At 41.8% G+C, this 1153433-nt stretch overlaps 3 protein-coding genes and 1 pseudogene across 5 annotated transcripts in view; 3 read left to right on the top strand and 1 right to left on the bottom strand.

The window, feature by feature from the left end:
* Positions 1 to 48948, bottom strand: part of Opn4 (opsin 4) — a 57658-nt gene extending 8710 nt beyond the window's left edge. Inside the window, exons 1-3 of one of the 2 annotated variants that reach the window (XM_027389439.2) lie at positions 48743 to 48948; positions 2580 to 3004; positions 104 to 249 (exon numbers count right to left, since the gene is read on the bottom strand). In XM_027389439.2, the coding sequence (XP_027245240.1) occupies positions 104 to 249; positions 2580 to 2603 (170 nt within the window). In that variant the 5' untranslated portion in view covers positions 2604 to 3004; positions 48743 to 48948. Of the gene's footprint in view, positions 1 to 103; positions 250 to 969; positions 1333 to 2579; positions 3005 to 48742 lie in introns of those variants that run through there. The other variant, XM_035453210.1, reaches the window with a different exon arrangement.
* A 39047-nt stretch (positions 48949 to 87995) lies between these two features.
* Positions 87996 to 153343, top strand: Wapl (WAPL cohesin release factor). Of its 2 annotated transcripts, XM_027389437.2 has the most exons (19): positions 87996 to 88126; positions 90945 to 91465; positions 106926 to 107969; positions 111028 to 111146; positions 127859 to 127954; positions 130193 to 130345; positions 130616 to 130752; positions 131397 to 131508; positions 133823 to 134050; positions 137815 to 137926; positions 138552 to 138649; positions 140490 to 140566; positions 142978 to 143153; positions 143609 to 143724; positions 144523 to 144684; positions 145887 to 146094; positions 147590 to 147678; positions 150324 to 150419; positions 150999 to 153343. In XM_027389437.2, exons 2-19 carry the CDS (start codon positions 90967 to 90969, stop codon positions 151062 to 151064), a joined length of 3588 nt encoding a protein of 1195 aa, XP_027245238.1. In that variant the 5' UTR covers positions 87996 to 88126; positions 90945 to 90966; the 3' UTR covers positions 151065 to 153343. The 2 variants fall into 2 exon arrangements, with proteins under 2 accessions (XP_027245238.1, XP_027245239.1); XM_027389438.2 differs by lacking the exon at positions 130193 to 130345.
* A 5011-nt stretch (positions 153344 to 158354) lies between these two features.
* On the top strand, positions 158355 to 159459 carry LOC100760242 (annotated as a pseudogene).
* A 50625-nt stretch (positions 159460 to 210084) lies between these two features.
* Positions 210085 to 902128, top strand: Grid1 (glutamate ionotropic receptor delta type subunit 1). Its single transcript, XM_035452799.1, has 16 exons — positions 210085 to 210163; positions 212446 to 212601; positions 340757 to 341041; positions 411522 to 411727; positions 622278 to 622331; positions 670090 to 670260; positions 680779 to 680940; positions 682418 to 682537; positions 786493 to 786594; positions 788107 to 788304; positions 791594 to 791918; positions 793014 to 793152; positions 854546 to 854741; positions 885612 to 885778; positions 892475 to 892715; positions 901700 to 902128. Exons 1-16 carry the CDS (start codon positions 210085 to 210087, stop codon positions 902126 to 902128), a joined length of 3030 nt encoding a protein of 1009 aa, XP_035308690.1.
* The last annotated feature ends 251305 nt before the right edge of the window (positions 902129 to 1153433 follow it).

Raw genomic sequence — 1153433 nt, 5'->3', positions numbered from 1 at the left:
GGAACCCTGGATAGAACTGGGTGACACTTTGCCCTTGTATTCTACCCTGCCTGCATGGCTGGATATGCACAGTGACCTTGACACAACCCCACCAATCAGGCACCTGCAGAAGGTGTAGATGACTGTCAGATTGCCCAGCATCCCTGTGAGCCCCACCAGCAGGATCACCGTACCCAGGGTATAGTGAGCATGGTCTGGGACATCAACTGTGGGGAAGGGGACCCAGGCAGCAGCCTCAGGTCCAGATGCCTGTGGAGAGAGAAAAAGGAGGGCATCACCTACAGATGTCCCTGGAAAGGAAGAGTAAGTTCCCAATAAGGCAAGTGGGAAAACTGAGGCACAGGTGGAAAGCTATGGCCAAACCATAGAGAAAGTACAGGTCTTCCAAAATTTAACCCCAAGCCCATATATATGCAGGTGCTGGGCTCCTAAGAGGAAGGTGACAGGCTCAGATTGCCTGCTTAAGGCTGACAAGACAGATGTGTGCCTGCAGAACAGGGACACGGCTTGGATGACCATGAGTAGAGTCTGCACTCCCAAAATAAGGATACCCCATAGCAAGCCTCAAGAGAGAACTTGCCACCCCTGTAACATAACTGAGGACTGACACTGAAGCCTGACAAAAGAGGGAGAAAAACTTTCCATCAGGAAGAAAGCTTAGGTTTCTCAGGGTCATTGCAGAGAGGCCATTGCCCTGATGTGATGTTAGTATACAGGGAGTGAGGATAGTTCCTAGGGAAAGGGAATAGTCTGCTCTTTGTCCTGCCCAGCATTCCACTGTGGCCTATACAAATCCAGAAGCCTGGGCATGCCCTCTTCTCTATAATACTTCCACACGGTAACTAGCCAATGTCGGGAAAGAATAGACGTCACCAAGGGCAGGGCAATGCCTGCCTTTCTGGTCCGCCAATGATCTCTGCAGGGCTGGGGATGGGAGTCTCTATGCACACACATGCTCCCCAAACTTACCGTAGGGCTCATAGATAGAAGCTGGACTCTTGTGGAGACCTTCTGAGTGCTGTTCCAATGGCCCTGTAGGGCAGTGCTGGCCATAAAGCTTGGCCCCTGAGTTAAGCCTGGTGGGCCTGTGGGCCCTGAAGGAGAGTCCATGGTAAGGCAAGGTGGTACCTTCTCAGGCTCTCAGACAAGTTAAGAGCATGGAAAGCTCTGGAACTTGTCCCCAGACTTCCATCTCTACTCCATCCTTAACACTGCGACTTGGTCCACCTGCTGCCCGTTCTCATGCCCAGCATAGATCCAGCCTGGAGCTGCTCTTTGGCGGCTGACTGTTCAATGTCTGATGAAGCGCAAAGGAATGAGTGCCACACCAGCAGAATCCCTTTAAAGGAGCAGTACTGAGTAGGGAGGGGACCACACATGCTCAGTGGCTCTCTGCTTCTGGCTGTCTCAGAAGTGGGTCCCTGATGGGTTCCACAAGGGTTTAATGGTGGTGACATGAATATGTGTGTATATGTGCTTGTTAATGCTTAAGGGACACTGGCAGGCTCAGCTCCTGGACACTGGGCAGGAGGCTTTGTCCTTCGCATTCCCTTTCTTCCTAGAACTCATTAAGAATGGCCCTGTTGTTCTGGAAGTCATGTGGTCCCTGGAGAAGAAAACCTATGAGTCTATGGCATCTTCACACTTCCATGTGCGAAGGAAGATTCTCCAATGTCATCTGGTATTCAGGGACAAGAAGTGGTATTTGTGTAGGCAACTAGTTATTGACCTGTGGTCTCAGTGACATGAGAGACTGAGACAAAAGTATCACTTGAATTCAATAATTTGAGACCAACCTGAACAACATATTGATACCTTGTCTTTAAAAAAAGAAAAGTAGTTTCAGGGCTAGAGAGATGGCTCAGAAGTTAACAGCACATGTTAGTTCTTTAAGAGGACCAAGTTTGGAACCCAGCACTCATGCCTCTAACCCCAGCCTCTGACATGCTCTCCTGGCCTCCTGGAGTACCTGCATTCACATGCAGATACACACACTTACACATAATAAAAAATATCTTTTTTAAAAAATAGTTTTTTACTGGGGAAGCTAAAACACCAAGACTTATCGGGTCTGTCTCCTTCTCATGTCTGTGTGCACGGGCCAGGCTTCTGTAATACCATGGAGCCAAATACAGGGTTGGGGACCTACTCCTTCCTACTGTCCCTTTCTGATGATACTCCACAATATATAGTCTTATCTGGGAGCACTGAGCAGTCAAGCTCAGGTATGAGACAGTCAGATTGTGGCTGCCAGAGAAGTAGGGAAGTGTCTGAGAGCACCAGCTTCCGGTACCTTCCTGAATGTTAGCTTCAGGATCTGGCAAAGGTTCTGGAGACTTGACTGAATGAAAAGGTCACAGGCAGTGTCTTGTGATGGTGGGGAAAGCAGCTATTGAACCTGCCCTCTTGAGAACTGACAAAAGCATACAGTTCTGGTCACCACCCTCTGCTCACATGCAGCTTCCCAAATTTTGTCTGCCCCTGCTCTGGATTTCAGCTCAAACAAACCTTGTCAACATCATCAAGGAAGCCCCCCCCAACCGCCGCCCCCACCCCAGAGCCTGGGATGCTATAATCACCTGTGTATCCTCTTCAGCACTCATCAGTGATGCCACTGGATCAAGTCGCCTCTCTCCGGGGGCCACAGACAGGCCTGTTTTGTTTCCTTCTGTGATCCTCTGTATAGAGCAATACTCCACACACTGTACAAGGAAACTTGAAGCCCCCTTAGCCCTTGCTTTTCAAGTGTGGCCCGAAGGCCAGCCACTGAAGCCTGTGGGACTCAGGTGATAGTAGGATGCACTGCTTTGTCTGGAGCTGGGAGGACCACAGGAATGAAGGAATCTTGGTGCTGGGAGTGTTCAGCAGGGTGTCATAGAAGGAAGGTGTTCACAAGTGGGATGCAGCTGGAATGGTGCTGTGGAGTTGCAGAGATCTCACTGATGTCTTCTTTGACCTCTGTCTTCAGCAGGTGCTAACACCTCCCTGGAAGTCTGCTAAAGGGCTGGAAAGATGTGGTACCTTGTGACAATGAGCTGGGGCCCTGATGGTACAAACTGGCATCAGCTAGCCTCCAGTGTCAACTCCCACCCTTAACCGTCTGTAATTGTCATCAGTGGGGTCACTGGATTGAGTTCACTTGTAGCACTCTTGTTTTTTGATTCTCTCACTCCAGCTTAGGGGCTCCCTTTTGAGCCATGGGCGGGGCAGTGATGTCAAGGAGCCATGGGCAGGGCAGTGTTGTCAACCTTTGGCTTTGTCTAGATTCTGTGATTTCTCTGTTCAACCCAAGCTACCCTTCTGCTCATCCTGGTTCCTGCATCTACCAGTGAAGCCACTTGTCTCCCCATTCCCCAACCACTTTTGCTCTTCACACCTCCACAGAGTGCCTGGCTGGATGTGGGAAAAGCTTTTTAGGCCTTTCATCCCCAGAGGTGCAGCCAGGGGTATGGGAAGTGGGAAGCCTAGGAGAGCTGAGAGCAGGGTGAGAGGCTGCCACGGTGACAGGGAATGTGTTGCTCATTTAATGTTAGACCAGCAGGGGTCCCTGGGAAGGGGTGGAGACTGCACTCTAGGGGAACACAATCAATCTAGTAACACAGAGGCTGTATACATGACCCCATGCCATCTTTACTGAACGGTCTTCCAAGCCCCAGAATCTTATCGGAAAGCCCTGAAAGTCCTCATCAGAAAATCTGATAGTGAAGCCAGAAGGGTAGGAGGCTCCTGGCCCCGGCCCATCAACATTTATGGTCACAGCATCCACAGCATAAGACATCTCCAATCCATTCCAGGCAGTGGTATTGCAATTCCAGTTTCAAGTCTTCCAGGTCCCCTTGGGGGGGGGGGGATTGGCTTCCTCACCCGTGGGCTATATGGTTACCCAAAGGCTCTTGGGAAATTCCAAGGAGCTGTTTCCAGGGGAATATTAAGTGTCCTAACAGGCACCTGGCCAAAGGCTCACCTGGGGCTTCCTTTACCTTGAATCTAGCAAACCCTTTAAGAATGGAAGCCTCCTCCTCATGGCCCAGGGGAGGGGCTAGAAACAAAAACCTCTATGGCTTCCTTTTGCTGTGGTACCTGTGCATCTCTTCCTCCTTCCCTATCCTGGGCCTGTAGATGCTGTTCCCAGCCTGGTCTATACAAGGAGCCAGATGCATGACCCCGATTGCTAATGCCTCCAGACATCTGAAATCTCTTAGTTTCCTCTAGCTTTTTCCTCCTTTGGATGACTCCCCACACCCTCACATGACACTCTTCGGCACTCCCTCTGACTCCCAGGAGGCATGGAGAATGTGACAGAGTCTACATACCCTGTGAGACTGTTTCCTGTCCCCACAGAACACCCATAGCACTTCCTAATGGTACCCATATTCCTGGCCCAGGTTGCTGGCCTCGGTACTCAGCCCTGCCATCAATGATGGAAGTATTTAGTCTATCTGTGCTGTCCTAGTGAGTCTAGTCTGGGACACTCCAACATCATTCCAAGAGTGGCATTCATTCATTAAGCTATAGCCTGGGTTAACATCATTCATTCATTAAACTTCTATAGCCCGGGTTGCCATCAGACACAACAGCTGCCCAGGTGAGCTCAGTGTCTAATTTGGGAGGGGGTAATGAGTCATGTCCCAGAAAGTAGCCTTTTCTTCCCTCAGCCAAGCATTCTATAGAGAAACATGGGTAAGAGAAAATGAGACAAAGGAGTTAGAAAGCACAAAGTCATAGAAACACAAGTAAAGTCCCCGATTCAATTTTTAACTTGTAAATTGACCACACACCCAAGATGAACATGTGAATATAGAAAAATGTGCCATATGGGTAGGGTGGCCATGCATTTCACATCCCACCGCCCATTGGAAGTGACTGCATGTTACCAGATTTAAAAAATGAAACTCATTCCTGAGGGCGTCACCACTTCCTCGTTTGTGCACAAAGCGCCATGGCCTATGCAGAGGCTTATGTACACAGAGATTGACTGCTTTTGGTTCTGTACTGGAACAGAGGAAAAAATACTATGCTTTCTCAATGTACTTCTGCTGACCCAAGTCATTCCATACAGAGTAAGGCATTTATGTGAGGGAGAGAAAAGGAGGAAGTGCCCATTTTGATTTATGACAGTCTAGAGTAATTTCTGATGGCCGTCAGAGCAGAGGTATCAAAGACAAATGAAGTGGATGGAAATCTACAGGGAATCCCAGAGACATTCTCAGCCAGTATTCTGCCACAGAACTATATACCTGGGTCTGCTCTGGCTCCACGCCGTCAGCCCTAGCTTATCTCACATGGCCCTGGGACAGTGCTGCATGGAAGCTGAATTTATCATTTACTGTGTTTGTCCACATGCCAGTTTACAGCAAAATCTCAAAGATGAAAGCACTGAAGATTTTATTTTCCCATCAGGCCTGGCACTGTCCTTGAGGAATTAGGAAACAAAAGGTCAAGAACACATGTGAGTGAAGCATCTAAAACAAACTTTTACTTGAAAGTTGACCACACACATAAGACAGGCATGCGAACCGGGCGTTGGTGGCTCACGCCTTTAATCCCAGCACTCGGGAGGCAGAGGCAGGCGGATCTCTGTGAGTTCGAGGCCAGCCTGATCTCCAGAGCGAGTGCCAGGATAGGCTCCAAAGCTACACAGAGAAACTCTGTCTCAAAAAAACAAAACAAAACAAAACAAACAAACAAAAGACAGGCATGCAGGCATAAAAAACCCTACCATATGGATGGCCATGTGGGTGACCACGTATTTCACACACCTTGGGCCCATCGCTCTGCCCCTCATAAGCCATTGCTTGCCTGAAGACAGGCCTTAGGTAGCATTTTAGCTTTGCTGCTGTATGCCTCAAAGGTCTAGGTAGTGACACAGAACCACACACCTCTGAGCGCCTTGCCCCGAGGCAGCTGAACACAGTGCAGTTGATGTTCTGTGAATGTACCTTGCTGTGCTAGCAACACAGAAAATCACCTATCTACAGGTTTCTTGAAACTTATCCCTGTCAAAAAGCAAGGCAGAACCATACTGAGACCTGCCTCAGGGGCCTCCCACCTCTTTAAGAAATACATAGTTGTGCCAGACACTTGCCTTATCCAGAGTCCAAGTTCCACCTCTGCAAGGCTGTGAAAAGGGGGCAACATACTCCCGTTCCCCAGGACCACGTTGTCTGAATGGCACATTTTCCAGGTGGTTTCCTGGAGGTTTTCAAAATGTCTGCATCTGAGTCCATCATCAGAGACTCTGATTTAGTTGGCACTGGGAGCTTTTAAAATGCTGCTTGGTTGGGTAGTGGCACACACCTTCCAGCACTTGGGAGGCAAAGGCAGAGGCAGGTGGATCTCTGTGAGACTGAGACCAGCCTGGTCTACAAAGTGAGTTCCAGAACACCCAGGGCTACACAGAGAAACCCTGCTGCTTGTCATTTGCATCTCACCTTCTGCTCTAGGCTAGTTCTAGGCACCCAGCACCCACCACTTGTAAGAGATTCTTGCCACACACACTCTCTCTCATGCACTGCTAATGCCCGGGCTCCTAGCTTCTACTGTCTTGATGAAGCTGGGGCTGAGAGTAAACATCCATTTTCTTTGGTCTGCGGCTGCTCAGGGCCAAGGCCAGTTCTGTCTGAGCCCCTGACAATGGTTAGTGATGGAAGACCAGACACTTGGTACATCAAGAGCTGAAGGGAATAGGAGAGGAGTCTGGTGACTAGAGCTATGATAGGCACAAACTGTGTGACAGAGGAGCCAGACATTTAATTGGAGCTGGTTAACAGTTCACAGGTTTTGTCCATTATCCTCATGGTGGGAAGCAAGGCAACATGCAGACAGACACGGTGCTAGAGAAGGAGCTGAGAGTTTTTACGTCTTGACTCACAGGAAACAGGAAGTAGTCTGAGACACTAGGCAAGGCTTGAGACCTCAAAGCCCACCTCCACAGTGACATACTTCCTCCAACAAGGCCACACCTCCTAATAATGCCACTTCCTTTAGAAGCCATTTTTCTTTCTAACCTTTTATCTTTCTTTCCACTCCCTGGCCCCCAAAAGTTTGTAACAATATCATTGTATTTAAAGTCTCTTCAGAGATTCATGCAATCTCTTAACTGTAATCACCTGTAAAATCAAAATAAAAAAGCAGATCACATATTTACAACATATAATGGCACAGGATATACATTACCATTTCAAAACATAGGGAAGGGAGCATAGTGAGGAAATACTGGACCAAGATAAAAAACCAGGTGGGCAAACTCCAAACTTTGTATCTCCATATCTGATGTCAAAGCCCTCTTCAGGTCTCCAACTCCTTTCAGTTCTACTGACTATGACACTTATTTCTCTTGGGCTGATTAGCAGTTCTCCTCAGCAGGTATCCCACAGATCTGGCATCTCTAACATCTTGGAGTCCCCAAGGCAATCCAGCCTTCTCCTTCAAAACTTGACACAATTGCCTCTCTGGGCTTCCATTCAAGGGCACCCCTGACACATGCCTAGCCTCAGGGGCTTTCCTTAGTTACAGAGAAGATTCCGTAATGCCTTTCTTCTATCCTTGACTTGAAAGCCGGAACCAAGTAGCCAAAGCTACCAAATTCTGCTGCTTACTGGGATTGGAACATGGACCTCCCGCTCATCAGCTTGTGCCTTTCTGTTATATATTTTCATGAGAGTTAACACTAGTAGTGCCACACAGACACTATACTAGGCTGTTTTGAGATTAATCCAAAACTTTTTGGAATTAATCCAAAACTCTTCACTTTAGCCTCAGGCAGACTCTTCAGACAAGAGCAAAAAGCAGCCACATTCTTCACCAAAATATCACAAGACCAGTCTCTAGGCCACATATTAACATTGTTCTCCTCTGAAACCTCTTGATCCAGGCACACACAGTTCATAAAATCACACTCAGCATAACTGTCTTCCATGCTCCTACTGTTAGACCCCGAAAACTCAAGTATCCGGGGTCTCAGGCCAGGTTCGCGGTCACCCCAATCACCAGGCGGATTCGAGAGCTTGCTGCAAACTGCACGAGGCTTTATTGTAATTTAACGAGCTAACCCTATGTTAGCTCGGGTCTTTCACCCACCTGCCATGGCGGACGGCTAGAAAAGACGGCTCCTTGGGTCTCCCAAAAGATCTTATAGGGCAGCGTAAGGGGAGTGTCTAGGGGTACGCACAGGCTCACGATTGGTGTGCTTCCAGGCTTGGAGGGCTTGCCCTGTGTTGATTGGTCAACTGGTTGTTATGGCTCATAGGCCCTCCCAGGGTGGTTGCTATGCTCTCTATGTCATTGTCGTGCGCTTGTCCGTAAAGCACACCCAGGGTCGTAAAGCATAGCGCCACCAGCTAACTTCTGATTGGTTCCTTGTCACAAGACAGGCATCTGACCTCTAAGTGACTAAGGTTCCTTGTCACGAGACAGGCATCTGACCTCTACGTGACCAAGGCAGGTTTATGGCAAGCACGTGTTCGGCTGTTATGGCTGCCAAAAGGAAGCTGGTTCCTTCACTACTAGGATGGCCCATTAAGCAGCACTTAAAGCATTCAACTGCTTTTCTCATCCACAGTCCCAAGATCCATATCCTTCAAATAAAAGAATGACTAGGTGTATCACAGCAAGACCCCAGTTCCTGGTACCAACTTCTGTCTTAGTTAGGGTTTCTATTGCTGTAAAGAGACACCATGACTACAGCAACTCTTATAAGAAAAACATTTAATTGTGGTAACTTACTTACAGTTCAGAGGTTTAGTCCATTGTCATCATGGTGGGAATTAAGGCAACCTGCAGGCAGACATGGAGCTAGGGAAGGAGCTAGGACATCTTGACTCACAGGCAATAGGAAGTGGTCTGAGACACTAGGTAAGGATTGAGCATATATGAGATCTCAAAGCCCACCTCCACAGGGACACACTTCCTCCAACAAGGCCACACCTCCTAATAGTGCCACTGCCTTTGGGGGCCATTTTCTTTCAAACCACCACAGTAAGCATAAATTTGGATGAGAAAAAAAGAAATAAACTAACATCATTCTTCCCATTAACCTTTAGTTTAATGGAGATTTGGTTTTTCCTTCCATGGGAAAACCTCAGATTGTGATACTTACTGCCTGTGATTGTGATGACAAACCCCACACTGTGGTACTTACTGTTATTATTTTGTTTAATGTTATTCTTTTGTTTAAAAAGAAGAAAAGGGAAATGCTGAGACATGAGACATAAGACTATAAGTTTATTATAAGGCCCGGCAGAATGGGGAGACTAAGAAGAGGAACAGGGGTAAATGGCTGACCGCCATGGTCGGTCGCCATAGACAGACAGAGAGAGCCATAGGTGGGAGACAGAGTAGAGAGAAAGCAGAGACAAAGCAGAGTGGGGAAACAGAGAGAGGGAAACAGAGAGAGGGAACAGAGAACGGGAACAGAGCGGGGAACAGAGAGAGGGGACAGAGAGAGGGAACAGAGAGTGTAAATGTGCAGGGGGCCTATCTTTTAAAGGGGTCCTCTGCACCTGCGTGCAGACTTAGTTCCCATGGAACCTTGGGCTGACCAGGGTACTGCCTGTTCCACCAGGTAACAGGGGCAGGCCAGCATAATGCCTGAACCTTTCACTTACTGCCTGTGACTGTGCCATGGCTGGAAATCACAAGCAGGAGCAAGCTTCAGGTATCACTGCCTTCAATTATGCTTCTGCTCAGACATGAGGGCAGACCTTCTTGTTGAAGCATGTGGACCATCCAGGCACAAATCCACCATTTGACATTTTGGTAATAATATTTCAGTAGTTTTGTGTCCTTTGTAATGTTATGTATTTTATTTATGCATTAGACAACATTCCTGGGGCTAGGTAAGGAAGCTCAGTGGGTAAAAACACTTGCAGTACAAGTCTGATGACCAGAATTTGATCCCCAGAACTCAGATGGAAGGGAAGAATTGAGTCTTCAAAGTTGTCATCTGGCCTCTGTTGACTAAAGTTTCTGGTTCCTCAGCTGATTAGCCCCAAATAAGCACACAGAGACATATTAAACTTTTGGTCAATGACTCAGGCTTCTTACTGGATAGCTCTCTCTTAATTATCAACCCATTTTTATTCATCTAAGTATTTCCACGTGGTCTTATTTTACCGGAGAAGGCTCCAGCATGTTATTCCTTCAGTGACTACACGGCATTCCTCTGTGGCCTCTCTCTGCCTTCTCTCTCTCCCCACTTTTTCCTTCCTCTTTCCAGAATCTTCCTTCTCTGGTAGCCCCACCTATATTTCCAGCATGGCTACTGGCCAATCAGTGTTTTATTCATCAACCAATAAGAGAAACATATATACAGAAGAACATCCCCCACCAGGCCTCCAAAATGTGCATTATGGCACATGTGTACATGTACTTACACAGACACATCATACCTGAACAGGCCCCCACACACACACACAAATAATGAATGGAGTAAAATTAAAAATTATATAAAAACACTACTGGGAGTGGGGCATGGTGGAACATTGCTTGTGATTCCAGCACTAAGGAAGCCAAGGAAATAAGATTAGGAGTTAAGGGCAGCCTGGGCTTTGGTGAGTTTGTAGAATGGGCTACATGAAAACCTGTCTCTAAAAACAAAATCAAGCCAATGCCAACAATAACCACTCCTGGAGCTGTGTGTGGTGGTGTATACATAAAATCCCAACACTCAGGACATTGAAGCAGGAGGATCTGGAATATGAAGTTAGCTGGACTACATAGACAGAGCTGGTTTCTGAAAGGGAAAAAAAAGAACAATAAAATGAAAACAAAACAAAACATTCCTGAAAAAGGCCCCGAGAGCATCTCAGAACTTCAAGGCAGGCACAGACGAGGTTCAGAGCTGTGGTGCCAGAGACAAAGTAGAGGGTGTCAGAGCCGTGATTGCAGGGGTTGGAGGCAGCTTCCTCTGAGATCTCCACCCACTGCCTGGGGCTCCTCAGATCTGCTTTTCCTACTAGGGAGATGCCTGGACTTGTCTGGTCCTCAGAGGCTTTCCATCTGCACCCCTGGGCCCTGGCATCTGACTTGCTGCTGGTCTTCCCACAACCTGGCATCAACTCTAATCCCTTGAAGCTTGTAGCGCTGAACAGCGACCTGTGTGGGTGGGGAATCTTTGGAGGCTCTGGCCACCCTGAGACCAAGAAGGTGCTGGGTGTGACATCCCTGAAAGCAGAGGTTGATGGTGATCTGAACTTGGGGCAGTGCCTCACCTCGGAGACGGGAGTGACAGTAGAACATGGCATGGGATGACTGTTAAAGCACTGTGACTGCTAATGCTTGTTGCTGCTGTTCCCTATAGAGATAAAAGGAATGGAAGCCCAGGCCTGGGACCTGAAATCAGGCCTCAGGACACAACCCTCACAGCCTCTCACTTTGAAATTCTGTGGTCCCCACTAGGAACCTTTGCTTTTGTATGATCATTAGAAAAACTTCAAGAATCACAGTTCTGCTACCAAAGACTTCACAGTTTCTCCCCAAGGACCTGGGAGCCAATGTTTCACATCAGCTTAAAGAAAAGCTGACCCTGACCCAGGAGTACAGCAGAGGGCAGGGGTGAGTCACCTGGATGGGACTGAAGTCTGGGACAGGGGTGGGGAGTTGTGGTGAACTCCTGAGTTGATTTTGTAGTTCTTGTTTTCATGATCTAAGGGGTAAACACATCCTTTAAACATGAAATGTTTCTGTGAAAGCCTGTTCTCTGGCTCATCCCTCCAACCTTATGTAGCCCCACTTCCTGGAACAACTTACAACCCTTCAGTATCTCTTCTGCTAGTGATCGCCCTGTTTGTAGATAAAAGCTTATAATGCCAAATCTGGTTTGGAATTTGTGGAAAGGGACCTTTCCTGTTGTCAGCCAAACCCAAAAGCAGTAACTGAGAGGTTTAGAGGTACCAACATTCTGGAAGGAATGTCACTGAGCTGCTGCATAGCCTTCCAAAGCTTCAAAGGAGTTCGACTTGGCCTTGATCCAAAGCCATCATCCATTCAGCCATATCCAAGAGGCCTGCATGGGTGCTTCTTTTCCTATGGGGTCTGGCAGCAGACTGTTCCTCTGAAATAAAGCCAATTCCTTGTGACTGAGGATGTAGCTGATTGGTAGAGTGCATGCCTAACATGTTCAATGCCCTAGGTTCAATTGCCAGCACCATACACACCCACCACCACCACCGCCACCACCGTACCACCCACCCACACACACACACACCATACCACATACTCACAAAGGGTATAATGGCATATGCCTATAATCCCAGTACTCAGTAAGCACAGAAAACCCAAAAGATCAAGGTCACCCTTGTAGGGAGAAACCCTGATTACAGGTACCGCTGACTATACACACACTCGGCTCTCTTTCGACTGGCTGAGCTGACTAGGTATCATTTCTGGTCCATCCTATTCAGGTGCAAACCTGGTCACTGGCTCCCTTGTGTGAGTACTTTTTTAAAAATTTTATTTATTTATTATGTATACAACATTCTGCTTCCATGTATATCTGCACACCAGAAGAGGGCATCAGATCTCATAACGGATGGTTGTGAGCCACCATATGGTTGCTGGGAATTGAACTCAGGACCTCTAGAAACGCAGTCAGTGCTCTTAACCTCTGGGCCATCTCTCCAGCCCATGTGAGTACTTTTCCCCAATAAACTATTGTTTATCAACCTATCTCTGACTCCACTTTGTAAACATCTATACACCCTAGGCTCAGTATGGAGTTCAAGCTACCCTGAGATAATGGAGACCTGTCTTTAAAAATTTATAATTATTTGACATATAAACCCCTAACTTGGTCCACCAATCAGTCAGCCTTTCACCACTACAACGAGCCTGAGGAAGCTCATTTAAAAAGAAGAAGAAGAAGAGGAGGAGGAAGAGGAGGAGGAGGAGGAGGAGGAGGAGGGAGAAAGGAAGAAGGAAAGAGAAAGAAAGGAATGAAGAAAGAGAGAGAGAGAGAGAGAAAGAAAGAAAGAAAGAAAGAAAGAAAGAAAGAAAGAAGGAAGGAAGGAAGGAAAGAAAGAAGAAAACAGAAACAGGTTTGGGGGAAGATCAAGGCTCTGTATTAGTTTTATCCAAGGGTCTCTCACTGCGGTCTCGTCATGATGGAGGCTCATGTGTGTGGGAGTACTTACACCACCAAACAAAAAGTCAGAGACTGGGGTAGCACAATCCCATCTCCCCAGTGACCTAAGGGACTTTGTATCAGACCTGCCTCCTAAAGTCATTCCCAAGGGAGCCACCTTGAGGACCAAACCTTAAATTACAATGGATCCTTGAGCTGGGGGTAGTGGCGTATGCCTTTAATCCCAGCACTTGGGAGGCTGAGGCAGGTGGATCTCTGTGAGTTCCAGGACAGGCTTTAAAACCACACAGAGAAACTCTGTCTCAAAAACAAAAACAAAAACAAAAACAAAACATAACAACAACAACAACAATTCAACCAACTATCCAAACAAACAAAAACAATGGATCCTTGAAGAACACATGACTAAGTCAAATCCAAACCACAGCACAGCGTGGACAGCATCAAGTGATAGTCCATCAAGTGATAACCAAAGCTTTAAGCAAGGTTGACAAGAGGCCCACAGGCAGCGCTCAACCAGGCATTTCCCTAGTTTCTGAATGGATAGATGGGATCAATGGCCTCACAGTCATGGAGTGCTCCTTGACATAAAGAATAAGTCCATTAGCTGGGAGGTGGTGGCACACACCTTTAATGCCAGTACTTGAGAGACAGAGGCAGCTGGATCTCTTGAGTTCCAAGCCAGCCTGGTCTACAGAGCGAGTTCCAGAAAACCGGGGCTCCACAGAGAAACCCTGTCTTCAGGGACAAGCAAAATACAGAGGAACAGACCTCCTGACCAACACAAACAGAAAGTCAAGTCTTGGCTATTGAGGTTTGAGGTGATTGAAACTATATTTATCTGATTCTTCTACGTGAATGTCCAAGGTAGCAATTGTTCTCACATGGCATGAGGGTCATGGAGTCTTCTGTGGAATCATTCAATGAGTATTTTTAGACACACCACTTCTTGGGTCTGGGGGTGCCACTCAGAGAGAAAACTTGGCTTAGCACATGTGAGACTCTGGCATCCTAAGGTCCCTAAGATCTCAAACAAAAACAACCCCCAAACCAAACCACAAGACCCAATAGTCTTGAGAAGTCCATTTTCCCACTCAGTGTCCTGAAGCTCTTGAGGGAGTAAGTTGTCAGATGATGCAATTGTTGACGGTGTAAATGGGGACCCAGCTGGCCCCTGAGTGGAGGTGCAAGGTTGGTGTGGCACTGAGGGGTACCCAAAGCACTGCACATTAAAGGGTGGGAAAAACAAACAGTTCTGGCATTTACCACGTGGTCACAAAGGATTAGGTGACAAAGAATCTGAAAAGATTGTTAAAAAAAAATCAGGGCAATTCTAACAGATTCAAAGAAACTTAAAAGTTATGTAATAAAATATGTGACTCAAATAAGCTTCTTGGAGCAATCAAGGAAATATGATCTCTGCTTCAACAGTAGGTTTTTAAAGAAACCATTGCTTTCTTTAAAAATGAGATAATGGTATCATTGGTCGTTATGTCAAATGTTCTTCTCTGATTGACATATAATGTCTAAAGTTTTCTGTAGCATTTTAAAGAAATTTTACAGAAATACAGTACAAGAAATGCAGATGAGGCAGAGAGGAAATGTGTGGATGAGGGGGACTAGAGGACACAGTTGGCTGAAGTTGATAATCAGTGAGGCAGTATATGCTTGAGGATGTCTATTTTATGCTTTTGCTGCTGTTGTTTTTATTTTCTTCGGGGACAGGGTCTCACTATGTAGTCCAACTGTCCTGGATCTCACTGTATAGACTAGGGCTGGCCTTGAACTCACAGAGATCCACCTGTCTCTGCCTCCTGAGTTCTGAGATTAAGGTGTGTGCCAGCATGCCCAGCTATACATTCTTGCTAACCATTACATCCTCCATAAAAATAAAAGATTCAACATTTGTAGTTTAAGGTGGGATTTTTAAACTGGTTTAAATTGAGAGAACATTTAGACAGGCATTGTAAGGAGTTGGGTATGATTCCTCTGATAATTGATGACTCTGGATAGCAACACCGGTGTTAGTAATTTGGCTAATGTCACATGGCATCTGAACAGTGGAACTGGTATTTAGTCTTCAGCGATTCACTCCAGAGCTCTTGCCCTAAGGAGCCCAGGTATGTTATGCTGAGTCAGAGCCAATCCCTCCAGAACTGGAAACTGCTGTATCATATCACTATGGCCAGGTTTGGGCTTTAGTCATGGATCACTCATGGATAAGCATTATTGCCGTGTAGTGGCTGATTGGTTTCCAGTGTTTGGACATAGTGTGCTATAAGAAAGGAAAGAAGAGCATGTGTTAACCTGAGGGTCATTTAGATCAGCTTTGCTGTGGTAGCAAGCAGTGGCTTGTAACCATGTATATGTGTGGTGGTGTTCCCATGGCAGTGTAGTGGCTGCCTATCTCTGTCTCATTTCAGAACGAGCTAGGCCAGCAAGAGAGAGCGGAACTGCTTAGTACCTCTTGGTTTTTCTGCCGAGCTGTGGTCGAAAACACTCCTGTAGCATTCCACTGACCCGAGCAGGTCCTTCAGGAGGAAGCTTCAGATCACACAAATAACCCTCTTACGGGGCACAGAGCAGACGGTTGGCTCCAGTGATCCAATTACTTGCATGTTCCAAGATAGTAAGTATAGATGCAGTGGAGGATGGGGCTAGTGGTGTTGTTTATCCATTCATATATTTCTCATTTGTTCAATGTTTATTTTTATAACTCAACACCTATTCAGCTAGAGTAAATCCTAGTGGCTGGAGGAGCTTGCCTCCTCAACTACCTGGCCTGTAACATGTTGGCGAGCTCTCCTGATGGGAAATCCCACCATGCACCTTGAATCAGTTATCTGCCTCCCCAGTGCTGGGATTAAAGGTATGCACCACCAAGCCCGAATCACTTGACTTCAAAAAATTATTTTATTTTTATTTGTGTGTGTGTGTGTGAGAGAGAGAGAGAGAGAGAGAGAGAGAGAGAGAGAGAGAGAGAGAGAGAGGAGAGAGAGAGAGAGAGACGAGTTCAGGGTGCTTTTGTGGCTGGAGTTACAAGCAGTTGTGGACACACTGGTTATTAGTACTGGGAATCAAACATGATCTGCTGGAAGAGCAAGCACTCTTTGCTGAGTCACCTCTCCAATTGCCATTTAATTTCTTTTCAAACCAGTCCACATTGCTTTGTTTGCTCTTTCCACATTTCTGGCAGGTCAGTAAGCATGAATGAAAATACCTATAGAAAAGAGGCCAACGTGTTCTAGATACTCATAAAGACTTTTTCAATCCAAATGATGTGTTACTTGTATTGATAGCATTTCCAATGTAACAAGAACATTTGCTTTCATTTACAGTATTTTATTCTGTTATTCACCTTTTGTTACTGAACTAACAAAGACTTTAGAAAATTACAGAAATATAGGAAAGTATACATCAGTGAGTGAAGCCACCAGTTACATCATCATCCTGTGAAGTTAGTTCATATTTTTCCAGTTGAGCAGTACCATACTGCAATTGGCAAGCTTCATGTCTCAGTGTGGTGTGATTATTTCTATGTCTGTTCTCTTAGGTCTTACTCTTTATTGTTGATAGCTGTAAGATATCACACCCTATAAGAGCAGCATATTTTGTTTTACTAATCTTCTAGTATTTTTTAATTCCATTATAAGTTGGCTTACAAATTAATAATCTCAAACAACAATTACCTCGATAAAATACATATTAAATAAGGCATTGTACCTAACAACTGCAAATTTTATTTTATGTTTTTCAAGGGCATAAAGGACTTTGATAAACGTTAAGGTCTGTTAAATAGATCTTAACATACTGGAAAAGCATTGTCTCCTGATTAAAAAGTAATTAAATGCTCCATAACAAAATCATAAATAGAAGTCTATGTGTGTCTAGAATTCATTCAGGGGTGCTAGCAATTGAACCCAGGTGCACACACTAGGCTAGCACTTTACCACTAAGCTACCTTGGAGTCAAATGCATCAGTATTCTAAGGTCATATGTAGCAAGTTCAAGGCCAGCCTGGACTAAGTAAGACACTGTCTCAAAACCCACATATACCGAGAGGTGGTGGTGCAAGGCTTTAATCCCAGCACTTTGAAGGCAGAGGCAAGGGGGTCTCTGTGAGTTCAAAGCCAGTGTGGCCTACAGAGTGAGTTCCAGGACAGCCAGGGCTACACAGTGAGATCCTGTCTCATAAAACCATACACACACACACACACACACACACACACACACACCTGAAACAAACAAGCTGAAGGGAGAAATGTGCTTCTCTTGAGCTCACATAAACCAAGCCCTTGAGCAGAGCCCTGGTTGCATGAAGTTTACTTAGGGATAACACTAGGATGCAGAAGTGAGAGAGAGCAAAGAATGGACAGTGAAAGCAGGAAAACTAACAGAGAGACAATGGGTGGCTCCTGCTGTGGCTACTGGGGATTCTCTGAAGGACTTGCAGAATGGATGGGAAAGTTAGAGGCATATCCACAGGCATAAGCCTAAGATAGAAAAGCAGAGGCTTCTCTGCCTAAACTTGCATGGAACTGTCTAATACAGTGGTTATCAACCTTCCTAATGTTTTGACCCTTTAATACCATAAAATTGTTTTTGTTCCTACCTCTTAACTGCAATTTTGCTACTGTTATAAATTGTAAATATCTGAGTTTTCTGATGGTCTTATGTGGCGAAGATATACTATTTATGATTTAATAAAGATTGCTTGAAGGATCAGAATGCAAAGCCAGCCACACTAACTAGCTATAGAAGCTGAGTGGTGGTGGCACACACCTTTAATCCCAGGACTCAGGAGACAGAGGCAGATGGATCTCTGTGAGTTCAAGGCCACCCAGGGCTACATGAGAGTGAATTAATCTAAAAGAGAAACAGAGCTCACGCCTTTAATCCCAGCACTAGAAAGTATAGAAGGAGCTCAGTGCAGTTTCAGAGGTCAGTGTAGGATTCTGAAGCTTGGTGGAGATGCAATCTGAAGATGGTCCCTTTGGTCTGAGCATTGGTAGAGGCGAGAACTCTCAAGTGGCTGGCTGCTTTGCTTTTCTGATTTTCAGCTTGAACCCTAATATCTGCCTCTGGGTTTGTATTATTTGTACTGCAGCCTTAGATGACCCTGTGAAAGGGCCTTTTGACCCCCAGGGGGTCACGACCCACATGTTTAAAACCCCTGGTCTAAAGTATTGGATAACTTTTGTGGGTTGTATAGAAAGCACAATACAGCTTGATACAGTTCCTTAGCCACTGTGACCAAAGTCACTCTAGGGCCTGAAAGAGCAGGGGTCAGAGAAACCTGGGTATCACAACTCTAAAAAGAGGGCCTTCTTGAAGCTAAAGCAGCAACTGTGGTAACCTAGCAAGCAACTTCCCTTGCCCATACCACCTGGAAAGTGAATGAACCACAAGGCAGTTAAACAAAACAAGACAAGAACAAAGCTCCTCTCTCTCTCTCTCTCTCTCTCTCTCTCTCTCTCTCTCTCTCTCTGTGTGTGTGTGTGTGTGTGTGTGTGTGTGTGTGATGTATGATGTATGATTTATGTGCACTGCAGGTGCCTTTGGATGCCAGGAGAAAGTGTTGAATACCCCAGCTGGAGTTACGGTTAGTTGTGGTCGCTAAGAACCAAATACAGGACCACTGCAGGAACAATACATGCCCTTAACCACTGAGCCATCCAGTCTAGACCAAAGACCCCACTTTCACTGTTATTATTTCACTAATAAATATTTCAGGTTTTATGGGATAAAATATGCTCCTAGAGCCTAAAAGCAGCAACAGTTAACATAGCAGATATGGCTGCATTCTAATCAAACTCTTTATGGACTCTGCAATATATATTTCTCATACTTTTTATATGCTGCTGAGATATTAGCATTTAGATTAAATTGTTAGTGTTGTTTTATGCAGTGTCCCCTGTGTAGGCCAGACTGGCTTTGACCCCTGATCCCCTTTCCTTCCTTCCCTCTCTCCTTGCCAGGTTGCTAAGTTTGCTGCATTCTCTCCCATGGAGATGCTCACAATGATACTTTCAGTTTTCTCTGATTCTCTCTTTCAGGCCCAGGTGTGCTATCGGCTCCTGGGTACTGCACCTGCACCACCCTTACAGGTCTCTTTTCACCAACCCCCTACATCCGTGGTTCTCAACCCTTTCACAGGGTCGCATACATTAGGATTCATAACAGTGGCAAAATTACAGTTATGAAGTAGCAATAAAACTAATTTATGGCCAGGCAGTGGTGGCGGATACTCTTTAATCCCAGAGCTCAGGAGACAGAGGCAGGCGGATCTCTGTGAGTTCCAGGCTGGCCTGGTCTACAGAGTGAGTTCCAGGACAGCCAAGGCTACACAGAGAAACCCTGTCTCAAAAACAACAACAACAAAAATCATAATAATTTATGGTTGGGGGTCACCACAACATGAGGAACTGTATTAAAGGGTCACTGGTCACTGTATTAGGAAGGTTGAGAACCATTGCCAAACACCATCATGAATGGTCCCATTTGACAAGCATTTGTTGTTTTGGAGATAGGCTCTCATGAAGTCCAGACTGATCTTGGACTTGCTGTATAGTCAAGCTTGACTTTGAACTTCTGAATCTTCTGCTTCTACTTCCTTAGTGCTGGGGATCCAACCCAGGGCTTTGTATATGCTAGACAATCACTCTACCAGCTGAGCTATATCCCCACAGTCTCTAGTGAAGTAAACTCTCACCATCCCTCTTCAGGAGGGGTACAGACCTGCCTGTAATCCCAGCTGTAAGAATTCAGGCATCATGCTGGCCTGCCCCTGTCACCTGGCAGAATGCACTCAGGTCAGCCCAGGTGCAAAGGACCCCTTTAAAAGAAAGACCTCCACCCACTTCCGCTCCTTCTGCTCCCTTTTCTTTCCCACTCTCTTTCTCGATGTTCCCCTGGGACAGACAGGACTTTTCCTGCCTCCCTCTTCTCTTCTGCCTCCCCCACTAGTGTGTGTGTGTGTGTGTGTGTGTGTGTGTGTGTGTGTGTGTGTGTGTGTGTTTACCTCTCCCCCCCCCCTTCCTTTTCTAATAAAACTGCCTGGCATGTTTGTCCCTCCACCTCAGTCACCCTCGCTTGCTATGGAATCCGTTTGCCATGGAATCCCACCAAGGTCCCTCTCAAATTTTATCATAACACCAGCTCTTGAGAAGCAACCTCAGGGGGAATGTTCCAGACCAGTCTTGTAATCCAGGCAAACCTAGAGCCGCCCCTTGGTAATCTGGCAGTTTCCTATCCCCTGCTCATGGCGGGTATGTATCTGGCTCTTTAAGAGGAAAACCCACTCACTTCTGCTCTCTCCTGCTGTTCCTCTGAAGGGGCAAACAGTACTCCCCCCATATATATTATATATATATATATATATATATATATATATATATATATATAGAGAGAGAGAGAGAGAGAGAGAGAGAACTTTCCATTTAAGCTCTGTCTGCCTGGTTTATTTGTGCCTCACTCGTCATGGGACCCTCCTGGAACTCCCTCTGTAGACTCGGCCAGCCTTGAACTCGAAAAGATCCACCTGCCTCTGCCTCCCAAATGCTGGGATTAAAGGCCTGCACCACCACTGCCCAGCGAGTCTCTTGAACTTTTATGCTGTAGATTTTACTGTAGTCTGGGTTGTTTAATAGTCTTTGATTTTTGCAGCTCCGTTCCTTCCAAGATTGAGACACTTTTCTTTAGAGCTGATTATCCCTTTGTCTTGACATGCCAGCCACGCTGGTTTCAGTCTATCCTGACACATCAGGAGCTTTGGATGTCAGGGTAACCCACCCCACTCTTTCTCTCCTAGTCAGAGCTGCTCTTGTCACTTCTTTGTCGATCCATTACAGCAAGGTACAGATGCCTGTCTGACCAAACTCTGAGCTCTTTCTTGTGATGCAGGTGTGAGTTCATCCTCTTCCCTTGCTGACCCTCACTCTCTGCTCTGAGTCATAAGGAGCTGCAACCTAATTTAGTATGTGAACTAACTGAAAGTCTGATTTAGGAGTGTGATGGTCCCCCTTAGCTGTGGGAACTGTGTTTCAAGATGTTCCATGGATGTCTGAACTGTGAGGCCCAGAACAGCTTGACCACACTGCTGCCATGACAGGCTTGACAAAAAATAGCAAGAGAGTAGGCCTGAGTTTCAGTTCACTGGCAGAAAGCACTGGGCTCCAGGAAAAGCCATAAACTGACACCACCCAGGGATGGGTCTGCATCTAAGAGTAAGTTACCTGACATTCTAAACGTCCCAACCGTTATAGATATCCTCTTTCACTGAAACACCCCTAGACAAATGTCAGGGTCTTCAGCCCACACCTTACCCACACCTCTACTATGAAACAAACAAACAAAAAAACCTACCCTGCCTGAGCTCGGCACTCTCTGATCCCATACCGCTGCAAAAGGCACACAGAGGGTCCAAGCTTGAGCTTGAATAAGGCTCTTTGTTTTTGCATACAGATTCTGATTCCTTGGTAGTCTTTGGGAGACTCTGCGATCTGGGCATAACATGAACCCTCTGATTGCAATATATATGCTGTTTTTTCCTACACATACCCATGATAAAATTTACATTATGGACAGTGAGAGATTAGTAAAAGCCAATAATAAATTTGAAAAATTGTAACCCCACATAATAAAAGTATTTTAAAATGTATCATTTGGCTGGGTATTTAGCTCAGTGACAGAATGTACGCTTATCATGGGGGGGGGAGGCTATATGAATTTATACTACAACTACCAAACATTAAAAAATTAAAATACATACAAATTTTCTAATTTGAGGCATTTTTCACTTAGCATTTTGGGATTCCAGTCGGCAGTGAAACTTCAAATAGAGAGGAACCATTGTTATTTTTGTGATAAGCAGCTGACTGTCAGCCAATCACAACTCTGACCAATCACAGGCAGCCAACAAATGGGTCATATTTGAATAAAGCAGGTTCTGAGTTGTGGCCTGCACACCTTGCCTCACCCTGCTGTAAATCCTGGTCTCTGAGTCTATTCTGCTTCTGACAGTTGCCTGAGTCACCTGTTCTTGATATCTGAGAAATTTAATCTGTCCTAAATTTTCCTTTTCCCTCTCAAGGTCAATCACGCTCCCTCTTCTCAAATCTCAAGAGATTCTTCAGGAATCCCAGTCTCTCTGGTAGGAATGAGACATCAGATACTGTGTGTGTGTGTGGGGGGGGTTACTGAGTCTCCGCCCTTAAAGCTCCTGGTAGCAGACACACACATGGTGACTTAGAATAACTCTAGCTTCAGGTCAGTTACAAGAGTGGCTTACCTCATTGGGAAAGAAAGAGGCATAGGGGCTGAACCTTGAGTTACAATGAGTCCAAAGATCACTAAAAACAGTATGACCAGGGCTGTCCTGTTGTGTATGTACAACTGTTAAGTGGGCTCTTGGTGGGATACCTATCTATATACTCATTTCCAAGTTCAGTATTCTTGGTTTCTGACCTCAGGGACTCTGGGGCAAAAGAACTCATTCTGGGGAGAAGCCATAGATCCCACAGGTGTGACTATAATTCTTTAGGGGTAAAGAAATAATATATTAAATAACAGATAAGTAACCTCTTTATTTCAGACACTCATTTATGTAAATCACTTTCATTTGCCTCTGGGAACACTATAGATTGCATCAGTGGGCTCCTAATGGGTTTGGCCAGTGGGAAGGACCACAAGAAATGGGTGGGAGGGGGGAGCGAGGATGGGGAATCCTGCTCTCTATCTATCTATCTATCTATCTATCTATCTATCTATCTATCTATCTATCTCCCTTGCTGTGTTCTTTGATCAGTTGCCACTGCTTCTTTCTCCACATGACTAGCTGCTGTGCACTGCCAAGTTTCTCTCATACCTGCCCTGTCAGGAGGCTCTGCTGGCTGCCTTAACCCCAGTCCTTGCTTTGGCAAACAGTCTCTTTCTCAAAGTCTCTTCAAATTACACACATGAGCTCACCACCTTTCCCCTATCAAGAAACTGATACAGTGCCTAATATTTAACTCTGTGGATATTAAAGCGATTTCTTCCCAGCTCAAACATGACCATCAGCCATAAAAGCTTTGGCCTGGTAGTCATGGCAATGAAATAAACAGTGATATCTGGGTCTATGTCATTAACACACACCATCAGAAGGAGCTGGAGGAGGGTCGAAGGGCACACACTTCATATTCTAACCATTCCTGCCTCCCAGCTGTTCATGATCTTGGGAGGTGCCAGAATACACAGGAAGTAGAAAGTTAATTGAATTTAGGTGCCAAGATGCAGTTCCTATAAGGTCCCACCCAAGATGGGGTAGAATTTTTCAAATATACAGCTGTCTTTGGGTCACCCACACCCCTGTAAATACTGCCCTGCCCCCAATAAGTAACCTGTCAACATCACTGCTTTCACCTCAGAGGGAGTAAGAGTTTGTCCTGGAGCCCTAACTGAGTGGCAATGGCCCAGGGACACAGAGTTAGGTTACCCTAACTACTATGTTCGTGTGTGAAGAATGGGACACCATTTTCTACTAAGGGATGCTGAAGACTCAGAGCACTGAGGAAGAGAAGTGGTTTATTCGATGACCTTGCAGAGTCTGAAGCAATCTCAGATAAACCTTAGGTGTGCTGAGTGAGCACACAAAACCATTTTTACAACCCTGTGTGCAGGTCCCTTCCTCCTTTTCCACAAGAACCGAGCACTAACATGTCATCTGCCACTTATGGTTGTCTGTTTCTCAGCAAAGACTATGCATGGGTTTGTCTCTTCTATGCCCTGCTGATTTTTCAAGCTGTTCAGTGCATGTCAAGTCCTCAGGTCCTAAGGCAAGTGTGGCTGTTAACAGTTTTCTACTCTAACCTCCTAGCTTGGGTGGAGGCAGCTATACTAGCAGGCATAGCAGGGGTCCAGTGTTTTCCATTTGTATCTGGACCAAGTTAATTTAAAGCACTTTTATCTTGAAGATGAACCATTTTGTTTGTTTCTTACATAATATGAACTGCAAAAGCTAACCAACCAAATAAACAAATAAATAAGCCAATTAGTTCAATCCAGCCATTAACAAAGCTTTCAGAAGCATAAGAACTAAAAAAGGGGTAATTATTCTGGGCAGTGGTGGTGTGTGCCTTTAATCCCGGCACCTGGGAGGCAGAGGCAGAAGGGTCTCTGTAAATTTGAGACCAGTAAAAAAAAAAACGAAAAACAAAAACAAGCCACAAACAAACAAGCACAATATGTAACAATTTCATGAAATTTTTATGGTTATAGACCAAAGGAAATCATAAATCAAGGCACTGTATATATTTTGGTGAGAAAGCAGATAAGCAGGTACTAAGAGGGGAGATTTCAGCTATAGGTGCCAGGTGCTATCTGATGACACTGTTATCTTGGGATTGAGAGAAACTAGTGATCGATAAAGTTAATACTTTTTAAAAAGGCTTCATGTAGCCGGGCTTTGGTGGCACGTGCTTTTAATCCCAGCACTCGGGAGGCAGAGGCAGGCAGATCTCTGTGAGATTGAGGCCAGCCTGGTCTGCAGAGCAAGTTCCAGGACAGCCTCCAAAGTCACAGAGAAACCCTGTCTCGAAAAAACAAAAACAAAAACAAAACAAAACAAAACAAAAAAGGCTTCATGTGACAGTCTAAGATGCAAAGATGTTAGACAAAGTGAGTGATGAATGTCTACCAAGGGCACCAAAGTAGCCCAAGAAATGTGGCTCTGTGTCTGCAACATTCCAACTCTCCAAATCACCAAGTTCTAATCAGTTTTGCAAGTCTTTAACTTATATGTGACTTTTTTCCCCTCTAAAAATGTCAGTTCACAGACTGTAATTAACCTATTTGCTCAACAAGTTGGATTTGGGGACAATGTTCTTTGACTTGTCCTTGGTGACCTATCTGGGGTCAATTGACACATGTTCATATTTCCTTAGATGAGTCATACAAACCCGAATAGCTTTAAATATGTCTTTAATGTGCTGGTATTTCTAAATTTCTTGAGACAAGGTCTCTCTCTGTGTAGCACATGGCCTTAAGCCCCAGGAGTCCTGCCTTCGGCTCTTGAATGTAGGCATCCACCAGGGCTCCTGGTGCACTTCTGAACTGTGAGATAGCAACAATGAAGACAGATGCGGGCGGTGCTTCACCCTACATTCCAGAAAGGCCCTTGATTCCCTGGGGCATCTTTCTGGCCAAGTTGCAAAGTGCTCCGCTCCCACTCGCTCAGGTGCAGTGTCTAGGAATGCATGAAGCCAAGGAACAACACTCAGAAAGCAGTGTTCACTGTGCAACTTCCTAGTGGGTAGCAGCGTGTCCACTGGGAATAGACAAGGGATGCTCAGCCAGACCAAGTCTCCCTTCTACAGCCACACGCTGAGGAAGCCTGGGGAACACTGTCATTACCCAGCAGAAAAGAGAAGGGTTCCGGGCATTGGCAGGAGAGGTGACCAACTCTTTGGTGTGGCCTCCACTGGCACATTTCTGGGAAAGAGGTGGACTGTAGACAGTGATCCAAGACGGTGGGAACCTGAACGTCATGTTTGCTCCTGTCTCAGTGTGGACAGGCACCAGTTTAACCTCTGAGTGTACGCATGCTCACAGGTACTTCCCATATTGCCTGAGGACTGGGATTTTGCCGGGTGCACAGGCATGCGGAAGCATTAAGTTCCTATTCCAGTCCCACACGGACTAGTGGTTTGGTAGGGCAGCCAGCACCTTTACCTGCTGAGTCATCTCACCCGGCCCTCCTCCGGCGACCTTTGCTGTTAGCTCCGCCTTCTACACAATGCGAAGACTGAGTCTGGGATAAGGAGGGTGAGAAGCAATCTTCTGAGACTGATGGATGGAGCTAGGTGTCACAGGCTGGTCATCAATCAGGGACCAAAGAGGAGACAGACTCTGAGAAGACAGGAGCGGAGCAGAGACTTGTCCAGTGCCGCTCTGTGGGTGATTAATTGATTGAGACTACCTGGGAGGTCCCTTAACTTTTTTTTTTTAATGTGTATGAGGGTCTTGATAGATGAACGATGTGGGAGGGTTCAACCTATTGTCTTGGGTGATATAAGAAAGCAAGTTGAGCAGAGCAACAAAACACAAGCCAGTAAGCAGCATTTCTCTGTGACACCCTGCACTCCTCACTAAGTCAACATAGTCGTGCAGAAATCACGAATTCCTTTGAGGATTCGGAGCTCTGGGGATTGGCAGTATTGCAGTATCTACCTGGTGTACAAGAGGCTCCTTTCCCTGCCACACAGCTCCCAGCCTTGGTCACCCTTGGGGACATCATGTCTAAGCTCTACAAGCCAGGACCCATCTACTTTGTGGCCAAGTGGTGGATCCTGGAGAGTTTATCTCACATATGAGGGTCCTTAGTTCACCCAGTGAGGACTGCGCACAGTTTCGAAAAATGCAGCTTGAATAGGCTTGCTTTGGTGGGAAAGAGACCTGGAGTATCCCTTCCCACCTCCAAGGCTTCTCCAGGCAAGACACAAGCTCTTCTCTGGATGGGACCCACACAGTGGAGAGACTGACCCCCCAAAGTTGTACTATGACCTCCACACCATGACACATATGCACAACACACCCCCAAATGTAATACAGGGAGTAAATAAAAATAATGGAATCTGGGGGAGGTTCAAGTTACCAGTAAAACAGGACATACAACACAAAGGGAGGAGGCAGTCTATCGAAGGGACCGTTGTCCTGACGGCTGTGTCTCCTGCACACAAGCCCAGAGTCTTCAGAAGCAAACTGGCAGATCCAGGAGAGAGGGATATACCAGCTTCCAGTAAAAAGGCTTCAAGAAACTGGTTAACAGATAATAACTGTTTTCCTGCCCTGCTGGCTCCTGTTGGATTCTGTCTAGATGCTTTGAGCGTCCCTGCTGGAAGGCAGGTTCAGCTTCAAGTTTACCTCCGTATTCACTGGGATGGATTTGCCCCATTCTACCACAGGAGGACATCCTTCAAAAGAAGTTCCTAGGCCTCCTCTCTGGGGAAGTGGACCCAACATCTCAAATGTTTCATTTTTAGGAGACTTCTTTTCTCTGCTGTATTTACCCCAGAACTCGGGCTGAGATTCTAGGCATACTCCACCATGCCCAATTTTATGCAGTGCTGGGGATCAAACCTAGGCATTTGTGAATATTAGGCAAGCACTCTACTGCCTGAGTTACACCCTGAGCCCCAGAAGTTGATTTTGACAGACTACAACAGGGAAATGGAAGCCAGGGAGTCTTTCGTGGCAGCTCACTAGACCTTCAGACTGCCAAAGACACCAAGCCCATCTCTCTGCCACTTCATGGTCATGTTGGCCTTGGCTGAGGAGTGCGTGTGGGGTCTGTGTGCGGGCGTGTGTGGGTGTGTGTGTGTGTGGGGGGGGTGCCTCCAGGTGAACCCTGCTTTTAGTACAGATACTGCATAGGCTGCCTCACTACAACCAGCCTGCCACTTGGTGGCACTGCAGCACCTTGGGAAGGGGAACTCTAACCAGGGGCGCTGGGCAGAGGGCTTCCCTCCTCCCTTTGGCACTATACCAGCTGCTTCAGAGCCTAGAGTTACAGACAGGTACAAGAAACAGTAACTGTATGTAACAAATACAACAAAAGAAAAAAGAGGCTATCAGCTTGAGAGTGGGGGGGTCATGGGGAGGATTGGAGGGAGGGTAGCTGGGAGGGGCTAGGGGGAAGAAAGGAGGGGGACGTGATATAATTCTATTTCAATTAAAGCCATTTTAAAAGTAAAAAAAAATAAAATAAATACTTTGAAGCTAAAGTTTAAACACACACACACACACACACACACACACACACACACACACACACACACACACGTGAAATAGTTCCTGTTCTCCCTCGGGGAGCCCACAGTGGAACAAATGCTTAGATAACAAATTACTTGCTCCAATAATAGACATAATTACTTGCTTCATCAGAAGTACAAGGAGCGACAGGCTCCAACTGAAGGGCCCAGGGGAGGGGGCCAGCATCTGATTCGGCTGTAACCCATTCAAGGACAGCACGTCTCTGGTGGTGCCTTCCACTCGGAGCACTTTGAACAGGTGTCTTGAGAGTAGGGATCAGGAGTGAGCTCCAGGGAAGTTTCATAGAGTTCCTAGGAGGGGGAACTCTAGGTAGCTGAGGGCTATTGGCCTTTGTCAGCTTCCTGACACAGGTGGCCTAAGGTGAGCCACTATGTGTAGGAGCCTCATCACACCACCCTGGGGTGCTGTTTGTTCCCTTTACAGCACGTATCTAAGTTCCTGGTTTCTAGACCATTCTGAATAACATTAATTGTCCAATTAGCTCCCCTTATCCCTGGAAAGGGAATGCAAGTGGCCTCCTGTCCTTGCAGTGCCTTCCTGGAGCTGGACCTCGAGATCCAGGTTTCTAGCCTGCACTTGACCTTGACCTGGGAGCTCTCAGAACTCTGTGACTACATCTGTAGAAGGTGTCCTTCCTTGTGGGTTGTAGGAGGTGGGGATAGTGTAGGATGAAATTCTCCTCTGCTAACTTCAGCAAGGAAGGTACCATACGAGGCCAGCGTATATCTTTTCCTTGGAAGCCAGTCTTCAAAGTAGAGACAGTTTAATACCTAGTACATACATTTTCACTAAATACTTAAAGATAGGGATGCTAGGATTCAACCCTGTGTCAAATGGCTGAGGTGGCTATTTAATACATAAAGCAGACCTGTTTGCTAAGTTCACCTCCCACCCTCAGTTCCTCCCTGTTACAGAAACCTCCTGGCTAGCGTACCCTACTCCATATCCTGAACTCGCCAACCAAGGGGGCTGGGTGACTCTACCTTATATAATCCAGACATTTTAGTTACCTGCTCCTTTGTACATTTGGGCCTCCTGGCTGCTGAACCTGTTTCTATTCTTCCTTCCCCTCTCCCCAGCTTGGGGTCATGTACACTGGACTTTCCAAGATATTCCTGCCTCTGCCTATGCTCTCCCATATATCTACAATAAACTTTCTCCTCCACCACACCTAGGATCAGCCACGTTTCCTTTTCTTTTCCTCTTTCTTTCTTTCTTTCTTTCTTTCTTTCTTTCTTTCTTTCTTATTCAAGGACATATTTTCATCAGGGCACAGTGGCATGACCTTCTAACGATAACACCCTGGAAGCTGAGGAGGATTATTGCAAGTTTGAGGCCACCCTGGTCTACATAGCAGTACAATACTAGGATAGTCAGGCTGATATAACAAGATGCTGTCTCAGAAAAAAAAGTAAATGAATAAAAGTTTGTAAAGTCCATGTTTTTACATACTCTCTTTACAAGTTAGCTATCCTGGGATTGAAACTCATATTAAAAAAAAAAAAAAACTGGGGGGGGGGTTCGAGACAGGGTTTCTCTGTGGCTTTGGAGGCTGTCCTGGAACTAGCTCTTATAGACCAGGCTGGTCTCGAACTCAAGAGATCCACCTGCCTCTGACTCCTGAGTGTTGGGATTAAAGGCATGCACCACCACCGCCCAGCATATTCAAATGTTTTAACTAAAGTCATTTTGGAAAATCAAAACCCAAAAGGAGATGGACTGGCTAAGCTTTTGCATTTTGTTATTTTGCTGGAGACAGAGTTTCACTGTATTGTCCACACTGAACCTATGGCTGAGGTTTGAGACTGGGTTCTCCAATGGTGCTCAACATGGTTGTTAAGGACCAGACACAGACTCAGTCTCTCTCTCTCTCTCTCTCTCTCTCTCTCTCTCTCTCTCTCTCTCTCTCTCTCTCTCTCTCACACACACACATACACACACACACACACACACACACACCACACACACACACACACACACACAGGACTACAAGCTTCCATCACTAGAAGGGGATGCCTTGTCACCCCATGTCACCGTGTGGCATTTCAAGTAGACTCTCAGCCTTTCTTGCTGTCAAGTACCTGCGACTCTGGTGATTTCAGGCTGGGGACTTCCAGGCCTTGTGCTTCACAAGGAGAGGGTCTCCTAAGGTGTCCCTTTCCCAGTATCCAACCCCAGAATTAGCTTTGCTGACCCCTGCTCGGAGCCCAGGTCAATCTTTTCTTTTATTGAATCACACATCAATAAAATCTGGAGACACTTTTGTTTTTGTCTTTTTGTTTTTTTTTTTCATAGATGGTTTTATTTACTTATTTCACTGTGAAACAGCAGGAAACATAATGACAAGAGAAGGGAAGAAAAAATCAATTTAAGGAGACAAAGACTTTTACACTCCTGTCTATCTCTGTTTTTACTTCTGCCTGCTCCAAAACAATTAACTTTGAAAAATATATCTATTTAGGTGACACCTGTTTGGGAGGCGGAGGCAAGTGGACTTCCATGTGTCTGGTCTGCTTCATGAATTCCAGGGAAGCCAGGGCTACACAGGGAAAACCTGTTGTTGAAAATTGAGCTGGGCATTGGTGGTACACACCTTTAATCCCAGTGCTTGGGAGGCAGAGGCTGGCGGAGTTCCAGGCTAGCCAGGTCTACAGAGCAATTTTAAGGATAGCTAGCCAAGACTAACAGACAAAACCCTGTCTTGAAAAACTAAAGGAAAAAAAGAAAGAAAAGGAAGTAAAGAGGGATATAACAATCAAGGCATGTACTTGACTCAAGCTTTTATGTATAACCCTCTGCAGGCAGATTGTATATAATTAGCCTCCAGGGTAATAAGGAGCTATTGCCTCAAACCAGATGGTGTGCCTTAGTTTTATGCACCTGTACCTGAATGTATCATGGAGCAGAGACTGAGGGTTTCTGACTGTGCAGCCAAGTCAGGGAGCACTGCTCCTCCTGCTCTGTCTACAATGGAGAGGTTAATCCAAGTCTCAGTTTCCAAGCTTTCCGTTTACCTTTTATGGTAATAGGTTACTTCTTTCTCAGTGAGAACAGCACTGCTGTAAGAGTCCCCAGGAGGAAAAGCAATTGATAACTTTAATGACATAAAATGGTGAATTTAACCGATATTTTAAATAAGATGAGGAATACAAAACTTGATTATAAAACTGGTGAGATGGCTTCATGGGTAAAAGAACTTGCTATACAAGCTGAGGACCTGGATTTGAGTCTCAGAACTCACATTAATAATAATAATAATAATAATAATAATAATAATAATAATAACAACAACAAATAATGATGATGATGATGATGTCTTAGTTAAGCTTTTTTTTTTGCTGTGAAGAGGCACCATGACCACGACAACTCTTATAAAGAAAATATTTAATTGAGGTGGTTCACTTACAGTTTCAGAGGTTCAGACCATTATTATCATCATGACAGCATGCAGGCAGATGTGGTGCTGGAGGTGAGAGTGATACATCTTGTAGGCAACAGGAAGTCAACTGTCACACTGAGGGAAGCTTGAGCAAAAGAGACCTCAAAGCCCACCCTCACTGAGACACACTTCCTCCAACAAGGCCACACCTCCTAATAGTGCCACTGTCATTGGGGACCTTTTTCTTTCAAACCACCACAAACAATGATTAATAATAATAATAGTATTAATGTGTATCCCAGCACTCCAATAGACAGATGAAAGGTGGAAATGGGAAAATTGACCAATAGTTTCACATAGACAGTACAGCAGTTGAATAAGACTCTGCTTCAAAAACAAGGCAGGAGAGAACTGATTCCTAAAAAGTTGTCTGAATGCCACACATGGGGCACACACACACACACACACACACACACACACACACACACACACACACTGATTGCAAATAATTTGCTGAATATTAGGTGAAACTTTCTGCATCAAACTGAAACTATGATATTGATAGAAGATGGTGAGAAAAGCCTGTAGCTCGAATCTGTAATCCCATCACTTTAGAAGCTGGAGGAAGACTGAGTTTGAGGCTAACCTGGGCTACACCGCTAGACCCTTAAATAAACAAAGATCATGAGAAAGTCTTTCCTTATGGCACCAAAAGAAGGAACCGGTCCAAAGATGGGTGAAGACATCCAAAAGATGACCCTAGGTCTAAGCTAGAAAATGGTGTTCTGGTAATGTGCACAAAATACATAATAAATAAAATCTTTAAAAAATTTAAATTAATATATAGTTACATCATTTTCCCCTTTCCCTTTCTTCCTTTCAACCCTTCCCATGTATACATTCTTAAATACATAGATACAAACTGCCCAGTTCATATAATGTTACTATTGGTATTGGATAACCAATTGGGGTGCTCTTTCCTGGGAGATACTATTTCTCTTGCTGTCAGCATTCCAGAGTTGCCTGTAGTTCTTTATCTCAGGGAAGGGCCCCATTAGATTTCTTCCTTCCATGGCAGCATGACTATTGGTGTTGTCCTTGTTCCGGCAGTCATTTTATTGAGACTTCGTGAGTGTAGCCTCTCCTGCCATTTCTAGGAGACATAATCCCATAGCAGGCATTTTGTTTCTCTGACTCTTTCAATCCCCCCACCTTCCATGTGTTGCAGACAGATCAGTTGGAACTGGATACCACATGATCACTTTCTCTCCTCAATTTGATTGGTTTTGGTTTTCTGTAATGGTCCCCATCTGTTGCAAAAGAGAATTGTCTGCATTGATGGGTGAGAGTTAGACCTATATCTGAAGACTTGGAGTTTGTTGCCACAGATGAGATAGAACATTTGATCTTTGCCCTTCTGGGACTAGTGTAGTGGCATCTTGCCTTGCTAGTACACTTGTAGTGGTGGCCACATCCTTTGGGCATGGTTTCAGGTACAGATGTGACTCATCTTAAGGTAGACAAGGGCCTGGCTCAAGCTCTCTTGGGTTGCAGAGAGCATTGGAAGAGCAGAGACTACATCTTCTGGAGCAGAAAGATTGCAGCGGTTATTTACTCTTATCTGTTTAAGTGCTTCCCTAATAAATACCTATTTATCATTTATCTTGGGTGGACTCATTTAAATCTCGCCTTAAGACTAGGCTACCTCACTAAATAATCTTCTCTAATTTTATTCCATTTACCTGACAATTTCATGATTTCATTTTTTAACAGCTTAATAGTATTCTGTAGTATGTATTACCACATTTTCATTATCCATTCGTCAATTGAAGGACATTCAGGTTGTTTCCATTTCCTAGCTATCACGTATAGAGAAGCAATGAATATGGCTGAGCAAGTATGTACAGAGTATAGTGCTGAGTCCTTTGAGTATATGCCAAGGAATGGGATAGCTGGGCAATGTGGTAGGTTTTATTTTCAGCTTTTGAAGGTTGTCCACACTGGTTTCTAGGATGGCTAGACCAGTTAGTAATCCCACCAACAGTGACTGAGGGTTCTCTTTCTTCCATTCTGACTGGGCTAAGATGAAATCTCAAAGTTGCTTTGATTTGTATTTCCCTAATTACTAGGGGTGATGGACTTTTTTGAGATTTTTGTTAAAAACCCTTTTTATTTCTTCTTTTCAGAATGTTCTGTTCAGGTCCTAGGCCCATTTTTTTCAAAAGGGTCATTTTTGATTTTTTGACTCCTTGTGTTTTGAGTTCTTTATATATTTTGGATATTAATCCCTTGTCAGATGTATAGCTGGCAAAGATTCTCCCCCATCCTGTGGAATTCCTCTTCACCAAGTTGTTTCTTTAGTGGGCAGAAGGCTTTTAGTTTTATGAGGTCCTATATAGGCCTTTCTTGACCCACTTTGTTACTAGTTTAAAAGTGCCTAAACAAATTGCAGGGAATTTGCTCTTAAAAACAAAGATTTAAAAAATGTATATACTCAACAATTAAAAAGATGTCTAGCATTTACTCAATATTACTAGACATGGAAAGACACACACACACACACACACACACACACACACACACACACTATAATAATAAAAACAGACAATAGAAATTAGACAGATGAACAGACCCAACTTTTGCTCCAGTGCAGGGCAGGGCAAGAGCTGAACATTGTTAAAAGAGTCATTTTCTTAAATACCTATTAAGGGACTGACAAGATATCTCTCCAGGTGAAGGTGCTTGCTACCAAACCTGAGATGAAAGTTTGATTCCCTGGGACCCACATGGTAGAGTGAGAGAACTGACTACTACAAGTTCTCCTCTGATCTCTATGTGGACACCATAGTTCACACACCCCTCATCTACACAAAACAAATAAAAATGTAAACATCTATTAAAATTGGTATCGCTGCTAATAATAAGTTCTTATTCTGAGAACTTTTGTGTTTATTTTTTTTCTTTGTAAATAAGCAAAGATATAGGGGGTGGGACAGTCGTGGCCTCTCCCTTTCTATCCTGGATACTCTGAGTAAAAGGACTGTTAGTCAAACAGCCAGGTAGACCCCATTATACCAGCACCGGCTGTGTTGAACACTGGCAGACATCTTGGGTGTGCTGCATGATAACCACAGGTGAATGTTTCCACTCCCAAGGGTGCGGCCCCAGCCACAACTATTTTAAGCAGCTAATGACTATCTTTCCCTGTAACGATTCTTATCGTGATCCTTGAGACTGGTGCACAAGGGAAAAATGCCCTGATTGTTCTGAACACAACCAACCCTCCATCTGCATGAAAGGCCCCTGTAATTGGCACAAGCACATCTCTTCTGTCTACACAAGCAAGCTGTTCAGCTCCGTTTATTAGCTGGCCAGGAGACACTCTCCTACACTACAGCCTCTGGTGTTGCAACATTAAGCCCAGTAAGAGGCTTCTCTTGGGGGCTGGAGAGATGGCTCAACAGTTAAGAGCACTGAAAGCTCTTTCGGAGGACCCTGCTTCAATTCCCAGCACCCACATGGCAGTTCACAACTATCTATAGCTCCAGGTCCAGGGGACCTGACACCCATGCCAAATCACCAATGCACATAAAATAAAAATAAATTAATTAAAAAAGAGAAGCTTCTCTCAAGAGGTCTTTTCTTGCCTGCTTTTAGTAGAGTGAGCAGAGCTACTGACGAAGAAAAAGCAGCGACAGTGGAGTGGTGGCAGTGACAGCTGGCAGGCTGAGCCACATTAGCAGGGCTGGAAAATTACCATCAACCCTGACAGTGGCAGAAGCAGAGTCTCGAGTGAAGCATCACTGGGGAAGCAGTGGTGACAGCGGTGGCAGAGGTCACAACTGTAGTAGAAGCAGCAACCAGCAGACTCCCAGCTTCTAACACTGGCCACTTTCAAGGGCTGGAAAACACTGATGCCTGGCCTCTAAAGCTGTGATGCTTTCCCTACAACCTGCAACTATTTCCTTGTAGACCAGTGGTCCTCAACGTGTGGGCCTCGACCCCCACGGGGTCACATATCAAATATTTACATTAGGATTCATAACCGTAGCAAATTTACACTTATGCAGAAGCAACAGTGCCCCGTCCCGCGGGGCTCCGGTAATTCGTGAGTCCGAGGTGGATCACGCCTGCAAATAATGGGCGGGAAAGAAAGAGTGGGACCAAGCAGATTCCATTGTCAAGGCCCACTTTATTGATTATTACAAGGGGTTTTTATAGAGAAAGGAGGAAGCAGAGAAAAAGGAGGTGGGGGAGGGATGAATTAATTGCTATCAGGCAGGTTTCCGGAATCTCCTGTGTTAAGGAAGTGGGGGAAGGGATAGGTGTTAGTTGCTTCTCAGGCCAGGTATCTGGAATCTCCTATGTTTATCTCAAGCACTAACTAAGGAAATGGGGGAAGGTGTTAGTTGCTTCTCAGGCCAGGTCCCGGAACCTGAGGGGTGGGATGCTAGGCTACCTAGGCATGGGGGGGGGTCGCCAAGGCTGGCTTCTGACACAACAGAATAATTTTATGGTTGAGGTCACCACAGCATGAGGAACTGTATTAAAGGGTCACAGAGTTAGGGAGATTGAAAACCACTGATGAAGACAAAGGGGAAAACACTCTACCAAAGGCTGAGGAATCCAACAGTCTAGACCTACACAGGAGCCATAATACTTGTTAAAAGTAGGACTAAGGATTCCAGAAACACTAGAGGGCACTACCGACCACTGCTCCCAGCTGTCTGCTACCTCTAAAATCTGCCAAGGACCAGCGCTAAGAGCTTCTTGTCTTCACATGTTTTCTTTTCTTTGTTTCCTTCCTTTCTTTTCCTCTTTCTTTGTGGTTCTGAGGATCAAACTAAGGTCCCACACATATCAGGCAATCATTCTTATACCTAGCATATTCTGTGTTTTATTTAAGGACAAGGTCCTGCTAAGTCACCCAGGCTGGCCTTGCAACTCATTCTATAGCACAAACAGGCCTTGAACCCACAATCCTCTAACCTCAGCCTCCAAAGTAGTTAGGTTTATAGACCCCCTCCTGCAGGCCTGGTCTCCCTCACATGATTTCTCTCTGGGTAAAGCAACTGGAGCAGCCAGATGATGGGACGACAAATTCAACAGTATTAAAGGCAAGAATATTAAAGCAGTTTTATAGCTACACTCAAATGTTTTAAATGAAATACTAACAAAATAAATACAATTTTAAAAAGCTGAAAACAGTGAACAGTTTCCAGTGACCTCTGAGACACTATCCAATAATCTAGTCTGTTCATCATTGGAAATCCATGGGAAACATACAACATAAAAAAATAGTTGAAGAAATAACGGCCCAAAAAGTATTTCAAGGGGTTGGAGAGATGGCTTAGCAGTTAAGAGCACTAGTTGCTCTTCCAGAGGACCTGGGTTCAATTCCCAGCACCCATGTACCAACTCACAAACTGTCTATAACTCTAGGTTCAGGGGATCTGACACCTTCACAGACAGGCATATAGGCCAAACATGAATACACATGAAATAAAAACGAATTATTTTTTTAAAAAAGACTATCTTCAAGCCAAATGTGGAGGCCTTTGCCTATATAGATCCTAGCACTGGAAAAGGCAGGAAATCAAAATATGGAAATCAGACTTGGCTTCCATACTTACAAAAAGACCTTGTCCCAAGGAAAAGAAAATCCCTTAAGTAATGAAAACTACATGGCTATAAACCTAAGAACCTCCAGAAAGATGAAGCAGGTGATTTATGCACCACCATCACCAGCATGACATGTTAGTAACAAAATTACTGAAAGTCAACATGGGATTAAAAGAAATTATTAAAAATTACCTGGAAATAAGAAGAAGGAACAAGATTAAAAGAATCAAGAATTCTTCCTTTCAGAAACTATGCAAGACCACATCAGGGAGCTTGCTCCCCTCCCTCTGTCCCTTCTGTTTTATCTTTATTTTCTTGAGATGGGATCACATTCTATAGTCCTGGATGGCCTCAAACTCAAACTCATGACCCCCCTGCTTCAGCCTCCAAAGCTGTACGATTACAGATTACAGACATTCACCATCATTCTTTTGTTTGTTTTGTTTTGTTTTGTTTTGTTTTTTGAGACAGGGTTTCTCCATGTAGCCCTGGCTGTCCTGGAACTCACTCTGTAGGCCAGGCTGGCCTCGAACTCACTAAGCTCCTCCAAAGTGCTGGGATTAAAGGCCTGCACCACCACTGCCTGGCTCACCACCATTCTTGGCCATTTAAAAACATCTTTAAAGGACTAAAAATTTTGTCCACCTGGGATCTCATATCTCTAATATTATTTATAAATTAAAGTAAGAATAATTTTTCAGGCATATAGAGGACCACTGAATAAATTTTTCTTGAGTTGGCTGATACAGCAAGAAATAACGAAAGAAATGATTCAAACAAAAAAAAAATGAACGTAGATAGCAACTTTGATCTACATAATGAAAGAAAAGAATGGTACATAATTCTGGGCGGTGGTAGTCCATGCCTGTCATACCAGCACTCGGGAGACAGAGGCAGGTGGATCTCTGAGTTTGAGGCCAGTTCTGGTCTAGAGAGTAGTTCCAAGATAACCAAGGTTACACAGAAAAACCCTGACTTGAAAAACCACAAAAAACAAAACCCAGAAAACAAAACATAATTCAAACTCAGAAATTAAAAAATCAAAATGAAAGAACAGATGACAGAAACAGAAAACAAACATAAGTTAGTAGATTTAAATCCAATCATAGCAATTATTGCAATGAATGTAAATGATCTAAACCTTGCAATTGGAGGCAGAGAATATCAGATTGATTAGAAAAGCAATATCAAACAAACCTGGTACATGAGCTAGCTTGTTGGAGCCCACTCCCCATGGTGGGATGCCATGCTCAGACTTAATGCATGGGAAAGGGGCCTGACCCTGCCCCAACCTATTGTACCAGAGTATGTTGACTCTTCATGGAAGCCCTTACCCATGAGGAGGAGTAGACTGGGGGTGGACTAGGGGAAGGTTAGAGAGGGTGGGAGTGGGAGGAAGAACTGTTGTTGGAATGTAAAATGAAATAAAAAAATTAAAAAATGGGAAAAAAGAAAAGCAATATCAAGTCATGTGTTATATATAAGAAATACTAATTTATGGTTGTTGGGGTAAAACCAAGGTCTGGTACATGTTAGTCAACTTATCTACCACTCAAATCAGAAAATTCTATTTAAACATAAAAATATGGATGTGTTTCAAGAAAAAGAATGTAAAATATATACTATGCAAACAATCATTAGGAAGCTAGAACAGCTATAATAATATTATATTATATTAGTATTAGACAATCTAAAACAAGAAATACTGTAGAGCTAGATGAAGAATATTATATCATGATAAAGGTGTCAACCTGTCTAAAGAAACATGAAAATCCTAAACCTCCACATTCTAAAGAATAGAGCTCCAAAAACATCAAATTGAAAAAGCTAAGAAAAAATGACAAATCTCCATTATAGCTGGAAATAAACATGCTTTATTCAGTAATCAATACAAGCAGAAATAAAATTAGTAAGAACAGAGAAACCTTGAAAACATTGCCAGCTTAATTTAATTGAAATCCATAGGTCACTGCAAAATAGAGCTAATCATGTTAATTGAACATTAACCTCAGAACAAAATATAGTACATTGCCTCCCATTTGTGGCTTTCAGATTTTATATAGATACATAAAATCATGTATGTATACATATGACATGAAAGTAGAAACAAAACTAGCTAGGCCCTAGACTCTAGGGAAACCAGGGGACTAATGAATGGGGTAGGAGAAAAGAGTGAGTAAAGGATATAGGGAATATACTCTAAGCACATTATATATTTGAATGAAAATGGCCTCATGTAACCCAGTACCATATGAATGTAGACACTGTTGAAAAGAAAAAGGAAAAAAAAAAGATGAAGAATGTAAAAATAGAAATAAGGCTATAACTATAACTAATACCAAGGTCCTCCAATTTTAATACCTTTTTATTAATAAACATTATCATAATGATGTTCTTATAATTAAAAACTGTAACATTGAATTAGGAACATAAAAGTATACCGCCTTATACCATACACCATAAACAAATCTTCACAATATTAAAAGTACTACAGGGGGCCAGGCAGTGGTGGCACCTGCCTTCAATCCCAATATTCAGGAGGCAGAGGTAGGTGGATCTCTGTGAGTTCAAGGCCAGCCTGGTCTACAGAGCGAGTTCCAGGTCAGGCTCCAAAGCTACATAAAAGAAACCCTGTCTTGAAAAACAAAACAAAACAAAAAATTGAGCCAGGTGATGGTGACACACTCCTTTAATCCAGCACTAAGGAGGCAGACAGGTGGATCTCTAGTTCCTGGCCAATCTGGTCTACAGAGTGAATTCTAGGAGAGCTAGGACTCCACAGAGAAACCCTGTTTCTAAAAAACAAAACAACAACAAAAAAGTAGTGAGGCTGGAGAGACATTCAGAGATTAAGAGCACTTGCTGCTTTTGCAGAGGACCTGGGTTAAGTTCCAGTACCCACATGGTGGCGAATAACCCTCTGTAATTCTGTTCTAGAGCATCTGAAATCCTCTTCTTGACCTTCTCAAAAATTAGACATATGCTGGGTGTGGTGGTGGTGCACACCTTAATCCTGGCACTTGGGAGGCAGAAGCAGGCAGATCTCTGTAAGTTTGAGCTCAGCTTGGTCTATGGAGTAAGTTCTAGGGCAGGCTCCAAAGCTACAGAGAAACCCTGTCTTGAAACCACCACCACCACCACCACCACCACCACCCACCCCCCAAAAAAGAAAGAATTAGAAATACATTACATATGGTGCATACACTTGCGTGAAAGCGTAAGAAAAAAAAAAAAAAACCTAAGTAACAATAACAAACAAACAAAAACCACAAGTAAATTGTAGGATACTGTGAAGGCGAACTCCTGGAAGTAAACTGGGTCTGCAAAGATGGATAGACTGATTAGAACTGCAGTGATGTGGAGAAGGTTGGAATGCTGCAGGTCCAGAGGCTAGTTATTCTTTATCTTGGACTAGATTAACCTGCATTCCAGAGGCTAATTACACTTTATCTTGGACTAGATTAACCTGGGTTTCTTTACGTGAAGCCTAAACAATCCCAAATACAATGAATTTAATATTATTAAAATCTGAGAGTGAATTGCTAAATAATTTTTATCTAGCAGGTAGACATCTTTTAAGTTTATTACAAAAAAACAATGCTGGGGCTGGAGAGATGGCTCAAGGGTTAAGAATGCTCACTGAGCCTGGTGGTGGTAGCACATGACTTTAATCCTAGCACTAAGGAATTTCTATGAGTTCCAGGACAGCCAAGGCTACACAGAGAAACCCTGTTTCAAAAACAAAAACAAACAAAAAGAATGCTCACTGCTCTTGCAGAGGACTCCAGTTCCCAGCACTCACATGAACTAGCTCACAGTGACCTATATAACTTCAGAGGATCTGATGCCCTCTTTAGTCAGATCTCAGATACCTGCACTCATGTGCTCTCACACATAGACAAACATATACATAAACATTAAAAAAGAAGAAGAATTTTGAATAAGAGGCCCTAACAGTGTCAGGGACTCTAGACCATGGTGGCCACTGATACACTAATCTTAGAGAAGATATTGCTAGATGGAGAAAAGAAAAAAAGAACATTAGATGTATCTGTTTCTTCTACAGTCAAAAAACATCATTATCAAGATCAATATCAAGGTTGAAAGAAAGAAAACTCAGGGGCTGGAGATGAAGCAAAGCCAGTGCTGACCCAGAAAGAAAATACGTTGGAGACACTGCACACTCAGATAGTAAAATAAAAGCCAGCTTCATGATAAGCAACAGCTTCAAACAGGCAAGAACACGTGAGTCCAAAGATAAATCTCCCAAGAGTCACAGTCTGAGGAACACAATGAAAAGAACACTCTGATAAAGGGAGAGAACGAAAAAATTCTGAAAACCATTAGGACAGACCCAAGTGCTAAGTAAGTCATCAGGAGATAGAAGTGACTCAAGACCCGGATCTTATGAAAGTCCATTGCAGTAGAAAGCAGGAGCTGTGGCACTGTGGCAGCTCTGTGAGTTAAAGCATGTGGGGCGGACAGCAAGACCACAGACCCACACACAGAGAGGAATGGGTGTGGGGTTCATGTCTTCAATGCATGGAACAATTACAGGTTGAAAAATGTGACAGATTTATTTGATCTTGGGACTTTACATACTTGCTGTTCTGGTGTCATCTCCCTGTTCAACAAACAGCCACTTCCAGCTTGCATGGATATTGCTTTGACTTTAATTTTCCCATTAAACTTGACAGGACTATGCTAGGACAATAAGTAAATAAACAAATAAACAAATAATAGAAATAAAATATAGATGATCTCTTAAAACAAAAATGAAGAGCTAAATATTTGAAAAGAGAGTTAGAGAAAAAGAGCTGGATAGATGGCTCCATGATGGTTCCTTCCTTCAAGCCGTGTTGTCTGAGCTCCATCCCATGGATCCTTATGATGAGAGAAGACTGACTCTCACATGTTATCCTCTGACATATGTACAAACACGCATGTTTACAACATATAAATAAATGTATTTTCCAAAACAATTAATTTATTTTGGAAAAGAATATACATAGATCAAGAATGACTTGAGAGCCAAAGACTAAGCTCTCATATTTATGGTCAGTTGATAATGGCACTATGTCAAGATAGTGGCTAGAGAGATGGTTTAGCAGTTAAGAGTACTTAACTTGCTCTTTATGAAAGGAGGACCTGAGTTTCCATTCTCAGCACCCACATGGTAGCTCACAAGTATGAACACAAGGTGTGTTTGTAATGCACGTATATACATGCAGGCAAAACACTCATAATCATAAAATAAACCTTTTTTAAATGTTAGGATATTTCAATGGAATAGGATAGTCTTTTAAATAACAGGTACTGGGCATAATTGGACACCCACATACAGGAGAATGAGGTTGGATATTTATCTTATGCCCTACAGAAAAATGGGTTCCAACTGAATTATTTTTCTAAGCATAAGAGCTGGAAGTATGAAACTCCTAGAAGAAAACATGGAATGAAACCATCCTAACTTTGGGGTAGGCCAGGGTAACTTAATGACAACAAAAGAACAAGAAAAAAGAAGCAAATCAGAATAAATCAGACCTTGTCAATGTTCCCCAAAGGACTCAAAGGCAACATTAAGATGATGAAAAGACAGCCCACAGAATAGGAGAAGACAGTCACAACTCACATGTTAAACACTGTTAATTTCTAGAATTTGTGAAGCATTCTTACACTTTAACAATAAGAAGACAAAAAATTTTTAAAAAGGCAGAAGGCTTAAATAGACATTTCTCCAAAGCCAAATCATCAATAAGCAAATGACAAAATATGCAACATTATTAAAGAAATGAAAATCAGAACCATAAAGAGCTGGGAGAGGCAGCTCAGCCCTTGAGACACTAAGGTAGGAGGATGGGAGTTTAAGGCCAGCCTAGGCTACCGAGGAAGTCCCTGTCTCAAAAAGCTGGGAACAGCAAACAAACAAAAAATAAAAATAAACCAAAATAAACCACAGTGAGACATTCTTCACACTATTTAATGGCTGTAGGCTTTTGCTTTGTTGAGGGCTGTTTTGCTCTGTGACTTAGTCTGATCTGGAACTCAAGAGTCTCATGACCCAGTCTCTATTTCCTTAGAGTTGGGATTAGATGTGTGCACGACTTCACCCAGCTTTATGTAATTTTTTTAAAAGATTTTATTTATTTATTACGTATACAACATTCTGCTTCCATGTATATCTGCATACCAGAAGAGGGCACCAGGTCTCATAATGGATGGTTGTAAGCCACCATGTGATTGCTGGGAATTGAACTCAGGACCTATGGAAGAGCAGTCAGTGCTCTTAACCTCTGAGCCATCACTCCAGCCCCAGCTTTATGTAATTTTTAAAAAACGAAAAATAGCAAATGTTGACAGAAATAAGAAAAAAAAAGTTGGACTTTCATCTCTTCTTTTTGTTTTGCTTTTTGTTTTTTGAGACAGGGTTTCTTTGTATAGCATTGGATGTCCTGGAACTAGCTCTGTTGACCAGACTGTACTCAAACTCACTGAGATCTGCCTGTCTCTGCCTCCCAAGTGCTGGGATTAAAGGTGTGTGCCACCTTACCCATCCTACTGGCTGGAATATAAAATTGTATTAATTTCAGCCGGGCGGTGGTGGCACACACCTTTCGTCCCAGCACTCGGGAGGCAGAGGCAGGCGGATATCTGTGAGTTCGAGGCCAGCCTAGTCTACAAGAGCTAGTTCCAGGACAGCCTCCAAAGCCATAGAGAAACCTTGTCTCCAAAAACCAAAAAAAAAAAAAAAAAAAAAAAAAATGTATAACTTCTGTGTAAAATCAGTTCTGAAGTGTCTCAAAAAGTTAAATACCGTACTCATATGTATAATACATACTTATCTAAGTAAAAAGTATATATCACTTTACCCAGAAATTTCACTACTGACCCAAGAGTATTGAAGTTCATGTGCTAGGGATAGAAGTTAGTGCAGAGTGCTTGCTTAGCACATGTAAGGCTCTAGTTTCTGTACCCACTACCACAAAAAGAAAGAGAGAGAGAAAAAAAGAAAGTACATATTTGTACAAAAATGTACGCATGAATATCCATAGCATTATTCATAATAAACAAAGGGAAAGGATACCTTGAATGTGTATGGGTAAGCTTGATGAGGATACATCAAAGAATTATTCAATAATAAAAAAGAGATGAAATATTGATTGTGCTACACGATAGATAATACAAAGCATTTTACTGGGTGGTAATATAGCTTAAGAATACTTGCCCTAGTACTTGTAAGGTCCTGGGTTCCATCCCCAGTCATAGAAAAGCACAGTAGACTAAGTGAAAAAAATCAGCTACAAGTTATGATTCTATTCATAGGAATTATCTGGAATAGGCAAATCAATAGAGAGGAAAAGGAGATTAACTGCAAGAGCTTGAGGAGGGACTCTAGCTTGGAGCTCTCTGCATAGCCCAGGGTGGTCTCAAATTCACGATCTTCTTGCTTCAATTTCTTGAGTTATGAAATTACAGGAAATGTTACCTCCCTCCCTCCCTTCCTCTCTCTTTCCCTACCTCTGTTCTTTCTTCCTTCTTTAGGTGAGGTCTAACCTTGTAACCTAAATGGATTTTTTTTTCTTGGGGAGAAGGGTGGGATAAGGTCTCCTGTATCTAAGATTGTTCTGACACTCTTTGTAGTAGGATGACCTTGATCTTCTGAGGCTCTTGCTTCTATATCCACCTCCCCAGGGCTGGGATTACAGATGTGCCCCACCACACCCAGCTTATGAGGTGCTGGAGACTGAATCTAAGGCTTTGGATAAGCTTGGCAAACACCAGCTGAGCTACATCCTCAGCTCCCAGTTGTATACTTTTAAGAATAGTGTTTATGATCTTTAAATAGTTTTTAGTGATGATTTTTATTGCACTCATTAATTAATTCACTTACATATTGTGTGTGTGTGTGTGTGTGTGTGTGTGTGTGTGTGTGTGTGTGTGTGTGTGTGTGTATACCTTAGCATGCATGTGGAGGTAAGAGGATAATTTACAGAAGTTGACTCCAGGACATCTGGCTTAGTAATAAGTACTTTCACTCTGAGACATCTTGGCAGTCTTGACTTGTTGCTTTAAAATGGATTACAGTGACTGTGATAGAACAGGCTTGCAGTCCTATCGCTTGGGGTGCCAAAGTAGGGGGATTGTGCATTTGAGGCCAGGCTGGGGTACATAGTGAGATCTTGTATTAAAAACAAAACAAAGGGCTGGAGAGATGGCTCAGAGGTTAAGAGCACTGGCTGCTCTTCCAGAGGTCCTGAGTTCGATTCCCAGCAACCACATGGTGGCTCACAACCATGCGTTATGAGATCTGGTGCCCTCTTCTGGTGTGCAGATATACATGGAAGCAGAATGTTGTATACATAATAAATAAATAAAATATTAAAACAAAACAAAACAAAAACAACCAAACATAAATACTAGTAACTAAGCATAGAGACACATCCAAATTCTCCTGTATCTAAAATGCTCAAGCCAACTAGAAAACCATTTGACAGATTATATATATCATGCATGTTAAATTAAACATAATCATTATTTTTCATCATGGCAGGGAGCATAGCAACCTGTAGGCAGGCATGGCACTGGGGCAGTAGCTGAGAACTCACATCTTGAGACAACAACCATGAGGCAGAGAGAGTCAGAGAGAACTAACTGGGAATGGTATGGGCTTTTAACAAGCCTTCTTCAACAAGACCATACTTCCTAGTTTTTAAACAGTTCTATCAACTAGGATATATATATCATATATCATATATGATTATATATCATTCTATATATGAGCCCATGGGGGTCATTTCAGATCACCACAGTGACAAAATATTCTCCATTTTAAGGCTTCCACTAGTTACACTTATGTTTGTGTTTTTTTAAACCATAGGTTCTCAACCTTCCTAATGCTGCAACCCTTTAATACACTTTCTCATGTTGTGGTGAATCCCCAACCATATTTTTCTTCCTATTCATAACTGTAATTTGCTACTGTTATGAATCATGATGGAAATATCTAATATGCAGGATATCTGATATGTGATGTGACCCCAGTGTAAATGTCATTTGACCCCCCAAAGGGGTCAGGACCCACATGTTTAAACCATTCAAAGTTTATATGCATGAAATTGTACCCTAAATAAATATTTTTATTATACAAATCATATGTCAAGCAAGCTGAACTTTAAATATTTATTTATTTATTTATTGGTTTTTTTGAGACAGGGTTTCTCTGTGTAGCTTTGGAGCCTACCCTGGCACTCGATCTGCAAACCAGGCTGGTCTCGAACTCACAGAGATCCACCTGCCTCTGCCTCCGGAGTGCTAGGATTAAAGGCATGTGCCACCAATGCCTGGCTAACTTTAAGTATTTATAATGTAAGCCAGGTATAGTGGTGCACACCTTTAACCCCAGCACTTGGGAGGCAGAGGCATGTGGATCTCTGTGAGTTCAAGGCCAGTCTGGTCTGCAAAATGACTTCAAGGACAGACAGAACCACATAGTAAGACTCTGTCTGGAAAAACAAACAAACAAACCAAGCATTTGTAACTTATATCACATAGACCAACATCTCTAACAACAGAGAAGAATGTAGAAATCAGGAAGTCTGGACCAACAGGCACATAGTTCTCAGAAGCAGCAGCACACAAATTGCTCTTTTTAAAAAGATGATTTATTGCTGGGGTGGTGGTGCACACCTTTAATCCCAGCATTCGGGAGGTTGGTGCTGGCAGTTCTCTGTGAGTTCAAGGCCAACCTGGTTTTCAGAGCAAGTTCCAGAACAGCCAGGGCTACCCAGAGAAATCCTGTCTCAAAAAGATGATTTATTTTATTTCATCTTTTGGTTTTTCGAGACAGGGTTTCTCTGTGTAGAACTGTCCTGGAACTCACTCTGCAGACCAGGCTGGCCTCAAAATCACTGAAATCCACCTGCCTCTGCTTCCCAAGTGCTGCAATTAAAGGTGTTCAAAACCACCACCCAGCTAAGATTATTTATTTTTAATTTTATGTGTATGAGTGTTTGTCTGCAGGTATGTCTGGCACCACATGTGTGCCTGGTACTCACAGAGGCCAGAAGAAAGCACCAGATCTCCTGGAACTGGGATTACAGGTGGTTGTGAGCCACCTTGTGTGTGCTGGAAATTGAACCTGGGTCTTCTAGAAGAGCAGCCGGGACTCTTAACTGCTGAGCCATCTCTCCAGCTCCAAATTGCTCTTGAATTTAGGAAAATACTCAGTTTCACTCCTAATAGCAGAAATGCATATCTAAGCCACACTGGGATCACAGGCCTTACCTATCAGATTGGCAAAAATTCAAAAACACACCCTGAGAGCTATGGGAAAGCAGCATGCTCATAGTTTGTCCAGGTGCAAAACAGTCCTACCCCACAAAGAAGAATTTGGCAATATCCAACAAAATCACAAAGCACATACTTGGATCCAGCAATTCCACTACTAAGATAGTAGATATTATTTCATATGGGCAAAATGAAGTACTTTTCCTTTGAAATTAAATTTGAATCTTTTTACTCAATGTAAGATTATTTACTATATTACCATATTTACTACAGATTACTGAAGGGACCAGCTCCCGATTTTAACAGCCATGACAGTCTAACATGGGCTTGCCTGACCTTGCCTTGGTCACTAGGAGGTCAGATGCCTGCCTCGTGGCAAGGAACCAATCAGAAGTTAACTGGTGGTGATATGCTTTGCAGCTCTGGGTGTGCTTTACGGAAAAGTGCAAATGACGTGCAGAGCATAGCAACCACCCTGGGAGGGCCTATGGGCCATAACAACCAGTTGACCAATCAACATAGGGCAAGTCCTCCAAGCCTGGAGGCACACCAATCCTGAGCCTGTGTGTACCCCTAGACACTCCCCTTATGCTGTCCTATAAGATCTCTGTCCTGTGGTTTCTCCAAGTCTTCCCCCAGCCATCTGCCATGGTGGATGGATGAAAGGCCCGAGCTAATGGGGTTAGCTCATTAAACAACTGCAATAAAAGACTCATTGCTTTTGCATCGAAATGTGCCTCTTGGTGATTTAGGGGTTCAGAATTTGGGCACAACAATTACTAATTACAAGATAAAATTTATTTACTGTAAGATTTTCTTTTGTTTGTTTTTTTGTTTGTTTGTTTTGTTTTTTGAGATAGAGTTTCTCTGTGTAATAGCCCTGGCTGTCCTAGAATTCACTTTGTAGACCAAGCTGGCCTTGAATTCACAGAGATCCTCCTGCCTCTGCCTCCTGAGTGCTGGGATTAAGTGTGAGCTACTACTGCCAGGTATGTCTATCTATTGGTGATTGGTTAAATAAGCCATGATTCACCTATATGCTAGATGGAGGTACTTAAAAAATGGAAGGGCGGGGGCTGGAGAAATGACTTAGCAGTTAGTTACAGTGACTGCATTTGCAGAGGGAAACTCAATTCCCAGGATCCACATGTTGGCTCATAACCATCCTTAACTCCAGTTCCAGGGGATCTGACATCCTCCAAGAGCATCATGCAGGCAAATACTAATACATATAAAATAAAATATTTTTTATTTTAAAAAATGAGTAAGAAGTAGGGCCTGGCAGTACAAGCCCGTAATCCCAGCTACTTGGGAGACTAAGGCAGTTTGCAAGTTCAAGCATGGCCTGGACAAGCTAGTGACACAAAGACTCAGAAAGATCTACAAGGACTAGAGCTATAACTTCAGGTATTACCTAGCATGCACAAAGCCCCAATTTCAATCTCTAGTACTGAAGGAACAACAAAGGAAAAAGAGAAGGAAGCACTTTTACATATTGTATTAGTTACTTTTATATTGCTATGATAAAACACCATAACTAAGGCAAAGGGTTTATTCGGGCTTACGATTCCAGAGTGTTGACAGCCCATCACCACCAAGGCAGGGAGCATGGCAGCAGAGAGGCAGGCATGGCAATGGAGCAGCTACTGAGAGTTTACATCCCGATCCATGAACAGGAAGTAGAGAGCACACTGGGGATGCTGGGAAGTGTTTGAATCCTCAAAGTCCTTCCCGTGTGACACACTTCCTCCAAAGAGACCACACCTCCTAATTTTTCTCAAATAGTTTCACCAACTGGTGACCAAGTATTCCAGCATATGAACCTATGGAGGCCATTCTCATTCAAACCAAACCAACAACTCCATTCCTTAGCTGCCATAGGCTTGTGGCCATATCATAATTCCAAATACATTTAATTTGATATCAAAAGCCTGCATAGTCCAGGCAGTGGTGGCACATGTGTTTAATCCCAGCACGGGGGTGGGGGTGGGGGGGTGGGAGTGGAGTGGGGTGGGTCGGGGCCAGCCAGCCTGGTCTACAGAGTGAGTTCCAGGACTGTTTCACAAAGAAACCCTGTCTCAAAAAACAAACAAAACCTGCATAGCCTTTCACTAATAAGACTGTTTAAAAGTCTAAGTCTTTTCTGAGACTCAAGACAATCTCTTAATTGCAGCCTCTTGTAATATCAAAAATCAAGCTACATACTTCCTGTAAGGATTCAGGCATTGTGATGGCCTGTCCCCTGTCACCTGGCAGCATGCACTCAGGCAGTACCCTGGCTGGCCCAGGGTTCTATGGCTGCTAAGTCACTATGTAGTCTTCACACAGATGCAAAGGGCCCTTTAAGAGAAAAACTCCACCCACTTCCGCTTTCTTTCTACTGCTCCTCCGAAGGGCGGTCAGGGCTTTTCCTGCCTCCCTCTTCTTCTCTTTCTCCCTCTCTCTCTGTCTCCCTCTTTTTCTCATCTCTCCTCCTCTCCCTTCCCTTTCTCCATTCCCTTCCCTTTCTAATAAAACCTCTCACTTAAGTTCTGTCTGCCCGGCGAGTTTGTTTCTTGCTCGCCATGGGATCCGCCGAGGGATGCACGAAGGTTCCCTCATGCAGTATTGTAACACTTCCAACATACAATGGCACAGAATATGAATCACCACTCGAAAGGGAGTACAGTGAGTAGACCAAAGGAAGACTGAAACCCAACAGGGCAAAACCCAAATCCTGTAGCTCCATGCCTGAGGTCGAAGGGCCTTTCCCTTTGATAGCTCCTCCCTTCCAGCTTTGCTGCCTGAAAGGTACATCTTTCTTTCAGGATGTGTCCGTTTCCTGTACAGCCATGTTGTCAGATATCCCATGGCTCTGGCACCTCTAACGTCTTGGGCTGTCCGATACCATCTAGGCTTCACCTTCACAGCTTTCAAACTGTAGCCTCTTAGGGTCACCAAGCAATGAATCTCTTGCTACACTCCTGCCTCATTGGTTCTCTGTAACAGTGCAGAAAACTCCGCAACCCCTTTATTCTTGTATCCTTCATGACTCCAAAAACTATAGCCATGTGGATGACATCACCAAGTTCGGCTGCTTGCTTGGGTGGAGCCTGCCCCCCTTGAATCGCATTTGCCACATTTTCTCTTTTGTTTTTAGTAGCAGAAAATTCCTTAGGCCTTTTCCTTTCACAAGTTGAAAGCTTAGCTGGGTGGGGTCTTGCTCTAAGGGTCCCTCCCTTCATCCCATGAGGGACCAGGCCTCTCCTTACCCTCCTCATCGCTTTCAGAACAAGTGTTGACTCTAGCAACAATACTCCTTTTCCTTTCAAACTGTTGATTTTGTATTTCTTTTTTCCCCTGCGTGCTCTCTCGTACAGTAGACCTGCATAAGACTCATCACTAATCACCACCTGACCTGAGAGTCAGTATTAGGCTGTCCTGAAATCATCTCTATCAAAGAATTGGTCCATTATTTTGAAATTTAGCCTGAGACAAATTCTTAATACAAGGGCAAGGAGCCACAGTCTTTGCTCAAATATCACAAGAATGGTTTCTAGCCCAGTTGCTAACGCTGTTTCCCTCTGAAGCCTCCTGAGCTAGGCCACCATAGTCCCCATGGCTCTCAGCACGACTATCTTCCAAAGCAGCTACTGCGATGGCTCATTAAACCCTGCTTACAGAATTTAACTGCTTTTCTGGCCTAAGGTTCCAATTCTTCTACATTGCTCCAAGGAACATGTTTCCCAGCAATGGAGGAGATGGAGGTGGAAGTGGAGATGGTGGTGATCATAAGAGAGGAGGAAGTACTAGAGGCTGTAGTTTCAAAAAAAAAAAAAAGGTTTAAAAGATAAGAAAAATGGTTTCAAGTGTGGAAGTGTGAATCATAGCATTTTTTTTTTTTGTACATTGAGCACATTGGTTCATTCACTTAACACATAGTCATTGAACAGATAAAGGTGAGTTAAATATAAGCTGGGTGGTGGCACCCACCATTAATCCCAACACTTGGGAGGCAGAGAGAGGCGTTTCTCCAGGAGTTGGAGGCCAGCCTGGTCTACTGAGCAAGTTCCAGGACAGCCTCCAAAGATACAGAGAAACCCTGTGTCAAAACAACAACAAAAGAGAAGAAAAGAAAAAACCCACATATCTATAATTTCCCTCCCTAGAAACACCACTACAGCTACAATAATAGGGCTTAAAATTACTCTTTTAAGATTTGGATTTATATTTTTATTGTGTTGAAATACACATAGTGTGAATGTTATTCTTTTGATCTTTTTTCCCCAGAGTAAAAATCTGGCTATGTAGTCTAGTATGTCCTCAAACTCATGAGCCTGCTGCCTCTGCCTCCTTAATGCTGGCGTGACATATGTGTACCAGAGTGGATGGCTCAGACTCTCATTCATTTTTTAAGGCAGTATGCTATTACAGTAAGTGCACATGCTGTGTTTTGTTTACCCATTTATCCATCAATTGACTCGTACCTATCTCACTCTAAGCTTCCTATACCTTGCCCACCTACCCACCCCATTCCGAGCAGGTCCTAGCAAATTTGTTTTAACAAAGCAGAATTTTTCTCCAACACTGTAGAATGAGGTTTAGATAGGTGGTCTTTGATGTTGAGTGCCATGATTTTTTTTTCTGAGGATTGTCTGTGTTCTCTCCCTCCAGAAATACACATCTCTGAATCACCTCAACAACTGGAAAATAGGACCTCATGAAATTTAAAAGTTCCTGTGTAGTAAAGGCAGCAATCAACAGAGTGAAAAGATGGACTGTGGAATGGAAGAATATCTTTGCCAATTTTATATCTGATAGAGCATTAATACCTAGATTTTTTTTTTTTTTTTGGTTTTTCTAAACAGGATTTCTCTGTGACTTTGGAGGCTGTCCCAGAGCTAGCTCTTATAGACCAGGTTGGTCTGGAATTCACAGAGATCTGCCTGCCTCTGCCTCCCAAGTGCTGGGACTAAAGGTGTGCGCCACCACTGCCTGGCAATACCTATAATTTATAAAGAGCTAAAAATTTAAAATCCCAGACAGATAGGCAAATGAATATAACAAACATTCTCAAAAGACAAAATAGGAACCCAATAAATACATGAAAAAGTGTAAAAGTGTTCAACAGTCCTCACCATCAGGGAAACAAAAGAAAAAAAAGAAGAAATGGTGGAGGAGGAGAAGCTATAGCTGTTTAAGCCGGGCATTGTGGTGCATGCCTTTACTACCAACTCTTAGGGTGCAAAGGCAGGGAGATCTTTGTGAGCTCTAGCCTAACTTGTCTAGGCTAGGACTGTCAGGGTTACACAGAGAAACCCTGTCTCAAAAACCAAACACCCATCACCACCATCAACAAAAACAATTTCACCCTAGCTATGTAGCTATTAAAAAAATGATAACAAAGTAAGATGACGAACGCCTTTAATCCCAGCACTTGGTAGGCAGAGGCCCGCAGGTCTCTGTGAGTTTGAAGCCACATCAGGGTGAGTTCCAGGAGAGACTCCAAAGCCCTGTCTCAAAAAGAAAACCCAAAAAGATATGAATATTTAAAGAGAACTGTGTGGGGAGAGGAAGGGGGTATCAAGGTAGATGGGAGGGGTGAACAAGGAGAGATAAGGGGAGGGGGGAAATGAAGGCAAATACTGAATGCTCTCACAGGCAGAAGTTAGATTCCTGTGTACATGTTAGTAATACAACAAAACAAACAGAATAGAATAAATATCAAATGGTGACTTTCCTAATAAAAGATGGCTGTTCGTCAATGCATGTTAGGCAGTGAATAAAGACTGGTAATTCTGCAGTCTTTCTTGATCTGTTGTGGCTTAGGAAATGGTTCTCCAAAGTTGGGTCCTTGAGAGCACCCTAAGGAACAAAGTCTCTCTCTCTGACCTTCTGTTGTCCTCCTCTCTTTCATCCCTTATTCTCGCTTTCCCTGAGGCGAGCCACAGAAACTAAAATACCTTTTCCTCAAGGCAGGTCATAGAAATCAGAAGTCAAAGCCAACCATGAAACCTAAAAATATTATTTTAACTCCCCCCACCTGTCTGTATTAAACTTGTCATAAAGAAATTGTCTGACCTACTTTGTTTGATAGTAGATCATGAGACACACCTCCCCCTGTCCCCCCCACTCCATTCTAGAAAGGCTCTTGCCCCATATGCAGAAGAAAGAGCTGCACAAAAAGGCCAGAAGAATCTGAACAGACAGGCCTTGCTGGATTCCCACCCTTCCCCATAGTCTATTACAATGTGGGTATGTCGGGTTTTTTTGTTGTTGTTGTTGCTCAGTCATATTTCTACTCTGCTGTCCCTACACCATCAAACCTATGCATAAAAGTGGATAGTTCACCTTGGGTGTTTGCAGTGAGTGCATAGGTAGATATGTTTGTGTCTTTCCACAGTGTCAGAATTTACTTAATTCACAAGCCATGACTCTAAGTCAGCAAGTTCATTTGCTGGACATGGCCATTGGCAAGCACTATAATATATATATATATATATATATATATATATATATATATATATATCATTAGAAACAACCTTATTTTACATGTCAATCCCAGTTCCCTCTCCCTGCCATCCTCCTATGCTCCCCACTGACTCCCCATCCCATCTCCCACCCACTCCCTAGGGAGGGTGAGGTCATCCATGAGGGATCATCAAAATCTGTCAAGTCATTTGGGGCACAGCCTAGACCCTCCCCTCATGTATCTAGGCTAAGAGAGTATCCCTCCATGGGGAATGGGCTCCCAAAGCCCATTTATGCACTGGGGATATATCCTGGTTCCACTGCCAGAGGCCCCATAGACTCCCCAGGCCTCCTAGCTGACACCCATGTTCAGGGGGCCTGGCTTGGTTCTATATTGGTTCCCCAACTGTCAGACTGGGGTCCATGAGTTCCCACTTGCTCAGGTCAGCTGTTACTGTGGGTTTTCCTAGGATGGGTCTTGACAGCTTTGTTCATCACTACTCCTTCTCTATAACTGGGTTCCAGGAGTTCAGCTCAGTGCTCAACTGTGGATCTCTGCTTCTGCTTCCAGAGCTACTGGATGAAGGCTCTAGGATAGCATTTAAGGTAGCCATCAATCTCATTATAGGGGAAGGGCATTTAAGGTGGCCTCTCCACTATTGCTTAGATTCCTAGTTGGGGTCATCCTTGAAACACCGTTTCTTTTGTTCCATTTTTCATCACCAGCATTAACTCCAGTTTGCACATTACATGCCATATACAAATAGACACACATAACGGTGATGGACAGGTTAAAATGGCAACAAGGTTCAAAAATGCCTTATTGAGGGCAAGAGCAGAAATTGGAAATAGATGCAAAGAGAGTCACCACAGATAGATGAGGTGCTGGTGAACCTCCCTCAGAACTGCTTTGAGACATAGAACTGGTTTTAAGCCCTAAATAGGTAGAGAGATTCAAAATGGCTGGCCTGGGTCTGGACAAATGGCCAACCAGGAAGATCTTGCTGAACTGAACCCCACTGTGTGTGGGAGTAGGTACAGAGTCAGGAGTTCATCCCCTGTGGATCTCATGATGCATGCGTGAATGGTCTGATGATACACACTGGTGGGTGCTGCTGTGCCCCAGTGTGAAGTCTCTCTCTCTTCCTACAGTCCAGGTGAGAGGGCTGCATCATTAATTGGTCTGCGTTATTTGATAAGTCCATGGGACTGGTTTCTGATACAGTTTTGATACCACTATGTGTCCTTGTCTTCTCGAGTTAATTTGATAAGTTCATAGGTCAGAATATTTTATTTGTGTGGATAAATTACTTACCTGTCTGTGCCATGGTCAGTGCTGGACAGATGATGTCTGATCACTTGCATACGCAAGATATGAAGTCATTCTTCTGCCTTGTCATTTATGCTGAAAATGAGGCAAATTGCTCTTTTACAAAGTAAAGTCCCTCAGAGCAAGGCACAGCTACTGTTCTATACAATATGGAGGAACTAAGAGCAGATACAGCTTCAAATTCACAGTATTTGAGTCCTCAATCTGAAGGCTATCTTGTCACATAAAATCATAATCCATAAAACAAACAACAGATTGTTAACACATCTGTTGCTATAGGGGTCTAAACTGCCACCCTTTAAAATGACCAAACCAACTGGCCAGTGGTTGCATACACCTTTAATCCCAGCACTCTGGAGGCAGAGGCAGGTGGATCTCTGTGAGTTCAAAGCCAGCCTGGTCTACAAGAGCTAGCTCCAGGACAGCCTCCAAAGTCACAGAGAAACCAGGCCTTGAAACCTGTGAGGAGACACTGTAGCCCCACCTCCTAGTAGCCCAAACAGGTATGCCATAAGGGCGTGGTCAGGGGAGGTTGGGCACTTGTGGATGGCCCTTCTCTCTGGCCACGCTAGCTTGTGGCCTCTGGGCACGCTCTGGCTTGTGTTTGGTCTGGTGTTTATCTGAATAAAGAAATCTTAGCCTTACGGACTACGGATCATCTTTGAGCGCATGCAGCACTCAACAGAAACCTCCCCCCCAAAAAATATATTTTGTGTAGCTCAGTGTGGCCTTGAACTAACAGAGATCTGTCTACCTCTGCCTCCCAAGTGGTGAGATTAAAGGTGTGTACCACCACAGCTTGGCTCCTATAGTTAACTAGTGTGGCTGCTTTGCTATTTTTATCTCCAGTGGCTTTAATAAATTATAAACAATATATCGACCCTGATGAAATCTACTTGGGGGGAAAGGGCTTATTTTGGCTTACAGTTTGTTACACTTCATTAAGATGGGGAGGTCATAGTGGCAGGAGCTGGAGTTGGTGGCTGGTCACATCACAACCACAGACAGGAATCAGAGAGTGAGGACTGTTGGTGCTTAGCTAGTTTTCTTTTGTGTGCAGTCCAGGATTCAAGGCCATGGAATGGTTCCACCTATATTTACATTGGGTACTCCCACTATGATTAACCTATTCAAGATTTAGCAATTGGTAGATTGCTTAAAGCCCTGGGTTCAGTCCTCAGCTCTGGAAAAAAACCAAACCAAACCAAACCAAAAGTAAGACCGAAAAATCTAGGCAAGTGGTGGGGCACTCCTTTAATCCTAGCATTTTGGAGGCAGAGACAGGTGGATCTCTGTGAGTTTGAGGCCAGCCTGGTCTCCAGAGCGAGCGCTAGGATAGACTCCAAAGCTACACAGAGAAACCCTGTCTCGAAAAACAAAAACAAAAACAAACAAACAAACAAAAAAAGCAGGTGTCCTTAGGCAGGAGAGGAGGCTCAGTGGTTAAAAGCATGTACTGCTCATTCAGAGGACCCAAGTTCAATTCCCAGCACCCATGTTAGGTGACTCACAACCATCTGTAACTCCTGCTCCAGGGCTATCCATCTGCAGGTACCTGTACTTATGTGGACATAGTCTCATATAGATATGTACATAATTTAAAAAATAATAGAGCCAAATCTTTTTTTTTTTTTTTTCCAGACAGGGTTTCTCTGTGTAGCTTTGGAGCCTATTCTGGCACTCGCTCTGGAGACCAGGCTGGCCTCGAACTCACAGAGGTCCACCTGCCTCTGCCTCCCGAGTGCTGGGATTAAAGGCGTGCGCCACCAACTCCAGGCTAGAACCAAATCCTTAAAAAATAAATCCTTAAAAACAGGTGCCTCAGGACTGGGATATTGATTAGTGGTATAGCACCTACCTGCCTCATATGTGCAAGGCCCTGGGTTTGAACCCAGTAATGGAGAAGAAAATGTGCTGTCCAGGGCTGGAGTCTCTAGCACCATAAAGCCTGGTCTACCTACTGAATTTCAGTCCAGCCAGGCTACCCAGGAAGACTGTATCTCAAAGAAAACCAAACAGACAGAACCACACATGTGGGTATAGTTTTATCTTTATTTTTTCTCCTCTGCTAGAAATCGAACCCAAGTCTTTGTACCATGTTTGTTAAGTGCTCTGTTTTGGAAGCATTTCCCCCCGCTTCCCTTTGCATCACTGTCTCCAAGAAAATATTTGAACAGGGAGTTAGAACGAAGGTTTACTGAGTATTGTCTCTGGGCCAAGCAGTTTTTCTGAACCTTACACGGTGTGTGCACTTGTGAGTGTGTGTGGTATATAATCTGTTGAGAGTATCTTCTCTGCTCCTAGATGGATTGGCCTTCCTCCCCTGCCCTCCTAGAGGCTGAGCTATTGAAACAGCCTCAGAATGCTCCCTCTGTGACCTTCCCTGGAGCTTTGCCAATGAGGGAGCCTCAGAATGAGGTGACAGGTGGAAAACAGATCGAGCTCCTGAGCTCTTTCTGCAGATCTCCCTCACCCAACTGCTGTGAGCACCATCAGTATGTTCTGTTTCCACATGGTGGGTCCTCCCTCACACAGCCTCTCTGTCTCCAGGCTCTGAAAGCCACTCTTCCTTTTGGCGCCCATGGGCCCAGGAGAGTCCTTTTGTCCTTAGTTCTGAGTCCCACAGTCCTGTGTTCTCTCTGGTGGTTACTCTACACCTTCCCTTCACCTTTGTGAATAGTACCTTTATTACACATTACACTCTCCTCAAATTACCCAATCGAGTGTGTCATCTATTCTCTGCCAGGTCCCTGACAGATAGGATCCCTGAAGAGATAGGGAGTAACTCATCAAGCTTAAGTGTTGGTAGGTGGTATAACCAGGCCTGGAAACAGGTCTGTCCACATTTAATTCCCTCCCTGCATCTGTCAGGTCAGACAGCTCCTGAGAAGGAGTCTCCCAGGGCAGCCAGCGAGTTGAGCATTTGGGAGACATCCAACCCAGGGTTTACGAAATAAGCCTTTCTGTTTCAGGCCTTGGACCACACCATGCCCGGAGGCCATTCTCATGTCTGGCTCTACTGGAGTTGGTGTGTGTTCTCTGCATTATGCATACTTCAGCTATGTGGTGGGTTTGACCCCCACAGTACTGGATTAAAATGAATAAACCAAGTCACATGGCTTCTTTGCTTTCCTAATGCTCCTAAAAGTTTTGTTTACATTATACTACAGTGTATTACTTGTGGGGAAAAAAAATGCCTTAATCGTTTGACCTGTTGGGAAAATGGCATCATAGACTTGCTCAATACACAGCTGCCACAATCTCCAATTTGTAAATACCACATTATTTGCCAAGTGCAATAAAATGAAGTCTGCCCATTTACAGCTGCCATTGCATTTGCCCAGAAGATTTTACTTACACAGAACAATTAAATCAACATACTGTGACGGTAAAAAACAAAACAAAAACAAAAACAAAAAACAATGAAACATGCCCATATATTCTCAAAGATTCCACCCACAAAGAGTGACATCCAAGCCTGGTATGGTGATGCACATCTATAACTCTAGCCCTTGGGAGACTGAGACAGGAGGATTGCCTGTCCTAGACAAGATTAGATTGTATACTGAGAAACTGTCTCAGAGACAGAGAGATAGAGAGGGAGGAAAATTTAACTCCACCTTTCTTGCACACACCCTGTCCCTTATAATCTGTTCCTAGCCAAATGCAGAGGAGTGCTGCAGCAAGATTCCTGCTTCTGCCTGACTCTTCCCCTCCTGGGAAACTGATTCATGGAATTTAACTGTCATGTGGTGGCCACATGGGTTCAGCTGAATCTCTGGCTGTGGATCCAGCTACAGAGTGAGCCTTTAGGGGGTTTGACAGCTGCCTGGGAGATTCCAGCAAGAACTGTCAGCAGAGCTCAGTCATCTTCAGGAACAAAGAATAACATGGTTGCTACTCTCATAAGTCACCAAGCCTTGCAATGATGTTTGCACAGTATTAAAATAGACACGTTCTCAACTTTATAGGATTGGCAGAGCTAGCACTTCTATTTGGTGTGTCCAGTGCCCTCTAGGAAACTTTTCTTCTTTGATTCTCTTTTTAAAAAAAATTCATCTTTAAATCTTCAATCGATTAACAGTCCGGTTTATGTGTGAGCAGATGATAAGTAGACTGTGTGTATGCAGATGATAAGTGGGGTGTGTGCATGCATGCATGCACATGTTTGCATGAGTATGTGGAGGGCAACGGACAACTTCATGTGTTGTTCCCCAGGAGTTGCCTAGTTCTTGTTTGTTGAGACAAGGTCTCTCTGGCATAGAGCTTGTCAACTAGGCTCTCGGGCCAGCAGAACCCAAGTATCTGCCTGTCTCTCTCTCTCCCCAGCTTGGGATCAAAAGTATGCTAGTATGCCTGACTTTAAAAACAAACAAACAAACAGAAAACATGGATTTGGGGATCAAACTTGGGACCTCATGCTTACAAGGCAAGTACTTTATTGACTTTGCTGTCTCCCTACCCCTAATGTCCTATTTTTTTTTTAAGCCAAGACTTATTTTTTTTCAGATTTATTTTATTTGTTATGTATACAGTGTTCTGTCTGCATGTTTGCTTGTACACCAGAAGAGGGCTCCAGATCTCATTACAGATGGCTGTGAGCCACCATGTGGTTGCTGGGAATTGAACTCAGGACCTCTGGGAGAGCAGACATTGCTCTTAACCTCTGAGCCATCTGTCCAACCCCTAATGTCCTATTTTTAAAAAACAACTTCATATTAATGCGCTCCATGATTTAAAGGTTTCTAAAACTGAATATGCTTCCAGATAACATCGACTAGAGATCTAATTCACTAATTTATGCATTTATCCTCTGACTCATTCATTCAAAACATTCATATATATACACTTTATGGTTGTTTTGAGAAAGTCAAGAACTTTTAAAGAACTATTTAGAACTTTTAGGGTACTTGAGAAGTGGTTCAGTGGTTTAAAACATTTGCTGTCCCTTCAGAGGGTTTGGTTCCCAACACCCATGTCAAGCAGCTTACAGACTATGGTAACTTCAACTTCAGGAGATCTGACACTCTTTTCTGGCTTCCTACATACATGTGGTGTGCACTCGTGCACACACACACACACACACACACACACACACACACACACATACACACACACACACATGTACACAGGCACACACACAAATAAAAATAACAAAATTTTTTTTTGTTGTTTTTTCAGACAAGTTTTCTCCATATAGCCCTAGCTGTCCTAGAACTCACTCTGTAGACCAGGATGGTCTCGAACTCACATAGATCTGCCTGCCTCTGTTCCCTGAGTGCTGGGATTAAAGGCCTGTGCCATCATGACCCAGTTACAAAAACAAATCTTAAAAAAGAACTTTTAGAACTCTAAGCCTTATGTTATTGACCATTTTTGCTTGCATTAATTAGAACTGGTTTTAAATTTTGCAATCAAGAACTTTGAATATAACAGCAGTTTATATGAAGCACTGAGAAAGAAATCATCTTCTCCAGAGAGGGTGGAGAGCAGTGTGGTGGGTAGCTTTCATTGTGGCTCTTAAGCTCTCTGCCTCTCATGTTCTTCTGTAATGTAGACCTGGTGACTGGCTTCTAACACGCTATTGAATAGGACAGCAGTGACAAAGTATCACTTCCAGATTAGGTTACAAAATACTGTGGCTTTTTCTTCCTCTTCTGCTTTCTATGTTTGCATAGTCTTGTTCTTCTGCCACTCCCCCTTTTGAGATGGGGTCTCATATAGCTCAGACTGGCTATATTGAACTCCTGATTCTGCTGCCTCCACTTCCCAAGTGCTGGGATTACAAGCCTGAGCCATCACTCGTGGCTGTTTGCACACATTGATGAAACAAGGTGGCACACTGAAAAGTTTCAGATTTTAAGGAACTGAGAGTGATTATTGTTTTTATTAAAAATAGATTCTTTTCTTATACAATATATCCTGATTGTAGTTTTCCCTCCCTTCACTCCTCCCAGTTCCTTCCTACTTGAAAGGTTTAGGCATTATGCTGGCCTGCCCCTGTTACCTGGTGGAATCCACTCAGGCAATACCCTGGTCAGCCCAAGGTTCCATGGGAAAGAAGTCTGCACGCAGGTGCAGAGGACCCCTTTAAAAGATAGGCCCCTGCACCTTTCTCCCCCCCATCTCTCTCTCTCTCTGTGTGCTCCCCCGTCTCTCTGTTCCAGCGCTCTCTCTCTCTCTCTCTCTGTGCCCCTTTACGCTCGTGCTCTCTCTCTCTCTCCCCGTCTCTCTCTCTCTCTGTGTGCTCTCTCTCTCTATGGCGACCGGCCATGGCGGTCAGCCATTACCCTGTTCCTCTTCTTAGTCTCCCTATTCTACCGGGCCTTATAATAAACTTATAGTCAATATGTCTGTCTCAATATTTCTCTTTTCTTCTTTTTAAACAAAAGAATAACACTACTTCCTCTCCCCTCCGGATCCATTCCGTTTCTGCCTCTCATTAGAAAAGAAAAGGCTTCTAAGAGAGAATAGCCAAACATGACAAGATAAAGTATAAGACGAAGCAAAAACTTTCATTTTGAAATTGGACAGTGCAAATCAAGAGGAGGAAAAGAGTCCCAAGAGCAGGCACAAGAGTCAGAGATCCACTCATTCTCATAGCCAGGAGTCCCATAAAAATACTAAGATAATAGCTATAATATATACACAGAGGACTTCGTGTGGACCCATGCAGGCCCTGTGCTTGCCGCTTCAGTCTCTGTGAGTTCTTATACACTTTGCTTAGTTGATTCAGAGAGCCTTATTCTCCTGATGTCATCCATCCTCTCTGGCTCTTACAATCTTTCCGCCTCTTCATCCATGGGATTCCCTGAGCTTTGAGGGAAGGGATTTGATGGAGACCTCCAATTTAGACTCTTTGTCCCTATAATGTTGGGTTGTAGTCTCTGCATCTATTCCCATCTGCTGCTGGAGAAAGCCTCTCTGATGTTGACTGGATGAGGCACTGATCTATAAGTATAGCAGAATATCATTAGGAATCATCTCTTTGGTTTTTGTTGTTTTTCAAGACAGAGTTTCTCTGTGTAGCCCTGGCTGTCCTGGAATTCACTCTATAGATAAGATTGGTCTCAAACTCAAGAGATCTGCCTGTCTCTGCTTCCCATGTGCTGAAATTAAAGGAGAGTACTACCATAGACCAGCCCGCCCCCCCCCCAAATCCCTTGGTCTGTCTAGTCTCTGGTTCTTGGTTACCCAAGTAGTGTGAGGTATGGGTTCCTTCCGGTGGAGTGAGCCTTAAACCAAATCAGACATTGGTTGGCTACTCCCACAAGTTCTGTGCTACCATTGACCTAGCATATTTTGCAGGCAGGACAGATTGTAGGTCAAAGGTTTTGTGGCTGAGTTGTTGTCCACATTTCTCATTTGATAGTCTGTAGGGTACCTTACTGCACCAAAGAGACCACACGTAGGGGTGAAGGCTCCATGTGTGATGTAGGCAACAGCTCACCTTCTCCTTGTTCAATGAGTTGTGTGGGTGTTGTTCTTGGCAATGGGGCCCTGCTGTCAGTTTGCAGAGAGCAGCCCTTTGTTTTAGCATCAGTCTAGGTTGTTTGGGGGTTTTCATGGGACCCCCCCAAGGCCAACAAGTCAACTGAATGCAACCCAGACATGCTACTGGAAGCCTTTCCTGGCTACAAGAGGTAGCCATATCTTCTATTACTAGGAGTCCTCGTTATGATCACTTTCATAGATTCCAGAAAATTTCCACTGTACCAGGTTTCCACACAACTCTTCAAATGTCCCCCAATTCCTTGCACTCTCTCCCTCGATCCCTACCCTCCTAACCTGCTTCTGTCCCCACTTGTCCCAGTCCCCTGTAAAAATCTATTCTATTTCCCCTTCCCAGAGATATCCATGTATCCCCCCTAGACTCCTCCTTTTATCTAATCTGTTTGGGTCTACCAACTGTAACTAATGCCCACTTGTAAGTGAATAAATACATACCATGCTTGTCTTTCAGAATCTGAGTTACCTCACTCAGGATGATTTTTTTTCCTAGTTCCATCCATTTGCCTATGAATTTCATGTTGTCATTTTTTTTAACAGCTGAGTAATACTCCATTGTGTAAATGTACCACATTTTGTTTATCCATTCTTCTGTGGAGGGACATCTAGATTCTAGGTCGTCTGTAGTTTTGGGCTATTATGAATAAAGCTTCAATGAACATGGCTGAGCAAGTGTCCTTCTGGTAGGATGGAATGCCCATTGGGTATATGCCCAATAGTGGTATAACTGGGTCTTGAGGTAAATTGACTCCCAATTTTCTGACAGGTGGCCATATTGATTTATTTTCATAGTGATTGTACAAGTTTGCATTCCCACCATTAATGGAGGAGTGTTCCCCTTGCTCCACAGCTCTAGAGTGATTGTTGACCAATACTTCATAAGCAGGTGAATTTTGTCAAGAACCCTGCTTGAACATGGCTCCTTCCCCAGCCAGTGCTCAGATGAGATTACTGTCACAACTGATGCCCTGACTATCACCTTCTAAAAGACCCTGGCATGGATGACACAAACTGTTCTCACATCTGCAAACCACCCATACTGTGAGATAACAAGTATGTATTCCTTCAAGTCCCCAAGGGGTAGGAAATTTGCTATGCACCAATATATAACTAACTTGATAATTATTTTGGTATGGAAGCTTGCAAATTATAGCATGAGGCAATGAAATAAGCAACTTTACCATTGCTTGCAACTGCCTTTAAGGTACCTACTAAGGGAAAGTTCTGGGAGACTGGCTCCTCTTGGCCACCACTAAGTCTGAGTATGGGTGAAAGCCTGGAGATTTGGATGAACAACAAGACACCTGGTCCTTTTCTGAGAGAATGTCTCTCACCTTTATTGTGGAGCAGCCTTATATACAAACTTACAAAAACCCCAGGTCAAAGGGTTCACAACAGGATATTGATCTTAGTGAGGTGAGGTCAGGAAAACCGGAGGTACCTGTGGTTATGCTGTGGTTATGCTGGAAAACTGTAGGGTTTTTAGAGACCCCATGGGGGCTGGGTCACAACAGGAGACAAGGTGACTGTCACAAGAAAACAGCTTTTAGGAATGAGCAATTCAAGTACTGTGGATGATGACTTTGCTCTGAACTCTCCTGCATGGCTTAAGGATGGAGTTGAATAAACACGAGGTCATACATTCTTTTGCTTCTTCCATTTTCATTTCCTGCTGTCATTTGTTCCTCTTTCTCTTTTATCTCTTCCTTTTTCCATGCAAATCTTGAAGGTAGGTATAGGTGTTAACTAGAACAGAGAAAAGAAGGCATGTGTGACCAGAGGGAGGGAACAGTGAGGCACAGGGTGGAATACTGAAGATTGACTGGGCTAAAAGGGGCATTTAGGTTAGTAGGGCAGCCTGCCTGGGAGAGCTGAATGAGGAGGGCATCTACATAGACTGACCTAGCACAGGGTGAATAGAGCAGGGAAGGGCTAGATGGGTATTGTCCAAAGAAGTAGGCAAGTGAAGTCTGTTCTGCTGAGGCAGAGGTTAAGTATAGAAATTTGTTTGTCATGTTTCTGAATTCTGGAAAGGACAAGATGAAGCTGATAGCATCTGGAGGGCCCCCTTCCCGAACCCTCACATGGTGTGAAGATAAGAAACCCACCCCCTAAATGCTTTTGCTAAACTGCCCAATTCTCTCATGAGGAAGGAGATTCACAACCTAAACACTTCCCAGAGGCCTCCATTTTCCAACCCTGTGACACTGTGTTAAGCCTCAATATATCAATCTTTGGGAAACATTGAGAAAATAATAAATCAAGTGAAAGTATGTTCATTATTTCAGTTTTCGTAAGAAATTATCTGAAAACGTAACAGGTTCAAACAATAACATTTTAGTTATCTGTTTTGTTGTTGTTGTTTTGTTTGTTTTTTTTTTTTCAAAACAGTGTTTCTCTGTGTAACAGCTCTGGCTGTCCTGGAACTAGCTCTGGAGACCAGGTTAGCCTCAAACTTCACAGAGATCCTCCTGCCTCTGCCTCCTGAGTGCTGGAATTAAAGGCATGCACCACCACCGTACCACTTATAACAACATTTTAGTATCTCATATGTTTGTGAATGAAAATTCAGAAAAGGGGACTACAGGGATGGCTCATCAGGTGAGAGCATTCCTACATATAGACAGATACACGTACAAAATCAAAAATAAAATAAATCTTTAAAAAATATATATATTAAAAAAAAAAAGAAAACCGAGACAGGGCCTAGCATGAATGGCTTGTTCTGTTCTGCAATGCCTAGTCCTTGAGGACTGCAGTTAACTGAAGTAATGATGCAGATCAGCTTCCAAAGTGACTCTTTTTTTTGTTTGTTTTGTTTTTTTGTTTTGTTTTGTTTTTCGAGACAGGGTTTCTCTATGTAGCTTTGGAGCCTATCCTGGCACTCACTCTGGAGACTAGGCTGGCCTCAAACTCACAGAGATCTGTCTGCCTCTGCCTCCCAAGTGCTGGGATTAAAGGCGTGCGCCACCAACGCCCGGCCGTGCTCTTCACTTAAACAACAGATAAAGAAAGAACAAAGCCAGACATAGTAGTGTGAACCTGAAATCCCAACATGTAGAGACTGAGACAAGAAGGTTGTGAGTTCAAGGACAGCCTGCATTTCATAACAGAACCCCATCTCAGAGAAAGAAAGAGACAGAGAGGGAGGGAGGGGAGGAGGGAGAGAGAATAACTTCAGCGATTACTATTCTAGTATCCCATAAGTAGCATCATTATGCACAGAAGGAAGTTCTTTTTCATTACTATGAGTGTCTTGGGCTATTAGGGCTTAATTCTATCATGAAGCATAAGCTTGTTTGTATTTCCTATAAAGAATCAACCCACACCAGAGTCAGGAAATGAACATCAATGTCTAATCCTCAACACCATTCAACTTTTGGCAAATGTCCAATAAGTCCCTTATTGAAAGAGGATCCAGCTTAAAACAGCATATTGCATTTAGTTTTCAGAGTGTGGCTGTGTGTGTGTGCGCATATGCATGCATGCTCTCACATGTATGGAGATTAGAAGAAAACGTTAGGTGTCAGTTCTTACCTTTCACTTTGCTTGAGATGGGGCCTCCTCTGTCTCTGGATCTCTTGCTCTCTATTTACTTATTTTATGTGTGTGCATGAATGCCTTGTGTGAGTTTATGTACACCAAGTGTGTACAGGTTTCCCTCATGGAGGCAAGAAGGGGTATTGGGACCACTGGAACTAGAGTTTCACATAGTCCAGGCTAGCCTCAAACTAACTATTGAAGGGACCAGCTTCCCTTTTGGCAGCTATAACAGCCGAACACGTGCTTTCCATAAACCTGCCTTGGTCACTTAGAGGTCAGATGCCTGTCTCGTGACAAGGAACCAATTGGAAGTTAGCTGGTGGCGCTAGGCTTTACGACCCTGGGTGTGCTTTACGGACAAGCGCACAGCAATGACTCGCAGAGCATAGCAACCACCCTGGGAGGGCCTATGGGCCATAACAACCAGTTGACCAATCAACACAGGGCAAGCCCTCCAAGCCTGGAGGCACACCAATCGTGAGCCTGTGCATACCCCTAGACACTCCCCTTACGCTATCCTATAAGATCTCTTGGGAGACCCTAGGAGCCGTCTTTTCTAGCCATCCGCCATGGTGGATGAGTGAAAGACCCGAGCTAACATGGGGTTAGCTCGTTAAATTACAATAAAGCAGCAAGCTCTCGAATCTGCCTGGTGATTGGGGTGACCGAGAACGTGGCCTGGGACCCCGGATACTTGAGTTTTTCGGGGGTCTAACACTATGTAGTCGTGCATGCCCTTAAACCTAAGACATTCCTGTCTCTACTTCCCAAGTATTAGGATTGCAGGTGTGCACCACTATTCCTGGCTTATTTGGTGCTGGGGATCAAAGCTAGGACTTATGAATGCAATACAAGTTCTCTACCCACTGAGCCACATACCCAGCCAGCCCTTTACAATTTATTCTGACTGACACAAGTTGCCTCAGATTTAGCTGGCACATAGGTGTTTTTTTTTTTTTTTTCATTCCGCCTTTCTTTCCTTTCTTCCAGTGAGTAGACTCTCACCATGCTGACTCTAAGCACTCAAACTCGAGCAATACTCCAGCTTCAGTGTCCTAAGTAGCTGGGACTACAGACACACCTTTGTACCTGTCTCAAAAGTCCTTAGGATGCATCCTTCACATTCCTAGAGAAAGTACTTGCCTTTCTAATGCAAGAAGATATTTGGGGGCTCATATATATTCCCAGCTCCAACCCATGAACCCATCATTTCTATAAGTAGCATTTGTTCTTTGGGGAGAAATGTATTGGGGTAATATGTATACTCAAGCCACTATTCAAGCACTCATTGCTATTAGGATTTTTCTCTTCACAGGCCCTCTTAGTGAACTGCAATAGCAAATAGCTTACAACACCCAGAGTATACTAGAAAACAACACACACACACACACACACACACACACACACACACACATGCACACCTACCTGTATCTTTCTATTTCCATATCTTATAAATCATGAGTTTACATCTCTAACACAGGAATTGTTAATTTTCTCCTTTTGCATATTCACATCACTCTTCTGGTGAGATGGTTGGAAACATAGCTTCAGTTCTTCTTGTCATTTGTATATCTTTTTATATGTTCTGAAGATTGAACCCAGGCTCTTGATCATGCTAAGCATCCATTCTACCACTCAGCTAGATCTCCAGTTCCCAGTTATTCATTTGTTTGTTTTGATGTGTGTTTGTCCATTGTTGGGGTAGTGCTTGTGTGTGCCTGTGCCTGTGTCTGTGCATGTAGAAGACAGAGGACAGCCTTAGATGTCATCCCATAGGAGCCTACCATCTTTTTGAGACAGGGTCTGTTGTTGGCCTGAAGCTCATTTGCCAAGTAGACTAGGCTGGTTGGCAGCAAGCCCAAGACATTCCTATTCCTATTCTCTAGTGCTGGCATTACTAAACATGCCTGGCTTTTTCCCTCTTTAAGTATGGATTCTGGAGGTTGCATTCAAGTCCTCATTCTTTCAAGGCAAGCACGTTACTGATTAAGCTCTTACAAGCTACCCTACCCAAATTATTCTTAATATGTTTATGTTCAGTCCCCTGTATACAATCCATCATTCAGCACTGCTGTCACTCTGTTGACAGTTTAGATGTCCTCATCAAATACAGTTGAGATCCAGATCCCATGTCAGGCTGTCTGTCCCATATGGATGCCTTCCTCATTATCCTTGGGCTCCAAAAGCACATACCAGGCCACCTCTCCAGGTAATGCACTCTGCATTGGTCTTGAAATAGTCCACAAATTCAATGATAGTTCTCCCTTCAAAAGGTGCAATCTAATCCCACTCCCCCTATTCACCCTGGGTTGGATTTAGTGACTCATTTCCAATGAATAAAATATGATGGAAATGATGCTATCTGAACTTCTAGCTAGATTGCAAAGGAGATAACCTCTTCTTGGCTCACTCTCTGGGATCACTCACTTCAGGAGGCACCACTCACTGTGCCATGAGAACACTCAGCTATCTTTTGAAGAACATGGTGAAGAAGCCCATGTGAAAAGAAGCCAACTTGCTAGGCCAGATTCCCAGGTATGAGTGAAAAAGAAACAACAAAAAAGAGTCACCCTAGCCAGTCATTGGTGGCGCACGCCTTTAATCCCAGCACTGGGGAGGCAGAGGCAGGCGGATCTCTGTGAGTTCAAGGCCAGTCTGGTCTCCAAGAGCCAGTGCCAGGATAGGCTCCAAAGCTACACAGAGAAACCCTGTCTCAAAAAACAAAACAAAAATAAATAAATAAATAAATGAAGAGCACAAGTAATATCTAGGCACACAGGCCTTTCCCATATTAATGTGCACTGGAGGAAGAAGGTAATTTTAGTTGAGATTGTTGGATGCTAGCTGTAAGCAATAAATCTGTTCACTGGGGACCCAGAGAATTTCTTTGATCTATCATTAGGAAATGGGCATGGTACTCAGGCAATAAATGATAGTTTAGCTTGATTCTGACCCACTTTGTCATGCCTGCTTTCGTGACATTCATCCAGAATAGGCCAACCATGCTATACCGTGTTACCATCTCCCCTGTAAGAGATACTTATTTTGGCTAGTGCAATGTATGAGTGATCCATGTCAATTTGGGGCAGGAATTTTAAGAGCCAAGATACTTTGCCTTGCCTATTTTCCTAGAAGCATCTAGATGGATTTGCTTAGTCTACCTGGGTAATGTTGTCTACCCCCCATCCCCCCACCCAGTCCAAGTCACCAGAAGTCCTGGAATCACCTAGGAATGATATACAAGAGAAAGAAACTCTGACTGTTACCAGCCACTGAAATTTGGGGTCATTTGTATAGTTCTACCTAAACTGAGTGATACATTACCTAAATTTGTCCTGTAGTTATTCCCCCTGCTCTTGAAGAGCTATTTTCAGCCACTAGGCAAATTCTCACAATAGCTCCTTGATCCATGGAGTGCAGACATCCAGCTAGAGCTAATTCCCCACTCCAAAGTCCTAAACATAAATCAACTTTTCTGTTACACCACCGCTTTCCTCTGCTGCTCTTTAGCCATTAACCTTTAATATGTGTGTGTGTTCCTAATTCTATTGTCTTTTTCATTTAGTTGTATATATTTTTGAGTACCAATTATATGGCATATATAAACATGTATTATATAAAACAACATATAAAAATAAACCAAGTTTATCCTGACCTTGTGTAAGTCAGATTAGAATAACTCAGACTAGATATGGCCCAGATTTGTGTTTTACATAGTAAGCAGCATGTATAGTATTTTAGACAGACAGGTCAGCATTTCAAAGAATTAGTTGGCAGCACTTCAAAATCAGATGTCACATGAAAATCTAGATGAATTGTTTCTTTGAAATATGGGAAGGCATGGGAGTACTTTTCTCCCCATGGATCTTTTCTCCCCGTGGCTATAGTCAGCTGAGCAAGATCATCTGCTGTCTCCTTCAGTAGATCCCAAACTTTCCCAGTTCCCCACAGGCCCCTTCCACCCCCCCACCACTGAGGGATGAACCCAGCTTAGCTCATGGATGCAAACTATATGGGTGTGTTTGCTCTTCTATGGATGCCAGAAACAAAGCAATACTAACTGCTAGTCATTTAAAGAGATGCTGTGTGTCTCTTTCCCTAAGAACCTTTCTTGAACAGAAATATTAAATACAGCAACACAGATGGGTGATCGCTGAGGTTTCAGCCTGCCATGTCCTACTTAGCCCATCTCTTTCTTGCCATTTGCTAAAACATGTCATTTCAAAAGTACAACACTTATTTTAAAGAACATTTTTAGGTATACAGGAAAACTGACAAGGTAGCATAAGCAGGGCCAGTGAGATGACACAGTGGATAAAAGCTCTTGCTGCCAGGCCTGAGAACCTGAGTTCATTCCCCTTGACCTAAGGGGTAGAAGGAGTGACTCAGTTTGACTGTGACTTCCACACATGAACTGTGGCATGTGCTCTCCCCAACAAACAGATAAATAAGTAAACATATGTGTGTGTATTCTCTCTGTCTCTGTCTCTGTCTCTCTCACACATACAGAGACACACACATACACACATCTCAGTGGCTGCAAGAGTTCTCTTTGGGTTCTACTTCTTATGGTTCATATGCTTCTTCATAGTGTAGATACATGGGTCCTTTGGAGACATTTCATTCCCAAACTATAGCTTACAGTACATTTCTAAATAATTAATGAACCAATAATGACAGTGTCCATACCTAAAGTCCATATTTTATTCAAATTTCCTTAATTTTTACCTACTCTTTTTTCCTGTTGCAAGATCCCATCCAGAATATCATCTCTCTGCCCCCTTTTCTTTCTTTCTTTCTTTCTTTCTTTCTTTCTTTCTTTCTTTCTTCCTTTCTTTCTTTCTTTCTTCCTTCCTTCCTTCCTTCCTTCTTTCCTTCCTTTCTGTCTTTTTTATTGTTGTGCTTGGTTAGGTTTGAATTTTTCATTTCAGCCATGGCTTTACTACGTAACCAAGGCTGGCCTAAACTCACTATATGGCCCAGGTTGACCTTAAATTCAAACTTGGAATATCTCTGCCTCAAAGCCACTTATGGGCTGAGATTATAGGTGTGCCCCCCCCCATCTCCAGGATAGCATTTTACATTAATCACTACACCTCCTGTGATCATTAATCTTCATTGTCATATTGACTGGGTTAAATTACCTCTAAGACACACCTCTGGGTATTGTCTGTACAGGTGTTTCTTGAGGAATGTAACTGAGTTAGGAAGCCCCACTTTGAATGTGAGTGACACCATTTTGTGGACTGAGGATCTGGAGTCAATAGGAAGGAAAGGGGAAAAGTGAGCTGACTGCCAGCAGACAGCCTTCTTTGCTCTGTTACTGCAAACACAGTGGCACCAACTACCTGTGTCCCTGCCACCACGCTTTCTCTGCCACAGTGGGATGTACCCTCAAACGGTAACCTAAAATAAACAAATCCTTCCTTTCTCACATTATTTTTGTCAGATATCTGGCCATAGCAGTGAGAGAAGAACTCATGTACCTCTTTATGCTCCTCTTAGTTTCTCTGTCTTTCCTTGTTTTGATGACCACGGCAGTCTTAAATAAGACTTAAGTAATATTTAAGACTGCTGTGGTCATTAAAAAGAGTAAGTATTCTGTAGAATGCTCCTCCATTGAAATTCATTTTTTTTTTCATGGGTAAGCAGGGCCTGTGGATTCTTAGAAATAGGATCACTGAGATAAGCCCCTTTTCTCATCACATTCTATCAAAGGTATACAGCTCTCAGTGTGACTTTCATTCCCTCATCACCTGGCCCGAATGTGAGCACAGGGTTTCATTGCCGTGGTTCCTCCCTTCCTCCGTGTAGTATCAGAAGAATGTCACTAAGAACACCCTGTTGGGGGTGGGGGGAGCATTTTCTATGTCTATTATTTGGAATTCTTCTGCATGGGAAATTTGTCTTTAATTCCCCATTTATTTGTTCAGTCATTTCTTGACATCAGTATGCATCCGTGGGTGTTTACTTTTACTCAGTAGTGCTATATTGTGTTGCTCAGACCTAGCTTTGGTGCTTGGGAGATCTTTTACAGTGGACTTCTGTGTCTTTTTTGACGTCTCCATTGCTGTTGTTTCTTTTTTGTTTTGTCTAAACAATGTCTTGTTTTCTGGTACCTTAAGATGCTTCAGGTTTATTTTGTTTATTTCATATCAGTCCTGCCATCATTGTCCTTCTAGGGATGGTTTGCCCATTTTCTTCATACTGTGTTTTGAAACTGAAACATCCCCCAAAGACTCATGTTTTGTTTTGTTTGTTTGTGTTTTGCTTTTTATAGAGACAGGATTTCTCTGCATATCCCTGGCTGTCCTGGAACACTCTTTAGATCAGGCTGGCCTCCAACTCACAGACACCTACCTGCCTCTGTCTCCTGGGTGCTGGGGTTATAGGTGTGCACCACCCCCACCCCACCCATAGCTCCTGTATTTAACTGCTGGTTCCAGGTTGGTAGTGTTAGACACCCCCGGAAAACTCAGGCCTCCGGGGTCTCAGCCCAGGACTTTGGTAACCCCAATCACCAGGCGGATTCGAAAGCTTGCTGCAAACTGCATGAGGCTTTATTGTTGTTTAACGAGCTAACCCCATGTTAGCTCGGGTCTTTCACCCATCCACCATGGCAGATGGCTGGCAAAGACAGCTCGAAGCGGCTGCATAGAGATCTTGTAGGGCAGCGTAAGGGGAGTGTCTAGGGGTATGGACAGGCTCAGGATTGGTGTGCCTCCAGGCTTGGAGGGTTTGCCCTGCGTTGATTGGCCAATTGGTTATTATGGCCCATAGGCCCTCCCAGGGTGGTTGCTATGCTCTGCGAGTCATTGCTGTGCACTTGTCCGTAAAGCACACCCAGAGCTATAAAGCATAGCACCACCAGCTAACTTCTGATTGGTTCCTTGCCACGAGGCAGGCATCTGACCTCTTAGTGACCAAGGCAAGGTCATAGCGAGCACGTGTTACTGTCATGGCTGCCGAAATGGGCAGGCATCTGACCTGAGTGACTAAGACAAGGTCAGACAAATACGTGTTCAGCTGTTATGGCTGCCGAAATGGGGAGCTGGTCCCTTCAGTAGTAGTGTTTGGGTAGGCTGAGGTGGCACCTAGTTGGTGGTGGGGTGGTTTACTGGGGTAGATGGCAAAGAGTCATAATCCTCTGTTTCTGGTGTAGCTCTCTGCTTCCTGGTCCTGACAACTATTCCCACCCATGGAACTATTCTGCCTGAGTTTCCCTGCCAGCATGGGCTGTACCCTCTGAAACTTTGACTCAAAATAAATCCTTCCTCCTTCAAATGGCTTTTGTCAGGAGTTTTGTCACAGCCAGTAGAAGGGTAAGCAATACTCTTAGTATGAAAAACTAAGATCCCAGAGCTGTATAAAACACTTACACTTTGGTAAAATTAAAGGGGACTGGACATGTTGCTCAGTGGTGGAGTATTACCAGGCATGTATAAAGCCCTGAATTTGATTCCCAGCACCAGAAACAAACAATACAAACCCACAATCCAGCCATGGAGGCTAACACCTGTAATATCTGCATTTGGCTCAGGACGCTGAGCAGGAAGACTGCCGAGTTCAAGGCAAACCTGAGCTAAATAGCAAGACTCCATCACCAGAACATATGACAAACCCTCTCATCCTTTTCCTTCTGTTCTTTGGAGGTGGTCACATTGACCACTAGGCTGACTAGCAGGCTGGGTCAGGTAGGCACTGATGAAACAATATGTTAAATGCTCAAATACAAAAAGAAAGAAAGGAAAGAAGAAAGAAAGAAAAGAAAAGATACAGCTGCACAAAGAAAGGAGAAACTAAGACTGTGGAGGAGCTGAAAGAAACTCCAGACCTCTGGGCGTGGTGTTGCATGCCTCTAATCCCAGCACTTGGGAGGAAGAGGTAGGTGGATCTCTGTGAGTTCGAGGCCAGCCTGGTTTACAAAGCTACACAGAGAAATCCTGTCTCGAAAGCAACAACAAACCAAAAACAAACAAACAACAACAAAAAGACAAAGAAGGAAAGAAAAGAAAAGAAAAGAAAAGAAAGAAAAATTAGAAATGCCAGGCCCTGAGAATAGAGCAGCCCTAAGAAAGTACCCCTGAGCGGTGGACATGGCGGATGTTATCTTTGTTTTAGAAGCCAGGCTCTTTGGAGCCTCAACACCTCTCCCCACCCCTGTGCTGTGAAGCAGCTATGAACTGAAGGGCCTAGGAGGGAAAAAGCCATGCTTTTGTTAACAATACTTCAAGACTGATTGATTAGAACTTTCAAGATCACGGAGAGTTGGAATGTTGGAGATCTGGAACTAAGTTATCTTGGGCTTTCTTTGCCTACCCTGGTGCCTGACCAAACATCCCTGTGACTCTCAAGTGAAAACTTCGGGGGATGTACTAACAGACCATTAGCTTCCAATAACCCTCAAATTAAGAATATTATCAGATAGCATCTAAAACCTATACTAGAGATTTCCGAACTTTGTTGTTATCTGCCTACCTGATGTACCCACTGTTAGGATGAAGCTTGAGTGGTCCTTGCATGCAGGACCAAGCCGGATTTCATGGCAGGTGAGGGTAACCGAGGTGGAGGGACAAACACCAGGCAGACAGAGCTTAAGTGAGAAGTTTTATTAGAAAGGAGGGGACGGGGGAAGGAAAGAGAAAAGAGATAGAGACACAGAGACACAGAGAGAGGCTAGAAGAGAAGGAGACAGGAAAAATCCTGTCTGCTCCAGGGGAACAGCCGGAAAGAGAGCGTAAGTGGGTGGGGTCTGTCTTTTAAAGGGGTCCTTTGCACCTGCCTGCAGACTAGTACTCATGGAACCCTGGGCTGACCAGGGTACTGCCTGAGTGCATTCTGCCAGATGACAGAGCAGGCCAGAATAATGTCTGAATCCTTAAACCCATCAACATATTTGAAAAGTACCTCGGTTTATGATTTAAAAATTTTTAAATTTATTTATAGCAGAGGGTGCCTGCCAGGTAGTACTTTTGCGAGTTAATTCTTTCTTTCCATCATATGGGTCCTGTGGGATCAAACTCAGGACATCAGGCTTGGCAGCAAGTGCCTTTACCTGCTGAGCCTTCTTGCTAGCTCAGTTTATGACTTTCTTTTGTTCTGTAACTAAAAACGTCATGAAATTGTTAGAATATAGGAACATATTATTTGGAATAACCCGAATCTGTGGTGCTCGGTCATAGCTACTCATATTTGGCTCTAGAATAAAACACTTACTCCCATTGAGGTGAGAGTTATGTTTTTTCATCCATACAGCTCACCAGATAGTAGCTCACCACCTCAGTGTGGGCAGTCCAAAGATTCTCTAGCCCTGCTGTTTGTCCTGTGTGAAGTTTATGGTCCTGGAGGATTTGTTCTGAGTCCCTTCCAAGACCTAAAGATTTCTGAGCCATATTTGGTGACACTGTCGCTCAAGGGAATGTTTGGGCCAGGAATGGTGATACTGTTCCATAATTTCAGCACTCAGGAGGTAGAGGCAGGATGATCCCTGGGTTATTGGCCATAGTTTGTCTCAAAACAAAACAAAATGCCCACAGAAAGAAGGAAAGAGATGGGGTGGGGGTATGGTAAGTGAAAAGAAAGCAAACCACACATACACATACACACAGCACCCCCCCCCCCACGCACACACCTCTCCCCACACGCCTGCACCTCATCAGCTATGCAATGAAATCTATTCTGAGAATAGATTCATTACTTGAGCCTATGAAGTAGGGAAAGGGTCAGAAAATACCGTGTCAGCCATGGGCACTAAGACAAACCTGTGAGAAAACCAGACAGAAGGCTCAGGAGTTGCTGGAGAAGCTCTGGCTGCAAGAGGGAGAGACTGAAGGGGAAGAGGCTGGTAATGGGAAGATAGAGTGAAGGAGCACTCCCGTGCACTCCCCTAGGGAAAATGCATCCGGACAGCGTAGGTACTGCTTGCTCAAGGGATGGTGAAGTGGCCAACTTGACAGGAGCAAGGAGAATAATCCAGGAAGTTGGTTCGGTGAGCCAGCCCCTTTTAAGCTGGGCCTGGATAGAGTTCACGGTGGAGTCTAAAACTGGAAATTGGAAGGCTCTGAACATTTTTCTAGACACAGAGAGTTAATAGAGCCATGTATGTTTGCTGAAGGTTGGGATTGTCAGGAGAACCACTTTGGCTTCTGGCTGCCCCAGATAACACAAAGGTTGCCTGGGATCAGACCTTGTAGCTTATCAACTCTGCTGTAAGTTTCCAGACGCTTAACTCATTTCTGCCCCAAAAGCCCTTGTAGGGAGATCTCTTATAATTGTCCTTACCACCTAGCATGACGCCCCACTTTCTTTTTGTTTCTTTTTGCACAGTATCCAGGGATTTGTGGGAGAAACTAAATACAGTCAAATAGAAGGGTGCATAGCCTGAGTTCCGGTGGGGAAGGTCCTGAATGATAATGTTCATCTATTCAATTAAAATATCTTGGGCTGTGTAGTCAACCGGGAGCACTGGATACTGCCCCCAGGAAAAGCCAAACTCGGAGAAGCCCAGTGTTTTCCCGGATCTTAGAGAGGGAGGAGGTGGAGTAGAGGCCACTGGCTCAAGGGCGCGGGGCCAGCTGGGTGGGTCAGCTTCATTGGGAGAGCAGAGACCGCGCAGAGGCCACCACCTAACGCTCGCCGCGTGGCTGAGCAAACGCCCATTTCCTCCCAAGTGGAGCGATTCCTACCTCTGCTAAACGCTTCTCGACTCAAAGGCCTCAGATCAGGCGATCTGAGCCCAGGTGGGGCTGGAGGGCTAATCTTGCCACTGCTTGCTGGACCCTGGCGGATTTGGACCCTAGCTAGTTGGCAGAGCCGGCGTACTGAACCGACGCGCCTGCCTTTGCTGACTGCTCCACTTTCGCAGCTCTGGCCAAGGCCAGGACAGCCCAGAAAAGCAGCTAGCCTTCTGATCTGACCAGGAAGTGTCCTTGAGGTCATCGGCACTACAAAGAAGGCCCTAGTTGGCACATTTTTCTTGTAAATTCTAGGTCAGGCCCCTAGTGCAAAGCAGATCCCCCGGGGAGAAGCCACCAAGCACCCGGCTCCCACCCCGCCCGCTCCGGCATCCTGGTGTGCATTCACTTGAAATGTTAATATTTTTAATCATCTCTCTGCTCCCGGAACCGGTGCATCTTCTAGAAAGCAGGCTAAAGCCTCGATGAGATTAAAGAACACACCGCCTTTGGCTTGGGCAGGAAGCGGTAAACATTTGTTGACCAGGCAGGTGTTTGTAGACAAACCAGGGTAAATTATTGCAGAGCCCACAGCCTAGGCCACTCGCTTTAATGTCTCCTTTGTGCACTAATTTAAAAGTTGAAGTTTTCCGAGTCCACTGACCCTTATTTGCACCAGTCCCTGCCACCGCCCCGTCCGAGACAGGCGGCCATTTGGTCTCCCGCCTGTGCTCAGCAGGACAGAAAGCAGGTCGCCGATCGAGGGTGGATGGGGTGATCCAAATTCAAGTCCCGCCCAGGTAGCTGGTCTATTCTAGGTGCGGACCTCCCAGGGCCGAGTTGGGTGGAAGCCACAGCGCCTTGGAGAACAGAGAAGTGACACAGAGTCTCTCTGTCTCTCTCTCTCTCTCTCTCTCTCTCTCTCTCTCTCTCTCTCTCTCTCTGTCTCTCTCTCTCTCTCGATTTCTGTGTGTGTGTGTGTGTGTGGTGTGTGTGTGTGTGTGTGTGTGTGTGTGTGTGTGTGTGTGTGTGTGTCTCCTTCCTGGCCCCTCTCCCTCCTCTCCTTCCAGTTTTGGCATGTGTTTCTTTGTCCACATTCGATAGTTTGTCGAGTTATTGCCAAAAATTATCAAGTCGGATTCCTTGCCCAGCCCAGCTGCTAGCGATGGTAACAGTACCCGCAAACACCTTGGGGGCGCTGACACTCTGCCAGGTCCTGTTCCAACCCTTTCAAAGATTAACTCTGCAGGAGGAGACGAAAGCCGTGTCTGTTTCTTCCTAGAAGCGGTCTAACACTTGTTCCTCACTTGCCTGATGGGATGGGAGTAAATTGGGGCAGACTTCCTGGTTGGGTATGGGATGGGAATTTCGCAGATGAATCGCCGAGGGCCCCGAGTGTCTGGGTGCTGGAGAGGGCTGCACGGGACCAGGCTTCATCTTGGTTCTGGTACGTTTCCAGGTCCCCCACAGTTCCCCAACTTCTGTGTTCTCTAGTCCACTCAGTTCTCCAAGCAAAAGCTCTCCATGATCTTCCAAAAGTTTTTGCCTCAAGCTGGGAAAACCCAATAGAGGCATGATCATTTTTCACCTTGTGCAGCCAACCCCCATGCACGATGAAGTAAGTAACAGAAGGGGTGGAATTCTTTGCCACTCTCCCGGGAGAGGCGCTGAGGCCCAGGAACTTTACAGCGCAGCTTGGGCTGGGGGGTGAACACAGTGGAATGGGGACCTATAGAGGGTTTTTGTTTTGTTGTACTCAAAGGCTGGAGTTGCTCACTGGAAGAAACCCGAAACTGGGATATTCATAAGCCTGTGCGAACTGGCAAGGATGGGAAGCTGGTGGCACTAATTTGTCTGGGCGCTGTTGGGGGGACTCAATAAACCAGGTGGGGCCGCAGTATTCACTTTCGGCTAAGACAAACGACTGTGGCCTCAAACTCAAAAACCTGGCTTTGTAGAGCAGTGGTTCTCAACCTTCCTAATGTTGTGACCCTTTAATATAGTTCCTCATGCCGCGCTGACCCCCCAACCACACAGTTACTTTCATTGTTACTTCAGAACTGCAGCTTTTGCCACTGTTATAAATATAAATCGTGATGTAAATAACTGATATGCAGTATATCTGATATGTGATACATGTGAAAAGGTTGTTTGTTCACCAAAGGGTTGCGACCCACGAGTTGAGAAACATGCTGTGGACTGTTTCCCTATCCTTGTTAGAGATAAGCTGATCTCCAAGCCAGACTGAACGTGACCTCTTCAATCTTCAGTGTGTGTGTGGAGGTCAGAGGACAACCTGTGCCAGTTGGTTATCTCCTTCCACCACGTGGATCCAGGGATTGACCAGGCTCTGGCCTCTTCAAACCAGCAGGAAAAGTCTCAACCCTGATCCTTGTTTCTCTGTGCAAACTCAAGCCTGCAGCTTGGAAGGGCAACAGAAGGATGGGTTCCTTCTCCTGAGTTAAACTACAGAGCCTGGGACAACAGACTTCATGCTTCTGACCTCTGGAGACAGACAGATATGGTTTAAAACTGGCTGTATTGCCTAGTTGTTACCTTGCTGGGTGGCCTTGGGAAAATCAGTTACCCGGTACAGTGTTCTTTAGGTCTTCCCTTAGTGAAATGGTATGGTAATACACTAAGCCCTAAGAAGGTGATGAGATGCTGGTGACAGTGTCAGTGACAACGCAGGGGTTGAATTGTGATTGGTCAAGAGAACTCAACAAACAGGGGTCTTCTCTATTGTTGAGAACAATGCAAGCACAAGAGCCTTCTCACAGGCTCTCTGAAGTTCCACTGTGGCATGGGAAAAACTGTAATGTCTCTGCCACTGCCAAACTGCCCAGTCCTGGCCTCCTAGCTTAGGTGGGCAGCAGGCAGAGGGAGAGGCAGATCAGCTTCTGGAGCAGGTGGCACCCCAGAGGTCTTTATCTGGAGTTGGCAAATACATCCTCACTGCTGGGCTCTTGCCCCACGCAGGATCTCAGGTTGTTTCCAGCCTTGGGGAACCCAAGCTTGGAGGTCATTCAGGTGCCTTGAACTGCTTCCGATATTGCTACCACCTGAAGTTTATTAATCCCTTCTTCAACATTTCCAAGATTTATGTATATACATATATCTATCATATCCATTTTCCCAGACTTTTTCTAGAAAGAGCCACACGTGACTGTAATGCCATGTGCTTGGGTTTAAAATAGAGACCATATGGGAACAAGATTCCAGGATGATTGATTCCCAAAGAGTAGGCTGTGTGATCTAGGAAAAGGCATCGCCGTAAGTGCAGAGGGAGAATGATGTTCTAGGCAGGGAGGACTGTAGGAATCCAAGCATGAAATCTTGATACCTGAGTACTACTTACTGTCTGGAGGCTGGTGCAGGGAAATGAAGATGTTTATGATAACAAGCAACCATATGGAGTTCTTTCTGGGCACAGCCAAAAGTCATTAAAGTTTTGGAAGCAGAGGGAAGTGATTTATCAAATGTATGACTTTCAAGTATCATTCTGTGGGCTAAGGAAGGATGAATTCATTTTTTTTTTAACTAAGCTATTTTTAGTCTGGCTGGTGGCACACACCTGAAATCCTAGCACCTAGCAGGCAGAATCAGAAGGATTAGTGCAAATTTGAAGCCAGCCAGGGCTATATGGCAGGACCCTGTTGGGGCAAAAGAAAAAAAAGGCTTTTCTCAGAAGAGTTTAATTTGTTTCATTTTTTTTTTCTATTTACAATTTCTTCATTCTTTTCAGGTCAGTGATCATCAATCACATAAAAAGATAGGAAGGTTATATATTTATTCACAGATTTGTTTTATTTTTGACACACAATAATCTGACAGATTTATAGAGCACATTGTGATAATTTGATACATATATGAAATATGTAATGATCAAACCAAAGTAACATTTCCAACTCTCCTCAAATATTTAACATTTACCTGTGCTGGGAAATTTAAATCTTCTCTCTTCTAGTTCTTTCTATTTTTCCCAATGCATAAAATATCTTTTTGGTTTTGTTTTTCAAGATGGGGTTTCTCTGTATAACCGACTGTCCTGGAACTACTCTGTAGACCAGCCTGGCCTCCAACTCACAGAGATCTGCCTGTCTCTTCCTCTTGAGTGTTGGGATTAAAGGCATATACCACCACCACCTGGCTTAAAATATCATTTTAACATTTAATCAGGGAGCAAATTTAAACAATTATATATCAGTTTGAACCAAGCCCTTGAAATCCAACACACCTCAGGGCAGACTAGACTAGACACATGTCCCACACTCAGTAGACATAGTTTGTGGCTGTCATACTGGACACTCAGTAGATAGTTTGCATCTGCCACACTGGACAGTGGGGCTGCAGCTTTGCACTGGGTGCTGAGGGCATGGCAGAGATCAAAATGGACAGGAATCTCTGTTCATATAGTGACATTCTAGTGTGGGATATGGGGAAGAAGGAAGCAAGCAAATACTTTTGGAGAGCTTTATTAAGAAACAAATATGTCAAAAAAAAAAAAGAAAGAAAAAAGAAAAGAAAATGTCAGGCTAGAGAGAAGGCTCAGCAGTTAAGAGAACCGGCTGCTCTTCCAGAAGACCAGGGTTCAATTCCCAGCACCTGCATTGCAGTTCACACCTGTCTGTAACTAGTTTCAGGGCTTCTGACACCCTCACACAGGCACACAGGCAGACAAAACACCAACGAACATAAAAATACATTAAAAAGAAAAGAGTATGTGAATACTGCCACAGAGATCTGAAGGCTGCTTGAGACTGCTGAGTAATCCAGAAAGCCCTGTAGATGCAGATTCAAATTAAATATGGGGAAATCACTGCTGGATCACACTAATGCTAGGTAACAAGCCACTCCAAGATTCAGTTTAGCACAAATAGTCATTATTGTTCATGAGACTACAGGTCAGTGGGCCAACTCCTAGTCCCAGGTGGGCTCAAGCATGTACCAGGATAGCTGTAGGTCAGACCAGTGGCTCTGCAGGTCAGCTCTGGGGCCTGCTGTCTGTTTATTGGAAGAAGATGACTTCAGCTCTTTTCCGTGTGGCTTCTCACCATCTAAGAAGCAAGCCTGGACCTGTTCTCTGGGCAGAGGCAGCAGATCCACAATGTGAAAGTTTTAGGTTTGTTAAGCCTCCAATGTGAGATGTATCACTTCTGCCTCTTTCTTTTGACTAGGGGAACTTACAGGGCCCGCCTCAATTCTCAGAGGAACTGTAGAGTCACATTGCAAAAAGCGGGACTACAGAAATGGTCAGCAAATTCAGACAATATTTGTTATTAATCGTTCCAATTATATAAAAAGCTTTCAACTCTCCTAGCTGTGAAAATCCTAAACCAGGGCTGGGCATGTAGGCTCAGTGGTGGAGTGCTTGCCTGGCATACAGAAGGCTGGAGCTCTAGTACCACACACATAAGAAAATGCTAAACTTCTATGTGTCAAACAAGATAACCTCACAAAATAAAAGCAAAACTGGAACTAACAGGATGGTTTGAAAAAAGTTCTAAACCAAAGATTTTAACGTATCTTTTGCAATTATTGATTGACCAAACAGGCAAAAATAAAATTAGTCAAGCTGTAGAAGCTGAACAGAATTTAAAATAATTAAATGCTAGTGCTTGGCTATCAAATATTTACAGTCCATTTTCTCTGTGTGTGGCTCTGTGTCTGTGTGTCCCTTTCTTCATACAGTTTATGTTGTAGTGGGAGAAAACATACTAAGTTAATATGTAAGAAAGACACAATGACAACTATGGTGAAAAACAATAGGAAAGGAATTTCAGAATGTTGGGTGGAAGGTGAGGAAGGGTTAGTAGAATTGAAGGAGCGAGTCACATACATGTCTGGAAGAGTTGCAGAGGTTACAGCCAGCACAAAGGCCTGAAGCAAGAGCTGGTGTCACAGTACACTGAAGGTAGGCTTAGAAGGAAGTAGTCAGGGGCCCATCCTGAAGGACCTTTGGGCAGTGATAAGGATTTAGGAGGTTTTGTCTTAGTGAAGGGGAAACATCAAGACTTTTTGACAAGGTATCATGCAGCTTTAGTGGTGAGGACCCCAGGGAAAGACTGTTTCCAGAGACAAAAGCCCGAAATCAAGACCTTAGAGGGTGCCGGGTACCAACCCTTGTTAGACAACACAGTCCAGGCAATTCCCCTTGCTTTGTCTTCTAACTACCTAGAGGGGAGTTTACTCCCCAAGGGACATCACCATCTCCAGAGAACCTATTCCAATTATCTTGGAAAACAAGGTAATTGGAATTATGACAGTATTCATCTTCTTAGTTCTCACAGTGAAAAACACAAGGACAAAGGTAACTCCAGACAGCCCAGTCTCCCTTCCATGGGGGAGCCTTAACAATTTATGGAGCCACTAGGTTATCTGAAACTACTGTTAGTGTCTAGTCACTTTCCTTTCTAGGTATACACCTACATGAAGGAAGGAAACAAGGAGTAGCTTTAGTCAGCCACTATTTAATGAGTACCTACTATGTGTAGACACTCTTCTACAGGGATAGAGCAGAAAACAAGATTTGCTAAAATAAGAGCTAAAAACAAGGCCAGAAAACAAGAACTAAACCAAGATTTCCTGCCCTCTCTTCCTAGAGAGAGAAAAACATGCAAGATAAATATTTGAAAATAGGATATGTTAGATGGGGAGAGATACATCCTTGAAAAAAAAATAAAATGGGGCAGTGGATATTTGGGAGTAGAAGTAACAACAGTTTAAAATAGGCTAGTCAGGGTTGGGGATACAAGCACAAAGAAGGAGAACATGCCTAGCATTTGTTGGACCTTGAATCAATCCCAAGCAACTCCTCTCTCTCTCTCTCTCTCTCTCTCTCTCTCTCTCTCTCTCTCTCTCTCTCTCTCTCTTTCCCTCCCTCTGGGAGACAGTCATTGCACATCTATAGGAAATGGATGGAAACAGCCTGGCATCTGAGAGGAGCCACATAGAAGGGGCAGGAGAAGGTAGAACAGCAGAGATGGAAGGAGGCTGGAAAGAGGAGCTGTTTGGTCCACAGGTAAGGGCAGGGTCTAGCACACATCTTCTAGGACTTTGTAACCTAACCACTACAGTATGCAAGTGTACAACCTATAATTTTTCCCCACATCCTAGTACAAAGGAAAAAATGCTGCTCATGTGGTCACTTCTGGTTCCAAGGTACTATACTCTTTTGGTTGGTTTTTGTTTTTCAAGACAGAGTTTCTCTGTGTAACAGCTCTGGCTGTCCTCTCTGCCAGCTCAGGCTGGCCTCGAACTCACAGAGATCCACCTGCCTCTGCCTCCTGAATGCTTGAACTGGACTCTGTTATATTTTATGACACTTTTCCAGAAAAGAACTGAGGGTCTATTTTGCAAAGCTAGTTCTGCTACAGCCCATGCCTGAGCTAGAACAAGGGCACAGAAACAGCATAAGAAATGTGATCTGCCAGCTTTCTTTATAGAAGAGAATATAAGCCCACTCAGGTGACATTCCAGGTAGTGGGGTCTTGCCTTCTCTAGACAGCACACAGAAGGGTAGCCTGTAGCATCAAAGGGTACTGACTCTGCTCCGACCCAGGATTTCACTTTGTTACATAACTGTGACAGTGGTAGGAAACCGTTAGACACAAGAGGGGAGACAGAGCATTAGATGAAGGAAATGCTAGTTTTTTGGTCAGGTGAGTATCACATGGCATCAGGGGGGGTTGGAGAGTGAAAACAGCTGTTTCTGAGGCAAACATTAGGAGGGTATAGCAGCACACATCTGTAATTCCACAACTTGGGAGTGGAGGCAAAAGGTCCAAGAGTTCATCAAGAAATATGTCAGGACTCAAGCAAATTCAACAAAAAGCTTCTGGCCCATATGCCATACATTATCCCCTTCTGGTGTGGCACTCAGGACCATGGCAAGGTCCACAGAATTAAAGAGGTAAAGGGTTAAGGTTGTGGTGGTACAGTCTTCAGTCCAGAAGAGTCTCAACTCCCCTCAAGATATGCCCTGGAGATGGCACAATCTCTAACGGTCTTGAAGCAGGACCTAGGAAGGTAGAGAGCCCTAACACATTACACCTGGGTATTCATGTGTCTAACCTTCACAGATCCAGGCTCACTATTTCACTTCACAAATTGTGTACAACTGCTGGGCACACATCTTTAACCCCAGCACTCGGAGGCAGAGGTAGACAGATCTCTGAGTTTGAGGCCAGCCTGGTCTACAAAATGAGTTTCAGGACAGTTTTTCTACTCTTTTGTGCTGAGAATAGAACCCAGGGCTTTCATATGAAAGGCAAGTGCTCTATCACCAAGCTCTATGCCAAGCCTCATTTTCCCTTCAGTGTCTCAGTCCAGACTGGCCTGGCATGCTCAATGCTCCTGCCTGGGCCTCAGGATTGGAATTATAGGTGCACAGCCTGTTCATTACTTTCTTACCCAAACTCCTTGGATTATATTGTCAAATGCTGTGACTATATTATAAATCAGTGCTTGTCAAACTCTGATGTGTGAACCAATTGCCTGGGGAAATCCCTCTAACCGGCAGATTCTGATGTCTGGAATGGGGTAAGGACAAGAGTTATCCCTTCCCAACAAGGTCAAGGTTTTTTTTTTGTTTGTTTTTTTGTTTGTTTGTTTTGAGACAGGGTTTCTTTGTATTGCGTTGGAGGTTGTCCTGGATCTTGGATCTGTAGACCAGGCTGGCCTCAAACTCATAGAGGTCTGCCTGCCTCTGCCTCCTGAGTGCTGGGATTATAGGCATGGGCCACCAACACCTGGCCAAGGTCAAGGGTTATGCCTAGATACTCACTATGGGTCATTCTTTCAACAGCAGGAATTCACAACTAATTCCCATCATTCAATTCAAGGACACACAAAACCCCATGAAAGGGTGCCAAAGACTATTCCTTTAAATAACTAACCTTTCCACTTTAGCTTCAGTTAGCATCAAAGCCTGCCAAATGCCCAATACCATCAGGGCTAGGTCAGGATATTCCCTTGGTCTCGGAAACTCCTCCAGGAAGATCATGCAACTGCCTCTCCCTACCTCTTTTGGCTTTTTGATCTTACCTTTTGCCTCTGATGATAATTACCCTTTAATTAGCACCCACCACCAAGTCATCTAAATAATTAAAGTAAGTGCAGTCTGCACCACTGCCAGCCTTCTTCAAACAAAAATAAAACAAGATCCCAAGCTGCTGATTTAAAAAAAAAAAAAGACAAAATTGACCCAAATAGCATGCACGCACACACACACAGTACAAGATTCCTTAGCATAAGTGGCTTACTTTGAAATCAGTATGAGAAAATAAATACACAGTATCAGAGAAACTGCAAACGCAAGAATGTAAATTATGAGACTTGGCATCAAAAGGAAAACAATTCAAGTGTGTTTAAAATCCACCTTAAATTCCTACTGGAGAGGGGTTCACAGTTTGTTTTGTGCACCCCATCCCAGGGGTGGCAGAAGGAAGTGCCAGGAATCTAATCAAGGCCATGTTGGAGAAGCACTCTACCATTTATTTATCCTCCAAGCCTGAAGTTTTTATTTTTCCTCTTTAGAATTGTCCTTTCACTGAGTGAAGCCAAGGTGGGGTTGTCCAAGGGGGCTGGAGAGACGGCTCAATGGTTAAGAGCAATGACTGTTCTTCCAGAGGAACCAGGTTCAAAACCCAGCACTCATGGCAGTTTGGTTTCAGGGGATCTGACACCTTCACACCATTGCACTGGAAATGAAGTTAAATAAATTATTTTTAAAAAAGGATTTTCCTGACTATATTGGTGGGGGGCTTGAAACGTGAGGGTACTTTAAAGGTAAATCTGGAAGAAGAGCTGGTCTTCTTACTAAAAGCATTTAGTAGTTTTCTAATTTCTCAGGTGAGTCTCCATTAACTGACTATCAAACACGAACTCTGATGATTCATTCACACACCTCTCCTGACTGTGCTGGTCTTTAGAAACCTATTTTCCCACTGAAGGCTTAAAATAAAATAAACCTCTCCAAATTTCTCAATTAGGTAATACACTGACACGGAAAAGTCTGTGTAGAGAGGAAATTTTAAAATACTACTTCTGTCCATCCACTACCTTCCTGCCCCAACTGGTTAGTTAAAAACAACAAACAACCCCCCCCCAACCAAACAAACAAAAGAACAACTTTATTATGAACACTGGAGCTCCAACAACGAAGAACATCCTCAGTTTATTCCCCTTTTTTTCAGTTTTCACAGGTGCAATCTAAAGCAAAATAAACACATCGGATCATTTTACCTGTCAACACTTCAGAATGCCTTTTTATTTAAAGCCACATTACTGTAAGCACATTCAATAATGATGACGATAATTCCTTAGTAACATACAATACTCTGGGGGGGGGGTCACTACTAACAGGTGGGGGACAGGAGCCAGAACTCCGGAGTGGGGACTGACCGGGGCGGGCGGGGGTGGGGGTGGGTGAGGAGGGCGGGTAGGGGAAGGAGAAGGGGCTGGGCTGAATCTGATCGCGGCTGTGAGGCGACCGGCACCGGAGTCCTCCTGGTTTCGGTCCTCGTTACCTGCGTTGGCCCGCTCGCACCGTCAGACCGGGTCAAGGGCGGCCCCAAGCTCCCCGCCTTCAAGGTCCGGGCGGTGGCCCAGCAGGCTCGGCGCAGCTGCACAAGCCTCTGTCCCCAGACACCGGAGGGTCCCTGGAGGGGAAACCATTGACACAGCTGCCTGCACTGTGCCCCGTGCCTTCCCGCGCCGCACCTGCGTCTTGTCGCGTGGCCAGGAACTAGAACTTGCTCCCGAGACTGTGAAAGTCCAGCAGGCCCGCAGTCAGAACTCAGGCCGTTCATCCGCTCCGGAACCCGGCTTTAGACAACCGAACCTCGCAGAAGAGAACTACAACTCCCGTCGGGCTTCGCGGCCTGACCAATGGTGGTAGCCGGCGCGTGCGGGGCGCGGCGCCTGCGCGGCGGTTTGAGTAAGCGGCCGTACGATTGGCTGCGGGGTCGGGTGGCCGCGCGGGGCCTGTGGGAAGCGGAGTGACGGAGCGAGCGGCTGTTGGAGGAAGGAGGTGGGGGCCGGGAGCGCAAATGGCGTTGAGATGGTTCAGGGCCCTGTTCAAACTCCAGCGCTGACCATTCACCGGCGGAGGCGGCGGCGCAGAAGGCGGCGGCGGCCCAGTGGGGGCACGTAGCAGGCTCGGCACCGGCGGCGGCCGCCTGGGAGGCCTAGGTACTGCCCGGCCGGCGCGCCTGAGGTGGGGAGGGAAGTTGCGGAGCCGCCGCTCCTCCCCCCCCCCTCGACCGGGCTTCCTATTTACCGAAGCGGAGCGGCTGGCTGTGACGGCAGCAGAGCCCCTCGCCTCTCTCGGAGCACCGGTCGGCACTGTTCTCCCGCGCGGGGCTCCCGCGCCCGCCCGTGGGCCGTTGGGAGCGGGAGAGGCGGAGGCGGCCCGAGGCCAAAGCACCCGCCAGGCGCCGAGGGTAAGTGAGGTCTCGGGCGGCTGCCTAGGCCCGGAGCGAGCCGGGGTGGGTGGAGGAGGCAGGGGCGGTGCGAGTCTGGTTGCTCACCTGGCTTCTGAGGAAGTTGGGCACTGAAAGATCTGAAGAACTCCTTCCCTCCCCACCTCTTATTTTCCTTTTGAGTTCTTTTCCGGGCGGCTAGCTGATTGACTTCTCTCTTCCATACCCGGTCCGGTTGATTTCAGTCCTGAATTCTTTGCCCCGGAGTTTTCCTCCGCCTCTAGCCGTCACCGAGGCCCTGCTTCGGGGACTCGGTGGCAGAAGCTTCCGGGGCTTCCGAAGCGACATCCCTTTCCTGGGCGGTGGGGGTTGGGAGGAGAAAAGTTGCGTGAGCGTCCAGCCGGAGGGGGTGTCTCTGCTACAGCCTCCTGGCGCACTTGCAGCTCCAGGTGAGAATTTCTGCTTGCGTCTGTTTGCCCCTTCACGTTCCTCTCTTAATTGAAGCCCCTAATGTACCTTGGGGGCTTGGGAGAAGCTAGGTTTCTTTGCAGTTTAAGTGCGAGGACTTACCCCCCCTCCCCTTCCCTAATCTGAATCCCTGTGCACTTCCCTCAAAAGTCGGCTGGGCTTTGGGCTGAGCCAAAGGCCCAAAGATTGAAAACCACTTAGTTGTGAACCCTCCTTTCCCTTTTATTTCGGACTGTTGTTGAAGTTTGAAGCCTGAACTAGGTTGTGTCTGGAATGTATGTAAAATGTTATGCTAAATATATATTACTTTTGAATTTGTACATAGGCTGTGCTAAGATAAGGCCATTGCAGTAGTCTGTTGACTTTTTTTTTTTTTAAAATGGACGTTATGGAAAACAATAAAAACAGTCATACAATGAGCTCTCTTGTATTCATTTCTACTGGATTCAGTAGAAGATAACTCAACCATATTTGTCTCATGTACACATTTCCCATTGCTTAATATTTAAAAAGTCACTGATGTTATTTCATCAGTATTTAATGTTATTATTGAATACATCAGTGTTACTTGTGAGACACAATCACTTAAAAAAATAGAATTGTCTTTATCATGTAACTCAGTATCAAGTATTCATTTGCAGACCATGAACTTTCTACAGTGACGGCTTTGTGGTTTTGACTTTTTACGGAGAGTTTTTCAGATGTTGGCATAAAGGAGATTAAGTCTAGATTTTTGGTTTGGCCTTTAGTCAGCATTTTTAGATGATTGCCATGTATGTGTGTTCAAAATATTCCAGCTTTGTTGGAATATGTATAAATGTAGGTCTGTAGATCACAGCTTAAAGAAATGACTTTCTTTTCTTGTCTTTGGTAGCTGTTCAATTATTAGTCTTTGTTTTGTCTAATAGGCTATACTTAACAAGAAAGACAATAAAGCTTATTAGTGTTCAAAACTGCAAAATGGAAATTCTGAGGAAAGCTAAATTTTCTCTTAGCACAGATATGGATGATGACTAAATTATTATTTTGTCCAATCAGAATTGATTTTCTTTCAAACATTAGTGGGGGGGGTGAGTCCTCTACTGAATATTTGGGGAATTGGCAGTGATTCATTAAGTTGTAAGAACTTAATAAAAATATTAAATGTAGATTGAAAACATTTGAAAGCATAAGTTAAATATTTCCATTGTAAGTTTCAAAGTAATGAAGATTTTCCAAGCCCATAAGTGACTGCTTACCCCCTTCACTGATAAATTGATACTTAAACTGCAGAAGGTCAAAGTGTTAAGAAATGGATAATGATAGATGATGCTGTAAAAGTACTGTAACTTGTAGTTTTTAAATATTTGACCTTTGCCTTACTTCCCTTGGAAATATTTTTCCAGTATATTTTTAGGTAAATTAGGTAGATTGGTTTGTTTGTAAATTGAAGAGGAAAATAAAAGCTATGCATTTCTATTTTTATTCATTTCACTTGTTTATTTTGGTCTTTTGAGACTAGGTCCCTCTTTGTAGCCCTGACTAACCTGGAACTCATTTTGTAGATCAGGCTAGTCTCAAATTTAGAGATCTGCCTGCCTCCCAAGTACTGGGATTAAAAGGGTATGCCACCACCTGGCTTATTTCTATTTTTATAATAATAAATCATGTACCTTTGTAAAATGGAATTCTTCAACTTCAGAAAATTGTCACTCAACAAATGAGCATAGTACTATAGAGATAAGGAAGATTAGAAGAATGATTTCTTGAATTTAGGGAGATGACCACTGCAGGAATGTTTTTTAAAGTCAACTCAAATTACTTTAGTTCAAAAATCAGAATCTTTAAGGTTAAGTAGAAGCTACAAATTGTACTATATGGGAAAATAACAGTTTTTCTGACACTTTGTATAAAGAGCAGTAAAATTTCCCAAGAAGTAAATTTAGCTAACTGACATTATTTAGATCCTGGAAAACTTAATATATTGTGTTTAAAGATTTTGTATTTGGGTATTTACTCTATTTAGGCTTTTTTTTTTTTTTTTCCTGGTTAAATTGTGTATGAGAATAGTTCGTTTGGAACTGAGAAAGGTCTTAAGTTAGATTTGTAGGTACTGTATTATAAGTTGGTTATTAGTAAGCTTTTTTTACTTTGTAAGTTTCATATGAGTATGCAGTTATTGTAAAACAAACCAAAACACCACCAAACCTGATGGATGGAAGAAGTATAGGATGGAGAACAAGCCTCTTCAACTCATTTATTTAAACTAGTTTAAAAGTTTGTATGCTGAATGTTGAAAACTATATGAGAAGCCCTAGGATCTTATTTTTATAGAATGCCTAAAACTTGTTAGAAGATTGGTGATTATATTTTCTTAAATTTCTTTCCACAGGGAATATGAAACAGGTGTCAAAATGACATCCAGATTTGGAAAAACTTACAGTAGGAAAGGAGGAAATGGCAGTTCAAAATTTGATGAAGTTTTTTCCAACAAACGGACTACTCTTAGTACAAAATGGGGAGAGACCACGTTTATGGCTAAGTTAGGGCAGAAGAGGCCCAATTTCAAACCAGATATCCAAGAAATTCCGAAGAAACCTAAAGTAGAAGAAGAAGATACTGGAGATCCTTTTGGTTTTGATAGTGATGATGAGTCTTTACCTGTTTCTTCAAAAAATTTAGCCCAGGGTAAGGGTTCATCTTACCCAGAATCTAGTGAAGCTGCTCAGCTGGAAGAAGTCACTTCTGTACTTGAAGCTAATAGCAAATTTAGTCATGTGGTGGGTGAAGACAGTTTTGCTTCTGATAGATGCTTACTAACGGAGGATACTTTGATTGGAAAAGAAAAGAACACAAATAGAATCTTGGAAGACAATGCAAACAAAAGTAGTTGTGCAAAATTAATAACTTCAGGTAAGTTTTGATGTTTTTTATGATAAGCCACAAGAACTTTTTGTAAACCATTTATGTGATATGAAATTTTAATTTATTATTTGTGTGTGTATGCATGTGTTTGGAAATTAGAGGACAACTTTGTATAGTTGTTTCTTTCCGTGTTTACATGGGTTCCAGAGATCAGACTCAGGTTGCCAGGCTTGCATTCTGAGCACCCCTGCTGGGACATCTCACTGGCACCTTAAGAGGTGTATTTGTGTACATGTGAGTGTACACACTCATGTGTGACCTGTTTTTTTCTCCTCCTTCATTTATGATTAGTAGGTGGCTATTGATAAGGTTATTTTTTTAAATTTATTTACTTTTATATGTATGGCTGTTTTGCCAAATGTATGTATGTACTGTTCATGCCTGGTGCCCTCAGAGGCTAGAAGAGGAGCTACTGGAATGAGCTACTGTGTAGATGCTAGGAACTGAATCCAAGTCTTCTGGAAGAATCATCTCTCCAGCTCCCTTATAAAAATTTTAAAACTTTAAAGAACTCAATTTGGTTGAATTTTTAATTCGGACAACTTCTTAGAGACTTGTTACTTGGTATAGTTTGAGAACAGTATTTTATACTTTCTATTTGTTAGCTAGTATTTTATGTTACTGTAGATTGGTTGGCTACTGATAACTACAAGATGGTAATTTACTTTGAGAATTAGAGTTTTCTCTAAAAATAGTTCAGAAAATACTGGGTAGAGCATTGAGTATTACATAAACCTAGGTTAGCTTAAGGTATTTGGGCCAATGTTACATCAGTCTTATGAGAACTGTTAGACTCAATGATATAGATGGAGTTAACTAGAAGAATAAATATCTAAGATTTGGAGAAAGTTCAGATATAGTTGGAATTGTGCAGGCATCCTGTCAACAGTAGGTTAAGGATGGCTATTACAGTTAAAATTGTCTTCAGGTCTCTATTGTTTTGACAAATTTTAGTCATGGCCACATAGGTCTCATTTTGAAAGGAAATGAATAGAAATCCCAGTGCTGTGATCTACAAGGAATTTGTTGCAGATTTAGTGTAAGGCACATCAAGTAGTACAATGGAGCAGCTTACATAGTTATGCTTAGCATCTTTTCCACTTTTTCTCAACTTTGGTGAGCCACCTGTTGTTGTCATTCCCTTGATCTCTGGGTTAATACTCATGGCGGGGGTGGGGGGGTACTCTGTGTAGCTTTGGAGGTTGTCCTGGAACTCGGAGACCTGCCTGCCTCTTGACTCCCAAGTGCTGGGACTAAAGGCGTGCGCCACCAATGCCCTGTTAGCATTGTTCTTAAGCTTAGACTTTCATTAAAAAAATTACAAAAGCAGCCTAAAACTGTTTCCAGGTTAGCTAAAATTTTTCTAATATAAACTAGTAACAAAATTGGAATGGAATTTTTTTTTTAAATATTTTTTAAATTATTTATGTATTTATTATGTATACTGTCTGCATGTGTCCCTGCAGGCCAGAAGAGGGCACCAGATCTCCTTATGGATGGTTGTGAGCCACCATGTGGTTGCTGGGAATTGAACTCAGGACATCTGGAAGGGCAGCCAGTGCTGTTAACCTCTGAGCCAGCTCTCCAGCCCTAAAAAAGATTTTTTTAGATTTAGCATTTTATACAGTGTTGCCTGCATTTATGTATGCATACCACATGCATTTGTGGGGCCCACCAAGGTCAGAAGAGAGCATCTGATCCCTCCCTAGGACTGGAGTTCAGGCAGTTGGGAACCACCATGTGGGTGCTAGAAATTGAAGCCAGGTCTTCTTCAAGAGCAGCCAGTGCTCTTAACCACTAAATGAGATTTGATGATTGTCCAGATGTTGTTGAGCCTGTTATTTGTTAAGCTTTGGCCTGCCAGTACTGTTCACTTTGAATTGTAGTATTTTTACTGTCATTTCTTGGAGAGTTCTAGTAGTTGTTTTACATATGAGGCAGGTAGCCTGAAGAAGGAAGAGTAGAGGTAGTAAGTTGTTAAAGATGTCATGGAGGACCAAAGGTACTGTCTTGGCAGAAAGAGGCCTTGGTGGTAGAGGATTGGGAAAAAGATAAATGTTTAATAAGGGGGATAGGAACATTTATTTGTAGGAGGTAGTTAATTACTTATGTCCCTTTGATGATGTGTCTTCACATATGTCCAAATTGCTGTTGTAAAGCAGCTAGAAAATGAGAGTACAGTTGTTTTTTTTTTTTTTTTAGACAGGGATTCTTTGTAGCTTTGGAGGCTGCCCTGGAACTCACTCAGTTGACCAGGCTGGCTTCGAACGCACAGAGATCTGCCTCCCGAGTGCTGGGATTAAAGGTGTGCCCCATCAACTCCCGGCAGTGAATATAGCATTATGGATTTTTCTCTTTTTCATTGACTTTTTGAAGCTCAAACTCTGGCAGCTCCTGTTGGTAGGAAGCAAACTTTGAGGAAGTGTTTTTAATTTTTGTAGTAGTCTTAACCTATCCTACCTATGTAAATCAGTTATTTTTACAAACCACATAGAAGTCATATATTTATAAGTTGGTTCTGAGCTTTATAGATTTTCTTTTCATTGCCTTTGTCTAAACTTTTAGGATTTCCTGTTTTTTGCATCTACTTGTCATATTGTCAGTGCCTTTTCACTCACTAAACGTTTTGTCAATAACTTGTTCAAAGTACAAAGATTTAAGTTCCATAGTATCTTCCACTGAGGTAGCTGTTCACTCACACCAGTTTCTGCTGTGGAATTATTTCACACCAGTGAAAAAGCTTAACCATGCTTAGGGTTTTATTATTTTTTTCTAATAGTATATGCTAAGTGCATCTTTTTGTCTGTAGAAAACTATGTGATTAAGTTTTTGATGATATTTCTTCATCTTAAATACTTTTAATGAGTAGTACTTTTGAAAATTATCGTTAATTTGGAGAGGAAATTCAAGATGAAGTCATGATAAAACAGAATGGTTGGTCTAGTGAGATGGCCTAGTGGGTGAACCCTGAAAACTAGAGTTTGATCTCTGGGAACCACATAGTGGAAGGAGAAGAGAGAAACCAACTCCTGCAAGTTGTCTTCTGGCCTCTATACACTGATGCACACCATGGCTTATGTGCCCCCACACATATGCACATACTCATACACATAAATAAAAATGAGTAAATATATATATGTTGGTTGTTTTGTTTGTTTTTTTGAGACAGGATGTCTCTGTGGCTTTGGAGCCTGTCCTGGAACTCACTCTGTAGAACAGGCTGGCCTTAAAATCACAGAGATCTGCCTGCCTCTGCTTCCTTAGTGCCAGGATTAAAGGCGTGCACCAGCACCGCCTGGCTAATTAATAATTTTTTAAAAACCTAAATGGTTGCCATTTTGTAAACAGATGCCCAATAGATAAGGGAAAGAGCAGAAAGAATTACAGACTGTGCCTAAAAACTCAGTTACCCTAGCCTTTAATTGAAAAGAAGAAAAACAAGACACCACAACATTTCCAGTTATAGGCTAGTGAAAGAACCTTGGGTACTCAATAGTTGGTATATGGCAAGTCATCTTTTCTCCCCTGTGTACCTAGGGCTTTGTGTATGCCAGGCAGTCATCTACCACTGAATACACCTTACTTCAATGTATGGAAAATTGGGGGTCATTTTTTCCTATGTGTCTTTCCTTGTGTATTTATTTTCAAATAAAGTCAGTAGTTCTGTTTTCATTTGCAAATTCTTCTGTATCTTTAATTTATAAACAAAACATTCTGATTTTATTTGGCTTTTAAAACCAGTCAATTCTAAAGACAGGTGTGGCACTAAAATGACTTTGAGCAGGAGCTAGAGTTCATCTTTTTAAGATATCATTGGTAGTGTATTAATAATTATTTTACTTGACCTTTGACTCACTATGTAGCCTTGGCTGTCCTAGAACTCACTGTGTAGACCAAGGATGGACCCTGCTTTCTGGGTGTTGCGTCCATGTCCAGTTCAAGATTTATCTTTAAGCTGGGCAGTGGTGGTGCTTTCCTTTAATCTCCACCCTCAAGACACAGAGACAGGTGAATCTCAAGAGTTCTTGAGGCCTGCCTGGTCTATCTTCAGAGTGAGTTTCAGGACAGTCAGGGCTACACAATGAAACTTTGTCTCAAATACCCAAAAGAAGGAAAGGAAAGAAAAGAAAAGAAAATAAAAGGAAAGAAAGAAAGATAGATAGATTTCTCTTTAGTATGTGTGTATGTGTGTGTTGTTATGTGCACATGAGTGCAGGTGCTGGAGGCATTGGTTCCATTGGAGCTTGAGTCACAGGCAGTTATGAACTATCTGACATGGATACTGGGGATTGAACACAGGTCCTGTGGGGAAGTAGTATTTACTCTTAACCAATGAGCCACCTCTCCAGACCCCCCCCCCTTTTTAATTAAAGAAATTTAATTGTGTGTATTGTGTGCATTAGTATAGTTGAAATATGAAGAGCATCAGACAATATTTTGGAGTTGTTTTGTCTTAGCATGGGTTCCTGCAAATGAACTCATTGTTAGGCTTCCATAAGAAGCACTTTTACCAGCTAACCCATCTCACCCCACCCTGTGGAGCTTTTGTTGAGACTTCATCTTGTGTGTCCTAGACTGGTTTTGAGCTCACTATGTGGACAAAGATGACCTTGAACATGGGATCCTCCAGCCTCCATATCCTGAATGCAAGGATTCTAGGCATTTGACACCATACCTGGTTTACTTGGTGTTGGAGTTTGAACCCAGGGCCTTTTGCATGCCAGACAAGCTCTCTACCAATACCTATCTAGTATTATTTAAAGTTTGGAATCCAAGACTGCATTAAAAAGAGGTAGCTCACATCACATCTTTAGTCTCAGCACTCTGGAGGCAGAGTCAGGCAGATCTCTGTGAGTTTGAGGCCGGCCTGGTAAACAGAGTAGTCCCAGGACATCAATTGCTACACAAAGAAACCCTGTTTCGAAACAAACAAAAACAAAACATAAAACTCCAAAACAACAAAAAAAATTATTTTTGTATGTGGGTGTTTAACCTGTATGTGTAACCTTTGTACCATGTTTGTGCAGTGCCTGTAGAGGCCAGAATAGGGTGTTAGATCCCCTGGGACTGGAGTTAGTCAGTTGTGAGCCACCCAGGTGGAAGTTGGATCCTGTGGACCCCATCTCTATTCTCAGGACTAACCTCCCTCCCTCCCTCCCTCCCTCCCCCCCCTCGGCATGATGTGTGCATCACATGATATGGTGCACTTTTAGAAGGCAGAGGACAACTTTGTGAAGTGGTTCTCTTCTTCCACTTTTTTTTAATCTGCATGTATGTATGTGTGAGATGTTGGATCTCCTAGAACTGGAATTATAGACAGCTGTAAGCTGCCATGCGGGTCCTGGGGATTTACCTGGATCCTTTGAAAGAGAAGCTAGTGCTCTTAAACACTGAGCATCTCTCCAGTCTCCCTCCCTGCCCCCCAGGACTTTTTTTAAAATGGTTGCTTTTGCTTTTCATGTGGGGTTACTTCAATTTCCCCTCTTTGTTAGTCTGGACTCTTGGGGGAAAAAAGTATGCAGAGACTTAATTTCTGTTTGGCACATTTTCTGTGCCAGCCAGCTGGGGTAGTCTACATACTCTGCCAAATATTGAGATAACTATAGCATAAGCTCTTAATTTGCATGACTGGTTTCATAGCCAATAAATTTTTCCCATTTGCTTAAAGCTGTATTGAATGTGTGAGCTTGTTGAGGGGTGTTATTAAGACATTATGAGATTTGATTTTAGAACCAAAGGTGATTTTTCAGAAAGGGAAATGCTTAGTTCTACTTTTGATAGTTTAAAGTGGACTACAGATGGGATGGGGAACGTGAGGGGGGTGGAGAGATGGCTCATTGGTTAAGAATGCATATGGCTCTTGCAGAACACCTGAGTGGTTCCCAGCACCCACTAGTGACTACAGTTCTAGGGGGTCTAACAACTGGCCTCGAGAGCACTTGCTCTTGTGCATATATCTACACACACAGGCATCTACACACCTGAACATAATTTAAAAATAAAATATCTTTTAAAAAGTGGGCTAGAAACTTAACTGAATTGATATTGTTTATTTATTGGATAAAGAATTAATTGTGAGGATTGTTAGATAATCCTAACTTAATTAGTATTGGGAAGTTATTTGCCTTTAGATAGTGAATGTGGGGATTTTTTTTTTTTTTGTATAAAACATGGTATCTCAAGTTTCAAGAAAAGTAGGTAAGAAATTATTATTTTTTTCAGTTCCAGTTTTGAGCTAAGTCTTTATCAGCCATAACCTTGTAGAACTGACTTACTTCCCAATATATAAAGGATAAAACATCATTCAAAAGTTGGATAACAGTTGGGTGGTGGTACACAACATTAATCCCAGCACTCTGGAGGCAGAGGTAGGCATATCTGAGTTTGAGGCCAGCCTGGTCTACAGAACAAGTTCTTGGATAACTTGAATTAAGTGGAATAGCTGTTAAACATTCAAAATTTTCTTTTCGTATGATATTGTATTCTGGTAGGAATAAACTTAGTAAATAAATGATTAATACATGGCCTTATAATTAAAACAGCTGTCACAAGATTAGTTTTATTTTGATGTTGAAGCAAATTACAAATTCCCCTTTGTTTCTGTTTAATTTTCTTTTTGACAAAAATACAGCAAGAGTATTTAATACTATTGAATAAAGTAGACCTTATTTGTGCAGGTAGTAAATATCTTTCTATTTTTTTGTGTTGAGTACAAAAATTCAGCAATATGCAAATGTTCAGACAGATTTTTAAAAATTTTTATTTTATGCATATTGGTGTTTTACCATGGGTATCAGGTCCGATGGAGCTGGAATTACAGACAGTTGTGAGCTGCCATGTGGGTGCTGTGCATTGAACCTGGATCTTTCTTTTTTTTTTTTTTTTTCTTTTTTGGTTTTCCAAGACAGGGTTTCTCTGTGGCTTTGGAGGCTGTCCTGGAACTAGCTCTTGTAGACCAGGCTGGTCTTGAACTCACAGAGATCCGCCTGCCTCTGCCTCCCGAGTGCTGGGATTAAAGGCGTGCGCCACCAACGCCCGGCTTGAACCTGGATCTTATAGAAGAGCAGCCAGTGCTCTTAACCCCCGAGCTATCTCTTCAGCCCTAGACACAGATTGTTTTTTTAAGACACAGATTTTCAAGTGCTTTTTTGGTTAGTTCTTACAGTTGCCAGTGATTATACTCAAAGCCTTGTATATCCTACCACATCCCCAGCCTTCATTTATTAAGTAGAATTTTATCTGTCTCTGTCTATTTATATCTAGAGACTATAGCATAGGCTAGCCTCCCATTCAAAATATAGCTGAAAATGATCCTCTTGCCTCCACCTCACAAGTGCAAGGGTTTTAACAAGTGCCATCACTCCCCCCTCCCCCCTGAAAAATCAGTATTGTTCTCAAAGAGTTAACAAGAGTGCAGGAGGGCACTAACAAGTTTCTCCTCAGATCCAGGAGCATACCAGCTGTGCATAAATTAATGAAAACTGTAAACATGCTATCCTCTGGATACACTTCAGGAAGTGTGCCATTAACTTGTGCAGGTTATGATGAATTACTGCTTTCAATATATTGATATATATGCATACATATTTTACTTATTTAATGTGCACTGGTGTTTTGTCTGCAGGTATGTCCATGGGAAGGAGCCAGATCCCCTAGAAAAGTTGTGAACTGCCATGTGGGTGCTGGGAATTGAACTTGGGTCTCCTTGAAGAGCAATCGGTGCTTAATCTCTAAACCATCTCTCCAGCTCCATGATATATTTTTATAGTACTTCACAGAACATTTTCCCCCACATACGTTCTCTACCCTTAGAATTTAGAGTCATTTTAAAGGCATGAGTCACCATACCTGGTTATATTGGGTTTTGAGAGGTAGATACAGGATTGAGTTTAAATAAGTAACCTTTAGAGATAATAAATGTGATTAAGTATATAAATATTTGAAAATGCAGAATTACACAAAGCCATTAAGTTTTTGAAATGAACTGTGAAGAAATTCCTATACCTAAAGGGTAGAGAGAAAAAGGAAGAAACTAAAATAGAAAGAAGGCTAATATGAAACAGCTAGAGCTACTGAAGGAAATGTAGCAGGTAATGTGCTGCAGAAGGTTGCATGAAAGGCTCAACTGATTGAATTGGGTTTCTGATAAAAAAAAAAAAAGTTAACTAAATGAGGATTTCACAGAATGGTTGTAGTGGCCTGAGGATTGAGAAAATTCACATGTTTTAAAGAGAAGAACTAGGACAGCTGGAAATAGATGCCTTGCCCAAATTAGGTAATATGAGGAGGGGTTATTTACAAAGGTATAGGAGGGATGTAGGAAAATCACAGGGGTGGGCTCCCACCCAACCTTGGTTCTTTACAGTGAAGCTATTATCACCGTGACCCAAATGGATTAGGAGTTACCTGAGCCACATAGAAGAGGCCTACTTTAAGAAAAGTAGTATCCTTCTGTTGAGGGCATGAACACATGAAGCTCAGCTTTAACCTAATTCTGTTGTCATCCTGGGGGCTCATTAGGGGTAGAATCCTGTGTAAACCTAAGTATATGGGCTGTTTTGTTGATGGGAATGATAGACAGTTGATTTAATTTTGGCTGACTTGTGTAGTGGGCCTACTAAGTAGTAGTGGTGGTGCCAGTGCTACTGCTGTTTCTTCTGCTTCTCATTGTTACACAAGATCTTCCTGATCAGTCCAAGTGCTGGGATATTAGGTATGCCACAATGCTCTCTTGACAGTGAAAAGTTGCTTTTCTTCACTGAATCAGATTCCAGGAATATTTCTATTATGTTTTGGGTGCTAGAACCCAAGACTTTGAGTATGTGAACATGCATTTTATCATTGAGTGGTACCTCAACTTGCTTTTCCCCTAACCAGTTTATATACAGTATGTGACCCTAAAAACTCAAACACACTTGCTGAGTGTAATAGCATGATAGTAATCCCAGTATTTAGGACAGCAAGGCAGGGTAATCTCTAATTTGAAAGTAGTCCAGGTTACATAGTTCAAGGCCAGCCTTGGTTACACTGAGCTTTTGTTTCAAAACAGCACATACATAGAATGTGAGATATAAAATATTGGGGTATATGTGCATATACTGTGCTTTTAGTACACTTAAGTGATAACTTTAAAATCTATATTGATCTGTATATGTAGAATCGCCTTTTTTTTTTTTTTTTTTTTTTGGTTTTTCGAGACACGGTTTCTCTGTATAGCTTTGGAGCCTATCCTGGCACTTGCTCTGGAGACCAGGCTTTCCTCAAACTCAGAGATCTGCCTGCCTCTGCCTCCCGAGTGCTGGGATTAAAGGCGTGCACCACCAATGCCCTTGCTTTTTTTTTTAAGCAGCCTCACACTTCCCTATTGTGTGTGTGTACTTCAGCTGCCTTTTCTGCTTCTGGTCTTTTGTTGCAAGTAAATGTTAAGTTGAACATCTTCCCATTTAAGATTTTGAGCACCATGTTACCTGTTAGTATAGTGGTGGGAATTATTTTTAAAAGTGGTTTTGAAAGGGCACATACATTTTAAAGATTTATTTTTATTGTTTTAAATTATGTGTAGGTATGTGTGCCTGTATTTGGGTGTGTGCATGTGAGTGCAAGTGCTAGGAGGCAAAAAGCATCACTTAGAGCCAAAGTTACAGGTGCTTGTGAGCCACCTGAGCGCTTTTTTTTTTTATTTTTTTATTTTTTGGTTTTTCAAGACAGGGCTTCTCTGTGTGGCTTTGGAGACTATCCTGGCACTCGCTCTGGAGACCAGGCTGACCTCAAACTTACAGAAATCGCCTGTCTCTGCCTCCCGAGTGCTGGGATTAAAGGCGTGTGCCACCAACGCCCGGCCACCTGAGTGCTCTTAATACTGCGCCATTTCTCCAGCCGTGTGTGTGTGTGTGTGTGTGTGTGTGTGTGTGTGTGTGTGTGTGTGTGTGTGTGTGTGTGTATGTATGTATGTATGTATGTATGTATGTATATGTGTATATGTATATGTTTTAAATTGACAATTTTCTTCTAATAGTATGCACCCCCCTCTCCCAAACTGGTGTCATCCTCCTGCTGAGTCAAACTTTGTACCTTGGTGAAAGGTAGAAAAATAGTTGCTTATTTTTTATGTTGGGATTGGAATCTGTATTATCTTTTGTAAATTTTTAGTTGTACTTGGTTTATAATGGTATTGGTAGACTCTTCATGCTTAACCCCTTACTTGGCCAGCTACCACAGTTCTCCCTAGAATGACATTTATTGTTAATATTGTTAATTGTAGCTTTTTAGTTACATACAGTGCACTTACATTCTGAAATATGTCATTTTGTAATGAGCTCATGGTTGACATCTTTTCGGGAGCTTTAGGATGAATAGTGTTTGTTCACTAGGTAGATGAAATCAGAATTAGAGGGTTGAAACTTCAAGAGGTACCCCTACTTGCAACCTTTTAAGGAAGGGGAAGGAGTCAAAAGGTTAAGTTAATTACTTGTAGCAGAAGAGCCATCATGAAAATCATAAAGGACAGGTTTTGGAGAGCTTCCAGATAACTGATCACGAGGCTCCATTTATTTACTTATCTTATGGTTTAAGAGAAGGTCTCATGTAGCCCAGAATGCTCTGTAGTTCAATATATAGCCAAGTGTGCCACTGTGCCCAGCAGCTATTTTCTTCTGATGGATGTTTTGTTTAGAGATAGTCTCCTTAAATTCTATGTAGCTAATTTGAAGAAATTTTCTGCCTCCACCTTTCAAGTGCTAGGATTACATACAGGTGGGTATGTCCTTGCCAGATTTTTTTCCTTTGGTGTTTGGAGGTGCTGGAGTTTGAACCAAGGGTTTTGTGCATAATAGGCCAAGTTCTATTCTGAGCTGTGTCCCCAGCCCAAATAAAGTCTTGATAAATGTAAATTTTGTTTTTCTTATGGGTAGTGCTTTTTGTATTTTAAGAAATCTGTCTCAGGTGGGTAGAGTGGCATATGCCTGTAATTCCCAGTACTGGGGAAGCTGAGGTAAGAAGAGTAGAGTTGAAAACCATCCTGGAGTCCTTAATGAGCTCTAGGCCAGGTGTGGTTGTGAAAGCAAGATCTCATCTCAACAGCAACAACAAAAAGCAACAAAAATGAAATTCTTCTCTGTTTGAGGCATATAGATTGCTATATTTTAAAAGTTGTGCACTTTGCATCTTCATTTCCTTTAAATGTTCTTTTTTGCTTGCCTGTTTGGCTTCATTTTTTTTTTTTTTTTGAGATAGGTCTGATTTTGTTGCCCAGCTGGCCTCAGGATCCCAGTCCTCCTACCTTAGTCTTTAGAGAGCTGGACATGCCCCTCCATGCCCTACACAAGCTCTTTTCAAATACAGAAAATTGGCCTTCTTTTCTTCCTATATTTTATTATTCACCTTTTCACCTTTTATTAATTCTTTATATAATAACATTTTGTCATACTTAATCTCTATTTTATGTAGATGACTGTGGCTTGTGAATTTTAAATCTGAGCAAAGCTTGTCCATTCTGGAATGAAATGTTTTTAAAAATTCTACTTTACATTACATATCTCTTCTGTTTTCCATGTTTAGTTCCTTAAAAGAAAACCCACTTACTTATGTGTAACACATGTACCATAACAATTGTGTATAAAGTCAGAACAACTTGATGGGAGTTGATTTCCTTCTGCTGCCACATGGTTTCTGGGGACCAAACTCAGGTTGTCAGTCTTGGCGACAAGTGATTTTTACCTGCTGGGTCATCTTGCAGGCCTCATGTACAGAGTATGCTGTTTTTCTCCCCTCATGTTTTAGCATGCATCATGGGATTAATTACTTGAAAAAATCTGAAATCCCAGTTTGTATATACATTGATTTGTGTGTGTGTGATTTATTCCCTTATCTTTTTTCACCTTATTTGGGGGTGGTGAGTGGGATTTGAGACAAGGTTTCTCTCTGTATCCCTGACTGTCCTGGAACTCTTAGTATACCCTGCTGGCCTAAACTCAGCGATTCTCTTGTGTCTTTAGTTCTGGGATCAAAGGCGTGCACCATCACCACTGCTAATTTTTTTCTTTTTCCTTTAAGTGTTTGGCAACTTCCTATAATGACCCCCAACCCACTGTACATATTATAAATTAATTTTATAAAATTTACAGAACCATGAAACCCCTCCACTAATTTTTAAATTTTATTGAGGAATTTGACTTTACTCAAACATTAAATCACTTATTTTTACAATCCGTTCTTTTTGTTTGTTTGTTTGTTTGTTTGTTTGTTTGTTTTAAGACAGGGTTTCTCCGTATTGCTTTGGGAGCCTGGCCTGGAACTTGCTCTGTAAACCAGGCTGGCCCTGAACTCAGAGATCTGTCTGCCTCTACCTCCTGAGTGTTGGGATTAAAGGTGTGGGCTACTACTACCAGCTTCTTGTGTTCATTGTTAAGAGACTCATCTCCCCCTCCTCCCATAAGATTAAGAATCCTTCAAGAATAAGTGGTCATTTAATCTTTCTTAGAGGATGTGAGAGAGGATGTGAGTTGAGACAGTCTGTGTAACATGCTGGCTTTGAATTCACAATCCTGTGAATTAATAGGCTTGTGCCCTCACACTTGATATCATTTAACTGACCCTTTGAAAAGGCAGGATTTAAAAATTGTGTGTGTGCTTGCAAACGTGTGTATACTTATTCAAATATGGAGGTCAAAGGATAACTTGTGGGGAGTTCTCTAGGTCCAAAGGATCAAACTTAAGTCTTCAAGCTTGGCAGCAAGTTCTCCTAACCATAGAGCTACCTTGTTGGCCTATATCTTTTATTTAAGGCTGCTTGGTGGTTTTACTTGTGGGACAGGTCTGGGGATTGAACCCAGGTTCTTATGAATGCTAAGCATCATTTTACCATTGTAGAGGCAATCTAGAGATGCTGAAAAACTAAAAGACATTAAATATTTGATGTAGCTGATAGGGGCCTTTGTGGGTTTTTTGTTGTTGTCAGTGGTAGTGGTGGTATTTGTTTCTTTGGATTTGGTTTTGACTAATTTTACCATGCTAGGTTTTGGGAACTGATTTTAAATAATGTACCATAAATTAAAAAGGAGTTTATCATAAAGATAGAAACTGCTTGAAAAAAGATGTCAGAAATGGATTCTACACTAAATAACTGCCTCTAAAACTAATGACTTTAGCAAAAATTATCTCCGCTAAAAATCCTGCTTTCTTTACGTTTCTCTGTTTTACATAATTACAAAAGGGCACAAGCCCTAAAATGTTGATTATTTTATATTTTTACTAAATACTAATTTTCCTCTAAACTTGCTGGCCCGTGGAACTTTGTATGCAATATGATTGGTTAAATGAAAAACTTGGAGTTGAAAGAAAGTAAAAGATATCTGGACTGTGTGTGGGGGGGTGCTGTAATTTTCTTACTTTAGTGGTGGAGGCAAGAGGATCAGGCACTTAAGGCCAATCTGAGCTAAGCTACATGGAACCTTGTCTCAGAATATAAAATACAGGTATCTTAAAAGGTACAGAGAAGCTTGGAGCAAACAATGATGGGAAAATGGTTCCAGTCACTGGTTATACATTACTCCAGAGCTGCCATATACTGGAAGAATTCTACACACAGTATTCGTTCTTCAGCTTGTGTAAGAACAGCAGACCCTAGATTGTGGTTTTGGGTTCCTTGCATGCAACTCTGCTATATAGGATAGAGAGGGAATTGATGAACTTACAGGTTAAGATTCTGCTAAGAATTTTATTGAAAGGTAAGAAGAGGGGCACACTTCACTGGTAGAGCATCTATCTGCTCAGTATTCACAATACCCTGGGTTCAGTCTCTGGGAGCATACTTGTATATTAAAGGTAATTACCGAGGAGTCTTATACTGTGGCATAATTTTTAATAGCTATAGTAATTTGTGATCTATAAACTATCCTCAAGAATATTATCTTGGGGGCTGGAGAGATGGCTGAGAGGTTAAGAGCACTGGCTGTTCTTCCAGAGGTCCTGAGTTCAATTCCCAGCAACCACATGGAGGCTCACAACCGTCTATAGTGGGATCTGATGCCCTCTTCTGGCATAAAGGCATACATGCAGATAGAACACTCATACATATAAATGAATAAATAAATGTTTTGTTTTGTTTTGTTTTAAGAATATTATCTTGCATTGGAGACATGGCTCAGAGGTTAAGAGCACTGGATGCTCTTTCAGAGGTCCTCAGAACCACATGGTGGCTTACAACTATCTATAATGAGGTCTGATGCCCTCTTAGGTGTATATGCAAACAGAACACTATGTAATAAAAATAAAGAACATTATCCATATAAAGCATTCCTTTTGACTATTTTTGAAAGTGTGTTTATTAAGATTTGTAAATAAGCTGGTGTCCTGGTGCATGCCTTTAATCCTAGGACCTGTTTGGGAGACATTGGTAGGTGGGTCTCTGTGAGTTTGAGGACAGCCAGAGCCACATAGTGAGACCCTGTTGAAGCAAAGCAAAACACAAGAATTGTGAATAGTTCTTAAATGTAGACGTATTTTTCCTGAGGCAATTTTACTGTTTGGTATAGAGTAATATTTTCCAGTCTTTACTCATGAATAAGTGCAAAGGGAATCATGATAATTAGTTGGATCATATTGCCATCTTTTACTTGGAAGGTAAAAAAGTTTGCTTCTGATGATAAACATTTAAGACAACAAAAATTAATTCCCCACATATAAAGTAGTCATGTTAAGGGATAGAGAGATGGCTCAGCAGTTAAGAGCACTGGCTGCTCTTCCAGAGATCCTGAGTTCAATTCCCAGCCACCATATGGTGACTCAACCATCTGTAGTGGGATCTGATGCCCTCTTCTGGCATGTAGGCGGACATGCAGATAAAGCACTCATACTCATAAGTAAATCAATCTTTTAAAAAGTCATGTTAAACTTGCAATGCTGGTTGACATGCATAAATAGGTACCACATAGATACCAGAACCATTGTTAAAAATTACATGATGTCATGTGGCTTTTAGGATTAGAAGAAATATAGAAAGATCTAGAGAAGCTTCCTGCAAGCAGGTTTCTAGGCAAAGCTAATATGCCGTATATGCAGCCCTGTTCCAGGTAAGTACAAATGTCCCTGAAAGGCTTTCATTTATTGTTGCTGAGTTTTAGTTCTACTAAATACTTTCTAAGTTAAACATAGTTACTTGAAAACTTAAATGTTCACTTGGTTCAGTTTCTTAATGCCTAACTTCTTCTGAGTTCAGCATGACAGAGGCTTAGATGTTCAGGGACAGGTTACTAGAAGACATGCAGTTGTACATACTGACTAGGAGAGCAAATGTCAAATGTGTAAACTTTTTTTTTTTTTTTTTTTACAATTTGAAATTATTGCAGCTATTTCAGGATTATTCTGCATTACTATTCAGAAAGCCCTGCTATTTGTTAATTTGAATACTGATGACATTTCATGTTTTTAACCTGACATATTTTTTTTATAGATAAAGTGGAGAATTTTAGTGAAGAACATGAAAAAAATAGTCACCATTTTCATAAAAATGCTGAAGATAGTACTAAGAAACCCAACACAGAAACCACAGTAGCTTCTGAATATAAAGCTGATGAGATTAAGGAAACAAATGATACTTGGAACACCCAGTCTGGGAAAAGATCAGAGTCTCCATCTGAAAGTTGTCCAGTCAAAGGACCTGTAAGAACTGGTTTATATGAGTGGGATAATGATTTTGAAGATATCAGATCAGAAGACTGTATTCTGAGTTTGGATAATGATTCTCTTTTAGAGATGAAGGATGAAGATTTAAAAAACCGATTGGAAAATCTAAATGAAGCCATTGAAGAAGATATTATACAAAGTGTTCTTAGGCCAAGCAACTGTAGGACGTACTGTAGGGCCAATAAAGCAAAATCCTCACAGGGAGCATTAAATTTCGATAAGCTAATGGATGGCACCAGTCAGGCCTTAGCCAAAGCAAACAGTGACTCAAGTAAAGATGGCCTGAATCAGGCAAAGAAAGGTGGTGTAAGTTGTGGGACCAGTTTTAGAGGAACAGTTGGACGGACTAGAGATTACACTGTTTTACATCCATCCTGCTTGTCAGTTTGTAATGTTACCATCCAGGATACAATGGAACGGAGTATGGATGAGTTCACGGCGTCCACTCCTGCAGACTTAGGAGAGGCTGGCCGGCTCAGGAAAAAGGCAGATATTGCAACTTCCAAGACCACTACTAGATTTCGACCTAGTAATACTAAATCCAAAAAGGATGTTAAACTTGAATTTTTTGGTTTTGAAGATCATGATGAGACAGGAGGTGATGAAGGGGGTTCTGGAAGTTCTAATTACAAAATTAAATATTTTGGCTTTGACGATCTCAGTGAAAGTGAAGATGATGATGACGACGACTGTCAAGTGGAAAGAAAGACAAACAAAAAAAGAACTAAAACAGCTCCATCACCTTCCCTGCAGCCTCCCCCTGAAAGCAGCGACAATTCCCAGGATAGTCAGCCTAGTACTAATAATGCAGGTAAGAATTGTAAGAAATATATACATAACATAATAATATGTTTAACATATGATTTGTTTCTCAGGCTTTAATCAAAGGCTAGACTGTTTCGTAGATACTTAGTTTTAGTTTGTTTTATATATGTGAGATTTATTTTTAATATGTAGATGTGTGTGCCTGTATGTGGGTATGTGCATGTGAATACAAGTACCCTCTGAGGCCAGAGGCAGTAAGTCCCCTAGAGCTGGAATTAGAGTTGTAAGCTGTCTGACCTGGGTGCTGAAAACAACTCCGATCCTTTGGGAGAGCAGCAAATTCTCCCAACCACTGAGACATTTCTCTAGCCATAGTTTGCTATAATATTAGTAGAAGCATCTATTTAGAACCCATCTATTGCCTCAGAGGTATAAAACTTTCATGTAAATTTTTAGGTCTTAAATTATGAAAGACTGGGAGTCTCGAAGCTTTAAATCAGTGACTAGCCTTTAAGGTTTTTGGTTTCAGATTGGATTCCAAACCAGGGCCTCACACATAATAAGGTCTGCCACTGAAATATACAGCCTTAGGCCAGTGTAGGCATTTGGTCTTTGGACCTTTGGGTGTGGCTTCAGGCGAACCTAAGCAGAAAGAGAGGAGCCTGAGGTGTGGCTTTTCATTGCTTGCTCCTTCTGTTGGGTCAGTGGATCAGTAGGAAGAGCAGAGAAACGCTCTGGTGGTTCTTTGTATTTTTCTGTGTAATTGTCCCCAATAAACACCCATTTTTCATTTTTCTTGGGTCTAGTGATATAATTACATCCTTGCCTTCAGGCCAGCACCTGTGAATTTATATGAGAATTTTAAACTGTTGGGACAGAGATACCAAATATCTTGTTTTAGCTTTGAAAATCCAAATGCAATGGAGACATAAGGATTTTGGATAATTAGAACTGTACTGATAAGAGATGGTTTTATGAGGGAAATACTCAAATTAATTAAACCCTTTGTAAGTAGCACAAAACTAAAAAAGAAAAAAAATTTTTTTTTTTTTTTGAAACATTCTCAAACCCTCTTAAATTGTAGTCTCATAAGATCAAAAGGTATGCTGGGCAGGTGGATCTCTGAGTTTTAGGCCAGCCTGGTCTACAGAGTAAGTTTCAGGACAGCAGAGCTACACAGAAAAATCCTGTCTGGGAAAAACAAAAACAAAATAGATTGTAAAGTACTGGGTAAGAATTCTCTTTTAATAATGAAAATTTGTCTCTTAAGACTGTAGGCTCAATGATAAGATTCTCTTAGGAGTTGAATCTCTCTCTCTCTCTCTCTCTCTCTCTCTCTCTCTATATATATATATATATATATATATATATATATATATAGGTAGCTTTGCTATAATTAAAGCTTTACTTGAAAAGGGTGATGTGTAGAGGATTCACTTATGTGAGGAAGAATTTGTGAAATAAAAGGTCTTTTCAACCAAATACAGCTTTGCTATATTGGTTTAATTGTTTAAAAAATTTTTTGTCCTGCTAAAGTTGTAGACATTTGTAATTGTGGTGAATTAGAATTTCCATAGTATTTGTGAATTTAGATTCCCAAATAGAGTATATCATACTTGACACTACCTGCTACTTAGCATTTTTGGGTCTAAAAGTAGTTTGCATGGTTTTGGGGGTGATTTGTACAGGGGAAACATGCTCTATGACTGAGTTACACTCTCAGCCCAGATAAGATTCATCCTTGGTTTTAACTGGAATTAAAGCAGGAACTTCTAGAGCCTCTTCAGTTCCCTAAGAAAGTATAGTTAACATTTATCTAGTGTTATCATCAGCCTCTTCTGGAAGATTGCAGTTTGCAGCAGCCTCACTAGACACTTGAGATCTGGTCATAATGCTGTGCAGTACCTACACTCTTGTCCTGCTGCAGTTTATTTGACTTTTAGGCTCAATTTGTATAGTAAGTTATTCTTCTCATCTGCAATTTAAAATCTGTTACATGTTGTAATAATAGGACTTCAATTCTGAAATGTGAAAAATAGACTAACTTTGAGAAATGAAGTTTACATGAACATTTCTGCAAGTTCCCAGGCAGGTATGTGTAGGCATACATGTAGGCAAAACACTCATATACATAATATTCATCTAAAATTTTTTAAGAAATGATTATCTTTATAGAAGCCAGCAGCCTCTTACAGTTTGAACAGTGTCTTTGACTTTTGAGAGCCACACCAAATTACTTATCTTGCATCAAAGCATTCTATATCCCCACCCAGCACAAATGCATTCAGTGAGTACTGGAAGCATGCAGTGTTGACACCAGACCACCTGGGTTTGGAGTCTAGCTCTGCTACATCAGCTCTGCTTAGCTGGCTTCCAACAAGTATTCTTTTAAGTTAACATGATTTCATGAACTTAAAATCTAGAAATAGCCGGGCGTTGGTGGCGCACGCCTTTAATCCCAGTACTCGGGAGGCAGAGGCAGGCAGATCTCTGTGAGTTTGAGGCTAGCCTGGTCTCTAGAGCGAGTGCCAGGATAGGCTCCAAAGCTACACAGAGAAACCCTGTCTCGAAAAACAATAACAACAAAAAAAATCTAGAAATATGTGAAACTTAGGTATCATTTGATATTTATGAGTTTGATATAAATTATATATCTAGCACTCATATGTATCTGGTAGTTACATGATCTATGAAGTTCAAATTTTATTTTGGAAAAAATTTAAAGCCAGACATAGTGATGCATGACTGTAATTTCAGTATTTGGGCAGCTGAAGCAGAGGGATTGCCATGAGTTTGAGCCAATTAGGGATATTTAGTGAATTCCAGGCCACTATGGGCGCTAGCTACAAAGAGCCATTCTCAGTAAAAGAGAAAATATTTGTTTTTGTTTTGTTTTATGTTAACACAAAATAAAACTAGAACACATGTTTAACAGCCAGGTTTTGAAGTAGAAGGTGAGGATTAGAGTAGCTTTTCAGCTGTTGCTGCTTTTAATCTTTCATTCATTTCTCACCCTAACCCCAATATTATGTTTAAAAAATGGCCTTAAGTTTTCTGATAACTTGAAATACTGGAAAGCTAGCTAGTTTTGATTACCGTTTCAGAAAACTTGGATTTTACAGAGGACTTGCCTGGTGTGCCTGAGAGTGTGAAGAAGCCCATAAATAAACAAGGCGATAAATCCAAGGAAAATACCAGAAAGATTTTTAGTGGCCCCAAACGGGTAAGTAAAGCACTATTATTTATTTATCATTAGAGGACTCATGTCTTATTTAGGGTTTCTAATGCTGTGAAGAGACACATGACAACATTTAATTGGGGCTAGCTTGCAGTTCAGAGGTTCAGTTCATTATCATCATGGTGGGTCATGGCGGCGCACAGGCAGAAAATGGTGCTGGAAAGGAAGCTGAGAGTTCCACATCTTGCACAGGAAACAGGAAGTGATCTGAGACACTGCGTCGTTTGAACACGTATGAGACCTCAAAGCCCATCCCCACAGTGACAGATGAATGGACGAGCATGCGTGTGTGTGTGTGTGTGTGTGTATGAGAGAGAGAGAGAGAGAGAGAGAGAGAGAGAGAGAGAGAGAGAGAGAGAGAGAGAATACTATTAAGCTGTAAAGAAAAATTAATAAAAATTAGCAGGAAAATGGACTTAGATTAGAATATGTGATATTAGATGAGTCCATACAATCTCAAAAAAAGTGTTCTTACATTTGAAGTCTAGCCATTAAAAAATATATGTACACACATATATACATACATATGTATATAAATAAATGTACATGTGAGCACAGTATAACATGTAGGAAAGAGAACAAGTATTGCTAAATGTTAGGGAATGACGAAGGACTGAATTTCTAAGCTATTCTGTAAAGAAGAGAAGTTCAGTGAGTTAATCTTTGGGCCTATGTTAGGTGTTTGATTTTTTTTTTTTTAATTTGCAATGTTTTGTATAATAAAGTGGTAAAATTTAATTAAAAAGAAATTCCATATTAGATACATAGTTTGCAAGTATTTTCCCAGTTCTTCGTGTTGCCCCCCCTCCTTGCCAATTTTTGATTTTGTTTTTTGGTTTTTTCGAGACAGGGTTTCTCTGTGGCTTTTAGAGGCTGTCCTGGAACTAGCTCTTGTAGACCAGGCTGGACTCGAACTCACAGAGATCCACCTGCCTCTGCCTCCCGAGTGCTGGGACTAAAGGCGTGTGTTTAAAAAACGCCCTGTGCCGACTTTTTAAATTTTTGATGAAGCACAACTCTTTTCCTTTTGTTGTCTGTGGTTTTAATATCAAAGCTGAGGATTCATTGCCAAATTCGGTGTAGACTTTCAAAACTGTTTTTCGCTTATGGTTTGTAGTTTTATTTAGGTTTTTGATCTATTTTGAGTGAATTTTTGTGCATACTGTAAGGTCGTGATCGTGATCCACCTTCACTTTCAGGCATTGCAGCATGTAATTTAATATAACCTTGCACAGGTATTGAGAATATTTCTTACATTTAAAAAGCCTGCTGTGTGTTGTTCTTCTAAGTTGTAGTTAAAAGTTGTCAGCAACTTTTATTTTTTCCAGTTGAATTAATTTTTGTATCTATTCCTATTTTTTTCTTATTTTACTTTTGTAAAAGCCCACTGAGTATCTTCACAGTAGTTGTTGATGCACTTTAGTTCTTATGGATTTGTTTATGAAGTATGTTAGTTTTCAGAGCAATATTTACCAATAGGCAAGGGATGGCCCAATCACATAGACTTTTTTAAATAAATGTTTTTTTAAACATTTATTTCATTTATTTTGGGGAGAGGATTCCATATGTAAGTATTGTGTTTACATTATTTCTACCTCTCCCTTCCGTGTCCTCCTCCCTTATACCTCCTTCTTCAACATCATGACTTCTTTACCTACTATTGTTACACATGCACACACACACAACACTCTCTCTCTCTCTCTCTCTCTCTCTCTCTCTCTCTCTCTCTCTCTCTCATACAAACCCACATATCTTGCTGAGTCCCTTTAGTTTTGCTCATATGTATGTGTGTAGTTTCAGGCCAGCTTGAACCACATAGCAAGACCCTATCTCAAATAAAAATGGTTTAAAAAACAACCAGGGTGGGGAGTGGGGGGAACAAAAAAAACCAAAAAACCCCTATCAGATTAGAAATAAAGAAACAAATTCCAAATGTATTGTTTACAATTCTACTAAAATAATAAACCAATGACATAGCAACATAACTTATATGAAAAATTATTTAAAACCAAAAATATTGAAGGAAGAATACATTGTTTTATCTTTATTTTTGTAAATTTCTGCAAAGGCAAGCTTAAAAAGATTCTTGAAGACTTGGTATGGTGGCTCATGACTTTAATCCCAACACTGGGAAAATCTAACATAAACATGCTATATGATTGTATTTTAGATAACCTTTTCAAATGATATTTTAAAATATATTTGGTGTGCTACACCAGAAACTTAATTTGAGTTTCTTGATGATTATCCCATATTTGTAAGCTTTTCATACTGTTAAATTTGAACCTGTTGTTTCCCCTTAACATTTTGAACAGGTATTTTTAACCATGCATGCTTTATAACCTTATATGTGGGCCATTTGGAAAATACTAGTCACCCTGAGTTATGCACACATTTCATTATGCTCACTCAAAAATTCATGCTAATCTTGTCAAACCAAATTTTGTTGTTACTGGTCATGTTTAGTCCGTAATAGATCAAGTTCTCCAGAATTTTAGTTTTTTTTTCTCATTGGCATCAAAATGCCTTAGGGAAATTAGCTGACAGTGACAGCCTCCCTTTTTTCCTTTATGGAAATATTTTTGCCAGATACCCAACCATGTTTGTCAATCTTTGAAGTAAGTTTTTTTTTTTTTTTTTCCTGAAAAAAGTGGCTAGATCTACACAGCTCAAAAAGTTGATGTATACAGAAGTGTTTTATGCACACTTGTTTGGTATTTCACACAACACTGAGATTTAATAAAACTGGTATTTCTTCTTAAAGGCTTTATATGAACTGATGCTTATACTTTGTGGCAGTGATGAGAACAGGTGTAATTTGAAGATTTTATAAATTCTTGCCAAGATACTATCAAACAGTGGTTTCAGTACCATCCAAAGGGATTTAAATTTCAGTACACCGAGAAAGGCAAATACAATAGTTCTGAATTTGTAGTCATCTGAAAGAGTTGATATATCCCTACAGTGTTCATAGCTTATACTTTGAGACCTGATGATTGATAGTATTCTACTTTATTCTGTGTTCCAAACTTTTTATAGTGAAATACTTTATAAGTTAATTATAGCATAAGTTTTTTGTTTGTTTTCCCTTTTTTTGTTTTTCTCTTGAGATGGGGTTTCTCTGTAGATTTGGAGGCTATCTTGGCTCACTCTGTAGACTATGCTAGCCTCGAACTCAGAGATCTGTCTGCCTCTCCCTCCCAAGTGCTGGGACTAAAGGTGTGTGCCATCACCGCCTGGCATTGGCACATTGTTCTTGAGTATACCTTATTTAAATACATTCTTATTTAAAATTATCCCTTTCACTTATTTTTATTAAGAGGTTGTGATATTTGTCTTTAGGACTGGTCTACATTTTAGAAGATATCTATAATCTTGATATTTAACTTGCTTCACTATTGGTTTAGGAAGCTGTAAATTAATAAATCCACATCCTGGATTAGATTTAGGTTAAACTTTTTTTTTTTTCTTTTTGCAGAGCTTCATTGGTGATAATAGTGTATGCTTTACATTTGAAGCTCTCTATTTTCTGATTATTCCACTCTTAATATATTTTCATTTATGCCTCCATCTACTTTCTACAGTATGGAGGATTGAATTTAGGACTTGTATATGCATTCTTGACCTTTAATATTGGTTTGAAAAACTAACGAAGGTTGGGATCATGAACTTTGTTCAAAACAAAGGCACATTTTCCCTTTTATAATTTCATTAGGTCTATTCTGACACCATGTGAATATCTTATTCTGCATTATATCTTTTAACTTGTTTTTATCTAGTATTGAACCTTGTCTTAGTTACTATTTATTGCTGTGAAGAGACACCATGACCATGCTAACTTATAGAAAGAAGCATTGAATTGGGAGCTTGCTTACAGTTTCAAGGGTTAGTTCATTATCATTGTGGCAGGGAGGGAGGTAGCAGGTGGGCAAGAATGGTGCTGAGGAAGTAACTGAGATCTCATATCTGATCCACAAGTTGCAGGCTGAGACCTCTCCCCACCCCCACAACTAAGCCCATTCCCAGTCATATACCTTTCTATGGCCATACCTCCTAATTCTTCCTAAACTGTTCAATTCATGGTGACTCATGTATTCAAATACATGAAGTTGTGGACATGTTTTTACTCAAACCATCACAAATCCTATTGCCATTATTTGTTACACGAACAGTTGCAGACTACTGAAAATTTTCCAATTGTTTCTCCTACATTTAGTAAATGGAATAATAGTATAAGTAGTCTCTCCCATCATTGACATATTAAATAGTTATTACTTATTAGCATTGTTCATAGTAAAGTAAGCCATGCATGACATCACTAAAATCTAAAGAAGCGTAATGTCGAGAAATAGAATAATGGTACAGAGGCAAAGGAAATAGGGAGATATTGGTGTAAAAAGTACTGTGAAATAGAATTAGTAAATCCAGAGTCCAATAAATATAACAGAAGTACAGTTAATGTGTATTGATAGTTTGCTAAATTTATAATTTGCTGGATTTTAGGCTTTTAACACACTGCAAAAAAAAACAATTATGGAAGAGATAGATACAGGATACGTTAATTTGTTAACTTGTACTAATCATTTCACTGTTTTCATGTTTATCAAAACATTCTTTTTCTTAAACATATAAAACTCTTTAAAAAAACTTATTAAATGTAGTATTATAAGTTTTGACTTTTTTTTTTTTTTTTGTCTGTATGCCCTAGTTTAGATTTGGCTAGTGGGAGCCATTTCTAGCTTGCTTGTTTCTCTTTTATGTAAACCCAACATCTTTGAGTACTTTGCTTTCTGCATAGTAAAGTGATCAAGATTCATCATGTACTTTACTTTTCTCATTAAAGAATTCATTTTTCATGAATGAATGAGAAACGAATTCTCATTCTTTTTGTATGGCATAAATACTTAGAATACTCAAGTGCTAACTATATTCATTGCTGATAGGCCCTGTCATCAGACAGCTAGAAAAAATAAGCTATGTGACTGGAAGAGATGGGTCAGAGATTAAGAGCACTGGCTGCTCTTCCAGAGGTCCTGAGTTGAATTCCCAGCAACCACATGGTGACTTACAACCATGTATAATGAGATCTGGTGCCCTCTACTGGCAGTCAGGTGTACATTCAGACAGAATACTGTATATATAATAAACTTTTCTTTAAAAAAGAAACGTAAGCTATGAGTTCATATGAATAACTTTACTTTTAGTTTAGCATAGTAGAATTAAAAAATAAATTTATTACTGGTGGGTCTGGGAAGAGGCCATTCACATGCCATAGTATTTGTATGGAGGTCAGAGGACAAACCTCTGGAGTCAGTTCTTGTATTATGTGATCCAGTGATTGAACTCAGGATATCAGATGTGCATAGCAAGTGCTTTTACCTGCTGGGCTATTTGGTGAGCTCCGATGTGACAGAATTTTGTATTTGGCTTACTGTTGTGTCCTGTGCAGGAATAATAACCACATATAATGTTACTAATAGTAATTACTGAGAATAGTAAATAGCGATGTTTAAGCTTTGCAGTTCATTTTGTCCTTAGCATTTTACTGAGGGTGACTGGTCAGAAGCTGAGCATGGTGGCACACACCTAAATAACTAGTACTCGGGAGGCTGAGACAGGAAATTGTGAATTTGAAGTCAGACTGGGCTACATAGCAGAGACCCTGTATGAATTTTTTTTTTAAAGCCAGGCAAGGTGCTACAGGCCTTTAATCCCAATAGAGGCAGCGAGTGGATCTCTGTTAGCTTAAGGCCAGCTGGTCTGCAAAGAGTTCTAGGCCAGTCAGAGTCATAACTAAAACTCTTTCTCAGAAAAAAATAAAACAGTCCCTTGATAATCTTTTTTATTTTTGCTTATTTGTATTTAATATTTGGTAGTGTTTTGTTTTTGCAGTGTTAGTGGTCTAACCCAAGGCCTTATATATCCTACGCAAGCACTCTACCACTGAGCTATACTTGCAACCCTGTGTTTAGTTTTTAAATTTAGTTTTACACTTAATATTGAGAGATTTTGCTTTGCTATTCACACAGCTTAAAAAAGTTAATAGTGTACATGAACTTGACCTGATTTTGGAGTAATTTATTTGGCCTAAAGTAAATCAGGTCATGGAAAACAAATCGGCAGCAGACCTATTTGCTGATGTATAGATGGACATGATACTATAGTGTCTGGAAAATTAAGGAAATTACTGCTGGTTTTTTTTTTTTAAACTTAAAAAGCTATGGGATTGAACACACTTGAAAGATGTAATGTGAACCAGGCTGTGGTGGCACACATCTTTAATCCCAGCACTCAGGAGGCAGAAGCAGGTGAATCTCTGTAAGTTTGAGGCCAGCCTGGTCTACAAAGCGAGTTCCAGGGTAGCCAGGACTGTTGAAACCTATCTTGAAACCCCCCCCCCCAAAAAAAAAAGGTAATGTGGATAAAGCCTTGTAACATAATAGTTCTAGTATTTTATTTCCTGACGAGATTTAAGTAAATACTCCCTTTTGCATGATTCATAGAAACTAAATTTTAGGATTTATAGAAAACTAAATTTTCCAAGGAATTTCTTTTTAAAAAGATTTTATTTATTATGTATACAGCATTCTGCTTCCATGTATATCTGCACACCAGAAGAGGGCACCGGATCTCATAACGGATGGTTGTGAGCCACCATGTGGTTTCTGGGAATTGAACTCAGGACCTCTGGAAGAGCAGTCAGTGCTCTTAACCTCTGAACCATCTCTCCAGCCCCGGAATTTTTATGTGGATTATATATCAGATACCATAAGAGAGAATAGGGTGTGAGTGATGTAGGAAATGTTCTCAGCAGTTGTAGAATAGCCTCAACTTGTCTAGTGTTTCTTCTGATTCAGTTTAGTTGTCATGGTTTTGGTTGGAGCACTAGAGGAGATACTATGTTCTCATTGCTTCAAAACCCTGTCACAGAGATATGAATCATATAAAAATATACATACACCCTTTTTGTTTTTAAAGTCTATGGACTTAAACCCAATGCCTCATACTTAGGGCCTTGCACATGCCAGGCAATCCTCCACTTCTACCCCTTATGCTGTTTTTACATATGATTACATACCTAGTTTTGTAGAACCTAGAGTTCATGCCGATACTCTCACTTCTGGTTCAATACCAGGTTTATTTTGCCCTACATGCTTTTGTATTTTACTTTTTGTCTACAGTGAGAAATCTGGTTGTCATTGTCTTTAGTATGCTTAACCATTTATTTGGTCCTAATATTTGTCAACGGTTTCTTGATCATATAAGTCATCTTCTCACCTTAGTAATACAGACAGACATAGGCTAGCCAAGACTTTGCTTTTCTCTATCTTCTTTTATTAGAAACATTAACTTTCTTAAAAAATTTTTTTTAGATATTTATTTTATATTTAAATATGCCTGCATGTATATGTATGTGTACCCATGTGTGTGCCTGGTTGCCCAAGGTTAGAAGAGTTTGTTAGATTCCCTGGTATTGGAGTTACAAGTGACTGTCAACCACCGTGTGGTTGTTGGGAACCAAGCCCAGGTCCTCTGTAAGTGCTCTTAACTGCGAACTCATCTTCTCCAGTCCTGTGCTAACTTTGTCAAGTATGTCATTTGTACAGTTTTTGCCTTACCAGGAGTGTAGTAGGCAGGAGTTGTTATTAGAATTGAGGCTGGCAGGTTACATGCTACAGAAAAATGAGAAGGGGGAAGAAAACCAGTTTAAAAAACTGGTCGAAATAATGCCTTTAAAAAGTCATTTGCTGGGCTTGAGAATTGGCTTGGTGGTTAAGAGCACCCAGGTTTGATCCCCAGCACCCACATGGTAGTTTATAATATTAGTTCCAGTATCTGACATATTCTTCTGACCTCTGCAGGCTCCAGACATGCATGTGGCATATATACATACATCAATGCAAAACAATCATACACATGTTAAAAAAAAACAAAACAAACTAAGAAGAGTCTTTTGCTAGTTAGGAAAATAAAGGGTCTTTAGGAATTGGACTTGAACATAAACTGTATTTAAGTAGCCTTGGTTAGGTCTTAGTGGTTGATCATTTGGAAATTCTGGTACTTTTTGTTCATGAAATGTTAACCAGTTTCTGGTTTCTGGCTAGCATTTCCCTACCTCCCTTATTTGCAGCTGTCATACATGTGCTAATTTACAGAGGTCATTTTTTCCCTTGCTCTGCCCACTTTAAATTCAACTCCTACTTACTCCTGTCTGCTTCTAAGGCATTTTTATGATCAGCCAGAATCACCTTCAGTACTTGGAAGGTTACATTTTGCCTGAGAATGTTGGCCATTTCGTTTTACAATTAAGACTGCTTCTGGATCTTTGAAACCAGTGTAAGATCAGTGTGGTTTCAATTTTCAAATATTTCTACCACTACTTTTCAGTGTTTCTCTGTAGTTTAATACTGGGCCCATCTGGCCCTATTTTTGTCTGACTTTCTAAGGAACATTTTGGACTTAAATTTTTTTTCCTTCTGTCATTCAATATGACACTAGATAATAAGCTTCTGGGCAATTGGATTAAAGTTACTTCTCATTATAAATCATGATTAACATACATACTAATTTGTATTAGAAACTTGCAATTGTATGGGCCTGCTTTTTATTTTGTTAATTCTTTTTTGTTTCCTGAAATTAATTTATGTAAGTTCTCAATTTAAAAACAGAGTCTTGTAACTCAAGAGATTTTAAAGGACAAGTACTCCCACATCTCACCCAGAACAAATGTTCCTCCACACAGTGCTTGTTTTAGCAGTTAGAATTCACTTTCCCAAACAGCGTTTTTTTTTTGTCCAGTGTATTTCCTGAGTGTTGCTTTTGTCCTGTGTTTGAGGGTTTACTGGCCATTTTAGGATTTAGACATCTAGATGGTGATGATTTCTAAAAACTAGAAACTTGAGATGTTAATGCAAATGACGACTGAATAAAAGACATACTGAACTAGTATGAAGATTGGGAATGCTGGAGGAATATGAAATTAAAAGCCATCCAAGTGTGATGGTATATGCCTTTAATCCCAGCACTCAGTAGGCAGTTATAAGTTCGAGACCAGCCAGTCTACAGTGACTGGCTACAGGACAGCCAGAGCTACACAGAGAAACGCTGTCTCAGAAAACCAAAGTTAAGTCATGACTGTCTATTTGCAGTTAGTAGATTGACCGTGCAGAGTAGTTTAATAAGAGTTGTCAAGTGGGTTCTGGCTGACTGTGGGTATGGAAGAAAGTCAGTTCGATTGGCTTCCTTGTCTCTTTATTCAATGTATGATCTCAGTGCTGGCTGATTGGGGATTCCAAAGGAAGTAGAAAGAATGTCTTTTAACCCTTGCTGCTGGAATGTTTTTCCTAACTGGAATTTTAATTAGTTTTAGCATTCTCTTTCTTTTATGGAAATAGTATTTGAATACCAAAATAGGTATTCTCAGTTGTTGATCTATGTAAGTAATGAAGTAAAAATACAAATACTTAGGAAAGTTAAAATATTTTGTCTATATAGTCCCTTTTTTTTCTTTAATGTTTTATTTAAAATGCTACTAAAATAAAATTACTCCTAGTTTTCCTTTGTTGGGGTGCTTTTTTTTTTTTTTTTTTTTAAGTATGTCTGCATGTTTTGCCTGCATACATATAAAGGCATTTTGTGCATGCCTGGTACCAAGAGGCAATAGGGACTGTTAGATCCTCTGGAACTGGAATTACAAATGGCTGTGAGTTACCATGTGGGTACTGGGAAAGAAATACAAGTCCTTTGAAAGAGCAGCCATTGCTCTTAACTGCTGAGGCATCTCTCCATTCCTAGTTCAGGTGCTTTTAAAAGTAAAAATCAGGCCTCCCCAGAATGATGCTCAGAAATTAAGAGCACTGGCTGCTCTTTCAGAAGACATGGCTTTGTTTTGCAGCATCCACATGGAAGCTTACAACCACCTGTGACTCAAGTTCCATGGCCTTCTTACAGCCTCTAGGGTACCAGGTACTGGCTGTTTTGTCCCCATGACATATCTCTGTCATTCTGGAGAAATTCCTCACTTTCTGCATAACATAGGTTCATCATGTACTATCTGCTAAGGTCCGGTACTGGAAATTAGTTCAAGATGCCCCTAGAAACTTAAGTTTGGTGTACTAGGTATGCTCTCATTAACTTTGACCCCTTTAACAGAGATAGGAAACAGACACATACATATAGACATGAATGTAGATTCATACACATGTCTTGAATTCACACAGATATCTTCAGTATCAACCCATCCCCACAATCTTTTCATTCCTTTCGTTGTCAGTGAGCATTAGCATCTTATAAAAAGCAAAGCATCTAACATGAACAAAGTTGTAACAGTTCTAAAAATGTATTTGCTTATTTCACCAAATTAAAGCCATTAAGATATTCAAGATTTGGGGCTCAATGGGTAAGTACGTTCTGGGCAACTGTAAGGATCAGGCTTTGACCCATGTTAAAAAACAAAATCCCATGCATGGTAGTGCCTGTAACCCTAGCACTGTGGAGTTAGGAGTTGGGTGGATCTCAAGAAATCAATCCAGTCATAGTCAAGTTGGTGAGCTACAGGTTCAATGAAAGACTGTTCCAAAAAGTAACACGGAGCAGTTGAGGAGGACATTGATTTGTGGTCTCTACAGGCTTGCACACCTAGGCAATACACTGTACACAGATACAAGTTATTCAGAATTTGTTTACAGGCATACACTTGCCTTCCCCACTAAGAGCAAAGGTGTAAAGTCAAATGCTGTTTTCACATATTACTTGGGGTTAGTTCTGTCTGCCTACCCCTTGGTCAGTTGCTATATTCTTCCTCATTTATTTGAAATATGAGTAGGTTTCTTGGTTCTGGTTTGCTTTAAATTTTAGGTTTTCCACACTTTCCACTTTTAGCGAATGCTATGTACAACATTATCATGTTTCCAAAAGTAAAATCTATTTTTTAAAAAAAGTAAATTTAGTTAAAGGTCACTTCATTTGAGATCTGTTCTTCTATTTTTTACCACTTGAAGGGAACCTAGTTTATTTTCTGTTTTCCTTTTTTAAAAATAACCAGATGCTTTCTTGTTGACTTTCTTACTAAAAAGTAAAATTTGTCTGTTTATGTTTTTTTAAAGAAAGAGTTTTACTGTATCTGACTTGAAACTCCTCAATCTCAGTTTCCTGAGAGCTAACATTATAGACCTATACAACCACACCCTTATATGGGACTTTTTGTTGGTGGTGTTTTGTTTCTGAGACAACCAGGTAGGTTGTTTCTGAGTCTTACCAGGTAGCCTTGGTTACCCTGGAGCTTGCTATCTAGATCATACTGGTGTGAACTCATAGAGATCTGCTTATCTCTGCCCTGAGTGCGGGAATTAAAGGGTGAGTATCACCATGCCTGGCTTACAAGAGATTATTTTTTGTGCTTTGCTTATTTTGCTTAGTAATACCTCTTGGAAATCACTTAGTATTGGCTCCTATAATTCTTCAGAGTAGTAGTAATGTAACAACTTGACTTTAGATTGCCTTTTGCTTTAGTTGCATTCTTTCATATGCTGTGTTTATATTTAAATTACTTTAAAACCATTTTTTTTTTAAAGTTTACATTTTATGTGTATGGTGGTTTTGCTTGCATTTGTATCTGTGTACTGTGTGCATGCCTAGTTCCCATTGAGGCCATAAGAAGCATTGGATCTCTTGGAATTGGAGTTGCAGACTGCGGTGAGCTGCTATGTGGATGTTAGGAATCAAACCTGGGTCTTCAGGAAGAGCACCCAGTATGTTCTTTAACCCATCTCTTCAGCCCCCTCTTACTATTATGTTTATATAGTTTTTCTTTGACTCCCTAGTTTTTGTTTATCTAGACATCCCCAGCTGTGTTGGCCTTTTGTTTTTCTTCCTCTCTTCCCCTTTTCTTCTTTTCCTTGCTAGGAAGGCACTATACCCAGACAGACACAGTTATATATTGTGTCACTTTGAATATTCGTTTAGACAGACTTACGTTGAATTACTAGTGGGAATACAATGCTATGTTCATGTAATCTTTGTGGATAAGAGTGGGTGAAGTATAGCCAGCTTACTATTTTTGTCTTTAGTCGTGTTTTGTGTGTGTGTGTGTGTGTGTGTGTGTGTGTGTGTGTGTGTGTGTGTGTGTGTGTGTGTGTGTGTGTGTGTGTATTTGTGTTTTCAAGACAGGGTTTCCTCTGTATTGTTTTGGAGACTGTCCTGGAACTCACTTGGTAGACCAGGCTGGCTTCAAACTCACATCGACCCGCCTGCCTCTGCCTCCCGAGTGCTGGGATTAAAGGTGTGCTTGTCTTTAGTCTTTAAAATTCATGAATTTGGTCTTGTTAAAGTAAAAATCATGGTATAAAAAACAGTGACCCCTTCCACCCAACACACTTTTAGAAACTAACTCAATGGAAAATAGCAAAATACTCTTACTCTTTGCTCTTCGGGAAGGAACTCTACTTTCTTTTTCTTTTAAATGATTTATTTTTTTGTGCATTGGTGTTTTGCCTTCTTGTGTATCTTTATGTTGGATCCCCTGGAACTAAAATAACAGTTGTGAGCTGCTGTGGTGTGGGTGTTGGAAATTGAACCCAGCTCTTCTAGAAGAGCAGCCAGTTCTCTTAACTGCTGAGGCATCTCTCCAGCTCCTCAACTTTACTTTATTATTAATAATTGTAAGTCAGTGAAACTGCGTTAAATCACACGCTTGATGTTGTCATCATAAAAAATAGCTTTTGTTTCATTGAAACTATCACTCATGTATAAATAAGTAGGTTGGTTGTTGGCTTATTTTTTCTTTAACTGTAGTTAATTTCTGCATGCAAAATTCTTGTTTGTTACATATATTCCTGGATAACTAAATAAAAATGAACATAGGATGCTATGACTGTCTGGAACATGCCTACGTGGTTCCAAATCTTTAGAATGTTAGTGTATTAATGAGAGCTCTCCACTATTCTAACTATTCTCTAGATTGCAGCAAACAGAAGCTATAAACTGTCTAACAAAGAATAAAGCTAAGAAATCTGACTAATGTGCTATGTATCTGCTTTTAGAACTTAAAAAAATAAAGATTAAGGATAACCCTGGTGGTACAGATGTCTACATGATGTTCATAATTTTTATTTTTTATGAAAAGTTGATTTGCTCTATAGTTCTTTTCAAAACCCATCTTTAGTTATTCTGCGTGATCACTTTTACTATATAAAATTAGAGTGTGACATCAGATGCTATGGTGTTTGCATACGCAATTCACATTGGCTCAAGTAGAATTCTTGTGTCATTTTCAAATGCTGTTATGAACTCAGGGTCAATTTAGTGTTCTTTCCCTTTCTCCCTCCCTGTCTAATGCATGTATGTTATTTATTTAGGTAGATGTGTCTTTAGTAGCTCTCTTCCCTATAAGCCCTGTAACTGGTCAGAGAGGTAATGGCTGAGTAGTTTCATGGTGTCTCACAACCATCCATACTCCAGTTCCAGGGCATCTGATACCCTCTTCTGCCCTCCATGGGCACTAGGTACATTAATACTAATATACATCTAAATCTAAAAAAATTTAAAGCATATAACTGTAAGATTGGAAACAAAAGTCAAGGGAAAGTTTTGATCAAATCTGTTTTTCTTTACACTACTATATACTAACATTAAAATTATAGACTGGGCGTTGGTGGCACACCCAGCACCATGTTAACTTAAAAAGACCTAATATATATATACACACTTAGTGTATTGTGTTTCATTTCATTTTGACATACCTGGGCTTCCTTCATCCTCCCCCTGTCCCCTTCTCTCTTAATATTTCAAGACAGGGTTTCTCTGGTTAGCCCTGGCTGTCCTACAACTCACTCTGTATACCAGGCTGACCTCGAACTCAGAGAGCACCTGCCTCTGGTTCCCAAGTGCTGGGATTACAAGCGTGCACCACCACAGCCCAGTTCCTCCTCTTATTAGAGAATGTCTCAATGCCAGCTTTCCTTCTGTTGATCTGAGTCCCTGTATGGTAGCTACACCTTCCCTCCTTTTTCTCCCTCCCTCCCTCCATATTTATTGTGAAGGTGCTGGACAGGTAGTGTAGCCCAGCATTAAATAGCTATCAGAAATATTTAGTATTTAACATAGTAGTGTTTTTCCTGCTCTTACAGTATTTTAGTTAAGATTCTTGCATTGCCCCGTTTTGTGCTGTGGAGAATTAGCCTTTTTCTTACCCTTAAGATTATTACCTACAGTCAGTGCATTCTTAAAAGAAATAGAATGAGGGCCTGGAGAAATGGCTTAGTGGTTAAGAACACTGACTATTCCTCAGAGGACCTGGATTCAACTCCTAGCACCACATGGCAGCTCACAAACTAACTGCAACTCAAAATTGTGGTACCCAGATCTGTAAGCAGGCAAAACACCAATACTCATAAAATAAAAAGTTTACAAATAAAAATCATTAGAATGTTTGCATTTTGTGTAGTTACCCAGGTTTTGGAGGCTTCAGTTGGATCCAGCTGACTTGCCCAGTTTGTGCCCAAGAGGGGGAGTGTAGATTGAGAAAACAGCAGGTAGAAAAATTAAAGGTACTAAGGAAAAGACAAACAGAATAGAGTTGGGAGCCAATAAATACTGAATGCCTCAAGTTTATTCTTCAACATTCTAATGTGCCCAAATCAAAAAGGGGGGAAAGGCAAAAGATTTCTTTACAATGATACAAAGAACAAGCAAACATAATTACTTCCCAATACCCAGAAATATCAAGTAACCACACCCTAAACCAAGTATCCAGTTGTCAAGGCAAGATAGACAATAACTACATGTTAGGCTAAATATCCTGTTGTCAAAGTAAGACATCCATTAGTTAGTTCTTAGACCAAATATCCTGTTGTTTAACCTTGAGTGAGCAGTAGTGGGTTTGAACTCTCTTAACTTTAAGTCGAGATGAAGCGGAGCCATTGCTATGGGCCCTGGGAATTTTGAAACAGGTTTCTCTGACTCTTATTACAATGCTGGAGTTAGAACCCCGGGCCTTGTGCATGCTAGGCTAGGCAGTGCATTGCCAGCTACACTTTCAACCCAGGACAAAGATTTATACCAAAGCCTATAAAGCCTGGGTCTTGAGTGTACTTGAGGTACCAGAGGTTGTTCAAATCAAGGATTTAATAATTAACAGGCACCAGCCTGGTTTACAAGAACTAGTTTCAGAACAGCCTCCAAAGCCACAGAGAAACCCTGTCTCAAAAAACAAAAAACAAAACAAAACAAAAATAACAGGCACACAGCTTGTACAATGGTTGTTTAAGATGACCATGAACAGAGAGCTAGTTTTTAGAATTCATGGTAATTCCACTCTGCACATGTGATCCAGAAAAACCTGATCAAGTCAGGTTTATAACTTAGATATAATAATGAATCATTACTTAATGCAAATCAGGTTCATAAGAGTAATGGAAAAGGGAATATTTGGCTATTCTTGAAGTAGGTTTTGTACACACACTCTTTATTTTGTATGTGTTGCACTAAGGTAGATTGCAGCCATAAACAGAATCTCTAGTCAGATCAGAGATTGAGGTGTAAAACGACAAAATTCAATGTCAGGTCAGTTTCCTTTTGAAAATAAGTTTTATTCCTTTTGTGAAAATTTAATCTTAGGGTTTGAATTTGCAAGTTTCGTCATTCATGGTTCTGAAATTTAGAATGTTAAAACTGAGAGACTTCTCGTGGTTTTTGTTTGTTTTGTTTTGTTTTCTCTAGCTTTGGAGCCTATCCTGGCACTTGCTCTGGAGACCAGGCTGGCCTCGAACTCATAGAGATCTGCCTGCCCCTGCCTTCTGAGTGCTGGGATTAAAGGTGTGTGCCACCAACGCCCCGCTGACTTTTCTCGTTTTAAATAAATTGATTTAGCAGCACAATACCTGTATTCAAGACAGTTTATATCTTTATGAACATTCAATATGTTTATATCTTTTGCTACAGAATTCACAGTTGTTAGTACACTGAACAGACGTGTTTTGTGAGGTAATACACAGTTATAAAATTTGAGCAATTTTCATTGTTGTGGTATACATTTGGCTCCAGTGGTTTCACTTAAATATTTGGGTTATGGAACTTCTTTCTGTCTGTCTCAAACTGCTTGATTCCTATTGTTAGAAAATTATGAAGAATGACTAATGAAAAATAAAATTTTGCTAATGAGCATGTTGAATTAAATATATTAAATATTAGCCTTTAAAAACATTTACTTTAAAATATTTACCTATCTTTTCTGTGTGTGAATATGTGAGGATGCAGGCACATACATACAAAGGTATGTATGTGAAGGTCATGGACAACATTTAGGAAATAGGTTTGCATTAAGTGATGAGTAATTATATCTAAATAATTTATGAACTCGTGCAATGACTCCAGGTTTTCTGGGTCACAGGTGCACAGAGTAGATGAAACATAAACTAGCTCCCTGTTCTTTATGCTCCTCTTAGACAACCGCTATATAATCGGTGTGCTTGTTAGCAGTTTCAAATGCTTTCTTTTTCTGGTTGGTTGGCTGCACAGAAGAGCAATTGCCAATTCTGTGCTAAATACCAAAGTGATTATGTCTGACATAGACTGGCAAAAGCATCTTTTTGGTCTAAGGTATATGTTTATGCATTTCAGTTATTCTTTATAAATGACACCTTTTTTATAAGGGATATGAAGTGAGATGGAAGCAGTTGATCTTTTTCTCATTTCACTAGTCACCTACAAAAGCTGTATATAATGCCAGGCATTGGAACCATCCAGACTCAGAAGAACTGCCTGGACCACCAGTAGTAAAACCTCAGAATGTCACAGTAAGTATACCTTTTTAGTTTTTTCTCTTAAAATAATTTACAAGTTAATCTAGATAGGTAGTCACTGTCTTAAGTTTTGTTCTCTCAAGATTATAATTGAAAAGCCTTACAAATTAAAACTTTGTAGGAGTTCAAGGCCAACCTGGGCTTCATACTGAGACCCTATTTCAGAAACAAAACAATAAAAAACCAAACCAAAGCATTCAATAATGATTCACATTTCATAATGTTTAGGGTTTATAGTGTTTAGGGTTTAAGAAAAATTATTCCTTATATGAAGTATTAGTATTGATTTTTGTGTGTGTGCGTGTGTGGTATTATGTATGTATTTATGTAGGAGTGTGTACAGGTGTGTGTGTTAAAAGATGATACCTTAAAAAGTAATTTCTTTTTTTTCTATCATGTGGGTTCTGGGAGTCGAGCAGGTTGTCAGGCTTGCTTGGCAAGCACCCTTTCCTGCTAAACAATCTCACTGTCCCTCTCTGTCTTTTGTTTGTTTGTTTGTTTTTTTGAGTCAGGGTTTTTCTGTGTAGCCCTGGCTGTGCTGGAACAGTCTCTAGACCAGGCTGGTCTCCAACTCACAGAGATCCGCCTGCCTCTGGCTCCCAAGTGCTGGGATTAAAGGTGTACACTGCCACCACCTGACCTGATTTTTTGAGAAAGGGTCTCATTGAATTTGGCTAGTTCAGCCAGACTAGTGAGCTTCAAGGATCAATTGATCTTCACCCCAAACCATTATTTTGCTCCTGTGCCCAATTATTTATTTATTTTTAAATATATATCCGAGGATTCAAACTCAGGTCTTCATGCTTGCATGGCAGGCACCTTACCAGCTGAGCATTCTCTTCATCCTATTGATCCTCAGAACTTAAAATAAAGCTAGGCATGACAATCCATACCTGTGATCCCAGCACTTGGAAGGCTGAGGTAGAAGAATCACCACCAGCTTATTGCCAGTGATGGTTACATAGTAAGCCCCAGCCTCACTCCTTCCCCCAAAGCTATATTCTACAATAAGTGAATTCTTTTTAAGTTTGGTGACTCTGGGTTTTGTTTTTGTTTTTTTGTTTGTTTTTTGGTTTTGGTTTTGGTTTTGGTTTTGGTTTTTTGGTTTTTTGAGATAGGATTTCTCTGTGTAGCTTTGGAGCCTATCCTGGCACTTGCTCTGGAGACCAGGCTGGCCTCGAATTCAGAGATCCTCCTGCCTCTGCCTCCCAAGTGCTGGGGTTAAAGGCGTGCGCCACTACCACCAGCCTGTTTGTTTGTTTTGTTTTTTGTCTTTTTTAAAAAATAATTATTTTATGTGTAAGAGTGTTTTGTCTGAATATTTACCTTTGTATATCTTTATAAGTGACTTTTGTTCCTTAATTTGCTTTTCATAGAGATGAAATTACATTCCATTAATATTTTTGAAAACAAAATTTTGTAAAATATTCTTGTCGAGGTATGGTGACATACCCACAAGGCAACCAGGGGACTCATCTCAAATTGAAGGCCTACATGCTCATCTACATAGTGAGGATCCTAATACACCTTAAAAGATGTATTTTCAAGAAACGAATTCATAGTATACATTAAAATTCCTATCTTAATAGTGAAGCCTCAGTTATCTGGAGCTACCAAAGGAATGAGTTCTTATAACATTAACAAAAATTTGGGTGTAGAGTTTCAAGTCAGAGCCTCATGTATAGACATATATTCATCCTCAGTTCCAAGAGCAGAACAATTTCTAACACATGGTATAGGTATAGGGTTTTTTCCTTGTGCTGATTATGATGTCACCATCATATTTACTAGTGATTACTTGTGATGCTGAAACATGCTTTGTTCTTGTTACAACTTAGTACTTTTGTTCTATATTGCTTTTAGTTCCCTATGCTTTTATGATTCTTTTGCTGTAGTTTTTCTGAAACCCTGTCTAACTGCTTATCAATGCTACTTATGCATGCAATTGTGGTTCTTTATTCTCTTAACAGTCCTGGAAGCAAACAAATGATAAGAAAAAGCTAGAAGTATTTCTCAAGTGGTTCTTTTGTTGTGTAAAACATTTAAGCCTTAGTAGTGCATGGGATTTAAATTATCTCTTATCAACAGCCTCCCTCTTCTCCCTTAAAAAAACAAAACAAAACAAAACAAAAAACTTCATTTACTTTTTAAAAGCTAAATTTGTCACATAAACAAGATGTTACCTTTTAAAATATTTGCTTAGAACAACTAATTTAATACCTTTATTAATAGGTGAGGCTGTCTTCAAAGGAACCAAATCAAAAAGATGATGGAGTTTTTAAGGCTCCTGCACCACCACTCAAAGTGATAAAAACTGTGACAATACCTACTCAGCCCTACCAAGATATAGTTACTGCACTGAAATGCAGAAAAGAAGACAAAGAAGTAAGCGGCCATATACAGTTTTACTGCACGTGGATAGATTTCTATGTGTAACATTTAGCCTTTTGTCTTAAACAAATATCACTACACTGATAGCCACAGTTTTGAACCACAAACGTATCTTGTCCTATTAGTACTGATGATTTAAAAACATTTTTTATTTGCCATCTAATGAATGATTGTATAGGCTTTTTATTAAATACAGTAAACCTATAGATTTAGATATGCTAGTTCATAGTTACAAAAGAGGTGGGCTTATTTTTTTCTTGGCAGTTATATACTGTTGTTCAGCATGTGAAGCACTTCAATGATGTGGTGGAATTTGGTGAAAATCAAGAGTTCACTGATGACATTGAATACTTGTTAAGTGGCTTAAAGAGTACTCAGCCTCTAAACACACGTTGCCTTAGGTAAGATCTTAATTTTCTACATTTTATAATGTTGTGCATGCTAATTTTTTTCAACTAGACGCCTTTAAATTTGTTAGTAAAGCTAGACATTTAAAAATTATGTATTGATAATCAGTAATATGTTAAGTATTCCCTTTTTTATATAGTTGCTAAAAAATAAATAGTGTATTAAAGACTCTGAGGTTTTTTTTTTATCTCAATTTCAGTGTCAAATAATAGATTGATTTGAGCAGAGACATGGGTCATCTTTTACATATAGTAATAGATTGAATACCTTGACTTGGTTGTATTATGTATAGTCAGTTGGAGTATATTCAATCAAATAAAACTTCTAGTTTTCATAAATAGCAGCATTATGACAGATAATTAGAATTTTAATGATTTTAATGGTTGTAGTGATTTAATGGTTGTAGTGAGGAATACACTACAGACATGCTATTTAGTTTTATAAATGTAGTGTGCCCAGTCAGACTCTCAGCCTTGGTACATATTTTAAAATTTTGGTTTGTCCATCGTTTTTAGATTTTGTGTTGTCAGTACTTTAAGCCTTCTGCACCCTTCTCATTTGCTTGTTTGGAATTATGCAAACTGCAGCTAATGTCCTAGCAATTTTAACTGTTCTAACATAGTCTGTTTCCTTCTAGTGTTATTAGCTTGGCTACTAAATGTGCCATGCCCAGTTTTCGAATGCACCTGAGAGCACATGGGATGGTTGCAATGGTCTTTAAAACCTTGGATGATTCCCAGCACCATCAGGTATTTTAAGTTTCTGCGGTTGAGAAGTATTACTGAAAATTATAGTCTTTGACCATATCAGAAAATACCTTCATTGATAAGTAGAGGTGATAGCTATATGTCTTTGCTTCATAAATCATGTTTTCTGGAAACAAGAAAAGTTCTTGGTATACTTATAATATAAAAGTTTATATTATTAAAATCTTATTCATTTGTCAGTTAACATACTATATTGATACTTTATACTATAAAAATTATTTCCTCTATTAGAATAATCTTTTAATATTGTTTGATACTAATGACATAAAAGTTATGAAATGTGGCCATGATCTTAAAATATTTGGTTCCTTGTTGATCTGAAAAATAGTTTCATTGTGAAAAGGAATAAATAATAAATGTTATCTAACCAAAGTTAGCTCCAATGTTAGGAAAAAAGTCATTACCAAACTTAACAGTAATATGGAGGTGGCCTTGTATGAAAGGAAATTACTTTATAAATACAAATTGAGTGACACAAAATTACTACTGATTCTTCTAAAACCAAAAGTAATATAAAGTGTGTGAGCATTCCTCTGTACCCAGGTTGTACTAGACACAGAATAACAAGGACAGAAAGACAAGAAATGAATAGTTTGCTTCAGTGCCCGGTTAGGTATAGACAGACTTAAGACATTCTTTGCTTAGTGAGTCCCTCAGGTCTTCACTGTGGCATCTAATTTCCAAAAAATGTTTTGTAAACTGAAGAAATGGTCAGCACTAAAGGATCTGAGTTTGGTTTCCATCCGTTAATCTAAGACATACCACCTTGAGTATGGGAGGGTGCGTGGTTCGCTTGCACCTTGAGTATTTTAAGATCACATTTTGTTATTGCTTTATTAAAAAGTTACTAAGGGCTAGGAATGTAGCTCAGTTGCTAGTGTGCTTGATTAGCAAGCATGAGGCCCTGAGTCTGACCCCTAGCACTGCATAAACAAGGTATTATGCAGGCTTATAATCTTGGCATTTGGGGAAGGAGAGACTGGAGGACTAAAAGTTCAAGGTTATTCTCAACTCTATGAGTTCAGGGCCAGCCTGGATTATGAGAGATACTATCAAAAAATAAATCAACTGGTACACGCCTTTAATCCTAGCACTTGGGAGGCAGAATCAGGCTTAACCCTATGTGTTCAAGGCTACCCTGATCTACCTGGTCTACATACTGAGTTACATGGTGAGATCACATCTCAAAGAACAAAACCAAAACCCAACAAACTGACAAAGAATTGTCAGGCCCGGTGGCTCTTGCAATTGGCGCCTGCACTCAGGAAGCAAAGGCAAGTGGATCTCCAGGCTAGCTTGGTCTCCATCCATAGTGAGTTCCAGGCCCATTAGGACTACATAATAATAAGATCATGTCTTAAAAAAAAAAAAATGCTGGATGAAAACATTTTAAAAAGAAACTAATCCAGTTACATTTGTTTTCCTTTAAAAATATTAGTTTATGGATGTTTTGCTTGCTTGTATGTCTGTGCATCAGGTGTGTGCCTGATGCTTGCAGAGGCTAGAAGATGGCATTGGATCCCCTAGAACTAGAATTACAGATAGTAGCGAGCTACCATATGGGTTCTGAGAAAAGAGCTCCAGTATCCTGGGAGAGTAACTAGTGCTTGCTCTTAACTGCTGAATCATCTCTTCAGCCCCCTAGTTATTTCAGTCCCCTGTATGCTGATGTAAATTCAGTTGTCTGTATTCTATAGAGGGAAAAATGTGTTTTGATACAAATTATAACACATTTATGTTACTATTTTTGAGCCAAAAATTGCCATATCCTTATGTTGCAAAGAACATTAAAAGCATAGTGTAACATGCGATATTTATATACTGTATAATACATTTAGCAAAAGTGTCCAAAGAAATGGATAGTTGACTTTATAGTCTAGTTGAAAATTCATTAGAGAAGGAAGAATGGAGAGGAAAAAACAACTTTTTTTTTGGTCTTTCCAGACAAGTTTTCTCTGTGTAACAGTCCTAGCTGTCCTAGAACTTGATCTGTAGGCCAGGCTGGCCTTGACCTCACAGAGGTCCATTTGCCTCTGCCTTCCGCTTGCTGGGATTAAAGATGTGCACCACCAACGCCTGGCTGGAAAAAGTTTTTAATCAGGGGTTTATTTATCGAATAGATATATTTTCTTAGGATATTTTGGAATAACAGTGAATCAAGCATTTTTGGGGTCTCCAACAAAACCATCAGTAGACATTTTAGACATTTTAATTTATAAATGTCAGTAATGTCCTTGTTTTCTAAAGTTGTTAGTAATTGCTTTCATGAATGTTTCTCTTTTGGGATCTGTTGAAGAATCTGTCCCTCTGTACAGCTGCTCTCATGTACATATTGAGTAGAGATCGTTTGAACATGGATCTTGATAGGGCCAGCCTAGATCTCATGATTCGACTCTTGGAACTGGAACAAGATGCTTCTTCAGCTAAGCTACTGAATGAAAAAGACATGAACAAGATCAAAGAAAAAATCCGAAGACTCTGTGAAACTGTGCACAATAAGCATCTTGATCTAGAAAATATAACGGTGGGTTGTTTCCTTCTATGACAAATGAAGACTATGCTCAGAAACTAATTAGTCACGGTGGCTGTGTGGCTTTTGACAAATCATTTAATCATTATTAGCCTTGTTTACTGCCTTTGTTGACAAAGTTTTCTATTGAGGTTTAGCTCTGAACATCACTTCCTGCCTTACTTAGGGGTAACCTAAGATGCTGAGATGAAACATCATGACAAAGCAACTTGGGGAGGAAGGGGTTTTATTTCAGTTCACACTTCCAGATCATAGTCTAGCACTGAAGGAAGTCAGGGCAGGAACCTGGAAGTAGGAGCTGCTGCAGAGGCCATGGAGGGGTACTGCTTACTGGCTTACTCCTAATGGCTTCCTCAGCCTGCTTTCTTTCAGAACCAAGGACCACCACAATGTACTGGGCCTTCCCCCATCAGTCACTAATTAAGAAAATGCCCCACAGCCACATGTAATGGAGGCATTTTTTCAATTGAGGTTCCCTCTTTTCAGATAACTCTAACTTTTGTCAAGTTGACATAGCATTAGTCAGCATAGTTCTGAAATCACTAAACTAGCTCATCTCTCTGTATTTGAGCTTTTCTTGGTTTTGGTTTTGCTAGTAAATAGCTGGTTTCTCTTGTTAGATTTTCTTTAATCTTTCTCCTTCTTCTGCAGTTAAGCTGTTACTTAGCATAAAGCTTCTTTTTTCTATTGCCTGCTTAGCTGAGAGGACTGTAACATTTGCCACAAAAATTTATAGATTATTATTTTAATCACAGTAACTGGACTATCACTGTATTTAATTACACTAAACTTACGAAGGGATTCATGGACTCTGAAAAAGATAGCAAATGGGAGGAGAGCCAGTTTTAAATACATGTCAGGTTCAAAACTCAAATGTGGTCTGTACTTTGTAGAACTGGAAAACCACCAGTCTATGTATTACCTTTAGGTTGATTTAGAAGTGGAGCAGTATTATACTACATTTAAAATAATTTTCATTCACAGCATTTTTGCATCTAATTTTAAAAAATAATTATTAAATTTACATTCAAATTGCATTCAAGTATTTCATTATGGTATTTTCTTTCATCCTTTGTTGTTTCTGGGATATCTTTCTCAGTGTTCTCCCCGGTCCAGTAACTTAGTTAACACTCTCAACCAACCACAGAAATACTTGCATGTCTGTTTATTGCTGTACTGTTGATGATAGCTAAGAAATGAACCTAGCCTAGATCTCCAGGAAAGATGAACATACAAAGATGCAGTCTATTATAAATGAAAAATTAACTATTAATGCTATAAAAATTAAATTGAACCTATAATTTTTATTCACTGTATAATTGAGTAAATGTATCTTTCTTTACTCATATTCAGCATTTTTGCTTGAACTATTTGCTATTAAATAATTTTTTTGTACATGAATTTGACTTGTTTTGTTAAATTTGTTAGGATAAGTAAATGTCAACATGGAAAATGCTGACAGTATGTTAAATAATTTACTTACATAGTTGAAACCAGAGCACAGAACTATGTTAGGGTACCTTTTTTTTTTTTTTTTTTTTTTTAATTTTTCTCCTTTGACTCAATATCAGCTGTTCTTCAGTATGGCGGTTTTTAAGTTGTACAGTAGGCTTAAAAGTTGCTTTGTTTAAAGAATAGCTGTACACATTGGTTTTGTTTGTTATATTAATTGTTTGGGTCTGGTTTAATTTTGTTGTGTCATATTTTGTATATTTTAAAGTTGTTATGTTGTTGTGGTTTTGAGACAGGGTTTCTATGTGTAACTGCAGGCCTGGCTGTCCTGGAACTCCCTTTGTAGAACAGGCTGACCTCAAACTCACAGAGATTCACCTCTCTGCCTCCTAAGTGCTGGCATTAAAGACATGCACCACCACTGTCTGAGTATTTTAAAGTTTTTGATTTTGTTTTTTTGATAATAAAATTTATAGCCAGGTATGATGGTTCGAACTTTTAATCCCAGCACTCAGAAGGCAGAGGCAGGCAGATCTCTAAGTTCAAAGTCAGCCTGGTTTACAAAGCCGGTTCTAGGGTCAGCTAGGGCTACACAAAGAAACCCTGTCTCAAAAAAAGGGAAAAAAAATCATAAAAATTAAAAACTACTTTAACTTCTTTTAAATATATTTGTTCTGTTGATATGACATGAAGATAACAATAATAATAGTTTTAAACAGTGGATTGCTGAATGCTGACAGTTAACAGAATAGTCTTATTAGTGAGTTTGCTTTAGAGGATTATTTTAGTTTTCAAATAAAAATGTTTAAAATAATAGGCTATTTTTGAATGGTAGCTTATGATAAATATAGCCTAAAGTATAGAGTTTTTACTAATACACAGTTTTTATACTCTTCAAGATTGTAGCATTAGGCCTCAGCTTACTGTTAAGACTCATGAGCTGGTAAATTTTGTCATTAAATCACTCCTTGCAGGACCTAGAATGAGAAATGAACCCAGTTCAATTATTTTGTTGTATTGGGTTCTAATTCTGTATTTACCCTAGCAAAAATTTTTCTTTCCAAAGAACTTACTAAAATGTTTAGATCCTTCTAAATTGGTACTACTAAGATTCTCTCTGGTAATATACTGTAATTTGTAAGTAATGTATATTCAGTTTCAAATATAATACATGACAAGGTAAAAAGTTTTTCCCTTTTGTAAGTTCAGGTTGGGGTTGGGGGTCAGACAAAAGTCTTTCCAGTCTTTGCTAATTATTTCCCCCACTTTTTAAAAAAATGAGTCAATCATTGATACAGTTCAAGGGGTTAGCCTGAACAGTAACTATATCACTGCTTCCAGCCCGGCTGATTATTTCTTCTCATAGGCTAAACTTCCTTTATTAGACAAGAGCTAGATTAGATTACTTTGTTGGGAAGTTGACTTTAGGCTTTAAAAAAACAGATTCATAAAGAAAAATTCTAACCTAGTTGTAAATGTAGTTCTTATTTGTGCACCATTTAGTGGTGGTTCTGGATATATATTGTTATGACTATGAGGAATCTTCTAGCTGCTAAATAATCCTATAGTATAAAGTTTAAGCGATAGTATTAGAAGACAACTTTGTAGGAATATAATGAGCAGAGAACTTGAAGAAGAAAAATGTGGTTCACTAATACATTTGTGGAAAATGCTCATGTTTGTTGTATTCAGAAAAAAATTAAATCAAAACTATTGTTACCACTTTGTACCTTAAGGCTGTTTAAATTAATGCCATTGAATTTGAACACTTAGGGCCACTGACATTCCCATACTTGCCTCCTTGAAATGTATCTCATTACATTCTTTTTGGTAGGTTAATCCAGTATATTTGTTTATAGTAAAGAAAATATGATTTGATTCAATAATGCCACATCTGAGCCTCTGTACTGCTATTATATATTATTGAAATTAACATGAAATAGATTTACTTTTAATAAATGTTTTTCCATAAAAGCAAGCCATATAGTCGAGGCACAGTTTCTTCAGTATAGACTATTCTGATAAAAATTGGAAGTTGATTCATCTATGAAAGCATTTACTATTCTTTTTTTGACTTACTACATTTTAATAAAGAAAAGAAATTCCTAAAATTAATGCTTCAGAATTATTTTAGCCAGGCATTGATGGTACATGCCTTTAATCCCAGCACTTGGAGGGCAGAGACAGGCAAATATCTGAGGTCTGGGACAGCCTGGTTTATACAGACAAGAAACCCTGTTTTTTTAAAAAAAAAAGAAAAAAAATTCTACACCTCAGTATTCATTAATGGTATTTCTGATTTTTAGACTGGTCATTTAGCTATGGAGACATTGCTGTCCCTCACTTCCAAACGAGCAGGAGATTGGTTTAAAGAAGAGCTCCGGCTTTTGGGTGGTCTGGATCATATTGTAGATAAAGGTCTGTATACAGCGTGCGTGCACGCGTGCGCACACACACACACACACACACACACACACACACACGTTTAGTTCCAACACTTGGGAGGCAGAGGCAGGTGGGTTTCTGAGTTTAAGACTAGCGTGGTCTACAGAGTCAGTTCTAGGGCAGCTAGGGCTGTACAAGAGAAACCCAATCTTGTGAAACAACAAAACAGAGACACTGTGACCAAGGCAACTTACAGAAGAAGGAGTTTAGTGAGGGCTTACAGTTTCAGAGGGTGAATCCATGACCGTCATGGCAGGGAGCATAGTGGCAGGCAGACATGGTGTTGGAGCAGTAGCTAGAGTTCATATCTTGACAGGTAAGCACTGAATAGAGAACGGGAGGGAGAGTGGAACTAACTGGGAATGGCCTGTTCTGACAAGCCCAAACCTCCTAATCCTTCCTGAACAACTATTGAGCATCCAAATATTTGAGCGTATGGGAGTCATTCTCATTTAAACCAGTGCACTTAACATCAGGCATAAAATGATGTTCACATTCCAATATATTTGTAGCATGTATGTGGGTGACTTTTGATGTTAGCTAAGGAATAATTACTGAAGTTTTATATACTAACTTTTGTCTATTTCTTTTTGCCTAGTAAAAGAGTGTGTGGATCATTTAAGTAGAGATGAGGATGAAGAGAAACTAGTAGCCTCTTTATGGGGAGCAGAGAGATGTTTGCGAGTTTTGGAGAGTGTAAGTATGGAATTATTTCTAATTGTGGTTATATATACTTATAACCACCTGATGTTTTATATATCCTAGAGTTTTACCTTTGTTGCTCTGAATTAAAAGTTGTAAGGGTTCGTTTCACGACCAATTGTCATTAAGTGAGCATCTTAAAAATGCGTTGTGTGTGTCGGTTGTCGGTGCACATGCCTTTAATCCCAGCACTCGGGAGGCAGAGGCATGTGGGGCTGGAGAGATGGCTCAGCAATTAAGAGCACTGAAAGAATGTGTTGTTACTGGACGTGGTAATAGATGCTGTAATCCTAAAATTGGGAGACTAAGGAGGAAGGATTATGAATTAAAGGCCAGTATGAGCTACATGAATAAATCTGTCTCAAAACAAAAAGCCTCTATTTGTGTGTTATTGCTTCAAATGAAAGGTGCATACAGGTTTGTTTATACGTATCTGACTTTATATATTTCTTAATGCAAAATTCTGTTTCTGGTAAAATACTAACTTGTTTGTAGAAAACAGCACAAGCAGCCATGCTTTGGTTTTTGTTAAAAAAAAAAAAAACAACTTTTGTTTATATTGCTTTTGAGTCAGATAATAAGCACAGATAAAAGTATTTGACTTTTATTGGGCAAGAGTAAATATATTTTGTTCTTTGGTGGTTATGAATGACTTAACCTAGTTCAGTGTAGGCTACAATTTTACTGCTAGTCAATTTAGGATGTTTAATTGCTGAATAAGTGATTGGCTAAGTACTTTTAAAAACATGGAGGATCTTTTGGCATACATACAATTGAAATTGTTCTTCTAGGGTGCTGTAGTTTTTAGTTTGGATCTCACTATGTAACTTCAGCTGACCTGGATGGTTACTGTGTAGACAAGGATGGCCTTGGACTCATAGTTAAGCCTGTCTCTGCCTCCTGAGTGCTGAAATTAAAGATGTGTGCTACATTGTGGGTGGTAGTTCTCTTATTTTAAATGTTGTCCTTGCAGGTTGCACTTAGATGTTGTAGAGTTAGTTCCTTGCATCAGGGTTTCATAAACTGTGCCACTCAGCACCCATTTTTGCCTAGTAAATTTCAATGTGACTCTCAATATATTAGCAGTGTTAAATAGGCACATTGTACAAAAGGTTTTCAAATTAAAGCCAAGGCTGAATCTTAAACAGCATTTTGTTTTTGTTTTTTGAGACAGGGTCTCTGTATGTCCTGACTGCCCTAGAATTTGTGTTTTAGGCTGGCCTCAGACTCATAGAGATCCTCCTCCTGCTTCTGCCTCCTGATAATGCTAGGATTAAAGTTGTGTATCACCAAGCCCAGATATTAAACAGCAATGTTTAAAGTCAGTCATTGTAACAAATATATAGTCCAAAGGTATGCCAGTTTGATATACACCAATACACACTTTTAAACCATTAAAAGTTTTTTGTTATATTTAAGCAAATGACTCTGTATCAAACACCAGAAAATTTTGTGTATGTTGTTACTGTTATTTGTAGCATAAAACTTCTTAACTGTTTGAGAAACATTTGTTGGTGTAGGGCATGACAACAGGCATGATGCAAAATGCTTATGTTGCGTGTTAGAAATGAGCCATGGGTGAGCATTTCTAGAAACACTTTGGATTCATTCTACATTTGACTTTTATTTTTTTGGCTGTTGTTACATTGAGAAATTTTTTATGATGTCAATTTTGTATCCCACATTTAATTACAACTCTGTGGGTCACAATTTACGAAATTGTATCCTTAGATGGCAAGATCTATTTTATCTTTGTGTATTTAAGACATCAAGTAAAGCTTGTATTATTTATATAAATGAAATTGTCACAGTCATTTTATATCCTTTCCTTTAGGTAACAGTACATAATCCGGAGAATCAAAGCTACTTGATAGCCTATAAGGATTCACAACTCATCATTTCATCAGCTAAGTAAGTTTTTGTAAACTCTCTCATTATTTATTTAAAACAAATAAGGTTGTATTCTGTTCCTACTTAAAATGTGTTGTCTGTGTTGAGTTTTGTAGAGCAAAAGTTAGGAGTACAGATTCTTGAGCTTTAGTTATAATTGCAGCTCCTTCATGTTATCTATAACCCTGGACAAATAATTTTGTTGTTGCAAGTTCTTTATGGGGATGGCAAGAATTGTACCTAGGTGCTAGGGTAGGTTTCACAATTGGGTAAATTTATCTTGACATATATCATAGATACATTTTTACAATGTATATAATACGTGTGTAGATAACAGATGTTTGTTAACACATTTTAAAGTGTATGTACAATATATATTAATGAGTTGAGTTCTTCTATTTGTAAGGCCTAGTAGAACATTGCTTAGCATATAGTGAATGGTAAATACATTAGTTCCTTTGTTTGAAATGGATTCTGCCCATTACTTGTATCTCCTTTTCCCAGATCTTTTTGTATCTTCTCTCCGTGTCTAGCCTTCATCACAATTAGGCTAGTGCTGTCACCTCAGTGCTTTCTGTCTCTAGTCCTGGTTCTGTCTTATTACAGCAGCAGCTTCTTGGTATCACTGTCCTAGTTTTTGCTATCTCTGCCCTAGTTCTCTGACCTTTATCTTAGGTAGCATTATGCCACTGGGATTTAACTTTCTGGTTCTCTGCTTTGAAAAACTAATCTTAAACTGCAATTCTATATGACCCTTTATTGTCTTTGTAAATTTCCTTATGAAAGGAACAAATGTTTCAGTGTGAATGATCCAGTTTATCTCTGTTTTAACCTCATATTTGGAGAATTTCAAACTTAGAGAAATGTAGACAGAATGGTGTGATAAACTAATATTACTTAGTTTGAATACCATCTGGGCAAGTTTTTTTTCTGTCTATAACCTCATCCTTTTTTGTTAAATCCAAATGCTGTATCATCTCCATTTCCTGTTTTGTGTTGCTTTTGTGAATTTTATAGTGCATTGTTATCCTTATAATGCATGCAATCCTTCCTTACCAAGGAAGTTAAATGTTTCTGATTCCATTTCATTTGATGGGTTTGTTGTTGTTTTGTGATAGCAGTAGGATTGAACCTATGCCTTGCCATATACCAGCCAAGTACACTGTGATTTTGCCATGATCCCTGTATTGTTTTAAATTAACACGAAGTATATTATTTCTGATTTTAAAATTCCTTTTTTGTACTTAATCCCTGAGAATTGCCTTCATAAGGTAGTGTTTAATATGACAGATTCTATCTCTTGCATAGAATTTTCTGGTGAAATGTTTTTAGAAGTGATAAAAGAATGTTTGGGAAGCAGCCGGGCGTTGGTGGTGCATGCCTTTAATCCCAGTACTCGGGAGGCAGAGGCAGGCGGGTCTCTGTGAGTTCAAGACCAGCCTGGTCTACAAGAGCTAGTTCCAGGACAGCCTGCAAAACCACAGAGAAACCCTGTGTCAAAAAAACAAAAAATAAAAAACAAAAAAAAAAAAAATAAAGAACAACAAAAAAAGAATGTTTGGGAAATAGTACTCACTTGGAGCTTTTCAAGAAAAACATCAAAGATACTCAGTAATAATTAAGACAGTTTAGTTACTTGCTAATAACAACAGGGAAATTCTATCAACCACAGAATTGTAGAATATTAGGAATCTTATAGAATTTCTTCATTATTCATTCAAAAGCTAGGAATAGATTAAATATGCTACATTTTTCTTTAAGGGTTTTGTATGATATGCAGTTTATGAAAAATAAATTGACAAAGTCAGCTTGCATACTTGTGTCAGACTTGGGGAAAACCATCAAACCATTAGGATTTGATGGTTTTAAGATGCCTTGAGAGGCTGGAGCGATGACTCAGCAGGTAAAGGTATTTGAGAGCATAAATTTGACTTCTGTTCAATGCCCAGAACCCATGCAAAGATGGGTGGGGCTTCTTTGTGATATATTTTGTGTTTGAGATATGTATAAAATATGACAGCTCCTGCAAATAACAGGAGCTTGTTTTGTGAGATTTATTTGGTTGTTGTGGTAGTTTGATTTGAGATGGGATCTCACTCTTTTGTCCCAACGAGTAAACTCCTGGGCTAAAGGAATCCTTCTGCCTCAGCCTCCTATGTAGTGGGGAATATAGACTTGAACTACCTTGCTCAGCATGGAATGAACTTACACCTTCCTTTGAGAGAAAATTTAGTAATAATCATGTTTATCAAAATTTAACAACTAGTGAGATAATTACACATATGTGGTACATATTAGACATTAAACATTGTAACTTCCAAAATAGAAAAACAGCAAAACAAAAACCCTGACTGGTTTTAGGCCACGGTAAATAGAAACTTACTGAATAACTTTTATTATACATAATAGTATACATTTTCTTTTCTCTTAAGAGCATTACAGCATTGTGAAGAACTGATTCAACAGTACAACCGCGCTGAGAACAGCATATGCATAGCAGACAGTAAACCTCAGCCTTACCAGAATGTAACTAACCATGTGGGCAAAGCAGTGGAGGACTGCATGAGGGCTATCATTGGGGTATTGCTCAATTTAACTAATGATAATGGTAAGTAATGTTTTCTTATTGAAAAATATACACATGGAAATAAGCTATTTTGTTTTTGATACAATGATTTATAATATTTCATTACATAATTGACTTACTCCTATGGTCATAAGCTACTTATAGGAATTGATTCTTTTAGAACTGCCTAGCAAATAAGCCTTAAAATAGCAAAACCACATATTTTAGTAAAGGAATAGTTAGGCAATTTAAAATTAATACTTATCTTAGTAGCTGGGTATGGTAGGCATACCTATAATCCTAGCACTTTGGAGGCTGAGGCAAGAGGAGTGCCATGAGGTTGATACCAGCTTGTATTACATAGCAGGGACCAGGTCAAGCAGGATTACATAGTAAAAACAGTACTTGGGAAAAGAAAACAGAGCCAACAAAAGACAATAATTTTAAATGTGGTTATTAGTGTCATAAGGAAAATTTTTGTTCCATTCTTATTTTAGAGTGGGGCAGTACAAAGACAGGAGAACAAGATGGACTCATAGGCACAGCAATGAACTGTGTCCTTCAGGTTCCAAAGTACCTACCTCAGGAGCAGAGATTCGATATTCGAGTGCTGGTAAGTCAAAGTGGCCAATTGGTATTTTATCTTCTCTTTAGATGATGAAACTTCGTTTTAGTTTTAAGAGTCAGTTGTTTAATATATTCTGGGTTGAGCTGGATGGTTCAAAGGTTAAGAGCACTGGCTTCCATGGGTTGTGAGTTGAATTTCTAGCAACTACATGGTAGCTCACAACCATCTATGATGAGATATGGTGCCCTCTTCTACATAGTGTATACATAATAAGTAGATATCCTAGGTTGTTTTGATGGATTCTTTATGAACATATTTCTCCATATTTTTCTCTCTTACAAAACCTCCTTCATAAAAATAGAGGTATAAACTGATAATGGTGGTTAATAACTGAGGAGTTAAGTGTGTCTTATATCCATTACCCTAGCACTTTGGTTGATGGAGTAAGCAGATGGCCCTGAGTCAAGGCCAGCCTGGATTGTAGAAAGAAACAAAACAGTTTCTTTGCTGCCCACCTAAAAATCTTTCTTTGGAAAGAGCAGTATCTTGCTCTCTCTCTTTTTTTTAAACAGATTTACAGATGGAAAAAACATTTAACATTTTATTTGATAATAAAAGTTACTTATATTAATTTCTTGTTTATGGCCGGGTGGTGGTGGTGCATGCCTTTAATCCCAGCATTTGGGAAGCAGAGGCAGGCAGATCTCTTGAGTTCGAGGCCAGCCTGGTCTACAGAGTGAGTTCCAGGAAGGGTTCCAAAGCTACACATAGAAACCCTGTCTCAACCCCCCCACCAAAAAAAAGGTTCTTGTTTGTGATAATTGTATTTTTTAATGTTTATAGGGATTGGGTCTACTGATAAATCTAGTGGAATATAGTGCCCGGAATCGACACTGCCTTGTCAACATGGAAACATCTTGTTCTTTTGATTCCTCCTCTAGTGGAGAAGGAGATCAGAGTTTAAGGATGGCTGGACAAGTTCATGCTGTTCAGGCATTAGTACAGGTGAGAAGCAGTGACATAATTGCATATTATGTAAATCTGCAGGGTCCACTGTTCACTTAGAAAATGAAAAAAGTCAACTGACCTCTTCATTCTTAACCTTCCAGATTCTCTGGCATGGTCCCTAGGACTTCTGAGATTCTTGGACTGTTTTTGAGAACTGCTCTTTTGTTTTTTTTTTTTCAGGTTATTATCTTATACATACTTTCTTCAAAGTCTGTTTATTTAGCACATCTTTTAAGGTCTGCTTACTATTTGATATTTAGGTAATTCTCATTAGGAATTTGTTGCCTTTCTCAAATCCTGTGAATGAGTATATTGAGTGCTTTTTGTGTTGAATACAATAACAATCAAAGGAAAATAAAATAATTGAAGGCAAGGAATTTGGTGGGTTCTCTTGACTGTATGAATACATAATAAATAGGAAACTATATTAATAGTCTTCCTTGGGGCCTGGTGTTGGTGGTGCACGCCTTTAATCCCAGCACTCAGGAGGCAGAGGCAGGCAGATCTCTGTGAGTTCGAGGACAGCCTCTAAAACAATACAGAGAAACCCTGTATTGGGGGGAAAAAAGTCTTCCTTACGTACTTCCAATGATAAAAATGCAAATAGTGTTAGATCTAATTCTTCCTGGGACCTTTTATATTTATAAATTGTTTATATCTTTAATTTCTTTTAAAGAAGTCATGTTTCTTTACCTACTGTAGTTTGTCTATTGTCTTTTCTATTGGTTAATTTAGCCAATATGCATAGGTTTGTTGATGTTTGTTGTTTTTTAATTTTTAAAATGGTAGGTTTTTTTCCCCTTAATTTTGTTGGTTGTATTATCTGGATTAAGAACAATTATGGAGACTTTTATTAGTGAAAACAATACATAGACTGTTACTAGATTACTTAAATCTCAGTAGCATTTATACTTCAGTTTTGGCTTTTGATAAAATGTAGGACAAGCTTTTTAAAAAAATCCAATATTCTTGTTTAAAGCAAAATATTCATGTTGATACTTGATCAAATTTTTTTTTAAAGAATTTCCATCCCTCTCCTTCCTCTAGTGCCTTCTGTGTCCCTCCTAGTTCTTTAATTATAATTGGTGTGTGTGTGTGTGTGTATTTTTAGAATTACTCATATGTGTTTTATTGCTGACCTTAGGATTGACTAACCTGTTGATGTCTTTTTAATGATTTTCAAAAACAATTTTTATCAGCTATTTCTTGAACGAGAGCGAGCAGCCCAGTTGGCAGAAAGTAAAACAGATGAGTTAATCAAAGATGCTCCCACCACTCAGCATGATAAGAGTGGAGAGTGGCAAGAAACAAGTGGAGAAATACAATGGGTGTCAACTGAAAAGACTGATGGTACAGAGGAGAAACATAAAAAGGAGGAGGATGATGAAGAACTTGACCTCAATAAAGGCATGTTTATCTTGAGTAGTATTGCATTCACAATGAGAATATATTTTTCTTCAAAACGTTTTTATTCATGTATTGTTATAATTTAACCATATCTTTATAGTTTATCTAGTTAAGCTTTGTTACTATCAGTGAGCATGGTGTGTGTCATTGTGATGTCTCTTTTCTTTCTTGGTAATTCCCATTCTATACTCTGAGCCTCTTCTCTTTCTGCTAGGCTACTCATCACCTAAGTTATGAAACTTTAAGAAAATTTTGCTCTTAAGAAACTTAGCTACTAAGGTTTGTCAGTCTTTACTTTGAGGCCTGTGATTCAATCCAGAGAAGCTGTGATAGTTTGGTGCATATTATAATCATAGTCATGTTAAAAATAATTACTTTTTGATACATAATTCATACACTATACAATTACTCTTTTAAAGTGAGTAATGCAATAACTTAGTATATTCACAGAATTATATATTTCCATTATCTAATGTTGAACATGTTTTCTAAAGAAACTATATATCGACTGGGTGGTGGCGGCGCTTGCCTTTAATCCCAGTACTTGGGAGGCAGAGGCAGGTGAATCTCTGTGAGTTTGAGGCCATCCTGGTCTATAGAGCTAGTTGCAGTACAGTTAGGGCTATTACCCAGAGAAACCCTGCCATGGAAAAAAACAAGACAAAACAAAACAAAAAACTATATATCAGTTGGCAGTCAGCTTCTTCATTTCCTCCTCCCCCAACTACTGGCAACAGTCGATCTACTTAATCTCCAACTATTTACCTGTTTCAGGCATTTCATATAAAAAGAATCATACAACATATTTTTCTTTAAGGAACTTATTTCAATTAGATGCATTTTTAAAGCATTTGTTAGAACTGTATTCCTTACATAGATAATATTTCATTGCATGGTCTTACTACATTTTAACTGTTTGTTCATTGATGAGCATTTGGGCGCTTTTTACTTTCTAGTTAGTACAATGATGTTAATTGTTCTCCAGTGTAGTAGCACCAGCCATCAGCAGCATATGAGGGTTCTAAGTTCTTCATACCTTCAAGACTACCTTCAAGGTGTTTTTTTTTCCTTAGTCATTTTGGTTGATGGAAGTTTTTAGTTTGCATCTCATTATGTGGAACATCTTCACTTTTTATACTCTTTTTATTTATGTCTTTGAAGAAATAGTGTATTTCAGGTCTCTTGCCTATTTTTTAATCTGGTTATTCATCTTGTCATTAAATTCAAAGAATTCTTTATATATTCTGAATATCTTACCAGATAAATGACTGTGTACTTCCATTTTGTTAGTGTTGCCCTTTTAAAAACCAATCTTTATGGTACAGTTTCGTTCTTATATTTGCTCCTTACTCATTTTGAGTTAGCTTTTATTAATTTGGAAAACCAAGTTGTTCATGCATTCATTTAATACCTTTTAAGGTTATAACAGAACAATTGAAATTAAAGAGTTTGTATCAGTTGGTACACTATTAAAACTCTATTTAACTGTTCTCAGCCCTTCAACATGCTGGCAAACACATGGAGGATTGCATCGTGGCCTCCTACACAGCCCTGCTTCTTGGGTGTCTCTGCCAGGAAAGTCCTGTAAGTAAATACTTCAGAAATATTTTATGTATCTTTGAAAGATTGTTGTGCAACAGCTTCATGCCATTACCTGATGTATTTATTTACTTTAAAATTTTTCCCCATTTGTTTCCTGTGGGGAGAAATGTCAAGAATATGTCTAACTTTCTAGTGGTTTCCTTTAAAACTTTTTTTAAAAAATATAACAAGTATTGCGTGCTGTGTTCACTCAAAGATGATCCGTAGTCTGTAAGGCTAAGATTTCTTTATTCAGATAAATACCAGCCCAAACACAAGCCAGAGCATGCCCAGAAGCCGCAAGCTAGCATGGCCAGAGAGAAGGAAAATCCACGACTCCGTGGTCCCTGAAGAATTCTCTCAGTGTCATCTTCGACCTCCCCTGACCACGACCTCATGGGCATGGCCAGGCACACCTGTAGGCCTGTAGGCCTGTAGGGGCTACTAGGAGGCGGGGCTACAGTGTCTCCCTACAAAAGAGCATCTTTATTTCCTTTCCAATACAGGCTTTCCTAGTAAAATTTGATATGGGGTGAATTGTTGGTCTTTATCACTTTGTTTTAGAATTGATATACTTGTTAGAGTCAAACTGTTTAAGATGCCAAAAAGCAAGCTACTGGGCTCAGGATGTAGCTCAGTTACTAAAGTGCTTGCATAGTGTACATGAAGCCCTGGGTATAGGTCCCTCCTGCTACCTAAACTGTTCATGGCAATGTATGTCTGGAATCCCAGCACTTGGGAGATGAAGGGAAGGGAAGATCAAAAAGGTCAGGGTCACTGTGGCTAAATAGAGTTTGAGGCCAGCTTGGGCTTACTTGGAGACTCAGAGTAAACAAAAACCTAATGGGAATGCTTTTAATATCATATAAAAAAGCAAGGTTTACATACTAGAAGTTAAAATAGTGTGGGATGTTAAAAAGTTTTAAAATATTTATTGAGGCTGAGTGGTGGTGGTGCACACCTTTAATCCTTCTGGAGACAGAGACAGGTGGATATCTGAGTTCAAGGCCAGCCTGGTCTACAGAGCAAGTTCCAAGACAGCCTCCAGAGCTACAAAGAAACGCTGTCTTGAAAAAACAAAACAAACAAAAAGTTGAACTTTTCAAGATGCATTTTAAATTAAGAATGCATTAGGTAGGGGTAACAGAAAATTTTGTTCTTGGTACTTGGTCCCTGTTGGTACTTGTAGTTGAAGTAAAAGTACTAGTACAAAATCTGTGCTCAGTTGGCCAAGTCAAAATTACCCCATTTTAGTGACTCGGGAGGAGTAGCTTCTCCTGCACACGTTTTGTCCTTTTCCTTGATTAAAAGCATTCATCACGGGCTGGAGAGATGACTCAGCTGTTAAGATTTCAGAGGACTGGAAGTTCAGATCCTAACACCCATGTCAGGTGTCTCAATCATCTGTATGTTCACCTCCAAGATATCCAGTGCCTCTGGCCTCCTCAAGTACCTGCACTCTATGCTCAGACCCACATTCACACATACATACCTACACATAATTAAAAATGATCAAAATAAAATATTTTTAAGTGTATAAAAAGCACTTGGCATGGCTATAAGATGACCATGCCTAAGGTCTCTAGTCAAATAATGTCTAACAGGACTCTTCATTTTCTTTTTAAGCCAACATTCTTGGACTTCTTATCATCTGGCTGAGCATTAGGCCACATTCTTCCCTCTGAACCAATTTCAGGCTAGGAAAATGGGATTACTATTAGTGGATTAAATTCATCAGGAATCACCTATGAGAAATACAAGTGTCTATATAATTAGGCTGTCGAACAGAAGTGGAAGTTACAGTTATTGGACAGTCTATTGGCATTGGAAATATAAATATGAACAATAAAAGTACCATGTGAATGTGATCTGGAATCACTGTGAGTGTCCCCTTTGAAATATGTGGCAAATAAAGTGAAATCTCAGTAGCTACCTTAATTTCCTTTCCAATTGCCATGATGAAACATATTAGGACAGTATTGTACAACTGTATAGAATAATAGATCTTGAAGTTCTGTTAGTTTGATATGTGGCTGTCATTATGGGTGTCTGTAGCTTTCTTGTACCCAAGAAAAGAAGGTTCTGAATTGTGAACAATATTGTGGATTCTTAGAACCACAGATGTGATATATATGATGCCTTGGTGATCCTTATAATTAGAAAACTAGATACTGCCACAAATACAAAGTAAATTGGCTTTTTCCATTGTAGAAGTAGGAGAGATGAAGCAAGCATGTAGTCGTGTACCGTAAAAACTGTACATGTTTCTGTGACCCCCATGTTTAGGAAGCCCTATAAAGTCTGGTCTCATTTTCTGTTGCCCACTCTACCTGTTTGCACCTGGTACGTTGCCATGGTTAATTTCCACTGCTCTTGTAGGTTCTTGCCCCTCTCCATTCTTTGACTTTTTGCACAGTGCCACAAGATCTAGCTTTCTTCAGAGCTTTTGCTAATCATGTAACTTCTCTATTTTGGTTTGTCAACAGCAATGGAATGATGTGCCTGCACATAGTAAAGTCAGTGTGGAATGGGAATAACCCAGGAGTTCTGGGGTTCTTGCAGGTGTTTACCACAAGATATATAGCAGGCCAACAACATTGGGTGGATTATGGTATCCTTTTCTGATTGTTTTTAATCTCTTTCTTCAGATCAATGTAACTACAGTGAGGGAATACCTTCCAGAAGGAGATTTCTCCATAATGACAGAGATGCTTAAAAAATTCTTAAGCTTCATGAATCTTACCGTAAGTAACTTGCTTTGCATATTGCATTTTATATGGGTTTTTGATTATGTTCCAGACAAAATCTTAAGCTGCAGCCTGGTCCAGCAGTCTTCCTATTTCAGCCTTTCCAGTGCTGAAATTAATGGGTATATATATTGAGACCTGGCTGATGTATGTGTTGTTAAATTTAAATATAGTACACTGACATGAAACTAAAATGGCCACAGTGTTGGATTATTCCTCAATGTGACAAAATACTTAACATAAGCAGCTTATAGAAAGGTACGTTCTGGTTTATAGTTTCAGAATTTTTAATCCATTGTGGCAAGAATAGTGAGGTAGTGGAAGAACCCACCCTGTGGTAGCCAGAAAATAGAGAATGCCTTTGTATCTGCTGTCTCCTTTTATTTTAACTGAGCTTCTAACTTGTAAGATGGTATTGCCCAAAAACAGAAAAATTTTGTGGCATAATGCTGTATCATAATTTCAGTGTACTCTGTGGTCTTCCCTTTTTTAGATTTTTAGAAGGTAGGCTTTGATTTTAATATATTTCTTTAAACTTTTGATAAGTATTAACCATTTCCCTCCTTCCCCTTTCAGTGTGCTGTTGGAACAACAGGCCAGAAGTCTATCTCTAGAGTGATTGAATATTTGGAACATTGCTAGCTGCTTTACCTTTGCTTCAGGTGCTTGGTAATGCTGGAGCTATCCTTAGACAAAGAAAAGTCATGAAAGAAGTCCTTGAAGATATACCAAGAACATTCATCAATATCATTCGTGTTTGGATTTTTATGACCACCCGATTTCTTCATCATGCATTCTGCATTTGCTAAATGACAGTTACTACATCAATCTGCAGCTATCAAAAATGAGGGAAAAGGTTCAGGCTGTTAACAATCCCATGCAGTATTTAAATACACTTACTTGGCAAAGTCTATACCCTCCCTTTGTTTCCTTGCTTTATTTTAGGCAAGGTTTAAAGGGGGAAATTTGTGCTGCTGTTAGTGCAACTGCTGTGTATGTTGAGCCACTGTTGTCATGCCAGTCAGGTGCAAAGGCAGCTTAGCTACTGAGGTATTGAATGTTCTGAGGACATTCTAGACAACAGCTTAGTTCCTTTTTCAGGCTCATTTGCTTTTGCTTTTTGTTGAATGATTCCAATCGTAAATAAAGCTTTTAATAATTTTGTGAATTTTTTGGTTGTTGTTCCCTGAACTACTGTCTATATTTAAAATTAGATGGAATCCAAAGACACAAGGGATTAATAGTATATTTTTTTATTCTTGATTAGGTTTGGGTGTTGAACTATTTTTCACTTCTAAGACCATGACCATATTCAATATCATACCATAATGTGTCATAGCTATAGGCACAAGAAAACAAATAGCAGTTTGAGGGAATATTATATTATATAAGATAATGTGCCCTGTTAATGGATTAAGCAAAAATAGACAAACCCAGGGTAGTTTACACTTAATGCTAGAGAGGCTCTTGAAACATTGTTAAGTTTTGAGGAAGTTCTCTAGATATATTTTCTAATGTTCAGTACAGTAAATATAAGGAAGCTAAAACACCAATGTGGAATTCATTTTTCCAGATAGCGTGTATATTCTTCTATAGAGTGACAGGATCAATTGCATAAATGCAAAGCCTTAAAATTGCTGGTGTAGAGAAGACCCTTTTTTTATTCAGATTCTTTGTTCATAGAGCAGTTGTTTAGAAAACAGTTGTGGAACACACAAACCATGGTTTATAGCTTTCATTTCATAAGCTTTTGTTTTGTTTGTTTTGTTCAGACCACTGTTTTTTGGGTTTTTTTTTTTTTTCTTTCCTTTTTTTATTGATTGGCCTGAGGACAGGCTTTCCAGAGATGTTTCATTAATACTTTTAATTACCTTTCAGATAGTTACATCATGTTTCTTCATTGGATTTGTAAAACTTGAAGCCATAAAAATATTAGTTTGGTGTGTATTGGGGAAAATAGCTAAAAGTCTAATTTTGACTCATTTTAGACTTTGTTATTTCCTTGTATAAAGTAACAAACCGGGGCTCTTGTATCAGTGCCAGCTGTAATGTTTTTTAAATGCAGTGGCTGCCTTCTATTGTCTTCCTATTTTTGATAATGCAGATTGTTGGGAAATCTATAAGGAAGTAACTGACTCTAGGCAAATTGTTTTCTTCCTTCTACCCACCCAAATCCCTACTCATCACCTTTAAGAACACAGTATGCCAGTGTAATGTGGGAAATATTGAGATTGTATTTGTCCTGAGTACCAAACTTTTTACCCAACTTTTTTTTTTTTTAAAGCATACTGGTAAATGATGTCCACAAATTTACTTAGATATATTTTAATTATTTTAAAATACATTGATATTTAGTAATCATTGGATTTGGGGAACAGATTTTTGATTGTGGCAGATGGTAAGGAACAGTAAACAGTTGGATGAGATCAATCAGGGCGAACATTTTTTCTGTTACACTGGTAATTCATTTGATAATTGATTTACCTCAGTGTTTAACAGTTTTTTTGTTTTGTTTTAAAAATAATAACTAATTGTCAAGCACTGATAGACATGCAGGTTCTTGGTGGGGTGGGTTGTGAGGAGGATACCACCTGACCACCTGCAGTGCATTTGTGTGTCTTTAACCCTCCGAGAACTCGCATTTTAGGGTACTTGAGGCTGACTTGCAAATTAACTAAGTTTTAAAGTAACCTTTTTTCCATTGTAAATATTTCTGTAAATACTACCAGTTGGATATTAGAACAGTAGGATACTTTTCTGAATCCAATCCTATTTTTATTTTATACAGTATTTCTCAGCTGTGATCTTTGGAGCAAAAGCCAACGGCAGGAAAAAAAAATAGTTTGTACCAGTTTCATGAAGTATGTCTTTGGGTTTTTGTAAATAATTTTAACTCAAATAAAATTGCTACTTTAAATACACATGTTGTCTTTAACATAAGTCTATTAACCTGTTTTGGAGGAAGGAGTCGCAGAAACTTGGTAAGGCCAACACTGTTGCATAAGTGCTAAGTTTTTCTTATGTACTTCTAAGTGCTGGTCTGAAAGGATGTAAACACTTAGTACTTTGGGCTGGTTAGGGTGGGTGGTTTTTGGGAGTATAGGTAAATTCTTAGCATGCTCACTATATGTTGATTTAAATCTTTTGGCCTTTTGAACACGACTGCAAATTTCTTTGCTTTTGAGATTTTGTAACCATTCTTTAGCTTTTTAAATTTTCCTTGTCAGCTTAAGATTTGCACAAGTAGATTCTTCAACCTGTCCCTGATTTAGTCACAAAAGTAGATTTTAGGATTTACCCTGAATTTCCCATTTACTCTCCCCCATTTACACACACACACACACACACACACACCCATATATAACTGTGGTCTACGCAGGTTATGTACTTGGAAAGACCTAAATCATACACATGGAATAATTCCCAGCTCTGGTACTTGCTACTACCTTTGAGCAAATTCTTGAAACCATTTACTCAGTTTCCTTAATTGAAAACTGGGAGACAGTGCCTACCTCATGGTTGTGAAGATTGAATGTATATGAAACATTACTATAATGTTCCAAATGTAATACTTAGTAAGTGGCAATTTTTTTCTTTTACTATTTTCAGTGTCAGGAAGTAAAAATGTTCTGAAAATGAAATTGAGTGCCATGTCTGTTAAGGACACCTGCGATGCTGGTGCCTCACATCACTAGAGTAGGTGGTTTGGGCAGAGTAGGTGGTTTGGGCTTTTGACACCAGGTTCTCCAAATTACTATTTCTAATTTTTTGTTGTTACTGTCTTCTCAGTGACATAAAGCAGAGGGAAATTGAATACATTTTAGGGTTCCCTAACATGTTTGAGTTTTTTTTTTTTTTTTTTTAGAATGATCCAAAGAAGTTTGAACAACTCACTGTTGGTGGCTTTCTGATGGATATATAGCTAAGTAACTTCATGTAGAGTGTTCTTGAATGCAGGATTTTAATAAATTCTCTTGAGTGTTTGGGTCAAACCTCTATTTCTCTGTCTTAAACTCTGTGTATGTCCAGTTTGAATCCTCAAAATGCCATGTGCTGCTTTAAGGAACAGAACTAGAAAGTCAGTTTCATTCCACCTAGAAACTACACTTTCTGAAGAATCTGCTTGCCGAATAAGTCATATTATGGAGTAAATGTGCAAAAGATGTCCACAAAATCCAGTGGGAGTGATAATTACATTAAATATAGGCATACTAAACACTCCAGTTAAAAGCAGAGATTGTGAGATTGAACAAAGAGATACTAAATGAAGCTGCACTGTTGAAGGATTTGTTGACTTGGACTACTAAGTAGGCTGTGGCGAAGATGCGTATCATAATCCTTAGAGCATCCAGCACAAAACCCTGCAAATACAGTTGGAGTTTCTAGTGTAATCAACATGGAACACAGAAAGCAGAGAAGGAAAACCACTAACAAACAACTAGCAAGAAATATAAAACAGGACCATGAGATGGCACAGTGGTAAAGGTGCTTGTCTCCATGCCCTACAACACAAGTTCAATCTCCAGGACACACTTGCTGGAAGAAGTGAATTGGCTCGTGTAAGTTCTCCTGTAGTTCACAAGTAAATGAAAAACAAGATATGCAATAAAAAAGAAAAAACAGTTCTTCTATGCAAGAGGAATATGCCAATGATATCCACTAAATGTAGTGTCATTGTTAATTGTATTAACTATAGGTAGACTAAAAGCTCTACTTAAAGGTAAAGCTGGTGAAACTGAACAACCAAGAGATTGAATGTAAATACATGAAAGACAAAAAAAACAAAAACAAACCCAGAAGATACACCATCAGATAATGCTTTATTTTTCCAAGAGCGTATTTTAATGAGGCATGGTACCCATACAAATGAAAACAATGTACTTCTAATACTACCTAACTTTTATAAGTATATGTTAATGGAAGACATGTAGGTGAAGTCACAAGCATAATTTCAAATTTTAATACAGCTTCAGCAATTAATAGATTTTTAAAGATGTATTTTATGCAGATATGCCTACATGCCAAAAGAGGGTGTCAGATCCCATTTTAGATGACTGAGATACCATGTGGTTGCTGGGAACTGAGCTCAGGACCTCTGAAAGAGCAGCCAGAGCTCTTAACCTCTGAGCCATCTCTTCAGCCAGATTTTTGGGGTTTGTTTGCTTGCTTGTTTTTAAATGTAAACTGATTGCTTTGACACATACCTGTAAATCCTAGCTTCTCAGGCTATGTCAAAAGAGATACCTAAGCCTGGAAGTTAAAAGGAAGTTATTATCCATGTCTCAATAAGTATGTAATTAAGTATGAACTACAGAAAGTCTGAGTGGATGAATTACCTTAATCTAATATTCATGCATCATTACATTGACTATGATTTTCCATTGCACATGAAAATTTCACCAAGATAATCTGAGGGCTCATAAAACAGATATGTGTTTCAGATGACTGAAATCTTAGGATATATTTGTAAAAAAGCAGTCAAATTATAAGCAGTGTTCAGATAATTAAACAATATGAGTCTGAAAAACCATAGTAAGAAAAGATCTTGCCAATAAAAATACAACACATTGGACGTGTTTTTCCCACATCTAAAGCAGTGTTTAGGGTTATCACATAATATAAACCTGAAATGAAAAAGATGAAAGAGTTAAAACCCAAAGTAAATTTTAAGAAAGAAAAATCAGGCTGGTTGTTGTTGGTGTAATCCCAGCATTTGGGAACCAGAGGCAGGTGGATCTCTGAGTTCAACGCCAGCCTGGTCTACAGAGTCAGTTCGAGGACAGGGTCCAAAGCGATATAGAAAAACCCTGTCTCGAAAAACCAAATGAGCAAATGAATACATAGATCATAAATGAATAGATAAATAAAAATGGAAAACAAAAAGATAACATTGAGCTGGGCATTGGCGCATGCCTTTAATCCCAGCACTCAGGAGGCAGAGGCAGGCGGATCTCTGAGTTTGAGGCCAGCCTGGTCTCCAGAGTGAGTGCCAGGATATGGTCCAAAGCTACACCACACAGAGAAACCCTGTTTTTCAAAAACCAAAAAAAAAAAAAAAAAAAAAAAAAAAAAAAAAAAAAAAAAGATTCCCAAAGTGTGGTGATATTTTGTTTATGATCTAACAAAGCTTTCTTAAAGATCCTAGTGCTGAGCTAGCCACACTAGTTAGCTATAGAGGCCAGGCAGTGGTGGCACATACCTTTAATCCTAGCACTTGGGAGACAAAGGTAAACAGATCTCTGTGAGTCAAAGGCCACCCTGAGCTACATGAAATTGATTAGTCTAAAAGAGAAACATTTCACACAAAGGTGATCTCAGCACTTGGGATCACATTCCTTTAATCCCAGTACTAGGGAGGTGGAGACCAGAATGATATAGCTGGGTGGAGAGAAGAGCTCAATGTTGTCTTAACAGTCAGTCTGGGCAGTCAGTACAAGGAGGCAATCTGTGGACAGGATTGTCCATTTGGTCTGAGCATTGAGAGAGAGGTAAGAAATCTAGTGGCTGGCCACTCTGCTTCTCTGAATTTTGACCTTTAACCCTCTGACTCTGAGTTTTTATTATTAAGATCAATTAGAATTCATGCTACAAAAAAGTTTGTTTTTGTTTTGTTTTTTTAAGTTAAGCCTTTAGGACTAAGCAAAAAAATTAAAAAAGCCAATATCAGGAATGAAAGATGAAACATTTACAAAGCCTATTGATATTTGAAAGAATGTTACAAAGATACCAATTAGCTTTACATTTCAAAATTAATTGAGAAATTTAGAAAACTGACAAGGTGAAGCCAGGGTTCATGATACACATATGTAATCATAGCATTTGGGAGGTGGAAGTAGAAGAACCAAGTGTTTAGCAAGATGGCTATATGAGAATCTGAAAAAAAAAAAAAAAAAAAAAGTGTGTGGATGCGTAAAGGCAAAAGCAAACATGAAAAACCAAGACATCATGCTGAACATTGGTGGTGCACACCTTTAGTCCCAGCAGCACTCAGGAGGCAGAGGCAGGAGGATCTCTATGAGTTTGAGACCAGCCTGGTCTACAAGAGCTAGTTCCAGGACAGCCTTCAAAGCCAGAGAGAAACCCTGTCTCTAAAAAACAAAAAGCAAAAAATAAACAAAAAAATTAATAAAAAAATGAAAAAAAAGAGAAAAATCAAGACAACATGATCCAAAAGGTGATGAAAATGGCATCCAGTGAGAGATGAAATCCTAGACATAGAATGATTATAAGTATGTTCAATGAAAGAATGGAAAGACTAAAACAAACAAAAAAACTGATGAAATGGAAATTACTAAGTTAAAAAGTCTGAGAAAGTCACCTGAGTGCTGACAGAAGTCATGGTATATGGAACACTATAGAAAGACCAAATCTAAACATCCTGCACTGAGAAAAGTGAGAGTTTTATTGTGAAGGCATGGAAAACATTTTCAACTGTCAACCCACACTGCTATACCCAGCAAAACTATAATGACTGAAGAAGAAAAGAGCTTTTTTTTTTTTCCAACTTTTATTTGAATTAGAAACAGGATTGTTTTACATGACAATCCCAGTTCCCTTCTCCCACCAGTCCTCCCCTACTCCCCGCAACTAAAACCTTATCTGTCACATATCTTTTCTACTCCCCCTGGATGGTGAGGCCTTCCATAGGGTGTCATCAGAGTCTTTCGTATCCTTTGGGATAGGGCCTAGGCACACCCCCATGTGTCTTGGCTCAGGGAGTATTCCTCTGTATGGAATGGTCTCCCAAAATCCACACTTATGCTATGGATAAATACTGGGCTTTTACAGGAGGTACTAAAGAAAAGAACTTTTCATGATAAAAGTAGGCTAAAGGAATTCGTTACTAAGCCAACACTATAGAAGATACCTGAAGTAATCAATCCTTCAGACTGAAGAGAAAGATAAACACACCACTGAGGCTACAGGAAAACTAAACAAAATGTAGAACCAATAGTTAAGCAAATGAGGCATAAGAAAATACTGAATGGGTAAAGAGTTAATATCAAAAGATAGACTGCTAGATTGTATTAAACAGGATTCATCTATTTGTTAACCCCAAGAAATGCACCTGACTGGCATGACAGATCTTTTCCCCCCTAACCCTGCAGGTCTGTATGGAGCCAGATTTGCTGGTATCTGCTCTGCAGGATGGGGCTCATGAAAGTTATCAAGAATAAGGCCTACTTTAAGAGGTACCAAGTGAGATTTAGAAGGCGGTGAAAGGGTAAAACTGAGTACTATGTTTGGAAGCGATTGGTGATCCAGGACAAAAATAAAAACAACACACCCAAATACAGGATGATAAGTTTGTGTAGCTAACAGATACCATCTGCCAGATTGCATATGCCTGCATAGAAGGGGATATGATATGATAGTCTACACAGCATATGCACACAAACTGCTAAAATATGGAGTGAAAGTTGGCTTGACAACTTGCTGCAGCCTATTGTACTGGCCTGCTGCTTGCCCACAGGCTTCTCAGTAGGTTTGGTATAGAAAGATTTACCAAGGCCAAGTGGAGGTGACTGGCGATGAATGCAATGTGGAGAGCATTGATGGTCAGCCTGGTACCTCCACTTGCTATTTGGATGTAGGTCTTGCCTGAACTACAACTGGCAATAAAGTTTTTGGGGGCCTGAAGGGAGCTGTGATGGAGGCTTGTCTATTCCTCATAGTACCAAACGATTCCCTGGTTATGATTCTGAAAGCAAGCAGAAGTTCATCAGATGCACATCATGGGACAAAATGTCGCAGGCTATATGTGTTACCTAATGGAGGAAGATGAAGATGTGTACAAGGAACAGTCTCCCAGTACATAAAGAATGTTACTCCAGACATGACGGAGATGTATAAGGAAGCTCACACTGCTATCTGGGATAATCCAGTCTATGAGAAGAAGCCCATGAGAGAGGTGAAGAAGAGGTGGAACTGTCCCAAAATGTCTTTGGCCCAGAAGAAAGATTGGGTTGCTCAAAAGAAGGGAAGCTTCCTTAGAGCTCAAGAATGTGCTGCTGAGACCAAAAGCAATTTTCTATGAAGATTTTTTTCATAAAGATAAGCTTTCTTAATCAGGCAGCCATCTCTGTGTTAAGCTGTTATGAAACTGTAGGTATAGCATGAAGTCATGAAAGCAAAGGAGTAGAACTCAGGTCCACCTGCCTCTGCTGGGATTAAGGGCAAGAACCACTATACCTGGCTGAGCATTTTTTCCTTCCACAAAACAACTTAGTTTTTTCCCAGAAAAAGACGTCTTAGTGGGAAGATTGGAGGATGACAAGTTCACAGATTTAACAATTTGAGCAGAAAGTGTTACGGCTTTCCTACTTTCGTTTTATGCAGATGTTGAAAGGTATTTGCCAGACCTGAATGTACATAGGAAGATAACTTGAAAGTCAAATACTAAACCTTGCTTTTACAAGGGAAAGAACTGGGTAATGCATTTATGCCTCATCCCACAAGAAGTAAAAACTGTTTTCCATGATTGGTTCTCATCTTAACACGCTTATCTGTGTGTCAGCTCAAGTGGTTCAGGTTTTGATCGCCTCTGGTGTCTGTCAGGGTCTGCTTTGTGGTACTGGGGCTTTATGAAAACAGTTAACTTATCTATATCTCCAGCCTCAGATAATGTCTGTTGGCTGGTTGATTAACCCATCAGAGCTTCAGGATAAAGTTCACCTAATTTCAGTCACAGTGGTAACTGAATGTTAGCATGTGGGAAAAATGCTGAAGCTAAAAATCACTCCAACAGTTTGCCTCCATCTGAAGTTACAATGTGTGAGTATACTATAATAAACCATGCTATAAGCCCAACCTTTTAATAAAAGGAGTCATTTTAATTAAAAAAAGAGAAATTCACCTGACCATCAGGAGACTGTTGTAACTTTAGTATTTTAAATATACATATATTCTAAGGAAATGTTCTAATATTTAACAAACATTGACTTCAAAATTAGAACATAAGGCCACTTCACAATGTCTCTCTTCAGTTGTTTTTCTGCACTGTGCTTTTAGGCTGATTGGTCTGGGATTCCTCTGTTTCTGCCTCCCAGCTCACAGGAGCAAGGGGCTACAGATGAGTGTCGCTGCATCTGACTTCTTTATATTGGTTCTAGGGATCAAACATCAGTTGTAAGGCTTGAACAACAAGCACCGTTGCTCCCTGAGCCATCTTGTTGGCTATCAAGACATGTTAAAAACATATTGGTGGTAGCATCATTTGAGTTGGTGGAAACCAAGGATCTTACATTGCACAAGAATTTACCTAATGGTCACAAGGACATTAAGTCTCTCTCTCTCTCTCTCTCTCTCTCTCTCTCTCTCTCTCTCTCTCACACACACACACACACACACACACACACACACGACTTAAATGGCTGTTTGGGGAATTAAGGTATCTCAAGATAATTTGGCTCCAACCTACAACATTCCAACTCTCCACAATTGTGGACAGTCTAATCAGTCAATCAGCCTGGTAGAATGTTTACCACAGATCGTGTTCTTCACCCCACCTTCCCATCCAGGACACTTCAGTTCTCATACTAGAAGAAAAAATTTAAATCCCTGGCATCAGAGAAGCCAGAGAAAAAAATTCCATCCTGGGAAGAAGCTTCACACAGTTGTGTGTATACCCCCAGGCCTTTGCTTCAGCCTGTCTATGACCCTGTAATCCTGTTACAGAAGAGGGTGTCTGTGTTTCCTCACTTTGGCCAAACTGAAAAAAAAGATCCATTTTCCTTTTTCTGGTTTGTTTTCTAGTTTCTTATAGGATGCCATGAACTAAAAACCTAAATATCCCAGAGAATAACTGCCTGACTTGAACTCAACTGTTGGATTTGGAGGGACACTGAGTGCCCGACAATATGTCTGGTGCTCTTTCAGCTATAGTAAACACCCGGGAAGGATGAACAGGGCATGTTGCTTGAGGTTGCTAGTTGCCAGCAGAACCTCAGGGATGAGTTCAGGTACTTATGGAGGAAGAATCTATGCCCTTTAAAGAACGATAACATCCCTTCAAGGGGGTTCTTAGGAGTTTAGGTGTGGGGGTGAATCTGATCTCTAATATCAGGAACTGGATGGATTCTTACTCTGATTGACAGTTGGATTGTTACATAACTTAGCGATTTCCATTTCCAGTCATTTTTCAGTCTTCAGCTCTACATTGACATCTTTCATAACTCCTATCAACTTATTTCTGTCCCTGACCATAAGTTGGGGCAGAGAACTGATGTTCTCAAGTTGTCATCAGACCCCCACAGGCATGCCATGCTACCTGAGTACACATGCACATATACAATAAGGAAACAATAAGTAAATAAATAAAGGTAATAAAAAGAACTTCTCAGGTATAAAGAACTCAAGAGCAGAGAAAACTTAAGAATCCCTGAGCAATTTAGGTCATTTTAGTACCATTATAATGTGAATTCTCCACCCCAAGCTGGTCCTGTGTACCATGTGTTGGGGAAGATGCTGACTTGGAAATGAGCCCTGTGTGCTCCTCAGCTGCTGCAAGCAAATTCATGATTGGGTAAGCCCATCTTGTCCAATTAGAGTCACACAGGGGCAGAAAGAACCGGGGTTAAATCCATAACTGTCTGCTGCCCAAGCCATCAGGGTTGCAGCACCCCAAGCCACCCTCTTCTGACAGTATTACTTCTTCTTGTTGTGCTACAGGTTGCCCCGTCCAGAGTTTGCTGAAGGCAGGAAACTGGTGATGTTTATGTTCAGTACTCAATATCCTACAAGAGTAGCTCAAAATAGCTTTTTCTTTCTTTGACCAGATACTAAAATAAATTTTAATTCATCTTAGCAAGGAAAAGCCCATTGAAGTTTCTAGGGAACTAGGTGTGATGACGCAGGCCTAGACTCTCAGCACTTGGGAGACTGATTCTGGAGGACGGAGAATTCAAGGCCAGACTGGACAAATTAGTGAAGCATTGACATGCATGCATGCATACATACATAACACATATGTATGCACATAAAATGAAGTCCCAAGAAAGCAGTAATTTGAAGTATTATCATTCTAGGAATTTTGTAGTCAAGAAAAAAGTAAATCTGAGAGGATACTCCTGACTGATAAGCCATTTGCAAGTCAAGCTGACCTTCATGATGTTTTAGAGATAGTTAGAAAACTAAGAGAATTATTAACTTTCAGGTAAAAATTGCACAAGAAAATCGATATGACTTACTGGGTAATATTTACACAGCTGAAAGACTGAACACTGAACAATGTGGTGCCATTAAAATAATCTTCTAAGGTGGAGAGTCAGTGGAAAAACCTAGCAAAATCCAGAGTAAGCATGATGTTTAGAAATGTAGAAGTAGCTATAAGACCTGGGTGGACACTGCCAGGGACCTTTTCTTTTCAGTGAAAATCTTTTTCTTTTTTTCTTCTTTCTTCTTTCTTTTTTTGGCAGAGAATATCAGGTAGCTTAGACTGGCCTCTAACTTGCTATACAGCAGAGGTTGATCTTAAACTTCTGATTCTCCTTCCTCTACTTCCCAAGTACTGGGATTACAAATGTGCACCACGATGCCTGTCTTTTCATTGGAAAGCTTTTGGCTGTTGATGAATCTTGCTATGTAGTCCAGGCTGGCCTAAAACTCTTCCCATCTTAGTTTCCTGGTGCTAGGGTTCATTATAGTCTTGTGCCATCACCCCAAACACATATGCTGCTTTGACACACATAAAACTGAAGTTTATAGCCATGTCTAGTGACATGAAACTGTAATCCCAGCTACCCAAGAGGCTGAGGCAAGCTCGGAGCCTGTTTGTACTATAGAGTGATTTTCAAGGCCAACCTAGGCAAGTTATTATGACTCTGTCTCAAAACTAAAAGAAAGTAAAAGTGTAGAATGTTTGCCTAACATGCATGAAGCCCTGGGGTCCATCCTAGGCCTGTACCACCATCATGTAAATGAACAACAACAAGAGAAAAAATCTCTCTGAAACTTAGGTTTAGACATTTACTATCATCAGTGAGGGCTGGCTTTGGTGTGGAACCCACATCCTGAGTTGAACCTTTAGACCATGAATAGATTTCTGAACTATTTGAGTGTGAACTTTTGCATGACTGGTCATGTGAGGCTTCAGACGATATTCGGTGACTAAACTGAGATAATAGAAGACAAACTTGTGAGGTTACAGTTGTTGGTATCGCAGATAGTTGCATGGCATCCTGCAAAAATGCTACAGCATGAACCAAATCCTGCAGGGGTGCACACTACTTCTCTAGCCTCTTCTCATTTTACACTGTTGTCATCTGGGATGAAAACTTAAGCAGTTTTCATAAAAATAGCTCACTTGCCCTGATCATTTGCTATATATACACAACTCGGCCAAACCACATCCTGCACGTAGTCTTTGGCTCACTGAACAGTGCTTGGATGGCAAGCATGAGCTGATGCATGTCCAGACAGAAATAGCATACCCAGATTCATAGTAAAGATTTATTTTTGGGTGTTATGAGTGACACAATGAAACTATGCAGGAGGAAAACTAGAATGGAGGCAAACAAAGCATACAACCAAAGTCCCACCATTTTCTAACTACACTACTGCATGATACTGCCTCTTGTCCTTAGACTACATCTCAAGGGATAGTGGAATGCTAGCAAGTGGAATGCTAGCATTGCATCAGCTCTTGTAATGTTCCTGGCACAGCCTTAACTTTTTTCCTTTTTCTTTTCTTTTTTTTTTTTTTTTTCAAAAGTCCAGGTGGCCTTGAACTCACTATGGAGACCACGCTGACTTTGAAGTCATGATCCTTCAGCCTGAATATCCCAAGTGCTGGGATTACAGAGTTGCAACATTGGCCGGCTAAGGCCAATTTTTGATTTTTAGGTACTTGGAGAAGAGCTTGAGTATCAGCTCTAAGAATCCAGGTCTACACTTGAGAGTTCATAACGTGTGAACAAGCCACATATTATGGGAGTAAAAGCACACACAGGTTTGTTATGGGCCTTTGTGGACTTTAGAACTCTTTGTAATGCAGCACATTGGATTTCGGGACACAATAGATTAATATGATGTCATTTATGCTGATGCTATTTGTGTCCCTGGCAAAGATGAATTGTCAGTGATGTAACTGGGTTGAAGTGAGTGACATGTATGCAGAGTTTCCCCCAGGCAACTCCAGGAGAGGGCAGTCCACAGGAACTTGGTTCAGCTGAAGAGGGGGGATGGGATTGACTATCGGTATGGCCATGCCACTCCCATCCTGTCCAGTACTTGAACGTGTGTCCCTCTTTTGCAGCTGAGGGAGTGGAAGCCTAGAGAGGTCAAGTGTCACCTCTAGCAGACGCTAGCTAATGAAGACTTCACTCTCTCCCCCAGTTCTCCAAGCCTGGGCTGTAACCATGCTTGCTCCTTGTGTCTGACAGCTGCCAACTCTAAGGCACACAGGACTGCCCCTCCTAGCACTGTGGGTATTCCCAAAATAATCTGGCAATGAAGGCATGCGCAATCTTTGACCTTTGTTTCTGTTTGGCTTTACCTATGTTTGCATGGAAGTCTTAGATTGGTGAAGACTGGTGAAGAATAAACAGAAAATCCAGGAAGAAGCTAGCATAGGGGGAGGAATGAGTCAAGAAAAGCAACTGATTTCTTTGTTTTTTCTTGGTTTTCCCAAGGTGAAGTACACCTCCCCTCTCCTTCCCTTCACCTCCCTCCTCTAACCTATCTTTCCCTGCCCTTTGGTCCCCTCTTCTACCCTCCCCTTCTTTCAGGGATGAAACCTTGGACCTCACAGTGCTAAGAATACAGTACTTCTGAGCTACACTCCGTGTCTTTTTTCTTACTACAAAGAAAACAAACTATTTTAGTCCCTTGGGCAAAGAATGGACAAAATACCCATGCACTTCCTTTTTTTCGAGACAGGGTTCCTCTGTGTAGCTTTGGAGTCCATCCTGGCACTCACTCTGTAGACCAGGCTGGCTTCGAACTCACAGAGATCCACCTGCCTCTGCCTCCCAAGTGCTGGGATTAAAGGCATGTGCCACCAATGCCCGGCCCATGCACTTCCTTAAGGATGACTTTTTGCAGACCAAGAGGACCCTGATGTTGATGCAAAGCCCTGCAGCTTGTTAACAAATGAGTTGGCTGAAGGGCCCAGGCAGCCACTATCTAAAAGCCTTATAAGCACTCAATGAAAAAAGAAAGAATGTGCTAAACCAACCCTAATGGCCTGGCACTGTTCAAATGAGAACCCAGGCTGCAGATGTAGCTCAGTGCCAGGGCATGTGCTTGACAGGCTCAAACTCTGGGTTTCTCTCCAGTGCAAATACATGCACATACATATACACATGAAGACACACATACATATACACATAATATACATATACATGCATACAACACACACGAACATGCACACACACATGTACATATATACACATATGCACACATACATACACACACAAGCATGCATGTATACCCACATACAACACACACACACCAGGTTGGAATCACCTTTTCTCTTTCACCTGAAAGCTGAGGTGTAGTTGGTAGACAACAGGCGTTTACCGGGCCCACATGGGAGTGAGGTCTGTTGGATTCAGCAGGCCTTATTGAGCCAATCTACATGATCTCACATGAAGGACAATCCAGGCCCACTGGGCCCCACCCAGACTGTAGACCCACAGAATCATGAGTGACAAAAGGATTAGTGTTTTTAAGCCACCAAGTTTTGGTGTGCTTTGTTACACAGCTGTAACTGAGCCAGACAGATGCCAAGCTAGAAGGATTTACAGACAACATGAATGATAGAATCTACACTTCTGAGTCAAAAGAGGTCCACTGAGGAGAGGAGGAGGGGTTGAGGCAAGTGCAGTCGGAAACTTAGTCAATATAAAAAGGTGGGTCAGTGTGTGGCTGTAGGGTCATTTGTACAAATGGCACATATTCAAAAAGCATTTGTCATATAAACAAAACAAACTCAAGAGGCAGCCAGCTTTGCTGTTTTACTTATCTTCAGCCCATCCACTAAATCCATTTCTTCCCCACTCTGCCAGCTGCTTTCTTGTTTATTATGTGAGTCACTGTGTTTGTTCATCGTGATTCAAGAGACTTTCCCAGGGTGAAATGCAAAGATAGAAGAGATAAGCTGTGGGCCCACCTCTGTGTTTTAAGCACCCTTAAAGCACTGTAAAAAATCTGCTCAAATCACATGTCAATGGTAATTTCCTCGTGTTTTTATTTTAAGCATTCCTGATGTTTATTTTCCTGTAAATAAACAAAGGCAATGGAGAATGGGTTAATTTAGCTCCCTGATTGGCAGCTGTTGGGTTTTTCTCTCGTTACCTTGACTCTCACTGAGCAAAAGAACTGTCAAACATCCTGCTGAGTTACCCTAAAGTTGATGGTCATTCTCTCTCTTTCTTTCTTTCTCTCTCTCTCTCTCTCTCTCTCTCTCTCTCTCTCTCTCTCTCTCTCTCTCTCTCTTTCTTTCTCTCTTTCTTTCTTTTGTTTTTGAGACAGGGTTTCACTGTGTAACAGTCCTGGCTGCCACAGAACTCACTTTGTAGATAAGCCTGGCCTCTAACTCACTGAGATCCACCTGCCTCTGCCTCCCAATTGCTGGGACTAAAGGTGTGCACCATCACTGCCTAGCTCTGATGGTCATTCTTAATTCTCCACAGATCCCTTGAGAAAAATACACAACAGTTGCAGCTGATTGCTTTGCTCCTGGAGATGCTGCCCCAGCCACTACTGATTCACTTTATGCCAACTTTTTACAATGACAAACCTCAGTGAACTCTGTATGGCCCCATAACCATCCCCAACCCATGGGAGAGGTGAAGCACTTCCCCTAGTAGACCAGTAGAAGCGCTTCTGAAACTGGTACTCAAGGAAGGGGCTGTGCTGATTGGTACAAAGGTAACCTTCATTTGCAGGTGAAGTTTGTTGTGATTGGTGAAAACAACCTATTCTCTTGACTCTATAGATAAACAGGCTGTCTGTCATCTTAGTCTTCATCCTGTATCCCCTGCCCTTGTTGAAATTTTAGGCCTAATACAGGGCTTCTCTTGAGTGGTCCTTTCTTGTCCACTTGTAGAAGTGTGGGCTGAGCCAGTATCAGGGGGAAAAAAAAAAACAAAACAGCAGAGTGATAAAAATGCAGAGATGTCAGCGAAACAGCAGAAGCAGAAACAGTTGAGCATTTGGCAGGTCAAGTTGTAAGAGCAGCAAGGCAGCCCACTGCTTGATAGTTGAAGAAGAGGGCTGAACAGTTTAAGAGATTGGCCAGGCAGGAACACCGGGATTGCAGAACTGAGGCTAAAGAAAGATAGATGAAAATGAGAAACTGTAGGCGCTGGTAGCTGGAGGAATATCAGAACACTCTCAAACATTTAGGGCAATGTTGGGAGGCCCTGTTGGTCAGAGGTTGCAGTCTACCATGGCCTGACAGTTTTCTCCAAGCTTGGCAACACGAGAGAGACTCCCTCCCCAGGGAGGACTTCCTGCTCTCTACCTGCCCTTATCTGGAGAATGTCCCTAGGCCCTGAGGACTGACCTTATCTTAAAGCTGTCTCTAGGCCTGGATGCCTGCTTTATCTTTAGTGTGACCCTCAGCATAGTTTCCTGCTAGAAGCTTTCCTCTGCTGGCCAAAGACTTGTACTGGGGAGCTTTGCTATAGGACCCTGCTGCCGCATACAAAGCTTTCTGATAGGAATGGTGGTGTTTAATGCAAATTAGATGACTCCCCAGCTACAGTACTGTTCCCAAACCTACATATTCCATATACTCTAGAATAAAGTTGAGTTGTCTCCCTGAAAAAATGCCTCAGAGGGCTATCTCCGTTGTATCCCACAGTCATCCAAACCCTGTTCTCTGTTTCCCACACTAACAATCCTAGGAAGAAGGAGACCCACAGGACAAAGGGCCTTAGCCTTTCCAGGACCAGGAGCTATACCACTGGCCAGTCAAAGGTCAAGGAATCCTGCATTGTTTGCTTTTGCCAAGGCCTAAGGAATCCCATTCTAGTCTTGCTCTTGAGCGGTAACAGAAGTAGGGATCCCACCATGTGAGGCCTGCTTGACAGCTCTAGAGGACATTGCCTGCTGCTGCTTCTTACTGCTGGTTCTGGCTTCCTACTGTCAAACCCTGAGGGATATGACAGATGTCAAAGACCAGCACTTAAAGAGCTTCTTGCCTACGCACAGTCTGGGTAGAGGAAAAGGGTCCCATTAAGCTGGTAGATAACAAGGGACTTTAGAATTCTTATTCAAGGCATGCTGTGATGGGAAACCTGGTTGAAAGAGAATAATAGGGCTTTTCAATTTTAAAAAAGTGTTTTTATAGTTTTCAGTATGTGCATATATGCATATGCGTGTGTGTGTGTGTGTGTGTGTGTGTGTGTAACACAAAAATAAAAGACCCAGAGGCTGATATTGGGGTTCAAATTTCAAGATGAAGATTTAGAAAAGCAAAATAGCTGGCCACTAGCTCTTACCACTACCTCAGGCTAAATGGGCTGATCCTGCTGCCTGTCCTCAGTGTGGCTGCAGGATCCTGAGACTGAATGTTGTTTTCCTATCCTCAGTGTGGCTAGAGAATGAATTCCAGCTCTGAGCCCCTGTTCCTGTCTTAAATACCTCTCATGAGTCCTGGGATTAAAGAGATCATCTTTGTGTGAGCTGTTTCTCTTTAGGACTGGATCAATCTTGTGTGGATCTAGGTGACCTTGGATTCACAGAGATCCTTCTACCTCTTAATCCTGAGTCCTAGGATTAAAGGTGTGTACCACCACCTCTTAGCTTCTGGCTGTTGGGAATAAAGGTGTGTGCCTGGCTTCTATGGTTTGTGTCTGACTTGCTTTCTGAATCCTCAGGCAAGCTTTAATAAATCATAAATAATAATATATCAACGTGTGTGTGTGTGTGTGTGTGTGTGTGTGTGTGTGTGTGTGTGTGTGTGTCATGTATATCCTTGCAAGTGCCGCTGGAGTTCAGAAGAGGGAGCTGGATCCCTGACAGATACTGGGAACTGGACTCTGGCCCTCTGAAAAAACAATTTGCACTCTTGACTGTTGAGCCATTTCTCCAGCCCCAGCTCTTCATTTTTATATACTTGAGGCTGGAGAGATGTTTCACCAGTTAAAAGCATTTGTTCCTCTTGTAGAGGACTAGGGCTCAGCTCCCAGCACACACATGGCAGCTTATAACTTTAACTCTGTTTCCAGGGAGTTGAACCCTCTTCTGGCATCCATGGGTAGAAGGCATGCAAATAGTACACATACATGCATGCAGTCAGATGCAGAGTTACCTTAGCATATTTAGCAGAATGTCTTTTATTTTAAATTTTTATTTGTTTTACATACCAACCACAGTTTCCCCTCCCTCCTCTCCTTCTGCCCACTCCCCCCCACACATCCTTTTTGCTCCTTTCTCCACCCAATCCTCAGAAAGGGTAAGGCCTCCCATGGGGAGTCACCAAAGCCTGGTAGGACCAAGATCCTCCACCCTGCATCAAGACTGAGCAAGGCATCCTCTGCCATAGGGTTCCAAAAAGCCAGCTCATGTGCCAGGGACAGATCTTGGTTCCACTGCTGGGGGACCCACAAACAGACTAAAAACTACATAACTATCACCCACATGCAGAGGGCCTAGGTCGGTCCCATGCAGGCTCCCTAGCTGTCAGTCTAGAGTCCATGAACTCCCATGAGCTTGGGTCAGCTGTTTCTGAGGGGTTCCCCATCATGATCTTGAGCCTCCTTGCTCATATATAATCCCTCCTCCCTTTCTTTGGCTGGACTCCCAGAGCTTGGCTATGGATCTCTGCATCTGCTTCCATCAGTTACTGGATGAAGGTTCTATGATGACAATCAGGGTAGTCACTAATCTGCTTACAGTAGATGGCCAGTTCAGGTACCCTCTCCACTCTTGCTAGGAGTCTTAGCTGGATTCCTGGGAGTTTCCCTGGCACAGAATGTCTTAAATGAGCAGAATACAGATTTTAAGTGTACCATTTAAATTTTCCTCTGTGTATTCACAAGGTAACCAACTATTATCCAGAACATTTATATCACCCTCCAAGGCTCCCCCTTCTGTGTCCTCTCAGGAAGACATCCTCCTCCTGTTCTGACTTCTATTATCCAACCCACACATCTACAGAGTCACAAAACATGTATGCCTCTGACTTCTTTTGCTAAACATACTGGAGGTGTATCCACATTGTATCAAGAATTTGTACTTTATAATTGTATCACATCACAATTTATTCATCTGGTTGGTGACATTTAGGTGGATTCCAGCTTGAATTTATTATGCATAAGTGTGTCACTGGCACTCCTCTACCCATCTTTTATGAACAGAAGCACTTATTTCTCCTGGGTAAATAGGAATGAGATTGTAGTTCATAGAACTGAGCCTATGTTTAAATATATGTTTTCCAGAGTAGATAAACCAACACTCTCTTACTCTCTCTATTTATAATAATGCCATATCATTGTCAGAACTTAATACTTGTAATATATTTATATTATTTTATTTTTTAAATAATAAATATTTATATATTTTTGTATTTTTTATATTTTAGCCATTCTTTCAGGAATGAAGTTGCGTTTTGCTGAGCTTTAGGGTATATTCTCAAACTTTATTTTATGTGTTTGAGTGTTTGCCTGTCTATATCTGTAGGCACCAGATGTTGCAGGATGTTTGAAGAGGGCTTCAGATCTCCTGGAACTAGAGTTACGGATGGTGACCATCATGTGGGTACTGAACTTCACTCAGGCAGGTCCTCCATAGGGGCAGCCCTGCTCTTACCTGCTGAGCTATTTTCTCCAACCCTGGTATTTTAGTGTACACCTTTGCCCACGAGTGAAGCTCTATCTGGCTGAGAAGGCTGTACGCTCTGGCAGGTGCTTGTAGATCTCAGTAGTTTCCATCCAGGGTCTTTTCCCTGCTTCTTTCAGTTCCCCTACTGCATATTGATACACACACACACACACACACACACACACACACACACACACACACACACACACCACACACACACACTGCAATTCATTTTCTCTTGGCAGTGCTGGGGATGAACCCAGGACCTTGCATATGCATTCTCTGAACCCCACCCTCAGTCCTACAACTTTTCTTTCTTTTCCTTGTGTCTCTGTCTCTCTCTCTGTCTCTCTCTCTGTCTCTGTCTCTCTCTCACACATCTCTGTCTCCCCCTTTTTGGTTTTTAGACACAGGGTTTCTCTGTACATCAGGCCGGCCTCAATGGCCTTGAACTCAGAGAACTTGCCTCCCAAGTGGTGTGCACCACCACTGCCCAGCTCTGATTTTCTTTCATACAAGTGAGTAATATATTTTGGTCATACCCCCAGGATCCTCTCTTGTCCCCCTCTCATCCCTGATCTTCCTCCTCTCCCAACTGGTTTCTCTTCTCCTTCAGGACTTCCCCACTCCCCGTTTATGTTTTTGTCTACTCAATGAGTTTAACTCGGATTGTTTACATGAATGTGGATGGAGGCTTATTTACAGGCAGATGGAGGCTTTATTTATGACCGCATGGGCACCTTTCTAGTGGTATCACCACCAAAAAATATCTCCTTCCACCAGTAACTATTAACTGCCTATTACTCCTCAGAGAGGGGGAAGGCTTCATGAGCTCCGCCCACCCCATCTGTGATGGACAGCTTGTGCAAGTCTTTGTGCGGGTCCGCCCAGCTTCTGTGAGTTGATGAGTGCATTGATCCTGTCATATTGGCAAGAGAATGCTCCACAATAGTGATGAGTGCCCTCGGCTGTCACCTCTGGCATACTACCTGACTGGAAGTTGTATCAATTATTTTTTATCTTGTGACAAGGTACGGAACTTAAAGTTGTTTGCCCCAACACATCTGCTCTTACAAAATGTTTCATGTCTTTTGTTACTCCTACCGCATGATTAATGCCTGCTTATTTTGGAATACTTTTTCATTCAGAATGTTATTTTCAATAGGAAGATGCAATCACAATACTCAAGGTAAAAAAGGGTTTATTTTCCTCCTGTGACTGAGGCTTTCGGGGTATGTCACCCTGCCCGTCCCTCAAGTGTTCTCAAGAGCACTTGTCAAGTGCTAGTTTCTATTAAGACGTTTTCTAAGGTGTGAGGTGTGTGGAGGCTAGGTTCGTCCTCCAGCTGGCCGCACACAGCGCCTCCTCGCGGTTGTGGGAGGTATCTTACAACAGAAGGACCCAGGAGGAGACCGAGGTCTTCTAGGAGGGGAGGCGTTGGGGCGGGTGAGCTGCGGATTTCCTGGGGCTCTGAGCTCACCTGCATGCTGCGCCCACAGGACTCCGAGTCCCGCGCGTCTTCTACGGCTGGGTGGCGGGACCCATGCGGATCCAGCCGGTAGAGCGCGGGACTCGGAGCCTCCTCCCTCCTCCAGGCACTCAAGCGACGGTAGGGTGGCGTGTCCAGACCGGCGGGTGTCTCCGGATGGAGTAGGTGTTTAGGTGGTCCGCCGGATTGGGGCTGAGTGTTCTGAGGAGGCGCCCTGTTACTCTGGCGGCCTCAGTTTTTTGATGAGTGCCCTCATGGGTGGGCAGCAAAGGGGAAAGGGGTTGAGCACCCACCATGCTCCGCGTGCGCCCAGGGAAGTGCATCCACACCCTAGTTCTACCTCCCGGGTCTCCAACCTGGCTCTGCATCTCAGCCCTCCCGGTCTCGATTTTCCTGGAGGCGGACATCCGAGCAGCGTCACCAGCCTTGCAGCCAGTGCAGGCGTGGCCGAACCTCTCCTGACTCCAGCCCGCGTTGTGCCTGGAGGACACCCGCAGGCGACCAGCCAGAAGCGGGAGTCAGTCTCCTCCCAGGTTATTGCCCCCCAGGGTCTTCCCTCTCCAGTTTGCTTTGGGTCTAGGAGATAATTTTATTTTATTTTTTATTTTTCAAGATAGGGTTTCTCTGTTTAGTTCCAGCTGTCCTGGAACTAGCTTTGTAGACCACCAGGCTGGCTTCAAATTCCCGGAGACACACTTGTCTCTGCCTGGGATTAAAGGCGTGCACCACCACCTTCCGGCTGAGTAAGACGTTCTTAGCTTGAATTCAGTTTTCACAATATAAGGGTCTGCGAGATGGCTCAACGGGTGTAGGCACCTGTCACCAAGCCTGCCACTTGAGTTCTTTCTCTGGAAGAAGAGAACCAACTCCACGAAGTTGTGCTTTGATCTCCGCATGTTCACTGTGGTGCACGCCCCTCCCCGGAACTTTTTTTTTTTTTTTAAGTAAAATAAACCTCTAATATCCCGGAAACCACATGTATAAAACGCACTGAATTACAAACTGAACACCTTGGTAAGCACCGGAAAACCGTACAGCTCTGCCCCTCCTAATAAACTACCTTGTTTCCCTTGAGTTCTCCAGTTTTTGTCACCGAGTGTGCCTTTATGGACCTTACAAGGTCGGTCTTGTCTTGTCACTGTCTTAGGAATGTCTGTAGGTTCCTTCTCCACCTCTTTCTTAGCATATGCCAGTGAGAGGAGCTGACCGGTAGAGATTTCCAGTCTGGATTTCATTGACTGCATTTTTACAGTGCAGTCCATGCCTTTGCTCTGGGTTTCCGGCAAGTGGACCCTGGATGTGGATTGATCAGACTTTTAAGTTCAGGGTTTTCAGTGACACTCTAGGAAGTGGGGTGCTCTTGCATTAGTAAGCTCATTTGTCTGCTTTTCTCTATTTTTTGAGAGACTTAGCTTTGTGTTACTGTAATAAAAAATCTGGGACGATCAACATGAAAGAGAAAAGGCTTATTTTGAGAGGTTTCTGTCTGTGGCCAGCTGGTTCCATTGTTTTTGGCTCCGGGGTGAGATAGTACACGATGGTGGTGCTCATGCTGGAGGAGGTTGCCCACCTCATGGTCCCGGAGAAGCAAGGAGAGAGAGAGATAGAGGGAAGACAAGGCCCAACATTCTCTTCTAGGTACACTACCTTACACCTTGATGCTTCTTAACGCTCCCACCACTGTCCAGGGTGTCACAGCCTAGCCACCACTCATCCAGACCACAGCAGGGAAGTTAGCAGAACCAATGCTCAGTTCTTATATTCACACATTCATCTGGGAATGAAGGTGGGATGGCCTAATGATTTCCTTTCAACCAGCCAGATGAAGTTCATACATCAACACTTCTCATCTATGATGGGGCCCGCTTGCTGGAGCAGTTGAGAGAAAAGGCAGGACACACATTTCCTGTTGTCCTTCACAGTCAGGGGCTGGAGAGATAGGTTGGTGGTTAAGAGCATTGGCTACTCTGCATTGCAGAGTTCAGTTGCCAGCATCTACACAGTGGCTCACAGCCACCCATAACTCCAGTTCCAGGGGGTCCTTTTCCCTCTTCTGACCTCTGCAGGCAGCAGGCACATGTGCACTCACACTCACACACACATACACACACTGAATGGGGCGTCTAGGTGGATTGTGTCTCAATATAAAGTGGATTACAAGGGGTTAGAGTTGTTGCTTGGTATAGACAGCCTACCTGTACCTTGCCTGAACAATCCAGCAACTCCCCCAATGGGCTAAAAAATATTATTATTAATTGTTATTGTTTAATATCAGAGAAGTTTCATTGTTTGAGCTTTGAAGGGAGGGGTGAGTTTGGGGTCAAAGGTTGGGTTCTAAGACAGCTGAGATGAGTATAGGCAGTCTTTCTGGGACCATGAGGTGGGCAGCTTCCTCCAGCATGCACACCCATCATCTTATCCTATCTTACCAGCTGGCCACAGACAGAAACCTCCCCAAATAACCCTTTTCTCTTTTCATGTTGATTTTCTCAGAGATTTTATTAGAGTAACAGAAAGGCCTATATTTCTGGTGAGGTGGTGTCCCTGCAGCAGCCCACAGAAGCAGATCCCATGCTTATGCACTGCTGTCGCCTGGGGGGACCAAGTCCCACAGACAATGCTCCATTCAAGGTTCAGCGCAGGCTCCCATAAAGCTGTGGAGTATTCCTGACTTATGGAGGAACAAGATTAACCCTCTTGAGTCTCACGATCTCCTAAGATCAACAAGAGAACAAAAACACATAGAGTCTGCTCTTAACTCAATGAGGAAGGAGGTGACACTCGGAATTGGTAAAGGAAGTGAGAAAAGGGAATACACTCAGTGGTGCCGGCAAAGCAACACTCTCCGCCGAAGCATGGAACCAAAATCTTTCAGTAAAGCTGGAATAAAGAAAACATGCAGGAGCCAGGCAGTGGTGGTCCACGCCTTTAAAACCAGCACTCGAGAGGCAGAGGCAGGTGGATCTCTGTGAGTTTCAGGCCAGTCCTTGTCTTCAGAGTGAGTTCTAGGATAGCCAGGAGTGTTTCACAGAGAAACCCTGTCTCAAAGAAACAACAACAAAACAACACACACACACACACACACACACACACACACACACAGCAAATGCAGATGCCTCCTGACCTCCTGATATGTTCCTGTAAACAAAGAACTTTATAAAACAAACAAACAGTAGCACACCCCCCCCCCAACAAACAAGCAAAAAACCCAACTACACGGAGAGATGCCATCCTGCAGAGAGAGGAAGACTTTTGGTCTCCTGGGAAACAGTTTCCTCCTGAAGTCTATTTCCTCTCTGAGGAATGGGTAAATGTCTTAATTTCTTTTCCTGTTACTATCATTTGATGCCTTAACAAGGAGCTGGAGAGATGGATCAACGCTTAAGAGCACCGGCTGCTTCTTCAGGGTACCCAGATCCTATCCCAGCACCCACATGGAGGTAGGCAATCAATCATCTGTAACACTAGTTCTAGGGACCAGATGCCCTCTTCTGGCTTCTGCAGGTACTGCACCCACATGGTGCACATGTGAAACTACACTATGTACATAAAAAAATTAAAAACCTTTACAAAATGCCTAACAAAAGCAAGTTGAGGGAGAAAAGATCTGTTTGGACTTATAGTTTCAGGTTTCAGTCTATCACTGAGGGGAAGCTACAATGGCAGCACAGAGGGAGCTGGTCACAGGGCATCCAGGAACAGAGTACAACAAAGGCTTGCCTGTTACTTAGCTCCCCTCTCTACTGTAAAGATCCAGCCAGAGCATGTTTCCACCCACAGGGGATGGGTGTTCCCACCCCAATTAATGCAAGCAACACACTCTCCTTCAGTCATGCCCAGAGGTTCTTCTCCCACACAACTCTAGATTCTGTCAAGTTGACAGTTAACACTCACCCTCAAAGGGATATAAAAACTAAAATAATTGGAAAGCAGAACTCTGGGTCTTAGAGATCATGTTGCCATCCATGAACATGGCTTTCTCCCTTCTACTATTTCAGGCTCCCAAGAAGAGTTGGTGCAGCAAGGACAGTAGCCCAATCTCCTATGGAAAGGGTGCAAAAAACTATGAATAAAACATAAAGGGGTACATTAGTCACCAAGGATACAGCATTTAAAAACAAACAAACAAACAAACAACCTAAACAAACCAGAAACTTTAAGAATTCTCGTTAGCATCAGACGGTGATAATTGTGATGATGAAAATAAAATAGAAGTGTGGTGTGGATCAGGGCACTTTATTTTAATTAAGGTGGTAATTGAAGTCTTTGTACCTTGGGGGAAATGAATGAAATTATATTTAATAGAATTTGGTATGATTATCTCTATGGGACCTGCCTGAAAATGTATGTGAAAAAAAACCTTAATGTTCTTTTCTTATTAAAAACAAAAACAAGGCAGACAGCCAGCCGGAGGCCATAGGACTGGCCTGCCACTGGGTGCCACTATGATCAGCAAGTATGTGGTGGAGAGATTGCAGAGAATGGAGAGATAAGAAGCTGTTCAGGTGCTGTGGAGAGAAGAAGAGCTGGAGATACCATGGTGGTGAGGAACAGGCTGATGTGAGTGGCCCATGCTACCACCTGAGGTCATGTGATGCCTGGGTCACTGCTGCTGCAAGGACCATGTCTGGGTCTATGGCTCTCCTGCAGTCAGGGTCTGTGTTGATGTCCGTGGCCCATATTACCATTTAAGGCTGGCCATACAGATGTTCGTGGTCTGGACTGCCACCTGGGACCATGTTGGTTTCCAAGGGCCATCCTGCCACTGGAGCTATACTGATCTGAATGGCCTGTACTTGAGGCCATGGTGACAGATGAAAAGTCACTGGATCCCTTGTTTAAGCCTGTGTGGTGGCTACCTTTGGTTGTGTTTATTGTTGCCTGTCTGTGCATCTCTCTGTGTGTTTTTCTGTCAGTTCTGTTGGTTGAAGGAAAAGGAGTGTTAATCCCAGAGGTTTGTGGAGAAAGATCATTGACCCAAATCATCGTGGTCAAATCAATTAAAGCGAGCTTTTTCATTCACGTATATGGACTGCTTCCTCTAAGACAGAGTTCAAGGGGTCAGCATTGGATGTGTTAAGATAAGGTTTTTATAGCTCAGGGGTAAGGGTTTCCAAATGGGAGGTTAAAGAACAGGACATAAACATAACAAGCTAGTCATAATGACCTTTTGTGAAGCAAAGACAGGTTGCTAGGTGGTCATAACAAGGTAGCCATAACAACAGGTGGTTTTGAATCTAAGGCATGGTTGTCATTTCATGACAGGCGATAGAGATCCATTTGTAGTTAAGGTTACAGGTGGGCAGAGCCCAATCATTGCGAAACAGCCCTAATCATAAACAGGAACAAATGGCTTTCAAGCCCATGATGGCGGCAGGCTGGTTCATCAAGAGCTGCCATGAGAGAGGGAGTGAGCAGTCCCAAGACACCATTGAAGTGTATGCTAAAAAACTTCAAGGAAGGTTTTGTGGAGGAGGACTGGTGTGGTCTCCATCTCTCTGGAGAAACTCCAGACCTCCTGCCAATTGGGATTTGCTCTCCTTTGGGGTTGGGTGGCCCAAGGACCAATGTCTGGACCCCAGGCAATTCAGGCCATCTTCAGTGTGGTGATTGGAGACCACCTGACCACCCTGACCAGTTTCCTTACAATGATCAGTGTTTTTGGTGCAAGACCCAGCCCTTGGCTTAAGACCCATGTCCTCTTGCTGGGACCAAATCCACTGGATTGGCCAGTTTGCCTAGAGAAATCCAAATCTCTGCCCATTCTCTCTGTCCTGCTGGAGGAAGCTGACATTCTCTTTCATGTTCCAGCATGGCTGGGGAGGGGGACATAGTTCCCACTGCTGTGCTGGGGGATGTGTGTGGTTTCTTCTACTTCAGGCCCCAAGAATCACCCACTGGGCTCCTGGAGTGCCTCTGTGGTGTGTACTGGGTGCTCACTGACACCATAGACCCAAACACACCAGAACACCAACAAGCAAGTGATACGTTTTTGTTATGCAATTGGCCCTAGATATTAGAAAAAAAACTTCAAAAGTTAAAATAGTTTGAGGATGTGAATAATTATTGGAGATTGCTCAAACATATATAATAATTGTGACTGTAAAAAAACAAAATAAAAGATTGAGCAGCAGTGCTCAGAGAGACTTCTAAGAGAGATCTTAGAGGGCGAAGCGAGGAATTCTGGGAAACAAAGAGGCCAGAGAAGGACCCGTGCACCTATTGCAAGCAAAAAAGGACACTGGAAAAATGAATGCCTACATTGGAAGAGGGACAAAGGGTACCCATCGTTCATTTAGGTGAGAAATGTCAGGGTCAAGGCTCCATTCCACTGAGCCCCCAGGAGTCCAGAGTGACATTAAAAGTAGGGGGCAAATTTGTAAAATTACTGATCAAAATGAAAGCAGCCCACTGAGTCCTGACAGAGCCCCTCAGACCAGTGTGTCTCACCAGATGGTTGTCCAAAGGCTATTGGACAGACTGCTCTCTTTCTCTGGATGACCTCCTTAGATGGTAGACTTGGGACAAGATACTGGGGACCCCCCCTTCTTAGTCATGCCAGACTGCCTCTGCCCCCCTAACTGAAAAAGACCTACTACAAAAACTACAACTATCCTTTGAGAGGTCACTGTCCATCTTTGAATCCTACTCAGTCTCTAGCCAGAATTCCTGTGACCTGCCCCCTGTTGGAGGAATACTTCCTCCAATCAAGTCCGGTACTTGAAAATGACTCAAACTTTAGGATACCTGCAGGATTTGCACCAGTGTCTGAGAAAAACCCACCAAGATCAATCACTCACTGAGTGCCCGCTGTCACCCAGTTACTAAGTGTGTTAAACAGTACCCTATGAGCTGAAGCCAAGCAGGGATTGCTTAGCACATTAACAGGCTACCGGAAGTAGGGATCCTCATCCCTTGCCATTCCCCATGGAGAGATGAATGTCCAACACTCAAATAACCCATTATCAAACACTTCTAGCTCAGCCCCGTATCTGATTTTGTAAAATTTCAATCATGCATCTAGCCATCCTGCTGCCAGACCATAACCCAACAGAGCTTCTCCAAGATTCCTGAGGTGACTGATGAGGTCCAACCCACCAGAACTGATCTAACAAATGTCTGGCTACGAGAAGCAGAAGAGGTACTGTACACTGATGGAAATGGAGTTAGGTATGCTGGGACCATAGTTGTTACCTTGGACAGGACAAAAAATGTCAGCATGGAGGGTTGAGCTCCTGGTGTTAAGCCAGGTGCTTCGCTGGGGGTAGGGCAAAACTAACACTGTGTATACAGTCAGTATGTATTCACCACAGTCCATGTCCACAGGGCCCTCTATAGGGAGAGGGGGCTCCTCACCTGAAAAGAAAATTAAAAGCAAAACATAAATTCTGGCCCTACTAGGGGCCATACGACTGCCAAAAGAGGGTAGCCATTGCCTATTGCAAAGGGCATCACAAGGGGATTCCCCAGAGGCCCAAGAGAAGAGGGCAGCTGACTTGGACACCCAGAAGGCAGCCCTGGAACCACCCTGCCCAAACCTGAACGTTCCAATGCCAAAACAACACACAGAAAGAAACCAATGGACAAAAAGGAAGATGTCAAGCAGGACACAAACGGGTGGTTCTTGCCAGATGGGAGATTTATACTCCTTGCTACTCTCGGAAGATGTGTGGTCCCCAAACTCTACCAGACCACCCACCTGGGGACATCCAAACCAGCTGAGTTACTCAGACCCAGATATCATATCCCCCAATCTTGTCAAAGACATTGTGTCCAGATGTATCTATCACTTGTACACATGTAAATCCCAAAGGGGGGAAAAGCCCCCAAAAGAATCTGCACCTGAGAAAACACCCCAGAAAACACTGCAAAGTGGACTTTCCAGGCATAAAACCCACAGTTCTTGGGCTTAAGTATCTGTTATTTTTCATAGAGACCATCTCTGGATGGGTGGAAGCCTTGCCCATCATAACAGAGACAGCCTCAGTAGTCACCAAGAAAGTCCTCCAATAGTTAATTCCCAGGTTTGAGTGACCCCTCTCCCAGGGGTCTGGCAATGGCCCAGCCTTTGACTAGTTTCCCAAAATCTGACAAAGGTCCTAAATACTGTTTGAAAACTACATCATGCCCACAGATTGCAGAGCTCAGAACAGATTAAAAAAAGATATATAATACCTTAAAAAATTTACTAAATGTACCCTTAAGACCAGCAAAAATTGGGCCAACCTCCTACCATTTACCTATCCAAGGGCCAGCTACACCCCATGTTGAGAGGGTTCTACCCCATTTGAAATTATGTTTGGGAGCCCCTGCCCCCAAGCTAGAAGCTGTTCATGAGGCTGAAATTACTAGCCATTCTCTCAAGTCCTTACAGGCCCTGCAACAAGCTCAGAGGGCTGTTCATCAGATGACTCAGGATGCTGCACCCTTACCCATGTCTGTGCTTGCCCACAAGTTCCAGCCTGGCAACCTTGTGTGGATAGAGAGAATCCTGATCTGGAGCTTGGAGTCATCTTGGAAAGGGTCATACCCTGTGGTCCTCAGCACCCCCACAGAAGAGTCACCCCATGGTCCCACCATGTCCAGCTAAAGGAGGCTACAGAGGACAAAGACAGATGGGTCATCACCAGGTGTTATTCTTTTGCTTAAATTAGAAAAAGAAGGCACAAGATAAGACATGAGAACAAGAGATACATTAACCATAGTTTATTATAAGGTGGGAAAGCCAGAGGGAGAGAAATGGAAGAACAGAGCAAGGCAGAGAGTAAAAAAGAGGAGAGAGAGGTCGACCGCTGGAAAAAGAGAGCATAAGGAGGCAGGGGTCTGTCTTTTAAAAGGGTCCTCTACACCTGTGTGCAGACTCAGTTCTCACGGAACCCTAGGCTGACCAGGGCACTGCCTGAGTGGATTCTGCCGGTTAACAGGGGCAGGTCAGCATAATGCCTGAACCTTTCACCAGGCCCTCTGATCCTCTAAAAATGAGGCAGACATGGGCCCTATGATTGTGGTTGTCCTATTTTGCCTTCTTTGTCTCCTGGTAGAAAAAGCCCATAAACCCCATAAGCCAAGACCCTGGATATAACAATTAAAAGCAACAGAAACTGGGAAACTTATAGCTCATCTATCCACTGAGATTCAACCTGCCTTCCAGGTGGACTCTGTAAAATATTACACCCAGAGGCTCCAGATAAAAGAAGCCACAAAGGAGAATGCTCCTGGGGTTGTGGGTCCACTGTTGAAGAAGCTGTTATCTACCTAATACTGTATCTACCGTGCTGACAACCCCCTGAACTCAGTGAGGTTGCAAAACCAATCCCTCCTAGAGGCACACTGACCCTTTCATAGCCCTAGAGAGAAAATCATCACAATATACCTGTTGCTTTGTTAGTCTCAGGCAATGCAATCTCTTATCTATAAAGGTTAGGGCCGGGCAGGAAACTGAAGGTCATAATTGGGAAACTGACAAAACCTGGAGAGTCAAGTTACATGTACGTGGTCCAGACCCAGATAGTTTATTTACTATCATCCTCCTCGCCCCCATTAGGCCCATCTGCTCAAACTGGCCCATCTTGGTACCCCCAGAATATGAGCCCCCAAAAGGTGGAAAGCCCCTAAACTCCAATTTTTCCAAGAATTGTTTTGATAACTTAGAGGATAAAAGTCAAGGAGGCAGCAGAAGTCAGCCTGTCAGTGTTCAGGATGCTGGAAGGAGTGTATCAGTTCCAGAACCATTCTTGGCCCAATATGGGTCAGCACTGCGGGCTGTGCCTGGACTCCAAACTCCTATACCATGATGGGATTGGAACTAATCAATCAATAAGCTCCACTTTCAACCCTAACAGCTGTAAATAAGACCAACCTAGGCTCACCCTAGGTGACCTCCAAGGGAATGATGCCTGTTTAATGCCACCCAGATATTCCCTAGAGAGTCCCCCTGTACAGATTCCTGTAGCCATTCACAGCAGATTAGCCCTAGGAACCACATTCAGGTGTATTTCCAGGCCCCACAGACTGCCTGGTTTGCTTGCACTGTTGGCTTATTCAAATGTCCATCTTCTGAACTGTTCACACTAAAGGAGACCCCACTCATTTGCATCTCCATGCAAACTATACTACGGGTGTTCCTCTATAATAGAAAAAAAGGACAGGGCACACCTAAATCTAGATTCCGGGAGGCAGGAGCTATCCCTAGTCTCATTCTCCTGTTGGTGGGGGCAGACATTGTGGGCTCTGCTACAATTGTGACTTCAGCCCTAATCGTGGCATATTTAAAGCTTCATAAACCACTGTGCTCAAGTAAACATAAACCTAGGCCATGTAAAACATTCTATTTCTCTCCAGAAGACCAGGTCTACTCCTTAGCAGAGGGTGTTGAAGAGCGCTGGACCTCTTCATGAAGCAGGGCAGTCTCTGTATGACACTGGGAGAAACTTGCTGCTTCTGTGACCACCAGTCAGGGATAAGTAGAGAAGGGTTAGCCAAAAATAATCTTGAGGGGACACATAAAAATTTGATAACTGGTGCCAATCCTTGTTCTGATACCCTTGGCTGACTATTCCACTTACAGCCATGGTTGGGGCATTAATCCTTTGCTCCTAGCCCTCACTATAGGGCCCTGATTGCATAATAGTACAATAAAACAAAAAATAAATTCTGTTAAATTATTAGTGTTGAGGGGACAATGTGACCTCTTGCCCCAAGATGAGTTCATGACTCATGCCCCTTGAATCAGTGGGGAAAGCAACAGGACCTGAGACCTTAACACAACAGACACCATGTTAGAGGTACTGTTCTGACCTAATATCCCAACATGTAGGCCCCAGCCTCAGCCCAATGGAAACAGACCCAATCCATCAAAGACCTAGCACATAGCTCCAGGATCTGGGAACCTCAATTTTTGGTTTCTGTAGTTTTGCTTCTCGATAACTGTTCTTACTGAGTGAAGTGTGTCAACCAGGATACTTTTTTTTTTCTTTTTTTTTATATGAAAGACAAAAAACAGTGATGCTTGAGGCTGCTTGATTTGGAAAGCTCCCCTACAGTTGCTGGCTGGCAATACAGACTTTCTACTTGGCTTTAAGAGTGTCTGTGTGTTCTCTGGTGGAATTACCTTGTAATAGCACCAAATAAACCCAACAGAGTGGCCCATAACTATAATATTAGCACCAAGGGGTTGGAGGCAGATGGATCAGGAGTAGAAAGTCCTCTTGGTCATATAGTAAGTTTGAGGCCAACCTCGGATATATAAAATCTCTCTCAAGAACAAAAACAAAACCAGGGAAAAATTAGAAAACAAACCAAAAGAATAAAAATAGTGAAACTAAAATAAATATCATGCCATTGAAATTAGAACTTCAACATCTGATTAAATAGTTGATAAATACAGTATTTTTAAACCTGGGGTGGTAGCTCAAACCTGTAATCCCAGCACATGGGAGACAGATCTCTGTGAGTTGCAGGCCAGCCTGTTCAACACAGCAAGTTCTAGGCCAGCTAAGGTTACAGAGGGAGACCCTGTCTCCATCCCCATTCTGTCCTATAGAGAGTGGTGGAAAATAATAACTTGAATAAAATAAACAAGAAACAAGTAGAATAGAAAAATATTCTAATACATATTGAAATTTTAATATGAGAAAGTGGAAGTAATAGTCAAAAGTCAATTCTTTTTTTTTTTTTTTCAAGACAGGATTTCTCTGTATAGCTTTGAGGACTGTCCTGGAACTCACTCTGTAGACCAGGCTGGCCTTGAACTCACAGATATCTGGCTGCCTCTGCCTCCTGAGTGCTGGGATTAAAGGTGGGTACCATCACCACCTGGCTAGAGGCAATCTTTTTTTATTTTTCTAAGAGTTTTCTTTTTTTTTTTCATTTTTAAAATTTGAATTAGAAACAAGATTGATTTACATGACAATCCCAGTTCCCTTCTCCCTCCTATCCTTCCCTACCACCATCCCCAACTAAAACCCTACCTATTACATACCCTTTCTTCTATTCTTCTCCTGACTCAACCTTTCTACTCCCTCATGACCTCTGCATCCTTCCTCTTCTTCCCTTCTCATTCTTGTAGCTCCCTCCCCCCTCTTTCTATGCTCTCAATTTGCCCAGGGTATCTTGACCTTTCCCCCTTCTCCAGGGGACAATGTTTGTCTCTTATAGGGTCCCCCTTGTTTACTAGTTTCTCTGGCAGTGTGGATTGTAGGCTGGTAATCCTTTACTCTATGTCTAAAATCCACATATGAGTGAGTACATATCATGTTTGTCTTTTTGTGATTGGGTTACCTCGCTCAGAATGGTTTCTTTGAGTTCCATCCATTTTCCTGCAAATTTCAAGATTCCATTTTTTTTCTGCTGAGTAGTATTCCATTGTGTAAATGTACCACATTTTCTCTATCCATTCTTCGGTAGAGGGTCATCTAGGTTGCTTCCAGTTTCTGGCTATTACAAATAGTGCTGCCATGAACATCGTTGAACAGATGTCCTTGTTGTATGTATGTGCTTCTTTTGGGTATATGCCTAGGAGTGGAATTGCTGGATCTTGTGGTAGACTCATTCCCATTTTCTTGAGGAGTCGCCATACTGATTTCCAAAGTGGCTGTACAAGTTGGCACTCCCACCAGCAGTGGAGAAGTGTGCCCCTTTCTCCACATCCTCTCCAGCATAAACTGTCATTTATGTTTTTGATTTTAGCCATTCTGACAAGAGTAAGATGGTATCTCAGAGTTGTTTTGATTTTCATTTCCCTGATGGCTAAGGATGTTCAATACTTTCTTATGTGTCTTTCAGCCATTTTAGATTCCTCTATTGAGAATTGTCTATTTAGTTCTGTACCCCACTTTTTAATTGGATTGTTTGGTGTTTTGGAGACTAGCTTCTTGAGTTCTTTGTATATTTTGGAGATCAGCCCTCTGTCAGATGTGGGGTTGGTGAATATCTTTTCCCAGTCTGTGGGCTGCCGTTTGTCTTGCTGACTGTGTCCTTTGCCTTACAGAAGCTTCTGAGTTTCAGGAGGTCCCATTTATTAATTGTTGATCTCAGTGACTGTGCTACTGGTGTTATGTTCAGGAATCGTTCTCCTGTACCAATTAATTCAAGGGTATTTCCCACTTTATCTTCTAATAGATTCAGTGTGGCTGGATTTATGTTGAGGTCTTTGATCCATTTTGACTTAAGTTTTGTGCATGGTGATAGGCTTGGGTCTATCTGCAGTCTTCTACATGTCCGCATCCAGTTATGCCAGCACCATTTGTTGAAGATGTTCTCTTTGTTCCAGGGTATAAACTTGGATTGTTTGTCAAAAATCAGGTGTTCGTAGGTGTGTGGGTTAATATCAGGGTTTTTAACTCTATTCCATTGGTCTACCTGTCTATTTTTGTGTAGAGGCAATCTTTAAAAGCAGTTCATATGTGGATATACACTGGCACAGTGATTACGAAGACAAACTCAGATCTTGACTTAGCTCATTTTGTGTAACTATAGCAAAACACCCAAAGCTGAGTGAGATATGAAGAGAAGGGATGTGCTTAGTTCACTATTCTGGAGGCTCAAGAGATAGCGGCTACATTCTGTTTGGTTCTGGTGAAGGCCTCATGGCAGACAGTGTCACAGTAGTGGCCAAGCATGTCACAGGTGAGACAGGAAGCAGGGAAAGCTTAGCAGCTAGCCTGGCTTTCTCACTGTTTCTGGAGCACCAAGTCATGTGACCAGCAGGAGCCTCTCAGGACAGTACTTCTGTGGTGGCCTCATGGCCTTCCATAGGCCCTGCATCTCGAAACTTCTAGACTTCATATGTGGACCTGTGGTAAACACACCAAACCATACCCAACCCATGGTGCTGAGCATGGGGACACACTTCAGCATGTTTAAGACAAAAGGAAATCTGACCAGAAAGGGGTGGGGAGGTGGGCAGAAAGCCACACACAGAGGGCATGGACTTGATTCAAACAAAGAGAAGACTACGTTTCAAGGAGGTGGTGCATGTCGGTCATCCCAGCACCTGAGCTGAGGCAGGAGAATCATGAGCTGGAGGCCAGACTAGGTGTGGCAGTGCACACCTGTAATCCCAGCACCTAGAAGGTAGAAGGATCTGGAGTTCAAGGTCAAGAAGTTTAAGGTCACTGGTTACTTGGGGCTCTATCTCAAACAAACAAAACAAAGAGTTAGAGGCTATCCTGGGCTACATACTGAGGAGACAGAGATAGAAAAGAGCGGTATATTCAGAGTGCCCAAGTTTAAACCTGCAAACCACGCAGACTAATTTCATCCTAAATCACTGCCCAGGAGTAAGGATAAAGTGAAAATATTGTCCCATTAGGAACAATGTCCAAGAGTTTGCTCCTCCAAGGTTCTCCCTGCGAACATGGAAGGGTAGACTTAAGAAAAGAAGCCAGTTAAGTCCAGAAGGGAAAAGTGAGTTGGGAGAAAAGAAGCGAGATGGGAGGAGATGGGCAAGCATGCCGCTAGGTCTAAACAAACATTTTGTTGCCAAACAGTAAGAGCAGTGATACAAATGACATCCATGGACTGGGAGGTGCAAAGTGAAGGGGGCATGCTAGCATGTAAGTGTGGGAGATGACAAAGGGGACTGAAGTTGAGTTTCCCTGAAATCTTTGTAGTGTGTGGCAGGAACAAACCCTGGTTAAATTTTAATTTTGCTAAGTGAGCATATTGGAAAATTAAGTAAGATTTACAAAATAGAAATATGATTTATAGCTCACATGAAACCCAAAGATTCATCACATACTAGTCAACTAAGGGTCAACAAATCCCACCCAAAGAGTTGGTAGCATGGCACCATGTAACTGTTAATGAAAACTGCAAGGCACATTTCAAATTAACACAGGCATCAAAAGAAACTGCAGAGGGTGTCAGAGAGTACGTAAAGCTAAACTTGAGGGTAACACGGTGGCTTGAAGCCTTTATCACGTGGCTGAAGCTGTGGTTCTGAGGACATTTCCAGAAGGATTAAAGAGTGATTTCTAGATGGGAAGCAAAGCTGTAAAATATTTAATAGGAAAATATCAAGAACTGTGTAGAAATGACTTCTGGTAAATGCCTCCTGTAACCCATTTTTACACATTGAACTTTTACCTGGGCTTGTAACCAAGTTAATTATATGCTTTGAGATCATTTAAAGTTATGTACTCAGTCTGTTTACATACTGTGTTCTCAGCTTGTTTAAATTTAACTTGCCTTTCAGAAAACAAAGTAATCAATCTTGTTATGCCTTGGATTCCCCATGTAGTCAACTTTTTACAAGCTAAGAGGAGTTATCATTATGGTTTTAAACAGCTCTCCTACTGCTCCATCATGACCCTTTCATGTCCCTAATCCTGTCAGGTGTGTGTGTGTGTGTGTGTGTGTGTGTGTGTGTGTGTGTGCATGTGGGTGGCATGTGTGTGTGGTGTGAGTGTATGTGTGTTGTGTGTGCCTATGTGTGTGTGGTGTATATGTGGGGTGTATACACATGTGTGGTGTGTACGCATGTACGCATGTGGGGTGTAATGAGGGAATTACCAATACGGAGTCAGGTAAAAATATAAGGATATTTATTAGGGAGATGCCTTACTTACAGAGCGATGTAGCCAGCCAGCAGGGCAGAAGTAAGTACAGCAAGCCAAGGATGAAAAGGGCCTTCAACGTGTGCGCCCCTCACGCTTAAACCTTCCCTATGTCAACCTGACCTTGCCTGCGAGGGCATGTAGCCAGCCCCTAGCAGGCGTGGTTATGGTGTCCCCTACAGGGGTGTGTGTGCATGTGAGATGTACATGTGTGTATATGTGGGAAGTGTATATATGTGGGGTATATGTGCATGTGGATGTGTGTGTGTGTGTGTGTGTGTGTGTGTGTGTGTGTGTGTGTGTGTGTGCGTGCTGAAAACAGCTAAGTTGAAAGCCACTTATCACCTACCACAAATGTTGAAAGCAGCATGTAAGAAGGGCAATAACAACCAGTTTATGGACATGGGTGCTATTCTGGGTTAGTAAAGGTCAGTTAAGCAACCAGTCTCTTCTCTTGTAAAACTTAGGTAAAGATTCTGTATTTTCCTGTTATGTGTATTTTTATTTGATGGTGTTTTGCCTTCATGTACGTCTGTGTACCACGTGTGAACAGTGTCCATGGAGGCCAGAAGAGGCGTCAGATTCCCTGGAACTGGCATTAGAGCCAGTTGTGAGCTACCATGTGGGTGCTAGGAATTGAATCTGGGTCCTCTGGAAGAACATGCACACGGTCTTAACTGCAAAGCCATCTCTCCAGCCCCAGGTAATGATGCTTTAAGACAAAACCCCTCGTTCCTTTCCCATACCAGGTTTGATGCTGTTCCATAAGTCTCTTGGAGAGAGAAGTAGAGAGATCGCCTGGCTCATTCACTCCCTGCTGATTCACTGGCCTGGGTCTGGTTCCCTTCTGCAGCCCTCAACCTGCCATTTCCTCTGCCCCCAGCCTGGGTCCACGGATAATGGAGTCCGTCCCTTTGATGCATTTATTTTTCCTCTCCCAGGTGATGTCCGTCTTTGAGGCCCTGACTCCTTAACTCCTACACTCTACAATGATATAAAGAGGGCACAAGGCCACTTTTCCTTCCTGCTCAGGGCATCCTCTGGTCCTCAGGGACCTGTACCGGGCACTCTCCTTTCCCTCTCCTTAAAGCTTCCCCAGAATCCCAACACGTCCATGAAGCTCAGTGCCCCCAAGTACGAAACTGAACTTCCCTCCACTCTAAACTGCCTTCTGCCTAAGTCACCTTTCTAGTTGTCTACACTCGCTCACCTCCCAATCTCGCTGGTTGTCTCTACAGTGTAGATGTGGTGTTCTTCTACACCTGGTGTCCAGTGTGCTGAGGCCAGGGACCCGAATAGGCACCCCAGGCCCTGACTTGGCCGTTTCACCTGATCTCACCTGGGACCGCTTAGCATTTTGCTCTAATAGCAGGGGCGGTAGCTTTTCGCGCAGCCTATTCCTCTTCCTGAGCCTGGCCTTCCTGCAACCGCATCCTTCTCCCTATGACCTAGCTCTTGCCGGTCTCTCGCCTGACTTCCCTGGTCCAGAAAGTCAAAAGCCTGTAGTCGGAGCTACTAGGGAAGCAGGAAATGCTGATGCAGAGGCCCATCCAGTCCTGCGTCCGGGGAGGGACAGGCTCAATAAATAGCAGGTTCTCAAAGTTCCGAGGATTTTAGTCGACCTGAGGGTTGACTTCACCTGTCAGAAAGGAGCCTCTCCCACCCACGGGGATGCGCTTCTGCTGCTAGTGCGACAGCTCCACCTGGCGTGAGAAAAGGGAGCTACTCTAAAAGAGAATAGAGCCGCTCAAGGGGCAGGCGAAGGCAGGAAGAGGATCCTTAAGTGGACACCAGCCTGGGTTACAAAGCAGTCTCAAAAATTCGAGGGCTGGCTCGTAGCTCAGCATTTTCCTAGCATACCCAAGCTCCAGTGCCTAGCACCTAAAAAAGTAAACAACAAACAAAAACTAGTTTATGAAATAAACCCAGGCTGCCAATGGCTTGCAGTTTTTCCTAAACAGATCCTGAATTTCTGAAGTTGGGTGAGAGCCTTATCATTTGGCATATGGCTCTGTAGTAATATTTCCATTTTACAGAAGAGGAAGTGTGTATAAAGTGTCTGTATCTAGCGGTGGAGCTGAGAGGACAGACTGGACTGTGGAGATTCAACCACAAGGCCAGCTGCAGTGAGGCCTGATGCTTTCACAGGGGACAGCAACAGGCAGGGTGTCCTCTCCGAGTGTGTATACTGCAAACGGGGACGGGAGACAGACACATTTGACAAGCTCATCTGCAGCTGAGACAGGGTCTCCCTGTGTAGTCCTGGTGGGCCTGGGACTCATGTGTAGACCAGACTACCTTAAACTCAGAGAGATACACTTGCCTCTGCTTCCCCAGTGTGTGTTTCGTCACACCTGGCTGCAGCTGCCTTTAATATCTGCCCACAGGATGGAGGTTGGCAGGGACATTTTATCCAGACCCAGCACCAGAAGAGAGCATCGCCTGTCACCAGGCCACAGCATTCAATCATTGGAGTAAGATCTGTTATTGGCAACTTCCCTTGACAATTCCCCTGTAAGCAGTCCCCCGCACCCAGGGACTTGAGTATGAAGTCAAATCAGGTTGGATCTCCTCTCACAGGTATCTAAGAATAGGATGACCCTCACCCAGGGCAGCCGATGAATTAATGCTCATGTCCTACCAAGTCTAACCCCTAAAAATACTCACTCATTGTCACTCTGCCCTCTTCTAGAACACTCTGCCTTCAGTCTGTCCCAGGTTCAAGCTCTTTGATTAAGAGGAAGGTGTTTAAAAGACAAATGGGATCTTTTTTTAAAAACAAATGTATATATATATGTATATATATATATATAATAAAGATTTATTTATTTATTACATATACACTGCTCTACCTACATGCCAGAAGAGGGCACCAGATTAAGTTGTAGATGGTTGTGAGCCATCATGTGGTTGCTGGGAATTGAACTCAGGACCTCTGGAAGAACAGTCAGTGCTCTTAACCTCTGAGCCATCTCTCCAGCCCAACAAATGGGATCTTGCTGCTTTGCCGACAAGCAAAAATATTAGGGAAAGACCCACACCTTTAGTTCAGCCTTCCACACTGCAGCCAGAAGTCCTTTCAGTCTTGGCCTGTATGGTGACCCACAATCAAAAGTCCCAGGTCCCCCAACCCTGAGGCTACAGTCCTGTGGGTGTAGCCTCAGGGGCCTTTACATTAACAAGGGTAGAGAGCCTAAGGCTGGGGGAGATCTCGGGCACCCTGGTGTTGGTTTTCAGGCTCTGTCCAAGGCTCTGTCACCTCCTGGCTTCAGCAGTCATAGCTTCTGGTCCTACCAGAGGATCTGTGGAAGCCTGGAGTGGTCCAGACCCTGAGAGAAGATGTCCTGCAAAGCTCCTCAGACTTGCCATAGCGGTTGACCCTTTCCACGGCTAGACATGATTCCAATAGCCCCGTGAAGAGAAAGTCATAGAAGCTTGAAATCTGGTTGGAGGAGGTTAATAAGTAGTCTAAGGATTTTAAGAGCATAGGTGCTGGGGGTATATCTCTGTGGTGGAGGGCTTTCCCTAGAGCATGTGAGGCTTTGAGTTCCAGCCTCAGCACTGAGAAACCAAAGAATCATGGAGATGCACAGGCAGCTCTATAGTTACTTCCTCTGGATGCTGCTGCAGTCAGATTCAGGGGGCAAGGGTGAGACCCTGGGGCCAGTTAGGAGAGAGGAGGGCGGGGAAGGGCTAGGTCTTGGGGCTAGGCTGAATCTAGGCTGAAAGAGGGCTTTCTCTTGTGTTGGATGTGGTATCTGAGGGAAGAAAGGATCAAAGATGTCTCTTAGCTTTAATTTTGTAAGAAGGCAGGACCTCAGTCACCACACAGGACCTCAGTCACACATGACACAGTCACACATGACACAGTCACACAGGGCCTCAGTCACACAGGACCTCAGTCACACAGGACACAGTCATACAAGACACAGTCACACAGGGCCTCAGTCACACAGGACCTCAGTCACACAGGGCCTCAGTCACATAGGACATAGTCACACAGGACCTCAGTCACACAGGATCTCAGTCAGTCACATAGCACACAGTCACACAGGACCTCAGTCACACAGGACCTCAGTCAGTCACACAGGACACAGGCACACATGACACAGTCACACAGGACACAGTCACACAGGACCACAGTTTCAGAAGGTCGCCTCAAACCCACAAGGCTAGTCTGCACTCACTGGCACCATCCTTCTCAACACACATGTTGCTAGGATACAGCCAGTGCAGCTCTCAGGTGTTTGACACCTCAGAAAGAATGGAGTTGGCCTGAACTGGAGAAGGCAGAGAAGTGGGTTTGGAAGAATCGGACCTCAGGATGGTGGTGCGTGTAGGCATTGATTAGACAGAGACCAGTGTTTACTGAGGGACAGTCTGGACTTTAGGATTTGAGGATCAAGTATCTTTTTTTAAATATTTATTTATTTATTATGTGTACAGTGTTCAGCACCAAATCTCGTTACAGATGGTTGTGAGCCACCATGTGGTTGCTGGGAATTGAACTCGGGACCTTTGGAAGAGCAGGCAGTGCTCTTAACTGGAGCCATCTCTCCAGCCCTGAGTCAAGTATCTTAACTGTGTCAGAATTAGAAGAGAGAAGCTGGTGAAGGAGTGGGGTTCAGCAAAGTGGTGGGGACTAAGATTATGCAGTCAGGGAGTCAGTTTAGGTCTCCAAAGTCAACCACAGAGGATTTTTGTTTTATTTTGAGGTAGGGTCTCTTTGTAGTTCACGCTGTATTCCACTGTGATCCTCCTGCCTGTCCTCTCAGTGCTGGTATTATGGGACTATGCTACACACCAGAGAGGGATGGGCTGCCAGCTGCCTTCCATTGGCTGGTAGGTTAAGAGGAGGATTGACAGATAGCTTGGATTTAGTCATGTGGAGAGGTTGTTGGGGACCCTGATGGAGCAGTGAAGGGTGGCGTGAACTCCCCACCAGAGAGGAAATTCTTGTACATAGTAGGTCTGAACAAGCCTTTAGCTGCTGAACATTTGCAGGTGTGCCTAACCTTTTGATGCTGTGACACTTTGTCCTCCACTGAAGTCACACTTGAGAACTGTACAACCGAGTGGGGAAAAAAAGCAAGCTTCAATTATCTTAAATTGTGTTGGTTCACATTCATCTTTGTCCTAGGGCACATGGGCTGAGGCTGGACATACCTGCTGGAGAGGGTGTGGAGTAGCTGGGGGGAGTTGGGGGTGCAGATTCAGATGCTGAGAGCTTCAGGAAGAGGGTCCAATGCAGAGGAGCTTGTCTTTCCAGGAACATGTGCATGCTGCCCATGGAAACAGGAGGCAGTGGCAGGCTGTGGGCGTGCAGGTGCATCGAGATAGAGCTAAGAGAAATGCTTCCTTTTCTGAAGCTTGTTGAACTATCATGCATTTGTCAAAAACCAAGTGAAGCATACGTACAGTTTTATGAATAGATATAATAGGTAATTGTGCAGTCATCACCCAGGTTCCCCCTCAAAGAGGACAGCATCAACATAGTGAGAATCTCCCCAGCACTCCTTCAATCACAATTCTTTCTGCCTGTCTGAGATGATCTCCATTCTGACTTCTATGATGACATTTAAAAAGCAGTTTTAGCCTCCAGGGTGTGGTGTGTACTTTAAGCTTTCAGTACTCGGAGGTTACAGTAGGAAATTTTCAAATCTGAGGCCAGCCTTGGCCACATACAAAGTTCAAGGACATCCCTGGATTACATAGCAAGACTATTTCATAAAACAAAACAAAACTCCACTATTATCACACTCAACACCAAAACCCATCCAAATTTTACAAAGAGACTGGCATGGCAGCATGTGCCTAGAGTTCCAGCACATGGGATTGACAATTCAGGACCAGTTGGGGGCACATGGTGAGACTCTCTCTCTCTCTCTCTCTCTCTCTCTCTCTCTCTCTCTCTCTCTCTCTCTCTCTTTTGGAGACAGGGTCTCTTTATGTAGCCTTGGCTGCCCTGGAACTCGCTTTGTAGACCAGGCTGGCCTTGAACTCAGAAATCCGCCTGCCTCTGCCTCCACCACTTGACTCTGATTTGTTTTTTTGAGACTGTTTGAAAAAGCAAAAGCAAACAACAGCAAAACTCACCCTACACAGACCATCCCTAAGCTGTTCGGGCTGTTGTTTAACTGAGTCCGAGACTGGAGGAATAAATAGCCTAGTCTATGATTATGCCTGGCATGCTCCAAACCATGGGTTCAATCCAGCCCCGACATACAGAAAAAAGTGACTTACTTTCATCTGAGCCACATTCTACGTTTTGTTTTCCATCTTCTTTGAACATTGAGTTTTCTGTAGTCCACTTCATATCCACTGTCTTGACAGGAAGCTGAGAAAATACATTTTCAAATACATCTAGAAAGTAGAGAGAGCAGACTAGAGGTGGAGTAAGGCTATGACCTTCAAAGACAAACTTCCTCGGGAGAGTCTTAAATGTTCCATAACCACACAAATAGGACCTACAGCAGGACTCCAAGTATTCAGAAATGTGAGCCTGTGGGAAACCTTTTTCACTCGAACCACTACATTATTGCAATCCCCAAACGTACCACTTAAAAAAATAAAAATAGATTCTTCTCTCATACAACACATCCCATCCACAGTTTCCCCTCCCTCTTCCCCCAGCCTTCTCCTCCCCTAGATCCACTCTCCCTCTGTTTCCCTTTAGAAAAGAACAGACCTCTAAGAGATGACAGCCAAACAGTACAAAAAAAATAATCCAATAAGACAACGAGAAAACCCTCATACTGAGGCTGGACAAGCCAACCCAACCAGAGGAAAAGAGTCCCAAGAGCAAGGAAAAGAGTCAGAGACACACCTGTTCTAACTGTTAGGAATTCTACAAAAGCACCAAGCTAACAGCCATGACGTATATGCAGAGGACCTGACACAGACCCATGCAGGCCCTGTGCTTGCTGCTTGCTTCAGTCTCGGTGAGCCCAATATGAGTCCTGCTTAGTTGATTCTGTGGCCATGTCCTCCTGGTGTCCTCCATCCCCTCTGACTCCTACAATGTTTCCTCCTCTTCTGTGGGGTTTCCTGATCTCTGAGGGGAGGGAACCAATGGAGAACTGCAATTTACAACCCTTTTCTGGCATAATGTCTGGCTGTGGGTCTCTGCACCTGTTCCCATCTGCTGCCTGAGGAAGCCTCTCTGATGACAACTGGGTAGGGCACTGATCTTTGAGTATAAGAATAATTTTATTAATTTTTTTTGCCAGTCGTGTTTGGTTGTACTCTAGGTTTCTGGGTTATCAGTCTCTAGTTCCTGGCCATCCAGCCAGTGTAGGGTATGGGATCCCTCTTTTGGAATGGGCTTCAACTTTTTTTTAAACCTATTGTGTAAATATTTTGAATTTTCTTTATACATTGAGGGACATCTAGATTGTTTCTGGCTCCTGGCTATTGTGAATGAAGCTGCAATAAACACAGCTGAGCAAGTGTCCTTGTGGTATGGTGGAGTATCCTTTTGGTATATGCCCAAGAATGGTATAGCTGGGTCTTGAGGTAGATCATTTCCTAATTTTCTGATAAACCACCATAATGCTTTCCCAAGTGGCTCTACCAATTTGCACTGCCACCATTAGTGGAGGAGTGCCCCCTTGTTTCACATCCTCACCAGCATGAGTTATCATTTGTGTTGTTGATCTTTGTCATTCTAAGATGTAAGATGGAATTTCAGAGTTGTTTTGATTTGCATTTCCCTGGTGACTAAGGATGTTGAGTATTTCTTTAAGTGTTTCTTAGCCATTTGAGATTCCTCTGTTGAGAATTCTCTATTTGGATCTGTATTCCATTTTGTTGTGTATTCCATTTTTAAAATCAGATTATCTGTTTTTATTTTTGATGTCTAGTTTCTTGAGTTCTTTATATGTTTTGGATATTAATACTCTATTGGATGTGGGGTTGGTAAAAATCTTTTACCATTCTGTAGGCTGTCATTTTGCCCTATTGATTGTCCTTTGCCTTACAGAAGCTTTTCAGTTTCATGAGGTCCCATTTATTAATTGTCAATCTTAGTGCCTTTTCTATTTGTGTTCTGTTTAGAAAGTCATCTCCTGGGCCAATGTGTTCAAGGCTATTCCCCACTTTTTCTTCTTTCAGATTTGGTGTATCTGGTTTTATATTGGCTTTGATCCATCTGGACTTGAGTTTTGTAAACACATCACTTTAAAAACATAACATTCCACACCTGCTCCTCAAGGTCCATGGTCTCCTTAAACCCTCAAGTGTCTAATCAAACTGCACATTCTCATGCCTTTCTGCCCTCCTTTCTGGTCCATCTTACTGTAAGTCTGGGTAAATATAGTGAACAATAACCACATCACAACATGAATGTTATTCTGTCTTGAAACTTCTTTTAACCATGAGTTCATTGCTTTAGAATTTGGGGATAGAGAGATGGATTCTGCAGTTAAGAGAGTATGGACTGCTCTTGTAGAGGACCTATGTTAGGTGACTAACTTCAGCTTCAGGGAACCCGATGTCTGGTCTCTGCAGGCATGGGCCCACACTCAGATGTGAGTACATACACACAATTAAAACATTAAAAAATATTCAGTCTCAGGTCCTCAGGGCACCAGCAGAATGCAGCTGGATTAGCACGATGGACCCCAGTCTGTTCCCAATAAAGTCTTGTACTCCTCTGAACCTCACAATCATGGCCTTTGTTTGTATAGTTTTGTCAGCATATTGGTCTTCCAAGCTCCCACCAAATAGCCTGTCTGGCTTCTCGCATCTTAAGGATTTTTCTAACCTGAAGCTTCCAATTCTTGTACATTCCTGGTGTGAGTCACCTTTAAGGGCCATGGGCCACGTGGCCAGGATGTCAGAAGGATACCGCTTCTCAGTACCCATCTTCTGTTTTCGTGACTTACCTTGTCATTGTGAGCAAAACTTCACAAGGAGCACCAGATGGGAAGACACATTTATAGCTTGGGTTTGAGGGGACTATAGTCTATCGTGGAGGCATGGCAGTGGGGGTCTGAGGTGGCCTGCAGTCAGGAAGCAGAAAAAGCCAACCCCTTGATCTATTTAATCTCCATCTTTATCTTAAATAGAGATTTCGTCTTTGCAAGCAACATGTAGTCCTATTAAGAAATCATTGTATTCACTGTTGCTTGTCACTTAACTAAAGCGTTTACTTCTCTGATATTTCATATGATCACTCATACACTGATGTTTAAATTTTTTAGATTTATTGGTTTTAAATATTTATTTATTTACTTTATGTATACGTGTGTATGCATCTGAGTGTGTATATATCCACCGTATGTGTGCAGGAGCCTGTGGTGGTCAGAAGAGGGCATCAGATATCTTGAAACTGGAGTTATAGGCAGTTGTGAGCCACCATGTGAGTCCTGGGATCTAAACCTAGGTCCTCTGTAAGATCAGTAAGTACTTTTAACCACTGAGCCATCTCTCCAGCCCTTATCACACACCGGTGTTTCAAAAAAAAAATACTATTTTTGTTTGTCTACTTGCCAGTCTGGCTTAGGTTTTTGTCTCAACTCCTTGGATTTAAGTATATAGTATTTTTATCATACTATCCCTCTCAGAAGTTATTCTGCTATTCTCTGTATTTATCTTTAATTCCTTTAAAGTTAGAATCTGTATACTAGCCAGACAAGGTGGTCTGTGCCCATATTCAACAGATGGGGGTAGAATGGTCTCAAGTTTGAGGCTAGCTTGGGCTACATATCAAGACCCTACTTTAATCCCTTTCCCTAACAAAACTTTGCATGCCCGATTTCCCAACCTCTTCAGTTAATCAGTATTCTCTGCATACTGCTAGCCAAAGTATTACCTTGATTTTCAATTCTGAGCTTTTTCTCTCTGCACAGATGCTACTGTTGTGCATTGGTCCCTTCATCTGGGATCACATTCTTTCTGCTTGAAATATCTCCTTTAGCAGTTCCTTTAGTGAATATTTACTTCTAAATGAACTCTCCAAGCTTTTGTTTACCTAAAAAAAATCTTTATTTCTCCTTCACTCTTGGAAGATATTTTCCCTCCATATGGAGTTCTTTTGGTTCACTGAAGCTGGCATCCCACTGTCTCCTGCCTCTGTGTGTGTTCGTGTTGCAGGCATCAGCTGTCCAAGGCTGTTTTCTTCATCTGCTTTCATGCTATTTCTTCAGGTCCTTGGTTTTCATCTGTTTCACGATGGTGTGTCCAGTCTGAAATTCCTGCTGACCAGGAGTTGCAAGGCCACAGTTGATGGGTCTCTGGAGGTAGGTTGGGTTAGGGGCATGCAAAGGTCTGACGGCCTTTGAGCACATGCCAAGTACTCTGACTTCTAGTCTGCAGCAAGGCACCAAATACAACACAGTTTTAATTTGTGAGCTGTCCTTGAACTCATGACCCTTCTGCCTCAGTCTCCTGAGTTCTTGGGTTACAGACGTCTGCTAAACGTGCCCAGCTCATCTTAGGTAATTCGCAATGATGAATGGTATCACAGTTACATAAATGGTATGACTACTCCACCACTGTTTCTTCTCTGCATTGTGACAAGTTGTGGATCTCTGTACTAGCCCCCATCTGCTGCAAAAAGAAGCTACACTTACCTGTGGGTGTCAGGATAGATATTTAGAACACAGTTAAACGCTGTATTGATTTAGGAAAAAGGCAGTAGTAGATTCTCCTCTAGGGGCAATGACTTCACCACCCGTGGATACTGGGCTACGTTCACAGTACCAGACATGAGCTCCTTCCTGCCAAATGGACCTGAAGCTCAACTACAGTTGATGGCTATAAATGCCACTATTTCATCATTGGGGATATCGTGGCTGCCCATCACTGTTGTAGTTCTCAGGATTTATAGCTTAGTGGCGTTATTTTTATTAAGACCAAGGTTCTAGGATGAGTCCTTTCTTCCTCAGGTGCCTCAAAGTCCTGTATTTCCAGCAGTGGGCAGCAGAGAGCAGCATTGCATCACGGCTGGCTCTGGGCAGCCCTGTTGGTTTAGTTAGTTTGGGGACCTTGGCTGAGCAGGCGACTGCTTGAGTAGGTTTCCTGTAATTGTCCACCATGGTCATAGAGATAGGTAGGTCCTGTAGTGTTCGGGAGCCGGAGATCATTGTCTCCATTCTGGCTGCGGCTTTTTCTGTGTCTGATGTCTGCCACGGCCTCCTCCACCGGCTACCGAGTCTCCGCTAAGGCTGTCCTCTGAGGATGCTCATTTCCATTTGAGGTCAAGTCTGGCTTGCACTCCTAAAGAACAGCTCGTCTCGGCAAGGCGCATCTTATGCTTATGTGGTGTCTTTCTCTTGGAAGTCTCTCTTGATCTTTTTATTCGTCTCCACTGGGGCATCCCAGAAAGTCTGCCTTAGTCTTCTAGACCTGTTAGAGCCTGACATTAGCTCCCCTCCACCCTGCCTGCTTCCAGCAGGCGGTCGGTCCTTTTCCCCTTTATATCTAGCCAAGGTCACTCCGGCCCCTAAATTCTGGATCTAACATCAGGACTTGCGTCTGTCCCGCCCAGCATGACGTTACAGGTGGCCAGTGGAACGGTGCAGCTTCACTGAAGGATGTTTTCAGTAGGGATTAGGGTCTTTTGGACTCCCAGGGTTCCTGTCCTAGGCAGCTCTGTCCCCACAGGTTGTCACTCCGGCCCCACTTCCTGAGGGGATTGAACATTGGTCAAGGAACTTCACCATCGATACCTGTGGAACACCCCTACCTGCAGCAGATGACAGGTGCCTGGAACTTCCTGAAGGGGACCCACCAAAGACCCACAAACGGGTAGAGTCCTAGTGTTCCAACCAAGCAGGGGTTGCTTCACCACAGTTCTGAGATAGGTATTCACTTAACCAAAATGAAAAAAATGAAATGAATAGCGCCTAGGTTTGGGGATGATGTAGAGATGATGCTTTCATTAATTATGCCAGAAGTGTATGTTGGCTTTTTTTTTTTTCAGCTTTGGAGGCTCTTTGGGAATTATATGTTAAAAGACTTAAATATGTCATAATTATATATATGACATATATATCATATATATAAACACTTAAATTACAATTCTGGGCATTTATCCTAAGAAAACAATGGCATAACGAGCAGAGAATGAATATGTAAGTATCTCACAACAGCATTGTTTATAATGCTGAAAAGTGTGAAAAAATGTTCAATGACAAATGACCAGTTAGACCAAGTATTCTCCATCCCACAGGACGTAACGAGATCAACTATTAAAAATCGTGTTTTCAGGAAAACTTTATTAAAATGCTAATTGATTGATTTAACATATATCAAAGCCTCCTGGATGTGGTAGCTATTGTTCCAGGTACTAGAAATAAAGGAAAAGTACAACCCCTTTCTCTGTCAGGTTTGCTGTCTATTGTGGTGCTGGATCTTGTGCATGCTAGGCAAGTACTCTGCCATTGGATTTACTATGAATTAGGAGTCAGGCCACCAAAAAGTGAAAAAAAAAAAAAAAAAAGAAACAACCTGAAATTCAGGAAGTGACACTTAAATTTGTTTCTGTTGATGAACACAAGAAAGGATAGGTCACTCACCATTATGGTATAATCCTGTAAGCCTAGTATGTGAGAGGCTGAAACAGCAGGACCCTGAGTTTGAAAACAACTTGGCCTACATAATAAAACTACCCCCCAAGCCCCAAATCAAAAAAACCAAACCCCAAAAAACAAAAAGAAAAAGAAAAACAAATAAAACCCAAAATCCAAATCAACCCTCAAACCCTCAATGAAACAACACAATAACAACAGCAACAAAATCAAGATGGAAGAATCATGTCATTACCAGTTGGTGGCATCAGTGGAGGTCAGTGGTCTCTTAGAACTAAAATGTTAGTGGGATAACTAATACATGTGGAGGTTCAGCTGGCTTTGGAGCTGGGACTCATGAGGCAGCAAGCTGATGGGCTAGCTCAGGGTCATCCATGTGTGGCTCTTAAAGTCCTGACATGACCAATGCTGTGTAAGGTCCTGTCTATGTTCCAGGTAGGGAGAAGAGAGAAGTCAGGGTAGATGTTAATCCCTTAAGTGCCCATCTTTATTCTTCATGGGTGGAATGCTAACCAACTTTTCTTTTTTCTTATTTATTTATTTATTTATTTATTTATTTTATATATTTGAATTACAAACAAGATTGAATTACATGACGATCCCAGTTCCCTTCTGCCTCTACCTTCCTCCTCTACCACCCCCCCCAACTAAAATCCTACCTGTTAAATGTCCTTTCTTCTAATCGCTAACCAACTTTTCATGGCTCAGAGAGACCCACAGGATCACCCCTGGATGAAGGAAGATCACGGCCACGGTGTTATGGGCTATAGGGATGTTCTTTTGCACATATTCTAAACCAAAGCCAACATTGAAACAGACCTTTCTGAATAGAAAACAAAGAGAGTTTTATGTCCTGAGAGAAATAGGGTAGAGTGGCTTGCCATGTGGCTTCGTGAAGAAGGGCAAATGGTCTACAGCTGGTCTCAAACACATCTGTCACCTGGGGGCCTAGCCCTCTCTCCTGCTGCCTCCAGGCTCCCTTGTCCTTGTGCTCCACCCTGCCCCCTCCCCCAGGCTTAGGGGAAGTAGTGGGGCATTCCCCACTGAGAGATGCTCTCTGCCTTGATATCTATTTTCTAGTCTCCAAAACAGTGCTCCTGTGGCAGATGCTTGGGCATTTGCAGCTTGAACTGATGTGGAGTTGAGTCTTCCAGGTAGCTAGAGTTTGTCCCCAGGCTTGGGCCCCATGGGCCATACTAAACTGCTCATGGCTTGGTTCTTAGCTGCTTCATTTTGTTCATTTACTGTCACTTTGTGGTTAAATATCCAAACTTGACACATTTCCCCCTATGATGGTTGGGAAGCTGGGTGAAGTCCGCAGGACCACCTCTCCTCTTCCCTAGAGGCTCTGGGCAATCAGGTTTCTGCTCTTCTTGCCCTGGTGGCTACTAGAATTCTTTGGCTTATAGGTGCATGATTCCCATCTCTTTCTCCATAGTGACACTGGCTTCTGTCTGTGTAGTCTTCTTCTGTCTTAAGAAGACACTTATGATTGTGTATAGGGGACATTCAGACAATCCAGGACAATCTCCTTAAACCTGCAAATGTCCCCCAGCAAATCAGACACATGTCTCATGGGTTAGGGTGGGGCAGATTTCAGCTTGCTCCATCCTTGAACTTTCCTGGTGTGAGCCACAGTGAGCTAGCTCATCTGTAGAGTGAGCATAGAGCCCTGTTCTGACAAGGTCTCATGTGCATCACTGGAAGGGATACATCAGTATCTGTGCTGTGGGTGCCTCCAGTGGTTCAGCCCTGCTGCCAACCTCTGAGGGATACTTTTCCTTGTTCCTCTTTGTCTTTAATCTATCCTGACCCTGAAGCTGTTTAAGAGGCCCTGGGCCTGTGGTGTACACCGTATTCCTAACACTCAGGAGGTTGGGGTCAACTAGGACCACAAAGTAAACAAACACACTGTCTCCAAAAGTAAACAAACACACAAAACAAGAGGCCAGCCACTAGGTGTGCAGCCCAAGGGCCTCTGACCCCACCCTCTTTCCACCCTGCCTTGAGAGGCATGAGGACTACACAGGCCTATTAAGGTTTAGGCTCATGGTAGATTCTCTGTCCCCACCCAGATCTCCTTTACTCCATCTCCTGGGTCCTCATCCTCAAAACCTGGGACCATCTCTATATTTTATTTTCTGGATAAATCTCTGGAAAGTTAGGACTTTGCCTGAGGTTTCCCAGGACATCAGTGGCAGATCAAGGCAGGTGCTATCTTCATGCTTCATCTGAAGGAGCCCTAGGGAGCACTTGTTTATATATGAGCCTCCAGGAATATCCTGGGAGGCTGCATCATCCCTCTCCTCAGGGTTATAGGGTGATAAATACACCTTGACATCAAGACAGACATGATCAACCACAGTTCCCAGTATGGTATGTCCATTGCCATTGGCTCAGATTTGTTGACGGCTGTGTCCAGTGGAGGGTCTGGCAAAATGCAGGGTGAGCCAGGGATCTATGTGGACACAGCCCCCTGGAAGTATTGGAGCCCAAATCTGAGGAGCTGTGGGCTTGGGCTGGGCAACATTTGACAGGTTGTGGGAGGTGGGTGCACTCTTGTAATTTTTTTTTTCGAAACAGGGTTTCTCTGGGTAGCTTTGGAGCCTATCCTGGCACTTGCTCTGGAGACCAGGCTGGCCTCGAACTCACAGAGATCCGCCTGCCTCTGCCTCCCGAGTGCTGGGATTAAAGGCGTGCGCCACCAACGCCTGACACTCTTGTAATTATTAGCTATATCTGGGATTTGCACTGTGAAGGCTGACATCCAGGAGTCCCATCATAGACCAGGAAAAGACTGGACTCAGGTCATCTGATCCTCAAGATCCTACTTCATGTGTGGATACCTGCAGCCCATCTCTGGGGACAGCAGAGGACATATGATTGACAGACAGCATCCTGTACAGAGTCAAAGTGGGACAATTTCTCATGAGTTTCCTGGTAGCCAGGGGGACAAAGGCCTCCCCGCCCCCATTAGGACTGTGAAAAAAAAAACATTTATATTTTACTTAAGGTGTGTATACTACATATTTGAAAGTGCACATGGAGGCCAGAAGAGGGCACCAGACGCCTTAGACCTGAGTTTAGCTAGTTGTAAGAGACTGGGCATGAACTTGACTCTTCTAGAAGAACAGTGTGCGTTCTTGCCACTGAGCCGTCTCTCTAGACCCTGTTTGGACTCTTTTATAGATCAGTGACCCTCTGCCGGTCCTAGGGCCACTGAAGATATCATGGTTGACATGTCTTTGCAGCCAGGTAACTGGACTGGTTGGTTCTAGTCACAGTCTCCAGTCCTGTGCTCCAGGTGCTTGTTCTGTAGATAGGTATCTGGAAGGAGTGTGTCTGGCTTCTACATCTCCCACTAGCACCATTCTGGAAACTTCCTTCCTAGTGCCCTCCTATGTGTACTTCATATCCTGCTCTTCATTTCTCAGCGTTTCTTCCCTTCCCTCTTGTCTAGAACACACATTGATATTCTGAACTCTAGTCATGCTTTCAGTCACAAGAGGAGCCCTGGGCAACAGTGAGAAAGGCTGAACTCTGGGGCATGTCTATTCAGGGCGCTGAGGCCTGACTTGGTCTCTGAAGTAGATAGACAGACTAAGGTTCACGTCTCTGCTATGTAGTTCAGCTAACCACCGGCGACGGGGTGGCTCCAAAATTTAAAAATGGTAGAGTGGCAGATTCAGGGTTGGTGGAAGAGTGGAGAAGCTGTGCTAGGCATTGTGGCTGGGAAGGTGGGGAGCCAGCAAGCAATTGGGAGGGGATAGGCCAATCTTTAGGCTTAGACTGCCTCTCAGGGCTGTGGCCTCAAAGGTCTGAATGGCAACAGGAGGCCCCAGGAGCCTGAGCCTGCCCTGCAGACAGCCCAAGCCTATAAACTGCCAAGAGTCTTGATTTGGAAGGAAGCAAACACTGCTGCTCCAGAGGCCCCAGGCTGAGTTGACAGCTCAGAAGGGTGTGTCTGGGGTCCAAATCTTAACTTCCCTGTGATTGGTCCTTTCCGCTAGAGATACCATTGTGCAAAGTCCACTTTTCTTCCTCTGACTTCGGAAGGCCTCAAGGAAGGAATGGATCTCCCTGAGGTCCAAGGGACTAGGAGGTCCCAGAGTGTTTGTGTGGGATTCCCAGGTGGCCTGAGTGGTGGTGTGACCCAGCCATCCTGTGCCCAGGGCACCCCTCCTCATCAGAGATCTGGGGCTCTAGCCTGCTTCTTCTTCTTCTTCTTTTTTTTTTTTCGAGACAGGGTTTCTCTGTGTAGCTTTGGAGCCTATCCTGGCACTCACTCAAGATACCAGGCTGCCCTCAAACTCACAGAGAACCTCTTGCCTCTTCCTCCCGAGTGCTGGGATTAAAGGCAGGCATGCGCCACCAATGCCTGGGGGCGTTCTAGCCTGCTTTTTTGAAGGAGGCATCCGCCCCCCCCCCCATGGTAACTGAACTGGTTGGTTCTAATCACAGTCTTCAGTCCTGTGCTCCAGGTTGCTGACTGTAACAAAATAGAGGGAGGTGTTTTCTGTATAAGGATGAGATGCTCCTGTCTGGGAATGCTCACACATAGTATGACCTTTTTTCTCCTCATTGGCACATGGCATGTGGCTCCAACAAAATGAAAAATGAAGCCTTTCCTGTCTGGAGCTGCCATCTGTGGTGATGCCTGTATTATTGACAGTGCCCTCCAAAGGGTGTCAGAGGTGCAGGCAGCTCAGCAGGTCCTGCCCTGGTGGCTCAGCATCCTGCTATATAGGGAGGCTCTCCTCGGCTGTACTTTCTCCACCCACACTCTCCTCCTCCATAAAACCAAAGACTAAATCAATAAAGCTTCGAGTCATGGAATAAGCAAGACCAGAGATTGCTGGTTTGGGAAATCTGAAAGCAAAAACTCAAGAGAATGACCAAGAGGGAAAACAAACTAAAAAATACAGCCATATAAAAGAAGAGCAAATAAACATAAGCACTAAAAATGAGATGAAAGAGTGAAAGAGCTTGGTTGGCAAGAAGGGTTAATGGAGAAAAAGCAGAGTTGGGTCATAGTCATTCAAAAGATGTGCCAGGCAGCTACTGAGGGGATGGGGGAAATAGCAATAAGTAAGTGTCTAAAAAAGAAGTCTGGGTGCATACGCCAGTATCCTGCATATACCCAGAATACCATCTTGAGGGGTCAGGTCCTACCAGTGAGAAGGTTCCTTGGAGCCTGTGGATAATGCTCTTTCCTAGATTCCAGCTGACCCTTACATGGCTTGACTTGGGTCTCTGCTTCAGCTCGTTCCTGTGCACACAAAGGAACTGGGTGCTCATATCCAAAGCTGTAGACTTCCTTGGGGTCTCTGTACCCTTCCTGAAAGCCTGGCTGGACTGCTACACAAAACTCCAGCCAGCTGTGCTGTGCTGAGAGGAAGGAGGAAGATGTAGGATTACAGATAGTCTGGGTAGCAGCTCCCTAGGAGCATGGTTGGGAAGCCACCTGTGCTGGGGCTGGTCAGTGGTGGCTCTACCTGGGCAGCTGGCCCCTCAGGATTATGCCAGGGTGACAGGTCATAGGGAGGGCCAACATTCTGGGTTTTCTTTTCTTGGTCCAGCTATTGGCTGGAATGAGAGAGCAGTGATGGACCAAGGAGAAATTTGTGTTTCTCTAGTGAGCATCACAATGGTTGTTGATTCCAAGTAGACACCTGTGGCCTCTTTCTTTTCCTGGACATTTCACCTGCAGCTTTGGTGGACAAACCTGATGGCAGTAGCACCTTCTTTGTGTGTAAAATTCTACCTCCTAGGAAGTAAGGGAGGGTTGAGCACAGGTCTTCATGGGCTCAGTGCTAAATAAGTTAGAATCAGCATAACTGAAAAGCACTTCCTCAAAGGCAATTCCTGGTGTTGGCTGAGCTACAAGAGACTGATCAACTCACTCTTGATTTCTATGAATACACCTTTGTGTAGTGAGGAACAACCCAAGAAGACTGAGTCTTGGTGCTCCCAACAGCTCATCCCATGTCTTGGGCAAGTCATATCTTTTTGTAAGCATTAATCTTTCCTTCTGTGCAATGGGCATGCACCCCAAATGCCTCAACCCTGATAGCTTGTCTTCCCTATCTAGGCTATTACATGATGGTGAACTTGTGCTGCTTTTCCTGAGTTCAGCAAACCTGATTTTGCCAGGCATAATGGCTCACGCCTTTAATCCCAGCACTTGGGAGGCAGAAGTAGGCAGATCTCTGTGAGTTTGAGGCCAGCCTGGTCTATATAGGAAAGCCAGGACTACATACACTGGGACTCTATGGAGTGACCACATCCCACTTATCATCTTTCCACCGTGGAATCAGTCCCCACAAATGTTTGTTTAAAAACAAAACAAAACAAAACAAAACAAATCAACAACCTCCAGCCAGCCCCCCTCCCAGCCCCAAACAACCCTGGTTTTGAGGAAGAACTCTCCAGAGATGAACTCCTCAGAGTTGTGCAGCCTCAGCGATGACCAGGAAGCAACAGGGCTGAGTTCAGCCAGAAACAAAGTTTGTCGAACAAGCTCCACCCTCCCCCCAAGCACCCTGGAGAGCTGCTCATCCTAACTTCACACAGCAAAGGGAAGAGCACAATTGTCCTACTTAGAGTTCTGCTTTGGTCTGTAGTGGTGTTAGTTGGGCAGAGTACCCCTAATGGTCAGAGAGGAGTGTGCAGGGCCTTCTAGTTCTGTGGATTAGGGTCAGGACTCCAACTTCTGCCGATCCCCACCTGGGGATGGGGATGGAGAAGACTCGGTAGCCCAGGAGTTTGAGGGCAAGGGGTGTCAAGCTCAGGAGCGGAGGTTTTCAGGGACTCCAACTTGAGATGTGACCTTCAGGTCTTGAACTATAGTGATGCCATCTTACAGATTAGAATTTGATGGTGTGTGTGTGTGTGTGTGTGTGTGTGTGTGTGTGTGGTGTCGAGCTGTCTTCTCTTTATTTGGAAGGGGTTCTTGAGGCTTGCCTCACAGTGCTCTTTCTACCTCTACCTAGCAAAATAATCAAGGATAGCATCTGAGTGGGTGTACCCCATGCTCACTCTGCTCACAAACTGCCGTGACTGGTGACTGGAACAAGGAGATGATCAGGGGATGTTCCTGACCTGGTGGCTCTTGACGTTTGATTGGAGACTTTAAGGGGTGACTACACCACACTTACCACCATGGAGTCAGTCTTGACAGGAACCAAATTGCTAAATACTGAAGTCGATGAGACTTTATTTCCCACTCCCCTACAACTTTTCAGCCAGGGAATGCTGAGCTTAGCAGGGCTGAAAATCGGAGACAAGGGGATTTTGGATCCGCTGGATGGGCATTTCTCCCCTCCCACCTCAGGGTCCTACAGCTTGTTGCTTGAAAAAGTGAGCTGTGTGGAACCACACTTGGCCCTGCAGTCCAGCCTCCCACCTGCAGCTGTGGCCATTCTCTCTTCTTGTCTACCAGCCCCCTCATCACAGAATAGGGTTCCTTGATGTCCCTGCAGCCCTATTTCCCCTCTGTTCAGCTGAGATATTGCCTAACCGCTTCCAGGCCCCTCCTTGCCTTTCTGAACAGCATCCTCGCCAACCTTTTTAAAGCAGAACTTGCCAGTGACAACTCAGTGGCTGGCAGCTTGACACTCACACAAATGCACACTCCCCACACAATCTTTTCTTCTCTTCCTGTTTTGGCTCACTAGCAGCAGGGACCGCCTGCAAGCCTCTCCTCCCTTGGTAGCCTTTCGAACTGTCATCTCCTCCCAGAAGCCACAGTTGCCCTTACTTTTAGGCTAGGTCAGGGCCCAGGCACGAAGCTCCTCTACAGCTCTCTCCACATCCTTCTTTTTATGGCCTATGTGGGTGTCTATCTTTCCCACGGTGCTGGGAGCTCCAGACAAGGCTGCAGCTGAGTCTATCTTGGTTCCTCGAACCCAGAGCTTATCTGGAGCCCAATTCTGCCAGGCTCGGCTGGACTCAATTTCTGAGGGAATCAGAATCCCGGAGGACTCAACTGTCACCCTGAAATCTTGGATGTGTTAAATGGAGCACAGTCCAACTAGGACCTGTGGAGAAGGTTGTGAACCCGGATTGCCTCCCCCTCCCAGGCTTGATCCCTCAGCGGCTTCACCCTTTATATGGTGGTGGTAGGGGTCCGCCCAGAGGCAGGGTACCCGGAGGCACAGGGAGTCCCGCTTTGCTCCCCGCGGCTGGGAGCGGGCTCTCCGCCCGGCTCGCCCTAGAAGACTTCGTGTTGGGTCGCTGTCTGAGCACGCCGTCCGTTTGGAAGGCTCCTCACGTCCAGGCGCCGCGGTCACGGCTGCGCCGGTTTCCGGCCATGAATTGGGCTTCAGAGTCCGAGCCTCCTGCCCGACTCCCGGCGCAATGCACCGCCCCGGGGGTGGGGGATGGATGTCCGCCGAAGTCTGCATGGACACTTAGGGTTCGAGCCCACGGCCTGCTCGCTAACATCCTGGTGCTTGACTCAGTGCTCCGGGCTTTGTGTTCTATCTGAAGGTTGCCCAAGTCGGGGATCCGGTTCCGAGAGCGGTTGTCCATTCCGGCCACTGCAGACTCTCGGCTGAAGTCCCCTGTCGCCAGCGAGCTCCGAGACCCCCACCTCCCCGAGGGCAATCAGTGGTGGTGCCTCCTCCGTTTCTCCGGCGAACCCTGAGACCAGGCCCTTACGGCCAAACCTCCGCTAGCCGCAGACAGGCCAGGTCCTCACCGCGGTCCCGGCTTCGGAGCATCCCTTGGCGGGGAGCGTGGAGCACCGGGCGCCCCCTCCAAGCAACGAGCGGGCGAGCCGCGCGCTGCGAGGCTAAGGCTCCGCAGTCACGTGGTGGAGAGGAGGGCGGAGGGGAGGGAGGCAGGCGGGAGGGGAGGGGGAGCGCTGCGAGGGGAGGGGGAGGGGAGGGGGCGTCCTCCGCAGTTTGCTCCTTGCCTGGGCTCAGACACACAGCCAGCCCGGAGCCGCCGCTCCGACCGGGCCGCCGCCGCCTCTGCCTTTGCCTCTGCCTCTGCCGCCCCCAGTGCCGCTCCAGCCGCTGGAAGCGCCGCCGCCACAGCGCGGGCCGCCCCCGCCGCGCCGGCCTGGGCTCGGGCTGCGAGCGCGCCGCAACCGCAACCAGAGCCGGCGCGGGAGCCCGAGAGCACTGGGCTGGGCTGGGCTGGGGCGGGCGCAGGGCGCAGGGGCGGGAGCGCGGGGGAAGACGCACGGGCGGGCTCGGCTCTCCCGGGGAGCGGCCCGGGACTGCACCGGGACCCGCGCCTCCCCGCTCCGCGCTGCCCTCGGCCTCGCCCCGGGCCCGGGCGGATGAGCCGCGCGCCCGGGGGACATGGAAGCGCTGACGCTGTGGCTTCTTCCCTGGATATGCCAGTGCGTTACGGTGCGGGCCGACTCCATCATCCACATCGGTGAGCTCTGAGGGCGGACGGGCCGAGGTTGGGCGGGGGGCCCCCAATAAAGACAGTGATGTGCGGCGTCCAAACTTGTCGCTTCCCGGAGCCGAGGGGCTCGGCAGGCGGTGGTCCCCTGAAGGCCCGCGCCGCCCCGCGGAGGAGCTGTGCTCTCGCCGTTCGGAGCTCCTGCGGGCACCTCGCTGCTCCCCGGGGCTCCTGCCAGTGCGCGGGGCCCCGCGGCCTCTGCCGACACTTAGGGCCGCGGCTGCGGGGAACCCGGGGATAGAAGCTTATCGACAAGGGTGCCCATGGCGGGGCGGTCGGCAGGCTGGGCCCTTCGGTACAGTCTGAGCACTGGGGCCAGGGGCGGACAGAGCTGGGGGCTAGCTAAGTTGGCAGGGCAAGATCAAAGAGGCCAAAGCGGAACCATGTGTGGCTGTGGATGGGTGCTGTCAGCGTGCCAGTGTGTGTGCACCTGGCACGGTGTTGGTGTCACTGTGAGAGGGTGTTGGGGTGTGTGGGGCTATCTGAGCGTGTGTTAGTGCGACTACCGCGTTCTGCCAGCCTGTTAGAGTGGACACAGTGCTTGCCTGTTTCCCTGGTGTGTGTCTGTGTATCTCTCCGTGTGTGTGTCTGTGTATCTCTCCGTGTGTGTGTGTGTGTGTGTGTGTGTGTGTGTGTGTGTGTGTGTATCTGGTTGTGGCAACTGCAGCCCAATCCTGGACAGTTCCAGAGTTTCTGCCTGATCTAAGTCTTGGGGCCAGCGTACAGTCTCTGGGTGGTAGGGGTGGAGGGAAGGAGCGTGGGCCATGGGGTGGGGGCGCTGAGCAGGAAGAGATGGATGGAGAGGAAGGAGATGAAAAGCAAAGGAAGGGGCGATCACAGGAGGGGTAGAGGTCGGGAGTTAGGAGCCGAATGACTGGGATCTCGAGAAGTTGGACCGGGTTGGGGGACTGACAGCGGTCTCTTAGGGGGGAGCCCCTCCGCAGTCGCCTTTCCGGAAGTTGGGAAAGACCAGCGAACAGGGACAAACCGGGGGTTGGGAGGTGTGAGAAAAGGTGGCTGATGTTATCCGCGGGGCAGAAAGAGGAAGGGGTGGTTAGGGACTAAGTTCTGACACCAAGGGCTGCAGCGCTCCCCTCTGGGGCCGGGCCAGGATCCAAACCTGCTTCCCGCCCAAGAGCTGGCGGCGTGGGTCTCGCGGTCAGCATTGCGGCTCCACTGTAGTGAGAAATCCGGGAGCGGAGCCCTTCTACCCAGCTCTCAGCTCCAGGGCAATTACAAGGCCAAGAAATAGGACCTTGGCGACCCTTGGCGCTTGGCAAGGGTGCTGGGGGTGGGGACCCCAGAGCAGCAGTCCAACTGATCTTGGCTGTAAGCGCAGGGTCGGTGAAAGCGTCAGTCGGCCAGAGCTTGGGAGGAGCTGTCCTTGCTTCTAGAAGGACCGTTCAAGAGTGGTTTCTTCTGGGACTCTCAGTACTGCTAGAGCAGAATGTTTAGGGGTTTAGGATACAGCCCCACCCCTCCATACATACAGGAAGAGGAAGTGAGAGACAAGAGCAGAGGCACGAGGCCATGCAGCATCTTGACCATCCAAGATGCTTGCTATCAGTGCCTTATGCATAAAAAAAAAACAAAAACCCTGGTGCAGGAGAGCCAGCTGTGGACCACCTTCTCACTTCTGCATTCATCAGGGAATGCAAAGAAAAAGGAATCATCACTCCATCCTGGGACTGGGCTAGGGGACAGTGTCCTCTTGGAGAATTCATGTTGGCTCCTGGGATGGGATTTGTGGGACCATGTCAGCTGTATTTGAGCGGGAGGATCCTCAGCTTGCCCCATCTTCTGTATGGGGCATGGCTAGGACATGTGATGGGTTGGTTATGAAGCACATGTGACCTGGTGGTAGCAGGAAGGATATGCATGTGTAACTCATGTCAACTGTGCGCACGTGTGCAATGCGAGGAGGGGAGCATATCCTGTTTGGGTTATGCTGGGAGATCTTTAAACTACTCAATCAAAACAGAATCGTGAACTGAGACTGGTGGCTCGTGCCTGAAATCTCACTACTTGAGAAGGCTGAGGCAGGAGGATCACTATGAATTCAAGTTCAGCTACCTGTCTCAGAAGGAGAACCTGTCTCAAAAAAGCATCATAAACAAAAACAAATACACAGTCCTAGCTCAGTCTTCCCACCACTTTGTACCTAGTGGTCCAGGCAGTGCCCTGACCCTAGGGTGGAAGAAAGGTGGGTAGGGTTCCTGTCCAGGCCTGTCTTGACTCCTCTTTCCTCTCAGGTGCCATCTTTGAGGAGAACGCAGCCAAGGACGACAGGGTGTTCCAGTTGGCTGTATCAGACCTGAGCCTCAATGATGACATCCTGCAGAGTGAGAAGATCACTTACTCCATCAAGGTCATCGAGGCCAATAACCCGTTCCAGGCGGTGCAGGAAGGTGAGTGGCCACTGAGCCCATGCATGAGTCACTGGACTGCAGACAGTGAGGCTTCGAAGCAATGGGTCCAGGCAGGGTTGCTACCCAATCGGTTGTGCAGAGTCTCCTAGGCTCCTGGTCGGCAGGCTGCTATGCCAGGTGTGGTGGTGTGTTCTCCCAGGCCTAGCAAGGTAGGGTGGCTCCGTCAGGGCAAGCAAAAAGTCTCTATGCACTGCAGGTGGGTCTCCTGGCAGGACAGTGAAGCTTCTTTCCTGCCCGGTGGATGTGGATGTGGGTGTGCTCCACACCGTTGAGCAGGCGTACAGCTCAGGGCCGTCTTTGTTTCTCGCGTGTTGGGTTTGTGGGTGGGTGTGTCTTCGTGCGGTTATCGAGTGCACCTCCCTAGAAGCCTCTCGTGGCCTGTAGCCTACGGGAGCTCGGTGCTTGTCCTATGCGCCTTCTCTGTCGCACAGCCTGGCTGGCGCGGTTGCACACCCTGTGCTTCTGCTCTGCGGGACCACAGCTTGGCTTCTCTCTGCCTCACTCCACTGTGTGTAGAGCAGCCAGTTCCTTTGCCGGGGCCAGCGCTGCCGGCCTAAAAGGCATTGCCGCTTGGACCGGAGGTGGGCGCTGTTTGCTCAGGAAAAGAGAGGAGCTGGATTAGATCTGATGGCAGGAAAATCTTAGTCTGCCCGGGGCAGCAGTATTTCCCTGCAGCTGTTTCTCTGGGACTCCTGAGGTAGGCAGGGGCAACAGGTGGGCAGCCAGTGAGGCCATCACCTTTTGCTGGCTTTCTCTGGCACCTGCACTCGTGGAGTGCACTTACATACGTGCAGGCAAAGCACACATACACTTAAAATAATGGAAACTGCTGCTTTCAGCACTGGCAGATGTCTGTTGTCTGATGTCTTCGGATGCATTAGTGACAGCAGCTCCCTCTACTTTTCCTCCTCCTACAATCCCTCCACTCCTACATGGCTGTCTGCTCTTGAAGTGTCCCTTCTCTCATGTTGTTGATTCCTGGTCAAGGCCCATGCTCTTTCCCCTACCTCTTTGTCTTGTTTTCCACAAGTAGGGCTCCACTGTGGTGCCAGTGCCCTGAAATGCAAGGGCACAGTTGGAAGGGACTTCCATGCATGGGACTTCTTGCAGGGATTGCATGCAGGGACTTCTTCCCAGAACTGGCAGGGCGATGGGGCAGGGAGGAAGTGGGGTGACTGAGGACTTTGCTGCCAGTCTCTCCTTGGGCTTGTTTGGCCTAGGGTCTCCCAGTCACCTTGGAGTTGCACGCTGTCCACCAGTCTCCTAGTACCTTCGAGGATGAGGTGAGTCAGTGATGGATGTAGTCTGCAGCTGGTACTGGCATCTTCGTGCAGCTTTCGAGGACCTTCTGGTTTTAGGTGCAGCACAGGAAGGAAAGGTGGTCAGCTCTTGGGGAGTGACTGCCTGATTGTAAAGTTCAAATGATGAAGGATGTTTTCATTGTTCAAATCTCTAGTCCCATGTGCTGATTATGGTGGTGTTGGTGGCTGGTGCCCTGTATTGTGAAAACTGCTTGGCTGGTGATGTGTTTCTGTGGTCAGTAACACTTCCCACTCCTGAAGAAGACCCTGGTTTGATTCCCAACACCCATACAGTGGCTCACAACTGCCTGTGACTTCAGTTGGAGAGGTATCTGACTCCCCCTTCTGGCCTCTGCTGGTTCCTGCTCAAATGTGATGCAGGCAAAACATTCACACGCATAAAAATAGTGAGAGCTGCTGCTTCCAGACTTGGCAGATGTCTGTTATCATGTCTTATGCAGTAGAGGCATGGGGAGTCCCTGTCTTTCTTGTTTAGCCTCATCTTACCATCTGTCTCCAGATGCCCTCTGACCACAGACTTCTATTTGTGTACTGTTATCATGGTGGCCCATATCAAATTGGAGTACCCCTGTTATTGCTGTTGCTTCTGACAATTCTCTCTCCATAGTGTAAGGCATCTGTTGCTATTGACGATGCCCCTGAATGAAGCACAGCATCTCTCTCTACCAGTCATACCCCAGGGATGAAGTGCTGATCTTACATAGGGTTATAACCTGAGGCAGGATGCACACACAAAGATAAACTGTCCCTGGAGAGGTCATCTTTGTTCAAAGGAGCAGCTGTCACACGGCTTCAGTTGGTTTGTGCCTTGTTGGTGGGAAAAGTCCTAGAATTGTTATGTATCTATTTTGTAAAAAGAAGTCCCAAGTCTGCACTTCAGTGCAAAATGATGTTTTTTGAGGCAGGATTTTGCAGCTCAGGCTGCCCTCTTGCTTCAGCCTCCTGAATGCTCAAACTATAGATAAGCCTTACTCTATCACCACACTTGGCTTTCATATTTGGTTTTTAACCTGTCAACCAATGGACCAATTTAAACAACAAAGCATAACTCTGTGCCATTTGACCTTCAAGCTCCAAATACAACTTTGTCCTGGTAATAAAGGCTCCAGCCAGGGCCCTTAACTGGTTTAGATCTTTTAAAATTTTGATTGTTATTTTCTTTATTTGTGTTAACTGGGAAAATGTTTCTGTCTCCAAGGACAGCAAGTTTACAGTCTCAGAAGGATATTGGAGTATTTCTGCACATCTGGAATGAGGGAGTGAGATGCTGAGGGTCAGAGGTTTCTAGGTATAGAAACACTGGACAGGTGCTGTTTCTGAGCTGATATGTCCTGGTTAAAGCTGGCATGCACTTTCAACCTTGGGAGTGGTGTGGGCTACAAGCCACCTTGCTATCTATCTTATGGCCTTGCCTACAAGGAAAGGGGGGAAATACCAATGGAGGCTTTGGGAAAAGCTGAGCATTGCTTAGCAGCCTCCCCCCACCCTTTGCCTAATGCTTGTGGAACAAGTATTCAGCTCATTGGGTCTCCTTTTTTTGCTTGTTCTATGGGGTACTGTCTGCTCAGTAGCTGGCTCTTACTGGGTGGCTATCCCAGATTTTTCTCCTGAGTTTGGATACTTACTGCAGAGGATATTATTTGGGGAATGGAGAGCAAGGGCATGCTGGAACTCACTCTTTATCATAGAGAGGACAAGTACCCAGTGTGTCCCAAGGGGTCTGGGAGTAGAGCAATGCTGCCTTGTTTTAATTTGAGAGGCAGCACCACCACGCCCCAGGGATGGGTGTCTGATTGCTGGAGCCCTAAGATGAGAGCCTGCCTCACTCATTGCATGATCTGGGAGAGTTTTGGCTTGTGCCCAGCTTCTGTTTCTAGATCTGTTAAAAGGAATAATTGTAGTATATGCCTCCTGGGATTATTGGGAGGATTAAATGAGATGAGACATGTATAAATTGCCTGCATAAGGCCTGAGGTTGGTGTTCAGTAAACACTAATTCCCTCCCTATTCTCTGACCCAGCTATGACTTTTTTCTCAGAGTCTCTTAAGGCTGTTGATATTTTCAGCTACAAGTTTCTTAAGCTAGTGAATTCCTTGAGAGAGGACCCTAAATGACCTTTTCATTTTCAGCTTTTACTACCCCATACCCCAGTTATGAAAGGAATGTAAGGCTACAATGAACATGGGTTACTCTAAAATGTAAAAAAGGAAGAGGCCAATGTATGCTCATTACATAAAACGCAGAAGGTGTGGGAACAGCAAGAAGCAGAATGCAATCCTCCTGAATCCCACTGCATTTTTTCCTTCTAGTCTTTTTTTTTCTCCCATTGTATTTATAAATGAAGAGGGCTCTCATTCTGTTCATTGCCCTTTACTATTGGCTTTTTCAGAAACCTCCATGAAGTAGTTGTAAACATTACTTCTGGTGCCTGCATGTGTTTTTCAGTGTACACTTTTTTTTAATAAAAAAGAAATACAATCATTTATGCAGAGATATGCATACTTAAATATTTCTGAAGAAAACAAGAAACTCTCCTTGGATGGATGTGCTTGCCCTAAGATTTATACCTATGATTTTTCCAGAATGGTCTCACAAACTCCTTACAAACACTGTCTTTTAGGATAGTATGTAGGATATGTGCTCTATGAGCATCTAAAATTAATAAACAATAGAACAGGACAGTTAAAGCTCCAAAATGCTCCAACAATCTTTGATTGTTGAAGTTTGCATTAACATGTATGAAAATTTGTGTTCTACAAGACAAATCTGAGGAAAGATACTAATTTGTTGACAAAGTCATCCTGGTTTTTCAGTGCCTGCTCAAGCAGAGGATTATGTAAATGCATAAAAGAACTGGCTGCACGTGAGTCTCCCTTTACAGAATCATCTTTTACTATGAGCAAAAGATGGGAGTTACTGGATATGCTGTAGATGTATCTGTCACATCAAGGAAGCATAACGGTTTAAGGAGAGCCAGAGGAAAGGAAAGCACACGAGACAATATTCTTTAGTTGCCAGAAGCCCAAGAAAAAGACAAGGTGAAAGGGGCTGGGATGAGCACAGTTGATAGAGCTCTTTTCTCCCATGCACAGAGCCCTGGGTTCAACCCTCAGCACCACACAGACCAGGCGTGGTGATGCACAGCTGTCATGTGAGCACTTGGGAGGTAGGAGCAGGAGGATCCGAAGATTAAGCTTATCCTCAGCTACACAGTGAGTTTAATGCCAGCCTGGGCTACATGAGACCTTGTTTTAAATAGAAGAGGTGGGGGTAAGGGAGACAAAGTCAAGAGCGAGGATGTGTTGGAGTGCTCACCTCTTGTGCGTGAGACCCTGACTCCAATGCTTAACACCACATAAAAGAACAAAAAAGTGAAAATTTCCTAAGTATAGTGTATTATTGACAGATGAAGAAGAGTGATTAAAAAGGTACAGGAAGCATGTAGATAGCCACTTCTGAAGGTCTGGCAGGCTTACCCCATTACCTTTGTGATGGACACTGACCCTCACTTTGCCACGCTGGTGGTGTGTTCTGTTTGAGAGCCCTCTTCCATGACCACTGCTTCCTCTTTTGCTTACACTCAGAATTATAGGGTTCCTGGCATCCTTGAGGGCATCTTCTTCAGGATACTGAAGACATTTCTAGGGGCTCTGATTGAGTGTGACATCAAAAAGGTGTGTCCAGATTCGCTGCGACCATTGCATCACTCTGCTGTATTTGTTTTGTCTTGGAACAGAAACAATTTTTACCTCAAGTTTCGTTGGTTAAAACAGCACACATTTATTATTTCATAACTCTAGCGCTCCCAAGCCTGACATGGACTCATTGGCCTAAGGCCCAGGTGTTGGCATGGATGGTACCTTCTGGTTACCTTGGGTCAGAGTTGTGCCCTTGCCTTTTCCACTTCCCCAGTGCTGCTTCTTCCTCAACTCTGGGCCCCAAGAGTCTTCTCCAAAATGCACAGCAATGAGCCAGGTCCTTTTCATGTAGTGTCATCTGACCCCTCCTCTATCTTCCATAATCAAGAGTGACATCCATATTTTAAGGTTAGCTGATCTGAAAACTGAACTATATCAGTGGTCTATATTCTCCTGTGTCACATAGCCAGCACAGTTCCAGTTCTGATGACTAGGACATGAGTGTCTTTGTGGGCCACTATTACGAAGCCGCTGTGCCTGTTGAGGCCAGAGCATGTTGTTACCTTTTACTTTCTTTCCATTTCATTAGGTTTTGTCATTGCTTGCTGCCTTTTTGCTATGTCTGTAGTCTCATTCAGACTGGCTTGAGATGCCTGGCTGGGTTTTCATTCCACAGAGGTATTCTAGAGGTGTCTCAGTGTGGGCCTGTGAGGCCTCTACATCTGCAACTATGCTTTGGGTTGGCATATAGCTCCTCTTCTGGGCCTGGAAACTGCTTGCACAAAAGGAAGTGCACAGAGGAAACCTTTATTGGACTAGGCACACTGTAGGTCCCAGCCTCCATTTTACCCATGGACTCTCTTTATCAGAGGTTCACCCTCCAGCTCCTGTCTTCCCCTATGTCTACCTAAAGCCCTTGTTGTGGTGAGTCTTGCTTTAGTGCTCTGGGCAGAGAGAGACAGACAGAGAGACACACAGAAAGAGACAGAGACAGAGAAAGAGACAGAGGGAGGGAGAGAGGTAGAGAAAGTGAATGAGAGAGAGAGAGAGAGAGAGAGAGAGAGAGAGAGAGAGAGAGAGAGATGCTTTTTCTGACTCCTTAGCACTGTTGCCAGTGAGGCTTCAACCCTGAAGATATGTGCCAGGGTGGCAGGAACACCAGGTTCCTTGCTAGAGTCTGGCTAGGTACCAGGAGCTGTGTGATCCCCTCCCTGAATCCCCCCACCCTTTCCTCCCAGGCTTCAGGATTCTTCTCCAATGATCATTGGGATCATTTCACTGTATGTGCACAAATGTACATACCAGCATACATGTGAACACACATGTCTAAATGCATACATGCGAGTCTATACCCTTTCTAATTTTATAGACTATGTGCCTGCCCCATCTATCTCCCCATGTTTGGGGTTAGACTCTCATAGTTTCTACCTTTCCCTGCTCTGCTCTCCAGACTGGCATGTGAAGCTTACCTGGCAGTGAGCCCGAGGGTGTCTTATGCCAGGTATGTAGTGAGGCCACAGTCTAGTGAGGCTGTCAGTGCCACTTCTGAACTGCTGTTTCCGCATGTGTGCAGACATCCTCCAACTCCTGCAACGGCACTGGGGCCATTTCTCCAGGATTTTCTTGGAGACCTTTATGACTGTCCCTCAGTCCTTGCAGCCTCATCCTGTAGGAGCAGGCAGGGCAGGGAGACAGTTAAGAATCTTGTAGTGGCCAGGTCAGGACCCAGGCTTTGTTCCTTCAGTACAGTTGTCTTTCCTCGTAGTCGTTCACCCTGTTAATGGTTTGCATGGAATGTCCTCCACATGCCCAGTGCTTTTGGGGGCTGGTGGAACCTGTAAGAAGTGGGGTCAAGTGTGATATCTTCAGTGCTTGAGAGCGTGCTCTCAGAGAGAAAACTGGGTCCTCCCTCCCTTCTCTCTTTCATCTCCTGGTGAGGAGGTGAGCAGTATAGCTTCACCATGTGCTCTTACTGTGGTAAGGATGCCTCCCCCCATCCCTGAAAGCAACAGGGCCAACTGTGGACTCGGTAAACCCTACTCCTTATATGTCAGGCCTTTTGTCACAATAACAAAGCTGGCTAACCCAGTTCTCTAGAAAAGAGTGTTGACTCAAAAGTTAAAATGTTGCATCTATATTGCTTCTAAAATGTTTCTAGTGCAATTTAACCCAACACCTAGATGTGACTTCTTTTGAATTTTCTACCCAGGGCCATGCCTGTGAGAGGCTGGGGTGGTTAGAGGAGATTGGGGGGGATGCTGGTGTAAATAGGCATAATTAGAGTTCAGTAAGAGGAGCATGGTCAAGAGATCTGCTGTAAAGGGTGGGGAACATAGTTAATGGTGTTCTGTAGTATCCTTGACAAAGGCTGAGTGTTCTCATGCAAACATTTTTGGGTAATGCACTGTGCGATTAGCTCTATTTAATCATTCCTCAAGGTACATGGATACAATAACTGCAGAGTTTTATATAACAATAAAATAAAACAAACAATCCTGCTCCAGGCCTGGCCACCAGTGGGGCCACCAGCAGTGACACACCTCTACTGGACTTGCTACAGCCTCAGCCCTCTGGCCTGTCCCTTCTTTTCCTATTGCTGTGATATAATATTGACAAGATCAACTTATGGGGCAAAGAGTCATTCCAGCTCACAGTTTTACGTCCGTCGTGGTGGGGAGGCTACAGTGGCAGGAGCTTGTGGGAGCTGGTCACATGGCTCTGCTGTCAGAAGACAGCAGTGAATGCATGCCTGCTGGTGCTCAGCTTGCTCACTTATATAGTGCAAGTCCCACCCACAACTAAAAAGGATTTCCCCACATCAATTAACAAAATCAAATCAGCCTCAAACAGGCATGCCCAGAGGCACATCTCCCGAGTGATTCTAGATTCTGTCAAGTTGACATCTGACATTAGCCTGCTGCTGGCTCGTGACAGCCTTTTCTCCGACAGCTTGTCACTGTCCCGTTTTCTGGGTCTCCCTTTCACATCTCTAAACAGTTCCTTATTTCATGGGCTGTGGAAAGATCTAACTTGTTCCCCGTGTCCTGAAGCACAGGCTGGTGGCTGGTAGTGATTAATAAGTCTTTCTACGTGTTTGTGGGCTGTAGGTGAGGCAGGATCCTAGGGGGTGAAGCCCACGATGATCCCCTGCTGGCTCTCATGTCCTCCTGCCAAGTCAAGGACACTGGCCCTGACCAGTCCTGCCTCTCCAGTTTGCTGCCTTCACATTGTCTTTGCCAGAGCCCACCCAGGCAGCCAGCACCTACAGATGCAGGCCACCTGCTCAGCACCCGTACACAGCTGTGCTCTGCCTGGCTCTTCTACTCCATCCGAGAATGGATATAGCCTGGGAGCTGACAGGGAGTGCTCCTTCAGGTGGACGGAGGCTTCTGTCCATGCTCAGCTGTGCCTCTGGCTGTTTATCTGTTTCCCACACTGCCAATGGGTGAGGGTGCTGAGACCAGCTGTAGGGTGCTTAGGATATGCACTAAAAGCCTATGCTAGGGCCAGACACTGGGCAGCTGCTGGGTAGAGAAAGGGAGAGTGTTGTAGTGATCCCCAAATCAGCTCTAGGCCTTACTCTGTACTGTTCTTGTGGGCTGCAGCCTCTGCCCCATATCTGGTGGCTGAGGCTTGTGGCTTGAAGTTGAACTTCAGCTTTCCTGGCTGTCCCAGGAGAATAGGGAAGGAGGTCACTGTTGACAACATGGGTCACATGGAGGCAGTTTGGAGCCATCTGTGCAGGCCTGGGCTCTGGGTGCTTGTGTCCTATCATTGCTTGATATTTTAATCTTGCTCTAGCAGTGTTTGCTCAGAGTGCAGAGTGGTTGGTATGGGCCTGGCTGTCCCAGCCCCATAGGAGCTGACTCTAGGCAGATACACATCTGTTTGTGGAAAGAGTTAGGTCTGGGTTCGAATCTTGAATGTTAAACCTTGTATATGAACATACCCTCATACGTGGTGCTTGGTTGTCAGTGTATGGTCTTTGGAAAGTGAATGAATCCTAAGAGCTGTGATCCTAAGTGTGGATGGGACACAATAGTGTGGTGTCTGTGGAAGGTGGTAAGAAGCAGGAGATGGGACTTAGTGGGAGGAGATGGGTCATTGTGGATGCGTATTTTGTCCTAAGTCTCTTTCTCTGCCTCCTGCCGACCTCGAGATGAGCCACTTAGCTCTTCCACACAGTGCCTTCCAGCACACTCTACCTTACCATGCGTGGCCCCAGGAGAAACAGCCAAGTGACCATGGGCTAAACATCTGAAATAATGAACCAAAGAAAATCTTTCTTCCCTCAGCTTGTCTATACTTATTGTCACAGCATTCAAAGCCTGACACACCGGTTCGGACCAGTTGGCTTGCTGGTCTTATAATCATCACTTCTCTCTCTGGGCCTAACTTTCAGTATCTGGGAAGAGGGTTCTTTCTTCCTGGCTGGACTCCAGCTCATTACAGAGGGTCACCCTCAGGATCTTATGGCCTGAGGTCACATGGCTTCTTCTGTCAACTATATGCTGGTGCCTTTCTGAGCTCCGAGCCCAGCTCTGAGATCAGGCTCTGCGCTGGGTATCTTACGTTGCCTCACAAGAAGAGGCACTAGAATCAAGAGTCCCTCTTTCTGTTTTGTAAGGATATGGTGAGAGGTGGCTATCGACCAGCTGGGAAAAGGGCCCTCTTAGAGCACATTATGCTGGCATGATCTTGGGCTTTGATCCTCTAGAGTTGTGAGGAAACATTTGAGCTGCTTAAGTCATACGGTCTGTGGCACGTTGTAACAGCAGCCACAGCCATCCCTGCCCTCCCAGGGCCTTGGTACCTGCATCTCTCTAACAAGACATTTGGCGCAGAATGTCTTTGGAGTGGAAGTGTGTGTCCCTCAGGGATGGGTGATGCACATTTCTGGCCTGTGTTTATGCTGAGGTTATCTTTTTGCCACAGCTTTTGAACATCTAATGGCCATTACAATGATCCTTTCATGTTTTCTTGCTCAGACCCTGGAACCTAGCTAGTATTACCTGTGTATCTTTTGCTGACATACTGTCATGTTCCAACTAGCACACAGTAAGTAGTCCTGATGTGCCTTGTCAAGGGACTTAACTTGCTGAGCCTCAGCTTTTGCCTATGATATGGGGGATAATAGTTCCTTTGCTAATAGGTTGTCTTAAGAACCAAATGAAGTATTGGCTGTGGAGAACTAGACTATTTCTGTCACCAAGGAATGGACAGCCACGGTCATTGTCCTCCTGATGTCACCTAACCATTGCAGAGGGATGGGATGACTCCTGGCTTTTTGGACACTGTTGACAATGATAAGGCCTGAATGGGTGCTGGTTTCTTTGTCACCTCCTGCTGTGGCTATGGTTGAGTCTAGTTTTCAGGCCCTGGGACCTTTTAAGGAAGGGAGATGCACTGAACACCCCCATCTGAGATTGTTTGCAGTTGTTACTTAACTCTAAATGTGGACTGTACACTATTTTATGGCCCATTTAGGTTCAACCTTGGTTAACCTCACTCTTGCCTTCTAGAACATTTGTTCTCCTTCCCAACTTTACGCTAATTTTCAAGGGACTCTCTGTTGCCTTCATTGGCCAAGGGAATGGGAATGCTCTGCAAGCAGGAGATGGGACTTAGTGGGAGGAGATGGGTCAATGTGGATGCGTATTTTGTCCTAAGTCTCTCTCTGCCTCCTGCCGACCTCGAGATGAGCCACTTAGCTCTTCCACATGGTGCCTTCCAGCACACTCTACCTTACCATGCGTGGCCCCAGGAGAAACAGCCAAGTGACCATGGGCTAAACATCTGAAATAATGAACCAAAGAAAATCTGCCACCAAAGCCCTGCCCTGGTGTTTTGGCACTGGGCCACTGACCATAACACCACAGAATATTGGGCTGCACCAGTAAGAGTTTAAAACACATCAGGAACAAAGTGATGTTGCAACTAGTGGAGTCCGTGCACTGTTTCTGTCCCTTTATAGTCTCATGTGTGTTCCATGCAACCACAGGGTGCAATTCTGCAGGGCCTGGGGCTTCAATCACTTTACCTTCATTGCAGAGCCTCATGGACATTTCCAAACAGCACTTGAAGCCTATCCAAAGTCTTAACATGGAAAAGTATGTGGTGGGCAGTGGACTAGTGTGGTTGTTTGATTGAGAATGGCCCCCATAGGTTCATATGTTTGAATACTTGGTCCCCAGTTGGTGGAATTGTTTGGGACGGATTAGGAGGGCGGTCTTGTTGGAGGAAGCGTATTTCTGGGGATGGAAGGGCTTTGTGGTTTCAAAAGGTCATGCTGTTACTACTTAGCTATCTCTGCCTCCTGATTTTGGATCAAGCTCTCAGCTATGGCTTCAGCACATGCCTCCCTGCCTGCTGCCATGCTCCTGGCCATGATGGTCATGGACTCTAACCCTCTGGAACTGTGAGCCACAAATTAAATGCTTTCTTTTCTAAGTCTCCTTGGTCATGATGTTTTATCCTAGCTGTAGGAAAGTAATTAAGACAGCTGTGCAGCAAACACTTGCTCCACCACAGGCCTTTGGTGTATGCTGATGAAGGGTGGAGGTGTCTATTTACATATCATACCCAGAGCTGCATGTGCAGTGAGTGTCTTAGGACAACTCCAGAGAGCACAGGTCATTGCTGAGAGAGCAAAGGCTTGGAACCATTGGCCTGACCTAGCCAGCTCTGCTATCCCCTGCTAGCACCTCCTTCTGAAGTGCCCCTCCCCAGCCTCTACTTTTGCCCCACTCCCTCCTGTTTTCACCCCATCTCTCCAGCCCTAGCCTGGGTTCCTGAGGTCATTTACTCAGTGCTCACTCTCTCTTCCCCTTCCATCTAGCCCGCTGCCCATGCAGCAGATAGACTCTCTAAAAAATCAACATGATCACCTCTCCCAATGAAACCTTTCAACGTTTCCCATTGCAGTAGGAATAAAACACAGAGTAAGAGTACTGGGGTCAATAAGCCCTTCAATACCCTGGGCAAGGCAGATTTCTCCCTTGCCACACCTCTTGACTATGGCCACATTGACTTTTTCCTGCCCCTCCAACAGGACAAGCATGCATCTACCCTAGGATCTTTGCACACACACCGATTACAACATAAAAGGCCTCATGAATGACGGACTCCTCATCAGACTTTAGCTATGCCTCAACTCTTCTTTCTCTGAAGAGGCTCCTTTTGGGCTTGTCAAGTATGGACCTCCAAGTATGGGGATAAGGAATTCTCTGTCAAAGCCTTCTTTTCCTCTTTTGCATGCTCTGCCCTGATTTAAGTTACTCATTTAGTTGTGAAGAGTATTGGAGAACTGTCTGCTGTCTGTCTCATTTAGTGTTAAGTATCCCAAGATTCCTGGTTTGGTGCTCAGTAAAGGTCCCTGAGTGGGTGACTGGTCACACTACAGCCTCTGCAAGATCCTTTCTTTCTTTCTTTCTTTCTTTCTTTCTTTCTTTCTTTCTTTCTTTCTTTCTTTCTTTCTCTCTCTCTCTCTCTCTCTCTCTCTCTCTCTCTCTCTCTCTCTCTCTCTTTTCGTTTTTCGAGACAGGGTTTCTCTGTGTAGCTTTGGAGCCTATCCTGGCACTTGCTCTGTAGACCAGGATGGCCTCTAACTCACAGAGATCTGCCTGTCTCTGCCTGCTGGGATTAAAGGCGTGCGCCACCTGGCTGTCTGCAAGTTTCTGCTTGTGGTCCTGCCTTGATGCTTAGAACCACTTGGGGTTCTGTGGTATGTGGAAACTTGCTGTCACAGACACCTGTCATCTGAGGCCCATTTCTATTGACCCTTCCTTCTGGATCTGAAGGTGGGAGAGAAACTATGGGAGCTGGTTTTGTCTTTCCCAGCTCTGGCAGCAGCTGATTGCTGTTCTTGGAGCTTCATGAGGTCCCACAGAAAGAACAAAGCGGCATGGCGATGCCTCTGACCCTCATGGACGGGAGTGAGAAAGTTCATGGCCCAAGTACACTGTGTTGAACGTGTTTAGGCAGAGATGATACTGCTGTGTGGGCCTGTGTGCCAGGAGCTGGGCTTTAGTCTCTTCTTCAGCCTAGGAATCTTTTGGTGGGCTTTGGAGTCCTGTAAGCCAAGAAGCTTCAGCCTCTATGTGTGACATGTGGCCCCACTGTTCTGTCCACCCCTCTTAGGTTAGGAGACAGATATTAGGCTGGGGAAGGGAAGAGCAACTGCACATCTGGGTCCAGCCAGCCTGGCACCTGCGAGTACGGTGGATTACTAACCACAAGCTCCTACCAGAGCCTTCTTCACTGAGTGCTCCAGGAGCTGATGAACTGTGCTCCCACTCAAGGTTAAAGTCATTTACAAGTGCCACCCTCCCCTCAGCCTCTGGGAAAGCAGGTGCTGGGACCTCCTGGGGAGAGGAGTGGAGGTATCAGAGTGGTTCATGATCAAAACTCCCCCAGGAGAAGCCTGCCTGAGCACAGCTGGGGCTGCAGTCTGGTGTGATAATCTGCTTAGCTCCTGCCAAGACATTAACTTCATTAAAGGGAAGACAGCGAGGCCTGTGATACAATGGGCATCTGCTGATGGGCACCATTGAGTGTTCCTAGGAGCTCTGCAGGCAGTGTGGCCTCTCCTCTGGAACACTGTTGGCATGGACATGCCCATGCTCCCAGGCATCTTGCTGACGCCTGTGTGGCTCCTGCATCTTCAGTATAGCACCCATGCTTGGCATCCGAGGCCAAATGGTGTGTCTGTCTCCAGTTGAGTGTCCAGTGTGTTTCTTACTATTCCACATATCCTGCACTATGGACCCTGTATCTTCCACTCTTCAGGAGGCTTCATTGGACAATGCTTTTCTTTCTGCTAGGGCTGGGGCTACCTCATCACCACTGCACTATCCTCTCCATCATATTTTACTTGGTGACTGTCAATTCCTCCAAAGTGCCTTTGGTGTCTTTGAGCACCAGCACTATGAACTCCACACCTAGGACCCACAAGACTCTAAGCCCTGGCATCTGCAGAGATGGACGGCGTGTCTGTTGGGTTGCTATGTGGCTGTGTCTCTAATGGATAAACATGTGAACCTACACACACATTTGTGCATTTCTGATACCAGATGAGCTTACCGAGCACCTGCAGATGTGCTAATAACCTAGTGATGATTGAGTATGGGGGGGCATCGCCCCAGAAACACCCTTCCCAAGGGAGCCTAATTGGTGACATGGTGCTGAGGGCCCAGCAGGACTGTGGAGCAGGTAACTAAGCCATGGCATTTTGGGCATGGTGGAGTGTTTGGGCCTTTCATGGCCCGTGAAGAAATTCCATGTGTGTGCTCTTTGGAAAAACAAACCAGCCCATCTGGGGATTTCCCCCCACACCTTCCCTTATTCTATGCAATCTGACAGGGATCTGAAAACACCCCCTTAGTCATCCTTGCTTTGCAGGTGTCAGGAACCCTCAGACTGGCTGGGGAGAGAGGGATGTCTATTAGGCTATGTAACTGAAGAGGTTGGAGACTCTGATCCTCTAACATGGCTGGATTCAGGGCCTTAAAATGTATTCATCTTCAACTCTTGCCCCTGCCCCTGTTCTCCCCTGGATGGCCTTCCTTCTTGGCACCATCCTGGCTGCTGCAGGCTGATGTCTGCTCTGCTCAGCCTGCTGAGCTCTCATGGGAGGTCTTTCCTCATGGGACGAAGGGGATTACGGGGGATTATTTACCACAAACCACCTCAGGGTTTTATGATAGCTGTTTGTATGGCAAGGAACTAATCAGTTCTCCCAAATCAATTCGAGTGTTGGAGGTGTGCAATGCTGTTCTTACTGGCCAGGTTTGGGCAATAAGAACCCTGGACTGAGCCTAAGAGGTACAGCGGAACTGGGTGGAGCTCCCAAGGGAAAGAAGTGCTGGTGGGCCCATGGAGCAACAATGCAGCCTTATCTGGAGCAGTGCGCAGCCTGGCATTTCTCTGACTGGGCATTGTGCATAGTTCATGTCAAGTTAAAGAGGTGCTGATAAAGAGTCCTGGGAAGCACCTGGCAGCAGGATGTTTCTTGTCAGTGGGCTCTAGGGAACCCAGATGCGCTGCTGTGAAACTTCTTTTGGGGTAGGCAGGGCTGACAGGGAAACACAGATGCTGGGAGGCTGGAGGTGGGGAGATAAGGATGGCCTTTGGAGCAGACATTGTGCTAGCATGTGGGCCAGGAGGGATTGTGAGGGTCATTTGGGGCACAGTCCCCTGAGCAGTGGGGTTGGAGTGGGGACAGGGAGGAAAATGCAGGGCATAGGCACCCACCTAAGAGCCCCAATCCTGAAGATCCCTGTAGGGTGGGACCACCTACCCTTTCTGAACCCCATTTCTAACAGCAGACGATCCAAATGCTCAGTGCTCTCTGGCTCCTTTAGGAACTCCCATATGCCAGGACCCTCCTTGGTCATGAAGCACATGTGAAGTGCAGATCCGTTTTCAGAACAAGGCACTGGGTCTTGGCATCACATGCTTGTCTCTCACTTCATATTGCAGCTGCAACCCTTGTTTTTAGCCCTGACTTCAGCCTCCTCAGTTGAGTGGTTCTGTCCTATCCCTGTTCTCTTCCCCTGAGTGGTCCATCCTGGCTGCTCCCTGCAAATTCCAAGGACTACAGAAGAGACTAGGTCTTGCCTCTGCTTTTATGATCCTGAGGATACTGCCCAGAGCTAGTCCTGGGGATGCTTCCTAGGGCTGCTGTAAAGCTGGAGACAGAGGACTACTGCAGTAACCAAACAGGCTGCCTATGGCAGGGGATGCCTTCCCCACATAATTAAACAGACTGGATGAGCATAGAAAGAAGGTGGCCATGGACTGGAAAGAAGTAGGGTCTCCTCTGATGAAAAAAGGGCAGGGGCTGAGAGGGCAGCCTCCAGCCTGCAGATACCACTCTCAGGGAAATGGCATGTCCAGAAGTGGCCAAGGCCAGGTCTTCCTGGATGTCTGCCCTGTATACTACAGACACAGAATACGATATGGCTTAGGCAGCAAAGTCAGTCAGGAGAGTGACAAGTGCCACAAGCGTAGGAGGCCAGCAGGCCAGTAACCCCAGCTACTCAGGAGGTTGAGGCATGAGGACTGCCAAGTTCAGGGTCAGCCAGGCTACTTAGCCAGACTGTCTCACAAGGTAAAGAGGGCTGGAGATGTGGCCATTACTGGTAGGTCCCAGGATTTCTGCAGGGCTAGTGCCTACCCCAGTGGCTGGCCTCCAACCTTCCATGCCTACAGCTGCCTGGTCCCCCATGGGGAGAGGAGAGTAGCAGGCTGCAGGCTATTCTAGGAATGCTAATTGGCTATCCTGGTTTGAGAGCTAGACTACAAGATTTACTTAAGTCTAGGTAGGAGGTGCGTTAGCCCCAGTCCCATCTTTTTTCTATCTTAGGGGCACCCTCATGGCCTGTCCTTCTGGGCTGATCTCAGAGTGTCTTTACTATGCCTTCTGTGGAGATGGTATTCCCTTTCAACAAGGGAATCTTCCTTGCATATGACATCACAGACTGGGGCCTTTCTCCACCCAGACCAAAGCCAGAGATAAAGGCTGAGGTGCACGGTGGGTGGCCAGTGGCACATGCTCTGTGGAATGCATAGTGTGAACAGACTGGGAGAGAAAGCCAGGCATGGGTTAAGCTGATCACTGTCATAGGCAACTGGGGTACTTTGCCACAGGGGCCTTCCAGGGGAGCCATGTGTGGTGCCTCTGGGATTGTTCATCTGGGTGAAGAAAGAGGAGGTACTCATTAGCTCACCGGTGCTGGCCAATAGCTTAAGACTCCCTTCCCAGATGCTTCAGGTTTAGGAAGCAGCTTGACTAGGCTCACACCTAGTGTGAGCATGGAAGCCCTTGGTGAACAGAGGTAAGGTGTTTCCTGATCCACCTATATGTGGCTCAGCACCACAGCAGCAAGTCAGAGTGGGCAGAGTGGATCTATGTGGGCCACCAAAGTCATGGGACCTGAATTGGAAGAAAGATCTAATGAGAGGACTTCAGGCATCAGAACAGGGCCTTCTCAGGGTGTGAAAACCATGTCCTACAGTGTTTCTGGATCAAAAAGAGGCTGAGTGAGGAGGGTCTTCTGCTCCAATTTCCCCTTGGTATCAGATGGTGTTGCTGGAGTCGGGACCTCAGAGGTAGCAGCTGGCTCTTGCCTCATACCTGATTCTCCCCCAGACTTGGTTGGGGGTAAGCTCATGGAGGGCTGGGGTAAGGGGAGGGTGGTATGGGGCTTATGAGTGGCCCTTGATACCAGACTGTGTGTGGCTGGGCAGAATCCCTCCTCTGCCTCTTGTAGCTACATGACTCATTGCATGTTCCTTTAACTTGAGCCTCAGTTAAAAATCTGTGAAGCGGAATTCCCGTGTCTACTTTGAAGAAGGGGTTTGAGAGTCTGAGGGAATATCTATTGCATGCACATAGTAGACGGCCATTCTTTTCCTATCCACATGTTTCTGAGGGGTTGGACCTGTAATCAGCTACTGCCTGGCATGTGCAGGTACAGCAGGCTCCCGCTTCAGCTTCTGGGAATTAGACAAGTGTCAGAGCCAGGCTTCACCTAGAAAGCCTGATGGAACAGGCCTGGACAGCCAGGTTCTTGTATGAAGAGCTTCCTGGCTTTTGCTGGCAGTGGGTAGGACCAGACAGCCAATGGCCATTTTTCATGCTAGAGAGGGAGGATGCTGAGAGTAGGGCTAGTCACATGGCATCATTCCCTGGCACCCTGTCACTGTGTGGCTAATGAGGCTATCACTGTTCTTCTTTACCACGGCCACAGATATGCCCCCATTTCAGAGTGAAATACACACTTTTTTTTCTACATGGTAGAACAAAGTCCTGTCCCTGTTTGGGCCCTTGACTGTCATTTGGTCTTTCTCCCCTCCTTGACCATTCTCCCTCAGCAGACATGGGCTCTGTGCTCAGTGGAGGATGTGGGAGCCAGGCATCAGTAGTTCTGAGACTGGGATTCCCAGAGGATGCCCTCACATTTGGGTTGTGTGGCCTTTAACTTAGGTTCTTGGCCACCAGGCACACCCACCAGAGCTCTAAAGAGCCTCCACTCCAAGGATGGTCTCTTCTATTCTTATCAGCAATATGGATCAGTGGTAAAGTATGTTCTAATTCACAATTTTATAGAAATTTAAAAACCCTGCAAGATATTGGTTTTCTTTCCATTAGTGAGATGGTGGCAAGCAGTAAAGCCCACTGTCTCTTTGTAATCGGATTTAAATTGTTTTAATTATACAGCCCATATTCTCCCAGTAACATACTATCTCTGTGAGTTAATGGGCTTTGAAATCTTCCTTTGTTCTATACACTGTAGATACAGATTTTTTGTTAGATGATTTATTTTATATATAGAAATACAGAAGATGAGGCACAGCTTACACTGAGCTGGGAGATTCAATTATGCTCAAAGTATCTTAAGGAAACTCCAGCTTGAGGACCTGGACTTTGCTGAGCAACTCCTCTTTAGAACGTTGTTTGGAGTGCCTTGGTGATGCTTGGTGCATCAATGGGGCCAAAGGCTGTGGTGTGATGTCCTTCCTTCCTCCTTCAGTGATAATACTACAGGGGAGTTCCAAGGTTAACAACTGCTGCCCAAGTCTAAGCACCGGAGTTTGCAACTACAAAAAGCATGTAAGGCCAGTGGGCATGACAGCTGCTTGTAATTCCAGCCTCAGGAGGCAGAGATGGAGGTACCTAGAGCAATCTGGATAGCAAGACTGGTGGTATTGGTGAGCTCTGACTGAGAGTCCTTGCCTCAGTGAATAAGGCAGAGAAATGACTGAGGATGATTCCTGACATCAACCTTGGGCCTCTACATGTGTGTGCACCCATGTGCACACTCACCACATCGAGCCCACCTACATGTGTGCACATAGGCATACACACACATCCCACTCCCACACATGGGGAAAAAAGGAAAGAGAAAAAGTGAAGTTCAGCTGGATGGCAGCAGAGGCAGGAGGGTTGTTGCAGGTTTGAAGCCTCTTGATGTACATAGTGAGTTTCAGGTCAGCAACATAGTAGGACCCTGTCTCCAAAAACAAAAACAAACAAACAACAACAAAACACCAAGAAAAGTAATTTGTTCATCCATCCATTCATCCATCCATCCATCCATCCTTCCATTCATCCATCTATTTCCTGAGTCCCCATAACAGCCTTTGCCCTGAGCCTGTACATGTTTGGGAAAGCCATAGTCTTTATTCTTAAAGAACTTGTGCTTTATAGAGGGAAAAACATATATACGACTCATAGACACGACTTCCCAGTTGTCAGTGTCTACAAAATTGGCTGCTGGGCAGAATGCCTGGGACTTTCCCACTGCCAGTATACACTAGTAAAATGCAGAGGGGTGCATCACCTCCCCCCAGGAGGCTTCAGGATAGGGAAGCAGTATGAGCTCCACAAGGCTTCATGGAGGTTGTTGGGCTTGGCTCTCTTAGGTCTTCCCTCCCTCTGTCCTGGGAGCCTGGTCTACCCTGGCTGAGGATCAGACCCATGTGCTGACTTTTCTTGTCTACTGAACCACAGACTAGCCTGAGGGTTGAAGGCTTCTCACTAGAATCCACTAGGGCCTAGCTAACCTCTTCTAGGCTGGGCTGTTCCAGGTCAACTGAGTCAGCAGAAGAGGTTCCTAGTGGTTGATGGGCAAGGTCTCTCTCTCCCTCCCTGCCCCCCCCTCTCTGTGTGTTGGTGAGGAGCGTGGGTGTCAACCTTCATTTTCATTGTCTTTTTACTTGGCTACTAGCTTTGGGCTGAGGTAGCACATGCTGATGGCCAATGCTGGTGATGTGTGGCCTTTGGGAGTTGCTTATCCAATCTGGTTTCTTATGCTGGCTGTGACACTGTAGAGGACCTGTATGCCCCATCTCTGGAGAACATGCTGTCCAGTGTGGGGACCACTCGGCTTCCCCCTTCTCCAGCACTCATTTCTTGGACCCTTTTTGTTCTAGAGCCATTGTTGGCTAAGGTTTTTATCAGTTTTATGGGGAAGAACAGAGCTTCCCCAGGTTCTTAGGAGTGGGCAAAGTTGAGATCATACTAACCCCCGTGTGACAAGGCCTCCTTTTATCTCATGATAGAATTAGAATTAGTGTCCTAAAGTTGGACCCTATTGTGGGCTTGCTGGCTAAGACTCCCCATGGCAGACTCTGGGACCTAGCCCTCTAAATCAAGGCTCCTTGGAGAAAGAATTCAGTTCAGAGATCTGGAGGCCCCAGCCCAAAGCTTCTAAGCTAAGGTCCATTCATGGACAGGCAGAGGTAGGGAGTGGGGGTTGGGTCTGCCTCCCCCTGACACCCACTGCTGGGGCAGCATCTCCATAGATGCTGAACTTGCAATGAGGGACCCCAGATTGCAAAATCTGAGTGAGGTTTTACTGCACATGGTGTCTTACCATGTGTCTGTCTGGCATTTCCAGCTGGTGAGGGGAGCCATAGTCTCAGAAGAATCTGAGAGGGGCTGATGCTCAGGCTGTGGGATAGACATGTGTTAGGACCACAGTGGAGCCAGCACTGCCTTGTTTGTGGAGGGCACTGTGGGCACAGGGTCATGTCCTTCTCTTGGTCTCATCTGTCATCGTTCTGTCTTGTTTAGTGGATGGTGGGAGCTCTGGGACAACCATCAGCATGTTTGTTGCAGTTGGCTCTCAGTGCTGGCACTGGGATTTTTCTGTTGCTAGAGTCATCCCCTTGTGTTTAAGGGGTTTACATTGGGAGGATTGACCTAGGGGTTCAGAGACAGTCCCTAGAGCAGGGACTGAGGCCTAGAGGATGAATAGGACTTTTCCAGGGACAGAATAGGGCAGCAATTGGGGTGTGGAAATAGCCTTGCGAAGGCCAGGAAAGTGTGTTCCCCTGCAGGAAATAAGGCAGGAGAGAGAGAGAGAGAGAGAGAGAGAGAGAGAGAGAGAGAGAGAGAGAGAGGGAGGGAGAGAGAGAGAGAATACACCAGGGCTTGCTGAGCCTGAGGCCTGTCTGTCCTTTGGGAGTAAGGGTTGGAATTGTGGCCCTGGGCTTGCCTGCTGAAACCACACAGGAAAGACTCAGGGTCAAGGAGCAGGATTCCACCTTTGGTCCTAGGTTAGGGGGACAGAGTTAGGGGGGTTCCATGGAGGCAGAATGCTGACTTCCCTCCCTCCCTCAGCCACTTCTGGTCTTTCCTCTAGGCTTGTCCCTACCAGGCAGCCTCCTCAGTTTTCCAGTTGCTCTGCCTAGACACCTCAAAACAGGGAGCCACCTCCTTCCCCTACCCCTTCTTCCCTATCTTTCCCTCTATCGCTTCTTCTGTGGTTTTATCTAAATTATAATACACTTTCAAGAATCCATTGCTTTTTATAAGGTCTAGACAGCAGTAACTTCTTCCCTGCCATTTGCCCCAGAAGTGTGTTCCCAGGGTGAATGCTGGGTTTTTATCTGTATCCTTTCCAAGGACACACTAGACTTTCACTCCTGTTGTTACAGGTCCTAGGTGTGTGTATCAGCAGGGCCTTCTCTTAGTTTGGGCTCTCCCGCCTCTGTCCTTGCAGCCATCCCTCCTGCCTTTAGTGGGACATCATTACCATCCTTTGGGGCTTGCCGGTCATCTGAGATCAGCACCGTCTGCTTTCTGCGTATCTGTCTTCCATCCTCACTTGTCCTGCACTCGTTTCCATCCTGCTCATCACAGGCCTCCCTAGGAGTCCCCAGATGCTTCTGGGTGTCACCTACCCCTGTCTATGCAGCTCACTCTCCTCCTTGCTCCAGGCAGACCTCCCTGGGCTATCCTTAGCCTCTGTTGAGTTTTATCCTATTTCTTGTCACCCCCTCAACATCACTGTTCCTGCACTGCTTGCCCACCACCATCCCCGGGCATTTTAGGAAGCCAGAGATTGCTATCTTTGGGGTCTTCTTTCTCCAGCGCCATGCCAGGCACACAGCAGGAGCTCATTCAGTGGGGGTTGCATGGAGGACTGAGCATCTGAGGTGATTGCCAGGCCAAGACCAAGGGTGTTGTGACCTTGTGAACTTTTGGAAGGCCCCTTGTGGATTTCTGGCAACTCTACCTGAGTTCACATCCTCCTTAGGTCACCGTCTTCCTGATGTTGCCTCTTGGTCTCTGGCTCAAGGCTGTCTGCTTCCACTTAATTCTCTTTTGTTCTTGTGGGTTCCCCATCAGTGTGCAGCTGGCCTCCTTACTGCTCCATCAGGGTACTCAAGGTGGCATCCTGGAGGGTCCTCTCCAGCAGGAGACAAAGGCCTCGGCTTTCTCCCCTGGTGTGCACCCTGAATGTAGTTTTGCTGCCTGGCTCAGCCACCAGTGTAGCAGGAGCGACACCCTGGGAGCAGCAAGTTAATTAGTGTGGCTGAAACTTTGCAGTAATCACCGAACCCACTCCCGAAGGGCAGGTGCAGGTCTACCTCAGCCTTCCCCAGAGAGCCCTGATCTCATCTGGCCCAGTCTTTGCCAGTCTCACAGCTTCTCTAACACAATGCTGCTTCTTTCTGGCCTTCACCTTACCAAGCATCCCAAGGGACTCCTCTCTGGAATTCAAGACTCCCAGAGACTTCTAGGACATGTCTGGGTATGGTCCACAGGGGTCTTGGTTCACTTCTGAAGTACTCATTGGTGATGTGTCTGGGCCAGGCACATAGTAGGATGAGGGTGTGTGGGGTATGTCAAATGCAGCAAGCTTGTTTCCTTGACTTCTAGAATTAGGAGGTGAATGGCAACCTTTTGAAGCATCAAAAGGTTTGATATTTTTGGTATTGCCATCAGCTGTTTTTCCTCTTTAAGATAGGTCTTCCTGTGTAGTCTTGGCTGTCCTGAAACTCATTCTGTAGACCAGGCTGGCTAAGAGATCTGCCTGCTTCTGCCTCCCGAGTGCCAGGATTAAAGGTGTGAGCTACCACTGCCCAGTTAAATTAAAAAAAATAGATCTATTTATTTATTTGTGTGCTTTGCCTGCATGTATGTCTGTGCACCACATGCCTGCTCGGTGCTGCCTTTGGAGGTCAGAAAAAGGAACTGGATTCCTAGAAACTGGAGTTACAGGTGATTGAGAAGCACCATGTAGGTGCTGGGAACCGAAGTCAGGTCCTCTGCAAGAGCAACAAGTGCTCCTAACCACTGAACCACCTCTCTAGCCCCCACAGATCAGCTTTTGTCCTTGAGTCATTTGCTTAAAGTCTCAAGCATCACTTTCCTCATCAATGAGATGGGATGGACACAGAACTCATGGCCAGGCCACTTACGTGAATGTAGTGGATACAGGATCTGCTATGCCAGAGGTGCCTCCCCGAGGCACAGCAGACCAGCCAGCACTTGCTATTCCTCAGATACTGGAGCATGCCAGGGTGACATGTACCTGGCCCTAGAGTTCCAAGAACTGATGGTAAAATAGAGAGGAGGAAGAAGAAGGTTACACTGGACAAAGCAATAAAGGAACAGGGCAAGCTGTGTGGTCCCTCCCAACAGGGGCACCCTTTGTGTTTGCTTTGAGGATGAGATGGGCTTGGGCAAGGAGAGCAGGGAAGTCCCTTGTGGGTCTTGAGATGGCTGCATCATGATGCTCTGATGGTGTCCTTTTATCAGAGCTATATGCCCGGGCCAGAAGCTTTATTAGTGAACACTAGCCATGGCTTCTTAAAGTATGTGGGACAAGATCCAATATATCCTTGAGGATTCAGGAAAGGTCCCATGTCTTGCAATGGAGTATTTTTTTTTTAAGGCTCTGTATGAATTCAGTTTTTGCCAGATTGGGACCCTTCATGGATCATTCCTTTTGCTTAGCAAAAGTAACTAAGGAAACATAACATGTTCTGTAGCTACACCGAGGACAGGTCCCTGGAAGACTGTGATTGGCCCAACATGGGTCATGTGCCTATTTATGAACAAATTTGTGCTACCAAGGCCAGGATATCCTGATTGGTCCATATGGGACCACATTCCTATTCAAGACAGCAATGGGGCTTTTCATTGAGCCACCTGTCTGTGTGCCTCTGCTCCAGTCTGAGGTTGTGGAACTGAAAACATTTGCCAACGGGAGGGAAAAGGGTATTAGCAGATGATCGGACAAGCAGATGACCCTTCAGGGCTGCCCTAGCCAGCCTTTATGGGACCACTTGCTCCCTGGCTGGTCTGGTTACCCCTCACCTTCCTTGTCTTCCATGTAGTGTGTTCAGGACTCTCTGGGCCTCTTCTAGGATGTCTCTTTGTGTTTTTGGCAGGGTGTCCTCTGTCACCTTTTCGGTTCAGAGGAGTTTTAAAGTTGGGCCTCTGTGGTGATCAGTTGGCTTGGGGCATTTGGGAGTTGCCTGCCTGTATAGGACAATGTTCCAGGAAATGGCTAGCCACAAAGTCTTGCAGGCACCCAGAATCTCACCATCAGGCAGCTGCTAGCCCGTGCTGTTGATGCAGCTTAAAGAGGCTCCTGTTCGTGTAGGCATCTGCTGTGGAGAACAGATTGCAATTTAGGGACTGGCTTGAGGTTGGTTAGTTTGTTAGTCAATCAGTTGGTCAGCTAGAGAGTAGGCCAGGCAGTCAACAGGGTTTGAGTATCAGGATCTTTCTAGAAATGTGTATGGATGAATGGGTGATGCGCTCATGAAATGACATCACTGTCAGAAACAATTTATAGTCATGTTCCCATGGAGCCTGGCCTGGTTATGACTGTGGATTGCCGCCTGGCAAATGAGGTTTGTCACCTAATTATTGTGCTTTAGTACCTGTTAGGGAAACTAGCCCTGTAGCCAGCTGGGTGAGGTACTGAATGAAGGCCTCAAAGTACCTCGGAGACCTGAGGGCACTGGGAAGCTTGAGGCCAGGAACTGGGGACAGTTTATGGACCCCAGATTGAATTTCTTCTTCAGCAACTTGGACTGTAGCATTCTATGGTCACATTTTTATTTTCTCCCTGTAGGGGCACCCGTGTTTCTAGGCCCTGGATGTCACATTGTGTTACTCCATCACTGGACACTTGCCAGTGCCTAGAAGTGTGGTTGGCCTGGGGTCAAGATCAAGGGATTCTAGTGAGGTGAAATTTTAGCCTATGCCTGACATCATATTGGCCCTTGTATGTGTGTCTCTATGCTATGTACACTGCATATCCTGTTGTAAGAACAGTGAAGATGGGCTGCTGAGATGGTAAATGCTGCAAGCCTGAAGACCTGAGTTGGAGTTCTGGATCCCACATGAAGGTAGAAGAAGAGAATCAACCCCACAAAGTTGTTCACTTTCATATTTGTTTCCACATCTGTTCCACTTCCATACGTGTGCTATGGTCATGTGGCCCTCCTCCCCAGTACACTAACTGTAAATTTAAAAACAATTAAAAGAACAGCAAAGATGCTTCCTTATCTACAGTGCTAGACTAAATGCAATGACCAAACTCTTGGGAGGGCAACCTGGGCTGTCTAGGAGAAACACAAGTTTGGAAAGGTGGGATGCTGCAGCCCTCCTGGCTCCAGAATGGGTGATCAGCAAGTATAATGGTGTGGGGCCCCAAGCTTTGTTATTTCTTGGATGGAGAGGTTCCAGGAAACCACACTCCCTGGAGAGAGGCCCCTCAAGTGCTTGTTCTGAGCTAGGTCCAGCTAAGGAGTCCATGTACCCTGTTCCTTCATGTGCTCCAAGGATGGTGGTGGGATGCAGAGGGATCCTTTCATCACCTTTGTGGCTGAGGTGGGGTGGTGGTGGTGGGGATATAGAGGAAAATAATTGTACATGGGATATGTTTGTTGGTTAATTCTTCTGAGGGGAAATCACTTACATGAGAAACCGATAACCCAGGTTAGTGCTCCGAGCATCCAGTCTCAGCAGCTCTCTGACACCCAACCAGAACTCCATGAGAGGAGGAGCGCCCCTCTCCTCAGGCCTTTATCCCACATGCCCTTTATCCCAAATGGGTGTGGACAGCACCATAGGTACCTAGAGATCTCTCCCTACAGGGGGAAGCATATAGCATCCCTGGTCAGAGCCCCACGATGCATCCCAGCACTTCGGCATGGACATTTGCTTGGCATCCCTTCATGGAGCAGTCAAGGTGTCTGCTGAGTGGCCGTTGTTTTCAGGGCACAAGAGTGTGTGGGATGGCCACCCTCGGCACCTGTTCCACTTCCAGGAGTGGTGAGGAATAAAATGAACTGGCAGCATGTCCCAAATTGAGTTTGGCACAACTGTTTTTTCACTATGCTGTAGATGGTTCTGTGGCAGGATATCCATGACCAACTGGAGACTCTTGGAGACAACACCATGAATGTCAGTATTTAAGGCTCCGAGAAGTAGTGCAGTAAAGAATGTTCTCGATGTCTGTGGAGTCAGTCAAATGTGGAGTTTTCTCTGGCCTCTGAGCTACTACAGCATATGTAAAATTCCCTGCAGAGGGCCTGTATCTGGAAGGACTTCTCAATAACCCTGCTCTTCTCCCCAGCTTGGCACCCTGAAGGAGGCATGGGAACAGGACAGCCCCAGCTGCCTGCACATCGCTCTGTGAAGCTGGCACTCAGGTTTGGTGGAGACATCAGCGGAAATCAGAACTTAATTTTAAGAGGCAAGGTGTGATGTCTACCATGCTCTGCCAAAATGGGTGTTCATAAACACTGCAGCAGGTGCTGTGTGTCTTGTGCTTGGGCAGTTTTCTAGTTAGACATTGGAGCAAAGGGTTCTGCCTAAGCCATGCCTCTGTTCTCTGATTGATCTGTCAGCACAGAAGACAGCAGAGATTGAGCAAGTCTGTCTAGGAGAGGTGGCCCTGCAACCACCAGAGCAGTGAGAGACCCAGCAGGTTCACCCATGTTCCCAACCTTTCTGCTTGGGTCAGGGAGCTTCCATTTCTTTCTCTGGAGCATAGGAAGCTTCTTGGCCTGAATTGTGTGGACTTGGAGTAAGGACTACATCTTTGTACTGTGTGTCCCTTGAGCTCAGGGCAGATGAAAATCAGAATTGGGTTTTGAAGGATAGCTAGGAGTTCTCACATTGCAGGAGAAGGGCAATTTAGATAGATAATGTTTTGTGGAAGCCCGAAAATATTTGACAGGTGGCACGATCTGTCTCTCGGCAGTGTGTTAGTCATAATGGAGCAAGCAACAGGAACTACTTTAAGTCCTATTGGTCAGGGCTCTGTGCATCAGAGCGATGCCTGGAAGGGAATTTTGGTGTGTACAGAGGCATGGGCTATCCCTGCCCCCATTCATGGGATTTGGGAATCTGGTTCACTTCATCCTGACAGCCAGCAGCAGAGGGAAATGAGGGAGATGGAATGTGTTATTTTAATTATATGCTCTCCCCACCTAATTATAATTTTAATTGACATGTGAGCAGGCACCGTGCTCTTCAGAGCTGTGCCAGATAATGGCAGACTTTCTCCCTGGAAAGGGGCACAGGTTGCTCTCTTCATTAGTCCAGCAGATGGATGGGCAAGGGGCTATGAGCGGCCTGGGAGGAACACAGCATGGAGGATAGCCTCACCTTGGGCCATGTGGAGACGAAGGGTCTTTCCTGCATGGATGGAGAACAGGAGAAAAGGGAGGGGGGAGGGGAAGGAGGAGGTGGCATGCTGGCATCTGGTTCTGGGATGGGTTTTTTCAGGCCTCATCCACTTGTGATTTCAACATAATCGTGTAGGACAGTGCATGGGATTCCACTGACTCCATCCTCCTTTCCCTTGAAAGGTTCGAAGTCTAGAGGGAGGCTGGGAGATGTGGACACAAGTAATTCTGATTACTGGGCTATATGTGAAGTTAGAAGTAAGCAGCATTGATAATGGGGCTGTAAAGTATGAGTAGACGCTGCCTGGATTCTTTTCTATACAGAACTGAAGGCAGAGGTGAGCCCTTTAAGGCAGTGTTAGAAACCTCTGCAGGGGTCTGCAGGGGCAGCCTTGGAGTTACCCAGAGGGAGGATCTGGCAGATGAGGCTGTATGTCTTGGTGGGTGAGTCCTCCCAGGGTAAAAGCCAGATCCCACCTGATGACACGAGGGGTATTTGGAGTGGGATTGAGATGGTGGTGATAGGTGTGTGTGTGTGTGTGTGTGTGTGTGTGTGTGTGTATTTGGGTTTGTGTTGGGGGGGATAAGGGTGGGATTCTAAGATGAGGTTGTGTTGCTGGGAGATCATGTTAGTGGTAGGTGGGCTATCCAGACCCATGGGGTAGACAGAGGTAGGGGGTGAGATGGGCTTGTAACAGTGTGATGGTAGCATGGGGTTAACCTTTGACATTGGGTGAGAGCAGTAAGGGTCAGGTGGCCAGGTCTAGTACCAGGGTGGGAGACTAGGGAGACATGGGTCAAATTGGACCATGGGTTGGACTACCATAGGTGAGATGAGACAGGGCTTCTCATCTTGTCTTCTAGCCACATTCACCATGGACTCCTGGCTAATTAGTGGTCTATAGTCATTTGCAGCCATGTAACCATATTAATTTCAATAGAAGGGGGCAGAAAGGTCCCTGAAATCCTGGAATGACTGGGTACTTAGAACATAGTGGGATTACAACTGTGGCCTGAGGTGGACAATAGGCACAGCTGTGGCTGGTAGGGCAGACCGAGCCTGTGCACCCCTGTCATATTGTCATTTCACTTTAGATGTGTTAGGAGGGGTGGTGGGTACTAGCAGGACTGGCTGAAAATTCTACTTCCCTGCCTCTTTGGTTTCCTGGTGTTGTCTGTGTTTATAGTCATGGGGCTCTGGGAACTCACAGACACCCCAAAGTAACAGCTGTGGGGAGAGTGTCTCAAGGCCAGTCTTCAAATTATAGGTCTTGTGGTCATTCTTTTGACATAAGATAGAGACGGAGGGAAGGATGGCTGGTAGTGGTGAAGGACATAGCAGAGCCAATTGGCCAGACACAGTAACTGTGATGTGAATATATTATAGTTGGGGTGGGGATCTTGCCAGGTACACAGAATTCAGAGTCCCCCCTTGACTGCCAAACCAATATTCAGAGTGTGGAGAGGATCTAGAAGGAGTCTTTCTCACTGAGACCTGGGCATTGAACAGACATAAAAATGTCTGGGTTTTTCTGAAGTCAGAGTTGTACATAGGCATTGCTGGAGAATTAGGTATACTTGCCAAGAATGACCTGTAGGGCATGTGGGCAGGGATCCTGCCACATAGAGAACGGATGCACCTCCAGCCTCTCCATGCACACTGCCTTATGTGTTGAGCACGTTCCAGTAGCTTACTTGGTTTTGTCTCCCACCTTCAACCCTTAACACTTTTATTTCTTTAAATGTCACAAATAATCCATGAATTCACAACTAAGATTAAAAAGACTTAAGAAATAATTAAAGGGAATAAAAGTTCCATTTCTTTTCCCCAAAGGAAATATGTGACGAGGTTTATTCTTTTAGAACACTCCCTGTGTATTTCTATTTACTTGCACACAGAATGGGATAGTTTTGCTTTGCATTTGTGTGTTTCCAGTGCATGTGCAGGGCTGACTGGGCAGACCCTGCTGCCTCTTGCTTACTCCTAGAGCTCCTGCACTGTCCTTTAAACCCATGGCACTATAAACAGGATCCTACCATGTCTCCCTGATAATAGACGTTTAACAGACTCTTAACAGATATTTAGATTCTTTCTGATTTTTCACATTTGCAAACCATATTGTGATGAAAACTCTTATGTATGCCTGGGAGTATTTATCTAGGTAGATTCCAAGAGCGGAATTGCTTGGCGAGCAGCGTGCACGTTGAGGTTTTTAAATAGCTTCTGCCAACCTGCCCTCCAGAAATCTGAATCAATTTGTACTCCCACCCACTAATCCAAGAAGAGCACCTACTTTCTCACGTTCTTGCCAACCCTTGATATTATCAGCCTTTTAATTTTTGTCAATCTGATGGCTCATAGGCAGTACTTCATTGTTATTTTAATTTGCAATTTTCAAATTACTATGAGTTTTTTTCCTACCTACATGACACATATCATCTTAGCAGATCTTAATTGTTAATAAAAAGTATTAACTTGTTTGATTTATTTATCCAAATAGTTCGCCACAAACACAATTAACCATGGTGCTCTCTCCCACTACTCAGTGGAAAGAGCATTGTGTTAGCTGCTTGTGGCTTGCTAAAGGAACTGGGAGTGCTGCCCTCCTTGATCTGCTTCTTGGTTGTTAGTGTAAATTCCTTAAGATGCCGTTGACTGAGGATGGGGTAGCAACACAACAGAGTCTCCTACTTTGACTGTGGTATTTTGGGAATAGATTACAGGTGTAAAACCAGGTAACAGGTGACACTCTTGGGCCCTCTCAGAAGTGAAATTTTAGGCTGCCCTGCTTCTATCTCACTCAAAGTAACAGTAGCACCAAGCTAGAACAAATGTAAGAAGGCTGGCAAGGCATTGGTTTTCTCTGAAAACTATTGGGCTTTTTATTTTTTTATTTTTTGTCAGCTTGCACAAGCCAGGGTCATCTGGGAAGAGGGACTCTCAATGTCGAAAACATCTGCACCAGATTGGTCTATAGGCCAGACTGTGGGACATTTTATTGGTTAATGGTAATGTGAAATCCCCACTCCACAGTGGGAGGTGCCACTCCTGGGCAGGTGGTCCTGGGTTACATAAGAAAGAAGGCTGAGCAAGCCATGGGGGGCAAGCCAGTAGCAGCACTTCTCCGTGGCCTCAACTTCAGTTCCAGCCTCCAGGGTCTTGCTTTGAGACCCTGTCCTGGCTTCCCTTCATGATGGGCTACAACTGTAAATTGAAATAAACTCCTCCCCAAGTTGCTTTTGGTCATGGTGTTTAAACACAGCAAAAGAAACCAAACTATTTTCGGAATCCATTTGTTTTTGAAACATGTTCTTGTTTTGGGGTGCCATTTTGCTGGTTGCCTGCTGGCTAGTCTGGTATATTATTTTCTCTTGTGTGTCCCTTCCCCCTTTATTTTGGGAATTATTTTCAGTTGTGACCACATTGTTGGCATCAATGGACCTTTCAGCTTGCTAAGTACTGGAATGGGTCCTACCTGCTTGGTTCATTGGTGCTCTGTTACTTTTCTTCTAGTGGTCTGTCTTTCTTGCTGTCATTTATGCTGTTTACTGTCTTGGTGTCACTATTATTTTAATTTTGGTTTCATGGACTGTTTGAATTATCTTTACTATTTTGTTATTTTTCCCCTCTGATTTCTCATGTGATTCAGACCTTTTACCTTTCTTAAAACTTTCACATATTTGATTAAGCTTATGTTTGAAGTGCATGTAATTCTCATAAATAATCATTAGCTACTTGTCCCTCACAGTTATACACCCAAAGGCATGTCCGTCTCTGGATGCATTGCACAAAAAGGCAGGAGTAGTCTGCCACCTTCACAGTAGTGGCAGCACCATCCAGGGATGTAGTGCGTCTTCTTATTTACTGGGGGGGGGGGTTCCTTAATGCTTTTAATAAAGTTTTTTTTGGCAGATCTTGCATATTTCTTATTAGGTTTATCCCGAGGGAGTTTATAGATTTTTTTTTGCTTTTAATATGAATGAGCTTTCTTTTGGATTACATTTTCTAATTGGGAATGCTGGCATACACGAAGGCCTATTGATTTCTGTCTATTGATTTTATATCTGGGAGTTTTGCTGAACTCTCATATGAGTTTGAATAGTTATTAAAATTTTTTGGAGCTTATAGGTGGGCACCCTAATTTCCTGCAGATGGTGAGTATTTTCCTGCTCTTCTCAACACTCATCCTCTGGGCCAATGCTAAATACTGATAGTGGTGGAAGGTGCTAAAATTTCACATATGATGCCTGATGTAGGTTTTTGGAGGTCCTTATAGTAGGGTACTTCTTTTGGTCCCTTGTTTACTGGGAATTACTAAGGTTTTTGATAAAAATGCTATTTTGGTCAAACTTAGCAAGTAACTAAACTTAGTTTTAAAGTAGTGTAGAATTTCTGGTGTCATGTTTTGTTGAGTGGTTATGCAAACAAATGCTCTAAGTATTTTGAGTTAATATTAGAAGAGGTGTTTCTTTTAGTCATTCCTATCTATTTCTACTGCTTTGAATTTGGGTAAGGTATAATGCCTTTTTAAAACATTTTGTTTGTTTGCTTGTGTAGTGTGTGTGTGTGTGTGTGTGTGTGTGTGTGTGTGTGTGTGTGTGTGTGTGCACCACGGTGTTTGTGTGGAAGTCAGAAAAGAACTTGTGGTAGTGTATTCCTTCCTTCTACCATGTGGGTCCTAGGGATCACACGGATGGTCAGGCTTGGTACCAAGCGCCTTTATCCACTGAACCATCTCACTGGCCCTATCTGATGACTTTTTGAGCACATATTCTTTTCAAGCTTTTATCGAGACATGTACTGGTAAAAAGAAAATAGTATGGTGTCTCTTGGATCTCAGAAGAGGGTGTAGCTGTGGAGCCAGGGAAAATGACTCTAGTCCTCCTCCAGGATGCATGGTGCTGGGCAAGTTTCTGGGTGTCAATTTTACCTTTTGTAAAGAGGAAAGAATAACAGAGTCTAGCTTATAACATCACATACAGATTAAATTAGTTAATGTATGCAAAACTGTAGCCAGAACTTGGAACATGATGGTTATTTAATAGAATGACATTATTTAATACATTTATAGAGAGATACACAAATCTCCCATACTATTATTTTTATCTCCTGCATCTGAAAGAAAATGATTGAAACCCTCCTTCTGTATTGTGTGTGTGTGTGTGTGTGTGTGTGTGTGTGTGTGTGTGTGTGTGTGTGTGTGTGTATGTGTGTATTGTCTTGGTTTATTTTGAAACTTCGTGTCAGGCTGGTCTTGATCTTGCTATATGGCTAAGAATGGCCTTGAATTTTGGCCTTCACTGCCTAAGTTCTAGAATTTTAGGCCCATGCCACTACTTCTAACTTGTGTAGGCTGGGATTGAACACAAGGCCTGGGTATGCTAGGGAAGCGCTCTGTCACTGGAGCAATGCCATCTTCATGACTGAAGGTTTTCTGTGTCCTTTTTAATTTTCATGATTTTTGGTTTTCTATTTTGAATTTGGCTTTTAAAGTCATAAACTATCACGGCTGTTCTGTCTTGGGCTGTCTTTTATCAATATGAAATGTCTTTGTTCCTTGGCATGCTTTCTACCTTGAAGCCTATTTTGTCTGGTAAACACTTTTTTCTGGGTTATCTTTTGCCGGTGTTGTTTTTTCTCACCAGAATATTTTTAACCTTTGTGGGTGTTTATGTTTCCATCTTTTATAATAAGTTGTGTCATGATGAGAAAAATCTGGTGTGTTTAAGGAAGGTTTTAGTAGGGGAATTTAACCTATTTACATTTATTGAGATCACTGATGTGCTTGGACTTTTTCTTGACACTTTATTCTCTGCTCCTTATTTACCATTATTTCTTGTGTTATTTTGGGTTCTTTCTTGACTTTTGTTAGGTTGTTTGGATTTTCTTTGTCCCAGTTTTTTTATTGTTAAGACAGTTTACTGAACAGGGCATGCTGAGACAGAACTGTCCTCTGGCCATGATATTTTTTGTTGTACTGTAGGATATTTAGTGTCCTGAGTTCAGGACAGTAGCTATAGCAGGTCTCACTTGTCATTGTGGCAATTAAAACTTAGTAAGGATTCAAGAGGCTGCTATGTATTTGTTCTCTAATGGTTTATTTTATATTTTAAAGATATATTTAAGCTGATACTTGTTTCTTCCCGTAAGGTCAATGTCTCTCTAAACAAAACAAAACCATTTGTATACTTTACTTGCCTTTAATACCTGAACTTTATCACCACCCAGACTGGGATTTTAGTGCAGATTTTATCTGTGTGTGTTTTGTTGTTAGGGATTGAACTCTAACTTAACCACTTAACTACTGAGCTACATTCTTAGTCCTCAATAAATAATTTATCCATTAATTTAAACTTTTCTTGCTCCTATGATTGTATTCTGTTCCCTGCCTTTTAGTTAGAGAGTCTTAAAACTCTGCCCTTGAGTGACTTCAGAGCATTTGCAGGTAACAATTCTCTCAATTGTTACCACTAATTTCAGGCACTTTGATCACACCCCTAAGAAACTCTTGTATCTGTTAAACTTTTCCTTCCCACCCCTGTCCCAGTCACTCCTCTGCTCTGTGTTTGCAGTCACTTCTCATAGCTGGAATGTACCATTTGAAAGCTCTTTCCCAGTAGGTTTGCAGAAGGTAAGCTATCTATGTCTTTCCATTTCTGAAAAGGCATGCTTGTCACACAGTTTAGTGGAGGATTGAAGGTTCAAGCATTGCCCTTCCAAGCACTTTGGAAATTCTACTTCCTTGGCTGGTGTGCACCCATTGTTCCTAAGTGCTCAGGGCTGGGGCTTTCATTGGAAGGACTCGTTTCGTCTTGCTGTCAGGCCTATGAGGTGGGTTCTGCTCTGCACAGAGAAGGCCAGAAAGAGAGGCCTACTGAGGAGAGGCCCACAGATTGACAGAGGTTCACACTCAGGCCACTTGGCTCAGCAGCTTGACATTTACCACTCTGACTTCTGTTTCTCTGCAGGCCATCTGTGTTGTTTTCTTTCTGGAATTTTTCCTATTTCACATGAGTTCTAAAATTTCACTACCCTGTGCCTAAATATCATCTTTTTACATAATCCTGTTTTGCACATGATGAATTTTATCAATTTGAGAGACTGGAGTCTTTCTGAATTCAAAACAAAACAAAAACAAAAACACCTAATTTTCTGTGTTCTTCAGCATCTCTCTTTGGAATTCCATCCATGTTTGGAGTTAACCCGTTCCTTTCCTTTCTGGTTTCTTCCTTCCTGCCTCTGGGCTTTTGTACTGCTATCAGGGAGAATTTCTTTCTCCATTCTCTGGGTCACAATGTGGTCCTCACCTTTCCACTCCGCTATTCAGCCCCCTTCTAAAACTTTAGTAATGAAATAGTCAGTTCTTAGATCAAGTTCTTTTTGTGTGTGTGATAGAGATCAAACTCACAGTTGGGTAAGGGCTGTACCACCGAGATAACATCTAGGCCCAAGTTAATTCCTTTTTAATGGATGCAGGAGCATGCCCTATTTCTCAGTCTTCTTTTTTGAAGGGGTCTTTTGGTTTGTTCTAGTAGGTCCTCAGGTGCACTTCTTGTGATGGGCAGATCTTGATAAAAGACAAATCTGGGTTGCAAGCCTATCTTTGTGTTTTCACACTAGCCTGTCTGTGATGCTGACGGTCCCCAGCAATGGCTGCTACAGTCTAGTGTTTGGATCTGAGGTTCCACTTTCTCCTGGAACTTAGTTCCACTCTATGGGAGGCGAACTTCCTCTTCCTGGAGCTCAGGTGCCTATTTGTCCTGTTGTAGGGCTTACTTGATTTTGAATTTCACTGCTTGTGTCACAGCCAGCCATTGTCATGTTTGATCTGGGGCAAGTCTGTGTCTCCATTCCCTTGCCTTCCCTGTGTGGGGCTGCTGCCTCACACAGTGCTTCTGTGGCTGTGCTTTGGACTAGGATGCTGGTTTTGACTTGCACCCATCAATCAGTCTTCGGCCTATCAAGCTTCCTTTAGGGTTTCTGCCCCATTAAATAGACCCACACAAAACAAAGCCATTCTTGTTTTCTAGTATGGGTGATTCTAAATAATCTTATTTTGGTCTTTAATATTACTATTATTATTTTTGGTTGGGAAGAAGAAGCTGATCATACCCTAGACCACCATTTTGGTTTAATCTCAATTCACTTTTTATGGATGACCTTGTTTCATAAGGAACTTATAATATGGCACACCATTCCATATAATTACAATGATATGATAATTATTTTCTGGGCCATTAAAATTTCTTTGTAATTGCTATTTTAATGACTGTGTGATGCAGCTTCTGGAGCCTTTACCTTAACTGATCTGTTTTTCTTCTCAGCATTTCACTGTGGTGGAAAAGCTGCAGTGAGCATCTTGTGCTTGAAACTTCATCTACCTCAGGGACTGTTTTCCTAAGATGGGAGTCAGTGAAGGGACCGGCACACGGGTGTTTGCTGTGATGTCATATGGAAAGCATTGCCTTTCTCTAGCATTACTCTAGGTGATGTGCAGCTGTCCTTTCATGACAAACGCGGCATCTCCTCCAGACACACCCATGTTATAGGTGTGTTTCAGATGCTTGTTCTGTCCTCATTCTGCCTTGGGACCCTTTGGCCCTCTCCTCCATGTCCTGAGCCCATAGACACTGTCTTCACATGTGACTTTGTCATGCTCATGGTTTATGATTCATCTCTGAGTTGGAGCCAAATGAAGTAGAATTTTCTTCCCAGCTGTGCTGGTCTGAAAGTTTGTACCCATACTTGCTTTATAGTTTCTACCTGTGGCTGAGGTGTTCCTCTACATCTGCCAGATGCTGGGGTGTGCAGGGAGGCCCAGGACTTGGTCCTGCAGGGCAGGGGTTGGGTGGTGGGAGTGGAGGCAGAGTGTGTCAGCATGTAATTGTATTAGTTTTGTAGTGCTAGAGATGCATTGTCTTCACTTATGGCCAGAAGTGCTCTACCACCACACTGAATTTCCAGCCCAGGGACTTTATTTTGTTGACTAGGTTGCTGCTGTCACCAAGAGAGCTGGGAAGCTCCAAGTATGAGCTTCTTGCCCCTGCAATTCACACTGTGATAGCAGATCCTAGGAGGGACTCTGAAGGGGGAGAAGGTGTGGAAAGGGTTGGGAGAAGGGAGACATCCCTGATGGCTTCCTGGACACCAGACCCAGCAAGTGCCACTTAGATGTCAGCCATGTTTTTCCTTCCATTGTCTCTGTCTTTGTCAATGGTGTCTGCAGATACCATGATGGCCCATCTTCCCAAATTTTCTCATGGTTTGAGGGATCTATTTCCTGTGACCATTCTCTTTTTAAATATAATTTTAAGTTATACTTTTATTTCTTTATGTGTGTTAGTATGTGGTTTTTGGGAGCCATGGTGTGCTCATGGAGGTCAGAGGACAACTTTTGAGGGTTGGCTCTTTCCTTCACTATGTGTGTCTTGGGCATTAAACACAGGTCGTCAGGTCTAGAGGCAAGCACATTTAGTGTTGAGCCATCTCCACAACCCCCTTGTGACCATTACCCAATCTACTTATTTTTAATTGGCAAGTGGTAGCTGTGTGTTTTTTGCAAATGTACTGCAAGCAGAGTCCATCAATCCCGTGAGCATGTCTATCACCTCACTAGCTGACCAGATTCCTAATGAAGACATCTGAAATAGATTCTTTCAGCAATTTCGAGATGTGCTGTTACTGTGGTCACCCTGCAGTGCAGCACTCACTAAAACATTGCTGACACTGTACCCTCAATCAGTGCCTCCCCTCCCCCATCCCTGCCTCTCCTCCCTAGCTGTGAAAACTGATAATCAGGATTGATGCTTCTGTGCTTGGCTTATTTCCTTTAATGTCATTGGTTTCATCTTTGTTGTCACAAATGGCAAGATTCCCTCACACAGATGGCTAAATGGAATTCCTGGATTATAGTTGCAGGTATGTTTGTTCCTTATGGAAAATGGATCTCTTGGGATCAGAGGCTGGAATTCACAGAGAGAATGCCTTCTTTCCAAATGCATCATCTCTTAGTCCCTCAGGCCCAGAGAAGACCCAAGGAGAGGTGGAGTTAGCTAGCTTAGACATTGCCTTCCCCTTCCCAGGGTGTCAGCTAGCTGGGCAATGGGCCAGGCCAGGGCAGTCAGCTGAGAGTAGACACAGCAGGGTCCTGGAGGCAACCATCTGCATTCCAGGATTGTCTTCTTACTTTGGAATCTTGGCTGAGTTCTTTGACATTAGCTCTTAACCTCTCAACTTTGCCTTAACACCTTCATTTTGTGGCTACTTGGGTGAGGTTGGTATGTCAGGGTGGTTGCCATGCTTCCTATTCCTAAATGGGTGCCTCTTCTGAAAACAAAGACAGACTATTTCTTTTGTGCTTATAATCTACCATGATCATTGCTCCCATGGAGTTGGCCATTGGAAAGCTCTTGTAATCTTATTTATCTCTTCTTGGGCTTCATCTCCCCCTTTCTCATCACTCCCACTTGTTCCTCCAGCAGCTATGCATGGTCTAGCCTGAGGGCCTTTGAACTGTTTGGATGGAGCACTCTTTGCAAGATTCCCATATGGCTTCCCTGCTAACTCCAGTGTCCATTTTCAAGCCCATTTAAGAAACACTATGCGTATGTGTTTATTTTAAAATGGCATTTTTTTCATGCTGGAATGCAAGTTCCACAAGAGTGGGACTCCTGACTGTTTGGTTCTCAGATGGGTCCCTGCCATTTGGTTCTGAATAGGAAGGCACTCAGCTGAGTGAGTGACAGTATTTGGCAGTTGTCCTGTGTATGGTTATTCTTAGCAAGGTGTTGGGGGGGAGGTCTTTCCTCTTCCTTGTTCCCTCCTTAGGCCTTGCCCCAGGCTCAGAACTAGTCCTAAGGAGATGCACCCCAGGTATGGGATGCTTGGGTTCTCTTATCTCCCAGCACCCAGATTGCCCCTAGGACATCAAAACTGGAGTTTTCATGGTGTGAAGCAGGAATCTGAAGTCTATACCTAGCCATTAGCTTGCACAGGCGACTGATGTGGACCAGTCCAAGAAGATAGAGCTATGGGAACAAAGGCCAGCATGAATTGTGGGAAGCCCTAGCCTGGCTGCTGTGTGGTGGTGATAACCACACCCATGTCTGATGTGATATGCAGAAGAAATCCAGGGAGGATGTAACTCATGGGGTCAGCTCTGTTGCGTTACTCACAGAGTACCAGAGGCACACTTACCTTCCATGTATCCTTGTACCAAAAGCCCTATCCTCTGCCTCAACCATCTTGAGGATCTCACTGATGCTTGGCTGTGCTCATCCATGACACTCTAGGAGATGCAGCCTTTGCTTCTTGATAAAGCCCAAAGTGACAGCTGCAAAGAGGGGTCTTATCTGTTAAAAGAACTGTGGAAGGCTGTCTCCCTGTTAGGTGGGAGAAGCCTGGATGAAGTGCTGTAAGGCTTGGGGATATCAGCAGAAGTTGAGACCATTAGAAGGATCTGTTGGGAGTCTCTCAAGGGACACCCGTGTCCATAGTAACCAGCCAGGCTGACAGCCTCATCTCTGCCATTGGGACAGTTTGTAGAGCCCAGGCTAGTCTCATGTTTCTGAAGAGCATGCAGCAGTACCCTAAGCACCTGGAACTTTTCTTTCTGCCAGCAAAGCCCAGACTACTTGATCTGAAGGATATAACTACGAGAGGGTCCTTGGATGCTGATCTTCTAATTAGAGCTGGGAAAGGCCCTGTAGCTCCCCCAGAAGCAACAGCTAAGATAGTGGGGTGAGGGACCCCACTGCTCCCCACCTGTCTATGTTTCCTACTTCTGGCAGAGGTGGAATGCCACAGGGGCTCTCAAGAAAAGTGATTATGTAAAGAATCCACTTTCAGAGAGTAAGATAGAATTGTAGGCAATTGAAAACACCATCATTCATATTTATCATTACTTTACAAGTGCTTCCTCCTTGGGTCATTCATAACTTTTCCAGGAGCTCACAAACCAACAGATACTCAGTCTTTGTTAGGGGTGGAAGTGCAGGTTTATGTGTGAGGTGGCCCAACAGGCAGGAGCCAGGCTGGAGGGACAGCAACAGAAGGGAGTTGTAGAGTTGGTGTCTAGAATCCAAGTATGAGAACAGGATAAAGGGACAGCTATGAAGACCTGGCCTGAGTCCTGAGCAGGGACACAGGGGTGTTGACTAGAGTCGGGCAGGCCTTCTTCAGGGAGGTGAGGGATGGGGATCAAGGAGAGATATATAGATGGGTGACTATTAGGGGTAGGAGTGGGAGAGAGCTGGAGGTGGGGATGATTGCCCAGAAGGTTGGATTAGAGTGTGGATGGGATGGCTAGATAGGTGGTGGGATTGATGGAGTGTGGATGGGATGGATAGATGGATGGTTGTATTAGTGTGGATGGGATGGATAGATGGAAGGGTGTATGATTGCAGGGAAATACATGTAGGTGGCTAAATAAAATATGTAGGGTATGAATTGCTGGGTGGGAGGGCAGTTGGATGAAGGAGTATGTGAAAGCAGGCATAATGAGATGGGTTAATGGAGGCAGAAGGGTGCATTGTGGGATACGAAATAGATCAGGTGGGTAACGTATAAGTAATAAAAAATACTGTGGCCAGATATGCAAAAATCCAGTTGACTGTGTGAGTCAGAGGCAGTGCTGGTTCTAAAGAACTGCCTAAACTCAGACACATTAGTGGAACAGTCCTCACCCTGCTTCTGGGCCATAGGATCCATGTTCCTGACCCCTGTTGTCCTGCTTCTGCCACTGGGGCCTGGGAAGGCATGGCTACTTGGGCTCAGGGAATACTGGCTGGGATGTGTAGATGTGATAAGCTGTATTTGGATGGGTGTGAGGGTGAGTCTGGCCTTTGCTTTATGGAGTCCTCACCAGGCAATGTGTTAATTGCTTGTGAACATTGCTCTTTTATTTTCCCCACAACTGGGGAGGATTAATGTGACTTGCCCAAGATCATGCTGCTTGACTGAGGCAGGAAATCACAACAGATAAGATTCTGGTGGCAATCCTGAGCCTATGCGTACCCCTAGACACTCCCTTTACGCTGCCGTATAAGATCTCTATGCAGTGGCTTCTCGCCGTCTTTCCTAGCCATCCGCCATGGTGGATGGATGAAAGGCCCGAGCTAACATGGGATTAGCTCGGTAAACAACTACAATAAAACCTCTTGCTGTTTGAAAAAAAAAAAAAAGATGCTGGTGGCAGGTGTAGGTAGGCAGGTTGAATAGAATCTGGACTATAGCTGCAAGCAGAGGGAGGGACCCATGATCCTATGGGTTAATAGTTTCAAGGGGCTTGGTGGCTTAGCAGCAGGGGTGGGTGATGGGTCTCATGTTTCTAATGCTTCTGTAGCAGGTACTAGGGCACTAGGCATGGGTCTAGAATGACAGCCCCACATTCCAAGTTCAGTGTGGAGGGCCAGGACAGCTGGAATATGTGTGGTAATATTGGGGTGAGTCAAGTTTAGCCTCATAATGGTTCTGAAAATTACTTGCTTCTACTGTGTGTCTCTGGTATACCTTGCAACGCACCTACCCTTTCCTTCATGGGAATGCCTGTCAGGTTCCTCAAACACAGCAGAAAATGTGTCTCCAGAACACCTGAAGCTTCCATTCCAATCCTTGGGCTAGGTTAGTGATTTCTTTCCACTTTTACTGGCTGGCATTCCAGTCAGTGCTCACACTCTGAGGTGTTAGGGAGGCAGATTCCACCTGATAAGAGCCTCTGAGATGGAGAGGAGCCATCTTTAGGCCATCCACCCTTGTCTTCTGACATCATAGCTGATGTCACTTGGGACCTGCCCCATCTGCACTCCTGGGGGACTGTTTTAATGGTGGGAGTTTGTCTAACGGGGTCCCATTTTAAACTCATGCCCTGGATACTAGTTGAAGGCAGTCGGCCCCACCTCCTGCCTCAGAGCCTCAGGAGGGAAGAGCCAGGAGCCCTTCATGTTTGGAGGAGACAGAGGAAGCTGGACTTAGCAAAGATAAAGCAGAAATCCCAAAAAGTAATTTTAGTGCATTAGGCTTAGATGGGAGACTGTTTACGGATCATTTAGTTTACGGATAGTGATAGGTTAGTGGTTAGATTAGCAGGAAGCCAGTCAGCTCGAAAGGAGGGAATTAATTTATGAGATTGCAAAGGGGAAAATTGTTTGCAAGAAGTACAGCGGTTTTGTTGTAATAGCTCTGAGTTTAGCAGAAACAACAAGCGCTGGCAGGTCCAGCTGTCCATCACAGAGCAGGCTACCAGGATCACCCGTCTGTGGGCTGAGAACACACAGGAGTTTTGGCATGCCCTTCCTCTTGCCTTCTTGATGGGGAGACAGGTCTTCCTTCTCCCTGAGTTTCCTGGGCTTTGGCACTGAACTGCTAGAGCCTGGAAACTGGACCATAGGCTGGGATTTGGTGACTGACAGGCAAGTCCAGGGACATCACTGTGTCTTGAATCAAGCTCATATTGGAGGGGAACCTCCCCATCACAAGGACTCTGGAAAGGGTGTTTTTCTTGGTCCTGTGCCACACTGCAAGAGCTGTGGAAGAGACCTGAGTTTGAAGAGTGCCCCGTTTAGTACACAGATGTCCTCTGTGCTTAGCTTGTGAACACAGATGGCCTGGCAAAGCCTAAGGAATAGGCCTCAATTTCTGAGCCCATGAGCTAGTACTCAAGTGACCTGGGAAAGTCATGTCTCTCACAGCCCTTGTATCCTCATCTGCCAACATCCCAGGATTGTTGTGGGGATGACCCAAGAAGAGGCACAAAAGGGACTTGATCTGGTTCCTCTCTTGTGGTTAGTCCTAGGGAATGGTGGCTGTTAGGATTATTATGGTTATCATTAATGACAGAGAAGTTAATCAGAACCTGCCAAGTCCCAGCTCCTGGTGCCCTGGATCCATATGAGGATGTACTTGTCCTCTGGGCTTCTCTTTCTTCTTACTTTGAGCCCAGAGCAGCTTCTTTGTCCTGGGTTACTTGCCTCCTCAGTCCTGAAGCTGGTGCTGCAGCTGAGCTTGGGGTTGGGACTTGGGTCTCCTAATAGTTGTGTGAGCTCTGCCCTGCTGCTTTGTTCTTGTAGCTCACACAGCCTGGGGAAAGATATCCTAAAGATCTGCTTTGCTGTCACTGTTGCTCCTCTTTCCATGGATGGGCTACCACGAAGATGGCCCTTGAGTTTGTCTATGACATAACCAAGTTCAGGTGTTCTGTTCACCACAGTCTATGTGAGTGCAGGCTTGATGGCACAGCAGTTTACAGAGTGCTTAGCCTTGCTGGTTACCTTGTAAGATGCAATCAGTGGTGATTTCCAGAAACTGGAGCATTTTGCTCACGTTACAGGGCCAGTAGGTAAAGGAGCTCAGATTGGAACCTTCCTCATGAGGCCCTCTCCATCCACCTGCTCCTCACTAGGCCTCTGGTGTTTGAGAGATGATGTCTAACCCTCTGTGGTTGGTCTGTGGGAGGTAGGACAGAGGCCTCTGACTTTACTGATCCAGGAGGAACACCATGAGCTGGAGCAGCTTGAGAGGAAAAGGGAAGCAACCAGGTTCCCCTCAATGACTAATGGAGGGTAAACCTGTGCAGGAGGTGACTAATGGGTGCTCTTGTCGTTCACTCTAGCAGAGGAAGGGACTGAAGGTCCTTTTTAGGGTGTTTAGGGTGGGGTTTTGAGGTGTTCTTTTTTCCAGACTCCACTCATGCCTCACCCCAGACAGCCATTTCTCCAGGTTGAGGGACTTTTTGCTTTGAAAATGAAATGACTCTGATGTCATCTGAGCCTGAAGGAGCTAAGCCATCTGGAAACATTTGGAGATAGGCTCTCTTTGTTTCCACCCACATTTAACTTAGCAATAGCCAAGGCAGTCTGAACTTTGCCGAAGTGCTCTGTCAGCAGAAAGTGCCTGCATGGTGGCACTCAGCCACAAGGCACTTTGCACAAATTACAAGTGCTGGGAAGCAGGCACCAGCCCCGAGGGAGAAGTGGGATCCCCAGTTCAGCTGCTGGGGGTGGGCATCCTGGCTTGACTCATGCACATGACCTTTGGAACCATATACCCCAAAGTTTCAAAGCCGGAGATTGAGGCCGGAGATGGCCAGTGAAGTTTTGACTTAGCTTCCAAAGCTCCAGGATCCGGTTGGTGGATGGATGGCAGAGGTGTGGGGTATCTCCGTATTTCCTCATCTAGGAGTCTGTGTTCCTGGGAGCCAGAAATCCCTTCTTGGGATGTGAAATCTGGCATGGTGGTCTAGGTGTTTCTTTTGCCTCCATTCTGGGCTGGCTGGAGGCCCAGGTGGGAGACACTTATATCCTTTGGCTCTGACGGAGGGACATATTGTCATGGGGCTACATTCATAATGTTATGGGATATTATAGGAGCCAGCATATGGGTGGCAGTTACCTGCTGTCCTGTTTGGGTCTCCTGGCTGCTCCAGTCTTTCCCCACTGCCTGCTGGAAGCTGGGTGATGGGAAGAATGTGGTATGTGACGGTTGGAGCTTGCACTAAATAACACTGTGATTTCAAGGACATTTCTTTTGTTGTTGTTTATGGTGTGTGTATGTGTGTGTATTTGGACATACACTTACCTATGCACATGTGTGTGGAGGCCAGATGTTGATGTTGGGTGTGTCTGTCTACTGTTTTCTACTTTAATTTTTTGAGAAACGCTCTCTTACTGACCTGGAGCTCACAAGTTTGGTTAGTCTGGCTGGCCAGCTGGGATTACAGGCTTGTACCACTGTGGCCATGGATGCTTAGGATCTGAACTCAGGTCTTTTATTGAAATGTTTTTTTTAATTGAATTACTATTTTTAGTTTATTTTTGTGTGTGTAAGGTCAGAGGAAAGTTGGATCTCTCCTGCCACCATGTGTGTCTTAGGGGTTGGACTCAGCTTGGGGGCTCTGCAGCAGCTCCCCTTACCCATTCGGCTTTCCCATTCACTCAGCACCCAGAGGGGCATGCTGGCACAGCAAGTACTTTACTGACTGAGCTCCTTATCCAGTCCCCTCAAGGTGTTTATTTGCATCTCTCAGCCTTGCCTTCCTGTTTGCAAAGAAGGGGATAATGCCTGCATGATAGGCTCTTGCAGAGGTGGGCTAGGGTGTAACAGCAGGTTCCTTGGATGGACTAGGGTGTGACAGCAGGTGTCTTGGTGTGGAGATGGACTAGGGTGTGACAGCAGGTGTCTTGGATGGACTAGGGTGTGACAGCAGGTGTCTTGGTGCAGAGATGGACTAGGGTGTAACAGCAGGTGCCTTGGTTTCCTGGCTGGCTGGGGAAGTGGTCAGAGGATGTTATCTGTCCCACCTCCCTCTCTTCCTCCTCCCCTCCTCTTTCTCTTGGCCACATTTTTCTCCACTGTGCCCCACGAGGCTCTTTAGGATGGAGTGGCTGGAAATCTATCACACTCACCTTCCTGTACCCTCTGCTGTCTGGTCTGGAGATCTGAGCTCAGAGATAACAGTTATTACTGAGCAGAGCTGGCCAAGTTGTAAATTTCTTTGACTTTGGCTTTTTGGAAGTTCCAAAAATAAATGTGGGACATTTCAGTCTCTAGCAGTCTGGGGTGCACCTCTCTTAGCAAGATGACAGAAGGATAGCTGGTGAGTCTGGCTGGGTCTTAGTAGAGTAGCCACTACTTATGGAGTTTCCATCATTCTGCACAAACCACACTCAAGGCCAGTGGGAAGCCAGGAGACTACACTTGCTTATGCCATGTCCCCACATGGCATGGGTCTTTAGCAAAGGCACTGGTAGGCTGAGGCACAAAACTGTGATTAGGGTCTTTGGGATCCAGGGCACATTAGAAATGTCAACTACACATTGAAATCTTATTAATGTTGGTTTCCTTCTCCCTAAAACAGGGGAGCACTGTGGCTCTGTATATAAACAACCCCAGTGTGGCTCTGTCCTATCTTAGAGTGTGGTCTACTGGGAACATGGTTTAATGGGGACTGACTTGGAGTACTGTGCTCTGCCTAGTGGTCATATGCCTGGCTGGCGGATCTAGGCACAGGGCAGCTGCTCTGAAGTTGTTTTGGGTCAGGATAAAGTTGGGTAGGGGGCATTATCTGAGCTCTGGGTTCCTGCTGTGGGAACATTAGACTGCTAATCTGTGCTACTGATGGGGGCGGGAGGGAGGCGGTGAAGGGGGGGGGGAAGGCTGCATACCCTGGAAAGTGGCCTCAAGCAAGGGAACGTATGTAGATTTGAGGGATGGCATACATTTGTGTGTGTCTAGTTGTGAGGGTGACTTGGACAAATGAAAGGCAGCTGGCTGCCCTAGATGCCTGAAGATGGCATGAGTGGGAGGCGGGACAGGAATAGGGCTCCAGAGGCTTGGCTAATGGAGGGACTCACACAGGACAGACTCCTAACAAGGGGGCTACAGAGGAAGAGGAACTCCAGTGCAATCTTTTTTTTTTTTTTTATCTAATTGTAGTTTAGAAGGAAGGTTATTGATTTTATTTGAAACTTACTGGACTTATTTTAGGTGGGACATTAATGGTGGTAACCATAGAGACTGGATGTCACATGGCCAATAATTCAAGTCCCTCCTTAGAGTCACTGTGAAAACACACATGCCGTCTCCAGCTTCGTGTTCCTTCTAGACAAGGATTTTGCCTGGAAGAACAGATGAGGTGGTGTGACCTCAGGGCTTTACTCTGGATATAAAGTGAATATGCCTGTTGGAAACCTGGAGGGCAAGTGCCTTGCTGAGGATGTAGCCTCTGCTCTCCACTTTCTGTCTGTCTGTCTCTCTCTCCCATCTTATTTTTATTTATTTGTTTTTTCTTTACAGAATTTTATTCCTTAAGAACTTTACACAATGCATTTTGAGTAAATTCATTGTTTTCTTATGGTGTTGCATATGGAACCCAGGGCCCAGAGCTCACTAGCCAAGCGCTCTCCAATTGATCAGTGTTCCCAGCCTCAGTCATCTCTTTTTATACATGTCCCCATTCTTTATTTACCAGTCCTCCTCCAGTCTCTCTCTCAAGTCCTCCCTGCAGGACCATTCTTATAATGAGTGTTGCTAGGTTACTTGGGATGCTGTGTTTTTTGTTAATGATCATGGCATTAGTGTGAGGAGATGCCCTTACTGGGTGGCTGAGAATGGGGACCTAGGATCTGTCTCACCTGGATCTGATTTTCACCTTTCTCAATTCAAACTGTATTCAGGGCTCACCTTACTTTTGTGGTCTCAAGAAAATTAATACTCGGCAGCTTCCTATCCTCTTATCTCCACTGCAACTTTATAAATCCCAGGAGCTAAGACAAGCTCCCCTAAATCTACCATTTGCTATATCATCTTCCTACTGACACAGACAATTTCCCATCTTAAATAACAGAATAACTGTGCTCTTAGAGACCCCCAACCAGGTGCATTTCACATACTTACAGTTGGTCCTCCTCCATCTTACTTTTGCAGCATGGCACATTTTTCTTTTGATCCATACTAACTTGTAGAGCACATTCCCATTGAATAGTAACCCAAGGCCACTCGGGCCAGGTGTGTAGGGTTCTGCTCTACCAGTTCATTTGGGCAAAGTTGCCACTCCCTGCCAACTTGCCAGGATGCTGAAAAGGAGCCACGGACAATTTCAATTATATATTCACAGATTCAGGAAGCGGGTCTGGGGTTGGGGCCGAGGATCAGGGCTTCATTTCATGGTCTGGTGCTGGAAGAGGAACCCAGCTGATCACTTGGAGGAAAGCTTAAGTTATGTGACCAGGAAGATAGAGAGAAGCTGTTCTGACAGGTCAGGCTGGGAAGTGAGCATCCTCTAAGGTAGAGTGACTTAGAGGAGCAAGAGACAGGATAGAGGAGTGGACCAGCACCCTGGAAGGCTGGATGGTAGAGTTCTCACTGAGAAGGTGGCCTGGAGTGAGAATAAAGAGTGTTTGTCCTGGGAGGAGATGGCATGTGGAGCATGATTAAAAAGGGTGGAAGGTTATCAGGGATGCTCATAGTTATTTTTTGCCATTTGACACAATTCAGGGAGAGGGAACCTCAACTGAGAAAATTCCTCCTTCAGATTTCCTTCAGGCAAGTCTTTGGGGACATTTTCTTGATTAATGATTGACATAGGAGGGCCCATCCCACTTGGGAAGTGCCATCCTTGGGCAAGTGGTCCTGAGTTGTGTGAAGAAGAAGGCTGAACATCTGTCAGTTCATGTATGTATGCATGTATGTATGCATGTGTGTGTGTGTGAGAGAGAGAACATGTATTTATCTGTGAATTTCAAGAACACAATAGAGTATTACTGAACATAGTTGCTGCGCTTGTGATCCTAAAAACACATTTCTTGCCCCCCCCCCCCCCGTCTCCTTTTCCAAGATAGGGTTTCTTTGTAGCTTTGGAGCCTGTCCTTGAACTAGCTCTGTAGACCAGGCTAGCCTCAGATCCGCCTGCCTCTGCCTCCCGAGTGCTGGGATTAAAGGCATGCACCACCACCACTCGGCTTGAGAACACATTTTAACAGAGTTTGTACCCTTGACTGAAATCTCCTCAATGCCTCTACTGCAGCCCTTGGCAACTATCTAGTCTCTGTTTCTACAAGTTCGACTTCTTTATGTTCCACATGAAGTGAGACCACACAGTGCTTGTTTTTCTGTGTCTGGCTTACTTCAAGCATACTATTTTCTAGATTATTCACAGTTCAGAAAGTGGCAAGATTCTCTCCTTTTAAAGGGCTAACTAATACTTCAATATGTAGATGTGTACTGCATTTTCATTATTCATCCACTTAGGTTGTTGGAATATCTCAGCCATTCTGAATAGTACTGCAATAAACATGGAAGTTAAAATACCAATTTCAGTTCCTTTGGATACCCAGCAGTAGAATTGCTGAATTCTCTGATAGTTCTATTTTTAGTGTTTTAAAGGATGCTCCATGTTAGTCTCCATAGTGGCTGCACCGATTTTGCAGCCCAGTCAGTGGTGTGCAAAAATTCTTTTTCCATGTCCTTACTGATACTGGTTATTGTTTGGGGATACAAGGACATTTTTGGAAGTGGTAGACATGTTTATCACTCAGGCAGTGGTGATGATAACACACACTATGTGCTGTGTAATATGCTCAAAACCGCACAATTGTGTGAATTGATCATGTGACTTATCATATGCCCATTTTACTGCGCAAAAAACCATGTTAAAAGAAAAAAGAAGGAAAAGTAAAAAAGAATGGATATTTCTGGGTTCTCAGGCTGTTATCTGTGAGCACACTGTGGTCAAGGTGGATCAGCACCTTGGACAGCACCAAGCACTCCTATTGCCCTAAGCTGGCCTAGTGTTCCTGGCTCATATATTCAGAACTATTAGTTCTGGGGGCCTTGTCTTCCTTCATATTAACTTGCCCTTCAAAATCTTTGGAGCTGTGTTTCAGGGGAGACTCTCATTTTCCAGGCTGGGTCGAACCTTTTTACCTGTCCCCTTCATTTTCTTTTGCCCAGCTTCACTGCTCTGACTGTTGCCTTCTGGAAAGGAGTTTCCCTGCAGGCACAGGAGAGTGAGTGGTAGGGGAGTGAGCCCAATACAGGAGGCTGTACCAGCATGGAGACCTGGCTTCTTAGCTCAGGTTACCACCGATTTATACTCGCAGTTTTTAGATGGTTCACTCTCTCTCTAGTGAGTGCTGTAATTAGGAGTGGTTTTAAAGTAGTCAGAGAAGAGTGGAAAAAGAGCCTTGCCCATGGCCTTAGCTTGAAACAGCCTTAGGCCAACCACCAGAGTTCTTCCCAATTTTAGTATATGTGCTGGCAAAGGGAGCACACCACCAGAGTTCTTTAAAATTCACAGACCTTGTGGAAGCTAGGGCCAGACAGGGTTCAGCTGGGCCATGGGATTCTAGTGTGAGGGATTAAAGACAGGAACTCAAAAGTAGGATTTCTGTCAAGTTTGGAGCAGGTTGTCGAGTCATTTGTTTGTGGGCAGACATGTCTACTGATCTGCTGGGAAACCCCAATTAGGCATTTCCCTTTCTGTGCATTCATGTCAGGCAGAGGCATCATTTTCCATGGCTGAGACATTGGTGAAAGAGTTTCCAAATGCAGAGTGGATTTTGAAATGCCGACCTTCCTCTTCTTCAGTTATAACAGGATTACCTGAGCTAGAATGTTGGAATGCATGTTCTGAAATCCACAGCGCTTATTTGTAAGTGTCTTTCTCTGAGATTTTAACTCCTTGAGCTTCTCTGGTCTCTCAAGTGTAAAATGGGGACACTGTTGCCTACCTTGAAGAACTGTTGTGAAGAACACCAAGTAGAGAACATACCTGGTTAGAGAGGAGCTGAGTGATGTACAATCCTTCTTTCTGAATCCCCAGAGGAGATGTGTTCTGGCCCTAGGGAGAGCTGTGCTGAAATTCTGTAATCATGTTGATTCCAAGAGCCAGTGTTTCCTTCCTCAGCATGAGGAGGCTGGCCAAGGAGCCCTCTTCTACTCCTGCCCCAAGTCTTCGGGGTCTCTGGGATGGGTATTTGATGCTCTATTCTAGGGCATGAGAATGAGAGGTAGGCAGTGGGGACTGAGAATCCTAGGTTTATTCACCCAATCTCTGTTTTGTGTGTGTGTGTGTGTGTGTGTGTGTGTGTGTGTGTGTGTGTGTGTTTTGCACAATTATAAACCTGGGATCAATGACTGGCTAGGTCACTTTAAGGGAAATAAAGAAAGGTTTATGGGACACACCTCAAAGCAGCCTTCCCTTAGCATCTCTGCTCCTGACAAGTAGAAAGAATGAGCACATGCATTGTCAATAGAGGGAGGGAAGGAGAGAGAGAGAAAGAGAGAGAGAGAGAGAGAGAGAGAGAGAGAGAGAGAGAGAGGATGTGAGAGCAAGAGAGAGAGAGCAAGAGAAGGGGAAGAGAGGAAGGAAGAAGGAGAAAGAGGAGAGGTGTATTGAGATTAACTGGCTGACTAGTTGGTTGGTTCTAAAGTATGGACTTCCATTCTTACAAGGCTGAGGTGCTGGCAGAGCATTCTGGGAGACAGGCCAACAAATTGGAGACCTGGGACGGTTGATTGTGCAGTCAGGAATCAACAAGCATGGGTGGGGGCAGAATTCCCTCTGCTTTTCTCTTAAGTCCTCTAGCTTATTTGATAAGACCCACCCTCAGCATGGAGGATAATCTGCTTTCTTGAGTTCTATTGATTTAAATGTTAATCACATCTGAAAATTCCATCATAGCAGCTTCCAGGCTACAGTGCTTCTTGACTTATGGTGGGCTTCTTTCAGATAAACCCAGCGTAAATTGAAAGCAGTGTAAGTGGAAAATGAGTTTAACATTCTTGCCCGATCAGTCATCCTAGCTTGGCAATATAGTGTGCTGTGGAGTCTTCGTTGTTCACCTTAATAATCATGCCTGGCTGCAAACTGTAGTTCACTGCTGCTGCCTAGTGTTTCAAGAGAGGATGGACCAACCACCTACCATTAGCCTGGGAAAAGAGCCAGATCCAGAATTCAAAGTTGACAAATTGGGAGCCAAACCATTGTAAATCGAGGACCATCTGTAGTGTTTGACCAAACAACTGGCCATGATAGCTTTGCCAAATTGACACATAAAATTAATTATCACAGGGGCTGGGGAGACAGCTAGATGGTAAAATGATTGCTGTGCAAGCATGAGGACCTGAGTTTGGATCCCTGGAACCTCCCTAACAAGCCCAATGTGGTGGTGCATTTCTGTAATGTCAGCTCTGGGGAGACAAAGGCAGGCAGATACCTGGAGCTTTTTGAACAACCATCCTAGCAAAATTGGTGGGTCTCATGTTCAGTGAGAGACCATATTGCAAAAAATAAGATGAGAGAGACAGAAGAAAACATCCAGTGTTGAACTCTGGCTTTCACATGCACACGCACTCATGCACACTCACATGCATACCTGCATACATAAACACAGAGTGCCCTCCCTCCCTCACATGTGAACTAGCCATCTTAGGTGGAATCCATCATCATCCAAGTCTTCACAATTTTCCCTGAGTTCATGTGAGGGTCAGATGCGAGAGAGCATCTCACACTGCCAACAGGAAGTAGACCATGCATGCTGGATTCTGACCCCTGCTTCCCTGTTTTCCTGTCAGTGATGTATTACCCTCTTTTTCTCATCGCCTTCATTTTCAACCTGTAAAGTGAAAATGATACCTTGTAGCTTCTTGGAATTCTGGAGACTGGCTGAGCTCATGGATGTGACAGGGTGCCAGATCATGAGTCCTAGAAAGGCTTAATTTTGCCTTCAACCTCTGGAGCTTCTTCCTACAGCTTTGGCACCTCCTTGATTTCTGGGTTGAGGTCATGGGCAGAATCAGAGTTTGGTGTAGTGGATGTCTACTTGATCCAGATCAGGGCCCATGAATAGGTTGAACACCCTGTGAGACCCTATCCGTACAGCATAAGACACAGGTTGCATAAGACACAGGTTCACAGGGAGCCAAGCAAGGCAACCAAGGCTGGGACATGGAATGTACAGTGTGGGGTAGGATGAGGTTAGATTTTTCCTGCTCTTGTCTTCCTTGTTGTAATCAGGCTCCTGACTTCATTTCTTGGTGCACCTTAAACATGCCGCTTTGTCATCCCAGGAGGGGTAACAGAGTATGCCAAGGCCAGAATGCAGTTTGAAGCTTTCTGTTGAGATTGGCAGGGAGTAACTTCAGTGAAGGGCAACTGAGTGAGCTTGGAATACTCCCGGCATCTCTTCTGAACAAGACAAGAACAGATGGGTCCATTCTCGGGGCTAAGGGCTCAACAGCCTGTGGTGAGTGAGAACACCTAACAGCCCATCTTCCCATGACAGACTGGGAATGCCCTGTGAGAGCATCAACATGGGCATGGTATTGGGAATTGGAAAGGGCAGCATATCAAAAAGAAGTGAGCAAAAGCTAAGAAGGGAAAATTGGTTGGGTCTTTTAAAGGTCAGTGGCGTTGAGGTCAGTTAAGTCTGGAGATAACATGCCGAGGTGGATCTTAGCGTATTTAGAAGGGCACTGGGAATGGTCGAGCCCATTCAGGACAAGCCTCATTGCCCCAGTCTGCCTGCATCTGGGTGCCCAGAAGAGAGTTTAGCAGGGCTTCTCAGCAGCTACACGTGAAACCAATGAGCTGCCATTGCTACTATCCTAATCACATCACTTAAGAGCTGGGTGTAGTGGTGCAGTGTGCAACATCCCTGTTAGAAAGCCCAGTTGTCTTCTTTGTAAAACAGGGTAATAAGACTGCTCCATGGGACAATGAAGAGGCAAGTAGGGAAGGGGCTTGTGTCTCCTCTTACTGAGTCAGATCCCTGTCATGTGTGGGATGTACTAAGGCCTAAGTAGTACTAAGTACTAAGTAGTACTAAGTACTACTCATGTCTAATGAATAGAAGATTCCTTCCTTGCGTCTAGTTTTGAGAGATTTATTTTTATTATTTAAATTGTGTATCTGTGTCTGTGTGTAGGTATATGCACATGAGTGCACGTGTCCCACAGGCCAGAGGAGTTGGATCCCCCAGGAACTGGAGTTACAGGTGGTTGTGAGTCAGCTGACGTGGTTCTGGGAATTGAACTTGGGTTCCTTCAACAGCAGTACATGCTCTTAACTCCTGAGCCATCTCTAGCCCGTTTACTTTTGATTTTCATCATGAAATAATTTTATGCAGCCAGAGAAGGAGATGCAGTTTGGCTAGTAAAGACTGGGCATCCCTTAGCCAGAGATCTGAAATCTGAGATGCTCCATGATCTCAGAGCCGATATGACACCACAAGCAGAAAATTCCTGCCACGAAGCCGTGTGATGCACAGAATTGTTAAAAAGAATAAAACTTTCTCCAGGCTGTGTGGCATGCATATTGTGTTTATGAAACACACATGGACTTTTGTTGAGTTTTGGCACAAGATGTCTCATTATGTACATGCAGATTCTATAAAATTGCCACTCGGAGGCACCTCTTGTCCCGATTGTTTCAGATTAGGGCACTAACCTCTTTAATGCATGCCCATATACCCATCATCTGGACTTAACAGTTAGCATTTTTGCCATATGTCTGCTTTTTTTGAAATATAAAGTAAATTTCAGGTATCACAACATTTTGTTCCTAAATACAATAGTCTAGCCATATCACTGTCTATGATGTTAGCCACTCGTTGAAAGAAGGATGGTTCTGTTATTGAGAGAGTGAGAGAACACTGCACATAACCTTTACTACAGTTTGTTGTGATAATTGTTTTATTTTATTATTATTAGTTGCTTTTAATTTCTTGATGCACCTAATTTATATAGTAAACTTTATTATAGATACACATAAGTAGGAGAATATATGGTACTTACAGTGTCTACATCTATTGAAAGTAGTAGAAGATTCCTCTTGGCTAAAGAAGGACCAGTATGCCTAAATAGACACCAGATTTGGAGATACAGTTGGAGATTTTCATAACTATCAAGATCGTAATAATAATTCTTTGATTTTTTTTTTTGGTGTTTTGAGACAGGGTTTCTCTGTGTAACAGTCCTGGCTGTCCTGGAACTTATTCTATAGACCAGGCTGGCCTCGAACCCACTGAAATCCTCCTGTCTCTGCCTACCAAGTGATGGGACTAAAGGTGTGCACCACCACCACTTGGCAATAATTATTTCTTAGCATAATCTAACACCTACATATTCACATATGACTGGTTGCCCCCAATACACCTTGTATTTAATTGGTTCAAGTCAGGATGCAGCACAGGACAGTATTTTGTTGTTATTTCTCCCAAGTCTCTGCTTATTTAGGAGCCTGTGTAACAGAATTATATGTACACATACAAACCATCTGGAGGTTCTGCTGGTATGCAATGAATTGAGCCTGAAATTCTGCTTTCCCAACAAGTTCTAAAGTGACACTACAGTTGATGGGCCATCTAATGGGTTTTGAGTGACAGTTCTAGAACAATCTCTTCATTGTATTTCTTTTAAAATTGTTATGTGTTTGGTGTGTGTGTGTGTGTGTGTGTGTGTGTGTGTGTGTGTGTGTGTGTGTGTGTGCATGTTTTGCACATGTGTGAAACCTGTGTGTGTATACATACATACACTCATGTGCTGACCATGTCAGGAATCATTCTTAATTACTCTTCCACCTTATTCAATGAGGCAGGGTCTCTCTCTTTTTTTATTTTAATTTTTTATTCATTTTACATACCAACCACAGTTCCCCTCCCTCCCCTCTTCCCACTCCTTCCCACCACCCCTATCCAATCTCCAGAAAGTGTAAGGCCTCCCATGGGGAGTCAATGAAGCCTGGCACATCTAGTTGAGGCAGGACCAACCCCCTCCCTGCTGCATCAAGGTTGAGCATGGCATCCTACTGTAGGGAATGGGTTCGAAAAAGCCAGCTCATGCACTAGGGATAGATCCTGGTCCCACTGAGTCAGGGTCTCTTAAACCTGGAGCTCATGGATATGGCTATCTTCACTGACCAGCTTGCTGTGGGGATCCACTGTCTGTGGCTTCTGGGTTTTTGAATTATAGATGGGCTGCCATGCCCACCTGACATTTATGTGAGTTCTGAAGATTTAAACTCTAGTCCTCCTTCTTGCATGGCAAGTACTTTAACCAGTAGGCTGTCTTGGACCCTAGCACAGTCTCCCATCTCCTTCCTTTCCTACACCTGTCACCTGCTGGATCTAGCCATTTGTTTCCCATTGTGTTGCTTAGCTCATCCCCCCTTCCCCATGTCTGTATTCAAGGAGGTGGGCCTGGAGGTAAGTGTAAACTAGATGTTTGTTGTGTGAACTTGTGATGGGGTGCTGTGTGTTCTGTATTTCATATTTAAAACTCACAGCTTGATTTTTGGGGGGACACTGAACTTCCATTCATAGCTGTGTATCTTGTACACTTGGGACTAGGCAAGTGCTGTGCTTGCTGTGAGCATATACATTTCCAGAGGTGATGGGGGACTCCATTGGCTGCACTGGGTCCTTAAAGTGGCACCACAGACAGCTTCTCTCTTTCTGGGGACATTAGAGCTATCCTTCATCTCTCTATTTGTACTTCTTCACTCCTGTGTCGGCCCTGCTGGCTGGGGACCATTACCTCGTTCTGCACTGCCCCATGCAGTGAAGTAAGTCCCATGGAGGAACTGCTTGCTGTGTGCAGGACACACCTGCCAGGCTGGGTCATGTTCTGCAGAAACTCCACCTGGGCATGGCCTCGGTCATGTACAAGGGTGAGGACAGCTAGGGTGGAGAGATGGAGCTGTGCTAGGAAGATTCTAGTGTCAGGAGCAGGAAGTGGAATGGGGTAGAAACGGTGACCTGGGAGACAAAGGAAGGGCTGCATGTATTGGCTGTCTCCTTCCAAGGCCTCTGGGATCTCTGCAAGGGTCAGGTATAGGATTGGAATGGCGTGTTGTTTCTGAGGATTCACTGTCTGGATGGTGAGCCCCCTGGTAAGTGGGTTCAGGACTAGGTAAGAGTGAGCCTGCTCCCCTCTAGAACTTGTGGAACTGAAGAGAAGAGCACACGTGTACAGGCTCAGGGGAAAGATAATGCTGTATAATTTTATATCTTTTTTTATGCTGTGACTTAGCCACACACCATTAGCACAACAGGAAGGAAAATGAATGGAAATGAAGGGTGTCTGTGGCAGACAGAGATGTATGGAGACGATTGAGTTTGGACGTTTCAACCTGAAGTAGAAAGTTGAAAGCTACCCTGAGCAAGGATCTGTCAGGGCCCCTCCCCCACCTTCAGATTCAGAAGCATCTGGGTCACAGGCCAGAGTTACCTCGGAGCTTGCCTATTACCTGTGACTTGGTCTCCATGGTGACTGGGCCAGCTGTCTCTTTTCTCTGAGGTAGGCTATTTTATTTCTCAAATAAAGATTTCTTCCCTTACTCTTTGAGAGTGTAGGAGGACCTTTCAGGCCTGTGTCTGCTCAATGCATCCTGAATGGACTAGTGATGAGGGGAGCTGGCACAGCATACTCTCTCCTCTCATGCCATCCATTGCTCAGCTCCAGCAGCCTCAGACCAGTCAGTATATACCAGTGTATGGTAGAGGTGGAATCGGAGCCTGCACAACTGCTGCTGCTTTGTTTCCTGCATTGTTTCTGATGTTGTGGGTCTGTCTTTTCTCATCTTCCCTCCGGCTGTGGTTCTCTGGGCTGATCTCTGTGTTCTACACCTGTTCTCCATACAGGGCTGGAGTGGCTCCATTAGGACAGAACCTAGTTCCTTCTGCCCCCTGATAAGTGCAGCTTCATTCAGAATTGTTTGGTGGCTCTTTTGGGACTTTGAGAAGTGTGGGTTGTGTGGCATCAAGGGCAGGACCAAGGTGAGATGGTGGGGACGGGCATGAATTCCAAGAACCCCAGTGGATGCCTGCCTGAGCTTACAGAGACCACCAAAACCTGTGCTGTGCTCCTTCCTATGTATATGCACCTATGACAGAAATCAGTTCATAACTTAGACACTGCAAGATTAACAACAACTAAAAATTGTAAAATTTTGGCCACGAAAGTTATATGAATGGAGTATCTCTTATTCTCAAAATAGTCTTTTTTGTTTTTTTCATCACTCAGAGCAGAAACAAAGGCCTCAATGTTGGCAAATGTGTTGGGGAGTCTTGGGGCCATGGTGGCAGAGTTTGTAGGAGTTATAGAGAAGAATGTGAAAAATCCAGTTCCAGATTGAGCCCTGAAAGATGGGGAAATTTCCAGGGAGGTGGGGAGAGCAACTGTGCCATACCAGAAGACACACAACACGCAGGCAGAGTGGACCCCTGAGCCCTGAGTTCCGACTGAGAATGGCCAGGGGCTGCCCACTACCCATGGCCTGGCATGCAGTTTCCACAGTTCATTGAAGCACACCATTGAGGCTGACTACACAGCCTAAGAATGATTATGTAACACCCCAAAATGCAGTTCCACCAGAATGGAAAAGAGCAGACCCCATAGTTCTATTTTAATTCTGTGAATTCCTTTCCAGTTCATGGTCCATGGGCATCTATTTAATCAAAGCACAACTACAGTTTTGGTTAACGGCTTTCTTTATTGTACTGTAAACATTTTTCACTGTTGCTGCATAGTTTTCTTAATTATCATCTCAATGGCTGCATAAATTGGCCATTAAGTTGATGTTCTCTAATTTCTTAAGCATCCCCTTTCACGAGAGGTTCAGATGGACTTCCTGTTCTGGGTGTTATAAGTCACATAGCAACGAACATCTCCTTAAAGTAGCCCTTTCTAGCTAATGAATGATTTCTTAGAAAAAGTGAGATGCTTGGGTCGAGAGCACAGGTGGTCTTTTCTTTTCTTTGGTCTTTGGAATAGTAATTCCAAATTGTTTTTAAAAAGGGTCATTTGGATCTGAGTGTGTGTTCGAAGATGAGTTTTATGATAACACAACCTGCATTCAATGATCCAGTGCTTCAATTACAAACCTTTTCTTTTCTCTTTTCTTCTTTCTCTGTTTTGGCTATTGTAATAGATGTGACATGATTTCCTGTTTGATTTCTAGAGAGACGGAGCCTTTTCCTCTGTGTGTCACCCCATAGGTGGATGCTCTGTTCATCCCATTCATCTGGTGGCATCTTGAAGCTTTTTAAAAATAACCATTCATACAAGCTCTTTACACTACAGAGTTAGCAGCACTGTGCAGCCACTTTCCACAAATATTTCTCACAGACTATTTTAATTTTAGCTGTCGTGTTTGTTTCTTTTCCACAAAGCTTTTTGGCTTTTTTCAAAAACAGTTTTTGAGACAGAATCTCACTATGTAGTCTAGACTGGCCTTGAACTTGAGATCCTTGTGCCTGCCCCTGCTGAGTGCTGGGATTCTGGGTCTGCACTGCCACGCCCAGCAGTTTGGTACTTCTGATAGTATTGAATCAGTTATCTTTTTATTTATATTCTTTTTGCCAGTATCATACTTGAAAAGATATCACTAAGAGGGAAATATTTTTTCTATTTCTTGCTATTTGATGTGTCTGTTTGACCTTTTTTTTTTTTATCTCTCTTGAGTTTGTTTTTCAGTGTGTGATTGTACAGTGTGTGTCTGAATTAATTACGTTTCCTCAAAACTACCAGCATAATTAATTTATTAATCAGGAATTCCTCTCCCCATTGTTTTGTTGATGGCTACTCCTAATACATTAAATTCCTGGTGTAATTAGGTCTATTTTTGTATTTTCAGATTCTGATCTTGTTTCTATTTTTGTGCAAGTTCTACAGTACCTTGATTATTATTGCCCTGTACTATCTTTATCTATTTCCCTCACATTTCTTTTCCTTTCCAGAATTTTAGCTAATTTTCTCATCTGTTTATTTTCAAAATTATTTTAGAATAATTTTGTTTGATTCCTTAACGAAATCCTTTTGAGATTTTTTTTGAGTGGGATTGAATTAAATTTGTAAATTAAGTTTTGGGAAAATTGTCATCTTTGTAACATGCAGTCTTGCCATCTGGGAACAGTTATTTTCTCTATTTATTCAAAGAATCTTTTATAACTCCCTATTAAAGTTTAGTGTCTTTATGTAGGTCACATAGCTCTAGTGATGCTCACTCCTAAGTACTTGTATCCTTGTTGCCTCTTTAAGTGGGGTCTCCTTGTTCATTTTCCTACATCCACAACACAAGGTAAGTGTTCCTAAAAGTTCAAAATCTCAAGTGTTCCAGACTCTGAAGTTTTTTTTTTGCATACAGACATCAAGATATCACAAGCAGAAAACTCTACACCATGAAACTTTACTTCATACATAAAACTATTTTTCCACGTTTTAATTTTTTTGATTTCAATTTACAGTCCAATTACAGTTCTTCCAGCTCTCCTCCTGCCCTCCCTCACCCCTTCCTATCCCTTACCTCTCTCTTAGCCCACCCCCATTTCACTCCTCCTCACAGGTAAGGGCTCCCATGAGGAGTCAACATAGTCTGGCACAATAGGTTGGGGCAGGATGAGGCCCCTCTCCCATGCTTTAAGGCTGAGCATGGCATCCCACCATGGGGGGTGGGCTCCAGCAAGCTAGCTCATGTACCAGGTTTGTATTACATACACAAAATTATTAAAGATGTCTAATGTGTATATGGAACATATGGATCATAAATGGATTTTATGTTGAGACTTGGATCCCATTCCCAAGTTACCTCATTATGTATATAGGTAAAGATTCCAAATCTAATAAAAAAATCCTAATTCTGAAACTCTACTGATAATGGCTACTCAATCTTCCTGTGAGAGAATAATTAATTTTTAAAGTTACATTTTTATTTATCATGTAGCAAAAATAGCAGTGGCAACTGCAGCATTAAAAAGAAAACTGAAGACCCACCCACCATCTCTCCACTTTTATAGGCGAAAAGGTTTAATTTGTCCGTGGTTCCTTCTAGAACTTGTCTGCAAGCAGTTGATGGGCACAGCTGTAACCACAGTGGTAATCCATTTTATATCCTACAGCTTCTCTTATATCATATCATAATCATTTTCCCTCTTACCACAGAGTGTTTTTGTTTATGGTCTCATTTAGTGGTGAGCACATTAGCTAGGGGCACCGAATGTTGTCCCAGGCCTTCTAAGGCATGTATGTATGAAGGTGTTAAGAGATGGGCTCCGGCTGGCAGGCACCGTGTGAAACTGTCTGTGCTGACCTCGGTGCTGGTAGAGAAGGTTGTTTCCCTGCAGGACTTGCCAGAGCTGAACACATACCAGCTCCTCCAACCGCCCTGGCAATGGAAGGAACAGGTAGGCAGGCACAGTGTCTGCAGGAGATATGGGCAAGGTGGATTTTGACTCTGCTGTTTGGAAGCTGTCCCTCTATAGTGCAGAGGAACACACACCTTCTAGTGTCTTCCAGACCTTTTTAGCCTTGGTATTAGGTAGCCACAGAGAACATGCTGTTGGCCTAGCTCCCTCCCTGATCATTCTTAGTAAAAAAAAATGCTTGTTGAACATTTGTAGAATGTTGTTAGCTACCAGGGGCATATATGAACAAGACAAGGGTCAGTGCGATCCATGGTATCCCTGGACAGAACCCCAACGTTCCTGTGCTGGTGGGAACGCAATACACCTGTGTATTTCCGGTTTCAGCTCCACTCCTTTATGATGCCCTTCACTTTCTCTTTTCTCACAGCTCCATCACTTCATGTCCTTTCCATGTCATATCCCCTAGCAGCAGCAGACATGACTTCCTGTGTTTCTCATGGAGAAGAGAGAGGTATCTCTACCTTTCTCATCTCCATCCCTATCCCTGCCTCTTGACTTGGCTTGTTATTGTCTGGGATGATTCCCTCATTCCTGCTAGCTTGCCCACACCCTGCTGGAGGCGGCAACTGATCCGTGGGGTACTCTGTACCATCTCCTCCCTGCTCAAGGCCATTGCCCTAGTTATCTTCCTCATCACTAAGATGCTTTCTCTACTGGATTATTTCCTTGAGTGACAACTACATTGAGATATCATTTTTAACTCAAAATTTTATTTTTTTATTTCATGCATGACTTTACATTTCCAGCCCCTCCTGCCCCCTCCATCCTCTCCTGTGTCTCCCAGTTCCTCGTGAATTCATGACCTTTTGTTCCTTAGTTATTATAATTTTACACACACACACACACACACACACACACACACACACACACACACACACACACACCCTGCTGAGTCCATTTAGGGTTGCTCATATGTACATGTGTTTAGGGCTGGCCACTGGTGATATCTTCTTAGGCAGTCCTGGACTCAAATAGTCATGGGCTATTTCCTTTTCTCCTTTACAATGAAGCTCCCCCTCCCCCCTCCTTTTTTTGTGGTGCTGCAAATGGAACCCAGGGCCTTGTGCATACCAGGCAAGTGATCTACCAGTGCTTGCAAACTCAGCCCTACAAGGAAGCTTTTCAAAAGAATGATTGCAGTCTCCAGTGCTTTTCTACCTTTCGAGCCCGAGGCAGCTGCAGTGGGAGTTTGCCCTCACAACTTCATCAGAGGTACTCTTGTCAGCCATTCAATGCCTTTCATGTGGCTCAGCCCAGTGGTCCACCACCTTCCTGTCCTCTGAGCCTGCTCCTCTCCTCTGAGCTTGCTCTTCTCTGGAGCCTGTGTTTGGGGGCACTCCTTGCCCTAGCTCTCTGTGAGCTGTTCTATGGCTGAGTTCCTCTTATCTCCTCACCTCTAAACATTGGCATGTCTTATGCTGCAGATCTGGATCATCTTCTGGGATGACACTTCTTTCCTTGGTCACTTCAGTCCTTCTCATGACTTCAGTGTGGCCTGCACACTGATAGCTGTCATGTGGCCTGCTCCAGCAGGCTTCTGTCATCCAGTACAGACTGGTTGTCTCTCTTCTCCATCCGGATGACTAACGGGTTTCTTAATATGTCTGCAACAAGGACCACTTTGTGGGCCTTCATCCGGGCTCAGTAATAATACTTTGGGTCCCTGTACTTTCTTCTTCCCTCAGAGCCTCTTTCTAGCCCAGCCCACTTACCCCTGCACAGCTACCACCTGGTCCAAGTTAGAAAGCCTTCAGACAAGTGGACCAGCTTCAACCCTTTGCTCTTCTGGAATGTTCTCACCAAGAAACCACATAGGTGCAGAGAGACATGCCACAGCTCCCTTCTGACCAGAGTGACCGACAGGACAAAGAAGTCCCTTTAAAGTGCTTGGGTTCTGGCCACACCTTTGCCTCCTGCTGTCAGCCATCTTGCTTTGACTTTGAGATCTGCTTTCACTCTTCCCCCAATGCCTCCATAGGGATCTTTTGTCTTCTAGCTTTTACCCAGGGTTCCCCACTATGGCCCACCCATTCCGCTGCCTCAAAATAGTTTTATTCACAACTGTGGTCACTTACTAATGCATTCTCTCATCTACTAATTCCTTTTAGTTGACTTTTGAGAATTTGACTTTATTGACTTAAACATTTTATTCATCCTTGTTTGTCATTCAGTCAGTTTAATTTGACTAGGGGAATAGCCACAAGACTGCAGAGGTCTTTGTTGGTAAGAATGGCATGGGGAGCAGTGCCTGGGCCAGAGTGAGCCCTGATGGTGTCTGGAGACCCAGTGAATGGTGCCTGTGGAGTGTCTTCTGACCTCCTTCTCTGTGCAGTCCAGATAACACACAAGTTGTCAGACCAATGTCCCGTGCTGGTCAGCACCTGGGAACACAGAGGCTGGGGCTGGAAATCGCAGATTGCTTTGTGGAAAATACAAATGGGTTTTGCTCTGAGCACTGATTTGGGCTTTTGTTTGAAATGTAATATACAGAATAATAATAAAAGAAAAAAGTCTTTAACATGTAAATGACTCTGTTGGGCAGAGCCAAGTAATCAAATCAAACAGCTCCTCTTTTCTGTCAGCCCTGATCCCCAAGGCATTGGTGGATAAGAGGTGCTTCTGGGGCTTGTTAATGAGCTGCCGGGTGCCCTGGGGACAGGGTATGGGGAGGGGACTGCTCCTCCCTCACTGACATTGGTGTTCGTGGCCCAGGGGCCACATAGAGACCCTGCAGGGGTTCAGGGAAGGGAGTCATGGCACATTATGGGAAGAGCCAGGCTCCAGGAGGCCACTGGCCTGCAGGGTGGAAGGAAGCAATGCTTGAAGAGATGGCAACTGGACACAGCTCTGGCTGGGTATCACACAGTGGGTAGGACCAGTGAAGAGGAGGGTCTGCTCTTTGAGGTCTGTGGGGTTCTTATTTTGAGCCTTGCCTTAGAGCTCCACAGGATTGAGGACCATGTCCAGCTCATTGCTATTCCATAGATGATAAAATACATTAGTAAATGATCACAGTTGTGGAGAAAACTAATTCAGGGCAGGAGACCATGAGAACTGGGACAAGCGGTAGGGGGGCCCATCCATCTGTTCCCCCCACCCCCACACACCTGGTCACCCTCACATGCTCCCACAGATATGCTCCTGCACACTCTATTCATCTCCCCACACCAGCACTCACTACCACCAGGCTGCACGCGCGCGCGCGCACACACACACACACACACACACACACACACTCACTCACTTTATTCCTGAGGACAGGGAGGAAGTGGGTGGCAGGAGGACTGGCACCTAGGTTCCTCTCCAGTCCCGGGGGAGCAGATCTCTGTTTGCTCCTATGACTCCAAGGAGTTGCCCGGGGCAGCCACTTCTCTCAGAGCTGTCAATTGGAGTTTATCAACAAATGCCAAGGAGCTGCTGTTCCTGAAATCTGAGGCTTTCTTCTGGGGATTTTGTTGCTTCCCTGGGGCAGGTGGCTGCAGGGTGACACAGGAAACCATTCTCTCTGTCACTCTGCCCTCCCACCCCCACCCCATTGCTCATCTTGGCTGCTGTCTCTCCTGAGAACTCTTAAATGGAACTTGTGGATGAGAGGAGAATTTGAGAACTTGCAGGCACCAAGAACCTGTGTGTGTGTGTGTGTGTGTGTGTGTGTGTGTGTGTGTGTGTGTGTGTGTGTGTGTGTGTGTGTGTGTGTGTGTATGCAGGGATGGGGGTTGGGGATGGAGTATGTGGAGCATCTTCTGTTCCTCCCTGTTTGCAGGGTCCAAGGAGACTCCTGTCCAGTGTAGGCCTACCTGTAGCCAGTGTGCTGGACCTTTCTCCCCCGGCCATACAGCCTTCCTCCCTGCCTTGGGATGCAGGATTATTATCTCTATTATCTTCAGGCCTAGTTGAGTATGACAGTGAAGAAAGGGAGCAGACTGTGTCTGGGAGCCATCTTGTGTTTAAATTCCAATTTTGGGGATCTGGCCGGGCCACTTGGCTCTGTCTGTCACGTTGAAAGGATTTCCCTGATATCAGGGCTGCATGTGAGTTGCTGCCACCTGTAATGGTCTTAGGCCTTGGTCAGGAGCTGTGCCTGTGTCTGGGGCATAGACTGAGGTACTGGTATTTACTAATTCCTTTATTGATGAGGTGGGTGTGGCCCTCCTTCCTGTAATTTTTCCTGCCTGGTGTGGGACAGACACAACAACAGTACCCCAGCGCTGTGATCCATGGGCAGCTGGAATGAGTGCAGAAGCACTGTGGATGGCAGTCCTTGCCCAGGAGTGCTTTTTGTTGGGGCTTCACTGGGGAGGAAGGCTCTGTGGGGTGGACTGGGCATGGCTTTGGGGAAGTTCCACAAGCCTTCTATTGAGTCTTTTTCTGGGGATGGCTCTCCTTTCCGTTGGTTCCTTGGCTTCTCCTATTCCAGTCGATTCTGAAAGTTGGAGGTCTGTGTATTCTTATCAGTAATCAAGTCCTAAGACAGTGGTTTGCTTATCTGCCATTCAGTTCACTTCTATTTCTTTATGTGCATTGGTGTTTTGCCTGTGTAAGGTTGTCAGATCCTCTGGAACGGTAGTTACAGACAGTTGTGAGCTACCATTTGGGTGCTGGGAATTGAACCCAGGTACTCTGGAAGAGCAGCCAGTGCTTTTAACTGCTGAGCCATCCTTCCAACACCCAAAATTTATAATTTTTTTTCCAGATAGGGTTTTTCTGTATAGCCTTGTCTATCTTGGAACTCACTCTATAGACCAGGCTGGCCTCGAACTCATAGAGATCCACCTGCCTCTGCCTTCCAAGTGCTGGGATCAAAGGCGTCTGCCACCATAACCCATCTAATACACTTCTTTTTGTGGGCATAGACAGATACATTAATCAGGATTCTTGGTTGTAGGTGACAGAAATCCAGGCTAGACTGGTTTAAGTAAAAAAAGATTTTTTTTTAAAGCTTGCTTTTTCAAGGATACATCTAGCTTCAAGCTTCAAGCATGGTTAGATATAACAGTTTTGTATGATCATAAGGCCCGTTGTTCCTGTTTTCTCTTTCTGGCTCTTCTGTGTTATTCTCCCCTTCCCTTCTCAGTCTGCTGCTCCCATAGGAATGCTTTTCTTGCTTGGTGACAAACATGACCATAGGGACCTCTATCTCACTTGCTCTTGGCGTCATGTCTTAGCCTGAGTGAGGGTCCATCCTCGATCTGGAAACTCCAGCAAAGCTCAGTGATACTGTTCGGGCCAGCATGGGTCACCAGTTCATCCCTGAGTCAGTCATAGTGTGTGTGACATTTTAGTCAGGCTGGACCTCCTCTGTAGTGCAGTGTCCAGTGTATTAGAGGTAGGAACACAGGAAGCTATGCAGAAGAAAATGATGTGGGGTGGGTGGGGGTGGGGAGGGCAGGCTAGAGCAGCCTGTTGTGGCTTGGTAAGCAGGGAACTGGGATGATCAGAGCCATTTTAAAAGATTAAGCCAGCATCCATCAGGAGAGTGGACAGGTCATGGGATGCAGCATCAGGGGCCTTAGGAAGCAGGGTGGAAATGGCCTGTGCTGACCTACAAAGGCAGTAAGGTAAACTTGTAGATAGTTCAGTTCACCAATGCCCTGATATTAATATTTTACAATTAGGAAGGTAACATAAGTGATAATACTGCCCCATAGAGCTTCCTGTCTGTTTATCTTGACTGGCATCACTTCTGGGCTTGGTCTTCACCAGGCAGTATGTGAGCTGAGGATGCTGTGGGCCTCCTGCATTTTTCCCAGGCATCACTGTGGGAACCCACCATCTATTCTGTTGACCTTGAGTGACAGAAGTCTTATGAAACCATTCCTTAAGCTACTCATTTTGGATCAGGTAGACTCTAAGGGTCCAGGGGGTAAGAGCTGTGGGAGGCAGAACAGTGATAGGTACATAGACCATTGTCCACACTAAAGCTTGGGCAGACACAGAGGAGGGAGTCTTACTGCTGAACAGGAAGTAGCTGAGTTCTGGGAGATAGGCAGGCCTGCTGCCCTCATGTACTGTTACTTGCATTATCTCAAAGTGGTGGTCCTGCAATTCCTGCTGTGCCCACGAGGCTGGGCTCAGTTGGTAGCTGTTCCCAGAGAATGTCTTGGCCATACACTTGAGGGAAACTATGGATACCCACTGCTAGATGGAGCTTCTTTATCTGGAAGTTTGTGCCCTGCTGCTTTGGGGCTTGGGAAGTAATGGTTGCAGTGATGTTTGAGCAAGAGCTTGACAACTGAGGTGCCATGTTTAAGAAACTTTAACACAATTAAGTTGATCTTCGTCCAGAAGCACCCAGGAGGGTGTATGGTGGTTCAACAGGACTTTTTGCTCCCATAAAGTTCCATTTCTTTGAGTAAATTGAAGACCAAGTTTTTGGTGTGGATGTTGACCATATTCTAGAATAATAGCAAGAATACTCCATCATAGTCTTGACTGTGGGCACAGCATTGTCTTCAAGTTACCATTGCAAGAGGGATCCTCCTCTCTATATTGCATGCAATGTAGATGACAGAGACTTTGTGATCCGTGTAACGTCCTACCTGGAATACTGGCCTCTCTTCCCCAGTAGCTATGCTTATTGAGGGAGTAATTGTGCAGCAGACGTGGCAGTCTCTTGGCATTTGCCACAGAACTTGGCTGTGGATTGGCAAGCAGGTGCATCAGTGGTGAGTGGTAAGCATCCCTGCCCTTACTTTTTGTGCACATACATAGATTCAGCCATATGGCTTGGCCTTTGGCAGAGTATCTTTGGGCTGCTGTGAGCATAGCCACAGGTGCCTTTTTCTAGAGGTGATAGAATGACTCAGAAATGGGTACTTTTGGTGGAGGCTGCAATTTGAAGAGCTGAGTATTGGGTTATGGTCTCTTTATTTCCAAGCACAACCGGGTGTTACACAGGCCAGAGCTAGGTTAAGAACCCAGCCAGCGCAGCCAGAACAAAGAGAGAGCGCGGTCCCCCCGTGCAGTTCTTTAAGAAGCCCCTCTTACGTCATGCCGGCTTTCCTTCACCCCGCCCTTATGGGCGAGTCCCCAGGTCCACCTGGTACCTGCCCCAGGACTATTGGGCGGGGCTAGGGTTACTCCCTACAGCTGAGCTGCCATGTGGGATGAAAGAGGAGAAGGGACCATCACTGATGAAGGATTTTTCGGGGGTTTGTGGGCATATCATCTGTGGGTCCTGATTGTAGCCACCTTCAGCTTGCTTGGCTAGGAGACCTCAGAAAATTCGAGGACAGTACAAACTCAGAGCTGAGAGCACACAGCTCAGAGTTGACTACTGAGATGTTGTCCAGTTTGGGAAAGCTGTTAAAGCACCAGGTGATGCTAGAAGTCATGGCAGACACCAGATATAGCTAGGCTGTTCTGTGCAAACCAGGGCTCCTAGGAGGGGTCAGCTAGATATCTTTTGTGGCCTTATAGTTCAGCTGGCCATTATTGGCCAAGGAAGCAAGGAGCCCAAAGTACTTGTCCTTAGGACAAGCCTCATACACAGCTCTTGGTTCTGGCACTTGTGGCCTTTTGGACAAGTGTGCTGATGTAAACACTGTGGAGTGGTGCAAACAGCCCTGGGCCACTTTGATTTTTCCTCCCTGTTACAAAGGTGCATGGCAAAGCAACAGTAGCAGCCCCTGTAAATTGAGGGATAAGTTACTGGGGCCAAGCTGATTGTCCTTTGTTTGGGGGTAGTCCCCAACTCTCAGACATGAATTTATCAATGTCTTGACCCAGAGGAGTGCCCAGTCCCTTAGAGAAATGGCGGAGAATGAGTTGACCATTGTCATTCATGTTTTTGTATGGCAAGTCCTCTTCTCCCTGGATCTTCTCCCACCATGTACATCCATTGCATGCCCCATGGAGCCTCCCATGCTCAGCCCTTCCAGAACCTTCCATACCCCCAGCTTTTTCTCCTTGCAATCTTCTGGATATCATCTTGCAAGCTTTTAGGGTTCTGTACTGTGTATCCTTCTGACCCCTGGATGGGGTGGTCACTGTCACTTTTTTTTAATGTCCTCATAGCACAGCCAGAAGTCATGTATCTGTCTTCCCTACCAGCGCCTGGGGCTCCCAGGAGTCCCAATAGTCTGGCCTACAGGAGCAAGCACCACATGACCATGTCTGTGTTCTGGGGCCTGGGACCTGGGTAGAGCTCCAGCAATGGAATTTGAATCCCTGTTGATGGCTGAAGGCATAATTTCTGCACTGTATGTGTCCCCCAGTCCCTCTGCAAGCCCAGTGGCGAGTGTCAGTGTTGATGGAGCTTTTGCTGGTACCTGAGTTAAGATCATTAGGTTCTTCTCAAGGGCAGCTGTCATTGTTAACTCTCTCATGCCCAGGCCAGTACCTGGGAGGGTCCTAGTACCTGGAAGGTTTTCATTCCACTCTGCCTCTATCTTGGTCACATGCTGAGGGGTGGGCAAGCCTGTCTTCCCTGGAGAAGCTCTTCCTGGAGGGTCTGCCTTGAATTCTCACCTACATTGCTTTGGCCTTACTTACAGGAAAAAAGTATGGAGGGAGTGTCTGATGTCTATGATATTTTCCCCAGTTTTAGTGACAGAAACAAGCAAGAAAAACATACCAGAACCTGGAATCTTCCTGCTGCTGATGGAATCATGACATCCACCTCATTTATATTCTCAGCCACCTGAACTGGGGGATGCTGGTTTTTGCCCATGGTATCATTTCCAAATCTTTATTAGGGCCTGATTTATAGTCTGCTTTATGCTGGTGGTCCAGGCTCTTCTTCATTCTTTCTCCTATTATGGATGAGAGTAAGTATCTCTACCCTGTAGGCTTGTGGTGAGATTCAAGAGGAGCCTGAATCTATACTTAAACAAAGTAACTGTTTCCATGCTGGGTAACTGTATATATACCTCTATACTCCCATACCTTATCTAGACACCTGCCTTCCTATTACTTATTTAGCTAGATCCATCCCTAAGCCATCCCTTACATCTATATTTATACTCATGCTTATATCTGTATCTCATCTGTACCTACACCCATTCTAGCAGCTATACTTAAGTCTAGTTCTTCATTTCCCTCATACCTATTCCTATACCTACACAGCATCTGTACTTATGGCTATATCTAATCTACCTTGTACCAACACCTACACCTACTGCTTAGCTCAGAATGGAGCCTGGTACTCCGCAACCACTGAGCAGGTGTAGTTGATACAAGATCACTATGACTGAAGGCCAATTGTGTGGGCAGCACTGGTCTCTGTTAAGCCGGCTGAGACCATGCCATCCTGTCCATCTGTGCTGACTGCTCTCTGGCTAACCCTCAGCATGACGTACAGATGACACGGCACAGGTTTCATATTTCATTGGTCATGTTTGACGGGCCTGGATCTGGTTACTTAGGTGGCATGTTGATTAGAAGCTAACCCTTTTGTTTTTGTGACATGAGGTGGCTCAAGTCTCCTGGCTGCATCCCTTTGTGGGTCATTAAGGATGTCACATTGAGTTTAAGGAAGCATGTCACTATAGGGTTTCACTGAGAACATCACATGCATGGTGATCCTGTGTATGCCATCCCAGAACTCCCCTGCTGGCAGCTGGAGATAGACACAACAAGGTGGTGACTGTCCTGCAGTGGTGACAATAGGTGTTGTGACCTTCAAACCACTACTGCCAGCTGATATCTGTAGTGCCTTGCTTTAGCAAAGCAGGACCTTGCTAAGTTGTAGAGTCTCACGTTGCTGGTATGGGGCAGGTGTGTGGGGTTGACTAGGGGCATCCTGGGAATTTCTCTTGGCCTGGGGAGGAACAGAGGCAAAGGTCCTTGACTGCCAGGAGCATACTGCTTCTTTCAGATCTACCACCTCCCTCTGATGTCATTATGCTCTGCCTTTAGATGCTGACCCAGAGTGTGGCCACCTGGCATCAGCTGCCATCCTGTTTTCCCATCAGCATCTGCTTTTGTTGGGCACTCACTTGGCCTTTCTTGCTGCCCTGACTGCAGGGGACATGTACTTGTCACTTATGGCTGTGCTTCCTCTGAATGGCCTTGCTGTGTGATGTCACTTGATGGCCTTTTGGCCCTCTATCTGGGAGCTGGCAGAAGATAGGCTGGCTCAGCATTGCTAAGACGTCTCTAACTCAGCAGTGGTGACAGTGGGTGCTGTTTTGTGAGCAGGTGCTCTGGTTTGTGCAGAGGAGCATCTCCAGTCCTTAGCTTGGAAACTCCCATATTCCTGTTAGTGTCAGTGAGGCAGAGCCTCATGGGAAGTGGCTAAGCTACCAGTTGATCCTCTATCTAGAATGGAAGATGTGGCAGTGACCAGATGTGGTGGGTTCCAAGTGCAGATACAGATGTGAGTATGCCACTGTATGCAACATTGTGTGCACACTCGCACATGGAGTTTTCTGCGAAGACAGGTGTCTGTGTATATAGGCACGTGTGTGAGGGTAGGTATGTGTATCTTGTGTGAGCAAATGTGAGGGCAGGTGTGTGTGGGTACAGGTGTGTGGGAGCAGTTGTATGTGAAAGGGCAGATGTATGCAAAGGCAGGTGAGTATGAAGGCAGGTGTTTGAAGTCTCTCTCTCTCTCTCTCTCTCTCTCTCTCTCTCTCTCTGTGTGTGTGTGTGTGTGTGTGTGTGGTGTGATGGATGTGCCACATAAGCACTTGCACTGCTATTCTATACGTCTCTGAGAATTATTTTTGTTACTCAAGCTACTTGGTTGATGACATTCTTTTGGAGCACTCCACCAAACCATCTTCATACCTTTATAATTCTTTGTGTATGTGTGTTATATGCCTGTGTGTGTATGTGTATGCACATGTGTGTGCATGTCATGGTGTACATGTGGAGGTCAAAGGACAACTCTGTGGAATTGGTTTTCTTCTTCCACTTTTATATAGGCTCTGTCAATCAAATTCTGGTTGCTAGTCTTGCTCAGAATGCAACTTTACCAGCAACTTTACAATCCCACTGACCCCCAAAGTTTTTTGTTGCTGTTGTTATTGTTGTAAAGACTATGATTCATTCTCTTGTTTGAGCACTGAAATTTGTTTTTACTTAGCTTATGTTCAGCTAATATTTTGAAAGACATTTCCTTGAATGTCATGAACTAAAAGCAACAACAACAACAACAACAATAACAACAAAATAGAGCCCCAAATCTCTTCCAGTTTTCACAGGACTCAGATGGGACCCTTTTAAAAATTCCCAACTTCATTGAGCCCAGGGATCAGCCATAGTTGAAAGCTCAGGGTCTTCTCCAATATTTTCTGGCCATGCATTATACCTTGTACAACGTCTGCTTTTCTGAGTTCCCCAGCAAAAGTAGATGATTTTGAGTATCCTAATTCCCCAATGAAACTTGCCCAGCTTTCCCTCCCAGGCCTCAAGAAGTTTACATCACAACCATTTCTTTTGTCCAGATGTGTATGCATTGTTAGTTGTCTTGCATTGTTTCCAGAGATGCCCACCCTGTCTAAATTCCACGGTAGCTCCCAGATAGACAATAACAGACAGTGAGTTATTGTTCAAGACAGTTTATCACTATGCAGCCCAGTGTGGCTTTTTGACCCCCATCACTGCTTCAGTCTCTGCTCATTCTAGAACAGGAATGAGTGTCTCACAAAATGTACATAGGGTGTCAACTATTTTTTTGTTTGTTTGTTTTTGAGACAGTCTCTTTATATAGCTCTGGCTGTCCTGGAACTCCCTGTGTGAGGCTGGCCTCAAATTCACAGAGATCCACCTGTCTCTTCCTCCTGAGTGCTGGGATTAAAGGTGTGTGCTACCACACCTGGCCCAGGATGTCACTACTTGAAGATGTCACAGTGCTGTGGCAGGAGCCAGAAAGATCAAAAGCAAGGAAAAATGTTATAGTGATTTCCTAGTATTTCAAAATTGTTCCTTTCTTGCTTAAGCATTGTATTATAATTCTATTACAGTGACAAGATTCTTGCAAAAAATTAATTTATAAGGCAGAAAGATTTAGTTTTTCTCATGGTTTCAGTTTATGATTGTTGACCCAATAGCTTTTGGGACAATGGGGACCAATGTATCATGGTGGAGGTGCATTGTGGAGGAAGCGGCAAAGAAGCAGGGGCCATGATCCCAATGTCCCCTCCAGTGACCCTGCAATGATCTCACTCCCACTAGATAAGTTCCACTTCCTCAAGGCTCTCCCTCCTCCTCAAGGCTCTCCCACCTCCCAGCTGGTGACCAAACCGTCACACATGGCCTTGGGGGAACACTCAGCTTCCAAACCATAACGGTGCTTTTGTGGTATCTCTAGACCTTTGGTAGTGTTTGAGAATTTCTACATAGTTTGGCTTTGGTAGTTTCTTCTTTGCTTTAAAAATGTTTGGAGAGGCAATCTTGAGGCTGGCTGCTCTGCCATTTTGTTCCACCTTCGTTTTTGTTCTTTTTAAAAGATATTGTCACTGAGTCTAAAAAATCTAGGTGGATTATTTTTCTCTTTCAGCACTCTTGTTGATGTGTTGCTTCATTCTCTTTCTTTTGCATTTTTTAAAAAAAGTTTCTGGTGAGGAATTTGCCTCGCTTCTTATCTTCTTTCTTTTGAACATAGCCTTTCTTAAGTCTCTGTCTGCCTTGAAGATGTTTTCCTTTATCCTGCCATGTGTTTACTGTAGTTTCCTTCTCATGTTTCTTCTTGAGATTTGGGATCTGTGTGTTTCTAGTGTCGATCTGATTTGCAACTTTTAATAAATTATTTCTCTAAATATTTTCCTTTTTTTCACCCTCCTTCCACCTGTATTTCTAGTTATATGTGTGTTGGTGTTACGGAATTATCCCTGGGTTCTCAAATGTTATATTCTCTCTCTCTCTCTCTCTCTCTCTCTCTCTCTCTCTCTCATCTTTTTAAAAAACTGTTTCATTTTAGGCAGTTTCTTTTCCCATGTGTTCAAGTTTGCTAACTTTCCTTTCTGCCCTGTCTACCCCAACCCTCTTGTCTCACACTTTCTCATTTTCGTTTGCTGAAGCTGGCCTTTCATCTTCATCGTCTTTTAAAATCTCATGTCGTTGCCTCAGCCTTAAGCACAGGACATGGTGTAAAGACTGCTTTAATACCCTTCTCTGCCAGTTCTGACATCTGTGTAGGTGTCAGTTCAGTTATGCTAGATTTTTTTCCTTCCTATGGATAATACTGTTCCTGATTTTTAACATACCAAATGGCTTTGACTGGATTCTAGACAACGAGACAGACACCTCCGTATTCCTAGAAGTACTCGAGCTTTAATCTGGGACATGCTTACCTGGGAACAGTTAGACCTTTGTGTCTTGCTTTCACTGTCAGGAAATAGAGTTGCTAGAGAGGCAGGATCTCTCTGTGCACTCCATCTAGCGAGTACCCTGGGAACTGAGAGGTTTCTCAGTCTGGCTGGAAACTGACACTGTTCTGTGCCCTGTGTCAGTGCCAGATGCCAGCCCCTCAAATATTTTTAAAAAGCAGTTTTTATTTACTTCTTTGTGTGCATGCTTGCACGTGTACCATAACATACATTTGGAGCAGAGAGGACAAGCTCCAGGAATGAGTTCTTTCTCTTCACCATCTGGGTTGCAGGTTGGAGAGCAAGCCCCTGCACCTGTGGAGCCATCGCTCTTGTTCTTCTTCAGATGTTTTAGATTATTCTTTCCCTGATTTGGATTTCTTCTAACTGCAGCAGACTTGAATGGGACCTTCTAAAATGACCAGATCTCTCTCTGGGTGCATCTCTTTTTCTCTCTGCCCTGTAATGGCCATCTTGGCCTCCCTAAGATCTTACTGTCAATCTTTAACCCAGGGCATTGGCTGGACTTTTCCTCATCCTCCCTTTGGGTCTTCCTCTGTGACCATGGAAACTCTTTTCCAATTGATTAACTGGTTAATTAGTATGTTTTAGTTAACATGCAAAATCAAATAATGGGTTTCACTATATTTTCATACATTTGTCACTGTACTTTTCTCATACTTACCCTGTTCTCCTGACTGTTCCATTTCTCTTTCCAAGTAGTCCAAGTAGTCCTTCTGCTTTCATGTCATGTGAGTGTGTGTGTGTGTGTAGGGTACAGCCTGATCTAAACAGAGGGGAAAAGGAGAAAGCGCGCTACTGACTGGGTTTTAGCTCTGACACCTCAGTGAGCATGGTCCATCAGGAGCCTGAAGGATGGTATGTATCAACTGAGTCTGCCCATCAGTCTGCTCCACCCCTACAGATATCCTGGAGGAAGTGAAAGGTTCAAACCTCCAGCAGTGGGCAGTTCCCAGTTACACATGCTGTGCTGCTCTTGCTTTAGTGATGTCCTGGGAAGAGCTCGTTCTCAGCTCTGGAAGCTGTGGCTCACAGAAGTGCAGGGACTTGTCCAAGTTGGATGTGACTTAGCTCGAATTTGAATCCATTTGTTCTGCAAACCCTGATATTTGTAACAATCTTTTTAGACTTTGTCACTAGCCCCACTTGGAAGCCAGCTGGGGTGTTGGTAGCCTCCAGTTGTTATCTGATCCCTATGCAGGCCAGGCTGCTGTGAGTTATGTCCTCTCACTGCCAGTGTAGGTTGGAATAGTTTGGCCCATGTTGCAGTAACAGCCAACCTAGCGTGCTGAGGTTTCTTGCTTGGGCTGCATGCCTACCAGGAGCTGTTGGTCACTTGCCCTGTATATTATGGGCATCTTCTCACTCCAGAAAGAGGTGATGTTCAGCTACTGTTGAAATCCTGGTGATGGTGCTGCTTGGAGGGGACAGTGCTGCAGAGCAAAAACCAGCTGTGACACTCCTGATTAGAACAAATTTCATCTTAACTGCTTCCACCACACTGGCCAGGGCAGGTTACCTGCCAGGTCCGACTCAAGTGGTGTTGAAGGCTTGGGTGTCAGCAGCAGTCTTAATAGACCCTACACCTTCCTGTCTGCAATGACTTTCAGGGCTTTTTGTGAGGCCCATTGTGAGGGAGTTGGGACTGTAAAGTCCCCGCCCCCTTCTCCTGGAGCTCACCGTCTGGTGGAGGGACAGTCATAATACAAGAGGGAGTACCCCCCCACACATGATTGGACTGTATGACACAGCAAGTGCAGGGCTGTGGGAGTGCACCAGAGTGGTGACTCATTCTGTCTGAGAATTGCAGAGGGGTCAGTGACAGCAGCTCCAGCTCAAAGATAAGAGATCCCCAGTGAGGAATGAGAAAGGAGGGAGGGGATGCTGCTGTCTGGGGAACAGATGTGCACAGGCACAGAGACCCAGGCAGCTGCTGGGGGGGTTTACAAATGGCTTGTGTGTCTTCAGCTCTGGGGACCTATGGGCCTCTGTCAGGAAGGTGGGTGCCAGGAGGGATAGGACTGAGAGTAAGGCCCTCTTTCCCCTGAGCTGGATGTCACATCCCTTTCTCCCTTTTGCTGTCCTCCAGCTAAGCCACAGCTGACTGTAGAGTTCTGGCTGGTGGGTGTGGCTGGTGCTAGGAACTACCTGCCTGGCAAAAACCTCATCCCTTAGTCTGCTGGCTGCAGGCATAGCTAAACCCAGATCCCCTGCCGGCAGCCCCTGCTGTTCACCCTGGGGGCATGAATCAGCTCCATTCTTGGTGAACAAAAGCTCTTGGGTTGCCAGGGAGATACAGGCAGCCCTGTGCTGCAGTTCAGTTCAGTGTCTGGAAGAGATGGCACTTAACAGCACTGAGTCAGGGAGTCCAGTCCTGCCCACAGGGAGAGCGTACTTGGCTGACCTATCAGGACAGATGTGATGAGTCCAGGTGGATTGCTGGCAGTAGAGCCTTAGGCTCCAGCAGGGTTTGGTTTGACTATAGCCCTGCGTGTTGGTGGTGTCATGACTTCAGGCCTTTCATCTGCTTCTTGGAGCCTTCTTTGTTGAGCCTGAAACTGAAACAATGACACCCATCTTGAGAGACCAAGTTGTCTCATGAGGCACTAGGTGGGTGGTCCCCTCATGTGCTTATTATGCTCTACCATTTGTGGCTGTCTGCTATGTGCCTAGCACTGTTCTGGTGGCAGGAATTCACACTCTGATGTAAAGTTGAAATGGGTGTGGCACTGTGCTCAGATCAGGACTGGGTGTCACTGTGTCATCACATAGAGACAGTGATGTGTGTATCATTGCTCTTGAATATAGGGACTCTGCAGGACATGATGGAAGTACAGGGTCAGAGGAGGAGTCCCACATCCCAGCTGGGAGGGGTGAGCAAGGGGCAACTTTTTGAACCTGAGTTCTAGCCTGCTATGCTAGGAATTTGAGAGTGCAGAGTATTGAGTCAGTGGAAGCTGCTGCAGGTGGCTTTGGGACTGCTAGGAAACTACAATCAAGGGGACAAGTAGACTTTCTCCACATCTTGTTAGCAAGTCCTTAAGTAGATGCTGCTGATTGGGCCTGGAGGCTCTGGGCTGGATTGACACCTCATTGGAAACCTGGAATTGGGGGTTGGGACAAGACAATGCTTCTCTCATCTGCCCCCATCTGAGAAGCCTGGTTCCCATTCACACTTGACAGGGAAACTTTGGGCCAGATTTGGGTGGAGTAAGGGACAGGTGCTGAGCCTGGGGGTCCTTGGCTGTGAATAAGTGCTAGGAAATCTGTGAAGTGAATTTAGGGGCCTGGTAGGGTGGTTTGGGGTTATTGCTCTCTCTCTCTCTCTCTCTCTCTCTCTCTCTCTCTCTCTCTCTCTCTGGGTTTAGGGATGTCTGCCATGTGTATGAGTTTTTTTTTTTTTTTAAATAGGGTTGGGCACAATTAGAGGGCTATTTTTGGGAACTTTTTGATGATGTCTTCGTTGTTGTACACTGGGCCTTGTTGGCAAGCCCTGGTGTCATAGCCAGGGTCACAGGTGTGTTTGGGAGGCAGCTATGGTGGTGCTTGGTAAAAGATCATGGATGAGAAGGTCGGATAGGCCACCAGGGGCAGTAACAGCAGGGCAGCTTCAGGCTTGTACTCTGGGCATCTATTTTTTTTTTCTTGATGCCCCTCTGGGCAGCTTGGGCCAGCTCTCAAGTGGGTTTCTGGGCAAAAGGAATCTCTGAGGGCTGGGACTAGGAATGGTGAGTGACACCATACAGAATTCAAGAGGCTTTTCAGATCTTCAGAGTCATTACTTGCTGTCATCACCATGCAAAAGGAAAATGAACTGCTGGACAAGATTGACTCATATGCTGTCCAATCAGGAGTAGCTTTTTACTGCTGGGAAATGCTGACTTCCTCTTTGCCAAAGACAGGAGAAACTCAGTGGCCTGAAGGGGGACAGACCACTGATCGGAATCTGTGTCACATGTGTGAGCCCAGCACTCCTGCTTCCTCCTCCATGGACCTGGAGGAGCTGGATTCCATAGCTAACCCTATGAATGGTCATGAGAGGGAAAGAACAGATACGTGGGTGAAAGGGCTGGGCTTCTAGTAAAACTTGGGCCTCTGGATTCTGACACATGTGGGTTCAAATCCACACTGGGGCACTTAGAAACTGTGAGTCTGTGTGGGAAAACCTCAGCACTCTTATCTTCAGAATGGAAGCTGTCTCTAATTTTCAACCATGTGACACAGGGCCTGGCACAGATGGTTGGGGTAGATGCAGTTGTAATGACCTCATGGGATCTAGGTAGGATGTAGGTTACTTTCCCTGAGTTACAGGCCTGACTGGAGTCCAAAAGGAGAGGAGGGAAAGAGAAAGGGAGGGGGAGGTAGGGAAAGGGAGGGGACATAATGCCAGGGAAGTGAACATTTTTTAAAGATGGAAGCAGGTTTAAGGAGTACTCTTCTCCAGGAACCTGGGCCGGGTGGCCATTCAGACTGAAGGCCTCTGACCATGCTGCCTGGGCACGATCGGTGAGCAGCCTATGCCTTCCCCTGGTGTGTATAGGCAGGACAGCCTCTTCCTGTTCATGCTACTTTAGTTACTTAACTAGCCAGTAAAAGCAAAAGGCCAAGCAAGTGCAGGTCCCAGGGTTCTGTGAAGGATGACACTGCTTCGGGGATTCCTGAGGGTGGCCAAGGAGCAGCCTTCTCCCCCTGGAGTATGGTTGGCTTCAGGGGCTGCCTGCAGAGGCTTCCTCGTCTGTGGGGCCAAGGAAGACAGGGCTGTGTGCTGCAACCAGGCCTTAGGAGGTCTCTGTGTTGGGCGTCTGTCTGCCCGAGTGCCTGCCTCTCTGCTGCTCTGAAGGAGGCAGGGGCTGGGCCTGCAGCTGCCTGGGCAGAGCTGCTCCTGCGAGGGACACGGCTGGCTCCTCTCTCTGGTTACAGAGTCTCTACTTCACATCACTTTCCCGAGAAGGGGAAGACCCTGGAAGTCTGACCCTGAAGGTAGAGTGGCTAGGGAATGGGCATGGCTAGAGATAGACTCTAAAGCTATGTGGTGAGCTTAGGTTGGGTCTCCATGGGACAAAGTTGCATCCAGAGGGCCTTCATCCAGGGCTGTGGATGAAGTAGTGTGGTGGGGTAGGGGGCAGAAGGGACTAGGTGTCTCCCAGCTCTGAGCTGGTCTTCAGCTTATGGGGCAGGTTGCAGACTCCAGCCCTGGGAGGGAGTGGCACAAGGTGCCCCAGGGAGGGCAGTCTGGGAGTTCTGTTAAGTTTCCAGGCCACAGAGATGTTGCAGAGATCCAGAAGATGACAGGAAATGATAATGAAGGGCAAGTGAGTTGGGGTTAGGCAGACTGCAGGGGGACACTGGGCAGTGTCCCAGTGGGCAAGGCTTCTTACCTGCTCCTGGGGTTGGCCTCCTTGTTCCACAGTGATGCGGCTGCTGGGATGGGAGAGGCGGGTGACCAATAGTCTTCCATGGCTCAGCCTGAACATCAAGTGGGGGGGTTAGTTATATGAAAATGAATCATGTGAGCATCCAAGGTCACAATGAAACACCACCACCAACACAAAAGCTTTGAACCTGCTGGAAGGACGAGACCTGGAGCTGGGAACAGTCCCAGCTCCGCTGTGAACTCGCTGGGTTCCTACACAAGTCCCTTCCCTTCTCTCATTTGATTCTGGGTCCTCAGTAAGAATGAGGGCCAGACATTTTCCATCAGTGGAGCTCTGTTGAAAGGCCTGCATTGGGACACCTTCTCCAGAGAGAGCAGTGGGGTAGGGCAAGGGAGACTCAGTGGGCTAGCCTGTCTTTGCATTTAAGGCCTGCTTATAAACACTAGTCAGTGTTTTGTAAATCAGCTCCTATTAAGAGTCGCTGTGTGCCATGCACTGTGCTCAGCACTTGACAAATTACTATCTTAATTTCTAAAATGGCTCTTGGAGAGAAGATGGGGAAAATCAGGCATGGAAAGGTGAGGTGATAGTGTGGGGTCTCAGGGCCAGGATTTCAGCTGAAACTGCAGAGACCTTGCTTGAACTCATTTGCTCTCTGTGATCTGTGCCTGGGGGCCCTGGAGGTTGCAAAAGAAGTGAAGAAAGTGGCTGAGTGAAAGAAAGACCACTGGACAGGAGCTTATGACTCAGGGATCCCAGAGCCATTCTCTGGAGACTGCAGACCCCTCTTCCATGTAGTCGTCATCTTCCCAGCTGGGACCACTGAGGCCCAGGGGAGTCAAAAGACAAGTTTGTAGGGGCAGCATGTTCTGCACCGATGCATAGAAATCAAATGTGGGAGTTTCTCTTCCAGGCACACACTCTAACCGACAAATTTATTTAGGCAGATAAAATGCAGGGGGTGTAATGTCAGATTAATGGATAAATAACCGTCCTGGGTTTTGGCACAGTGGCGGAGCGCGCCAGTGAGAAGCCTCATTATATGTGGCTCTGCCTCGAAGAACAAGCCTCTCGCTGCCACCCCAGCACCGGGCCTGCGAACAGAGCATGAAATTGTTGGAAATGGCTCCCCTTCACCCTCAGAACAAAGATGTTTTCTCCAGCATAAATCGGCTCCCTCTCAGCACAGGGGACGGCGTTCCCACAAACTCCCCCTATGCTGTGCTGGTGGCCGGGGGAGGGGCTGTGGGCCTGGGAACACCAGCTTCCTGCCGGCTGCGGTGGCTGAGGCATTCCTGGCTCTGTCTGTCGCCCAGGCCTCTGGGGACAAGGAGTACACACCTGTAGCAGTGCAAACCGTGTGTGGACTGAGGTTGGAATTAGGGCACGTGGAAAGGCAGTGTAGCATTATGGGTAGCGCTGTGTGGTTTTTAACCTCTCTGATAGGAGACTGTTCTCAGTGAAGTGGCAGATGAGGACAGACCCCAGCAGCTCCAGCAGTGTTAACAGCGGCCAAACATGGGGGTGGAGCTATAGTTACAACTGCACCTCCTCTCAGCCATCCAATTCCTCACAGAAGGTGCTTGTGGGGACCAGGGAGGCTATTGTTGTCCTGGATGGAGAGGGCCACAGTGTTAGATTCAGAATCAAGCTGCCCTGGGAGCCTAGCCCTGAACATGGTGAGGGCAAGCCAGCCATCTGCGACCTTCGGTTTTCAATGGGAAGTGGGTTACCTGTATGCTGGTGGCTGCTGGATGTATGACAGGGTAGTGCTCAAAAGCACTCTTCCAGGCCCCTGTGGGGTGGCATTCCATGGTTTTCCACACCTAGTATCTTCTGGCCTTGTGGACAGTGGGTTCTGTTTACCTTTTCTTTCTCCTCTACTCCACTTACTTGAAGGAGTTTCTTGCTGGTCCAGCTTACAGGTTAGGAAAAGAAAGTTTGTGGGCTTGGTCATATGAGGCCTGGGTAGGAATGTGGGGTACAGACCTCTGCTGCTTATAGAGCATTACTAGCTGGTGTATAAGGCATGCTCACGGTGCTGGGGACTCATGTGAACAGAACCCATGAGGCTCCTGCTCTTTCAGAGTGAGCAGTATTCTGGAGAATGGCAGCTACTGACACATGCCTGGTGCCAGGCTTGGGGCTCTGCGTTCATATCTTATTCGAAGAAGCACCAGTGGGCGGATTGTGTTCACTCTGTTCCTTGCTGGCAGGTCTATTGTGCCCTGTTTGTCCTCCAGGGATCCAGCAAGCCCCACTGACAAGAACCCTTGGCACAGATGAGGTGGCTTCCAGCTTGATTCCGTTGGATTCTTTTGCAAGTCACATAACTTGCTGGAGCCTCAGTTTCCTTATGCCAAAGTTGGGATAATAATCACCTGCTTCTCAGGGCCGTGGAGAAAGCCCCTAGGCACAGAGCCTGGCAGGCTGAAGGACACCTCTTTCATGGCTGGGTGTGTGGGTCCTTGTGGAGTGGGCTCATAAGATCCCCCTTTGCAACTCCCTCACAGGCCATTCCTTAAATCTGAGGAGCACATATCTGGGCTGGGTAGAGCAGCGCCCCCAACCCCAGCAGCTCCATCTCCCACCTGCCAGATTTTTGTTTAGCTCAGAATTAAAGGCAGAGCAGAAAACACAAAACATTTCTTCCATTGAAAGCAAGGGTGCTGTCTGTCTTGTCAGCTCTGGAGCAGCTCAGCAGGACCCTGAGGCTGGTGATGGGCGAGTCTGTCTGTGGGGCCTCCCTGAGGCGTTTTGCATCACTGTCCTGTCTGTCATCATGGTTATCACATTTGCAACCAGATGCTGGAGAAGTGCGGTTGACACATTTCCCACATTTGGAGGAGGAACATTTCCCATCTTTACTTACCCATTCTGTAATAACCTGGCTCCTAACAGCCCTCTCTGGTCCCTGTCTTGAGCCTCTGGGATGTCATCTACTATTGGTGGTTGTTGGTGTTCCCACAGAGACCAGGGGCTCCTGAAGGCTTTGCTGGAGTCCAGGAACCATTAAAGAGTACAAGGCACCTGCAGGGTGTAAGGATTGGAATAAAGACTGTCATGAAGTAATACCCAAGGTGTGTAGCTTGGTAGCCCATGCATGGCAGTGCTGGCTCGTAAGTGGCATGAAGTCATGGGGCAATGCCTCTGCTTCCCAGTTGAAGGTAGCAGATAGCAACTTGTAGGACAAGAAAGGTGTGTGTCCTTCCCATGTGACCCTTCAGTGTCCAGAAAGCAAGACCTCCAGATGATATTGACATTCATTCTCACTAAAGGCACTGGAGGGAGGGGCCTGCCAGGGCACCTCCTGGGTGGGTGTCAGGAGGAGGCTTCTTGACCATCATTTAGAGCCACCTTCCCACTCACCCCACTTTGCTTACTGGACTCTGTTCTCCATTACGTCTTGGCTTCATTCTCTCTTCTCTGTTCCCATCCCCATGCCTGGCACTGTGCTTGTTTGCACCACACACATGCATTATAGGAGTGCAGCCAGAGGCTACACTCCATACATTGGATTGGATTGGTTTCTTTTTATGTAGTGGGATTAAACCCAGTGCTTTACTTGTGTCAGGCAAGCAGTCTACCTGACTTTTTAAAGCTGGGAGGTGATGGCACATACCTTCAATCTCAGCTTTATTGTTGTTATTTTTACTTGAAACTTAGAGAATTTTCCTGCAGTGTTGGCCAGCCCAGTTTTGCTGTTATTTCTTGATAATTTGTATTTTTTAGTTAATATGATTATATATGTAATTACCTAATTTAACAACATCCCCCAATAACTCAGAGAAGTTTAGGTTTTTCTTTTGTTGCTTTTGAGGCAGGGTATCACTTTGTAGCCCAGGGTGGCCTCAAACTCAGGATTCTCCTGCCTCAACTTCCTGAAGGCTGTAATTATAGGTGTGTACTACCATGCCCAGGTAGAGATTTAGTTTTCTGCGTGCAAATTTGCACATAAGAAGGGGGACAGTTACTATACTGTATGTACAGATTTATGAGTGACAGACAGTATGGGGGAGAAATACAGAGAGCAAGACACTGAGTGGGGAAGAGGTTGAGGAAGAGGAAGGGGGAGGGAAGGGGATAGGACAAAGAAGAGTAGGTGGGGGGAGGAAGAAAAAAAGAAGGAAGGGGGTAGGCAGGGGAGACAGCGCTGAGAATCACTGCAGAGGCCAGTTTACTATTGCCATTCTACTTTTTGGGCGGTAAATTATTAGAGCTGACAGCTCAAAAATATCATATTGGAACATTTGCCCTGGAGTAGGGCACTGTGGTCATCTAAAGACACAAATTAATATCCCTATGGGTTGTCTGGAGCTTGAAGCCTAGCCTTCAGCTCCACCTGTGAGGTCCCCGCTGCTCAGTTCTCCTCAGACAAAGTAGGGAACTCAACAGAGCTCTTCCTTAGCGTGGCTGTGTCCCCTTGGTTCCTAATCTCTGCTCTTCCCACAGTTTCTTGAATTTCTCTGAGATGACCATGGTCAGCTTGGATCTGTTTCTGGAATCTTCTTTGGGAATCACAGATCCTCTCTTTGAATTCTTCCAGTATCTTTTCTTTTTTTCTTCTCTGTGTCATCCTTCCTATTGAAAGAAGCCCTCCACTCATTGCTCTGTTGTCCACATATATGTAATAGATTGCTTTATTGCTCAAAATACCCACCGCTTTTTTCAGTGTAAGAATTTCTGGGCTGCCTCGATGATGCCATCAATCCCATGCCCAGTGAAGGGGGATGGAAAGTAGCAGGTGGCATCTCTCAACTGAAGCTCCCAGAAGGTGCCCTGTGGCTCTGCCGTGATTATTTTCACTCTGTCATCAGAGATGGGGCCCTGCTTTTTTGGCCTGAAGATGGTTTGGGACAGAGCTTCAGCCAATAAACACCCAGTGGGAGGGGGAAAATGAGGGTTAGTTTATTTAAGTCATTGCAATTTTGAGATTGTGGGTTATGACAGTATATCTTAGTTTGAACTAATACATTTTAAAATATGTTGTTGTCTGCATGTGTATACATACATCTTCCAACAGTGGCTCTATTAGAACCATAGAGAATAATTTATTTTGAACTCTATTATTCAATCAATGTAATGTATTTTCTTCATTTTCAAAATGACTGGTAGCGTTTCATTTTTGCAAAACCTTGTGCTCTGTTTTTTGACTAGTGTGTGTGTGTGTGTGTGTGTGTGTGTGTGTGTGTGCACTCATGTGTGCTCGTGCACACCAAGGTGTGTATGTGGAGGTCAGAGAATAACTTGTGGGAGTATGTTCTGTCCTTCCACTCTGTGCAGCCCAGGGATCAAACCCAGGTTGTCAGGTTTGGTGGCAAGCACCTTTACCCTCTTAGCTGTCCCACAGGCCTTCTTATCATGCTTTATGTGTGAGGCTGTTTCAGAATTGGATGGCCTTCTGAGGTTGAACAATTTTTTAAGAACATAGATTATAGGCAACTATATTTGTTTATATGTTTACTTCTCTCTCTCTCTCTCTTTTTTCTACTGTTCCATCTTTTGTTTCTGGGCTTAGTAGCCTAACTGGGGTAGAAAGCTGACTGAGGTTGGGCACGCTGACCCTGGCTGGTGGAAGGCTGCCTGTGGCTGGCATGGGACATACTTCTGCTTATTGCTCTTCGTGCTGCTGTCAGGGTGGGGCTGTGTGTTTCAGTGAATTGCAGACTGACCTAATTGGATTAGTGGAGAAAGTCCTTGACATCTTTCCCCTGCTCTTTATCTTCCTGGAGACAATCCTTTTAGGTGTCTGGAGCTGGCACGCATGTCACCTTCACACTCATGCCCCTTTCCTGGTTCTCTCTGGGTCCCTCAGCCATTCCTTGTGATTGGCATCTCTGTCTTGGATACCTGGCTGGCTTGTCCTTCCATTTCTGCCCCCATAGTACCACTGTCCCTCTTGAATGCTGATCCAAAGATAGAGCTCAGCTTTTAGCTGACATCGCATGTGACAAGTGAGCTTCTTGCTTTTTTTTTTTTTTTTGATTGGCTGTCTTATTGATAACATGCCCAATGGTAGCCACACCAGTCTGTTGTCTCCTATCAAGTTTAAATGTGACTAAACCCAAGCCTGTTTCTACAACTTCTCCTCGAGTTTTCTCCCGACGTCTTATGTCTGACTTCCCACCAGTGCTGTGTTGCTCAGTAGGGCCGACTGTGGATATCTTGTTGGATACCCAATCCTGCAACAATCATCCCAGCAATGGGATCATTAGTAATCAATGCCCTCTGCCTCATAACATACATTTCTGAGGCTGGAGCCCTGAGCCCCAACACTGGAGACTTTGCCGGTTGTTAGGAGCCATCCTAGTTTGGTCTTTGTTATTATACTTCTGGACCCACCTGGTTGTCCTCACAGTCAGTTCACATCAGATAGGACTATGTGGACCCCTTGCTGATGTCCAATCTACATCAATGCCTGAAAGTGCTTATTCTGCAGGTGAATTAATCCATGTTTAGCAAGAACCAGATCATCCCTTCCCAAGGCCACTGAGCACAATTGAAGGAAAAGGAACTAGCTGAATAGGGAAGCACTCAGAGGCAGCAGTTACAGAGAGCAGAACCATTTGCAGGCCTGGAGAACAGGCCAGGGGCAAGGTGGGGGTGGCATTACTGAGCTGAAGAGAGGATGCTGCAGGTATGGAGGGGCTGCCTGATGAGAGCTGTCCTTTTAAATGGGAATACACAGACTAGACAGCTCACTTGGTCAGACTGTGATTGTAGGGGAACTGTAAAAGTCCGCCTAGTGTGTGACTCTCATTTATATATCCTAAATAGCCGTGTGCATTCAGTATCTGCCTAGGGTGCTGCTTGCCTGGAATGGAGAGAGAGCTTTTGTTTTCACTGTGGATGCCCTTGTTACCAGGGTAAGCTTAGCTATAGTCATGGGGAAGTGATGACATCTACATTGCCTTTGAAAATTAAATTCCAATGGAAGCTAGCTAGTTCACTGCAGAAGGGAGCAGAGATGCAGCCTTGGGCTGACAAGAACCAGAAGAAGCTGGCTGAGCCCTAGTGGGTGGGAGAGGTGAGTGAATGCCCACAGAGCCATCTGTCTGCTTAGGTTTATCTGGGAAGACAGACAGACAAAACTCACACAGACACACAGACAAGCAGGGCTAGATGGGCTGTCAAAGAGATCCACAGTGTCTGATTCTCTTCCACATTTAAAGGAAAGAAGAGAACTACAATTTGAATGACCCCATGTCTTCTCCAGTCACCCTGGTTGCAGCCTGCCTAGGGACAACAGGGGGGAGGAGAAAGAGAGCATGGTGTGACTCTTCAGAAGCTGAGATGTGTGTGTGTGTGTGTGTGTGTGTGTGTGTGTGTGTGTGTGTGTGTGTGATGTTGTTGTTGGGCAGGGCCAGGTGAGACCCATTGAATCTGCACGAGCAAGTGGACACAGCCTCTCTGCCTGCGTCATCTGTGACTTTTGCCTGACACCTTTAAAACAAATTCTTCTAGGAACAGTGCTTGGGACAGCCCAAGATCTGCAGGGGATTCTCCATGTAGGTGATCTCTGAGGCTCAAGGTGGGAAACATGGCATGGGAATTTGTAATGGCTGGAGGAGGATGCAGTCCTAAGCCAAGCCAGGGATGTGCAGGGCCTGGTAAGGTGTATTCATGACTTCAGGAGAGCCCAGCCAACTTGGAGAGCATGATGGCTTCCTTTCCCTTGTGTGGCTAAGGGATCTCCAGGCCTGCTTCAGGGGTGAGTGTGTGTGTGTGTGTGTGTGTGTGTGTGTGCTCCTTGGTCCTAGAGGAAGTTAGGGGTGTTCTTGGAAAGGCAACCCAGAGCTCTGTGTGGGCAAGTGCTTTGCACAATAGAACACAGGCCATCAATAATGTATCTGCCACAGAACTGTGCCCCAGGAAGCCCAACTTCCCTGCACACACTTAGGAGCACATTTCAATGCAGAAGCCACAGGAAGAGCGTCCTCAGCTCTGTCTTTTATCATCAGTTTCCAATCAAGAATCACAGCAGCTCATGTCCTGGGGCTCCAGCCTGCTGCCTGTGGGGAAAACAGTTCTCCAGAGAGTGTGCTGCTGAGCTGAGCCGAGCTGAGCTGAGATACAGAGGATCTGCAGCCAGTCTTTGGAGCTGGCCACATGCAGATGAGCAGCCTTTCTTAGGGGAAAACACAGAGCTGTCAGCTGGGCTAGTCGGATGTCCCTTGTTTCTATAGCTACAGTAAATGTAATTATCAAAGAGTAACCCTTTGCAGGTTTTGCTGTAACCTCAGATAGCTAATGACATTTACTGGGTTTTTAGCAATTGGGGACAAAATGCTCATTTTGAATTTAACACAAGTAATGCCATTTTCCATCTTAGTTAAGTACTTTGTGTCATAAAAGAGTTATCTGTACAGAGCCCCTGGTTCTGTCAGTAAACATATTACAAATATTATCACCACTTATTTTCTGGATGAAAGATGTGGTGAAGCCCCAAAGACACGCTCCTCCTTTGCATCGATGACTTTGCTTGGAGATTCAGCAAATCCAGCATGAAATCATCATAGAAGGAATTTAGGCCATGCACCAGTATTACACATGCACCAGGGACCCCTGGAGATAATAACATTCTCAGGGAATACATGCTATGTAAATACATCCTTCCACCACTGCACCATGGTAGCTATTAGGAGATGTCATTTGCCTGCTGACAAAGGTGACAGATGTTGAGTGTCTTAGGTGTGGAAAAATAGAAGTCATTGGCTACAGCTTAGAGCTGTAGAGTTTCCTCTGTTCTTGGAGACATATGGAATTTACCCACCAAAGTAGAGTTTGTGTCAGACCACATATCCATCCATCCATCCATCCATCCATCCATCCATCCATCCATCCATCCATGTGCTTTGAGGATCTAGCCCTACAGATTCATAAATAATCATCATGGCATAGAATGCTGGGTGTATTCAAAGAGGGATGCACCAAAGAGGGATGCACCAAACTACCTAGAGTAGGGGAAGCAGTGTGGGGCACATACTGTCTGGGGGAGTCTCAGAAGGCCCTGGGAGGGTAAGGTTTGGTCAGCATCTTAAGAGGATATGAGTGACTTGAGCGTCCTGGGGCTGAAGGAAGATGAGCAGAATGGTGTGACCTTGAAGTTCTTCTGGACTACATCTAAGTAGGAGAGAGGTCTGTTATTGCCCTGCTTTCTTCAGAGGTCCTAGGGGAAGCAAGAGTCCCAGAAGCCCCTGGATTCAGCTGGAGCTGTGTCCAGCTCTGGCTTTGCGACTTAGTACTAGAATGACTTCAGGTGTGGTCAGAGTCTCAGTGTCCTCAGTGTATAAAATGAGGACAGGCAGATGACAGCCACATTCCTTCAAGGGGTAATAAGGATGATAGGAAACAGTGCCTCATAATGCAGGTGTCTTGCTCAGGGAAAGTTTCCCTGGTCCCAGTGATGCCCTTGGGTGACCACAAAAGCAGCCAGGCTGTGAAGGGGCCTCTTTAGCTCTGGCCACTGCTGTGACACCTACCAGTAGTTGACAGACAAATTCTAAAGTGCCAGTGCTTTGGAGGAGGAGATCCTGTGTCGGGGAGCACAGACATCCACACACCTGGATAGCAGGATGCCTATAGCTAAAAAATGCTTCTGTCTGGCTCAGAGTGGCTCAGAGTTGGTCACTGCTGGGGCTTTTCTGGGATGACCTGTGCCAAAGACTACGTGAAAAGTTCTATAAATGTTCTATAAACTGGGTGAAGACTCTGTGCTCAGGCAGCCCTCAGCCTACTTCAGGAGGTAGGGTGAAGGTGACTGGATGCTGGCAGGAACTCTTCATCAGATGGTGCCATAGTCATTTGAAGTCCCTGTCTGTGACAACTGCTGGCTGTGCAGACATGGCTTGTGAATTATTGGGCACATTTAATAAACAAGGACAGGCATTTTCTATATTCTAATGATGGGCAGCCCCCTTTACTCGATCCCCAGATCCAAGGATGAATTTTTCTGGGTCCAGAAATGGGGACTAGATTGAAGCCAGATCTTTGATACCCTAGAGCCCCCTGCTCAAAGTCAGTTGAAGTCACTGTCAGGAGCTCCTCCTGCTTCTTTTTCCTGGGTTGGGCTTGTCTCAGACACTAGTCCTACAATTGGTACCACTAGAGAGCACCCATGACAGGTCAAGGCGAGGTCTCCGTGCCTGGAAGCCCAGAGGGTTGTGACTTCTCAGGTACCTTTGCTTTGACCTGGGTTCCTGTGATCAGAGGGTAATGGGGAGTAGTGGGACAGACCCTACTCCACCCTCTAGGCTGCTCCCAAGCCTTGGCTAGAGAGGCCCTAGGGTGGTACAGACTCTGATTATTAGAATCTAGAGGCATTATGTTTTCTGCTCCTTGGTTCCCTGAGGAGGGCAGAGATGTGAGGTCTCTGCACTCCTGTGTTTCTCCCTGGTCCTTACTTGTCTCAGCCCCTGGAACACTGGCCCCTCTTTTGGCCAGTTCTGTACTCCTCCATGGTGTAGCAAAACCTTGTTGGTCTGTGAGGACAATTAATGGATGCTCCAACTCTCACTTCAATAGTCTGCAATGATGAGATTAGAATGAAGACCATGACTAGTTCATTGGCCTCCTCCTGCCCTCCATGGGGTGGCTTGCCCAACACTGCCTTCACTTTTGACTGATACCTAATTGTAGCTTTATGGTATAGGGACCTTTCCCAGGATCAAGTGAGAAAGGGGGAAGTATGAGTAGCTGTTTACCAAGAGTGGTACACGCTCATCACTTGGGCAACACTGTTGGGGAATAGATCATTTATGTAACGGCTTTTCTGTTTTACAGAGGCCTTAGGAAGAGACCTTAAGTATCACTAATAGGTTAATTAGGTATAATAGAGTAAAGCTAATGATAGTGAAGATTGTGGTAACAATAATAAACCTTGATGATAGCTGACCTTCTAAGAGGAGAATGCTCCTCAGCTACCTGTTTGGGTAGGGCAGATGCTGGGACACGCATGAGCAGCATTCTGACTTTCCCAGAGCCCTGGTACTAGGTTGTCTCTGGGCCTTGCCTTAAAGGTTCTTTATGTCAATTTTGGATCAGCAAGCAGGTAATGTTTCCTGTTCTCTCCCCCTGGGTTATATACAGGAGAATGACCGCCAGCTAGTAGAGTTGGACACAGGCCCCAGGCTCAGTGCCAGATCAGGTTTCTAACGCCTGAGGTCCCTTGCCATCTCCTTGGGTGGGTGGGGAAAGGAAAAAATGGAAACACTGAATCAATGCGACAGGGGTCTAATTACTCTGGGTGGCATCAAGGCTCCAATTTTGGGTCCTGGTGCTTCCTTTAATTTGGGATCTTTAAATATTTACCTGCAATGGAGGGGAAGAAAATCTTTTGGGCTGAAAGACTGTCTGGCAGCAATGTGCTGAGAAATTCATTAAACCACAGTTAATTAGGGGATGAAAGATACATATATAGCTCATTAGTTCAACCCACATAATTTACATCTCTGAGGATACTCGAGTACTGTTTCAGCTCAGGCTCTCAAAAATGATGTCTTCAAATGCAGCGTCTCACGTGACCACCTCTCGGGGCCTACAGGATAATGGAGGTAGCTGTGGCTGTCACGTGTCTGTCCATCTGTCTGTCCAAGGCAAAGGGGATTAGGGCCCCTCAGCCTGTCCTGTTTCCTGCCAGAGATGGTGGTGGCCGGATTGGCTATGCCCCTGCTGCTGGGCACGATTAATGAGGGAGGAAAGTGCCCCCTTGCTGGTGTGTTGCTTAGCATAATAGTTCAATGTATGAGCAAGCTTTAAGCTGTATCCAATCCAATTCCTTGGCTGGGGTTATTATCCTTGATTTAATCTGTAGCTGCCAGAATATCTACATGTCTCTTACCACACCAGTTACTGCTCTGGGCCTCTGGGGTGGGTGAGTGGGAGACCTTGGCTCTGCCAATCACTAGCATGGTCCAGGACACCCAGCTACTCTCCATCCACACACCACACTCCATCCACGTACCACATTGGGTCCACACACCACTCCCACCAACCTGACTTCACTGATTATTGTGTCAGTGTAATTCCAGGCCTTGCCATCAATCCTCACAGCTTGAAAAGAGAGACAAAGATAGGTGTGTGCACTCTTGTGCACATCTGTATGTGTATACATGCTGCACCATGTATGTGTACAGGCATATGTGCACGTATGTGGGTATGTGTAACAAACAGGCATATCTGTGCATACCTGTATCCAGGTATGTGTGAAAGATGGCAGTGAGCCTTGTGGACAGCTGAATTAAATATCACAGTCAGTGTGGCCTCTCTGAGCCCAACACCTGTTCTTTTTGTACTGGGGTGTGCAGTGGACAGAAAGTAACCCAAATCTGACCGGCAGGGGCGGATCCCTCTTTCACTAATAAGTAATTTGGCATTTTTTGGTTTCTTCACCTGAATTGGCAGCAGTAGTCCTGGACCAGAGAGAGGCTCTTTTTGAAAGTTAAGAGAGATGAAAATATTTCCTCTTGGGTCTGGTGGAGAGCAGGCTGTTCTTCATTGCTGTTTTTGTCGTGCTACTTCTCTGAGCCTCAACTTCCCCGAATGTTAACGGGGGTTAACACTGCTGTGCTCACAGGGTGGTAGCCAGGGCTGAATGCCTGTTTGTGTCTGGCACACAGGATCTCCAGCTGAGTAGCTTTGGGCTAGGTAGATGGATAGGGAAGGTGGCAAGCCTGGCGTTGTTGGGATCCTCAGACCCAGATGTGGTAGAGGTTAAGAATAATGAACCACTCACCACTTGCCAAGGACTCCTGGCCCATCCAGGCCTCCCCCAGTGGAGACCTACCAGGCCTGGTGACATTGCTTACCAGTGTCAATTACAAATAAAAAAGACATTAATAAATAAAGTGTGATTCTGTTTAATTATGAGAACAAGGGCCTCAGATTATACTGAGAGGGGCTTGGCATCAGGGATGGTGTAACATGGAGGATGTTCCCTTGCCTGGGCTAGGTTCTCCGACACAGTTCAACACCATCAATGTCACTGGAAGAGTGGCAGCTGAATGATGAGCCGGGGTTGCTTGTACTGGGTGCTGGTCCCTGGCCCTGGATCTGTAACTTCACCCAGCTTAGGCTGTGAGAGGGACCTGGGTGAGGGGCTGCTGGAGAGGTGGCATCCATTAGGGCTTAGTAACAGATTCCTCCCCTGCCACTTAGTACTGTGCCTGTGGGCAAGTTACCTTTGTGTACCTCAGTGTCCTCACCTGTGAACTGGATGCTTTTGCTTGGTGAGTGTTGGGTGAATTCAGAGGGAAGAACCTAGACTGGTGTCTGGAGTACCTTGATAATTGGGAAGTGCCTGCCCTAGTTAGGGTTACTATTGCTGTGATGAAACATCTTGACAAAAGCAACTTGGGGAGAAAGGGTTTGTTTGGTTTATGCTTCCATATCACACTGTTCATCTTCGAATAAAGTCAGGGTAGAAACTCAAACAGGGCAGGAGTCTGGAGGCAGGAGCTGATGCAGAGGCCATGGAGGGGTGCTACTTACTGGCTTTCCCATCATGGTTTGTCAAGCCTGTTTCCTTAGGATCACCCACCAAGAACCCAGGATCACCAGCCCGGGGGTGGCTCCACCCTCAAAGGGCTGGGCTCTTCCACACAAACACTAATTAAGAAAATGCCCTATAGGTTACTTATAGCCTGATCTTATAGAGGCATTTTCTCAGTTGAGGTTCCCTCCTCTTCAATGACTCTAGCTTGTATCAAGTTGACATAAAACTAGCCAGCACAGGGAGGGTGGGGAGAGGTGGCTGTTGCTGATGTCTGGGAACTGGCATATATAGATATTTCGGGTCTGTCACTTCCCATGCACATGGCCTGCTGAGATGGGTTTTTGCTTTGTCAGCTGCATTGTAATTGTCAACTTGCAGAAACCCTCTAGGAGGGACTTAGCAGGGTGAGGCTTCCCTTGTGGCACCCCTCCACCAGTGGGTATCTATCACCACAGACCCCTCTTTTCTCCTGGATCTCCCACAGTCCTCCAGCCCCCACCCTCAGTTCCCTTGCCTTTCTCAGCATCACTGGAGGATCTTTTTCCTTGTAAGAAGACAGGCACTTGGTTTATTTATTATGTGTTTTCATTTTTAATTGACACATACTAATTAAATATATTTATGGGTGTGCAGTCTGCTTTATATCATTATGATAAATACCTGAGAAAAACAACTCCACGGGAGGATTGTTTATTTAGGTGATCTTTTGTTTTCACTCCTGTAGTAAGGCAGGGCATCATGGTGATGGGAGAAGATAGCAGGGACCACTTGTCTCATAATACACAGAAAAGCCAAAAGAAGCAGGAGGGGTCATAGGACAAGATATATCCTTCAGTTACATACCCTAGTGGCCTTCTGCCTCTAAGCAGACATGTTATGAATCCATGAATGGACTGCTCCATTCATGAAGTCAGGGTCTTCAGGGCCAACCATTTCCCAAAAGTCCATCAGCTGGGAACCACACATGGGCCTGTGGGGGACATTTCACATATGCATCATAATAACTGGGTACATGGTAACATGTAAACACAGTTGGACAATGTGTAATGATCAGATTGGGGTAAATGGTATACCCATCACTTCAGGTATTTATCTTCTCTTTGATCAGGGGACATTCAGCTTTTTTTTTCCTCAACTAGCTATGCTGAAAATTCCAGGTAATTGTTGCAAACTGTAGTTATCTGGGCCTTTCATGTCAAACATCTCATGATCTAAAGTGCTATTCCTTTGGGCTGTCATTGTCTTGTTGTCTTCAGATCTTTGTATGAGCTGTTCTTTGGCCTGGAGCTCTTGGCCCTCTTCTGGACGTTGTGAATCCAGCCTAGCCTTCAAAAGACTTTGTTCATGATTTAGCTGACCCCAGCCCTCACCAGGAAGATGCACTGTTTCCATCAGACTAACCAGGACCTGGTACAGGACTGACACACAGTAGGTGCTCAGTGAAACTGTATGTCACCTCATGAGAGTGGGGACTGGCCAGGCATCCAGAATGAGCATCGACAGGCAGTGTGTTCCTCTTCAGTATCTGCTCAATCCAGAAAAACATCTTGGGGACCAGCCATTTGCCCTTGGGCCTTTGAGAGGCAGTCATTGGGAATTTGTCCCAGTGGGACTTTGCATAGGAACTTGTACTTGATCACTTAAAACTAATGAATTGTATTGTGTCATTGAGACTCTCTCCCATTATTTGCTGATGAGAAAATTAAAGATCTATTGATATTTCTGTAATTAATTGGACAAAAATGTGGAAATAACTATGCACACTCTGTCTAGGACAAAATTGATGATACTAACTCCCTCCATTGTCACAGAATAGGGAGGAGAGTCCTGTTTAAGAGACTGATGCTGGCCAAGGCCTGGAAGCTCTAGCTGTCTGTTGGGAGGTGTAGACTGATGGGTGGTGCTGGTCTGGCAGGACTGCTGCCAGAGGTCATGCTAGTGGCTATGCTGTGGGAGGAATGTAAGGACCTCTCCCCATATGGCCTAGAGCTGACCCAAGAGCATGTCTGCAGACACTGGGCTATGTGGAGACACCTCCAGGACACTGTGGCTGCAGTGGGGACTCTTTACCTGGGTATCACATTCCACAGATGGGTAGTGGCTTTTCCTCCTCTGGAAATACAAAGCTGCTTATCAGTCCTCAAAAGGGAGGCAAGCCCTAGGGCATATCTTTCCTTTTTGCTTATACACCAGGGCCCAAGGTCCTACTGGGAGTCTGCTTTCACCACCTCATTGCCCTGCCTCTGCCTCCATGTCTTCTTTGCTTTCCTCTGGGTACCTGTGTCTCTTGGGGGAGGGGCATTGGTAAGTTACTGATACAAGGGAGAAGGCACTCCATTTTCTTAATCTTCAGATGATCTTGGAGCCTTGGTGTGCCGAGCACAGCCCCAGGTAAGGTTCCACTCTTCAGGAGGTTCATGCCCCAAAAATGTTGTGTGCTGGGTGAGGTAAGGTGAGATGCATAGGATGGAGGCCAAAGGACCCAGATTCTCCCATGGGATTCAACCACACTATCTCTGTCTAAACCTCAATTTCCTTATGTGTGAATTGGATACATTTATTTCCCAAGTATTCTATAACTAAGCACTACATACTACCCAGTGGTAGTATGTAGGAAGACATTTAGTTTTCCTTCATCCTGGGGGCTAGAAGTTCAAGAGCAACGTATCAGCATAGAGAATGCTCAGCCTCATTGTCAATTAAGGATGGATAAGTCAACTGACACCCCTGGACACCACTGGCACAGACATCATAAAAACAAACAAACAAACAAACAAACAAACAAACAAAAACAGTAACAGCTGTTCAGAGGATATGGGGCAACTGGAACCCAGTCACTACTTGTGGGAACGTGAAATGGTACAGGTGGTGTGGAAAGAACTTGATTGCCCCTTAAGGAAGTAGACAGTTAACCACATTACTCTGCAGGTCCACCTCTAGGAATCTGTGTGAGGGAAGTAGAGACGAGTCTGTACAGACTACCTGTTGATGCTCAAGACAGCTTGTCACAGCCCAACCTGGCTACATCCATTGTCCATATGAGGTGAACAGATAAACACAGTTAACTGTCTCATTCAGTGGAATACTACTCAGGGACCAAATAGAACGAGACATGTGGCCTTACCATGAGATGAACCTCAGAAACATTCTAAGTGAAAGAAGCCAGACACAAAGGATTACATATCATTTGATCCCATTTATTCGAAAATTTCCAGAAAAGGCAAAACCATAGAGACAGGAAGCAGATTAGTGGTTGCCTGGAACTGGCGGTGGAAGCAGGGACTGATGCAGACAGATGGGATAGAACTTTGTGGGGGAATGGAACAATTCTGAAACTGGACGGTGGTGGACCTGTGCTGTATGAGTGAATGTCACAGTAAATCATCTATGCTTCAATAAATTTGTCTTTTCACAGAAACCTTGCTGGATGCCATAACTGTAAATGGCTGTGCCAGAATTCAAACCAAAGGCCACCTTAATTGAGAGTACCATGCTGCTGGTCCAGGCTGCAAGGCAGAAACAGTGCAGTCACCCTTGGGTTGGAGTTCAGAGATGCCTCTTGGCAAAGTGTCAGTCATACGAGTGAGCTTGCAGTTCCATTTGGCTTTGAAGGTAGAGGGTGTGGAAGCTGGTGCTGGGCTTTTGGGAGAGGTGATATTTATCTCTTTGTGAAATACAGGCGAGGCTGGGGAGAGTGACAAGGGGAGCAGGAAGGCTGAGGGGGGGTTGGCTCCTGCCCTCACCATCTTAGTTCTAGAGCTTCTGGGAAAAATAATCCACTTGCATGCAAGTCTCTAGGATTCTCTGTCCTTTCCACCATGCTCCTTCAAAGCTCCTCTTCCACTATTGATTCACCTGGCAGTCCCACCACCAAGGCCCCTGCAGGTAGTAAGCATTGCATTTCAGTGAGCAGAATCTGGGCTCATTAAGGAAGCACAAGGCTCCCTGGGTCTCCACAACTCTTGTCGTTATTTTGCTGATTGGCCATGAGCCGGAACAACCACGGAGGAGTCTGCTTTCTCATCTTTCCATTCCCATCATTTGCACTCCAAAGTGGAAAACAAGGCTGGTGTTGGTTGCCTAAATATTTATGGAATGTTGCTGGGGTCAGAGGACCAGGACTGTAATTGAAATTAAAGATTTACACTGTAGCCCCAACCCAAGAAGGTCTTGGGCTGCAGCTTGGTATAGTTTGAAGAAAAGGATTTTCTTTTTTTTTCTTCCAGGAAACTTATTTTGAGGTAGATTTCTGAAGCTAAATGCATGAAATTATAATCTATTGCTTCATCCCTTTTCTTCCTAATGTGTTAGCTCAGAGTGAGGGTCTGTTGGCATTTTCATGCACCTGGATGCACACTTGGGGATTTGGGGAAAACTGATGATACCTTTGTTTGGTTCTGATTCTTGTGGCTCCACTGGGGAGGAGGCACTGTGTAGGGGAGCTGTGTTCTGTGGATGTCAGTAGGGATCAAGGACAGGAGTGCCCAATAAGTCAGCTAGTGTTGATGCCACTGCCATTTTGTACTGAGGAGGGTGTTGGGGGAGTGGGCAGGACATTCTTTTTGAGACAGTCAAGGTCTGGTAAGAAACAGATTGATCTGGGCCTTTAAAAGAACATAAAGGTCAAGGAAATGGACTAAGGCTGGTGGAGTACTCTTGGGGCTTCAGCTGGGGAGCTGTTCCCATTCCTGATCTTGAAGAGGCAAAGGGAGCATATTGGTTGTACAGCAGTCAGTCTCGCCATCCTAGGCAGAAATGGGGGCAGAGGGAAGCCCCCAGCAGCTCTGGCTGTCTTCCTATCATCTGCTTTCCTGTTTGAAGTTTCCATTGGCTGCAGGATTGGAGGTCAAGGAGATGATGGTGTTGCTGTTCATAGCTGCCAGCCTTCCTGAGCACTGGAGTGGAAGGAGAGGGTCCAGCACACAGAAGCTGAGCCTTGGGTCTGTGATGGTCTGTACGTGGTTTATGAGGAAAGCAATTCAGAGGAGAAAGAGCCAAGCAAGGAGGCAGTGTCTTGTAAGTCTAGCCTGTCTTGGTCTGGGGACTTGAAACATAAAGATGTCCTCTCTGGAAGTCACAGGGGACAACTTCTATATACCTAACCCCAGGGGACATTGTTTGTGAACTGGGAGTACCTCTAGAAAAATGCAGCACCCCTGGGTGGGGGCAGAAGCAGGTGGGTGCATGGAAAAGCCTATTTGTCAAGGCAGTCCAGGAGGGACATTAGCAGATCCTGTTACCCTGGCAGGCAATGCCATACACACTGCAGCATGGCTGGGGGCACTCATGTCATGTAGCAAGTACCTCCAGTGCATAGAACCCGCCTCTGTACTCCTGTCCATCGCCTCAGGAGTTAACACACTCAGAGGGCAGCTTCCTCTGCACCTGAAGGACTTCCCATGGAGGTGGCCAGCACTGTTGAGTAGCCACCCAAATACCTCAGCCTGCCACTGCAGTTTGTCTGGCTTCCTGTTCCTCTGCCACGACCAGAACTACCTGGACCCTGGTGATGGGCTGGCTGAAGTGTTCCTTTTTGTTATCTTGAGAAATTATCCCGGAGGGTTCTTGGGAGTGAAGAATTTTAAATGAGGGTATTTATCAGGGCTGAACATCAATAATAAATGCTGCATGATTTTTTTATTAGAGGAGCAGTATCAGTGTGGCCGCTTCAACTTTTTAACTCTCTGGAAAGCGTGAAGTTGTGGTGCATTCTGTGTGGGAAAGTGCCAGCTAATCAGATCCCATTCATATGCAAAACACTCGCTTAGCTGAGTTCATCAAAATTCAGTCTTTCTTAAAAAAATATTTATAGACTTTCCCTCCCTGCAAAAGACTGTGAGGAAGATGGATAGTAGAAAATACAAATTGTTAATACTCTGAAAAGGAGGCCTTGTTCTGAGTCCTGCTAAAGCATTCCCCATTCTTTGAGGAAAATTTAAGTGGGTATTTGTACTCTCAGATTTCCCACTTCCCTTTGCTAAATTCTCTCCCTGTTCCAGCTGCTTCTCAGCATCTTTCTCCTTTGCAGTCCTGGCTGGTTCGCCCCATGTGATGGAATGGTCTCTGGGTGGGCAGGAGACTTCATGGGAGTCTTTGCTTCGACTTGTCTCCATTATAGTCTGGAAAACTGAGGCTCAAAGGTACACTGGGAACTGGCAGCTGGGGAACCCTCAGCATGTCATGTCCTGAAAGAGTGGCATACTGCCATGGCTGTGGCATCAGATCCCTGGGTCTTTGTTGGTTTCCCAGGGACCTTCTTCTTTTCAGTAAATGGGAGCTGGGATTCAGGCTCCCATAACCCCCTTCTCTATCTAGATTTTCCTTCTCTCTTATCCTCAGACACCTTGAGAACAGACCACCTCAGTTATGAGGAAGGCCGTGAAGTATGGGGCCAATCCTGCTTCTTGACTTTCCTTCCTCCCCTACTAGGCACAAGTTGAGTATAGCCATGGGGAATATTGGTGATACTCAGGTTCCAGGCTGCTTCCTTTCTTGGGGAGGTCCTAGGTTGACTAGTTTCTTGGGGGAACTACACTAGCAAATGCAGATTTCTGTGGTGGAGTTATTGGAGACACTGGGACTGCAAATACAGTGGGGAGTCATAGAGTATCTAATGACCCAGTAGAGAGTTAAAAATAGCTTTGCACCCCTTGCTGCCTCCCATGGTGGCAGATTCTTTGGAGAAACTTTGGGTAGGTTATTCTTGCCACTTGTCACATGGAACAGAAGCCTGGGAAGATACCACAGCCCTGGTTGTGGGCATCATGCAAAGCTTTGGACGTGGCATGCTTGGACATGCACCTGGGACTTTGTGGGCACTTGAGGGTGAGAGTATGATTGACAGGAAGTTCCCTGTGCCTGTCCAGGCTCATCACCCTGGCTCAGACAAGTTTTCTAGAGTAGTGTTCCCAAGTTCCTATTATTTCAGGGGTTGCCAAAGCCAGAGTCACTGTCCCAGATGCAGAATGACTATCCCCTGTTTTCTCAGGCATAGGATCTGTGGCCTGATTTTTTTTTTTTTTTTTTTGTGTGTGTGTGTGTGTGTGTGTGTGTGAGAGAGAGAGAGAGAGAGAGAGAGAGAGAGAGAGAGAGAGAGAGAGAGAGAGAGAGAAGAGGGTGTCCCTGACTTTCTAGGAGACACTCTTCAGATATAGGCAAATTATCTGAGACTGGAGATTGAAATTGACTATTGATAATTTTATGACATGTGTGTCTCCTGCCATTTGCAAACTGCCTCACAGGTTCCTTCTGGAAGCCAGGCAGGCAAGTTAGCATTTTTTCATTCCTGGCCATCACCCTGATGTCAGTGTTTGTGGGAACCACACTTGTATTTAAAGGCTTTGGAAAGAGCCCGGTGCTGAGAATTAGGCTCACAGGAAGGTCTTAGGGAGGCTGTGATGGAGCAGGATGTGGGGAATGAAGGCAGGGCTCAGGCCACGCCCTCCTGAAGTAGCTCACTGGCCCAGCAGGAAGTCGGGGACATAGATGAGACCTGGGAGAAACCAAGGGAGGGCTCCTGGAGGAGGTGAGTGATAGTTGAACAAACTCGTGACTTATGAGTAGGCATTTATTAGTAGTCAGAGGACAGTTCTGCAGATAGAGAAATGGGAAGCACAAAAATGCAGTCTGGAAGCAGTGGTTGTTTTGGGGGAGGGGCAGTGAGGAACTCAGCTTGGAGATGGCCTTGGGCTTGGTGCTGACAACCTTTCATTGTACTGTGTCATGATGCAGTGGCTTCTGGGGCTGGGAGTGATGAGGTTCCCAGCTCCAAGGGAGGCAAGCTACCTCTCCTTGGGTATTCATGTCCTTATCTATGAAACGGAGGTACTGATAGAAACTCTCTGTCATGTGGTTGCATGGCCAGTGACGAGGTGACTTCGGTAGCTTCTTGTCTCTGCCGTCCTTACTCTCTAGCTCTGGATGAGGTGGAGTAGACAGTGCTTCTAGGGTGGGGCAGGGTGTGAAGGGTGAAGTCAGAGGTGGCCAGCAGCCAGGAGGCAAGCAGGGATAGGCCAGTTTTGACAGCATGCTCTGAGTTGCAACTCATTGTAACGGAAAGGAAGGTCAGGCAGGTGGAGGGGTTGGTTCTGGGAGTGTGGAACACCAGGACAGTGTTACTGACTATCGTTTGTTCTGCCATCAAACACTGAAGGGAGCTTTTCTGTGTGAGTTCCGTGAGTTCCGTGACAGGCTCTGGCATCCTTTGGTGAACCAGGAGGGCGTGGTCATATTATTGAGAGGGTATACTGAGCACAGGACATCTCAGAGTGGACTCAACCCAGTCTGGGGCCAGTGCTGGTGACCTGCAGAAGGGTATTAATGAAGGGACTTAATGCGAGGATGTAGCACAAAAAATAAAAGACCCAGAGGCAGATATTGGGGTTCAAGCTTCAAGCTGATGATCAGTAAGCAGTCAAGCCAGTAGATCTTAACCTCTAACAGCTGAAATGGCAATCCTGTTGTCATGAATCCTCATGTTATTCTTTTGTTTAAAAAGAAGAAAAGAGAAATATTGAGACAGACATAAGATTATAAGTTTATTATAAGGCGCAGCAGAATGGGGAGACTAAGAGGAGGAACAGGGTAATGGCTGACCGCCATGGCCGGTCGCCATAGAGAGACAGAGCGGGGAAACAGAGAGAGGGGACAGAGAGCAGGAACAGGGAGAGAGAGAGAGAGAGAGCACGAGCGTAAAGGGGCAGAGAGAGAGAGAGAAAGGTGCAGGGGCCTATCTTTTAAAGGGGTCCTCTGCACCTGCGTGCAGACTTCTTTCCCATGGAACCTTGGGCTGACCAGGGTATTGCCTGAGTGGATTCCACCAGGTAACAGGGGCAGGCCAGCATAATGCCTGAACCTTTCATTCCCACCTCTACTTATTATTAAAAAAAGGTGGGGTGTTTAGACATGGCAGGTTAAGGAATAAGGGCGTCGAATTCTTAAGACTGCTTCCTGCTGACGTGGGGGGCGTTGACCATCTTTGGGGGACCCGAGAAGGTTGGGGTGCTGCCACGTCCTGGGGAAGCTGGTTGTTTCATTGTAGTCCAGGCTGTATGGAACTCCCTGGCGCCTCTTAGACCTGGCAAGATGTTGACAGAGCAGAAAACAAGGTTGAGTTTAGAAAAAATTTTCTTAGGTCCTGTCACTTGAGGGGAAGATTGTAAGATGAGGGAGGGGTTCCCGAGGAGTCCTAACATGAGTGAAGGGAATTTGGGACCAGGGAAAGATTGAATATTACCTGGAGTGAACCTGACCTGTTGGGATCTGATTGGGCTCCCTGGAACTTACAAGAATCCTTAGAGTTTGTGGAAACATAAGTATTAGACATGTTAGAAGCATATTCATGTTAGAAGCAACTTGGCTGAAAGTATTACCATTTTAAAACAGACAGATTTTTGTAGGACAATGAAAAGCATCTTATTCTTGACCTTGTAGTTATGATCATATGGTGGTATTGTTGAACTTTACTATGAACAGTAGCATGAGAAATAGAGAAATCAGGAACATATTTTATCCTTTTTTAATGTCTTAACTCATTTTATCATCATTTAAGCCTTTTTATCCTCAGGCCTTCATACATCTTAGACTTTCCTATATTCACATAGATAAACCTTAAAATACCTGTTACTGGAATCTGTTTTGCTTTAAGCTGGCAAGACTATCAGTCGTCAAAAGCATCAGAGTTCTTGAGAAGGATAAGATTTTACCTGAATCAATGATTAAAGAATAACAGAGACTTGCCAGCAGGCTGCATGGACAGCCATCCCCAAGGTGCTCCATCCATAGTAGTGGGCTGCAGGACACCTGCCTTCTTGCTGATAACTTGCGACCTGTGGATTAGAGACTTTGGGAAGACTCGCCTACCGTTGGCCCAAGCAACGCCGGGAAAGTCGATTCCGTTGTCCTCTTGTCCATGGTCTGGAATACTTTGTACCAGTTGAGGTGAAGGGCAGAGTTGCTCAGTGACCAGCGTTGTCACTGAGATGAAGTTTCTTCAGTGCCCAGTCTTCTCGGAGGAAATGGGGTGGGGCCAGCAGCTGGCCTATCTCTCTGTTACAAAAAGCTTTTTAACAAAACATTTTAAATGCCATATTCTCTAGATCTCTGAGCATTTGAGGGCTGTCTGTTTAGTATCTTAGCAGTTAAGTTTGCCTTTAGTTAGAGAAAAAATACCTTTTTTGTAATAAAAGCTGTACCTTTGTAAACGGCTTACAGGATAGACTGAGTGGTATAAATATTTTGTTAATTTGAAATAGACCTATATGATTGTACACTTTCATCATCACTTAAAGATACATGAGTTAAATTTAAGTTGTATAGACTTAGTTTATATTTTAAGTATAGTTAAATTATACCTTTATGACTTTAAATGTTTACCATCATTTAAAGATATATAGCAATTTAGAAATATGAGACTAAGTATAGTTTAATTTAAAGTATATATAGAGCTAGATAAGTATAAAATTAAATTACAGGTACAGAGACAAGCAGGACTGGATAACAGTAAAGGGGGAATCAGAATGTAATCTCTGATCCGTACATTGTAGCAAACAGACAGGAGATTTAAAGAGACAGGGTAGACTTAAACAGAGGGCCCTGGAAAGGCACAGTATTTAGTAAACAAGCCATGAACAACAGAGCCAGTGAAAGAAGAAAAAGACAAAAAATAAAAATAAAAAGCAAAAAGATCTGGCAGAAATCAAAAATCCGGCAGACAGGTTTGCTCGATAGGCCGCTGGAGCTGTGCGTGCCTACAGGTAGGTCACATGACCAAAACGGCAGCAACCTTCTGTTTACCTGCTTGTTGGATGAAACCAGAAAGGTTCCTCTATGCATTTCCCATGGGTGAGGCAGGTGGAGAACCGGCAAAAAGCTCCTCTACGGATGCACGTCTGCCCGTGGGAGTTGCCAGGGGCCTGGCCCCGAAGGGGACACAGCTGTCCCGAAACCGAAAAAGGACCCAGCAGTCCGAACTGAAAAAAGCAAAAAAGTACCGCTCCTGGAGCGGGATCCCATGCCTGACCTTTAGGAAATGCACCCAACAAGTGAAAGAAATAAAAAGTAAGATGTCAGGTGGCAGTGCTTGCCGGTGGAAGTCACTGAACTGAGCGGGCAGGCCTAAGCCAGGTCACCTGGTTATGACCAAGATGGCGGCCCCCAGGGTAGCACACGTGGTCGAGGTGGTGACCCCCGTAAGCACATTTTCAATTGCCAGAAAAGTTTCAAACCAGCAAACAAACAAAATGGAAACCAGCAAACAAAACTCTCAGAGCATCTCAAGCAGACATTGCCAACCAAGAGGAAACACAGTCAGAGAAAGAACAAACAGAACAATGAGGGACATTCCCAGATGAAAGAAAGTTCCCACTGGGAGGCAGAACTCCGCTAATTTACCTATTTGCTGCCAGTAACCGAAAGATCCCGTAAAAGTGTATTTCCCGTGGGCAAGGCCGAAAAATGCATAGATTGCCCTGTCTGAGAGCACCCGGCCCGAAACTGAAAAATGGACCCAGATTGAACAGCGCTGGGTCTGCCCCATGGGAACGGTTTGGGTTTCTTACCGGATTGTAGCGAATAGGCAGATCAGTGAGTTCCAGAAATACTTAGTTGGAAAATCGGCAAGTTGAATTCCGGCATCTCAGGCTGCTGCAGGCAGGAGGGAGTACCAGGAAAAGCGGAGATGAAAGTGGGTTGTAAGGTTGCCCTTGCCTAACACGCGCCCACCAGCGGGTCTCGAGAAGGTATAAGGGCAGAGCCTTTCCACGTTGGGCGCCAAAATGTTATTCTTTTGTTTAAAAAGAAGAAAAGAGAAATATTGAGACAGACATAAGATTATAAGTTTATTATAAGGCGCAGCAGAATGGGGAGACTAAGAGGAGGAACAGGGTAATGGCTGACCGCCATGGCCGGTCGCCATAGAGAGACAGAGCGGGGAAACAGAGAGAGGGGACAGAGAGCAGGAACAGGGAGAGAGAGAGAGAGAGCACGAGCGTAAAGGGGCAGAGAGAGAGAGAGAAAGGTGCAGGGGCCTATCTTTTAAAGGGGTCCTCTGCACCTGCGTGCAGACTTCTTTCCCATGGAACCTTGGGCTGACCAGGGTATTGCCTGAGTGGATTCCACCAGGTAACAGGGGCAGGCCAGCATAATGCCTGAGCCTTTCACCTCAGAGGCAAAAACTCTGAATTCCTGTCTCCTCCTCCTCATATTCCTTTCTATGCCCAGCCATATCACTTCTGTCTCAACCTCCCCAGTGCTGGGATTAAAGGCGTGTGATCCCAGGTGCTGAGATCACCTTTGTGTGAGCTGTTTTAAGACTGGGTCAATTTCGTGTAGTCAGTGTGACCTTGAACTAACAGAGATCTCTCTGCCTCTTAATCCTGAGTCCTGGGATCACAGGTGTGTGCCACCACCACCTAGCTTCTATAGCTAACAAGTGTGGTTATTTTGCTATTTTGAGCTCCAGTGACTTTAATAAATCCTGAACACTATATCACCACAAGAGGAGCTGTGGAGAAGGCTGTAAGGCTGTAGCAGGTGCCAGGGCCTGTGTCCCATTTGCCTGGTCATGCCTAGGACCCATGTCCCCTTGTGCTGCTCCACCCCACAGCTAATGGAGGGTTTGGGAGAGGGGCATATACTTAAAACGAACAGCCCATGGGTAGAGTCTCTGTGGTGAAAGGAACACATGAGAATCTGGTGGCCCAGCAGCTGCAGGCCAGGAGTCTGGTATTCATTTTGATAATCCTGTGCTGTAGCTCTAGGCAGTGACAAACCTGCTTAGGAATTAAACTTCCAGCCTGGGAATGACAGGGTCTGCTCCCTTCTGGACATGCTTCCATGGCCACTCTGGGTCCTAAGGGTAGCTGAAGCAAAAGGACAATGCTCTGAGTCAGACCCAATTCTAAGTGCCTTGTAGTGTTTACTCAGGGAGCCCTGTGCATCCCTGGGGCCATTGCAAGCTCATTTTGCTGGTGAGGAAATTAGACACTGAGAGCTTACTATCTCCCCCAAGGTCACATAGCTAGCAATATAGCAGTTGTCAACATTGACTTGGACAGCCTGGCTCCTGGGTGCTAACTCTGCACCCCCCATTCTGCTAACATGGTGGTTTGGAAGGACAGGGACTGACCACACTGGCCTCAGACTCTTCTAAAGGGAGGGACAGCATTGCTTAGGTTGAAGGCTTGTTTAGATGGGGGCGGGCACCGGAAGTGTGTGGCTGGAGAGATGGAGGGATCCAGGAGTGGGGAGCACTAGAGATCTCATGGGCATGCTTCTTAGACTTGTAAGCAGGTTTTGTTGGGCTCTGAGTCCTGCTATGGGTATAGACACACCAGTTACTCCTCTGCCACTGGGCATGCCAGTTACCCCTCCATCACTGGACATGCCAGTTACCCCTCAACCACTGGCATGCCAGTTACCCTTTGCCACTGGGCACACCAGTTGCCCCTCCACCACTGGGCACACCAGTTACCCTTTGCCACTGGGCATGCCAGTTATCCTTTTTGTCACTGGGCAAGCCAGTTACCCCTCTACCACTAACTGTTGTAGTTACCTTCCACCACTGTCCATGATAGTTACCCCTGTAGTGTCACCTTTGTTCAGGGTCTGTCTAGGCCTCCCTTGCTGACACAGTGATTATTGAATGCATTTTGTTTTTGTTTTTTTTGTTTTTGTTTTTTTGGTCATTAAAGAGACAACCTCATTCAGATACAAGAAACCCTAAAGGACAATGAATTAGTTGTCAGAGAGTCTGAGGGGAGTGGTGGGGCCTGTCTACTCCCTGGGCATGTATGGTCTTCTGGTGCCTTCAGGCTGTCTTAGCCTGCAGCTTCAGGGGGTACCGTTGTCACTACTGCAACTGGGGAGGCAGGAGGTGACTTGCTGCTTGTATTGGCTGAGTAGACCCATCTCCTCCATCCTTCAGATGGCACTGACACCTGGCTGCTCTAAGATTCCTAGTCAGTTTGCCAGGTGGAATTAAGTGGCAGCAGGGCCAGGTGGGTGTTGATTGAGGCTGATTGCTGGGAGGCAGCAGCTTCAGGCTACACCAAGCTATTTCCAGCTGCTCCAATTGTATCCAAGAGGCTTAATCCCTCTAAGTGCCTTTGTGCTCTGATGCCTGGGGAGATGGGGGCAGGGCAGATCAAGGCCAGAGCAAGGTCAGACTTCCTCTGATTCTTTACATTTCCAAGTCCTTGCTTTTAGTCACCCATATAATCACCCAGGTCTCCTTTCATCCTTCTACCTGCCCACCTGTCCTTCTGCCAGCTCACCTGTCCATCTGTCCATCCACCCATTCCCCACACCTGCCCATTCTTTCTTCCTCCCTCCTCTAAAACTATACACACATTCTACACTTTGCACACCACACATACAGGCATGTAACATTCATCTATATATCCATCCATCCATCCATCCATCCATCCATCCATCCATCCATCCATCCGCTATCCATCCATCTACCATCCATCTACTTTCCATTCAACCACCCCATCCATATAGCCCACATATTCATCCATCTACTCATATTCTTAGCCACCATACATCCATCTACTGTCAACCATTATATATACATCTACCACATATACCACCATTCACTCCCACCTATACACTCACCACTAATCCACCCTTCTACCCATTAATTCACTGTCCATCCATCCACCCATCATTCATCCATTCATTCATTGTTCACTCATCCATTCACCATCCACCATCATCTGTTCCTCACCTATACACTAATCATCCCTCGTCTATCCATCCACCCATCCACTAATCCATCCATTACATATTCATCCATCTACCACTCATTTATTCCCTACTCATCACCTGTACACCATCTTCCCATCCATCCATTCTTCTACTATTCATCCAGTCATCTACCCACCACCATCTATCATCCACTATCCATGTATCATTCATTCATTCCCCATCTATTTATCCATTCATCACCTATCTACCCAACTATACATCCATCTACCCACCTACCATTTCATCCATTCATCGTTTATCTACTAATCTATCCACAATCTATCATCCACCAGCTATCTGCCTATCCATTCATTCCCTACCTATCCATCCACTCACCACCCATCCACCCTTCTACCCATACATCCATTCATTCATCTACCATCCATGTATCTATCAGTTACCTCAATTATCTTTCTGTGGTCATCATTCACCCCCACTTTAGTCTTTATTACTTTATCTCCTAGGTGCTAGGCTCCATGATGTTACAAGATCCAGGCTCAGAAGAGGAATGGCCTAGGCTCTCCAGTGGCTCAGGGTAGCAGTGTGGTCAATGCACAGAGATCTTGTGATGGAAAGGAAGATGGTCACTGAAGAAGCACTTGGTCTGCCTTGGACCCCAGCTGGGTTTTGTGGATCAGGAAGAGAATTCACAGCTGGGAGTTTGACTTGGTACCTTTCAGGAAGAATTCGAGCAGGGCTCAGGGCTCAGAGGGAGCTCTCAATGTGAGTGAGTCTGTGGGACAAGAAGGGGGTCAGTGGGGACAGGGGTTAGGAAGGGCCTGGAGAGTCAGGCAGTGTGCATGTGTGTATGGAGGAGGGGTCTTAGGCTGAACTCTGGTCTAATGGAGCAGGGAATGCCCGAGGGTCTGAAGCAAAGAAGGGTTTGTCAGTGAGGGATGTGCCAGAGAGGTGAAGCTGGAGGCAGGGTGGAGCAGAAGACCCTGTTTCAGAACCCTGTTTGCCTCAGTGTGTGGCCCATAGCTTCTGTTACTGTTGACCCAGTGCTGCCAGAGTGCTGTGAGTTGTCACCCTTTAGTGCTGTGCCTGGAGTGCATGGCAGTGCCTATATCTCCTCTATCCAAGAAGGATGGCCCCAGAGGAAGAGAGAGGGGTGGGGAGAGACCGTCTGTCTCTAGCAGCTACTGTTTTCTGACCCTATGCTCAGCCCTTCCTCTAGCATCCCTACCTTGTTGGAGCTTCATGCAGCCACTGATGGGAGCTTCCTTCAGTCTTGGGGGCAGCTAGAGAAAGTATGCCCAGGGACACCCCTTCTCAGCGTGATTTTACATGCACTTGGGGCGCCACTGACACTGCTCAGGTGGTTCCACCTCCATGTGCAGATAATGCAGATGATAATAAGCTACAAGACGGGACACTTGCACTCTGTGCCCAGTCTGAGAAATGGCAAGTCTAGCTAGGGCCTGGCCATCTCTGCTGGCATCTCCAGGTGACCTTTGGCAATGCTTCCTCATTGGTGCATAAAATGGTCAAACTTAGGTGGGGGCTGTCTCTGCTGAAGGGCTGCCTAGCCCCGCTCTGCTGAGTCTGTTCCTGTGCTGCTGCTGGAGGGAGGGAGGGGAGACTTGACTGGACTTAGCTTCCATTGCTGCAAATAGCTCACTTCTCTGGGAATCACAGTGGGTGTGAGGGTGTGCTAGGCGGGCTCTTCCCTTGATCTCAGGTGTCAGCTCAGAAAGGTGGCATTGCATGGGAGTGAGTCCTGTAAGTGCATGCTGGGGCTGGTATATGTGGTGTGTTTGGGTTGTGTGTGGTATGCAAAGTATGTGTAGTAGTCATGGATGTGTGCAAAGGAAGCCCAGTAGGCTCACATGGGGACAGAGGTCTCCTTTCTAGGTGTCCAGCTCTCAGCTTTATTAGAATGCTTTTTCCCTTTCACGTTTACATTCTCCTTGCTTCTCAGGTCTTGGTATCATGTTCTCCCTGCCCACCTATGCACTTCAGGGTTTGGACACAGTACCAGACAAATAGTAGACAAATTGGATGTGTGGAATCTACAACTTCATTAAATGGTATGTGGGGAGCAGCTCCCAGCTCTAGAAGGGGTCAGGGGTCAGGGATCAGAAGTTTGTAGCATACTTAAGCCTTGATGGGGGCAGAAGTCTTCTCTCTCTCTCTCTCTCTCTCTCTCTCTCTCTCTCTCTCTCTCTCACACACACACACACACACACACACACACACACACACACACCACACACACACGGGAGAGAGATAGAGATAGAGATAGAGAGAGAGAGAGAGAGAGAGAGAGAGAGAGAGAGAGAGAGAGAGAGAGAGCAGACTTCACATTAACTTACTGTAGGCACTTCAGCTCTGGGTCATGAGGAATGTTTTGTCAGCAAATGTAGGAGCCATTTTGGAACTTCAGGAGGGTTTGTCCTGTCACTCTAAGAGGAAGGAGATGCACTTTTAGTGGATCTTTTAGCTCTTCTCTATAACTCATATGCCTTAGCCTTCTTACTCTCCATTTAGGGCAGGGAGCCTAGACACTCTTCATGTGGCCCAAACCCTGTATCTCCAGGCTGCTTTCAGCTAGCCTTCCATGCAGAAATATATGCTCCTAGGAGAGTGCAAATTGCAGGGTGTGATATAGAGTCCTCACTGAATACAATTATGCTTAAACACTATAAATATTCATAATTCGCAGCAGTGAGTACTGCTTTCCTTAGTGTTATATCCTACTTTTAAAAACCACTCAAGAAGTCAACCATTTAAGGCAAAAAAAAAGTGCTGAGCATGCTCTGGGCTGCTGCCTTGGCTGGCGTCACAGCTGGAGAAATGCAGGTAGGGAATGGAGACATTTACATCCCACTTGCCTCAACTGCCTATAAGTCACCCAGTCATCTAGTTCTTGTCTGGTAGACCCATTGTAGTTGGCTTTCATTTTCCCCTGATCCCTCCCTATCTACACACCAGGGTCCCGAGCTAGACTGCTCTTGCCCACCTGGGCTGGATCCAAGGCATCAATTTCATTATTTCCTTCAATAAACATTCCCTGTATACCTAGACTCTGGGGACCTTGAAGTGACTTCAATACTGTCTGGTGATTTGAATAGAAATGACCCCCATAGCACATTAGGAGGTGTGGCCTTTTTGGAGTAGGTGTGGTCGTGTTGGAGAAAGTGTGTCTCAGTTCACTTCCTGTTACCTGTGGATCAAGATGTAGAACTCTCAGCTCTTTCTTTAGCACCATGTCTGCCTGCAAGCCACCATGCTTCCCAATATGATGATAATGAACTAAATCTCTGAAAGTGTGAGCCAGCCCCGATTAAATGTTTTTCTTTATGAGAGTTGCCATGGTCATAGTGTCTTTTCACAGCAATAGAAACGCTAAGAAATTGTCCCTTGACTTGCAACAGTTCATTGTCTAATGGTACAGACAGAGTGTGGGCATTAACCATTAAAGCTACAGTCTGAAGTAATCCTTATTTTTTTTGTGGTGGGTGGGAAGGTCCTAGGGGTCTCCCTGGAGGAGAGAACATTTGAACCAAATTTAGGAGGAAGAGGAAGGAGAAACAGGAAGCCATGGCTTGGTTGTTGATATGCCAATGGGCAATCCAATCTTGATGGTTCACTATCTAGATGGTAGAGGGAGCTGTACACTAAATGAATTAGTTGTCTCCTCAGGTGGGGTCAGGGTCCTGGGGATGGATGGAGATGTAGATGTAGATATAGAGAGTGGATCATCTTTGAGAGTAATGGACTGGGTCGACTTTGGGGCTCCAGGATCATCTCTCTTTCCAGTAAGCACATGGGAGTGAAACAACTTTCTAAGAAGGCAGCCAGAGAAGAGGTCATTAATCCCCTTCTTGATAAAGCTTTTGCTTGGTAGGTGCTAACACTTGGGCCCATTCAGATATCCAGTAGCATCAATGGGTGCTATTATGCCATAGATCAATGCAGAACAGATGTGATTCTGTGTAAGACAGGAGCAAGAAGGTGAGACTTGAGAGTGTAGGCATTCTGTGAGTCATAAGATAAAACTAGAGTCCATTCTGAAGGAACACATGCTGGAACAATAGCAGGCAGACGTACTTGCTTTCAGGTGACTTGGAAAATCTGGTTTTCATTTGTTGGCCCTTGGTATTCAAGTGGAGTTTCTTGACCTTTACTGAGTTCCTTCTTAGTTTTCATCTGCTGGTCTCTGCTCTTCACTTGCTGGTATGTAGTTTTCACCTGCTGATCCCTGGTCTTTGCCTTCTGGTTCTTGATCTTCATTTGCTTGTCTGTGGTCTCCATTTGCTTGTTTCTAGCCACTTGATTGTTCCTGGTCTTAATCTCCTGATTTCTAGTCTTGATCTACTGGTCTTTCATCTTCACCTATTGGTTGCTGGTCCCTGCTCTTCATCTATGATATTTATTAGGAGAGTGGGAGTCAAAGGTGGAGTTGGATTTACTTGGGTTGAACTCAGTTTCTATTGAGTTCTTGTGTGACCTTGAACAAGTGACCTCCTTCACTTAGTGTCTTCATCTGAACATGGAATCATGAAATAATCTTTATTTTACAATTGCCAAGTGAATCAAAGAGGAAAGGAAGGAGGTTGCATGGCACAGGGCAGTTAGATCCCTCTCTGGGTTGTCTTGCTCACTATATCACTGTGTTCTCGTATGTGGGTTCACCAGCTGGAAAACAGCCACAAATTTGGAGAAGAACTGAACAGTTGTTTGGGATGTGGGAGGGGGAAGCACCTACCTAAGGGTTGGAGCTAAGCCTCTCCTCATGGTGGTGGAGCTTCTTGCAGTTGGGGAAGACAGGGCAGAGGAAGGCTAGAGTTCTAGCCTGTATCTCCAGAATAATTCCCCACACTCCAACAAGTCCTGCTGTCCGGGGGTGACTATTATAGCTTCTGTACTCCATGGGAACTCCTCCAAAGTAACTGTGTGAACATGGAGCACATTCTTATGTAGGTGGTGTACACTAGGAGAGCCTTTGGGTGCCATATCCTTCCTGCTTTTCCCATTTCACTTCTGCTGTGGGCCCTGCAGCTGTCTTTCTATCATTGTTCGTTTATTTGTCTCTCTTTAGGGAAGGTATTGGTAAAGAGAGGAGGTTTTGCACTTTCATAATCAGGTTGAGCCTCCCTCTAGGGAAGGTATTGGTATAGAGAGGGGGGTGTTGCACTTCTATGGCCAGGCTGAGGCTGCAACTGGGCACCAATTCCACCCACTGTACTTTCCAGCCTCAGCCATTTTGTGTGGGGTGTCTTTCCAGAGGTAAGTGTCTCTTGAGGGAATGCTAATCACAATGATCAAGGTGTGGTAGGATCTGGGTGTCTCAGTGCCTCCCCACCCTGATTTGGCATACAGTCTGCCTTCTAGAAGCAACTGCCTGGTGGCATTCATATCCAAGGCCTGGCTCTGGATAGGAGCATACAGCCTGTAACCTCAGCTGTGCTTGCCCTAAGGGATTAGAAGTGGCTGGAGCATTCATCCACCAGGTGATGGTGCTAATTTGATTGTGCACTGGGCACTCCTGTCTCCTGTCTGGCTGTGAACCTGATGCTTTGGTAGTGACCAAAGGTTGTTTGCTCTCTAGCTGGGCTCCAGGGAAGGGCCCAGGCCATGTCACTTGTCACTTTGTCACTTGGGAGTTTGTGACACAGCTTTGTTTTGATGTCATATACCTGCTGTCCCTTTCAGATCTCTTGGATTTGACCAATTCTAGTGATAGGCCTCTGAACTCAGTGTCCTAGAAATCTGATGCTCTGCATTGCAGGGCCACCTCTCTGACAGTTCAGTGTCTCCCACAGTCCTTACCCTTTCACTAGCTGGCCGGTGTGCTAGCATGTTTGCTCTCTAGTTTCAGCTTGGCCTGGGAACACTTTTGTGGGAGCATAGCAGGGTGAAGGCTCTGCTTTTCCTTCCCACCCTGACTCACTTCCCCAAAACTGCCTGATCCCTGGACACTCAGATCCCCCTCTCTCTGGAGTGTCTGCACAAGCTCAGATATTGACCGAAACCTGAAGAGCCAACTTGTTCATTTCAGGTTTGGGCTGCCCTCCCTGGCGCCTATCTTTTCTGTTCCCCAGGTCCACAGCCTGGCCCGAGGCAGAAAGCTGTGCTTGGGGACCAGTATGAGCCTGCATTCCTGCTTGCTAAACTCTATTAGCCACAGGAAGGTTCAGTCCTGGCAAAGGACTTCACGTTGCTAAGTTTTAACCGCATCCTCTACAGATGGAGGAGCTTTGGAAGGTACCAGAAATCAAATGTAAGCTAGGCAGGTGCTTCTGACCCAGTCCTTTTGGCTTTGTGGGGAAGCCTAGATTTTAGACCTCGGTCCTAGGCCTTCCCTCTCCCCTCTGTACTTCTGCTTGGCTCATGCCTCACTGCTGTGTACCCCTGCACTCTGCCCTCCTTGTCAGGGGAAGGGGCAAGAGGAGTCAGCTTTGTTGTTGCTTCTTCCAGCAGCCACCTTTCCAAAGAAAGCTCTGGGCATGTGCTCTGCTGAGGAACCCTTTAAAGGTCCCAGTGGCTTCTGGGACCACAAACCAAGGCCTCAGCTAAGCATTCAAACCCTCTCCCCTGGAGTCCCGCTATTCTCCATTGAACAGAATGGACTCACCATTCACCCTTCTGTGAGTGTTCGTTCCTTGCAGATCTGCAGAGGCCTCTGTGTCATGCCTCTGCTCACCCCAGCTGCTAGCCTGGCTTGTCTTCTTTCTCTGCTGGAGTCTCAACTGCTATCCTCTGAGCGCTCCCATGCCCCCTCCAACTGTGTGACTCCTACCCCCTTCCAGTGTTGAATCTGGGCCCAGGTTCCCTCCAGTGTCCTCTAGATGGCTTGTGGGGTGTGGACTGATTTCCAGCATAAACTCTAGACTGGAAACACAGGAAGTGACTGGAGAGATTCCTTTTGGGCTCCAGAGGGCAGTTTGATCACTTGCTGAGAAAGAAATGTTTCCCAGTCTGTCTTCTTAGGGCAAGAGAGGTCTTGATGGGAAAATCAAGCCTCAATGGTGGCCAGGTTTCTCTTAAGTTCCTCTCTTGGGCAGAGAATTTCATTGTATTGTTTTTCAATTTTCCCTGAGCATCTGCTACTGTGAAAATTTTCATTATCACTGGCAAAGATCCCCTCTCAGCCCTGCTGGCTGTAGGAGAGTTCTGAGTTGTCTCCCCATCTGCTCCGAAGCACCTGGAGGCTGAGATCTGTAGTGTCCCAGGCCAGCTGGGCGCTTTCTCAGAAGATCCGAGAGCTGGGGCCCAGCGGGCAGCCTGCCTGCACAGGGGTGCTTTGGTTGGGTCCAAGTCACGAAGGCTCCACTGCAGCTTCCCTGGTGTGGAGGGGCCAGGCCAGGGAAGCTGGCTATGGAATTTGTCCAGCACCTTCATCTTGAGAGACGCTTGCTTCTGATGGTGTTCCTGTTAGACAGTCATGTTGATGTTGTGGCAGGCACATGCCCTCCTAACAGAGGACTTGCTCCCTGGTTTCCAAGACTGCATTGCCATGATGGCAGGTGGGTTAAGAACTATGAGGAAGCAAGACTGGAGCTGCCGGCCAGGTGTCAGCCCCTCACCTTTTACCTTCATTGTGGTACCTGGGTACCCTGCTTAGAAAAAGCCATGATGAGCAGAGGAAGGCCTCAGACATTCTGTCTTGCTAACTATTGGTCCAGGCCTGGCTTGGCTGGTTTTGGTCTCCCTTGCTCTCTTGCCTGGGGCACTTTCATTGGTGACTGATGCTCACACTCTGCCCTTTGGGTAATGTGGCCATACTCATGGTGCTGAGACATTCCTGGGATTAACCCATATGATTCTCTCCACTAATGTAGCCTATGTTGAGGTCATGAATAGAGTCGGTGGCTCAGCAGAAGCCATGTGCTGCATGAGACAAAAACTCAGGTAGTGTGACACCAGAACTGGAGTCGTGCCCCTAGGCTGCCCCAGCTGTTTATGAGGGGAGGGAAGTGTCATTCTTTATGTTTCAACCCTCAGAGGTTATACAGCAGCCTGCCACTTTCATGTTTGTGTTACTGGATGCATCAATGCTTGACAAGTGAAAGACTAAATGAATAATGGACACTTCCCAAGGGGGAAATATTTTAGAATTTACACAAGATATATTTTGTGCCCTAAGCTGTCATCTCAGGACCGCTGTATGGCGCTTGTGCTGATTGCCATCCTTGCTTCCCTCCCTCCCTTTTGACAACACAAAGCTTACAAGCATAAGGTTTAGACTAGTGGAGGGACCAGCCTGGGCTGTGGGCTACTTAGTGCAGAGCCAGGATGGTCAGATCTCTATTTTTGTTCTGCCAAGGCTGTCCCTGGAAGAGCCTCTGTGGGCTGGCGGATGGAGTTAGTGTGTAAGAGACACTTCAGCAGTCCCATCCACCATCTGTTCACAGTCCCCAGAGTAAGGGCTTTGGCCAGCAAATGCAAACACAGCTTCCTTGGACTTGTCTAGGCAGGATGACTTGGAGTGGTGGGGACAGCATCTCAGCTTCACTCTCAGCTCTCTTCCCTCCTGTCTTCATTTGTCCAGGTGATGTGGGTGAGGGGAGCACCACTGAGAAGAGTGAAGGCAGCATGGGACTCCCTTGCCACTCATCTCCCTTGCCTTGGCTGCAAGGTATATCCTTGCAGCCAAGAGAAGAGGAGCAGCAGGCTGGCAAAGGGAAAGGGGCTAGGCCTGTAGTGGTCCCTGAAGAGGGAGAGGGAGCTGCTGCTCCCATATCTTATTTAGGGAGTGCCATGAAGTTAGCAGCAATGAGCTTAAGGCTCACATTTAGGGGGCTGAACACAGCTCCCACAGAAAGGTAGAGGGTGGAGTACTGGGAATGTAGGCATACAATCACCTGTTTGAGAAGAAGGTACACTCTCTATTCCCACTAAAAAGGTCAGTGATTCAGTCCTGGCCTTACCAGGTGACAGGCTAGGGAGCAGAGGACTCAGCCACTCACACTTAGCATGTTTTGGAGGGAACAAGTTGTGTGGGAATCCTTCTTCGTCCTGCAGACAGTCCCATAGGGTGACCTCCATCGCCCAGGTTTACTTGCTATGTGTCCTCATCTTTGGCTGTTCTCAAGATGGATGGTGTATCAGGGCCAGACTTATGTTGAGCTAGCATCATCTTGCTGTACCAGGTGGTAGGGACAGAGATGTCCTTCGGTCACTCAGCCCAGAAAGTGACACAGAACCATGAGTAAAAAGTGACTCTGAGCTGTATTATCTATAAAGCAGGGAGGGAGGTTGGAGGTCTTGGGAAGAAGGAGGCACTTCACAGGGTTTGGGGGCACGGATAAAGGGCTTAGCCTTTCAAGAGACCACAGAGGAGAGGTGGTCATTGGAGGTGGTCTTGGAGATTCTGCAGGAGTGGGCAGGCTGAAAACAGGCTCTGTTATCTGGTTAGCTGTGAGTGTTTAAGCTCAGCTCTGGTTCCTTAGGCCTAGTGTCCAGGGACCTCTAATGGTCTGTTGCTAGGAGACCAGGCTGTTGCCAGAGTTGCCAGGAGAAGAGCTTGTAGGGCAGCTCTGAGCCAGCTGAGGAGTGTGGTGGACACTGCCTGCAGGAGAGGTGTTGCTCCTGGGAGCTCCATACCCACAGGCCCAGGGACACTGCTCTGCCTTTGAGCTAGAGCTAGATTGTGAATGTCTGGTCAAGAGGGCCTTGGGCTTTTCTAATGAGGAGAGCTGTGATTCTAGAGGTGTTTGTACCCTAGCCCATCTCTTCCCCCATAGAGCCTTGGATGTAGTAATCATCCAAAGGCCCTAGTGCGAAGTGCTTTGGACCTCAGGGTGGTGCTATTGGGAGGTGCTGGGGATCTATAAGATATGGGGCCTAGAGGAGTGCCTTAGTCACTGGAGACATGCTCTCAGAATGTGAGGGTGCCAGTCTTTCTGTTCTTGGCTGCTCCCTGGTTCCTGCTTTGCCATCTGTCCCTTGCCAGAGACCCAAAGTGTCAGTAATTCTCTAGCACTTTCAGAAGGAGGGCTAAACAACACCTTTTTTTCTGTAAAGTTAATTGCTATGCTGGTGACTTGTCTCACTCCTGTGTCCAAATGACCGATGGAACAAATTAAGGGAAAAGTTTTATTTTACTCGTAGATTCAGAGGCTGTACCCATGGCTGTTTGGTCTCATGTACATGAGCAGAAGATCATGGCACCAGGAGCATGTCATGTGGTAGAGGAGATGCTTCACCCTGGGTTGTCAGAAAGCATAGTGAGACAAGAACCTGCCTCTAGATGCCTCTAGAGATTTAACTCCCTTCATAGGCAGCCACCACTTAATCTATACCCTCCCAGCTGAGGACCAAGCATTCAGAACATGGGAGTAACCCATAATAATGACCAAGGAATGCCACTGCAGTGATGGGAAACAGACTCCTATACAATGAATGGAGTTGGCCCCAGGTCCACAACACCCCCTCCAAATTTTGCTGTCTCTCTAGATACACTCTGAGGGACACACACTATAATGGCAGAAGGCAGTCCTTTTGGGCACACTTATCACACACCAAACATGGCTTTTGACTCTATCAATAGCCTTGTTTCTTCTGTCTTCTGAAACAAATCAGGCAGCTTGACAGTTTAACTCTGGTTCCCCTGTGGTTTTGGTGATGCACCCAACTTGGCTGCCGGTGCTCCATCCTCCCATCTAGAATGGGGTACAGCACCTACCTCCCAGGCATGCCTGGACTTCAGTGACTGGGGGGTGGGCCTGCACCTGCTGGGCTTATGGCAAGGATTGCCTTTCTCCTCTAGCAACAGAAGCACAGCTATAACATTTTCCTTTGCTCATTACTCTGGAACTCCTTGGCTAGCCTGCTTGTATGTGGCCACCCAGGGGCAGTTTGTAGCCCTTAATTTCTTAGCCCATGTCTTCATAGCTGAGTCCCTGGAGTGCCTGTGCTGCTCAGGTCCTACCTGTTCACTTGGAGCCAGTTCTTCAGCATTGTTTATGGTTCTGGCTTGTCTCTTCTTTGGGCTCTGTGGATCCATTTGTCCTCAGGTTGGGCTGCTTGTCCATCCCTTCCTTCGACAGGCCCAGCACAGCCCTGTTGTTCCTGAGGTTCTCAACCTTGGACTTCCTAGTTGAGCAAAAATAGACAAAGTAAGATGTGGAGGGCTGCTTGTCTCATCCACACAGGAACAGACTCTGGTCTGGATCCAGGGAGGCCCCGAAGCCTAGGATCCTTCCTCTTGTGGGGTGCTCAAGGCTAGCCCTGCTCTTGGACAAGGCTTAATTTTCTGTTGTCTCTGGTTCTCTGGGTTATCTTACCCTGAAACCCTGATATGTTAAATGATATACACCACACACACACACACACACACACACACACACACACACACACACACACACACACACGTGTTTCTGCATATATATTCTATCATCCAGTGTCCTGTGAACATCTCTACATCAGGCCCCCAGTCTGAAGGTCTAGAAATCTGTCTGCCTCAGTCTCTCTTCTTGGGACCTTAAAGAAATAGTATAATAATATATACTCAGCAGTGTGTGCAAGCACAAAGTATTCTTGGGCCTGCAGTCAAAGGAATGGTTGATTTTTACCAAGCAAGGGGAAGTGAAACAATTTCATAGAGTTAGAGGGATCTGGAAAGGGTTTGGGGACATCTAAGTAGGGGACATCTAAGGCAGAGAAGGAAGAACACTGCAGGAAAGGCAACCAGCATGTACACACTTACAGGTTAGCCTAAGCACCACATGCTATAGGCTGAGAGCATGGGCATGGGAAGTTTGGAAAATAGACTGGTGTCCTCTGTTGCGTGGATTGTGAGGGTGGTGGTGGATGCAACCAAGTGAACTTTGATTCCCAGGCAGTGGGGCCATGGGAAGTATTTCAGGACCATGTTAGATGCTGAACTTGGGTCTGTAGAACGGGATAGAGAATGGAGAGCTTGGCAGGTGTACTGCTATCCCTTATCCATTGGCTTGAGGGAAGCAGAAGTTTGGAGCAGGTGGAGGAGGTGACCTCTCAAAGGTCCTGCAGAAGAGTCCTGGGGGACCCGAGCTTGGGTGCTAAGAGAGCTACAGGAGGCCTTGAACTTTCTAGGTTCTCCGAGACAAGAATGTGCTATGCTGGTATGCCAGGGACTCATCCTGTCCTGATATAACTTCCCCAGAGCAGGCTTCTGTGTGAATCCCGGCCTGGAGCTTGGTGTTCCATTGGCGGAGCAGTAAAAGTCATTAACGAGGAGCTGGAGAGTTATAAATAAGCCGCACACTCCCACCCAGCGTTCCCTGCCTTTCCAGCCTGCGGGAGCAGGGAATCGGTTTTGATTCATTAATTGGCAGAGGGATGAGGCTCCAGAGACCCTGTGGTGCCACTGACTCTTCCCCACCCTCCTAGTTGGCTCCAGGCAGCCCTCTGTGCTTGCTGCTCACCTACACAGGCTACATCCAGGGCCAGTCCTCTGGGGCCCTCTGGCCCTGCTGCTCTTGGCATTACTGAGCTGGATTGAGCTGCAGTTCCCTTATATTTGCTACTTTTTCCTTGTCCCCTCTAATCTGTGGCTTGGACTCCTCTCTTTAGAGTGGCATGCAGATTGGTGCTAGGAACTCCTAGTCTCTGGGTGGGTCGCCTGTGCCTTTTCCTTTGAATGTCATAGGCATTAGGAGTCTTGGCGAGTGGGAAAGCTCTGGGTTTCACCTGTGAAATCTAGCCGCTTATACCACTCCTGCTTTAGGGTAGTTCCATTAAATAGGTTGCTGGCTGCTCCGCAATATGGGCACTGGCCAGGGTTGGAAAGAATGAGCTGACCGGTGCTTCCGCACACACACCAGTAGCAAGGGCAGGAGACTTTGAGCACTGGCCACACAGTCCTCAGTGGTGGTAAATCTCCATCAGTGGTCTGAAGCCAATTACAGTGGAGGAAGATGGAGTACTGCAGAAATTTCTCTGGAAGGACTGGTTACCCATGGAACAGATGGAAGGAGGTTGGGTGGACAGTGTGTGTAGGAACACTACACATTTCTTGGAGTACTCAGGGAGACCCAGGAGCCTCAAGAGCTGGATACCCAGGTGTCTGTCTGTGCATGCTCTGGCTTCCTAGGGTGTAGGGCACCTGGCAATTGCACAAAACTGTGGAGATGGTTCGGGTTTCCCTTTTGCATTGACAACTTTGGGAAGCTAATGTGGTTTTATATGGGGCCAACCCTGTGGTTGGTGTTTCATGAGGACCCAGTTGCTTTGGTATGGGAAAGCCACGTGTCTTTTTTCCAGGTTAGATGTGTGCAGGGCTGTTGCAGAGGTGATGTGGTGACGACATGGCAGCGGGATGGAGGGAATCCAGCAGGCTCAGAGTGCGTTTCGGAGATGAAGTATGGAGGAGTTGCTGAAGGAGTGGTGTTGAGGGTTGTGGGGAGAGACTGGTCAATATCAGGTGACTGGGGATACCTCCCTCCTAAAACTGGAGGAGCATGCCCATAGCCCTGGGAGCTCTGTGGTGTCACCTGTGAGTTGCCACTGGTTTTCTCAGGTCAGGACTGGTCTGGAGTTAGAAACACAGCGGAGGGTTCTGAACTGGAACATTAACTATAAAAGCTTCCACAGGGCTAGGGTTTGATGCTCAGAAGTAAATGTGTGAGGAGGCCTAATGATTCCATAGTGCTTAAATATAGGATGAGGGAGTACTTAAACCCTGGATGTAGGAGAAGGCAGTCAGGCATTTGCAGGACTGGTTTTGGGAGCTTCCTTCCTCAGCTTTCTGCACAAAGGCTGGTGGGTGTGAAGCCTCCAGGCAGGGGGTTGATCACCCTGTGACATCACCTCTAGTTTGTCTCTGAAGACTGAAACAAAGTCATTAGCTGAACTGCAGCATGGAGCTGGGTTCTAGGAGACCAGGGATGGAGGCAAGTGGTGAAGAAGGCAGTGAATGACCAGGTAGGGGGCATTGGGAGCATTGCAGGAGAGCCTGTGTGCTCCAGGGCCACAGATCGAGCGAGCGCAGGCCTTCTACAGCCCTGCCTCCAAAGTCTTCCCAGCCTGTGGTTTTGTTTACCCTTTACATGTCTTAATAAAAGATGAAAAATATTTATTCTCCATAGATCAATAATTTACTATGAGTTATGACAATACTAAATTTGGTCAATTATTCATGGGCTATCAAGTATTTATAAATGCTACCTTAATTTAAAGCATTAGCCATTAGAATTCAAATATTCATAAAGCCAGTGCCAGTTGAAAGGAGGAAGGGCAAGGTACAGGTAGCAGGGGTGGCTGGAGAGAGAGGGCATGGGCTGCTCCAAGAGCTCCGCCACTGCTTGTGGGAATGGTGGAGAAGGCAGAGGTGCTGGACTCCCTGTGGAGACCATTGCTCCTGGGTGGGCAGGGCTGACCCAGCTCTGCTCCCAGCCTGCCTCTCCCTTCAGCCACCTGCAGAGATCAGCTGAGCCTGGCAAAGCAGGACTGAACCGAAGGACCTATAGGAGGCTGCCACTGCTCCAGGTGGAGGCCCTCTCTTGCCTGGTCTTTCTGGAGACATTCTGCTGCTCATTAACATGGAATCCAGAGACCAGTTAATGCGGAGTTGTTGGGCCAGAGGCCTGTGATCTCAGAGGAGCAGGGCCCACAAGGACAGATTTGGCGAGTTCAGAGTTCAGACTTGGTTTATCAGAGGGAGCATGAGTGGCTATCCCTGGCCTTGAGACATTCAGAGTTGCTGGAAGAAGACAGCACTAGGATGAGGACACTGCTGGGTAGACAGAGCAGATTGGCGAATCTCCTCTAGCAGAAGCGCCTGGAACACTGTCTCACCCACCTGTGGCCTTGCAGTTTTCTAACCAACCCCAGAGGGTTAGAGAAGAGTGAGCTTGCCCAGAATACCTCCAGACCCGAAAGACTGTTCTCTCCCAGCACTCACCTGCAGGCAGGGGCCCAGCGCTCACGGAGCTGAGGAATTCCGTCAGTAGGGACAGGCCTTACTCCTGCTTGCCTGTTCCTCCCCTGGGGGTGCCAAGCTTGCTGCAGCAGGTATTTCTATCCAAGCAAGGGTGGATAGAGTCAGCTGTGAATCTTGGACCCCATTTCATTGTCGCTGCCCCTTGTTGAAGGGCCTAGCTTCCTGATTCTGATTTCTTCACTTGTATGGCCCTGTCCACAGGACCTAGAGTGAACATGACCAGAAGTTTGTTCTGTGAAGTGGTCAGTACCACACCTGATATGTCCTACCCAGATGCTCACCTGTGAACATCTTCTCAGGGGAGGCTAGTGGGAGTGTGATTGTGAATCAAGGGCTCCAAGCAGCCTCCCTCGTCATCATTTCTGGGAATCTAATGCTACTGACTGGTGTAGACCTCTGTGGAGATCGTGTGTACTCTCGGGCAGGGAGCTGCTACTGCTGTTCATTACAATTCCTATCTACTTCTTTCTTCCCTGTGCCGATGAGCTGTGCTCAGGGAGCACTTATCAATCTATCAGACCTGCATGGTGATCAAGACAGAAATCAGCTTTATGGCCATATGATACTGCAAGAAAAGAATGATATCAAAGGCAGTTGTCCTCCTGAGAGCTGTGGAAGCACTGCTGAGCTCCAAGCTGGAAAATCTGGATTGTGGATTTCCTACGACATGCTTGGCAGTGTGTAGGACCTTGCACATAAGACAGAAGAGCAGGGAAATGTCTGGACCCACAGTGTCTTTGCACTAGGCCTTACCGCCTGCTGAGTCCATGTGTGCACAGCAGGTACTGTTCTTGCCCTCCTGGATCTTGAACTTAGAACCACTCCATGAAATGGGTGCTGTCATCAGTATTTGATCCAGGGTGAGGTAGGTGGGGAGAGAGAACTGCCCTGGAGAGAGCCAGCTCCTCTGTCAGCCCCACAGTGGGTCCCTGCACAGCAGACACAGGCTCAGACCCTGCTCAGCATCTCAGTATACGCATTGTATGAATTGTGTGGCATCCCATCTCACACAACCTTGGTTAAGCTAATAGCTGATTTGGCTTTGATCTGATGTATTTTGATCTTATTATTTTTATGTTAGAAGCCTCTAAATAATCATCATTTCAACAGTGCCCCAATTAGCCGGCCATTCACAGTAGATTGAAAATTGACTCACATAGGGCCTCTCCATTAGCGCCTGGGAGAGACTTCCAGCCTTAATAATCCTCCTTCTCCAGAGACTGGGTGCTTGTGGTGCTGCAGGTAGTCAGTCACAGAAAGCCCACTCTGCCCCTTGTACCAAGAGGATGTCAGCACAGGTGAGGAGTGGCAGGATGGCTCTTAAGTCTGATGGCTACTACTTTTTATAAAAAAATGATTTTCGAAATTAGCTTATGCTTTATCATGACATTTTCTTGGTTCTCCTCCCTCCCTCTTCCATCTCCTGCTTCCTCCTGTAGGTCCTCTTCCTTTTCCATAGTTGGTTCTCTAATATTTTCATGTTACTTGTTTTCTGTTTCCCTCTTCCCCAAAGCAGAGGTGACTTTTTACAAAGGGGGTCCTGAGACAGGGTTTTGGGGTGTAGCTTTGGCTGCTTTGGAACTCACTATGTAGCCCAGGCTGGCCTTGAACTCATGGCAGTATGTCTACCTCAGCCTCCAAAATGATGGGATGAGCCTTCAGACCCATTGATAACTAATACTGCTTAAGGTCCAGAGTATGAGCTGGCTGCAGGTCTTGATGTGGGAAGGCAGTGAGGGTGTCTGGGAAGAGGAAGAAAACTGACAAATCTGTTTGGCACCTTTCTGTGTGTAGGATGGAGAAAGCACTTACAACTGGCCTTCCTAGCCAGTGTAAGTGGAGACTCTTATTTCCACTGACTATAACACTGAGGCTTAGAAAGGGCATGTGCCCTCGGCCACATGACTGCTGGCCAGATGGATGAAATGGGAACTTGTGCTCTTCTGTTATTCCCAGCTCTGGTATGTTAGCTTCTGGTGACCCGTTTTCCCCAGTTCCTGGGTCTTAATCATGCTGCGCTCTGCTCGTGTAGCTTCCCCATTCCTATTGGTTGAAATCTTCATTTGTGATTTTTGATGCCAACCATATAACTACATCCCCTGCATCCTGGAAAGTTTCCTTTCTCTTTCCTCTTGCCAAATCATAGAGTATGTGTCCCAGGAGGATCCAAAGTGCACCGGAAGACATGTATATGTTATGCATGAAATAGAAAGGAGGGCAGGAGCCAAACCTTGGTGTTCAGTGTGGCATGTATGTACAAATGGGGAAACTGAGGCTCAAAGTTCTGTGACTTCAGAGCTTGTGTATATATGGGAGCTGGCTTACCATAGAAGTCAGGTGGTCACTTGAGAGGGAGCTGGGCAGATGGGTGATAAGCCAGGAGTGACTGATGGCTTGTAGGAAGGATGCAGGAGATGGAGTTCCTGGACCATTAACTCTGCACTGTTTGATTTATTTGAAAAGATTGCTTAAGATTTTAATGCAATGTCAGTATTGGAGAGACAATGAATCAAAGAACAATTCATGTACCTTCACGATGTCTTAGCCATTTGTGTTTCTTGCCTTATTTGAAGGCATGTTTCTATTACATTGTAATCAGCATACAGTATTGTATCTTTTTTTTTCTCTCTTGACCATGTCTCAGAAGTATTTCAACCATGTCTGTGGCAATATGGGGATGGACTGGTAGTTCACCTTAGTCCAGCACCATCACTTGATGTTCGTGTGGCCTTTCATTTTATTATCTGGGAAGCAGAAGCAAAAATCTGTTTCCTAAGTGGATATAAATGAGAATAACATGGATTCACACATATCAAATACTCAACAGAGGCTGGCTTTGAGGAGATTCTCACACAGTAGCCCTTCTTCCTCCATGTTTCCAGCTTATCCATTACTGGAGAATTCTTTCTGCTTTTTAAAAAAATCAATTACCTATTCATGTCATGAAATTTTTGCAAAATATAAGAAAATTAAAAAAAAGAAGCGCACTCCCAAATTGCTTTCACTTTGAACATTTTGAATTTTTCCCTTCTGGTCTTTCATGCATATTGTATTTCACTTAATTGATACTGTAAAATACATAATACATATATTTTTGTATGATTCTCATGTACCTTTTTATGACAAGTACTTTCCAATATTGCTGTATTTGGTGCACAGCTGTAAGGGCTGCACGTGCTTTCAGAGTATTGCACTTCCATAACCACACACCTATTTGCATCTTTCAGATACTTTGCAGTGTTCTCTGAGTACCACTGAGTGTCCTCATGCTTTTGGATCTAACACTGTTCCCACGGTTTGGATATGTGCCCAGAGAGGAATGAGGAACACAGAGCATGAAAATGTCAGGATTGCTGGGTGTTGGTGGCTCACGCCTTTAATCCCAGCACTCGGGAGGCAGAGGCAGTCAGATCTCTGTGAGTTCGAGGCCAGTCTGGTCTCCAGAGCAAGTGCCAGCATAGGCTCCAAAGCTACACAGAGAAACCCTGTCTCGAAAAACAAACAAAACAAAACAAAATGTCAGGATCCACGGCCTCCTTGCACAAATATTTATGAGCTACCAAGCTTTGTCCACTGTGAGTGTTTGGGGTGTGTATGTGTGTGTGCACACACGCACACACATACCATAAGTAGTGAGCATGGCAGAGCTCACTCACTCTTCTCCTCCTTGAGCTTGAGAGTCTCTAGGAGCGTCAGGTGGTTATAGAGAAAATTGCAGTGCCATAGCGGGGCAAGTGTGGGGATCCTGAAAGAGGGCCTTTGCCAGCCTGGGGAGGTTGAATCAGTCCTGAAGCAAGGATGACAGGAAGTTGAGTTCCAGTGCTGAGGGGGTCAATCTAGAATATAGAGATAGAATGAAGAGCATGAGGTGTAGGCATGGTGTGTCTCCAATACCCCCCCCCATAGACATACATGTGTGAATGTGTAGCATGCATTCATGTGAGGGCATAGAGAGGTCAATATCAGATGTTGGCTTCTGTCACTGAGGTAGTGTCTCACTGAACCTGGAGCTCACTGACTTACATAGTGCAACTGGTCAGAAAGGCACAGGGTTTCTCCTGCCTCAACCTACCTGGTGCTGGGATTATGGGTGTGCACTACTGTGTTGGCTTTTAAAAATTAGTTTTTTAGTTTTTTGAGATTACAATACAATCACATCATTTCTCCCTTCCCTTATCCTCCTTCCAACCCCTCTCATATATCCCTCTTTGTTTTCTCTCAAATTTATGGCTTCCAATTTCATTAATTGCTGTTACATATGTGTATTTGTATGTGTTCCTAAATACACAAATACAACCTGCTAAGTCTTGTATGATACTTCAGGGCTGATCAGTTGGTATTGGATAACCAGTTGGTGCTCTCTTCCTGGGGATGACTATTTCCCAACATTTCTTAGTTGCCTGTAGTTCTTTTTGCAACAGATAGATACTATTACAGAAAACAACAACCAATCAAAATACAGAGTTGTGGAGCCCAGTTCTAGCAGACTGATAGGTCTTCTACATAATTCCTGCACCAAAGCCTTAAAAATCATTTTGAAAGAAGGGATAAGAGCCAGAGGAACAGGGAGTTTGCTTTGAGATTGTGCCTCCTAGGAATGTCAGAGGCTACACTCCTGAAGTCTCGCCAACATGACTGCCTAATTATGATCTGAACAAGGATTATACCAATAGACATGTTAATATGAATGAAGCAGGAAGCTCAAGGAACTACAGACAACTAAGGAATGTGTTGTCTTTTGTATGTGGGTGCTGGGTATCCAAACTAAGGTCCTCACGATGGTGTGGCAAGGATTTTACACACTGAGCCATCTCCCAAGTCCTTGCTGGATGTCTTTAAACAGGCACAATGTGATTGTATTTCTATGAATCCATGATGGAAGGGCAGAACATTTTGGTGACTATGAGATCCTTGAGAGAGACCCATGGCATGGGAAATGGGGGAATCATTGGGAACTGGGGCCTGAGTTATCATCTATGATCATTGGCTATGCCAGTGTGTATGGCAAAGCCCTGGTATGGGAGCAGCTGCTGTTGGTGCCAGCCAGTGACGGGGACACCTCCCTCCACATACTTTCCAGCCTCTCACTTCCTTCCACTTGGGGTGAGCTCTCTTGTTTTTCACCTCCTTCTCAGCCCTGTCTGAAGCATTATATAAACTCCAGGGTTCCCACGAAGGAACTGCATTGTCGAAGTTGTTCAAAGCCTACTGCGTGCAGCAGATGGCTTGCTGCCATTCACAGGCTGTGTTTTGAGACCGCATCTGCTTCCCACATTCCCGCCGTCACACAAAGCATTCATGAGACATGCTTGCTTCAAAACTGGTTCAGGGAGTTGGGGGGGTGGGAAGCAGGACCTTTCTATCTGCTCTGATGTCCATAAAAGGCATGAGCTTATGGCTAACAGTGGTGCCCCTTATAGTCACTTGGTGACTTTGGAAGTCCAGGCTCCTCAGTGTGTTAGTCCTAGAAAGGGCTGTTGTCATCTCGGTTTCATTTGTCCTCTGTGCCCTTGGTAACTGCCTGAACTACGGGTGCATCTTCCTTTGTGATTGTCAAGTGGCTTTTGAACAATCCTGGGCTTCTGGAGCCAACCACTTCATCTGGGATTTGATCCAGTACTCTTATGATAGGACTCAAGTGGACTTGGCCAGGAGACCGAGACTCCTGCCCTCTTCCTTTCCTGATTCTGGGTCCTCTGGGGGTAAGTATATGTCTTTCTGACATCATGATGTCATCCAGGTCTTACAGATCCAAGCAGTTCAGTTCAGGTGACAATTGCACAGCACATACTGTATTCTTTCCCATGACAAAGGACATAAAGATTCCCCAGCATGAGTTTTTGGCTCCTCTCCAGCATTTTGGCTACTGGCCCCAAGGTGAGAAACAGTGTCTAAATGAGAGTTCCGTTTGATGAATCAGGGAGATTTGGGGTGGGTCCCTGCTGTACCACCCTCCTTTGACTGGTCTGGGGCAAATGATCCTGCCACTTTGGATCTTTCTGTCCTCATCTGTTAAATGAGCCTGAGATATGGAGCTGGATGTTTCACTAAGGTTCTCAGTGTTCATGGTGACTTAAGGTTATCAGCATCTAACTAATGAGAGCTGCTGGCCTGTCTGGGAGTTGGCCTGCTTGGGCAGGCTCTTGGTCTGTGTGGGAAGGCATCTCAAGGCCACAGGCATGAGCTGCTGGGTGGAGCTGTGGGAATGAATCCTGTGCAGCAGTGTCCCATGCTGATTTCTTCCTGTCTTTTTCCTCTCTTTCCAGCCTGTGACCTCATGACCCAGGGAATTTTGGCCTTGGTCACATCCACAGGCTGTGCATCTGCCAACGCCCTGCAGTCCCTCACAGACGCCATGCACATCCCACACCTCTTTGTTCAGCGCAACCCGGGGGGTTCACCACGTACTGCCTGCCACCTGAACCCTAGCCCTGACGGTGAGGCCTACACACTGGCTTCGAGACCACCTGTCCGTCTCAATGATGTCATGCTCAGGCTCGTGACAGAACTGCGCTGGCAGAAGTTCGTCATGTTCTATGACAGCGAGTATGGTGAGTCCAGGGTGGATGGGCTGAAGCTTGGTTTCAGGGACAGCTGGGTGCTGGTGGCATTAATACCACAGGTTTCAACAGTGGGACCCGGTACTGGGGTGCTGTCAGGGTGTAGATCCATGCTGGTGGTCTGGGCTGACTTTTCCTTGGGGTGGTAGGGCTCCACCTTGAGCTTCGTGTATCACAGAAGAGCTGCAAAAACAGATCTGTAGATCGGCACTAAAGTTGCCTAGCAACATCACCTTATCATGACAGCTGAAGTTTGAATCATCTTAGAATTTTCAATAAAATATTAATAAACTGCTGGCAGGGATCTGAAGAGCTGCATACAGGCAGCGGTGCGGGCTGCCTGCCTGGGTCTTCTTGGCATCTTCCCCTCTGAAGGTTATTCCTCATGCTGGATGGTGGTCCAGCCTTGGCTTTCTACTTGCATCCACCTTGATCTGCCATGCTTCAGGTTCTTGGGCCTGGGCAAAGATCAGAAGGAGGGATGCCTTAGCTGGCGGGCCTGGGGACACTATATGGCTGTGTGTGGTTCCTTTGAAGACCTCTCCTGAGGAAGTAAGCATAATTTACTTGTTAGGGAACCACAAAAGTGGGCTTTGGAGGAACTGCTTCATGTTTGCTCAAAGTGCCTCTGTAAATAGATCAGTTCGAGTCCTGAGATAAAATGGTTTCCATCATTTGTGCTTCAGAAAGGTTTTATTTGGAGACCATTGACAGTCACATGCCATTATGAGAAGTAATGCAGAAGGATCTCATGTGCCCTTCGCCCAGGCTGCCTAAGGCTGGCACTTTGCTTAGCTGTAGTATAATATCACAACCAGGATTTGACCCTGGTGCGGCCTGCAGGCTCTTCATAGTTTACCAGTTTTCATGTGTGTCCAGTCCAGTCTGCTGTGGGTACGGATTCATGTCTTCAGCATGTTTGTGTGATTATTAGTCAGGATCCAAAGTGGTTTTCTTAAGAATTCCTAGGCTACACTTTTATAGACACAACCATCCCATTACCTGTTCATGGGCACTTGTGAGGCTTGGAAGCCCCCTGGGCTGAGCTTCAGACTGAATGGTACAACCCTTTTGAAGTCCAGCTTTGTCTTCTGGTGAAATAATCCCTTTGCCAAGAAAGGAAATCAGCATATGTTTGCATTTGCCTAAATACTCTGCTTCCCTAAATCTGGGATGTTGTCCTCAGTGGCTTGAACAAATAAACTGTTTGGAGTCTTCCAGGAAGAAGTGAAAGAGCAAACAGTTACTGTGTTGGAATAAAAATGTGGTGGTGATGGGGACAAGTGTGGCTCACTGCTTCAGGGGTTTTGCCGGCATGCCCAGGAACTGGCTTTCCCTCTGACACTTGCTCAGTCTCAGATCCCCTGGGAGGAGCTGGAGACCTTGTAACAGCACTGATGTGCCCCATGGCATCTTTGAGAAATCAGGCCTCACTCCAGAAACCAAACCTTAGAGTCCTCCTATCGGTGCTGAGGCTGAGCCCTGTGGGAGGTGTGGGCACCACCAGGGTTGGAGCATGCCCCCCCCCCCTCTGGTATGCACAGGCCCTCTCAGTTTTGCTCCTCGAAGGTACCAGGTACCACTGCTCCACTTGTCTCTGGTCTGCACATACCATTCTCCTTGAGGCCTTCTGAGGAGTCACAGCTGCAAGGGAGGTGGGGTGGGAGGCCAGCTCTCTAGCCTGCTCACTGTCTGGCCTTCTGTGATCTGTGAGGACTGAGTGGTGCCTGGAGACACTTGCCCAGTGCCTGTCTTTTCTTCTCATTCTACTTCTCACTTCCACGTAACTCACATAGCAAAGGTTCCAGGAAAGGTCTCTTTCTCCACCGGGTCCAGCAGAGCTGACATTTTAGTCACCTGCTTACGCATCCTCAGTACACTTGGCTTAGCCTGACACTCATGAGGGCTTGTCCCTGATGTCCACTGGGCTCCCACAGAGGTGATCATGCCCAGAAGAGCAGACCATGTGCTTTTCTTTGGAATTTCTTCTGGAATTATGTGAATGACAAACTCATGGATGAAGACATGGGAGTTTACAATAATTTTTGAAAAAGACAAAGGAGAGATGTGGAGAAAGATGGGGCCATTGGGTGACCTGACATCTGATCTAGGATGGGGTAGGGAGTTAGGAAGAATGCTTCACCTTGCAGAAACAAATCTAGCCCATCTTCATCCACAACCCTGACCCTGGAACAGCCCCCAAAGTGTGCCTCTCTGTTCTAATATGATGTTCCTCTACATTTACTGGGGTGGGCTTTAGTTCTTGGCTAGCCTGCCCTTTATAATTAATCCCACAAAGATGCTGAGTGAATAACAGCTTTCATCAGATATGAATCACAGCGTTGAGAAGGATGCAGAGGCTGAATGTGGGCTCAGTAACGCAAAACCATGTTTAGGATGCTGGGAGGCTTCCATGGTAAAGGGAAGGACCGACTGCAAGCCACCTCTGTGTTTGCTGATTGTGGTGGGGCATGGAAGTGGGTGGAGCACCTCAGAGCTGATGGAAGTCCACGCCCAGCCACCTGCAGATGGCGCTGTCCAGGGTCCTGACCCATTTGGTGTCAGTTGCTCTGGAGGTCACAGCTCTTTTATTGTAGTCTGTACAGGACCTTGCTGCTTTTGCCCACCCTGGCCATCAGCCTCTTGACAACCTTTGAAGCTAGTTTGTGCCTTTAAAAGTTTCTCTACCCCGACTCTTGCTGCCTGGCCTGACTATTCCCCTGGTGAATACCCCAGCCTGTTTGCCCACAGGAGTCCCATTAGGTGATCTAAGGCAGATGGCACTCAGAACATACATGTGCTAGATTCCATAGCATCACTGGCAGGGGAATGTCCATGTGCCATGGTCGATTCATGTTGTCAATGTATGTGTGATGACACAGTTTCTGATGAGCTCAATTAAAAAGCAAATTGCGTGTAAATGCCTTAGGGAGCAGCTCATCCTATAGTGAACATCACAATCAGACCCTTCCTTTGGGGGGTAAGGATTTTTTCTTCCCCATTTCCCAATCAGTCTCCCTTTAATCTCAGGAATGTCTTCCCCTAGTAGATCCTGAGGATTGGCCATTTGCATTAAGTGTGAGACTGAAGCAGGAAAGCCCTGAGAGAATTTGAAAGAAAGGCACAATTCAGTTTAGATGTTGAGTGTCCCCTGAATGTTCATATGTTAAGGGGCTTGGTTCCCAGAGGGGGATGTTGGGAGGTGCTACAGACCTTGAAGAGGTAGATCCTAGAGGGAAGTCCTTAGGCCATAGGGGCATGTCCCTGAGGGAGATTATGGGAATCCTGCCTTTGTAGCTGTCTGTTCTTGTGATATGAACAGAGTTCCCTGCCCTGTATTCCCACCATGACTGCTGCACTTGCAGGGACTCATAGCACCTAGGCTGCCTGATCTTGAACTTGACTGTCCAGGACTATGAGCCAAAACAGATCTGTCTTTTTACATGGTTAATGGCCTCAGGTATTTCACTATGATGACAGAAATCTGACTAATACTGGGTGAGAGAGGAGTTTGTATACAAAATATGAGAGGTGCCATTTGGTACAATTCCATGGAAAATACTCATGTGCTTGTTGTGACAGCAAAAGGAAAAATAGAAGGGAAACTGACATTTGGGGTAGAAAATCCGTACCATGAAAATACCAAAAGTTTGGATGGAATAGAGCAGAGAACTTTCTGTCTTGGTGCTTCAAATGCTGGTGTGTGTGTGTGTGTGTGTGTGTGTGTGTGTGTGTGTGTGTGTGTGTGCACGTGTGTATGCATGTGTGTGCATGCACATACATGTGTATGCCATTTGTTGATTTACTTGGTAAATATTCGTAGAATCTCTACCATGTGACACAATTTTGCCTGTTGCTCATTTTAAATGAAGAAACATGGTCACTTGGCTCATGTTGCCTATAACTGGGCTTGGAAGCCAGGGTCCAGTGTCTCTAGCATCTCCAGGGTAGGTGTACACCAGCCTGCAGGCCTGGAAGGTTGGGAACTGTGATTCTGCAGAAGCAAAGCCTCAGGTCTCTGCCTTATTGACCACTGCATTTGTTTTAAAGTTTGTGTGTGTGTGTGTGTGTGTGTGTGTGTGTGTGTGTGTGTGTGTGTGTGTGCATGCATGCACATGTGTGCACACACATGCAGGTATGTATAGTCATGTTATGTGTATGCATGACCTGAGATCCACCTCAGGTGTTATTTCTCAGGAGACAACCATCTTGTTTTTTGAGTCAAGGTCTTTCACTGGAACACAGGGTTTTTGATTAGTCTACTAGCCAGCCCAAGGATCCTCCCATTTCTGCTCCCTACCCCAGGCTTTTTGCACTGGTGTAGGGGATGGAACTCAGTTCCTTGTGCATGTGTAGCAAACTATACTGACTGAGCTACCTTGACAACCCCCTAAAATCACCCTTTAAAAACTAGAAGTTATACACGATTGTAATGCATATTGCTAACCAAAATATTAATAATGATCAAAAGAATCCCTGGAATCCACAATCAATTAAGAAATATAAAGGGTTGTCATGTCTTCATCTCTGATCATTTCTATCCTCATGAGGGGACTGAACTGTTATTTTGACTGTGTGCTAGCCAGTCCCTGGCTTTACTTGATCGCTCTGGGTCCTGTAATAGATATTAGCCTCTTTGTGAACCTTGTATAAGCACAACAATGCTGCTTTTCTCACTCTCCACTAGGGTTCTGAGCTTCATCCATTTGATGCAGATATATTAATCATTTTTATTGCCTCACAGTATATCGAATTTATCTATCTGATCATTAATGGGCATTTGGGTTATTTCCAGGCTTTGGTGTTACAGATAGTGTTGGTAAGAACATATTCATATTTATCTTTGGTGGATTGTGAAGAGTTTTGAGTGTCTATTTTGAGGAGCAGAATTGCTGGACTGCTAGATCAATGCATGTTTTATGTTATTCACATCTACTGAGTCTGTCCCTATATGCTCTTTCCTGTGTACACTGCCTCTTGCCTGTAGGAGGCTTCTCTAAGTCCCACAGCTCACTGACATCTCCTGTTGCATGTGCCTGGAAGATTCTAGTACAAAGTGTTGTATTACTCTGATGCTAATTTACATTTTCTGCATACAGTCTTTTCACATCTTCACAGGCTATTTTTGTTTTCTCTTCTATGACATGCTTGCTTGTAACTGTTAATTTTTATGCCGAGCCTTTTCTTTGGTGAGTTAAGTGTGGCAAATACCTTCTGTCAGTTGCTTGTCTTCATAAACAGAAGGTTTGTATTGTGCTGTTGTCAAATGTAGTCATCTTTTTTTATGCTCAGCTCTCTTGCCTGTCTTATTTAAGAAAGCCTTCCCTACCCTTATGTCATAATGATAGTTTCTTGCTAAAACCCCTTTCTCTTCATGGGAGAAGATATTGTTCCCTTAGCATGCTGCCCATAGGAGGGTCCCAGCCTGATCCATGTTTAGGTGCTGATGTGTGCTCACTTCTCCCTGCAAAAGGATCCATCCAGCATTCCTTCCCAGGCATTGCTGTGACTTAGGACCCAGCTAGTTCTTAGTGGCAGCTGAGAAGGGTGTAAACCCATTTATCATATCCTGTGGCAGGGAAGTCAGTGAGATCTTCCTGGAGGAGGTGATGTCTAAGCAGGTGTATAAGGACAAGTGGAAGTTAGGCAAGCAAGGGGCAGTGGGTCCGGGAATGAGTGGGGAGAGTCTTTCAGGTAGGGAGAGAGTAAATGAGAGGTCCAGGGGCAGGGGAAGCAACAGAGAGGGGAAGGAGTGTGTGTATGGGGGCCAGGGGCAGGGGAAGCAACAGAGAGGGGAAGGAGTGTGTGCATGGGGGCCAGGGGCAGGGGAAGCAACAGAGAGGAGGAAGTAATGTGTGCTCTCGGGACAGCCTTGGTGCAAAGGACTTGGCTCTTTGTCTCTCTGGCTGCTGACAGTTTTTGAGGTTAGCAGTTAGGGACCTGGAGAGCAGTCTTGTTGGTTTGAGTTCTAGGTTTTTATAACTTTTGTGACATTGGGCAAATCATGCAACCCTACTGCATGCAATTTGCATGTGGCTTAAATATCTCTTTGCCTTATGTTCTTGCTTGCTGGGGACTTAGTGAGACCCTGTACTCAGGAACCTGATTCACCAGTAGCTGAATTGTGGCCCATACTACCCTGGGTTTCCAAAGGAGGCATGCCAAACCTCAAGGGAGCCGTTGAGTTCCTGGCTTGACTTGCTATGCAGCCTAGAACACAGCTGTATCTTGGTAGTGTTCTTTGGTGCTCGGGATGGCAGAGAGAGCTTGGAGTAAGCACTCTCATCTATAGCATACAGTCCCTGCTCTAAGCTGGGGTCAAATCTAGTGTTCTCAAAAGTGTCACTACAGTGCACCAGTGGCTCTGTGGGACAGCACACCTCAGCTGGACAGCCAGACTGACAGTTGTTGCACGTCACCCCAGTGCCCTCCCATAGTAAACTTCCCTGGAAGAAAGAGGATGCTGAGAATCCATGCTGTTCTAACCGTGCTTCTTGCCAGCAGTGTCTTCGTGCCAGCCCTGGCAGAGCGGACTGGCGGCTTCAAGCGCAATGGCAAGAGATCTCATGAATAATACCCCTGATCATTACAGCATTAGTTTAAATTGAAGTAATAAATAGTTTTTTTTTCCAGAAGAAATGAGCAAGTGAGTTTAATTGCTAGGAAACCTACAGAAGAAGTTTGACAGTAACTTTACCAGGACAAGTGTTTTCTGTTTTGTTCTTCAATCTAATTACAAAGCAGCTGTACTTTGAGATGCGTTAATTGTAGTGTTTGCCAGAAGATGAAAGTTCATTAGCTCTGGAGTTTCCTTATCCTCACATCATGTTCCAGAATGCATCTGGGGGGTGTGAGGAGATGCCTGCTGCAAGCATGGACCCAAGGGGCACGTGAGGCTGTGCTGGCTCTTACACATGCTCATTATGTATCTAGGTCTTGTAGAAATCTCAGGATCATGACCTTGGCCAGATCTTTTGCATTTTCTCATGATATATATTAATGCCCCTCAGAGGATGTATGTGAACTCTAGATAATGCGCTGGCTTGCAAGGCCCTCCTCCGGGTCTCACCCCTGCACATAAGAAGTGTGAGCAGGGTATGTTGACAAGTTTGAGCAGAGAACCGATGGGATGTAGTTCTTAGCTGTGTTCAGTCCACACTGTGCTGTGTGTTGTGTCCAGGCTCAGTCATGGCCTTCCATGGTTTGCTTCTCATGACCTGAGTAGTGGGTGTCAGCTAGCCCAGGGCTTTGTAAACATTTTCCACTCATGACTTCTCTTTGATTGAGAAATTTATGCAGGTATATAAAATAGTCATGCAAATCAAACATTTGCTGATAATAAACCACAAAAATTTATTTTAAAACTGTCCTTTGCTATACATAGATTTTTACCATTATTAAAGATGAGGCAGATTTGTACACTGAGGTAGATTATTGTTATATGAAGAAATATTTACTGAATATTAGATATTACAGGACATAGGATATTTACAATGCTTCCAGAGTTCATAAGTATTTTCATTTTTATACTGGTTAATATTTTCATAGCCATTTTATATACATGTAGTACAAAATGGCAGAAGTATGTTTTTGGACATTTCAGAAAAGGGGAAAACTTTATCCCAATCTCAAACCAAAATTCATTTAACGTTTTCAAAAATGAAAGCCAAGCCAGAAACTCCAATAGCAATTTCAAAACCAAACACCCCAACCCTGTCAAATCCAAAGCTATGATAGTTTTATACTTGCATGCTGAGGAATGGTGGTGGAAGAATGTTAAAGGTCTGGGTTTCCCATCATTAAGCTGCTGCATCTCTACAGGAGAGAAAAACTTTATCCGTACAGTCAGAACACTGCAACAAGCTGCAGTAGTTTTGAATCTGGGATGAGGTGTTTAGGTGATGTTCCTTGACATTATACAGAGTGGTGGCATGCACAGTGAAAAGCATGTGTGTTGTGTGTTTGGTACCAAGGCATTAGTGATATTGTGTGACCCACCATGGGACAGTGTTACAGGAACATCTTGGATGCTTTACATGTTGGATTTTGAATCAACTGTTTGGTTGTTGTGCATTCAGGAATCTTTTATTGTTGCCAAGTTACAGGACAAGAAGCTGGACTCGCTGGAAAGGTTGATTACTCCTGTAACCCAAGACCTGGAGAGATGTTGAAGGAAGATCAGGAACTCAAAGACAGTGTCAGCTACATTGCTTGTTTGAGGACAGTCTGGACTATATGTGCTAATGTTTCAGAAAAAAAAAAATCAAAACTGAAAAAAACCAACAAAAACAAAGCTGTGTTCCGGGATGCCCAGCTTTTAGTCTAGTAGTGGGGCAAGAACCTCTGATTTGAGATATTTCTTCACTTCTTGAAAAAGGGTGCCAACTGGTGGCATATGACCGTAAGAAACTTGGGATGTCCTGGCTTTTCTTGCTTGCCTTTTAGCACTTAGGTGGTTGAGTAAGGCTATGGAGGCACATTGGATCTTGCTTGGTCTGGGACAAGACAATGTCTTTTGAATGCTTTTAGGAGCATCAGTTCCTGTGGAGGCAGAAAGGCTGGGAGTTCTCTAAGATGTTTCCCTGTTTATCTAAAGGTCCTCTGGGACCCTTGGAATTTTCCACTATCCCATGGGCGAAATGGCTGCTGTCTTTACATAGGTCCCACTTCCTGCCCAGCCACTCACCCTCTTTCCTGAACCCCCTGATACTCCTCAGATACTTCAGGCACAGCCCTGCCTCAGGCATGATGTATGCCTCTGCCCTCTGTGCAGGACACTCCCTTCCTGCATCTCTGGGCTACTTCCTCTGCTTTGGGGCTGTGTTTCCACTTGACACTCCTTCCCTTTATTTCTGCCATTGAATTTTTATGTATTTACTTTGTTTTCAATGTCTGTTTTTATCTAACTAAAATGTGAATTCCTGATACAGTTTATTTTAAAATAATTTGTTATTTTAAATTGACATGTAGTTACACTTACTTGTGGGGCACATGCGACATTTACACACATGTGTATGATGTTTTGATGATCAGATTAGAGTAATTGGAGTATCTGTTACATGGCATGAATATAACCAATGAAATGATGATATCATTTATCCTTTATTTGTGTTAGGAACATCAAAGCTCTCTCTCTCTGCTAGCTATTTTGAAATTTACAGTTAACTGTTGTTGACTCCAGTTATCCTCTTAGAATAGAGGACATTATTTTTGCTATCCACCTGCATCATGTAGGATTTAAATTTTTTGATGTTTAATGATGCTGAATTTGTACCATTTAGTACAGCAGTTGAAACTTAGTAGGTTTCATTAATATTTTGACCTGGTACGTTGTTCATTTATTTTCCCAAGGAGCATATTCTTTTATGATGTTGAGAATCAAACGCAGAGCTGTGCATACGGTTGATAAGTCATCTACCACTGGGCTCTGTCCCACCCAAATATTCATCTCTTTACTTGAGATTTCCAGTTACAACTATAGTACCTACCTTTTGCCACATCTGGGGACATCTGAGGGAAACACTTGGCTTTTCCTGGGCAGACTGAAAACCCTGTCTAACTTTCATCTTCTCATTTTGATAGTGAGGATAATAAAAATGCCTACCTCAGAGGGTACTTGTGAAGCTGAAATGAAATGAAATGATAGATTTGAGAGTGACATGGATCCCTGTGGTCACAGACAGTTTCTCATTTTCTTCCTCCCCTCATAGCCAGGCTGCTCTGAGTACTCAGCCTGTGCTTCAGGTAGGTACACGAACACTGAGCAGAGGGTTCTGGGTAGCCTGGAGTCTGGTGTCCTACCACTGTCCCTGAAGTCTGAAGGCATTCTGAGTTACAGTGCAGAGCAAGGACTGCTCAAGGAAAGCTGTGTATAAAATGCCAGGGTGAGGGGCTGGGGAGATAACTCCATGGGCAAAGTTCTTGCTGCTTAAACACAAGGACATGAGTTGTATTCTTAGGACCTTTGTAAAACCAATACAGTGGTATACATCCTGTCTACAACCCCAGCTCTGGGTAGGGAGGATACAGGTGCATCTTGGTGGAGGTAATCTAGCAATATGATGCCAGATGGTTTGGATTTTGGTGGAAGCTTCCCATCGAAGTGTCTGTGTGTAGGCTTTGGTAGGGATGACGTAGCCACTGAGCACCAGAGGGCAGGGGCCCAACTGTGGCCGCATGTGTCTCCTCTGCCAGCCTCTAGGAACCCACTTCCGTGCTGGGAGTTACATTTTAATGAGCCTGGCCTGGTGGCTGGTGATGTGTGTAGGAGGGCTGGGGGTTGAGGCCGACCTCGTTGTCTAAGGACTGGCAGTGCCATAGGAGCATGGACACCTGTGTTTTGACTTTGTGTGTGACTGTTTAGGTTAGTTTCCCCTTGCTCATTCACTTTTTTATTTAGTGCACACACCTACATCTGTAGGTGCTTCTGACAATGTTGAGAGAGATGGTGAGGTTAAGACACAGCAGACTTAGGAAAGTGAGACAGGCTGCCGCTGAAGAGGCTGTGTTGGCTGGGAGGGTGATGGGCATACCTGTAGCCGTATGTTCAGGAAAGCAGAACAAATAGGGGTAAAGATGTTGGTTAGAGGAGGACAGCATGGATAGTGGCTCTTGCTTACCTCCTAAGCAGTGAAGAGATGAGTTGGATTGGGCTTTTTCTCAGGCAGACCTCTCACAGCCCTGCATATGCTAGCCTGGAACTTTCCATTCTAGGTGGGAGTGGTGGGGCACTAGCTCTGCTCTGTGGAGTTTCTTTGCCTGGTGCAGAGGTCCTGGGATCTGTGTCTGGTCAGGCCTATGTGTCTGACATCCATAGCTGCTCACTGAATACAGCATCACCTATCTGTGCAGCCCACTTCCCTTGGCCACACACCCATGATGGCTAGTGCTTGGAGACTTAGAGGGGAGCAGGCACATGTGGTCATTGTCCCCCTCGCCTGGCAGTGTAAGCTAGACACCATCTATGACAGAGGCTGTGAAATACATCACAACGCTGCTGTGGGGCTTGGCACAGTCCTGTGAGCATTAGGGAGCCCCGACGAAGTGAAGAGGGCTGATCAGGAGTGAGGACAAAGTGGGGGTGTCAGAGGTACCTTGTGTTTCTAGGGTGATGGAACATGAAGAAATATTATTTTGTTTTTATTTTTGGCTTTGAAATGTTTTACTGTTTTGTAAGCAATGCACAAAATGATACTCTTTCTGACAAAAATTTCATGTAAAAAGTAAGTTCCCTACCTCCTCATCTTTGTCTCCAAAGGGAAGGGTACCTCCTAGGCATGCACCATGGATACACAGGGATCCCTGCCTCTAGACATAGCACAGTACACAAAAATACAGTACTACCTGTATTTTAAAAAGCTTTATTTTATTTTGTGTTCATGCGTGTGTGCATGCATGCCCCATCTCTCCCTCCCCCCCCCTCTCTCTCTCTCTGTGTGTGTGTGTGTGTATGCGTGTAGGCTCTGGGGGAAGTCAGAGGAGGGTGTTGGTTCCCCTGGAATGCTGGGAACTGGTCTCCAGTCCCCTGGAAGAGCAGCAAGTACACTTAACTGCTGAGCCATGTTGTCTCCAGCTCCACCTGTACTATTCTGAGACCTTTCTTACTCTCACTTCTGGGCTCTGGCACCATGTCCCTGTCTTATTTCTATTCCCTGCTCCATACTTGCTATTCCACATTCCAGCAGGGGATGACCGTGGTCTCTCTTTGTCTACTTTGCCGGTTCAGCTGCATCTCATTTCTTGCAGTCACACAATGTCATGGCACGCCCCTGAATAGGCAGCTCTGTGAGCATATGTCTCTGGGATGAGCTGCTAGAAAGCTGAGTTGCTGGATCACAGGAACTCTTTTCAAATTAGAAGACTAGAAGAAGGTGGTGAGATGCCAGTTACCAAAATAAGGCCGCAGGAGGAGAGCGAGCCCTGTTCTGGTTCTTGTTTTTCTCCAGGACTCAGAGGATGATGACTTTTGGGGTGCCACACTGACTAGGAGAAATGTCATCAGGCAGAAAGTCAAACACAACACACAAAGCCAGAGAACCAGACGATATGAATCAAGGGTTCTCTGTGGTCTGAAGTAGGTTGGTGAGAAACAGTTTCAGAATAGTCACCTGTAGTAGCATTGAGTTTGGGAAGCAAGAAGTGGATGTCAGACACACAGGCCTGACCAGGAATGTGAGGAAGGTGAGGATAGTAGTCCCTGTGTGTCCTACCCTTTGGGACCACATCTCTTTAGGATGGTGGAGCCAAACTGACATGAGGTGCCAGAGGTCTGAGGTCTCATGCATTGGGCCCAGGCTGAGGAAGGGCTGATGTAAACAAGCAGATTTAGAGTGATCCAAGTAGCCCAGGCTCAGGGCCTGGACACATGGGTAGCTAATGTAGGGAATATAATCAAAACACACCAAGGACAGTCAGAGCTGGTCTGAGCTGAAACAGATTGTCTTTACTGGCTGTGGCAGGAAAGGTGCTGAGCTCTGGGCCACACACAGGGAAATGTCTTGGGTGAGTGGTCATATGAATGTGAAGTCCTGACTGAAGGTGTGGGCTTTTGCCTCCCTGCACCTGGAGGCTTACCAAAGGCACTTGGTTCAGCTTCACTGATGCTTCATAAACAGATGATGTGTCCTGCAGAAGAAGACTAAAACATTCACTGTGTAGCTGCTCCGTGCCAGGCCCAGCCCGATCCTCATCTCTGTCTCACAGCCACTCAGCAAGGTGGGCCTCTGCCAGCAGCGCCTCTAGGCTCCAGCTGCCAGCGAGGATTTAAATTGCAAACACTTATTCTCATTCTCCTGGCTTCCCCCTCCCTGCCCCCATGAGCTACAGGTGGGTGTGTTCTGGGCACAGTGCCCTGGCATACAGAGGGAGGCAGGGGATTGGTAGGGTAGAATCTGAGGGTATGCTGGAGTTTGAAGGGGAGGCATTTTTCTGACTGCCATGCCCTCTTCTTATATTCTTTCTGCGTCTTGTCACCCATATTGGTCATTTACACAGGGACAGTCACAAAGCATAGCCAACCAGCTTAGGCCTTGGGAGGGAGACTCATTCTTTTTTTTTTTTAACTTTTAAATCACTACTAGATTATATCTTTAGCCATGAGATTGATCTGTAGTTTTTTTTTTATTTTATTAGTTCAAATTAGGAACAAGCTTGCTTCAGATGTCAATCCCTTCTCCCTCTCCCTCCCCTCCCCCTCAACATCCCACCTGCCCCTAGCCATCCCCCCTCTACTCTCCAGGCAGGGTAAGGCCCTCAAAAGGGGCTCCCCAAAGTCTACCACATCATCCTGGGCCAGGCCTAGGCCCTACCCCATGTGAGAGACTCATTCTTATTGTTAGGGAGAGTCACGTGGCTCCCTAGCATTGCCAGTGTCAGTGTAGACTCTTATCCTTTAGGTCAGATTCTGCTATGCTTTGGGAAATTCTCACTTTTTTAGTTACAGAAAACTGAGCATGTCACACAAACATTCACTTTTACTGTCATTAGGTACATAGAGCAGTGGAAATGAGTGTGTTCAGATTGCTCTGTAACTACCACTATCGCCCACATCTAGAACTTTCTCCTGTTATCCAGCTGACACTCAGTAGCTGTGTTCAGGCCCTGGCACTGCCATTCTCCTTGTCTCTGTGTACTTGACTGTTCTAGGCTTCTGTGCTGACACTGGTCTCTATGTTCAATTCTCTCTTCTGAGTGACCAAAGTGAGCCTGCCTAGGTCCCAGATGATGCATGATCCTTGCTGGCACATGGGTGTCTCAAGATGGGGATGAGAAGCTAGGAAGGATGTAGAATCATAAGATTTTTTTTTGTCATTGGATTCTTTCAGTTAGCATAAACTTCTGAAGCTTCATCCATGTCACAGCGTGTGTCAGGCTCTTACTCCTTTTAAAGACTGAATGCATTCTGTTGTATGATGGCCCACACCCCATCCGTTCATCTCTCCCTCCATGGATACTTAGGGTGCTCCAGCTTTCTGTCTACTGAGTTCTCTTAACCCGTTGAGAGTATGTTTCTAGAGCCTCTTGGGTAATTGTGTGGAAGTGCCCTATGTTGGTGTACACATGGGTGCACCACGGGTTTAGACGTTAACCCTCTTAGCATCCACTCATTCCTCAAGAGTCTGCACTGTGCATTTACATGCTATCTAGACCTCTTAGAAAGCATCCATCCATTCCTTAACATGCCTTCAAAATCTCTTTCTTTAATCTCAGTGCCCTGCTGACACCTCCCAATGGCCCTTCCTCTAGAGGTTCAGGCCTGTTGCATATTCCATGTGGGCCTTGGGTCCATCCCTTATTCTTCCCAGCCTCTTTCGTGGTGCAGTTGTGTCAGCTAGGGCTCAGGCATGGAATCATCACAGAGAGGGAAAGATTTAATATAGGAATCCTGACAGATATCAGCACAGATGAGGTGGAAGCACCTGAGCTAACTCCAAGGTGGTGCCAACTCCTCCATGTTGGACAAATGAATGGAAGAAATGGTCCTTGAGCCAGGACCACGTGGCAAGAACTGGAACCTCATAGAGGGGCCACCTCAAGGGGGCTGGCAGCATGAAAATGAGCCAGCCACAGTCCTAGACACTTAGAGTGATAGTGAAATGCTTGACTTCTCCCTCTTCATGTGCTGTCTCTAAGTTCTCACTGATGGTTGTAATCAGAAGGTTGCTAAGTCTAGGGTGGGGACTTTATATTTGTCTTTCTTGGAGCAAAAAAAATCAGCATTTCACAGGGGAAGCCAGGGGATTGATGTAGGGCATACTAGCTGGGACTTCCATTCCCAAGGACTTGCCTTCCAGTTCCTGCTTGCCTTCCTGTCTGATGGCTGTTCCTCTGTCATCAGGACTCCTGTTTGGAAGCCTTCCATACTTCTGGCTTCCTGCCAGATAGCCTGTTTTTCTTCTGGGCTCCACAGCCTTCTGTGTATCTAACACTGGGTCACTGGGCCATATATATATATATATATATATATATATATATATATATATATATATATATTCCTGTAGGCAGAAATCTCTTGTAGGGCATAAATCTTGTGCTCTTAACTTTGAAACCCTGGCACTGAATGCTGGGCCTTGCACATACAGCCCTCAGCAGAAGCCATTGTGTAAGGTACCAGAAGGGCTGGGGATAGGGGAAGTAAGATATCCTAAGGTCTGGGGAACACACACACACACACACACACACACACACACACACACACACACACACACACACACGTTTTCATTTATGTAGGAGCACATATATACTCATGTACATGCACACACACACACACTCTCTCTCTCTCTCTCTCTCTCTCTCTCTCTCTCTCTCACACACACACACACACACACACACACACACACCTGTGTGTATACTCACATACTACTTCAGGTGCCTGTGGTAATTAAATTCAGAGGCACAGATGAATGTTCTCTGTGGCCAGCTATGAATATTGCTAACAGTGGCCAAGAAAGATCAATAAATTTGCCTCCATCCTTCTAAGCTGACATAGATAACAGGAGGGCCAAGGGCATCTCAGGGAGAAATTCTTGCATGCTCCCCCATTAGGCAGACTCATGTAGGGCAAGGAGGCTGGGGAGGGCATCATGTGCCTTGCAGGCCTGTAGGACAGTGTTGGAACCTGTGGTATACTTGGGACTTCCTTGAGTCTCAGATCTTGTTGTTGCATCCAGCAACTCTGACTACAAAGCCAGGCTGTACCATGGAGCCCCATCTCAGCTTTTCCTGAACTCTCGCACAGAGTGCAGCCCCACAACAAGAGCGAGATTCATGCTGTGTCTATCACTGTACACACGAACTTGGGTTGAGTGCTGTTATTGGTTTTTTTTTTAACACAAAGTTGGCAGTTGTGTGTGACAAGTGGTGGGCACAGTGAATATGTATCCCACAGCCACAGGTTAGTTCTACTAGCCTGATGGTGCCCCAAGAGCCAGAGGACTACTTTAAATGCTTGTCCCCATTGTTCCCAACCCTCTGGCAGTCTCAGCTTTTGTTTCTTTCAGTGACCATGTCTGGGAAAAGGAACCTGTGGCTTAGGTAGCAGGGTTGGTAGTATGGGCAGCTTGGCAGGATGGGAGGTGAGGCAGGCCAGGCTTGGCAGGGCTCTCTTAGTGGGCTGCCGATTTCATTTTCCATGTGGGTTGCTTTTTGGGGGTAGAGAACTGGTTTCCCCCTAAGGGTGGCGACTGAGTCCTTGTGAGCCTAAGGATTGTCATTGGCACAACAGAACAGACATTCTATCAGTGTGAGGCCCCCTGCCCCTGCCCTCCATGAGCGACCTCCTTTTGGTGTAGGGTCTGGAGTAGGGTTTGATTTCAGGCAGCCTTTTCTGTTCCTGTCTAGGTGCCATTGAGTTATTCTTTTATCTGTGCAACAAGGAATAAATACCCCATTTGCTCTAGCACACGTAGGGGCCACACACACTCTTTCCTCCATTTTCTTTGTGGTGTTGTCACTTCATGTGTACATGTCATTCATCATTGTTCATAGATGGTTTTCTCTTCTAGGGTCTGCAAAGGATGGGCAGGGCCTGGAGTCCTGGAGTCTCTATCTACCTAGCCTGTTTCACTGTTTTACCAGTCAATTACTGGGCCTTGGGCATGGCTGTTCCTCTGGGTGGGGTTCATTTGGCTTCTAGCAGTTAAAATGAGGGGGTAATCTTCTAGGCTCTGCTATCTCCAGCCACATGTATTATAAAGCAGCTGTGACAAGAAGCTCCTTAGGAGATGGGTGCTGGGGGCTTCTTGAATTATTCCTCCCCTGGAGCTGCTGCATGGAAATGAACCGATAATGGCCAATTCTATGTGCAAATCATCTTCAGGCTCAGCTTAGCCGAACAGGCTTGATGCTTCCTGCACTATAAATACCTCTCCTGGAACTAGGGCAACCCTAAGCATGGCCCTAGCACTGCACAGCTGCCAGGAATGTTCTTTCTTCTTTTGTGGTCTCCAGCATTCTGGCTGTTCCTGGGGAATCTCATATCCTGGTCTAGTTCAGTGCTTCAACCCTTGAGTGTATTTGTTGGTTATCACCAGACCCTGGGCAGATACACTCTGTAATAATGGATGATAGTTTAACACTCGGATTCTGGTGCAGCCTCTCTGAGTTCAAATCTCTCTAGTCTCTCTAGTGAATGAGAAGTTGGGGGATGATCTGAATCACTTTGTCTTAGCTGGCCTATGGACATCCACATCACAGCCTTGTCTGAGGACTGGAAGAACTGGCACTGTGGGAGAGCACCTAACACGCAGAGAGGACCTTGTCCACACACAGAAGGCTTGCATCAGGTCTTTGATCTTACTGCTCACTCCATTGTGCCAATAGTGAAGCCTCAGCAAGATCCAGTAACTTCTCCGAGTTACTGAATCAGCACACAGAACAGATCTCCCAGACACTAAAGCCACACTTTCCCTATAGTAACCTCATGGATCTGTGTTCTCTGAGGCCTTGTTCATGGATGAGTCAAAGGCTTTGAGGGACTTGATGATGCTCTGGGATGTTCACTAAGACTGTGTCCCCTCTTTGTGCATTTAAAGCTAACCCACTCAAAAAGTTGTGTATATTTAGAGATTGGTCACCTACAGCTCAGCTTACATCAAGTCGATCAGATCTGCTGAACTGTTATGGTTTCATGAACCTCTGTGTTCTGTGTTGGTGGGGTTCTCACTTCATGCCCTGGGATGTCACTCGGAGATGGGGTAATTGCTGGTCATAGGGATAGGAAGAAGCACTCACTGAGCCATTGATGTATACCAGCATTGAGCTTTGTGTTTAGAAATAGACAAAGCTCAATTGTCCTAGCAGTCTTTAAAGAAATTCTGTTGGCCCCATTTTTCAGAAAGGGATAGTGTGAAACCTGGCACGCTAACTGACCTGAAATTGGCAATTTCTTGAAGGTTGTAAGTTGAGAAAACATACTAAATAAGAAATGGAAAGCTTGAGTAGTCATGTTACCATTATAGAAACTGGACTGGACATGGAGTTTAAAAATATCCCCTCCACCCCCTGCCACCTCAGAACCAGGCAAGTTTACTGTTGACCTTTGGCATATGTCCAAGAAACAGGTATTATTGATATCATACACCTCCTCCAGAAAATTGAACAGAGAATACTTCCCCAGAGATTCTCATGAGACCAGTGCCATCCCAATAGTGAAATGAACCAAAGTATTTAAAACCACCTAGACTGGTCTCCTCCATAAGTTACATATAAAATTATCAATAAAACATTAGTGATGGTATCTAAACAGAACAAAGTCCACTTTGTCCAGGGATGCAAAGATGGTTTGATATTAAAAATCAAATCCTGTGATTTATCATGGCAATATATTTCTAAAGGAAACATTCATATTTATGTTGTAGCAAAACACATTTGAACAGATCCGGCATCTCAGTGGAAAAGATATATGGGAAGATGGAGACTCTTCAACCAGGACAAGAGTATGCATGAACAACCCAGAGCTAGTACCATATATAGTGGGGATAGACTGAATATCTTCCCTTCAGACTCAGGAACTTGAGAGTATGTCTACTTGTACTACATCTTTGAACATTTTCCATAAATTTTTGCAGTGGAATCAAGTAAGAAAAAGAAACAAAATGCAGAAAAATTAGAAAGGAAAACCTAAAATGTTTGCTCTACTGAACATATGGTCATATTTCTTGAAGTTTGATTGGATCTATAAAAAAAACCTATTGGGATTAACAAGTCAATTTAATAACATTGCAGTATAGAAATTAATATGCAGAAATAAATTGTGGGACTATATAAAGATAAGTCAAATAAAAATATTATTTATAGTAGCATAAAATCTGAGTTATTCAGTGATAGATTAGACAAAAATCAACAAGACTTATACACATACAAAACTATAAAACAAAGCTGAAATTGAAGATGCCCAAATGGAGAGGCACACTGTGTTCACAGATTGAAGATGCCCAAATTACTATTTAAATGCCATCTGTACCCCAAATTAATTTCTAGATTCAATGCAATCCCAGTGAAATCCCAGCATATGTTTTAAGGGGTAGAAATTGACAAGCTGTCTTTAAAATCCATACAAAAATGTAAAGCACTTAGAATAGTCAAGACTATTTTGAAAAAGAAGAATAAAGAGGGCTAATGCTATGAATCTCTGGAACATTAAAATCCTACAATAACCAAACTGCTATGGTATAATCATAGATAAAGAATGGTTAGAACAGAATAGACAGTGCAAAAATCGACTGCCTCTTATATAGACAACTGATTTTCAACAAACTTGCAAAGACAGTTCAGTGAAGAAAGAAGTCATGCTACAAATGGTGTCCAAACAATCGAGTGTCTTTAAGCAACAAAGTACACATTGGTAGCCTGGCACACACCAAGTAAACTCAAGACTATAAAATGACCAAGGGAAAACAGAAGACAATGGTTTTGAACTTTGGTTAGACGAGTCTTGTTAGACCAAACGCCAAATGCACAATACATGAAAGAAAAATAAAATTGATTAACTAGATTTCATTAGTTAGCTTCAGCTCATTCGTTGGAAGATACTATTAAGAATGTAAAAAGAGGGAAATGTTTACAGATCACATATCTGATAGAGGATATGGAACATATAGTAACTCTTAAGATTGAATAAGAATACAGTGAAAAAAAGCAGAACATTTGAATAAATACTGTACCCAAAATGGTATATGGATGGCAAAAGAGTACATTAAAAGATGTACATTATTATTACTATTGGAACAAAATTAACACTGCAATGAAATGCTACTATATAGCTCCTCACATTGCTGAAATAATAATAGTAAAAGTAATGGCCATGCCAAGTCTACAAGGCACGGAACAACTGTGGAGCAACGGTGAAGTAACTGTGGAGCAACTGTAGAACAATCTTACCTTGCGCTGTTGATTTGTAAAATGACACCACCACTTTGGAGAACAGTTTGTCAGTTCCTTGAAAAGTTAAACACACACCTGCCACATGAGTCATTCAACTCCCAGGTATTTACTCAGGAGGAATGCAAGCACAATTCATACAAAGATGCATGCAATTACTTAACTTATAATATTTCCAAACCTGAAGCTGCAATGTCCAGGAACAGTGGATGGGTAAATGAATCAAGCATATCTTTATGATGGAACACCACTCAATGGTAATATGGAATCAGTTCCTAGTACAAGGAGCAATGGGTCGTTTCCAGAATAATTAGGAGTGAAAGCAAATAGCAAAAGAGTACACACTGCACCTTTTAGAAATCTCTAGAATAGCATAGCTCTGTAAGAAATCTATATAGTGATAGATTGGAGATCAGTGCTTGCTTAGGGACCTGGGTTGGGGACAAGGTGGGACAGAAGGGAAAAGCATGGACACAAGAAAACTGTGTGATGAGTATGTTCACTATCCTGATTGTAGCCATTCATATGTTAAAAATGCAATTTACCATGTCTATTACACCTCAATAAAGCTGTTAAACAAATTCTACCACCATTTCCCATTACTATCCTGCCTGCCACAGGGGTTCTGTTTCTGTACCACAGAAACACCATCATGCTCCGGTTCACTCAGACAATTGTATATCCCTTGCAGCTTCCAAAGGCTCGTTAGAGGATCTGTGTTTGTAACATCCATCACATATGGGAGTCATGCCAGCATGAAGGATTCCTGTCACACACTGGAGAGGAAGGGGGTGGAGCAGTCAGGATTATGTTGTAAGCAGGAGCCCCAAATGCAATAAGCAATTCAGCTAATAGTCCTTGACATGGGCTACAAAGGAAGCTAAGTGAATTGCGATCTTCTCAACACTGACATCATGGCTTTTAATCTCCACATTACAGTTTTCTTCCTTTATCCCAGCTGCATTAGCATTGATTAGTAAGTATCTGGCCTGCTTAGAAACTTGGGGGACAGATTAACGTGTTGGTTTTGGAACAGTGGTAGGGAGAAGTCCATCAGATGGACCCAGACAGCACAGTAATTAGCATGTCCCAGACACCAGGCTGCTGTGCTGGGATGGCCTTGGATGGTCTCACTGTGGTGCAGTTCTTTTCTACAAAGAAATTCATTTGTGGCAATCAATGGGGAGCAGTGTGGAGTCTTCTCCACTGCTGCCTCCAGGCTTCGTGACCCAGAAGCTCCCCTGCATTGGGTACAGAGGTTTCCTGCTTTCTGTGGCTAGTAGGTGGCATCCTCAGATCAAGGTTTCTTGGAAATGCCCACAGACCCTGGAATGCGGAAGCACCCATACTCTCACCCCACAACTATCACGAAGTCTGAGTACCTGACGGTGGAGAACTCATGTCAAGGGCCAGTGTAAGAGACAGAAATGACTGACTGAGCCCTTTACTGGTACCCTTCATTTGCACTTGGCTTGTGCCAGCAACATCTAAACACAGAAGCAAAAGGCTGCCAATCTATATATACCCTCTAAGTATTCACTGTGTGCCTTCTAAATGTCAGGCTGGGTTCTAGGCTGTGGGAGCTCACATGAGGTAGGTCTCCAAGCTTATAAACTAGTTAAGGAGACAGAGAAGAAATAACCAAGGAAGCCAATCAAAAAAGTATCATAAGAAATTCACTCTTGTCTTTACTTAATGTCCCCAGTACATATGACACCCTCTGATTCAAAAGTTCTTTTGCCTGGCTCCTAGAGTCCATAATAGTGCTCTTTAGGTATTAAGAATAAAGTCAGAGCTTCACACATGCTAAGCACCTGCTCTGCCTTTGGACACATTCTCAGACCCATGTTTCTGTTTTCGTCTCTGAGGACATGCACACTCTCTTATATTTTTGGCTGTGAGCCTAGCCTTTAACGGCTGAGCCCTCTCTCTAGTCCAACATGCACACTCTCTACCAGATGTCCAGTGTGTCCATGTTCAAGGAAGGAAGGTTGGATGACTCTCCTTCAACAAAATCTTTAAATGTCCATGGACACAAGTGTCTATCCCCTGCTCTTTGGGGATGGCAACCCTGCACTCTAAATGGTTATTACCACACCTTGACCTTTGTGGCCAACAGACCATAGGTTGTAATTATATTTGAGACTTTGTCAGTATGGAGCCCCAGAGTCTTTCTCTTTGCAAAGAGTCATGTTGTCACGTCTGCTTAAGCAGAACTTTGGGCAGCCCTTTGGTCACCTTAGTCTCTGTACTATTCATCAGTTAGTTGACATGAAGAAGAGGAATAGTTGAGGTAATCCTTACCAATCTCTTGGCCTGATATCTCCAGTGCTTCTCTCTGGTGTCCTTCATTTGTAATAGTTGAAACTTCTTTATGTGGGTTCACTGGTCCCCTCTTCCAAGGATACAACCTAGAATGCCCTTCCCTTTGTCCAGCTAGCCCTGCAGGCCATAGGCTCCCACGTTGCTCTTGTGCAGGCTGCAGAAACAACAGCATCTTGGTGGTGCCTGAGGCCCATAAGTGTGACTCAGGTCCTACTGTAGGTCCTTCTAGAGCCCAGTAAGCTCCTGTGTCTGTGTGCCTCAAGGGACCTGGGTGAGGCAGATGTGTGGTTGGTGTGAGGCTGCTCTGCTCCCTCTGCAGGAATCTGTCAGTGAGGAGAATGGTTTCTTCAGGATTCCCCACAAGAAGGATCGGGTCATGGCCATTCATTAACCTTTGAGTTAAAGATCTTAATGAGTGTGTCTGTACACAGTGCACTATTTTGAGCCTGGGGGTCTTTGTACTTGACAGGCCCAGGATGAACTGCAGCCCCATAGTTCATGAACACATTTATATAAGATACTGTCTCATGGCCAGTTGGAATAGTGATTGGAGAATGTAGGAAGAAGTTGACTTGGGGCCCCACCAAGTTAGCCTTTGCTAAGGAAATGGCTACATGTCTCTCCATTTACAGATTGTTTGACCTGGACCTGTAAGTGAAACTTGGTGAGCTAAAGCTATCTCCTCTGTAATCTGGGAAAGACATGATCCACTGCTGAAGCTGCTGTGAGCATAGCAGGAATAATCGGGCAGGATGATGATAACTGTTCCACTTCGGTTTCCAGGAAAGAATGGAGGGGGAGGAGAGAGAGAAGGACTGGAGCTAGTCTGAGGCTGGAGACAGGATACACACAGGATAAGCCTGGCCAATCTGCTTTTATGTGCTTATGTAGGAAGAAGGAAGCAATTGGGTTCTTTGGGGATGTCTGTGCTTCAGGAGGTTCAGGCCTGTGTCTGATGTCTTGGGACTTCTGTAAGGATTTCATCTGTAGACTGGAGATGTCCCAGCAATATCTGATGGTATAGACTCCCTAAGCTTTCCATCTCATCCTTGGCTGGGATGAAGTGCATTGCTTTGGTTCTAGCTCCCATTGGCCCAAGGAGAAATGGGCTGGCATGAGGCCTAGGATAAGCCAGACACAGCCTTTTGCCAGCTTATGGTCGTGTGCCCAAGAGCAGGCTAATAGAAAGACCATATCTATGAGAAAACCTTCTACCCCCAGATTTCTGGGCTAAAAAGTGCCATATTAGTGTCAGCAAGGGATGAGGTGAAAGAAACCAGGGCTCCTTGGAGTTAAAAAGTCCTGGTAGGGTTTGTGGTGGTTTCCAGAGTTTGAAATGCAGGCCTGATGGATCTCATAGTTCACAGTATATAGATCCAATGGGGAGTGTTCCGGCCATGTGTTGGTCATCTGCAGCCATTATACTAGCTCTGAACTCTGTCTCTGAAGCTCTCTCTGATGCCCTCTCAGTGAAGTGTCCCAAGTTCTGATGTAGTGGTATGGGACAGCCCAAGCATTCTCACCAGTGTTCCTTGGTGGTTTGTTGTAGCTCAGCCCTGTTTGCTCTTACAGCTCCCAGTGAAGATGTTATTGATGTCTCCCCTGGCCTCAGCCTCCCCTGCCTTTGTTTCCCTCTCCTGATATGTGCATGCGGGTAGACAAGGAAGTCCAGAGGCCATGAGAGAGGGAGCAAGATGAAGAGGAAACAGAGGACATATCTCTCAACAGATGGGAAACTTAAAAAGTCATCCAATGGGCATTTTGGAGATGCAATTTTATGTGTTGGTCACTAGGAGAACTGGTGACTTAATTTTTGTCCCCTGGGAAACCACCCTGGAGATTTTTGTTTTTAAAGACATAGTTTTCTATGTGGTAGAGAGAGAGCTGACTCACACAAGTTGTCATCTGAACTCCATAGTGTCTTAGTCACTGTTCTACTACTATGAAGAGACACCATGATCAAGGCAGCTTGCTAACAGTTTTAGAGGGTGAATCCATGACCGTCATGGTAAGGAGGTTGGCAGCAGACAGTCAGGCATGGTGCAGGGGCAGTAGGTGCAAGCTCACATTTGCTTCACAAGCAGGAAGCAGAGAGAGGGAGACTGGGCCTTGTGTGGGCTTTTGAAACTTCAAAGCCCACTCCCCAGTGACACATCTCCTCCGATAAGACCTCAGCTCCTAATCCTTTCTAAATAGTTCACTGGCTGGGGACCAAGCATTTAAATATATGAGCCTATAGGAGCCATTCTCATCCAATCCACCACAAAACACCTACACACATACACAGATGTATACATTCATAAATAAATAATTGTAAATAAAAAATGCTGAGATATGGTCTTGCCCATATAATTAGCATCAAATTAATTTTCCTGTCTCAGTCTTCCAAGTCCTAGGATTAACCATGTCAGACAAACTAACTTAATCTTTGAAGTGAAGCTCCAATACAGAGGAGTCCAGGAAGCCAGCTGGCTCTTCATTTGAAAGTTCACGTCATCCACTGTGTCCACCAAGGCTCTGATTCAGGTGCCTCCTTGGTAGGGGCCTAGCACTCTTACCACCATGGTGCACTGGGCCTCTTTCTCAGATTCCCTCTCGTTGCTGTCTCTTTTTCTCTGTGCATCTCTGCCCACCCCTCTTCCTTTCTCACTCTCTCTTGTGGACCTGCCCTTGCACACACAGACACACCCATTGTCTTTGTATCTCATCTACACACATGCACACAAACACAGTAAGGACATGGAGTCTGCCTCTCACATACACATGCCCAGAGCTTCCAGAGAAGAAAATCCAAGTGTCACGTGTTGTGCTGGCTGGTTTTATGTCAGCTTGCTAGAGTCATCTGTAAGGAGGGAACCTCAATTGAGAAAATGTCTCTGTAAGATCTGGCTGTAGGGCATTTTCTTAGTGATTGATGGTGGGGTCAGGGGAAGCCCAACTCATTGTGGCTGGTGCCATCCCTGGGCCAGTGGTCCTGTGTCCTACAACAAAGCAGACTGAGAAAGCTATGGTGAACAAGCCAGTAGGCAGTGCTCCTTCATGGCCTCTGCATCAGCCACTGCCTCCAGGTGCCTTCCCTGTTTGGGTTTCCACCTTGACTTCCTTTGAAGATGAACAGTGATGTGGAAGCATAAACCAAATAAATCTGTTCCTCCCCAGGTGGCTTATGTCATGATGTTTCATCACAGCAATAGTAACCCTAACTAAGAGGGCTTCTCTACAAGGTAGGAGAATAGCCCTAACTAAATGGAGTGAGGTACAAGTACAGGACACACACTGCTCTAAATATCCCTTCTCTCCATTAAGTGCTGGAGGCCAGGAAGCTCCAAGGAACAGATATGGATTTCCCCCCTGTGTCATTTTCATGGCATGGGAGTCACTTGTTCCTGAAGATTTCCCAGGGTGGTGAGGGACTGGGTATGATTGGTGACTGCAGTACTCCAGACGAGATACTAGCCTTAGCCTGTAAGATGCTTGCTTGAGGTCTATTACTAATTCTAGGTCTGAATGTTCCATTCCATCTCCAAGTCCACCCCATTCTATGCTGTCACAAAGTGATGGATCCCTCCCTCCCCCTCCCTCCATGGTTGATAGAATGCCAGTTCTTCATGACCACTCTTGAACATACTCATACCCCCTCCTTTGCAGACCCTCACTATTCTTTCCTTGATTCCTGCAATAACTGTGTGCCAGGGTTTTCTGACTTGGAACACATCAGCAGTTTCTTTCACTAATCCATCATCATGGTCTTCAGGAGATGCACGGGAATGTGAGTGTCATTAGTTGAATCTAGCTAGTAACCTTTGGGGAAGGATTCTTCTTTGCTTCGAAGAGCAAGTTCAAGTTTTGCATCACAGCATCTGAGATGCTCAAAACTTTCCCTCCCTTTTGCAAAACCATCTTTTTCATTGTCCTCCCATATTCTCCAACAATGCTTGGTTCCTTTAGTCCCCAGGATAGGCATAAGCCACTCCCTGATAGTGGCGCCACCTCTTGGAGACTCAGTGCCTTTGCACACACCAACCTTCAGTTAGTATTTCAGGGATTTAATAGGCTATGGGGACCTGACTCAGAGAGCACCTTCACTGCTCTTTTAAGTAACATTAGATGTCCGCCCCCTGTGCTATTTCTGCTCTTCATATTTTGATGACTACTATTGTGCTTCACACACTTAAGCTATTATTCATTTGTTCCCATATCTTACCCTCCTCCTCCTGCCCCAGTCTATGATGTTTGAAGGCAGGAGCTGTGCTTTGTTCACCTCTGTGTTCCCAGCATCTAGACCAAGGATGGGAACAGATCATGCTCCTCAGTCATCGTGGTCCAGTTCCCCAGATACATTCACTCCGAAAATGTTACCAAACTCCTACTGCATGCCTGTGTTACTACTCTGGATACGGGTCATGTCAGGGGGGAATGTTGACTTTTGCATTTGTGGCAGAGAGCTCTGTGGTGTGCATGCTTGACAAGATCTGTACTGGAGGGCAGCATCCCAGAGCTGATGGGAGTGAGTTCTAGAGAGGGTGGGGAGAAACTGAGGAAGCGACAGTTAATACACTTGCTAGAAGTGTCTCCTTGTCACGTGACCAAAATGAGGCAGCAGCTGCAGGAGGGGTTATGGCATCATGACAGAAGCTTCATATGGAAATAAGTATGACAGAATGTGAGCATTAATGGACACACAGCATGTGCAGAAAGGACAGCTGGAAGATCAGGCCTTCAGTTGGTGAGAGAGACAGAGTTGTTGCTTCAGGTGTCATTTGTTGAAGGAATTGAGATAAGCCCTAGCTCACTCCTCCCAAGACCATTAACCAGCTGGCTGTGGAGAAGCCCCAGCTCTGAAGAGATGGCAGGGGGTGTCCTTTCCCACAATGTTTGTGTACGGTGGTCATGATCACTAGGACTCTTGGCATGAACAAGTACAAGGTGGAGTTCTAGCTCCCTAGTTGTGGTGGGCATTGATCTTGGAGTCTGGAGAGTCAGAGCACGGTGGGGTAGGCAGTGGCGCAGGGGCAGATTTGATAGTGGTTTGCTTGAGAAGAAGTAGGGACACAGGGTAGTAATGACAGTTGGGATGCGACCCACAGATTTGCAGGCTGGGGCTACATGAACTAAGGCCAGGGTTACATACAGGCCATGGGCTGGGCAATGGGAATTGGTTACAGTTCAGGATGTCCTAGGGTGGGTGCTATGTGGATTGTGGTAGGAGTGAGAGGGATGCCAGGCTGGAAGCCTTGGTGAGGAACACAGGGCATAGTGTAGGGAGCAGCCTAGAGTTTGCATAGCAGAATTGTCACATATTATCTATCCTAGTATGAGGAGGGGGAACTCACAGTCACTGGTTTCACATGCAGGGTGCTTGGGAGAGATCTTTTATTCATACTCCCATTCATTCAGCAAGCACTTTTTTTTTTTTTTTGCATCTGTTCTGTTATTGACTGGAGCAGCCATCATTGTTTCCCTCTTACAGATGGAGAATGAGGGCTCACAGAGTTGAAGGGCATTGCTAAGGTCCTACTGTGTCAAAACAACTCAGGCACTGGCCATAGTCTTCTGCTCTACATGAGACTATGACAGGGTTCAGGATGGACTGGAGTATCTTGAATCTCTGCAGCCTGGGCAGGGTGGGTCTAGGGTCCTGTAGGAGTGTCATGCTTGTGTGTGTGTGTGTGTCTGTGTGTGCGCACAGCACACACGTGCGTATGTATTGGCTTCAGCTGCAGTGATTGTAAGGCTAAGAGCAAGAAAGGGCACACACCACTTCTTTAGGTCATGCAAATCTATGCTGGGGCATGAATGGGTGTGTCCCAGCAACTGTGTGTCCACTACAGGCATCATGGCATCTGCATATGGCTGAGATTGAACTGTGTCCTCTGCACATCTGTTGTGTGGGATCACAGCATCCTTGTGTGCTGGAACCTATCCCTGAAGCCTCAGTGCCATTGCTGCTGAAGGTCAGCCCTTGCAAGGGTTCGCAGTACTTTATGTGTCCTCCTCATGGTTACAGCTATGTTGAATTGCTTCTCTCTGACCTGGTACACTGTGTGTGTGTGTGTGTGTGTGTGTGTGTGTGTGTGTGTGTGTGTGTGCGCGCGCGCGTCTTCCTGGTGGATTAGATACAGGATTGACCTGGAAATCACCATGCCAAGAGGAAGCCTAGCAATCATTATCTTATTTCATCTTCCTAACAACCCATGAGATAGAAATTACCACCCCATTTTGTAAGTCAAAAATCCAAAGAACAAAAATGTCGAGCAGCTTGATCAAAATCACATAGCTGATTTGTGTCAAAACTGTAGAGGAGTCAGGACTGCCTAGTATCAAAGTCAGTGAAGGTTCTGGAATTTCCGCTGCTGACCATTAAGCTGTTGTCTTTTGTTAGATTGGATGGACACATCTAAAGCTACAAATGCCAGCATTTGTGGACAAAGTGAAAACCACCCCTCACAAGTGGTGCCAAAGGGTAGTGGCTGGGTGAAGGAGGCAGGCTGGGAAGATGTCTGGGGGCAGAAGGAAGAGTGAGGGGTCTTTTTGGGGTGGGTGCTCTCCACAGGAATTGATTATACAACTTCTCTGGGCTCTGGGATCAGCATGCTCAGCATTTGCCTGTAGTCCTTTTCTGTTTGCTAGCTAGTATGTGTATGCGTGTGTGTTTGCATGGGCGTGTGCATGAGCTGCATGTGCCTGTGTGCAGAGCTGCATGTGTGCAGCCAGCAGTGAGGAAGATGCTGTGATTCTCCCCATCCATCTGTTTCCTGTGTATTGATTTGTCCGTCTATATCTGTCAATTACTTATCTCCGTATCTCTGGTGCTTGGCAGAGAAGGGGTTTAATTAAATGCCTGTGAAGATGCTGTCTAGCTCCATCTTAACACCAATTCATACTCACATATTATTGGTAGTGGCGGCTTCCACTACCTGTGCTAACAGAACTCCCCCTGGGTGTAGGTTCATTTGTGTGTGTGCACGCACGCATGTGTGCATGTGGGTACATGCACATGTATATGAGCATATATGTGCTCCTACATATGAAAATGTGTGTGTGTGTGTGACCCTTGCTTCCATCCACGTTTGGTAGGGGGTGGGGTGGCTCTGGAGTGTACAGCAAGGCTGAAGGTCTGTGGGGTGGGGTCAGTGGGGAGAGGGAGGGACTTTCTCCTTTGAAGCTCCCTTGGGGTTTTCTCTCTCTGCTCCTGTTTTCTCTCTTGGGTGTTTTTTTCTGACCATCCCTGTTTCCTCCCAGTTTGCACTTTCAGTTGCCTTCTACTCTCCTCTTCTTCCCTCCCAAGCTGAGCCTGCCTGGACATTAAGAAGTGAGCCACCAACAATTCACATGATCTTTGAAACAGGCTGGCCTTCCCCTCTCCCTTCTTCCCTTCCTTCCTTCCTTCCTTCCTTCCTTCCTTCCTTCCTTCCTTCCTTCCTCCTTCCCTTTCCCTCTGTCTCCCTTCCTTCTGTCCATCCTTCCTTTCTTTCTTTCTTCCTTTCTTTCTTCCTTCCTTCCTTCCTCCCTCCCTCCCTCCCTCCCTCCCTCCCTCCCTCCCTCCCTCCCTCCCTCTCTTTCTTTCTTTCTTTCTTTCTTTCTTTCTTTTCTTCTTTCTCCTCTTGTAAGGAAAGTAGAGGAAATGCTGCCCAGGCTATAAGCAATAAGAAAGGGAGGACCAGGTACAGAGGATAACCAGACTGCATTTGTATCTGTTTACACCTGCGCCTGTACCCATGGCTGTAGTCTGACATTCACTGTACATACATCTCTATTTGTTTCTTATGCCATGCTCTTACCTGACCTATACGATACCTGTTACCACGCCTGTACCTGTAGCTCTCGCTGTATCTCATCTGACATATACTTGCACCTATTCCTATATCCCTATTTCTGGCTTATTATTACAACCAGAAGTGCATCTGAATCTAATTTATACTTTTCCCTATTCTTTTAAAAAGTCTTTATTTTATCATCTATGTGTGTGCACTTGTGTGTGCACGTGCATGTGTGTACTCACTGTGGAGGGCGGAGGGAGTATCTGATTCTCTGGTCATGAGCCACCGGATGTGGGTGCTGGGAATGGAACTCTGGTCTACTGATACAGCAGCAAGCACTCTTAACTACTGAGTCATCTCTCCAGTCCCTCTCCCCACATGGATTCTTATTCTGTATATGTATTACATCTGTATGTCTGTCTATCACACATGTTCATAGACATATCTTATACAACCCCTTGATTCTCCAACGTCCCATGAAACCCTGGTCTGCTGCCAAGGAATTAAAAAATGGAGTCAGAAGAAAAGTACAGTTGCAAAGTATCTTAAGAGATAAACGGTTGCCTATACAAACAGACTTTATCAGGAAGCTTATTTTATAAAAAATCTACTAAAACCCCCATTTATGAGAGCATAAATCTTACCATTTTGGTATTCTAAGTGTTGACTGGACAGTGGAAGATGTTAAGGAACTTGTGTTTTAAGGTGTATTCTTTGTATCATGGTTTATGGTAAAAGCAAGAATCCTTGACCCATAGCAATGCAGTCACAGTGCTACGAGTGACAGACAGGTTGCTAGAGTTTTCTTCATGACAGCTTATGGATGTGGTGTGTTCCAGGTATTAGGAGCTGCTGTTGGGCAAGGCTTACACAGGGCTATAGTGTTTCCCCCAATGATTTTATTTTATTTCATCAAAACCAAAATAACAGTATGTAGTATATTTTTCTCTAGTTATGGTGTGAGTACTGTTTACTTTTTAAATTTAGGTTTTCTGCCTTAATTTTTTTTATGGAATCTTAGGTGCTGTTGTCACTTTCTGGCTAGTGAGAGTGGCAGATGGCAGAATGGATGGATAAGTAATGAACAAATATTAATGAGAGAGGAATCTATCAATTGGGCTTCCTGGACAGCTTGCTTTTATCCCTGGATACTTCTGCAAAATTACATCCAAGTAATGCATTCATTTTTTTTCTAGAAAATGATTCATACCAGGGGATTAAACAGGACATTACTTAGTGATGGGTTTATAGAGGCTTCTGTTGGGCTCTGGAGGCAGACTGTCTGGCTCTGCACTTAGTGACCTGCTGACCATGAACAAATGAGAATTAAAATAGCACCAATACAGTCATCCAGAGGATAAAGGTAACACCTACTGTATACTCAAGGAAAGGAATAGTATTCAGCCACTAAAAGGAATGACATCCTGATGGGAGTTATAGTGTAGATGAATTTTCAAACATCGTGCTAAGTGACAAGTGGCAGATTCAAAAGATCACAGGATTCCATTTAATGAGCTGTCTAGCATATCCAAGTTCTCAGAGACAGGATGTGGCTGCAGAAACTTGGGGTTGGGTGGGTGCCAGGCCATGCAGGGACAGGCACTAATGGATAGGATATTTCTTCTGTGGATCATAGGCATAGTCTAAAACTGAGTGGTGGTAGTGGCTGCATGATCATAGCCATGTTAGAATCCATTGACTTGTATTCTTAAAACTCAGGGTGAATTTTGTGGCAGGTCAACCATAGCTTCATAAAACCGAAAAAGACTGTTCCCACACCGCAGAGCTCAGTATTACATGGGATACCATGTGGAGTGTGCCGAAGAGCATCTGGCTTGTTGCCTGGGACTGCTGATTCGAAGGTGCTCCCTGAAGTCGCTGGGAAGAGCACGCCTCTCCACTGTCTCCTTTCTGAAATGCTTGCTATGCATCTTGCTGTGGAGACCACATGAGTGGTTTAGGTGACATTGCCGTTGAGTGTTTAATGACCACACACTGATCTGGAATTAAAAGCCTTCTAAACTGCCCTAAAGTAGATTATACACATTGCTCTACATTTTCAGTCTTTAAAAAATAAATCCCTCTCGAAACTCGGAAATCCTTTCAACAGTCACTGAGGTGGCATTGGATGCACAGACCCCCATGCTCTTTGCCCACAGGCACCCCCATTTCCCACAGGGTTTATGCCAGTGCCCCAGTCTTGGTAACAGCTTCACTGGTTAGATTCTCACCCACATTAACAGATATCAAGCTAATTAGTAGCTAATCTAATTGATTCCCCATCTTTTAATTTATCTCTCTTCCTTCGATAATTCCTTAATTGCATAAAATGTGAGCTAGGCAGACAGGGAGCTGACCTATGGGAGTGACAATATCTGCCGGATGTTGGGGATCCCCTCCCCTCTCAGCTGTAGGCTTGCAAACCAAGCCTCTGGACTAGAGGAAAAATACTTCCTCTCCAAGCCCTTTGCTCAACAGTTTCCATACTGGTAGACCAAAGCTTGCCTCTCACAGCACCATCCCTCAAGGAGCTAAAAACAGCCCAATCCATAAAACCATGGATTCTCCAGTCCTGCTTTCAGCTGTCCAACATTAGTCCAGGGGACACAGGTTATTGAGAGCTTCTAGTTGCCTCTAATATGTGATGAAGTTGGAGAGCCAGTGCCTCAGAGGGAAGACACTCAGAATGGGAGGTGGCGGGCTGAAGGCGCTTTAATTAGTCGGGGAGGAAGTACAGAGGGTAAACATTTTTCTTGACTTGCGTGTCGGGGAAAACCTATGAGTAAACATGCTATTTTAAATGCTCTGGCATCCTACTGAAAATGGATGGCAAGCAAAGTCCATTCAGCTTTAGAATGCAGACTAAAATAGCTTTGTTTCTGCTCTGACACATTCCCAAGAAGGGCACTTCCTCCTTTGTCAAGTGAGCATGTCTGCAGTCATCCTCTCTCTCTCTCTCTCTCTCTCTCTCTCTCTGTGTGTGTGTGTGTGTGTGTGTGTGCATGCATGTGCATGCACATGTGTGTATGTGTGCACATGTGTGTGCGCATGTGTGTGAGGACTGTGTACAGTAGTGCTTTGCACATGGCTTTGTTTCTAGGGGAAGCACAGAGAGAAGTTTGCTCTCCTAGAGACAGGCCAGCTTAGAGATAGGGCAAGGGTCTGGGGAGCTCACAATTTTGGAGAGGCCTCTGGAGGTAGGTGCTGCTATGGTGTTATCTCTCTGGGCTTCAAACTGTATTCAGGTGGTTTGAGCTGATATTTGGCTTGCTTTTTGGTAGGATGACCTCTAGAGTTGAGGCTGGTTTCTGAGGATCCATGAGCTGGCCTGGTAGGATACCTTCTGCTTGGAACTTGGGTTGATTTTGTGTGATTGTGATGCCAAAATCCCAGTCTCGACAGTATCCATGCATCCTATGGAGGGGCTGTGTGCTCTTGTGACTTACTCTACTCACTAGCCCCTGCTGCTGATCTTGTCCACATTCTCAGTGGAGGGCTCTAGCTTTGGCTCCCATCCTGTTTTCTCCTCAGTAGTGTGTCTTTCACGCCTTGATGATGGGGCTGATCCCTGTGAGTGCTCCTGGCAGGGGTGTGCTGCTGGTGCTTGTACTAGCTACCTCTGTATCTTCAGGCTTAGATGTAGCGTCTTTGCTGGAAGCATTTACAAAAAGGAAATTGTCAAATGCTACAAATCAGTGCTTTATTTACATTTTCTTCTAGAGAGCCTGTTGCTAAGCTGCATCCAGCACACCCCTATGGAGCTGTATCATCCTCTACCCCTCTGCCCAGGGTCACTGGCACTCAGCTGGATCAGAGAAGTGTCCCCTGAGGCTGCTGTACCACATTTGTTCTCCTGTGGCCAAATCCTTAGGCTTGACATAACTCCTTCTTGTAGGCATGACTTTTTCCTGCCCTGGTCTTGAGCTGGCCTGGACCACTGCAACAGTCACCCTTCCTGTCAGACCTACTGTCTTTCAGCTCCATGCAGTGCCTAGATGCTTGTTAGATTTATGAGGAGGCATTTGAATGGAGAGCTGAGTATCTTGCTGTTGCCAGCAGTCTGTGTTACCCTTCCTAGTCTAAGTTCCTCTTCCTTCTGGCTGAGTCAAATTCATAATGTTAAGCTCGCCTTAACATTATGGGCATATTCATGAATGATACTACCTCCTTTGTCCTTTGCTCTCATGTGCCCAACCCGAGATCCCTCTTTTCCATCCTATGGAGACAAGGGACAGGGTTAGAAGGTCTTTATGGAGTAATTCAGTATTCTTTGTGTTGCTATAACAAAAACACACAAGGCTAGGTAACTTATAAATAAAAGAGATTTATTTAGTTCACACTTTGGAGGTTGAAAGTCCAGGATCAGAGGGCACACCTGGTGGCCTCTGGCAATGGCACTATGGCTGCATAACACATGCTAGAGAATTCATGTCAACACATGTGGCCAAGCATTTGGGGTTTTATCCCTTTATAACAACTGTTCTCTTGAGAACTAACTGGGTCTTGGGAGAGCTACAGTTATACCTTCTGGGGATGCTAACTTTATGCCCTAACTGCTGTCTACTATGTGAAAATCTTCCACCTTTGAATGTTATTACAGTAGACACCACACCTCCAACATGTGAGAACTTTGGGGGCCACTTTCAAATCACAGAGTCAGATATTTCATAATAAAGTGTATGTTTGAATATGTGAGCATGTCTGCATGTTGCAAGCAAAGGTGTGTGTTTGTGAGTATGTGTGTGTGTGTGTGTGTGTGTGTGTGTGTGTGTGTGTGTGTGTTTACACACAAGTACCTTTCATGGTGGTACTATTTCCTGATAGGCTCAGACCTGAGGCATGAGAGGAAGGACAGCTTCACAGGGCATGATGGGTGTTTGGCTCAGAATCCTTCCTCTCCACACACAGGGGATTTCATTCTTAACTAACAGGCTGCCTCTTACCTCAAGAGAATTCTGGGTTGACCATCAATAGTGGTATCCAGGACTGTGGAATGTCCAGTTTTTTTTTTTTTTTTCATATAACATGGTGCAGGGGCTTGTGGGAGATTCCAGTGCTCCGGTGAGTGAGGCGGCCTTCTCTGCTTGACCTGGAAGCCATTTTATTTTCTCTGTGTTGTGGGATGCTACTCCTCCTTTGGCCTCTAATAGGGTGCCAGATTCCTTGGTGTAGTAGAAGGGAAGAAGTGTGGAAATGTCCATAGATTTCCCAGCAGGAAGGCTGGAAGGTTCTGAATCTGGGATGCTAGAAGTTGGGTTTGGATCTTCATTGTTTCCTGGTGGTGAGGCATACTGGGTGAAGAGTGGCAGTCTACTCTGCTCTAGATAGTATAGACATAGATGTGCCCCTCCAGGAATGTAGACATGGCTATGGGGACTAATGGATACTGCACCTTAGTTCTGTAAAATCCTTGGTTTGGAGAAGTATGCATGGGATTTTGGTTCCTTCTGAACTTACATATCAGCTAGGCCAGCTTCTCCTGTGGGGCTGAGTTGTGTTGTCCCAGGTGCAAGTCCTGCTTTGATGCCAGACATAGCACTGAGTGAGCTAATTCATTCTTTCCAAGCCTTAGAAATCTCACTGACAAAATGGGGTAGCAATACAGACCTTATAGAGTTCCCACGAGGACTGAGTAAGAGGACATCTATAAAACATCATTAGGACGAACCCTGAGGCTCAGTTAATGGTAGTAAGATGACAGTGACAAAGAGGAGGGCTGAGAATGACAGAGCTCACATTAAGGAGGCTAAGCACGGGTCACATTTATCCCATAGTTAGCTCAGGCATAATGAACCGTGAAACATCTTCCTGTGTCTACAGCCTTCTGGTGTCTCCCTCCTCCCTCTGCCCTAATGTTTAATCAGCACAACTCTAGCTTTTTCTGAGGAGAGAACTGTGCTCCACACAGGATTTCTAGGAATGGCCACTTGCCTTGATCTGAGCTGTCTCTATCATTTATCCAACTCATACTCCCTCAAAGCTAACTTCCATCCAAATCCCCAGCTACTGTCTTAAGAAATTACTTACAGTTCAATATTGGACCTCCTTTTTTTTGGTACACCACTCCATCCTCCTTGACCCCTGGGATCCCACAGTGACTGGCCTTTACCACTGTTCTCACACTGGGTCCTGATACTTGCAGCTCAATTGGTTGTCTCCAGGAACCAGCATACAGCACTGTAGGTCCTGTGGAGCATGTGACTCTTAGTCTCCAGTTCTCCTTGGTTTGGCATCAACTTTGTCCTTCCCATATAAAATGGTCTATTTAGGTAGACATCTTCCCCCAGAAGGCTTGATGCAGGGCAATTTGACAACCTGCAGTTGCTTTCAATATCCATTCCACTTAAGTCTAAATCATCACCTGCTCCCTACCCACCTTGTACCCACTCCAGCCCCCCAGGATGTAACAAAGGAGAGGAGAGGATTTGCATTGAGGGCAAACCTCTAGGACCATAGAATCTTTCCCTTCCATTGGACATAGCTGAGCCTGGCAGTAACTCTGGTTGACTGTTCTGTGGTCTTTCACCTTGCAGGTGTACAGACTGCCTTGGGGGAGCATAGTGTGCGAGGTGGGATTCCCTTTGTTTGACTCCCCAATTTCTTCTCAGCCATTTATACTTGCTTCTGCCCACTGTTTTTTGTCCCATCTCCCTGGCATTTGGGCACCCATGTTGTCTGTAGACTGCGTTATTGTGGCCCATACCTCTGGTGTGAAGGGAGGTGGGCCAAGCCTCCACCTTTATTCTCTGCTTCTGGAGCCCCTAAGAGAGGAGCTGAATAAATACTGGGATGGGGTGGAAGGGAGATGGGTATATGGGCTCACTCAGGTCCTTCAGGAATCCAAGCTTCCAGCCTCTCTTCTTGCCCTCTGTCTACTTGGATGCTATTCCTTATAAACTCCTGTGAATATCTTCTGCAAGCTTCCATTTAAAGTCAGGGTTTTGGAAGCTCTTCATGACATTATAACCAGTTTTACCCCACCCTTGTTTAATTGTACATCACCGGTTGGTTGTACAGTTGTTAACTAATCACACTTCTGTCCTCACACTGCCGGGTGAGTGCAGGTCTGTGTCAATATGCCTATATTCAGAAAGCTGCTTGGAGCAGTGTCTGTATGTGAATAAAAGAACATGAAGCTAGGAGCAAGAGTTGGGGCTTCGGGGCTGGACCTCAGTGCTGACCATGTCCTGCAGTGCTGCTGGCCTGAGTGTACTCTTGCAGGATCCTGACATCTCACCCACCCCCAGTCTGAGCCGCCTCCTTCCCAGTTCCTGGGCAGTGTTTCAGGTCATTGGGCTGGAGCCTCCCCCAGATTTTGTCCTTTAAAACGCATTGATTTTTGTGCTGACTTTTACAGTACAAATGTCATCGTTAGATAAAATAATTGAAGCGGGTAATCTACTCACTGAGCCCTCCTGGCCCTGTTGCCTTGCCCAACCCCATAACTCTTATGAGCACTAGGAGGGTTGTGCTGCCAATGATTGCCACCTGGGCTTCAGGGGCCGGTCGGCCAGAGTGAGTAGGTCCAGATAGGGAAGGGGCCTCAGGATGCAGGCTCTTCTTTGTCTTCCTGGAAGCTTCCAGGAGGCAGTGTGATGAGCAGACAGGTGAGGACAGCCCCCCCACCCCTCCGTCAGTCATTCAGTTCCCCTAGAATTAATTAAGAGACTACTGACAGAGGCCCTATGGTCCTTGCCACAAACCAGAGCCTTCAAACTCACCATCTGACCCAAGTTTCCCATGTGCATCTCCTATTTGTGATTCTGGGCCAGAGAGCTACCAGAGTCTAGTTGCAGGGTTAAGCCCCTGACTCCTGCTCTGTGGCTTCTGCTGGCTGCTTCCATGCTGCTATTCGAGAATGCTGTAGTTCTGTCTTCATCCCAGGCTTACCAGCTGAAAGGTTAATGGAGGCTCTTCAAGAAATATACTGAAAAAGTACTGCTCTGGCCCATGCTTGGGGACAGCGTTCCCTTGAAGTCCTCCAGTTATCTCTGCTGTGGGTCCCAGGGAAGCATGGGTCACTGTGAGCCTTTCTAGGCTGTGTAGGAGCACCCAGACTTAGCACAGCCACAGGGCTTGAAGGCCAGTGCTAAAACTCCTATCATTTGGCGTGGCATCTGCCTGTCCTGAGCCACAAAGGGAAGGAATAAAGGCCATTGGTCCTGAGTTTCAGGCCTCCTGTCTTCCTTGGGCCCTGATGCTCTATGTGCTGCTTACAGTGCACTTTTCCAACATGACAACCCTTGAGGCATGAGTCTGGGACCTTTGGAAGGCTCATACCCACAGTGTGTGTCAGTTCCACCTCTTGTACCATGCCGGGGTACCTATCTGGGGCGGGGGGAGATCCACACCCACAGAGCCTACTTGTGGTGGCCCAACTCAGCTATAGGTACTGAGGGCCTTCCTAAGGGCCTTTCCTAGGGAAATATAAGGTAGGATGAATTATATTTTCTTCCTATAGTGTGTCCAGGCTGGCACCTCTGCCTCAGCTGCCCCAGGGTCCTCTCTGGCTCTATAGAAGAAAGGTCTCTGCCTCCCGGACAAGCTGCTCTCCTTTGTCTCCCACTTTGCTGCCCCTGCCTCTCCTCCTCTCCCAAGTGAGCCATCAGAGCTTCTGTCTGCTCTATAAAGAGTAGGGGCAATTAAGAAGCCTTGGGCCAGTTGGGGCTGAGCAATCTTGCAGAACTCAAAGAAGGCCTGGTTTCTCTGTGAGGGGATCAAGGGCAAGTGCCTGAAGGATTTGGTTCTCCACCATAGGGCTAAGGCTCCCATCTATGTCTCCCCAGTAGTCAGGATGGATTTGGAAAGTAGAATGGACATACATCTTACCACTGGGGAGGGAGGGCTTGCTGTCATCTATGTCATACTCATGGTATGTAGTCCTTGGTCAGCCCACATGACTGTGATCTGCTTCTGGAGCTCTGCTCTGCCTTTAGCCTAGCTTCAGCTTGCCCATAAACATCTAGCTTCAGCTTGCCCATGTACACCAAGCTTCAGCTTGCCCATACACATCAAGCTTCAGCTTCCCTATGCATCTCTGCACACCTACTAAGACTGGTTTTGGGCTAGAGCTGCTTTCCCTTTTGGAGGTTGATCTCAGTTCTCCATATTTGTCCCCTGCTCTGGCCAGGAAAGTTAGCCTCAATGGGACACACATGTACTACTGTGGGTAGTTAGCTGTCATTTACTCCAAGCCTTCCTTATTGCCCTTGCATAGGCCAAGGAAGGGGCACTTTGCACAGTGAAGTCAGGGGCCTCATGCACCACAATATGAAGTGGTAGGAAGTGAATGAATGGCATTGTAGGCAGGTGTACTTGGCACAACCATTATCTGTATCTTGCCTGCTCCTAATTCTGACATAAGACATTCAGGTGGCTGCAGTTCCATCCCTGCTTTCTTCTACCATCATGACTTTCTGGTAAAAAGTCCCAGTGTCAATTAGCAATTTAGATTTCTATTATCTAGATCTTTCCTTATCCTTTTTCGCACTGGTGGTGGGGGAAGGGACAGTGGCAAGCCAGGGGCTTCCCTTCTTCACAGCTGCCCGTCTGGCAAATGTTTGCACAGATTATCCTCATGTGCCCACCAGTGCACACCTTGCCAGCCCCAGTAGAAAAGATCTTCGTATGTATATGGAAATGTGGCCTGACTCTTCTCACGCACAAGAAACCTCTTGTTTCTGAAGATTAGATTTGCAGAATTGGGAAGGGAAATTGGATTTGAGCGGTTCTGCCTCTTACCCAAAGAAAGCGCCTGAAATCAAAAAAAGATTGGTGGTGTGTGTTCCTGTGATGGAGCTCTTTGCCCTGCAGACTGCCTGCCCTTTGTTTTCAGGGAATGTATAATATACAATGTGTGGCTGTCTGGGCTTTGGTGGTGGGTAGGGAGAGGTGTCAAGTCCCTTTCTAGCTCCAGGAGGGTGGAATCCTTGGGCTTAACTAGGGACCTGTCATTTTACCCTGAGATAACCACATTGTCTTCCTTTAACCCCCCTGGGGCTTGCTGCTAAGTATAGCACCCACTCAAGGCTCCCAGAGACTGGAGACCTCTGTAGTATGTTGCTGTCACCAGTACACACCCATTATTTAACATTTAGTTTTAATAGAAGCAAAATTACATCCCACTAACATGTCCCATCCCAGCCCCACTGCTTCTGGATGTATGGCGTCCATCATTCAGCATAGACCCAGCTGCAGTTAGCTGCCCTGAGCCTTTCCTAGAGGACCGATGGCATTTTCATTCTCTGAACAAAGTGTGACAATTGAAGTTTGTGCAAAATAAAACACACTTGTTTTCCTGCCTACTCTATTGATTTGGGTTTAGCAGGAAGAGCCTGGATGTAATTTTTGTTTGATTTTCCTCCCGGTTTTCTAGTGGATAGAGATGTTGTCATCAATTCCTCCCATCTCCGGCTCTCCAGGTGATCAAGTTTCTTTGTGATCACCCCCACCCCTGGCTGGACAGCCACATGGTGCTGTCAAATCAGCCAGCAGATTATTGCTCCCCCCCATGCTTAAAAGCTCTGCCAAAAACAAGGATAAGGGTAGTGTGGCTGCAACATCTCAGGAAAAGATAAATTGATTGATGAGAGACAAGCCTTCCAGGGGACTCCGTGGGGACCTACACCCTGGAGAAGACCCTGTCAGGTTTTCAGCCTGAACCCTGGAAGCTCTCTCATTCAAAGCTTTTTGTAGGCCTCAGCATTCCTTATGTACTCTCTTTCTCTCTCTTATAGTCCCAATACCTGTCACTAAGTGAGTTTTATTGATCCCAGTTCATGTCCTTGCTTGTCCAGACTCAGCTTCTTCAACCAAGTCACTTTCCCAAGTGTCCTGGTTCTATTCACTCTGAGGCCACTGCCTCATGAGGCTTCAGAAATCCTAAGCCTCCTGAACTTGCTAGGATGCTGCATACAAACATTTCCTCTAGAAAGTCCGTGTTCTCCACTCATTATCTCATGTCAGCACCCACTCCTAAATGTGTGCTTACACCCTGGTTCTTTGCATCCCCCGGGTTTGGTGGCCAGGATGAAGGGACTTTTATATGGCTTCATTTTGTGGATTTTACATTGTAGATTAGCTTCTGTGTGACTGCTGATACTGTCGTCTGTCAGGTGGGCACCCTTGAATCCTGCCTTTCCTGAGAGCCCACTGGGCAGACAGTTTTAAGTAGAACACCCCCATTCTTGGGCATTGATTGAGAGGTATGTCCAAACAGATGTTGTACGATTGATGCAAGCTTTCATTCTCATGAGGAGGCTTTGTTACTAGTGTGCTCAGTCTGTGCTGACAATGGGCTCTACCATTCTAAGGGAACAGTGCTTGAGCCTGATTACCCTAGCCTCCATAACTCACTTTACCACTTATACCCTGAGAACTCTGGGAAGTCTGCTTCACCCCTTAACCTTTCAGGCTGTGGGTCTGTGAAGATGGGGATAGTTACTCCCATCTGAAAGAACTGTCATGAGTTCTAAGTGAGGTAGTCCATGATCTCTGGTACACAGAAGGGTCCTGGTACTTGTTGTAGCACTGGGTTTTGCTAATAATGACATTGTCACTGCTTAGCACATCTGGGTAGGTACCTGGGCCTGAAAATGGTGACCATAAGCAGATAGCTGACTCCTGACTTCTAATCCTCCCAGTGCTGACCAGTGATATTGAACTTTCTTCTTCTTCTTCTTCTTCTTCTTCTTCTTCTTCTTCTTCTTCTTCTTCTTCTTCTTCTTCTTCCTTCTCCTCCTCCTCCTCTTCCTCCTTCTTCCTTTTCTTCTTCTGATTAGGTAAAGTCTTGATGTCATTGGATCTGTAGTCATTCAAGAATATTAGTCTGTAGGGGGGATGGGGAATGGATATGGAATGGGGAGGACAGAATAGGTGGCTTGGATGAAGGGATGTATGATTTGGAGAGCTCAACAGAGAGGGAGAAGAGGCACATAGTGGATGCTACCAGGCATCTTAGGATTCGTCAAGGGTTTGACAAGACTGAGTATAGTGGGTACCTTAGATGGTAAGACTCACCCTACCTAATCTCCAAGTGTAGGGATCTTCTATCCAGAGATATAGGATGGGCAAATGGCTTTTCTGTGGTGATGCTGATTGTAATGGCAGAGATTATGATTGTGATGGTGTTGGTAATGTTGATGGTAGTTGTGCTGTTAATGGTAGTGGTAGCTAGTGCCATATGCTAGGTACATACCTACCTGGTTTGCATAGACTTCTCTATCTAATTCTCATAAGAATTCTGTGAATCTGGTGTTGTCATCATCTCTGTTTTACTTTGGATAATTTGCTAACATCCCCCAGGGAGAAATTAGGGCCAGAGAGGTTAAGCAAATTATTCAGTGTCAAGTTGTTAGTAAGGGTGAAGCCCAGTGTTAAACCCCGGCTGACTTATCCACTGTGCAATCCTACCTCTCTCCCAAGCACAGTGAGTAGCCAGGCTGAGCAAGACTATGTCTTGTGTAGCAGGCAGGTCTGTAGGACAACTCTGTCTACCAGAACTATAATATGAACCACACATGCAATTTAAAATTTAAAGGTGAGAAACAGGTGAAGTTAATTTAATATATTTAATTTAGCTCATTATTGTCATTTCAACATGAAATTAAAGTTAAAAATGAAATATTTGGCATCATTTTTTATAATAAGCCTCTGAAATTCAACATCTATTTTGTGCCTACAGCCTATCTCAAGTGGTTTAGCTCCACTTTAGAAGCTTGGTATCTCAGGCTGCTGCTGCACTGGACAGTGTGGGGACCACTTGTCCTCTGTGTTCTCAACATGCACGTCCAGACTGAGGAGACCTAGCTTGCTTCCTATTTGTCACACACATACTCCTCAGCTGCACCTCCAGGAATGACTCTCAGTTGATGCTGTTATATTTCCTATATCTTCTGTCCCTCTATGACTCTGCGCAGGCTCCTGTGGGTCTAGGAACCCTAAGATGGGGCTGGAATGAATTCCATGGGGCAGAGGGAATTTGAAAGGTCAGCAATCAGGGTATTTGTCAGAGGCATACAGAATGGGGACAAGTTGGCTGCTTCCTGATGGTGAAGGGTCAGGAGGCATGTGGATTTTAGATGGTCAGTACCTGGTGATGGTCTCTATAGCTGATATTCACTGGATTGCTACGCACATGCTTGATATTGTTCACTAAGACTTATGTGTTGTGAGAATTTTCTCCCTAGGGAGACTAAGAAACATCTAGCCACTCCCTTCTAAGGAACCAATGACACATCAAAGTTCAGTTCCATCAGATTTTACCTTGGGAAACCAATGGGTTTATTGAGCTTATAGATTATGGGAGAGGGGTTGCTGAAGGGAGCGTGGATGACCCTAAAGTGCCTGTACTGGAAGGTCTATACTCAGCATAGATAATAGCATCTATGGAGAAGAACTACACAGATGGAACCCCCTCCTCCCCATCTTCCCCCAGCCTATGTACTCTATCCCCTCCCTGAAACCCTGAGACCACATCTGATTAGGGCAGAATTGCATACAACTGGCTGGGAGGTATGGTTGATTATTCAGATGAGGGTCCCATGACGTCATGCTCTGTCCTTCTATGAGGGGATGGTCATAGTCAACAAGCACAGCTGTGATGATCATTTGCAATCAGGCAAAGCTGAACTCATGGATATGGTGGATGTCCTGCTCGGAGCATAGTGCCACACAACACATCAACACAGGTATGAGATGAATGGGGCAATATTCCAGCATGACATATTATGGTAGTGAGAATCATGGCTGTTCCTGATGGGCATCTTGGGAGGGCTGCTGCTATTTATTTAGGTTATGCTGGTTCAGTATTTCACAGCTCCAGCATCTTTCTGGAGACCCAAGACAGCCTGCCGAGCAGCTGGGTCCAAACCCTTACAGCCACTTTTGAGAACAGGATGCAGCAGCCCTTGGTAGCTGTGGGTAGTCCTGAAGATGCTACTAATGCCTGATGCAATGGTGAGGAGCGTACCACATCCTTTCATTGACCTCTCACATTTCTAAGGTGGGCTGGCTCCAGGTTATCCCAGAACAACTCTGCTTTGTTCCATGGACTTGCCATCTATTTTCTCCCATGGGATATGGCAAGTGGTTCAAGAATGTAAAGTTACAGGAATACTCCAACTTTGAGCTACCTGTGGGAGAGGGTTCCAAAAGTAGACACTATCAATCAACTTTCAGCAGACTGAAGCTTAATCACAGCAGGACCCAGCTAGCTCCCACTGGGTGCTGGGGACCTACTGTGTACATGGGCTGACAGACAGAAAGGACTTATAGGCACTAGGTCCTGTGCAGAAAGCTCCTTTGGCAGAGATTTGGGGGGCCCAAGACCCTTTGCACTCACAGCAGAGTACTCTTTATTCCAGCTCAGCAGGAGTTGGTGGCCTCTAGGACAGAGGCAGGTGGTCTCTATGCTACTGGATGTGGGTGTTCAGATTGCCCTTCAAGGACTTCTGTGCAGTACCTAGACTCTGCCCTTTCCCTCCCTGTTCCTTCCCATGTTAATGTGCATAGCCCTGATTCTTAGAAGAGCTCTTAATGTCTTAAAATCCTCATTCACAAAATTGAGGTGACTACATCTCTTTAAAATTTTATGACTAGGATTTGAAGCAGGTCCACTCTGGTACTGCTTAACAGCCAGCATTTATCTGTACCTGGTGTCCCTATGAGTCATCTGTGTAGATTTTGAATCTGTGTATTAATTTTTTTTTCTGCTTCTGACAGATAACTCAAGTAAATCAACTCAAGGAAGAGAAGGTTATTTGGCTCACGGTTTCAGAGGTTTCAATCCTGTGGTTGGCTGTATTGAAAGCTTTGAGCCTTATAGAAGCACGGTATCGGAGATAGCAGAGTGCTCATTCCATGGAAGCAGAGACTGAGAGAGGAAGAGGCCAAGGACAAGATGCATCTTCCCAGGCCCCAGAGGCCCACTTTGTCCAATCAGGGCCTCTTAATAGTCCATCAAACATGGCTCTATCATTGATCAGGTCACAGTCCTCATGAGCCAGTCACTTCCCAAAGATTTACCTGTTGGACAATGCATTGGGAACCAAGCTTTCAACACATGAGCCTTTGGTGGACACTACTTCCTCTATGCTGTGGATAGTGTGTGAATCCTGCCCTATTCTCCCCATCTCCCTGGACTATTCACTGCCCTTGCCTTTCGGATTGCTTCCTGTTTTCTATAATTTAGGCCTTCTCCATGCCTCCCTTCCTTTCCATTTATATACCTCCAAAACTGGAAGAAGTGAGTTCCCCGCACCTCTCATTTTCTCCCTTCTCCCCCAAGCTCCCATCTTACCCTGTGATACAGAAGCCTTGAAAGTATTTATCGCCATTCCTGCCCTTGGGATGCTCTTACTCCTGGGATGGTGAGTTTTATGTGTCTGCATGGCTAAGCTACAGCACCCAATTACTCAATCAGATGGTAATCTGGGTGTTGCCATGAGGGAACTTTGCAGATTGGTCTGTAGTAGCTCTAATCAGATGACCATATGGAAAAGAGATCGTCTTTCATAACCCGGGTGAGGCTCATCCAATCAAAAAGGCCATGAAAGCAGTCTCCCTCCATATTGCACTGTCACTTCCAGCCTGCCCAGAAGCCATGATCTGTGAGCCGCCACTTAAGTGAAGTAAATCTTAACTGATTTTGTTTCGCTAGGAAGCCTGTTTGGTATGACTGTTCATTTCCCATTTGCCACCTTCCTAAATGTCTCTGAGGTGTCATCTTGATCTCTCTTATGCAGTGTGGGGAGTTCCTTTCAGGGTGATATTTCTGATTCTCAGACTCCATCCCAAACTCCAGGGACTCTTTGTCCCAGGAAACCTCCAACAGAGCAATCATCCTGGCCTTTGATGCTCCAGGTCTCTTGGACATGTCTCACTATTCTTTAAGTTTCCTCTGCCCTCCTTCCCAATGGATGCCAGGTACCACCACATACCACAAGGTCTCTTCTTAATGTGGCTTCAGTTGTCTCTTCTGTGCTGAGGATTCCAGAAACTTCTTTTTAGTCTTGACCTTGAACCCTAGTTCTCACAGAACCTGATTCAAAGTGCCTAGCACTTCAAGTCAACAGGATCCAAACAGAACTCAGACCTTCTTCCCTAAGCCTCCTTCTCATCTGTTGTGTTGATTCACTGTGCCATCTTTAGGTGCATAGTAGAGAGGTAGGTTTCCCTGCCATCCTACACATTGTCACCTACACATTTCATCCCATTGTCAGCTGATGGACTGTGCCCCCAGTGTCTCTCAGACTCCCTTGTCTACTCAAATTGCCCTGGAGTCTGGCTTTGATTCTTTCTTGTCCAGTCTACTACAGCCTTTGTTACACTAGTCACATCCGTGAACAATGTATTGTTAGTCTTGCCTTACTTGTGCTCTCCCTAAATTTTAGGGGTTCTCTTTTCAGGGAGACCTTCAACAGAGCGATCATCCTAGCCTTTGGTGTTCAGGTCACCTGGACCTGTCTCACCATTCTTCAAGTGTCTTCAGCTCTCCTCCTTCCCTATGGATACCATGCACCACTGCATACCACAAGTCACAGGCTTTCTTGATCTGCTTATGCTCTTGCAGTTCTCTTTTGGCAATGGGCATCAGAACCCCAGTTTGGGCTATCTCACCCAATGGGCAAGGAATATCTGGGTTCTGGGTCTGTTGAATCTGGAACTGCACACTGACCAAAGTGTCTTCTCTTTGCAATAACAATAATGACAACAACAGCAACAAGAGGGAAAGGCCCTGATTGGCTTAGTCTAAATCAGATGACCTCTCTTTGTTCATTGGGTGGTCTCCAGTGCATGGGGAACTGGCTGCTGTAGATGGCAGTTTCAACCAGAACTAAAAACCTGGAATAGATTAGGATGTGGAGACATTCCTTAAACCAGAATGTTCCTGGGAGAAGAGAAATATGCAGGACAGTAGTCAGCTACACATGCATCTGTTGGCTGTTTCTTCCTGCCCTGTTAACATCTCCCATGACGGAAAGACATTGTCTGCAGCATTTAGTAAGAACTCACAGGCTTCTTTGGCTACTTGATGTGCAGTCTCTGTGTCTGATCTCTGCTGCAGCCATGCAAGGCAGCACTAGCCTCTCTTCACTCCTGTGGTCTCGAGTGTCTATTGTTGTGGTACAGACTTAGTATTTGTGACTTCTCTTCTTTCTCCCCTTCACTGCTTACACATGCTTTTCACACTCTACTTTCATATAGCTATTTTCATATTTATTGTAGTTTGTCTAGCTTCCTAGAGCAACATACTTGGTGCTGGGTAATTGATGAGAAGAGGGGTTGCTTATTCTGGTAGATTGAAAGTTCAAAGAGAAGTACACAAGAATGACTCTTCATGTCATCAAACATGGTGGATGGTGTCACATGTGGGGAGTTCATGGAGTTCCCAAATGAGGAAAGATGAAGAATGATCTGAGACAGATTGACTTGCTTTGAACAACTCATTATTTTTCATCCTTACTTTTTAAAAGATCTCTCTCTCTCTCTCTCTCTCTCTCTCTCTCTCTCTGTGTGTGTGTGTGTGTGTGTGTGTGTGTGTGTGTGTGTGCTCATGCACATGTGTGTACACATGTATTTGAGCATGTCTGTGCACATGCACACAGCGTGCTCACCCGTGTATGGGTGCATGGAGGCCAGAGACTGACATCAGCTCTTCTTTTCTATTGCTCTCCATCTCACTTTTTTTGAGACAGGGTGTCTAACTGAATCTGGAGCTCACTGATTGTCTAGCCTGGCTGGCCAGTGAGTCCCCTCCCCTCCTCTCAGCACCAGAATTACAGACATGAGCTCCCACACCTGGATTTCACCTGATGGTTGGAGATCTGAAACCACAAGTCCTCATGCTTGTACAGCAAGCACTTTACACATGGAGCCCTCTCTTCAGGTTCTCCTCCATTCTCTTTCTACTTTCATGACTAGCAGTGCTTATGTTTGGATACACACACGTACACATATACACATACACACACTGCTTAAAACTAGAGTCTGCATTTGAAGAAAACACTGTCTTCTGGAATCTGACTTATTTCACTTAACATAAAAAATTCAAATTGTATCCATTTTGCTGCAGATGTTACCATTTCATTTTTCTTTATGGCTGAATAAAATTCTATTGTATATATGTTGTACATTTTCTTTATTCCTCCATCTACTGAGGTATATCCAGGCTGGTACCATTTCTGGGATATTGTGAATTGTGCAGCAGTTAACATGGAGGTGCAAGGATCTCTGTGGTGTATTGACTTGGAGTGCTTCAGGTACATACTGTGGAGTGGCATAGCTGGGTGATATTGTAGTTCTATTTTTAGTGTTCTGAGGAGCCTCCATACTGATTTCCATAATAGCTGTGCCAGGTTACACTCCCATCAGCAGTAAGTCTTCTTCTTTCCTCACATCTTTGCCAATATTTATTGCTTCTCATTTTCTTGATATTAGACATTAGAAGTTTTTCACTTTGTGTGTATTTATGTGGTATGTTATATATATATACATATATATATGTATGTCTGTGTGTATACATATGAAGGCATACATGCATACTTATGTGTGTGTTTGTACATTTGTGGTATGAATGTGTGTGGTGTGTGGGTAGTGTATGTATATAGTATGTTTATATATGAGTTTGCATGTGGAGCATGTGTGTATATAGTATATGCATATATGTATGTATAGTGATATGTATGTGATATATATATATATATATATATATATATATATATATATATATGTGTGTGTGTGTTGTGTGTGTGTGTGTGTGTGTGTGTGTGTGTGAGTGTGTGTTTGGTGTGTGTGTGTGTGGTGTGTGTATGCCTGTGTGTGTGTCTGTAGAGGCTCAGTTCACTCTCAAGTGAACTTTCACCTTATATATTGAGGCAGACAGGGTCTCTCAATCATGCCAAGAGCTTGGCAATATGGCTGGTCTTGCTAGGCAGCTTACTCTGGGGAATCCTTTGTCTCTATCTCCATAGGTTAAACTTACAGGTGGCTGCCACACCTACCTGGCATTTACATGGTTTTTGGAGAGCTGAACTCTGGTTTTCCCACTTGGGAAGCAAGCACATAACCACTGAGCCATCTACTACAAGTCTCTGTTCTCTGTTTTCACTGAGATCAGAGGGAATCTCAAAAGCAGTTTAACCTGAATTTCCTCCATGGCTAAGGATGCACAACAACACATTTCTTTTGGGAACTCACCCATTTTCTGAGACTGGCCCCACTCCTGTGCAAAGGTGTTGATCCCTTGTGAGGATGGCGCTTTTGTGTTGCTAACTTTCTGTTGGTCCTCACCACTGCTCAGTACTGCTACATTACAATCCCAGCTTCCAGCACATGAGCTTTGGAGAGCAAACCATGATGAAACCAGTCATTATTGTCATCAGTGATACCACCAACTATCTGTCAAGCTAATTCCAAGCAGTTTACACTTGCAATTGTTCAATATGGGGGTGGTTACTTCTCAAATTAAGTATTCTCAGATGAGAGAACTTTGAAGAAACTTGTGTAAAGTCAGTGAGCTGGGTTTCAAACCCAGAAAAATCCAGTCCAAACTGGATTCACCTCACTATGATATTCTGTCCCAAAGTGTTACCTTTGATGAGTGTCTACTGTGTGCTGACTGCTGTCATGGATTTGAGAGGAAAGTGGGAGACAAGATGTGGGCACAAATCTGAGATGATGTTTCAGGCAAAGGAAAGTGATATGAAGGAAAGGGACAGAGATGTAGCGGCCATGGACGGGGTGGAGTGGTCACCTGGCAGCCTATGTGGTGTCTTTGAGGGAGCTGACGTTTGAATGGACAGTATGGAGCATCAAAGAGGGCAGTGAAACAACTGTCCCGTGGAAGGAACTGCAGCTGAGCAGTGTCTAAGGAGACGCTGATCTTGGAGTGTGACAGAGAATGAAGAGCTCTGTGTCAGGAGGGTACGGGGAAGTGAGAGGGAGCAGCTGTGCTGAAGAGCAAGGCAGGGGAAGTCACACCAGGTTTCCTAGATTCTTGTCGCAAAGTCACCGGGCTTTTAAGGGAGGGCAGGTAGGTACCTGGTCTGCTTTATGTTCAGAGAAGTCTCTGCTGCTGTGTGAACAGATTGTATGGAAATGGCCGGGCAACTGAGAGGCCAGGCTGGACCCATTAGAATAGTTCCAGGGAGATGATGGTATAGATGGGGAAACAGTGGTGATGGCCGGTAGAAATAGAGTTTATGGGTATCTTGTGGAGCACAGGTGAGGAAAGAGGAAAGGTGGGGCGTGGGGTTCTGAAGAAGAGACATCTTTTTCAGTTGGATGGTTTGTGATGATGTTTCTGTGGGTGGTGTCATAGCCTGGATCTTAGGACATCCAATTGTAGCTCTAAAGATCCATGTCTTAAAAGGCCTGGTTCCTAGCCCGTGACGCCAGTGGGTGTGGTGCCCCCTTTAGGAGGTAGGGCTGAGTGAGGTATTGAAGCCATTGGGAGTGTATTAGTTACCTTTCTTATTGCAGTGAGCACAAGAAGCAATTTTAATCGGTGAAGAGTTTGTTTTGGCAGGGAAGATGGGGGATAGGAATGGGGGGGTTGGATGGTCACATTGTATCCTTTGTCAGGAAGCCTAGTGAGATGAATGGCAACCCATGGGATGGGTCTTTAGTCAGCCCAATCTAGACGCGTCCTCACAGGTATGCCCAGTTGACCATCAAATGTTACCATGATAGGAAGTGTGTCCTTAAAGAGAGACTCCTGCCTCTGTTCTCTTTTGTCTTTTTGACCATGAGGTGAGTGGCTTTGTGATGCAATGCGCTGTTTACATAGTGTGGCACCTTGCCAGCACCCCACCTCTTGTGGCCATCCAGTCATGGACTGGATTCTCCAAGACACTGTGACAATGGGAATTGTTCTTTTTCTAAGCTGATTATGACAGGTATTTATCATTAGTAATGGAAACCTGATTAACACAACCTATCCATAGCTGTCACAAAACACCAGGCACACACAGCTTGAGAGGGAAGATTTGTTTTAGCAAGATGCCTGGAGGATCCAGTTACAGTAGCATGGCTCCATATGAATCCATGTTCTGCATCACGGAAGTGGGAATGCAGAGAAAGGTGCTTACCTCATGGCAGATGGGAAGTAGGGAGGGTATGCCTGTACATTTATGGGCACTCTCCTTTTCTTCCTCTTCTAACTTGAGGGGTGGTGGTGCTTACCTTCATGGCAGGCCTTAGTTAGTCTGCCTTGAAATACTTCCATAGATGTACCCAGAGCCTTACAAATCTCGTAGGAGATTCTCAACCCAACCAAGGTGAAAAATCAAGATGAATCATAAGATGGGAATGAGCTTATGGGAGATTTAGAATCCGGAGTTCTGTCTGGGTTAGGTTTGACATGTATGTTTCCAAGTAAGTAGATGAGTCTAGAAGTCTTGGCAGAGCTCAGGTTAGATTCACATAGGGTGTGGAAGGGGTTTGAAACTACAGGAATGGAGGCTGTTGCCAGGGTAGAAAAGAAGCTACTGAGCATAGGAGACCCCAGAGCCATTGGCCATGCACTCCAGAGTCCTCCATAGCTACAGGTGTCCTGCAGTCAGCTCACATTCCTGCAGTCTTGTGCTGGCCCCACCGCTGGAATCCATTTCTGCCCCACTGCCAAGGGAAGTTTTCTAGTTCAAATTGCTAGGCTGCCATCTGCTTGCATTTATTTCCCTTTCCTGACCTCCTGAATTCCAGGAGGAGTCTGAGGTCAGAGCAGGGGCTAAATCATGTCCTGGGTGTCTGGGGGAGTTTTGGTCCTGACTACCAGCAGGTCAAGACAGAAGCATCACAGCCCCTTAGCTTCCTCCCTCTCCATCTTCTCAATCCCCCCACCTGTACTGGTTCTGAGGACTATTAACTTGTCTCCTGACTTAGTGCTGGTGTATACATTTTGAGGGAAGGGCAGGAGAGTAGAGACGGGCAGAAGGAACTTCCACCAGAGTGTGAGACACCTCTACTCAGAGGTGCCCTTGGGATCTGTGGTAAATAACAGACAGCTTGAGTTTTCTTTTCTCCCTGTGACAGGGATTATGGTGAACTGCTAATATTTCCTTCCTAACAGAGGTTGCATGCTATCCCAGAATGGTAGGCTTGCTTTCACATGCTTCCTGGGGGTGCCTATTTCCCTCTAGCCTGGAAATCACAATATTTGACATGAAAATTCTGATTCTGAGTCTGAATCTGCATCTCTAGTTGCTTTTGAGAAGTTGGTGGAAGACAGCTGTAGGTTATGAAAGAGCCTGTTTGCTCAGAGGTTGCATGGCTACTTCCTGGGAGGACGGCAGGGTGGCTGCTCACTTGTCTGGGCTGAGCCTGATTCTATGGGTGCTGAGTCATTGGTTGCAGGCTGGAGCAGCACTGTCTGGGGCCACCATGAGCATTCCCCATTCTTCTGTAAGGTGTGCAGCTGGTGATGCTGGCTTAGGAAGTAGGGTCCTTGCTGGGTGGGGATTTATTTGTTAATATTCATTTTCCTGGAAGGTGAGGGAGAATGATAATAATGAGGGCTTCCACATGACACCCATGCCCCTATGGATCAGAGAGGCTGAGAGCTGATGATCAGCAATCTACTGTTGTGAAGTTGAATTGTGGTGTTGCTACTCACCCAGTCTCAGCTTCTATTTATAAAGTAGGGACAATGATAGAACTTGGGTCAGGAAGTGAGATAGTGTGTACACAGGGCTTGCCACTGTGTCCAGCACTGCCAGAGTGTTCCCCATGGTCATCACTTCTGGTTGTCATGGATAGAAACGTGCTTATGGTGACAGCTTTGCTAGTTCCTCCTCTGGCTTGTACAGCCCAGCTCTCATGTTGGCTTGGGCACCAACATGATGGGCTCTTGTTAGACCCAAGCTTCTGCCTTTGCACAGAGAACTGACTTCATTAGTTTATTTAAACATTTTTTTTCTAGTAACTTTATTGAGCTGCTACCATGTGCTGGGATCAGTGATTGGAGCTGAGAAGATGTGGCACTGAATAACATGCTTAAGATCTGGGTCATTATTTAGAGATGTTTGCTGCTGCCAGGATAGATGCCCGTTAGATGTTGTGGTTGGCCCAGAAGTCAGGTGTCCTCTTGGAGACTGGAGTATAGATCACACTCCCTGGGGCTTCACTTCTGTTGTTTTCACACTTCTGGAGGCAGCAGAGCTGGGTGACATTTGAGTCTTAATGGGGTCACTGGGCGCCAGAGATAAATATTTTGCATTTGATGGTAGGATGGGAGGAGTAAATGGATGAGTGTTGGGAGACAGTGTAGAGAAGCTGATGTATAAGTGGGGGTTCCTTGCTTATTTTCTAAGACCTGAGCTCCTGGCAGGAAGAAGAGCCTGGGGAGGAGAAGAGGGTGATGTTCATTCCAGCATCTGCACACACATCTTATGGACCCATACCACAGGCATTGATCATACTATTAGTGCAGTTGTCTGCATCCTCCTTTGTGCCTGAGAGCAGCTCTGGCATTTCCAGGCCTTTCTGGTAGCCAGTGATGGATGGCCTCATGTTTCAGCCCTCACTTGTGGCAGGCCCGAGTGGGGGCAAACAAGTGATGGATCAGCCTGAAGATGGTATTTTGGAAGGAAAGTTCAAATTATATTTCAGGATAATATCCTGCCACCCGGCCCCTACTCCACATCCCATTTGTAATCTGACCCAAGAGGTTCTGGCGGGAGGTAACTAGCTTGTGATAAATGGGCTGGCAGTCCCATTATCCCTGCATATCCTAGATCTTAATTAATATAGATAGGGGTTTAATTTGGGATTTCGGAATGTTTTTAAAGCAGTGCTTCATGGGCCCATAGGAACCCTTGGCCACCTCTGTTTGCTTCTAGAATAGCCTGCATACCTGGGCCATCACCCCCTCTTTATAGAGCTCCCAGGCTCAGCTGACTGCTAGTCTGATTATGACCAATCTCTGTCATCCATCATCTTGCCTTCCAAGGGACAGTGAGGCATGAAGGTTCTGCTTCCAAGGCAGCACCAAGGACCAGTGGATGGTTGAGGAAGGCAGACAAGACAGGTGTACAGCTCCTTCTCTCCTAGAGCAGTTTATACTATTTTTTGTGAATGTGGGTCCTGCCAATCTGGACATGCTAGGGAGGAGAAAGTGCTGGTTTGTGTTTAAGGGATAATATGTGTGTGAATGAGAATGTGCATGTGTGAGTGTGTACATATGTGTGTACACACAAATGTACACTCATCTCTATGTATCTAAATACTTTGCATTCACCTGTCAGTTGAAAATATTCAAGAAAATTATAGCTATAACAAATATGTACAGGCTTTTTTTCTTGTCGGTATTCTCTAAACAATAAAGTATAACAATGATTTGCATAGCATTTACAGTGTATTAGGTATTATAAGCAATCTGCAGATGATTGAAAGCATATCACAGGCTATGCCAGGCTGAATGCAAGCGCTACACCATTTTACAGAAGGGATGTGAGGCTTGGGATTTGGAGCTGAGGGGATTCTGAAACCATTTCTCTAGACACTGAGAGACAGCTGTGTGTGTGTGTATGTGTGTGTGTGTGTGTGTGTGTGTGTGTGTGTGTGTGTGTAAGGTTTGGGGAGGATATGGGTGTGTGCTTTGTAAGCCATGGCATGCCAGTAAATGTTTGGAAACTAGTCTCCAAGAAGCCCCAATGTGTAGTGCCTCCTGATCTCTGTGGTGTAAACCCTCACAGCATGGCTGCTTTTGTGCTATAATTGCACGTGAGGTTGGGGCGAGAAGACACATCACTGTTTCCTCCTTCACACACAATAGACATGCCTAGCCTCAGAGGACAGATAAATAGTAAAATTTGGCAAAATGTCTGGGAAGTGAGGCGATATGTTCATTTGTCAGTTTTGTTTGTGAAATAATTTATTTAATTATAGGTTTATATAATTTAATTGAAGTGGCTATATTTAGAATCTCCCAAATTCTTGAAAATTTAGTGATGAGCTCTGGTGAGTTGGTTCAGCTGGCTTCAGCACACAGTGCTGAAGTACCAGTGAGTGTAAGCACTGTGTGTGTGTGTGTGTGTGTGTGTGTATGCATGAGCACCAAGTGGGTGGGTGTGGCTGTGTGTGAATTGTGACTTGCACACAAGAGTGCGAATAGTACATGGGTGAGAGTATATGGATGTGCCTGGAGGACTATGTAATGTGAGAGGATTCCATCGAAATCAGCATCAGGACTGATTAAGTTGCTGTTTTCCCTGGCTGAGCTTCCTATTCTTCCATTTGTTCCCTGTCCACAGTCCCCATGCCATAAGCCAGCATCTGTCATTCCTTGCTCCTTCTTCACTTAGCTGATCTGCAGGCAAAGTGGCCTCCTGTCTGTCTGAGGGCTTCCATCCATCTGTGCTGAGTCTCTAAGGGTCCTGCCTGAGCCATGGCCCTAGCTTGCCACGACCTCTACTCCTGCCCTTTCACAGACCCACCGTCTGTGATGGTCTGTCATCTCACCTGCTCGACACTCTGCCCTCCTGTGCTGTAACAACAATGTCCTGGTGACACCATTATTATACCTTTTGTTCCCAGACATGTGCCCACCCCATCTGTCTGACCCAGGTGCAGCCTGATGTCTCTTCCTGGATGAAGTTAGCAGGTGACGTGACCACTGGGCCAGGCACTACCCACATCTTGGTTCTGGCAGAGAGCTCTGTCCTAGGGGTGGGTATTTACCTGCCTCTGCCTCTCTACAATGCTGTCTTCAAAGATGGCAGTGTGACTCAGATGGTCAAGGAGTTTGGAGGCTCTCTGGTACTCTACAGTGTGGGTAGAATTGGTCCTTTTTCAGTCATGGCACTGGGGAGCCCCAGGAAAGGGGAGTGGTGTCTGAAAACCTCAGCTCAGTCTCCCTTCCTGCTCTGGTTGTTGCTGCCTCCTCCAAGATGGGTTCCATGGGAAACAAATTAAATCCAGGTTGGTATATAAAAAAGTAATTATGCAAATCACATCTGCCAGTTAAGGGCACTTATCACAAGGTCAGGAGGTCGCTGTGAGGACAGGGCCACCAGGGAGTCACAGTCTTACCTTGAAATGGCCTCAGAGAAGCAGCCTGGACTGCACATCTCTGGCCCTGGGTTGCATTTGGATACAGAGTGGACTAGGGTGACTCCACTGGCTTTGCCACACCCATGCATCCTCTCCTTCAGAGTCTTGACCTGCCCTGGCTTGGTGTTCCTGGCCTGAGCTGCCCAGCAGGAGGGCTGGCTTAGTGTGCCCGGTCCGAGTTGCCCAGCAGGTCACCTGATGCTCTTCCTCTCTAGAAATGTCACTGTGCTTTGTTCTTAGGCAGCACACGAGGCACGACAACCCTTATACTCATGCGAAGTGATTCACAGGTCACCTAGATGGATCATTGGTTCCACGAAGCTGGGTTCCCAGGGGTCCTGAGGTCCTCTTGGTCTGGACTCCTTCCTCTCTTGTTTGTGTGCAGAATTCATGCCCACTGTCTAGTTTCCTAAGGCTGTTTTGAGACATTCCTCATGGTAAGCAGACCCTTTCATGTATATTTCTGCCATCTGGATATTTCTTCCTTGCCTGTCTTCAGTTCAGTTCCTTGAAGCTCATCTCAGTGTCTGGTCCCTTTCTCTGACATCTACTATAGAACACGACCTCGTTGGGCAGCAGATAGAGTGTTGGAGGAAGCCTCAGTGAGGGATTGATTGCATTTGGCCAGTCTCAAACTATTGCTACTGGGCAGTGGAGATCTCTGAGCTGTGACAGGGGACACCCTGACACTTTTGGGTTGTTGATGGTCCCAGGGATCAAGGGGGCCTGGCATGGTCCTTGCAGGTCTGAAGATGTGACACCCTACCTGAGTTTGCTTCTGAGTCATCTCATCTGGGTTTGCTGTTTTAGTAGGACTTTTCCTCACTGGTAATTTACAGGACTAATGAAGCCGCCGTGTTTCCCCGTGTAATGCCAGTTATTAATACTGATCACAGATTAGCAGCTAGTAATGGAGTGTTCACATTTGCATTTTCTTGCCCTTCTGAAAAGCTGCACTCCAGAATTAGGCCACTGTGCTGTGTGGTCTCTTGGGAACTCTACTGTTCTTTGGGTGAACACTCTGAAGGGCTGGGCTTGGAGTTGTCAGGCCCAGGTGCTTTATAGGGTTCAAGGCCTCTCCTGGGAGACAGCTGACTGAACAGCAATCTTGACATCATCCAGTAGCTCCCTAGGGGTGCTCAGGCCCAGGTAAAGTCTGGTCCCCATGTAGCTCACAGATAAGTATCTGCAAAGAGTATATGGACTTGCCTCCTTCCTGTCACCCCTCAGGCATCTCTGGCTTCTTGGAGAATTCTGGGTTTAACTTTGATTCAGTCTCTTTCTAGCTGGATAACCTCACAAAACATGAGACTGTCATGGGGATTGATGAGGTAGTATATGCAAATTACTTAGCATAGTGACACGAAGTCAGACCTTAAAAAGCCCTGCTGCTTACTAATCATCTCAGCTTGGTATCAAGAAAAGAATTATATACTCTGGGGCTTCAGTGGCATTTGCTTCTCACAGCTCTGGGGCTTAGTAGTCCAAGGACAAGGTGACAGATCCAGTGTCTGTAACAGATCCTCTTCCTGGTTTGCAGAAGTCCATTTTCTCATTGTGTCCACTCATGGGGCAGCGAGAAGCTAGATCATGAGTCTGGCTTCTTTGTTTCCTGTCAGGCCACAAATACGTCACAGGAAGTCCCAATGGCCCTCTCCCCCTGTTAATCTCTCTCCTTTTATAACCACCAGGACTAGGAGTTCAACATGGGGATTTGGAGGGACATAGCATTCAGACTGTCACATGCCTTGTTCTGCCATGCCATGGATGCACTATTAAGAAAAAAGGTGTTTACATTAGGCCTCCTGGAAGTTTGGATGAAAGTTTCTTCTGTTTGGGATTTTACTTAGGTTATTGAGAAATTCAGGAAAACAACTGTCTTAGGGTTTCTATTGCTGTGAAGAGACACCATGACCATGGCAACTTTTATAAAGGAAAAACATTTAATTGGGGTAGCTTACATTTTCAACAATTTTGTCCATTATCATCACGGTATGACATGGTGTCATACAGGCACACATGGTGCTGAGTAGGAGCTGAGAGTCCCTTACATTTTTACTCACAGGCAATAGGAAGTGGTCTGAGACTATGTATGGGTCAAAACTTGCCTCCACAGTGACATACTTCCTCTAACAAGGCCACACCTACTCCAAAAGGCCACACCTCCTAATAGTGACACTTCCTTTGGGGGCCATTTTCCTTTAAACCACCAACACAACAGAGTACCCTCAAAGCACAGAGGTGGTTCTATACTCTTCTTGTCTGGTGGTATTGGAGAGAATCAACCTGTCTGTCCTTCAATTTCCTCATCCAGGAAGTTGGACGTCCCATTCCTCATAGGCTGCAGGGAGGGAGCAGGGTGGGTGAGCAGGGAAGTAAAGTTCTCTATACCCAAGGACCTGGAGGCAGGAAGTAGTCATCAAGGCTGAATTCCAGACTCCTAAACCATCCTCTGTCTGGAGGTGTCAGCTGGGAATCTTGCTGCAGCCCCAAGAGGACTACTGATACAGGACAGAGGGCTACTGAGAAATGCTGTGCCATCCCTTATCTGGCAAAGCCAGCTAGCAACCTAAGTAGAGGGACTTTAAAACAGTCCCTTTAGAGCTTGCAGGAAGGGCTGCTAAAAATCAATCCCAAATACCTTGTAAGTGAAAGGTGACAGGGACATCAAACTTTATTTGTGAAAATTCTAAAAATCATTAGCATATTATAGATTCTATAAAAAATATGATCTCACTCAGTTGACGGGAGGGAATTGCAAATCAAAGGCACTATTTATTGCAGTGGGAATAAGGGGCCTTGCAGATTTAAAAAAAATGAAATTATTGAAGAAGCCAGAGATCTGAAACATGAAAGACAGTAGCAGATAAATATCACGTAATTTTCTACAAATACTTCCCAACTCTGAACAGAAGTTGGCGAAGAATTATTTTATAAACCCATTTTCATTATAACATGTGTAAAATGCAAATCTTGATCATTATGTAAATTAGTTACTTGGTGTAATTTACTTAATTCAAAGCACTTAATGCAGCGTAGTATGTTTTTTCCAAAGTGCCAGAGTAGACGTTTATTTTAAATTGTTTTTAATCTCGATCTTCCATCCTGATTATTTAAAATGTTTTTCCCTTGTGTTTGTTTTTTTTTTTTTTTTTAAATGGAAGGGAATAGAGGTTGGTGAGACATGGAGTGTGTTCTGATTATCCCATAGCCTCTGTTGGCAAGGCCCTAGGCAGGGCATGTGAAGAGGCCCCCCCCCCTCATTTGACATGTATGTGGATGCACGGCTGGAATGTACCTGTAGGGAAGCAGTCAGACCCTCTCTCTCCAGAGTTTCTCCTCCTCTGGCTTCTGGCTGCTTCCAAAACCTGTCCAAGCAAAAGCCTCCTGGATATTATTGGCCCTCATTAGAGGCAGAATTTTGTCCCCTTTTTTTCAGAGTTTTCAATGACAGCTCTTCCCCTTCAGCTACTTTGCAACTTTGAAATTCCCATTATCACAGAGGGAAGAGCCGACCTTTTTAGTCTCCTATTGTGTCACCCGATTGTCAGGACGTCCCTCCTTTCTTGACGAGCCTCTAGAACAAGGGAGATGATTTGCTCATTTGAGAACCCTTCTGGGGGCGTTCCTTATGCTGATGAGAAGGTTGGAAGGGAGCTGACAGCAGGAACATCTATTTTGCACTGTGCCAGCTGTAATGTGTGCTTCTCACTGAAGCATGCCCGGCTCCTGAGCAAGGTGGGGTACTTGTTTGCAGAGTAAAAATGGGCCCAGAGAGATGGTGCTGGAGGTCATCCGGTTTGTGGGGGCTGAATGGAATCCAGACCTATGATCATTCCATGCACTCCTGGTCAGGAGTTGGATGAGGAGTGGGTGGGGTTAGGCAAACTCGGCTTCTTTGTGCCCTTCTAGAGCTTTTAGTTCCAGGCAATGAGGCAAGAGGGCGGTGTGTTTTGTTTAGGGGTAGGTCAAAGTTGTCCATGTTTAGGGGGTACCACTTGATGAGGTGATCTATGTGTACCTTATTAAATGTCTAAATCAAGCCATGTAAGGCCATAATTAGCTTACACACTATCCCTTGGCAATTTTCAAATATAAAATATGCTGTTATTAACTGTAGTCACCATTTGTTTAAATGTCTCCTGAATTAATTCATTTTTTAAACTGGAAGTTTGGTCCTTTCATCAACCCTCCTCAATGTGCACAAATGCCAGACATAACAAAGCATATTTCTATCAGTTCAACTTTTTCATACTCCGTATATGAAAGAGATCACATGGTATTAATCTTCATATATTTAGCTTATTTCATTCAGCATCATGCCTTCTGGACTTTTCCTTCTTGTTGCAAATGATACGATTTCATTCTTTTTTTTCTGTGGCAAATAGCATTCCATTGTGAGTAAACACTACATTTCTTTATTCATGGATTTGCTGATAGATGTGGGTTGATTTTGTATCTTAACTATTGTGACTAGTGCTGCAACCATAAGCATGACAGTTTTAATACAGACATTATTTTTACCTGGTTATGGCAATGGCAATGGCTATGGCAATGGCAGAAGGCCATGAGAAGACAGTCACTGAAATGAGTTTGTTGTACCAAGGGAGGAGAAGTTACACTGGGAAGTAATGGGACAGGAATGTTTGTTAGCAATGGCCTTTGTTGTGGTGAACAGGAAAGGACTGGTAATCAGGGTGAGGGCTGGCAGGTGTGAATGATTGCAGTAGGCTTCAGATATCAGGCTGTCTCTGCTCCTAGGATAATTATGGTAGGTAGATTATGCCCTGGAGTAAGAGAACTCAAAGAGAAAGGGGTTGGGTTGTAGACTCTGAATGGGTTGATTTTTCTAGTATTGTGGGGCCATTGGTACTATCGCTAGGAAGTAGCCAATCCTAAGTGAAAGCAAGCCTCCTCCACCCCACCAATGCATCAGAACACAAGAAATACAAGATATGGTTAGCACAAAGGGCTTGCTTTTGGTGGGTAGTACTTGTGCCCTGGACTGTGGACCTACTTTCCTTGAATGTGGTCAGGGCAGTTGTACTGTGACCAGGACAGGGATGCTCAGGACAGTATCCACTGTGCTGTTGAGGATAGTGCATTACGAGCATTCTCCTCACCTGAAGACAACTCTTGTCTGGGTTCTGGAGGGTTTTGCCAGGCCATGACAAGGAGTAGCCTGCTTTATTATTGTGAGGGGCTAGATATGCCACACCTGTGTGTCTCTGATCTTCTTGCTACTGAATTGTCCTGATTGGGGACTTCCCTAGGTTTCATGGATTGAAAGTATGAGTATTTAATTTATGTACAAGATACAGCTAGCCAATGGGGAGATTCCACAGCTGGCATGTGAAGGGAGAGCTTGTAGGTTCAAGATACCTTTATTCAGATAAATACCAGCCAAACACAAGCCAGAGCGTGCCAGGGGCAACTGAGCAGCGAGGCCAGGGAGAAGGGCCTTCCCATGTGCTCAAAGTACCTTAAGAACCTATGCCTCATCATTCTGACCTCACCTTGACCATGTCTTGACAGGCGTGGTCAGGCACACCTGTAGCCAGCCTCTAACAGTCGAGGCTTACTGTTCCCTACAGGCATGTGCTCCCCGAATGACAGAGGGAATACTTCCTGCTTCCAAGTTGGTCCTTGTGAAGCTGGGAACTCCTTGAAGGCAGGGATGTGAAGCCTTTGCATTTGGTGCTCTGACATCCATCCCAGGACCTGGCTTAGAGAAGTGCTCAGGCAGGAAGGAAGTAAAGGTGGAAGGGAGGAAGAAGGGAATGGAAGGAAAGGAAGGAAAGAATTCAGGCTTCTTTCAAGGAAAGCTGTGGGGGGAATGAATTACAAAAGGATTCTGAGCTAGGCAGGGCTGGCATCACAGCAGGTCTCCGAGGTCTTGCCTTGGCCATGATGGGTGCTTCCTCACCAGGCTCCTTATACCCAGGTTCCTCACACCATCTGCTGTGGTAGCTGCTCTATGCCAGTGACAATGATGAAGAATTTGGAGCTGGTATCGGGGAAGGGAGGAAGCAATAAAGGAGGTGAGGCACCTGGACAGGGGTCTCAGTAAGGAACTTAAATGATGGGTGGACTATGTCTGGGAAGAAATTCAAAGTCTATGTTTGGGATCTCAGATCGGAAAAGAAGTAGAAAAGCAGTCTGGAGACTTGAAGTTGTTTCTCAGCCTTTGGAAAATTTGCCAATAATTTCCAAACTCTGCTAGCTGTGAACTCCTCCTGGGTGTGAGGTGGCAGCCTTCATACATATCTATGTGCATTACAGATGGTAAAATATTCTTTGTAAGTACTCTCTGAACTTGGGTCTTCCTCAGAAATTGAAATAGTAGGGGAAGCTATTTGAAATGTGTTCTTTCGTTTCAATTACTTTTGAGAAAGACAGTATTTAAAATACCAGGTGACTGCCTGATCTTCAAGAAGGAGGGAGACCATCACAGCTGTAACCTTAGATTTTTGAAAAGCCTTCCCACAACTTCACTTCCTTGCCGAACCCAGCATTGTCTTCAGTGGTGTGTGGTGTTTGTGTGCTTGCCAAAGTCACCCTGGCTTCAGGCTGGTTCTTTGGCTGATCCAACTGTTCCATGGGCTTCTATGGTTCTGTTTTTGTGTCAGACACTGAGCCTGGAGTGAATAGAGACATGAGAAAGACACAGGTCTTTCTTCCTACACGATTGCCTAATTCTACATATTATTTAGTATTACTCTCCTTGAAGGAGGCATACATTTCAACTTGGGGGACTGAGAGGGTCCCAGAGGTCTGAATTGGGCCCTCATTGAGATGTGGGGCTCTGACAGTTTCAAAGAAATGTGTAGGTGGAGGGTTGTATGCCTCCCATCCCCATCCCTGTGTGTGATCTCTGGAGAAGGGCAAAGAGCTTCTTTTTCTGATCCCCGAATTCCTGATTTGGTGGTGGAGGTAGCTGATGGAAGCACAGTAATGAAAAACAGGAAAATCTATTTACTCCAGACTGCTTAGTCCAAGTTAAGATGTATGAGCTTATTTTGTGTACATTGATAAACTCTCAAGAAGGCTTCTTGTTTGCTTGTAATTTGACTGATTGATACTTTTGGGGTTATCAATTTCTTGGCAACTTTTTAATAAACTTGTGTTACTGTATTATCATGGAAGGTTAGAGGCAGGCTATATTATGCACACATGTGACCTTAAGAGAGAACATTCTACCAGCATGCATTAATGGGCAGATTCAAGGAGACCTTATAGGAAGCTGTTGTGGAAGTTCTGAGAAGAATTGATGGTGAACTTGAGGAGACGCACAGTGACGATGAACCAAGGTGTTTAGTAGAAGTGGCGTGACCACAGCCAGTGGGAGATGCAGGCCCCTGCTGTCAGAGGAAGGTATGGTGTGAGAAACCAGATGGGAGCTCAGGATTATCTGGGAACATTATCAGGAATGTGCAAGAGGAGACTGTGAAATGAGTGGGTGAAGGAGGGGTCTGTAGTGTCTGGAATCCTAGACCATAGAGGGCTTCAGGTCCAGTCCCCCTTTGGAGACTTGCACTGTGGATAACCCAGGGAAGACAAAAAGGAAGAGGGTCGCCATTTGTTGAGGACTTTGGCACAAGCTTTACAACACAGTGACACACAGATTGAACCAGATTTTGTTTAAAGCAATGAGTGGCCCATAAGCGGCAGCACTAGGTCATGGTTAGCAGAGAGAAGGGCCGAGCGTGGGACCTGCATCTGCCCCTCGACTCTGGTAGTCCTTAGTGTCTGCTGCCACCTCTTTTCTTTCTCTGATAACTACTGTGTTGCAGGCCCCAATTCCAGGATGTGCAATGCCCTCCTTCATTTGTCATCAAAAATGCTTCATTTTGAAACTTTCTAGGCATTGTTTCTTCTGTTTCCGAATGGTTTCTTGGAGTGGCTTCTGGAGCTACCACCTCCTCACTGCTGCTTTCTCACATGGGACTTTCCTCTTCCCACCCCTGAAATCTGCTTCAGTCCAACATGGATTTTCTTCAGAGCTTATTAGTATGGAAAATTATCTATTCCATTGTTTATTTGTTCTAGGCTTGTTTTCAGGCACCACCCCCCACCCAGTATAAGCCATGATAGTAACATTGTAGGCACACTCAGTTTTGTTTCCCAGAACCCCCGGGGGAAATCCCACACAGAGAAGTCTCTCAGTGGCTGTCTGAGGAAGGAAGGCATGGGCAAGCATTAGCAGGAGGATTCACTGTTAGTCTGGGGATTGGAAAAACTTCTGATGACCAGGACCCTTGAGAGCCCAAGAGAGGGCAGCAAATCTGGAGGAGGCAAGGAGGGAGGCCTGTCCTCAGCTTGTCATGCCTTATCATTCATAGGAGGTACTTGTCCCTGCTTCCAGCCTGCTTCCCCTGAGGATGGGACTCATTCATTGTCCCTGTGAAGTACTGGCACATTTCTCCTGCTTATTGCAGTTCTTGACCCTTTGGAAAGTCATGGGTCCTTCCTGAGTAGATTCTGGGTTGGCCTGATGTTACCATAGACAGTTCGGTTCCTGGGTGGATGTTTGGGGTGTTTGGGGAAGTCTGTATTCAGGACAGACTGCATGGTAGTGCTTTCCTTTCCTTCTTCTTCCCTCTTGGGGGAATTCTACCTTCCTGAGAAGTGGCAGAATGAGCAGCAGGCTTCACTGCAGACTAGGGTGGCATTGCAGACTCCCTTGACACCTGAAAATGACCTTGGTTGGACAGGCAGCTTTCTTGGGGAGCAGGTAGGAAGATGATGAAGCCAGCTGTGCTCTGGCTGGTACTCTGCTCCAGCCCTCCCCTAGTGCATCTGAAAAAGAGGCTGAGGCTGACCTTTTCAGCCAAGTGGGAGCCGCCGCTGTTGTAGCTAGGGATGATGTCTTTTGGGAAAACCGCCTTCAGCAGCATCACTAATACCAGGAGTGAAGAGCCTGCTGCTGCTAACAAACTAAACTCTCCCTGATGGCTCAGTCTCATCGGGGGATGCCCAAACAGAAGCTAGAAATGCAGTATCAAGGGCATGCAAGAGTTCTGGGGCTTTTGTTCTTGCATGTTCTTTCCTGTATCTGTAGGTCCTGACATCTGCCTCATGTATCTTCTGCTCCAAAAGGACATGAACTAGTGCCATAGAGTGAGAAGGGGCCTCAGAAAAGGGACTGTTGGGGCCTTCTTTCCCAGGTTGAGATTGCATGTTGTGCTGGCATGATTTGTGAGATCATTCATGTCACACAGTGGCCCCACCAGACCTACAAGGCCACGTGAGCTTCAATGATATGCATGCCACGTGAACATGCAGAAACATTCTGTGAATGGGGTCACTCTCTGCCACTTGTCAGTTCTCTTAAAAGGTTCCCAGGGGAGCAGGAGATGGTAGCAGGGTCCTAGGGTCTTTAATGATTGTCAGCTGTGATCATATCTGGGTTATAGGTAAGGACACAGGACACTGAGGATTGTCAGAATCCCAGAAAAGCTGCCTGAGGACACATGGCCTAGCTTGAGTCTGACTGCCATCCCATGTGATCTTTACATCTTCATGAGGAGTACGAGATAGAATCTATCCAGTGACCTTGGCCTTTTAGTTAGTACCTGCTGGTAATCAATCCATCCCCAAACTTAGTGGCTTAGAACAAGAATCATTTATTATTTTTTGATGAGTCTATAGTTCAATCTGATTGCTCTGCTCTGTCCTCACTTGTGTCTGGATTCTGCTGGCATGTGACTGTAGTGGTTGCTTGGGGACCATCCTAATTCTTCTCTGTGTGCCACAGCATCTTGTCAGCAGGCCACCCTGAGGGCATTTATATAGAAGTAGCCAAGCCCAAGGGCAGAAATTGAAACATACAACCGCTCATAACACTGTTTATGTTAAGTTTACTTCTGTCCTATAGGTCAAAACTGTCTGTGTGGCCAAAGCCAGAAACAAAGACAGAGGGATGATTTTCAAAGTGATGAGGAAATGATGCGGGATTAGAAAGATCATTCCCAGGGGCCCAAAGGCAGTCATTTGCTCCACTTGGGGACACTGTGTATACTACATTGGCTGCTGGGTGTTGAGACATTCTCTGAATTATGATGGGCAGTGCTGTATTCAGGAGAGGGTTGACACCTATACTGTTTTTTAGTAGTTGATCATCTCTCCAGACTCCTGTATTTCTGCAAACTGCCCACTACTCTCTCCATTAGGGATAAGAAGTGGAAGTGTACTTCCTGTTCTTGTCTTCTTTCTTTCTTTCTTTCTTTCTTTCTTTCTTTCTTTCTTTCTTTCTTTCTCTTTTCCCCCTCTGTCCCCCTCTCTCTCCCTCTCTCTTTCTTTCTCTCTCTCTCCCACTGCCTTTGTATTTTTATTCTTCTCTCATACATTGCATCCCAACCACAAGCCTCCTCTCCTTCCACTCCTCTCTGTCCACCTCTACCTCCCCTTTCCTGAAGTTCAATGCCTCCTCTGTTTCCCTTCAAAAAATCAAACAACAACAACAACAACAACAACAACAACAACAACAACAAACAGGCCTCTCAGTGATATCAGTCAAATGTGGCACAACAAATTACAGCAAGACTAGGCACAGACTGTCATATCAAGGCTGGACAAGGCAACCCAGTAGGAGGAAAGAGTCCCAAGTGCATGCAAAGAGTCACAGACAGTCCCACTCCCACTGTTAGGAGTCCCACAAGAACACCAAGCTATATAACAATAATGCATATGCAGAGGACCTAGCTCAGACTCATACAGGGTCCATGATTGTCACTTCAGTCTCTATGAACCCCTATGAGCCCTGCTTAGTTGATTGTGTGGGTCATCTTCTTGTGGTGTCCTTGATCTCTCTAGATCTTGCAATCCTTCCACCCCATCTTCTGCAGGGTTCCCCTGGCTCTACCTAGTGTTTGGCCATGGGTCTCTGCATCTGTTCCCATTAGTTGCTAGATGATGCCTCTCTGATGATAATTGGGCTAGGCACTGATCTATGAGTATAGCAGAATATCATTAGGATTTTACTTGACACAAATTCATCTAGGATTATCCACACTTCCACAACTGACAGGATTGCCTTACCTTTTATGGCTGAATAGTATTCCACTATATTTATACCTTGCATTTTTTCCATCCAACCATCCATCCATCCATCCATCCATCCATCCATCTGCCCAACCATCCATCAATTGATGGATACTTAGGTTGATTTCACATCTTGGGTATTGTGAATAGTGCTGCAAAACCAAATGCTTAAACAGGCCATTGTCAAGGCCACTGGTTGATCTCCACAATTTGATGGTAAGCCCTATTGCTGAAGATAACACCTATACAATTCATTGAACATGGAAAAGTTGAGATGGTGTCTATGTAGAGCCTTCACTACTATTGACTAGTGTTCATGGTACTGGTGCTTTACATGCTACCAAAGGAGAAACATAGACACAAACCCAGATACTGACCCTTCGGTTTATAATGGCGACCTTCTTGCAAGATGTGATAGTAAAATAATGGCACAAAGCTTTCGGGACTAACCAGCCAATATTTAATTGTATTTAAGGCTCAATTTATAAGATGGAACCCACCCTCAACACTGCTTGGGTGGCCAAGAACCTGAGACTAGATAGGCCAAGGACCTAGAAAAAACCTAAGTAGTACTGCTCAGTGAAAGGACCATAGGTAGCAACAAAATTACTCCTCATGACATTCTGCTACACTCATAGATCAGTGTCCTGTTCAGCTATCATCAGAGATGCTTTCTCTTGCAGTAGATGGGAATAAATATAGAGACCCATAACTGGACAAGGTACCAGATAGGGTCCCAGCACTGAGAGGAGAAGCTGACACAAGTTCTCATCCTTAACTCAGAAGCTTTCTCCAACTGATGCCCACTTGTAAGTGAAAAATTAGTTTTTTTTTTTTAATGGAATCTCATTGGTTATACAAACCCACTCCTGAGGCTAGGCCTCATTCCCAGCAGTAGTTGGCCAACACAGAATGAATTCAGTGGTAGTTTTGGAGGGTTTTTTTTGGTCACATAATACTTCTTTTGGGCATTTTGTATTTTTTTTTTACTTTTTATTTTCATTTATTTTACCTTTTGTTTATATATCATGATTTCCAATTTTGTGTTTTCATGGTATTCCTGTGTGTTCCAATGTGAATATCCCTGCATCTATATGTGTTTCTTGTACTTTTTTTCTTTGGTTCTTTGTTTTTCTGCTTGTTTGTTTGTATTGTTCTATACATGTATGTTTGGTTTTGTCTTATCTTATTTATTATTATTATTATTATTATTATTATTATTATTATTGATGCCTGTTTTCTGTTAAGAGAAAGCAAGGAAGTATTTGGATTTGGGTGGGTAGAGAGGTGGGGAGGACCTGGGAAGAGCTGAGGGAGGGGTGGCCACAATCAGGATATATTATGTGAAAAATAAAACTATTTTCAGTAAAAAAATAAAATTAAATGAAATAAAAAGGCTGATCTCGTAGAAGCTGAGAGGAATGGTAACTACATGCCGGGAAGGTGATGGAAAAGGAGAAGACTCTGGTTATCAGGACAAGAGTGCTCTTGGGAGGATTAAGTTGTGTTGCCACAGTGGAGTGACTGTGGTTAAAAGCTCTGTGTTAAATGCTGCCCAAAAGTTGGATGAGACCTTTTTGAATGCCCTGATCTTAGAGAAATATGTATGAAGTGATAGATATACTAATTTAGCTGACTTGTTTATTGTAGAATGTATACATGTATTAAAACATCTCACTGTATTTTGTATATGTCCAATTTTTGTGTTAATTAAAACAGAATAAAAATAATAAAACAGAATAACAGTAATTCTTGTTTTAGTTTGCTTTCTATTGCTGTGATAAAACCTTCTGATCAAAAGCCCCTTGGGGGCCTGGTGTTGGTGGTGCACGCCTTTAATCCCAGCACTTGGGAGGCAGAGGCAGGTGGATCTCTGTGAGTTCGAGACCAGTCTGGTCTACAAGAGATAGTTCCAGGACAGCCTCCAAAGCCACAGAGAAACCCTGTCTCGAAAAACCAAAAGCCCCTTGGGAAGGAAAGGGTTTATTTGCCTTATTCTTCCATGTCATGATCTATTGTTGAAGGAAGTCAGGGTGGGGATTCAAAGGAACCTGGAGGGCAGGAATTGAAGCAGAGAGAGACCACAGAGGAACACTGCTTACTGGCGTGTTCCTCGTGATTTGCTTGCCTTCTTCCTTATACCACCCAGAACCACTGACCCAGGGATGGTACCACCCACAGTGGACTAATTGAGAAAATGCCTATAGCCGGGAGGCATTTCCTCAACTGAGGCTCCTTCCTCTCTGATGACTCTAGCTTGTGTCAAGTTGACACACAAAGCCAGTCAGCACAGGTAGATAATGAAAACATTCTAGGGTGGGCACATATGACTTTCCTATGTGGGCAATTTAGGCTACAGGCGACAGAAATGAAACATGAAGTGTCTTGGCAGCAAAGGGAACTCTTGGGAAGTCCAAGGGACAGTGTCAGATACAGATGGACCTCAAGGCTTGAATGGGATCAAATAGCTGTGTCACCACTGACTTATACCTACTTGCTTCTGTATTGGTTCCATTCTGTATAGGTGTCCCTTTGGGGAAGTTAAATGGCTTGGGCAGAGCTGTTGCTGCGGGTTCATTAGAGTGGTACTTAAGAAACAAAACAGCACCTGGCCCCTCTCATGGATAGGTCATGGAGAGTGTGCCATCTTTCTGGGTTCCAGGATCCACTCTGGGCTCCTACCCTCAGGGAGTTGGTTCAGTTGGCTTATCTTGTAGTTGTTCCTTCCTAGTGCCGGGGGAATTCTCAGTGAAGGACTTTAGCTTCATCTCCAAATCAGTTGGAACATGAGCTTCTGATTGGATTTGGGATGAGTCACCCCTTAGTATAAAACAGGAGGAAGGAAGTTCTAGGAAGAAAAATCAGACCCTTAATGGAGACATGGCCTCTTACATGGCTAGAGGTCATCACATGAGATGTTGACATCCAGAAGATTAGAGCATGATACAGAGTTAGAATGGCCTATTCCAAGGCTGGTCAGCTCTCTCCAGGGTAGTCAATAGTCTTATCTGTCTCTAGAGGGTCAAGAAGTCTCAGATGGAGGTACAGAGGGAGTTGGGGAAACCTGGGGCAGGGTCCTCAGCCCATTTAACCTGGAGGACAGAACTGCCAGAACTGAGACCCCACAGGAGAGGATAAAAGGATTAGAAAGGGTGGGTTTTTTCATAGTAACTTTTGGATGGCAGAAAGGATTCTCAATGCTAGAAGATAACTGCCCTATATCCTGGGGCTGGATGCTGCTGAAGGATGTTGGGTCTAAGTTGCTGCCTTGCAGTCTTCTCTGAATGAGTGAAATAGACCTGTACTGTATTTCTGTTGGTGGCTGTCTGGGTTGGGAGTGTTGGGGTTGGTTGCCCTCCCAGATAGATCCCTTCCCACTTAAAGATGATTCTTCCTTTCTCTTCTCCCATGCTCAGATATTCGTGGGCTCCAAAGCTTTCTGGACCAGGCCTCAAGGCTGGGCCTCGACGTCTCTTTACAAAAGGTGGACAAGAATATCAGTCACGTGTTCACCAGTCTCTTCACCACCATGAAGACAGAGGAGCTGAACCGCTACCGGGATACACTGCGCCGTGCCATCCTACTGCTTAGCCCACAAGGGGCCCACTCCTTCATCAATGAGGTAGGTCATGGGAGCTGAGGCCACTTATGCCTGATGTCCAGGGGCCACTGAATAGCTTAGGTATATAACAGAAACAGAAAGAGGGAACATATGCACGCTCACTTCACAGTATCTGACCCTACAGGGAGAGGCCTCAGCATGTCTTGGCTCCTGATTGGTCTCCAACAGGTGACCCCTGTCCTCTGGCTCTGAAGAGGCTATGGGGCTGGTGGGAAGCCTGCTTATAATTTACTGCCTGAATTTTCCGAGTTGAAACCCAGATGTTTTTCCTTTTAATTTTCTTTTCTTTGTTAGCAGGAATGTACCTAAAGGGATAAAGCAAATTTCTAGCTCTCTAGAGTAGTGGGAAGGTTTGCTGTGGGATTTGTTGACATTTGGTGGAAGTGTCTGTTGCCTATCAAGTGATCCCTGGAGTGAGCAAAGTGTCTTTCTTTGGTACTTGTCCTGATCAGTGTGTGCTCCTTTTAAAAACACCTCTATTAGGGATCATCAGGACTTCTGGAGGAAGACAAGGGAGGGCCACCAGTTTTGCAAAGAATCCATTGATTTGTGATAAGACTAAGAAACTGAACTAGATCTGACTGGGGCTGGCTCCAGTGGTTTCATGGCACAGAAGCGATAAATGGGTAGTTGCCGGTCACTCCCTGGGACCGAGATGGTTTGGGGAGAAGAGGTGGAATTGGGTGTGGTGTGGCTGGGAACACGTGAGGACCCAATGCATCATAGGAGCAGGGAGCAATGGATGCTCCCTGGGGTTTTCCTCATAACCCAAGCCACCTTAGTGGCCTACTCAGAAGGTAAAATGAAAGAGAAAGGCAGAATTATACTAATTTCATCTGATGTACTGTGCTTGCTTATTCTGCTTTCCCCTCTAATTAATTATCATTCAAAATGCTACCTCATGCATCAAGAACCAGCACGAAGCCCACTGCTGGAGAGTGTAACATTGGGAGCGCTTCATTTGGTGTAGTTGGCCAGCAGCCCTGATGCTCTCAGCTAATCAGGCCCGGTCTGTGCTGGTGGTCGGCCCGTCTGTGCCATCCTGTGGGTTCTCAGCATCTTCACCAGAACACTTTTCCCTGTGTGCAGTGATTCAGCCTCGGGTGAGCAGTGCTGACATGTCCAGCCTTTCTCAGAACGTTCCCAGTGGTGTATTTGCAGAAGGCTGCTCAAGGGGCGACTTTTCCCTCTGTTTACTGCCAGACTCGGACTCGTGTACCTGGGGAGAGTGCCCACTGAAGATTCTGTCACCAGCCTCACAGCTTCTCACTTTGTGTTAATTCCTTGGCCTTCCTGTTTGTTTCCTTCCCTCTCTGCCATTGGCTTGCTGGGAAGCTTGAGAGAGGAAAGAAAATGGGCCTTACAGTTAACAGATTCCACTCCAGTCTCTGCTCCAATTCCTGTGTGTGGGATGCTGATCAATGTGCTTGATCTTTGTAGACTCACTTTCTGTATCTGCTAAGATAGTGGTGGAGGCGGAGGCAGTGATGATAAACATTTGACACCAAGCTTCTTAGCACCTGCTCCCTTTAGCTGTGTACACATGTATTTTCCATCTACACGAATCTAGGCCTTTCTTGTTTCTAGGCCCCTGAAGGATTTACACACAACCACGACTGGCCTAAATATGTTATTTCCAAGTGATTAATTATGCAAACTCCTGTGGTGCAGGGTGCACTTTGCTTGGCTTTAGCTGGTTGCCTTTTCTAATCCTTAGACTGTGTTCACAAAATCTTTGTGTCTCTGAGTGTTTGGGGGGTGTGGATACAACTGGAATGGCTACTTCCTTTTCCAAGCAACTCTGACTGAGTGGTGGCAAGAGACTGAGTGTGAGGACAATCTCTGAATTTTTATTAGAGGACATACCACCTCTGCCTTTTCTTTCAGCTCCTATAAAGTCCCAGTCTCTGGTTCCCTGCCATGCCACCAGAAATAGAGGAAGCCATCCTTTCCTGGGCATGGCTCTTTGTGTTCATTTCCTCATCAGCATATGTTGTGGTTGTGATTTTAATGGATGTTAAGTGATGTGTATAAAGTCATTGTTACTAAGAAACAGAATGGAATTCCTGTGTAGCTTTGGCCTGTTCCAGAACCCTCTCCTCCATGGTTGGTGACTTCAGAGGACACAATATGCTATACTTTCTGTCATGGCCCATGTGGCTGCGCCAGGAAGATATGCTTCTGGATTGTTCTCAGGCCTTACTTTAAGAGTCTTAGTGTGTCTATGAGGCACAGATGGGAACAGGGTCTGGGGGCTGGAGATCACTTCTGTTCAGCTGTCTAGTCCTGCAAGTCCCCTAAAAGATGGGGAACTCTATCCTGCACAGTGGTCTTGTCATTGCCTGGGAACATTGCTTGGGCTCCTTAGGCAGACTGGTCCAGTTTTCTCTTTGTTAGGACAGGATGGATGCTTCTCACAAGGGTCACTCCCTTTCTGAATTTTATGTCATTCTAAACAATGTATAGAGAAGTGAGTGGCCTCTTAGCCCTCCACCATAGTGATAGGCTACTACTGTGTTGACTGCAAGGGCATAGAGGAGTTGTGTAGCCTGTGTAGACTGTGTGGCCTTCCCACCTGCCGATGTCTCATTTCTCCCTTCCAGAAAGCATGGCTAAATGGAAGTGGGTGAAGAAAGTCAGCTCTGCTGGAGACTTCCATTTCCCTAAGTGTGAACCTGCTGGTGTGCTGTTAGTGACAAGCCTTGCCCACTGTGTCCTGCTAGGCTGTCAGTGAACCATGTCGGAAGCTGCTTCTCTAAGTAGTAAACCTAGTAAAGCAGTTCACTGCCATCAGCCCTTGGCCTTGGGGTTACATGGTACCACTGGATTATCTATGATTCTGCTTCAAGAGGGGCAGTGTTGCCTGGGGCTACCAGACTTCCAAACTCTGGTCTTGGTGATTTGTGATGGGGTGGGTTGTAGGAGACTGAGGTCTTGGTGCCTGCCCTGGTCCCTGTGGGCTCATGGACCCACTGCTGTCCACAACTCAGTCTTGATTCTACATTCTCTCCATGACGTTAACACAGTGTCTTTAAAAGGGTGTGAGGGGGCTAGGTTTATGGCTAAGTGCAGAACAGTTGGGTAGCATAGGCAAAGATCTGGGTTCCACCTAACACCACAATAAAACATAAACAACAACAAAGGTGGTGAAAAGCACCCATGGAGCAGCTTAGCTTGTAGGAGAGTCATCGCCCCTCCCCCATCCTGCTGCTGCCTGGAGCAGCTGAGCTTGGAGGGATAGCATCATGGTATTCTGGTCCCAGGCCTGTGATCACCATACAGATGCCCTTGTGGCTTGCTGAACAATTTCTTCCTCCAACAAGACATGCTGTGCTCTGCTCTTGCCCTTGGAGGGAGGAGGGAGGGTGACTTCTTCCAGTCACCTTACCCTGGGAAGCAGGTTGGGCTCACTATCTTTCCAGTTGAGCTTTGACATTGGCAGGTGATTAGCTTTATTGGGCTGTGAGTTTGTCTTGATGTTATCTTCACTCAAACTTGTCAGCTGGCTCACCAGATGGGTAGGTGGGTGTGGGCCTTTCTACCTTATTCCAGAGCCTCGAGAACTCAAGTAATGAAGTCAGACGCTGATGAGAGGGACCAAGATTGGGGCCTTGCTCTGGGGATTTAATCCTGCTCACCAAGAGCTTCTGGAGTTGTTTTCTCACACAGTTCCAACTGCCATGTTCCCAGACTTAATGAGCCACAGCACCATGACGTGGTTCCTGCTTCCATGGGGCTTCCAGCTTGGTCAGGGAAGATGGAGGTATGAACAGATCCTGTTATCTATAGTGGTAGAAGGATGGAGTGGTAACTTATGACCAGGGAGACATCTAGTCATAGTGTCCAGGAGGCTTCCTGGACTCAGGAATAACAAGGCTAGGTCTAGAGGTATGATCTGGTATTAACTGAATGGATACAGAGGGGCAGGTGGGGAATATCTTAGCAGTTGTGATGTGTGGGACCAGAAATGGCTGAAACTGAGGCTAAGCTGGTGACAGAAGGGACTCCTGGGTCAGACCAGGGGATCTGGGCTTTAGGCAGGATTATTTGGGGGGTCACTTTCAGGTCTTTTGAGGCTAAAGGTCCACAATTTGTGTCTTCCTGTTCTCATCCCTCTCCAGGTCATGTTTGATTGTGTGTGTGTGTGTGTGTGTGTGTGTGTGTGTGTGTGTGTGTGTGTGGAGGGAGACCAGCTATCAACTGTTAGTTTGCCTATCACTGGATGCGTGTGTCCCATTTGTCACCTTGTCTATCTGTCATCTATCCAATCACCCACGCTCCCAACAAGTACTGTCTGGTGTCTCCTATGGATCAAGAACTGTATCAAGTACCAGGATAAAGGAACCAGCCTTCTCTTCGAGTCCAACTGGGCCACATGCTACAGGACATCCTCAGAAGCTAGCAGAGGGAGTGTGACCCAGGCTCTCTCCCACTGAAGCTCTAGCTGGCTGTGTGTCAGCTCTCAGATTTGTCCTTTCACCTTGTCATTGTTTGTGAGCCTCTGTTTCTAGCTTTTCATAGTCCCCCGCTCTTTTGCTTATTCTGGATTCCCTTCTCTTTTTCCACATCTTCTTTGTCTCATTAAAAATGAAAGACTAGCAAAATACTCTTGTGTAAAAGGCAGCTGATTCTTGCCCCTTGTTAATGATGATGGGTACAGCTTTGCCTTCCCCAGTGTCCCATAAAAGTTGGACACTCTTTCTCTTGTACTGGAATGGAAAACTGAGGGGTTGGGGCCGGGTAACAGTTGCTCTGTTATCTTTTGAGAGCCCCCCAAACCTGGAGGGGATACGTGGGATGGGTTTTTCTTACAGTTCTTGTTTCCTGCAAAAAGGCTTATAGTTGAGGTTTTCTTATGTGTGTTTTGGTTGCTGCTTTGACTGCTCAGCAAGTCTGAAGTGGTTTATTAATCCAGGACTGTGGTCTTAAAACTTCTGCTGTTGGGAAGACTTACAATTGCCTTATAATCCTACGCTAGGTCAGGAGAGGTCAGCAAAAAGTCCGGGCTGCTCCTGTAGGTAGAGTGGTCCTGACCTAGCTGTGGCAGGTGATAGGAGCCAGCACAGGGCAGAGAGATGAATATATGGGGCTGGACTGGGAGTAAACCTTGATGTAAGCAGGTATGGGAGCCTAGCTCACATGTATGTATGTATCTATGTATGCATGTATACACAGACACACATACAATACTCTCTCCCTTTATCCCTCCTCCCCCACAAGCCTACTCAAGGTATAACCAAATAGTAACTTGTAACACCAGATCTCAAACTAGCACAGTCCATTTGGCATCAGAACACACACAAACAGACACCCCTAGGGAAATCCAGCACTGCAGTGTGCACATGTATGTATCAACCACAGTGGTGCCCTTCTGGCAGCAGAGTGGTCTAGGGCAGTCTTTGCAATGCTGAGAAGGAAAAGGCAGTGACAAAATGACAATGGCAAAGGTGACATTTACCTTTGTGGTTAGGCACCAACAAACTCTTCTGTAGTTGAAGGAAAGGGAAAAGATTGAGGGAAACAGCAGCAGGGACAGCTTCTCATTGCTCTTGGAATTTGAGGCACCTTTTGCTCAGGCTGGCTAGAATATTGAGGATGACAAAGGTAGAAAGGATCCACCTCATCAACATCCCTCCCCAGATTGGCTTCCCAGGCCACAGCATGGCTGGAGGCCAATTTAATCCTTAATGGAAGTGGGTAGACTCCAAGCAATTTCCTGTCTGTTTCTGCTGCAGTGAGCGAAGCCCCCACAATCTGAATATAGAGAGTCTGCTTTTGACTACAGTTGTTGCAAAGGTAAATGAAAGAACCACAGGTCTCTGCTGTCCCACGTGGTATGTGCAAATATCTCTCACTCCAACCCGGCAAATCTCTGGCAGACGACTTTATCACTCGGAGCTAGCATAATTCCATGCCATTTAAGTATCATTTACCAAGATATTTTAAATTACTAATTAATTATAAAAGATTAATTTTTAAACAAGGCCCCACATTTGCATTTAATTATATCCCACTGTTTATGGATTTTTAAAGCCCCAGCACTTTAGTAAAAGTGCTATGAGTTGGAGAGATTCATGGTTTCCCCTTAGAACTTCTTACAAACAAGATCACAGGGAGGGGCATTTCCTGTGGTTTGTTCTGGCTGGTGCAGAGCTCAGCGTCTGTGAGAGGAAGGTTGATCTCAGGGATTGCTGTCTCCAGGGTTCACCTCTCTCCATACACAGCTGGCCCAGTAGCCTCCCATCTACTCCTCAGCTACCTGCTGTGGTTCCCATCTGGTGACTCCAGTGTTTTTGCAGGTCCCAAGTCTGTTCATCTCTGATAATCCCTGCTTTCAGGGCCTGGAAAATGGATGACCCAGGATCCCAGGGGCATTGACTTCTGCCCCCAGGCAAACATTTGTTTAGGGCCTCAGCTGCCCAGTGAACACACTATATACAATCTTCATGTTCTTGCCAAGCAGAATAACCCAAGCAAGACACTACTTTGAAAGAGCTTAATGCTGACTTTTGTTATTTTGAAAGAGAATCCAGGTAGTCATTGAGAGACTGTGTATGAAAGCCTGTGCTGTTTCTAGTCTGAGTTATGTCCATTCTCCCTGCTCAGGGATGTACAAGGAAGCTGGTCTGCTTCTCCTCAGAGTCAGAGGGAGAACGAGGAGGGGGAGACGGCAGAACCTGAAATATGGGCCTGAAGGGACCTTGGATCTTTCTTTGTCAGATCATTTAATATCTGGGCAGAATGTTAGTTCCTTCCTATGTCTTATTAGCAGCTTGCCCATTCATCTAGGAGGCACAGGGCTTGAAGAGTAGACATAGGCGTAGGCAGCCTGCAGCAGCTAAAATGACTTAGTTTCCCTTTTCATGCACCCAGACACTAAGAGTTTTCAGACTAGAAGGCCCCCTCTGAGGTGGCATGGACAAAGGGGCTAGATAAGAAGCCTAGTTGGGCACCCACAGGAAAGTGTTATGCAAGGCAGAGGTGAGGTGAAGCTGTGTGCGTTGGCATGAACCCATTAAACAGGCAAAGCTGTTTGAGCCATACAGCCCACAAGTGGTGCAGTGATCTCCACATGATAGCTCCCAGATGGAACCTTCATACGTGGGGCTGGCAGGAGCTTGATATTGGTCATTTAGTGATTGTATTGGAGGGACTTGCCCACTTTGATAGAAGGTGGCCTTTGTGTCAGTTAGCTGATGCAGTGTAACAAACATCTTAGAAGTTAGTGTACTTAAGCAACAGTGTTTGGTTTTTGAGTCTCTGATCAGTAAATCTGGGTGAAGTCAATGTTTCTCAGCAAACAAATGCCCCTGGCTGTCTGGGGAAGATGATGCTGGCCAGCTGTGGTCCGAATTGATGGGATGACCAGCCATGGTCTTTTATCAATAGGTGTATGAACCAATGCATATTTATATGGCAGCAGCAGCGTTCATATGCTCAGAGCTGCTGGAAATCTAGCCTCAGACTTTGCTCTGTTGCTTCTGCTCCATTCTCTTAGCCAAAGTGAGCAACAGGGTCAGCTGAGTGGGAAGGTATAAGAGACTCTGTAAGAGACTCTTGAGTTACACATATGAAGTTACGTGACAAAGGAAATGGAATGCAGGGTAGAGCACTGGGGCCAGTCCATCATCACCCCAGTATGCAGATGAAGAAAGCCTTTCCAGATGCTGGAAGGAAAAGGTTTGAGGGTGAGCTGGGGCCATTATCCTGTTTTCTTTGTTTCAGCATTGTTCAGCTCTAGGGTGAGGGTAGTGAAAAGGGGGTGTTGAATAAGGAGGGCTGGCTCTAGCCTTTATGGATCAAGTTGGCTTTTTGTGGACCCATTAGCTGACCATATTGTTTCAACAATACTAGAAGAGCAGGGCTATGGCAGAGCAAGGAGTGTGATGGGGTTGGGCAGTAGTTCAGAGCAGCTCATCTCCAAGCCTTCCTCTTCACACTATGTGTTTGTGGAAGGAGACTTCTGGCCTATGGCAGATGAAGGGGAAGCCATTTTTCTCCTAAATCCTCACAGAGAGTCCGTGATGAATACACTATGAAGGAGAAAGTGATACAGGAAAGCACACTGGACACTTTGGGGGAGCCCAGAAGTGTCATACTTGAGTGGTCAGTAGAGTTGTGTCAGACCAACTGACCTAAGAGAGCTTCGTCTGAGGATGGGGGACTCCCTCCAACTTGCTCCCCATTAGTTGTTTGGAAAAACTGTTTTCTTGGGAGATCCAGCGTCCCTTTAGAGCATTTACATCTTCCTTCTGTTTACAAGCAGGGAAAAGACATGGTTCCAGGTAGAACTGCCCGACGCCTGCCCCACTGTCTCACTCTGTGACTCCCATAGTCTTGGCTTCCCATTTGCAGGGTGGGATTTATTCCCTTTGACTCATTAGTTTAAGAATCAGCACAGTTTGTCATGAGGTGCAGTTCTGCCCCTTCCTCCTTCTCAGAGTGTGTCATGGTTCTAGGCATCGAAAGTGATACAGGAAAGCACACTGGACACTTTGGGGGAGCCCAGAAGTGTCATACTTGAGTGGTCAGTAGAGTTGTGTCAGACCAACTGACCTAAGAGAGCTTCGTCTGAGGATGGGGGACTCCCTCCAACTTGCTCCCCATTAGTTGTTTGGAAAAACTGTTTTCTTGGGAGATCCAGCGTCCCTTTAGAGCATTTACATCTTCCTTCTGTTTACAAGCAGGGAAAAGACATGGTTCCAGGTAGAACTGCCCGACGCCTGCTCCACTGTCTCACTCTGTGACTCCCATAGTCTTGGCTTCCCATTTGCAGGGTGGGATTTATTCCCTTTGACTCATTAGTTTAAGAATCAGCACAGTTTGTCATGAGGTGCAGTTCTGCCCCTTCCTCCTTCTCAGAGTGTGTCATGGTTCTAGGCATCGAGGAGATAACAATGACTGTTTATATGGAGAGTGAGAGTCTCAGAACATGTAAACTATGGTGCATCGGGGACATGGGGAAACATACTGGCATGAGTGAGCAAAGGCAACTTCACAAATTTGGTTGTGTTCTAGAGCTTGACCTCAAGGCTGTGATTGTGACCTACCACTGAAATGGTGGACCTGGGGAGAAGTGGTTTTTTTGGGGGGTGGGCTATTATAATAGGTACATCTAGTACTCATTCTCCAGCTATGCATGGGGTAGCTCAGTATCTCCCTGTCTCCAGTTCACTATATTCCATATCTTCAGCATCGTTCCCATGTGCTATGATGTTAGGGTGCAGGCAAACAAAAGGCATTGTGGTCCATGACTGCAGTCACGAATCTTTAGGCAAAGGAGTTGCTGGTCATACAAGACAAGCACAAATATAAAGAAACAAAACATGGCAGTGGAACATGGAAGGAAATATTTACCAGGCGAAACACCTTGCATCTAAGAAGTCCTGAAATACTTGGGACATGTAGTTAGATAGTGGTTTCCTACCACATGGGAGATACAGGAAGTGAAATACTTTAAGTTAAATAATGATACAGAGCAGAAGACTAAGAGGCACCCCTCTTCCTTTCCTTCTCATCCACATTACCTATTTTCTTCTCCACCAAAACAATCTGAGGATTTTGGATGCTCAGATGGCCATGTGATGCCTCTGTAGGAGCTCAGGCTGAAGAGCAAAGGAGGTGGCACTGTGCTTGTTACTGTGCCTTGGGGTGGCTATTGGTTGAAATGGTGGAATCAGCATGGCGCTACTGGGGTCAGGGTGAACGTGTCAGTGGCTCAGAGAAGAACCTGGAAGTATTCTGCCTCTTCACCCAATCTCTGTCAGGAAACATGACTCCTGGAACCAAATAAAGAAGACCAGATGTGCTTGCTGCTCGAGTATTGAGGAAAGGGGACAACAAAAAGGGACAGACAATTTCTGGCCCTTAACCACTCCATTTGGGATTGGAAACTGGAGTGTCAGGTGGCACTTCAGAGTGTTCTCAAAGGAGAGCACCAGAGTCCTGGAGAATTTAAGAGGGGGACCTCAGTGTCCCTGAGGCTCCAGGTGTTACCTGGGTTACTGTAGATTATGTCCCAGAACAGGGAGGGACATCTCAGGCCATTGTCCATCTGAGCTATCACTGACTCATCTCACTAGAGATAACTGTTTAGTGGCATCTCAGGATTGCTGGTTAATAGGCACATGGAAAGGCAATGGCCACAGGTGCTTTCTGCCTCTAGAGTTACTTTTCAGGTGAGAAGGATTCAGCCTGTTTATGGTCAGGCTACTGCCAAGACACAGTGGAGTTTCATTTCTGGATCCTTTAGGGGGCAGGCATGGTCTGTGCTCCTAAAGAGCTGTCAAACTGAACCAGAGAGAAGAAACCTACTGTGAGAACCCTATTGGAAATGACCTTACACCTATCATCATCTTGGGAAATCTGTGAATCCCTGTTCTTCTCTGTACCATTGTGGACAAGGGGCCCCTCCAATGCAGGCATCCATGTAAACTTCCCTTGGGTAGTTCTCCAAATGGAAGACTTTGAAGAAAGCTAAAGAATTTTGAGAACAAATAAAATCACCCTTTGAAATGACAGCTAGGTGTAATACAACTCACAGATCTGTTGCATAGGGCCTCTAGGCAGGAATACCAAGTCATGGAGGGAGCAGGTGGGGGTGAGTTTACTACATTAATAGACATGGGGTCAAGCGGTAAACAAAAGTAATTGAGGTAATGATGCCTGCCTTGAAGAGACCCTGGGGAATCCCAGATCTATGTTTGTGGGGTCTGAATGAAAATTGCCTAGAGAAATTGGACCCACACACACCAGCATAACAAGGGTGGGAAAGAGCAGCCTGCCTGTCTCACAGTGGAACAGTGTTGTGGAGGAAGTTGAGGGCAGTAGTTTTTGTTGTCTATTGTTATGTGATAAACCATCCTAAAGCTTAGTGGTTTGGAAAAGCTATAATCATTTTATTAACTTTCATGCTTTACTTGGGTCAAAATGCATTAAGGGATCAGGTGGACAGTTTTGTCCTAGAGTCTGTCATGTGGCCACAGTTATGGCCTGTGAGAATGAGAACTGGAGGGCATCTGGGCAATCACCTTCACTTGACCTTTGTAGTATGCTAGTTTGGGTGTCTTTACAGCACAGTGGCCTGAGGGCAATATGTTTTTCATGTGGCTGATCAGAGTTCAAGTGTAGGTGATCTGTCAAGCTAAAGGGAAGCTCAGGCCTGTCTATCACTGGGTTCTGGAGGAATGAGAGAGAGGATGGGTCAGAGTGGGGGCATTGTGTCATGCATTTGGAATTTGTGGTATGAGTGTTCATGATGTCACCATTTGAGAGTGACCTGAAAGTCGCTGACAGAAAGCAAAGTTTTTGTTAAGGCAAAGAATAAATTCACTTCCCTCCCTCCTCCCCTCCCTCCTCCCTCCCCCTCCCCCTCCCTCCCTCCCTCCCTCCCTCCCTTCCTTCCTATCTCTCTCCCTCTCTCCCTCTCTCCTTCTCTCCTTCTCTCCCCCTCTCTCTGAGACAGGGTCTTACTATATAGCCAAGGGTAGTCCCAAACTGTTCATCCTTCCGTGTCTACCTCTTGCATGCTTGATTGGAGATGTGTATAATGATACTTCATGTGAAATTGCAATCTTTTGGAACAAATGCCCAAAGCAAGAACTGTGAGAAAGGTGGAGAAGATGTGGTAGAGAGGTGGAGACTCAGGGTGAGGTTTCTTGGCCCAAAGTGAGTTCATCATCCTTTTTCTGACTTGACTGCACTGTCTTCACTTTTTCAAAGCTTCTGAGGGTATCCTTGTTTCTCGTGTGTTGCCTTAACTGGATGTAACTGAAGGAAATTGAAGGCAAGAAAGGGTATTGCTCAGCTGTCTCCCAAAAGACCCAGGCAGAAGCCTTGAGAAACCCAGAGAGCCAGGTATGGTATTTGCACTGTGGCACTAGAAAGATTTAGTTGTGTTGGAACCCAGCTTGAAGGAGCAGTAGCAGGCTGCAGATCAAATGTTCTGCTTGGCATCACTTACTCCATGACAAATATACTTCTCATCAAAAAACGGTATTTCTAGTTGGGTAATCATGAAGTTAGAGAGAGTAGTTACACTGAAGATATTTAAGTTTTATGTCCAAAGTAGTAACACCCAGACATTAATTATCCTGTTATAATTAAATCTAGTAATCCATTACATTGCCATATAATGGAATGTAGTTATATAGGACTCCAATGAGGTTAATGGAGTCCTGAAGGATAGGATTCAAAGTCTAAAACTCAGAAACAAAGTCTCTTCATTGCAGACAACAGTTTTTTAGTCTACTTTCCTCCCAGTCATTTATTCATGGCCTGGTAAACATTTGTTGAGGAGTGGTGCTTGAGAGCACTTGCCTCCCCTCTCAGAAAGCAAGAAAGTAAGACAGTACAGGATAGGTACATAGGGGTGACCAGGGTGCCCTGCATGGTTCACACACCTGTTCTGGGCTGGAGGAAGAGCCCTGTAGGAAGTTGTGTCTGCACTGAGTGTTAAAGATCAGTGAGGAGCCAACAAGGAAGAACATCAATGAGAGGACAATCACCAGGGATAGCATAGCAGGGCTCTGTGCAGGGAAGGTGACAGTGTGAACAATATATTTTCTAATATGGTAACATCAAGAGAGACATATGGAGAAGGAGGTGGAGCAGCCTGGGAAAGACCTTCGCTTTGTCTTTCCCAGCCTGGAATCAATCCTTAAGGTGGTGGGAGCCATCACAGCATGGGTAGGCGTCTTCTTAGTGCTTCTGAAAGCTCTGGGTGGCCTCAGGAAGTCGAGTTGGCTGGATGCAGCATCTGGGCAGGGATTTAGGGTGGTACTAATATTTGGAGGAGCACTGACATAGCACTGAGCTAAGGCAAAGGTAACCAGGGAAGGAAACTCCATTTCATTTCAAACAAAATTCTATTTTCAAAAATATTGTAATCCTTACAGAAAAAACGTTTGCTAAGATGGTGCAGAGTTCCCTTCTACTCCAGACCCAGTTTTAATAAAGTTGTATTAACAAAGTTAATTATTAACAAAGTTGTATTTGTATTAACAAAGTTGTCAGAATGAAGAAACAACATTTATATATCATTAATTAATCCTCATAGTTCATTGATATTGCCTTAGTTTTTAACCCTAAAGTTACTCAAAAAATTTTGGATGCTTTTAGTTCTAGTGTAGAAATTCCCTTGTTATAGCTTACGTAATATTTTTCACATGATTAAGTTTGGGTTATGGAATGCCATTTTCGTTATACCATATAAAAGTGTGTACATAATGTCAATGTGGCTTGCCACTTCTGATGTTGGCCCTAATCATCTGAACTGGACACTTTAAGGTCACTGTAGTTTCTCCTTTTCCATGTTCTACTCTTGAAGGATGATCCTGTGTTCAACCTATGCTTGAGGCAGGTGGTATCTACACAAGTTATTTGGAATTCTTTAAAATTAGGGATTCCAATTTACTTTTGAAGGACTAATGTGTTTAGTATACGCGGTCGATGGTGGTGGTGTTGGAAATTGTGGTGGTGGTAGTAATGGTGGTAATGTAATGACATTACAGTGGTTGTCATGGTGATGGTGGTAGTGGCAATTGTGATGGTGTCAATTGTGGTTGTGGTGATAATGGTGTTAGTGATGGCAATTGTAGTGGTGGTTGTGTTATAATGGGCATTATTTTAGTCATGGTAATAGTTAATAGTGGTCATGGTGGCGGTGGCTACTGTAGTGATGGTGGTGTCAGTTTTGGTGATAGTGCAAGTAATTATGGAGGCAATGTTATGGCAATTATAGTAATGGTATTAGAGGTCACAGTGGTAAGGTCATGATGGTGATGATGACGTTTGTGACCATGATGGTGATATTAGTAATGGACAGGATTGTTATATTTTAATTTTAGAAAAGATTTACTTATTTACTGTGAATGTGTGTTTTCCTGCATGAGTTTAAGAGCATCATGTGCATGCAACAGCCTGTGAAGGCCGGATGAATGCACTAGATCCCCTGGAACTGGAGTTACAGATGGTTGTGAACTGCCATGTGAGTGCTAGGAATTGAGCCCAGCTCCTTTGCAAAAGCGGGAAGTACTCCTAACTGTGAGTTAACTCTCCAGGCTCTAGGAAGAAATTCTTGGATTTTCTTGAGAATTCTTTGAGCTATATCTACTCCTTGGTGCCTTGCTCCAAGGGATAGTAAGTTGGTGGTGACCTGATGACTTTGACACCATCTTGTGCTTCCATGGAGTAAGGTTTAGTCCCTGATGGTGAGCCCTTGCCCTTGCCTGTGAGGCCTGTTGAAACTTCAGGTCTGCTCCTCTCCTCATAAAGATGAGGAGGACCCTGGATTTAACCTAATTCAAGTTATATCAAACTCACAAGCATTTTGCATGTGTAGCCAACCTGGAGCAGACATCTGGGAGTAGACAAGTCAGACATTTTCCAGCCCAGGAGGAGTGTACCATATGTTGGTGACCATCTCCCTCTTACAAGTTGTCTCTAGCTCTTTGGTCTCTCTCTAAATCTGGTCAAATTTCTAGCCTGCCTCCTCCATCAGCTACTGACATGGATAATTCCTCATAGGTGGATTCTGCTCTGAGTATCTTTGTGGGCTGGGGGACAGGCCAGAGAGCAGCAGCATTGCCATTTGGCTATGTATGGCACATTGTGGAGGCAGAGGCAGGTTAAAGAAGTTAGAAACTGAATGCTAACTTCTGCTGATTTAACTCAGGACTTTAGCTTTAATGTGAGAGCAATGTGCATTAATAGCAACTGTACTTAGAACTGAGCATGATGATCTCTTTTTGGTTTAGTGTGACAGGTAGGATACACTTGTCATGCTGGTGGCATCATCAAGCCTCAGCTCCCAGTTGGCCATGTGCTCATGAGGCAAGACAGCCAGTGTCGTGCGGTGCAATGCTGCTAAGCCTGAGTGGACAATAGGTTGGATGTTCTAAATTTCATTTCTCACTCATGATGTTTTTAACCTATATTAGGTGTTTTCAGGTCATAGTATGGTGTAAAGCTTTTGTCAGAGTAGTGTTAGCTGTTATCATTGCCAGCACAGGCAGAAGAGTATTAGAACTTCGGGAACTCAGTGGTGGATTTAAAGTTTTCTTTCATTCATTTATCTATTGTTTCATTCATTTTTAATTCAAATATAAATAGTGATGCCTCATGTCCCAGTGTCTATGTAGAGTCACATTGGGAAAAAGGAAAAAAGGTAACTGCATGTTATTCTTTACCATTGTTCTCTGAAGAGTGTTGAGAGGACCCGTTTCATAGCAAAGAGACTTTTTTAGAATACTTTTGTCTTGTCTCTCTCCCCTTTGACACCCACAAGCTGCTTTCTCCCTGAACTCCCCAGATATGCCACATTTCACAGCCAACATGTTTTGGCTTCTCCTCCTCCTTGCTCTGTCTGTGTCTGCTTTTTACCTTCTATAAAAGCCCAGGAAGACATGCAGGTCCCCATGGCTGCGGGGGAGGGGGGAACGGGGGAGGGTGCAGTATTCAGTCAGACCTGCTTTTCTCCTGCTCACAGGTCATTTGGTGCCTCCTTGCATTTCGTGTTTTGCATATAAACATCTGTCCTGGGGGAAGTGAATGCAGCTTTACTGTGGTGCCACTGTAGCTTAGTAGCCCTGTGTCTGCACAGGCTGCAAGGAGGCAATGTGAGGAACTGCTTCAGCTCCCAGCTTCCCTCTGAGTGGGCCACAGGTAAGATGATACAGGAGAAAACCAAGCAGGGCTCTCACTTCATTTTAACCTAGGATGGCTTCAGGTCTCTGTTTTCTGAAATGATGGAAGAAAAAAAGGCAGGAAGTATTGGGAATATTTCTAAGTAGACAGGTCTGAAATCAGAGGACAACCACCTGACCATTACAGGTGAAGGTGACAAGAATGCAGAATATCATCTCAGTTAGACTCACTGTAGGACTTGGACCAGCAGTTTTTTCTTCCTGAGCTCTGGACATTTGGCTCTTGTCTGTGGGATAGAATCATATTCTCCCCTTGCAGGGGTGTGGGAAGAATTGACTGAGATCAGCCACATGAGTGCATGTTAAGGTAGTGACATGCCTCTCACCTCTTTCCATGCTTGTGTCCCCGGTTGAGGGTGTAGGCCATAAACTCAACCCTATCTGACAGTTACTTGCCTCTCCATGGGGCCCCATAGAGATTGTCCTACTTGGAGTCTCCAGTTTATACCTTAGGAGGATTGAGGTTCATACATCCTACTGGACATGTGTATTGCACCCATCTCCCTAGCACACCTCCATGTGAGGTGTCTCTGGCCAGAGCAGGAGTCTCTACACTTCTTCAGAAGGAAGACTGAGAGAGGAGAAGCCAACATGAGTATCATGGACTCGGGAACTTCGGAGGATGTTCATCTCTCTGCTATGTGGGTTCCAGCAGTTGGCCTCTGTTGGCAGACCTATGGAGATGGGGGCTCACCATCTGATTAAGGAGCCATTCTTTTGTTGGATGGTTCAGTGCTGATAAAGCTCTTACTTAGGTTGGGCATGTGTGTTCTATAGCTTTGAACCATGAGTGATGGGCCAACATTCTGGTGCCTCACAAAAATTTTATTTCTTATTCTTCTCCATATCATACCGTCACTTACTTGAAGATGAAATAAGTGCCCTTTATGGGTTTCTTGGTAGGCCAGGCTCTACTATTTTCCTCACTGATCTTGAATAAGTGCTGGGGTCTGGTGGGCAATAAAGGAAGTGAGGTCTCCAAACCCATAGACTTACATTTTAGATGGGAGAGAGGCAGAGGCACAGAGCGCTACCAAACGACAAAAAGTTCCATGAGGAACCCAGAACAGAAATGTGTCCTGGGCTGGCTGGAGCCACTGTTGGTTGAGTGGTAGCCTGTCTGGCTTATTACCTAATTCCTGGTTGATTGAGTCAAACCTGTGGAGGTATTCTTTTTATAAAGGAGACCTTTACCATTGTCAGGGCCCCAAGATAGGAACAAAGCTTGGCATTTTGAGGGAACAGAGAGAGACTGTTGGCATGGTCTGACCTGAATGAGAGGAGGGAGTAAGTCAGAGAGGGAATGCCACTCAGGGTTCTGCTGCCCAGGTGAGGACTGGGGCCTTTATTTCAAGTGTGATGGGAACTCACCTGAGAGTTTTTACAGTGTGATGACATGGCCCATTTTTCTATTTAGTGAACCCTGTGGCCGGTTTGTGTAAAAGAGCTGTTAAGAAGTCAAGTATTGAAACAGGACAAATATTATTGTATACGACCCACAGAAGGGATTGGGGAGATATGCCGTGGCAAGTATTGGATAGACCAGAAGCTAGTGGTCTAGTCTTGGGCAAGTGTTGTGGCCAAACTGGTCAGGGAGGTGAGAACTACATGGCACCACCTCACCAAGAGCCCCCCACCCCCACCCCCAGGCATCTCAGTGCTGGTGGAGTATTATGAGAAAACACATCATTGGAAACTGATCTTTCATCTTCATCAGCATTACTTTATGCTGTGCAGAAGGCCTGTCTTCATTAGGAGCAAGGAGGAGCTGTGGTTTGAAGCAGGAGGTCTGTGGCAGATGCCCCCATCATACTCCCCTCCCTGCGCCTCCTTGCCTGTGGTTGTCATTAATCAGTATTTCACTCCTGCTTTCATCCTTCACTTGCTGTTTGTCATTTTTGGAGAAGGATCCTCTCTGTTAGCACATTTGGAAACCTATTTCATTGCTGAGGAGAAGGGAACAATACAGGTTTTCATCTCAGACTAATTATGCCTCCAATACACTGATGCTAAATAAAACCAAGGCGAAGGTAATTGGAAAATCTTGACGTGACATTCACAGCTTTGAGAAAAACAGATGTTCACTTGAGGAGCGGGGAAGAGAATACATATCCTGTGACTGGCCAATGAGATCAGTTCCAGGAGGTTGTGAGAGAAAGCTTGGCCAGCCCTCAGCCTGCAAACTCAGCACGAGGATTCTCTGTCCAGGAGCCCATCTGCTCCTGGCTAACCTGGCCTGGCCCAGACCCTGAGATTCTTCCCCCCAGCCCTTGGCAGGTATCTAATTGGATGCTGTGTCCTTAACTGGACTGACATGAATGGTTAAGGAACCTAGTGGCAGCAAAAGTTTTGTAATATCAAGTGCCTGACTGCAGCCTTATTTCTGCCACTCCCCAGCTGTAGAGCTCTAAACAGTGACCATGTTCTCACATCATCAGTGTCCATGTCTGTGTGTGCGTGCAGATGCTTATTACCAGTGTTTCTTCTGACTAGTTTGTTTATTTTTTTTTATTGCATTCATTTCTCTGTGCATGTGAGAGCATGCATACTTGGTGTGTGTGTGTGTGTGTGTGTGTGTGTGTGTGTGTGTGTGTGTGTGTGTGTGTGTGTATGTTTGTGTGTGCATGTACACATGCAGGTATGATCACCTGGATAAACATGTATGAGAGATACAGGCCAGCATCAGGTGGTTGAGTGTTTTCCTCTATTGTTTAGTACTTCTTTTTGGTAGATAAGATCTCTCACAGAACTCCTAGTAAACATAGGGTGAGTGTTTTGGCTAGACTGACTGGCTAGCCAGAAAGCCCCTGAGATTCACCTGTCCATGGCCACTGTGCTAAGGTTACAGGTGAGTGCCACTATGGCTAGCTGTTTTTGTGGGTGCCAGGAAGTCAATGTCAGGTTTTCACACTTGCAGGGCAAGGATTTGACTCTCTGAGTGGTCTCTCTAGCCCTTTATTTATTGGATGGAGGTAGTACCTCTCAATGCTCATAAATAAGGGACATAAATAAGGCAGGGTCTGTATAGGACCATAGCAAAGAATGCTATCAGGGCTTTCCTTTTCTTCCAACAAAAATTATTGGTATCTTTTTGTGGTATAAGGCGATGCTTATTTCCAGTGTTTCTTCTGACTAGTTTGTTTATTTTTTTATTGCATTCGTTTCTCTGTGCATGTGAGAGCATGCATACTTGGTGTGTGTGTGTGTGTGTGTGTGTGTGTGTGTGTGTGTGTACGTGCGTGCGTGTGTGTGCATGCATATCTATGTATACCCATATGCACACAGTCAGAGAAAAGCTTGTGGGAGTTGGTTTTCCCTTTCCATCATTGGAGTCCTGGGAACAGAACTCAGGTTGTCAGGCTTGGCAACAAATGCTTTCATCCACTTTTGTGTCTTTCTGGCCCCAGTTTAAAGTTTTTTGACCATTTTAACTAGTATGACTGGATGGCTAGGAACACTTTGGCATCTGCTTGCCTGGGAAGCCATGAACACCAGATCCATTCCCTTTTCCTATGAACAGTTTCAACAAATTCAGATCATGAAGACCTTTTACTAAGGACAGATAAACAAGAAAGTGAGATGTACCTTTGACAAGTCCTTTTATTCCTCCAGGTCACCTCTTGGGTTCTTGCCAAAAGAGTGAGAACCTCTGTCTAATCTATTGGACATGTTTGCAGGGAGGCTGAGGAGTGGTCTGAGTCCAGGGAAACTCAGACATTGGCACCAATCTGCATGAGCTGCAGATGTTTTGGAAACATTTCTTCCCTCTCTACACCTGCATGTAGTTTTCAAGGGCAGAGGGTGGTGCTGTGGCCCACTGAATGGCTACCCCCACTTGTTCATGTCGCCCTTTATCCAGACACTGGTTATAGCCTCCTGGTGGGTGGAATATAGTTCCTTGTCCCTTTGGCATGGGGATTGGCCATGTGACTTGCCTATGGTGTACACACAGAGATGAGCATGAGCCATAGGAGATACTGGGTGTTTCTGTCCATCCTCTTGAGTTTCATCTTTATGAAGAGAAAGAACAAACCTTTGAAAACACATTGATCCAAGGAGAATGAGAAACAGGTAGATCAGAGCCATTTAGCTGACCCACATACCTACTGAGAGAAACTGACCCTATTCAACCAATCCACATACATTTGAGAAGACATGGAGTTTGTTTCAGCTACCATGTTTGAGGAAGTTTGTAATGCAGCATTATTACACTGGGCCATATTTGTTTCTTTGTTTCTTACTTTTAACCGTGTGTTTGACACACAAGAGGCTCTTAGAACATTTTATTGATCAAGAAAGCACGTGGTTGAGTGTGAAGCCTCTGCCTTGAGCTGTGGTTGTGATTGCTATAGGTAGAGGTTCCATTCCATGGAACCTCTTGCCTTGATTTTGAGTTTTATTTTTATTTTTTTATTTTTTTATTTTTATTTTTTTTGGTTTTTCGAGGCAGGGTTTCTCTGTGTTTGGAGACTATCCTGGAACTAGCTCTTGTAGACCAGGCTGGCCTCGAACTCACAGAGATCCTCCTGCCTCTGCCTCCCGAGTGCTGGGATTAAAGGCGTGCACCACCAACGCCCAGCAATTTTGAGTTTTATTAGGATGAAAGCTATGAGGCTAATCCCTACCTGCAGTGTCATAGCTGGGGAAATAGAGAATGAATAATAGCTGGCAGTGAGTCAAGGCATGAAACCCAAGTTTGGTTCTAGAATGGCTATCCCAGTGGTAGGCTGAAGAAGACAATGGAGAGCCCTAGGCTCCTGTGTAGCTGAGCCAGAAAGTCACTTGGATACTCTTTCCAGTTTCCTCCTTTCTAGAAGTTAGTTGCTGCCTTGGGGTGTTTGAAGCCCCTCCCCCAGGCATTTTCCCCAACCTTCTTCTGGGAAGGATGACCTAGCTCTCTTGGAAAGGTTTTTTGTAGAGGTCATGTGGCGGAAGGTGAGACTGGAAGGGATGAGCAGGGTGAGTGAAAAACCACTAGCCTTGGGCTCTTCATCTGTGAGAAATGCTCTGTGAGTCTCTTCCTCATAGCTGAGGCCTCTGAGGCTCCACAAAGCTGGGTAATTTGATAGGTGTTTGTTTTCAGAAACAGGATTTGGGGCACAGTAATCAGATTCCAGAGATCTATTTTGGGACTACCCAATGGCCTCATGATAGGCTACACATGAGCATAACCCATAGAGCTTTCAGGGGGCACAGGGTCAGGCCCCCTACTGCAAACTAGTCAAGTGGGATCTATCAGTCCTGTACTTACAAATTTCCCTAGGTTGGCTGCTGACATGGCAGGAGGCAAAACACATTGCATTCAGGAGGCTCTAAGTTTAATTCAAAGAGCCAAGAAAACAAACAAAACAAACCCCAAACACCAAAAGCTGCTAGTGAAATATCTTCCCAGGTAGTCTGATGGGCATGAGATTGAGGCTCTCATGGTCTGACTTCCATGCCATAGCCAGTGTGGCAGGTATGCTCATCCATGTTGCTAAAGAGGCATGGGAATACAAGTAGGATATGGGATTGTCCTCGGGAGGGAACTGTGCTGTGAGAGGAAGTCAACATGGGCAGGAGGGGGCTTGCACTTGCTTGAGCCTGTGGTCTCAAGGAAGCAGTTCAAAGGACCTCTTGTGTTAGAGACCCATCCTGTGCTGAGAGCTCGACAGTCCTGACTCACATGAGGCAGAGTGTGGGTGAGCATGTTTGTTAAGTGTGCAGTCTCAGTCTCATTTTCTTTGCATGCTGTCCATGGTCTTTTCTTTCTTTGTTCATCATTCCTACTGGCTACCATGCAGAGGCCCTCATCGGAGTTAAGAAAATGATTATTTGGCTTATAGAGGAGGGGAACCACCTTAAAGCAACATGAGCAGGGAGGCAAATTTATGCTATAGAAATATGAAATACATAACTACACTGGAGGAGTGCTTTCTCAGAAGAGGGCCACTTAGAAGAGTTTGTTTTACTTGGGAGGCACTTAGGCTGGACAGAGGCAAGAATCTGGATAAGGCTTCATGTGCTGCAATAGCAGAGGGTGATCCAGGGGTCCTGGAGGGAAACTGGCTGGAGTAGGCATGGAAAAACCATTGTGTCAGGGGTTGCTCAGAAACAAGTCATGTAAGCAAGTGATAAGACCCAACATGCAACAGACGAGTACTGTGGAGTACTGTGGCCCCTGATGTGGGCTTCTTTCCCTAAAAGTGTTGATGGAAGTTTCCATTTTTTTTTTAAACACAGGCCAGCAAAGTAGAGGGATCAACAGGGTCAGAAAGAGTAGAACTGAGGCAGCAGACAAGGGAGTATACAGCCTGACGAAGAAAGGAGGGTGCAGTCTGGTGAAGGTGGCAGGCATGAAGGCCGGAGCCCACCATCAGTCTGGGTGCTGAGGTGCTGCTTCTCTGCCAATTTGGAGTTGGGATTGTGCCTTTGCATGTGCACAGATGTGAAGAGGCCACACGGTGAGTGGGTTGAGTAGTGTACCACAGATGGCACGACCCAGGTGAATGAAGAGCAGTATGATTAGGTACCGAGGCTCTTATTCTGAGACAGGCTTCATATATGCCGTTTTGGCTTGATGTGTGAGAAATCCTTTTATGAATCTTCTTTTCATAACTGAGGACCCTCAGGCATACACTGCATGCATGCTTGTATACATGCCCTTGAGAATATAGTCATACATGTGTCAGTGCCTTCTCTAGTAGAAGTGCCCAGCCCCAGAGAAGAACCACAGAACTTTGCTGACTGAAGCTCCATTCCAAGCAGGTAGCCATGACAGCTAGCACTTGTTGAGGTTTGCCACAGGCCACTTTTTTGTGCCTTATCTTGTTGAGTCCTCTAAATACTATAAAGTAGTTTTTAAAAATCACTCTATTTAAATTTTTTTTGAGAAAGTGGGATGCAAAGAAATGTACACTGGTGTAGGTTTTGTTCAGCCATAATCTGTCTTGCAATGGTCCCGGATGACTTCTGGTTAACACTTACAAAGCCTGTATGTTGTACAATTTAAGGGACATTGCTCAGACTATGGCTACTGGATAGCTATCAGGACACACTTCCAGTAAAAGGTGTGAACAGAGTAGCTATTTGGGCTGGGTGGGACTGCAGGACTCATGTCCACAGAACTGCTGGCATACAGTGTGATGTCCTGTGTCTATGCAGGGTACATGGATGGCAGCTCCCCAAGGCCTCTTGTGTAGTTTATGGAACTGCCTCCTCAAGATACACATGCATGTTCGAACGCGCGCGCGCGCGCACACACACACACACACACACACACACACACACACACTTGAATCCACCCACTGGACAGTTGTCAGTGAGAGTTGTGAAGCCTCATTATGGCTATTTCTTTCTTTGTGGGTCCCAAACAAGGTTTACTCAATATCTAAGAAGAGTTTTGCTATCTTGCTGTTTTACTGTAGCTGTAGCCATTCTGAGTGCAATGACATGATAGAAAACCTTTAATGCTACAACAAAATATTTCTAATGTCTGAATTATTTTCTGGATTCTTCTCAAAGTTATGAGGTAATACCAGGGAATTCCTTGTTTTCGTTACGCACCCCTAGGCACCCCTAGGAAGCCGTTCATGCAGAGCTGTAGTTGTTTGGCTCTCTGCCTCTGGAAATGCCAGTCAGAGAACTTTTTTTTTTTAGGTAGCCAAATTTGGAAGTAGTTGGAGCTGCCTCAAGTTTGTTGTCCTGACAACCTCAAGACAAGAAGAGTGGTCATTGACAAACTATGTACCATATAGGACAGTAACATTGATGCTCAGTGGGCTGTCACTAGGCTTGCACCTAGGCTCCAGGCCTAGGCATTCCTTCAGGGCTGTGTTGGAGCAGTCCTTGTCTCAGGCTTGTAGTATATTGTGTTGTGTTTGTATTCACTGTGGACTTTCCAAAGGCAGTTGTGGTACATTCTTTAGCCTACAGTTCTTAACCCCAAACCCCTCTGTTCTAGGACTCAGCTAACCTCCGTCAGTTCATTTTCCTCATATTTCTAGGCTCTTTCACTTTTTACTTCCATTGTCCTTCTCATTGTACCCATCAGTTCTAACAACCTGTACCTAAACTCCAACCCCTAGCCTAGAACCTCTCCACTGTTAATCACTACTCAGTACTTCCGTCTGACTCCTATGGCCTCATTAGACATGCCATTTGACCTTAGTCAGAGCCCTCCATCCTTATCTGACTAATGACACCAATTTGAGAGGCAGGTGGCTTGGTCAAGCTTGCAACTCCAGAACAGAGAGCATGGACTTGAACTCAGTGTCCCTCCCCCAATCCCCACTTCTCAGTGCAGGTCCCTCCCGCACTCCAACATATCATATCAAAGTCAGGAAGAATGCCGACTGCCTAACACTCATATTTTCCTTTATTATTCTCTGACCACATGTGCTCCAATTTTATATACAAATACTTATAATCTAGATGCAATTTTGTGCTCTGCTTTTCTAACCTAACTCCCTGCCATAAACATTTCCTGTGTGGTCTCAAAGCCTTTGTAACAGTTGTTTTAATGATTGCATCTAGATGAAGAATTGATGTTCCGTAGCTTACCTAATGTTTCCTGTTATTGGACATCATGGCTGTTCCAGTCTTCAGTCAATCGTTTTTGACAGTGGTGAAAACCTGCCTGAGTAGTGTTTTATTGTTCCCTTTGAATCCATTCTTGAAATATTCTTTGAATATCCCCTGATAGAAAATTTCCTGGAGCAGGCCAGAAGGTCAGAGGGGGAGCTACATTTGATGAATATCACCTTGCTGACCGGTACCTTCCTGTTCTTGTCTCCACAATGGGAGTTTGGAGGACTGTCATTTTCAGTTTGCAGCCTGGAACACAAAACTTTCAGGAATCCTTTCTCACAAGGATTTCTGACCCCGCGTCAGTCTGGACTGCTTCTGTCCCTTTTGCACACTGCTACCTCTGTCATCCTTTTCATTTCCCTATGGTTGCTCAGGCCAGCCTTTCCTAGACAACTTGCTGTCCCTAGTTCTGTTAGATACGAAGCGGTACCCAAGATTTTCCTTCGAGCTCATGCTTCACACCACAGTGATCTATCCATCATATGCTTATTTGACTAATGTCAGTCTCGCCCACTAGATTCTAATCTTTGCTAGAGAGGGAGTACAGCTGCCTTTCTCCCCCAGTACTCGACATGCAGAATGGGCTTTCTAAGTGCATTCAGAATGGGAGATACAGCCTCCACATGCTCGGAACAGCACCGTGAGTGGCGGCTGCTGCACCTTTGGGCTCTGCTTCCTCTGAAGACCATTCTCTTTCCATCACTGAGATCTGTACCTCAGAGGACTGGGACTCAAATCAGAGTTTTGTGAGAAGAGCAGGAGGCAAGAATGGCAAACATATTCCCAGTGTTCTGGGGAGAACAGGTGCAGAAGCCAGCAGGGCTCTGGAACAGAGCGATTGCTTCTGAGAGACTTTCTATGTTGACTGGGACCATGGGCAGAGCATCCACCCTCTGGGTCTCACTTTCCTCACGTTTGTGGTTGGCATGCACCGTGCTCTTCTAGTCTTGGTGATACTGTTATCCTCCCTCATCCCACTGTCTTTTTGGGCATGTTAAACTTACCCCAGCCCCCTTGTCTTTGCCTTTCTCTTAGGTATTTTGGGTAATATTTTTTATGAAAACATAGCCCATTCAACTGAAAACAGTTTTAACTTGCTGGGGAAAAAAGGTGCTGAGAATGTAATCCAGATGTTCAGAGCAACTGGAAATCACTACTTAAAAACCCCTCTAAATGCGGATCTAATTATGTGAATAAATAATGAAGTTAAGAAGTGGGTAGGATTGATTTGTCAGGTAGATTAATCTCAGCAGCCAAGTGCAGGCATGTGGAGGCAGGGGACCTGTCACAGCCCTGTCACCTGATGGAGGCCTTCCTTGCTTGCTTCCAGCTTTTGTGTGCTAGATCTTTTTCCTTCCTATCCTCGCCTCACATCCCAGGCACCTGTACTCTAGCATGTTGTCCAGTTGTAAACCACATAAACAGGCTCAGTGCACTGCTGTAGGTTCCTGGAGATTATGCAGTATGATACCACTCTGGATTCAGTGATTCTGAGTGTAGGATGTGCTGTTATGTAGGCATGTATCAGCAACTGAAGGGGCAGAGGCTCTTATTGTCCTCAAGACCAGGGGGTTGGATTTGTCCAGGCTATGGAAAAAAGCATGATTCTTAGCATCCAGTTAGCTGAGGACTGCTTCTGGTGTGTGGTTTCCAAGTATCCTATACTCCCTCTGTGACACATTACCTGTCTGATGCTAGCTGGGGCTTGCCTTTAGATTCACTGAGCATGGTGGCAATATGCCTGCCTGGCTTATCCTTGAAGCAGGAACCTGTACTCTGGGAGGTAAAATAGGACACAGGCACACAGGTGAGTCTGAGTTGTACTCCTGATGTATTAGGGGGTACAGGTGTGGGCCTTCTCATTAGGATCCTGGTATCCACACACCTGCTGAGTCCTAGTTCTAGAGACACTTAAACTTGCAGAGCAAGGGTGTGTGTGTAGGTGGGTGGGTGGGGTGGGGACCCAGGTGCACTCTGGGCTGGCTGGCAGCTTTGCAAAGGGAGTGAGGTCTTCCTTTCTGCCTAGTTTAGAGTTGTACCCTGTGATGGTTATTCTGGGTTGCCAACTGACTACTATCTGCAGATGATGAAAACCCAAGCAGCTAGGCATACCTGTGAGGGACTTTTCCTAATTATATCATTTGAGGTGGGACTCTCATACATAGGAAGACTCTTCTACAGTCTGGGACACAGCTCCTGCTGGCAGCATACATAGAGGACATAGATCTTTGCTGTATGCTCTTGCTTGCATTAGAGCCACTTCTTTGGAATTCTAGGATATACAGAAGACCAGCTGAGATACCCAGCCTCATAGTCTGAAAAACTACTGGATTCTTCAACTTTTCATTGATAGATGGCCATTGTTGGATTAGCTGGACCACAGCCTGTAAGCCACTCTAATAAATCCCCTTCCTCGATCAATACATGTAGTCATTCTATCAGTTCTGTTTCTCTAGAGAACCCTGATTGATACAATCCCTGTTCTATATTTCCCTAAGCCTGTTGTTGCTAACTCTGTGAAGTTAAGAGACTGAGAGAAGCAGATTGTAGAAGAGCTCGCATTCACTTCCATATTAGAATGGTGTGTGTGTGTGTGTGTGTGTGTGTGTGTGTGTGTGTGTGTGTGTGTGTGTGTGTGTAGTTTGGATAGATTCCTGGGTCACTCTAGAGAAGCACATGTATGAGGAACGTCCCGTAGAAGGAGCTATTCTTCTGGGGCCCAGGATATGTGATGAACAAATATCTACAGAGAGCCAGGAACACCCTACAGTGTGTGCCTAGTAATATCACTAGAAGACTAATTTATTTCTAGTGTGCAAGACTTGGCCCAGCATGCTTAGTAATGACTTTCTGCTTTCTTCATGACATAGCTGGGGGTGGGGAGGAGAGTGATCAATATATTTGTGGGTGGGGTGATACCTTTGTCCTTACTATCCTTGGGCTGTAGCGTATATGCCTTTCATAAGGGCTCTCAGCTGTTGTAAACACTTTATATAATGGCTGAACATAGTGTGAAATGATGTTAAATGAAGCAAGTATCTGTCCCTATCTTTCAGGAAGGTGTTGCATGAGCCAGCTGTGGAAAATTACCTTCTGGCTTGTCTGCAGTGTCAATGCTTCTCTACTTAGGTTACAGCTCTTGTTACTGACACTTGTTCTTAGGATCTGGGGCTCTGAACATTGAGCCCTTTAGTAAAGCCTCCTTCAGAGATGCATGGAGAATCTAGCCCCAGGTACTGAACTGAGGGAGGCTCAGAGGCCCAAAGGCTGTGGCCTTCACAAAAGTTTACATGGATCTACTGTGGGCCTCTGAATTGATTACCTGAGCCCTCTGGTCTCTGGCCTCAGGTCAGCTTCAGGAGGCAGAGTGGTATCTGGCTCTGACTGTACCCTCTTTCCCGGAATTGTCCTTTGTGCACGCAGAGGTCTGTAGCCTTCCTGTTGACCTTTGTTCACCTTGTGCTATTGTTCTTTTCTTCCTCCTTTGACCTCATGGACTGACTGTCAATAGCCTCATGGGAAGGCTCAATTCTGTCTGTTTGGGTTTTTTGCTTCAGCCTCCCCCAGGTGGAGCCCTACTAGGACTGGGAACATCTGTATTGCTGGAATCACATATGAATTATTTATCAGCAGGAGAACATTTGTTCTTTCTGTAATGTAAAGAAAATAGTATGAGAACAGTGAGTAGGTACTCTAGAATATCCTTCTAGACCTGCCTTCTCAGCAGGTAGCCCTAAATAAATGCCTAGTTGTCTCTATGCTGTCTTTGTTAAGTGGGCCATCACCTTTCATTAGTTCCTCAGGTCTTGGGATCTTCTTTGATGCTTTTCCACAGTTCTGTCATTCCTGCCTTTCCTGTGCCTAGAATCAGTCTACTTCTTACCATCCAATGGTCCCTTCTCTGCTCTAAATCACCATCACCATTAGTTACTTATATAATAGCCCCTTGCTTCTGTCCTTCACCTCCATAGCTTGGTGTTCTGAGGCAGCCAGAGAGATTCTCTTAAATCATGACTACATAGATTCTGCTCTGGCGACTTCTCTCTGTCTCCTCTCCCCTGAATTCTCCTCTTCTTGTAGCCCTGCCTATACTTCCTACCTGGCTACTGGCCAATCAGTGTTTTATTCATCAACCAATAAGAGAAACATATATGCAGAAGGACATCCCCCATCAGAGGAATGACTCTTTGGGTTGACCTCTGGCCTCTATAAGCATACACTTACACACTTGTACTCACCCATGTGTACATATACTAAATAAATAAATATTTTTAAGTAGAAAAGCAGTACATTTTGAAAGTTAATCTTTATTCTTGGACAAGCGATATAGATGGGGAACATCCTTTGCAGTTCAGGAACTGTGTTCCCCCACCTTGACTTGTAGGGGAGAATCCAGCTGTTACCCTGGTGAGATGGAAAAATTTGACTTGTAGTAGAGAAACCAGCTGTAACCCTGGTGAGATGCAAAAGTGATTTGTAGAGCAAGCATCTGGTTGGCTGGGTGGCCAGTAAGCCTCTGTTAATCTTTGTCTCCCAAATGGGAGTTACAATTGTGAGACACCATGTCCAGCATTTTAAACATGGATTCTGGAGGATCAAACTCTATTCCTCATGCTTAAAGGCAAACACTTTACTGAGCCATTTCCCCAGCTGTGTTCTTCTTGTTTTCTGTATGTGAATGTGCATGGTATCTTAGTTAGGGTTTCTATTGCTGTGAAGAGATACCATGATCAAGACAACTCTTCTAAAAGAAAACACTTAATTGGGGCAGCCTTACAGTTTTAGAGGTTTAGTCCACTATTATCATGGAGGGAAGCACAGTGGCATGTAGGCAGACATAGTGCTTGAGAAGGAACTGAGAGCTGTACATCTGAATCTGCAGGCAACAGGAAGTAAAAGCCCACCCTCAGAGACATGCCTTCTCCAACAATGCCCCACCGCCTCCAACATGGCCAAACCTCCTAATAGTGCTACTATCTATGAGCCTCTGGGGGCTATTTTCTTTCAAACAAACACACATGGTGAGCATATTCAAAATAACACTCAAGAATGTCCTGTTGGTGGATGGATTATAAACAATAGTACATATTTACAATGGAATATCACTCACTATTGAAAGGGAGCAAACATTGGGTTCGCAGGGCACATGGGTACACATGGCACATATGCTGAGTGAAAAGAGCCAGACACATTAAAAAGAGCCTTAGACTCATATTCTATTTTTATAATAATCTGGAACTCCCACACTATAGGGGCAGCAAACTGGCCAATGTTTTCCATGTTGAGGCTACATGAAATAAGTACCCAGAGCTAAGAGGCAAATTTTGTGAGTGACGACATTGTTCCATAACTTAATTATGGTGTTGGTTACATCACTGTCTAAATTTGTCAAATTCAAAGAACTGTACATGGGAAAGAAATGCATTTTACTTTGTGCAAATTACACTTCAGCTTAAAAAAATGTGTGCTGATTTGGAAGATGAGTTATATGCTCAGTCAGCCTCTACACTCTCACTTGATCCAGCAGTCTATCCTCTCTTTGCCCCCTCTTCTGCTGTTATCTTCCTTCCTCCCTATATTCCAGCTGCCTGGATTTCCTTGCTGTTCCTTGAGTGTGTTAGAGTTGTTCGTGAATGTGGCTCTGCACATGTGTGCTACTCTGCTTGGAGTAGCTTCCTATTCCCCTTACTTCCTTAGAATCTTTACTCCAAAGTCTCTGTCAGTCCGCTGATGACCAAGTGAGCCTCGGGACTTGTGTTAACATCTCATAGACTGCTTTTGGTTGGCTGTGTGTCTCATTCAGGGTGGGCTCCACGGACCCTGCTTCTAGCATCTTGGCTGGGTATAGACTTAAGGGCAATACTTTTGGTCTTAGCAGGAATACAGGATGACAAGTCCTTGAACTATTGTATGTCAAGCTTTTGCTTGTGTCCCATCAGATAGCAACCTATTGGCTACAGCAGGTCAAGCCATGTAGTATACCTCGTCTGCGGCGTGGCATAGTGAATATGAAAATATTTCCTTGTAGCCCCCAGTAAGCCCTTCCCTGATCATATTGCTAAATCCTTATTGCCTAGCTTATTGTTTCCTAACCCTCCTCTCTGCTTTCTTCTTTTACTCATTTTGTAAGACTTTATCACTTGTTGTACATTTCATTTATTAATCTTACTTACTTTCCGTTTTCTTTGCTGGAGTGAAAGTTTCACCAGAACAGTGACAATCCATCTGTTCTGTTCATTCCAGTATCTGTACTGCCTAGAAAAAAAACTCAATAAATATTTGGTTAAGTGATTGAACAGGACCAAACTAAGAATTTATTGAGGTGATCTGTGAGCCGTGTTTAAAGTACAGTCTTGTACACCGGAAGTGCACGGTAATTGGTGGCTGTTATTTCTCTGTGGAGTGAATGCTCTTGGAAGAGCTGGGGATTCAGCTATGTGTGTGATGGTGATGCTTGCATGATAAATCTTTGAAGCTAAACATTTACTTATGGTCTCAGAGATAAGGCCTAAGTCTCGGGGAGGCCATTGCTTGCCTGGAGTCAGAAGCTATCTAAGTTTGCCCTGATCCACAGAATCCACGTTTTCTCCAGCTCCTTCATGCCAGCTCTCATGTACTAATTTCTTACCCTGTACCAGTGACCTGCCAAGTTGGAAGAACCGATGGCATTACAAACCCAGATCTTTGGCAGGGAGAGGACTTCAGTTTAACCCTAAACCTCCTAAGGTTCCTTGGGAGCAAGGTACAGTGCAGGACCTCTAAGATACCAAAGGCTGTCTCTCGTTGCCCCCAGCACTAGTAGCCCCCTGTGCGTGGAGACCTCAGGGGGCAGCTTTATGCCCACCTGGAAGCAATCAGACCCTGGGGATGGATGGCTGGGCTTGCAGACAGAGATCAGACACACACTCAGGAGCTGTGTGGCTCCTCCTGCTGAGGAGAGAGGCACAGAGGGAGGGCATGATGGATGGGATGTGCAACAATTTGTGAGAGTGATTGCATTTGGTCGGTGACCCCTCATGGATGACATTGGGTTGGAGGAGCTAGACTCTGCTCAAATGTGAAACTTCAAAAGGATGAATTTGACCTTGAGTGGCAGATTCTAGCCTGGTAAACACAGAAAGCCGGAGTTGAGCCCTCTCACTGCCTAGCACATGTTTTTGCTTTATCCCTCTAACTGAGCATTTGATGTGTATATGTTGGTCTCCTATTCCAGGCTCTGAATCCTGGCTTCTCTGTGCATCCCTAGTGCCCAGAAGGGTGTTCTGCCTCAGCAGTATCAGTGATTATTTGCAAAGTGAAGAATTTATAGTGAAGATGCTATGGGCCAGGCACCGCACCCAGTTCCCATCTTCATTAGTTTGTTGGACCCATTTGCCTTCCGTGCAGTAGATGGCAGTTCTTACCCACTGGGAAGGCAGAGCTGCATCATAGGCCTGGACTCCTAACCACTGAGTTACCATCCTCTTGGAACCAAAGGGCACATTCTGGTCCTCTCTTTACTACTTAGGGTTATTTGGCTTTGAAAGTCTCTTTGCTTTGGATCTGTCCTATAAATCAGGAACTACTTTACTACAAATAGTTGTGACCAGTTGTGACCATGTTCATCCCGTGTGTGTGTGTGTGTGTGTGTGTGTGTGTGTGTGTGTGTGTGTGTGTGTGTGTTGTGTGTAGCATTATGTAGATCCAAAATGTCATTGGTAGTATTGCTTTATACGGGGGCTAATGTCAGTCAATAGGTAGAGGACGTGTGACATAGAGTTTAGAGGGAATTTAAATATATGGATCATTTCCAGTACACAAATGTGTAAAGAACACAATAAAAACAAACCACAGGAAGGGATGTAGCTTGTTAGCAAACATATGGAAAACTACTAAAACCTTACTTGTAATCAGAGCAATGCAAATTAAAGCAGGGTGGCATTTTTCACTACTCAGTTAAAGAACACCCAGTACCAGTGAGATGTTGGCAGAGTGAAGCGTTGTCTGTTCTTCTGTACCCTGTAGAGACATCCCAGGGGAGAGACTTTAATTCGGAGTATAAGGACTATAGAAAAAGTTTGTTCCCTTTGACTTGGAAATTCTATTTCTAGGGATAGCTCTTTTTTTAATATCTCTTAAGGAATTACTCAAACCACACCATTTTTTCTGTATAAAGTTGTTCAGAATAGTTTGAAAAAAAAAGAGGGTGCTCTGAGGAACCACATATAATATGTGGATAAGGAAACTGTGGTATTGTTGAGTGACATATCCTGAAGCAGTTCCATGAACACTTGGCATCAGATGAACATGCAGTGTTTAAGGGAATAAAAAGATGAAATACTGCATTTATTATTTTGTTACAAAAGGTGAAGTACTATAGGAACATTTGCATAGAACTAAATTTAGGAAGAACTAAAACCAAATGAGCCCACAAGGTTCATATATTTGTAGAAGGAAAGTGTCAGCTTAAACTTTGTCAGTTTAGGAAACATGTACTCTTTTTGTATTGGGGATGATAGTGTAGTGACTACATGGATGGACCCAGATGCTTCAGGAACAGGAGTGAACACCGAGCAAAGTGGATCCACAGGCTGCTTATCTTGAATAGTGCTTTGATCTGAATTGTTTTGTGGAATTGATAAGCCACACTGGAAAATAATCTCCACATTACATGTTCTTTGTATGTGAAGATGATGTTTTGTTTCACATTTAGTTATTTATTACTATCTATTTTTCCTAAGAAGTAAGCTGAACATTTTTTCCTTTTGCTTGCAAACTTAAGAGGAAGTTTTATACAAAGTGCAACCATGGTCGATTATCTCCCACTTTGCACAGATAATGACTACTCAGAGTTCCTTTACTATCTGTCCATGCTTCCGCACATCTATGGTGTTACTTAATTATTGCTTATCCTTTTTATAAATAGCAAAGGTTGGGTAAAAGTATACACTTTCTCTCTCTTTTCATGGCAGATTTTGGCATGAAATATATGGCAGATTTTTTTATCTATGTTATATAGAATTTTTAGAATAATGTTTACTTTCATATATTGCTGGTGAGAATGTAAATTGGTATATTTTGGAAGGCGTCTTAACAGAATCTATCATGATTGAAACAACCTTCACAATATTTCTTCATAAACATCCCCATCCCCCATAAAGAGCTATCAGTGTTCACTTGGGTAGTATATGTTGTAGCCCAGGCTGGCCTTTTGGTTTATGACAAATTAAGAGAAATATGGCTCTCATGTCCTAGGCTTCCTGGGGAAAGTTATGGAAACTGCCTGCGAATTCAGTGTGGGTGAGGCATCATCGGTTGATCGAAGCCCCAGTGACACTGGGTGACCAGGACATGTTCAAGTGTAACACTTGTATCTAGGCACTGTACTATCAGTTTGAGCTGGAAGTTAGAATTGAAAAGGGATGGCTTGTCTGTCAGGCACCCACCATGTAAAAGTATTTTACATTGCTTTACTTAAGAGCAGGCAGCAGTCAGGTGGGGCTGCGGTCAAATTGTAGCTCATTACTTACCAGGTCCTATGATAATCCTGGGCAAGTTCCCACCACTGAGCCTCTGATCCCTTTCTTGTACCGCAGGAATGCTAACTAGCTGCCCTTAGTGTTAGAAAGGTCTCTGAGCAGAATACCACAATACTGTTTCCATAGTGAATGATTAAAAAAAGTAGGAACAATCATTACTATTGTTATTAATGAATCCTGGTACTCACTACAGGCTTCAAATACATATGAAGAAATAGAGCTGTTGCACATCTTGTCTTAAGGCCCCACTTTGGTTCTTTAGCCTAGCCAAATTTGAGTATAGACACTATATTATAGACTTCCTGCACCTTTGGTCTTTGAATCATGTCTAACTTTACTGTGTGTTGGTAGAAGGAGCTGTTTGGCAAGGTGGTGATCTCTTTACCACTGCACACATCCAAATAGGGACTGGTAAGAATTCTCTTGGATTTCTTAAATCTGGAAGCCAGAAATATATGATGATTTTTTGTTTTGTTTTTTGAGATAGGGTTTCTCTGTGTGGCTTTTGAGTCTATCCTGGCACTCGCTCTGGAGACCAGGCTGGCCTTGAACTCACAGAGATCCGTCTGCCTCTGCCTCCTGAGTGCTGGGATTAAAGGCATGTGCCACCAACATCCTGCCTGTGGTTGTTGTTTTTAAAAGTAATCATTTTAAATATTTATTTATTTTACTTTATGTATATGGATGTTTTGCCTGCACATGTGTATATGTGCCATATATATGTCTGTTAGATCCTCTGAAATTGGAGTTATGGATGGTAGTGAACCACCATATATGGGTGCTGGAAATTGAACCCAGGTCTTCTGCAAGAACAAGGGCTTTTTTTTTTTTAAATCAAAACTTAAACATTTTATTTTAGGGACATTTGTATCCTTTAGTTTGAGTGCTATCAGATGGAGCATGGAGGATAACACTGTTCACATGCAGCGGGCTTTGGGCACACACATCACCCTTCTTAGTACAGTTAGTGAAGTTAATGGATTAGAGTTTGACTCTGTGTCTAAAACTAATACTAAAAGCATTAGCAATGTCATTTCCCCACTATTTCTATCAACTCTAGAACAAGGGCTCTTAACCACTGAGCCATGTCTTTGTTACCCCTGTATTGAAAATTTTCAAAATGTACTTCTTTTTTTTAAAAAAAGATTTTATTTATTTATTATGTATACAACATTCTGCTTCCATGTACATCTGCACACCAGAAGAGGGCACCAGATCTCATAATGGATGGTTGTGAGCCACCATGTGGTTGCTGGGAATTGAACTCATGACCTCTGGAAGAGCAATCAGTGCTCTTAACCTCTGAGCCATCTCTCCAGCCCTCAAAATGTACTTCTTGCCAACTAAACAGAAGATGAATATTCAGTGTTCTTAGGACTATTATTGAAGATAATCTCCTTCCTCTAGTACACATTCTTCAACCTCTGGCAAATGTCAGCTGTCTGCACATACTTGTGTTAGTTTCTGGGCTCTCTGCTTTGGCCATTTAGTCTATGTGTTGTTTTCTATACAATATCTTTGTCACATGCATTGAAGACAAGAACTGGGCTGTCCCCAGCTTGATTTGGGGCTCAAGGTTTCTTTTTATAGTTCTAGAAAACTTTATTTTTTCCATCTCTGTGAAAATTTTCATTGGTAACTTAATGGGGGAGATACATTACATCTATAGATTGCCTAAAGTAGTAAGCATGTTTTAATATTAATTCTTCCCAGTCCATGAACATGACACTCCTTCCTCCCCTCCCTCCCTCCCTTCCTCCTCTCCCTCCCTCCCTTCCTCCTTTCCCCTACCTGCTCTTTTCCTCTCTCTCTTTATTCCCCTTCAGTTCTTTTAATTAATTTCTTACAATTTTTATTGCAGAGATATTTCACTTCCTTGGTTATATTTATTCCCTAGATATTTTATTTCATAGGAGGTGGAGAAAACCAGATGTACATATGTAAAATAAGACTATTCTTACCATCTCACTATATAACAAATTAACTCCAAACGAATAAAGGTCCTAAAACTATAAAAATGAAAAAAAACCTGACATGTTTCAAGACACTTAAAGGTTTCTTAGCATGATCCACAATGGAAAAAAATAGGCAAATAGGAGATAATAAAATGGTTAACTAAGAAGCGTCTACAGAGGAAGAGAATGAAGTGAATAGACAGCTTGCAGCATGGATTAAAATATTTACCAACTGCTCATTTGATCAGGAATTAAGACCCAGAATACACAGAAACTCAAACAACAACACCCAATATGATTGAAAAATGAGCATTTCTTAAAAGAAGATATGCAAATTGCCAAGATACATATAAAATATGCTCAGCATCATCATGTATTAGAGAAATGTTAGTAAAAATGCAATTGAGATATCATTTCACCCAGTTAGAATGGCTGTCACCAAAATGGTAAAACAACAAATGCCAGTCATGATGCGGAATATGGAAGCTCTTATACATTGCTGGTGGGGTGTAAATTAATAAGAATACAGAAAACTGTAGAGAGGTTCTTCAAAATGCTAAAAGGAGACTCATCATGCAATTCGGCAATCCTGCTACTAGTACATATCCAAGGAAGTACAGAGGACCTGCAGTCCTGTGTCTATTGTAGCCCAGGCACAGTGCCAAGGCAGCAAATCAACTGAGCTGTCCATCAATGGATAAGTAAATAAAATGTGATGTTTATGAATATTACTTAGCTGTAAAGAGACTAAAACATCTGTCATTTGTGACAACATATAATGGGAGTACATTATATTAAGCAAATGAAGTTACACACAGGGATACAAATACTGTATGTTCTCACTCATTTGTGGAAGCCAAAAAAAAAAAGGTCATTTGCAGAGAATGAGCAGGTCGGATAGTGATTATTAGACTAGGAAGGGTTAGTAGAGGCTAGAGAGGAGCTAGAGGGTCCCACAATACAGATCGATTAGAAAAATTAATTCTCATGTCCTGTGGCACAGAAGGGAAACTGTTGGTTATCATTCTTGACAGATCTGAAAATAAATAGGAGAATCTGAAAGTTTCTGTCATATAGAAATGCTAAATGTTTGAGGAAATGGAATGTGTATTTGTACCTAATTATCATTAGGCACATCACATGAGTGGACATATAAATATTATGAGCCAACTTAACATAAAAATAAAAAGGAGTTACATGGCAACAGGGTTCTTTGGCTGATAAAATAAAAAAAAGTTTTAATTTAAACAGGTAATCAGGGTCTTAATGGTTGAATATCACAGTGTGTTTCAAATCTGTGTATACAACAATTTGTTAGAAGGGATGGAAACTGCTTCCTGAACTAATGGTATTGATAAATCTTTCTTCCCAGAATATCATGTGAATCAAAGTTTTCTCAGAACATATCCTGTACTAGAAGCTTTCTGGTGGCCTTTCAGCTTTGGGTGTTTTGAGTTTGTAGCTTGAGGGTGGAGTACCCTATGGGGTGGCCCAGCATCACCCTGGTGTTGTGTTCGTGAGGCAATGCTATGCCCTCAGCACACCGTGATGCTGTTGTGGCTCCCTCCTGTGCCTCTCAGGAGAGGGCTCTGGGGTGGACAGTACACATGAGGACTTCCATGGAGCACCTCTCTTGTCCAGTCTGGACACCTTGGAGAAGTGGTCTATTCATTCTAGTTCCCCAAGTCACTTAGTAAAGCTTGAAAACCAGGATGCTTGCTTCTGTCATTCCTGAGAGCTCATGCATTTGACCTTCAAGCTCAGTGGTCGGCATCCTGGAAGCTAGAATTTCTTCTGGTCTCAATTTAAAAAAAACAAGCTTAAAATATACAACTATCAGTTCTCACGCAATTGTAAGATATAATCTAATGAAAGCCAAAGCACTTTGCTCGCATTTCCCCAGTGGTCATCCTTGCTGAGCTATAGTGCAATATTTGACCTTGAGATTATTGTTCATGAAATCAAGGTGCAAATTGCAAACACCACCAGTGTCCCTCTTGCTGCCCATTTTGGAGCTACACCCATTTCCTTTCCAACCACACCCCCTCTCACTCCATTTTCTGTCATTTTAAGAATGTTTTAAGAATGGTATACAGCAGTGGTCTTCAACCTTCCTAATGCTGTTAGCCTTTAATACAGTCCCTCCTGTTGTGGTGGCCCTCCAACCATACAGTTACTTTTGTTGCTACATCATAAATGTAGTTTTGCTAAATAGTATGAATAGTAATATAAATATATGTAATGGAATTATGCAGGATATCTAATATGCGACCCTCAAAGGGTTTGCCACCCACAGGCTGAGAACTGCTGGTATACAGCAATGCAGTTTGTTGGGTTGACTTTTTTTGTCATTCAACATAGTTCCCTGGGGTTCATTCGGATTGTGGTGTGGATCCATAGTCAATTCATTTTTATTGCTGAATAATATTTCATGGTATGATGTCATATGGTTGTTTAACTAGTCACTTAAAAGTTGTCCTTTTTTTTTTTTTTTACCCCAGGCTGTGGCTATTATAAATAATGCCGGTGCAGGCATTTGTGTAAAGGTTTCCATGTGAACATGCCTGTATTTCTCTGGAACAGATGTTCAGGAGTATAATTGCTGGGTCATATGGCAATTGCACATTTCATTTCTCTTTTTTAAAAAATAAACCATCAGTTTCCTGAAGTGGTCTTACTGCTGTTTTCATCAAGAATCAGTGACAAATGAGTAATCCAGTTTCTCCAGAGTGTTTGGGGTGTCAGGATTTTTTGTTGTAGCTGTTCTGATAGGCGTATACTGACAGCTCCTTCTGGTTTTAATTTGCATTCCCTGCTGGCTGATGATGTGGAACACCTTCTCATGCACTGTCTGCATCTCTCCAAGTGTGATGTCCTTGCCATTCTCTAATTGGCTCCTTTGCTATATTCATTGTTGATGTTGAGTATTCTTCCTGTCCCAGGTACCAGGCCTTTGTCAGATGCTTCTCTGCAGCCATATCTCAGCCTGTTGTTGTCTTTTCATCCTTTGCATGAGGACTTGAAGAGAGATTTTTTTATTTTGTACTTTGTGTCCAGTTTGTCAATTTTTAATTTTGTGTATCTCAAGGACATATTCCCGTTTCTAGAATTTTTCTTAGTTTTGGAATGATTTACTTTGAGTTAATTGTTAAACAGGCATGGAGCCTGCTTTATGACTTTTCCTTCCTGTCTTTCTCTCTTTTGGCTTATAGCTATTCCATTCCTCCAGAACTGTTTTCTACAAAGGCCCCTTTCATGAATTCTCCATGTTTGTTCTTTCTCATTCTGTCAACAGTGTGCTTTTTCCTCTTTACTAATATCATACAGTCTTACTTATTGTAGCTGTGGAAGTCTTTTTGTTTAGAGAAGATTTGACCCTGTGGCCAAAGCTTCCCTAAAACTCACTGCATAGTTCAGCCTGCCCTTGAACTCATGGCAGTTTGCCCACCACAGCCTCCCATGTGCTGGGTTAGCTGCCACATTGCCACTGATGTGCATGTTTTGAAACCCAGTAGGTAGGTTTCTTACTCTATTTTCTTTAAAAGAATTTTAAAGCTCTTCTAGTTCTTTCATGTTTCTGAAAACAATTTAGATTAATCTTGTCTGTATCGGGAAATAATAATCTTGTTGAAGTTTTGGTAGGCACTATCTTAAACCTCTGTGTCAATTTTGATAGAATTTACATTTTAATATATTGAATTTTCCATCTACAAACATTATGCTATGCCTTTCTATTTATTTAAATCTCCTTTAATTTCTTTTATCAACATCATGTACTATCCAGTATACAAGTCTGTACATTAGTAGCCTCCCTCCCCCCCCCCCCGTTCCTTCCTTTCCTCCATCCTCCAATTGCAGATGACAATTCATTCATCAAAGGGGGTATATTTTAAGACCCACAGTGGATGTATGAAATGGCAAGTACATAGACTATGTTTTTCCCTGTACATAGATACAAATGGATCAAGTTAATTTACAAGTCAGAGTGTTTCCTGTTCCTTCCTTTTTAATTGATACTTTTTATTTATTTTTCTTTTTTAATTAAAATTTTTAAAAAGTTTATTTTCTTGTTTTTATGTCCTAACAAAAACTTCCCTTCCCACCCCTCTTCCCAGCCCCCTCCCACTCCCCAGGCATTCTTTCTCCATTGTTTCTCTTCAGATATAGGCAGGCATCCAGTGGATATTGGTCAGCCATGGTATGTAAAGCTACAGTGAGATCAGGCACCCCCTCCTCCACCAATGTTAAATGAGGCAGGAGGAATGGGTCCCAAAGTCAGGAAACAGAGTCAGAAACCCCCCTCACTCTCATTGCTAGGATTCCATAGGAAGACCAAGTTATACACAACTGTAACATATATGTAGAGGGCCTAGTTGATCTCATGCAGGCTCAGTGGTTGTTGGTTCAGTCTCTGTGAGCCTTTATGAGCCCACATGTTTCTTCTTTCCATTGCTTGAAGCATGTATCCTATACTGTAATGTGCATTGTATGGGTAAATTGTCATGTCCCGTTCAAGTTTATAGAGAAGCTGACTGTGGAATGAGGCTGCCTAGTTCCATTTCAGACACAGGCATGCTTGTCTCAAAGTGTCCTCCAGTGTTTGCCTAGGGATGAATTGGCTCCCCTAACTCCAGCAGGAAGGAGAGAACAGCAAAACAACCCAACAGTAAAAAACATCATTCCTGAAAACAGCTAGAAGACAAGCCACTTCCATCAGAAGTACTACTGTTTATCCTCTGATACATAGTGCCTGCAGCAGGAGACAGGCTGGAAGTTGGGAAGCTCTGCCATGGATGGAAAGCTTCATCGGGAGCCTTACTCCTTAACCTCCCTGTAGGCTTTTGTTGGATGTCACATGGGCCTAATTTGATGATGTCATCTCCATCTGTTGCATCTGTTCCTTTACTTGGAGGCCTTCCCCAAGGAGATGCTCTGCTCTGCCTGTGCTCTCTGTGGGAAACATGGCTGGCTGCCTTACAGGGTTTTGTCCAGGAAGATTTTGAGCACCTGATCTGATGAGCTCTCTCTCTCTCTCTCTCTCTCTCTCTCTCTCTCTCTCTCTCTGTCTGTCTCACTCTCTCCCTCCTTCTCTCCCTCTCTCCTCTCACTATGTTTTCACTTTAGCTTGCTTACTTAATAACTTTACTCACTCAGAACCCAAATATAGCTACTGTAGACTATTCTGATAGTACAGAATTGCAGGGTTGTGGCTTTTGTAGTTTGTTTGTTTTTCGAGACAGGGTTTCTCTGTGTAGCTTTGGAGCCTATCCCGACACTCGCTCTGGAGACCAGGCTGGCCTCGAACTCACAGAGATCCTCTTGCCTCTGCCTCCTGAGTGCTGGGATTAAAGGTGTGCGCCACCAACATCCGGCAGCTTTTGTAGTTTGAAGAATGGAAACAAATAGCACAAGTTTATTTTTTTCTTAACAGTTTAACTGGTAGAAAAGTCACTCTTACAGGGATTAGCAACATGTGCATACACTTTTTCTTTTCTTATTAAATTAAGAACTTTTACCTTTTCACATTAAGGACGCTTTAGAGCTTCTCTTTGGCTGAGTCAAATAATCCAAATGAGTGATCACTGAAGGGCCCATACCCTCACTCAGGCCCCTGCTTTGGCAGCCATGATAGGCTGCAGAAAAAAACCAGCAGATCATAGGCCCCTGACTCAGCAACATGTGCTGACCTTGCCCTAATCACTAGGGGCAACTGCTAGATACCCTCCATATGGTAAGGAACCAATCACAGGTTAGCTGGCCACTCTGGATGTGCTTTGCTGATTATAGTGGGATGCTGGGTGTTGCAGCTACCCTGGGATGGCCTGTGGGCATAGCAACCTTTGTGCAGCTGCAGCTGACCAATCAACTCAGGTCAGGTTGCCCAAGCCCGGAGGTACAACAATCCTGAGGCTGCTGCTATGCAACTAGCAGACTCACAGACACTCCCCTTGCTCTACATCAATATATGCCCAGCTCCAATGCTGCTCGGGGTTCCTCCTACTCTACCCTCTGTGTCTGACAGATAGAGGACCCGAGTTAACTCCAGTTAACTCATAAATTAAAAAGACTCTGCTTTTGCCTTGGATCTGGTCTCATGGTGGTTTGGGGTGTTCAGAGTCTGGGCACAACATTTGTGGTCTCTACTCATGTGTTTTGGAGCCATTCTAAGTAAGACAAAGGTGACTTGAACACAGCCCTGCAGATACCATGGCAGCTGGTCTGATGGTCACTAGGTGACTAATGGGGTTTTGTGTGTGCTGGACACAGAGGGGTGATTCATATACAAAATGCAGTAGAGAGGGCTAGTGTGAGATCTTACCTGCTTGCTCAAAACCCAAAGAGTGCATAATTTAAAACTTAAGAATTGTTAATTGATGGTATGTTTCACACGGTAGTCTTGGATTATGGTTGATGATAGTCACCTAAAACCATGCAAAGTGAAACTGCAACGCAGAGGGTGACTACTTCATATAAAAATGAGTGGTTTTTGTGTGTAGATCTAATACCAAGTGACCTTTTAAAATTTCTTTCAATTTTTCTTGTGATTTTTTTCTCCACAGTCATCCCATTCATAAATAGGAACAGTTTTATTTTTTCTCCCTGCCAAACTGTATGACTTTCATTTCAAAATTGTTTTTAACTTAATTCTTCCTCCCTAAGATTCTGACTGCAAAAGAGTGGCCAGAATATCTATTCTTAATGTTATTTGCTACTGAATGAAGACCAAATGAAAGAAGGAGGTATTCAGTTTTATTTCGTCATAGTGTGATGTGAGCAGTAACTTCATTACAGGTGCCTCTTGACAAGTTGATAAAGTCCCCTTTGCCCCATTTACTGAGAGGCTTTTAAACTCATGGATGGATACTGAAATTTGTAGAATGCCTTTTCTTCATTGATGGGCATTATCATGTGACTTGTTTTCTTCTCTAGCTTCTTAATATGATGGAGCATATCACTTGATTTTCAAAACGGATCCACCTTTGCTCCCTGGCATGAGGGTTACATTACCATGTGGTATTAAGCCTTTTTGTATAGTATTGAATTTCAATTGATAATATTTTTGCTAAGAATTTTCAAATCTATACTTGTTAGGATTTAATTTCCTTTTTAATTTCACTCACTTCTATTTTGGGAGATATTACATAGAATGAGTCTTAATCAGCTATTACACTTCTCCAGCTAAACCATCTATACCTGGCTATTTCTGTTTGGGGAATTTTAAAACAAAAAAATTTAATTTCCCTTATTAGTATTGGACTATTTAGATTATCTCTTTCATATTAGGCAAAATGTGATGGCTTGTGTTTTTTGACAAAACTGGTTCATTTTAAACAGTTTGTCAAGTTTAGATGAAAAGAGTTGCTTGTGACATTTCCTTACCTTTGGATGTTTTCAGAATTATACTGCTGTTTTATTGCTGATGCTGGAAGTTTATATTTATCTTTAGTTCTTTATCAGTGTTGTAAATTTTATTGAGCTTTTCAGGTATCTACTCTGTTTTGCATTTGCCTCTCCCTGCTGTTTTTAGTTCCCCCTAGTTTCAGATTTTATCTTTGCTATTTTCTTCCTTCTGCTTGTTTTGGGCCTTACTTTGCTTTCATTCCTTTTCTAAGTTCTTAGCAGTGATGCTTAATTTGTTGCTAGTGACTTCCTAAAATGCGTACTTTTAGTGCTACAAATGTCCTTCTCAGTGCTGTTTTAGCTATATCTGATGCAGTTTGATATATTGGGTTTAATTTTATTTCTATGAAGAATTCTGGCTTGTTTGTGAGACTTCCATTTTGACCCTTATGCTCTTTTATGGCATTCTGCCTGGAGATTTTTATTATTATTTGGAAGTTGTTGATTTCTAGCTTGATTCTGCTGTGATCAGAAGACACAGTCTGTAAAGGTTCAGATTTCAAGCAGGATCCAACGCTTGAACAGAATGTGCATTTTGCTATTCTTTGAGTGAAATGTGTACAAATGTGTACTAGATGCTATTAGTTAATGGCACTGATAGGTAGTCTTATATTCTTGATGATTTTCTATTATGCCCTTTCTGTCTCTGGCAATTTCCTTTGCTCTCAAGTATACCTTATCTGTTATTAATGAGCAAGTCTTGATTTTTGTGATTCCAGTCTGTTTTTTTCACCTGATTTTTACTTTCACCTTCTTTATTGTTCATCAGAACAATAATCCTACAATCAGCTAAGCCTTTTCTATGCAGTATAGCAGCGTACAGTTGGCCACTTTGTGTATCTCCATTCATTTGTCCTTCTTGACATATTCAAGCTTATATATGCCATGTTTTTGGTGTGTGTGTGTGTGTGTGTGTGTGTGTGTGTGTGTGTGTGTGTGTGTGTGTGTGTGTACCTGCCTGTGCCTTTGGAGGCCAGGCATTCTGGGGTGGTACTCCTCTGGTGTTGTTTACCATTTTTCCCCTTCCTTCTTTCCTTTCTTATTTTGAAACAGGGTCTCTCACTGCTCTGAATCTTTCTGAGTAGGCTAGACTGGCTGGTTAGTGAGGTCCAGGGCCCTTCCTGTCTCTACTTCCTCAACACTAGGATTACAAGTATGTGCATTCATGCTCAGTTTCTTTTAAGTGTGGATTTGAACTTAGGTCCTCATGCTTGCAAGACAAGCACTTTGCTGACTGAGATGTCTCTCCAGCCAATACACCTTCCTTTTCACTTATTGGCTTCCATTTGATCTCTGTGTTGTATGTCATTTCCTTTTTCTGAGTTACTTGAACATTACATTTTGATTTATTCTATAATGTTGCATAGTGTACTTCTTTGTTGTTATCCTTTGACGTTGTTGTCCCTAATTTGAACACACACACACACACACACACACACACACACACACACACACACACACACACACTCATTACTGTGTGTTGGCATGGCCATTTTGCCAGTTCAAGAGTTATGCAGAAACCCCATCTTACTTTAGTCTGTCCTCCTTGCCTCTATATAATTGTCTTACAGATTTATTGCACTTATGTGTAGAACCATACCAGACAGTGTTGTATTTTTCTTTTAACTGTCAAACAAAATTTAGCAACTTACAAGGGGAATGAAGATATTATACTAACCCTTATGTTTCTTACCACACTCTTTCCTCCTTTGTGCTATTTCAAGACTCCTTACTTGACAACTTCCTGTCTGTTTTGAGTGCTTCCTGAGCTTCAGCCTCTCTTTAGGTTAAGCCTCCTGACAACAAATTCTCTGAGCTTATTCATGTGTGAATGTCTTTATTTTTCCATTACTTTTATCGGATATTTTCAATGAATATAAGATTCTAGATTGCAGGGCTTGTCTTTTTAAAAAATGTTGAAAACTGTTATGTCATTCCAATGGAAAATGTCATGTCACTTCCTCATAGAAAATAGCACCTCACCTACCTATGACCTCAGTGATTCTGATGAGAAATACTTTGCCATTCCAATTGTTATTTTTCATTGTAAGAAATCTTTTGATGCTTTCAAGATGTTTCTCTTTATTTTATCAAACACTTGCCTATTTCTTTCTTTTTTTTAAAAAAAGATTTTATTTATTTATTATGTATACAGCATTCTGCTTCCATGTATATCTGCACACCAGAAGAGGGCACCAGATTTCATAACAGATGGTTGTGAGCCACCATGTGGTTGCTGGGAATTGAACTCAGGACCTCTGGAAGAGAAGTCAGTGCTCTTAACCTCTGATCCATCTCTCTAGCCCTATATATTTCTTGATACAGATATCTTTGGACTTTTTTTTTTTTTACTCACTCAAGCTTCCAGAGTCTGTAGCTTTACATCTTTTGGCAAACTAACTAGTTTGGGTCATTACTTCTTCAGGTATTTTCTCAGCCCCATGTTTCTTTCCTCTCTGTCTAGGAATCTAATGTCTAAGTGTTAGGTTATTAAAGTAGCTCCTTGGTTCATTTAAAAATACCAAGGTTTTCCCCCTCTGTTCTTCAGGGTAACTCCTTCTGTTAGGTCTTTTAGTTCACTGGCTCTTTCATCCATGCCTCACACCCTATCCCATGCACTGAGTTTTATATTCAGTTATATTTTTCAGTCCAAAATTTTCCATTTGTTTCTTGAACTTTTGTTGACGTTTTTTATTGTCTTTTGCCCCAAACATATTGGCAATTGCTTGTTGAAGCATTTTTTTTTTCATGATGCGGGCTTATAAATGGTTTTCAGAGTGTGGACATATCCATCATTTCATTGTTTAAATCTATTGGTATTTTTTCCCACTCAGCTTGAGTTTCTCTTGTTTATTAGTGTTAATAATGATCATTATTTGAAACCTGAACATCTTGGGAACATTTCAAGTTCTGAATTTTACTTATTTATAACTTTTATTTTCCCCAATTCTTCTACTGTTATCTGGGAAATCAGGTTGTTTTCTCACAATTATCAAATCAGGGTAGAGAACTAGGGTATTCCCTGGATTTCTGTTGAAGCTTGGAGTTGGGGGTGTGTCTCCTTGTTTTTGCTGGGCATGTTTGGAAGTTCTGGTTCTCCATTGATGCTTTCACTGATACTCCCACAGGGCTGAGGCGTGAGTGTGTGTATGTCCATATGGTCCCTTTATTTCTGCCTCGTGATGAATGTTCTCATCTTCACGAAGACTTTTCAGACATTGCTCAGCATGAGCAACGAGGACCCTATTTCAGCCAGGTGAAAGCGGAAATTCTAGGTTTTGGATTTGTGCTTTGTGAGTATGAGTGAGGCTGAACCCACACTGCCCTGCAGTGCCTGGCTAGACACCAGAGCCAAGTGATCATTGTGTACAAGTCTGTTATTTTGGATGCCTTTCCTGGAGCTAGAGCTGGAAGGAGCCAACTTTAACTGGTGTTTCCCCTCATGCTTTGAACTTTTGATGTTCCTGGCATTCAGAATCCTCAAGTGTGAATGAAGTATCTGATACAGAAAGAAAACTCATGATGTCATTGCCTTTGTCATGATGTCATTCTTTAGGCCCTGTGGCTCCAAGCTGCTCAGCTTTCTTTTCTCCACTGTCATTTCTGTATGCCTCGGAGCTTTGGGGCTTGTGGTTGTACTTAGTGTGCTATTAGGAGAAAATACTATTTCTCCAGAAGCAGGTTCTACTCCTTGTTCTAGGACAAGTGCTTCTCTAAGCTAGCATCCCTCCAGCAACTCCTGATCTAGAACAGCAAGCCCCACACTCTTGGCCACATCCTTCATTCTTTAAGCACAGAGATACAAAATTAGTCAACAGTTGCTCATTTCTCAAGCATGTTTAAAGATAGAATTCATTTGAATGCTGAACATGGAAATCTGGCTTCTTAGAAAGTGTTTAAGGAATCTCAAGTGGAGGATATTTATTTAGTTCTGCATTAACACCTGTGATCTCTCTTTCTCCATCTCTTTCTTTTTATTTGCCTTTTATCCCATTGTTGTCTTTTAATTAAGCAATTCCTTCACAGGATGTGCTTTCATTGAGAATTATTAAAGATGTAAGCCTTTTTTTATCAAACTGTGTGCTGTGCAATTGTATACACTTTACATTTGGCTCTGGGGAAATTTAGGAATTGTGGGAGAGAAGGTGCTTCATTAATTGATGGAGCAAGATTGTGCCTTTAAACGGAGACAAAGCTACGGAAGTGTTGGTAGGGCTGGAACAGTCCGTGGTTGTTGGTGAGGACAGAGGCAGCCAGTGTCAGGGCCTTGGCAGACAGTTGCTCCTTTTGCGTTCCCCACAGTACGTGCCCTGCATGAATTGAAGGATGGTGGGGGTGGGGAAGGCTAGTCTCCACAGGCCTGGCCAGGGACTGCAGGCCTGATAGTAGACCTAGAATGTGGCAAGTAGAGTTGACTTTTCACATAGTGTCAGTTGTCCAGATGATTAAGAGGTGGGTGTTGTGGGGGGCAAGTGGGAACTACCACTCTTTGCTGCCTCAGCTGGACTGCTAGTTCTGTGATGCTGGGAGGTCCTATGGATAGGGATTTCGTGTGTGTATGTGTGTGTGTGTGTGTGTGTGTGTGTGTGTGTGTGTGTGTGTGTGTGTGTGTGGAGGGGAGCCCTGAGCTTCTCTGGTACAGATGTAAAAGTTATTTGTCTATTTGAGATACCCAGGAAGTGGCTAGTAAAAGAAGACAGAGAGCTGACTTTGCCTGCCTGTCTCTTAACAGGATTTTATAGTTTAGAGTTAGAGGCAAGAAACACACACGCACACACACGCACACACACACACACACACACACACACACACACACGCACACGCACACGCACACGCACACGCACACGCACACGCACACGCACACACACCTCCCCCCCACACACATTCTCTCTCTCTCACACACATGCTCACTGAGCCCCACAATTTCTCAGTTTTACATGACCATTCATACTCAGACATATAAATCATACTGAGATCCCTGGTGGACATATACACAGATGCAGGCTCCAATTCCTAATATAAATCTGGTCATAGTAGGCAGGCTACAGGAGATATAGACTGAAGGTGTGTACAACCATGGAGGAGAAAAAAAGGCTTGCATTGCCCTCCCCCATGTAAATAAATTCATTTTCTAATCCTAAGCAATACCTGATTTCATCTTCAGAGACTCAGGTGTGTTCATTGCTCTGATCTACACATACAGAAAAGCATAGGAAGTTAAAGCTTAAAGCAGTAGTGTTTTACAATGTGTATAGTTCTGGATTTCACAGTCAGCAAAGTATTCCTGGTGCTTTACTTCAGGGCATGTCCTGACCACAAGATATGGAAAAAGACAAAGTTGATTCTTTTCCCAAAGTTCTTGGGGCTAATGTGATGCAGTTCCATCTAGGAACCTGGTGTAGACACACACACACACACACACACACACACACACACACACACACACACACACACACACAGGCACTTGAATGTGTGCCTGCCTATACAACCTATTTTTGTGACTACCTATGGACTCTGCAGAACCTTCAGAAAGCCATGGTTGTTAACTTCTTCCCTTGGCCCTGTTTCACTGTGGATTCTGGTACTGTTTTCCTGTCTCTCTCTCTTTCTTTCTTCTTCTTTTTAAAATAATATTCTCATTGTTTTGAGAATTTCATACAATATGTTTTGATCATATTTACCCCATTTCCTTCCAGACCACACACTTCCCTTATCTTCCTAGCTTCATCTTTTCCCTGTCTCTCTGTCTTTCTGTCTCTGTCTTCCCCATTCCCCACATCAGGTCCACTTTGTGTTGCTCACATACTTTTGGGTGTGGGGTCTGCCCTTAAAGAAATGGATACTTCCTCTTCTAGGAGCCAATAGCTCCTCAGCTAGGAGTGGGATTTCATCCTCCACCCCATGCTGAGATTTTATCTGGCTAGCTGTCTCACTTTCTTTATTTATAAATATAGAGATAGGACTTCCAATTTCAAATCTGTTTGCTTGTACATTCAGTGATCCAATAGATGCAAAAGGGCTTGGCAAATGACCTTCGCATGTTTATCCATCTACAAATACATTAAAAACGTTATTTATTTATTCTTTGACAGTTTCATATACATGTACAATGAATTTTTGTTATTTTCATCTTCAATACCTTTACCTTCTTTCATACCCCCTCCTTCTGTTGAAACTCTTTTTTTCCCCCAGGTTTTCCTACTTGCATGTCTTTTTCTTTCTTTTTTAATGTGTGATTTACTGAGTTTAATTAGGGTTGCTTATATGAGTGTGTTCAGAAGTCTATTTACTGGATCATGGGCAATTTAGCAGTGGATACAGCACCGAGGAAAATGATGCCCCTTCCCCAAGCCACTATTAACTGTCAATAATGCCTTGAGGAATGGTGAGGTTCCATAGACAGTTCCCATCCCATGATAAAAGTTTGAGGGGCCCAATCTTGTGCATGTATCCATATCTTCAGTGAGTTCACCTGTTTAGTGGCCATGTCACGTTAAGAAGGTGTCCTTTTCAACAAACCTCCCTTGGCTTGTCTATTATTTCTGCCTTGTTTTCTATGTTGTTCTCTGTACCTTGCAGGGAGTGGTATAGATGGGTCATTTAGGACTGAATACTCCATCATCCCTTATTCTCAGCACTTTGATAAATTACGAGTTTCTGCATCAGTTGCCACATATTTAAATAAGAAGCTTTTCTAATGAAGGGTAATAGTGGTACTGATGTATGGAGATAAACCTCAGTATTTAAGAGCATTTTGAGAACATGTCCAGGTGTATTCTCATGTTCAAGAAAACAAGGCAGTTTGAGAGAGCATATCCATTTAGCAAAACAATAAATAGCAAAGGTTTCCATTCTAGGGTCTATGATTGCTCTAGCCACCAGCCCTTGACCACATTTATAGTAACTGGTATATGGAGTGGGCTTCTAATACAATTAGACAGCTATTGGCTATCCCCATAATATTAATGCCATTATTGCAGTAATGGGCATATGTTGCCATACCAGTTGTTATTGTAGTTCTTATCATATCTGGATAAGACAGTTGATGATCTTTCTACCCTACAGGTCTTTATAGCACCTTCTTGCACTATCAAAGCTAGCTAGAGGGAAGGAAACTTTCATTTTCATTCGAGATTGAGTTTCTTCCATGTCCCATGACCAAAATATGTGGTGTTTTCAGCAATAGGGTATTACCACCATTTGTTTTTGGGGGGCCTCTCAAACTCCCTTATCAACAACTTGCAGGGAGATAGCCTACATCTGACACTGGAATATTTGTGCAATACTTATGTCTTCTGGGAGGGACATTGTCCCAACATGTAGTTCTTACAAAGTATAAACTAGTAGGTTTCCATATGGAGGTAACATATGGTTACCTCCCATTCTCATGTCCCACTGTTCCATATCATTCCCACTTAACCCTTTATACCCCACTATTCTCATTTCCACCTTAACATCACTTACACCACACTATTATTCCTTAAGATCTTTCTCCCATCCCATCCTTCCCTTTTAAGATTCCTTTCTGCCTTCCTGGCCTTTACATGCACTCCAAGTTCATCACACTATTGTAATAATTTATATATAGCAGGGATCTACACATGAGAGAAAACCACATAGCAACTTTTTTTTCTGTGCCCAGGTTACCCTACTTTGTAGTATTTCCCTTTTATGTTTACTTTCTGCCAAATTTCATAACTTCATTTTTCTTTCCAGCTGAATAACATCCCATTATGTATAAATACCACATTTTGTTTATCCATTCATCAGTTGATGGACATCTAGGCTGTCCATCACATTTTCTGGCTAATGCAAATGCATCTTTAGCTGGAGATAGAGTCTTTTAAGGGTATATGGGTCACATGGCAATTGTATTCCTAGCTTTCTGAGGAGCCTCTATATTGATTTCCACAGTGGCTGCATCAGACACACCTACCAACAGTGAATAGGATTCTCTTTTCCATACTTGGACTTCTATGTGGTTAGTATTGAATTTGAGAGTTGGACCAAAGATGGAAGACAATATTTAGTGCAACTATATGTGGGTATAATGGGAGACAAGAAACAATGAAAGACTAGCAATGCAACTGTGGATAGGGATGGCTCTGTGCAGACAATGAATAAAGGCTTGATAGAGAATGACAGGAGGATCCAGAAGAATGTCTTGGAGATGGTGATAGCTGAGCTAAGGTCTGAAGTGTGAGCATAAGCCAGCTTTGTGAAAGCTGGTGACACACACTCTCTGTGGAGGGAATAGAAAGCACAGAGGCCACAAGACTCCCAACACATTAGTGGGTTTGAGGATTAGAAGGCGTTTCAATGGGGCTGCGTTGTGGCGACCTGGGGAAGAGGTGGGTGGAGGAAAAGTCAGGATGCTGCACGTTACCCAGCAAGGAGGCCTTGATGGAAGCAGGAGAGAGTCTGGGTTCTGCTCTCAGGGTCCGGGGCTCAGAAAGCATCAGGATTAACCTGTATCTGGACTTGTACCACAGACCATGTGATCAGTAGACATTTTGGGGCTTGATGTCTCCTACCTACATGCCTCATACACCTGTGGATGCTCAGGCACTCGTCCTTTGTGCTCTCTCAGACTCCCGGACTTGAATATGTACACACATCTGCCTCATAGTTCTGCATGTCCAGTAGGGCACATTGTAAATATTCAGCACTTATCTTCGTGGCTATGCCAGGGCCTGGCTTCAGGGGGTACCAAGGGCATAGAATAGCAGGGCTCCAGATTCAGGGATGAGCAACCTGGCCACTCCCTGGCATTGCTGGCTGAGCACACTTGGGAACTCTGCAATACTGGTATAGTATTAGAAATGCAGAAACACATCAGTAGGGGCTAAACCAGCACGTGGTCTGTGCGGGAGTTGACTCAGGTAGACAGCTGTCCACCAGGTGCTTGCTCACTGGGGGTCATGGGTGGTGCTGCCCAAGGTGACTGGGTTCCTGAAGCTAATGATCACAGATTTATCATCTTCTTCCCAGGGGTGAAGATAATGACATAACTTACATTCCCTGTGATTTAGTGACAGCTCCTTCATTTCTCAGAATAGCCAGGGGAATGGATATGGAGGGAGGATAGCCTTTTACTGTCACTTGGAAAAGCAATAGAAGCTGTAGCTGTCCTTATCATCTTGGGCAATATCTGTTTCAGAACAAAGATGTAAGGAACATGCTCTTGATGGGAAGGTAGAAGCTGAGCACCTACTATGCCTCTGCACTGTACAAGCTGCTACTGAGACTCAGCACTGTGCAAGCCACTTACTGTGCTCAGCGCTATACAAAGCACCCACTGTGTCTCAGCACTGTAGAATCCACCTACTGTATCTGAGCACTGTACAAATCACCCACTGTGTCTCAGCACTGTACAAGCTACCTACTATGCTTAGCACTGTACAAATGTCTCCTGTGCCTGAGTACTGTGCAAAACACTCATGTCTCAGTACTGTGAAAACCACCTACTGTGCTCAACACTGTGTAAAATACCTACTATGCTTCATCACTGTGCAAATCATGCACTGTGCCTCAATACTGGACAGGTCACTTACAGTGCCTCAACACCTTAAAACACCTGTGTGTTCTACCTCCTCACAGAAGTGTGTTTTATGGCATTGATGGGGGCAACATAAGCATCCTCAAGGGCAAGTCTCTCCCTTGCTGTCTCTCACTCCCTGTGACAGCCCACTGTGCCATTCTCAGAGAGAGAGAGAGAGAGAGAGAGAGAGAGAGAGAGAGAGAGAGAGAGAGAGAGAACAGAGAGAGAGAGAGAGAGAGCTGTTCCCAACAAGACATACATTAGAAATGACTGCATGAAAAAATAGTGTTCAAGGGAAGAGGAAAATGCTGTTTCCAATTTCAGGTTCAGCTGGCAGCTGGGTGAGGTGACATTTGAATCCACTTATATTTGCCCTTTTGCTCAGCCACTTCACAAATGTTGCTGAGTGCCTACTATGTATTTGGCTGGGTGCTAGGTGTGGTGACAAGACAACAGCATGGCATCTCTTATTCTCTGCATTCCTGGTCTAGTGGAGCAGAGAGGCAGGCGAGTCCTCCCAGCATCCCATCATTAATGCAGGCACAGAGACAGGAACCCAGAACTGTGAGAGCTGCATTGTTTGCATTTTATCTGCCCTGCAGAGGGGAGCCTTGGCACTGGGTTTCAGCAGAGAAGGCAGTAAAATGTGAGCAGAGGTAACAAATGCACAAGGGCACAGAGCCCTGAGCAGGGAAGTACTGTATGGAAGGAAGGAAGGGGTGTGGTAGAGTCAGGAAGATGGACTGGGGAGCCACATTAGCCTGGGTGACAAATGGGTTCCTTTGTATCATAGTTATCATGTATAGGTGCCACATTTTATCCTACAGATAATGACATCAGAAGAGATGGTGAACTGGCCAGAGGCCTTGGGTGAGTTTCCTTTGCAGCTCTTTTTGGCAGAAACACTAGCAATGGGTTAGAGTCTGGGGACCCGTTAGAAGCTGTCACCAGGTGAGATGGTGTGGAGAAAGCAAAGGAGCATGGGAGGAAGCTTGCTTGATCAGGGAACCTCGAGCCTGGCTGAGTCCACCTCCTGGACTCCTCCATGCCTGCAGCTATACTTGTTGGTTGAAAGAAGCAGGAGGGGAACCAGCCAGGGTGCAGCTAAGCAGCAATTGGCCTCTGGGTCCATCCCCCACTCCCTGACTGTTCATAAACGGTCCTTAGTGTTGCTCCTTGACAATCCTACCGTATTCGTCTGGACACTTCATACCATGTGTTCTCTCTACCTGGATCTCCATAATGTTTCTTTACATAATGTTTCCTGTTTTCCTTTTTTTAAAAAATTTGCTTTAAAAGTAAGTGGACTTTGCTTTTGGAGCAATTTCAAGTTTACAGAAAAGGGAAGCAGAGAACACAGAGATCCATGTACCCTGTTGTGTTTTTTTGTGTCTTCTGTTACTAATAACTCACATCACTGAGGCAAATTTGATGGCCTGTATCAATGCATAGCTAGTCACTGATTGTATGGGTTACATGAGGGGCCAATCTTGTGTGTCCCTTCTATGGGCACAAATAAATGTATATCATCATGTATCTACCATTACAGTTATCACCTGAGTCGTTTCACTGTCTTAAAAATGCTCCGCATTTCCTTGTCATCTCTCTACCTCCCTAAACCTGTGGTAACCATGGTTTTAGATTGTCTGGATAATTTTGCATTTGCTAGATTGCCATTTATAAGTAATCATATGGTTTATGGACTTGTCAAATTGGCTTCTTTTGCTCAGCAGAAGCATTTTGTATCCCTCTGTGTCATTTCATGGCTTGATAATTCATTTCTTATAGTGCTGAATAATATTCCATTGTCTGGATGTACCACAGTTTATTTGTTCACCTATTGGAGGACATTTGGCCAGCTTACAAGTTTTGGTGGTTCTGAATGAAGCTGCTATAAATATAAATACTTGGCTTTTTAATTAACCAGGGGATTGGGAACAATGAGGACAGCTGATGCATGTCTCCATTGTCACACTCACTGACTTCTATCACTAGTCGCCACTAGTCTCTCTTATGCCCCAGTTTCCTGTATGTACACCATTTGCTACCTCCAAAGGATGCTGGGAACCAGTCCTTATCTCATACTGCTGCAGAGGAACTCTTATGTGAATATGGAACATGCTCTAATGCTTTGTATCTTTGCATAACTCCGTTGGCATGCTCTAATACTTTGACTCGCTCACTCTCTATTCAGCCCATTTCTTGAATCCCATTTCTGGCTTTTCCTTTAAGCAAGTAAGGAAGTTATCTGCACTTGCTGTTTGAACTTCATCCGTGGTTAATGCTAACTGTTAATGTGACAAAAGAGAGCATCACCTTGAAAATCATGTTTGTGGGAGATTATTCGGTTTATAACAATTGAGGTGGAAAGACTTGTCTACTTAGGGGTGGTACCATTCCCCAGGCAGCTGATCCTAGAGAGTATAATAATGGGAACATTGAGTTGAGCACATGCATTTCTACTTCTTGGTTACAGACATAATGTGACCATCTGTCCTATGCCATTGTCACCATGGCTTACTACAGTGATAGGCTTGAAACTGTGAGCCAAATAAACCCTTTATCTCCTGAGTTGCTCTTGTCAGAATATTTTATATAGTATCAGGAAAAGAAAGTAAGGTGCCATCCCTTCCCATTCTCCCACTGGATGCTGCTGGTGCAGACACTGGCAGTGCCTGGCCCTCACACTCACCCCATTAATGTTCCTAAACTTCAGGTCTTCCCAACTCAGCAGGCCAAAGTTTCAGAAAATTAGTACGACTTGGTGAACAGCCTCCACTCAGAGAGTGAAGGTGGGGTTTGAGATGAACCATCCCATTCCTATTCACTGGCTGACCCTGGGTCATAATATTCATTTTCCTGCTGAAGGGAGCTGCAGTCACCTGTGTGTCTCTCCTAATGGCACCCATTACCACCTCCCTTTCCTTCCCTGGATGGCCTGCCTGCTCTCTACCAGCTGTATATGTGTCCTACAAATTAATCAGAGTTTGCTTCTAGAGACCTAAACTCAGACTCCCTTCAGCTAGGTCTACCATCCTGCAGCATCACATTGGGGCAGTTCTGTTCAGTCTATCAGTCATTCTCTGAGCTTCTTCTGCCATTCTTTTGCCTTTGCCCTTGCTGGTTGTGTCTTCTCATGCAGGCATTGGGATTCCGCTACCTTTGAGTTTCCTAATGCTCTCCTACTGGTCTTTAGCAGTATAAAGGGAGACACAGGCTCAGAGAGGCTGAGTGACTTGGTCAAGGCCATCTGTGATTAGTACCAGGATATGATGGTCCCTGGACTGTTCCGTTTTCCCCACTTTATGGAGTTTTTGCTTGAGATAGACAGCTACAAAGTAGGCTCTTGCTTCTTTATTTCTTTCTGGTTTAAAGGTTGCCATACTTCCTCAAGGCCAGTGCCCCATGCCCTTAAATCTGACTGAGCCTTGATGTCCTGGAGGAAAAAAGAAGGCGGTGCTGAGCCCCAGAAACTTGCAGGTAGATTTTTGTCTTTGTGGCCTGGAGTGTTATTGAGCCTCTAATGGAAATAAGGAAGTCAACTTGAGACGTTCCTTCCTAGAACTGGGTTCAAGGGTAATCGGTCCCCGCAGACCATCTGCTAACATAGCAACAAGTGCTTCAGCAAGTGGCTCCAGCTTCATGTTCTCTGTCTGACATGGTTGAGGTTGAAGATGGGGTGGCCAAGATATATTAGGGTGCATCCCCATTCACTGTTCCAAAATCTGAAGCAGAGCTGCCGAATGCCAAGGAGTAATTCCTTCTTGCCATGAGATCAATTGAGCTGCTAGGTTGACACCTGTTTCCTGGTGGGGTTGTGCTGTCTGGGACAGCTACATTCTAGATGCTTCTCTGTATTTGTTGAGCCTGGGTCCAGAACTGAGTTGATATGGTCTGGTTCTAGGGATAGGTTCAAGGATGCTGCAAGTCATGCTTATGTAAGTGAGAATTGCTTTGCTGGTTCCCTCACTGATGCTTAAAGTACATAGAGTGCCCATGGTTTAAATTGCAAGGCCAGGGTGCCAGCTCTGTGGAAGGCAGAGATTGAATATGGCCCATCTCTCTTGAATCCTTATGCTTTCACCTGTATTGCAGCTAGCCCTGGGTCTTGAATTGTGTCTGAGGCTTTCTGAATAGTTCCGGGGACAGTGTTGAAGACTATGTTCAGTGCTTCTACATTGATACCATGTCTTATTCTCCTCATTCAGGGAAGACAGAGGACATAGCATGACTATTTGAAGAATATGATGGCTTTTAAGGGAACAAGTATGATTCCCTGATTTACAAGACAGAGAGAATGGGTAGGTGGTTGTGATGCTGAGCAAGGGAGCCATGTGTGCAGAAGCTGTTGCAGGCCTAAATGTTTATGTCCCCCATGTCTGTACCCAGGTAGCCACCTGCTGACTTTGTACAGGAGGACATTTCCTATTTACAAATTTTACACTTTGGAGTCTTTGCAATAGAGAAGCAGTTGTGTATTTTAGCAAGAAAATAGAAAGAGGCCAAAGGCCCAAAGAGCAGGTCAGTTATGTTGTCCATTGAAACTGTTCCAAAGCTTTGATAAACATGTCCTTAGAGTTGTCACTGCCTCTTAGCCTTTGAGAAGTTATGTGCTATATGATCATAACCCTTTTCAACTACGAACTTGGAGATCAACCCCTAGTCATTTCCTAGGAGATGCCGTGGGTGCTCAGGGTCAAGCCTGGCTGGGGAGAGATAGATGTCATCCACTGAAAACTATATTAAATATGTTGCTGGAGTCCTGTTTGGTCCTCAAATGGAGAACCTTTCAACCTTTAAGAGGTCAGCCTCCATGTTGGCTTATTTTTTCTCACTCCTGAGTTATCTCCTCAGAAAACTGAATGGAGCACACAGTGAGGACACATCAGGATGGGGATTCAACACCAGTGAATCCCTGGTCACAGCCACCCAATACTTTCATTAAGCTGGCCAGCAGGAAGTCTCATGTATTCCAGGCTTATACTTACTACATAGCTAACACTGGCTTTGAACTTCTGTTCTCTTGCTTTCACTCTCTAAGTAGTGGGATTGGAAAATTTCTTTTTTTATTTTAGCCTTCTCCCCAGTAACAATTTCCATAAAATCATGGATTGGATACATTGGCAGTGAATATATTCCCAGTTGGAATTAACTAAAATAAATACATAACAATTAAAAATATTTGCCTGCATGCTACCCAATGTCACCCTTCATCCAGCTTGCAGTACCTGATAACATGATGAAAAAAAAGAAAAAGCTGAGCCTTCCCATGGCATTAAGAGATGTGTAGGGGAACCTATAGCCACGCCTGCTTAGGGGCTGGCTGCAGGTCTGCCTACAGAGATGTGTTAATTTTATTTTTCACAAGTCTCTCCTTTTTGCTTCCCTCCCTCAATAAGTGCCTTATTAGACACACACTAGTCGCCAGGCCTAGGGCAGGAACTGGGAATACACACAGGAGTCTTGGTTGTGTGGGGGAGAGAAAGACACCAGAAGTTGTGACATGTGGGGAAGGCTTTACATCCACTGATGCTCCATTCTGGTTCCTTTGAAATTCTCCCACATCATACATGGCATGATGATGGCTCTTGGTTGTCAGCTTGTTTGGGTTGAGAGACACCTACTTAGGACTTAGTAAAGTGTACCTCTGGGTATTTCCGGAGTCACTTAGATCGCAAAGACTCTGAAATAACCAATGGGTTCATCTCTTGTTGATGGACTTATAACATGATAGCATCATTGGGACATGGTGAAAGTAAAAAGGTTGGGCCTGCTTGGAGGACATAGGTCATTCAGGACATGTCCTTGGAGCTGCATCTTGTCCTGGTCCTTTTCCTTAGTTCTCCTTTCTCTGCTTCCAAGCTATTGTGATTTGGAACACTGTTTGTATGCATCCTTCCCACCATGATAGACTGATCCATTCCTTCCCACGATGATGGCTGACACCTTTGAATCTCTGAAAAGAGACAATTTGTTCTTTAAGTTGTTCTAGTAGCTACTGTGCTTGCAATCCTCACCAGGGATGTTTTCTTTATTTGTCTGTGAAAAGGAAAGTCCATTATGTATTTCCTGAGGAACTTCTGGGTGTCTGTCTCTATGTTGGGAATCAGCTTCCAAACAAGTTGTCTGCATTTGGGGGAATATGATGCCATTAGCTGTATCTGGTCATGTGTAGGGTATCCATACAATAGTCTGTGGTCTTTTACTAGGAGTAATGTTAGTGTCACAAATGAAATGCTTTGTACAACAGAAATTTAATGTCTGTTATTGAGGTTAGAAGTCCCAAATTGGGGGTGCTGTAGCATTGTTTCTATACAAGGGTCAAAGGGCATATGTCTCAGACCTCTGCTGGCATCTAGTACTTAGCTGCCTCAACATTTGACATATCCAGACCTCTGCCTCTCCCCAGCATTCTCCTTGTGTGTTTCCAGCTCCTTCCATTGTGAAAGATATTACCAAATGAAGTAAGTTCCACCCCGATGACTTCATTTTTAATTTTATCATTTCTATTAAGTTTCTATATCCATTCCTCAAGAAACTAAAAGCAGAGATACCCCATGACCTGGCTACACCTTTCCTGGGAATCAGTGTGAGGGAGTCTGAGCTAGCATCCTACAGAGAGACTTACACTCCACATCTGTGTTTACTGCAGTCCTTTTTACTTTGTTCCAGTGTGGAATCAGCCTGATTTTCATCCCACAAATGAATGGACAAAGAAAATGTAGTGTGGATGTGCAGTGGACAGTTGCTTGCCCAAAAGAGCACCAAAAGTATGACTTTTGAGAAAAATGTATGGAACTGGAGATCATCACACTGTGTGAACTGACCTAGCTGATCACGAAGACAAATGTCTTACCTTCTTTCTCAATGAGGGAAAATGAGACTGTCTGGGAAGAGGCAGGAAACTAGTAGGAGCTTGAGAGGGAGATGAAAAAGGGTAATGGAAGAGTATGGTCAAAGTATATGACATATTTATAGGAAAATGTCATAATGAAACATCATTTTGAACAGCAAATATATGCTAATAAAATTTAAAAAGTGGGAGTATAAAAAAAGGAAAAGACTTAGATTATATCATCTAAGACACCAGGGGTTAGGACTCCAGTCTATGAATTCTTAGGAGTGTATGTGACATAATACAGTCCGTGACAATTTGCAGTTGCCGCCTCTGGGTCTGAGTGGCTGGATGGAGTGGGGACATGATAGAAAACTTTTGTGGTGACGGCGGTGTTGAACTTAGCCAGTGCTTTGTACCCGTGTCTTCTAGTGCAGCAGCTAAAGCTGGTGTGTTCACTTTAGGCACTCCACGCGCACTGTAATCTTAGTTGTTCACCCATACCTCATTCCCACGGTGATTCAGTCATTCACACATCTATGCACTTTTTTCACTCACTCATTCATTCAACCACATATTAATATTCATTTCCCCCTCCTCCTTCCAACAGTCACATATCTACCCTTCCTCTCATTCACTACAAGGCAGGCAGAGCCCCACCCTTATTTGCTCTAGGAGAGGAGACCAGATTTTAATATCCCTCACCCCCTTTGCTCTTGGTGCTGCTCTTCAGAGTGCAAAGAGCTTTCAGTTTTTCCACAATGAAACTGCGATGACTTCTACATTTCTCTGAAGTGGTATGATTTTCTGGGACTGAAGGAAAATAATGGTTTGTCAAGAAATGGATGTATAGGCTGGCTGAACACTTGACTTCTTGGGTACTTCTGCACAGAAGAAGAATAGGCATGTCCTCTGCATTCCTCCTTACTGTCAGGATGAGAGGTTGGAGCTGGGTGCACTTATTTGGTATAGAGCCTGAGTGCTGCTGACCTGATTGTCCATACCTCCTTTAGCAAGGCTCTCATGTTGTCAGGCTGGTGACAGTCTATGCTCCTTTGTCTAGGTCCTGAGTGCTGGACTCAGCTCAAGATGACTTTGAGTAGTGCCATGTCTTGGGGTTTCTGTTGCTGTGAGGAGACACCATGACTATAGAAACTCTTAAAAAGGAAAACATTTCATTGGTGCTGGCTTACAGTTCAGAGGTTTAGTCCGTTAACTCCATGGCAGGAAGCATGGTGGCATACAGGTAGACATAGTGATGGAGAAGGAGCTGAAAGTTCTACATCAGAATCTGTAGGCAGTAGGTAGAGACAGTGAGCCACTGGCCTGGCTTAAGCATCTGAGAACTCAAAGTTCTCTCTCCAGTGACAAACTTCCTCCAATAAAACTAAACCTACTTTACCAAGGCCAGATCTCCTAACAATGCCACTACCTGTGATCCAATGTGTACCATATTTTTCAAATCACGACATTCCACTCCCTAATCCCCAGAGGCTTGTAGACATATCACAATGCAGAAATGCATGAAGTTCAACTTTATAAGTCCCCAGAGTCCATAAAAGTCCAAAGTCCAATGTCTCTTTTGAGACTCATGGCATTTTTTTTATAATATCACTCATAACAATGCCTTATAAAATCAAAATAAAAAAGCAGATCACATACTTCCTATATATAATTCTACAGTACATACATTACCATTACAAAATGGAGGAAAGGGGGCATAAGGAAGAAATACTGGACCAAAGCAAGACCAAAAACCAGCTTGACAAACTCCAAATTCCGCATCTTCATGTTTGAGTCAAAAATCTCTTTAAATCTCCAATTCTTTTCAGCTTTGTTGACTACAACAAATTTCTTTCTCTTGGGCTAGTTCAAACTCCCTGTTAGCAGCTCTCCTCAGCAGGTATCCCATGGCTCAGGCATCTCCAACATATTGGGAACTCCAAGGCAATCCAGGCTTCACCTTTACAGCTTCACACAGTGACCTCTCTAGGCCTCCATACAGGGACACCCTGGCACATGCCTGGCCTTACCGAGTGGCTGAAACTGCCAAGTTCTGCTTCTCAGTGGGCCTGGAACATGGTCCCCTCATTTAAATACATCTTAATCAGCTTTCTGTTTTTGATGGTTTCCTTCACTGCCTATGCTTAGATGTCCTGAAACTGGATCACAATGTGGTGCTTTAAAAGAAAACAGTCCCCATAGGTTCACATTATTAGGAGATGCAGCCTTGCTGGAGTAGGTATGGCTTTGTTGGAGGAAGTGTATCACTGGAGGGTGCGCTTTGAAGTCTCAGATGCTCAAGCCAGGCCAGTGGCCTACTGTCTCTTCCTGCTGCCTGCAGATCCAGATGTAGAACTCAGCTCCTTTTCCATCACCATGTCTGCCTGGATGCTGCCATGCTTCCTGCCATGATAAAAATGGACTAAACTTCTAAACTGTAAGCGAGCCCCAATTAAATGTTTTATATTATAAGAGTTTCTGTGCTCATGGTATCTCTTCATAGCATAGAAATCCTAGCGAAGACAGAAGTTGGTACCAGGGACTGGGGTATTTACTATGATAGGTCTAACCATGCTCTTGTTTGGAGGAATGTGAACTTTAAGACTTTAGATTAGAAAAGCAATAAGTGGGGCTTAATGGCCATCCTAGTAGGGACATAGAAGACAGTAGTGCTGAGGGTTATTTGAACTATGAGGTCTTGGATCAAGAGGCTTCATAAGAGAAGAGTATCAATATGTGACCTAGAGACTATTCTTGTGATATTTTGGTGAAGAATGTGGCTTCTTTCTACCCTTATCAAAAAAATCTGCCTAACACTAAATTGAAGAGTTTTAAATAAATTATATTTGCACAGGAGATTTCAAAACAGCCTAGTGTGGACTGTGTGGTGTGGTTATTAGTGGCCACACTTATGCAGATCTATAATGAGAAGGAGCAGGTTGAGAAAGGAAAGTTACAAAATGTACAATTTGAGGAAAATAAGGACACCAGGAAGTGGAATGGAGCTAAGTGTGCCATTATTGTGTTTAGAGCAGGGTGGACATCAGCATCCTTTATCCTCCTGGATTGTTCCAGCAGGGGCAAGAAGAGATCGTGTCTGTTTGCCAAGACCCTAAGATACCTATAGACAAAGCTCTATCCATGGCTGGGGTGGATAGCATGTGGCAGTGCATTCTGTGAAGAAGGCATTGGTTCCTGTCTGATGGCTATTTTCTCAGGATACAGTGTCTCACTTCACCCTTAGCCATGTATAGCTGGAGAATTAGCATGGGTCCCTATGCTGTATGGTGCTGGAGTTTGAGGGCAGAATGAATCTGTTCCATTGTCAGCCTTGTGCTGAGGATGAGCATGTAGCTTAGTCTGTTTGTTTGCTTATGGTCTGTATTTTGATAATATTTTAATGAGACTTTATTTCACTTATTGAAATGTCTGTTAATGTCATCTTCTGTTTTCAATTACCAAGAAGTTACAAACTAGAAAAGCAAATGAAAGTTGTTGTCCTCTATTTATTCCTTATTCTGAAGACTCACAAAGCTACCACCTGGATAAAAGTTAGTGGAAAATTTTAACAGTTCTCTTGATTTTTCAAATAGTGTGGTTTTGATTTATGTAGATGATGCAACAGGATTTCAAAGCTTTGAGTTTCCCCTGTGTGTTGCACAGTGCTGACATGCATTTTCTCCAGACTGCAGTTGTGGGTGAAGCAAGGACTGGTGAGCTACTTGTTTTCATATACTAGCAAAGGGACTATAGCATCTCCTTGGGGTAGACTGATGTCTGAGACCTAATTTGGTGACAACAGCAAAAACACAAGCTTATAGGAGCAAGGGAGGTCTCTGTATTGATCAACCCTCAGTCACATTCTTTCAGGTGTGGGTCCATAGGTAGCTATGCAGCTGGCTTTTGTCTGTGCCTTAGCTTGGCAAGTTATTTAATTTATGTGTATCATCCCAAGACATATATTTTATACTACTCCTGACATTTCTTTTATATTTTTGTTTTCTTGCTGTTTCTTTTGGTTTTATATTTTATGTAACTTTGGGTTCTATAGGTCATTGTTTTCCCTGTTACTTTGGAATGGATTTGTGTTATTTCATGTATATAGTGTTGTCTTTAATCACCTCCATTACTTAAAGCATATTTATATTTCTCCAAACATGCCCATATTTCTTTATCAACAGAATAAAAACAAATTGACAGAGTAGCTATTGACTCCTCTGGCTAAAATGAGGAAAAACTTGTTATTGTCTGAGAAAAAAAAATCTAGTAAGCTAAAAAATGGGCAGGCAGTGTCTTTTCCATGAGTTTTCTTTTAGCTCCATAGGTGTTACAAATTGTTCAAGCTTCTCCAAATATCTGTTCCTTGGTTAGTGATAAATCTCAGTTTGCTGATTTCATCTTTGTCCAAGTCATCATAGATTTTTCTAGAGGGAAGGTGGTTGAGGTATGGATCATGGCTAGACACTGTCATAAACTTAAATGTCTAAAATATAAAACTTACCTTGCTATTTCTCTGCATAAACCCTCTCATTGTTCCCAACTGCCCTGGAGAAATGCTCTTCTCTTTCAGCCCTTGGAAATGCAGTCTGTCCTTTCTCCATCACTCCTATTCCTTTCACCTTCTCCCCATCTATCAGCTGCATCAAATGATCGAGGGTCCTACCCTTATCCCATTCCTTGGTCTTTGTTACTGTAGATATCTCCATCTTCTGGTCCTTTCCACCTTGCCATTCCTTTTCCTCCTTCAGCATCCCCTCAGGTGTTGACCCATTCTCTAGGAACCCATTTCTGACAACCTCTTTCACAAATCTAGGAGGCTACCTGATTGGCAGTTTGGACTTTCTCCTCCATGGTCAGCTTTCACCTTACATTTTGGTCTCTCCCAGTATCTATGAGCTTCTTGCAGGTAGTCATTTTGGCTTCTCTCACGTCTCTTGGAACTCTAGTAGTACACCTTGCATTCACTAGTAGGGTGCTCTGAAAATGTCAGGTGTAACCTGTAACAAGAAAGTATCAATCTTGACTTCATCAAAAGGGAGGCAAATGGGTTTAGAGCAAGAGGCTTGGGATAGAGTGAAGAAACTGCTTGTGTTTAAAGACAAGGGCTGCTTTGGTGGCCATTTATTTGAAGGAGCAGTTTTTTGACATCTTTTGCTCTGTTGCAGTAAACCTGAGAGGGCATAGTTCACCCAGAGAGAGTCATAGTGGAACTGAGACTCAAAGAAGGTAAGGGTGTTGCCAAGCTTCTGCTGCATTTCTGGTAGAACTAGGTCACATTCAGTTGCTACCCACTGATACATTTGAACTCTGGGCATTTATGTAACACAGACATGCTGAGCCACACTAGCGGTCTTCCCTTCTTCCTAACATGTTGAGAGCAGTTCTCTACTAGTCATGTATGGTCTCTTGACACAGGCTGGGTGTAGCTGGTCAGTCCTGAGTGGTTCGAGTGCGTGCGTGCGTGCGTGCGTGCGTGCGTGCGTGCGTGCGTGCGTGTGTGTGTGTGTATTTGAGTTGAATCCTCAGCAGTTTTTCAATCATTCAAAAATGCTTTGATATATCCACATAAGTTAAATGAAGTGAATAAGCCAGGCCAGGGGTTTCCCTCCCAGAAGACACCTCAAGTTTTTGAATTCACTTGCCATATGCCAGCTTGAAGGCAGAGTAAGGTCTAGAAATGGGCCAGGGATACATAGCAGTGTGCTTTAGGGAAAGCACCCACATGATGAGACTCTGCAGACACTAGTTCATCTGCATTGGCTGCTGAGGTCCCCCAGGGTCAAGATGAGCCTGAAGGATTCTTGTGGGTCTGTGTGCACAGGTTGAGTTCTTTGTCTGGAACAGCCAGTGACTGTTTGCTGCAAGGTGGCTTATACACAGTGACTAGATGAGAAAGGCAGGCTGTCAGGAATGAGCAAGGAGCCCGGGGGCACTCTCTCTGTCATCTTGTGTGATTGGGATGCTGGCTTTGCAGGCTCTACGGTTCTGGGAAGGTGGGTGAATGCTCTCCTTATCTGCTGAAAGAAGTTAGCTTGAATACCATTTCATATCATTCTTATATAGACAGCAATGGAGGTGAGGTCCTTATGGAGGGGCTCTGCTATCAGGGAGGATGGGTGCTAGAAAAAAAAGTCCAGAATCTGTGCCCCTTGTAGCCCACAACACTTGAGATAATTTCCTTAAGTACCTACACCCCTAGGAAATGGTCTCCCTTGGGGAAGATTTGGTCTTTGGAGAAGACTCTTAAGTACAAGAGCAATAATACATGGTGTGGCCCACACAGTCTCTCTATGCTCCCTGTATGGTGATTGCTTTGGTTTCTGCTTCTGGTGTGTGCTCTGCCTTTTTTCCAGCCCCATGCCTGCTACTTTTCTGGTTAGCCTATCTCATAGAAGCACAGAGCTTCCAAAACTGTTTCTAAGGCAGACAAATGAAGGAAGTAAGCTTGGTACACAGGAAGAATAAACAAACAACACTGGCCTCAAATTGCCTTTCCAGTCAACATGCCTTCTGGGAGATAATTTCTACAGCTGATTCTACTACCACACAGTTCTTTACCTGGATGCCTGTCTTTTGTCTATAAACTCAGTATTTCTTAGGCATCCTATCAGAACCCCACAGTGGCCAAGGGTTTCCCCATGGGCATCCATTTCACAGTGAGCACAATCAGGTGGCCAGACCCTCTCTTACCTACCTGCTAACTCAGATGGACTTTCTGGGTTGTATACACCATGGATGACCTTTTCTCTCCATGAGGCCTGAGTAGAGGTAGAAAGGAACACTCTGAAACCCAGGAAATGAAGATGAGGTTTAGATGCTCTTGCCCGATAACTTCAACTATTTTTCCCATGGGAAAAGATTCAGCGCAGCCTTTCTAATGGAGCTTCTTGGCTGATCACTGGACCAGGGATGGAAGTATTCTCCAATGCATCTCCGTGGTTCACAGCTCTTCCCAGATCTCAAAGCTCAGGGCTGCTTATAATTCTGCTTACTCTGGGCCTTGTGTTCCCCTGGGCAGTCTGTGGTGGGAGGGCAGGTGTTCTGTGGACCTGCCTCCGATGAGTGGATCCTTGCTCCCAACTGCAGTTCTCATTAGGGAATGTTAACACTTCCACACTCCGTCCCTCCTGTAACTGACAGAACTCTGCCTTCTCCAGCTGTCCACATGCATTGCTCCTCCTTGTGGTATCTTTAGGAAATTGTCAGGTCACATCAAGTTGGGGAAGGGACTGAAGAGCAGATTGACATTTCTGCTTGTAGCCATGGGAGACAGTACTGCTGTACCCTGGGGAGGGGAACACTAGATACATATTAGTGAGCATGTGAGGAAGGGAGCAACACCCCCAAATCCTGCTCACACAGGGCATCAGCCGATAACTAATGCTTGCCCAGCAATGGTGGCGATCTCCTTTGGCTCATTTAGACTGGGGTTAAAATATCTACCTTCTTAGGGATGGCAGTGTCCTCAGGTGACACCGTCGGAGTAAGCCACCTTCCTGAGATGTTCATCACGCAGCTCATTTTAATTAAGTGAGAGGGCATGTGACAACATCAGCAGCCACTGTCCCTGGCAGGAGATTCATCACCTTTATCAAAACTGCTAGCTCCTTTAGGCAGGAGCCCAATGTGGGAATATTTGCCTCTATCTGTTGACCAGTGAAATACACATTTGAAATTAAAATATAGGATGTGCTTTATAATTGGGAATCAGAGTGGTATCAAGTGGTCCACTCCTTCCTTGCTAGGTAATGTGCATAGGCTCCCCCTGGGGACAACAGGAATGCACAGAATGGCTATTTGACTGTGAAGGGAAGCTTATCATGCTTCCTGCTGGCCTGTCAGCTTTCAGCCTCATATTATCTTTTCAGATCTGTGTCTTATTAAACTCAATTCTCTCTTTGTCTGCCTTTGCATTGCTTTTGATAAGCATGGTCACAGTGTGCTGTGGGAACATACTTGCTTTGACTTCACTGTCAACCAGACCTGGAGGGATTCTTACCTTTGTTATTGAGGAACCATGTGATCATGCCAAGTCATTTCCTGCCCAGAAAACCTTGATTTCCATATCTGTGAATGGTGACATTCTTCTACCCTTACACAAGGGCTTACATAGGAAAGTTCCTAAATTAGCTAATGAGAAATTTGTAAGATGGTATCTGAAATATAATGGTGTTCAAAGTGCTTTCTATCATCCCCTCTCCTTTTCCTCTTAAGAAGTTTTGTCCTTTGGAAGCAGAGTGTGGCAGAGCCTGCTCTATCCAGGGAGAAGTTCTAAGGAGATCACTGAGAATGTGGGGCTCATAGCTGGGGTTCAGCTGAGCTCTGGCTTTGTCTGGTCCTAGTGGGAAACCGGGAATAAGAATGGCAGTAGATTAACTTGAGGCAAAGGGCTGAGCTTGTGTGCCAGGATAGGCATTTATAAACTGTGTGCCATCTTTAGAGAAAGGCATAGGCTCTGGGTAAGACAAAACCTCAATACAGGGCTCTGGGACCCATACCCAAATAGCTGAGTGACAAACACACTGGCTGGGGATACCCAACTATTGCGTGACCCAAGAGACAATCTGTAATCCAAAAGATCAAGATATCTTTATTGAGATAAATATCAGCCAAACACAAGCCAGAGCATGCCAGGGGCAGCCGAGCAGCGAGGCCAGAGAAAAGGGGCAGGAGAAGGGGCTTCCATGCACTCTGCGGCCCCTTAAGAGCCCATGCTGAGTCATCCTGACCTCACCTTGACCATGCCTTGACAGGCGTGGTCAGGCAAACCTGTAGCCAGCCTCTAATAGGCATGGCTTACTGTCCCCTACACCCAACATCTGCTATTGTGCCCCCACCACCTGGTCTATTTTGAAACTTCTTATCCTAAGGGTTTTTTTTATATCAGCTATAAATATATGTATAATTTAAATATATATAATATATTTATATATTTATAATATATATAATTACTATGATATATTTAATATGTTAAATGTAATATAGTGTATTTAAAATAAACCCTATATCTACAGATTATCTGGGGAATGGGGGTGTTGGACACTTTTGGCCCTTTTGGGTGAGGTCTGCAAAGTGTTTCTTGTTCACACTGTCTTTTGGTGCTAAGCTGCAGTGTGACACCCTGGTTTAGTTTAGCCTGTATGCGCCTTGCGGGTGCTGGAGATGCATCGACTCTGCTGCCATCCTGGGATCCCCTCCAAAGTGAGAAGTTCCCTGAGTTTAATTGGCCAGCCTCCTGATTGTGTGGGAAGAGTGCAGCTCTGTGCTGCCAGAGCCAGCTCCAATCAGCATTGGCTAAGGTTTATTAACACCTTATCAGTGCTTGGGATGGCTCAGTGTACACTTCCTAGTCAGTGGCATTATCTCACCCCAGGAAATCTGAAAACATTAGGCAGCGCAGCCATCCAGCATGCCTCATTAGCTGTTCAAAGCGCATGTGGTTTGAGGGCCATGGTGGGGGAGTCCATCAGCTCCCTGTGGTACTAAAAGAGGCTTGATTGATAGTGGAGTCTAACCTGGAGGGCTTTCAGCTCCAAGGGCATCAGGGCAGCAGTGACAGTGGCCCACAGGATACCGTAGGTGACACTTGTCCTGAGGCTCCTCACTGGAGGGTTTTGCTGTGTGTCTTAGGGACCGCTCCGTCTAAGCCACTCTGTAGTCTCTCTAAGACATATTTCCTTAAAAGGGAGGAGGTGGCTTGATGGTAGGAAAGAACACAGAACTTCCCAAGTTGGAGAGCATGGACTTGACCTCAGGCCTGTCATTACAGGGAGTATGAATTTGGGTGCATTTCTGTATTCTCACTTGGACAATTCACAATAGGTAAGTGTGTATCCCTTGGCGAACAGTCTATTGTGATGTTTCAGACACATTTTAGCAGCTGACTTAGTAACTGGCTACTGCCTTTCAGCTTTCAGTTTGGTCTTGAGGTAACTGGAAGAGAGCCGTCCATCTGGATAGGAGTTAACCTGTAGTGGAATCTCTCTGAATTCTCTCAAGGAAGGAGCTAAGGACTGGGGCCAGGATGAATAACTTCTCTTCAGAATCTTACATTTCAGTCAGTTTAGCCTCCTGCTGTGTGTGGGCAATAGCACCATCTTAATTCGCCTCTCCCCCCTCTTTAATCTGTCTTTTCAGAATGTTCTGTCGATTAGAAAATGCTTGTCAGCTGAGTGACTGACTATTCGGGAAAACAACCCACATGACTTCTCTAGCACTTGAAGAATTTAAAATAACGGCAGCAGATTAGCATGAGAGAAAAGGCATTGTTAGGAAGGAGGGCCGCTGTTCAGAACCGCCTCCCAGTCCGTACGGTTTCATTAATAACACCCTTCATTCTGTAGCCTGTGCATCTAGAAGGATCTTGAGCGATTAGCAGATGCTGTGAGTAGGAATTACTTCATCTTTTGCAGAAAAGCTTTTACTCGTGGAGCTGCAAGCATTTGGGACTTGCCATTTTCATTGTATCCATGGAGGGCTGAGGTGCCTTGTGGTTACTCCTCTCTAACGTGGGGGCTCATAGTTCATCATCAAGGAAGTCCCTTCAGTTTGGCAGAAGCTCCTGATCCCTGATGGGCTGGCTCTGCTCTAGGTACTGGGGAGGATGGAATCAGAAATAGCCCATGCCCAGAAGGACCTTACCAGACAGGAAGACAGGCAACAGGGCATGTAGCAGAAGGGCACCATGTGATCATGAGAGTGGTAGAGCTGAGCTTTGCTGGGACTGAGGATGAGGGTGTGGGTGTGGCTACAGCTTCCCCTACAAGGGTGGGTGGGCAGATGACCAATTGAGGGTACAGGTTATCCAGAATACTCTGAGAGAGTAACACACAGTAGGTCTGGGACCAGGTGTAGGAGTACGCAAGTCTAACCCATTTTCGGTTGCTTTTGCTGCGCTGAGGAGTCCACTTAAGGTCAGAAGCATCAAGGCAAAGGTGGCAACCAAAGCTAGATTTCCAGCGGCGGGGGTGAGGGTGGGGAGGGGAAGGCTAGGTGATGGTGTTTGTGCCCATGGCTGACTGGGAAACACACATCAATGAGAACAGCTGCTCCTCAGCCATAGCCTGTGATTGCCACATGGGGACGTGGGATGAGTGTTACTAGATCTTCTGCTTGGTCTGGAAGGATTGTAAATCTAATTTTTTTTAATATAAAATGTCCTTATTTTCACAATCCCACATGGGGCTGAAAAATGAATCTTTGGGCTTCGTTTGGCTACTGGATGAAATTATAGTTTGTGACCTTTCTTTCAAAGAATGAGTAGGAATGCCAGGTTGCCTGGGTGAGAATGGACTTTTTGTGCAAAGGGGAGTGTGATTGTAAATGTCTGGAAGTACTAAATAGCCTGACTGGGGAGATGGGAGCCTTTTGATTGGCAGGGGCATCTGGGATCCAAGAGGGAAGAGGAGAGAGTAAAGGACCTGCAGGAGTTTGGGGAATGTTCAGATTTAATTTATGACTCCAGCATGGCTGGCTTAGCCTGTAGTGGAGGGGGAATTGAAGCAGTTTATCCCAGCTGACCCAGCAGGCTGAACCTAGGCACTACAGACTCAGTAGCAACCCACTGTCTGATGCCTCTCACCTTTGGAGGTTTGCATACCATGCAGGCTAAGTTTCTTTCAGGGATCCTGTGAGTTTATGACAGTACTTCTCAGGGAGGGCTCCTTGTCTTGCCTATTCAGGAGACGAGATGGATATGTCCATCACTTGATGCTCAGTGTCACGCTTGTCTTAAGAAAGTCTATGGGTCAGATAAGCAAGCAGGACTTTAATATGAACGCCCAGAAAGTTGCTGACTTTCCAAAACTCTATTCTCAGCTATAAAATGTTCATGAATATTAATGAGATTATTATTATTTAATTAATTTTAAGTTTACAAATTAATGGATTTTATCTTGGCATCTTCATACATATGTGTGAAATTATTTCTACTATATATATGCAAATACTTTGTTTTCAAAACTATGTGTTTTTAGAAGACTGCGCATCACCATGGCAGAGAAAATATAAGTGTGTATAGTCATAAGTTTAAAAGATGAACTTTGGAATATGGCTCAGTGGCAGAATACTTGCCTTGTATTCATGAGACCCAGAGTTTAGTCCTTAGCACTGCCAAAACAACAACAACAAAAATCCAGCCCCAAATACAATGACCTAACTTCCTGCTACTTTGAAATGAGTGTAAGGAACATTTGGTCTCTACTCTTGTAGATTAAGGATTGACAAACTCTTTCTTAAGTTTCTTAAAAGATCAAGTACTGTATGTTGTTTGCAGCACATACAATTTCTGGCACAATCACTGAACTCTACAGAAGCCATATGCAGTTAATAAATGACAAAGTGTGGATATAGAATAATAAGACTCCATTCATAAAACAGGCCCTGTAGCTTTAGTTTGCTGACTGCCATTCTATTCTTCTTGCAAATTTTATGTATGTATGTGGAACTATTTACATTTTTCTATAATTTGATTTTTCACATCATGATACATCATCAAAGCCTTTCCTATACACATATGTCCATTTATATTTTTATTTCTAAGGGCTGCAAAGTGTTCCTTACAATAGCAGATTGGTAAAGTACATTATGGTACCACTCATCCTTTATTTGGGCAGTCTTGTGCTGTTGGATGCTTTTCAAGTTCACTGCTATTAAAACACGACTCCAGGATAAGATACTTTTTATACTGACCAGTTCAAATAATCGCTGTAGACTCAGAGCACTGCAGGTGTCAAGTGGCACACATCATCCTGGGAATCTTTCAGCTGCCTGGTCTGAGTTTTACAGAAGCCCCCTTCCCACTGTGTAGTTCACAGCCAAACCCCTCATACTTTATGGAGGAATGTGTGTTTCTTTAAGGCCCATTAGTGCACTGGCTTAATGTGAAGTTACAATTGTCCCTATCTGTACAAGAAAGCTGATGTCAGTCCTCATGTCCTCCTTGCTTTTGGATAGTCTGTTCCAGGGCAGGTACCTTAGTGGTCCTGCTCACCACATTCTGATAGTGGCAGGTGGTATTGTTCCCCTTAAAAATGGAAGCAGTGGGCTTTACCTGGACAGAGGTGGAGGACTCCAGCCTTTCTTCTTTTCTCGGTTAGGGTTGTGACATCCTCTTACACTAAACCTTATATTATCCAGCCTTACAGGTTCTGGGCAGACCCTCTTTCCACCTCAAGATTTTCCAGGAGCTCAGGGGATTAGGTAGTAATTATGTAATACTTGTTTCTAGGGAGCACTGAGAAAGAAATCTTGGGGCAGTGAAGTTACAGCCATAGAACCTAAACCAGATTCCAACTCAGTGTCTGGACCCAGGGTTTATTTGGACTTGGAAGACATGGCCTCTGCTTTTACTTTTAGTCTTGAAGGGAAGGTGAAGCACATAAATGACAGGGTGTGAACTGTGGTGTAGTGGCTTTGGCCTATCCTCATGGTGGGCCCTTTGCCAGGTACTTTACATGCAAATAAAGACTGGCTCTTCATTACAGTTCTGCAAGGTGGGCATTTATCTGAGGTTGGAGTCTTCTGACACAGACCTTGAAATGAAGATTCAGGAATACATGATTTCTTAAGGAGTATTCAGAAAAGGAGAAAAATGGACAGGAAAGAACTATTGAGACTTCAGGAGAGGTCTCAGAATGAGCCCTGACCCCTATGATTTCTCAAGGGTCAGTTATGCCCCGGGATTCCCCTGAGGCAAAAGAATATATACCATCAGACCCACATCCATCATCTTAGAGTGTGTGTGTGTGTGTGTACTTCTCTCACTGTGTGTGTGTGTCTCTGTGTGTATGTGTGTAGGCCATCCTTGGGCCCTTGTAGGCCTGGATGCTTCTGTTACCAGTGGTCAGAGGGATGTTTTCTGAGCCTGAGTCCTCAGTAGGTACTGGACAATAGAAGTTGAAACCATAAGAAAATGTGATCTTCCCCTTACTAGAATGTTACTAGCCCATTTTTCAGATGAGGTAATGGAGGCAGAGAAGACTGGAATAACTCATCTGTGACATGTGGCAAAGCAAGGTCCGAGCTCAGCTTATTGGGTTCTCTCCATGCTTCCAAGGGGAGGGAGGTAGAACATTCAGTCTTTGATGGGCCAGTATGTAGGAACAAATTCTTAGAATAGGAGCCATGGTTGCTGTCCAAGAGTGACAATGATAACATTCTGAATGCCTTCACAGGGACCACAGGAATAGGTGGGACCACAGAAAGCATGCAAGTCCTGTGTGATGAGTCCTAGGTGACTGGCAACCGTGAGGGATCAGTAGTGCCTTTGTCTCTTCTTCGAAGATAGAAAGGCACCATGACATCTCTTTATTGGACCTGTGGTTATATATTGAAGACTATGGTATTGGCAGCTGGAAGCAGGAAAGATTGGAGGGGCTGAACCAGATGGCATGGCTGCCATTTTGAAGGCTGATGTCAAATATGAAGTAGCTCCTTTTAGAAAGGAAAGGAAATCCTGGACTGAGATATGGGGAGAGGAAGGAAGGAAGCAAGGAAGGAAGGAAGGAAGGAAGGAAGGAAGGAAGGAAGGAAGGAAGGGAGGGAGGGAGGGAGGGAGGAAGGGAGGGAGGGAGGGAGGGAGGGAAGATGATGCCAGAGCCTCCTGCTCATGGGTGAATGCATGACCTGGCAAAGACATGCCTAACCAGCACAGCAGAGTCAGGAGTTGGCATTTAATTCTCTTGGGCTTCTACTCAGATTGGATGGTTTGTGTTCTTTAGCTAGAGGCCAATGCTGCAGATATGGATGCTCAATGCAGCTATGAGAACCCATATTTAGTAGGGGGGGTAAGGGAGTGAAGTTACCAGAAAGGGCTGATACTGTGTGTGCCAAGGAAGATTGTGGAGACCACCGGAAGGGTGATTCATGATGAAGGGAGATGAGAGCCTTGCAGAGTGGCAGCTAGTCTGCCCCACCCTCCTGTGAAGGGAGTACTGACATGTTAGTGAGATCTCAGTGAACTCCTGCCTCTATTTGGAGGTAGTTGCTTCGAGACCCTTGATATTGGGAAAGAAGTAGCTGCCACTGGACAGTGTACATACTAGTTAGTCCATGGAAGCAGTGGCCTGTAGCCTGGGGGGGGCAGGCCTCAAACCTGGGCCAGTGCTGGGTCCTCTGCAAGGTCTGAGTGTGACATAGCCTGGAATTCTGCTCATCATGAGCTCAGGGGTACTGTGTATCTGATCAAGAGATGTCATGACCCTGAGACCAGGCTGTGATGTGATTGTGCATAGGTCCGACATCAGGGATACCTACATGGGTTAATGGCACAGCCTTCAGTGTGAGGCACATAGGGCCCTGTTCTGCTAGCACCCTTTATGCCCATATGGTTGAGCTGCTTAGCTTTCAAGTCTCTTTGGACCATATTTCTCATTAACAGGACGGTTTTGTGCTTGCTGCTCCTCAAATTTAGGCAGCTTTATCAGACTGGCTGATTGGTGGGTCAAGATCTACCTGTTAGGTAGACCTGGGTGAGCCTCCCATTTCATTACACAACTCATTCCCGTGAATGATGAAATACAGAACAGCTCCGAATACAAAGTGCATTTTATAACTTTTCCAGTGGGATGATACCATATAGGGGTAGGGGGTCAACTTGGAGTTGAACATATAAACTTGTAGAGAAGTAAGTGAAGGAATCAGATGTTTATCTGTAGCACCTGGTTTATCAATTTAGTTGCACATACATATTGAAATTCATATGTTATATAAAATAGTATGTTAATTTAGCATTACTGCATCTTTCTCCTCCTTGCATTGGCCCAGGAGCAGTTTTATTCAAAGCCTTGCTGTTGTCATTGCCAGAGTTAGTGTGTGCAGCAGCTAGCCTGGTTTGCTTAGGGTTCAGAATTCTATTTCCACTGTGGTGGTTTGAGATCCAGCACTTGGTGGATCTGAGCAAAAGTCTCTGTCCCTAGAGACTTTATCCAATCACCCTTCTCATTTACATAACATTAGGAGAGGGTTTTCCATTTATTCTGTAGGTGTGTATATTCATGATCTCCACAGTTTAACTACTGATGGTATTAACATTTCCAAGTGATTTGTAAAAGGCTTATTTAGAGCAACCTCCCCAGCTTGTGATTCTAAGGCCAAATCCAGGAATAATTATTAAATAGAAGTTAAATATCTTTGCCTTCTCCTTTAATGATCCTATTAGACAATCTCAGGAACACCCAAAAGCAGCATTGATTGAGGGTGTCTCAGGCTAATGTCTTTCTACCGAAATGGCACCTACTTTGTTTAAACAAAGTAAATGAGAGAACCAAACATCAATTAGAGTTTATCAGGAGTTTGCTTATAAGTTCTCTTATTCTTTTCTTAGAGGGTGATTTTAAAGTTACTTTGCCTCTGCTTAGTCAAGGAGAGAAGCAATGTCTCCATGGCAACTGTTGAATTAAATAAATAAATAAATAAATAAATAAATAAATAAATAAATAAATCTAATGTTTACCTGAGTGCTTGTATCTGGCATAGTGCCCAGCATGTAGTAGGTGTTCTTTCTGGCACGTGAGAGGTGCTCATATTTATCCAAATTTCCCCCTTTGCTTAAGTCTCACTGTATCTTTCCTTTTAAGAAGTGGCCAGCACGGTGCTTTAACCCAGCAGGCCCCCTAGAAGTAGGACCCTTTGCCTTCTTTCTACACGGAGGACTCAGGATCAGGACCAACCCTGCTTGCTGTCTTTGTTTTCCTTGTCTGAAGCATCTACTTTCATCTTCATACTTTCATTTTCATTATCCATCAGGCACATGCTGTCCCCTCTGATGAGAACATTGCCTCTCTCACCTCTTCATCCTCCTTAACTCTTACACAAGTCTCTGGTTCCCTTCTTTAGGGATACTCCCCTCATCCTTCGATGAGCTCATCCACCCTCTCCCCATGTTATGATCTCATAGGGCCACTCATTTATTTTCTTCCAAGTGTTTATTCTGGTTGTACTTTAGCATGTGCCTAGGTGCTTAGTTAATTGATGTGTGTGTCTCCCCCCACCCCACTATACTGTTAAGTTCCATAGGGACAGGGACATGCTCTACCTTCACAGCAATGCTTCCCGGGACAAGTATGGCTTAGAACATGTAGCAGGTACTCACTGCAATGCCTGCTGATTGTGTGGCTGGGTTCTAGGTGCCTACACATTAAGAAGTATAGTAGAGCCTGTGCAGACACTCTGGAGGATGCAGGAGGATGATTGCAAGTTCAAACCTGGTCTTGAAAACATAGTAAGACTGTCTCAAAAGTCAAAAGAACAAAAAATAACTTACAAAAGAACAAAGAAGTACAACATCAGATAATGGATATCATTTATAAAATCTACACCTGTTTCTTAGGTCTGGGTCCCTGTCACACAGACGTTGATTTCTGTCTTTTTGCATGACATGGGCTCAGGAAGGAAAAGCATGCAGTTGACCAGAAATCCTAGCTTGACATATCATCTCCATACAAGGTGTTCAGGAGGGGTAAGTTAGGCTACACAGTTTAACCAGGTTTTGATCCTTTTGGTTCAGGGATGTGGATGAGAACTACTTAAAAAATTTATGTAGTGAGAGTTGCAATTGTGGGCCAATGAGGAACCATAGCAGCGAGAGCAAGCATAGAGGCTGGTCCAGAGAGCTTTCATGTCACAGTAGACCCTGACTGAGGCTGAAATCTCCAGAAACCAGCTAGAGAGCTGCTCAGAAAGAGGATGAGTTCCCCCTTGGTGCTGCCTGGCCTGTTTTGCATATAGGCGTTTATAGCTTCTCCTTTCCTCCATCTCTCCTTCTCCTTTGTTCCCCAGTCTTCCAGGCTACTGGTCTCCTTTATGAACTCCTGATTTTTTATTCCCTCTTTTCATTTCTTCCTGATTTTACTTCATAAATCAATTGATTTATATGCAACTTTTGGTTCTAAGTGTGCTTCTGAGGTTATCCAACCTGAGAGGGAGAGCAAGCATAGGGCCTTCAGACAGAACTCCTAGCTAGAACTCTTGCCACCCTTCTTTATTTATTCAGTATCCAGTAGTGGCCTGTGTTTCACCCGGCTGTGCTTGGAAATAAAGAGAGTTTAATCCAATACACATCATGTACATGGCTCACCTTTGTGCATATAAATATGAACAAAAGCAGAAAGGTTCCTGCTTTCATGAGCCTTTCTGACTAACAGGGATGACAGAATGAATCAGAGATTTCCATCAAAAGGAACATCACATGACCACATTACAGAATGGAGAAAGAAGAGCTGTGGTTCTGTGAGAAAGTGAATGTGAGGAAATTAACCCAAACTAGATATTCGGGGTACTCAAAAGAATCAATGAGCCACAGGTTAGAATTCAAGCCAGGGAAAATCATAAGCGGAGGCCCCAGGCTGAGGGATATTGACATAGAAGCTGAGGGAGCCAAGGTATCTTGACCACAGTTAGGAAGGGCAAGAATGATCATGGCTAAGGGTGTAGATGAAGACCAAGTCTGTTGGACCTTGTAGACTATCCTGAGAACTGTTGTCATTTAAGAATAAAGGAAAGCCACAGCTTGGTGGCAAACAGAGTGATGACATTAGCTTGGGAACCCAGACTTTTGCTAGCCATCGAAGGAAAAGGTGATCCCAGTACTGGAGAACATGGCACATCTTTGAATATTATAGGTGAATCTTTGAGAGCTATAGCAGGCATTGTCCTAAACCTCCCTATTCTTGACATGAATCTTGGAAGACTCCTAGGAGCCTACTGCATAGGTTTTTTTTTTTTTTTTTTTTTTTTTTTTTTTTTTTAAGGCTGCATTCTTTATCAACAGACCAGAATTATCTACCTTCTGTGAACATCCTCAACTCTATGAAAAGCTCTGTAGGACCATCAATATCTTATTGGAGACTTCTTAAGACCAGGACAATACTCGACTCATCTAGTATCCTCAGAGATGCACAACCACAACCTTTTGGCTGGTCCTGAGTAAACGTGGTCTTCTGTATGTTTCCACCCCAGTTTAAGGCTGAGGGCAGTGCTCCAGCTCTGAGAGAAGCATACAACATCTTGAGATGCATTGGAAAATCTCCTCTGAAGCTCTGTCTTCCCAGAGCAGATGGGCCTTGTGCCCTAGGGGCTCTTTATTGCTGTGTGGTTGGAAAGCCCTCAGAGACAGCTGCCAGGTTCCCATATGCATAGCAACAAACCATCTCGGTGAGCTACAGTCTGCTGCAAGAGGCATCATGTGGCCCTGGATAAGTAGCTCAGGTGACCTAAGGCTCCATTTCTACATGGATACAAGCTGCCTCCGCCTTCACCATGATGCTGGGCTGGAATAGTCTCATTTCCTTGGCTGTCCAATGGGAACCAGGTCCCGCCATCTGTCCATTTATGTTAGCTATGTGGTCTCTTAGTAGCCTTCCTTGTAGAGAAGGCTCTGTGGTTGGGGCAGGTGGGACTAGGAATTTACAATCAGGCTTTTGGGATTCTGGATTCTGGAGCTCAAACCTGGGACTCAGGTCACTGGGATTGGATCTAACATGAACATTTCTGAAAGACATGTTTTCTTGCTCTTACTACATCTGAAAGGTTAGATGAGCCCAGGGAAGCAGCCAAATGAGCATTTTCCTGCATAGATAAGGGTTTATCTTTGTCTAAGCACACAGTCTGACCTTCATTAATTCATTTGGATCTCCCATACCATCATTAATATAACCAGAAGAACTCCTGCTCATCACTCCAAGGCTGGTGGGAGACAGGGACTGTTAATTTAACAGTTCAGACTTTGGGTTTGCATTGTGACTGGCTGGCAGTGAAGTGGGATCTTGACTTAGTTTACTTAAGATGCCAAAAAAGACTCCTAATCCAAGAAGCTTTAACAGCAGAAATTTATTTTCTCTCTTCTGAGAACCAGAAGTTAGATCCCAATATATCAACAAGGTGGGTTCCTGGTGAGAAGTCTCTTCTTGGATTGCTACCTTCTGGATGCTTGATCCATGAGGGGTAAAGAGAGGGAGAGGAGTTTTATGGCTTGTAAAGGTACTAATCCCAGTATGAGCACCCTACCCTCAAGGATCATCTAATTCAGATTACTTTTAAAGTCCCTGTCTTGGAATAATTGATCATTCAGGGCAATGAAAACTCACTCTATAGTTAGAGAGCTTCTCTTGTTTTACCCTGAGTTTGCCAATAATAAGGGACATACTTATGTCCAGGTATTTATTACTGTGATGAGATAGTGAAACAAACTGTCCACAAACATAATTTACAGCAATAACCATATAATACTTTTCGTGAGTCTTCCTTTTGGCCAAGTGGTTTTGCTTCGTGTAGTCTTGTTTCATTTGGTCTGTCCCCTCCCCCCTACCCCCATCATATCTGTGGTTGCATCGAAGGTTAACTGGAATGGGTGATCATGGCGGGGGGTGTCTTCCGTGGTTATACTTCCACATGGGCCTCACTATATCTCAGGGCAGCCCAAGCTAGTTCTCATGGAAGTGACAGAATTCCAACAGAATATCTGGGCATTGTGCAAAGGCTCTAGACATCTAGGTTTGGAGTTGGCACACATATCATCACTTCTGCTTTATTCTGTTAAGCAAAGAAAGTCTCAAAAATCTGCCCAATTTCAAGGAATGAAATTTAGGCTTCACCTTTTAAAAGCAGGTGCTGTAAAGTTGCATGTCAGAGAGCATAGGTACTAGAGGGGGAGGCGAAGCTGGGCCATCTGTGTAGGGAGTCTTTTCCACTAATTCATAGTCTTATTGCCCTTGCCCCGTCTTCATTTCTTAGGGTGCCTATTCTTGTCCTTGCATGCCAGCCTCTGTAGTGGACAGAGGCTCCTTCCTGTCTCTCTCTCAGTTCTGATGTGTCATAACTTTGGTTATCCAATAATATTCTCTCATCTGTCCCAAATAATAGCCTTTCAGGCTCTTTTACTGTGTTGTAAAAAGACATGAGTTCCTGGTGTCTAGTCTAGGCATAAACACAGATTCATGGCATAGTTGCCTTGTGGATTTGTTTCTTTGTGGTTCATGCACTCCTTTACTAAAGGTAAACCTTAGTCAGGAGGTCTGTTTATACAAAAGAGCAAAGTGGAGATACTTTGTCTGTCTGTCTGTCTGTCTGTCTGTCTGTCTGTCTGTCTGTCTGTCTCTGTCTGTGTGTACGTGTACATATGCACTCATGCACAGGAGTAGGAGGGCATGGAATAGAACTTGTGAGCTTCTTCCCTGTGCCTCTGCTCTCAGCAGCCTCTGAGGAAGGTCTTTGGATTTCACCATTGTGATTTGGAAATTACTAAAATGGAAAGTTCAAACAAGGAGAGAGGTCCAGTTGGGCACCTCTCCCAGACACTATTCAACTATTTAACTAAATTGGGTCTTTGCTTTTCACTTTTTCTTTTAATAAGTTCTTTATTATTACACAAGTAATACATATTTACAGAAAAATGAGAAAATATGCATATGCAAAAGAATAAAAGCTATCCTCTATTCCCCTACTAGAGATAGCTGGAGTGAATATGTTGGTGTGTATCTTTGCAGCTCAGAGTAAACATCTTTTGATATCATTAAATATTTTACAACATTAATTAGGTGCCCGCTTGGCATTGCATTGTATGGAAGGCCATGATTTATTTAATTACTCATTTATTTTTGAACATTTGTGTTGGGGTTCATCTGTGTACCTCAGTGTTTGGATATATTTGTAATGATTTCCTTACAAGAGATTTCTAATATGAAGGGCATTCATTGCCTATTAAAATGTTTTGAATTATGGAATAGATGTATATATGCACACAGGAGTTTTACATCATTTACATGAATAGTTAAAATACATTCTGGGACATACTTGTAGAATTCATAGCTGCACAGTTTCAGTCATCCACATCTGTCACTTTCCTTTTGTTTTAGCTCCAAAGGGTCTTCCTGTCCAATTTACAACTATCATTCACTCCATGTTCTCTACAGCCCATGTGATTTTAGAGTTTTCTTTGATTTTTGTAATCTCTATGATTTGTCCCATTAGCATTTATTTTATTTAGCATAGACATTTAACTTATGATCATGTATTAATATGTTAAAAAAAAACTAGCAGGCCAAAGCATACATATAGCTTTCAAGCTCTAGTCTGTTTTGCATCCCTCAAATTATTCATTTTTTGGGATTCCTTGATGTTTTCATTAACACATATTGGTGTAAATTTACGTTCTTTTAACTTTTTATGCTAATGGGGTATGTTATGCATCCCACAGTCCTAGTTTGCTATTACTGTGATAAAGCCCTATGACCAAAGACAACTTTAGGAGGAAAAGGGTGTGCTTGGCTTACATGTCTGATCATAATCCATCCATTTAAGGAAGTCAGGGCAGGAATTCCAGCAGGAGCAGAGGTGGGAACCATGCTTACTGGCTTGCTTTCCATGCCTGCTTTCTTAAACAACCCAGGACTATCTGCCCAGGTGTAACACTATCATCCATAGTAGGCCATGTCCTCCTACATCAATCATTAATCAAGAAAATGACTACTGGACATGCCCACAAGTCAATCTAGTGGAGGCAGTTCCTCAGCAGAGGCTCTTCCCAGGCAGGTCTAGGTTTATGTGAAGTTGATAAAACTAACAGCACATCTACTTATTCTGCATTTTGCCTTCTCTCTCTGAAAGATGCTTAGAGATCTTTCTAGATTAGTTTATGAAGGGTTTGTCCATACTTTTAATCAGTGGCAGATTATTTGATTGCATGGTTGTGCCACAGTCTTTAAAACAGCTCTCTAATGACAACATTTAGATTCCATCCAATATTTTGCTTTAAAAAAAGGTGCATAGAATAACCTTGCAATTAGGTCAGTTAGCTTGCAGTTCTGAAAGTACATCCATAGGATGAATTTCTAAAAATGGAATTGCAGAGTAAAAGGATTTTTGCATTGGTAACTTTGATAGACACTGCAAAATTCCATTCCAAAATGGTTGCACTAGTGTTAACTTCGGCCTGTAGTGTGTAAATGTGCCTGTTTTCCCATAGTTTTGTCAACAGGATTGTTAAATAACTTTAAGACTTTTGCCAATCTGATGCATAAAAATAGTAGGAAAGCATAGCTTTAATTTGCATCTTTCATCCGAGTGACAGGGAACATCTTTGAACATGCTCAGGAGTTACTTGGTTTTCTGTCAGCCATGTGTTCCTGCATTTTGCTCATTTTTTCTGTTGCTTTCATGGAGATGTGTATAGCAGGGATTTTTATTTCTTGATCATTGGTGTAGCTGAAAATGGTGAACTCAATTTGCTTTAGCTTTTTTATTTTGTTTTCTTGAAAATATTTTTATTTATGTGTAGTAAAATTATTGATCTCTTATGGTGTCTGAGCTTTAGTCATAGGAAAACAATAATCTGTACACACTTAATAAAGATGTAAAATGTTTTCTTGTAGGGGCTTATGATTCCATTGAAAACATTTAAATCTAAAATTGAGGGTCTGGAGACATGAATCATCAGTTAAAAGCAGGGTTTAGTTCCTAGTGCTCACACGATTCCTCACAACTTCCTGTAACTCCAGTTCCAGTGGATATATGTCCTCTTCTGCACATATGTGTACATATACCTACATTCGAGCACATCTGTACACATGAAAGGAAAATCTAAAATTGATTTATAATTTTTCAAGTATGTAATTATCTCATTCTTCATTGAATATTTCATATTTGCCCCACTGATTTTTATATCATTTTATAATATACTAAAATGCATTTTATTAGATAGATATTTTAATCTAAATATACTTATTTATTTTAGTCTATGAGTATTTTAATACACATTATGCCTAGACTTTCTGTACCCCTGCTATTCTTTTTCATTTTCTTCCATAGCTTTTTCTACCCTTTGAACTTTAAAATTAACCATCTAAAATGCCATTGGTATTTTATTGGGGATATATAAATCAGTTTAGGGAAAGCCAAAAGTCCTTGTGATGTTGAGCATTGCACAAGTAAGTGAATGTGTTTCCACTTTCCTGCTAAGAGCTTTCTATATATAGGTTCACACATGTCTAAGTGAATTTATCCCTAGATATCTAGCTTGCTGCCTTTTTGAATTGTCTTTTCCCCTATTTACATTAAACCTTTAAATTGGTCTTCTTTTGTATATGTAAATGCTGGCTCTCCCTTTTCTCTTTGCATGTACATGTGTTCAAGGCTGGAGGTTGACACTAAGTGTCTTCCCAGTCTCTGTCTTGTTGCTGAAGATAGGTTCCTTCACTCCACCCAGAGCTGGCAGATTCAGCTAGGGAGGTGGGTAGAAAGCTCTAGGAATTTTCCTGTCTCTGTGTTCTTAGTGCTAGGATTTCAGGTGCACCCCATCATGTGTGGGTTTTTAAATGGGTTCTGGGGATGTGAACTCCGGTCCATATGCAGCATACACCCTTTGCCGACGGAGCCATTTCCTCAGCTAATCCTTCATATTGATTTTGTATCACACTCTTACTAAACTTTCAATTTCTTCCTTACAAGAAGCAAATTGACATTTTTTTCATTATTTCTGAGTGTTCTTACCCAAAGTGAGCCATAGTTACACATTTTAAAACGTACTGACTCATCATTAAATAAGCAAATGTTCAAATTGTAAAAAGTAAATTAAATACTACTCATATTAACACTTATCACACTTTTGAGCACATTAACATTCTAGTAAAATTTGCCAGCTGAGTTTTGTGTCTCCTTCTAAAAGCTCTTGTATCTAAATATCAGAAAAACAGACATTTCGTATGCACTGTAACTGCCAAGCATACTCCCATCACTCCCCATTAATGTGTTTGACTTGATATCTCAGCGGTCCCTGGATGCAAGTTGCTGTGGAGTCCCACATGGCTAAAGCTTACAAGAACACTCCTGTGTTTCCATGTGTGCAGTTTCTATGCTTTCTCCACTGCCAGCCAGGCATGACAGAGGTGGATCAGTGCATTCTGATGAGAGTGCATTCTCTGGCAGATGCTTAACATGTACAAATGTAACCATGTTCACAGTGGGAAGAAGGTGTTTCCTTTTAAAGCTAAGGAACAGACATCATGGATTTGCTGTTAAACAAAAGCTGATGATGGCTTGTGGCTCCGTAAGCGATGATAAGCAGAAGGGTAAGTGTTGGGATAAGTAGAAGGGTATGGGTTGGGTTGTAGGAGGGAACAAGGTGTTTCCAGAAAGCAATTGTGTGTTTCTTAGAGATTTCAACAAACTAGATCCATGGATGAATTTTGATCCCAGGGGTAGTTGAAACTTTAAGCCTTGTAACCATTCCTGTCACCACCAGGTCTAGACCCTTGGGAAATGCATGACCTCTTGAGCTACTCTAGTTCTTTCTGGTCATGTCCCTATGCCTGGAGAGTGGCTGTATTTTTCTTAGTACCACTGAGACAATCTCTGTCTTGTGTAGAAACTAAGTATGTCTGTGCTTGGTTTGCTCACTACTCAGTTCCCCAGGATCACACGAACCCAAGCTTTTCCTGGGCCATCCAGTATCCCTGTCTGCACGTGTTCTTTTCATTCAGGAAATGATGAGTTTAAGAATTGTGGTGGGGGTAGCACTATAGTACTGGGATTCAATCTTGAGACAAATTCTACCGGGTAGAATTTGATATGAATCAGTGTAATGTGTGAGAGGTAACTCCGCATCTCAGGGATCCAATCTGAGTCCTGTGGTTGGAGAGGGAGAGGGAGGCATCAGGTAACTTGCCATGCTCCTGTGGGCCAGGCTAATTGCCCATACATGCTTAGCATCCCATGGTGGTATTGTTTTCAGGATCTATTGCCAACACACACTTACTTCTCATTCTGCCATTTACCAGCTGGTGGCTTTGGGATCAGGTTGCTTAACTTTCTTGAACCTCAACTTCCCATCCCAAATTAAGGATGCTTTAGTGGTACCAGGCTCATGACCAAGAATGAGGCAAAATGTGTAAAGTGCTTCTCCTAAGGCTCCTCAGACAGAGGTTGCCTTTTATCTGTCTTCAGTCTTGTATTAGTTCTGTGAGGGAGGTGACCTATTACTTCCGTTTTGTAGAGAAGGAAACTGAGTCCTAGAAAAGAGAGAATATATAAAAAAAAAACCCACATCTATAGGGTTCTTGTGAACTTTACAGTGTGTTCTAGTGTCTTAGTTAGGGTTATTATTGCTTTGAGGAGACACCATGACCATGGCAACTCTTATAAAAAAGAAAACATTTAATTAGGAGCTTGCTTGTGGTTTTAAAGGTTAGTCCTTGGTCATCATGGCAGGAATCAGACAGACAGACATGGCCCTAGTAGCTGAGAGCTTTACATCCTGAAGCAGGCAGCAGACATAGAGATACACTGTACCTGATGAAGGCTTTTGAAACTTCAAACCCCAACCCTATTGACACACCTCTTCAAACAAGGCCACACTTTACAGTTCTTCCCAAACAGTTCTACTAGCTGGAGACTAAGCATTCGAACACATGTGTCCATGGGGGATTTTCTCATTCACTTACCACACCAAGTCTCCAATAATATTAAGATTCTGTATTGCAATATTGTAATATATAATATTATTATATGATGAACAGGGTGAGTTTTCAGTGTCATGAGCAAAAAGCTAATACAGCTTTAGGTTATGTGAGCCCACAATACTCTGTATTCCTCCTTGCATCCTATGGTATTTTATAATACTCACAGTCTGGTTCAGGAGGGAAGAGGCCTTTTAGCTAGAAATTGCCATGGGCCCTTTCCACCATGGATTGAGCCCAGGTTATGGTCCTAAGCCTCCCTTTCCTTGATGTTATTTTGTTTCCAGGTCTTTTTGCATAATCCTGCCTGGCTTTGGCCCTGGAAGAGTCACTGTGGACTACTTGATAGGTCTCTTTGATTTAGAATCTTAGGTCTTAGAAGTTTGGGTGCCTTCTTTCTTGAGGCCCTCGCATGAGTGTGTTGATAAATTCATAATTTCGAGCAGTGGCTGCCTCTTTGTCCTGCTTTTGAATAAGATGGGCACCCGAGTGACCTTGGTGGGGATGTTTACAGAAATCATTGTCTCTGTTAAAATAAGTGTGGTACTTCACTTTGTATGCCCATGAACTTGAAGTGAATGCAGATTGGAGTACTGGATTTGTGATAATCTGATCTTGGAGCCTGGAAAAGGCCTGTTTTTTTTCCCCCCCCTGTGGACATCTGTGTCTCCTCAAAGTGAGAAAGGTGGACATGTGTTCCCTTTGGTGCAAGGACACCAAACTTCAGGTCACAGACAGAAGAGTAAAAAGCAGGAGCCCACAAAAAGAATGCAGTCACATCACCATGTGCGCTGTTTCTAATGAGTACAGAGCTACCGTCATTTCTCTCCTGGGAAGTTCTAGTTGGCCAGAGAACAACTCAAATGCCTCCATCAGCACAGTTCTCGCCTAAGTTTTCACTAGCCTCCAAGAACAGAGGCTTGATATTGCAGCTAGCTCCCAGCTTGTGGTTTTGTGGCTGTTTCTATCTAATTACACATGTAATTCCATTTCCCAGTCTTGATTAAAAGTCATTTTTCTCCCTGGAAACCACATCTCCAAGTGCTTTTGCTGTGCCATGGAGGGCATCAGAGTGGTGTGCATGAGGATGAGAGGCCACCGGGACCTGGTTGGTTCAAAATTACCCCCAAAATCATTTCCTGCAATCACTGCTGGCTTCTAATTAACCTAGAGCGTCTTTGATTTTCTTAATTCTTAAGGTTTATTTCATAACAATTTGAAAGCACAGAGAGAGGGGCAGCTTAGGAATTCTGTTTAGACTGGGTAATGTTGCAGCACTCCCTGCCCCCAAGTCCTAATTAACCATGAAATTGTACACACCACCCTGTTAGTAACAAGTCCCTTAATGTTCCCATTCACTGGGAGTAATTGCGTCATTTCTCAGGGCTGCCGCTCTGTCCCAGGAAGGGGCCAACACTATTAATCACCTAATGCAGAATAAGTGATTTTTAGCTTATGTTTTAATAAAGGGCCATCGGTTTGGGCCTTGAAAGCAGGAGTTGGCTCAGCTCCACCCTTTCGGATTACTCTTTTGTCTCTTGCCAGGCTCCCCTCTCCCATCGGGGTCCAAGGAACTCAGGGAGCTGAGTCATTTACTTGAATGAGTTTCCTGCTGGGGTACTGCCTTTGGTGATCAACTCAAGTTTGGTATTTTCAGTAACTGAGGCTGAGATTTCAATGAGCTTAACTAAGATTAATTGATTCAGACTATGAGCAGCTAATTATTTTCAATGTACTCATTCGTTTCAATGATCAGAGAAACAGTACCAAGCTGAGGTTGCACAATCCCTATTTCTGCAGCATGGGGAGAGGCTCTTGTTGCTGGGCAGACCTGGTGGACTTCCCACTGGGTCCCTTGCTAAGCATGGGACCTCAGCAATTATTAGATCTCTCTGAACTGCTGCTGTCTATTGATGAAGAGAGTTTAGCCATTCAAAACACTTACTGATGTAAATACATTGTTTAGAAGTGATTGATGGCTGGGAGATTTTATGATGACCCTTGTCGTAAGAGGAGAAAACAACACCCTCTTCCTTGATTGTGCCACTTGTTGAGAGACTAATTCTTTTGGATGTCATAGGGAGATTAATCTAGGTGGATAAAGGTGAACTAATGCTTTAGTTATTATATGTGATCTTCATTAAGCCTACTATTTTTGGGGGATGGATTTTGAAACAAAGAGTAGAGAGGACCATTCTTAATTGTCTATATGATGTAGTCATGTTGGCTCCAACCCAGCACTTAGCAATAGGTCTCTGTGTGTCCCAAGAAAGTGAAAATGCCTGAGTACCCTTGCTCATATCCCACAGTCACAGCATTGTTCCCATCAATGAGCAATCCCAGGCCTTTCCTGAGCTGGCTAGACCTTCCTCAAGGTTGGCTGGGTGTTCTGCAATCACTTGGGGCCTAGCATCCTTCCCACCGCCCTGCTCTCTCTTCTCTGACCCTGATCCTTTGTCTCCTAGGTAGTCTCAGGAGCTCCATATGCTCACTTTTCCTTTACAGCACAGGCTGTATTCTCTTTCCTCAAAATCTTGGGTCAATCAACACCCAGTCTTATGTGGTTCATTTGTTGCCATAAGAAATTGTCAGATATCCACAGCAGACAATTCTCTTCATAAGAAAAATCCTGGGCTCACTTGTCAAGGTAATTTCCCCACTCCATTACTCTATTGATCTTCATATCATATGTTCATTCTGCTCTGCAACCTCTGCTATATAATATGTGGACACGGAGCTTGTAGTTCCCAGACTTCTACTCACCAAGTGGCTACAATGGTTGGAAGTGATGTTTCCAGAGGCAGGAAGTCAAGGTTTCAGTCCCAGGTCTGCCATTAACAGCTGCAGTTGCTGGCAAACTTCTTTGCTTCCATGCTCTGGTTTCCTCCTGTGGAGGATAACAACATCTACTGAATTGGGCTGCTGTGTGCATGAGAGGGTTAGTACACATACACCTCCAACAACAGTATCTGGTGCATTATGAGCAGTGCTCACTTTGTCTGTGTATTTCCCCCTTTCACTGGTCTGTAGGCTCCATGGGAACAAGGATTAGTATGCTCTTGCATCTCAGTGTTGATGGGTGGGATCGGCACATGGCATTTGCCATTAATGTGTGATAAATTTGTACGGTTGTATCTGGCACTGACGTAGGGCCTAAATATGTTCTTGTTTTGGCCCAGGATTTATTTGCTGCAGCATTCACTTTGGCAGTCAAAATAGCATTTAGTCTTAGTACATGCACGATAACTTATGATGATAAGTTGCCAAGTTCTACCCAAGAACATGGGGCTTTGACTTCCCCGTTAGCAGAGAAATGTGACTATATGAAGCCCCTGAAAGTCTGGAAATCACTAGCCTGCCTGTCTCCTTCCCTCTGCTGCTTACACATCCAAAAGAGTTGGGGATTCTGTGTGCAACAGGGAAGAACAAGAGTAGACCGAGTTGCTTTAAGAATATCTGGTTATACTTTTCTAAACAAGTGAGGTCTCTTCTTGGGACCAGCAAGGTTTCTAGCCTTCCCCCCTCTGCAAATGTACCCACTATAAAGTCCACTTGCTGACGTGTTAACACCATTCAGGTCAATGCTGGTCTTTAAGAGTCTCTGCTCTCATCATCAAGTAGGGAATGGTGGCATGTTTTGGGAGCCTTTGCCTGGGAATTAAGACAGAATGTTCTTGATTCTGTTGCTCTTAAATTTAGTAGACATGTATATGACATGTACTGTGAAACTAGTGCCTGTTAGACAGTGTGGGCAGAGAATCTAGCACAGCTCTGCTGTGCAGTGTTTCTGTCCTATAGTTGGGAACAGTGTTTCTGTCCTATGGGTCAGTGTTACTGTTCTATGGGTTGGGAACAGTGTTTTTGTCCTATTGTCGGGAGCAGTGTTCCTGTGCTACAGGCTATCTAAATTGGTATTATATATAAGATGGAATTTACTTTGTTACATTTCAAGTGTAGTGCTTACATATCTGCACATTGTAGATAATGTTTACTAAGTCTCCTAATAATCATACAAAATAGTTTCAGTTTTCTTTTTCTATTGATATATATCAGTCACATTACATGGAGCTATGCCACCTTGTAGGTAAAGATCTTGCTGTCTGAAGTCCTAGGAGGTATTTTTTTTGTAGCTTGGTAAAGTTCATGCTAAGAGCTGGTACTTGGGAAACAGAAGTGGAGGATGTGAGGTTGCTTTTCTAAGAGTGGTCAGAACTCTGGCGTCAGATTATTTACAAGGTGCCGTGCAGTTCCAGAGTGGGTTTCATTGAATTCAGTTGAGCTGAGTTTGTGAGAGATCAAACTGAAGCTCTAGCCAGATGCAGAGCCGAGATAGGTCACCTATAGCCTGCAGCCTGCCCACCTGTGCCCTCACCTGTGCCTGCGCCTCTGGAGCCCATCTTGCAGTAATGAGGGCTGCAGGGAGGGGCCTGAGGCAAGAGGCTTGCAGGAGAGCTGCTGGCTCAGGCCCAGGGGAGATGCTCCTATGGGAGTGAAATGCTCCCCACCTCCAATGTCCTTGGGCTCCCTGCTTCCCTGCTCAAGGTTTTGCCCTGCCTTCTCACCATCAAGAAGTTTCTACTTCATGCTGTGATTTTACTACGGGATGGAGTCATCTTTTTCTAGGTCCCGTGTTTCTTCTTAGTAGATTTAAAAGTTTTTAAAAAACTGTTTGTAACAGGTACTTAAATCTAAAATGTATATTTTTGTGGGATACAGTGATGCTTTTGGTATGTACGTGTAGTGCTTAAACTAGGCTAAACATCCAGGAACTCAAGCATTTGTCATTTCTTTATGATAAAAAAAATTCCAAGCCCTTTGGAATGATGTATGGAATATTTGTCTAGTCTGATTTCTCTGAAGTACAATGCCAGGATTTCTTGACTCTTCCTACCTGTAACCCAGAATCCATTGTTCAGCCTTTCCTCACCCCTACCTCTCTCTTCTCTGCTCTTTCCATCTGGGTTAGCTTTAATGTCCAGTCCAGCTTCTGGGAGAAACACCTTCTAAAGGGTTTACGCGAATGAATTTTCTTTCTGCTTGTGGCTTATTTCACTTGGTATGGTGATCTCCAGTTCTCCACACCATCATCTTTTTCTGAGACACTTGGGGTAGATGGAGGGATCTCAACCCAGTGATGAGATAATGAGCTAGAGACCAGGAGGACAGAAACTGACTCCTGACTTCCCCCTGGCTGAGGAGAGGCTGTAGGCTGTCTGTCTCTGGATTTTCGGATAGCCACCTAGCAGGAGGGGATTGAGGAGGACATTATAAGAAACCCAAACTCATACAACCATTTATAGGACTTGAACAAAGCTTTGTAAGCCTCCTCTGGGCACCTCCATAGTCTCTCACTTCTTGGACTTGGACTATCAGAGAAACATCATGGAGACCACTTGGGGTGTTGCCACTGGGCCTTCTTGGTCCCCTTGGGGAGGTCCGTTGGATAAATCTGGCACTTGGGAAGTAGGATTCACCTGCTCAGGTGGAAGGGCCCTTGTTATCAAGCTTCAGCTCTCTGGAGGCAGAGATGGCATGTTAACATCAGGTGAAAAGTGGTGAGAACAGTTTGGGCTCTACTAAACTTCATCAGGAAGCTCTGCCTTTGTATGTCCTCTTGATGAAAGAGTTGATCTAGACTTTGCAGGAGAATCCCTTGGTCATAGGCTTTGGTTGCTTATTATTCTCTGTTATATGTTATAGGGCTGAAACTAAGGCTTGATGGTCAGCGGGCTGTACAAAGTTAAATTGTCAAGACAAAGCAGGTTGGAAGTAGAGCCCAGGAAGTGTGACTCCCATGCACTTCTTAGTTGTTCTTAGTTGTTCTTAGGTTGTTCTTAGTTGGCTTTACCAGGGAAAGTAACCACCAGTTCCTCTACTGACTCCAGGTTATTACCCCTCAGCAGCATTTTCCCAGAGGTTTTTGTATCCTCTTCCCTGTGACTCATGAACTTAGAGTTTAGAGTCACGTGTTGCTCACTTGAGACCAGTGGTGGTAATGGTGCAAGACACAGGCCCTACTTAGTGGCTGTGGTGTCTGCAGGCCTTGTAGGTGGTGCATCCATGAGGATTCCCAGACTTGTCCCAGGACTCATCCGTTGCAGGAAACAGATGGCAGGAGACTTGCCACCAAATCCACTGGTCTAAGATGTCCTCACAAATTTTGTGTGTGAATGGGCAGAGTGGAGTGGTCACCTTCAGTGTGTACACAATCGATGTCCAAATCACAGGTGGTACGTGCAAGTGCATGAGAAGGAGGCAGTGAGAGAGAGGATAGGTACAAGGAAGCCATAGCAGAAGAGACAGTAGAGGGAGTTGGAGCCACAGAAAGATCGCCAGGAGCTGCATCTAGATCCCCCAATCTATGGCCCAGAGAGCATTCCTATCCATCCTTCCACAGTGTTAGATCCTACCCCCTTTGTGGGTGGCTCTCCTGAAATGGGGGCAGATTTGGTGTTTTGTTGAATGTGCCCCATTCAGTGCTTACCAGAGTGCACCCTATTCAGTGGAGATGAGACAACTCTGCCCCTCATCCAGTGTTTCTTGGTCCACCTGGGCATGAGGCAGAAGAGCCCCATATGTATTTTCCTGCCACCCACATTCTGTTGCTGGGGGCGAATTATTCATATACAGTTCTTCTGAGAGCACTGGACCCATTTAGAAACATCTGTTTTATTGCTAGACAACAGTCTTGTTTGGGTGCTGAATCCAGACGTGGACTTGCTGCTGTTTCCCTGTGATATGACTCCTTCAGGCTATACCCAGAGAGATTCAGCTGTAAGTCTGGCCTCCACTTAGTCAGCTTCCCCAGCAAGCAGTCTGAGAATGGCCACAGCACTGCAGCCTTCCCTTTAGAACATCTAAAGGATGATCTTGTTTCTTTAGAGTCTTTGAAAACACAGGAAAAGAGAGCAAGTGGCTTTTCCCAAGGAACTGTCTCTCTTTCCATCACTATCCATGTGCCCTTGGTCCAGTTTCCTGTTCTGTGACATAAGAATTTTGATATCCCAGTAGATGCTCTCTAGATGTCAATCCATGCCTGTAACAGTAGGGGTGTAAGATGAAGCTGGATTATAGAACTATTTAGAAAGCAAAACTGGTGTTGCCTTGATCACACTACCAGGATGATTTTGGCTTGAGGTAGGATATGGGATTAAGAATCATGACAAGGTGACACCACAGGAACTAGGCAATAGGAGAAATAGGATTGCTTTTTAAGGGCTACAGTATTTGCTAGCAGAAAGTTAACCTCTGCAGACATGCCCAAGAGTCCTGAAGGGGAATGTTCAAAATGGGTTCTTTGAAAGGTTGGAGGTTTGTCTGCCAGGAAGCCAAGGTGAAGGAGAGTCACAGAGGCCAATATTGGCTATGTAAAATATAAAGAGGTCCTAGATCCATGCTCCCTCCCCCCACCCCCAGCCCACAGCACAGCACCTAAAGTTAATGGGACTGTAGGTTCCTTGGCAAACACACCACCTCTGCAGGGAGTGTTTGGCTAAGACCCTTTATCCCTTCAGAGCCTGTTCTGGGAATGTGAGATTGCTGTCCTGGGCTTGATTTTAGCTGTCATTTTATTTGACCCATCTTGTCCTCTCTTGTGAGAGCCACTCCTGTGTGCGTGTTCTCATTCTGTCCTTTTAGGGATGTCATGCTGGAAACTTGAAGCTGGTCATGCCAGGAATATTAGTGTGCTCCCTGCTCTGTCAGTGTACCCCAGGCTGGTGGCTTTAACAACTGACACTCATTCAAAAACAGTTTTGCAGGTTGAGTTCTGAAGCACAGTGTCGGTAGAGTTGGTTTCTTCTGAGCCTTCCCGCCTTCCAATTTTTTTTGTCTTGGAGGTAGCTGTCTTCACATCACTGAGGTGTGTGTGTGTGTGTGTGTGTGTGTGTGTGTGTGTGTGTGTGTGTGTGTGTGTGTGTGTGTATGTGTGTGTATTTCCCAATCTCCCCAGTACTCAACATGGATTGTGGCTTACCTACACAACCCAATTTTAACTTCTTCTTTAAAGACCCCCTTTCCAAATATGGCACATTCCAAGGTTCAGAGAGTTAGAGCTTCAATTTAGGAATTTTGGAAGTCAAGCTTTAAAACAATGGAAGGGAGTTCATACACAGCCCAGGGCTCCTTGCTCCAGAGAGCTGGATGTTAAGCACTGGCCAGCATAGTGCTGGCCAGAGCTCTCCTTGCCCAGTCACCAATGGCCTCTTGATGTTCACATGTACTCCTGGGTACTTGGCTAGTCCTCCAAGAGAAACTGTGTTCGAATACCTGAACCAGTAAGGTTAAGTAATAAGCTCTTGGCTGTCCACAGAGGAATACATACATGTCTTTGAGGTATGCATGGACCTGCCTGCAAGGCTTCCTGAGGTCCTGCCTTCTTCAGCCTTCTAGGGACATGCGTCTTGGTATAAGAATATTTATTTTTCTTTCTTTGTTATTTTTTGTATATGGCATATATGTATGTGCATGTGTCTGTGCATGTGTGTGCATGCACGCACACATACATGTACATTTGTGTGAGTTCAGGAACACATGTCAGAGGACAGCCTTCTATGTTGGTCCTTACCTTCCATCCTGTTTGAAACAAGGTTTCTCTTTGTTATTATCCACTAACTAGCCCATGAGCTTCCAAGCAGGCTCTCTCACCCTCCATCCCACCATAGAAGTTTCTGAATGACTGAGCTGTGCTAGTGTTCTCAGCCCTGTTCAGCTTCTGGGGACTTCAGGTCCTCATGTTTGCATGGCAAGTGCTATACACACTGAGTCATCTCCCTGGCCCAAAGAGTAGTGACTTTTACCAGCCCTTCCGAAGGACTAGGCTCTGGTCTACATACTTCCTATGAAGCATCAGCTCAATCTTTCCAGTAATTCCGCAAGGTGCCATTCCTGTCATTATTACTACATCTATTTCCCCCGAGACACTCGACTAACACCATACAGCTAGTACATTGTTGGAACTCTAGTCTGTGTGCCCTTACATCCATTTCCCCCGAGACACTCAACTAACACCATGCAACTAGTACATGACTGGGACTCTAGTCTGCATGCTCTTAATCACCAGGCTCGAAGTCTCTGGGGGCCCAGATTCTCTGCCACTTCACACATTCCAACTAACTAATTGTCATTAACTCTCTCCAGAGGCCAGATGTTGATCCTTGACAGCTTTTGTTCTGCTTCCAGGAAAAGAAGTAAATCTTTGCAAACACTTTTGTAGCTTGAAGCTCGGAGGGTAGGTTTGATGGTAGCTTTTTCTAGCTGCCTTGAGCCCTTGTTTTATCTCAGAATGTGGTATCAAAAGGGCACTTTTAGAATCCACTCTGATTGCATAAGTACCTTGAATAATACATCTGTAATTTGTGACATATATTCTCTAAGCAAAATATAGTAAGCCATGCTTCAGGGAACACACTGTGCTATTGTACTAATTAATTTGTCAAGTTGTGGCTAATTATAAAATGCACTGTTGCTTATTTTGATTTGCAATGTAGCCTACATTGTTTTAGCCACTGAGTGGGAAGCCACGGAGTGTGGGGGAGTGAAGTGTTTCCTCTAGCTCAAGAAGCTGTGGGCTGGTGTCTGAGCTGCCTGCGTCATGACTGTACATTCCCACCGATCCTCACTGTGTCCTGTAAAGCCAAAAGTCTCCATCTGTCAGCCGTGCAAGCACATCACAGCTTGGATTGAGGCCTTCAGTTTCTAAGGCAGCAGGCACCAGGCTTCTGCTGGCTACATGAGTGTGCTCTGACTCCCTGGAAGCACAGGATGTCCATCTCCAGCTGGTTCTCCTTAGAGATAGAAGTGATAGTCTCTTGTTGAACATAGTATGGTTAGAGTACCAAGGACTGGCTTCTAAGACTTCTCAAGCTTTGGAAGATCCATCATAGTTCAGAATTGAATGGACTCAGAGCCTGGTTTTGTCAACAGATTTAGAGACTTCTGTCCTAGGGATCAACTCAAAGCAACTATTCAAGGGAATTGCTGTGTTCTTCTGGACTGAAATTCCCCAGATAGCATCATCTGGCTTTGGAGAACAGTCAGTCACTACCTCCTAGTGGACCTGTCACCAGGCTAACAAGGACTGTCTGCTTTAGACTTAGGGGTCTCGAGCATTTTTCTCTTGATGAGTGTTCCTGACTACCACCACCTCCTGTTTCTTTAGGCTTCCTTCCAAAGGGGTTATCCCAGGCTGATCACCTGTAAATGGATTTAGTTCATTTGCTGCGGTGCCTGGTAGCCTTGCCCTTTGTAGAACCCTCAGGTCCACTTGACGTAGGCTGTAAGAGACTCTGTAACACTTTATCAAGAGGATTGCACTCCTAGTGTCTAATGATGTCAGTGTTCTGACATTTTCCCATATTTTACCCCCTGCCATGTTCTTCTCTCAGAGCATCTGCTCTTGTCACTGTCAGTGTGTATTTCACCTTACAGATGTGTTTATTAACTGTATGGATGTGTTTATTTATTTTACACTCATCATCTTTTCTCTTCTGCATCATCACATTATATTGTTCCCCACAGCACACCTGGTGCTTAGCCTAAGGTTAAGAACCTCTGCTCCCAACCTGCTTTGAGCAGAGACACAGTTCATGGTGGAGCTTTCTGTGCCAGGATCTACAAGTATCAGGAGGGTTTAGATACTCACTATCTTACATCAGATGGCACCTGATGAAATTAGACAGCTGCAAATGTAAAATGGATGTACAGGAAGTTTTTTTTTATAACATAATTAACCAACCTTTGAAACTCCATCCTGAAGGACTGAATTAAGTAATTCTGCCAGGATTAGGAGGGGATTGGACAGCTGTATTGATATGAATAGCATCTGGTAGTATGGAGTTTCCCTTTCCAGAGACATCCATGTCAGAGCTGTTAGGTAACATCTTCCACCTTCCATGATGGACAGGTAACAGATCAAGTAGAACTGAAGAGTTGACATAAAGGCTGTTGCTGAGAGTTTGGTTTAGACACTGCCTTTTGACTGACTGGCTTTCATCTACTGCATGCCAGTGCATCATGTCCAGATAACGATGATGCATGAAGGCTAGCTATGACCTAGATCTTGTAAGCTCTTTGTAATTTTATGTGCCCATTTATTCACCATTCACCCACTAACCTGTTGTCTGTCTGTCTATCTATCATCCTCTCTCTCTCTCTCTCTTTCTCTCTCTCTCTCTCTCTCTTCGATCATCTCCTTATCTAATTATACATACATCCATGCACTGATACATTCACCAATCAATCTATCCAACCATCCATACTCACCTGCCTATAAACCAATCACCTATCTATTCATCTAACTACTCATCCATCTGTTCACTTACATATTCCTCTCTTAGTTCATTCACTCATCCATCCACTCACTTGCCCATTATTTATTCATCCAGGTGTAGTATTGGGATACAACAATGAAAAAATTTTCGAGGCTTTTGTTCTCAGCAGCTCAGTCTAGTGAGGGAGACCAACGAGAGAACAGATTATCATAATTGTGATCTTCCAATGAATGTTATAGAGAACTTTGCAGATACCATTGGAGCCCAGGAAAAACCCTGAGTTGAGAAGTGGATCTGGGAAAGCAATGTAGCAAGGTGGAGAGACAAAGGTTTGAATACTGGCTTTTCTTTGCAGTTTCACTGTGGGTAAGACACAGCCTTCTTGGAACTTCACTTTTCTCCCCTCTATAAGGCAGATGAAGCTACCAGACTCCCTTTTCCTTGAGTATCCACTAAGATGATCTTGGTAAAGGGTTTGGTAGGTGGCTACCATTATTGCTGGGATGTGTGTGTGTGTCAGCTTGTTGCCTTTCTTTTCTTTGTTCTATGGTGGACTCCTCTTTGGTTGCTTTTTTTTTTTTAAATATGGATTGTAACCATTTAATGTACTCTCAACAGTTCATGTTGCATCTCATGCCCTTTCTAACTTTTAAACTTTTACAGAAGAACAATGTGGATCCTGTTTAATAACATTAATACATATTCTACATGCACACAGTTGTTCATGTACACAGAATTCAAAACTTTGAAAGAAGCATCAAGATTCTCAGTTTTCCTAGGCACTCCTAAGGACAGCTATTTTCATGATACCATTAGCTGTGGTAGCACACCTATAAGTACCTCATTTTTAAAAAATTAAATATTAACAATCTTTCAGGAGCCTTGGGATTTCTAGTTGATTATTCTGAAGGGTGAGTTTACTTAATATAAGCTACTTTATGATTCTTAAATTGTAAATTTGAATACCACTTTCTCAAAGACATTTTTCAATGAATTCTGGTGTAGATGCTGAATCTTCATTTTCCACAAGGGCAGCCTCAGGGTAAATGGGGATGAGATGGTGCAGAGTGATGGCCTCTGACCCACAGCCTAATCCTTGCTTGCCTTAGCAGGAGTGCACTTAGTGCCTTTAGCACTCGAAGCTGGTTAAGGGAATTGGTACTCATGCTGTATTAGGGATAGTTACCATCTGCATCTTGCCACATCCTCAGGGGCCTATTAGCTCTGTGGGTATAATGGAAGAGGGCTACCATTCTTGCAAGTCAGAGTACCTGGGTAGCCTGAGGACCCAGCTCAGATAGAGATGGCTGTGGGATGATTTATCAGCCCACAGCCCTGGCAAGGACTCAGTAGTGCCTTCCTGCCTGGTGTCCTTTAGGGCCCATATTTATTCAGAAAGAAGCCATAAAGGTTGCAAGTGGTTTCCTTATAGGCTTGGGTTGGACTACTGAAAATGAAGTCTATGCTCAGCTTCTAGCCTTCTCTCACTTTGCTTTCTTTTGCATCCTTTGGATGACATGGAAGGCTGTAGCATCAGTCATGTTAATGGGCCTCCTGTTGTCTGCTTTTCTAGTTCTTTCTTCCTTTAAGGAGCATGCTGAGCAGGACACCATGTGCTCATGAGCTCTTAATAATTGTTTGGCGATGATAATTAGATCATGGGCAATTTATTACCATAACATTTATTTTTCACATTTTTTTGAAGTGGTATCTATCTTCAGTTCTGCTTGACTCAGGGCAGCGATATCAATTTCAACAAAGCCTGTGGTTCAGAGAGGCAACTCACTGTTGAGGAAAGGGAAGTGGCATGTGAGCTGGCTGGCTCAGGCTGACAGACATTTGGGCTGCTCTCTGTTCTAACTATTTGAATTTGGGCAAGCTTTCTGGGCTTGGGGTATCTGTAATGTTTCTTTTCCTCTCCTACAACTATTTAATGTGCTTCGTGCCTGCTAATGAGCTGCATCTGTGAGCCAGACCAAACTCCCCTTCATCATATATCTTATCATTTGATGAAGTGAGATGGATAATGACCACATCATATAGACACTTCTTGTGCTTATAAATTCCATGAAAAAAAGAAAAGGCGAGGAAAGAAGACAGAGAGGAGGGTGAGGGGAGCTATGCTGGTGTGGAGACATTGGGGAAGTCTGGAGTGGACATGAGAATGAGCCACTGGAATCTTGGAGGAAGAGAAACCAGGAAGGGTTACCAGTTACTGTGGGGTCAGGATGCATGTTTGGTATACTCAAGAGTCACCAAGCATCCAGTTAGTTATGGCCCTGAGAAGCTTTTTAGGGAAATCAGATTTTACTCCAAGTTGGAAGCTAGCAGAGAGTTTGAGCAAATCTGCTGTGGAGAGAAGAGGTAATAGCAGGGCATGGAAGGAAAGGAAGCTTCTTTTCCCCCAAACTTTTTTTTTATTTGAATTAGAAAAAGGATTGTTTTACATGATAATGGGAAGGAGGCTTTTAAGAATAGTGTCGGCCCAGCTTCATGAACCAAATAACATCTAGATTCACAGCCTTCAGTATGAGGTGGCCATTGTTGGCTTATGAGAAACATTTCCTATACTTCAGTCTAATAAATTCCTTTCGCTACAAAAAAACCAAAAAACCAAAAAACAAAAAACAGTGTTGATGCAATCAAGAATCAAGGCAAGGGGGGAATAGGGGCATTGACAAACGAGACAGGGAAACTCTCTGAACAGTGGCCATGCTATGGATACATTTGAAAGGCAGGTGACAGGAGCCTGAGTGTGGATGTAGTATCAAGGGAAAGAGTGCCATCACTTATGATTGAGCAATAAGAGTGTCCATTTGATGGGGTGAAGAGATTATAGGTTAGCAATGGGGGATATGGAAACTAGGAGTTTGGATTTGTAGGATAGACATACATGTGACATTTGGACATGCAGAGGAGGCATGCGGACTTGTAATACTGGAGATAAGGAAACTTGGGGCTGCAGACACAACTTTGAGATTCACATGGTAGAAAGCTGTCATCATACAGAACTTAAGCCTAGAGTGAGGTGAGAAGAGGGATGGGCCCTGGTCTCAGAAGGGTTGCTGTAGTGCCTGAAGGTGAGAGCCCAAACCAGCCAGCTTTTCTGCCTCTCAGAATTAATGGGAACGTTTTTGACTTTTATATTTTATGATTTGGAAGTCTATTGGAAGAACATCTGAGACTTAAAAAAAATTTAACTATGGGTACATTGTTTTAGATGGTGGAGTCTCATATTTATGGGTGTGCCCCTTTCTGGTGGCCCATAGGTACCTTTTCCCTTAAGAATGCCCAGAAACAAGGGTGGATGCCCAGATTCTTGGCCTGTGGATGAGAGGCCTGCTCAAGGGGACCTCTGGCTGAATGGAGAGTGTGTAACATGGCAAGTACTGAGCCCCTAACACTCAACCATTCTGAAGTCCAGCTCTGCCTCATGAATATGCACATGAGCACATAGAGATATTTTATCTAAAGGCAATTGAAATCACTCTTAGCACATTCTAGGCAATCAACCAGTTTCCTCTAAACCCTCATATTTTCTCAGGAAGACTAGGATCTGCTCAATGGTCTGGCTCTCCTGAATTTATGTGGTAAATCAGGGCACACCTGAGACCCTGACTCCTAGGCTCTTGATCAGGATGCAAATTCTATAGCTTTGCAGTGTGCTACACCCTCCCAGAATGGAGGACATAGAATTCCTCCCCCCTCCCCCAGTAGTAACAAATAGGAGTTCTGTTTATTTGCAGACTTCCCAATGCTCCTAGTTTGATGGGGCAGAAGGACAAGTATATGATGGGAGCAGGCTATGTAGACTCACCATTAATTATTCTATCAAGAAGCATTGGCTGTGACCCAGGAGGCAGCTTCTGAGGCACACACACCTGGTGGCTGAGTGCCAGCTCAGCCTCTCATTAGTGTGATCGGAGACAAGTCACTTCACCTCTCTGAGCTCAAATTTTCTCGTCGATGTATCAGGGGATGTTATTTCTTACTTGCATGGCTGCTTGTGAGGATCCAGGCAGATAACGTCCATAAAGGAGCTGGCTCAGAGCAGAGCGCGGCATGAACTAAGCACTGTGCTCGCACACTCTCATTCTCTTCCCTCATCTATATGCAGTGAACAAGAGATTCTTGATGACAGTAGTTACAGGTTAATGATTAACAGTTTCTGTAATGACTATTGTAATATGAGCCTTGGTTTTATGTCAATAAATCAATTAGGAATTCTGAGCCGGGGAAACACATGGCAGTGTTTGATGCAAAACAGAGACAGTGTGTATAGATAAAAAGCCAGAAGCTAACATCTTTTCCTGAAGAAATTTTAGTCTCATGGGGGCATCAGGATGGATAGCTCTGTATTCCCTGTGAGTGATATGATGACCCGTGTCACTGTCAACACCTCCTTATATCTGGAGTGATATTTTTTTCATTCATGAAAATCGGGTAAGGAATTCATAACACTAGTCACAGTAACTCACAAATGGAAACAATATTATGCTCATCAGCTATGTAATGAATAACAGAATGTTACATCCACACAATGGAATATTATTCTGCCATAAAAATGGACAAAATACTAAGATGTGGTTTTGGTTGGGTGAAATTTGAAATAATTATGTTGAGTGAAAGAAGAACATTGAATATTCTATAATGGGCTGGTTTATTCAGACAGAAAGCAGGTCAGTGTTTATGAGTGGCTGCAGGCAGTAGGTATGAATGAACATGGGGTTTCCTATGGAGATGAATTAAACCTTCTAGAACTGGATGGAGATGATAGCTGTACAGCAATGTATATAGTTTGTGAATGTATTAAATACAACTAGAGGGCATATCTTAAAATGGCTACCATGGCCAGTTTCATGTGATGTATATTTTACCATATTTACAAGATAACCAGGGGGCTGGGCTGAGGATGTGTTTTTCATTTTCTCTTGACACAGGGATTCAAACTGTGCTTATGTTTCTGTACTGGGGCAGGTCCTGTCACCCCAAATATCAGTCTCTTGCCCACCACCATAGCTAGTGCCATTTATTGAGCACTTAGTTGCACCCTGCTGGGTTGAGCTGCTTTCTCCTCATTGGGTTCACTTCTGGGTCCCCGGTGGCTGGCATGGTGGCCAGTAAAGTGCAGAATCTGACTGTGTTTGTTAAGTGTCATTGGAGTAGATGGCCAGTTGGATTCAGGAAATGGCTCTTTCTTTGACAGCCATTGTTCTGCATGATTTTAAACACAATGAACCCGATTCCTGACTTTTCTAAGTAAAGCTGCTTCTCTCTGCCGCTTGGCGTCCACAGCTCATCAGGCAGTTGGAAATCATTTATATGTTCAGAAATGGACATTTCAGTATTGTAAATTTTAAAAATTAACAAACTGGCAAAGGATCAGTGCACTTCAAGTAGCTGCATTAAGCAAGCATTCCGTGTTTGCATACGTGCGTATCTCAGATATTACCCACAAAATGCAAGCATATGTCTATAAGTCGTCATCTATATGCAAATACTTTCTGGTGTGGTGCTTATATCCCCCACAAACAGTGTGAAATGTATATAAATTATGCAATAATACAGATATTGCACATATGTTAGTTTGAGCTAATTGTTGTCAAAATTCTGGGTTTTCATGGGCTTGTGTTGGGCATGCAAATGCTACTCTTGCAAAACCTATAGATTGGTGTGCAGCAGTGGTCTCACTATAGCAGAGTGGGAGCTCCTGGTGTCACCACAGGAGTGGCTTCCTGTCCCAGGGCACAGAAGGTTCCAGGCTTAGAGGTCTGGCTTTTAGGTATGTGACCCATGTTTAGTTGTGTGTGGGGGGGGTGTGTGTAGAAGCATAGTTGCTGGTTAACTGAAATCCCTAGACTGGATTGGTAACTCACAGTGAGGAGTCCAGCTGGCTGCTGGGCTGGTTTCTCCCCTCCCCCTGCTGGGTTGTGTAATCTCTGGTTGTAGACACAGCAATGAACACAAGTATTAGCTTCTATCTTGGGTTCAAACTTCAGAGCCATTTCTTACTAGCTGTATGACACACAATGAAAACACTCAATTCCCTAGGACTTTTTACCTTTGCAAAATAGTGGCCCCTCTCTAAGGGCTTTCAGGACAAAAGTGATGTGATTGGCATGTATGTATCCTTTTGACTGTGTTATCACAAGTTACATAGTGGGGAGTCCCTTTTACAAATTGGTATTAGGGTTTGAAACCAGGGCTTCATGCATGCTGAGCAAGCATTGTACAACTGAGCCATGGTCCTGCTTCTCTTTCTGCTCTTTACTTTGAGAAGGGGATCTCACTAATTTGCCCAACTGGGATTATGGGCCCATACCACTGGGCCCAGCTGGAAAGTGGAAGAGCTGCTTGTTTTCTGCATTAAGCAAGTGAGGCCAAATGCAGGGCCACACAGAGTAATGAGCCATCTGGTCTTCAGGGTGAAGCTTGTCCCCCAACAGCAGACACTGGCAGGCCTGGGTGTGAGGAATTACCCTTGCACCAGGTCCTGCATACTCCATGTGTATTTTATTATTTAGTCCTCACCCCCAATGAAATATTGACACCATTATTATTCCTTACTACAGCTGTGGAGTAGGAGGCTAGCCTCAATGAGTAGAAGCCATGAATCCTGAATCAGAGCTGATGAGGAAGCCAGGAATTGAGTACAAGCGCATGTGAATTGGAGAATTCACCTTTTAGGCCAACTCCTCCAATAGGCAGCATCTCCTCAAATAGAGGAAAGAGCATTCTGAGACTCTGTTATCACATGCTTTGGTTTAAGGCAGTTTTAGGCCACTGGTTATGTTCCCCGTTTTTGCTCATTGTGACATCATGAACTCCCCACATACTCTTTTCTGTAATGAGCTTGGAATAAAGATTCTGGGACACAAATACCGTCATAAGATGCCTAGAACTCCCGCCTCCATTCTTTTATTTTTCGGATGTTTTTCTTCTGCTTTGTCAGATGCTGGTGGGAATCCTCACCTACTGCCTTTCTTTATATGGGGAGTAGGAGGTCTCCAACATACTGGGACCAGCAGTAAATGGTAGTGAAGGGATTTGAGCAGGGAGAGAGGTCCACTAGTCAGCCAGTCAGCCTGAGAACTGAGAGGTTACAGGGATGCACCATGGGGGAGAAGAAGGAGTCTGGACTTCAGCCAGCCTGAGAAGTGGGGTTCAGAACTGGGGCACCTTTTTCTGGGAGGAGTCTGTACTCAGCTTAGATCTGCTTACTCAGTGGAGCCCTGGCCCCCAGCACACATTATGGTGAGGCTTCACTACAGCTTCTCAGAGAACTCTGGGTACCACTTAGAACATCTCACGAGCACATTTAGCCAAGCATATTTTGGGTTGATTGAAGTTGTAGGCATGCTGCCTGGGGAAAAAAATAGCTCTTTTCTCCCTTGATGTGAGATAGATGAGAGCAGCCGAGAAGCCTCACAAACTATCTGCACGGCAGGATCACTGCCTGGGGCCTGGGTGCTGGCCACCTCTCATCCTGCTTCTCATCCTCACTTCTGAGGCCTTTAAATGGGTTTGTCACACCAAATGGATTCGAGGAGAGTTGGGCAGAGGTGGCATGGGCAAAGCAGCAAAGTCTCTGTGAAATGCTAAACCCAATGTAGGAGCTCCATGTCCCATTCTGAGAACTGGGTGGTCTCATCCTAGACAATCCTATTGGACCATTGCTTTATTGTGGTCCATGGGCTGTCATTGTGTAGAGTGCACCCTGTTCTCCATCCTCTGATGGAGGCAGGGGCTTTGACCAGTGAACAACCTCCCTTCCATCCTCATCGCTCATAGATACAAAGGACTGGATTTCTGCTATGGTTTGCTTTAGTTTTACAAGTCTCTCCCATGGTTCATATATTGGGAACTTGAACCTCAGTATAGTGAGGCTGGGAGGTGGTGAGGCCTTTCAGAGAGCTGTAGCAAGCTTCCAAAACTGTCCTCTCATTTTGCTCTTGCTTGGTCCCTGGCCAAGTGATTTCTCATTCTCTTTCACCTGTTCCCACTACCAAGATGCAACCCACTATGAGATCCTCGAGACATTGAAGCTGATGTCATACCTTTGAATGTTCATTGCTGAATATACTTATTTTTATTTTAAACTATCCAACTTCAGGTATTTTGTTATAGCAATGGCAATGCATGAATACTCCTTGGTTCAAAGGCACTGTAGAGAATATGATGAGAAGAGTATGGTGTTAATTCAGATAACCAACAAAGACTTGCTTGATATGTACTAGGGAGACTCACATAGTTGTGGTGACTTTTTCCTTCCTTCCTTCCTTCCTTCCTTCCTTCCTTCCTTCCTTCCTTCCTTCCTTCCTTCCTTCCTTCCTTTTGGCTGTAACTGGAGTGAGACATGGTGTAGCCCTCATATATAGCACAGAATAGGAAGGAAAATTCATTTGAGTCATGTTAAGAGGGTAGATGTAATTTAACTCAGGGAGGTCATAACAAATATGATATAAAGTTAGCCTGGCATCAGGAATAGATCCTTGCTTGCATGGCTGTGAAAATCATATATGAATCAAGTAGCATAAGTCAAGAGAATGTTCCAGAAGAGATGCTGAATGGAACCTTGAGCTTTCTCGGTGGGCTGTGCTTATATGGTATACGTATGTAGGGATTCTCAATGAACAGTTGGTATAAGGGATATTAAGCTAGGAGTTTGTATGGCCAATCTGAAGGAGAAGGGAGCATGAAGCAGGTTGTCAGACAAAACCATTGAAGGCAATAGAATAAATGGGATCCTATCAGTACCTAACCTATGGACTTGTGAGTTCCATGGCATGACTCTCCTCAGTTCTTAACCTAATGACTTGTGAGTGCTATGGTATGGTGCTCCTTGAGGTGTTTATGATGGTTCACAGAGCACAGAAAGACTGCAGGTCACATGAGTAGCTAGTGTGGGTTGCAGTGGCTACCATGATGACCCTGGTTTAGTTTCCACAGTGTTTCTAGAGTGCATACATTCTCCCTTTGCCAGAGCCAGCATTAATGTGAAAGGGGCCCTGTTGGCTGACTCATTCAACTGGTCAGGGAGGATCCGTAGGCCAAGCAGGAGGTGGGAGTGCCAGGAGGAAGGCTTTGATCACTGCAGGTGCAAGGGGAAGTCAGAAGAACTGAGGCTAGTCTGACCAGGAGTTGGTGACTAAGGTCTGTTAGCCTCCCCAATGTGACCTTGAATTATTGCCTGGTGTTTCTATGAGTCTAAGGAAACTCTGTTTTTGTTACCAACCATTCTCTAGTAGACTGATGGCCTTGAAGTAAACCCTCTTAGATATGATAGGAAATAAAAAGGTTGACACTGCTTTTATTCTACCAATGAAAATATCCATTATGACAGAGGCTTTCATTGACCTGTATTGTTCTCTGCCTTCATCCATGCCCCTTTTTGTCTATAGCATGCGGTCACCAACTACAGATGACTAGCAAGGGCTTGAAGGTGGCTGCTGCCATGGAGGTCCTAAATTTTTAGTAATATTTACTTTAAATAAATTTAAAATAAAATATTTGATTAGAGAAAAATTAACTATGTTTGGAAATACTTGATTATATGATTCTACATTTCTAAAGATAACTTCTATGACATCTAAAATCAGATGAAGTATTTCTGCTGGAAATTTAGCATTTTGATTGGTATGTCTTCTAAAATTACAGTATACTTTAGTTTACAAGAAGAATGTAAACTATCTTATTAGTAATTTTTTCATAATCTCCATAATGTTTTTAAATATTTCTTATTTGTAGTTTTGTATTGATTATACATTGAAATAACTATGTTTATATATTTGATTACATAAAATACAGTGTTAGATTAATTTTGCCTACTTCTGAAAGAATGGTGACTACTAAGCAGTTTTTGATCAAATATGCACTTGAATAATATTTCCTACCCCCCTTTTTTGTGCATATGTGTATATGCATATACATATGTGTTTGTATGTGAGGTATATATGAACACTTGTGTGTGTGAGTGTAGGTGTGACATTGCTGTGTATGGAGGCCAGAGACAACCTTGTAAACCAGTCCTCACCTTCCAAGTTGTTTGAAAGAGTCTCTTTGTTATTTGCACCAGAGTGTGCCAGACGGGCTGGTTCATGAGCTCCCAGGGACTCTCTTGTCTTCACCTCTCTTTCTTAGGAACATTGGGATTACAGGCCTGCACTACTACATCAGGCTAGAGATTTGAATTTAGGGCTTCATGTTAGTATAGCAAGGACTTTACCCACTGAGCCATTTCCCTAGCCCTGGATACATTGCATTTCTGTTGGACAGGGTTGCTCTGTCCTTTACAGACTCACCTGTCAACCTTCACTTACATCTAAGGGTGCAGTTCTGAAAACTTTGGGAGGTCAATAGCTTTATGCTTTACTCTGAGATGGTAGCATGTGGGAAAATGGGGAAAAATTCAGGCTTTAACCAGATATCAACTTTAGTGTAAACTGAACTTTGGGTAAGTATATGTGTCTCATATGTTGTAAGGGCGTGAGAGGGACAGTAACAGGAGGGGCACATGTATGCTGGGGCAGAGGGTCTATGGAACTCTTTATTTTCTATACAATTTTGATATGAGTTTGAAACTGTTCATAAAGGTTATAAATGAATGATGTTCCTTCCAGAAGCCACAGGTTACCGAAACCAAAAACAAACAAACAAACAAACAAAAAAACCCAACCAAACAAAATTCCAGTATTGGATCAAGTTGTTTGTTCAGGGAAGAGTGTTTCAAACACCCTCAAAACAATAGAGCATATTGCCCTTGTTCAGTGGTTACCCACTAGAACTTAATGGTACCATTGCCAAAGATGCTACACATTTGATCACAGGATACTGTGATACTGATACTGACCCAGAAGTACCCTCTCTACTGGCTGGCTTTTGTAGTGCCCAAAGGTGCTGTGCAGGCACTGGGGGAAATGACATAAATAGTCTTACCTAGCTGTGAGCTCTGCAAAGTGAAATAATGGCTGGTTTGGCAAGATATGCACATTGTTGAAGCAGGGCGTGAATGTTATTTGAATAACCAACAGATTTCTAGCTGGATATTAGGCATGCTGCACAGGAGGGAACCCATGCCAACTACTGTAACCATGGCCAAGAACGCATGGCTGGGGAGGTCATAAGCCCTTGGACAGGACCTACTAATAATATTTTGTTAATGTGACATAGTATGTAGCTTTCTTCTAAATACTTAGTCTTACACCCACAGACGGGTGCATTCTCACCCCTCATTGGTGAAGCTCCTTTATGCACTGGGAGGTAGTTTACACAGAGACCCACACCTTGTCAGTGTGCAGAGAATAAATGATGGGAAGTGTTTAGCTCTAAATGAAAAGTCCATATCCTCCCTCTTAACCCACAAGGCTTAGGAAACATCATGGAAGAGGTGGTGGGAAGACTGTGGGAGCCAGAGCTTGCCTTAAACCAATGTTTTCTGGATGTGACAAGGCTGTTGCACTCATGAGCCACGTTACTTCTACAAGACCCATACAAAATGAAATCAGTCAACACGCCAATATGCAGAGTGAAGAGACTCACAAGATCTCACTTGGAGCTGAGGAGCTATTGGCATTGGAGGAGGAAGAGTCAGTTTCTTCAGTGCTTTGGCACCTGATAGGTTGCCCATGCGTTAGTGTGTCCCCTACACTCATGTTTCTACTGGTAGCAGTGATTGAACTCAATGGGTCATAAAATAAGAAGAAGAGGAGCTGAAGCTGGGAGGGGAAATGTGTAAGAGAGAGTTCTAGTAGAAGTTGGAGGAAGGGATTAAGGGGTGGAAATGGTCTAAATAAATTGTATTCCTATATGAAATTGCCAAAGGACAAACGAAAATATTTAAAGGCCAATGTCACAACTGGTGGTTCATATGTATAATCATAGCACTTGGGAGACTGAGGCAAGATTAGGGGTTTAAGGCCAGCTGTGTTTATAGTTAGTTTCCAGCTGGCCTGAGTTGCATAATGAGACTTTCCCCCTCAAACAAACAATAACCCCTAAAACTAAACTGAAATAAAGTTCATATCAAAGTCTCCCAAAACTTCACCCAGGGCAGATGGTGGTGTGCCCCTTTAATCTCAGCATTCAGGAAGCAGAGGCAGGCAGATCTCCGTGAGTTCAAGGCCAGCCTGGTCTACAGAGTACCAGAACAGCAAGAATTACACAGAGAATCCCTGTCTCAACTATCCCCCCCCAAAAAAAACTTCCCCCAGAAAAAAGGTAAAAAAACAAAGAAGCAAGCAAATAATCAAATGCCCCCCCCCCACCTCAGCGGACATCTGTGGGTACCATTGCTACATTCTGCAGGAGGAAGGGTGCTCAGTTATCTCTTACCCATAGGGGCAGATCCTCTGTTAAAAGCACATCAGAGCATCTTTGAGGCTGTTCCTTTTGGCCCAAACTGAGCACCAGGGTAGAGCCATCAGGTCACAATGAAGCCTTCCACCTGCACCCCCAGCAACCAGACTCTTCCTGGGGAAGCCAGAGAAGCTTAGATAGGGAGAGGACACGTTTCTTAATTTGACTGGCTTCTGTCTGACAGATCAAGGCTTCAAATAAAGTGTCACAATTATGAGTGGATTCCTCCCAAGCTTTGATCAGGGACATAGCCTTTCTGTGTGGAGAGGCTTTCAGCACTTTTATCCTCGTCCCAGGCAATCTGGTCCAGGCTGTGTTAACCTCATTTGAGAATCAGAAACAAGAACAACTTGTAAAGTGGTTCCTAAGACTTCATGGGGCGGGGGCAGGGTGGGGATAGAGTAGGGCAGGCTTACAAATATTTAATTTTTAATCTGTGTATTCACTTATAACAATTCACTTGCCTCTGGATTTACCACCATTCTACATGTATGTTATATATCAACAAACCTTATTTTTGAAAAGGTCTCAGAATTTTGTGGGTGCTGCTTTCACCAGGCTTCCCCTTTTCTATTGAGAGCCTATTGCTGTCCTGTTCCCTTACTTTTTGTCCCCTAATGCTGGTTGACATGGTGGTTTGGTATTTTGCAAATTGTGGGGCCAGAGCTGGCAATGGAGCATTTAAAAAGTGCTTTCTAGTTCCCTTCCCTGTCTTGTTTCTTCTCTGACTCAGAGTCACCTTCAGCCTCATTCTAACAGGCAGGAAATTAAGGCTTAAAGACCTTTGACAAGGTCATTGAGCAAATTAGTGCTGAAGGTAAGAGCTCAGTGTGGCCTGATTCCACGGGGCCCCACAGACCAGGCAGAGACTAAGCCATAGCAGGGGACAGCTGCTTGGGCTTGGTGGTGGTGGTGGTGGTGGTGGTGGTGGAGGAGGAGGGGGGCTTGATCTCCAATCATTGGCTTCAGTGGCCATGTCTAGCATGGAAAATCAGGATAGCCAACTCAGTGATTTCTCTCCTATGCCCGGCTCCATCCTTGCCCATAAGTGAGCAGTTTTAAACTCATATCAAAATTGAGCAGAAAGGACTGAGTTCCCATAGAGCCTCTGCCCCAGCAAATGTGTGACCTCACCTCCCTGTTATTAACCCTCTCTTGCCCTCACAACATATGAGATTCACAGACACATCATATACACCCAAAGTCCGGTTTACACAAAGTCTGGTTAAAGCCTAAATTTCCCCCTATCCTTGCTCAGTCTAGTTCTTCACAGATGTGGGTGGGCTCACCACTCCACTATCTAAAGTAAACCAATTTCTTCTCTGCCTGGGAATAGGCTTACCTCTAAGTAAGTCGTCTCACTACAGCCCAGAGAGCCGCCAACTCTGATGAGAGTGTGCAGAATGCTAAATGAGCACCGTGGATGGTACATCTGAGACATGTTTGTGTTATAAATGGGTACAAATTGAATTTGGCTGGAGGTGATGTATGACATCTGTCACGTTTCCCCCCATGGTAGGACAGCTAGAGGAGAGCTAATCTTTTTTTCAGTATGGGTATTTCCACCCCTTCTGTGTGTTTGGGATCTGTGTAGTTACTCAAATGCATCTGGCAGGACACCAGGGCTGCCATTGACCTAGTCACAGTCACCAGGGTGCTCTGCTCCAGGCAGTGCGACCCAGGGGCTGCCTGCTCAGGGTGTTTTATGGCTTTCTTCCGGTTGCTGAAGACAGAGCTTCTGTTTGGATTCTGGGCTGCAACGATCCAGCACATTGGTTGTGTGGCTTCTGCTTTATCTGTGAAAGGGGGTGTCGAGTACTCCATGGGGAGCTTCTGGAGGATTAAGTGGACAATCTGAAAATACTTTTGCTGGGTGGCCCCTAATGTGTAAATGAGAAGTGCAGTCTGTACCTGCTCACCCTGGCTGGAGTATGCTTGGGATTGGGCTGGGTTGATAAACAGGAAAAGAAGTACTTTTTATCCTGACTCCTGCCCCTCATCCCCCTCCCCTTGGAAGCCCAGGGTTGCTGCTTCCTCATGGATGCCCTAAAGGGACCCTGGCCATGCTTGTGAGAACATGTGGCAGAGCATTGTTACCTACTTGGCCTGGATTGAGGGTGTCTATAATAGAGGGTAGCAGTGAAGGAGGGCCTTCTAATTTCAGAACTAGAGATGGTGTGGTGTGTGTGAGTCTGTAGGCCCCTCTGGGGTACAGAAGCTGAGCTTGGTCTCAATGTGGCCCTGAGTGGGTTTCAAGGCAACCTCCTTGCCTGTTTCTCGATCTGTGCTTCCCTAGGGCAGATAAGTGCATCTTGTGTGGTAATAGGTACCGTATACTGCATCATTTTTACTGTCTGGTATCCTGTCTTGGGGCCCTGGCTGTACATCCTGACTTAGTGATTACTGTGTCCTTGCCCTGTATTCAGATTACCTTTTCCAGGAGATTTCTGAGGACTGGTTGTGCATGTTCTCTTGTGGTTATCCAGCTGTGAGGAAATGTTTGGTTGCATCATGGGAAAGGAGAGAACATCACTGTGTGGATGCTGTCAGGACCCTGGGTCTGTACTGATAGCAACTGTGGAACATATGCTAGCCTCCTGCCACTCAGCCTTTAACCCTGCAGGGAGATGCCAGGCTTCCCCTCTTAATGGCAGCCAGAGGCCATGTGCAGCAAGTCTTGGAGATGGAGATGGTGTGTCCTAGCACTCAGGCTGTTTGCTGAAGCTGCTGGGCTCCCAAAAGCTAACAGGAGGTCTGGAAGAAAAAAAACAAAAAACTGCTACACCAGCCTCTGACACTCCGAGAGGCTAAGGCTCTGCCCAGCAGAAGGCATGGACACCTGCTGTCACATGTGTACACCAAAGCCAGCTGTTTGTTCTTGGCTGCAGAACATTAATAAAGAACCTGAACTTTTGGAGTGAGAGACAGTTGTCATGCTGTGGGAGAACGCTGCATATGTATGGCGATAGTGTTGCTCTAGACATTTTGGCATAGGAGGCCGTCTGTCTTATAGCATTTGCTGATGCTTCATGTGAGCCTTCCTTGTCTTTCCCCACAGGGCTATGAGAGGCTAGAGAGTGAGTGGGAGGTTTCATGTATGTCTGCTGTAGGAACCCAGGGAATTCCGAGTAAGCTGGTGTGTTTCGGGGGGCAGGTTTCTAATGCCAAGGCTTGGCTATGACTTTTTGTGTACAGAGCTGGTGAGAAGTCTGTATCCCTGTGGCAGATGGGTGTGGCACTTGGTTGATCATCTTTGAATGGAAATAGAAGCTGGGAGACTGCCCATTGGACATGACCATTGTTACAGATCCTTCCCCCACACTGGGGCTGTGGGTGGTGGGTATAGGTAAGGACGGAGTGGGGATCTGAGTGGTGATAGTACTATCTGGAAAATATGTTATGGGAGTTGTTGGGACCATATATGAGGTAAAAGGGCTGTTCCATGGCACGGAGTTGGGAAACTGATGGTGGGTTCAGGGATGGGTGAGATGTTGCACAATCCTGCCCACTGGAGTGCATCTCAGTATCCTCCTATTGAAACTAGTGCCACCGAAACACTGATTAGATTTTTGTGATAATGCCACTTCTTGCTCCCCCTCCTCTCTCTGTAGCTTTGTAAAGCTCACGTAGGGCTTTCATGTTTATTCCCTCTTACTCTATTCCCTTTTTTAGAACCACATAGCTTTCTTTGTTACCACAACAGACTCAGAACAGATAGATCACTTGCATTGCCAGGGCTTGTTACTTTGATTCATATACATGGCTCAGGGTGGAAGTCATTAGAGATGTCACCTAGATAGCATCTGAGTTGGATGCATGTATATATTATATATATATATATATATGCATGCCTGCCCCCTGTCTTGGGTCTACACAGCCAAACTGACAGTGGCCCATATGTGCCTGCCAAAGGTGGCTGAAGAAATCCCAATTCTACAGATAGGGGTAGTAGGTGATCTGGCACCTAGCCCCACTTTGGCAGTCTGATGGTTGCATCTCTATAGCAAAAGTCAGTGGTCTGGAATGGTATCATTGCTTACCCTTCTGCCATAGGCCCTGTAGTCCTGCCTCCCCCAACTATTTCAACTGTTTGTCTAGCCACATGTTGGCTTCACTGGAAACAAAGAATAAAGAGAGGAAGAGTTAGGAAAGGTGATGGATTGATACTCACCCACATGCCAGAAATTTTAATTTTGGTTGTTACTTTTGTAGATGAATGGAAGATCTGGGACTTGGAGAGCAAAGGTCTCATTATAACCAAGTAAATGGCTGGGATAGATTGTGAACTGAGGAATACTTCACAGCAAGTCTGTCAATCTCCTGATCTCTGCAGTCATGTTCATGCAAACTTTTCCTGGGGTCTCAGATCATTTCTGTCTTAGGAACTGGCAGGTAGATTTACTAACATAAAGCAGCATTCAGGACAGGCTTGTGGGATCAATGAGCCATTGCTAGACTCAAGATAATATTGATCCTAACCAAGATACAGTGTTCTATGGACACTGAATGTGGGGTGATGTCTTCAATTCTAAAATCCGTGGCTTCTTGGTCACATGGTTAGAGACATGAAGGGGTTCATTATTTTGTGAAAAGACAGAATACTACACATAAGAGAATGAGATAGGCATATAATCAATTCTTTTTCAGAGTCGTTGAAGACAAGATGTCACAGAAGCTGGAAAGACATGAAATGGGGCAAAGGGAGATCCAGGATCATTCATTCACTTGATAACCCACACACACCATTTGAGAACTTTCTGTGAGCCACTGTTCTCTACTTCCAAGGGATACAGGGGGAGGAGACAGAACAAGTCCATATATGTTTTGGAGAGGAGCTATAAAGCAATCTCATTTCTAACTGCTGCATGCATGGTTAAACATGAAGAAGGCTGGCTTCCTTTGATTCCTCAGCAAACATCTGCTGTTGTGGGCCTATAGGATTTGGAAACAAAGACCTTTGATACCCCTGTGACACACACTGCCATGTAAGGTCAAGCTGATCATTCTACTAAGCCTCTTCCTTACTTCCGATCATACCACTTAGTTTTGGGCCCTGGAAAATTGTCTTCCTTGGCTGCTATGGACCAGACTTAATGCTGGGTGACTTGACTGTTTTTATATGTTACTTACTGCTATGATGTCTCATCTCTTGAGCTTCTTCTTTTTTTCTCTCTCCATTTTTTATTTAAATTAGAAACAAGATTATTTTACATGTCAATTCCAGTTCCCTCTGCCTCCCCTCCACCCTTGCCGTCCCCCCCCCCAACTAACACCTACCTATCCCATATCCTTTCTGCTTCCCAGGGAGGGTGAGGCCTTCCATAGGGGGTCTTCAGAGTCTGTCATATCCTTTGGGATAGGGCCTGGGCCCTCCCCATTGGGTCTAGGCTCAGGGAGTATCCGTCTTTGTGGAATGGGCTCCCAAAGTCTATTCCTGTGCTACCACAAAAGGCCCCATAGATTTCCGGGGCCTCCTCACTATCTCTTGAGCTTCTTGTCCACCTCCATTGCCTTATCTTTTCCTTCATCCACGCCCACATCATGGCCATTTGCATATTCTGGAATGGTTTTATTTCCAAGTTTCTATTTTCTCCCCATATCCCTGATACTGCTTACTACTCTCTTGTCTGTCTTTTACCTTTAGGATGTTCACAACAAACAAGGGAAGCCAGCTTCACCTGAGAAAATGACGGACTGCTTGGGAACTGAGCAGCTCACACAGTCTGTGGGAAGTTGAGAAAATGGGGTCTGTCTCCCTTGGAGCCCATCTTACTCAAGAGATCCTTCTTGCTTTTCCTTAATGAAATCCATAGTTGCTCTGGTATATGAAAAAAAGAGAAAAGAGTAAAGCCATGGGAAACAATGAGAGGGGTCTGGGATATAGAGAACACAGTTAGGTCCCACTGGGACATGGTTTGGTGTGATAACCAGACTGTTTTGAACTATGAACTTGTGTCTGAACTTGAGCTGTTCTAATCTGCCACACACAGCCAACATGGCTAGACTTGACTGCATTGGCATGGCATCATCGTGCTCATTTATTTATTTATTTATTTATTTATTTATTTATTTATAGGCAGGGTCTCACTACATATCTCTGTCTGTCCTGGAGGTCATCATGTAGACCAGGCTAGCTTTGAACTCACAGAGATCCCCCTGCCTCTGTCTCTCACTGAGTGCTGAGATTAAAGGCTTGCACCACCGTGCCCCGTTCTAAGACTTCTTTACTCTGTCTCCTTTTCATGTGTATCAGAGAGGTAGGTAGTAAGGTCTCTAGAGCATTTCTTGATGAATACTGAGGGATGTCTGTACTGTGTCAAGTGACCTATAGAGTGTGCTGCTTGTGTCCCTCCCATCTTAATCAAGATAGTGCCATATAAACAAATGTGGGGTGGGAGAAAGGTTTCTACATGGGTAGTGTGTACAGGTGGTGGGAACCCTGATGACCTTTTGATAATGTGTATACATACTCCTTCTACCTCACAGTAGAACACCATGCACATAATTATGAGTTTGGAAACATCTAGTCTATACTGGGCAGCACACACTGCCCACATGTAGGCTCTTTCCCCCCTTGGACTGAGTGTCAGGACAAGCCTTATAAAAATGGCCACGTTTCTTTGCCGAAGAGGACATGAGCTGACTCCCAAGCCTTAGGAATAGCAGGCATGTTTTGTGTGAGGGATCCAGGCAACATCCTGACTGAGTATAGTAGTTTTGAGTCCTGAGTTACTGGAGTTCCGTGTCAAGGCTGTTGCACTCAAGTGTGGACAAGGCAGAGAGCCATGTGTCTGCAAAGCTGCAGCACTACAGAGTCTATACCTAGTACAAATGATAATGTCCTGCAGCCTCATAGGTGGGGGCTCTTCTCCTGGTCTTTTTCTGCCTGTATACTTTATCTACTTCCCAGACCCCAGAGCCACATGAAATTAGGGCTTATTTGCAGACAAATATTTGGGGGAAGTGATCAGATACTCAGGTGAGGTTCCAATGATAACCCAGCTCCTGCTAGATGATGTCAACAGTCCACAAGCCTCACCATACTGGACTCTATTGAGTAGGCACAGTTGATCTCATGAAAATGGCTACAGTCTGGCTTGGAGGATAGCCCCTTACAACAGTTGTGATTTATGTAGCTTGTGACAGAATACCGAGAGTACCATTTTCCATTTATTTTGCAGACTACATTCTGACAAACCTCAGGGTTCCAAGCCTTCAGAAAACATAATCGATGTCAGTAGTTTTCTGTATTTTCATAGAGGTTATTTATCTGTTTACCTTAGATATATGCTTTTGTCTTACAATGTACTATGTACCTGATAATTTATGCTCTTGGTCTTTTTCTCACAATACCATCAATATACTAGACCACCATGTTGTTTTAGTAGATGGTGAGACCATCACATTCTTACGTCCTATGTGGCTTCAAATGAGAAATGTGATATTCTGCACAGGTATATCACTGAAGGCTTGCTGTGTACCTTTTGGTTAGTGTAATAATGGGGGAATGAAAAGTACTGACAGATCAATAACTCTGGCCCAGTTGCTGGGGTCTGTATTGATTTGGTCTAATCAGGAGACCATGTCAGGAGCAAAACATACAATGGCAGTTACTACTTGGGTAAGTTTATGACCATCTACTGCAGTCTTTATGAATTATTATCTTGTACATCTGCCAACCTAGAAATTACACAGGGCTGTATCTGCTTTTCACCAAATATTTAACAACGGGGTTGTTTTCTCAGATTCCCTAAGGGACAGAGCAGTGCTTTGTTGTGTTATTTTTGTAGAGAGAGAGAAGTGTTTTCTGTTTGCCCTTTCTACTTTCTTGGCCCCTATTAGATAGTCACTTGGGAAGCTCACATTACTGCTGAAGGTATCCATTCCAAAATACACCCAGGAAATAGGACTAACCATTGAGGAGTTGTGAAGGCCCACTGTACTCATTATGCTGCTGGCAAAGGTCAAAACTGTTTTACACTTGACCTCTGTGATGTGTTAAATGAGAAATATCTCCCACAGGCTCAAGTATTTGAATATTTGGTTCCTAGTTGATGGTGCTGTTTGGAGAGGTTTAGGTGGTGAGTCCTTGCTGGAGAAAGTGTGTCATTGGAAATGTGCTTTGAGAGTTGAAAGCTGCATAAATAGCTAGTCTAATTCGCTCTCCCTGCTTTGTGTTTGCATTTGAAGGTGTAAGATCTTAGTTTCCCTTCTTGCCACCATGCCTACCTCTTGCTGCTATGCCTCCCTAATTCATTGGATTCATTCTTCTGGGACCATAAGCCAAAATAAACTTCTTCTTGTGTAAGTGGCTTTGGTCATGGCATTTAGTCACAGCAACAGAAAGATTACTAATTCGACAACCTCCATTAATCTCTACCTGACCTTGGGCAGAGATTTTAGAAATTCAGATTAGCTAAAATCTACTATTTAACATGACACCCCCAAATCATGGGTTTCTTTTCCTCCAATACAAAATTACTCTCTTGAGTGTCTTATGCCATTTGCACTGCTGTAACATAATATCACACTCTGCATAGTTTACAAATGGAATGTTCACATAGTTCTGGAGGTTGGACCCCCTGGATCACTAGAACATCAGACTTGAGACCTGGTGAAAGCGTACTTCCTGGTTAGTGAAAGACATTTTTCTTACTGAATGTTCTCATTGTGGAAATAGCAAAGAAACCCTTTCAACCTTCTCTTATAAGAGTGCTCCGGGGGAGGGCCTAGGCATTGTTCCAAATGATGTGACAGACTTTGAAGAGCCCCATGGAAGACCTCACTTTCCCTGGGAAGCAGAAAGGGGATAGGCTAGGGGGTTACTGGGAGGCAGGGGAGGAGGGAAGGGAGAGGGAACTGAGACTGATATGTAAAACAAGCTTGTTTCTAATTTAAATTTAAAAAATAGAAAAAAAAGTGCTTCGGCCTCACATGTAGTTGCCTTCCAAAGTCCCCATGCTAGACACTATAGAATATCTAAAATAGATTGCAGTTTTGAAGTCTTTGACACATGATTTACCATCTTCTTGAGCCAAGGGTGAGGCAGGACACTATGGTGAGAGTGCCTTGCAGAGCAAAACCTCTTACCTCATTGCCAGAAAGCAAAGCAGAGAAAAATGGAAAGGTAGGTTCCCTTTTGCTCCAACCCATTAAAATATTTATTTTTCATTTATGTTTTTGTGTTTGTGTCTGAGTGAATTTATGTGCACCATGGAGCCCATGGAGGCAGGACAATGATGGATCCCTGGAGCTGGAGTATTAGTCAGCTGTGAGCTTACTGATACAGGTCCTAGGAACCGAACCTGGGTCTTGTACAAGAATAGCAAGTGCTCATAACCACTGAGCTCTTCCACGCCTCCTAATCCTTTTGGACAGCACACTTATTCATTTCCCTCAAGGTACCACTTCTCAAAGTTTCTGCCCCTTGCAGGGTACTGCACTGGGTTATGTTCCCATTTTATGGCTTTGCTAAGGCCTTTCTGGTCACCTCCAGCTATACAAGTTAAGTGAAGCCTTTCCAGTTCATCTGTCTACTTCTGTTTTGGGGTCTCAGGGTCAATTAATGAGAACAAGCTCTTCCTGAGGGTGACAGCCTTCTGACAACTCCATTGGCAGTGCTGACTTTTCTAGGCATGGGGCTCACTATTTTTGATACAGGGTGCTTTCATGTGGCCTTCAAAAATCCTCCTGTGTTGAAGTCTGGGGACATTTTCAACTTCCATTGACTACCCATTTAATCTATAGAGACTAGTTATTAAAATGCTGTTATTATTCTCACCTGTGCATTTCTCAATGCCTGGTGAGGAGAGTGAGTGACTTTCAGGAGTATGACACAGGGTGAGTGGGGATGAGGTAGCCATAGTGAATGTAAGCATTCCTTTAATCTTTGAACCTTTTCTTTTATATTATATCAAAAAAATTTTGACACTTCAACTTCATCTAGAGTTGACCACTGTTGAGTCCAGAGTCTAGAGCTATTTGCTAAATAAACAATTCAAACCACCCCCAGCAGCTTGTGTGAGGACACTGGATTTAGCATTGTGGTATGTACCAACCAGTTAACTCAGGCATTTCTCTTTCCCTCCTGGTGCAGTCTCTCAGGGTCCATGCCTACATATCCATCCTAAAATAAATTATCCAAGTCCTGCTACTCTTTTTGGTGAATAATCCTTTCCCTCCCAAGTTAAAGTCTGAATTGGCCCTCCGAGAGACACTGGGATAAGGCTTTATTTACAGGATTGGAGATCTGTTAGTCCAAAGTGATATTTCCAAAATGAAAAAAAAAATGTGAAAATGCTCTCCAGCCTAACTCCACCTACCCCAGTTTTTCTTTAAGGTTTCTATTGAATTTAAAGTGAAGATCAAAAATCTTGATCTTAGCATTCATAGTCCATTAACTGCCTGACATACTCCTTAGCTTTATTTGTACACACACACACACACACACACACACACACACACACACACACACACACTTTCAACTTCTTGTATTTCACTTTTCAGAAATCAATATAACCTTCACTCTCTCATCCCAACTCCCATTCCTGTCAACATGATCCAGCCCCTCAGCATCCTGTTTGCCCTTCATCACCTTGACTTTGATTTATAATCAAACATCAGGTGCGTTAACTACCCGATGAAAGATTTTTCACCTTTGATAACAAGCAGGCCCGAGAAAGTAGGCACCATGTTGTGCTTGCTTGATGCAGAAATTCGAGTGCTCAGCAGACTCCAGCATGTTGGGTGTGTATACCTGTGTGCATGGATGCATGTGTGTGTAGAGGCTGAAGGGGGGGTGGCATCAGATGTCTTCCTCAATAGCTCCTCCACCTTATGTTTAGAGATGGGGTCTCTCTCTGAATTTAGAGCTCACACATGGCCTCTGCCTTCCAAGTTCTGGGGTAGCAGATGCACAATGCTGGACAGGCTTTTTTTTTTATCTCTCTCATATGGGTGATTGATAGCTAAACTCAGGTCTTCAACTTATGTGGCAGGTACTTTACTGAAGAACCATCTCTTCAGCCTAATATTGTGGCTTATTGAGAAAGAGACACTTAAGGATTCTAGGGGCAATCAGAGATGGCTTCCTGGAAGAGACAGGTTGATCTAGTAGGAAGTGACTGTGTTGGTTTTTCTGTGGGTGTTTGAGAGTTAGTTGTCTGGGGGTTTTGTTCTAGGTCGTATTCTGTCATGATATTTGTGCTGAATAGTTTAATGTCAACTTGACACAAGCTAAAGCCATCTGAGAGGAGGAAACATCAATTAAGAAAATGGCTCCATCAGATCAGCTTATAGGCAAACCTGGAGGGCAATTTTAAATCAGTGGTTGTGGGGAAGGGCCCAGGCTATTGTGTGTAGTGTCATCTCTGGGCTGGTAGTTCTGGATTCTATAAGAAAGTAGGCTGAAACAAAACAAAACAAAAACAAAAACAAAAAGAAAGAAAGAAAGAAAGCAGGCTAAGAAAGCTATGAGGAGCATACCAGTAAGCTACACCCCTCAATGACCTCTGCACCAGATTTTGCCTCCAGGTTCCATCCTTGCTTAAGTTCCTGTCCTGACTTTCTTCAGTGATGAACAGCAATATGGAAGAGTAAGCCAAATAAACCCTTTGCTCCCCAACTTGCTTTTGGTCATGGTGTTTCATTATAGCAAATAGTAACCCTGACTAAGACAATATTCAGACTAGAATCAGGCAATTGTGATTTTAAATCACTGTCTAGAATCAAGGAAGTATCAAGACAACATGTTTCTATTAACATTTTGGAGATCATTGATTTTTCAGCCTTCTCCTTCTTCTCTGCTATTGTTTATTACCCATTTTTATAAACTGGCCCTCCATTTTCTCCCCTGTGATGTTTAATGCATAGAATTTTGGCCATTAACTGACCCCAATTAGGTTGAGTTAGGGGAATTATAGATACAGTATAGTAGTATTTTCTTATCCACAATTCTGTATACCATGATTTAAGTGCCCATGGTCAACCACTGTCCAAAAATATTTAATGGAAAATTTTGGAAATAAATATTATTAAAAATTACACATTATTCTGAGTAGTACAATGAAGTCTTACAGTCCTGCTCTGTCCTGACTAGAGTGTGGATCACTTCGATGTTCACAGTGTCCATGCTTTATATGCTACTCACATGTTTGGTTCCTTGATAGCAATTACAAATCATGATGTCCCAGGGCTTGTGTTCATGAAATACTCACTTCCTTAGTAATGGCCCCAAAGTACCAATGGTGATACTTGCCATTTTGTCCCTGTAGATCACTGTGACTGTTTTTTCCTTTATGTTAACCTTTTACTATATGTTCATAAATTAAACTATCAAATCTATGTAAGAATAGAAAAACCAGTGTATGCAGGGTTAATTGTTATCTATGGAGTCAGGCCTCATCATTGTCTGTGAGTTTTGAAACTTATCCTTGGAGTAGAAGAGCAGACTGGCATGAAGAGTCCCTGTCCACTCTTCTCTAGAGTTTCTTTGGGAAGGTGGGAAGCATTTTCAAAGAACATGAAGGGAATTTGGGAAGTTGAACTCCAGTACAACTTTTTGTTGTTCTGGCTATATTTACTTTCCTTTTGGTAGTGAACATCCTCTTTTATCACTGCTGTTTCATTTGTCCAATAAACCCTTGATTTTCCATCTTTAGGAGCATGGCCTGACTTTATCTCAGGCAATTGGTTCCAGCAGACAGACTGATTAGAAGGCATTTCCTCCCCAAGTTCTGTAGCTCGATATTCCTGTTAACTTTTATCATCAGGGCTATAGAATTCTCTCTTAGCTCTGCCTGAATGAATGCATAAATAAAATGGCTACGGCAAAGCCCCCTTCCTCTGCCATATAAATCCCAATCCATCTCACTTGGAGGCTGTTGTATATATTCCATTTAAGCATTGGTCTGAGGAATTTCAGAAGTGACTTGCTGTTTTAATTTTAAAAAGTTATTCTACAATGAATATTTAATTCATGTGTAAGGATGAGATCATCATCTGTCCACCCAGGGAAAGATAGGTATCTTTAAAAACCCTTTATGCTTTTTTTAAATTTATATTTTGAACCTAAGAATTGAATTGTATTAATGATAGTCCCTGGTTTGTAGAATGCTCATCATTGTGGTATGTGGTCAGTGTTCATCTTACAACTTTCCTAGTACTGTATGGTATGACAATGGGATGCTGTTGCAAATGGAGATGGGAATTGGGCACAGTGCCAGGATGTTGCTATTTTGAACTGCGTGGCTGCAAACCTTCCTATACTTGCATCTTGCTAACATGTGGGAGAACTTCTAAGGGTGGCATTTTTGAAGTGTGGGAGATGCTCTTGATGGACATATTCCAAAGCACTTGGAGCCTTCTTGTTTGTGTTAATAGAAGGTGTGTAAAATGGTATTTTTAATGGGTTTTATTTAATTTATTTTATATTAATTATTTTAGTTTTTGTTTTAGACAGAGCTTGCTTTGTGGCTAAGGTTAGTCTTGAACTCATTATGTGCTAAAACTAGCCTTCAACTCCCTAACCCTCCTCCTTCTGTTCCCGAGTGTTAGGAATAGAAGCATGCTTTATCACATCCAGACCCTAGGTAGCTTTACTGTTCACGGTGTTTCCTTTTCTGTGAGTGGACAGGTTTGCCTTTGCTCATCATCTGTTGTATTGAAGATACTTGTTTTTATCAATGAGTAGAAGTCCTTTATGTTATTGATATGATCTTACAGTCAGTTCTAAGTGTCATTTTCCCTGTTTGTCTATTGTACTTGAGAGTTTCAACTCTTGATTTTAATATAGTCAAATTAATTAGCCATTTATTTTAGGTAGATTTTAAATTTGTTTTTTTTCTGCCTTTATCTATGCTTTCCATCTTATTAATGAGATTAATAACAGCCACATGTAAATGTGATGGTTTGGTAACTGGTGATGTAGTTGTGGCTCTTTCTGTTTTAATAAGAGACAGTAGGAATCTAGTAGTCACTCTATTAGCTCTCTGTCCATCAGCTACTTCACTGCCAGAAAGGACTGCAGGGCAAATGGATTAGTCAAAGCTTTCCAGAAAACTGAACTGATAATAAGGAGTGTGAGAGGGAGAAGGAGTACCAGGGTGAGAGGAGAGTGGTTTTAAAAGAATTTGACTGACACAATTACAGCATCTGTGAACTGCATGGTGTCATGGTCAAAGGGTTCCTGGCAAAAGCTTGGCTGACATCACTAGACATTAAAATGCTCTCCTGTCAGGTGAGTCTAAGTGGAGTGTTGCTATAACGTGTTTCCCTATTTATCTTCAAGTGTTTGGGCATCTCTTTGGATTGTATTTGTCCACTAAGTTGCAGAACTTTCTAGATAGAGAGCTCTCCTTGTGTCAATGCTTGTGAGCAGCAGCCTCTTACCTGTGTTTGCACCTGTGCAGCTGGAATACGGCTAGGCTCGCTTGGGGGTGCCACAAACCAGCTGGTTGCTGGTGCCATTGGAATTTTCAGGAAGCTTCTTGAGCATCCAGAGAGTGTGGAGCAGCTCGGCTTCCCTGATTAGTGACTGAAGTAATATTCTAAATGGGGCACAAGTGCCAGAGAATTAAAAATACTTCTTGTTTTTGAATAAGAAGCTGCCATGTTCCCAGGACAGCAGGGCTATATCTGGAGGAGCAGCTGCCAGCTGTCTCATGGGCTCCCCTAGCCAGCTGATGTGTGAAGGGCTCCCCATTCTCTAGCTCCCCAGCTTCCCCCTAAACAGGTCTCTGCAGACAAAGGCTGGGAGGGCGGCTGCCTCCTGGAGCTTCATCATCTCTGCATTTCCACCTGCATTTCCACCATCTAGCTCGGAGCCTGGCATGGTGTAAGTGCAAGCTGTCACTTGGGAAATGAGTGTCTCCAGTTGCTCTTGACATTCAGGGCTGTTCTGCTTCTAGGCTGCTTGAGCAGGGGGATAGAAGGAACACTGGTGATTGACTTGATGAAATGATTCAGTTCAGTTTGAGGACAGTCATCCATTGCTCTCCAGGATGAGTTAAGGGTATCATCAAGGTACATGGCACCTTCTTTACTGCTTAAAGACACTTAAGATTGAATTTTCGTCAGTTTACCTGGCTTTGTCCTATTTGTCTTTGTGTTCCCAGCACAATTTATTAATGTGGATGTATTGTGTGCTCAGTGAATATTTACTACATAAATAAATATACCAATGAAAGAAGGACAAGGATTCCACTCACTGTGGTTTTCAAATGCAGATTATGTATCTGTATACTAAAATTTTAATTACTCTTTTTTTTAAAGGTACTCATAGCTCAACATAGTCCTGTTAAATAAAAGATCACAGCAATAAATGTGGCTCCTTCTTCCCTGGGTCTGGGGTGCCATAAGGAGAGAAAGAGAGAGAGAGAGATCTGTTTATACTCCTCCCAGGGCCCGTAACTACCAGGATAATTTCATGAAAAGGCCAGGCGGTTAAACTAGGATTTTGCTGAGACTCAGGAAATTGAAGCACAGGAGGATACAAAGTGCAAAAAATGTATTAAATTTTACATCTGTGAGCCCTGGTTCTAAAACTTTAAAAAATAAGTGCAGCCTGCATTATATAAAAATGTGTAATCCCTGGATGGGTCCTTCTGTTTGCCTGAGCAGTTAGAAAGGCTGGTACAGGAGAAGGACAGAGGGTACTCAATGTCAGTCAATGTCTTTGGAGCTAGTTGCTGTTAGTACATGGAACAAATCAAGGCTGTCATTGTTGTGCCTTTCATTTCTTATTTGCTGTGAAATCTTGGTGTTTTAGGTTGACTTGTATCCCCTCAGTGACAAAATGAGAAAGTAACCCTGATTATTGTGAGTGTGACCTTTCATGGAAATAGGGTCTTTGCAGTTGTAGTCAAGATCCCATGACCCTAAACCCACCTAAGAAGAAGAAAAATCTGAAAGTAGAGACACACAGAAAAAGAGTGCCATGGGATCTGATACATTTCAACAATGGATCCACCTGAGGCACATCCTGATGCTAAGGGATGTTTGAGTACCATGGGCTGCTATGTCGTGTGACAACCACAGGGACCACTGAAGCAGGCTCTGCCCTTGCAGCGGGTGTTCTTCCTCTGCGAGTCCAAACTCCTTTAGGGAATGTTTTATGCTCTTGGATGTACAAGCATGGCCTTAAAGCATGTATAAGCCAAGAGCAGGGGAAGTGGTTGGATAGGGCTCTAGGCTCAAGAGGAGCAATTTGGACATGAAGTCAAGTGAGTTCCTCAGGCATTTATCTCTGCTCCTTCATGCCTCATCAGTGTACATTCTGGGTCTTCTGACCCCACTGGGGGTTTTTGCTTGACAAGTAATTTTTTTAAACCTTGAAATGCTCTCATTGACGATTTGGCAACAATATGAGGGTTGATACCATGTTTCATGGTTTTGTCATTGTAAAATTGTGTGTAGTGTGTGTACATAATGTGTGTATCTGAGGTTGTGTGAGTACCATGGGATACATGAGGGTTGATACTATGTCTCATGTGGGTTTTTGCCATTTTTAATTGTGTGTTATGTGTGTGAATAATGTATGTATCTGAGGTTGTGTGATTTCCATGGGGTGCATGTCTTGTCAGCATGACTCTAGGGAGTTAGTTTTCTCCTTCCATCAAGGAACCTGGGGATCAAACTCATGTTGTCAGGCATGCACAGTAGGCACTTTTACCTTTGGGGTCAGTTCATGTGCCCATGTCTTGTTTATTTTTGTTTGTTTTATTCACATTTGCAGGTTTGAATTTTAAGTGCAAAACAGTTAAACTGAAAATTCCACTCATGCTATTCCCCCATGGCCTTACCATTTTTCCTACAACTAAGTTCTGCCAATCACTCATCTGTTCATCATGACAGTTTTTATCATTTTAGATTGCAAGTGACAGGCCTGGGTAGATGACTCAGTCAATAAAGTGAGTTCCATCTAGAGCACCATGTTCAAACAGGTGCTGTGGATTTCGGACCTCAATGCTGTGCCAGAATGGAGTGGTCTTCAGAGCTTGCTGGCCTGCAGTCTAGACACTTGGTGAGGGTTGGACTTAGTGAGGGACACTGCCTCAAAAAATAGTAGGAGCAATCAGGGAAGACCCCTGGTATAGACCTCCAGTCTTCCTGCATGTACACATGTACTCACACAGCCACACCCTCACACCCTCCTCACTCAGGCAAAACCAAACCAGAATTCAAACAGCAAGCCATAGAAGCAGACAGGAATAGAAACAAGAGGCCATGGATTTGAAAGAGAGCAAGGATGGGTATATGGAGCGCTGGAGGGAGGAAAGGGAAGGGGAAAATGATGAGATTATATTATGATATCAAAATAAAGCAAATAAAAAAGTCCTCTTTCAGAATAATTAATGTCTTTTAAATTTATTTAAGTTGATACATGTAGCAGAAGTTTCCTTTTAAATTGTGTTTCACTGAGTAGAGCAGAGTTAATATCTGCATACACCTACCTGTTAAGGGATAATTTGGGTCATTGCATTGATTACAAATAGTACCACTAAAATCGTTTTTTGGTGTACATTTTTAGTGAAATTTTAATCATGATATGTGGTAGTTTTCTTTTTGCGTAGTTTCCCGCAGAGTTTCTTTTTGATGCATGGTTTATTTATAAATATATTTTCAAGTTTTTAAGAATTTCTTTGTTATAGTTATATTACTAGATTCTACTTTGAGCCCAGCGCCATTAGATAATATACTTTGTATGATTCAATTTTTATATTTGTCAGTATTTGTCTTATACAGGCTATGGCATTCTTGGGAATGTTCCACTTTACTTGGTAATGCGTGATATTTTGCCACTGTGTGCAAATACTATATACAGGTCAGTAAGGTCTTGCATGTTAATGGAAGTATTTTTCACAGCAATGAGGAAAATCTACAATATCAGTGTTAGACTTCTTTAGAGGACTAGAACTGGTGAAATTCACATCTGCATTAGTAAGTGGGATTTATTTATTGGCTTACACAAAAGGGCTGGGTAGCGCTAGAAGGGATGCCTGAACTCTGGAGAGGCAGATAATCTGCTCGATTCATGAGGCAGGATGCTTCATCAGTCCCAGTGTAATGCTGGAAGTGTGGAAGATTTCTGGGGAGTCACTGGTACTCAGTCCTTGTGGGAGGATTCAAGAAGCTGGTCTGAGAGCACTGGAGTGATGGGTGCTCTCAGTCAGGTGAAGAAGGGAAGGCAGCTTGGCAAGCTACTTTCCCTCCAGAGTTTGCATCTGGACCTCAGTTAGAAGGTACTGCCCACTCTTAGTAAGCTGCCCCCACCCCGTTAATTCTTCCTGGAAACACTTTTACAGACTACCCAGAGAGATAGGTCTTCTAGGTGATTCCAGATCCCATCAAGTTGACAAGAGATTCTTAATGTCACTTAAACCATACAGAGGATATTACTTTTTGTTCTTCCAGACTAGGTTCAGACTGAAGGTTCAGTATATTGCCTGTGGGCTGAGTCCCAAGGTCAGTCAGGTTTTCAGGGCATTCATGGTATTCTTATTTTTCCCTTAGGTGTGCCACCCAGTGGCCAGTCTGCAACCTTTAAATTCTGTCCTCAGTTTCTTGAAGTTGATTAGGATCCTGTTTCTGAGTGAGCAGCACAGGAATGAACAGAGGGGTCCACGGACAACTCTTTCGGGGTGCTCTCCGAGGTCCTTCCTCCTCTGTATCTCACTTCCTCATCTGGACTGTCTTCTTCTGTGGGCCACTAGACAGCTAGCTATGGCATTTGAGATTTTGATATGCTTCACACATTTGAGACTGCATCTGTCTTCTGCCTTCAGGGACCAAAGGGCTCAGTAAATGTGTAGAAAGTTTAGGGTACTCACCCTTTCCCCCCATCTGCTTGTTGCTGTACTTGTACAATGTTTGAATAGCTGCTCCTTGCATTCCTTCCAGGTTTTATGGCTACATTCAGAAAAAAAATCCGACTGCGATGTTATTACTTCACTATGCCCTTGCCAGTGCATGCACATCTAAGTCAGCTGTGGCACATTTTCCCCTGGAACAGTGGTGTACATGGAAGTAGGTTTCACAACCCCTTCTACTTTTAGGCCTGGAGACCCTTGAACAAGATAGTCCTAGAATAGTGGTTCTCAACCTGTGTGTGGGTCATGATCCCCTTGGGGTTGAACAGCGCTGTCGCAGGGGTCACTAAGACCATCAGAAAAAGCAGATATTTACATTATGATTCACCATGGCATCAAAATTACAGTTATGAAGTAGCAACAACAATAATTTTATAGTTAGGGGTCACCACAACAGGAGGAACTATATTAAAAGGTTTCAGCATTAGGAAGATTGAGAACCACTGGTCAAAAGGAGTCCTTGGATACTAAGGAATTCTATTAGTTGGGGAGAAAAGACACCCTGCTCCTCTCTAGCTGGGGACCCTCCATGCATTAGGTACTTTTTAATGTTCTACCCCCAAACTGCTCAGACAGCTGGTCAGTTCATCAGAATTCCATGACTATTGGCACAACATCCCAAACCACATTATTCCTGAATGTTCTACTGACATGTTTGTTCCCAAGGCAGTTTCGCTTTTCTGTGAGTATGGTATTATTTTCTATAGGTGTAGGAGTTCCATCTCTGGAAAATTACTTTTAACATAAAAATCCCCAAGTCTAACATGAACATAAGTGAAAAAAATGGGAGAGACAAACAAGTGCTTTTAAAAATATTTTTATAGGAATCCTATGAAGCCAAGCAGGGTCTATAAAGGGCAATTTTACATTTGCAGTTGTTTGAAGCAGGTCTTGGCTGGAAGAAATGTTTAAAAAAAATACAAACCCAGTGACATTTGTACTGAATATGTTGTCTTCTTCTTAATAAACTTCACATTAGGTACTTTTTATTGCTCTAATAACTTTTAACTGAATTTCAAAGTAGGGGAATCTGGCTTGGGAGAAATTGATCTCTGAAATAGAGTCACATTATCTACGTCTACCAGGGAGACTGGGGCCCAGATTCTAACTGGTTTGTGAGCCACTATGTGTGTGTTGGGATGACTCAGCATTATTATCACTGAGGTGTAATCTTGTGCTGACTTCGTGTGGTAAGCATTTCATGGTGTGTGTGTGTGTGTGTGTGTGTGTGTGTGTGTGTGTGTGTGTGTGTGTGTGTGTGTGCCTGGTTATGCATGCCTGCCTGTGCACATGTGTGCCAGGTACTCCAAAAAGATGGACCTCTGTTTCCTCCTTCCGTGGCTTCCTGGTATAGACAGCCCTTTATAGCCATGGAATCCTTATCTTCCCACTGAACCAACTGCAGATCAGAAATGAACTCAGGTCTACAATGGCCCAGTCTGCACAGAACATGTACAGATGTATCCTCATTGTCATTATCTCCCAAACAATACACTGCAACAGCTATTTACATCACATTTGCATTATTTGAGCTATTATGGATAATCTGTAGATGAACTAAGGTATACAGAGTGATATATTTGGGATTTATGTAAATCTTTTGACATTTTCTATATACAGATTTTTTAAAAACATGTGAGGGTCTCAGAAACAGTCCCTTGCAGATACAAAGGAAAAGATGTGTCTTTTGGATCTGTTCACATATATGACTGGCACTGAGTTGGTGGCTGGAATTCTGTGTGCTCCTCATGTTCTGAAGTCATGTATATAGTTTGAGGACACAGATAATAGATGTGCAGAATATGATGGTAATTGGCTGCATTTTGAGCAATTTCATTCTTGAGTCTGCCTGAGTCTAGATCATTTCCCTCTCAGAAACCATTCTGACTTACCTCTGCTGGCACACAAATACCATCACTTTGTGATCCTCACTAAAACTCCTGCAGGCCAGACTACCCAGATTGTGGGTCACTAAACAGCATTGTAGGGGAAGCTGTAGCCACGCCTCTTAGGGGCTGGCTACAAGAGTACCTGAGGGCTTGTGAGGGCGTGGTCAGAGTGAGTAGGGGGACTGCGTTTTCGGTTTCGGTTTCTCTTTGCGTCTTGCTGTACAGACTACCACCGGCTGGCTGGTCCGCTCTGTAAGTAAGGCTTTTCCCTATTAAATACCCTTATATTTCTACCTGACTCCGTATTGGTAATTTACTACTATACAGCATCTGTAATCCCAGATGGAGGGTCTTTTTCCAGTACGAAGAGCTATTTGGGGGCATTGGGCCAAATCTCTTTGTGGGTTTGGATTGTTCATTTTTCTTTGCTGCTCTTTGGTGTGCTTGAAAAATTGAAGCAGCTTATAGCCCCTGGCCCAGGACATGTTTGATTAGCTGGCTCATTGTGGAAGATGGCTCAGCAGGGTAAGAGTCCAACAAGGTTAAAAGTTGCAGTGTTCATCTCTGTGGCAGGGGCACCTGCTACGCATTTGAACTGGTCACTCAGTGGGGCAGCTGCATGATGGGGCTCAATGCTTGACTTCTGTGGCATGCATGTAAGCAAACATCATCTACTCATCATTATTCATAACCAAAGGGTCTGCTGGGCTTGACTTTGGGCAAGTCTCATTCCTTTTCAAGCCACAATTCTTTACTTCATATGATGGATACCTACTATAATTTCACTTTATAGTTTTGTCATGGTGGTTAAATAGGAGAATGTATGTGAAAATGGTTAGCTGGATGCAATAAATTCTAAATATATCGGAACGATGCCTTTCTTCATTGTTTATTTCTCCTGCTGTTAATTGTGAGTTCCTGGTAAGAGGCTTAATTTCTTGGAGTTTTTCCTCATGCAATAAATGGAAATGAACTGTATGCTCTCATTCACAGATTTGTCAGAAGTTTAAATGGGACAAACTAAAGTCCTGGGACCAGTAGGCTGCCAGTGGAAATTCCTGGTTATGAATTGCTAACAGTAAATAATTAGTAGTAGCCACCTTGACCCTATCGAATATCCATACTTCTGAAATTTTTGCTATTAATAATACACAAAGAAAGTCAGTCTTGCACAGTGACTTGTTCAGGTGAGGCTGTGTCCTGGAGCTCATTATTCCACCTACCAATGAATTCCAGATTTATAGATATGAGTACTTTTTCCAACTGTGCATCTGTCAATCCCATCTAACCACATGCAGTCAAACTGCTCCAAACCTTCATGACACCACCCGTGCCTTCCAACCCCTCTCTCATCCCTACTTTCTCCCTCTGTAGTTGCTGCCCTGCACCCAGGGCACCCTCTCCCCACCAGTCCACTTCTTTTCCCTTTCTGATTTTGAGTAGACCCTGGTTGTGTTTTGGGATAGCTTGCCAAGCTGAAGATCTTAATTCCTTCCCAGGAGGCCTTTTCTTTTGTCCATATGATTGTCTGCAAATAATTTCTTTCCATTCTACAATACCCCAGCTTTTTTTTTTATGTTTTGTTCCTAGATCTTTGTTAGCTTCTCCCTATTTTGGATGTCACTTCACACTCCTCCTTCCTTTCCCCTTCTTTGAACAGCCTGGCCCACTCTTTCATCTCACATGGAACTTGTGCTTACTGACATTCACAGTGTGGCCTCTCATTTACTCTACCTTCTCATCTGTATACATTACATTTCTCCACTACCAGAGCCTTCTACCCCCATGTTAGAATCATACCCTACACACACTCAGTTCTAGCAATCACAGCATGTCCTGGTATTGCAAAAACTTAATAGAAGAGCCCCTCACTTGCAGTACTTCACTGAATATTGTTCTGTGGGGTAAGACCCAAATGCAAACCTACTTTTTTTTTTTTTTTTTGGTTTGGTGTTTTCTATACAGGGTTTCTCTGTATAGCTTTGGAGCTTGTCCTGGGACTCTCTCTGTTGACTGTCCTAGAACTCACAGAGATCCACCTCTGCCTCCCAAGTGCTGGGATTAAAGGCGTGCACCATTACTGCCAGGCCCAACACCACATTTTTACAAAATCTTTGTCTTCATGTTCTCCTACTCAAAGGTCACAATGTTAGTCCATAACAATCTCTGCTTTACCCACTTAGTTTTCTGGGTCCATTTCCTTTTGTGATATTTACCTGGTAAAACTGAACCTGGCCATCATCCTTCAATGAGGCAAACCACAAATTAGAACACTGGTTTCACTTTGCACTGTTTGTTATAAACTGTGGTTTCTGCTTAACTCCCTAAACCCTTACTCTGTATTTCATGTGCCTGCAGACCTTCACCTTTTCACTCTCCTTTTGCTCTGAAAAAACACCTGACAGAATGGGAGGAAGAGTTGGCTCAGTGGGTAAGAGTGCTGGTGGATCTTCCAGAGGACCTGGGTTTGATTCCCAGCACCCACTCAGCAGCTCACAATCATCTCTAGCTCTAGTTCCAGGGGTTCAGATGCTTTCTTCCAACTTTTTGGGGTACCAGGCACCTATGTGTTTTCATGGACATACGAACAGGCAAAACATCCATACTCGTGAAATAAACAAGAAATACTTGAGAGAAGCAACTTAGGGATGAAATATTTATTTTGTCTCATAGTTTCAGTCTATTGTGCTGGAGAAGGCATGGCATAGTTCACAGTGTCTGGGATGTGTGGTGGAGTCTCTCACATCTTGGTGAATCAGGAAGTTGAATGCTCTAGTGAGAACCAGAAGTAATATAACCATCAGTCCTGTCCCCAGTGGTGGGCATCAGCCAATTGGGACCCAGGTCCCATAGGTTCCTTAACCTTTTAAACAACAACACTGCTTTCTGAGGACCAGTTTTTCAAATACAGGAGCCTGTCAGGGACATTTCACACCCAATGTATAAAATGCCTCATTTTCTATCTCCAGTAATATAATCTCATCTATGTTAGTGCTCATTGGCTCCCCATATGACCTTGTTTCCCCAGAGGAAATGTTGCTTCTTGCCATAGACATTTCCATCCTGGGATCTTAGATCCCCCTTTCCCATTCAAACATTTTGCTTTGCTTTTTCAAATGCCTCCTCTGCATTACTGTACTAATAGATTCTCTGCAACTACAATGAAGTACTGGACACAGGCCATTATGAAAGATAGAGACATTCATTCAGCTCACAGTTTAAAAGATGACAGTCCAAGACTTGTAGTTCCATTGCATGGCCTCTGAGGAGGCTGGTGGATGTTGGCACACCATGGTGGGAGTGTGTGCAGAACAAATTGTCACATCTGCAACTAGAGCAGAAAGAGAACGGTGACTTAGTTTTGCTCCTTTTATAACAATCCTCTCAAGAGAAATCAAGAGGTAGAAGAAGTCACATGGGAAGCATCTCAGAATGTGTTCTCAGTGATTGGGTGACCTCTCTTTAGGCCCCACTCCCCAGCTTTTTAAAACCACTTCCTAATAGTAACACCCAAGGGCCCAAGTCTTTGCGGGGGGCCTATGTATACAATCCCTGAACTCATCAGAAACCAACATGTCCATTGCTGTTCCCTCTAAAAATTGGTTTTAGAGTCTTCCATCTAAGCAACAAATTCATGTTTTCACCCTCTTCCTATTAGCATTTGGCTGAGTTCTCTGTCCTTTTGTCTGCTTTTCCACCTACCCCAGTTTGGCCCTTGTCTTCTGGAGACAAACTTGCCCGGACCAGCTGTTTGCAGTTTTCAGGGCTGCTGCTTGTTTTATCTTCTTTGCCCTTCCTAGAGTATGTGACCACACTGGAAGCCACCTCCTCGCCGCTGCCACTTCTTCTTTTGTTCTCTGTGTCATCATCACACCAGTGCCCGGCCCCCTAACACAAGGCCATTTCCCAGTCTTCTTCACAGACTTGGATATCCTGTGGAACTACAACTGTCCCTGTCCCTAAGCAGAGTCTGTGATTCTTCTCCTGTTTCTGCTTCTTCTCTCTGGGTCTCATAGAGAACAAAGGTTTCAGGCATCTACTAAACTACTCAAAAAGAGTTTCACTGTCACACTTTCTCTCTGAGCCTTAAATCTGCTTGACTGTCACACATATACCTCTGCCTTGTCATATCCATAAGAGAACTCTCCAACCTTACTATCCCTCAGTTTTCTCGACCTCACACAACATCTCTGGACTGTCCCAGTTGTTTAAGCACAAAGCAGAAATCATCCCCGATCCTGATATTTTCTTTGATTTCTATATTCAGTTGGATGGGTGTACCAACATTGTAAGGAGCTAGACTTAGCTCCTTAGACAGAGGGTTATTGGAGCATTCCCCTTCACTGACAGCAATCTTTCTATACTTGCCTCTAGCCCCAGGGGGGTCATAGGAAGGAATAGAGTCTCTGAAGATGCACGAGTGTGTGAATAAATCATGTTTGGAGGTCAAGGTTTCACCCAGAGAACAAGGATTGCTCACCCATGTCATTGTTGACCAAAGAGGCAAGCATTAACTGGGAACATAGAGAGCTTGTACTTTTTAATAACTAAAAGTGACTTTTAAAGTTATGGGTGGCATTCTGGGACCAGGATATATAACCTGAAGGCAAAGGCTTTCTGTTTTCCTTCTGGGTTCATATTGTTGAAGAGAGCAGTTACAGTAAACTTGCCTACCTTATTTCCTATTTGAGACTTTTCAAAGGTATTTCATTAAACTTTAAATAAAACCAGAACTTGCATAGAGCTCACATTTTTCCCCACTGAGGGCTTTGTCTTTTTCCTGTAGCACTGACTCATCTTAACTCTGGGGCCTTTGCAAGTGGTCTGATTCATAGCATGGTTTTGACTTTCTTTCACATTTTTAAAGGACTACCTCAGCAGAAAAGCTAACCCCAGAGCCCGATTTGTCTTCCTGTGTCTCTCTTTTAGCACATGTCTCCTAATTACTTCTTTTGGATTACCCATTTCTCTATTTACTGTCTTCTTTTAATGACTCTGATGGCAAACGCTTTAGACATCGTTCTGTCACTATGACAAGAGTATCTGAGACCATCAGATTGTAAGAGGAAAGCCTTATATTGGGTTACTGTTTGAGAGTCTGCAGCCCATGGTCATGTGGTACCATTGCTTTGGGCCTGTTGTAGTACCAGCATTACAGTGAGTGTGGAGCAGAGGAAGTCTGCTTACCTCATGCAGCTGGGAAGCAAAGAGAGAAAGAGAAGAGACTGGAGACCTAACAGCTCTTTCATAGTCATGCCCCAGTGGCCAAGCTTCCGTCCTTCTAGGTCCCACCTCTTGAAAGGTTCTACCTCTTCTGGTAGAGTCATGGGTTGGGGACTAAGCCTTTAATACATAGGCTTTTGTGACACTTCAGGTCCAAACTATAAGAAGTGATGGTCACTGCTATTTTCTCTGAGCCTAACATAAGCTCTGGCATATGTTAGAACATAACAGATATTTCTTAAATTGAATAATAAAATGAATTTTACTTACTGAGTTACAACACATTTTAAAGGGCTATTTCTTTCTGGGTTTAGGCATCAGACAGAAAGATATTTTTAGTTTTTGATGAGCAGAGGAAATAGTAGCTACTGAGAACCAATGACACTTATTTTAGGGTTATTTACTTGCATGGGTTTCTTCTAAAACAATGTGATTGACAAGCTCATATGCTTTTGAAACATTTGCAAAAGTAAGTGTCTTCATAGGTTTGAGCTGTTCTAACCAAATACCCTAGACTGGATTGCTTAAAAATAACAGATATTTATTTTCACAGTTCTGATCAAAGTGCTGACAGATTTTAATGTCTGGTGAAGGGCCATAGCTCACAGATGGCCGTCTTCTTGCTGTGTTTTCACATGGGTGAAGAGACAAAGGAGTGACCTGGGGCTTGCTTTGTAAGGACACTAATTTAATAATGAGATTTTCACCCTCATGAATATACCACTTCTTAAAGGCCTGACCACTCTCAGAGTTGGGATTTCCACATATGAATGGGAGCATGTGAAAATGTTTAAGCCCCACCAGTAAGAAAGAAATAGTGTTTTCTATCTTCTTCCTATGCTCCATGCTTTTTATTATTCATGTGTGTGCATGCATGGGTTTGTGTGTGTGCAGTTGCATGTGTGTTACATATATATGCACTGCAGAGTCCAAACCCAACTGTCATTCCTTCTCAGGTTCTGTCACACTTTTTTGAGAGACAGGTTTCATATTAAGACTGGGAGCTCGTGGTCAGGCTAGGCGGGATGGTCAGTGAGCCTTGAGTCATTAGCCTATCCCTGTCTGCCCAGTCCTGGGATTATAATTGCTCTCCACACCTGGCATTTTACATGGGTGTTAGAGATCAAACTTGGGACTTCATGCTTGTTTGGCTAGCACTTTGCAGAATGAGATGTCTCCCAGTCCTATATTACATGTTTTTTTTTTTTTTTATTTTCTGGTTATTATAACACTTGGGGTCTTGCTGATTGGAAAAGGACTATGAGCAGACATTTCATGTGGAAGCTAATCTGAAGCCCACACCACAACCATCTCTTTTATGGAATTGTTAGTAGTTACCACACATTGTTCCTTTACCCTGTTTACCTTGGGGCTAGGTATCACACAACTCCAACAACCTCTGACTCTCCAGAGCCTATTGGAATTATTTATAGCAGGTGTGTTAGGGTTCTCTAGAGGAATAGGACTAATAAATAGAATGAATATAGTTTCATATATATATATATATATTAGATTTATTAGAGTGGCTTACAGGCTGTGACCCAGATAGTCCAACAGTGGCTGTCTACCAATGGGAAGTCTAAGGATCTAGTAGTTGTTCAGTGATGGATGAGGCTAGATGTCTCAGCTGGGAGTAAGTATACACTAGAACCCTGAAGAAGTAGGTTCTAGTGCCAGTGAAGGAATGGAGTTGCAAGGATGAGCAGACAGAAAGCTAAAGCTTCCTTCTTCCCTGCCCTTTATATAGGCTGTCACCTTTACATAGGCTGTCACACCAAAATTGATATGGCCCAGAATAAAGGTGGATCTTCCCATTTCAGATGATTTAGTAATAATAAAAAGTCCCTCACGGGCAAGGCAGTGATGGCACATGCCTTTAATTCCAACACTCAGAAGGCAAAGGGTGGTAGATCTGAGTTCAAGACCAGCCTGGTCTACAGAGTGAGTTCCAGGATAGCTGGGTCTATACAGAGAAATCCTGTCTCAAAAAACCCAAAACCAAACCAAGCCAAAAAAATAAAAGAAAAAAAATCCTTCACAGGTATACCTAGCCACTTGGGTTTTAGTTAATTCCATAGGTAGTCAAGTTAGCAACCAAGAATAGCCATCACTGTGGTAGGTCTGCCCTGGCTTACATTGCCCTACAGACTTCTTCCCTCAGAAAGCACAGTGAGGGTTTCACATTTTCCTTCCACCCTTTCTGCCCTGTGACTTACACTGCTGTTTCACCATGCCTGACTCAAACAAATCCTTGATCTGCATTTAAAAACTCTCCTATGTTATAAGTGCACATGAACCATAGGGTCCTCTTCCTGCCCTCATGTATTCTGGACTAAGGGCAGCTATGACTCAGCTCTTCCTAGGATCTAAAGCCACACCCACAGCTCAGTCTTCTAAACTCGTGACTCCTTAGGATGACAAGGTGATGGGTTGTTGAATGTCTATAACCTGTACTCACTGAAAAGACCATAAAGGAAGGGAATACGTTGGGTTTGCATACTACAAAACCTTTGTGCCCATAACAAAGGCTGGCACAAAATAAGAGCTTCAGAAACAATAGTAGGCACTAGGGACAAAGAAATTAATATCTGGCATGTTCCCTATACCTCCAGGTACTCACCTGGTTCTCACTCTTCAAATCCCTTGGGGCATGCTGTCCCTGGGGGCAGATGGGGACCTTGAAGAGATCACATTTTCTCTGTTTGACCTCATCCTATGGCCCTTTGAGCACAGAGGTCTAGGTAGTCCCAACTGAGGGAACCAATGTCTAAAATGTATGAAAATATCACTTGTCCTTGTAAATAGTTAATCTGATAATGGAGCCTCTGCCAGTAGTTATAAAGCTTCTAGACTGCAGAGCTGAAAGAAGCACCTCTCTCATCATGTATTACATCACATGCTCATTTGCCCATTCATCCTTTACTTTCATTCACGTAATACTAACTGAAACTGTCCCAGGCTTTGTGCTAAGGGCAGGGAATACAAAGTCAAATGTAGTGCCTCTGCCTGCCAGCCTTGGACACAATAGTCAATGACTGCATTTCATTGTGACACTGACAATGGAAGGATATAGGGTTCTGAGAGCATGGAGGAATGGGTGCTCCCAAATCTTTTGGAGGTGGTTGGAAGTCAGGAGAAGACATGCCACTCAAACTGAGTTTTGAAGAATGAGTGAGAACTAGATGAGTACCTGGAGGTACAGGCAACATGCCAATTATTATTTTCTTTGTCCCTGGTACCTACTATTGTTTCTTAAGCTCTTACTTTGTGCCAGCCTTTATTATGGGCACAAAGGTTTTGTAGTATGCAAACCCAATGTATTCCCTTCCTTTGGCCTTTTCAATGAGTGCAGGTAATAGACATTCAACAAACCATGACCCTGTCAAAGGACTCACAAGTTCAGGTGCCAGTGAGGGAAGCATGGAGGATATGAAGATGCGTAACCATGCTACCCAGGGACCTGATTCAGATGCACACATCTGGTCTGGGAAGACTTTTGAGGATATGGCACATATTATTGGGTCTGAAGTATGACAATGGTAAAATCAGTGATCTGAAATGGGCATCCCAGGTTAGGTGGAAAGAAGAGTGATTGGAAAAGCAAAGAAGGCCGAGGATGAGTGAGGACCAGGATGAGGGCGAGGGCAGGGAGGTGAGGTTGAATGTGGGAGGGAAACACCCTCCCAGTCAGAAGAAGTTCAAGCCTCCTAGAAAGACAGCATGAGCTGCTGGGCATAGAGGCTGGCAAGCTGAGACAACTCTGAAACCTGAGTTACTAGGGGCTTCCCTCACTAGCATCTGGGATATTCCCCCAGTACCTGATGGGGAAAGTACTTCTGTGTATGTTTATCTTATTGATTGTTAAATAAAATACTGTTTGGCCGATGAGACAACAAGATAGACAGGACTAGGAGTCAAAGAGGATTATGGGAAATGTAGTAGAGAAGTGATGATCCAGGCAGGAAGTGACATAGCAAGGAGACTCATCTTTAAAGAAGGAGAAACAGAAAGCAGCCCTCTTTTCCCCTCTGCTCTTCCTCCAGTGGAGCAATGTGATCCACCGGCAAGGAGGGACGCCAATAAGGCGTCCTATAAGATAAGTCTTATAAAATATATAGATTTATGATAATTGAGACTGAGCTAACAGATGAGAATCCTAGTCATTGACCAAGCAGCATTTGAACCTAATACAAGTCTTTCTGTGTATTCATTTGGGCCCTAACTCAGGCCGGCGGCTGTAGGGGAAGTTGTAGCCACGCCTACTTAGGGGCTGGCTACAGGTGTGCCTGACCACGCCCCTAAGTAGGCCTGGCTACAACTTCCCCTACAGGCGGCTGACATAAAGCTCACATATGGCAGTGGGGCAGCTTTTGGCAGAAAGATTTATGTAACAAGTACCCTCTCCCTCTATACTGGTTTCTTATGCAGCAGGCTTATGAGGGCAGGGCAGGGACTATGGGCAGAGGTTCTCAGGCATTAGCACCCCTGTGCAGGAGATGTTCCCTTAAAAGCACCAAGTGCTAACCAGGAGGAAAGGCAGTGTCAGTTTCTGCGGAATGACCTGACCAAAGTGCAGAATGTGGACGGGTCACCTTTCTCAAATGAAATCTCAGGAGAAGGAAGCTTTTTCGTGTTGCCCTTTGCAGTATCTTCAGTGCCTGAAACAATTCTTTGGACTTACACAGTGCCACACATGCACTTGTTAAATAAATAAACTGTGCATGTATTTTAGACATAGATTCTTTCAGGACCGAGCTGAACCAGGGAGCAGGGATGAGGTTCAGATGACTGGCCACTCTGCCTTTCTCATCTCTGTGGGCCTGACTGGCTTGCTTTTGCTTGCTGAGACCTTTCCTCAATCCCAGGGTGGCTGGCAGGAGGGACAGTCTGCAGTCAGGATTTGGCAGCGACTCTAGGCTTCTCCAGGCTGCTCTATGTATATCCAGTTGTTATTCGAAGCTCTTCCCATCTGGCCCCCCTGCCAGGGCTGTCTCTGCAGCTAATGCTAGTTCTCTAGCAGAATGCACAGCAAATGTCTCTGACAACTGCCTGTGTTGTTGTTATTATTTTTCTCTTGGACTGACTGCTTTGGTGCCCACCTGAGTCTCTCCCAGGGCATCTCGTTTGGAAATGCTCTGGGCTTGCTTTCTGCAGCTACCTTTAAGACAAAGGTGGTTCGTCTGAGATAACTCTATTACCTTCCAGGCTTTCCTCCATTAAATTTGGGCTGCCTCAAATCTAGGAGAGTTACTACTACGGACTCCGTAGCATCCATTACGTACAGTGTATCTGTAACTTAAAAACACCTGGGAGGCATCCAAAACTTTTCTCTAGTCCTGCTTAGTGGTTCTGAATTTTATTAAACGAATGATTTATTGAGCACCCTGAATGCACTAGACATTGTGCCTGGCAGTTAGCCTCCAACATCTTGTTTTATTTCTGCCGCATCCCTGTGAGGTGGGTATGATTGTATTTCTTCTTTGGGGGAGTAAATTAATGCTTTGAGAGATGAAAATGCATAATTAAATTTTGTCGGAGTTTGTATTAGGAAATCAGGCCTTGCTCCTTTCTCCCCGTGAGCTTGACCTTGCAGACAATTGAAGGCTGCCCACACTAGCTGGTCTTATTCCTTTTTCTGGGAGCTAGGCAGTCAGATGTAGGAGTCTGAGTAGCATTGCATCTGGTTATAGGACTCTTCCATGTTTTGGGTAAGGATTTGGAAGGAGGAAGGAAGTGTGGGTAGAATATAGATGATCACTATGGAGGAAATGGAGGACACAGACCCAAGGTTTTCCTCACTTGATGGTGAGTATGAATGCATGGGGTGGCATTCCAGGTTCTCCTCAAGTACTGAGCAGCAGTTCAAGGGCCCTAGATGTTAGTTCTGTGCTAACAGTTACCAACAAGTGAAGGTTCACAGGTCTCTGCAAGGGAAGACCTGCTCCTAACCATCAAGCTTGATATACCATGCGTTAAACCCTACCACCTGCCTCTGAAGGCCACTGTCAAGTTAGATTCACAGTAGACCCATCAAATTCAGATCTTCCCCTGTCTGACACAGGCGAAGGAGACCGAGGCAGGCAGTAACTTAATTTTAATGCTTGAATATGTAGATAGAGTTATGTGTTAGAAAGCCTTCAGGACTTTCAATCAGAAAGCCCGAGTTTAAACATGAGTTCTACTACTTGCTTGGTGGCCTTGGGCAAGTCATGAGAACCCCTCTCATTCTCTGTTTCCTGTTCTGCAAATTGAAGTAGCCATGCCTGCTTCTACTGTGAGTATACCTGGGAGTGAGTCTATCTCCAAAGTAATTTTTGGCAATGTATAAAGATGTTTCAGTTACTACAGCTGGAGTAGATGGTATGTCACTGGCTTCTAATGGGTAGAGCCCAGTGATGCTATTAACCATCCTACAGAGCAGAAATTAGATCTCAGTTATGGAGTGTAAAGTGTCAGTAGTGCTAGATTGAGAAGCCTTGGTGTAAATGATGAAGTATCACCTAGTACTTAGCACCCAAGAGGGTGTTAATTGAGAATAATTGAGTTAGACCTAGCATTAGAGCTAGAAAGTTACTTTCTGGGCCCCACCTAGGATGTCCATACTCTATAGTTCAGTCCCAGAAGCCAGGATGGGATAAAAAATGTACCTGTATACTTTTGTAGGGCATCTGACTCAATGCTGATGAACAATGCTTCCTGGCCTTTTGTGGTCCTCATTCTCACTGTATCATGGTGGAATCTCAAAGAACTTCCGTGGTCTGTCTGGTGGTGAAATTTCTCTTTAAATTTTATCTATCTATCTATCTATCTATCTATCTATCTATCTATCTATCTATCTATCATCTGTCTGTTTATTTATTGTGTATTAGTCCATGTGTGGCATATGACATGGAATCTGTCTGGAGGTCAGAGGACAACTTGTGAGAGGGTGCTCTCTCATTCCACTGTGTGGGTCCTGTGGATTAAACTTAGATCACCAGGGTTAGTAGCAAGTGCCTTTACCAATGAGTCATCTGGCACAGAAACTTCTCCCCATATGCTGGCCTATGCTAGAATTTGTCAAGGTCAAGGTCCCCTTTACATTAGTATTCTATGGCATGAGTATCTTGTCAACCTTTCAAGATGCAAATCCTGGATACATCCCATCCTTCCTGCCTATGGCTTCTAGGTGAGGGTTCAGAAGTCAGAAGGGTCTCTTTTCCAGGACTTTGTCATCTGGTTTTTACTTTGACTCCAGGTAGCTTATCTGGTAAATGGCTCCTGGAACTCAGTGAGTTTGGAGCTTGGTGCGGTATTTCCACAGGAAGTGAGAAATCTTGTTTCACACCGATTGTCTTTTATGAAGCCAGGAGCTGGGGGATTTAGGCATAAAGGACATATACTGGAGCCATGTGAGAATTTAGTGGTATTAAAGGAAAAGGGGACTCAGTGGGGAAGAGATGGAGCCAGAAAATGCCAGAGCTTTCCTTTGTGACTTAGAGGTGATGAGGCTTTTGGAAGGCTATGGAATAGGTGAAAAGGGATAAATTGGGACATTATCCCTGGCGCTCCTAGGCAGAGCCGTGTGTGAAGGAGACAGCTTGACACCTGTGAGTTGAGGAGATAGAAGAGGAGAGGAGGATCTGAAGTGGAAATGTTTGGGGCAGGAAGGGAGAGGGAGGAGGACAATACGATGCTGCTTGATGGAGGAAGACAGGAAGGAGCCTTCTTTGGGGGTTTCTAAGTCTGCAACCTAGGGGAATGTCTTAATCCCCCAACTCCACCGAGACTTGCAGGGACTTCCTTGAGCTATGATGCATGGCTTTGAGGATCAGCCAGAGCTGTCTTCGAACACATGGGGAACACTCTTGGCCTGGCCAGTTTCTTTTGATCATTCACAGGGTCTAGATGATAATTTCTGTCCAACTGTCCTGTATGTCTGACTCTAGCCCAGCAAAGGGTGGCTTTGTGGCTTTTGAGGGTGGTCCATTCTGTTCATGTCCTCATACCCATCTATGAGTCTTGGTTTTTCTCTTAACAGGGCACAACCATTTTCACTGTCTCCATCTCACAGGAGAGTTGTAAAACATAACCAGACCCACATGTGCAGACACAGGTAGTGTAATAGATTTGCAAGTTACTGTAGAAGCTGAGCAGCCACTTGGGGGCTGGAGTCCAGTGCAGGGGACACAGAATTCAGCATCACCAGGTGAAGTTGAGCATCATGTGCCTGCCTCTTTTTTCTTGCTCCCTCCATTCCTGTTTGACCCAGGTCCTACTCTTGGCCCATGGATGACAGCATATGTGGGCATGCATGACAGAGCTTCAATAGAGGTTATCCCATGAGCTGCAAACCCTCGCCATAATGGACATGTGTATGCAGGTCAGGGCTAGTGCATGCTCCTACCAGGGTAGTCTGTTTCCCTTCTGGGATGCCTCTATAAGTCCCAGTAACACATTTTCTCCTAGCCTCTGGAAATCTGTGCTGTTTCCCAGCTCCAGATTGGCTAATTGGACTGACAATTGAGGGCCTCAGGAGGAAATGCTACGGGTGTTTCTAAAGTGTTCCCAAGGAGTCATAAAAGTGCCAGGTTGCCTTTTTTATGACGGTTCTTAAGGTCCTGATTTAGGAGATTCTTGAGTTTCACTGTTTCTGCCTGTGGGTTACCTCTTGCAGAGGTATTTGGACCTCCTCTAAGCAAATCTCCTTTCTAGTGATGACAACTACAGTAGAGAAATGTTAAGAGACACTGGCAGAGTAGGGAAAGTGTCACTTGCTTAGGGGCTGGTATGAGCCAGGTGTAGTGCAAAGCCAGTGTTTTACATTCTTTGCTGTGTTTCGGAAATTCAGGTGACAGGAGATTGCCTTCACTGTAGACACCAAGACTCAGAAATGTATCAGCTTGTCCCTAATTACACTGTTGCTGGGCTAGGCCATCCATCTCTTTCAGTGTAGCTTCACCCAGTCATCCTCAATATTTACCCAACTATGTACACGGAGGCTTGGATTAACCTTTGACCTGTTGGAGCACCTAGAGCAGTGCTTCTCAGACTGTAGGTCAAGACCCCTTTGGGGGTTGAATGACCCTTTCACAGGGGTCACATATCAGATATCCGGCATATCAGATATTTACATTATGATTCATAACAGTAGTAAATTACAGTTATGAAGTAGCAAAAAAGAATTTTTATAGTTATAAAATGCTAAACATGTTTTTAGAAATTATTTTCCTCCCTCCCTCTCTCCTCCCTCCCTCCCTCCTTCCTCCCCCCCCCTCACACACACACACAAACCCCTTTGATGATATTTATCCCACTATCCTCTCTTAATACCTTACATCTGTCAAGGCCTTTTTTTTTTTTTTTTTTTTTTGTTCTTCTATATGTAGCTCTGGCTGTCCTGGAACTCACTCTGTAGACCAGGCTAGCCTCAAACTCAGACAGAGATCTCCTGCCTCACCTCCCAGGTGTGTTCCATCATCACCCAGCTCCTTCCTCCAAGTCTTTTTGTGTGTGAGCCACTCTGTTTTAGTAGGGTTGTCTCCATAAGCCTGAGTGGAAAGATATTTACTTAACCAGGGTCACCTTACTCCTGAGGAATATGACTACCCCTCTCCCAGCAGCCTTTAATTGCTGGTAGTTCCTCAGGGAGGAGGGGGTTTCGTGAGTCTTTCTCTATATGTGATGGATTGTTGATAGCCAAGTCTTGTGCAGGTAAACTACAGCTGCTGTTGAGTTCATGAGGGCAACAGCTATGTCATAGTTAGAGGACATTGTTCCTCTGTACTGTCCCCATCCACCAGCTTTTCTGTTCTTCCCACACCTTCTTCCAAATATTCCCTGATCCTTGGAAGGGTGATATAAATGTTCTGTGTAGGATTGCACACTCAGCACGTAGTCTCTCGGCTTTGACCCATTATGAGTCATTACATTTGTCTCTGTGTACTTCTTTAACCAAGGGTGAAATTAGCACTAATCTATGAGTTGTTAATATACATATTTAAAAGGCAGTTTGATAACATATCTATTTAGCAAAACATGACTGGTGGATTTTCCTCAGAACTTATGATTTCTCTAGATATGGACCTTTGACCAGATTTATAGTGTCTAATATGATCTTCCTCTAGTGAAATGGGCTTCAGGTCCAGTCATTGACTGGATGTTCCCATAGCAGTCTTGCTGCTATTATGCCATTGGGTAGATCTTGCCTGGAAGCTAAGTATCATAGGATTAAGGATCCATAGCTGGATAACTCACTTTCCTATTAGCTTGAATAGTGCCTTCTAACACTGTGAAAGCTAGCTAGCAGGGAGGAAGCTTCCAGTCCAGTTCTAGACTTGTTTCTCTATGCTTTGTAACTGGCATATATGTGTACTGAAGTAAGAAGTATGAAGTATGAAGTATGAAGCAATAGAGTCTTATCATCTAGTTCTGGTGCACAACTAAGAGCAATGACAATAGCCTGTAGTGTTTATGGGGACTTACAACCTCCCTGACCAATAACATGGAACTGTGTTCCATCCTGACATTGGGATTTTCATGTAATCACCTATGGTTTCTGAGAGAAGCATTATAGACCCACACAGCATCTCCATTTTCTATGCTTTTGTATTCATGTTTGTCAAGCAAGCTTATATTTTGCTTGCAAGCTTATATTTTGCTTGCATTAACCCCCACCTCTAACTAGACAATACTTTTTGCAAATGGCTACATGGCTTACCCTCCTTAACCCCTTGGCACCTCTGGACATCCTTGTGTTTTATTTTTTAAAGTAATACCCTACTCTTCTTTGGCCCATATCCTACCTTTCTTCTGTTTGTTATAATTTATATGTTGTTTTTCAACACTATGACAGTATATGTCATATGTGATTTGTGACATATGTGACATATGTGACATATGTGACATATGTGACAGTATATGTGATTTGTCCCTGTTATATCCTCAAGCTGACAGCAGTACCTGCATAAAGTAGGAAGTCCATCTGGGGAAAGAAGGACATGAAGAAATACAAAGATCCAAGGGATGGTGGGGTAGGGAAACAAAAACATGAAAAAATGAAAGGGGAGACCACATTGTTTAGATAAAACCTCCAAGTATGAGCATCCAGGAGTGGGGTACCAGGCTGCCAGACAGCCTGGGGCAGGAAGGCAGAGCTTGCAAGAGCTTTGGCATCATCTGAAGGAGGCCAGCATGAAGCTCTTGGCCAAGCTTCCTAGCAGCCTCTGGGCTTTCATCAAAAGCTGGGAGGCAAGGCAGCCCTTGTGAAGTTAGCATCCATGCCTCCAGCTGGTTCCAGATTCTTCTTCAAAGGCTAATTCACAAGGGCTTTTCCCTGGAGTGACTGCAGTTCATGTCCTTCACTTCTTGCATATTTCAGGGCATAAAATAGAACAAAGCTAAACTTTGTTTTCTTTGTAGCTACATATCCAGCTCAAAGTATGAGCTTGAGGAAGTTGGTTGGACCTGCTGAGGGAGTGGGGGCAGGCACCTTGGTCACAGTTGGTTGATGGTAGCTCATGGCTCACAGAGACTGGCCTAGAATATGGAGCCTGTTGGCTAGATGTCAGTTCTCTGTACTCATGGGCTTCCATAAGCTGTGGGATACCGAGACTGACATTCACTTCCCACCTTGCTCTACAGCTTAAGTGGAGGCTAGTGGTCTTCACAAGCTATAGCTCATTTGGAGGAAGGAAAGAGATCACTGTTTTTCCTGGGTGCTGCAATGGATAGAAACAAAGAGGTGTTTATGTAATCATCATTTCTTGGGTTTTCACTCAGAAATGAATTCAATATTCTCTCTTGTTTTCCTCCTGCAGAAGAAAGTAGAGTCAGAATCCCTGTTTGTCTCAGTTACTTTTCTGTTGCTATGATAAAATACCTTAACACAAGCCACTTAGGAAGGAGGGTTTCTTTTGGCTCACAGTTGATTATATTCCAGCAGTACAGACAGAGAAAGAAACTAGGGACATCTGTTTACATTGCAGTCAGAGTCAAGAAGTAGGGAGTGGTGAATGCTTATCCTGAGCTCGCTTTTTTATTTTATTTTATTTTTTAGAGGCTAAGATCTTAACCTAGGGAATGGCGCCACCAGTGATGGGTCTATTCACTTCAATTAACCGAATCAAGAGATTTTCCCACAGGAATGCCAAGAGGCTTTCCTGCCAGGTGATCTTAGATCTCATCATGTTGATGGTTGAAATTAATACTCACCCTATGAATTTTTCAGTGAGCTCCTACTTCTGTTAAGAATCAGAGTCAGGATCTAATGCTCCTGGCATGGGACCCCACACCCAGTGTTCATTACAAGGGTCTCTGGAGACAAATCTGTTTTCTCCATTCTGCTCATCACCCTCTCAGCAGTCCCTTACCCCGGGACTTCAGGTGGGTCATGGATGTGTTTTCTGGGGAGATAAAGGAAAAGAGAGAGTTGTTTGCTGGTCAGAAACTACCCAGTGCTGATGTGCAAAAAAGGACTTAGTTCTCTCCTGTGCAATTCCCAGCATGGATATACAAAAGAGCTTTGCTACTGAAAATTTAGTATTTGGGATCTTACAATTGGCCATGTGACCTTGAATGATTCAGTTCTGGGCTTAGAAGCTCACTTTCTCATCTATTCTATGAAATTAGAAGTTAGCATTGTAGCTAAAGCTCCCAACATGCACATCCCTTATGCACAGTAGGTTTTCAGAAAGAAAAAAACATCCAAGGTAATATAATACTATTAAGTAATTATTGTTAAGTTTTTTCTGTACTTAAATATTGAGCACCTGCTATGTGTCTGCTACTGTTCTAGGTCCTGGGAGCACAGAGAAGAAAGATGGACTTGACCCTCTGCAGGGACCATGGCTTAGAAAGGGCAGGCAGGAAGGATTTACCTCTGTGAGCTGGTGAAAGAAATTGAATTGTCACCAGGTCTAAGTGAGTCCCAGGTCAGGAGAGGGAAAGGGCTTAGTGTTCCGGGAACCAGGCAGCATTTGGAGGGAAATGAGGTCAGTGCGGTTTTGTTTCCTGCCTCCCTCAACATAATGGGCAGTCATCAAGGCTTTTAAGTAGGTTCTGCCATTATCAGATTTGTGTTCTGATTGAAAAGTTCACTCCAGCTGCTGTGTGGCACCTCGAAGGAAGTGACAATTGTGGAAGATTGAGGACCAGCAAGGCAGCCACTGTGTTGTTTGGCTGAAGATAAAGGTGGCTTGGAACAGGGCACTGATAGATGGGTTCTCTGCCTTGCTCCCTATGTCCTTTTCTGACCCCCACATTAAAGCAGCTGCCACCACCAAGGACATTGATGCAGTGACCTCTGTTATAGATTGAATTGTGCTTCTCATTGAAGGATATTTTGGAGTCCAAACCTCCGTATCTCAGCATGTGACCTTCTTTGGAAAAGGAGCTCTGCAGATTCTAAGTGAAAGTGAGGTCATTGGGTAGATCCTCCTTCAGTGTGACTGGTGACTTTAGTGAGGAGACATTTGGGGCATGAGGCTGGAGTACAGAGAAGCTGATGTGAGACAGATAGAATGTGGCATCTCCAAGTCAGGAAGAGAAGACTATAATCTCTCCTTCATGCTTCTCAGAGAGTCTGGCTCCACTAATTCAGATCTCTCACTTCTACCCTTGAGCTGTAAGATCATAGCCTTCTGTAGCTTTGGTCTCCAGCCTGAGGTACTTTGTTCTGGGAATCCTGGTAGAAGAACATGCTTTCATCTCTTGTAGAACTGTGGAGATGCACATCTGGGTCCCATTATAAAGATGCATAGATGTGGTAGATGTTCTCCTGATGATGTTGAAGAGCACTTGGGTGAGATCAAAGTGAGCCAAGAGCACAGGTCTGACATAACTCCCCCTGTCCACCCATAATCTTGGTCCTCAGATCATCAGAAAGCTCTATACTTGACCTTCATATGTCTCTAGATCCCTCTAAGAGTCCATTTCTGGCTGGGAGTGGTTGTGTACACCTGAAATCTCAGAACTTGGGAGATTGAGGGAGAAGGGTCAGAAGTCGAGGGTGCATAGTGAATTGAAGAGTACTCTGGGCTATACAAGGCCCAATTTCAGAATAAAAAGTCTTCTGACAATGTGGCAGCTGACAAGGATCTTTTAAGAAACTCATGTATAGAGTTAGAGAATAGGCTCTGTAACTCGTTGGTATGTAAGACACTGATAATGCCAAGACTGTTTGGCACAGGTAGAGAGAGGAGAGTCAGGGCTGGTCATTCTCAGTGTGGGGTTAATAGGCCTTCATCATTGGGGGTATGTTCTAATTTAAATAAGGAAGCTATGAGCTGGAGCTGTAAGGGCCCTCTAAATCAAGAGGCTCATGGTTGCAGTAGAACCCAGCTTGCAGTAGAGTTCAGCAAATGTTTAGTCTCATCTTGAACTTACTGCTCATCATAATATTTGGAAGACCATCTTGAGATTTAGGGGCTGTCTGCTTCTCCTCCCTAGCAATATGATGGATACAACAGTGGCATTCCCTTTCTGCTCTCACTGCAGGAAGGACAAACCCATTAATTCTTGTGTTTGCACAGTTGTATTCCCCCTTTCCCAGGCCGTAGTTTATTATGCTTTCTTTATGTTGTACCAGTTGATTAAATATATTCTTTGTGGTAAACTACCCCAGTCCCTTTGGAGAAACTCTTTCTGAGTCAACATGCTGATTTCAGGCTTTGGCAGGACATCTCCTGGTTCTCTTGGATTCTGTAGCCCTGAGATAGCCAGCGATAAGGGGAATGCCCTTGGAACACAAGGGGTGATGAGCCTGAACATCAAGGATGTGGGTTTGGGGAATATTTTCCTGATCATGGGGTAGAGGAGGAGGATACTTTATGGATTATAATGTTTCGTACAAATTCCCATTGTGACAGGAAGAACCTTGCTACCCTATACTTAGTTTTTCTGGGTCCTTGGAAACATTCTGTTTCTGTCTTGCCTGTCACATCAGGAAATCTGTGAGGCCTGAGGCAAGCTTTTCTGAAGAACATGGGGCACAAATGAGGAGGCAAGCTGCATAGGGCTCTGTGCCAGAGTAGTCGAGGTTTCTTCTTAGGTGGGCGCTGGGATGTGGGGACTTAAAGGCCATCTTTGGGGTGTCAGCCTGGAGTGGACAATGCATGCACGTGCATGGCCATGGAGAAGGGCCAAGTTTTCTGAAAGGAAGTGAGTCCCTGGATGAGCCAGAAATCTGGAGGTCCCTTCAAATCAGTGATGACTGAGAAGGAGCCATGATTTTTTTTTTTGTTTGTTTATCTGCATTTACTTTGTGCTGAATTTATTCCCCTGCCATGAGTTTTTGTTTCTTCAGTTTTTTCTGGAATACCTTTTTCTCCTGTGCAACCTCCTCTTCTGGCTTTGGAATAATTTGTTCATTTTCAGTGAAGATCATCTTGATGTGTTGGTGGAGCACATGTATGAGTTAATACAGCCATGAGCTCTGTATATTCTTCAGTGAATTTTAAAATTTTATTTATTTTCTATATGACAACAGGTACCATAGTGAGATATTCACACACACCACACACGCATGCACACCCTGCACCTGTAGCATGTTCACAGGAGCAGACATGACTGAGAGTAGGATTAGATCTGGGGTCTGGGGTCTGGATGGTGTGCTCTCTTCTCTGGGACCCAGACTGGAACAAGTACAGTCTCTCTTCACCCAGTATTGGGCCACCTTTTCTCCTAGGGGCAGTGATTCTTTATCATCTGACCTGGGCCATTATGGAGTTCATGATGTATTGATGAAGCACCATGATTCATTGAGATCAAAGTGTCTTAGAAAAGTCAGCCCTGCATGCAGATAATTGCTGCAGGAAATGATCACAGTTTGATCTCTGGTCATTTTGTTTTTACATGAAAACAAAACCAAAACCTGATAGCCAAACTAGAGAAAATAAATACATTTATGTTAATAAGAAATAAAACAGAGACAAGAATAGTATCATCATGTTCCTAAGAAAAGCAAAGCACATAAGTAGAGGCTTCTCTTAGGTACATTTGTCACCAATGGGGCACTGGGACAGTGGGCAAAGAGGGCACCCGAGTCCCAGGAGAGCTCCCCCAGGGCTTCCCAGCATCTCATAAACAGTACACACATTCTCAATGATAGCTTTTGGAAAACTGATAAAGGAAAGCATACAAATAGCAAAAAAGTCACATTTGAGTAGCACATATTTTGGTCAGGGTGGCCTGTGAGAGTCTGTGAGGACCTGCTGGGCAGTTCCCTGAATCAATGGTGCTTTGTTGGAAGCTATTTACCAAAGTAACCTTGGACTGAAAGTCAGTTCCTGGCATTTGGGATCCAGGTTGACCACTAAAATCTGAACCTAGCTTACTGTCCACAGAGAGAACACTAAGGTTCCCCTGTTTACAAATGCTAGATTCACCCCTTGGCTGATTGCAGTGAAAGGCGCTTCCTCTGAGGGATTTCCTCAAACATCTGAGGCTCATGATTTCTTTATCTCCTTTATGAAAGGATAACGTGAAGGCTTTCTTTACCGACCTTCAACATGAATGAGATAGAGCAATCTCCTAGTCAAGTAGATTAGAGTGGGGCTTAGATAGCTGGGAGGGAAGACTGGAGACATTTCTTATCCTAGATCTCTGTAAGGTAGACTTTCTTTAAAAGTCTCACCCCCGCCCAAAGAAAATCCAGTACTTTTGTCGGAATCAGATGTTCTTAGTAGCAGAGATATGGAAGTAAATGTGGTCAAATGGGAACCATTGTATGCAGAAGATGGTGGTTGCCAGAACGTGTAGAAGAGGGAATTCTAGGAACTCAAGAGGGTCCTTGTTGCTTTCATGGTATGCAAGCTCACCAGGTAATGGACAAAGCTGACTCAGTACAGAGTTCCTAGCATTTGTTTATTTGTTTGATGGATGAGACTACTAGCTTCATCCAACAACGGAAACAATCTATCAGAGGTAACAAGGTAAAATCTGACATGGAATAATTGAAATTATTCCACTTGAATTCAAAAGGCCAATCACAATGTTTGCTCTATAATTAAACCCAATAATAGCATTTGGCATGGACTGTGCTCTAGCTGCTTATCAGACAGGGCTGAGGTTTCTATGATGTTATCCCACTCAGTTCTCATACTGTCCCATAGTAGAGGCAGGGTGTCGAGCTCTGTTTCTCAAGGAAAGGAAACCGAGGCCTTACCTTTGTGTCAATTTCCCTAGGTTATGTGGTATAAAAGATTAATCTTTATACAGCAAATATTAATTTCTTCTTCCAAATACTAACAGATGAGCTTACTACCATATCTCCCTGATAGTGGTCCTGGCCATGCCCTTGCTTTGACCAATGCCATGTGGGCAAATAAGAGCATGCAAGTTCTGAGTTTCAATATTAATTGGTGGGCCTGTTTCACATACCCCTCTGCCTCTGATTGGGATGAGAACCAGCCCTGGGTACTTAGGGCTGTCCAGGCTTCCCTGTAGCCTTCACATTTGAGAGATGTATCCTCAGCATATGCTCCTCCAAGAGTCTGTTGTTACTTGTCACTTAACAACACCGACTGATACATATGTTAGTTAATCATTGAGCTTGCATTCGAACCCAGCTAATCTGACCCATGTTCATCATCTCTTTAATGAGTTTCTTTGGGAGAAATAGAATAAGTAATTGAAAAGATTTATTATAATGATGTCTGAATGAGAATGACCCCCATAAACTCATATGTTTGAGTATTTGGTCCCCATTGGTAAAAGTGTTTGGGAAGGATTAGGAGGTATGGCCTTGTTGGAGGAGGCATGCCACAGTGTCTGGGGATCTTTAAGATTTCAAAATACTCATCACATTTTAATTTAGCTCTCTTGGCTTCCAAATTGTGCGTCAGGTCAGGATGTGTGCTATCAGCTCTTCTTGACGTCATGCCTCACCATAAGCACGATGAAATATTTTCTTTTATACGTTGCAACAGAAAAATAATTGGTATGTCGTCCCTGCTATAGACTGTGTCTGTCTGTCTGTCTATCTGTGGTGTGTGTGTGTATGTGTGTGTAACAAGCATGAACTATTACTTACATGTGGAGGTCAGAGGACAACTTGGAGAAGTCAATTCTTTCCTGCCACTATTAGAGTTCCAGGGATTAAACTCAGGCTGTCAGGCATGGCAGCAAGTGCCTTTAAACACTAAGCCATTTTACTGGCCCTGCCTTCTTAGCCTTTCAACTAATTTTCAAAACTATATTCTCAATTTTTAGTTGTAGCTCATTCTTCTCCAGATCGCAATTAGACTTTTATTGGATTTTTACAAAATTACTGGAAGATAAAACTGGAAATGGAATTCTGTTTCCAGTAGAAATACTCCAAAAATAGGAAATAATGAAGGAGGCCATTATTAACAGATTTTTGGAACACATAATCCAATAGTAATTAAATCAGGGAGATGCTGAACATTCAACATAATGCAGGGCAAAGAAGGATTCTAAACTGTGGAAAACAAGAGGCATTATAGAATCAACGACATTGGCAGAACTTGTCCATTATCTGGGAAAAATTACAAATAAACATCAGTATTCTACTAAAGAATTAAATATATTTGAATATCAGAAAACAGCAAAATAGGTAATATTTTTCAGGCAAAATTCCTAAATTTCCAAATGGTAAAAATAATAAAAAAGGTAGATAGCTGCAACTTTATAAAATTAAACTTTCATTAAGAATGAAAAATAAAAGAACATCATGATGGAATGAAAGGTATTTATTGCACAATGACAAGTTAAAAATATTTGCCAAGCCTTATCCAAATGAGTGAGACATACATCAGCACCCTGATTTTAAAATAGATAAAGGTGTGAAGGACGCTGACATCAGAAGAAATAAGTTTCTGTCTCATCTGCACAGTGTGCCTGGTCTTGGGTTAAATTCCAATATTTCATAATAAACGCCTCCAAGCAAATACCTACTGGAGTAATCAATAATTGTAAAATGTAAGAAAACCCATTGAATCTTTCAAATTCACTATAACTGATGAGAAATTATGATAATACTGTTAAATTTTGAAAGAAGTGATGTCTTCCTATGATGCTGGTGATCATGTCAGTTGGAAAAAAGACATGTTGTAAGACATACTTACAATTGTTAGTATGTTTATGCATTTGACTCAGTAGGCTCCCTTGTAGAAATTCATTCTAGCAGCATGGCTTAATGAGAATGATCAGTAATATAAGGATATTATTGCAATGTTACAGCCTATACTGAGAAATTAGAAACAACCTATGTGTCCAGTCCAGTACCAGCTAAGTAAGTTATGGAGTAGTCATACAATAGACTATACTATAGCCAGTGAAAATGGCTCTTGTAAAGACTATGGGAAATATTTATATTGTTATAGTAAACATAAAATAGCAAAGCTGTATCTGTGCTGTGATTATAAGTACATAAAAATTAATTATTAAGTGGCCAGTGGCTTGAGAGCCCTGGAACTTGGTGATTGGTGGGAAGTTGTTCTCCTCCCAGTGGTGAGAGATTGTTGCTCGGATTGTGAAAGTATAGAAACAGGTGGAGTTAACAGTAGTAACATTATTTTTTTTTTTGAAGATAAGAAAAGACTGGATGATAACAGTGAGGCCTCAGCACGTTGATTGATCCTTGTGCACTATACAATTAAAATTATGGGCCAGTAAAAAGTTAAAATGGGAATACTCGCATGCTCTTATAGAGGTGTAGTGGGAGATGCAGAAGGCAGAGGGAATAGGGATGCAGTAGAGTCAGGCTCCAGGGCAGGGTCCATAAACATTAACTTAATTTTTTATCATTTAATCTATTTTAATTTTAATCCCTTAAAAAATCACAGTATGTAAATTTATATAAACTACCGAGGCAAACACTTGTTTATTGTTGCATATGTGCACATCTATGTTAACTATGGCCCAGATCAGAGTAGTAATGTAACAGTATCCAGAAGGTTCTGTCATGTTCATCTTGTAGTCAGTTTTTATGCTCTTACCTGGTGATAACCACTGTCCTTTATCGCTTCTTAACACAAATAAAGTTGCACAGTACATATTCTTCCATGTCTGACTTAAAGACTTGCAATGTAATGTCTTTGAGATTTCCCTTTGTTGCTGTGGCTGTGAGTCCTTCCTTGGTTCTTTCTTCTCAGGTAATTTTCCATCTTATGAACACAATGCAGTTTATCTATTACCTGACTGGTGGCTATTTGGGTTTTGCTGTTAATCATTTTGCTTTGGAAGTTTGGTGGGCATCTGTATACCTTTCTCTTGCTACATTGGCTTACAAAATAACCATTAGATAGGAGTCTACCTTTAGAACATACTGGCAAGCATTGTCCACAAATGGTTGCAGAAACTTTTGCTCCAGCCAGCAATGTATGGCGGTTTTAGGTACATTGTATTTCACCAACATGTAACATTGTTAGTCATTTTAACTAAGCATTTCTGAGCCTCTCGCTGCAGTTTTATTTTCCATGTCTTTGGTGATTAAAGATGCTGAGGGTTTTCTCACATTCCTGCTGGCCATTTCGGTCTCCTCTGCTGTAAAGCATTTGTTCACATCTTCTCCTAATTCCATTCTCCCAATTAGCTTGATACAATTCCCATTTTTAGTTTGCTAGATATTTTTTAAAGTATAAATTCTGAATATCATAAAAGTGGATTTACCACATCTTCTCTGTAATTTGATGGTCTGGGAGTTTCTACTAACAAGGTAGATCACTAAATTAAGAAGAAAGAATCTGAGAAAATGACATTAATTTGTAACAAAACAAAACCAATAATATTTTGATTTGACACTCCACAAATCTTATAGCACGTTACAAACAAAATAATTAGTCATCATATCATATCAAAGAATACCTATAATATCTAACTTTCTGTTTTGTGTTTTTCATTTTGGCCAGCTGTCTTTTGATGACTAACCAGTCATTCATTTTTAATAACACTATGGTTTGAATACCATTTAAGAAATCTTTGCTTACCTTCAGATCATCAGCCTGTTTTCCTTTAGAAGTTTATTGTTTTAACCTTTTGCATTTAGATCTAAACAGTGGCTCTCAGAAAAAGTAGCCACTGGGGAATCTCTTCCCTGTATTTTTCTTAGATTTGTTAACTTTACCCCAAGTCTACATTCTTTTTTCATGCTATTGTAAATCGAATTGTTTTATGAATTTCGTTCTTGCTTTTGTGTTAGTTTAAGACACAATATGTTATGTACTGACTTCATATCCTGTGGCATTGCCAAATTCATTCACTATTGTAACAGTTATTTTTGTGAGTATCTTAGACTGTCTTTAAGTAGTGGCAACTTGACTCCATTATTTCTTTATATGTCTGGACCTTTTTTATTTCTCTTCTCTGTATGTTTTTATTATTTGTAATTGTTATAGATTAGGACCTTCATGATAATGTTAGGAAGAAGTTGAAAGAATGGGTATGTCTTTGTTATTTTTTATGGTATCTTATTCCTTAGTTCTTCTTCTTCTACCCACCCTCCTTTTCTCACACACATGGAAAACCTTCTGAGTGCATTTCTCATTTATCATAGGTAGATATGTTTAAGACCAGTGGTGTAGGATTGGATCACTTGTCAGGGAGCACATCTCTGGGTCAGACAGATTTTCCTTTCTCAGCGTCCATTTATTGTCTATAGCTCTTTTCCAGGGATGGGCGCCATCTACATTTTGGCATGCTAATTGATTTTCCATCTCAAAGGGAAACATTGAGTTTCCTCTCAGCAAGTATGGAGTTGTCTGTGGATACTTCATACATGACTTCTGCCAATTTGAGGATGTTTTTTCTATTCCTACTTTTTGAATATTTCTGGTTTGGGTTTTGCAAATCATGAAAGGCTGTTGGATTTTTTCAAATGCTTTTTCTGCATATTTTCATGTGGTTTGATCCTTCCTTCTATTGATAAACTGTATTGCATTGATCGATTTTCAGATGTTAGGTTAATTCTGCATTCTTTGACTGCATTTTTTACTTGGCTATCATGTTTATTTCACTTTATATGCTGCAGGAGTTAGCTGGCTAGTATTTTGTCTTCTTGTGATCTTGGTATCAGGACACTAACATAAAGTTAATTGGAGAGTATTTCCTTCTTTCATTTATGGGAAGTGTTTATGGAAGGGCTTTGGGAAACAGATTTAGCAGACAACTTTGCAGGTCTTCTCTGGGGGCTCCCCCTTCCCCTTGGCTTATCTCATGCAGCATCCCTCTCAACCTTTCCTTTAGGCTTGGTGTGTCTGTGGTGCTGCTGGGGGCACTTGGTGGGGTCACAGGATGTGGTTCAGCACAGCTTTGGTCACTCTAGGATCCTTCACACTGCTTCTGTTTGTGCTTTAGATTGGCTTATGTTTTCAATCTCCATGTTCTGCATTTTTCATGTCCTTTCAGGTTACTCTTTTGTTCTTTAATTTCATCTTAACATTGTTTGTAGGGAAGATACGCTAACAAGGGATGTGTACTTTTGTTTGTGAAGATCATGATTGCATCTTCACTTTTGAATGATAGTTTTGTTGGGTAGAGAATTCTTGGTGAACAGCTTTCTTTTTCTTTCAGCATTTCAATATGTCTCTGGGTTACATTGTTTCTTATAAGATGACAAATCTTTGCTCTGTCTTTGATGAGTCATTTTTCTCTTGCCATTTCCAAGAGGCTGCTCTTTTCCTTCCTGACTCATTGTACATAATGTATATATTGGTGTGCTTGGTGGTTCCACAAGTATCTGAGACCCTGTTCCCCTTTATGCATATCTGTGTCTTTATTTCTCCCTACTCCTCTTTCTCTTGATCACCTATTGTTTTAGTGTTTTTTTTTTTTTAAGATAGAGTTTTGCTATATGCTAGCCTCAAATTCCTGATCTTCCTGCCTCACATTTCAAATGCTGGGATTACATGTGACTATTAGTACACCTATATCCCCCCTTACTTAGGTTAATATAATCCTAACCTATAATACATAGGTTAATAATATCCTAACCTATAACTTAGGTTAGGATAATCTCAAGGAATCTGTGATCAAGTTCTTACTTATAAATTCTTAAGTTTGTGTCTGCTGTTAAACCCTTGTTGTTATGTTTTATTTCAGCTATTATAGATTTTGAATGCCATAATTTTATTTAATAGCTTTTAATTTTTAAATTTGTGTCTCTTTATTGATCTTATCTAGTTAAAGAGATACCATCATTACTCTTTCTTTAATTCTTTAGATATGATTTTCTTTTGTTCTTTGAAAATAGTTCAATAGCTGATTTGATGTCTTTGTTCGCTAATTCCAACATCTGGGCCCTCTCTCAGGGACAGACAGTTTCTGTGGAATACATTTCACCCTTTTCATGAATGTCTCATAAATTTTATTGACAACTGGGAATTTTATATATGACACTTTGGGACTCAATTCTTCCCTTTCCAGATTCATTGCTGTTGCTGCATCTCCTTCTCTTTCATTTTTTACTTTATGAAAAGCAGTTTTATGGTCTTGATGGCTATCTCTCTAGTGTCTCTATGCCATATAGGTTATATTCATTGACATTTCCACTTAAATCGCTTATTAACTAGTTGATGGCCTCTCAGATCTTTATTTAAATACTATTAATTGTTAGTTTTTCATCCTTTCCCAAGGGGTTTCATATATGTTGGGCCATATTTTTGTTGCTTAGGCAGGGGTATTACAACTCGGCATTAGACTTCATTTACTGCTTGTATAGGTCCCAAGGTCAGAGAGATAAGACACTCGGGCTGCCTAGGGCCTTTCCTGGGTAGGATTGTAGCTGGGCCAAGTAATGCAGCCTTCTAAGAATATGTGAGCCATGTCTGAACACTTTTACAAACAATTTATTCTCCATGTTTTCCTTTTAAACTTTGTCTAGGATGTTGTAGTCACAGACTTTGTTACATCCTCAGACAACATGAAGCTAAATAATTGTGGTGACTTTTGCCCGGATATAGGACTTTCCTTCAAAAGTGAGATTCTGCCTTGTCAGGTGATAGTGTCCTTTGAGGACCTTGTAGGGAGCTGTGTACAGTCCCAGGGAATGAAACTTTCTCAGCAGCCTTTCTGTCTTCCCCTTCTGTAACTACAGGGTTGGTGGTTTTCAGAGTCACCTGGATTGAGAGGCTGCTGGTCATTATTTCTACAACTGGGGAGAAGGTGATGGACACAAACAAGTTAAATGCCAGCTGATGTCACATTGATGTTCAACTGTTTTCCATGAATAGTGCTAGAAGCTTTTAGTTGATTTCCAATGTTCTTAAAAACTGGTTTTGGCTCATTGTTGCCTGCTTTTTCATTGATTTTTATGGAGATATTTATTTATGAAGGCACTTACCCTGCCATTCTTAAAGTCCTCTTTCAGTTTGGTGTATGTGCTGTGCTGGATGATATCAGGAGAGAGAGAGAGAGAGAGAGAGAGAGAGAGAGAGAGAGAGAGAGAGAGAGAGAGAGAGAGTAAAAATGTAAAAAAATGAAGAGAGCGATGAAGAGGGGGCAGAGGGAGGTGAAAAGGCAAACAGGCAGACCTTATATAGGATATTTAGAATATAGGCTATGCAATCCTAATCCAAAAGGCTACATTCAACAATTTCACAAATCTCAAGTTTTGTGAGAAAGAACACAATGCTACCTGTGGAAAATCCCATACCTGACCCCTTGTGATAAGTCCTAATAAAAATTCAGAATCACTAAAACTGTTGTGTAAACTTGTCCTCAGCCTGGCTCTAATGACACAGGCCTGTAATACCAGTTACTTGAATTGATGAAGCAGGAAGATCAGCAGTTCAGTACTTACTCAGGCAATGTACTGAGACTATTTTCCAAGACAACAAGCAAGCAACAGAACAGAGGATTACTCACTAGTAGAGTATCTCCTTGTCTAGTTTGTTTGAGCTATGTTCAGGCCTTATGATTGCTTACCTTCTGGTAACTTATGTGTAGAATAGTTTAAAGAATATGTCATGACATATGTGAGAACATTCCAAAGAATGAAAATGATTACAAAATCTGATACATATTTGCTCCTAACTATGTGGGTGAGAGTTGCTCTGCCAGTGTTACACGCATGAGGAATGTCGAGTAAAGCAGTAGCTCAGGGATGCATTGGCTGCTTCTTTCTTAAAAGAACAAATGATCTGGAGAGATCTTGTGAAGGAATGAAGGGACCAACCCCCCCATTTCGGCAGCCATGACAATAACACGTGCTCGCTATGACCTTGCCTTGGTCACTAAGAGGTCAGATGCCTGCCTTGTGGCAAGGAGCCAATCAGAAGTTAGCTGGTGGCGCTATGCTTTACAGCTCTGGGTGTGCTTTATGGACAAGTGCACAGCAATGATGCACAGGGCATAGCAACCATCCTGGGAGGGCCTATGGGCCATAACAACCAGTTGGCCAATCAACACTGGGCAAGCTCTCCAAGCCTGGAGGCACACCAATTCTGAGCCTGTGCATACCCCTAGACACTCCCCTTATGCTGCCCTACAAGATCGCTCGGCAGCTGGTTTGAGCTGTCTTTGCTAGCCATCCGCCATGGCATGTGGGTGAAAGACCCGAGCTAACATGGGGTTAGCTCAGTAAAAAACAATAAAGCCTCATGCAGTTTGCAGCAAGTTTTGGAATCTGCCTGGTGATTGGGGTGGCCGTGGTCATGGGCTGAGACCCCAGAGGCTTGAGTTTTCCGGGGGTCTAACAGGAACAGGTCTGAACAGAAAGGCCTGAGCTGATTGTACAGCTTTGGGAGTTGCTTTGGAATGAAGGCTAAGAATGGCAGGTAAGGGCCTGGTGTCAGAGCTCAGTTTCTTTGAGAGGTTATGGGGCCCCTGGTAGGCATTTGAGTAGAAGTCAGATTTGTTTGCTGGGAGTTAGGGAAAGCCACTCTGCTAGCTGGGTAAAAGATGTGTGGGAAGTGAGTAAGCTGAGACCAGGTCCTAGAAAACAGCTGGCATTCTGGTCAGGCAGAAAGGTGATAGCCATCATTTAGAAATAAGTCAGTGGTGGTGGGTGGAGGAGGAGAGGAAGGGACAGAGGTCAGAGAGAAATCAGGAGTAGATCCCCAGGACCCAGTTGCATGTGGAGAAAAAGGTCTGAAGAATCAATTCTGTGTCTAAAAGATGCAGCTTTTTCTCATGAGGAAGGGCCCCAGATCTTTAGGAAAATGTGTCATGATCTATTATGCATTCAAAGGAGGGTAAGTGGGCAGAACAGGAACATTCTCGGCTCAGGCATCTTTCTTCCAGACTCCTGTGGTTGGACTGGACACTTCTCACATCTGTCTGTCTGTCTGTCTCTTGCCTCTTTTCTCAGTGGAGCACTCATGTTCTATTAAAAGTGGTCTGCTTAGGTGCTTATCTTTCCCTGTAAAATATGAGTTCTGGGAACCCACTCTCCTCGTGCCATTGCCAGCTTGTCCTAGATAGGGACTTACCAGCTATGTGTTGAACTGAGGGAGGGTGTGGTGTGTTTGGCGGGAAGAGAAGGTGGCAGCCCAGTGCTGAAAGGTTCTGTTAGTTTCCAAATGCCTTTCTAAATTCCAAGCTTCCTAGGCCTGAGCTATGTGTTCAGTGTCTCTGCCCTCAAGAGCTGACTGTCCACAGATAGTGGCCACTGTGCTTAGGGACTTGGTGTAAGAGTAGGAAGCATCAAGGATGTATACTGAGCAAGGCTTCTATGCCCGCATGGCCAGTGTGCCCTGGCTACTCCTTCATGTACATCCCCAATGCTCATGCTTCCTTGCTGCTGTCACATGAACTTTTGACTCCTCTCCCAGCTTCTATTGCCTTTTCCCCAGGCTTTTGATTGAGCTAATGTTGCAGTGGGGAGAGGCCACTGAACCAGGGCTCCCAGACTGTTTAGCAACAGTGACATCTTTCTAGACCAGGGCTCTTTTGTGATGATTAGGCATGAGGCTTTTATGCTTGACACACCCAGCCTCTCTGGAGCAAGGGTAATTTCTTGACCCACACACATTTCTCTCGAGCCACCATTTTGCATTCCGCAGCTTACAGCATGCCTTGCAGCCCAGGTTGTGCTGGACATAACATTTGTGATAGTCCCTGTCCATTTGGGAAGCTGATATGGCTTTAGGCAATAACTTCTGTGGGCATGATTTTCAAGTGGAGCTTTTGAACAGTCATGGCATTTTCCAGGCACTCAGCAGTGCTGCTTTGCTGAGCTGGGACTTTTGCTGATTTTAGAGATTGACAGCTTTAGGCTATGTCCTTAAGTAGAGAAGTAAAGTGTAAACAGGAAGGCGAGGCTGTAGGGGAGGACCACCCAGGTTCACCCTCCAGATGCTGAACAGCTTTGTAGGTAAGAGAGATGAACCTGAGAATGCTAAGAACCATTGAAGGAGGGAGGGGAAGGAAAGAGGGAAGGAAGGAGGGAAGGCAGGAAGAAAGGAAGGAAGGAAGGAAGGAAGGAAGGAAGGAAGGGATGGCAGATGGTGTGGTCTGTGTGTCCTGTGGTCTATGGCTTCAAGCCATATGCTTCCTTTTCCTCAGGGCTGACAGAAATATGAGTACTTGTTCAGTATAGCTAATGAGCCTGGTGCTGGCTGAGAGGGGTGGGGTAGCCTGCATGAGTGAGGAGAATGAGTGCTGCATGATAATAGGACCTTACCTTTGGGGAGCAATTTAGTGTTTTCAAAGCGCTTTCATATGCATTATTTCATTCTATCCACAGAGAGATGCTAAGGATGTATTCTAGCCACTCTTTTGAGAGGAGGAAATCTGGGTTTACAGTGGCTTTGTTACTCAACCCATGTAGGGGCCACTGCTGAGATTCCTGGGGCCTGGCTCCCAGCCCTTTGTTCTTGGACCAGGACAGCAACACCAGAGAGCCATTTGCCAGCTGGTGTGTGGAAAGAATCCACCAGGAAATTCCCACTCTGCCAGTCAGTTGTCAGTGCAGAGGCCAGACTAGTAGAGGACTCTGGAGAAATCTCCCTTCCCCAGAGGAAACTTGGAAGTCTTCAAAGGGGAAACAAAAGCAGTATCTGGGAGAGATTGGCACTCAAGATTGGGCGCCCAGGTGGAAAGCAGTGGTCTGGTCTAATTTGGCAAGGCAGGCATGGTGTTGGAAGTGACTAAACCACTCCCACTCATTTGTTGAGTTATTTGTTGCACACAAACCAGAACTTTGTAGTGCCAAGTGTGGTTCATGGTCCTGAGGGATGGGGCTCTAAGGGAGTACCCAGGTAAATAAAATGCGAACTTGCCCCGAGCCAGTAGCTGGTAGGTACATATAATATTAATTTTCCCTCGTGTAACCTTGCTGTGTGACTACATGTCACAATTCACACTGGAGAAGCAGAGGGGGCACTTGGAATCAAGATCTGGAGATGGGGGCATGGAGAGGGACTCTATACTGGTCTAGGAAGGCCCACTATATGGATATCTGCAGTCTTCTCTTGTTTCCCAGGCCCTAGGCTGCACCTGTACACATGCACAGCCCGTGTTGAAACAGTGCAGGACAGAGCAAACTCCTTAGAAATGCTCTTCTTTATTAGTAGAAAGACAGTTATAGATTTGTGTTCTACCCCTATTGTGCTGCTCCTTGTTACCCAGAAGTGAAGATATACATCCACACAGAAGACTCAGATGTGACTATTTTGTGCAGCTTAATAGCAAACTAGAGATGATACAGATGCTGTACTAGCAAGCCAGTAGATAAACAGAAGTGGGATTTGCCTGTGCATAGAGTACTGTGTACTCAGTAATGGAAGAAAGAGACTAGTTAATACACCAAATAACAGGGATGGATCCTAAAACATCACATTACTAGTGTCCTTGAAATTCTGGACTTTGTCAGGTTTTCTTTCATTGTGACAAATATCTGAGCAAAACAATTAAAAAAAATCCAAAGTAGAAACTGTTTACTTTGGCTCACAGTTCCAGAGGCTTTGATCTACTGTGGTGGGGAAGGCTTGTTGCAACAGAACAGCTCATATATGGCAGCCAGGAGGCAGAGAGGGGAGAGAAAAAGAGAGGAGATGTGTCAGGAAGAGAAAAGGAAAAGGAGGAGGAAGAAAGAATGGATGTCTATCCTGGCTTTCTTCTTTTCTCTCTACCTTGTCCCCAGCTTATTGAATGGTGTTACTGACATTCAGGCCAGGTGTGCTCATATTAATCCTCTCTGGAAATGTTCTCATAGGTACCCCTAGAGGCTTGCTTCACCCATATTCTAGGTACTTCTCAATCTAGTCAAGATGACAATTGAGGTTAACCATCATATATAGAAAATGTGAATCTGATCTGTGAAGATGGGAAGCCTGTCAGTGGTTGTCTGGGGTCTGGTGGGATGGGATATGGATTAGGCTTGGCACAGGTATTATGCAAGACACAGTATCAGGATGTGCTGTTGTGATTAGGAGTGGCAAGTGTGTAGCTGTGTGCATTTGCCAGCCCAGGGACTCACTGGGTCACATCCCAGGAAGCTCTAGTTATGCCTTTTTTTTTTTTTTTTTACTACATATGTTTATAAGACTGTGAGAAGGGATGCCTAAGGTTTCCCAGGGGTGAGTCTGTGTGACCAGAGCAGGGAATGGGTCTCACTGGGCAGTACGGCATAAGTCAGAGTTCCAAAGGAGAGCAGAGACAACGGGATCTATATACACACAGAAAAATTTATTGTTTAAGTAATTGGGTCACTCCACTGCAGATGGAGGCTTGTATCTTATCTGTGGTCATTAGCCTGGGGATCCAGTAGTTTCTATGTCATCAGATCTCATTCCAAAGAACAAAAGTTTTAGTTAAAACCTAAAAGTTGAAAAGGCCAGTTTCTTAGCTCAAGTACCCAGGCATCTAGGCCTACTTACTCTGTTCTGTGCATGCCTTTAATTGATTAGATGAGTCCAGCTTGCACCAGGGAGGACTGTTCACTCAAGACATGCCCTCACAGACATACCCATGACAGTGTTTGACCAAAAGTCTGGCCATAGCTACCAAAGGACTCAAGACAGTCACTGGATTTGGAAACATGTTCTCACACAGGCATTATACCAGGGTGCTTGCAATCGAAACTGAAGGGAGATAGTTTGTAACATCCCAGATCCCTGTCTGAGGAGATTGTGCCAGGTGAAAGAGATCATCATAAGCAAAATGTCAGCTACAGAGGTAAAACTAAGATTGCAGTAATGTCTACCAAGGAGCCACATGTGATCCCGGAAGTCCAGGTGATGTGATCCAGCCAGCCCTCAGAGTAGGTGTCTGAAAGACAATGGTCCTGGGTCTTTGTGTGTTTTGCTTGCTGTCTGCTTGTTGGGTTGTGCTGTTCCCCAGCTCCAAAAGTTTCCCAGCCTCCTTTAGTCATTTCACAAGTCTCCTTCTTGTTTTAGTTAGCTAGGGGAGGCCCCTGCTTTGAGCCGGGTTCTTTGGAACAGGTGACAGATTTGCAAAGTGACTTCATCAAATGACTAGTTATCCTGATCACAAGAAAGACACATCTTCATCCCAGTTTCCTTTTCCTCAGCCTATCACTGAATGAGGGTCATCTGGAGAAGTGGGCTCATCTTCAGGGTGGTTCAGGAGTAGGGAGCCAATACAGCAGCCTCGGGCAAGACAGAGGGGGCATGCTGAGTACCAACCGTAGCTAGGAGTCTGGGTGCTGAGACGCCCTTACCTTATTTTCACCAGGGAAAGAATCCAACCTTTCCTCCTTTCAGATGCCCTATTCTGTGTTCTGGGAAAACTCCCATTTGTTCCTGTAGTCTGGTGTGTGTGTGTGTGTGTGTGTGTGTGTGTGTGTGTGTGTGTATGTGTGTGTGTGTGTGTGTTCCCATTTACAGAATACAAATGAGATATTCTCCTGTCTATAGCAACCAGGCAACCAGAAGCCTCAGCAAACCTGGCCTGAGCTCTCTGACACTGTACAGGCTTGAGAACCTGGGACCCCACTGGAACTCATCCATTGATGCAGTCAGGGGAGAAAGTATGGCCATATTCTTCCAGCTTCACAGCTATTTTGTGTTTTTTTTCCCTCCTCTAAAAGCCCTGGAGCGACTTCCCATTCCAACTTCATTCTCTAGCTTTTGACAGCAATTCTATGAATTCCCAGATTCCTCCCAATTATTCTCTGATTGTAGTTAGAATGGATTTCTATTGCTTAAGCAGAAGAACCCAATGGTGGAAGCTGCAGGCTGGAACGGTTTCAGGCTGATGTTTCCCATCCTCCCTGCTCACACACTGATCACCTCATGGAGGAGAGGTCGCCTTCAGCTGAGATCTCAGTGAATATATTTTGCTTAGCATTTGTTGAGCACCGTGCCATCAAGGGGTTGTTCTTGTGCTACCACTGAGTCCTTGGGCAGCTTAGCATAATCAGACCACATGAGTGAGTCCAAAGCAGGCTAAGATGCTCCTTCAGGGTCAGCACAGCCCTTAATCCCTGCCTGCCCTCATCTGAAAACAGAAATCCCGAACATCTATTTTATACTTTTGAAGACGTGACATTTATGTAATTCGTCTCTTTGAAGATGGAAATATCCTCATGAACTTTGAGCATCAGCAGCTTAGAAGTTTCCATGGAAGAGTGTTGGGGAGATTTGTTCTGGCAAGGACTGTGTAAAATTGGAATTGTTTTGGAGGGTATTCGATTTAACCAACGAACACCTACAAGTTCCATGGTGCTCTATGGTAAGAGATTTCCTCTGGGTCTCTAGAGTCAGAGCTGGCCCCCCCAAAGGCAGGTCACTGGGGGCCAGTGGCTTATACTTTGATTCAGGAAATTGTTTACATTAAAATTAAAATAATGCTGCTCCTTTGGACAATAAAGTGCTGGTATAATGGTCATTGAAAGAGAGAGGCTAGTAAGTGAAGTTGTACAGTGTCTTGAGTGTCATGCACCCAGAGTAACCACACTGGGACTGCAGTCCTCTGCCGTGAGGGCCTGAGACTCTGTTTTTCCAGGGTGCTTAGAGGTGACCCCAGCTGGTTTGGCTCATGTCATACCTGATTTTCTTCCTGATTATGAGGCAGGGCTGAGGATCTCAGTGGCTGTTTCTCTTCTTGTGGAAGCTCAGCAGGTGAAAAGGTGAAAGACTTGGTGTTTAGAGTCAAAAGGAGGATCCTACCACAGGGCTCATTTTTCACACTGCCTTTGGCATACAGTGGCATGACATTGGTTGTGGAGGGGGCTCACAAGGCTGCTGGCCAAACAAGTGAGTCATAGACAAAAGCAGTGCCAGTGTATTGTCCAGGTAGACATTTTGGTCTCAGTGGGACCTGTCAGTGGGTGGCCAGAGTTTTTTTTTTTTTTTTCTTCTTCTTCTGTGTATCCCAGGCAAATCTAGGAATTTGGAATTATTTTTCTCTCTCTCCCCTATTCTCAGTATTTTCATGTAGAAGTCAGGGAATTTGAGCATTCCCTGCTGTTTCTGCTTTGAAGGCACATATCCTACAAAGCAGGGACCAGTGAGAACCCTTCACTACTGATTTCAGCAGCTCACCTCTCAAAGTAGGTCTTTCACACAGCTTCCCAGGCTTTTGCCATTGTCTGACAAAGCTAACTGGGCAATCTGGTTTCAGGTTCTGAAGGGCCTTTCTGAGCCTTCATACCTTGTTTACACATGGTTAGGAGGTCCTCATTTTGGTGTTGCCCACTCAATACCATGTGCTGTGGCTCTTGTAAGGACAGATGAGCCTTTTTGTCTCCACTGCTGTGGGTGAATAAGTTCCTCCTTGTACTACTCAAGGGACGGGGGATGGTGTCTTGTGTTCATCCCAGACAGTAGCAGTCACTGAGGGTCTGGGGATCTATTGACACCTCCATTGCACAAACTGAAGAGGGACCGGGGAGCTGTTACAACTAGTTCATGTACCAGGCTCTGCAGAAGCCAATCTTCCAGACCACTCTCAAAGTTTGTACTGGAAAAGGAGACACCAAAAGCTTGAGTGTCTGCAGTGGGTCTGAGGCTTCATATCTATTCTCTCATTTAGCTTTTGTAACAGCATGACAGTTGGTTGTCAGAGGGATTGACTAAGTACTCTGGATTACATAGCTTGTGTTTGGATTCATACCTTTGCAGTTTTTATCAGTACTACTTCATGCAGTCAGGATTTTGGGTGTATAACACAGATCAGAAGCTTGGGAATACCAAGAGGCATGTATCACTGATTTTGCTATTTCTTGTTGGTCTTAGAGTATGCAGTTTATGAGGAACTGTGGGACATAGTAACATTAAATTCAAGGACAGGTTTCTCAAATATACCCAGGGTCAATTGTGTGTGTCTTGAGTTGACTCTATTATAATAAAGGAACTAGGAAGGTTTTCTTCCTTTCTTAGAGTGCTGATAAAAGAGCCATTTGTATTTCCCATATTTATGACTCATGCTTTCATGGAGACTTAATTTCTGGAGATGGCTCACAACTGCAAGTTACTCTCAACCCATTAAATAGAGGACAAGATAAGAGATAAGGAGGTTGGAGTTTAGAATCACTCAGCCACATACCCATTCCAGACAGTAACTGGCAGCTGCTGGCTTGCAGTGGAAGCTGGGGTAAGTCCTTCCTGTTGGATTTCAGATTTACATCTTTTTCTGTAAGCATCCTCCTGTCCCGAGAGGTGGCTCCTGTATTTATAGGCCCTCACCCCAGTCTCCACTCGTGCACCTTTCCTGTTGTGGTCAGTGCTTCCCACTATATATTGCACACTTGCTACATTCAGGTCAGTTGCACCAGCACCTGTAAACTGTCACATGGTCACCGTCTCCCTTTGCATCTGACTTGATTATGAAGTGCCAAATTCCAAGTTTCGAAGGATTTGTTATTTGGAGATTATTTTGCCCTCTCTTGTAAATTAATTTCCTCTCCTGCTAAGGCAGCCAAAGCACCGCAGTGATTTTCTACCACAGAGAGGTAATGAGGCTTAGGGGAGAATACTTAATAGGAAAACATTGTCCCACACTGCGAATTAGGAGCTCTGGATGGAGAAGCAGCCGATGAATATTAAAACCAGACAGTGTGATGTTTCTGCTGAGGGCGTGTGTGACAGGGCACATGCGTTATCCTGGAAGAGTTTTGTTTGTGCCTTCATGCATGTGAGGTACACTGAGGGACTGTTAGCAGGCTAACACAGCCCTCAGGCAAGCAAGCAAGGGGAAGGGATATGCAGAGTAGTGCTGGAAAGCTCAGTTATCTTGATGCCTATACAGGGTGGATAGCCTTTTTCATTACACATGATCTGGAAGATTCTCTCACAAAGAGTCCCCACCTCCAACTCACAGATCTCCCACGGTTATAACCTGGAGAGGTGTATGAGAGAGGAGGGGGAGATAATTCGATTTTCAAGGTTTTTTTTTCTTTCCCCTTCTTTCTCAGTCTCTCCAGAAGACAGAATTCTTTGTCTCCTCCTCAGTTCTTTTGCTCTCTCTGTTTCTGTGTGTCTCTTGGTAGAACACTTTATTTATAGAGGGAACCAAGTTTTGGAGAAAGTAAACATCCTTACAAGAGAGTGTCCATGTGCACCCTGCTCTCTACCCTGCTGGCTTTGCCTTAGTGTCACTATGGATGTCTAAGTGCTTATTTCCTCATGGATGAATCCAGAAATTTAGCCAATACTGAAGAGGATCAATAAAAGAAAAGGTGAATTTCTAAAGCTGTAAATATCCACGTCTAAGATTTCTTCTGGAAATAGCTAAAAAATAATGGGCCCTTTTTGTTGTTTACATAATGTTTAAAAGTGCTAATGTATTCTAGAAATTTCCTCCGTCTGGCGGCTCCTGGCTTGTTGAAGTTGAAACTCCCTTCCCTCCAGCATTGTTTTCTTCTCCATTCTATCCCACCTGTTTTTTTTGTTTGTTTGTTTGTTTTTGTTTGTTTTGTTTTTTCCTTACAGGATGCTTCTCCCAGACTGCTCTGTGCTACAGGAGACCAGGGAGGAACAGATCTACAGCTGGCATTTAAGAAGGGCCATCAGTAACCTTACATGGCATGGTGTGAAGAAGGGCTGCCAGTGATATTACATGGAATCTCTGGGGTGTAGATTCATGAACAGCAAACTCATCAAAGAGGACTGAGGGAGGTGGGGAGTGGGGCTGTGAGCTCCTCATGCTAACTGAGGAGAGAGATCAGTACTTGTTCCTTAGCCTTCTGCTGGGGTTGACTTGCTAGGGGCAACTCCCAGGCACCTCTGGGCTCCCTTTTGCTCAAAGGAAGGCTGCAGGGTTGAGTCCTTAAGCCAGCAGAGAAAGGGGCCCTGGGATCTTCCCAGTATCTGCTGCAGTTGTATAAATATGTAGCTTTATATCAAGGTAGAAAATGTGACAGGCTGTTAGCTTGTAGCATCTGGGAGAACCACATGGGAGAAGCAGCATAGGAAGTAACTGTGAGGAGGTCTGAGCTGTTACGCCCAAGAGGGAAAACTTCTAACTGAAGCAGGAACAGGAGGAAGTGCAGACAGGAACAACCATGCAAACACCCTGAGTCAGATGGCCCAAGGATGCATGTTTTGCACCCACTTGTCCTTTTGCTTGCGAATTGATCTGGTTCTCTTTTGTTACATTAATTTATTCATTCAACAAACATGCCTACAGAGTCTATGGGGCTCTCACACTCTGCTCTTAGGAACCCCAGATGCTGGATCTTTTCATGATGGGCAGGCAGGGTGGTAGTCAGCAGCCCAAGGATGTGAACCAAGTCTGTTCCTACATTCATCTATCACTTTAGAACGGTCAGTTTGGCTGTGCTGAGGCTGGGCTTTCAGTTTTTGCCCCATCACTGAATGGAGAGATAGAATGTTCCAATGAGACCACTTCAATGTAGAGCAGAATTGTGTGTGTGTGTGTGTGTGTGTGTGTGTGTGTGTGTGTGTGTGTGTGTGTGTGTGTGTGTATGTAACCAGAGCTTGATGAGATCTCAAGCATGTTCTTCCTATGGGACAGTAGCACCCAGCAGGCCTCCAACTGCAGAAGGGTGTCTCTCACATGTTAGGGTACTCTAGAGGGAGTAATAACCTATGATGATAGTGTTATGTATGTGGGAACAACAATACCAATCAGCTGGGACGGGAGTTGAGGAGACTGTGAACCCTGTGCCGGAATCCTGGACCTATCTTTTGAGCTAGCTGCAGAGGATGGCAAGACAGGTATAATCAACAGCGAGGCTTGGGTAGATCCTCTGTAGGAAGCTTGGTGGCAGCATATGGCTCACTGTGACTTGAAAACTGATTGACTCCAAGAGTGAAGCAGAGGTGATGGCAAGGCTGTGTCCCTGCTTTTCAACACTTTGTTAATCTCCTGGGCTGCTTGTTTTCTTTGTCATTTCTCTCCTGGCTTGGGTCCCAAGAGCCCCAAGGCCTGTTGTTTGTAGGAATCTTAGGTATGGAGCTGTACTTTGTGTTTCTCTGGGTATTTCTTACCCTTTCTGATTAAGTCAGGCATTCATCTGCCCTCATGTTGAATTTTTGTCCTCTCAAACATTTACTGCCTTGTCTTAATGCTATCTTCACATCCAATCCTGAGTCACATATCCTCAGGTCCAAAAGACTAGCGTCTTCTCCATGGCTTGTTCACGTCCCACCTGAAGTCTACCCTGTGAGGCTCCTGTTGCCTCTGCTTTGTCTGCTTTCTGATTCTATGAGTCAGGAGGGTTATTGATCATTCATTTATAAAATTCCTTCTATTCTCTGTGAGTGGAGAATAACTTCTGCTAGTCTTTTATACCCTCACTGCTCTGTCTTTATCTACACACACATACACACACACACACACACACAGAGAGAGAGAGAGAGAGAGAGAGAGAGAGAGAGAGAGAGAGAGACAGAGACAGACAGAGAGAGACAGAGACACAGAGAGACAGAGAGAGACAGAGAGACAGAGAGAGACAGAGATATGGGGAGAGGGAGAGGGAAAGGGAGAGGGTTGGGGGGGAAGGGAGGGAGGAGGTCTGTTCATTTAATTTCACTTATCAATGTGAACCTGTTTAATTTACAACTATCCCTGTGCCATAGTTAGGGTTACTATGGCTGTGATAAAATACAAAAATGGCCAAAAGCAACTGGGGCAGGGATGGGGAAGGATTTATTTCATCTTACACTTGCATGTGACACTCCATTACTGAGGGAAGTAAGGTCATGGACTCAAGGCAAGAAACCTGGAGGAAGGAACTGAAGCAAAGACTGTGGAGGAACACTGCTTACTGGCTTAACCAGTTTTCTTATAAAATCCAGGACCACTTGTCTAGGGGTGTGCTACTGCCTCATGAACTGGACCCTCCGACATCCATCATTAATTAAGACAATACCCCAGGGACCTGACTACAGGTTAATCTTTAGAAGGTATTTTCTCAATTACGATTCCCTTTTTCCAGATATGTCTAGGTTTGTGTCAAGTTGACAAAAGGAAACCCGCACACTTTATAGAGTTGAGATTACTTCCAATTAAAATTGAAGGCACTGAGTTTTTGAGAGGTTAGATAATCTGTACAGAACCACAGAAGTGGTACCCAGAAGTGCTGGGAAGAAGCAGAGGGTTTGATGGAAAGATTGTGCTCACTAGAGCAAGAGCCCCTTGGCAGCCCCATCTGTAAATATCAAAGCAGTGGGAGCAGAGCAAATGAAAACGTATGGGAACTGGATAAATAATTTAACATTTATTCATAAAACAGAATACAATGCAGTTTCCAAAAGACTGAAATGGATGAATATATACAATGGGTGTCCCTGTTTTTCACTTCATGATAATGAAAAGGCACATTCTATAATATCATTATGATATGATCCTGTTTCTGTTGAGTTTATATTTAGATACTTATAATGTATAGAATCCACCTGGAAGGATGCCTACTATGATCAGTTGAAAGCAAATGGTTTCTGGAAGTGAGGTTGAGGATAGAAAGTTTTCAATTAAAACTTAATGAAAAATTACACAGGTTAATGACAGGCACTGTTTTCATAGCAGTTCAACAGACTGCTCTTGACTACCCCACCTGATGTGAAGGAAGGGTTGGTCTCCCCCTGCCATGCACCCACAACAGCCTGTCCTGGGAGAAGCAGCCCTTTGCTTCCCAGGAGTGACACATCCTTTGCTGCCTACCTTCAACTGTCCTCCCGACATGGTTTCAGGACTTCCTACTCTGTGTTTCCTTTGTTGAGTGTAAAGCATTTTTTCCTATTACTTCTACTTGCACTTATTACTTTTATTGTCTTAAGTGCACTGAATTGGATTAAGCTGACTTCCCTTTTTCTTATCCCAGGCTCTTGTTTAACCCACTAAAACACTGTGATTTCCTGAAGTTTTGTAGCTAAGTAGACTTCTCATAAGGTGGCACACTACCTTTGGTGCTAATAAACACTCGGGATTCTTTTGTAACAACTCCAAGGTGCTTTTCTTTGATTTCTAGTTAGATTGAGGCTTTTTAGTATGTTTGCATTCTCAAAACTCTTTTCTTTCCTGTTTGGGAAGAAAAGCTGATTTCATGGCAGCACCTCACCCCCCCCCCCCCGCAACTTGAGTTTCTTTTCATATTATTTTCTAAGCATTTTAAGAAAATCCTGTTCGGTTGAGACATTCTCTCTCTCTCTCTCTCTCTCTCTCTCTCTCTCTCTCTCTCTCTCTCTCTCTCTCTCTGTGTGTGTGTGTGTGTGTCCCTGCTCATGTGCCTTCCTATAGAAAAATGCTAGTGCTTATCAAGTAAGCTTGTTCGGTGACGCCCTGGAGAGCAAGCAGCAACAGTGCCCCTGACACAATGCAGGCTTTAATAAAAGATTAAAATATTTTTAAATGATATGTGTTTGTGTGTGGATTTGTACATGTGATCGCAGTGATCACAGAAGCCAGAAGAGTGTGCCAGATCCTCTGTGTTTCACTGGAGATCCTGTGACAGAATGTGACAGAATGCTTTAAAAGCCTTGAAGCTAAGACACTGTACCTTCATAAAAAGTCATTCCAAGTTTTCTGACCTTCTTAGTGATGACAGTATGTCATTGGGGAACTCCAAGGCAGTGCCTTTTTTTGTTTGTTTGTTTAGTTAAATGTATTAATCTGCCCCACCAATTTTATAACAATGCATTGGAGAGTAATAGCTTTGTAAAAGAAGCTTGTTCTGAGAAAGCATTTTAGAAATAGATATTTGGAGGCATTTCTGTTGTTATTTGGTTATTGCTGAAAACAGTATGTGTCACTCAAGAGTACTAATTATTTCAAAGTCTCATATTTGCATAGTAAAAAGAACTTCCTGGGAGGTAGACTTTTTAACGTGTACATTAAAAACGCCCACACTGACGAGTTTGCTGTGTTTTCAAGGTGCTTATTAATGCTATGAAAATTCCAGACCTGCAGAATGGAATTTTTCTAACTCCTTGTATAAGAAGCTTCCAAAATAATTAATTGCAGTGTGCTTTGAGATGATTCTGTAAACACATGACCTTTTAGTATGCTTATGGGCCTTTGCTTCTAATGTTTGGAAAGAAGGAAATGTACACACCATCTTTTCAGCAAATTTTATGACCAAAGAACCTATTTAATATGGAGACATGGAACACAGTTGCCTCTTTCTACCATGGTAAAAATTAGAATCAAGTATTGAAAGAATCAAAAATTTAAACCAGTATTTTAAGCTACAACATCACAAATGATTATATACCACTTTTAAGAAAGCTTTTAGAAATGAAATTGAGTAGTTTCAATTATGGAGGATATATGTCTCTAGATATTGAAAAATATCTATTGTGGTTTTCCTCATGCAGCTCATGTTTAGGTTGTTACGTTGGTGACTTCTGACATTCCTAGGAGACAGAATCTCACAGTAAACTTCTTGTTCCTCTGGCTCTTACAGTCTTTTCACTCCTTCTGCAATGATTCCTGAGCCTTAGGTGCAGGGGCTGTAGAGTAGATGTATCCACTGGTACTGGATTCTATAACTCTTATTTCAGTTGGTTGTGGCTTTCTGTAATGGTCTTTCTCTGTTGCAAAGAGTAGTTTCCTTGATGAGGGGCTAGGACTATTCTTGTGTAGGTATAAGGATAAATTCTTAGAATGTAGTTAGGGTTTATGGGGATTTAGAGGTGCTGTTCCAAGATCCATGACTTCACTAGCCATGGTAGTTGGTTAAATTTCCAGTACTAGGCATGGTTTCCCTCTTATTGAGTGGGTCTTAAGCCCAATCAGAGAGCTGTTGATTATCAGCACGGTATGCAAGCCACTGCACACTTAGTGTAATGGAACCATGCTGGCCACTATTGTTTCCTTGGAAGTATAACTGGGTAGATCTGTTGGTTGCTTATAGGATGGCTATTTTATTTTTCCCTTTAGATCTTAAAAAACAAAAGAATTATAGGCTGGTCTGTGATGGCTCATACTTTTAATCCCAGCACTAAGGAGACAGAGTCAGGTGTATTTCTTTAGTGGATCAAGGGCAGCCTGGTCTACAGAGTGAGTTCCAGGACATCCAGGGCTGCTATACAGAAACCCTGTCTCAAAAAACCAGAGAGAGAGAGAAAGAGAGAGAGAGAGTGAGAGAGAGAGAGAGAGAGAGAGAGAGAGAAGAAGAGAGGAGAGACAGAGACAGACAGAGACAGAGACAGAGAGACAGAGAGAAGAATTATGACCCAAGCCTACAGGAATGGTGAAGTATTGAGTGGTGGGCAGGGGATGAAAACTAAAGAAGATAGGAATAAAGAAGACAAAAGCAAAACTGGGACCAGGAGGGCTTGCATAAGCTGATGACTTATGCCAAGCAAGTTTATTAAGAAGTGCAGCATCTCATATCCTATTTGCAGTGGATAAACTGCCAAGGTCAGCAGAGAGCTAAGTCAGACAACGTTGGCAAAGAGAACACGGATACATAGACACAGCTGCCTGAGAACTGATTACTAAAGCCCAGAGGAAGTTAAGTCCCCAGAAACTGGAACCTAGACTCCTATGAGGAGGCACTGGCTCTGGTACCAGAAAGACCTTTCCAAGTTTGTTCCTGGACAAGGACACAGAACTAAAGTTCCCTTGCTCCTTTCTAAGAAAGTCTTGGGCCAGTCTGGCTCCCCACAGAATTATTTTTTAATATTTAAATTATGTGCATGTTTGCATGTTAGTATACACACATGAATTCCAGTACACAAGAAGCCCAGAGACATTGGATTCCCTGGAGATGAAGTTACAGGTTCTGAGCCACCCAACATGGGTACTGGGAACCAAACTTCCCCTGGAAGAGCAGTAAGTGTCTTAACCATGGAGCTATACCTCTAGTCTCTCTTTAGAGCTTTAGCCTGACATTGAATTTTTCATATGTAATTCATATTATATAAAATGTGTTTATCCTAGAATTCTTTATTAAGTTACTTATTGGACAATGTATAATTTCCCTACTGGGAAATTATAGTTTTGTTATCTATAAAGTTCTCACACATATTTTATTGCTGGGTACAATTTGCCAATATTTCTTGATAGAACAATTCCATCTCTAAACATTTGTCCTTAGCAAAAGTCGATCAAATAAGGAGGAGAGTCACACATGGGTGTTCTCTACAGCACTAAAGAGTCAAAGATTGGAAACAGCCTTCATCTTTTAAACAAGTGATTAGATAACCAATAGTACCATAGAATGATTTTCAGCTAATACAATGAATATAGAGTATCCCAGTATCCCAAAGATATACTGTTCAGTGAAGAACTAATACTGCACGAAGTCTATATGGTACAATTGCATTATTCCACTTATAAACTATGTTTCTTTTTCTTTATACCCAAACACACAATACAGTATTTAGCATTATGAAGAATTAACATATCTTTTTCTGATCTGTGTATGTCTGACCATTCCTACATTGTCTTCAGTCTTCAGACAGCATATGTTACTACAGGTCAAAAATTAGTGTTCAGCCTTGAATTTTACAGTGGACATACTGTCTGTGATAGAGATTCTGGTTAGAAAAAAAATGCTTGGGCAGTCATTAAGAATGAGTTGAATACTTCTGGCTTCAGATTTGTGTCCTAAACATTAAACACCCAGGCTTGCAGTCTGTTGGATCCACACAGACAGTTGAACATCATATAGGACGTGGGAAGATTTTTGCTCCCAGTGTGAGATTGATTTCTGAGAACATTTTTTCACTGAGGGCCTCCTGGCTTGGGCATTGAAGGTAGTATCCCTCACTAACATCCCTGGGGCAGACAGCCTTACCTTCAGAAGAGTAGAAATGTCAGTGTTAGAGTAGAGGACCAGCCTAGCTAGGCAGAGAGAGAGAGAGAGAGAGAGAGAGAGAGAGAGAGAGAGAGAGAGAGAGAGAGAGAGAGAGACTGATAACTTCTTCTGGGGAAGTGTGGGGCAACATCCTGAACTTTAAAATGTTCACCTTTGTGAAATAAAGGGCCCAAGGCTGTTGGACCAGAAGAGGAGATACAGATGGTTACCTCAGAATTCCTAGTGTGGATTGATGGGTAGATATCAGTAACTTAGCCGTCTTGGAATTTGTCAGTTAGGATAGACCCTGAAGACCAAGGACAGAAGAACAGTACAACTTGGCTCACAGTGGCATGAAAAGACAATAAACACATTGAATACCCATGACTTATCACAGTGCCATGTGGGGAACATTTTCATCCTTAGTATGAAGTAAAATTCCAGGGAGAAGAAAGATGAGGGTTATATAAGTCTATTTTTTGTTGTCATAAATATTAAATACTAGGTATTTTATAAAGCAAAGAGGTTATTGGCTTACAGTTTGGGAATCTGTAAGTCCCAAGTCAGATGGTCACTTCAAATCAGTTATCGAGGAAGGTTTCATAGCAGATGACATCCCAATGGCAGGAGTGTATATGGGGAGAGATCATTTGGTGAGACAGGAAGCAGATCCATGTTCAGGCTCATGACCTTCACTTGTAAACACTTACTGTGAGAGACCAGCCATAATCCCTTCCAAGGGAAGAGTCTGCAGTGACACAATTGCTTTCCATTAGGCCCCACCCCTTAAAGATCCCAGCACTTCCTAGTATTGCAATAGGGGGAACCAATCTTTTTGTACCATAGATGTATCCATTGGGGTCCGGTTCCTCACAATCCATGAATCTCTGCATTGTGTCCAGTTGTAGGATGGTTCCTGGGACAGTCTCCATTTGCTGTAAAGAGAAATGTCTTTGGTAAGGGGTGGTAGCTATGCTGTGTTGTGGGTATGAGGATAAGTCTTAGACTATAGTAAGGAATTATTCTGTCCTAGCAAAGTGACAGAAGTGGATTCTTTCCTAAGGTCACCACCTCACTAGCCCCAGGAAGCTGGTTAGGTTTCTATTACCTGATATGATTTCTGTCCTATTGAGTGGGTCTTAAGTCCAATTACACAGACAGCTGTTGGTTACCACTGACATGTGAGTACCACTTCTTGATCCTTATGCTTATCTTGTCATGCTGGTCACTGTCATGGTTCATAGATATTAAAGATGGGTAGGATTTTTGGAGCATTTCCCTCCCTCAGCAACTTGCATAGTAGTTTTCTGAAACCATCAAAGCCAGATCACAGGAAAGGAGGAGGCTTTTAGGGCAGATATAGCTTGAGGCAGCGAAGTCCTGTGTCTTATGTGTGTGGTTTCTTCAGCAATAGGGGCCCACCCCCAACCCTGGAGAGGTGACTGAAAACTACACTGATAATCTATATTGTTTGCAAAGTCACTTGGACTACCCTGACTAAGCCTTTGAAGGGATATTTCTTATGCTCAGTAATGTAGCTTTTGTTATTGTATGAATGGCTCATATGGGAAGCAGTTTTGTTACTGCACAGTTCTTGTGAGGAGCATTGTCAGCCCAAGTGGCTTAACTTCCTTTAAGATATATGTATGTATGTATGCATGTATGTATGGATGAATGCGTGCCTGAATGTATATATGCACATACTTATATGCATTGTATATAATTATAGAATTTTAGGTAAATATACAACAATATTCCTTAAGGCTTATCAAATGACCTTGGTGTATTTGTTCCTCCTTCTCCTTTGTCCTTTGTATTGATCTTTCTCCCTCTTCTCAGTTGGAGCCCATTCCCCATTATTTCATCCCCATTTCATCTCAGCTGATCCTGATATTTGACTTTCTTTGTCCAGCTTTACTTTAGGTCACTTGATTACCTCTGCAAGTTAATCGCTCAAGGAATGTCTTTTTTTTTTTTTTTTTTTTTTTTTTTTTTTTTTTTTTTTTCGAGACAGGGTTTTTCTGTATTGCTTTGGAGGTTGTCCTGGAACTTGCTCTGTAGACCTGGCTGGTCTTGAACTCACAGAGTTCCGTCTACCTCTGCCTCCCAAGTGCTGGGATTAAAGGTGTGTGCCACTAATGCCTAGCAATATTTGACTTTCAAGCTCCATCCCCTCATTCATGATCCCTTTATGCTATTGTTACTATTGTTACTCCATGTTATACACTCACATCTGAGGATTTGGATCCAGCAGTTGCAGGTAAGAAAGGACATGTAGTATCTGTGTTTCTGGGTCTGGGTTACCTCACTCAATGTAGTCTTCTCTAGGTCCACTCATTTCCCTGAAGATTTCACTTTTCTTTACAGTGGGATAGTATTTCAATGGGTATCAGTAATATATTGTTATTGTCCATTCATCTGATGAAGGACATTAAGTTTGTTTCCATTTTCTGACTATCATGAATAGTGTGTCTATACATGGTTAGGCAAGTATTTGTGGTGTAGGATGTCTAGTCCTTTGGACCTGTTCCAGGAGTGGTATATCTTGATCACATGGTAGATTTACTTGTAGTTTGTTTTGAAGATTCTCCATGCTAATTTCCAGAGTTGACTGCTCCAGCTTGCATTCCCACCACCACCAGTGAATAATGGCTCTTCTTTTTTTTAACAACCCCACCAGAATTTGTTGTCAGTTGTTTGGTCTATTTGACCAGTTTCACTGAGGTGAACTGAAATCTCAAAGTTGTTTTAATTTGCATTTCCCTTATTGCTAAGAATGATTAACACTCTTTGAGGTATTTCTTAGCCTTTAAATTTTTTTTTTCTACAGAGAGCTTTCTGTTTAGATCCCTAGCATAGTTTCTTAATTGGGTCATTTGTTTCCTTGACTCTTTGTGTTTTGAGTTCTTTATATTCTGAATATTAATCCTCTGTCAGATGTACAGCTGACAAAGATTCTCCCTTTCTGTGGGTTTGTTTGTTTGCTTCTTCTGATTGATTGTTTCTTTAGCTGTACAGAAGCTTGCTAGTTTTATGAGGTCCCAGTTTCAATTGTTGGCCTTAATTCCTTGGCAAATGGGATCCTGTTAAGAAATTTCTTTCCCATCTTGTAGTGTAATGCTTATATTTTCTTTAGGAGTATTTAGTGTTTTAGGTTTAAATTGAGGTTTTTGATCCACTTAGTTCTAATTTTTGTGCAGGGCAATAGATATGGACCCAATTTCATTCTTCTGCATATGGACATCTGTTTTCCCCAGGACCAATTGTTGAAGATATCTTTCCCCTCCAGTTTGTATTTTTGTTGTTGTTGTTTTGTTTGCCTTTCTGTCAAATAACACATGGCTATAGTTAGAAGTGCTCATTGGGCCTTCCACTTTATTGAATTTGTCTGCATGTTCTTTTCTGTGCCAGCACAATAAAAAATCACTATAGGTCTAAAATATCTCTTGACTATATGTACACCACAGTTTTTGCATCTATGGCTCAGGGAATATTTTAGAAGAGGGGGCAGAAAGGCTAAGAGACAGAATATGGCTGCATAAACAGGACTGGAGTAATAGCAATATCAATGGGCAAGTTAATGTGAAAGGAGGAGATTTTCTCAGAGCCCCACCCCCAGACAAAAGACTATAGGTAACTGTTGACTGCTGGGAGAAGAAGAATTAGTCTCAACCAGGAATGAATACCCATATTAGTTGTCCAATGCAGAGTGGTCAATCTTGAAACCATATAACAGAAACAACAAAAGTAACACATATATATTTGTGTGTATACTCATATTGTGGTAATTTGAACAAAAATGGCCCCCATAGGCTCATGGGGACATGGGGAATGGCACTATTAGGAGGTAGGGCCTTGTTGGAGTAGATGTGGCCTTGTTGGAGGAAGCATGTCACTGGGAATGGGCTTTGAGGTTTCAGATGCTTAAGTCAGGCCCAGTGTCACTCTCTCTTCATGCTGCCTTTAGATCTGAATATAGAACTTTCAGCTGCTTTTCCAGTGCCATGTCTGTGTGCATGTGGCCATGCTTCTAGCTGTGAAGACAATAGAATAAACCTGTAGGCCAGTCCCTAATTAAATGTTTTCCTTTATAAGAGTTTCTGTGGTCATGGGGTCTCTTCACAGCAATAGAAACCCTAAGGATGACACATATGTAACAGATATAGTCAAAGAAAATGGGGCTAGCACACTGAGCATCAGAAGGGATGGGAAGGGTTAAAGGAAGGGTATCTTAGAGGGGCCAGAGGAAAGAAAGGGAGAGGGGAGTGATGTAATTCTATTTCAGGTAAAAAAAATAAAAAACAGCTTTTTGTATATGAGTCCTTGTGAGATTAACCATGTCCTTATTTTCTAGGGCATACTCTTTTCAATTTCTGAATGCTAGTGTCTGTGACTAGGTACAGTGGAAACTCAGGTGGGACTCCAGAGGTTTTGGAATGCTGAGGGAGCCCTCTTCTGTACAACTGCTGGCTTCATGGCCTGTGAAACTCATGCCTTCTACATGTATATTTAGAGCAGTGCAGAAAAACATCTGGAAGGATTCATAACAAGCTGTTTCCAGTGGTAGCAAAGTTTAATTTTCTACATTGAACATGGATCACTTTTGCAATAAAAATGCAAATCTAGAAAAATATTTCAAAGTATGCCATGTTCATTGCAGGCAATTTGCAAAATATGAAAAGTACATTTAAAAATTAAATCATTTGAATTTCCACTATGTAGAAATAACCATCATTAATATCTTTATTTATTTTATCTCATATATATGCATATCTACTTAATGCATATAGATATGCATGCATTCAAAGTATATGCATTTTTTAAAATAAAATCAGAAATGTATTGTTTCATTTTATTATCATCATCATGTATATTTTTTCTTTCAATGCAGCTAATGAGCAATTTCCTTTCTATTAAATATTCTTTGGATCCACTTTAAAAGTTCTACATTCAGTGAAATTTATGCTATAATTTCTAAATATGGATGAGGAAATGAGGGTTAGGAAGGTGAAACAAGTTATCCAAGGACAGGCAGCTGGCAAGTAGTGCACCTGGGATTTGAACCTGTGTCTTCTGATTATTGAAACCAACCTTGCCAAGGATGGAAGAATAAATCAAGAAATGTGATAGGCTGTTGTAAAGCACTTGCCATGTGTGGGTCCTTAGTAAATTCAGTTCTCTTTCATACTTACCTGACCTTGCACTTTATTGGGGACCCACCCTTGGGGAAGAGTCTGTAGGTTCAGGAACTCACCCTTAGGGGCAGTCTGCATCACCCTGGGGTACAGTCTGTGTTCTGGAACCCACACTTGGGGGACAGTCTGTGGGGTTATGAACCCATCCTTGGAGGTGGTCTGTGGTTTCAGGAACCCACCCTTGGGAGCAGTCTGTGCTCCCACTTGAGGGTGGTCTGTGCTCCTAACAAAACTTCTGCTAGAGCTTATTGGTGTTGTTCCCCAAGCTCTTTCCTCCATGAGCCTAGGCCTCTTTTTTGGCCTCTTCTTGCCAAAGTTCTTTCTCATGTCTTCCCAGCCAGGTCTGGTGTGGTCCCTTTAGGCATCCTGCCATTCCTGTAGACACACAGTGCTTTTGTTTAGGTCACCCAGAAGCACAATGGCACTTCCTCAAAAGAAAAGATTTAAACAGTTCAGGTTGCCAAAGTTCTCCCAACATCACTTGTCACTTTCAATTTAAAGGGACGAATCCAATGACTTTATTGTGGAAATAGTAACTGGATTTCAGCTGGGAGAAACTCAAGGTCTATAAAATTCAGACAAATCATCCTAGGGATAGATCTAGAGCCATAATTCACCCAAGCGCTGATGGAAATGAACGTTTTTTCCAATTTCTTTTCTGGAAGCTACCCTGAACTGAGCACTCAGAATTCACATCATAGCTGTGGAAAAGACTGGAGAAGGCAAGATGCCAGGAGCTCTTGAGATCTGTGGATGAGAGTGCTCCTTTGGGTTTGGCTTCCTAAGAGAAGAGCTAGAGGAAGCTAAGAGTGTCCATCTTTTGAAGATGTCCTTCAGGGTTAGAAGAGTCTCAGCCTCATTGAAGGCAATAATTACAGGAGCACATATGGTGGGGTAAAGACTGTGGAAAAAGAGATGTCAAAGTTGGGGTGCTTCCTGAATGCACTAAGGAATTGTAGTGGGAATCCCTCCGAGAATGTTTTAGTCTGTCATTGAGACAGAGGCTGAATAATGTCCATGCCCTAACCTCTGGCCTCTGTGGCTATTTTATATTACTGGGACAGGACAATTAAGGCTGAAAATGGGAAGAAAGTTGTTAATAAACTGGCTTTACCACGAACCATTCTCATGAACTATTAGCTGGGCTAAATATAATCAAAAGGATTCTTAAGGAGAAGACAAGTGTAAGGAAGCTCTGACTATTAAGAAAGGCACACAGAGAACAGCATAGTTGGCCTTGAAGAGAGGGAGGGACCACAAGTCAAGGAATGTGAGCCATTTCTAGAAGGTAGAACAAGCAAGGATGTGGCCTGTAACCTTGAGCTTCTGCTACCATCTAGGGGTTTAGCTTGGGTTTGTTGATAAACCCACAACTTTGGGGTAAACATGTCCTGATTGGGGCTTGAGTTTGTCAGACCAGTCTATATAGTCAGAGGGGCCCAACTGGCTGGAGAAAAAGCCTGCCTGGCTTTAGGCCTTTGTCTGCAGTCAAGAATAAGAAGCAAGAAGTTTGCCAGGAGTTTGTGGCTCCTCGACTCCCTATCTGTCTGCTTATCAGAAATCAGTTGAAGTCCTAGTACCCCACATTCTCAGGGGCACAAAATCATACTGTCACACTGATTTTAACCTAGTAAGGCCTATACCAGACTCCTATATGGCTGTAAGTGCTTGTTTATGTCTCTGCAGGATGCAATTTCTTCACCATCAATAGAGAACTAAAACAGATTTTATCTTTTCCATGATTTATAAGGAAATCTCAGCATCAGGAGTCCCATCAAGACCCACTTCAGTGGGGGTGGAGGGATAGGAAAACACAGACTTGACCTTGACTTAGGTGTTGACTCTGGCAGTTTCAGGTGGGCTGACAGAAAGGTGACCCACAGACTAAGTGAATCTGGCTCTGCAAGCCAGGTGACTCTGCCTCTCAGCAGGGACCTATTTACAGAGGGTTGGCTTGGTCTTGGGATAGCCATTTTGCAGAGCCTAATTTCCAAGGGAACTAAAACTGTCAACATGTGTTTGAAAAATAACTAGCCTCTGAGATATTTGCTCAAATTTGCTTGCTTAGTAATTTGGTGAACCGTATGCTTGTAGGCCACACTTATACTTCAGTGCTGACCCAATGCCTCTTATATGCTAACTGGTTCTCCACCATTGAGCAATCCCTTGAGGAATCGAAGTTTCAAATGAGATTTTCTTTAATATGCTTTCATGTGGCTTCTTTGGGTTGAGTATGATTTTATTGCTGATATCAAGTATTAATTTTCAGTGTTTTGGGGGACCAAAGGTTCAGCAACTATCTAGGGGTGGTCAAATTGGTTTCTGTTTCCTGTTTGTTGATACAGGTAACATCCTGTAAATGTTGAATACGAAGGGCCAGGACTGGAGAACTCATCTGTAGCCCTATCCTGAATGCACCTGGTCTTAGAATCCAAGAACCTTCTGTATATTTTCAGCACCATTACTCACTATTCCTGAGGCCTAGCCTGGTTCTGTTGTAATCATTGCATATTATCAGTTTCAAAGCCTCATACTTCTCATTTTTGTGATGGGCGTGCTAATCAAAACTGCCCTGTGAGGTTGTTGTCAATTTAAAGGGATGGGCCATATATAATTCTTTGGATACACCACATAGCATATATTATGTGCTTACATATAAATGCTGATTTCTCTCATTGTTATTTCTAATTTTGGAAACTTTAATACAAAAGGTTGGCTCTATGGAAAGTTCTGGCAAGAGGAAGGGCACACTCTTCCTTTGACAAGCACTTAAATGTTGGAGATTCAGTGGGTTTGGGTGTAGTCAAGCTTTTCCCTCAATGTTGAGTCTTACTGAAAGGTAAATGTGACCTAGAGAGTCCAGCTTTTTTTTCCCTGCCCCTTCCCTCAGAGGCCATAATTATAGTAAAGACATTCAGAAGTCCTAGAGAATTTTCTTGATTGGTGTCTTTGGAGAATATAGATTCAAAAGCTTGTCACTCATAGAAGGTTGACAAATCTGGCATGAGGAGTCTACATGCTGATGGACCATTGATGCCTTCCATGAGTGATGACTGAATATGGATGGGTCTAGGAAATTCTTTTTCATGGTTGCTGATGTCTGCTCAGTGGGATGCTCAGCATTATCCTTAATCTACTAACTAGACACAGTAGGTGTCATTCCCCACCTCTTTATGATCATAGAAAGTATGTCCAGATATTGCAAATGCTCCCCAGAGGGGGTAATTGATATCTACTTCTACAGACTAGGCAGGGATGTCAAAAATTTTATTATACTCAGTTCCCATAAATATATGGTAGCTTGGTAGAGGACACACCAAGGGAGAGTGGGCATAGCAAGTGTCTGTTGTCAGTCTGGCTCTGGGTACAAAACAAGGCTGATGTGAGCCAGGGGAGGGTTTTGGTGTATGGCAGGACCTTCATCATAGCATCTTTGTTGGCTACGAAAGAAACAGTCCTGTTTTGAGGATAGAAGTCAGTGTTTCTAGTACCAGTTTGATATCCTCAGTGGTTAGCTGGCATGCCACTTTGCCTCTGTAGCTAATGGTTCCAAACTGTTGTACATTGGCTTCTGTGTTAGGTTGAACAGTTTGCACATCCTAAAGCTTGCAGGACACTCCTATCTCCAGGATCCCTGCAATTTCTTTAGAGTAACCAACAGTGTCCTGAATTTATCCTAGATCAACAAAGTAGGGATTTCTGGAGATGGGATGCAAACCCAGAAGTTTTCAGAAGGCTTCAGAGTGAGTCAGATGTGCATGGATACAAACCTGGAGTACAAAGTAAGAGAGAAGAATCTGTGTGAAGGTTTGAGTGACAGACCAGGGTATGGGCTAGTGGAATTCCTAGAAGTTGCTGTCTGTGTCTGGGCAAGGTTTACGGTAGGACAGTTGAGAAATGTCTACTCCAAGAAGTTCAAGTATTGTTTTATTTTATAACATTAAACCCTCATTGATTTGTAAAAACAATATAAATTAAAATGAACTTATCGGCTGGAATCTGGGTGCCAGAAGAGATTATTAAAAAGTCACTTTTAGCTAAATATGTTTTATTTATATATCTCAGTATGAGGTCAGCTTTTGCTCTGAGCTCTCTGGATCAGGTTCTAGACTCTAGCTTTTAAGGTCCATTGTTTTCACTTTTCCCTAACAAAGTGGTTCACTTTGAACTTTATCCATTTCAGTTGTTTTAGTTTAGTGCTGAGCAGTTCTCTATAGTACCTCTTGTGTGTCTAGCACTTCTTAGAGGTTTGAAAGCAGAGATGTGAGGAACAGTTTCTTGAAAGGTGAATGTCCAAGACTGAGGAAACACACATTCATGCCTGAAGGCTGTTCATTCCTCTGCCCAAGCCCACTCTTGAAAGTGTGGGAGAGAAACATTAGTTATCATGAATATTTCCTGATGCATCTAACAAAGACAGAGCCAAATGGATTTATAATCCACCACAGGGCATGATGGGATATCCTTCCTGCAGGACATATGGAGTATAGGATAGGCTGGAGCAAAGGGATACTATGGCAGCAATTCCAGAAAGGTTGGGATATCATGAAGCCAAGCCAGCTAGACAGTGTTACCTAGTCACGATCCAGGGAGAAGCCAACCATTGACCCTACTGGTGAGAGCAGAACACAGAGACCAGAGGACAGTTCTGAGTACCCTGCATATACCTTTTAGGTGATCAAAACCTAAACTCCTAGTAGTAGGTGGGGTTGGGGGTATCTAGAAGACTGGGCATGTGCCAGAGACCAGTTGAGCACAAGGTGAAAAACACCATGTGTTAATGCAGTGTTTGTTTTCCTGGTATCCAAAATGGGAGGGATTGTGAAACGATTCTGGGAAAAAGAAAGGCTGTGCTATATTTACACATCTGAGTAGAAGGGAGTTGTAATTTCGTGACTCAGCTCCATCTCATGCCATCTATTCAGATGTTTGTTTTCACCGATTCATTGAAGTTATGTTTACTGTGAGTGGCTTGTAAGGACTGGGATTTATCTCAGGCCCTGGGGGTGACAGTGTTGCATAGAGAGACTAAGAGTCTCTGTCTCATAGACGTGAGTTAACATGAGACAGCAAACAAGGAGCAGGCATTTATTGTGCTGCTGCTGTTTGCAGGTGTCTCATGTGCATCAACCATGTAAGCTTTATTACCAGTTTATCATGAGGATAAGGATGAAAATGCACCAACTGCCAGGCATGATGGCCACACCTGTAATCTTAGCTCCTAAGAGGCTGGGGCAGGGAGATCATTATGAATTTCAGGTTGCCTGAACTACGTGGTCGTTCTAGGCTACCCTGGAGTAAATAGTAGGCTCTGTCTTTAAAAAAAAAAAGCATTACTCATTGTTATGGTTTGATTGTAAAAATGTTTTCTATAGGCTTCTGTGTTTGATGATTGGTCCCCAGTTAGTGGCGCTGCCTTGGGAGTTGAGGGCTAGCTACAGAAATGGTTTAGTAGGGTGGCCATTGAGGGTTATAGCCTGGCTCCATTTCCTACAAGTGTACTCCCTCTGCTTCCTAGTTGGTGCCATATGAAAGCATTTTGTTTAAGCTCCTGCCACCCCAGCCTGAGCTACTCCAGCTTCTGAAGGCGTCAACTACCCTTCCTGATGCACTGAGGTCTCTGAATCTGTGAGCCCAAATAAACCCTTCCTCTCTCAAATTGCTTTGGTCAGATGTTTTGTCATAGTGATGAGAAAAGTCATTAAACTAATCATGGCAAAGCCTGGCAGTTTGGTAGATTTGGACACATACGCATACATACACACACACAAACATGCATACATACATATACTCATGCAAAATACATGTACATACATACACACATTCACATGTGTGCGCATACACATACATATACATGTATAGCACATATAGGCACATGGGCATGCATAGTACACACAAACAAATACATACACACATGCACACACATGTGCACACATACATGTATTCACACACATGTGCGTGCACACACATGCACAGGTACACCCTGAAAGATAGCCGCATTTCCCATCAGGTTGATCTCAAGTGTCTCCCAGCAGTTTGCCCTGCTGATGCTGAGTCTCAAGTATGTCTTAAGAGCTGGTGATTTCCTGGAGTGGCAAGCTCACTTCTAGAGAAGGCCAAGGGGCAAATTGTGATTCTGGAAGGATAAACGTTGGCATGGATTTTCCCTGAACATCAGACTGGGGAAATTTTGCTAATTGACCTTGTATAGTTATCTTTTGTGCCAGGGTTATCCTTCAAAGTGTAATGGGTGTGTAATATTAAAAGCAAAAGAAAAATGGGAGAGTTGTAAGTCTCCATGACCTAGACAGAAGGGTCTTCTCTAAGTCCGGAAGCAACCTGGTTAGCTATTGTCTATTTAGTGTACTGACTCACAGTTGCTCTGATAATTGAAAATGTAATAATGAAAGGATGTAAGGCCAGAAATCAGTTAAAATGAATTTACAGATAACCAAAGGGAAAAAGAACCTCATGTTAGGAGACAGACATTGAGAGCAAACTGTCAAGTTGACTTCATTCTGAGCTTCCTGGGAGCCAATGCAACAGATAGAAGAGGACAGAAATCCTAGCCCTCTCTGTTTACCACAAAGAAGAATGCCAGTCCATTGGGAGAGAGGTTACCACTTTTATCTGTTTTGTATTTTTTATTTTAGGCTTTGGAGGCATTTATCACATGAGTTTCTAGATAAGGGACATGGAACAACATAATGGATAGTGTCTTTGCTTGCAGTTTTACAAACAATGCAAATGTGATTTGTATGGCTGCCTCTTCTATCAGCCCTGGATGAAAGCCAAAGTCATAAACAATGTGATATTTTAGTGCAGTGCGAGTTTTGCTGTGGAAAGCTGAAATGGTATCATCCATTGGAGTTTCTTAAGGACTTGGCTTGGCACAGGGTAGAGTTTAAATGTTTCAAAAGAAATTAAAATTTGACGTTTCTTAGCTTTCCTAGCTAGCGCCCACTTAATTTTTAAGATCTAATTCCAACACCATCTGTTTAAAGAAACGGTCCCTGTGTACCTGAGGCCATGCTATGTCCCCTACTGTGTGCTTAAATAAGGCCCTGTGCACACTGTCCCCAAAGTGCCATTCCTTATTATACCTTTTTATGTGTCTATGTTGAAGACATTTAGCTTTGAATGATAGGTCTGATATCAGTTCTGTGACACATAGTAGGAATACATGGCTATTAATTTGGCATTCAAACAAGATCATATTCAGAGAGATTAGATTTCTAGCTTTGGTAACAGATTGGCAGGCTCAAACTTGATTTGGATATAAAATGTTCCCTATTATGTGTCTGAGTACTTGGTCCCCGGCAAATTTCACTGTTTCAGGAAGTTGCAGAATTTTTAAGGAATGGGAGGGACCTGGATAGATGGAGTGGGCCACTGAGTAGGGGAACCCTTGAGGCTTCTGGCCCTGTTCTGGATTCATAGTCTGCTGGGATGTGAGAAATTACCACCTTCTCTTCATGCCACTGAGTTGTCCACTGTCACGAATTTCTCATATGAGCCAAAGTAAATTCTTTCTCTCTTAATTTACTTGTTTTAAATTTTATTTATTTGTTATTTAGCATCCATGATATTAGGCAGGATTAATGATTTTTCAAATAAAAAATGTTTTTGTTGACAGCCTCCTTTCTGCCTTCATGACATGTGTCCTACTGCTTCCATTTCTCAATCTCTCTCCTCCACTTGTGGTCTCTTTTCTGGGTTTGTAGACTTTGCACATACTCCCACTAATACACAGACATATAAACACTAGAAGCTAGTGTCTTAATTTTATGTTTCTGTGATAAAATACACAGGCAAAAGCAACTTAAGGAAGACCTTTTTGTTTTGGCTCACAGGGCCAGGGAAGTCATGGCCCCAGAAACTTGAGGAGACTAGACACTCTGTCCACTGATAGGAAGCAGAGAACCATGAATGCTTGGAGGCAGCTAACCTTCTGCTTCTCACATGGCATGGGATCCTAGCACAAGGAGTGGTGCCACACACACTGTGTTTGTCTTCTCACCCATTAACACAATCAGGATAATCTCCCACAGGAGTACCCAGAGTCCCATTTCCTAGCTTATTCTGGGTCTCATAAAGTTTATAATTGAGATTGATGATCACTGCTAGGATCCACGTGTGAGAGAGGACTTGTGATTTTTATCCTTTTAATCTGGGTTACCTCCCTTAAGTATAATGTTTTCTAGTTCAGTTAATGTTTCTCAAGATTTCCTGATTCCATTTTTCTTTACTGCTGAATAAAACTCTATTGTAGCTATGTGCAACATTTTCATTTACCTGTTGATGAACATCTCTCTTTTGGGAGGTGTTGTTATCACAGTGACAAGAAAAGTTACTGACACAAAACTGCAGAACAGAGGTGGGTGGTGGCATTGTTGCTATGAAAAGCCTTGCCATGTGCCTCACAGGCTTTGAGGACTGTTTTATGGATGAATGTTCAAGAGTTTGGCATTAAGGACCAAAAAAGCTGTAGATGTTGTAAACATCTTAGTAGGCCATTTTGGCTAGAGTGAAGATCAGAATATTGATGGAAGTGTTGACATCAGAGGGTGGGACTTGTGAGATTTCAGAGAGGAACAAGGACTCTTATCAGGAAATGGACTAGAGGCCTTCATAATAACTTTTGTGAGAGCATCTAGCTATGTTCTTTCAATGCTCTGAAATTTTGAGTGATGCTGAGTTCAAAAGTGATGGACTAAGTTGTTTGATGGAAGGAATTTTATGACAGTGTGACATTCAGGAAGCAGCATGGTTACTGTTCACTGATCTTAGACTTACAGCAAGAGTGAGGACAGAAACTTAACAGAAAAGTGAAGTGTGAAATCTGACAAAGAAAGTACTGTCAGAGCAAGTTTAAGGTTGCTGGCACACTGCGTACAGACAAAGGAGCTATCATTGCAGAAGTGATTAGAGCTATAGAAGTGAAACTGGGTCCTTTGTACTGGGGCAATAGGGAAGGTTCCTTGAGGACAAGATCTCACCCATTAAAAGCTACAGAGTTTAGCAATGAAAACTCATTTGAGAAAAAGTTCAATTTAAAAGGAAAGTGTGTGTCAAAAGAGTACTGAAATTGTCTGGCACAACAGCAGTGTCCTTCAACAGGACCAGTGAATGAATTGTTTTATTAGCTTAAGCTACTCAGGTGCTGAGAGGTCTCCACAGTTTTGGTAAATGGAACCAGGTCACCTCTCAAACAGACAGAACAACTTGGGGCATATGGTGCTGGTTTTATAGGCATGCAAAACGCCTGGAAAAGTCAAGGTTTCAGTTAAATTTGATTGGAGGTTCCAGAATGTTGCTGAGGCATGGCAGTATGTGAGAGTGTCAGTTGTTAAGCAAAGTTGTCCTAAGAGGGGCATGATTCTGGGAAGGTAAGGTCCAGGTTGTAATGTAGATCCCCCGGGACACTGAGATGTCTGGTATATGGGATGTTCAGTGGGAAAGGCTGTAGACATTCAATGGAGAGACCATGTGTGCTGCAGATAGCAGAGCTGTAGCAGCTGCAACTTCCAAGCCCACTGGAGTCCTGATGCTGCTGCCATAAGCCTTGATACTGTACATGAAGATGAAGCCTTTGCTATCGGTTCTACTAGTCGACTTCTGGCTTCATTCTTTATTCCCTTTTTGTCCAGTCTATCTTATCTTCCTGTTCCTTACTTCTGAAGTAGGTAGCAATACTTTTAAGTTTGTAGGCGTTCACAATGAAAGGAGATTTTGAGTCTCAGAAGAGACTTTTTGGTTTTTGAATAGTATTGTTACTGTAAGATGGGGGAAGGGGACTTGAAGTTGTACTGAATTTATTTTACATTATCAGCTGTCTATGAGCCTTTGGGGACAGGGGTGGAACCTTATGTTTGGATGCAATATGTCACTCCCAACCCCCATGCTCATGTGTTTGAAGATTTGTTTCCCAGCTGGTAGCACAGTTTTGAGAAGTTGTTAATGTGGGGCCTATCTGGAAGAAGTGGGTCACTGGGGTGATGGTCAGCACTGGGGTGATAGCTGAGCCTGTTTCTCTCTGCTTTCTGGTCTGCAATATGTGAGTACTGCTACATACTCTTGCTGCTGGGGTGCTGACCACTGCTCTTTTTTCTCTGCTGTGGTGGGCTAGATTCTCTCAAACCACGATCCAAATAAATCCTTCCTCTTTCGGGTTGTTTCTTTCAGTTATTATATAAAAGACACAAGAAAATAACTCGACCACTGCCCGATTCTGCAATGCTGGACAATGAAAAAGTCTTTCTGGGTCTCCATTTATTCATCTGTAAGATGGGCTGGAAATAGTACCCACCTCCCTGGAGTGCTTAGGGGATTAAGATATTGGTGCAGTGTCTAGTATGTAGAAATTGCTGTCATGAGTGGTCATAATTGATGACTTCAATCTTGCCAGGGTTAATGTGCAGTAGGACAAGTTGTGGCCTATGTTGGAGCTGGCACATAGACACTAATTATTCAAAATAGGCTATGTGTGCAGGTTTATTAGGCATGTGGGGCTAGAGGACAAGCTGACCCTTTTGTGTGCACTGACTTTCTAGTTCTTTTCTGCTACAAGGTGGAGGAATATGCTCTAAGACCCCCCACTATCTTTATTGGATATATGAACACATGCACTATCTGTCCCTCCTCTGACTCTCCTCAAAAAACCCAGTCTGACTGAAGAAAGAGGCCATCTACAACCTCTCTGTAGCCTCCAAACTCACCATTATAGAAGACAAGATGCCTAGGGTCCCCTCCTTCGGTATATGCTGAAGCATCCTCTGTTCTGTAGATTTTTAAATCATTCATCCTTCTAGAGAGATGTATTGATCAAAGTGAGCCAGTATGTTTGAACTATTTCTTTGAACAGGCTGTTATAAATCCCCAGCCCCTATGCCATCTATCTGACAAGGTGTCAGTCCTAAGGTTACTGATGGATCCTCCCCTCCTCTTACTGTGGATTACCTGACATATGCTCATTTCAATGGGTTGTTCAATGAAGCTGTTGGATAAGAACCTGACATCCTTTTTCTCTAGGAGCAATAAACAGGCCTGAGCCCAGAATGGGCTTGTGGGTTTGATTAAGAATTCTCTAGGAAATTGTGTCTGTTCCACTGCTGGATCACAAGGAACACAGACGCCCCTGGGCCTCATGGTTGTGATGAAAGTGAGGAGAGAGTCATCCCCTTTTCATTCCAGTGTCTAGGTCAGTAGTGTCACCTTTTCAAGGTTCAGGAAAATGTATTCTTATTCAACATCTCGGAGTTTGCATCTCAGCTAGTTTTCAGGGCACAGTGTAGAAAGCAACATCTTTCTCAGTTTTAACTTTGCTGCCAAGTTGCTGTCCTCCATCAGCCTGGCACAGACCATGGAGCATCTGTATCCTTTCCATTTCTGATTTCTGTGTACCAGTTGAACATACCTGACTCTAAGATCCCTAATTCTAAATGGTCAAAAACCCTACTGTTTGAGAGCACAGGTATCACATAAACTGTGTAAAATATTTCAAATCCAAAAAGGTCCATAAATATGAAGATACACAGGGATGCTCAGCCTGGACCAGGGGACATTCTTAGTTTCCAGTGTTAGAACTCTGTTCTATTTATAGTGGGCAAAAAGACATTTAATGACTTCTGATTGATGTCCTCGTTTATTATCCTTTAATTAAGTAAGTAAATCTGATTGATTGTCCATGTTTTTCCCTCTTCCTAACAATGTATTTTGAAAGTACAGTAAGTTGTTACATTCTTGTGACTAGCAAGGTCAGAGGCACATAATAATTGATAGGAGGCCAGATTTCAGAAAGCAGAAAGTAGAGAGCCAAGCATGGAGCCAGCACTCCAGAGGCTTGGATATGGGGATCACTGTGATTTCAGATCAGCCTGGCCTACAGAGTAAGACCCTGTCTTACAAAAGAAAAAAAAAACACTTTGAACAACAAAAGAGAGTGGAGGAAAGCTAAATTGATTTAGCAATGTGAAGATATTATAATGTAAATGCTTGATAATAAGATGCTTTGGGGTAGGTGTAAACTGATTCTACTTGTAAGCATCTGAGATTCTCAACACCAAGAAAGTGGGGGAAGGCAAGTGGCAAGAGAAAACAGGAAAGCAAGCATAGGTTTGCATGTCAAAGAATGTGGAACTCATGCATCTCTTCCTTGTGAACTCTCAGAATACTGGTAGCTGCAGTATACTTGTTATAGTACAGATAAGTGCCCAGAAGTCCACGGACTCCAAAAAATACTCATGTGCTTTCAGCTTTGGTCTCCATCCCATAGTGTAACTGTGAAAAGTAATAGAACCTAAAATGGTAGGGTCTCACTGGGTGTGTGCTTCTGAAGTCAACTAGTAGACCCCAGCACCTCTCTTTATTTTTCTTTTGATTTTCAAGACAAGGTCTTGCTATGTAGCCTGGCTTGGAATTCCCTGTATTGCCCATGCTTGCCTTGAACTTGTGGCATCCTTAGGCGTCTGCCTCCTGAGTGCTGGGATTACAAGTGTGATCAACCACATCCACCTCCCCTCTTCTTCCATTTCTCAGACATGGGGTGGTGAGAACATGGGCCTGGTTGAAGTGATTAGGTTGTAGGAAACATTATCCAAGGAAAGTGGTAACACCATTTCATTCAGGACCGTGGATAATTAGCATGAGAGTAAACTATTGTAAAAGGAGCAAAGCCTAGACCCTGAGTCTCTCACACTGCTTTCCTTGCTATGTGTCAGCTTTGCTTGCATGACACTACCTGCCATTTTGTGTCACACCCCAGACCCCTGTCAAAATGACTTTTGCATTTACTTATACATTATTCAACCTTATGACATGCATCTCATGTCCTTCAACAAACTTTTTAATGTCTCACTTTAAATATGGAAGATTACCTATAAACCATTATGTATTTTAGAAATATCTCCTATGTGAAAGAAAGAAGACAATCAAATTGAGAAAAAGAATCCAGGATAATTTCACAAACCCTGTTAGTAATAGATTTAAAGAAGTAGAAAAAATACACCATTAAGACAGGAACAAAATATAGTACAAGAGAAAGTATAACACAGCAATTAAGAATACACAAGATGATAAATAAAATGCACCCCCCAAAAAAAAAACAGAGGTGAATACTAGAAACTAAAATTTGGGTAAGTAAAACGTAAAAGAAGTTACAGCAGCTGAGCAAAGTTGGTAAAAAAAAAAATGTGCCTCAGTTCTGGAGTTCAATATTACTCTAATAGGAATTCTAGAACGAGAACAGAAAACCATGAAGGAAAGGAAATATATGTATAAAAACAACAATAAATAACAGAACTTAAGGAAGGTGTCTACTAACTAAAAGTTCTAGTAAGCATTTTGTTCTTTGCAAATGAAATGATTTTCCCATGAAGATTCATGTTAGCAAGGTGCAGAGGGAGGTGAGAAATACACGAGGAAGAAGAGGCTAGAGAGGGGTTGCGGAGGGAGGAGGGCAACACAGAATGAGTGGGAATTAGACATTGTTGTTTGAGAGTCATGCTGATGTTTGAAGACATCTGAGAAGAATTATTTCTTTGGAGGACTTAATTTTAACCTACTGTGTGCTAAGGTTAAAAATTGTGAATCTGTTAACCGATACAATAACCAAAATCCATCCATCCATACAAAACTCAAAAAAACATTGTAGGAATGTACCTCTTAAAAGAAACTTCTATATGGCAATCTTCAGAAAAATAATGTACCAAAAGGATCAAAGTTAGCAATTATAGATCCTATCAGAAGAGTCACAGGATACCATGCTGAACTCGAGGCCAGGAGTGTATCTGGGAGGTGGGAAATGAACGCTGTGATGGGCTATTTCCAGGGCTGTTGGATATTAAAAGTCTGTTTTATATGAGGCAGTAAACACTTTGAAAAAGGTATCATAGTGCTTGTGCAAATAAATATAAATCAAGGTAATTAAAAAACAAAACAGATGTGTAAGGAAAAATAGTATGATCATAATCTACAACCGAGTTTAGTAAAGTGCCAGTATTATGAGGCAAAATTTTAGTAGTGTATAGAAGAGTATTACTAAAATAAAGCTCACCTGTCACACAGTCATCCTAGTAGTTCTTAGTATCCATAGGGTCCCACACCAGTCCACACCAGCAGCTTAGACTGTTTCTCCTAATGGTTCTTAGCAGGTTCATAGAATCATGCATCATCCCATTATCAGTTTTAGAGCATGAAAATGAGGCCCTGAAGCCATTAATAGCCATTCCCCATTTCTCTCTTCAGATCACCTGGCCTCAGTCCTACATTCCCCTCCTTAGGAGCCCTGGGCAATCACTTACCTACTTCCTGCCTCTTTGTATTTGCTATTCTGTATATATAACTTATATCTAAATAAAAAGGTATGGTTTTTGACTAATATCTCCTGATATCTCTGGTATCCTCTCCCTCCCTCCCTCCCTCCCTCCCTCCTTCTTCTCCCCTCTCTCTCTGTGTGTATGTGTGTACAGGTATGTGTATGTGCCAGTATGCACATACATGGAATTTAGATATCAGTGTTAGTAGTCTTATTTCTTGAGATAAAGCCTCTCACTGAGCCTGGAGCTCACCTACTCATTACCTGGCCAGCGAGCACCAGTATCTCTTGCCTCTGTATCTCAGCACTAGGATTATGGGTACATGCTGACACCCCTAGATTTTTACATGAGCTTTGGGGGTCTTAGGTCAGCTCTTCAGCCTTGTGTAGCATACACTTTGCCTGCTGAGTCATCCACCCAGGCCCTTTCTTCCTACTTCTGGGAAGCTAACTTCCTGAGCTTCCACATGAGTAAGGGCAGTAGATTATTTCACCTAGCATGTTCCCCAGGTTAATCTATGTGGATACAAACTACAGGGTTCTGTTCTTTATGGGTTGAATTGCATGGTGTGGTATGTACACACATTTATTATCTGTTCCTTTCCCGATAGACCTTGACATTGACCCCCACATCTTGACTACTGTGACTAGTGCTAGAGTAAACACAGTAATGCAGATTTAATTTAGAAATCATGACACATCTAGATTGGAAATATTGGGAGGTGGAATGAGAAGGAAGATTTGTAGGAGAGATTTAAATCCTCATTATCATATCTGGAGAATAATAGATAATGCTAATGTCTAAAATGGATCAACCATGCACAGCAATATGAATATGATTATGTATGATTCAGAGATATGGAAATAAATCACAGAGGAGGAGTTAAGAATTACAATGTTTGTCTCTATAGAGCAGCACCAGGTGGCAGGCAGACCAGGAACTATCATTTGTCAGTATCTGGCCTTCTTAAAATTAAAGAATTTCAGAAATACTAGCTTTGTAAATTATGATTTTATATAGAATAATAGGTTTATAAACTATTGTCTATAATTGTTACATTGTGCCTTGCAATTACTCAGTTTATTCTCACTTTGAAAAACATTTGATTATGTTCTGATTTAGCACATTGGTATTGCCAGCATTTAATATTCAGATTTAAAAAATAAGTGTTATTTTTCCTATTGTTGACACAAAGTTTTAAAACAGAGTTGGAGTTAATAAATAAAAAAATATTCAAATTATTGGGCAGCAAACAAAGTGGGCAGAATGCTAGAGAATGAGATCCAGAGGACTGTCAGATGCTGGATGGTGTGGACACAGTTAAGTCATCCCAGATCTAGTCTGCATAACACAGACTTAATGTACTTTATGTTGCCACAGTGATACCATGGGCTGGGTAGTTGAAAGAAAAATAAAAGTATTCCTCACAGCTTGGGCATTGGAATCCAAGATCAAGGGCCCTGTAGTCAGTGTGGCACTTCATGTTGTGTTGTTCTTTGGCAGAGAGTTGAAGATAGAAAATAGATAGAATATGGGTAAAGACACAGCTTTTGTTAGGATCCCACTTCCTGGATAATAACATAAATCTATTCATGAGTGTGGAGTGCTCATGAACCCAGACCCTTCTTAATTGTCCATTTCTTGACAGAGTTACACTGGAGATTAAGTTCGATACAAAAGATTGATGACAGGTACACAAATCAAGGTTTCTAATTTTAGGTAGCAAAACCTACTACCATCATATACATAACCTCATGGGGCTAGCCTTCTCTTTCTTCTCAAACCAGTGGTATTGAGTTCTGGGGATCTGCCCCCAGAATCTGAGACTACACTGAGATCCAGACATCAGTCTTGTCTTTTTGCCTTTCAAGTTGAAGAAAATGGAACAAAGGGGATTTGAAAACAAGAAAAAGAAGGTATGGGGCTCTGCTTGTCTTCACACCTGTTTCTGATCACACACTGTGCTAGCCTCAATAATATTTCTACTGGTGACTCCAGGGTAAAGGCATGAGAAGGATCTGAAATGGTCTGAGAGTTTAGAAAGAGCAGTGGGCTACTTTCAACAGAATGGCAATCACAAGATAAATGAGAAGTCTTCTCTTAGGCCCAAGCACCTTCTGTATCAGTACAGTTTATATATGGGAAGTATGTGTGCATGTACAAATGCTGTGGATAGCCTATAAGTTAATAAATACATCATTGGTGATTGAAAATTATGTAGCTGGGTATAGAGGGTACCATCACCAGGACTCTGGCAGCTTAGAAACAGTGAAGCAGTAGTGGAGAAACTGTGGCCTGTAAAGGTGGTGAGGGGTGTGTGGCTCCTGCTCTCCTGCCATTGCCAGCTTGGCTTTCAGTTCTCATGGCCATAGTCCTACAGCTGAAGTTGAATGTGTGTGGAAGACTGGGGACTCTGCAGACTAAGGTGGTACTGTGTCACTTGCCCCTATGAACCTTTATCATTTGCTGCTCACTGTCTCGATTACTTATCATTCCCAGACTTTTAAGATTGCCTTGTCCAGTTTCCTGTCCCCTTAGGAAGTCACATCTGAATCCACCATCTTCCTTATTGAGCCTAATCTGATTTCTCTTTTAATAAAGAATAATCTAGAAGTTATGCTAGATTTCCTTTTCTGCATCAAACCCTAGTCGGTTTTCTGTTAAGGACAACATTCCCTCAATATTAAACTCCATTCTCTCCTCTCCATCAAATGGCCCCTGCCATGCTGTGGGCCCCTTCATCACTGTTCTAGACCACTGTTAACTGCTCTCAACTGATTTTCCAAATATTCCTCTCATGCCTGTTACATTCACCATCATGGCTAGCCTTATGTCTCTGGACTCCATATCTGACTGGGTACTTCCCAGCCTGATTTCTTCCTCGGGGTCTCTAAAGACAAGGGATCAATTTAGTTCCCTCTGTTCTGGTAGCCTTAGTATCCAGTGCATTACCAGTGTGTTTATTTAACAAAGAAATCTAGTATCCCAAGAGAGAAGTTTGCTGGACAGCAGGTTAAGCCAAATTTGGCAAATTTCTGTGTCATGAAGACTTGCTGCTATTGTGCTTTGTGATTTTCAAGGAGGGACAGGCATGTACTAACCACATGCTTTCATTTTTGAAAGAGACTTTTCATGTTTTGCTTTTATTTATGTTTATCTGTGTGCATATGCTATGTGTATGTGGTGCCTGTGGAGGCCAGAATAGGGTGTCAGATCTCCTGGAACTAGAGTTATAGGCAGTCATGTGTCACTCAGTATGGGTGACTCTGGAACCAAAATTGGGTCCTCTGGAAGAACAGCAAGCACTCTTAACCACTAAGCCATCTCTCTAGCCACAGCTTCTCATTTTTAACAAGAAACTTTTTCCATCTCCTAAAACCCTTCTAGTCCCTGGAATACAGTCCACAAACTCCAAATTTATAGGCTCTGTTGCCCAGTGTAAGACCCTGCAGACGGGGTCTGTCAGTGTTCCAGGCAATAACTCTTGGCTTGTGCTGTGGCTACTCCTGCCTCCGATTTTGAGCCAGGGAATAATCAGCTTTGAAGATGTACCATGTGCACTTTTAATTGGCAAACAATTGGTTCTCAGGCAGAGAAATGCTTTATCTGTATCAAAGGGTAGCAGGTGTGTTGAAGCCTGGAGCAGTGAAGGAGATCCCGTGGGAAGGATGCTGCATAGTCCCAAGGCTTCTTTCCAATCTACATATGCAGATACAAGTACCTTCTTCCTGTCCTGATGTGTGAGGCAGGATGCAGTTCTAATGTAGAATATTTACATAGAACATTGACCAGATGGAACAGACTAGGCCAGTGGTGATGATTTAGTTAATACACCCAGAAGTGAAAGTGAAGCTCTAGTTGAGGGCCATAGAGGTTTCATCCCATTGAATAACTTCAGAACCAAATCTTTGTTCACAACATGTGAATATGACTCAAGGACATCCCCACAGCACTCAGTGCCTCTTTGCCTCCAGGACTAGTGTGTTGTCTCCTTAGGAAATAGGTATTCATTTTTTTTTCAAGTAGCGCATCCTTGGGTGGAACCTTTATAGGTGCTTTGGGGGGACACTGGAGATGGCTGCTCTAGCTGGTGGGGACACCACATAGGACTAAACCTAAGCTTACCCAATACCTGATTATGTTCCTGTTAGCTCTAGGGGCTGAATGCAGGGTGTCTTAGATTTTCTGGGGGGGCGCCTTGGGGCCTTTGACAAACCCTTAAGCCATTTGCAGCTCAAAAATTCAATTGTGTGGCCCTTTATATTTGGCAAATAGCTGTATGTATGACAATACAGCATCTTATATCGTGCGCTCTAAAGAAAAGAGGTTGCTCCTTCTCCCAACATTCCCTCACTGAATTTGGAAAATCTTTTCCATGTTCACCAAGAATTCTGAGCTCTAGCATGACCTCCTGGTCAGCTTGGGGACATAGGCTCAAATTGAGCACCAAGGTTGCCTATGTGAAACTGCAGTTTATATATAGTGTCCCTGACCCCTGTGTAACCTCCCACTAATCCACAGGTACCTCTTTGGCTTTTCTGATTGCCCAAATCAGGGGTATGTTTCCCAATTTTTCCTAAGCCAGAGCGCTCCTTCCCCAACACAGCCAGGAAGAAAACATTCTTGTCTCTAGAACTGAAAAGAAATACATACATATACATATACATATACATATACATATACATCTAATACACACACACACACACACACACACACACACACACACACACACACACACACACACACACACACACATATTCCATTCGCTACAAAACCCAGCTCATGAAAAAGAATACAAATTACACCTGGCAACTCTTATCAGCTTGGTAAAGAATTACAACTTCCAATTTTATTGCTTTAAAAAGTATTCTAAGGCTTCCATCTTTTAAAAACAATTTGGATTGAGAAAGGAAATAGATCTGTGCTTAGGAGCTGCTGCAGAATAACCTTGTGAATGATTAGAAGGGGTCATGGTGATAAAGACTGATATTTTAATTGAGCATAGTGAGGCAGTGTAGCTGTTTTTTCCTAGTAAATAGCCTTATCTGGGGTCTAGGTCTTTGGGGCTGACAGGCATCTGGTGTGTGATGTGATCCAGCAGTGCCAGGAGGGACTGTCCTGCCACACATTCCCCTGTAGGCTTCATCAAGAGCATCTGATGCTGTGGGTACCTGGAGCAAGCAGCAAGTCTTTGGATGCAAGCAGTGCCTTTGCAAGCTCCAGTTTGAACATGGAAATACCCATGAGAGAGAGATGAAAACATTGCTAATCAGTCTGGACGTTGCTTTGCTTGTTTCTAAAAAATCATTTGAAGCTGGAGTTGAACAGCAAATGTATTAGAAATGGCTCCAAACAGCCACCTGCCACCCAAGGTCTGTGTTCCCTGCCCTGGAGTGGAGACGGACCAAGTCATTTGACTGCTCATAGTCCACACTGCAGATGTTGGTGACTGCCCTTGCTAAACCAGATTAGGGCACAAATAAGACCAGAAGTGATTTGTTTTACTGTAGATTTTGGTCCTCAGAAGGAATTGTATGGCGGCATCTGTGTGGCCAAGGGCCTGAAAGCCTTGCTCGTTCATCTGTGAGACAAGATTGGATAGAGCAGCCAGGCTCCTGTGGCCTCCCTTCAGGATACAGACTGAGTGTCGATGGGAGTGAGAGCATGGACAGCCTTATTTGGTTTCTGTGCCCTGCAGGAGGTGGGGATTATAGATCACTGATTAAAGTCCAAGTATCCATCAGCCAATACTCATTGGTGGTGCCTGGCTCCACTTCTCCTAGTTGATCTTATTAAACAGATCATGCCTTTAAGCAGACTCCATGTCATTTTCTGCTGATATTAGTGTTTCCTCATAAATTGTCCACATGTAGCATATTTCTCATTTTGTTACAGTAAATTCCACATCCTTCGTAGCCCTAGAACCTGTCTCTATTGCATCTGAAGGAGCCACAAATGATGGGTAATGAATCTTCCTCCCCTGGAGGCTGGGAACTGACACTCCTACCCTCTGTCCAGTTTGGATTGGCTATTTATCTCAAACTTGGACAACAGAGTGGATGGAGTCAAAGTAATGATAAGACTAGAATACATTCCACTCTATTCGAGTTTACATGTATGGAGTCCATTATGATTTCTTTTTCCTAAATCAACATAATCAATATTCTGAGACCCTTACTCTCCTACCTTGCTCCATGCAGGATAACTTTTCCTGGGGCTCAATTTGGCTAGATTCCCCCATAAATGGGAAAAAGCTCTAGAAGACATGTTGGTAAATTGGGAATATGTCACACCAGGTGAGTCAGGAAGGGCTGCCTGCTTGAAAACTCAGGGGAGGACCCTTGAAAAGACCTTTGTGTGTCCAAGATTTCTCTGCGGCATCTCAGACCTTGGTGGATCCAGTAGTAGAAGCCATGAGAATAATTTTAGGATTCTCTTAGTTCACTTTCACTTTCAACTTGTGGCAGCCTAGAATTTACTGAGAACAAAGGCTCAATTGAAGAGTTGCCTACATTAGACTGGCCTGTAGAAATGTTTGCAGGGGGCTGTTGTAGAGGGCCTAGGCCACTGTGGGAGGCACCATTCCCTGGGCAGGTTGTTCTGAGCTGCAAAAGGGGAAGCATAAGCTTGTGAATGAGCCACCAAGCAGATTCCACCATGGTTTCTGCTTCAAGTTCCTGACTTGCATTCCTGCCCCAACTGGTCTCATTGATGGAAGTATAAACCAAACAAACCATTTCTTCTCCCAAGTTGCTTTGGCCAGAGTGTTCCATTTCCACAAAATAAAAGAAACTAGGATATACATTCTCTGTGAAGACAAGATCCAAAGAAGTTGGAGACAAGACTAAGAGAAACAGAGTGTCTGGGCCTGAGTCTTAGACTCTTTGTCAAAGCCAACAAGAATCTGGGGTGGGTACAGTGGCTCCAGGTAATTCATAATATTTGCTACTTCCAGTTGCCTTGTTCAGGACATAGCTTCTGAGACTCAGGACTCATGGTGGCTGCTTAGCTGGTTTTCTTGTAAACAGGCTCCTACATCAATGAACTCAGCCATCATCAACCATCCCCGAGTGTTGCAGATCATGCTTTCAGTGGGTGACATTGCATGGGAGAACTGTTTCTAAACAGCATGTCGCTGCAGTGGCAGCAGAGTCTTTAAGCTAGCTCAATGTCTGTCCTTGGGAGAGTGCCAGGCCTTAGGCTCCATGGGGGGAATGTTCTCAAGTGGTAGAGTTAGGTTTTAAAAAGATGCTAATTGCTGACAAGCTTTCATTATCCCAGGTTGCCAGTGTTGGGAGGGGGGTTCCTAGATAAGTGGCCAACAATTAACGCATACATAAATTATCAGTGGCATTTGTACTTTGTAAAATAAACCCTTAGCAATGGAGCTGGAAAGCTTCCATGTGGAGTTTTTTCCACTCCATTTACTAGTCCTATAGGCCAAGATAAAGGGAAACGGGCTCACACCTAAGAACACCAGTGGAATAATGGTCTTGAGCTTATGAGAACAAATTAGCCTAGAGGATGAAGGCACTACTGCATATAATGGTTTTGCTTCCAAATGAGACAAGCAAACAAATAAACATGAAAACAAAAAAAAATTCCTTATTTTGTTTCTACTGTCGTGGGACATGGGCTAAGTTTGCAGGATAATATACTTTCTCAGACAATTGTTTTAGCCTTCTGGGGAGCCATGTGACTGAAGTTTGAGCAATCAGACTTAGTTAGCATTCAAATCCATTTTTTTTCTGAACACTCTTCTACAAAAATCTGAGTTCACACTGAGCTCTTGGTTTTCCAATGTGAAATGTGTACCTGTTTAGATTTTTGAGAATAAATGATGTAGGGGTGAGGTTGCATTGAAGTGTCCCTGAAGAGGCTTAGAAGCAGGCCCCCACTGTCGTTAGAAATGCCTTAAATTTGGTTCTGTATAACTAAGGACATAAGTGTGTCCAGGTTGGAGGTGCATCCTATAGTGTGCCGAACACCCATGTTCTCTTGCTCCCATGTGAAATTGAGCCTCATCACCACATAATCAAGGGACAGCTGTCAACCCTCTCCAGCCTCAATCCAGGCACGATGCCTGACACTTGCCATTTCTGCTATGCCCAGGAACTGCTTTCTGTCCAGAGCTGGAATGCAGCCAGAATCTCTTTCTCTATGGAGGCAGGGTGGCCAGAAGAGAATTCACTTGTCTCATTTCTGAGTGGGCCCACAGGATGGTGTGTTGAAGTCATGTGTTTTGTATACTGTAATGTTGCAATTGGCCATGGGAAAAAAATACTGGAGGTTCACATTAGGCTGTTGCTTATGAGCAGGGAGACACCTTCCAATGCATACTTAGCTTTCCCAGGGGTGGGAAGGACAGTTACTTTCTGCTGTTTTAACCAGGGTCTACCTATGATATCATACTTTCACTGCCAAAGGATGACATGTGGGTGTCAATGTGTATGTCTATAAAATCTAAACATATATGGGCATGTGTCTGCATACTATGCCTCCTTCCACCATCTGTCTGTGTCAACCTCCACATCTGTTCCTTTTATCTGTTACCACCGTCTTCTGCTGCCTCTCTGATCAGCAGGGCTAGAAGAAAATAAACTTTATTCCTTTGAAGTCGTATCTCCTAATCTTTTGTGCCATAAATTTTGTGCTTCCTGTTTTTGACAAGACACACTAGTCAGGCACAAGGAAAATCGTCAGTTTTGCAGGAGTCATGACAATGTAGTAGGATATGTGTATTGGGCCAAAGTTGGGGTCACTGTATCAATCCCTCTGTGTTCACTAGGACCTAAGACCTGCCTAGGTCCTGCCTAGGTCCATGTGTAACTCCTGTAGTTACTTAGGTCTCTACCCTGCTTTTTCTTAAGGATGGTATGTACCAACAGCCATGGTTGTCAGTTCCAGGGAGAAACCTAACCAATTTGCCACTTGATGAAGGTAAATGAGAAAGCTGTCTCTGAGCATGAGGCTATCTCACCTACACCTCCAAATACACACCTTCAGGATATAGGTGCTGCTATCAATTTACCTGGTTGAGCCAGCTTTTCTATGTAGATGCCTGGGGTACCATGTGTCTGGAGAATCCCATTCTGGGCAAGAGAGGAGAGGTACTATGCTGGGCTTCTCTGAGGCCTCTGAGAACATAGAGGAGACATCACCTACCACTTTTCAAGGCTGCACACATTGACTTTTTTTTTTCCAAATCACTATTTGACCCTCTCACAGCAGAGACATGACATTTAGTGGAGTTGTGTGTTTAAGAGTATCAAGACAGATGCCAAGTCATGGATGACAGTACTTGTCTGTTAAGTGAAGAAAGGAAAGTATGAGAAATTGTGCACTTGGAAGAGGTCTGGAATGATGATGGAAGAGACCCTGGAATGACTACAAGGCAGGAGAATCAAGGGGAAGGAATGAGGAGGAATTTTGTAATGACTAATCATGTACTGAGCGCCTTCCTAGACCGGCAAAATAGCACGTAAAACCATTTCATTCTTAACATTACCCCAGGCTAGAGCTGTTCATTTCAGGTTGGGATCTCAGAAACAGACTTTGAGAGGAGGAAGTCAGATGGCAATTATTTATTAAGTATTCCTAGAGGAATTCAAGCAAGAAAGCCAGCATGTATCTGAAGATGTGGAACGGGGAAATGAAGGACGCCAAGTGACATAATGGTGACCTCATTCTGTAGCTGGATTCTGAGAACAGCTGAGATGACACTGAGAGACATCCCCGTCAGGGAACAAGACAGCTGGGTTCTACATCTGTGACCACCTTCTTTCTTGGCTAGGGTGTAAATTCCCAGGTAATCATGAGTGCCAAGTACAGTTCTGACAGCCTGAGTTTTGGGTGTTGGTGGTTGAGAATTAACACACAGAGAGTTTGGGTAATTAAATATCCCATTGTGATGTGAGGGACTTTAGGCAGAGTAACCACAACATGGTTGGTACTCAAGTGCTGTGGGTCACAAAAATGTGCTTGGGGAGGTGACACAAGGAGCATACAGGAAAGGCTCCCCTATGCCACAATTGCTCTATGATGAAAGAAGGACTTGTTTCTCGCTGCCACAGACATATATGGGAGGAAAAGGGAGAGGCTGGCATTTAGAAGCAAAACCAGCAGTGATGGTGGGGACCCAGCCCTCTGGTCTGTGAGCTGTTAGGACTCATCCCACAGAGCTGGCAGCCCTGCACTAATTGCAAAGGGAGGCAAGTGTGGCTTTGCTCACTCTGCAGTAGCTGCCCTTTCTTACCACCTATCCCCAGTCTCTGTGTGAGCTGTACCCTCTGGAAAAAAGGCTGTATCCAAGTGCTATTTATCTCATGTGGGAAAAAGAGGCTTAACAAATTAGCTGTTGCTTAATTGGTGAGGGAAAGTAGGACAGGGAAGTTGGCCAGCCATCCTGTGGGGTTTTCTGATCAATTCTCTCTGCCAGTATCTTCCATGCCTGAGTCTGATACCAGGTAGGAAGACTTCTTTGGGAAACCATGTTCCTGCACACTCCCTAGGATCTCCCAGCAACTGGCCATGATCATTGGCAATGCTGGCACCTTTCAGCTGAAAAATGCACCTGTACCTTCAGATTCAGAGCTACAGGTTCTATGGGAGAGATCTCAGGGACAAGGTGCAGGTCAGAGCTTGGAAACCATGATGGTGTTATGCTGGTGGCTGCTCTCAGTGAGTTAGACCCTTTATAGTGAGTCTGGGGCCTGGGGTTTTAAAAAATTTCTAGGGGCTTCTTACTTGAAGCCTGACTTGGGAATTATTGAAGTGGATGCCAGTTCTGCATGGAGTTATGCTTCTCACCCATGGTCACTCTCCAAGTCACTACTAGCTTTCTAAGCCACTACTGACATTGACAACACTGGGGTACTTCTGGTGGGCCTCATTACCCTGAGGCAGCCTATTTGCTCTGCCTGGAAAGGTAGAAACCTCTTCTTCTTCTGTGTATATTGTCTTCGATTACTAGAGCCATTCACTGTAAAACCACTCTCAAATGCTACAAAGAGCCACTTGGACTCCTCCACAAGACAGTTCTTCATTTGATTAGACATCTACACCATCCTTCCCAGTAAGAGTACCTTGTTATTTATGTGGCTGTTGGCTTAAAATGTCTCACTTCATGACTGGGATCTAGAAAGTGGTTTCTTCTATCACTAGGGTGGCTCACTTAGATAGACACCAAGGGTAGAACCAGTGCCCCTACTCCCAGCCTTTTCATCAGTCTTTAGTCTTTGCTGTACTGCATTCAAATTTTATCTCAGCATTTGCTATTTTTGTTTTGAGTTCAGCCTCATTGACCTGCTCCTGTTGAAATTCAGTTTAGCATTCCAGCCTTTGGGACCTTATGAGTTCTGTGTTATATGCTAATGTGATATGCAAGTTGCTGATGTAACAAATGAGTATAAGGGGATGCTGAAAGGTTAGGGACTGAATTCAGCAAGGGCCCAGTATCTAGATCATATTCCTCTACTTTTTTCTAATCAGTGTGGTCTTAGATAACTAAAGACGTCTGTGGCAGTCTGCATGTTGAGAAGAGGGGGACTGACTCTAGGCTGGGTGGTCAAGACTCTACCCCAAGGTACTCTCCATTCACCTCTCATAGTTCAGGGCCCTCAAGAGACACTGGCTCTTGGGACTTATATGATTGTCCTAAGACAGACTGGCTCTCCAGACTTGCAGAATGGGATGGCAAGTGTTTCTGTATATGGCACGATGGTGCACAGATGCCTTTGGCCTCTCTGACGCTCATTTCCTTCCAAGGGCATAAGTATCCAGAGCCTCCTTCCTGAGATGGGCAGGGGCATGTTTATCCCAGGAAATATGATGTTAATTGGGTAAGGCTCATGTGACAAAAGGATACAGGATAGAAGTGAGCAAATGGAGGAATGAGAGTGAGTTTCTCGAGTATTAATGTGATCATCTTCTTATCTCTGCTTCTTATGAAATTCTTGGGACATTTATGGACCTCATCCTCTGAATTTTTCTTTCTGGCTTCAAGGGTTACATAATTTTGCAGACAAGAGAGGGGCAAATGATATCTGGAAGGGGCCACTTCAGACAGCTTCCGGTGGATGAATCTGGAGGAATAAATGGGGAGTTTTTACCACATTAGCACATTCGTTTAAAATGAGAAAGTATTATGGAGTGAGTTTAATTAAGCACCTTAATTTGTCTATATTTTTTAAATCAAAAGAGTAATAAAAATTGCATTACCAAAATGTAAAAAAATGCAAAAAGAAAAGGAGTAAATCTGAAAGCTCTTTCCCAGGTTCATAGATGGCTTGGCACGGTGCCTGGTGCTTGTCAAGTTCTTGGCACATGTTCACCATAAGCATTCTTCCAGGACATGCTTGCAAATCACCAGTCCCTTCCAATTCTTTCTGTCTGTTGGCTTTCTAATTCAAGGAGAGAGAAAACCCCCATAAACACATGCAAGAGAGCCAGGCATGGGGGTGCATGTCTATAATCCTAGTTCTGGGGAGTCGAAAGCAGGAGGATCAGGAGTTCAAGGCTAGTCTTGGGTACACAGTGGATATTAGACTAGCCTTTGCTATATAAGACCCTTTCTTAAATAAAAACAAAAGCAAACAGGCCCATGGCCAAACAAGCTCAAAGAATGAAAACAAAACAAGGAACTGGATTTTTTTTCTGCTGCTGCCTCTTACTTATTCATATGCCAGGCTATGCTGATTGAATGCCTATTATATGTTTGTGTCAGAGCAAAGTTCTGGGACACAGCTGTGGCCTGAGAGATGTAGATCTTAATCTTGTGGAGTCCCCACCCAGCCTTGCAGAGAATATAAATAATAGGAAACAGTAAGGTGGTAGCCATTCACACACAGCAATGGCAAGTGTCGTAACAAAGCAGTGCTGAGAGATGGTGGGAATGTGTCTGTCTTCAATAACTGGAAAGAACCCAACTCCATGGATCCTTAAACTAATGCAAAGCAATATCACAGGTTAGCTCGTGTCTTCTGTTTTACTGGTGTCACTCAGCGCCGCTGGATGAACTGTCATAAATTCAATATGTCAGTTTCCTATTTCTGTAGTTTTGTGTAATGATGAATACTATCCTTAAGTGTTCCTTTGGAAAGGAATTTGCACACATTCTTGGGGAAGGGAGGTTTTGACTGTACCTGTGTTCTGTGATGCCTGTAGGACTAGGACCTCTAATATTGGTACTGGCCAGTTCAGGAGAGCATGGAAGGACAGGGTAAAATCAGACATCTGTGTTCAGATGGTGTCTCTTGTGGCCAAAGCAGCCAGAGTGAGCCCCAAGGGGATTGCATGTTTTGTGAGGAAAGATTCTGTGAAAACAATGTTTATAAAACCTCATCCCAGCCCATCATCTTGTGTGTCTGCCAGTTTCTGCCTTGCTTCTGTTCATGTACATTCTTTTTTCTCTCTGCAGGCTGTGGAGACCAACCTGGCTTCCAAGGACAGTCACTGGGTATTTGTGAATGAGGTAAGAGCCCCAGAATGGTGATGGGTGTGATATGCCCTGCCCCACTGCCCTGCTGCCCCGTTCGAAAACTCAGAACAATCCTTTCAAGTCTAATCCTGACTTGGGGCCTGGAACAGATCCTGGAGTTCCATTTTGGTAAGGCAAGACATCAGAGAGCTGGCCTTGGCTTCCCAAGATTCTGACCTGGAACAGGAGGGGTCCAGCAGAAGAATCCAGTTCATGAGAATATCAATTGTCAGAGAAGTGGTTTCAGAATTAAGTTAAAGGGGATGAGGTGAGGCTGATAGTCAGTTAGGAGCCAGGGCCTGGGAGATGAGGTCAGGTTATAAAATAAATACAGATGGTAGGACAAAGGGATAAGGAGAGGATAGAGGCCCTATGTCATGCAGAATATTACAAGTATGTGAGAGTGTTATGTGAATGTCTGAGTGTAAGCAGGAGTGTTTATCTTTCTAAGTGTGTACATGTGTGAAAATGTAACAGTTTACATCTATCGATGTACATATGTATGAGGAGCTTTATACATGGGAGTATGTGGTATGGTATAACTGAGCATGTGTTTGAATTGTGTACATATGTGTATGTATAAATATTTATATGTACAAGTATGTATTGTAAGAGTATGTATAGGTTTTTGTATGTGGATATGTGTATGTGTGAATGTTTAGTATCAGTATATGTGTGTGAGTTGTTTGAGCATATGAGTATATTGAATATATATGCGTGTGAGCTGTGTGTCTCTGTGTGTATTTGTGAGTTTTGTATGTATGTAAATATATGTAGAAGAGTGTTTATGTATGTATGAATTTAGAGTGCACATTTGTATAATTGGGAGAATGTATGTATATGAATAATACACATGCACACGAGTTTACAGATGCATGCATGGATGTATAAGTATGTAAGAATATATGTGTATGAACAGTCCATTTGTACATCCATGTGAGAGTGCATGTGTGTAGTCAGTGGGTGTATACATAGTGCACCCACCCAAAAAGGGTTTGTAGGAAGTGCCTTTTGGTCACCCCACTGGTTTGGCCTCGGGGTGATTGGGAGCATGAGGCATCATTAGGGCTTTACCTGTTCACTCTTTAGAAATTGTATCCTGCTGACCTATGCTGAAACTACCGCAACAGGGTGATCCCCAGCTTTTCTGAAGAACCCTCTCTGCCCACATACCCTTTCAGGAAGCAGAGTCAGGGCAACCGATGTGACCGCCACATGCTGTTCAGTGAGAGCAGACCTATAAATGTTTCTTGGTTTTGCTTTCATTGGGGGGGAATACAGCCTTCAGCTGATCAATTTCTAATGGCTTCATTCTGGAAGATCCAAGGTTTATTATGTGGGTAATTTCTTCCTTTATGATGTGTATTTCTTCATTAGCTCAGTGCTAATATGGCTGAGATCCATTTTGGGTGGCTGCTGTTAAAAATGGCTCAGGTAGCATCACACACTAGCTGCTTGCCAGGTCTATTGCTGATGGCTTTCCTCTACGAGTTCACATCTTATGAATTCTCCATCTACACAGGCCAGCTGGAGACAAAAGGTGCTGCCCATTTCCCTTGGGCAGTTCCATCACTGTGCTGGTAAAATTAGGAGAGGGGATGTGACCACCCCCACCCTGCTCTTCAGAACCTGCTTGAGGCTCCATTGATCCTCAGCAAGTTTTGATTCTCTGAGCTTTGCTGCTTCTCTGCAGGCTCTTCAAAGCCCGTTGTCCTTTGTTCCCATGAAAGCAAGCATTCCACATCTGTCCCTGAAGTCAAATGTCTGGCGCTGGTTTTCTTTTGGGATGACTCCTCCACAGTGAATAGCCAGTGTTTTTCTGTGGCCAGGCTTCAGAAACCTACTATTTAACATTTTAAAGATTTTCACTTCCCTCTTCTGTATCCCCACCCATCCCCAAGGTGCCCTGTCTCTCCAGCCTGACTCCCTCTTCAGGGCTGGCCTTAACTTCAGACACCACAGTATGAGGTTCCTTGGGGGTACTCCTTACTCCAAGGCACCCAGGTATTTTGGAGGCAGCTTGAACCCAGAGCTTAGAGTCACTGGGAGACAGGTATAGAAAGGGGCACCTGTAGAGCCATCACTGAGCAGCCACAGGGGGAAGTCTGTGCCCCACCACAGAGAGTGCTCATCTTGGCTGGCCAGAAAGAGCAGATTGATCTGAGAGTTCTGAAGCAGTCATGACTTTCTTCAGAAGCCAGGGGATTTGGGGACCCCCTGCTCTCTTCTATCTTGCTTCCTTCTCCAGGAAGTCTTTTTCTATTAAGAGGCACAGGGCAGCAGCCAGTATTTCCTGATCACTTAGACATGGCAGGTGCTTATCAATCACTTTACAATTGTTAACCCCCTTTACTGCTTAACAATAGCCCCACAAGGCAATTATTGTCACCCCTGTTTTACAGACAAGAAAATAGAGGTTTCAGGAGTTGAATCAATTCCTTAAGGTCAGGCAGAGATCGTGTGTTGCCTGTGAGATTCTTTTATCCCCATGTTTTTGTGTGTCTACGTATTTTTGCCCATGTTGGTGAGTGTGCATATGTATATGTGTGTGCACGTGGAGGCCTGAAGTTGATGTTGGCACCAACCCCAATTGCTCTTCCACCTTATTTATTGAGGAAGGATCTCTCAGTGACCTAGGCAGCTTGCTCTAGGGATGCTCTTTCTGCCTTCTGAAGCAGGAATTTGAAAGTGGGCTGCTGTGACCACCCAGAATTTATGTGGTTTTCTGGAGAACCTAAACTCATGTTTGCATGGCAGATGGAGATGCTTTAATCACTGGGCCATCTCCACCTTCCTGCCTGTAGAATTCTTTATGAAGACCATCTAGCTCCAAAGCCCTTGTCTGGCAATGACACCATTGTGCTAGTGACTTTGCAAAGAACCAGAAATTGGGGTCAGAAGACTCTGAAAAGCCAATCAGCAGGGCTCAGGTATCCATGACAGTGGGGACACTTTTTGACTGACTTTGGCACCAGCACATGGACATTCTTAAAGGCTACAACCCAAAGGTAGAGACTCTGCTGAAGTGTTGACCCCAAATTCTGATGTAGCATATGGTTAATGCCAGAGTTGTTCTCTAAATGAAATTTCAGTTTATCCACTGGTACAGCTACATGGACAATGTCACCTACTGTTTTAAGTATGATCCCCAAGGAAACAAAAGCCCTATTACTTTTCTTGAAGTTTTGTAGCATTTTAAGCACCTAAAAAAATTTAAGCTAACAAATACAGAGCCACGGACAAATAGTTTTAAGTAGCTGTTCTTTGTATTTGTGTAGTGACTAGTAATAAAATAAGGAAAACAATTGAAAAAGTCAAAGGGGCAGGCAGCATTTGATGAAAACTCACCTTTTAACCTCAACTCTAGGATTTGGTTACTGTTTGTGTGTGTGTGTGTGTGTGTGTGTGTGTGTGTGTGTGTGTGTGTGTGTGTGTGTAGGTCATATGTGTGCAAGTACACAGGCACATTTGTGAATGTACATGTGAAGGCCAGAGACCAATATCAGGTGTCATTCATTAGTGAGTATTGTTGCACATAACAAGTCTGTTTTTTTTCTGTTTTTGTTTTTGAGAAGGCAAAATTGGCTTCTGAATTTGTGCACCCCTCTGTGGGATTCAGTGACTCTCTGGGTTCTACTATGGGGCACTGGCAAGCAGATGTAGTTTTAGCATAAAATGTATTTTTATTGATTGAGTAAGTTATAAGAACACAAGGAAAATGAAATGAATTATTAGACAGGGTAGCAAGTATACTGTGAGTCCCTTGAGGACATGGCCAGGTCTAGCTTATCAATGACTCTTCCATGCTCTGTGTAGAAAATAGATTACTGAAAGGTTGGATTGAAGGTGGTTCGATCTATGTAATGAAGAGCAAATTGCATTGATGAGCACTTCACAGTCTGAATCAGAGAAAGACAGCAACAATTAAAGAGCTGAGCCTCAGAGATGGAGATGCCAGTTCAAGCCAGTTGAGCCTGGATGTGTTGTATGGCCTCTGGAATCTCTGTATCAGGCTGCACTGATTTGGCTTTGTCAGATCCCAAGTGGGAAGTCTTCATGGTTTGTCAAAATACACATGGTTTCCTTAGTGCTGGTTAGACTATGGACAAAGAGGATAGTGTCTTCCCATGAAGCTTCATCCAGGCAAGAGACATGCACTTTGTGGTCTGTTCTCTTGGGAACTTTCTGCAAGAAATTCTTCTATGGATTGTGTACTGTGATTCTCAGGCTTCCGAAGGACTCCATGTGATGGGAAAGGTAATTGCTCAATCTGATGCTTGACAGCAGACTTCTTTGGATACACCCTTCGAGACATACAACCTTTACAGAGTTGGATGGAAATGGTTTACCATGTTTAATAAACAATGTAGATGTAGATGGTGAGTGGTCAGGGCCTAGGATAAGGTAGGTTTTCAGAAGTGAGGCAGGGCATAGTTAGCAGGCCATAAACATTACTCCCCCACTGTAGTATACACAAATGACATACAAGGCCTTATCTGTTCATTTTACATATCAACCCCAGTTCCTCTTCCCTCCCTTTCTCCCTCCATCCCACCTCCCCACTTCCTATCTCCTATCCACTCCTTAGAGTCAAAAAAGTTTTCCTTTGTCTTATAGAAGCTTCTTAGTTTCAGGAGGTGTCATTTAATGATTGTTGCTTTCAGTGTCTGTGCTAATGATGTTATATTTACAAAGTGGTCTGTGCCCACACATTCAAGGCTACTTTCCACTCTCTCTTCTATCATTTTCAGTGTAACTGAATTTATGTTGAGGTCTTTGATCCATTTGGACTTGAGTTTTGTGCATGGGGATTGATATGGATCTATCTGCAGTCTTCTATATGCTGACATTCAGTATGTCAGTACCATTTGTTGAAGATGCTTTCTTTTTTTCCGTTGTACAATTTTGGCTTCTTTGTCAAAAATCAGAAATGTGAGTCTTCATTTTGATTCCATTGAACCACATGTCTGTTTTTTATGACAATGCCAAGATGTTTTTTTTTTTATTACTACAGCTCTATATTAGAGCTTAAAGTCAGGGATGATAATATGCTTCCAGAAGTTCCTTTATTGTACAGGATTGTTTGGGATATCCTGGGTCTTTGGTTTTCCATATGAAGTTGAGTATTGTTCTTTTGAGGTCTGTGAAGAATTGTGCTGGGATTTTGAGGGGGATTGCTTTGAATCTGTAGATTGCTTTTGATAGGATTACCATTTTTTACTATATTGATTCTACCTATCCAAGAGCATGGGAAATCTTAATAATAAACCTGGTTCTTAAGCTATAGACCTGGAGACCAGCTGTTTTCCTGATTCTCCCCCCCAACCCCCCACGGCCACACTACATGCAAACAACATAGGAACTGATTTCCCATCTGAAGACGAGTGTGACTGTCTCAGAACTCCATGTCCTCTTCCAAACCTGTTTCTTGCTAGTGTTTCAGACATCATGTCATGGTCTGGCTGACCCCAGCAGTTGGGAGTAGCTCACATTACATCGCATGCCCAGTCTGCTGCAGGATGACCCTACCCCACCTTTCAACTGTTTTCTACTTCTTACCATTCTGTTGTGTCATGGCTCATGCCTACAGGGGAATAGTGACTTCTGCTATTTCCCCTCCCTGGCTATTTCCCCTAACCTAGGACTTTTCTGTCTGCGGTGGCCTCCCCAAATCTCATGCCATCTTGAATTCCATACAGAGCTCTGTGTTGTTAGCAGTTGATTCATATGCCTGTCTCCCTAACACCCTGCCAGTGAGGGCCCGAATCTCATTCCCATCTCTTTCCTGAAAGAATCTAGCATGAATGGCTCACCTGAGGACACATTTCTGGTTCAACCTCCTATCTATCTCTTGCTTGCTCACCTTGACTCTTCTTGTCTGATTGCCTAAATGTGGTGGAATCAATAAAAGAAGAGGTATTGATACAAAATCTCAATCTTTCATGGCCCCAGGAAGCCTTGATGATTTTCCCCATGAGTTACAGGTATCAGCTCCTCTTGTTGCATTTCACCCACTTTTTTTTTTCTGAGCCTGGATTATGATCATAGGGGAAGCAGTGTTTCATCAGAGGACCATCAAAACTCCCTTTACCTTGGGATAGGTCTCTGGCAGGCAGTGGAGTAGTTAGGGAAAACACTGGTGAAACTTCTTGCAGAAAGTCCAATGCATATGCTGGGAAAGATGTGTTGTTAACTCACAGGAGCTTTGTGGGGATGGATTCTATGATCAAAGAGTGAATAACTTAGGAGTTAAATGGTGTGAACAGGCACTTGGGAGGCCGAGGAAAGTGGATCTCTATTAGTTTGAGGCCAGCCTGGTCTACATAGTGAGATCCAGGCAAGCCAACGTTTCATAGTGAGATAGTGAGAGCCTGTCTCCAAACAGACAGACAAAGTTCAATTGTTAGAAATAGGTATCACTCATTCAGGCTTGCTGGGGCCAATGCAAATCATACCTTTCCGTGTACAATACAGGGAACATTGTCTGCCCATGTACTTGATCTCATCAAACATCTTACGTGCTTTTGATCTCATGGGTTGTGCAGCGGCAGTCTCTAAAGGAAGTCCTGTCCATGGAGCTGCCTCAAATAGCCCTTAAGAGGACTCCACATGCCAGCAGATGTCATAGCAGCATGTAAACCTTCCCGGTGCTCTGTCCCTAGAATATTGTGTATACTTTTCTCTCAGGCTCTCCCCCATTTAATTACTTTCACTGGTTGCTGATCAACTACTCCACTGCCTGCCAGAGACCTATCCCAAGGTAAAGGGAGTTTTCCAATACCTGTGGAACAATGGAGAAAAACTCTGCCAATAGTCCAGAAGGCGTCGCTCTAAACTTTCATGACTGTCCTACTCAGAATCTATTGGAGGGTAAGCACATTAATATGAAATTAGATTATTCTTGGTTACTGTGGGAAATGATGCCAAGAATAAGTGATGAAAACAACAAAAGAATACATTAAAGCAGACCCCTAGCTTTCAGATTTTCAGACAAGGGGTTATACTGTTTTTCTTCTTTTCATTTAGAAGATTTTAATTCTGCTTGAACATTAAGTCTGTGTACTATTTTCCATCTTTAATTTTAATTTCACATCACTCAAAACCAATCTGTTTGTTGTAATCTCACTTGGTTAGCTCCATAGCCTCACTGAGGAGTCTGAGAACATGGATCACATCTTGCCCTTCTCTGTTGTCCTGGCTCAAAGTCCTTGAGTGAAGAATAGGTGTTTCCATTTATTAGGCATTTGCTAGAACCAAGAACTGTTTTGATGTTTTTATTGTATTTATTTATTTTGTATGTGAATGTGTGTGCCTGTGTTTGTGTTTGTGTTTGTGTTTGTGTTTGTGTATGCGCGAGTGTCTCTATGTGCATGTATATGTCAAAGTGTGCATTTAGAGGTTAGATGACAATTTGTAGAACTCAGTTCTTCCCACACAGGTAAAGGGGGTGCAACTTAACCTTATCAGGGTTGATGGCAGGGGCTTTTACTCACTACGCCGTATCACTGGTCTAACATTGTTTTTGATTATGTTAAAAACTAACAGTGTTGGTGAGGTTTGGCATACAACAAATAGACATTTAAGTGTACACATAAGCATGACATATGCGTACATTCATGAGTCATAATTACAAAGAAGGAAAACATACCCACAACACACAAAGTGTCCTTGCAACCCTTTGCTTTCCATCCTCCTTTCTGATCTTTATAACGCCTTAGGCAGTTACTGATCTGTTTTTGGCACCATGCCAAAAACATCATCATGGTAGGAAGCATGACAACATGCAGACAGATACTGGAGCAGTAGCTGAGACTTACATCCTCATCAATATGTGGAGAGAGAGAGAGAGAGAGAGAGAGAGAGAGAGAGAGAGAGAGAGAGAGAGAGAGTCTGATCCTAGTGTGGGCTTTTTTAATTCTAATTAGAAAGACAATTATTTTACATGTCAATCCCAGGTCCCTCTTCCTCCCCTCTTCCCCTGCCCCCCCCCCAACTAATACCCTACCTATCCCATGGAGGGTGATGCCTTCCATAGGGAGGCTTCAAAGTCTGTCATATTCTTTGGGATAGGGCCTAGGCTAACCACTTCCTCCAACAAGGCCACACCTCCTAATTCTTTCAAATAGTGCAGCTCCCTGATGGCTAAGCATCCAAATATATGAGTCTATGGGGGGCATTCTTATTCAAATCACCATAGTGATGTATGTAATAGGCCTTTGCTCGATGTATGCTTTATTTTATAGGGAGGCATATACTTAAATTTTAGTCATTATAGAAGGTGTTATTGGAACTTTAGTTTTCATTTCCCCGATGAGTGAAGATATTAAGTATCTTTCTGGCCTCTCCATCACGCATGCTTTGTCTCACTTTCTTCCTTCTTGCTTCTCTACCTCCTCTCCTTCCTCCTTTGATGAGGGTGGAGCCCAGGGCTTTGCACATGAGATATCTCTTCAAGCTCATATCTATATATCTGCCTCAGTAAATTGTTTGCTTAAATACTTCACCTGTCTGTTGAATTATATCTTCTTTATTGAGTTTTGAAAGATATTTATATTTTCAATGCCAAATTCTTTACTGGATAAATAATTTGCAAATATTTTCTGCTAGGCCATGGCTTGTTTTTTTTTTTTTTTTTTCTTTTTCGTTATAACACTGTATTTATGAATGGTAGACCTTTTATGGTGATGAAGTGTGCAATGTGTCAATTAATTCTTTTGTGAATTGTGCTTTTAGTGTAGTAACTGAAAAACTTAACATTCTATTCTGTTCGGTTTTTCTCTTTTGTCTATATTTATACCAATTGCACATTCTTTGGCTTATGGTGAGATTTGAAATCACAGTTTGGTAGACTTCTAACTTCTTTTTCAAAGTAGTTTTTGCTAATCAGGCCATAAGAATTATTTTTGTATCAAGTTTAGAAATTAGCCTATTACTGATTTAGTTTGTCAGGGGTTTCATTTGGTATTTCATTTAATCTACAAGAGAATTTGGAAAGAATTGTCACCTTAAATAGTATTTAGTCTTCTTATCCACAATGTGTTTTTCTTCATTTATTTAAGCTGTTTTAAATTTTTCTCAGCCTTAGTTTATTGTTTTTAGTGTTTGGACCTTTAATACTTTTTGTCTATATTTTATATTGTTGATGAACACCATTGAAATTGGTACTTTTAAAAACATCAGTGTCTACTTGTTTGTTGATAATATGTAGAAATACAATCACTGTTATGTACTGATCTTGTGTCTTGGAACCATAACCTTGATACATTTAATAATTATAACTCCCTTCCAAGCATGTTGTGACATTTTTGTCATTGGATGCCATGTCCTTTGGAAATGCAACAACTTTAGCTCTTCCTCTGTGTTTGGATATTGTGTTTTCTTTGTCTTTCCTGATTATGTTGATTATTATTATCTCAAGTACAAAGACTATAATGGTGGTAGGATAAGACATCTTTTTCTGGGTCTTGATATTGAGAAGAAAATGTAGTGCTTTGCCATTAATGCTCATGTTAGATACACATTGTTCATCAGGCTGAAGAGGTCCTTTTCTGTTCCTAGATGCAGAGTTTTTGTCAGGAATCTGTGCTGGATTTTGTATACCGCTCCTTCTGAATATACTGAGATGATTATGTGAAATTTTTTCTCTTAGTTTGTTAATATACTAAAGCACATGAATTGATTTTCTAATTTAAATAACCCCTGAAATGAAACTTACTAGGTATATAATTATCTTTTATATTATATTTCACATTTAATTTGAGAAAATTTTGTTTAGAAAATCTCCAGTGTTCATAAGGGATTTTGGCTGGTTCTTTTTCCTTCTAACGTATTTCTCTGGTTTTGATATTGATATAATGATGGCTTCAGAATTTGAGGTGAGAAGTGTTCAATTCTAGATAATTTTATATAGACTTGTTTTTCTGTGACTGCTAGGATTGCTTAGAGTTCACTTTGTAGGAATGTTTTAACTAAATATTAAACTTTTTTGAAGCCTTAGATCTGTTTTTTTTTTTTTTTGAGTGACTTTTGTTAATTTGGGTAACTCTAGGGATTCCCCAGATTTCATCCAAGTTGTCAAACTTAGACATATAAAGTTGAGAATGTTTCCTGATTATTTTTTCATGGTGATTGAATCTGTAGATATAAGAACTCTCTTATTTTTCATATTCATTACTTGGGCCTCTTTATATATCTTTCTATCTGTTGGTGTTGATTTCAAACACCAGTTAAACAATTTCATTGATTGTCTGAATAGGTTTTTTTTTCTGTTTCCTTTATATTTTCTCTGTTTATCAAGGATTTATTGTTTCCCCTCCCTCCCTTCCTCTCTCCTTCTCTTCCCCCCTCTCTCCTTCCCCCTTCTCTCCCTTCTTCCCTCCTAGTTCCTTTTGCTTTCTTCTGCTTTTGTCTTTATTGCTTCAGTTTCCTGCTTCCTTTGGCAGTCCTTTACTTTTCTTTTTTTTCCAGCTCCACAGGAGAAGATGAGGTTGCTGAGGCTTTTCTTAAGTGTTATTTCCCTTTCAGTGCCTTAGTGTCATCACACACATTTTGATATATAATATTTCATTATTCACCTCAAAATACCTTCCATATTACTTTTTGGTTTCTTCTTTCAAACCCATGGATTATTTAGGAGTGTGTTATTTTGTTTGAAATATTTGGGGATTTTTCAGTGATCCATTTCTAATTTAATTCTGGCATGGTCAGGGAACATAGTACATAGTTCCTAGTACTTGGATCTTGTTAAATTTAGTGAGGCTGACTTTTACAGTGAAGTGTGTTGTCTTTTTATTTTTTATTTTTTTGGTTTATGATTCATGAAAGCTTGAAAACAATATATAATCTGTTGTTGAATGAACAGTCTATACATTTGAATAAAGTCAATTTAGTTGATAATTTTATTTGTGCCTTTAATATCTTTGATGATGTCTTTGTGCATTTGTTCTATCAATTATTGAGAAGTTTATTAAAAAATTAAACGATAATTGTGTTTTACTTCATTTTGCAGTTTTATCAGTTGTTGTATAATATATTTTTAAAGCTTTCTTACTAGGGAATAAACATTCAGATTTTCTTGATTAATTGACCCTAAATCATTATTAAATGATTTCCTTTATCCTTGGTAATTTTCTCTCCTCTGAATTATACTTTGCCTGTTATTAGCACAGCCATTCAATAAAACTTGAAACATGAAAGTACTCCTTGATCCATGGACTTCCAAATGGATGTTTTGTCATCAGGCATGGAAACATTAATCTCACTGGATATCTGCAGCAGAGCACATGGGTGATCAGGTGCATTGTCAATGACAGTGGTATTTTGACAGGACAGTTTTCCCTTGAAGTAGCTCTGAATTATCTAAATACTCAATAAAACAAACAAACAGACTATCCACCATATATTCATGATAAATGAAATCAGTATACCCCAAAGATATCTGCAACTCCATGTTTAATGCCATACTACTTAAAATGGCAAATACATGGCATTAACCTAGTGTATATTATTGAGAATATGGAATTCTGAGGCCTCTGATATGGCATGGCACGTAAAAGCTTGCCTCTAAGACTGACAACTTGACTTTAATCTCCAGAATCTACATGGTAGAAGGAAAGAGCTGGCTTCTTTAAGTTCTTTGATGCCGCATGTATGCCATAGCATGTGCATGCCCCCTCCACACAAACACACATAGAAACAAATAAAGGTATTAATAATAAAAGAATAGATTCCTGTCATTTGTAGAGAAATGGACACACCTGGGAGACATTAATCAAGTGACATGCAATGCTACATCTATCTGAAGAAAAATGGTAATTACTAAAGCCAGGAAGTATCAGGTATTGGGAAAAAGGAAAGCCAATTGATAATTGACAGAAGGAAGTTGTTCTGCCTTTTTGTAGGCAGAGGGGATGTTCTCAATCACTTATTAGTGTTTTATGATAATGTACAAGAGAGGAATTTAAAGACTTTAATGGAAATATTGATTATGCATGTTGTTCTGTGTGTCTACACACCATATTTACAATTATTACATTCTAATAAAAACTACAATTGAGCTACAACAGAACAGAAACTTATTCTAAACAGATGTGCTATTTTTCAGAGTTTATTGTTCCATTTACACAGTGTAGGCAGAGTAGATGTAGTGTAATCCTTATGGATGCTATGATTTTTTAAAATGACATATGCGGATTAACGTTAACTTCATGTTACCAAGTGCATTAGTCCCTAATAGTCAAGCAACATGTCCTGCAATTCTTTGAAGCAAGTCATTAACCCTTCTCTTGAGCTATGATGCTTGAATGGCATCTCTGTCCAGTACAAAGTTGCTTTGTACTGAAAATCTGTTGCTTAGTGTACTCACCTTCATCAGTTATCTGCATTTCATAATTGACTTGCTGTAGCTTCTACAGCACTGCCTGCTCCCTCATCTTGTGTGTGGATGTTATGGAGATGGCTTCTGTCTTTAATCACTACAAGCCAATCTCTGCTACCATGTAGATTCTGGAGATTAAAGTCAAGTTGTCAGTCTTAGAGGCAAGCTTTTACGGTGCCATGCCATATCAGAGGCCTCAGAATTCCATATTCTCAATAATATACACTAGGTTAATGCCAAGTAAGCTTTGGAGCTTACTTCTCCATCTGATTCTTCATAAAACTGAGGAGAAATACCATCTCATCCTCATTAGACTTTGTCTTAAGAAGATAGATGTTGGCTTGATCTTGAGTCCACAAAAGTGAAACTTTCTCTGTATTACCAATAAATCTATTTCAATTTCATGTTGTATTATTGCTTGAATGGTTCTTTTAATTTCACAAATTTGTCCTTTGTATTTATGACTTAGCAGTTTGGCACAAGAGGCCCAGTTTTCAGCCTAGTTTGGCTTTCTGTATGCCATTCTCATTAACCTTAATAATTTCAAATTTCTAATTTAAAGTGAGAGATTTGTGATTCCTCCTTTTATTGAAATACTCTGAAGTCATTGTGCTGCTGTTAACTGGTCTGATTTCAATATTTCTGTGACCTAAGGAGAGGGTTACAGAATGTTAGGAGATCAGTTATTTATTATGTTTGACATATTGAATGACTGAAGTTTTTAGTGTCCCAAATAATCTACTAAATGGCATCAAAGCTCACAGGCCACAGACTACTAAAGCAAATACAATAATAATGAAAAAGCTTAAGATTGTGGCAGTCACTGAAATATAACATAGAGACAAGTAAGTAACACATGTTCTTGGTAGGAGGGAGGTGGTACCCAAAGGCTTGTCCTATCTAGCAATGCCCCAAACAAACCTTCAATTCATTAATGTTGTCTGGTCATTGAAGCTCAATAAAGCAATATACAATACAGAAAGCTCTGCCTACACAATAAGGAAGTGCAATATGAATGTACTGCATTATTGAGAGGATAAGACTGGGGAGATAATCTGTCTATCATCAAGACAGACGCAAGAATTACAACATTAATTGCATCTCAGAAGCAGGGTAATGAGTTTAACTGAGATATTCTGTTTGTGGTTGATTGATGCCATGGTGTGGAAACCCAACGTATGGGGGGGTAAGAAGTGGATCTTTAATTCCTTATGATCTACTTTTAAGGTAAACCATCTCACATATAGAATAAGGAGGCAGGAACTGAAGCAGAGGTGCTGAAGGAATGCTGCTTACTGGCTTGCTCCTAATGGCTTGTTCAGCCTGCTGTTTTATACAATCTAGGATCACCTGCACAGGGGTGATATCACCCATATTAGGCTGGACTTTTCTTCCCACATAGATCATTATTCAAGAAAATGTCCCAGAGACATAATCACAGGGCAATCTGATTGAGGAAGTTCCTCAATTGAGGTTTTTTTTTCCCAAATGACTTGAGCTCATGTACACCTGACAAAATAACTAAGTAGAATTTCAGAAATCTGATGTTATCCCTTGTTTTGTTTTAGTGTTCTTTATCTCTGCAACCTTTTAGGGTTTCTTCCATTTGAATTTACTCATGTGTACCTAGGGCTTTTTTCCCCTGTTCTTTTCAGTCTTTGTTATTTAATTTGGTTATAAATTTTCACTTCTTGTACCTGTAGATTTATAGTTCTCATCAAAGCTTTCATAAATTGTTTCTTCAAAAATGAAATAATCTGTCTCTTCAGTTCCTTTGTTCTGCATTCTGATTCCCTTATGTAAGGATTTATGTTACACACAGAATAGTCCCTTTTAAGTTGTCCTCCATATCATAGATGTTCTTTCTGTTTTTATCTTTGTGTATTATGTATGTGTGTTGCACACTTACCACAATGTGTCTGTAGAAATAATAGTACAGTCTCTGGTGTTGGTCCTTGCCATTTACTTTGAAGCAGTGTCTTATTGTTCACTACTGTCTGCATCAGGCTAGCTTATTTATGAACTTCTAGGGATTGCCCTGTCTGTGGCGCCCATCTGACAATTGGGCTACTGGGACTAATGGCATGCACTACTGTGTTTAGATGTATGTGGTCTCTGGAGGTCTAAACTCAGCTCCTCACACTTGTGCACAACACTCTACCTGCTAGTTTATTCTCTTAGTCCCATGTTTTATTCATTTTTTCTCTTTGCTTCTCTCATAATTTTTTATCATATGTACACAGTTTTACCAATATTTTCTTCTATGTCTAATCTGCCATTATTTCCACCCAATGTGCTTTCTTCTCATAACTGTAGTTTTATCTCTAGAACTCTGAACAGCAACTTTTAAAACCTATGCTATGTCTACTCATATTTTTGAACAAGTGAAATATGATTGTAAGAACTGCTTACAGGTCAACATCTGCCAGACTATTTTCAGTTTCAGTTTCAGGATAGTGTTTATTAATTTATTATTGTCCTTTTGCTTATTTTATTTTGTACTTCTTTTGTTCATGACTAATAATTTTTGCTTGAAGACCGAACTTATGAATTTTACATTGTGAGTTTCTGAATGTTCTTGTGTTTCTTTGTCTAAGATATAGTTGTCAGGAAAGACATTGGTCCTCTAGACTTTGTAATTTATTGGATATTTTCCAATTTGGATTTTATCTAGGGCTGATTATTTCACACCTGTGAGGCTAAACTCTTTGGGTAGTTCATGTCATGCACACGAAACACAAGCTTTTCCAGCCTGGACATTGAGAAGATGCACTTTCCCCAGGCCTGTGTAAACCCCAGACACTGTGCTTGCTAATCCTTTGGGTTTGTTGTTTCCCCTCATCCAGTGACTTCCATACAAGCCTATTTTGGTTAGTACTCTGCTGAGTGTCCTGGGGACCCTTAGGATATGACCATGCTCTTTCTTCATAACCTGTCTCTGTCCTTGTCTCCAGTCTTGTGAACTCTAGCTTCCTTTGCATCTATTCTTTCTGATCCATACACTTAATGCATGGACACCCTTGACTTCTGTTTGTTTCCTTTCCTCTGCTCTTCAGTGGTGTGACAACTCCCCCAGGACAGCATCTTAATGTCTCATTTTCTTTTTTAGCTTGAAAGATCCCTACTAGGTGTATTGCCTGTTGTTCAGTATTTTAAAAACGGTTTCCTCCTCAAATACTTTGAGTAGTTTGGTTGGTTATGGTAGGCAGGGAGATAAATCCAAGTCTATTCTCCATCTTGGTTAAATATAGGAGTCATCACTAGTGTATTTAATTCACATTCTTTTCTTTAAGACACAGAGTCTCAGTGGACTACCCAAGTGGTCCTCATCATTCTGGGCTCAGGGAAGCCTGCTATTTCATACATGCATATACCTCTGTGCTTGCATGAAAATATTTTGAATGAGATGAGATGGATGGTGAGATTCTAGCTTAATATATGTAGATTATTTTGAATTTAAAAAATTTCACATACATTGATGAAACATTTTAAGGGGATAAATGGAGAAAGAATGGTTTCTAGTTTTATAGTAGATGACAACAGAAAGCTTCTCCGATGAGGAACATTTGAACAGGGACTAGAAGAGGTGAGAGGATGAAGAAGTTGTGCATATGAATGGAGGATTAGCTTCATAGGTGTGGGAGAGAATATTAGCTAGGAGTTTCTGGGCAGGAAACTAGCAGCAGGCTCTAGAAGCAGTGAGGGGGCTAAATTAGATGGGTGGATGATGGATGGATGGATGGATGGATGGATGGATGGATGGATGGATGGAGTATTGAAGAAGAGGCCAGATTCTATAATTCAGTGTCTGTATCACATGTAGCTTTTAGTCTGAGTGGAGTGAAAATTTTTGAGCAAGAAAGAGTTTTGAGCAAGATGCAGATTGTTTTAAACACATATTTTAGCATGTACCTTAAGAATGGCTGTGGAAATATGTGTGTAGTGATCTGGAAGAAAGGCCATTTAACAGACTGACTGCATAGTTATCTAGGGAGGAGGATGGTAGTTTGGACTGGGGCACTGATGACCAGTGGTAATAGGAATAGGTTATGTGAGAAAGGGAAAAGTCTGGAGTTTTTGTTTGGTTATGTGTTATCTTTAGTTTTAATTGCTGGCAAAAGAAGCTACTTTTGAGATACAGGGAGTTCAGTGTTGCATGTATGACGAATAGAATCAGGAATATAGTTTGGCTATGTTCATTTTAAGATACCTGTTGGAGGATGATTTTACATAGAGGTATAGGTACGTGATCCTGAAGTTCAGGGAATGGTGACTCTGGTGGCTTGGATTTGGGAATCATTTGAATATAGAGGATTTTTACATCATGAAGCTGGAAGAGATCACCAAGGAACATATTAAGTAAAATGAGAAGAGGCTCAAACATTGACCACTGAGACCATATCAAACTGCCACAAAGGGGACAGTCAAAAGGAGTCTGAGAGGGAACAGCTGCAGGGCAGAGGAGGTTAGCAGCAGGGGTCCTGGGTACCAAGGAGAGAAATTAAGGGAGAGAGGGAAATCACCACTGTCAGGTGGGTTTGGCAAGGAGGTTCAGGGACCTCATGTAGACTCTGGTGGATGCTAGGAGAGGTTGCAGGACTAAGTCCCTAGGACCTAAACCATTCAATCTTTCAAATAAGAAAAAAGATGGACAGATATTTTGATGCCATAATCAGAAAGAGGCAGGACCAGGATCTGAACACAGATCTGCAGGGCTCAAGACTTAAGATTCACATACCTTATGCTTTTTTTCTTACTTCTCCTCTAGTACTCAGCCCTGGCTGAAAGCTGAATGTCACAAAATCTCAGGAATATGTGACTTTTAAAGTAATTTGGAGGAAGTAATATAGTTCTTGCTCAGGGGAGCCTTACTATAGAACTTCTGTGGTTTGTTTCTTGTTATGTGCTCTCTTTATGTTATTGTGCATTACCACCATGTTTTAAAAAAATCACTTATGGAAATGGCAAAGGAACCTCACAAAAGTCCACCGAAACAATCTAATATGTATCTTAAGAGAAGAAGCTGGAAACAATGACCCTGGAAATGCCTTCATTCATTAATTAGAATGGGCCTATTTCCTCTCCCAACTCCATTAGAACCCAAGACTTAGAGCATTTATGGCCACACAAATGTGAGGACATTTTTGTTCTGTAGGAACCTTCAGTAGTCTCAGAGCCCTTGAAGAGGGCATCGGAGGCTACACAGGCAGTGAGTTTAGTCACTAGAACAAAACTGCCATTAAGTTCTAGTTCACAGTCTTTGGGAACACACGTATGATTTTGACTCTAGTACTTACCACTGGCAGACTGTTTCCTTTCCTTCCATGGTCTTGCTTTCCTTGCCTGTTCATAAGATTCATAATTGTCATCTGCTGGATTTGGGTGGTTGACACACAGGAAGTAGCTGAGTGAGCATGGACTCAACAGTTAGCAATCACTTTCAAAAGAGGGCTCTTTTCCTCAGCAAGTTTGTAATTCCTTGCAGGTACTTTTTCCTGTGTACTTAATAAACACCCCGTGTAAGGACCTAACTATAAGTGTGTACATTTCTTTATAAGGAGAACAAGGAAATTCTTGCCTGGATGAATCTGAGCTGCAGTATCTATGTTGGTATCCTGGGCTTGCTAACCCTAGTTCTGTCTATGCCTTCCAAACTCCTATACACCTTTTAAGACTCAACTTCAATTACCATTCCTGCCCCTAACCTTGCTTACTGAAGATGTCATCCATGGCTTTTCCAACTCTGGGGGACACAAACTGATTCTTCACCAACCCTTATTCTTCCTATCCTGCCTCCCTACCATGATGAAAAACACAGTTCATCATATAAGTACTGAATGGCACTGGGCCTCCGAGGCTACTCCTATGAATCTGAGAGCTGTGTTCTCCACCTTCAAGCAGCATGGAGCGTGACAATTAGAAAGCAGATGTCCATAGATCACTAAACTACACCTCGCATGAGCAGTGAGGCCTTTCCAAATTTTCTGCTATTCAAGTTGAAATTTCCTTTAGACAGACAACCTACCATCGCTGTAGAATCAGACTCCATGTTTTTAGACGTGAGTCAATTGTTCCCAACAAACATTGCCATTTTACTGAGTTTTGACAGAAGAATGCTTGGGAAAGGGAGTGCTGACACCTAAGGAGTTTTAAAAATAGCTTTAATTACCACGTGCAGCAAATGTATCTGAAAACTAAAGGTTAGTGTCTACCTTTCTGCATTCCTATCCATCGCTTCCCACAAACGGATTCTGGCGGATTCAAATGAACTTGCTGCTTGTGCCAGAAAGGCCCTATTATCTGTGTGTTCTACCCTGTTATTACACCTCCTTCGCCATGCTTGATAATCACTATTCATCACACAGAGAAAGGGAAGTGAGTATGCCTGCATGCATGCATACATACACACAAGAGGTGCCGCCTTACACACAGCATGGAGATCACAGGCCCCTGGTGGAGCTGTCCATGGAGGGCCCTTTTAAAGCTGGGACACAGGCAAAACCAGAGTCAGGAGACAGTTCAAACCGCTAGAACTGATCAGCATAAAGTATTGTGAATGATGTTTGAGAGACAGCAACTTCAACTTTGGTTCCCTTTTCTTCTACTTCAAACCAGGAGATATTATATGTATTGGAACAGCTTGTCTTAAATCTGGGTGGAGCAACTGGATGAAGACTCTTCTTCCTCTCCCTGCCCCTGGGCTCCAATTTGGTCAGGGGTTTTCTTCATCCAGTTGTTCGAAGCAGAAACAGACACCCATAGCTAAGCACTGAACCATAGTACTGGAATTCAGTTGTGGAGAGGGAGGAGGGTTGAGCAAAGGAGCCAAGACGGGGTTGGAGAGACCTGCAGAAACAGTGGATCTGACCTACTGATAGAATGGAGACCCTAGTCAATAAGCTGGGGAAACAGCATTGGCCCAAACCAAACCCTCTGAATGTGGTACCAGCTAAGAGTCCAAGACAGTCTATGGGTTCTCTAACAGTGGAGCCAGTCTTTATCCCTAGAGCACAAATGGACTTTGGGAGCCCAGATACAGCAAGGATGGTCTAGACTCTCCCCCAAACAATATGACACACTTTGAAGGTCCTTGGCAGAGGGCCTCACTATCCCTGGGGAGGAGTCAGTGTGTGGGTTGGGGTGAGTTGGGTGGGGAATAGGGGAGGAGGGGACGGCGAGGGAATGGGAGGATGGATATGTAAATATGAGTAATTAAAAATAAAATAAAAAAACCTGGGTGGAGAATTCTTTTTTTTCTATTATTATTATTATTATTATTATTATTATTATTATTATTATTATTATTAATTCAAGTTAGGGAACAGGCTTGTTTCACATGTACTTCCCCTCTCCCTCTCCCTCCCTTCACCCCCATTCCTTCTCCTCCACCTCCAACGTACCATGCACCCCATCCACCCACCACTCCCCAAGCAGGGTAGGGCCCCCAACCAGGGCTCTACCAAGTCCACCAAATCTTCCTGTGCTGGGCCTAGGCCCCTCCCCTTGTGTTCAGAGACAGAGCAAATCCCTTCAAGTGGGATGGGCTCTCGAAGTCTGCCCCACACACCAGGGCAAAACGCCAGTCCACCTCCGGAGGCTCCCAGGAGTGCAGGGGCCTCCCCATTGGCATCCATGATCAGGGGGCTGTAGTCCCGTACTGGCCTCTGGGTGGAGAATTCTAAATGAATGCCATAAAGCATTAGAAAGAGCAGTGAAGTCTTATCACTCTAAACATGTTTGATCTCGGCTGATTAGGACCAGATATAGTTAGTACGGGATGGGAGAAAGGAAGAAGAGAAAAGTCTTCAGTTGTCAGGTGGTCAGAGTAGAATGCATTGTCCTGTAGCTCCAGAGAATAGTTGTCAGTTGCAGAGCGGGGCTGATCCTTTTCTAGTTGTGGAGGAGCCAGCGATTACTACCTTCATGCTTAGCATTCTTTCTGGTTGAGAATTGCTAAAGAGGTCACCTTGTAAATAGTGACTATAGTTCATGACTATATCATATATATGTGTACACACATGTATATTATATAATTACTATATACAGTTTTTCAAAGTATGCTGCCATAGAAAATAATGAGAGGAACTGAATATGCCACCAGGCATATTTAGACACTACAAAATCTGGGTGGTGGTGGTGGTGGTGGTGGTGGTGGTGGTGGTGGTGGTGGTGGTGTGTGTGTGTGTGTGTGTGTGTGTGTGTGTGTGTGTGTGTTATACATTACAACTATGTAGAATTTGATATACCAATATAACAATGGTAACAACAATAATAGTAATAGAAGTACAAAGGACTTTGTGGACATTCAATATGTTCCAACTCAGGTTATCCAATGTGCTTTTTCTGTCTTTGAGAGACCCTATGTCTAGGTACAGCCTTTCTAAATAGCCATCAATCAGCCTCACCTTTTTGATACCGGATTCTGGGGCTAAAAGTCTATCAGGGGCTGGAAAGGCCTATAGACTCCTTCCCCAGCTCTTTCCTGACCTCTCTGGGAAGATTCTTGGTTCTGCCACTTTGGCCCTCTAATTTTCAAAGCCACAGTTAGATCGCTTAGCTGTCGTTATAGCCACCTTTTTATTTTTTCCTGAGACAGGGTCTTACTATGTCAACTTGAGGAACCTGGAATTCACTATATGGACCAGGCTGAATTCCAGCTCACAGAGGCCTACCTGCCTCTCTCTCCAAGGAGTTGGGATTAAAGGCATGTATCTTGATGAGGCTTTTTTTTTTTTTTAAATAAATGTCTTGGGGGAAAGAAGGGCACAGACTTTCAAGAATATAAAGGTGGATGGTTGAAGGGATATGGGTGGAGGGAACACAAAGAAAAATAGCTCTAATTTTTCCTGGTTGGTCTGCAACAGTAAAACAAAACACAAATTAATACGTCAATGAATCATCCTTTCAAAAAGCCACATATATGTAGATTATTCCTCTAAAGAGATTTTAATTGGTAGGTTCAATTTTGTGGAATCCTATTGTTTTCAATTAATAATGCAACATTAACATTTTGTCATGTCAGTAAATAGCCTTTTAGATAATATTTAATGGTATTATAGTATGCTGTCATTGGAAGGAATAACAGTTTAAGCAAATCTTCATTGTTGGGAACTTCTGTTCTCTAAATCCTTTGTAAATAGTCAATAGCTTCCACCTCAATCCCTTGATAGTGTCTTCAAGGAAACCTTCCAATTGTTATATTTGATTTCTGAAACTTGGCTTTGAAGCTTAAAGTGACAAGGAATTTCACATTAACTAGGGATAAACAAAAAAGTCAACAACACGATAATAAAAGGCAAGTGTTATGGTGATACAATAGAAGGAAATCAATGGTGTTTTCTAAAGGCCGATGGAAGGCTAAGCTACTTTTTTGTTGCTGTGACAAAATATACGATAGCAATAAGTTAAGGAAAGGAAGCTTATTTGGCTCCTGTTTTAGAGGCTTCAGTTTACTTTTGTTGGCTGGGGCATAGCATCATGGTGGAAGGGTGTAGCAGAGCTTCTCACCTCACAGTAGTCAGGAGCAGAGACAACAAGAAGAAAGGTACTGGGATAAGTTGTACCCTTTGAATTTACACCTTCAGTGACTTTATTCTTTTAAGTAGGCCCTGCTTCCTAATTCAGGTATGAACGCATTGACAGGTTACTTTGTCATGAACTCTCAGAATCAAATTGTCTGTCAGCACACAAGCCTTTGGGGGATGTTTTATACTCAAGCCATAACAAAGAAGCTATAAAGTAGTTTTTATGATTAAATCCAAATGATCCTGCTTATTAAGGCCCTATTATTTTCTGTGGGACTCTTCACTGGTCTGAGTAAAGCCCTTGAGGAAGACTTTCTATAGAAAACATCTTCCCCCTTTACCCTTGTAGGAGAGAAATGAGCCATATTTCTCTTTCCCCAAAGAGAGTTCTGTCACCAAATATTTTCCACAGTTTGACTCATCAGATTTTTTTCTGACAGGTGAGAACTTTTGGAGATAAAAATATTGATTGTCAGTCATTTTGCCTGGACAAGAGGTTTCTGGGTCAGGCAAGTCTGTGAAATTTCCTATTGTCCAATCTGAGTGTCTCAAAGGGAAATTTCACTTTAACAAAGTGGGTCAGCTTTACGTGAAATGCCATTTCCTCCCCAAATATTGGCATTGGGAAGACGTACTCCATCATCCATTGAGATTTTGTCTCTAGGCTCACACCAGAGGGCTATGGTTTGAAATTTGGCCCTCGATGTGAGTGTTGCAAGGTGGGTCCAGGGAGGTGATTAGCTTGTTGAAAGGTAGTAGTTCTTTTGTCACGGGGATATTTTTCCAGCTATCCTGGAAATAGGCAAATTACTGCAGAACAGGTCTTAATAATATAAGCCCTTCCCCTCCATTTTGCCTCTTACACATACACACGTCTATTTGCCCTTCTATTTTTTATTATGTGTGAAACACCATAAGATCCTGGTCAGAATCTTACAGGTGCTATCAACATTCTTTTGGACTTCCTGTCCTCTAGAACTAGAAGACAAAACTTAGTCACCCTTTTCAGTTATTCTGATATAGCAACAAAGAATGAGCACACTGAGATGGCCACATATACTTCAGGTGAAAAGCAGTTTCAGCTAGATGCCACCTAGCCTGGGAAATGTGGTGACAACTAGGGCATGAGATTACTAGATGTGTACTAATTAGGCAATAACCACAGTGTCAGATTACTTGGGAGGAAGGACTTGAGGAGATTCTCTGGATACCATTGCTTCAAGTTACTGTCTTTCATTTTGAGTAAGCTAAGGAGAGGCTGGGATATCTGTGTGGAGCTACAATGTGATTTTAATTTTGCTTGCAAGGATCACCCTGATACTTGCCTTGAACATTAAACACAGATATTATGGCAGAAAAGGGAAGTAAAAGGGGAAAACTTGAAGAGGTTAAGAAGTTCCCTAGAGCTGGGCATTGGTGGTGCACGCCTTTAATCCCAGCACTTGGGAGGCAGAGGCAGGCGGATCTCTGTGAGTTCGAGGCCAGCCTGGTCTCCAGAGCGAGTGCCAGGATAGGCTCCAAAGCTACACAGAGAAACCCTGTCTCGAAAAAAAAAAAAAAAAAAAAAAAAAAAAAAGAAAAAAGAAAAAAAAGAAAAAAAGAAGTTCCCTAGAAATGATGATGGTTTGGACCAGGGTGAACCAGGAGATGTGGGAAGAGTCATTTATTTTCTGAAATTTTACTGAGGCTTGATGAGACCAATGTATGGGGCAGGGGACATTCCTGGAACAAGGAGAAAAACATCGCTGTTTAAAACAAAGCAAATGGAATGGTGGGTTGATGGTGTGTGTAGGGCAAGTATCATTTTATGTAGAAAGTTTTGGATTTTATTATACTTAAGTCTGATTCTAGTGCCTGCTGTCATTATTTGTTTATTTTTTAATTCTTCTCTCATATATTACATCCAACTTCACTTTACATTTCTTCTCCTCCCCCAGTCTGTATCCCCCCCAACTCTCCCACAGATCCACCCCCTCAGAAAAGAGCAGGCTTCTCAGGTATATCAACCAAACTTGACATAGTAAGCTACAAGAAGACCAGGCATATATCATAACATCAAGGCTGCATGAGACAATCCAGTAGAAGAAAAAGGGTCCTACAAACTGGCAAAAACAGTTAGCAGCACCCCCACTTTACTCACTCTGTGAGGAATCCTACAAGAACACCAAGCTACTTAGCTATAACATATATGCAGAGGACCTAGGTCAGACCCTTACAGGCTCTCTGATCTTGGCAAGCTCCCATGAGTCATGGTCAGTTGATTCTGTCATGTTCTTGTAGTGTCCCTGATCCCTCTGGATCCTTCAATCCTCCCCCACCCCACAGGACTCCCTGAACTCTGCCTAACATTTGGCCGTGGGACTCTGTATCTGCTCCCATTAGTTGTTGGATGAAGTCTCTCTGGTCTCCCTTGATGATTCTTTTAGACTGTGGTCCCAGAACACTCTGCAGGCAGGAAAAACTGTAGGTCAAAGGTTTTGTGGCTGGGTTGGTGTCCCAGGCCCTCCACTTAAGGCCTTGCCTGATTACAGAAGACTTCCAGTTCAGGCTCCATGTCCTCCATTATTAGGAGTCTTTTCTAGGGTTACTCTTGTAGATTCCATGGAGTTTTCATTGTACTAGTTTTTCACCTCACCCCTGAAATGCACCCCAATTCCAGTCACTTCTCATGGTACTTTCTCCCTTGCCCATGCCTGATCCCTCCTATTTCTAAACCCACCTGATCTCCCAGTCCACCCATGAAATCTATTCTATTTTCCCTTCCCAGGGATATTCTTATGTCTACCCCTAAACACTTAGCTTAGCTTCTTGGGTCTGTGGGCCATAGCATGATTAACTTTTAGTATAGAGCTAATATCCACTTATGAGTGAGTACATACTGTGCTTGTCTTTCTGAGTCTGACTTACCTCACTTACCTCATTCAGGATGTTTTTCTTTCTTTTTTTTCTAGTTACATCCATTTGCTGCAAATTTAACGATGTCTTTGTTTTTAACAGTTGAGTAATACTCCATGTGTAAATGTACCACATTTCTTTATCCATTCTTTAGTTGAGGAACATCTAGGTTGTTTCCAGTTTTTTTGGTTATTATGAATAAAGCTGCTAAGAATATATTTGAACAAGTATCTTTGTGATAGGGCACTTTGGGTATATTCTCAGAAGTGATATATCTGTGTCTCAATTGATTCCGAGGTTTCTGAGAAACTGATATATTGATTTACAAAGTGGTTGAACAAATTTGCACTCCCACCAGTAGTGGAAGAGTATTCCCTTTGTTCCACACCCTCTCCAGAATAAGCTGTCATTTGTGTTTTTGATCTTAACCATTCTAACAGGTACAATAAGGAATCTCAGAGTCAGTTTGACTTGCATTTCTCTGATGGCTAAGGATGTTGAACATTTAAGTGTTTCTTGGCCATTTGAGATTCCTCTGTTGAGAATTCTCTGTTTAGATCTGTACCCCATTTTTATGGAATTAGTTTGTTAATGTCTAGTTTCTGGAGTTTTCTATATATTTTGAATATTAGCTACCTGTTAGATGTGGAATTGGTGAAAATTTTTTTCCATTCTGTGGGCTACTGTTTTGTCCTATTGATGTTGTCTTTTGCATTTCAGAAGAAGCTTTTCAGTTTCAAGAGGTCCTATTTATTAATTTTCACTCTTACTGCCTGTACTATTGGTGTTCTATTCAGAAAGTTGTCTCCTGTGCCAATACATACAAGGCTATTCCCTGCTTTCTCTTCTGTCAGGTCCAGTGTATCTGGTTTTATATTGAGATCTTTGATTCACTTGGACTTGAGCTTTGTGATAGATATGAATCTATTTGCATTTTCCTACATACTAGCATCCAGTTAGACCAGCACCATTTCCTGAAGATGCTTTATTTTTTCCATTGTATTATTCTGGCTTCTTTATAAAAAATCAGGTGTCTATAGTTGTGTGGACTTATGTCTATGTCTTTAATTTGATTCCATTGAGCAAGCTGTCTGTTTTTAGGCCAATAGCATACAGCTTTTATTACTGTAGTTTTTAGTTACATGCAGCTTTTAGTTCTGTAGAAATCTTGAAATCAGGGATGGTGATGCTGCCAGAAATTCTTCTATTGTATAGTATTTTTGTAACTATATTGGACTTTTTGTTTTTCCATAGAAATTGAGTAGTATTATTTCAAGGTCTACAAAGAATTCTGTTGAAACTTTGATGGGGATTGGACTGAATCTGTAGATTGCTTTTGATAGGATGGCCATTCTTACTATGTTAATCCTACCAATCTATGAGTATGGGAGATCGTTCCATCTGCTGGTAACTTTTTCAAGTCCCTTCTTCAAAGACTTTAAGATTTTATCATACAGGTCTTTCACTTGCTAGGTTAGGTTTTTATTTTTTTTTTCAGTTTAAATGGTGGATTACACTGACTGATTTTAGTATGTTGAGTGATCCCTGCATCTCTGGGATGAAGCCTACTTGATCATGGTAGACTAACTTTTTGATGTGTTCTTAGATTTAGTTTTTGAGCATTATATTAAGTATTTTTGCATCTATGTTCACATGGAAAATTGGTCTGTCATTCTCTTTGTTTGTTGAATCGTATGGTTTGGGCATCAGGGTGACTGTGGCCTCATAAAATGAATTTGGCAATGTTCCTTCTGTTTCTATTTTGTGGAACAATTTGAGGAGTATTGGTATTTTGTTTTCTTTGGAAGTCTGTTAGAATTCTGCACTAAATCCATAGTGCTCACAGTCATTATTTTACAAACTTCTAAAGTGTAATCATTAATATATGCCAAGTCTGTTGAGTATAATTCACAAATGCCCTTGTGAAGGTATCTTTACCATTGTGCTGCTTAGTTATTTTTTTCAAATTGACCCAAATTGGAGTCACCTGGGAAAAGGGAACTTCTATTGAGAAATTCCCTCCAACAGAATGGCCTTTGGGCATGTCTGTGGGACACTTTCTTGACAACCCACTATTAGGGGTGTCATCTTTTGCAGACGGTCCTGGGTTGCATAAGAAAGCAGGTTGAAAAAGTCATGGAGAGCAACCCATTGTCTCTGCCTTAGTTCTTGCCTCCTAGTTACAGCCTTAAATTCCTGTCCTGGCTTCTCTCCATGATGCACTGAAAAGTGTAAGATAAAACAAGCCCTTTCCTCCCCAAGTTGCTTTTGTTCATGGTGTTTGTAACAACAATAAAAAGCAAACCAGGACAGCTATTATAATAACCAACTTTAGTATTGTCTATACTCCATGCCCTGTCATTCAGGACATCCAATCTCCAAGGAATGTCTGATCTCTCTGTTACTACAGATTACTTTGAAGCTTCTAGAATTTTATATCTGTTTCTGAGGGAGGGGTAATTTTTGTTTTTGAGGATGTAACCACTGATAAAATTCTTACACTACACTAGATAACCCCCCCATTCATGCATATATGGAAGCACTAACTGGACTGAGTTATTTTCAAATAAAGAAAAAAAAGACATGAAATTGGGCTGGAACAGATTAGGGGGACATAGGAAGAACTTTTGAAGGGGGAAATGGGAGTATATATAATCATTAGTTATTGTATACATGTATGAAATTCTCAAGAATAAAAATGTACAATTTTATATCAATGTGACAATGCCACAAGGAGTCTTCTTGTTCTGTGATTATTCACTCAGCATAATTATTTTGAGATCCATTCATATTGTTTTATATGTTGGCTATTATGTAATATGTCATAAGGGTCTGGTTTAATTCTTGTTTTATGTTATTTTTGTGCATGATAATTTAATCATTTGAGCATCAGTTAATGAAAAGACTTTCCTTTCCTCTTGGGAGACTTTGCTAAAATTTAATTGGCCTTCAACTTGTAGCTATAATCTGTTGTATTTGATTGGACCTGTGTTTAATTTTTCAGGTAATGATGGATACTCATAATAACTATACATTTTGGTTGGTTCTGAAAGCCTGTGGAGTGGAGTAAGCCTCTGTCCCTTCATGTTTCCGTATAGCTGGGGTTATGATGAGATGTGTGAGGCACACAGGCCACAGAATTACAGAGGAATTCATTCTCAGGTTGCTAATAATTCCTCTCCCTGGTCCCTGCTTTGCATTTTCATACACTTTAAAATTAACTTGTCATTTTCTAGGAAAAAGTCAGCTATGCCTTTAATTTGAATCCTGTTGAAGCTAGAAGTTTTTTCAGGGATAATTGACTTCTTAGCAATACTGATCTGTGAGAAAGGAATATTTTTCTATTTATCTAAGTCCTTGATTATTTGTAGTGCATTTTATAGTGTTAAATGAATGTCATATTGTTAGATTCAGCTCCAAGTATTTATATTTCTCTACCCTATTGCTTTTCATTTTAAACTTGCAATTGTATGCTGTTAGTTTATAGAAATACAATCTTGCTCAGCCTTGCTAAAGTCAATTGTTAGTTACAGAGGCTTTCTCTTTGTATATCTCTTCAGATTTTATGTGTAAACTAACATGTCTTCTCTGATAAAGAGGACTACATTTTCTCATGAATCTATAATTTTTATTTCTTTTGTGCTTTTTTTCCTTTTATAGTGGCTTGAACTTCTAGCTCAATGTCAAATAGAAGTAATGGAATTTGTTTTGAATCTTCTCTTCTCTTGGAAGCTAAGCATAACCAAGACTTAGTGTTTGAGATAAAAACAACAGGAGTGGACATCCGTGTCTTTCCACTCCTACAAGAAAACATGCCACCCATACCCCCTTTTTTATCATATCGAAGAAGTTTTCATTTTTAGATTTCTGAGAGTTTTTCAAAAACAACTGGATGTTGGATTTGATTGAGTTCTTTTTATAGCTCTGTTGGGATGTTCACATGGGTTTCCCCTTTTTATTCTATGAGTAAAAAGAAATAAGCTGATTCATTTGCTTAGTTAATTAATAAACTACCCAATCTTGTTCTTTTTTAACTGCTGTATTCAAACTTAGTGAATTATTTCACCATACTAATTAATTTTGAGTATTTTCTATTCCATACTTTCAAATTCATTGTTTTTCTTCTATTTCTTCATCATGTGCATTTTTTCATCTCAGCTAATGCATATTTAATTCATAGAAATTCAATTTATTTTATTGTCTTCCCAATCACATACAAATTTTACTTTATTTACTTGTATATATGGTGTGGATTTATAATATTTATGCTGTGTGTTTTAAGTTCGTGTTCTGTTAATTCTACCACCTGTATTGTTTCTTAGTCATCTGCTACTGGTTAGTTTTTAAATTTGGAAGTGTATTTTATGGCTACTTTATATACTTTTGATCGAATGGCAAATATTCTAATTTTAATAAAGTGTTTTATTTATTCTTTGAGAATTTCATATGTACATATACTGTAGTTAAGTCATATTTTATTTACCTCTGTATGTTTCTTCCAACTCCTCCCAGATTTCCCTCATGTCCCCTTCCAACTTTTTTTCTTTTTAAAAACCCACTGAGCACCATTAGTGCATGGGTATGGTGTCACCTGCCTGTGTACAGTTACCCTGCCGGGGAACATACCCTTAAAGAAAACTGACTCCTCCCCCACCAGTTGCTATCAAATGTCAATAACTCTGAAACTAGGGATTGGAATTGTGTGCCCCACTGTTATATATATTGGAATGTTAACTGGCTTGATCTTGTACAGGTTTTGTGCTCGCAAAAATGACTGCTGAGAGTTCATGAGTACAGCAGTATTCTTATGTCCAGAACAGTTTGACCCCAGTCTTCCTCAGTGTCCTCTGACTGTGACAATCTTTCCACAACCTCTTTCATGAATACATCATAATTATGGGGATTGGACACAGGGTTCATTTTTGTTCCTTTAAATACCCTCCTTCCTTCTTGAACACAGTTCCTTTTGGGTGTTTTGATCTTTTTAGACTTGCTTTGAGCCTTTCTTTGACAGGCACATCTCTTCAGTCTGTCTAATTGGATTCAAAACTTAGGATTGCCATACATGCTTCTCTTAGGTGGTCCTTTCCTAGACTGAGGTGGTTTCTTCATACATATATGCTCATAAAGGCTCTGTGAAAGATTCAAACAGAATTCTTCACAGATTTCTGAGGGTCCTTTTCTGTTTCTCTCTGCATCATTTTATGCCTTATTCCTAACTGCTCCAAGCACCTAACACCTCAGCCCTTTCTTTCATTCAGAGAAACCATTATGGCTATCTGACTTTCTCCTCCCTGTGATACAACACTGAAAGTTTCTCTAAGTGGCTCAGGCCCATTTCACTGACTCTTCTCTCAGGCATCACTTTCCAGCTATGCTTGTTGCTCAGCACAGGACAACTGTTGTTTCATTCATGTTACTTTTAGTTGTTTAAGATGCAGGTAGATTCAGTTCATATTAACCCAACTTGGACAGAATTCATATTCTTAGTCACAATCTAACACCTTTAGTCTTAGTTACCATAAAAAATTTTCCAGTTCACTTTTGTTCCTGTCATGAAACATTCACCCAAAACAACTTGAGGGAAGGAAAGGCTTTGTTTGGCTTCCATGTCAATTTGTCATGAAGGAAGTCAAGGCAGGAACTCAAGACCTGGAGGCAAGAACTGAAGCAGAGGCTATGAAGAAGTGCTGCTTCCTGGCTTGCTTTCCATGGCTTGCTTTCTTATGCAATTCAGGACCATCTGTCCAGTAATGGCATTGCTCATGGTCAATTGAACCCTCACATATCCATCATTAAGCAATAAAATGCCCCATGATGTGCACTTAAGAGGCAACTCCTGAGTTAAGGTTCCCTCTTACTTCATCCAAGGTAACTCTAGTTTGTGTCAATTTGACAAAATCTAACTAGCATGCACACCTTTACACTTCCATCCTACACATTCAGATATGTAAGGATTTTACTATGTCAAAGTCAAACCTCTAAACTTCAAAACCCTACTGTTGTAGGGCTCTGGGCCATGAAGATTTATTTTTGGATCATCTTTGGAAAAATATTTAGTGTAATATTTCAGGATTGTAAATTATACGTGCAATTAAAATTTATAATTTTCTATCAACTCCTCAGGGATTAAAAAAACTATGAAGTGTTAATGTGGAACATAAGGTCTCATTTTCCTGGTGGTTGGGAGACTTATGCACAAATACAAGGAGATTTAAATATTCCCCTGAGACAAACAGATAGGTATTGCAAGCAAAATAATTAAAATGGTTTGTAACAAGAAAGAAAATGAGTGTTATGAAGGATCAGCTGCTATTATATTTATTTTTCTGTTTGAATATCTGCCTGGGGAGTAAGCTGAAAATTAAAGGACCCAACCAGCTTTTAAAATTTTAATGACAGAAGGAAAAGTGTTGGCTTTGTGCTCTAGAGATAGTTCCTTGGGTCATGATTTTAAATATTAAAAAATTTTTGAGGTTTGCTTTGTGTGGGTGTGTCCATAGTTATGAAGAATTCCCTCCAATTTTCTATGTTTCCTTGCATCTGTTCTTATCTCCCTCTCCCTGACCTTTTCTACTTACTTCATCAATACCTCCCTGTCCTGGTACTTTGTGCTAGGAAGCTTTACATCTGTGGAACTGGTCTATTTGAACCCTAGCCTCCATGGATCAATGCATTAGCACCCGTAGTTTTCTTCTGGTTCCGTGTGTGAATGAGAGGAGGCACTGAATTAATAGCATTCCTGCAAGTGAATCACAATTTGGACTATATTATAAAGGACCTGAAGGTGTGTATGGACTTCAGATCTGAGCTAATTGAACTTTGCTTGTGCGACTCCTGGGATTCCTCTTCTAGGATCATTTCTACATTTCTCTTCTGGGAGTGGATAGTGGCAGGAAAGGCCTGCTCTCTGCCTCTGACTGAATCCTATTACTTGAAGGGCTTTCTATTCAGTCTCTGTCCTGATGTGTTGTACTTTGGACACTCTAGATTTGTCCTGCCTTCCAAATGCCAGGTGAAATTATTTTTAGTCTGCCCCTGAAGTTATTTTAGTCCTTTTAAATCTTGGGTCTAGACCTACAGAGGTTTACATTTCAGATGAACCTTTGAGCATACCTCAGCAATATTGCATCCACAAAAATGAAGACACAGTTAGCAATTGCTAGAGTCCTATTTAGAACTGCTGTGAGCCTTTAAAGTATTCAAAACCCATTGGAATGTAGGGAATGTGCATAAGTAGGATACCAGTGAAATGGAGTTGGGAGAATTTAGAATATTCCAGGTTAGTGGGAATAGGAAGCCCTTAGAAGCCCATGGCAGAAAAGCAGAAAGAGAGAAATAAGAGAGAGAGAAAGGAGATGACAAAACAATATGAAAGAAGAAAGTAAAAATTGGAGACAGGAAAGAAGAGAGCTGACCAGGAGATACACAAATCTTTTGGCCACACAAGCTTATCTGCAATCCATCCATCCATCCATCCATCCATCCATCCATCCATCCATCCATCCATCCATCATCCATCCAGGAGATGGCTCCTAAGTGTCTGTAGTGGACGCTGAGGATATGTAATGCTCACTGGATGGCAAATGTTCACCTTGAGTTCAGAATCAAATATAATGAGGGAATCCAAGATAAATTATAAAAAAAATAGAGTATAAGAACCACTCAACATTCAGAGATCACAGAGCCTCTTTGGAATCTCTTATCAGGATAACAGAGATTTTAAGTACACCAGCAGATCTTGGAAGTGGGTTCAGGACATAAGCAGGCAATGTGTAGACATCTGTCTTGCTTGGTGGCCATATCTATGTGTTAGTCTTTAGGGAGTGACCTGAGCTGAGTATTTCAAGCTGAATGTCTGGGCCAGCCTATGGATATGTGCTGTGATGGAGAAGGTAGAAGTCTGGGTAGGGACATACACAATTCTGTCAGTTGCTTTCTGGACAGTTCAGGATAGAGGGACAGACAGGGTTAGTTTTTGTAGTAGCAGATGCCATTTATTTCACTTCTACAAATAAAGGAAGTTACACTCTATTTTCAACAATGATCCAGTTTATTTAAGGGTAGAACGGTTGCCTATGGCTATGATGTCTTGGCAGAGAATCAAGGAGCTATATCAGAGTTGAGGAAAAGGACAATGCCAAATGCAGTTTGGGGTGGTCTGTTCTTGGTTCCTTTAGGGATTGGTGGAGGTTGCAGGAGCAGTGAGGTGGTAAAAGGGAAAAAAGAGAATTCTTTGGCATGAGGGCTAGACTGAAGAAGGTCTATGGTAGCTTTCAAGGAGTGTAGACAGCTGTAAATTTTGTGCTAGAAAAATAGGGGAACTGTGCTAGTCACATTGTGTTCCATTAAATCCAACTGCCTGAATTATGCTAAGAATGCATGGGAGGACTACTATCAAAGAAAAGTAATGCTTTGCTCAAGTTACACAGCTAAAGAGGTGTGAAGCTAGGATTGGAAGCCAAAGCTATGTGATTTCAGATCCTCTGCTCTTACTACATCACTATCACATAAGTAATGAGGGCACACCAACCATTAATGTACCCATGAATCACCTGGGGATCTTTTTATGATGCCGATTCTTATTAGATAGGCCTAAGTCTGGGATTCTGCATGTCCAATAAGTTCCCATAATAAGCTCATGTTATTGGTCCCGTGGACCACATTTTGGGACTTAAGGAGATCATCTGTAATTTTTCACATCCCACATAAAATGGGGAGACTTGTGCACAGCTCATCAGTTTGTGGGGAAGAAGTAAGGATAGGGTATGTGTCAGGTCAGAGTAACTCCTCAGAAGTTGTTCCACCCACTGTCAAGTCCAGGAAATGTATCATCACCAAGCTTAGGCAGCATCCTCTTGACCTCTCCTCATCAGGGCATCCTTTTCTCCCTGGATCCTCAGCTCATTCAGACCTAAGAGCTTTGCAGAGTTCTCCACTTAGCACTCATTCCTGAAGCCTTATTGACTCCAGTGAGGCAAACTCTTTTATCACTACTTTATTGAGTTCTTCTTCAACTTCTCAAGGCAGCCTTGTCTATGAAATTTCTCTACTATCATTAACTTCAGATTACTGGAGCCATGGCTCTTAAGGGGGAAATAGACTTTATTATTCTACTAGAGATGGATTAATGCTGATATGACACAGCTGTTTGATAGATATAGGTCTTCTGGAGGAATAAAAAGAAATGGATAACAGTGTGGTTGCATGGACAAATCTGAGTTTAGCCATTTATATAAATGTTTAGTAATATTGTCTCCTGGTTTTAGAAGGTTTCAACATTTTACTAAGGTTTTAAAGGTCTGACCAAAGAATATTTACATATGGGTTTTGCATCTAATTTGTCAAAATGCATATTTAGGAAAAATATATACACATTTAAATTGATAATTTGAAAGTATCTCCTTATAGTTTTTCCCTCTATGCTATGTGCCTTGACTTGAGTAAGACTTCTGCAGTGATTTTCTCTGTTTCAGTAAAATGTTTCTGAGAAGCACAAAAAGTTACAGAGAATAATATAACAAATGCCTACATTTTTGCTTTTCAAAATTTGTAATGTTGGGAACCTTAGAGTTTTAGAAACTGACCATGTCACAGACAATGAGAGACTGCTTTGTACACTGTTACAAATCCTATTGGATTCCATATTATCCTGGTTGTTTATAACTGTACTGACAGAAAAATCAAAATTTGCTTTCTTGAGTGTTCTGAGAATTTGTCTGCTCATCTTACTAAGGCCCTGAATTATTCCAGGAGGTTTCAGGGTAGGATGACTTAGAGGCTGGAAGTAGTTTCTACAAGACAGGTCTAGGGGTGCATGCCAAGTCATATGCCCCTCACAGATCAGGGACAAGAAGGCTATGAGTTCAAGGCAGTTTGGTTGACAGTTACAAGTTCGTGATATATAATAAGACTCAGTCTTAAACAAACAAACAAACAAACAAACAAACAAACAAAAAAACAAACCAAGGGCTAGGTATGTGACTCAGTGTTCAAACACTATCCTAGAACACTGGAGGCCTTGAGTTTCACACTCAGCCCTTCAGTATGTGCATGTGCGTTAATAAATATGAAGAGAAGCCTTAGGGCCTTGCTTTCTGCAGTTTGATACATTTGCCTTTAGGTTGAATATGTTCATGGCATAGAAAGGAAGCAGAAAGGTGCTGTCTGAGCTAGATTTTGTCAAGATTGTACAGACCTTCTCAGAATGAATGTAGGAAAAGCTTCCATTTCCATAATCAGAAATGGGATCACAGTGCTTCCCTAATACTGCCTAAAGTAGAAAGACCGCACAAGGTGGGTCAGACCAAGAAAGATGAATCTCTGGTTCAGGGTATACTTCTACTCCCATAAACCTCCAAGTGGGAGAAAAGCATACAGTGGAATTAAAAGAGCATGGAAGGAGGGTGAGATGGTCTTATAGGCAGATTTGCTACTTCCTACTGTTCCCCATTATCAATTCACTTTCCTGAAGCAGTTGCATGTACTTTACATGTAGATTTTCATGATGTTATTATGTGTGTGCAAGCCTCATGTGTGTGTTGGTGTGTGTCTTCATATGACTTTATTTTCTGTTTTTCTTAGCTATAGTGTATATATCTCTGGATAATGATGCAATGCACTGGGCTTATTCTGTCCTTTTTATAGCCACATAGTAGCTCATTTAAACTCCAGTGCTTCTTTGATTCTTTTTTTCATGAGGATCACATCAGAGGCCTGAATGGAAGTAAGAAAAGGTACCTGAGTCTGACAGATACTATTTTGTCTCCAGCTTATCCTGTTGGAGTTATTATCATTTTCATTATCCTCATAGTGAGTGACAAGGAGCACTTTAAAAACACTCAGCTCCATATCAATTGTTCATCATCTTGTTTTTTGGAGGCGGGGTATAGAGGCTTCTTTTGAAAGTCCAGTACAGCCTGAGGGATTTCTCTGCAGGGAAATGCACACAGTATTCATATATGGCACTCTTTTTTTTGAAATGACAAACTCCTGTGAAGCCAGCCATAGACCCTGGCTGAAGACACACATTTCCCGGGAACAGAGGCAATCAGATCTCATTCTCTTCCATCGTGTGCTCTATAAGGACAATTTTGCTTTCAATCAGTGAATTAAGTATGTGCCTCCCGGGAAAATGTGAGCATTGCCTTTTCTTTAGAATTCTTCTAACTTTCCTATGCTCTTAACTCTTGGAAAGTGAAGTAGAGATTTGTAGAGTTTCTTAATAATTTATTTGACTTGAAATGCATATTTTTCTAAGCTTCCAGTGTGCATTCTTGCAGAATCAGAGACCTGTGTAATTTTATTATTCAGCACATGAAGCAATTTCTCACATTTTATTGTATCCATAGACATTTTTGTGTAAGTATGTTGCAAGGCACAAAACAGTCTTATTTTGCTTCCAATGACTGGTAAGGAGAATTTGATAACTGTGTTAACTGGGAGCTCCAAGCTTCATTTTTCTGTACTTATTATAATAGTCTTTTTTTTTAAATCAAACTATAAAGACGTTCTTCTCCTATTGAAAATAGAGATCTATTGGCATTTTCCTTCTTTTTCTTTGTAGCTTCTATCAATAAGTGTTCCAAAGTCAAAATTTTAAGTATTTCTAAACATCATCTATTTTCAGACACCTTAGTCCACTGAATAACAGGAAAGAAAATTCATGGCTGGAACCTATTAGATTGTAGGAGAAGATGGTCACAGAAATTCGTGAGGGTATTTCTGAAAGAAAACCTGGTCAGGCAGGACCTATACAATGCTTATCTTCTCACTCCCATGATATGGAGACGAGTCATGAGCACAAACAGGATTTGATCTAGTGATGAGGCTGCGTGTGCTCTGTTTTCATCCTCTTAAAATAGTGTTAATATTTTAAGGGAAATCAAATGAAGCAAAGTTAAGTTGTAATAATAAAACAATTACTCAGCTTTAGCCAGCCACACAGCTAGGACATATGGGGAGGAGTTTCAAACACAGGTACAGATTTAAAGAATAGGGTCATGAACCAAATAATTTAGCTTCACAACCCCACATCTGACAGAGGGTCGGCCTTCAAAATATACAAAGAACTCAAGAAACTAAAAATCACACTACCAAATAATCCAATTAAAAATGGGGTACAGATCTAAACAGAGAATTCTCAACAGAATCATCTCAAATGGCAGAAAGGCACTTAAGAAAATGCCCAATATCCTTAGTTATCAGGGAAATGCAAATCAAAGCAACTTTGAGATACCATCTTACACCAATTAGAATGGCTAAGATCAAAAACACCAGTGATAGCTTATGCTTGAAAGGATGTGGAGAAAGGGAAATACTCCATTTCTGATGGGAGTGCAAACTTGTACAGCCACTTTGGAAATCAGTATGGCTCAGAAATTTAGGGATTTCTCAGAAAATTAGGGATCAACCTACCTCAAGACCCTGCAATACCACTGTTGAGCATGTACACAAAGGAGGCACATTCACACCACATGGACATTTGCTCAACTATGTTCATAGCAACATTATTTGTAATAGCCAGATCTTGGAAATAGCCTAGATGCCCTTCAACTGAAGAATGGATAAAGAAAATATAGTATATTTACACAAAGGACTACTACTCACTGGTAAGAAAGAATGACATCCTAAAATTAGCAGGCAAATGGACAGAACTAGAAAAAAAACATCCTAAGTGAAGTAACCTAAAACCAGAAAGACAAATATAGTATGTACTCACTCATAAGTGGATACCAGACCTAAAGCAAAAGATACATAGCCTACAATCCATAAACCCTGAGAAGCTTGAACCCTCTTCAACAAAACAGATGGAAGCAGATGCAGAAATCCACAACTAACCAATGGGCCAAGCTCCTGGAGGACAATCAAAGTGAGGGAGGCAATAATATGAATAAAGGAGTCAAGACCATGATGGGAAACCCACAGAATCAGCTGACTGAAGCTAGTGAGAGATCACTGACTCAGGTCTGACAAATGGGGGAACCTACATAAGACTGAACTAGACTCCCTTAAAATAGGTGACAATGGTGTGACTGGAACAATATATGAGGCCAGTGGCAGTGGGTCCAAGATCTAACATTAATACACAAACTGACTTAGTGGAGTCCATTCTATATGGAGAGATACCTTGCCAAGCTTAAACACAGGGGTGCGGGGGTGGAGAGGTGCCTTAGTCCTGCCTCAACAAGATGATGGGACAGACTTAGTGGACTTCCTAGGGGAGGCCTTACCCTCTCCAAGGGGGCAGATGGGAGGATAGGGGAGCAGGAGGAGAGGAGGGAGGGGGAATTGAGATTGGAATGTAAAAAAAATAAATTAAGAAAAAAAGAAAAAAAAAACAAAGCAAAACAAAAAACAGAAAAATTCCAGGCACCAGAACATCTGAGCAGTAAAATGCTCAACATATTGAAGAATCAACCAGTCCATGGAATTCTCCTATATTTGTTATTTAAAAAAAACAGGAAAATGAATAATGTTTACAGTCCTAAAAGACATAAATAAGATGATTCAGCAAATAGGCACTGTAAAATATAAGAATTTAACTTCCATACAAAGGTTTAGTAGTATGTTTTTTATGAAAGACTATCCTGAATGACACTCCTGAAGGGAAAAGGGCTCCACAAATAGCAGAATATGGCATATTTAAAAATATTTTAACTAAAAGCCTCAAGAGTAACAACAGGAGGCCAAACAAGGTGAAAATGGAAACTCAAGTTTTTCTCTTATCAAGTTGGTCAAATTGTAGAAACCTTGAGCTTTCGTTACCATGGATATTTGGGGAATTTGAGATCAAACCTAAAGACCAATCACATGTGGTGTCTAATGAAAGATTTCCACATACAGCCAGAAACACATTCTCTCCATCAGAATTGAGAGGAATTCCTGATGATGATTTTGGAACTGAATGAGGGAACACATTCTTAAAAATTGATAACCATCATGCAAGTTTTGACCCAATTTCTAACACCTATAATGTCTAGAAAAGCTGTGAGAAAAGGTTAGTTATCATGGTTTGTAGTTGGTAGCCCTCTTCTGTGTATAGTAGAAGCAGGCAATGTAAATGCTAGTCAGAGTCAAAGAGCTCTGTCTTAGTTTCATTATTGTTGCTGTGATAAAATGCTCTGAGAGAAAGCAACTTAGGGGAGAAAGGAATGCATTTAGCTCACTATTCTTGGTCAAAGTCTATCATTGTGGGGAAGTCACAGAGACAGGAGCTTGAGATATCTAGTCACATCATAGTCACAGTCAAGAGCAGAAAGGAACTAATGAACCACTGCTGTCTCCTTACTTGGTACTCAGCTGGTGTCCCTTATTCCTTTACAAGCCCAGGTCTAACTATTCCTGGGCCCATTCCCCATGGTGAGACCCACACTGGGCTTTAAAAATCAAGGACCCTCATAGACATGCCCATGAATAGCTTGATCTGGATAATTCCTCACTGGAGACTTTTGAGGTGATCCTAGGCTGTGACAAGTTGACTTTTAAAATTAACAATTACAAACTCCTAAAGGAGTTCCAAGGAAAATTATATGTGTGTGAAGAGAAATCAGGAGGATGAAGAGGAATAAGAGGGGGTAAAGAAGAAGTTTGTGTGATTGAGATCTAGGAAAGATGATATAACATAGAAAGAGTATGTTTCAAAAATAGAGCTGGATTACATGAGCAAAGAATAAAAGCCACAAGGGGGAAGGAAGCCAAATTAAGAAAGGAATGAACTAGTCACCAAATGTAATAATTAGAAGTTAAAAACCTATGTATCAATTTGTACATTGATAGACAATTAGTGAAGTACAACTTATGAAGAGATTATTTGAAATATAGCTCATAGATGACATAGTGGTTGAGATATATGGAAAATAGAATAATATTTAGTTTACTTTTGAGAAAAGAATGAGCATTAGAATGCTTAAATAGTAAATGATATTATGGCTGATTACTCTTAAAGATTGTTGAAAGAAATCTAGTGAGATCCAGGATCAAGAGTAGATTAAAAACTAAAAGTTCATATGGAAGCACACCATACAGTGCCTGTGTACATATCGGAGACAAAGAAAAACCTAGACTCTATTCAGAGAGAAAAAAATTATTTGCAAATGACTTTAGTATTTGTACATGGTAAGTGGGATGTCTCATATGGAGAATCATCTACAGTAGTGTTTCTGGCCTGGTAGAAATGCATGTCGTCTAAAGAGACAATTTAGCTACCAGACTACTGTCCCGCACAATCGCCTCGCCAGCAAGAACCACATAGGACACTCGGATCCTTCTGCAGTAAAGCTTTAATGCGTCTTGAGAGGAGAGCATAAGCTTACCAGAGCGGAGACCCCAAGCCAAGAATCCTGTCCCCTAATAAAGGCTGGCAGCCGCCGCCTGGGATGTGTCACCCTATGATTGGCTGCAGCTCATCAGGCCATATGACGCCACGGAATAGGCAGAGATCAAGGAATGGAAAATTACCCAGCGCCTGCGCAATAATCTTGTTTACATTCAGTGCCTGCAGGCGCCATCATTGTAATGGAGAATGCAGGGACGGCTCCCTACAGACTACCAGAAAAGGCCCCAAGAAATAGTAATTTCCTTAGGAATCTTATTCTAGGAGAAGAAAAACTTGAGCCAGCCTGAGTGAAATCTTTTCTATTGGGGAAGAGCATTATAGTCTCTGGCAATTACAGGTATAAGGTAGGTAGGGCCACCCCCTTGCCAGGACTGTCTTGATGTGCATATTCCTATCCCTTTATTTAAACTTTGTCTTTATTTTAGGATCCAGAAGGTAGACTAGAGGTAGATTACCAGACTTCTTCATCCCTCTTTCCAATGTGTCCATATTGAATACCGCTGACCCCCCTTCCCCCCTATTAACTTGGCTATTCTCATTAGCTTATTGAGCATAGGTCCAAACCTGCCTCTTGGGGTACAGATTGGCACCCCAAGCATGGTAACAGTAGCCATCATTTCAGTTTTAAATGGGTGATTATAAAAGCATGCAGCAAACAATACAAATAAAAGACTGAGTAACAAGTATCAGACAATAGAAACAGCAAATAGAGAATTAAACACCATCGAATTCGCTGCTTACAACATAGAACACAAACAACTGGAGTGATCTGACTGGGAGAGGAAGAAAAGTAGCTCCCTCAGAGCAGATGCCTATAAAATCAAATAGAAGTGCCCAGGGCAACCTGAGGAAACCTATGTGTGCTAGGAGTCCTTGTTGAGTGACAGATTTCTAGGCAAAGCAGAGCATTCCCTCCATGGAGGAAATGGCTTCCTGTCCTCACCACAGGCATCTTCATACCACAGGATAAACAGCAATAACCTCTGTTGGGAATGGTTTATTTCCCAGCCTGTTCTCAAAGGTACAATGTTTTAATCCCCCATAGCTCTTTGCTGTTTTTCTTTCTGTCACAGAGTTAGGGAATCAGTCTGCCCTATGACAAAGAATTTTGGACACTTGAATTCAACATTCTGGAGTCTGGGACAAGATAGCTCTCTGTGCTCCCAGAGTCTGCTGTCAACAAATTTAGATAGTACATAGTTTACTGTGATAATGTTCATCACAGTTGAATAATGGTCTCCAGAGATATTCTAGGCCTAGCCCTGAGACCTGTGAATGTTTCTTGCCATAAAGACTTCTACAAATGCCATGAAATTAATGATCTTGATGTGAGGATCTTAGATCCCAAATCTTGGATTATTCAGATGGCTTCTAAATGCCATCCCTTGCATCTTTATGGGAGGCAGTCACGGGGAATTTGACCATACAGAAGAGAAACTGATGATTAATCTTAATTACCAGCTTGGTGGGATTTAGAACCTCCTTGGGGTCACATTTCTCAGTGTGTCTGTGAGGGCATTTATAGTGATGTTTAGCTGAAGAAGGAAGAAAGACCTACGCTGAATGCAGGCATTGCTATCCCATGGGCTGGCCTTCTAGATGGAATTAAAAGGATGAAGTGAGCAGAGAGCATCATTATTCATCTCTCAGCCTCCTGACTAGAAGTGGGGTCACTGCTGTCACTATCTGACCTCATGCTTGGTAGAGTTTTTAGAAGTGGTTTTAAGGAAGAATTTAGAAGAGTTCGGAACTGTAAGCCAGAGAAACCCTGGAGTGCTGTAAACAGAGCTTCATTGGGCTATTTTAGAAGGATGGCAGCCCAGAACATAGAGAGAAATTGCAGACAATGATGACCCAGCTCATGAGGCATTAGAGGAGAGAAAACGGACTCTCTTGGAAACTGGACTTGAGGCTGTTGATGTCACATTATGGCAAAGAACCGCAAGATGGTATATGGTGCCACAAAGAACCCCAGATACTGGACCTGATGCATTGTTTTTCTTCGTTGAATTTGGTCTTTCTTTGACCTACTCTTTCTTTGCTAACCTCCCACTTTGAAGGGAGTATTTACTATTGTCACAGTGTACTGGAAATGTAACTTGTGGTTTGATTTTACAGTTTGCTTTAGGTCTCAGAAGGGACTTTGAGCTTTGGGCTTTTGAATACTATTGAAACTGTTAGCTAGATTTATCTTCAACAATTTACATGAAAGGGCATGTGAATGATGTACTTTGAATGAAGACAAAAGATGTCAAATGTAAGGCCTGAAGTCCAGAAAAGAAGGTGTAACCAATTACACAGACACTATAGTATTTTTATAAAACAATGGAGATAATTTAAACTGGAAGAACATAAAGAAAGAAAATTGAATGCTGGAGATCGTTGATACATTTGCTGGACTTCCGGCAATTGGGGATAAGCACTTAAGAAAAAATACTGAACAATTTCACACTTAAGTATATTTATTACAATAGGCAAGAAAACTAATAAAGGCTAATATAGGAAATCTAATTTTCCAAAACATCAATAAATGGAAATAGTAAGTTTAGTAAAATGCTAATAAGCAGCAAAACATGTAATATAAATGATATGATAGAAATATGTAAATAATCATAATCAGTATAAATGGTTAGAATTTCTACTTATATCTCAGGTATGTGTATAAATATTTCCAGTGTGTTTTGTTTACAGGTATTCCAACTAAAATATGAGACAGAGAAAAATCAAAGGAAAACAAGGAGATGAAAAATGTGGATAATAACCATTATACAAATGGTATAGCTATAGTAACAACAGACACAGTAAACTGTAAGGCAAGATACATTATTAGAAATAAAGATGATATTTAAATAGTAATAAAATCATCAGCTCAGCAAGGAGATAGACTTCTAAACTTGTGTATAACTAATAGCAAGTCTTTAAAATATGTCAAGAAAACACAGGCAGAATTCAAGAATAAACCAAATCCTGATTTAATGGACCTGAAAATTGATCTTTGGTACCAGCAACTGTGTAGCAAAGTCATGTGAAGCAGCTATGCACAGTGACCACAAAGCAAGGCTCTCTAGGTCCAAGCTTAGAAGGGTTTAAAGGCTGACTTAAACATCCCTCAACTTGGAGAAGGTATCTGTAGCACATGACAAGCCATATTTAGAATAAATTTTAAAATAAAAGAATCATAAATCACTGTGCAAGAGATTTGCCCAATGAAAATTTAAAAACCCACAAATATAGGGAAGGAGACACAAATGATTCAGAAATGTATGAGAGATATTCAGCCATCTTAAGAATAAGGTACTGAAAACAAATCCCAGCAATATTACAGGCCATACTCATGAGACTGGCACATCTTAGGAAGTCATGCCATATATAAGGTATAGGCAAGTATGTTGTACTCCCATTGGCACACATAACTGGTATAAATTATAATTATAAATTGGTACAATTCCATTAGAAATTTGACACTTTCTAATAAATTTGAGCATGTTCCTATTTTTAAAATTATTTCTGTTTTCTTTCTGTATGTAACATATGTCTGCATACCCCATGAGCACTTGATGTCTAGGGAGGTCAAAAGTAGATTAGATTTCCTGTAGCTGGAGTTACACACAGTGAGCCACCTTGTGGGTACTGGGAATTTGAATCCAGGTCCTTTGGAAGAACAGCCACTGAGCCATCTCTCCAGCCCTCATTCCTATTGTCTTATCAGGATACCACAATCCTAGGTATATGATATATACAACAGAAATTCTTATTGAAGTACATGAAGACACACAGGAAATTGTTCATAGAAGCTAACAAGTGAAACATCCAAAAGGTTATCAGTAATGGGTGAATAAGTGATGACTGTCATGTAGTGTTGTCATTCACACTTTTAAAAAATTAAATGGCAGCTACAGTCATCACCATGGACAAGCCTCAGAACTCTAATGTTTAGCTAGTCATTTAATTTTAAATAATTATTTCTTTTTACTTTATGTGTACTTTGCCTACATGTACGTATGTGCACCATGTCTATGCAGTGCCCTCAGAGCCAGGCCAGGGTATTGGAATCACTGGAACTGGAGTTACAGATGACTGTGTCTCCACATGGGTTCTGACTCCTGACCACCGAGCCATCTCTCCATGCCATGAGCAGGTAGCTTCAAACATTGGTGACTGTTGGGGTATTATTTAGTTTGCTTGTGGAAAACCCAGAGAGTTTGCTCCTTGAAGTGATCAGGGATGGATTCCTTCAGAGTTATCAAGCTCCCAGATGACTCTGATGTGCAACAGAGTATGAGAAACACAGCATAAAAACGGGGTCACGGAAGGATCCATGTTGTGCAACATTTACACAGCAAAATGTGCAAGACCAAATTACAAGCCATTTAGGCCCTTGCATGACAAATGCTGCTTGTGACAAGAAGGGAGGAGTAAGCATGAGAAACCATCCAACTAAGATGTGGGCATCATTTTACTTCTTAGTTGGATGGAAGATACAGTGAATTCATTTCATTATTCATATTTAATGTACAAAATGATCATGCATATTTCACAGAGAAACATAAATTTCAATGTAAAAATTAAAGTCATTTTTGATGCTGTGTACTCCAGGGAGTGTCATATGATACACTGCTTCTTTTTTCTTCTTCCTCTACTAGTTTATTCCACAGTGGAACAGACACATGGCCCTGCTGCTTACATTTATCAGCATTATTGGAATGCATGCTTAACTAGGGTGAGGGGAAGTTTGCTCTCCAAGCTTCTCATTTAAATTGGCTGCATATATTTCCCTCTGTAGAGGAAGTCTAGTTTGGGGACTCTTGCATTGATACAGAGGCATACATCCTGTGCTCACTCCTGTGGTACTTACAGAACCCAGCCGGGCTAGCAGGACAGGAGTAGATCCTGGCTTGCGGCTGCTTGAATGAACTATTCATCGATATTCAGAATTAGGGCAAGGGCAGGATTCAAACTTTTTGGTTGTCTGTAAATAACTGACTGGACTCCCCGAACTTTATTGCAGATATCTCTGGATTCCAGAAGAAAGATAGTCTAGAAGCACAGGGAGTGATCTAGGTGTCCATTAGCAGGCAGGACCATGCTTTGACCTGTGGCTAGTGGATCAGAACTGATCCATTGGAGCCAGGTGTGTATACAAGGTTTCAGCAGATCCCTACTGTCTGGGAGGCATATGGAAGCTATTAGGTTTCCATAAAGCGGTGCCAAGTCTTCAAGGGGTCCTGGGCAGGCAGAATAGAAGAGGAAGAGTTGGCAAATCAGGGCAGATGGGCCAAAGCATTGAGTCCCCACCGCAGGCCATATCACAGTATACCTTAGCTACTCACTGTAGATGAGCTGCAGGTAGCCATGGAAAGTACTAGGTAGGTCAAATGTCAGATCCCTAACAAATCTCCAAAATTTGTCTGGAGTATGATGGTGAGAACTGAGTATTTCTGTTTGTCCTACTGGAAGTTAAGAAGCAGGAGAGGCTTAATAAATTGATTTCTAGAAAAATGGAACTTTCCACCAAGAATGTGTGGAAAAAATAGATGGCATGAGACACATTCTGTTTTGACTTGTGCCTATGTTGTCTCTAACACCTTTATACTCAAGTCCAGTATTACATTTCATGACAATTACATTCCCCATCTTCTTCCTTTTGCCTATTTATTTACTTATTTGTTTGCTTTGTTAATAGAGTTAGGATCTCACTCTAGGCCATGCTGGCCCATAACTGACTGTGTAGCACAGGCTGGCCTTGAACTTACAGCAGTTCTTCTCCCTCAACCTCTCTAGTGCTGATGTTACAAGCCTGGCTGATATGCATTTTCTAGATAATACATCCACACCCCAAATCCTCTCTCCACTTCTAGTTTGGGCAGAGTGAACCATCTGCTTGTTATTCTTTCTGATATCCCCCTTCCCTTGAAATTAGACTGTGATTTCTCTCATCCTCTAGCCTGTGCTCTTAGAAGGACCTTGGTCCCCAGGGCCACTAGAACAGAACTGAGCGCACATGTCCAGGCTCTGCTCAGCCTCGCCCACTCTGAAGCTCTCTGTGTTCAGAGACTGTCCCTTCTGACCAAGTTCTTTACCTTGGAATATCTCTTAGTCCCAATCTGTCATGAATATAAACTTCAGTGACATGGGTTTAGATCCACAATGTAACAGCATTGTAACTTTTATGGGATCAGGCAGTTCAATATATTAGGAAGTGAAAATTGTGCTATGAGCCTTTGTGCTTTACTCTCTTCCAGATCTAGCATGTGCTGTCAACTGACCAGGCTTCTCAGACACACACACAGCATCCTAAGACAGACCCTAAATGCTTGATTTAGCATCTTACCCCTTAAAAAGTTATGCTCTCATTTAAATGATTTCAAAATCCCAACCACTAATTTCCTGCCTGGCTGGCTCCATTTGTACTGTCACAGGGGCTCCAAACTAGAATGGGTCATCTGCAAAGAGGAAGATTTAAAGATTATTTTAAAATACAACTATTTTAGTTAAAATGTTGACTTGGAGCCAAGCATTAATGTGGTAATTTCTCAGAGACAGTGAGCCTGGGATGTCCTTCATCTGACTGCTCCACTGCTGGAAGACTGGGTGAATACGGGTTTCCATTTCTTTGTAATTCGGTTTTAGGCCCATCTGTGCAGCCTCAAACTCTCCTCTATGCTTCTTCCTTCTCCTCCTCCTCCTCCTCCTCCTCCTCCTCCTCCTCCTCCTCCTTCTCCTCCTTCTCTTCCTCCCCCTTCTCCCCCTGCTTCTCCCCCTCCTTGGTTTGTTCCTCTCAAACATTGCCCCATAAGGCAACCAGAAGTTTTCAAAAATGCCATTCTGATTACAGCGTATTTGTACCTAAAATGTTTCAAGCTCCTAATTCACCCTAGGAAAAATGTTTACTTTCTATGTTTCTGTTGATTGTTTGAAGTGGAATGGATGGACCCTGACTTCCCCATCTGCCTCTCCTCCACTGATATCTTTACAAGGAGCAGAGTCCATCTAGTCCCTGCAGACTCTATAGTGCCAGCTTCCCAGCTATACTTTGCCCTGTACATGTGCGTGCGTGTGCGCATGCACATACACACACACACACACATACACACACACACACACACACACACACACACACACACACACACTTATCTGTGTTCATTCTTAGACTTAGTTTAAGGCTGATTTCTTGTAGAAGCCTCCTTTGGAGAGAGCAGCTCCCTTTCCAATATCTATGCTCGAGGATGAAATGCCGTAATAATTGGATCCCCTTCACAGCATTCCCAGGGTTGTTTTTGAGCATGGCATTAAGAAATGTGTGTAAAACACCTAGTGTACCAAAATCATGGACAATAGATGTCTTTGATCCCTGGAACAATCAGTATGCTCCATAGTTAAGGATTATATTTGACCTCTACCGTACCTTGGTGCTTACCACAGACCAGATCTCAGAGGGAATGTTTGGACCTAAAGGATTATAAGCATTTTTTTTGTAAAGAAATAACTAATGAAATGTATAGCTTGGGACTAATCCTTTGACCTCTTCAGCATTAACTGTTTGGGCTTTGGGCCTGGATGCCTCCTAGTGACTTTTTTTTATTCATGAGGGTATAAGCATGGATCTGGTTATTTCTTCAGGAAATCAGTGATCCCGAGATCCTGGATCTGGTCCACAGTGCCCTTGGCAGGATGACCGTGGTCCGGCAAATCTTCCCATCTGCGAAGGACAACCAGAAATGCATGAGGAATAACCACCGCATCTCTTCCCTGCTCTGTGATCCACAGGAAGGCTACCTCCAAATGCTGCAGGTCAGTGCACAGTGTCTCCTCCATGCAGGGCTCCCCCGACACCATGAGACAGGAGACATGCTGAGCCTGCTGGCCTCTAGCTGAACATTGTTACCCACCCACTTTAATGACTAAAATGCTGTCATTTGCTCAAATGGAAACCAGTCAACTGGACACAAGTGTCTCATAGTAGCATTAGTGGTAATTATGCCTGGAATCAGCAGGCAAAGCCTACTTGCTCACTGGGTACCTCTGATATTTAAAAGTTACATGATTGAGGTGGGGCGGATTGCTGTCTCTTAGGCCTCTATGCTGAGTGCTTTGTGGCAGGGCTAGAGATGGAGACTTCCTTTGAGTTTTTCTTTGTAAGAAGTCACTTACACAGACAACATACTTTCAAAACATTTGTAACAGTTCTGGCACATCTGCTAAGTGCTGAAGCTAAGGCCAGCCAGGATGCTAAAGAATCTCCACCAAGCAAAATGGCTAGAGAACAGGTTTAGGACATAGCCAGTTGCTGTACCCCTTCCTAGACTTTGCTAATAATCTCTCGAAATCCAAGTCAAATGGTCTTTAGAAGCCACTTTATACAGAGATAAGTAAAGCACTTTATTAAAGAAATCTCTGTCTCTTTCCATGTCTTGTATCTACATTCTTCTTTGGGGCTATGATGGGAGGGGAGTGTAGATTTATTTACTCCTCTGCCCAACACTTGGGAAGCTTGTAGATTCATCTCATTTACAAGCCATTCCCTTCAAGTTTTCTCAGAAACTATTACCACTTCTTTCTTTCCTAATGACAGCATAGAAGGCAAACTAATTTCTCCTAGCCTCTAGCTGTGAGATTTATCGAAAAGACTCTAACATGCTTAGAACAACCAACTAAAGAAAAAATGGCTGTCATGGATTATTAACTTTGTCTTGATGAAATTAATGAAAATCCCCCTGGAAATGGAGCTCCCAAGTCCATCTTCGTTCTTTCCCCAGATGGCTGCCCTTGGGATGGTGATCCTAGCTTAGAATACTGCAAGAACTGTGAAAACATAGGGAGATTTTTGCAAGGTCATCCATCTCCAGGCTTCTCTACCAAAGTGAATTGGTCTCAGAGACTCTGTCTTCCTCTATTAGCCTTGTGGTCAGGGATTTCTGTTTTGAGAAGCTAACCAAGTGCTCTTACAGCAAATCAATTTGGTTGCAATTTAGTACAAAGTCCCTTGGAAGAAAAATACCTAAATAAGTGGCTTCCAGCGGCTTCAAAAGGCATTGCATTTGCCTGTGTGCTGTTGTTTATTCTTCCCTACCAAGCACTGTCTGACTTGGGTGTTTCTTGTTCTTGTTTTCTTGACAAGTTAGTTTAGGGCTTGTCTGACTCAGCTAGTAATAAAAGTGATAACCAGTCCCTCAGAACCCGGAGAATTTGCTAAGATTTCCCAGGCAACCTTGCTCAGGGAGGACTCGCTATTGTGCTCTGTCATTAGAACTGCCTCTGCCAGTGATTTCAACATGTAATTGAACTAACAGAAGCATTAGCACATTGCCACCCCATCTATTCAAATGGGTTTCCAGAGCATGGTGGGAAATGTTATGAGTTGTGCTGTCTGGCCACTGTGCTGTCTGATCTAAGCTGTGGGGGCCAATATGATATTGTCATAAAATGTCCTCTCCGATTGGAATTTTTGCATTTCTGTGCACTTAAAAGCTATTGAATGGCCTGACAAAATCACCTCTCCCTCTGGCATTTAGTTTTCTAAAACATATCACCGACCTGCTAGAAGCTTCCCTAGAAGCTCCTGTTCTAGACCCAGGTTACAGGTCTCTGTCAGTCTGATAAGAGAAGCTTTTCCTCTGTAGCAGCTCCCGGGCTTCCATTTCAGCTACCTCAAATTTCATGTCACTTCCAGTGCTTCACTTAACGGTAAAGACTCCAAATGACAATCTGTCAAGGACCGTGTGGAACTCTTCATAAGTCAGGTGCATAGGTAGTCTCTGTGGGGACAGCTGCTTGCTACTCTGGCTGAAGGTGTCCACATGTGTGTTTGGAGCTGAGAGAGGCTTGTATGGAGACAGATGCTGTTTCACATTCCCCCTTCTGATTCAGTGGTGAACAGACCCTCCTACAACCCTTACCCTCGGCCACCATCTGCTCCATCCTCTGGCTTGGACGCAGTGCCCTCTCAAGACAGGTGGGCTAGCAGCAGTTTGGCACAGAGTCCTTGCCTGGGGATAGATTGTTCGTACTGGGGCATCTGGATGTCAGATTGTCCTCCCAGCTGGACCCTCTGTCCACTGCTTATCTGACATTGCTGGCCAACCAGAGCCTGTCTGCAGATTTGGTCAGAGGTCAGTGCCTGCTGTTTATTTCTACAATGTCTTCACAAACAGCCAATTTGCTTGATTAATGATAGAGGGAAAGCCCACTGGGCTCTTTAGAAGCCTGGAGGAAATGTGGCCATTCTTAATGAAAATCTTGCATTTCCAGCTTTGGATGGTGAGGATAATGGACTGATGAGACATTTCTGCTGGCATTTATGACTCTGACCTTGGCCTGCCATTCATCTTCCTTTTCCTTCAAGGATGATTCTTAGCCTGATAATGCAGTGGACAACCATCCCTGGGCTCCTAGAGCATGACAGGGACACAGCTGGAGTAACCTAATAACTCTTGCCTGGAATCTCAGAGTTACTAAGAAGACAAGCACCAAGCACCAGGAGGCAGACAGTCTGGCTGCACAGTGTGGCACACATGTTATCCTGATCTGATCGAGCCCCTCCTTTTCCAACCAGTCGAGGTGGCAGAGGACTCAGCCTAATGGCAGCAGATGGGCTGAGACTCAAGACCTTCCTGAGAATATCAGCATATTTGAGGGAAGAGCTCATGTGTGACCTCAGGTCCTAATCCTTTCTGTAGGAAGTTAACAGGTTGCCTGACTACAACCTGCCTTGTTGGGGCCTCGGTAGGAAATATGTCCTTTCTTGGTTCCATTAGTGTGACAAATCTATACCTGAACAAGCTGCTTATTGTAATTGAATGATTGTGTCCTCATAGCTTTCCTATGTTGAAATGTAATTCCCAAGGTGACTGTGTTTGGACGTAGGCAATTGGAAAGAAATTTGGTTGTCAGGATAGAACCCTCACAAATGGGCTAGGATGCTCTGTAAGTAAGACTGCAATTCTCCACTTCTGAGTCAGGACATAGGAAGAAGGTATCCTATGAACCAGGAAATAGATCCTCCTAAGACACCAACCAGGACAGTACCTTGATGTGGGGTTTCTACTCTCTGGAAATGTGAAGGGTCTGTGATATTCTGTTATAACAGTGAGAACTAAGATGGCCTTGGAGGCCAAGACAGTGTTGCCACTGGAGTGGCTTTGCCACTGATTCAGTGTCATCCTTCTCAGGACTGCTCATTATTTCTGAACTCTGTTCCTTCCTCCCCAGTGCTCTAGTCTCTCTCCATCCAGCTGGATTCCTTGTCTTTCCTCTATTTTTCCCTCTGGGTCTTGACTCTTTAAGTAAATTTTTGTTTTCTCATGAAGATCAATTTCACAATCTTTTTAGTGGCCTTTGTTCCTGCTGACACAGGTATGTTTCCAAATTAAACCTATCTATATTGGGAATTCTGTGCTAATGCCCAAGAAAAAATAGCACTGATTCTTTTCATCCTTGGGCCTTAGTTAACTTTCATTTAATTCTTCCTGAGGAAGAAATGACTCTCCAATGGTCAAGCAGGTCCTCTTTGGTTTTTCAAGAGTTATGGCCCCCATAGAGATCATGACTGAGTTCTTTTATCTGCTGCCTAGGTAGGTTTCATACATTCCTGGTTTCATTTCTCAGAACCCAGTTTCAGCACAGATAAAAGAAATCAGAAATTTCTGTCTTATCTCATATCTCATCAAGAACCTGCCTTGGGTTTTGACAGGCAGTAGGGATGGAGGATATCCATCTGGAGCTCCTATACTTTCCTCTTGCAGCCTCTATACATTATCATTCATCTCTAAGAAGAGAAATCCTCTATGCAAATAACTTCACATCTCCTTCAATTCTAAGAACAGTTTTAGAATAATCTATTGGACTTTCATTAATTCAGAGAAGTCTGTTTAAGCATCTGTGTGTAGTGCTTAAGTTAGACATTTCACAAATGTCCTCACACTCCATACTCACAAACACCTTAATATTTAGAATCTTGTTTATATTTTTATTAGAGAGAATGCCATATGCAATGGGTCCTGGGAGAATAATGGCTGATGCATGGGGTGAAATTGGAAGAGAAATCCACCAAGGCATGACTCTTGGAGATGCCATGAGTTGGATGTTTGCAAAGGATCAACTGTGAAGGGTGCAACAAGAAGTCCTGGGGATGAGAGACAAGGTGACAAATACCTACCATTTCCTGAGGAAAAAATGAGGGTGCCTGAACCATACTATGACAGTGGAGAGTGTATGTGACCATTTTCAACAGGGCTTTTGGAAAGCTTCTGCAGAATGATATTCACTAGGCTGCAGAAGGGCCTGTGGAGCAAAGTATAGAACATGATGATTCCTACAGACATTGGGTTGCTGCTAACCCTTATTTCCCCAGGTTTGCTAAACCTGTGGCATTTGTGTTGAAGGGTCTCTGTGCCAAATGGTCCCACATCTGAGCCCTCAATGAAGTGAGGATATGTGCTATGATGCTTCCCTTTCAGGATCCTGGCTCTGAGAACTATATTGCTCTCCATAAGGTCCTCTAACCATATGTTCTGGACCTTCTCTTACTAGCCCATCTATGAAACATCAGGGGCAGAAAAGTGACCGTTATCTCAAAGAATGGCTCAGGGTGTTCATCCTTAAAAAGCCTGGGTTTGGGATTGGTACCATGGCAGATATGACTATGCTGCCAGGAGGAGGTCAGGGACATGTTGGCAGGTCCAAGTGAGCAGACACAGGTAGAGTTACTAGCCAGAACTGATCTTTACTTTGTCTTCTGCCCTATAAGCTACAGAAGTCATATGTCACCCCCATGTGCCTTTGAAAGGATGTATGGCCAGGGAGCCTTGAGGAAGAAGATGCTAGCAAATACAAGTTAATTTCCCATGGTTCTCATCCCCATAATCTGTGTAAAAGATCCATGCTGGGCTCTAGCTACTTCGGATACCCTGGGTATGACATTAGATAATTTGAATTGAAATTAGGAGCTTGTCTTGGGCCTTCTCTTGCCCTTCCATTCTTTTCTGCCTCTGCTGCCTCTAAGAATGAAAATACATATAAAGATCTTAGAAGGAGCCTATGCACACAGGGCTATTTTCATCTGCATTTCATGGGGGAGTAACCATGGATGTTGCATTGCACTTCTCCAGGGGTCCAGATCACATTGCACTTTATTGTCATCAAGACAGATCTATGATTGTTAAATGATGTGTCTGATAGCACCCAGCAAGTGAGTGTGAGTAAAGATTTAATTCTGTGAACATTTATTGAGTGCCAGCTACATTCATTCATGCAGTGCTGTGGACATGAGCAGAGAGGGTCAGGCGGTGAGCCAGTCTAGCCCAGGTTATCATGCATGGAAACCTGTTGATGATTCTGTCAGCTAGAGGAATCCTTAAAACTGTCCACACAGTAGCCTGAGAGCTGTAATATGCAATAGTAAGTGGAAGAGGAGCATGGTATATATTCATCAAGTGGCTAAATGAACACAGCCCATCTCCAGAAGTTTCCTGCCCATTTAGAATAGAACACTGGGTTCCACAAAAGACTTTGGGACTTTGCCTGAGTCTGTCTTTTCTTTGTTCCCAACTGCACTCCCTATGGCTCCTCTAACTTGGTTCTAGATTTTTTGTTTGGCAGCCATCTCTCTGTCATGCCCTTGACTGTGATACTGTGACCTCTCTGAGTCTTATTTTGCCCTCATCTGGAATGCTTTATTTGTTCCTGTCACTTTGTGCTACAGTGTTTCTAGACCAGTCATTTCTCTTAACCCATTTAAGCACAGATATGGGGATTTGTCTAGTACAGTATATGCTTTGCACATTTTCTCTTGGCTTTGCTTTTGAAAGGAGGGAGGGAGACACAGATTCCTTCAAGCCATGCTCCTCTTCTCTGTTTTGTGGACTGTAGCTCTAGCCTGAGCTACTGTTGGTCCTTCATTTCCTACGAGTGAGTGTCCATGTGGCTAGGAGTCTCTTTCCTTCCCACCTCTCCTAGGCATGGCCAGCACTGATTCCTGCCTTGAGGAAAGCCTCTTCTTCATTTATCAGAATCTGAAGAACACCCTGAGCATAGTCTACTATCTGATCTGGCTCTTTTTGCACAAAACTACTTCTGCATGAGGGCGGGCCTTCCAGTTCTCTGCATCCCCAAAATGAAACCACCATTAGATTCTAATAAAGTAGATCAGAGAAATGTGTATACCAAGGTTGGAAAATAGATGGTAGATACATAGACCAATGTTGAAATGTTAGTTTCTGTCTAAGGCTGGGCAGAGTACTGAGACCTCTGCTTAGGAGAAGGTACATGAGTTAAGTAGGTACAAATAGCAGTGAGGGTGTGGTCAATAGGTCATTTTTAGTAGATTCTAAATGAAGGAAGTTTCTTCCCGAAGTTGGAAGTAGCGCATCTTTTTCTCCTGATGCTTTATATTTGAAGAATATAGATGAAGCATTAGTATGTGAAATCTTAATTTAAAAAAGACCAACCCATTCATCTGCTAGCCACTCCCAATCTTCCTCCTATATCATCTACTCATCCATCCATCCATCCATCCATCCATCCATCCATCCATCCATCCATCCCAATCATCTGCCATCCATCTGTCCATTTCAACTGTTCATCACTCCATCCATCTAGTCATCCATTTATTATTTATTCATCATCTACCCACCTAGCATTTATCACTAACTCATTCATCTACCCACCAATCTACCCACTCATCCACCTATTTTTCCACCTACTCCTATCTGTCTGTTTGTCTGTCTATCTATCTGTCATCTTTTTATCTATGTGTAAGTGTATCCACAGGATTCATCAATCAAACATTGATTAATCACCAGACTTGTGTCTTTATTTGTGACAGCTTCCAGAGATAAGCACTGAAAGAGCTCAGAGTTTAGTGAGGTAAACACATCTATGAGCTGACAGGTAGAATGTTATGGAAGGGGGTGCATCCGGGGTGATATGGGGGTGGTTCAAAGGTCTATCAATACCTGGAAAAGAGCATTTCTCAAACCTGCTTCTTTGAACTACAATCCATTCACTCTCCCAAGCAGGCATAGTCGTGGGCGGACTAAAGGCTTTTTTTTTTCCTTTATGATTCATGTTCCACCTTTTCCTCTTCATTGCAGGCCTCTCAGCATTCATACATTTGCTGAGTGCCTTGATTCATTGTGATTAGAAGTGCTGGAGGACAAGGAGAGGCTACTGATTGTCAGTCTGGGCCCAAGCTGAAACATCGGTAGATTCTGCTCTGATGTGGGAGGGAATCCACAGGTGTGGGTGTGGGTCAAAGGGTCCTGACTGACTGAATAGCATCAGCTATGAGCATGGAATTCCATGAATGTCTTAAGAAATCTTCATACCATCAAGGACTCTCATCTTCTAGTTAAATCTTTTAGATGAAAAACAAAAACCCCTCCCCCAATTCTGTACCAACACATAGGTGACTTATATACCCTTTTAAGAACATCTCCATTAAGGCCTCACCCTCCACAGGGAGCAGAAAGGGAATAGGATGGGGGTTGGGGGGGTCAGAGGAGGAGGGGAGGGAGAGGAAACTGGGATTGACATGTAAAACAAGTTTGTTTCTAATTTAAATTTTATAAAAGGGAAAAAAGGAACATCTCCATTATAAGTTTGTATTCTAGAGAGAAAAAAAAAAACATCAATATGCTTCTGCAGAGGTAGGTGCTCTGGGGGCTGTTTTGCTGGCAAGATTATGAAGTTAGTCTTGTTCATTGAGAAAATGCTCCTCTAAGTTTGAAATTCTGGATACATAGAATTGTCATCAATTTCTGCATGGGGCAGGGACATGTTTCCAGTGGCAAGAATGTTATTTTCTTTGATGTTAGGTCAGCATTTGTGTGGTTTAGGCATCTAGAGAGTGGCAGCCATGACCTTGGCATGTAGCTTCCCTTTGGGCTGGGACCATTGTTTTGTTAGCAGTAATTAGTCATGTGGACACATTCTGGTCATTTCTGTTGTGTCCATCAATTTTCACCCCTATGTCATTAAGTCCATGGTGATCACAGCAAGGACACAGCTCAGTGGCAGACAGAACCAAACTCTTCATTATTGGCCAGCATAGAGGAAATGATCAGCTCTGCCTTGATGTGTTATAGTATGAAGGGAGAGCTAGTTTGAAATTGTGTATGGGTCTAATATAGCAGACATTTTGGGTGTTCTGTATCTTTTTTCTTTGATTTACTTCTGACTTCAGCTGTACTTGGAGGGACAGTTCCTGCTTATTTTTTGTCTAGAATCTGCTTCTGTTCATATTAGGATTAGTGATAGAGAATAATGCATGGGATACTGGGGGTAGTTAGAGAGGGGTGGGTGATACAGTAGAAGTAACAGGGATTCTTCCTATTTGTTCTCAGGAGCCCTGTGAGGTCAATATTGTCACCTATTTCTCTCCATTTATATCCAGTGATGTTTTCTGAAATATTTTTAGCAGGCTACTTGCTGCTTAGGTATGCAGAGATTGGTCCCTTTGACCTAGTTTGTCTGACTGACTATACAAGATATAATTGAGGGGCCCCAAACCTGTCCAAGAGTGGATGCTGTCTCTTTCTCACCTCTTTACTCATTCTCTTTTCCTTTGTGCTTTGATACCCTCTTGGAGGATGGAGTAGCATGATGGGAATTCCTTGAGAGCAAGGCCTCTTGGTTGTTGTGGTAGTTGGTGCCACTCCATCAGAGCCTCTGACCTCAGCTTTCCTGTACATGTGTCTGTCCTTTCTTCAATCCCTCACAACCGCAGTCAGGTCTCTAGACCCAAGTCATGTTGGCCATGGACATGGTAAAGAGAAACTGGAATACTAGTGTAAAGAGCAGAATTGATGTGACAGAGCCAACCTGTTCACTCAAACCAAGGATGGGAGAAGTTTGGCTCACCCCTTTGCTTGCTTGGGATGAGCAGAATGGCTGGATGCCAGAGTCTAAGGAAACTTGAAACACATGGGTGTTTCAGCATGGGTGGAGTTAGCCTGAAAGAGCAGGAGGTCTCTGCAAGCAAGGTACTCTCAGGCTGTAAACACTAGATGAGGAAGCTTCAGTTGTTAGTTTTTGAACACACTGGTCAATAGTTTGTAAACACTTGTACTTGCACATACTGCCATGTTTGCACTTGAACCAGAGGAAGGCTTGGTCAATTCTAAACCTGGCCTATATGGGGAAGGCTTTGCCAGTTTCCACAGGTCTGATGCATTTGTCCTTGACATGGCTAAGCCGATGCTGACAATATAGATTTATTCAAAACGTCATCTGTTTTGTTCTTTTCTTTTTCATATTCCCTCAGGGCTTCCTCAGCTTCCCCACACTCATAACTGGCACAAGCTCTGTGGCAATGGAGCTGTGTTTTCTCTATGGGCCAGTTTCACTGAACTAGGCCAACCTAATTTACAAATCCCAGATGCATCCAGGATGGCACTGCCCATCAGACATAGGAATCTCTGCCACTTCTTCACTGCTGTACCATCATCCAGGCCACTGTTCATTCTGGATCTAACAGTGACTAGGGTATTTTTTTCCTATGTCCAGGCTTAATCACCAGCTTTCTGTGCATAGCTTCATCAGTGGCATCCATCTCTTCAAGTCTTCCCTGCTCCTCCTCCTTAGCATATCCTATAAGGCTCTGCATGGCAGCATCTTGGCCTCCTCTTGATCCTTTCAGATCATGTTGTTAGCTTCATCAGATTGGACAGAGAAGTCAGCCAACCATGGCCCGAATCTAGCACAATGTTTATTTGGATAAATGATGTTTCATTGGTTCACAGCTGCACACTTTGCTTATGAGTTACCTCTTGATATTTTCATGTTTTAACAGCCTTGCTGAACAGTAGTCAAAAGAGACTGTAAGATCCCCCCAAAGCCTAGGTTTTACTATCTGGCCCTTAACAGAAAATTTTGATGGCATTTAAAACCCCAAGGGAGGCTTTGATCCTTTATACTTTGATCCTTTTACACATGTTCGGCCAACCCTTTAGCACACTCATCTTTATCTTACTGCTCTGTGTCTTGTTATCTGAACAGGTGATGCACCTGCTTGCAAACCTCAATCATGATGCTGAGCACACTGGTTCTCCTTGTTGCTGTGTGAATATGCCCCTATTCCTATTTCTGAGGCAGATTAGGGGTTCTTTTAGCCTAACTTCAACACTTGGGTAGCTGCTAAAATGAAAAATAAGAAAGAAAATACCATAGATACAGAGGGTCCTTGTCCACAAAGCTCACAGGACTGGAGGAGAAGATACTGTTGATTTCCATACCACCCCAACCTTTTGCTCCTCAGCCTGTTTTTTTGGAAATGCATCAGAAGAGAGAGAGATTCACTCTTTCTCTTTGCAGATCTCCAATCTCTACCTGTATGACAGTGTTCTGATGCTGGCCAACGCCTTCCACAGGAAGTTGGAGGACCGGAAATGGCACAGCATGGCAAGCCTTAACTGCATAAGGAAATCTACCAAACCATGGAATGGAGGAAGATCCATGCTAGACACAATTAAAAAGGTATGTGTGAGGGGGCACTGCTTTGTAAACTTGTCCAAGGCTAGAGATAAATCCCTTACTGTGTCCTGACTCAGTTGGTATAAAGCTGTTTTATAGTGCATGTATGTTTGCATGCGTATGTATGTGTGTGTATATTTGTTTGTTAGAAAGATTGTCTGAGTCCTCTTTGTAGGGTCCTCTCTTTGTCACTCTTCCTGTGCCTATTTGAAAGCTGAGTGAATTGTGGTTCAGGGACATGTGCTTCAAATGTTTTCACACTGTCAAGATATCTGGCTTCAGAAGGTTAAATGACTTGCCCAAAATCACAAGTAAGTAAAGTCATAGTTGCCTGTCCTATGCCTGCCCAAAACTCTTTCATGCAACCTATCACTTTTCAGCAAAAGCTCATCTTAGTTGGTATGGCCATATGTTGCTTATCTGGGACCCTAGTATGTGCATGTATGTGAGAATGTGCATCCATTTTTGTCCATGTGTGTCTATGCATTATGTATATGTAATATGTCTTATGTGTGAGAGAGTGGCCCTGTATCAGAGGATAGATTCAAAGTGAATTGGGATAATTCACAGGAGAATTGTTAGAGTAACAGAATTTTAGAGACTTCAAAGGAACATTTAGGGAAACCTACAATGCCAGGAACCTTAGTCACAATAAGTTGTACATGGTTCCAGTTACAACAAATGTGTTCCAGTGTTGGTTTAAATTGACTGCATCTCAGAGACAGCAAGGCCTTTCCTAGACCAGTTCAGCTTATGGTGCACTCCCTGCCCATTGAAGTCATAGGCAAGAAGACTGGGTAAGATTCACACCACAAACTGAAAGATAGAAGGGAGGCTGTCCCAACTTGTTCAGTTCCACAATGTCTAGAGCTCCTGTAGATTCTACTCAACTGTAGAGAGTCATGGTACTCACATATTTACCATAGCCATTCTGTGCCAGATATTGTGCTCTGAAAATACCTTTTTCTTCATCTGATGGGCTTTGTGATATAGATCTGATTAACTCCCAGGTAAAAGTGGGAGATGGGCAGTGATCTGCCCAGGATGACACATGAAACAAAGCCAGGAAGCCTAGAGCAATGCTCATATTTGCTGCCTAAATTTAAAGCATATGTTGAACACAAATATTGTTGACTTTTTACTTCCCCTTGTGTCAGGACAAGTGAAACTTCTGGAACAAGTTGCAAAGCTAAAGATCAAACTTCAGGAGTGAATAGACAAACACAATCACATTTTAATTTCATGGCTAGCACAGCACTGACACATAGCAATAGATGTTAACACATTGACTGCAGTAATGGCAGGTAAAAGCGTGTGGGATTTCTTCCATAAGACTAAGACAGTCTGAGAAGAATTTATTTTGCTCTGATGTTCTAGGGTTGTTAATGACTCTGTCATATCTGCTCTCCTCTTGGTCACTCCATTCTCTACCATATCAAACTCTTACCACCTCCATTTGTCTTTTCCTCCTGTCCTGCAGGGACACATCACTGGCCTCACAGGAGTTATGGAGTTTCGGGAAGACAGCTCAAATCCCTACGTCCAGTTTGAAATCCTTGGCACAACCTATAGTGAGACCTTTGGCAAAGATATGCGCAAGGTAAGCCCTGAGGTAATCATCTCCTTGTCTTCTTGCTTCAGTGCCTCTGAAGACAGCAACAACTCTAGTTCATGCCTCCTGTTCTCAGCAAAGGCTAACTGAAAGAGGAAGTCCCTTCCCACTCTATTCTTTTGGTTTGTTTGTTTGTTTGTTTTTTGAGACAAGGTTTCTCTGTATTGTTTTGGAGCCTGTCGTAGAACTCGCTCGGTAGACCAGGTTGCCCTCAAACTCACAGAGATCTGCCTGCCTCTGCCTCCAGAGTGCTGGGATTAAAGGCCTGCACCACCAACGCCCAGTCCCACTCTGTTCTTGATGCTGCCATTATTGCCGGTGTTTCTGTGAAACTCTGGGGAGAAGGCACAGAGCAGTTTCAGGTAGGAAGTGGTAATAGAAGAAACCTGAGTCAAGCAGGGAGGTTCCTGGGAACCATTTCCTGTTCCATGGACTAGTAGGAGCCTGCCTGGCTGCTAAAGGGGCAACAGGTTTACTTAGAGTTGAGAAGTCAGACTGGCTTCTCACAAATGTGAGACAAATGTGAATCATGGCTGAAGCTGGTGACAGAAGTTACAGCCAATGTGTCTGCCAGACTCAGGGGTGAAACAAAGACACCTGGAGTCCAGTGGAGAGGGAAATGGAGCCAGGAGAGCAGGATGGCTCAAGGTATGACTTGGATTTTTTATTTGATGCAGACCTGGAAGGCCAGAGGGGTTATTTCCAGTGGTACTGTGTCTTTCTTCTAATGGACAACGAAGATGCTATTGTAACAGTCAAGGGCTTGGAATCGTGAATTAAAAGACAGCCCTCATATATGATCTGGATGAACCCGGGCGGGGCTTATAATGAGTATGAAGGAAGGACAGAGGCTGCTACCTAGTGCCTGGTCTACTCAATTGCCTTGTAAGCTTTTCTAGAAATGTTCTGTACAGGAGGACTGTGTGCACAGAGATGGTAGTGCTGATGTGCAGGAACTCAGTCCTCTTGGGAAAAGATAAAAGCATTCATTGATTGGTCTACCCATGGTACAGGCTCATGTAATCACATATAACCCTTGCCATATACTGTGGGGGATGGGGGGTGGAGGGGGGAGTGGGGAGGTCTCCACCAGTGACAGTACTTCAGAGATAAAGAATGTCCTTGTGAATAATGAAGCCTAAGCAGGTGTTCTATAAACTCTTATCAGAGAGGCCTGAGCCAAGTTGGGAACAATGCATAGGCAGGTAGAGTTTAAATGATAATGATGCACTACTTTGGAGGACTTTGGTTTTTTTCCTAGAGGATCAGGGAAGAGATTTGAATGTGTGGAAGTGGAGAGATGGGCGCTACAATACAGGAATGGGCAGTGGCAGCACACATGGGGGAACTAACTCTCCGGGGAAAGGCTACTATTCCCTGGGGTCCAGTATAATGAGTAGAATGGAGCCTTTCAGCCATCCTGTAATGGAAGATGGGGTTAACAGTTAGTCATATCAAGTCTAGGGATGGCCAGTGCATATAGCTTGATGATATCTTAGAACCTAACAGTTTGTGTGTGGTGCCATCCAGAATATTAATGACTATGCTGTGATACCCAATAAAGTTAAAGTGTGATTGGCATTATCAAGGAGGTTGAAGCTGGCTTATGATATCTGTAAGGGATTGCCCCAAACTGTGACACTTGGTTGAGGGCTAGAGCTGAATGGTTGATACTGGTCTGGGCCAAGACTATAAGAAAAAAATTGTTTTTTGTTGAGATTTTCATCTGTTAAGAGGACACAAGGAGAGGGGAGCTCATTCAGTCACTCTGCTGTGATTGCAGAGTGTGGGAGTCTGCTGAAACCACTGTTCACATCAACACTATGCATGGGTGTGTTATCCTTGAGTGGTCTTCTGAATTAGTGACTTTAGTCTTGTCTGCTAGTTCCTTCAGTATCTCTCATCCTATTCTTTTAGCTCAGCTCCAAGTCCAGGGTTCCCACAGTGTGTGAAATGTTGGCAGTGGGTCTTCTGCTTCCTCTTAGACAGTCCTGTCAACCTCATGCCTGTACCCTGCTGGCCACTCCAGGTCCTTGAATGAGGAGAAGCAAGGTATCCTTCACTTACCATTTCAGGTGTCTGGGTCTTCTGTGTTGCTAAGGCAACATCCTCAAAAATCTTGAAGCCAGTGGGAGCTGGAATCTCTCCATTATAAGGAGCTTCAGAGCAGGAGGTCTAGATGTAATTGAGTTGGAAGGGAAGCTGATTTTCAAGTGGGATTTATTTTAAAATGTATTCTTTTGTCATTTTAAAACCTGCCCTTAATAACTGCATATCCCAGTTGTTATCTGTCTGCCTAGCAGCTTATCATCGGGAACGAGAAGCTGTGTGGGAGGCAAGGAATAGGATTTACTATGGCAAATGTTTGCTATTAGGACCTGGGTACATTTAAGAAAGATGGGATGGGGTTCAGGATGAAGTGAGGAGACAGATTAGGAGTGGGTGTCAGGGGCACACTGCAGCCTTTGAAGGTAAAATAGGGCCTCAAAACCCTGCTGGAAAATAATGGGAAGTCAGAGTGCCTTTAGGAATATGATAAAGAATATTGACATAGGGTCAAAATAACTGAGAGTGGGTGTAAGAATTGAGGTAGTTTGGTGTGTTCTGAGCCATACAATGACAACATAAAGACAAGTCCTCTAAGGAGCTCTAAGTTGGTGGTTTTCTGTGACCCCTTACTACACATGGTCACCAGGAGAATCAACTGGAAAGATGACTGAGTTCTGTTTCCTAAGTGAGGTTTGTGCTTTTCTGCCAAGATGATGCATGCCACATATATTTAAATTGAAAAGCAAGTACAGCAAACAAAGGCTAACAAAAGCCAAGAGTTTTCTGAAGCTTGAAACCAAGAGGAGTCATCTAAATTAGGGGAACATAGAGATATTTGTCTTAAACTAAATATCTTGGAGAGACCTCTCTGGGAGGGTGAGTCACCCAGTCACTTTAGTTTAAGTGGCACCAGGATACTATGGATTACTCAGCCTGTGAATAGGAAGGAGTGGGTGATAGCCTTTCCCTGTAGGGTGCTGGGCAAATACTGATTAAATTATCTCAACCAGGAAGAGTGTTCTTGAGGAGGGAGCACGGGATAGCAAAATCAAAAGTTTATGAGATTGTTTCCAGCCAGCCTGCTGTGAACTACAAATGCTAATCTTCTGCTGCTGGGATTGGACCGTGTCTCCCCCTGTCTGGGGGAGGTGTTTGCAAGGAAGTCTCTTCCCTTTGCAGTAAAGTTGGTTGGTTTGTTTGGAGTGTCTCCACTCTCTTTCTGATTGGCAGCATGCTTTTTCCCACATATATTAGAGGCCACCTACAGTAAAATTTCCCAAGATGGGAATTTATGGAGATTACTTGGCATAGAACAGGAGGGAGTGTAACAGAAACCATTGAACACGTACTGTATACAGAGTGCATTTATAACAATGATTCCTTATTGATGCCAAGGTCATTGGGTCTTCCTGGCCCCACCTCTCATGAGTTTCAATGGCCTCTTTCCTTGCATGGCTCTTCCTCAGACAAAAGTGTAGGCAGTGATTCTCATCCTCAGGATTCCTTGCCTGTGAAACAGAGGACCCGTCCGAGTAATTGCCCTGCCTGTCTCTTAGCAGGGAGAGCGTTCCTGTTTAGTTGGTCCATCAGCATTAGCCACCTGAGGTCATGAGTGCAGAACAGACAGACATAGATTCCTGCCACATAGTTTTATGGACTATAGTAATTCATCATACAGAATGCTAAAAACAGAGGCCAGAGACAGGCAGCAGCCCAGTGCAGCCCTGAGCAAGTGTGTCTGGCATTACTAAGTTTAGTGTGTCATGCTATGCCCAGCTCTTCTTGTATGCCTAGGATCAGATTTCCACTATTTAAAAAGACACAGGTATGAATTGAGTCTTACGAACTTTACTTATGAATGAGATTTTATATTGGGGGATGTATTGTATCTTTGTGATCAATGGAAGATGATAAACATGGATATTAGATTCTGCCCTTTGCCTCAAACAATTTTCCTGGATTGTGATACCAGTTGAGGTCCAGAGGGCCATCTTCTATTACCCAACAAGTGAGCTTGCCTACTATTCTCCATCCTAATAACATTGATGTAGGGGGCCTTGTTTCCTTCTATTAGCACAGTATCCCATGTACAGCAGGACTCTGGGAAATATGCCCACTGCCTACAGGTGCTTTGAATGTCATTTCCCTGGGTGGCATCAACTTGATTCATTGGCTCAGTGAAGAGCAGAGAATTTCTTGGGGAGAAGGGTGGGGAAGTAGGAGGAGCATCCACATGGCCTGTGGAGTTTGCTTTAAGACTTATACATTAGGATTGAGGAGACCCTAGGGTAGCTTTAGAGAACTTGAGAAGAAAATTGAATGAGGACCAAGAGAGGTGGAGAAAGTGTTTAGCTCAATGGCATTCAAGCTACTCTTTGGTTTCAGAAATCTGGTCAAGCAGGCTCTTACTGGTTCCTAAATATATTAGACAACCGCAGAGGACACATATTATGGTTGCAGTAGGCAAACAGTTTGAGTAGGGAGATCTGTGCCCTTTTTTTTGGAGTAACTTCTCTGTCCTTCAGAGCTCTGTGGTTTGATGTACACGTTTTTTTCTTTTTACTTTATGAAAATTGAGGCCCACAGACTAGAAAAACCTTAACACTTTCCGTGACTATCTTGGTGCTTAGAAGTCAGAGAGACAGAGAGAAGGAGGAGAGTGGAGGGAGGAAGAGCGGGGGGGGGGGGAGGAAGAGGAAGGAGGAGAAAGAGCTGGGAGATGAGGGGATGAGAGGTTAGGGAAGGGAGGAGCAGAGCCTTCTTGAACATGAGGCAGTACAGTTTTGTGATTCTGTCTCTACTCCTATCTATTCAACTCCAGTGTCCCTTCTCCCCCAAGCCACCACATTAGGACACTGCCATCCCTTCCTGCTGGCCTGGACCCACTAACTGCAAATTCCACCACTTAAGTTTGGCTCAGCCTCCCCATTCCAATGATACTCAGGGAAATGAGAGGTTGCCATCCTTCTTTACTGTTTCATGCTGCTGCTTTAATCTTCTTTGTCAACTCTGGTTCCTTATAAAAGCTGGAGGTAGACAGGAGTCAAATAGTCCCACCGTGATGAGATATACCTGGGAGAACCTGATAATTTACAGAGGAATAATTGCTGATTCTACAGTAATTGTCATGCCATAGATCCCAGTTCTCCTGGGCTCCAAAGTACATCATTAGCATTTGCTCTCTATCTGTCACACAGTGTTAAAATTTATCCCTTATTCTTAGAGTTTAGAAGTTCTGAGTTGTAATGGCACATAAGAGCCAGGCCCTCTCTGATGACAAAGACCTGCCTTGATCTGGTGGATCCAGAGGCTAGTGGCAGGAGCGAGCCTGGAAATGAGCACAGTAGATGGGAGGCAGCTGGGTGCTGAGCTGGGGCTCCAGGGTCTAGATTGGGCATTGTGAAGTGTTTCTAATAGCTGCTATCCTAGAGGCTTCAGGCTATGTACAGTGAGAAAAGAAGAGGAGGAGGAGGGGTAGAGGGAGGGGAAGGAGGAGTAGAAAGAGGAGGAGGAAGAGGAGAAGAGGAAGAAGAAGAAGAAGAAGAAGAAGAAGAAGAAGAAGAAGAAGAAGAAGAAGAAGAAGAAACAGTAGCAGCAGCATCAGTAAGATTCAGTCTATCAGATTAATATTCTTTCAGTGTATTTCCCAATCAAAATGTCAACTATTCTGAACCTGTATGCAAGAACTGCTTTTGACAGAGCAGTGAACCAAAACAAACAGCGCTGCTTCATTCCAATAAAGATGCAAGGAAAAGATGCAATTAAGTATTTCATTTTAAGTAACATTTCATCAGCTGGTGATCATTCAAGGTAGAATGCTTTGATAATACAGATAAATGAAATGAAGGATATGAAAGTCAACTATAATCTCTAAACTAAGGAATAAAGACCAGTGGATATTTGGTGTAATTTGTATATCCCTCTATATAGGGATGTGGAGAGTGATAGGCATATTTTACAAGATTGCTATTGTATTCATATTTTAATGTCCTGTCTTTCCCATTTTATAGCATATTGATGATATTTTCTTATTTCTTAAACTGTTCTTTACAGCTATGATTTTTAAAAATGGAAATGTATCACTAAACTTATATATTTAATCTTTCCATAGGATGTCTGTTGATGCGTTTTTACCAAGTTATAGAAAATACATGGGCTTTTTATATGTGGATTTGTTTCTTTTTATGTATGTCTTAAGAAGGGAATTTACTAAACCAAGGGTGATAATTATTTGGATATAATTAATATATATTTTCAAATCAATTATGGAAAAGTTTAGTAATTTTCACATTCATTCATATAGAAATCTGCATTTAATCCTATGCTCAAAAATTCAGTGATGCATTAAATGCTTCCTAATTTAATAGCAATATGAAGATAATGCTGCTAAATTTGCATTTTAGGGTTAAAATATAATTTTTGATCATTTATTTTTCACGTTTTAAAAATTGTCTCTAAAATCCTTTGCTCATTTTTATTGGGGAGGGCAATTCTCTTATTAACTCATAAAAATCACTGTTGTTTTTTTTTTAAATATACATCCTGATACATATGTATTTATTTAATATAGCCATGGTGTAGACATATAAGCATACAGTAATACACAGAGTATAGGGTGAAGGGGAGATAATTAATGGAGGTGTGTTAATTTCTCATTTCAATGGTACTATATAAGACTGCTAACACAAACAGCAGCATGAGCCTGTTGCTTAGGAAAATGAAAATGCCATGGGGAACAACTGGATTTATTGTGCTGGCTCTAAAGTTGAGCAGATTAAAGCAGTGTTTTACTTTTTTCCTTATTTGCCCATGTTCCTAGGCCATTATTGTATTAGAAAATAAAAAAAACCAAATAGTATTGCTGTGGGCGCCTTTGTGCTGTAGGCTTGGTTCCTTGTGAGCTATGAGCTCATCTCAGGAGCTGGACCTGTTGTTGCAGTGTGTGGTTTTCCATTCTAAGGCTTTTCTGGAACCTTAGTGTCTGAAAGCTAAGGCACAGTACTCACACTGAGTAAGAAACAGCATGGTGGACAGTGTACAGGAAAATCTTCAGCTGTTGATGTGGGTCCTGAATGACTGATGACAAAGGCAGAGTCTCAAGGAGAGGGCCAGCAGATAGAACTCCCAGGACCTGACAAAGCAGGAGCTGGTTTGGGAAGCCCCCTCTGCTGTGTACAGCCGTAGGCAGCTAAGTGCCCACAAGAAATTTCAGGGCTCACGGTGTGAACAATCCTAGTTTTTCTATTCTCTTCTTTTCTCCCTCTGTAGAAGGGTTCTACTAATTCCCTTTGCCTCCAGCAGATTAAGAATACCTGTTTTAATTGTATCATCATTAACTGAATGCCTGCTTTCTTGTATTTTTTCCTAGTAGGTGTCAAATTGTGCTATGTTGAAAATTACTGTTCTTTAGAAGAGAATTGGTAGTTATATATGTTTATTGAGATGCTTGTCTCAATAAATTGCTTGCTTTGGGATTAAAAAATATCTGTATATAACAGACACTTAGGATTTTATGTGGTCAAATAGATTTCTTCATTTGAGTAGTTTTCCAAGTTTGTAATTTTATCCAGTTTGCAGAGATGATTCCATTTACCCAAACTTTCTTCTATTAATTTTTATAGTCTGATTTTCTTTTTAAAAATCTATTAGGAACAGGTTTGAAATTAACTGTGATGGTATGGCTCAGCATTCATAGTGTTTCACTATGTATATTTACATATACACCACCATATATACAGTATATACTTGAATGGCCATCTTCTTCTGTGGTAGTCTAAGTTTGTGTATCTCCTTGTTAGCTGATAATTTAATTTTTTTGTAGTCATTGTCTCTTCTCCCAGGTTAAATTTATTTTATTCATTTACATTACTGGATATGCATGTCTGTAGGTAACCAAGGCCCTCTCCAGTGCTGTGAACTGCAAGGCAGCCCTCTGCTCACATTAGAAAAGGCATGAAGTTAAGGCAGCTTCAGACTCACCCACTTGAGTGCTCAGATCAAAGGTCCCACTCTTCCCATTTTTCTATTTGGCCATTCTCAGGACATTGTGTTTGTTTTCCTTAGAGTTTAGCCATGGCTAATCCAGTTCCAAAGACAGCAGCCCATGGAAGAAGGCTGTTGTCTGTCATAAGTCACTTTTGATGTGAAGTGCTTTCCCACTGTTGCCCTGGTGTGTGCTTCTCCATCGTGATAATCTGGAATGTGTGAGGGTGTCTTCCATCACTGCACAGGCACTTTTGCTCTTCTGCTCCAGTGTTTTATGTTCTGCTTGCATCTAGCTTGTGCTTTTGTGATGAGGACAAAGAAAACTCATTCTTTTTAAGATCTCTGGGCAGAATACAGAAAAGTTGAGGGAGGGGATTTAACTGTGGACTTCTCTGATCTAGCTGTGGGTTGGGAGCCCTTGTTTTGCTATTTGGAATTCTTTTGCCCTGGTTTCTACATACCATTATATTATTTTCCATATCTACTTCACAGAAACTCTTGGCAAAATAATCTCTACACAATATTTGCAAACAATTTAAAAAATGCATGTTGGAACAGCTTCCTTTTCATTCTATTATACACTGCAGTCTCCTTTTAATTTTCTATGAGACCTGACAAAGGTTCTCATATTTCATCCCCACCCAGCATAAAACTAGGTTTGCTTAGTCACTTTTGCTGTGTTCTAATTAACTGATTTATGCTATCTCTTCCACTGACCAGTTCCTGGTATTTATTTTACTATTATTTTAAAGCTATAATAGGAAGTACTCAATAATTTATTTTATTTTTAATTTTTTTTATTTAAATTAGAAACAAGATTGTTTTACATGTCAATGCCCGTTCCCATTCCTTCTCCTTCCCCTCCTCCCCTGGCCCCCATTAACACCCTACCTATCCAATACCATTTCTGCTCCCCAGGGAGGGTGGTGCCTTCCATGGTGGTCTTCAGAGTTTGCCATATCCTTTAGGATAGAACCTAGGCCCTCCCCTGTATGTCTAGGCTGAGGAAGTATCCCTCTATGTGAAATGGGATCCCAAAGTCCATTCCTATGCTAGGGATAAGTACTTATCTACTACAAAAGGCCCCATATATTTCAGAGGCCTCTTCACTGACACCCACATTTATGGGGTCTGGATCAGTTCCATGCTGGTTTCCCACCTATCAGTCTGGGGGCCAAGAACTCCCCCTTGTTCAGGTCAGCTGTTTCTGTGGGTTTCACTAGCATGGTCTCGACCCCTTTGGTCATCACTCCTCTTTCTCTGCAACTGGATTCCAATTCAGTTCAGTTTTTTAGCTGTGGGCATCTGCTTCTATTTCCATCAGCTGCTGGATGAAGGCTCTGGGATGGTATATAAGTTAGTTGTCAGTCTCATTATCCGGGGAGGTCATTTCAGGTTGCCTCTCCACTGTTGCTTAGATGGTTAGTTGGTATCATCCTTGTAGATCGCTGGACATTTCCCTAGTGTCTGATTTAGCTTTAAACCTATATTGGCTCTCTCTTTGTTGGTATCTCTTATTTTGCTCTCTTCTATTTTTCCTCTACACAGCCTTCCTGCTCTCTTATGTCCTCCTCACTCCTCCTCTTCTCCCCTTCTCATTCTTCTAGTTCCCCCAGTAATTTATTTTTATGCTTGCATGTTTTAGAATGTTTTGTCTGAAGTAGATCTGTGGCAGAATCCTAGTGCTTTTTCCCATGAAAATGGAAGTATAAATGTACCCCCAAAAAAGTGCATACATCTAAAGTGCATCACAGTGAACACAAACATGGTATTGTCCCCAACACTCAGAACCAGACCCACAAAAATGTCTGCAGCCCTCTAAGGAATCTTCTTTGTGTCCTTTTCTAGGTACCATACCCACCACTGATTCCATTTTTACTTTCTACTATCCTTAATTTTACAGTTAACATACTATATAATTCTCTTGGCTCTTGAAATTGACTTCCTTTGTGAAGTGTGTTTGTGAGAGCCATTATTATCATCATATGCAGTGTTGGATCTTTCATTCTTACCGTACTTAAAGGGAAAGTCTTATTACTGTTCAGGTATAATGAGACCAACAAAACAAAACAAAAATGTACATTATGAAGTTATTTTTTAGAGGCAAGCTCTGTCTTTAGTGATAGGTTCATTGCATAAAATATCTAAAATGGAAAAGTTGAGCATCTCTGTTAGTGATGATTATAAAACTATTTATTTTAAAACAAAACAAGGATATCATGGTAAAAACTACATAGGTCTTAAAAACTATATAATTCTAATTTGAGACACTAAAGTGAAATCCTTTGGGGATTTCTTCCTTATAGAACTAGTCAGCCTATGAGCAGAGCAGCACAGGATGGAGCTACTCCAGAGAGTGGGGGTATGAAGATTTTCCTAATAGATCCCAAGAGGCGAGGGGATACATGACACAAAAGGGTCACATGAGGTAGTGTGGGTGTCTCTGAGGACAGGGTGAACATGGTAAGTGTAGAGTACTCTTTCAAGATATAGTTGGCTGATCTTGGGTTCTTTGTTTGGTATTAATAATTATAAATAATATGTTAATTTTTCACAAAATATCTGGATTCATGACTAAGGTGTGTGCTGGATAGTTTTATTTCAACTTTACACAAACTAAAGTCATAAGAGAGAAGGGAACCTCAATTAATAAAATGCCTCCCTAAGAACTAGCTATAGGCAAACCTGTAGGACATTCTCTTAATAGTGATTGACTGGGGAGGGTCCAGCACATTGTGAGTAGTGCCACCCCTGGACTGGTGGTCCCTGATTCCATAAGAAAGCAGGCTGAACAACAAGTCATGGGGAATAAGCCAAGTAGCACCTCTCCAGGGCCTCTGCATCAGTTTCTGACTCCAGGTTCCTGCCCTGTTTGAGTTCCTGTCCTGGACAATGATATTGAAGTGTAAGCCTAATAAAACCTTTCCTCCAGAAATTGATTTTTGGTGATGGTATTTCATCACAGCAATAGAAATCCTAACCAAGACAGATTGCATTGATTCTTGATTGGTGTAGGAAGCATTAACTTCTTTCCAGTACATAACAATTAATGAGTTAATGACTATAGTGTACCCCCACAATTTATTTACAGCCTCTTTAATTTCTCTCTGGAAACTGGCTTTCATGGCAAAGACCTAGGTAACTTTTGTTTGATTTATTCCTAGATCTTGATGTTTATCAGGTACATTATATGTGGCAAATATTCCAAATTGTTTACTAGTAATTTATTGTTAGTAGAAATTTATTTGGTTTCATGTATTCAATCTGTTTCTAGTAACTATGTTGATTTATAATAAAAAAATGCCTGTATATCCTTTGAATTATAAATACATAATCATGCTGCGTATTAATAAGAGTATTTTCTTTTCGGTTGTTAGGACTTTTATCAGCTTCTCCTGCCTTATTGAACTTAGTTCAATTGAACTCTGTTCAAGTTGAACAGAGGGATATCATATTCCTATTCTTAACTTTAGAGGTTAGTTTTTAATTACTCAACTTTTAAAAGTAATTTAATAATTTTTTATCCATTTTTGTTTAACTTAGAAACAAGATTGTTTCTACCTCTCCTCCTCCACTGCCCCCCCCATTAACAACCTACTTATCACATACCCTTTCTGCTCCCCAGGGAGGGTGAGGCCTTCCATGGTGGGGGTCTTCAGAGTCTGTTTTAACCTTTGGGATAGGACCTAGACCCTCCCATATGTGTCTAGGCTCAGGGAGTATCTCTCTATGTGGAGAGGGCTCCCTAAGTCCATTCCTACACTAGGGATAATTACTGATCTACTACAAGAGACCCTATAGATTTCTGAGGCCTCCTCACTGACACCCATGTTCAGGGCTCTGGATCAGTCCCATGTTGGTTTCTCAGCTATCAGTCTGGTGACCAAGAGATCCCCCTTGTTCAGGTCAGCTGTTTCTGTGGGTTTCACCAACCTGGTCTAGACCCCTTTGCTCATTAGTCCTCTTTTGCAACTGGATTCCAGTTCAGTTCAATGTTTAAATGTAGGTGTCTGCTTCAACTTCCATCAGCTACTGGATTAAGGCTATCAGATGGCATATAAGTAAGTCATCAATCTTACTCTGAGGGGAGGGCATTTAAGGTAGCCTCTCCACTGTGGCTTAGATTGTTAGTTGGTATCATCCTTGTAGATCTCCAGACATTTTCCTAGTGCCTGATTTCTCTTTAAACCTGTAATGGCTCCCTCTATTATGGTATCTCTTATCTTGTTCTCCTCTATTCTTCCCCCAACTCAACCTTCCTGTTCTCTCATGTCCTCCTCACCCCTCCTCTTCTCCCCTTTTCATTCCCCTAGCTCCTTCTCCTCTCCCCACCTGCTGCCAATTTGCTCAGGAGCAAATTTTCTCTGTGGGAATATGTATGTCTCTCTTAGAGTCCTCCTTGTTTACTAGATACTCTGGCAGTGTGGATTGTAGGCTGGTAATCCTTTGCTCTATGTCTAAAATCCATATATGAGTGAGTGCACTGAATGGGAAAAGATATTCACCAACCCCACATCCCACAGAGGGCTGATCTCCAAAATTTACAAAGGACTCAAGAAGCTACTTTCCAAAACACCAAATAATCCAATTAAAAAGTGCGATACGCTTTCTCTTCTCTTGCTCTCTTCTGTTCTTCCCCCAACTCAACCTCCCTGTCCCATCATCTCTTCCCCACCCCTCCAATAGAGGGAGACATTATAAGTTCAAAGAGAAATCAGGCACTAGGGAAATGTCTGGAGAGCTACAAAGATGACACCAACTAACAACCTAAGCAATAGAGGAGAGGCGACCTTAAATGCCCTCTCCTGATAATGAGATTGATGACTTACTTATATGCCATCCTATAGCCTTCATCCAGCAGCTGGTGGAAGTAGAAGCAGACACCCACAGCTAAATCTTGAACTGAACTGAAATCCGGATGTAGAGGAGGACTGATGAGAAAAGGGGTCCATACCAGGCTGGTGAAACCCACAGAAACAGCTGACCTGAACAAGGGAAAACTCTTGGTCCCCAGACTGATAGCTGGGAAACCAGCATGGGACTGATCCAGACCCCCTGAATGTGGGTGTCAGTGAGGGGACCTTGGAAATCTTTGAGGCCTCTTGTAGTAGATCAGTGCTTATCGCTACCATAGGAATGGATTTTAGGAGCACATCCCACATGGAGGGATACTCCCTGAGCCTAGACACAAGGGTCTAGGTCCTATCCCAAAGGTTATAACAGACTTTAAAAGACCCCCTATGGAAGGCCTCACCCTCCTTGGGGAGCAGAAAGGGTATGGGTTAGGTAGGGCGCTAGTCGGGAGGTGGGGGACAGAGGAGGAGGGGAGGGAGAGGGACCTAGGATTTACATGTAAAAAAATTTCTTTCTAATAAAAATAAAAGGGGGAAATAGTGCGGTACAGAACTAAATAGACAATTCTCAATAGAGGAATCTAAAATGGCTAAAAGACACATAAGAAAGTGTACAACATCCTTAGCCACCAGGGAAATGCAAATCAAAACAACTCTGATATACCATCTTACTCCTGTCAGAATGGCTAAAATAAAAAACACCAATGACAGTTTATCCTGGAGAAGATGTAGAGAAAGGGGAACACTTCTCCACTGCTGGTGGGAGTGCCAACTTGTACAGCCACTTTGGAAATCAGTGTGGTGATTCCTCCGGAAAATGGGAATCAGTCCACCACAAGATCCAGCAGTTCCACTCTTAGGCATATACCCCAAAGAAGCACATTCATACAACAAGGACATCTGTTCAATGATGTTCATAGCAGCACCATTTGTAATAGCCAAAACATGGAGGCAAACTAGATGCCCCTCAACTGAAGAATGGATAGAGAATATGCGGTACATTTACACAATGGAGTACTACTCAGCAGAAAAAAAGCAATGGAATCTTGAAATTTGCAGGCAAAATGCATGGAACTAGAAGAAACCATTCTGATCGAGGTACCCCAGTCACAAAATTTAATAATTTCTTAAAACATTTTTGTTGTTTGAGAATTTCAAACATGTAGATGAAAGTATAATGTGACTTTGTCACACCCATTCCCATTCCCTCCGTTCTTCTCCGTCCCCTATTCACCTACTAGTTTACTCTCACAACCTTATGTTCTCTTTAATTGTGAGCTGTCCTCAAACTTAGTAGTGCCTATATATGCATGGCTATGGGGTCATAGCTTCTCAGGGGTCCCGTCCTTAAAGAAAACTCTCTCCCTTACCTAGGAGCCATAAATTTCAAATCATTGTAAGTTAAGGGTCGGACTTATGAATCCCTCCCCAGCCCATGCTGGGAATTTGTCTGGCCTCATTTGGCAAAGGGCTTGTGCATCATCCATGTGTGCAACATCATTGTTATGTCTACCAAATACTATTTCTATACAGTTGTCTACCACCTCTGCCTCTTACAACCCTTTTTTGCCCCGTCTTCTGTAATGATCTCTCAGCCTTTTGTGGCGGGGATGTTACAGATTGTCTCCTATTCTCTTTGAACTGATGAGTTGTGAGTCTGTGTCCGCACCGTCTTCTGCAAAAGAAGATTCTCTGATGAGGTATTGAGAGATGCACTGATCTATGGGTATAAAGATAAAAACTTAACACTATGTCTATTACATGATTTTGTTGGCATTCATTCATATTCCCTTAGACTCCAATTTTCTCATAATTTGAAAATTAAGATTATTACATTTGGCCAAAGACAAAGGTGATTATATAATTACAAACTTTTAATTCTTACTTTTTCCTGGTAGCATGATAAATTATGTTGACTAATTTTTTTTGACACTGCTCATTTATCTTTTTTTTTTTTTTGCATCAGGCATACCACCTACTTTTGATGATTTTTTAAAAAGGCTCTAGTATTTGCTGAGACTATTGTACTGTAATTTCTCTTCCATTTCAGAACATTGCTTGAACTTTTATGCAGCCATAATGAGTGATAGTTTGGAACTCTATTGTTAATAACAGAACAAATACATCAGCAGGAATACAAACCATGGATATGATGCAGATCTACATTCTCTTAGTTTCATTTGTGTTTGTGTATATTCATACATAATTTTATTCTATGCAGTTGATGTGTTTACTACCACAATCAAGACAGAATATTTCTCTTACCATTATGACCTCTCCCATTTTTTTATAGCAAATCTTACTTTGTGTGCCTCTGCCCTGTGCACTTCTCATGATAGACAGCTAGTAATACACTTATATTCTCCATTTCTAAACTTTTGTAATTTAAAAAGAAGCTACCTAAATTGAATCACACAGTAGTATAATTAAAATTCTAAAGCTAGCATTTGTTCATTCAGCATAATTTCCTAGAGATTTGTCCCATTTGCTTCATTCATCGATGATTCCATCGTTTTGTTGTTTGGTGCTTTTCAGGGAGTTAATGGCCCTCTGTTTTGTTTAACCTTTAACCTATCAGATCATAGAGGATGCCTAAATTCTTTGTAATATTCAGCTCTTCACAATGAAGCTGTTACTTAGCTTAGTGTTCAGGTTGTTTAGGATAAATGCACGAGAGGATGCTAATGCCATGTCACATGGTACCTGTGTGTTTAGTGCTATGAGAATAACTGTTCTTCTGCCTGACTACCCTTCCATACCAGTGCTGCAACATGACACAACTTCTCAGCCTCAGAAGCCTTTGATGTTACACACACATACACACACACACACACACACACACACACACACACACACACACACACACACACACACTCATGATAAGGAGACATCCTACTGTGGCTTTGATTTAATTTTTGCTTTCCTAATCACCAGGATATTCAACACATTTTATGTGCTTGTTTGTCATCTGCATAACTTCTGCAGTTAAATGTCTGTCCAATTATTTTGCCGATTTTTCTAAGTGGATGACTTACTTTGTACTAATGAGTTTTGAGAGCTCTTTATATTGTCCAGATATTAGTCTTTTATTGACTGTATGGTGTGCAAATAGTTGATCATGCTTCCTATCTGTCTGCATTTTCAGGTAAGGATCTTCTTATTAAACTGAAATTTGAATTTTCATTCAATTTAACTTTTGAAATTTTTCCTGTTAGAGCTGATACTATTAGTGTCATTATAAGACTTTTTTGTTTGTTTTTGAGAAAGGGTTTCTAAATGTAGCCCTGGATGTCATATTGTGTTTATTTGTTTGTTTGTTTGTTTTTCAAAACAGGGATTCTCTGTGTAGCCTTATCCTGGAACTCACTCTATAGAACAGTCTGACCTTGAACTTACAGAAATCCCCCTCCCTGTGCCTCCTGAGTGCTGGGATTAAAGGCTTGTGCCACCATATCTGGCACCTTAAGATTTATTTGCCTGTTCTTATAGTCCAATGATACTTTTCTCTTATGTTTTCTCTAAATATATTAACATTGTATATTGTATGCATATAGTTATTTCTGCCATCTATCTATCTATCTATCTATCTATCTATCTATCTATCTATCTATCTATCTATCTATCTATCGTCTTGAAATAGAGTGGGGTTGGCAGCTACAGGGTTCTACACAGCTTCATGTAGTTCTCAAGGGAGAGGAATATGGTGAAATTATGAAACTGTCCTCAATCTATACCTGAAAGTAAAAAAAAAATTCCTTTTGTCAAAGTATCTACTGAAAAAGTGTTATTTGAACTGTAGATCATCATTTGTAAGGAGTTACAATATGCTAATGCTGTTATCCACTTTCAGCTACATTTTAAATTGTGAAATTTAGGTTCCAGGTTTTGTTTTATTAGCAGGGTCTTCATCATCATTTGTTCTGAAGACTGTTCCATCCTCCATTGAATTGCATTCGGATTTTTACCATAAACAATTAGGCATGCTTGTGTGTGTTTACTTTTGGGTGCTGTAGTCTGTTTTACTGTCAATATGCTGGAATGCCTGCCCATATCACTGTGTCTCAGTTGTTGTAGCTTTTTTCCATTATTGGGTTATAGTTGCCATAGTGAGGAATACTATTCAAAGTCCATAAGATATAATCAGGTTTATATTTCCTTAATTGTATTATGTTTATCTCTTTTTGTGAATGTACTGTAATCATAAAATATGTTTAAAGAATTCATTTGTCTCCCATCTTGTGGAACATGCTATGTAGAATCTTTTTAAAGTATGTACATGTTTGATAGAAACCTTCAGTGGAGCCATTCGATCCTGGATTTTTCTTTTTCAGGAACCTTTAATTTACAGATTCAATTCTGGTAGTCAATTTCTTGATGGTTGACTTTGGTTGAAGATGCATACATTTATGCATGCATTCATGTATACACACATACACTTTGAAAAATTTCTTGTAGACTGTTAAATTTATAAAGTTACTTGTATCATTAAGTAGGCATAACATATGTAGTACTACCTTTTTCCTTTCCTGCATCTTCTCTATTTTTTGTTAGTTTTAGCCAAAAGATTTATCAATTTTCATGATGCTTTTTGAATTATATCACACCATTTATTTATTCATTTATTTAATTGTGTGTGTGTGTGTGTGTGTGTGTGTGTGTGTGTGTGTGTGTGTGTGATGAGCATGCTATGGAGACTAGTGGACAATTTGTAGAAGTCAGTCCTCTTTCCACTATGTGAACTCTGGGGACTGAGCTCCAGAAGGTGTGTTTACCTGCTCAGCCGTCTCACCCTTTTATGACATTTTGAAGATTTATTTTTTTGTTTTGCTTTTTTTATTTTATTGTTTCTCCATTTTAAGTTTTAATACTTCCTACTTTTTCAGTTATTATTTTTTAATTTTTGACCATTTTGGGTTTACTTTGTTTTCCCTTTTCCTGATTTCTTGAGGTAGAGTCTTCAATTTTTCTAGACAGATGGCATTCTGTAATGTAAGCTTTCACTGCTATGCATTTCCCTACACCAGAACAATTTTAAGCTGCATTCCATTCATCTTGATATGCTTTATTTCATTTGCATTCAATTCTGTGCATTCTATAAATTTCCTTTGAGACTTCCTGTCTGGCACATAGATTACTTAGAAGCGTAATGTTAATTTTCACATGCCTAAGGGATTTCTATCTCTTCTTTGTAGTATTGAATCCTCTTCAGATTCTATTATGATGTAAGAGCCTAACCTGCATGATATCAAGTCTTCAAAATTTGTTGAGTTACTTTAATGGTTCAGGATATGGCATATTTGGTGAATATCCAATAAGCACGTGAAAAGCATATGTTCAGCTGTTATTTGTGGGTGTTCTGCCTATATGAATAGACAGCATTGAGTGGATGAACTGTTGAGAAGGTAAATATCCTGTTGACTTCTTTCTTTCTGACACTGTGGTAAGGCTCTTGAGCTCCTTACCCACACTTCATGAATTTGTCACATTCTCCCTCAGCTCTACCAGTTTCTGCTTCATGTATTTTGAGGATCTGCTATTTATGCATACATATGTAGTCTCATCAGATCATTAGGTCTTCCTTGTGGATTTATTCCTTTATGTTCATGTAATATCCTACTTTCTTTCTGGTGATTTTCTTTATCTGGTAACACTATAGAGACTTCTCCTTTAAAAATTAATTTCACATGATATATCTTCATATTATTTGGCTTTCAGACATCTTTGTTATTGTCTTTAAAGTGGGTTTCTTGTGAGCAGCATATAGTTGAATAATTTAATAAATCCACTCTGATAACATATGCATTTTATTGGTGTATTCATCTAATTAAAAATTAAAATGATTGATAAAAGTCTATGCCAACAAATCCTGATAACCTGAGTTCAATCCCTGGGACCCACATGGTATAACTCTTGGAAACTGTCATCTGATCTTCATAGATATAGCTTGGCATGTGTGTCCACCCCCAATACATACAAATGTACATACGTGCATACACACATATACATACACATATGTGGACATACATATTTATTTAAATGTAATGAAATGTTTAAAAAGGTTTTTTTTTTTTAAGAATACTTGTAGAAGGAAAACCAACTAGGGGGCTCATCCCCAGATAAAATGTCAGCCACCATTGATTACCATTTAGGTGTGAGTCCTTGTGAAATGTCCCCCAACTGACTTGGCTGGTCAATGCTCTTGCCATTTTGCGGGTCTTGTTTAGGTGACCTTATATCGTTTCCCCTTTCCTGTCCTCCTTCCAATCCCTTCCCTGTTCCCTCCTTCCAACCCATACCCTATTCTCTCCCTCTCAAATTGATAGCCTCTATTTTATTATTATTGTTACATATCTCTATGCATTAATACATGGCTTCAACCTGCTGAGTCCATTTATTGTTACTTGTATGTACATAATTTTAAGGCTTATTGAAACAATTAGTAGCTTTATCTTTGAGAAAGACTATTTTTATTTTTGCAGTAGTTAAGTTATCCATTGCCTGTAGTTCTTTGTTTAGGGGGTAGGGCACAATGAGATCCCCTACATCCCCCATGTCTTCTGGTGGCGTTATTGTTCAGGACTTGTTTAGTCAGCCATATCATTGAGATACCATGTGTGAGGCTTTCCTGTCACTTAGAAAGCACATACTCACAGCATAGTTCTTGGTCCTTTGGCTCTTAAAATCTTTCTGACCCTGACTTCATGATGCTCCCTGAGCCTTAGATACAGGAGTTGTATTGTAGATCTATCTGTTATGTCTGGGCACCACATGATACTTTTAGGATGAAAAGCGACCAAAGGTCGTCTCCAATTCTTTTCACTTTGTTGATTGATTATTTTGTCATACAGGGCTTTATAATGAAACTGCATTTGCCAATCTTGCTGTTCCTGACCTATTCAAGTCCTACTAATAAAATCATTATCTCGTATTAGAGCTTAAAGTATTTCCTTTACAGTTTCCTCTAGAGCAGTGGTTCTCAACTTTGCTAATGCTGTGACCCTTTAATACAGTTCCTCATGTTGTGGTGACCCCCAATTGAGAAATTATTTCATTGCTACTTCATAACTCTAATTTCTACTGTTATGAATCATAATGTAAGTATCCCATATGTAGAATTTCTAATATGCAATCCCAAAGACGTTCCAACCCACAGGTACTGCTTAGTACCATTAGATTTCAGTCAACATTCTCCGGTCTATTTTCTGTCCAGCTGCTCCTTACTCTTAAAGGTCTGATTCACCATGTTTTTGTTGTTGTTAAATATTTTCTTGCTGTTTTCTGATGATTCATATTTTAAAATTAGTTCTATTCCCACATCTTTTATCTTATTCATAAGACTTTCACAGATTTTTAATTATTCACAGAATTGTGAATAATTCAGATTAAAATATACATTTTGATTCATTATAGTTCGATGCCATTTCCCCCCTTATGACTAATGTTTCCAACATTAACCTCTTTTAAACTCCACCTCTTTAGACTTATGGTTAAATTGTACATTTGTTTTAAACTCCTTCAGATATTGTTATTATTTTTGACTATCATTATTCAGTTGCCATTTAATTATGCTGCTCTAGATATTCACCTTTTTATCATTCTTACTCCTTCCTCCACCTCATCCAGGTATGAGCTACAGAAATTATATCTGAAAATAAAGTCTTCTTTTTCCTTTCTTCCTATTTTTGTCTGGTGCTGTTATCTATTGGAGAACTCCCTTGAGGGTTTCTTCCAGTGCAGGTTTACTCTTCAATGCAACAGATTCTCTTTTTTTGTGGTCTTCCAAATTGTATCCGTTTTCCACACTCATTGGTGAAGACTGTTTTCTATTGGGCATAGAATTCTTAGTTGATGTTTTCTTTCTCACATTTTGAAGGTATTGTATTTTCTGAGTCTACTTTTTCTGGTGCTTTCCATTGATTGTTTCTCATTTGCACATAAGTTATTTCCTCCTGTCTGGATGATATTAAAATTTCAGTAATGGTACAATATCTAGTTATAGTTTTCCCTTCATTTCCCAGGTATAAGATTAATAGACTCAATCAATTCTTTATATATGAATTGATTATTAGTTTTGCACAATTTTCAGCCTAATGCATTATTTTTAGTGCAGCTTTCTCCTCTCTCAGAAACTCTGATTACAGCTACATTTATTCCTGACTTCCTGTTGATATTTTCCTCTTTTTTTTGCTTTAAGTCAACACATGCCGTTTATTTTCTATTTAACTTCATATAAATTTTAATTATATTCCAGTCATCTCTTAAGTTATCCACATTTTCTGTAATTTTCTTGAACAGGATAACACATAATTTGTAACCATATTTGGATAATATTTCACCATTTTCCATAGTATATTTCAATGACATCTACAAACTGTATGGAGTCATAACTGAAACAAAATAAAGTATAAGTATTTAAGATGTCAATTTCAATGAATTTCACACACATACATGCACGCATAGTATAAGTACACATATATATCCATATATACATGTAGCATGAGAATGTTCAGTTACAATCAATATCTCAAATCTTAGCATCACCCTAAAATCTACCCACCCATCTATCCATCTCACACATTTGTTTTCAGTCAGTCACAAATTTGCTTTCTAGTATAAAAAGTTCTTTTCATTTTTTTTCTAGAATTTTATAGAATCATGTCTTCTTTTGTTTTTTTTGTTTTGTTTTGTTTTTAACCAGACTTGGTATTTTGTGATTCATTTACACTATTCATTCCTTTTGTTGTAGAATGTTGCCTTCTGTCCCTTACAGGGAAAAAACCCACACTTTATTTATCTGCTTGTCTGTTAATGGATATTTGGGTTGAGTTTAGATTTTTACAACATTCAATAAAACTACACATATTTGTGTAAAAAGGCTTTGTGTGGACATAGATTTTACTTATCTTGGTAAGTATCTGAGAGGGAGAATGGCTGGGTCATGTGGCAGGTTACTGTTTAGTTGTAAAGAAAATTCCAATCTATTTTCCATTCTGACTATTCTATTTTCAGTTTCCACAAGCTGTTTAATAGAATTTCAGTTTTTATGCATCCTTGCCTACACTTGGCATAGACAAGCTTAAAATTTCTAACCATTTAATTGCTATATAGAGTTATGTCACTGTGGTTTTTATAGTGTGTTTAAAAATAATTTCATATTTCTCAGAAGAGTTGCAAAGACAGCACAGAACATTACTGTATACAGTTCACTTACCTTCCTGTAATGTTAGCATTTTACATGACAGACATGTCAAAACCAAGAAATTAACTTAGGAACAATGCTACTGAATATGGGTTTTATTCTGATTTTGTCTATGTGCATAGTAATGTTCCTTTTCTGGTTCTGGATCCCTTTTTTAAAGATTATTTACATATACAGTGTTCTGCCTCCATGTTTGCCTGAAGAGCACCAGATATCATTACAGATGATTGTGAGCCACCATGTGGTTGCTGGGAATTGAACTCAGGACCTTTGGAAGAGCAGGCAGTGCTCTTAACCACTGAGCCATCTCCCTAACCTCTCTGGATCCTTTCTAGAAAGCCTCATAGTATTTAGTTATTGTGATTCCCTAGTCTCTGCCATCTAAGAACTTTATACTTTTTTTCCTTGTTTTATGTCCATGATACCTCTAAAGAGGAGTGGTCAGGTGTTTGCAGGAAACATTCTAAGCCTGTCCATTTTGAGTCTGTCTGAGATGTTTTTTGTTTGTTTTTTTGATTGGGTTTGTTTGATTAGATGGGAGCTGTGTGTTTATGGGAAGAACTCCAGGGAGGTGAAGTTCTCTTCTTCTCAGTGTATGCTATCCATGACTGGACATCTGATACCCATGTGTCATTGGTGATACTAACCTTGATCACTTGTTTAAGGTGATGTCTAAGGCTTCTCCAATGTAAAAAATAACTGTTTTCTTTTGCTTGCATTATTCATTAGAATCAAATCTATGTCTAGACCATGCCTGAAGGGAGTTAATATTCATCCTTAAGAGTGAGTAGTATAAAAAATGTAGGCATATGATGCAGTCATTGCACTAATAACAGTCTAGGGGACTAGGATAATATATTTTGAAACCATACAAATATTCTGTTTTCCCTTAAATTTTGCCCCCTGATTTTAATCATTTGTCTGTGTGTTCTGCCTGAAGCATTTACTACTGCTATGCTTCCACGTTGTTCTGTATTTCATTGATTCCTCTCACATTATTTAATATTCTTGTATAAAGAAGATTTTTCCTTTTTCCATGTACCTTTCTAACCTCTTGTCCCTTTAAATATTTCTTTGTCTCCTTATGCTTAAAGCACTCTGAATATATCTTAGATCTTCCTTGCCTCTGGCACAGACTTAGACATTTCTCACAGAACTAGGATTTATTTTATTGAGGACTTGTATGTGTATCTAAAATCTTGGTGATTGATATGTCTGTTGTTACTGAGATATCAATGCTTCCAAGATCTTTCAATTGACAGAGTAAGGAATTACATGTGTGTATGTTATTCCAGGTAAATTCAGAGGGGTATATTTCTGAATCTACTTTTATCTGTCATCTATCTGTCTGTCTAACTCTCTCAATTAGTACTTATCTGTTAATTATCTGATTTCTGCTTGTCCATCTTCATCTGTTTTCATCCTCTGTGTGTACTTGTGTGGATGTGTGCAAATAAATGCAAACACACACACACACACACACACACACACACACACACACACACACACATATATATATATATATGCATGCATAATTAAGTGTGGTTTCTAAGTCAACCATGAAGGACTCATTCTAGCCTTCTCTACTTGCTTATTTGTTATTTCATTTTCTAACAGTTGAATCTGTTTCCCCTTTCCTGTAAATTATTACTTGGGCAATTCTTGAATATATGTATTGTCAGATTCCTAATAGGCTTGTGAGAGACAAATTGACCAACTATAGAACAGTGTTTAACTACAGTTCCTTTTGGTATTTAGCCTCACAGAATCCAAGCCAAGCAGCATTTCCCAAAGCTACTTAGGTCAACTCCCTTTTCCCTCACTGTCTTTAGTGAGGTTGTGCCTTACATTTGTAATGGAATTACATTTGTGTTTTCACAGTCCTTTATCCATCCTGGGATCTGCTGACATTCTGACTTTAATTTTTGTTAAATTATAAAGTAAAGCTTACGGCCTGTGGCATACAATTCTATGTGTTTGATGAATGCACAACATTGCATATCAACCAATAGGAAAATTTCAATGTGCTAAAAATGGCCAAATGCATTCCTTCCACATTTGACCCTCTAATCTCTCAACCCTCTAGCAGTTCAGTGTCTTGTCCCCACAGTTTTGATGTTTCCAGAAGTAAATATAAATGAGTTATACGGTTTGTAGTCTCTGGAATTTGTTCTCCTTTATTTAGAAAAAAATCTACTTAATATTCACCAGTGTTGTTTTGTAATTTAATGTCTATTTCTTTTAGTGTAGAACAGTAATCCATTCTATGGGTGACCAGCTCATTTATTTATTCATCTGTTGAAAGGCATTTTGGTTATTACTAGATTTTGGAATTTCTGAATAAAAATGGTATCAACATTTGTGTTAATATTTTTATATGAAAATAAATTTCAGTTCATTTAAATAAACTCTGATGTGGGATTGATGGGCCCATGTGGTAAGTGTAGATTTATTTCCAGAGGGGGCTGCCAAACTCTTTATCTGAGAGGCTGCACAATTCTGTATGTGTACCAGCAATGAATTAATGTGTATTATGATTCATATTCTTTCTTTCTAGGAATTTGCATTCTCCGTTGTTTATTAGTATCATTAATTTTAACCATTCAATTTTGTTATCTGCATGCCTTTTTTTTTTTTTGGTCATGTGTCCATTTGGCTATTATGTCTACTTTCAGAGTGGAATTATTTTGATTGATTGTTGAGGAGAAACTGTTAATTTTTTGTGTATTCTTCTTTAGAGCCATTTTATTTTTCTTCTTTATTTTTATGAGTGTGTATAAGTGCCTGCATATGTATATGCATACCATGGTGTTTCACTCTTGAGTTCAGAAGAGGGCATTGTATTACCTGGAGCTGGAGTTATAGGCAGTTGATGCTAACTGATGTAGATGCTGGAACTGAACCCAGGTCCTCTGCTAGGGCTGTAAGCGCTCTTAACAGCTCAGTCATTTCTCCAGTTTATAAATGTATCTTGACACAGTCCCTTGGCTATGGGTCTTAAAACTATTCCCATTTTTTACTTGATTTTTAATTTCCATAGTAGTTTGTTCTTTTAAAGCACAAGTTATTTGAATATTGGTAAGTTGCAAATTTTGAAATTTTTTGATATATTATGCTTTTGGTAAATTAGCTATTACCTCTGCAAACCTAAGAACATTAGAATTGTCCCTATATGCTAGAAGTTTGAAAGTTTTGCATTCAAGACTGCTATAAAACAGACTTTTTCTTGGGAGGATGTAAAATGTGTGCATGTACGGGTACACACACATGCACACATCCACCCACCACCCACCCCCTCCCACACACACACAGGGTGGGGGGAGAGGTTGATTCATCTAAGAAAAAGGAGTCCAGGATACCAAGTCCAACTTGGTAGACCAAGGGGCTTTCATTGGGTTTATTATTAGGAATGTGGGTGAGGGGTCATGTAGAGAAGCAGGGGTGACTTGAAAACAGTTGCATAGCAGAATAGCTAACCCCAATTTGTGTAAAGACTCCCAAAATCCCCTGAAGCTCTCTGCTTGGTGGCAGCTAGCTCCACATCCTAAGAATCTCCTCCAAAAAGCTTGGCTGGGCTGTCTTCTCCCACCTCAGGAATTCACTATTTTCATAAAGTTGTGGAGGGGACTTCAATGGTTCCAGTCCCAGCTTTACAGGCAGGTGGCCATAGGTTTACTCCTGTCTTCTAAGGCTTCCCTCCTCCCTCCTGGAGGAATGATGAAGTTCTGTGGAAACTGTCAGACAACAGCAGTCCAGACAACAGAGGTCCAATTTGGGTTTGTATGTTGTGACTTTGTTCAAATGTACCTGTTAATAAAACAGTAGCTTTTGTGTCATTTACAAGGATTTTCTTTATAGGAAATAAATTCAGTCAAGACTATAGTTCTTTCCAACCTTTTTTTTTTCTTTTTATTTTCTTTTTCGTTTTTCTTTTCTTTTTTCTTTTCTTTTTTTTTTTTTTGCTTACCTTATATTCAATCAACATCCCAAGAAGATGGTGGTTGGAGATTATGTTAGGTGTCCTTCTCTTCTTTGAGTCCTTTCCTATGGAGAAGGCATTTGCTTGATAATATTGTAGGCTTGTTTGCTAGAAGTCTTCCATTAGGTAAATAAAGTCCCCTTCTGACATTACTTTCCTGGGAAAGGTTCTTTTTGTTTTGTTTTGTTTTAGATCTTAGTTTGTTGAATGTTTCCTAGTAAGTGTTGAGATTATCTTATGTAAATGTTTCTCTATAAGATTTCTAGTTCCATGGAATGGTGGTTTTATTGGTTGACATTTTTGTTGTTTTATTACTTTGGAAAGAGGGTGTTCTGTGTTCCAGACTGACCTTGAATTTGCTCTGTGGACAAGGATGACCTTGATCCTGTGCCTCTCTCTCCCAAGTAGTGGGATTTCAGTCATATACAACCACACTCAGTTGGAACCCAGGGTTTAATATGTCTAATGAATAAATTGTCCTCCAGTTTTCTTGTCTGTTCTGTTTGATTATTAGGGTATACTGACCTCATAAAATGAGTGGATAAACACAATTCTCTCTCTGTATCTGAAAGAGTACATATAGTTTCTTCCTAACCCACTGATGAAGCCATCTGGCCCAATGTTATCCTTCTTTTTTTTTGTTTTATTGAAAGGTTTTCTAAACTGCACAGAGCTTATCTTTAATCCCAATTAGTATGATAGTCTGATATTGTATTTCTTCTCAAGGAGACCTTGATAGTTTGTGTCTTTCAAGGAACTTTATTTGAAAGTCTCTGGTAATTTGCTTAGTTCATTATAGATGTTATAAGTATTTGTCTTTTCTACTTATTTCTTGGCCAATTTAGCAGTTGTTTTATCAATCTTATTGATCTTTTGGAAGAACCAGCTTTTGATTTCATTGACTTTCTCTATTGTCTTTTTTACTTTAAGCCTTAATGGTATTTTTATCTTTATTATTTTTCACTACTGTTTAAGTTTAATTTCTTCTTTTTCCCCTGTTCTAGTTACTTAATGTGGAAAAGTTGATGACTGATTTTGTGTGTTTATTCTTTTTTTAATATAATCATTTAATTCAATACACACATATCCCTCTATGTCCTGTTTATTTACATTCCTCAAATTTTGATAAGTGATATTATTGTCTATCTGTTTATTTAATTATTTTTTAAGGTTAAGGTTCATTTCTCTTTAATCTGTCTGGTATTTATATTGTAACTGTGGCTTGTCTAAGCAGCATATGGCCAAGAATTGCCCTTTTCACTGTTAGCATCTGTCTTTAACGAGAATGTTATGAATACTATCATTTTATGATGCCATTGATAGAGCTAGATTTTGCTTAGAATATTATCAATGTTTGAAATTTTATTCTATCTTCAGTTTGGCTCTCCATGTTTCTTGCCTTGTTTTGGGCTATCTGAATATTTTTATTTTATTATTTATTTTTTGAATGCACTTACTTTTTGTGTCAGTGCTTATGAGATTATCTAGAGCTCATGTTGTAACACTTTACATAAAATATAGAAAACCATGGTTCTTCTTTGTTATCCTTACATTGCTTTTTTTGTTATAGTGTGTTAGTTATAAATAAAGATTTATTGGAAATACCACTAGACAATGTATTTTAAAATTTTTATCAGTTACACACATTTAAAAGGCTTAAGACAGAACTCAGAGATTTTAAATATTCACTATTTACTTTCCTCTTTTCTCATTCCTGTGTGCCCACATTTGCTTTGGTATCATTTTCCTCTAGCAGCAATTTATTATGCAATTTTAATACTGCAACATTGGTAGAAAAACTCCCTTCTTTTCCTTCCTAAGAGAATGTATCAATTTTATTCTTTCTTGAAGGCTACTTTCACTAATATAAAATCCTGACTAGCATTCCTTTGGTCAGTGTTTTGTGTTGCAAAGACACACTGTTCTGCCTTTCCTGACTTAAATGTTGCTCCCCTGAGAAGTGTGTGGTCATTTTAATACTGATTTTTCTGGATTTGATGTGTTCTAGACATGCCTACAGTAAGGTTTCTTTTGGTTTTAAGTGCATCTAGACATAGACATTTTCTTGTGTTTATGTGTTTTGGGGTTCAGTAAGTGTTGAAATCTATAAATATGCATGTTTTATCAATCTTGAGAGTTTCTATAATTATCACTTTAAATATTTTGTACCTGGAAAGCTTTCTTTTCTATGGAGTTGTCATGGGACACATATTAGAACTTTACCATTGTGCTATAAATCTGGAGACGCTGTCCATCCTTCTGTCTTTTTGTTAACCCTCTTTTATCTATCTTTTGTTTGAACAATTTCAGATGCCATATATTCAGGTTCAATGAATGCAAAGCAATAGATGAGTTTCTATGGTTGCTTTATGTATAGTTACTATGCCTGCCACCACCATAATATCAATGTGAGACCACCTAAGGGAAATAGAAGAGAGGAAAGAGGGAAAGAAACATATCAACACACCCATACTACTGCAGAGAGATGGAGGGGGGAGAAGGAAGGAGGAAAGAGAGAGGGGGAGGGGGGAAAGAGGGGAAAAGAAAACATTTACATTTGCAATTTGCTTCTTTAGTTTTTACTTCCATAATTTGTTTTCACTTCCATAATTTGCTTGAACTCTTCACACTTTGGAGTACTCAAGCAATGTTGTTCAAAAATTATATTTTCAATAAACTATTGGACTGGCTGCCACAGACTCTGTTACAAGAGAAACTAGAACTCCAGCCCTGTGCATTTCAAAGAAATTCAGGGAAGTAAAGAAGTAATTTAGCTTCCATACTTGCTATCTGTAAGAAGGCTTCCACAGATGCTTCATTATCACTACTGTCACAGACAACACTGTTGTGTGAACACTCCTTGTGCCATTTTGAAGAATGTTTTACAGATATTAAATTTCATATTTATAGTTCTTTTTCTTTTCTAGTTTATGAAAAACAATTTAAATAATCTATAGTCTATGTTATTTAAAATATTGTTTGAGAAATATATATATATATATATATATATATATATATATATAGAGAGAGAGAGAGAGAGAGAGTGTGTATGTATGTGTGTGTGTGTGCGTATGTGTGTGTGTGTTGATCAAATTCACCTCCTATTCCTTCCATTTCAAATCCTCCCCTATTCCTTTACCACTTTCTTCTCCTAAATTCCTGTTTCTTTCTTTTAAACCTACTGAGTCTAGTTAGGGCTGTCTATATATGCATGATTATAGAAATGTCTACTAGAGCCTAGGTAGCCTTCTGGGAACTCTATCCCTCAAAAACCTAACTACTTACCAAGAGTCATCAACTGTCAACAGATCCACAGCTAGAGGAGAGACTATATGAGCCCTTGCCCATCTGTTCTTGGATTTTGGCTGGCTTGATCATATGCAAGTCTTGTGCATGCAGTCACAGCCTCTGTGGATTCATGTATGAAATGGCCCTATCATGCTCCAAAAGACTGTGTCCTTACTGATATTCACTACCTTTACCTATTACAGTCCTTCTGTGATAAGCTCTTAGGCTTTGGAAAATATGATATAGATGTAACATTTAGAGCTGAACATGCCACAGTCTTATTCTTCTCATGTTGACCAGTTGTGGGTCTATTAACCAACTTTTACTAAAAAAAAAAAATCAATCAAACAAACAAACAAAAACAAAAAACCCAAGCAATTTTTAATATTTTGTTTTAGTAGAATAGTAGCATTAGATTCTCCTCTAGGGGTTGTTTTTGAAGTCATCAATTAGTTTATAATTGCTCCTTTTCTAGGAGTATGTTTTTCTGTGGCTGAAGATTTTCTCTTTGTCTGATTTTCAATAGTTTGTCTATAATGTATCTAAGTATTTGTGGGCCTTTCTGGCCACGGTGGTCATAGTTATGGTTGTAGGCACCACAACTGGGTAGCACTATTGATTGTTTCTTTCCTTGGCAGCTAGTATAGAAATTTCCAATACTATGAGAGCTAGTTTTCAGTAAGGGGCCATCCAGGTCAGATCCAACTCTACTCCTCCAAGTTCTGTACTCTGTCTTCATCGATAACATCTTATCTTCAAATTCTGGGAGGTAACCAACGGCAATGGCAATAGCCTACATTTCTAGAATAACAACTAGAAAGGAGATGGAGATTTCTCATGCCTGATACTAGGGTTTTATTAGATAGCTATGGTTATTGGGCTCAATATTGTTATTCTTTGCTAGTTAATTTACATTTAAGCCACAACATAAAACCCCCCAGACCTGCATTTTCTTTGTTGGAAATTCCAGATTATAAATTCAATTTAGAATTCTAATTTTCTATATTATCAATTTTGGTGATTTGAATCTGAAAATATTTTTCTCAACTTTATTGTTCCAAGTTTTGTAGCATATTAGTTTTATAATAGTCATTTAATTGCTTTTTTCATGCCTGTTGAGTCTGTAGTGATGGCTTTTTTTTTTCAGTCCTTAACAAAATGATTAATGTTTTCTTTTTTTCTCAGGAAATCAATCTAAATGTAGTTTGCTCAATTTTTACTGATATTTTCAAAAGCTGATTTATGCTTTTTCTCTTTATGCCGTCAATTTCATTGATTACTCCTTTTAAATATTTCATTAATTTTACTTAGTTGAAAATATTTCCCAGTTTTAATTACAATTTTGACCTGTTGAATTTTTATGACTTGGTATTTATATTTTATTAGTTAGATTTATTTGAAAACAGTTTCATTGATTTGTGTCTTAGGCTTACTTTGGTTATAGAATATTCTCAGTGTGATTTTTGTCCTCTGGAATCATTGACTTGTTTGGCAGGAACAGTAGTTAGTTTAAGTGGGTGGTGTGTATGGATGTAGATGTAGTTAGGGCTCTGTACCATGCCTGCTAGGTAGGGATATCACTAGTGTAATACTTCCATGGACTTACTAATCTTTTGACAGTGCTTAAAATTTCCGATTACTCAAAAAAATATCTTAAACTGTGTCCGTTTTTAATATATTTTAATATTCTTTTATTGGATTCAGTTTATTGTTTTAATGAATTATTACTATTATTACTATGGTTATTAATTGTACCTTATGGATACTTTCTCTCAGATAATAAACTTTTTTGTATTCTCGATATTGTAATTTGTTGCATTATGAAATATAACAGAAAGCCTTTTGTGTCTATGTGGTGGTATGTTTTTTTCTCCATTAATTTACTTAATCCAATTTATATGTTTCTGAACTTAGTTATTTTGAATTATGTTTCAGAGATTTCAGTTTAGATATTTTGTATCCATGTGTGAATGGAACTCTGAGATTCCCTTCTTGTATGTATGTTTCCCTGGGGATCAATTTATATTAGATTAATAACATGAGCTAGAGTCTGCTTTCTTTTCTTATAATTTTAACAGGAAACATACTTGAAAATGCAGTAAAAATTGACTATAAAACTGCCAAGAACTTCCTTGTGGGAAAATTTTAATTACTGCTTTTAATGTCTTTAAAAGCTGTAGAAATTTTCATGTTTTATTTCTTCTCAAATGCTTTTATATTAGTCTTAATGTCCCTCTATTTTCTATATCTCTCATCAAATTATTAGCATGAAGAAATTAATAATTTTCATTCATATTTTAGTATGGTATATTGGTAATTATGCCACTTTTATAATTTAATCTAGAGGCTTATATTTTAATTCCTCTTAAATTATTTACTTCTATCTGAAACCCTCTTTATTTTAACAAAACAAATAGCCCAAACTTTGGGGCCATATCCTAGCTCCAGATATTACTGGCTGTGCCATCCTATCTACATTATTGAAACTATGTATTTCAGTAGCTGCCTCTGTAAAATGGGAATAGTAATTGTAGCCACTTCATAAATTGCCACAAGGATTAAGGCTTATCTCTCCTCACATTATGTACTTGGTGCAGCTGATGACATGTAAAATTTGTTTTGTAAATAGAAGTTTTGCTCTTTCTCTCCTTTCTGTTATTTTTTTGTGGTTATTATTACTCTCATTCTGGTGTCTTACACTGTGTTTCTCTTCTAATAAAAGAATTGGAAACTAAATATTTTCCTCAGATAATGGCTCTTGATACATTCTATAAGTTTACAACGTGGTAGCTATTTTTTCTATTAGTGAGTTGTAGCTGCCTAATTTCATATTTCTGATGTGTATGAGATAATTATATGGTACAGTGTGTCTTCAGTTCATGAATTCATCATACACTGATCACATCAGGGTAATTAACTTTTTCTAGTTGGTTTTGAATTATTCAATTTTATTTTTTCTATGATCTCAAAGTTATTTAAAAGCATGTTAAATTTTCTTCATACATGAAAATTTTATAAGTGGTTTTGCTACTTAGGCTGTAATTTTTTTCTAACTTAACTTTTATTGATTCTTTTGGGAATTCATGTCATGCATCTTGATCCCACTCATCTCCCCATTCCTTTGCATCTAACCTCTGCCCTTACAACCCCTCCCACAAGATAAAACAAAATCAAATTAAAGAAAAGAAAAGAAAGAAAAATCTCATTGTGGAAGCTGTGGTGTGACACAGTAAATCATACTTCATACCCTTTAGTTCATACATGTTTTAATTGCAGGTGTTCATTGCAATGAGCCATTGGTATTGTTCAAGGTCTCTGGTTTCTGCTATACCTCTCCATGGCCTCTAGATCAGCTCCTGTCTCCAGGTTCTTGTTCTGCTTCAGTTCATGCTCGGACTTCTTCAGTGGTAATAGTGATATGGAAGTATAAGCCCAACAAACCATTTCCTCTGGGAGTTGTTTGGTCATATGTTTTATCCCAGCAATAGTAAAGCTAACGAGGACACTATTCACGGCGGTTCAACTTCCTTTAATTCTTGGGAATTTTATTTCCAGCTTTCCTTTCTCCTTTGTTTTTCTCTCTTCCACAATGTCTCAGCTCTTCATCCACAGATGGCTTCTTCTCTTGTCCTGATTGTCTCTGATCCAAGAAGGCTTCTGTCATAATTCTGTAGAGCTCTAAAGCTAGTACTAGAGAGATGGAGGCTGGTAGATCCTAGGCGCTCACTGTCTAGCTAAATCAGTTAACTCCAGTTTCAGTCTCAAAAAGAAACTTAAGATGGAGAACAATGAAGAAAGATACCTCGCATCAACTTCTAGACTCCATATACATGTGTTTTTTTTATTCCACACACATGTGCATACAAACTTAAAGCAGTTATACACATAATACATTTCCTTGATTATTTCGAAGATGTTGTCTACTGTATCTGACAGTGTTCTTTCCCTGGTAACCTTTTCTGGATTACTACTAGGCACTTGCAAGTCATGCTGTAAAATACTGGGACTCTTTCTATATTTGAGCAGAATGTGTATTTCCCAGGATTCTTGCCCCATGGCTTGTCTTATTTCTCCTCCATGTCTTGTCCTGGTCTAATATGGAAACAGTTTTCCCTGGATAGATTTAGAACATTGTCTGAAAATATGTTTTGAGAAACATTAATTCTTTAGAAGTATTGATGTTAAGTGAAATATTACAGTAACTTGTATTCACATGTGTTTGAGGAATTACTGAATTAAACAGTAAATGGTTACTTTAGAACCATGGGCGGCTCTGTAGCTTTTGGATTTGGGAATAAATTATCTCTAAACAACATCCAATAGAACTGATACTCTGTGAAGCAATCTTGGGGATATTTTGATGTTACAGATTTAGGGAAATGTAGAAGGTTCTGTGGAAGCCCTGGTTACCGGAAGCACATCAATATAGCCACTGTATGGTTTTTTTTTTTTTTTGATTGCTATAAAACTTGGGGTCTCTGCTCTTAAGAGCAAGCAGGGAAGGACCAGGTAGGTTAGAATATACTCCTGTGTGATTTCCGAGTGGTGATGCTGTCCGAACTTTTGTAGAAAAGAACAGATGGCCCAATGATTAAGTTTTCCCATACATATTCATCTGCTGGGTGCTCCAGGTAGAAATCTCTCAAATCTTTGAAATAGGACATTGACTAACTGGTTAGGTCTGTTTATCTCCTTATCGTTTCTTTGTCTTCATAAATATTTGATTGATTAATTGATTGAACAGAGAAGGTATCATCTATTAAGTCAGAGACCTAAGAGGCTGGTAACTTACACTTTGGAGCCAGAAAATCAACCACTTGAAAGTAGCACCAACTGTAAGTCCTTATTGCACCCAGACTCTGGTTTAGAATTAAAACTTTGAACTCATTACTATGTACATACACACACACACACACACACACACACACACACACACACACACACACACACTTTTAATGGATTACCTAACAGCTATTTGCCTTAGGCTGTTTTCAATTATTATAAAAAATATTGGAGATTGAATTCTTTGTAAAAGAAAATAAGTTTACTTTGATTATAATTTGGCAAGGATGAAGTATGGAGTATGATGCCAGTATCTTCCTGGTGGAAGCCCAATGGTAGATAGCATCACATGGTGGCAACTCTCTTTAGAGTTGCCAGTAAACACACACAGATGGGAGAAACTGAGACAAGGTAACCGACTTGTTTGAAGCAGCCACTCTTGTTCACTAAAGTGGTTCATGAGAGAGAACTTGGTCCTGAAAGAAAAGCATGACTTCCTCTTTACACTGTTACACCAGGGAATCTGATTTCAACATTTTTTTGTTTGTTTTTATAGAGACTACTTTAAAACTGTAGCATTATTCTGTCCATCAATCCTTTGGACACTAATGTTAATAATAAGGTAAAGGGGGCATTCAGCAAACTAGCTCCACCTGTGACAATTGTTTTCCTCCTAGGACACCCATCTCATCAAATATTTTTGGTGTGATGTCATGGGCTGTCATTCAGGATGTGCTCAGACACATGCTGATGAAACTCATTACTGTCTTTATTGTGAGTATGATCATTGTTAACATTCCCTGCTGGACATGTTGCCTCTGTCAGCACAGAGGCTCCACATTCAGTATCAGGCACAGAAATAGAGGTGCTTGGTGCTTTCTTGTGATGTTATAAATCATATCAATGATGAGGTTACTGATCATAATAAGAAGCTAAGATGATGGCTGACAAACTTGATACTTAAATCATTATGGCAGGCTATGTAGAGGCTAACCAAATAACCTCAGCAGGGGAAAATCTACAGCCTTCATTTGGGCAAAAACAATCCACCGGAACACCTGTTCTGACAGAGAGATTAATTTGGCTTTTCCAAAAGGGCTCTCTGAGCAGCACTGCTTTGTGGAGATGCTTCCCGGAGGATAGGCCTTGGGGAGAGCTCAGACTGGGAAGCTCTCTGTGTTAAAGCTGTCTTAGCATGATTCACAACACACATTAGCACATTAAAAGCCTGTAGTAAAGAAATCAGTTTAATTTTTTGTGTGCATGATTTTTTTTTCTTCTCGAGTTCATTTGTCTCAGGGCTTTTGCTGTGGCTGTTGTCACATAGTACCTGAGCCCCTCTCTGTTTACCACACCAGACTCAATTATTCCATTGAACAGCACTGAGTTTTCATTCTCTATATGGATTAACTCCTACTCTAATGATGATTTCTTCCTTTTGTTGTTTTGTTGTGGCAGGGCTTCTCTGCAGCTTTGTAACCTTTCCTAGAACTCGCTATGTAAATCAGGCTGGCCTCAAACTCATAGAGATCCACCTGCCTCTGCCTCTGCCTCCTGAGTGCTGGGATTAAATGAATATGGAAACCACTGCTAGGCTACATGACAATTTCACCTTTTTTTTCCTCTCACACTCCTCACTCTCTGCCTGTTACTTGGCTTTCTTGAAGTGACAGGAATAGCCAGCATTATGGAGTGTGGAATAGGCTCTATGTAATCATGGTTAGTACCCATGAGCAAAACAGAGATGCTAAAAGTGGAGCCTTGGAGTGACCATCAGACAGCATGCAAGTTGGAGATGGAATGCAAACAGTCAGGTCAAGAACCTTCACTTACATCATTCTTGAGCATCTTCCAGAACTGTGTTGGATTTTATGGATAAAGTTGTGTACATTTTGTCTCTAAGGGCTTAAAATAGAAAGAATCCATTAGTCGTGTGAAGAAACAAGGGCCCTAGCTTGCGCAAAAGGACTACTAAGAGATTCCAGGAGATGGAGTATTGCTAGGTGAAATTCAGGTGTTTTGACCAAGACAGTAGTGCATACATACATTGCTGGGTGGACTGGAGATGATTTATGGACACTAGGCTAATTTCCAGCAACCAGGTAAATTAAGTCCCCAAAGCCTGCTATACAAAGGTTTACTTTCAGATGCACCCATAGTTGCTTCTGGCTGAGACAGTGTGTGACCTGTGTCAGGATCATTGACTCCTTTTAGAGATGAAGACAAATGGTAGGTTTGAGAGGCTGCAGGATCTATTCTCCCCCACAGAACCCAAATAGCAGGCATATATCCACCCTTTGGCAAGCAGTGTTGACTGTAACAGCCAGCCTTTGGCAGACAGATGCTGGATCTTGTAAAAGTCTTCAGAGTCAGGAAAGACAGGTGTGGTGGAGCTCCAGAGCAGGTTCTGGTGACAGGGTGGGCATCTGAGCCATCCTGCGTCATCCTGGCTATGGTCACACTGAAGGGCAGGTCCTTCTATGTGTACCTCACTTTTCTTTCTCAGAGCCTCATCTTCTGATGCATGCAGACTTGGTATACCCAAGACTTAGCTGCTGATCTCTGTAGAACGTTATTGACATTATTATTGTTTTGGGACCCCAGGAACTGAAAGCTTTGACTTCAAGGGGGGAAATGACTGAGGGCTTCCATTGTGAAGGTCTGGAGTGAGCCTGCCTTTGGCCTTGATTCTCTGTGGACCTCTGTGGGACACAGAGCTACGGCTATCATTTCATATAGCTAGCAATGCTAGTGGAGGAGAGAACCAAGGTTTTCAGTAACTCTCAGTGCAAGCAGGATAACTGAGCAGTAAAGGCTGCTCCCTATCAGAGAACAAATCACTCCATTTCATAGCAGAAAAGCTGATTCTGGCTTCCAGTACTCAATTCCTTCTCAACAAGTACAGCCAAGAAGAAGAAAAAAAAATCACTTAAAAAAAATACAAAAAGGCACCTTGCCAGGGCTCCCTCCACTGGTGGAAATATCAATTTGAGATTTATTTGAGTCATATGGCATCATCCAGAGACAGGGACAACAACACTGCATTTCAGAGCTGATGGCTTGAGCTTTTTTTCTTTTTGCTGCTGCTGCTGCTGTTGCCATTAGGAGCTTTGTATGTCAGGATGGCTTTTGATGGTGGAGTGTGATTAACCTGCTGGGGGAGTGATGGGTCCCAGGGGCCAGGGATCCATGCCCTTGGAAGAAGGATGTGCAGAAAGTCATGCCTCACTAGCTGGCTGGCTTGAGTGAAGATCTTTAGCTCAAGGCCAGGGCCACACTTAGGCTTTCAGAGCCTAAGGCAATGCTTCATTTCTGGATTGTCCTCCCTCAGCCCCTCTCTCTGGCTTCCTGCCTGGGACTCAGGGACTAAGCTATGGCTTTGCCTCCTAGGCAGTCTCCCTTTCCCTGGACTCCAGCCCTAGTCCTTCCTCTGTGATTTTTAAATGGGTATCTGGGTCCCTCCCTGGCTTTGTTCTTTTTTCTAAAAATCACTGTTAGCATTTCATCTCCATCTGTTGTTTTATAATCTCTTCTTTGAACTCCAACATCTCTTAGATTTCTTTTTTTTCCCTCTCAGAGACCTTGTTATCTGTAAATTCTTTGAGGTTGGGAACATATTGTCTAAACTCTTAATCTTTTTTCTCCCTTAGAGATAATTCTCCACAATGGAGTTTACATGTCTTCATTTGCTTTTCTGATGTTCTTTTCTTCCCTGGGCCAGCTTTTCCTTAAGCATTCAGTTCGGGGGACATTCTATTTACATGTTTACTGTAGCCTCCTTGAATATCATTCCATCCTTGAAAAGCTATTAGCAGTTGATGAGAGCGTCTTCTTTTCTTTGGGAGTATGGCCTCTAGTAGCTTTTCCGATCCCCAGTGGCTAGACCCACACCATGGGCATATGGCACCATCAGTTGACCTCAGTGGGTTAAAACAATGATAAAAAAAAGAAAGGTGACAGAAGGGGAACCATAGAGATAGTCACCCATGATCTTAGGAAAACTAGGGCTCAGTGAGTATCTGTTCTCTCTTATAGTGTTGGGAACTGGCTGCTTGCTACCTTGGGATCCTTCCTTCACACAAGAGAAGGAGCTGGGACACAGGGCATTCTGTGTACCTATGTGAAGACAGTGTGGGACATGCGGATGTTATGGTTGATGAGCAGGATGCTGAGTCAGATAGTCCACACATTGTAACCTGCACAGCATGTTACCTGGATGTCAGTCAACAGCCACCTTCTCCTCAGCCTTAGGATGCTTACTCTGGGAGCATTCTTTTCTGTGTAAATTTGACCAAGCCAGAAAACAGGCAGGGTCAAAGACCTGGCCAACCCCTACCACGAGGCTTCTGGTCTTTCCCTAGACAAGGCTTTGCCCAAATCCAGTGTCTCAGCATGTGCTGATCGGCTATGGTAATGGGTCTTGAACCCCACTCTCCAATCCATGCCATCTGCTATCCCATTCTCTGTGCACCAGGCCATCTCCATGATCCATGTGTTCCCTCCAAGTTCTGAGTCTCCCAATAGTCTCTCTATAGAGCTATATTTTATTTGATTTTACAAGCACCCCTATCCCCTGTCCTTTTTTTAAACATGAAATGGACCCTGGGTATAGAGTCAGTCCTCCTGAGGACAATTGCCTAGTGACAAATTGCAGGTGTTTGGCAAGCAAGTATCATCTCATTTAATCATTCTGCTCAGTCTATATGTATTGAGTTTCTGGTATTTGCCCATCATGGGATTGGGTGATAGGAAATGACTGGGGATGAAGGGAGATGCAGCCTTGCCCTGCCACATTGTTGCAGCTGGTGGCTGGTTCTTGCCCCTCTTGCCCCTATGTGCTCTGGTGGGTATACAAGAGAGGATGTAGAAATGCTCTCAGCCCCTCTTTGTAGTTCAGGTGCTAAGGGGCTTCATGTTCAGCTTCCAGACCAAAGATCTTCTAAACCAAGGCCTGAAGCAGTGTCAGCCTAAGGAACAGAAAAACACAGGGATTCCCTGCAGTTGCTGGGAGAGGTATGAATACCAAAGGCACAGCAAGGCATGCTGCTGTTACAGTGCCCTCTTCAGTGAGGGGAAGCAAGGTAATGGGACCTGCACCAAAACTCCTGTGAGGTGAGCTTGTTGGTCTATACTTTACACATACCCTGCCTTTGTGTGGGGGATGGGGTATCCACAACTGGCTGAGGCTAAGCCTGGGGCATGGCTCACCTCTTGCCAAGTCTCTGCTTCTCTTTACTAAGCACCTCCCAAATTACACAGGGTCTGTCCCACTCCTAACCATGGGCATGTCTGAATCAACTCAGTTTCCTTCTTCTTCTTCTGAAGGCTGATGGTTGGCTGTTTCTCTTGTGGCCAAGGATTCACAAGTCCATAGTTGAAAGGTCCCATTTCAAGCTGGCTGTGCAACTAACTGCAGGAGCTAATCTAAGCTCAGGAATTGTGCATTACTGCTTTGTGATGTGGGTTATTCCTCTTTCTAGAAATTAAGTTAAGACTGGGGGTGGGGAGTGCAACTCTGGGTTACTCATTACTCTTTTGTCTTAGAAGTGCTGCCCCAAATCTAGAGACTGACAGGCCCTTATACTTTGTAGTACCTCCAACATCTCCCCTGTGGGGTATGAACCTACACGTGAGCAATGGGGCCTCTGCAGATCATCAGCTCTGGCAGGTGTCTTGGCCCTAGAGCCAGCTCAGCAGTTCCTGCTTACGCAGTCAGAACTCTTAAATTTGAAAATAGATCATAAATACACATGTGATGACCTAAATCCAGAGTGGGGCACCCTGGGGGAAGACCGAGCATGTTTATTTTTATTTATTTATACCATACCTCATTTCCAGAAAAGGATTAGTAAAAGCTTATCCTTGTGCAGAAATACTTAATGCACAACTGGAGATATTTTTAATTTTTTTTCCTAATTAAGAAACGGGGGAAATCAGGGCAAGAAGAAAATGAGGGCAGCTATACAAGATGAAGCTGGTGCAAAGATAGGAAGGTGTCCATCATACATGTCCTGCCCTGTCTTCCTCTATCACTGAATTCCTTGCCCATTTCTTTCTATCTGGTGAGTCTTGGCTAGGTGAACAGCCTCCCAAACAGGCTAAGCCCTCCTGGTTGGTGTAGTTTGGTGCTCATCAGCTCATGTGACAAGGGTTGACCGTTAGACCAAGTCAGCCATAGAGGTTCCTGATGCCCCTGCATACCTCACTAGCAGCAGTTAAGGGGAAACAGGTCCCACTCAAAGACTCTCTTAAGGAAAAACTGAGTCAGTGGCCAAGGGAAGAAGAGCCTTTCCAGATACACTGGCCTGAAGAAGTCCAGTTCATGACTTACATTTGAAACATTACGGTTTGTCTTTCTTTATTAGAGAGGAAGTTAAAATGGTCAGCCAGCACATCTGCCATGGACTATCTGAGTCAGCAACAGGCTAGGAGCAGCAGACAGGAAAATGGGACAGTGCATTAGTCTCTGCTTTCTTGAGGGTCCTGTTCTGCACTGGAGATAGTTCATAATCGAGGACACACCTGATCAAGTCTCCCGAACTCTGAACAGGCAGGTGATGATGGGGAGGAGGGAGGGTCTTGTCTGTTCTCATCTGCAGACACTTTTCCTAAATATGAAGTTGCAGAAAGCCACATAAAGAACCAAGGGAATGCATTCCAGGCTGGGGAAAGAACAGCGCAGAGCTTCCAGGCAAGGCAAATCTTGAGAGCTCTAGTAAGAGAGACACAAGTAGCTATGATTGTGTCTGGAGTTTGAATGGCTGAATACAGAGCGAAGACTTCCTTTTCTCTGGTATGATTGCTCCTGCCTGACAAGAATAGGAGGAAAGTGAAACAAGAGCTAGTCTGGCCTGTGGAATCCCTTGAAGATTTTGAGGCTATGAGTTGGGACAGAGTACCAAGGGCAGTGAAACAGACATTCTCTCAGACCCCAGGATCTAAGCAGTGACCAGGGCTAATAGGTTTCGCTCACAGTCTCTCTTAGGATTGTGATAAGGAACTGCATGCAAAGGGTCCACCAGCCATTGTTGCTTCAGTTTACCCATCAGTGATTACCAGGAATTTTCCAGGAAAAATGACAGCCAAACCCAATAGTGCATTTACTACATGAAATAAATCCCCTTTTCTGACTTCCATTACCAGTGATGTCTGAATGATGCAGATCAAACATATCCTACTTTTCTCCTGTCAGAGTGCCACTGGGAACTGTGGGTAGATGTGAATCCCATTCAGAGACGCTGTGCTCATGGGTCCTGCACCTGGAGAGACAGGATCCTGACCCTCTGACACATGATTAGCTTTCTGAGACTCTGCATCCTGCAAATGTCCCCAAAGCGAGGGGAGTTACATGTGTTAGGCATGCTGGCCTTTGGATGTTTTGTGGGAGGAAATGGATTCAATTTGAAGGACAATGCATTGATACCACCAAAGCTTCCCATCTGCACAGGCTTCCCATCTGTACATCTGTACATCTGTACATCTATTCAGAGCACACCTGTACTCTAATGTTCTATCTGGAACACAGAAACCAAAAGGCAGATCTTTGAGTCCTGAACAAACACAGCTCAAGCAGTGATTTGGAAAATTTAGGGAAAATGTTGTAGTTGTGTTTAATTTTTCTTGGTTGTAGTGAGTAAAGATGAATCTTTAGCCATATCAAGACTGGGGCTTCCACCTTGTGGGGGTGAGGGCACATAGAATTAAATGTCAGCTGATAAGTGTCCACCAGCTAAGTCTGTATCACAGGGGAGCAACTACAATTACAAGTAGAGTGCCTGCCCTTCCAGCTCAGGTGCTTTACCAGCGAATCCCAGGGTCTTCCTCCCTTCCCCCTGCACTGGAACCCATAATACTGTCCTCTCTCCACCTTGTACCCAGAGGAGCCTTACCTCTGAGACTCCCTGCACCTCCAACCCCAACCCTACTGAAAAGTTTCCCCATACAGAAGAAGTAAATCAAGAAGGCAAAAGGCCGAGTGCTTCTAGGCATCCATAACTCCTGACTTTTTCATTAATTCGTCAAGTCTTAATTGGTGTCTGCTGTGTGTCAGACACTCAGCTAAGGGGTAATTAAAAGGCAAACTAACTTCTATTTTCATGAACTTTATGGTCTCTGGAGGGTGACCAATGAGGAAGCAGACACTCGCGATGTGATGAGCATTTTACAGTAGTGATAGGAGACAGGAGCCGAGAGCATAACCAGGGCAATCCCTGGGGAATGCTTTGGGAGCAGATTCTATGAGCCATAGAGGACCTTCTCCGACCCTGGAATAAAATGTCGTCATGTGTTGGAAGGAACTGTAGAGGGAAATACTTGCAATAGTACCTATGGTACAGAGAAAGAGGCCTTACCAGTGGAGAGCACATTCAGTGTGACTGGGAGCAGTTTGTCATGGGTTATGGGAAAGGTCTACTAGCTAGTGGGCAATTGCAGGGTTGGGCATAGTTTGGCACCAAAATGATTCACACTAATTGGTAGCCCTAAAATATTGGGTTATGGAAGGGGAAATGGGGCTGGTTAAGCAAAATGCATCGATTACTCTCCAGTTATCCCACTGAAGAATACTAACAGGCCTCTAGGGAGGGTGAGTCAGTATGAGGAAGGGGCCTTGCTAGTGGCTATAGCACTATGGGACTCAGACAGTGGGTACAATGTAGATGTTGTAGCCAGAGTACTAGGAATCCAACTCCTTCCATATGGAGACATACTGATCAGATTGGGGGAGTGAGGATGAGAGTACTGCAGGTCTGTCTGGGCCCCAGAATGGCCAAGACAAGAGAAGAGGCAGACACTTTTGCTGAGATCCTCCCCCTCCCACCTCCAGGCTTTGTCTGCCCTGAACATTGTCTGTGATCTCACTACAGTATCACATGAATGAGAATGACTTCTCCATCTGACCTATGTAGAGAATGAAGCTACTTACTCAGTGTCTCTGCTGTCCTTGTTATATACAGGGCCAGCAGGCATACCAGAGCAGAAAGACAGATGGGAGGGCCCCTACCAATCAAGAATTTCAGGCTAGAATGTACCAGAAGGGCCAGCCCTGTCACAGTCCTGCTGTACACATGGGCATGACCTCCAGGCAGGAGGGTGAGAGACTCCATTCTCTAATGACTGGTTTATTTTCAGGTTGATCTCCTTTCCCTCCTACCACCTCTGCTTTGTGCCCTGCCCTTTGCTGCTGGGGCTCTAGGAGGTCATAGTGGCATCCAGAGCTCACAGCATGTTTATTGTGTTCTGCACAAATCTCCTTCAATCAGCTAGTCTGTCTGGGGAGGGGGGAGGAAGTGTTAATCTAATCGGCCCTTTCCCTGTTGATAATTACTGTAATCTATAACAATAATTATAGTCCATTTTATTTTAGTACCACTTATCTAAATGCGGATGTTCACCAGTGAGACTGCCAGTAGAAATAAGCCCCTTAGTGAGGTGGCAGAGTGGAGAGAGATATGGGGGCAGTGCCACCTCCAGGCTTGAGCAGTTCTAGTATGTAACTTATGAGCCCTTTGCTGTACTCTTAAGGCACCCCACTCTCCTCTAGAGTCTAGCTGCCTGCAAGTATGTAAGTTCCTGAGTCACTTGGATAAAGGGTTATCTGGTCCATTCAAGAATTCAGTTGCTTCATGGGGAGGGGAATACCTCAAGCATAAAACCAGAGCAGAGATGGGACCCACATGGGCCCACTCCAGCCACTGAGTATGGTTATAAATCTCTTTGGGAATAGGGATAACATCATCCCCATGATGTTTCTCAAATGCCAGATGCAGCATCTGGCATATGGTAAAAGCACAATGAGTATTTCATGAGCAGTGTAGAAGTCATATAACAAGACACTGTGTAATTTAGGTGAGGGAATGACTTATTTAAACAAATCAGTGTATACAGTGTAAATAGTGGGGCCTAAAACTGTAAGGTTGGATGAATGTAGTGTGTGTATGTGTGTGATGTAGATGTGTGTACATAGTGGATGTGTGCATTGTCTACTGCACATTATCTGTGTCCTGTGTATGTGCACACACACAATCCTTTCAGTTATATTGGCTCCCAGACTTGCATGACTTCTGGCCATTTGCTAATACATATATTCCATATTTTTTAAAGTTTAAGGTTTTCCCAGTCACCTGCCTACACTAGTGAGTGGTATTATAAGATGTATGCATCTCAATGTAGGGTGAGCATACCCTTCTTCAGCTAAAATAAAGCATCATGTATCTCCTGAAGGTAGTATAACCAGGCTTAAGAAGTGTCATTTGTCACATCTCATTGAGCAGAATTCAATCATATGACTGCAAAACTGGAAGGGAAAGTTGGAAATGGAGTCTGAACATATGCTCAGAAACAAAAGAAAAAATACACACATACCACCATCACCATTATCATCACCACCAACAACTATTTGGTAATCAGCTAAAACATTCAGCTACAGACAGACCTCCTGGGCATCAGTTCATGCTTTGCCTTTATTCTATCATAAAGCATGCACAATAGCATGTTGTAACAGACATCCTCTTCTGATCTCATCCAGAGACTGGATTTCCCCAGTTGATGATGGGCCTCCTCAAGGCACTGCTGTTTGTGATGGTAAAAACAAGCAAATTTGTGCCCCCTGGCTTCCTCCAGCTATCACCCACATCTATTCAACTCACAGTCTAAAAACCAGCACATAAAAAATGCATAAGGCACTCCCCCTTTGTTGTTATTGTTTTGTTTTAACTCTTTGTGGGTTGAGCACCCAGCTCCCAAATAAATACACAGTGACTTATTCTTAATTATGAACGCCTAATCTTAGTTTGGCTTATTTTTAGCTAGCTTTTCTAACTTAAATTATCCCATTTCTCTTTAAGTACATTTTGCTTCTAGGTTTTTTTTAACCTTTCTTCATTCTATATATCTTTCTTTCCTTCTTACTCTATGGCTGGCTGGGTGGCTGACCCCTGGGGTCATCCTCCTCTCCTCCTGTTTTTGCTCTTCACCCTTTTGCCTAGATTTCTCCTCCTATTTATTCTCTCTGCCTGGCAGCCCTGCCTATTTCTCTCTCCTGCCTAGCTATTGGCTGTTCAGTTCTTTATTAGGTCAATCAGGTGTTTTAGGCAGGCAATGTAACACAGCTTTACAGAGTTAAACAAATTCAACATAAAATAATGGAAAACATCTTTGCATAATTAAACAAACATTCCACAGCATAAATGAATGCAACACATCTTAAAATAATATTCTATAATTGAGAAGTGTTTCCTTACACTCTGTGCAATGCATAAGGCTCCCAGGAAACCTCTGTATGTGCCTCTGCCTCACCACTGGACTGGGTTCTGCTCTCTGCTGTGGCTCAATATCCTGTTTCCCTTGGTCCTCTCTTTGGAGCTTTGTTAGCCTCCATGGATACATCTGTAGCAGGAGAACATGCATATGGGCTTGTGGATTGTTTATATAGTTAAGGCCTGTGACCCCTCATATACTCAAACAGATAAACATGGCCCAGTGTTGTCATGAGAGTTAACAATTCTTTAACGAATGTCTACCATGCTTTTAACATGTTTATTTAGATGATTCCAGGCCCAGGAACCCTCCAAAATGATTCTTCCTAGAGAATTCCCATATTTCAGTTTTCTTAAAATATATGTCATCCTTTTTTTTTCTGGAAATTCATGAGTTCTTTTCTCATTGATAGGATATTTTATTTTGAAACACTCACATGTTAGAGAGCAGGTACCTTACAGTCTCCTATCCAGGAGATTACATGAAAGGTAAACATGTGGTCTTGTTCAGATGAGTTTCCTTGTCTCTCCTGATGCTCCAAGTATGTCTTGCTCATACTTGCTCATACCTCAGTCAGCTATCCTGTACAACTCCAGTCTTTGTCTTAGCTTTTCTTGAAGGTTTTTCTTCCTTGGGCACTCTTGGAAGTTTTTATTTTGACCTACACAATTTTGTTATGATGTCTCTATATTTTTAGAGTAAGATGGATCTGACAATGCTTAATGAAAGAATCTGGTGATCATAGTCAGTGCATGTGCACACTCATAGCACCTTGGAAGAGTGACTGTCTAAGCCAGTGGTTCAACTCAATTCACCTTATAGTAAAGGTGGGATTTGTTCCTAGTAAAACCTTTGCATATATAAAAGTTGTTATAATATCCAATTTTTAGTGCCTCTTATTGATGTTATGACAAATGCTTGATAGATAATCTTTAAGGAATATCAAATATCTATATTAACTCACAGTTTGAAGGGATACAATCAACTATGATGGGAAAGGCGTGACTGTAGCAACCTGCATGGCTAAGGAAGCATAGAGAGATAAGACATGGAAGTGGGGCCATGCTATATAACTCATAAGTCCCACCCCAATGACCTGGTTATGCCAGCTAGACCTTGTCTCTGAAGGGCTTCACAATCTCTCAAAACATTGTCACCAGCTAGGGGCTAACTCTTTAAACAAATATATGGGTCTTTCACACATAAACCTTGATACTTACTCTATACCTGGCTGGCCCTATAGGTTTATGGCCATCTTATGATGCAAATATTTACACTTTAGCTTCAAAAGCTGTCAGTTTTCCTTCCCAACACTGCCCAAAGATTCTCATGAAACTCAAGACCTCTTCACTGTAATCCCTGGAAAACCCAAGTTACATATTTCCAATATACAAAGGAAAAGAAAGGAAGGGATACAGAGCATGGAAAGGCTGGACCATGGCAAGACTGGAAACTGCTGGTGCAAACTCTAAACTTTGCACCTTTGTACTCAGCAGTTGTGGCAGAAGCATCTGTGTGGTTCATCTTGGATAGTTCTACCCCAGTCTCTGCTGCCTGTAGCACATGAGTTTCCATCTCTTGGAACAACTCTGCTTTGTGCTTGTAGCTTCCCTGGGTGGATATACTATGGTATGGCCCAACATCCTGGAGTCTTCATTACAACTATGCTTCAAATACACACCTTTGTGGGATAGATAGTGTCTCACAGCTTTCTTAAAGGGAATCTGACTTTGCCATATATTTCCTGACTTCGACAGCTTTCTGAAATCTAGGCACAGGCCTCCTCCATGAGCCCCCTTACTCTTTTGTGTTTGCATGTCTGTAAAGCCAGTAGCACATGAGCAATGCCAAATTCTGTTTCCAGCTTGAGATTTAGCCCATGTCTTGTAAAATAAGATGGCCTCTGATGCCTAGGCAGATGAACTTATGAAAGTATTTCCTTTGAAGTTGCTTTCAAGTGGGGAACTCATGAAACTGAACTCTCCTCAGGCACTCTTTTCAGGTGAATTTGCTTTTCCTATCCTATAGTTGTTCATTGGTGAGATACTGGTCTCTAGGCATTATTCCTATTGTCTCTATACAGAGTTTTCTTTAACCACACATGTATAGCATTAATAGTTACTGGTACTTTGTGTGTCCCTGATATGTCTGCAGCTTAAACTCACTCTTGTTCTTTCCTCACTGAACCTTTCATATCTTTCTGTTCCACTTGCTGCTTTCTGTCATTGCAAACCTGAGTAAGACCAATTAGTAGTATCTGCGATACAACTTCCATATAATTTCCTCTGCCAAACAGATTAGTCTGCTGCTTTTGAAATCAGTGCCACTCAGGCTTTTAGGACATTTTCACAATGTCCTCAGGTGCTTTTCTATAATGTGATACAAATGGCCTCTAGTCTGTTTCCTGATGTTGTACACTGACATCTCATGAGCACGGCATCCACTATCTATTTTCCTTGGTGTCCTGGTCTTCTAAGCATACACAATACTGTTCCTATTAAGCATACTTTTGGTTTTTCAGGGCTTTTCTAGTCTGGAGCTCCAAACTCTTCCATATCTTTCCCATAAACTAGTTACAAAGGCCTAAGAATTACATAGGTCTATCATAAAAGAAACACTTTTTTGATATCATTTTTTGTTGGTTTTATGTGTTTGTGTCCATGTTTCTCTCTCTCTCTCTCTTTCTCTCTCTCTCTCTCTCTCTCTCTCTCTCTCTCTCTCTCTGTGTGTGTGTGTGTGTGTGTGTGTGTGTGTGTGTGTAAGCAGATATACAAGCATACCTGTATGCATTGGAACAAAAGGTCAGTGCTGGACATCTTTGCTTTCCATCTTAGTTTTTGAGATAGTGTCTCTCATGAAACATGGAGCTCATTGGTTAGGTTAGACTGGCCAGCCAGCAAGTCCCAGGACTTGTTTCCACCACCGTAGTCCTGAGATTACAGGTGCATGCAACCATGGCTGGTTTTTACATAGGAGAGGAGATAAGGATCAAACACAAGTCCTTTGCATGGCTAACACTTTACCATCTGAGACATTTCCTGACACCCAACTACCCCACTTTTTGGCATTGATTTATTTTTGTATTAGTTACTTTGCTCATCACTGTGGCAAGTTACCTGGCAAAAGCAACTTAAGGGATGAAGTATTTTCTTAGGCTTATCATTTGAGGGGTTACAGTCAATTATAATAGGGAAGGAATGTGATAGATAGCTCTATGGTAGCAGGAATATAAAAATTCAATCTCCCAACATGCCTAATATCTCTTATTGTATAACCATTCTTAATTGCCTTTCTTTTGCTGTGCTAAAATACCACATCCAAGGCAACCTTTTTTTTAAGCACTTAAAAAATTTGGAACTGGCTCACAGTTCCAAAGGGTTAGAATCTAAGCAGTCAGGCGTGGTCATCGAACAGTAGCCAAGGGCTCACATCTCAGTCCACAAGACAGAGGCAGAAGAGGCTAACTCAGAATGTCATGAGATATGCCTGTCTCAAATGACACACCTCCTCTAACAATTCCACACCTCCTAATCCTTCCCAAGCAATTACACAAACAGAGAAACAAGCGTTCAAAACTATGAGCCTATAGGGGTCATTCTCATGCAAACCACCACATGGTGACTCATGTTATTGTACTAGGGCTTAACCAAGAAACAAGATCCTATATAACTCAGAAGGGGAGGAGGTAGGGAAAAGAAAGGTAGAGAGAATGAGAATGAAAATGTAGCTGAACCAATGACTGGTACAGCTTGAGGCCCATGCAGTGAGAAGAAGGCCTTGACTGACACTGCCTGGATGGCCAGGATCCAGAAACTGGATAGCCCAGAGACTTAGGATAGAAACAGACATAACTGGCAATTAAATGGGCAATGAAATTATTCCTAATGATTCTGCTATACTCATAGATCAGTTCTTAGGCCAGTTGTCATCAGAGAGACTTCATCTAGCAACTGAAGGGAGAAGATGCAGATATCCACAGCCAAACATTAGATGAAACTTGGGCAACGCCACAGAAGAAGAGGAGTGGAAACAAGAGGGGTTGGGGACACTATGAGAACACAGCCCACAGCATCAACGAGATAGGGCTCTTGGGGCCTAACAGAGACTGGAGTGATAATCACAGAACCTGCACGGGTTTCTGCTAAATCCTCTACATATATGATACAGTTGTGTAGCTTGATGTTCTTGTGGGACTCCTAACCGTGGGAGTGGGGGTGTCTCTGGCTCTTTCACCTACTCATGGCACCCTTTCCCTCCTCCTAGGTTGCCTCCTCCAGGCTTGGCATGAGGGTTTATGCCTAGTGTTATTGTAACTGTGTTCAGTTGATATACCAGGGGATGCCTGCTCTTTTCTGAGGGGAGATGAAGGAGGAGTAGCTCTTGAGGACAGGAGAGGGTGGGGAGCTGTGAGGGGTAGAGGAAGGGGAAACTGTGGTCAGGATGTAATGTATGAGAGAAGAATAATAAAAGAAAGGAAATATAGGCTGAGGAGCTCTAAGATCTGTGAGTTGGTAAACTAGAGACCCCGGAGAGCTAATGATATAAGCTCCAGTATAAAGACTTCAGACTCATGAGGAGCTAGTATTTTAGTTTGATCCTGAAGGCAGGAAAAAGCCAATGTCCCCATTTGAAGGACGTCCCGCAAGGAGAATTCTCCTTTACTTTGAAGAGGGTTGGATTTCTTGTTCTGTTTAAAGCTTCACCTGCATGGATGAGTCCCACCTGCATTGTAGAGGAAATTGCTTTACTGGGTGGACTGATTCAAATGACAAACTGATACAAAGCACCCAGGATAAGGACTAAATATCTGGGCACCTAGTGCCTCTTCAAGTTGACACATCGTGCCAACCATCATGCTAACACACTGTTCATTTTGAATTGTGTGGTTTTTGTCTGTCTCCCCGCACTAGGCAGCACTGTGGAGCCATGCAGTGATTTAGCTTGCTCTAGTTCTTGTTTGTCCTCAGGGTGTAGAAGACCTGGCACACTCAATAAACATTTGTTAATGAAACGAAGAAACGTTACTTTAAAGTGCTCAGTATAACAACAACAACAACAACATTGACAATAATGTCCACTCCACAGAGGTCTTGTGAGAGGAATTGCTCATAAATATTCCAAGAATTTTCTCAGTCACGATGTCGATTTAGACTACCGTGTTCATGTATGTGCACCTAAACCTCCTTCCCTTCCTCCCCAACATTGCTGGTCTGAGCGTTAATTGTTAAGCATTGTAATTAGTATTGTTACTGCTATTATCATTTTGTGCTGTGCTTGTGACTCCCTGACCTGACAGGCTTTTCAGGTTAGGAATGCTATGAAATTCTTATGAGAACATTAATTTGGATTTATTATAATTAAACTTTTAATTTGTGCCTTTAGGAAGATTAATTTTGAGACAAAAGGCTAACAAAAATAGGTCAAATAAATGTTTAACTATTGGGAATGGCTGACCTCCTAAAAAATCAGCAACCTCTATAGGATGTTTTTGGAGACATACTGATTTAGGACGCTGTTCTGAAGACCACACATTCCTGAGTGCAAATCTGTGCCAGCCTATTATTGGCTTGTGACTTTGAACTAGGTTTTTAAATGTGCAATGTATCTTTGTTTCTACGTAGGAAAATGAAAAGAATGATTTTTATTTCTTAGGCTTAAATTGTGTTCCTGTGAGGCTGAACAAGTAAGTAAAATGTTTGCCGAACAAGCATGAGGACCCTTTGCTCCCTGCACCCACTTAAAAAGCTGAGTGTGTATCTGTGCCTCTAGAGCTGGGGAAGGCAGAGGTATAGGAGGATTCTTGGGGCTTCCTGGCTGGCCAGTTAGCTGAATCAGTGAGTAACAAGTTCAGTGGAAGACTTTATCTTAAAGTAAGTAGAGAATGATTGAGGGAGACATATGATATCAACCTCAACCCCCACCCTACCCCACATGCGCATATACAAATGGATACACACACACACACACACACACACACACACACACAAAGAGAGAGAGAGAGAGAGAGAGAGAGAGAGAGAGAGAGAGAGAGAGAGAGAGAGAATCCTTGTATGTATAATGCATGACACAAGTCCAGGCATGAATTAAGTATCTTTAAAAGTTTTTCAAAGGGCAGAGAAGTGGCTAGACTGTTAAGAGCGCTTGCAGGTCTTGCAGAAGACCTGGGTTTGATTCCTAGAATCCACATCAGGCAGACTACAACCACTTGTAAATCCACCAATTCATGGGATCTAATGCCCTCTTCTGGCTTCTGCAGGCACCAGGCACCCAAGGGTGCATATGGATACTTGCAGCTACTCATGCATAAATCTAAAATAAAATAAAAAAATCAAGGTTTTAGTTAAGAGAATTAAAGTAATGAATTCTAGTGTTCTCAGACAAATTGTCCAAAAAGTAGCCCTTGAGCTAAGGGTTAACTACTTTTCAACATCATAGAGGTATTTTCTTATCTGAGTTGCTTATTTTCAACTGTCCTGTCAACACTATCAGTTTATATAGTTAAAAGTGTCATATTTTACAAAATAAAAGGTTATTCATTCATCAGAAATGTGCTACAAAAATAACCATATGGATTTTGGAGGACAAAGGATGCATTTCTGGCAGTACCAATAGTACTCATGTGGCATCATGGGAACATATAGAGGTGTCTCAATATTTGAACGGAAGCATTCTTCCCTAAATAACATTATGACTCAGGAATCCAGGGGAATTAGCTCTTGCTTCTTTCTAGTAGAGAAAAAGTTATCCTTGATTTGATATTGATTTTTAAAAACTAGTTCTGCTGCCTTCACAGTCCACAGGAGAGCAGAGATTCAAATGCTGGCTCCTCCCTTCACAGGTACTTTCCTTCTCCTCACACTGCTTTTAGTGGGGAGCCCTGGGAAGGCCTTGGAGTTCTGTAGGTACCAGAGGAAACTTCCTGTGACTCAGAAAACTGGGATTCAGGCACCCTTGAGCCTGGGCATTGTTCACATCTGTGAATGGGCTCCCAAGCATGTTGCCTACTCAGGACCGCCTCCCTCTTTACATGAGGCCATGCACTCTGGGGAATCCAGATAGCAATACATACTTATCAAATACTTGCTATCTTCTGAGAATTCATCAGCCTGCTTTGCATCTAATAACTAATGTAATCTTCATGATAGCATCTTGGCTTAGCTTCCGCTATTAGAATCCATATTGACCTCTGTCTCCTAAACAAGGAGCAGTGCCACTCATAGGGGCCACACAGCTTGACAGGGGCAGCTCATATTGTTTCAGATTACCTTAGGAAATTCACTCATGAACATTGTTTGTCTACCTAATCTTATATTCAGCTTGCTGTTTTCCTGTCTCATTGTCCATGCAGACTCTTAGACCTTTAAGGGTTATGGTCCAAATATTAGTGGTGGGTAAACAAAAGCTGATTTAAGCCAAGCAATATGCTTTGGACTCCCATGAATAGTCAGTCACTGGAAACAACAGGACTTTTGCCTAATGATGTGGGCTGAAGTCTAGGCTCCCACCCTCTGTATAATACTAGTTCTTCACTGGTAATACTTGGCCCTAGCCCCCTCCATAACCTAATCCAAGCTGGCCTTTGTTACATGACTGTGAGGAACTTGTGACAAGTTGAAACCTTGCCTTTGGTCCCCATGGTTCAGCAAATATGGCAGGAGGTACCAAGTGGTTCAAATCCTGAACTCAAAACTCATACAGGACCTGGACAGCCACTGTGTGAAGTCTCCATTACCTGTGAAGATGATTTCCTGTGTCTGTGTGAAAATGAGAGATGGAGAATAGGAAGTTGAGGCAGTAGCGGGCAGAGGATTGCATCTAGGCATACTGTCAAGTATTCAGAAGGAAGCAATGGCCACAGAGAGAAAGGGTGCCAAGTACAAGTTCTCCCCAGGAAAATCCTAACTGGCTGTGACCACAGCTGCGGGGTCCCTATATTCTCCTAATAGAGTCCCATGGAGGCAACTGGGTAGGTTTTAATCACTATAAGCATTTAACAATGACAGAAAGACTCTTCTTCCTGTAAAATGAGTCATAAACAGCAGGGTGGGGATCAGTAACAAATGTCCTTTGCAGCAGTGGGTTGTATAGGCGAGGGTCTTTTTTTATCTGTGGTTATATAGGCAATGGCCCTTTGTGGCTATGGGCTGTATAGGCATGTGTCCTTTGTGGCCCAGGGCTCTGTAGGCAAGGGTCTTTTGTAGCGGTGGGCTGTATAGGCGAAGGTCCAAAGCCACTCAGTGCTAGGTAGAACTTCTTGTCCCTTGATTTATCTAGTTCACCATTAGCTGCACACTGGGTCTGGGGGTGGGCAGTGACCTAAGGTAGTCTGTGGAAAGGAGATGCAGAATCTATATATGACTGTCCATTGTGCATCTCAAGAGATGAGTAGATGGAAGCAGGATGTGATGGAATCAGGGCTGCCATAGAAGAAGAAAGCAGTCCTGAAGAACAGTTGTGGGGAGCCCCAGCTCTGACAGAAGAGGGGAGGTGTCGGGGAAGCCATGAGAACTCAGGTGCCAGTGAGGCAGACCTTGGAAGCCACCCCTTTCCTGCCCCAGCAGAGGCAGATGTCTGTCTTTTATTCCACTCTTCCAGTGTCCAAAGCCAACCAAGGGCTCATGCAAAAGACCCTCTGCCTGAGAGTAGTGCTTTGTTCACAGCCACTGACCATCCCTGTTAAGCTCCCCTCTTCCCTTCCCAGCTGTGACTAGGCAGCTGCTCTATAGTGTATTGGGTGGGATCAGCAGTCATTAATGGCTGCTTCCCCAGGGGCAAACTGATAGGAGAACATGCCTGCAAGGGGGCAGTTAGGACCTCTTTAGACGATATAATTAACCTCCTCACATTTCAGCTTGTAGAGCGGATAACGCTGTCAAATGCTGTCCAATCTTTCTGGTGTTCAACATGCTTTAATTAAAACAGAAAAGCCTGGGTTGGGCAGAGAGGAGCGCAAGAGCCTGTCTTTTCTGATTTGCTGCAGAGTTGATCATTCTCTTGGTTTCTGTCCTGAACCACGTAGAAACAATGTGTGTCTGCTGTGAGCACACAGTAGGCATGTTGATAGCACACAATATTTGGCCACTAAACACAACACATCAAAGATGTGTGATAGGAGAGCTGAGGGGGTTGCCATTGTGCTTCACAGATCTCTCTCTTCCAAGCAAATTTGGGAGTTGTCTGACAGAGTGGGGCAGGAGGACAAAATACGGCCATGCTTCCTTTCTCTGTGCTTGCCTGGAGCTGTCAGAGGATACAAAACACCGGCAAACATGGCAGGTGTTCCTGGGCTGGGTCTCTAGAACTGTACATTTCTTTTCCTTGAACAGCAGCTGAATTTTTTTCACATTTTTTTGTCTCCGGCAGCCACTTGGGATTTTTATAAACAAACAGAAGGCAGAGAGAAAAGTATTTGACTTCACTGAGGATATGTTGAAAATGACATCTAAGATATTACTAGAACTATTCTGTATTTGAGTGGCTGGTGTTTTCTCATCCATTTCTCCATCTTCCTTCTAAAGATGACTTTTCCAGGGCTACTGGCTTTGTTGCACCCTCTTCCCAGCGACTGTGTCAGCTCCAAGGCCTTTCCTTGACTTCACCTCTAGCTCCTTGCTTCACTAAAACAAATCTCTGAGGTCTTTATTCTGTTGAGAATTCTTGGTTTCCAATTGACTCTAAGTAAAAATTCAAATCATTTTCCCAGGCAGAGTGCTGAGCCTGCTGAGGCCAGGACCCACTTCTATTTGTTTATCTGAGTCTTCTGAGGTGTATGATGACAAGTAGAGAAGAGAAACACTGTATATATTTCTGCAGGTGATTATTTTGAAGAGTATTGACAAACTGGACTCTCATAGCCATATTGCCAGATGTCATCCACTGTCACCCCCACTTCAGCCCCCCTGAACTACATGTTCATTGTCTTGTCACTCCATGACCCACTCTCCATCCAGAGCCTCCCCTTGTGTTTCCTTTCAGAGCTGGTGCTTAAACCTTAGGACCCCTTTCTTCCTCCATGACAGCACTAATTTGCATAAGTTCCTCTTTTTGTCTTCCGTTTTCCCATCTATTGAGATCCATGCAGGCATTTCCTATTCCTACAGACCAAATGAGCAACAGAATATGACCTTAATATAACCCAAAACTGGTTGAGTGAGTAGATGCATTTTGTAACTGTGCTGCTACTTTTGTTTGTCAATTTGACCCAAGCTAGAGTCATTAGAAAGGGAGGCACCTTAGGTGAGGAAATGTCTCCATAAGATCCATCTGTAAGGCATTTTCTCAATTAGTGATCAATGGGGGAAAGCTCAGCCCATGATGGGTGGTGCCATTATTGGGCTAGTGATTCTGAGTCCTATAAGAAAGCAGGCTGAACAAGCCAGGGGAACCAAACCAGTAAATAGCACTTCTTCATGGCTTCTGCATCAACACTTCTGCCTCCAGGTTCCTGCTGTGTTTGAGCTCCTGTCCTGACTTCCTTCAGTGATGGGCCATGATGTAGAAGTGTAAGAAAAATAAACCATTTCTTTTCCACCTTGCATTTTAGTCATGGTGTTTTGCTGTAGCAATAGAAACCCTGACAAAGAAAATGGCAATAATCTATGAGCAGAAATGAACTTGAGGAATGAATTTAGCCTTTGCTTATTTTGTTCCCTATTATCTCACTTTGGGAATAGACTTCAGCATATCAGGATATATACTGATGACTAGTGCTGTATCTCTAATGCTGAGAAACAGATTGTATTGAGTTATGGTAGCCATCAGTTCTGATTCTGACCTGTCTAGAATGAGGAGATTTCTTGGGAGTGGGACTTTAGATCTCTTATCCTTAGTCATTGCCAGTTGGAAAATCTTTTCAGTAGATGAAAATCAAGTCAAGTATTTGCTGCTACCTGAATCTTGACTGCCTTTTTAATTAGAGTACAATTTTTATGAAGACAGATGTTAAGAATGTCAAAGACATAAAGTTAGACAGCAGTATGATATAGGTCTTCAGATCTTGCTATACATTAGAATCACCCGAGAGCCCTTAAAATCCCCTTTAAATCATTCATTTGGGGGGGACAGCCAGCATCAGCCTACTATAAAGACTTCCAGGGGGCTTCAAAGTTCAGCAGAATGGGAACCAGTTTTGACAGGCATTATGAGGGCATTTCCCAGGTGTGAGTGGATTTGCCCAATGGACAAAGCATTTTTCACAAGATTTCAGGGTCATCAAAGAAAGGAAAACACAGGGAAAGAGGAAACCTTGGCACTTGAGAATACTACTATATATCTACTACCTACTCTGAGAGGACCACCAACTTCATAGTATAGAGAGTCACTTACTAAGGCAGAGGGCAAATTTGATAGCACTGATGAGAAAGGTCTGTCTTTGCCAGTGTTGTATTACTATAAAGAGACAACATGACCCCAGCAAATAATATAAAGGAAAACTGTAGGGGAAGCTGTAGCCACGCCTTCTTAGGGGCTGGCTACAGGAGTACCTGACCAGGCTTGTGAGGGCGTGGTCAGAGTGAGTAGGGGGACTGCGTTTCAGTTTTCGGTTTTTCTCTTTGCTTCTTGCTGTACAGACTACCACCGGCTGGCTGGTTCTCTCTGTAAGTAAGAAGCAAAGAGAAAAACCGAACCTGAAACGCAGTCCCCATACTCACTCTGACCACGCCCTCACAAGCCTGGTCAGGTACTCCAGTAGCCAGCCCCTAAGAAGGCGTGGCTACAGCTTCCCCTACAGAAAACATTTAATTGGAACTTACATATAATTCAGAGGTTTAGTCTGTTGACATCATGGTGGGAAGCATAGGTGCATGCAGGCAGATACAGTGCTAGAGAAGTAGCTTGAATGTTCTACACCTGGATCAGAGAGCAGGAAGAGAGAGCTACTGCACCTGGTTGAGCTTTTGAAACCTCAAATCCCACCCCCAGTGACTCACTTCCTCCAAAAAGGCCACACCTCCTAGTCCTTGTCAAGTAGTGTCATTCCCTAATGACCACACATTTAAATACATGAGCCTATGGGGGCTATTCTAAATCACCACATTGTCCACCTCTGCATAAATGAAGGCGTGGTGACGTGGAAATGGAGGTGGGACTCAGGCCGTTACCACTTCTTCATAGTATGTGGAATGGTAAATTGTTGTATAGTCCATTGTGTTCTCTTTGATTTATTAGGTAATGATCACCCACAATTAGTAATTAAAGGTAGCAAGAATCTTACCATAGATTGCCTTTCTCAACTCTATGTCTCGTAACTCTTGGGTAAAGAATTGGCTACACAAATATAAGTGTGCACAGGCTCTGATAGCATAGCAGAGATGGCAGGATTTTCTCTGCCTCACCGTGCACAGCTTGGTTTACTCAATCCAGAGAACAACCGATTTTGTAGGTCATCCTCCTCTGATGGAACTAACGCAGAACATAGTTGACTGTTTCTTACCATGTCCTCATTTTATTGATACAAGTTATTTTTTAATTTACCATGTTAACATTTGTAAGATTATTTATTCCCTGTGTTTTCATGTTTGTAGTTAACCTCCTTAGTTTGCACTTTTCCTTCTAGTACCTTCTGTAGGGCCAAATTTATCAATAGATATTGTTTAAATTTAACTTTATCAAGGAATATCTTATTTTCTCCATTTTTGGTGACTGAAAGTTTTGCTGGGCTGATATCCATGGTCTCTTAGAATCTGCAGCACATGTGTTTAGGCTCTTTTGGCTTTTAGATTCTCCACTGAGAAGTCAGGTGTAATTCTGCCTTTATATGTTTCTTGGTCTTTTTCCTTTGCAGCTTTTAATATTCTTTCTTTGTTCTGTATGTCTAGTGTGTTGATTGTTATATGATGAGGTGTTCTGTATGATTCTTGTACCTTTATAGATCTCCTTCTTTAGGTTAGGAAAATTTTCTACAATTTAGTTGAAAATATTTTCTGGGCCTTTGAGCTGGTGTTCTTCTCCTTTCGCTATTCCTATTATTCCACGGGTTAGTCTTTTCATAGTGTCCCAGGTTTCCTGGATGCTTTGAGTCAGGATTTTTTTAGTTTTAACATTTTTGTGACCAGTGTATCAATTTCTTCTATCATATCTCCAATGCCTGAGATGCTTTCTTCCTTCCCTTGTATTCTGTTGGTGAAGCTTATGTTTCTAGTTCATGTTCTCATTCCTGAATTTTTTCATTTCCAGGATTCTAGTTTGTGTTTTCTTTATTGCCTTTATTTCCATTTTCAGGTCTTGAACAGTTTTGTTTCCTTCAATTGTTTGCCTAGTCTTGTCTTTCTTTAAGGATCAAACTGAGGTATTAAATCAATAAAATAGAAACAAAGAGAACAATACAAAAAAATCAATGAAACAGAGTTGATTCTTTGAGAAAATCAACAAGATAAGCAAACCCTTATCCAAACTAACTCAAAGGTACAGAGAATATTCAAATTAACAAAATTAGAAATGAAAAGGAGGATGTAACAACAGGCATCAAGGAAATCCAGAGAATCATAAGTACATACTCTAAAATATTATACTCCACTAAACTGAAAAAATCTAAAAGAATTGGATAATTTTTTCATAGATCCCACTTACCAAAGTTACCAAAGATTAGATCAACAATTTGAATAGACCTATAACCACCAATAAAATAGAAGCAGTCAGTTAAAATTCCCCACCCTAAAAAGTCCAGGGTCATATGGTTTTAGTGCAGAACTCTACCATATTTTTAAAGAAGAGAAAATTTCAACATCCTCAAATTATTTCACAAAATAGAAATAGAAGGAACATTACACAATTCATTTTATGAGGCCAGTCCCTCTGATACACAAGCCACATAAGACTCATCAAAGAAAGAGAATTATAGACCAATTTCCCTCATAAACGTAGATGCAAAAATACTCAATAAAATACTCACAAACTGAAATCCAAGAACCATCAAAAAGTTAATCTATCATGATCAAGTAGGCTTCATTCTAGAGATGCAAGGATGGTTTGTCTTAGGGTTTCTTTTACTTTGAAGAGATACCAAGACCTCAGCAAATTTTTAAATTAATTATTTTTAAACATTTAAACCCTGGCCTCAGTTTCCCCTTCTTTCCTCTCCATCCAGTCTCTCCTCTCACCCCCTCTTCCTCCCTACCCCCCCAATCCATTCTATCTCTATTTCTGTTCAGGAAAGTCCAGGGCTCCTTTGGATATCAACAAAACATGGCATATCAAGTTGCAGTAAGACTAAACACCTCCCCGTGTATTAAGGCTGGTCAGGGTGATGCATATGAGGAGTAGGTACAGAAAGCCAGTAGAAGAGTCAGAGACAGCCCTACTCCTTCTCTTAGGAATCCTTCAAGAAGACCAAGCTACATAACTGTAACATGTATGTACAAGGCCCAGGTCAGTCCCATGCAGGCTCCCTTGTTGTTGGTTCAGTCTCTGTGAGCCCCTATAAGCCCATGTTAGTTGATTCTGTGGGTTTTCTTGTGGTACCCTTGGCCCCTCTGGCTCCTACTATCTTACTGCCCCTCTTCTGAAGGATTCCCTGAGCTCTGTCAAATGTTTGTCTGTGGGTCTGCATCTGTTTCCATTAGTTGCCGGATGAAGCCTCTCTGATGAGGATTAGTCTAGGCACCAGTCTGTGAGTATAGGAGAATATTATTAGGCATCATTACATTGACATTTTCCCCTCCAGTCATGTTTGGTTCTGTCCTCGGTCTTTGGGTCATCTAGTCTGTGGTTCCTTTTGCCCCAGGCAGTGTCAGGGGTGGGATGACTCTTGACCACAGCAACTTTTATGAAGGAAAACATTTAATTGTGGCTGACTTACATTTTAAAAAGTTTTGCTCTTTGTCATCATGGTGGAAAGCATGGCAGTATGCAGGTAGACATTGTGTTGGAGAAGGACTTGAGAGTTCTACATTAGTGTCAGCAGGCAGAAGGAGGAGACTGTCACACTAGGCTAGGCTTAAGCATCTGAGACCTCAAAGCCCACCCACACTGACATACTTCCTCCAACAGAGCCACACCTATTTCAGTAAGGCCATACCTCCTAATAGTGCTACTCCCTATGGTCTATTGGAGCCTTTTATATTCAAGCCACTACATGGTTCAGCATATGAAAATCAGTAAATATAATTAATGATATAAATAAAATGCAATAAAAACATACAATCATCTCATTAGATGCCAAAAATCTTTGACAAAATCCAGTACCCCTTCATGATAAAAAATTCCAGATAAATTAGGGATATAGGGGGAATACCTAAAAATAATTAAGACAATTTATAGTAAGCCTATAGCTAATATCAAATTAAATGGAGAGAAACTCAGAGCAATTCCACTAACATCAAGAATAAGACAAGGCTGTCCATTCTCTCTTTATATATTCAATATAGTATTGAAGTTTAGCTAGAATAGTAAGACATCTGAAGGAGATCAAGGGGATACAAATTGGAAAGGAAGAAGTCAGAGTACCACTATTTTCAGATGATATGATAGTATACATAAGTGAAACCCAGAACTTCCACCAAGGAATCCTACAGCTGATAAACACTTTCCTCAAAGTGGCTGGATATGGATATGAGACTAACTCAAAAAAATGAGTAGCCTTCCTATATTCAAATGACAAATTGACTGAGGAAGAAATCAGGGAAACAACAACTTTTACAATAGCCTCAAATAATATAAAGTATCTTGGGGTAGCTCTAACCAAGCAAGTGAAAAAATTTGTATGATACTGTAGAATTCAGGATCTTGGGCTGTGTAAGACCACTAATGGTTTTTTTTTCTCTCCCAGTAACCTACATAGCACCTTGAGGCATTTTGTCAGCTAGCTGGTGGAAGAGAGCTATATTACTCCTGGGTATATGCACTTCTATGTTTATTGCCTCTCAATTCACAACAGTTAGGACACAGACTCAAACGTGATGATCATCAGCTGGTGAAGGGATAAGGAAAATATATTCCATATATACGATGGACAATTACTCAGCTGTAAAGAAAAGGGAAATAATGAAATTTTCATTTAAATGGAACTAGGTAAACTTATAATTCAGCCAGGCATATAAAGAAAAACACCACATCTGTTGTCATATATGAATCATTGCTTTGGGTCTTTTGCTTTGTATGTTTAACCTGTATTGCTCATGGAAGCCATAAAATTATAAACAGGCCATTGGAAGACAATTCTTTAAGAGGGGGGCATAGTAAAATATAGATGAAATTAAAATCCAAAGGGAACTACTGAGAAAATTCAAATATGGAGGGAGGTAAGGAATGGGGAAATAAAGTTGGCAGAAGTCTTGACCAAAGTGAAGGGAGCATGAATGTGTTACATTGAAACCTATGACCTTTCATCTCAAGAAAAACTTTCAATTATAGGGGTAGGATAAAGCAGGTTACATGAAAAGTGACTATGCTGGTTTAAAGGGAATATGGATTTTGTTGAGAATTGAGGCTTAGCCAAAACTGAGGGCACACAGAAGCCTTATGGGAGTCTACTAGTTGGTAAACTAATTAAATGTGCATGAACACATATCTTTGTATTTTATGTATTTGAATTTCATTTCGATGCATTTAACTATTTGGCCCTTTTGGAACTCACCCAACTGGAATGTATGCCCTATTTGAAGAGTAGGTCTCAGTTAATATTCTCCAGATGGCTGCCCAGTTATTGTTTCACCTTTTGTAGGATATTTCATATTCTACACAAGTTCTTAGGGTTTGGCTACAGAAGAAAAACATCCTCAGCTTTCATTCTGTCTTTGTGGGTTCTGGTTTGAGATTCCCTAAGATGCTAGAGCTTTTTGCCGAGTCTCTGATGTTTGTGGTTCCTGTTCTATTTTGTGTGACTGTGAATCTCTTAAGCTGTTTAGGAAGCCTTTGTGGTCTGTCTCTGTTACCAATGGGATTCTTGTCTAACAAGCAACCATTTCAAAGCTCAATTACCTGCAATGCCTATGTGGTCACGGCATCCAATAAGCAGTCCCCTGCCATTTGTAAGCAGGGACGCTCCATAAATGTTCATACTTTGCTCAATTCTGCCTGGTGATTCTACTGTAGGCCAGGATTGGGAGAGATAGACTAATGAAGTATCAAAGGTGCAGTTGGTGCCACATTTGAGAGGGGAAGCTTTGAGATAGAAAGAATCAGTTGTCAACGTATAAAAGTTTAACAGAAGAAATGCCTCTCTTTTCCCTAAAATTCCACTTTGTCCCTTTTCCTTCTCTCCCACACAGCAATCCTGCTGGTGAATGATGAACTACAACTATAAACTCCAGCAAAATGAAAATGATGTGGGACTTTTGGGTCTCATCAATCTATTCACATATGTCTTTATGAAACTTATTTCACTATTATATAATAATCATGCTTGTTGAACACCATGTGTCTGTGTCTCTTTTTGCATGTGTATGTACATAGAAGTATACTTGCTCATGGAAGGCAGAGGTGCTGGATGCCCTAGAGATGGAGTTAAAGGCAGTTCTGGGATAACAGATATGGGTTTTGAGTACTGACCTGAGGCCCTCTGCATTAACAGTATGTGCTCTTAACCACCGAAAGATCTCATCAACCCTTTTCTGCATTTTTTAATGAACATGATTCACAAAACAATTTGAATCAATTAATGAAATTAAAAGAAGGAAAAAAATTGTGGTTGAATTGGGGCCTTAATAATGATGAAATACAAGGGATTAATAAACAAAGGCTGGGATAGATGATGGTGTGGGAGGAAAATTGATTCATATAAATGGAAATGGCATGAGTTTGTGTCATTGCTACATTGCTCACAAAGCTAGTGGTACATTTCCTAGCAGGCAAAATAAAAAGGGAGATATTGCTTATCACTTTTGCCATAAGACAAACAGCTGTATATGAAGAGGCCAGTTTCTTTGGATACTGAGTCCTTGGCCACTGCTCTTTGAAAGAACAAAATTCTCATTATAAAGAAATTTTAGGTTTCACTGTAATTTGGCAGCCACATATGTGCATTTGATCACAGGAAGCAGGGGGAGAGTAGACAGACACATCCTCACCATATGGATGAAAAAAACAAATCCTCTTTCTAGCTAGCTTTGCAAGAAAAAAATGATGCAGGTTTTGAGACACAAGAAGCATATGCAATTTCAGGAGTTGTGAGACTGTGAACATAAAATCAGGTATGAAAGTGAATATTAATTTAGTAGGAAGTAAATCATCATGCTAATCATTCAAAAGGGAATATGATGTGGTTCAATAGCAGTGTGATTATCTAGATCTTCCTTGTGTGCAGTCTGTGGTTCAAACCCTAGTGTGCGAGTGCATGTGCGCGTGCACGCACACACACACACACACACACACACACACACACACACACACACTGTGTGCACAGTTATGTGTTATATTTCCTCCCAACTCTACTTATGGATTCTATCTTCCTAAGATGATCTTTGGAATTTAATTGTTCTACAGAGCGAATAGGAAGATATTTAAATGTCTCTGCTGGTATGGCCGACTGAAAATTTTTTAGCAGTTCCAAAAAGTCTTATTCAGATTCTCATCATTGCTAATGTAGTGTCAATTTATGATTATTGTAAAATTTGAAAAACTTCTTCCAAGTTACTTTTATACTTGAGATGACTTATTGTTAGAATGAGTATTTCCTGCCTGGAGATTTATTACATTCCCTCATACTCCCAGTGTTAGTGTTTGCTTGCTATAAACAGCCATGATGCCACTTCATCGGTGCCCCTCTATGCCATGAGTCAGGTGAATCAGGATAAGAGTAATGAAAATAATTTCTAGCTTTCTACCCATGGAAATTCAGGATTAAGTTCATGTTATTGATGGAACATTAGGTCATGTCAGTTCATCCCATTAAATCTACACCAATCATATTCCAACCCTAGCTTCCTATGTTTTCATTCAAGAAATTGTGGTTAAAGGTAAATCACCTGGAGTATGGGTCTTCATCAGTTTCAAAAGAATCTTTTAAAATTTCATAGAAGCAAAGGACTAATGGAACCCATTAGTCAGACCCTCCCCCAGCTATTGGCAGGGTTAAAGCAACAGAAGGAGCCTTGAAGACCACATTCTCACTTCAATGCAATCTCTCTCTAAGGTAACCCATTTAGGGACAATGGAGAACACTTTCCAGACTCTTGAACAGGGAGTTTGTGGCAGTTGGTAGGCTCTAGTCATTCAACTTTTCTGACCCTCAATTTTATCACTTTGAATGTTGTGATATTAATAATACAAGGGTAAGGAACTGTTTTGAATATTAAATGAAAGATATATACATTGCTCTTTTGAATATCTTACATTCTAATAAATACCAGATAAAAATAAAGGTCTACTAGACAACAGCAAAATATGAAAACAAGTACCACTGAGACTTGTCCTATCATCTTTGACCAAAGGACAGTTGTCACTACATATATGCTGTTTAACGGACAGCCCTTCACATTTATAGACACATTGAATTTTAAAAGTGTACAACCCTGGCTTGTTTTTAATGACCCCTTTCTTATCTTTGACTTGTGTGTGGTGGCTGATGTGCAGGTGCAGGCTAACAGCAAAGCAGGCAACAGATGTAGAAGCTCCCACTTTTATGAGAGTGCAGAATTCTTAACTTAGCTCTCAAGATGGTTAACTTGAAGCCACATCTAACATAGTCAGGAGGAAAGTCCAGGGGACTGTTTTCCCTGAGTATAAGTGGGACATTATTCTTCCCCTGTTTATCAGCATACCCTGAATCTCTGTGGGACCCAAGAATCACATGGAAAAGTCCAGATGTCTAAACTTCTCCCTTCTAAGAAAGCTGACTCTTACAGAGATCAAGACAGCCTATTCCCCCTGCACTTTCTCTGTCCTCACAGTACTCATCGAGGGCTTATAAATCCTTCCAAAAAGTACTATTTTGGGTCAAGTGAAGGCCCCAGGTTATTTCTAGAACCTTGTAGTGGATTGTTTTGTTAGGTTTAGCAGTGCATCTGCTAAGAAACTACACTTATCAGGGGGACTCTGCTGTTCTTCAAGATATTTACAACAATTACTTTGCAACTGAACTTGAGGGAAGAACAAAACTGGTTATGCCTGGTTTTATGCTTTGTTTTGTTTGAGAGAGGTGGGGAGATAAACATGAAGTTGGGAGGGTAGAGGGGTAGGAAGATCCAGGAAGAAGAGTAAACATGATCAAAATATATAGACAATTTTTGAATAAAAACAAAAACAAACAATAAAAACCAAGCCCAAACAAAAAGCCAGGCTTGTCCTGGGCCTGGAAAGGACTTAATAAGTAATGTGGTCAATTCCCGTTTCACCCATAGAATGACTCACCATTTCAGAGTCTTGTTGTCTTGTTCTGGAGCTAACTGGATTCCCATGGGCAGAAAAACATATTTATTTAACTTTTATTAAGAACTAATGGGGAAGCCTCCAGCAGTCTCCAGAGGTGCCTCTGTCTGTGGCCTCCTCTGTAATTTATGCATTATTTAATCATCAGATTCAGTCTCTCAGAGGCCAGGCTGGGTTTTCCTCATTTACCACCCACTCCCCCATGCAGAGATGAAATTATTCCCTGAGTATCATGAATCACGAAATGGTACCTTTTGGAAATGAGAAGATAATGCTGTTTATGTATGAGTACAAGAGAATAACTTTACTCATCTGTTGCAACGGTGATTAAGTTGAAATGTCAGTACTGATCTTACCGTTTTGAAATGTTATACATATTCAAATCTGCACAAGATACTAAGGGTTCTAACTGATGTGGAGGATGCTGTTTAAATTATAGGCATGTCCAAGTCACTGCACAAATACCAAATGTGTTCTCCACTTCTGGTAGATGAGGTAAAAATGTGTTATGAATAGGATACATGATGGTGATGTTCCCGATGGTATTTTGTCACGTGGGTTTTTTTGTAGGTGAATTGGTACTGTGAGGAGAACCTTAACATTTGGAAAATGTTTTCTGAAATAATTGTGTTATGTAAATCAAAGGGGTGCAGTTATGTTGTAGAGTGAAATATGGTGGGAAATAGAGTGTTTGACTCAAGTATACAGGGAATTTGGTGAGGGGTAGGGGAAGGTTCCCCCAAACCTTTCCCTCTCACAATATAACAAAGGCTTACCATTTGCACTACTTCTTATTCATAAGAGAAAATGGAGTTGAGGACTGTGAGCCAGCTGAGTGGGCATCCTTGAGCTTTTGGGTGGTTATGTCTCTGTTTCCAAGGAGTGGAAAGAAGACAGAGAAGAGATAAGCTAGGAATAGGGGATAGGGCAGAAAGCTGCAGGTTGAGTAGTGGCTGGAGATGACCCACAACAGAGACCACGACTCCAGCCTCTCCTCCTGAAAGTCTCTTTCTCTGGACACAGGAGGTCATTGCCTTTTTGCTGGTCACCCTCATCCCTTAGTCCTAGATGTTCTGTGTTCTGCTATGGTTTTTTCATTTTGTAGAAAGAGGTTGAGATTTTAATCCCATAGGTACTCTTGTAAATCCTGGTCTTTCTAACTGTGAGGTATGTTAGCCCTGGGTCTTCTCCAAGGTCTTCTATACTGGCAGAATAGAAACGCTCACTCTCTAGTATCCTTCTATTTATCTGTGAGATCATCTGTGTCATATTTCTGGCAAGTCACCTGCCACACAACAGGCACTTTCCCTATCTTCCTTCATGATGGCCACACATTTGCACTTCACCATTGGGGTTCACAACTCATTCATATTTCCTCTAGCCTGTTTTTTTTTTTTTCATGACAGAATCCAGAGCACCTTTCTGATCAACAAAAAGGAATTAAAAATCAACTTCCCTTTCCTGTGGCATGTAGTATATAGTCTAGGGTTACGGAGTTATGGAGAAAGTTAATGGTGAGTTGAGGATTAGCACCTGCATTGGTGCCATTCAGGGGGTGACTCGTATGCTCTAGTTTTACAATGGTATATCTGTGACAGCCCTGACTATCTGTGCACAGGTAGCTCATCACCCCAGAGGATTCTAATTCTGCTGGATTTTACTGGCAAATGACTGTAACAAAGAAAGAATATATTAAAGTGTGTATTAGGGATTCTGGTTATTATAAATTGCATTCTTTGAAGTCTCATTTAGATCCAGGAGCCAGACTGCATTTGGAAGACTCTGAGGATTAATCCTTTCAGAACAAAGGAGTGTCAGTGATCATTTGGAAAAGTAATTATACCAAATTTAATTATCATGTGTTTGTTTCATTGGCATTGCTGTGCATATCCAGGGTAAGGCAGAGAATGAACTGCCCCATCCCAAGTTTTGGACTGAGGATTGTGGTGTAAAGCTCCTCATGATGTAACTCTATATCACTTGTATAGGGGGCTTGGTGGATACAGAAATCATTGTTGGAATGTGTAGCAATGGCCTGTGGCTCACTCAGGAAATGTTTGAGATACTTGGAAGTAGTTTTCAATGTTTTTTTTTTATTTTTTTATCATATTGGAGAAGAACAAACTACATTCTGAGTAGGCTGACAGAAATGTTTCCCACTTTTCTCTGTGCTTGTGGTATCCTGACATCTTCTGAGTTGAAGAATTCAGTTTGAAACATTCAAGTAGAGTGAGCCACTCAGCAGGACTTAGGCTCCATGAGCATATTTGAGGGAGTAGATGTATGACTCGGGAACTATTTGATTGACACATAGACTTTAACAGCGTGGACTCCAATGTTTCAGAGCATGAACTATTGAATTATGGCCTTCTGGAGATTCATGCCAATTCTTTTCTGTCTCACGACTTCCATTTAACTCTCTCTTGACTGGATCATACCTCTCAGAAATCACTGTTTTCTAGGGGCTTCTCCTGGAGACCCCGCTGTGCAGGCTGCCCTGCACTTATTTGCACAGTGCAGCAGTGTAATTGCTCATATATAGGCCTGTTCCCACTGTGCACTGTGGTACTGGGACAGCTATGACCTCGTCCTGGCTCAGGATCAGCTCAGGATCGGCTCCAGAGTCCCTAACACAGCCCCTGCAATGAAAAGGTTCTGTAAATATTTGTTAGAACGGACAATTAAAAAGAAAGCACAGGAGTTGATTTCTTTCTTTCCTTGTTGATGCTGAAGTCCCAAACAAGCCAGCTTCAAAGCTGCTATCTTTGGTTTGGGCTTTATTTGGAGATAAAACCATTATGTTTGAAACAGAGATCATCTACTTGATCTGTGGCCAGGAGCTAACCGGTGAACCTCTCTGGGGCTCAGTGAGGACTGTAAAACTGACAGCAAGCATCAGTGAGAGGACAAGCTGAAGTAGTATATGGCAGGTGTTCTCTTCTTCCTGCTATGCGTGTGAAGTTAGTTTTTGTTATATGGCTGAACTCAAGTCTTTATATCCTTGAGGAGTGGTCTAAGAATCTCTGTCACGGATGCCCAAGTTGAAACCTTTCAGGTAAAGTTGCAAGTGGCCCTAGGTTAATCAAGTATATGAAGCTAAAGCCTCATCTGGTAGGTGAGAGGGATTAGTGGGCCATCTATGTTGAAGAAATGGTTCTGCCTTCCATCTGAGAACTTTGCAGTATCTCATTGAATTGTATGGCCAAGCTGGGCTTCAGGACCCATGGTATATAGCTTTCTGTTGCAGGGTCTTTTTGCCGAAAAATAAATCCTTCACATCACTACAGTCAAACAGAAGGGTTGCCACAGGGGCAATCCATAATTACCTCCAATGCCATATTACAGTGCTCTTAGGCACTATGAAATGGTAAAGCAGGGAGGCTATGTTTGGGAACACATAGAACGTGTTGCAAATGGACACTAATTATTTGAACTGTTTTACCAGCTAGTGTGATTCAGGGTGACCACTCTCAACTGCTTTTTCAAGACAAAGGCAGGCTTAATGATGAAAGGGTTCAGGATGCACAGAACTTTCGTTGACTCCTTCCACTTCATTGGGCAGCAAATGAATGGGTCATATCCAAAATGGATATGTTTCTATTGTGATCCAGGAGCCAGATATGTGAGCACATTTACTCATTTAATTTTATCTCATATTGGAAGTAACTTGAGAAGTAGGTGGTAGTGTCCCCACTTAGAGGTGAGTTGCCCAAGTCATTCTGGTGGCAACACAGTAACATTTAAAGTTAATTGAGCTTATGCTCTATGTCAACCATTAGCAAATCCTAACCAGGCAGCATTGCCATATGTGTAGGTCAAAAACAATGGGGCTTTTTCCAAGCTTTTCATTTGTGGATAGCTGAGAATAAGTCAGAGAGCGCTGTTGGGCTCCAAGTTTTAAGTTATAATGGCACCTTCAAAAGGTGTAAAATAGGATATACTAAAATGAATGTCAGAATGCTGTTGTATATATCTCTAATAACATCAGTTAAAGGCTTTTATTATCAATGCTCAAATAAGAAGGCTTATGAAGATTTGAAAATTTGGTGGTGTGGAGCAATATATACATTCCGACTCCTTCTTGTATCAGTGCCTTACCTGGCATGACAGGGAACCTTAGGAAGCAGAAGTTACTTCTGCTCTATTAGCTTTAAAATGTCATCACTAATTAGCTAGGATTGCAGGAGGGAGTGCTCCTATACCTGGCCTGTGGTTTAACTTTATAGACACAAAATGGAAGGGAAAAATACATTTTCCAAACACACTTTAAAAATAGTTTCCCTTGGAAATTAAAACCATTAAATGTACATTATTATGCAGATCAGTATTCATGCTTTAAAGAAACAATTTTGCCTTCATTTAATTTGTTTCTCTAAGACCTAATTATGGATTGGATAAAAAATTTTATTTTTCTATCACCCTGCAAATCGCCTTTTACCACCCAGGAGGGATCTTTGTTCTAGTTAGAAAGGGTTGTTTCTGAGAAATTATTAGTAAAGGAAGTCAGGGGGAGGTTTTCCAAGAGGAAGTTGATTGTTCATTGAGAAAATAGAATGTGAGTGGTTGTGTTTCAGTAATGTGGAATGGTGAGAGCTGGAAAGGGTGTTTCAGGTCTTCTCTCAAGAACAGAGAAGCTGCTGATCCAGGCCCAGTCTGCTGCTAGCTAGTCCCAGAGTCAGCACAGTGTCTGGGGCCTGTCACTCAGCTGTCATGCAGAGAGCACCACAACTGTAGCAGGAGGGACATGCACTCAGTGCCCTTGACTGGTATCCAGGAATGGAAGTGGAAGGCAATCTCCGGAGGTGACTTGATCCATGGTCAACACTCAGCCATTGGAATTGGATCTGCATAGGCTATAGACTAGAAAGCAACTCTGTGGCTGGCATGATCTCCAGCAGTTTATAAACGACAGCTTGTTTACTCCTCACAAGAGTTCCATGAGGCAAATGCTGTTCTTATCCACATTTTATGGACAAGGGATTTGAGACATGCAAAGGTTAAGTGAGAGGTACAAATGGGTCAGCTGGCAGGAGTCTACCCCACCAGCTTTAACCATTCTCTTGCACTATTGGCAGGTTACTTCCTACTTGACAACTCTATATATGCATGGATACTTTTGTTCCTATTAGCAGCCCTCTGAGGAAAGTATGACTCTAATTAGCTGTTATTCTGGTGGTACCTTGGTAGTTGTGTGTCTTAGTATTCCTGCCTATATAGTTCCCACCCCTTGAATAAGGTTTTACCTGTGACTTTGATTTAATCACTGTCATGTGACAGAACCGGATCTCTATCTTCAGATTAGTTTTCCCAGTTAGAAATGAATGACATTAAACCGAATCCAAGAACATATCAGAAAAATCATCCACCATGATCAAGTAGTCTTCATTCCCCAGGATGCAGGGTTGGTTCAACATTCGAAAATCTATCAATGTAATCCACCATATAAACCAACTGAAGAAGAAAAACTACATGATCATCTCACTAGATGCTGAAAAATCCTTTGACAAAATCCAACATCCCTTCATGATAAAGGTCCTGGAGAGATCAGGAATAACAAGAACATACCTGATCATAATAAAACAATATACAGTAAGCCAACAACCAACATCAAACTAAATGGAGAGTAACTCAAAGCTATTCATCTAAAATCAGGAACAAGACAGGCTGTCCACTCTCTCCATATCTCTTCAATATTGTCCTTTAAGTTCCAGCTAGAGCAATAGGACAACAAAAGGAGAGCAAGAGGATACAAATTGGAAAGGAAGAAGTCAAGCTTTCAGTATTTGCAGATGATATGACAGTCTACATAAGTGAACCGAAAAATTCTACCAGGGAACTCCTACAACTGATAAACACCTTCAGCAAAGTGGCTGGATACAAGATTAACTCAAAAAAAAATCAGTAGCCCTACTATATATGGATGATAAATGTGCTGAGAAAGAAATCAGAGAAACGTCACCCTTTACAATTGCCACAAACAGCATAAAATACCTCGGGGTAATGCTAACCAAAAATGTGAAAGACCTGTATCATAAGAACTTTGAGTCTTTAAAGAAAGAAATTAAAGAAGATACCAGAAAATGGAAGTATCTCCCATGTTCTTGGATAGGTAGGATCAACATAGTAAAAATGGCAATCTTGCCAAAAGCAATCTACAGATTCAATGCAATCCCCAATTGAAGTACAATACTTCACAGACCTTGAAAAAACAATTCTCAACTTAAAACAAAAGACCCAGGATAGCCAAAACAACCTTGTACAATAAAAGAACTTCTGGAGGCATCACCATCCCTGATTTCAAGCTCTATTATAGAGCTATAGTGCTGAAAACAGCTTGGTATTGGCTCAAAAATAGACAGGTAGACCAATGAAATTGAATTGAAAACCCTGATATTAACCTGCACACCTATGAACACCTGATTTTTGGCAAAGAAGCTAAAATTATACAATGGAATAAAGAAAGCATCTTCAACAAATGGTGCTGACATAACTGGATGCTGGCATGTCGAATACTGCAGATAATCCATGTCTATTGCCATGCACAAAACTTAAGTCCAAATGGATCGAAGACCTCAACATAAACCCACTCACACTGAGCTTATTAGAAGAGAAAGTAGGAAATACCCTTGAATGAATTAGTACAGCAGACTGCTTCCTGAACATAACACCAGTAGTGCAGACACTGAGATCAACAATTAATAAATGGGACCTCCTGAAACTGAGAAGCTTCTATAAGGCAAAGGACACAGTCAACAAGACAAAACGACAACACACAGATTGGGAAAAGATGTTTATCAACCCCACATTGGGCAGAGGACTGATCTCCAAAATATACGAAGAACTCAAGAAGCTAGTCACCCAAACACCAAGTAATCCAATTAAAAAGTAGGGTACAGAACTAAATAGATAATTCTCAGTAGAGGAATCTAAAATGGCTGAAAAACACATAAGAAAGTGTTCAACATCCTTAGCCATCAGGGAATTGCAAATCAAAAGATCTCTGAGACACCATCTTACACCTGTCAGAATGGCTAAAATCAAAAACACACCAATGACAGTTTATGCTGGAGAAGATGTGGAGAAAAGGAGTGGTGGGAGTGCCAACTTGTACAGCCACTTTGGAAATCAGTATGGTGATTCCTCAGGTAAATGGGAGTCAGTCTACCACAAGATCCAGCAATTCCACTCTTAGGCATATACCCAAAGCACATTCATACAACAAGGACATCTGTTCAACGATGTTCATCACAGCATTATTTGTTATATCCAGAACTTGGAAGCAAACTAAATGCCCCTTAACTGAAGAATGGTTAGAGAAAATGTGGTATATTTACACAATGGAGTACTACTCAGTAGGAAAAAAAAGCAAGGGAATCTTGAAAATTTCAGGCAAATGGATGGAACTAGAAGAAACCATTATGAGCGAGGTAACCCAGCCACAAAAAGACAGGCATGGTATGTACTCACTCATATGTGGATTTTAGACATAGATTAAAGGATTGCCAGTCTGCAGTCCACGCTGAGGGAGAGGCTGGAAAACAAGGAGGACCTTAAGTGAGTCATACATGGTCCCCTGGAGAAGGGGAAAGGGACAAGATATACTGAGCAAATTGGGAGCATGGGGGAGGGGAGAGGGAACTAGGAGAATGAGAAGGGGAGAAGTAGAGGGGTGAGGAAGACATAATGGGCAGAGAGGTTGAGTTGGGTGAAGAACAGAAGAGAACAAGATAAGAGATAATATAATAGAGGGAGACATTATAGGTTTAAAGAGAATCAGGCACTAAAGAAATGTCTGGAGAGCTACAGAGATGACACCAACTAACAATCTAAGCATTAGAGAAGAGGCTACCTTAAAAGCCCTCTCCTGATAATGAGATTGATGAGTAATTCATATGCCATCGTATAGCCTTCATTCAGCAGCTGGTGGAAGTAAAAGCAGACACCTACAGCTAAACCTTGAACTGAACTGAAATCCTGTTGCAGAGAATGAGGACTGATGAGCAAAGGGCTCCAGACCAGGCAGGTGAAACCCACAGAAACAGCTAACATGAACAAGGGGAAGCTCTTGGTCCCCAGACTGATAGCTGGGAAACCAGTATGGGACTGATCCAGACCCCCTGAATGTGGGTGTCAGTGAGAAGACCTTGGAAATCTATGGGGCCTCTTGTAGTGGATCAGTACTTATCCCTAGCATAGGAATGGACTTTGGGAGCCCATCCCACATGAAGGGATACTCCCTGAGCCTAGACACAAGGGGTGGACCTAGGCCCTATCCCAAAGGATATGACAGACTCTGAACACCCCCAACGGAAGGCCTCACCCTCCTTGGGGAGCAGAAAGGGTATGGGATAGGTAGGGCGTTATTTGGGGGGGGGCAGAAGAGGAGGGGAGGGAGAGGGACCTGGGATTAATATGTAAAATGATTTTCTTTCTAATTAAAAGAAAAAAAAGAAATAAGAAAAAAGAAATGAATGACATTTGTCATGTTAAATGTCTGTGTATCCTTAGACCCCTGTACTCAAAATAGAGCTATGAGGAGAGAAATTAAGGCCCCAGATAAACTCCCAATGGACAGTTTCACCAATTTATTAGCCTTGTGAATTAAGTCATCTTGGGAGGAGATTGACTAGCCTTGCTAGTGTCACAAAGAAAGGAGACCAGCTGTTGTCTAACTTTGCCCATATTGCAAGAACTTCCACAAATAAGGAAAAATAATTAAGAATGATTGCTGTCTTAAACTACAGACTTTGCAATTATTTGATAACATAGCAAAAAGGCAGTTGAATCAATTATTGCCTTTACTTTACACATGAAAAAATATGAGGTACAAAGAGGTCTTGGACTTGCTCAAAATTATATAACTAGAAAGTGGCAGATGCACAAATTGAATCAAGGAGAGAAGGGAGCTTACTCAGCTCACTACAGTCATTTGTCCCTTCCATTGTTGCATCTGCGATAGTTTGCTTGGTGCCCAAAGACTGTCACCTGTGTGAGGCTGTGCAGTGAGTGCTGGAATCTGGGCATCTTGCCCCTGTCTACTCAGCCTTCTTCACTAGCCCTGTCTACTCAAGCCTTCCTATTGTGGTGGGAACTTACACCCCCTTTGTAGAATACTTTCTTATGTAGGAGAACACTGCAGAGAGCTGAATTGTCAGAATATCAGATTGTTAAAGAAACCAGGTTTATTATATGATGTCACAGCAAGTAGAGAGGATTATTATCCCCTACCTTGTAGGCAGGAAACCTGAAACTTAGAGATGTGAGTAATTTCTTCAGAATCACCATGCTTATTTGGCTGTTCATCATATACAGAACAGGGACAACATTAAATTCTGTGTCTACTCTTTGCTACTCCCTGCAGGCTCCATCATAGTACTTGAATAGTTGCTAAACTGTTCAAATTGAGCCTCCTGCCCTCCTTTTAACAACAAAGTCAACAAGCAGCATGCTAAGGATACTTTGAACATGTGTAAGATCACACAGATTTGGCAGCCTTTTATTACAACTGCTGTTCAGAGGCCATTATGTTCATTTTTTCTGTTCGTATCAGCCCTCATAGTGGTCAGGTGGGGGGATTTCTGCCTTCATCCCATCCTTGTACATGTTGGACATCAGTCCTACTCAGTATTTGGAGACTGTTCCCAGAACAGCACCATTTCTTCCTTGCTTGTCTCCTCATGGCACAATGAGTCAGTAATAGTGCCTACGTCTTATTGTTGGTACTAGAGAAGTACATCGATACATAGTGCTCAGTGCAGCTCCTGGCATCAACTGTACAACCATCTGTTGGATAAACTCTTACAGAGACAAATAGCTCAATCCCTGAGATGAACTGAGGCATGCCTGGATGCTTGTGCATGTCATATGTCTCGGGGATGAAAAAGAGCAAACGTGAACAGGGTGGGAGACAGTCATAGTTAGGGCAGGTTTTAATTTACTTCAGTTTACCCAGTTCATGACAGGGTCTCCATACCCTTGAGCCTGTGGAAAGGGTTCTAAGTGCTCACAGATCTCCAGCATGATAGAGGTGTGATAACTGAAGCCTTAGCTGAGAGAGAGAGAGAGACATGTAACTCTCAAAGCAAGGTCCTTCCAGACCTTTCCTGTCTTACTCATTGGCATGTGAGATCCTTGGGCAGGCTGGATGGCATAGCCACACCATTGGAGCTTGTGAGTCTTCGTGGATAACTAGGCTCCCAGCAGAGGTGCCAGCGCCTGGAGAGTGGGAATGGCTTCCTCTGCTGCTCTGTGAGGCTGACTGATAGCAGCATCTTTCTCCTCATTAGCAAGCAGGCCCCTGTGGCAACTGTGTGCAGTTTGTCCCTTCCCCAGAGAGGGTTTTGCTTTACTCTGAAAATGTTATCCCCTGTCTTCCTCAACCAATAGCATACTGCAGCCATGACTCTGAGGAAGTACAAAAGGCTCATGGCTTCTGCCTTGCTCTCCTTGACACTGAGCAGCCCAGGAAGGAAACCATAAAGAGGAAAAGAAGTCCCCTCACGCCCCTGTTGGTCTATCAGCTGATTGAGTTGCCTAAGTGTCCCCATTAGTTCACTGAACTGTAAGAAATACTAAAATGTAGCTATTTCAAGGCACCATGTTTTAAAACAATATTCTTTCATAATTTAATATATGTTGCTATGAGGTATCATGAGCAACTGCCTCGTCATGTCCAGAAGACAACATTTTAAGCACCTTTCTCTTTAGTCTGGCTATTCCATCCTTTCCACCTCTTCTTCCATCTAGTTCCATGAACCTTGGGGAGAGTGATATAGATATCCTATTTAAGGATGGACACTTGTTTTCAGTCTTTGAATGAGTCTCTGCATTCACTGTTGTACACTGTGAACATGGGCTTCTCTGACCAAGGCTGAAAGCAGCACTACTCTGTATGCACAATCATCAATATCTAGAAGGCAGTTTGAGAAACATAATCATTTGGCCAAACAACAGCCGCCAAGTTTTTTTCTGCAATAAATAATGGAAAATTTTTCCGGGGACCTTCCTTTACCCTAAAGTCAAGCCCCCTTCTACCTGCACCGCTATTAGCACATAAAGGAGCCACCAAAACATAATAGTGATAATGGAAAGAGAAGCTGTGACAAGAACTGAAACCTCCTCAGTTCCAGGTTAAGAGGCCTCAGCACCAAGAGAATGGTCCCTGTCAGAAAGACTAGACTGACTCAAAAGAATCTTTGAGGAAAAGAATAACAGTTATAAAGATAAATGGAGTGACACCAATATACATACACTATCCTCTAAATAACTCTTTTTGGCACCTAGGCATTTACTGCATTATTTTTTCAGGTGAGAAAAATAGAACCAAGAAGGTTAGGATATTTGCTCAATAAAGTCCATGCAGTTTATATAGGCAGGAGATACCATGTGAACCAAAGTTTGATTCTCAAGCCAAGTCTCTATCCCTTTGGGTCTCTTTCACTCAGCCCTCTTGACAGAGTTGCAGGAGAGAGGACTGTGAGAGAGGGAGGATTTCTTTCATTCCCATTGTGTTTCATGTACTATCCCTTTAACAGCAATGACCTTTATATCTCTCTGTCCTTGGGAAAATCCTATTCACTCTTTAACTATATGACCATATTTCACTCTTTCATTTGCCTTATCTTTCCCCAATCTTGGATGCTCACAAAATAACTTTCCTCCTTGCCCCTCTAAAGCACACTCTATGAGCTTTCTTCTTATGTAGCCCATGATTTTAGTTATATTCTTTTGTTAAACCTTTCCCCCTTCCAGGCCATAAATTCTCCAGGACATGGGTTATGTTTCATTCATCTTTGTGACCCAGGGCTGTCAGATTCTGGCAGGTGGTAGACTCTAATAAATGCCTGTGTAATTGATAGCTATTTTGATGATTTAGTAGAAAGACTAGCTCTGTGAGCCATTGGTTGGGTTTGGAAAATAACCTTTCTTTTGGAAGCCCCCACCATCTGTTGATCATCTGAGTATTTAGGCTAGTGGTATGTAGATGGAACTTTCTGTCTCGCTCGGCCCTATACAGGCATTCAGTCCCAAGTAAAGATATAGAGGCTTATATTAATTATAAACTGGCCTATTGCTCAGGCTCATTACTAACAAACTCTTACAACTTAAATTAACCTATAATTCTTATCTGTGTTTAGCCATGTGGCTTGGTACGTTTTCTCAGTAAGGCATTCTCATCTTGCTTCCTCTGCATCTGGTTGGTGACTCTCTCTCTTCCTTCCTCTTCTCAGAATTCTCCTAGTCTGGTAGGCCTGCCTATCCCTCCTGCCTGGCTATTGGCCAACCAACACTTTATTAAGCCAATACAAGTGGCAAATCTTTAAAGTGAACAATAGCATTATCTCACATCAGTGGTATGTCGACTATAGCTTCCTATGGATACTTTACCACATCATGGATCTCAAGAGTGAGATGTTACATCACTGGGTAGTAAAGGATAAAATTAGAATATTTAGCTATAGTTTTCCATTAAAATTTATTCAGGAAGTTAAATTTTGCAGTATTTACTGTATGAATTGACACCGATGCTTGTAGAGAAATAGCTCCACCATGATTCCATGACTACCATGACAACCCAACAGCAACAAGTGTATTCAAGGTAGCTATAAAATCTCAAGGCCCACTCCCAGTGAAATACTTCACTCAACTTCTTATTCATTCTTTCTGCTGTTGACTGATAAAATGTGATCAGCCAGCTTTCTGATCCTGCTGGCATGGCTTGTCTTCCTCATCTCTATAGACTAGTTCTCTTGAACTAGACCAAATGACTCTTCCTTGAATTGCTTTTGGTCATGATGTTTTATCACAGCAACAAAATGTGATTAACATACCCTGGGCTGCAACTGAAACTGGGGCTAATGGAAATATTGGTAGAACAGCATGCCACCATCCTAGAGCATAATGTTAAGGATGCTGCAAGCTGCTAGGAGGCTGTCTCTCAGTCTCCCCGTCTCCACCCAACTTACATTAACACTTAGGACACTGGGTGGAGAATCTGGCTTTAGGTTTGTTGCCATGTCTATCAGGTTCTAATGATGTATGAAGCTTTCTGTATTACTCTCTCAGTATGTAGCTGCAGGGCTTAAAACCATCTAGTGAAAGCCTAGGCTGATTAATTGGGAACAAAATATCTTGCCATTTGGGTTATGGTTACCTGGACTTTTTGTTTCCTTGTTATTTATTTATTTATTTATTTATTTAATTTTTGCTGTATAACAACCCAGGAAGTTGTCAAATATGGTTGTTCTATTTTCCTCTGTATACGTAATAAATGGAGACTAAATATATCTTGGATCTTTACAGTGGATCTTCAGGCCTTGGCTCTGCCCTGCTCTGCTGTGTCCCCTCCCTTTACTTCTGTGTGTGTTCCATATGGCAGTGTTTCTCAACTACATGTCATGAAGACTACTAACTTTTAGTTTCAATCTGCCACCAAACCCACACTTTCATGAAATATAAGATAATTTTTCTAAAGCAATAAAATAAAAACTAAAATATACAAGTTCCTTCCTCTTTCAGTTAAAGAAGCTCATATATTCTATCAAATTGCTGGGTCCCCACTTTACATTCCTCTGTGACATCCTGAAGGCCTGGAAATACATTGAGGGTGGGCACCAGTCTATAGATTGTATATACTCTAAGTAGCAGTGTGGTGTGGAGTATGGATTATAACCCATTGGAAAAGTGGAGATTTCAGAATACAGGTGGCTTTTCAAAGAGCCGTGGGTTTTTATTTGATTTCACTAAATTATAGTGTATTGTAATTCGTGCTTATGTGAAAAAGGATTTGTACATAATATCAAAGTTTTAACCAAAACCACTATTAGTGGAATAGGGGGGTAAAGTTATCTTTAACAATTGGTAGACTGAAGACAATGGCTGTGGACACTCAACTAGGTTTTAATCCCAGCTCCCTGTAAGCCTCAAGTCATATTGTTTATATTATATTATAAAGCAAAACAATACAATCGTGTTCTAATATTATAGGGAGGTGGTAAAAAATTCCATGATACCAATAGAAATATTTAGAGTATCAAACTAGAAATATATTGATTAATTAGACAGCACCATGTTTAGAGTATATGTTGGGTCTTGAATAATCACTAATGATGATATGACCAGTCAGATCTAGCAAGACAATGCATGATAATATATTTTGGCAACGGTTATTTTTGTAAAAACTATACTATATACATATACATTATAATACATACATGTGTATGCACGCGCGCGTGCGCGCGCGCGCAACACACACACACACACACACACACACACACACACACACACACACACACCATTCATAAATAAGCACCCATCTTCTGTATGAGGTTTGGTATTCTCCTAGAGGGGTAGTTTTAGAATACCAACTGATAATGTGAAGTCACCTCTAAGGACTTCTCTTTGAAGTGTTCAGTCACTTTTCAACCTTTATCCTGCAAGCAGAGGCCAGAATTTCAGGACCTCCTCCAGTTGGGAGGTGAGTTCAGTGCTGCTCCTGAGATGTGGTTCCCACAAACTCTAACTCATAAAGGGACTGAGGGCTGGCAGTGTGTGTGTGCTTTGGTCTTGCACTAATTACAGAGATCATAAAGACACACTCAAGGGGCACATCGGCTCTTTCCACAGTTTATCTATTGCAAGCTTCATTAAAGAATGTGTATTAAAGAAAGGCCATTTGGGGAAGACTGATGTGGTCTGCCCTGACTAGTTAGGGTGGGATGACTTGCATAAGTGTGGGATGTCACACTCCTGGTTACATAATGGCACAAAGGAATGGTTTTAAAATTAGGATTTTTTCTTCTTATTTCACACATGTGGATAATTTTTATGGAATAAAATATCCTAATATAAAAAATCAGGATTTTGTTTTTCTCATTATAAAAGTAAGTCAAGCTCATGGTAGAATGTTTTAAAACACATTGCATTTGAAAATGTATGCTGAACATTATTACAAAAATAATAATTGGGCCTGTAGAGATGACTCAGTTGGTAAAGTGCCTGCTACACAAGAATGAGGACAGGAGTTCTGATCTCCAGCACTCACATAAAAAAGTGAGGTGTGGTTGTAAGTTCCTGTAACCCATGTTCTGCTGAGGAAGGCAAAGACAGGTAGAGCTTTGAAACTCACTGACTAGTCACCCTAGCTCTTGGTGAGATCTGGACTCAGTGAAGAGACATTGTTTTAAAACACCAGGTATAAGGTCAATGAAATGGCTCAGCATATAAAATCACTTGGCTGTATAATCCCATTGACCTAAGTTTGGTTTATGAGACACTCAATGGAAGAAGAGAACTGATTCCCCAAATCTTACTCTGATTTGAACATGCACTATGGGATGTGCATGCCTGATTTCATACTCATTCACACACACACACACACACACACACACACACACACACACACACACACACACACACACACACAGCCACTAAGGAAATTGAGCTGTACTAAGACCAAAGGGTCTTAGAGTATTTTCTTCCATGTTGCCAAAGGCATCAGGCCAAATAGCTGAAATCATACAAATTCGCTGATGTGACAGGCACTGTCTCAGTGGGCATGACAATAGCTCTGCTGTTCCCAGGCTGCTGCAGTAGCTGTCTATTCCTATTTTGAATGCTATCTTCCTCATGTCACATGTGTCTCCTGCTCAAACCATTCCTAAACTCTCCCAGACCTGCCTTTAAGCATTGTTTTTTAGAACCAACCTGGATCTATTCTAAAATCTTCTTGCTTCACTTTCAGGGTTGTTATCTCATTTACAGTGTCACTACTAAGAGAAGGGAGCTGTAAGTAAGGCAGCCAGAAGCAGTGATGTACAGGCTCTGCAAGGCTTCCTGCCCCATTTAATTGTATTCTTACGAGTTCTTGGCTCTTTTCTCAAGCTTGCAAGAATGGAAACACCCAGAATACCCCTTTGTCTTGGGTTCATTTAGTTCCTAGCCTCTCTTTCTCTCAACCCACCAGCACATTCTGTTTTTACCACTAAACATTTCTCCAATAGTTACATGATTTCCTTTCTCATTATCACAAGGCATTTGGGATCATGACATTTTCTCATGTTAAGACTGATGAACACTGATAGCAACAACATGACTAATAGGCATCCCTGATAATGGTGATTATCTCTAACAGTCATTTTGTTTTTGAGACAGTCATGCTTTGTAGCCCAGGGCAGCCTCATATTCACTGCCTTTCTGCCTTAGCCTCCAAGTACAGGATTGCTGATGCTCTGACAGGCACCTTTCTGGTTGTTAATGTTATGTGTGGCAAGGGTGGGCGGGTGGGTGGGGGAAGTTGATTCTAACCTCTTAATAATTCTCACACAATTGGATTTTTGGTAGTTCCTCCTTTTGTTTGCTTTAGATATTGTGTTCAGTTCCCCGATGATCATCATTGTGTATAACTTTTGTATTTGGTATTCATATATGGAATTTTTCAGTTGAAAAATCCCCAGAATTGACATTACTTGTCAAGGGATGTATTTGTTGTGCTTTGAATGCATATTGCTGTTGCCCCTGGTGGAGAAGTTTGCCCAGTAATAAATTGTACTAGTCTCATTGTATCACCACTAGGTATTACACTCAAAAATATTTTTGTAAGCTCAAAACTTGCCTATATCTTTTGTTAGGTTGAATATATTTCTATGCTTGCTAGATAGTTGACTCTTTTCTTCTGTAGAAGTTTTTATTCTTGTTTCCTTTCTTTTTAATAGTTCTGTATGTCTTTTTTTTTTTTTTTTCGAGCCAGGGTTTCTATGTGTAGCTTTGGAGCCTATCCTGGTACTTGCTCTGGAGACCAGGCTGGCCTCTAACTCACAGAGATCCGCCTGCCTCTGCCTCCTGAGTGCTGTCATTAAAGGTGTGCGCTACCAACTCCCAGATTATAGCTCTGTATGTCTTGTGTTACAAGATATTTTATCTAAAGTCCAGGGCTGATACCTTATTCTTATAAGAACAAATCACAGTTGATGATCAGATGACTAAAATTCTTAGCTGGCCATGGATAAGAAGGGTGTTGCATCCCTCTGAATATATCATTCATCTCCATATAATATTATGTCAATATTATTGCAAATCCACACATATCACTTCTCTGCATATATATGTTTTTGGTGGAATTTAGCTAATGATAGCTAGGTATGGATACCTTCATTTTCTATGATACCATTAGTGCTAGTTGTGCTAGCTACTTTTTTATGTCAACTTGACACAAGGTAGAATCACCTGAGTACAATCTTAATTGAGAAAATGCTTCTGTAGTTTTGCCCCATAGGCAAGTCTCTAGGGCATTTTCTTGATAGGTGATTGGTGTGTGAGGGCCCTACTCATTGCAGATGGTACCATTCCTTGGTGAGTGGTCCTGGGTGCTATAAGAAGGCAGAATGAGCAAGCCATGATGAGCAAGGCAGTAAGCAGAACTTATCCATGGCTTCTGCATCAGCTCTTGCTTCCAGGTTCCTGAACTGCTTGAGTTTCTGTTTTGACTTTCTTTAATGATGGGTTGCAACATGGAAATATAAGCCAAATAAACCTTTTCCTTCCAAAAGTTACTTATTGCCATGATGTTTTATCACAACAATTGACTAACTAAAAGAATAACATTAGCTATTATCATGTGTATGCTCTGTGTCAGGCACTTTAATAAGTGGTAAGGGTACTACTGAAATGGGTCCTCAAGAACCTGTTTTCCAATGAAAAGAAATTGACAAAAGGGGCATAGAACTTTTAGCAATCAAGTAATAATATAATATGGATAATTTCCATAATCATACTTTCAATCAAGAATGCATCAGGAGAACAGAGAGGGACTTCCTAGGGAAATCTCTTTAGACAGGGTTTGACAGGGAATTCATTTCAAGGAAAGAGGACTAACAGATGCAAGAAGACAATGGAGAGAAGTTCTAGAGTAAAATGTTTCTCTAAGATGCTTGTACACCAACTGGAGGTGGTTTTGGAATGTTCAAGAGGCAGAAAGCAGTTTAGCATGGCTATTTTCAGTACCCGGTTATGAGGGATGCAATATATTAGCTTCTGAGATCAGAGCATGTAGTTTGTTGTCAGCCACATTTAATAATTTGGGTCATATTTTAAATGGGTGCCAAGAGAGCATTTTAAATGAAGGAGTGAGATGAAATGACTGTGCTTCTAAAATACCACTCTACCTATTATGAAGTAGATGAATTATGGTCCAGACAGGCTAGACTTTTATTTTGAGGGTCCTAATACAATAATGGTTTGTTTCTTGTTCACACAGCTTAGCATGGTTAGATATGTCTCAAAGGAATAACTTCTCCATGTATGGATCCAGGCACCATCTCTCCTTTGACTCCTCCTTATCAACATGTGTGCTCCAAGTTGGCCACTAAAGATGGAATGAAAGGATAATTTCATACTCAAATGCCCTGGGCTCAAAGTAATGATTCTATTTCACTCATGTATCATTTATTGGAATTCAGGCATGTTTCCTACAACTTCACTGAGAACAAAAGCTTGAGAACTTCAGGGTAAAATGTTGATACCCAATGCATAATAAATCCTTGTAATCATAGGCCAGCAAAGGAATCAGGTAACAGTTACAGAGCAGTTTTAGTGAGAGAAGTGATGATGGTGGCTGAGACTGGAGAGGCAGAAATTGGGACAGTTCAGTTTCAAGATGTATTCCAGAAGCAGCCAGCAAGTAGTTTTCAGATGGTGATGAAATTAGGGATGACCTTGAAGTCTTTGGCTTAAATAGCTATGCAGATGATAGAGTTCATGACTGAATGTAGGAAGATCTGGAAAAGTACGTTAGAGTCTGACATGTGTCTACAGAATTTGAGAGTCAAAAATTCACTTTGCAAATCATTGTCTCTGCGTTGTCTGTGTGGTCTCCAACAGAGATATCAAGCTGGAACCTGCATATTTGTGTCTGTGGAGCCCAGGGAAAAAATATGAGACTGAAATGTAAATTTAGAAGTAATCAGAACATTGGTGAATTTCAAATTCACAGAGACTTCATCAGTGTTATTGTATTTTCTGTTCTCAGTAAAACAAAGTGGCTAGAGTCAATGGTTTCCACAAGGTCATTGTTAATGGGAGATTGAGGTAGGGTTCAAATTTATGTCCTCACTCAGGAAGGTATTTGCAAATGATAACCTGCTGGGAAAGGGAAAATCAGTGCTCTACAATGAAATGTCACTGGGTGTATCAAACACACTTCAGGGCAGGTTCCATGCCCAGGATTAGTTGACCAACACAAATGGACTCTGTGGGCTGTGTGTCTGGGGATGGGCAGTATATGTTTACTCTTTGTTTTGCTTTGGTATTTTTGTCTTATTGATTTTATGTTTAAGTTTCATTCTTTTTGCTTCTTTTTTGAGCAAGAGGGAGAAAAAGCATGAAGTTGGGTGGGCAGAGAGGTGGGGAAGAATCTGGGAGCGATTGGAGGGAGCGTAAATAATATCAAAATACCTCGCATAAAAATTTAACAAAAAAAATCAAAGAAAATAAAACAGCTAAAAAGATTAATATCAGATATTACCACAGAAAAGTAAATGAAGGGTGTATAATATATTAATTTGATTTAATTATTCCAATTTACATGTATCAAAATCATACTGTACTCCATAAAAACGTAGTTATTATTTGCAAATTTAAAAATCAGTTTGCATCTTCTCAAAGATATGATGAACTTTAAAATGTTTATTGTTAATACAACATTCTCTTTATAATCCATTTTAGAGCTCTCAGCCTTTTTTCCGTGTATAGTTTTATGGTAAAGGGGTTAGATATTAAAATTTCATATCTTCCCCCTTTCATCTGATGATAATGGGACATCAGGTAGTGCCATTAGTTGAGTAAGCTACCTGTTATTAATCAGGCACCTACACTTGTCAGCTTCTTCACTCTACCAGTGAGTTGTAGTGTGTAGCCTCTTGGTCTGTCAGGAACTCTATGAACATTGTGTTTCATTCCATTCTATTCCATTCCTTGTGGTTTTTTGGAAAATGTCCAGAAGTCTGTTGTAAATTTAGGGTTTTTGAGGTCACACACAGACAGACACTCAGCTGCTGATAGTAGGGTACACACAAGCATGGGGACAGCGGCACCTTACTACTGTGACCTATTTTCTGTTTATTGCCTTATAGTTGAGTGGAGTCAAATCTTTATCACATCTTACTGAGAAATGTGTTGATGCTTTTCTATTTGTATTGTTGCAGAAAGACACAGTATTTACTTAGTTCAGATCCAAGTTCTCTATACATCCAAAGAAGACTCACTGGAACTGAAATAAAATACTATTTACTATTGATGATTGTGAAGCAGAAAATTAGAAATTCATAAGGCCACCTTCCCCCTCCTACTCAGCCTCAGACTATGAGCTTGTTTGTGCTCAAGGCTTCTAGTAGCCCCTAAGATAAATATTTTCAAAAATCTCTTGATTCCCATTTCCCAATGTCACCCTCAGTTTTATATAGTAATCATTCTCAGAATGCATTTTATCTCACCTATTATCACCCTAATGCTTGTTATCTGGATGTGCTGGCTGGTTTTATGTCAACTTGACACAGCCAGAGTCATCAGAAAGGAGGAAGCCTCAACTGAGAAAATGCCTCCATAAGATTTAGCTCTAAGGCATTTTCTTAATTAATGATCAATGCAGGGAGGGCTCAGCCCATTTTAGGTGGTGCCATCACTAGGCTGGTGGTTCTGGGTCCTATAAGAAAGCAGGTTGAGCAAGCCATAAGGAGCAAGCAAGTAATCAGCACCTCTCTATGGCCTCTGCATCAGTTCCTGCCTCCAGGTTTCTGCTCTGCTTGAGTTCCCGTCCTGACTCCTTCAATGATGAACAGTGATAAGGAAGTGTAACACAAATACCCCCAACCCCTGTACATGTCTTTTGGTTGTGGTATTTAGAAACTAAGATCTGGGTAAGGATGACTATTTTACTCTGGTGCTCTATGGGTAAGAGTCACTTCTATATTTTATTTTTTGATTTTTTGAGACAGGGTTTCTCTGTGTACCTGTGTAGACCAGCCTGGCCTTGAACTCACAGAGATCTGCCTGTCTCGGCCTGGGCCTCTGCCTCCAGAGTGATGGGATTAAAAGCAGGTGCCTCCCAGCTATAGTGTCCCTTACCTTCTAAGAAGATCAAGGGACTTCTGAAATGCCAAGCTAAGAGGAAGAGAGAAAGGGGGGGAAGTGCCGAGTCTTTGGAGGTTTCCCAGTTGAACCAGAGCAATTATGTAGCTCTAAGAATGTTAAAATTGGAAGCAAAGGGGAGTTGGCAGAATACTGAGCTCACAAATATCACTGGGTTCTGTGTCTTGTCACAGGTGAAGTATCTCACCTGTGAAGTGAAAAGTCTAGGGAATGCTCTTCTTTCCCTTTCCTGCCTACCTCCAACTCTCCTTTGCTTTTCTTCTGCCATTAAATAAGCTGGTGTAGATTCTACAATGTGCAGAGGGAGTATTTTGTGAGGGGTGTCCAATATACTCATATTCAAAAGTCCTAAGTTCAAAATCTACTTTGAATTATAAAAAAGACATTTGACCTTGGCTTTCTCATCATTAATTCTTTCTTATTATCATCATTCTTGTCTGCCTCCTTCCTTCATCTCTCACTTTTTCCTTTCTCCTCACCTGCCTTCCCTCCTTTAGTGCTGAGGATAGAATTGAGAACCTTGTTCATAGAAGGCAAACAATCTACCCTTGAGTTACATCCACGGACATGAACTCATAAAAGATGTGGAACACTCAGAGTTCTTGTATGTGACAAGATTTGTATAGTATAAACATATCCATCATTGTTGAAGAGGCATTATTTTAGAGGCCCTGGGGATACAGAAAGGGATAAACTAGCCCATGTTTATAAGACGAGCACAAGGTCAAATACATCAGAGACTGTTACTATCGATGCATAACAAATGACCCAAGCATTTGATGGCTTAAAACAGCAATAATTAAATTATATTATATCCTATTATAATAATTATACTTTATTTTATTTTATCTCACAGATTCTAAATGCTTGGCTGGCTGAAATTTTGCTCCTTGTGACACTTAGTTATACTCAGGAGGGCTCAAGAGTGTTCATTTGCATGACCAGTGCCTTGATGAAGGGTATTGGAAGGTTGAGCCCATCTGGAACTATGTACAAGGGCACCTGCATTTAGTCTTTTCTGCACTGAGACCTTAGAACTGTTGAGTCACTCACATGGCAGCTTGTTTCTCTTAGAATTAAGGGTCATGGGAAGACCAACTGGATCTTCAGAAGTCATTTGATAGTACTTCCTCCAATAATTACAAATTGTAAGTGAAATGAATTCAAGAATGCCAAAGCTTCGTTCCATTATGACTTTGGATTAAAATCCAGAATCATACCTGATTGAGGTACAGACGAAGATCCTTGGTTACAGGCTATTGGATGCAGTGTAGTCCCTTCAATCTGAAGACGCCAGTCTGAAGAGTTGAGCCAGATGACCCCCTGATGCTCAACATGCAAAGTAGGAGAATGAGGATAGAGGGAATAAATATTCCCACCTATAAGGCAGGACTGAGGCGCAGCAACACAGGCCGATGGTGGTTCTGATACCCAGCTGGGCTTAGCTGGTTAACTCTGTGACTAGAACCTGTTGCTGCTGTGAAGACAAGAGTCTCTTGAATCCAGCTTTGGAGATATTCCACTCTGCTTTTCAAGTGATAAATGTCTTCCCATTAAAGCAACACTGGTTGGTTTCTGACAGTCTTCCCAGCTTTTTTTTTTCTGCCTTCAAAAGTTAAGAGACTTGAAAAAAATTTCATTTTGTATTCTCTCAGTTCAATATAGTAGATAGACTTAGTGCTTCTGCCAATGTAAGTCCTTTAAGAACTGTGTAGGCTTATTGTTAAGTTTGTTGATTGCTTATTGCTTTAGGTGATGGTACACCTATGCATTTTTTTTTGAGACAGTATCTTCCTTTCCTCGAATTTCCTAAAGGATTCTGTGGAGTTTTAGAAATTCTGTCGTGTAAGAGACGTTCTGTGACATGCACCCTTTGTTATCCCCTTGTTTTTCTGAAAGGTCTCCAAGACACCATCTTAAATAATTATGAGGTCTTAAGAAATGGTTTTACTCTTACTTTCTTGGGACCAAATTGGTTTTTTCCCTCTGAGAACTTCAGAATTTGATTTTGAATTGATAATATTTCTTATTTTTAGATTTTCAATAGCAAGAGACAGAATGAAAAATAATTTTATTTTTTAATACAACCTGTTTTGGGTTCTATATATTATCCCTAAGTTCTGCTGTAAAGGAGACTTTCTTCTCTAGCTCAGCTGTGAACTGTCTTTGTGTTTGTGCACGATTATAATATGCAGCTATGAAAAATAAAGGACTATGCAAAATTCTGCCTATAGTTCTTAAATCCATTAGTTTATTTATCAAACCTCCTACTTTTCATGTTAATGCAGGGACCATAGTTCTCAAATTCTTTTATCACTGTGTAACAAAAACAACTTTTATTTCATCTTCCAATATTTTTCCTTGGATTCCTCTAGACAATTTCTTTGCACTTTGTATTCACAAGAAGTTTTCCTTAGTGTTCTTCTAGCTATTTCTAACACTTGGTCTCAAAGCCAATTATTCATATTTTATAATTTTTCATATGGTTATATCATATTACCTGGTATCAAATTCTGTTCAAATAATTATTAGTACATTACAAAACTTTGCATTACAAGTAATATTCTTCTATGTTTATGACTTCTGTATGTCTACAGTTTGGATAAGACCCAGCTTTCCAAGTCTTCTGGTGGTGTCAGCTGAGGCCATTTGGTGGTACTCCCCTAGCTGATGGGATAGCAGTAAGGATTCAAGATAGATGGACTACATTTCAGAGTACTGAGCCAGAGGTCGTTGAATGGCTGATCTCATTTGGACTGTCAGCTATAATACCCATTTGATCTACTGAAGCATGGTGGTATCATTGTTGTACTATTTACATTGTATATGGAGTATCTAAATGGTTCTTAGTTTCCAGTTGATGAGGGCAATTGTATCTTCCAAGAGAGTTTGACAGCATCTGAGATATTTTTATTGACACCCTGAGGGATGCTATTGACATCTAGTTGATAAAGGTTAAAGATGCTGCAAAACATTTTATAAGTCACAGAATAATAAGTCCTCCATAAAAAGACAAAGAATTGTCTGGCTGAAATACCAGTTGATGTCAAGGGTGAAGATCCTTGTTGTAGAACGAGTATCTCAAGAGAACAAGGCAGAGGGTACCTGACATTTTCCAGCTACACTTCAAACACATGAAGTATGAGGTTCAGACCAGATTGAAAGGGAGATGGATTTGACTATTTTTGTTATTGTTTTGTTTGTTTGTTCATTTTATTTTTGAGATAGTATCTCACTATATAGCTCTGGCTGTCCTGGAACTTGCTGTGTATATTAGGCAGGCCTTGAACTCATAGAAACTCACTTGCTAAATTCTACTTTTAATAGGAAATAGAGAAGTTACTTTACAGAATAGCATTCAGGAAGTTCCAGTGGCATGGTACTTATATGACAGAAAAGTGTATGGGATGACCAATGTCAGAATAACCTTTAGAAGTTACAATCTGATACAGGACCTGATAGGGAAATCTGAATGTGGCATATGCCATGAACAAGAGTTAGCATAATGCATTAAGAATTCAGGAAGACCTGTCACATCTGCTCAGTGGGGTGGAAAAAATAAGTCTTCTCAAACACAAAAAACAATTTAATAAACAACAAATTAAACCTTTGAAGAAAGATAATTCTTTGGAAGTGCAATTTCTGGCAAAAGGAGGAATACTCAGGAAAAAGGAAACAATAGAAATAAATGTACTCGTAGTCAAGAACTCAAAAAGTAATGTCCACTTTGCTTTCTCCAACCTACAACTTCATAAGTAAAGCTTCTCAGAACCACTTAAACACACTGAATATTTCCCCATAAAGATCATGTGGCCATAGAAGCCTTGGAAATTTATTGTCTAGTCATTTGTAGAAAAGCTTGCTTATCCCTAGGTAGATCTTCAATGTATTTGTTCATTCAATGGATATTTTAAACTGTGTGCTATGGCCCAGAAATCATGTCAGATGCTTAGTATGTGGCAGTGAAAAAAAGCCAAATATCCTATGTAGCATGAAAGCTGTTTTTCACAATTACAGTGTTTTAGAGTGTGAAGAAAATACTGCTTGATAATATTGCAAGCACTTAGAATAAATGACCTAGAAAGGTTTTATCCAAAGTATAACTCATAAGGTAAGAGCAGCCAGATGAGAAAGAGCCAAGCATGGGATGTGAATCAGAGAGATAAGCCTTATCAGGAAAGAGAAAGAAGTTTGTAGCAGAGCTCTTTAAAAGGAAAGGGCCTTGGCTTAAGAGAGAAAATAACAGCCAATGTCACTGGCATGGGGTGGAAGTTAGAGGGACAAGTGGAGAGTTAGTGTTGTTACATATAAAGGATAGACATCAACCAGCTCTTCATGAGTCTTGAGATCTTGGAAAGGATTATCCATATTTAATGATCGAAGATGTGAATTTTAAGAAGGAGATGATAACAAAATAGTTTCCATCTTACAAAATAAAGGAAGGAAAACTCTAGAACATTTTAGAGGTTAAATAGGCAAGAATATCGGTAGGTCAAAGTTCTAGACAGGATATAATGGTGCTATAAACCAGTGGCTATTCTTCCCAGCTTCACTGTTGCCTGTGTATCACCTGTATAAAATCAGGCAATGATTCACTTGACATCAGATGAACTCAAGGTGATATTCTGATGACTCACAGACCATACATGCTGACAAAAGTCTGAAATAATGACAAAATGCCTTCTTAATGAGCCATTTTGTTGATGAATTAATTAATTAACTATTCATTAATTGTGGAGTTGAGGATCAAACCCAGGACATTGTGAATGCTAGCTCTGGGCTCTTCTACTGTACTCCATCTCTGCCTTAAATGCCATTTATCTGATATGTTTTACTAATACTTTCCCACAATTCATAATACTAGTTGTCAACACAAAATTATTTGGAAGGGAAAGCCTAGCTCAGAGACTTTGAGCATTAGTAACTAAAGGAGGAGCCAGCCTTTTGTAGAGCTTCAGAAATAGGGCATAACATGGGTTTGTTAAAAACTGGAATTTTCAGGAAACATGATATCACAGGCAATAATGAAGAAATGCCCAGGGGGTGATGAAACACATTAATTCCCTAATAAGATTTTATTGAGTGAATCAAAATGAGGAAGCAATAGTGACTGTATTAAAAGAGAGATAGTCTATTTCTGAGTAGACATGAAATTTTAATATATCATGCAGAGTATTACCACAGCTCTATGTCAGAATATTGTATATTTGACAAAGGGAGCTGCATACTGCTGAAGATGTGAGGGGATCATAACAGTGAATTTTAAAGGATGAGTAAGAATTAAAGAACAAAGGAAAATGGAAGTGGCCCGTGAGAGGAGATGGCCCAAAGTTTAGAGACCAGATGATGGGAGACAACTTACCACTTTTTTCAATATAGAGACTCATAGAACAGGCTGGCAGAAAGTAGCTTGTCATAATTCAGACTTGTGACTAATGTGCACAGTATAGTTAATTCTATACAAATTAATTGCATAATTCAGTACAAACTAATGAGATTTAGAGAGCTGTTAATATGGGTTGGATCATAACATAGAGATGAGAGAAAGAAATGGACTCTTGTGTAGTGGCATCTTGTTCTGCTAATAGACTTACGGTAATGGCCACACCTTAGGATGTGGCTTTAGTGTGTGGACATATGACCTCTTATAACAAAGAGGAGGGGTTTTCTCACTGTCTCTTGGGTTGTGATCGGACCTTCCCGCAGCAGATGTGTCAAACAGAGCAGAAGACCACAACCCAAGAGAACGATCCAGGCACTCCTCTTCTTTATAAAGGGTCACGTCCACACACTGAAGGCACACCCTAAGGTGTGGCCATTACAAGTCTATTGGCAGAGCCAGATGCCACCACCCTCATGAAAGCTATAGATAAGGGCACTTGAACCCAAGGAAGGAGTATGACCAGTTGAAATAACTTGCCAAAGATCCCAGGCTCACAAGTGGAAGAAATGGGATTCCAGCCTGGTGTTCTGCAACACCATTGCTAGAACATTCAGTTCATTTAAGGAGACAAAACCAATACACCTAAGACAATTAAGGAGAGGTACAAAGCCAAGCTTACAGCCATAAGGTAGATCACTGTGTAGTTTCAAAATGAAAATGGCTTTATTGTTTTTCTTGTGATTATAAAAGCCGTGCTTCCTCTCTGTAAAACAATTCACACATTACAGAACTATGTTGTGCCAGAGAGAATGTTCCCTACAATCTTATTGCTCCAACAATGCCAGAAACAGCCACTTATAGCAGCCTTTGTGTTTAGGCAAATGTGTGTATCTTCTCACAGAATGAAATGAGCATTAGAAAAACTTAAAACATGCTATTTTTAATATTACATAATTACCACCTTCATGGAATTTCTTGCAGGCAAAGCTTCACTTAGGTTTTTTTTTTTTTTTTTTTTTTTTTTGAGACAGAGTCTTGTTATACAGTTCAGGCTGGTCTTGAACTCATGAAACTCTTGCCTCTGCCTCCTATGTACTATAATTAAAAGTATATGCTACTGACCTAATTTTATATTATTCTTCAACATTTAAACAAGTGCACTCAATTTTTCTAGATGGACAGGTGTATTAGCTATTTGTCTTGTGATTGTGACAATATTCTGACCAAAGCAACTTAATGAAGATAGAGTTTATTTCATCTCACAATTCAAGGTTGATAGATGATCTTGGTGGGAAACTTTGGGATGTCTGCTCACATTACATCCACACCAAGGACAAAGACAGAGGGACATGAATGTCTGTGCTCAACTCAATTTCTTCTTTGTATTTAGTTCAGGACCCCAGCCCATGGAATGGTGTTGCCCATAGTTCAAGTTGGTCTCCCACCTTAATTAGCCTACTCTAGATAGTCCCTCACAGGCCCACCCAGAGGCCAGCCTAATTCTATATAATCCTTCACAGAACTGCCCACAGGCTGCTCTCCTATACTGTTTCTCTCAGTTTGATAGTCAACAATCACAGGAGGTAATTCCTTGTCACTTGATACCATCTAGCTCCAGGTCATTAAGGCACTATCACTCAAGTGGCCTGTCATGGGTTGTATTGTTGCTTTGAGAATCCTTCCCTCTAATCATCTTTGTCAAATGGTTATAGACATATCATATGACAAGTTGGTTCTATTCTCTAGCACATAGATTCATCATTTTCAAAATGTTTATAGGAGCACATAAGACGTTTAGATGCAATTATCTGTATCCATTTGATGTGTGCAGATAAATGCATGTTAGTATATAATTACCAGGACACTCAAAATATAGAACACTTCCATTATCCACAAAAAACCCTGCTTCCTATTTCATGTGATACTTTCCTTCTATTCCCAGCCTCAGGCAACCATGGATGTATTTTTTATTACCTGTAATGTTGCCTTTATGAGAATGTCATATAAATAGAATCATGAAGTATGGAGTTTTTTTGTGTCTGGCTTCATTCACTTACTGTATTGCTTCTGAGTTTCATCCATGTTGATACATGTGTCTGGATCTGCTTTCATTTTCTGAGATAGTATTTGGTTGAAAATTATATCACTGTTTGTTTATCCATTCACCAGTTGACCAATTCGGAGCTTTTGTTTTACTTTGCTATTATGAATAAAGCTTCTATGAAAATTCTCATACAGATATTTTTATGAGACAATTTTACTTTTCCCTTATAGAATGCTTAGAGGTGTATTTTCTGGGTTGTATGGTAAGTGTATGTTTATTTTGTAAGAAATCACCATACTGTTTTCTAGTGTGGCTGGCTACATGTTTTACATTCCAGATCTTCAATAGTACTTGGTAATATCCACCTTGGATTTTGGCAATTTTAGTAAGTTTTTCAATTACTTATGGTTCAGAAGCAGATCATACACATTTATTTTATATATTGGACTTTCAAATGCATTCTTCATGGAGGGGGTAAGTCACTTCTCTACTTCTGATAATTAAGTGTAGGTTTTTTTCAGCTATATCTACTATGATTCCTGTATTGAGTGTATGTAGACTCAACACTGTCCCATAACTCTTGGGTCATGGTTCTTTTTCTTCAACTTTACTTAGGGGGAATTTGGTAGTATGTGTTATCTTCTTGCTGTGCATGTATCTTGAAGCATTTCCCCTTTGCTGGAACTGCTAGAGGAAAACAAAGAGTTCATGTATGTATAGGCCAAAACATTCTGAACAGGACTCCCATAACATCGGAAATGACCCTAGGAATTGACAAATGGGATTACATGAATTAAAAAAAAACTGCACAGCAATGGAAACTACTATGAGAGTGGATAGACTGTAAAATGGTAGAAATCTTTGCCAGCTACCCTTTAGGCAGCCTGGCTGTAATATTGACAATCTATAAAGAACTACAGAATTAAACACCAAATAAACAAATTTTCTATTCAGTAAATAGACTAGTGAACTGAGCAGACAGTTGTCAGGCCAGCAAACATTTTCCAAAATGTTCAATACCCCTACCTTGGCAATCAGCAAAATGCAAATTAAAACTGCATTGAATACTCTGGTTTCTCTTTAGAAGGTATACATCTTTCACCTTTAGAACTGCTTAGAAATTCTATCTCTCCTCAATCAGAGCACCAAGAAAACAAATGGCAACAAATGATGGCAATGATGAGAGGAAAGAGACCTTTAGTACTTACTGATATGAATTGAACTAATGCAGCTACCATGGAGAGTCTTAAAAACAAAAACAAAACCCTCACAAAAAACAGAACTACTATATGACCAAATGACATCACTCCTAGAAATGTACTCAATGACACTAAATCCTATCACAGAGATAGTTGGATATCTATGTTTACTGCTACATTGTTCAACAGAAAATATATATAAGATGTCCTTCAACAGATGAGTAAACAAATTCCTTGTGCTTAGGAGACAGCTCAGTCAGTAGGGCACTTGCTGTACAAGCATGAGGACTGTTTGGGTCTCCAGAACTCATGAAAAAAGCCAGGCATGGCAGCACATAGTTTTAACAGGACTAAGAATTCAGAGGCAGGAGGAACCTGTGTACTTTTTGGCTGGTTATATTTTCAGATAGAGATGTTGGCTTCAAAAGTAAGGCAGAGAATGACTGAGAAAGACATCCTACAAAATGTTGACATCTGGCTTCCACATGCACATATGTGTGGGGACAGATATAAGTAAATAAATAAGTGAATAAAAGAGCACGTGGTAAATGTATATAATGGAATTTTATTTGTCCATAAAGAAAAATGAAATCATGATAATTTCAAGAAAATAAATGGACCTGGAAATTTATATGAAATAAATGGCTTAAACTCAGAAAGACTAATAATATATTTTCTGTTATATAAGATTCTATATTTTAGTTGTAATATATTTTAAATATGCATATATATGTATTATAATATATGTATATAACACACACATATATATGTATATATATCTATATATATTATATATGGGTGGGTATAAGTCATAAAACTAAGATTTCTAGGGGAGGGAGAAATTTGACAGAAAGAGTTCACTGATGGCACCATTGGTGTTGTCAGTCCTTCCATCCTAGTGAGCTCTGGCTTTGGAGTAACAGAGGCTTACACTCTGGTGTGGCAGTTTCTTCCATCATGAGCCTGATGCTTGATGTCCTGGCAATAGTTTTGCTACCAGTTTTCCTCACCTTTCCTCCCAGCATCACTGGGAAAGTTTCTGTTTCTCTTTCGGTGAAGGTTTGTCATGAAAATTCTATGCATCACAGTCCTATCATTTTTTATTCTGGCAGTTTTGCCCACTGAACAGGCAGTCAGCTTCTACCTAGCCTTGCTTTAAGATAGTGTAACTTTCATCAAATGCTCAGTTCCCTGTGCAATTGGCCTTGGTTGAGAGAATCTTTCAGTTCTCCTCTGTCAGAGGGAGTCCTTATCCTATAGCATGTCTGGGAGCTTCAGGAGTTTGCTGCTCCCTTCCTCAGTAGTGTTTCATTAACTTGGTGCCAACTGGCGACTTCTGCAGTTGAAACCCTTCATATCCAGTCTTGGTGGCCATCATGTTCTACAATACTCCAATTAGACATTACTTTAGGAATCTTGGTCACAGATATTAGCATTCTGTTCTCAGATGCTAACATGCTGCTTCTCAGATGTCTTGTTTCTAAGCACATCTCCCTGCATTTGGCCTTGTTTATGACTTGTAATTGGCAATTGGCTGAGCATGTAGCTCACTGGCGGAGTGGCTGATTAGCATTTGTGAGGCCTTTGATTCAATCTCCTGAACCCCTTTCCTGAAAATAAATGACTTATAATCAATTTTCTGAAATCATTGCTGGCTAAATGTCCAATTCAAACTTGCTCAAGATAATGGATTCTTCTTCACCCTGTTCCCCATTCAAGGCTATGATCCTTTGAAAAACACAGAACCCATTTATTTTCCAACACAAGTAGGCAAAGGAATGAAAACAACAGAGGGCATATTATTTTAGGACAACCTCTTTAGTGAAATGATAAATACACGGTCACCATCATCACTCTGTCCCATGTGATGCCATCTGCACTCTGCTGATGGCAGTCATAGGTTGATAAGAATAGGGTTGACATTGGATATTAGTTCTGGCAGTGCCATTTGTATGACATGGCATATAAATGAGTTCTTCAAGTTTTCTCTTGAGAACTTCCTACAAGATTCAACAGTAGCAGCTGACAATACAAGTCTTTGATCTGTTATGGTGTTGGATATTATGAAGCATGGGATTTGTGGTTAAGTGAATAAATTTTCTTCCTTCCCTTTTCTTCCCTTCCCCCTTTCCTTGTCTTCTATCCCTTACTATCCCTCTACTCTCTCCCTCCCTTCCTACTTCTTTGCTCAGTTCCTAGAATGAGCAAGGCTATGAAACTGGCATCTGAGCTAGAAGGTCATCAGCTTGCCTCCATTTTCAAATCACCTCCTCATGAATAAAGAAGTACATTTTAATATACCTCTGCAATGAGGTTATAGATCACAAAGTCTAATCTTCAAAAGGAAGCTGTTCAGTTTAGGGTTAATAGCCCTGAATTTACCAAGGATGGGGCCCACCAAGTTCTAAATGCTAACATCTTACAACTTACAAACACTAGCATGTCAAGCACCCCAATTGCCTCAGGAAATATATTTTTTCGAGACCAGTGGCTTATGAAATTTATTCTCCAATTGGCTGATCTCTGGAACAGTTGTTTGTCATAATCAGATTTTGAGCCCATATATCTTGTTCTAAGCAGTGACTGTACTATAACTCCTGTCTCCATCCATGTTTTTGGTCTGGGTAGAGTAGATCTCCACAGTAAATGGAAACACAGCTCTTATCAACTAGCAGCAGTACTCGTTTTGTTTAACAGTGCTGGAAATTAGTTTTTCAGGCACTGATCTTGACAGGTCAGCTGTCAAAAATGGGTGTCTATGACCATCAATCCATCTACCCCATAAACAAAACCCTGTCTACAAAATGCAGTCAGTATACTTAGGTACAAATGAAATGGTCTGGAGCTGTGTGACTAAGTGTCAGGGCTTCTTAAGTAAAAGGCTTTTCTGACTTCCCATTTATCAACTCCAAGAGCCTCATTTGGCTTTTACTGACTGAGACATTCTCCTTGAATTCTGATCAGGGAACATCAGATGCCCTCAGGGTGGAGGTAGGGGACAGTCCCCTCCTAAGTTGACTGTCTGCAAGCTTAGGAATTATTTTTAAATTCCATTGGGTGCTCTCATTGGAACTATCTTGATCTGTCCTGGCCTTGTAGATAGTGTGTTCTGAGACATTGCCTTTCTCAGAAATTGTGAAAACTCCAACTCTGGACTTAAGATTTGGGCAAGAACACATAGCTTTGTGGAAACAGTCTCAGCCGCAGGCACTGGGCTCTAGCCTCATCTGAGAGAATAATAAGCTTTCTTGCCCAACATGAAGGATCCTGAATCCTGGAACATGGTTGCACTTTGATGTGTTTGAAAGACAGAATTTGTGTTTCACTTTGAAGTAGTTCTTCTTCCTTTGCAGGTTACAGGATGCCTACAGGCCAAAGAGAGAAAGTTGGTGTTAAAAGAAAACAAAGAAAAAAAAAAAAACCCTGTTAAGTCCCAGACACTTTAAGAACCAAATATAAGGATAACAACAGACTTAGAAAGCTTTTTTCTTTTCCCTTTCTTATGATGTCCACCTTGATTTAAATGTTCTTCCATTAGATTTGAATGAATAGTAACAAAAATGTTCAATGTTATCCCGCTTTCTTAATAGAGAAGGATTTCCTGTCTTCATGATCTGGAACTTGCCTGTGGTTGCTTGTCTGTCAGTAGACCCCCCAAATTTAAGGGGCTCTACTCTAGCATGGAGTCTTAAGATATGAGGCAATGGTAAAGTTAGCAGTATGCCTCCTTAGCGGATGAGGGATCTTCCTGCCCATAGTTTCTTGTAGTCAGAATACGGATTCATTTGGTTATTTGTTTTAGAATGGCCGTAACTGCATCACAGGTAAGTGTCTAGATGTATCTTTGACTTTCAGTCCCCAGAAGAGCATGTGATAGAATTTTATTTAATCATTGTGCTAGTTATTGTTTATCGAAAGCTCCTTTTCCCTTCCTGCTAAAGTAGTGGAAGTCCTATTAAAAAGAAGATGAACATAAAGCAGGTAATAATGGCTGTTCACTGTTACTTTGCCTACATGCAACATATATCACACACATTTTAACTTAATTTGTTCCATTTTTATCAATACTTTTTGTGCACATAATTCAGGTTATATGAAACAGGTTTATAAACTGGTGTTGACTGTTAATTAAGCTATTTTGTGATAGGTCATTTCAAAATTATTTTATTCCTTTAGCAGCCTCAGCTTGGTAGGTAGGCAATACAAATGTATTCTGTTTTATAAATAAGAAAATGGAATAATTCATTGATGACCTTCTATGTCTTAAGTGCTCTGAAGTCATCCAGGTAAATGGTGAAAACAGCTACAATACATGGCTCATTCATAAAACCTGATAATCACACACCTTGAAGCTCCCATCTTCTCCAGATTTACAGTAATTATAACAGTTGGTGATGAAGAAGAGATTGCAATTGTGTCTGAGGCAACTTATGGTCCCAGGGAGTACAGGGGGAAATCAGGTCCCACTACTGCCACAGAGACTTATGCTGAGTATAAAGCTCTGGGGACCACGTTTAGTGCAGCTTTGCATAAATCATGGGGACACTGACAAACATTAACTAGTGGTGATGAATGTAACATACTAATTTATGGTAATAATGCGTGGTATGTTTGCACCTAAACATCCTGGGAGATGGGTGTTGGAAATGATTAGTGGAACCTCTACAACTTCTCTGTTATTCTAAAACTATTCTAAAGTGAAAGTGTTTTTTAAAAAGGAGTCATAAGTTATCAGATCCAGAAGGAGAGATATAGCATCCTGGGCAAAAATAATTAAACATAAGGTTCAGGAGGGCACATAATGAACCGGCAAAGAGTAAAATTGCTGGAGTCAGGATACATGGCTATCTAAACTGAGTGGGATGAAAGTTAGGGTGGTCTTGGGGTTGGGAAAGCTGTTCTTTTCGGTCAAACAAGACTATTTGGAGTGACTCTATAGGAAATGAGAATTTATTAGAAAATGATAATTTGTGTTTTGACTTGTTTTGAAATAAAGATGTATGTTATGTAGATAAGTATGTTTGCTTGCATGTATGTCTGTGTACCATATGCATGCCTGGTACCCATGAAATCTGGAAAAGAGCATTCATTGGATCTCCTGGAACTGGAGTTAAGAATGGTTGTGACTACCATGTAGGTGTTGGAATCTGAACCATGGTCACTTACAAAAGCAATAAGTGTTCTTAACAACTGAGCCTCTTTCTGGGCCTGGTTAATTTATTTGAAAGGTGTGTTCCAACAGAAGATGGGCTACAGGAAAGATGGTAGTTATGGGACTGATATGAAACTGTAGTGATGGTGTGGAGCAGAGTAGTGCTGCCTAGAGCCTTGTTGTGGATAGAAAACAAAGAAAGCATCAAGAAGCATTGAAAGACAGAGCTCTTTTCAAGCCAACTAAAGCCTATGTAGGCAAATGCTTTAATCTGTGGTGATATCTTGCTTGTAGAAATAAAGCCTGTTTGGGGATCAGAGAATGGAGCTTGCCACTAGCTAACCATAGAGGTCTGAAGATCTGTACAGACAGACAGGAAGTGAGGTAGCTAGGCAGAAGCAAGATATAAGCAGGGAGAAACAGGAAATCACTCTTTTGTCTGCTGAGATGCTAAGGAGGTAAGGTGTGCTGTGACTTGCTCCTTCTCTGTGATTTCTCAGCATGTCCCTCTATATCTGACTCCAGCTTTTTATTTTCTAGACCAATTAAGAACTCCATTTACATTGGAGCTAACATCTACTAATATCAATTCCATCTTAATTAATAGTATATATGCCAGAGAATAAATAATTTAATTTAGAGTATGGCCATATACTGTAAAGAGCCCTATACCACTGCTAATTAAATTACAGCACACTAGAGTGAAGAGCAAATCAAGATGACCAGAATTCTAATCAAAGACATCAAGGATGTTTAATGGTACCATTCTCTGAGAACTGAAACAAAGAGAAGGAAATAATGTTGTTATTTCCCACCGTGGTTCCCAGAAATAGAACCCAGACTCAGTGGATTCATGAAGCTTATTAAAAATTAAGACCAAGACTGAAGAGATGGCTCAGCAGTTAGAGCACTTGCTGCTCTTGGAAAGGACCCAGTTTCCATTCTCAGAACTTACATAGCACTCACAGCTGCCTATAACCCCATTTCCTGGAGAATCAATGTCCAAATCAGCCTCACATGTGGTACACATACATGCATGAGACAAAACACACATACAAGTCAAATAAAATAAATACAATCTTTAAAAAACAAAATAATATGCTTGTCTAAGGCAAAAGAAAAAACTCAGTCAAGAGCTTGGTTTCCTGTTTTCTTTGTGTGCTACAGAATGGATCTGAGGGCCAGGAACAGGTGTGCATCTTGGCTATCTGCATCTGCACCCCCTAACTGTTTAGCTGGCACTGGAGCTACCTAATCCCTAATGTGTGGTCCATTCTTCTGGGTGTAGGTGGTGTTTAGAGGTGTCTTTTACTATCATAATGACTCAGAGTTATGATGAAGGCAATCTTGACATAAGGATATGTCGACTGGATATTGCCTATGTTGTGATTGGATTTCTATAGCTGCTGCCAAGCATCTTGGCACAGGGAAGGGACATCTTAGCACTTTTATACTCTGGCTTGATTGAGCTCCTGGTACAGCACTCTGCTTAGCCATCATCAGTCAGGCTATACTGCTATTGAGATTGTACTTGGGTGTGAGGATTGAGAGTAGAAGCAAAAAGTAAAGTGGGTTAATGTAAATGGAGTTCTTAACTGGTCTAGATAGTAAAAAGCTGGAGTCAAATATAGAAGGAAATGCTGAGAGATCAGCGAGAAGGAGAAAGTCACAGCACTCCTTACCTCCTTAGCATCTCAGCAGACAAAAGAGTGATTTCATGTTTCTCCCTGCTTATATCCTGTTTCTGCCCAGCTACCTCATTTCCTGTCTGTCTGTCTGTACAGACCTACAGACCTCTATGGTTAGCTAGTGGCAGCTCCATTCTCTGATCCCCAAACAGGCTATATTTGTACAAGCAAAGGTATCACCACACTCCAAAGTGATAATAAGAAACACTGGACTTCTTTTAGGCTGAATATAGGATTAATTCTGTATGTCTCAATTTGATGGCTTTATTTTAAATCTCAAAGTTGTAGTATCTCTCAGAATGTTTTCTCAGCTTCTACAATTGTGGCTTGTTAGGGCTAAGGGTTAGAACTCCAGAGAATGCTGTGAGAATAGATATATCCTAAGTGCAGCTTGGCAGCTCCTTTGGGGTCCCAGTAGCCCATGTCCAGAGGAATACATCTGAAGTTAAAGAGATATCTTGTGCCTCTTCCCTAATAAAGAGTGGGTACTGTCTAGAGCTGTTTTATCCATTAACTGCTTGCTATATAAATGGAGGTCAATAGATTGCCAGCAACAGCAGTAGCACCTTGTAGCTTGTTAGACATGAATAATCTCATCTGAAAGTACATAGAAAAGTCATGTAACTTGCACATATCTGTAGTTTGAAAGCTGCCAGTTTAATTTATAGCAGTGGCTCACAATGCTTGCTGAATGTTAGAATCACCAAGAGAACTAATATATCCATATCTTATCCACCAGCAGCCAATTAAATCAGAATCTCTATAGTTGGAGCAAGGTTTTAGTGTGTTCAAAAAAGTCCCCATGAAAGAGCCCAATACATAGCTAAGCTAGTGGCTCAGGGAGCATTCTCTATGGCCAGACCTCAAGGTTCTCATTTAGTTTAAGAAGTGTCTATTGTCTCTCTTTAATTCATAATTGGGTTTGTTAATAGCACAAGGATTTGGTCATTGTTGTGGAAACCAGTGACTCTTGAACACTTTTGTCTTCTCTACTGTTCCAAAGACAGAGCCCTGTCCATCTCTTTAGCATAACATCAGAGATGTTATGCTGTCGTATACAGCCAAAAGCCTTATAAAGATACTAGCAGATACCAAGCACATGTACCTGACTACTGCTTCTACTTACACATCATAGAAAGTTATAGAGCTTATATTACAGCAAAAACAGGCAGAGATAACTTAGCCCACAGTGTTGTAGGCCCCAGCATGCTTGATAAGTAATATACTTGTGTCTTTGTTAGTTTCATTATCATTCTACCTCAATTTAACTTATTGTGGTACCATCAGAGGGAAAGTTAAAGACTTGGGTAGGGAAGAGAGAGCACTTTGTAGGACACACAGTGACATCACTTTCATGAAGGACAGAATAAAATTATATATAAGCATCCCAGGGGTAAAATCCTACCAATTTGTTTTATTTTAGGGATTTTGGAATTCTGGGGCTATAGGTGAGATGATGGAGAAAGTGAAAGTTTCTGTTTGATGCATCTCTGTCCTCTTGATGGTTTTGAGATGCTTCTGGGTCTCTAAGAGGCCCAGGCTGTTGCTATCTGCCTTTATGATTCCAGATTCTAGTTTCACAGAAGTCCTAAGCTGCATACCAGACTTCCATCTCTTATTCTCCCTTATTTTTCTCCACAGCTGGCAACCTGGGACTCGGAGAAGGGCTTGAATGGCAGTCTGCAGGAGAGGCCCATGGGCAGCCGCCTCCAAGGACTGACTCTCAAAGTGGTGACTGTCTTGGTAGGATCATGGGGATGTCCTGGGAACTTCATTTTTCAGGTCTCTGACTCAGAGGCTCCTCTCTGGTTAATGCATGGTTGAGGAGGGGATGTTGAGAGGCCACCTGAGTTTTCAGGAGTCCTCTCATTCAAATAATTATGTGGGTCAACCTAAGGGAGAGTGAGTTGGAAGGGTCTCTTCAAGGACTTCTGGTACTAGTTTGGAGATCTCTGGAGTATAGTATAGAAGGATCACTTATATCAACTGCTGCTGGGATCCTACTGGATCTTACCTAGATCTTGACCTACTGCTCTTCCTGAGGTGAACAATGTGGGTAGGCAGATTTCCCAGAAAGATGCTTGGGGGAGGATATTCTCCTATCACCCAACTATGCTGAGGGTAAATGTGATAATAAGTGTGCAGTGAATAAATGTTAATTAGTTATAATTTTTCTACATAGTTTTCCTATAATCATAGACTGTTACAATTGTCAGACTCAGATTAATATGTTTAAATTAATTTTTCTTTTTAGATTTAAAATTTTTCTCCTTTTGGGGTAGGCCAGACATGGCTCAACTCTTTCATTCCCTCCCAGGAACTCAGAAACCTTTGCCTGCAACATCTCTTCATTTCTTATGCGTACACCCTGAATGAGCCTTAAATCCTATTTCTTTTAACTAAAGGAACTCCATTACATGCATTACCAGGGGGCTCTCTGCCTTCAGCCTCTTTATATTCAGTTTCATGCAAGATGAAATGGTGTGGGTTGCTGGTGGAAATGTTTTCTGGATGGTCATCTACCTCTCAGGGCATAGATAGAGTGTGTAGGTTTGAACTCAGCATGGTTGTGGAATCATGATCTTGGGGTTTAATCCTTCCTATCCTTTGATGTATGGTATAACATTGGCCTGTTAATGGGCACTTATTTTCTAGTACAACCTGATAGATGAAATGCTGTCTTCTCTCTATCTAATATCACATAGCTTTATAACCATGCATTATTCTATGTGAACAGTGTCATAATTCTTAGGTGGCTCCCCTAGAATAATGACATATCCTAAGGACAGAGTCCTATGTCATCATGAATTCTATAGAGAAGGAAAGAAAAGACACCATTTTATGGTGGGGTCTGAAGGTTAGGATAGAGCCTAGGAAGAAATACACAGGACAATTAAATCCCTGCTGCCCCATGTTGACCTGCTGCCTGGAGCATTGCTCCTGTGCACTGTACCTTGACTGTCCATAAAATGCTTTCAGAAAAGGGCAGGGAGTTCAGTCTCTGGAGAGAAATTGGGTAAATTCCAACATTCCACCATGGTTGTTGCTATTAATATCATTGTTATGCATGCTGGGGAATGGAACTTAAGGCCTTATGTATGCTAACCATTTGCTTTAGCACTGAGCTATGTCCCCAGCCCTAATACTAACATTCTAATTTACAATTCATCAGACTTGTCTCTGTACTAATATCCTGGAAATATATGTCAATTAACCTGTTGTTGGTTTGAAGAATATTCATTCTGTTTTCTACAGGAAGAGCCTTTTGTGATGGTGGCTGAGAACATCCTTGGACAGCCCAAGCGTTACAAAGGGTTCTCCATAGATGTGCTGGATGCATTGGCTAAGGCTCTGGGATTCAAGTATGAGATATACCAGGCCCCTGATGGCAGGTATGGTCACCAGCTCCATAACACCTCCTGGAATGGAATGATCGGAGAGCTCATTAGTAAGGTAAGTCCAGGATCAGGGCCACAAAAGAGGGGCTTTCCAAAATGTCTCTAGGAGATACCAAAATCTAACCCATTCCATAGTTGAGTCCTTAGGACTACAACAAGGCATCATTTTCCTCTGTCTTCTATGCTGTGCCTGTTTATGCTCTTTTCTTTTTTTCATACCCCCAAAATCTTGACTTTTCCCTTCTTATACATTGCTCATTCCTTTGGAACCTACCCCCTATAATAAACCTTCTCTGGACTCCACCTTCTAATAAACCACTTCCATTCTTAGGCTGATGGGAAATTCACTGTCCCCACCCAACGAGTTCTACTGAGTGCTTCTTCTTCCATGTTTCATAAACTACAAATATAGTATCCATCCATGCAAATGTGAGTGTGTACCTGTGAATGGGCATGTTCATGTGTTGGCTTTGTTGTGTGTGGAAGGTGTGGCATCTCCATACATCTTACATTTCACATCAATGCTTTCCCTCCTATCTGTAGATTATATCCTCATTGAAACTCACAGCATGAAGACGATTCACTATCTCCCGCTCTTGTTCCTGTTATTTCATGGCCTCTATGTCATTTTCCCCACAATTATTTACAGTGCTGACTCCCTCTATAAAAACAACTGCTTTTGTCAACCTTAACAATTCCTGACATTGCTGTGGAAAACTCAGGACTCATAGAGCCTTGTCTCACCCACCTCCAGTCACCTTTGGTGTAACCAATTCCCCTGTATCGTATTAGCATCTTGCAGGAACCCTCTTTGCTACTTTATGACCATAACCTGTTGCCCTTCTTATTGTTTGGGGGGGTGGACTTACTCCTGAAACACAGTATCTTGCTTGCTAAGCCTATGTAGGGAGACACTAGGACTATTTACCTTGCCATGTTCCATTATTTTTTTTGTAAAGAAACTTTATTGTAGTAGAATTTAGATGGTATAAAAATCACCCAGTTTAGATCTTCATTTCAATGATATTTAGTAATTGTACAGTTTGTGCAAGTACCACTGTAATCTAGTCTCAGAGTACTTTCATTATCCCATTGTGGTCACTCTTATGTATTACATATAATTACATTCTTACTCTCATCCCTTAGTGGTCTTGTTTTCACTATAGCAGTTGTTCTCAACCTTTCTAATACTTCGAGCCTTCATATGGTTCCTCATATTGTGGTGACCCCCAACCATAAAATTATTTTCATTGCAACTATGTAACTATAATTTTGATGCTCTTGTAAATAAAATATAAATACCTGGTATGAAGGATATTTGATATACAACCCCTGTGGGGGCTGAGACCCATAAATTAAGAATCACTGCTTTATAGATTTGCAGTTGGGAACATAATTTATATGGCTCTTTCCCCATGACATACATATTTGAGATGTATCCATTTTCTATGTTTCTGTTCCCTTTTGACACTGTAGCCTTCCCTAACCTGTGTACCCTCTGTAGTAAACCACACAAACTCTTGTAGGGTTCATTTCATATGATTTTCTGTGTCCTTGATTTGTTGCTATATACAAGTTTTGAATCAATTTTATTATCTATTCTCAAAGTACACATCCAGGTTTCTACATGAAATCTAGAAGTCTATCCAGATTAATGTGGTCTCTATCCTCTACTGTCGGCCATTTTCCTTTGCTGGATTCCATGACTACATTCCTCAGATATGTTTCAAAGGTTTTCTGTTTCTCCTCAAGAAACTTAATAACCTTTTATCCATCTCAAAGGAAAAACTGGTTATCCTATATTTGAGAAATAAATTGAGACTTCTGGGTATGAAATTCTACTTGCTTATGAAACACATCCTATAAATACAGGACCTCCATTGTTAGTGGGGCATATCTCTTCCTATTCTTGGGAAGTCCTGAATTTTCTCTCCCTCCCTCCCTCTCTCTCTCTCTCTCTCTCTCTCTCTCTCTCTCTCTCTCTCTGGGTGTGTGTGGTATGTGTATCATGTGTATTTAGTATTCCCTCACACATATACCACTGCGTCCATTTGGAGGCCAGAAGACAACTTGTAGAAGTAAATTCTTTTATTTTCTTCCACCATATGGCTCCTAGGGATCAAATTCAGTTTGTCAACACCTGTGCCTGTTGTGCCTTCTCGGAGGCCCTATCTCTCAGCTCTTAAATATGGTTCAAACACTCATGACCTTAAAAGAGAATCCTGAATCTTTGGTTCCTGAGAAGGAAGACAAGGACAAGAACCACACATGCTCTGGCATAGGCACCTTCAATATTTTCCCCCATGTTATTCTAGGTTAGTGGTTCTCAAACTATAGGTCTCGATCCCCTTGGGGGACAAATGATCCATTCACAGGGGTTGCCTAAGACCATCAGAAAAAAACACATATTTACATTACAATTCATAACAGAAGCAAAATTACAGATAGGAAATAGCAAGGAAAATGATTTTATGGTTGGGAGTCACCACAACATGAGGAACTGTATTAAAGGGTCGAAGCATTAGGAAGGTTGAGAACCACTGCCTTAGCACAGAGTATGCACATAAAACAAGAAAGTTAGCAAGACAGCTTAGAAAGTAAAAATACTTGCTTTTCCAGCCTGAATGCCTAGTTTGACTTCCGGAAATCATGTCAAGGTAGAAGGAGAGAACAAATATCTGAATGTGTCCTCTGACCTCCACACATGTACCTATACTCACACCCCTCTCTTCTCTTCTCTTCTTTTTTCTTTCTTTCTTCCTTTCTCTCTCTTACACACATACAAATAATAAATAAAAACTGTTTAAAAATCAATGAAGACTAATACATTTTAGAGATTGAACATACTTGTACAATCATTTAACTTCTGAAGTATTTTAGAAGTACAGTCTATAGATGTGGGATCCTGGAAGTTGTAGAAACTTGCTGGAGAAATAGCTGGTATCTGTGCCCTTTTAGATTACACTTCTATCTAGTGCTGAGTTTCAGAATTGTGACATTTTGACTGGAACAGAGGCAGAAAAAATAGGAGATAAAGTTTGCTAGGTGAGATGATAAGAAAGTAAGCAAGTGTTATTCATAGGAAGTGAAGATATTTTACTGAATTTTATTGTCTGGAAGCATGTTCTAGGAGATTTTAGGCCCAGAGAGAGATTATCTGTAAGATGAAAGAGGTAATAGACAACGTAGTGTTGGATTTTTCTTACAGTCTCTGAATTCTCAGGGGTCAGCTCTCTAACCCATTGCCTCTGAGCAGATCTTTGAAATGGGTAGAGGGTGGACCTTGACCTAGGGTGGAAATCAGCAATGACCTGAAGGTCACCTCTCATGAACTTGTCTTTCAGAGAGCAGACTTGGCTATCTCTGCTATCACCATCACCCCAGAGAGGGAGAGTGTTGTGGACTTCAGCAAGCGATACATGGACTACTCCGTAGGGATCCTAATCAAGAAGCCCGAGGAGAAAATCAGCATCTTCTCCCTTTTTGCTCCCTTTGATTTCGCGGTGTGGGCCTGCATTGCAGCAGCTATCCCCGTGGTTGGTGTGCTCATATTCGTGTTGAACCGGATCCAGGCTGTGAGAGCTCAGAGCACTGCCCAGCCCCGACCCTCTGCTTCTGCCACCCTGCACAGTGCCATCTGGATTGTCTATGGAGCTTTTGTTCAGCAAGGTACAGTCCCAGTTTTCTGTTGTCTGAATAGCCCTGGGGGCCGGAAAAAAGCTTATCCTTTGGTAAAATTCTCAGATGCATATCACAAAAGTCATTTTAAATGTAATTTTATTTGATCTCAGTACAGTACCAATATCAGGCTCTACTCGGGTTTTCCAAGCAATATCGGATAGAAATTAAATAAAGCAACAAAGAACCCAACTTCCATTTCTGATTCTCCATTTTAGATAAAATTAACTTTGGATTTCAGGCATTTTCCTCCCCCCATATTAGATTGATTGCTATGCACATGGGGTTGTCAAATGGAACTCTGAAGAAATGTCAACATAGTGCAGCAATCTGTAAGCATTTATGCAGCTATTCCTGAAATATGAAGTCTCCCACCTTTGAGAGGCCTCATAGCACTTCTGTCCAATGGTGAGTTTCAGGATTGCACAATTTTGACCAGAAACAAATTGCAAAGTTCTTAATGTGAACCTCAGCCCTGAATGCATCATGGCAAAATCTTTTGAAGGCTAAGAAGAATAGGGAGGGAGAAGCTTCCTTCTACCACCACCTAAGGGACCAAAAAGAAATAATTGGCCACAAAGAGGTTGCCTCTCACTGAACGTTACACACAATGCTTTCCAAAAATCCTGGAGGGGAAAAATCATCCCATGAGAGCTGAATATTAATAAAATTGATATGGGCAATCTCATGTCTCTGAGTTAAAGGAAAGCTGGGAGGCCTCCAGGTAGGAAGAAATTCTTTATTTACAGAATTCCTAACTGTACTGTATGTGAATTTGAAATTGCCAAAGATCTCATATTGAAAACTAGCCCTGGCAGTTTTTGCCACAATGAGATAGAATCTTGTAGCTAGAAGAGGTGGTGTTATGACAAATTTCTCATCACTAGATCCCAATCCTATTTTTTTTTTTTTGCCTTTTTACCATTCTCTGGCCTTTCCCTATATTGCTGATTTTAAGAACTTTTCCTTTAATAAATGATGTCCTATGCAAAAGTGATAGAAATCTTTGATTTTGGCCAAGGAGGGCAGAATCTTGCTGGGGGTTGTAGTGAGGGAAGGCACAGCTAACCCCTCTGCATTCTGCAGGTGGCGAGTCTTCTGTGAACTCTGTGGCCATGCGCATTGTGATGGGCAGCTGGTGGCTCTTCACCCTCATTGTATGTTCCTCCTACACAGCCAACCTTGCTGCTTTTCTCACAGTGTCCCGGATGGACAACCCCATAAGGTATGTCTGTCCCTTCTTGATCAGCTCTGATGTAGTCTTGTTGAGGCTGCCTGATGGCATAGACAGAGACACCAGCCAGAGACACATGAAGGCTCTGAAGCTGGATAAAGGAAATGTTTAACATGAGAAGGGCCCCAATCCTGTTTTAATGTAGTCATATAAATATATAAATTAAATTATATTTATCTGAGTACTTAAATGTTGATTATAAAACTAATAAAGTGAAATACAAAATTAAATTAAATTTCTTCAGACCTTGTAAAAATAGAATGTACTCATTTAATCAAAATTTTATCAACATTCATTTAAAATTAATTAAGATCACAAGTCTAATATATTTTCACATCTGCAAAGATCTTAAAATTATTTTTTAAAAACTGAGCCCCAGATGTTGCACAGTTGGTAAACATAATAATTGCCAAGGCCAATGACCTAAATCCAATCCATGGCACCCACAGGTGGAAGGAAAGAACCATATCTCTCAAGTTGTCTTCTGACCTTTACATGCATACCAAGATAAGCATGTGAGCAGACACACAAGCCATATTTTTTCTTTTATTCATAAAATTATAACAGTTTCAGGAGTGAATTCTTGTTTTATTTAATTAAAATATAATTTCATATGACATTAATTTTGTGAAATGTTAAAATTATACAATGGAAGAATAAATTTAATGTCATGAAGTTACTCTTGAAATGCCTTGATTATGATCAGATCTCAAATGCAGTGTAATTACCAAAACAGCAAAACCAAAACCAAACAAACAAACACAAAAAGGACAACAACAAAACCGAAGGTATAAAAGTAAATGAGTATTAACCCTGAAGGTGCCAAGGTGAGGGTAGGCCTAGCTGGGTAGCATAGTGGTTCCAGTATGTCCTCTTACCTGGGCTCTTCTGTGGAGTTCCTGCTTTTCTAATGTTTTTAGTCCATTGTATTCACCATTCAACCTATTGGCTCTTTCTGTCTCCTCATCTCTGGAGTCTTCTGACTCAACCTGTTTCTTTTACTCCCAACTGCCTATTTAAGAGTGCAAATTCCTTGACTGTGACTCAAGATTCAGTTTAATACTATCTGATATCATTATGAAATTGATATCTTAACTGAGCTAATTATAGATCCATAAGAGGCTGTAAGAAATAACACAGAAAGGTCTCCTAGGCTCAGCCTAGTTTCCCTCAGTGCAACATTTAGCAACACTGTAGTATTGTATTCAACCAAGTATTGATATTGATATGATTGACTGGTTTTATTCAGATTTTCCATTAAATATGCCACATAAATAGAATCAAGCACCATGACCATGGCTTTTTTAGTTAGCTCGATTCCTCAGTGACTCTTCCAGGTTGTTGGTTTAGTCATAGTTCATTGCTTCTCAGCGATGAATGCATTCCATGTACTGTAATTTGTTTAATCATCCACCCGTTGGAGGATGTTCGGGCTGTTTCCAGTTCTTAATAGTTATGAATAAAGCTACTATGAACATTTCTATAGGTTCTTGTGTGAATATAAGGTTTCATTTACATGTGATCATTGTACAAAAGTCCAATTGCTAAGGTGTATGGTAATTGAATGATGAATTTTATAAGAAATTGTTGGCATTTGGTGTTATTTATATTTTTATTTCCTTATTATGAGATGTATGGAGTGGGTTAAATTTTCATTTTCCCAATGAGCAACAATGAGTACTTTTTATATGCTTGTTTACTTATACATCCTTGTCAGTAAAATATCTGATTTTATCTATTTCTCATTTTCTAGTTGGATTCTTTGAGCCCTGACACTGAAATTTGAAGATTCCTTGGGCATTTTCTATTCATATATTTCTTACATGTTTTATTAAATGCAATTCTTTATCTGATATATAATTTGTAAACATTTTATTCCACTATTTAAAATGCTGTACCTTGCATTTTAAATCTCCTAACAGGATGGCAGAACAAAGGTTTCAATTTTGATGAGGTCTAATTTAGGACATATTCATTCCTGTGTCAGTCTTGCTTTTGGCATCAAGTCTTAGCCTGGCCTATGACTTTGAAGATTTTTCTCCTTCTTAAAACTTTATAGTTTTATATTTTTCATAGTGCTCCATAACCAATTTTACATTAATTTCTGTGTTTGGATTGAAGTTCCAGTGAAGTGGGGTTTTTCTTTATTAACTCATCCAAGAATTATTTGTTAAGCAATATGGACTAGGTATTGTTGAGAGATGTTTAAATACAATATCCTGAAGGAGATCATCCCCTACTCTTGATGGGACAATAACTTAAAACACAGTCTACCAAGAGTGCTGTGGGGAAAAATGAGGCAAAACACTACAGGTAATATGAAGGGTGGGCTGTTTCTTCAAATAGAGTGGTCTGCAAGGCTCTCCTACCTGAAGAGAATTGAGTGATTGTGTGTGTGAGTTGTGAATGGGGTGATTGGGCTGGGACCAACCACCAAGATAGGATGAGACATGAGAAGCTGTGTTGTCAGGTTTAGAAACAAAGTCTTTGTATCTTATTATTTTAAATTAGAATCACTCACTACTACCAGATACGGACTTAGTGGCTAAGCAACAGATTGGGAGTGTTCATTGACAGGCATTTTTTCTTTTAATTGCATGAATGTATTTTCTTTTTTGAAAAGGACACTTGAAATAAACAATTTAACATTCATTTGGAAAGGATTAATCCCTTTTATAGAACTGTTTATAAGTCAAGCTACCTCTGCCAGGAACACTATAAATGTAAAGCCTTCTTTTTCTCACAGGGTGAAAGTCTGTCCCTCCTATTGACTATACTATATAGAGATATAATAAAGCTAAGTAACATATCCACAGATGTCAATTCTCATGATTACTGTGTTGACATGTGTTAAGAAGTTTCAAGTATAAAATCCATCACTCCACAGGCTCTTATTTATATTCTGTAGATTGTTTTCTGTGCTAAAGATTTTTAGCTTTTTATAATTTTATGTGCATATATATGCTGCTGTTATCTTTACTTTCAGGGTTATTCCAATAAAGAATACAATAAAGTCATTGCCCAGCCCAATAATAGAAAGCTTCCCCAGTACAGTCTAGGCTTTATTCATTTTGACCTAAGTTTTACATATGATATGAAGTGTTTTACTTCTTCACCTGTGGAATATCCAGTTTCCCAACACCAAGTATTAGAAAATCAGACTTCTCCAGCATGCGTTCTTCACAGGATTGTTTGAAATCCATTATCTATGAGTGCACAGGTTTATTGTCAGGGTCTCTGCTACCTTGCATTGATATGTCCATATCTTCTGCGCCAATATTACTACTTATGCTTACTCTAGTTTGTATGTTACTTTGACACATGTCATGTGATGCCCCCATGTTTGTTTATGTTCTTCAGATTGATTGGGCAGTCAGTGGTTTCTGTTGAACAGGACGTTCAGGGTCATTATTTTCTATTTCTATGAAAAATGACTTTTGAGTTTTGATAGGGTTGCTTTTGTTTTACTAATCACTTTTAGTTTTGGTAGTATTTTTTTCTTAGAGAAATAAGATATTGTTCATTCTGGAGTCAAATTTGAGTGACCATGGCTCAAGTGTCATATGTCATGTGACATTGAAACACAGATTTAGATTATCCTTAGTTGCCTCTCTAATGTACCTATCAATGTATTTTAGTATGGATTATTCCAATCTATGAACACAGCTTAGTTTTCCTTATATTTCTATCATTTGCAAATTTTTCACTTGATTCTTCTACTTTTAGAGTATACATCCTTCACCCCAATGGCTAAATTTATACCTAAGAACATTTGATGCTTTATTCTTGATTCATTTTTATATAGCTCATTGTTAGTTTATATAAATATTACCAATTTAACATGCTAATTTTATATTTTTTATTATATTTTATGCCCATGGAAGCTTTACCTGCATGTGTGTAACATGTTAATTTTGTGTCTTAAAATTTTTCTTCATTCCTGCATTGGTTCTCATCCTTAATTGATTGAAATATTTGGGATTTCCTATATAGAAAATGATGCTGTCTGCAATTAGAAACGTGTCTTCCTATATTTTAATTTAAGTATCTATTTCCTTTTCTTCCCTCATTGGTCTGTCAAGTATTTCCAGTACTATACTGAGTAGATGTGTAAGACTGAGCATCCTTGTTCCTAGTCTCAGAGGAGAGGCTTGCAGCTCTTGGCCACAGAGTGTGATGGTGGCTGTGGGCTTGAAGAATCTGCCCTTTCACACCCAGTTACAGTGACCCCCTTCTAACTTGTTGAGATTGTTTTATCATGAAAGGATTTGAGTTTTGTCAAATAATATATTTTTTCTCTATTGTGTTAATGTGCGTGTAGGGTGTATCCCACCCACTTATGGTTTCACCTGGCTTGGACCAGTCTGGTAAAGTCATCCATTAGATCTTTAAAATCTGATTGTTTTAATGTGTTGTTAAATTTGGCTTGTTCCCATGTGTCAAAGATTTGGGCATCTGTTTTCATTCAGGATATTAACCTATCATTTCCTTGTAGTGGTTTTTTATTTATTTATTTATTTATTTATTTATTTATTTATTTATTTTTGGTTTTGTAGCAGGGAAATGGTGGCTTTGGTCCAGCAAATTTGGACCATCCTGTGTAATATTTTGGAAGAGTCTAAGAAGGATTTCTCTAAATGTCTTATATACTTCAGCAGTGAAGCTATAAGGTTCTGGCATTTTCTTTTTTGGGAGGGTTATTTACTGATACAATTTTGTTACTGTTGATACTTTCTATTTCTTCATCATTTATTCTTGGCAGATTACATGCTTTCATCCATTTCTTTTAGGTTATCTGATATTTGGGCATGTATGGTTGTTCTTAGTCTTTTATGATACTTATATTTGTAAGTTATCTTGAATTTCATTTACAGTTTCATCCAAGCCTTTTTTTTTATGTATGTTTAGCTAAAAGTTTGTCAGTTTCATCTTTTCAAGGAGACAAATTGTCTCAATCTTTTCAATTGCTTTCCTAGTTTCCATTTAATTTCTTTCTTTCTTGTTTTTATTTCCTTCTGTATTTTAACTTTGAACTTAGTTTGTTCTTTTTTATTAATAATTTTTGTTTTATACAATTTCTTTTTAAACAATTTTTAATATTATGTTGTTTTTTAAATATAAGATTAACCTGTGATTTTATTTAGTGTACAATTTTGTTATAAGTGGCTATTTTTTATAATTTATTTATTTTTTAAGTTTCATTTTATATTCCAACCTCAACTCTCTTTTCTACTTCTTCCCACCCCCTTGCCTCCCTCCTGCCTACCTCCTAATTGAGATAGAATTATATCACTTTCCCTTCTTTCCTCCCTCTAGCCCCTCCCAGTTGGCTTCATTTGAACCCCTCCCAGGTACTCCCTCATGTTAATACTGTCTCTTTTTATTTGGTTATTATTGTTACTTAACTCTGTGTGTGTGTGTGTGTGTGTGTGTGTGTGTGTGTGTGTGTACATGCAACCTTCTGAATCCATTTTTGTTGCTTGTGTGTATACAGTTTTAGGGCTGACCACTCTACATTGGACAACCAACAAGGGGATTCATCCCTGAGAAAGTCTAATTCTTCTCTAAGCATACATTGGCAGTTATTAGTTGGCTATAGTCCTTTGTCTAGGGGTGGGAGAGCCCCAGTTTCTCCCTTCCACATTAACATGTCCATTGATATTGCTATTGTTCCAGTCATGCTTATGCAGTCATTTCTAGGCAAGCAAGAAAAGAGATAACATGATTGGGGGGCCATTATAGGTTTAAAGAGAAATCTGGCACTAGGGAAATGTCCAGAGATCTACAAGGATGACACCAACTAACAGTCTAAGCAATAGTGGACAGGCTACCTTAAATGCCCTTCCCCGGTAATGAGATTGATGACTGACTTATATGCGATTCTAGAGCCTTCATCCAGTAGCTGATGGAAACAGAAGCATACACCCACAGCTAAACACTGAACTGAACTCCTGGAATCCAGTTGCAGAGAGGGAGGAATGATGAGCAAAGGGATCAAGACCTGGCTGGTGAAACCCACAGAAACAGCTGACCTGAACAAGGGACCTAGAGTGAGAGATGGGAAACCAGCATAGGACTGATCCAGACCCCTTGAACGTGGGTGTCAGTGAGGAGGCCTTGGCAATCTATGGGGCCTCTGGTAATAGATCATTATTAATCTCTAGTATATGAATGGACTTGGGAGCCCACTCCACATAGAGGGATACTCTCTCATCCTAGACACACGGGGGAGGGTCTAGGCCCTGCTCCATATGATATGACAGACTTTAAAGATCCCCCATGGGAGGTCTCACCCTCCCTGGGAAGCAGAAAGGGGATGGGATGGGGGTTAGTGGGGGGCAGGGGAGGAAGGGAGGGAGAGGGAACTGGGATTGACATGTAAAACAAGTTTGTTTCTAATTTAAATAAAAAGTAGGAAAAAGAAAGAAAGAAAACTCTTCCCTGGTGAATATTGTGAGCAGCATCTGTCTAAAGATGTTATCATAGTTTGCTACTTTGTCAATTTAGATAAACATTAGTAGCAAGTTCTCTGTCTGGGACTGCAACTTTTCTAGACCCGAGTTTTTATCCAGGCTAACAGCATCAGTCATAGGCTGGCCCTTCCTGTAGTGTTTTGAATGAGAGTGCCTGCCCCATAGGCTCAGATATTTATTTGCATATTTGCATGCTTAGTTCTTAATTGGTGAACTGTTTGGAAGGATTCAAGGGTATGGCCTTGTTTGAAAGATGTGTGTCCCTGGGGGTTGGACTTTGAGAACTCAAAAGCCCCTTCCAGGGCCAGTATCTCTCATTTTTCTGTCTGCCTGTGGATCAAGATGTAAAGCTCTCAGCTACTTCTTCAGTACTGTGCCTGCCTTCACACTGTCCTGATCCCCACCATGATGATAATGGACTAATCCTCTGAGAGGGTAAGCTAGTCTCAAATTAAGGGCTTCCATTTTTACAAGAGTTGCCTTGGTCGTGGTGTCTCTTCACAGCCATAGAACCATAACTAAGACACTTATTGCCCCAAGGCACAGGTCTCAAATCCAATCAGAAGGCAATTGGTTACCCACACTATAGTAAAGTTGCTATTGTGATAACAGTATATTTTGCCCTGCACATTGAATTTCTAGTTCCTAGAGTAAATGCCTGGAGGAGAATGATGATTTTTTTTATTAGTTCTTTGTTTTGTAGAGTTGGCTTGTTTACTTGAGTTTTTGTTGTTATTAATGTAGGTTTATCATGTCTTTGTTCTTAGACATATTTTAGATATAATTCATAATTTTTGTTATATTTTTCTGTGTTCATTCTTTGAAGGATTTTGTGTGATATTTCTTCTGATTTCCTTTTTAACCCACTGACTGCTTAAGTGTTATTTAATTTCCATATTTGGTGAATTTTTCATTTTTCCTGTTATTACTTTCTGGTTTTATAGCCTTGTGGTTTATAAGATTTTAATCTTCTTAAATTTGATAAACTTGAATTGTGGTCTAACATGTAATTAATATTGAAGAGTTTTGCATATGGGTTGATAAAATATGCATTTTGTTGAGCTTGGATTGATTTTTTATGCTAGGCCATTTTGTCTATATTCTTATTTTAGCCTGTTTTTGATTTATTGACTTTTTGTCTCAATCTATGCATTATTGGAGTATGTAACAAATATTTCCACTTTCCTTAAATTGTTATTTGTTCCTTAAGTTTTGTTCATAGTTTATTAATACATGTAAGTACTACAAATTAAGTATATAAATGTGATACACTTTTGATGAATTGATTTTTTATCATATAATTTTTCCTAATTCCTTGTGATGATTTTTGATTTAACATCTCTTTTGTCTGAAATAAGTATAGACATCTCTGTTCTCTTTTGTTTAAAATTTGCATAGAATGTCTATATTTTATTTTTATTTACCTGTCTTTGAATCTATAGTGAGTTAATTTTATATAGCATATTATAGTTGAGTAATATAAAAAGTAATTTTATTAACAGTATTTTAACTAGAACATTTAATTAATTATATTTAATATCATTATTGATTAGGAGAGACTGTTTTGCAGTTTAGTTTCTTCATGTCTTATACCATTTTTTTGTTTTTTATTAATGTTTTCTGTTGTGTTAAATATATAATTATATAATATAATGTTTTCTGTTGTTGACCATTTTAATGCTTTTAATATTTGCATATATTATATTCTTTGAATATAATTATTATTTATATGTATGTCATAGTCTCCGTTTTGCCATGAGCATTAGAATCAGCATCTAATTTATAACACCTAATTTGCATTAACATTAAGATTACATTACTGTCATAATAACTGTGTACTAGTATAGATGTGATCTACCCCCACATTCTCCTCTTTGTTTAGTTATTTATTGAGATGGGGTCTCATGTAGTTCAAGACCTTACTCATGCTTAGAATTCTGAATTTGTGAGTCTTTTCTTCAGAACCCTGTAGTTCTAAGTTACTTTTCTTAGGTATTGACACTTTGCCCATTGTGTCTCCTTTCTAGAGACACTGGCTCTTCCCATGAATCCTCACATCTACTGAACTTTCTTCTTCCATTTCTGTTCGTTTTCAAGGGCAGCTTCCATTTTTCTGACTGGACAACCTCTACTTACATGTTTTTTATTTCCTTTCTTCCTCCCTCTTTTTGGATGCCTCTATTATTATTAGGCATAGGTTTAGGGGTTTCATTCTCAAGTGAGCCCTTTCTATACATAATTAAAGTTACATTTTTAAATTTTCACTTTCTCCAGTATGTGCTTTCTAACACTGTGCAATATTATACTAGTGTATTGGGTACATTTTTTTTCTGGTGAAATCTTTCTTATGCTTTCCCTGCTGTCTTAGCTATTTGATGTACTTGGCTGTTGAGAATTCTTTATGTAAAGGGCATGTAAGGTTCTCCCTGGATGTTTTAGTAGTATCCTTGGCTGCAGTTTGCATCTTACATTCTAGTCTTTTGGGCGAATTTTTGAATTCAGGTAAAAAGGTGTAAACTATGACTTAAATGCCAGCAGCTAGTGTGGTGATTTTCTGTAAAAGTTTTCCTTTGGAATTTTTGCCTCCAATGTTAGTATCATTGTGTTTGGTCTAGCTCCTATAATGATCTGACTTTTCTAAACCTCCTCCTTGCTGTTACTATTTTCTACATTTTACTGACAAATTACTATTTGTCAGCATCAACTGCCCATGAACTATGTTTCTACATATCATGTCCTGCAGATCTCAATGGCACCCAGGGTCTTTCTACTGTTGAACTCTAAATTTGTCTCTGTAGGTAAAAAAAAAAAGAAATCTACTGTAATAATGTATTTTCAAAGCAAGATAGCCCCTCATTAATTTCTGTCCCCTGGAAATTTTTCAGTGTCTGCTAAGTGGGTAACATTCCCATTTGGACATGGTCTATGATTCCCCGACGTTTAAAACACTGCCTTATCATTTCAGTAGTCAGCGGAATGATGAAGGACAGCTGTCTGTCCTATTCCTATCAATATTTTCCTTATTAATCAAACTAACCTTTAACCTACAACATTTTAGTCTAGTATATAACTATTTAGCACTTATATCCTATCTGTCCACCCAAAGGTTCAGATTTGAAATTTATAAATTCCTTAAAGGCATACCCTGATATCTAAAGACAATAAGTCCTCTAAGGAACAAGGATGCATTTGATTACTTTTAGCAGTTTTACCTATTTATTTTCGGTAAGGTAAGTTCCTTTCCCTGAGAGGACATAGCTCATTGATATACCACAAAAGTTTCATTTTTTTGTGGTTATTTCCATCCCTATGTCAGTTTGCATAGTATCTTAATTTTAACAGAGATACTGGAAAATTTGGTATTGGAAAAGGGTTATACGCTGAATCCACCTTGTTTAACAGTGCCTGTATTCCAGACTACTTGATTAAATGTCCTAGGTGAGTGGCACCCTGTGTTAAGAGGGCTCACACTCAGCCAAAAAATGTTTTTGAAAGTAGCAGCTGAAGCACCTGCTCTTGAAATTGTGCATTGAATTTGCTGTAAGAATAGCCACTGATAGCTGACTTCCTGGGTTCAAATCCTTTTCCCCCTCCAGCTGTGTGACAGTGTATAAGTCACTTAACCTCACTTCACTTCCCATTCTCGCCTGTACATAGGGGTAACAATTATGTCGACCATACAGGTTGTGGAAGGAACTGAATTACCACCTGCTTATGTGGCACATAGAAAGGGCCATGGAAGTGTTAAACTATGGGTGGTATTTGCTGCTGCTGTTGATAGGGGCCTGGGTAGCCAAAGAGACAGCCTTAGAATCTGGAGTCCTGAATAGATAATAACTAAGAGATGTGGGAAATAAGGCTACTGTGTAGAAGGTAAGCAATTCTGTGCAGAAATTCCCTTTTTTTGCTGTATGGCACAGACTGATCTGGGGGATCATGGTCCTCCTGTCTCAGCTTCTCAGGCCATAGACTTACAGGTCTGTTCCACCATGCCCAGGATGAATGTGAATCTTTATAATAACTTCATTAAATTTTAAACCTTTGAAGCAACTTAGATACTCTTTAAAAGATGACAAATGAACAAATAAGCCATAACATACTCCAACATGAGCTGTGAGCCATCATTGAACTGAACAAAGATATCTACATGTAAACTGATCTGTAGTATAGTTAAGTGCATGTTGATGAGTGAATGAACTGTGATAACTAGAAATATGTATGGATTTCAGTAATGGCCAAGATGGATTGTTCTATGGACACTAAACTTTATTCATGGTTCATTTTAAGCTCAGATGCAGGAATTCTAGTTCTTAATTAACACATATAAAACAATGAGTTTGAATCATGAGTAACCAGGATTTACAGTTTTCTAGCTTGAATGATTTTTGGTATGCACTCTTTAGTCTGCCTCTGGTTCCATAACTCTCTTATACCATTTGGCTTGTTACACTCACATTGCTGTCTTGTACCCTCAGGGCATACTGCAGTGTAGAAGCTTTGACACCAATATGAATGACTTTAAGCAATTGGTCAGTACCATAAATCCTTTCCACTTACAGTGAGGTCAGTGACTCAATCTCAGTGGTGTGAGGTAGAATCTTAGGCCTTGTCAAAAATATGCTACAGGAGTGTGACTATGTCCCCAATTGATTTGATTCATATTGCAGCTCGGCATTTAGTGCCTCTAGTTAATAAAAAGGAGAGTGTATGCATTTTGAGGGGATCAGCCACATCAAAAGATGTATTTTAGCACACCTACAAATCATATCCTGCTTTTGAAGCCTCAAAAACCTGAAAAAGAAAGTGACATATATGGGACACATGAAGAAGAGATTATAGGTTTCTTCACATGTTAGGACTGAGTAACAGGCGAGGAACTAGAGCTTCAATTATTAACAACTGGAAGTCTGAAAAATCTAGAAGCTTTTAAAACACAAAGGCACAAGTGTATTGACAAAGAGGGAGAAAGACACAGCATGCATATAGTAAGAACGAGTAAACTAGTGAAGTCACACCATGGATATTGTTATGGGTAGTTAAAGACACTGCACAATGATAACCAAAATAACTGTACCAGAAAGACAATATATGTGGAGCATTAAAATTTTCAAAAAAAAATTGTGGCAGATCTAATAGGAGAAATAGGAAAGTCTAAAACAATCAAAACTCTCAACCTCCCTCTCCTAGAAAATGCACAAACAGTAAACAGATTCATTAGGTTATGTAGATCTAAACAGTGTCACCAATTAACTTGACACAGTTGGCATTTGTAGGACATTTCACCCCCAAACTCCAAAATCAACATTTTTCAGTATGCACAAACATTCGGCTGAAAAGACATTGTCATCACAGAGCTAAAACATAATAAATGTAAGAGTTAACTTTGTGGAGGGTGTTCTGTCATTCACAACCCCATTAAGTTACAAACTAATGGGAATAAACAACCGAGGAAATGTACAATGAAATCTAGATAACACCATTCTGAATAACCTGTGTCAAAGAAAAAGGCACAAAAAAATCCCTAACATGTTTCTGATTTAAATAATAATGAAAATACACCATGTCAACAACTATGAAATGCAGCTAAAATAGTACTTAAAGGTAAGTTATAGCTTTAAATGCCTATAAGAAATTTGTTTATTTGACCAAGTTGAAGAGATTTTCCCTTAAGGAGACATAAAAATAAGGAGTTAGCTTAGATAAAAAGAATTTTGAAGAAGGGAATAGGATTGATATATTAAATTAGTTAGCAAGGCTGATCTTCCCCCTTTAAAAATAAAACAGATATATTGTGACCAAGGCTGGGCATGCTTACACAGCTCTGGGATACCAGCACTCAGGAGAGGATCAGGAGGATCCTGACTGTGAGGCTGTCTTGAGCTTCACAGCAAGTTACAGGTGAGTCAGAGATAAATAGTGAGATAGTCAAGAGAAAAACAAAGTAAAGTCAACAAAAGAAAGCAAACAATGTCAATAGCAGGTATGAAAGGAAGATTTTCTAATAGATTAGACAGAAGATTATAAAACAATACTTTGACAACCTTATGTCAATAAATAAAGCTGAGATGAAAGGGAAAATTTTCCCTTAAAACAAGATGTTAGATTTGTAAAACGAACATCATGCCATTTATTAAATACTAAGGCAACATGCCCTCATGGGTGAATTTCATCCAACATTCAAAGAAATAATACTAACCACAAACTCTTCCAAAGAAACACTTTTACAAATATATTTAATGAAACTACCATAACTCTAACACCAACACCAGAAAAAGATAGTACAAGAGAACCATCAAAATACACTTAGATACAGAAGACTTCAACAATGCTAACAGGCCAAATCAGCAATGTGTAACAATGATAGCACACAATGCATCAGTAGAGTTTTATTCCTTAGATAGGGCTCTTTAAACAGTCAAGAACACAAAACAATGGAATTTACATAAGTAAAATACAGGAGAACAATATCACATAACCATCTCAATACAGAACTGTATTTGGTAACACATGCTTGTGATCACAGCACTAAGAAGGATGAGGCAGGAGGATTGCCAGGAGTTCAATGCCAAACTAACCTGTACAGTTGGAGTTTTGAGGTTATCTGAAATATAGTGTGAGACACTGACTAAAAGCAAGCAAATAACAACAAAAATAACCTAAAGCTACATGCATAATTTGATTAAAAGAATGAATAAAGAATTGACTACAAATACTTGAGATCTTGTTACTATCCTCCTAAGATCAGTAAGAACAAGCAGAGACTGGTGCCTGAGACAAAAGCAAAGATGGAAATAAAAGGAAGGGATGAGAGATGGCTCAGCAATTAAGAGCACTTGCTGCTCTGTGATAGGGTCCAGATTCAGACCTAAGCACCCATGTGACAGCTTACAACCTTATGTAACTACAGTTCCCAGGGATTCGGCTCACTCATCTGGCCTCTGTAGGCACTGCACACATGTGCTGTACATATATGTATATTCAGGCAAATCACTAACATACAGAAAATAAAAATTAAATGTTCCTTAAAAGTTTACTTAAAAAGAAGTGTAGGATTTGCATTTCATGGTGGCATGACAATGTTTGTAGAAAGTCCTAAAAATCTGCTAATCAAATTCCCTACATTTCCTGTTTCAGGAAGCATTCACTGTACAATACAACATTCTCTTATATACTAGGGACCAATAACTAGAAACTATAAAAAAAAACCACAATGATTACAACAGTACCCCCAAATAAACAAATTTTAGAGATATCTTTCATAACAAATGTAAGAATTGTACAGTGGCACCATGAAATGTCACAGAGAGAAATCAAATAATGTTTTTTAAATGGAACAATTTCTAATATTCATAGATTACGAAACAATATTGTTGAATGGAAAAATCTCCATAGTTGAGATTCTCCACAATTCTCCTCAAAACTATAGCAGGATTGTTTTAAAAAGAGAGGCTGCTAGATGGTTCTTGAGACGCCTATGTAATTACAAATAATTTAGAATGCTGAACATAATGTTTAGGAAGTGAAACAATCTCATTTGGTCTTTAAAACTTCAAGCACAGTGTCCCATCTCGTATCTGACCTCTCTTGATGTCCCTTTCCTGTCCTCTTTTTGCTCCTTAAATATCACAGGCAGCTTTCTGCTCCCTGGTTATCACATTTTTTAAAGACCCTTTCTCTCTGTTGTCACTTAGCCAGTTCTGATTGACTTTAAGTCTGCTCTTGTGTCACCACTTCAGGATGGCCTTTCTGGAGACATTAAGTGAATGTTTTTCTCCTTCACAATCCCTGGAACCTTCCTTTCTTAGAAATCATGGCAAAAAAAGAAATTATGGAACTATGTAACCACATATTTACATACTTTTAAAAAATACTCTACATAGTAAGCTCCATGGATCCACAGACTTAGTTATTTTTCCTCTTCGTATAATCAATGCTTAGCACAATTTGTGACACCACATCTATAATGCCAATTGGATGAATTCATCACTGAAGGCAGGCATGTGTCTTTTGGTACACAGATAAAAAATGTCTAAGGTTGGATAGGCTAGTTCAAGGCAGAGTTTAGTTCAGGAAGGACAAACAAGTTTTCTCCTGCCCGAGTTGAATAAACACCCCTGGGAGGTGATGAATCATGCACCTCCCTCACCCCCAGGTGAGTCTGCAGTAGCTGGGAGAGCATGAGCATCTCTTACAGACTCTGAAGCCACACTTGCTGTTCTGTTCCATGGCTTTTATACAGTTAAGGCTCTTCATGTAGTGAGAAGCTGATATGGATAGTGTTTGTTTAGTTTAACCCTTTTTATTTTGAGCTTCACGACAAATGCGTATGTCAGGTATATACACCGGTACCCTGCTGGGCAGCATTGACAAGGCATCTTTTTTTTCTAAAGGTCAAAAGGGAGATTTTTCCATATCTTTTGTGTGTTTTATTTTCATTTTGCTATTGCCTCTGTATTCATAGATCCATGCACATTGTGAAAAATGCAATCTGCAGTATGTGTACTGTTTCACATTCCAGCACTGAGATTTGTGAATTGAAAACACCCAGATTTTATAGCTAGGGTAAGTCATACATATGCACAAACTAGCCATAGAATTTGTATTCCTGTTTGGGAGTATGAATTCATAATATATTAGTAAGAATTTTATTACTCAGGAAAACTAGCTCCCTAAGGGACAAATGTGTCGCTTGTGGAATGGAGAATACCCCCTTCTCTCACATCACATCCAGAACTATATCATTCAATTGCCCAAGGAACCTCAAGGATATCCAGGACCATCGTGGAAGAAGACTCTTGGTTTTTAAGCCTAGAGACAGACAGAAGCCCTGCAGACTTCCTCTGTAGACCAAGTTCAAGGTAACCATCTTTTATGGATAATTGGATGTGGACATGTCGAGGGTGCCAAAGAGCGCTAGTCTTTCTTCCACATCCTCCTAATGCATTTTGTATTTTGAGCAGTTCAGTAGAAAAATTTGTGTTCTCAAGTAGTTTCTCCCTTTCCCCACTTTCCTGTTATTATTAATACCTTGAGGGTACTGAATTTATCACTACTGTTTAGTCAGTATTGACATATCATTATTGGCTCAAGGCCAAAGTTTACTTAGTACTCATTACTCTGAATGGTGCATTCCCTGTGCTTGACATATGTGCAAGGACACATATCCATCATTGCAGCCTCATGCAGTTTCACTGTACAAGTTTCTGTATTCTACCCTTAAGTCTTCTTTTTCTTCACCTTAATTACTAATGAGAAATTAGGAGCCACATACTCTACAAATACTCAATAAAAATGCTCTATCCATTCTATACCCCAGATCTCTCTTGTGTCATTCATACACTGCTATAGATAGGTCTGGATGACTAATTTATTACAATAATCTTTTGAATTTAATTCCCCCTTCTCTTTTTATTACTTTAAATCTGTGTTTGTATTGACAGTAGAAATATCTTGGTAAAATAAATCCTGGGGTTTATATATCTCCAGAGTTTCCCTCCAATGTTGAGTTTAGTGTTGAAGCACAGCATCTGTCAGGTTGTAGCTACATGTGTGTGCCATCATGTCATTAATATCCATATATTGAGTCTGTTCATATTCTTTGTGATGGTAAATACTCAAGAGGTGGGATTTTCAGAACAGGATTTTTGTCCTCTCTCTCTCTCTCTCTCTCTCTCTCTCTCTCTCTCTCTCTCTCACTCTCTCTGGGTGTGTGTATGTGTGTGTTATTTTGAGTTTTTTTAATATTACAGTGCTTTCTTTCAGTGTTTTTTAAAATTTTTAAATTTGAATTAGAAAGATTATTTTACATGTCAATCTCAGTTCCCTCTCTTTCCCCTCCTCCCCTACCTCCCCCCAACTAACACCCTACCTATCTCATACTCTTTCTGCTCCCCAGGGAGGAGGATGAGGCCTTCCATAGGGGGTCTTCAGAGTCTGTCATATCCTTTGGGATAGGGCTTAGGCCCACCCCTTGTGTCTAGGCTCAGGGAGTATCCCTTCGTGTGGGATGGGCTCCCAAAGTCCATTCCTATGCGAGGGATAAGTACTGATCCACTGCAAGGGACCCCATAGATTTCTGAGCTCTCCTCACTGACACCCACATTCATGGGATCTGGATCAGTCCCATGCTGGTTTCCCAGCTATCAGTTTGGGGACCAAGAGCTCTCCCTTGTTCAAGTCAGCTGCTTCTGTGGGTTTCACCAGCCTGGTCAGGGCCCTCTTTGCTCATCATCCCTCCCTCTCTGCAACTGGATTTCAGTTCAGTTCAAGATTTAGCTGTGGGTATCTGCTTCTACTTCCACCAGCTGCTGGATGAAGGCTATCGGATGCCATATAAGTAAGTCATCAATCTCATTATCAGGAGAGGGCATTTAAGGTAGCCTCTCCTCTATTGCTTAGATTGTTAGTTGGTGTCATCTTTGTAACTCTCCAGACATTTCCCTAGTGCCTGATTTCTCTTTAAACCTATTAATGTCTCCCTCTATTATAGTATCTCTTATCTTGCTCCCTTCTGTTCTTCCCCCAACTCAACCTCCTTGCCCCATCAAGTCCTCCTCACCCCTTCTCTTCTCCCCTTCTCATTCTCCTAGTTCCCTCTCCCTTCCCCTCATGCTCCCGATTTGCTCAGGAGATCTTGTCCCTTTCCCCTTCTCCAGAGGACCATGTATGTCTCTCTTAAGGTCCTCCTTGTTTACTACCTTCTCTGGGGGTGTGGATTGTAGGCTGGTAATCCTTTACTCTATGTCTAAAATCCACATATGAGCGAGTACATACCATGTTTGTCTTTCACTGTTTTCTGTGACAGCTCTTACATGGAACTAGATTTATTGAATTTTAATTTTTACTATATTCTGTCTGTGGGTTTCTATCACTGAACTTAATAAATTATTACGCTCACTTATGGGTTTGTCTTCTTCATTAGTCATAGCTTCTTACAAAACAGACATTGTGTCATATTTATATTAGAGTTTTCCATGCCAAGCAAAGGACTTGGCACTTTGCTGTACTTTGCAGAGTTTAGGAAAACATGACTAGGCAAAAATGAATGAATAGGCAAAAGAACTAAAGTGGTATCTGTCAACGTGAGTCAGGAGATAATAGTAACGAGAAAGGACTTTGAAAGTGAGGGGGGGTGTGTAGAGAAATTATGTAATGAGATTCTGCTGAGGTGAGTTGCCATAGTTTTTTTTTTTTTTTTTTTTTTTTTTTTTTTTTTTTTTTTTTTTTTTTTTTGCACCAAGTGGTGTGGAAGCATTGAGAATGAAACAGTGATGACTTGAAGACTACCTAGTAGAGTATGCAAAGGGACCTGGGTCCTAAGATCCTTTGAGGTGAGAACAGGGTAGATGAGTGAGCTGCTCAACTACTTTGATGGTCAATGACTGTGCAGCCATCTCTCTTCTTGGTTTTTGGTGACTGTCTTCTCATAAGCTCAGGTCGAGTATCTTGGAAAATGGGAAGAATATTTGTGGCTAATTTGGAAGCTTATGGAATTGTTAATGTTTTAAAATATGAGAAAGGAAATGATTTTCTGCTGATGCAAGTAATGAGAGATTTGAGAGAAGTTAAAATGGCCTCCAACTCATAATAGACAAGCAATGGAAGATGAAACATGTTATGATTGGCAGTTTTCGTAGGCTATAGGAAAGCAGAATTCTAAAAATTTCAGAAAAGGGAATCTTTTTGGGTCCAACTGTATGATTCAAGACAGAAATATCTCAAACAATAAGGCAATAGTTGTCTCGTCATAAACAATCACAGACCTCAGTGGGGAGGGACAGCAGGCAGATGCTAGGGTCTCTACACAGAGTCAGTCATTTCATGAAAACATGGAAGTTGGTAGGTGATGATGGAATAAAACAGGGATATCCTTTTGAAAGTTTATGCAAATAGGACCTCATTTTAATTTTTAACTGGGGAAAACATCTGAAAAAATAAAAGACTTTGTTAGAATTGATTTCTGAACTCAAGTTTTGACTAAGACCAATAACAAGCAGAGAGATCAGTGCTTGAGGAGTACTGGGATGTAATTAAAGCAAATTAACAAAGAATTACCACTGCTGATTAAGAACCACTGGGTTCAACATAGGTTGAAGGGGCTTTCTGGCTGTGTAACTTCAGTTGGTTACTATATGGATCTGAACCTTAATTAGTTTTCTTACCTGCAAAATAGACACAATGATATTAAGTCATTGTGTACTGTGTTCACTAATTAAATTAGATCATATGGGATCCAGCATGGTGCTGGCATTCCGTTAGCACTCAGTAAATACACAACTCCATCTTCCCTATGGTGCCCCTTAAATGTTTCTTCCAGGTTCAGTTGAAAAAGGATGCTAAGGCACTGGAATAATTTACATATATATGCAAGCACTCTACTGATAACATTTGAGAACTGTAATGCTGTAATGGGATTGGGGAGGGGATATTTAAGCAAGTAACTTTTCGAAGGGTAGCTTTGAATCCTTATGGAATTTTTTATTTGGCAGGCCAGTGAAATTGATGAGCCACTGTGCCAACATTTGTAAATGATTTATTTGGAAGGAGATGTGCAAACACCCCGAAAGTGAAAAAAATGACCCCTATGTAGTAGTTCCAATTCCCCAAGAACAAATCGTCTTGTGCTAGGCTCACTTCAATGTTTGTTTTTCTTTGCCTTTGATAGGCTTATTATCCTGGAGTATCAGGATAACTCTTGAAACCTTAATTGTATCTTGATTTCAGCAATGCTTTTGGTAGTATTACATAAAATCTTATGGATAAGAAGGAAAATTGAGTCACATAAGTAAATGCACTTATGACTGGTTAAAAAAGTCCCAGGGCATCATTAAATGAATGTTTATGTTATGATTACAGATGGTTGCAAAGTTGATTTGTAGAATGCTGACCTTAGAATATTTTTAATAATCACCAAATACATAGTAAGCCAGCAAAAACATACTAATCAATTTCAGAGTTGATGCAATATTTGAAGGGCATCCATGTTTTATATTGAGTCTGTTAATGTAAAAGTGCATAGTTATTAAAGATAATTAAATTTAAAGAACCAAAAGAAAAATTTACAAAGTATGGATATGCAAGGCTGTATATTTCAATATGTAGTTGCATTTTATTGCTGATTTAGTTATAATGAGTTCATATGGGCATAGCTTATAAAACCTTTCTCCAAACAATTTTGTTAAGTTGGAAGTTTTTCCAGCTGACAGGTTTTTCTGGAAAATTTGAACATCATTTTATGTATTGTTTCTATGCGTTTGGATTCATACCATCAATTTAATTCTTGATTGGTTTTCAGTCGGTGTTTTCAACAAGAAAAGGGCCTTTTCTCAACTCTTCTACTCCGGTTGATACATTTCACATGTGCTTCAGTATGTAGAAAGGGATGTCAGTGGTTGGATCAAGGTTTGCAGCCTTTACAGTGCAGGACTCCCCAGGAAATGAATGAATGCTGTGTTTTCATTTCTGCAAATTTCTTCCCTTCCCTTAAAAAAGATATTCCTACAGGATATTATTGACAGACGTGCGTTGATATATGTGCAATATATACTTCTGATTTTTTTTTTCTGGATTGCCTTGAGGTGTGGTGAACCCCTTTAATTATATGTTTGGTTCCTTTGTTTCTATACTGTGTTTGTAATGGTATTTATTTTTTAAAAATGATCTTGTTTTTAAGTACATAAGTCTGTGTTTGTGCATATGGGTGAAATGCCTGTAGAGGCCAGAGGAGGGAGGGTGTAGGCTCCCCTACAGATGGAATTACAGGTAGTTGTAAGCTATTTTACATGGGTGCTGGGAACTGAACTCAGGTCCTCTACACAAGCATTAAGTGCTCTTTAACAGCTGAGCCATCTCTACTTCCTTCAGTAACCACTTGGGTTATTAATTATGGCTTAGCTTAGCATAAACCTCAGCTGCTTCTCTCTTCTGGTACTCTGTTCTCTAGACCCTGAAACTAACCCCCCCTTTTTTTTAACCCCACCCACATTGCCCTTTTTTAATTTTCATTTCCCTTGCATTTCTTTAATCTTTTACTTAAGGTTCATGGTAGAAGTATGTTTTTCATACAATTTACTGTGGTTTACTGTTTTGGCTCTTCATGTGGCATATACTTGAGCAATATCAATACCCCCCACACCCCTACACTATACACACACACACACACACACACACACACACACACACACACACACTCCTAAACACACACACACCCTCCACACAATGCAACCCCTCCATACACATACCCTGTCCCCATACCCTCCCTACACACCACACACACAACACACACACACACACTCCTACACACACACACACACACACACACACACACACACACACACACCCTACACACACACACCACACACATGAAACCCCTCCAGACACAAACACCACACCCCTCCACATACACACACCCTCCACACATACACACCACACCCCTCCACACACACCACACCCCTCCACAATACACATATACTACACCACTATGCACACACACACCCTACACACACACACACACACACACACACACACACACACACACACACATGCACACACCCTCCATACACACACACACACCACTGGCACTCTTTCACTTTATTGATCATTTCCTTCTGCTTTCACCCTGTTTTCTTCTCACTTCTTACTGTTTTCTTCTTAGACTTTTTGGATCATTCACAAACATGCTTGTAGAGAAATGGCACCTTTGCTGTTTTGCAAAAATTATAATTTTTGAGAATTAGCATGGTATTTTATCCTCTTAATGTTTTATTTATTAGAATTTTCAGAAAGTTGAAGGTACTGGAGAAAAAACATTCTCAACTGTAATACTTGAGATGCTAATATGTTGACTGAGAAAAATGAAGATTATAAATGATACCAACAAGATGGAACAAGGTGCTGAAATTAACAAGAGGAATAAATGAAATTTGAAAGGTTGCCTAAAAATAATGTACCTTAACTACAAGATGGGGGAAACCTGCCCTGGTCCATTTCCAGACCCATACATCCTGTTCATCATTGGGTTCATTTGACACCTTTCCAGTGCTAGCCATCTGAAGGCTTCAATTATACAAAATGCTGAAAGAGTCGCACCTGATGCCCAGGTCAGGGACCCAAAGCCAGCTTGTTCAGTGATGAGCTTGTTAACTCAATTTCAAACTATCCAATAGCCTTATTAACTAGCATAAAAGTGTTATCATCCAGTGTTCTGGTCATTTAGTCACCCTCACACCTAGACTGTTTTCATTTCTCGAAGGCACTAATTTATCACCCAGGTATGTTGTTTACCTCATACATATTCCTCAGGATAGCTACATTTATAGAACATGGCATTCACATACCTTCACAGTTGCCTCTCTGCCTTGCATGTGTTTCAATCTATCCTATTCCTGGATCCAGGTCTTCTAAGTGTTCAGTAAACAGTTAAATCTCATTGGATCACATTATCTTCCTATGCCTTCCCTGTTCATCTATTCGCCTCAAAAAGTTTGCCAAGGATACTCTGTTTCAGCAGGTGGGAAGGTGACAGGACTGCAGCCCTCGCCAGCCAATGTAGTTTCTCCCAGGCCACCTCACACACACCTGATGTCCAAATTATAACAAGTCGTCTTCTCTCTGTACTTTTCCTTTCTGTCCTAGAATACTTTACTCCCCTCATCTTCCTTGAACAATCACAATTTTCCTTTCAAGAACTTTCTCAAGAGTACCATCCTATGCAAATCCATGAGGACCTTCCAGACTCTGAAAAATCCCACTGTCTGGGTTCTCCCAGAACTTCTCACATGCCAGCAGTAATGTACCTCCCTCTATTGAAACTGCACCATTAATGTGTAGATAGCATTCCCTATACTTTTATCTATAGTCACTTCACTGTCAGCAAGCGAGTCATTTCTGGGTTAGTTCCCACCACGCCTACTCTCCTTGTTCAGCTCCTTTTCTTCCCAGTGAAGACTGTTCTTGCTTGACTCTGTTTTGAACACTTCTAATGTATTTGGTCTTTAAAATACACTCTCACATATTATTTGTTCCTACCATATTATACTTTATTGTCATGTTCTGTTTTAGTATAATAAGGATTGCATGATCTTATGTTAATTTTTCTTACCCCTTTTCCAATCATTGAAGTTTTAAAAACAATTCAAACAGTTTGTAATCAATATCAATTTGAAAAAGAACTGAATTGAGGTATGTGATTTTGCACATCTATGGCTAGATATAGAGAGGTAATCTAAGAAACAGTAGGGTTATATGTTTAATTTTTTAAAAAAAATATTTATTTTTACTACCTTGATAAAAATGACTGAGTGTGTATACAAGATTAAAGATGTTGCTAAGTTTTGATATGTATTTATTTGTCACAAAGTAGTATTGGTTGCCCAATTATCCTTATACAGTTGTCAGGTCAGATCTGAGAACCTGACAAATTTGGCTTACTTTTAACTAGCTGTTTACATTTTGTGTGTCTCTTCTATGGAAAATAAGAGAGTTATCACATGTAAATAGGTCCAATTTTCTTTGAGTGTCAATTCCCAATTTTAGTTATTACATTTACATTGTGAGATTATGAAATTACATTCCCTTCTGTAAGTACAATTAGCAGTTTCCTAAATATGCTTCTATAGGTAAATGAATTTTAGAGTCCTCAATAGCTGTCTTTTTATTATCGTTTGTATTTTATTAATTTTCTTAGTTTTCATACAAAACATTTAAACATGAAAATGTTTGGAAATCACAAACACTTCTATTCTCAATCCCACATAACAAATGTTACTGTTACAAATTATTTTTTGAAAAAAATGATAGATATTATTTACTATATATTTGAACATGTGTAGCTGTAAATTTTCCATTCTACCTACCTGTTTTTAATGATGTGAATTTTGTGTATTGAGTTGATAAAAAATATAAATACAAATTTTACCATACATAATATCTAACTATAAATAAAATATGTAACTGTGCTATATATTTTAATGTCGACATCTTTGTATATTCATATACATTTAATGTATTCAGTCTCCTAATATTTAATATTCTCAAAATATATAAAATGGTATTCAGCTTTATATAACTTTCATAAAATAGAAAATTATTCGCTTTTGTAATCAATATTTGGTACTTACACCTTAGTTTATTTAGATAATGTATACTTTATACAGACATTATATTTGTCCACACTTCTACTGACATTGCAACATTTCAGTGTGATGCCAAAGCAACAATATTGACAGTGCTATGGTGGGCATTCTAGCATGTGTCATGGATGTGTTCCTTGGGATATACATCCTATAATAGAACTACTGACTGATTTGTACGGGCCTATTTAATATTGCTAGACATTGCCAAATTACTCTCTAATGTGGTTTTGTCAATTTACACTGTATGTGAATACAGTGTTTATCAACATTTTGAATATTTGATGAATTCATACTTTTCAATTGTGAAAATCTGATGGGCACCACATGTTAACTCCTGACTATATTAATTTGTACTTTCCTGATTTCAAGTGAGGCTGAGTATTTCTCCAATGTTATTCCTATTAGAGCTTCTGTGCTTTTCCTATTTACAGTTTTTCACTATTGTTGTTCCCTTACATACACATTACATTTATCTATTCCATATACAGAGATACTTTCTTCTAGGCTATATCTTATATTTCACTTTCTATGCACTTTATTATGGGAAGGTTTTCAAATTAACATAGTCAACCTTTTAAGTTATTCCCTTTGGGGTTTGTTCTATTTGTGTGTTCTTTTAAAAATATCATCCCCAATTCTAAGTCATATAATTTGTTTTAAAAAATTGTACATTATTGATTTTTGCACAGAGGTCTTTAATCCATCTTGATGCTATTTGTGAGAATATTGTTAAAGATATATAGCCAAACAGTTTTAATAGGATTGCTCATTGAAAAGGCCATGATTTCCCTTCTAATCTTTGCATATGATTAAAAATAACTTACTTCTAAAACCATTTATATTTTCAGAAACTTGCATAGATGTAGCACAGGGAATCTCTCTGCAGCCTGTGCTTGTTTTCCCTCTCGTGGATAAGGGAAGTCCAGATTTAATCTATCACAATTAACCAAGCTCTACAGTTATTTGGATTCTGTTGATTTTTCCCCAAAACCCACAAAGAAGAAGGCTTCTGTCCAGGATCACACACTTTGCCTTGGTCTCTGTGGGCACTGACAGCCTCTCTGACTTCTCATGGCCTTGGCATGCTTTTCATGGCCTTGGCAGTCTGGTGGTTTTGAAGAATGTTCCTTTTGGAGTTTCATTACTTTCTTCATGCTTTGTCAGGGAGTGTGAGTTTGGGGACAAAGGTCACAAAGGAGGACCATTCTCAACCCATCAGATCATAATCACGTGTCATGGATATGACTTTAGCAGCAATGCTGTTTGTTCTCTTGGCTAAGGCAGTGTTTGACAGGTTTTACTAACATGAAATTACTTTGGCCTATTTTGCCATATTCTTATTTTTTCAATGAATCACTAAGCCCAGGTCTCTTAGAGAGAAGCAATAAGTCTAAATAACTCATTTGGAATTCTTTTTTAAAGATCATTACCCATTCCTTTTCAACTTATTTGCGGTTATCAGTTTACATTCATATAGGTTGAAGAATATTTTATTCTTCAAAGTAAGATGCTTCTGTTTAGCTTTGGCATTCAGACTACCTCAGCATTGGCTATTGGGAGCTCCTTTGCTAGGCTCCAATGTCCTTTGTTGTCCCTTTATTCTTTCAGCACTTCCTTGCTTTCTGGCACTGTGAGATCTTTATTCATTGCCTCAGCCCTAGGGTCAGTGATTTCTTCAAGGAGTTTCTTTTATTTTTTTTCTTTACAAGTAGTACTAGATGAGAAGACATGGGTACTGAGTATGCTTGCTGCTACTTGGGCATCAGTACTATTGATCTTTCTTAGAAGATAGAGCTAGGTATTATTTGTGAATATAGTCACTCACGGAGATATACCTATAAATTTTTAACATGGTCATCTATGTCATTACTAAATATACAGTGAATTAAAACTGTTGCCCACAACTTCAGTCCCATATCACATTCTAGATGTCCCTGAACAGGAGAATGAATAAAATATATGGTACGTTTTTGTGCAATGGAGTATAACTTAGCTATTAGGAAAAAAAAATTAAGCCATGGAATTCACAGGTAAATGGGTAGAACTAGGAAAAAAAATCATCCCGAATGAGGTAATCCAGACCGAGAAAGACAAATATGATACGTATTCACTTATATGTGGATATTAGCTGTTACGTCAATGGTAACAAAGCAACAATCCAAAGGTTAGGTATAGGGTAAGGGAATGAGGCATATAGATAGATCTCATTAGAAAGGGGAAATAGAATATATAGTTATGTGTGGATGGAGGGGGAGGGGGCTGGATGATCAAGTGGAGAGGGAAGAGGGTATAAGGAAGGAATACTGGGAGAGACAGCTAAAATTAATGGCTATTTGAGGCATAGTATGGAAACCTAATACAGTAGAAGTTTCCTAAAATATATACATATATGAAGATAATCTAAATGAATTCACCAAATAATGTGAGAGAAAGAGCCCCAACTAGACATTTCTTTTTACAATCGAAGCTTCCAATACTGAGAATAGCTCACATATAATTGAGTTGTTAGTCAAAGGAGTCTTATGGGACCCCCCAGACAATCCAGGCTGTTGTCAAGTCTATAGATAGATGGCTATCCACAAACTGACAGTAAGACTCCATTGCTGAAGATAATGCCTATACAACTGATTGAACATACAGAAGTTGAGCTGGTGCCTACATAGAGCCTTCACCACTAAGTGCCTTTGGTACAGGAAGATACTCCGAATGCTACCAAAGGAGAAATGTAAACACTAACCCAGCCACAAAACCTTTGATCCACAATGGTGTCCTTCCTGCAAGATATACTAGTGCAAAGGTGACATAACACTTGTGGGAATAACCAACCAATATCTGTTTTGACTTAAGGCCTATTCCATGAAATGAAACCCATATCTGGCACTGCTTAGGTGACCAAGAGCCTGAGACTAAATAGCCTAGGGACCTGGGATAAAGCCAAATACTACTATTCTAGTAAAATAACATAGCAATAAAATGACTCCTGGTGACATTAGGCTATAGTCATAGATCAGTGCCCTACTCAGCCATCATCAGAGAAGGTTCCACCTGAAGAGGATGGGAAAAATACCGAGAACCACAGCTGTACAATAAACAAAGAGTGAGAGACCACGAACCACTCAACCCTACATCAAATGGCTCTATCCAATGTCTTCCTCTGTGCTCAGGGAACCCTGCTAAAGAGGAGGCAGAGAAAGTAAGGGACCAGAGGGGATAGAGGTCCTCTAAATCAACTGGGTCAGTGTACATGCTTACAGAGACTGAGGCAGCATGCACCAGGCCTGCACAGGTCTGCATCAGATGGGATCCGAGCGTTGATGGAGGAAAAGTGAACACATGTCCCCATCTCTAATCCAGAAACAGTCACCACCTGATAGGCACTTACAAATGAAGATTTAGTTTTCTCCATGTCCGTCTCCTTGGGGAAACAAACCACTCTTTTGGGTAGGTTGTATGCCTAGCTGTAATGATAAGTCTTTCTGCCTGCCACCTGAGTTCCTCCCTGCCGCCACATTAAGGCCCCAAGTAACATACAGAGACATATTATTTACAATACTGCTGGCCAATGACTAGGATTTCTTATCTGCTAGCTCGGTCTTAATTATCAATCATAACCATTAATCTATATATTTTATAGACTTATCGAGGATGCTGGCAGAATGAGTCCTCTTCCCAGGATCACATGGCAACTCCTTTCTTTACTACATTTCTCAGAATCCTCCTCGACTCCTGGTCCTACCTATCTTGCTTTCCTATTGGCCAACAGTGCTTTATTTATCAACCAATAAGACATAAACATAAACACAGAAAGACTTCCCCCATCATCTCCTCTTTTCTGTCTAAATAAAAAGAAGGGTTTTAACATTAACATAGTAAAATATATAACAGAACAGTTATCAAGTAAAAGCTATTTACAATATTTAGTCCATTAACATTTTGCAAGATTTAAAGAAAATATTCTATCATCTATCCTATCTTTGTGAGTCTAAAGTCTTATATGTAACTTATCTTTTATAATAACTGAAGAAAACTAAAGCCATAACTATCTGTCTTCAACTCCATCAAAGACCACAGAAGGATTATATATATATATATATATATATATATATATATATATATATATAATACTATAGATCTGACAGAGATATCTCACTATCTGGATAGTCATCCAAAGTTCCTCTGGAAAGTTGGGGCATCCATCTTCAGCCTATAAGGCCACAGTGTGTCTAGCAGACTTCTCCACGAAGCAGGAACCCTTCATGACTGTCTTGTTTTGCAAGTTCAGCAGTAACTTTCCTGTGGGTCCTACATGTCCAGTTTATCAAACAGTCCAGGCAAGAGCATTTTCTTGCCCAAATGGCTAATCTTGCCACATTGAAGGCAAACTCCATAACAAGTTTCTTCAATGTCCATCTTCCTTTCTGATGTAACTGGTGTGCCAGAAGCAGTTGTGTCTCACTGTCATGAAAAACCCTAAACCATTAAATGCCATATATTACGGGGTCTTTGAAAGGTTTGAAGAATATCTATCCATCTCAAATACATCTCCATATATCTAGAAAACCTAACTAACCTAACTGTAAATTTTGACTATTATAACTGACTATATACAATCTGTATTTAATTATGCATTACATTTTAAAAGACCTATATAAACACAATACCTAAACAAGAGAAGAAATATAACAAAATTAACCTTAAATGTGTATTAATAAATGAAAATCCATACCAATGTAAAGTATTCATTTCTATATCCTATTCCCCCTTTTTCCTTTAAAAAGAGATTGACTGTGATCATTACCATTTATAACTAACCCTATTTAAATGAAAACAAACATTTATAAACCATATTTGGGAATTGGGCAACATTCATTCCAAACTGCTTCCTGCTAGGTGGGGGTGATGTCCATACCATGGGGATCAGGGTAAAACACAGAAACCTGGCCAGGTCCTTCTTTTTGTAGTCTGTAAGGCTGCATCGTCTCAGCTGTTTTAGATGCTAGATCGCTTGAGACACTGTTTCAGGGGGGTCTTGCTTCATCAAACCATATTAGTCTGGAAGGAATCCATAGCTTTCCATTTTCTGTGGAAACACAAGCAAAAACTCTTTTCTCAAGTAACCTCTTTTTAAATTTAGAAATCAAAGCATTTTTAAAATATGTAAGTTGGGTTAATTTAGCAGCACCTACAATCAAATGTATTTTAGCAGCTGTAGCTCTTTCCTCGGCAATCAAACAATTTAAAGACAACAGTATAACATATAGTATCCAGACTCCGTATTTTCCATCTTTATCTGGCTATTTTATTTCTTTCACTTCCTTTTTTTTTTTTTTTTTTCTGAGACAGTGTTTCTCTGTGGAAAACTACCTGCCTCTACTTTTGGAGTGCTGGGATTAAAGGTGTGTACATTCACTGCCTGGCTACTCTTTCTTTCTTTAAATACTTTATCTCCTGTTTCTTTTCTCTCACAAGCCTACGAATATTTTTAAACACCGCCCTGGGATTTTTTCCACATATACTGAGTCAGGAAACCTCCCTTAAGGGAGCTGCTGAAGTCTTTGATTGTCTCCAGCAAAACAGAGACCACCTGAGAAAATGCTGCTACCAAGAAGTTGTGCTTGTCTCTGTTCTTTTGTTTCTAAAATCCCTATTTAAAAATGCTTTTGTCAAGTTTTAAGAGGAAATTTGTGGTCATCAAAAAATGAACTCAAAGGCATCTTGGAGGTTCCTCATCTCAAACAGCCAGGGCTGTTTGTCTATTTTTCATTTAATTTAATTTTTATTTATATATGTTTGGTTTTGTCTCTCCTTTTCTCCTGTGAGCCCTTTGAGAATGTATTATTGCTTTCAGTTTAGTGTTTTTGTGGGATTCCTGAGTGCGAATTGGTAGGTCTCTGTGGCTGTATCCATTTCTTGTGCCTTTTCATGAGATCTTTTCTATTTTGTTTGTTTTGTCCTATTTCCATTTGTTAATTTTTTTATCTTACTTTATTTTATCACATTATTATCCCTGTTTATTTCCTAATGAGAAGCAGAAAAAGGGTGTATCTAGAAGTGAGAGGAGGAGAGGAGGGACAGGGGAGAGTGGAAGGAGGGGAAACTGATCAGGATATGCTCTGTGAGAAAAAAAAATCTATTTTCAATAAGAAGAAAATAAGAAATAGCTCTTAAACATTTCATAGACTACTGTGGTGAAGCTCTTTGGACTAAGAGTTTTCAATGTGAGGAAGTCTTAAAACACGGTCTAGTTTCTTTAACAGTAGTTGGGCTACCCAACTATGTTCTCATGTCAGATTTCATCAGAGATTATCAAGGCTACTCCAAGAATTGTTCATTGACAGTAAGCATGACAAACTAATGTTCCAAGGATTACAGGATGACTTTTGTCACTTCTTCTCCTTTTAATAAGAAATGAAGAAAATTGGTTTGTTTTCAGGTGCATCCAACATTTTGGTATCATGACACGATTTTGTCATATACTAAGTTCACAATGAAGAACCATACATCAAGGTACAAAAAAAATCACACACACACACACACACACACACACACACACACACACACACACACGCACACATGATGTTTTAAGTAAATTTGTTTGGTGTTGGACTACATCAAAGCTACTCTGGGCATGAGTGGCCTGTGGGCTTTAAGTTGGGCACACTTGCTAGGTTTTCCTCTCTACACAGCAATGAGAAGTCATATTTGTTAGTTTCTTCTTTCACCTTGTGAAAAAAATCTGTTTATGGAGGTAGAGAGAGAGTCATGAGGAGGAATGTTTATCTGAACCACAAGCAATGGTGTTTTGGAGCTGGCTGCTAATGGGGAATGGTATCACAGTGTTAGCTTAAATTCTTTGGGGAAGTATTTATACCAAGCTTATCAGCAAACTCTACAATGCAGGACTATTTGCTTATTTTTTGAGAGTTGGCTGTTGAGGATTTATCTATTACAGACCATAGACCATAATTGATGCACACCATTTACTTTGTAGTAAATGTTTTACCAACAGTCTTCTGTCTCTTTTCCCAACTCTGCATGGTGAGCAATGTGTTATTGCCAGTTCAGTGGAGAGGAAACAGGATCTTGGAAGGTGAGAGATGTGTTCACTGTTACCTGGCAGCCCTAGGGGATCTGTTCCTGAATCTCTCTAATTGGCACATTACCCTTTCTGTTTACTCAAAGCCTTGCTTGAGACCTACCCTCAAGAAACCAGTTCTTAAAGGGCACGTATATCTTTCTTGTCTGCATCAACCTATACCAGTTGCTCTCTGATGCCTCTAATGCCTAAAGAATACTGTAGGACACAAAAAGAGGGGCCTGGGGAGCATCTCCACTGTTTACTGTTGTGTTTTATTTTCCAGAGGTTTCTAAACATACAATTTTGAATGAATTTCATAGGATACAATGACATGGATTCAAGGCTCTGAGCTTTCACTGTGTGTAGATACCATGCTTAGCATTTATTGGGAGAGTGGGTCAGAGTCTTGTCCTTGGAAAGGCCCCTTTGCAGACAGCCTGCTGGTTAAAAGGAGTTCAGAACAGTGCAGTGATGTGTCAGATTCGTGGGCTGAAAGCACCATGGAAGAAATAATTATCCACAGCTGAGCCAAGAAGGGATCCGGGTGTGACAGAGGTGGAGGTGTAAGACTAAGAAAGTGATGGTGAACGGGGCATTCCAGGTAAAGACACAGTGCATGCTGGGTAAACCCGAAGCAGGGATACACAGTGTCTTCTGGGGAATCCTCAGGCTGTGAAGAAAGGAGAAAGGGCTGATTCTTTGCCTGAGAAATTAACAAAACCCAAGTAACTTGAAATTTCAATGTCTATTTCATTTATTTTTTACTCTTTTCTTAGAAATAAATTACAATATTTATACTTGCTTCAGTGGGCATATTTGAATTAGAGAATTTAAAAGATCAAATACTTGCAAATGTGGATGTCCTTTATATAGAGGGGCTGCCTGAGAATCCATTCAAGCCTCATTTCCTGTCTTCCTGTCTTTAGGTGGAAAACAGGGTAACATAGAGCCCAGAGTGATGAACTTGCTTGTTATGATGGACTGGGTCTCATACAGACTTTAATACAAAATGAAGAATTTCTATGATAAGTGACAGAAATGGGGAGTATTGATCAGGAGGTGGCCATCAGCAGCCACACATTTGAGAGATAAACTTTACAATGCTGGACAAGGTAGGTGAGGGTGCCTAAGATAGGCAGGGGTTGAGGTTGTAATCTCCAAGGCTGCTCAAGTGGATAAAAAGCTAGTAGATGGTATACAGCTAGCTAATAGATTGACAATGGAAAAACTGTAGATTGAAAAATCAACCAACTTGGATTGAATCTTGGAAAGGAGTCACATTTATGATATGGCATTGGAAGGGGGGATCTATGGAATGAGGGGAGGCAAGGTCTGGAAGCTGAGATACCATGATGATCCAGAGAACAGGTATTGGAAGGGTAGCTGCAGAGGTGGAGTCAAGAGGTAATGTCAGAATTTTCACTGTGTAAAGGTTGAAACTAACCCTTCTACATCCCTGAAAATTACTAGCATTGTCGGCATAATAGGAGAATGTTCTGTCCCTAGATGTGATGAGGCATTCAAGGCTAGAAAGAACACAGGTCTAAATGTCAAATGATGTCATCAACATCCCTTGAGAGCCTTTTTTTCTCTTGATGATTATAGATTATCAACAGTGACACATATTAGATAGCTGAATGAAGCTTTCTCCCTTATCCACACAGAGAGAAATACTAGGACAGTCTATGGATATAATTAACCAGAGTTGAAAAGTAAGGGTATGTCTATTATTGAAAATGCTAATGAAGGGAGAAGAGAGGAGGGAGAGTGGAGGTGAGAGGGACTAGCTTGCATGGTGGTGGAGGCAAGAGTTGGTTAGAGGAAGTAAATATTTATGAAGACTAGGAGGTTGTAGTTGTTTTAAAATGATCAAACATTTGGACAGAGAGTAACCAGAAGTAGGGTGAAGAGCAGCTGATAGTTGAAGCAAAGTGTCTGAGGTAACTAGAGAAAACAAAAATAAGGCTGAGATTAGAGCAGAAAAGAGAAGCATGAACTGAACTGTTTGTGCAGGGGCCACTTGATGTGATGAGGTTTTTCCATCGGCCACCACTTTCAGAAGTCAAGCTTTAGGTCCATCTTTGGGTGTGGAATATTTTTAAATTTTCCTCTGCCCATGAGAATTACAGTTTCTTGGCATGAGAAAAGGCCAAGAGAACCACAGCTTGGACTGTAATTCTCTCTGAATACATTTGCAGGTAGCCAGTGGGGAAGTGAGTACCTGGTATTTAGCCTTTAAGCTTTTCCTTCAGGACACTGGTGGGGAAATATCCTTCTCTGTTGTTACCCTGGGTAAAATGGTCTCCCGGGGCTCTTTGTGCAGCAGCAGGGACATTCCTCTTAACACCCAGAAAGGATCTGAGCCTCCTGCTCTTTTGAGAGGTTAGTGAAAAGGCTATGTTAAGTGGTTATCAAACTGTGGGTTGTGACCCCTTGCGAGGTCTAACAACCCTTTCACAGGCATCACCTAAGACGGCCGGGAAACATATATTTACAATATGATTCATAACAGTAGCAAAATTTCAGTTATGAAGTAGCAATAAACATAATTTTAAGGTTGGGGTCACCAAAACATGAGGGACTGTATTAAAGGTTCCCAGCATTAGGGAGGTTGAGAACCACTGGCTTATGATGATTCAAGTCTGGCTAGAGAGTGCTCTTCCATTTTGTTTGGGCAACTTAAGAGTTTTGATGTAGGTTGAGTCAGGGAATGCTTGTGGTCTACAACTAGAATCATTAGGCTTTGAGTGTCTTACAGGAAAATGAGAGACAGCAGCCTCCGGAGTATGCCCTGATCAAATCCTTTCTTCTGCAGACTTAGTTCTTTCTTGGTGTCTAGAAAGGCTCTGGTTCCATCACTATTTCCAGGTTCTTGTCTTTTAGAGTTGGAGCATTGTCAGCTTGCTTCTCTCATCCTGTCAGTGGTGGAAGTGGATCATGTTCTCCTTATATCACCACTGATTATGCTGTTGTCACCCATGAAAGGTTTTTGCATTTGACTTATTTCAAAAATTTTCCATTTCATTTACAGTTTAGCTCATATGCACGACATTCTCAGACAGTGTCAGGTTCAGACCCAAGATTCAGTGCTGTCCCACCCACCTGAGGTTCTTTGAAAGTGTTAAGAGGACAGAATGATAGGGTGGAGATTAAACTCTGCTAATTGACAAATGGGAGTTTATATCTTCTTAGCTTTATTTCCTTTGGCTCCTAGATAGAAACATTAGTCTTCTCTCTAAAAGGTTAATGGACAACCTTGTGAGTGCCTCCAACCCATGATAAGGTCATCGTTAAAGTTGGGCCATCATTTTATTCCCCTTCCTCCACTCCCAATTACTTATGTGCCCTGGAACATGCTGAACTCTGAACTCCATTCTTCTTAATTTAGTTACACAGCTGACTCATGTCAATCCCCATTCTGCTGTTCTATGGCTACTTCATGTTGAGCTTGCTGCCCAAGTTGGCATCCTTGGTATACTTACATCCATCACAGCTGCACTTGGATCTCCATTACAACTTCCCTGGTGCATGTAGTCTCACCTTCTCTTTTGTGTTGTTGAACATGTTGGCATTTGAAATTTCATTTTCAAAATAGACTCTGGACCTAGATCTGAGAATGATGTGCTGATATGGGGGTCACATTACCTGACTCTGAGTTTATCAGAAGAGGCTTCTCATACAGTCCAAAACAATCAAGATGGTTAGAAAGTGAGTGCAGTCCAGACTGAGGAACTGAAAAACTGAATTTTTAGGTCGTCTACAAACAGCTAGTGTGGGGTCAAGTTTTCTTCTGCCATTACTTGTTTTATTCCTTCTTGAAATAAGAGAATGATGGTTCTGATAACTCTGTCTGCTATTAACTAATGGCAAGCCCAGTGACTAATTGTGCTTGAATCTGATGAGCAAGTGAGATTAATTGTTTTTGTGAAGACTTGTTCATGAGGATGTACGGAAGAGCAAAACCGCAGGCAGGCAAAGAGCCAGCCCTGTGAAAATGTGGAGCTTTATCAGTCAAATCAGACATTCTAAGATTAATGATTGCTTATGTTGTGTTCAGTCCTATGCATTATAGTTTTCTGAAACTGAGAAGCTTGAGCTTTCTAGCTTCATCTGCCAGCCCAGGGATGGAAAGCTCATTGGATACCATGCCTTCATGAATGCAAAAGCTGAAGCCCATTTGCTGCTAGATAGGATCTCTATCAAGAAGTATTCCAAATATCCTCACACAAATGACTTATTGAGCAGATGGAGAAATCTCAAGTGAAACAGATTGGGGAAAATGGAGTAAGATGGAGAAATAGTCCAAGAATAAGAGCAGAAGAGCACGAAGAAAAAGTGTACTGGCTGGAGACTGTGCTAGTCTAATACAAGGAAGGCTCTGGGGTACTAGTTACCTCACATAGTTGGTTTTATCCTCCGCTGGGGGAAGGGATTGTCATGTCACTGGCTATAGACAATGGTCATTTCTAAGGATAGCAGCTCCCTTTGAGGGACCTCTGGCATATTAGCAGCCACCATTCCCAGGAAAATGGACACATCTTTACATAAAGGTACATATTAAGTACCAGTAGTATCTACTGCAGGCCTGGCTGATGTTGCTGTCATGAGCTGGGAATTAAGTTGTACCCATGTTCTTTGTTGGTGAGAAAATGCTTCTGATGGATCTCTCCTTGTGGCATTGTGTTGCCAGTGTATTTAGTAAACCTGAACACAGGTAGGAGAGGAATCCCAGCTTACTAGATAGATGCTCATTGGCTAAGCCCAGGATTATGAACTGAGACCAAGATACAAATCTTTAATTCCCATTAAGAGCTTCATGAGCAGGTCTCAGACTTCACACAAGGTAAATGGAATCCTAACACTACCATTGTGTGGTTTCCTGAGACAAACTACCCATCCCCCACCTCTGATTTTGCCAAAGTCAAGTGTCAATCCTGTCCTTCTTTAAATGCCTAAAGATCACACTTCCAATTTTGTCTGTGTAGGTTAATATCATATATGTCTTTGCAGTATTTTTTATCCAGGGCCTAATGGGTATTCTAATCCCTGGACTTTGAATATCAAACTTATTGTTTTTATGATGTTACTCTTCTGGGCTAAGAAAATAAGTATGAAGAGTAGTAAAGTTCATTCTTCATCCCACAAGCATTTTAATTAGCTTGCTTCTTTGTCATGTCATAATACGTTGTCCATAAAGAACTAGAGACAATACTAGGGATCAAAGAACCTCACAGATGACACACAGGCTATGTCAATGTTCCAAACATCTTTTCCCAAGAATGTTATACTTTCCCTGGAATCCTGATGTAAGTTCAAATTCTTGTACCATGTTGTCACAGTCTGAGGTTATCACTGTCCTTAACCTGGAAGAAGCTAGTACAGATGGGAAGGAAGAGGAGATGAAGAAAGCACTTGCTTTTAGACATTCCACTGAGGACCAATTGACAGACTCAATGTATTCCATCCCTGTCTCATAGGCACATACTCCTTCACCCTGGGCAAAGCATGAGGGTTACATTTCTCGCAGGCCTTCCAGTAGTATAAATAATTTCTCAAAAGATTCTGTAGGAATAGGTTTCTCTTTTTTTCTTGGCAATATTCCTTGGGCTAAATGACACAGACCAGCAGCATCAAGGCTGATGGACAGTCTCTTATCTCCTCTAAAACAGCTGTAAAGCCATTGATAGTGCAATGCACATGAACCCAAAAATGAGTTCTAAAAAATAATTTTCAATAAATGCCAATGGAATATATCAGCATGCTAGGAAGACTGATTCTCTAAATGCCTGAGCCTCAGGCCCAGGGTTTGTCCTACATTTATTTCTTCCTGGGATAAAGGACCTAGAATGTCTTTGGCTATGATTTACAATAATGAATGAGCTTCTGACTAGCATACACTGGGTGTATTAGAGATATATAATCAATTTGTCTCTGTTATGCATACATTTGTGTAGCCGTTTTTAAAAAGTCTACAATGTTCACTTTATAAACATTGTGCAAATTCTCTCTCTCTCTCTCTCTCTCTCTCTCTCTCTCTCTCTCTCTCTCTGTGTGTGTGTGTGTGTGTGTGTATGTGTGTGTCAAAGGACAACTTGCAGGAGTCTGTTCTTTCTACCTTGGGAGCTCTGAGAATTTGACTTAGGTCATCAGGCTTGACAACATGCTCCTATACTTACTAAGCCATCTCACTGGCTGAGCATTACGCCATCAACTCCTTTGCTAACTAGTACAAGAAAAATTACATGTTCCCTCAAAATACTACCTGTTACTTTGCAAAGCTCTTAACTGCTAAAAGCCACTGTTTCTTATGTTTCACATGAGGATAATTAAGCCCAATTGATTTTTATGACAATCATTTTGATCAGTTGTTGAAATCTATATGATGGTTTCTGGAATATTCTGAAGTGACTTGTGAGCTTTTCTAATCTACCACACTCTGAAATTGGACTTTATGCTTTTTTTCTTTCTTGAACTTGAGGTTGTTTGGTGGGATATTCTAATGCTCTTCCAATCTATTTGATCATCTCTTAACACACATATCCTGGATGGTTGGGCTGCAGAAGTCTTTCTGAGGGATTATGCCTTTGTAGTAGACCAAATTGGGGAGAGATGAAAATTCCACCCTTAATACAACGGAGAGTAGGCTGGCTCATTATTTGTCACCCTTGGAAAAGTCACAACACAACATCCATATAAGAACCAGGGAGAAGGACAAGTTCACATATCCCTTGGGAAAGGTGATAGAGGGAAGGAGGAAGGAGGCCACACCTGAACTGGAACCAGCTCAGCTCAGCAGCTACAGGAAAGGGGCTAGAAATAAAATCAAACAATTTTTAGTATAAGTGAAATTTGAAATGCTTTTGTCAGGAAGAGTGATCTGAGGGGAATTCATATCTCAGAAAAAATTGGAGTAATCTCTTTAGAACTAAATCAGAGGACTGAAATAGTGCAGACCTAAGAGGATCCTGCAGTAGCTGGGCATAGAGAAGGAAGCTGCACTAAAAGATAATAGTATAAATGAATGCAAAAGGAGAGTAAACAATAGAATCCTATTGACTACACATGGTGGATGAAGAGAAGGAAAGGACCTTTAAAGGATCAAAGACTTCATTATTAGTTATAGAGACCATGGCAGCATCTTCACAAGTCATATGGAAGTCAGGAAGTAAGCTGTTTCTAGAACAATAGGCTTGTGTATGACATATGTAAAGTGAGAACTATTAATTTTGCTATCTGGAGGTGTGCTTGCCAAGCCCACAAGAGAAAGATGGTCTGAGGATGAGGCAAAAGTAGTGATCCATCAGTAGGTGGATAGGATGAGGCAGAGGAGATGAAGAAGAAAAATGAAATAGCATCTTCGAGATAAGGGTGTTCAGGCAAGGCCGTTTCCAGGTACGGTCTATGGAACCCATGGATCTGCCACAATGGTGGACTCCACTGGCAGACAGTGAGGGAGATAGATGGAAGTGGGTAAGAGGTTCAGTTATAGGCCTGAGGATCTTCAATTGTTTTCTCTACTCCTTGTACTCTTAGCTGTACCTGTTTGTTTTTATAGATCAGGAGACTCTGTCTTAATGTTCATTGTACTTGTTTGTCTTTGAAACCTAGAGGCACTGTTTCTGATTCTTTATTTGAGGAAGCTGTATTTCTGTCAAGAGAAGCAGCATTCTTTGAGTTCATTAAGATGGAATGCAGTGGATTTATGAAACAGTCCTTCCAGACCTCATCCATGGTGGTGAGATCTGTATATTACTGTTTCTAATGTGGGTCTTTGTTCTGATTCAGCATTTACTACTAAATTTGGAGCTCTGGCCCACAGTTACCAAAGTGTACTCATAGTGGCCCTGTTTCCTTGATACAGGCAAAGCTGGTGCAAATTCAGTTGTTCGCTTTTAAAGAACTATGCAGTAAAGTGAATTTCCCAAATGTATTTTTAAAAATAGAAAATATTTCTTTAAAACAGAAAGATAACTCAATATACTAACTTGAAAAACTTGCTTCCATCACATTAAAACCACAAGATGTCTCTTTTATGATCCAATTTTGTCAGTATTCTTCACTGTATGCCAGACCAGAGAAGAATACATTATTTACATGAAAAGTAGAAAATCAGCTGATGGGATCTTTCCCCAAGATCTCAGTTCATTGATTGCCCAGGCTTTAGGCTCATGTTCAGAGAAGTAAACTTGGTTGAAGGGTCTTCCTTTTTATCAACCTGTTCCCTCATAGAACAAAAGTGTTGAAGTTGGCAACCAGGTGGGGCGGGATACAGGAAAAGGCCCTAGGATCACATCTTTGTGGGAGACAGAAGCCCAGCATCCTTTCTTACATAGTTTGACCTAAAATTGGGATAGTTAGGACCCAGGAAGTAGGACAAGCCATGAAGAGCAAGCAGGGCTGGGACCAAGCTAGAGTACAAGGAGGCATCTACTGATGGAAAACAGACCGGGAGCAACAGTTGTGAAGGGTGAAGCCAGGGCCTTCTAAGGGTGTGAAAATGCTCAGTCTGGATACATTTATATCATATTTCCCTAGCTAACATGTCCACACTGGGTATCATTTATCTTTTGTACCTATCACTACAACCCCTAAAAGATTCTTTGGAGCCTTGCAGATCCAACTTGTCCTTCTAAGATGTACCACTAAATTTCCTATAGACAGAAAATGGACAGTGATCTGTTGTGTTTGAAGAGCTCTGTATAATTCATGACATGTGGGACTGATCAGACTAGGAGATCAGCAACCCCTCACTGGCCACTCCCACCCCTTTACTGCTCACTGTGTTGAATTCAAGGTCCTAACTTTGGGCAGTGGCTGTAGAATTGTCATCAGACATGGAAGCCCAGGTTAGCTCAGTTATAATCACATGCTTACTTAGGCCTGAAGAGATCATCTGAACACCAGATGATACTAAGGTATTCTGAGCACAGTGCCTTCCTGACAGCTGGCTTCACCAGCACATCCCCACAGTAGTCCCCATGTGTCCTCTAGGTCCTGAGAGTTTTAGACTATGCACCACTGTCATGACTCAATTTCTAGACCAGGAACTGCTAAGAACATCAGTACAGGGCGCTATTGACTGAGTCTGAAGAAGACTGTCTTTCTAAGTGTAAGTAAGCCTACCTTTAGGCAGTGACAGGTTTTGTAGACATTCCTCAGTCATTCTGCGAAGTCCTTGCAGTGTTCGATAGGATTTTGGAATAGTCGTTTATTATGCATTCTTAGAAAACGTCTGTCCTTTCGGGGACTCATTGTCTTGGTCTCAGAAAGGAGAGGATTTTACACATTCTTTTCTAAACTTGCTCTCTTCCCTGACATCTTGTGAGATTCTAAACAGCTTAGCTCTAACTTTTACTCTACACAGTGCTGCCAGTGAGAGAGCCTGCTCAGCATGACCTGTGGAGATGCCAGGAAGAAGGAGCCATTTCCTGAGGAGAAAGGAAGCTGAGTCATGTAACAGGGCCAGCAACAGAACTCAACTGAACCATTTGTCAGAGTTTACACTCACTGTGGGACACTCTGGACCCACAGTATCTTTGGGGACTACCTATTATGTGCTAGGTGCTGTGGTTAGTTCTGGGAACACACTGGGAGAGAAGCTAGACCTATCATGTGCCTCTCTGAGCATAAGCAAAGGAACATGTTTAGAAGTATCTGCTCAGGAGTCAGATCTTAAGGTGTGTGGATTTGAGAAAGCTAATTAACCTTTTGCACCCCAGATTCCTCTTCTGTAGATTAAGAATAATAAACCTCCTAAAATGATTGCTCTGTAAATCCAGTAACAGTGCTCCATACCTGCCACTCAGCAATCCTCTCCTTTTAATAGCCTACTAGGGGAGAAAGCAAACAAATAAAGGTGTGTGTATATAATAGAGGGAGGGAGGGAGCTAGAAGGAGAGAGAGGGAGGGAAACAAGAGAGTGGGAGAGAGAGAGAGAGATTCAGTAAAGGAAGATGATATATATATATATATATATATATATATATATATATATATATATATATATGTTTCTCCAGCTTGGAGGTCACAGAAGGAAGCTATGGAAGGTTGTCCGAGGGAGAATAACAGATAAGTATGATCAGATTCCCAGATGCTAGGTATATGTGTGGATTTATACTCAAGGGAGCCACATTGTCTCCTTCATAGCCCTAGGAGTGGAGGATAGGAGTCTGTTACCTCTCTGCTATAAATAAGATTCATTTCTTCTCCTTTACTTATATCTCTTGCTCCGTCCTAATGATTATTCTGTGTATTCCCCTAAACTAGGGCAGTGGCACTGATGTTGTCAGAAGAGTGAGATCTGAGAAATACTGTGGGGTCAATTTGGTCATGCCTGTTGGGATACGGCAGATGAGAGAAAGGCAGCCCAGGTCCTGACTCCACTGTTTGGCTGAATGATAATGCTAGTACAGAGGGAAGAAGCCTGCTGATGTAGGCACAGTAAGATCAGTGTTAGGTGCTCTTGGATATCTAACTGGAGACCCCCAATAGATAATGACTGTTGAGTGCTCTTGATGAACTGAGGCTGAATCCCCTGTAGTATCTGAAATCAGGACACACTGTGCCCTGTTGCCATGCTTGGCTATTGAAACTGATGCATTGGTAACAGTGAAATTGAAGTATATAAGACAATGCAAATGTGAGCATCTAAACTCATGTATCATCCTTTCATATCCTCAAAGTTAATACCAACCTAATTTCTTACTTCTCTTTCCAAGGTTGCCAAGATCTACTCTTCCCTGAGATGGAAGCCTCATGGCTAGGTAGTGATAATCCCAGTTCACATTTTGCTGGTAAATGGGTGACTGGAATGACCTTTCAGAGGGAAAAACACGGAGTCTAGAGGAAGGCTTCCATCCACACCTTTCTGGAGAGCTGCTCTGATACTGTATCTTTGGGAAATACGTGCTTACGTCCCTGATCTAGTCTTCTTCTATCAGAACAGCATGAGAAAGTGCTTTCAGTTCTGAGTTTGAATCCTGGCAGGTCACAATGACCCTCAGAATCACGACCTACAAACCAGCACCACCTCACCTTTCTCAGTATGCACATGCTCCTTGGGATGACCCTGTGTCTCAGTAAATTCATTGTAAGTTGAAGACATCCTGTAGTCAAAATTCTTGCACGTGCTACTGTTTCTCAGCATATTTAGAAGGAAATGAGCCTATTATATAGCGTATCTCTAGCCTGGTCAAAATTCAGTGTCTGTTTGCTCCTGAACACATATCCTTTGGTATTATTGTAAAATCAAACTGTAAAAGAGCTATTATTGTAAGGCCATCTTCATTATGAAAAATAGTGTATAGTAAATATTTAATAACAGCTGTTCCACAATCGCTATTAGGAGACATTTATGAAAGTGACAGTCTAATTTGTACATGTTCAATACAAAAACATTTTATTAGAAATACTGTCAACATACAGTTGTATGAAACTTCAGATAAAAATCCTGTGGATAGGATTTGTAGGGCCAACAGGGTGGTGGTGGTGGTGGTGGTGGTGGTGGTGTGTGTGTGTGTGTGTGTGTGTGTGTGTGTGTGTGTGTGTGTGTGTGTATGTGTGTGTGTGCACATGCATGCATGTGTGCACATCACAATTTTGTGATATGACTATGGACTATCAGGTAGTTGCTTTTTGTTTGGGTTTGGGAGGTGTTTGCTGAAACCTGAGCTGTGACCTCCAGGGCTGAGCCCTGCACACCCCTCCCAACCTCTCCTTAGAGGAGTTATTCTGGCAATGTGCCTTGCTTACTGAGACACTCTGGGAGATGCCTATTTATGTATTTCTAGTCATCACCCCAAGAGCTCAGATTTTCCTGTCCTTGGTGTCACTTTAATTAATACACTCCCGTGTGCTGGGTGACAAAATTAGGTTGCAGGGGTGGCAGGCATTTATATCATGAAAGTAGAGAAAAAGGTGTTTGTACCATTTTTTTTCTCCTCAAGCTCTGCTATTAATCTCTGCAATCAATACTTCTTTATTTTTTGCTCTAGAATCTGGTGGGGTAGAATCAGACTGCCAAGCCATTTAAGGCCACATCTGCATAAGTAATAGAGATGGTTTGTTACTTTCACTCTCAGTGAAAACACGTGCCCCTGGCCAGATGTGACAGGGAGAGTCTCTGTGATTCTCATGCCAACTTGATGATATGTTTGATTTAGGTAAAGTGCCTGGAACCTTCTGGGACCAAGTTGTTATTAAACACCATCTGCAGTTTCACTTTAATTAATATCATAAGAGTTACGATCCCATGCTTTCATTGCCATGTTAACCCTTTTTATATAGCAAGGAGGAAGAGAAAGGGAAATGTAAACCCAGGTTATTCTTTAAAGGGCTTAATGTATGTTGAGCCTCAGAACTCATCTCTAGCCAAGGGTCACTGAGATTTCCTTTTGAGGACAAGAAGCTGCCAAATGGGTCCAACAGTAAAGCAGCCTACTACAGTGTCATTATCAGCCACATAAATTTCCTTGACCCTTTAAGGGAAATAATCTCAGCAACAATAACAGTACTTCTACTAATAGAATATTAATAATGATGACATCAGCAATAGGTATCATTTATGGAGGGATTATTTGGCTGTATCATGAAATATACTATATAATCAAGTATGCATTTATAACATCCTTAATTATCCTTAGGGAGTTAGTTCCAGCTCTTCTGTCCCCTGTGGATATGAAAATCCATGGGCTTTCTGGTCACTTACATAAAGTGGTATAGTGTTTTCCATATGACCTACCTATATTGCCTACTGTGTTTGAAATAATTTCTAGATTATTCAAGCCTTGGCTTCTGCTATCAATGCCTCTGTCAACTCCAAGAATTCATGACTATGGCCTTCACCTCGATCCTCTGCAGAGCCTCAACTTATTTGGCAGGTTCCTCATATACAGCTGAGATTGGCTGGGTCTGTGAAAATGTTCCATCTAACCATGTGATGAATCATATACATATTGAGACATCTCTTGAGATGAAAGATGGAAACAGATTGTGAAGTCTGCACTGTGATATTTTATCTAAAAGTGATGCTTTTTAAGGGAAGAACATCCTGGAGTCAGACACCTCGACACACATATCCACAGTTGCCCTGATATTGGCTCCAGTACTACAAACAAGTTTGGCTTGTATGCTTTGGCTTCATTGTTGGGAAATGAAGATGTTTGTTCTCGCCTCTTTTGAGGTTCATGAGGACTTACAGAGGGCCCAACAAATAAGCATCCTTTAAACATCATGCCTCCTCTTGCTAGAGGTCCCTACATATTGATATCAGACTATTATACAAGGAGTTGTGAAATTGGGACCATTGGTCAGGAGCTCTCCACTGACCTCTGCCCTTCCCTGTGGCTTGCCTGTACCAAGACTGTACAGTAGTTCCATCTGATAAAATTCTCTTAAGGTCAAGTGCTAGAAAGTGCTAGAAGTGAACTTGAGTTGGAAAGTACACTGGGCACTTTACTCTCCTCGATAAGTGTCTTCACAAGTTAATATTCCATTGATTGTCCATCACACTGTCATTGAATACACTTGGTGTCTGGAGTTAGATGAACATTGGTAAAATAACAATACTTTAGCAATATCACCATATAAGTGACTTAACGACTGTACTGCTCATCCATTATCCATCCATTCATTTCTATAATAAAGAGACCAATTGCTGCCATGTAGCCATTGTTGTGTTAGTTCTAGAGATAGAAAAGATCAATGGGAACACACATTCTCCTTCATGAAGTGGCATTTGGCAATTTAGAGCAGAAACTGAATCACTGAACACAGCACAACAATACTGCCATAAGGGATATCTCCATCATTGCCAAAATGGGGAATGTGTCAGTCTTCTAGGATCACCAAGACAAAATACCATAAGATGGGTGTCTTGGATAACAGAAATGCATTGTTCTATCATTGCAGATGCTGGAAATTTGAGCTTAATATGTTGGTTGGTCCTTTCTGCAGGCCATCAGGAATCATTTTTCCTTCACTGCTCCTATATCTTCTGATGATTGCTGACCATCTTTGGTACCCCTTGGATTAATTACTCCATGAATGACCCCAATCTTGACCCTTGTGTTTTCTTTCTGAATTGTGAAATACGTCTATACATATACAAATCTTATCTTTTACTAATTTCATCAGTTTGCATTGGTTTGAATATGAATGGCTTCCATAAGTTTTTATATTTGAATACTTGGTCCCTAGTTGGTGGACCTGTTTAGGAGGAATTATGAGATCAGGACTTATTGGAGGAGCTGTGTCACCAAGGAGGGGAGTGGGTCATGGTGTCTTATTACAGCAGTAGAAGAGTCACCTAGACAAGCTTCATTGATGTAGGATGCACCCAATGATCTCATTTAGCTTATCTACATATAAGGTGGCAGATAGGAGGTCCAGACATCAGTGTTAGATTCAATCCAACCTATAGCATGGGAAGGGATTATCTTTGTGGAAGCACAGAATTTGGAGGTAGTGAAATGCAGCCACACCCTATATACTATGTGGGGCTGACTGCATGTTTAGGAAGATGTGTTCCTGATGGAAGAGACCAGAGGAGATAGAGCTGTGAGCTTAGGGGAAATTTTTCAGTCTGGTCAGAAGACAAAGTATAAAATAATGCTGGGTGACTATGTGTGACAAGCCCTGCCTAGTGTACGAAGTTGTATGTGGATGGATCACTTCAACCTGGCAGCAGTGGGTAGTCATAAAGTGTTTTCAGTAAGCATCACAGGTAGAATCTCATCACTGTTGCCCACAGAGCATCTTGTCACCACTGTATGACAGGACCCTGTATCTCCTTCAACAGGGCACACCTTTGTTTTGTGAGCCCCATTTGTGCCTCAAAAGAATGCTGGTTGAAGTGAATTTCTGACATAGACGAGCCTGGCTTTTTCCTTAGGGAGAAGTCCTGTTTGGAAGACAGAATATCCTATGTAGGTGCACCATTGATCCCATTGGGGTGGTTGGGAAGAATATAGGTATGGATAGGATACAGTGGGCAGGCTTGAAAGGAGGAAAATTTCTCTTTGATGGTCCTGCTTGCTCCTGAACTGCCTGTTACTGCATTCCCCTGCACATACTGTGTTCACTTGCCTATTAAGCCAACTATTTGAGCCCTTTCCTTAGGACTCAAACCTAAAATCAATAGTCCCAAATTTCTTCTGACCTTTCTTCTCTACTCATTCTATCCAAGCTAGGAAAGAAAGGTTCAAAATGTAAGTATCCCTATTTATTTTAAAAACTAAAATATCTAGAACAGGATATAAATACTAGGGATGGAACAGTAGAGACATGGCTCATCTGTCTTTCACTCACTCAAACAAATTGGAATGAAATGTTTTCTTGATAACCCTTGGTATGTAGAAATCTATTCCACATACATCCTGACCCTGGAACTTCTGGGAAGCCCAGGAAGCATGGGAGGCAGAGTCTGTCCCACCTGACAGAGATACCCTGTGATCATGGAGGAGAAAGAGTTCTCCAGGAGACCTTGCCTCTAGAAGACAGTGATTCTGGAGGGAAAGGTACAGGGAGAACTGTCTTTGTGTAACACAGGCCTGTGTGGATTTCTAGAAGATGAATGTCTGCCATGAAGAATGACAGGCAGCTTCCACCAGAAATAAAAGGCTCTCTTAAGCTCCAGGGAACAGTTAGCTTAGTTCTAGCTGTATGGCAGAACTGTTGTGCATCCATTGTTTTTCATTCCAAGAAAGTGTGGGAGAACACTGTGCTGCTAAGTTGGGGAAGTCCATGGCCACCTGAGCTCATGCCTTTGGAAGAATGAATTTGCTTTGCTCCCTCAAGTGTCTTGTGGCTATGGGCTTGTTGTGACTTAGGGGGGAGCTCACAGGCCTCTACTTCTAGAGAATAGCTGCCAGTGCCGAGCAGGGGCAATGCTTCCAATGTCTGGACAAGCTGGGATTCAATTGTTCAAAATTTGTTTGTGATATCCTCTCTATGGTACCCCTGAGTCCCAGTAGATAACAAAATGAGATTCCAGTTTTTAGAGAAAACAGTTCAGAAAGTAGTTCATGATGCTGTGTTGTTGGAAGAAAGAATCCTAAACAAGATAAGGATTTTTTTGTTCCAGCCCAGGTTGCAGGATGATGAAATATTACAGCAGGGGAAGAGCTGTTGATCAACTTGTCCAGTGGTTTCTACTGCAAATGTTCATAGGGCCAGACAAAGAATGTAAATGTTGTCTACAAGCAAAGGAAGTGCTGGACCTATAAGTGCCCAGAAATCATAAGCTATTGAAAACACCCAATTCAAAACAAGCACACACTGTTCTAAGTAGTCAATGACTACTAGCCTGTCACATACCCAGGCCACTTATAATAATTCTAGAGTCTGATCTCTCATTTGCTAGTCAGGTTAACTGACAGTCACAGCAGCAGCTAACTAACTAACACTCATGGAATGTTCTCACAGCTTTGGCTAGATTTACTCAACTCATGAATATCCATGTTCTGCCTACAAGGATACTAATATAGCAAAAGGCCACAGGAGAGACACAGTTTGTTCAAGGCCACAGAGTTTACAAGTGGTAAATTGATGTTCCTAAACACAGCTTGTCATCACTGCCCACATTCTGAATACCCACCTTGCACTACCATCCCATCAGGACACCCATTGGATCGCCGATGTGCTGTGCTCCCTGGGTAAGATACTGGACTCCAAGGAAGATAGTGTTTGAGCTGGACTATTATGCTCTCCTAGTTCCCTCTTGCTTGGCAAGAGGATAGCAGAACGGACTGGTTTCTGTGCTCAACATTTTGTGCTGGATGAGCTGGTATAAGTTGGTGGGCTGATACTGAAGATCTTTGATAACTCCCAGGATTGCTATGAGATGAAACATGATTAGACTTGGGTAGATTTTGGTGCCCACAAATGCCTGTGCCCTTCCATGTATTTTTCTAACAGTTTTTCTGTGGCTTTATATAGTTCTGTATCTAGGTGTTTTATTCCCTTCAGGCAGTCTGCTGATGGACACTGGCCCAGTTCCTGTCATTGGCTGGAGAGAATGCCAGGATTAGGCTTATGCACCTTGTGGAACTCCTGGGAGAGTATGACTTGCACTCGGCACTACTAATGGTGCCACAAGAACCTTCTTTCCCATAAAATCATCTGTAACTGAATGATCCATGGCTTGGGCATCATTCCTAGTTGGAGCCAATTAAGGATGATCTTTAATGCACTTCCATATGCAGGCTTGAGAAGGCATGGCTTTAGGTTAATCAGCAAGTTCATCTAGATCTTGGCAGAGGCCAGCCCCCATACCTCATTGGTGATCAAAGAAGAAGGTTCTAAAGATGAATTAACCAGTCATTGTAAGAGCATTTCTTTCAAAGTTTGGTCCCTTCCATCCTCTGCACTCAAATAAGGCCTATAATAGTAAACATACCATGTTCCTCCCTCTCCACATCCTTTCCTAATTTTGTCACTAGAATCGATAATCCTCATTCAGGTGACTTTCTTCTGCAAACTGATTCAGAATAGTTACTATCTGTGGCTTTACATTTAATTGCAGCTGGTTTTGCTCCTGTGTGCTAGTATTTTCTTCCAGGCTTTGCCACAGGGAAATACTTTAATTTGTTTTCTCTTCACAGAGCTATGTAGTTTATAAACAGACCTAAGACTTCTGAACAGTTACCTTGGTTCCATTGGCATAGACATGATTTGGCCTCCAAGGGAGTTCCCATCCTGGCACTGGTCCTTTGTTTTGAAATTTCTCATAGCAAATGGCATCCCTCAGGCCAAGTGTTCAGGTCCTACAGCAATGCCTCCCTTGGCAATTTTTTCTTCTTCCTATCCTGAGATCATTAAGTGTATTCTCATGCCTACATACATATAGACCTAGACATGTGTGCCTACATACATGCACTGCACACATGCAAGTACATATATACTGTTACTCAACAGCTTTGTTCTAATGTGCATATGACTGTTTTCTATTACACCTTGCCCCTGTCCATTGTATAGGACAAGCCACTTGCTCATCTCTGTATTCTCTGACCCTCTAATTGTCTAAGTGTCATGATATTTCAATTTTCCATTTCCTTTGCACTTCTACAGTTACATTATAACTATCTTCTAAGTATTTTATGGACAGTTGTTGTCTCTGGATCCTGTACTTAATGCTACTTCATCATTTACCATATTTGCTCTTCTTAGTAAACCACTAATGGTTCTCAGAATATTCCACCTCCACAGATATCCATGATTTGAAAATACTGTTATCTCGGTATGAGGCATTTTCAATTATTCTCTTCTACGTGTCAATTCTACTTTTCTTTTAGAGCTTTAACCTTGCTCTCTCCTTTCCCACTAAACTCTCTTCGTGCAATCCTCTAATGCTTTGTTTTGTGCCTAGTTGGAATGAGTTCAATATTACTTTCCTGCACCTCTGTGATTAACCATAGCAGCACATTGAGTATGGTGTTTTCCATTATCTGTGTGCTTTCTGGCTCTCCCCACTTAGGTCAGGCTACTTACTATTGTTATTGGATGGTACTGGAATGTGCAAGTTTTTTTTTTTTTCCACCAAGCCATCTTGAGTTTGAAGACAGATTCTTGACTTGCTACGTCCACCAGATCCTGGATGTCTTTGGGCCTCTGTCTCTCTCTCTTCATCTTTCAAGTAGGGGGTGGGTATTAATAACTTCATGAAAGAGATACTGCCAAGATTAAATGAAGCAATACAACTGAAGTGTTAGTAGAGTCTGGGAGTTACAGTTATTATATATTTCTTCTAGCATGTCCTGTTATGGACAGGGAAGCAGGCATAGCAGAGGGGCACAGATATCTTTAAAGAAGGATATGAGGGATGGAGCCCATTAGGAGGAGAAGAGACAAATGGTGGTTTCCCTGGAGTGGAAGGAGAGTCCTGCGGTGCCAGGTGGGAGGGAAGGAGGATACCTTCAAGCCTCCTGGGAGGGTAGTTACTCTTATTTACATTTCAGTCGCATTTATGACAGGTTCATAATGAATTAAGAGCCCCACCACTGATATATTAAAGGTTAATGGTACATCCTGCTTTTGTACTGATTTGTGGCAGCAAATATTCGTGGGTGTTGATAACTGGGAGCCAGCATGGAGGTGGCATGGAGGTGCTGGCCACTGACAGGGATTCTGTACAAGTTTCTCACTGAGTGACAGGACACAAGAGCCAGGGAGGCAGACAGTAGCTTGTTGTCTAATAAATTCTCTCAGGTGAGTGATGCTGACTTCCACTGAATCCATGAGAAAACTGGATCTTGAAACTTCAACACTTCAACACAAGTTACCCCGTGAAGAAGCAGGACTGGTGATCTGGGATAGCTACTATCCTGTGCTGATCCCTCAGCTCCAAGACCACAGTTCTTTGATTCAAGCACCCCAAGCCATTGATAGGCCTTCACCTCAGCAGATAAAATGAGAGTGATAAGTCTACAATGAAGACTTTCTCCAACAGAATTTACAACTTAGACATTTTAAAGGCAAGGCTGAGATAACTTATACATTACAATTCTCTCTCTCTCTCTCTCTGAAAGTCGTCAATATCTGAAAATCCCTCAGTTCAAAACAAATGGAGATAGCTTATCAGCCAACTTACAGATACTAGTGATATAGCAATCAAGCAAGTAGCCAGGTCTCATTCTTAGGGAAAAACCAACATTAAACACCTCTTATCAGGCTGGGATACATTCTTTTTTGTTACATTTTAAGGTGTGAATATTTTATATATCGTTTTCAGTAAATGCCTCTTTGAGACAGTGACATTTGTCAAAGATTCATTTGGCTGAGATGGGAGACTCAAAGGATTATTCTAGGATTATTCTAGGTTTAAGGGCTAGTACTTAGTGCTTGAGTGTGTGCATGTTTAGTTTAGGAACATATTACTCAACTAAATAGAAGTCACCAGAGAAGTTTCTAGGAGCCTGTGGGGCAAGTTAGGGCAAGTCCAGAATGTAGAGAGGTGTCCCTAGCTAATGGGCTTAAGATTCTGGCAAATGTTTGTTACTGGAGAAGAAGGGATCTGATGCCCACACTCCAGAATACTCCAAAGCTCAGTCTGAAAAACATAAAGAACTAAAAACAAAATGCATGAATAGGTTCCTACAAGGTGGTTCTGAAACCCAAGAAAAGGAGAGCTTTAGGAAGGAGAGAGAGGTAATTTGTCAAATACTGCTGATGTGAGAAAGAGGGGGGGCTCAATTGTTGGAAGATCACTATGCCCTTGAGAAAATCAGCTTTTGTTTTGTGGCTAGACAAATGAGTAAGTCAGAATCATAAGAAATGGTAGAGGGTGATGGAAATGATAACCTTAGTTAACTCTCTAGAGGGACTTGATGGGAGGTTGGAATGAAGTATCAAGTTTTTTCTTTTCTTTTTTTTAAGATAGAAGATATATGTGTTTTCAAGCCCAGGCAAATGATCCGTATAAAAAAGTAATTTCATAATATAAGAGACAGAGGGGCAACTGGAGCAGCAATGTACTTTGAGAAGGCAAGCAAGTCCTAGACACAGGAGAACGACACAGATACACTTAAATAGGAGCAGGAGAAGAGGTGCCAGTACAAAGAAGCTGGGTAGGTAGCTGGTGGTTTTAGAAAAACCAAGTTCTTTACTGATAGCTTCTGATTTCTTAGGAAATAATAAGCAGGGTCATTTTGTAAGAGTCATCATCCAAGAGATTGTCAGAATCAAGTATGCAGAGAAATTTAGAGGATTGTCCAGTAGCATCAGGGGTCCACTTGAAGTCGATGAAGTTAGTGGTTCTAAAGTTAGACCCATTGCCATACTTGCTTCTGGTTTGGATTTTTCTCCAGTCACACTCAGTTTTTCAACTTCAAGCACAGAATAGGTTTAAATAAGAGCTGCTTCTTCTACTGCTGTCTACCACAGCATATATGGGACAAGTGGATGTGTCCATGCTCAAGAGAGCTCACAGTTGAGTCAGGAACATAGAATATATGAGGTACAATGGGTAAGTACCAAGACAAGGCTCAGCCTAGAGTGCATAAGGTGACATGGATCTAGTGGATGTGGACTCACTTATTCTTCCTCCCTCCCTCCCTCCCTCCCTCCTCTCCCTCCCTCCTCCCTCCCTCCCTCCCTACTGCCATTTTTACATGTGTATGTGTGTATGGAATGCACACTTGTGTGTATTCATGTTTACTTGTGTCTATACACATATATGTGTATAAGTATACATGGGTGTGTGCATGTGTATGTGTGTATGGAATGCATGCTTGTGTGTATTCATGTTTACATGTGTGTCTGTACACATATGTGTGTTTGAGTATGCAGGGGTATGTGCATGAACATGCAGACCTGAGGTTGATGTTAGGTGTCTTCCTTGATCACTCTATACTTTATATAAAACGCAAGGTCTCTCAGTTGAACCCAGTTCTCACGATTTGGGTAGTCTAGATAGTCAGCCTATTCCAGGTGTTCCCTGTTTCTGCTTCCCACATATTGGGATTTCAGGAATGCCACCACAGCCACCCAGCATGTATATGAGTGCTGGGGATCCAAACTCCAGTCCTTAGTAGAAAGTGCTGTGGATGAGCCATCTCCTCAGCTCCAGGACCCACTCTTTTTATGAGATATAGCTTAGAAGGCACTGTGCCTAAAGGCAGACAGGAAGACCTGTGTGAACAGGGTTTCCTACACACAAGTGCTCCACAAGAAGAGTATCCTGTGAAGAGGCTAGTGGGGGCAGAACTGTATGTAAAGAGGCTAGTCGGGGCAGAACTGTAGTTACACAAGGCATGAGTCTTTCACCAAGGACAATTGCGGCCTGACGACTTGACCGAGAGAAAAGTGTGCTTCTGCCATGCGCACAGCCCTGCACTCTCTGCCAGGACCAGTTTCCTGACATCACTGAGGTTATTTTCACATCTCACATCATTGAGTCTGATCACTTTCAGGGTTCAGGCCTGGGTTAATTCTAATTCAAAGTTGCTGGAGTTAAGGAAATGCTAGACTGCCTGGGGTAGGAATTTTATCCCTGACCTCTGGGTAGGGGCAAGGGTGTGCCGGCCTTGGAACTTTTAGGTTCTTCTGGAGTCTTGGGACTAACGAGTAAATCTATTCTACTCCAGCGTGCAGAGTAGATGTTTGGTGGGGCTGCAGTTGAGAAGCGACTCCTCTTTAAAAGATGGGTGTTAGCTGACTAGCAGGCCTACCCAGGAGGAAAGGAGGATATGGGAAGAGAAGAGAAGGCATGGAGCTAAGTCCCCAGAGTCCACAACTGACATTTGCAGATCAGAGGGATTTTAAAAGTCATTAGGATCACATTTTTGCATATAATACAAATGCAATTTTGCAGGAATGTATTTGGCAGAGCAGGAAGTCTTGCAGGTGCTCTTAGCTTGTCCCTCTTTGTGCTTCTATATTTACTAATGATTTGTCTAAGAGTGCACGTAGATACTACTTATAGATATTGAGAGGTATTTTTCTTGTTTCTGAACAATTTTGGGGGAGGTATCTCTCAATCTCAATGTATATTGTCTTCTCTGACACAAAAGATACTTTTCAAGACACAAAATTGATTCTTAGAAAAATAATGGTGCTGAAGTCTATATGCCATCTTTTTTTCTAAACAGCTATATGTATAATAAACTTTAATGATAAATTAGGCAAAATAAAATAATAAAATGAAATTATAATATTATATTATAAGTTATTTAATAAATAAATCATTATTTTCCAATTAACATATCAGGAATTTGTTGACTTCAATTTTTGTTTTGTTTTGTTTTTGAAATTCATTTTGGACAATACAACCTTCATCCTGGTGTGGCCCCTACTTCTTTCCTAGGACAGTTTTGCTGACCTGGGATTTACTTCAGCTGTTACTCTGCTCATTACTTAGAACGGTACCTCTAGTAGGCTTTGGACATGAGGAGCCTATGTGTATCTAGCTTTAGTACCTTCCAGACTTGCTGAGGGGCTGAGGAGAAAAGTCTCTTGGGTAAGAGAAGCTGATAGGCTGCCTCTTCAGCAACACTGCCTCTTCTCCTGGAAAGACAGCTGCTGTTGCTCTCTGTCTGCTTTTCCACAAACTTGTGCCTTCCAATCCATCTTTGTCTAGTGCAAGCGAAGATAGAAAAATATGGTCCCAAATGCCAAGACTGATATTGAAAACACTGCCTGGCTTCTTTGTATAATCTTTTGCTCCATTCTTTTTCATAAAGCATGCTGTGTTTTGTTATCTCCCCACATTATCTTCATTAGGGGCTGCCAACCATGCCCTTCTCATCTTCCCTGTGTTCAGTTACAGCCTGCATGCCTAGACTACTTTTGTTTTTAATTTTTAGAATGTGTAAAATATTGGAGAAAACAAAAGTGTACTAAAAAACAAAGGGCCTGTGAAAGAGTTTCACATTAGAGACCATGTATATAGTTTCTGTTTTCAGACCCCAGCATCACATACTGATGGTGTGTACCTCTTTCTCCAACTTTACCATGCAAGTGATATGAAAGCAAGACCTCTGTGTTGTTCTATCCCCAGACTTATAGCAGGGCCTCAAATAGGCAGGTTCTCAGAAAACAGGGCATATTACATGATGGCTGAAAGAAAGAAGGAAGACCCTTGGGAAACCCTGCTCTGCATGGAAGTGGCCCAAAACACAAAGGTTCAGGAGAATTTTGAAAAATGAAGACAGAGGCAGAATGTGTCCCCAAGCAGAGGGTGGAAGGATAACCAGGAGGCCTTGCTTCCATGTGTTCAACATCATCCTTGGTAGATTCAGAAATGAGACAGAAACACGAGAGTGCTAGAATGATAACAGACACATCTGCACACTGTAGTAGAGCTTCCATTTGAGGGGATGTTTGTGCCCACTCTCCTCCATCTGTAGGCCACTTCGATGCTCTCCTTTAGGAAGAATAATAAGAATAATAGACTTTCTGGAATCAATCAGGTCTAGGATATGGCATTCCTATGGATCTTGAAATCTGTTTTACATGTACTGTGTATTGATTCTGTTTGTTGCAACTGTATTTATCTTCATTGCCAATGTAAATATTTCTGTTATCATGCAAAGAAGTGTTTATAAATTCTGTATTATTGATTTTTCCCGTGCTGCAAACACATTTATCTCTTTGTTAATGACAATGTATCTAGAAGGAGCAAGATGGACTTATAAGGAAAGGTGTTGGGTGGGGTGAAAGGTGACAGCTAGCCAGGGAGACTGTTCTTGGCTGTGACTGATGGGGACATTAAACAACTTCAAAGATGTTAAAGTGCAAATGGAAGAAACTGCTCTCAGAGCTAAAGGAGACCTGCAGAGTTTGCAAGACTGTTTGATAGGCTCATGAATGTCAGCTGGCTTTCTAATGGGGAAGCCCAAGATCAGCAGCAGTTCAGGGTGGGAGATGCTCAAACCAGCTCCAAACAGATCTTTTGTAGAGCCATTGAATGGAACACATGGGCTCACACGTAAACTTGGAGAGCAGAGTAGGCTTTACTATGGGAGGATTTTTTTATTTTATTTTATTTGGTTTTTCGAGACAGGGTTTCTCTGTGTAGCTTTGGAGCCTATCCTGGCACTCGCTCTGGAGACAAGGCTGGCCTGGAACTCACAGACATCCACATGCCTCTGCCTCCCGAGTGCTGAGATTAAAGGCATGTGCCACCAATGCCCGGCATCATGGGAGGATTTTGACATTCAGTGTTGTCCAAAGGAAAGAGACCAGCACAGGTACTAGAAGCCACAAGATGTGCATGCTTGTGGTGTGGCACTTCATCAGCTGGTTAAGATCCAAGGAGCCCAGGAGGATGCCTTAGAAGCCATTTCTCCCAAGTGATTCTTTGCCCTGGACCTTCTACTATTCTGGGGTGGCTTTTGAAGTAGAAGCCATTTTGTTCACAAAGCAAGTGAGAGTTTTGGTATCTCCATGGTCCATGGGTGTTCAGATATTTCCCAGACCATCTCATTAGGCATCCTGGATACCTGGACTAGGCACTGTTGTTAAGGTGACAGTTTAAGTGGTGATAGGAAGGATTTGCCTGTACCTTAGTGAGAAGATAGAAATAAATTGGGGTATGGGATTTTTTTTGGGGGGTGGGAGGAGATAAATGGATGGCTGAAGAGCTAGGCTTTGATCATGTGATCCTGAAAACTGATGTATGCTTCCTACCCATGCTTTCTTTCCTGTAGTGTGGCCATCCTAGTTACTATCCTGTATTGGTTAAATGCATTAAATATAAGCTCAGAGCCTCCAAAATGTGTTGGTGTTGCATTGAGGAAAGAAAATTTTGGCGCTTTTCCTTCTTGGATTAATTTGGTTGAGAGCGAGCCTAAGTTTGAATTCTCTACTTTTCTCCCAGTGACTTCTATTAGTCTATAGTTTGTAGTAATTTGCTAGTCTGTAGTCTATGTCTGATGTGTGAATTATGTCTGTCCCTATTGCCTGTGTGTCTAACAAAAGGCTTTGCTTCGTATTTATTGGGCATCACAGACAGCATTACATCGGGAAAGAGTGAGGGACACTTTACATAAAAGTTTCAGAGTTTTATAAGAGATTAAGTAACTGATCCAAACTGTCCCTAACTGACTCGGCTTCCAAACAGTACTGCAAATGTACTGTTATCACGCAATGTCTATATGCTGCTTCCAATACTTGTGTGTGGGTATTTGTTGTATAAGGTTACTTTTGATCTGCTGGCCGTTTTCTGCAAATGCTTACCCCCTACCAGCTACTCTGAATCAGAGGCATGGAAGAGTCCATAATTTGAGATGAAAACTCTGCATTAGCTTAGTCTGTGTTACCTGATTACATGGCAAATCCAAGGTAAGTGCTGTTGGTTGTTACATTGTTCTCTTAAAGATAGGGTAAACAAATAGCCTGTGTATACTGCAGGATATCAAGCCAAGTGACCCTGAGGTATATCATTAACTCCACTGTGAGGGCCAACCAATGTTCCAGACTTTTAGAATGTAGCAATATACCACCTTTAACTCTGCCATGTGGGCACAATGGTTCAAAACACTGGGGCTGCTTGTTGACAGTCTAACAGAAGAGCAGACACATACTGCTGGATGTATGCCTGTGATAGTTAATATTTATCAACCCTATGAAACAGGGATGACATATGAAAGCTAAGACCTCAGCTATTAAATGTGTTGCTTTGGTCCACGTTTCTGGAACTTAATTCATTAGAGTCTCTTGAAGAGCTGTGAAAACACAGCTGCCTATCTCCAGCCCAAGAGTTCCTGAATTGTTAGATCTGGAGTGAGGATCAAGCATTTCCATTTCTCATCATGCCAAGGGGGCTGTTGAGACTGCAGTCTCAAAGACCACATGAGAGATGATGGGGGTACATCAGCCGACTGGTACATCTAAGACAGGATTGCATCCACAGCTGCCAGCTGTCCAAAGCTCTCTGCCAGCTGGCTACAATCACTCTGTATTGTGTATCCCAGGTGAACACAGCCCTCTCACCTATCAGCGCCTACATAGGTAACTTCTTTTCCTAGTGTGTCCTACTCAATGGTTCTTTCTTGGTTGCCTCGACCCAGGGTACATGGTTCAGCTAAGTGTTTCTTTAGGGAACTGCTTCTTCTTTCTGGCTCACAATTTATTGGCTCCTCTTATGATTGTTCAGAGATGCCCATTTGTAACTGCATTTCACTCCCATTTACAATGTTTGGTCAGTGTTGTTTTGGTTTTGGGTTTTTTTCTCCAGCTGCTCATGTATGTCTTCTTGTAATCCTGTGAGAGTCTCACTCTTCATCTCCTGCTTTAGTTGTCACTGTGCTTGACCTATCAGACATCTAACATCTATGAACTGTTTGGGGGCAGTTACTGGTTCAGGGACTTTATCTCAGTGTGTGGTACACACTGGATTGACAGAAATCTGACCTGTGAAGAGTGGACATGCCCTTCCTCTGTCTGTCTTATAATGTAAGTGCCTGGATACTTGTAGTCACTCTTTGCTGAAAAGAGTGGCTTCAGAAAAGGTTAATTGTATGTGCTGCAAGTGTAGTTTCTCCTGGTGAAACCCATTCACTTTTTTTGGATGGGTTTCCTATCTACTTTCAACATCTGTCTTTTGCTGATTGCCAATGCTGGCTTGGCAGCCACTTGACTGGCTGTCCTTGTTCTCCATTATCCTTTCCTGTGTGCCTTTCCCAACACTCTGCACTCTGACAAGAGGGAGACTGCCCAGGGAGATGATAGTTTTGGTTTGTCCTTGGGTGGGTCCACCTCTTCTACCTACTTTAGCTTGGATGCCCAGAAACATGATGGTTGGACCTAGTTTATGACAGTCATGGATGTGATCATGGAATTCTTTGTTGAGAGTATGCATCTGTGATTGGAGAGATCTCTTTATACAAACTTGTAGCTATAGGCGGTACTAGATAGGCCAAGAGTCAGAAGGTGAAGCTTCCCAAGATGGAAGTGATGCTTGCTATGCTGGATAAGAAAGGGAGATAGAGCCATTAACATTCAGCCTGCCTGCTTGTCATCACTGATGTTCCCTGAGCCTCTGGCCAGGAGCACCATCATGAATAAATACACAGGATGGAGGAAATCTCCATTTCAAATGTGGGGATAAAACAGGAGATCAGAGCTCCCTAGAAGTTATGCATTCATTCCATACTTGTGGAAACTGCAGTAATTTAGAGGAGTTCAGTATTTAGGCTCAACTGTGTAATTCATCCTGATGTTTCCCATTCATCAAAGCCTGTGTTTGTTTGTATTACCATGAGAAAAATAAAAAAAAGTGTAGGAAATAGAAGATTTCCCCTCCTTTCATTACAGGCAAATTACAGCAGAGTTACAACCCTTGGGGCCCTTCAAGCAAAGGAACATCTTGCTTCAATTAGATATAAATAATGAACAATAATTAGAAAGATTTCTTCATCAAATTTGTTATTTTATGTTTCCTTTCATCTGCAATGTATTGAAATGAATCCTGAGCTCTGTTTCTGGGCCACAAAGCAAGGATCAGGGGGATTCTAGAGTATGGCAACACAGAAGAAGGAAGCAACTATATACTGCTGGTCCTTGTGTGCTTACTGTGCAGGCTGATGTCAGCCCTGGGCCCAGGGCCATAGGGTAATGATGGGACTGCTTCAGCTCCAGACCTCCAAATTCATACATCTGGTGTGACCCATGTGTGTGATATTATCTCAGAATCATGGCCTCCATCTCTTGGGTATTGACCCCATCAGGTACCCCATGCTCTTTGACATGAGCATGAGTCCTACTTAATCCTCAATAAGAATCCACTGCTACAGGCTCATCTTTGAGCCCTCATCTTAACATTTAGAAACTGAGGCATAAAGATACTAATGAACTTGCTCAGACCCACCCTATTAGTAGTATTGGTGGGGTCTAGAAACAAGACAATTAGATGGACTCCAGAGCTATAGCTTGTGTTTGCTATGGAATGCTGCTCCTGGAAGTACCAGTGAAATACTGCAGCTATAATAACGTTCAAGCTGTGGAGACAGTATAGAGAGACCTGGGCTGAGGATGGCTTTTCAGTTACATTTATAGAAGTACACAGGTACATGGATAAGATAAAGGAATTCCAGGCAAAGGGAGAGGCATAGTCTGGTAGCTTGGATGAAAATGGGTGGCATTTCTTATTTTCAGATTGGTGGTGTTGCTAAATGGGGGATAGGGAAAACTGCTGGAGATGAGCAGAAGGTGGAAGATGTACAGATCAGCCTGGCAAGATTGGTTTGTGTGCTGGTTAGTGTTTTGTCAAATTGACAACAATTTGGAAGACTTAGCAAGGCAAACTCTCAACTAAGAAAATGCCCCCATCAGATTGCTTGTAGGTAAGGCACTGGAGGATTTTCTTGATTAATGATTGATGTGGAAGGGTTCAGTCTACTAGAGCTTGTTCAAACCCAGGGTAGGTGGTCCTAGGTTGTATAAAATGCTAGCTTGGGAATCCATGGGGAGTAAGCTAGTAAGCAGCACTCCTCCATGGTATCTGCTTCAGTCCCTGCCTCCAGGTTCCTGCCCTGACTTCTCTTCATGTTAGACTTTAAGCTGTAAGATGAAATAAGCCCATTACTTTCCAACCCCCTTTTGGTCATGTAGATTATTACATCAATAGAAAAGCAAAATAAGACAGTTGGGTTGACTCTTCCTGAGGGGGGCTCAGTGAGAGAGTGAGCCAGGTTGATAGAGTACATACTGAGAATTTCAGAAGAGAAATAAATAAAAATTGATCTTGTTAGACCCTGGAAAGAAAGGCTGGATTAACATTGGGATTTAAAAAAAATTGTAAATTGGCCTGGTATATGGCATTCTAACTGTCATGATAGGCACTTTTCAAATGGCAAACAAGAGCAAGGTACTAATTCATCCTTCCTGCCCTCACTACAGAGGATTCCTGACTTAACAGTGGCTCAAGTAAAGTGTCTTTGATGTTCTAATGTTGTGAAAATAACAAGCACTGGAAACTGTATTTTAAGTGTTGAGTTTAGATCTCTTCCTGGGCTAGTGATGTATGGAAGGATTCTGTCTTATGGTGCTGTCTGGCAGCAGTGACTGGATCTCCAAGTGGGCCAGGTCATCGTGTGGGTTTAAACTGACCCTCTGCAGTGTGCCAGCTTTACACACACACACACACACACACACACACACACACACACACACACACACACACACAGAGTCACAGAGCCACACACATTAAATAAGTAGCAGATTTTCCATACTTTATTGTAAAACAAGAATGGTATTCCAGGTATGGTAACTTGAGTGATGTAGGCATAGTAGAGTTAGGGAGAGGTGTATAAAGCACATTTTCCACTTAATGACATTGTCAGTTTAAGATGGGTTTGCTACCATACAAATCAGAAAGTATATGAATTTCTTCTCTTTTTGGAAAGAAGCCTTTTTCTCTGCATCCAGCTTAGCTGTCTGTTTTCAGGTTGAGGGACTTCCCGAGACACTCTGGCCTTCTGATCTGTTCCCTGCTTGTGGCATTTGCTTCTCTCTGTAAAATGAACCCAGGCTCTCCAAAATATTGCTGCTTGGTTGTCAGTATCTGCTAAATACATTTCAATGCTTAAAACATTCAGGAGATCCATGTAAAAAATCCATTTTTCATTACTTTCTCAAAAATCAGATTGGCTGCTAGGAGCTGAACATCATTAATTGGCTGCAACTCCAACATAACTGCGAGTGTTGGAGGGGATGCCTCTTAATTGATGCAGCATCATAGTGTGTGTCTGTGCCACAGTAACCCCAAGTGTTGGGGCTAGTCATCTACATCATCCATCTTGCCTGCTCAGCTTTGGATGCCCGGGGGCAGAAACCATCAATAATTGGCGTTCTCTGTTGCCCTAACTCTGTTATTCTGTGATTTCCTCTCTCTCTCTCTCTCTCTCTCTCTCTCTCTATATATATATATATATATATATATATATATATATATATATATATATATTGTAGCTAGACTTGAAGCTTGCTGATGGCAGGAATCATTTCTTACTGTTTTATGCTTTGAATTCAATAAAGGACCTGTTTTCATATGCCTGGTAATCCTACTGAGAAAACTTAGCTGTGACATATGGAGGCTTGGCTCCAGGCTGAGGGACTGAGACATTTGAATGTAGGGTGTGAGGACTGCAGATAGTTAAGTCAGAGTAGGGCTTTGAACTCAGGGCGGGACTTGCAGCCTGTTTTATCCTTACAGTGTGTAGTATGCATCATGTACCAATGTCTGTTACCCCTTTTCTGCCTTTCAGGACATTTCAGGACCTGTCCAAGCAACTGGAGATGTCTTATGGCACTGTCAGGGATTCTGCTGTCTATGAGTACTTCAGAGCCAAGGGTACCAATCCCCTGGAGCAGGATAGCACTTTTGCTGAGCTCTGGCGGACCATAAGCAAGAATGGAGGCACTGACAACTGTGTATCCAATCCTTCGGAAGGCATCAGGAAGGTAGGCAAGAATTGGTACCAGGGTACTTGTGCTGGGTTAGGGACATGGATTTTTTTATTCTTTAGGCCAGAGATATCTTCCCAGACATCAGCTTGTAGCTAATATATCCTTTTACTGCTCAAGTTGATGTCATTCTTAGCTTTATTTGCAGAGGTGCTGTGTGGTAAATACATTGTAAGTTTCTGCAGGAAAGTTGGTCGGGGGCGAGCAGACAGGTTAAAACGGAGCCTTATGCCTCTCTCCACATATGCTGTTCATCTTATGGTCATGGACCTGCCCCTTACAGGGGAGAGCACTTGGTAAAACAGAGCACCAACAAAGAGCACCCTCAGGACAGGTGTACTCATGGCGAACTGACCAAGATACTAGCACAGGGAAGACCACACATCGGGCAAAGATGACCTGAGAGCATCTTTGGCCCATACTATGGAGAAGAGACATGTTTCAGAGATGGTGGGAAGGTTAGTGGTTCTGGGATGGAGCCTCTACTAGAGAGGGAAGAGATCAGAGCCAGAGACGAAGGTCAGAGAAAACCCATCATTACCTTCTAGTTTGCCTTTCTGTTGTGATAAACACCATGGCCAAAAACAACTTGGAAGGGTTATTTTTTCATCTCAGGATTCCATGTTACAGTTCATCTTTGAAGGAAGTCAGGCAGGAACCAGAAGGCAGGAACTAAAGTGGAAACTATGGAGACATCCTTATTGGCTTGTTGTCCCTGGCATGCTCAGCCAGCTTTATTATACAACCCAGCCCCACCTGCCCAGGAATTGCACTAACCACAGTGGGCTGGACCCTCGAATTTAAATTACCAATCAAGAAAATGTCCTCACAGACAATGTCACAGGCCAATCAGTTGGAGGCAGTTCCTCCAAATGGCTTCCCTCTTCCCAGGTAATACTATATTGTGTCAAGCTAACAGTACAATGTAACCAGCACAGTTACTGTCCTGAGTAGCTGGTCAGCCATTGCTCCTTTATTTAGCCTGTTCCTACAATAACTGAGAGTTGCTATATCATCAAACAGATGAAGTTCAGAGACACAGAGTCTCACTTATGATTAGGCTCGGATTCCTTGACTAAGGGTTGAAATCTGTTGCTATGTGCTGTTCTGTAGCTCTTAAAGCTTGACGGGGAGGAAAGTGGCTTGATAAATGCAGGTGTCTTGTGACTGCTGCTGTTGCTGTTGGCATCCTTCTGTCTAGAATTCCTAGCATGGGGAAGTCACTGTCCCTAAGGTCACTTATGAGGGTTATATAAACTGTGAGTGGCCCCAGAGCAAGACTACAGTTTTTCTGCCTAGAAGCCTCAGTATTACCTCTCATGCTTCCTTCTCTCTCTCCCCTCCCTACCTGAAGAATTCTGACATTACCCCAACAACAACAACAACAACAACAACAACAACAACACACACACACACACACACACACACATACACACACACACACACTCCTTTAATTGTCTCCTTGTTCATTCAGTAACTGTCTGGCCTTTCTGCACAGTGCCAAGGATATGAACTCAACTTGGGCAGATTCCTGTGGCCACTAAGTCACATTTCTATGCTCTTCATGAGAATAGCACCCACCCCCTACTTCTAGCCCCAACCCAGGAGAAAATCCAAAAGGAGAGGCCTCAGTTCTGTGTGGGAATCTTGGTAGATTCTCACAGAATGTGGTTTTTGCTCCATGATCTATAACACAAACAGTAGATTTTTAATTCTTTATATTTAACCAGGATAATAAAATATTATATACCTGTACCATTATCATACTTACAAGATTAGGCTTTCTTAAGTTTTACTGCATTGTACTACCATGCTCCAGCCTTAAGCTTCTTGGTTCTCTTACATCTGTGATATCCAGTTTTGTGGATTTTGGAGATAATGAACACAAAGTGACTAAATGCTTTTGTGTGAGTGTGAGGCCTGAGTGAAGATCTTGGAGTTCCTCTGTATCTCAGAAAGATCCAGTTCTCCATCCACAGAGGATTTTTACAAAGATTCAGTGAAATAGCATTACCCACAGCACTTCTTAGAAAGAAAAAGGTAGCTATTTTTCAGGAGACATTTTAAGGATAGAATAGTTGCAACACATAAGGCCATATATAATGACTATAACTAATAAATACATCATGGATAAAGAGTATATGTTGGACTTCTGCAAATCAAAAAGGAAAGTTAAATTAATTACTGAAAAATGGGCAAAAGTCTTACACAGGCATTTCACAGAGAGGCAACACATATGGCCAGTAATCACAGGAAGAGATGCTTGAAGTCGTTAGTGTTTTATGAAATGCAAATTAAGATCATAAAGATATATCATTTTACATCAATTAGCCTGGTGCAAAATGAGAGGTAGTAGAAAAGATGCAGAGTAACAGGTGTTTAACTGCTGGTGGGACTGTACTCAATACACCACCTTTGGAAAAGGCTTTGCCATTCTGTTATAGAATGAGATGTCATGTATTCTGTGGCCCAGCAATTCCACTCCTGTGTATTCACCAAAAATAAATGCCCATATGAACTCCTGGAGACATGACAACAGGCCATGGTAACATTGGTTATAGAGTACAAACTCTGAAAACCATCCAAATGGTCAATAACATGGAGAAAAACATCTGCAATAAAATGGATGAGCTACAGCTGCCTTGATTGGTATAGATGAACCTTAGCAGAATAGTATTTAAAAATCCATTATAAGCAGTTTCATCGGGTCAACTAATAGAAAATGACTTATACAATCACCCCTTTTTAAAAATGTATAAAGCACTCTGAGATACACATCCAAAGCAATGATAAAATACAAGAGTCACCATGGTGATTGCTACAGATAGGAGACATGGGGAGCAGGGAGGAGAAAAGTTGTTACTGTTGGAGTAAGTTAGGGTCAGTGTTAGCTGTTGGATAAGCAGTGGTTTCATTTTTTTATATTTTCATGTCATACAATGAGAAGTAGTAAATGATTCAGTTATGAACAGAACCCTGAAAAGATATCCTAAATCAAGCTATATGATTCATATCATTCTGTCAAAGCAATCCAGAAAAAGTCAGAGTCTGGCTCCAGACATGTGCCAGCCCTTTCCTGTGCAATCTGTATGCCTTATTTGGTGTCAGGAAAACCAACACACCCCACTAGAACTCTCTGGGATGTGACAAATCTGGAGGTGGGTCACTGGGGAGATGCCTTCCCCTAGTCCATGGTTCACAGTCTTGCTCATGAGTAAACCAGTATGAAATAAAAGCAAACAGTGAAGGATGCAAATAAAGGGTCCTTAACAGAGCCCATGGCTTCAGGATACAGAATCTCATTCTTTGTGTCTGTATATTACACTTAGGACATCATTTTATAAACCATAATCTGGCTTCAGGGTCACAAAACTCCCCCTTGCATTAGAATCTCCAAGGGGGGATATTGTCTGCCAGCACTGAACAAATGTTCAGGCTTTTATAGTCAGTGTCATAAAGGTGAGTTTATAGTATTAACAGAAAATGAAGAATGCTACTTCTTTTTTAATTGGAAGAAAGAGTTCAGATTCCTTACCAGATCTTTCCCCCTTATTTGTTGGTATGCTAAGTCTGGAAAAGCATACTCCCTGCACCAGTGGACCTCGCTTTCACTGCATGGAGATTACATAATTGGTAACCTGATAGGTCACTAGGCCACAGCAGACCAGACTGGTATGGTTATGCTCTAAGAGCAGACCATGCCCCAAATCCAAACACCATAAGGAAAACTGACAAGTAGGAAGACATGGGCTGCAGCCTAATGTCGTTTATAAGAGCAGCCTCTCCAAACAGCAGCCAAAACCTGCTTGCTACTGTGCACTGCAGACTGCCCTGCAGAAGCTAAGAGATGGTTACCGAGGGACTTCTTTTGGAGCTACCTTTAGCTGCAGAAGGACAATCACACTTCTAATTTCCAGTTGCTCTTTGGTGACTCTGGCTCCATTTCCAGACAGTGTGCAATAGTGGAGCAATATCTAATTGCTACTAAAGTCAAAGACCTTAGTATCTGGGCAAAGCTGGAGATGTGCTATTAGTTTTTATTTGGAAGTATTGCAGCTTTTAATGATCTGAAACCAATTTAGATGGGATGTTGCTTAGCAAGAAGCAATCCCTTTTCTACAGTAACAGAACTGGAAAAGTTGTGTGAAGGTTGTCCCAGAGCTGAGTTCTACTGCTTCATGCCCAGTACTGCTCAGGCAAGGAAGAACGCAGACTTCCTTGGGCCACAAGGAAACCAGCAAGGAGCAATCTGGAAAGAGGAGGAATTTTTATTTATGAAGAGAGTACAATACTTATTTTTTACAAAACTGCTAGTCCCAGTCATTTGGTATGTCTCAATAAACATTGCATTCTTCCTGAATGAGTCATTTGTTTGCTTTCTGTAGGAGTAGTGGCAGATGAATTAAGCCCACAGTTCCTGTCCACTGTTAGCAGGTTATTAGCCTTAGATTTCTCTGCTGGAAGAAGCCAGGAAAACATGTCCAGTTTTATTTTAGGCTTATGTCTGTATAGCCTTCTCCTGGAAGGGAATCCTTCTGGTCCTGAAGGATATGTGGCAAAAAGTGGTGGGAATGGCCTTCACTCTTCTCAACCATATATACTTCTCAGAACAAAGAAAGACTAGGCAGTCAACATTGTCCACTCATGCAAGATAATTTCATTGAAATTCTCTTTTAGGTTGTATTTTGAAATTAGCTTACTAACAGTTTGTTTCCTTAGGTCTTTTCATACATCTGTAGTTTGGGCTAATCAAATCTCCCATGCCCCCCTCTCCCGTATCCCACTGTGCCCTCTATGCTTAATCCTTGAACCCTCACTATTCTTCCCTCTTTTTCTTTTCATGTGTGTTTTACTATCCTCTAACTTATTTTTTATTTGATTTGAGATGTATTATAGTAGGCTTCTATATGGCTTTTCATATCTCCTTCCTTTGAATTATACCTGTTTTTCACCTCCTGATTTCCACCATAGTTACCCATTCCTCCTTGAATAAAAGTGTTTCTTCATCCAGCATTGCACCTCACAGTTCATTTTGCCTATAACCCTACCACCATCACCAAGGATCAGGGAAGATCACAGAGGGGACCTCAAAAAGAATGTAAGACCTGGAGGATAGGGAAAAGTGCTATGTCCTAGACACAACATGGCTGTCACAGTCATGATCTCTCAGTATCTGTGGTTGACTGCACAGGAACTATCAAGCTGGCAAAAATCCAAGCATAGGTGGGTAGGTGGGCTCCAGGACAAAGCCCTCACTGGGAAACAATTGGCAGCGACTGTTTGCTGGGGGAAGGTGGATAACTAATTATTGAGGATGTGGTCACTAGTTGGTTTCCCATGCTCCAGTGAATGCTCCATACCCATGCACTTATGGGCAGCTTGAACCTAGTGGGATGTGAAAAAGAAGATAGATGAAGTTGGGAGGGAGGCATATTGTGGAGAATATAGGGAGCTGGAAGGAGGAAATGGGAGTAGATTATGATCATATTTAAATGTACACATACATGAAATTCTCATAACTGAAGAAAAAAATTTAAACCGTAAATATTCATCAAAGACTGGCAAATCTATGCCATATGATTATAACGCAAATATATATATTTTTGTAAATAAAATGTTTCTAGGAAATGTCTCTACCCATTCATTTCCATTCCATTTATATCATATCCTGCTAATCCAGCAGAGTTGGTAGAGACCATATGGTATTATTATTATATAATTAATAATAATAATACCATAATTTTTATATATCAGTTTACCAAGAAAATTCATGACTATTGGCTTATAGCAGGGCTGTATATCATTCAGTTGCTCATAGACACTGCTATTTACTCAGCACCTAGATTTCTGCACAATCTAGAAGTTTGTAGGGGCCTATGAAGTGCTGTAATCTATATATACACCATTTTCATTGCTCATAAGTTCCTCAAGTTACTTGTTATCTAGTGCTCCACCACCTAGGAGCTCATCGGTACCTTCAGTAATTCATCCTCTATTCACTACCCAGCAGCTCATGCTTAAATAAATAAAACACCATGACCAAAATTAACTTGAGGAGGAAAGTATTTATTTGGCTTACACTTCTACATTATAGTCCATCACTTAAGGAATCCAGGACAGGAACTCAAACATGGCAGAAAACTGGAGGCAGGAGTTGGTGAAGAGGACATTGAAGGGTTCTGCTTATCTGCTTCTTCCTTATGGCTTGCTCAACATACTTTCTTATAGAACCCAGCACTACCAGTCCAGGGATGGCACCACCAACAATGGGGTGGGTCCTCTCTCATCAACTACTAGTTAAGAAAATGGCCTACAGTCCCATCTTATGGAAGCATTTTCTTAATTGAGATTCCCTCCTCTCGGATGACTTTTGCTTGTGTCAAGTTGACATAAAACTATCTGGAACAACCCTATACCATCTAGTAATTCACAGGCCATCTGAATAGTTAATAATTTAGTTCTGTACCATTGTGTTGTTTACAGCCACATCTCATAGCTCCTCATCTAGCTCTGCACTGTCCAGGGTCTCCTGGGTACCTTTAGTGACTCTTCCTTTGTCTTTGAACTATCTAGTATAAGTGTTCACTGTTTTTTGTTCTTTCCAGTCCATCTCAGGTTATATAAGAAGTCCCTCACTGTACTTTGTACTATCTGGTATGATCTCACCTTGAAATCCATTGCACACTACTTGAGCAACAGACATGGTGCCAAATGACTTACATACACTGTTGTTTAAATCCTAAATAGGGTAAATGACTTCCATTGTCTCCATGGGACTTTAACCTAAGAAAGGGTGGCTGCCCAATGTTACACAGACAAGAGTAGAACAGTCACAAAGACAGTGTTGCTTGTGCCCACAGGATAGACCCATCATTTCATTCTCTCAATATGTTTGTCCTTTATATACATGTGCATATTTTTATATCCTTTTCATTGTCTACTAAGCTAGGCAAGCTATGTGCCTAGCTTCCATTTTGAAATCTTATCCATCCTTTTATGTGTCATAGCAAAGATTATTTAGATGTCTGGTTTTATTTTTTGACTCCCAAACTATTAAAATTATCAATTGGAGGAATTCTCAGATACAAAATTGAGCTCACAAGTGGTTCAAATTTATATGATAATAACTATGTCACATGAAGCTAGAGTTTAATGTTGCTGCTGGGAATATTTTTTTTTTCTTTAGTTCAATCAGCTCCACCAAGTAGCATCCAACATAACTGAGTGTCTGTGCAGTGTCATACTGATCAGGATTGCCAAATGATTAAGCCTTTCCATAAATCAGACCTAATATTTAATAACATTGTCAAATAGAATATAGTGTTAATAGTTTAAATGTCAATCTTTACAGCTCATTGAGTTCTTTGAATAAATAGATGAGTAGCTTGTCTCAGACCTTGTGGCTGGAGACAATAATTTTTTCAGGGAGGGAAGTAGATTTGAGGCCACAGTCTTCACAGAGAATATCTTTTCCTTCTCAGTGCTTATCACCAGGGTCACAGAGCAAGAAAACAAATTCAAGGCGAATATGACACACACACACACACACACACACACACACACACACACACACACACACACACACATCTTATTTATTTTTCCACCTATCTAATGCTTGCCTGGGTACCACCTCTCAGGGCCTGCAGTGCTTCCTGCTCTCTTCCTTTCTGCTCTGTGGGGAGAGCTGATCTCACTGTGTGGACTCCCTGCTGAGTGCTAAGAATCAATTCTATGAGGGGAGGAATCCCTAGAAGTCCAATGACAGACTGAAAACTTTGGAACTCCATAGCACCCACCTGTGGTGATGGAGATGGCATTCATCTTGGTTGTGGCAACGTCTTGGTTCTGTGGCACAATAGGATTTTCTATTTAGAAGAGAGGGACACTTCCTCCAAAAGGGCACTTCCTGTGCTTTTTGGGATGCTTGATTATAAGACCAGGATAGTTTGCATATATATTGGGAAAGGTAGTTTGACCCCTCAGAAAAGTTTGGCAAGATATAGCCAGTGGAAACAACAACTACTGATACCTAACTGCATGCTTTAGGACCTAAATTATGTTCTCTATTTTCATGAAAGTCAGTATGAAGTGTGGTTCTCTGAGCATCCTTCCTGCCAAGCTACTCACATAGGATGATCAGCTTTTCATTTCTATACCTTTTGTATCTGCTTTAAAGCACGTTATCCATTTTATAGGTTGAATGGTCTCTTCCCTTTACTAGTTCATTTATTCCCTCATTCATTCATTATAGAAATGCAGTTTGAGTTGGTTTTGCCTAGGAGTTCTATATGTGAGCATAAATTGCATGTAATTTAATCTGTGACTTTGAGCAATTGAATTCACCTTGTTGAATCATCAGTAAGACTTCAGGAATGTCTGCTCAGCTGTGATATGGATTTACCAAGATTTAATATTGAAAGAAACCAGTGAAGATTATAGTCCAAGGTATTCAGCCCTTGTCTTAGCATCTACCTTAGGTTAGGAAGAGAAAAATCAAACAAAATAAAGACAAACACCTCTCAGCCTCTCATGAAGAATAAGTGGCATACATAAAATGAAATGCACATATATGTTGTTTATCAAATTAGTTTAGGCAAAATATGCATTTCCATCATCTCCAAATGTTCTCTGGTCATGTTCCACAAACAGAACACACAGGATTATATTTACCTTTCTTGTGGTTCATATAAATGTATTCAGAATATAAATATCCGTATTCACCTTGTGCCACCCAACAAAGTTTCCATAAGAATGGGCAATGCATGACACTGTGATTACCAGCTTTATAACTTTTCTTCCTTTTTGGTTTGTAAAGGTATTCCATTTATAGAATTCTTCTCAACTTGTTTATCCACTTTTCCTGGAGCACATTGCCAATGTTGAGAATTTAGTATATTATCAATGGGACAACATGAATTTTCACAGAAGTCTTATGTGGAGTTAGGTTTCCTTTTTTCTTTACTAGAGAGTGATGGATGATGTCCTTCTGTATATATGTTTCTCTCATTAATTGATGAATAAAACACTGTTTGGCCGATAGCCAATAGAGACAGGAAGATAGGTCAGACTAGGAGATGAGGAGAATTCTGGGAAAAATAAGCAGGGAAGACTGAGGGGAGATGGCATGGAGGGACCAGAAGCATAGGAAGTGCCAGGTGTTCTCTGTAAGATAAGGCCATGTAGAAATACGTAGATTAGTAGTTATGGATGAATAATTAACACAGAGCTAGCCAATAAGAAGCCCCTAGCCATTGGCCAACAGTGTTTTATTCATCAGCCAATAAGAGAAACATGTATAGAGAAGGACATCATCCATAAAGATACAAAGTGCTGGTCCTTGTGGTCATGCAGTAGGCATGCATCTACTGTTGTAAAGAAATGCCTGTCTGCTCTTATGTTGTTTCAAATATCCACCAGCAACATACTACTTGTGTAAGTCCAGATTCATAGACATTACAATCAACATTAGTGTTGCCAGTCTTTGTGACTGACTTTGATGTTATAGCCAATTTTAACTTTTTGGTTAAATTATAGTCAAGTCATTGGGTGTGAAGAACTATCTCATTAATTGTTTTAAGTTGGTGACTATTGAAGTTAAGTAGTTTTTCATGTGCTTATTGGCCAGTCATACATCTTCTACAGAAGTGTGGGCTCAAGTCTTTTGTTAATTTTCACTGGGCTTTTCATCTTTTCATTGCTGATTTATATGAATTTTTAATATATTCTGGATATAAGTGCTCAATGAACCATAAGTGCTACAAATATAATTCTCAGAGTGTAACTGTCCCATTCATTTTCTTAATGGTATCTTTTGAGAAGAAGAAATTTTTAATTTTGATAAAGCACTATATATCTTTTTTTTATGGTTGTGTCCTGACTAAAATCTATTGGCTAATGTAACACTTAAAGTTTCTTCTAGAATTTTTTTAAAATTTTCTATTGTTTTATTATAAATATTTGAGTATATATGAGTATCCAATATCTTGAGCTTTTTCTTTTTTATTTAAATTAGAAACAAGCCTGATTCACATGTGAATTCCAGCTCCCTCTCCTCCCCTCCTTCCCTGCCCCCACCAACCCTCTACCTCATCCTCCCTCTTCTCCCCAGAGAGGATGAGGCCATTCCTGGGGGATCCCCAAAGTCTGTCATCATCCATGCCAGGGCTGAGGCCCTCCCCCATGTGTCCAGGCCGAGACAGCACCCATCCATGTGGAATGGGCTCCCAAAATCCATTCGTATGCCAGGGATAAATACTGATCTACTACCAGAGGCCTCATAGATTGAGGAGGCCTCCTCACTGACATCCATGTTCAGGGGGTCTGGATCAGTCCCATGCTGGCCTTCCAGCCATCAGTCTGGGGTCCATGAGCTCCCCCTTGTTCAGCTGTGTCTGTGAGTTTTACCAACCCAATCTGGACCCCTTTGCTCATCACTCCTCCCTCTCTGCAACTGGATTCCAGGAGTTCAGCTCAGTGTTTAACTGTGGGTGTCTGCCTCTGCTTCCATCAGCCACTGGATGAAGGCTCTAGGATAGCATATAAGATAGTCATCAATCTCATTATGGAGGAAGGGCATTTAAGGTAGCCTCTCCACTATTGCTTAGATTGTTAGTTGGAGTCATCCTTGTAGACCTCTGGACATTTCCCTAGTGCCAGATCTCTCCTCAAACCTATAATGGCTCCCTCTATTATAGTATCTCTCATCCTGCTCTCCTACATACTTCCCCTGACTCAACCTTCCTGCTCCCCCATTTCCTCCTCTTCTTCCCCTCTCTTTCTCCCAGCCTTGTCTTCGGTAGCCCTCGGTCCCCAGTGGTGGTCTTCTAGAAGTTTTAATATTTGGTATTATTTTGCATCTAAGGTATATGTTTTATGTGGAATAAGGTAGTTGTTCAGGTCCACTTATTGTCTATAATATATTCACCTAAATGGGTATCATTTGCTAAAGAAATGCTTGGACAGCCCAATATATAGATGAGATCCGTTGATAGATAATCAGAGGCAATATACATGTTCTATTTCTTGATTCTCTATATCCCCTCTTACTCATTCTGTTTTAATACTGGTACATGTACAAAAACAATGACTGTAGTTTTATATTAATTCTATAATTTAGGAGCTTGAATTTTAATCCCACATAAAATTTTATAGAAAAATGTTTGTGCACCTCTGAACTCTTCCTTTTATTTAAATCTTACAATTATCTTGTCAGTTTCTTCAAAACTTTGTTGGGATTTGATAGATGTAGCACTTAATTTATGGGCAAATTAGATGAAAATATATCTCCTTATAATACTGAATCCTGAATATGATTTGCTCTGAAAAACAAAATCAACCAAACTTTACTTCACTGATTTTTTGTTATTGCTTCATTTCTATTTTTATTTTGGCTTTTCTTAAAAAATATTTTCTTCTGTTTATGTAGTTATGATTTACTCTGTACTCATATAGCTTCTTAATGTTGGGTTGTAGATCATTAATTTTATAACTTTTTTCTTTCCTAATATAAGCGATAAATCTCACTTTTCATAACCTCAATTTTACTTGTAATTTTTAAAGTTTTATATGTTGTTTTTTTAATTCTCATTGAGTTCAAAATATTAAGTATCAGTTGATAAAATCAATGTCCTCTGAATTTTTAAAAAGCTGGAAGCTCTCTTTAGAAAGTTTTGTCAGAAAGAGATAATGACTATTTGAGGTGATAAGCATGTTTAACTTGATTTAGATATTATGCAGTATAAACAGATATCATGCATGACATGGTGCTCCATTTCATATGTATACTGTTTTATGTATCCACTAAAACTTAAAAATAAAAATACAACATTAATCAATTTTAGATGAAAAATGAGGTTTTACACTGATTTTTGTGTCCAGGTATCCCAATTGAATTCAAGCAGTCAGAAACCACTGGCTATGATTTAGTTTTGAAAAGTCCATGGGACACAGAACAGGGATTTCTCTACTTAGTGAATGAGGTTGGGGAGTTTCTATAATAGTTTTACAGTCCACATGTCTCTGTGCTTTTCTGTTTTGTAGAGAAAAGTATGAGACTGCAAGAGAAAACTGTCAAGCAGGAAATTAAACATACAAAAAAATAATGGAATGCAGAGAGGCAGAAAAGGAAGCTGTACTTGGTGTGAACAATGCTCATTTGTATTTTTTTTTTTACTAAGTGTACAGTTTCCTTGTAGGGGAATGAAGGTGATGGCATTTTCCCTGCTTCACAATCGCTGTCTTCTAAATTCCTTCTGATCTTGGAATCCCCTTTCCCAGCTTAAACTGTGTGGTGCTTCCCAGCTATACATGTTCATAGCCATTCCCAATCTCTGGCACTATTAAAATAAGTGATTTTGATAGGAAAAATACATAGGTCATATGCTTATAATTCACATGTAATACTTAACAATTAAGAAAATGCTAAAAAAAAAGAAAATACTAAGACCAATGAGATACCTCAGCAGATAAAATCACTTGACATACAGCTTGAAGAGCTAGGTTAGATCTCTGCAGGCTCTGGGGAAAGCAGAGACAACTTCTGAAAGTTGTTTTTTGTTCATATGCCTCACCTGTTTAACACACATATCACACACACACAAATAGTAAAATAATTTTTGAAAAGTTAAACTAAGCCAGAAAATAAAACTAAAATAAGCAGCATAAGCCAAATTTAATCTCTTTTAACACTATCTAAATCTTAATCCAGGAATTTTTATTTTAATCCTTTGTATATTTCTAGCACATGTTTACATACTTAGTATGTTCTAAACTGGATTGTGTCTCTACTGTTGTAAAGCTCACTCACTTAGTGTCTAACACTGTTAATTAGACATGAGGGAATTTACCTACATATTCCCTTTCTGGTTCTCATTTGGATAAACTCTTATTTTTGTTTACACATGTAAATGCTGTTGTAGGTAACATTTTCAGGCCTAATGTTTTTTTTTCCACAGTTACTACATTTATTTCTGTAGGTAAAATTTCAAAAAGTGAAATCAAAGTACAGAAAAGGGTATGAGTATTTAGCAAAATAATGCTGACTATTGCCAGAAGCAGAGGTTGAGTGAATCATATATAATCTTATTTAAGAAAATTTAAAAATTTTCAGAAGTATGCAAGAACCTCCACATTTATAATGGAAGCACTCTGAAGGTTGAGATAACAGAATTTGTGAGTTCAGGCCAACCTGCATAGTGAGGCCCTGTCCCAAAAACAAACAAACAGACAAACCATGAGCAATAGCATCCCCTAAAAATTCAGATTTAATTATCCTCTTCCCTATTAAATCATTACTATTTATTTTTAGGACAAATAATATTTTCCTTTTTATTACATTTTATTCATTTCTGTGTGTCTGTGCATGGGTATGTATGTGTGCACATGCCACAGAGCCCATGTAGAGGTCAGAGGACAAGTTGCAGAAATCTATTCTCTCCTTCACCCATGTTGGTCCTTGGGAATGCAATTCAGATGATCAGTATTGGTATCAAGAGCTTTTATCCCTTGAGTCATCTCGCTGGCTTAGAATCTTTTTAAGAAACGGGACTTTTGGTCTTTGTGTGTGTTCATATGTATGCATGTATTCATGTTTTTTCCTTATTTTATTCTTGGAATGACACTGCTATTAAAACCATTTTCTGTTACATACTTTTATCTCCTTGGACCAACTTAGGCATTGCCATAATAAACTGTGATACATAAATTGGTGAACATTTAAAGTACTTTAATAGGATTATGGTTTGAGGTTTACAGTTGCTCAATAATGAAAAATGATACATAGGATACACATTCAAGCCTATCTTAGTTGGGGCTCCTATTGCTGTGATAAAACACCATGACCAGAAACAACTTGTGGACAAAAGTGTTTATTTCAGCTTATATTCCTAGGTAACAGTCACTGAGAGAAGTCAGGGCAGGAACCTGGAGGCAGGAGTAATACAGAGGCCAAGGAAGAGTGTTGTTTACCTCATGGCTTTCTTAGCCCAGAAGTGGCAGAACCTCCCAAATCAATCATCCTTCAAGAAAATGCTCTACAGATTTTCATATAGGTCAATCCTATGTAGGCATTTTCTTGATTAAGAGATTGAGTCTTTCTTCCCCAGATAACTCTTCTTTGTGTGACATTAGCATTAAAACAAGCCAGCACAAAGTCCCTTGCCCAGATACACATCACTGATACTATTTAAAGTATCTGGTATTTTTTCATTTGTCCATTAGTTGATTCATTTACTAGTGGTGATACTCACTAATATGGAAAGGTGGACATGATGCATTCAGTCTAACACTGAGATTCAATTTAAGGTCAAAAGGTAAGTATAGCGTTTATTTGGAACTGTGTATTGTTTTCTATTTTAGCTGGAGTCTTCCTTCCCCTCCTTGGGTCCCCAGACTATGTTGGAACAATATGGATATTGATCTTCTGACTAGCATTAGAGAGCCTAGAATAGATAGGAAGTGAGGTGGGTCTCACGGGACCTCCCTCAAGTAACCCACCCAGTGCTTAAACATGGTTCTTCTACTCCAACCCCACTCCTCATCCTGAAACTCTTGGATACAAATGCAGTCAGACAATGCCTCAGCTTCAGCCTGCCACTGACATGACTCTTGGTACCAGAGCCCATGTGGTCCCCTCCCAGAACAACCTTGTACACTGTGGTGCACACTTTTTTTTTTTTGTCTGCCAGGATGACAGTGGATGTCTCTCAAGCTTTAGTGGGAACACTCACTCTTCCTGCCCCCCTCTTACTGCACTGTGCACCCAAGAGCATCGCCTCCTACGATATTATCCACTCCTCAGTGCCCTGTCTGGCATAGGCCTCAGGCCTCAGCTTCTCTCCCGTGAGGCTCCTTTTTGTGCTGTTGTTTGTCCCCAGGAATGACCTAAGGGAAGGTAAACAAAAATAGCACAGGGATTTTGAAATTATGTATGCTTTTTAAAGGCAAATAAAATAAATGTTCATTGACTTAGAAGTGGAAATGCATAGGCACAGTTATGAACATTTCTGTCTTAAGCATGAATGAACAGGATTGCTAGACTGCACATAGCAGATAGCAAGGAAGGCTGTGATGGTACAGAAAGGGCCAAAATCCTCTGCCCAGGACATAGTGGAGCTGGCTGTCTCTTTGGAGGTCTTTAACATACAACGGCTGATTTGGCCCCTGTATGACCCCTTGCTGCTTAATTCTGTTTGATGGTGATTGGTTTGGGATAATACAGTCCAAAGATCAAGGGAAGCCCCCTCTGAGCCTCCCTTATTAAATTACTTTGCTTTGGGTTTTGAGCATTGCCAAGCAAATCTCGTTATGAATTCTTCAATTACTTTCTTTTGCAATTTTTATAATTTGGTAGGGTAAGCTCAAACCAATATCCATGCCATCATGCAAACTTTGATTATTTTCAAACTCCTCATTAGAGGAGGTAGGAGGATGTTGACTCCCCTTAAATCTGATTTTATTTTACAGATTTCCTCTGCTCGGTAATTTGCTTTGTACCCAAGCCTGATATGCTTCCCCTTAGTACTGGCTGTAAATGTGGGAATAGTCCATTCTATTTGTTCCACTGAATATTATTGCTGTGGGTTTTATGACTTAAGTTTTTGCATTTTGAAGGGAATCATTTTGTTATTTGATTACATAAAAATCAAGGAGCAATAGCTGATGAAAACAATTTTGATTTATTTCGTCAGTTAGCTTGTTGGCCATTTTTGCTAAGCTTATTTTTATTTCTATTTTCTTGGCATAATGTTGTTTGTCCAGGAGCAAAAAGAGAAAAAGGGAGGACAATAATACTTCCAAAGAAAATGGGTGTGAGTGGGACTGGTCTGATATTCATGGGGGTGCAGTGACTGAAGGGGGAATTGCAGTGTTCTCATTTTGCAAATTCAGGATGCCAAACTTAGTAGAGTTTCATTTATCAATAGAATTATCAAACTGTATTTTACTAATATCACCATCAACACTAATGTATTTCAGAAGAAACAGCAATTCTATCTACAAAATGGTTAGATTTATTAAAGAGTTGATAATTCTTTACTCTTCAACATCATAGTGCTATTAAATTTGTTATGGGCCATATATTTTAAAATTGTAGTGTGTGTGTGTGTGTGTGTGTGTGTGTGTGTGTGTGTGTGTGTGTGTGTGTGTTTTAGAGAGAAGGGGGAGGGAGAACAGAAAAACAGAGAGAGTGGGTAAATAAGAAGGATTGTGAGAGGGTGATGACTAATTCTCAGATTAAGAGGGGCAACAGGAACAGCAGGTTTCCTTGTAACAGAAACCTATACCAAAATAACTGTGTATCTCTCACAGATGTAGAATCCTTAAGGCAAAGGACTCGAGCCTACTCCATGATGTCCAGGTTCTAGACCTCAGTTACATGGGAGAGCGAGGGAAGAATTTTCTAGGCATTGTACAGATGCCACATCCCTGGGTTGCATACAAGGCTCCCCATCAGGATGGTACAGGCTTTATCCAGGCATCCTAGCTAGATAAACTGTCAACTATGTGGTGAACTTTCAGCATTCCTTTCCTTGGCAAAGCTCTGGTCCTTCCAGGTAGTGTATGGACCTTGTTCAGCTGTTGAGAATGGGAGTCTCTTTGGATCTTTATAGTCAGCTGTGACCTATTTTTCAGCCTGTCAGTGTGCTTAAAGGGTACAGTGCAAGCTATGTCAATCAAGGCTGACATTTTAGCAAAGGCCATAAAGGGATTCTTAGCTGCAAGTGGGTTAGAGGATAAGGCTCTTAAACTTAAACCCCAGGCATGATCACACTGGCCATTGATGGCACTTTGTAATATCAGTTGTGAGCACATGGAGTTTAATTGGTTCTCTCTCCTTACAGCATCATCATAGTTGCCAGTTCCTGAAAACTTGTGTGGCTGGAGATAAATTAAGGGGAATTTTCTTATGATAAACAAACTACTTTTGTCTTGGGGTGTAGTTCTCAGGTCTCATTCAAAATTTGCCTCAATTAAGTCAAATTTTCAGTTATAGTAGTTTGATAGGATGGAGAGACTATGAGAATTGAATCAACAATTATCAACTCGGTTTGTATTTGGAGCTATCTTTTGCCAGTTATGAGATCTTGGCCAGAATTCTTAAACGAAGAAAGAGTAACTTGTCTTCCTAGAATTATTATGGAGATTGATTATAGGTGGTGTGGAGAGCATGTAGGAACTTGTTGAAAATGTCACTTCTTGGGTTCTGATTCAGGTCTGATGCATCAGAAATTTGGGATTGAGGCAGAGTGGAGAGCAATCTGTGTTTTACCACAATCTCCAGGTGATTCTATGGCCTCTTGTTTTTGAGTATAAATGTTTGAAATGATAGGATATTATGATGGTACATTAATATTTAATTTATTGTTGAGGTTTTAAAAATGGTTCTTAGAAGTTCAGCGTGCCCATTTGTGCTATCTGTGTTGATCAAACTCTGGGAAAGACTTAAGTATAGAGCAGAGTAAAGAATACTTCTGGAGGGGCAGATGGACTTCTCTATCTGGTTTGTCTGGAACCAACTGTGCACTAGACACCATGCTAGTCAAATTGGCATGATATGCATTGCCTGAGAATTTATGATCTATCCTCTCTCTCACATGTTTTATATACATATATGTGTATAAAATATAGAGCTTTACTGTTCCATCACAATGTTTTATGAAGTATTTGCATGTGAATTTACAACTGTGTTTTCTGTTTATGTATTCTGTTTTTATTCGCTCATACATTACATCCTGACCACAGTTTCCCTTCCCTCCACTCCTGCCAGGTGCTCCCCCTCCCCATACACTTCCCTTTTCCCCCAGATCCATTTCATTTCTGTAGAATGATATCATTTCATTTGAATTTTCTAATATTTATTCTTTGAAATTACAAACATGTATACAATTGATTTTTTAAAACTTTATTTTATTTTTGAAGATTACAACTCTATCATTTTCTTCTTCCCTTTCTTCCATCCAAACCCTCTCATATACCACTCTTGGCTCTCTTTTAAATTCCTTTTGTCTGAAGTATGTGGTTTCTTCAGCAATAGGGACTTGCCCTTACTTCTGGAGGGCAACCAAAGACTTTTGCAGTAGCTTGTAATGTTTGGAGAGCCTCTTGGTTGATGCTGACCAAAAACTCAGGAAAGGGCTTCTTATGCCTGGTGTTCGGGTTTTTGTTAGATGGTCTTTGGTTCTCCTTAGCATAGATGAAAAATTCTCATTTAATGTACATATGTAAATTTATACATGGATTTATGTGAATTATGTTTATTTTAGGTAGATGGTTAATGGTATTATTGTTTATGATCTTTTCAGAAATCCTTATTGTGATTTTACTCTACTCCTACTTCTGTATTTATCTTCCTCTTACCTTTCTAATTAGAGTCTCCCCCTCTATTTTTCCCATTTCCCTGAGCAGATCACTTTGTACCCTGGTACCCATCTATGTTGCTCCCCACAGTCCTCTTACAGCAGTGGTCATATTTTACTTTCCTAGTTTCTGCAGGTACTTCAGGATATGTACTCACATATGAAGATTTGGAGCTAGGAGCCTCCAATAAGAGAAAACATGTACCATTGGACTTTTTGGGTCTGGGGTACCTCACTCAATATGGTTTCATTTTATATTTCAACCACAGTTCTCTCTTACACCCCTCCTTGTGTTCCCCTCCTATCCTACCTTCCCCATCCCACCTCCCCATCCACTCATCCCAACTGGTAATGGGTCCCAAGAGAAGTCAACAAAGTCTGGGGAGGTAGGATTAGTATGAGAAGGGCCTTGTATTGGTAGCAGGTAAGGTGAATCTTAGAGGAAGCCTAGAGTATTGTTGGGGCACAGGCAGGTGTGGCTTGCCAAAACCAGAACACTGGACATGGGACTTGGCTTAGTTTGTGTGGATTGGAACAGTGTGTGTATTAAGGGGATCAGGGCAACTCAATGGGCTAGAGCCCAGGAGAAGGATGTGGAAGATCTGGCTAGGTGGGGAGATTGATATACTACATCTTGATCATGTTTATACCTGACTCTCTTTTATAATCATCTCAAGACCCCCATCATCATCATCATCATCACCATCATCTCTCTCCCAGGTTCTTCTTGTCTTCCTTATTTGTTTATTTACTAACTTACTTCCTTATTTGAACCATCAGTTAGCACTGCCTATAAGTATACTGGCATGTGGAAACTACCTGTGGCTGTACTTCTAATGAAATGTGACTCTTCCTCTCTCAGCGGTCATCAACTGTTAGTAGTTCTTAGTCAAGCATAGGGGTTTGGGAGGCCCTCCTCATTCTGTGGTGGAAATTTTGACTAGCTTCATCTTGTGTAGGTTTTGTACAAGTAACTACAGCTACTATGGTTCATTTGTACAGGAGCCATGTCATGTCCGAAAGAAAGCATTCCCTTGTCCTCTTCCCCATTCTGTGACTCTTACAGTCTTTCCATCACCTCCTCAGGGGTGTTTCCTAAGCCTTTGGAGGAGGCATTAATATAGATGTCTGTCCCATCTATGGCTGCACATTCACAATTATTTATTCTCAGCTCCTTAAACACTAATGAGTCTTTTCATTTACCACTGTCCATTGCATAAGAAGCTTCTCTGACCAAGGATGGAATCAGCACATCTATGAATATACACATGCATATTTAGAATGTGATTGGACAACATGATCACTTAGCAAAACAACATCAATGATCTTTCCCAGTGCCCCTGAATTTTTTAGCCTTGGATTTTGGTCATGTTTCATAAATTCCTGTCTGTGGAGCAGTGACTCACAATTTATGCATCAGTGGACATATCTTTCCTGGCAGGTCAATATTGTAGCATGAGGAGTCTAGCACTAGATAAGCCCATGGATACCTTTTCTTCCCCAGAAACCTGCATATCACTTTCAACACTTGAAAATTAGCCAGTGAGGTTAGTTCAAGACGGATTTCTCTGTGTCCTGTAATCAAAGTGTGTGCTGCCTTTAGCAAGAGGGTCTTAGTGTCTAGTTAAGATTGGCATCAAAAAGCAATGACAGTAGCTTGTATTATTTTTCATGCCTTTCTAGCCAACAACTCAAAGAAAGTAACTCATGCCTGGTACACATTTTCATTTGATAACACATTTTTGGTTTTGGGGTGTTGTTGTTTTTTTTTCTGGGAGCAGTAGTGTTCACTGATGTGGGAGTAATTGTGTTCACACTTGTTTAAAAATTATATTATTTTTATTAGCTATTTTACATCTAGGAAAGCCCATTTAATCTTATTTTTAGATCACTATTATTTTTCCCATGGAATACCTCTTAGTTTGTTATTTATTATGGTGTTTGGACAATTTAAAATGTTGATAGATCATTGGAAATCAATGTGTCCTCCTGCACTCCTGAGAAACTTGCTTATGCCACACCCCCAATTTCACTGTCAGCGTATAATTTTAGATCTTAGGAAAGGAACTGTAGGTCTTTCTATGTTAGGGGGTTTCTTTCACCTGCATCTTCTCTTGAAGATGTGAGGAATCTTTTCTTGGTTTATAAATAAACTGTTTCTTTCAAGAGAAACGAAAAGGAATACAGCCTAGGATCAGTTTGGGAAACAGGTGTTCCTGCTAGACTCTTGCTCAGAATCTGATAGTCGAAGTAAACAGCCAACTCGCTGAAGGGATTCTGTGCGGGTCTCTGAGGCCTCTACTGTTAATTTTTGACATGGATGAGAGGAAGACCACTCTCAGTGCAAAACTGGGGAGAAATCCAATCTAACAACAGTGGGTTCTCTGACTTTTAAGAGAAATTCTAAGCCTCAATTTTCTTGATGGAAAATGGACAGTTTGTATCATGGGATTTTATCCTAACTTGGCAATAAAAGAATAAACGGGAAAGAACTAGGCAGCGAATCTTCTCCTACATTTATCCCTCTAACCTGTGATATTTCTTTCTCTACTTAGTGCCCCAAGTATACAGATTCAATGTTCCCCCTTTTTTTCTAAATCTTCTTTTAAAAAGATTAAAAATTGATGGATTGGTTGATTGATCAGTATAGTTAAATCTCATAAATTCTCCATCCGGTCTAATGTTGCTGGCCTCCAGAAGATACTCTGAGAACCCCTGTATATAACATGGAGGATGGTGAAGCTGAAGAAGATCTTAAAGGCCATTGGGGCTTCAGCATTTCATAAATCGATAATGAGTCAGTAATTGGGTTGAGACTGTAACCCAGTCTAACAGTCTTTCTAATTTACCAGGCTGATGATGGAGGACAATTTCAAGTTTTATTTATCCCAAGGCAATTATGTTTTAATCAAGATCCAAACTTGATGATATGATGTTGCCAACATTTATCATGATCAGGAGGATAATGTGTTAACATTCCATCCTGTTCTTTTGATGCATCAGACACTTTTTATATTCCTTTTCCCTGTGATAGGTATGTGAGGGGACTGTGCTATCATTGCCCTCCATGTGAGATCACTAACTCTAAGAGCTCACATGGCCAGTTGGAAGTGCTAAAGTAAGGTGTTGCTAGCAGTGTCTGAATCCTTTCATCAACACCTACACTGTGTTTATTTGAGGAAGAATTGAAGATTCTAGAAAAAAAATTATAGGCTCCAAAGAGATCATATAATAGACAAGACATCACTGTCCCTCATCGAGATGCACAATCATTTGCTCCTCCCTCTATCATGTGTGCCTCTTAGTGTGGTTGGTGTGACTCATGACACATGAATACTAGCAAAGGAAGGGCAGTCACTGGCAGAAACCCTACCCCCTGAGCAGCAGGATCTCCTTTCCATAGTTATAGCACTGGGACAAATCCACTCATTCTGTTCTCTGGACTAAGGAATGGGCAGGCTCAGTCTACCAAGACCCAATTGCAAGGTGGTCTCTTGCTTGTACTCATGGCCATACATTGAGGATATCTCCTGAATTGTTGCTACCCTTTGGTCGTGAAACCTCTTTGTCCAGCTCCATCCTGTTCACTCTGGTACGAAGATAGGACAAACTGAATGGACCTTCTGGATGTTTTCAGACGACAGCTTTTATGGCAGGTGTGTGGAGCCCAGCAGTGACCAACCTTCTTCCACTGAGCCTGTTCTGGTCTTTCTCTTCTGCTGGCCCTGGGTCTGAGTCAGATGAAGATCTTTGCCTTGTACTCCTTAGATAGCATACACTTAGATACCTGTACTTCTTCGATTCCTGCTGCTTCCAGAGTTGGGCTTTGTGGATAACCTCCCATTATCTTTTGCTTTCATGTCATTTGAGATTATTTCTTTCTTATTCTGAAAGATCAGAGAGAAAGGCACCTTATCTCCAGAAGAAAGAGGATGTCCATGACCCTCTCATGATTCTCCAGATGCTTGGCTACCCAAATCCTCTCTGCTACCTCATTGGGGGTTTTGATGCTCATAATCTCACTTCTTTCTCTCTCTTTCACACAATTCATATTTACACATATAAACATATGCACAGTTACATTTTTGAAAGTATCATTTGCACACCCACACAGTTCTTACTTGCATATTCACTTATACACATTCGAGTGACTCACACACATCCACACACAGAGACACACATATACCTGTTAAGGTTTTATCAGCCATCTGAGGGCCAAGGAATGCCACAAAGTAACATCTTGCAACATGTCTTGCTCAGAGAGATTTATTAGGGGAGGGAGAGTGCAAAGGGCCATCTCTGAATAGGGACAAGTGGGGGAGGAGGGGTGTGATGGCATGAGCTTTAAAAAGGGTTCACCGCTTGTGGCAACAGTAGAAATGTGTTGTATTTGGCAGCTGTTGATGACATAACTGCTGATACTGAGTCACCGAAGGTGGGTTGGTGGAACATCTGGTTCTGGAATGTGGATGGTCCTCAGTTTACCAGCAATACCCATGTACATTCATATGCACAGGCATTTCCCCACAGTCACACACTTAAGCAATTCTCCCATGCATTCATATAGAAACACGTTCTGACACATATTCTTACATGTACACATACGCATAATACATTCCCATATACATGCAAACTTTTATACACTGTCATACGTCTCCCCTCACTAAAACATGTACACATACAATACTCACACACTTGAATACACACATTATCACACATATGCACACATGCTCTACACACACACAGACATACAGACACACAGACACACAGACACACACACACACACACACAGACACACACACACACACACACACACACACACACACACACACACGGAATAACAGAATATGTGTTGCTGACTTGGTGAAGATGGCATATGACTGATAGGTTGAGTGTGGGAAGAAAGTTTTTTTTTCAATCCCAGCTGACCAGTTTGTCTTCTGACTCCTGCTAAGAATTAATGGAAGGCAAAGGAAGCAGAGCAGGTATCAAGCCCCTGCTCTGTTCCAGGCACAGTATTCTGCACTCTGGAATATAACATAATGGCAGGTCTCTTAAAAAGCAATCAGCTCTTGAGAATGTAGGTTTCCCTCAGAGCTGGGTGTTAAAGGAGGGCCTTCCTCTGGCACTGCTCTTTTCACTGCACAGAGCTCAAGATATAAGACTGCATTTCTAAAAAATTACCCTCTTAGACATCTGGAATCACAAAAGAAAAACTCAATGCAATACAGAAGCATTGACAACAGAAAAAAAAAATCTTATTCTCCTGTAATGTCACGACCTCAAGATGGCCATTGTTAGTATTGGTGCTTGATTTGACTCTTCATAAATATGATCCTTTGACATAATCACTGAAAAGAGATGTCCACCCATTGTAGCAACCTGTTTTTCACTAAATGTTCTAATATTAGTTGTAACTTATTTAGCAAAGCCCTAAGCGTATCATGTATATTGAAGTATTTAATTCTCCTCAGAGCTCTGTCCATTTTATAACCAGTGGAACCAAAGCCCAGGGGTGTTAATCAACTTTATCTGTACTCACACAGCTGGCAAGCAATGCACCTGGGATTCACATCCATACACGGAGATGCCAAAGCTCAGGCTAATTCATTACCTAGGGCTCCATCTTTAATTTTTATTTATTTATTTTTGTCATGTACATTTCTCTCAGCAATCGGTGCTCTTTAAAAGCACTATATTAAAAGAAAGATAATATTTCATTATTTAATGCTACCATCTACCTACATGATTCTCAAGCATTGGTCATTTAGCTTCCAGTTTCTTATTAGTTTATCAGTTGTGCTGATATTTGTGTGTGTGTGTGTGTGTGTGTGTGTGTGTGTGTGTGTGTGTGTGTGTGTGCAAATATCTTTTCCACATCCAAGAATTTCTATGCATATGCAGATTTGAAGAGCATACAATTCTTCTCACCAAATCGCCATTCCAGAAATATCATGCCAGCCCACACACCTATCAGCAAGCTGTATAATTGTCCTTTTCTCTGCAGATGGTCTTTGGGGTTTCCTGGTGCCTCTTATTATTTGGCAGAGTGTGTAATGTAGGTATAGTGGCAGCCAGGGTTCAGGCTGTGCCTGGCAATGCATTTCCATTGTATAAATATGACTGTAAGAGCTAACTCTTTAGATTCTCAAAAGGCCAAGCTCTGTCTAAAGAGAGAGGCAAGAAAAGGCAGGGAGCATGTTCCATGGATGGCTAATGCAAATGAAGATACATCAGTGGTCCATAGAATCCCTAGGAATGGCACCTACCTGTATCCTTCTTTCCCCTAAAATGGCATAAGTTCCATGAAGCATCTTTGTCTGCAGAGATGAAAAAAGCATGCATAGTCATCCACACCCCAGGAATTGGTCCAAGGGGATAGACCTGGGGAATCTTTCCCACAGTCTCCCTTTCATGAGTTCAAGTAGGGCAGAGAAAGCATAGGTGTTTTTGGAAATAGCTGGAACCCAGGTTGGCCTGACTCCATGTTTCATTTTGGGGGGAATAAGACACTTTCTTTTCATCTGTAAGATGATAATGAGGCTCTTCTCTTGGGAAAAAGTCTATGGCTAAAAGATATTGAACTTTTAAGTCTTGGCACCTAGTGACTCATTCCTGGCACTACAGATGCCCAGCTTCCTTCAACACCCAATTCCAGTGGCATGTGTAAATAGTATAGGCAGCACCAGCATTCTTGCTTGTTTGGGAGAGATTCATGGTTGCTCTCTCCCTTGTTTAAGCATTTAGGATGGAATAGAAGAACACAATGAGATTCTTATTTCAAAGGCTGATGGCCTGAAAGTTTACTCTCTGAGTGAGCTCCAGGAAGGATGGAAGCAATGGAACAATACATTGCAGTGCAAACTCATTACCAGTGTGGATCAGGAGAGTAAGCCAATCACCATGCTGCAGCTAACTTGTGGCTGTGTCTATGATGCCTGACTGTCCTCAACAATATAGGCTTATCATGTTATGAGAAATGTTAGGAAGTATTGTTAAAGGCTGGGCCAGGTAACCACTTGCCTCTGTTCCCAGTTTCAGCCTTCAAACACTCAGGCACTTCGAGAAGGGAGCTGGGATCTATTTGCTAAGATAGTTCACAGGAGATAAACCAGTGAGTCTGTCACTTGCCATTGTTTTGTATTCTGGCAATGGAGTTCCATATGCCCTTGACTTTATTGACCTTATTGATTGCCAAAGATATTGTTTCCTCTCCCTAAGATCCTCACATAGTGTTTTTCATGCTTGTGCCAATTATTGTTATTTTGTCCTAATTAATTAATTCATAGGTTAATCAATTTTGTATATTGGGAAGGAAAAGAAAAAGAATATCGGGCAAAATATTTAGAAGCAGGCTAAGATTTAAGGAAAATATTCCCAAGACTTTCAGGACTGTGCATATAGTTTTTCTTTAGTCTTTGAAGTTAATGTGTGTTGCACTGATCTCATATTCATGAGCTTAAATTATTTCTCTGACATCGAATAGTTAAAATATTCTCATGTTTGTCTTACTGTAAGTTATGATTATTGAGCTGCTTTTTAGGTTAAATTACAATTTGCCAGGATAAAAGATACAATAACTTTAAATGTCCACATTATATGATGCTACATTACATTCCAAAGTACTATCATTTTCTGGTGCTAGTAACCATGAAAGATAATATCATTTTGCAATAATTTCACTGATATTGGTCATTATTAATTAAAAATAATACTGTAGAGGTAGTCACATTATATTTCAAGGCAGTATTAACTTTGCCATCTCTCCTTTTTTAAAACAGCGATCTACAAATTCCTTTTTCCATACTTAAAAGAAGCTTGGGCTGTGTCCCAGAATTCCAGAGTGATTTCCAGGGTCATGGGACACTGGGGGAGCTGGCTGTGCATGCCCATCTAAGTTTTGCATAGAGGCAAGTGCTAGAGGAACATCAGACTGCCTTGACAGCCTTGTCTGCTGCCCAGTTTTTGAGGAACTGAATCATACGTGTAAAGCAGTGATTAGAAATTCAGAGTACATTTGATATTATAAATGGACTGCCAGATAAAGGTAATTCAACTCACTGAAAGGGTAAAATATGTTTTTGGATTGGTTTTGTTTTAATGGTAGAACAAAAACCTGTAGTATCGCTTTGATCTCATAGGCATTGTGAAATAATGTCAACACTCTATTTCTAAGCCATTCACTGCCTGCCATGCCAGCTCTCAGACACTGCCTTCCCTAACTTGTCACAGCCTCCTGGGAAGTAGGAAGAGGACCATACTGAGAGACACAGGCAGAAGGAAATAAAAACAGGAAGTGATAAGAATAGTGAATTCAAAGATCCATTGGGACATTTAGGGTAGGGACTCTGGGGCAGAGGTGACTTGGTTCATCTCCTTTGTGAAAGTTGTACAGTTGAAAACAGGCTAAATTCCTATTTCCATATGGTCTTCTCAAGAGTCCAAAACCATCCCTTATTGAAAGAAGTCACTGTAAATAAGTAATTGGAACTCTATCCTAGTATGAGTGGTTTCTGGAACTGAGCTTCAGGCATGGAGGGTGAAGGAAGAGTGTAGACACACCATCAAGCAAACCAGAGACTTGACAAGACAGTGAGTCAGAAGGGGAAGCTGAGTCAGGTAGCAGAGTGAAAAGAAACACTGGGCTGATGGATAAGTTACCTTCACACTTTTGTGACACAGGCAACTTAAGGGAGAGACACATTTTAGCACTCAGTTACAGAGGATTTCGGTTCCATGAGCTGAGGAAGAATGACAGAATGCCTCAGCTCACTAATAGCGGCATGGGGTGTTGGACATTCACACCACTGTGGGCTGAGAAGTGGAGAGCAAGGTAGAAGCCAGCGCTTGCTGCTGTTAACTTATGCACCCATCAGGGCCCCAGCTTACAAAGGTTCCAAAGTATCCTAAAACAGCACCACTAGCTAGGATATATACCCAAAACACATGCCTGTGGGAAACATTTTACAATCAAACAAAACACTCAAAAAAAGTGGTTGTGACAGGGAGAACAGGAAAAATAGAAGAGTTTTAGCTCTTTTGGGGTTCAGAAACTTGAAATATTAGGTGTCCCCTTATGATCAAACCAACCTTGTGTCCAAGCAGCATCAAATAAGGAGGTAGACTCATAATTATTAGAATGTGTGTGGAAAATTTATTCTGACTCTACAGAAATTGCATCCTGTTTTTTGTTGTTGTTATTTGTTTGTTTGTTTTTGTGAAAGGTATAAATTCTACAAAAGATCAAGAATGGGGTTTGCATGAAGTTTACAGAGCTATGATTGGCATGAATGCCTTGACATATGTACATGTATATGTATGTATGTGTGTGTGTGTGTGTGGCAGCTAGAGTTTATTACCAGGTATCTTTCTCAGTTGCTCTCCATCTCATTTTTAAAAAAGAATCTCTTTCACTGAGACCTGGAGCTCACCAATGGGGCTAAACAGGCTGGCCAACAAGGCACAGGGAACCTCCTGTCTCTAGCAATGGTATTATAGGTCCATGACGTTATACATGGTGCTAGAGATCTAAATGAAGGTCCTCATGCTTGTAGACATTTTACTGGCTGATCCATCTCTCTGGCCATTTTGATGTTACTTCTGAAATGTTCACATTGAGAAGTCACTTTGGAGATGGTTTGTGTCTCATACAGCCTTGATGATACACCAGAAGATTATGAAGATATCTGCAAGGTCCAGAAAATTCTCCTGGAGAGGACATTTTGGTGCTACATTTTACCCCTCATCAGCCTGAGGGAGTGGGCCATGAGATTCCAGGGGTGCTGAGGAAGTCAAAACGGGAATTTTTTTAAAGCTAAGAATGTGTTGTACAGAAAGATCCAGAATCTGGTCTCTCCTTTGCAGTTGGGTTCTGTTACAACACATGTCCTACTACCTTTTACTTGTCCTCATGCTATGGTACTGTCATGTGGATCTAGCCACATGTTTCCTCAAGCAAACAAGAAGGACCCTGGTTAATTTAGTCAGTAAAAACTAAATTTAGTAAATTTAGTACTAAATTTAGTAGTAAACACTGACTAAATGGGGACATTGAGTCTCTGGGATCATTTACCTGCTCTTACCTGCCGAGAAAAGCCTTAGTTTGTAGCATGGAGTGGAGGCAGGGGCATTGCCAGCACGTTTTTCAGATGCTGTGTTCTGCCCAGCTTAGTCCAACAGGGATGTAAATGCAGGCTTTCCCTATGTGGCTTGAAGGACTCCAGATGTTTACCCCTCTGAATGCCCACAGGGGCTTTTCTAGAGTCAGTTTCCAGTCGGCCTGAGCCAGCTTCTTTCTTTTTTATTTTCTTCTTGTAACATCACTTGAGAGGTAGAAAGGAAGCTGATCTTAATTCTTCCTTCAACATGACATGCCCTTTTGAAATCGTACAAATAGCCGTGCCTGATTGTCATGTTGAATTGCGAGCATGGATGTGAAACGCTCCCTAGTCTGACTGAAGCCAAATATTAGGTCATAAGTCAACATTTTGTAGATAAACTTGGTACTAAGAGGTTGAAAATTTATGTCTTTTCAAGGAAAAACTTGTTTGCCAGCGGGAAAATATTACAAAGCCTGTTATCTTCCAATGTGGAGGGAGAGAGATGTGTGTAATTTTGCAACCTGGGTCAACGTATTTTAAGACTTCTAAGATTGGATTGGCCAAGGAATGATGCCTTGGTGTAATATTTGAATTGCTTTCCCAGGTGAAAAGCAATGGGTGGCATAGGTGTGTGTCATTTCTTACAGGGCTGTGGGAAAGGCTGCAAGAAGGCAGTTCCTGATGCAGGAGGTCACATTCTACCCACAAATATTTCTGATGGAAAGAATGATGGGCAAATAAGACATCTTGGATCATAGGCATTTAGGGTCTTGAAAAAAAAAGTCCTGCTAGGTGTGGTGTTTTGTGCTTGTAATCCCATTATTTTGGAGGTTGAGGCAGGATGATCATGGATTCAAGACCAGCCTGAGCTACATAATAAGATCCTTTCTCAATTCCCAATCTCCCCCACCCAAAAGAAAAAGAAAAATCCAAAGAAGTAAAAGCCTGATTTTTGCCTGAGCATGCATATACTTCTTGGAGAATCTTAGGGGAAATGAAAAACTAACAAAATCAGGAACTGGAATAATGCCCTTGACAGTGCCAAGAAGCCTACAGCTGGCCAGTTTTGCTTAATTTTGTTTGTGGCTCTTAAGCCCTATTACCAATCCTATGCCTATGCTTTACAGCATCTGGGGTGAGCCATAATGTGAGGGACAACAGGGAAAGAAGCATCCTTCTGCTCAACAGACAATGGAAACAAGGTCCTTTGATAGAATGTTAAATGGTATTTTAAGAAAGCCATGTGACAATGTTCCCCTTGAAGAAGAAAAGCTGTTCACATTCTTCCTGAGTGCCCAAATTCTAGTCAAAGTTAGAATTGTGGCTCCAGATAGAACTGAGTGTCTGCTGTGGAAGGGTTTGAAGGGTAGAACTTCCACTGGGGATGTGGATAGACCTCCAAAGGAACAATCTGCAACTATCACACTGTTTGCAAGTACTAATGCTAGATAGAAAACTTCCCCACTGTAAGAATGACATTCACACGTGTGTGCACACATATGTGCATGAGTGTCTTCCTTTGTGTACACACACACACACACACACACACACACACACACACTACAGCACAGATGTATGTGGGCATTCTTGGCACAGTTTTCCATGCCTATTATCCCAGCACTCTGAAGACCAGATCAGGAGGATCAAATTGAAAGCCAACACAGCAAGATCCTGTTTCAACCCCTCCAACCCCTGCCAACAAAAAAAGTAAAAGGCAAACATGTGTGTGCATTGCATGCGAATGCATGTATTTGTGCATATGATTTTCCTCATGTAAATGCAGTTAAAGGCAAGTGGCAGAAGCATTGTGTGTTACTGAACCATCAGGTGCCTATCCTGAATTGGTTTTTACCATGCACAGCAAACTCTAACATGCTGTTTTGCTTGGTATGCCACCATGACCATCCAGGGGCACTGAACCCATACTCATGTTCATGGTAAGCAGGATTTAGCAGTTAGGTTCTTAATAAAAGTTGGTGGACAAGATCTATCACAGTCCCCAAACATCTGTATTCCCCAGGAAAGAGATTCTTCCCCACCCATGTGGTGCTATCATGTGCCCCCTACAATTCTGCTCTGAAAATCTTAGTTCATTGAGCACTACTCTCTTCACCCTCAGGAGGTGAGTGTCAGAATGTGAGAAATGGGTCAGTGTCTCTGTGACCCACCTGCAACTCTTCCATTTCACCTGCTCTAGGAACTAGAGTTGGATCTACTAAGATGAATGGTATCAACTGGTGCTATATTTATAAGTCAGAAAATACTAGGAGAATTTGTTGTGCAGAATTTGTTGTCCCACTTAGGTGGGACCACTTAGAAGGGCCCCTCAAACTCAACTATTGAGATGCCACACTGCTTGAAAATCTTGTAGCCAAATAGCCATGCTGGACTTCATGGTGATTTGGGTCTTTCAGGCCAAGAAGGGGAACTACGCCTTTCTGTGGGATGTGGCCGTGGTGGAGTATGCAGCCCTGACAGATGACGACTGCTCAGTGACTGTCATCGGCAACAGCATCAGCAGCAAGGGCTACGGGATTGCCCTGCAGCATGGCAGCCCCTACAGGGACCTCTTCTCCCAGAGGTAGGCACAGTCATCAAGACAATTCCAGTGGCCTGGGGACCTTGGCAGCTGGGGTAGAAGAATAACCACCTCTTAGGACATATGAGCCAGAATAATTCACTTATTTCTCAAGTCTTCCTAAGCACTACCGGTGTACCAATATATTTTCCTCTACACCTCCTCCTAGATCTTGCATAGGCACTGGGATGAAAAGAGGAAGTTTATGGTTCTTTTCCAGGAAGGCTATAGTGTGGGTGGAACTCTGACATGTGTAGGTGATACCACTACAGAGTCTCATGGTTTTTGGGGATTGGGAGGGAGCAGAAAATGGAATCTGATAAGATTCAGAAGGACATCTCAGTGCTAGTGATACCAGAGGAACATAGGAGTCAGTCAGATAAATGAATAATGAGTAGGATCTGGGGAGGCCTAGCAATCTCTTTTTAAAGTATATCTTCAAAGTGTGAGTCATCCATGTGGAGATGCAAAGTAATAGAGTGAGAGAATCCGACTTCTCCATGTGCATCACATGTGGCCTGATGGGGCCTATGGACTTGGATCAAATTTCCTGGCTGAAGGAGATGCTGCTGTCTACTGGGGCAAGGGATGTACCTGGCTCTTTGTTGTGACAGGAGGACAAACTCTCATTTCCCATATCCCCCACTCTCTCCACATCAAACCATAGGCTTCTGGGTTTCAGTGCCATCTTCTGAGAGTTAATTAATTCTGATTTATGCTCATTAATATTAGGGCAATTCGGGAGAATTGTGGAGAAAGGGGAGGTAGGGCTAAGTACTTAGCTGAATGGGTGGTTCCATCAGAAACCAATATAGCATGTCTACTTTGCATTGGTGTTTCATCTCCCTTGTGATTTCTAGCATAAGTTTGTCCCTTGAGCCCACTTAGCTCTACACTCCTGGGCATGAAGTTCTTAAGTGTTACTCTGTCTCCTTTTCTCATGCTAGTTCTCTGTCATAGTAGTTTCTTATGGTCTGAATGATCCAGCTTTAAGCAGGGAAGATAGAGCTGAGGGATATAGGTAAATTAATGGTTGTTTTCTAGTAGCCAGCTTACCAGCAAACACTATTTATTGTCTCTAGGGAGGTCCAGCCTTGGGCCCTCATTGCACATATCTGTGATGTGGCACCCTGCTGACTTAAAGAATGAAAATAGCAGTCACTGAGGATGTTCTAAGAGAAGGCTCTGCCTTGTCCCATCAAAACCAACAAGAGATTGCTGGAGCATTGTCATAAGCAGGTCCATTTAGTGGCAGTCTTAGGGATAGCCACTAGCTGCCTAATCAATACATGAATTCCAGCATCCTTGTATTGTCCACCTGAAGCATATCCAGATTGATATAGGACAATTGTTGAAGACCATCTGTTTTCCACGCTGCATACAACTCAGGGAGAAAAGAAGAGAGTTCTGGACCTTGCTCTTCCAGCCCTCCTGAGTTCTGATGCTGATCCATGTTTCTTTGGAATCTGGAAACCCTACCTCCTGTCCTATCCTGGGTTTCTAGATTGGATCCTCCTTCCCAGGATCAATAAGCCTCAATACCACCAAGGAAGGCTGAGAGGGAGGGTTTGCAACCCATCTATTCAGTAGCATGCTTGCAAAACGTAGTGAAGGGGTAGCAGCAATTAAGGTAAGTGAGGCTTCAGGTTCTCTCCAGAACTTCATCAAGTACACACTCTGTACCTTGCTCTGCCCTCTGGAGTGGAGAGCAGTGATAAAAGAGGAGGAAGTATTTCTCACTTGCTCAAATTAAAGGTGTGAAGAAAAGTGTGGTTTCTCTTCAGGATTCAGAACTCAATGGCATTTCTGAAGTTTATGCATTATGATTTTCTTTGGTGGGAGGTTCAAGGTGATTGCACAGACAGCCTGAAAAGATCTCTGTAGAGCAAATGATAAGGGAACCCATAAGATCAATGTAGCAACAACACCCAAACATCCAGTGAGTCTCAAGACACTGGTCATGAATGTTTGGGACCCATTAGTGGGAAGTTGGAGGCCCATGGGCTAACACTGCTTAGTTTTCTTCTGTAAGTTTGCAAAAATGAGTGAATATACTGTTAATATACCAGAGAATGAAAAGATGTTGACTAGGAAGGTTGGATCTCTAATGTGTGGTCAAATAGTTAGCACAGCAATGAGATGGGAATACCTAGATTTGGTCAGCTGAAAATCCTCAAGGAAAATTGAAAATTCTAGAGATGGAAAAGACAGACATGAGTCAGGAAAAGTAGTGTTGCTCTCCTCCACTACCATCTTGCTTAATGCAGATATAAGTGGACATCCAACTGTCAGGTTCCACCCATAGAACATTCTAACTGCTGGAACCTGCCCCTACCCTGCAGAGTAAAAAGCCCAATTGCTTGACTTGAAATTCCACTAATATTCACCCTGGAAAGTTCTATGCCCCTCCCCAAGAACCTCAATGTAAGTCCTTTCTTTTGCTCAGTTCTCTTGCCTCTTGCCCAAGCAGAGGCCACCCTACTGTTTTTTTCCTTCCCAATAAATCTCTTGTGTGAGATTTGCTGTGTGATGGGACTTTGTGGTATTCTTTGGCTCCCGAGTGTAGGGATACCTTTCCCTCCAGGCTGTAATGCTTACGGTAGAAGGAGGTAGATGTCCTTTATATGACTTCATAGGTTAGTAGACCACAGCCAGCATGGGGGCAGGGTGGGGGCTACAGAGAGGAGGCTAGCTGTGAAATAGGTCTACACTGATCTTTCTACTGCATTGCTATGAAGTCCTTATGAAAATCCCTCTTGGGACTCTGTGGCCTCTTCCTGCCATTCCAGTGATTACATAAACAAAATTGAAATATCCAGACTCCATATCCTTCTTTCAAGAAATAATTTACCCCTCTTAGTTTCATCATAAGACTGTGGGTTCCAAGGGCTATGCTGACATCCTGCAGTATTGTTATATGTCTCCATATATAGTGCAGCCTCCCTATGAGCTGGTAGCATCCCTCCTTCCAACAGACAGGTATCTGCCCTTTAGGGAAGTTCTCCAGTCTTTATTTCTAAGTTTATGCTGTCAGCAAGTCTAGAAGAGGCTCAAGACCATTGTAAACTGCCTTTACCTTGAATGTGCCTCATAGAAATGAAGGGGCTAAATCAAGGGGCTACAGACTATGTAGTTTGAATAAGGGCTTACACTGTATAACTAGTAGATCCCAGGCTTATCTGAATTTCTATGGTTGTCTTTCCCTTCATCCTCAGAGTCAAACTATTTATTTGCTTTGGCAGAGACTAAGATACAGATGTAAGTGTGTGTGGTGTGGGGTTATGTGGTCTAACAGTTTTGCAGACCACAGCATGCAGAGTGGGCATTCAATAAATGTTTAGCAACTTAATAGCCATTTATTGAGCACCTACTGTGTAGCAGGCTCCACAACTATTGAATAAAGCAAAGCACCTGCAATTATATCTGTCTGGAAAATAGAACAACTGGCTTCAGGAAATGGCTATTATCGCTCTGGTTCCTCATAAGTAGGAGTATAGATTGTTATAGTGTACATTAGTTTAGCCTCGTTCCTGAAGGCACTCTGTGCACATGACTTGTTTGTCCTGTTACTTTTATATTTATACTTTCTTGTTTTGTTGTTTGTTTTATTCTGTATTTTCCTGTAAATTGACATGTATTCTTTCTGAAGTAAGATGTTCCATATAAGATGCATGCATTTGAAAGGAGAAAAGGTCAAAAAATGCAAGCAGCATGCTGGGTGCTGCCCAGAAACTGAGGAGATTAGACCCTATGGTCTTTTGAGGGTCTTACTGTCTCCCACATCAGAACTTGACCTTGGATAACAGCCTATTGTCACAGAAAGATCATGGCCTCCCAGATCAGTAATGGCCCAGAGCTGAAGAATAGCACTGACATTTTCTAATTTCAGCTTGGGGCAAGTCAGGTAGATTTTGTGCTAAGACCTTCAGGAAGTAAGACAGGCACATTAAACACTGCTCTGCATGCAGTTAGGCAGACTCAAGCAGTGTAAATGATTTGTCCCTACAGTGTTCTCCCAATAGGAGGTGGTTCCTGGGAAGATGGACTTGATAAGAAGTTGGTCACTATGGCCATTGGACTGCACAACTACGGACTAGCTTTTATGAACTCCATTACTACTTCCAGGTTGTGAAAATGGCCACTGAGATGGGTACCTTTATGTAATCTCCGATATTTATGATGAGAGAGCTAGGGCCAAGAGGTGCCAAATCCAGGTTAGAAATAGTATCTATCAGTAGCACATCTGTATCTATAAGCACAGAGCTCCGATTTCTTCATGATGAGCCTCCTGGACAGCCTCAATAGCTGTTTGTCACTCTCTGTAACTTACATTAAGCTCCCCCTACTCATCTCGACCACCAGAGACTTTGGACAGTCACATAGCTTTCCTGGATGACCAAAGCTATGGGAGATAGTGAGATGGATACTGTAGCTATCCTGTTCATCATGTGCTGTGCCATTACAGAGAACTGTGGTTCTCAGGGATATTCCTAGGGCACAGTGACAAAACACACAAATGCACATGTAAATCAGTGACTTCGGGGACTGTGTCCTTCCAGGCATGGCCACATGCTAAGCCTTTTGGTATTATCATTGCCCTGATTACTTGCTAAATGTTTTTTATAATCTCATGGTCCTTCCAGTTTGGTTTGTTTTCATTATTCAACAAATACATTCACACATTCGTTGACAGAACAAATATCTGATAACAAGTAGCCTTTGTTTTGATATCTACTAAGCTTGCACATGAAAAACATAAAAAGTTGCTACCCTCCTCATTAGAATGGGAACCACAAATCAGTGAGGCTTAGCAGGATTTGGCCCTCATCCAGTAACACACAGATAAGATCAAAGCCTACTCTGTACTGAGATGGGTCCTTCCCAGACAATAAGAGGCTACACCATGCTGAATCCACAATAGCAACAGGTCCTGGGGAACACTCAGACTGTCACCCTTTCTGTTCTTCAGATGTAGACCCATGTATGGTATTTAGGCCCAGCCACAGACCTGTAGATGTAAGCCCAGTACCGAGACTACACAGCAATCTAGTTGAGCTTCTACAATTCATTAACTGGACATACATGTTAGCCAAATACATCTCCATGGACCAGACTCAACAATAACTACTCATCAGATGGAAGGGCTTTTCTATTTTGAATCTGTAAGCCACCCATTATACCTCCCTGGCTCACTGTGTAGAGCTCTAGGTTAAAGAAGGAATGCACAAAACACCGCAATGGTAGAAGCTATCATGATGAATTATCCCACCACTATGCACCCAGACTCCCTCTCACACCCTGTTAGAGCTCACATCTCTGTCTGTCTGTTTTACTCCTTCCATTCCATGCCTTCCTCATTCACCATTCTACAGCCTCACTTCTGTGTTGTAGCTGATTAACTGCTATGAGTCCTTTGTATCAGACAGGATAGTTACACATATTCCAGTGTCAGTGGTTGGCAACCTCAAAGTGCCTATGAGAACATATTTTGTTTCTCTGTGCCTTGATTTCCTTCTCTATAAAGTAAGACAATAAAATAATAACAATCCCAGAGGGTTGGCATCTAGGATTCAGAAAGATCTGGTAAGCATAGAGGATAGAAATGCCCTGCACACAGAAACAACTAGACTACTCTGAGTTGTTCATGATTCATTGTCCTTCAGGTTTATGCCTCACTGTTGTCTCCTCTAGAATCCCCTCTTTAAGCCTCCAGGTAGAACCCCCTGATATGTGTTTCTCCCTGGCATTTCTGCTTTCATTTCCTTGTGTTCATCACAGCTTCTGTCTTCACACCGATAACCATCGTTGTTTTAATGTTGACATTTGTATCTTTAGACTACAAACTTAGCAACATTGAGCTCCATTCATGGCAGAGTATAGAATCTTCTTAACTGAAAGAATGAAGGTTAATATGAATCCTGGTAGGACAGACACGATAGACAAATGGAGTTTCCCTTTTCCAAAATGGATGGGGCAAGAAAAGTTTAGATTTGGATTAATTTTTTTTCTGATTTGAAATATTTACATGTATGTAATGGGATAACTTGGGGATGGGGCCTAAGTATAAACAAAATTCATTTATGTTTCATATGTATCATATATATATATATATATATGTATATATATATATATATATATATATATATATATATATATATCAGGTAATCTTATGTGAGTATTTTTAAATAAGTTTATGCATGAAACAAAGTTTGTGTTTATTAAAACATAAGAGGTCAAATGTGAAAATTTCCATTTATGTTATTATGCAGATATACAAAAAGATTCAGATTTTGAAGTATTTTGGATTCCAGATCCTTGGATTAAGGATGCTTGACATTCAGATTTTAAAATTTGACTGACAGCTTTCTATGACTGTGAGCATGCTAAATCTGCATTCTGGGGGTCCGTTTAGTTCAAGTCAGTGTGTCCCAAGTTCATCCTGAGCACTTTCTGTGCAATCGATGTGAGGGACCTGACATACTTTGTCACTAAACCATTTGCCACTGGTTCAGGAGGGACAGGAAAAGCCTATTGTTCTACGTTCTAATAGAAGCACTCTAGGTGCAGGCTGCAAAATGCACTATGGAAGAATTTGAGAATTATAATGTTTCAAGGATAAGCATGGCAGGCCGTTGACTGGACCCAATGGCTAAGCTGATGAAGTTAATAGCTGTGGCTTACCTGTGTTGTGTCTTACAGGATCCTGGAGCTGCAAGACACAGGGGACCTGGATGTGCTCAAGCAGAAGTGGTGGCCACACACAGGCCGCTGTGACCTCACCAGCCATTCCAGTGCCCAGGCTGATGGCAAATCCCTTAAGCTGCACAGCTTTGCTGGGGTCTTCTGCATTTTGGCCATTGGCCTTCTTCTCGCTTGCCTTGTGGCTGCCCTAGAGTTGTGGTGGAACAGCAACCGGTGCCACCAGGAGACCCCCAAAGAGGTTGGTGTCCTCATAGTCTTGCCACTGTACAGAGGCAGGGTGTCTCCCAGGGCCATTTATTTTTTGGTGGGTGGTTTCTTCTAGTTAGTATTTATCAGAGTCACCTTGTCTAGACACAACAGCATTGTATGTTGGGGGAATATGTCATATTTCATTTTGTTTTTAAAGCAAGAGAGAAAATGTAGGGGGTGTTTTCATGTTTGAAGAAAGTGCCAAGGGACCAGCCATGGCCACTAAAGTCCTGTATTTATCTATAGAGCAGGTACAGCGTGGGCAGCGCCAGAGAGCCCTTCCCCACCCTGCCCCGCTCATGTGCCTCCACCCTGACCTGGAGAGACCACCTGTAGGGTAAGAGAGGAGCCCGCATTCCTTCTTGGTTCTCTTTGGTGTCTCACACAAAGCCATAGGCCCCATGACCCCAGGAAGCAAGGGGTTTCTGATCCCCCCTATCTCCCTCTTTCCTCTGTCCCTCACTTTGTGAGACACTGGAGCTATGTCCAGGCCCTAGGTTCTGGATACTTCTCTACTTTGTAGAGCAACCACTGCTGATTCTGTCCCATGACACATCAATTTTGTTGGGTATTTGTTCTTCAAGGTTATTTTCTGATTTGGTGTTTTAAATGAACGCCTTACATGCAGTTCCCCTAAAAGAGGGTGTCAAAAAGTGTGATGATGCTCTGCTAGCACAACATATACACAGACATCTGTATAGGACAAACCCAGTCAGTTCATCCATTTGTGGTCACTGCCTGCTAAACACACCCTGGCTTCATCAAGAATTGGACTTTGGCTCATAGATTCTTCAGAGGCCTCTGGGGATAAATCTCCAATAGGAAGCTGGAAAGCAGTTGGCATTCTGTCCAAAAGCAGTTGTTATTAAGAATGTTGCCTGAAGCTCCTGGTTTCATTGTTACTGGAGGCTCAAGTGACATACAAGATCATTAATTGGCTTCAGAGTTGGGATGTCAAGGAGAAAAGCAAAATAAACCAGGGCAGAAAACACAGACAGGAGGATGGCGAGGGTTGAATTATCTCTCAGCCTGGTGGGGGCTGAAAACGGCTATCTCTGAACAGCAAAGGTGGCTCATCCTGGCATCTGTTTCTGAGAACTTCCATGATTGGCTAGCTGCACCCTCATCCATCAGTCTGCAATGGAGTCCCTGACAAGGAAGGCAATAGCTGTTCCCCTGCCCCTCTACTCACCACTCATCTCAGTAAGCTAGGTGCTTTTCTCTTGGATGGCAGGCACTGCTGAGTCAGCGCTGAAGTGTGGGTGGATGGATGGAGGAAGGAAGGAAGGAAGGAAGGAAGGAAGGAAGGAAGGAAGGAAGGAAGGAAAGGAAAGGTAGGGAAGAAAAAAGGAAGTCTGGCTTTTCTACCAAATTGAAGACTCTGTTGTTATCCCTGTACCATAGGAGGGGAAAGAAGGGGAAGTTTAAGGAAAACTCACTAAAGGGACCAAACCAGGGCACCTTTCCTGCTGTCACCACCCCAGGGCTTTGGAGATAAGAGCATCTTCAGATAGGCATGATGGGTGGTTATAGAGGCCCTCTAAGAGGGAAGATAGGACAGGCAGAAAAAGTCAGTGGCTGACCCACACTGGGTCCCCACCTGTGTTGTTTGCTTGATTGAAGTCTAGGCTTTCTCCTCAATTAGCCTCTTAACCTCTGTACAAATGGCCCATGGGTCAGGTTATTTTTCAGGTGGGTGTACATTGCAGTAGCATAGGGATATCTCTCCCTATGCTGATGTGGGCAGTGACATGGACTCAAGTTCATTGTGTGTGTGTGTGTGTGTGTGTGTGTGTGTGTGTGTGTGTGTGTGTGTGTGTGCATTTTTAAAACTGGAGAACCCTGTCTACTTTTAGTCTTACCCCTTCATACCCCCTAGTGCAGTGGTCACACAGGATTATTGAGAGGGAGCAACAGAGACTGAGTGACAGAGAGACAGAGAAAGACAGAGACATAAATAAGAAGGTTCAAGCAAAAGGAGAACAGAAGACCAAGAGATGACCAGCTTGTAGAAGCACAGATTGTTTGCTTTCTTCTTGGCAGCACCTCTTTTTCACTTCTGCATAAATACACATTTGCTGATGTAAGAGAATACACTTTCAAACAACTTGTGCTTCCACAATGTGAGCCTCCCTGCCTGGCTGTCAGTATGCTTCCAGACAGAAACAAGAATGACAGAGACATAGGGGAAGCACAGTAGCTGCTGCCCCCCCCCCCGCCCCAGGGCCTGTTGCTGTTTAAATGGACTGCATGGGAACCTTTCTTCTGTTTTTATAGGATGTCGACTTTCAGGTGAAGTTTATCCCATTTTCCTTTAACAATCATGTCTGTATGGACCCTCTCCTCCCTTTGAGGGTACTTCTCACCTGTTGCGCAGCTACAACACAGCTCATCAGTCTCCATCACAGAGATTGGGCTGTCCTGACATAAGCAGTGAGAACTACTGGAGCCTAGTCTAGCCAGCACATAGCGGGACTACTGGAGGTTAGGGTGTATAGTGATTACTGAAGATTCTTGGGGCTTGAGGATGTGAGTGTGGAGAGTTGAGAAATTGGTAAAGAAAAAATTGAACTGTATGGAAAGTTGTATTTTGGACAGAGTAAACAAAGGGGTAGTAGGAAGTAAGGGCAGGATGGTGAAGCCAGTGGAAGAGGCTGAGGAAAGAGCTTGGTTCTACTTCAATGTCTCAATGCCAGGGTAAGGGGTTTGAACCAGGATGGACGTGAAATGGTACTATTTTAGAATTATATCTTTAAAAGTGTGGTGAAATAATAAAGGTATTTAATTTAGAGCCCCTTCACTTCGCTGCTGGCCCATGTTTTATGGAGTAGCATTGCAATTAGGCAAGGCTGTCTGGAAACTCTTGGAATGTTTCGTTTGGGGATGCTGGCTATATTTCTTAAGAGCTTAAAACCTGTCTTTGGGTGGAGCCAATGCTGTGTTTAATGGCTTGTGCTGTGATGTTTTCAGAGTTTAGACACCTTTTGGGGGAAGAGTAGTAATGTGCATTCAACCTCTTAATATTCATGTGCATTTGAGCTCATATTTTTTTTCTGAGGAATCAGACAATTATGTAGTTACCCAATGCAGGTGAGTGCACCAAGCTCTTGGGGATGCAGTAAAGCGACACCCTCTAGATTTATGGGGGATGTGGAATCATTGCTCTGAGAATGAAATATTCATGAAATAAAGATGAGAACTGCACAAATGGGAGCTGACATGAGGATTGAGGGATGAATCATCCATCACTGGGGTAGAAGTTGGAATTCTTGTTTCTCCCTGCTGTGCTTGTCTTGCCCCATGTTTCCATAGCAGACAGGGGCTGATGGAGGCCAAGGTAGCTGGAAAACAAGTGGCAGCATAGCAGCATCCTCTTTGTTCTGTGTGAATGTTCCTCAAAGCTTTTTCTCTGTGAGTGACTGAATACTAGGAGTCCTCGCTTCAACTTCATACCCTGCTTCACCTTTACTCCTGTGCTATACATATTGCATTCGGTCTTCTAAACCCTTGTCAACAACATTAAGGAAGGCTTCCTTACTACTGCAAGAGTACTACTCAGAAGTGCTGGCCCATGGATGACACATCTGTCTCCCTGTATCTGCTACCTCCTGGAGGCAGACTTGTCACAGGGCAAGGACACTGGGCTTTCTTGGGGTATACAGAACAATGAATTTCTACCTAGTATTTTCCAGAAGATTTGGAGAATAAGAAATGAGACTAAGTCCTTCCTGGAGTCAGAGTCTAGGATGGCATCTTAGAACCCTGGGTTTTATCTTCTGTTGAAAACTGAGACTAGCTGTCAGACAGTTTAATACATTTCTGAAATTAGCACAGGGATATTGCTGGAGTTTTCTTGTCCCACCAGGTCCTGCCATCCTTCTCAGCCCCAAGTAAACACAAAGATGCTGTATTAATTATTAAACTGAAGGCTGATGGCTAAAGCTTCATATTGGCTAGCTCCCTCCTAGTTATTAACCCGTTTCTATTAATCTCTGTATTTCCACATGGTCTTGGCTTACCAGAGAGTGCCCAGACATGTTTGTCCCCTTCTGGTGCCTCCCTGCCTATCTTTCCCACAATTTCCTCATCTCCTAGTCTTGCCTATCTATCTTTCTGCTTCTATTGGCCAAACAGTGTTTGGCCATCAACCAATAAGAGAAACATATATACCGAAAGACATCCCCTATCATAGGGCCTTCCAATAAGAAGGCATGGAACACTTACACACCACTAAATATCTTAGAACCAGGTTCCTGGCAATGCCATCTCTGCCTGTGACCACTGCCCATCTCCTTTATTATTGGGTATTTTTTTTACCTCTCTCTGCTTCAAGCCTTCCAATATATACTTACCTCTGCATTTGAATCACTTTGCCCACTCTCTGGAACACGGGGTCTCTTGTGAGGGGGTAATGAATATGATTGCAGTTTGAACAATTTTTATGTGCCAGGAACCAAAGATGAATGTTTTACTGAGAACATTAGCTCATCTGGTCATAGGAGCTCAAACGTATTTATTGAATGAATGAACCAGTCTGGCTCATATAAAGAAAATGTTATTAAATGTTAAATTGTTGTATAATCATTACAGCTGGATCAATGACTTTGAATTTTGGCTGCCTATTAGAGATGCTTAATTCTGAAGCTTTTGAGAAGTACAGATGCTTGGACCCAGTTCCCATAAGGTCATATTAAGAGAATATGGAAAACTATAATTTACAAAATCTCTACATTCATTTCTGATATCCTGCTAAGGGTTAAAACCTTTCAGCATCTTTCTGCCATAGTGGACAAGAACCTTCTGTGATGAAGAAGGTGAGCCTGTCATGGTAGAAGAGAATCCCAGGGTTGGGTCTAGGTGGGCATGAGTACTGGTCTCAATACTTGATTCTCCATGTGTCACCTTGAGCAGGTCATTTCACTGCCAATCTCAGTTTATCCCCCTGGGTCCTGCTGCTCCTACCTGATGTGTAAAGAAAGGGCTTGTTTTTGCATCTCATTTCCCTGACCAGAAAAACTTGAGAGGGAAGTGATCAGACACTCTCCCACAATGCTTCAAAGAATGATTCATCATCCCCTGAGCTCATTTCATTGTCTTGAAATTCAGCCTCTTTGTTTCTACCTAATCACAACTCTCAGACCCAAACCCAATTTTTAGCAACATCTAAGAGGATTGTGTTGGTGGCATCACTCCCATCCATTGGGTACCATTAACCACCTGGTGGGTCTCAATGGTAACAAGAGAATGCTTTCAACAACCATCCAGGTCAGGTGGGAGGTCCCTGAGCCCTAGTTTTATTCCTGCCCACCTTGAAGTAGGAGCTGTTGGATTCCAAACACAGTCAGTTCTAATGAGTCCCACGTGTAACATGCTGTTACATAGATGATAGTTTAGTTAATTACCGTTTTCCAATACACTGTATTATTTCCACATTGGTGAACAGCGGCTTAATTACAGAACTTTATCTCTGCTAGACAACGCCTGAGAGGTTCCCTGGTAACCTCTGTTTCTGCATCTGGCGGCATCCTTAACATGGGGTGAGGAATGCAGAGCTGGAATCCAGCCGATTCATGGGGAAATGCAGTCAATGAATTTTATGTCATATTCAGGGATGTTTGACTAGGTCAGTTGCCTACAGTAGATTAATGAAGGCAGCCATAAGTTCTCAGATCTCTTTCCACAGCTGTCATTACCCGGCTGAACACTGAAGCCTTAGGATAATGAGGACGTAAACTGATGTAGTTCACATAAAAAAACCATTATTTGATTTGCATAGCATTATAGAATGCATCATTTTGTCTGAAAGAGGGATAATTATTCAAGTCACTCCTGCCACTTTTCTTGCTTAAGCGGATTACTTCTTCCTCTTCTTTCCTTGGCCAGAGACATACAAGATCCAAACAGACATGATCTTGCATGTGGTAAATCTGTGGCCCCAGACAATACAAGAGGAAAAACCTTCAAAGGCCCCAAACAAGGTGGTCTTGTGCTTCTTGTGCCTCAGTTCTGGCTCTCAGACTAAGCGGCAGAAGCAGGCAGTTTAAGGATGTTGAGACTGAGGAAGGCTGCATTCAATTTCTAGGGATGTCAGGGTGCTTTTATGCCAGTCTGTTCATTTTCTTGTACAGGATACTCCTGATGGACTCCTCTTCTCCCAGGGTTTATCTTGGTCTTGGTGCTCCTGGGATAATGAGATTTGAATAGAAAGAGGTCCAAGTGATTTGAGGAAGTTGGATTCTTGACAGCCATTTGGCATGGGAAGCTCTCTCTGGAAAATTTCTTCAATTGGTGTGAACATTTCCTCTGTATCCTGACAGAGAAAGGCTAAAGGCTAATAGATAACCACAATTGGGAGTTGATCTGCACTGCATGGCTTCACACTCTGTACAACTGATTCATCCATCCTTAATTTGAGGCAGGGAAAAATACACCAGGTTAAGAAACTATTTAAGATCTTTCTATCAGATATACAGAAAGAGCCAACCAACAAAATTACACTCCACATTTTTGTTGAGGGTGATGGTGGTGTGTGTGTGCATGCCTTCTTCTATTTTGGTTTTGCTTTTGATATGTTTTTAAGATAGAACATGAAGGTGTGTGGGTAGTGAGATGGGGGAAGATCTGAGAGGAGTTGGAGGAGGGGAAAGAATATGATCAAAATATATTGTATAAAATTCTCAAAATTTAAATTAAAAAAGAGAAAAATACCAATTTCTTGGGTTAGTCTTTAGTAATTTGATGATACTTGATCTTGCAGCTATATTAAAAGGTTAAGTTATTATCTGTGCCCTACCTCCACCCTGGACCACTACTGCTTCCCATTTGGTGCCTTAAGTGCCAATGCTGAAGGCATCCAGATAAGAGGCCTCCCTTGCTCACATTTTTCTTCACAGGACTTTGGTTGAGACACCACACCAAGCTATGTTTGTTTCTGTAGCATTGGTAGACAGTGTTGTTTTCTGTCTATCAGAGATGCTCATATCCCAGTCTCCCTAGGACATTCTTCTACAGGAAGTTATCCTATATCTCTATTTCCAACACCTGAAAAATTGTGAAGGAGCTAAAGAAAAAGTCTCATGAATAGTATTGAGCTAAACAAAGTAGAGGATGACATCTCCACTGGTTTTCCCCCATTTTTCCTATGGCACTTGCTACTCAGAGGTATTGTTATCTCAGAAGCATCTTCCCAGCACTGGTGATATAAGTCATACCTCTGGGAGGTTTCTGATCAGTGGAATGCTGGGTGTTTTTCAGTGGTTATTGAGTTACTTCCAATGTCATTTCCATTTATGACACCTAGCCAATTTTCACAATGTTCCCTCACTCTCCAACCAGTGTGCTTCTTTATTATTCTGCTTCTTCCTGGCCTGAAATGAGTTTCACATTTTCTTATGGAAGTTGTCTGTTTTCTCGCTGTGGGGGATGTTCAGGAAGGCACTGTACGTGTCTTACCAGAAGCCAAGCCCAGCGTGCCAGCTATGAACTCATGGATATTTAGACAGCAGTGATCTACTTTTCTCCATGCCAGAGACTGTTGGGTCAAAGAGTGAATTACAGGGTACTTTAGTTATTTGCCCACCTGAGAAATGTGGGCTTGAGTCTTCCCAATATTGGCTTTGTAAATGGCATCATAAAAAAGGAGGAAGTCTTGTGCTCCTGATTCCAAGTGGCTTCCTAATGGGGAGCCCTGTCCATTATCCCCATAGGAGCTCAAAACAATCAATGACAAGCATAGCCTCTGCTTTGCATGGTAATTTCTTCTTGTTGGAAGCCTGTCAAGGCCTCTACACCTCTTTGTATTTCTAAAATACCCACAACCCAAATAGAGATTCTATTATTCCTCTCTAACATATCCCATGAACACTAGACCACTGGAGAGATTATATTTTAGAAATGAGCCTTGACATCATATTTTTTCTTGGAGTCTGACATCAGAAAGGGCCAGCTGTAGCCACCATCTTGCCTGGAACATTGGCATCCACAGAGTCACAAATAGTACAGAAGCTTCTACACTTACTTGGAAGCTGATATAGCTCTTTTCCTGGACACTTGTCCACTTCACTGGAGTAAGGAGTGGGACTGAGGGAGCATGTGACATCTTCCTTGAGCTCTCAAGCATAGTGACCACCTTGAATCATTTTAACATTGAAGATATAGCATCATTTTACTTGAGAAGAATCACAGTAGTCTTTATTTTATTTGGCAGATAACAAACCCAAGGTCTTCTGTTGTGTCTCCCACTGTGGTGAGATAGGGTCTTGGATGAGTATTGCCCATTTGAGAATCCTCAAACCCTCCTGACACCTCACTGTCTCTGCTCCTCTCCCCATTTAAACACCCATGCCCTATTAGCCAAATGGTGACATGCTTACCCTCTGGGATGAACCAGATATTGTACACAGAAAAACAAACTAAGTTACCAGGTAGGACAGTGTTGCTTTTCCACATCAGACTTCTAGTTAGCCTCTAACACTCATGGGGTGGGTGACTCACAAGGCAGTGGAATTATTCTGAACCTGATCCTCTATGTGTAAAGCAGGGGTGACAGCATCAAGCTTTGGAGGGATGTGAATTCCAACTGTAAATGCATGGGGCGTATTAGGGGATAAAGATCATTTTCTCTGTTCCATGGCACTCTATTTATCTCCTTCTATTTCTGCCTGTTCTTCAAAGCATCTTGTCATGGGATTGCCCCTGGATGTATCAGGAATTCTAAGATGAGTGCAGTGGGGAGGAAATGAACTTCTGATGCCAGACGACAGGGTCATTGCTTTATAAAGATTGGGGTTCCTATGTATGGATTCCCCAGATAGCCAAGGGTTGACTATCTGATTGAGGGAAGGTGGGACCAATGGAGGATACTGTCTCTGGCAAGCTGAATAGGCCTGGTACTTCAGGTATCCAAATTTTGCAGCAAGCTGACCTCAGCACATTCTTAGGATGTCCTTTAACCTTCCTGTACTTTCCCTGCAGGACAAAGAGGTGAATCTGGAGCAGGTACACCGACGCATAAACAGCCTCATGGATGAAGACATTGCTCATAAGCAAATTTCTCCAGCGTCCATTGAGCTCTCTGCCCTGGAGATGGGGGGCTTGGCGCCAAGCCAAGCTTTGGAGCCCACAAGGGAGTACCAGAACACCCAGCTCTCAGTCAGCACCTTTCTGCCTGAACAAAGCAGCCATGGCACCAGCCGGACATTGTCATCAGGGCCCAGCAGCAACCTGCCACTGCCGCTGAGCAGTTCAGCCACCATGCCCTCTATTCAGTGCAAACACAGGTCGCCCAATGGGGGACTGTTCCGACAGAGCCCTGTGAAGACCCCCATCCCTATGTCGTTTCAGCCCGTGCCTGGAGGCGTCCTCCCGGAGGCTCTGGACACCTCTCATGGCACCTCTATCTGACCTGACCGTCGCCTGCCCTCCTGCCCGTCTGCCCACCCACCCGACCAGCAGAGCTTTTTAATACAAGAAAATGACAACACACACACACACACACACACACACACACACACACACACACACACACACACACACACAGACTCTTTCATTTTTCTTGTACATAAATGTAAATAATGACAGAATGGAGTGGGGTAAAAGTGTATTTTGAATATTCCCAATTTTCGAAGTCAGTAAAAAAAAAAAAAACACAACAAAAACTGTATGAATGACTTTGTAAATTTTGTTCTATATGAATAAAAAGGCAAATTACTTGTGATCATTCTGAAGTGCCAAAGGAGCCCCCTGTTCCTGGGCCTTTCCGAGAGCAGGAAGGACCATCAGAGAAGAAGCTCCTGGCTGCTGGGAAGAAGGAAGACCTGGAGGAGCCCAGAATGCTGCTTGCTGCTGTGCCCACAGCTTTCCCTCTTGTCCTTTTCGTATAAGTCCCTCATTCCTTCTTTGGTGTCCTTGGGTAGATTCAGTGTGTGTCTGAGTCTGGAGCCCATGTTGGGTGGACCCATCTGGTCCCTAATGAGCTTTAGGGTAACCTGCCCTCTCCATGGCCCTGGACAATCAGGCTCAAAATGCTGAGGTCACTGTGTGTCACAGTATATAGCATGCAACTGTCCCCAAGGTCTCAGAAAAGATGCCCATATTGAGGCCACAGTCTCTGAGGCTTTGATACTAGTATGTTTGAACAGCATATTATTGGTCTTTTTAAAAATATTTTTCTATTAGAAGAATCAATCAGTGACAGACTATAGGAAAAGAGGGCACATCCCATTTAGGAGGAGGTGGGACTGGCCTGAGTGGGACATCTTTGGTTATAGGTTGAGTTTGTCATGTAGATTGTAGTATGGGTGGGGGCATGGGAAACCAGGTAAAGACTGTTCACTTGGATTAGGGTCCATTGCTTTGAGCAAAAGAAAAAGTGTAGTTAGAAATACAGGAAGTAGAAGCATCATGGACACAGGTAAAAGGCTTCCACTGAAAGGAGTTGGGGGAAGTTTCTCCAGATGATGGGGAGATTGGGGACAAACAAGAGGGACCACATAAAGAAGAAGCTTGGCTCTTTGGAGGTACATAGCAGTGTAATGTTTGAAACAAAAGACTCCTGTGCCCTAATGAAACTATCCATAGTCCTTAAAGTAAGGATATGTCGTTAGATCTTTATGAAGTTGGCTAAACAGGACCAGACCTCAGCACTAGCCCTTTCTCCAGACTTCCTCTCTTTTCAATACCATGAGTCCTCAAACAATAAACTAGCCACAGCAGGGAGCCTTCTGTCTGGAAGCATCATATATCCTCCAAGATGGTGAATTTACTGGCAAGTCCTGTTTCAAAAAATAGGCTAACCTAAGGATCTTACCTCTCTACATTGCCCTTTGTAGGGTAACTAAGCTGTAGAAATAGCAATGATCCATCAGGAGGAATTAGAGTTGTATCATTTAAAGTTGCTTTCTCCTGTTTTGAAGACTAAGGTGTCTCTGATCTCTTACACTGCTGGGATATAAAACATAACCCTACCCAGCTCCAAAGGAATGGAGCTCCTACTCCACCACAAATTCAGGTGTCAAGATCTTGGTCTTTGGTTATGGAGAAATACAAAGTCAATTGCCCTTTCTGTACCTCTGTATTCTTGTAGAGTTAGTTGAGAGATCCATTCATAAAGGTCATAACTGGCCCAGGATGTTTATTTCCCAAAATCCCTAATGATGTTAATGAGAAAAAGAAGTGGCTGTATTACAGAGTCAGCTAAGAGAACCAGAACAAAGACAGTGTTCATGGTTATGTATATTTGGCTACTAGGAATTCATAATGCTAATGTTACTAGAGTGATTGTTCAGCATTTCTCCAGCCAGTGGGGACACTGGAGACAGGTGGGTGTGGTAAAGCCTAGACTGGGTACATAGATTGTATAAGTTTTGTTTTCATTTCATTAGCCCTTTGGGCAACTTGCACTGGGGGTTTAATTTTTCTCATATATATATATATATATATATATATATATATATATATATATATATTCATTTAAAAAATCACACTCTTGTCTCACTGCCTTATCTCACACCTGTCTGTATCCCAAAGATGACCTGGTTTCTGGTTTCTTTGATATACCATGGATACGGTATGGCTTTGCTTAGGAGTAAGAGAAACACAGTCTCTCTCTCTCTCTCTCTCTCTCTCTCTCTCTCTCTCTCTCTCTCTCTGTGTGTGTGTGTGTGTGTGTGTGTGTGTGTGTGTGAGTGAGTGTTTGTGTGTGTATGTGTGTGTGTTTGTAAAAAGAGAGAGTAAGAGAAGGGAATGAGGGAGGGAGGGAGAAAGAGATTATCTTTGCAAGGAAAGTATAATGCTCCTGGATGGTCTAAACACCTCACAGTGTTATTATTACCATGTTTATGTTGTTTTTTTTTATTTCCCTACCCTTGGCATAAGGGGAAATGATTGATACTCAAGCAAGTTCTCTAGGGGGAGACAACAACAAAACCCAGATTCTTCCCAACTCAGCTATCTGTGTCAGCTCAGAATGTATCTTTTTCATGCTTTGCTCTGTGGATTTATAACTCTGTTTAGACTCTTCCATACATTTTAGGTATATTTTGTGCCTTCAGACACTGCAAATAATAATCAGCATTTGGATTAAAGTTGTTTAATAATAAAATGTGTCTGCTCCTAATGCTCTTATTCTCTGGGATTGAAGTGCACTCTGTCTCTGGGTGTGCTGAAGCTAGGTATTGAATTCTTCCTATTGGCATGCACAACTTTGGGGGGAACTCTTCTCCCTAGGTGGGTCTCAGGTAGACATGGGGATAGACCATGCCCTCTTTATCCTGTGTTTATCCAGTGTCCACTGATATAAGCCAGCAGTTAGTAGAAGGACCAACTCGGCAGCAATTCCAGACTTCCTTTAAATTCTTGGAAACCTCTTTGGGAGAACTGGACGCAGTGAATTCTGGATACCCTTTCTTATACCAGCTGGCTGTTTTACTTTTCTCATCTCTGATCACAGAGCACGCTTACATCTTCATGATTAGCTCTCATGGGACCCTTATTTTGACTTCTCAGTGTATGCCCTTTACAAGGTCCATGTTTCCTTTCTCTCGAGGACACATCCCACAATTAGTTATCTCCCTGTTCTGGACTCCTTCTCCACATCTGCCTTGATGTTTGTCCTTCTCAGCCTGACCTACAACATCTCAGTGTTCACTTTGATTTCTGGATCTTCATGGAGAAAAGAGTCTTGGGGTAAGTTAGGTGATCTGAGAAGGTTGGTGGTCATGATAAATATCTCAACTTCTGGAAACTGGAAGAAGAATGTCATGCTAGACCCTTGCTTTTCCACCTTTGCTGCAAAACAAGCTTCTCTCATACAGGGGGTAAAGTCTTCAAACAGGAGATGGGGCCAGAGGAGTGACTTTCCCACATTATCTGAACAGAAAGATGAGGCCAGACATGGATAATTGTAAGAACCCTTTAAACTGCAGATCTGAGAAAATTGGGAGCATGGGGAAGTGGGAGGGGGAAGGAAAAAATGAGGGTTCAGGAAGCTCAAGTTGGGGGAAGAACAGAGAAAGAGAGCTAGAAAAGAGATACCTTAATAGAGGGAGCCATTATGGGCTTAATGAGAAATCTGGCACTAGGGAAATCTCCAAGGATCCAGAGGATGACCCCCAACTAAAAATCTAATCATAGTGGAGAGGCTACTTTAAATTCCCCTATGTTGAGATTGATGACTACCTTAAATGTCATCATAGTGCCTTCACCCATAGAGCCTTCACCCATTCATAGATATGGAAGCAGAAGTAGAGACTCACAGATAAGCACTGAGCCTAGTTCCTGGAATCCAGTTGTAGAGAGGAAGAGTGATGAGCAAAAGGGTCAGGACCATGCTAGGGAAACCCACAGAAACAGCTGAACTGAACAAGGGAAGCTCACAGACCCCAGTCTGATAGCTGGAGAACCAGTGTAATACCGAACCCCTGTATGTGGATGTCAGTTGGGGGGGCCTGGGCAGTCTATGTGGCCTCTGGCAGTGGAACCAGTATTTATCTCTAGTGCACTAATGGACTTTGACAGCCCATTCTCCATGGAGGGATATTCTCTCAGCCTATACACATGGAGGAGGGCCTAGGTCCTGCCCCAAATTGTGTGACAGACTTTGATAATCCCCCATGGGAGACCTCACACTCCCTAAGGAGTGGATGGGGGGTGGGTGGGATGGGGGTTGGTGGGGGGGTAATGGGGGAATGGGAGGGAGAGGAAACTGGGAATGGTATGTAAAATAAGATTGTTTTAATTTGAATAAAATTAATAAAATAAAAATGTTCCACACCTAAATTCTATACAATGCATCATGTCAAGGCAAAGAGAACTCTGTATTTAATTCTATCTTCAAGCTCTAGTAGAGGAGCAATGGCACACAGAAAAAGGAAAGGAGCACCAAGTCTAATGGCTGGGACACAATTAGTATTTACTTTTTGTGGTCTCTGCTTCTCCATTTAATAATCTCTTGGTTTAATACTATATAAGAAACCATAATAAAAATTTCAGCATTAGTAAATATTATAATTACATCTTAAGTATAATTAAGTATCTCACATAATAAGAAAGATGGGCAATGTCTGGTGTGGTAACTTGGCTTTCTTGTGCCTCCACCTTCATTTTCAGTAAACCTTCATTTTAAAAATGCCCTTTCAAAAATGCACTCATGAATGATCTCCTTGTATTGTACTCTTAGGTTTGGCAAGACAAGATCAGATAAAAGCTAAATGATTTTAACTTCTCTTTTTAATTTAAGCCTTTTCTGGATGTAATCATAGTAAATGAGGCAGCATGTCTTTTCTAATACTTAAAGCATTCTTGCTTCATACCATTACTTGTTTTTAACAAATAATTTATACTTGATTCTTATCCTCAGACCAAGAGATTTTAGATAATACTTCTTTTCCTTGTCAATAACCTTAATTATTGCTTTATTTTACTCTCTAAGCAGTATTTTAGTCCCAAGTGATTAGATATGAAAGAACAGCACATAGCCCAGATATAGATAGGCACTGCCTATGAAAGAGGGAAGGGTAATTGTAAGTGCTGTCTGATAACCTCCAAGCACCATAGTCTGAGCTCCAGTAGCAGCAGGAGTTGTCTTTGCAGCTAGAAAAGCTCAAGCCATGGGCATGTGAAATGACAATGGGTACTCTGGAAGAGAGGCCACAAAACAGGCCCCTGAGTATTTAGGGTGAGCAATGAAATGCTATTCAAAGAATATTCAATGGCTGGCAGATTCTAACATGCTAGTTCCCAGGAGTGACTAGGTATCAAAGCTCAAAAAACCAAAACTGAAAACAAAACAAAACAAAACAAAAGTGTTCACCAATATATGAAAACACATTATATTGACACTGAAAACTATATACCAGGACACACTGACATATGTGTATGCTCAGGTACAATAATCTACATCTGTGTAGACTTGTTCACCCAATCTAGGGCACACATGTAGCATTTAAAAAGCAAAGAGTCATGTGCTTGAGTGCTGCAGAGCTGGAGAACAGGGTCCAGGAGAAGAAAGATGCTGCTTGAGGGTATTTCTGCCCAGTGCACAGCTTCAATATAACAATCAACCAAGCAGTGCTGTGCAATCAACTGCTAAGGAACAGGCTTATCTCTGGGAAAGTGGCTTCTTTCCTGCTGGGTGTCTTAGGGCACACAGCCAACCCTTTTGTTATTAATTCCTTACTTTCTTACTCCCAAATCCTGATGGCTCAGAAAGTGAAAGTGTTTGCTGCCAAATCTAAAGACTGGAGTTCAGTCACCAGTGCCACAAAGTGGAGCAAAGAACCAAATCTCACAAGGTCTCCTCTGGCCCACACTAAGCACACTAAACAAATAAATAAATAAATAAATAAATAAATAAATAAATAAATGTGATTTTAAAATTCAGTAAAGAATTTAAGAATCCTATTTTTTTAAGCAGAATCTCCGAAACATGCAAAAATCCCAAACATTCTTTAAGACATCTTGTTTCTATCTAAGATCTAGAAATCTTTTCATGTCAGTAACCATTTTATTGACTATGTACCAATTTCCAGGAACTCTCCTGTACCTTCTATATAGAAGATTTCCTCCTTTTAGTTCAGCGATTTAAGGTAGATATTGTTACTTAGAAGTTATATGTAGGAAAACTTAATGTATGTGGTCCCAGAGTCAGTGAATCGCAATTACTCTAGTAATGAAGCTGCAATGCTTGCATCTGCTGGATACAGGAACACTTATCTGCTAGACCCAGGTTGGTATTCTCTGTCTGTTGGTAGCCTCTATATATACTACCTTGTCTTTGATAGCCAAGTATACAGATAAAGTGATGACATGATGGCTTATCTTAATTATCAACTTGACTATACTGAGCAGGACATACAAGATTAATAGAGCAGTGCATACTTCCACATATGCTCATAAAGTGTTTCCAAGGGGAATTAACTAGGGAAGAAGACATGCTCTGGATGTCTGTGGTGACTGTGCATAGATTGGGGGCTGGTGTTTAAAACAGGAAGTAAAAGAAGGCAACTTGCTCTGTAATCAGTCTCTTTCTCTGTCCTTAGCCACCTTAGTGGACGCTGCTCTGCTCCAGCGCATGCTCCCTGCTATGATGGATTAAAACTGGGAACCCAAAGAAATTTCCTCCTTTTAAGTTGTCTTGCCAAGCATTTTGTCCCAGCAATGAAATGTCTAACACATAAAATCTGTATTAATGAAGTAGGGTCATTGGTGTGATGAAATCTGATCATGTGATCCCAAAGCCTCAGGAACTGGTTTGGCACCTGGAGGGGCAGGCATTGAGCCACATAAATATTCAGGCTAGGTAATTCCTAGAACATTGGGAGAGTAGCTTAGTGATTGTGGTGGGACTTCCAAGGACCAGAATGTCAATATGGTTGCAAACAGTGAACACTGTGCTCATGAAGTTTCAGATGCAATTGAAGATTGTTGTGGTCAGAGAAGAAGTTACTCATGTTGAATGCTGGTGAGGAATGGTCTGCATCTTGTCTTTGTTACAAGACCTTGGTAAAGACTGTTCTTAAAACTGATGAGCTAATTTATATGATGGAAGGAACCTCAAGACATCCCAGTATCTAGGCTGCCATGTGTGTATTGTTATCTTTTTTTAGCCAGGTCCACAGTGATACTCATTAGCAGAAAGCAGAGAAAGAGGCTGAGAACCAGTGAGACGATTCAGTGGGTAAAGGCACTTGCCACCAAGTCTGATAACTGAGTTTGATTTGATTCCCAGAACCCAGATGGTGTAAGAAGAGAATTCTCACAAGATGTCCTCTGACCTCTACAACTTTGACATACATACACAGTAAATAAGTAAAATGTGGTTTGTCTAGAAAAGAAGAGCATGTATAGTTGGGGCCAAGGAAAGCGTGTCTACTGAAGGCCACTAAAAAGAATACAACAACTTTGCCTTGGAACAGTATGAATGATGCCCAAGGGCATCTCAAGAATTGGCTGGAACCCACCCATTTTAAGCTCAATAGTGTAGAAGCTTTAACTTATTTGACAGGTGAATATGTTTCGAAAAGGAACTCTGGAAACTCTGCATGCACAGGACTATCTAGAAATAAAATATTTCTCCTTGTTCAGCAATCACTCAGAAGTCACTATAGCTGTGACCCAAGGGGGTCTACTTACTGCTCGGCCTAGTTGGTGGCAGACATGAATGTTGATGGAGGAGGTCCTTCTGTGTTTATGTTTGTCTTATTGGTTGATACATAAAGCACTGTTGGCCAATAGGAAATCAAAATAGGTGGGGCTAGAGTCAAGGAGGATTCTGGGAAATGTAGTAAAGATGAGTCTCCATGTGATTCCGGCAAGAGAGGACACATGCTGCCCACATCCTCTGCAAGATAAGTCTTTATAAAATATATAGATTAATGGTTATGGTTGATACTTAGGACAGAGCTAGCAAATGAGATATCCTAGTCATTGGCTAGCAGCATTGTAATTAATATAAGACTCTTGTATAATTAATATAAGACTCGGTGGAACTCAGGAGGCTGGCTGAAAGAGTTATCATTACAGAATGTCATCTATTTGATGTTAAGCTTTGTGTATGTGTGCAACATTCAAGTTTCAAGGTCATGTAGGCTATCTGGGAGGCAAACAAGGAGTCAGGATTCCTGAAGACAGCTACAGAGAGGGTAGTGTGAAAATGCAAGATTGAGGTCAAGGTGGTAACATTGGGCATTAGATTTGGAAGAAGCAGGGGACATCTGTTTGGTAAGGAAAGCTACAGGACAAGACTGTACCAAATACAAGAGAGAGGCCATGTAGGTTGCAAACTGCAAGGCCATAGGCTTTGCTTTGGAGGCTAGTTCTTATACCACATTTGGAATAAGAATGTGTGAGTTATGTCATTGGATCATGATAACATATGATCTATTTCTGACTAAATAGGAACTAGTGGATATGACTTTGTGGTCTCAGAGAAAACTTGGATTGAGGTTTTAAACAATGCTGGAACTATGAAGATGATAGTGACTCTTGGCAACAACTTGAGGAATGTTGCATTATGAAATGGACATTGGTATTAGGAGAGAAGGAGTATAATGTTATATTTTAAAGAGATGTGTTTGGTTGTCACAATGTTAGGGGGTAGATTTGTGTTGGTAATCCTGTTAACCTGATGGTACTGTGAAGTAGCTAGGAGATGAATAAAGTACAGTTTGGGGTATATCTATGAGAACATTCCCAATAGAATTAAATAACAAAGGAAAACACCCTCTGGATGTGTGTGGCACCATCCCAGAAGCTGGGGTTCTTTGTACTTTATTTTTAAAGTACAAGAGGAAGGAGGAAGCCTACAACTTCTCTATTTTTGTCTTTGTCTCTGTCTCTGTCTTTCTTTGTGTCTGTTTCTCTCCTTGACATGATGTGAACTGCTCTGCCATGCCTCTTTTTCTTTGCCATAATAGAATGATGTCTCTGAAAGAATGAACCCATTCTTCATTATCTTGTTTTGCTTAAGTATTTTGTTTTAGCAATAAAATGTCTGACCAATGTAGTATGTATGGGCTTGTGTGGTATAATGGCTAGTATCTAGTAAAATCCTCATTTCTGTCTTCAGAGTTTGGTTCTGGTATTTGTCCCCCTGAAGCTGCCTCAGCTAGAAATGGCATTGGAGTCTTCCAAGTTTACCCAGAAGATGAGAAGTTCCTCCAAGCATCTCCTGACATTTTCTCCTCAAGGAGCATCCTGTCCTCCAGAGGCTAAGCCATGTGCTAGTCCAAAGGAATCACTAGGGTTCTCCAGAGAGATTGAAATTCTCTCATATGAGTCAGGAATCCCCTCTGAGGTCCCCACAAAGAACTTATAGGTGCCAACAATCCTCCAGGAATTTGTCTGTTGACATGTTGAGCACACTATTTTTTTCTTTCCTGATTGGGTTTCCAAATCTCTCAGTGAATTCTTAAACTTCTATTAAAGCTCTAATCTCCTTTCCTTAAGTGTTGGATGTTAGGCAAGCCCCTGCATCTTTTCCCTCTGTGTTTGATATATTTCCATTTTGGTGTTCATCTGAAGTGAAGAACAAAATGGTTGCCACAAGTATGAGAGGAGTGTGGGATAGAGTCCTTAGGACATTGACTAAGGAGGAAGATCCTACTGTCAGGAACCAGCCATGGGAGGTGCTGTTGCCTGATCCTTCAACAAAGGTCAAAATGAGACACAGAAATAGGTGAAGATGAGCAAATTACAATGAAATATGTGTATTAAAATGTCTCAAAGAAGCCCGTATTTTGGGCTCTTAAGTTTTTTTTCCTCCATTTTTATTTAAAATAGAAACAAGATTGTTTTAAATGTCAATCCCAGTTCCCTCTCCCTCCCCTCTCCCCTGCCCCCCCACTAACACCCTACCTATACCATACCATTCATGCTCCCCAGGGAGAGTAAGACTTCCATGGGGGTGTCTTCGGAGTCTGTCATATCCTTTGGGATAGGGACTAGGCCCTCTTCCATGTGTCAAGGCTGACTGGACATCCCTCTATGTGAAATGGGCTCCCAAAATCCATTCCTATGCTAGGGATAAGTACTGATCTACTACAAGAGGCCCCATAGATTTCTGAGGCCTCCTCACTGACATCCATATTCATGGGGTCTGAATTAGTTCCATACTGGTTTCTCAGTGATCAGTCTGGGGGCCAAGAGCTCCCACTCATTCAGGTCATCTGTTTCTGTGGGTTTTGCCAGCCTGGTCTTGACCCCTTTGCCCATCACTCCTCTTTCTCTGCAACTGGATTCCAGTTCAGTTCAGTGTTTAGCTGTAGGTATCTGCTTTTACTTCCATCAGCTGCTGAATGAAGGCTCTAGGGTGGCATATAAGTTAGTCATCAATCTCATTATCAGGGAGGGCATTTAAGGTAGCCTCTCCACTGTTGCTTAGATGGTTAGTTGATGTCATCCTTGTAGATCTCTGGACATTTCCCTAGTGCCTGATTTCTCTTTATACCTATACTGGCCCCCTCTCTGATGGTATCTCTTATTTTGCTCTCCTCTACACAACCTTCCTACTCTTTACTCCTCCTCTTCTCCCCTTCTCATTCTCCTAGCTCCCTCTCCCCTCCCCCATGCTCCCAATTTGCTCAGGAGATCTTGTCCCTTTCCCCTTTTCCAGGGGACCATGTATGTCTCTCTTAGAGTTCTGCTTGTTGCCTAGATTCTCTAGTGGTGTGGATTGTAGGCTGGTAATCCTTTGCTCTATGTGTAAAATCCATATATGAATGAGTGCATAACATGTTTGTCATTTTTGTGACTAGGTTTCTTCTAGTTCCATCCATTTGACTGCAGATTTCAAGATTCCATTGTTTTTTTTTTCCACTGAGTAGTACTCCATTGTGTAAATGTACCATATTTTCTGTATCCATTCTTCAATTGAGGGGTATCTAGGTTGCTTCAAGGTTCTGGCTATTACAAATAATGCTGTTATGAACATAGTTGAACAGATGTCCTTGTTGTATGAATGTGTTTCTTTTGGGTATATGCCCAAGAGTGGAAGTGCTGAATCTTGTGGTAGACTGATGAAAAAATATAAGGTAGCAAAGTCTAGAATCCTACTTTTGTAACTTATAGTGACATCCAGAGCATATCCTATCTTATATTGAATCTCACTGTCTTACTCAAAAAATAATGCTAATAACCTCTTTGTTTTCATTCTATTGTTAGGAACCACAAAAATCAGTAGATTATAGTGAATGCTTACTCTACACCAGAACATTCTATGTCTCTCATTGGATCTTACTACTGTCATATAAAGTTACCATTGAGAAAATAAATGAGGTTCAGGGATGTTTTCTGACTTGCACACATAGTGTATTAGTGAGGTTGGTGGCTATAACAAGAGGCCAGAGACTAGATGGCTTCTGACCTCAGAAATGTATTTCACATAGTTCTTGGTGAGTCTTTATTTCCCAGCTCATGGTGGATGCTTTCTTGCAGCATGGCTGCCCTCTAGGGAACTATTTTTTTAAAAGCAAAATCCCGTTTATGACCTCATCACATCTGAAATCCTGCCTCCTAATCATTTTGGGAGTTAAGATTTCAGCACATGAAGTTTGAAAGGAGCTGAAGAACGGAGATGCCAAGCTCCTTTACATATGCAAGTGTCAGCACAGAGCCTGGAACACATGGACACTTTCTGTTTTCCTTGGCCAGAATCCCAAGCAAGAGGAACAGGAAAATGCATCCATGCCCCTTGGATGAAGATGTACTGCATAGCAATGTGTGACCTGGTTTTACATTTTGCTCTGGACTTTACAGCTGTATGATTTTCTGATTCAAGTGATGGGACTGAATTTACAAACCTTTCTGTGAACCATAAGTGCTAAAACTCAATTTCCCCAGTCCATAAACTTTTGTCCTATGACAGCTGAACCTTTTATGGAACCTACGTAGATCCCAAACCACAGTTCTGACTCTGACAAGTGCAGCCTTACTTATGTTTGTTTCCAGGAAGCAAAGTAAATTTCTTTTCTGCATCAGGATGAAACCTAGTGAACCCCCATGAAGGGTTATTACAGTAAGTAAACTGGGTCCAGAAAGACAGTCTTTGTCACTTAGCATACGAGTATCCATTTTCCTGGCTTTGTCCCCACTGTTGTCTTCTCTGCTTTGGGATGTTTCTGGACCCTGAGATCTTGTGGGGTTCTTGTAAGGCACCTTTATAAATAGGTCATAATACTGAGTGCTCATGTGGTGATTTGCACACCCATAACACCTGTCTTTGGACGTAAGGTGTCAGTCTTGGAGCTTGGCCAACAATTTCATCTGCACATCCCATACACCGCATTTGCTTCCAGCTTGTGCAGAAGTTAGAGTTTTCTGTTGGGACAGAGGGAAGTAATGTTTCCGTTCATGTTCCTGGGTTGGGGTGCTAGCTTTGTGCCCCATCCTTGCTTTGCTGGGATTTCACTGTGTCAGCCAGTATCTTCTTCCCTATTCCTGAGACCTGCTTACACATGACTCTTCACAGATAGCAAATGACTAGTAGCCTGAAGTCCAACTTGCTAGGGGGAGATGGTTTGACTAGGAGCAAATCAATCAAAGGCCTCTCAGCTTCCCAACATGCTTATGGTGGGACACTGAGGAGAAACCAGTTTGAATTTTGTTGGGGGTTGGGAGGCAGAATCTCTGAAGTGGACAAAAGCCTTGATGGAGGCCTTTGGGGTGAGGTCTGAGGGGTAAGAGTCATAGTCATATACTCTGCACAGTAGACCTCAAGGAGTTACTGTAGGTGACAACCCTTTACTTCTGGCCTGGAAACCATTCTTTTTGTGTTTTGTGGGAAAAAATAAAGGCACTTGTTGGAAGCTACAGAGAATATATATACTGGCTTCATTTTGCACTTTTTCTCCCTGTGTTTGTATTTCTGCTTCTTTTTGACCTTGAGGCATTCAACCCATAATGGTTTCATCTTTCTTATTCAGAAACTTATCATCTGACTCAGCTAAGTTACCTACTATTGATGATACTTCTTTTTCCTAGGAAAAAATGGCATCGAAAAGCATATTTGGATGTACTATAGGTAGTAATTCTGGATGGAAAACATTGACACTGAGGGATTTGAAGAAATATTCAGAAAGATGATAACAGGCAAATAAAAACCATAAGGAGTGTAAAAAGGCAAACCTAAGTCTTGAGCTTTACCACATAAAGACCTGGAGGTCTTGTTACTGTGGGAAAGCTACTAGCCAGAGCTGAGTCCTGCTGTAAGAATGAACCTTCAAGAGTAACACAGAGCACATAGCTGTATGGACAGTACTCTGTCTACATTAGTCTCATGTGTTTGTTCTCTAACCTCTTGCAAGCCCAAGAACAGTGTACAAGGGAATCCATTGGTACAGTTCCTGATGACCAACTTCTGGGAGCAATGTGGAAAGGGATGAAATATCTATCTGGGGAAAGAGAGGGAGGAATCAAAGGAGTGAAGAATGAGTTTCATTATACAGACTCAACCTGCCATGAACTCATTATATGACCCAGGATGGCCTCAACCCATGAGCCTCCTGCCTCAGCCTCCCTAGAGCTAAACTTGCTGGCTTCTACCAACATGTCTGCTGAAATATTTTAACGTAATAGAGTAGAAAGAAAGAAAGGAAAGAAGGAAGAAATGAAAGAAAAGAAGAAAGAAAGAACCAATTCACATGGATTAGATGTGGATCATTTTCTAGAATTTAATCATTCTTCCCCTGGTGCATTAAGAAATACTTTTTAAAAAAATACAAACACAGAAACCAAAATTTAGAGTAATTGGGTAGTTTGCTCAAGGTCACTCAAAAAGTCTATTGACCTAGATAGAGCCTGTGAACTTTCCATCCTGAACACCTATGTGTTGAGTTAGACATAGGACAGAAAAGCAAAAAGCCAGTTCCTCAGACCTTGCCTCCCAATAATTGTGAGCCTGAGGCTGAGAAGAAGTAAGAGCAGACTACATGGCATTTATGGAGAAAACACACATCTGCCTTTTCATATTGGTGTGTGTGTGTGATTATATTCTCATGGAACTGTAATTTGTGAGACTGCTCCTCAGTATGCTGCCCAGAAGAAAGTGGAGGCATGGAGCTCAAATCCACACAATGTTTTGAAATCAGGTGTACTTTTAAAACCAGGTTCTGCTATTTTCTAGCTACATCACCATAAACAGGCCCATTAACCTCTCTGAGAATCAGTTTGCACATCTATGAAATCTATACAATAGAACCTGGGACTGTGTCTTAAAGGATAAATGGGGAAAACTTGGAAGGAAGCACCTCCTGCTGCTATTAGTTCTTGGTGTAGATCGCATGCTCAACCCACAATGACCCTTCTCAGTATAGGAAATATGGTCACAAAGTGCCCAGTTCTAATGCTATGATTTTAAAATATGACTAAAACAAATATAAAGTATATGTAGAAAGGCACACAAATCAAAACTACAAAGCTCAATTCATTTTAACAGGGTGAGTTCTCTTGTGTAGCCCTCAATCAAAGTAAGAATAAAATATGAGCAGATCTCCCAAGGCATTTCTGTGTCCCTCTCTAGGCGACACCACAGAACCCCAAAGTGGTGTTACTGTAAGATTTTTAGAATATATATATATATATATATATATATATATATATATATGCAGAATCTGTTATAATTTCAACTTTTTTTTAATTCAACATTGACTTGAGAGATTTACCAATACTTCTTCATGAAATTCATTTTTATTTCTGTGGAGGACTTTATTGCATGAATGTGCCATAATTCATGAATTCTAACACTAGCAGGCTTTTGATCTGCTTTTGTTTGGGATTATTGTTAAAGGACCAACTTTTATACTTGCATTCGGTGGATTTATGTGTGCCTTCCTGTTGTGTGCCTTATGTTAGCAGACACCATTGAGTTAATTTCCAGGCTTTGACTTAGGTGTCAGAGAGCTGCGGTTGTCCCTCAGTCTCTCCAGCATCTTCTATCATATATTTTATTTTCAAGCCATGAGGGTATGCAGGGAATCTAACAGTGGCTTTAATTTATATTTACTGTGATTATTCTTTTGTTTGTTTGAGACAAGGTCTCATTATGTAGCACTGGCTGTCCTTGAACTCTCTGTATAAACCAGGCTGGCTGGCCTTGAATTCAAAGAGAATCACCTGCTTCTGCCTACTCAGTGCTTGAGTTAAAGGTGTGAGCCATGATTATTCTTTTATTCTTTTGGGGATCTCTCTCTCTCTCTCTCTCTCTCTCTCTCTCTCTCTCTCTCTCTCTCTCTGTGTGTGTGTGTGTGTGTGTGTGTGTGTGTGTGTGTGTGTGTGTGTATTGGCCTGTCTCTTTTCTACTATGACTTTCTTTTTCCACATTTTCTGTTTCTGGTTTCTTTAGATGAGTGGAAGTCATAGATTTAACTGTACCTTAATGGATAATCTTTGTCATCTCAGTAGCATGTAGTTAGTTTAGTTTTCTTTGATGTTTTCATGCTTGAGTTTTAAATTTTATTTATCAAGTACTGGTGATTCAGAATTGATAAGTAACAGAAATGTTATTTCTCACATTTCTGGAGTCTTGAATTCCAACATCAGAGGTGTTTGTGGGCTCAGCTGTATGCTTAAGGACTCCAAAATGGCTCCTTATTGCTGCATTTGCAAATGAGCTGGACACTGAGAAGCTCATTTTGTCAGGGTCTCAGTTCCACTCAGGAGTGAAGGAGTGCTTATGGTCAAATCACTTCTTGAGGCCCTAATCTGTGAATATCTTCACACTGGCTATTGCATTTTAATACAGAATTTAGTTATTTTTATGTGTATGCCTGTATGAGATAATGTTCACTAGGTATGTACAGGTTCCCAGGGAGGACAGAAAAAGGCATTAGATACCATGGAATTGGACTTACAGGCTCCTGTTAGGTACCTGATTGGGATGCTGGGAACAAACTAAGTCCTCTACAAGAGGAGAAAAATGCTCTTAACTACTGAGCCATCTTTTCCATCCCAGCTTTTAAATTTAATGCTGAAGTTTTTAAGGAGACATGTCCAAACCATAGTTTCATGCATCCACCATTATAATATCATATAGGTTCAGTGTTATGAAATCCTCTCATGATGTACTCATATTTTCATATTTACCCTGATCCCAAGTCCTGGCTATACTTATCCTTTTATTCTACACTATTTGTTTTTAATTTTTTTTTGTCAGTTAAAATTAGGAACAAGTTTGTTTCACATGTCAATCCCCTCTTTCTCTCCCTCCCCTTCCCCCACCCCACTCCTACCCCTGATCTACCCCATGCCCCATCCCCCTCCACTCCCCAGGCAGGGTAGAGCCCTTGATGGAGGCTCCCCAAAGTCCACCACATCATCCTGGGCTGGGCCTAGGCCCTTCCCCAATGTGTCCAGGATGAAGGTGCATCCCTTCATGTGGGATGGGCTCTCAAAGTCCCTTCTTACACCAGGGAAAAATACTAATCCACTACCAGGGGCCCCCTGGAATGTGGAGGCCTTCTAATTGACATACATGTTCAGGGGTCTGGATCAGTCCTGTAATGGCCTCCCAGACAGCAGTCTGGGGTCCATGTGCTCCCCCTTGTACAGGCCAGCTGATTCTGTGGGTTTCACCAGCCTGGTACCGACCCCTTTGATCTTCTTTCCTCCCTCTCTGCAACTAAGTTCCAGAGTTCAGTTTAGTGTATATCTGTGGGTGTCTGCCTCTGCTTCCATCGGCCACTGAATGAGGGCTCTAGGATGGCATTAAAATGTAGTCATCAGTCTCATTATAGGGGAAGGGCATTTAGGTTATCCTCTCTACCTTTGCCTATATTGTCAGTTTGTGTCATCCTTGTAGGTCTCTGGAAATCTCCCTAGTGACAGATCTCTCCTCGGACCTATAATGAATGGTTCCCTCTAATATGGTATCTCTCATCCTACTCTCCTCTATTCTTCCCCCAACTCAATATTTCTGCTCCTCCATTTCCTCCTCTCCTCTTCTCCTCCTCTCATTCTGGCAGCTCCCTCTCCCCTACCCTCATGCTCCCAATTAGCTCAGGAGTTGCTGCCCCTTCCCATTCCTGGGGTCCATGCATTTTTCCCTTAGAGTCCTTCTTGTTTCCTAGTTTCTTTGGTGAAGAGGATTGTAGGCTGGTAATCCTTTGCTCTATGTCTAAAATTCAAATATGAGTGATTAATACCATGTTTGTCTTTTTGTGATTGGGTTACCTCACTGAGGATTTCTTCTAGTTCCATCCATTTGCCTGTGAATTTCAAGATTCCATTGCTTTTTTCTGCAGAATAGTACTCCATTGTATAAATGTACCACATTTTCTCTATCCATTCTTCAGTTGAGGGGCATTGAGGTTGCTTCCATGTTCTGGCTATTACAAACAATGCTGCTATGAACATGGTTGAACATATGTCCTTCTTGTATGGATGTGCATTATTTGGGTATATGCCCAAGAGAGGAATTGCTCTATCTTGAGGGAGACTGATTCCCCTTTTTCTGTGCAGCCGCCATACTGATTTCCAAAGTGGTCTTACAAGTTTTCACTACCACCAGCAATGGAGGAGTGTTCCTTTTTCTCCACATCCTCTCCAGCATAAATTGGCATTGGTGTTTTTTATTTTAGCGATTCAGACAGGTGTGAGGTGGTATCTCACAGTTGTTTTGAGTTGCATTTCTCTGATGGCCAAGGATTTTGAGCACTTTCTTAAGTGTCTTTCAGCCAATTCAGATTCCTCTGTTGAGAATTCTCTATTTAGTTTTGCACCCAACTTTTTAATTTCATTGTTTGGTGTTCTGGTGACTAGCTTCTTGAGTTCCTTGTATATTTTGGAAATCAACCCTCTGTTAGATGTGGGGTTGGTGAAGATCTTTTCCCATTCTGTGGGTTGTCGTTTTGTCCTACTGACTGTGTCCTTTGCCTTACAGCAGCTTCTCAGTTTCAGGAGGTACCATTTATTAATTGCAGATCTCAATGTCTGTGCTACTGGCATAATGTTCAGGAAGCAGTCTCCTGTGCCAATTTGTTCAAGGATAATTCCCACTTTCTCTTCTAGAAGATTCAGTGTGGCTGGATATTATGCTGAGATCTTTGATCCATTTGCACTTAAGTTTTGTGCATGGTGACAGGTATGGATCTATCTGCAATTTTCTGCATGTCCGAATACAATTGTACCAGCATCATTTGTTGAAGATGCTGTCTTTTTTCCATTGTATAGATTTATCACCTTTGTCAAAAATAAGGTATTCGTAGGTGCATGGGTCAATATCAGGGTTTTCAATTCGATTCCACTGGTCTATCTGCCTATTCTTGTGCCAATACCAAGCTGTTTCCAGAACTATGCCTCTATAGTAGAGCTTGAAGTTGGGGATGGTGATGCCTCCAGAAGATCCTTTATTGTAAAAAATTGTTTTGGCTATCCTGGGTTTTTTATTTTTCCATATAAAGTTGAGTATTGTTCTTTCAATGTCTGTGAAAAACTGTGTTGGGATTTTGATGGGGATTGCATTGAATCTGTAGATTGCTTTTGGCAGGATTGCCATTTTTACTATGTTAATTCTACCTATCCAAGAGCATGGGAGATCTTTCCATTTTCTGGTATCTTCTTTAATTTCTTTCTTTAAAGTCTCAAAGTTCTTATTGTACAGGTCTTTCACTTTTTTGGTTAGTGCTACCCCAAGATATTTTATGTTGCTTGTGGATATTGTGAAGGGTAATGTTTCTCTAACTTCTTTCTCATTGGATTTATCATCTGTATATAGTAGGGCTGCTAATTTTTTTGAGTTAAATTTGTATCCTGCTACTTTTCTGAAGGTGTTTATCAGCTGTAAGAGTTCCATGGTAGAGTTTTACGGGTCACTTATGTAGACTATCATATCATCTGCATATAGTGAAAGTTTGACTTCTTCCTTTCCATTTTGTATCAATTTGATCTCCTTTTCTTGTCTTATTGCTCTAGCTAGATCTTCAAGTACAATATTGAAGAGATATGGAGAGAGTGGACAGCCTTCTCTTTTTCCTGATTTTAGAGGAATAGCCTTGAGTTTCTCTCCATTTAGTTTGATGTTGGATGTTGGTTTGCTGTATATAACTTTTATCATGCTTAGGTATGTTCCTGTTATTCCTGATCTCTCCAAGACCTTTATCATGAAGGGATGTTGGATTTAGTCCAAAGATTTTTCAGCATCTAACGAGATGATCATGTGGTTTTTCTCTTTCAGTTTGTTTATATGGTGGATTACATTGATGGATTCTCGTATGTTGAACTATCCTTGCATCCCTGGGATGAAGCACACTTGGCCATAGTTGATGATTTTTCTGATGTGTTCTTGGATTTGATTTGCCAGTATTTTGTTGAGTATTTTTGCATCGATGTTCATGAGGGATATTGGTGTGTAGTTCTCTTTTTTAGTTTTATCTTTGTGTGGCGTGGGTATCAAAGCTATTGCTGCCTCATAAAAATAGTTTGGCAATGTCCCTTCTGTTTCTATTTTGTGGAACAATTTGAGGAGTACTAGTATTAGCTCTTGTTTGAATTTCTGGTAGAATTCTGCAGTGAAGCCATCTGGCCCTGGACTTTTTTTTTTGGTTGGGAGGCTTTTGATGACTGCTTGTATTTCATTAGGAGTTATAGGTTGATTTAAACTGCTTATCTGTTTTTGGTTTAATTTTGGTAAGTGATATCTATCCAGAAAATTGTCCATTTCCTTTAGATTTTCTAATTTTGTGGAGTCCAGGTTTTCAAAGTATGACCTGATGATTCTCTGGATTTCCTCATTGTCTGTTGTTATATCCCCCTTTTCATTTCTGATTTTGTTAATTAGCATGCTCTCTCTCTGCCTTTTGGTTCATTTGGATAGAGGTTTGTCTATCTTGTTGATCTTCTCAAACAACCAACTCTCATTGATTCTTTGTAATGTTTTCCTAGTTTCTACTTTATTGATTTCAGCCCTCAGTTTGATTGTTTCCTTGCGTCTACTCCTCTGTGGTGAATTTGCTTCTTTTTGCTCTAAAGCTTTCAGTTGTTCTGTCAATTCTCTAATGTGGTTTTTCTCCAGTTTCTTCATGTGGGCACTTAGTGCTATGAAATTTCCTCTTAGCACTGCTTTCAGAGTGTCCCATAAGTTTTGGTATGTTGTGTCTACATTCTAGGAAGTCTTTAATTTCTTTTCTTATTTCTTTCTCAACCCAGGAATGGTGAAAATTGCGTGTTATTCAATTTCCACGAGTTTGTAGGTTTTCTGCTGTTGTATTACTGCTGAATTCTAACTTTAAAGCACAGTGATCTGATAAAATACAGGGGGTCATTTCAATTATTTTGTATCTGTGTAGGTTTGCTTTATTGCCAACTATGTGGTCAATTTTAGAGAAGGTTCCATGTGGTGCTGAGAAGAAGGTGTATTCTTTTGTGTTTGGATGGAATGTTCTACAGATATTTGTTAAACCCATTTGGGTCCTAACTTCTGTTAGATAATTTGATTCTTTGTTAAGTTTCTGTCTTCTGGTCCTGTCTAGTGGTGAAAGCAGGGTGTTTTAGTCTCCTACTGTAAGTGTGTGGTTTTTTTTTTTTTTTTTTTTTTTTAATTTTATTTTATTTTATTAGTTCTAGTTAGGGAACAAGCTTATTTCAAGTCCCTTCTCCCTCTCCCTCCCCTCACCCCCAAACTTTCTCCCCCACCCCCAGCCCATCCCCCCAACCCCATCCACCCACTACTCCCCAGGCAGGGTAGGGCCCTCAACGGGAGCTCAGCAAAGTCCACCAAGTCTTCCTATGCTGATCCTGGGCCCTTCCCCATGTGTCCAGGGCCAGAGTGTAACCCTTCATATGGGATGGGCTCTCAAAGTCCCTTTTTGCACCAGGGAAAAATACTAATCCACTACCAGAGGCTCCCTGGAGTGCAGAGGCCTCCTTATTGACATCTATGTTCTGGGGTCTGGATCAGTCTTGTACAGGCCTCCTGGACAGCATCTGGGGTCGATGTGCTCTCCCTTGTTCAGGCCAACAGTTCCTGTGGGTTTCTCCATCCTAGTACAGACCCCTTCGTTCTTCATTCCTCCCTCTCTTCAACTAAATTCCCGATTTCGGCTCATTGTATATCTGTGGATGTCTGTCTCTGTTTCCATCAGCCACTGGGTGAGGGCTCTAGGATGGCATAAAGAGAAGTCATCAATCTCATTTTAGGGGGAGGGTTTTTAGGTTATCCTCTCCACCATTGCCTGGATTGTCAGATCGTGTCATCCTTGTAGGTCTCTGGAGATCTCCCTGGTTCCTGATCCCTTCTCGGGCCTACAGTGGCTCCCTCTGATATCGTTTCTCTCATCTTGCTCTCTTTCCTCTATTCTTCCCCCAACTCAATGTTTCTGCCCCTCCATTTCCTCTCCTCTTCTCCTCTTCTCTTGCTCTTATTGTAGCAGCTCCTTCCCCCCCCCACCCTCATGCCCCCAATTAGTTCGGGAGTTCATGCCATTTCCATTCCTGGGGACCATTTAACCCTTAGAGTCCTTCATGTTTCCTAGTTTCTTTGGTGAAGAGCATTATATACTGGTAGTCTTTTGTTCTATGTCTAAAATTCATATATCAGTGAGTACATACCTTGCTTGTCTTTTTGTGACTGGGTTACCTCACTCAGGATGGTTTCCTCTAGTTCCATCCATTTGCCTGCGAATTTCAAGATTCCATTGCTTTTTTCTGCTGAGTAGTACTCCATTGTATAAATGTACCACATTTTCTCAATCCATTCTTCAATAGAGGGGCATCTAGGTTGTTTCCAGGTTCTGGCTATTACAAACAATGCTGCTATGAACATGGTTGAACATATGTCCTTGTTGTAAGTACATGCCCTATTTGGGTATATACCCAAGAGAGGAATGGCTGGATCTTGAGGTACACTGATTCCCATTTTTCTGAGCAACCGCCATACTGATTTCCAGAGTGGTCTTACAAGATCGCACTCCCACCAGCAATGGAGGAGTGTTCCTTTTTCTCCACATCCTCTCCAGCATAGATTGTCATTGGTGTTTTTTATTTTAGCCATTCTGACAGGCGTGAGATGGTATCTCAGAGTTGTTTTGAGTTGCATTTCTCTGATGGCCAATGATTTTGAGCACTTTTTTAAGTGTCTTTCAGCCATTTCAGATTCCTCTGTTGAGAATTCCCTATTTAGTTCTGCACCCCACTTTTTAATTTCGTTGTTTGGTGTTTTGGTGGCTAGCTTCTTGAGCTCCTTATATATTTTGGAAATCAGTCCTCTGTCAGATGTGGGATCGGTGAAGATCTTTTCCCATTCTGTGGGTGGTCGTTTTATCCTACTGACTGTTTCCTTTGCCTTGCAGAAGCTTCTCAGTTTCAGTAGGTCCCATTTATTAATTGCAGACCTCAATGTCTGTGCTTCTGGCGTAATGTTCAGGAAGTGGTCTCCTGTGCCAATTTGTTCAAGGGTTGTTCCCACTTTCTCTTCTAGAAGATTCAGTGTGGTTGGATTTATGCTGAGATCTTTGATCCATTTGCACTTAAGTTTTGTGCATGGTGACAGGTATGGATCTATCTGTAATTTTCTGCATGTCCGCATCCAATTGTGCCAGCACCATTTGTTGAAGATGCTGTCTTTTTTCCATTGTATAGATTTAGCACCTTTGTCAAAAATAAGGTATCCATAGGTGCGTGGGTCGATATCAGGGTTTTCAATTCGATTCCATTGGTCTATCAGTCTATTTTTGTGCCAATACCAAGCTGTTTTCAGAACTATGGCTCTATAGTAGAGCTTGAAGTCGGGGATGGTGATGCCTCCAGAAGATCCTTTATTGTAAAGAGTTGTTTTGGCTATCCTGGGCTTTTTATTTTTCCATATAAAGTTGAGTATTGTTCTTTCAATGTCTGTGAAAAACTGTGTTGGGATTTTGATGGGGATTGCATTGAATCTGTAGATTGCTTTTGGCAGGATTGCCATTTTTACTATGTTAATTCTACCTATCCAAGAGCATGGGAGATCTTTCCATTTTCTGGTATCTTCTTTAATTTCTTTCTTTAAGGTCTCAAAGTTCTTATTGTACAGGTCTTTCACTTTTTTGGTTAGTGTTACCCCCAGGTATTTTATGTTGCTTGTGGATATTGTGAAAGGTGATGTTTCCCTGATTTCTTTCTCATTGGATTTATCATCTGTGTATAGTAGGGCTACTGATTTTTTTGAGTTAATTTTGTATCCTGCTACCTTGCTGAAGGTGTTTATCAGCCGTAGGAGTTCCCTGGTAGAGTTTTTCGGGTCACTAATGTAGACTATCATGTCGTCTGCAAATAGTGAAAGTTTTACTTCATCCTTTCCAATTTGTATCCCTTTGATCCCCTTTTCTTGTCTTATTGCTATAGCCAGAACTTCAAGTACAATATTGAAGAGATATGGAGAGAGTGGACAGCCTTGTCTTGTTCCTGATTTTAGAGGAAACGCTTTGAGTTTCTCTCCATTTACTTTGATGTTGGCTATTGGTTTGGTATATATTGCCTTGATCATGTTTAGATATGTTCCTGTTATTCCTGTTCTCTCCAAGATCTTTATCATGAAGGGATGTTGGATTTTGTCAAAGGCTTTTTCAGCATCTAGTGAGATGATCATGTGGTTTTTCTTTTTAAGTTTGTTTATATAGTGGATTACATTGATGGATTTTCGTATGTTGAACCATCCTTGCATCCCTGGGATAAAGCCTACTTGATCATGGTGGATGATTTTTCTGATATGTTCTTGTATTCGGTTGGCCAATATTTTGTTGAGTATTTTAGCATCGATGTTCATGAGGGATATCGGTCTGTAGTTCTCTTTCTTAGTCATATCTTTGTGAGGCTTGGGTATCAAAGTGATTGTAGCCTCATAGAAAGAGTTTGGCAATATCCCATCTGCTTCTATTGTGTGGAACAGTTTGAGGAGTACTGGAATTAGCTCTTGTTTGAATTTCTGGTAGAATTCTGCAGTGAAGCCATCTGGCCCTGGGCTTTTTTTGGTTGGGAGGCTTTTGATTACTGCTTCTATCTCATTAGGGGTTATAGTTCGATTTAAACTGTCTATCTGATCTTGATTTAATTTTGGTAAGTGATATTTATCCAGAAAGTTGTCCATTTCCTTTAGGTTTTCCAATTTTGTGGAATACAGGTTTTCAAAGTATGACCTAAAGATTCTCTGGATTTCCTCAGTGTCCGTTGTTATGTCTCCCTTTTCATTTCTGATTTTGTTAATTAGCATGCTCTCTCTCTGCCTTTTGGTTAGTTTGGCTAGAGGCTTGTCTATCTTGTTGATCTTCTCAAAGAACCAACTCTTTGTTTCATTGATTCTTTGTACTGTTTTCCTAGTTTCTACTTTGTTGATTTCGGCTCTCAGGTTGATTATTTCCTGGCGTCTACTCCTCCTTGGTGAGTTTGCTTCCTCTTGCTCTAAAGCTTTCAGTTGTTCTGTCAATTCTCTAATGTGACTTTCCTCCAGTTTCTTCATGTGAGCACTTAGTGCTATGAACTTCCCTCTTAGCACTGCTTTCAGGGTGTCCCATAAGTTCGGGTATGTTGTGTCTACATTCTCATTAAATTCTAGAAAGTCTTTGATTTCTTTTTTTATTTCTTCCTCAACCAAGGAATGGTGCAATTGGGAGTTATTCATTTTCCACGTAAATGTAGGTTTTCTGCAATTCGTATTGCTGTTGAATTCTAGCTTTAATGCATGGTGGTCTGATAAGATACAGGGGGTTATTTCAATACTTTTGTACCTGTGGAGGTTTGCTTTGCTGCCAACTATGTGGTCAATTTTTGAGAAGGTTCCATGTGGCGCTGAGAAGAAGGTATATTCTTTTGTGTTTGGATGGAATGTTCTATAGATATCTGTTAAACCCAGTTGTGTCATAACTTCTTTCAGATCCTTTGTTTCTTTGTTAAGTTTCTGTCTAGTAGTTCTGTCCAGTGGTATAAGGGGGGTGTTGAAGTCTCCTACTATAAGTGTGTGTGGTTTTATGTGTGGTTTGAGCTTTAGTAATGTTTCTTTTACAAAAGTGGATGCTTTTGTATTAGGGGCATAGATGTTCAGGATTGAGACTTCGTCTTGATGGACTTTTCCTGTGATGAGTATGAAATGCCCTTCTTTATCTCTTTTGATTGCTTTCAGTTTAAAGTCTAATTTGTTAGATATTAGTATTGCTACCCCAGCTTGTTTCTTGAGCCCATTTGATTGGAAAATCTTTTCCCATCCTTTTACTCTGAGGTATCGCCTGTCTTTGAATTTGAGGTGTGTTTCTTGTAAACAGCAGAAGGATGGATTCTGTCTTCGTATCCATTCTGTTAGCCTGTATCTTTTTATGGGTAAGTTAAGACCATTGACATTCAGGGATATTAACGTCCATTGTTCATTGGTTCTTCTTAGTTTTGGATTTATTGTTGGTGGTATCATTGCGTGTGGATTTTGCCCTTCTGTTTCTTTTTGTGTTTGGTGAAATTCGATTAACTACTGACAGTGTTTTTGTGAGTGTAGTTATGTTCGTTGGGTTGGAGTTTTCCTTCCAGAGCCTTCTGTAGTGCTGGATTTGTTGATATGTATTGTTTAAATCTGTTTTTGTCGTGGAATATCTTGTTTTCTCCATCTATAGTGATTGAAAGTTTTGCTGGGTACAGTAGTCTGGGTTGACATCCATGCTCCCTTAGTGCTTGTAGGGTATCTATCCAAGACCTTCTGGCTTTCAGAGTTTCCATTGAGAAGTCGGGTGTGATTCTGATTGGTTTGCCTTTATATGTTACTTGGCCTTTTTCCTTTGCTGCTCTTAATATTTTCTCTTTATTCTGTAGATTTGGTGTTTTGATTATTATGTGTCGGGGCGACTTCTTTTTGTGGTCCAGTCTGTTTGGTGTCCTGTAAGCTTCTTGTACTTTCATAGGCATATCCTTCTGTAGGTTGGGGAAGTTTTCTTCTATGATTTTGTTGAATATGTTTTCTGTACCTTTGAGCAGTATTTCTTCACCTTCTTCTACACCTATTATTCTTAGGTTTGGCCTTTTTACGGTGTCCCATATTTCCTGGATATTTTGTGTTAGGGTTTTGTTGGACTTGAGGTTCTCTTTGGTGGATGAATGTATATCCTCTAGCGAGTCTTCAGTGGCTGAGATTCTCTCTTCCATCTCTTGAATCCTGTTGGATACACTTACATCTTTAGTTCCTGATCGTTTATCCAACCTTTCCATTTCCAACATGGTCTCATTCTGTGTTTTCTTTATTGTGTGTATTTCAGCTTTCATGTTTTGAACTATTTCAAGAGCTTCCTTCACTTGCTTGGATGTTTTTTCTTGGCTTTCTTTGGATTCTTTAAGAGATTTATTTATTTCTTGAATTTTTTGGTTTGTCTTTTCCTCCAATTCATTTAATTTTTTGTTTGTTTTCTCTTCTATTTCTTTAAGGGATTTTCTTGTTTCCTCTTTAAAGGTCTCTATCAACTTGCTGAGATAATTTTTGAGGTCCATCTCATCTTCATGCTCTGTGTTGGGCTTTTCAGCTCTTGCCGGAGTGGAGTCCCTAGGTTCTGGTGGTGTCATGTTGGTCTTTGTGTTGTTGAGTGAAATCTTATTCTGTCTTCTCCCCATATCCTTTTAGTGGGTGCGGGTGGGTTCTCTCTATCTCCTCTTGTGGCCCAGTGGTGTGTGGGGGCTAGGAATTCGATGTCCACAACTCTAGATGATCTCGACGCTCCTGGTGGTCTCCTCGCTAGTTCCTAGTTTCTTGGTCGTTCGGCGGAATGGAAGAGTGGGGTGCTACCAGATTTGGGGCACAGGGAGCTCCTCCCTGCCTGGGCTTGTCTGGCCCAAGCCGGCAGGCTCAGGAGGGGGTGGTGGGATGGGGGTGGTGGGGTGTTCTGGCCTGGGGTCGGGAGCGGGCAGGAGCTCACTCACCTAGTTCCAGGTCAGTCTGCGGCGGCGGAATGTAAGAATGGAGTGCTAGCAGATTGGTGGGGCAGAGGGCTCCTCCCTCTCTGGGCGTGTCTGGCCCAAGCCGGCAGGCTCAGGAGGGGGTGGTGGGATGGGGGTGGTGGGGTGTTCTGGCCTGGAGTCGGGAGCGGGCAGGAGCTCACTCACCTAGTTCCAGGTCAGTCTGCGGCGGCGGAATGTAAGAATGGGGTGCTAGCAGATTGGTGGGGCAGAGGGCTCCTCCCTCTCTGGGCGTGTCTGGCCCAAGCCGGCAGGCTCAGGAGGGGGTGGTGGGATGGGGGTGGTGGGGTGTTCTGGTCTGGGGTCGGGAGCGGGCAGGAGCTCACTCACCTAGTTCCAGGCCAGTCTGCGGCGGCGGAATGTAAGAATGGAGTGCTAGCAGATTGGTGGGGCAGAGGGCTCCTCCCTCTCTGGGCGTGTCTGGCCCAAGCCGGCAGGCTCAGGAGGGGGTGGTGGGATGGGGGTGGTGGGGTGTTCTGGTCTGGGGTCGGGAGCGGGCAGGAGCTCACTCACCTAGTTCCAGGTCAGTCTGCGGCGGCGGAATGTAAGAATGGGGTGCTAGCAGATTGGTGGGGCAGAGGGCTCCTCCCTCTCTGGGCGTGTCTGGCCCAAGCCGGCAGGCTCAGGAGGGGGTGGTGGGATGGGGGTGGTGGGGTGTTCTGGTCTGGGGTCGGGAGCGGGCAGGAGCTCACTCACCTAGTTCCAGGTCAGTCTGCGGCGGCGGAATGTAAGAATGGGGTGCTAGCAGATTGGTGGGGCAGAGGGCTCCTCCCTCTCTGGGCGTGTCTGGCCCAAGCCGGCAGGCTCAGGAGGGGGTGGTGGGATGGGGGTGGTGGGGTGTTCTGGTCTGGGGTCGGGAGCGGGCAGGAGCTCACTCACCTAGTTCCAGGTCAGTCTGCGGCGGCGGAATGTAAGAATGGGGTGCTAGCAGATTGGTGGGGCAGGGGGCTCCTCCCTCTCTGGGCGTGTCTGGCCCAAGCCGGCAGGCTCAGGCGGGGGTGGTGGGATGGGGGTGGTGGGGTGTTCTGGTCTGGGGTCGGGAGCGGGCAGGAGCTCACTCACCTAGTTCCAGGTCAGTCTGCGGCGGCGGAATGTAAGAATGGGGTGCTAGCAGATTGGTGGGGCAGAGGGCTCCTCCCTCTCTGGGCGTGTCTGGCCCAAGCCGGCAGGCTCAGGAGGGGGTGGTGGGATGGGGGTGGTGGGGTGTTCTGGTCTGGGGTCGGGAGCGGGCAGGAGCTCACTCACCTAGTTCCAGGTCAGTCTGCCAAGTGTGTGGTTTTTATGTAAGGTTTGAGCTTTAGTAATGTTTCTTTTACAAATGTGAGCACCTTTGTATTTGGGGCATAGATGTTCTGGATTGAGACTTCATCTTGATGGACTTTTCCTGTGATGAGTATGAAATGCCCTTCTTCATCTCTTTTGATTGATTTTAGTTTGAAGTCTACTTTGTTAGATATTAGGAGTGCTACACCAGCTTGTTTCTTGGTCCCATTTGATTGGAAAACCTTTTCCCAATAATTTACTCTGAGGTAATGCCTGCCTTTGAAGTTGAGGTGTGTTTCTTGTATACAGCAGAAGGACGGATTCTGTCTTTGTATCCAATCTGTTAGCCTGTATCTTTTTATGGGCAGGTTAAGACCATTGACATTGAGGGAAATTAATGTCCATTGATTGTTGGTTCTTGTTTGTTTTGGATTTATTTTTGGTGGTGTCATTGTGCGTGTATTTTGACAACCTGTTTCTTTTCGTGTTTGGTAAAATTGGATTATCTATTGCCTATATTTTTGTGGGTGTAGTTATCTTCGTTGGACTGGAGTTTTCCTTCCAGAACTTTCTGTAGTGCTGGATTTGTGGATAATTATTGTTTAAGACTGGTTTTGTCATGGAATATCTTGTTTTCTCCATCTATAGTGATTGAAAGTGTTGCTGGGTAGCGTAGTTTGGGTTGGTATCCATGCTCCATTAGTGTTTGTAGGATATCTATCCAGGACCTTCTGGCTTTCAAATTTTCCATTGAGAAGTCAGTTGTGATTCTGATAGGTCTGCCTTTATATGTTACTTGACTTTTTTCCTTTGCTGTTCTTAATATTTTCTCTTTATTCTGTAGGTTTGGTGTTTTGATTATTATATGTCAAGAGGACTTCTTTTTGTGGTCCAGTCTGTTTGGTGTTCTGTAAGCTTCTTGTACTTTCATAGACACATCCTTCTGTAGGTTGGGGAAGTTTTCTTCTATGATTTTGTTGAATATGTTTTCTGTACCTTTGAGCTGTATTTCTTCATCTTCTTCTATACCTATTATTCTTAGGTTCAGCCTTTTCACAGTGTCCCATATTTCCTGGATATTTTGTGTTAGGTATTTGTTGAACTTGAGATTTTCTTTGGTTGATGACTGTATATCCTCTAGCGAGTCTTCAATAACTGAGATTCTCTCTTCCATCACTTGAATTCTATTTGGTTATACTCACGTCTTTAGTTCCTGGTCGTTTATCCAGCCTTTCTATTTCCAGCATCCCCTTGTTCTGTGTTTTCTTTATTGTGTCTATTTCAGCTTTCCTGCCTTGAACAGTTTTTAGTGCTACCTTCACTTGTTTGTTTGTTTTTTTCTTGGCTTTCTTTAGATTCTTTAAGAGATTTGTTTACTTCTTGAATTTTTTGGTTTGTCTTTTCCTCCATTTCATGTAATTTTTGCTTGTTTTTTTCTTCTATTTCTTTAAGGGATTTTCTTGTTTCCTCTTTAAAGGTCTCTATCATCTTCCTAAGATAATTTTGAGGTCCATTGCTTCTTCATCCTCTGTTTTGAGCTTTTCAGATCGTGCTGGTGTGGAATCCCTAGATTCTGGTGGTGTCATATTGATTTTTCTGTTGTTGAGTGTGTTCTTACTCTGTCTTCTTCCCATCCCTTCTTCCAGTGTGTGCAGGTGGGGCCTCTCCCTCTCTCTGGTGGCAGGCAGAGGGCTCAGCCATTGGCAACAGTCAGATGACAGAGGGTGATGGGTGGACAAGGATGTGGTGTATCTGGACTCAGAGTGGGCCTTCCTGGTCTGGGCAGGTCCACTCATGCCTGGGTGGGCTCAGGAAGTAGCGAGCAGCGGTTGATGGTGGAGTTTGCGGGGGGCAGAGCAGCGCCCAGACTCACCTGAGGCTCAGGCGCTCACCTCAGGTCAGAGAGCTCTACACTATTTTTATATTTTTAAAATTTTAACATATAGGGACTCAAATAGTTGGTGTTTCAGATTGGCTACTTTCACTTAGCAAGTTACATTTAAGATTATTCCATGTCTTATCACAACTTGGGGCTTCATTTATTTCAATCATAAATATTTATTCCATTGTTGAATGTGCCATTCAACAATGTTACATTTGCTTTCTACATTTGCTTTCTACTGCTGTGATGAAGACCATCACCAAATACAGTGGTGATGAGTCTATTATGAAGGAAAGTCAGGGTAGGAACTGATGCTAGGGCCATGGAAAAACATTGGTTTCCTCTTCATGACTTATTAAACCTGCTTTTTTATGCTGTTCATGACTATTTGCTCAGGACTGGAACTGTCCACAGTATCCTCCTGTGGAGCTCTGGTCTCCCACTTCAATAATTAACCAATAAAATATTCTACAGACTGTAGACATGTAGGCATTTTTTTTTTCTGCTGAGGTTCCTCTTCCTAGATAATTCTAGCTTGTGTCAAGTTGACAAAAAACAAACCAGGATAATGCTACAGTTCATTTATTCATTCAACTCCAGGAGAACATCTTGGTTCTTCTAAATCTTGGTAATTATAAGCAAAACTACTATAAATATCCATATACTGTTTTTGTAACCAACGTTAAGTTTTCAATCCTTGTGAGTCAGCATGAAGATGTATAAATGTGATACCACCAGGTAAAATAGCTTTTAGTTTGTAACAAGTTGCCACATTATATATTACAAAGTGTCCTTTCCTACTATCAATTAATGAGAATTCCTATTATTTTTAGTTTCCTGCTAATACTGCTTTGGATTTGAGGCATTTTAAAAGTTGTGTAGTGCTATCTCATGTGGTTTCTGTTTGCAGTCCTCTAAATGCATACACGTAGACTGTCCTTCTATTTTTAAAAATTAATCCACTTTAAAATTTTATTTTACATTCTAACTAGAGTTCTTCCTCCCACCCCTCCTCCTGCCCCCTTTACCTTCCTCCCAGCCCACCCCGGATCCACTTCTCTTAATAGGTAAGGGCTCCCATGGGGAGTCAACAAAGTCTGGCACATTAAGTTGAGGTACAACCAAACCCTCCCTTCAGTATTAAGACTGAGCATAGCACCCCATAGCTATCTCATGACCAGGGATAGAACCTGGTCCTATTGCCAGGGGCCCCTCAGGTAGTCCAAGCTTCACAACTGTCTCCCAGAAACCTGGTGCTAGGGAAATTCCTGAGAATCTATAAAGATGATACCAGATAAGACTCCCAGCAATAGTGGAGAGGGTTCCCAAGCTGGCCTTCCCTTGTAATCAGATTGGTGAATACCCTAACTGTCATCACAAGCCTTCATCCAGTAAGTGATGGAACCAGATGCAGATATCCACAACCAAGTACCAGACTGAGCTCTGGGAATTCAGTCGAAGAGAAGGAGGAGGGAATATATGAACAAGGGAGGTCAAGATCATGATGGAGAAATCTACGGTCTTTTGCTTTTGCTGGTTTTCTCTATTGACTTCCTGTCTTCAACCTCATTGATTTCTGCTTTAATTTTTATATGCTTTCTTCTTATACTTGTTTCCAGTTGCATTTCCTTTTACCAATGTCTTAGGTTAGACACATAGATTGTTCACTTTCTAATCTTCCTTTGTTTCTTACATGAAACTTCAATCCTTCAAAATTCTCTAGAAGCATGTTTTATGTTGCTGCACCATGATGTTTAGGAGAAACTGCATTTTCATTTATTTTAAAACACTTCCAAATTCCTCTCGAGATTTCTTCATTGACTCATGTGTTCTTTAGAAATGTGCTGTTCAGTCTTCAAGCATTTGGGATTTTTCCATCCCTTTTTCTACTATTGATTTCTAGTTTAGTTCCACTGTGCTTTCGGAGTAAGCACGGAATGGCTTTCACTTTTTAAATGTCTCCTCCTTAATACACCCAGAACTTGGGCTATCCTGATGGTTCTCTGTTAGAGCTTGAGGTCAATTTTCATTTTGTTCTTGTTGGATGCAATTTGTAGATGTGAATTTTCTGTTGCAGACTCATGGGGCTACTGATTTTTAGCCATGTCTTTATTGATCTACAGCCTGTTGCCTCTGCACATTTCCCTTAAAGGAGTGTTGAAGTCCCCAGGTAGAATAGTGACTTAATCTATTCCTCTCTGAAGTTCTACTTTCCCTTTCATGTATTCTGAAGTTCTGTTGTTGAATGGATGGGTGATAAGAGTTGTTATGAGTTTTGTAACCAATTGCTTTATCATTATAAATGACCTTCTTCATTCCTCATATTTTTCACTGATGTATGCTCCAAAATTAATATAATATCTTCATTCTTTGGATTGGGATTAACATGGTATATCTTTCTCCATTCTTCTATTTCTAATTTACATATGCTTTAAATTTAATATGAGATTCTTCTAGACAGTATTTAATTAGGTCTTTCTTACCTGCTCTGACAACATGCCTTGTAACTATATATTTATATCATCAGTTTCCAACAAATTATTGCTGTAGTTGTACTATTTATCCTATCTATTACTGTTTTATTTTCTCATTTTACCTTTTGTGTTTTTTAATTGAGTACTTTCATGTAATTAATTTTCCAATCATTCTTAGCTATCATTTATACTTCTATTCTACTGTTTCTAAGTTTTCCTGAGTTTGTGATATACATTTACAACTAATCCAAGTTTACTTCCAGATAACATCAAACCATGTCACAACTTCACAGGTCACAGCAAGTTTTTGTAATTTCTCTTTCTTATTTTCTGTATCATCATTGCCATTCATATATAAGGTATAGTTATTGAAAAGTATTATTGCTAGTATCATTTCACACAAATTATTAATTTTAGCTCAATCAATAATAAGAAAATAAGTTTTCATTTATCTCTACTTATTTCTTTCATGATCTTCCCTTGTTTATCAGATATGTGTTACTGAGCTATATTATTTTCACTGTCTCTGTAAACTTCTTTTGGCATGTCTTTCCAGGCAGCTCTACTGGCAATAAATTGCCTCAATTTTTATTTGTTTGTGAATGTTTTTATTCCTCCTTCACCTTTTAAAGGTAATTTTGTTGTATACAGAAGTCTAGGTTGTTTTCCTTTTCTTAATTTTTCTCCTCAACATTTTAAATATCCCACCCCTCTCTGTGGCTTCCACAGCTTCTAAGGATATGTCTAATGTAATCCAAGTCACAAACTGTGTTTGCTCCTCTATAGGTAAGGTCTTGTTTTCCCTCCAGCTCTGCTGGGCACTTTTTCCCTTTGTTTGTATTTTGTCTAGTTTTAATAAGATAGTCTTAAATGTGACTTGGGCGGTAAGGGTCGTCCTGACTGAAGTTCTCTGAAATCCATGGGTTTGAGATCTGCTATCTGATGTTTATTAGGAGTGCTCAGTTGTTACAGCTTTAACTATTTATTCTCTTCATTTATTAGCATTCCATTATTCATTGATGACTCTGTTGGTCATTGTTGCACAGTTGTTGATATATGTTTCATTCTATTTGTTTTTTTTTGTCCTTTTCTTTGATGTTCCCAGTGTTGAAAGTCTTCATTGACATCTTCTCAAGCTCATAGATTACTTTTACTCAGCCAGATGTAGTCTGATAATGAGCTGTTCTAAGATGTTATTCATTTCTTTTTGCTATGTTGTGATCTCTATTATTTCCTTTTGAATCTTAAAAAAAGACAGTTCTAAACAGTTCTCCATCTCTGCTTCCATTATTTCCCTGTTCTTACATGATGTCTGCTCTTTTGCATGAGGATCATAACATATATACTTGCTGGTTGGTTTTGTTTATCAACTTGAAACAAGCTAGATTCATCTAGGAAGAGGGGGTCTCAACTGAGAAAATGCCTCCACCAGAAAGGCCTGTGGTTAAGCCTTAATGTATTTTCTTAATTAGTGATTGATGTGGGAGGATTGTGACCACTATGAGTGGTGCCACTCCTGGACAGGTGGTCCTGAGTTACATAAGTAAAACCAAGCTGCTCTGGCCATGGAAAGTCAGTATTTGCCGTTCTTGATGGCCTCTGCTTCAGTCCCTGTCTCCAAGTTTCCCCTCTGACTTCTTTTCTTTTGTGTGATTGACTGTAACCTGCAGAGTGATATAAACACTGTCCTCCCTATAGTCTTTATCACAGCAATAGAAACTGACCCAGAACAATATATTAGTCATAGTGCTTTGAAATTGCTGGCCTGATTATTCTGATATCTGTGATATAAATGAGATAGATTCTAGTGCTTGCTCTGTCTTAAAGCTGGGTTTTGTGCTTTATAACTTTTTTGTTGCAAGGGTGAAATAATATGTGTTCAATAAAAAGATACTTTGGTAAAGAGGCCTCTAGAAATCTGGCAGGGTATGTAATGGTAGGGAAAACACTTTATATCATATGATCCAGTTTTCATCTTTGGGTGAGCCTATCCCCTTGGCTCTGAACTTTGTAAGTGCATCTCAGTTAACTTCTTCCCTTCTCAGGTAATGGCAGATATTCTTAGAGGCATGGTTCCCTTTCCTCTAGGTGACTTGGCACTGATAAAACTCCAATGTTTTAGACTTGAATAAAATCATTTGTCATAGTAAGACGATGCATTTGTGAATGACATATTCTGACATATCTTCAAATTGTTGCTCATCCTCCGCCACTGTCACAAACATGAAAGGAGGTCTCCCTGATACCCATTTTAAGAACCAGTTAGAGCACATGGAGGTTCTCACAGAACCTGAGAGTCCCTCCTGTGCTTGTCACCCTCAGTTCACAGTTTTCCACTCTTAATCTCCAGCAACCAGTTTATCTTTTTCTACTCTGGCCCCTCCCACAGAAATTTCTACATTCACATGTTTGTTCTAGCTTGTTTCTCTCTATGCATTTGGGGTGATTTACCCTATGCATTCACTTCTAAGAAGAGCTTTTGTTTGTTCAATATATGGCTTGTTGTGATGAAATGATGATCACCAAGCTTCTTATATTGCTGCATTAGAAGTACAGTGTGTGAGTGTGCATGTGCATGTGCATGTGTGTGCACGTGAGTATGTGTGTGTGTGTGTGTGTGTGTGTGTGTGTGTGTGTGTAACAATATTGTGTTGAAAGGTGGACATTGAGTGGAGAAAAATTCTAGAGTCAGAAATGATAGTCTCCAGTTTCAATGACTACCGTACAGTAGGCATCTACAATGAGATAAAAATCCTCCATTATTTGGGGATAAGTTTGACTTGAGCCTGTGTGTAATTTCTGAAAAGATTTATTCTGGGTTTCTTGCAGCTTCTAGCTGTTTGTCTATAGAGGTCACAAATGAAAACATGTTACTCTTACCCTGCCCCTTATTCTCATCTGCACATTGTCTTTTCATCATTGTCAGATAGACAAAATCATTGCTTATCTTTTTATAATCTTTTTCCCTCTGCTCCTTAGTCTTTCCTACATAATTTAAAAATAACCTAATTCACTGTATGGAAGCAGGCACATAGTATACCTCTCGTCTCACTGTGCTCTGTTCATTCTGTTTGGATCCTCAGGGTCTGGATGCTCCCATTGACCTAAATTGTAACTTTTGTTTCATTATATATTTGGAAAGCTCAACTTAGCTGGTGATTTTATTGGGTTCTGTTCCATTTTAGGGTGTCCTGGGCATCTGGTTTTTTTACTGCACACCAAGGTGGCAACTGGTAACTGGGGAAACCCCTTGTAGTTGCCTGAAGGATTATAGCCCCTGAATCTTGGCTGCTTCAGAAATTTCTTAATACCTGCCATTCAGCAGATGTTTCTTTTTTTTTTAAATCATCTTTTCTAGTTGTTATTCTTGGAAGTATTGGTCTTAACAAACAGAAATGAAAGTCCTGGGGCCACTTACTTCTAAGAAGTAAAAGTTGCCTGCAGGTGTTCATACAGCTTCAAGATAAGAGGTAACACAGAATATGCAAAAGGCTCCCAAAGGGCAATACTCACCATCAACATTACAAGGTGATGGATGGCCCAGCTGAGGCACATATGATTCTTTGTAGATTAGAATCATTTGCAACGATTCATTTAAATTGATGGGACCACCCGTGCTTTCTTGAGTGTCATACCCAGGAGAGTAAGGGACCCAGTTGTCTAATGGATGACCATAGAGAAGTGGCTTTGAAGTAAGTGTGGGTAGAAAGGGATTCATTGTAGCAGGCTTTGGAAAAGACATAGCTACTGGGGCAGATAAACTCCAATATCTTTTACACCACTGGTAACTCCAGTGTTGATGTGTACTACAGCCCAATTTTACACTGTGCTGTGATGTGTATGTTTCTCAACATTGTGTTCAATAACATTACATTAGCAACACAAAATTGCCTGTGATGTAAGCCTTTACACCATGGCAATCAATAAGCAGTGCAAATCAGAGCTTTGTCTAATCCAAACGGCTGCTTAGCAAACACTAAGAAGCATACCTACCCCTCCCAGCATTCGAGTTTAAGCTCTGCTGATCATGGACATTGACTAGTGACTCAGTAATAGACACAGTTTAAACTCTGAATATGTTTCACCACTTGGCTCTCTTGGAAACACTGTGACACTAGATCACAGAGGCTAGGAGGTTTTCTGTGCCCTGCTTAAATCCACATGGAAACCAGGTCAGTATGACCCCGTAAATCTTTGTTTTAGCTGCTATATTAAACATCCTCCCATCAGCAGTAGAATCTGGGAGGACAGATCTTAGACTAAAAGGATTGGCAAGCTTCCTGTTACTGAGAGCAGGCAAAACAGTGTGGTGAAGTCTAAGGGCTGATGCTGGAACTGCACACAGACTGGACCCACAGGAAAAATTCATTGATCCCGAGGCAGACTCTGTGGGTGCATATTCAACAAAGGTTCCAGTTGTAGGAAGTTGGGAGGCCACAGTTAGCCTTAGGTACCTCTGACTGACAGCACAGTGAGACTAATACTGACAATATTAGCACTTTATGCCAGCAGTCAGCAGGAGCCTACTCATGGGGCTTGGAAGATGACACTGCATTCATAGTGAGGGCTTTCAAGAGCAAGGTTTAGTCCTGGAAAAGTTATCATTTCACCTTCAGGCAGGTTTTTAGACTCACAAAGCAGAATAAACCAGGGATCAGGCCAGGCGAGAGGCAGTTTGGTCAGAATAGTACTAGCATTCACCACGTTAAGTGTGTCCCCACATCTGCATGATGGAAAGCAGAGGTGCTTAATGTTGGGTAACAGGCCAGTGAAAAACCACCCTACCCCTGCCTGTCCCCAAACCTGGGACTTGAAATCCCTACTCCTGTGACTCAGGGTTAAAAGTCAAGCAAGACTTCTGGTCCCCCTTTACTTTTTCACTAGCTCACTGTGCATACTCCCAAAGCCCACCCCACTGCTATCTCTGTTCCCACTCAGAGGCAGTCACCATTCTGTTTCTCCCCAGTACATCTCTTGTGTGAGCTTTGTTGCTATTGTAACTTTGTGGTATTCTTTGGCTCCTGATTGCTAAAATATCTTTGTGGCAGAAAACCCCTTCACTTTGTCCTTACAAAGACCTTGGAACTAAGGGACAGAGGTCATTCAGCACTGAGAACTGAGCAAGCCAGAGCAGGTCACAGGGATCCAAGACAAAAAACTCAGATGTGATTCTGAAACTAATCTGATCAGGAGTCCAAGTGTACATGAGCATGGACTTGGAACATTTCCCATGTATACTTAACCTGAGGTAAAAAGCTTCTTCTCTTTGCCTTATTTGTTGTTGTTCTTTTTCATTTTGTTTTAGTATTTCAGGTACGTCATACAACTATTGTATAACCTTATACCTATACCAGGAGATACATGAACAAACAAATGTCTACTCAACCTAGACAGTGAATTGATGACAGAAAAGTACATATACCAACAATGCCCAACTTGATGAATCAATGAGATTTAGTAAAGTTACTTACAGGGATATGTGTGAGGTGTTACTCACAGGAGCAGAAATGACTCAAAGACAGGTGCTTCACCAAAAACACAACCAAGCTTTTTTAAAAGTTCACAAAAGCTGGAAACCTAGACCACACATCACATCCTGCAGACAGTTCAACAAGATGGACAATGTTCTTTACAGTTTATCTCAGTTGATCTGAACCTCTTCAGAGGCATCTTAGGTAGTCTGTTTCTTCAGGAGGCTCAGCTAGTTGAAGAGTTTTCCATGAAGCTTGCCTTATCTGAGAGTCATTTAAGCTTGGAGAGAGAGGCACCTAGTGAATCTCTTCAGTTTTAGGGACTTCCTAAAGCTGACTTGAGTTGTTTACTACTTGGCTTGAAGGACTTTCCTTGCAGGATAAAGGCTTCACTTCCCCTTAGAACACCTGCTGTTCCACCTTCCTATAAACATCCCGTCTCATAATATTCTGTTGTTTCACTTCCATTTCCACAACCTTTTTTCTCCATACATCTTAACGTGTTCTTCAATATGGAAGGTTTTTAGTTGTAGAAGAAAGCTATACAATAACCGATGAAAAGAAAATGAATGAGTCTGGGAGAGCTTAGATGAGCTGGGATAACCTGGAATAAACCAGGAAGTAAAAACCAACTAGACATAAAGGAAAATTAAGACAATACAGCAGAGCTGCCTACATTATCAAGCACCACAATGTGGGGGCCTCGGCCTGTTCTGAAGTTGTAAAGATGTGTAGAGATCCCCATGAATATCAGCATACATTGTGAAGACCAGAATGATGATGCCCTCATATCTGTAATTTTTAGAGACAGTCTGAACTCACACCTAGTGTCCTAGCATTGAAGGGTATCATTCTACTTATTTAGAAAGCAATGATGCAATTTTTCCAGCTACAATCAATGTGGTTAGTTTTGTGTCAGCATAATGTAACATAGCTAGAATCACTGCTTTTTTATTTGATACAGATTTGACACAGTGATAGCCCAGATGTCACTGTGAAGACATTGTTTGGAATCTATAGATTGGGGGAAAGAAGACTCATTTACTTATTATAGGTGGGCTTTATCCAGTCAGTTGAAGACCTTACGAGTAGAAAATAAAGGTCTTCTACCATGAGGAAAGGGGCATTAGTTCTATCTGTAGTCTGCCTTTGGCAGTCAGCAACACTGACTCCACTAGACACCAATGTCTCCCTTGGGTCTTCAGACTCACATACTTGGAAGTGTACAAATCATGTAAGATAGTCACTTAAATAAATGTGTATGTACCTGTCTATCTGTCTGTCTACCTATGCTCACCTTCTGCTTATTCTGTTTCTCAGGGAAGCTTAATGCAATAGACTCATGTATAAAAAGAAATGGAAGAAGTGATGTTTCTAAAAGATTGCTTATTATAAGCAAGGTTGTTCATTCCATATCTATCCAAAAAGGGTAGAAAGAATGTGGAGGCAAAGTAGGAGGTGTCTTTTTCCTTTGGTCCCAGGAGATAGTGAAGAGTTATGTAAATCTGATTCTGAGTCAGAGCAATAGGAGAGAAGATGGAAACGACAGAGAAGAATGTGAGAAAAAAGTTGTCTTTGTTATTACACCTACTTGGACATCTGTATACTGAATAAACTCAGCCACCTGCCATATCTAGTTCTACACCCATAAAGTGGAGCACAGGTAATGAAAGCTTCAGAATAGAGGAGATTGGTCTTTACAAACTCATGATTGCCTGTCTTAATGAAGCCTGGGAATGCTGTTAGGAATTTTGGCCGTTTCAATCTGTACATTCTCTAGAAACTCTTCCTACTTTTCAAATATGTAAACACACAACTTCTCTCTTAACCCGCTTTTTTTTTCAGAAAAAAATTGGACAATTATCAACTTACACAATGTTGTAGGAAATAATATAATCCTTGTAGTGTTCATTTACTTTATATCTAATGAAAATATCTTACAAAATGATGGTGTAATACCAAAAACAGGATGTCACCATTGAGATGTTCAATACAGAATCCCTCCATCTAGGCAAGATTCTTCATATCAATCTTTGTGGTTACTTATTGCAGCCCGTGTTTTCTCAGTCTCTAGAAACACTAGCATGTTGAGTTGGGGAATGTTCCCAGTAAGAAATTATGTGGTGTCTATGTTAGTTTATCCTAAATAATTACTAAAATTCACCAGTGAAAATTTCTAACCAGCATTGCATTTTTTTTGGTGGGGGAGCTGATGATTAAATAATGAATTCAAATTTAGCAATAGTTGTTAAGCCAGTGACCTACTTCACATTGGATTGACTGTAATTGTGTATTGCATGCTTTATTGACAAAACTCACATAAGTTGTTCAAAATGTGTCTTTGAGTTGTTGGTACCATTTCTTTGCTGTCCTCACATGTCTGCAATATCTGCCATATGTTAACTAAGTCCCTCTCTTCATACTGGAAATTTGTGTGGATTTGTGTGTTTCTTTCCTATTTTTGTTGCTTTTATTGATACTCCAAAGATCTTTATTTCATTAATTTTCTTTATTGCTTTTGTATCAAATATTATTGGTTGCTATTCTTCTTTTTATTCTTCCTGTTTCTTGCTTTGAACTTGACATTTCCTCCTAAGTTTTGAGATGAATACATAAGTTAGAATTTCTCCCTTCCTAATGTGTCCCAGTTACCTTTATATTCTATCCTTCTTAAGTACTGCTTTAGCTGTGTTTTGCAGATTTTGATTTTCTAATTCAATGACTTTAGAATTTTCTACAGAGAATTTCTCTTTGATGTATGGGTAATTGGAAGAATGTTGTTTAGTTTCTAAGTATTTGGAAATTTTTCCTGCTAAATTTCTGTTATGGATTTCCAGTTTGATTTTCACTAGTATCTAGGAATATTCTATGTGACTAATTTATTAAGGTTAATTTTATGGCTCATGGTCTGGTCTATTTTCATGAATGTTTTGTGATTACTTGTATAATATATATATATATGTATGTATTTGTTGGTTGATATGTTTATGAATGTTGATTAGATCCAGTGATTGATGATGTCATTCACTTCTTCTAAATCCTTGTTGATTGCTGTCTAGCTGTAGCGGGGAGGCTACAGCTTCAATTGTAACTGTGGATTTATCTATTCTCCTTATATATCTATCAACTTTTTTTTCTACAGGGCTACACATGCTCTGGTTTTTGTTGTTGTTGTTGTTGTTGTTCATTTGGTGTGTGTGTGTGTGTGTGTGTGTGTGTGTGTGTGTGTGTGTTGGTGTATAAACTCTCATTATTTAAAATTGCCACATCTTAATAGGTTGACCCTGTCTAAATTATATGACAATATTATGTCTGTTAAAATTTTTGTTTGCTCTAAACTATGCTTTATCTAGTATTGATACAGGTGTACTCGCTTTTCTAAAATGCCCACATGGTATGCTTTTTGTTGTTTTCACTGTGGACATTAAATATTTTCTTCACGTACACTCTGACAGATCTTAACTATATGTAAATTTTGCAACATATCCATTATTTTTTTTTAAAAAAACTATGAATGGGCAAGTAAGACTATTCTTGAAACTAAGAGAAAATTAGAAGAGAAAGAGATGGGGAGGATATCAGAATGGAGGGAAGGATGAAAGGGAAAGTAAGGAAGGAAGGGAAGAAGGGAAGAAGGTACATGCTTAACTTATTTTCTTTAACCATCAAGCATAATTTAAATCCAAGGGATAGGAAAAGCTAATATATAGACCTGTTTTTTGTTTGTCTGCTTGCTTGATATACTTTCATTCCTGATGTTCCAAGATTCTTTCTTTTTATCATTTTGTCTGTGTTTAGAGAAGTTCCTTTGTTTTTAAAAGATAGATGGAGTGATAAATTATTTTGTTGATTTTGTCTTTGATTTCACTCTCTTGAGTGTCTCTCATTTACTGGTTGGTATTTTTTGCTGGGTATAGAACTCTGGGCTGACACTTTCAGCACTGAAGAATTCTACTTTTTTTGTTGTTGTTCCAAAATTTTCTAGTAAGAACATATCTGTATTCAAACTGCTTTCATTTCAAAGATAAGGCATTGCTGTCATGACTTCCATGCCTACAGTTTCCTACCATTTGATTATGCTCGGCATATTCTTTTGATTATTGGCTTGTCTGACTTAGATTTTACTCAGCATCATATATATATGTATGTATATATATACATATATATATGTATATATATATAAATAATATTTCTTTGAAGATCCTTCCAATACTAACTTTGGTTGCTTCTGTTATTCTACCAGCATCAATGTTAGATATCTTCTGTAAGTATGAAGCTGTGTTAATTTTTATAGTCAATTGTATTTCCTTTATTTTGGGTGGTCTAATTTCTACAGTTCTACCACTAATCTCACAGATTTTTCCCCTCTGAATACTCCAGTTTTCTACAGACCCCATATATTATTATAGTTTCCTTTTTGTCTATATTATTGTATTTTTCACTGACACCAAGATGACACTCCAAACTTGCAACAAGTCCTCTAATAAACACAGTAGTGTTACGTGACATTGATCCTTTGTCTTAGGACTTGACCTCTGTTAGGGCCTCAGATAGAGAAACATTCTATTATCTCTTAAACTCAACTTCCTAATTGTCTTGCTGTGAGTGTGTGGAGGCCATACTTCTTCCTTGGTGTTTTGCTCTGGTTTCGTATGAAGTTGCCTGTCTATCTAGGCTGATGCTTCCTGCCACTTGGGCTACAAGGAATGACTTTTGTTGAGACCTTCTTAAAAATCTGAACATATTGGTATATTCAGTTCCAGTTCCCACTTCTTTAGTTCTAAGTGTGTGTGTGTGTGTTTGTGTGTGTGTGTGTGTGTGTGTGTGTGTTTAAAAATAGGGAGTGCATTGCTATGTTGTTCTTCATATTCAAAGCCACTCTCTTCTCTTCTATTCAATATACAGTCCTCTTCCATTTGTCTTGTATTGTATTCAGGGATGCTAATTGAATAAGGAAAAGTATATGGATTCCATGTTTCTGAAAGCAATAGTTCTTGCTCACTTTATTTCTTCCCACATCCACTTTATATAAAAATAAAGATGCCAGAATAAACTGTATAAGAACTGTTTTTCTTCTAGTTATAAATCTGTGAATGAACAGCATCAGCCCTAAGATCTTTTCTTTTTTGTCTACAACACTAAAATCAGTTTCTCTTCTGAGAGCTTAGGTCACACTTGCCTGGATCCTAGTGTCCATCTGCATCTGCTTCCTCAGTGGCATTTAAATTCACAGCAACGATTTCTTCATTCTCTCATGTATAGATTCTTCCTGTTAACTAGATTTTCCTATTAGCTTTTAATTGTGTTCAAGCCCTTTCCATTAAGTACAAGTCCAGTCCTGGCTCCACATTCCCTCTAGCTCTTACTGCCTCATTTTTCATTAAAAATTCTTTGAAGAAAACAGTCTGGTTTGCCATTTTCATTTATTTCCAAGCCATTCTAATGTGGCTTTGGTTCTGATAATCTCACTTTTAAGTAACTCACTGAATAGAGGTGTTTCCAGAAGCCTTTCTTGAACTGGAGGGAGCTCTGATGGTCACTTCCTTCTACTCAAAACATCTGAGTTTGGCTTCCAGAGGCTATACAGCCCTCTTTCCCTTCTACTGGTCTTGATATTTCTTCCATTTGTTTTTTGTTTTTTTTTTTTTTCTGAACTCATTTCCTCCTTGCTCAATCATTCACAGGCTCAATTCTCAGTTCACTCAAGTTTTCTCCCTGGATAGTCTCATCAGCAGCACGACTTTAGTGATCTTCTGAATGCAGTCAGCACACACATTGATATGCTCTCTCCTCTCTCCTCTTACTTCCAGGTTTCTAGTGCATATTTTGTCTTGTAAGGTGGGAAATCATTGGAAATCAATTTTCCAGAATTGAACTAAAAGACTTCTCAATAGTTCCTCAGTACTATTCTTCATTACACAATACCTTCTTTTATTATCTGAGTCATCAAGCCCCCTATAAAAGCAAAGAACCTTTGATACAGCATATCTTTCCTCATTGTCTTTCACATTCAGCAGACCCCTATGTCCTTTTGCTTCTACTTTCTAAATGACATACCAATCTGGCCATAAGTCTTCAGACTCCATCCTCTTATACTAAGTCAAAATAGATCACTCCTATTATGATGTAGATATGAATACAGCTGCACAAACATTCTGGTTTTTATTTTTGCACTTGAACAAGCTGATGGTCATGCTATAGCCACAGTGATTTTTCAAAATTCAAATTTGTCTATCTCCCTCTCTAATGTATCTGTTGTCTATCTGTATTCTTCTGTCCATCTCATACTTAGCTTCCATAACAGACTTCATCATCTTGCCCCTGTTACTGTAATGGACAGAGACATGCTTCCTTTATATGTCTGGGCTCTGTATGACCTATTTTCTCCCGATTACAGTCTCATTTTGAACACTTTCATATCAATTTCTACTTCAGTCACACTGGCTTTTCACTGACAATTATATTTTATAATGTCTGTACCCCAGGTATTTCGCTACAGAACTCTTTATCTTTCACCCTTCATTTATTAACTCAATCATTATTTTCTGGTGTGCATGCAATTTTTCACCTAGCTGATTCTGAATTTATTCAGATCCATGCCTTCACATGAGAGGGCAAGAGCCATGAAGACGCAGTCTATCATAGATTGCATCTCCTTCTACCCTCTATGTATCTCAGAGTCATTATGTCCAACTAGGTGGAATAATTTTGCTCATTTGGATGGGACTTTGTATAAATTTTTGGGAATGAATGAGTGAGCTTTTATCAAAAGGACTCCTTTTCATCTGGGCATGTATGTGGGAGTAATTGATAAGGAAAAATTGTAATTTGACTCTTGAATTTCCATTTCAGGAGACTTAATCAATGATTGCATCATTGAGGAGGCAGTAGACTTATTTTTGATGTGTAGCTCTTGGGTCTTTAGTTGAAACTGTATTTAAAAACAAAGCATATTGATTTTTTTATTCATTCGCTTATATATGGCTGTGGTTTGACCCTAATTTGCAATGTTTCCTAAAGGTTCTACATACCACTAGTTCTAATTGGACTTAATAATAAAAGCCCAGAGTCAAATATAGGAATAAATGCTGAAAGATCAGAGAGACAAGGGAGCAATCCACATTCATACCTTACCTCGCCAAATTACCAGCAGAAAAAAGAGAAAACTCCTCTCTCCACCTGCCTTATATTCCTCTCTCCACCCAGCCATATCACCTCCTGTCTGTCTGTACAGACCTCCATACCTCTGTGGCTAACTAGTGGCTGGCTCCACCCTCTAATTTTCAGGCAAGCTTTATTTGTTAGAGTACAAACAAGATATCATCACATTTTCCCTTGTTGTCTAAAAATGAAAGAGAAAGTTTTACTAACATAAGAAAAACTATATATAAAAAGTACAATAAGTATATACATTATACATAGGCAATTAATATATCAACAATGACTAGAACATAGCAATTGACAAATTCAGAGAAAATACTCCATATTTATCCAATCTTGGTGTGTCCTAAATATAGTATCTATTTCACTTACTACCCTAATTTGCATTACCAACCTAAAATTATCTTTTTTATGTCTTTCAATCTTATACACATTATTCCTCTTTAGTGAATTAATCTGGTAACAAGAAAAATTATAACTATAAAGTCTTTAACTCCACCAGAAACCTGAGAAGGAAATAATATTACCCAAGTAAGAAGGAAGGGCAAGCATGTGACTTCCAAAAAAATGTGAGAAATGACAGAAACAGCAGGTTGCCTAGACAGTCACCCAAGGTTCCCCTCATCACTGGGGCGTTAATATTCAGACTGTAGCCTTAGCATATCTATCAGATATTTTTTGTGAAGCGGGATATTTTGAAAGGCTGTCCTACTTTGTCTTGGTAAAGTTTGGCAATCATTTCTTTTGTGTCCTCTTTGTCCAATTTGGACAGCAAATTGTGAGCAGTTGAGGCAAGGGCACTTTCTTGCCCAAGTGCTAACTTTTGCCACAAAGAAAGCAAACTCCATGTGGAGTTTCTTTGATGCCTATCATCTTCCCTAAAGTAGATTTGTGCTGACAGAAGCAGATATGTCTCGTTGTCATGTAAAAAGAATAACCCATGTTATTAAAACATCTTAAATGCCATATTCTATTGATCTCTGAAATGTTTGAAGATGATATGTCTATCTAAACTATATCTCTGTTTGACCTTGAAAACATACCTAACTTACCTAACAAGTTCAATTGCAATAGGTGACTAATTGCTAAACTACATTTCCTTATTATCCTATATAGTTGATAATAATAACTTTCAAGGGCTAATAGTTTGCATTACATTGTTAAATGTATTACATGCATACAACACCTTGAACAAGATTAGAAATGTATGTCAGATATGTTCTAACAAAAATAATCTCAACTTTGTATCAATATACAAAAAATTCAAGCCAATAAAAATATTTAAAACTAGTAGGATTTTTTTTTTGGTTTAAGAGTAGATTCACTAATCTCCCTATTTTATCCTATTTTCATAACCTCCTTATTTCTTTTCAGAGTAGATTCAATAATCTACCCTTATATTTTATCATACTGATATCCCCCCTTTTTTCAAAACAAGAATTCTGAATCTAATCTCCTTTGTTCAACTTTTTTGCTGACAATTACCAATAACAACTTGTAACCAACCCCCACTGAATGACCAAAAACCATCCACCCCACCTCTTGGGGCTGTGGGTGTTGTAATCTTAAATTTACATCCTGCTGTCTGGGGTTGATGACATTTTTAGGGTATCTTGAAAAGAAAAAATTGTGTTAGTTATACAGTCCTGGGAGAGGTAGCTGTAACATTTGTTGTCCAGTCTCTACAGAATGGGAATGTGTAGGGCTTGTCTCAAGTCCTGGCTAGAGTAGTCTGTGAGGCTGAATCATCTCAGCTAGGCTCCTCAAAATTGTCCTGAGCAGTTTGTACTCCAAAGACAATCTTTAAGCAGTATTTTTCACCTTAGTAGCATTGTCACAGTCTTGGTGGAATCCTTGTGGGGCCCCATCATCCTTTTGGAGACTTCAAAGGTTATTGTTAGGCAGGGTCATGGTTTACTGCAGAAAACATAAACATTTTAAATGTCATATGCAGCAGATCTCAAAGAGGTTAAAGGCTCAATATTTTTTATGTACATCTGGAATACAAAAACTTAATTCCTAGTTACCTGATAGATACTCAAACACAAAATCATGTACAAGAAGCTATATGAAGCCTTTTTATAGAATTAGTTAGTACTATATATGATCATTAATATCAGGACAAAAACTTTAAAAAATATGACTTCTTTTCTTTATAAACTTCCCACCTTCAGGTATTCTGCTGAAGTAACTTAGACTAATACAGATAGTATTTACATTTATATGTTGCTCAAATCCATCCGTTCAGAGAATGAGAGTAAACAGAGGAAGAAAAGAAGGTCATGGGAAGAACTAGAGTGAATATCCACCACTGAGTGCATCTTGATAAAATGAGAAAATGGCCAAAGAGAAGACCTTGAAATTGCCCAAGACTAAATGTTTGACCTCACAGAACTCAAGGGAGGGAACACTTCCAAAAGAGGCCAGGGGAAGTACTATAGAAACTCAAAGTGTCCATTAATGTCAGGAGTCTGCGGACTTTTCTAAAGAGCCATGGAAATTTGTCAGGGATTCAGGAAAGAACCATTGACTCTAAATTTACACATACAAGAGGAAGTTCATGGTAAGATAGGCCTGGGCCTTTTTCACTAAGTGTGCTTGGTCCTGCTGAAGACCAGGATCCTTGAAATCTAGCTAATAGGTGGAGACATAATGAGGGCACAGGGATTTTCAGAGGAGAGCTGAAGTTCATGTTTAATGATTTCAATTTTCTGATGACATAGACTGCCTAATCATCAGCTGAGAGAGAGTAAGAAGAGGTGAAGTCCTGGTGATAGGCTGGAAACTAAAACAGGGCTGAGAGAAGCCACTGAGGGGAAGAGGAAAGATTGACTGCAGGGCAGGGGATTTAGATTGAGAAAGGATGCTCCACACAGAAGGAGTTAAAACATAGGTAGTGGATTTTCTAATTAATTAATTAATTAACTAATTAATTAATTAATTAATTAATTTTGGGGGTAGCAGCCTTTGCATTCCCAGGGCAGCAAGGAAAAGCAGGTGGTTTTACTAATGCAGGCCTGGACATCATCAGAGTCTGTGCCGAAAAAAGATTAAGCGCTGGTGACAGGAGAAACTTGAGTCAGACAGAGAAAGGTTAAACTGGAGATTAAAAAAAGAGAAATGAAAATGTGAAACTGATAAAAAAAATAATGTACTTTGATGTGAGACACACCTGTGTGTGAGTCTTGTCTCTTAGTTATGAGCTGTGTGAACTTGGAGCTCAATTACTTAATCTGTAAAGTAGAGATAATAATAGCACCTGTGTCAAAAGCTGGTGGTGAGAATTAAATGGGATAATGCACGAGAAGCACTTAGCGCAGTCTGGGATGTAGTAAGCTTGGCAGGGGTGGGCGGGTATTTATACTCTTACTTTTGTGATGATCATGATATGGCCTCAGGGCGTGGCTGCAAGTGCAAGTGGCTGAAAATGTGCAGAGGCACAAGAATTTGGAGTGCAGAAAGTTTGGAACTGCGGTGGGAGGGACATGCAGGGTCATTAATGTGGCAGTTTTAGTGGATAAAACTTGCATGTTCTGTCTTTGTTGCTGACCTGGTTGCTAAGGCAATAGGATGGAGATGCTGATCTTGATGTCGGCTTGCTTTCCAAAGGTACCTAATGAAGGTAGCCCAAGGCCCAGCCCAAATAGGGGATCTTTCCTCCATAGAAGTCCTTCAGCACCCAAGTTCAGCTTTGTTGGAGCATAGTAAATCTCAGAATGTCACAGGGGGCCATTTGCATAAAAGGCTATCAAGGTTGTAGCAATGAAACCTTTTAATTGTCTGGTTTTCCCTATACAAATTGGCTGTTATTTAGCCAAATGTGCTTGCAATTATGAGACAAACAGCAGAGGCCAGTAAGCAGCATTTCCTTTTGCTTGTTTAAATACTTGGCTTCTTAGAGTCAAGCCATATTGATTATTGAAAAAGCTCTGTTCAGTTGGTACTTGAGTATGCATTCAGTACTGTATAGTTAGTGAGTCCCCACGTGAAACTGAAGCTGACTCTGGGTGCTTCCCAGGAGCACTGAGTCACCATGTCTCCTGCATAGGAGGTGAGAGACTCTGGTGCTAGCAAAATGGTACCCAAGTTGCCCCTGTAGCCTCCCATATGTCTAGATCAGGTTTCTTGAACCTCCTGGAAATCTATTAAAACCCATGTTTCTGTGTTCTAAGCACAATCTGAAAGAACCAGGGATGAAAACTCACAGTTCTTAGTTTCAGAGAAGAAAGGGAGATAGCCACTATTAATCATTTACCACTTAGCTAATACTATTCTAAATTGTCACTGACAGCAAATTGTTTAATCAGACAAAAGGAATTAGACATCAAGAAGTAAAAGCCTTGTCTATGCTATTAACATATCTATTAGAGAATCTAAATGCCCCTGCCCCCCATGAGCAAGCTTTTTTTCATTGTTGTGTGTGTTTTCTTCTAGAATCATTTCTTTCAGTGCTTATTAGGAAATTTGAACACAGTACATAAAGGATTATTTATTTTTACTATAGAAGAGAGACTCTTCATCCTGGGCTAAGATGGATCTTTTTCAGCAGAGCTTTGAGCATTTACCATCTTAGGATCTGTTGGGGAGGAGATGATGTATATCACCAAGGCAGAATTGTCTGCACCCTAGACAATTCAGTGAAAAGAAGCCATAGGAGCCATAAGAAACCCCATGGGAGGAGCTGGAGAGATGGCTCAGCAGCTAAGAGCCTACAATGCTTTTGCAGAAGACACAGGGTCAATTCCCGGCACTGACATGGCTACTCAGAACCATGTGTAGCTCCAGTCCCAGATGATCTGACATCATCTGGCCTTCTGCTAATACAAGAATACATGTGTACACATACATAGAAGATGACAAATATTCATATATACAAGATGATATAGATACATCAAAATATTAAGTAACCTGGAAAAATCTCTAGATGGCACATGTAAAGGATAACATGAAAAGTTTGCCTTTGGGCCTGGGTTAGTTTGCTTAACAAAATGCCTATCCATGTTGTAGCAAATGACAATATTTCCTTCTTTTTAAGTATTAAAAATATTACATTGTGTAGTGTATTATTTTGTATGTTTTTGCCATATGCTTTCTTTAAGAATCTAATAACTATGTATAATGAAATATGATCATATCTACTGTCCTGATTAGTTTTATGTTAACTTGTCAGAAGCTGGACTCATTTGGGAGGGACTCTCAAATGAGAAAACACCCTCTTTAGAGCTGCCTATAGGCCAGTCTTTGGTTCATTTTCTTGATTGATGATTGGTGGAGGTGGTGACATTCCTAGGCAGGTGGTCTTGTATGGTATAAGACTGCAGGCTGAGCAAACCATTATGCAGCACTCTTTCATGACTTCTGCTTCAGTCCCTGCCTTGAGAGTATGCTCTCACTTCCTTTGAAAATAGACTATGATGTGGAAATGGAAGAGAAGTAATCCCTATCCTCTTCAAGTTGCCTTTGGTGATGGGTATTTTATTAAAGTCATATAAAGCATAGCTAAGATATCGACCATCCATTTCTCCCTTCCAGGTTCTCCTATAGTACTCCCAATGTGTCTCCCTTCATGTTTTATTTTATTTAAGTTTTTTGTTTTATTTGTAACCCACCATGTCCAATTGATGTTGCCTCTATATTCATTAGTGACGGCATCCACTGAAGCATGGGTAAACTTTCAATGGGCACACCACAAATGAGAGTGATTCTATTCCCTTTATCAACTGCCAATAGTACCTCCAAAAGGGGTGTGGTCTATAGAGCCTCTCTTAGACTTATGTGGAAATTCTGGATAGCATGTTCCCTTTTTAATTTAAAAAGATTTATTTATTATGTATACAATGTTCTGTCTGCATGTATTCCTGCATGCCAGAAGAGGGCACCAGATTTCATTATAGATGTTTATGAGCCACCATATGGTTTCTGGGAATTGAACTCAAGACTTCTGGAAGAGTTTCCAGTGCTCTTATACTCTGAGCCATCTCTCCAGCCTGGTGGCATGATCTTATGTCAGTCTTGTGCTAGTAAACAAAGCTGGTGTGAGTTCATGAGGGCAACAGCCATGCTATGTCCAGAAGAGAGCATTTTACTGTATTCCTCCTTATCCTCCATTGCTTACATTCTTACTGTTTCTTCTTCTACAACATTCCTTAAGTCTTGACAAGGGGGTCTGGGTTTGATAGAATATTCCATTTAGGGATGAGCTCCTAGTCTCTTATTCTCAATTCTTTGACCAGTTATGAATCTTTCCATTCACTGCTACATATTTCAAAGAGAGGCTTTTCCTACAAAGTTTTAGAACAACCCAAATCTATGGGTAAAGACATAAATATTTAGAAGACACTTTGGAAGCACTACCACTGAGCAAAATAAAATAGAGTCTACCTTATGGTAAGTGACTTCTCTATTGATGGTTTTTGACTAGGGTTGCAGTTTCAGGCATGAAATTCCTTTCTGTAAAGCAGGCCTCTAATCTATTAAAAAACTGGTAAGTTACCTCATAACACTTGTTATGTTTTGTGTTTTTATATATGCACATAAATACAACCTAATTTTTCTTTTAATCATCTATTAATTATATCTTTCTAAAAGTTATGTATGTACATGTATGAATCCATATGTGTGTAGGTGCACATCTCTGTACAGAGGCCAGAAGTTGGTGTTGGATTTCTCTTTCTTCAATCTTTATACATCTTATACTTTTGAAACAGAGTTTCTAGTTTGTAGTCTGTAGATTGCCTTTTCGTCTAGTTGAACCACAAGTTTCCTGTGCCTGCCTGCCTCAATTTCCCACTAGAATTAGGGCTATAGTCACATGCTCCCATGTCTAACTTTTAGTTAGACATGAGTGTTGGAGATACATATTCAGATCTTCTAATTTGTGCAGTAAGTGATTTACTGACCAATCCCAGGTCTCTATCAACTATAATCTTCATAAATGTAGAGGGCAATGTTTTAAGAAAATCAAAGAATAAGGTCTATCAATCTTAGCTTGAATGGAGATTAGCACATAGCAATGATCTATCCATTTTCCTTTTTGGCTTAAACACTGTAAAATTAGCTGAGATAACAGATGAGGTCCAGGGAAGACCAGGCACAACACAGACAGAATATATTAGGGTCCTAAGACTTTTTATACAGAAAGGTTTCACTGGAGTAATGGGTAGAGAAAATATGATGACCTATCCCCCAGAAAGAAGAATTACACACAAAGCATGTTACAGGCTGAAGGAACTCCTGTTTACTCTTTTTTTTTTTTTGTCCTGGGATTGATGCTAAAAATCCTGACTGTGATAAATTCTTCAGTGTAGAATTGTGAGTGATACATCATTGTAGTTTTCATGAGAGACTCAGGATGGGTTGGGAGAGTGTATGGTGAATAAATGCTTCTGACTCTGATCAGTGATCTCAGCATCCTTTAATACGAAGAGAGGGAGAGAGGGAATCCCTGTCTTCTGAGTTTATCATGGGCCAAATGAATAACAGAACTCAGAGGAAGAGGGACAAGACACTAAAATCATGATGTTTTTGCTTCTCTGAACCCACCTACTCTAGAGCACCACCTTTAGTGCTCACTTATCATCATTTTATTATTTTTCTTGCTTTGAAATAAAAATAGTCTATTGAGAAACTGAGCTATTTGTTCCAAGTTAGACAGCTGCAAAATGGAGTGCAATTAAAAAAGCATGTAGAAGGGGCAATGAGCTAAACAATATTGGATTAATTATCTTGCCAATAGACCCGTGAAAAGTATAGCGTTGGGTACCTTTTGTGTAGCTGTTTTCTTCTAGTTGAAACATTCTTTTTCTGGGGGAGGAAAGAGCCTGATAAGACTCACAAAACTTTCAAGATTCAGAAAGCCTAGGAAGTTGCAAGAGGTAGGAAGACCCCTGAGGTCACTAAGCAGTCAACTACTGCTTGAGAAGACTCTGGTTGAATTGCCTAGGAGTCATGCAGAGAGCTCCAGGATGAAGCCTCTCTGAAGTGTTACTTATGCTTTGGTGCACTATTTGGTGATGAAAGTTTGCCTTTGAGTCACCCATGCTCCTGTGAGTAAGTACAATAAATTTGAAAGTTCAGCAAACTATATTTGGATGTGATTGTCCTTTGGTCTCTTGTCGATAACCTATTTGGGATAGACTGATATTTGTTCAGGTACCTCCAGGAAAAGCCATTCAACAGTACCCTTTCATCACCAAAAAAGAATGGCTGGGGCTTTGGTTGGATGCATTTGAGTTACAGAATATGGAATGAGTCTCAGAAGAGCTGACCTGTTTGACTTCAATTTTACTTTATTTTTTGAGAAAGAAAATAACTACCCTTGAATTTCTGTTCAGGAGAGAGTTGACCAAACATTCAAAGCAAACAAGGCAGAGATAAAATGAAATACAATCTGCTGTAGTCATGTCCACTAGTGCTACCCAGGATTATTTCTTCTGTTTTGAATGGGGATGATTGTCTCCAAAAAGAGAAAGTGCTGGTGGGTAAGAAAAAGGTTTCACTGAAGCTGCTGGGGAAGTATCAGTAGTTGTGACAGTGGGGATGGAAGTATCACACATAATTTCATATCCACTGCAGTATAGAAACCTAACTTCCCTCACTGGAATATGTCTGTCTTAATGGTTAGCAAAGAAAGTCCTTTCCAGAGACAGCCCTAGGGGAAGTGCTGAACTGAACTTATGAGACAGTTCTGTAAAGGGGCTTTCGGATGTTATTAAAACCTGCAATTGCCATCTTGCCTTGATGAAGAAATCCCCAGTGAGACTGGCCTGGACACTGGGCACTCTATCATTACACAGGACACCTCAAAGGGAACAAATGAACTGAACTGAAGATGCTGCTTTTTAAAATAATAATTTCCTAATGCTTATTGAAGGAACCGGCTTCCCTTTTGGCAGCCATAACAGCCGAACACGTGCTTGCCATAAACCTGCCTTGGTCACTTAGAGGTCAGATGCCTGTCTTGTGACAAGGAACCAATCAGAAGTTAGCTGGTGGCGCTATGCTTTACGACCCTGGGTGTGCTTTACGGACAAGCGCACAGCAATGACGTAGAGAGCATAGCAACCACCCTGGGAGGGCCTATGAGCCATAACAACCAGTTGACCAATCAACACAGGGCAAGCCCTCCAAGCCTGGAGGCACACCAATCATGAGCCTGTGCGTAAGCCTGTGCGTACCCCTAGACACTCCCCTTACGCTGCCCTATAAGATCTTTGGGGAGACCTTAGGAGCCGTCTTTTTCTAGCCGTCTGCCATGGCGGGTGGGTGAAAGACCCGAGCTAACATGGGGTTAGTTCGTTAAATTACAATAAAGCCTCGTGCAGTTTGCAGCAAGCTCTCGAATCCGCCTGGTGATTGTGGTGACCGCGAACCTGGCCTGAGACCCCGGATACTTGAGTTTTCGGGGGTCTAACATTTATCATTTGTTTTCAAGTTTTATAGGGAAAGATAAAAGGAAAATGTGTATGAAATGATAGCTAATGCCAGGCGTTGGTGGCGCACGCTTTTAATCCCAGCACTCGGGAGGCAGAGGCAGGCGGATCTCTGTGAGTTCGAGGCCAGCCTGGTCTCCAGAGTGAGTGCCAGGATAGGCTCCAAAGCCACACAGAGAAACCCTGTCTCGAAAAACCAAAAAAAAAAAAAAAAAAAAAAGAAAAAGAAAAAAGAAAAAAAGAAAAAGAAATGATAGCTAACAAATGGAGAATTTTTCAAAATCCCTTCAAATTTCCAAAATAAAATTTTAGTTCAACAAATGTTAATAATATTTGCAAAGCTCTTGGCTGAAATACTTTTGGGGAAAAAAAGAGAATTTCTCACATAAAAACAAAGGAACAATTTACTGTTCAGTTATTTACCAATTTAAAGGAAGAAAAGAAATGGATGGTGTAACAATAAGTCTTTAATCCAAAACTGACCAAGCACTGCTGGCATGTGGCCACTTTTCACCCAGCTGCCCAAGTTCTGCCTGCTGCCAAGTTAAGGTCTGGGCATGGACGCTGTCTCCTTCAGTTGACTCCTCTCCATTCTGCTCCTAACTCTTTGTCCTCACTTGTCCTGCACACCTAGCCCTCCACCCAGGTGCAGGCCTATTCAAATGCTTAGTCCTGTAGAGATGCAAACTAGGGGACATTCCTCACTAAAGCCATGCTATTCAATAGCAAGTTAGCTCACATCTGTAATACAATTGTAGGCCTGAGCTCCTGATTACTGAAACCAGAGGTTTGGACCTTGAAACATTGATAATAGAATTTCCTGGCTCCCAACAGTTCCTTCCTTGATTCCTAAGGGATGGTCAATCATAGTCATTTATCTCAAAGACTGTTTTTTCACAATACCATTACAAGAAAATGATAGAGAAAAATTTGCGTTTACCATACCAATGCTTAATAATTCACAGCCAGTTAAGAGATTCCAGTGGAAGGTTTTGCCACAAGGAATAGTCCTAATGTAATACCCCCGGAGGCTCAGGCCCCCAGGATCTCGGTCCAGGACCTTGGCCACCCAATCACCAGGCGGAGGCGAAAGCTTGATGCAAACAGCATGAGGCTTTATTGTAGCTGTTTAACGAGCTAACCCCATGTTAGCTTGGGCCTCCCATCCAACCACCATGGCGGATGGCTTCAAAGCATCTGCATAGAGATCTTATAGGTCAGCGTAAGTGGAGTGTCTAGGGGTACCCACAGGCTCAGGATTGGTGTGCCTCCGGGCTTGGAGGGTTTGCCCTATGTTGATTGGTTAACTGGTTGTTATGGCCCATAGGCCCTCCCAAGGTGGTTGCTATGCTCTGCGTGTCATTGTGTGTCATTGCTGTGCACTTGTCCATAGAGCACACCCAGAGCCATAAAGCATAGCGTCACCAGCTAACTACTTCTGATTGGTTCCTTGCCACGAGGCAGGCATCTGACCTCCTAGTGACCAAGACAAGGTCAGGCAAGCATATGTTCAGCTGTTATGGCTGCCGAAATGGGGAGCTGGTCCCTTTACTACTTTGTGCCAGCACTTTGGAAATAATTTGTAAGAAATTTCCACAATCCCTTCTTTACCATTACATGGATGACATTCTTTAATCATATTCTAATAAGAAAACATTGGAATGTATGTTTGAAATGGTGAAGGAAGTTCTGCCTCATTGGTGGTTACAGATTTTCCCAGAAAAGATACAAAGAGGAGATTCTATTAATTATTTAGGCTACAAGATAGACTTACAAAGAATCAGACCTCAAAAGGTACAAATTAGAAGGGATCTTTATTAAACTCTTAATAGTCTTCAGAAGCTGCTAGGGGAAATTTCTCAGCTACAGACGATTATTGGTGTGGAAGGACATGACATAAAGCATTTTAAAAAAAGGCCCTTAAAGGGGACAAGGACTTAAACAGTCCATGAATATTATCTGATGAAGCAGAAAAAGAATTGCAATGGGTGGAAAGCAGAATAATAAATGTAGATCGTGTAGACACTAATCTAGACTGTATTTTGGTCATATTACCATCCAGAGAATACCCTTATGGGATTCTGCTGCAAAGAGAAGATATTATATTAGAGTGGATGTTTCTGCCACATAAACAGAATAAAAAGCCAAAGACATATATAGAAAAGATTTCTGATTTGATTCTACAGGGCAAATTAAGACTTTGTCAACTGACTGGAAAAGATCCAGCAGAAATTATAGTACCTGTAACTAATGAAGAAATTTCCTCCTTATGGAAGGACAATGAATATTGGCAGATAACTCTTACTGACTTTTTGGGAATAATCAGCAACAATTATCCCAAAACTGACAGAATTAAATTCATAAAAAAGATGATCTGGATCCTTCCACGTATTGTAAGACAAACTCCTATTTCTGGAGTTCTTACCTTCTACACTGATGCCAACAAATCAGGTAAGGCAGGTTATAAATTAGGAGAGGTAAGTAAAGTAGTTCAAAGTCAGTATACCTCTGTACAGAAGGCAGAATTATATGAAATTCTCAAAGTGCTTATGGATTTTACAGAGCCTCTTAATATAATTATTGATTCTCAACATGCAGAAAGAGTCGTGTTATACATTGAGACTGCAGAATTCATTCCTGGTAATACAGAATTAACTTCACTGTTTATACAATTACAGGAAACAGAATTAATCCTATATATAATATATATATATATATATATATATATATATACTTATATCAGATCCCATACAGGTCTGCCAGACCCACTAGCACAAGGCAATGATGAGATTGATCATTTATTAATAGTAAGCATGCTAGAAGCCTCAGAATTTAATAAGAAACATCATGTAAATAGCAAAGGTTTGAAGAAGGACTTCATCACTTGGCAACAAGCCAAGGATATAGTGAGAAACTGTCCTACCTGTTCCTTTTATAATCAAGCTCCATTGCCAGCAGGCTGTAATCCTAAGGGCATTCAGAAAATGAGGTCTGGCAGATGGATGTATGTCTTTCACTTCGCAGAATTTGGAAATTTGAAATATGTGCATCATACTATAGATACATTTTCATGGTTTCAATGAGCTACTGCTCTTAGCTCTGAAAAGGCTGATTATGTTATTAAACACCTATTAGAGGTGATACCTGTTATGGGTATACCTGCACAAATAAAAACTGACAATGCTCCAGCATATGTCTCCACAATATTGAAACAGTTTTTCAAATATCATAACATAAAGCATGTCACTGGTATACATCAGAATCCTACAGGACAAGCGGTAGTAGAGAGATCTAATAGAACACTAAAAGAAATGCTCCAAAAGCAGGCTGGGGGAACAAACCCCCCAAACATAGGTTACATAACGCATTATTAACACTTTATTTTCTAAATGCTAATGAGAAAGGACAAACAGCTGCAGAAAGACACTGGACTACAGAAAAAAACTGCAGAATTGAATCAGCCGGTATACTTCAAAGATGTACTGACATATGTATGGAAACCAGGACATGTGTTACTTTGGGAAAAGGGTTGTTGTCATCCCAGTTCACCAGGAATTAGCATGGAGAATACTATGCCCTCTTTCCCCACTGTTGACACCTAGTTAGGCCTAGTTTCCTATTGTTTAAGGTTGGGTTTGGAAGGAGGTGTTTAAACTTGGAAATCTCTTTTGGATGACTTTAAGGTTTAGTTGGAATAGTTATAGTTAAGATGTGACATTAGTAGATTATTATAACTTCATGTAATTCACCCTTATAATTGTTAATGATAGATAATTTACACTGTTAAGTTTTAATCCTCTTTTAGACTAAAAGAGGAATTGTAGGGGAAATGTTAGCCATGTCCTCTTGGGGGCTGGCACAGGTGACACAACACACTAGGGTGTGGTCAGTGACATAGCAAGACCTTAAATATGAGGGTCACATGCAGGGGGTACTCTCTGTTCCATGGTTCGCCTGGGTTAGAGGACTGACTCATTTCGTGAGTACTTTCCTATTAAAATGTCTGTTCATCAAACTTGCTCTGACTCTTTAGCAATCTGTACTTTACTGAGTCTCACTTTAGGATGGTGATAACAACACTAATAAAATAGACAAAATTAGAACAGCATATTTGTCTCAATGTTGTTTGAAGGTTATTATAGTGTCTATGAAATATTGACACAAATTAAATTACATATATATTAACATAAATACATTCATTATCAATGTAAAAATACTAATACTTAATTTTTATCTTAATATTATCTTAGGTGACACCAAAGTTTGTCTTTATTAGATGGGTGGATTTTTGTTTTGTTTTGTTTGCTTGTTTGTTTTACCTTGGTTTCTATTTCATCTCTGATCTTCGGGCCTGATTAGCCTTCCGTTCTGATGATCATTGAGTCCTCTGGTCCAGTAGGTCACCTCCTCTGGGTTTCTGGCACCCCATGTGACCTTTGGGGTACTGGTATTGTCTCTGAGGTTCTGAGATTCTGGGAACTGGTATAGCCTCTAGTAGAGATAGGGGCTTCAGTCAGTTTTGTGGGTCAGGATATGGTGATGGGGGGTATTGGGGAAAGACTGGATAGACTCTGAGGAAGTGTTAGCAATCTGCCAGTCAGGGAATACCTGGGGTTCCAAGATCAAATCTTGACTATAATGCTTTTTAATGCATTCCTTATTGTTTACATTTTAATTGCTGACATAAAAATATCCAGGAAATCTGGGGCAATGTGAAAACTAAGTATCATAATATAAATAGAAGAAGGAGATGAATCACAGCACAAAGGCCCAGAAATACTTTAACACAATAAGGTAGAAGAATCTTACAGAACACCAAATAGATTGGACCATAAAAAAAGGCCTCTTTTCCACGTAATATTCAAAACTCTAAATGTACAGAACAAAAATATTAAAAATGGCTTGGGAAAAAGTCAAGTAACAGATAAAGTCAGACCTGTTAGAATTACAGCTGAATTCTCAATGGAGATCCTAAAAGCCAGAAGAGCCTGGACAGATGTTGTGCAGACTCTAAGCGACCATAGATTCCAGTCCAGACTACTATACTCAGCAAAACTGTCAATCACCAAAGATGGACAGAACAAGATATTCATGACAAAGTCAAATTTAATATACATCCACAACCCCAGTCTTATAAAAGATACTACAAAAAACTCCAACCCTAGGTAGTTGACTACTCCCAACAAAAACACAGTCAATAGATAATCTCACACCAGCAAAACCCAAAGGAGAGTTACATACATAAACACACACACACACACACACACACACACACACACACACACACACACCCATCACCACCAACAATATAATAGAAACGAACAATCACTGGTCATTAATATCCCTCAGTATCAATGAACTAATGTGCCAATAAAAAGATACTGGCTAACTGCTTGGATATAAAAACAAGATCCATAATTCTGATGCATCTAAGAAACATACTTCAACATTAAATATAGATATTAGCTCAGAGGAAATGGTCGGAAAAAGATTTTACAATCAAATGAACATAAGAAGCAAGCTGGTGTAGCTATCCCAATATCTTACAAAATAGACTTCTCACCAAAATTAATCAAAAGAAATGGAGAGGGGCATTTAAAATTAATCAAAGGAAAAGTCCACCAGGATGATGTCTCAGTTCTGAACATCAATGCCCCACATGTAAGGGTACCCACATTTGTAAAATAAACATTACTAAAGCTTAAATTATACACAATAATAGAACCCCACACAATAATATTTGTGAACTTTAACAACTCACTCACCAACAGACAGTCATTCAGACAAAAACTAAACAGAGATTTTAACAGATATTATGATTCAAATAGAACTAACAAATATCTGCAGAACATTTCACCCAAACACAAAGGAATAAAACTGCTTCTCAGCACCACATGGAACCTTCTGCAAAACTAACCATATATTCAATCAAAAAACAAGTCTCAACAGAAACAAACAAATAAAAAATGAAATAATCCCCTGTTTTTTTTTTTTTTTCAAGACAGGGTAGCTTTGGAACCTATCCTGGTACTTGCTCTGGAGACCAGGCTGGTCTCAAACTCACAGAGATCTGACTGCCTCTGCCTCCCGAGTGCTGGGATTACAGGCGTGTGCCACCAATGCCTGGCGAATTCCCTGTATTTTATCAGACCATCATGGATTAAATCTGGGTTTTTACAACAATGACAGAAAGCTTACAAACTCATGGAAACTGAATAACTCTGAGTTACTACTGGGTCGAGGAAGAAAAAAAAAAGAATCAAGTTAAAAACATCCTAGAATCAAAGATAATTAATGCAGAACATACCAAAATTATGGGGCACAAGAAAGTGGTGCTAAGAGGAAAGTTTACTGCACTAAGTGCCTTCATGAAAAATTTGGAGAGTTCCCATACTAGTGACTTAACAGCACACCTGAAAGTGCTAGAACAACACCACCAACAAAAAACAGACACACATAAGAGGAGTAGAGAGACTGAAATAATCAAACTGAGGGCTAAAAATCAATTAACTAGAAACAAAGAGAACAATATGAAGAATCAATGAAACAAAGAGTTGGTTCTTCAAAAAGATCAACAAAATAGGTAAACTCTTATTCAAACTAACTAAAAGGCAGAAAATATCCATATCAACAAAATTAGAAAGTAAAAGGGAGCCATAACAGCAGACTCTGAGGAAATAGAGAGAATCATTAGGCCATACTTCCAAAACATCTATGACACAGAATTAGAAAATCTAAAAGAATGGATAAATCTCTTGATAGCACTGACCAAAGTTAAATCAAGGTCAGATAGACAATTTAAATAGATTGTTAATCCATAAGGAAGTAGATGCAGTTGACAAAAGTCTCCCAACCAAAAAAAAAAAAAAAAAAAAGAAAAAGAAAAACCCAGGCCAGGCAGTTTTAACAAAGAATTCTACCAGAGTTTAAAGAGGAGCTAATACTATTACTCCTCAAAATATTCCACAAAATATAAACAGAAATAACTTTGCCAAATTCTTTCTATGAGGCCCCAGTTACCCTAATACATAAAGCACGCAATGATTCAACAGACAAAGAGAAGTACAGACCAATTTTACTCATGAGCATTGATGGAAACTTTCTCAATAAAATAGAAAAAACAAAAATCAAAGAACACATCAAAAAGGTTATCCACCATGATCAAGAAGGTTTCATATCAGAGATTCAGGGATGGGTCAACATTCAAAAATCTGTCTATGTAGTCTAACATATAAACAAACTAAAAAAAAATCACAGGATCATCTCATTAGATATTGAAAAAGCCTTTGACAGAAATCCAACACCCTTTCATGATAAAAGCCTTGGAGACATCAGGGATACGAGGGGCATACTTAAACATAAGAAAAGCAATATATAGCAAGCCATTGGCCAACATCAAATTAAATGGAGAGAAATTCAAAAACAATTCCACTAAAATCAGGAACAAAACAAGGCTGTTCACTATCATAATATTTATTCAAAGTAGTAATTGAAGTCCTAGCTGGAGCATAAGACAACTGAAAGAGATCAAGGGGATACAAAATAGAAATGAAGAAGTCAAAGTATTGTTAATTGCAGATGATATGATAGTATATATAAGTAAACTCAAAAATTCTACCAGGGAAATATATATATATATATATATATATATATATATATATCCAATATGAAAATCTATATATCTCCTATATATAAACAAACAGACTGAGAAATTAATCAGGAAACAACATCCTTCACAATAGCTATAAATAATAAACAATGGTTGGGGTTAACTCTAAATAAGCAAGTGAAAGACTTTATAACAAAACATTCAAGTCTTTGAAGAAGAAATTGAAGAAGATATCAGAAGATGGAAATATCTCCCATGCTTTTGGACCCATAAGCTTAACATAGTAAAATTGGCCATCTTACCAAAAGCAACCTACAGATTCAATGCAATTCCCATCAAATCTCAGCACAGTTTTCACAGTCCTTGAAAGAACAATACTCAACTTCATATGGAAAAACAAAAACCCAAGATAGCCAAAACAACCCTGTACAATAAAGGTACATCAGGTGGTACCACCATCTCTGATTTCAAGCTGTGTAACAGAGCTATAATAATAAAGTCTACATGGTATTGGCATAAAAACAGATGAATCATTGTAATTGAATTGAAGGCCCAGAAGTAAATCCACACACTTATGGGCACCTGATTTTGTGCCAGAAATACACAATAGAAAAAGGAAAGCATCTTCAACAAATGTTACTGGTCTAACTGAATGTCAGCATGTTAAAGAAGGCAAATAGATCCATATCTATCATTACCATGAACAAAACTCAAGTTCAATTGACTCAAAGACCTCAACATAAAACCAGATATTCTGAATCTAATAGAAGAGAAAGTGGGAAATAGCCTTGAACATATTGACACGGAAGACAACTTCCTGAACAAAACACCATTAACATAGGCTCTAAGATAAAAAATTAATAAATGGGTCCTCATGAAACTGAATATCTTCTGTAAGGCAAAGGACACTCTTAGGCAAATACCAAAAGAATGCACATTCATACAAGGACATCTGTTCAACTATGTTCATAGAAGCATTATTTGTAATAGCCCAAACCTGGAAGCAACCTAGATGCCCCTCAACTGAAGAATTGATACAGAAAATGTGGTACATTTCCACAATGGATTACTATTCAGCAGAAAAAAACAATGGGTTCTTGAAATTTGCAGGCAAGTGGATGGAACTAGAAGAAATCATTCTAAGTGAGGTAACCCACTCACAGAAAGACAAACTTGGTATGTACTCACTCATATATGGATATTAGACATAGAGAAAAGGATTACCAGCCTACAATCCACACCTTCAGAAAAGCAAGGAAACAAGGAGGATGATAAGGGAGAAATACATGTTTCCCCAGTGAAGTGGAAATGGACAAGAGCCCCTGAACAAATTGGGAGCATGGGCAGAGGGGGAGGGAGGTAGGATTAAGAGGAGGAGAACATGAGGCATCAGGAAGATTGAGTGGGGAGAGGAATAGAGGAGAACAAGAAAAGAGACACATCAATAGATGGAGCCACTATAGGTTTGAAGACAAATCTGGCACTAGAGAATTGTACAGAGATCCACAAGGATAACCCCAACTAGGAACCTAAGCAATAGTGGAGTGTAATGATAAGTCTTACTACCATCCACCTGAGCCCCGCTGCCACGTGGCCTCCCAAAATAATACACACAGAGACTTATATTAGTTTACAATACCGCTGGCCAATTGACTAGGATTCCTTATATACTAGCTCAGCCTTAATTACCATAAATCTCTATATTTTATAAGACTTATCTTATCGAGGATGCCTTCCACTAGCATCCTCTTCCTGGAATCACATGGCAGCTCCGTAGAGAAGAAAGCAGGACAAAGAGGAAGAGCAAGAGAGCAGCTTCCTATTTGTCCCTGCTTATATGAGTCTGATTGCTATGTCACGTCCTGCCTGTATCATAAGACTTTTACTACATTTCCCAGAATCCTCCTCAACTCCTATTCCTGCCTAACTTGCTTCTTCATTGGCCAACAGTACTTTAGTCAACAACCAATAAGATAAACATATACACAGAAGTACCACCCCATCATCAAAAAAATAGAGGGGTAGGATATGAAGATGAATACTTTACATTGGTATGGATTTTCATTTATTGATACAAATTTAAGGTCAATTTTGTGATATGCATAATTAAATACAGATTATATAGTCATCTATAATAGTCACAACCTACAGTTAGGTTAGTTAGGTTTCCTAGATATACAGAGATGTATTTGAGATGGATAGATATTATTCAGACCTTTCAAAGACTTACAGAATATATGGCATTTAAATGGTTTAGGGTTTTTCTTAACAGTGAGACACAACTGCTCCTGGCATACCAATTACTTCAGAAAGGAGGATGGGCATCAAAGAAACTTGTAATGGAGTTTGCCTTCAACATGGCAAGATTAGCTATTTGGGCAAGAAACTGCTCTTGCCTGGACTGTTTGTTGCTGTATAAATTAGACATGCAGGACCCACAAGAAAGTGACTGCTGAACTTACAAAACAAGATGAACAGTCCTGAAGGGTTCCTGCTGAAATGGAGAAGTGTGCCAGATACACTGTGGCCTATGGGCTGGAGATGCATGTCCCAAAGTAACAGAGGAACTTTGGGTTTCTGTCCAGGTAGCCAGATGTCTCTGTCAATTCTAGAGTTTAATATATTATCCTTCTGTGGTCTTTGATGGAGTTGAAGACAGATAGTGATGGTTATAGTTTTCTTTAGTTATTACAAAAGATAAGTTACCCTTATTTTTATTTAGACAGAAAAGAGGAGATTATGGGGAATGTCCTTCTGTGTATGTTTATCTTATTGATTGTTTAATAAAGCACTCTATGGCCAATGAGGCAGCAAGTTAGGTGGGACTAGGAGTCGAGGAGGATTCTGGGAAATGTAGTAAAAAAAGTCTTGTAATACAGGCAGGAAGCAACATAGCAGGCAGACTCATATAAGCAGGGACAAACAAGAAGTCACTCTCTTGCTCTTCCTCTTCCTCCTGCTCTCTGCTCTGGAGCCATCTCGTGATCCTGGGAGGAGGACGCCAGTGGAAGGTGTGCTCCAGGAGATAAGTCTAATAATTATGGTTGATAATTAAGACTGAGCTAGCATATAAGAAATCTTAGTCCAGCAGTACTTTATTCAACAACCAATAAGATAAACATATACACAGAAGGACCTCCCCTATCAGTGGAGAGGTTACCTTAAATGCCCTTCGCTATAATGAGAATGATGACTACCTTCATCCAGTAACTGATGAAAGAAGAAGCAGAGATCCACATCTAAGAACTGAGCCAAACTCTTAGAATCCAGTTTCAGAGAGAGAGGAGTGACAAACAAAGGGGTCAAGACCACACTGGGAAAACCCACAGAAACATCTGACCTGAGCAAGTGGGAACACATAGACCCCAGTCTAACAGCTGGGGAACCAACATAGGACCAAATCAGGCCCCCTGAACATGGGTGTCATCTAGGAGCACTGGGCAGTCTATGGTTCCACTCTGGCAGTGGAACCAGGATTTATCCGTAGTGCATGAATGGACTTTGGGAGCCCATTTCCTATGGAGGGATACCCTCTTTGCCTAGATACACAGGGGAGGGTTTAGGCCCTGCCTCAAATGACTTGGCAGATTTTGATGATCCTTCATGGAAGGCCTCACCCTCTCTGAGGCGTGGATGGGGGATTAGATGGTATGATCAGTGCGGGACATGGGAGGATGGAAGGGAGAGGGAACTGGGATTGAAATGTAAAATAAGATAGTTACTAATTTAAATAAAATTTATTTTTAAAATGTGGTACATTTACACAATGGAGGATTACTTAGATGTTTAAAAAATGACATGAAATTTCAAGGCAAATGCCTAGAACTAGAAAAGATCATCCTTCGTAACTCAGATCCAGAAAGACAAACATGGTATGTACTCACTTATAAGTGGACATTTGCTGTTAAGTAAAGGATAATTATGCTCAATCCCTGGACCCAGAAAGGCTAAGTAACAAGGAGAGCTAAAGGGGGAATGCATGCATCTCCTTGGGAAAGGGAAATAGAATATATTCTGTGTTCCTAGACAAATGATGAAGTATATTTTGTGACCCTTGCCTATGTGTGTTCCTGTTGCAAACTAGAAGATAATGAATTGCTATGAGACAGGTTAGATGGATTCATCTTTCTTTCTGGGGCACTGGGAAAGGAGCCGAACAGTTGTTAAACACTGTCCGTCCTAATAATCCTCCATTGTAAGCACCCCTCTTTTGTAAAAGACATAATTCTTTGTTGCATCTTTGGAATTTTCACATCATGCACTCCAATCCCATTCACCTCCCAGTCCCTCCATAGTCACCCTTCACCCCTGCAGCATGTACCCCTAAGACCCCCCAAAATGAAAAAACAAAACAAACAAACAAAAAACGCACCTTACTCCTCCTTTTTTTCTGGCACCTCTTCACTCATCCTAGTAGCATCGGGAACTGCAGTGTGTCACACAGTTTACCCTGTTGTCCAATCAGCTCCACCTGGACCCCCACTGAAACTCCTCTCAGATATCCTACTGTTACCCCATGTCATGGAGATCCTGTGGTTGGTCCAGTCCCTTCATGCACTCATTAAGTCACAGATGGAGTAGATGTTAGGATGGGCCATCCCACTGCCCAAGATGTGGGACTGGGTAGTAGCTGAGCTGGTTGATCTGGGCCACTGGAACTTCCCCAATTCAGGTGAGGGGAAAAGCCAGTTCTCCTAGGCCCATTCCATCAGGGACAGCTCTCCTATACCTGTGGTGAGTGTTGGGGCCATATCTCCTATTTTGGGGGACAAGCTCCTCTCATGGGTAGCAGCACCAGCTCTCCTGTTGCAATGTTCAGTGTAGGGCTGGGCCAGCTATCCCAGGGCCAGAAAGGGATGGAGCTGGCTCAGTATGGCCCTAAAATTTCAACACACATGTTTCTGATGACCCCTGTGGTAACACAAGCCATGGACATTATCATAAATACAATTTGTAGTAGAAACATGGACTCAGACATAGCCCTTGGTAGTAGCTCAGGGTCCCAGTGGTAGTACATACTACCCAGATCATTATTACCCTGGTGGCAGCAAGGCCTTTGGACACCAACATGGCCCTAGGTGGTGGTCCAGAACCTTGGCATAGGCATGGCCTTTGATGGTATCAAGAGTCATGGACATCAATACAGATCCTGGCTGCAGTAGGGCTACAGACCCAGCAATGTCCTAGGGAAGGGGCCCTGGCCCACATGACACTATGGCCACAGGTGTAAGCATCCCCCTTAATGATGTTTTTCTCCTTTAAATAAAAAGATGATACAAGTGACAGTGGCTATGTCTACTCCAGAGATCCATAGAGTTATTATGGGTCTGAGTAGGCAGAGACAATGAGAGTTAGAGACGAGCTGAAGAAAAACTCTGGATCCTGTCTGCTCAAAGAGTTCCAAAGATCTCACAAGCCATGAGTGTGCTGAGGGCCTGAGATGTCACTGTCAGCTGAAAGTCTTTATACCCAAAGCATGTTTAAGAGCTGTATATTATTAACACTGCTCACTTTGAATTTGATAAATTTAGGGTTTTTTTTTGTTTGTTTGCTTGTTTTTTGAGTGATGAAGATTGAACACTTGGGGCAACTACTCAACCACCAAGTTACAATTCCAGCTAACCTTTCTTTCTTTCTTTCTTTCTTTCTTTCTTTCTTTCTTTCTTTCTTTCTTTCTTTCTTTCTTTCTGTCTTTCCTTAGGGAGTTTTCAGATAGTCTTATGTATTCAAAATGACCTTGCATATCTGATCTTCATGCCTTCATCTCCTGAGCTGGTGGGATGATAATTATGAGGCACGATGACTGTTTTTTGCAGTGTTGGGATTAGATCTCCAGGCTTTGTGCATGCTAGGCAAGTAATTTAGCAACTGAGCTGTATCTCAACTCTTGTTTTTACTATCAATAGTGTTTGAAGAGACATTGATTTGTTTTTCTATGTATATAATTGATAACACCAAATAATGAGTATTTTTTCCAATCAATCTTTATTGCTTTTTATATTTTCCCCCTGTCTCTTCCAACATATTTTGACCTTCAGCATTTCACCATTGAACATGGTGTGAGCTACAGTGGAGGTTATCATTTTGATTTTGTAAACACCACTTTTTTCAGATTAGGAAATTTTTTTGTATTCCTGCTTTCCTGGGTAATTATCATGCAGAGATTGTAAATTTAATCAAACAAGAGTTTTCTGCTGATATTTCCTTCATCACCCTTTTGATATGTTGAATTATATCCCTTACATTAAAGTGTTAAAATATTCTTGAATCTCTGAGATCAATTGAACTTGGTAATAATTTATTACCTACTTTATTTATGACTGGGAAAGACTCACTAATATTTTATTAAAGATTTTATGTTCATACTCATGAGAGCTATTGATTGGTAACCATTTTCTTTTAAATGTTTCCCATCGTGCATTAACATTGGTTTTTGTCAGTTCTATAAAATATGCTGTGAATGTGCCCTTTCTCCTTTTTACCTCATAAAACTTGTATAAGATTTGCATCATTGGTTTGTAATTTCATTGAAGTTTTTTGGGTCTAAAACTTTCCTTGTGGCATGTTTCTTCTTGGAACTCAATTGTTAGTAGATATTGGTATTTCTAAAAAACAGATTTCTTATTATGTTGGTAGTGGAAAGTTTTGACTTTCCAAGAATGTGTTTATTTAATTATGGTTAAGATTATTTATTGTCATAACTGTTAGGGTTTTTGTGGAATAAAGAGTATCTTGGTGGATTGGTCAGGGTCCATTTATGCCACAAAGATCACATTATACAACAGATTTCATGGAAGAGATTTATTGGGGACAGGGAGTGCAAGTCCACTTTGGTGTGAGGACCAAAGAGAGACAGAGAGACAGAGAGACAGAGAGGCAGAAAGAGAGAGAGCAGGGTATGATCCTGGGGACTTTTTAAAGGGTATGTATGTTGTATTTGGTATGATGATCAGGTAGCTGCTGAAGACAGTCTGAGCACTTGGTTCCTACCAATAACATGCTTTATATTTCCTTATTATATTCTCATAAACCTATATTATTATTGGTTTCCCTCTTATCCTCTACCCATCTTGCTAGATTTTGTCCAATTTTATTACTGGTTGCAAATTCTGAAATATCCTTTCCCCCTTTATTCTATTAAATTCTCTAATGACTATAAATGTTTCCTACTACTTATTTGTTATATAAATTGCTCCCCCACCCATATGTTTCTTAGGAAGGAAACCAAAATAATTGATTTCAGATTTTCTTCTTTATTTTTCTTCTTACTTACTTTTCTTCAAGTAATCATTTAAATTGAGTCAAGTTCCTCCAAATGCTTTAGCTGTACCTTACTCTTCTTTCTTACTGTAATATAACATCCCAAAGAAAGTGATTTGAGGGAGAATGGGTTTGTTTTTGGCTCACAGAGCTGGGTTTAGCCTACCAGAGTGATGTGGCAGGGAAACAATAGACATTGGCAACAGCTTGAGGCAGCTGGTCCCCTCATATACTCTCAATCAAGAAACAGACAGTGCATGACAAATGTGATGAATGAAAAGCCATCTGGGGCTGTACTTTAATTTAATAGGAAATGAAAAAAAATAAGGGTATAGTTTTCCTTATAGAAAATTCCCCTATGTATTATGTAAGTTTTAATGAATCATTTTTCCTAATAATTATTTCACCCACAATTTCAAATTTATTGTTTGAAAGTTGATAATATCTTTTAGTTTTAAATATGATACACTTTTTTATTTCTGAGTTTTCTAATGTGTTCCTTCCTTTACATTTTCATGACTATTAAAAATTTTAATGATTTTAATTTCATATAAGAAAATAATTATAGAAACTGCAGCCTATCCCCTGTGCTTTACACAATGGCCCAAAGCCCTAGCAGTTTTATCAGAGGTCAGAGTGGTCCTAGGGACCCCAGAGAAGACCCTGCCTACCACATGCTAAACCCCTTTGAGCCTATTCAATCAACAACCTCAGATTGCACCCCCAACCCTGGGCCCCATATCCCAGTCTACTATTTTGGAAGAAGTCTTTGGCTTTACCAGAGGCCAGGAAGGAACTAGGAACCCCAGGTAAGACACCACCCACTGGTAGCTAATACTCCTTAAGACTTGTCCAACAACCCCAGACTGTAACCCTTCCCCTGGGCTCCATACTATAACCCACAGCCCCAGGAACCTTATGAAAGTCAATGCTGGTCCAAAGAACCCCAGGCAAGAAACTGCCTGTAAACCCCTTTAAAGCCTGCCCAACAACCCCAGACTGTTCGCATGCACTTGTGTGCATGAGCACATAATCAATAACAGAAAAGGCAATGTGGCAACCACCAGAGTCCAGCTATCCTACAACAGAAAGGCCCGAACAAACCAACCCAACTGAAACATAAGAAAATGACCTTAAAAATTACTCCATAAAGATGATAGAGGTCCTTAAGGAGGCTATGAACAAATCCCAGAAAGAAATTGAGGAAAAGAGAGACAACAAATTGGAAGAAATCAATAAATCCCCAAATAAAGCCATGAAAAGACAAGCAAATAGATAAAGAAATTGTTCAAGACTTGACAGTGGAAATAGATGCAATAAAGAAAACACAAACATAGATAATCCTGGAAATGGAAAATCTGGGTAAGTGAACAGGAACTACAGACACAAGTATCACCAACAGAATACAAGAGATGGAAGAGAGAAAGTCAAGCATTGAATACATGATAAAGAAATAGATTCATCAGTCAAAGAAAATGTTAAATCTAAAATATTCCTAAAACAAAACATCCAGGAAATTTAGGATACATGAAAAGACCAAACATAAGAATAATAGGAGTAGAAGGAGAAGAAATCCAGTTCAAGATCCAGAAAATATATTGTGATGATACACTTTTTATCATTTAATAAAGGTTATCTGAAGTATCAGAATGCAAAGCCAGCCAGACCAGTTATTTATAGAAACTAGGGAGTGGTGGTACACACCTTTAATCCCAGGTTTGGGAAGACAGACACAGACCTATCTTTGTTAATTCAAGGCCACACTGAGCTACAGGAAATTGATCTAGACCTAAAGAGAAACAACTCACACAAAGGTGATATCAGCACTTGGGATCATGTGGTTATTCAAATTAAGATACTCGGGGATAGTATGATATAGGTTAATTTTATTTGGGGGGAAATCACTTACATGAGAAACTGGTAATCCAGAATCAATGCTCTGCTGTTCTCCGTGACTCAGCTGGAACCTTGAGAGAAAGAGCAAGCTGGTCTCTGACCCCAGATGAAATCCCACATGACCAAATGGGTGTGGTCAGTGCCAAAGGTGCTTCTGGTATATCTCTCAATACAGGACCTCACACTTTTAATCCCAGGATTTGAGAGTTACAAAAGGAAGAAGCAAAGTCAGTCTTAGAGAATGTGTCTCTAGCCATTTTGAGGAGAGGCAGAAGTCTGGGATTGCAGTCTGAGGTATGGTAGAGACAGGATTGGAGTTTGAGGTTTGGTGGAGAGGATTCATGTGGACAGGATTGCCTTTTCAGCTGGGTAGAGGTACAAGCTAGTGGTTTATATGCTTTGCTTCTCTGATCTTGAAGCTTGAACCCCAATACCAGTCTCCCAGTCTTTTCTATTTCAAGTTACAATATATTCACCAAAATCATAGAAGAAAATTTTCCCAACCTAAATAAGGACTTACCTATAAAAATACAAGAAGCTTTCAGAACATCAAATAGATTGGATGAGAAAAGAAAATCCCCTTGCCACAAGAATAATCAAAACACTAAACACACAAAACAAAACAAAATATTAAAAGTGGCAAGGAAAAGGACCAAGTAACATATAAAGGCAGACCTATGAGAATTATACCTGACTTCTCAATGGATACCCTAAAATCCAGAAGGGCCTGGGCTAATGTCTTCCAGGACCTAAGAGACCATGGATACCAGCCCAGATTACTATACCAAGAAAAACTGTCCATCACCATTGACAGAGAAAACAAATAATTTAATAATTAATAATTTAAAAATAATAATTTAAATAATATCTATCCACTAGCCCAGCCCCGAACTAGAAGGAAAACTCCAATCTAAGGAAGTTGAGTACACCCAACAACAACACAGGCAATAGATAATCATACAAATGCAAAACCCAAAGAAAGGAAACACACACACACACCACACACACACACACACACACACACACACACACACACACACACACACGCCACCAATGAAAACAATAGGAATGAACAGTCATTGGTCATTAATATCCCTCAGTATCAGTAGACTCAATTTGCCAAAAAAAGACATAGGCTAACAGAATGGATATGAAAACAGGATCCATCAGTCTGATACATCCAAGAAACACACCTCAATATCAAAGATAAAAATCACATCTGAGTAAAGGGATGGAAAAATACATTCCAATAAAATGAACATAAGAAGCAAGTTGGTGTAGCTATCCTAATATCTAACAAAATAGATTTTCTACCAAAAGTAATCAAAAGGGGGAGGAGGAGGGCATTCATGTTTATCAAAGGAAAAACCCACCAAGATGATATCTCAATTCTGAATGTTTATGCCCCAAATTTAAGGACACTCACATTACTAATGCTTAAATCAAACATAAAACCACACACAATATTAGGGGAAGACATTACCACCTTACTCTCACCAACAGACAGGTTGTCCAGAGAAAAACTAAACAGATACAGACACACCTAAGACATTTTAGCCCTCAAACTGAGGGCTAAAATCAATAAACTAGAAACAAAGGGAACAATATGAAGAATTAATGAAACAAATAGTTGGTTCTTCATAAAGATCAACAAAATAGATAATCTCTTATCCAAACTAACTAAAAGGCAGAGAATATCCAAATCAACAAAATCAGAAAAAAAATGGAGATATAAAGAACAGACTCTGAGGAAAAAATTAAGAATCTTTATGACATACTTCAAAAACCTGTATGGCAAAAAATTGGAAAATCTAAAAGAAATGAAAAATTTCTTTTTTAAAATAATTTTTTTTTCATCCTGACAGAAGTTTCCTCTCCATCCTCTCTTCCTTTTCCCTATTTCTGCTCTCTTCTACACACACCCTGAATCTACTGTCTCAGTTAAAAAAGGGGCAGACCTCCCATGGGTGTCAACAAAGCATGGCAGATTGAATTGAGGGAGGACCAAGCTCCCCCGCACCCCCTGCATCAAGGCTATGCTAGGAAACCCAGCATGGGGAATAGGTTCCCAAAAGGCAGGTCAAACACCATGTGCAGGTCCTGACCCCACTTCTAGGAGCCTCACAAACAGATCAAGCAACACAATTGTCACACACCTGCAGAAGGCCTAGATCAGTCCTATGTTAATGTGCTAGCTGTTGATCCAGAGTCCATGGGCTCCCAGGAGCTCAGGTCAGCTGTCTCTGTGGATTTCCCCATCATCGACCCCTGCGTCATAAATCCCTACTCCTCCTTTTCAACAGGACCCCTGGTGCTTGGCTCAGTGCTTGTCTGTAGATCTCTGCATCTGCTTCTATCAGTTACTGGATGAAGGCTCTCTCATGACTACTAGGGTAGCCACCAATCTAATTACAGGAGATGGCCAGTTCAACCACCTTCTCCACTAACACCAGGATTCTCAGTAGGGGTCGTCCTTGTAGATTACTAGGAGTTTCCCTGGTACTAGTTTTCTCCATAACTCCCAAATGATGCCCCCATCAAGACATGTCTTTCATTGTTCTCTCCCTCAGTGCCACCCCTTACCTGCCCAACCCTATCCCTCTTGTTCCATTCCCCTACCCTCCTCCTACCCCATTTTACCAAGATCTCTCCTATTTCCCCTTCCCAGGGAAATCTATTCATCCCCCTTGGGGTCCTTCTTCTTGTCTAGCCACTCTGGTCCTATGAATGATAATCTGGTTATCCTTAACTTTACACCTAATGTCCACTTATGAGTGAGCACATACCATGTTTGTATTTCTGGGTCTGGGTTACCTCACTCAAAATGATTTTTTTCTATTTCCAACCATTTGCCTGAAAATTTAATGATGTCATTATTTTACAACTGAGTAATATTCTATTGTGTAGACATACCACATTTTCTTTATCCATTCTTAATTTGAGAGGCATCTGGATTGTTTCCAGGTTCTGGATATTATGAATAATGCTGTTATGAACATGGCATTAACAAAATCAGAAACAAAATGGGGGGAACATAATAACAGATTCTAAGGCAAAACAGAGAACCATTAGGTCATATTTCAAAAACCTGTACTACACAAAGTTAGAAAATCTAAAAGAAAGGGACAAATTTCTTGATAGATACCTCTTACCAAATTAAATCAAGATCAGATGAACAATTTGAATAGAATGATAATCCCCAAGGAAATAGAAGTAGTCATTAAAACTCCCCCAACCAAAAGAAAAGTCCAGGGTCAAATGGTTTTACTGCAGAATTCTAACAAACTTTCAAAGAATAACTAATTCCAATACTCCTCAATTTATTCCACAAAATATAAACAGAAGAAGTTTTGCCAAATTCTTCAATCACCCTGATACCCAAATCACGCAAAGACTCAACAAAGAAAGTGAATTACAGACCAGTTTTTCTCATGAACATTGATGCAAAATGCTCAATAAAATTCTGGCAAACAGAATCCAAGAACACATGAAAAGAGATCATCCACTATTTTGTTTTTATTTTTGGGTTTTCGAGACAGGGTTTCTCTGTGTAGCTTTGGAGCCTTGAACTTACAGAGATCTGCCTGTCTCTGCCTCCCAAGTGCTGAGATTAAAGGTGTGAGCCACCAATACCTGGTGATCATCCATTATTATCAAGAGGGCTTCATCCCAGAGATACAAGTATGGTTCAACATATGAAAATTTGTCCATGTATTCCACCATACAAACAAACTGAAAGGGAAAAAAATCCAGGATCATCTCCTTAGATGCTAAAAAAGCCTTTGACAAAATCCAACACCCTTTTATTAGAAAAGGCTTGGGGAGATCAGGGATACAAGGAAAATATATAAATATACAAGAGCAATATGTAGCAAGTCAATAACCAACATCAAATTAAATGGTGAGAAACTCAAAGAAATTCCACTAAAATCAGACAAAGTTGTCAACTCTCTCCATGCCTATTCAATATATAACTTGAAATTCTAGCTAGAACAATATGACAACAAAAGGAGACCAAGGGGATAAAATGGGAAAGGAAGAAGCAAAAGTATTATTCCCACATGATACTGTAGTATTCATAAGAAACCCCAAAATTCTACCAGAGAACTCCTACAGCTGACAAAGAACTATAGTCAAGTGGCTGGATGTAAGATTAACTCAAAAATTCAGTAACCTTCCTATCTACAAATGATAAATTGGCTGAGGAAGAAATCAGAGAATCATCTCCCTTTACAATAGTATCAAATAATATAAAATACCTTGGTATACTTTTAACCAAGCAAGTAAAAGACCTGAATGACTAACTTTAAGTCTTTGAAGAAAGAAATTAATGAAGATATCAGAAGATGGAAATATCTTCCATACTCTTGGATAGGTAAGATTAATATAGTAAAATGGCTATCTTAACAAAAACAATCTACAGATTCAATGCAATCCTCATTAAAATTCCAAATCAATTCTTTACAGACCTATGAATACACAATTTCATACGGAAAAAGAATAAAATCCAGGGTAACTAAAAATCTCACACAATAAAAGGACTTCTGGATGTATCATCATCCCTGATTTCAAGAAGTATTAAAGAGCCATAGTAATAAAACTACATGCTATTAATATAAAAACAGACAGATGGGACAATGGAATCAAATCAGAGACCCAGACACAAATTCTCATATCTATAGACACCCGATTTTCAACAAAAGTACAAAATTATACAATGGAAAAAGAAAGCATGTTCAACAAATGGTTCTGGTATAAATGGATGTCAGCATGTAGAAGGATGTAATTCAATCCATATCTATCACCTTGCTCAAAATTCAAGTCCAAACGGATCAAAATCTTCAACATAAATCCAGATACAGTGAACCTGGTTAGCAGAGAAAGTGGGAAATAACCTTGAACATATGGCACAGGAGACAACTTTCCAAACAGGACACCAAAGGCATGGAAACTAAGCTCAACAAGTAATAAACCGGACCTCATAAACTGAAAAGTTTCTGTAAGGCAAAGGACAAAAAGGCAGCCTACAGAATGGGAAAAGATCTTCACAAACTCTCCAACCAACAGAGGGTTGATTTTCAAAATACATAAAGTGCTCAAGAAACTGGATGTCAATATACTAAATAATCAAATTAAAAAAAATAAGGTACATCAGTTTACAATCCACACTGCCAGAGAAACTAGTAAGCAAGGAGGACCCTAAAAGAGACAAACATTGTCCCCTGGAGAAGGGGAAAGTGTCAAGATCCCCTGAGCAAATTGAGAGCATGGGAAGAGGGGGCAGGGAGCTACAAGTAAGAGAAGGGAAGAAGAGGAAGGATGCAGAAAGGATGAGTCGGGTGAAGAATAGAAGAAAGGGTGTGTGATATGTAGGGTTTTAGTTGGGGGCATGGTAGGGAAGGACGGGAGGGAGAAGGGAACTGGGATTGTCATGTAAATCAATCTTGTTTCTAATTCAAATAAAAAATGATTAAAATAAAATAAAAAATAATGTACATATCTAAACAGAAAATTCTCAACAGAAGAATTTCAAATGGCAGACAAACACTAAAGATGTTCAACATCCTTAGTCTTTAAGGAAATGCAAATCAAAATTACTCTGAGATTCCATTTTATACCTTTCAAATGGTCAGATCAAAAACATAAGTGACAGCTCATGCTGGAGAGGATGTGGAACAAGGGGAACAACACTCTTGCATTGCTGGTGGAAGTGCAAAATTTTACAGCTACTTTGGAAGTCAGTGTGGCAGTTTTTCACAAAACTGGAAATCACCCTGCTACAAGACCCAGCTACACTACTCTTTGGCATATATTCAATTGATGTCCAATTGTACCACAAGGACACTTGCTCAACTATGTCAATAGCAGCTTTATTCAAGATAGAACTTGAAACAACCTAGATGTTCCTCAAGGGAAGAATGGATAAAGAAAATGTGGTACATTTACACAACGGAGTATTACTTGGCTGTATAAATAATGACATCAGGAAATTTGAAGGCAAATGGAAAGAACTAGAAAAAATCATCCTGAATGAGTTAACCCAGACTCAGAAAGATAAGCATGGCATGTATCATTCATAAGTGGATACTAGCAGTAAAATAAAGGATAACTAATCTGCACTCTACAGATAGAGAGGTTAGATAACAAGGAGGATTCATGGGGGAACACCTAGATCTCCCTGGGAGGGGGAATAGAAGCAAGTTCTTATTACACAGGAACACTGCTAGGAAACTGAATAAAAAGATAATGATAAGCAAATCATTAACTATTTAGTATACCTGTTTTTTTTTTTTTTTTTTTACTATTTGAGAATCACATTTTTGTCATTAGAATCCTGTCTGTTGCTCTACTTTGTCCTCTACTCATTTTCTTCTTATTGGTTTCATTTCTGTCCTGCTTTCTCATTGGTTTATATCTGCTTTTCCTTGGGTGCCTTTGAGATTTTATGCTGGATCATCCATTATTTTATGTCAGTGTGTCTTCAGCAGAGAAATGCTTTGTCTACAAACATCTTGCACATCCTACTTTGTATAATAGAAATGTGGATTGCTTTGCATTTAATTTGCTAAACAGACTGAAAGTTCTATCAATTTAGAAATAGATTTTACATTTTCTTAAATTTGTGAATTAATTTTCATATGTAAGCAGAGAATTTTGATTTCCTTCCCATGCATGAAAAGGCTTATGAGTTTAATTTCCATAGGATTTATGTAAGCCATTTTACCCCCTTCCTCTTCAAAGTCACAGAGAATCATGCACACTGTACACTTCCAAGGATCCTGGGGTGAAAGCATTATTCTCTGCTTCTTGTCACTTGGGCATAATTCTCCCACAATTCTGTTTTTGGCCCCAGTTCACCCTCTTTCCTGATTAAGTTTTGCCCATTGCTAAGTGTTCTGTATCTGAGGCAACACCCAGACCTAACTGTCAAGGCTTGACCTACCATGGAATCTCTTAGTGGGTTTCTACATCAACATCTATGAAGGTTATTCTCCCACTTAATTTCTTTATTGCTCTGAATTTCCTTTCCTTTAGCACTGCAACAGACAGATTTATGCTAACTACTACTATCCCGCTCTCCTGATTCTGAGTCTCCTTTCTAATAGTCAGATGGGAGCTGCTTTGTGTATTTCAAAGAGGGTAGGTAACAAGAATGACAATACTAATACTAATATTTCAAAAATGTGACAATGACTTTGGATGAGCAGTAAACAAGACAAAGTGGATGAGTTTTTTTAATTCTGATTGAAAGATAGACAGTATAGGAAATAGAGCCTCTGAGACATCGTGGATCTCAAACAAGTCTTAACAAGGAATGTACTTCTGGAATTAGGCATAAACTAGGACACGAAAATAATTTATTTCTTTTTATGATGCAAATGCTTGTAGTAGCTGAGGCAGAAATAAGTCCATACTGGGGTTGGGCGGGGGAGGGAATTAAGCCTATCAGCATGTATTGGGTTTTAGTGAATCTGGCTCCACTCACCCCTAAATTAGAGTGTCCCAAAGTCTGCAATTAAAAGCTACAACTGAACAGTGGCTGAACACTGACTCATTAGCAAGAGATCCAAACACTTAACAAAACCACCCAAGTTATAGACCTCAGCAGTCTATAAGGCTTCCTTGACTTTCAGAAATCAATGTTTTAAAAGGGTAAGCATGTATTCACCATTAGGTTTGTGTAGCCATTGATTATTGTATATTTATTTATATCACTCTTGTGACACATATACAAAGATCCACATTAATACAATTTGGTCAGTTAGCCATGAAATACACAATTCCTTCATGCTTTTCTATCTTTTGTCTTTGTTTTTAATGCATCCTTAACTCCATTTTTATCCAACCACAGAGTGATCTTAGTAAGTAAAAATCTGCATGCTTTAAATTTTTATTTTATGAAATCATAATATTATTATATATTTTTTTCTTTCTCTCCCTCAAAGCCTTCCCATGTAATCCCCCTTTCTCCCTTTCAAATTCATGGTCCCTGGCATCTTATTCTATAACTGTTACATGTATACACATATACACACAGAGTGTATCTATAAAATAGTATATATACATATATATTATTCAAACAATATATATATATATATATATATATATATATATATATATATGCATTATGTGTATGTTTATAGTAGTTACAGTTATGGTGAATTATGTTGTAAATCCTGCTTCTATCCTGTTGTGTCCCTCAACTGTCATGAAAGATAACTGCCAAGATACTCGGGTGCTCCCTTCTGTGGACTACTGTCTTTAGCTGTGTTGAAGACCCCTTTCCTGTCCAATCTTGCTTCCTCTCATTGGTACTTCTTTAAGATGAGCACTTTCATAATAATCACCCTTTGCTTTCAGAGACACCAGTTTGACACATGTATTTGTTTTACTAAATATATGAATATGCAGAAGATGCATATGAGCAGATAGTAAAAAAAAAGACCCAAAATACTTAGAAAAAGAGGGATAAGAAGCTAATTTAGTAGTGTGACTAAGTGAACATTATAATCATTATGAAAATGAGCCTTTTAGTCATAGTCATGAAGCTATAAACTTTAGTAAGGAGCAGAATGGAAACCCACAGTCATAGGCATGATTATTTCATCACGGGGATATAACTAGTGCTCAGAAAAGAACTGAAAATGTAAAAGATTAAAATGAAATATGCTGAATGAATGGAACTCACTCTGTGACAGAGCTGACATTGTAAATCATTTGGAAAGAAGGGATTCTTTTTCAGTAAATATTTCAGGAGTAGTAGCTTATCCATCTAAAAAGCCACACATTCGATTTCATCTCCACTCTGTACAAACAAATCAATTCCAGTTGATTAAAGATCTAAATGTGAATAGTAAAATTTAAAAAATATTAGATAAAATGTAAATATCTTTATGATCCTGATGTTGGAGGGTATACCTCAAATACTGTAAGAAAAATGTGTGCAATAAAGGAAAACGTAGATTTAAAATTTTAATTAAAAAGTTTCTGTATCATAATATAAACACTGTGAAGATCAGCCTCAAGCAGGAGAGATATTTGTAATATATGAAAACATAAAGTATTATCATGCAGTGCCTATAAAAAATATTGTAAATCAATATAAAATCCTTCATGGATAAATGATAGGAACAAAGCAAACCCGCAAGAGTCAATAAATTCATGCTATGATTCTCAGGCTCAGGAGATTTTTCCCATTTATCAGATAAATAAAATTAAAGGATATGACTAATAATAATCCTTGAATGTGTCCTGTGCTGACATGTCAACACAGAACAATGACTGGACACATTCACTCAAACACTGGTTGAAATGTAAATGAATTCACCTCTGGAGAATTGCTTTCTGCTCCCTAGCATGCTGCAAACACAAATGCCACCGGAACACCACTTCTCTATCCAGCTGGGTGAAACATCCATGAACAAAAAGATATGTATAAAAGTAAACAAAAAAAACCTCATTTCAAAATTGTAATGTCAAAAATTTGAAATAATCCCTCAATCAATAAGACAAGGGAAGAAATGATGTATGGTCTAATCAATAAAGCACTCTATAGTCCAAATGAATGTACCAGAGGTAATAAGTTAGTTACAGAAGGACATATACAGCTTCATTTCATTCGACAAAGCTTTAAACATAAAAATACCACTGTACTGGTTCTGCACAACTGCATATATTTGTATAAATATGTATACACATATATGTAAAAGTAGTGTAGAAGACAATGATCAACAGGGTAAGATCAATTTCAGAATCTGCTTAGGGATGAGGGATATGCTGTTGGGTGTCCAATTTTTCATTACGTGTTGATGAATTTTGTTTGTTTTATTTGAAGCTGAATGGAGGATATGTAGTTTTGTTGTTGTCTGTGTATACTTTTTCATGTCTGAAAGTTTTTGTTTAAAAAATAAAAATGATTGTGCATTGCTTTCAATACATCTAGTTTACAAAGTTCATTTCAACCCAAGGTGGAAAACCACTCTTAGGTGAACATTCTTAGTGAAAAATCTGTTCTTCCTGGTCTGTGATGGTGTTCTTTCTCAACCACAGGGCAGGGAGGGAAAGGGCTGCATCTAGAAAGGCAGGACTCATGTCTCCTAGATTGACTAAAAGATTCGGAGTTGTTCTGAACCATATTTACACTCATAATCTGGAAGACTTATGAGCAGAATTTAATTCAATGCACAGAACTCTGAGTGGTCACATGTAATAGCAAGAGGATGGTTGGTATGACTATGATCCTGCCCAAACTGTTTACGGTAGGATTCTATCCCCTGATCTATAAAGTTCCTCATTACAGAAAAATCAGATCTGATGATGTCTTCACATACCCTTGAATAAGCCAATCTTGATATACCAAGATGGTCTCATACTCTAGGTTGGGCCATACCTAACTATGTACCAAATGTGTCTCTTTAACTATCCAATATATGCATGTAGAAATCTAAGTCATCTAATTAAACAGAAACTATTTCTCACCTATGTAAAATCCAATCAAGTATTTCTGGTGGGATAACTTTTCCAAGAAATCAACAAAGGACCTACACGTCTACCTTCTTATATTTCTTCTTTTTAGATTCTATTTTCCCTTTTATATATGTATATCTTATATAGTAAATTCTGATATATATATATATATATATATATATATTTATATATAAATCTGTATATGTGTGTTTGTATGTGTATGGGTTCATGTTTGTATCCATGTATTATGTACTTGTGTATCCTTGTACATGTGGTAGCTATAAGTCAAACTGGAATGTCATTCCCCCATAGCTGTCAACCTCATTTTTTAAAGACAGGAACCCTTTCGGCTTCTTGGAGCTCACTGATTCCACTAAGCTGGCAGGTCAGTGGTTCACAATGATCCTTCTGTCTCCCCTACCTTTGACTAAAATCTGTGCTACCACTCTTAGCTTTCCTGCACAGGTATTTGGAACCTAACATCAGTCCTCACAAATTGGTGGCAAGCACTTGACTGACTAACCCATCTCGCCATCCCTGCTACCTTAAGTCCTTGATGTTACTGTAACCACCATCCAGATGTATAGGGAGAGATGAAGTCCACTCAATAGCATACCAGGTATACTTTGTATACCAGGCCCAGAGGTGACACAGTTTCTCCACTGGAACTTAGTCTCAAAATCAAGCTAACAAAATGAAAGGCTATACACATTCCAGGTATATTCAAGGACTTAGGCAATATCTTTTGTGACTATATATAGCAATCTCTGCCATGCCTGTAGAACCTGTTAGTATATGTGGTACACTTATCTTTTTGCCTAAATTATGGAAAAATGTGAAAAGATTTAAAGTGTTTCTTCTGTAGAAAAAATTTCTAACTCTATGCCAGCATCAAAAGATGGCTAATGTTTATGTAGCTACAGCCTTAGAGTACTACAGCCTTAGAGGACCTGCCCTTGGTTAGTCCTTCATTCATTCTTGCTCCTGTCCTCCCTTTCTTCTTTTCAAGCTTTCTCCTTCACACACTTCTCAATTTTCTACTGAGCCAGGCAGCAAGAATAATGAGATCAATAAGATGAAACATTTTTAAATCTTCCCTTAAGAAATTCTATTGTGCAGGAGCAGACAAATAAACAATCATTTACAGTGAAGTGTGACAATGGCTGTGATAGAATACATACAGCATCACAGCAACCTTCATCCAAAACGTAAGAATGCAGTGTCTGAGCTGAGAATTAAGGGATGAGTAGAAGCTACTGTGAGTAAAATAACAGCAGCAAAGATTCGCATGCTAGAGGAGTACTGTTTCAGCATGAGAAACGACAAAGAACAAGGGTTGAGGAGAAGTGGTGCCACTGTTACAGCATGAGAAATGACAAAGAACATAGGTTCCAGGAGTAGAGGCATGACTGTTGCAGGATGCAGCATCACGTGGAACATGAATTCAGGGGATGGAAGAACCATCATTACAGCATCAGCACATGGCATGGAGCTACACAAGCAGTCTGGTAAACTCATGGGAAATGGTGAGAATGAGCATTCTATTGAGAGTTCTATGGAATCAAAGTGTGAATGGTTATCAGCTCTGCTAAGAGAAACATGAGGAGTGATATGATCAGACATCTTCTTGTTAAAAGATAATCTTACTAGTATAAAAAAAATCTAGAAAAGTCAAGAAAAGATTCAAGGGGAGAATTTATAGTTGATATAAAATGCAGCAATGGCTTGATTTAGATTCTTACTGGCAAAGTACAGTAGTGTCACCAAGTGTGTGCCACCTGACACATAGGCAAAACCCAGAAGGTGTATCTTTAAATTCTGTTCTCGTTAGAGAACATGTAATCTGAGAACATTGGAGATTAGCACCCTAAAGGACCACTCTTTCTAATCTTTAGTCATGGGATTATACAGATGGAAGAAAGGCAGTCAGTCATTCAAATGTTTAGTCTTGCCCTCTGAGCAAGTGTTCAGTCCTATCTGAGCAAAAAGTGCTGCTCCTTTTTACGCTGACATCTTCTCTCTTGTGTCAAAAGAAGGGTTTGCATACACCAGTGCCGCTGAGTTTTGGTTCTTCCTGAGGCTGCCTTTTGGATAACATCTCTATCAAAAGTTAATTTAGAACAATTAGAAACATGTGTGTTGATTACGTCCTAAAGAATTAGTACAAACATGCACTTATATTACATAAGTGGCTCCAGAAATACTAACCAGTACTCAAGGAGGTAAAGCAGACAGGTCTTGGGAACTGATTGGATGTACAATGTTAGAAAGAAGGCTGTGATAGGGATGGCTTCCAGGTTGCATCTTGGGTAATTGTACAAACAATTAACAGAGAAAGAATTTAACAATTAGGATAAAGAATTTAGACTTCAAATATGAAAGTAATTTCATTTAATATATTTCAAAATAGAGGAAACATGTTGGAGGTTGGTTATGAAACTGAAATGCAGAAGGGAGAATTACACCAGAGTTAAGATCCATTATTGATTCAATAAGACTAAAAGGGTTCCTTCAAAGGCCATGTGTCCAGAGTGAATAGTGACATTTAAATGAAAGATAAAAGAATAAAAGCTGACAATGGAGTCTGTGAAGGATCTAATTTTTTTCTTTTAAAATGAGGGATATATTGAAGTCTGTAGTCACAAAAGCCAAAGAAGTAAGTTTTAAGTGCCAGGAAGAGGCCAGAAAATTAAGATGAAAAAGTGCCTATTGGACTTGGCATCACCCAAGTCTGTCTGTCCAATTACAGTCTCTGGCAGCATGGAAAGGAGAGAGAGGATTTGGAGTGAGAAGTGAGTTCTAAGTGCTAAATAGTGTAGATAATTATTGATAAAAATAAAATGAGAAGAATTGATTTTTTTGGTGTTTAAGATTTTCTTTTATAAAACTATGAAAGATACCTCTAACATATGCATGCATTGGAGTAAAACTTTGAGGAGTAATTGATAAGACATGACACTTATAGGAACAGGAATGGACTTGGGAGGGAGAGGGTTCCATGTAAACAGGCAGCAACAAACAACCACAGTTCAGCACCGGTGGCTACATTTGGTAGTTTAATAGTTGGAATTTCTGGCAGACATCACATGATGACCCAAGTTTCTTTGGGATGCAATCTCCACTATGATGGCTAGACAAAGTGGTAGGGTCAGATACTTAACAATGGAGAATGTTGAAAGTCACCATTGTGGAAGATGATCTCAAACAGAAAATACAAGAGGAACATGTGCCTCCTTGAAATTAGAAAGGATAAAATTACTATGCCTTTCCAAGATGAAGGACCTCCAGGGATGTTTCTAGCAGTGTTCAGTGTGCTGTACTTTAAAGTTAGGAAGGAAGATTGTTTAGTAGCTGCACTCCTGTGAAATGTTAGGTGGGCATGGAAGACATGAGATGTTAATAATGCGATTGCAGAAAGTGATTAGCCAAAAATATCTCAGCTGATGTTGTAGAAGAAGAAAAAATGTTTTATAAGATTGAAGAGTTTCATGACATGGCATAAATGACAGCAATTGAGTAAGAGAAGAAAAAGAAAAAGAAATGGTAACACTCTTAGAATGGATGTCTTAGTTTGACATTGTACTGTCACCAAGATATAAATTACTCTGGTTTTGATAATGGATCACTAGCTTGAGGCATTATGGGTCAGTGGCGGAACCTTTATGGATAAAGTCTAAAGGAAGATCTTGGGTCATTGAAGGGGATTGTAATATCTGAATCTCTTTCATTTCTTTGTTTCTCTCGCCACAAGGTAAACAGGCTTCCTCTACTTCATTCCCCTGCCATGATATGCTCTACTGACACAAGCCCAAAACAAGAGAGACATAAATCATGGATTGAAGACTGTGAGTAAAAATAAACTTTTTCTCTTCTAGAGTTGGTCATTTTAGTTATTTTCATAATAATAAAAACCTAACTGCTCTTGCACAGTTCTGAATAAATATATTTGCTTATACTAATATAAGAGCATTCCCCTTGGTTGTATACCTACATTAGTTTCTATTTAGTTTGTTTCATTATTAGGACAATAAAATTGACATTTTGTTTTAGTGCATTATTCCAAATAAATAGACTGTGCTTTTCAGACATTTTTAGGTTTACAGAAAAACTTGGGTAGGAAATGGAGAGTTCTCATGTATTACCCATTTGCCTATATGCTGTTTAACATTAGTGTATTGAATTAATATGATGTGTTTATTCTGATCAATATTGGATATTATCATTAAATTTTGTACTTTACAATAGTGTTCAATCTTTGCTTCATGAAGTCATGGATCTTCTTTTTCAGTAACATACAGAACAGTTTCACTACCTTAAAAATCCTATACTCCCCTGTTCTTTCCCACTTACATCCACCCACAAGCTACACTTTTAGTAACTGATCTTTCCATTGTCTGTTTGCCTACCTCAGAAAAATCATACTTGAAGTCATATGGCTTGTGCTCTTTTCAGATGGACATTTTCCCTAAGTTAATTCCTTCTACAGTTCCTTCATGTCTTTTTTGAGCTAGATAACTCACTTTATAAGGTTGGAATAATGTCTCCATTGTATGGACCCCTATTTTATCTACACACTGTCAAAGGACAGTTTTGTTGCTTTCAAGATCTGCTGATTAGGAATAAAGCTGTAAGCATTCCCTTGTAGATTTTAGTGGGACATTAGTTTTCTGTTTACTTGATTCTGGCTTACATGGTAAGACTATGTAATGTTTATGAAAAACTTGTCAGACTAGGGCTGGTGAGGTTCCACTGTGGACAAAGTGGCTTAGCAACTTTTCTATGGCTGTGACAAAACATGATGACCAAAGCAACTTATAAAAGAAAGCATTTAATTTAGAGGCTTTCAGTTCCAGAGGGATAGAGTCCATGACCATCATAGCCAGGAGCATGGCATCAGGAAGGCATGGTACTGGAGCAGTAACTGAGAGTTTGTATCTGATCTAAAGGCTTGAGACACACACAGAAAAAGAGTTAACAGGGAAATGAGTGGACTTTTAAAACCTCAAAGTCCACCTCCAGTGATGCACCTTGTCCAACAAGACCACAATCCCTAATTCTTTCCCAATAGTTTCACCAACCCCAGCTGAAGCATTCAAATACATGAGCCTATGGGAGCCATTCTCACTCAAACTATGATACTATGTAAACAAGAGCATCTAAAACTGAATTCCCATAACCCACATAAATCAGGACTTGTTAGTACATACCAGTAATCCCTAGACTCCTACAGGGAGATGGAAGTGGGGAAAGGAGGATTTATTCAAGCTGGCAGGCCAGTTAGCCTGGCATATGACATGGAAAAACAATCAAACAAAATTCTTTCTCAGTCAAGGTGGAAGGCAAGGACCGACAGCTGCAGTTGTCCTCTGATTGCTACATGAATGAACACACACACACACACACACACACACACACACACACACACACACACACACAGTAGGTCTAGAAAGAAAGATTACAAATTTGCCTAGCTGTCTTCTAAAGTAGCTGCATCATTTCTACTCCTTCTATCCATAGATGACAGTTACAATGACTTCATGTCTCACCAGCACCAAAGGTTGTCAGAATCTTGGATTATTAGCAGAGTCTGATGACATATGGTGTTGAGTATTTATTTCATATGCTCAGTTGCCATCTGCATATCTTCCTTGAGAAATTAGCTGTTCAAATATTTTGCCAATTTAATAATTTGCTTTTTTATGTTTTATTTTTGTATATTTTGGAAACCAGCCACTAGATATCTATTAAACAATTATTTTATGCCAGGCTTTGGCATTTTAAATTCTTTTAACTATTTTCTTATTGGGCTGAAGTTTTAAATTTTTTAAAGTAAAATTTTAAAAATTAATTGTGGCCAGGTGGGGTGGTGCAAGCCTTTAATCCCAGCCCTCAGGAGGCAGGTGAATCCCTGATTTCCTGGCCAGAGTGGTCTACAGAGGGAGTTCTAGGCATGCCAGGGATATACAGAGAAACCTTGTCTTGAAAACCAAATGATGATGATGATGATGATGATGATGATGATGATGATGATGATGAGTGTGTGTCTAAGTGTGCCTATGTGCGGAAATACAATGCCTTAGAAGCCAGGAGAGAACATCAGTTCTCTTGCGACTGGAGAAAAGGCAGTTGTTGCATCCCCATGATGATAGTGCTGCAAACAGGTCTTAGGTATGGTGACAGAACAACACAGTGTTGATACCGCTGAGCCAGTTCTTCAAACTGAAGGTTTGATTTTTAACAAAGTCTAGCTCAGTATTATTTGTGTTGTCAAAACAACCAACCAACCAACCAACTCCCCCAAACAAACTATAGCCAAATCCAAAGCCATATTGATGCAGGAGGTTCTTCTGCACGCTGTGAATATATGTTTCTCTTATTGGTTTAATAAAATGCTGGCTAGTAGACAGGCAGGAAGTATAGGTGGGGCTATTAGACTAGGAGAATGCTGGGGAGAAGAGGACAGAGAGAATTATGAGGGAAACACCATGTAGCAACCAGGAAGATATGAATCTGGGCATTCTAAGACCACATGGAAACACTTAGATTAATCAAAAGAAATTGGTTAAAAATAATTAAGAGAATCAGCCAATAAGAAGCCTGAGCCATGAGTCAAATAGTTTATAATTCATATAAGTCTTTGTGTGTTTATTTGGGACTAAACAGCTGTGTGACCAGGCAGAACAGAAAATTCTGTCTTCACCTTGTAGACATTATCCTATGTTATCTTCTAGAAATTTCATAGTTTTACATTTACATTTATGTATGTGTTCCATTTTTGGTTAAAGTTTTGAAAAATATAACATCTGGGTTTGCATTAAGTTGAGGGGATATTAATATCTGATTGTGTAACATTGTTTATTTCTCCACTGAATTGCTATTACTCCTTAATCAAAGATCAGTAGGTTATGCATGTGTAAGTTATTTCTGAGCTGTCTATTTTCGAGGATCAGTAGGTTATGCTTGTGTAAGTTATTTCTGAGCTGTCTATTTTTGCCAATACAACACTGTCTTTACTGTTGATTTATATGAATTTTAGTGTATGCATACCCTTATCAGCACACAGAACTGGCCTACCACTACCCACAAGTCCCCTTACACATCCTGTTCACACACACATTTTAGAAGCCATAAATTAGATCTGATTTTCATAACAATAATTTTGCATTTTTGGAGGGCCAAATGAGGGAAATAGAATGATTTTTAGCCTTTCATCATTAGCTTCTGTAATCTCATTACAAATGAGGTACAATGTTTTGTGATTCACCCTGGATCTCATGTATCAATGATTGTCCCCATTGTACCTAAGGTGTATTTTCCTTCTACAAGTGTGCCACCTCTTACTTATGCAGCCCGTAACTGAGCAAACTTGTTTAGCGCATTTAAGGACTAACTAACTAACTAACTAACTAACTAACTAACTAACTAACTAACTAACTAAATTCTTGTATAGCTTTTTAAATGCAAATCTAAGTATTCATTCCTTTAGCAAAATACCAGGAGACACTGGAATCCATGATAAATATATGTTTATTTTAGAATAAGCTAGTGAACTATCTTCTACATTGGCTATAACACTAGCAGTGTTATATTACCACTAGCAGTGTACAAGAGATAATTCCAGATGTCACCAGGACTAGATGCTATTGAGAGTTTGTAGTATTGATTTGAATAGGTGGCAGGGATATTTCCTTATGATTTTAATATCTGATGTTATTGAGCATATTTTCATTTGGTTGTATGCCATTTACATATATTTTCTCATGTTGGAAAGTAAAACAATATGTTGTTTGGTTTTTGTACTGTTGAGTTTTGAGGTTATTTATTATAGGTTGAAGTTCTTTGCCAAGTATGTGCCTGTGAATATTTCCCAACCTGTAGCTGTTCACCCTTCAATCATGTGGAATCGAAAATTGTAAAAAAAAAATATGATAAAGTTCAATTTGTTATTTTATTCTTTTATGTCTCAGGATTTTGTTGTCAATGCCTATAAATTCTAATTCTCTGCATTGTTCTGGGTCATGAATAGTTTGTCTTAAGATTTTCAGGTTTTCTTCTTGAATTTATGTGTGCAATTAGTTTGAGTTAATTTTTTTAGATGTGTATATGTCACATTATTCTATCACTACTTATTGGGAGGTCCATTTCTTTCATGGAATTGTTCCTGTAGCATTGTCAAAGATCAATTGACTTTCCTTTGTGGGTCTCAAGTTAGACACTCTCTTCAGAACAATTGATTTCTATGTTTATTCCTTCCCCAATACAACATTACCTTGATTAATATGGACTTAGAGTAGTGTTTGAAAATGGACAATGTGATTCTCAGAATTTACTTTTCTGTTTCAAAAATTGTTCTAACTCTGACAATTTATAGTTAGCTTGCCCTTATCTACAAAGGTCTTGTTAAGTTCTTGGTCAGTATTGTATGCATTTACAGAAGATGTAGTTGCACATTAAAATATTTACTATAGAAAAACTCTTCAAACCCATGAACATACAGACCTCCTTACATTAGACATTTAATACTTGTCATCACCTTTTGATAATTTTAGTATGCTGCTTCTATATAAGTTTTATTTATACAAAAGTATTTTGGTTTGGCTAGAGCTGGGATAGTGTTTCTGTTTGAATTTCTGGTTTTAATTGTTTCATTTTAGTGTATAGGAAAATGTTTTAACTTTTCTGTACTGAGCTATTTTGCAATGTCACTAAACATTTTATTATTTTTAGAGGTTTCTAATGTTTATTTTTTATTTTATTTTCCTTGGAAATCTTCATGATATAATATAATGGTGATGCATCAAATCTTAAGAGACTATTAAGTCTTTCACCAGGAAATGTGATGTGATGTTAGCAGTAGGTAACAATAGAGTTGACTTTTATCTTTTTTTGCAATGTTTGCTACTTTGTGGGAGCTGTTTTAATTAGCTTATAAAGTCATGAATTTTATTGTGGCATTTTATACATATATATCATACTTTCTTCTTATCGCCCCCCTGACACTTTTCACTGCTTTCACTAAGATCCATGTCCCACTATATGTAAAAATTAACAAAATGTTTCCAGATATAGGCATAGATAAGGAAATTATTCTAATGGAACAGGAAATAATCACAAGAATTGATCAATAGGATTATATGAAATCAAAAGGCACAATAGCAAAGAGATAATGAGCAGGATAATGAGACAGTCTACAGAATGTGAGAGACAACTTTGCCAACTATATTATCAGACAGGATATTAATTTGTAGAATCTCTGAAAACTCCAGATTTAACTCTCCCAACTTAACTAATAAAATAGGCAGTTTCTTTTAAAGAAAGAAACACTAATGGATAATAAATACTTAAGAGAATTTTTTTCAATTATGGTTTAAGGTTGAATTTGACCTAATTCTTCTACATCATTAATTGTTTTAGTAAAATTTCTTCCTTATTTGGACTCATTATGCTTTGTCTTTGTAATTTTACAAAACGGGACAAGAGAGAAAGATGTCATGTGTCAGAGTTCAAATGGAGGGGATTTTTATTAAGGTAAAAGGATCCTACAAAGGGAAAAGGGGAGTGGGGAGGTTGGCCTGCAGGGATAGAGACAGTGGTAGAGAGGAAAGAGAGGCAGAGAGAGAGATGAGAGAGAGAGAGCAGAGAGAGTCAGAGAGAAAAATAAAGAGAGAGAGGGAGATGAGAGATGGGCAGGGCCCTTTTAAAAGGGAACATAGTAAATAGGAACAGGTGGTGTTCTTGGAGGTAGGAGCTGACGTTGTATCCTGTCAGATCTCCAAAGGCAGGACAGTACAGATGCCTAAACACTAACAATGTCATTGAAACATTTAAAACCTAGAATCAGCTTTCTTCTCCTGGGTGAAACCTATTTGATCACAGTGTATTAAAATATTATTATTACCATATTGCTTCAGGCAATTTTCTGATATGTTATTGATCTTGCACATTTAGGAAGGTTTATAATTTGTACTCTTACTTTTTCTATATACTTTGGAATAGGGTGATATGGTTTCATAAAAGTCAGTTTGGAAATGTTTCGTTTTATTGTCTGGAATAACTTTGTTATAAATGGTGCTAATTTAAAAAATAGTTTGTACAATGTGTTTCTGAAATGTCAGAAATTTATCACATTTCAGTTGTTTTTCTTCCAAGTTCCATTAATCTAATATTTCAATGAACATCTGATTTATCTATTTCATCTTGCAAGATTTTTGTTTATAGTTTGGAAAGGAATTGTACAGTTACCAAATAAAATTGGAATACAACACATAGAGCTGAGTGGGTTCTTCTTGGTTATTGTGTTTTTTCTGTATATAAATTATCTAGCATGAGGACCTCTTTTAGATAATTTATTGATAATATGTGTCATTTTCCGTTACCTTTATCAATGTTTATAAAACTTTTACTGATCTTTTCAAAAAATAGATTTGTTCTCATTGCTTTTAGTTTTGTTTTATTTTTAGTTTTTCTTTTAAAATATTTATTTATTTATTTAATATCCCAACTACAGTTTCCCCTCCCTCCTCTCCTTCTTATATTTATTATTTCCTTCCTTGTTTTGAGTTAATTTTGTGTTTTTTCAAATTAAAAGAATGATTATGAGCTGTGACTTTCCTTCTTTTTGATTTAAGTTGTTTAAAGTATGAATTTCACTGAGGGAAAGTCATAACAATTATGTGACTGTTGATCTCTTTTATTTAAATTTTCTTCCAGTTTTGATGCACCAAATAAGTTAACTGGGGATTTGTTCATTGACTTAAAAGTTATTTAGAAGCTTGATGTTGGATAAATGAGTGTTCAGTTATTTTTCAGTAGTCTTTCTATAACTGATTTCTTGTTGAATTTTATTAAGATCTAGGAATGCTGGGAATATGTCTTATCTGATAGAGCACTTGTCCAGCATACACTCACCCCTGGATTTGATTCACAACACTTCATAGACTGGGCATGGTGTTGCATATTTATGATTCTAGTACTCTAGAGATGGATGCAAGAGGATGACAAGTGTCAATAGGTGTGCGAATTTATGTTAAGGTCTTCAATTCAAGTCTATTGATCAACCTGGCTGTTTTGTGCCAATACTATGCTGATTATATTACTGTACCTTTGTAGTACAACTTAAAATTGAGAATGGTGATATTTCCAGCATTTCTTTTATCATTCAGCACTGTTTCAGATATCCTGAATTTTTATGTGTTTTAATAAGATGCTGAAAATTGTCCTGCGGAGAACTGTGAAGAATTGTGTTAGAATTTTGATGGTGATTGCACTGAATCTGTTGATTGCTTTTGTTATGATGGCAAATTTTACCATGTTAATCCTACTATTCCATGAGTATGAAAGATCTTTCCAACTTCTGATATCTTCTTTAATTTCTTTCTTCAATGACTTGCTATGTTTATCATACAAGTCTTTTATTTGCTTGGTTAGAGATACCCAAAGATTTTTTTATAAGATTTAAGGCTATTGTGAAAGGTGTTGTTTCACTGATTTCTTTTTCCGAGAATTTGTGGTTTGTAATTAGGAGGGCTACTGATTTTTGTGAGTTTATTTGTATCAAGATACTTGGCTGAAGTGTTTATCAGCTACAGGAATTTCCTGGATGGTATTTTAATATCACTTGAGTGTACTATCATATCATCTGTAAATAAAGATACTTTAATTTTTTGATTTCGAATTTGTCTCCCTTTGATTTGCTTTATTTGTCTTATTGCTCAGCTAAGATTTCAAGTACTATATTGAATAGGTAAGGGGGCAGTGGACGATCTTGTCTTGTTCATGATTTTAATGGAATTGCTTTGAATTTCTCTGCATTTAAGCTGATGTTGGCCATGAGCTTGGTATAAACTGACTTTATTATGATGAATTTTGTCCCTTGAATCTCTAATTCTCCAATACTTTCATCATGAATTTGTTGTATTTTGTTCAAGGCTTTTTCAGCATCTAAGGCGATGAACATATGTCTTTCAGTTTGCTTATATGGCAGATATCATTTACTCATTAACATATGTTGAACTATCCTTGCATCTCTTGGATGAAGCATATTTGATCATTGTGGATGATCTTTTTGATGTGTTTTTAAAATCAGTTTGCAAGTATTTTATTGAGCATTTTTGTAACTATATTCATAAAGGAAATTGATACGTAATTCTTTTTCTTTTTCGGTTTTTATGTGGTTTGGGTGTTAGGGTAACTGTGGCCTTATAAAATGAGTTGGGCAATGTTCCTTCTGTTTCTATTTTGTGAAATAATTTGAGGAATAAATACAATAACTCTTTGAGAGTCTGGTAGAATTTTGTGCCAAAACCATCTGGCCCTAGGCTTTTTTAATTGGGAGACTTTTAATGATTGCTTCTATTTCACTAGGGGTTATAGGTCTGTTTGAATTGCTTATCTGATCTTTATTTAACTTTGGTAAGTGGTTTGTATCGAGAAAATTACCCATTTCTTTTAGATTTTCCAATTTTGTGGAGTGCATGCTTTAGAAGTATGTCCTTATGATTCTCTGGATTTCTCTTGGATTCGGATATTTTTGTTTCTACTTTTGTTAGTTTGAATCTTCTTTCTTTACTTTTTAGTTAATTTGTATAAGGATTTGTCAATACTGTTGATTGTGTCAAAGAATGAACTATTTCTTTCATTGATGCTTTGCATTTTTGTTTGTTTCTATTTTATTGATTTCAGCCCTGAGTTTGATTATTTCTTGCTGTCTACTTCTTGGGTGTGATTTTTTTTCTTTAGTTTCAGAACTTTCAGGTGTGCTGTTAATTTGCTAATATGAAATCTCTCCATTGTTTTAGATGTAGGCACTTAGTGCTATGAACATATCTCTTAGAACAGACTTCTTTGTGTTCCACAAGTTTGAGTAAGTTGTGCATTCATTTTCATTAAATTATAGAAAGACTTTGATTTCTTCCTTAATATCTATCTTGACATTTTGCATTATTCAGTAGAGTTGTTCAGTTTCCATGAGTTTGTAAGCTTTCTGTTGTTTTGGTTGTTGTTGAGATCCAACTTTAATCTGTAGTGGACAGATAGGATTTGGGTGTTATTTTGATTCTCATTTTTTGTAACCTCTTAAGTTTTGCTTTGTGTCCACGTATGAGGTCAATTTTAGAGAATGTTCCATGATGTGCTCTGAAGAAAGTATGTTCTGGTAATATCTGTTAGGTACATTTGGTTTATAACTTCTGTTTGCCCCAGTATTTCTTTGTTTAGGTTTTTTTCCCTGGATAATCTATCCATTGGTGGGAGTAGCATGTTGAATTCTCCTATTTTCAGTGTGGAATTTCAATATGCAATTTAAATAGTAGTAGTGTTTCTTTATACAACCGTTTGTATCCTTGTGTATGGGGCATCGATGTTAAGAATTGCAATGTCCTCTTGATGGATTTTTCTTTTGATGAGTATGTAGTGTGCTTCCCTATGTTCTTTGACTTACCTTCATTTGAATTCTATTGTTTTTAGATATCAAACAAACCAGCTTGTTTATTAGAATCATTTTCTTGGAATATTTTTTCAAACCCTTTTCCCTGAGGTTATGTCTATCCTTGATGTTAAGGAGTGTTTCTTGGATGCACCGAAGGATGGAGGATCCTGTGTTCATAATTATTGTCTTAATCTATATCTTTTTATTGGGGAATTGAGACTGTTTTTGATTCCTGCCATTTAGTTGATGTTGTTGGTGCCTCTCTCTCTCTCTCTCTCTCTCTCTCTCTCTCTCTCTCTCTCTCTCTCTCTCTCTGTGTGTGTGTGTGTGTGTGTGTGTATGGTGTGGTATGTGCTTCCTTTTTTGGCTTTGTTGGTATGAGAATATTTTCTGGGAGTTTCCTTTTGGGTTGCAGTTTGCCTTCTAGCACCTTCTATAAGGCTAAATTTGTAGATAGATACTGCTTAAATTTTGTTTTACCATGGAATGTCATATTTTCTCCATCTATGGTGTTTGAAAGCTTTACTGGGTATAGTAGTCTGGCCTGATATCTGTGGTCTCTTAGTGTTTTTAGAACACCTGTTCAGGATGTTTTGAATTTAGAGTTTCCATTTAGAAGTCAGGTGTTATTCTAATAGGGCTTCCTTTATATGTCCCTTGGTCTCTTTCCCTTGCATATTTTAATATTATTTCTTTGTTCTGTACATTTATTGTTTTGATTATTATGTGCTGAGGTGACTTTCTTTTTTGTTCCAATCTATTTGGTGTTCCATATCCTTCTTGTACTTTCATAGGTATCTCTATATTTAGGTTATGGAAATTTTCTTCTCTGGTTTTGTTGAAAACATTGTCTTTCCTTTCACCTGTGTTTCTTCTCCTTCCTTTATTCCTATTATCCTTAGGTTTGGTCTTTTCACAATGACCCTGATTTCCTGAATGTTTTGAGCCTTAAGTTTTTTAGATTTAACATTTTCTTTGACTAATATATCAATTTCTTCTATCCTGTTTTCAATGCTGGAAACTTGAATTCCACCTCTTGTGTTCTGTTGATAAAGCTTGCCTCTCTGGTTCCTGTTTGAATTCTTAGATTTTTTCATTTCTTGATTTCCCTCAGGTTGGGTTTTCTTTTATTTCTTTCAGTTGTGAGCCTAGCCTTTAACGGCTGAACCATCTCTCCAGCCCAGTTTTGGTTTTCTTTATTGATTCTAATTCCACTTTTAGATCTTGAACAGTTTTATTGATTTCCATCCACTGCTTGAGTTTTCATAGATTTCTTTAAGAGATTTATTCATTTACTCTTCAAGGACCTCTATCATATTCATAAAGGAGCTTTAAAGGCCTTTCTTATACTTTATGTTGCAACACCCAGGGTTGCTAGGCTCTGGTGAAGTCATCTTGTCCTAGCAGTTATTAATTTTATTTTATACTGGTATCTAGGTATCTGGAATTGGGAAGATTATAATCCTACATGCTAGTACCTGGTCTTGTCTTTGTTGTGTGGGTGATTTGTCTCTTGGTTTCTGTTTCCTCTCTGGTTCTTAAGCAAGTGTGGTGACTATGTGTTACCTGTGGGAAAATCTTCTGTGGTCTTGGTATGTGTGCTCACTGGATGTTCCAGATAAACTGTGTTTCTAGATTTTGGGAACTAAGATTTAGGAATATAGAAGGGCTTGGGGGTGGAATGGCTTCATAAGAGGGAAGGAAGCAGGACTTCTAGCACAGTCTGCTTAGTTAGTCCCTAGGAAAGAGAAACATTATGAGGAGAAGGCACAGCAGAAGGTTTGCTAAAGAGCTGGGGATAAGACTGAGGGAGTAGACTTGGGGCAATGGAGAGAGAGGTGAGAATTTGCAGCTAGTCAACCTATTTCCTTGACATGAATACTTGATAGAGAAACTATATAATCCTGGATATCCTAGAGTTCTCTATAGATCAGGCTGGCCTTGAATTTACTGAGAACTGTCTGTCTTTGTCTCCTGAATGATGAGATTAAAAGTTTGTGCCATCATATCCAGTGCAGGTTTGCTTTTTATTATTTAGTGTTCTCACTATCTTTCCATTCAATCACATTATAATATAATGAAATTTGCAACTTTTTGAATGTTTTTATTTGCTACATATTAAAATTGCATTGTTATTATGTATGCATATAGAATTATTATATCTTATTGGTTGATGTTTGGTCAAAGTGATATGATCTCCCACCTCTCCACCACACACACACACAAACACACACACACACACACACACACACACACACACACACACACACACACACACACACACACATACAGAGACAGAGAAAGACAGACACCCACCTGCTTAATTTATGGAAGTTTCTCTAGTCTGAGTTTTGTTTCTCTGACAACAAAATATACATTTCAGTTTTCTTGGGTTAAGTTTTTATAAGATAAAAATAAGCCAGCCTGTTGATGTTAATTACCCTATCTTGCAATATTTTAACTGAATTTATTTTAGGTAGCATACAGTTGGGTCATCTAAAAATTCATTTTGAAAGTCACTCTCATCTAGCTTCTCCACTTGGACCAGTTGTATTTGACATATTATTCATAGGTTTACCTCAACCATTTAATTTTCTGTTTCTTCTAATTATTTCTTCTAATTATAATTTCTGCATCTCCCTTCTTGCTTTTACTGAATACATTTTATGAGTTTTTATCTTATCTTTTAAAATGGGAGTTTTAGTGTTTACTGTCACAAATATGGTTACCTTATTTTCTGTAAACTATTGAAACATCATATGAAATATATCACTTATCATTAGAAAATTTATAATTACATAGGCTCTATTACCATCCTATCTTTACGAAATTTTATGCAGCTTTCTTAACACATTATAATAACAAACATTAAAAATTATTCATATAAAATAACAAATTCTTTTTCTTCAACCATCAAATATATTTTAAACACTTGAAATGAAGAAAATAAGAAATGAAGCAAATTTAACAAAATTTTGCTCTACTAATATTTTTTTTCGAGACAGGGTTTCTCTATGTAGAGCTTTGGAGCTTTTCCTGGAACTTGCTATGTAGACCAGGCTGGTCTTGACCTCAAAGAGGCCTTCCTCTGCTTCCTGAGTGCTGGTGTTAAAGTCATGTGCCACCACTGCCTGGCAATAGGATTTTTATGAAATGAATGTGTACTCTTTTGTTAATGTCACAATTGTCTTTGGGATTCTGTTAACCTCACCCCAATCTCATTTATGCCTTCTGGTGTTTCTGCTTTTCCCATTCAGTGAGTTTTATATTTTGTTATTGCATTCTTTATTTCTATTATTTTCCCTTATTTCCCTTTTTATTTTGTTTGAGACAGGGTATTTCTGTGTAGCCAAGCTGCCCTAGGACTCATGATCCTCTTGGCTCAACTTCCTAAGTACTTCCATAACTGGTATGTGCCACCATACCCAACTTTACATGTTTTGGTTTTGCTGATTTTCCTGGTTCATCATTTATTTCACGAGTGCTTACTGATGCTTGTTGAGCCATCTGTATAATGACTTCTCTACAGTCTTTGCCAAAGAATGCAGACAGCAGGGCTATCTTAGCACTCTGCCTATGGGTTGTATTGTTATGTGTTAGTTGAGAGTTTCTTGGTTTTCTGTGCCACACAATTTTGAATTATATCCTGAATATTCTGAAGAAGGTAGCTGGTAATAAGGATCTTATTTAAAATGCATGATAGGTAGGAAAGCCAGATGTGTTTGCATACATTTGTAATCACAGTACTTGGTGGTTTGTGGCATGTCATCTTGGGTTCAAGGTGGGCTATATAGCAAGTTTTAGGACAGCTTGAGATACATAATGAGACCCTATCAGATACGTAAATTAAAAAATGCAATGAAGAATTAAAAGAGGAAGGAAGAGAGGAAAGAAGAGAGGAAGGAAGGAGAAGAAGGAAATGGGCAATGGGCAAAAATTGGTGTTGAATTTTAATAACCCAGTTTCACTTAGCTAGGCTTTAGCTATGAATTTCATGCAGTTTTCTGTAGGCTGTGGGCTCAATAATGTTATCTCACTCTAGTGATATACAGGGTTGCTCACATGTGTCCTGTGTGTGCCATCCTATGATTATCTAATATAGGGACACCTAGCAAGCTCAGTTTTCCAAATTGTTTGCATACCCAGTATAATCACACTTATGTCCATGCAGCTTAAAAAATTTATTGGTCATGGTTTTCTAATGTTCTTTCTCTCTGTAGTCTTCTGAGAACTGTAAGTCTGTTCATTTTTAAGAGTTTCTAAATGAACACTTCTCTTTTGTGCTTTTGCTGCCAAGTCCTGTGGATTTATTTTCCCTGCTTGCTGGAGCCTCTGAATCTGTACCTTTGTCTTGGGTTAAGAGAACTCTGGTGAAGGAAACAGTGATGGTTGCCTCATATCACTGTGTGAGATGCCTCTGAAAGGCCACTTGTTATTGCTTGGGGCTGGGCACTAGAGGCTAAAGGAAAGGAAGAAAGCACTGTCATATGGAAGATATCCTTCTTTCCTGCAAGAGTTAAGACATGTCATTGTATCCCCCAAAGTCAAAATTAGGAACCTTTCCTGTATGTTTCGGTGCAATACAAATTAATAAAAGAACCTAGAAACTGATACTAGGGTTCAAACTTCAACCTGATATCAGAAAAGCAAACTATCCAGCCACTAGCTTTCACCTCTACCTCAGGCTGAAAGGGATGATCCACGCATGAGCTCTTCACCAAGTCTCAAACTGCTGCTTCTCCTCAGTGTGGCTGGAGAAAAACCTCTCTACTGAGACCTTACTTCTGTCTATATATTTCCCTAATATTGGGATTAAAGGTGTGAGCTACCTGATCACATTGGGAGCATGGGGAGAGGGGAGAGGGAGTTAGGAGAAAGAGAAGGGGAGAAGCAGAGGGGAGAGGAAAACATGAGGGAACAGGAAGATCAAGTCAGGGGAAGAATAGAGGAGAGCAAGAAAAGAGATACCATAGTAGAGGGATCCATTATAGGTTTAAAGAGAATTCTGGCACTAGGGAAATGGCCAGAGATCTACAAGGATCACCCCCAATTAACAATCCAAGCAATAGTGGAGAGGCTACCTTAAGTGTCCTTCTCTGATAATGAGATTGATGATCACCTAAATTGCCATCCTAGAGCCTTCAATCAGTAGCTGATGGAAGCAGAAGCAGACTCCCACAGCTAAACACTGAGTAGAACTCCTGGAATCCAGTTGCAGAGAGGGAGGGGTGATGAGCAAAGGGGACAAGAGCAGGCTGGAGAAACCCACAGAAACAGGTGACCTGAACAAGGGGGAGCTCATGGACTCCAGATTGATAGCTCGGAAACCAGCATAGGACTGTTCCAGAGTCACTGAATGTGGATGTCAGTTTGGAGGTCTGGTTAATCTATGGGGCCTCTGGTAGTGGATCAGTATTCATCCCTAGTACACGAATGGCCTTTGAGAGTCCACTCCACATAGAGGGATACTCTCTCAGCCTAGATAGATGGGAGAGAATCTAGGCCTTGCTCCAAATGATATGACAGACTTTGGAGATCCCCTATGGAAGGTATTGTTAGACCCCTGGAAAACTCAGGTATCCGGGGTCCCAGGCCACCCCAATCACCAGGAGGATTCCAGAGCTTGCTGCAAACTGCATGAGGCTTTATTGTAATTTAATGAGCTAACCCCATGTTAGCTCAGGTCTTTTGTCCACTCACCATGGCGGTTGGCTACAAAAGACAACTCCTAGGGACTCCCCAGAGATCTTGTAGGGCAGCGTAAGGGGAGTGTATATGGGTACCACAGGCTCACGATTGGTGTGCCTCCAGGCTTGGAGGGCTTGCCCTGTGTTGATTGGTCAACTGGTTGTTATGGCCCATAGGCCCTCCCAGGGTGGTTGCTGTGCTCTGTGCATCATTGCTGTGTGCTTGTCTGTAAAGTACACCCAGGGTCATAAAGCATAGCGCCACGTGGCAGTTAACTTCTGATTGGTTCCTTGTCATGAGGCAGGCACCTAACCTCTAGTGACTAAGACAAGGTCATAGCGAGCACGTGTTACTGTCATGGATGCCGAAATGGTGAGCTGGTCCCTTCAGTATCACCTTCCCTGGGGAGCAGAAAGGGTATGAGATAAGGAGTAGTTGGGGGTCAAGGGAGGAGAGGAGGGAGAGGGAACTGGGATTGACAAGGAAAACAAACTTGTTTCTAATTTAAATGAAAAAAGAAAACATAAAGGTGTAAGCTACACTTGTCTTTTAGACTGACTCACTCTTGTGTAGATCTGGGTAGCCTTGGACTCACAGAGATCAGTCTTCCTCTTAATCCTGAGTCCTCAGATTAAAGGTGTGTACCACTTCCTCCTAGATTGTGGCTGCTGGGATTAAAGGTATATACCTGGCTTCCATGGCTTGTGGCTGACTTTGCTTTCTGAATCCTCAGGCAAGCTTTAATAAATCATAAACAATATCTAACCACATTTCAGTGCATGTCATGGCCACATTTAAGTCTAAGTTTGAACTGCAATTGGTTCAGGGACTCTTGAAGAAAAACAACACCACAAAAATATAATGTTGCCTGGTTGAATTTTGGTCTTCTTTCCCAACCATTTTGCTACTGTTTGCTTTTCACCATCTTAAAATTGTTTCTCCATATATTACTTCCATGACTATAAAGAGTTAACATAAGCGTATGTGCATGCATGTGTGTGAAATTGAGTTTTATTCTTTAGCTTCCATCTTAAAATATTTATGTTCAATTACTTAAGACTTAGCAAAGTTACCAAAATAATCTAGATAGTTTCTGTGTTTATTTCACTTGGCTTTTGTTACGATAAATCTTTTTGCCAAAAGCCGCCTGAGCCCCACCGCCGCGTGTGAGCTTTACACCAGTCGCCCGCCCGAGTTAGGCCCAAATGAATACACAGAGAGACTTGTATTAGTTACAAAGCTGCTTGGCCAATGACTAGGATTCTCATTTGTTAGCTCAGTCTCAATTACCATATATTTATATATTTTATGGGACTTATCTTATTGGCGTCCCTCCTTGCTGGTGAATCACATCGTGCCGCTGGAGCAGGAGCCGAGGGGAAAAGAGCGCTACACTTCCTTTTTCCTCTTCTTAAATATGAGTCTCCTTGCTATGTCACTTCCTGTCTGGAACACCACTTCTCTAATACATTTCCCAGAATCCTCTTTGACTCCTAGTCCAGCCTAACCTGCTGTCTCATTGGCCAAGCAAGTACTTTATTTATAAACATACACAGAAGTATTTCCCCCATCAGGCTTTCCCCAACCAACACACCTTACATACCAGGAAATAGATACTGGTACAATATTATCAGTTAAACTATGTTTTGTTGCTTTTTCGATGTCTGGTTTTGGTGGTGATGGTGGTGGTGGTGGTTGTTGGTAAGGTGGTGGTAGTTGTGGTGTGGTGGTGGTGTGGGGTGGTGAGAGTGATAGGGTGATGGTGGTGGTGGTGGTTGTTGGTAAGGTGGTGGTAGTTGTGGTGTGGTGGTGGTGTGGGGTGGTGAGAGTGATAGGGTGATGGTGGTGGCAGTGGAGGTGGTGGTGGTGAGGGGTAGTGGGAGCTGGTGGTGGGGTGATAGTGGTGGTGTTGGTGTTGGTGTAGTTGTTTATATAGCAGAATGGAATCTTACCATGTATATACATTTGCGTCAGTATCACCACAATCAATTTATAAATTCTTCCACTGCTGCAGAGAAAATATCTAGTAGTGTTTCTGTATAGCCACAACTCCCCCAGCCCTAACTGCAGGCAACACCGATCTGTTCTCCATCACTGTAATTTTGTCATTCCAAGATCGTTCTATAAATGGAATGATACAGTATAGTCATCCTGCTTTAAAAGATCCAATTTGGGGTCCCATACTATGTGTTTTGTTGCTGTCAGGCATTCAGACATCTGGTAATATCCTTTCACTGGGACAAAAGCTATATGATACATCCCTATTTATCGAGTAGGGTCTGTTAAAAATCACACAGCCCCTTATTCAATTATTGTCCATTTCTGAGTGTCCAGTTATTGGTCTGATGGATTCAGAGTGAAACTTGCTTCCCTTTGATATAATGCGCTTGAGTCGTGGCTTCAAACCACATTGGACAGTGCATGTCCTGTCCCCAGCCCAAGTGTGACCCTTCTGCCTTGGTGTGACTGCAAGGGCAGAAAAATAAGATCCAGGCAGGGCACATTGAAGGTGTGCAGAAAAGGACATGTTTAAACACCTATTATCCCTGTGGCTTTGTCAACAAAATATTTCAATCCCTGATGAATCTCTCTTTTGTTTCCAGATTTATTTCTTAGGTGCAATACAACAGATTGTTTCTTTGCTTTTCTATCGGCTTGTAGTTATTTCTTCCTCCAGAGTGGTTCATCAAGGCAACCATCATATAGTAATAATCTGGCAGTGTGTTATTTATTATGTATCGACTGCCATAAAGGTTCATAAAGCTTATCTGGTGCCTATTAAGATACCCACCACTGGCTGCAAAGCATACAGTCACACTTAGGCATTTATTTACTCAGGGCTTGGAGACATTGGCCCAAAGACAAGGCAGCCACTGATGAGGCATGGTCCATTACTTTCAGATTCCTTCTAATCTGGGAGATGGCTGCACAGTTCAGAAGGTTGCATGCTGCAAAAACACAGAGAAGGAAGTAGACAAAGCCGATGTTCTTAATGCATATTTAACAGGTAGAGCAGCTGGTCCGTGTGGTAGTGGGGTGGTGGGAGGAGTTGTGACTTGCTTCTGTCAGTTATGAAAACATAGTTCTGCTCATAATTTTTCCCTAGTTTCTTTTTTTCCGAAACAAGATGCTGTAGTTGTAAGAGAGACTTGGAATAAACCTGAATGATCAATAACATACATTTATTGATTAGCTCTTTGTGTCAACATTGGTCTTGGCATCCAGGTGTAGAGGACTGTATCTCACAATACATTATGGAAAAGCAACAAAGGAAATGAAACAGAGAGTTGATAAAATAAGTCTAATGTGGTATCTAAAGCTGAGTATGAAAGCTGGGTAATGAGGACCGGCTGGAAGGGCTCATCAGTTTTGATGGGCTACTCAGAAAAAAAGTGTGGTAAGAAAGCTTGCTGAACCAAAGGGGTGAACTATAGGACTATCTGGGGGGGCACCTTTGAGTAACAGGGAACTGTTCATGCAAAAGTCTGTAAATGGAGTTCTTAATTGGTCTAAGTAATAAAAACCCAGAGTCAGATATTGAGGAAAATGCTGAGAGATCAGAGAGAAAGAACAAGCCACAGCCATACCTTACCTCCTTAGCATCTCAGCAGACAAGAGAGCAAGTTCCTGTTTCTTCCTGCTTATATACTGTTTCTGCACAGCTATCTCACATTCTGTCTGTCTATATATATCTTCAGACCTCTATGGTTAGCTAGTAGCAAGCTCCATTCTCTGACTTTCAGTCAGGCTTTATTTGTACAAGTAAGACATCACCACCAAAGTCCTACTGGTTCATGTTTGGTAAGTGGAAAGAGGAGTCTATCAGCGGAACTGCAGCTTGGTGGACAAAGAAGACAGTAAAGATAAGGCTAATGCAAGAGTTATAGGTAGAAATAGATTTGATTCTGGCATTATGGTGAGCCCGTGAGTGAAGGACTGAAATCATGGAATTGTCTGATCTTCTCTAGGAAATAGAATATGCTTTAGATGCTGTGTTGATATTCAGAAAATAACCTGGGGTAAATCAGGGTAGGACGTGTCTATGCAGTATGACAAGTACTTGGCTAATATACTCATAGTATGTGTTGTTGTACAAAAAGTGAGATAAAAACAATAGTAACCATGCACTCGAGTCTGGAGTCAAGGGCTGGGAAAGGGTGCATTTGGTAAAGTGCTTATCATACAAGCATGAGGGCTGTGTTAGCATCCTTGGCACCCACAAAGGAAGGTGAGTATGAGTGTGGCAGCACTCATCTGAAAGCCCTGTGCTAAGCACGGCAGCACTCACTCATCTGTCAGCCCTGTTCTGGGGTGTATAGGTGGCAGAAACTGGCAGGTTCCTGGATTTCCTGGATTAACCAGCCTAACCATATCTATAAACTCAGGTTTTGAAACCCTGTATCAAAAAGGAAGGTGGAAAGCAACAGAGGAAGACACTTGGTGTGACCTGTGGCCCCACATACAAGAGTGTGCATACATGTGCATACCCACATGAACACATGTATACAACACACACACACACACACACACACACACACACACACACACACACATACACACGTATACAAAATAAGGTGGATCATCACAGAGGGTAGTATATTTACAGGCCATCTTGGGAAATCCACTATTTCTGCATTTTTATGTCTTCTCTGTGATTCTTCTTACTATGGGGGAGGAAGAAAACTTTTATATTTTGTTTCTTTCCTTTTATTATTAGTTACTTGAATTTTTAAAAATTAATACTGAAAAATTTAATTGGAGAAAGCATTAATTATTACGTTTTTACGTGTATGAAAATTTCACTGAAAGATGGAAGAAGTCACTTCAGAAGCATAAAAGAGTGATAACTATGGGGAAGTAACCCAAGCAAGAAGTGTCTAAGAACAATATGAGGTAGTGGCACATACCTCTAATCCCAGCACGCAGAAGGAAAAGACAGGAGAATCTCTGTGAGTTCAAGGTCATCCTGGTCTATAAAGCAAGCTCCAGGATAGCCAATGGAATATGATATAGAAATAAACACTTTGCATTGGTATGGATTTTGTTTTAATAATGCAAATTTAAGGTCAATTTTGTTATATGTATATTTCTCCTCTTGTTTGGGTTTTGTGTTCATACAGTTCTTTTAAACATTTAATGTATAATTAAATACAGATTATAGATAGACACCTATAGTTAAAACTTATAGTTACATTAGTTAGGTTTTCTAGATATACAGAGATACATTTCAAATGGATAGATATTCTTCAAAACGTTTCAAAGACCTACAAAATATGGCATTTAAAATTGTTTATTAGGGTTTTTCATAACAATGAGACACATCTGCTCTTGTCAACACCAATTATGTCAGAGAGGAAGACAAGCATCTAAGAAAATTGTTATGGAGTTTGCCTTCAACATGGCAGAGATAGCCGTTTGGGCAAGAGACTGCTCTTGCCTGGACTGCTTGACAGCATACTGTCCAAATTGGACAAGCAGGTTAAAAGAAAATTGACTGTTGAACTTGCCAAGGGACAGAGTGGTCCTTCACAGTTCTTGCTTCATCAAAAAGTCTGCCAGACATTCTGGGCCTATAGGCTAAAGAGGTATGCCCCAACATTACAGAGGAATTTCAGGTGACTGTCCAGGGAGCAAGATGTCTCTGTCAACACTAGAGTTTATATATTATCTTTCTGGGGTCTCTGATGTAGTTGAAGACAGATAGTTAAAGATATGTTTTCCTTAGTTATGAAAACAAATAAGTTACATATAAAACTTTAAACTCACAAAGATAGGATAGATGATACAATATTTTCTTTAAATTTTGCCAAATGTTAATGGACTACATATTGTAATTATAATTCTTTTTGATAACTGTTTTGTTATATATAATATTACTATGTTAAACTTAAAACCTTCCTTTTTATTTAGACAGAAAAGGAGATGATGGGGGATGCCCTTCTGTACGCTGTGATTGATGATTGATTGATTATTGATTGATGAATAAAGCTGTTTCAGACAATGGACAGGCAGGATTTAGCCAGGTGAGAAATCCAAACAGTGACAGAGAAAGGTAGTAGGCAGAGTCAGGGACAAGCCATGTAGTTGCCAAGGAAGAAGAGTAACCCAGGCACCACTGGTAAGATGAGACCATGTGCAGATACACAGATTATTGGAAATGGGTTAATAATTAAGAGAGAGATAGCCAAAGGAAACCTGAGACATCTAGCAAACAGTTTGTAATTAATATAAGCTTCTGTGTGTTTACTTGGGACTTCACAGCTGCAGGACTGGGTGGGACAGAAACTTCTGTCAGCAGAAGATAAGATTTCTTTATGCAAACTCATCTTGATGCGACTTGTAGTCTTCTTTAGGACTGTTAAAACCCAAGGGGTGGAGACTTTATGACAACCCTCAGTTCTGACCTCTGTTTTAGCTAGTTAGCCAAAGCTCCCCCAAGAAGACTTCTTTGCTGTATCTATCGGTTCTCAATGGCCTTCAGAGCTCAACATTCTCCACTGCTAGTGTGGAATATCTGGGTGTGGCATATTCTCTGTCATTCTTTTCTTTGGAAGATATAGCACCAAGACCAGCTACCTCAATGGCTTCCAGTTACACCTGGATTCAAGTCATAGGACTGTCTAGAGTTTTCCTGGGATGGGAAATGTAATACAGCAAAAATTGATCTTTTAGAATATGATTATCATGTACAACATCCTAGTTGCAAATAACACAATATACAGCCAGGAAGCTTTTGAGGGATGTACCTCATTTTCTCATCTGTAAAATGGGACTACTGCTGGTGGTACTCATTGCCAGAGAACAGCCCAGTTTGGCTGCATTGACTGCTTTCTCTAGACTCATGGCTTGGGATACCACACAATTGCTTTCACTGGAATATGGTCTGCCTGGGTCAGAGAAGTGTAGAGGAGGTAAGCTGCTGCCTGTGGCTGCTTCTGCCTCTAGCCTTGCTCCTTTTGTGATGAGTGATGGTTTCAAGTGGTCTTAGTCTCTCTGTGTGGACATGCATTAGTCTCAGAAGGGAGGTTTTCCTTCTTGCTGGATGCAGAAACCTGAATTTACTCTACTGCCTTTTGTTTTGAGCTCAAAATAACATTTACCAACTGTCCCCATCAGAACTCTTTTGGCTGGCATCTGTGGACATCACCAGAAAAGATTTTATTAAGTTTCCTTTCCAAAATTTGCTCCCAAGTGGGTGCCCATTTGACCATGCTGCACCAGCCCACTTGGTGCCCCTCTGGAGAATCAGGAATGTTTCTTGATATTCCCCTGGATGAAAATATGGCATAATTTAGAAATCGCTCAAGTTTATTTTTCACTCTTGATAGCAACTGGAACCTAATGAAAACCTCCCTTATTTTTATTACCTATCAATCCTCCTAATGGAATTAATAGAGAGAAGTCAAGTTAGGCTTCTGTGCTCAAAACACTATCTTATACAAAATCCTAAGCAAGATCAGTTTTTGTTATGTATGTTAAATGACAGGAAGCTCATATATCTCTAAGATAAACCTTGCTGTCTATACACTAAATCTTACTTTGGAATACCTCCACCTTCTCTGGCAGGCTCAGGTGAACTTAAATTTGCATGAGGCAAAAGAGAACTCTACATACAGGCTCAGCCATGGAGATAGCCTTTACTCTGAGCAAGCTCCAGGCGGTCACATGACTGGAAACAGATGACTGTCTGTCTTGGGCCCAGCGCAGACAGGGCAGCCATTCAGCAGAGCCAGTTTCTACTTCTTATGTCTAAAAGCAGTGGCACTTGTATGGCCACTCACTCCTGATGATATTACAGCACAGATTTCTGGGAAGACAGCAATGGGACTTGCTTTGTACTTTGGTGTCTCCCTTTTCCACAACAGTGTCCAATATAAGGTGAGTTTTCAGTTTCTCCTACAAAACGAGTAAGAACAATGAGGAAAGACAGCCTGTTTGCTTTATACCTAGTGCTGTGAGATGGTCTGCTAATACATAGCTTGAAATGTATTATTCAGGTTTAGCTATGACACACTGGGTTATATATTTAAATATGAATACATGATTAATATAAGTTTGTAAATCAGTGAAAGAAGAAATAAACATCTAGTTTTAATGAAGAACTTTCTACTTGTCAGCTGTCTTAAGGTTTCTATTGCTGCGAAGAGATACAGTGACTACAGCAACTCTTATAAAGCAAAAACATTTAAGTGGGTGGCTTACAGTTTTAGAGCTTTAGTTCATTATCATCATGGTGCAGCATGGTGGTTTACAGGCATAGTGCTGGAGAAGTAGCTGAGAGTCCTACATCTTGTCTTGCAGGCAATGGGAAGTGGTCTCTCTCACTGGGTGTAGCTTGAGCATAGGAGACCACAAAGCCCACCCCCACGGTGATACAATTGCTCCAACAAGACCCTGCCTACTCCAACGAGGCCACACATCCCATTAGTGTCCACTCTATTTGGGACAAACCACATCATTTTTTACAGTAACTGTTTGCTCAATAGACAAACCATGAAAGGTTGCCTCAGTCAATGAGGATTACCAGGCATGGGGTGATGCAAAACAGCCTCCTTCCACTTTCTGAAGGTTTGTTATAATTAACCAATGATAGATTAAACAGGATAAAAGACATGGAGGTAAGAGTACAGTGTGATTACCCATTAGCCGGAATTCATTATGAGTTTTATATAGAGCAATGAGACAGAGAAGAGTGTGGTATGCAGACAAATATCAGGAGAATAATACATGATGTAGTGGGATTCAGTGGACTATGTGAAGGTCTGAGTCAGAATCTCCTAGGCCCATCAGCTCTACAATTGGTTGCCTTTGGAATACTGACTGGGACTAAACATTGAGATGGAAAACACTGCTGGGTAACAAAACTCTGTCGAGGTATATTGACAGATTTCATTCTTTTGAAACAATATATGAATTTAGTTAAAAGAAAACTAAGGAAAGGGGCCAGAAAGAACCCTTTTCTTCCTTGGTGAGTTTAGATTCAAAGCAGAGATAGAGGTATTGACTGCTCAGCCATTACTTTTTGGGAAAAATTGCCAGTATTTTCAGGGAAAAGATACTTTCTGACCAAATGACTCAAACACACTGAAAGTTATTTTTCCTCCTATTTCTCTTTTCCTTCTCCTGATACCTCCCTCTGTCCCCTCTTCCTGTCTTCCTTTCTTCATGTTTGTCTTCCCTCCAGAGAACCTTAAGAAGAACTAGTTCAAATAGTACAGTCACTCCAACCACATTGTTATAAACATGGGGTTCATTGACCTTAAACTGAGGATGTTCAGAAATGTGCTGCCTTATTGTGTCAACGACTCCTTCCTATGCAAGTGAGTATACCTTTACCTCCCAAAGTTCCCTATTGTCTTAGTCTCTGTTCTAATTCTGTGAAGAGACACCATGACCATAATGACTCTTACAGTTTCAAAGGTCTAGTCCATTACCGTCATGACAGGGAGCATGCTGACACTCAGGCAGACATAGTGTTTAAGTAGCTGAGAGCTCTATATCAGGAACTGCAGGTAGCAGGTAGAGAGAGATACGACACCTGGCTTGACCATTTTATATCCTCCAACAAAGTCACACCTACACCAGCAAGGCCATACTCCCTAATCCCTGTCAAGTAGTGCCATTCCCTAATGACCAATAGTTCAACTGTAAGAATCTAGGGGGGGCATTCCTATTCAAATCACCACATCTACTTTCTTGGTTTGTGGAGGAACTTGATTTGAGAATTCTCTGTAGCACACTCTTTGCTTGTTGCAAGTACTAAGCATTTTTTAAAAATTGTTTATCCCTTAGCTCTGTTTAGGGGCTTTGCACTCACTAAGTTACAAATCCATTGTGTTCAGTTACTGCATTTGGGAAAAGGTCCTCTCTGTATCTGTTGCTTTTGAATTCCCTTAGTTTGAAATAAGCAGCCTATCAGGTTACCATATGAGTGGTGGTGGTCCTGGACTCTTCCATGCTGTGTTGTGTGTTCTAGCACTGGCATGAGTACTCTTGTGCCTGGAACATCTCAGCTTGTCTGAGAATGTTCATCCTGATCTCACCCAGCCACTTCAAAAACTTGAGTTAAGCTTTACTGCAGAAATTCATATTTTTCTATGATGGTAACTTGAGAAAACAGTTTGGAGATCTCTGTTTTGTATTTGATTTCTTCCCCTGCTACTGACACTCTGTCTCCATGTATGCATTTCTTGCCTAGGGATGCATCTTCTATAAGAGGAGTCCCTCACTTGCATAGGGAAGGGCAGATAGAGAGGGATACAGAATCTGGATGGAAGCAATTTTCTTCCTGTAAAGATCATTAAAGGACAAAACTACAACACATTTAATTTAAAGGTCATGGTAGGCTTAATTTCTGATTGTCAGCCTGAGTAACCCCTCCATAAAAGACTCTAATGGATTCTGCACAGGTGGTTGGCTGTATTGATGGGAAAGGGTAGAATGAAGCCAAAATGAAGAACATGCAGCAGAGAGAGAACAGGAAAATAACTAGTTAACATGAAGTCATCCAAGTGACCTTTCTGCATATTACTAAAGCAGAGGAAACATGTAGGTGAAAGGAAGACAGAGGAAGACAGGATTCTCATGAGCCTCTAGACCCAAAACCTTCTGTGATATCAGGAGTGTCAATAGGTAATTTTTCCCTCTTAGAAATGGCTGAAGAAGAAGAAAGAGGTGTGAAACAGAAAGACTCAGTGCACTGAGTTTGAAGATCAGGAAGCCTCCAATGAGAAGGACGGAAAAAGATCTTGTCAGTGGTGGCAGGAGATGTAAAGCCAAGTCTCCAGATGCAACCTGAGGAGTTTTGCCGTGGACTTCTACTCCTGTATAGCCAAGATCACTACTCATGCTACAGAAAAAACATTTTAGGTCAAGTCAATGAGGCTGATTGCACAAAAGGCAATGCATGTTTCTTTAAGGAGAAGAGAGAGAGAGAGAGAGAGAGAGAGAGAGAGAGAGAGAGAGAGAGAGAGAGACCTTGAACATCATAACAGTGGCTATATCTCTATGGTTTTTGTGCCATTTGAAGTTATAGTATTCAAGGACTATGATCTGTCTCTAACTAAAATGAGTTACAATGTTTTTATTCAAAGCTATTTTTCTGCAGAGGGGTTTGCAGGTACACTGGACACGTTTATAGATGAAAAAGGACTTACAGATAGCTAAAACATAGAGTAAAAGGATCAAGAGAATTCTCAATACACAGAGCTCACACAGAGGTCAACATATTTTGACTGTAAACGTGGCTCTGATTTTGTGTGTGTGTCTTTCTCAGAAATTACAGGTTTACATATATGAAAGAAGAGCCAAAAAGCATAGTTCATTAGTTGTTTTAACACACTTATTTGAGGAAAGACTTAGAATAAAAAAATATTATCTCTGTGCTGGTTATCTTTACAGGTCTGTGTGTATGTACAGATACACATGTATTGTGTATACATGCACTATGCATACATAAGTCAGGTGCCAATCTTGAGTGTCTTTCTTAAGAGACATCCACCTCTATCTATCTATCTATCTATCTATCTATCTATCTATCTATCTATCTATTTTTCATTTTTGTATCCATTTAATTGGTCGTGGGAAGGGCATAAGCATACCACAGCACATATGTGGTAGTAACAGGACAATTAATAAAAGTTAGTTCTCTCCTTCACTCAGGTGAGTTCTGGTGACTGAACTCAGATCTTTAGACTTGGTGATAAGTACCATTACCTACCAAGCTATCTCTCAAGTATCACCTTATTTTTGAAGCAAGGCCTATTATTGAGACCTGGGATTTTCCCATTAAGCTAAGTTTGCTGACCAACAAACCTCAGGTATCCATCCTGGCCATAACTTGGTTGAGCTGAGCCCTTTTAAATGAGATGTTTGACATACAGAAATATGAGCTAATAAGAAATAAAGTTTTGTTTTATGCTATCAAGTATAGTAATTTATTACAGCAGCAATAGAAAACTAATATATACTCTATCATGTGCAATTAAGTTCTAAACAGAATAGGTAAATAGGGATTGTGAATAGCCTTTAAAATTACAGGGTGAACTCATTTAAATCATGAAATGATTCTTAACATTACAGAAGGATAAAAGGTCCTTTTAAGTAGCACTCATTTAAATGTTTGTTTATAGATCGTTACTTGCTTAACAGAGGAAAAAACTAAAAGATTAAATTTTCCAAGCTATTGCTGATTAAACAGCAATCAGAAATGAAGATAAAGTATGAGATTACAATATAACAAATGGACATTTACACATTCATTTCAAATATTTACATTTTACATAACTAAACAAAATTCTAGCATCTCTAGTTTTCTCCAATATATTCATCTTCTTTTGCAACTTGCATCTAACTCAGGCAAGAAATTGGGAATTCAAGGATACCAAGCACAAAGAGGAGAGAAGGAACTCTTATCCTTGAGGTTTAGGCTCTAAGATGTCTTGCTCCCTAATTCCTTCTGACATAACTTTTGGGAGTAGAAAATACTCTCCCCCACTCCTGGGGACCTGGCATGGTATCGCATTTGTTTCTGAGAGGTATCACATCTTGTTCTATGTTTCAGGTGTAAAAGTTGTCAAAATTAAAATGTAGACACTTGTGTCAATCATAAGATAAATAAAACAGCCAGGTTGTGAAGGAAGAGAGGGTTATTGTGCATGATTGTTTGACAGTGATTATCAAAAGATTCTGTTAGAGCCACAACCTTGAACAAAGGTCAAGGGAAAAACAAAACCAAACTACTTCAAAGATATTTGGTTTGTCCTGCCTGGCATCAACGCCCTGGTGTTGTGGTATAGGATTATTGTCTCAAAACATCCGATGTAATCTTTCTCATTTTTATCTTTGAAAGCTTCCACTTACCTTCATTAATTTTTGTAGATGATCTTAGTTTCTACTGAGACAGAAAAGCGGGTAAAGGGTAGGGTGCAGAAGGCTTTCTACAAAATTGACAAAATGAGCATATGAAAAAGTGAGAATGAATCTTCGAGCAAAGGAAAAGGCTGGGACCCTCCCATATACATCAATCAGAAGCAACTAGCACCAGCAGGTGCCACCAGCACAGGCACAGAGGCCCTACACTGTCTGAAGACAACTGACCCATGACTCATTAAAATACCAAATTGTACACCCATAGGCAGACATTTAAGATGCTAATGATCCATGCGGTGTGCAGATTTGTATGTGGAATTACATAGGACATATCATGCTTGAGAATGCCTGTACTGTGCCAATGAGACAGGAAAGCATTGCTATATAGACAATGCAAAAAGCCCCCTCTATATGACATAAAAGCCCATCCTTTCTACAAGTGTAGTGACTCTCTGATCCAGCTCACTTTCTCCCTTGAAGGTGTATCTTTTTCTTAAAAAAATAAAACAAGCAAGCAAGCAAACAAATAAACACCTCCACTTCTTTTACCCACACATCTCTATCCAGTCCTTTTTCTGGAATACAACAATATAGAACCATTCTGCAGGTGAAAACTGAATCCTGATATTCATCAATGTCAGTATCAAACATATGTATTCCCATTGCTTTATGAAATTAATAAAATTATTTTGGTGACTCTTTCTCTTGTTATTTAGGTTGATATGGGTAAAGAAACCAAAGTTCTAAGAGAAGAAGCAATTTTCTCAAGTTTATAAAACCTGACTCCCAAGCCCATGACATTTCTGCTCACAAACTGCCTTTTCTGGCATTGCAGAAGAGGACAAGACTGAAGAAAGGCAACAAAAATAAAAAATGAAGCAATAGCAATTGTATTTACATGAGGATAATCTGAGGCTCAGACCAATGGCCATAAAATCATTATTTTGACTATTAGGTCACTAAGTGCTTTGTTTCCTCCTCCTGTATAAGATGGAAACAATGGTAGTGGTTTTAATAATAGCTTTCACCATAATCTTTATCCACATAGGATCCAGTTGTAATGAGAATCATCTGGCACAAGCAACATGTTTTTAAAACCTAAGGTAGAGCTAAGGAGTATGCACCAGTTTATTCTGGATCAATATATGAATGATTGTGGCCTGGGAATATGAATTCAGATCACCCCAAATACCATATTCTAAAGGGGTAATAGTTTTATGAAATTTTCATAGTTACAGAATAAAAGAGAGGTATAAATTGAGACACTTGAAATGCATCATCAGGGACTGGAGAGATGGCCCAGTGGTTAAAATCAATTGTTGCTCCTGCAGAGGAGCTAGGTTTGATTCCCAGCCTCCACATAACAGATCACAACCATCTAGTTCCAGGGCTTCTATAGCCCAACCAGGCACATATGTAGTGCACAAACATACATGTGTGTAAACATTCATGCACATCATAATGAAATAAAATGCATCAGGGGAGACATCAGGTTACAGCAGAGAAAAGAAATCTCTGCTCTAGACAAAGTATCAATCTTACTGTATACTTTACCTGGGATTAATTACATGTGTCTCTTGAATTCTCAATATTAATCTCGAGCTAATCATAGCTCTTTCCCATAACTCCATGGTTTGCCGAAACCATCAGTCATGTACTTACCCATTCTGATTTATTAACTAAAACCCTTTTGGCCAAGCAGTGCCTGATGCCACATGTCTTAATTCCAGCACTCAAGAAGCAAGGGTCAGTCAGATCTCTGTGAGTTTAAGGCCAGGGCCAGTCTGGTATAGATGGAGTTTCTTTACAGGAGCCATTTAGCTCAAATAAACATAAAGTCTTATATTAATTATTAACTGTTTGGCCAATGGCTTAGGCTTCTTACTGGGTAGCTCTCTCAATTATTAATCCATTTTCTATTAATCTAAGTTTTTTCCATGTGGTCTTATTTTACCAGAGAATGCTCCCGCATGTTACTCCTTCCACAACTACATGGAGTCTCTCTCAAGACTTCTCTCTGTGTCCTCTCTCCAGAATTCTCCTCAACTGGTAGCCCTGCCTATACTTCCTGCCTGGCTACTGACCAATCAGTGATTTATTCATCAACTAATAAGAGAAATCTTTATACAGAAAGACATTCCCTATCATAACGGGGGTGATGAAATATTTTTCACACTGGTTGCAAAATTAAATAAGTAAATTGTGCAAAATGAACTAAGAAATGAAGGCCAATGCATGTCCTTTTGAGAGTATACATGGCTGATGAACAAGGCAAAAGATAGTGATGCAAAGGGCAAGCTAATTCCCAGATTCTGCTGGCTAGGTTCACATAGAAGCTGATCAGAGAACCATGGTCAACAAAATCCTGGCAGGAAAGCAGAGCTAATATGTACCTGGATTATTCTTGAACTGGAACTCTGTCCCTTGAAGATGATTACTAATGTGCATGAAATCACCTCTATGGCTGTCCTTGTAAGAGGCAAGCCAGGGGATGTGATAGAGAGCACTAGAGATAGCAGGAAAACAATCTTTTAGCAAAACACATTATTTCTGGGTTTTCATGCTGCACACCATTCCTAAGCCATCACACATTTATCTTCTTTCTTGGCTCTCAATCATTTGAGTTGCAGTGTTGTCAAGGAGAAGATAATGATAATATAGAAGATTCCACTTCAGCTTGAAAGGACCACAGAAAGAGAAGACAGCAAGACATGTGGGAGTCCAAGAGAAAGGATGGTCCCTTAGGAAATAGAGAAATGTGTGAATTGCAGCTTCCCTCTCAGAGGATCATCAGACAGTATGCACCTTTAAAATTCCCTTGGATGGAACACACAGCAGAACCAAACAATGCTACTTCAGAAGAGAAATCCTGTGGTGTAGTTAGGAAATCAGTGTTTTAATATTCATACTTATTAGCATTAGTGTGCTTCATGACTCATTTTATTCCTACAAAGACTATGATGAATGTAATTGACATTTTGTTTAAGTGACCAAGGGCTAACTAAAGGCAGGAAAGAAACCTATTTTCACCAATGTTCCCATTCCTGCTCTTCTGCCAAGTGATTCATTTGCATGTCACTCTCGATGTCCTTTTCCACTTTCTGCAGCTCTGGCCCATTCTGCTTCATCTTTCAAGCTCCATCTTCCCTTCCAGGAATGTATTCCTGATGCTTCTGCTCATAGCACACATGATATGAATATATTCTGAAAACTTTTCTTGCATCTGTTTCCCTGTCCAAGACAGTTATAGTTGAATACTTCGTTTGACAGCTGATAGGCCTTGGGTAAAGCCAAGATTTTCCATTCTTCTAGTTGAAGAGTTTGAAGGCCTTAGGAAATGTTTGTGAAGTTTACTCACCAGCAGACTCAGGGGAAGGTGAAACTTCTGGAAAGTGTACCTGGGCATTTGAGAGAACAGATTCACCAAAACTTTCTTACTCTCTGCCAGGTGGTGGTGGCTCATGCCTTTAATCCCAGTACTTGTGAGTTCAAGGCCAGCCTGATCTTCAGAATAATTTCCAAGGGAGCCAGGACTGTTTCCCAGATAAACTCTGTGTCTGAGAAATAACAAAAACAAAAAACAAAAAACAGAAACTTTCTTACTCTCTATACAGTTGTCCTTTTCCCTCTTCCCTGAGTGGAAAGGAACTGAATAAGGAGGAAACCCATTTTGTTTCTCTTCTGTGGGGCGGTCATTGTCACATTTAGGTGCAAGGAATCTACCCTTGCCCACATCTTCTCGTTTGGTTCATTTTTTACAACTAACATATTTTATGGTGGACTTTTAGGATGAGAATTTTTTTAAATCTCCTGTAAAAGAATGCCTTTCCACATCTCCATAAGAGTCTTTAAGGCATCTATAGCAGCCTTGAGTATTCATTGTCTCATTTGATCCTTACAACTGTCTTGCATAATCTTAATGTGATGGTGGTAAAAACCATTCAAGTCTTAATTCCATTCCAAGAGGTAACCTAGAAGTTCTGCACTATCTAATTTGATCTGTCCACACTCTACAATGAAGATATTTTGTTACCCACATCTTTCACATATGAAAATGCAATCGCAGAAGCTATATTTCTCAAGTAAAGACATCCATGTTTTCAAGGCCATAAGTTTCTGGTTACAGAGCTTGTACAAAAAGTCAAGTGCCCTGTCTCTATGTTGTTGCAGATCTATCTTATGGGGCAGCACTTCTCAAACTTTAAAGTATATAATATTCACATGGGATTTTATTAAATACAGATTCCATCTCAGTTAGTCTTGTGTGAAATCTAAAATTCACATTTATGAAAACCTTGTCATATGGCTGCCAAGGCCCAGCACTTTGAAGAAGAAGGCTGTAGGTGTCAGACGACAAGATCTTTTCTCTATTCTCTATTGTGAGTTTAAGATCATTTTACAAATAGGGATTTTCCCCCTGGTTCTCAACTCATTCCAACGAACTTGACCAAAAGCTGCCCTGGAGCTGGGTCTAGGAAATCCTAAGCTTGGGAAAGCATTGCAGAGAAAAAAAGGTTCAGCTACCTTGACCTCAGAGGCAGCTTTAGTTGCTATGAGTGAAGAAGAGACAGGAGAGGTGACATGGGTTTTAGTCCAAGGAAACTTATTTCATCGAGGAACTTTCGAATACTTTACAAGATATTTAAATTAGTAAAAGAACTTTTTAACTTACCCAAGAGCTCAAACCCTGGCAATAACAACTGTTCACAGTACTCATGTATTTACAGTTAGAGTTCAACTAGAAGAAGACATTAGTTTGCAGATGAAACAGTAAAGATTACCTTGCATTGTTCAGTTTATGGATTGTGGATGGTTTAGCAGTCTGGCAGAACCACTTCTCTAGGCCACCAAGGAGTCTATGTAAATAATAAGTTTTGATGGTGGTATAATTTTTCATTGTTTGTCCCCATTAAAATTTTCCTAACTAATCCCATACTGCTTTCAAGTTGTTTTTGAGTGTTTGATGTTATGATCAATACTGAAATAAATCTCAGTTTACATGTTGTGTGGTTTCCTTACAATAAATTTCTAGCTGTGTAGTTATTGGAGCAATAATTTTGGTCATTTTTAAGACTTGTTACATAGGTTCAACTTGCTTCTCAGAATTTCTGTTTCCCAGAAAGTTAAGTTTTATAGATGTCTTCTTCAAAATGTGGCCTCAAGTGCTGTGACTGAACCCAACTACAGACTCCCTCCTCATGGAAATTCATGGCATGTTGACCATTTACTTAACTTATTTTCCTAGTCTTATATTCCTCTTACTATCAGAATGGTGCCAGTGGAGCACGAGTTTGATTCCTTATACATGCTCACTGAGGACATGACCTGTTACACATTTGGGTGATGGTAGTTTCAGATTGTTGTATGTTATTGAGGAGTGGCATGAAAATGAGCCATAAGTGGAGAGAGTCAACTGCCCATATGTTCTTTATCTCTGTTAAACTACCAGAAAATCTAAAGAAGAGTATTGGGGACTCTCTTCCAAGATAGTCTTTATATGGTCCATTGATAATCTATTATGCTATACTTAACTGAAATTAAAGTACCTATGGTTTAACAGTAGTTCTTTCCCACCTACCAGCATATGTTTTTTGTGTTGTTCAAGATCATGTATCATCTCATGTGGGAAGGGTGAATGTCAGGGAATAGTAGTGAAGGCCCCAGGCAGCCTACACTCTGCAATGGAAGTACCTTTTTTGGGAAGCAGTATACACAGTGACAGAACTGCTAACTCAGGTAAAGGAAGGAAATGAGTCCCATAATTTCAGATAAGTCTCCAGGTTCAGAGAAGGAGATGCTGAGACACAAAACTGACATACCTTCTGTTGGATATGTGCCTGGCCTCAGATCCAACCCAGAGTCTAGACTCAGTGCTGATCACAGGAACAAAACTGAACTTGATCTCAGTCTTGCTGAGCTCTAACATAGCATCAGTTCACTCTGGCTCTGACCACAGGAGATGTGATCTGGCAAAATTCGGAAACTGTGCTCTTTCTAAGAAGACTTCTATTTGTTGAAATAATATGGTTGATGGCCTAGAGAACACATGATTCAGGGTCAGTCTTTAATCTTGAATTTTTGTCACCTTTTCCCAAGAGCAGCAAGAGTTGTTTTTAGTTCCTTATTGTCTTAGTTAGGTTTCTATTGCTATGAAGAGACATCTTGACAAAAGCAACTCTCATAAGGAAAAGAATTTAACTAGGGGTTTTCTACTGGTTTCAGAGGGTTAGGTCAACATCATCATGGATGGGGCATGGTGGGAGTATGGTGGCACACATGGCACTGGCCAATGGAGTTGAGCACTACACCTTGATCCATAGTCAGAAAGAAAGCCTGGGCCTGGTGTGAACTTTTGAAACCTTAGAGCCCACCCCCAGTGACACACTTCCTCCAAGTCCACTGTAAGGATAACTCTTTTTGCCAGCTGCCTGGGTTTTGCCACCACTTTAGAGGCCCCAAGTAACACACAGAGTCTTATGTTAGTTACAATACTGCTGGCTAATGACTAGGATTTCTTATTTGCTAGCTCAGTCTTAATTATCAACCATAACTACTAATCTATATGGACTTATCTTACTAATGATGCTGGCCTTAGCATCCTATCTCCTAGGATAACATGGTGACTCTCCCCCTTTCCTACATTTCCCAGAATCTTCCTTCTGTCCTAGTCCCACCTAACTTGCTTCCCTATTGGCAAACAGTACTTTGTTTATCAACCAATAAGACAAACATATACACAGAAGGACCTCCCCCATCAGTCCACACACACCAATGCTTCTAATCCATTCAAACAGTGATATGCCCTGATGACTAAACATTCAACTATATGAGCTTATGGAGGGCCATTCTTATTAAAATCCCCACACCTATTGACACAGAATAACAGGTTTTATTATGACATTTCATGTATGTATTACGATCATATTACTACCCCTCAATCCTTCCTTGTCACCTTCTGATTCCTTCTGATCTCCTTCCTCTTCCCAATCTGTCATCTTTCCATTGCCATGTCTTCTGTGTTGATAATCATGGCTATTGAGGGTTCAAGAGTGTTTTGGCCCTATTGTGTTATGAAGAAATTATTCTACAGCACTCCATCCCTTCTTTCTGACCCCTCTTTCACAATGCTCCCTGGACCAGGAGTGTGTATCATAAATGTCACATTTAGGACTCAGCTTTCAATAGTTACTCACAGCATATTGGTCAATGGTGAGTCTCTGCAGCAACTTCTGTCCACTGAAAAGATAATCCTCTGTGATCAAAGGTGACAGAAACAATGATCCATGTGCATAAACAAAATAAAGTATAGCTAGTGTATTGTGTCCTGTCAGCAAAGCATTAGTAATATTTTCCTCACTAGAGCCTATGACCTTTCAGCCACATTCACAGTACCAGCTGACAATTCCCTCCTTATGGAAGAGGCCTCAAATCCAATCAGAAAGTGCTTTGTCACTTCCATAGCAGACTAGCCACTACTGTGCCAGTGTGCACATCTTACCTGGTATGTAGCATCACATCTGTGTGAGATTTAATGGGATAACACATGAACCAAATTTGTTCCAGTACACAGCTGTAACCGTAGTTTATCCTAACCATCACCTGGGCCCTCTTCATACAATTCATGGTTACCAAGTGGCAATCCTCTCAGCATATGACTCCTGGAAAGCCTTATGAAGGATAAAGCTCCTTTACAGCTCCATGGGTCTAATATATCCCTGCTACCTGAGTCCTTTGGCAATTTTTGCTTCCAGCCAACTCTGTGTCTTCTGAGACCCCTTTTCCTTATCCCTACCTCAGCAAAAGTACTCTACAAGGATAAGACTTATTGAGGTAATCTTTTCTAGTTTGGATTTTTTTCCATGTAGAATGATCCTTTCTCTAAAGTGAGATGTGCAAACAGAAAAATCAACTCCTCTTGAAGCTAGAACTTGATATATGCCTGCCTCTTCTAAATACAGAAGAGTTTTGCTTTGGTCTTACACAGTTCTGTATCCCAGACAAGGGCAAGCATAGTTGGAGGAGGTTTCCACTTACCAATGATTACAGAAGATGATCATTCATTCGTTCATTCATTAATTCATTCAGCCAGTGGTTCCACAGCAGCTGGTGTCACACAGGAGTCTGTAACATCATCAGCCCTCCTTTCTTTTCCAAGAACACATGAATACCTTCTAGAAGGAATTCTGAACATTTCTGTTCCTTACAACATCTGCCAATCCAACACCTTTATTTCCAGCACCAACGAGGAAGGCAGACAAGAACTCCCAGATGAGCTCCCCTGGTCAAGTTTGTGCAGCTATCTGTGTTGAATACAGTTTTGTTACCTGAAGGCACCAGATTGTGAGCTCATATAAACTCCCAATCACCAGATCTCACTGGACATGCTCACACAGGCATTGTCCACAGGGGTTAGGCATTATAGCTATGTTCTCTTCACTAAATAGACCATATTTGTGAAACATCTATAACTGCATCATAACAGTTTCAATCTTCAGGGTGAATCTAAAATATTAAAGTATGGAACATAGATCTAGCCTAGCTGTGTGGCCTCCTCTTCTCCTCAGCCTTTCCTTACCTGTCCCTCCTTTGATTGCCCCTTGCTGAGGAGCTCTGCTGTGCCTTCCTGTTCTCCACACATATGACCCGCTGATTTCCCCTTCAAGGACATCTTCATTTCCATGATCATTGACATGCTTAGACAACCCTCATGCCACTGGTTAAGTGACCTCAGAACTCTTAAGATATAACCCTCCTTATTTCTTGTGTCATTGGAGGTCACTAATAGATTTACAACTGTGCATAATCCAGTTAAGTGTTTTTTGAGTGACTTCATCTACAGATTATGAAGCTCTCAAGGGAATACTGTTCATGGCCATCATAGCTCAGTGTAGTTTCAATTAACAAGAATAACAGGATTCTCCCCTGCAACAGTACCCAGACCATAGTTGTCTAAAATCATATGTAGAATACAGAAAAATGAAGAAGAAACTTAGGTTCTTCCAGTGTTACATATGCCCAGCACATGTAATAATTCACACTCAAATCACAACCTCACATATTTCTGGGTACACATCACAAGTACACTTCAGCAAAACAGAGCACAGAGTGGGAACACTTGGATGGAGCCAAAACAGAGGCGATGGTTTCTACTAAGTGCCTCCATCCCTAGGCATTTGTGGGGGATTGGCTCTAGGTAACAAATTCTGTAGATGCTAAAGCCCTTTCTGGGAAATGTAGTGTTTGGGTGTAAACTCAGCCACACACTCTAAGTCATCTCTATGTGATTTATAATAACTAAGGTAATGTAAGTGCTTTGTCAATAGTCATACACTGTATTGTTCAGGGAATACTGTGAAAAAATAAGTTTATATGCAGCCACCTTTGCCTCAAGTGCCTTTGATCTGTGTTTGTTTAAATCCATGACTAGATGCAAGGCTTGTGGATAAATGGTAGCCTGTGATTTCCTGGGAGCCTCTATTGTTATAAACTCAGGTTTTCCTCGTGTCCTAATTTTTCTAATCAATTCAGCCTAATTTTGTCATTGTTTGGCTATTCAAAAGCTTCAGACTAATTACTGAGCACATTTATCTCCAATGGCAAGGCCTGTCTTCAACCACAGGAAGCACAGGTGATGAAGAAGAGGAGCATTGCAGCTGGCACTCTGAAGTATGGCTGTCTTGATGTTGGAAGACTGAAAGGAAATTTGAGTCTAAATGTTTTCCAGAACCTTCGACAAGGCTTGCTTTAAACACAGACCTGTCCCTGAGTTACACACGTTGTATCTGACAGAGCAGACTTAATTTCCCCCATGTGCAACAGTCTCTCAGTCATTCCCAGTTGCCCCAGAAACAATAGCAAAGGGAGTCAGAGCAAAATCAGATTACCTCTGATTTCATTTTCTGTTTCAGTTTCATGGATCATAGGTTTAGGTTATTTTAAGAACTGTGGCTGACGGGAAAAGGCAGAGGAATTCAATATAATAATAATACCAGTAACACGACCAAGTGGGTTTCAGAAAGCTTGTACTTGGTCTTCTTGCCTCCTTCTTTCTTCCTGTAGAACTGTTCCTTCTTTCTCAGACCAAGAGTGAACACCAAGGACATCAATAGGCACTGGGCACCGGAGACAGGAGAGGAACAAAGACAGCACTCTCCCTTGTTCACCAGGTGTCACTGAGGACAACAAAGCCTGAAACAGTTTTTGGATCCGGGCTCCACAATACCTGTGGAGTGATGATGAGCATGCCCTTCTCCCTTTCTGTGACTGGAATTTTTTGTTCTATCATTTCTGGTAGTTTATCTTTCAGACTCATGTCATCAAGAGGGAAACCTAGTCAGGTTTTGTGTCTGTACCTTGAAATCAAAGCTACTCAAAAAGTTGAGACAGAAGGACTGCAATTTCAAAATTTCTCAAGGCAAAGAATATCTGTGTGTCTGTGTGTGTGTGTGTGTGTATGTGTGTGTGTGTGTGTGTGTGTGTGTGTGTGTGTGTGTGTGTGTGTGTCTGTGTGTCTGTGTTTGTGTGTCTATGTGTCTGTGTGTCAAGATGTGGGAGTATAGGGCATAGATCAGTGTTAGAGGGCTTGCTTAGCTTGTGTGAAGTCATGGTTTCAATTCCCAGTTTAAAACAAAAAACAAGAAGAAAGAAAAGAAAACAACAAAAAGTGAAGCTCACAATCTTCATTGCTCTTCTAAGTAATATTTGTATTTAATGAGCTTTCTTCTAAGACACAAATTATAAGCACATTCTAGAAACACCCAAGGAAGACAATAGATCACACTGAGATATCATTTGGGTTTAGGACTGGTACAATGCAAACTGCATATTTTTTTTGCTACTAAAACCTACAGGAACTGAGTTGCTACTGAGGCGGAGAAAGTAATCAGAACTGGGTTCCGATCACATTATGCTAGCTTCCAAGTACAAAACTTTGACTACCTGTCTGATCTGCCAAGAAAAAAGAGAGGGCCAGTTAGTTCCATTATAAAGCGATTCAGGGTAGTGTGCTTCCTTCATCCCATGAGTTGCTTTGACTCCAGTTACATTGTGTTCCATTTCCAGATCTATATTCAATAACATTGACATAGTCTTACCTTGTTTCAAATTTCAAAGTCTTACCAAGCATTAAAATATTTAATTTTATCCAAGTGTTTCTGAGAGCCATTGAGATTGCTTTTGATCTGAAGATATTGTTAACAATGCCAGTAGATTTGTGGACATTGTGACTTTTGTGCCTCTCTTGTCAAGGTAACATCAGAGTGAAAGAGAGGAACACAGATCTCCCTGCATGCTCCATGATGCACAGCAAGGGAGGCAGGCTTCATTCCACATAGCAAGAAAAATAGATAGGCAACACGCAAATGAATGCAGCAAGTGTGTGCTGTGATTTGTACTGCAAATAAAATCAAAAGGGTCTGTTATAAGGAACAATGAAATATTACTTTTGAAAAATGATCAATGAACTTTTGAGAAGCTGATATTTAAGGTAATTTTTGGACATGAGACAGGATTTGTAATATGAAAAACTGAGTCTGTTAAGTAAAGTAATCTTGCAGGTGCAAATATTTTCATGTAACTAGTTTTCCAACTCTAGAATATACCACAATGCCCCCTAAACACAGGGGCAGGTGGCCTGACCTGGACAAGGTAGTTGCTGACAGTTTTTTCATGCTCTACTCAATCAAACTCTTTTGAAAGTTTCTGGGCATAGAAGAGCCAGGATGTTACTAACATATTGAAATATTTCATTTGCTTATTGTGCAAAATTAGAACTTCCAACAAAGAAATGATAACAAAAACATATAAATAATATCTATAATTTAACAACACAACAACTAATATAAACACAGGTAAAGACATTCAAAATCACCAGTGCCTAGGGGAGTGCAAAAGTATAAGTGATAGACTACTTCATATCCATTAAGGTGGCTATTGTTGTAAAATAGAGTGCATGTATCACCAAGTCCTGTGAAGAATTCAGTTACCATGAGAAAGCATAACTATTGAAAACAGCAAGATACTATCATTTGTTAAGTAATCTGAATCATGGCCTGAGGCTTCTGCCTAGGTAATAATTCCTGAAGGCAGGACAGAGAGCTGGAGTCCAAATAGATAAGCATGAAGAGGCAGGGATGAGGATTAGCGAAACTAAACTGTCTGGGATTTAAGGGTTAGGCACTAGCACATGGGGAGAGCTTAGCAGAGGGCTCTATGTGACTCCAATTGGGTCTTTGTGAAGAGGCAGCCTGTGTAAATGATGGCGAAACTCTTAAGGCATGGTTTCTGTAGCATATGGGATGAATAGACACCAGGCTTGAAAGACAGAGTTCAGAGTCTGAGTCTTTGTAGGGTAGAAACTTAGGAAGCAAATTTGATTTCCCCCCTTTTATTGAAAATAGATTCTTTTCTTACCTAATATATCCTAATCATGGTTTCCCCTCCTTCTATTTCTCCCAGTTCCTCCTACCTCCCTTATCTTTTGGATCCACTAACTTTATGTCTCTCATTGGAAAAGAACAGGGTTTTAAGAGAAAACAATAAAATAAAACAACAATAAGGTATGAGATTAAAAACATCAATGATCACATCAAAGTTGAACAAGACAAACAGAAGGAAAAGAGCCCAACATAAGGCACAATAATCAGAGGCCCACATGTTCACACATTCATGAGTCCCATAAAAACCCTAAACTGGAAACAATAATGTATACTCAGAAGACCTGGTGTAGACCTGTACATGTCCTGTTCAGGCTGCCTCAGCCTCTCTGAGTTCACATGACCCTTGATCTGTGTCGATTTATAGGGCCTTGTGCTTTCTTGGTTGGTTGATTTTGGTATCCTTCTTCCCCTCTGGTTGTTCTTATACCTTTCTCATCTTCTTTTCCACAAGGTTTCCTCAGCTCTGACAGGAAGAAATTGATGGAGACATCCCATTTAGGGCTGAGTATTCCAATGTCTCTCACTCTCTGAATAAAGTTTGGCTGTGTTCCTCTGTATTTACTCCCATCTGCTGAAGGGGGAAGTGTCTCTAAAATGATGGCTGAGCAAGTCAGGGGTTTTTGTTTTTGATTTTATTTTTAAAATTTTTTAAAATTTATTTATTAGTTCTAGTTAGGGAACAAGCTTGTTTCACATGTAAGTCCCTTCTCCCTCTCCCTCCCCTCACCCCCATTCCTCCTCCCCCACCCTAGCCCCCCCCCCTATCCACCCACCACTCCCTAGGCAGGGTAGGGCCCTCAATGGGGGCTCTGTAAAGTCCACCAAATCTTCCTATGCTGGTCCTGGGCCCTTCCCCATGCGTCCAGGGCCAGAGTGTAACCCTTCACATGGGATGGGCTCTCAAAGTCCCTTCTTGCACCAAGGAAAAATACTAATCCACCACCAGAGGCTCCCTGGAGTGCAGAGGCCTCCTTATTGACATCCATGTTCAGGAGTCTGGATCAGTCTTGTACTGACCTCCCCGATAGCATCTGGGGTCGATGTGCTCTCCCTTGTTCCGGCCAACTGTTCCTGTGGGTTTCTCCAACCTGGTACAGACCTCTTCGTTCTTAATTCCTCCCTCTCTTCAACTAAATTCCCGATTTCAGCTCAGTGTATATCTGAGAATGTCTGTCTCTGCTTCCATCAGCCACTGGGTGAGGGCTCTAGGATGGCATAAAGAGATGTCATCAATCTCATTTTAGGGGAAGGGCTTTTAGGTTATCCTCTCCACCATTGCCTGGATTGTCAGATCGTGTTGTCCTTGTAGGTCTCTGGAGATCTTCCTGGTTCCAGATCTCTTCTCAGACCTATAGTGGCTCTCTCTGATATGGTATCTCTCATCCTGCCCTCTTTCCTCTATTCTTCCCCCAACTCAATATTTCTGCCCCTCCATTTCCTCTCCTCTCCTCTTCTTCTCTTGCTCTTATTGTAGCAGCTCCTTCCCCCCTACCCTCATGCTCCCAATTAGTTCAGGATTTCATGCCACTTCCATTCCTGGGTTGATTTTTTTTACACCAATAATATTTGGTTTGGCATTTAAGCCTAGGTCCCTGGGCAATCTCTAGTTTCAAGTTCTTCATCACCCAATCAGTGTCAGGTGTGGATTTTATGGTGTGGAGTGGGCCTTATGTTAAATCAGTTACTGTTTGGTTACTCCTACAAGCTTGATACCACTATTGTCTTAGCATTTCTTGCAGACAGAACACCATTGAATATAAAAGGGTTTGTGGCTGACTTGGTGTTTATATTTATCTTCTGGTAGCATGCAGAGTACCTTTCTGAACCAAGATACTATATAGGTGAAGGCTCTATGTAGGTACCAGCTTGACTTCTCCATGTTCAATGAGTTGTGCACGTGTCTTCAGCAATAAGGCATTGATGTCAGATTGTGGAGAGCAAACTACTGTCTTAGTAACAGCCTGGGTTATTTGGGGATTCCTAGGAGAAGCTTTTGGCCAACAACTCAACAAACCAATCCTGGTACTGGAAGCTGCATTTGGTGACAAGAGATGGCTGGTGGGATTCTGTCTCTCCGATTATTTGGTGATTTCATTTGCTGCTTTCATATATGTATATATTTTAGGAAGCTTCTATTGTATTAAGTTTCCATAGTACTCATCAAATGCTCCTTAGTTTTAGATATCTCTACCTCTATTCCCTCCTTCCACAATCTCTTCACTTCCCTACTTTATCCTCCTTTTCCAGCTCCCCCATCCATCCAAATTATCTGTTCTTCCCTAAGAAGATATATATCCTTTACTCTAAACTACCCTATGTGGTTCTAAGAATTGTGAGTAGTTTTCACTGATTTAACAGCTATTATCCACATATAAGCAAACATTTACCATATTAGTCCTTCTGGGTCTGGGATGCCTCACTCAGGATGGTACCTTTTTCTTTTTTGTAATTAAAAGTGGATTATTTCATCATATAATATATCCTACCTACAGTTTCCCCTCCCTTTACTACTTCCAGTTCCTTCTCACCTCCTCTCTGGAACCATTCCCTTTCTGTCTCTCATTAGAAAGGAACATAAAAAAGTGAAAAAAATTAAACGACAGAAACAAAAACTATGATATGAAAGGGGACCAGGAAACCCAACAGGGGGAAAAGAGCTCCAAAAGCAGGCACAAGAAACAGAGACTCACTAGTTCATATACTTAGGGTTCTCATAAAAATAATAACTAATAGCTATAATATATATGCAGAGGACTTGGTGACATATCAGCCCTTTCCTTGCTGCTTTAGTCTCTATGAGTTCATATGAGTTTTGCACATTTGATCTAGAAAGCACTATTCTCTGGCTGTCATCCATCCCCTCTGGCTTACACACTCTTTCTACCTTCTCTTCTATAGTATTGCCTGATTTCTGAGAGTAGAGATTGTTGGAATCATTCTATTTAGAGCTGTGTTCCAAGGACACAGTCTCTCTCTCTCTCTCTCTCTCTCTCTCCTCTCTTTCTCCTCTCTCTCCCTCTCTCATATCTGGTTTTGAATTTCTGCATCTGTTCCTATCCACCTCAGGAGGAAGCCTTTCTGATTATGGCAGAATAAGGCACTGATCAATGAGTATAGCAGAATATATTAGGAAACATTTAATTGATTCTTTTTAAATTTTTCTTTGTTTCCTTTTTCAATACCTGTAGTGTTTGAATTAATCCCAGGTCTATAGGCCATTTAATCTCTGGTTCTTGGTCAGTAATGCAGTGTCAGATATTTTGTGGAGTGGGCCTTAATTCAAACATCAAACATTGATTGGCTACTCCTACAAGTTCTTTACCACAATTGTCCTACAATATTTTGCAGGCAGGACAGATTATATGCCAAAATTTTGTGTCTGGGTTTGCATTTATGTTTTTCTTTTGGTAGCTTACAGGGTACCTTCCTGCACCAAAAAATGCTAGAACATAGGGGGTGAAGGCTCTATGTAGGCACTATTCAACTTTGCCATGTTAAATAAGTTTTGTGCACATTGCCCTTACCAGTGGGGTCCTGTTGTGAATTTGTGAAGGGCAACCAATTGTCTAAGCAATAGCCTGGATTGTTTGAGTATTTTCATGGGTCTCCTTTGGCCAACAACTCAAATAAATGAAACCCAGTCCTGATACTTGGTAATAAGAGATGGATAGTAGGCACTCTGTCTCCCCCATTACTGGAAGATCTCATTAGGATTGACTATATATTTTAGGAAATTTCCACTGCATTACTTTTTCATACCTTCCCTCAAATGTCCCTCAATTCCAGGTGTCTCTCCCCAAATTCCTTACCCAAAAACCTACCTATCCTCCCCTTCCACATGTGATCCTCCTGTTTCCATTCTTCTCCATCTGCAGTCTACCAATAAAATCTATTCTATTTCTTCCCAGGGAAGGGATATCCATGTATGTCCCCCTAGCTCCTTCCTGAATACCTAACATCTGTAAGTCTATCAATTGTAGGTTGGTTATCCATCCATTTATTGGCTAATATTCACATATACATGAATAATACCATATTTATTTTTCTGGTTCCAGGTTACCTCACTCAGGATGATTTTTTTCTAGTTCCATTCATTTGCCTGTAAATTTCATGATGTCATTTTTTTAAACAGCCAAGTAACCCTCCATTTTTGTAAATGTACTACATTTCATTTATCAATTCTTCTCTTCAGGGACAGCTAGATTGTTTCCAGTTTTGGTTATTAAGAATAAAGTAACAATGAAGATGGTTCAGCAAGTGTAGTTGTGGTAGGATAAAGTATACTTTGGGTATATGCCCAAGAGTGATATAGTTGGATCTTGAGGTAATTGATTCCCATCTTCCAGAGGAAACAATACATTGATTTGCATAGTGACTATACAAGTTTACACTACTATCAACAATGAATAAGTGTTCCCCTTATCCCACATCCTCACCAGCATGAGCTGTCACTTGTTGTATTGATTTTAGCCATTTATGTCAGTGAAATATGATGGCTAAGGATATTGAATATGTATGTATCATCTTAAGGATATCTTAATTTCAGAATGGAAGTCAGAAAATGTATTGCATTAGGTGAGAAGTTATGCCTCTGTTCCTACAAGGAAAGAAAAAGCTATGGATTCCTTTAAAATTAATGAAGATCAGATTTAACCAGGGGAGAACCCTGAAAATCTTGGCTATATACATGAAGGAAGAAACACAAAAAACCCCTAAAAGACAGAATGTATATGCTGATCCCTCTACATGGGAATATCTTTGAGACTTGGTGAGACATGATAAATCTTATTGTCTACAGAGTTCCCATGACTTATTATTACATGCCATCTTTTTTATGAGGCATGGATGGAGATTTATATTGTAGCTTGGTTATGCAGTCCAAACAGACATGCCTTTTACCTGCTCAAATATAGAACATAGAATCATCTTTGCCTGATTTGTACATACTGCACATTTCATACTTGTGTTAATGCATATATGTATGTTATCTTTAAAATTTGTGTGTTTTCAGAACAAAAGTACCAGAAACCAATGAAAACAAGACACATAGGCCAGGATACCTAGTCTCACAGATTGCTTCCATTGCTATTTCCTCAAAAATATCCATCTATAACTAGTTCAAAGTATCTAGATGAGATGGTCCAGCCACAAAAATTACTCCATCCAGAACTTCAGTTAAGCTCTGCATTTTTCTGTCACCAGAGACTGGACCATAAATGATATAGCTAACTCTCCTAGGACTTGACCATAATCCCAATTTTCTCAGGGTCTCCTAAAGATTCCATCATCCCTCAAAGAAGAGGAAGTAATTTTAAGAATACATTGCCACATTTTCAAGAGACCAAGATTTTTGGCCATTAAGTGGGTTATGGATGTTTGTCATTGTTTGGGGGTTAGCTGTAAGTTGTTATTGGTCATGGTTAGGCAGGCAATTAAACAAAGGAAGTTAGATTCAGGAATCACTTTTTGTAAAGAAAAAAATGGGGACATTCAAGATGGTAACATAGTCAAATCAACAATCTAATCTGATGAAGAGATGAACTAAGGATAGAAAACAAAATAAACTACAGACTACTGGGTAATATATAGTCAAACATGTAGATAGATTTTCAGGAAAATATTCCAATGATCATACAGAGAAAATAATTGAAATATAACAGATGGAAATTGTAAAACTGAATGAAAAACAATGACTTTTAGTTATAAAAACCTTAATGTACTTTATAAAGTATAAATAGAAGGAAAAACACTGCTATCAGTGTCATGGTCAAAAACCATAAGTCTTGAGAATGTCTAGTGAAAAATGACACAACATTTTCATGGAGAAGAAAGATCACCAGAAACGGATGGAAGGTCATCATTAACCTAATGCATTACAAGAGAAGAGGGTGTCATTCAGTGGGAATTCCATATAAACTGAAATCAACATATAAATGTAAGAAATTGATAAGGTAATTTTCTGATAAGTAAAATAGAAAATCAGTTTTCTTGGTAGTTGATAAAAAATTCTGAATTGTGTGAAACAAAAATAACATCATAAGACAGAGGTTTAGTGCATGAAGAAGAAAAAATCATAATAGCATCAAAGAAAAGGGTTATGTGAATAAACTCTACTATTTTTTAGTTACTTGATTTGAAAAGCGTTAAGTGGAGGTGTGAGGAGTGAAGTAGAATGTTGCATATCAGAAAAGGAAAGTGTCAGATATAAAATAGTACAATATTAATATAGCTAGATAATTTAATTTAAAATAAGATGGTTAATACAAGGTAAATCCCACACACATACACATGCATGCAAGCATACACACACACACACACACACACAGACACAGACACACACACACACACACTCACACACACACACTCACCTAGAATTTCAGCTATCACACAACATTTTCAAATAAAATACAATCAAAACTTCCTCCTCATTTATCAATACATCATTACTCTGATTCCAAAGCATAACCATATTACTGAAAGTGACAGCAATAATCCAATATTTCTTACTGATGGGATATTTATGAAAACTAATAGAGAAAAAACAGTATTTTTTAGTGCCCTTAACCAAAAATAAAGGAAGAAAAGTGACAATAGAAGACATGAATGGAGATTAGCAATATTATACACTTTAATCCAACCACAGGAACAAGCAAAGAAGGTTCATGAAGACCCATTCAGCCTGGCCCTGCTTGCAGGTGGCAGGCATTGTAAGTAGAGGAACCTAATGAGAGCGCTTCTGGTCATTGATGATGTGTCCTGAAATGGAATTGTATGTCCTTGTTCTCTTTCTCCTTCTCTGACTTCCTGGCAATATACTCCTACAATGTGGCATCACAGATCCAAAGCAATGAGCCAGGCATTGGGATGAAGCCCCCAAATCATAACTCCCAAAGAATTCTTTTCTCTTTGTAAGCTGGTCATTACAGTTATTTGTTACAGAATTTCAGGAGGTTAACACAAATGTCAACAGTATCCACACACTACAGGTTAGACAGAAGGCCAAAGTAACCCTGTTTCTGCTCTTCAGAAGAGAGAAAAGAAATCCATGTGGGGCCAAATAGTAAAGGAAAAAGAATCCCACTATTACATGGTTTTCCAAGAAAATAGGAGAAAAGTAGCCACCTCATTTTAGGACTGCATCATTAGCCTGATTCCAAAGTAGAAACATGTTACTGGACAAAGAAAACAAACAAAATAAAACAAAAACAAACATAAGTAATATCCCAATGAATAATTTTTTTTAAAAAAATCGCCAATTGTATATATTTAAGTCCATTTTCTCATTCCAAATAGGGACACATTTTTTCTTTCTATCCATTGAGTTTACCAACTCTTTTGTTTGTTTTAAGGTTCATAATGGAATTGATTCTAATTTACGTTTTGTTTCAACATAATCCCAGAATTTTCACTGAATTAAAGCTTGTGAATGACTATTATGTATTTGTTTCATTCTATTTTCAATATCCCACAGTCATTTAAAAGACCGAGGAGCACAAAACATGCAACTATCAAATTAGCTTTATTTATTATATTTGGCTTTCCTCAAACTCATTTGCTGTTTTTTTTTTTTTTTGTAATCCATTAAAAATTGAGAGAATTGACTTAGCTTCTTAACTTGATTATGGGCCCATTACTTTATCTTTATATTATATTAGCTTTTCTGTTTGTGTTGGTATGGTGTTATTCAGCATAATCACTTCATGGCATCTATGAGAACAGCTATTTTCAATGGTGCCATTAGTACTAAAATCACTTCCTACTTGTGTCTAACTGCAGCATCTGGCTCCAAATGAGAGGCCTTGCCTTGATTCCCAGCTTGTCCTTCTTATAACCCTCAGCCACCTGAACTTAGGTCTTCCATTGCAATTGTACTCTTCTTCTAATATGATATGCTGAGTCACATTCTTCCTCATTGGATTATAAATTCCTTGAGAATCAAGAGGAAACTTCACTTTCTTTTGAGTTCCAGTTCTTAACATTATGTTCTTGAAAAGGGACCAAGAACATGTTTGTTGAGAAGAAACTGACAAAACAATATGGATTTAGCATTATTCATTTTGTGCCTTGGAGAATGTTCTGGCTACGAAACCAGACAATAGAAATAACTTAAAATTTGAAAATGAGCAAAACAGAAGAAATGTGTACCCTCCTTTCTCAATGCCCTAAGCCACACAGAACACAAGGCTTTTCTTGCAGCTGTGTTTATTCCTTAAGAGCTACCAATACATCTTATATGGAAATAAGACAGACAGAAAGGCCATAGTTAAGGTCTCTGTAGTCAGAGATCAGTAACTGGAAATACATGAATGTTCTTGTTGCATGTGTTGGCACATATCTGTAATAATGACATTTGGAAGCCCGAGGACAGAGGATCATGATTTCAAGGCTAGCATGAGCTAAATAGCAAGTTCCCGGCTTGTCTGTGTTCTGAGACGTTGTTTCAAAGAAATAATAAAACTGTTTTCATTTTTGTGAGGTACACCAGACACAGAGTTCAAGGAAGGTCTTTGGATGAAGTCAACGATAAGCTTGGTATGATGCAGGTTGGGATGGGGAAAGGCTTCAGGGAACCTTCCACCACAGTTGTTGGGCAACTTCTGACCTGAGGATGCACAAAGCAACCTGAAATGTAGCTTCAGTACAAAAAATGAAGAAAAAAATGTCTGGAACTCCTTCTCCAGCCTTAAACATGCCTCTCTTCTTTACCTCTGTTGAGTCTTTGCACATGGTGAGGTGGGAAATTAGATGAGATCTGACTAAGCAGACATAAGCACCAGATTCCAGATCATCTCTATGCTTTGATTCATCAGCCTCTGAGCCAGGTCTTCCCTTTCATGCCCTCCATAATTCTTGTCATTGCATGCCTTCCAAGAATCATCTTGTTTTAACTCTTCTATGAAACATGTAATCTTACCTGAGGAACATTGATAATGTGCTTTAACATGTAGACAATAGTGAACATTTTTGCTAAAATATGCATTTTCCTATTGGTCTGGAACATTTTTAAAGAAAGGTCAACTTGTGCTCTGATCTCTTTATTTTACATTTGGTACCTAGTGTTTGGCATGTAGTAGTTGATACATATGAATTTATTGGAATTGGCAAGCTAGATATGTTAATAGACTGATAATTGGAGGGAAGTTGCTTCATTTTGGAACACTGGCCTTTCTGTAATGAATCTGATGGCTATGATATCCAGCACTTTGTCCATTTTAGTTTCACACTGTCTAAAATCTGCCTGGTTTGGTTAGGTTAGGCTTCTGTTTTAATCTTTTCATAGGCCTGTTTTGGTTAGGTTATAGTTTTGGACCCAATTTAGCAATGGAATACAGAGATTAGTAACTCCAAATGCATTTATTATAACCAAGTTCCCATGACTTTTTATCATAACAATTTTTGTATGCATGATGCTTTGTGATTTGCAATATTCTTGCCCCTGAGTGTGTTGGAGATTAAAGGAGGCCTGGAGTTTGTGCCATGTCTTTTTATCTGCCTTAAACCGATGATGGCTGAGCTATGATTACAAAGAAAAGAAGATTCCTAGGGGTCCAGAGTACAACTAAAGTCCTCCAGGATGAGCAGAGCATAGTCTTTGGCTTTCTGGGCACTGTGTCTAGAAGCAGTCAGACTTGAAAGTAAGAATAAGTAGCTTGCAGCATGATACTGGTAGGTTCAGGGGAACCAAACATTCTCTAACAGTCTGGGATGTGAGTCTTGAGCCTTCATAGTGAGTGAAACAAGGCGGGAGGCAGGCTTCATGTACCTGAGGCAGAGGCTGAAAGAGATACCTTGAGCTCAATGGTGGGTTTTGGTGTGGTATTTACTTTGGTGAATGGATTTTCAAGCACCTTTTAAAGATTTTGTTAAATACTGAATAATTCTGTGGCATATGGGGACAATGGAGGTTGCCAACAATAAGTATAGAAAGACATAAACAAATGAGCTTTTCAAGCTGAGTACCAGGGTCAGTTCCAGGTAGTCCGGGCTGCACCAAAAGCTCATTGAATAGTAACCTCATCTCTCCATGTCTGCAGTGGCCCAGCCACTTTCCACATTTTCTTAAATATATATTTAAGTTCATGTCACATTTTCCTTCTAGACAGTGTGCTCCTTGAGTTCAATGGCTTTCTCTTAAGTCCTCTGTCCTCCCTGAAGGCAAAAAGGCCTGAGCAAACAGTAGGAGCTCACAAGCTGTCTGAATTGGGGAGAGATCCATGTAAGAATACTTTGACTTTGGAGTGGAGTCTTTGCAAGCAGTAGGTATGTGCCTTGCCTATATGAAAGGGAGCTTGAAATGCCTTCCATTCAGGCATCCCAAGGAAAGACCAAGTGTACTGGGAGCTTTTCCTAATTCCTGAAGCTAATAACATTCTCTGTGAATACAACCTTGGTGCTCAAAAATCCTTCCAGCCATAGATTCAGCCTCCATCATGGAGCAAGGAAAGTTGCAGGCCAGCAGCTGCCCTGTGCTCAAGGTTCATCAAGTACATTTCATCTTTCTTCTGGCCAGTGTAAGTGAGCATTATTCTTTCTGCTGCCTGGCTGGTTTGTCCTCTTCTCTGTAGTCTGGTTTATTTTCTTGGATTAACCACAGCTGTGTGCTCTATAGTATGAGAAAGCTGGCTGCCTTACAACGGTAGGCTCATTACCCCCTACACATACACACACACACACACACACACACACACACACACTTCTAGTGTTCAGTCTGTTATTTTCTTTGACTTCTAGATCACTGAATAGGACTATTAGTGCATACTCTGGGCCTATATTTATTTCTAAAAGCAAATAACTTTGCCTCTAAAATTCTCTCCATTAATTCTTGCTATTTTGATCTGACCTCTTAGCTCACATCTGATATTAAGAGTCTCTCTGGTTCACCTCTAATGACCCATCACTCTGCCTTATTACTTCAGTGCCTGGAATTGAAGAGGAAGAGTCTTGTCATGCTAAGCCTGTTCTCTCATTGCCACCACCCATCAAGTCAACTCTTAACCATATGTTAATTTCATAAGCCAGCAATCACACAGTATTTATATCCAATACTTGCTTTGAACTCACACAACATTGAACTCAAAGCCAAAATGCAGGCAAGTAAGGTAAGCAATTATGGAGTGATTGATTTTAATTACAATTTATAACTACTTGGCTCTAAGACCTTTCTCTCTTTATCTTCGATGACACCCACTGTACCCCTGTAGTATCACCATGCTCTGTGCAAAGCTCCTTCAGCTCCCCATGTATGCCATGATTCTCCAGGGGCAGGTCTCTTGTTCAGAATGTCAAGTATAGCTGATTTAGAAGAGAAGTCTAAATCTTCCATCTAGACTGACATATTCACTCATTACTCTGCTGTCAGCAGTATGACTCTGTATGACAGCTTTACTGAAGTTGCAACCCTGGCTCTTTCTTCTCAATCCATCTCTTTTTTTGGAGTGTTTCCTCCCATCTGACTCTTGCTTTGCTGCTACTTATTCCTGCTTCTATCTCCTAGCAGTGTTTCCTTCCTGGATGCTGATCATGGAGACAGATTAAAAAGGCAGACAGACAAGCTCCATTTAGTACTTTGCACATCTTGTTGGAGAAACTGTGGCCAATCTACCCAAGCCATAGGTGCCCATACCAGCTTGTATGAGCATGCACATGCGCAGCAGGCACTTCCTCCCTGAGCCAAGCCTGACCCTACGCCCAGAGACTGCTGACAAAGAGACACCTGACCCAGAGACACCAATGAGGAAAGGACAACAGAGCAGAACCAGCTGCCCGAACCAATGGGACCTTGGGAGGGGGTATAAAGGCAGGCCTAACTTCCTTAATAATTGAGTCTCCAGCGTGCTCTGCTACTCACTGACTCCCAGTGCCTGAGTCATTGGTGCTGCCTCTTCTCACCCCCTCCCCCAAGGGTTGTCTGAGCAGGGTAACCCTCAACAATATCTATGTTTTTATTTACTGTCTACAGAACAATAAAAATAAAGTTATTGTTTTATGACCAAAGGAAGAATAAAATGCCCATCATTGATTGTACCCAGCTTAAAGCTGGGCACCTGCAAATGACTGACTGTCTTCTTATCTAAGGCCTTGGATATTCTATTGACCTATGAAGTGAAATGAAGCCTTAGGTAACAATACTGAATGAAAAATGAGGGAAGGTGAAAGGTAAATGATAATAGATTAAAATGTTTATATATGTACATATATATATATAAAGATGGTTATAATTATATATATTCAACAATATACACAGCTCCCACTGTATTAATTTTGCACCTGGTTTTAGAATAGTTTCTTCTGTTGCACATTTCCAGGTCTCTCTGCATTTTTCCTATACTTCACATTACTGGGATTCTTTCTCTGAGAGGTTAGAACTGTATCAGTCTGTTTTTTGTTGCTATTAACATACACCTCAGCAGAAAAAATTGAAAGGGGGAAATACTTACTTTGACTGATGATTTCAGAGGCTTCACTCTATTGTTAGCAGCATCCCTTGTTTATAAGCTTCCAATAAGACAGGAAATCATGGTAGAAAGATGCAGTGGAGGAGAGATGCTCATTTCATGGTAGCCAGGGAAGCCATGAGAGGAAGAGAAAGGGTTGGAACAAGATATTCAGTAAAAGACTCCCCTCCAGACCTACTTTCTCTCACTCAGCTCAATACTTTAATATTTTAACTCCCCCCCAAATAGTGCCACCAGCTGAGAGGATGGACCTGTTGGGGGCATGTCCTCTTCACTATATTAGGAGGAAACTTTTATTGCCAAGGTTGTTGGTTCTTTGTAACCTTGCCTCTATTGAATTGTCATTGCTTTCTATTGAGTCTGATTTTTAGAAATTGCTGCTTCAGGCAATCCTCTGAGTTCCAGATATATTTCTTGGCGATTTCAGCCATAACTGTATTTCTGTTTTATTGATAGAAACATCCCAGTTCTTATCTGCTAATTGATATAAATAACCCAGTTAGAAGAAAACTTCATTTTCTGCCAAGATATTCAATAGTTTGTTGAGGAGAAACTGTAATTTACAACTTAATGGGGTTGTCAGTACTCTTTGAAATTTTCCCCCTCTTTGGAAACAGAACTTGCAAGGCCAGAGCTACCAAGGTCACAAGGACTGAAATTCCAAGTGGTTTGAATTACTTAGTTGATGACTTTCCTTATATGTGGTATGGCAATGGGAGAAATAGCATAGATTGGCTACTAGAAAAGTGTGCATAGCATCTCTAGGCAATGGTCCTAACTCACAGGATACTGACACCTTAATTAGGTTTTCTATGAGGTATTCTGTCATTCTATCAAGTCACCTGCTTATAGATAATGGAGTATGGGCTACAGTCAGTGAATATCTTGGGAAAAGGCAATTGGAAAACTTATGTTGCTGTTTAAAAAAGCTTTTGATCAGAAATAATTCATCAAAGGAATGATAGGGTAGTGTTAGAAGTATTTCAAATGGAGATTGCATATGGCTTTTGAGAATAAACATCTGTTCTAAAAATATAGATCTGACTCTCTCTGTTTTCCCAGAGCCAATCCTCCAGTCTTGATCTCCAGCTCTCAACAGAACACCAGCTGCAGCCCCCCTGCATGCACACATATCCTGTGGATCCCACAGACTATCACATCCTAACTACCTTCCTCCCAGTTGTCACTGTATCTCAGGCCCAAACTCCAGAAAGTACCCCTTCTAACCTGAGAGCCATTCTTCCCAGGGCAATAAGTAGGCCAAATGCAGACCCACATGTATACTACTTCTCCTATGTCCCCTCAGTCTCAAACCCAGCTCTGTAGTTGGAAAATTGCTGTGGTTTCCCTTTCCTCTCTGACTTCATCCCCAAAGAAGGATGAATAACTTTTCCAAAATTATTCCTCCAACTCATCAGAGTATCCCAGGTTCCAATACCAGGAGGCAATCCCTGTGAACACACCAGCTGAACAGGCTGGGAAAACAGGTAGTATACAACCACTACACTCTCTGAAAATCCAGAGAGGAAAAGGAAATCAAGGGATAAGGTGCTCACCCAACAAAGACAAATACAGAAATCAAAACATAGACCTATAATCACCCCAAATCTAGATGCTTAGACACCAGCATAGAAACACAATAAAAATAGCCAAGGTAATATATCTCTGCTAGAGTCCACCTATCCTACAATAGCAGAACCCGAATATTCCAACATAACTGAATCATAAGAAAAGTACCTTAATTAAGCCTTTATGAATATAATAGAGCTTCTTAAAGAGATGCAAAATTTCCTAGAAATCTAGAATACTATAAAAAACAAAACTAATAATAATGGGTATACAGGAAGGAAAAGCAGTGGCATAGAAAATGTTTTCAACAAAATCATAGAAGAAAATGTTCCTAACATAAAAAAGGAGATACCTATAAAGGGACAATAGCGTACAGATCACCAAATAGATTGGACCAGAAAATAATGTACCATTGGCACATAATAATCAAAACAGTAAACATGCAGAACAATGAAAGAATATTAAACGCTATAAGGGAAAAAGACCAAGATATATATATATATATATATATATATATATATATATATATATTAGAATTACACCTGACTTCTCAATAGAGACTCTAGAGGACAAAAGGGCCTAGACAGATGTGCTGCAAACTCCAAAAGAACACAGATAATAGACTAGACTACCCAGCAAAACTTTTGATTACCATAGATGGAGAAAATTAGATATACCAAGGTGATATCAAATTTAAACAGTATCTATCTACAAATACAGCCCCACAGAAGGTTTGAAAAGTAAAAGTGCAACCTAAAGTCAAAAAGTACATCCAAGAAAATGCCACAACAACAAAATCAGAAGAAGAGATACATATACACATACCACTGCCATCACCCCTACAACCACCAAAACTGCCACCACCAGCACCAAAAATAAAATAACAGGAAACAACTATCATTGGCCATTTATCTGTCTCAGTATCATTAGTTTCAACTTTCCAATAATAAGACACAGATTTACAGAATAGATGAAAAACAGGATTCACCCTGCTGAATCCAAGAAACACACTTCAATATCAAGGATAGAAATTACTTCATGGTAAAAGGTTGGAAAAAGATATTCCAAGCAAATGGACCTAAGAAATAAGCTTGGTGTAGCCAATTTAATATCTAACAATGTAGCCTTCAAACCAAAACTAACTAAAAGAGGTAGGACAGGACACTGCATAACTATCTAGGGAAAAATCCTTCATGATGACATTTCAATTCTTAACATCAATGTCCCAAACATAAGAGCACCCAAGTTTGTAAAACAAAACACTACTACAGCATAAATTGCATATTGACTCTCAAACACTGAAAGCAGGAGATTTCAGAATCCAACTTTTACCAACGAACAGTTAATCCAGACAGAAATTAAACAAGTACTGGACAAACAAGTTATAAAGCAAATGGTCCTGACAGACTTACAGAACATTTCACCCAAACACAAAAGAGAATGCCTTCTGTTCTGAACCTCATGGAACTTTCTCCAAAACTGCCCACATACTAGGTCACAAAACAAGTCTCCACAGGTGCAAGCAAATTGAAATAACTCCCTACATCCTATCAGACCACCATAGATGAAAGCTGAACATCAACAATGAAAACAATAGAAAGCTGACAACTCATGGAAACTGAACAACTCTCTGCTGATTGGAAAAATGGGCCAACACTGAAATAAAGGAAGAAATTAAGGTCATTCTAGAATTCAATGAAAATGAATACACAACATACCCAAATAATTGGGACACAATGAAGACTGGTCTAGGAGGCAAGATCATAGCAGTAAGTGCCTACATGAAACAACTGGAGGCATATTAGGAACTTAACAACATCCCCGAAAAGCTATGCAACAAAAAGAAGAAATTATACTCCATAGGAGTAGATAGCAAGAAATAATTTCAGGGCTGGTATCAACAAGATGGAAACAGACCAAAACAATACAAAGAATCAATGATACAAGGAGTTGATACTTTGAGAAAATCAACAAGAAAGACTAACCCTTATCCAAATTAACTAAAAGGTGGAGAGAGATGATCCAAATTAACAAAGTTAGAAATGAAAAGTGGGACATAATAACAGATACAAAGGAAATCTAGAGAATCTTAAGGACAAACTGTAAAACATATACTGCACCAAACTGGGAAATCTAAAAGAAAAGGTAAGTTTCTTGATGGATACCACTTTCCAAAGTTAATTCAAGATCAGATTACAATTTAAATAGACTTATAACATCTAGTCATTAAAAGACTGCCAACCAAAAAAAAAAAAAAAAAAAAAAACCAAAAAAGCCCAGGGCCAGATGGGTTTTAGTGCAGAACTCTACCACTTTTAAAGAAGAATAAATGCCAATACTTCTCAAATTACTCCACAAAATAGAAATAGGAAGAACATTGCCCAAATCATTTTATGAGGTCACAGTTACTCTGATATCCAAACCACCTAAACACTAAACAAAGAAACTTACACACCAATATCCCTCATGACCATAACTGCAAAAATACACAATAAAATATTTGCAAACTGAGCCCAAGAACCCATCTAAACTATCATCTACAATGATCAAACAGCTTTATTCCATAGATGCAGGGATGGTTCAACATGTGAAAATCAGCAAATGTAATCTACCACAAAAACTGAAAGGAAAAATACTCTGCATGATTATATCATTACATGTAGAAAAGGATTTGACAAAAATGTGACATCCATTCATGTTAAAAATACTGGAGAGATTAGAGATACTAGGGGCATACCCCAACCAAAAAAGTCAGTTTAAAATAAGCCTATAGCCAACATTGACCTAAATGGAGAGAAACTCAAAGCAATTCCACAAAAATTAGGAACAAGATCAGATTGTACACTCTCTCCATATCTACTCACTATAGCTAGAACAATAAGAAAACTGAAGGAGGTCTAAGAAACAATTTTAAAAGGCAGAAGTCAAAATATTGTTATTTACAGATGATATATTTATTATACATGTATGAACCTAAAATTTCTACTAGGGGACATCTTCAGATGATAATCACTATCAAAAAAGTGCCTGAATAGAAAATTAACTCAAAAAAATTCTCAGTAGACCTCCTATATATAAATGACAAATGGACTGAGAAAGAAATCAGGAAAACAACAACTTTCATAATAGCCTTGAGTTATATAAAGTATTTTGAGGTAACTCTAACCAAGCAAGTGAAGACTTGTAAAATAAAAACTTCAAGTCTTTGAAGAAAGAAATTGAAGAAGATATCAGGATATGGAAAGATCTTCCATGCTCATAGATTGACAAGATTAACATAGTAGAGATTGTCATCCTACCAAAAGCAATTTGCAGATTCAATGCAATCCCCATCAAAATTCAAACACAATTCTTTACATACATTGAAATGATAATACTGAGCTTCATACGTTAAAAAAAAAACCTTAAAGATACCTAAAACAATCCTGACCAATAATAAAGTATTGCTAGAGGTATCACCATTCCTGAATTCAAGTTGTACTATAATGCTAGAGTCACAAAATGCACAGTATGAAAATATGGAAACATCATTTTTAATGAAGAAGCCAGAAATATACACTGGAAAAAACAGCATTTTCAACAAATAGTGCTGATTTGATCAAACTGGATATCTGCATGTAGAAGTATGCAAAAAGATCCATACCTATCATCCCTCACAAAATCCAAGTCCAAGGGGATTAAAGACCTCAACATAATACTGGTAGAAGAGAAAGTGGGGGATATCCTTGAACACATTGACACAGGAGACAGTTTTCTGAACAGAACACCAATAGTGTAGGCACTATAATCAGCAATTAATAAAACAGACCCCTTGAAACTGAAAAATTTCTGTAAAACAAAGGACACTGGCATTCAGACAAAGCTGCAGCCTACAGAATGGGAAAATATGTTCACCAGTGTCTCATCTGATAGAAAACTAATATCAAAATTATATGAAGAACTCAAGAAACTAGATATTAAAAAACCAAATAGTCCATTTAAGAAATGGGTTACAGATCTAAACAGAAAATTCTCACTAGAGGAAACTCAAATGTCTAGGAAACACTTAAAGAAATGTTCAGCATCCTTAGCCATCAGGGAAATGAAAATCAAAACTTACTTTGAGTTTTCATGTTATAACTGTCAGAATGACTAAGATCAGTAAGACAAGTGACAACTCATAATAATGAACGGGAGGCAGGGAAAACTCCTCCATTGCTGGTGGGAGTTCAAATTTGTACAGCAAGTTTGGAAACAGATATGGTGCTTACTCAGAGATTTGAGACTCGATTTATCTTAAGACCCATCTATGCCATTCTTGGGCATAGGCCCAAAGGATGCTCCATTCTACCACAAGGATGATTGTTCAACCATATTCATTGCAAATAGCTAGAAGATGAATACAACCTAGATTTCTCTCAACTGAAGAATAAATGTGGCATATTTTTACAATTGAGTGTTAATCAACTACTTAAAATATGACATTATGAAACTTGCAGGCAAATGAATGGAATTAGTAAAATCATCCTAAGTGAGATAACACAAGCCAGAAAGATAAATAGGGTATGTATTCACCTATAAGGGGATATTAGCCATTGAGCAAATGATTATCAAGGTACAATTGGTAGAAGCAGAGAGGTTAGGTAAAGAGGAGGATTCTAGAAGGGAGGTATGAATCTTCCTGGGAGGGGGAATTAGAATAGATTTTAATGGTAGGCTGGGGGAATGTGGAGATGGAGTGGAGACATCAAAGTGGGGGGATCAAGTAGGGAGGAGATTAGGTGGAATAATAATAGCTTTTTAAAAGTCTCTTTCAAAAGGTTGTTGTATTTATTTTGCTCTTTTCATACTCTGTTACAATAAATCTTTCTGCCAAAAGCCGCCTGAGCCCCACTGCCACATGTGAGCTTTACGCCAGCCGCCCGCCTGAGTTAGGCCCAAATGAATACACAGAAACTTGTATTAGATTCAAAGCTGCTTGGCCAATGACTAGGACTTCTCATCTGCTGGCTCAGTCTTAATTATAATACATCAATATATGTTATAAGACTTATCTTATCGAGCCCCTTATTGGCGTCCCTCCTTGCCGGTGGCTCACATCCTGCTGCTGGAGGAGGCAAACGGGAAAAAAGGGACCCATCCTGTTTCTCCTTTGCTTAAATATGAATCTCCTTGCTATGTCACTTCCTGCCTGGATCACCACTTCTCTACTACATTTCCCAGAATCCTCTTTGACTCCTAGTCCTGTCTAACTTGCTGCATCATTGGCCAAACAGTATTTTATTTAAAAATCAATGAGATAAACATACACAGTACATTCCCCATCATCTCCTCTTTTCTTTCTAAATAAAAGAAGGGTAACTTGTCTTTTATAATAACTGAAGAAAACTATAACCATAACTATCTGTCTTTAACTCTATCAAAGACCACAGAAGGATAATATATAAACTCTAGAATTGACAGAGACCATCTCGATACCTGGACAGTCACCCAAATTTCCTCTGTAACAGGGCATCCATCTTCAGCCCATAGGCCGCAGTGTGGCTGGCACACTTCTCCATTTCAACAGGAACCCTTCAGTACTGTCTTGTTTTATAAGTTCAGCAGTCATTTTCTTGTGGGTCCTGCATGTCCAGTTTATTCAGAAACAAACAGTTCAGGAAAGAGCAGTTTCTTGCCCAAATGGCTAATCTTGCTGTGTTGAAAGCAAACTCCATAACGAGTTTCTTCGATGCCCATCCTCCTTTCTGACATAATTGGTGTGCCAGGAGCAGTTGTGTCTTACTGCCAAGAAAAACCCTAACCATTTAAATGCCATATTTCTGTAGGTCTTGGAAAGGTTTGAAGAATACCTAACCATCTCAAATACATCTCTGTAAATCTAGAAAACCTAACTAACTTAATTATAAGTTCTGACTATTATAGGTAAAAGATCTGTATAAACACAATACCTAAACAAGAGGAGACATATACCTATCACAAAATTGACCTTAAAGTTGTATCAATAAATGAAAATTCATACCAATGCAAAGTATTCATTCCTATATCTTATTCCCCTTTTCTTTCTTTAAAAAGAGATTGACTATGCTCATTATCATTTATAACTAACCCCATTTAAATAAAAACAAACATTTATAAACAATATTTGAGTATTTGGGTGCTTTTCCTTCTAAACTGCTTCCTGCTGATTGGGGGTGATATTCATATACCATGGGGATCATGATAAAACATAGAAACCTGACCAAGTCCTTGTTTTTGTAGTCTGTAAGGCTGTATCGTCTTCAGGGGGTCTTGCTTGATCAAACCATATTAGTCTGGAAGGAATCCACAGCTTTTCACTTTTTGTGGAAATACAAGCAAAACCTTTATTTCTAAGTAGCCTGTCCTTAAACTTAAATTTTGAAGTTAGAGCATTTTAAAAATATATAAGTTGGATTAATTTAGGAGCATTTATAATCAAATGTATTTTAGCAGCAGTAATTCTTTCCTCGGCAATCAAACAATTTAAAGACAAAAATATGGCATATAGTATCCAGATTCTCTCTGTATTTTCCATCTTTGTGTGGCTTTTTTATTTCTTTATTTTTACTTTCTTTTGTCCTGCCCCCCCATGCCCGAGACAGGGTTTCTCTGTGGAAATCTGCCTGCCTCTGCTTCCTTCAGCAAATCCTACTGGCATGTGCCTATTTCCTCCTGTTATTTTTTCTCTTACAAGCCCACATATATTTTTTAATGTAGTGTAAACCTTAAGAGGTTTTTCTTTATCTGGATCTGTCTTTATCATATTGGGAATGCCGAGTCTAAACCCCAGAAGCGCAGGGATGGTGCAAGCTTTTGGAACCTGTTCCAACGCCTCTTAGCAGCCCAACAGGGCAGGCTGTGGTGGCAGGTTTCACTTTTTTCTCTGGGAAGCTTTGGGCATGGGGTTATCCTGCTCACTGTGTGCCAGCCACATTGTGGCCTATGGCTGAAGATGGATGTCCCAACTTTACAGAGGAACTTTGGGTGACTGTCCAGGTAGCAAGATGGTCTCTGTCAATTCTAGAGTATATATATTATCCTTCTGTGGTCTTTGATAGAGTTGAAGACAGATAGTTATGGTTATAGTTTTCTTCAATTATTATAAAAGATGTTACCCTTCATTCATCAAGAGGAGATGATGGGGAATGTACTGTGTATGTTTATCTCATTGATTGTTAAATAAAATACTGTTTGACTAGGAGTCAAAGAGGATTCTGGGAAATGCAATAGAGAAGTGGTGATCCAGGCAGGAAGTGACATAGCAAGGAGATTCATATTTAAGTGAAGGAGAAACAGGAAGGGCCTCTTTTCCCCTCCGCTCCTGCTCCAGCAGCACAATGTGAGCCACTGGCAAGGAGGGACGCCAATAAGGCATCTGATAAGATAAGTCTTATAACATATATAGATTTATGATAATTAAGACTGAGCCAACAGATGACAAGTCCTAGTCATTGGGCAAGGAGCTTTGAACCTAATACAAGTTTCTGTGTATTCATTTGGGCCTAACTCGGGCAGGCAGCTGGCATAAAGCACACATGGCAGTGGGGCTCAGGCAGCTTTTGGTGGAAAGATTTATTGTAACAATACCCCTTGCAGATCAAATAGTACTTAATACAGGGATAACAGAATAAATATCTACTGAAAGTTTGACCAAGTTAGTGGGTTTCTATTCTTAGTGTGAGGAGTATTTTGAACATACTATAGCTGAGGATTTGAAAGTTTTTCCCCTGTTTTGGCAATATTACTCTAAACAGTGTGATGTTAATGACAAAAACAACCAGATTTGAGTGCATTAAAATGAGTCCACCTAAGAGTTGATGCCAATTTTACCCACATATATGATACTGACAATGGAGAGAAATTGGATGTAATGGAGGTGTAAAAAATGGCAATTATATTTCCTTTTACTGCAGTTGAATGTCTATGCCGCTTACTCATGGGCTACTTATTGACAGGGAAGCTATGAGTTCAAACTTGGAAATTTGTGTTTATTTTGCCCCTGATTTAGGTTAGATACACTGAAGCAGATGACTCAGAGCTTGATTGTTTATTGGTCAAACAACATATTCATGTTTGCTTCAAAAGCTTGAGTTTTGGCTAATGATGTTTCCTAATTTGTGGTGCCTTATTTTCCTACTTGATTTAATTGTTTAGGTATATAGCCTCAAAGTTTGTCCAGGGTTGGTTTCATATTTGGTAGTCGTCTTGAAGTTTAATGTACCTAGAAAGGACACCGTGCCTAAGGAGAATTTGTAAAACAAAATGAAAAGGATCGAGGACCAGTAAAGACATTGAGGATGTGGAGTCTGCAAAGACAATGAAGATAAATCTATTGCTATTAAAGACAAAGAAGGGAGGCAATAATTTCTACATTTTTATTTTAAAATATAATAAATGGCTTCAATTTGGCAAAGCCTAAACAAAATTCAATGCCAATGAGAAGTATTATCATATATATTTTTTTTTAATTTTAAGGTCCTACTATCCAAATATCACCCTCTAAGACAGCATGAGTATTTCATTAGAAGAAAGAGATTGAAACATGGGGAACATGAGAACACAGAGGGCATTGATCTAGGCCTGGTGTAGGAAGGATAATTGTTGAGACATTTTAGCTAAATAGATTGGGGGTCTATCTGGGCAGGTATGAATTATATAGGCTATAAAGGCTACACAAGCTGAGAAAACTCAGAAGGTAGTCTTCCAGAGACCCTGGGCATCCACAGTATACAAAATAATGCTGAGTACTCAGAAAAGCCTTTATAAATATGACTTACAGAGAAAGCAATGTATTGGCTTTCAATACGCTGGCAAATGTATTGACTCTCAAAGTTAGGATTTCACACTTACTATTCTGCTAGTAAGAACAATGAATCCTCAAAAATGCCCATGTAAAAATTTCCCAACATTTGAACATATTCCCTTACAAAGAAAGTAAAACTTGGTGTATGTGAGTGAGTTAACATTTTTGAAGGGAAACATTAGTATAGACTATCTCACTGTGCCTATTCTAATCATAAGCCTCTTCACCAACAAGAGGCAGAAATATCTGAGTAGGAAATAGATTGGAGATGCTCCTAAGCTGCCTTTAAAGATAAAGTGTGAGCCAAGGGATGCAAATTGCATTTAAAAACTGTAAAGGACACTAAATGGGATTCTACTGTAGGCATCCTAAAGGGACCCAGACTGGATGACACTTTCTTTAGCCCAATAAAACTCATCTAGGACTTCTGACTTATACTAGAATAGAAAAATGGATTGACCTAATTTCAAGTAATTAAGTTTATTGTAATTTTTACAGTAGCACTAGGAATGACCTCACATAGACAGGCATTATGAAACCTGTAGGAGAGCCCACATTCTCTTACATATCTAGTAGTGTTCACTTTATTTATTGGTTTGTTTGCCAACCCTGCCCTTTAAACTGAGAAGAGATTACATTCAAAAGAACATTTCATCTATTCATAGGATTGTATATTTACAAATTATATTATAGGTCATCGTTATAATATGTATAGCTCATGAAATGGGGATTTCTATTGACTTCTTCATTTATTCATATAATCTGGAATTCATTTATTAGTCATTCACTAATCAAGTAATTGTCTTGGATAAGCCAAACATTGCTGTGTTTACTGAACAGTCCTCAGTAGAATAACCAAGAGATATCTATTTTTATTAGTATATAAAAAGTGTTCTAGCTGCGTGGTGGTGGCACACACCTTTAATCCCAGCACTTGGGAGTCAGAGGCAGAAGGATCTCTGAGTTCAAGGCCAGCTTGGTTCACAGAGAGGATTCTAAGATAACCAAGACTGCACAGAGAAACCCTATCTCTAAACAAAAATAAAAACAGTGAAACACATGTTCTATTATGATATTTCAAATATTTGTTTTTGATGTTTCTCTCCCATACTCTTAACCACTCTTCCCCTTCCTCATACCCTCTGAGCCTTTTTTTCATTTTCATACCACCTGTGATTTTTTTTGTCTTATTCCCCTTTTTATGACAGTTCCTCCTCCTTCTCATCATAGCCTGTATCAACTTTTTTAAAATTCTTAATTACTACTCATATTTACATACCCACCCCCCAATCCCTCGACCTCCTATCCTCCCATGTTCCCCACAATCCCCCCCAACCCATAACCAAACTCCTCCCCAGGGATAGTGAGGCCCTCCACCAGGGATCTTCAATTATGTCATATAGTTTGGGGGAGGGCCCAGTCCCTCCTTGCTGTATCTGGGCTGCAATAGTATCCCTCCATAGGGAATGGGCTCCCAAAGTCCATTTGTGCTCTAGGGTTAAAGACTGTTCCACTGTTAGAGGTCCCATAGACTGTCTTGGCCTCCTAACTGGCACCCACATTCGGAGGGCTTCATTTGGTCCAATGCTGTTTCTGCAGCTTTATGGCTAGGGTCTCCATGATCTCACTAGGTCAGATCAACTGTTTCTGTGGTTTCTGCGGCACCGTCTTAGTATCTTTGTTCATCTCTCCTCGCTCTCGCTCTCCACAATTGGATTCCAGGAGTATGGTTCAGTGCTTAGCTGTGGGTGCCTGTTTCTGCTTCGAACAGCTACTGGATGAAGGCTCTAGGAATTGTAACCAAGGTCGACACCAATCTCATTATAGGAGAAGGGCATCAATGGCATTTTCTCCATCACTGCTTGGATTCTTAGTTGGGTTATCCCTATGGATCCCCTAACATTTCCCCTGTGCCAGACCTCTCTCCATATCTGTATTTTATCAACTCTTAAAACCTGTATTTATATAATACAAACATAAAAAATAAGTTAGGATCCACATATGAGATAAAACAGGAATGTTTGGTTTAGGTCAACTCAATTAACTTAGTACTTTTCAATTCTATCCATTTTCTTGAATGTTCCATAACTTTGTTTTTATTAATAGTTGAGTAAAATTCTACATGCTGTCACTTTTTCATTATCTGTCCTTGTGTGTGAACAATCCAACAATAAACATGGATGTACAAGGATCTCTGTGGTAAGACATAGTCCTCTGGGAATATGCTCAGGAGTGGTATATCTGGATTATATGGTAGTTCCATCTTAATTTTTTGAGCCACCTCCATACTGAATTCCATATGAGTTGTTCTAGTTTACATTCCCAGTGATGGGCCCTCTAATAGGCCTGAGCATGGCAAATGTGGCACCAAAACATTTTTCTCTTTACCATTCTTTCTCCCTTGCTAAACACCATTAGATTATACTCCTAAATTTAGCTCCCAAGGTCCATTCCCTTATTCAGCCACTGAATTATTCCTGAGACAATACACCAAAGTCCAACATTCAAAATTCAGTATTTGCCTAACATGTCCATTCAGGATTTACCTACTCGCCCTAGCACAGACTTTCCCTCTTTCTCCTTCAAAACCTACTTCAGCACGAACACCTAATGCTGCTGCTGCTGCTGTTTGCTGTTCACAACCTCTCCCCACCACTGCTTGCCTCTATGGGGAAATCCATATCCTTGTGCTGAGAATTTGCTGTTTGGGTGTGTCCTGAACTGACTTTGAGGTGCCAACCTGCCTTATACCCACCAAGAGTTGAAAAGAGTTACTTTGAAAGAATTACAGTAAAGACCCAAGTCAGTAATACAGCCTGGTAATGAGAATAGTGTTATTATGATACAAAAGACAAGAAATCATACCAGGTTCCCTGAAGAGATACTTTTTAAACAATATTTCTAAATAAAAAGAAGAATCCGGATGCCAAAGGTCTGCTCATGTGATCCGAACTCAGCCAGTGGGATGAAGCACACCCAGAGACTTCCAAGGCCCTGGTAACAGTCCTGCCTGCATCCAGGAGAAGAGGACAGACATCAGATTATTGGAATTGTTTGCATCTACCAGAAGGGAAGCTTGGTCCCATACCCACCAGGAGAGGAAGACACTCCTTTTACACCCACCAGAAGAAAGGATGTGAAGAAGACAATATAAAAGCACATTCAAAAACAGAAAAACCAATTATGACACCACCAGAGACTAGGGACCATACACCAGCAAGACCAGAACATCACAATGCAGATGAAGCAGAAGATAATAACCTTTAAACATCTTCGTGAAAATGATAGAGGGCCTTAAATAGGATATGAGAAAATCCCTTAAAGAAATGGAAGAAAAAACAAACCCGAAAATACTAGATATGAATCAATCTTTCAAGGAAACACTTCAAGACATAAAAACTGAAATAGAGACAATAAAGAAAGCACAATCTGAAGGAATGCTGGAAATAGAAAAGCAGGGTAAATTATCAGGAACTACAGATGCAAGCATAAACAACAGAATACAAGAGATGGAAGAGAGAATCGCAGGAGTTTAAGATACACTAGGAGAAATAGACTCATCAACCTAAGAAAATCTTAAGTCCAACAAATTCCTAACACAAAATATCCAGGAAATAAGGGATACCATGAAAAGGCCAAACATAAGAATAATAGGTATAGAAGAAGGTGAAGAAATCCATCTCAAAGGTGCAGAAAACATATTCAATGAAATCATAGAAGAAAACATTTCCAACCTAAAGAAAGATATGCCAATGAAAGTACAAGAAGCCTACAGAACATCAAATAGGCTGAAACAAAAAATAGGTCTCCTTGCTATATAATAATCTAAACCCCAGACATAAAGGAAAATGGTCAAGTAACATATAAAGGCAGACCTATAAGAATTACACCTGACTTTTTCATGGAAACTCTGAAAGCCAGAAGGTATTGGATAGATATTCTACTTACACTAAGAGACCACTGATGCCAGCCCAGACTGCTACACCCAGCAAAGCTTTCAATCAATATAGATGGAGAAAACAAGATATTCCATGACAAAACCAGATTCAAACAATAAATATCTACAAATCCAGCCCTACAGAAAATTCTGGAAGGGAAACTGCAACTCAATGGAATTAACTACAACCAGAATAATATAGGCAATAGATAATCCCACTTTACCAACAGCCAAAAAAGTGGGATGGAAACCCACACATAATTTCACCACCACCACCACCAAATCCAAAAAAAAATGAATGAACACTTTATGGTTGTCAATATTCCTCAATATCGCCCATAAAAAGACACAAGTTAGAAGAATGGATAAGAAGACAGAATCCATCCTTCTGCTGCATACAAGAAACACACCTCAACTTCAAAGACAGTTGGTACCTAAGAATTAAAGGTTGGGAAAAGATTTTCCAATCAAATGGACCCAGGAAACAAGCTGGGGTAGCAATCCTAATATCCAACAAATTGGACTTTAAACTAAAATAAATCAAAAGAGATGAAGGTGGTCACTTCCTACTCATCACAGGAGAAATCCATCAGGATGAAGTCTCACTTCTGAATATTTATGCCCCAAATGCAAAGGCATCCACATTTGTAAAAGAAACATTACTAAAACTCAAATCACACATAAAATCACACACACTTATTCAACACCCCACTCTCACCACTGTACAGGAACACCAGACAGAAACTTAACAAAGAAACAAAGGAACTAATAGAAGTTATGGCCCAATTGGGCTTAACAGACATCTATTGCACATTCCATCAAAATACAAAACAATATACTTTCTTCTCAGCATCACATGGAACCTTCTCTAAAATCGACCACATACTTGGCAACATAGCAAACCTCAACAGGTACAAAAACATTAAAATAACCCTCTGTATCTTATCAGACCACCATGCTTTAAAGTTAAAATTCAACAACAACATGAATTGCAGAAAACCTACAAACTCATGGAAATTAATTACACAATCCCTGGGTTGAGGAAGAAATAAAAAAAGAAATTAAAAATTTCCTAGAATTTAATGAGAATGTGGACACAACATACTCAAACCTATGGGATACTTTGAAAGCAGTGCTAAGAGGAAAGTTCATAGCACTAAGTGTCCACATGAAGAAACAGGAGAATAATCATACTAGAGAATTAACAGCACATCTGAAAGCTCTGAACACAAAGAAGCCAATACACCCCAGAGGAGCAGACCCCAGGAAATAATCAAATTGATGGCTGAAATCAATAAAGTGGAAACTAGGAGAACAATACAAAGAATCAATGAAACAAAGAATTGGTTCTTTGAGAAGATCAACATAATAGACAAACCTTTATCCAAACTTACCAAATGGCAGAGACTGAACATGCAAATTAATAAAATAAGGAATGGAAAGGGGGCATAACAAACACAGAGGAAAGCCCGAGAATCATCAGGACATACTTTGAAAACCTGTATTCCTCAAAGTTTGAAAATCTAAAGGAAGTGGACAATTTTCTGGACAGATTTCACTTACCATAATTAAATCAAGAACAGATAAGCAACTTAAATAGACCTATAATACTTAATGAAATAGAAGCAGTCATCAAAAGTTTCCTAACCAAAAAAAGCCCAGGACCAGATGGCTTCAGTGCAGAATTCTACCAGAAATTCAAGGAACAGCTAACATCAATTCTCCTCAAAGTATTCCACACAATAGAAGCAAAAGGGTCATTGTCAAACTCTTTTTTACCAGGCTTCAATAACCTTGACACCCAAGCCACACAAAGACACAACTAAGAAAGAGAACTACAGACCAATATCCCTCATGAACATTAATGCAAAAATACTCAATAAAATACTGGCATATCGAATCCAAGAACATATCAGAGAAATCATCCAATATGATCAAGTAGGTTTCATCCAAGGGATGCAAGGATGGTTCAACATACGAAAATCCATCAATGTAATCCACCATATAAACAGACTGAGAAAAAAATCACATGATCATCTCACTAGCTGCTGAAAAAGCCTTTGGCAAAATCCAACACCCCTTCATTGTAAAGGTCTTGGAGAGATCAGGGATAACAGGAACATACCTTAACATAATAAAAGCAATATACAGCAAGCTGACAACCAACACCAAATTAAATGGAGAGAAACTCAATGCAATTCCTCTAAAATCAGTGACAAGACAAGGCTGTCCACTCTCTCCATACCTCTTCAATATTGTTCTTGAAGTTCTAGCTAGAGCAATAAGATAACAAAAGGAAATCAAGGGAATACAAATCAGAAAGGAAGAAGTTAAACTCTCCCTATTTGCAGATGATATGATAGTCTACATTAGTGACCCAAAAAACTCTACCATGGAACTCCTACAGCTGATAAACTTCTTCAGGAAACTGGCAGTATACAAGATTAACTCAAAAAAAAATCAGTTGTCCTACTATATATGGATGATAAATGTGCTGACAAAGAAATCAGAGAAATATCACCCTTTACAATTGCCACAAACAACATAAAATACCTTGGGGTAACGTTAACCAAAAAAATCGAAAGACCTATACTGTAAGAATTTTGAGTCATTAAAGAAATAAATTAAAGAAGATACTAGAAAATGGAAGGATCTCCCATGTTCTTGGATAGGCAGGATTAACATAGTAAAAATGGCAATCTTGCCAAAAGCAATCTAGAGATTCAATGCAACCCCCATCAAAATCCCAACACAATTCTTCATAGACCTTCAATGAACAATTCTCAACTTTATATGGAAAAATAAAAGACCTAGGATGGGCAAAACAACCCTGTACAATAAATGAACTTCTGGAGGCATCACCATCCCTGACTTCAAGCTGTATTAAAGAACTATAGTCCTGAAAACAGCTGGGAATTGGCACAAAAATAGACAGGTAGACTAATGCAATAGAGTTGAAAACCCTGATATTAAGCCACAAACCTATCAACACTTGATTTTTTGACAAAGACGCTAAATTTATATGATGGAATAAAGAAAGCATCTTCAACAAATGGTGCTGGCATAACTGGATGTTGGAATGTAGAAGATTTCAGGTAGATCCATGTCTATAGCCATACACAAAACTTAAGTCCAAATGGATCAAAGACCTCAACATAAATCTAGCCACACTGAACCTATTAGAAGACAAAGTGGGAAATACCCTTGAATTAATTCGTACCCGAGACTCCTTCCTGAACATTACACCAGTAGCACAGACACTGAGATCAACAATTGCTAAATGGGACCTCCTGAAACTGAGAAGCTTCTGTAAGGCTAAGGACACAGTCAGTAAGACAAAACGGCAGCCCACAGACTGGCAAAAGATATTCACCAACCCCACATCTAACAGAGGGCTGATCTCCAAAATTTACAAAGAACTCAAGAAGCGAGTCTCCAAAACACCAAACAATCCAGTCAGAAAGTGGGGAAAGAACTAAACAGACAATTCTCAATAGAGGAATCTAAAATGGCTGAAAGACACATAAGAAAGTGTTCAATATCCTTAGCCATCAGGGAAATGCAAATCAAAACAACTCTGAGATACCATCTTACTTCTGTCATAATGGCTAAAATCAAAAACACCAATGACAGTTCATGCTAGAGAGGATGTGGAGAAAGGGGAACACTTGTCCACTGCTGGTGGGAGTGCCAACATATATAGCCACTTTGGAAATCAGTATGGTGACTTCTCAGGAAAATGGGAATCAATCTACCACAAGATCCAGCAATTCCACTCTTAGGCATATACCCAAAATATGCACATTCATACAACAAGGACATTTGTTCAATGATGTTCATCGCAACACTATTTATAATAGCCAGAACCTGTAAGCAACCTAGATGCCCCTCAACTGGAGAATGGTTAGCGAAAATGTGGTACATTTACACAATGGAATACTACTAAGGGATAAAAAACAATTGAATCTTGAAATTTGCAGGAAAATGGATGGAACTAGTAGAAACCATTCTGAGTGAGGTAACCCAATCACAAAAAGACAAACATGGTATGTACTCACTCATATGTGGATTTTAGACATAGAGTAAAGGAATACCAGCCTACAATCCACACTGTCAGAGAAGCTAGTAAATAAGGAGGACCCTAAGAGAGACATACATGGTCCCCTGGAGAAGGGGAATGGAATTTGCTCCTGAGCAAATTGGGGGCAAGGGAGGAGGGCAGAGGGAGCTAGGAGAATTAAAAGGGGAGAATCGGAGGGGTGAGGAGGACATGAGGGAGCAGAAAGTTTGAGTCAGGGGAAGAATAGAAGAAAACAAGAAAGGAGATACCATAATAGAGGGAGACATTTTAGGTTTACAGAGAAATCAGGCACTAGGGAAATGTCTGGAGATCCACAAAGATGATACCAACTAACAATCTAAGAAACAGAGAGGCTGCCTTAAATCATAAATGCCCTCCCATGATAATGAGATTGATGACTGTCTTATATGCCATCCTATAGCCTTCATCCAGTAGCTGGTATAAGTAGAAGACACCCACAACTAATCACTGAATTGAACTGGAATCTAGTTGCAGATAAGAACGAGTGATGGGCAAAGAGTTCCAGACCAGGCTGCTGAAACTCACAGAAACAGCTGACCTGAACAACGGGGAGCTCTTGTTCCCCAAACTGATAGCTGGGATACCAGCATGGAACTGATCCAGATCCCAGGAACATGGGTTTCACTGAGGAGATCTCAGAAATCTACGGGACCTCCTGTAGTAGTTCAGTAATTATCCCTAACATAGGTGTGGACTTTGGGAACCCAATGCACATACAGGGATACTCCCTGAGCCAAGGCATACAGGAGTGGGCCTAGGCCCTATCCCAAAAGATATAATGGACTCTGATGACCCCTTATGGAAGGCCACACCCTCCCTGGGGAGAAGAAAGGATATGTGATAGGTAGGGTTTTAGTTGGTTGGAGGTGGTAGGAGAGGAGGGGATGGAGTGGGAACTGGAATTGACATGTAAAACAATCTTGTTTCTAATTCAAATAAAAAAAAGTAAAAAAAAAAATCCAACCACAAGATAGAGCACTCTAAGGGATAACAGCCAGTTGTTCAGGAAACTGTGCTAATACACAGTAGAGTACAATGCACTAAGACAGACATGGATGTAAGTTTGCTGCAAATATATCATGTATGCAAGCTATTTATCTGTGACTCAGCAATGTTGTACATAAAAAAGTAAGAGTATTCTTCATTAAATCATGGTAAAACTAATTAGTTTTATTTATCTTATTAACAATACTTATTAATATTAACAATATTTTTGGAAAGATTTAGCACAGACTGGAGAGCCCATCATGCTGTAAACCCCTTCCTTTTCAGGAAGGGATGCACAATGTTTAACTAAAGGCACCTTCCAAGAAGAAGGTGTATACGAAATTGCAGTCAAAGTCACACAGGCTTGTACTCCCTAGTTTTCTTCAATCTGACACAAGGCAAAGTCATCTGGGAAGAGGGAACCTCAAATAAGGCATTGCTTCCATGAAACTGAACTCTGGGAATGTTCGTGGTCCATTTTCTTGATTAATGGTTGATGTGGGAGGGCCTAGCCCATTGCATGTGTTGCCATCTATGGGTAGTTGATCCTGGGCTGCATATGAAAGCAAGCTAAAGCCAGTGCTTCTCCATGGCCTCTGCTTCAGTTCTTGCCTCCAGGTTCTTGCCTTGAGTTCCTGCCCTTACTTCCCTCACTGGTGCTCTGTGTCCTAAAGTATCAGCCAAATCAACCCTTCCTCTTCTAAGATGATTTTGTCATGGCTGTTTATCATAGCAACTATGACAAGGAGACTCACAAACTATTTGCACCGGGGAGAAGAGACTGAATGTTGAGATTAGGTGATAGTCTTAGTGGTCACATCTCTACATAAGAACAAGACTTTTGAGACAGTGAATATAGATTAGTGGGTTATGCTGGGTTATTTTGGTCAGGTGGTTAGCATTACCAAAGAAAAAGAGCATAATTTTGATACTATCCACCTCTAATTCTTCATTCTAAGAACAATGTCTTCCTTTGGTTATTTTCCCAAAAGAGCTAATTAAAAATGTCTTCTCCTGATGAGAAAGCATGATTGACAACCACCGTCTCTTAAACCTACAGCTGTTAAACAATGTGTTTCTTTTATCCTAACATTTGCACTTAGAATGGATGGACTGTCATCACTCTGTGAAATTATCTGAACACAGCCTTGTACATGGTGTGATGCTTTGCTAAGCCCATCTGGGACAGGAGTACCAAGCCCTCCCTGGTGCGCTGGCTGGGTCAGCCACAGCAGAAGCCGGGATAATTGCTTAATACAGTGCAATCACCATGTTGCATGTAAACACCATCAGGAGGCAGAGTTGCCAAGCTTTCCCTAGGAAACTAACAGCTTTTCATAAGAGGTGTGCCCAGAGAAGCTCTCTGGAGGGGACAGAGACATCTCAAATTCACAGAGGAAAGGAGATTACAAATAAATATCTGTCATGGGCCAGATCCTCCACAGCAGACTATACAGAACACAAAATCCAGCAAGAAATGCTTTATTTCATTAAAGTTCACATTTCATTATCATATAATCCTTGTCTGACCAGTATGATCTGTCTTCAATTCACCTTTCTCACTGAAACTGGCCATGCTGGTGCCAGACAATGTGTCTACATCTTGAACTATTCAAGGGCAAGTCCTTGACTTTCTAACCATTGACCTCTCTCTTGGATAATGTGATAAACAGACTATATTTTATTGTCACTCTTTTCCTGCTCTGTGTTCATCTCTATTTCTAGATATTCGACTTTGCCTGTCCCTTTGATATGTCAGAATCCTGAGAGACATTTTGACTTTCTCTTTCTGCATTTTCTCCTGGCACTTCAGCCACACCCTCAGAACCAGATACTAACCAAATGGTGAACACTCATCCTGGCACAATTGTTTATGCTTTCTCAAAATTCACATATCTGTCGGTTATAGACAGGTAAGTGTTGCCTTTGTTCTCTCAACAGCTCAAAGTACCAAAAGGGCTTTTTGCATTATCTGGTGACTTTGCAACCCAAACATAGACTTACTCAAGTAATTATAATGGATCTAGAGCCACTGTATCTGAATCTCCAACTTATTTCCAAGCACCTTAGTAATGTTAGATTTGAATCAGCACAAATTCTGATCCCATGATAAGGCAAAACATGTGTAACTCACTGATTAACAATCTGGTATCTCTTAACCTTCTGGGGTGTTAAGTTCACCTACAGTTTCCATTCCATGGTTTGTGAATTTTTAGATTTCTTGGAGACTGCTTTTAAATATAAAAGTGATTTGAGATTCTCATGAATTTGGTTTCATCTGCCACTGAAACAATACGTAATTTTTGACTACTTTCTCTTTGTAAAAACATTCCTATTTCTGTAGCATGTTGATGTGAGAAACAAGACATATGATTATTCCCTTTCTCCTCATTTGTGTATCTGTCTCTTTGGAGTCTGATATATGCATGTGAGTACACATGTATGTGCAGTTGCTCTCACCCATTTTGTTCACATATAGAAGCCTCATGTCAACACCAAGTGTCTTTCTTTACACTCCATCTTATTTTTGGAGACAGAGTCTTTCAGTGAACCCAGAGATCACTGGCTATTCAGTAATACCCTGGGATTTGCTTGTCTCTGTCCCACCAACTCTGGTATTGCAGACACATTCTTCACCTGGCTTATATGTAAGTGCTGGGAATCCAAACCCAGGTTATCATGTTTATGCAGCAAGCACTTTACCCAATGATCCATCTCCTCACTCCCTCTGTCTCATCAAAAAATGTTTGCTTCATTGACTCTTGTGTATTTTTGTGTAATGAACTGTACTGGCTAATTTAATATAAAATTGACACAAGCTGGAGTTATCTCAGAGGAGGAAACTTCAGCTGAGAAACTGCCTCCATAAGATCTTACTGTAGGGCATTTTCTCAACTAATGATTGATGAGAAGAGGACTTAGCCCATTGTGGGTGGTGGCACCCCTAGGCTGAGCAGACCATGATGAGCAAGTCAGTAAGCAGCACCCATCCATGGCCTCTGCATCAGGTTTCTACCTTGTTTGAGTTCCTGTCCTTACTTACTTTAATGATGGACTAAAATTAGAGTGTCAGCCAAGGAAACCCATTCATGCCAAGTTGCTTTTGGTTGTAGGGTTTTGTCACAGCAGTAGAAACCCTAACTAAGACATGAGCTTTGTGAAAGTTGATTGTGTATGAGGATGGGAAAATTAAGATGGATCTTAGTCAAAATGAAAATAGGAAAGAACCTTTACTTTTAATTTCTTATCTAATTAAGTTAACATTTCATTTTCTTCCTGATTCTCTCTCCTAAGAACTGCTATAGTTATTGGAAACAATGCCAGAGGTGGCCAGTGAGAATTCTGAAAGGCAGAATGATGTGGAATATTACTTTACATTGTGTGAATATATGTCACTGTGATTGGTTTAATAAATAAGCTGACTGACCAATAGCTGGACAGGATAATTTTAGGCAGGGGAGCCAAACTGAGAATGCTGGGAAGAAGGGCAGATTCTGGGAGTCCCAAGAAGACTGAGAGAGAAGCAAAATTGGCACACTATACTTTGAAAAGGTACAAAGCCATGTGGCAAAGCATAGATTAGAAATATGGGTTAATTTAAAATATAAGAGTTAGCTAGTAATAAGCCAAAGCTATTGGATGAGCATTTATAATTAATATTAAGCCTCTGTGTGGTTACATAGGAGGGGCTTGAGGAACAGAAACTGTTGACTACAGAACAAAAAAGACGTTGCATATCAGTTAGCTGCCTTATAATTTAGAAGTTCTCAACCTTTAGGTTACAACCTTTATGTTGGCATACCAGATATTTACATTATGATTTATAATAGTATCTAAATTATAGTTACGATGTAGCATCAAATTATTTTGTTGTTGGGGTCACCACAACATGAGGAAATATATTAAATTTTCTCAGCATTAGGAATTTTGAGAACCACTGCTATAATTGCAGGAGGAATGTATTTCAGGTCTTCCTGTTCTACTGAACATTAAATGACAATCCAGGCCAAGTGTTTTCTAGATTCCTAAAGTCATGAGACAAAACAAGCAAGGATAGCTTCTTTGCCAGATTTAATTGTAGTCCCTCTGACATGAGAGAGGTAGTAATGACTGCAATTACTGGTTTCATTATTGTGTATTGTAGAGAACCTTACATATGTTAGTGGAGCACTAAGTAATTATGCAGACTTTACAAACTGGTGCCATGTGCTCTGCCATCTTCATACACATGGCATTGAAATACAGCAGTCAGGACTTAAAGCCAATCATCTTGTCATCTATCTTCACTAAAGGATAGATGTGTAAATAGGATGTGTGAGGAAAGTGTTTCACTAAATATAATTTTTTTTCTATTAGTTACTTTTGTGTGTTTATGACAAAACACCTGGCAGAAATTATTGATGGGAGGACAGACTAATTTCAGTTCATGACTATACATGTTTTTAATGCCTTGTGGTTGGGGGGATCAGGCATTCATAGCATTGTTTACAGTGGCAGAAGCATATGGCAGAGGTTCCTAACATCATGGTGGCAAAGAAACAGAGAAGATCTGAAAACAGGATTCTGGCACTATAACTTTTAAAGTTCCATTCCCTAGTGATTTACTTTGCTCAACTAGGCATCAAACATTCAATACACAAATCTCTGGGGGCATTTCATTTCAAATCATAACAGTGTCTACTACAAAAGAATCTTTCACATATTCAAGTAAGGTAAGAAAAGGCAGCATGCCTTTTCTTTGCCATCTTTTTACTTAATCAGTAGCCCCATGAATAAAGTGGTAAGAGTGGCATTGCAACGGATTTCCTCTTACCAAGATTCATACTATTTCTTCAAGTGTTGCGTATCCACCTTTGCAAAATCATCACCTGATACCTGCCTCTGATCTAGCAACTTTTACTAAGTGACAGCAATCTCTTTGTTTTACTAAATCTTTTAAATCTTTTTCAGTTTCCTCATTTCATTCTGTTAAATAACTTTTTTATTTTATTGAAAATAGATTCTTTCCTCATACAATATATTCTGATTATATTTTCCCTTCCCTGTACTCCTCTCAGTTCCTCTCTACCACCCTCCCCTCCAGATCCACTTTCTTTCTCTCCCTCATTAGAAAAGAACAGGCATCTGGACTGTGGTGACACATTCCTTTAATCCCAGCACTTGGGAGCCAGAGGCAGGCAGGTCTCTGTGAGGTCAAGGCCAGCCATGTCTACAAAGCTACACAAAGAAACCCTGCCTTGAAAAGCCAAAAAAAAAGAAAATAACAGGCTTGTAAGAGATAAAAACCAAACCCAACAAAATAAAATATAAGGAGATGAAGCAAAAACTATCATACTGAAGTTGGACACAGCAGCCCAATAGGAGGAAAAGAATCCCTAAAGCAGGCACAGGAGTCAGAAACCCACTTGTTCTCAACAGTCTGAGTCCCATAAAACTACAAAGCTAATAGCTATTTCACACACACACACACACACACACACACACACACACACACACACACACACACACACACACACGTAGGCCCTGCGCTTGCTGCTTCAGATTCTGTGACCTCTTATGTACCTTGCTCAGTTGATTTAGAGGGCCTTGTCCTTGTGCCCTCTATCCCTTTTGGCTCTTATAATATTTCCACTTGCTCTTCTGGGGATTCCCTAAGATCTGAGGGAAGGTTTTGATGAGACTTCTGATTTAGATTCCCTCTCTCTCTACATAATGTCTGGCTGTGGGTCTCTGCATCTATTCCCATCTGCTTCTAGTGGAAGCCTCTCTGACTATGACTGGGTAAGGCACTGATCTATGAGTATAGCAGAGTATTATTAAGAATCATTTTACTGATACTTTTTTTAAACCAGTAGTTTTAGTTTTCCTCTAGGTCTCTGGGTGAACTAGTGCTTCTCAACCAGGGGATCATGACCCTTAGTTAGTTGAATGACCCTTTCATAGGGATCTTCTTCAATTTATAATTAGTTTTTAGTTAAAATTGAAAACATTCCTGTTTTACATACCAATCCCAGTTCCCTCCCCCTCCTGTCCTTCCATTCCTCCCACCATCTCCTCATCCCATTCCCCCCCAAACACTCCTCAAAGAGGGTGATGCCTCCCTTCAGGGATCATCAAAGTCTGTCACATCATTTGGGGCAGGACCTATGCCATCTCCTGTGTATCCCTCCATAGGGAATGGGCTCCCAAAGCCCATTCATACACTAGGGATAAATATTGGTTCCACTTCCTGAAGCCCCATAGACTGTACAAGCCCCGCAACTGATACCAACAATCGGGGGTCTTATGAAGGTTCCCCAGCTGTCATTCCACTTGCTCAGATCAGCTGTTTCTGTATGTTTCCCCAGCATAGAATTGACTCCTTTGTTCATCATTTCTCCCTCTCTACAACTGGATTCCAGGAGTTCGGCTCAGTACTTAGCTGTGAATCTCTGCTTCTGCTTCCATCAGCTACTGGATGAAGGCTCTAGGACGGCACATAAGGTAGTCATCAATCTCATTATAGGGGAAGGGAATTTAAGGTAGCCTCTCTAGTATTGCTTAGATTCTTAGTTGGGGTCATCCTTGTAGATCCCTGGACATTTCTATAGTGCCAGATTTCTCTCTAAACTTAAAATGGCTTCTTCTATTAAGGTAACTCTTTTCTTGCTCTCCTTTATTCTTCCCCCAACTTGATATTCCTGGTCCCTCATGGTTTCTTCCTTCTTCCCTTTGTTCCCTCCTCTCTCTCTTCCCTCCCTCCCCCTCCACCTGTGCTCCCAATTTACTCAGGAGATCTTGCCCCTTTCCCCTTCTTGATGGAGTCCATGTTTCCTAGCTTCCCTGGGGTTGTGGATTGTAGGTTGGTTATTCTTTGCTCTATGTCTAATATCTACTTATGAGAGAGTACATACCATGTTTCTCTTTCTGTGTCTGGGTTACTTCACTCAGGATGGTTTCTTTTAGTTTCATCCATTTGCTTGCAAATTTCAAGATTCAATTGTTTATTATCCCTTAGTAGTACTCCACTGTATAAATGTACCACATTTTCTGTATCCATTCTTTGGTTGAGGGGCATCTAGGTTACTTTCAGATTCTGGCTATTACAAATAATGCTTGCTATGAACATAGTTGAACAGATGTCCTTGTTGTATGAATGTGCATCTTTTGGGTATATGTCTAAGAGTGGAATTGCTGGATCTTGAGGTAGACCTATTCCCATTTTCCTGAGACACCACCATACTGATTTTCCAAGTGGCTGTACAAATTTGCATTCCCACCAGCAATGTGGGAATGTTCTCCACATCCTTTTCAGCATAAACTGTCATTGGTATTTATGATTTTTGCCATTCTGAAAGGAGTAAAATGGCATCTCAGAGTTGTTTTGATTTGCATTTCCCTAATGGCTAAGGATGTTGAATAATTTCTTAAGTGCCTTTTGGCCATTTGAGATTCCCCCATTTATAATGCGCTATTTAGATCTATACCTCATTTTAAAATTTGATTATTTGTTATTTTGGTGACTAGCTTCTTGAGTTCTTTGTATATTTTGGAAATCAGCCCTCTGTCAGATATGAGGTTGGTGAAGATCTTTTCCCTTTCAGTAGGGTACCATTTTGTCTTGTTGACTGTTTCCTTTGCCTTACAGAAACTTCTTAGTTTCAGAAGGTCCCATTTATTATTGATCTCAGTGTCTATGCTACTAGAATTATGTTCACAAAGTGGTCTCCTCTGCCAATGCATTCAAGGGTACCTCTTCTTTCTCTTCTAAGAGCTTCAGTGTGGCTGGATTTATGCTGAGGTCTTTGATCGATTTGGACTTAAGTTTTGTGCATGGTGATAGATATGATCTATCTGCAATCTTCTACATGCCAGCATCCACTTATGCCAGTATCATTTGCTGAAAATTTTTTTCTTTTTTCCATTGTATAATATTAGCTTTTTTTCTAAAAAATTTAGGTGTTTATAGGTGTGTGGATTAACATCATGGTCTTCAATTAAATTCCACTGGTCTACCTGTATGTTTTTGTGCCAATACCAAGCTATTTTCAGTACTGTAGCTCTCTAGTAGAGCTTGAAATCAGGGATGGTGATGCCTCCAGAAGTTCCTTTATTGTACAGGATGGTTTTGGCTATCTTCGGATTTTTGTTTTCCATATAAAGCTCAGTGTTTGTCTTCCAAGGTCTGTGAAGAATTGTGATGGGTTTTTTTATAGGGATTGCACTGAATATGTAGATTACTTTTGTTAATGTTGCCATTTTACTATGTTGATCTTACCTATCCAAGAGCAAGGATCTTTCCATTTTCTGTTGTCTCTTTTAATTTCTTTCCTTAAACACTTAAAGTTCTTGTCATACATGTCTTTCATTTGTTTGGTTAGAGTTATGCCAAGATATTTTATGTTGTTTGTGGCTATGATGAAGCGTGCTTTTTCTCTGATTCTTTTCTGAGTCCATTTATTGTCTATATACAGGAGGGCATCACAGGGTTGTTCTCAGACTATCAGAAAAGACAGATGTTTTTAATTCAATTCATAACAGTATCAAAATTACAGTTAGGTATGGTTGGTGTCACCAAAACATGAGGAACTGTATTAAAAATTTGCAACATTAGGAAGGTTAAGAACCACTGATCTAGTCCCTGGTTCTTGGTTATACAAGCAGTGTCAGACATGGGTTCCTTCTTGTGCAGTGAGCCTTAGATCAAATCGGACATTGCTTAGTTTTCCCACAAGTTCTGTGCTACCATTGCCCTAACATATTTTGCAGGCTGTGTTGGTTTCTACTTTTATATTTTGGTAGCTTGCAAATTACTTTCCCACACCAGAGAAACCAGAACTTAGGAGTGAGCGTTTCATGTAGTCACCAGCCAGATTTCTCCATGTTCAATTAGGTGTGTGGGAATTGTCCTTCAAAGTGGGGCTTCAGTTTCAGTTTGTGGAAAGCCAACTTTTATCTTACAATCAGCTTGGCTGTCTGGGGGATTTCCATGAGTCCCCCTGGCACAACTCAACTGAATTCAACCCAGTCTAATCATATATATGTTATGACTACAAGTTATATGACTACAAGCTATGGCCAGTTGATACTCCATATCAACCATTACTAGGAGTCCTCATTATAATCATGTTTATAAATTCCAGGGAATTTTTACTGTGCTAGGTTTCTACATCACTGCCAAAAGACTTCCCAGTCCAGTCATTTTATGTCTCCCTTCACCCCATCTCATCTCTCACCTAATACCTCCCTGCTACCATCCCCACTTGCTCCCAGTCTGCCCTTAAATTTCTATTCTGTTTCCCAGAGTATGTCTGGACCTGTTTCTCCTTTCAGCAGCTACATGATGACTCTTCTGGCTGGCCCTCTCTGCCTACCTTTTCCAGAATTCTCCTTGTCTCCTAGTCCCACCTATCTTCCTGCCTCATTGGCTGGACAGTGTTTTATTCATTAACCAGTAAGATAAACATATATACAGAAGGATAATCCCCATCATCTCCTCTTCTCTTTCTAAATAAAAGAATGGTTTTTAACTTTAACATGTAAAATTATATATAACAAAACAGTTATCAAGAACTATAGTTAATGATTATTTAGTTCATTAACATTTGACAAAATTTAAAGAAAATATTCTGTCATTTATCCTATATTTGTGAGTCTAAAGTGTTATATGTAACTTATCTTTTATTATAACTAAGGAAAATCATAACTATAACTATCTGTCTTCAACTCCATCAAAGACAACAGAAGGATAATACATAAACTCTAGAATTGACAGAGACATCTCGCTACCTGGTCAGTCACCCAAAGTCCCTCTGTAATATTGGAGCATCCATCTTTAGCCCATAGGCCATAGTGTGCCTGGAAGACTTGTCAGCAAAGCAGGAAATATGAAACTGTCCCATCTGTATTGGTAATTTGTCAGTCATTTTTCTCCATGTCCTGCAGAATACCTGGAAGACTCTTCCATGAAGCAGAAACCGTGTAGGACTGTCCCATGTTGTTTCAGCAGTCACTTTCCTGTAGTTCCTATATGTTCAGTTTGGACAGCATACAGTCAAACAGTCCAGGAAAGAGTGGTTTCTTACCCATCCTCCTTTCTGATGTAATTGGTGTTGCCAGGAGCAGTTGTGTCACACTGTCATAAAAAACCATAAAACATTTCAAATGCCATATTCTGTAGGTCTTTGAAAGGTTTGAAGAATATCCATCTCAAATATGTCTCTGTATATCTACAAAACCTGACTATCATAAATATAAGTTTTGATTATTATAGGTGACTATCAACTTATTCAATTATACATTAAATTTTGAAAAGATCTGTATAAACACAATGCTTAAACAAGAGAAATATGTGTATAGCAAAATGGACCTTAAATTTGTACCAATAAATGAAAATCCATACCAATACAAAGTATTCATTTCTATATCCTATCCCCCTTTTTTCCTTTAGAAAGAGATTGGTTAGGGGGCTGGAGAGATGGCTCAATGGTTAAGAAAGAGATTTGCTGTGATCATTAACCATTTATAACCAACCCCATTTAAATGAAAACAAACATTTATAAACAATATTTGGGAATGTGAGCGCCATTCTCTTCAAACTGCTTCCTGCTGCTTGGGGTTGGTTTCAAAACCATGTTGATCATGAGAAAACAGAAACCTGTCCAAATCCTGGCTGTAGTACTCTGCAAGGTTGCATCATCTTAAGTGTCTTGGATGTTGGATCATCTGGGCCACTGCTTCAGGGTATCTTGCTTTATCAAACCATATTAGTCTGGATGGAATCAACAGCTCTTCATTTTCTGTGGAAAAAAATAAAGACTCTTTTCCGAAGTAACATGTCCTTAAATTTAAATTTTGAAGTCAAGGAATTTTTAAAATATATAGGCTAGATTAATCTAGCAGCATTTATAATCAACTGTCTTTTAGGAGTTGTTCCTTTCTCAGCAATTAAACAATTTAAAGACAATACAATAGCATACAGTATCCAGATTCTTTGTGTACTTTCCATCTTTTTTGGCTTTTTTTATTACTCTATTTCTTTTACTTTTGTTGTTTCATTTTCTGAGATAGGGTTTCTCTGTGCACTTTTGCCTGACCTGGAATTCACTCTTTACACCAGGCTGGCCTTGACATTATAGAATTCCCTTGCCTCTGCCTCTGGAGTCCTGGGATAAAAGCATGCACAGCCAATGCCCAGCCACTCTATTTCTTTCTTTTTTTCATCACTTTATCCTTTTTATTTTTTCACCCAAGACTATGTATGCTTTTAAACACACTGTAAACCCTTTAGAGGATTTACTTCATCTGAATCTGTCTTCACTGTTTATCTATAGTATTTTTTCTAGCCATGACGAGTCTTTTATCTGCTAAACAGCATGGGAAAAGGAGCCATGCAGCAGCTTTTGCCGCTTATGCTGAGTCAGGAAGTCATTCTTAAAGGAGCCTTGATAGCCTCTGCTTGTCTCTAGCAAAACAGAGTCCACACAAGAAAAATGCTGCTACCAAGAAGCTGTGCTTGCCTCTGTTCTTTGTTTTTAAAATCCCTTTTTAAGCTTTTGTCAGGTTTCCCCCAAAAAACAGTGCTACCCACATAGATGAAATTTTGTTATGGAGAGTTTTCTTTGTCCTGGCTGTTCCCTCTGCCCTTCTTTGCCCCAAATAAACACAGACACTGTATTAGTTATGAAACTTTTGGCTTGAGTTTCTTATTGGCTAACTATGTCTTTATTATTAACCCATTTCTATCAATCTATGTATTACCACATTGTCTTGGCTTACAAGAGAGGTGTCTGGACCCCCTACTCCTTTGGCACATTACATGGCAAGTGTTTCTGGCCTACCATTCCCAGAATTCTCCTCTTCTCCTAGCCCTGCCTAAACTTCGTGCCTCATTGGCCACAGTGTTTTATTCATCAACCAATAAGATAAACATATATACAAAAAGACAACCCCTGTCAGTGGTATAGATGGGTCTTAAGGTAGATTGAGTCTCAAATCTCTGAGGTACCTCCATATCTGTTTCCAAAGTGTCTGTACAAGTTTGAACTCACACAAACAATGGAGGAATTTCCCCCCTACTCTTCATTATCTCCAGCATGAGTTGTCACTTGTCTTACTGATCTTAGCCATTCTGCCAGTTATAACATGGAATCTCAAATTAAGTTTTGATTTTCATTTCCCTGATGGCTAAGGATATTGAATATTTCTTTAAGTGTTTCCTAGACATTTGAGTTTCCTCAACTGAGAATTCTCTGTAACCCATTTCTTAAATGGATTATTTGAGTTTTTGATATCTAATCTACTAAGTTCTTCATATAATTTTAATATTAGTCTTCTATCAGATGAGACACTCATATACAACTAGTCCCATTCTGTAGGCTGCAGCTTTGTCTGATTGCCAGTGTCCTTTGCTTTACAGAAACTTTTCAGTTTCTTGGGGTCCCTTTTATTAATTGTTGATCTTAGTGCTTGCACTACTGGTGTCTGTTAATTAAGTTATATTCTGTGTCAACATGTTCTAGGATAAATCCCTACTTTCTCTTCTACCAGTTTTATGTTGAGGTCTTTAATTCACTTGGACTTGAGTTTTGTTAGGGATATTAGGTATGGATCTATTTGCATACTTCTACATGCAGATACCCAGTTTGAGCAGCACTACTTGTTGAAGATGCTGTTTTCCCCCCAATGTGTATTTCTGGCTTCTTTATTAAAAAATCAGATTTCCATATGTATGCAGACTCATGTCTGTGTCTTTAATTCTATTCTATTGATCAACATGCCTATTTTTATGCCAATAACATGCAGTTTGCATAACTGTAGCTCTCTAGTACACCTTGAATTCAGGAATGGTGATACCTTCAGCAGTTCTTTATTATTGGTCAGGATTGTTTTAGCTATCCTGTTTTATTTTTTTCCTGTATGTACTTCAATATTGTCCTTTCAAGGTATTTGAAGAATTATGTTGGAGATGGGGGCCCAGTGGTAGCAGGGCCAGGGACAAGCTGAAATTCTTTTGGCCTGGGGAAGAGCCATGGTGGACAGAATCCAGGGAAAGGCACAATTCTACTGTTAGGCAGGTGACTCACCTTTTCTGACTGGTGTGGCTTGGGCCTGCTTGATGGAAGTCTTCTAAGGTTGAGAGGAGGGCCCAGCTGTGGGGTTGGACTCACTGGAAGTGTGTGTGATTGGGAGAGTTAGGGAGGCAGAATAAGTTGGGGATGGAGTTCTACTGATGGGTCTCTCTCTCTACATTTCTGGCTGGTGTGTTCTGTTCCTCAGGGGTATAATTCCAAACACCAAAGAATTTACCTTCTCTTTAGCAACTCATGGAACTGTCTCCAAAATTGAGCATATACTTGGTCACAAAACAAATATTAACAGCTACAAAAAACTTGGAAAAACCCCTGGTATCTTATCAGATCATAATGGATTAAATTTGGAGTTCAACAAAAATACATACCTTGGAAAGCCTACAAACTCAAATAATTCCACAAAATAGAAACAGAATGAACATTGTCAAATTCTTTTTATGGGTCCACAAGTATCCGATACACAAAACCATACAAAGACCCAACACAGAAAGAGAATTGCAGACCAATTTCCCTAATAAACATTGATGCAGAAATACTCAATAAAATACTGACAAATTTAATTTAAGAATTCATCTAGAAGGTCATCCACCATGATTAAGAAGGCTTCATTCCAGAGATGTAGATGTGGTTCACATGTGAAATATGTCAATGTAATCCACCACAGAAGCAAACTGAGCAGGAAAAAAAAAAAACATGTGCATCTAGTTAGATGCTGAAAATGCCTTCAACCAAATCCAACACCTTTTATGATAAAAGTCTTAGAGAGATCAGGGTTACAAGAAATAAATCTAAACATATTAAAATCAATGTGCAGTAAGACAACAGGCAACATCAAACTAAATGGAGAGAAACTCAAAGCAATTCCACTAAACAAGAACAAGACAAGGCTGTTCACTTTCTTCATATCTACTCAATATAGTACTTGAAGTTCTAGCTAGAGCAATAAGGCAACTTAAGAAGACCAAGAGGATACAAATGGGAACGGTAGAAGTCAAAGTATTAGTATTTACAGTTGATATAATAGTATACATAAGTGACCCCAAAAATTTGACCAGGGAACTCATACAACTGTCAAACACTGTCAAAAAAGTGGCTGGATATAAAATCAGTAGCCCACCTATATATAAACAGGTGATAAAATAATCAGGGAAACAACTTTCACAATAGCCACAAACAATATTAAATATCTTGGGATAACTTTAACCAAACAAGTGAAAGACCTGTATGACAAGAACTTCCAGTCCTTGAAGAAAGAATTTGAAGAAGCTATCAGAAGATAGAAAGATCTCCCATGCTCATGGATCACTAGGATTAACATAATAAAAATGACCATCTTACCAAAAGCAAACTACAGATTCAACACAATTCCCATTAAAATTCTAGCACAATTCTTTACAGACCTTGAAAGAACAATACTCAACTTTATATGAAAAAAAACAAACAAACAGAAAATTAGGATAGCTAAAAATATCCTGCACAATAAAAGAACTGTCAAATGAATCTCCATCCCTGATCTCAAGCTCTACTACTGAGTTGTAGTTATAAAAATAGCATAGTATTGGCATAAAAACAGACAGGTTGATCAATGGAATTGATTGGAGACCCAGATATAAATCCATATGCCTATGGACACTTGATTTGTGACAAAAAGCGAAAACTGCACAATGGAGTTAAGAAAGAAACTTTAAAAAAATGGCGGTGATCTAATTGGATGTCAGCATGTAGGAGAATGCAAATAGATCCACATCTATCATCCTGCAAAAAATTCAAGTCCAAGTGGATCAAATACCTCATATTAAAACCAAATACAGTAATCCTGATAGAAGAGGAAGTAGGGAATAGCTGTGAATACATTGGCACTGGAGATAACTTCCTGAATAGAACACCAGTAGCACAAACACTAAGATTGTCAATTAATAAAAGGGACCTCATGAAACTGAAAATCCTCTGTAGGGCAAAGGCACCATCAATAGGAACAAATGGCAGCCAACAGAATGGGAAACAATCTTCACCTACCCCACATTTGACAGATGGCTGATCTGTAAAATATATAAAGAACTCAAGCCAGGCATTGGTGACACACGCCTTTCATCCCAACACTCAGGAGGCAGAGGCAGGCATATCTCTGTGAGTTCGAGGCCAGCCTGGTCTCCAGAGTGAGTGCCAGAATAGGCCCCAAAGCTACACAGAGAAACCCTGTCTTGAAAAACCAAAAAAAAAAAAAAGAACTCAAAAAATTAGAAATGACAAAAACCCAAATAATCGAATTAAAAACTGGAGTACAGGTCTAGATAGAGAATTTTCAATAGAATAATCTCAAACGGCAGAGAAACACTTAAGGTATGTTCAACATACTTATCCATCAGGAAAATGAAAATTGAATGGACTCTGATTCCATCTTACACCTGTTAGAATGGCTAAGATAAAAACCACAAGTGACAGTTGGAGAGGATGTGGAGCAAGAGGAACACTCCTCCATTGCTGGTGGGAGTACAAACTTGTACAGCTACTTTGGAAATCAATATGGTGGTTCCTCAGAAAATTTGGAATCAATCTATCTCAAGACACAATGATTCCACTCTTGGGCACATACCCAAAGGACATTTGCTCAACGATGTTCATAGAAACATTATTTCTAGAACCTAGAAACAAACTAGATGACCTTCAACCAAAAAATGGATAAAGAAATTTGGTGCATTTACGCAATGGAATTTTACTCAGCTATTAAAAACAATGACATCAGAAAATTTGAAGGCTAATGAATAGAACTAGAAAAAATTGCCACAGATTTAGAGAGGCTAGGTAACAAGGAGGGCCCAAGGTGTTTGTGTGTCACATGGATTTCTGTAGTGATATATTATTTATGATTTATTAAAGCTTGCCTGAGGACACAGAAAGCAAAGTCTTTCACCAGCCTTAGAAGCCAGATGCACACCTTTAATTCCAGGAGCCAGAAGCTAAGAGTTGGTTGTACACACCTTTAATCCTAGAACTCAGGATTAAGAGGTAGACAGAGTTCAAGGCCACCTAGAACTACAGAAGATTGATCCAGTCCTAAAGAGAAACAGCTCACACAAAGATGATCACAGCACCTCAGACCACATGATTCCAGCATTAGGGAGGTATATAAGAGAGGCATAAGGTCTCAGGATCAGGTATTCATTTTCCAGCTTCATTGAAAATAAGAGGCATTCATTCTCCAGCCCCTTTGAGAATAGGAACAACCCAGCCCTTTTAGAGGTAAGAGCTCTCTGGTAGCTTGGCTGCTTTGTTTCCCTGATCTTCAGATTGAATCCCAACATCTTTCTCTGGGTCTTTTATAAATTCATGTTACAGATCTCTCTGGGGAGGGGAAATGAAGGAGATTTCCTAGTTTGACTGAGGGTGGGTGGCCATGGGACTTGAGGGAATGCATTGGGGGTGGCGAGGGGGATAGTGATGGAGTTAGGGGCTTTAATGGAGTTGGATTGAAGTCTGATGTAAGGGAAAATATCAGGATTCTACAAGGATGATTCCATATAAGACTCCTGGCAGCAATGGATGCATACCCTAACTGGCATACCCTGTGATAGAATTGGTGACTACCTTGGTTGTCATAAGAGAGCCTGCATGCAATGGCTCATGAAGACAGATTCAGAGACCCACTGCCAAACATTGGGCCTAGCTCATGGAATCCTGCTGAGGAAAAGGAGTGATTGTAGGAAACAGGTGCTGGGATTGGTCAGAAACATCACAGGAACCACTAGTCTGATTCATGGGAACTCACAGAATGAATCAACAACCAGGGAGCCTGCTTGAGACTGACCTAGGCCCTCTAGTATATGTGACAGTTGTGTAGCTTGGTCCATATGTGGGCTCCCAGCAATGGGAGCAGGGACTGTCCCTGGTGATTTGGCTGACTCTTAGGAATCTATTCCTCATGCTGGATTGCCTTGCTCAACCTGAATACAGAGGGAGGTACCTGGTCTTATGGCAGGTTGATATGCAATACTTTGCTGAAGCCCATAGGTCTGCTCTAAGCTATTTGAGCTATTCCTGAGGAGGGGTGCATTGAGGTGGGCATGGGGAGAGGTGGGAGGAAGTGGGAGGAAAAAGGGATGGAAGCCTGCAGTCTGGATTAAAAGTAAATAAATATATAAATATTTAAAAGATAATTGTGTTGAAATTTTGATGGACATTGAGTTGAATCTGTAGGTTCCTTTTGGTAAGATGGCAATCTTTAATATGTTAATCCTATCAATATATGAGCATGGGAGATGCTTACATATTCTGATACCTTCTTCAATTTGTTTCTACAAAAACTTGAAGTTTTGAATTTTAATTTTACAAGTCTTCACATGCTTGGTTAAAATTACCTCAAAATATTGTATTTAAATTGAGGCTATTATGAAAGGTGTTATTTCCCTGATCTCTTCCTCAGTCCATTTGTCATTTGTATATAGGAGGGCTACTGATTTTTTAAAATTAATTTTGTATCCAGCCACTCTTTTGAAGATGTTTATCAGTTGTAGGAATTCCCTGGTAGAATTTTTATGGTCGATTTTGTATACGGTCCTATTATCTGCACTTAACAATACCTTGACCTCTTCTTTTCTAAGTTATATCCCCTTGATCTCCTTAAATTGTCTTATTGCTCTAACTAAAATTTCAAGTACTATATTGAATAGATATGGAAAGAATAGATAGCCATGTCTTGTTCCTGAATCTAGTAGAATTGCTTTGAGTTTCTCTCCATTTAGGCCAATGTTGGCTATAAGCTTACTGTAAACTGTCTTTTTCCATACTGAAGCATGTCCCTTATATCCCTAATCTCTCTAGGATTTTTATCACGAATGGGTGGTGGATTTCATCAAAGATTTTTCTGCATCTAATGATCTGGAATGTTTTTTCCTTTCAGTTTATGTGGTGGATTATATTTGCTGATATTTATATGTTGAACCATCATTGCATCTATGAAGTGATACCTACTTCATCATGGTGAATGATGTTTTAGATATGTTCTTGGATTTATTTTGCAAGTATTTTATTGACTATCTTTGCATCTATGTTCATTGTTCATAAGGGAAAATATTCTGTATGAGTCTTTATGTGGTTTGGGTATCAGGGTAACTGTGGCCTCATAAAGTGAGTTGGGCAATGTTCCTTCTGTTTTAATTCTGAGGGATTATTTGAGGGGAATTGGTATTAACTCTTCTTTGAAAGTCTGCTAGAGTTCTGCCCTAACACCATCTGGCACTGGCTATTGTTTCCTTTTTTCTTTTGTAGTTGGAAGTCTTTCAATGATTGCTTCTATTTTACTGCAGGTTATATGTCTATTTAAATTGTTTATCTGAATTTGACTTAACTTTGGTAAGTGGTTCCTGTGGAGAAAATTATCCATTTATTATATTTTATTTAGATTTTCCAATTGGGTGGAATACATATTTTATAGTGTTTCCTTGTGATTCTTTGGGTTTCCTTAATATCTATTGTTATGTGGCTTTTTTCCATTTTAATTCTGTTGATTTTAATATTATCTCTCCACATTTTAGTTCATTTGGATAAGGTTTTGTCTATCTTGTTGATTTTCTCAAAGTAACAACTTTGTTTTTCATTGTTTCTTTGCTTTGTTCTCTTTGTATTTTATTGTATCAGTCCTCAGTTTGATTATTTCTTGGTGTCTACTCCTATGGGTTGCAATTGCTTCTTTTTGTTCTGTAGCTTTCAGGTGTGCTTTAGGTTGCCAATATGAGATTTCTCCAATTATTTTATGTAGGCACTCAGAGCTTGATCTTGTCTTTTAGATCCATCTTCATTGTGTAGCTTGGGTATGTTGTTTATTCATTTTCATTGAATTCTAGAAAGTCTTTAATTTCTTTATTTCTGTCTTGACCCATGTTTATTTTTTCCATTTAGCAGAGAGTTGTTCAGTTTCCATGAGTTTGTAAGTTTTCGGTTGTTTGTGATATCCAGCTTTAATCCATGGTGGTCTAGAAGGATATAAGGGATTATTTCAATTTTCTTGTGTCTCTTGAGATACTTGCCTTGTGATAGAGTATGTGGACAGTTTTGGAGAAAATTTTGTGAGCTGCTGAGAAGAAAGCATATTATTCTTCCATGTTTGGGTGAAATGTTCTACAAATATCTGGTAGGTTCATTTGGTTTATAAATTCAGTTAACTGTCTTTAATTTTTGTCTAGATGACCTGTCCTTTGGTGAGAATAGGGTAGTGAAGTCTTCCACTATCAGTGTTTGAGAGTCAATATGCACTTTATGCTATAGTAATGTTTCTTTTACAAACTTGAGTACTCTTATGTTTCAGGAAGAGTGTGGTCAGTGGATCTTGCAGGAAGAACAGGGAAATGGTCTTGTGGTTCTTTGTATAGTTCTGTGTAATTGTCCCCAATAAACATCCATTTATCATTTATCTTGGGTCTAGTGATGTAATTACATCCTCACCTTCATGGACCCTATTTTCATATTCATTCTGTTAGTCGTGATTCTTGATTCCTGTTATTTTGTTGCTGATGGTGGTGGTGGTGGTAGTTGTGTGTGTGTGTGGGGGGGTGTGGGGGTGTGTGTGTATGTGTGTACCCTCTTCTGTTTTGCTGGCATGAGATTATTTATTTCCTGTGATTATTATTTCATGGATGTAGTTAACCTACTTAGGTTGGCTTTTTCCTTTGAACACCTTCTATAGGTATGGGTTTATAAATAGATATTGTTCAAATTTTACTTCTTCTTGGAATACCTTATTTTTTCCATCTATGGTGATTGAAATTTGTGCTGGATATAGTAGTCTATATCCACAGCCTGGCATCTGTGGTCTCTTAGAGCCTGCAGCACATTTGTCCTGGACCTTTTAGATTTTAAATCTCCATTGAGAAGTCAGGTATAATTCTGATAGGTCTCCCTTTACTTTACTTTACTTTACTTGGTCCTTTTGCCTTTTAATATTCTTTCTTTATTCTGTATTTTTAGTGTTTTTGATTATTATATGCCAAGGGGATTTTCTTTTCTTGTTCAGTCTATTTGGTGTTCTGCATGCTTATTGTACCTTTATAGGCATCTCCTTTAGGTTGGGAACATTTTCTTCTCTGATTTTGTTGAAAACATTTTCTGAGCCTTCAAGCTGAGATTCTTCTCTTTCCTCTACACCTATTATTCTTAGCTTTGGTCTTTTCATAATGTCCCAGTTTTCCTGGAAGTTTTGTGTCAGTAGTTTTTAGAGCTATCATTTTCTTTAACTGATGTATCTAATTCTTCTGTTGTACTTCAACACCTGAGATTCTCTCTTTGCTCTCTTGTAGTCCATTGGTGAAACTTTCCTATGTAGTTCCTGTTCAGATTTCTAAAGTTTTCATTTTCAGAATTCCTTCCATTTGTTTATTCTGTATTGATTCTATATTCAGGTCTTGATCAATTTTACTCATTTCTTTCAACTGTTTGTTTGTGTTTTGTTGGATTCCTTTAAGGGACTTATTCATTTCCTCACAATGGTGTGTGTGTGTGTGTGTGTGTGTGTGTGTGTGTGTGTGTGTGTGTGTGTGTGTGTGTGTGTTTTCCTAAAGTTTTAAAAGGTATTTCTGCATTTCTTCTTTAAGGACCTCTATCATATTCATAGAGGCTATTTAAAAGTGTTTTTGTTTTTTGGGTTTTTTGTTTTTGTTTTTGTTTGTTTGTATACTTCAGGTATGTTGGAATATTTCTGATCTGCTGTTGTGGTATAGGTGGTCTCTAGTGGAGACATCTGCCCTGGCTATTATTGATTTTGTTTTTATGCTGGCATCTAGACATCTGGGGTTATGATGATTATAGGTCTTGGTTTGGTTTCCGGATTTGTCTTTGTTGGATGGGTGTTTTATTCCTTGGTTTCTGCTTCCTCCCTGGATTTTTGGAGAGTATGATAGCTGTGTGTTGCCTGTTTTCCTGGCCTGTGTTCACAGGGAAGGCCTGATGGTATTGGATGCTGGAATACTGGTTTTCTGGCAGGGTTGGCCTGTGGGTTATCAGGGAGTTCCTGCTGAAGTTGGGGGCTGGGAAAAAGCATTGAATGGCTCTGCATGTTGACCTGGTCAGGTGGAGCTTAATTAACTCTGCTCAGAATTTCACACTGCTATGATTTGTTTAATTGTGCTTTATCATACTCTAACTGTTGCCAACCTCTCCCATCCACTTGCTGTAGACAATACTGCCATAGAGAGTCCAGAGCTGATTTCCCAGATAAAAACACATTTTCTTGCACATTAGAACCACAGCATGGATGATATGCCTGTTTATATGGTCCTGAAAGGCAACATAAAATGAACAAGCCAAGGCCATACATATAAAGAAGCCTCTTCTCTGAATCTAGCAGCCAAACAGTTTCCAAACAGTTTGGGCTTCTCTAATATATTTGTCTTTGTCGGTGCTCTGCTGCTGTGTTGAGATGCCATGACTACAGGAACTCTTTTAAAGGAAAGCATTTAATTAGGGGATTGCCTATAGTTTCATAGGGTTAGTCCATTATCATCATGGCAGGGAAAAATTATGGTATTCAAGCAGACATGGTTCTGGAGAAGCAACAGAATTCTAGATCAAGATCTGCAGGCTGGGCCTGGCTTGGGCTCTTGAAACCTCAAAGTCAGTGACACTCTTCCTCCAACACAGCCACACCTCCTAATAGTTTCAAATAGTATCACTCTGCAGTGATCAAGTATTCAAATCTATGAACCAATGGGGCCATTCTTATCAAACCACCACATTTCTTTATCTTCTTACCTTTTTTCTGTTGCAACTTAAAATTTTATTTATTTAATTTTGAGAATTTCATGTAAGAGTACTGTATTTACATCATTTCCCTCTACCTCATCCATCAATTCCAACTTTAATAAACCTCTAATTTTTTAATTATTATTGTTACACACACACACACACACACACATGAAATTTCATGAGTACAACTAATCTGTATGTTTGTTTCTATTGCTGTTATAAAACAATGTGAACAAAAACAATTTGGGGAGGAAAGGGTTTATTTCAATTTATAACTCTCAGGATATACTCCATTGCTAAGTGAAGATAGGGCAAGAAATCAAACTGGGCAAGATCCTAGCAGCAGGAGGTGATGCAGAAGCAAGGGAGAAGTACTACTTATTTGCTTTCTCCCACATGACTTAGTCTTCTTTCTTATAAGACCTAGGACCACTAGCCCAGGTATGGTACCACAATCAAAGGGCTGCCCCCCATATAAATCATTAGGAAATGTACTGCATGCTTGCCTATGGGCCAATTTTATAAAGGCATCTTAATTGAAAGTCCCTTTTCCTCAAATGATGTTGTCTTGTATCAAGTTGATATAAAACTAGCAAGCACAACATATACAATTATGAATACTAATATGTATTGCTCATATGTACTTGTATTTAGGCCTAACCACAAAGGATTGGATAATCTATCAGCAAGTTCATCCCTGAAGAAGACTAATTTTCCCTTTCTCAGTGGCCATTAATTGATTATAGCTCTCCATCTAGGTGTAGGGCCTCGTGAACTTTCCCTCTTCTGAATTGGCATGTTGACTGATACTGTCTTTTTTTCAGGTCTTGTTTAGGAAGCCATATTGTTGAGATTTCATGAGTGTTGTGTCCTGTAATGTTTATAAGACACTGTTTTGAGGCAGAAGTCCTGGTCCTCTGGTTCTTACAATCTTTTCACATTTATTCATTTTAAAGAGTTTCTTAGGATACTGGGTTTTATTGAGGTCAAAGGAGGAAGCTCAGTGGTACTCACTTGGAATAGACAACTGATTAGCAATTAATTAACTCAAACCAGGGAAAGGGTAAGTGGAGTAATGATAGTGACCCAAACCAGTGTATCTGATTCTTCTGATTATCATATTCATCTAACAATGTTTGGGTTGAACTCATGAGGAAGTGAACTTTAACACATCAGATGTTCTTGAGGACCCTGAAGATAGATGTTAGGGACACCTGTCTGTGTCCAGAGGCCCTGGTATGTTTTTCTACTTGGAGTTCTGTAGGGAGACATAGAGTTGGGATTGGAAGGAGGTGTTTAAGTTAGACACCCTTCCCACATGACTTTAGGGCTTAGCTGGAATAGACATAGTTAGTATGTGCAATAGCAGATTATTGTATCTTCTTGTATTTAACCTTTATGATTGTTAATTTTGGATGTTTTACACGAATAAGTCTTAATTCTCTTTTAGACTAAAAGGGGAATTGTAGGGAGACACTGTAGCCCCACCTCCTAGTAGCCCCTACATGTCAGGGAAGGTCAAAGATGAAGCAAGGACAATTCTTAAGGGACCGCACACACGTGGAGACGCCTTCTTTCTGGTCACACTAGCTTGCAGCCCCTGGGCATGCTTTGGCTTGCATTTGGGCTGGTGTTTATCTGAATAAAGGAATCTTAGCCTTACAGACTATGGATCATCTTTGAGCGCACACAGCACGCAATACCCAATACTCATCACTGTTCCATAGATTACAACATGCTATGATACAGCCTCAAGGATTATTATAAGGTTGATCCTGAGGGATGATATTTTACTGTATCTCTGCCTGACCCCAGCACATGCAGGGGGTGACAGAAACTTGACCAAATTTTGGAAGGCTGAACTATCAAATCATTCCACAACTGCATCTATTCTGTAGGAATCAAGAAAATGCTCTATGGCAACTAATGTAAGGCTCTTGTGGCTCTCTACCAGGATAGTGTCAATACAAAGAAAAGCCAAAAGTAAAAACCTGAAATATTTTAGATTCTTCCTACCTATACCCAAACTCAACTTTTTAAGCAGTAAATAATTGTCAATAGGAATCAGATAAAGTAGGTTATCTCACTACACAGAAATCCACCTACTTTCATATTCTCCCATTTATTCAAAGTTACCAAAAGGGTAGGAAATAAATCTTGTGAAGCACATAAGTACAGATATTTGTCATCTGCCTGTTCTTATGCTTATAATACCCCCTCTCATGGTAATGACTGAATTCTCAGAAAAAATAGAGTCACATTCCCTTTTCAAGATGGGATCCTCCATAAATCAAGAAAATACTAGAAAGCTATTCTGCAGACCTCCAGAGTATCACCTGGTAGCTAGCACACATTAATTGGTCATATCCAAAATCTGACTGCTATCATGAATTTTTCTGACCCTGTGAGATTCTAAAAGATCTCAGACCCTGTGTCACTACAGGCTCTTGCCTTCTTAATATTTTCCAAGTAGGCTAAAGTACTTCTTCGTTCCAGGCTTATGGCAGCTCTGTCTTTCTGTTTATGGCCTAAAGACTTGTCCTGGAACTTAGTAATACAAATAACAATCATAAAACAGAACTTTCAATAATATAAAATTCCGAGGCTTCAGAGACTCAGCTGTTAAACATTGCCTTCTCGATGGCTATCAACAGACCTGGACCAAGGCCTGACATGATCACCTTAGAGACAGAAATGAACATACCCAATGAAAGATGAAAAATAAAAAGGCAGCCTTATAGTTCCTGTAATAGTTAGAATTATTCCTTGGAAAGATAAGCATGGATAAAAACATTTGTTCTTGATGCACTTGTGTCATGTATATTCAGAAATATTCCAATTGTTTCCATGCCATTCTATGTAAAGATGGTATGAATAACGAAGGTGAAACTGGAGTTTGAAGTCTTTGAAGAAGGGAAATTTATACCTAGAATGTGTTTATAAAACATGACTATAATTTAGGAGGATGTACTGGTAAAAGTTGAAAAGTTTCTCTCTGAGGTATTGAATAAAATAAAATTTCTCATCAAAATTGTAACACAGCAATTATTACTCTGTTTTGTAAGTCTAGAATAACCTTACTGCCATAACCATCAGTAGATTTTGTAACTAAGAACCATCTCGCTCCTGAAGGAAGATTCACTGAGTCAAAATAGCTCATAATATCTAAGAAAAGCATGAAGCTTCATTACTGGCTGTGTTAAGAAGGCAGCATTATGGGTGTGAACATTAAAAAAATCAAATAAAGTAACTTATCACATTAGCAGAATATGGAAGAAAAAGTATGTGATCATTGAACTGGGTGCAAAGATGTTGATAAGACTTAACACCTGCTCATATTTGATGTCTTTGCAGGCTCGGAACAAAAGAGGATTGCATTGATCTGGTAAAAGCTTTTCATAAAAAGAATTGTTTCACATATTGTACATAAAGGCAGGCTGGGGGCAGTAAACAATAACAATGTGTATCACTGCACTATTACATAATACATAACAATATTGTATAACAATAAAGACATAGCAGGCCAAAGAAAAAATAAACAAACACATTCACATGTACTAATATAGTGTTTCTGATTCCAGCAAAGGAGAAACTAAAGTATATTTTAAAAAGAAGAATTTTCTATAAAGGACATTGCATCTGTTAGGCATCAATATGGACAAATTGAAATTTAATCTCTATCTTGCATCCAATAGAAAAATAAATTTCAGAAGACACTCATATTTATATAGCTTGTAAAGCAATAAATCTTCTAGAATGTAATGTATAAACATAAATATGTGATAAATAATTAGTATACATGGGGGTTTAAAGGAGGAACAAGTATTGTAAATATAACAAAATATTAAAAATTCTGTGTTAATAGTAATCTTTTACATTTAAAAAAGAACAGATCATATAAAAATATACTTGTGGTAGTTAGGCTTGTCAACTTGCCTGGATCTACAATCAAATAAAAATGGAGCTGCTGAGCACACACGGAATTTTCTTGACCTGATTATTTGGATTGTTTGAAGTGTAATGACACACCCTATCTGTGAGCTTTATGTTGATAAAGGGAATTCAAAAGAAAAAAAAAACTTTACTCCACTTTCTTTGCTGTCCCTGGAAAGTTCATCTACCTTGTTTTTGCTGCTGCTGCTTTTCTTTGTTGAGAGCAGATCCAGCTTCATCTGGCTTTCAATGTGGACTGAAGAGTAGCAGATTTCTAGGTATTCTCTATACCCTGAGTGCCAAAGGGGGACTACTGGATCCCCCTTTAACTGAGCAGCCACTGGGCCCTTGGCTTCTGCAGTGTTAAGGCACTTATCATGGGTTTCATACACTACATCAGAAAATCCAATGTAATAAATCCCCTTTAAATATGTATTGATTCTACAGTCTCTGTTCCTCTAGAGAGCCTCAAATCAGTATTAATATACACAATGCTTATCTCCCTTTATCAAATCCATAATGAAAATTAGTTGACTACCCAATAGTCAAGGGATCTAAGGAGTGCTTTATCAAAGCATTGTCCATTCACTCTAGAAACACACACACACACACACACACACACACACACACACACACACATATATATATATATATATATATATAGTACTTATACTTTTGAATGTAATAAAAACTTAAAATATAATCATATATAACATAACATTTTTACCAAACCACCTGGGAATTTGAGAGTTTAGGTTCATGAGTTCAATGCCAGCTTAGGTTTATCTCAAACAAGAGCTTCTCTCAAAAAACATCACCAAACAGTTATGTATCTTACAGAGGATTAATATCTAGAATGTGCAAAGAGCTAGATAAACTAAACACCAAAAAATAAATAACCCAACAAATCCTTGGTAATAGAAATGAATATACAGTTCTCAAAAGATGAAATTAATAGTAACAAATATTTTTAAACATGGTAAATATCCTTAGTCAGCAGGGAAATGAAATCAAACTTTATAGATTCTATCTCACAATAGTAAGAATGATCATTATCAAAACAAACTACATAAAGTACTATTGAGTATGTTGGCGGGACAGGAAATTCTTACATACCTTTGATACGTGTGTAAGCTGGTACTGACAATGTGGAAATCAGTGTGGAGGTTTCTATCATATGATCCAGGTTTATCATTCCTGTCATAAACCCAAAAGACTTTATATCTAAATACATAGACCCTTACATTACTCCTCTGTTCATAATAGCTAGAAAGTGTTCAAAGTGACATTATTTATAAGGAGTCTAAAGTAGAAACAACCCAATTCCCATCAAAAATAGAATGACTAAAATTATATATGCTATTATAATTAGGACTTTTGTACCATCAGTAGTCTATGAATTACAGCTTTGTGTACAACAAGGATGAATTTCACAGTAGCAATGTTGGAAGAAAGAAGCTACACAAACACACACAAATTCAGACCTGTCTCAATTGTTTTTAAATTGCTACAAAGAGACACCTAACCAAGGCAACTTATAAAAGAAAGTATTTACTTGGGAGCTTGCTTACAGTTTCAGACGGGGAGTCCATGACCACCATGGCATCATGATAAGGAGCATGATAGCAGGTAGGCAGGCATAGTGTTGGAGTAGTAGGTAAGAACATGAATCCTGATCTGCAAACTGGAAAGAGGATTATGGTATGGACTTTTCAAAACTCAAAGCCCACTCCTAGTTACAAACCTCCTCCAAAAATCCTTCTAATCCTTCCCAAGCAGTTACACTTTCTGAGGACCAAATATTCAAATATATGAGTCAATGGAGGACATTCTAATTCAAATTAAACAATAGTACATCAGGCAATACTAAGAAAACTAAGATACAGTTTTAAGGACACCTAGAATGGTATTATTATAGTTTGAATGCTAAATGTATCCCACTAGCTAACATGTTTGAATATTTGGTCACCACCTAGTTGTACTTTTTGGGAGGTTGCAAACCCTTAAAGATCTGTATTTTGCTAGATGAGGACAGGTCTTGAAGATTGTGTCTGCTTTTGGTTCTGGCTAGAGACCTCTGCTTCCTCATTTGTCAAGATATCAATGAACTGCATGGACTAAGCTTCTGCCACCATGGACCAAACTGTTTAAGCTGTCCTGCTTTCACCACTATTATTGAAAATACAATAATTTCTGAAATTCTGAGTCAAAAATCAACCTTTCTTCCATTGTTTCTGTGGGCTATTTTACAAGTGATTCAAAAGTAACTAATACAGGTAATAAAATTAAAAAGCAAATGAATGCAATACACAGCCGAAGTTAAGAATAGTGTCTACATAGATTGATATTGCCTCCTGTCTCCCCAAGTCCAATGCATCTATCAAAAACACCATTGTCATGCATAGGGAAAACTCTCTTCAGGTTTTTAGTCAGAGGACCCCAAGAGATTCCCAAAACAACATAGGCTATTGCTGCTTCCTTTGGTTGCTTGCCAGAACCTGAAAGCAATACCCTATTACTGAAACCACTACACATCAGACACAGGACTTGAGTAATCAAGCTAGAGATGACATGGATGTACTCTATGGACATTAGCACTCATAATAACAGAAATTGCTATGCAAGCCACCAGGGGAGAGAAGGAATCAATTTACCAAGCTCCAAAAATTGCATACTGAGACAATGACCAACATAGTACAATATCCCCCCCAAAGGTACAAAAGTGGCATTTATATCTTGAGAGTAACTAATAGCTGTCTAATTGGATTTAAGATCCACAAAATAGTAGGGAATTAATGCCTGGTAATGTAAACCTTGCTAATATCCATGGCTGGATATGGACTATAGAGGATAAGCAACTACTACTACTTTCCTAAATTAGTGTATTTTTTATTATATTCTGAATACTTATCAACATAACCATAGATAGGTGTAGTTCTAACCCTTCATTGGGGAAACTATTTTGTGGCAATTAGGGAGTACCTTGGAAATCCACAACTGTTCAGAATTCAGATTACAACTGATCACAGGGTACCCAGTTGCAGTTGATGACATCTTCAATAAAACTTCTATACTTAAGGCCCAGGAAAGAGACAGTGGAAAACTATAAGGGCTGGGAGACAAAGATGCCTATGCTAGATGGTATTTTCTAAACATGACAGAAAACAGCAACAATGAAATCTCAGGAACACACCTGCCTAAACAAAGTCTATGGAATGATATCACCAGTTGACATACAAACACAAATGCAGGATCACTCACAGGACCCCAACCATAGATGAAGAGCTATAAGGAATCAATGACTACTGAGAGAGGGAGGATCAGTCTTGTACAGGGATGAGTTAGTGATAGGCTACCCAATCCAAAGAGGTCAGCCGTAACCACAAAAGAAAGTCCCCTCATGACCTAATAATTAAGACACCAAACATACAGAATAAAGAAAGAATATTAAGACCAGCAAAGGAAAAAGGCCAAGTAACATATAAAGGCAAACCTATCAGAATTACATTGGACTTCTCCATGGAAACCCTGAAAGCCAGAAGGACCTGGATAGATATTCTATCAACTCTAAGAGAACACAGATGCCAGCCCAGACTGCTATACCCAGCAAAGCTTTCAATCAATATTGATAGAGAAAACAAGACATTCCACGACAATACCAGAGTTAAACAATATGTAACCACTGATTCAGCCCTACAGAAAGTACTGGAAGGAAAATTCCAACCTAAGGAAATTAACTACACTCACACTCACAAAAGCATAGGCAACAGATAATCCCACTTTACCAAAACCCAAAAGAAAAGCAGGGTAAATCCACATACAATACCACTACCAAGAAAAAAATAAAAAACAAACAAGAATAAGCACTCAATGGTCCTTAATTTCCCTCAATATTAATGGTCTTAACTCACTTATAAAAAGACACAGGCTAACGGAGTGAATATGAAGACAGAATCCATCCTTCTGCTGCATACACAACTCAAATTTAAAGAAAGACATTACCTCAGAGTAAAGGGTTGGGATAAGATATTCCAATCAAATGGACCAAAGAAACAAGCTGTGGTAGCTATCCTAGTATCTAAAAATTAGGCTTCAAACTAAAATCAATCAAAAGAGATGAAGAAGGTCATTTCATACTCATCACAGGAAAAATCCATCAGGAAGAAGTCTCAATTCTAAACATCTATGCCCCAAATACAAAGGCAGCAACATTCATAAAAAACATTATTAAAACTCAAATCACAAATAAGACCTCACACAGTTATAGTGGGAGACCTCAACACCCAACTCTCTCCACTGGACAGAACCATCAGACAGAAACTTAACAAAGAGACAAAGGAATTAATAGAAGTAATACCGAATTGGGACTAACAGACATCTATAGAACATTCCATCCAAACACAAAAGAATATACCTTCTTTTCAGCATCACATGGAACCATCTCTAAAATTGACCACATGATCAGCAACATGGTAAACTTCAACAGGTACAAAATAATTAGAATAAAACCCTGTGTCTTATCAGACAACCATGCTTTAAAGTTAGAATTCAAAAACAACACAAATTGCAGAAAACCTACCAATTCATGGAAATTGAACAACGCACAATTGCACCATTCCTGGGTCAAGGAAGAAATAAAGAAAGAAATTAAAAACTTCCTAAAATTCAGTGAAAATGAAGACACAACATACCCAAACTTATGGGACACTTTGAAAGCAGTGCTAAGAGGAAAGTTCATAGCTCTAAGTGCTTATAGGGAGAAACTAGAGAATAGTCATACCAGAGAGTTGACATCACAGCTGAGAGCTCTGGAACAAAGAGAAGCAAATTCACCTTGAAGGAGTGGACACCAGGAAATAATCAAACTGAGGGCAGAAATCAATAAAGTTGAAACAAAGAAAACAATTCAAAGAATCAATGCAACAAAGAGTTGGTTCTTGGAGAAAATCAACAAGATAGACAAACCTTTATCCAAACAACCAAAACGCAGAGATAGAACTGCAAACTAACAAAATCAGAAATGAAAAGGGGGACATAACAACAGACACTGAGGAAATCCAGAGAATCTTCAGGTCATACTTTGAAAACCTGTACTCCACAAAATTTGAAATTTAAAGGAAATGGACAATTTTCTGGACAGGTATCACTTACCAAAATTGAATCATGAACAGATAAGCAACTTAAACAGACCTATGTCCTCTAAGGAAATAAAAGCAGTCATCAAAAATCTCCCCCCCCAAAAAATCCCAGGCCCAGATGGCTTCAGTGCAGAATTCTACCAGAAATTCAAACAAGAGCTAATACCACTACTCCTCAAATTGTTCCACACAATAGAAGCAGAAGGATCATTGCCAAACTCTTTTTACAAGGCTACAATTACCTTGGTATGCAAGCCACCCAAAAACACAACAGAGAAAGAGAACTACAGACCCTCATGAACATTGATGCAAAATACTGGCAAATCAAATCTAAGAACATAACAGAAAAATCATCCACCATGATCAAGGAGGTTTCATCCCTGGGATGCAGGGTTGTTTCAACATTCGCAAATCTATCAATGAAATCTACCATATAAACCAACTGAAGAAGAAAAACCACATAATCATCTCACAAGATGCTGAAAAAGCCTTTGACAAAATCTAACACCCTTTCATGATAAAGGTCTTGGAGAGATCAGGAATAACAAGAAAATACATAAACAAAATAAAAACACTATACAGTAATCCAACAGCCAACATCAAACTAAGTGGAGAGAATCTCAAAGCTATTACTCTAAAATCAGGAACACACATGGCTGTCCACTCTATCCATACCTCTTCAATATTGTCCTTAAAGTTCTAGCTAGAGTAATAAGACAACAAAAGGAGATCCAGGGGATGCAAATTGGAAAGGAAGAAGTCAAGCTTTCACTGCAGATGATATGATAGTCTACATAAGTGACCCAAAACAAGCTGTGGTAGCTATCCTAGTATCTAAAAATTAGGCTCCAAACAAAATTAACTCAAAAAATCAGTAGCCCTGCTATATATGGATGATAAATGTTCTGAGAAAGATCAGAGAAACATCACCCTTTACAATTGCCACAAACAACATAAAATACCTTGGGGTAACGCTAACCACAAAAGTGAAGGACCTGTATCATATGCATTTTGAGTCTTAAAGAAAGAAATTATAGAAGATACCAGAAAATGGAAGGATCTCCCATGTTCTTGGATAGGTAGGATCTACATAGTAAAAATGGCAATCTTGCCAATTCAATCTACAGATTTAATGCAATACCCATAAAAATCCTAGCACAATTCTCCACAGACCTTGAAAAAACAATTTTCAACTTTATATGGAAAAACAAAAACCCAGGATAGCCAAAACAACCCTGTACAATAAAAGAACTTCTGGAGGCATCACCATTTCTTATTTCAAGCTCTATTACAGGTCTATAATCCTGAAAACAGCTAGGTATTGGTACAAATATAGACAGGTAGACCAAATGGAATAGAGTTGAAAACCCTGATATTAACCCACACACCTATGAACACCTGATTCTTGACAAAGAAGCTAAAGCTATACAATAGAATAAAGAAAGCATCTTCAACAAATGGTGCTGGCATAACTGGATGCTGGCATGTAGAAGACTGTAGATAGATATATGTCTATTGCCCTGCACAAAACTTAAGTCCAAATGGATCAAAGACCTCAACATAAATCCAGCCACACTGAACTTATTAGAAAAGAAAGTATGAAATACCCTTGAACGAATTGGTAAAGGAGACAGCTTCCTAAACATTACACCATTAGCACAGACACTGAGATTAACAATTAATAAAAAGACTTCTGTAAGGCAAAGGACACAGTCAAAAAGACAAAACAACAGACCAGCAATTGGGAAAAGATATTCACCAACCCCATATCTGACAGAAGGCTGATCTCCAAAATTTACAAAGAACTCAAGAAGCTAGTCTCCATAACACCAAGTAATCTAATTTAAAGTTGGGGTATAGAACTAAATAGACACTTCACAATAGAGGAATCTAAATGGCTGAAAGACACAAAGAAAGTGTTCAACATTCTTAGCCATCAGAGAAATTGAAATCAAAACAAATCTGAGATACCATCTTACTCCTGTCAGAATGGCTAAAATAAAAAACACCAATCACATTTTATGCTGGAGAGGATGTGGAGAAAGGGGAACACTCCTCCACTGCTGGTGGGAGTGCTAACTTGTTAAGCCATTTTGGAGTTCAGTATGGTGACTTCTCAGGAAATGGGACTCATTCTACCACAAGATCCAGCAATCCCACTCTTAGGCAACATACTAAAAAAAAATCACATTCATATAACAAGGACATCTGTTCAACGATGTTCATCGCAGCATTATTTGTAATAGCCAGAACCTGGAAGCAGCCTAGATGCCCCTCAACTGAAGAATGGTTAGAGAAAATGTGGTACATCTACACATTGGATGACTACTCTTCGGGAAAAGAAAAAAAAAAAAAAACCAATGAATCTTGAAATTCGCAGGCAAATAGATGGAACTAGAAGAAAACATTCTGAGGGAGGTATCCCAGTCAGAAAAAGACAAACATGGTATGTACTCACTCATATGTTGATTTTAGACATAGAGCAAAGGAATACCAGCCTACAATCTATAGTGCCAGAGAAGCTAGTAAACAAGGAGGACCCCAAGAGTGACTTACATAGTCCCCCAGGGAAGGGGAAAGGGACAAGATCTCCTGAGCAAATTGGAGCATGGATAGAGGGGAGACTGAACTAGGAGAATGAGAAGGGGAGAAGAGGACTGTTGAGTAGTTCATGATGTGGCAGTGAGGTTGAGTTGGGGGAAGAACAGAATAGTGCAATATGAGATACTATTATAGGGAGACATTATAGGTTTAAAGAGAAATCGGGCACTGGGGAAATGTCTGGAGATCTACAAAGGTGACACTAACAGTCTAAGCAACAGAGGAAAGGCTACCTTAAATGCCCTCCCCTAATATTGAGATTGATGACTAATTTATATGCCATACTATAGCCTTCATCCAACAGCTGGTGGAAGTAGAAGCAGATATCCACAGCTAAATCTTGAACTTAACTGAAATCCAGATGCAAAGAAGGAGGACTGATGAGCAATGTGGTCCATATCAGGCTGGTGAAACCCACAGAAACAGCTGACCTGAACAAGGGAAAACTCTTGGTCCCCAGACTGATAGCTGGAAAACCTGCATGGGACTGATCCAGACCCCCTGAATGTGGGTGTCAGTGAGGAGACTTGGAAATCTATGGGGACCCTAGTAGTGGATCAGCGCTTATCCTTAGTATAGGAATTGACTTTGGGAGCCCATCCCACATGGAGGGATACTCCCTGAGCCTAGACACAAGGAGGTGTCCTAGGACCTATCCCAAAATATATGACAGACTCTGGAGATCTCCTATGGAAGGCCTCACCTTCCCTGGGGAGCAGGAAGGGTATAGAATAGATAGGTGTTTGTTGGGTGGGGCAGGGGAGGAGGGGGATGGAGAGGGACCTGGTATTGACATGTAAAATAATCTTCTTTCTAATTAAAATAAAAATTAAAAAAGAGGTCAGCCCTAAACACATATACGTGCAAACAGCAATAAATGCATATAATACCATATATATGTATAAACATATAATTTACAGTGTAATATGTACAAATGATACACTAATAAAGAAGAAACCATGAATTTGGGAAACTTTGTAGGAGTTCATGGAAGAAATTAGAAGGGGAGAGGTAGAAATGATATATAGTACTCATGTGAGAAATTCTCAAAACAGTTTTAAATTATAAAAATAGAAATAATAAAAGGAAAGTAAAAAAGTTCCATTTTTAGTAGAAATCTATAGGGCCCAAAGGTGCAGTAACCTGACTTGTGCTTCTTGATGAGCTGTCCTATGCTAGATTGACAATTTTTTCATTCATTATTCTTGTCAAAAAGTAGGTTAAATATCAGACACTCACTAGGAATACTCATTAAAATAACTACTTCTAAGTCATTTGGAAATATTGTCCATAAATGTCAGTTTCAAAATAGGCAACAAATAATGTAGGATTAGGGTTAGATCGAAGGTGTCCAAAGTCATATGAGAAGTACTACCAAGTGTTATGATGTATTTATTCACTGGTAGTGGAAATGATTTAAATGATGTCACTGAAACAATTTAGCAAATTCTGAACATTTTTCTACTATTTCTGAACTTTGTATTAGACAATTGTTTTGTATTAATTTTACAAGTGTACTTTGTCCATATAATATCCGATCTTTGTTCTAAAGAGATTAGTGCTATTGCAATAGAGAAATGTAAACATTTTGCTATATGTGAAAACTGAGGTAAAGTTAGATATTTGCTGGAGAAGCTGACCTAAATGATATTATCAAGGTTAAAAAGAAATAGTGGCTGTGGCATGAAAAGCGTGGGAAGAGGGAGAGGCCTACAATGCTGACAGTAGCTTTTTAAATTTTTTATTGATTTCTTTGTCCTTAGTAATAATTACTTGCTTGTTGACTTTTCCTAAATGTGTGTCATAATTCCAGTTTTCAAATGTGGGGTGGGGGCAGAGAAAGCGATAGGCAAGGATCCTCATGGGAAATGGAAGGATGGTTGGTGATGGAGAGAAGGAATGAAAAGTAAAAATTTGTTTAGGGAGCACCTTTTGAAGATTCTTTTCTATGCAGGAAAAGAGGAAAGCAGATGTTAAGGGAATGTGGGCATCAGAGAATTTATTCCTTTTTTAAATAGGAGATACAGAATATGTTTTTATAGTAGAGTGCTTCAACAAAAGAGAAAGGGACAACAATAATGTTGAACCCAGAAAAGGCTACACAAACATGGCATGTTATCTAGTGTCCACGGTGACTGACTTTCAACCTCCCCTCACTTGATCAATATCTTAAAGTCTTGAAAATCTCACTGGAAACAACAACAATAAGAACTCATGTGTATGCATGCAGGATTACACACTCACACACACACTCTCTCTCACCACACACACAGAAGAGGGGAAAGAGGAAGAGGGGAGTAGGGGTAAGGAACTGGGAAAAGGAGAGGGAGGGAAGGGCAAGAGGACAAGGGGAGAGAGGGAGGGGAGTAGGGGGGAAGAGAGAGAGAGGGAAAGAATGTTTGATTCCCTAGAATACATCCTCACCCTCCAGGGAAGCATCCCCTCCCAGCACATATCCTGTTGGGATTGCATATCCATTTATTTAGGCTGTCCTCCCATGAGACAGTATGTGCTATGTATTCAGTATGTATTTTTTTTTCTTTTGCTCAACCCCTGGCATAGTGCCTAGCATCTTATAGGTACCATTTTTGAATGCATGAATATATGAATAAATGCAGGTTATGTAGAAGTATTCTTAGAAATATTAGTTGAAGAAGTCAGATTTGTCATCAGGAAATGTTATTAGCAGTAATGCTTTTGCCCCCTGATCAAATGCACTAATGCATTTAAACCAATAGATCTTTATTCATTTAGACAGCCATTCATTAATAAGCATACAGTTACTAGCAATGCTATGCCAGGTATGCAGCACCATGGGAGAGGGAAAAGATCAGAGGGAAGTGATCACACAAGCAATTCAGGCTTTGTCTGAGAATAGTTATATGCCAACAACCTCAGATTTGCAGTTGTATAGTTTAAATTTAAATTCTGATTTTTTGTTTTTGCACATTTCTTGGCATTGGTCAAGTTTCCTTCATCTTTTAGGCTGCTCTTTTCTTATTAGTGTGATGAAACTGATTCACCCTTTGCAGTATTTTTGGGAAGATTGCATATGACAACCTATTTAAGGCATATTAGGTAGCTAGTGCAGTGTGTTCTGTTATTGATTAATATTTCAGCAAGAGGTGAAAGCAGGGATGGGGAGGTCATTTAGTATGTAGAGGTGTTTGTTCACAGGCCTGACAACCTAGGTGTGCCTAGATTCCACAGGTGACAGAAAAGTACTGGCTTTCTCTGAGAGTTGTCCTCCTATCAATACAGATGTGCTGTGGCAAGCAGATATGCCCATGCATATCATACACACACACACACACACACACACACACACACACACACACACACGCAGAGAGAGACAGAGAGAGAGAGAGAGAGAAAGCGAGAGAGAGAAACAGAGAGACAGAGAGACAGAGACAGAGACAGAGAGAGAGAATGATGCATTAATTAAAATTACACAGAGTGAGGCAGGGTACTAGGACTCCAAGTATTGCAAAATGAGTGCATTGTTGAGGCTGGGGCAATGATGTTAAACAAAAAGCCTTTGGTTGAATCTCAGGTTCTTAGGACAATAACACAATGATACAGCTGGGAAGGATGTAAAATTCGTATAGTCCAAATATCCCTTTTCTAGGTGACAGCTCTAGAGTTCTGTGAAGGAAACTTGCTTCAGGTCCTGGAGCTGAGGACCAGTGTGTATCTAAGAGACAGCACACTTCCTCCTCCCTTGCTTGTGGGGGTTCTCTGCTGGGGTGCTAACAGGCAAGCTATTTTGGGGCAGGAGTTGTATAAAGAAAAGCTCACAGCAGTGCCCAGCCTTGGTCCTGCCATTGTGCTGGCCTCCTGTGATGCTGCTGTCCTTCCAAGGCACTTTGTGCCAGCAGGAATGTGAGGCAAGTTGTGAAATTCAATTAATTCTACAGCCAGCCCACATACCTCCCTCCAGGGCTGGCCCAGTCAGGACTAGGCAGAGCTAACAGCCAGGTCTGAAAATGAGATTTCCAGACCCACTCTCTTCCCTTCCAGCAGTAACTTCTTAGGTTTTCTCTTTTCCCTCTCCTCGTTCCCTCCTTCTCTTCCTCCTTCCTGTATCTCTGTCTCTCTGTCTGTTTGCTGCCACTTTCTCTCTGACATCATAGACAGCAAAACTGATATATAGGGATATGTTTCCAAATTTAAAAACCAAATCGGGTTTTAATCACGGGAATGCTTTTTTTGAAGCTAGTAGCGACTGACCAAAGTGATTCCTTCCTTGTCTCTGGCATCCTAGAAGAGAAATAAAAGTTTCCAATCATACAATCTATAAGTACAGGGTTTCCGGTGAAGCTACACACCAAAACAGGGTCACCAGTTCTGGGCACTGTGGATAAAGAGGCTAAGGACATGGCTATATCCTAGTTTAAGTGCATGCAGTGAGAAAATAGAATCCTCTGCCCCTACTGTAGCCCTAGGTACCATAGAGGGACAGTAGTAGGATGTGATGTCAGGATCTCATTATACTTTTGAAGCAAACCCAGTGTGATTTAAACCCAGGAAGAATTGTGGGAAGGAATTATAGTCTTCACTCCAGTATTTTCCCTCTGTGGAGTGAAATAAATGTTCACATTCTGTGGACCAATGAACATTGGGAAATAATAATTCATGTCAGACATTCTAAAGAATATTTATGCATTTGTAGATTGAATGTGGGACTTCAGGTCAACGGGTATGGCAAATGTTCACTTTGGAGGCTGAAGGGCTTTGGCTCAAAGCTCAATCTTGTCTTTGTTTTCGTGATGTCACTTCTCCTAGAGATAGGAAACTTGGGTATAAGTCCCTCATCACCAAGAAATACTGAAATGAGTTAGAATGGAGCATTAATTGAATTGAACAATAGGGTTGCCTTTTGCCCTTAGTAAATGGCTTTTAGTAAATGCTTCTGTTTTTCTTCCATGTCAGTTATTTCACATGCCTAGTGGAGAATGTCAGGAACTGTGCTGTGGTAAGGTACCAACAACATTATTGCCGGCTATCTATCATTACTTCATTACCTCCAACTTCCTGTTGTTGAATGTTTATGAAGATCTGCAGGTTAGGGAAACAGACAAACAAACACAAAATAAAACCACAGTATCAGCACATCAAACATAAAACTTAGAAAACTTCATTTTCATAATAAGATTTTTTTCTGAATATAGTATCATGAATAATCTAGACTCATTGCTGTTGTAAACTAGAGATCATAGTAAAACTTAGTCCTGCTTGAAGGTTTATAAATAGAGAACATTTTTAAAAATAATCAGATATTCTTAGAGTTAGCAGCATCGGACACCAATCCATCTATTGAGTCTATTCCAACTGCTTGTTAAGTACCATCTATGAGCTTTGGAATCAAAGAGACTTCTCGATAAAAGTATGACTGTGCCTTAGTTTGTTCTTTTTATTCTACCTTCTTCTGGTAATGTTGGGTTCTATTGGAGATACTTATATGCACATACTATGTTTATACTATGATATCCTCTGTCCTTCCTGCCTTTGCTGTATTCCAAAATTTTTGTATGTTTCATTTAATTTTCATTTGTTTCAAAGTATTTTCTAACTCCCTCTTCAGTTCTAAGTTGACCCAGTGGGCACTGAAAGTTTTTTTTTATTTGTTTTGTTTTTGTTGTTTCTAATTTCTAAAATTTTAGGGAAAGCTTCCAGTTTTCCATCACTTGTGGATTACAAGTTTTATTCCACTGGGCTTAGAAAAGATACTAGCTAAGTAGGTAAGATTCAGTCTTCTAAAGTTTGTTAAGAATTGTTTATTGCCTAACTATTGTGGGGTATTCACCAGAGATGACTGCTTAAACATGGGTTGAAGAAAGTAGAGAGTATTAGTCATTGTTCAGAATCCTAGTATTGTACTGAGCCCTTATTAGAGCAAGCTTTTAAGGACAAAAAAATATTCTGGGTTGACATACTTCAGTTAACAAGAACAGTTAGCCAGAAGCAGAACTGTTGAAGTTAAAAAAGCAAGATAGGTACATTTGTGACTTTCTTTGAAATACGGATTTTGATAGATTAGGTCTTTTTTCTTTTCCTTTTGGCAGGTAGAGCTGTCTATACTCTGAGTTTCATAGCCTGCATGGTGCTTCATGGAGTCAGTTGTGCTAAGGTTGCAGGGCCTACCTAGTCCATGTTATATTCCCCACTGGTCTTAGTGAATAAGTCAAATCGTGGATTCATCCAGTCTTAAAGAGGTCCTAAGGATCATTAATTTTATTGAACTGGCACATAATTGGCCATATAGTTTAAGGATTAGAGCCCACCAGTAATTCAATCAGAATGAGAAATAAAGGCACAGGCAATGCTGATAGCAGAGCAGTTAGCCAGGGAGACAAAAACAAAACAAAACAAAACAAAACAAAAACATGATACAAATTATCTGATTAATGTTTTTGTCTTTTTCTCTTCTTTAGTTTTTTTCCATAATGGCAAGATTTTTTGTTTGTTAGTTTGTTATGTTCTTGTTTTTGTGTCCTAAGCAAAGCTCCTCCTCTGTCCCCTGTTCCCAGTCTCCCCGTCTCCCTCCACTCCTCCTCCACTGTTTCTCTTCAGATATCAGCCAGCCATGGTATAGTAAGCTGCAGTGAGACCAGGCACCCCATCCTCCACCAAAATTGGGTGAGGCAATCCATCAGGAGTGTGTCCCAAAAGCAGGCAACAGACTCAGAGATATCCCATATTGTCACTGCTAGAAGTCCTACAGGTAGACCATGCCACACAACTGGAACATAAATGCAGAGGGTATAGATTGGTCCCATGAAGGCTCCCTGGTTGTCAGTTCATTCTTTGTGAGCCTTTAGACCCAGGTTAGTTGGTTATGGTTTACTTGAGGTGCCCTTGACACCACTGGGTCCTACAATCCTTCCTACTCCTCTTACACAGGATTTCCTGAATTTCCCTAATGTTTGGCTATGTCTCTGTCTCTGCATCTGTTTCCATCAGTAGCTTAGTGAAGCCTTTCTGATGATAAATGGGCTGGGCATCAATCTATAAGTATAGCAGAATGCCGTTAGGAATTATTTCATTGATATTTTGCCATTCATGTTTGGTTCTATCTCAAAACTCTGAGATATCCTGCTTCTGGGTCCTGGCCCTCAGTATGGAGCTCCTTTTCAGGGTATGGGTCTTCAGCTGTGCCAGTAATCAGTTGGTCACTCCCACAAAATTTGCACCATCTTCACCTGAGCACATCCTGTAGGCAGGACAAATTGTAGGTAGAAGGGCTTGTGGCTGGGTTGGAGTTCCAGTTCTTCTACTGGAAGTCTTGCTGGTTATAGGAGATATCAGGTTCAGGTTCCATATCCTTCATTGCTAGAAGTCTTAGTTAGGGTCACTCTCATAGGTTCCTGGGAGTTTCCTTTGCTCTAGGTTTCTAGCTCATCCTAGAAATAGCCCCCCACCCCAATTCCAATTGGTTTTCCAGTACTCTCTGCCTTCATCCTCCTTCCACCTGATTCCTCCTGTTCCCAACTCCATTCCCCCTTCCAGATCCCTCCACCATCAATTAACAATGTACATTCTATTTCCCCTTCACGGTGAGATTCATGTGTTGCTCCTTTGAGCCCTCCTTGTTGCATAACTTCCTGGGTATGTGGTTTGTAGCATGGTCATTTACTTTATGGATAGTATTCACTTATGAGTGAGTACAAACCATGTTTGTCTTTCTGGGTCTGTGTTATTTCACTCAGGATGATCTTTTCCAGTTCCAACCATTTGCCAACAAATTTCCTTTTGTCATTGTTATTAATGACAAAAGCTGAGTGATACTCCATTTTGTAAATGTACAACATTTTCTTCATCCATTCTTCAGTTGAGGGACATCTAAGTTGTTTCCAATATCTGGCTTTTATGAATAAAGGTAATACGAACATAGTTGTGCAAGTGTCTTTGTGGTATGGTGGAGCATCTTTTGGATATATGCCCAGGAATGGTATAGCTGGATCTTGAAGTAGGTTGATTTCCAATTTTCTGAGAAACTGCCATATTGATGTCCAAAGTGTATAAGTTTGTACACCCACCAGCAGTGGAATGTTCTTCTAGCCCCACAGCCTCTCCGTCATGAGATGTCACTTGTAGTTTTGATCATAGCCATTCTGACAGGTATAAAATGGAATTTCCAAGTTGTTATCATTTGCATTTCTCTGATGGCTAAGGATGTTGTACATTTCTTTTAAGTGTTTCTCAGCCATTTGAGATTCTTCTGCTGAGAATTCTCTGTGTAGAGCTGTACCCCATTTTTGAATTGGATTATTTAGTTTGTTGATGTCTAGTTTCTTGAGTTCTTTATATATTTTGGATATTATTCCTCTGTCAGCTGAGGAATTGGTGAAAATCTTTTTCCATTCTCTTGGCCGCCAATTGTCCTATTGAGATTATCCTTTGCCTTACAAAAGCTTTTCAGTTTCATGAGGTGCTATTTGGTAATTGTTGGTCTTACTGCAAGCATGATTGGTGTTCTGTTCAGAAAGTTATCTCCTGTGCCAATGTGTTCAAAGTTATTCCCAACTTTTTCATCTGTCAGGTTCAGTGTATCTGATTTTATGTTGAGGTCTTTGATCCACTTGGACTTGAGTTGTGTGCAGGGTGATAGATATGGATTTATTTGTATTCTTCTATATTCCAATGTCCAGTTAGACCAGCATCTTTGTTTTAGACTTTTTTTTTACCATTGCATATTTTTGGCTTCTTTGTCAAAAATCAGGTATCCATAGATGTGTGGATTTACATCTGGGTTTTTTTATTCGATTCCATTGATTTTTCTGTCTGTTTTTATGCCAATACAATACAGTTTTTATTACTATTGCTCTGTAGTACACTTTGAAATCAGGAATGGTGATACTTCCAGAAGTTCTTATATTGTATATGGTTGTTTTGGCTATCTGGGTTTTTTGTTTTTGTTTTCCCATATGAAGTTGAGTGTTATTCTTTGAAGATCTGTAAAGAATTGTGGTAGAATTTGAATGGGGATTGCATTGAATCTGTAGATAGCTCTTGGTAAGATTGCCATTTTTACCATGTTAATTTTGCCTATCCATGAGAATGGGAAATCATTCCATCTTTTGATATGTTCTTCAAATTATTTCTTCAAATACTTGAAGTTTTTTTCATACAGGGTTTTACTTGCTTGGTTAGAGATACTCCAAGATATTTTATATTGTTTGTAGGTACTATGAAAAGTATTGTTTCCCTGATTTCTTTCTCAGCCCATTTGTCGTTTGTATATAGAAGGGCTACTGATATTTTTGAGTTTTTTTTTTAACTCATCCACTTTTCTGACAGTACTTATCAGTTGTATGAGTTCCCTGGTAGAACTGTTGGGGTCATTTATGTGTACTATCATATCATCTGCAAATAATGATACTTTGACTTCTTCCTTTCTAATTTGAATCTCTCTGATCCCCTTTAGTTGTTTTATTCCTCTAGCTAAAACTTCAAATACTATATTGAATAGATTTAGAGACAGTGGACAGCCTTGCTTGTCTTTGTTTTTAGTGGATTTGCCTTGTTTCTCTCTATTTAATTTAATGTTGGCTATGGGCTTCCGATATATTGTATTTATGTTTAGGTATTTCCCTTGCATCCCTGATCTCTTTAAGCTTTTATCTGACTGGTTTTATCTGACCTGTTTTTTGGACTGGTGTGACCTGCACCTGAGCAGCTGAAGTCTATTCAAGCTGGTGTGGCTTGTGATAGTTCTTGGTAGTGTGGCCTTCTGAGTGGTAGAAGGCCACTAGGGTTGGGGCAGGGCCCAGCAGCAGAGCAATGGACAAGCTGGGACATCATAGGCCTGGGGAAGTGACCTAGAGAACAGATTCCAGAGAGTGGTGAAGTTCTGCTGGCAGGTGGGTCACTCCTGGATCCTGCAAGCTTTTTTTTTAATTACTCCTGATCAATTAGTGTAGAAACAGGAGTTTTTCTTTTCTTTCCAAAGCTAGACATATTTTCTTTTATCTCATGAGAAGTAAGTCTAATCCTTTTCAACTTTGCATGCTCATTTCTAGAAGGGAATCTAACTATTGTTTTAATACCTTTAGGTCCTGTTCAACCTACCTACTTAGTTTGGAAAAAATCAGAAAAGGTATATTTAGTCAAAGCATTGGTATATGCCCACCAAATAGTCTCAGAGGTTTGGTAATATTGCTTTTATCCAGAGTAAATAAAGCACAGTAGAGGAAGTGCCTAGATAAAGGTTTGGATATTAGAAAAATTTAGCCCCTTTTAAGTCCCCTAACATTAATTTAGGTTGCCCTCAGTCATAGTGAGTTTTGTCAGGCAATAGACTGACAAATTGATTAATTCCTAACCCTAAGTAGTACGGGGTAAGGTGTTGGTATCTAAGCATAACCAGTCATACTGGCTGATTTCTGGCTAGGAATGATGCACTCTATCCCTAGGGTTCCTTCTTTGGCAAAGGCCAAAACCTTTTAAAGGAATTCCTCAGGAAACCTCAATTTTACAGCCATATTTAATTTTTTCAATGGAAACTCATTTCTTTCTGGTAAATAGGGGTTTCAGCTGCAGGATATGCATAGAATTGTAAACTCTGTATTCTTATCTCAAGAGATAGATTCCCATATCTTTACTTTTCTCTACACTACCAGACACTTAAAGTGAGCATCAGTAAATAAAAGTGAAGATGGAATATGGTTTGCTGGTCTGTAGTCACACTAGATAATACATTGCCTAGATCTGTCCTCCTCAGTTTCCAGTCCAAGCCTGAGGGCAGTGGAGGTTAGGCTATGACTCTTAATACATACAGTGCAAAACGTAAGACTTAGGAAGAAGTAAGTAAAGGAGCAGTGAATGGAAGAGTCTGAGGCCAAATGAAAGCATCATTTCAATGAGTCTATAGTCCAGAGACAGTCCATTTGGCAATAGCATTTATGGCTTTCAATTTCATGACGTGGGTGTGGTGGGTCCATGATGTAATGCCAGATACTTTCACTGCTATATAAGAGAGGACAGAATCATCTCCTAGGGTTCTTTCCTCTAGGGTTAGCTCTAGTGTTCCTTTGGCTAGATGGTATTACTGGACTAGAACAGGAGAAACTGGTGATGGATTCAAAGGTGGTATGGGTCTCTCAAATAATCCCATGAATAGTCTGCATGGAGAACTAGAGGACCTGTAGTGACTTGAGAAAATGATGGTTACAGAGTTCTGCCAACTGCTGGTCTCAGAGCCCATGAAATGGTGGGGGAGGTCTTCCAAACACAATCTCATAGGAAGTAAATTCCTCCATATATGGTGTGCAGCAGGATGAAGTAAAACAAAAGAAGGAGGCCTATGCATCCTTTCCTGGGATCTAATAAGAGTTTTGTTAGAGTTTCTTTTAATGTCCTATTTATTCTTTTTGCCTGACCAGAACTCTGAGGTAAATAGATTGAAGTTTTCAATCTATGTCTAGAGTTTTAGCTATTAATTGAGAGGTTTTGGCATAAATCCAAAGGATACTTAATCACCCCACAAGGACACTGGCTCAACTATGTTCATAACAGCTTTATACATAATAGCCAGAACCTGGGAACAAAGTAGATGGCCCTCAGCTAAGGAACAGATAAAGAAAATATGGTACATTTATACAATGGAGTATTACTCAGCTGTTAAAAACAAGGATACCAGGAGATTTGGAGGTTGCTACACAATTGTAGAGAAATTTTGCTCTGCACTCTTGGGAGAATAACATAAAGGTCCTTGTGTCAAAAGATCTCCTGTGAAACCAGGGATATTAAACACATGGGGTTGTCTTTTTAATAGTAAAGTAGAAAAAACTGTTCTTTCTTCCAGAAAGCTGAGAATTGGAAGTGATTGACAACCAGATGATCTGCATTATCTATTGGGTCAGGCCATAACAAGCTCTTACAACTAGGACCAGAGGTGGCTAGTAATCTAAATGACCCTTATAGCCAGAGGCTCCCCACAAGCTTCCACCCCAAGACCAGAGACGGCTAATAACTCAAATTACCTCTATGCTATCTGTATGACTATGAAAAGTCTAGAACATCAGGCCCTTAAGCCAGTACAGGTATCTCTAGATACCTATATCTAGATATCTAGTATCTCTAGAACCCATCTTCTTGGAAGAAATAGCATGTATCCTAAGTTGAGTTTGAATGTAATTATGCTTCTTTGAGCATTGGGGATTGCATCATAGCAGGAAACTTTCTTCCAAATTATGCTGGTCTTAAATACTTTGGGAAAGAAATAAGTATCTTCAAAGTCTGATCCAGGTTAACAAACTCTCTCTACACCAAGTTTTTATTCTTATTTCTTCACAGGGTTTGCTTCCCTGAATGAGGCATGCAGGAACACCCCACACCCACTCCACTATTCTAATTGACTATATTAGCATGGACTAAGCAAATATTCCTTTATTCACTGGTTTGTAAATTTTCCTTTACTTGTCCCAGAGTCCCTTTACACTAACTTGTATGATATATACAATAAAGGAGGGCATTCAATATGAAGCATTGCACTGACATTGTAGAAATAAGACTATTGTAAAATAAAAATATGAAAATTTAATAAAAATAAATCAGAAATAATACACAAATTGCCAACATAAACTCAAATGGAAATAGAAAATTCTGAATAGACAAATAGCAAGTAAATATTGTGAGTTAGTAATTTTAAGTTTCTTATAAAAAGCTAAGACCAGATGGCTTCAATGTTTAATTGTAGCTAACATTTAAAGATGAGTTAATGACAATCTTTTTCAAACTCTTTAAAAAAAAATAGAAGCTGAAAGAACCCATCTGGATGGACTTTTTTTCTTTGGGCCGCAAGCTTGCTCCCAAATAATTACATAGAGACTTCTTATTAATTATGAAAGCTTGGCCTTAGCTTAGGCTTGTTTTTAACTAGCTCTTATAACTCACACGAATTCATTTCTATTAATCTACATTCTGTTGCATACCACCCATCCTGCTTCCTCTACATCTCCTCAAGTCTCTCCTTCATGGGTATTGATTCCTCCTCTTCCTTCCTCTCATTTCATGGAATTCTTACCTATACATCCTGCCTAGCTATTGGAGTTCAGCTTTTTATTACATTAATCACAGCAATACACCTTCACACTGTGTACAAATATCCCACAACACATTTCTGAGTTCATTTGCTTATGGTGAAATTACTCAGACATCAAACCAGATTAGGAAGCACCAGGTGTGTGTGTGTGTGTGTGTGTGTGTGTGTGTGTGTGTGTGTGTGTGTGTGTGTATGTGTGTAATCCCTGCAACCCCAGCTTCCCAGAAGGCTGTTCAAAGAAGCAATGGCAGTAGGAATTTCAGGAGTAGCCTACGTGACTGTCTCCAAAACATCATGAGACTACGCATGTAATAGTTAAAGACTATACATACAGCATTTAAAAGCCCTGGATTTGAGCATCAGTACTAAAATCAAATTTAAAAGCAAAAATAAACCCTTTAGAAACAGATGTAAAGCTCTCTGCTGTCAGGTGTGCTAACACAAGTCTGCAATCTAAGCACTCAGGATGTAGAGACAGGAAAATCTCTGCAAATTAAATGCTAGTATTGTCTACAAATTGAGTTCCAGGCCAGACAAGACTACAGAAGACTTGTTTCAAAAGGAAAACAAAACTTCAGTTCCAAAGAAAAAATGGATTCTACCAGCATATTAAGTATACTAGACTTTGAAACTGAGTAGGATTTATTCCAGGGAGTGAAGATGGTTCAAAACATGAAAATTTTTCAATGGATTCATGTCATACCCTTTGTCTTACACCTGCCAGTGGATAATGACTGGATTGACATGGCTCTGGATGACAGAAAGATGATATCCATCCCTACCAAGCTTCATCTTATCCTCAACCCTAGAACGTACTTCTCTAGCCATACTTATCAGACAAGGAGCAAAAAGACCAACAGTAGCTTAGCATTGAAATTTAATAGTCTTATTTTCCTTTTCTGTTTGCCTATAGCCCCAGATTTTAGTTTTAATATGAATATAAATGACTCCTAGTGAAGCTGGAAGGATAACGATTGCCCCTCATAGTAAAATGCTCAATGTGTTACCTTATCTAGTGGCATCTCAAAGCTCCATATGGCTCCCTAGGCTTTTGCCCATGCTGGTGATAAATAGTTCTAAGTAGCATTTTTTTTGTGACATCTTAAAACTAGCCAAAACTTCCTACCTCGTACCCTTCGACTCTTTATTCTATCATAAAACACACACCTTTTTAGCCTCATATTGTTTAAGACTCCCTGTTTTCAAAGTGCATCTTCACGCTATTGAACTTTCACTATTGCTGGAGACGGTGAAGTATCACTGTGTGTTAAACTGCCACCCACTCAAAGTCCTTATGGAGTCTTCCCCCCTCTCTTACAAAACAGATTCCATATGTTCTGTTGGTGCCAATCTTGAACAGTTTTCTGAAGATGCTCATTTCAAGGCAGGGAAGCAGCTTCCCTGTCTTTTTAGACCTTGGTTTATCCTTTAAGATGGCCCTTTAAACTAAGCAGGTCTGCTGATTGAGGTAGTGGTTAAGGGGGCACAACCTGAAATCAAACTAAGAAGTTTTTTGTCCTTTATCTGCACTACTCATCTATAAACAGGAACATAACAGGAGGTCCCCACAGGGGCATTTTGCTTATTATATTAATCTTTGTTTCTGTACTTACATTCAGAGAGCATTTATCAAGAGTTGTCAGTCATGGTGGTTATTGAAGCTTGTGACATTCTGACATCAAATGCTTTTCTACTACAGACTAGGTCACCATCACAATTTCATGGATGTGGCCATTTGACCTAGTCTTCTGCTTTTCTGTAAGACCTAATATCACAGCTGGTCGCAGACACACATATCCATCAAACACCCTGGCACCTAAGTTCTTCCAACTTTTTGGACCTAACCACTCTATTAAATGCAAGTTCCCTGCCTTTGTCCACCTCCATGCCAAATGCTTCATCTAATACGTGGAAGCATATTTAGAAAGCATACTATCTCTTTGCCAACATCTCTCCCTTATCACTATGCTTTCAAAGTAATTTTCATCTCTATAATGCATTCATTTTAATACCCTCATTCCTTTTCTTCCTCTACACTGGCATATGATAAGCTCAAATGAAAAAAGTACCTGCTTTCACTTTTCCTTGCCTCTAGATACCTTTTATGCTTACATTAAGTAAACATAAAAATTGGTATTCATTCAGGTTCGAGACTACCAATATATTTCTGTGAGCATCCACACCATCTAAATTTTATTCCTCCTTCAATTTCATATAAGAATACAAAAACTCAAAGGAAGTTTTCTTTAATTTTGTGTTTGGTGGGTATTTTTCCTTCATGCTTCAATAATTTTCAACTTACAACTGAAAACTCACATCAAACTAGGTATTGAGTTGAACAGTCAATCTACAAGGTTCTTATTTGGAAATAGGGTTTTTGCTGATAAGATACTAGATTAGGAAAGATACTAAATTCAATGGCTGGTTTATAGATTAAGTCTTTAGTTTGCCACTGACACATATAGGGAAGAAAGTCATAGGATAAGAGAGACAAAGATTGGGGTAAAACACTGAGAATTAAGGAATTACAAGGGTATAGAGATAATGCCAACAGGCAATAAGACGTATTGGTCAGATTTTCCTCGGAGCTTTCTAAAGAAACAAAAACAAAAACAAAAACAACAACAACAAAAATACATTGCTGACACTGTCTTTGAACCTCTGGTCTCTAGAACTATTGAACACAAGTTTCCATGTTCTAAGCTACCCAGTTTGTGACTTTTTTTTACAACGTTCTAGAAAACAAACATAATAATTTCTAATTTATGATTTAATTTCTAGACTAGAACAAGGCACATGATGAGCTATCAGGTAAGGACTGTTGAATGAATGGTCAAAGCAAAATGGAGAAACTATCCGTAAGCTTGGTAATGTTATTGGACTGGAGTTGGTAATTAGAGGGAACTGGAGATTTTTATTCTAGTTTATAGAATGTACTGCAGTGCGTCCAAAGACTAGATTAGAAGGATCACATAGCTGCACTGCTGCAGAAGAGCCTCTGCTGGAAAATGACCAAAAGTCAGGAGAGAACGGACTTCTCTAACATTGAGAGTAAAGGACACAAAATACTAGAGTGTCACAGCTGAAAACAGGGGTGTAATGTGGGCATAGCTGGAGGGTTGGGAGAAGACCACAAAGTGTGAATGAGTGTCAAAGCTAAGCAATAGGAGAGACAGTAGGGCCTTCATCAAAATAGCAGAGGAGAAAAGATGACAGTTTTTAGCCATAAGGTGAACAGATTTAAATACAGATAAAACTTGCATAGCAGGAGCCTATGTGGAGAGAGATGGCTTGTTATCAGTGTAAGGATTCAGGCATTATGCTGGCCTACCCCTGTCACCTGGCAGAATGAACTCAGGCAGTACTCTGGTCAGCCCAGGGTTCCATGAGTACTAGTCTGCGTGCAGGTGCAAAGGGCCACTTCAAAAGAAAGACCCTTGCCCACTTAAACGCTATTTTCCTGCTCTTTCAAGCTCCGGTCTCTTTCCTTCGTGCTCTCTCTCTCTCTCTTCCCGCTGTTCCTCTGGACCAGACACTTATCCTGTTGCCCTCTTCTCTTCTGTCCTCTCTCTGTGTCTCATTACCTCTTTGCTCTTTCCTTCCCCCTCCCTCCCCTTTCTAATAAAACTTCTCACTCAAGCTAGCGTGTGTCCCCCACCTAGGTCATCCTCGTCTGCCGTGGAATCCGTCATGGTCCCCCATGCAGGACCCTCTTCCAGCTTCATCCAAACGTTGATGCAAAAGAACAACATGCAGACCCCTCATAATCTTGAAAACAGAAGGAAAAAGGTTTTGTCTTTGTTGTTAGAAATTTACCTTAAAATCTGGGTGCCATTTGTGATTCAGTTACCATCACCCAAAGGCGTAAAGAATTGGATTGTGAATGAAATTTCCCTTCTTGGCACTTGGGAAAACCTATCTCTCTAATTTACAATTTTGGCAAAAACCACTTAGCTCATCGTGCTTTGAGAGCCAAGCATAGCTTTCCTGTTCTGTTTGTTTTTTTTTACCAGTAACTGTTATTAAAACTTCAGGCCAGCTATTTCCCTGCTTCTTTTGTTTGCTTTGTCCTTTTACAAATGCATGCCTGGGCTAGAAGCCATTCTTTCCTCCCTTTTGCTAGAATCCTAAACCCACACAAATAAAGAGACTGTTTGGCAGAACCACACATGAAGCTGCCTCAGTAATTTGTACAACTAATGGAAGCCAAACAAGCTTGGTAACCTGGGGTCCTTGTTGGAGGCCACATCATCTATAAATCTGCTTTTGTCTTCTGGGGCTCACAGGTGGGAGAAACCCAGTAGCTTCCCTTTGAGCATTTCAAAATCCCCTCTGGGCATTTGAAGTTATGTGCCTCACCTGCTAATCCACTCACTGACAGATTCTTTTTAGGGGTATCCTCACTGATGGTATGCCATATTTAATCACAGATTTGGCAAATGAAGCAGAGAAAGTTAAGGATTAAGGTTGGTTTGTCACAAGAGAGGCTAGAATATGGAAGCAATCAGAGTAACAACAAAACACTTAAAAACTGATAATGCCAGAAATGGTAGTTCATGCCTACAATTCCAGAGCCTTGGAGGTGGAGGCAGGAGGATTGCAGCAAGCACTAAGCCAGTGTTGAGTGTATAATGAATTTGAGGCAAGCCTGGGCTCTAGAGTGAGACAGTGTCTTAAAATAGCAAACACACAAATGGAAAAACTTGAAAAATTTTGCAAGTTGGGGAAAGAGAAAGAACAACATAAGTCCAGTCCAAACCCTAGCATTGATGTGATGGTTCATGAAATCCCATCCCTGTCTGAGGAGCTATTGATAATTTGATGACTTTTGGGGGAGGGAGAGTCAGTGTTGCCCCATCAGACAGTCTCACATCTGTGCATACCCACAGACTCAGTGTGTTAAAAAAAATGGAAAAAGAAAAAAAAAAACGTGAAGTTGAATTGGAAAAGTGGCTGGGAGTGAAATAGGGGAAGAATTAGAAGGGAGAGAATGAGGTTGGGTTTGATCAATACATTACACAAACATGTGAAACTTTCTAAGAATTAAAAAAAAAAAGCAACCAAAGCCAAAGTGCTACAAAGGGGCCACATTCAAACTGTTCAGAACAAGGTCCTGAGGACCCCCCAGTGAAGATGAAGGAAAATATGTCCAGCATAGAATTCTGGGGAAGTCATGGTTGTGTAGTTGCAGGCAGACCTGTGGACCATAGCTTCTGCATCCAGGAATTCAACCATAGAACACTGAAAATACCTGAGAAAGTTTGTGCCCCTGACTGGCCATGCACAGACTTTTTTATTGTTTCTCCTTAGACCATATAGCAACCATTTATATTGCTTTAGATGTTTGATTTATGTAGAGAGAATAATATCTATAGGCATGTATGCAATGGATGAAATGAACCTTCCATGCGTTTGATATAAGAGACTTAAGTAGCTGTATATTTTGGTGCTAGTGGAGATCCTGGAACATATTGCTTGCAGAAAACACACAATGATAGTTTCAATAGCAGTAGTAAAACTAAAAAGTCTTATTATGCTTACCCCATGGACTAAGCACTGCTGTGAACGCTTGGTGTGTGCTGACTCTGATTGGCTTGACTATGCTAGTGCTATTATTTTCATTAACATGAGGAAATTGGAGCATGCTAATATAGTTGTGGGGCCATAAAACTGATATGGCACTGGGACATGTTCATCTAACTCCAAATTATATTCTTTCTTACACTGCATGCTTGTTTGCCTTTGCCTGATGACTCTTTGCGGTAGCACAATGACGCATATTTAGTACCCTGTGACTGTTTCCTCAAGATCAGGAGTGGAGGTTGATGCATGAGTTGGTTAAATAAACAATGAGCTAAAATTACATAATTCAAAATACTTTATATAATATAATGATTAGCTGGTTGTATTGGTACCATAGTTGATAAATCAAATAGCGATTTTCAAAGATATTTTCATAATAATTTCTAAGACAAAATGATATCTTTCTGTGTTTAATAAAGCAAAATAAAATAAGCTTTATATAAATTATGTTAAATTAAAAAAATTAAGCAGAACAATTTATTCTTGACCCACCACACTTACATGTCTCAAACAGTTTTGTAAGGCACCCATGACATTGGCATTTTACTGAACATTATATTTTAATATAAGCTTATTAATTATTTGCCAAATAGAATTGAATGAAAAGATCAAATATATATTATAGGTAATACATTTCATATTGTTGGCAGTTTCAATTAATCTCTCATTTCTGTAGTCCATGACTTTTGTAAATGAAAAAGTGCTCTTTGCAAGTGTAATATATTTGATAATTTCAGAGAAAATACTGCTAAATGAAGCTGATTCATGATTCTATTTTTTAAATTAAATTGATATCTATTTTGGATCATATATTTTCAGACACTTCAATCAAGTGTGCTTTTCCTTGAGAAATATTTTCACAACCAAAATCTCATCAAATAAATTATGTGTATTTATAATTATTTTGACTGTTTTACCAAGTGCAGATGCTCCAAAATTGGAAAATCAGAGGTCATCTGAAGCTCATTCTGTTCTGTTGTTAAAAATCAATTTGGCGAAATGAAAACAAGATCTCTATTAAAATATCCTTCTCAAGAACCATGATAAGAGAGAGCTGCCCTAAAATTGGACATCGAATTCTGCACACCATTTGAATTCTATCCTTACTTTGTTCAGTCCCACTTTTACTTTGCAAGATTAAATTTAAATGTCTTCTTGTTTACAAGCTTGGCTTTCAAATTTTTCAATTTGCTAAAAGCTCAAAAGCTGATTTTGGGAGAACCATTTGTTGCCTGTACTTACTAAAGATTTACAGTTGATTTTTAATAAAATGTCTGCCAAATTTAGAAGACTCATTTAAGCAATGTTCAATGCTGTTGCAGGACATCTAAGCTGGTTTACAAAACACTTCCTTAAAGGCTCCAGATTTTTTTGAAATTTGACTGGTGTCAAGATAGAAAGTTGAAAGCATGTGCTGCCAAGCTTAATTTTATAGTTAATGTGTTTGTCACACAAATTCTGTCATTCAGTCATTCTGTGTACATGTAAACAGTAATGTGTTTTGACTGTTGCTTTTATCTCTAGCCTTAGACTATTGAGGCTTATTTAAAACAATCAGGAATTCTGTGTAGAAGCTACAAACAATTCCAAGTATATTGTTGTTTGTTCCACAGATCCATTAACTTAGTAAAATACCCCTTAACACGGAGCAGGAGGCCATGCTTCACTAAAACTTTTGTCTATTTGTTCAACAAAGTCATTATTCAGACTGGATTATTTTTAAAAACAAATTTAGAAACACATTCACAAAAATATGAAATGTTTCACCTTTAGTAAAATGAATTGTTTTTGAAACAAGATCTCATGTATCCTCAGGCTGATCTTAATCTTGCTGTGAAGTTGAGAATGACCTTGATTTTCTGATCTTTCTGTCTCTACCTCCCAACTGCTGGGATAGAATGAACTTTGTCGAAGTTTAATTCTTTTAATGGGGACATTTTGACCAATTACTGGAATTAATTTGAATAATTATTTTGTTTGAAATTTTGAATAATCCTTTCACTATTTATTTATTGGCAGTGATCTACGCTCTATTGTGTTATTCCCCTCCAGATGAAGAATTTGCCACTGTTAACAGAAGGAGAAACATAGTCATTTCACGAGGGCCACTGTGGATTCTGGAGGTTGTGTATGGCCCACTTGAGTGCCTTCGTTGAACAATTTATAAAATAGCCCATGAAATCATTGGCTTTAAAGGACAGCAGAGATGTTTTTGAGTGGTTCCTGCTTTGCCACGTATCACTGTAGTGCACCAGATTCAATCTAATTCAAAGTGTCTTTGATACACAGAGTCTATCCATGAAACTCTTGGCAAATCACCACAGGAAAACTGTAGCACAAAGTCACCAGAAATTTGGAACAAAGACATAAAAGCATTTTTCAAAGAAAATTATTGTCACTTTCTCTTTGCACTTTAATTAGATGTAAGGTGTCTAACATAAAACCCCCTTTTGAGAAATCTTCAGAGACAGCTGAACCAAGCTCCTGGAAACTCATGAACTCTGGACCCACAGCTGTGGAGACTGGGGACTGAACTAGGCCCTTTGTATGTGGGAGACAGTTTTGAAGCTTGGACTAGCTGAAGGGCTCCTTGCAGTAGGACCATGATACAAACCTGGTACATGAGCTAGGTTTTGGAGCCCATTCCCTATGGTGGGATTCCATGCTTAGCTTTAATGCATGGGAGAGGATCTTGGCCTTGTCCCACCCTGTTGTGCTAGATTTCATTGACTCCTCATGGGAGCCCACAAAGAGGAGTAGATTTGGGATGGTTGGGGAGGGTGAAGCAAGGGAGGTGAGAGGAGGGGTGGGAGGAGAACTGTGGTTGGAATGTAAAAGGAAATTGAAAAGAATAAATAAATTATAAAAACAAACCCTATTTAAAAATGAACACAAATTTAGTCATCCATTGCAGAATATTTGGTCTATGCATTTGGATTTTGGACTTTAATTCTTTGGGGGATATACCATCATCAGGTCAAAGTAATACAGTCATTATATTTAAGTGTTTGAAGAATTGACAAACTATTTCAAACAGTAGCTAAGACATTTTTCACATGCACTAAAAATGTATCATGAATCTAGGATATCACATCTCCACCAACACTTATGATTTTCTGTTTGTAACAATATAGCAGTTTAATGCATCTGAAGTGGTACCACTTTTCAGATTTGGTTTGTAGTTTACTGATAAATAATGATGTTGAACATCATTTCATGTTCTTTCTTAGTTATGTGTGTGTCTTTTTTATAGAAATGGCTATCTAAGTCTTTCACCCAAATTCAGCATACATTTAATCCTTAAATGCTTATATTCATACTTTTAATTTTTTGGTCATAATAGCTCTTTAAATACTTTAAATAAGATCATATAGTATATACACAATTTGCATTTTTTCATTATTAGGCTGTCCTTTTGATTGATGCATACACAAATACAACACACACACACACACACACACACACACACACACACACACACACACTTGAACTCTACCAAAGGCTGCATGCAAGTATACCCTTTTAAAAATTTATTTATTTGAGACAAACTTTTCATGGTTCCTCTCAGCTGCCCAGGTTATCCTTGTATTTGTAGACTGCCTCTTTCAATACCCCCAGGCACCAGGCCTAGCTTGTATACATTTTGTTTTATATACAGAAAGTTTTCTTGATAAGGTTCTTTATTTATTCCTTTTTCATGAACTTGTTGTCATATCTAAGAATTCATCACCAAATCCAAACCCACGAAAAATTAACTTAAAAGTACTATTATTTTTGCTATAAATTAATAGCTAATTGATTTTTGCATATGATGTAATATGGAGGAAAATTAGTTGATTTTAATGTTGCTATTCAGTTGTTTCAGTGTTATTATAGAGATCTCTTCCTCCATACAGAGTCTTGGTTCCAGATCAAATATTGATGTCCGTAGATGTCTAGGTTAATGTCTTGAGTTCCTTTAACATTCTGTATTTACTCTTATGCCAGTACCACAGTAGTTTCTATAGCATGGATACAAGTTTGAACTAAGGAAATAAGAGTATATAAGCATTTAATCCTTTTTGCCTTATTGTTTTACCTATTTAGGATGTCTTGAAACATGTCTTTGAAGACTGTGTGATCCATTTCTTTAAGAATAATTATTGAGAGATTCTTGAAAATTCTGTTAATTGTGGCATTATTTACAGCATCCAAGATATGAAATCATCCTAGATATTTCCAGTAAACAAATGAATAGACAAGGCAAAATATTCACAATAGACTTTTATTTAGTCACAAATAAGAATAAATTGTATCATATACAGGAAAATTATGAAATTGAAAATAATCATGTTAAATAAGGTAATCAAGAATCATAGGCAAGTTTTCCGCCTTTTGTAGAATGTAGATCTTAAAATTTTCATATATAAAATATTAAAGTAGGGGCTAGAGAGATGGCTCAGTGGTTAAGAGCACTGACTGCTCTTCCAGGGGACCTGGGTTCAATTCCCAGCACACACATGGCAGCTTACAACTGTCCATAACTCCTGTTCCAGGTTGATCCAATACCCTCATAAAGACATTCATTCATGCAGGCAAAACACCAATGTACATAAAATAAAATAAATAATTAAAAAAATAAAACATTAAAGTAGACAGGTACTATTATGGGAACTAGAGAGGAAGAGGACAGAGGTCAAAATAGGATGAATGACAAAGTACATATGAACAGTACATGGCATAATAAAACACATTACATTGTACACCTACTTAAAACTAGCTGTTTGCAGGCATTCTTGTTCATGCTTACAAAGCTAGAACTCAAGAGGATGAAGCAGGAGGATTACTCTGAGTTTGACATCATCTTGAGTTCCATGGTTATCCATGCTGAGATGACTCAGTAGTTTATAGTGTTTGATGTTCTTACAGGGGACCCAAGTTCACCACTAGTACCTCTCTCAGTCAAAACAATTTTTAAGTTAAAATGGCTGTTCACATGTTAACAGGAATTACATTGAATTTTTGTGTCACTTTAGGTAATGTCTTGATGGTAGCAATATAAACATTCCTAATCTATGAATATAATGAATTTATATTTTATACTTTGTATTAATTTATTTCATAAAAGTTCTGAAGCTGTCAATGTGTAACACAAGTCTGCCTCCTTGCTCAACTTCTGCTCCCAGAAGCTGATGTACAGGTGGTGTTGCCTTGTAAATTTCTTTTTGTATTCTTTAACACTGGTATATTAAAACATAATTTTTCACAGGTTGATACTATCTACTTTGAGATGTTCTGAAATTTTTGGGTTAGTATTAGTAGCTTTTTATAGGTTCTTTGCCATTTATATATGTAAAGTCATACCATCTCTATCTGAAATTAAAGGTACTTAACTTATTTTCCAGCTTATATATCTTGTTTGTTTGTTTTTTTCGAGACAGGGTTTCTCTATATTGTTTTTGAGGCTGTCCTGGAACTTGCTCTGTAGACGAGGCTGGCCTCTGAACTCACAGAGATCTGCCTGCCTCTGCCTCCCAAGTGCTGGGCTTATATATCTTTTATTAATTTGTTTTCTTGCCCACTTGATCTGGTTTGAACTTCCGGAACAATTTGAAATATTAACAACATTTAAAGCAAATATTCTTAACATTTCCCTGATCTTAGAGACTTTTATCATTGCCTGTGGTGTAAGCATATGTTTTTATAAATCTCTTGTACATATTGAAATTCCATACACCCTTATTTTTTCCTGAGTGCTTTTTAAGATCACAGAAGATGGGGCTGGAGAGATGGCTCAGTAGTTAAAAATTTTTGGTATTCTTGCAGAGGACAAAAGTTCAGGTCCCAGCACCCATGTCAGGCTGATTGTAAGTCCAACTCTAGAGGATCTAACGCTGTTTCTGGTCTCCAAAGGCAACACACACACACACACACACACACACACACACACACACACACACACACACACACACGAAACCAAAAACAATTTAAATCATTAAGAAAATAGTGGAAAAATAAAGTATTGGATTTTTCAAAATACATTTCTCCATTAATTGAAATTATTATTTCCCCTTCATTCATTTGAATAATGTATTGTATTGATTGGTTATGTTAAACTACTCCCTTATTTCTAGAACAAATCCCACTTGGCTCACAGTGTATAATCCTTTTAAACTTAATACTTAAGTTCAGACTGTTGTACTTTATGAAATGTTTTAAAATCTATGGCAGGCAAGTTTTCTAATGTGATCTCATCATGCACTATATTTTCTTGTCTGTTTTTGTTTTATTTTATGACAGTGGCTCCTTTGTAGTCCAGGCTAGCCTCAAACTCTTAATCCTCCTGCCCCTGGCTCCTGGTGTGATGAAATTACAGGTGCAAACCACTTCATTCCAAAATCATTTGGAGTCATGAGGCTGCTCTGCACACGGTGTCTGAATTCTTTTACTTTTGTGATGTTGATTTTTGTTTTTATTCAATCATGGTATTTTCTAACTTCCTGATGGGATTTCTTCTTTTACCAACTGCTTGCTTAAGGGTGTGTTGTAAGTTTCATCCCTTTGTGAGTTTTTAAAATACAAGCTGCCAAATACTTACTAGCTTTTATCTATTCTGTTGTGGTAACAATAATTTTTAATTCAGTTGGTCTTGTTTGTGAACAAATACAGGGTATCTATTCTGGAGCATGTTCAATAAACACTTGAAAATGTGTCTTCTGCTGCTTTTAGGCCCAGTGTTTTGTATGTACCTGTCTCATTTAATTGATCTGTAGTATTGTTAACATCCTCCACATCTTTATTTACCTTCAGACTGTATGTCATACCCATCATTAAAGGTGGTGTATTGATCTGCAAATATTACTGCAGAACTGGAGCTCTCATCTCTTCTGTTTTGCTTCATCTCTGTTGATCTTTTGTGCTTTGGTGCATGCATTTTGTAATCATTATGGATTCTTGATAAATTGGCTTTTAAAAAGACATACAATGTACTTCTTTGTGATATGCCATAATATTTTACTTAAAGTCTATTGTATTTGGAATTAACACAGCTACTCAAAGACACATTTGGATGTCATCTATATGTAATATATTTTCCATCTCCACTTCCAAATGCTTATGCTTGCTTTTGTCCATTTTCTATTTCTACAACAGAATAGGGTGAGATGAGTAATTTATAATGAACATATATTTATTTTATACACTTCAGGAAAGTGGAGTGTCCAAGATTAAGGATATACCATCTGGTAGGGTCCTCATTGTGTCACTCCATGGAAAGAGCTGGAAAGAATTATAGAACAAACACAAGAGCAATAGATCATAAGTAGAGAAATGAGCCCTATATTGTTCTGTTCATTGGGGTGGAATTCTAGTGTCCTAGTTACTCTGTAAAGGTGTTACCTCCTACCAATGTGGTAGCAACTAAGTTGTCAAACATAGCTTTTTAGCTACAGATTCACAGTGTGCCATTACAGCCTCTCCCCCAAAGTGTCCTTTTCACAGATTTCTTGAATTCCATCTCATTACCTCAAACCTCAACATACCCCAGCACAAACTCAGAAGGGCCAAGTACTGTCTTATCTTATAAATTCAGATATGGCCTCACAATACAGTTATGAAGAAAAACCATGAACAATGACAATGTCTTGTTTTATGTGTCTCCAGGGCCTCTCTGGTTCAGGACACATATGGAGGTATCCTATCCTGTCACTGTGATGATCTTTTGTTTGTGCTCTAACATATAAAGCTTGTCTGGAGATCAGAGTGCAAAGCTAGCCACACTAGTTAGCCATAGAGGCCAGATAGTGTTGGTACACACCTTTAATTCCAGCAATCAGGAGCCAGAAGCATATGGATCTCTGTGAGTTTAAGGCCACCCTGGGCTAAACAAAATTTATCCAGTCTAAAAGAAAAACAGAGTCAAGAGGTGGTGGCTCACATCTTTAATCCCAGTACTTGGGAGTCACATGCCTTTAATCCCATTAATAAGGAAGTGGAGATAGAAGATGCAGTCTGAGCAGTCAGTCTGAGGATAGGATCACTCCTTTCATCTGAGCATTGGTAGAGGTAAGAACTCTAGTAGCTGGCCACTCTGCTTCTCTGATCCTTCAGCTTTAACCCTTTAATAGCTGACTCCTAACTTTCATTATTAAGACCAAAGAGAATTTGTGCTGCATGTCACTTAGACTGTCATTAAAAAAATCATGTCTTTGGTATCAGTGTTGTCCCCCAATATATGATCAGTTGCTCTTTTTTTTTATATTGTATTTTTACTAGCATACAAACTACTAGATTTCTGTAAGGATTCCTCATGCACATTAGTTTTGGTTAATCCACCACCTACACCCTACTGTCCTCTATCACCTATCCTCATCTCAACTTAAACTTTTGACATGAAGTGCTCTCCAGTTTTCATGTCAATTGTATTTCAATATTCTTCCTCCTTGTGTTCTGATTATGCTTGTTATATATAGACTTTACCATCTCCCGTACTCTAATAACTCAATTCCCAAGAATTTGTTTCTTTTTCTTTTTTTTTGTTACAATAATGTTGGCCAATGACCAGGGCTTCTATTGGCTAACACTGTCTTAAGTATTAATCTATTAATACATTTCTCAATGTCTTATCTTACTGAGAACACTAGACTCCTGTGTCTTCTCCTCCCAGAATCACATGGCTACTGTCTACTACATTTCCAGAATTCTCCTTGTCTCCTAGTCCCATCTATCTTGCTTCCCTATTGGCCAACAGTGTTTTATTCACTAACTAATAAGAGAGACATATACACAAAAGGACTTCCCCAATATCTCCTCTTTTCTATCTAAATAAAAAGAAAGGTTTTTAATTTAACATTGTCAAATTATATATAATAAAACAGTTATCAAGTAAGAACTCTAGTTAATTTTTTTTTTTTTTTTGGTTTTTTGAGACAGGGTTTCTCTGTATTGTTTTGGAGACTATCTTGGAACTCACTCTGTAGACCAGGCTGGCCTTGAACTCAAAGAGATTCACCTGTCTCTGCCTCCCAAATGCTGGAATTAAAGGCATCTGCCACCATATCCAGGTACTCTATGTTTTTATTTTTTTCTTCCAAGCCTATGTATATTTTTCTTTATTGTAAATTTTTATTTTTCTGCAACCATATGAGTCTATCTGTTAGCTAACAATGGCAGTTTTGTCCACATATGTAAATGAGGGAGGTGCTCTTAAAAGGAGTCAAGGCATTTCTCTTAATGCCTGGGAAACAGAGTTCACCCAAGAAAACATTGCTATCAAGAAGCTGTGCTTGTCTCTGTTCTTTGTTTCTAAAATCCCTTTGTAAGTTTTTGTTAAGTTGTTTTTGTGGGAGTTCTTAGTACCCACATTGCTGGTGCCATATTGTTGCAGGATTCCAACCTGGGTCAGTCCCCAAGAGATTCTATTAGTTACAATACAGTTGGCCAATGTCCAGGGCTTATATTGGCTAACTCTGTCTTAAGTATTAATCCATATATATATATATATATATATATATATATATATATATATATATATATATCAAGGTCTTGTCTTACTGAGAACCCTATATTCATTTATCCTCTCCTCCCAGGATTGCATAGTGACTGCCCAAGGATTTGTTTCTAAGTACATGACTTCTGCATGTACTTTAAATTAAACATACAGAAGATTCAGTGCTAAATCCATGTAGGAGAGAGAGAGAGAGAGAGAGAGAGAGAGAGAGAGAGAGAGAGAGAGAGAGAGAACATGTTGCATTTGTCTTACTGAGACTGGATGGCCTCACAGTGTACATTTTTTTCTAGTCCAATGGCAATAAGCATAAATCTACAGCTATTTTTATTGTAGAATAGAAAATCCTTTGGATTTGTGGCAAGGAATTGTATACTAGGTTCATATGGAAGTACCATCTCTGGGAATTTTGGATAAAGCTTCTGACTAATTTACAAAGTGGTTGTTCTACTTCACTCCCCCACTATCTCCATCAGGATTTGTGGTCATTTATATTTCTGATGATGGTCATTCTGACTGTGTTGCTATGGACTATTAATGCAGTTTTAACCTGTATTTCCTGCTACTTAAAGATGCTGAACACTTTAAAAAATTATTTGCTAGGGATTTGTAACTTTTGAGAACTTTCTGTTCAGTTCCATAGCCCCCCTTTTTTGTTTGGATGTTTTTCTTCATGCTCAGAGATTTGAGTTCTTTATATATTCTAGACACTGATCCTTTGCTATGTGCAAGCTTTTCAGTGTTGTCATTTCTCAGCCATAATGCACTATGGAAACCTATTAGAAAGTGGCTCCTGTGACTGTACATTGCTATGTGCACCTACTTTTCTGTAGCAGCTTCAGAGTGCCAGGTTTTATGCTGAGATCGTTAGTTGTTGAGATTGGTGCAAGCTAAGAAGTAAGGGGCTTGTTTCATTTTTCTACAGGTTGAAATTCATGTTTCTCATAACCATTTGTTGAATATGCCTTGTTTTCTCTAATGTATTTTTTATGTTCTTTGTCAAAAATCAGATAGCTGTATATACGTGGACTAAAATCTGGTTCCTGTATTCTATTGTGTTGACTTATATATCTTTTTTATGCTGGTACCATGACAGTTTTAATTCTATGACTCTGAAGTATAATTTGAAATCAAGTATAGTAATACCTCTGCAGTATTTTTACTGTTGTTCTAGATTGCTTTCACTAGATTGTTTTTCTGTACTAACATTCACATTTTAAGTTTGCTTTTCCATATCTGTCAAGAATGGTCTTGGAGTTTGATTGAAATTAAATTGAATCTGCTGATTGCTTTTGACAGGATGTCCACTTTCATGAGATTAATTCTATAATCCATCAGCACAGAAGGTATTTTTTTACCTTCTATTGTCTTCCTTGATTTATTTCTTACATGTCTTAAAGTTTTTGCTATAGAGGGCTCTTATTTCCTTGGTAAGGTTTATTTGTGTGTGTGTGTGTGTGTGTGTGTGTGTGTGTGTGTGTGTGTGTGTGTGTGAAATCATTTCCTTTATTTCTTTTTTAGTATATTTTTCATTGGTAAATTGAAATACTAATGACTTTTTTGGCTGGAAGCATTTATTCAATATAAAAGTTGATGATAGAAACTTAGGGCCCCTTGCATCATCTGAGAAGTAGGGCAATTTTGCTTCTTCCTTTTCTAGTTGAATCTTTTTATTTCGTTCTCTTGTCTTATTGCTCTAGCTAAGCTTTCATGTACTATACTTACTATGAATAGAGAGTGAGCAACCTTGTTTTGTTACTGATATTTGTGGGGACATTTTGTATTTTTTTCTATTTGACAATATGCTGGCTATAGGTTTGTTTCATACAGCTTTTATTATATGGAAGTATCTTTTCTCTACCTCTAGCTTTTCCATGATTTTATTATGAAGTTATATTTTGTTTTATCAAAGACATTTTCCTTCATGTATTGAGACAATCATGTGATTTCTGTTTTTGTGTCTATGTGACAGATAATATCTTTTTTGTTTTTGTTTATCGAGATAAGGTTTCACTGTGTAACAATCATAGCTATTCTGGAACTAGCTTTGTAGACTAGGCTAGCCTTCAACTCATAGAGATTTGCCTGCTCCTATCCCCAAGTGCTAGAGTTAAAGACTATAATGGATAATATTATTGACTTCAGTATGTTGAAGCAACCCTGAATCTCTGGACTGAAGCCAGTTTGGTCATTATATGATATTTTTGTTGTGATTTTGAATTCATTTTGATATTACTTTATTGAGAATTTTTGCATCTACATTCACTGGGGAAATCGGTTTATGGTTGCTTTTTCCTTTCTTCTTTTTGATACCTTCATACATATTTCTAAATGTTTGCTGTTTCTACATATTTCTTGCCTTTCTCTGATCCCTCAGAGTCATCCTGTGCTTTCTCTTTCCCATCCAAAATTCATAACATCTTTTTATTATTGTTTAATATAAACACGCATATATTTACATATATATGTTTATGAACACAACCTATTCCATCTATCATTGTTTGCAACTCACATGTATGTGTGTCCTTGGCTGACCATTTGGGATTTAGTAATCTGTACAGTAGTTCATCCCTGAAGGACAGCATTTTGTCCCTCTTTCAGCCATTGACTATGTATAGCTCTTTATCTAGGGGTTGGGCACTGTGAAATTTTATCTGCCTATTTTAGCCTGTCAACTGATGAAGTCATCATTCCAATCTTTAGGCAACTGTTGTTGAGATTTCATGAATGCATTATCCCCGTCAAGTCTATGTATACTATACCTCAGCAGATGATCTGAGTCTCTGGCTCTTACCATCTCTCTGCAACCTTGTTTTAGTTAGGGCTTTATTTCGGTGAAGAGACACCATGACAATGGAATGTTTATAATTGGGGCTATCTTTTAGTTCAGAGGTTTAATCCATTATCATCATGGCAGGTAACATGGAGCCATGCAGGCAGTCATGGTACTGGAGAGCAGCTGAGAGTTCTATATATATGGATCTGCAGACAGAAGGAAAAGACAATGGGACATACTGGTGAGCCTTGTGCACCTGAGACCTCAAAACTCCCGACAAGGCCACCCCTGCTCCAACAAAGACCATACTTCCTAATAATGCCACTCCCTATGAGCCTATGGGAGCCATTTTCATTCCACCACACCCCATCTCTCCAGATTTCCCTAAGCCTTACTTATAGAGCTTGCATTACAGGTATCACAGTTGAATCTGAGAACTCCATAGTCATTTAGTCTCTACATTTTAACCAAATGAGGATCTGTATAAGAGTCTATCTATTGCAAAAAGAAGCTTTTGATGAGAGGTGAGAGCTATACCTATATGTAAAAGACTAAATATTTAAAATACAGCTAAGAATGACATTGGTTTAGGAACTGGCAATAGTGGGTTCCACTCTCAGGTCTACATCCTATCCAGACAAAGGAAGTTGGTGAAGTTTACAGTATCAGTGGTGAATTCTCTGCTACTGATTGGCCCATAAGCCCAATTAGATAGCTGTTGGTTGCTGTCAAGATAAAAATGTCATTATTGCTCTGTTATAAATAACTGGAAAATCCAGCTATTGCTGTGATCCGTTGGCATTACAGCTACTCTTATAAAATGAGTCTTTTAACAACAGCTCTCCTAGGCTGCTGTTGTGCATTGATGACTTTATATTTCAGAAATTCTAGTCACATTTCCCTAGTGGGTTCTATCTATGACAACTTCAATCTTACAGCATATCTTGCTCAGGCCATCAGAATATCCAATACATCCTTTGACGTATATGTGTTGGCTCACCTGGTTCCATAGTTCCTTTACTTAAATTTCTGCATACTTAATAGCCCACTAATGTTACCAACATTATTCACTCCATAGCTGAATCAAAAGCCACACCTGGACCAATGTGAGCCATGGGTAGGAAAGAAGGAGAAGTATGTACTAGAAATTGGGGAAATTGGGGAACAGAGTAAACTTGACACAAGCTAAAGTCATCAGAGAGGAAGGAACCTCAGTTAAGGAAATCCCTCCATAAGATCTAGCTATAAGAAATTTTCTCAATTAGTGATCAATGCGGGAGGGCCCATTCCATGGCAGGGAGTGCCATCACTGCGTTGGTAGTCCTGGGTTCTATAAGAAAGCAGCCTGAGAAGGCCATGTAAAGCAAGCCAGTAAGCAGCTCTCCTCCATGGCCTCTGCATCATCTCTAGCTTCCAGATTCCTGCCCTGTTTAAGTTCCTGTTCTGACTTCCTTCAGTGGTGGACTATGGTGTGGAAGTTTTAGTGAATAAACCCTTTCCTCCCCAACTTGGTTTTGGTTGTAGTGTTCCATCACAGCAATAGAAACCCTAACTAAGACAGTCCTAGAGGTGAATGATAAGGTCACAGGGGGGGGGGGCATCTATAGAAACCTTAACTTCAAGGCGATAACTTGTTTCAACTGTTTCTAAAACAAGAATTGAATAATGGCTCAAAGTCATCCATAAATGAGGACTTGAGTTCAGATTCCCAGTAAAGTGAGGTATGAAGATATGCACCTATAATCTCAATACTAGAAAGCAGGGGAAGGAGTCTGCCTCGGGCTTGCTGGCTATGCAGTCCAGTCAAGCATGAGCTTTAGTGGCAGCAAGAGGCACCATATCCAAATAAATAAATGAATAAATGAATAAATAAATAAAAGTTGAAAGCAATATAGAGGAAGACCCTGAGCAATGGGCTCCGTCTGTATATTTACACCATGCAATCCAATCTACACACAGATAAGCAGAAAAATAAATAAGATTTCCAAAATGCTTTCAAGGTCATATTCCTGCTGGTTTAAGGCATATAATGTTTGTCTGCACCAGTATGTTTAATAAGTAGACAATTGGTCACAACTATATTATTCTTGTGTCTTGTTTACATGGTCAGGATAATCTTTCAAAACTGTTTAACCCATCCTTATTTCTTATGCATATGTGTGAAGTGTGGACATTTAAACACAAAGGTATCAAACATTCAGTCACAATGATCACAATAATACAAATATAGCCACATCCTGGATTACTTATAAAGTCTATTTCATACCACAAATAATGTCTTCATCTAGTTATGCTATATATTCCATTTTCAAATAATTTCTCTCCTTCCCCTTTACTGTATACAGCCATATGCAACTATGAAATTCCTTGAATAGTTTTCTGTTTAGGTTCCTCTGCCAGATATTCTAGTGTGTTACTTTTTAGTTTCATGCTTCCCATGAAATCATAGGACACCGACACAATTATTCCAAGTTTCGTCTAATAGGATAGCCTTTACTCATTTCCCAATAACTTCCTATTCCACTTCATCCAAGTCTTCATCACAATGGCTTTTACCATGTACATTTTGGTTGTGACCACTTAAGCAATTTATGAGATGTTCTGGGCTTCTCTTATATGTCTTTTTGCAAGACTTTAACAGAATTGCTCTGATGCTCCATTCACACCTATTAAAGCTTTTTCAAGCCTGTTCCACTAAATTCTTCCAGCCAGTAACCATTCATTTCAAAGCTGCTTTCTACACTTTCTATTATCAGCTATAGCCCATCTTTTCAGTATCAAATTTTTGTCTAGGTCCATTTTATTCTACTCTATCAGCATACCCTAGACTATATTATTTATAGTGAATGCAGATTTAGTTCTTATAGTTTGTGGAGATTAGAAGTCTAAGATGAAGCAGTTGACATTCAGCAGGACTTTTTATGTCTTTGCTGTCATTCCATGACAAAAAGCAGAAAGAAAAAGGAAGGTCAAGAAATCAAAATTTTAATTTCAAGCCCTTTTATAATTGGTGTTAATCCATTCCCAGGGCAGAAACCTCTTGGTTTTGTTATTGATCCGACTTCTTAGTATATTTGCATTGATTTATATTTCTGACACAGCTTTTTTAGAAGGGAAGGGTCCACTCAAACAATAACATTTTTCTGTAGTCAAAATTACATCTCCTGTAGAAAGCATTAATTCAGTTGTTTTTAAAATTCTATTTTATTGAGCTTTACAGTTTGATTGGAGAATTTAATCCATTGAAATGTATTAAATAATCATTAAGTAAGGAATATTTACACTTTCCTACTTGATATTTAGTATCCTTTAATCTTTTTTTCTTTTTTATTCTGTCTGATTTTGTCTTTGCCTAAATTTTTGTAATATACTATCTTGAGTCTCTTCTTGTGTGTATATTTTATATGTAATTTTAGTGGTTACCATGGATTATAATTATGGGTTATTATAGTAGGTTACAAATATTGCCTTAGACTTATGACAGTCTTGTATTAATTAATATCTACTTTAATAATAAGCAGAATATCTGGTCCATACAAATTGATCTTCACTATGTTGCTGTAACAAATTGTATCTTTATACAATGTGCTCAATAACACAGCTTTGTAATTATTTTATTCATTCATAACTCAGTCATCTAGAAAAGAAAGTTACCTTTGTTAAAGGCATGCTTTCCTGTGCAGCTTTGAGTTATTACACAATGTCTTTGAATTCCTGCTGAAGAACTTGGAACAGCCTCAACTTCCGTTTATTGGGAATGTCTTGATTTTGAAGGGTGACTTTACTGCCTTTGAATTCTTAGTTGAAATTTCTCCTCATAACATTTAAGCATGATACTTGCTACCTTCTTGGTTTTCTCTCTATATATTTAAATTGGTTCCTAGTTTTAATGAAAATTCCTTTAATGTGGTGATCAACTTTTCTCTCTTGATACTTATTTTTTAATATTTTTATTTATTATATATATATGGATGCTTTATTTGCCTGCTGAGTCTGTGTACCACATGCATGCAGTGATGACAGAGGATGGAAGAGAGTATTGGATCCCCAGGGACTGGAGTTACAGACAGTTGTTTGCCACCAGCTTGGTGCTGGGTGGCACCAGGTCCTCTGGACAAGCACTCCGTACTCTTACCCACTGAGCCAACTCTCTAGGTCCCTCTCTTGTTGCTTCCAACAATTCCTTCTTTTGAAAAAGGCCTTTGACAATTCAATCAATAAATGACTCACATGTAGCTCTCTGTTAACTCTATTTAGATGTCATTGAACTTCTTGGATTTATAGATTGATATATTTCATAAGCTATTAGGCATTTTTGTCATGATTTTAAAAGTGCTATTTGACTTTCCTCATTTCTCCCCCCATTTTCACTCTAATTCTCTTCATGCATCAGCCCCCTAAGACTAAGGAACTTCCTTCATTATTTTTGTTGTGTTCCTCAGACAAGTTAATATCAATTGTTCTGTCTGGTATTCAGGTATGCTCATTGTTTATTCTGCCCACTTAGTTTGGCTGCTGAATCTTTCCAATAAAATTTCCCCTCCAGTTTTTATAATTTTTCAGTTCCCATACTTTTACATGGTTTGATTTTGTAATTCCCTCTTCAGCAACATTTTCACATCACTCTTGACTGCCTGTGTCTGATTTCTTTAACTTCTTTGCACATGGCTTCCTGTCACTTTTTGAGCATGTTTCAGAGTTCTCTTAAAGTTTTGTCTGCCATGCTATGGGAGTGCACAGCTTTAATCCCAGCACTTTGGAGGCAGAGACAGATAATCTCTGTGAGTCTGAAGCCAGCAGGATCTACAGAGAAAGTTCCAGGACAGCCAGGGTCTCACAGAGAAACCCTGTGTTGAAAAACAAGAACAAACAAACAAACAAAAATGACATACAGCTTCTTTAAAGATGTTTTGTCATTTTTTCTTTCAAATTTCTTCTTAAAATCTTATTCAAATGAAAAAGAAAAAACTATCATTTACTATTTCATTGTATGCCTTTAATTTGTTGGAGCCGCTGTTGGGATTTTAATGGTTAACTGTATGACATAGCAATCCTGAAAACTCAGATCTGCTTCCTCCAGATTGTTACAGTAAAATTATCCACCTTTTTAAGCTTTTAAAATTAGCTATTTTAAATTAGTTTTTATGTGTATGAATGTTTTCTTGGCATGAATGTATGTGTACTGCAAAATGCCCAAACCCACAAAAGACAGAAGAGGGCTTTGAATCCCCTGTAACTGTGTTTATAGACGGCCATGAGCTACCATGTGGGTGCTTGGAATGGAACCAGGGTCTTCTGCAAGAGCAACAAGTGCTTTTAGCTTTGGAGCATCTCTCCATCCTCCTTGTTTAAGCTTTTCCAAACGATTTCTTTTTGGTGCAATCACTGTAGCATGTGATCATTTAGTTTGTGTGCTGTGTCAAACAGTATTTTGACACAGATTTCCTTGCATATTGTTAACACTGAATGGACAAGAATATAATAAATCACCCTTTACTGACTGTTCAGGTGCAAGGGTATTCCTTCACTGTGATGGGCTGCTTTCCTGAACAGAGTGCTTAGTAGGCAGAACTCAGTCAGCAGTGAAACGTCTGTTAGGTCTGTTCTGGACACAGACCTGGTGCTTTTTCCTTCTCAAACCCCGTCTGCAAATTATCTTCCCAGACTTTCCTTCGGGCTTTAGGTTTGTATGTATCAGCTGGGTAGGTTTTTTCAGTGTGCACTAATTAAATGACAGCTGTTTGTTCTTGTGAATGAGAACCCTTGTAGAGAATCATCTGATAATCGGGTTGAAAGAATTACAGTATTGTGAATGTTTGTGTTATTTTGCCTTTAAACTATTAATATTCCTGACTATAAAGTTTAAGAGTAGATATGGCTAGAGAAGTAAAGATGAAGGATATATAAGGTGTTGGCAACAGAGGTTTCCTACCACCACTAATACTCTAGCCATTTTTCTTTAATGTTCTGTCTGCCTATAGCACAGAACCAAGTTGGCCTGAATGTAGCCCTGTTCTGTGGGGAAACAGCCAGTTATCTAGAAGAATAATTACAATGGCTTCTTCCAATACAAACAGGATTTCCACTGTGCATGTGCTTGTGTTCAGTAGAGGATCTCTAACTCAGATGCAATTTGCTTTAGTATCCTAATGTGGCTTCCAGAAGCACCATTCAAGGATTTATAGAATGCCTTATTCACTATCCTTTTATCCAAGCATTGTTTCTGACTATGGAATACATTTATACATTGCTTACCAGAGTAGTTTTATTAAAAACTATGCCCCTGCTGGAAGTAGATAAGAATCTTCACTGCTACATATCCTCATCATTATTGGTTATTGTCAAATTCTATTTTCACATGAACAATTGCTCATTTTCCAGTGAACCTGAAAAATGAGAATATGGTATAGTTTAGCAGTTCATTTCATCAGTGCACATCCTGAAATACTCCAGAGAAAGTTCATGAGAAAATACATACATTAATGTTTGAAGCACCATCAACAAAGGGGAACGATTTATGCATATGAGACAGTGGGAGAACTAAAGAGGTATCTGTATGTCTCCACAAGGTAATGTTGGGCATCAGTAGAAGCAAGTGAATTATAGTTACAAATTGTGGTGTGAATAAGTCTCAAAAATATTATATTGTGCTGAAGAAGTGGCCTAGAAAATAGTCAACATTATGATTCTGTTTACATAAAACCCAAGAAGAGCAAATATAAATCTGTTTTTAAGGCAATGTAGATAAATGTCAGAATCTATGGAAACAGAAAGGAGTGGTTAGCATAAAATTCCTTTGAAAGGGTAATGAAATGTGTAAGCCACACAGGGGCTTCTGGGATATTACATAGCTCTGCTGAAGCTGAGTATAAGGTCTATTTTATTATTTTTCCTTATCTGTGTTTACTGGAGAGTATCATCTGCTTCATTAAAATCATCTCCTCATTCAGGATAGAGTTCAAAATATCCCAGGCCATTTGCCTCTAGGGTGACAAAAAGGTTGTGAAGCAATGTGTGTTACTTTCTGGTTGAGACAGTCAGAGATGCCGCATCATCACCAGAGAAGAGTTCTTTCTGTCCAAAAGATGATAGAAGTGAGTCTAGACCCAGGGCAATACAAGCAAGCCTTCATTATTGGGGGATAAGCTTGAATTCTATGGGAGACTCAAGTCTGGACATGTGCAAGAAGCCCAGCAGTTACCCCAACTAAAGAAAAGAGACGTGTTAGATAGAAAAGGTTCTTGTCAGCTGTTTTCATCCAGGTTGTCTTGTGCAAATAAGAGCTTTGCAATTTGTGGACAGTGCCCAGACATCATTACTAAAGATGACTTGTAAAGTGTTTGATTTTTGCTACCAATACTTGGGTTCAGCTGCTGCAACTCACTAGCCATCTATGAGCACCAGGATTAGAGAGATGCTCAGAAGGGAACATCTGGCCTACATCTGCAAGTAAAATGTGTCTGCAGCTTCTAGGCTACAACTCTGAAGTTTCGTGTGAGGCCTAATTACCTGTGTCAGCCTTCCATGAAAGCACAAAAGACACGGCTCCTGTTTGGCCCCTTTCCAGCACCTGATCATTTTATGCCTCTCTTGGGTGGTCCCCAACTGTTTCAACATGAACTCTTGGCAGATGTTTTTTTTGTTCTTGTTGTTTTGTTTTGTTTTGTTTTGTTTTCTCCTATCAGCCAAGTCAGAAGATGGAGACAGCATGGGTTGTTTAAGTCACTGTAGAACATGGAAGTCACTGATCTAGTCTGGTGTTTGTCAGACTGGATTTGGCATAAACATCACCTGGTGTCTTGTTAGAACAGAAGCATTGACTTCTCCCCCAGAAATTTAGAACCAGCTTGTTATCAGTGGCCTTTATACCACTATTTCACACTGGCTTCTTCCCTAAAACTTTAGAACCAGTGCGTTATCAGTGGTCCAAAAGTTGGCATTCTATCAGTTCTCCAGTGATTCTGATATTAGTTTGGGTGCTTTGATAAGCATATTTTATTTTCTTCAGAGCTCAGAAATCTGGAGAAAGCAGAAGCCCCTCCTATTCTAGAGTATCAGTTCACGAGTGACCTGGATGTGTGCTTTACTGAATTCTGTAGTCTGAGACTGGCTATCTGCTCTTATATGCCAGAAGTGATTCCAGCAGATGTTGCATGCTCTTTTGGGTGCAACAAATAGTAGAAAGTGATAGGAGAAACTAGGGAAGAAGTCTGGAACTGGGTTTCTTTAAATGGAGTATTTAATATACAATTTGTAATTCTCTAAGTTTTGTGCAGGGTAATTGTGAAGTAACCCTCTGCAGGAGAGGGGAGGAGGTGGTTCTGAATTCTCTGTGGGGACTTCTCAGCTCTAATTTATTATAATGAAGACTGATGGGTAATAGGATCAACTTTTTGCTCAAGGGCCAGAGAGTTTCTTTAGGAACAGTTTCCCACTGTGGTACATTTGGTCTGTGGGGAGAGGGTAGATGCTAGAGGCAAATGCATTGACAGGAAGCCAAGGCCAAGATGGCCCACCATCATCTGATTCCCCGCATGTGTGGTTGGCTCAAGGGACTGCCTGTCCTTTTTCTTACCCAAGGTGAGTGTGGAACAGCTCGGGCTGATGGCTGGCCCCAGATATGTCCCTGCAGGGCAGTCTCTGTGGAGGAATGAGATTCTATTAAACTTCAGCCATCCCCCTGAGGCATCTGAGGGAGACAATAATAATCTTTAGATCTAGCCCTGAAGTTTAGAGAAATTACTGAGAATAAAAACATGTCAGTACACTTTGCAAAAACAGCCCATAAAACACAGAAAATGCTAGGCTGGTCCAAGCCAGTTAGGGAAGCTGGGGTAAAGAACAACAACAAGAACAAAAAGCATATTTCCTGAATGCTTTCTCTGTACCCAATAATTTAAATACCTTCACTAATTTTCACATTCAGGGCAATGCTGGAACTAGAATTTATCATCTTAATTATATGTGGAATTAAACCAGGGTCAGAGAGGGTAATTGATTTCCTGAAGTTTGGTAAGTGGCACTGTCTGAGCTGGCCAGGCTCCAGAACCATGTTTTGTACCATAGGACCCTGTTTTCTCTAATGTCAGGTCTCATTTGTAGCAAAAAAGTAGGTCTTCACAGAAAAAAATGTCTATATATAACAAATATGTCTTTAGTTTTCTACAAAGAGCCACACATTGACCAAACTTCATACTTTCATACTGGTTCATGGAATATTCATCTTCAATATTACTTAAGAACCAGAAAATGCTAATTTATTCCTAATAGTTTCTATTCCCAGGCCCTTCTATTTTCTATTCTGTTCTCTTGCCCTTTCAATATCCCTCTGTCACACATTTATGTGTTTGTTCATACATTCATTCAATTTATTGGGAGATTCCTATTCAATGACAGCCATTTTTTGTTCTAGGGACACAAAATTGCATGAGATATATAGATTTTATAAAAGTATATGTGTTATAGAGAAAAAAGTACTATAATTAGGGGTTCAAGAGCATTTGGTTGGAGACTTCTGCAAAAGGAATGGCCACAAAAGTCCTCAATGGGGAGGTCAGGCTCAACTAGACAAGCTACATTGTAAGAGATTAAGTGTAGAAGGAAAAATATTCCCGGCCCAGAGAATAACACATGGGAGGATGCTGTCATAGGAGGGAGTAGAACTGTTTACAGATCAGTGTGCTGTTGAGCATGCGGAGAAAATCAGTTAATGGTTGGCAATGTGGTGGCAAAAGCTCTGAAGGCTGTGGAGGGCTCATACATAGCTCTACTGCTTGGTAGCTCAGTCTAGGTCATTTCTCTTTTCTGAGTTCCATTCTGACATAGAATAAAGTACAGATTATGATTCCTGTTGTCCCAGACTTATTAAGGGTTGAACAAAGAACATCTAGAAGAGTTCATTCGAATGGACTCAGCCACCCTCTGCACTGTAATCCTCACAGTTCTTCCTCTCACCATCCATTGTTCTTGCATCTTTCTTGCCTTCCTTAGAAAGTCTGTCCACTCTAAAACCTAGAATCTGTGTTGCTCTTTTGGTATGTGGAAATGACTTGACCAAGTTTCTTCTGATCAGAGGAAATCTGATGACAGAAAAGCTAGCCTGGTGACTTCCTGAGGATAGTGTCCTTAATCCAGAGGGGCAGGAGAAAGGTTGAGAGTTCTCTGCCTGCGCATAGCAGTGAAGGAGTGACTACTAGGGTTGACATAAGCTGCATTTTAAAGAATTTCTTAATATCTAAGACAATGGTTCTCAACCTTCCTTATGTTGTGGTGATCTCCAACCATAAAATTACTTTTATTGATACTTCATAACTGAAATTTTGCTACTGTCATGAATCATAATATAAAGAATTGTGTTTTCTTTCCTTTTTTTAAAAAAAGATTTTATTTATTAAGTATACAGTCTTCTGCCTGCATGTGCCCTGCAGGCCAGAAGAGGGCATCGGATCTCATTCAAGGTGGTTGTGAGCCACCATGTGGTTGCCGGGAATTGAATTCAGGACCTCTGGAAGAGCAGCCAGTGCTCTTAGCCCCAGAGCCACCTCTCCAGCCCCAAGAATTGTGTTTTCCTATGGTCTTAGGCAGCCCCTGTGAGAGGGCCATTCAATCCCCAAAAGGGTCATGCCCCAAAGGTTGAGAACCACTGATCTAGGAATGTATTTAATCTAATGGTCAAAATAATGGCTTCCCCAAACATTCACATCCTAATCCTCAGAACTTTTAAAAATTTTCCTCAAATGGCAATCAGGATGATAGAAATGTTAATTAATCTAAGGATCCTGGGATGAGAAGATTGCTTGGATAATATAGGTAGGTCCAGTGTAATTACAAGCATCCTTACAAATAAAAGAAAGATCCAGGATGTCAGAAACAGTGGGAGATGCTTCTGGCTGTAAGCAGCAGACCAAACAGTTCTGGGTAGGTTTCTATTCATGCATTGCTAGGGTCTTGAGCTACAACATAAAGGGATTTCAGAATGGTCCACTATGAAGCAGCTTTGGAATTTATTAAGAAACAAAAAGTAAAATATATACTTTAGATTTAAGAGAGAGATAAATTGATGACATTGAGTCAAGTGTATTAATGATTGTGTTGTGTGAGTGTGTGTATGTGTGTGTGTGCGCGCACGCACATGCGTGTGTGTGATTTTATGGATTTCAAAGTTATATAAGTAGTTTCTACCTTAAGTTAAACTGATGTATTTATTTCTCTTATCATCAGTAATTTCCTTGTTGAAATAAAATTGTAAGGTGGCTTATTCAGTATATTGTCTAGAGTTAAAAGATGAGAGTATTCCAGATAAGATTACATTCAGGGATCACATACACTTGGGGCCTCAAGCATAGTCCATTTACTGTTTTACTCCTTTGGTTTGTAGTAGTTTTCAGAAAAGAGTACTGTCTCAGTAAGCACTTATTCACATTTTTTTATTTGTATCAGTTGTATCAAAAATGTTAATGACAACATAAATCAGATTTCAGGGTGGAGGGGCTTCTTTTCCTTCCCAAGTCTTATTATTTTTCATTCTTTATATACTTCTTGAAGTGTGTTCAGAATAAAGAAGAGTAAAGAAGCCAGCTATCAATTTGTCTTTGAAGGTGAGGGAAGGGGCCACAGGCCAAGGAATGACAGCAGTCTATATAAGCTTTACAAGGCAAGGAAGGGACACCCCTGTAGAAGCTCAGAACAAATGTAGACCCAACGGAACCTCTGCCTTGGTTTAGACCCTTTGCTACTCATTTCAGACATGAGAAATGACAAATTAATGCTATTTTATTCGACAAAGTTTGTGTACTACACACACACATTCTATATCTATATCTATATATCATATCTGTATCTATATCTATATATTCATATCCATATCTATATCTATATCCATATCCATATCTATATCTATATCTATATCTATATCTATATCTATATCTGTATCTATACCTATATCTATATCTTCCTGGATGGCCTGAAACTCACTATGTATACCAGGTTGGCTTTGAGCTCTCAGATCCACCTGCCTCCATATAAATGGTACTAAATCACCACACCCAGTTAGTTGGATAAACTGTGAACTAGACCAAAGAGATAAATAAGCTCCATATCTGAAAGCAACTGATCTTTCATATACATTATTCTCCATGAATTGACCCACCTTCATCTTGGAGCTTCTCAATGTCCAGCAATATTTAAACTGCTTATCAATTATAAACTTCATTTGATGCTGGCTCCCTCCATCCCACATCTCCTGAGTATATGCCATTGTATGAATCAACTGAACTATTCCCATGACAGAGTGTTTTAAGTCAGATACAGCCTATTGTTAATTAGCCTCTAATCCCAATTTTCTTGTCTCTGTTTACACTCCTTTATAACACACATTACCCCACCTTAGTTTCCTATATCAGAGCTTCTCATCTACCAGATTCATCATCTCTATTTAGATGAATGACAATAATTAAATTCTGTGATTGAGTTGTCTGTGTCTCACATCCAAGCCACCATGATCACAGGCATAAACATTTTATTAGAAAACTAGTCAAAGATTTTAAAGACAAAATTCCTTTCTAATCCACATCTTGTTGAAGTGACTATATGCTTGGTTGTTGACCTTATATTTTAGTCTTTTCTTTTTTTGCAAATAAACAATGGATTTTTCAAACTCAATGGAGTTCTTGTTTCTCCTTGCTATTTGCCTTTTGATTAAACTTCTGCTTCCAGGCTTACTGTCCTTCAGTCTGGCCCATCAGACCTAAGTTCCCTGGCAATGTTAGAACAATAGCACATCTTGGACTGAGAAAGTCATTCTCATTCGCACACAAGCAATTAAACATTTAATGTGTCTCCCCATGTCTCCTTTTCTACATCATCTGTCTCAATTTGGCACCAGCCTACTTTTTCATATTAATCTTGATTCATTTTCCTCCCAAGTGTAAGTGCTCTGCACTGTTCCTGGCAAAGTACCAATTCTTGAATACACCTCTCTTCTTTTAATTTCACACCTTCATTCAAACTGTGTCCTACTGCTTTGACCCTCTTTCTGTTGTACTGCTCCATCTTCCTTCCAGATTGAAAGGAAATATTAATATCCTTCCGAATCATGTGAGATCCCCATATGCTTATTAATGAATATGTTAATTTCTTATTTTAATGTTTATTAATTAACTTATGTATTGTTTATATTCTGTGTCTGTATGTTGTGTGCTTGTGTGCACATGTGTGTTTGAGTGTGCTCATCCATGTTGGCTTATGTGGAAGGTAGAGATTGATGTCAGGAGTCATCAACTTTCTCTCTTGGACAGGATCTCTGTGGAGCCTTGAGTTGACTTCTTTATATGGACTAGCTGGCCAGTGAGACTTCGGGATCCATGTGTTTCTACTTCCCTGGTGCTGGGTTTACAGCTACATGTGGAGTGTGCAACACAGGTCTGTAAGCTTGCACTGCAAGCATTGTACCCATCAGACAGTCTCCCCAACCGCCCCTTTCCTATCTTTTGAGACTGTATATAGGAATGCTCCTCCTGTTGCAATAAGAGCCGAGACAGTTAATATTATTTGTTTCTTATAACACTTAAAATTCATACCATATCTTTCATTTAAAAAAATACTAGGAACACTTAGCTGAATAGCTAGTATATTTTTCATTTCTTTTTATCTCCCTATCTGGGACTAAATCCTCATTTTCAGAAACATTTTCTTTTCCAATGGAGATTAGCCCTTGAGAAGTGTGCTGGATTTCTCATGTTTGCATGTCTAATTGTTCTCTGTGCTGTGGGCCCCTCAAAGCTGAAATTTATGGACTGTATCAATAGCTTCCTTTCCTGAATTATTTTGATTTGTGCTTGTCCAGTGGGAAGCCCCAGAAGAAGAGAAAACAGTGTCCCATTGCTGGTCCAATGATATCACTGTAATTTCATGTATCAAAAGCAAAGTTCCTGTCAGGCACTCAGAATGCCTATGCTGCTATTACTGTAGAAGGTACATCTTTGTAAGCTAGGGGCTTATCCCACTATTATTAACCAAAGGAGAAATATTCCATATCTTGTGTTACTTTCCCTAAGTCCTGTCTACATTTTCACAAATAGTCCTGTTTTTAAGAGTCCCTAAAATTGTCTAATTTGAGCATTCCTCTCTGCCACGGCTCTGACAGATCCTCCATTTCCACATAATTCTTTAAGTTTCTAGCTTTTTCTCTAGATCTTTCCATGTGAGATCAGTACTTCATGAGGATCCCAAAAAGTATTTATGATGGAAAAGATAGACCATATGCAAACACATGACACCCTACAATAACAAAAATGCCATGTGTCCTTACCATCATTTTTCTGAACTTCCAGGATAGTCACCAGGCATCTCAGGGTAAAGCCAATGCTCAGTGCATGAGGCTGCTGGGTAAAAGATACTGAACTCAATCTAAATTAGAACCATTACTGAGTGTTGATTTTTCTACAGCAATTGGAGCTCTGACATGCCCTCTGTTAGTGGCACAATAATGTGCTTAGGTCACAGAATGTCATTTTCTCTCAAACCTCACTGCTTTCCTATAAGTGTTGAAATTTCCAAAATGCTAACACAGAGGCACATGTTTGGCAGACTGGAAAAGACAACTGTTCTGAAAAAAACCCAGAGTTAGAGGTGGCAGAAGGAATGCACCAAATTCTGGGAAAGTGGAATCTTAGCTCTGAACTGAGACAAAACAAACAAACAAATCCCAGGAAGATAAGGTCTTGGCTCCCCTTCAGCTCCCAAGGTGATGCTTGTACTATTTGTAAGAAAGAAAGGAGTAGCTGGGACAGATCCAAGGACATGGCACTCTGCTAAGAAGATGTCATTTCTGAGGGAGTTGGTGTAATGGAAAGCCAAATTTGCTAGACCGAAGTGAGACAGAACAACTCTGAAGTAGAGAAAGAGAGAGAGACTAGTCCTCTTATGGTCTCTAGTATACAGCATGATTCTGTGCTTCAACAATTGTCCTCCAAGTATTGAGGTCATCTAAGAGGATGCAAGTATGAAGATTCTCATCCTTTGCCTAAATGAATGGAATCAGAAGTTATGAGGAGTCCTGCAGTCTCCTGTGCTTCTTTGCTGAATGCTGAAACAAACTTCCTTACAAGGCTATGGTTACAGCAGCCACTGGCCTCAGCATCTGCTGGTGCTTGTTATGGCTACTGTAGAAACTACGTACCCCCTTTACCACATCTTCAGAAAGCATACATAACCATCAAAGGCACAAAAAAGATGCCTGAAGGTTTGGTGTAGGGAGTGAGAAAGTTTTTATGGGACAGAGCTCAGTTTTCTCATAGTTCATTCACCGAGTTTTTTGCTTTATAGCTAGGCTTGCTGGATGCCTAGATTTTCGGAAATGATGTGGCAGGTTGAGGAGAAACAGATAACATCACTTTAAACAATTTGTATCTGGAATGTCCCCACAGGACCACCTTTAAAAAGTTTAGTCATCAGCCTGATATTATTGGAAGCTTGTAAAAATGTGAGAGGTAGGACTTACTGGTAGATGCTTTGTCTGACATGCCTTTCTGACTTTGAAGTAGATGCTGCTTGTCTAGCTCCTTCGTTCCTAAGCAGAATGGATTTGTCTGCTCTGTACTTGCATCGTGGTTTGCTGTCTCCATGTGCTGCTTAAAGCATTGGGTTTACTAGGCTGTAGACTGAAGCCTCTGAAACGGCGACCCAAAATAAACCTTTCTACTTTTAAAGTATATGAAGTATTTTTTGCAATAGCAAAAACCCAACTAACACCCTTCTTATACTTTATGAATGCCTCCAGCCCCAGTGTTCTGGGAGCTCTTAACTCAAATTTATATGGAGGACACCAAGTCATGTCTGCCTCCTAATTCTAAGCCTGCTGAGACACATCATTGCCTCCCTGCTTATCAGAAACCTTGCTTCTAAAAGCCTTACTGGTGGAGCCTGGTAGATCTTTGATCTCCCACCCACATGGGTCTGCTTGGGGAAGCTAATCAGCCTTCTCCAATCATAAGCAGAGAATCTGGCATCAAGCAAGATCTCATAATGTATGGGCCATTTCCAAAGGAAATAAAATCACAGATGAGAGCCCCCTGAACTTTTATAACTCATGGATTTCATTAGATGAATGTAACTTGTTTCTATCAGTTGGTTGATGGCATGAGACAATGAGTCTAGACACATACCAGCAAAATTCAGTTGGTGGATGACTCTTTCATTGGAAATTTAAATTTATATTTTATTATTATTATTATTATTATTATTATTATTATTATTGTGTGTATGGGAAGTGTGTGGTGTGGGGAAATCAGAGAATGGCTTTTCAGGAGTCAGTTCTTTCCTTCCATTACAGGTTCCAGGCACTGAAATCAATTTGTCAGACTTTTATGGCATACACTTTTACTTGCTGAGACATCTCACAGACCCTCTGGGAATTATAAATGGCTGAAAAGTATTAATCATGTTACAGAATTTACTATGTATGCCCTGGATCAGATTTACTCAAAGATGTCCAGCTAATTTTTAATGATATTTTGAAAAAGGATTGAAGAATAATAAAATCAGGTAGTACTAGTTACCTATTTCTCCCTATAATTTGAAACATCTCCCCAAATCTCATGTGTTAGGGACCTCCTGGGATACATGCACACAGAAAAAGAGAGCAAAGTGAAACAGTGCCATTTTTCCATACACAGTCCTGACCACAGTAGACAAATGCAGAATGCGTGCCTGGACCTTCAAAATTGACTCTCTGTAGACCTTTGCGCTGGTCATAGTCACCTGAAAGCCTAACTCTGAGAACCTCACTCACAGTTTTGGAAAGTCACATACACAGTGAGATGTAGAAAAAGATGTCAGAGGGAAGTGTTAGTTACCCAAGATGCATGGTGATTAAAAGAGTGAAGGATTGGGCTCATTCTCGCAGAGCATATGAAACATTGAGAAAATCTAAAGACACACTGATATTGTTGTTTTCATTTCTTGAGACAGGGTTTCTCTGTGTAACAGTCCTAGCTGTCCTGGAACTAGCACTGTAGACCAGGCTGACCTTGAACTCACAGGCTGGCTTCCCGAGTACTGAGATTAAAGGCATGGGCCTTCACTGCCCAGCTGAATTTTTTTAGAATGTTTTAATATGCTAAGATTGCAAAGTGAAAAAGAGGTCCTAACATATAAATATTAATTCTTAAATAGTTAGTTCTTCTAACAAAAAAATGCAGAGAGCTAACCATGCAATATAATCCTAGACTTAAAGCAACATACATGCTCCATCAAGGATGTTGGTCCATGAGCAGAACATGTATTTATTTCAAGTTAAATGAAGAGTATGTCTCCAACTTTCAGCTGGTCAATTAGCTCTATGATGAAGCAAGTAATTATATTTGAACACGACATCTGAAGTATATTTTAGAAGACTTTCTATCATCTGGAGCATTAGCTCAATATCCTTCCCATATTGTCAACCACATGGTTGTGCAGAGCTGTTCTAACTGTGGTCCTCCTTGAAGTGAGGCAGAGAAAACAGCAGCATGTTGGATGAGACACCACTGCTAGGTCTTAACCTGCATGGAAATATGCGCATCAGTCAAGTCTGCCCTCCTAGAAGAGGATGACCTCTAGCCAGACTCACACAAAAGGATCTGGGCAGTAGGAAGACAAGTGTTGCTTTCCTCTCCTGAAAATAGCAGATGCCTCACTCTCAGTATTAGGGAATTAACAGAATCTTGTGTGAGTTCACAAAAAGAAAAGCAACACCTCATTGGAGCCAGGACCTCCCAGTCGATGACTTTTCTGGGCAGACCTGTTCACTGAGAGCCCTGGAGACGACCACACCTCCCAGGTCAGCTTCCTGATCCCAAGATGTAGCCAAGGCACAGACAGCTTTTTGCTGGTTATTTTGTAAAAGATACCATTTGCCATGGGTTTCTTCCTGGATTTCTCAACAGCCCTACCACCCACTGGCGGTGACGTGACAAAGTTGAGGAAAATCTAAAGATACTCTTGTGTTTTTCGGTTTTCTCCACCATTGCTCTGCTTCAAGAAACAGCAATGACAGAGACCTGGCTGCTCTTTCCTCCAGTGTCTTCCAGTGTTGCTGGAGTCTGTTGTAACATTTCACTGCTTTCCTGGATATCAGAAGGCTTGCTGGCAGCCTCCCGGGAAGGTTCCACAGAGCTAGGCAACAATAGAACCAGGTTTCATTTCTTTGGTGGCATTTCCTCTCACACTGGCCCATTTATCTGCAGCAGTGCTTTGCTAATGCAAGGAGAATACATCAGCACAGAGCGCCCTGGAGAGCAGTGGAGATAATAATGCCACTATTCATTATTTTAAAACAAACATAATTTGGAGTGTGGATCTATCTGGAAGTGTAAAATTGGTTCCTCTTAAAGAGCAACTGGCAAGGGAAGAGCATGTGACCAGCCCAAGGGCAGAGGATGCCACCTGGGGCCAGTAGTGCAGGTTTTCTGACTCTGGGCTATCCCTACAGGCCCAGCTGCAATCACAGTTAATGTGGAGATATAATAAGAGCAACAGGCCATGCGTTGAACACCTACTGGGTACTCTAGTTGCTCAATCCCATTAACCCCTCATGACTATCCTGTACATTGGGTATTATTTTCCTCATTTTCTATAGGTATCTCTTTCTGAGAATCACAAAAGTTGAGATATTTGGCCCATGGTCAAATACTTAGCAGTTGAAGACTGCTCTAATTTCAAAGCCAAGGTCTTTCTATAACATGTTGTTATGGGTAGAGTAATCACACCTTTGCTGAGAGATTGGATACTCAAAGCATGGCCCAGAGGCAAGAAAAAGCATGAGAATTTAAGGCGGGTAAAAAGAGGTCCTTCCCATTAGAGAAGTTAAAACCGGATCTCCAAAGTTGGTCCAATGCAGGCACCCACAGCAAGAATGATTATAATATTGGACAATTATACCCTGATTGTCTCATCTGTGAAATGGGCATTTCAATGCAATGAATGTTATGTCATTTATGTTTCCTTTGCTAAAATTGTTTGTTAGCCAGAGTATTATCCAGAAAACACTCAGGTACATATATGTTACAAAAGGAACCTAGGCTATACACTCATGGCACGAGGGAGGTTTTTAAAGAGAGGTCAGCCACCATCCCTGTTTGACTGTGAGAGTCCAACCACAGAGGTCTCACAAGAAGAATCTGCTTTGCAAACATTCATGTCCCAAGAACCTTTTCCTAAAGTCACTAGGAAATTTCTGTTCTTGTTTGGTAGGAATAGATTGTTAGTAACCCTCATTATTGTTTGTCTATTACAAAGTGGTCATCCTTGAAATCATTTATACCCAACAACAAAAATGGACTCAGGAGGTTGTGTTTATGTAGTTGTACATACATATATGTATAAGTGTGTGTGTGTGTATGCAACAATAGTCAATTTAAAGGAAATTATCAATCTGAGAGTGGGAAAGAGTGTGAGGCTTTGGAGAGGAAAGAGAAGGGGGGAAGTGGTGTAATTCTATCTTACTTAAAATGCTTAAAAGAGACTATTGAGGTAAAATCACAATGTTGTCCTTCAAAAATTGTTTCAGTGTTTGTGTGGGCTTCTTGGAGTAGACAGCTTGTATGGATCTGAAGTACTGACTTGGTCTTACCATGGGACTCAGCTCCACAGTGGTTGATCTTTGAAAGCATCTGTATGCACAGATGAGAAAAGCTTGGTTTGGCATTGGACTATACTGCATCCAAGACAAAGTACGTACACATCCTTGACAACATGCTCAACTTCTTGGGGCTTTGGTGCTGTTGTGAATGAATTGGGGAAACTGAGGCAGTATGAAACTTAATGGGGGCAAATATAATAAGTATCAGGTTTGAAGCACTGACAAAATGTCAGGCCCAGAGACTTTTTCTTCATTGCATATAACTTTTACCTGGAGATATGGTTCAGACTCTAGAGAACATTTGATGTAGTGATGCTGTGAGAGCGTTGTCACTTACAGTTATTTGAGGTCATGAGCCCTTTAGAGAATACAATGAAAGTGTTAGCTTTTTGCCTAGAAAAAGAATCACACTGGGCCATCAATGTTGGGATATACTTTTAGGAGTCTTCTGTCTTGAATCTCACTCATCCCACATCCCAGGGGTCTTCCTGCTCTGAGAGCTGTCTGTGACAAAGTCCAGAGGAAAAATCTGTTCTGTTCCTGGAAGGCACAGAGAGAAGAGGTCAAAGCCACATGGGCTGCCTCCTGCTTTCCCTAATTGGTGTTCTTGTGCTTGCAATAGGATGTGCCCTAGTTAACCTGTGCTTCCCACCCTCCATGACTGGCTGTTCCTCAGTGATCTCTGACACCAGCAGGAGCACAATTAGTCATGAAGAACAAAAGCAGTGAGCTACCTGGACTCTGCTGTGACCTCACCAGATGCTCTGACTTGGTTGTTTTATGTAGCTTCCTGAAACACACTGATGCTGCCAGATGTTTCACTCCAGAGCATTCCCTGGTCTACCGATTTGGCCTTGCTTCTTTCTGCTCAGCTACCCTGTGCAGCTACAATCATCTGTCCTAGGGCATATACCTCACACCAAAGCCAGAGATGCCCATCTTCCTAGATCAATGGTCCTTTATTTATGACCTGACAGAAGAACAGAACAGACCACTGTGCTCTCCCTGGAAGAGTCTCTTGGTTTTCATCCAGCTTCATGTGGGTGAATCCTGGCAGCCCAGGCTGGGAGGCATCATTGAAAGTTGGGGACTGCAGCAGGTGGCTTGCTAAAGGGCCTTCTTTTGGGCATAAGTCCTTCCAGTTTGTTGCTGATCATCTGACTCTGTGCCCTGCTGAATCCAGAGACTCAGGACACACAGTAGATAATAGCACAGAATGATCCATCCATTGGTGACCTCCCACTAGATGTCAGTACATATCACCTCTGTGCTCTCTCCACACCACTCTATTCTATGTGTTGTTGCCTCATTCCTCATTTACACAGACTCATGTTGCAGAAATTTTCATTTTGTCAATGACTGCAGAGCCTGTCTCTCTCTCCCTACCCCATCTATTTCTCCTAACTCATTGCCCCATTATGCCTGTTTTCATTAGGTCTCTGAAATCCTATTTCTTATTTATATCTTTGTTTATGATCTATCCAACCTTGATAAAGGGAGAGACTAAGAGGCTGTGCCCCTGTCTTTCTTGTTCACATTCTATCCCCAGGACAAGTTGAAGCCCACAAAATTAGTTCTGTTGAATCAAATGTTTATGGCAAATGCAGCAATATATTGTATAGTTTCAAAACTTCCCCCTGGGTATTGTTTGTCTGGAAATTTATCCTTCCTAGAAAGAGATATTCAGGAAGCTCTGCAGACCAAGGGACAGAGGTCAATAATATTTCTGAGATAACATGTGGTGCCACAAAATTGGATGACACAATATACTGCCTACTGAGATGTGTTGCAATTATTTTGGCCATGTCAAGCGTCCATATGTTATCACTGTTACCTGTTTGCTTCTCTTCTTTCTCAAACTCATCTTCATTAATGGACATGGGATTTCAGAGATCTTAGACATGGATTTCTGTGTCATGTTGGGTGAACTATTGGTCAGTTGTTGCTGTGCAATTGTGATGGAGCTAAGCATACTGGTTACACTCTTGAGGCTTGATAGCTTGGAGCAAGAATGACTCTCCTTCTTAACATGAGTGTACTTCAGAAAGTGATGTTCTTCAGAAAGGAGAGATGGGCTGGTTCTAGTCATAGAGAATCTGAACTGGTGATAATGAAGAATATGATGATCATTATAGATAAGGTATATGGAATGCTTACTCACAGTAGGAAAAAGTACTTCATTATATTGTGTATTTGGAATAATAATGTAGGCCTGGGGATATCAGAGAGGGACAATCAGTGAAGTTAATTACCTAGAATTTGGATACATCTCTGAAGTCAGAACTTTAGCTTTAGCCATTGTACTGTGTGGTTTTCATTTTAGATGAGGGATGGAGACTAGATTAGAAGGAGCAGACTTGAATAAGAAGAGGCAGGCTGGAAAGCAGTTCCCACAGGAATTGAAATTGGAGTTGCTGAGACCAGGGACTGGGAAAGAATATGTTTCCCTCAGGTGTTGACTTTGACCTGAGAGTCATAAACACAAAGACACAAAGAACTAGGGAAATGGTTGTGCAGTAAAGGATGGAAAATATCTTAATATATGTGCCAAGAACATGTGATTCAGGTCAGGCTAAAGCATGTATGCTACAGAGTAATGATAGTGCAGAAGCTTAGCCTTGAGTATAAGAGGAGCCATGCTGGTCACCAGGGATGGTAAACAACCAGTGTGAGGTTATGTTGTTTGTAGCATTAGAGAGGCATAGTTAAAGGCCTAAGGAAACTCATCAAAAGTTGGGAATTAATTAAAATTAACTCTTATCTCACAGTGTTGTCTAGGAGGCCAGTTTGAGATGTCTGCGCAAAAATTTGAAAAATAATTACTAAATATTAGGCTCACAAAATTACTTATCATAACTCCATGCCTTATCAACATGATATCCAGATACATCACCTTTTAACCATTATCTCCTACCCATTTCCCATAGACTTGTGGCCATAATATAAAATGCAATCCAGTTTTATAAGTCTATAACATCTTTAAAATTCTACCTCCTTAAAAATCCAAAGTATCATAACTGTTATCTCCTTTAAATTAAAAAGAAACTAATACATGCATAAGCATATAATCATTCTGAGTAATCATCCCTCTCTCGAAATTGAAGAACCAGAGGCCAGTATCCTGAACATCAGGTAAGACCTCCCTGAAGCTCATCTGTGACTGCCCAACATAATCCCAACCATTCCTCTTCTCCTTGTCATGACATCCTGGCCCACACACTTGGCAGGAACATCTTCTTCCCCCAGAGGCCAGGCCAGCATCCTGAACCTCAGGGAATGCTGCCCCAACTCTGCCTGAGCTTGTTCAGCATATCTCCAAGTGTCCATTCACTCCTTATCTCCATATCCAAGCCCATGCCTCTAACAGAACCCTTCCACCCTATCAGAGGCCAGGCAAACATCCTGAAAGACACCAGGAAGCATCATGAACCCCAGAGACCAGGCCATTTCCCCCTAAAACCAGGCAGAGGCCTCGCATCCTCAGAACAGCATCTAAACCCCAGAGAACTCCCCAGCCATATCAAAAGGCACATGCATACATAGCCAGAACATCAGCTCAAAACTTGAGCAGCAACTCGCTTATGGACCAGAAGCCATCCAGGTTTTCAGACATCCAGCATTCAACGGCAGAGACCATAAACTTAACCATAGGGCACAGGATCCAGAAGTCCAGAGAGGAATCAGAAACTAAGGAAGAAAACACGTATACAACAAAGACAAATCCAGAAATCAGGACCTAGACTTATAATCACTCTACATCCAGAACTCAAACAACAACATCCTGGCTAATACATTACCACTAGAGCCCAGCCATCCACTAAGGCAATCCATGAGTATTCCCATGCAGTGGAAACACATGAAAACAAACTTAAAACCAAAATTTTGATGATGATAGAGGTCCTTAAAGAGAAGATAAAAACTCCCCTAAAGAAATTGAGGAAAAGACAACCAAAAAATCGGAGGACATCAACAAATCCCCTAAAGAATGACTAGAAAGCCAAGAAGAAAACAAACAAATGGATGAAGTGAATTATTCAAGACATGGAAATCAAAATAGGAGCAATAAAGACAAGCTGAGGTAATTCAGGATATGGAAAATTTGGGTAAGCGAACAAGAACTATAGATGCAAGCATCATCAACATAATTCAAGAGATGGAAGAGAGAATCTCAGGCATTGCAGATACAGTGGAAGAAATCGATTAATAGGTCAAAGAAAATGTTAGAGCTAAAAACACTCATAAAACAAAATATCTAGGAAATCAGGAACATCATGAAAAGATCAAACCTAAGAATAATATGAATGGGAGGAGAAGAATCCAGTTCAAAAACACATACAATACATTTAACAAAATCATAGAAGAAAACTTCCTTAACCTAAAGAAGGACATGCCTATAAAGATACAAACTTACAGAGCACCAAACAGATTGTATCAGAAAAGAAAGTTCCCAAGTCACATAATAATCAAAACACTACATACAAGGAACAAAGAAAGAATAGTAAAATGTTCAAGAGAAAAAGGCAAAGTAACATATAAAGACAGACCATTAAGAATTATAGCTGATTTCTCAATGGAGCCTCTAAAAGCCAGAAGGGACTGGACAGCTATCTTGCAGACTCTATGAGACTATGCATCCAGGCCAGACTAATACACCCAGCAAAATTTTCAATCAATATAGGTGAAGAAAATAAGATATTTCACGATAAAGTCAAGTTTAAACACTATCTACAAATACAGCTGTACAGAAAGTGCTAGAAGGACAGCTCCAAACCAAGAAAGTTAACCACATCAATATAAACAAAGGTAGTAGATAACCTTTCACCATCAAAATCAAACACCACACATACACACACATCATCTCCACCAACAACATAATAAAAGGAACACATATCAGTGGTCATTAATATCTCTCAATATTATTGAACTAAATTCACCAATAATATGATACAGCCTCATAGAATGGAGAAGAAAACAGGATGCATTCTTCTGTTGCATACAATAAACATGTCTCAACATCAAAGATAGACATTACTTCAGAGTGAATAGTTGGAAAAACACTTTCTATTTAAAAAGATATAACAAGCATGTGAATATAGCTTTCCCAATATCCAACAAAATAGACATCAAACCAAAATTAATCCAAAGGGACAGGGAAAGGACATTTCATACCAATCAAAGGAAAAATTCACCAAGATGATGTCTCAATTCTGAACATCTATGCCCCAAATACAAGGGCGTTCACATTTGTAAAAGAAACATTACTAAAGCTTAAATCACACATTGAACCCCACATATTAATATTGAGAAAGTTCAACACACCAGTCTCACCAATGGACAGGTCATCCAGACAAAATGTAAACAGAAATAATAGAACTAACAAACATTAATACTCAAATGTACCTAACAGATATCTACAGAACATTCCATCCAAACATAAAAGAGTATACCTTCTTCTCAGCACCTCATGGAACCTTCTCCAAAATTGACCACATACTCAGTCACAAAGCAAGTCTCAACAGAGACTAGAAAATTGACGTAATACACTGCATCATATAAGATCACCATAATTAAAATTGAATTTCAACAGTTTGATTTCCATTTTATTGTAATCAATAAAATAGAAACAGAGTACAATACAATGAATCAATAAAACTACGAGTTGGTTCTTTGAGAAAATTAACAAGATCGACAAACTCTTATCCAAACTAACTAAAAGGCAGAGAGAGAATATTCAAAATAACAAAAGAAGAAATGAAAAGGGGGACATAACATCAGACACCAAGGAAATTCAAAGAACTATTAGTTCATACTTCAAAAACCTATACTCCAGAAAATTGAAAAATCTGAAGGAAATGGACAATTTTCTCTATAGGTACCACTTACCAAAGTTAAATCACGGTCAGATAAACAATTTAAATAGACCTATATTCTCTAAGGAAATAGAAGAAGTCATTAAAACTCTCCCAACCATAAAAAGCCCTAGTCCAGATGGTTTCAGTGCAGAATTTTACCAGATCTTCAAAGTTCAGCTAATACCAATTCTCCTCAAAGTATCCCACAAAATATCAACAGAAGAGACAAAACCAAATTACTTTTATGAGGCCACAGTCACCATAACACCTAAACCACAAAAAGACTCATCAAAAAAGAGAATTACAGACCTCATGAATATAGATAAAAATAATAAATTACTTGCAAACTGAATTCAAGAACACATCAAAAAGATCACCCACCACAATCAAATGGGCTTCATCGCAGAGATTCGGGGATGGCTCAACATATGAAAATCAATCAATTAATATACCATATAAATTAGATTCTGATAAAGCCTGTGACAAAATCCAACACCCCTTCATGATAAAGGTCTTGGAGAGATCAGGGATATAGGGACATAACTAAATATAATAGAAGCACTACACAACAAGCCGATAGCCAACATCAAATGAAATGGAAAGAAACACAAAGCAATTCCACTAAAATCAGGAATAATGCAAGGCTGTCCACTTTCTATATAACTATTTAATATAGTAATTGAACTTCTAGCTAGAGCAATAAGACAACTAAAGGAGATCAAGGGCATAACGTTTAGAAAGGAAGAAAACAAAGGATTATTATTCATAAATGATATCGTAATATATATTAGTCACTAAAAATTCTACCAGGGAGATCCTACAGCTGGTAAACACCTTTAGTGAAATGGCTGCATGCAAATCAACTTAAAAAAAAGAACATCAGTAACCCTCCTAAATCCTAACAATAAATGGGCTGAGAAAGAAACTAGGGAAACAACACACTTAACAATAGCTACAGATAATATAAAATATTTTGGTGTAACTTTAATCCAGCAAGCAAAAGACCTGTATGACAAGAACTTCAAATCTTTTAAGATAGAAGTTGGAAAGATCTCCCATTCTCATGGGCCTGTAGGACTGACATAGTAAAAATGGCCATTTTACCAAATGCAACTTATAGATTTTAAGCAATTCCCATTAAAACTTCAATACAATTCTTTACAGACCTTAGAAGAACACTACACAACTTCATGTAGAAAAAAAGATAACTAAAGCAATCCTGTATAATAAAAGAACTTCTGGTGTTATAACCATCCCAGATTTCATGCTTTACTACAGGGTCATTGTAATAAAAAATGCATAGTATTGGCATAAAAACAGACATGTGGATCAATGGAATCAAATTGCAGACCCAGAAATAAATCTACACACCCAGGAACACCTGATTCTTGACAAAGAAGCCTAAATTATACAATGGAAAAAAGAAAGCATCTTCAAAGAATGGTGCTGGTAGAGTTGGATGTCTGCTTATAGACAAATGCAAATAGAACCATATTTTTCACCCTACACAAAAGTCAAGTCCATGTGGATCAAAGATGTCAACATGAATCCAGATACACTGAACCTGATAGAAAAGAAATTAAGAAACAGTCTTGAATGCATTGGCACAGGACACAGATTGCTGAATAGAATATCAGTAGCACAAACACAGATGAACAATAAATAAATGGGACCTCATGAAACTACAAAGCTTCTGTAAAGCAAAGAACACTGTCAATAGGACAAAATGGCAGCCAAAGAATAGAAAAGATCTTCACCAACCTCATATCTGATAGAGGGCTGATATTTAAAATAGATAAAGATGTTCAAAATCCTTAGCCATCAGGGAAATACAAATGAAAATTGCTCTAACACCTATAGGAATGGCTAAGATCAAAAGCACAGTGACAGCTCATACTGGAGATGATATGGAGCAAGAGGAACATGGCTCCATTGCTAATGGAAGTGCAAACTTGTATAGCCACTTCAGAAATCAATATGGCAGTTTCTCAGAAAATTGGGAATTGATCTACCCCAAGACACAACTATTACCACTCTTGGGTTATAACCAAAGGATGCTCAATCATGCCACAAGGCCACTTACTCAACCATGTTCATAGCAACTGAAGATTGTATAAAGGAAATGTGGTATTTTTTCACAATAGAGTATTGCTCAGTTGTTAGAAACAATGGCATCATGAAAATTTCAGGCAAATGGAAGGAACTGGGAAAAAATCATTTGAATGTACTCACTTATAAGTGCTTATTAGCTGTAAAGTAAAGGATAACCATGTTACAATCCACAGAGATATGTAACAAGGAGGGTACAAGCGGGGCACTCAGATCTCCCTGAGAAGGGTAAATAGTAGAAATTTAATGGATGGACTGGAGGTGAGTGGGGATGGAACATAAGGGATTGGGTGGGGGAGTAATATTCCGTTGTGAAAAATTACCACATTTTCTTTATACAGTAGAGGAACTGGGACAACAACCCAGCCATCTAACCTTTGATCAACAGTCTGTCCTTCTGAGATGTGCTGGAAAGACTGGTTAGAGGTGAAGGTGAACAAGAGATAGTTGGAGTGGCCAACCAGTGACAGATCCACCCTATGACTCCTGCCATAAAAGTGTGCACACCTCTGAAACTGCCTGGGGTGCTAGAACTCACAGAGCAGATGACCCAGAGACTGAGGAGGATGGAACCAAACATGACTGGAGGAAAATAATGTTAATGTGATGATGTCTAATGATATTCCACCATACTCATAGATTGGTGCCTGGCCCACTAGTCATTAGAGAGGCTTCATCCAGTAACTGATGGAAACAGATTCAGAGGCCCACAGTGAAACATTAGGCCAAGCTTGGAGAATCCTGCTGAAGAGGGAGGAAGGATAGTAGCAGCCAGAGGGATCAAGACATCCGAAGACAACCCAAAGAATCAGTTATGGACTCATAGGAGCTCACAGAAACTGAACTGACAACAGGGGAGCCTGCATGGGAATGACCTAGGCCCTCTGCATATATGTGACAGTTGTATAGCTTTGTCTTCTTGTGGAAGGAGGGGCTGTCTATGACTTTGCTGACTTTCGGGACCCTGCTTCTCATACTGGGTTGTCTTGCCCAGCTTTAATACAAAGCAAGGTGCTTAGTCTTACTACAACTTGGTATGCCATGTTTTGTCAATGTCCATGGGAGGTCTGTCCTTTATGAATAAAAACAGAGGAGAAGTAGACTGAGGGGGACAGAGGGGAGTTAGGATAAGGGGATAGAAGAAGAGGAGGTGGAGGAAACTGTGGTAGGAATGTAAAATAAATAAAAAAATTTAA

This window comes from Cricetulus griseus, assembly GCF_003668045.3.
Source record: "Cricetulus griseus strain 17A/GY chromosome 1 unlocalized genomic scaffold, alternate assembly CriGri-PICRH-1.0 chr1_1, whole genome shotgun sequence".
In the NCBI taxonomy this organism is placed as follows: domain Eukaryota; kingdom Metazoa; phylum Chordata; class Mammalia; order Rodentia; family Cricetidae; genus Cricetulus; species Cricetulus griseus.
This window is presented reverse-complemented; position numbering and strand designations above follow the sequence as displayed.

Bases quoted from the DNA above. Each gene is read 5' to 3' on its own strand.
- Wapl (XM_027389437.2), top strand. From the start codon at position 90,967: ATGACATCCAGATTTGGAAAAACTTACAGTAGGAAAGGAGGAAATGGC. The intron at 91,466-106,925 runs GTAAGTTTTGAT...TTTTTTTTATAG, and splicing joins TGCAAAATTAATAACTTCAG to ATAAAGTGGAGAATTTTAGT. The intron at 107,970-111,027 runs GTAAGAATTGTA...TTACCGTTTCAG, and splicing joins GCCTAGTACTAATAATGCAG to AAAACTTGGATTTTACAGAG.
- Grid1 (XM_035452799.1), top strand. From the start codon at position 210,085: ATGGAAGCGCTGACGCTGTGGCTTCTTCCCTGGATATGCCAGTGCGTT. The intron at 411,728-622,277 runs GTAGGTCATGGG...TTCTCTCTGCAG, and splicing joins CCCACTCCTTCATCAATGAG to GCTGTGGAGACCAACCTGGC. The intron at 885,779-892,474 runs GTAGGCACAGTC...TGTGTCTTACAG, and splicing joins AGGGACCTCTTCTCCCAGAG to GATCCTGGAGCTGCAAGACA.